We start from the raw sequence: 1104241 nt of genomic DNA, 5'->3' as shown, positions 1-1104241 counted from the left end.
CAATTTAATCTGTCTATTCATTTAAGGCAGAAAGTAAAACATTCAACTAAAGTAAAATCTGGGATAGATTACAATATAAATATATACCAAAAAAAGTTACTTTGGACTTAACATAACAGCAAGCATATCTTTAAACATCCTCTGACAGTCATTGCCCATGACTCCTATCTGCTTGAAATACTCATGTGCCATGATGGGATGTTTCTTTCTGTTCATCTTTCCTTCTTCCACTAGGTTCTCTCAGTAGCATCTTGACTACCATGGTCATCCTTATGAGCTCCCTGTCTGCTGGAATTAGGAATATAGATATACTTTACCATAAACAACTTCACAGTGTTGTGTCTGTATCTGTGTGCATGTAATTAAAATTGAACCTGCTAGAGAATTTGCAGTCATGCCTTGCATGACCACAGATGCTGGTTTCACGCTAAAGGATTCAAATGTTTTGGGATGATGAAGCAGTTACCCTACTGGTTTCTTAGCCAAAGAGGGCGTCATAAGAGGGATTGTATTAGTTTAAGAAGGAGAGACAGCTTCTGACTCAGTCTTTTTCTTTCAACTCTCCTGTGTGCCAAGGAGTTCTCCCTCACTAGACTTCTTGTAAGGGGGTAGAGGAGGAGCACTCTTCTGTGAACCTATTACAATCTCAGAGAAATGTATATCTAGCAAGAAGGTTGGCCAGTCATGGATTAGGAAAGAAAAATGTCAATGGAAAAAAAACACTACAAAACAATTGAAAATGAATGTTGTGAAACTGTAAAAAAATAAGTTTGTCCCCAAAGAGGAGCGGCATAAGGAACTCATTTTTCTCTGGTTATTCCCCTTTGCAGAAGTGACAGTCCACAAGTGTGGAACATTGTATATCATATCGTATTTTTTCTTAAAATTTTTTTAAAATATATTTTTTCAATGCATTGGTCTCTTCCCCTTTTCCTCTTCTGAAAATTTTTGTTTTGGTTCTAAGACATGGTACTCTGGGAGGGGGAGGGAGAAGAATACAAAAGGAAAACAAAATGTAAATGTAAAACAAAAGATGTAAAACAAAAGATATCAATATAATTTAAACAGAGGAATAACAGAGGAACAGTCTGAGTGCTCTGCTGGTCTTTACATAATATTAAAAGACCTAAAAGAACACGCTCAATATTGTGATATTTAAGATAAATGATTCCTTATTATGGAAAGTTTGGGTGTCAAAGTTGAGAAGACAAGCAGACTTAGATTTCTGTCAAAGAAAGGACAGAGGAGCTTAGTGACAGATTTGTGAAGAGGAACTTATTTAGTCTTGAAGGAACCTTTAATATAATACATTGAAGCATATTTGTGTAATGTGGAAAATTGACTCTGCTCAGTATTCTGGTTAGCTTAGCTATTTTTCAATTCATGTACTTTTCCAGTTATGAATTGTTATCCTTAATTCTTATTTATAGCTCTAGGAGTTCAAAAGAGGCATGGTTTCATCTGGAAACATGCTGTTGATCTAGTGATTAGGAAAGGACCATTTCAGTAGAGTGATGGAGTTATAAGCTAGATAGCAAGGGATTAAGGAGATAATGGGCAGGCAGCCAGAGCAAGCACCAGGTATAGACAATTTTTCATTAGTTATCTAGCAGACTTGTGCTGGCTTATCTTTTGCTTTTCATCATGGACTACATCTCCTAAAAGTATTGGGAGAGTATAAATTCGGAATTATTTTCTAAGATCCTGTGTGGGATAATGCATAGAGATCACAGGGCACATAGACTTTGAAGGCCAAGGTTGGAAACTCTCAAGTGAAACAGAAGGAGCATGGGGAGGTCACTGTAATGAGCAGTCTTTTTTTTTTTTCTCACAGACACAGGGAGTATTATGATTGGTACTTCCTGTAACTGCAGTGCTATGCACAACGGAGAGACCAAGTTCCTGTTCAGTCAGGCTAATGAGGGAGAAGAAAAGAGAGCCAATAGGTACAGAATAAAAGCTTCTGTAGCATTTGAGCTAGTGGAAGAATTCAAGTTCCTAGCAGGTACTTACTGACTCCTGTGAGTGACTGAACCACCCCTCCCAGTGGGAGCTGATTGTATTAAGCACAAAGCATTGTTTCTTCATCCTGCTGAGGAAGTCAGTGGGAAGGAGGCTTCTAGTGGGTGAGGAGAAATTGCTAAATCGATTATTTCTGATAAATACAATCTCTGTTGCTTTTATTTTGTTACTCTTCAATTAAATTGCTTATGAACATAATAATGCTTTGCAGAGGCTACTGAAATAAAAAGGGAAGTCTGGGAGAGGAAAGGGTGTGGCCCCAAAGATGAAGAAATTGAATGGGTAATAGCCTGAGATTGGAACATGGTATTAGTGGAAAGGGCTCTGAATTTGGAGTCAGTGGACTTGGATTCAAATACTGGCTCTGTCACTCTCTTAACTTCTCTGGGACTCAGTTACCTCATCTGTAAAATGAAGGGTTTGGACTATCTGATGTCTAAGATTTTTTCCACCTCTGAATCTATGATCCTATAATTCTATAAGACCCAAAGGGTGACATAGCAGTGTGGATGAGGTGTTGGCTTGGTGGATAACCACCCCTGTCCATGGTCCTGATATAGTAGTGTCCTCTGAGAGGCCCACACAGAGGCATTGCTGAATAAAATATTCATTAACACAGCACCCCCGGGGTTGTCCTAGAAGACTCTGAGAATACTTCTATATTGCCTTCCATCTAATCTGACTCTTATAAATCTAAAGTTAAGATGGTATGATGGTAAACAGAGTATATAGATTTATATATAGAAGTGACTTCAAAGACTGTCTAATCCAGCTCCCTCATTTAACATATGAGAAAACTGAGGCTATAAGAGGTAATGCAAGTTGCCTAACATCACACAGCTAGTCATTGTCAGAGGCAAGATATGAACTCAAGTCTTCCTGAGTGCAAGTCCAACACTCTATCCAAAATGCCATCTTTCTGCCAAGTTTCTATTATTCTGTACCTGCTGGTATCTAATTATCATCTTTCAGCACTGACCATGATGTGAAGCATTGTATCTCTCCTGGCTGATCTGTGTTACCCACTGGAAGTGTAAAACAAGTATTACTGTTCCAGAGCTCCTGACCTCCTTAGAGGCCTTATTTCCTCAAGAAGCAAAGCTTTGTATGTATTCAATAGTTTTTAGTATGAAAGAATCAATATGGCCTTTCAGTTAAGCAAATTAGGAAGCAACCAGCACCTCCTATTAGCCTCCACAATCTAGTGCCTCTCTATCTTTATAACAACAATATGGTGCCATTTTTTTCCTTCTAAAATGTAAACATGGAAGCAATAAATGTAAGATGCACTTTCATTTCTTCTTCACTCACATTCTAAAGAGTCAGAAATTCGCACAGAATCCTATTCTTTCTGCTTCCTTTCACAAAGCAAATAGAGGCTATCCAGTGGTACCTAGATTGATGTCTTGCAGATCATGCTCAATAAATGCTTGCTGCATGAATTGATGTGTTTTGCTAAATGTCATTTTTAGGAAGGACATTGACAAACTGAAAAGCCTTCCAGAGGAAACTGAAAGAACTGAAGGTGTTTAGTCTAGAGAAGAGAACATGACAGCTGTCTTCAAGTATTTGAAGGGATGACATGGAAAAAGACTTAGACTTATTCTGTTTGGCTCCAGAATATAAAACTAAAGGCAATGTGTGAACATTGAAGCAAGGAATTTACATATGATATAAAAATATTTCCAAAACATTAGGACTGTCCAAGAGTAGAATGGGCTGCCCCAGGAGGCAGTGGGTTCCCTTGAGGTCTTCAAAGAAAATCTCTATGACTACTTGTGGAGTATGTTGTGGCAGGGAGTCTGTTGCAGAAATAGATTTTCCTGATGTGTGATGGCCTCTGGGTACCCTTCCAATTCTGAAACTCCAGGATTCTGAGAAGATACCTTTGTAACAGTTATCTTCACTATATGGCATCCATTCATTTTTGGTATAGATGGAAATCTGAACTACTGTGAAAGTGGCACTATAGAGAACCCCTAAGGAATTCATTCTCAGAAGACTTTTGTTGTTGTTCAGTTGTTTCATTTATGTCTGTCTCTTAGTGGCTCCATTTCAGGTTAGGAGGGGCCTTAAAAATCTGGCATGTTATAAGTGCTTAATAAATGCTTGTTGAATTGGATTTGAATGTCTAAAGAAAATAAAATCTTTTTGTGTTATTTACTTCTTCAGATTTAAAAAAAATCACATTCTACTACATAGAATTACATGGCTAAATTTTCTTTCATCAATGTAAAAAAATATGCAAGGGAGGGAGAATGGTGCACACTACTCCCCACCAAATACGTGCATTTATATTGTGGTGCTTCATGGTACAACAGTGCCCACGAACTATGCTTCAGGCTTGGTCACATTAAAGGGGTTCATGGAACAGGATAGGAACTAGGCAGAGGTGGCTTAGTGAGTCAGCATGACTCTGCCAGTCTATAAACCTTCTGATATGTTGTTGCTTAGCCATTTCTGACTTCATGACCTCATTTGGGGTTTTCTTGACAAAGATACTGAAGTGGTTTGTCATTTCCTTCTCATCTCCATCTCATTTTATAGATGATAAAACTGAGGCAATCAGGGTTAAGTGATTTGCCCAGGATCACACAGCTAGTAAATAACTGAGGTCCTCCTGACTCCCGTGCCAGTACTCTATCCACTATGCCGCCTAGTGGGATTAAACTGAGGAAGAAAATTATGTGCTACCAACACAATTAAAGCCCAAAGATAGCTACTAATCATGGTGGGGGTAATTCTCCCAAATCAAAGAACATGGAAGGAAGACACAGGGAGATATACACAAATGCATATGCTAATATCCTTAGCACTAATGAAAGAATCTGCTCAATCTATAAATGAATCAGCAAATATTTATTAAGCTCCTACCATATGCCTGTCAGGCACTTTGCTAAGGCACTGAGAATACGAAGAAAAAACTGAATCAGCCCCCGACCTCAAGGATTTTGTATTTCCTTGGGAGATCCATGTATATAGTTAAGGATATAGAGAATAAATAAAATAACTAAATAAATGAAACAAATTTTAAAAAATAAAAAAATAACTAGAATTCCAGAGCATTTTAAGGTTTTACAGACCAGATTTCATATATATAATATATATGTGTGTGTGTGTGTGTGTGTTTGTCTGTATGTATGCACACAATATGTTTATCTCCATGCATGTGCATATATACATATATATTTATTTCATTTGCTCCTCTGAGATAGGTGCTATACTTATTCACATTTTACAGGAGAGAAAACTGAAACTGAAGGAGGTAAATGAACTTGCCCAAAGCCACATAATTAAATAAATGCTTGCTGTGAGATTAAAACTCAGGCCTTCTGGCCTCCAAGTCCAGCTCTCTATCCATTGTACCACCTAGTTGCCTGATGACTGCAAGGGAAAGAACAACTGGGGAGATCAGGAAAGACTTCTATGTAGAAGGCAGAACTGAAGCTTTAAGGGCAAATTCTATTTCCACACTTTAAGACCTGGATGATCATAGGCAAATTACTTTGTATCTCTAAATCCAAGGCTCTTCATGGGTAAAATGAGGAGATCGTACCAGATAATACCTAAGATTCCTTCCAAGACTAAATCTAAGATTGTAGGATAGAATCTTCTTGTCTTAAATGATTGTTCTCTGTTGGGTTGACCACAGTGTTGTTTGGCTATTAAATTAGCAGCTGATGGAAAGCATGTTCTGTTTGTGAGAATTCATTCAGTTAAACAATAATTCTTGTGTTTGAGACAACTTGAGGCATTCATCTATGTAGTGAAAAATTGACTAATTGCCAAATTTGAGGGGGAAAAACCCTAGAGATTATTTTAAATTTTTGACTTGACATACATCATACACATAGAAAATCTACCTAATCTCAAGTAACTAGATGGTTCCAAACACACTACATGAATATTTCAAAAAATGAAATATGCTAAATCAAGGCATTTTTATACCCTTTGAGTGTAACCAGGTGTGTTCCCTGAAATAATCATTTTGCTTCATATTCATTATTTTGCAGACTGTGTTTCTTCCTGCTCCCAAATAAGAACTTGAGTCTTCTATTTTTTCCCTCTTGAAAGGTTACTGAGTTCATTGGCAAATCAATATTTTATTCAACTTGGTGCATGAAGAAACAAATTGTACTCACTTTGGAAACTTTTTTAACAATAGGAAGAGAATCAGGACCAGTTTTCACTTATGCAACCCCTCGTGTCATCTATTAAGTCAGGGTACTCCAAGTATGTCTTTGTCAAGAGCATAATTACCGACTAATATGACAAAAAAGGAAAATATTGGATATTTGAGGGGATGTGAGAAAACTGGGAAATTAATGTATTGCTGGTGGAGTTGTGAGCCTATCCAATCATTCTGGAGAGCAATTTGGAACTATGCCCAAAAGGCTATAAAACTGTGCATACCCTTTGATCCAGCAGTACCACTATTAGGTCTATATCCCAAAGACATCCAAAAAAAGGGAAAAGGACCTATTTGTACAAAAATATTTATAGTAGCTCTTTTTGTGGTGGCTAAGAATTAGAAACTGAAGGGATGCCCATCAATTGAAGAATGTCTAAACAAGTGGTGGCATAGGATTGTAATGGAAAATTATTGTGATATAAGAAATGACAAGCAGGATGATTTCAGATAAGCTGGACTTACACGAACTGATGCTTAGTGCGGTGAACAGAACCAGCAGAACATTGTACACGGTAAGAGTAACACTGTTCAATGAAGAACTCTGAAGGACTTAGTTATTCTCAGCCAAATAATGATCCAAGACAATCCCAAAGGACTAATGATGAAACAAACTATCCACCTCCAGAGAAAGAACTGATATTATTTGAATACAGACTGAAAGATATTGTTTTTCCACTTTCTTTCATGTTTCTTTTATTGTAGCCTTCTTGTACAAAATGACTAATATGGAAATGTTTTACGTAATTGCACATGTATAACCTATATCTGATTGCTTACCATCTCAGGGAGGGAGGGATTGAACTTGGAACTCAAAACTTTAAACAAAAAATGTTTAAAAAATTGAAAAAAATTTTAAGCAACATAGTTACTTTGGAGAAACCAGAAATTGATTGGTTTCGTTGGTTTCATTAGATACCATGGATTTAGAGTTAGAAGGGTCCATACGCATCATCTAATCCAAGCCCCTCATTTAATAGCTAAGGCCCAGAGATGGGAAGCAAATTTTCCCAAGTTACACAATAAGTGGCAGGGCCAGCATGTGGAACTAGGTGGTCCAGTGGAAAGAGTACCGGATTTGGAGTCAGAGAACCTGAGTTCTTCAACTTCCTACCACTATGACCTTGGGTCAGTGGTTTCATCTCTCTCCTCAGCAAAATGAAGACGTTAGATTAGACAACTTCTAAGAATCCTTCCAGCTCAAATTTCTCCAAATCCTATAATTTCTCAGAATCCAAATATGGCATCAGTTCTGTTATACACTACCTTTCATGTTCATATAAAGATGGTAATGGAGAAGACTCAGTCTATATAACCTCGCTGGTATAAAAGTCACTAGGCAGGGAGGTTCCAGTTAGCTCCAGGATTTATTAACCCTAGGTTTAATTTCTCTGAACCCCCTTATCTTTATCTAAAAACAGGGAGGATAGTACTTACACCACCTATCTACAGGATTGTTAGGAGAAAAGTATTCAAATGTCAGTTTTCTATAAATGGGAACTGCTATTAAGATGAGGGACCTATATTCTTTGCAAAGAACTGAAGGGCACTTTTTGAGGCATTAAACTTCATGGTTGCATAAGAATTATTCAATTCAAATGAAACAGGAGAGACTGTGGAATTCTAATCTATATTTGGAGTCTGAGACTATGGAGGAGACAGTTGCAATCACGTTTTCTCCTTCCAAGTGGTGCAGTAAAAGCAAACAGATTTAGAGTAAGAGGGTCTGGATTCAAATTCTTTTTCTGCCAATTATGACTTTTGGGTAAATTGCCTAGCTTCTCTGGGCCTGAGTCTTCTCATCTGTAAAATGAGAGAGGGTTGGACCACATGCCTTCTAAGGTCAATTCTGGTTCTAGGTTTGTGGTTTTAGGATCCTAAGGATGCCCAGAACCACTGGGCCTGGAATCAGGAAGACCTGAGTTCAAATACTGCTCAGATACTTACTAGTTGTGTGTCTCTGAGAAAGTAACTTAAATTCTGTTTGCCTCAGTTTCCTCAATTGTAAAATAGGGATATTAACAGCACTTATCTCACAAGGTTATTGTGAGGAGAAAATGAGATAATATTTGTAAAGTATTTAAGTACAGGTCTTGGCACATAGTATTGTTTCCCCTTCCTCAATAACCATAATTGTCTAGATAACTGGTGTGATATAAGAGAAAGACCAATGTTTCAAGGATCAGGAGACTCGGGGTCTGATTCTTATTTTTTCAGCAGGTCCATCACCTCCCTGGGCCTATTTTCCTATGTGTAAAATAAATGAATCAACTAAGATTCTTTCTGACTCTAAACCCTATGGTCCTAGGGCCGATAAGTTCCCTTCCACCCCTAACGTTTCATGATTTTCTACAAATTACTGCTGTTGACTAAGTCTCTCAGTTTTGTGTAAGGTAATTCAATATTCCAGATGAAAGTTGCACCCAGATTTTGTAGGATGACTTATAATTACTCATGTTTACACAGTGTTTCAAGATTCTCAAAGCACTTCTCTCACAAATGGAAGTTAGATAAGTAATAATCTCATTTATTTCTGTAAGATAAGTAATAATAGTATTAGCTGCAGTCCTGATAAATGAATGAATGAAAAAGCACTTACTATGTGCCATCCTGTGCTAAGAACTGGAAATACAAAAATTAAAAAAACACACAAACACAATTTACATTCTAATAGAGGTCGATAACACATAAAGGGGAGAGGTGACCAAAGAAAGGAGTTATGTTCTGGAGAAATGGAAAGCAGGAGGGGCGGCCAGTTGAGGGGCAGCAGGAAGGTGACCAGATGGCCAGGGCTGGATGGTTAGATGGGATGGGATGCTAAAGTACTTGTCACCATCATTTCATTTGACAGCAATTCCCTCTACCCTCACAACTTGGCAACTCCTTTATGATTGATATTTTTAGAGTACTGGATGGAACAGTTAAATGTCTCCCCCAATGTCCCACAGCTAGCATGAAGGAGGCAGTGTGGTGCAGTGGAAAGAATGATGGATTTGGAGTCAGAAGACTCAAATTCCAATCCTGCTTCTGCCCTTGGGCTATGTGACTTTTCATCTCTTTGGGACTCTGTGTCATCATTCAAATGCATTCACTGCATCTGTGAGATGAGGGAGGGACAGACGTGAACAAATTTGCATTTTTTTCTCAGATCTCAGCTTCATTTTTATTAAATGATCCTACTACCCTTTCCTCTGTACCAGGGAGAAGGCAGAAAAGCCAAGATTGCCCTTTATCTTACTGATAAGGCCAGTTTCGACTGCCCCTGATGCAAAACATTGGATGCACATGGAAAGTGTACCTGGTCTATTTAGAACTGGTATCACAACATCATGTGTCGGACAAGAGATGCATGAGAAGAAACCAGGAGGACTGTCCCTGTTAGGGGACACTCAAGCTTCAGCTCGAATAGATTTGCCCAGTTTGGGGTCCCACCTGAATTAATTTGGTATACATGTGGCTTTAACAATAACAGGGCCTTGGGTCTGGAGGGGAGACCGAGCAGGGAGTAATGGGATGAGTGACATGCTAGCTTTCCTTTAAAGTAAATGCCCATTGGCTTTTGAGATGGAGCTCTAGCGACCTCTCGTGGCAAAGTAACATACAAGCTGCCTTTTTTCTCCTTTCAATAAACGCATTTCCCATTTCACCACAGAAAAACTTCCCATTTCATTGCTTTGTTTGTTTAAAAATGTGTCTTCACAGAATAGAAAATTTTGCTTTGCAAAAACAAAAACCTGAAGTAGCAGCAGCAGTAGCAGCAGTCATTTCTAACCCCCAATCAACTATTTCCACTGGCTTCCCATTGTCTAAAATATATTGAGCATTTAAAGCTCTTTCCACGCTGGCCTGAACCTGTCTCTCCAGCTTCATTGGAAATTACACCCCCTCCGATGCTCTGCAAATCAGCCAATGGATTTGCTAGCTGCTGTTTCTTTCTGGTCTCGCCTGGCTTTCCATTTCCTACTTGTGTACTGGTTGAGTCCCCAAACCTGGAATGCTCTCATCCTTGCCTCAACTTCATTGATTCTTCTCTCCTTTTAAGAGTTTTCTTTAAGCTCAGGCCCCATGTTCTACAGGAAACCTTTCCTGATTTCCTCGACTTCCAGTGCCCTCCTTCCCAAATTACCTTGTATTTGACTACTTCAAATATTCATATATATTTCTTTATTAACTTTGTATTTATGCTATATGTTTTTATATGTACTTGTCATCTGCTTCATTATAATGTAAGCTCATTTTGAGTTGGGTTTGTTTCATTCTTTGTACTTGTGGCCCTACTTGCCTTGGCCAGTGCCTGCCACACAGTGGTCATTTAATAATTACTTGTTAACTGATTGATTGATAGTAGTAGTAGCTAACATTTATATAGGCTTTAAAGTTTACAAATTTTTTTTTACATATATTTTTCTCAGTTGATTCTATTTAGGTGCAATGATTAGCATTTGCCTAGTCTCTGATTTGGGTTAGTATGCAGTAGCTAAAATGAAAGTTCATCTTTTTATAGTTTTATTTTGAAAGACAGCTATAGCTAAGAATTCTGATACCTAGAACAAATTCGGTGGAATGGATAGTGGGGAAGCTGATGTCTAAGGTATGACCATGTTTGTTCATGGTTGAAGTAGACTGGATATACAGACAGATCTGGCTCATGGGAATTAGGGAGGCTGAGGAATTGGGAGGCCCTGGGTATTTGAAGGGATAGGAGGATGGAGTGAAAAAGATAATGAATTAGGTACTTAACTTCTTCGGGAGGGAGAAAAGGGAACTAGAAGGTCTATAGATTACAAAAATAAGAATGTCAACATAGAAGAAGGAAGGAAGGTGATTGTAGAGTGATGGTAGTGGAGGAAAGGTCTTAATATGGCGGGGGGGGGGGCAGAGCAAAGATTATATCAACTCCACCTATGGGCAGAAAAACAGCAGCTAACCTTGGAGAGCAGGACCAAGAGATCAGATATCTTCAGGAGAAAGATGAGTTACATTGAATACCTGCAGATGAAAGGAATGTGAGAGAAAGAGATCTAGGATGAGGAAGAGTTATCAACGGAAGAAGGTTCTGGAGACACAGTGGATAGGGAGGACAGGGCTGAATGTACGACAGGGTGAAGAGGTGTCTAGTGTACCTCACTTCAGTACTGTACCTATATTGATCTCAGGTATCCTGTGTTGTTCAGGTCCCCAGCTCCACTAGGGCAGTGGTACCCTGGAGAAGAGTGGCATGGCTAGGGGTCCCTGGGGCATGGCAACCTAAGGGAACAGGTAGAGAAAGCCATCAGCCCTCTGCTGGGAGCATACTTTTATGTCAATTCCTGGGACAGAGACTAGCTATTCTCTATGAGTTTTGCCTCTGGTGAAAGATAATATATAATTTGCATGAGTAATAGCCTGTGATTTACAGATTTGCAATCCTGTGGAAATGTTGAATGAGACATGCAAGGCAGTGGGAGTACTGGACTTGGGATCAGGAAGTCTTGGGTTCAGATCTTGACTGAGAATCTTATTGGCTTTGTGGCTCTGCTCATCACTTAATTTTTCTGTGCTTTAGTTACTTTATCTGTAAAATGGGGATGATAATAATACTGTAAAATTCTTTGCAAACTTTAACGTTCTATGTAAATGTCAGTTGTTATATTCATTAACATTATTATTATTTCCTACCTTCATTACTGTCCATTCCCAGATATGACTCATTAATTTTTCTGTCATTATGAAGTAGCACCACCTCTTTCTCATTCCACAAACCCAGAACCTTGGAGTCATTGGAGTCTTTCCTCATTTCCTTCCCCCAGAGAGAGCCTCTGATTCCTGCCAACTCTAGATTTAGAGTGAGAAGAGACCTTTGAGGTCATGCAGTCCAACCTTTTCATTTCATACTTAAGGAAACAGAGTCCAATAGAGGTTAACAGATTTGTCCAAGGTCACAGAGATAGAAAGGAACAGAATTAAAATTTGAACCCAGGTCCCCTGACTTCAGATCTTACAAACCTTTTACTGGATCAGTCTTCTCACTGGTCTAGAGATTAGACCTCTTGAGCTTTGAGTCAGGAATTCAAATCCTGCCTTGGAAACTCATAAGTTGTATCACCATGAGCAAAGTCCAGCCCTCCCTTACTCAAAACAAAGTCAAGTGCAAGTCATGTCATCATTTCTCTGATGGCATGGTCTTTGGCAACGAAGGATGAACCCAATGAGCAAAGTCACTTACTCTTCGTGGGCCTCAGTTTTCTTTCAAATAAAGATGATAATAATACCTATCTCATAGGGTTGTTTTGAGGATCAAAAGATATTATACATGAAGCATGTTACAATTGTCACTGGCTTAATGGATAGAGTGCTGGGCATGGAGTCAGGAAGACCCCTCTTCTTGAATTCAAATCTGGCCTCAGATACTGACTAGCCAGGTGACCCTGGGCAAGTCACTTAACCCTGCTTGTCTCAGTTTCCTCATTTGTAAAATAATTTGGAGAAGGAAATGGTGAATCATTCCAATATCTTTGCCAAGAAAACCCCAAAAGCAGTCACAAAGAGTTGGAAATGTGATTGAAAAGTGATTGAACAACAACAAATGCCAGTTATTATCGTTATTATTGACATTTAATTCTAAAAGCAACCGTTTCTTGGCCTTGCTGCCTCCAGGTTCTTCTTCCTCATCCCATCTCCCTGTTCTTTCTTTGTAAGAATTATATTACTTAGGTGTCTTTTGGTCATTCCACCCCCCCTTGCTGGATCTCTATAGTAGCTTCCAATTGCTTCTTACATCAAATAAAAACTACTGATCATAAGTTTTGAAGGCTCTCATTTATTGGTATTCTCTCCCTAAATCCCCTGATCCCCAGCTATATTCCCATCTATACTTATCTCACCCATCAATCAAACCTGTTTTCTTTTCCTTATGCTCACCCTGCCTTATCCCACCCCTCTGTAATGAAACCTCATTCCTCATTGCCAAACTAGGTCTTGTTACTTTTCCAAAAGTTCATTCAATCCACTTTTCCCTTGAAGCCCAAAATCACCTAATTGAGGAGTTTCTTTTTTTATATTGTGGTCTCTTTTTTCTTTTTAAAATTAATTAACTTATTTTTAATTTTCGGCATTCACTTCTATAAGATTTGGAGTTCTAAATTTTCTCCCCCTCCCCAAGATGGCATGCAGTCTGTCTGATAAAGGTTCTACATAGACAGTCATATTAAACATATTTTGTCGTTAGTCATGTTGTGAAAAAGAATTAGACCCAATGGGAGGAACCATGATAAAGAAGAAACAAAAATAAAAAAGAAAGAAAATAGTATCCTTCAATCTGCTTCAGACTCCATAGTGCTGTCCGGATGTGGATGGCATTTTCCATCATGAGTCATTTGTAGTTGTCTTAGATTCTTATGTTGCTGAGAAGTGCTAAATTAATCTATCAAAGTTAGTCAGTGCACAATGTTGTTATTACTGCATACAATGTTTTCCTGGTTCTGCTCACTTCATTCAGCATCAGTTCATGTGTGGTCCCTATTTTCAAGCATTCAAGTATTTCCTCTACAATTACCCAGAACCTCCATCCTATCCCATTTTCATTTATTTACAATCTGTGTTTATCGTCTTCTCTCCTTACCCCACTGGGAGGCAGAGTGGTGCAGGAGAAAGAAAATTTGGAACCAAAGGATCTGGATTCCAGTTCTGACTCTTCTCTTTACCACTTGTATGATCTAAGGCAAGTGACCTATCCCTCTGGATCTCCATTTCCTCGTCTGTAAAATAAGAGTTGAAGTAGATGAACTTTCAGGTCTCTTCTAATTGATGATTAAAATTGATGATCGTAGGTGGCAAATTCATTCAAAAATACTTCTCAAGTGTCAACTACGTGCAAGTCACTGTTGCAAAAATCTAGACATATATGAGTCAGAATAGCATAAGAGATAGCAAAGACCTGGGCTCAGGTCTTGACTCTGACAAGCTATGAGTGATCACGGGTAGCTCTCAGTGCCCCATGATAACTCTCCAAGATATTAAGTTACAGATAATTTTGCTGAAATGTCTCTGAAAAGAGAATTTCTATGATAAGAATTCTCTAGATTGAAGAAATCACAGATTCCTTCCTTCTGTTCTCTTCCCCCCCCCCCCCGCCCCAGCCCCCCACTTCATAGAACCATAGATTTATAACTGGAAGAGATCTTACAGGCTCTTTTTCCAGGCTGAGCTAAAGACTTCCTCTTCATCCTGAAACATCCTCCAGCCACAGAATTCCCACATTGGAAGCCCACTCCTCCACTGCAACCTCTCTCTCTGATTGGACGCCTTCTGCTAGAACAGGGGTGGTGAACCTGTGGTCTCAAGGCCACATGTGCCCTCCTAGATCCTTGTGTGTGACCTTTTCACTGAGTCCAAGTTTTACAGAACAAATTCTTTTGTTAAGGAGATTTGTTCAATGAAGTTTGGATTCAGTCAAAGGGCAGCACTTGAGGACCTAGAGGGCCACATATGGCCTCAAGGCTTCAGGTTCCCCACCCATGTCCTAGAACTTTCATTTAAGGAGGGCTCCCAGGATAACCCGGTCTCATTCTTCTCCAGGCTGCTTTTTGGACTTTCTTTACCACCACTTTGTCCCTTTCCCCCTCCAAGTCCCCCCTTTTATAGCTTTATTTTATGTATTGTTCCCTCCTCCCCATTGGAATATAAGTTCCTTAAGGGCAAAGACTGTCTTTCTTTCCACTTGTTTTTGTATTTCCAGGGTTTAGCACCCTGTCTGGCACATATATAGGACAGCTAAGTGGCACAGTGGATAGAGGACCAGGCTTGGAATTCGAAAGACATTTCCCCAAGTTCAAATCTAGCTTCAGACACTCACTAGCTGTGTGACTCTGGGTAAGTCACATCACCCTGTTTGCCTCAGTTTCCTCATCTGTCAAATAAGCTGGAGAAGGAAATGGCAAACCACTCCTTATCTTTGCCAAGAAAACCCCAAATGGGGTCATGGAGAGTTGGACATAACTGAAAAGCAACTGAACAACTGACACACCTACAGGCCCTTAAAAATGATTGTTGACTGAATCTAATTTAACCCTTTCACTTTGCTGTTGAAAGACAGAATCCTACAGCATGTAAGTAACTTGTCCAAGACCACACAACTAGTTAGAGTGAGCATCCTGTTCCCTTAACTCCAGATCTGTCTGCTTCCTACTGATGAATTGACAAGTATTTATTGAGCTTCTACTGTGTTTTTGGTACTAAAGACCTAGAGTTTAGAGCTGAAAGAGACTCTAGAAATCATCTTAGGATCATAGATTTAGAACTGGAAGGGATCTCGGAAGTCACTAGATCCAACCTCTGATTTTTCAAGTTGAGGAAACTGAGGCCTAGAGATTTGTTCAAGGCCATGTAGATAGAAAATGGCAGAACTAGAACTGGAACTCAGGTCCTTGGACTCTTCCCAGTGTATCATGCTGTGATCTACCCCACCTTGTTCTACAAATAAGTAAGCTAAGGCCCAGAAAGGAGAAGTCACTTGCCCATGGGAATAAGTAGCTAAGGCAGGATTTGAACACAGGTCTTCAGGGGTATATAAGGGCAAGCAAAGTAGAATCTTTTGCTTTTTTTGTTTTAGTATAATCAAGAAATATAATGTTTCTGTTTGTTCCAGGATCCATGGCCATTTAGATTGTAAGGCTCCAAGGATCCTGGAAGGGTGGAGTGTGATGGGAAGCAAAATAGGATCTTTTGCTGTTTTTGTTTTAGTATAATCAAGTGCCTCTGATTCAATCTTGCCTTTATCAATCAAGAGTCTTTACTAGAAGTAAAGTACAGAAACAAGAGTTTCTTTAACTAGAAACAGTATATGTATTTGTATTGTTAATGTGATTAAAGATTTTCCCCACCAATTAATAAGCCTGCCCATTAAGGGGAGTTTGATTAGGGAAGATTTGTGGAAAGGCCCAAGCCTTTTGTTAATGTGGCTCTGGTTCTCAAGGCTTGTGATGCCCTCTGGCTCTAAAAAAGGTATAAATACTCTGAGTTGAGGTTTTACTTTGGAGTTTACTGGAAGTGTTTGTTTGGCCAGATGAGGACTCTGTGAAGCCACTAAGGAGCCCTCCCTGGCTTCGAAGGCCCAGATGTTGGTGCTTCCCTCTCTGGTAACTATGGTCAGATAGTTGGACCTGTCTGTTGAATTCAGGCAGAGGAAGACATGTCTGTTGCTCTTTGATTTCCCTGTATTTTCTTTGATGTTCAGGGTGCTAACTCCCCTGAACTAGGTGAATGATGTATGTGCTCAATTAAAGTGATTGTTAACCCCTCAAAAGTTGCTTTTCTTTTTATGAATGCAGATCTAAGAACTTGTGATAGCAGACCCCCCCTGTGTATGTTGGGGTGCTTATAGAGTAGAGTATTCTTTTCTCCACACCACTAAAGCCTCACTTATTACCAGAAATATAAATATTGCTGCTTTTAAAGAATTTGTCATCTATTTGGATACAGCAAACTAATATATAATTAAAAAATAATTAAGGGTTAAACTGTGTATCTTTCCTGGACCTCAGTTTCCTCATTTGTAAAATAAGGCTGGACTAAGTCTGTTCTAAGATTATTTCCAACTCCAAATCCATAATCTTATGTGGTAAAATAGATCATTGGAAACTTTTAATCATTTTAATGATTAGTTATTTGATTATTATTAAATATTTATTATTATACTTTATATTAATTAATTATAATTAAGCAACATTTTTTAATCAAGTGTATTTGAAAAAAAGAAGCTGTTTATTCATGTATTAAACATATATGTTTGTACAGATATGTACATATATATGAATATATATTATATACATATGTATTTGATGTACAGATGGCACAAAGGGTAACATGGCATAGTAATACTAGTTAACATTTATATAGCACCTACTATGTTCCAGGGGTGGGGAACCTGCAGCCTTGAGACCACCTGTGGCCCTCTAGGTCCTCAAGTGCAGCCCTTTGACTGAATCTAAACTTCACAAAACAAATCCCCTTAAGAAAAGTATTTGTTCTGTAAAACTTGGACTCAGTCGAAAGATTGTACCCAAGGACCTAGAAAACTGCAGGCAGCCTCAAGGCAGCAGGTTCCCCACCCCTGTGCTAAGCTCTTTACAATTGTAATCTCATTTGATCCTCACCACAACCCTGAGAGTTTGGTGTTTTTATTACTCCCATTTTACAGATGAGAAAACTGAGGCAAGTAGAGGTTAAATGACTTGCTCAGGATCACACAGCTATTAAGTGTCTGAGACCCAATTTGAATTGAGGTCTTCCTGACTCCAGGTTCAGCGCACTATTCCCTGAGTTACCTTATCAGAAAGAGACCCTCCTTAACATTAGGAAAACCTTGTTTAAAATCCTGCTTCTGACACCTCTTAGCTGTGAATGACTGTGAATATATCACGCAACATCATAGGCACTATGAGAATTCACAAAAAATGAAAGAACACTGTGGAATGCCACTCTCAGAGAAGTTTTAGCAGAGAAGGGAGGATTTGAGCAGGGTCTTGAAATGGAGAAGTTTTTCTTTCGGCAGGAGAGCGAAGGCTTGATAAGGAGAGATAAAAATGAGGCATCTAGGAAACAAAAAATGAAGAGAGCTATCCATTGGGAAGGGCTGTTATTTGCTAGGGTCATGTTCAGGGTAAGGCTGGATAAATAGTGTGGGGTTAAATTAAACAAATGAATATGGAGGCTTTTGCAAGCCAGACAGAGTAGTTTGATGTCACAGGAAATAGAGAACCATTCCAGGTTCTTAAGCAACAGAGGGACACAGTGAAAGCAGTCTTTTAGGAAGATTAGGCTGAGATGGGGAGGGCTGCCAATACTATGTTCTCTTTGTATTTTTTCCTTCATTTTTTCCCACAATCCCATACTAACCAGTTGACTTTCATTTCTTTTTTAAACTTAAATACAAAATAAGAAAAGAAAAAAAATGGATTGCCATGTGCACAACAGAATGTCAAAGAGGATTCAAAATATACAGCAGTTTTCATTTCAAGCTATCCATCTTTTCTTTGCTTTCTTGTAAGTTTTCTTTTGCCCTCTGCTGTGCACTTTTCACGTTTTTCTCCCCTTCTTCCCTTTGGTTTTCCCCCTTCCCAATCCCCCGGCCCCAAGAAGGCTACAATTAAGCACAGATATATTTGACCCTCATTTCTAAAACAACCCCTTGTAGCTTCATTTAAAGTCTACAGTTCCAAGGCAAATCCTTAATTTAATAGAATTGATCTATAATAATAGCTCATGCTTATAGAACAGTTAGAGAGGTATCATGGGATAATGGTTAGCATACCAGCCTTGGAGTCAGAAAGGCCTAAGGCTTAACTTTGACATATACTAGCTGTATGTGACCATGGGCAAGTCATTTAACACCTCAGAATCTTAGGCCCATAGACCCAGAGCTGAAAGGACATTTTTTTTTTTTTACCCAGATCATCTCATCCAATCCCTTCATTTGAAAGATGAGATAACATAGTCTCAGAGAGGTTGACTTGCCCAAAGTCAGACAGATAGTACTAAACAGTAAAGCTAGGATTTGAACCCAGGTCCTTGGGTTCCAAGTTCTTCCTACTATACCAGGGCAACTCTCTAAGACTTTAAGGTGTAGACGAGTTGCTGATGTACGTTGCTGGATGGAGTTCTGGATCAACTATAGTAACACTTTGTAGTTAGCAAGTATTTCACATACATTCTCATGAATATTTTTTCATACGTTCACTCATTCATTCATTTGCCCCTAAAAGCAACTGTGAAATAGACGAAATTGCTAATATTTCTGTTTAATGCATAAGAAAACTGAGGCTGTAGAAAGGCCACCAACTTGCCCAAGCTTATCCAGATAAATAAGTAGCAGAGCTGGAACTCACAGCTCTTCTGATCTAGTGCTGATTCTAACATACCACACTGACTCTCCGGCTCTCAGCTGCCTTATAATTACTATTTTTCTCCTACCCTTTTTTTGTGTCTCCTTTGGCGTCTTGTGCCTTGTATTCTGAGCAGTCCTCACCCAAACACTGTCAAACAGGATTATCTTGACATTAGACACACACTGGTGACAGGGCTGGCTTGAGGTCATGCTGCCATGACCAGAATTAGGGATCACTCAGTGACGAAACTGGGATTATGACTCCAGCCTGTCTAGCTCCTTAACACCTTGTTTGATCCAGCATGTTAATCTTCCTTATTGACTACAGAGGGAAGAAGAGGAGGTGAGGAGGGGTTAAGCTTTTCTTTCTTTCTTTTTTTTTTTGACATCTCTTCAATAAGTATCACAGCACATGTGGTTTTAACAACCACCACTGAAATCTAATAATGGCGAAGCTTTGGTAACTAAGAGTGAGAGACCACAGATGAATGGCTTGGCTGTTTCATTGGGACACTCCAGACCTCCCGCAGATTGGGCATTCTCTTAGAGGGAGCTTTAGGACAGAACCCCAGCAGTTCTTTAGTGGAAATCTTATACATACGAATAGGCATGCATGTTCACAATCCGCAAAGATCATCTCCATCAAGAAAAATATGGAACCCTCAAAGAAGGCATAACCAATCCACTGAAGCAACTGAATCTCTTGTGTGAAAAAACATAAACGTTGATGAAAGGACTTTGAATTTCTCTGATGAAGCTGGTGAGACTGGGTGGGGGTGGCAGTGGCGGTAGAATAAATGCAGGATATCCTTAAAACCAGTCTCAAAAGAGTTGTCCACAGTAGAACACAGCCTTGGCAATGATCTACTCTAACTTTTGGGGGGGTTGGCTTAGTTCCCTTCTCTCTGCCCCTCCTCAGCTTCTCTTTACAAATTATCTTCTTTTGATTTTCTCCTGCCCCTTTGGGTCACCCTGGGAGTTGGGTACCACTGATGAGAGCCTGCTGGTGTGAGGAAGAGGGATTACCTGGGGCACATGAAGTTCAAGGACTGCCTCAGACACTTACTAAATAGGCAGTTAACTGCAAGTCACTTAAACTCCATCTCTGCTTCCTCCTCTGTAAAAATGGGGAGCAGTGATTGAACCTACTTCACAACCAATAAGATAAAGTGTTTTGCACATTTTAAAAGTACATTCTCAACTATGGCGTCATCACATAAGTAAGAGCTGTCATCATCATCATCATCATTGTGATTGATATTCTTGTTATAATTGTGTTATAGTACTAGCATCATTATTGTTGTAATTGGCACCTATGAAGAGGAACCCTTCCCTGGCATGGGATGGTGTTTTAGGTGTCATAGCTGGCACAAAGACCCTGCAGCCCCCTTAAACCCCCATGGGAGTTGCAGAGTTTGGGCACCCCAGTTTGCAAGGATTAGGATAGATTAAGGACTTGAAACAAAATAAGGGAAAAAAAGATCTTGGTAAATCAGGAGACTTTGCTGCAACTGTAGTTCCAATATTATGTGATGTAGAAGGAGCGGAAGGGAGCAGAAGGGTAGACCCCAAACTGCTTAGATACTGATCACACATCTGGATGATAATCTACAAAAATATGTACTCTCCCAACACTGAAAATGTAGATGGACAGTTTGTAGAATTTCTCAAAATAGCCTGGATCCTCAGTTCTGATCTGACACATTTATGCTTTGTGTCTAGAGGTACTGAAGGTATTGAAACCAGTACCCACAAGTCAAATCCTCTGAGATGAGCCATAGAGTGCCATATTAATATTAGGTGAGGTGGGTGACCAGAACTTTGCCAAATGTAGACAGTGACAAAAAAAAAATCCTTACTACAACTTTTAGATTATAGATTAAACATGAAAATTAGTGCATCCTGGCTTCAATGAAACCTGGAAAGACTCGTATAACCTGATGCAAGGTGCACTGAGCAGAAGAACCAGAACAGTTTATAGTATAAGCCCCTTAATGAAAGGATTTGTTCTGTGAACTTTGGATTCAGTCAGAGGGCTGCATTTGAGGAGCCAGAGGGCCACATGTGGCTCAAGGCTGAAGATTTCCCACCCCTGGTTTAAACCATAACTACATGTAAAGGCAAACAACATTGGAAGCCTCAAGAGCTCTGATCAATGCAATGACCAGTTAGTCACTGAATCTAGAGGATGGATGATAAAGCCTTCAACCTACCTCATGACAGAGAGGTGATGGATACAAGACAGAATAAGACATATTTTTTAAACATAGGCAATTTTTGGTAATTTTTTTTTGCTAAGTCATGCATTTTTAAACCAAGGTCTTGTTTCCTCTATCCTTTAATTGGGAGGCAAAATGGAAGGAGAAAAAATAGATTTTTTTAATCACTGAAACAATTAAGATAAAAAATAAAATAAATAAAATAAAAATCAATGAATGTGTCCTCTAGAGCCTTTTTGATGGTTGCTGCCTTATAGAGTGAGCATGGTCCAATCAGGTAATGAGGCGTGCCTGTATCTTTCACCCCTACTTACTTCACCAACTGAAGGGAATGAGAGCACCAGCCTGGGAGCAGCACACCAGAGTGGTATGGTATAGGAATAGGAAGGTCTCTGTTCTGGAGATGGCTTTGAGGGAAGAAGGGAGAACTACTTAACAATTATGGCAAAAGAATGAGGTTCTCCTCATCTGGAAACTTTGAAAGTCTGAAACAAGGAACCAAATTTGATTAGCGGGGCAAGGACAGGGGAAAGGGGGAGAGTCATAGCAGAGTGATCAGGAAGATACGATAAAGGAGAAGACGACAGCGGCATGAGCGCCTCATTGGGAGCCAGAAGACCTGAGTTTGAATTCTGTCTCTTTCGTCTACTGTCTGAAGAACCTTGGGGGCATCACATCACTGGCTTTTGGTTTTCCCATCTCTAAAATTAAGGTGTTGGTCCCTAGTCTCCTACTTCCCTTCAATTGGTAAATCCTGTGCTTTTATGAATGAAAGGGAAAAGAGGTGGGAGGGAAAAAGAAAGAAATGAGCGAAAAGAAAAGAAAAAAATGAGGTAGGAAAAAAAGGCAGGGGAAGTCAAAGGTATGGAGAAGAGGGTGTAAAAAGGAAAGAGTGAAAAGTAAGGAGTAAATGTAAGGAAAAATGAACTTGGATGAACCAAATTCAATTGAACAAACCTTTATCAAATATCTGTTGTGTGGAGTTTATCGTGCTAGGAAGAGAAAATTCAGATATAATATATTTGTTAAGTTTCCCAACCCTCCTCCCCTCCACCCACATACACACCCACCCTGGCCTCCCTGTAACATGTATGTGTAAGCTTCTGTGGATTACAAACACCCTGTTGAAGACTAGACCTGCCTAGGTTCAGCTCATGTCTGCCTCAAGTTATGTGGGTGAACTCAAGGTGGGGGAGGGAGGACAGTATGTGTACATGGATGAAGGGCTTTTTAAGCTGGGCCTTAAATAATGAATAGGATTTTAGTAGTTTGAGGGGGGAGAGGGGGTTCCAGACATAAGCAACAATTGGAGCAAAGATATAGGAGTGAGAAATTGAGGGATTCAGGAGAAACAAAAGGAGGCAGAGAAGGTATCTCTAAACGACAATGGTCAGACTGATAGCTGATATTTCTACGGTGCCTTAAGATTGGCAAAGGACTTCACCTATGTTATCTCATTGGATCCTCCCAATAACAGTGTGAGGTAGCTGCTGTTATTACCTCCATTTTACAGATGAGGAAACTGAGGCTGAAGGAGGTTACATGACTTGCCCAGGGCCAGTCACACATCTAGTGAATGTAGAACCTGAATTTGAATACAGATCTTCTTGTCTCCAAGTCAACACTCTATCGTGTGTGCCTCTATAGCTCTATTCATTAAATTTAAATATTAAAAATAAGATCATACTTGAGTTTTAAAAAAATGAAGTTTTCCTTAAAATAAGTAGGGGGAAGTAAGACAATGGCAAGAGAATGAATTTTTTTTAAGGCTGTGTTTTCATTATTTTTTTCTCTCCCAAGTTTCTTCAACTGGAATCTATGAACATTTAAAAAAAATATTTTGATAACTGTATTTTGATATAATCTTACCTTTTTACTTTATGCATTTAAAAACATGATTCTGAGAAGGTACAGTGAGCATTATGGATATTATTATCCCCATTAATGGTAAAGACACTCCCTCTTTGCAAGCTCAGTATTCTGTCCAGGCACTGGGCTGCCTCTGCAGGTGCTACAACAATAAAAAAGCAATGCTGAGCTACAGGGCATCCCAAAATTCTTAGTGCTGTTTTTTAGCTATTAAAGTTTTTATTCAGCTTTAAGGCCTTGGAGCTTTTTAATTAAGCTTTAATAGCTTAAAAGACTTTTGGGACACCCTGTACAGAGTAATAACTCAGACAGTCTTGTGCATGATATCACTAGAAGAATGTTGGATTTGGGGTCATAGAATTTGGAATCAAAGAATTTAGGTCTGCCCTTTACTACTTGTGGGACCTTGGGCACTCAGCATTCTTGGGTCATTAGCTGTTCTTCTCCTTCTCATTCCCTTTGTGTCAATGAGGTGCTAAGTGAGGTATGGGGGTGTCCCTCAGTTTCCTTAAATTTGAAATTTGGAGGTTGAACCAGATGACCTTTAAGGTCATCTGACAACCTTGCCCTATACATATGATCTATGACCTACCATGGACTCAGTGAGTCTTATCTCAGAGCCTGTAATAATATTTATTCTACCTAAACCCCTCAAACCTCAGGAAACCCAACTACCTGTTGGTCTCATAGGTCAAAAATGACACAAGCCACATCAGCAGAAAGAGATTTGCTTCATCTCATAGTCCCCAATCAAGAAAAAGTTTGTAGTTCAAGGGTTTGTGTGAAGGTTGGTTGTTAGGAACGCATCATGTTGTTTCCCCTCAAAACTGTTATTAAGTGACAGTTGGATTACCAAGGTATTGAGGAAAAACTCAATTCAATAGTAATATAGAAGGATTATTTATACTAAAGGAACTTCAGAACCAGAATTGTTTCTACACAAAAACATGTTGTAATTTCTATCGCAGAAGGACAGTCACACAGCTCCCCTGATGCACTTTCCCCTGAATACATATTCCTTGGGGAAGTCAGTCTGGGAGCAATGGCAGGTCCTCAAGCAGGGAATTGGGAAGACCCAAAGAAAATGATGAGAAGAAACGGGATAATTGCAAGAAGAGACTGATGATACACAGGTAGCTCAGGCTGCCTACATAGCCTCCTTTTATGCCTCAGTTGGTAAGGCTAATTAGTGGGTTATTGAGTCATATTATCACCCCTGTTACCTCTTACTAGGAATCTTGTTAAGTCTCATATGCGTTCGTTTCAAATGTTCAGCTATCCTTTCCTTCTTCCTCATGTCTCTGCTTCCTGTCCTTCCATTCTCTTCTCCCTCTTCAGCGATTTTTTTTCTTCCTTGGAAAGATCCTCTCAGTCCTCCTAGATCTTGAGGCTTTCCCTCAGGTTCATCCTGTGGATAACCGGTTTGTACAAAGCTGTTTGCATGTTACCTTCCCCATTAGACTTGACTTCAAAGTCAAGGGCCATCTTTTTCCTTCCTGGGTATTCCCAGATTAGCCTGTTCCTGGCATGCAGTAGGTGCTTAAAAATACTAGTTGGCTAACTGACTTGATTTTACATTCATACCCTTGACCCATTTTTCCAAAACACAATTCTTCCTTTCCCAAATTACCTAGGAGTGGGAAGGTGTCTTTCTATATCCTTACCTTCTCTTCTAGAAGAGAAATCAGCTTGTAATTTGTGCACAGGGTGCACTTATTCATGAAAGAAAGACAGATATTCTACATTCTGTGCAAATCACTACAAGATTGCCCCTACCTTCCTCCCTTGCTGAAGTTCCTTAGTCCTAAGTTCCCTGCCAGCCATGTGGTTAGCTTTCAGCTGCTTCTTATGGAGAATAAACTGTTTGCCTTATTCAAGGCTCAGTGATTTACATTTCCCAAGTACTTCAAGCTTGTTCTTTGCTCATGTCTGACCCTTACAGACCCCATTTTGGGTTTTCTTGGCAAAGATACTTGGAGTGGTTTGCCATTTCCTTCTCCAGCTCATCTGACAGATGAAGAAACTGAGGCAAACAGGGTTAAGTGACTTGCTCAGGGTCACACCACTAGTAAGTGTCTGAGGCTGGATTTGAACTCACCACGGTGACTCCAAACCCAATACTCTATGCATTGTGCCACCTAGCTTCCCTTCAAGGGAATGCATGGTGTAGTGAAAAAAAAAAGCCTTGCATTTGGAATCCTAGGAACTGAATTTGAATCCCTACTCGGCTATGTACTAAACCACGGACCAGCTACCTAAGCTTGCTGGGGCTCGGTTTCCTTGGCTGTAAAAAGATGAGGGTTGTATTAGATGTTCCTGAGAGGCTCTTGAGACCCTATATTCCATAATTCTATCATTTAGTTTACAAAGAATGTGCCCCAAAACAACTCTGTCAGGTATATAGGGCTAGTATTATTATCCACATGTTTGCTTAGTGTGAAAAATGGGATGCGGCCGAGCACAAAAGGCAGTGAAGGTGACAGGATGTTCCTCTGGGGTGATTTGTGACCCTGGAAATAATAGAAACATTTGGATTGGGTGACACTAATGTTGTTTAGAAAGGTGTTTTTTGTTTTTTGGTTTTTTTTACATTTGTAAATAAAGCTTTGTTGCATTTTTAAGAAGTCCAAGTCCCTCTTTGCTCTCTGGTGGTACAAAAGCAGGCAGGTAGGGAAGATTCGATCCTTGAACCATAGTTTGCAGATACCTTCGACAGAGGTTTGGGAGACCCAGATACTGGGAAGGGGGCTGGTACATGTTGAGCTAAACTAACTTTTTATGCATGGTGGTGAGTAGGGCATGTGATGAGAATGTGGCCGATAGAGTGTTTAGGTGTGGAATCAGGAAGACCTGAGCTCAAATCCTGACTTAGGGCAGGAGGGAGAGACTGGTTGAGGCTGGGAGGGGTATGGCAGTTTCAGGATACTTGGTGTCTAGTCCTTGGTTGTTCTTCTCCCTCTCCTCCCCTTTGGGTCATCAGGGTGCTACCTGGGGTGGTAAGGTGGGGTGTCTGAGTCACTGTAGAGTTATTGCTTATGCTTCTCTACAGCCCACAGATAGAAGACCTCAGAAGCCACCATGAGACTCTGTGGTCAGGTCCAGCCTTTTGCAATGGTCCTCATGGAGCATAGTCCTGACTTCCCATCCCTAGAGAAGGAGGGAGCCTGGCATTGGGCATGAAGCACCCGACACTTCACAGAGGCAGGACTAAGATGCAGAGAGGTTCACTGACTCACTCACAGTCCTTCAGCAGTTAAGTGTCAGAGCTCGGAGCCAAACCCAGGCCACTTGACTCTGAAGTCCAGTGCTTTTTTCACTACACCAAAGACAATAACATCTAAAGCCCCTCCCAGTCCTGAACTTCTATCACTCCGTGATTCTTATAGAGGATGGCTAGCTGTCCAATTTGGAGAGATGTCATGGCTGATGCTATCAGATAGACCTGCCTCTAAGGAGATCAACCTCCATGTACCAGGAAACAAGAGGCAACTCAGATGCCACCTGGTTCCTCTCTTTACACCAAGAGCAGAAAGTTTGGGATCAGCAGTGATACCACATTAGGCACTCTTGTATTGGGCAGATCTACCTGGGTTTTCCTCAGAAAATACCCCCCCGAACCTGAGGAGATTTAGAATAAATTTTCATCTTTTCTCCTAAATTCTCACTCCATTTGTTTTATTTAAGCTAATAAGGGAAGAAAATTCCATTACTAATAAGTCGCCCTTAAACCCCCCCCTCCCCGCCCCCACCAATGGTTTTATTTCAGAAAGCAACAGCCAAAGGATGTGGCAGTGATTAAATTACTTTCAGTAACTGGAGTAAAGATAATCTGGGTTTGAAACCTCCCCGCCATCTCCCCCCTCTCCCCCCGCCCCTCTTAGTAGCCATGGGACCCAGAGCAAAGCATTTCATTTCTCTCAGCTTTAGTTCCCTCATCTATAAAATGGGGATGAGTACCTATCACACAGGGTGATTGTGAGGCACGATGAGATAAAGCATTTGGCCAACCTTTAAGCCAATAAATGTTAGCTATTATTATTCTAACAAACCTCATCATTACTTGATGGGAAAATTAGAAACTGTTTTGTATTATTAGAAATATTTAAGCAATGCCTTAAGTATTATATCATTCTTCAGCTTCTCAGCTTATTAAAACTCTTTTTACGTTATACTAGATTATTTGCTTCAGTTAAGTGGCTTTCCTCTGATTAGAGATTTACTCCAAAAAGAGTGCTTACACTTTTGAGAGATACATTAGTGACTCAAAGCCACAACTCATCTCCAACATAACTAAGAGCCCTGGGTCAATCTCCCTCTTCTGTCTCTTTATGCTAAGTCTCGAAGGCATGTTGCCAGGCCAGAGGATGACTCCCCAATGCCACACTGTCCATCGTGTAGTCAGCTTACAGGAACACTCAATTTCACTTCACTCAAGTCATTAACTGTGTCTATAGATCCCCAAATGACAATTAAGATTTTCTGAAACTTCCTATCATTGCTAGCAAAATGAATACATTTATTCAACTTTGTTAAAAATAGCATTTTCAACATACCCATGATGATCTTTCTAGACATCTTCAAGGACAGCTAGAATAGTCTCATGAAGTAATAATCATGGTCACATCCACTTTAGAAGGTGTGAATATACACAACACAGGCCAGGATTTTTTTTTTTCTTCTTGGTCTGGTCCAAGCCTGCTACCTTCTTTGGTCCCTGCTTGAAAGATGCTAAAGCAGGGGCTCCTAATCTTTTGGGAGTATCATAGATCTCTTTGTAATTTGGAAAGCCTATGGATCCCTTCTCAGAATGGCTTTTAAAAATACAAGAAATAAGATTACAAAGTAACCCAATCATATTGAAATAGAATCATCAGATATTAAGAACAACCAAAAATTCACAGCCTTCCCTCTTCCCTGGCTTAAGAACGCCCCACTACTAGATGCAGTATTGTAGTAGATAGATCGTGAGAGTTCTGGAAAGAGCTGAATTCAAATCCTTTCTCCAGACACCTTCCTATGTGATAGTGGACAATTAAACGAGCTTTTCTGTGCCTTGGTTTCTGCATCTGTAAAATGGGAATGATAATAGCACCCACCCTCACCTACCAGCTGTATGATCCCAGGCCATTCACGTAATCTTTCTGTGCCTCAATTTCTGCCATCTGTAAAATGGGGACAATTATAGTGACTCCTTCATAGGGTTGTTATGAGGCTCAAATATGACAGCTTAGGTAAACTTCTCTGCAAAACTTCAGCAGTTATAAAATGTTGATTTTTATTATGTTTTGCTTGGAAATGCCTAATATTTATTTGGAAAATTAAGTTTTATGAAGTGCTTTACTTACACCATCTCATTTGAGCTTCTTAGCAACCCTGTGAAGTAGATACTATTATTATCATGCCCATTTTACAGAGGAGAAGGAAGAAACTGACTCAAAGATGTCCGGGGACTTGCCCAGGTCTCCCCTGTAGCCTCGCAGCAGGGCAGACCCAAAGGGCCCACTCCTGGCTGACAGACCACTGGCCAAGAAAGGCTTTCTCCCTCTTCACCAATCACAATGGTGCCCTGACTGCTCAGCAGTCACAACTCCGTCCATCCTTAGGCTGTACTATGATAGATAAATAGCAGAAAAGGGAAACAGGGACTTAATGTTTCTTTTTTTATTTTAAATTGTTTGCTTTTAAGAGCTGACAAATTCAGGGCCTCTTGATCTTTCGTTTGGTTGAAAGATGGCAGTTGGCCCTTCTCAAAGCTTTTCAGAGGAAGTTACAGTTGCTTTCAGTGAGGGTCAGGGAGTTTTTGTTGTGTTTTCCATCAATCAATCAACATCTATTACATGCCTACTATGTGCCAGGTACTGTACTAAGTACTGGAGATACAAAAAGAGGCAAAAACAATCCCTATCCTTGAGGAACTCACAATCAAACGGAAGAGACAGCGTGCAAAAGAATATATATAAAACGAGTTATCTACAGGATAGATAGGAAATAATTAATAGAGGAAAGGCACCGGAATGAAGAGAGGTTGAGGAAGGCTTCCTATAGGAGGTGGGATTTTGGTAGAAGGAAAAGCACGGAATGTAACACTCAACCATTGGGCTGCTTTTCTGGGTGCAACGAGCACCATTTTAGTTGGGACCAGGAGGATAACTACAGAAGCTGATGAAAGAGGCTGCTTTGGGGTCTTATTGTGGAGAGCTCATAGGGTGGGGGGAGTGAACAAGAAGGGGCAGAGATAGGGAAGTAGAACAGCAAGGGGAGACTCTGGAGTTTAGGGAGAAGGACCAGAATGAAGAAAGAGTTCTACATTTCCTTATCAAAGAAATAAAGCTTTTGCTCACAATTCACAGCCTCACTCCCCAAGGACAGAAAGTGCCAGTTCTTAAGTCTCCTTTTCCTTTAATCTGCCTGAAAACCCTGGCCTTGAGAAGATCATTCTTTACCCTAAACCTCAGTTCTTCATGTATTAAGTGGAGATAATAATACTGGCATTAATGCCATCCCCCATTTTTTTTATCAGGAGTATGCTTTGTAAACCTTAAAATGCTACATGAAAATAGGTTATTCCCATTTTAGAGATGAGGAAACTGAGGTCAAGAGAAGTGTCCATGTTTACTTAACTAACCTTTGGTGTGCTAGCTTGGGAACTTAAGCATCAGTTATAACAACATTGTTCTTATGGGGAAATGTTTTGAGTTCCAAAGTGCCATCTTACAAAACAAACTATTTGGCTCTAAGGATAAGGGATCGGATTGGTGATTTCCATTGGTATAAAGAATCTCCAGGGAAGGAAATTTCCTATGATAATTGAGGTCAACATCTTCTCTATAACTTAGAGTTTTAGAACATGGAGTCTTAGATTCTAGAACATGGAGAAGCTATGTGACTCATCTATGGTCATAAATCTGGTATGTGTCAGAGTCAGGGCTGGAATCCTGGGAACTATTCTGGTTTCAAAGCCATTGTCTACACATTACATACAACAGCCTGCGTGTTGATAAACTGGGAATTGTCAAATAAAGAAGTAATGTTATTACTCCTTTATCCAAGCTAGGAAGAACAGGAGCTCTTGCATAATTGAAATCCACCCATAATCCCAAAGCTTCATGTTAGCTAATACTCTCCAATCCTTTCCAAACAAACCTTTTCCCAGAGTTAACAAGCGCCCTCTTCTCCTTCTGCCCACTAACTCTAGATAAAGAAGTTAAGCATATCAGAAAAGAGAGAGAGAGAAAAGGCCTGGGAAACCTATAGACAAGAATAATCAGGATCTGTGTAAATGAAAATTGTGTCTTTAAAAGTTCCAAGGACCAAGTCTGGAAGAGGAAGATCTTCCATTTTTTGGCAATGTCAAGCACAGGCCTTTGGGCAGTTTATGTACCTAATTCAACCCAGCAAACATAAATCGAGCACCTACTATATACAAGATACTGTGTTTAGCTGCAAGGGATATGAAGATGAAAAAAGACACAGTACCTGCTCTTAAGGAATTTACAATCTCCTGAGAGCAAGCATAACACTTCCACAAATAATTCCTCACCTGTAAAAGGAGAAGATTGGAGAAGATGATTTTTAAGGGTCCTTTCAGCTGTAAGCCTTTATGAGTTTCTTTCACTCTAAACCTAGGAAGTTATATTGGCAGTTGTGTAAAGGATGGATTAGGGAGGGGAGAGGCTAATGAAAAGAAGTCCTTTTGGGAGCATTAAGCCATAATCTAGCTAAGGGCCTCAACTAGGATGGGGGCAATGTAAATAGAGAGGAAGAGATGGATGAAGGAGGTATCTTGGAGATAGAATTGATAGGAGTTGGCAAGTGATTGAATTAAGAGAGTGATGGAGAAGGAAGAAGAAAAGATTTCCAGTTTGGAAGCCTGAATTGGGAGTTTGAGATGCCAGTGGAATATCCATGTAGGATGGTGCAGCAGGCACTTGAATGATACAGAGATGAAGGGAGAGTATATTCAGGTCATATTGAATGGTCTGTACTTGTTCCCTGTGGTCCCATCATAGGACTTTCTCTTCTCTCTCTATTTTCTCTTGATAACGTCTTCAGCTCTCACAGATTTAATTATCATTCACAGAGGTGAGTATATGTAGCTCTTAGTCTGAAACAACTTATTATATTTTTCCCCAAAGCCCTCCCCTCTTTCAAATTTCCCTGCCTCTATTGAAGGCATCACCATCCTCCCAGACCCCAAGGTTCATAGCCTCAATAATATCTGACTCTCTCTGACGTGATGTGCTCTGGCAGTTGCCAAATCAAAACTTTATGATATCTCTTACATCTAACCCTTTCTCTCTGCTCACATGGATACTACCTTAATTTAAACCCTCATTCCATCTTTCCGAGATTATTGCAATAGCCTTCTGTTTAGCATCCCTGCCTCAAGTATTTTCCCATTTCAGTTCATCCTACTACTAATTCTTCTAGGAAGGAAAACATAAATCCTAACAAATTGGGTCTTTATTAGTTAAGTTTTGTTTTTTTTTTATTAGAGAGGTTATGTGGTTTAGTGGATGTTGTTAGCTGCTGTTAGGTCCTGGAAGACCTGAATTTAAGTCCTACTATAGCGGCTTTATTTTTGGTTAGAATTTGGTACTTATCTGTTTTTAAAAATGTTGTATCTCCTAATGAAGGGAAGCTGGGTGGTACAGTGGATAAAGAGCCAGTCCTGGAGTCAGGAAAATTCGAGTTCAAATCCAGTCTCAGACACTTACTAGGTATGGGACCCTCCCTATTTACATCAGTTTCTGTAAAATGAGCTGGAAAAGGAAATGGCAAACTACTTCAGTATCTTTGCCAAGAAAATCCCAAATGGGGACATGAAGGGTTGAACACAACTGAAAGGACTGAACTACAAGTACCTTTCATGTTGCTGTTAACTTGCTATTTATATGGTACACATTTTTATATGTACTTGTCTCCCCTATTTGAATATTATCTCCTTGTGAGTAAAGATTGCACCATTCTTTGTACCTATAACCCCAGTATCTATAACCCCATTCTCCTAATGAGAAATTACTTGGCATAACTGACGGAGGGCTAGCTAACCCCCACATCAGGAAGACTTTGATTTAAGTCCTGTGTGATCCCAGACAAGTCACTGAACCTCTCCACACACTAGGCAGCTCTCTAAGATTACAAGTTGTTGAAGAGGTGCTGACTTGTATTAGCTGAGAGAATTTCTTCATCTGGGAGTTCTCTACACCAATGTAATTCCAGGTCTGGTCCCCATACCTTTGCTCATTCTGGAAGGTGACCCATCTCTGCTACTAACTAGGTATGGCATTAGGCAAGTCACTAAAAATCCTTAATTTTCTCTTCAGTTTTTCCTGTATGTATCTTATTTGTTTTCATACTGTCTCCCCCACTAGACCATGAACTCCTTGAAAACAAAGGGTCTTTTGCCTTTCTTTGTATCTCCAGAACTTAGCATAGTGCCTTACATGTAGTAGGTGCTTAATAAATGCTTATTGACTGACTTTAAATCTTATTTTTTTTAATCTGTAATTTCTAGGACTGAATTAGATATCTTGTCACAGGTTTTTACTATAGCATGGGAGTCATATGGATCTGCTGTTTTTTGCCTTTGGCTCTTGAACATTTCACCTCATTGCCTATGCTACCAGATATAGATCCACTCCTCACCCTTTCTGAAGTTTGGTTTTCAGACTCCTCAGGTTAGTCTCCATGGTATTTGATACCTTATCCAGACTAAATAAAAGGAAATGTTTTCAAGGGGAGGGGATAAGGAATCACAGAAAAGAGCTTCTGAAGACAATTGGCTAGAATCAGAGTAGGGGAGGTCTGTGTTTGAATCCTGCCTCAATGACCCTGGGCAAGTCATAACCACACTTAGCCTCAGTTTTCTCATATAGACCATACAAAGACAGCCATCCTTGTGCCTACAGAATAAAAAGCATCTATAGCAATTACCTCGCAGAGGTGTCGTAAGACTTAAATGGGGTAATATATGTAAAGCACTTTGTAAACCTCAAAGTAATATGTAAATGTCCATTATTAGAGTTATTCTCATTTTTCTCTGTTGAAAGCAGAGAGAAGCGCTTGTGAAGAAAGATCATTGGGTCTAGAGAGGGTTTAGAAAAATTGGGTTTGAACCTTGATTTTGTCACTTATTACCTGAGGTCAGGCAAGTTACTTGAACTCTATGGGCCTTGATTTCCTTTTTTTGTAAAGTGAAGAGATTAGACCAGATGATCTTGAAATTCCAAATGTCACATGTACTGATCAGAAGGCAGAAGAGGTTTGAGGATGATGGGGTTGGGAGGAGTGAAGCAAAACAAGGGGAAAGGAGAGTGTCTGGTAGACAGTAGGAAGGATGTTTGGTCTGGAGTTATGAATTTGCCAGCCCAACTGATAGAAATGGCCTTTCCTAAGATGGAGCAGGAAGCTTGGATTTAATTGCATCCTCATCAACTATCCTATCAAAACCTGCTACTCCCAGGCTCCAAATGGCCTTCTATCACTCCTAAGTGTAGATGTCCCCTGGCCTCTGCCTCTTTTGTTGTCTACTATCGCTGAATCCCTCCTGGTGGGAGCCTGTTAAGTCCAGCAGTATCCTATTGCCCCAATAACCAGCATTTATTTTTTTTTTCTCCCACATAAAGGCTGACATTGGCTCACTTTGACTCCTTTTCCCTTCCCCATCATGCTTGTGGACTGCAGAATGGGAGCCTCATCCCTGGGTCATTGGCACTGATTGTCTGATGCACTTTAGAAAAAGTCTGTTTGAATCTGAGCATTTAGAGAGAAACAAGAGAAATGTCGACCTTAGGAAAGAGTCATCAATGTAAAATATTCACGGCTTTTTTTTTCTGTTAATTGAAATCAGTAACCTCTCTGCCTAAGAAGGAGACTCCATGAAATTTTGATACAACCTAACCCCCCTGCCCTGCCCACTCACAGACATGAATGCAATGAAAGAAAACTAAGTTGGGGTGTATATAGGGGGTGTGCCAGTGAATGTTTAACAACCTGTATCTGAAACAAAAAAAAGTGCAGGACACACTTTTATATTCAATCCCCATAATAATTTCTCCATCACTTTCTTTAGTCTAGATCAGGTAATCAACAAAACAATAAAGTCCTGATCTGTAGCATTTGGTGATCTCTGAAGTATAAATGCTTATACTGAAAATTTCACAATTGGGCTCCAGCACATGACTGGGTTCAGATCACCCAAGTCCAGAATATCATTGCAAGAAGGACCTCAGTGTAGACCGGTAACCCTTCCATGAGCACAGGCCAAGCAGAACCAACAGAACCATTTATACAATGGTAACATTACATGAGAAAAACTATTTTAAAGACTTCAGAATCCTGCTCAATGTAACGATAAACCTTACGCCCAAAAGACTGAAGGTGAAACATGCTGCTCACCTACTGTGAACTTAAAAGGTGAAGAGAGAGAGACATATATTTTCAGATATGGTCAATATGGAAATTTGTTTGGCTGGTCTATGCTTGATTGTAACAAAAATAATTGAAAAGAATGGGGCCCCCATGGCCCTTTTGTTCAATGGCTGTCTTAAAAAGAGCTTCCTGGAGAGCGTCCCCTACTGGTGGTCATTTAGTCTTTTTATTTTTAACATTTAAAAAATTTTTTTTGAGTTCCAAATTCTCTTCCTCCTCAAGCTCTTCCCCTACACCTTGAGAAGACAAGCAAACATGACATCAATTATACATCTAAAATCACGCAAAACATATTTCCATTTTAGCCATGTTGCAAAAAAATTAACAAGAAAAATTAAGTGAAAAAATGTACTTCATTTTGCATTCAGAGTTCATCAGTTCTCTCCCTGGAAGTGGATGGCATTTTTCTGGACATTTAGTCTTGAACTGAAGGTCTCCAAGGAGAGGGGGAGTCCAAGACCTCCCAGGCAGCACATTCCCTTTGTAGACAGCTCTCATTGGCATGAAGTTCTTCCCAACATCAAACCTAAGTCTGCCCCTCTCCAACTTCTACCCATTGCTCTCTATTCTGCCCTTGGAAGCCAAGTAGAACAAGTTGAAACCCTCTTTCATATGACATCTGTTCACTGGAAGACAGCTGTCACATCTTCCCTCATCCGCCAAGCTTCAATTCCTCAGGCTGAACAGGATCCCTTCCTTCACTATCCTCTTGAGGCACCAGGGTGAGGCCCGTCAGAATCCTAGTTGTCTTTCTCTGGATGACCTCCAGCTTATCAATGTCCTTTCTAAAAAGTGGTGGCCAGAACTGAACCTGATACCGCAGGTGGAGTCTGACCAGAGTTCTCGCCTCCTTGTTCCTGGAAGTTCTTTCTTTCAATGCAACTGAAAGCTAAATTAGCTTTCTGGTCTGTTATCTCATACTACTGATTCACATTGAACTTACAGTCCACTAAAATCCCCAGATATTTTTCAGATGGACTGTGGTTGAGTCTTGCCTCCCTGTACCATACTGACAGTGGTATAAGATTTTAGATTTGTTCTTAGTTGACTTATCCCAATGTTCTAACCTGTTGAGATTTTTTTTTAATTCTGACAACCTAGTTCATTAACTATCCTATTATCTGCAAATTTGAAAAGTAAGCATCATTTGTCTTTATCTATGTCCCTGGTAATCAGTAGAAAGCCCAGGACAGATCCTTGGAGCATTCTGCTTGGAGACCTCTTCCAAAATGGACATCTAGCCATTATTAACTATTCCTTAGATCTCTCCATTTAACCACTTCTAGATGTTCCCCATTAATAGTATTTGTTTACACAGTGCATTTTATCCCAGAGGTTGAATAACAACACAGAGGCAACTAGGTGGTAAAATGCAAGGAGTCAGGGACTTGGAATCAGGAAGATCTGAGTTCAGATTTTGCCTCACACACTAGCTGTGCAACCCTGGACAAGTCACTTAACTTTTCTGTGCCTCAGTTTCCTCAATTGTGAAGAAATAGCATATGGCAATAGAATAACCCTACCTCATAGGCTTGTTGTAAGGGTTTCCCTTGTTGGTGAAAGTGAGTTAACATCCGCAAAGCACTTTGAAAATATTAAAGCCCTATATCAGTGCTAGCTATTATTCGTCTTCCCTCTATATACATTTTTAGAACCATTTGTACTTTCTTCTCTTTCCCCTCACTCAATTTAGCAAAGTTTTGCTCCCCAGACAACTCAATGAGACCCCATATTAATTGGAAGCATCCTTAAAATGCATTTGCTTGAGTGTATTCTAAATTTTTCTAAATTGAGGTAAGTGGAAAGTTGGTGGGAAAAGCATTGGCTTTGGAGTCAGAGGCCTTGTGGGTTAAATGCAGGCTCTGCCCTTTGCAAGTCACGTCCTTCTTTGAGCCTCACTTGCCTCCTGTGTAAAATGAGTAGGTTTGACTCTAGCAATGCCTTAGGTTGTTTCAGTAATACTGTACAGGAACATAATAATAATAGCTGACATTAATATATTTAAAGTTTGCAGGGTCCTTTTTGTATATGATACCATCTGGTCCTCCCAACAACCCATGAGGCATATATTCCAGGTACCATGATGCTCATTTTACTTAAGCATCTGAAGGCTCTGGGTTTTTGTCAGCCATAGGAATGCCATTCACTAATACAGAAGCAAGCTATTTGTGATGTAGTCAGAATAGCTAGCATTTAGATAGTAATTACAATCGATAAGATAGGCTTACAATCAGTTTAATCAATAAACTTTTATTAAACATCTACTACGTATGTGCCAGGCACTGTGCTAAGAGTTGGTGATACAAAAGGAGGCAAAAGACTATCCTTGCCTTCTATGAGCTTCTAATCTGATGGGGGAGACAACATGTAAGCAAATACATACAAAGCAAGCTATACACAGGATAAATAGGAAATAATGAGCTGAGAGAAGGCACTGGAATTAAGAAGGGATGCAGAAAGCCTCCAGTAAAAAATGGGATTTTAGTTAAAGCACATTACAGATAACTCTTATCCTCACTGACAGAGAGGTACTATTATTCTTGTCATCCTACAGATGAAGATACTGAGGCAGGGTCACACAGCTGATACATCAGAAGCAGTCCTTGAACCCAGATCTGCCTGACTCCAAGCCCAGAATTCTACCCACTGTACCACACTGCCCTGTCATTGCCATTTTAGTATAGGAGATACTGAAGGCTCAGATGATCCTTCATCAAGTCAATGGCAGCCACTACTTTGCCATACAACAATTAGCATTTTCCTTTTCTTTATGGTATTGTTTATTTTATAAAGTGAAAGGTTAAAAGACTTTTTCCCTTCTAGTCTCTTCATTTAGAAATCATTAAGAAACCCAACAAATTATTAACCACATGTTATTTTTCCGGTTCCTCTCCCTGCTTTACTGGGATGCAGTATCATGGAAGGAACATTCACTCTAGAGTCAGAGGGCCTGGATTCAAATCTCACCATTACTGATTTCTGCTTATCTGTCTCATGACTCTGGCCTAGTCACTTAAATTTTCTGGGCTTCAGTTTCCCAATCTGTAAAATTAACAGGCTGTGCTGGAGGGCTTCTAAGCTTCTTTTTAGTTCTAAATCTAAGAATCTATGTGGATTTTTGCCTTCATGTAACTAGGAGTAGCAATTTCTTCCTCTAGTCTACTTCTCTAACCACTAAAATAAAAACAAGGCTACACAAGATGATACATGTTTTCCTTTCCCTTTCCCAAGAAATCAAAAGGGGTATTAGGGTTTTCAGTAGTGTGGTACTGCCACTTAGCATTCATAATATCCTTTGCTGTTCTCCCCTAAGCATTCATTTCCTGCCTTCCCCCCCCACCCCCACCCCCCCCCCCCCCGGTCCCCCCAAGAGTCAAGCCCTGGTCTTCACATATAACATGAAAAGGTTTGACAAGTACTTTCAAAGTCATTCAGCAGGCAAGAGAGAGAGAGAAATTACCTCCTCTTAAGACTGTAACCTTTGGAATTTGCATGGCTTTTACCCTCACCCATGCCCCATCCTGTATTCCCTACCTGTATCATCTGTCAGGGAAATGTTGGTGAAGGTGCTATCCTCCTCCACTTTGCAAGGACTGTCCATCTTTTCAGTGTTCAAGCTGGTGGATGGAGGAAATGGGAGGAAGGGAGATAGTTACCTTCCTCCCCCTCCCCCCAATCAGTGTCCATGTGACTCTACTTGTTAAATCATTAATGAGGGAGTGGAACTAGTAACCTGGTGCTACCTAATCCTCCCTGTAACTGCCATGAGGCTTCTGGCCTTAGCACTGAGTCCCAAGAAAATTGCCAAGATACAGAATTAAAGAGCTGCGGGGATAAACCAGACTTGTGCTGAGCCAATGTGAGTATATGGCAGAAGGGCTGTGTTCCAAAGACTGGTTCTTTAATTAATCAATAATCCTGTGAATGTCTGCTATGTGCCAGGGACTGGGGCGTCACAGACAAATGAATGAATGGGTTAGGTGTTGGCGTACAAACGTACGAAGGGATGAAATGGAATGATCCCTATCTTTAAGCTAGGTGGATATGGTGAATACATTTTTTAAATACAAGACAATTTGGGAAGGAAGAAACTATCAACTGGGCAGGAAGATGGGATTAGTTTTAGGTGAAGGCAGTCATAGTATGTGTGTGTATGTGTGTGTGTGCGTGTATGTACAGAGGTACACAGATAGACACATATACATATACACTCATATGTTTATATGTATGTGTACTATATATATATGGATGTATACTATGTATGTTTATGTGGGTATATATAGCACATATGTTTGTGTGTGCATACTACGTATCTATTATGCTACACATTTGTGCATAATACTACATGTGCTTATGTGTGGACGCATGTTTATACATGTGTATACTTCATTGTCCACAGATGCATACCCTACATGTATAACATGTATATTGTGTGCGTATATGAATATGCATACATACATATATGTATACTCTAATTTCCCTCAAGACTGAGTTCAAACTCTATCCCTCAACATGAACCTGTTCTTAATCCCTTTTCCCTGCCCAGTTGCTAATTCTTTCCCTCCTAATTATATATATATATAATTATGCCTTATATATGTATATATACATCCATATATACACATACATACATGTATATAGATTGTGCATATGTCTATGTGTACATACTTACATGGCAGAGGGGAAGAGAGAGAGTATATTGTAGGCATAGGAGAGAGTCAGTGAAAAGACAAGATGAAAGATAAAGCGTTGTGTGTAAGGGACAGTCTGTGGGTCAATAAGTCTGAACTCTGTAAGATGGGAAGGGGGTTAATAAAAAATGAGCCTGGAAAGGTAGATCAGAGCCAGTTTGTGAAGGGATCTGAAAGCCAAACAGAGCTTATTATTTATCCTAGAGGCAACAGGGAACCACTAAAGTTTATTTTATTTTGCTTTTTAGTTTTTACTTAGCATTTTATTTTTCCCCAGTTACATATAAAAATAATTTTTTAACATTTGGTTTTAAAACTTTGAATTTCAAATCTCTCTCCTTCCCTCCCACCCCTCATTAAGAAGACAAACAGTTCAACATAGGTTATATATGTGTAGTCATGCAAAACATATCCATAATAGCCATGCTGTGAAAGAAAATATGGACAAAAAAAAACCTCAAGAAAAATGAAGCTAAAAAAGTAAGCTTCAATCTGTATTCAGACACCATCAGTCCTTCCTCTGGGAATGGATGGAGTTTTCCATTTTAAATCCTTCAGAGCTGTCTTCGATTGATGTATCGCTGAGAATAGCTAAGTTATTCCCAGCTTTCAATATTACTGTTACTTGTGCATGGTACATTTCACTTTGCATCAGCTCATGTAAGTCTTTCTAGATTTTTCTGAGAACTTCCTGCTCATCATTTCTTATAGTACAATAGTATTCCATCATAATCACATACCACAACTTGTTCAGCCATTCTGCAATTGATGGGTTTCCCCTCAACTTCTAATTCTTTACCCCCAGAAAAGAGCTGCTATAAATATCTTTGTACATATTGATCCTTCTCCTTTTTGCTTTTTATCTCTTTTGGAATACAGACCTAACCACTAGAGTTTATTGAACAGAGAGTGAGACCCATGCTGAAGGAAAATCACTTTGTTAACTGAAGTGGACATTATTCCCCTCCCCACCAGAGCCCCTGGGTTGAGATAATGTCTGTTGAGTTTCTAGGCAGGGTTGGGCCTAGTAACCACTTACTGTTGGTGGCTACACTTTCTGTTGTACCCCTTTGCCCAGCAGCTGCCTGGGCCCCCCTCTCTGTTGTACCCCTTTGCCTAGCAGCTGCCTGGGCCCCCCTCTCTGTTGTACCCCTTTACCTAGCAGCTGCCTGGGCCCCCATCTCTGTTGTACCCCTTTGCCTAGCAGCTGTCTGGGCCCCCATCTCTGTTGTACCCCTTTGCCTAGCAGCTGCCTGGGCCCCCATCTCTGTTGTACCCCTTTGCCTAGCAGCTGCCTGGGCCCCCCTCTCTGTTGTGCCCCCTTGCCTAGCAGTACCTAGGAACCCCTGTCAAAACTGTTCTGTGAAAAATGTGTGCTATTGGAACCACAAGGCTGTACCGGGTGGTGCTAAGATGCTTAAAAGGCACACACACCTTTGTTCAGGGGTGCCACCTTTGTGGACAGCCGCCGGCTAATAAAGACGCTCCCAAATTCTCAATTAACTCTTGGCTGTGCTTGTCTCGGTCTGTCCATTTCATTAACTATGTGGAGAACACACTGGAGTGGGGAGAGACTCGAGGTAAGGGACCAGTGAGAAGGTTCTTGCTTATCTAAGTAATGAGGGCCTGAGCTAAGGTGGTGGCAATGTGAATGGAACAGAAAAATAAGATTTAACAATTAATTGAGATTCTATAAAATGAAGAAGAGTAAGAAGATGAAGATAACACTGAAGTTGTGAATTGGAAAACTGGAAGGATGGTGGTACCTGGACAGAATCTGGTAAGTTTATGTAAAGTATGCTAACTCTTTAAATGGCAGAGAAGTACTTGGTGTAAAAGAAGAGATTTATATTTGTTGTCAAAGGATATAAGATGTTGCCACTTTTATGGACGAACATTTTGATGCTTAAAACATGTAGAAATATTACTTTGTTTTAATGTAAACTGCTAAAATATGTAAATGAAAAAGCAAAACTTACAGAGGGAATTTGGATAGTTTTGGAGAGAAAATGATCTGTAGAATAGATGTGAGGGCTTGGAAATTGTTGTCAGTGATGAGGAGTGATGCCTCTTTTGTGTGGGAACAGTTAATGTTCTAAAGAGGCAGACAGAAAGCTCTTTTTACTGCAAAATAGAGAAATGTGAGTGCAAATGACACAGTATCAAGAAGAGGAGGAGATCCTTGTTGGAGACTTCAGAACTAATGATGGATACCTTTCTAATTTGGATATGTTTATGATGAAAGAAGCTGAACTAAAAGATGAGAAATTACATAAATAGTTGAAACCTGAGATAAGATTTTAAAAGGACTGATAACCCAACAGGAGAAATCTGGGGAGTCGTGACTTTAAATATGAAGGAGTCACTGAGAATCAGGAATCTCTCACTTAAGCCACTGAGAAGAATACAAAAAGGGCACGACAGGAGCAGGAGAGGAAAAGGATCCTAAAGAGAATTGAAAAAACAACAGAGGGGTTGAAATACTACTCAGCTGGAGCTGGGACAATTAGAAGCAGTCAGCTGAGAGAAGACTTCAGTCCAGTGATTCCTGATTGGTCAGAGACGGGGCCATGCTCTTCCTAAAGGCATGCTGCTTTCTGCTGCCTCCTCTGGCTTAAGAAAGAAAAGCAGAAGGGACTTTTCCCAGTTCTTGTGGTATCCTCATGAGCTGCCTTAAGGAATGATCCTGTGCTCTGATGGGACAGTATGGTATTGGTGAGAATGCCTGGGCTCAGCTGTGTTGCCCAGAGAAAGTTATTTTGATGAGCCTGGCTGTTCTCTGGCTTAAAGAGAACTGCTTTTCAATTAAGAGTTAACACTTAATTGAAAGAATTTATACAGACTATAGTCAACACTATTATGATCTATGTGCTAGAGGGGAACACTATCGTCTCATTTCACCCTCCTGTCACTGACATTGTTCCTAGTACTACTGGATCCTGTAGTAGAGTCAAATAAGATGAGAAGCCGTAGTCTTCTTCTTCTAGTTTTCTACTTGTTTTTCTACTCTCTTTAAAAACTCCCATGTTGACTCTGAAGTTGCATTCACATCTATCAGAAGGGCAAAGATGACAAAAAAAGGACAAAGACGGCAAATGTTGGAGGTTCTGTGGGAAAACAGGCCCATTGATACACTTTTGATGGCCCTGCAGATTGGTACTATCATTCTGGAAAGCAATTTGGAACTATGTCCCAAATGTTACTAAACTGTTATTGACCCAGGAAATCACTACTAGGTCAATTCCCCAAAGACGTCAAAGAAAGAGTATAAGGTCCTAGACACACAAACACACAAAAATATTTACAATTGCTCTTTTTTTGTGATAAACAAACCTAAGGTAGTGCTCATTAATTGGGGGAATGGTTGAATAAATTATGATTTATGAATATAATGGAATATTATATGCCATAAGAAATGTTGGGGATGGTTCATAGAACTCTATGAAGACTTGCATAAATCAATGCAAAATGAAATAAATAGAACTAGAGAACAATTTGTACAATAATAATAATATTATAAAAATAAACAATTTTTGAATCACTTAAGAATTCTGATCAATGCAATAGTCAGCCATGTTTTCAAAGCACCAGTGATGAAGAATATTATCCCCCCCCCCCCCCCCGACAAAGAGGAAATGAGCCAAATATACTGAAGGGGACACATTTTAAAGCATAACCAGTGTGAGAATTTATTTTGTATGACTATGCCTATTTGTTATAAGAGTTTTAGTCAATTGTCAGTAAACATTTATCAAGTGTCTATATCCCAGGCACTGGGGATATAAAAAGAGGTTAAAAACCCCTGCTCACAATCTAATGAGGATTTTGTTTTGCTTTTATTTTCAGTGTATGTGGGGAAGGTGGGAGGGAGAAAAAAATAAATGCTTGCTAATTGAAAAAAAAATTGAGTATAACAAAGAGAAAAAGAAAACCACAACCGACTCCCACATCAAGACAGACAAGATGCTACATGTTCCATGTTCCCAAGTACAAGCCCAGTCAGGACCTTTTCCCAAATCTTTGAGCCCCAAAGAATTGTGGGAGATATGGCTCAGAAAAAAACCCCCACAACAACACTGGACCTCCCCAGAGGTATTCCTTTCAGAAGATCTTAAATGGAAGAGAGTGGGAAGGGGGAGGGTCTAGTCTATGATTCCACTTCATATTAGCTCACCGGCTAACTTTTAAAAGCACATCCCCAGGCTAATAACTTATTGTCTGCAGAGGAATCTCCAGGTGTACTGGCTTCACTTTGTCATCCATCCATTGAAATACAACAATAGATGAAAAATAAATCAAGTGATGTTGGCCTCTGTTCACATAAAAAGAGAGAGTAAGAGGCAGCACAAGGAGCCCGGAGGCCTGATATTCAAGCTGAAACCCATTAGAACAGGAAGATCATAACTGTGTCAGGCCATCTTTACTTGCTTAATTTTTAAAATATCAGTATCATTTATTTTTACAGGAAATGCATGGGGAAACGTGACCTTCAAACCAATTTCTTGCCTTTGTCAGTGCAGGTTGAAGAAATCTCTGTTGGCCTAAGGATCAAGATCTGGAATTTAGAAATCATGCTAAATGGGCCCCTTTCTGTGTTAGAATCACATTTCCAAGTCTGCTTTCCACGAATGAGATATAAAAAAGGATCCTTTGTTTTTGATCAGAGTTTTATTTCCCTGACCAAATAAGTAATTCTGCTTTCAGATTTGTACATTTTGGGTTGTGTTTTCTTTTCAGCCCTCTTAGGTTACAGGGTGTTTTTGGTTTCTATTTTCCCTTTTTTACCCAATTAGGTCATTGAACAAGGAAGTCTATCTAGAGTTATCTAGTATTTGAACCATGTAAGTAATTTCATCATGACAATTACGAGTATAGCTAGGGATCCATTTGGTTTCTTCAAGAGTCTGACTTTTGAAGATCCTTGGGTATGACGTGTGCCTTTTAATGGTGCAAAATTCCTGAGAAAGGCTTGTTGCAACTGGGTAGGATAGAGTAAGGAATATAGATATGAATATGGATGTATGCATATACATTCACATGTATGTGTGTATATGTATACACACACACACACACACACACACATAGACATACATACACAGAAAGTACTTTTTATTACATTTACTTTTTACTATATTATACTATTTAGGGTCTTAACTACTAAATCATCATTCTTTAACCAGAATGAATGAAATTGTAGGTTGAGATAAAAAGAAAACCCAATGTATATGTAATTGTACTTCACTTAAAGAAAGAGATGGGTCCAGAATATTGTGTAAGCTATACTCTGTGGAAGCTGTGTTGGCTTGGCTTGTTTTGATGTTTTTTCTTTGTTATAGGTAAAGGCTATTTGGATGGATGGAAGGGAGCGTTGAGGGATTGGTTTATCTGGAAATGACGATGATGTAAAAACAAAATGCAATAATTAAACGTCACTTTTAAAAAGAAAGAAAAGTACCCCAAAACAAACAGTTTAAAAAGTTTTTTCTGTCTCCTACTCCTCAGAAACAGTGGAGTGCAGTGGATTGAGAGTTGGTATTAGAGACAGCAAGACATGACTTCAGGTCCTGTCTTTAACACATACTGGTTGGGTTTCACAAGGCAAGGCAACTCAGACTCTCAGTGCTCCAACTCATAATTCTCCAAGACTAGAAATTACAGAGAAGACACCAGCCTGCATAGGTAGAAGGGGTTTCCTCATGCAGGAATTCCTTCTGATAATTTTTTCCTTATTTTTCTTATTATTTCCTTTTTTCTTTATATCGAACCAAATTCTGTCTCTGTGTAATATCTACACACCAGTTCTTCTAGCTCTATCTTCTGGAACTTCAGGGAATAATCTAATAATGTCCCTTCCTCTAAGTGCTTTCACTGTCCTAAGACTTTATGACACCCTGTATCCTCTCTACATCATCCCCAGGTCTAACAGCCCTGGTTCCTTCAACTATTCCTTAGATAACATGGTCTCCTCAATGTTTTGGTTGCTCCACTCTGGACATCCTGGAATTTATTGGTGTTATTCTAAAAGGGTTTTAATTCAAGACCATCATGAACCAAGCAATATATTCCCAAGGGGATTATAAAATCTTTTTAAAAAAAGTTATCCCTGGAATTTTTAAGAGAGGCAGAATGATGTCGTTAATTGAGTGCTAAGCCTGGAGTCAGGAGGACTTGGGTTCGCATCTTGCCTGATACTCGTTTTCTGATTATGGCCAAGTGACAACTCTGAGCCTTTCTCAACTACCTATGACTCAATTAACCAAGTCATAGATGGATTGTTACCTGCCTGGTAGAGGGAGTTCCAATACCCAACAAAGTCGTAGACCCTTGGTATATTGATGTACCACTTGTAAAAAAACCTCAACTTATTCTAGTTCTTCTTTCTGGCCCTGTTCTCACAGGTCACTCTCTTTTGTATTTATAGTTGGGTACATGCGCCTTCTTCGATCTTTTTTGGAAATTTCATTTTAAAATCTGAGCTCATCGCTATGCTGTTGTAATTCAAAAGTATTTTATTTTAATAGAATTTATTTCTTCCTGTAGTAAAGCTTTTTTAACTCTGATCTTGTCTCAGTTGAATTAAAGGAAGGAGATTTTTTCCAGAAAGCCAGGAAGTCTCTTTTAAGGATCAGATTTAGGCAGTAGTGGGAGAGAAAATGGAAGTCAATGCTTGGGGTGGTAGCTGGGGCATTTGGCCCTGGAAGCTCTCCTGGGGATGGTTACTTTTTCATTGTCTTTCCCCTTCCTTGGTCAAAAAGTCATTTGTCTATTATTGTCCACGTTTCATTTTTGAGAGTTTCTAGCCAAACTTCTACATCGTGTGATGGAGAGTGAGAGCTAGCAGTGGTGCATGAGAGGGATTGGGGCTGAGAAGGAAAATCCAGGGAGGCAGTCAGAAACACCAGGTCTTTGTACCAGGGGCTCCACTTACAGTGGGGCTAGTCAACCTTCCTACTCTCCGGGAACTGATCCTTTAAGCTTGATCCAATCCAGGTCATATCTTTGCTAATGAAGCTTTATTGTTAGTAAGAGACATAGCAGAGTAGGGAAGCCAGAAATACTCAGTCCAAGGGAGAAGGGAGCAGAGAGCAAGGTCAAATAAGGTTGGATGAGAGAAGGGTTTTGACAGAGTGCTGAAACAGTGATGTAACCAGCAATTGTGGTCTTGGAACAGGCTTCACAAAGTATATTTGGGGCTGGCAGCATGAAATGTACTCTTGAATCAAATTTTAAAAGAATAATTCAGTTAGAGTGGGGAGGGATCTTGGGATAGGGATAGGTAGATGAAGATGGAGATCCCAAGATGCTGGCTCCAATGGGACATCTCCACAAGGCTGTTGCAAGAGAACAATGGGGTAGGGATGGAGAGCAGGGTCAGGCTCCCTCTAAAGGTCATTATCCTGGGGACAAACCCCAATAACCTGATCTTAGTAATAGCTCTGCATTGAAGTCTGCTGACCACACCTAACTCTATGATTTTTCTTATGAATTTTCTAAATATTAACAAACATGATTATTTCAATAAAAAAAGAACAGAAAGGAAGACTGTATATGAAACAGTGAACTTCTGTTTGCTTATTTTTTAAAGACATACATACAATTTAACATAGTAGTAACAGTATCTTCCTAAGTGTCTGAGTCCCTTTCTAAACATCATTCTGCCCCTTTTTTGTACTTGTTTAATATTTCATTCATTCTTTATATTCTTTTTTCTTTTTGAAATGAGACTTTATCTTTTTTTTTTTCACCTAGGAGATGGCAAATAAAGAGCAAAGCTTGAAGCACTAACCTTTTGCCAGGGACAAGGGAGCCCCAGGTATTTACCACTCCCTATCTCAGCCAGAAAGTCAGACACATTCCCTGTAACTCTAACGAACCCTAAATTGTACCCTGCAAAGGACTTGGGATTTGTAATCAGAACAACCTGATTTCAAATCCTGATTTTTCTGCTTACTACCTGCATGACCTTGAATAAGAGACAGTTTCTTTGGGCCACAATTTCCTGATCCAAAAATAAAAGCAGTGGAGCTTGGTGATTTTCAAGACCACTTCCAGCTCTCAAATTTGATGAGCCTGTGTTGCTCGGCCACTCCAGTGACCAAGTGACCAAGGCATATTTCAACTAGTAGCTGGAGCCTAGACACACAATAAGACAGCAGAGCCCTACTGCAAAGCCCTCCTCTGCAAATCAGACAGTCCACAGAGCCAAATAAGAGAGCAGCTTTGGGTTTTCAGCAAACACGTCTCCATCAAGTGGCAGAAGCAGCATTGGGATAAATATAGGAAGATGACGCATGAACTGTGTGCGTGTGTGGGAGGGGGCAAAGGGGGCGTGCTTCTGGGGATGGAAGTCACCAAAATGCTTTTAGTCTCTAGGAAGCAATCTGGAGACTTACAGATTCTGAGCAGAAGCTGACATCGTGGGAGAATCCTCTGGAGGAGGGTGAGATGGAGGTTTGAGCACAGTCATGTCCTCAGATCCTCTGGGTATGACTGAATGAGGTCATCCTCTGCTTAGCCTCCTAGATTATATATAGTTTGGTTCACTGCAGTCTTGAATGAAACACCAGGAAACAGCCACACAGAGTGATGGCATCATCTTAACAGTATTTAGAGGTCTGAGAGAGAACAGTAAGGAAAATAGAGTAAGGGCTGGCTCATTTCTGAAAACCAAAAAGTGCTTTGGAGGCCTTTGGGATAAAGGTCAACCTTGGCTTGGCTAATTTTTAATTACCAGCACAGTTATCAAACTAATTTAACATCAGTCCCATTTTGTCAAGCTTTATTTAAAAGCGAATTGATGTGATCACATTAAATGGATGAATTCAATCCACTTTGAAAATAAAATGATCCATCAATCAATAAATAAGCATTTATTAAGTTCCTACTCCATTCCAGACACTGTGATATGCCTTGGGGACTCAAAGGTAAAAAGTGAAGTAAGTCCTCAAGCTGCTTACAATCGGAAGGGGGTGGGGAGGAGTAGGAGCAACACTGCTTTGTGTAGGCGTGCCTCATTGCATTTTAACCCTGAGCCTGAATCATTGGATTGTCCAGGGTTAGGTCTGGCCCAAAATATTGAGAGACGAGTCCATTTCAGTGCTGTGTCAACTAGCATCCTAGCTAGGGCTTTGCTTTAGGGCGTTGAATTTAGCGGGCACTAATAGCAGTTTTGTAGATGGTACCAAATAGATTAGAAACTAAATACAAGAATTTGGTAAATGTGAAGTTAAGCAGATGACAGACTGGAGTCTCCTCCCCTGATACAGTTTGTAATACTAGCTCCCAGGTACCAAGAAAACAAACAAACAAACAAACAAAAACCAACCCAAAAAACCTAGTAATATTTCTAAAGTCTAGGAACATTTCTGGAGCCGATAGAAGAACTCAGTTCCTGATTCCTTCCCAATTTCCCCTCTCCTGGGACCCCGTGTACCAATCACAGCCATCCCTTAAATCTTACAAAGGAGTTCCTTTGATGGGGATATGTGTGGATGCTGGGGGTAGTAGAAGGGAAAGAAAATGCCAGAAGGTGAGGGTGGAACCCTTATTATAAACTTTGGCTCTTTTTCTGTTTTGCCCAAGAATCACCCTCTCTTACTAGCGGTATGACCTTGGACAAGTCACTTAACCTCTGTCAACCTCAGTTTCCTCAGTTGTAATACGGGGATAGTAATAGCCCCTGTCTTCCAGAATTGTTTGAGGATTAAACAAGATATTTGCAAAGTGTTTAGCATGTTTCTGGCACACAGTAGGTACTTAATAAGTACTTGTCTCCTCTGCTCCCCTTCCCTTCCCTGTGGAGATATTTCTCACCTTAAAACTGAGAGGGGATTGCCAACAATCCGGGGTTCCTGTTACAACCCTCCACTCTACTACATAGTCATAACTACCAATTTTTAGTCACATGTCAAACAATGTAAAACATATGTAAGAAGTACTAAAACCAATGCCAGGAAATTCAGACTGGCAAGCTTTGATGGGGCAAGGGAAGATCTGAGACCCTGGATTACAGCAGGACCCAACCTGGGAGGACTCACATGAAGGACAGCCATCTGTAGAAAGAAGCTTTGTTCCATCTGGCAGCTTAGCTGAGAAGAGAGACTTTCCAGAAAAAGCATTGGGTTGGAGATTCCGAGGCCCTGGGTTCAAATCCCTTTTCTGTCACTTAATACTTCGGGCACATCATACTTCTCTGGGTTTCAGTTTCCTCATCAGTAAAATGAGGGGCATGAGACTATATGGCTTTCCACTTAATCTCTGATCCCATGAGTTTTATCTCATTACTCTTACTCATTATGAGCTGAGCTCAGTTGTTTTGCTCTGCTGAAAGACGGTAAATAATGTCACTGCTCTCTCAGTTTTCCAGCTCTGGGGAAAGCCTTGATTGCCCCCACCCTGGTTCCAGCTCTGAAGCTGTTATTTGTTTATTGATCTGTGACTTCAAACTTAGCTGCTTCCATAGAGCTTGAGAGAGGCGGCCAGACTCACCTACCTTTGGCTGCCATTCACAGTTTGCTTGCTGCCCTCTGTACATCTTTAGACAGACCCTTTCCCACTGCCTGCCTTCAGGAGGACTTCTTTCCTTTCCTGTCTGGTCAGCTAGGTCTTCTCAAAGCTCACCTGTTCTCCTCCACTAGGAAGTGCTTTCTAATTAACTCCTGCCTCGGAACACTTCATCAGCATGACTCATCCACATGGTCACAGTACATATAACCTGTTCCCTAATGCTCTGTAAGTGCAGAGACCAGAAGGCAAAATGGAAAGAACTCTGGACTTTGACTTTGACTTCTAGCTCTTACTAGCTGAATAAAAGACGTTTGGGCCTGGAGTCAGGAAGACCTGAGTTCACATTTGAACTCCAACACTTACTAGCTGTGTGGCCCTAGGCAAGTCACTTAACCTCTGCCCGGCTGAGTTTCCTCTACTGTAAAATGGGAATAATAATAGCACTCCTTCCTAAGTTCTTTCTTTTCTTTTTGTGAGAATCAAATGGGATAATATTTGTGTAGTGTTCAGTACAGTCCTCACGTTGTTGTTGGCCAGTCATTTTTCAGTTGTGTCTGATTCTTCTTGACCCCATTAGGGGTTTTCTTGGCAAAGATATTGGAGTGGTTTGCCATTTCCTTCTACAGTTCATTTTACAGATGAGGAAACTGAGGCTAACAGGGTGAAGTGACTTGCTCTGGGTCACATAGCTAGGAAATGTGAGGCCAGGTTTGAATTCAGCAAGGTGAATCTCCCTGACTCCAGGCTCAGCACTCAATCTACTACCCTAGCACATTATAGAGACTTAATACAGGCTTCCTTCCTTCCTTCCTTCCTTCCTTCCTTCCTTCCTTCCTTCCTTCCTTCCTTCCTTCCTTCCTTCCTTCTTCCCTAGCAAGTTATTTGAATTGTCTGGGACTTAGTTTGTCCCTCTGTAAGATGGGGATAAAAATACTTGCCTGTCACATCAAGGCTTTCATAAACTTTACAAAAGATAAAAAACTATATAAATATGATTTTTAAAATATTTCCTTGAATGGAGGCAATGCATGATAGTGAATATAATATAAGTGAGTAAAATGCTGGTCCTGGAATCAGGACGATCTGGGTTCCTTTCCTGGCCCTGACACTTACCATCTCAAGCCTGTTTCTAGAATTTCACTACTAAGTCACATGAGTTGCAATCTCTTGTAGTGGAGATAGTTTCCACAAGGAAAATTCCCCATTTTGACCAAATCACAGATCTGTAGCATCGATGTTTCTCTGTCAGTGTATTCACTTTGTTTTTCCTCTCAAATCAGTTTGATTTTTAAACAGAAACACAAGATCTTAATACCACAGATTTAGAACTAGAAAGAACCTTAGAGGTCATTGATTCCACCCTCTCATTTTATAGATGACAAATCTGAGGACCTCCCCAAACAGCTGCTATGAGTTTCTTTTTAAATATATTTGAAATTTTTGTCTGCCTCTGACCTCTTTGGTGTATATGCTCTGTCTTGAGATTACTGAGTCGTTGGTTTGTTTATTTATTTTTCACATTTCAAGTTGATATCCCGAGTGGCTGGATCAGTTCAGGTCCACCAACAGTGTAGCAGTATGTCAGTCTGGCCACAGCACCTCCTAGCCTATTTAATACCATATCCCTGACAGTAGTCAGCTGGAGGGTGTGAGGTCTGCTTAGTCATTTTTTTCCCTCCTTACTTATCCCTGGGCCTTCTGTATTTAAACTGAAATGGCAACATCATTTGTTTTCAGGTGGTACCAACCTACTAAAGGAAATTCTTGCTGATGGCATCTGTGGTGCAGACAAGCTCATGCCTGGAGAGAGAAATTATTTATATTGAATGATGCCTTAATGGACTGAGGGATCAATAATGCTTATAATAATCCAGTCATGGACAAACCACTGATGGCTACAAATATATGTGGGCCTCACTTACAGAAAACAGAGCCCACTGCATAATATTAGGGCAGAAAGGGCTACTGACAACATGAGCTCAAACAGATTTTGAATGGTGAGGGAATGAAACAGAACAGATGTATAGTTTTGCCACCTATTATTTATATGACCTTGGGTACCTTATATCCCTTCTCTGGTCTGCACTATCCTCATCCCTCAGATGAAGTGGTCGGACTTTGTGATTTCTAAGATCTCTCCCTTCCCAAACCTAAATTTCTATGACTTTCTGATGCAAAGTATTTTGGTTTAATTTCTTATTTAATGTCCCAAGGTGTTTGATTGGAGGGAAAAAAGGATGGGCCAGTCATGTAGCAAGAGTGCAGGTTGACTTGTGGGCTCCGTTGATATCCATTCTATGCCAAGCTCTGCACACTGGGTGAACCACTTGTGCTAAAGTTATGGGAGGATAAGCAGGCATGGAAGGGTCTCCATTTGCCTTAGAGGGAGTTCCCATATCGATGAGATCATAGATCTATTGGAGTATTTTTCTAATTTAAAGGAACATATCCTTTTTAATGGGGGGAAATCACCCCAAATTAACATGGAAATTACCTATTTACCCATGTTCTCAGTGAGTAGCATTATAGCTGTCTTCCTAGATCTCTCTTCCATGTTGCTTTCTCACGCAAAAAGAAAAAAAATCAGGAAAGAAAACCAAAAGTATATAAAAGGAAATTCTCCCAAACTTCCCCCAGATTAATGGATAATAAGACAAAATAACAATTCTATGATGCCTTAAGGTTTACAGACCTTTGTCTACACTGAACCTGCAGAATACATGGTATAACTTGTGTTATTCTCATTTTACAGTTGGGAAAAGTAAGTGACTTAACCAAGGTTACACAGCTGGTAAGAGTTAGGATTTGAATTCAGGTCCTTCTGACTCCAAGTCTAACTTTTTCTCCACTATGCCATACTTCCAATGAATAGTCATAGAAGAGTAATTTTCCTAGTTTTCTTACCATGTGATTGTAAGGAAAATGCTTGATAAGTCTTGAAGTGCTATATAGAAAGATAAGCCACACAGAAGGGAGAATATTAGGTTAGCCTCAGATCCTAGGACTCAGGAGGACTTCAGTCCAGGCCCCTTTTCTTTGTGCTCGAAACCCATTTGGACATGGAACTTTTGTGTCATGGCTCCCGTTAACTCTGGTGAAACTATGGATACCTTCTCAGAATAGTGTTTTTAACTAATTGAAGGGAACGCTAAATTTCAGTTAGAGGTTAAGAAAAACAAAGATGTGTATTTTTTCCCATCCAAGTTCACAGAATCCTTGAAATCTGTCCACAGACGCCCATGCACCGTATGTTAAGAATGCCTTCCTTAGGCCTTCCTGTTCTCTTTGCCATTTGGATAATGACACTACTGAACTGTTGACTTAAGCTTCTGGATCTGAGATATACAGCTTCTGTCTCAGGCCTCCATTGATCTCTGTGAGAATGCACTCTGTTGCCTTGAATAAGTCACTGCTTGTGTCTAGCATCTCATAGTCAGAGTTGTTGGTGATGCAGTTTGGTCCCACCCAGACCCACCTATCCTGCCTTATTTCAGCCTTTTTGCAGCAGGCCCTTGGTCACAGCCCCTACACCAGCTCCAACCTCACCTACAAGCAGCAGAAAGGAAAAGTAGAATGTCCTACAAAGAGCTGGGAGAAAAGACAAGGAGGTCAAAACCTAGTGGCAGAGGCCTTGTGGCCTTGTTATCAATTCAGCCCCTGAGGGAGAGACAAGGAGCATGGGCTGAGTTCCATTTGACAGCAGGGAGTTAGAAAGACAAGGAATTTTAACCCCATCCCTTCTCCCTGGAGATTCTTAAGTGATCACAGAGAAGCAGAAAGAGTTCACCAGAGAAGTTCCCATGGCAACGAGCTGAGTTTGGGGACCTAGTAAATGTTACTCCAGGGTGGGGGGCAGGAGCTGAGGTTGTCCAATCTGGGTTGGGGGTGGAGAGGATGTGCCACAGCTCTAAGAGGCACCATGGGCAAAATGGGATGGTATTTCCCCTCCCCCATTCTCTTCTCCAAGTCATAGGATGTTTGGTGCCTGCAGGATTTTAATCTTCCAGAGCCACTAATAAAGTCCAGTTATAGGATAATGGTTTGAAGGCAAGACCACAGATCTTTCCTTTGTCAATTAGCTCCAATTTATCCTGGATAGATTTTGTTTGTACATGGCTGTTGGCACATTATCTCCCTGATTAGACTGTGAGATCCTTGCGAGCAGGGATTAAGTTTTGCCTTTTTTTTGTATATCCAGATCTTAGCACAGGGTCTGGCACATAGTAGGTGCTTAATCAGTGTTTACTAGCCAACTGACCCATGTGTCCTTACTACAGAATATAAAATTATGTTTTTTACTCCCCCAAGCCCAGAACCTGGCATACACTAGGTGCTTCATCATTGTCAGTAGATTGACTGACTGATGTGTCCTCATCATAGAATAGAAAATTATGGCCTGATGATCCTACAGTGCCTGGTATATAGTAGGTGCTTAAGCAATGTCAGTGGATTAATACTAATAGATTTCATGACTATTGGACTCCCAGAACAGTCAGAATGGCTAAACAATAAAAGATCTGGGGATTTTATTGGATTGTAACATCACTTTTAGAGAACAACTTCAGGCAAAAGAGTGGATGTCCCCTCCCAGGCAACAGAACCTGGTCAGACCACCCACTGAAGCACTGCATTCCCTTCTGGGTGCCACCATTTAGGAAGAACATGGAAAAGGCAAAATGCTACCACAGAAGCGTTACAAGGCTGATGAGGGGATTGGAGACTGTGCCATATGAAGACTGGCTAGGGTAACTTGGAATAGTTTAGCTTAGGGGAAAGGTAGAGATTTATGTGGGATGAGAGACTGTATCTGTCTTCAAGCATTCTTAAACCTGTTGTGCTTGTGCTCAGAGGGCAGAATGAGAAACAAGGGGGTCCAGGAGTGTTACAGAGACGCTGATTAGGCTCAATATTAGGAAAAGCTCCTTAATAATTAAAGATATTCAAAAGTGCTGCTCTAGAAGGACTGAGCTCCCAATTACTGGTGTTTTTCAAGAAGAGTCTGGATATCTTTTAGTCAATTACCTTGTAGAAGTGATTCCTATTCACATAAAAGGTAGACTAGATGGTCTCTGAGGTTCCCCTTCTGCTCTGAGAGCCTGTGATTCTGTGACTCCCAGATACTGTGTTTCTATAGTTACTCTACAATTCTTATTACATATATATACTTACTATGCATATACTATAGTTACTCTAGACATACTTACTATATTGGTTGTTGTCCTTCATCTTCGAAGAGGACCAAAGTGACATCACCATTGTAAAATGAAATTTCAGTGTGTCCAACTGTGGCTGATCAGACCAATACGAGCTCAGAATGCTGTACCACAGGTTGGGCACAGATAGTCCCTGTGAATATTTGGGGTGGATATCCCAAATTTGCACATCCTGCATTTACTTTGTGCTGTCTCAATTCTGCTTTGCTCAAAGAGCACGTCAGCCTTTCTGATGTGGGCATGCCATGCTGAGCGGTCCTATGCCAGTGTCTCTCATGGTGCACAGTCAAATCCAGAATTCTTGAGAGAACCCTTGAGAGTGTCCTTGTATCATTTCTTCTGGCCACCATGTATATGCTCCATTTTTATGGGCCTGTCCCATGGGAGTTGTCCATAAAATAGTCTTTTTGGCAAGTATATATTTTGCATTCGAACAATGTGGCCAGCCTATCGGAACTGTGCTCTCTGAAGCATAGTTTGAGTACTTGGCAGTTCAGCTCGAGCAAGGACTTCAGTGTCTGGTACCTTATTCCACCAGGTGATCCTCAGAATCTTCCTAAGACAGTTCAAATGGAAACGATTCAGTTTCCTGGCATGGCACTGCTAGACTGTCCATGTTTCACAGGCATACAACAATGAGGTCAGCACAACGGCTCTGTAGACCTCCAGTCTGGTAGTCAGTCTAATACCTCTTCTCTCCCAAACCTTTCTTCGGAGCCTTCCAAATACTGAGCTAGCTCTGGCAATGTGTGCATCAACCTCATTGTCAATGTGTACATCCCTGGAAAGTTCACTACCAAGGTCAGTGAACTTACCCACAGCATTCGAAACTTCTCCATTTGTCGTAATTGATGGTTCCACATATGGATGGTGTGGTGGCTGATGGAGCTTTGGTGTTAATTATTAAGCCCAAGTTAGCCCAGGCAGCAGAGAATTGATCCACACTTTGCTGCATCTCAGCGTCAGAGGCTGCACTGAGTGCCCAGTCACCTGCAAACAGAGAGTCATGCACCAACGCGCCCTCCGCTTTGGTCCTGGTTTATGTATATATATTTGCTATACATATACTGTAGTCACTCTACCCGTAGTTACTATAGTGGCACATATTTACTATGTCTATGTAGTTACTACACACATTATAGTTACTTCATACATACTACGTATATATACTTACTTTACATACACTATAGTTACTCTACATATATAGTTACTATAGCTACTCTACATATTTGAAGGGATAAAGACAGACAGAAAGACACAGATAGATATATGGTTAGTCTGTCCATGCCATATGTAGCAACCAAGAGGTACTAAGAAGCTGGCATCAGAGTTCTGCTTACTCCACTTGGGCAAGACCCATTTCTGGTCTAAGGAATGTTTGAGCATTTACTATGAATGGATGGAGTACAAATAGATTATATTATTAGATACAGCGAGTATTGGTGGCAGTGTTGATGGGATCAACAACTTTGCATGTTCTCAATTGGGTACAATTAAATTCTCAAGTCCATTATTGAACTAATGTCATCTTTGAGCAATTGATTTACATTTTTTTTCGAAAGGAGATTACCATTGAATATACTTGACTGTGTGATTGCATAGTCAAATAAGGTCACATTTGAATACGTGACTTAGAGAGTGCATATTAAAATTTCATTGACCTATCTGCTTTGTGGGTATACACAATTGCTAAGAAGATAGCTCACATTTTTGGGGTGCCTTACAACCACCCTGTCTGGTAGGCAAAGCACATATTATTAATAATAATAATAATAATAAATGGAGACGTTAAGTCAAATCACAAATATTTATTAAGCATTTGCTGTCTTGCAAGCACTGGTTATACACAGAAAGGCAGAAACAGCCTTTCTAGGAGCTCAAAATCTAACTGGGGAGACAATATGCAAAGAACTATGTACATATAAGATATGTACAGGATAAATTGGAGATAGTCTCATAAGGAAGATACTAGCATTACAGGGTAGCAGGAGAGGGCTCCTTGAAAAGGAGGGATACTTTATTGAGACTAGATACCAGAAAACTGGAGGTGGAGATGAGAAGATAGAGAATTCCAAACAAGGACGCTACAAGTGAAAGTGCCCAGAGTCAGGAAGGAGATAAAATATTTGTTGAGAACAGCAAGTAAGCCAGTGTCATTGGATTACAGAGTATGTAGTAGGGAGTAAGGTCTAGGAAGACTGGAAAGGAAGGAAGTGGCCAACAGGATTTTCTATTTGATCCTGGAAGTGATAAGGCATTTCTGGGGTTTGAGGAATGGTAGTAGGAGTGGAGGGATATGGCATGGTCAGATTTACTTTAGAAAGATCACGTGGACAGCTGAGTACAGGATAAACTGGAATGTGGAAAGTTGTGAGGCAGGAAGACCAACCAGCTGGCTATTGGTAGTCCAGATATGAGGTGATAAGATATGCTCAAGGTTGCACAGCTAGCAAGTGTGAGAGTATGGACTCCAAACCAGGTCTTTTACACATAGGGAGGCACACAGATAGCCCCATTACTTCTTTTGAACTTGGCTTCTTTGTAGATAACTGCATAGTTGTTATGTTTTCCTTCCTTTAATCTTAGCAAATCACATGCATTCTCTCAGTAGCTGTTTATTATACACTTAAAATATGAAAAACATTGATCTAGGTACTGAGGCAAATACAAAGATAAGTGAGACATAATAGTAACAATTTATATTTATGCAAGCTTTAAGGTCTGGAAAGGGTTTTGCATACATTATCTCATTTAATTCTCCCAATGACTCTGTGAGGATGCATATATGATAATCCCGAAAGTTCAGAGATGTTAAGTGAATTGCTCAGGTAACTGAGGTAAACTTCACATCTATGTCCTTCTGACTCTGAACCCAGTGCACTAACCTCTGTACCATACTTTTCTACTTCATGGAGCTTACTATCACTGAACTTTTCTAGTTTTTTAGTTAAGTGCTTAATACACAGATATGTTTTCTGTATCTTCTGTTAATGAAAGCATTTAGTAACATAAAATTTCCCTTAAGGGTTGTTTCAGCTACATCCCCAAAGTTTTGGTATATTATCTCATTATTGTCATTTTCAATGATGAAATGCTCTATGGTTTATATAGTTTGTTCCTTGATCTATGAATTCTTTAAAATTAATTTATTTCATCTCCATTTAAGTTTGAATCATTTCTTCAAAAAGCTTTATATTCTGTAATTTTTGTTGTCTTGAAGTCAAGAGAGGATTTGCTAAATGTATCTCCTTTTAATCATTTATTTATTAGGTTTTTATGCCCAAGCACATGGTCAGTTTTAGTAAAGATGTCATCAACATGGCATCAGCAATCAAAGCTGAGAAATATGTATGTTCATTCTAATTTTTCTAACGTTCTATTAAAATTTTTAATTTCTTGTTTATCTTTTTCTTAAATATATCTAGGTCTGAAAGGGATGCATTGAGGTTTCTATTAAAGTTTTGGTTTTTATTTCTCATTGAAATTCAATTAGCTTTCCTTCTGTATACTTTAAATGCTATTCCACCTAGTTACTATCCCATTCTGTGAATATATATTAAATAGTGATATTATTTCATTGCCTATGGTATCTTTAAACATAATGTAGCTTCCCTATTTATCTGTTTTAAGCATGTCTTTTTAAAAGTTTTAATTATTATTATTTTTTACTATGCTTGTCTTAGGTCATGATTACTACCCCTACTTTTTTGGTTTCAGTTGAAGCATAATAAATTCTGTTTCTGCCCCTCATTTAACTCTGAATGAATGTTTATGCTTCAAGTATGTTTTTTAAATAAAGAGCATATTTTTGGATTCTGCTCCCTATTCCATTCTATCAACTTAAATTTTATAGGTGAGTTCATGCCATTCCATAATTATGTTAATTGTGTATATCTTTCTATAATTTCCATTAATGTTTTTCCTCCCCTTGCCCTCTTTTTCACAAAAATGAGATTAATGAAAAAAAATGTGATCAACACTAATGTTCTGTAAATGAATCAGTTTACTTCCACTTTTTTGTCCCTCATCTCTCCTCACTTTGACCCTGATCACTAACTCTTAAACTTTCTTTTGCTTAGAGTCATTGGGTTTGAAGTGCATCCAGGCCTCTATCAGTAAGCACCCCAACATACACAGGGCAGGCCTGCTATCACACATTCTTTGATCTGCTTTTCTAAAAGGAAAGGCAACTTTTGAGAGGTTAACAGTGACTTTAATCAAGCTCAGGTATCATTCACTTAGTTCAGGGGGAAAAGTCAGCACCCTGAACTTCAAAGAAAATACAGAAAAATCAAAAGTCAACAGACAGAGCTTCCAAACTGTCTGACATAAGCAACACATATATCATAAATCAACAGACAAGTGCAACTATCTGACTATAGTTACTAGACAGGGAAGCACTAAAGTCTGAGTTTTCAAACCTGGGGGACTACTTAGCAGGTCCCTAGAGTCTTCTCTTCTTCCAAACCTTCTTCCAAAAACTAAGCCCCAAAGTAAAACCCTACCTCAGAGTCTTTATATACTTTTTAGAGCCAGAGGGTATCATATCCCTTAAGAACCAGTGCCTCATTAACAAAAGGTGTGGGCCTTCCTACAAATCTTCCCAGGCCCTGCAGTGGGTGGGAAAAGATCCTCCTTAATCACATTATTCAGAGACATTATACTTCTTGGTATAAATAAAAACAGCAAAAGATCCTACTTTGTTTGGTGTCACAAGGCCTACAATTTAAAAACAAGACTTCCTGGAATGAACTAAAAATTGTAACCTGTTAGTTTCTAGTGTCCTTTACTTAAATGAAAAATAATCCAAGTCTTAGGATGCTTAATATGTTTTACTAAAGCTACATAGTGAGGAAACTGGAAACAGAGCCATGATTTTCATTTCTCCATTTTGGCAACAAGGTTGAATGCCATTGAAAATTATTTTCTACACAATACATACTTAATATTGATTGAATTAACTAATTAAGTAATGAAATATCCAAATGCAATGCAATTCAGCAAGTATTTGTGAAGCACATACTACAGGCAAAGAATTGTGATAGGAATCAAGGAGACAAAGACAGAAATTAAATAGTTTCCCCTCTCAAGAAGCATGAAAATTATTGGGAGGATACAACATGTTCTATGATAAATAAGTACAAAGTATGTAAAATAAACACTTGGTAATTTTGAGGATAGATGGAGAAACATGAACACCCAAGGAGAAGGATCTAGAAAGTCTTGTGTAGGAGTTGGTGCATTGTATCTATTAACAAGAACTGATGACATCACGTGTCTTATGTCTGCAGAGTCGTCACTTCTGTTGAACCTTGAAGGGACAGAGGGAGTCCAAGTGGTGGAGATGAGCAGAGAAGACATTCCCAGTAGGGGCGGACAGGCCATGCAAAGGCATGGAAAGAAGTGATACAGAACAGGAAGTCTGGCTGTTTACAGTCCCCAGTTTGGTTTGAATGCGGAGTGTAAGAAATGAAGCCATAGGCAATAAGCCTGGAAAGGTCCAGATCATGAAGGGCTTTAATTTTGAAAGAGAGGAGGGAGTATTTTATCCTATAGCCAAAGTACTTATGAGACCATAGACTCTAAAACCAGAAAGGATCTCAGAGGCTAATTTATCCTCTTAATAAATGAGGAAACTGAGAAACAGAGAGGAGCCATTGAAGTTTCTTGGGTAGGGTAGTAATATGGTCAGATTAAACATTTTATGTCCTTCTTATGTCACCATCACATTTGTTTTTATGTTTTCTGATCTGAAAAGAATAGCTGACCTAAAGCATCAGTTAAAGGAGTTAACTAAGTTGCTTTACATAAAGTCTCACAAGACAGTTGATATATCTTTCATGGTCCTGTAAGTGAACACATTTCTTCCCTTTTTGTGTATCACATAATTCATTTTTACTTGTGTATAACTCACGAATTTTGCTCTGGTAATCATTTGATTTTATAAGCTAGTCTATGGTATTAAGTAGAAGGAAGACTTTCAAAAACACTGACCTCACAACTATAGGAGATTGTATTAATGAGAGTTCTGTGAAAGAGAGAGAGGTTTTTTCTGCCTGAGTCATTCTAAAGCTAAGAACCCAAACTGAATGTGGACATGTTATCTTTGGCTCGACACCTAAAATAAGATCTTGACCCTTGGTGGTAAATAAAAGAAAGATGCATGAGGTTTGTTTGTTAGTCTGAGACCAATTATTTTAATACATACTGAACACTCACAGTTGTAGTAACTAAAAGATGATGGTTCGTTGTCATCACTTGCTTTAGGATACCACTAGGAGACCAATGGGAAGATGGGAGATAGGAATTCTAAAAATCACTTGGTAATCCTCATGCTTCCATAAACCTTTGTACCCAAGAAGATGAGTTCGTTTTTTAAACTCAGATTTCCGTGAAGAGAAATTCAACAGCTTCAGTATCTAGGCATTTATATCCTAAAAATTCAAAATAGACAAAAAGCACAACTTTCTTTTAAAGTCTTTGGAAGCCAGAGTAATGGGGGTGGGAGGGGTGGGAGGTGTGGGGCGGTGGAGAATGACTGTGTGTATGGAGGGGGGACAGGGGAAATTTCCAGGTAAGACTTGGAATAGTCATTCTCTGTCCCCCTTCAATCACATAGGTTTGTTAAAAGAAATATGCTTTGAGATGGAAACAAGTGGTTTGGGACATTAGCAGTTGGAGACTCTTCTAGTGATTAGAAGGAGACAGATATATGGATGGTAGACAGAAACAAAGAAACCAAAACAATTCACTCCTTGGAATGAAGGAATAGAAAAATTAGAGAAGAAATATAGGGAGGGGCACTCAGGAGGAACAATGTGGAAAGAGGACTGGATTTGGAGTCAGAGGATGTGGGTTTGAATTCTGATTCTGTTGTATGACCCAGGATAAGTCATTTCTTCTACTAGGCTTCAAATGATTAATGCATGGAGACTTTCCAGTTCCAAAATGCACAAGGGGAGTTCCCATTTGTATTATGCTTTATCAGCTGCGAAGTACGCAACATGCACTATTGTCTAATTTGATCTTCACTGCAACTGTTCAAAGTAGGTAATTTTGATGTTTTCACCCCCATTTTCCAGATGAGGGAACTGAGGTACAGAGGGTAAGCAATTTTCCCAAGATCACAGTTAATATAAATGGCACAGCTTGTACTTCAACTCAGGATTCCAATTCCAATCCTGTCTTCTCTCCACTAACCATGTTGCTTCCCTGGAGAATAGCTTGCAAGTGAGGTTTCTCTAGCAATTGGATCAAATATCATTTATTTTAACTAAATAAATCCCTCTGTCAGTTTCAATTGCATATTAAATTTATCTCTCCTTATCTTCATTCCCCAGTGTAAAAGTTCCTAATTGCTCTCTGTTGTTTCTACTGCATGTTTCTCATCTAGTATACATCTACCCTCCTTGTCACCCACTTCTACTATAGCCACTATTTCCCCTTCAAATCTTAAGTTAGTTCTTCATTATCCTTTATAGCCTGTTCCAACTCCTTTCATGAATGACTGGCTTTCTTTTCCCAGTACTGGATTCTTTCTCTTCAGTGAGACCTTTGTCTTCTGGTACCATTTTTATGCCATGTCACTGACATACACTATTTCATTGTTAACTTACAGTGTAAACCAAGAAACAAACAAGAAAAAAAAACCTATCCTTTAAATCCCAATAATTATTTTAATTTTACTTCCCAATGTGTGATCTGAAGGTACTTGTTTTCTTTTTGACTGTTTGGTTCCCAGGGTTCATTTTTCTGGACAATGGACAATTTAAGACAGTAAGTGGGGTGAGGTGGATTCAGGGCTGCACTTGAAGACTTACAGGGCCACATGTGATCTTGAGGCTGCAGGTTCCCCAACCATGAAGCCAACCAGTTCTCAAAGTAGTACCATGCACACTATTCATTCTATGCACTTGTAGTCCATAAAAGCTCTGGGAATCTTTATCCCAACTCTTGCTGCAAGCTTCCAGAGGTAGGTTGGTCATTATCTATCCCTTAGGATTCTAAGGATACCTCTGAGAACTCAGAGGTGATTCTTTAATGTTCAAGTCCCAACCAGTGGTCTTCTCCAAGTCTATTTGTTGATAATAGATTTAGTTGACCATCCTCAAGTAGCTTTTAGAAAAGAGTACTTACTAAGGTGAGTATAAAAGTCTATGATACACTATCCTATAAGTACTTATGGTTTCCAAATGAAAGTGGGCTCACGCTTTCTTGAGCCCATGTAACTCCAGCTCCTGGTTGCTTGGAAGTCCTTTTTTCCCATGCATGGGGTGCTCAAGAACTTCCCCTTAAGCATGGTGAGTCTGTGTGCCTTTTTTCTGGGCTACCAACAATGGCTCGTTGTCATCAGCTGCTTTGGAATACCACTAGGACACCAAAGGAAAGATGGGAAGTCCAAAGTCTTCTAGTCAAAGAGGAGAGGGAAATTTTATCTGGACCAAACTGAAGCCACACACACTAAGGAGTGTCTTGGAAAGTCACACTTGCTTCAGTTTCCATAACTGGTCACTTATAGACGGTCCACAGAGATGGCCAAGTTTTGTAAGCCAATAGGCGTTCCAGTTGGAAGGCCTTTTAGCCTTTAGATTAAGGCCTACAAGTGAGTCTACAATTGACTGAGACATGCTCTTGTCTAGTTAAGGTATTATGGTTCAAATGGAATGGGAATGGTTTCCAGCCCACCTTACCCTGCCACCCCCACACATACATGCACTCATCTTCCCATGAAGTATGCCAAGAAGGTTGCTTTATGAAAACACAGTCTGCTTACTTAAATTCTTGGAGGGTCTATGCTTCCGTCTGATAGCTGCTCCATTGGTCAATGCAGACATCAGACTCTCTATAACTTGATACACGGTCTTTAAGAGTCACCATGACCCAAAATTTCATGATCCTGGGACCAGTCTCTCCAAGCTTAGTCAGGGTTGTCCCTGGATGTTGTTATTCAGTTATTTCATTCATGTCCAACTCTTTGTGACCCCATTTGGGGTTTTGTTGGCAGAGATATTGGAGTGGTTTGCCATTTCCTTCTCCAGCTCATTTTATAGATGAGGAAGCTCGGGCAAGCAGAATTAAGTGACTTGCCCAGGATCATGTAATTACTAAGGGTCTGAGTCTGGATTTGAATTCAGGTCTTCCTGACTTTAGGTTTGGTACTCTATCCATTGCTCCACCTAGCTGTCCTTGAACAACAGGCATGCTATTATCAGCCCTATAAGGGAAGCTTTTCTAGCTGGTGAATTCCACCAGGGCTTGGCTTTATATCATTACACTGATATCACCTTCCAGAATCCAGGACACCTTCATGCCATGGCATGACGTGGTACCAGAAGAAGACTGTCTGTTTCTGTATGCAGTGTATTCCAGGGCAGGAAGCAAAGAACGTTCTACTGGGAAGCAACAACCTTCCTCCATTTCCTTAAAACCACTTAGATTCTAAAGAGCCAAAGCCCAATTCCCACGCGTGCTGTTGACATTTTCTGCCTCAGAGCTGTTCCCTTTCAGGCAACAAAGTAAGTGCTTTAAGAGGCATGTGCTTACTTTGAACAGTGCAAGGGAGACCCAAATGCCTTTTGTCAGAGCTCTCTCGACACAAGAGGCCTCTTGTCCACTCACTTAGTAGATTTTCCTCGCTTCCCTGCCCCTGAATCCCCAGCACACCCACTCGCTTTGCTCCAGTGTTGCCAGCACACAGTGAGGAGGCTGGTATTCATTAGTACTGATTACTCATGTGCTGTGTTCTCTGTGCCCAGAAGATGTGCGCTCAGAGCCACTCATAAGGAGAAGAAAGATGGATTGTGGTAGCCATTTCACAGGACTTTAAAAAGGACTTGCAAACCTACAGAGCCTGGGAGAAGGTGAGCTGGCTTTCATTTCCACAAAACCAAGGATAGAGGAGAGGGTTAAGATGTGAAGAGTGCTGTGCTTGAGAGAAAAAAAAAATCAAAAGAGTCCAGGATGAGGAAACAGGAATCTCAACACCATTTTCAATTCTGTGCAATCCAACAAAGATTTATTAAATGCTTGCTATACGCCAGCTACTACGCTGGGTGTTGGTGGTACCAAGAGAAGTACGAAACAGTCCCTGGTTTCAGGCAGATGTTCACATTTGGGAGTTGGGGTGGGGATGGGGGGTGGGCATGAAGTATAAGGATGGACACAACTTCTCCAGAAATAAGTATAGCAGGAGCAACAGGGAAAAGGAACACTGACAACTTGGTAAGGTGTGGAAGGTGAGGTTTATTGGAGGTAATTTAATCCTATCAATTAAACCATATGTAAGATAAATAAACACAGCACACAGGAGGGCTGCTACCACAGGTTCACTCTGGATCTGGTCAGACAGGAAAGACACTAAGAAGGGGTTAATAATATTACTTTATTCTAGTCTAGTTTTCTCAGAAGAGGATTGCTGATAGTGGGAGCACAAATCCCTACAGCATTCCCTAATCACCCTTCTCACAGGGGCCAGTGAGAAGGGAGGGGGGGGGCAAAACTACCCTTCCATTTCCATGGGGTCAATCGAGACAGGCACAACTTGTGCTTCCCCTAAATCCCCTCCAGCCTCAGTGTGGGCCAGTTGAGGCAAACTCAGATTCCCCCCAATCCTTGATGGGGACCAATCAAGGCATGCACAACATTTGTGCATTTAACCCTAAGGCTCCCCATCCCTTGACCAGTACCCACTTGCTTTATAGGGCAACAAACAAAGAAGGCATATTGTCAGCAATAGCCTCACAAGGTCACATCATCCCATTCCTGTATCTCACTGCACAGCCACTGTGGATGTTTACAATTTAAGCAAAAATATTTGTTATTTACCATCATATAACCCTGTGCAAGCATAGTGGAGATGTTTTGAACCATAACTGTGAAAACTCATATCTAATACCTGGGAACAAGAGATTGTTATGGCTATGGATCCTGAGAAATTGAACTCTGAGAAATAATAACAAAAATCCACTTTACACACCCTGAAATCTACCTTACTTACAATAAAATCCATCTTGCTTACACTAAAATCCAACTTACTTACACTAAAATCCAACTTACTTACACTAAAATCCAACTTACTTACACTAAAATCCAACTTACTTACACCATGAAGAAAGCCAAGGATTCTGAAAAGTGGAGATGAGGGAGGAGGGCATCCCAGAGAAAGCTGATATCTTGAGGAAAAGCATGGAAATGGGACCTGGAGTGTCAGTTTTTTATAATGGACCTTGGAGGTCATCTAGTCCCATTATGTGTAGTCAGACAAAATATATTTCCATATTAGCCATATTGCAAAAGAAAACACAGACCAAAAAAAAAAAAAAAAAAGAACAAGAAAGTTTTTTAAAAGTATGTTTCTATCAGCAATCAGACTATATCAGTTCTTTCTCTGGAAGCAGATAACATTTTTCATCATCCTTTGGCATCCTTTTGGATCACTGTATTGCTGAGAATCGCTAAGTCATTCACAGATGATCACATAGTACAGTGTTCCTGTTACCACATACAATGTTCTCCTGGTTCTGCTCTCTTCACATTGCATCAGTTCACGTAAATCTTTCTGGGTTTTTCTGAAATCATCCTGCTCATCATTTCTTATAGCACAATAAGTCATAACCAGTATTGCTTGAAAGAAGTAGATTTTATATAGAAGACTTTAATCAGAGACTGTAGTCATAGTAGCATTTATCACTGAATTTGCCCTACATTATTTTCAGCAGTCTATCATTAGAAAGCCATAGTCTCTATAAAATTTGTAGATTGGTATAGGGGTCGGGCTTAGGGTATGTCTTATATTATTAGTTTATACTGCTATTGAACCTTGCATATTTTTATGACTCATAACTCTGCTAGATTATAAACTCCTTGAAGAAAGAGGTGACATACTTCTTTGTAATGCTCTGACTTTTCAAATGTTGCCTTATGTAATATCTTGTATATTTTAGGTGTCAGATATTTACTTATCATTTAAGTGACTTTACCAAAGATAGGATAGAGCACTGTTGTCTAGTGGCATAACTCCTGTGACAGAGAAAAGATTGTTCTGACTGAACACACCCTCACCCCTCATTGATGCTTGGTTTTCTACCATTACAACTTCATTCCTTTGACAGAAGGCCTTGCCCCATTTCAAAATGCAAACACGCCCAATAAAGATAATTCTTTAAGTGTAGTCATTTGCAGCCCAGGGTGAAGGAAGTTAGAAGCAACTGTAGATACCATGCTGGACCTGGAGTCAGCAAAACCTGAGTTCAAATCTTACCCTGACATTTGGAGTAAAGCCATTTAGGAAACTTTCTAGGACTATAAATGAATTGGAACCTACACGGGTGGAGGGAGTTCCCAACGAAATTACAAGTCCTTCCCATGTTGTTATGAAGTTTATCATATTCTTTTTCTAAGAACATATTTTGAAAGTGGGAAGAATCATAGGAGCACAGATTTAGAACTGGAAGAGGCCATAAAGATGATTTAGTCCAATCTCTCATTTTACAGATGAAGAAAATGAGACCCAAAGTGCTTAGTAAGGGGCAGAGATGGGATTTAAACCCTGGTCTTTGTCTCTAAAACCAGTACTTTATATTCTACTACATCTCCCCCTAATATGAGAAGTTTTGCAAAGAACAAGACCATGAGATCACTAGGAGAGAAAAAGAGAAGGATTGAAAAGTAGTGATGCTGAAAATAAACCTTACTTCACGTTTTTGAGCAGACCCAGCCTTTAAAGTTCAGGCCTAACTATTTTCAGGCAATCTCAGCCAACCCTGTTTTGTAATATCATTAATAACTTATAACCAAACACCATAAAGTCAAGAGCCCCCATTGCAAATACTGTTAAGCCAGGATTTGTGTGCCAAGTATTGGGCGAACCCTAGGTTATAGAAGGGTAAGAGTCACTGGAGAGTGAGGAAGCAGGATCCAAGTTAAAGGGAAAACAAATTTAAACTAAAAGTTGGGTTAGCTTGGTACCAAGGTATTTGCCAAGAATTGGGATATAAGTGGGAGAAGAATGGAAAGACTGGTTGCCAATGAAGAAAATTGTGACACATGACAATAAAGTCTATACTGGATTAGGAAGCTAAAACATAGGGGCTTACTAGTAAATTGACTGCCTGAATCAACCCGTTTCCCTAAAGTTAGATTGTTGTTGTTTTATTAAATAGTGGATGTCTCCATTCCAGCTCCCAGCGCTGATGTGCTGTTGTGGTCATGGATAGGGACTGCTAAACCTTCCCCTCCCTCCTATTAAGCTATGGACTTGTATCCTGCCAATTACTCATTTTTAACATTCATAGCTTGTTCTCTATCTAACTAACTTCCCTCTTAATATTGCTTCTCTTAATATCCTAATTAGCTGAGCCAATTAACAGTGCTTTACAGTGTGTGGCTGTATTCATAAAAACTGTTGTGTTTCCTCCTCAAGGTGGCCCCACTTCCCTGGAGGTGAGACAAGCGCTGATGACTCATCTCCTAACCAGGTCCTTGTGTAGACAGACTTTTATCCTCTCTAGATCATCTTTGTTCCCCAGATCGCAATGATTTTATTTATTTATTTATTTTTTTACCAACAGTCATGAATTTATGAAGGTTACCACTACCTCCCAAAGGCAGGGATATATGAAGTCAATCAAGCACTGATAAACATAATTTCAGTACTGAGTTGGTATTCTTAAGAGCAGAAAATAGGATTTGGGAAAAGTCACGAGCTGCTGAAATAATGGCTATCTCTTGTGCAGTTAGACCAGGTTTCTGTACCATGAGACTGAAGTCAGAGCATATCAAGCAGGTGTTTGCTGTGACATGAATCTGAGAAGTTAAGCCAGGGGAGAGCCAGGTAAATAAGAGGGGGATGTAAGGCCTAAGCCCACAGCCAGTCAGGGCAGGGATAAGACAGCCTGGATGTACTCAGCACAAGCAACAGGATGTGATTAAGGAGGAGAAATGCACTGCTGAAGCCTTGGTGCCCAAGGAGAGTGGATGATTAGGCTTTTTGTCTCCCCCCTGCTTAACCTTGGGATATCGAATAACTTCCCTTCCAACATTCCGCTATGACATCAGCCCCATGCACAGATCAATAGATGTTCTGGAGGATGTCGACCAGCCAGGGCACTCAGAGGAAGAGCAGGCAGTGCTCAGCCCCATGTTCTCCAGGTCCCCTGCCTCATGGTGAGATTAGGACGTGGAAATAGTTCAGGGTTCTTAGGAGGGAATCAGTGTGTTGTGAGAAGGGGGCTTTTCTATTGTACTTCAGAGAAGGAGTCAGTCTGCACGGGTGATTTTCCACTAGCCCAGGCACGTGGCCATTCATTAAATCCAGAAATAAATCATGTGCAGGGCCCTTGGGAGCTATATCTGTTTTGCATGTTTTTAATTCAACATCTCTAGCTAGAAGAGCAGACATCTCTCCTCCTACCAGTTCTGTGTAAACAGAATCTTCCTTTTCTACCACCCCTTTGCCCTTAGGAAACTTCTCATTGCTGGTTTGGGTTTTTTAAGCAGCATTTCTAGAGGGAAATCTTCATTAAAATAATTTTTTATTTAGTGTTTATGGATATCGATGTCCAAAAGGGTTGCTTAGGGACTTCCTATGGATTCGACAAGTATTGGTTAAGCACCTACTACTCTATACACCAGAAAAAGTGCTAGTCCCGGGTGACATGACGACTAAAAGGAAAGGATCCTCTCCTTAGGGGGATTATATTCTTTTTGGATGTGGGGATGGAGTTCGAGGTGTGGAGAGGAAGAAAAGTAAGTAAAATACACAGAGGAGAAAATGAAAGAAAATATGGACAAAGTAAACACCAATTAATGTTGGGGTGTTGAAGGCACTAGCGACTGGGGGGCTGGTATAAAAAGTGACGCTTGACAAAAACCTTAAAGGGAGCTAGGCCATCTACTAGGTTTGGTGATAAAGGAGTGCATTCCAGGCGTTGCACAGCTTGTACAAAAGCTTGGAAATCAGAGGTAGAATATTGTGTGTAGGGAACTACTGTAAGTATGCCAGTTTGGCTTGGGTATAGAGCATATGGAGTGAAGTCAAAAAGCATTTATTAGGCACCTATTATTTGCTAAGTGCTAGGGATACAGAGGAAGGCAAAAACAGTGCCTACCTTCAGGGAGCTCATGATCTAACGGGGGTAAACTACAGGAATACATGCAGTGTTTGAAGGACAGTAATGGGCAGTAAGTATAGAAAGGTAGGATGCAGACAGATTGTGAAAGGTATTTTATCCTACAGGAGAGTGACACGATCAGACCTGTGTTTTTGGAATAACATTTAGGCAGCTATCTGGAGAATGGACTGAAGAGAACCTGGTCCCAGTCAGGTGAAGGTTCACAGAAATATTTTTATCACCTACAATTAATTAAATTAATACAATTCAAAGTGTTTTGCAACTGTGGGTCCAGAGCTGCCTGCACCTGTCAGGCATGTAGAACTCATCACCCCTTCGGTGTTCTCTTCCTCTCATTACTTCCAGGTTAAAACTGCTGTTGGGGTAGCCGCTTGTACAAAGTCAGAACTCTGAGTACCCTTTTATACCAGACTAGGTCAGATGACACATGAATTCAAAGCAAAGACATTTCATTCAAATGGAATGGCAAGGCAATAACATGGAATAGGATCGAGTAGTAGATGCTTTTTAGCCTCCATTTCCAAATGCCTGTCACCCTCAAACAGCTCCTGGGAGAGCTAGCCACAGTTCCCAATCAACTACTCTGGTTCCTCAACAGCAGGAAAGAGATACAGTTATGCCACTCAATGAATACAAATGAATTCTGTGAAGTGGTCACATTTATTTAATTTACACTGTTCAGAATCTTAATTATATAAGATATCGATATTGGCTCCAGCCCAATGGAACTATGCAGCACAAATATGAATAATGCTAACATTTCCCTACATTCGTTATTCATAGTAATTGGGAGGTACTTGTATATTAGTTCAGTCATGGAAGTATGTTGAGTAAGGTCTAAGAATTAGGGTCCTTGGTACCTCCCTGCATTCTAGAGTACGCTAGACTTCTCTTGGGAGCCTGAGAAGCATTGTAGCCTAGTGAGCCCTGGACTTCTCTAAGAAACTTGAAGTGATACCACTCCTAGTACCTCTCCCTACCACCACCATGTTTCTACCATCTCTCATTGGCCACCCCAATGTTTCTCCAATCCTATGTCTTACCTCTGAAGAGATTCCTATCCAATTTGTATACTGTGTATTCTCTCACACAGTGCTGGGTGGGGCCATCACATTGTAGATCCCACATATTGACTTCTGTGGAATGAGGGGACATACTTCTTTGCATTCTCTACCCAGTAAAAAATTTGCAACAACACATTCAACAAATGTCTATTAAGCATGTTCACTTGAAGTGCCTTCGCTGTGCTACATCTCTAAACATATAATAAATATTCATCAAGTGACCTCTGCATAGTCACAATAATTATCCCAAATGCACATGAACATCCACATTAGAGTCCTGTTAGGTGGGTGTTATAAGAATTCCAGCAAGATGGAAAGAGGACCTACAATTGGGTTGTGTGAGTGGTGTTGACATCCAAGCCAGTATCCTCCTCATCTCAGCCTATCCTAATCATCCACAATCAGAATGTAAGTGCTTTAGGAGAAGGGATTTAATGAATATTTGTAGACTGACTGAGCAACAGTCTATCTGTAGGTCTGTCCCAGAATGCCCAATATCAGAACTTCAAGCTGCCCCAGGCAGTGTAGAATCACGAAAAAGAGTATTCAGTCTAAAATGAAAGCACCTAGCTTCAGATCTCAGTTCTGTAACCAACCTGTTTCATTTTAGACAAATCACTCAACCTTTCTAGCCTTTGTTTCCTTGCCTATAAAATGAAGGTGTCAGACTGAATGAGCACTGAGTTCCCCTCTGGCTCTGAATCTGTGCATAGTGACCCCATAAAGCCCCCAATGGCCTGTGGAACAGATCATGTACTCTGTCCATAGGATGAGTGGTGCAGAAAGAAAAAGTTTCACTCCTTCAGGCCACCCATATGCACTAAAGAGTGACTTAAAAGATCAAGTCTCCTTAATAGCTGATATTGACTTGCTATGTTGAGGCAAGGGGATGAAGCATGGAAGGTGTGCTTCAATGACTCTTCCTATACACACGTTTCTACTGCCAATAAATTAGAATTACAGAGTGACCCTGGGAGATTGAGTTTGAAGGTCAGTAGTGTTGATAACCCTCAAGTGCAGGCAACCATAATCAGTCACAATGCTAAGCCACATGACCTGCCATGATGTAGGCCTCTAAGGCCATATTGAACATAGGCCATAGAGCACTAACTCTTTGCTGCATGATCTTTTGCTGTCCTAAAGAGCTGATAGGCCTTCGTGAGTGCTTCCTTGTTAGGATCATCACATTTAGAGCTGAAATAGACCTTAGGGATCATCTAGCCTAGCTCATCCTAACCTTTGCAAGGATGATCTTTTTTCAATTGGGAAAAAAAATGTTGAACACCCCCACATGAGAGTAGCTGTGCTGTTGTTATCTATGATTAGGAGAATATTTAATGACAAAAAGCTATGAAGGCATGATTTCCAGGAATAAGGAGGAGCTAATAATCCCTTGAGAGAGAGAAACAGATTGAGACAGGAGAGAGACACACACAGAGAAAGAGAGATAGGTAGACAGAGAGGAAGAGACTCAGAAAGACAGAGAAATCAAGGGAAAGAAGAGATACAAAGTACACTTACTCTGTGCACCTTGTATACTCTGTGCCAGGCACAGAGTAAGTGCTAGGAACACAGATTCAAACAAACAAGGCAGTCTCTGTTTTTAAGGAACTTATAGTCATGGGGAAGAGAACACATAAAGGGGATCTGGAAAGAGGGGTAGTGTGTCAGCAAAGTGGAGAACAGAATCCAGGTATGAGTGAAATGAAACATGACTGGGGATCTTCTGAAAATGGTGGTCCCGGGGATGGAGAGCTGGGCCTCTGCAGGTGAAAGAGGCTGAGTCGAAGCATCATGAGAATCACTTGAAAGAACCAAAGGTGTTTAACCTGGAGAAGAGAAGGGGCATAATGGAATCTCACTTTCAACATATTAAAAAACTATTCAAATTTATAAGAATAAGAGCCATTCTCGAATATGAACATGGCATTTCTCAAGGGAAGAAATCCAGGCTCTCTCTAGACACATGGAAAAATGCTCCAACTCACTACTAATTAGAGAAATGCAAATTAAAGCAATTCTGAGATTCTACTTTATACCCATCAGGTTGGCAAAGGTGATAAAAATGGAAAATATTGGAGGGAATGTGTGAAAATAGTCACTTTGATTCATTGTTAGTGGACTTGTGAATGAGTATAACCATTCTGGAAAGCAATTTGCAATTAGACACAGTGTCTAATTAAACAGTGTGTGCCCTTTGGTTATTCCATTTCTAGGTCTGTATCCAAAAGTGACCACAGAAGTAGGAAAAGGTCTTATACATACAAAAATATGGACAGTAGTTCTTTTTTTTTGGTGACAAAAGCCCCTGAAAACTAAAGAGATGTCCATCAATTGAAGAATGACTGAATAAGTTGTGATTGTGAAGGAATACTACTATGCTGTAGGAAATGAAAAAATAGATAATTTCAAAGAAACATAGAAAGATTTATATGAACGGATGCACAATGAAGTGAGCAGAAACAAAAAAATTTATGCCAAAACATCAATTTAATAAACAACCATTTTTTAGGAGTTTTATGAATTAATGAAGAATAGAATAAGCTAATCTAGAAGAACAATTTGTACTGTAAAATCATATTTATAAAAATAATTTTGAAAAATATGTATCTTGATGAAGAATGAAATAATACAAGTAATATATTAACAAGAGCACTATAAAGACAAACAACTTTGAAAACTGGAAGCACTGCAATCAATATATAATGGCCATAGGCCTTTTGATGATGAAGACCCGCCAAGATAGACTAATTAGAAATTCAATTATTGAATCATGCTATCCATCTCCAGACAGAGAGATGAAAGATTTAGAGGGCAGAATGAAATATACATATATATGCACACATGCACACATATGTATACATGCATACATACATACACACATGCATATAGTCAACTAACATATACATACACACAAACATATGTGCATACAATCAACATACACATATACATGGGTACACACACATGTATGCATGTATACAGTCAACCTATATCCATATACGCATGCATATGATCAGTCAATATATACATGCATACAGTTAATCCACCATTAAGCATTTGTCAAGTGTATACCATGTGCCAGGCACTGGGCTTAGCCCTAGGGATATAATGACGACAAAAGATGGTCTTTGCTCTTAAGGAGGTCACAGTCTAATGAAGGAGAGATATCATGCAAGGACTATGTACAAATAAGATATATAGAGGATGAATTATTTTATTTGATTGTGAATATTGTGAATAAGGAATTTATTTTTCTTTGTTTTGTCAATGGAGTGTGTTTGGGGAAGAAAATAGATTTCTGTTCATTAAAAAAACAAATAAAAATGGGTCAAAGGGGGTACTACAAATGGGGAATGTGTGCACTTTCAGATGAGGTTACTATATTTTTAGCTTTGCTTAATTGTTTTTACTTATGAGACCTCTCACAGCATGGGGATAATTTGTAAAAGTTTGTAATGCAAAATTTTAAAAAATACTGCTTTAAAGCCATTAAAAAAGCTTAGAAATGGTTTGTATTAGATGACTCTTGAGATTCTTTCCATCAGTGAAACCCAGACACCCTCACTCCATATCCAGTGCTCTTGCTACTACACTCTATCATTAAGTAACTAGGAAACATCATGCAGAGAGCACTGGACCTAGAGTCGGGAAGACCTGAGTTCAAATCCTACCCCAGACAATGACTAACTGTGTGACTCTGGGGACAAGGTCTGAGTTTCAGTTTCCTCTTCTGTTAAGTAAGAAGGATAATAGCTTTCCTCAAAGAGTTATTGTAAACCACTTTGCACACTTTCATCTGCTATAGAAATATAGCTATTATTATTATGACTGTTACTAGTAGACTGTGATAGACACTGAGAGGATGCCATTTTCTGAGGCATCTTGTTTTTGGATATAACCTAGTGAAACCTTTTTTAGTCTTTACAACTTAACTAGAGGGGCAAAAAATTCAGTGAAGATCACAATGGAGGTAAGTTGATGAATGGTCCCTGAAATAGCTGAGATCCTTTTCCATTAAGAGCCTTGAATACAAGGTATACAAGTGCATTTGATCAAGGTCTACTTGGCTTAGAACGGTATGAATTCCGTAAGTAGCTTTGACAAGACGTTGGGACTAAAAAAAATTTGCACATTGTTCTGATGATAAAGGCATTAAAAAAATGGCCTTTGCCATAATTTTGGCTTTGGGCTCCTCTGTAACTAGACACTTACTGATAGGTTGAATAGTTGGTGGGCTCATCATTAATTCATGTGTATTTATTCTGTCTCCCCAACAAGATGGGCAGTTCTTTGAGGGTTCTTTTTTTTTCTTCCACAGTCTTCTGCATCCAGTATGACCTCACAAAATGTTGATGACCAAGTGAATAACTGACAAAAACCTGCTTGCCAAGTTACTTGGGAGTCTGTTTGAATCACATAGAACTTGACACCTGATCAACTCACCTCTTTTCCTCCCTCTGTGTCAAAGGACCAAGGGTTAAAGAGACAACTCCATCAATCCATGATGTGATAAGGATAGTTATCCCAGCAGATTTCATGGACACATGAGGAGCAAGGAAAGAGCAGTGGTGACTATAGCAAAAGTGCTTTACAAATATTATCTTATTTTATCCTCGTAACAACCCTGGTGCTATTTTTATCCCCTTTTTCCAGATCAGGCAGACAGAGGTTAAGTGACTTGCCCAGAGTCAGACAGCTGGTAAGTGTCTGAGGCTTGATTTGAACTCAGGTCTTGTCTCTAGGTCCTATGCTCTGCCAACTATAACACCTAGCTCCCTTTATGCAGGTGACCTCTTTGATAGTTATAGGTTCAGTGCACATGTTTGGGGATAATCAACTATTTAACTCATGACTATGATTCTGGACTGTGAGCAACAGCACTGAATTAAGACATAGAATAATGTAGACAAATGGGAAGGAATCAGTAAAAATGTCTTCTGAATGCATTCATGAATAAGGACTGTTTCCTATCCTTTCAGGGGAGTTAAAATCTAATTCTCCTTTAATTTCCCTAGCATAGGGGAAACAGAAGGTCATGGACAGAAGGGCCATAAATTGACAGGATGCAATGACATTTACTTTTGGAATTTCTTATCTGAAACTTCTCGTGGTAACCTGGAGAATGGCTGAAATCTCTCACCTTAGCTCTGGATTATTACAATCCAACTGCAAGTCACTCTTCTGGGAACCACATGACCATACTGTTCCATATAGTCTTTTCACCCTAACCATGGCTCCATGTCTTGCATACATCTGCCTCCAGGCATGGGAAACCCTATTTTTTAAGCTCCTTGCCTTACAATCCACTCTCTACTGAATAGGGTCTTCACCTAGTGATGTTACCACATGGTGGGCACATGCATGGCCCTCTGGCAAATGTAATACAGAGTAGCTCTTCCAACAAGTGACTCCCTCAGCCTGCAGGAAATGAAGTCCTGAGAATATGTCTCCTACAGTAAACTAGTAGATTATCCTCACAAAAAGTACACATGATACTTTTCTAATACCATACAGGCATTTTGCCTCAATCTTGTCTTTGAAAACAGAAGTATACACTTCTTAGAATAACTGACATTTTATTTGTTAACAAAGTTAGGGAGTGGCAGAAGCATGATTTATTGGCCAGCTGCTCTTTGTGGTCTCTGATTTCTTATAACCCTCCTCCTTCTTTCCCATTTTCTCTTAATTCCTCTTCCTCCCTTCAGTGAAAAGTGTTGACTTCCTGGTAGGGCATGAGAAGATGCCCTGATCCTGCCTGGTGTAATCTAGCCCCCCGCTGGTTTTCTGTCTCCTGTGGTAGTCTGTGGTGCACAGTTTATGTGTAATATCATAGCCTGCCTTCCCATTATTTTTTTTTTTAAATTTTCAGTTCCAAATGTTTTCCCTCCCTTTAGATTGTCCCCCACCCATTGAGCAGGCAAGTAATATTATACTTATTATACCTGTGAAGTCATGCAAAACATATCTTCATATTAGCCATGTTGTGCCAAAAAAAAGAAGTGAAAATATGTATTCTTAGCCTTTCTTTTCAGTTAGAAATTGTGTTGTGAAAATGACTGTCTTATCCTGGAGTTTCATTTCAAGCCAAAGTGAAATAAGCCAACCACTGATCCTTTCTTTACCTGACATGAAGAGGATTTCCTTGACTTTCTTTGACTTGTTACTGGTTTTATTTGATCCTAAAGCCAATGTTGGGCTCTCTCCAATAATCCTCCAAAATCCTCAAGATGTCAGGTGAGTAGATAGAATTTCAATGGCACGGTGGTGGTGGTAGTAGGGAAAGAAACTGTTCTCTCTAATCCCTTCCTTTTACTTTAATGCTCCAGTGGACCATGGATACTTTCTCTAAGGTGAAGGCAATACATCATACTTTTCATTATTATCTTGTTTCTTTTTAAACTTTTTTTTCACTTTTAACTTAAATAAAAAAAGACAAGAAAAAAATTTCCCTGTTCCACAACTCAAAAAGAAGATTCAAAATGAAACCATGAATATCCATTTCACACTGTTTTCTTTTTTGGGAAAACTATGTAGTAAATATTACACATAGTTTTCAAAGCTACTCTACTTTTCTGTATTTCCTTCAGTGCATGTATGTATGTACGATATATAATTAGTTTTATATACAGTTATATAATATAGAGAGATATAGCTATATGGTATATATAAAATATTATGAAATATATTTAACAATAGAATATATTATGAAATATATATAAAACCATATTATGAATACTTCTGTTTGCTAGTTCTTTCTCTGGAGATGGATAGCCTCTTCCTTCATAGGTTCATTGTAGTTGATTTGAGTATTTATAATACTCAGAATAATTTAATCACTCACAGTTATTCTCCAAATAATGTTGTTTTTGTGATTTACTATGTTCTCCTGGTTTTGATTGTTTCGCTCTTTATTATTTCATGCAAAGCTTTCAATGTTTTTCTAAAATCAACCTCCTCATTACTTCTTACAGTACCGTACCATCATAATCATATACCACAACTTGTTTAACTATTCTCCAAATTGATGGGCATCCCCTCAATTTCCAATTCTTTGCTACCACAAACAGAGCTGCTATAAATATTTTAGAATTTATAAGTTCTTTATTTTTTCCCTGATCACCTTGGGAAATAAACCTAATAGTAATATTACTGGGCCAAAGGGTATATATACTTTTCTAACTTTTTGGGCATAATTTCACATTGCTTGGCAAAATGGTTGGATTACTTCATAGTTCCACCGTTATTAGTGTCCTAATTTTCCCACAACCCCTCCAACATTTGTAACTTTCTCCTGTCATTTTAGTCAATCTGGTTGGTATAAGATGATATCTCAAAGTTGCTTTAATTTGCATTTCTCTAATAATTATAGAGTATTTTTTCATATGACTGTATAATTTTAATTTCTTCATCAAAAACTTTCTGTTCATATCCTTTGATCATTTATCAGTTGGGGAATGACTCATATTCTTATAAATTTGACACAATTCTCTGTATGTTTGAGATATGAGACCTTTATCTGAGAAATGGTCTATAAAATTTCCTTACCTCTCTCCAATTTTCTGCTTTCCTTCTAATCTAGGCTATGTTGGTTTTATTTGTGCAAAATCTTTTTAAATTTAATGTAATTAAAATTATCCATTTTGCACATCACAATACTTTCTATTTCTTGTTCATAAATTCTTCCCCTATCCATAGGTCTGATAGGTAATATGTCCCAAGTTCTTCTAATTTTCTATCTCCTTTCATATCTAGCACATGTATCCATTTTGACTTTATCTTGGTAAATAGAGTAAGATATTGGTCTATGCCCAATTTCTGCCAATCTGCTTTATAGTTTTACCAACAACTTTAACCAAATAATGAATCCTTATCCCAAAAGCTTAAATCTTTACATTTGTCATACACAAAGTTACTGTAATCACTTACTACGGTGCAGTTGTATGTCTGCTTTGTTCCACTGATTCACCTTTCTATTTTTTAGCCAGTGCCAGACAGTTTTGATAATTATTGTCTCATAATACAGTTTAGGATCTGGTCCTGCTAAACCCCTCATTTTACATTTTTTTCAATTAATTCCTTTGATATTATTGATCTTTTGTTCTTCTGAATGAATTTTGTTATTTTTTCTAGCTCAAATTTTTTTTTGTAATTTAATTGGAATGGCATTGAATAAGTACACTAGTTTAAATACAACTGTCATTTTTTAATATTAGCTCTGCCTACCTGTGACAATTAATATTTCTCCAATTATTTAAATCTGACTTTATCTGTATAAACAGTATTTTGTAATTATGTTCATATATTTCCTAGGTTTGTCTTGGCAGGTATATCCCCAGGTATTTTATACTGTCTACAGTTATTTTAAATGGGGTATCTCTTGTTATCATATCTTACAGGGTTTTATTGGTGATATATAGAAATGTTGCTGATTTATATGGGTTTATTTTATATCCTGATATTATGCTAAAATTATTGTGTTTCAACTAATCTTTTAGTGGAATTTCTAGAATTTTCTAAGTATATTTTCATGTTATGAGTAAAAGAGATAGGATTATTACCTAATTATCCATTCTGATGCATTCAATTACTTTGTCTTCTCCTATTGCTAGCATTTTTAATACAATATTGAATAATGTTGGTGATAACAAGGGTCCTTGCTTCACTCCTGATCTTATTGGAAAGGTTTTTAGCTTACACCATAACAAATAATGTTTGCTAACAGGTTTAGGTAGATGCATTTTAAGAAAAAAATTTCCTTTATATCTATGCTTAAGAATGTTTTTTTTTAATAAAAATGAGCATTGCTTTTTGTCAAAAGCCTTTTCTGCATCACCATTTTTGTTACTTTTATTACTGATATAATCTTGTTACATTGACAGTTTTCCTTCAATGAAACTATCCCTGCATTCCTGGTATAAATCCCATTTAGTCACAATATATAAAATTTATGACATATTGTTGTAGTCTCCTACCTAGCATTTTATTTAGGATTTTTGCATCCATATTGATTAATGAAATTAGTCTATTAATTTTCTTTTTCTGTTTTTTCTCTTCCTGGTTTTGTTTCATAAAAGGAGTATGGTAAGATTCCTTGGCATATTATTCCAAATAATTTATTTAATATTGGAATTAGTGGATCTTTAAATGTTTGGTAGAATTCACTTGTATTTCCATCTGATTCTGTTCCTTTTTTCTTAGGACACTCATTTATGGCCTGTTCAATTTATTTTTCTAAAATAGGTTTATTTAGATACTCTATTTTCTCTTCTGTTAATCTAGGCAGTTTATATTTTTGTAAGTATTCATCCATTTCAGTAATATTGCTAAATTGATTGGCATATAATTGGGCAAAATAACTACCTAAAACTACTTTGATTTCATCTTTATTATTGGTATATTCACTTTTTCATTTTTGATATTTGTAATTTAGTTTCCTTCTTTCCTTTTTTTAAAAAAATTGTATTAACCAATGATTAATAAAGCCAAATCCTGGTTTTACTTATTGATTCAATGGTTTTCTTAGATTCACTTTTATTTATTCTTACCTTTAATTTTTAGGATCTCTAATTTGGTGTTTAATTGAGGAATTTTAATTTGTTCTTTTTTCTAGTTTTTTAAATTACATACCCAATTCATAGGTCTGCTCTTTCTACTGTTTTTCTACTGTCTTTCTTATTTTATTAATATAATAAATATTATATGTAATATATATAATAAATATATTAATGATGTAGTAAGCATTTAGAGATATAAATTTTCCTTTGATTACTGCTTTTACTGCATCCCATAAGATTTGGTATGTTGTCATTCTCTTTGGTGAAATTATTAATTGTTTCTATGATTTACTTTTTAGCCCCCTCATTCTTTAAGATTAGGTTTAGTCTCCAATTAATTTTTAATCTATACTTCCATGATCCCTTATTAAATATAATTTTTACTGCATTGTGATCTGAAAAGGATGCATTTAATATTTCTCGTTTTCTGCATTTGACTTTAAAGTTTTTATGCCCTAATATATGCTCAATATTTGTAAAGCACCATGTAACTGAGAAAAAGTTATATTCCTTTCTATCCCCATTCAGTTCTCTCCACATATCTCTCTATAGTATATTCATCATACAACTTATTCAAGATTCTATTCATCTCTTTGACTTCTTCCTTATTTATTTTTTGGATAGATTTATCTAGTTATAGGAGGGCAAATGTTGAAGTCCCCCACTATTATAGTTTTCTATCTATTTTCGCCTGTAATTCATTTAACTTTTCCTTTCAAAATTTGAGTGCCATAGCATTTGGTGCATACATGTTTAGTGTTGCTACTGCTTCATTATCTTTTAGCATAATGTAGTTTTCCTATTTATCTCTTTTAATTAAATCTATTTTAGCTTTAACTTTGTCTAAGATCATGGTTGCTACTCCAGCTTTTTTTCTTTTGCTTCAACTGAAACATAATAAACTCTGCTCCAGCCTTTTATTTTTATTCTTTGTGTATCTCTCATTTTAAAATATGTTTCTTGTAAACAACATTTCATCAGATTCTGGTTTTTAATCCATTCTACTATCCATTTCTGTTTCTGTGAGTTCATCCCATTCACATTCAAAGTTATAATTATTAGTTGTGTATCTCCCACCATCCAATTTTTCTTCACTATTTATCCTTCTCTCCCTCTCTTTTTACCCTATCCCTCCTCAGACATCTTATTTACTTCTCACCACTGAGTCCCTGATCCACACCCTTGTTAAAAGTCCTTCCTTTATCCTCTCCCTTTACTCTCCTATTTCTCGATCTGCATACCTTTCTAAGAGTCTCTCCCTTATTCTATCCCCTTCTCCTCCTATTTCTTTGTAAGTTAAGAAGACTCATACCCTTCTAGATGTATATGTTATACTCTCTTTAACCTAGTTCCAATCAGAATAAGGTTCTAGCACCGCCAGTCTTTTACCCCCTCCCGTCCTCCATGGTAACAACTGTTCCATTCATGCCTCCTTTGTATGAGATACATTTTACTTCTTCCTACCCAATTTTGTTTTTCAGAATCATGCCAATGTACTCAACTCAACCCCAAGACTTCAATCTTTATATGTTCTTTCAAGCTACCCAAGCAAAGATAGCATTTTTTTTTAAAAGAGTTACAGGTGGTTTCCCATATAGGAAGTAAACATTTTGAACTTTTTGAATTCCTTTTAATTTGGCTTTAATGTTTACCTCCTTACATTTCTCCTGAATATTATAGGTTAAATTTTCCATTCAGTTCTGGTCTTTTTGTCACAAATATCTGAAACAACTTGTATTGTTTTTACAATTTTCAAACTTCTCTGAAAGTTTCAAAATTCATTAAATATCCATTTTTTTCCCATGTAGGGTTGCACTCACCTTTGCTGAATAAGTTGTTCTTGGTTGCAAACTCAGCTAATATTCCACAACCTTCAGTCCTTTAACGTAGAAGTTACTAAATCTTGTGTTGTCTTATTTGTAACTCCACAGTATTAAATCTTTAGTTGCTTATAATTTTCTCTCTTTAATCAGGGAGCTTCAAAACTTGGCTATAATGTTCCTGTGAGTTTTCATTTAGGGATCTCTTTCAGGTGGTGATTGGTGGATTTTTTTCAATTTCCATTTTACCCTCTTGTTCTTAAACTTGTTCTCAAATTTAATAATTTCTTGAAGTATAGTGTCTAGAGTCTAGACTCTTTTTTTAAAATTATAACTTTCAGGTAGTCCAAAAGTCCTTGTATTGCATCTTCTTGATCTGTTTCCCAGGTCAATTGTTTTTCTAACGAGATGTTTCACATTCTCTTCTTTTTTTATTCTTCTGATTTTTTTTTATTTTTTCTTACAATGCCATTAACTTCCTCTTGCCCACTTCTAATTTTTAAGAAGTTATTTTCTTCCATAAATTTTTGGATCTCTTTTTCCCAGTTGGTTGACTTTCTTTTCATAATTTTCTTGATTTTCTTGCATTACTGTTATTTTTTCCTAATTTTTCCCCCATCTCTCTTATTTGACTTTTGTAGTCCTTTAAAAAGTCTTCCAAAAACTCTTTTCCGGTTTGTGACCATTTGACATTTTTCTTTAAAGTAGAAGTAGCTGTTTTAACTTTGCTATCTTCTTTTGAGGTTGAACCCAGATCTTTTCTATCATCATAGCAGCTATTTATGTTGGAATTCTTTCTCTTTTGCTTACTTGTTCTTTTAGTGGCTTATTTTTTGACTGTCAGTTATGTGTTAGAGTTGAGCTGTAGTCCCAAGGTATGGGGGAATAATGTCTCAGGCTTCAAGTTTTTTGTGCTGTTGTTTTCTGAACTCTATCTGGGGGCCTAACCTTGGGTTCTGTTCTCTGCCATGACCAAGACCCTCAGCAACTGCTTATAGCCCTATCCCTGGGGCTATAAGTTTAAATTCACCCATCTTCCCTGGAACAAAACCAGTGACTTTGCTCTCCTGTGAGTATCCACAGTCAACAGGGCCCTGTCTTCTGTGACCATACATCAGCTTGTGTTCTCTGCTCCTTACCCACTGCCATAGCCTGGGACCATGTCAAGTCAGGGTACCTGAGTTTGGTGTCTAGAGCCAGCTGAGACCCTTGCAATTTTCCCCATCAGCTGTCTGACCCCTTTACTGTGTGTCAGGCAAAAGTTCCCAGCTTAGTCTAATGTCTACACAGCTGCCCCCAAGGTCTGTTGCTTGTTGATTCGGTGGTATCTGCCCCTAGGAATATGTACTTCACTCAAGGTGAACAGCACTGCCCCAGAGGTCAGGTGTTTCCAAATATCCTCCCAGATTGTCTTAGGTGGACAACTGCTTTAGCCAGACTTTCAATTATTTTTGCTGCTCAAAATTCACTTTGGGGCATCACTTTATATTGTTTGTGGGGGTAATTTAGGAGAGTCAGATAATTTCCTGCCTTATTTTACCATTCTCCCCCTACCTCTTTTCACAAATTCTATGGAGATAATCTTCCCAAACACTGGAGGTCTTCCTTTAAAGTTTCTTCTCATATTTCATGTATATCTAGACTTTCTCTTGCTTTTACTATACAGTGAGCCTACCTCTTTATCCAGTCTTTAGTGATGCTGTTACACTACTTCCTGCACACAAGTCAATATGGACAATAATTTTTGCAACATGAGCCCAGTGTATGCCTTTTCAGTACTCTCTGAGTCACCTAAAATTGTAATTTTTCTAAGCTCATTTTACAAATCTCATCTTAGAAGTAACTGGTCCTTCCTCTAATGCAGGGACTTTTAATCAGAATCTTTGAACAGATTTCAAGGAAGTCCATGAAATTAGATGAGAAAAAAATACCAGTATTTATTTCACTAACTTCTAACTGAAATTTAGAATTTCCTTCAGTTATTCAAAACATTATTCTGATAAGGGGTCCACAGATTTCACCAGATTGCCAAAGGGGCCTGTGATTAAAAGAAAAAGAGGCTAAGGACTTCTGCTCTAAAACATGGAAAATAGACGTTAATGCCTAGGATATCATGTAAATACCTGATTACCCTCTGATCCCAATTAGGACCTTGCTTAATTCCTCCTTCCTACTTGCAATCCCACTTTACCCACTTCCTGCAAATATTCTCATACCCATCTTTCTTAAATTCTTTTCTCCCTTTGATCTTGTTGCCTCTATCAGCAGCAGGTTTGTTGACTGGAAAAGCCAAGGATTTGGAAAAGGCAAGTCTAAGAAATGCATGCACATGTTTATTGAAAGGACTTTTCCATAGGCACTCTTAAAAATTAACTCCTATCCACCATTCACTCCTCCCTACCACCTTGAGCTAGCTATTAATATATTGGTTAAGTCCTGCTCTTTAACAGTATAATGTGTTAACTTAGACTGTTGTCTGTCTCTGACCTTGTCCCTGTCACTCTGTCTCTTTTCTGTCTTTGTATCTCTCCCTCTGTCTCTCTCTCTATCTCTCTGTATGTCTCTGTTTCTGTGTGTCTGTGTATGTGTCTCTGTGTGTGTGTCTGTCTGTCTTTCAGTCTCTCTATCTGTCTCTCTTACAGGCTTATATAAACAACTCAACTATATGTTCCTTGTGTCAGACCACTGGACTATTTTGAACCCAGTACCAAGACAGGCCACAAAGGAACAGTATCATCTAAATGATTACAGACGTTAGCCCTTGCAGTTTGTGTGTCCAGTTACCTAGCAGTCTGGTCAGCTTTACAGAGGCCAGTCTCCAGTTAGGAAGTGTACTCTACCATATACAGACTCCAGTCATCTGGATTAGTATCGTTACTTTACAGTGGATAGCAGGTTTGACAGAATTTAGAGCTGGAGGGAACTTTAAATGTCATTTTTAACTGCCCCTCCCCCCATTTTATAGATGAGAAAACTGAGATCCAGAAAGAGTAATGACCTATCCACGGGCACAGGGAGGAAGTAGCAGAGCTGGCATTTGAACCCAGGGCCCCAATGCCAGAGTCAGAACTCTTTCCTTTTACCACCTAGCCTTCTTTTGATCATCCCATGTCCACAGATGCTAAATAAACTGTGTGTTGGGAACAAATGGGAGGAGATATTAAATTGATGTGATCTTCCATTGGAGCAAAGCCCTTTTCTGCTCAAACAGAACATAAGCTTTTCACTTGATTAATTACAGCAAGAATTTAAAACACCAGCGTTGGTGAGAAATGCTCTCCAGAGAGCCTGAGCTTGTCTTTCCTCTCTTTTTCTCTTCCTTCCCCCACCCCCACCTCGATCCCTAAGGGAGGGCAAGCAATTAAATAACCAGATCCAGGGACTCTTTGCTTGGTAACAAGCTGATCCTTAACCTCAAAGACCGTGGCACCCTGTCTGATAAAAGGTCTGTCTTCGAGGACATTCAGCTCCCTCTTCTCTAGCTGTCAGGGGTCCCAACCCATGACTTACCCTTTCCACCATAACTTACCTTTATGAGAGCCCCTAAGCCGAGGAGAAGGCTGCTATTAGTTGGTATAGCTCTCTGGAGTTTCTCTTTTAAATTCTTGTACAGCTTGTTGGATTTTTTTCTCCAAGAGAACAAGGCATACTGTTTTATTAGCACTCTAAGAGGGTCTTCATATAATGGTTTAAGGTTAAGGTTTTTCTTTTAACTTAATTTTAAAACTTAGATTTTTTTTTTTTAGATACTGGGCCTTGAATCAGGCTCAGCCTATGCTGACTTACACATTCATATGATTCTCAGCCCCCATGAATAGGCCAAGCTAGCCTACTAGCTGTTCCCCCAAATAGATGCTCCATTTCTAGCCTCTTAATTTTAGGCATGTGGGACCCACAAACTAACCTTTGGACTCAAAGGAAGAAGGAGGGTCCAAGCATTTTTAGTGACTACTATATGCTGGACACTGTGCCTCAAAGTAGTACCCACCTTACTACAGACCCAAACCATGGCAAGGAATATGTAGCTACGGGAGAATTCAAAAAAGAAGAATTCCCCTAAACTGATGATACGCGAATCCTTTCACAACTTGAGAACAAAATAATTTATCTCTGAGCTTGTTTGCAGCTGGTCTTGCAAGGAGAACAGAACAACCTGTTTCTTACCATGGTCAGCCTTGCAAGTGGAACAGACTAACTTGTTGACCTGGGAAGGAGAAAGAACAGGAACATGTGGGATTGAGGAAGATCTCAGATTGTGTATGACTACTTGTCCTACCTGAAATGGAGTCACTTATGTCAGTAGGGACACTGGCCTTTCTCTGTGCGTGTGTCCATGGAGCCTGTGGTTAGATTGCCTGAAGATTGTTACAGTAAAAAGTACACCCTAGTTCCCAATTAGTATGACTAAGGAATCCTATAAAATGGTCACATGTATTCAAATTTCCAGGCAGTTAGGCTAGTGTCAAGGCTGAAGTCAGGAAGATTCACCTTCCTGAGTTCAAATCCAACCTCAGACACCTACCAGCTGTGTGAGCCTGGGAAAGTCACTTAACCCTTGTTTGCCTCAGTGTCCTTATCTGTAAAATGAGCTGGAGAAGAAAACAGCCAACCATTCCAGCCTCTCCGCCAACAAAACTCCAAATGAGGTCACGAAAAGTTGGACATGACTGAAATGACAACATTCAAATTTCCATTATGCAAAGTTAGGGTTTTGTAAAATATTATCATTGGTTCTAGCCCGAAGGAAATACGCAATGCAAAAAGTGTAGGCTTCTTGAGGGCAGGGACTGATTCATTTTTGTCTTTTTCTGTCAAATTGTTGAACATAGTACCATGTACCTAGTAGTCACCTGAAAAACGTCTAATGAATTGAATTATACTCATGGTCATGTAACAAAGATACATTGATGGAATCAGGGCTCAATAAATCCTACCTGTTCTCCAGTGGAAGCTTCAGAACCTGCTAAAATAGCAAATAAGACCAACTGAGAATTTCATATTTTGCTAGTTCCCCAGGACAATCAACTAGAGCCCTAATTCCTCCTTATCAATGTGGATATGTTTGAAGTGTAATTTGTGATCATCGCCCCGGATGGAGAACCTGCAGCCAGCAGGCCACATGTGGCACTGGAGGTTCTCAAGTGCAGCCCTTTGATTGTTCTGTGAAGTTTGGACTCTGGCAAAGGGCTGTGCTTGAGGACCTAGAGCGCCACGTGTGTTCTCCAGACCTCAGGTTCCCCACCCTTGTGACATAGTTGGCCATTGGTTGCTTTCAATACATTCTTTTCTACTACATTTTCATTGGTAGAATGAGCCATTGACCAATGGCGGTAGAACTGGTGTGTGCTGAAGATGTTACCGAGTTTATATTCAAATTTAACAAGTTCAAAACATTTTTAGTAGGCACCTAAATGAAACGTAGCACAGTCTCTGCCCTTATAAAGGCTTAATCTACATCATGAAGACAGTTGGGTATGTGCAGAGCCATAAGTAAGGTAGGGCTACAAATGCTTTGCCCAGATGCTAAAATTTATAATGTTGCTACCATTTCTCTAGCATAGGGCATGTTTTCTTCCTATAGCTCAGGGGAGCACTCCCAGCCCCCACATTCCAAGTACCATCTTTTGTCATAAGAGCAAAAATTTCTAGTCAAAAATCTAGGTGCTTCTCATGGAGTGTTCCCTTGTGACACAAGCTACATGCCATGGTGCGTTATGAAACAAGGACAATTCTTATGGTATAGATAGATATTGGATATTAGAATATTAATAGACACAAAGACAGTTTGAGATGCTACTGGGAACAAACTTTAAGGAGCCTATTTTTCTAATAAATTGTAAGCTTCTTGAAGGCAAAGATCAGGTCTTATTTGAGCTTCAGATCTTTCCCAGTCCCCAGCGCAGTGATTTGTATTTGGTGATAAATATTTTTTGTGTTGTATTGTGTTTCCTTGATATTTCAGATACTAGATAGGATTTCTCTCTCCTTCTCCATCACACCACTTCACTTCCAAATGCTTTTTCTAATTATAGACATCATTCTTGGAAGAAGTGACAAGTCAATTGATTATTGTCTCTCATTCAATAGCAGCATCTCTCCTGATGAACTGAGTCTATCTGAGTGGACTAACAGGTTTTACCTTGTATCCCAGTAGATCTTCAGTGAAATGAACAGTTCTCATTTGTGGGGGCATTTCTTCTCTTAAAATTCTTTAAACTGAGCCTTTATTCTGAGAGTTACTTTTAGAATGAAAGTTTCTTGAAGATAGTAACTAATTTTCATTTTTGACTTTGTAACTTCAATGCCTAGTAGGCACTTGATAAATGCTTGATGAACTGAATTAAATTGAATTAAAAGATAATAACTCAAATTTATGTAGGATTTTTAGTTTTATGAAATATTTTCCTCACAATCCTGTGAAATGGGTAATACAATATAATTAATATAACATAACATAACATAACACAACACAACAAAACACAACATAACATAACAACAAACATAAATATCACATATAATATATATTTTATATATAATATATCTATGTAACATATCATTTATTATAATTTGTATTATATTATATTATCTTATGCTATATTGTATTGTATTATATTATCTTATTATCCTCATTTTACAAATGACTCAAAAAAGTCAAGACAGTTTCCTAAGGTCACACAGATGTAAGTGAGAGATGGTTTTCCGTAACAAGTCTTCTGAATCAAGTCCAGTGACCTTTCTATTATCTCATGTTAACTCAGAAAAATGATCAGAAATACACATCAAAAAAGAATATATAACTTCTTTTGGATTATAAGTCCCACTTTCATTGAACTTTTTCATTGGAGGACACTAATTATTTAATGTCATTTGCTTGCATGAGGGTGAAGCTGTAAGTGCTTGGGAGAAGAAAGATCCTGGTCTCCTGGTTTCCAGCTTTGAGAGAGAAGATTTCCAATCCAGACTCTCTTTAGGTCCCTAAAGGGAGAGAAAGATTTGGAGAAAAGCTGATATACAGGGGCTGGTCCCACAATCATATCACTATCCCCAGCTACACTAAAAGTGTGGGGGGATTTCCCATTGGATAAGATCTGGAAACCTTTGTCTTGGTTAATTTGAAACATCTCACTTAGAGTGGGAGAGTTCATTCACTCTGTGTACTGTCTGATACTCATTCATATACATTCTTTGATTTGTTTGCTATTGACTTGGATTAATGGGTTTATTTTTTATTTGCTATTCATGTTCACTGTGGAATTGGCATTGGTGGGAAGGGAATCAAGCCCTGAATATGTAACTTGGGTCATTCCTCCATTAAAGGATGAAAATCAGTAGCTTAACTTGGACCTTAAAATTATTTCCCCAGACTAATGGCGCTCCCAGTGACAGAGGGATATAATTCTCTCCTGATCACCCTTATCCCTGTAGACATCAGAATGGCCTGCTCTGGCCCCTACCTCCTACTTACTTCCCTTTCTGGCAGGAATCAAAGTAGCCCTGGGGGGGAAATCATGAATTAAATTAAAACATGAAAATCCCACCGCTTGATATTCTTTAAATAAATACTAAATTCATTCCTTTCATTTCTCCATTTAAAGTCAAGTCAACAAACACTTAAGTGCCAACTGTGTACCAGGAATTGCTTAAGCCCTGAAGGTACAAAGAGAGGCAAAACTAGTGCATGCTCTCAAGAAGCTCACAATCTAATGGGGGAGACAACATGCATAACATATGGTCAAGATAAATTGAAGATAATCTCAGACAGAAAATCAAGGTGCCCCTGAATGTAAGGGCTCAAAACTAACTAGTCACTTTCCATAACCTGAGCCTAGCTTAGAGAAGGGAAAAGCATCCTCAGAGGGTTGATGGGTAAGATCAGGAGAGAAATGAAGTCTCTTTTAGAATAAAAATGAACTGTCATATGTGCATGGATTTAAGATTTCCATGATGTGAGTATGCCCTTACCCATACGAATCACATCCCTATTTGTAATTTCTCATCATGATCACCTTTTGTTCGTGTCCTTCCATGATCTTCTTAGAGGTGATCCCAACCTCTAGATCTCTTAACCTTGCATGGACAGGAACACAGCATTTGGACTGCCAATTATTTATCCCTTCCCTTCACCAAATGATCAGCCTAACTCTTTGAGGATATACTTTATGCCACCATTTGAATACAGCCTATTTACACCCACCACAATCCCCTTGCTTGCCTTTTGGGTAATCTGCGATTTTGATTCTTCCCATCTCTGTGCCTTTGCATCAGCTGTGCCACATGTCTGGAATGCCTTCTCTTCTCACCTCTGCTTCTCCTTTTGAGGCTCAACTATATGAGACCTTTCTTGATTTCACCTACTTGTTAGTACTATACCTGACTGAAAATGACTCTATATTTCCCTCTTTATTTCTCTGTACATGTTATTGTACAATGCAAGCTCTCTGAGGGAAGGGATTGCCTCATTTTTGTCTTTGTATGCCCAGCCCCAATCACAGTACCCTGAACATCCTAGGGGCATAGTAAATGCATGTTGAATTGAAATGCACTGAATTGGCTGTAGTATCACAATTCAGTCATATGGCCCCATGAAGGAACGGTGATGTTTAGAAAAAAAAGTTATCTTTTCTTTCAGGACTCTGAGCTCTGGATCCTAGAGCTCATCAGAAGCACCATCCATTTACCCAGACAATATTGAGTCTTTCTCTGATTCTCAGTCAGTTTTTTTTTTTTTTTAGTCAGCCAACAAGCATTTACTAAGTGCTTACCAGATACCAGTTGTTCAGTTGTTTCAGTCATATCCTACTCACTGTGACCCCATTTGGGGTTTTCTTGGCAAAGATATCAGAGTAGTTTGCCATTTCCTTCTCCAGCTCTTTTGACAGATGAGGAAACTGAGGCAAACAAGCTTAAGTGACTTGCCCAGGGACCCACAGCTAGCATCTAAAGCCAGATTTGAACTCAGGAAGATGAGTTATCCTGCTTCCAGGTCTGGCACTCTATCCACTGTGCCACTTTGCTGCCCTGCTATGACACTATTAAACACTGTGATACAAAAAGACCAAAATACAATCCTTTTCCTCACAGAACTTACATCTAATGGGGAAGACTATATCAGAGAAGAGGCAGGGGCAGTAGAGAAGACCAAGAAAAGACACCTGCAGAAGGTGGGATTTGGGGTGTCTATTTTTGCCTTATTTTTCAAATTTTAAAAGTGTTTTCCTCCCATTCAATTCTGACATCAGTTCATCAAAGCCAAGACAAGAAACTGGTTGCACCAGCTAGAATTCAGACAGAATGAAAAACACCATTGCCAGAGAACGACTCGAGTCATTTCTTCTGCATCATTCCACAGCACTGATTCCTTTTAATTCCCAGAGCATACTTTATTTCCATCTTGCATTCCACCTATACAAAATATATGCATGCCTGCTTGCAATTACTTATGCATACACGAATACCAGAAAGTTATACTTGTTTCTCTATTTACAAAGACAGCATGCAACTCAGGAGCATTAGGAATTGTTGTTTTTTTCTCCATGATTTTCGATGTGCAGAGTGTTTCTCCCCTAAAATACATATTTGCAGATGTCACTTTAAACACTATTTTCCAAGATTATATTTTCCATAGAAAACAGATGTCTGCAATTAGCTCTTCTTTGACCTCTGAGACTTATCAAAGTCAAATAGGTAATCATCCAATCAGACGGGCTATCATTATCAGAAGAAAAGTAATTATAATCTGAATATGTTTGAACATGATTATTATCTGCTTTAAAATGTTACACTTCTGATTGGAGCAGAATTGGAAGACATTATCCCTTCATAATTCAAATGATGGAACTTCACTTGTTTTTGCCATTTAGGATGTGGAGAGCTAAATTTATTTAACAATATCATTCTTGAAACATGAACAATTTATGCGATTATCTCTTTAAAACTGGGAGAATGCTTCTCAAAATCTTGACAGTAAAATTAGGAGCAACAATTTTTATTTATTTATTTTTGCTTTTTAAAAAGCCGGAGCAAATCAGAGCTCAGAATTGGGGGCCCTGTGAGAAGGAAGCTTTAGACAGACTTGTTCCCATGAAAGATGCTTTGGGAATTGTTTAGTAGATCTAGAGCTGGCAGCTCTCTCTAGTCCATATGATACCTCCATACTGAAAAACTCTTAAATGAAGGAGAACCTAAGAATGGAAGGAGACCATAGAAGGCGCCAGATAGCATCCCAGAAGGCACACTGGAATTGGAGTTTGAGGAGCTGTGTTCAAATCCTGATTCCACAACTAGCTACTTCTTTGTTCTTCTATGAATCACTATAATTTTCTGCGACTCAGTTTCCTCATCTATAAAATGAGCAGATCATCTTTAAATTCCTTCAAACTATAAATCTATAATCCTATGTGAGAGGAAAAAGATTGTACAGTTGTAGGAGACCATTGAGGAAATAACCTAACCATAACCTTAACCCTAGCCCTAACCCTAAAGAACAAAATGCTAATTTTACACTAAGATTTCCTATCATTCTTTTGGCTTTTTAAAAATGGCAGAATGTGTTTCGCTGCTAGGTTATAAGTCTGGTAACCTTACCCCTAGGATTTCTATCCCCCTCCAGTGTTTGAGTCCTTTCTCTTAAAAAAAAAGTCCACTTATGTAGTATTTTCAAGTTTTCAAAGTGATTTACACATGTTTCATTTGAGCAACAATTCCATGTGCCAAGTACAAAGGAATTATTATCCCCATTTTTCAGATGTGGGAGCTGAGGCTCAGAGAGACTATAGTTTGTCCACAGTCACACAAACAATAAGTATTTGAGGTAGAATTTAAACCCAGATCTTTCCAACTCCATCTTTTCCAGTACGTTAGCCATTGCATCACAGTGAATGCCAGTGGGTATTTCTTTAGCCTTTACTCAAAGACTTCTCTTAATAAAGAAATCACCACCTCTGGAGGCAGCTTATTTCATTTGGGGGCAGCACTCAGTGCTAGGAAGTATTTCCTCATACTGGGCTGAAATTGGGCTTCCTGAACTTGGGTACCTCTGGGTCCAAGGAAAACAAGTTGAATCCTTCTTCCATGTGACACCTCTTTGAATATTTGAAGACAATGGTTATGTTCCTTTTAAAATTTCTTTTTTCCAGGCCTCTTTAGTTCTTTCAACCATTGCTTACAGTTTCAAGCTACCAGCCCTAGAGTAAATAGAGGGAAGTGATGGACAAACAGAGGGACGAGAATTACAAATCAAATGACACAAGATGGAAGCTAAACTAGGGGAAATGAAATATTGAACAAATATTCAGCAATATTGACTTGAATGTCATCTTCCAAAAAGAAGAATTTTGAGCATAAAATATGCCCAGTTAGATTTTTTTTCTTGAATCAATAACAAACACTTATTAAGTGCCTACTGCACACCAGGCAATTTGGTAAGTGCTGGAGATACAAAGATGGAAAAACAAGAATCTGTCACTGATGGGCTTATCAACAGATTAGTTATCAATAGCATATCGATAGTATGAATAGGATAGTTATCAGTTAGGTACTTATTTTTCTCCTCATTCTTTCCAGAATGCATTCCTTATACCCCAAGTACTGGTCTTTTGAAAGAGAAGTATTCCTCTCTTTGAGAAGAGATGGTGGAGATGGTGCCACATTCTCAAAGAGTACAAGACAGAATCCATCCAGCACACAACTATTGTTGGAGACCATGCTGACAAATGAACTTGCAGAAGCAGTAGCTAGGATCCAATCAATCCTAACAATCAATACCCATCTTCCTTTTGGAGATGTCAATGCAACTCTGAGGCTGAAATGACAAAATGAGACAGTCTCTATCCTTAAAGAACAGATTTTCTATTGGAAGATACATTTACAGAGAGACATTTGTCATGAGGTCAATGAGAAAGTTCTATTGCTTGTCATATCCTACATTCTAGCTGGGGTATTTCACTTAGGATGGCCCAGTTACCAAATATATTTTGTTCTTGGTATGTTTTTCTAGGTGTCTTGAAGTGTCATCTCATGATGACAATATTTTTATTTGTAGAGTTATATCCATTTTTGTCCAGTCATTGGTTATAAGTTTTAGAGATAAAAGGAAACTAAGATATCATCTAGTTTTTCCCTCTCCCCACTCCATTCTTTTATAGATGATAAAACTGAGGTTCAGGGACAGAGGCATAGCTAGGGTAAAACAATCAGGGGTTTTTATTGCAGGGCACTGATCATATCTGCACTCCTTCCACAGGTAGAAAAAACTGGGCTTAGCCCCTTGATAGCAAGTATAGTTGGGAAAATGGGAAACTACCAGATGATAAGTTTCTTCCCTTTTTGACTATGTCCCCAGAGGATCTTTTCCCTGGTCTCACGCTGCTTACTCTCCAACAATGGTGTCCTTCTTAAGCAGTACTCTCTCAGTCTGGTAGGGGGTAGGGCTATCTCCCCCTATAGGGCCTTTCATCTTGAAGTTTGTTTCTTCCTGAAGTCTCTCTTCCTACTGCACTTACCTGAATTTGTCCCTAAAAATTGATTCAATAGTATCTTTCATTCTTTTTGTCCTTGGTATCACAACTGCTAGTTATAACTCCTTTCAGACAGATAAAGTGAATTCTAGGGCTCGCAAGGATTGGAAATAGGTAGCCCAGGATTTGATCCCAGAAGCCCTGACTCTAAATCTCATTTTCTTGGTGCTATATCACATCTTGGTTGTTTATTATCACCATCATCCTCATCAACAGCAACAACGATATTATTATTATTATTAACAATAATAGCTAACAACACTTTATAAGTATCTCATTTTATTCTCTCAAAAATCTGGGGAGGAAAGTGCTATTGCTATCACAGAGCTGGCCAGCCTGCTCTTCTAGCACAGTTTAATGACTCCTTGGGACTATCTGAGAAGCAGTTAATATGGTGATATGGTCAAAATTAGTCACTGGCACATTCCCACCACAGTTACCCACTTCTCTTAATCTCTTTCCCCCATTCCCTATATCCAAAGGTCTATTCTGAATCTCATTCTTCCTAGATAAACTATCAGCTGACTAGGTCTCAAGGTAGAGAACTCCTAAAGATTTAGAGAAATGAAGGAATAATCCCATTCTGTCTGGTGAAAGAGTTGACACTTTGGGTCAGGAGCTTCTGCCCTATCATCTAATTAAACCTCATAGCTGTCTTTGCAACTCATTCACAAAGACCAGGGATGCTGGACAAAAGCATTCAGACAGGTCCATCTCAGCCCAGCAAGCTCAGCAAGCACTTATGAAGTTCTTAATATGAACAAAGCACTGAACTAGACATTGGGGATGTGAAGACGAATGAGAGCCAGCCCTTGCCCTTAAGATGTTTCAATTTACTGGCAAATTCAACATGTACATCGTAAGTCTGATATCAAGTCAACTAGAAATGTTCATTGCCTGACATTCTCAGTTCCAGCACAGACCTTTCATTTGGGATTATATAACTTCTAAATAGATTTTTTTTTCTCTTGCTATATGTTCTCATTAAGTAGCCTCTTAGAAGATGGAAAACCTCTCATTTCTACCAGCTTTTGATTCCAAAGCACTCCCACATCCAGTGCTGATCAGGACTCCTTGAATCTTTTAGGACTTGCTCACTAGGCGCTTGCAAAGTTGAACACCTTCGCATACGCTAGAGATGTCAAATATACAGCTGTTGGCTAAATGCAATCCTCAACATTCCCAACTGTGGCCAGAAACAAATTAAAATGTAATTAGGAAACATAAATAAATAAACAACATAAAAATACAATAGAACATAGATAATGTTAATATATGGCTTTCAAAGTTAATATGCACCCACAGGATCCTTAGGTATGGTCTAGTGACCCCTGTTTCAGTTTGAGTTTGGCACCGTTGATTCACCCAATTTTCTTCTTGAGGGAGAGGTATTCAATGGGGACCATGAAACTCATGCACTGTCCAAGAATTCCTAGCTCAGTAATGAAGCTACTACCAGGCACACACTCAAACAGTAACAAACATGTAAATCTCAGAAGAGCTTATCAGTCTATCAAAAGAGACATAATAATGAAGATGAATTCTGAGCAAAAATCCTCAATCTGTGACTCAAAAAATTATTCCCATATTCCCTAATGTGGCCTGTCCAGATGCAGACTTCCCTAATTCTAAAGAAAGAGCAAAGAGAAGAAGCAGTCTTCTTATTGCTCCTCTACTCATTAAAAGGACAGTCTTCTATCCACCTTTGGTCATGGAGAAATTGGGGGGCCTCCCAGGCTTCCTTTCTATGTCATTATTTGACACTCTCCCTAGAAGGGAGAGTCAGTTCAGACTATGTCTGAATCATGTTGTTCAGTCACTTCAGTCATGTCCAACTCTCTACGACCCCATTTAGGGTTTTCTTGGCAAAGATACTGGAATGGTTTGCCATTTCCCTTCTCCAAGTCATTTGACAGATGAGGAAACTGAGGCAAACAAGATTAAGCAACTTGCCCAGTTGCTTAACAGTAAGTAAATGTTTGAAACTGGATTTAAACTCAGATATTCCTAACTCCAGGCCCAGTTCTATGTCACCTTCCCTAGAAAGGGAGAGGAAGTAGTGGTCAAGGGCAAAGATTTCAAAGGATCTGGTCTAAGTCAAGCCTACTATTTCCAATGAAAATAGGATAAATGCTCCCAGTCATATACCCTCCTAACAGGACCTGCTGTGCCTCTGCTCCATCCTAAAGGAAGCCTCCTACTGATTGTGCCAAACGCCATTTTTAATTGGAGAAGTTTGTTTCTATTAAAAAACAGAAAGCCTCTTCCACATGACTCCAGTCTCCATCATTCATTGAGGAACATAGTTGTGAACCCAAGAGGACCCACGCCATTCAAAAGAAAGAGTAACCATCTCAATACTACACTCTTGTGCCAGATAGAGATAAAGAAGGGGAGAAGCAGGGTCATTTGCAGAGCTAGAGGATGTCAGTTAAAAAAATATATTACTATAAGGGCAAAGCCACATAGTAAAAAGAACACTGACAGTGGTCAGAGAACCTGGGATCAAATTCCCTCTCTGATGCTCACAACCAGTGTGACCTTGGTCAAGTCACTTAACTCTCTGGGCCTCATATAACGGAAGGGCTGGACAATACAGCACTCACATCCCTTCCTCCTCTTGTTCTCTGAGTTTATGTTGTTTTTTGATCTTTTTTGTTTTTTAAGACTAAGTAATGTACTTTTAGCTGTTCAGAATGAGTGACAGTTTTTTCTTTCTCTTATTACCAACTTTAAAAGCCTTATTAACTCTTTAAAGTTGCTCCTGCCTTGTGCATTCCTTCTTCTAAGGGTTTTCTTACACCAGGAAAGACCTTCCTCACTCCCATACACCCAACTGTAAGTCAATCTAGTTCTTAAAAGGTTCAGCTCAGACCCCATTTCTGCTAGAGGATCTTCTTTGAAATCATCTGTTCTAACCCTCCTGTCCCAAAGATCAGGATCACAGCTAACACACTCTTTGGGTCACTTACTACCTCATATTTAGAATGTGGTAATAATTCTAACAGCTTTGCTACCTCTAGTCTCTTCCCTTTGACACCTGACTGCTAGAATGATCTTCCTGGTGTGCAGGTATTATCATATCACCCCACTAATCAAAAGTCTTGCCTGGTTGTAATGATTGGAGGTTGGTTTGGTTGAAGGTGAAACAAACAAAAAGTTCATCTATTGAGCTAATGTAGGAAAATGAGCAAGGTTCACAACTTCCTTTGACCCCACCTTTGGAATGTGGATGTCACTAACTTTGTTCAGTCATCTCCTTTCTCCTCCCACCAGGCAGGACCTGTTTTATAGTCACCTGCTTTGGCTGCACTTGTGAGAGAAATTTCTCAGCAGATAAAGGGGGAGAACAGAACGCAGGGGTGGGGGGACCACTGTGAAAAGTGTCCTGTGTCTCAACAGCATCCCATACCAGACCACCAGCAGCCATTTTTATCCTCTATGAGGGAAGAAATGGATCCAGGTTTGGCACACTTTGGGAGGTTTATAAAAATAGGAAATCAATCAATAGCAATAATATTCTCTCTCATTTAAGACCCCAGCCAGGATATAGTTCAGAGGATTTAGACTGAGTCCAAACCACTATCTCTTTATTATTCTGCCATACTTTGCCCGCCATTTTTACTATACCTTGTTTGTGTGTTGCAACTCATTCACAAATAATGAAGCACATAAGCCAGAGAAGTTATGATTAATCATAACTGATGGGGAATGGGATTCACACTGGACCCCAAAAAAAGAAAAAGCCCCTGAACTTTCCCACAAATTTCAAGAACCCAGTCCCTGAACCCACATACCTGGCATTCAACTGAGGCCCTGGGCCCATCCCAGTCAACCATCCTTTTAACTGTCCTTTCATTGTGAACTGCATTGTCTGCACCTGGCCTACTGGCCCACCGCAAGCTACTTGCCATTCCTTAATCCCATCCAAATTTTCCCATAGTCTTTCTGCATAAAAGTATTGATATTTCCCCCTTTAAATTACTCAGATTCTTAAAATCTGGCCTGCTTGTATCACAAATACCACAGACTCACTAGGAATCTCACCCACCCCAACGGGAGTTTTAGTGAACTGCTTGGACTGAAAGAAGACTTGAGTGGTCAAATTCTTTCAAGGCAGATCTGTGCTCTTTGCCCTTGTATTTCAGGGTTCCCAAGTTCCCTAGACCACAACGATAACTTTATCTAAATTGCTCATGGCAATAATTAAAGCAAAAAATGTGAAGAAACTTTAAAGAACAGGAAAACTTCAGCATAAAACTCTGCCTTTGAGGGCAGCAAAGAGTGAAGGAGATACAGGACATATCATTGACCTTTATCAGATTGTCCAGAGAGAAGAGTTCTGCAAAAATTAGTCTGCTCCAACCACAGCCCTCCCTAGGATCCCAAAAAGCTAAGGCATCCATAACAGTTAGTTGCCTCTGTGTTATTCCCCTTTTCTCACACCTCTCCTGTCGGTCTCTCACCCTCTGTCTCTTCACTTGCAAACCACTGCTGCATTAACTCTTAGTTTAAAAAACTCACCAGGTCGTGGGGAAACTCTCTCCACCCTTACCTTCCCACCCTCCCACCCACCTTCTCCTCCTTGCTTCTCCTCCAAGTAATCGCAAGTAGCAGTTACTGTTTGAGAATACATCTCCTCAAAATTCACACAACTAGGCATGTTCACTTTGCATGTAGACATTTGACCTCTCTAACCCTGCTAGGTTGGCATTCAAGGTCCTTCACAATCTCTTTCCAAACTACCTTTCTCAAACTACTCACCCTCATGTACTCTAGAGTCCAGTCGAATAAGTTTCCTAGTTTTCATCCATCTATGTCACCATCTTTAACATTGGCATACCTTTATCACACAATTCCCTCCATTGTCTTTCTCCGTCTCCTTGTTGAACATCTACCCTTTCTTCAAGTTCCAGCTGAAAGGCTGTCTTCTCTGGGAAGTCTTTCCTGATTCTTCCAGATAAAAGTACTCTCTCCTTTAATCTCATAGTGCTTTATTATACTTTTATGTACTTTTCATATTCTAAATTGTATTTTATTTATGCCCTAGTAAATGTCTGATCCCTTCCTCAATACTAAAACTCCTTGAGGTCAGAGAAAATGGTTTATCTCTCTTTGTGCCCTGACTAAAGCAGTACATTTGACTTAGTAGGTGCTTTTGGCATGTTTGCAAAGTTGAACAATAAGCATCCAGTAATGATTTGTATACTGCAACAACATAAAAGTGGCCAGGTAGAATCTACTAAACTAGATTTATTTAGAAATGAATGGAACCCAGAGTTCAAGCTGGGAGCATTTGCTTAAGACAATCCTCATGTATAGAGAGCATTATAACCTGTTGCTATGTTCCAAAGTGAGGGCCAGAGTTGGCATGAACGCTTGGGAGACCAGATTTCTTCTTGCTTCCTACTTCAAGAGAGGACACACACAGTTCCACACCCTTTTGTGGAGAAACCCAGAGAGAGAAAAAGAGAAAAGACTTTGGGAAGTGGCAGATATCTAGGGAAGTTGACACTACGACATAGTGTTGATTTCTGGGTTGCCTCCTTAGCTACAAGGGAATTTTCACTCCAGAGAAAGAACTGATAAATAGAAATATGTATAAAATGGTTTTACATGTGTGTGTGTATACATATATGTGCCTACTGGTAGCCATCTCTAGGGTGTGGGGAGGGAAGAAAAAAAGTTATATGATAACTATGTTATATTTAAAAGAAATAGCAAGTTGTACATAATAGATTTGCAGTCTCACATACATCACCTTTTTTCCCCTATTCTACTATGTTATGGAAATGTTGGTTGTATTTCCTAAGTGGAGAATAAAATAATTTTTTTTAAAAAGAAGGGGAAAAATTCTCTAGTGGAAGAACTCATTCACTCTGTATATTATCTGGGATATTCTAATCTGTACAAACTCTCTGGTAACTGCTTGCTATCTGCTTGGATAAATATGGTTTACTTACTATTTACTATTATTTATTATATTTATTATTATATATTATTATACATTATATATTATTATGATTTACTATTTATGATGATCTTTTGTGGAACTAACATTTGGTGAACAGGAGCCATGCCTAGGGTATAAACTACCTTCATCCCTTTTTCTTTAAGGAATGGGGACCAGGAATGTAACTAGAACTCATGAATTCAAAAAATCACTTCCTTTGGATTAACAATATTGAAAAAATCAGATAGATATGATTCTATTCCAGTACTCTCTCACTGCTCTCCAGACAGAAATTTCTGTTAGAGAAATGTGGATTAGATTCAGTCAGTCAGTATGTTAATATATATTTATTAAGTTCTCTTCTGTGTGCCAGGCACTATGCTAAGTGCTGGTGATACGAATATAAACAAAAACAAAGATCGTCTCTGTCCTCAATGAGTTTACAATCGAAAGGAGAGGGGGCAGTGTGGATCCCAGAAAAGGAAGCTGAAAAGAGGGGAGATGGAAAGTGGAGGTGGGGGAGAGAGGCTCTCTGGTGGCATCCAAAAGCAGAATAACTTGTGGTAAATGGGGAGAAAACCGTGCTGAGTCCCTTCCTTAAATGGATGCCCCCAGCCTGTGGCCTGGCTCCAGTCAGAGGCTCCAATCAGAAGGGCAGAGGGTGCTGATGAGATGTGAGTAGGAGGCAGATTCAATCATGCAAGATAATGAGATTTCCTGATGAGTTTCCTAGGGAAGGAAGGTATGGTGGAGAGAGCCCAAAAGCAGTGTAGCTGGTGGGAAATGAGGAAATTCCAGATTGATGCACACCTCCCTGACAGCCACACTTAGACAACTCATGTGGACATATACATAAACCAAAAGGGCAACACACACACACACATACACACACACATCTTACAGAAGAAGAACTCTTCTACTGCTCTGTCTTGGAGAATTCAGGGCCTGTTTCATAGGAATAAACCCAATGCCCCTCTGCAGTGGAAAGGCTGATGATTTGGAGTCCGAAGACTTGCATCAGAATTTCAGCTTTGCCATTTATTTTGGGACAATTATTCGACCTCTCCTCTTAACCTCTGATTTCTAGATCTCTAATCTATGGGATGAGGGTTTGGGATTAGGAAGCCCCGAGTCCCTGTGAATTCTAATTACGAGATGGCCCCATCCTATAGCCCTAGAATTCTGTAACTCTTTGCTTGTTGTCCATCATTACTTTTTAATAATCGAATCCTTTCTGAGCAATTTTCACCCACGGCATGATTTTTTTCTTGACTGACCAGAGTCACTCACCTTCAGGCTGTTTCTTTACTCCTCTCTGTCTCACGACTAAGTAACTTATCTTAAAATAAATATACATTCCTCTGGGAAAGTTTTAGCTGGAGCACCAGGTCTGAAGTCAGTAAGACCTGAATTAAATCTAGCTTCAGATACTTAGGTGTGTGATCCTGGGCAATTTACCTTACCCTATTTGCCTTAGTTTCCTCATCTATAAAATAAGGTGGAGAAGGGAATGGTAAGCCACTCCAGAATCTTTGCCAAGAAAACCCCAAATGGGGTCACTAAGAGTCAGGCAGGACTGAAACAACTGAACAACAAAAATGTTCTAATTATTATATTCCCTCCTCTACCCCTAAGTCTTCTCTGTTTTAGGCTAAACATCTTTAGTTTCTTCAATTGATCTTCATAGGCTGTGGCCCTGAGAGCCTTCACGATTCCTAGTTATCATCCTCTAGTTCCATACTTATGGAAATTCTGTTCCTTGAGTCTATAATATTTCTCTGTGACTATCACTTGGAGCCCTGGTAACTCAGGTGCTTTCCCTGTTCCTCAACTGCACCATGGAAACAGGGTTCTACTGTGGTTAGAACTGAACTTCTTGACCTTTCTGAGACTAACCATTATGTAAAGAATATCTCCATGGCTAATCTGGTGTCTCGGGATCCTGACTTTTTGAACCATGTCAACGTGTCAGCAAGAACTCAACATTGACATTGACCAACAGGGCCTGATTATCTAGAAGAAAAAAAGTTCCCTTTAAAAATGCAGCTGAAATTCTTCTGTGGCAAACAAAGAATTGTTTGGAAGTGTTTCATGATGCTTTTTATGTCATTTTAGTTTTTCTTTGTGACTTTTTATCAGGATTCATTATGCTAAGTTCCAAAAGACTCAATGGAGAAGAAAAGGGGTGCAGACTCATTAATGATTTACTTGTAGCTCCTCATTTATTCCCATCTGTCAGCTGTAAGAATGGGTTGTAGAAGGAATGTTAAAGAAACAAAAACTGAGCAAATAGTAGTTCTCTCTCTCTCTCTCTCTCTCTCTCTCTCTCTCTCTCTCTCTCTCTCTCTCTCTCTCTCTCTCACACACACACACACACACACACACACACACACGTAGAAACTAACTTCCCTCTGCTTACAAGTGGGTTTTTAAAAATCTTATACATACTTTAAGTGTAAGAACCGGTGATGTTTCCTGTACTCGCACTCCCAACGCAGAGCATAGTCTCTCTCTCTCTGTGTTAGCAGATTGTCTTTCTATGGCCCAAAGCCCCCTCTCAGTGGTCTGGAGCCCCATTTGTGATGACTGTGTCCAGCTTGGCTAGGCTGGTATTCAGATAACAGGCACTGAGTCTACCACTGGGCCAGTGATCCAAGTCCCCAGGGCTTCTTATGACCTGCAAGAGCTTGAGTTCCTCTGGCACAAAATGCTATTAATGTGTCATCATTATTGTTATCATTTATTTATTGTGGCCATTATAGAGAACATGGAGAATGAAAAAAGGCAGCAAGAATTGCAAGAAAGGTAAGAGTCAAAGGTGAGAGACCAGGGATTGTGAAATATGGTCTGATGGACCAACATTACCTAGGATCTGTCACCTTCAAAACTGGACTTGTTGAAGCTTTTTGAAAAGTAACCTTTTCCCCACTCAGTCAGAATATAATAAACCAATAATAGCTATTTGGGGGAAGTCAGTTTCTTCTTTTTTTTTCCTTTTTCTTTCTATACAATAGCTATTTCCCCTTTACAATCCCATTTTTATTTAACTCTCTCTTAAAATAAACAGAAAAAAATAAACCAATCTAGGGACTACTCACCCGTCAGTGATCCCACAATATACACCACATTACCCCTCTGTAGTGTCCCCTCACCCCCACCCCACTGAAAATATGGAACTCAGAGGCAATTAATGCAGTTAATGAATATGGTAATGATTGATCATGACATGCAACATCTACTGAAGGAGACTTAATTTGATAGAGTCTGAGAAATATAACTCTCATGAAGATGAACACGGTCAAAACCAGAAGTGAAGGGACGTGAGAGGTCGTAGAATCAGAGATCTCAAAAGGCATTTCTTCAAAACCTTCTCATTTGTAAAACCCTAGAGAGGTTAAAATGATTCTGCAAAAATCACACAGGTAAGGAGTACAAAATCCACCATCTTTGACTCTCTCTGTCTCTCTCTCTGTCTCTGACCTAAAATATTTTATAGACCTGGGCAATCCCCTTAACTTCTCTGTGATTCATTTTGCTATGAAAAGAGGAGGTTGGACTAGATGATTTGTAAGCTCTGTTGTCACTCTAAAATCCTATAATTCGGTCACTAGTCTCTCCTTGTCTGTCTGTCTGTCTGTCTCTCTCCCTTTCTCTCTCTGTCTCTGTCTGTCTCTGTCTCTCTTTGTCTCTTTGTTTCTCTGTCTCTGTCTCTTTGTCTCTGTCTCTCTCTCTCCCTGTTAGCTAGGAAATAAGAGGGTAGATCCTCTCCATGAGTAAACCAGAATTCTCCCATCTTGGATTCTCTGACTCCATTATTAAGTGACAAGGAAGCAGAATCATCCTTTCAGACCATCCTACAGATGGACTTTTTTGCACTCAGGACAGGTGACTATGAAAGAAAAGTGAAATCTGGGCAAAATAACTAGGACTAAAGTGAACAACGACATCATCTTTATACAAGGCTTTAAGATTGCAATTCACTTTTCTTACAACAACCCTGGGAGGTACAAGACACCAAGCGTAACATTTGATAGCTTAGTATTAGAAGTGAGCCTGTCTAAAAAAAACACAAGAAAATTCTGTTTTCCATATTAGCAAATTAAATCTCACAGAGGTGGAGTGAATTGGTCATGTTCATAAAAACTGCTGCATGTCAAAACCAGAATTTGAACAGAGGTCTCCTGGTTCCAAATCTAGATTTTTTCCACTAGAGAAAAATGCCTTCAGAACTATTATGATGGGTCTGGGACTGGAGGAGAGTCTACTCCAACGTATTCTCCAAATGCCTAACACGGTGCTAATCACTCTGAGTATTTAATAAAGACTTTGGCAGTTTGCCGACTGACTCAGTCTTTTTGGGAAGTAGTGGCAGGTGGTTGTGTGTGAACATGCTTCCTAAGTGAGGTATGGAAGGACAGGATAAGTAGTATTTTACACATACCCCCTTAGTTTTGTACCCTGGGAGGCTGGTCTCAGTCATGTGTTTGGACAGAATTTTCCAGAAGTTCTGGTTTCTTTCCATTTCTACAGAAAAATACTTCAATGAAGGCATGATCTCATTGGTATTATTCATTCAATCCAATCTTATCCAACAAGCGAACTATGTGCAAAATGCTACACAAAGTGCTTGGGATGCAAAGTAAAAAATCATTCTTTGCCCACAAGAAGCTTATATTTTATGGGGAGGATACAGCCTATATATGAATAAGTAATATATATGATAATTTGAGAAATGAGAGAGCACAAACAGCTAGAAGGGGCCAGGAAAGGATGCCCATTGGAAGTGACACATCATCCAAAAGCAGAAGATTCCAAGGACAGATATGAGAGATAGAATTAACAAGACTCAACAGCTGATTGGTCAAGGGGGGGTTTACTTAGTATTTTATTTTTCCCCAGTTGCATGTAAAAACATTTTTTATATTGTTTTTTAAAACTTTGAGTTCTGAATTCTCTTCCTTCCTCCCTCATTGAGAAGGCAAGCAATTCAATATAGGTTATACATGTGTAGTCATGCAGAATGTTTCCATATTAGTCACATTGTGAAAGAAAACATGATGCTAGGAGACTTTAATGCAAAAGTAGACATAGAAGAGGATGTTAAAATATGTGTGAATATAGGTATGCATACACACATATATAATAAATATATCTGTGTGTATGTATGTATGTATGTATGTATATATACATACATATATACATATATATATGAAAATCTAGTTGAGGATGAAGATATGAAGAGATTCAAGGCTTGGAGATTACTTAGAAGTCTTTAATCTGTCTGTCATGCATATTCTCTTCCACAAGAGTCAGAAGATGCTAGAGATGGCAAACACCAAATGTCATGAAGAGGAAGAAATTAGACACAGACAGAGATAACAAACAACTGGTTATTAATTTCTGAATCAGTTACCTGTGTGCAGTCAGGCACACACTCAGAGCTACTGGAAAGGATATGGGAAGATGATACTTTAGGCAATTATAATAGTTTCATCCTGAAATATTCAGACAAGTTACTGAGGCTGAAAAATGAGAAATGGATAATAAGAAGGACATAAAAATGAACTATCATTATTTCTTATGGAAGTTAAAAAATATCAAAACACAACAAGGGAGCCAAAAGAACCCCCAAACTCTCTTAACCACCAAACACTTGCTTTTCCTACCCAATCAAAGTAACATAGATGCCAAGAGCAGTGCTGGTTTAGAATATTAAAAACAAATTATAAAACAGTGTGATGAAGTGGTGGAAGATTTTTAATGGTATTGCCTTATAAAACAGCACAGAGTATAAGAAAGGAAGAAAGCTTTTGGAAAGCTTGATTTGAGATTTAACTAAATCAGATCATTCCTGAATATTTATCATTGGACCCGGGAGGAGGAAAAACAGACAAAAAAAGGAATGGAACACATTTATATTATATTCATATTTATAATGATCTATTTTCATTATCTGTGACGTCAGAACCACCATATCTGCAATGTACTAAATGAGCAAGTGGAAATGATGCTTAAGAAAATGAAGTTAGGAAAAGCAGTTAGACCAGACCAAATATATGAGGAATACATCCTTGCTGGTGGCAACACAATTTTGAAAGCAGTAAAGGAGAAATTCTCAAGATTTGAGACAGCAAGAAGTTGGAAAAAACATTCAGAAATTGTATTAGCATCCCCACCCCCCCAAAAGGAATGGAGAGGACACTAGCATAACCAACTTAAAATCTACTTTTTCCAGCCCTATCAAATATTTATAAGGAAAGTCTATGCATAAATTAAGGTCATCTTTGATAAGAATATGTGAAGAGAAATAGCAGGCTTTCACAAATGATTTTCTATACCTAATTACATCTTCATAGTCATACAACAGACTGGAAGATCTAATAGAATACAAAATCTCATTGTCTTTATTATTTGATTATTTTAAATAATCATTTAATTAGATAGAACAAAGTGTGTAGCCTTAAAGACACTGCCCATGGATATGTTAAGAGCATACAAGATTACCTGATAGATGAAGCCACAGAGATAACTTTATCTGATGACTGTCTGATGATCCATATAAAGAGAAACATGAAAAAGGGAGATATTTGGTTGTTCTGTGTGTTTACATCTGCCATGAAGGATGTTTCAGAAAAGAGATTTCCATTGGTTTAAGGATATGAACAGACAGTTCTCAAGGGAAGAAACCCAGGCTACCTATAGACATCTTTCTAAAAAAAATGGTCCAATTCACTAATAATGAGAGAAAAACAAATTAAAGCACTTCTGAAGTTCTCTCACATACCCATCAGATTGTTGAAAGAAGGGAAGCTAGACCTTAAAGCTTAGGGAAGAGAGAGTCACATGGGTGATAGAACTCAGATACCAAAGATAATCTAGCTGGTCAGGTAATCATCCTCTATTATATGTCCTTTTTTTTTAAAAAAAGTACATAACTTCACAGACTATACTGAGTGAAGGTAGAAATGGGCAAGACGTTTGCGTCTAACATGAGCAAGAGATGCATAAAAGCTTAATGACGAACAACTTGATTATAAGAGTTGTATCCAGGGATGTACCAGTAAATATTTAGCAACCAGCTCATTTTACACTTTAAAGTTTAATCTGAGTTTGACTTTTCTCCAACCCTTCCTAAAGCTTAGACAATCAACAGAATAATAAGCCAACTCCTGATACATAGTTTGCCAGTTTATGAGGTATGTATTCACACTGATAATTTAACAATTGGAGCTGGTTAGAACCTGTTCCATCACATCCCTGACCATATCTCATTCAATCTTCTCAAGGATCTGGAGTTTCAATTATGTGAACCCTTTGTCCACCCAGAGGGTTCACAGCCTCTCAGTGCCTTACTAGACAATCTTTTTGAATTGCTGTGACTGAAAGGGTTGACCAACTGATGGTCAACTTTCTGACGATGAATTTTTCCAAACTTATCCAGGTTGATCTTCAAATGATGGTCATATATTCTGTTGCCTGACCAATACCCAACATCTTTCCAGTTTGGTAAGATCTACTAGATCATATCATTGGCAGAGCCTTCAAAACCACAGGGTCATCTCCCCATCATAATGAGACATTTGCACAGTCCTTTGTAACAACATATACACCTGGGACCTAAGAGCTATGAAGTCTTAGTAGCTATGAAGTCTTACCGAAAATAAATATTCTTTGCTCCCCAACAAGGAGAAATCTTCCAGATCCCAGAGAGTTAAAGTTTAGTTATTTAGTTAGTTAGGGATTATCTAGTCCAATTCCATCACTGAATCCAAGCTTCATAGAACAAATCCCTTTAATAAAAAGATTTGTTCTGTAAAACTTGGACTCAGTCAAAAGGCCACACTGCAGGACCTAGAAGTACATATGTGGCCTCCAGGCCTCAGGTTCCCCACCCCTGCTCTAGATTTTAGAAAGGGATGGAGAAAATGCTAATTCAGATTAAATTTTAAACTGTAAAATGAGCCGGTGGCTAAGTATTTACTGGCATACCCCTGGATACAACCCATATAATCAGGCTGCTCCTCGTTAAGCATTTCCTCATCTCCTGCTCATGTTAGATCCAAATGTCTTGCCCATTTTTACCTTAACTCAGTATAGTCTATGAAGTTACGTACTTTAAAAAAAGGATATATAATAGAGGATGATTACCTGACCAGCTAGATTATCTTTTGTATCTGAGTTCTATCACCCCTGTGACTCTCTCTTCCTTAAGCTTTAGGGTCTAGTTTCCCTTCTTTCAACAATCTGATGGGTATGTGGGAGAACTTCAGAATTGCTTTAATTTGCTTTTCTCTCATTATTGGTCAATTGGAGCATTTCTTTTAAAATATGGCTGTCGGTAGCCGTGAATGGTACGTATCCTATAGACACTTAATATGAAACCACAGTTAGAGTCTGTGCTTAAGTCTTCCTTAAGATCCACCATTTCATTGGATCACATAAATGTAAAACTAAAAAGAACCTTAGAAAAGTCATTTAGTCCACTTTCTCCTTTGATAAAGTAGACTAAGAAGGCCCAGAGAGGTTGAATGATTTGCACGGTGACACACAGACGGAACTGGAATTTGAATTCAAGTCCTCTGGCTGTGATCTTGTTACATATCCAGTGATCTCTCTTTCCACTGTTCCATGCAGCAAAGGCTCTCTCACTACCCCATGTGTATATGCTGAGCATTCATTATGTGACTTATACACATCTTGGGTCTTTGCAAAGAAAGGCACTCTGTAAATAGAGACCACCTGCTTTTATAATAAGAAATTACTAGTCACATGCAACCTACAAATGCGCCAGAAACTTAGACTACGTCTTCCAATGTGGGGTTAGCCTAGCTGATCTCTCAGAGCCCCTTCTAGCTTTGACATTCTATGAAATCCTGGGAAATGTCAAATTCTGCATGAATAAAACTTTGCTTTAATAACACCATGCATTTGCCTAGTCTTTGCACTTTTCACCTACAGAGCCTCCTGAAAATATTGAGGCAAGGTACCTGTGTGTGTTTGTCACACAGGACTATCATTAAATTCAAAAGTTGATTTTGAAGGATATACTGGGAAAGCTGATTTCAAAAAGAATTGCTAACATCTGAAAAATCCTGTGCATACTGGTGATCCCGTTTCCCTATAAACACTGTTGCTTTTGTTAGTGGTGGTTAGTTATTTTTCAGTCATGTCTGATTCTTTGTGACCCCTTTATGCTAAAGGGATTTGCCATTTCCTTCTCCAGCTCATTTGATAGATAAGGAAACCGAGGCAAACAGGATTAAGTGATTTGTCCAGGGTCACACAGCTAGTAAGTATCTGCAGCCAGATTTGAACTCAGGAAGAGGAGTCTTTCCGACTCCAGGCCCTGCACTCTATCCACTGTGCCACCTAGCTGCCCTGGAAATACTACATAGCCCTCAATAAATTAATTGCCTTTAAAATGGGAACCAGCAAGGAAAGACTTTAGGGAGCCCTTATTAGCAGACAGTTCTCTGATCCTTATTAGCAAATACTTAGTTGAAAGTGAGTTAGGAGCCCTGGGCCTTTCATTTGGAAATATATTTGTTCTCTAGTTGTGTATGTAGGGATGCTTATTAGACCTTATAGAACCTTACAGACTGTTATAGTTGGGAGAGACTTTAAGGGTCATTTGTTCTCATTTTTGCATGTTATAGATGAGGAAACTCAAATCCAGAGCCAGGAAGAGACTTGCCCAATGTCCAAAGACCAGTGAATGATAGAGAAAAAGAAATCGGAGAAATTTAGTGAAGAATATGACAAAATCCTCCTCACTATACCTTAACATAAGATAATTTCAAAGCAAAGGTGAACATAGAGGAGGATGTCCCCCCCCCTAAAAAATTACATAATAGAAAATATGGGACTGAATTAAGAAAGGAAAGAGACCAAAAGGTTCTAAACCATGCAGAGACCTCATACCTCTATGTCATGAATACTTTTTGCAAGGAAAAAGTCAAAAGGTGCCAGGTGTAGTGAGCCCTAAAACAGATAATTTAAAAAAAACTGATGATAACTTTTTGAAAAAGATTATATCTTTAAGGAACAGAAAATGGTGGGTTGCTGAGGTAGGAGTCGTTTTGGGATCAACTGTCTGTGACTTCAAGCAAAGGTCAAAACGTACACAGAATTAGAAGAAAGTATAAAGATGAGATGAGACAGTATACCATAAATTACTCCAATCTGCCCTGTCCAAACCAATATTTGATGCTTTAAAAAATTGGAAACAGATAAAAAAAGGCAATTGATGCAAGTTCTCATTATTTTCTGTGGAAGTTTAACCAAATATAAAGCAATCACAATGGGAAGACCCAAACAGCCCAGGAACTGCCTCAATCAGCAAACACAATTTCTCCTTGCCAAGAAGAGAAACACAACATCCAAGATATATATTAGCTTAGAATGTAAACTTAATTGCAAAAATTTATGAGGGAATCACCTACCCAGCAAAACTGAGTATAATACTTCAGGAGAAAAAATGGTCTTTCAATGAAATAGAGGATTTTCAAATTTTCTTGATGAAAAGACCAGAGCTGAAAAGAAAATTTGACTTTCTAACACAAGAATGAAGAGAACCATGAAAAGGTGAACAGCAAAGAGAAGTCATAAGGGACTTACTAAAGTTGAACTGTTTACATTCCTACATGGAAAGACAATATTTGTAACTTTTGAAACATTTCAGTATCTGGGTACTGGGTGGGAGTACACACACACACATGCACACACGCACACATACATAGAGACAGAGTGCACAGAGTGAATTGAAGAGGATGGGATCATATCTTAAAAAAAAAAATGAAATCAAGCAGTGAGAGAGAAATATTGGGAGGAGAAAGGGAGAAGTTGAATGGGGCAAATTATCTCTCATAAAAGAGGCAAGCAAAAGACTTATTAGTGGAGGGATAAAGAGGGGAGGCAAGAGAAAAACATGAGGTCTACTCTCATCACATTCCATGAAAGGAAAGAATAAAATGCACACTCATTTTGATAGGAAAACCTATCTCATAATACAGGAGAGTGGGGGACAGGGGCACAAGCAGGGTGGGGGGGAGGATGGAGGGGAGGGCATGGGGAGGAGAATGCAATCCGAGGTCGACGCTCATGGGGAGGGAAAGGATCATAAGAGAATAGAAGAAATGGGGGACAGGATAGGATGGAGGGAAATATAGTTAGTCCTATACAACACAACTAGTATGGGAAACATTTGCAAAACTACACAGATTTGGCCTATATTGAATTGCTTGTCTTCCAAGGGGAAGGGGTGGAGAGGGAGGGAGCTAAAGAAGTTGGAACTCAAAGTGTTAGGATCAAATGTAATGTTCTTACCACTGGGAAATAAGAAATACAGGTTAAGGGGTTAAGAAAGCTATCTGGCCCTACAGGACAAAAGAGAAGATGGAGACAAGGGCAAGGAGGGAGGATAGAGGAGAGAGCAGATTGGTCACAGGAGCAACTAGAATGCTTGGGTTTGGGGGCAGGGAGGGGATAAAAGGGGAGAAAATTTGTAACCCAAAATTTTGTGAAAATAAATGTTAAAAGTTAAATAAAAATAAAAAAATAAAAATAAAAAAAATTTATGAGGAAGTTTGGTGGGAAGGGATAAACAGTATTGATTCATTAAATAGTAAGATGCAGAGAAAGAGAAAATGAATCTGCAGAAAGCTTATATTGGACCCAATTGAGCCAGATGATTCCAAGCGTATTTAAAGATGAAACTGGAAGGAGTTCAACAAATAGATGAAAAAATGAAACAGATGTGGTAGAAATTTTATAACAAATTATTTTCTTTACTAATTATAATAGAATTACCATAAAAGGACTCTGTATCCAAAAGAACAGCAGGTCACAAGTGTACCAAGGAACTCTGCTCTGGAGGGGACACCATTTTGAGGGAATTGGAGGACTGATTCTCAAAATATTTAAAATAGGGAGAATACTGAAATTAAAAAAAAATAACAGAAGGCATTACTACATGAAAAAGACCACTGGTAGGATGTCAATAACCACCAATCTGTATGATTATTTTTACTATCTTTATAAAAGCCTTTATCAACCAAAATATTAATAAATTAATTTAGAATAATTAACCCAAATATGAAACACATCATTGATGAAGATATGAGAAACAGGCAGCCTTTTACAAATAGTACCCAATATAGCATATTCCATTTTCATAGGCAAACGATGACTGAAAGTTTCAAAGAATACAATTCCCAATGTATCTATTTTATTGAGTCTTTAGAAAAATTGACTCAATAAAGCCAAATGTATCCTTAAAAAGTCTCTCTCAACAAGGTGTATACCACATATAAACTAAGATCATAATGAATTCCTTGATTGATGCAATGACAAGAATAATTTTGTTCAATAATCCTCTTATTAACCACACAGAACAAAGCAGAGAACATGGAGATGTATTTTGGCAAAGGTCTTTTTCACTGTCATGAAAAATGTGCTGGGCAGAGTCTTAACGATAGAGGAATTTTCTATAGATTGTGGAATCCATTAGATGATTGTGTTTGGAAATGACTTTATGCTGATGGCATCAATTCCCCAAATACTAACCAGCCTTATGATCAAAATCCATAATCTCTCAAAAGAGTTCAGATTAACTATTCACAAAGGAAAAACTCAGTGGATAAATAGCGCTTCCTCTCCCTCCCCTCCCCAACCCCCAGTTTACAAAATGCAATTGGATAGACAGACCATTGGCTTGGCCAATAAGTACATCCATCTTGTACAGACACTGCAGATGGATAACAAGCTGGGCACAAGAGAGAACAGGAAGGAGAGAGTCCAGGATACACTTAAGACATTTTACAGGTCTTTCAAAGATGTCAAACTGCTCCCTGAAACAAAAATCCATCTTTTTAACATGGATGTTCTTTAAGGGACACTAAAGTACTGATGATGCTGACAGTCAAATTTGTGGTTTGAAAGGTGCTTTCTATATATCCTGTCATTTGATCTTATGATGGGTTTTTTAAATTATATTTTTTTGTTAGTTTGAAATTGACAAAGACCAACAAACACGAACATATCCATGTGCAAATAAGAACTATCCGTGTACATATAAGAATAAGAAAAATATTTAAAAATAAAAAATATGTAGCTGTGAGTTATTATTATGTACATTATGTATATTATGTACAACTTGGTTTTTTAAAAGTCTAAACTCAATTCAGCAAAGCTATCTTACTTATCTGTGTTCATTTCTGAACCTCCTTCTGAGGCATCTAGATGGCAGAGTAGATAGAGTACTGAGCCTGGATGCAGGAGGATCTGAATTCAAATCGAGCTGTATGACCTGAGAAAAACACTTAACCTATTTGTGAAGGTCAAATGAGATAATCTTTGTAAAGCACTTAGCATGACACCTCGGCACAATGCCTGGCACATGGATGGTCCTTTATGATTGCTTATTCCCCTTCTCTGCATTTTCTTTAAATGTTTCATTAATGCCTTTTTATTTCCTTTGGGGGCATAGTTATTATTAATCCCTTTTCTCCCTATTTCTCTGCACCACCGCCAAAGAACCCCTCCCATTGTAACAAATTGACATGGTCAAACAAAGCAAATCCATACATTGCCATCCCTGAAAATGTATGCTTCATTTTGCACGTTCAGTCCATTATTTCTCTATTAACAGGTAAGAACCATGTTTCATTATCAGTTTTCTAGAGTCGTTGCCTTGACCAGAATGAAGTGTTTTAAAGATGTTTCTCTTTACAACGATGCAGTTATTGTATGCATGAGTTGTTCTCTTGGTTCTGCTTACTCCATTCTGCATCAATTAATACAAGTCTTCACAGGTTTCTCTGAAAATCTGTTCTTTTCAACATTTTTTAAAAATTTTTATTTTTGGAATAAAACAAGCATTTCTATAATGTAGTACAATAAAAAGATGGCTGCACATAAAACTGCAAATTTGTTATGCACAACTTTTTATTCCCTTCAAATGTAGAACAAAATTATCACTTAAATTTCTTTTTTTCCTTTTTTTCCTCTCCCTGCTCCCATGTCCTAGAGATGGCTACCATTACACTCAAATAGGTATATATATACCTATTTGAGTATATACCTATATATATATATATATATGTAAAATTGTTCTATACATACTTCTCTTTATCAGTTCTTTCTCTGGAGGCAGATAATCTTTCTTCATATGTCCTTTGCAGTTAATCTGGGTATTTGTAATAGTCAAAATAACTTATTCACTCAAAGTCATTCTTTAAGTGAATTGTTGTTGCTGTATGCAGTGTTCTCTCAGTTCAGCTCATTTTACCCTTCATTATTTTATACAATTCTTTCCATGCTTTTCTAAAATCATTGAGCACATCATTTCTTTTATAGCACAGTAGTATTCCTTCACAATCACATACCATATCTTGTTTTTTATAGAGGAACAATATTCCATTATGTTCATGTATCACAACTTGTTCAGCTATTCCTAAATTGATAGCCCCATCCCCTTAATTTCCAGTTCTTTGATACTACAAAAAGTGTTGCTATAAATTATTTTGTACATATGAGTATTTTATCTTTTTGTTGCATAAACCTCGTAATGATATCACTGGATCACAGTTTAGCTATCTTTTGGCCATAGTTCCAAACTGCATTTTAAAATAGTTGCACTAGTTCCCATATCTGCCAGCAACATAGCAGTGGGCCTATCTCCTGCATCTTCTCCAATGATAGCCATTTTCCTTTGTTCTCATCTTTGTCACACTAATGAATTTTCAGTGGAAGCTCAGAACTGCTTTAATCTGCATTTCTAATGACAGAGTATTTTTTAATGGTTGTTGATAGCTTTCATTTCTTCTTTTGAGAACTATATATTTGTATACATACATGCATGCATACATGCATACATACATACACACACATACACACACACACACATATATATATACCTTTTGATTATTTATTTACTGGGAAATGGCTCTTGTTCTTGTATATTTGAATCAATTCCTTATATAGCTTGAATATCAGAACTTTATTGGAGAGACTGGTCCCCTAATTCAAACTCCATTGATTTTGTTTGTTCAAATGCTTTCCAATTTTATGTAATCAAAATTATTCACCTTATCTCCTGTGATCCTTTCCTTATCCACAGTTGGGAAAGATAACATCTTCCCTTCTCTTTTTACTTATTTTTTATATGACCTTCTGTAGTCATGTATCCATTTGCAGCTTATTGTGGCATATGGTGTGAGAAGTTGGTCTAATCAGGGGTTTTTAACTTGGGATCTATGAACTTGGTTTGATTTTAAAATTTTGATAACTACTTTAATATAATTGGTTCCCTTTAAAATGCCACATATTTTATTTTATGCACTTGAAACAATTATTCTGAGAAGTGGTCCATATGCTCAACTAGATTGCCAAAAGAGTCCATGACAACAAAAATATTAAAAACCCTCATTCTAAACATAATTTTTCTCAGATTGCTTTCTAGTTTCTCAGCAGTTTTTGTTGTGTACTGAATCGTTATCCCAATAGCTGGAGTTTGGGGTTTATCAAACACTATATTACTATATTTGTCTCCTTCTAGACCTTGTGTTTCTCATCTGTCTCACTGAACAAATTCTCTTTTTTAAACCAGTACCATGTAATTTTGATGATTTCTGCTTTGTAGTATAGATTGGGATCTGTACTTCTAATATCCTTTCCTGTTTCTTTCTTCCTCCTTTCCATTTTTGAAAATGTATTCCACTGAGATACTTGATCTTTTGTTTCTCCAGTTGAATGTCGTCATTTTCTTATAGCTCAATAAAGTATTCCCTTTTATTATGACACTAAATAATTTTAAAATGTAAGTGGTATTGTAATTTTTATTATGGGGCTAAGGCCCAATCATGAGCAACTATCTTACCAATTATCTTGGTCTCTCTTAATTTTCTGCAAAGAATATTTTGTAATTGTATTAATATCTAAATTGTGTACCCATTTGGACTTTATTTTGGTATATTGTATCAGATGTTGGTCTATGACCAGTTTCTACCATACTATTTTCCAGTTTTCCCAGCAGTTTTTATCAAATAGTGAGTTCTTACCCCAGAAGCTGGGGTCTTTGGGTTTATCAAACAATAGATGGCTATAATCATTGATCATTATGTCCTGTGCACCTAAACTATTCCTTTGATCTACCCCTCTATTTCTTAGCCAGTACCAAGTGATTATGATGATTGCTGCTTTAGAATACAATTCAGGATCTGGTATGGCTAGGCCACCTTGCCTAGCATTTCTTTTCATTGTTGAGCTGTGAACTGATTGTACCATTCTGGAGAGCAATTTGGAACTATGTCCAAAGGGCTATAAACATGTGCATTCCCTTTGATCCACCAGTATTGCTTCTAGGGCACATATCTCCCAAAGATATCATAAAAATTGGAAAAAGGAAAGAATATTTACAGCAACTTTTTTTGTGGTGGCCAAGAACCGGGAAATCGAGGGGATAGTCATCCACTGGGAAATGGCTGAACAAGTTGTAGCATAGGAATGTAATTGAATACTGTTGTACTGTAAGAAATAATGAACAGGCAGACTTCAGAAAAACCTGGAAAGATTTATAGGAAATTATGTTGAGTGAAGTGAGCAGAACCGGGAGAATATCGTACACAGTACCAGCCACAGTTTGCAATGACTGATTTTGATAGATTTAGCCCTTGTCAGTAATGCAAAGACCTAAAACAATTTCAAAGGACTCATGATAAAAAATGCCATCCACATCGAAAGAAAGAACTGCGGAGCTAGAATGCAGAGCAAAGCTGACTATTTTCTTTTGTTTTGCTTTGTTTTGTTTCTTTTCCCGCTTTCTTCCATTCATTATAATTCTTCTATGCAACATGACTAATGTGAAAATGTGTTTAATAGACATATGTTTAATACATATACATTCATATGTGTAGATTCTATATCAGATCACATGCCATCTTGAGCAGGGAAGGGGGAGGGAAGGGAAGAAAATTTAAAACTTATGGAAGTGAATGTTGAAAACTAAAAAAAAATAAATTAACTAACGTAAATAAGTAAAAATTTTAAAAACATATAATTCCTGTATCTATATCTTGGTAGGCAGACTCTCAAATATTTTAGATATTCTGTAATTATTTTGAATTTAATTGTTTTTTGCTTTTTTTAAATTTTTTTCTGTTGGTTTTGTTGGTAATATGCAGAAAGGTTGATAATTTGTATGGTTTTGTTTTATATGCTGCTATCTTGCTGAAGTTACTGTTTCAATCAATTTTAGCTAAATATGTAGGATACTCTAAGTACATTACTATGTTATTCTCAGAAATTGATAAATTTGTTTTTTCTTTGCCTGTACTTATTTCCTGGATTCCTTTTTATTTTATTATTTTTATAGCTAGCATTTCTGGACTATATCAAATAATAGTGGTGATAATGGATAGCCTTACCTTTTTCCAGAAATTATTCAAATGATCTCTCATATTTTTCCACTAGCATGGAGGTAATGCTAGATTTTGTTTTTAGAAAAATATTTTTGTCATATTAAGAAAAGTTCATTTATTTCTACATTTTTAACAAAAATTAATATTATGTTTTATCAACTACTACTACATCTATCACTTGTGATTTTATTATTTTTGTGGTTATTCTTCTGGGTTTTCTAACATTGATCCAATTCTGCATTTTTGGCATAAAATCAGCCTTGTCATAGTGTCTAATCTTTCTACTATGTTGATATAGCCTCCTTGCTAATACTTGCTTTACTATTTTTGTACAGATACTATTGAAAATTTTTCTATAATTATCTTTCTATTGTTCAGATATCAAAACCATTTTTGTATTCTCAAAGAGTTTATGTGATATTAGGATCAATTGTTCTTTGTATCTCTGATAGAATTTATTACTTAAATATTCAATATTGATATTATCATGATTATTTATGGTACCTTTAAGCAAAATATAGTTTCTGTTTATCTCTTTTCACCTTGTCTATATTTACTGTTGCCTTGTCTGAAATCATATCAACCATAACTTTTTACCTAAAGTGTAATAAATTCTGCTCTCGTCCCCCATTTTGACTCATGAGAATCTTTATGTTTCAAGCATTTTTGTTGTCAACAACATGTTGTTGAATTCTCTTCCCTGAGCCATTCTGGTATTCTCTCCTGTTTTATGAATAAGTTCATCCCACTCATATTCATGGTCATGATTGATAATAGTATGTTTTCTTCTATCATATACATTTATCCTTTTCCCTCTATTTCCCAGAAACTCTTTACAAAGAGGAAGAGGGTGGTAAAAGAGAGGGAATGTTATCAACAGTAATGATAAGTAATTAAATCCATTGACTTTCATTTTGCTGCCCCTCCACTCTTCCCTTCACTCAGACCCCCATCGCTGGCTCTTGAACTTTCTTTCTTTTTAATCCCCCCCTTTTTAAAATGATTTACTTCCAAAGTTAGAATCTGTTTTGTTTTGTCTATTCCCTCTCTGACTCTATCCTGTATCATAAATCTTTCTTTCCCTGTTCCTGCCTGTTTCCCTCTCGAGTTTAATGTATTACTACCACAAATTTTGTGTATGTATGTGCACACATAAGTGTTTTTAATACTCCCTTGTCTATTTAAGTTAAATTTACGTTCGTCTGATGCCCAGTACTCCTACCCCTTCCTCCAAAATTGTACAGTCATCGCCTTGCATACCCCAATTATGAGACCTAATGAGTTCCATCCATTTCTTCCTTAGTGTATTCCCTTTTCCTTTATTTTTCTTTTCTCTCTTATGACCATTAAAACTGAACAACCCTACCACCAGTTCCTCTATTTGTGTTATTTCATTCCCTCTGGAATCCTTGACTATATTAGGAATTTAAAGGAAAACATCTCTTTTCCCTTTATTAGAATATAAATAATTCAACATTTTTTGGCCTTTTCCATTTGTTCAAATATATTTACCTCTAGAGCTTTCTCTTTGCTATTGCATTTGCAGTTCAAGATAGGAATACTTGAAAATCCTCTATTCCATTAAAGAACCATTTCCCCCATGTATAGTTATACTAGGTCTTACAAAGTAAGATAATCTCAGTTGTAAGCCTTCATTTTGTGCCTTCAGAATTGTCTTGGATCATTGTATTACTGAGAATAGCTAAGTCATTCACAGCTAATCATCTTACAATATTGCTATTATTTTATAAACAGTGCATTTCACTGTGCATACGCTCATATCTTTCCAGGTTTTTCTGAGAGATTTTTCTCATTATTCCTTATAGCACAATAGTATTTCATCATAATCACATAGAACAGTTTGTCCAGTCATTCCCTGATTGCAAGGCATCTCCTAGATTTCCAATTCTTTGCCACCAGAAAAATTTTTGTACATACAGGTCCTTTTATATTTTTGTCTTTTATATCTATCTAATAGCAGTATTGCTAGATCAAAAGCTATGCATAGTTTTATAGCCCTTTGAGCATAACTCCAAAGTACTCTACAGAATAGTTGAATCAGTTCCTAACTCCACCAACAGTGCATTAACATCTCATTTTCTCTACATCCCATCCAACATTTGTCATTTACCTTTTCTGTCCTATGAGCCAATCTAATAGGAATGAAGTAGTACCTCAGAATTGCTTTAGTTTTAATTTCTCCAATCAATAGTGTTATAGCATTTTTTCACATGGCTATAGATAACTTCGATTACTTCATCTGAAAAATGTTCATATCTTTTGATCATTTATCAATTGGAAAATAGCTCTTATTTTTATATATTCGACTCAGTTTTCTATACATTTGAGAAATGAGGCCTTGAAATTTGCTTCAAAATTTTTTCACAGTTACTATCACTAACTGTATTTCCCTCATTCTATTCTCTCTCCTGTTTAACCTATTCTCTCTCTCCTTTCACCCTATCTGTCCTCAAAAATGTTTTGCATTCCCTTCTATCACTCCCCCAATCTCTGCTTATCCCCTTCCTCTCCTATTTTCTTGTAGGGTAAGATAAATTTCTATACTCAATTGAGTGTAAATGTTATTCATGCTTTGAGCCAATTCTGATGAGAGAAAGGTTCACTCCCTCCCTCTCAACTCCCCCCTCTTCCCCTCCTTTATAAAAGCTTTTTTTAATCTCTTTTATGAGACAATTTACCCCATTCTATTTCTTGCTTTCCTTTCCTCCCAGTACATTCCTCTCTTGTCCCTTACTTTTATGTTTTTAGATATCATTCTTTCGTATGCAACTCACTCCTATGCCTACTATCTATATATACTCCTTCTCTCTGCCCTAATAATGAGAAAGTTCTTATGAACTACAGGTATTATCTTCCCATGCAAGAATGTAAACAGTTTAACCTTATTAAGACCCTTATGATTTCCCTTTCTGTTTACCTTTTCATGCTTCTCAAGTCTTATATTTGAAAGTCAAATTTTCTATTCAACTCTGGTCTTTTCATCAAGAATACTTGAAAGTCCTCTACTTCATTGAATGTTTATTTTTTCCCCGAAGGAATATACTCAGTTTTTCTGGGTAAGTGATTCTTTATTGTAATCCTAGCTCCTTTGCCCTCTGGAATATCCTATTCCAAACCTCTGATCCTTTAATGTAGAAGCTGCTAAGTCTTATCTTATCCTGACTCCAAAATACTTGAATTATTTCTTTCTGACTGCTTGCAATATTTTATTCTTGACCTAAGAGCTCTAGAATTTGACTATAATGTTCCTAGGAGTTTTCATTTTGGAATCTCAGGATATGATCAGCGCAGTGCAGTCTTTCAATTTCCATTTTATCCTCGCATTTGAGAATATCAGACCTTGATAATTTCTTGAAAGATGATGTCTAGGCTCTTTTTTTGATCATGGCTTTCAGGTAGTCCAATAATTTTTAAATTATCTCTCCTGGATCTATTTTCCAGGTCAGTTGTTTTACCAATGAAATATTTCACATTGTCTTCTAGTTTTTTCATTCTTTTGGTTTTGTGTTATTTTTTTCTTGATTTTTCATTGTCATTAGCTTCCATTTCCTCAATTCTGATTTTTAAGTAATTATTTTCTTCACTGAGCATTTGTGCCTCCTTTTCCATTTGGCCAACTCTGCTTTTTAAGGCATTCTCCTCATTGGCTTTTTATGCTTTTGTTTTTACCATTTGCCCTAGTCTGTTTTTTAAGGTGTTATTTTCTTCAGCATTTTTTTGTGTTTCCTTTAGCAAGCTGTTGACTTGTTTTTCATGATTTTCTTTGCTGTCATTTCTCTTCCCTATTTTTCCTCTACCTCTCTTATGTGATTTTGAAAACCCTTTTTGAGCTTTTCCATGGTCTGTGACCAATTCATCCTTTTGTTGGAGAATTTGGATGTAGGAACTTTGACTTTGTTATCTTCTGAGTGTGTGTTTGGATTTTCCTTGTCACCATAGTAATTTTCTATGGTCAGGATGTTTTTCTGTTGTTTGCTCATTTTCCCAGTCTATTACTTGACTTTTAACTCTTTTAACTTTGTTAAAGTGGGGCTCTACTTCCAGGGTGGAGGGCTTACTCTCCCAAGTATCCAGGGGTTTTGTGTAGCTATTTTCAGAGATTCTCCTGGGGACCTGTAAGTTTTTCCAAGGTGGTATGATCTAAGGAGAGGTGTTTACTCCCCCTTGGCATGTGCTCTGGTCTGTGAGTGACCACAAGCACTCCCTTCTTCCCTGAAACTTCAAGGAACTGCTCCACTGTGACCACAAGCTCTGCTATGCTAGTGTTCCTCCTTGCTCTGAGATTGCCACCCAGGACTGTGGCCCAGATCTGAATATGCAAAAAACAACAGAGTCCTGCCTCAATGCCAGCAAAGAGACCCCTCTAATCTCCTTCTGACTGGTTGTTCAATCCCTTTACCATTGTGGGCTGAAAGTTCTGGAAGCAGTCACTGCCGATACCTCTGTCATTGCTGATTCAATGACTCCCAAAACCTGTTCCTGGTTTGCTGTGACCAGGGCTGTGCTGGTGTAGCCTGTGCTCCAATCTCACCTCAGCAGCAGACGTTTGCCATTGACCTAAGTTGTCTTTGGTGTCTATGAGCTGAGAGGTCTGGAATTTACCACTGCTGCCACTGAGTCAGTTCCCCCAAAGTTTGCTCCTGATTTGCTGTGGGTTGTGCACTGAACTGGGCTCCCCTCTCATCCTGGTGCAACAGACCTGTTCCACCAACCTTTTAAGTTGTCTAAGACTGGAATATTATTTTACTCAGTCTTTTTATGGGTTCTGCTCCTCTAGAATTTCTTAGTGTCATTATTTCAAGATATTTGGAGAGGTTTGGGGGAGAGCTCAGAGGAGTTTCTGCCTTTACTCTACCATCTTGGATCTGCCCCCTGACAATGGTCTTTTGGCTGTTTTTCCCACATGATATGTTTTCTCTTGACTCCTGACCTTTTCACTGACTATGCCACATAACTCAAATGCTCTTTCTCCTCACCTCCACATCCTGGCTTCCCTGACTTCCTTCAAGAATCAGTTCAAATCCCACCTTCTGCAGGAAATCTTTCCTGGTCCCTGCCACCTCTTAATGCCTTCCCTGTGAGATTACCCTCAATTTATACAAAATATATTATGTATAATTATGTAAGTGTATATATGTATATATACACATGCAAATATGTATACATACATAAATATGTATATCATGCATAATTATCTGCATATCCTTCATAAGGATGTGGGCTTCTTGAGGACAAGGACCATGTTTTCTTCTTTGTTTGTATCCCCAGTGCTCAGCATGTTACCTGGCACACAATAAGTGCTTTTATTGATCATTTGAATTTTCTGTTAACTCCTATTGTTAGCCTCAGTTTCGGAGTGTGGTTTTTGTTCCAGCTCTAGGATCAGCTCCATCCTGTACTTGAAGGGGGTCAAGTCCTATTTTTTCCTAATCTCGATTTTGTAGGCTCCTGCCACTGCTTCCACCTCCCCTTTTATGTCTCTGCTCAGAGTATTGAGAGGCTTCAGGATCCCCAGTCAGAGCTCTGGGGACAGATGTCCCTTTTCTCTGCATTCTACAGGCTTCTATCTTCTCCACGGGTCCCTAGGATGACCCTTGCTTCAGACTTCCTTGTGGGATTCCTCTTCTAGCACCTCCTTTCATGACTGTATCTCTGTGCAATCATGGGGTCCATGAAGGAGCTGACTAATGCATCTCTTTAGATCTCTTAATTATTTGACCTGGTGCTTTTTTCTGGTCACTGCTGTAGGAGATCAAGACATCTCTATGACCACCATCTTGATCAGGAATCCCTCTATATCTTTGAACACAGTATTTAAAGAACTAAAACTATTGGTGATCCAAAAGGAAATGGAAAGGTGTATCACGGGCATACGTTGGCTATACAAGTATAGGAACAAAAAGTTCCCTAAAAGATATTAAGATTTGTATTGATAGCAATAAGAACGGAAGGGGGCCCCACGTGTACAGAGACCCATGGAGGGGTAGTTTTTCTTTGCATGACTCAAAGGAAAGTACAATAGACATCTTCCCCCCACTCTTCTCCAAAGGTGACTTTCATTCCCACCACCAGAGACCACCACTGTGTTTCCTCAAAGGGAAAAAGGATACCAGATTAGAACTATATCCATCTGCTCCCTTAAATATTGATAGTCTAGAGAATATGATTGAGTTCCAATGAACTTTTGAGTGCTTTGTCATTTGGGGAGGAAGAGGGATCCTAAGCTCTTTCTCACTTAATATCAGTTCCACAATGAACACACGTATCAAATAACATAGAAACCTATTTATCAGAATCATAGCAAAACAAATCAGAGAAAGTATATGTAGAAGAAAATATACCAAATGATACAAAGTGAAGGAGCTCTCCCACTGGGAGTGAGATAACTCAGTTCAACCAAGAGAGGGTGTCCTGGATCTTGCCCAAGGGAAAACTCCCCAAAGTCTCTAGTGTAGTAAACTGGGAATAGGAACATGATGAAGACTACTGGCTCCTCTCACATCTTCCCAGAGTCTTGTCCTTCAGCCACCTGAAGTGGGGTTGGCCTCTTCCATTTTTTCTCTCAAAGCTGGAAGCTGACTCAATGCTCAAAGAAGACTCGCTTGGAGCATCCCAAGAGGGACTCCCAAAAGAGGAATGACAAAGAACTGAAACTCTCCCGTCTTACCATCTTTACCCCATTCCTCATGGGGCCTTTATCTCTACCAATAAGGAAAGTGCAATACCATTGAATTTGGGGAGATGAGTTGCACATTATTGGATAAAGAGGAGCTGATCATGTACCAAGAGATAACAGATGGGCATCCCCAGTACTGCAAGCGTGTTCATAATGTCAAAAGACTTAAAGAAAAGCTTCTGGCACCTTTTATGGATCTTTGTGAAGGATTTACAGAGGTGGAAAGTAGTGAGGATGGAGAGAAAGGAGGCTGATCTACTAACACTGAGAGCTAGGCCTAGGGTTGGGAGTTGAGCAGGGATTTTGGTTTCTCTCCTGCAGGATTAGTGATGGTGGATGAAGAGAAGGCAGTTCAGTGACGGACCAGGAGTAGAGAAACAAGAAGGGGGATCATGAGGAAAGTTGGGAGGAAAGCCCCTTTGGGAACTGTTTCCACTCAGCTACCTTACGGAGCCTCAGTGACCTGAATTGGAGAAAAGGGGGAAGAAAAGGGGAAGGGCTGTTCCCCTCTGATGGCCAGCCATAACATATTGAGCTCAGGGTCCCTTCCTGCCTTTCCAGTCTTCTTATGCTTTATTCCCCTCCACTAATTCTATAGTCCAGCAACACTAACCTTCTTACACTCCTCCTGTATGCTATTTCATCTCCTCTGTGGCTTTTTACTGGTTGTCCCCCATGCACAGTATGGTTTTGCCCCCTCACCTCTGCCTTCTGGATTCGCTGATTTCCTGCAAGATTCACTTCAAATCCCACCTTCTACAGGAAGCCTTTTCTGGGTACCCCCTACCTCCCACCACCCAGTGCCTTCCCTTTGAGATTAGACTCCATTTACACTATATGTGTATATATACATGAGGGACAGCTATCCACATAGTGGATAGAACTCTGGACTTAGAATCAGGAAGACTCATCTTCATGAATTCAAATATAGCCTCAGACACTAGCTGTGTGATGCAGGACAAATCACTTAATTCTATTTGCCTCTATTTCCCCTCATCTTCATGAATTCAAATTCAGTCTCAGGCACTTACTTGCTGTGTAACACTGAACAAATCACTTAACCCTGTTTGCCTCAGTTTACTCATTTGTAAAATGAGCTAGAGAAGGAAATGGCAAACCACTCCAATATCTATGCCAGGAACACTCAGACGGGGTGGACATAATGTCCAACATCACTGAATTGACCAGATAACAACAACGTGTGTGTGTGTGTGTGTGTGTGTGTGTGTGTGTGTGTGTAATATACATTAAAGAGTTGGACATGACTGAAACAACTCAACAAATATATGTATGTGTGTATATATATCACATACACATGTGTGCATAGACTTTATATAATTGTTAATTATGTAACTGTTGGTGCATATTGTCTCCCTCTAGCCCACGAGCTCCTTGAGGACAGACGCCATGGTTTTGTCTTTCTTTGTATCCCTAAGGCTCAGTGCAGTACTTGGAACATAAGTGCTTAATAAATGCTTGTTATTTAGCTGAATTATCATCCACTAAATCCCGTAGATTTATTTTTCAGATGCTTTCTTTGTCCTTCTCTGAATTGAGATAGGCTAGTCCTCAGTCACCAGACAGGGAGATTCCTGGGCCCATATTTCAAGCCCTTTCAGCTTAATTGGACCGGTCAGTGCTGGTGCACCATTATTACAGCCTTTCTGGACCCAAAGTCACTTTTGTGGAATAATGAAGTATCAGGGAGGACTTTAGTGGAAGATGAGAAAACATCCAATTAAATAAATGAAGATAGCCTTTCCCCTCTGTACAGTGGCTTTTCATCACAGGGAGAGAAACAGGTCGAGGAGCCACAAATTTTGATCCTAGCTCCGACTTTGATATTTCCTAGATACATAAGGTTCCTCCCAACTTGAAATCTATGATCTTTTCCAACCCCCTCATTTTACAGAAGAAACAAAGCTCCACAGAAATGAAGCAATTTGCCCAGTTTCACACAGATAATGCAATTCAATAAACATTTATTAAGCATCTATTACAGCTGAGGTATTATGCCAGGTGCCTGGAATACAAAAACTAAACAATCGTCCTTCATCGAGTTTTCCCTTTCCCTTCTCTCCTATTAATTCCTGTTAGAAGGATTTCTGCTAGAAGTCTACGAAGAAACCAGGTTGGAATCTGAACCTAAGTTCTCTGACTTCAAATCCACTGCTCTTTACTATCTCCCTAATGTGGTTTTTGTGCCTCAATTTCTCTTCCCATAACAGAAAATACAGGGTTAGCAAGTTGAAAAGTGTTATGTACAGTGCTCAGCTTTCAATGGCAGATTTTTTTGGAATGAATTGAAGTTAGGAGATCAGTATTTTAGCCCTGGTTCTGCCATTAGCTAGAAGTGTGACTTTGGGCAAATGATTTAATCTCACTTTAGATAAATTTCCTCACCTATAAAATGAATGGATGGAAAATGATTGTTTCTAAACTTCCAAGGTCCTCTAAAAAGGTCAGTTCTATCCAATACAATCCAATAAGCCTTCACTAAACACTTGGGTGCTAGGGATACAAAAACAAAAGAACAGTCCCTTCCCTCAAAGAACTTCCATTCATCTCCCTGGGAGAATACAGCACGTAAGCAGGTAAGTTCAAGAGAAGACAATTTGTAATCAAAAAAGGCTTCTCTTAGAAGGTTCTAAGCCTTGACTAAAGCTTGGGAGTCTAAGAGACACAGATGAGGAACCAGTATATTCCAGGTAAAGGAGAAAAATGAAAATCCAGGAAGCTGAAAAATCCCAGAAGTGAGAGGTAGAATGCCAAAGTGGGGGGAAAGGTAAATAAGTCATTTTGGATGAAACACAGAGTATATAAGAAGGTTAGATATAAAATAAGCTTGGAGAAGTGGGCTACAGCTTGGCTTCAGATGCCAAGGTGAGGGGTTTGGTCCTAGAAGCAATAGGAAGAAATAAATGAATGGGACACTGACACGGTCAGCCTTATGCTTTTTTTCCCTGGCAGTTATGTGGAAATAGATGGGAGTTAGCATGGAGTTATCCATGTAAGTAGCAGGAGGCTGTGATATCTAATGATTGTTTCTGTTAATATTATGGAATTGATCTCAGAGGGGTTTAATGGTGACCAACTCCCTCACCTCCTCTGCCCCCCTCAAATCTCAAACAAAATACAGAGTTTCAGGATCCAAGGTGATTATACGGAAATTCAAGGAAATTGAAAATAATGTCTTGTCCATAACCTATGCATGGAGGTCAATGAAGTGATTAAAATAGGAAATAGCCAAGAAATCAGAAAATTTCAAAATGGGGGAGATGTCCAGCTTTGGAAGTGAAGCTGTGGTTCATTCCTTCTTGGCTTTCTCTAACATCTTACCTTGTGATGGCAATTAAGTGCCAGCTGGGGAAAACATTTCCCAGGGCTTTTATTGTTTCAGAACCTGGATTCTTTTGTCCTTAATATAATGGATATGCAGAAACAGTAACAGAACAGAGGGATTTTTTCCCCCCTAAGCTGTGACACATAGACTCCAGCTTCCTCCCCACCCTTCTTCTTTTTCCCCATCCCTCAGATAAATCATTATGGTGGGTGGGTGGGTGTTTTAATTTCTATTGTCTCTTGTCCAAGGAGATCACGATCCTGCTTTAGCAGTTTCTAAAGGGTTTGGCAGAGTGTCAGGGAGACCAGTAGATGGAGCCCAAAGGCAACACCAGGCAGGAGAAGGGTGGGCAGTGAGCCCAGTGATGGCAGCTGTAGGAGGGAGGCATGGCTCCAGCCCTCTCCTGGCCCTCCCCCCCATCCTCTGCTCTCCTCCTCTCTCTCCCTTCCCACTTTCCCCTCCTCCCACCTTTAGCTAGTTGCTGGGTGCTCAACACAGACTTGGGGCTGGAGGGAAGCAGAATGTGTGTGTGTGTGTGTGTGTGTGTGTGTGTGTGTATGCATGTTCTAGCAGATCCCTCTATCTATGGCAAGAGTCAGGGTTGGGTGTCTCCAGGCTGTTGCTAGTGAGGCTGCTGCCTGAGCAACACACACACAGAAAGGAAGAAAATGCAAAGGAAAGTCACGTGGGTCTCTTACACTTTTCATTGCATCCTAGAGGGATTTAGAGCTTCCAGGGACCTGACAGGACTGTCTGGGCCAGCCCACTCTTATCACAGAGGAGGAAACTGAGGCCAGAGAGATAAAGGGATTTCTCCAAGCTTCCCAGTAGTAAGGGGGAAATGGATACTTTTGTACAGAAATAGGGGAAAAGGATCAGTGAAAAGATCCTGATGGGATTAAGGAGGGGTCCTGAAGCTGGGCTGGGTCCGAAGGCCACCAAGAAAGGACAGTTGAAAGGATTATACTGGGATGGGCTGGATGTCTCCAGAACCACCAGGGCTGAAATGTGCGAGAAAGTTCAAGGACTTTTTTTAGGGGTCACTTTGCCCCATCAGCCCCATTCACATATTTCCTGTGTAGTCATCACCTTTCTTACCTGCATTCTGATTTTTACCCAAGTATCTTTCTGATCATTTGCCCTGCTTCCTCTTGGTAAAAGCATGGGATTTTTAGTGCAAGTTCAAAGATCATGTAATGCTGTTTTCCATTTCTAGATTTGGAAATTCTGGCTGCTGAGGAATGGATGATCATATCCAGGGTGCGACTGGATAGAGAGAAACAAGACCCCAAGCTAAGGAATGAAGCAACTTCTGGGGAGTCCGGGGCAAAGGGATCATGTGTGGTTCCTTTTTCCTCCACCATCTCACAATCCCCCTCACCCCCAACCCCCCCAATTGGGTTCTGACTCTGATCCTGAGGAGGGACAAATGAATACAACTTAGGATGCTGCAGTGAGCTTAAGAAGCCTTCCCTGACCATTCCCTGGGCAGTGGCAGGGGGATACAACTAGCAAATTTTTCAGTAGGAGCCAAATCATTTGTTGGATGGTAATATATAGGGGTGAGGGGAGGTAGGAAGACTGGGAGGGTGGTGCCATAGTGGTAGCACCTTGGGGAAGGGGTGGATGACTGTGCCACCATGATGTGCAGGCCAGTAGAAGACTAAAGGACAAGGTGTAGGTATGGTGGCAGCCTTGCAGAAGAAGGGTATGTACCCTTTCCCCAGACACTGGCCCTCTAGGACAAAACCCTCCTTGACCACAGATAATTACACCAATGCTGTGTGCGTGTGTGTGGTCAACCTGGACTTTCCTAGGGGAGCAGATGTATAGCACATTTAACCATAGAACAGGAGAATGAATTATCTGGCAATAGTCTTTACCTTAGCACGGGCTGAGGAATCTGTGGCCTCGAGGCCCTAAACCCTAGAGAAAGCATTCCAGAACTATGGAAAGAACCATATATTAAGTTAAGGTGTAGCTCTAGTATTTGTTAGAGCCTCTAAAATGAGAGACTCAGACTATTTCTTTGGGAGTCTGTTTCCCCATCTATAAAATGAGGGAAATGTCCTATGATATCCAAATTAGGACCTGCCAGTCAAAAGCTTTTTAGGCTTATGGTGAAAATTGTCTGTTTGCTTGGGACTCTGTCCTTTCATTTGCTTTTTCCAGACACCCCTACCCCCACTCCCTATGTATCCTGTACTCAGTTGCTCCTTTTCCACCCTAAAGGATGCTGACTTCTCTTTAGTTGTTGACTATAGGATTATGACTTTTGTTCTCCTCCCCTCCTTTTCTCTCTCTCTCTCTCTCTCCCTCTCCTTCTCTCTCTCTCTCTCTCTCTCTCTGTCTCTCCTCTTGTGTCTCTTTCTGTCTCTCTGTCTCTGTCTCTCTGTCTCTCTTTCTGACTCTCTCTCCTTCCCCCCCCTTCCCCCACCTAGGAAGAAGATAGTGGAAGCTCCTGTTAGAATTTCACCAAGTTCTTTAAAAAGGGTTCATTTCCCAACCAGGGCAAGAGGAAAAATCAAGGAGATCCTCATAGTCCCCAGCGCCTCCTTTGTGGTGCTAGGCACCTCAGTAAGGCGTGTTGTAGCTCCCAGGCCACTGGGTCTATTAGTGCAGTGCTCTCTTTCCTCACCCCCACCCTCCTCCAAGAAATAGACCAGATAGGAGTAGGAAATGTTTATTTTTTTCAGCTTACATGTAAAAACAATATTTAACATTTGCTTTTTAAAAAAATTTTGGTTCCAAATTCTCTTTTTCCTTTCCTCTCCTCCCTATTGAGAAGGCAAGCAATTTGATATAGGTTATACATGTGCTGTCATTTCCACAGTAGTCATGTTGTGAAAGAAAAAACCGACTCCCCCAATAAAAACCCCCAAGAAAAATAAAGTTTTTTGTAAAAAAAACTATGCTTTTTCTGGAGGTGGATGGTATTTTTCATCATAAATCTTTTGGAACGGTCTTGGATCGTTGCATTACTGAGAATAGATAAGTCGTTCACAGTTGATCATCATATAATATTGCTGTTATGTATATATATATATGTATATATATATATATACATATATATATATCTGCTCACTTCACTTTGCATCAGTTCATATAAGTTTTCCCAGGTTTTTCTGAAAGCTTCTTGTTCATCATATCTTATAGCACAATACTACTCCATCTCAACAATATGCCACAACTTGTTCAACTATTCATTAAGTGATGGAAATCCCTTCCTTTTCCAGTTCTTTGCCACCACAAAAAGAGCTGCTATAAATATTTTTGCACATATAGATCTTTTTCCTCTTCTTAAAAAAAAAAAATCTCTCTGAAATACAGACCTGGTAGTAGAATTACTAGGTCAAAGGGCATGCACAGACTTGTAGCCCTTTAGACGTAGTTCCAAAATTGCTCTCCAGAATGGTTGGATCAGTTTACAACTCCACCAACAGTGCATTAGTGACCCAATTTTCCCACTGTCCCTTCAGCATTTGTCAGATTGGCCAAACTGATAAGTATGAGGTGGTACCTACGAGTTGTTATAATTTGCATTTCTCTAATCAATAGTGATTTAGAGCATTTTTTCACGACTGTAGACAGCTTTGATTTTTTTGTCTGAAAACTGCCTGTTCATATCCTTTAAACATATAGGGGAATGACTCATATTCTTATAGATTTGCTTCAATTTTTCATATATTTGAGAAATAAGGCTTTTATCAGAGAAACTTGCTGTAAAAAATTTTCATTTATGATTACTATGTATTTCTCTCCATCCTTTCCCCCTGTTCATCCTGCTCTCTTTTCACCCTGTCTATCCTCAAAAATGTTTTTCTTCGCACCATCACCTGGCCCAATCTGCTCCCACCCCCTTCTCTTATCCCTTTCTCCTCCTATTTCCCTGTAGGGTAAGTAGATTTCCAGAAGGATTGGGAAGTATTTTAGCCTGCAGTCAGAGCCTAAGGAAGAAATCAGGGCTTGTGCCAACCGGGGCTACTTTCTCTTTCTCTTTTCATGGCCGATGGGCAGGAGTAGGGCTGGGCAGCATCCTGAGTGGGGTTGGCATGGCAAAGCAGACATACAGACATGACACTTTGTGGTACACATATGCTGTACTGCTGACTGTTACAATCAAAGGCATCCTGGTGGCCAAGAGAAATGCTTCCCTAAGATTCTTGCTCCCATGGCTCCAGGAAGAGAGCTAGACACTGGAAAGAAGAAACGCCTGATGAAACACCATGACCTGGGTGACTTGCAGACACTGACTGATGCTCAGAAGGAGATGCAGAATCCTACCTGATCCAGAGATGATCTTGGGGTTTCTTCAGATTATTCCAGTTTCAATTATGTTGGTCCACAGAAACTCAAAGCCTCATTGCTAATGCTCTCTCCTTCCTCAAATTATTTTGTTGAAAAATGGACTTGGAATCAAGAAGATCTGGGTTAAGATCTGGTCTTAGATTCTCATTAGATCTGGGACTCTGGACAAATCATTTAACTGTGATTGGTCTCAGTTTCCTCCCCTGTAAAATGGGGCTAATAATAGCACCTACCTTCCAGGGTTATTGTGAGGATCAAGTGACAGGATGTATATAAAATACTTTTTGAACTTTAAAGTGCCATGTAAATGTAGGATATCATTATCTACACACACGATGTATCCACGGAGTAGGATGAAAACTCCTAGAGGAAAGAGAACGTTTTATTTCAGCCTTGGAATCCTAGAACCTAGAATACTGCCTTCTACAAGTTTTCCTTTTCTTTTTTTCACTTTGGTCCTAACCTGTCATTTTTATACACATAGGGAATTTTCAGCATGAGTGTTCTCCACCTATCCAGATGAGCAACTCTTTGGTAATTCCTAGTTTTATTGAGTTGCCTGAGGACAGGGATGGATAAAGTGACTGGTCCCTGGCCACCAAGATTGTATGTGTTAAAGGAGGAACTTGAACTTGGTTCTTGATAACTCCACATCTGGCTCTCTATCCACCCTACCATGTTCCTTCTTGCCTTGCATGTATAAGATCTGAGAACAAATGTTTGTTAAACTGAACCCCATTATTCAGCTCCTAGCATTCTTGAAGTTGGTGGGACCTTTTCACCAGCTCAAGGTTTCTGGTTCTAGAATGGGCTTAAGGATGGGGAGGTGGAAAGTGAGCATATTCATCTCGTCTCCCTTCCATTGCCTTCTCTTCATACATAGCAGTTTGGAGGGGAAGGGATCAGCTTTCGGAACATGCTCAAGATGCAGGGATTCCTAGCCAGGCAACTGCCTTTACGGCTTATTGCCAATGGGTTTGTGGTTTTAGCAATATTGGGGAGAAAAAGATTGCAACTCTCTGGGCCTGGGAGATAGGGACAATAGACTTTCCTGCAGTCCAAGGCTCATTCGAAGAGGATGGAGGTGGGGGTAGCCATTTTAAGGGACTCTCAGAGAAAGTCTTTTTCTTTAGCACTTTAGCCATTTAACCTCTTACTTCCTCAGTTTCCTTCTTTGTCAGATGAGGAAAATAATACCTGTGTTATTCATTTTATAGCATTATTTTGAGGTTTAAAAGAGACTTGTAAAATACTTTCCATTTCACCACTAGGATAGAAGCAGAGGTATGCTGGAGCCAGCTTAAGTCAGCCTATGAGAGCTGATTGTTAAGTTTTCAGTATGAGCATTTGTACCTCAGAAATCAACAAATACTGCAAATCTGGGCTTGATTATTGTTTTGTCTTAAGAAAGCATTTGAAAAAATTTTAATAATGCAGATTAAACTTAAAAGTGTGTTGTGTGAACTGGTTTTTTTAAACCTTCCTTAGGAGCCAGTTGTTAAACATTTACCAGCACATCCCTGCTCCCTCACTTGGATAAGAAGAAAGAAAAGGAAAAAAAACAAAACAAAATAAAAGCCTACATGAGGTTTAGGAGTTGAAATTTCCAAGCTGGTTAACTTTGAGAACTGCTGAGAATACTAGAGTTTGATGGTTTATGTGCAAAAACACATGTATATATGTTTGTACCCCTGAAAATATCAAGGGCTCTCTTATAGAACAAATACCACCCTCAGAGGCGAAACAAGTTTTCACTGTTAATCATAACTAAGAATTATGTGTTTAATTCAAGCGCAGCAAATGAAAATTTGGAGAAAGAGAGAAAGCCAAATGTTTATTCACAAGTAGTCTCTGGGGCAGGAAGAAAAGCTATGATGTTTCCTCAAGGCCTATAGTTCCAAGAATTAGTCAATACAACTCACTTTTCTGTGAAATGTAGGGGCCTGTTTTCAAAATCTGAAAGGGTCTTCCACAGTTCCCCACCAAAAGCCCTAGGGGCTGAGTGGGGACTCCTGCTCTCAGCAGCACCGACACTCTTTCGAACATAACAGAAGTTCTTGTTTGGCAGGAAAACAGTCCCAATCCTCCCATCCTCAGAAATCCAGTGCTGAACTTGGAAGTGATCTTTGGTTTCATCTTCTCCCCCCAAAGTTTTATTTCTGCTTGTATTTTTAGATCCCAAAGTATTTATTTAAGGTGCAAAGACCCGTATGGCACATCTAGTTGCTAAGCATTCTTTTTTAATTGAGGCCAAAAAAAGGAATCCCTCGAAGACTGGGATGTCAATGACCAAATGTCTTGTTTTCAGTGAATTCATTGCGGGGGTTTGTTTATTTTCTCCCTAAAGTGATGAAACAGCGATCCTTGGAAGAAGAACACCTCCGCATCAAGAACAAATCAAGATAAAAATGGAAAACAGAATTAGCCGCAGCCCACAAGGCCTTTTTGGGGAAGAGCTGGTGAAAGAAAATTGACTCTTTTGGCCAGAGTTTAGAGGGCTACTCTTTTCATTCCATAAATCTTCCTGCTGGAAGGCAGCAAGGCAGGTGGGTTTGTTTTTTTTTTTTAAGCTATGAGGTCTCCCCTATACCCCTAACCCCTTTCTCCTGTAAGGTCTCTTCTCCCTGGGAAATCCTTTGATCCGTCTCCAGAGCCTCTGGTATGATGGAAAGAGGTCTGAGGAACTAGGACCGGGCCTTCTGTTTGTCATACCTCGGGCCAGTCATTTCATTCTGGGCCTCATTTTCTCTGTAAGAAGAAGGTAGAGAGTGGTTGATCTTTAAGGTACCTCCCAGGCCAAAATTCTGACCTGTATAACCTTGAACAAATCACTTAAACTCTATAGACCTCCATGTGCTCATTTATAAAACAAAATGGCAGGATTAAAATTGTTCTTGAAAGTTACTTTGATTCCTAAATCCTATAATTCTAGTGCTTACTATGTCTGACCCCCGACAGCAAACTACTCTGCCTGATTTCCATGTGATAACAAAAAGTCCATAGAACTCTCTGAACATCCCAATCACCGAATCATAGATTAAGAAGGGACTTTAGAGTCATCTAGTTCAGAGCAAATACAGATGAAAATCTAATTGGGAAATACTAAGCAAAGTAAATAAAGCCACAATAGAACATAAATAATGCTAATATGTGGTTTTCTAAGTCAATATGAGGCCCCAGGGATCCTCAGGAATGGTTTAATGGCCCCCAATTCTATTTAAATTTGACACTATCCAACCCTCTTCATTTTGAAAATGAGGAAATTGTGCTCTGAAAAAGGAAAGGTGACTTGCCCGAAGTCATACAGCTAGTATTGATAATAACAATGAACATTAATAGGAACTGATTTTTTTTTTTTAAAGCACCAGTTTGGGGAATAGGTCATAGGGAACGGAATAGATTTTTTTTAAACTAAAAAAATGTAATTTTTAAAAGTATTCATTTTAACCTTTGCAAAGCACTCTACATACATTTTCTCATAAAGTGAGTTGCCTCACTGTCACACAGTCAGTCAGTAGAGTATGACGATCTAAAGATTAATAATTGCTGGCATTTTAAGGTTTACAAAATACTTTACCCTTGTTATCTCATTTGATGCTTGCCTTAATCCTGCAAGGTCATTGACATGGCAACATTCGCATTTGATAGGGGAGAAAATTGAGTCAGAGAGGTTTAAGTGACCCAGAGTGACCACTAGTGAGTGTCAGAAGTCAGTGTCAGAGTGCCAGAATACTTCAAATTCAGGTCCTCCTGACTCCAGGACTCACTTTCTCTATCTACTGTGCTCCCTAGCTCTCTGGCTGAGCTCAGCCCCTTTGACATCAGGTCCAGACTGCTTCCCACCCTATCATATTCATCATCTGCTGGATAAATAAGGTCTAATAGATGTAACCAACTGAAAAGGTGGCACATTAACAACATCTCCAGCTCATTTGACAGATGAGGAAACAGAGGCAAACAGGGTTAAGTGACTTGCCCAGGGTCACACAGAAAGCAAGTATCTGACACTAGATTTGATCTCAGATCTTCCTGAGTCCAGGCCCAGCACTTTATCCACCATGCTGCCTATCTGCGCTTGTACATAGTGGGTACTTAATAGATGTTTAGTGAATTAAATTGAATGAATTTCTTAGGATACTTTCTTGACTAATGCAGATCACAACTCCTCCATGCCTTAGTAGAAAGTCTCTACAAATGGTTGTGAGTGAAACCACTCATCACCTGATGACCAGCTCTTTGGAGATGAGCCTCAAAGTATAGGCTTGTCCGCAAAGAACAGACATAGAAGCCATTGCTGGACCAAGCCTGTAGGTAAAGCCTTTTCAGTTCTGAAGGACTTGGCAAAGGCTAATGACCCATTGGTTTTTTGAGAACCTAGGGACACCTCTGCTAGGATGAAGACTTTAGTAAAGGAGTAATAATAATGTTAATTAGAAACAACATAAGTAATAAAAAGCATAAATAATCTACACTTACATTGTGATTCCTTCAAGAGTAGCATGGTGACTTGTACTAGTAACTATTAGAATTTACATGGCATTTTAATGTTTGCAAAGCACTTTACAAATATCATCTCATTTGATTCTCACAACACTCCAGAGAGGTTGGTGCTATTATCATTCCCATTTTACAAATGAGGAAACTGAGGTCAGCAGTTAATAAGCATCTGGAGAAGGATTTGAACTCGGGTTTCTTGACTCCAAATCCAATGCTCCACCCATTGAACCCTTTGCTGCCAGAACTTGTCCACTATTGTTGTTCCATCATATCTGACTCTTTGTGACCCCATTTGGGGTTTTCTTGGCAAAGACAGTGGTTTTCCATTTCCTCATTTGACGGATGAGGAAAATGAGACAAACAGGTTGCCCAGGGTCACATAACTAGTAAGTATCTGAGGCCGGATTTGAACTCAGGAACGAGTCTTCCTGTCTCCAGGCCCAGCACTCTATCCAATGTACCACGTAGCTGCCTTGTAGATGTTAACAAAATTATGAAGCTATAGAGTTCCACAGTGTAGACACTGACAAGAGTCCTGAATTTGGAGTTAGAACGAACAGGTTCAAATTCTAGTTCTATGGCTTACCAGCCATGTAACCTTGGGAGCCTCTTGAGGATCTTAACTTCCTCGTCTATAAAATGATGGGGTAGAGCTTCATAAACATCTCTTCCACCTCTAAATCAATCATCTATGTACGGTCTTTGGCTATCTAACTGGTAATTAGGGGATCAGGTTGCTCTAATTAAACAAAGGATTAAATGATGAACAATCGATTTATATATCTAAAACCTTCTTCCTAATTCAATAGACCCAGGAGCACAAGGAAGTAACTACTGCCAGTCTCATCTCTGCCTTCTCTGCCTGTGAGATTCTTGTCTGAAATCCTCTAAAGAGAATCCAGCAAATACCCTGAAAGCCTTCCTCCTGTTATTGGAGTATTAGAAATGTGGGGGGAAAGTCCATTCACCTGTTATCCCTTATTCTCAGTACCTAGTTCTTTCTTCCAGCCATATATGTTCATAGTTAGATAAATTATACCATTTTTCTCACAGAATTCATCTTTGGTGAGATGCTGCAGCCTACTTAATGAGGCCCGATCTGCTGACATTCACCAGTGAAGACAGAAGAACCTGCTTGAGTGTCTACATCTAATATAGTTCAATGAATAAAATGTTCAGTCATTTTTCATTGGTATCCAATTCTTTGTGAACCCATTTGGGGTTTTCTTGGCAGAGATACTGTAATAGTTTGCCATTTCCTTGTCCAGCTCATTTGGCAGATGAGGAAACTGAGGCAAACAGGGTTAAGTGACTTGTCCAGAGTCATACAACGAGTTTGTGTCTGAGGCCACATTTAAACTCAAGATGAGGAGGCTTCCTAACTCCACTGCATCACCTAGCTGCCCAATGGATAGAATTCTAAGGAAATTAACAATTTTTTTAAAATGATCATTTTGTAGCAGGGGAGGGAAGCTAAGAAAGACGATGAGTGGTTATCATAAGATCTAAATATGGAAGAGATCTTAGAGATTATCCAGTCAAACCTTCTTCATTTTACAGATGAGGAAACTGAGGCCCAGAAAGAGATTAAAGGCCCAGATTACACAGGTTGCAAGTGATAGAGTCTGGATGTGAACTCAGATCCCATGACTCCAAGTTCAGTGCCATTTCTATTATCCTTCCACAAAGAGTCTGCTTTTCCATACCAATATAGTTCATGATGGCATACTTGGTGACTAATTCCTGAACTCTGCAGTAGATTCTGTGCTAATTAAGTGAACATTGTTAACGATGTAGACAGTAGATTCAGTTGAATGATGAGGCTAGAAGTCAAATCCTGCAAAGGATTAAGAAATGAGAGATAGTATAGGCAATAAGAATGATGGTACTGTCTCCACCACACCACTGTCTACATGCGTCAAAAACCCTTCAAGTCTAATATGAATGTTAAGGAATGTTTGTTGCTAAATTCTTAGTACATTTATGAAAAGTGATACTCAAACGTTTATAGACCACTTGACTAAGAACCAGATGGAAGTTAGTGAAAACCCAGAAGTTCTCTGAGGTTATATACTATCACCTTTCATTGAGATCTATTCATCATCTATTCAGGAAAGGACTTTAGCCTGCAGTGAAGCAGGAGTTAGGTGGTACCACGACTGGAGGCAGGAAAACTCATCTTCCTGAGTTCCAATTTAGCCTTGGACACTTAATAGCTATGTGACCTTGGGCAAGTCACTTAATCCTGTTTGCCTCAGATGGGAAAAAGGAAATGACAAACCACCCCAGTATCTCTGCCAAGAAAACCCCAAATGGAGTCACAGAGTTGGACACAACTGAAAAACTCCTGAGCTGAAAGCAAGTTTTCTAATTTGAATAAATTTGCCAACTTAGCATGACTAACTCCATTTTGTTTTATGCCTTCATTTTGTGATCACATTATTTTGAATAAGCTGTTTTTCTACAATAACCTAAATACATGAGTAGTATGAGGTAGTAAACAACACGTGTGCATTCTTAAACACTGGATAAACATAAGTACACCTTCTGATATGACAGATGACCAAAGAAAAATATTATAGAACACCTTTATCAATAGTTTGTGTAATAAACTACCTGTCAAGTGACATGGTAAACAAATTAGCATGTCTAAATAATTAAAAATTAAGAAGCCTGCCCAAGGCTCCATCCACCAGCCTGTTTCTAGGTCAGAGTAAGAGCGGTTGCCTCTCATTTGATATGTGAGTCATCCTTGTTTGTTTGAGGGCTAAGCTAATTGACAGAGACTTGCTAGATGACCACCTAGGAGGGAGACACATGGCCTCTGGCTGGATAGAGAGGGAACATCATGAGCACAGTATGAAAGACACTGGGATCTTAATGATTCAGATTGGTGGTTTTTTCTTAAAGGAGAGACTGATGATTGATTACAATATGCAAGCATTGATTAATGAAGTTTGATTGTATGCATTGAGAAGTATAAGCCTAATTAATTAGCATACACAATGGTAAATCAGCTATAAACTTGTGGGGGAATGTCCAACATTTCATTTTACAGATAAGTAAACTGAAACCTAGAGAGATGAAGTAATATATGACACAGAGTTCCTAAGTGTGGCACTAAAAATCATCAAAGAATTCCATAGAGAGGCTTAACAGTACTCTAAATTATTAAAAAAGAGGGCAAAAAAAAGATAAGGTCAGACTGATTTTATGGGGATCAATAGATGCCAAGATGGCAACTATCTACACATTAAACCAAAGGTACACAGATCCATGATCATGGCTCACCCCCTCTGTGCCACAAACATCACATCTCCTGTATTAGGAAGTTTTATCTGTGTCCCTTGTGAACCACCCTTCTCAGCACTAATTAATAAATGAGGTTCACCAGCAAGACCCTGGAATGTAACCCCTCTACCAGCACTGCCATGTGCTAGTCTAAACACATAGCAAGGACAGATGTTAGCAGCATGTGCTAGGAGCTGCTGTATGTTTTATATTTTCCCCCATTTACATGTAAAATTAAATTTTAACATTTGTTTTTTAAAATTTTGAGCTCCAAATCCTCCTCCCTTTCCTTCCTTTCCCCTCTTCTTGAGAAGGCAAGGAATTTGTTGTAGATTATAAATGTGGAGTCATTATAAACGTGGAGTCATGCAAAACATGTTTCCATGTTAGTCATGTTGCAAAAGAAGACACAAACCAAAAATAAATAAATAAATAACCCAACAAGAAGCAAAACAAAGTGAAAAAATAATACATTTCAATCTGCCTTCAGACTCCATCAGTTCTTTGTTTGGGGGGAGGGGGGAACATCTTTTATCATGAGTCCTCTGGAATTGTCTTGGATCACTGCATGTAGAAGAGTTAAGTCTATCAAAGCTGGTCATTGCCCAATTTTACCGTTACTGTGTACAGTGTTCTTCTGGTTCTGCTCACAACGTGAAGTTTGCTTTGCATCACGTCATATAAGTCTTTCCAAGTTTTTCTGAAGCCTTTCTGCTTCTGCTGTTTGCTGCTGTATGGAGAACCCGAGTTGGGTAATTGAAAACAAAGTAGGAGAAAAGAAAAGAATGCCTCACAGGTCTAAATTCAAATGGTGGGAGACAGCCGTGGATGGAGGAAGGAGTTTATCTTTCTGAGAAAAGGCATTGGGGGTTAAGGGAGTGGGGAAGAATTATCTGCAAAAAGCAGCAGACCTTCCGTACAACAGAAATTTAAGATGCAAATAAAAGGTCCATCTTTCCTCCTAAACAGAGAACAGAATGCTCCTCCCACAAAGACAGGTGTCTTTGAAACTCCATCAGTGTTACACCTCTTAATCATTTAAAACCTGTTTGCCCAGTTTCTGGATTATGTAATTGGAGGCCAAGCCACAAAAGGAAAGGGGCTTGGTTTGTGCCTGGATTCCAAGGATGTGGGTTTGAATTCTACTACTGTCACTCTCATGGTATGACTGTAGGCAAATAATTTTTATTTCTGAGCATGTTTTTTTTAAAATCTAATTGCTTGACCTACCTACCTCATAGAGTTACTGTGAGAATGTTGTGGGGAAAGCACTTTTGTGATTCTGATGCCAGTATAAGAATTAGTTTAATGAAGTGGGGAAAAACCCACTAGTGTTAGGATTAGGCAACTTGGGTTTTGAATTCTATCTCTGACACTCAATAACTGTGTTATCCTAGATAAATCACTTAACCCCTTGTGCTTATCTGTAAAATGGGGTTAATTCTTGAACCTGCAGGATTGTGGTGAGAAAAGCACTTTGTAAATCTTAAATGGTCCTAACAGTGGGAGCAGTTGTGATTATCTCGTATTCCTTTCACTGTCCTCTGCTAGAAGCTGGCAGGCAAAAAGAGAAGAAGCAAAATCCAATTCTGCCAGAAAAAAATGATTGGAATTTTTTACTTAAAATTAGGTTTTGGAGAATGAGATTTTTTCCTCTTTTTTATGTTTGCCTTCAAAATGTGTGTTTTTGTGGCCACTTCTGTTGAGAGATAATTGTTCTTCATGCTTAAAGTGTGAAGAAAATTTAAGCTTAGAAATGAGTACCAGTCAATTTAACTTAGGACTGAAAAGAAGTTAGGCTAGACTGAAAAGGAAATAAGACTGTGGGGGAAAAGATGATAGGGCAGCCAGATGGTACAGTGGATAGAGTGCTGGGTCTCATCTTCCTGAGTTCAAATCCAGTCTCGGACATTTCCTAGCTGTGTGACTCTGGGCAAGTCACTTAACCTTGTTTGCCTCAGTTTCCTCATCTATAAAATGAGCTGAAGAAGGAAATGGCAAACCATTCTAGTAGTATCTTTGCCAAGAAAATCCCAAATGGGGTCACAGGGAATTAGACATGACTGAAAAACAACTGATTAACAATAACAATGAAAATTGAAAATAACCTGCTTTTCAAGATCAGACCTGACTTGGACTGGTCTGATAGTACAGGTTTGGGATTGGAAAAAAATGAGACACTCATGGACATAATGGACCATCTAGTAAGAGGTTTACTTATCAATAGCACAGAAAGGATATATTCATCGAGGATATGGCATTAATTCAGGTAAGCACAGGGCTCTTGCCTCCACATTTACTATGGTGGCCATATCCTTGTGGATTGTCAAGGATTCAAGTCTTAATCAAGTGGATGTTTCATTACCTTTTTAGGAAACACTAGCCTAACCTGCAAGGGGGAGAGGTGGTGGTGGTGGTAGGAGGATGCTGTTCCTATAACCCTTGTACAAACGTTATACCACTTACTTTTCAGCTTCTGGATGGGCATCATTACCACTGATAAAGGTGGAAAGAGCTATAAACGTTTGACTGAGGAAAAGCTTTTGTGAGATGAACGACTGGGAAACCTATGTTTAAGGATAAAATATAAACCTAAAATATATAATATATTTCCCCCCAGCTGATTACAGATTTTTAGAATTACTCAGGAAAGCAGTAAATCTTTTGCACTACACATTGAACTATACATAGGAAAAAGAACTTTTAGACTTAGAATCAGGAAATCTGGATTTCCAGCTCTATCTACTGTGTGACCTTGGACAAATAATTTTACTTGATGAGGGCTTCAGTCCCCTCATCTATAACATAAGGAGGGTTGGACTGGGACTCTAAGGTTCTTTGAAGGTTAAGCATTCCTTAGAAACAGAGTATGATGTAATGGAAAGAGTATTGAATTTGAAGCCAGGAAGCAGAGAGAGTACTTTGAACAGTTCCAAATCACTTTCCATATGTTAATTCATTAGATCCTCACAACAACCCTATGAGGCAGGTACTATTATTATCCCCATTACAGATGAGGAAACCAAGGTTAAGGGATTTGCACAGAGTCAAACGGCTTGTAAAAGTCTGAAACCTGGGTCTTCCTGACTCTGAGTCCTGTGTTCTATCCACTGCATGACCTACTTGCAGGGGAAAAAAGCAGGGATTAAAGAGGAGGTTATAAGGTATTGCCCCCTCACCCCTCCCAAGCACCCCCCCCAATAAATTGTAAGTGCCTAGAGTTTGTGTTTTTGTCTTTTTATCTCCAAAACTGACAAAACAGTCTTAAATACAGTTGGTTCTGAGAGAAATTTTATTTCACTCTTCATTAATAATCAATTATTGAATTAAGACTAGGATTTTTCAGAAACCTGTAGTTGTTCAGGCTCTGAAGGACATTGTTGATGGAGACTGACCAAATCCTCAGGGTACATGTTCCTTTATCCTGGGGGTGGACTGACCCCACTCTCCCTCAACTAGAGAACCTCACAAAGAATTCAGTCTAAGGTGAATTCCAGCCCACTCTGTTCTACTCAGGGAGGTTCAGGTTGGGGGTAGATCCTTTGGCTAAATTGCCAAAGGCTGGTGGTGGTCTGGCTTCAGATAACCCCTTGTGGTCTATGAGTGACATTATCAAGTCACATCCCCAGTCCCTCATTAGAATAGGTCCGGTTCTCATGATAATATCCATTCTTCTCATTAATTGTTAACCAATCAGAATTGATGGCTGCTTGTCAGGAACACTCACTCTTTCAAGGACATCTAAGTACTCAGAAGTCATCATGACCCATCTTTGGCATTTGAGAGTGGCACTGACCCCTTTTAATAATTGCCTATGAGCATAATTAATGAAATTATTAATTACCCAGAAACTATTTCTCCTAAACTTTTTATCCATCATAGTGCCCAATAAATGCTTGTTGTATTGGACTGGGTTGAGTCGGGTTAGATTGAGTTGGATTGGAATCCCAGCTCTGCTCCTTCTCAGCTGTGTCACCTCCGTGAATTGCTTTCCCAAACGCAGGGGTTGGATCTCTTGGGCTCCTTCCAACTTGAAGTTTTGATTATTCAACTATTTGGGATCTCACCAACTTTCAAAGTGCTATACAGAGGTAAAGTGTTATTAGACCCAAAGTCACCCAGGCTAACACAGTTTATTAATCAGCTTGGTTTCAAGTGGTCTTTCATTAGGGACAAGAGAGAAGGACAGCAGCAGCAGGTGACCTTGAAGTCCCAGTGTTTTCTGCAAATCTTACTTTAGTAGGTTTGTCAAGGACAGTAGCTTATTGAATGCTGTGTTCCCTTGGTCCTGCTTTATGACAGACTCATAAACTTCGACAGAAAGGCTGAGTGTGACCATCATTGGATACAAGTTGATTTGATTTGGTCTGGTTTGGGGATGGGTGGGAGGGAAGGTGGAAATCTAGCCAGAGGTGTAACTAAGGCTGTACAGCTGGTACTTTGCTTGAGGGTAGTAAATTTAGAGAGCACTGACAGCATCTTCCTGAGTGTGCTATCTCTTCTGCCTGTCCTACCCCCAGTGGCAGCAACCTTTATCAACATTCTTCTTCCTCTGTCCAGATCTATGCCATTAGGAGAGCAGGCGTTCTTACCTCAGAGGTTCCACATTAAGCAAGTAGAAACCTCAGGGTGTCCCAGGTTGTACTTCCTTCCTTAAGTTTGCACCACACACACACACACACACACACACACACACACACACACACACACACACACACACACACACACACACACACACACACTTGCCCCAAGTTCAAACCTCTCTGAGTACTGTAATTCTCAAAAAATTCTGTGTGTGTTTGTGCATGACAATACTAAAGCAAATTGAGAAGACTCCCACCCACCCTCTCCAATCCATGAAACAAAAATGGCAACACTGGAAAACCAATGACCAATGTAAGTAGATGGAATAGTATTTGCTGAAGGAAAAGCAGCATTTATAGTGGGACAGTGTGGTATGGTGGATAGAGTGCTAGACTTAGGATCAGGAAGACACAAGGTCAAATTCTGCCCTCTACATGTACCAGTTGCACAAACCCAGGCAATTCACTTAGCTACTCTGAGCCTCAGTTTCCTCATCTCTAAAATGGGGATGATAATAAAAATACCCACCTCCCAAGGTGATTGTGAAAATCATAGATGGGCTTATAGATTGCAGAGCTGCAAGGCACCCTTAGTCAGCCTTCTAGCTCAACATTCAGGATCAAGTAAAAGTTGGGGTTTTTTTTTGTTTGTTTCTCCAAATTTTAAAGTGCTACTCCAATGTAAGCTATTATTGTGTCCCAAGCCACCCAGGCTAACAGAGTTTATTAATCAGTTTGGTTTCAAGTCATCTTTTCCCTCTACCATTTGTCACAGTCTCTAAGTTCATAAGTTTCTTTGAAACTCAGGTCTTCCTCTTCTGCTTTTCCCAAGGCTTCCACATGATAAATAGTTTTTCATGTTCTCTCCTACTTTCTCCTAGCTTGCCTTCTGTTCTCCTTTATTACTTTAGATTCCTGCCTCAGAGAGAGTCCAGTGCTGTCCCCACAGTCTACTTTTATGGATTCTGTAACCAACAAAAGAAATGATGAGATTTCCTCTCTCTCTCTCTCTCTCTCTCTCTCTCTCTCTCTCTCTCTCTCTCTCTCTCTGTCTCTCTTCCCTTTTCTTGTCTCCCTCTCCTTCTCTTCATCTCTTCTTCCTCTCTCTCTCCTTTCCCCTCTTTTTCTCCCCCCCAACTCCCTCTCTCTTTCTTTTTCCTTCCCCTTCTCTATCATTTCCTTTCTCCTTCCCTTCCTTCTCTCCTTCCTCTCTTCCTCCCTCATACAGGCAAGCTTCATATCTTATTTAAAAAACAAAATCAGTGTCTTCTTTCTCATGCAAGTTCTACCTGGACTTTGAACACTTAGTAACAGCAAGCTGAACGTTTCTGGCCTGGGTGACCTAGAGAGTCTGTTTGCTCTCATTGTCTCCCTCTCCACCCTCTCCTTATTTCTCCGTCCTCTCCAGATCAGAATTCACCGGGGCGTATACCTTCCTGAACACTGTCCTGGGTCAATCATATAGAATTTTCTTTGGAAAAGAAAAGTATTTTCTTTAACCCTGGTTCTTACTTGTTAATTTTCAATTCTTGCCTCACTGGCATAGAGGTACTTAAAATAAGAGAAAAACAAATAAGTTGACTTACATATAGTTTCATTTGTGAAATGAGGAAATAGGGGAATTTACCCACCTTTCACCAGCTCAAACTAGCACAGAAAAGTGGGACTTTGCCCTGGGTGCTGACCTGATGAGGGGCACTGAACCCTTTCTTCCTAAGAGAGTTTGCTCCCATGTTTCCATCCCAGGGCTACAATTATTTCTGTGTGTTTCCCCAGGAATCTGAGGAAAACTGAGGGAGAGCTGCTGATTCATGGAAGTCTCCTGGGGATAGGCAGCCCGATCTTCATGAAGCAGCCCTTCCTCTGCTTGGTTGCCCCACTTTTTTTGTCCAATTAACTTTTCTTGAGATATGGTTTTGCTTAGTTATGCCTCTTTGCAGTCTTCTAGTCCTATTGGCCCAGTGGATAGAGCCTAGAGTCAGGAAGACTCTTCCTGAGTTAAAATCTGGCCTCAGACCCTGGATAACCCTGGACAAATCCTTTAACCCTATTTGCCTCAGTTTCCTCATCTATATAATGAGTTGGAGAAGGAAATGGCAAGCCATCTCAGTATCTTTGCCAAGAAGACCTCAAATGGAATCATGGAGAGTTGGATGTCACATCCACCTGAAAAACAATTGAACAACAAAAGGCCTAGTCTGCTAAAAGAGGGAGCCAAAGGGTTCTGACCCCCTTGAAAAGAGGTGTGATGGACAGCATTCTATTCCATGAAGCAAAACCTGAACATTTAAAGTTGGAAAGAGTCTTAGAAATCAACTAATCCAAATTGGGAAACAGAAGCCAAAGAGATTAAGTGACTTGCCCAGGGTCACATGGGGAGTAAGCGACAAATGTGGATTTGAATCTAGGTCCTCTGGTTCCAAATGCAGTACATGGGGGAGGAGCCAAGATGGCGGCGTAGAAAGATACACAGACTCTTAGCTCTTACCCCACAGCCCATAAAACACCTGTAAAGAAGAACTCTCAACAAATTCTAGAGCAGCAGAAGCCACAGAACAACAGAGTGGAGGAGATTTCTGTTCCAGAGAGACCTGAAAAACCAACGGAAAAGGTCTGGTGCACACCAGACCTAGAACAGAGCCCAGCCCTGCCTTGGTCACACAGTACCAAGAGGAGCAGATCCGAGCAGGCTTCAGGGATGGAATCTCCAGCAGCAGTGCAGATTCCCTCAACCCACAGGCACCAAAGGTTAGTGAGAGGGTCTTTTTGGCTGGCCGAGAGGGGAGCAGGGTGTCCCCGTAACTAAGGCCCCTTCAGGAAGCAGCAGTAGAAGCAGCAGCAGATGGGGGCTCCCAAAGCAGGCAGTAGTCCACATCCATTGTTGAAGGTCTCCTCCTAAACCCCCTGAGGGAACTGAACCCTGTGAGGCGGCCCTGCCCCCATCTGAGCAGCTGAGCTTAATCTCACACTGAATAGCAGCCCTGCCCTGGCCTAAAGCCCTGAGGCTTGGGAGCAGCTCTTTTGAATCTCAGCCTCCAAGTGCTGGCTTGGTGGAACTGGAGGTGAGGTGGTTGTGGAGAGGAAACTCAGAAGTCAAGTAACTGGCTAGGAAAATGCCCAAAAAAGGGAAAAAAAATAAGACCATAGAAGGTTACTTTTTGGGGGAAGAGGTGTCTCCCCCCATCCTTTTGGATGAAGAAGAACAAGGCATACTGTCAGAGGAAGTCAAGGCCTCAGCCTCCAAAGGGAACTTAAAATGGGCTCAGGCAATAGCAGACTTTAAAAATTAAGTTAGCCACTTACTAAAGGTGAGCCAAAAAAAAAAATTCTGAGGAAAATAACAGCTTTAAAAACAGGCTAACTCAATTGGAAAAAGAGGTCCAAAAAGCCAATGAGAAGAAGGAGATTTTAAAAAGCAGAATTAGCCAAATGGAGAAGAAGTTTCAAAAGCTCACTGAACAAAATAATTTCATTGAAAGAGAGAATTGAGTTCAGGGAAGCAAATGATTATGAGTTAAACCAAGAAGTTAGCAAACAAAACCAAAAATTTGAAAAAATAGAAGATAATGTGAAACAACTCATTGGAAAAACAACTGACCTGGAAAATAGATCCAGGAGAAATAATTTAAAAATTATTGGACTACCTGAAAGCCATGATCAAAAAAACAGCCTAGACACTATCTTCCATGAAATTATAAGGAAAACTGCCCTGATGTTATAGAATCAGAGAGCAAAATGGATATTGAAAGAATTCATTGTTCACCTCCTGAAAGAAACCTCAACAGAGAAACTCCTAGGAATATTGTGGCCAAATTTCAGAGTTTTCAGATCAAGGAGAAAATACTGCAAGCAGCTAGAAAGAAACAATTTGAGTACTGTGGAAATACAATCAGGATAACACAAGATCTGGTAGCTTCAACATTAAGGGATTGAAGGGCTTGGAGTAGGATATTTCAGAAATCAAAGGAACTGGGATTGAAGCCAAGAATCACCTACCCAGCAAATCTAAATATAATACTTCAAGGGAAAAAATGCTCATTCAGTGATATAGATGAATTTCAAGATTTCATGTTGAGGAAAAGACCAGATCTATATTTAAAAATTTGACTTCTGATGACAAGAATCAAGAGAAGCATGAAAAGGTAAACAGAAAAGAAAAATCATAAAAGACTCTTTAAAGCTGAACTGTTTACATTACTACATGGAAAGAAAATATTTTTATCTCTTGAATCTTTTCTCAGTATTTGGGTAGTTGGAGAGATTGTACATACACACACACACATACACATAGATAGATAGAGAGTACAGGATGTGTTATATCAGAAGAGATGATATCCACACACACACACACACACACACACACACACACAAATAAAATAAAAATTAAGGGGTGAAGGAAGGAAATTCAGGGAAGACAAAGGAAGTAATGGAATGGGGCAGGCTATAACTCATAAAAGAGATAAGAAAAAACCAAATGCAGTACATGTTCAGCCCACCCATTCTACAGATGAAATGTTGACACAGAGAGTTCAAATGTCTTACCTAGGATCCCACAACTCATTCATCTCCTAGCTCTCTCCTAGTCAAGTGCTTTATTCTATTTCAGTCTTACATAAGGTCTGTTAAGTTTAGAATCTGGTACTTCTTTTTTACTTTTTTGTGGATCTACGGAGAAGCATCCTGGGGAACAGAAGTCCAACAGGATAAAGGGGGAAGAACATGGAACAAGGAGCTCAGAATATTTAGGATCAAGTTGTGGCTTTGATGGTTATTAATTGTGTGACCATGAGTAGGTCAGTTTCCTTGTCTATGACTACTCAAACAGTTCTGTGATCTTACTGCATTAGGAGTTCCTTCAACAGCATGGATTGCTACCCATCCATGACTGTGCACGTCTGCACCATGTCTTTCCAAAACTTTTCCACAAGGGGTCTAGCCAACATTCAGGTCTCCATTTTTTTCTGACCATTTCTCTGACTGTCCACCAGTCATCACTCTTTCTTGCCATGTGATTTGTTCATCTTCTCTTTCTCATTTTTGATGATATCACGTATTCTTGTTCTTCTTCAGAGTTCTCATTGTTTATACCCTCCATGAGCCTTTCCATTGCTCTCAAAGTGATGCTCATCTTTAATTCTTGGGAAGTAGTGATATTTTAGGTCTTGCTACCATATGATACTAGTAACATGTTAGTATTGAAGAAATAGTCCTTTGCTATTCTGGGAAGTTTGAGGTGAGTAAAAGTCTTTAGCAATTTCCCCAAAGCACTCCAGCTCACTTTCCTCCAGATTTTTAACTTGAGATCTGGTTGGTTAGTCAATAAACATTTATTAAAAGTCTAGTACATGCTAGGCACTGTGCAAAACACTGGGGATACAAGAAGAGACAAGAGATAGGTCCTGCCCTCAAGAAGCTCACAAACTAAGGGAGAGATAATAAGCAAACAAGTATGAATAAATAAGCTATCTACAGGATAAATAGGAAATCATTTACAGACAGAAGGTCTTAGAATTAAGAGGGGTTGGGAAAGCTTTCCTGTAGAAAATAGGACCCAGCTTACTGTCCTTCTGTATTGCTTGTCCTAGATAAACATACTTTTGTAAAAGCTGTATACAATGTCCACTCAGACATATGTTGAAGTCTGGGCAAATGGTATTTTTCATCCATTTGTTCTTTTCTTTGTGTATGGACAGGTCAAACTCCTTTGAGTGATCACAGATGTGTCTTAAGGGGCTTTATAATATAACACCTTGGAATTCCCTCCTTGATCTGAACTCTACCTTTATCTCCTCTATCATGGTGGCATTTTGACAATCTCCCTGTCTGATGCCTTGTCTGATATTTCTTATCAGAGAGTTACAGAACAGGATCATTCCTGTTGTTTTATATTCCAGGAATCTTGAATGGTCTTTCTATACGGATGGGAGACTCCTTGGTGTAAAAGACCCATAAGGCAGCGTTCCCTTCTACCAAGTGCTGAACTGAGACTCAGTGTCCTTCCCTTCAAATCTTAGTTCTGGCCAAGAGACCTGGAGAAAGCTCCTCACCTCTCACTATCGGAGTTTCCTCAGCTGTAAAATACGGGTGCTGGACTAGCTGGCCTGAGAGATCTCCTCCAGCTCTAAATCCATGAAATAAGAGCTTTCTTCACTTTTCTTACTGTCATTCTTCTTTATTCCTTTATGTTCCCTCTCTCCCTTGTCCCCTCCTTACTTACCTTGCCTAACCTTGGTCCTTTTTCCCCAGTTAGTCATTATAATAAATATTCTTCTAAATCAGAAGCTGTAATAAACTGATACAAGATGCTACTTTAGAATAACATACTTGGCTTTGTGAAAGACTTATACCTGTGTTTAACTTGGTAATATGTTCCAGAGAACCCAGCTGAGCTGCCTAACCAATTCTGCTGGCCTAGATGGATGGTTATAGACATATTTAGCTTAAATTCTTTTGTTAAATGGAACCTACATTCCCAAATAAACTACAAATGCTCAATTATTAATATGTTCCCCAGAGTATTATGTCTTAAAATTATATTTTCAATGATTTCACCATGGTCTAGACACTTATAATTACTTTATATTATGGCATATAAGTTGAACTGTTGAATGTATACTTTGAAAAACAAATCTTTATTCAGGTTGGTTTTCACTTAGGACTGTCCAGAGAGCATGCCTTGCCCATTTCTGGGAATGGAGATGTTTAAAATGACAAAACCTCAGACTCTCAGGATGGGACAGGCACCTAGAAGTCAGCTAGGCCTGTTTGTTGCTGAATTGGAACTCCCTCTACAGTATCTCCAAAGTGTGGTCATTCATCTTCTCCTCAAAGATCTCCAGGAGACCAGCTACCTCCTGAGAAAGCCCATTTTACTCATGGAGAACTCTAATTGTTGGGAAGATGTTGCTTAGGGCTAAATCTCTCTTTCCTTAATTTCCAGCCCTCCATTTCTAGCTCTATTCCAAGTTCTAGTTCTGGGCCCTGGGAGAAGGAATCAGATCTCTCCAAACTTGTGAACTCATCTACTAATGATCAGAGGCAGCAGGGGTCAGGGTAGAGATTTGAGGAGGGCACTCAGGTTAGGCAGATCTGGGAGAGTCCCCAAGTGCATGCTTGCAGTGCCTCTATGGCACCAGCCGGGGTATGGAAGTAAAGGAATGGCTGCAGAAGGATTGATGGCAACATGGCAGTACAGAAAGATCACTGCACCAGGGCTCAAGAGTCTTGATGCCACTGACCTGCCAAGTCACTTAATTTCATTGGATCCCAGTTTCCTCATCTTTATAAGCATAATAACAACTTCCTCATCTATAGCCACTCAAAGGCTAATAGAAGGGTGTTGTAGAAAAAGTACCCTGTCTGAAGGCAGAGGACCTGGTTTTAAATCATTATCCTATTAACTACCTGGGTGATGGATAGACAATAGCACATTATCTCTTTGGGACTCAGTGTCCTCATCTGTAAAATGAAAGCGCTGGACAACATTCAAAACAACAAACACATTTGTTGCTAAGCACTTAGGTAGTACAGTGGGTAGAGTCTGACCTCAGATACTTACTAGCTATGTGACTTTGGGCAAGTCATTTCACCCTATTTGCCTCAGTTTCCTTATCTGTAAAATGAGCTAGAGAAGGAAATGGGAAACCACTCCAGGATCTTTGCCAAGAAAACCCCAAATGAGGTCAAGAAGAATCAGACAAGACTGAGAATGACTCAATAAAAACGTGTATTAGGCATACGGCAATCTCTAAGGTCCCTTTTAGTTCTTTACCCAAGGACTTTGATTCCTGTTTGTGTAGACGTTTTGAAAAGCACACACTTATGGAGCACTTGCTATGTGTAAGGCACTATGCAAAGTGCTTTACAATGATCTCATTGGATCCTTACAACAACTTTTCAAGATAGGTGATATTATTATGCCCAGTTTTATAGATGAAGGAACTGAGGCAAATAGAGGCTAAGTGACTTGCCCAGGGTCACGCAGGTAGCAAAGTGTCTTCCTGACTCTAGGTCCAGAGTTCTATCCACTGAGCCATTTAACTGTCCAAAGAACCAAGGTGAAACATGCTACCCACAACAAGGATTTAGGGTGCAGAATTATACACACACACATATATTTCTATACACAGGAAACAGATTTTGCTTGTATATTTGTTGAAAAAAAATCTGTTTGCTTTTTTTTTCTTTTTTCCAAATGGTATATGGGGGGGGTGTGGAGAGTGGGAGCAACAGAAAATAGATTTGTTCATTTCTTTTTAATAGAGAGACAGGAGCGGGTATGCTGCAGATGTGGAATGTCTCGTACTTTCAGAGGAGGTCACTGTATTTATTTATTTTACTTAACTTTTTTATTTTGTTACAAGAGCTCTCTCACAAAGTGGGAATAATCTGTAAACGTCTGTAATGTAAAAATAAAACATGTCAACAAAACTTTTAAGAAGAAAAAAGCCAGTATAAAGCATCTAACCAAGTCATTCAGTGGGAGAAGGGGCTGTCGAGTAGGGGTGGCGGGGGATGCTACTTACTGGGGGAGGGTATCTCCACCACTAGTGACAATAAGCTAATTAACAATGGATACTCAGTTAACTCTCTAGCTGTTTAGAATAGGGAGGGGGAAAGGGCACAGAAGAATCTTCTTTCCCTCTTTGTCTTCAGCCAGAATGATAGGACTCTGGAAGGACTGGTCCCAGAACCATGCTGCCTGGACTGAGTTTTCTGCAAAGAACAGGACGATTCAAAACTAACTGTTTTCTTGAGAATAAAAAAGAGGGATCACCTACGCAGACCTTCAGTTCTAGTAAGCAATCAGAACAGTCCTAGGCCTCTGCTTCTCAGGGAGAATGATTTAAGCAGAATGGGGAACTCTAGTGTGAGACAGAACCAGAACAGGAGTCACTGGTGGGGGCTTAAAGACATGGACTTTTTTTCAGGTAGTCTCTCTGCTTTTCTGCCTTCCTCTTTTGTTTTCCAGCCTATGGGGCACCAGACTTTAGCATGGTTATTCTGGTCCTCCCTAGTGGTTGAATGCAGAGGTAGAACTAAGGTTGGGCCAGGGGTGGATTGTATTTCCAGGGAGTACAATGGGGCTTGGTGGGGCGTGGGGGTGGCCAGCTTTTAGGTTCCTTCTCGTGGAGACTATTCTTGCCCTTTAGTGCTTGGCATGTTCACCCTCCCCCCACTCTCACTCCCCCTGACTCTGGGTTAGCAGCTCCTGGGGGGGCTGGTAGCTATCATACTTTTCCCCATGCAGGTTGACTGCCCTACTCATGCCATTAGATCTGGGCATCTATACCATTCAGGATGCCTAGGATTAGTAGCAATGACAGCATGCACTGGCCTCCCTCAGGATATCATGGAGTCTTTCAGTTATAATAATAATAGCCACCATTTCTCTAGGACCTTTTAAAAAAAGAAAAGAAAGTATAAAGCATCTGACTAAGCCATTTGGTATACATGCCAAGCACTGCGTTAAATTCTTTACAGATATTATTTCATTTGATCCTTACGACAACCCTGAGAGGAAAGTGTTATCATTATCCCCATTTTACAAATGAGGAAATTGAGGCAAATAGAGGTTAAGTGATTTGTCCAGGGTCACACAGCTAGTAAGTGTCTGAGGCTGGATTTGAATTAAGGTCTTCCTGACTCCAGACCCTCTCTATCCACTGTGATGCCAGGAATCCTATCACTCAACAAAAAAAGTGGATGTTTGAGAGGAAAGTGTTCAGGATTGGCAGGCCCATGATGTCACAGTTAATAGAGTGATCGCTGGGCCTAGAGTCAGGAAGACCTGAGTTCAAATCTGGTCTTAAGACATTTACTAGCTGCATGACCCTGTGCAAGTCACATAACCTTGTTTGCTCCAGTTTCCTCATCTGTAAAATGAACTGGAGGAGGAAATGGCAAACTACTCCAGGATCTTTGCCAAGAAAGCCCTAGATGGGGTCATGAAGAATCAGACATGATTAAATAACAACAAGGGTTCCTAATTGTGATTCTGACAACACTGGGCCCAAGATGGGTTTCACCTGGTCATCCCTTCTCACTCTTTTCAAGACTATTTGTCTTGAAAAGATGGCGGAGTAGAAGGATGCACCTCTAGAAACTCTCCTCCCACAGCCCATAAAATACCTGCAAAAAATGACTCTAAACAAATTCCTGAGTAGCAGAAGTCACAAAACGAGAGTGAAAGAGATTTCCAGCACAGGGCAGCTGGGAAGGCCAACAGGAAAGGTTTGCTGCACTGGGCACAGAGCAGAGCAGAGCCCAGCCTTGGCCATGCCACCACAAGGACAGGACTGGAGCAGGCTTCAAGGTGCCACTAACAGAAGCTGCAGGTCCCAGATTCTTCAACCTACAAATGCCAAAGGCAGCTCCAAAGGTCAGTGAAAAAGCTCTTTCACCTCGGTTAGAAGAAGCGAAGTGGTTTGGCCTCAGCCTCAGGCAGCGGGAGCTTCCATTGTTAAAGCCCTGGCCTAAAGGTCCTGGGGGAATTGGGTACTGATCTGTATCTCAGCCCTGAGTGGTGGCCCTGGGGTGAGGAGGAGAACTGGTGGTGGAGTTGGTGGAGACTTTGGAGAGGGAATTCTGCTTACAGAAAAGAGTGCTTATAGTTGCTCCCAGACCAGAGCAGAGGCCATTAGAGGATTAAACTCCTCTTCCATGACTGCGCCACCTTGGAGGAACTGAGAACTTACAAGTCCCCAGAGTATACCCTCCTCTTGACAAAGAACTCAAAAGTCAAGTAACTGACTGGAAAAATGCCCCCAAAAGGGGAAAAGAATAAGACAATAGAAGATTACTTTCTTGGTGATCAGGTATTTTCTTCTATCCTTTCAGATGAGGAAGAACAATGTATACCATCAGAGGAAGACCTAAAAGTCAAGGCTTCTGTATCCCAAACATCCAGAATAAATATGCAATGGTTTCAGGTCATGGAAGAGTTCAAAAAGGATTTTGAAAATCAAGTAAGAGAGGTGGAGGAAAAATTGGGAAGAGAAATGAGAGAGATGCAAGAAAATCATCAAAAGTGAGTCAACAGCTTGCTAAAGCAGACCCAAAAAATGCTGAAGAAATCAACACCTTTAAAAATAGACTAATTCAAATGGCAAAAGAGGTCCAAAAACCCAATGAGGAAAAGAATGCTTTAAAAAGCAGAATTAGCCAAATGGAAAAGGAGGTTCAAAAGCTCACTGGTGAAAATAGTTCTTTAAAAATTAGAATGGAACAGATGGAAGCTAATGACTTTATGAGAAACCAAGAAATTATAAAACAAAACCAAAAGAAAGAAAAAATAGAAGACAATGTGAAATATCTCACTAGAAAAACAACTGAAAAATAAATCCAGGAGAGACAATTTTAAAATTATGGGACTACCTAAAAGCCATGATCAAAAAAAAGAGCCTAGACATCATCTTTCATGAAATTATCAAGGAAAACTGCCCTGATATTCTGGAACCAGAGGGTAAAATAAATATTGAAAGAATTCACCCATCACCTCCTGAAAGAAATCCCAAAAGAAAAACTCCTAGGAATATTGTAGCCAAATTCCAGAGTTCCCAGGTCAAGGAGAAAATATTGCAAGCAGTCAGAAAGAAATAATTCAAATATTGTGGAAATGCAATCAGGATAACACAGGATCTAGCAGCTTCTGCATTAAGGGATCAAAGGGCTTGGAATATGATATTCCAGAAGTCAAAGGAATTAGGATTAAAACCAAGAATCACCTACCCAGAAAAACTGAGTATAATACTTCAAGGGAAAAAACAATCATTCAATGAAATAGGGGATTTTCAAGCATTCTTGAAGAAAAGACCAGAGCTGAATAGAAAATTTGACTTTCAAACACAAGAATCAAGAGAAGCATGACAAGGTAAACAGGAAAGAGAAATGATAAGGGACATACTAAAGTTGAACTATTTACATTCCTGCATGGAAAGGTAATATTGGTAACTCTTGAAACTTTTCTCAGTATTTGGGTAGTTGGAGGGATTACACACACACACACACACACACACACACACACACACACACACACACACACACACACCACATTCACATAAAGTCAGAGGGCACAGAGTGAGTTGAATAAGAAGGGATGATATTTAAAAAAATAAAATTAAGGGATGAGAAAGGAATATATAGGGAGGAGAAAGGGAGAAATAGAATGGGGCAAATCATCTCTCATAAAAAAGGCAAGAAAAAGATTTTTCAATGAAGGGGAAAAGTGGGAAGTGAGAGGGAAAAAGAGAAGCTTACTCCATCACATTTGGCTCAAGGAAGGAACAACATGCACACTCAATTTGGTATGAAAATCTATCTTACACTACAGGAAAGTAGGGGAGAAGGGGATAAATGGGGATGATAGAAGGGAGGGCAAATGAGGGGGGCAATTAGAAGTAAACATTTTTCAGGAGGGGTAAGGTCAATGGAGAGAATAGAGTAAGTGGGGGGGCAGGATAGGATGGAGGGAAATATAGTTAGTCTTTCACAACATGACTATTATGGAAGTCTTTAGCAAAACGACATATATACAGCCTATATTGAATTGCTTGCCTTTTCAGTGGGGATGGGTGGAAAGGGAGGAAGGGAGAGAAGATGGAACTCAAAGTTTTAGGAATGAATGTCAATAATTACTTTTGCATGCAACTGGGAAATAAGAAATACAGGTAATGGGGTATAGAAATCTATCTTGCCCTACAAGAAAAGAGAGAAGATGGGGATAAGGGAAGGGAGGGATGTGATAGAAGGGAGGGTAGATTGGGAGAAGGAGTAAACAGAATGCATGGTATTTTGGGGTGGGGTTTCTTGTAGAAATGGAATGCTGAAAGCTAAAAATAAATAAATAAATTGGAAAAAAAGGGAAATGAACCTATTTATACCAAAAGAAACTATTTGTATTTCTTATTTCTTTCAAGTTACTGGTAAGAGTCATCCTCTCAACTTAAACTAGGCTTTTGTCTATTGTTACTGAGATAGGAATTTCCCAGATGTTTGATAGTTCACTTTAACTAACATTGCCCTTCTCTTGTGCATAATTGTTTGTTTATTAGGGTTCAGGCCAGCAGGGGCTCTTTTAGGCACTACTTTAAAAGGCCTCTAGGTAGGAAAAGTAAAGGCAACTAGGAGGTCAAAAACAAACCATAATGGCCTTGGGTGTGGAGGTCTTGAGTTCGAATCCAATCTCAGACACTTACTAGCTGTGCGATCCTGGCTGGGCAAGTAATTTAACCCAACTACCTTAGTCTCCTTATCCTTAAAATGAGGATACTTCCCAGGGTGCTATGAAAATAAAATTAAATAAAATAAAAAAGGCAAGGCTATAATAGGTTAAGGGTCCCACAGCTGGTGAGTGAGGCTAGATTTGAAAATAAAATTAAAAATTAAATATGAAAATTAAATTAAATTTAAATTATTTATAAATCTTAAAGCACTGTAAAATGCGAGCCATTATTGACATTTAACAGATTTGAAGTTATATACTCTTGATAACAGTTTCTGAATGAGAGTGTGGAAAAATTATTAAACAGACTCTTGCTGAAAGAATCTGAACAGTGAAAGTATTTGCACTCTAGCACTTATAACAGATAATTGATGGAAGAATGCGGCTACCCCTCCCCCAACCCAACTTCTAGCAGATAATTGGTAGAGAAAAGCAAGCAGTCTCATTAATAGAGTTCAAAATCTGAATTTTTATATAAAAATATTCAATCCACTTCCACACAGGGTTGACATAGCCCCGTGACATCCAGCATCAAAATTCATACCAATGTTCAGGATTCTCTGATGGTCCTAGCACCAGGCTTCATTCTGGGGCTGATTTTCAAATGAAGGAAACAAGACACAGGAGTAGATTCATGTTAATAGTCAAAGTGAATAAAAGATAGTGTCAAAAATGATTTTATAAGCACCGCAAATATTTATAATGTGCTCCACATCAAGTGTAGGGCATTTCAACAGGTAAGCAGTAACCCAGTGATTATTATAAGGGTTGCAAATATCATTTGCTCATTTCTGTCACTTCTCTCCGGTCCAGACTTCCTTAAAATCGTGGTTACAAAGATCTACAACTGACGGAGACCCTATCACCCTCATTTTCACATATGGGGAAAGAGAGTCCTAAAAAAATCAAGTGATTTGTACAGGATTGTAGGGCTAAAAGAGACCTTGGAAGTCACCAAGGCCAGTCCCCTTCACTTTAAGGACAAAGCGATAACATGCTCAGGGTCATAGAGCTGGTGTCTGAGCTAGGATTTGAACCCAGAGGTCTCTGACTGCACAGCTAGAGTTCTTTCCCTTTTGTTTTTCCAGTGTTTTATTGACACATTTTTGTTTTTACATTACAGATGTTTTCAGAAATACTCCCACTCTGTAAGAGGTCTTCTGTAACAAAGTAAATTTTTAAGCAATATAGTGTCCTCATTTGAAAGTGCATGCAGGATTCCACACCTGTCTATTTTTAAAACGTTTTTTTAATGCCCAGAAATTTATTTTTCTCTCCTTCCCACCCCCAACAAGAAAAACAAATTCCTTGTAACAAATAGGTACAGTGGAGCAAAACAAATCCCCTCGTTGTTGTTGTTGAGTTGTTTTAGTAGTGTCTGACTTACCATGACCCCATTTGGGGTTTCCTTGGCAGAGATACTGGAGTGGTTTGCCATTTCCATCTCCAGCTCATTTTATAAATGAGGAAACTGAGGCAAACAGGATTAAGTGACTTTCCCAAAGCGACATAGCTAGTAAGCATTTGAGGCCAGATTTGTACTCATGAAGGTGACTCTTCTTGATTCCAGGTCCAGGGCTCTATTCACTGAACCATTTAGCTACCATAACTTAACCATCCTTTCCTCAATTGATGGACACCCCTATGCTTTTTATTTTTTTGCCACCATACAAAGAGCCACTATAAGTATTTTTATACTTATACAGACTTTTCCTGTTTCTATGACCTCTTTTGGGTACAGTCTTAGTAATTGTATAGGTCAAAAGGTACGCTCTGTAATTTTTTTCTGTATAGTTCCAAATTGCTTTCCAGAATGGTGGTACCCATTTGAAGGTCAACAAGCCAGTGTTTTTTCACTTAAGCACACTACAGATTTAAAGCTCAGAGAGACCTTAGAGTTCAATTAGTTCCCATCCATATAGGTTCCATTTTACAGATGAGAAAACTGAGGTTCACAGATATAACCAGGCTCAAGCTCTCACACAGAATAAGTAGTAGTAGACTTGAAATTTTAATACAGGGTCCCTGAACCAAATCCAGTGGTCTTTTCTCTATGCTGTATTTTCTCTTCTCTCCTGAGTCAGTCCCCTTTATGGTCTCTAGCCCTTCCTTAAAGATTATGTTCCAACTCTGTTGAGGTCCCTGTGTTACAGCTTAGGGGTGTAGACTTCCTGTGAACATAAATGCTCTGAATGCTGTGACTCATGGCTTGCCATTTTTGATGTGGAACTGATGTTATTGCTGGGTGTTTATGAGAGTGATTGAGTCCAGCGGGCTAGACAATAGGAATCAGTCTATCGCCTGCTTCCTTTGTGACCCTAATTCATCTCTTCCTACTTGGGTTTCTCCATCTGCTGGTGGAATGACATGTGATACTTTGCCCATAGGGTGTCCACAATGGCTTTATCTGTCTTTACAAAGCACCATGAAATGTTAGGTGTTGGTACTCACGAACATGATAATATGAAATAAAGCTCTAATTGGACACTTAGGAAAATACTTAAAAACAGAATCCAATCATCTCATGCCTAAAAACTATTTGAATTCCAGTGCTTATGCATGAGTTAATGCAATTCCACTGGACTCTATGAAAAGATCTGTGAAGGAAACAAGCATTTATTAAGTACCTACTATGTGCTGGGCCCTTTACAAACATGCCATTTGATCTTCACAACAACCCTGGGAGGTAAGTGCTATTTACAGTTGAGTAAACTGAGACAAATAGAGTGACTTGCCCAGGGTCATACAGACAGTAGGTATCTGAGGATGGTGTCCTGACTCTGAAGCCAGATGTTCCTGACTCTAGGTTCAGAGCTCTATCCACTGTACCACCTAGCTGCTTCTAAAATAAAAACAAAACGATAATGCAAAAGTATGGGTATAAATATTATTAATTCAATATGTTTGATATCTGGGGTTTCATCAGTGAAGTTATTCATCCATAACTGCAGATCGTAATGCCTCAGTAGGCAGCTTCATGAGTTACCATCTCCAAAAATATTTACCAGCTGGTGGTCAACCTTTTGATAGTAAGATGGATATTATTACTAATTATTGGCATTATTGTTAATAATAATAACAACAACAATCTAGTGTACAACTCCCTCATATTTGTAGATTTCTGAACATTTTCAGAGTACTTTCAGATCTAACCACAACCTCAGGAGCTTAGTAGGAAAGATATCATTAGGTTCATTTAACAGATGAAGAATGTGCAGTCCATCAAGTTTCTGCAACCTTCTACAGGTCCTAAAGCTAGTTTGTTAATAATAGGATGTAGGAGCAGAAGTCTAGTCTCTTATCTTGCAGTCCAACATCTACAGGCCTAATTATAATTTTTCATAACCCTGAATGTCATGGGATTGACTGACTATCTCATTTGGTCTTCGTCTTTTTGATATTTGCAGATCTAGCAAACAGTTGTGGGCTGCTGTTCTCTATAGATCCCTTGGAGGGATAGGTCTTCAGTGTTACACACTCATCATGGCTGTTCTCAAGTCAAGTTTGCCATGAAGTGAGAGCTGAAAAACACGACTGTTTGCTTGTTAAGCTTCCTCTTCATTGAAAGCCTGAAGAAAAACCTGCTGAAAATCACATTACTGAGTCATTGGGATATCCAAACGGCTCTAAGCAGGGGAGTCAGTAGAGCTGCAAAGGTAATATTCAGACTGAAATAGCTACATCGTGATCCTATTATGAACCTGTGTTTGCTTTGTGTGTGGTTTTTTTTTTTTAAGTGTGCATCTAGGTCTAAGTATCAGAAGGGGAAGGAAGGATTGAACGTCAAAAGAGCCCTTTAAAACATCTTTTTTTTTTTTTTTGCCCCTGCAGGGAATTAAATTGCAAAGGCTGTAAGAGAATGAGAAGAGAATACAGAAAGGAGGGAGGATGCTGCAGACTCATCTATATTGTTTACAACAGTATTTCCAAAAATAATTTGGCTGAGTACACTGTGGGACTTGAAATATATCAATGGAGCCATAAATGCTACCTTGGGGGAGCATTAAGGTATGGAATGCCCCAGAGATAAGGAAAGGTCAGGGAAATTGTGGCTCAAAATAAAGGTGATTAAACCTATTTCTTACTGATGAACATGAACACAACGCAATGGAAAGAGCAGTGGCTGTGAACTGAAAAGACCTGGCTTTGGATCCCAGTTCTGTCATTCACTTCCCTTGTGATTTTGGGTAATTCCATTCCATTCAACAACCACAATAATAGTAGCTTTTAAATGTCTCATTAGGGATGGTGGAGGACTCTACTTGTGTTATCTCATTTGGTCTTCACAACAGTCCTTTAGGTAGGTACTAATTTTGCTGCTTGGACCTTTTCAGTCATGTACAACTCTGTGACATTACTTGGGGTTTTCTTGCAGGGATACTAGAGTGCTTTGCCATTTCCTTCTCCAGATCATTTTACAGATGAGGAAACTGAGGCAAACAGGGTTAAGTGACTTGCCCAGGGTCACACAACTAGAGTCTGAGGCTGTATTTGAGCTCAGGAAGACTCATCTTCCTCACTCTGGTCCAGGCATTCTATCTGCTCTATCCACTTCAATGCCCCAGGAGCTATGATTGTTCCTATTTTGTTGTTATTGGTCCTTCGTTTTAGAAGAGGACCAATGGCATCTCAGAGTGATGTCTTGACTTGAGAATAAATTGGATTCAATGAAGCAGAATTGTACAAAGTCATCTGCCTCACTAATCCCCATTTTATGGATGAGGAAACTGAGGCAGATAGAGGTTAAATGACTGGCCCAGAACCACACAGTTAACAAGTGTCTGAGGCAGAATTTGAATTCTGGTCTTCTTGAGACCATGTCCCTTACAGCACCTAGCTACGATCATTTATTAGGTCCTTCTTGCTTATAAAATAGTATGTCAAGCACTGAGGATCCAGAGACAAAAAGGAAACTGTCCCTGTTTTTTATATTTATTTCTATTTTAATGGGAATGGGAAAGAAAAAGATATAATTTACACCAGTACACAATAAATAATGGAGGTAAATTCATAAAAATTTGCCCCTCAACCAAGTAAGTCGTTAAAATCTTTCTGAGGGGCAGCTAGGTGATGCAGGGAATGGAGAACCAGCCCTGGAGTCAGAAAGACCTGAGTTCAAATCTGGCCTCAGATACTTATACTTACTAGCTATGTGACCTTGGGCAAGTCACTCACCCCCAATTACCTTGCCTTTTCCCTTCCAAAAAGAAAAGAAGATCTTTCCGGATTTCAGGTTCTTGGCTGTCCGATTCAAATGAGGACTAGGGAAGCTCTAAGGCCCCTTCTAGCTTCTGTGATCCTAAGAATTGTTGGTTATATATTGCATTCAATTTTTAACATTTTAGAAAGGAAAATATTATCAGGCTTGAAATCTGGCCCAGTTAACATTGCCTGAAACCCTAGAGTTCTGGAAGACTAAATAAGAATAAAACCCAGGCTTTCTGACTTCCCCAGGCTGGCCCCACTCCCCTTGCTCACTACAAGTTTTCATAGTCTGCCTTGCCTACAGTAGGCACCCAAATAGCAGAAGAGCTCAACAGACAACCTCCCTTTTCTGCCTTATTGCTCATTTTACTGCCTGCCATGCTCTCGATATTCCAAGGGAACTGTCCTCCTTACCGTTCTCCTGCCTCAGTGCCTCTCCCCAGGCTGCTGCCCACATCTAGGATCCTCTCCCTCCCCCATGCCACAGCTCAGACCCCAGCTCTCCCTTGTGCCCCGAGGACTTTTCCTGGTTATCCCCCTTTGTTGGTGCCCTCCTTCCATCCTCAAAATCATTGCTTTAGGTTTCCCACTAAACTGTGTGATTGTTCGACACCCAGTCACCCAACAGTAAGTACTTTGGGGGAAGAGAGGTTCCTTTTGGGTTTTTACCTTTTTAGTGCCTGGCAGGTAGTAAATAGTTAAAATAGTCATGCTTTTTGTGTGAATGAATGAATGAATGAACTGAGTTCAGGGATATAATGATTTGCAAATTTAATAAGGGTCTTAATTTCTCACTGAACTAGGCCAATGTGTGTGGACGACTTCTGAGGAGCTTTCCCTCTGTCCTCTGAGGTTCAAGCTACCTAATTGTACTTTGTGGAGATTTTAAACACAGCTAGATAAAGAGCTGTCAAAGGGAAAAGCCAACTGAGGCCCAATCGGGGTATCCCTGTCAAAATTTACAGAGAGGACAAGGCCCTTTCTTAGATAGTCCTTTTGGATTCAGCATTGACATTTGCTTTGTATGGCCTTCCCTTTGAGGGTCATCTTTCTCAGGGGTAAAATGGGAATAATGAGACACGTACCTTGCTCACAGGTAAGTCAGTAAGTCCATCAACAAGCAGTTATTAAGTGCCTACTATGTGCTTGGTACTATGGTGAGCTCCAGAAATACAAAGAAAGGCAAAAAAACCAGTCTCTGCTGTCAAGGAGTTCAGAGTCCTGTACAGGAGACAATATGAAAACAATTATGTACAAAGATGAGGGATACTTACATATATGTATGTATACATATATGTATATGCAAATACACAAGGATGTATACATAATATAATATGGGGAGTGTATATATATATGTATACATATGTGTTGTGTAATGGGGTCAAGAAGGAATTGAAACAACTGAACAACAAAAAAAATGTGAGATGATGGAGACCTAGACTAGGGTAGGAGCAGTATCAGAGGAGAGAAGTTGAGGAGGTGTATTTAAGAGCAGTAGAATTGACACTTGGTAATGATGGATATGAAGGGGTAAAAAAGAGTGAGAAATTGAGTATATCATTTAGGTTGACAGCCTGTGTGACTGGGAGGGTGGTGACATCAATAGGAAAATTAGAAGAAGAGGACTTATTAAGAAAGATAATGAGCTCCATTTGGGACATATTGAGTCAAAGATGGCCACAGTACATACAGTTCAAGATATTTAAAAGGCAGTTGAAGATGCAAGACAAGAGATCAGAAGAGAGGTTAGGACTGGATAAGTAGATCTGAGAACCATTAACATAGAGATAACTGAATCCATGGGAGCAGATGAGATCACCAAGTCAAAAAGTAGAGAGGGAGAAGGAGCCAGGAGAGAGCTTTGGGGGACACCTATGGTTAGTGGGCGTGACCTGGATGAAGATCCATGGAAGAAGCCTAAGAAGGTGAGGTCGGACAGGTAGGGTAGGAGGAGAACCAGGAGGGAATAGACTCTGGAAAACAGAGAAGAAAGTTAGCAGGGTGATGAGGGGAAATGGTAGAGTGACTGAGAGAAGGCCATGAGAGCTGGTCATTAAAAGATCCCTGGTAACTTTGAAGAAGGCGGTTTCAGTTAGGTGATGGAGTCAGAAGCTAGCTAGACTGCCAAGATAAGGAGATAATGAGAGGTGAAGAAGCAGAGGCACTGATTGTGCAAGTAGATAACTTTCTCAAGGACAAGAGGTATGGGACAATAGCTAGTCAGTGGGGATGCTTGGTTTTTGTGTGGTGCAATCACATTATTAAACCTTAAAATGTCATGTAAATGCCAACTTTTATTACTATTAACAATGATGTGACCCACCTGGACAAAGATATGAGCTCTAAGCTAGGGGATGGTGGATAAAGTTGGAGACTTAATTGATTTGATTTGATTTTTTTCAAGGCAATAGGGGTTAAATGAGTTACTCCAGGTCACACAGCCGTTGTCAAGTATCTGAGACCAGATTTGAACTCAGGGCTGGTGCTCTCTATCCTCTGTATCACCTCGCTGCCTAATCCCCTAAAATGATTTTAAACAATGAACTAAATTGAATGTGGAGAGACTTGGAGTAATGGCTGGTGGACTAGGTGGAGGCTATGTATTCTTTGTCTTTGGGTATTTGGTACAGAATTGAAAGAGCTAAGCCATCTATGCCTTGTAGAAATATTTTCCCTTCAAACTTGCTGTTATGAAAGAGGACAGAGATCAATTAAATGCCTACAGGAGAAAAGATCTAGGATCCAAATAGAGGGGAACCAATCACCAGTCCAGATTGCTGAAAGAGTTGAGTTTTAATCAATTCAAGAAAGAAACTCACAGAAGAAACCTGAGTTTCTGAGTCACTTCCCCTGTCTAGACGCTGACCCTTTTGGTTTTGCTACCTCAGGGTAGAGGCCTTATTAACACTGTGTCAAGATAAACATAATTCCTAGGGTTTTTACTTGCTTGATGAAATAGGTATTGAATTAATTCTTAGAAGGATTCACAGGCTACTAGGAGGTGTTAATGCTGTATATATGGATATATTTTTAATTCCTTTTTTAATATTATGGCTGTAGAACTATACAAGTAGGCCTTTGGAAATTGACTTCCACTCAAACCAAACAGGGATACAAGATCAGGGGAACTTTAATAGGATGGAAGCCCAAGCCATGATCTGTTTGGGTAAATCCTCACCAAATTCCTAGACTAAGGAGGTGAATGTTGTAAAGCCTAAGAAGAAAGAGGCTGACAGCTCTGTCTGAGAGTCTTCAAGGGCTGGGCAGTTATACCAGAAGACCCTTAGGTGTTAAAAGAGAAAGACTGGATTGATAGCTTGATGGCTCAGTGAGATTGACAGCTTGAAAAGGTTTTCCCTCACAGTGTTCTCTGCCCATGACAATAAAAATGTTGTTGTTCAGCCTTCATTTTTGAAAAGGGTCAATGACATAAGGCAGTGATGTCTTGACTTGCTTACGAATTGGATTTAAGTGAGTCAGAGGTGTACAAAGTTGCCAGCCTCCCTCTCTCTTCCAGAGTCATTGGAGTCCAGTGACATGATTGAAGTCAAGACAAGTGGCGAAGACCCAGGCTGCATTAGATGACCTTGGCCTCTTCAATGTTTGACCAAGCTCTAAGCTCTCCACAATATCTGCTTCAGCTGCTTTCATGGCCATTGGAATAAACTGTTCTCATGCATCCATTCTGCTGGGAGAAGTCTTCACATGTTTGGAATATCTATCCCCCAACTCACTGACAGGTTTAAGAGGCCTGTCAGTTACTCTCAACCTGGTTTAACCTGTCTGCCTGGACAGTTTTACTGGAGTGTGACTGCTTCACAGGCTACAGCTTCTTGGAACCACAGGTGAGAGTTGGGTAAAGGTGGACACCAAAGGTGGATGAGAAGCCCTGGAAAGGGTTTGGTAGCCCTCACACTGGAGATGCTAGTCCTCCTGAACTAGCATTAATCCCAACACAAGAATATTTAACTTGGAGTCAAGAGAACTGGATTTGAATTCTGACTCTGTGACTTCAGATAAATCCCTTCCCTCAGTTTCTACATCTATAAAATATAGGGGATCACTCTGGTCCTACCCTATTTGACAAGTTATTGGGAGGAAATTGCTTTGTTAAAGTTAAATCATTTTAGAAATGTGAATAACCCTCTCTCCTACTGTTAATTGGTAGAGTTCATAGAAAAGAGTGCCCAACTTGCTGTCACCCAGCCCTACCACTTACTACTTGTGTGACCTCAAGCAGTCACTTAACTACTCTGGGACTCAGTTTTTTTATCTGTAAAATGGGAGGGGGTTTTAAATTGGGTGACCTCTAAGGCCCCTTCCAACTTAATATCTGTGCTCCTATCAGCTGGAATGACTGTAAATTCCTCAGTAGAAAGAACAGTGCCTTCTTACCAGCAGGATTCCAGCTGTCTTCGACAGCATGCCAACCCTGGGCTGGCAGTTTGAAGCCCAAGATTAAAATCTCTGCTGTCCTCTTTACTCTTTGGGTGACTCTGGGCAAGTCAATTTCTCTGGGTCTCAGTTTCCTCACTTGAAACAAAGGAATTGTACCAGATAATCTCTAAAGTTTCTTCTATCTGTCAGTCTCAAAGTCCCTGTACGGTTGTGGTCACTCAGCTTCTTCCTAGGATCTGTTAAGATGTGAATGTGACAGTGAAGGATATAATGGCTGTAGCTGGGTAAAAAATGGCTATCTCCTATGTTCCACACCACAGTGGAGTTGGTTGTCCTAGACAGACACCATCCTCTAAATGGGAAGCAGGAAGGGATTTGGGGAGCAGGCTGCCCTTCCCGAAATGATCAACTTTCTTACCTTCTGCTTCTGATTGGCACCAAACCTGTTCTCCTTGGGATCCCTGAGGCCTGGCCTAGAAACAATGCTCAGGGCCCTTCCCCCACCTCTTCCTTCTCCTGAGCAGTGGAACAGATCTGGCCCTGGGCCAGCCTCTGGAGGGATGACTTGGGGATAGAAAAAGGAGGAGGGGGGTGGGGCCGGGAGACTTGTATTACTCATTCAAAGCCTAATGCAGGATCAGATAGGGGCTTCTGGCCAAGCCAGAAAGAGCTCCCAGACCCAACAATGAGCAAGGGGCTTTTGCTGAGGAAGCAGCCTTACCCCCTGGTTGGTCTGTTAAGGATTGTTTGGTTTGGTTTTGAGGAGAAAATAGGGCCTACTGTTCCCTCCCCTCTAACTAACACGTCCTCCCTCCAAGTGTGCCTACTCTGACTTATGTGCACAGATCCTCACAGTGAAAAGGCCTCTTTCAGCCCCAGAAAGCTCTACCTTGTGACTGTCCAACCACAGGGAAAAGGCCTCTTTGGAGCAAGAGCAGGACCATGGGGCTACAGGGCCCAGCAGGTTAGGTGGCAGCTGCAGAAAGTGCCCCTTGAGATGGCTGCCCCTTTCCCTTCTCAATGAAAAGTGCCCAGAAGAGAAAAAGAGGATTCTGGCCCAGCCTGTCCAGCAGGCAGCAAAGCCCTGGCCTTGCTTACAGAGCCAAGGGAGAGCCAGGACCGCTGCTTGGGCTTGTCAGGGCGTGGACACTTCCTCCTGGGGACAGACGGTTGCCAAGACCAAGCAGTTGACTCCCTCGGACTCCGGGTCTGAAGGATGCCTGTTTGCATAGCGCTCGATGGAGAGAACCACTCTGAGCAGCTGGCTGGAATTATGCATTTGGTCTTCAGAGGAAGTTGCTGGCTGTCTATAGTGTGTGCAGGGCAGGCTGCAGATTGGCTGCACCGAGGGAAGGGACCATGGACGGAGGAGGGAAGAGGACAAGGGATCCAGCTGGTCTGGATCAGGAGCTGCCTTGGCATATGTGCCTTCTCTGTGCGGGGGAGAAGTAGGTGGAGGGGAGCAGGGAGGGAGACGACCCCATATTCCAGCACCAAGAACCCCTACCCTGTATTACTGTAAGTGAAAAACAGAGTGAGTGCTTCTCTGAAGAATCCTATGTGCAAATAAAAGAGGTGGGTGGGAAATAGCTACACCTGCTTCAAGCCACTTTGGGGGACAAAAGCAGGACGAGTTGGCATGTTGAACAACTTTGCAGCCTATTTAATCTAAATTGACTGACTCTTTACACTGGTCCCCGGGAAAAACCAGAAACGAAGCCAAGCCCACAATGAAATAGACAAATATCTCTCAGCTATAAAATGCAGTTAAGCACTTCGGCACATCCTGTACTGGAGCACACACCTGGAGAGAGAAAATATCCAGGCTTCCAGTAGAGGAATGGGGTTTGAGTAAGGAAAAGGATTTCCCGCTGGAGACAAACTTCATTCCGTCAATATCACTATGGGACTGAGGGAAGGCTTCATAGCTCATTTCATGTGTTCCCTCAGCCCCTACCCCCAACCGCAGGCCACTCTTAATAAATGTGCCCAGTTACACCCACCCAGAGCAGACCTGCTCCACTCAGCTCAGGAGCTGCTGGCCAGGAGTTGGAGCAAATGCCTCCGTCCATGCCTCCCCCTCTACCACTACCACCTTACCACAAAAAGAGAGTCTCTAAGTTCCTGCCAGGTCAGTGAGCTCCAAACCAGCCTTCATCAGCCTTTTAGTGATCTCTCTGTACTTGAGAAAGTCTTGATTTCTTCTTTTCCAAAGTGGCACAGATCCATCTGGAACTGGGCAGCCGCTAAGGAGGAAAGAGACAGATACACAATGCCACATTATTAGAATGACATACACACACACACAACTCACACACATATATATCCACATTATATATATGCGTGTGCATGTGTACATACACACGCACACACGCACACACACACACACTATACATAGCCACATTGTATTTCTCCACTTTTTATATGTCTGTATCCACATTATACATAAATCTAGCCTCAGACACTAGCTATGTGATCCTGGGCAAGTAGCTTAACCCTACACGTCTCAGTTTCCTCATCCATAAATTGAACTGGAGAAAGAAATGGCAAATCACTCTGGTATCTTTGCCAAAAAAAACCCCCAATGGGATTGTGAAGAGTCAGACATGATTGAAATGCCTGAAGAACAACATATAAATGAGTGTGTTTAGTACCCGTATAGCCATACATTTGTTTTTGTCATTGTTATTTGAATTGTGTCTAACTCCTCCTGACCCCATTTCTTGGCAAACATACCAGGGTTTGGCTGTTTCTTTTTTTCAGCTAGAGCCAATTTGAGCTGGCTCCCAAAAGCTAATGGTTAAATTTTCAGTCTGAGCATTTACACCTTGGAAGTCAGCAAACTCTACAAACCACAGTTTAATCTATTCTTTTGTTGATTGTTTAGACTTAAGAAAGTAATGGAGAAACTGTTAATAATGCAAATCAATCTTAAAATTGCACCCTGCCTGAATTCCTCTAGAGAGCCAGTTGTTAAACATTTGTTAGTAAGTTGTTAAACATTTAGCAGCACACCGTTGTAGATGGAATGTAATGTGTGAAAGAAGACCTTAGAGGGAAGAAGGAAACTGGGAAAGACCTCCTACAAAAAATTGTATGAGAGCTGAGTCTTGAAGGAAGCCAGGAAAAATAAGAATCTGAGGTGAGGAGGGACTTTCTTCCAAGTGTCAGGGATAGCCAGTATAAAAGCCCAGAGCTGGGAATCAATCCTGGGTACAGGTAGAGTTACTAAAGAAAATGTTTAATTTCCAAGAGTTGACCAGAGCAGAAACTAGGAAGAGGCATTTGGGGATAGTGCAGAGAATACTGAATTTGGCTTCAGATAATCTACACTTGAATTTCAGCTCTCCTATTAATATCTTTGTGACATTGGAAAGGTCATTTAACCTTCATGGTCCTTTAATTTCCTTATCCGTCAAACTGGGGAATTGAACTAAATGGTCTTTAAGGCTATTTTCCCACTCTAAATTCTAGGGACCCTATTGGTTTTTGTGGGGAATGAAAAAGGGGGTCTAGAGCTATAATTTTAAGAACACAGGGAACTCCCAGTATGGAAATTCCCTTCTGGGAAGATGAAGCCACCGGTCAGTAACTTAAAGACTTTCAGAGTTAAATGACTTGCCCTTGATTATGTGGACAAGCTAGCATGTATCAGAGGTTCCAACTCTAATTCTGATCATTAGGCTATCTATGCTAATTCACCTGCCGTTTTGCAGATAGGAGCCCAAGGCCCTGAAAGTATAAATAACCTAACCAAATTCACACAGTGGCAAAGCTGGGGTTTAAACCCTGCTCCTCTTTCATTAAATACAGTATGATTTCCATTAACCATACTGCATCCTCCCAGGTCCAGTTTGTTTCAGCTCTTTGAAATGATTTTTCCCCTAGCAAGGGAGCTCCCAAGGCTTATGCTTGGCACAGATACTAATTGTCACGAAGGCAGTCAATCTAGCTTCTGGTTGCTTAATCTCTCAGCCCCTGGCCCTTTCAGCCACATATCCTGGGTAGTCCCCCGAAGTCCCTAGAATGCAGCCACTCTGGGAGAAAGCACTGGGTCAAGAAAACTTCCGGGGTCATCTCCATAAAGATTTGCACAATAAATAGCTAGTAACGGTGCCTTTGGAGCTACTGTAGTGGGTGGAACTAACAATTCCAGCAGAGGGCTTTGAAGTTGGGTCCAGATGCTCCAAGCTAAGGAGCACTGTTGCAGCTGGAAGGATCTTCAAAGCTGCGGGGAGAGGGATTAAGAGCATTACCTGTAAGCAATTGTTCGGGGTCCTGGGGAGTTGCGGGGGAGCAGAGTGGGGGAAGGCCACACATACAAGACAAACTGTGAGTCCCGTGAAAGGAACTGCTCCGCTGGGCTCTGAACCAATCCAAGAGGAAATGCAAAACCACATACGCCTGCCCTAAACTGTATAGTGACAAGTAACCGATTTCTGAGCCACTCAGAAACTCAGGAGAATTGGAAAGAAGTAAAAGTTTGGGTGTTCTTTCCACCCAAAAGGAGACCTTGCTGGCCTGCGTTTGTCAATTTCAGTTGTCTGGAATTGGACATTTCAGGTTACTTAAAATGCTCAAGTGAAAGGACTCATCCCCACCCCCAAGTTCTCCCTCTTACTGACCAAGTAAATGCATATTCATAGAGTCATTCAAAGAATCTGAGACTGTCAGCTGGAAGGATTTTGAAATTATAGTCTCATAGATGTAAATCTGAAAGGTCGTCATGTAGTCCAGCCCCTTCATTTGTCAGGTAAGAAAACTAAGGCTCAAAGAGTTTAAGAAAGTAAGCACTTCTAAAGGCCCTGCTATGTGCTAGGCACTTTCCTAAGTGCTTTACAAATATTATGGGGCAGAGAGGTGTCCAAGTGGACAGAGCTCTGGGCCTGGAGTCAGGAAGACCTGAGTTCTAATTTGACCTCTGATACTTCCTAGCTGGGCAAGGCACTTCATTCTGCTTGTCTCAGTTTCCTCATCTATCAAATGAGCCAGAGAAGGAAATAGCAAATCACTGAAGTATCTCTGCCAAACGGGTTCATGAAGAATCAGACATGACTGAAAATCTACTGAATAGCAATCATAAATATTATCTTTGCTGCCTTCAAGGAACTCCCAGTCTAATGGAGAAGTGTAATGACTTGTCCAGGGCCACAAAGTCTATATTTTAATAATCTGGCATTTAATAAGAATCAGCATTTATGCAAATATTACATCATTGGATCTTCACAACAGCGCTATCATTACACCCATTTTACAGGCGAGAAGACAGGGGTTAAGGGACTTGCTCAGGATCACACAGCTAATAAGTGCTTGAAGTTGGATTTAAACTCAACTCTTTATGCCTCTAGGTCCCCCCTCTCTATCTGCTTCACCACCTATTCTCCCAGGCCAAGGAAACATAGTAGTCAGTACCAGAGGTAAGATTTGAATCCAGACCCAGAGCTAGGAGGATACCACATGACCTTGGACAATTCTCATTTTACAAGTTAAAAAACTGAGGCCCAGAGATCTGGGCCTAACCAGATAGTAGATCTAGAATTTGGACCCAGGTTTTGTGACTGCATGTCTGTGCCATGCTATATTATGAACCAAGAAGAGGATTAATATCCAAATTTTGTTTTGAATCAAATATTATTTAATTTAAGATGAAGGTGGGCAAGCTACAGTTCTCATTCAATTGTCATCAATAACTAGGAAGTACATCCATCTGTGAAGACAGATTACCAAATCAATGGTGATTAACTAAATCCTAGGGAGCCCTATCACCATTCACACACAGCTGATAAAAGAACGTCAGAAGACTTGAACTTGGGACTTCCTAGCTCCAAGCCCAGCGTTCAACCCACTACATTATGATGCCTCAGTCTATCAACTAATTCCTCCTCAAATGCTTTTTGCTGTACTGAAAGGGGACTGGAGGCAGAGTGGTGAGGCCTTATTGCCAGAGGGCATTCTTCACTGATAAGCAAACAGGATATTGCCAAAATGCCCTTTTTAAATTAGCCCTAGTATTTGTATCATCACCAACACAACACAATGCCTTAAATCTTAGCTCTGCTACTTCCTTGCTAATGTGTGTCTTCTGGCAGATCACTTCCCTTGTCCGTGCCTCAGTTTCTTCAAAAGATGTAAATCAAAAGATGTGGACTAGATGGTCTCCAAGGTGGCTTCCTTCTCTAAATTCCGGGAACCCTCAACCCTGTGCTGAAAACTGGGACCTGACTTTCTCCTTCCTCCTCATACCTTGAAAATGCTGTTTCATACTGACATTGTTTGAGGAAATAAAAAATGGGCTCAGGCCCCATTTGGAGGTGGGGCTGGCATGGGGAAAGGGCAGGGGCAGGTTGAGCAACTTTGTGGACCTGGTCATTTTGCAGGGTAAGAGCTGCCGGATCTTAAACAGTGGCACTGGGAATCCAAACCTTTTCTTGGGGGGTTGGGGGGTGGTAGCTGTTGCTCCTGTACAGACAGGTGAGCATGGAGGAGTGATAGGTAGAGAAGAGAGGGATGACCAGTGGTGCTCTCTTTCACCTTGGGTTGCTGACCCCTTTGGAAGTCCTGCAGCACCTACCTAGGGCACCTACCTGACAAGAAAAGAATACTCTAAGCTACTTCTGAGCTACACATTGTCTTGGGAGAACTGGAAACCTCCATGAACATCCGGGTGCAGCTAATCTTTTCTCTGCTCAAACCCAGAGGAAGCTCAGTTTAAGGAGAGAATATAACTAAGGGAGTTTAGGGGATGGTGAAGGAAAATGGTGTGTGTGTGTGTGTGTGTGTGTGTGTGTGTGTGTGTGTGTGTGTGTGTGTGTGTGTGTGTGTGTGTGTGTGTGACAGCTGCATTAAGGAAGCCTTCAGGAACAAAGCTCCTATATAGTAAACATGGCTGGATGTACAAAAAAATAACTGAGCAACTCCTATGGGAGAGTATTGGTGTGACATATGTGCACAGCTACACCTAACCCAGATTCCTCTGGGGACAGCGAAAGGTGAAAGGAAGGGAGCCTCAGTCAAAGACTGTGTTGGTTGATCCCAGCATTGTCTTTGCTTTCTGAGCCCTTTACCCCAAGCTGTATGAATTGACTCTCCACTTCTTGTGTCTACTGTCCTTTGGCTGTCTACAGTCCCCACCTTCATTCTCCACCCCTTCCCCACATACCTCTGACTCAACCTTCTTGGGGATTCAGGGCCTTAGAATCCTCTTACTCTTGAATTGCCCCCCTCTTCCCACAAAAGAAAACCAAACAGGAAAGGATCTAACCCTCAGCTATGTAGTTTAGTTGTGATGACTCATCCCTATTGTCTCTAGGATAAAATACAAATTTTTCTTGGACCTTTAAAGCCTATCACAATCTGGCTCCAGCCAACTAATCATTTGGGTCTTATTATACATTACTACCCTTTATTCTCTCCATGTCTCAGCCAGATTGGCCTATTTGCCATGTAGGATACATGATCTCTGATCCCTGAGTCTTGGCAGAAGCTCTTTCCCAAGCTTGGAATGCTCTCCATCCCTGACTAGCCTACTGGAATCCTCCAGCTCACTCGGAGCCTGGCTTCCTTTACGACTGGCTAAGCTAAAAGACCATTTCCAAATAAGACCTATCGTGATTCCTCCAACGAGTTGCAAAGCCTCTCCTAAGTTAGTTCACATTTATTTATCTACATAAATATTGCATTCCTCCTACTAGAATGTAAACTCCAAAAACACACAAACTTTCCCCCTTTTTCTTTATATCCCTAGCAACCAGCACAGGTCCTGAAGCATAGTAGAATAGAATCCTAGAATCAGGAAGTCCTGGGTTCAAATCCAGCTTTGGACACTTACTTAGCTATGTAACCCTGGGCAAGTCACTTAACTGTTTTCTGCCTCAGTTACCTCATCTGTAAAGTGAGGATGATAATTGTGCTGACTTCCCAGGGTGGTTGTGATGATAAAATGAGATGTTTATAAAGAGCTTTCCAAACCTTAAAAGTGCTATACAAATGCTAGCTATTATTATTATATAACCGGATGATATTTGTGTGACTGCACACTAACATGAGCAATTTCGCCTGTGTTGTGTTACTTCAATCAGGCCTTAACAATCTCTAACTGAAGGAAGGAAAGGCTTATGTTTCTCCTAAAGGACACCATCTCCCAATTTTCCACTGGAAGGATGTAGCAGAAGGACCAACCTAGCTCAGGCTAATGAAGACATGTACAGGGAGCTAAGACTAGGAGAGAACAGCAATGCAAATCTCATTATGCAGTAGGACCCAGATCACTTAAGGCCAGGAGCCTCTTGGAATCTCTAGTTTCCCTCAAGTCCTTCAGCAAAAGTACCACCATCTTCATGAAACCTCTCTCCTGCTAGTGACCAGACCTTCCCGCCCTCCCTCAGAGGCTATCTGCTTGGTCTTCTTCGGCAATGAAGGATGAACCCAATCTGCTTGGTACAGGTTTTGCATGTAGTCTCCTGTTTTGGAATGTAAATTCCTTGAGGATAGAGAACTGCTTAGTTTTGGGGGTATGTGTGTCCAGTGGCTGGCACATAACAGGAATGTAATGAATGCTTATTGATTGATTACAACACAAGGAGATGAGGAAGGACAGGACAAAGCAGAACAGAGAATCTTCCATAGCCAAGATACAAATGGGAACGTTGGCCCTGGAGTCAGGAAGACCTGAATTCAAATCTGACCTGAGACACTTACTAGCTGTGTGACCCTGAGCAAGTCACCTAACCCTGATTCCCTCAAAAAACAAAGGTAGAAAGAAGGGTTTATGGGGTCCCTGAATGCCAGGTAATATTTATTGTGATATTTACCAGCCCAGAAATAGGGAGTCAGTGAAGGGTTTTTGAGTGGAGAAGTAAGATGACCTTGAATAATAGTCCCTATTTACACATTGTTGCTGTTCAGTCATTTCTGATTCTTCATGACCCCATTTAGGTTTTTGTTGGGCAAAGATACTGGAATGATTTGCCATTTCCTTCTCCAGCTCTTTTGACAGATGAGGAAATCGAGGCAAACAGGGTGAGACTGTACCACCTAACTGCCCTTTCTCAGGGTTACTAGTACCAGATCAGGATGAGATTCAAACTTGGGTCAATTCTGTACAATATACCTTTATTAAGTACCTTCAACTAGACAAAGACAAATGTCCTTTAGGAACTTGTATTCTGCTAAACATAGTACAGGGAAAATTGAGTCAGGCGAGTCCACTAAACAAGGAAAGTTCCATAGAGAAGTTTACTTCTGAACTGAGTTTCCAAAGAAGACAGCTCTTGAAGAAACATAGATGTGGAAGGGATGCAGAAGATGGGGCATTAAGTTTGGAGAACAAATTCTGGCCTAGTTTGGCTGGAATGTCACATCTTTAAGGAGAATGGCACAAAACAAGGCTGGAGAGGTAAGTGGGGATCAGATTGTGGAGGCTTCAGTGCCAGCCGAAGGAGCTGGCACTTAATCTTGTAAGCAGTGGGGAGACACTAAAGGTTTTAGAGCAGGAGAGTGGCAAAGTCAGACCCATGTCATAGGAAAATAAGTTTGGCAATAGTATAGGGGTTGAATTAAATATGGATGACCCTGCATGCAGGAAGACCAATCAGGAAGCTATTATAACAGTCCAGGGAAAAGGGTATGAGGACCTGGAATAGGATGCTGGCTTTGTAAGCAGAGAGAAGGGGAGGGATGAAAGACAAGTTGCAGAAGTAGAATAGATAAGACCTTGTAAAGTGAGAGTAGTTCAATGACCCTATCCAGGCAAGATTTGAACTTAGTTCTTCCGGAGGCTACTACTTGGATAAGGGGGTTTAGATTATAAAATGAGGTGACTGAGAGGATGGCAGTGTCTTATCAGAAACAGGAGGATTTGAAGAACAGGAAAAGGTTTAAGGAGGAAGAAAACAAGTTTAATTTTGAACATAGTGAGTTTGAGAACAAACAGCAAACATTTATTAGACTTCTACTTTGTGCCAGGGACTGTGGTAGGTGCTAGGGACACACGTACAAGAAGGAACTACTGCTGATGAGAGAGAGAGAGAGAGAAAGAGAGAGAGAGAGAGAGAGAGAGAGAGAGAGAGAGAGAGAGAGAGAGAGAGAGAGAGAGAGAATAAATACAAATAAATCTTAGGTAATTAAACACAAAGTATATAAGAAAGGAGAGTGTTAGCAATTGGGTAGAATTCCTATGGGATATCAGCAGACAGTAGGCAACGTAAGATTAATATTCAGAAGCGAGATTAGGGCTGTATGGATAGATTCGGGAACCATCCCTATGGAGGTGATTATTGAATGACTTAGCATGAGATCCCCAAGAGAAAGAGAGAAGAAAAAGAGCCTGAGACAAAGCTGTAGGAGGCAGGAGACTAAGGATGATTCAGCAAAGGAGATCTAGACCAACCAGTAGGACAGGTAGGAGGAGAAGCAGCAGAAAACATAGTCAGAGAAGCTGACAGAGGAAAGAATGTTCAGGAAAAGGGGCTGGTCAATTGTATCAAAAGCTTCAGAGAAGCCAAGAAGGATAAAGACTAAAAATTGTTGGGCTGTAAAGGGGAAGGGAAAAATTTAGAAATGAAAGTGGTGTCGAAACAAAATAGAACAATTTTGGAATTGCAAGGAGATTTGAGAAAGGAAGGGGCTTTTGACCCAAGAGAGAGCAACTCTAAATTGTTGAGATTAGGGGAGCAGTGCGTCTGAATTTGCTAAGCACAGAACTGAGGGAGCTCCAGCTGACTCTGCTTTCCAGGGTCCTATGATGACATAGCGTTTAGTGTAATTCAACTCAACAAACATTTAGAAAGATCTTGCTATGTGCAGGCAGTATGCTGAGTGATTCAAAGGACAAAATGAAATAGTCCCTCCCCGTGAGGAACTTACATTATACTGTGTTAGTCTGTTGCTCTAGTTTGGACTAGAGGTCTCGTAGTCACTGAGTGACAGACCACACATGCATGGCACCAGCTCATAAGCAATATTCCAAGATGGTGGAGTGCAAACCATATCTAGAAGATTTCTCATATATGGAGCATATGTTTGGTTCTGAAAGTGCTAATAGCATAGAGCTTAACACAAAGTAGATGTTCAATAAATGCTTCTTTCCCTCCCTCCCTCCTTCCTTCCCTCTTTACTCCTTCTCCCCTTCTTGTCTTCTTCCCTCCCTCCCTTCTTCTCCTTCCTTCCTTCCTCCCTTCTTCTCCTTCCTTCCTTCTTTCTTTCCTTCTTTCTTTCCTTCTTTCCTTCCTTCTTTCCTTCTTTCTTTCCTTCTTTCTTTCTTCCTTTCTTTCTTCCTTCCTTTCTTTCTTTCCTTCTTTCTTTCCTTCCTTCTTTCTTTCTTTCATTCTTTCTTTCTTTCCTTCTTTCTTCCTTCCTTCCTTCCTTCCTTTCTTTCTTTCCTTCTTTCTTTCTTTCTTTCCTTCCTTCCTTCCTTCCTTCCTTCTTCCTTCCTTTCTTTCTTCCTTTCTTCCTTCCTTTCTTCCTTTCTTCCTTTCTTCCTTCCTTCCTTCCTTCCTTCCTTCCTTCCTTCCTTCCTTCCTTCCTTCCTTCCTTTCTTTCTTTCTCTTTCTTTCTTTCTTTCTTTCTTTCTTTCTTTCTTTCTTTCTTTCTTTCTTTCTTTCTTTCTTTCTTTCTTTCTTTCTTTCTTTCTTTCTTTCTTTCTTTCTTTCCCTCCTTCCTTCCTTCCTTCCTCTGACTGACATGGTATATAAATCCTGGTTCCTTTCTGGGTTTAGATCCTAATCAGACTGGTAGCAGGTCATCCTTTGAGGTCTCAGTCTTTCTAGCCCCAGGCAGTAACCCAGTACTCTTTCCTTGACACTCAATTGCTATGGTGTAATGGCAATTAACTACCAGGTTTCACACCTAATAACTAGTTGGATTTGAGAGGTGAGTAAGAGGGACGAATTAAACACTAAGATTGAGGGCTGGGATGACTAGAAAGATGCTGGTGCCATTAAGAGAAATACAAGGCAGGAGAAAGTTTAGGGGCAAAGATGGTATGTTTATTTTTGAATGTGTTGGCTTTGAGGTGCTGGCATGATGGCTGGTTATTAATAAACATTTATTGATTGCTTTCTCCTAGAACTAAGGAGAAAAGCTTATGTGTCACAAATGAATTGTTTTGACTAGAGGTTTTTGGTTTTTGGAGTTTATTGGAATTTTATAATTTTATAAATTTTATAAATTTTAAATTTTTCAATGGATTTGTGATTTTATCAGTTTGGTGAACACCCAGCATGGAATCACCCTCCACCTATGCAGATCAATATCAACAACTCCTTTATATTTGATGATTTTAGAGATATCTGTGATGAGATCAGGGAACCAAAATGATGAGATTAGGGAACCATGGTGTTGAGGTTTGGGGTACTTGGAACCCCAAAATACATACATGCCGGGTCCTGTAGAATGAATTTGACTCAAGTCTTCTTTCAGCCAAAGTAAAACAAAATTTATTAAAGGTTCACCATATTGGGTTGACTCTTAAGAAGCCTAACCACTTGTGCCACTTGTATTGACAAGCAGGCCAGACAGAATCTCAAGTAGACAGAATCAGAGCTGGATTGAATCTGAATGCCTTCATGGAAGCGAGATGAAACATATACAGAAAGACCATGGGAAAGATCTAGAGGTGGCCAAGTAGTATTGCTGGGACTGGGATAACTTAGTGATGTAATCAAGGGTGGGTGGGAAACAGCTGAAGGTAATTGGGAGGTATCAGATAATGGAGGGCTTGGGTGAGAAGCAAGTGGGGCAATCCAGAGGTAATGAATAATAGAGGGCCTAGCTAGGTTAAGGGTAACAGATTTGGGGATGAAAAACCAGATTAGCTGGGGAGATTAAGGAGAGTTCTAGCAGGTTCCCAGGGTCTGTACCCCATCATCTGGAATACTTGGAGGTTAAATGAACCCACTCTTACAAAAAGCTTTTATGTGTCAAAGGCAGCATTTGGACCCAGACCTTCATAACCACAAGGCTGAATCTCATCCCCTCTGCCATACTACTTCTGTCTACTTTAGTTAGAATTTAATAGTTTTTCATTGTATGATAGCCCTCCAGAGCACATTCCCCTGCCTTTCATATTCTTTCAACTTCTGGTAAAGAAAATCCTTCTCCCATCCTCTCCACGGCACCCCCTCCTCCACTCCCCCACCTTAGGTAATCAGGGTTAAGTGACTCTGAGGCCACATTTGACTTCAGGTCCTCCTGACTCCAGGGCTGGTGTTCTATCCGCTCTATTCCTTAGCTGCCTTAGTAGGAAACTTCTAACAGCAAAGTGTGTCACTGAGATAAAGTCTTTTTCTTCATAGAGGTATCCCAATCTGCATGACTCAGTTAATATCTGTTAGGTGACACCTCTCATTTACCTTCAAATGCGGATGTAGTTTAATATGTATTTAGGGCTTTAGTCTTAAAAGATGTATTTTTTTAATTAAATACATATTTTGAGTCATGATATGTGACACGTTTAGCTTATATATAAAGTGTTTATATAATTTGTTTATCTGAATGAAGTGAAATATAAAATACACTAATGAAGGATAGTAAATCACTCTTAAATATAAGCCTCTGTTTATTTATAGCTGGACCAGAGGCAGCCTGAGGCTTCCTACCACCACAAGCAATGAATCTTTCAAACATCCCTACCTCACTTGCAGGGGCACATTTGCATAGATTTCCTGTTCAGTGCAGCTTTTCCCATCACACATCTGGGCTGGCAATCTAGGAACTTAAGGGAAACAAGGGGAGACAGGTGAATGGGGTGATTTTTCTCTCCTTGTTCAAGGGGCAACCAACTAATTAATTGGCAAGTATTTATTAAGAATCTACTATTGATTGGCTAGGTATATAGGGGATGCAAAAAACAAAAGGAAGCTGTGCCTTCCCTCGAGGAGCCTTTGTCCTATTAAGAGAGAAGTATATACAAAATCAATCCAAAGTCATCTTTTTGGTGAGGCATGGTGAGCTGACAGAAACAAGGAAATAATTGAATGCAAGAAGTGGTGTCCAAAGTAAGCTCTGAATGAAATTAGGGTTTCTAAGAGGTGGCGCTGAGAAAGAAGAATTCCAGGGTTGGGCCTTTGGACCATGGGTGAGCTGAAGAGGATTAACCCTGGGTAAAAGTCATAGATGATTAAATTCTAAGGAATTCAAAAGCTAAATATATAGGAATTTTCCTATAATAACAAATATATAATAATAAACACGTTGGTGTTTATTCTCCTCTCTGTGCCCTTTCCCTCCCCTCAACAAAATTGATAAGTTAGACCAACATGTACAGAAACCGTAAAGTTTCCAGGCATGGTGGTACATAGGGGAGGCAGGGTGGGCAGGTGGATAACTTGAAGTCAGGAGTTCTGAAGTCTAGTAGGGCTAAAGTCAGCTGGATATCTTTACAAGGTCCAGCATCAATATAGTGAGCCCCTGGGTGCTGGGGTGGGGGTGGGTCACCAGGATGCCCAAGGACCAACTCAGGTTGGAAAGATGGATCAGGTCAAGTTTTCTGTACTGATCAGTGATGAGATTAGGACATGAGTGGTCTCTGCACTTTTTGTCTGGGTAAGATAGGGAGACCCAGTCTTAAAATAATTATAACTAATTAATCATTCATTAATAATAATAAAATAATTATAATATGATGACATTATATAACACGAAGGATGGAGATCTGAACAATTCCTCAAATGTCTATGAAGTATGAGATGTGGGTTCTAATTCTAGCTCAGCCATTTACCATTTGCATGACCTTGAGTAAGTCATGTATTGTCTTTGTGACTAGTTTCCCAAAATGAGGGAGTTGGGCTAGATGACCTCTAAGGTATCTTCCATCATAAATCTATGATTCTGGGATCCCTGGGCTCCAACTTATTTTTCTCTGGTGTTCTTCTGGGGACAGCATTGCTTCTCTATGCATAACTATAAAGGAATGGCATGGATTCCACAGGACATACCTGAAAATTGGCTTATTACTTTATAATCACACCTTGAACTTTCCATTCTGGTTCCATGCTACAAGCTCACTGGATCGATAATTCTTAATCAAGACAGCAGACAGTCACCATCGTAGTAAAGGCAAGTCCAAGTCAGTCAGATTTCAGCTGAAACCTCTCTAACCAATCCCAGCTGTTGCATCCAGGTGAAGGTGCCAGTATTTGCAGAGAATGTTTGCCCTTTTCCCAAAGGTAAGAGTTACCTTCTTGTTTAAAACATTCCCTGCCCACTTTGGTTAATTCAGATTAGTTGCTGAGGTGCTAAAGTTCCAAGCCAACTTTGATCTGTCTCCCACTCATCTTCATGGTGTCTCTGACCCTCTTTGATTAAAGGCATTTTTTTTTTTTTTGAGCAGCACCAGGGACTAAATACATCTATTCTGCGCAAGCAATAAATGTCAGCACAGAAAGTACAGTGTGGTGGACATTAGTGGAACATTTATTAAGCAATCTGGCCCTCCTTTTCTCCCTTGCAACTTTGGGAGCCTCTGCTTTTCACAAAGGGAGATTTGCTGAATGACATAGTTAAGCCAAGAATCCATTTTAGTCTACAGGAATCAATTCATTTCATTTTTTATAAGCATTTACTGGGTGCTAGGGGGATACAACATAGACACAAGTGAATCAAGACAAGCTGGAGAGGAGTTGGGGATGTGGGTGTTGTAGGTTCTTGTACTTGAGCCTTACTTGGAAGGAAGTCAGGGATTCTAAGGGGTGGATGAAAAGAGGAAGAGCATTTCACATATGGGAGAACCCCTGTTCCAAAGCAAGGCACTAGGAAATGCAAGGGCTGGGAACTTAGACCGGTCTGACTGGAATGCCGAGTGTGAAAAGGAAAGCCATAGGAAATGATCAGAAATTTAGGAGGGAGCCATATTGTGGAGGGGCATTAAAAGTTGTCAGAAAAAGTCTTTACATGTTTATGAAGAATGTAAGAAATAATTATCATTCTAAATAAAAATAAACTTTTAAGGGAAAAAAACTCTACCCGATCTAGAAACCAACCATTAAGTGATTTTGAAAGCAAAGAGAGATGATCTCTCTTTCATTTGCAAAATGTTTTAGAGTTTGTAAGTCACTTTCAAAAGTGATGAGGCAGCCTGACGCTGTAGAAAATTATTTGTATTTGGAGTCAGAGGACCTGCAGTCTACTCCTCATTTGTCCACATCCTACCTGGGTGACTTTAGTTAATTGACCTCCTCAAGCCTCAATTTCCTCATCTGTAAAAGGTCTGTTTGGACCAGTTGACTTTGAAGGCCCCATAATTTCTGTCATTTGATCCTCACAATGAGATAGGCAGGGAAACTATCATTCTGTTTATTTCATAGTTCAGGAAACTGAGACCCCAGAGAGATTGCATGGCTAAAAAGTTGGCAGAATTTCTCATCTTAGACTTCTGTCTCCACTGCTGATTTGAAAACTAACTTCAAGTTCAAATTGGTTATTACTGGTAATGATTATAATCTGACAAATTAGTACTGATAATGGCTCAGTTCAGAAAGGACTCCTTACTAAAGGATTAGCCAGCCACCAATAAAATAAATACTAAATAAAGTAAATTCTTTTGGGCATAGTAACTCATTAAATGGGTGTAGAAGACTTGGTTTTTGTTTTTGGAGGCAGCTGGGGCTAAGTGACATGCCCAGGGTCATGAAGCTAGTGTCTCAGTCCAGACTTGAACTCAAGTCCTCCTGACTCTGGGGCCAGTGCTTCACCTCCCTGCCCCTGGTGTGGAGGATTTGTGATCTGCAGTGGGGTTGGTTGGCGCTTTGTTATCCTTCATCCTCAAAGAGCATCAAAATGACATCACTGTCTTGGAATCAAGTTACAGACTGTGGCTAATCAGACCAATACACGCTGGGAAAGCTCTACCACAGGTCAGGCACAAATAGTCTGCATGAACATTTGGAGTGGAGATGTCTCTAAATTTGCAGATTTCATGTTATGGCGGAGAAAGGGTTATACAAACCCTGGATCCCTGAAGGACAACTACCTACACCTATATAGTGCTTTAGGTACATACATACATACAGATCTTCATCCTAAGATGGGCCACTAGATGATGCAGTGAATAATACCAGACCTGGAGTTAGGAAGACTCATCTTTCTGAGTTCAAACCTGGCCTCAAACGCTTACTAGCTACGTGACCCTGAGCAAGTCACTTAACCCTGTTTGCCTCAGTTTCCTCATCTGTCAAATGAACTGGAGAAGGAAATGACAAACCACTCCAGTATCTTTGCTGTGAAAACCCCAAATGGGTTCATGTAGAGTCAGACAGGACTGAAAAATGACTGATGAACAATGAACCCTGAGATATTACTAGGGCAAGTAATGGTAATTGATATTGATACTGAGGTGGTTCTTCTAAGGTTTACAAAATGCTTTATATATATTACCTAACAACCTGGTGAGGTGATTATTATAGGCACTTTTCCCCATTTTCCCGATGAGGAATTGACATTCAAAGGCTGGGACTTGTGTATGCTAGCCCAGCTAGTAAGTATCTGGAGCAGCATTCCAAGTTAGGACATTGTGACTCCAGGGCTGGTACCCCTTCACCACATCCCCTCTACAATAGTGAAGTGCATGTATTTTATGGAAAAGAAAACTGACGCTCAGTAGTTTGAGACTCACTTGGTTAATCAGTCTCCTAGTCTAATTTCCACTGTGCCAGACTAATTTCTAGAACAACTTTCATGGCAGTATTTCCTAAAAACTCTGAGTGTGAAAGCCTGTGGTTGGCATGTTTCCAAAATCCACACTCCTAGATTTTTTTCTGCTGGTTACACTCCAAAAATATTATGATGTCTTCCTTGTAGCCAAGACACTCAAGAGGAAGCCTGGTATAAAGGATCTAGTGCTGTACTCAGAATCTGGAAGACCTGCCCCTGGTCCTCACTACCTGGGCCATCAGGGGAAGTTACCCAGCCTCTCAGCCTCACTTTGCTCATCTGTAAAATAGCAGTGCTGGTCCTTTCAGTACCCATGTCATCAGCTTGTTGTGAGGCTCAAATGAGATAATGAGGGCAAGGGTCTCATCAACTTCAAAGCATTGTATAAACATCAGTAATTATTCTCTAAATCTACATGGGAAGAAAGATTAAGTGCTTGGAAAGAATCAAGAAAAGAACATCTAATGTTTAACGGGGAGCAGGGGGAAAGGACAGCTAGGTGGTTCAGTGGATAGAACACAAGGCCTGGAGTCTGGAAGACCTGAGTTTAAATCTGACCTCAGACATTGACTAGTTGTGTGACCCTGAGCAAGTCACATAACCCTGTTTGCCTCAGTTTCTTCATTTGTAAAATGAGCTGGAGAAGGAAATGGCCAACCACTCCAGTATCGCTGCCAAGAAAACCCCAAATGGGGTCACAAAGAGTCAGACATGACTGAAAAACAACTCCACAGCAACAACCTACCCGCATATGCTTGGAATGCTTTCTCTTTTCTCCCCTTTATCTCTTAGCATTTCTAGCTTCCTTTGAGGCTGAGCTCACCTACTTCTTCCTACAGAAGATATTTCCTGATTTTCTCATTTCTAAGTACTCCCCTCACCAGCAAATTTAAAATTACTTTAAATACCAGTGACTTTGTATTTCTTTTGAATGTGTCTGGTATTTACTTATTGTGGGGGTGTGTATTTCCTCCAATAAAATAAAAGCTCTTTGGGATTAAGCATTGTTCTGCTGTTGAATCCCCAGAACCTAGACTAATGCCTAGCTTAATAAATGCTCATGGATCAATTGAATGTTTTGTGAAACCTGAAGCCTGTGTAAATATCATTCCTAATATTATTGGTTGGGTTCTGGCTGCAGAGCATTCCATAACCATCTCCTTCCTATTGTACTAGCTTCCAAGTTCTAGGTGCATACCCAGAAGATGCCCCTCTCTAGTCTAATCAGGCCTACTCCTCCACAGGCCTCCTACAGCCCACTTTGTCACTGTCTGGTTCATTCTACTGGACCTTCTGTAATCTCGAATCTCTTGTTGACAAACTTACTCTCTCTTCCCTTATGCCAGTTATGCCTTCACTAGTTTTGCCTGTGGTGTCATCATTTTTCACCTGTGGTCTCCAATAATTGTAAATTCGGGATGATTTTTTTACCTTATCCTCCTTGTCACCTTTCCTGTGCCATCTGTCATGTAACAGTCATTCCTGTGCAGGTGGAGGACAGCCAATGCATGCTGTTGACACAGTGTACACTGTGTGTTAACGTAGGAGACTTTGTAGAGAAGTTTGTTGGAGACACATTCTGAATAGTGCCCATGTGAGAAGTGAGAGAGAGACAAGAAAGACCCATGGACAGTCAGAAAATAGGTCTGAACTTTTAGGTGGTGGACTAGAGCCCTAGCAATGCATTTGTGTAAGGGGTAGCCACTTACCCTCTTCACAATTCCCCCACCCAGCTCAGTGCCCTCCCTCTGAGGTTCACCTTCCATTTACATTGGATATCTCTCATTTACATAGCAAGTATTTTCTGAGGTCCAGGGCACAGCCATATCTCCCCATCAGGGTTCTATAAGGCTACTCTGAAAGGTTTGGGGATGACTGTTCTTTCCTGCCATTGGCTCAAGCTCCCACTAGCTTTGTCCCCACACCCTCTGTCCCCCTGGTTAGCCTTCAGTAAGTGCCCCAGTTCCATTTAACCACTTTATGTCCACTAGCTTTTAGAGATATTTCAAGATATAAAAAGAATTATGTCATCCACATTTCTCCTCGGAACACTCTCCCCTATCCCTACCTTGACCTTGTTAAGCAATGTTTTGTGAAGACAGTCTTTAAGAAGGGACTTGTTCTCAGCACATTTCTACATAACAATAGTTCGAGAAAGTGCAAATCCAGATGTGGCATCCTTTCCAAGTCGGTCTTTGTCTCAGAAACTTCTGGGTTGGGTCCTGAAGGCCACTCCTTATACCTTGAGGCATTGATACTGAGCTGGCTAAAAAAAACAAAACTCTGGGATGCTGGGATATTTCATTTCCAGAAGCTTGCTCTTCTGGCTTTTCAAAGTTCACAAGGTAGGAATCTCTGATCTCTTCACCTAAGGTGGAAAAGCACAAATGCCAAGGAAGGCAAACAGCTGTGACCCATTTTTATGGGGCCACACGGCCTTGGAGGGGAGAAGGCCTGAGAAATCTGCCCTTCCATAATCGTCTCTCCCTAGATGCCATCAGTGAAGGAGTCAAACCAAGAGAGAGCAGCCAAAGAAAACAAGATCAAGGTTTGGCCTTTTTGAAAACTCTCCAGTATTAAGTACTACTCTGGCATTAAGGCACATTGTGCTAGGAGCTGGGATATAAATACTAGCAAGTAAGACATTTCCTGCCTTCAAGGAACTTACAATCTAATAGGGGAAAACAACACAAAAAAGAAAGATCTTCAGGGTGAGAGGGAAGGGAAAATACCTGAAACAAGGTAATGATGAAATCCAGAACAGTGTAGCTGGGTGAGAAATGAGGAGATGACAAGCCTAGAGGCTCTGTTAAATGAACATTCTCTACCTTCCAATCAGAGGAATGCCAGGGCTAGAGGATAATGATGAGGTGGGAAGACCTAAGTGGATTCGATCTTGCAAGATGATGAGTTTCCTATGGGCATGATGAAGTCCAGAGTAATGAGCCAAGTTCTGGGCAACCAACCAATCAAAAAGTCTTCTAAATATGTGGTTTTGCAGACCAGAATCAATTACAGTATGTCAACACATGATCCAAGGGCTCTCCAATGCACTTTCATTACATGCCATTGCTGTTTGTCCTTTCTCAAAGACCAATGATATCAGGAGGGTTATGTCTTGACTTGCAAGTGAATTTGATCTACATGAGGCAGGGCTGTGCCAAATCATCACAACTCTCCTGGAGGTGGGCTCCCTAGCCGTCTTCCACTTGGGGAGACCCTATCAGAAACACATGTGCCAGTTTCTCTTAGATATGTACAACTTTTTATACATTGTATTCTTCATTAAAAGGTGAGCTCCTCAAGGACAGGAACCATGTTTTGTCTTCTTTGTATCTCAAGGACTTAGCACGATGCCTAGGAAGTTTTTGCTGTTGTTCAGTCATTTTCAGTTGTGTGACCCCATTTTGAGGTTTTCTTGGCAAAGATATTAGAGTGGTTTGCCATTTCCTTGTGACTTGTTCAGGCATACAACTAGGAAATGTCTGAGAATAAAGATGAGTCTTCCTGATTCCAAGCCCAGTGCTCCAACCATCACCTAGCTGCCCCTGCCTGGGGGATAGTAAGTGCTTAGTACATGCTGACTGATGGTCTCTCTTCTAGTTATGTCCTCTGCTACCACCCTGGTTACACATCGTCCAAACTATTTCCTGTATCAAAGGGTATAATGGTAAGGGAATTTGAAGATCTTCACTGCTCCTTAATAGGCCACTGTGACCTGCTTTGAGCTTTGGCCCAGACCACAGCTTTAGTCACATGGAGCTGATGGTGGAAGGAACTTGCTGAATGAGTAGAGCAGGAAGAGGGAGTGAGGTGGAGCTGAGAGAGAGAGAAGGCAGACCAGAGCAGCTAGCATGAATGAGAGAGGGAGCAATTTTGCTTAAGGGAGCTTGTTTGTAGGGAGGTCTGAAAGAGGGAAGGCTTGGGGATGGCTGTGCTCCTTGCATTGATAGTGTTTATAGATTTTCTTCTTATTATTATGGACTTGGCTTTCTGGTGTTTGAATAAAGATGTTGGTTTCATCTTTGAGAAAGAGAGTTTATATTTTGTGAATTTACCCTGGAAATATGCATGTATATCCATAGTGATTGTTGTAGGTATTGCATTGGCATTGCCAAGGGCATGTACAGAACTTCTCTCCCTGCTTTCAGTCTATCTCAGTAAACTCCTCACAAGTCTTGCCTCTACTCTTCCTACTTCCAATCTTCCATACTTCTCTAGCAATATTTCCCACTCATAGATCATTATTCTGCTACAAAACCTTCATTGTCTACAAAACCTTTTCTGCTACAAAACCTCTTGTCTCCAGAGTAACCTTCCCTCTCCCTTGTCTGCCATTCAAGGGCCACCTTCCCTTTCTAGGCTCCCCTCTGTGGGATCCAATTCTGCCTCTGCCCTTTATAACCTGTGTGACACTGGGAAAATCACTTAATCTCTCTGGAAAGTCATTATCCCTCTTTGGCTTCCCTGTTGGTAAAATAAGAGGGCTGGACTGGATGGTTGCCAAGGTTCCTTCTGACTCTAAGACTGTGATTCTATAACCCATGTGCATTATGCTCCTTGCCCCATGCAAACACTCTACGCTGCCATAGCTCCTTTGTTAAAAGAGTGATACTATTTCCTGGGCCACCTTTGTCATTCACCTCTGATTTCTTTCTGATAACCATCTCCACAGAAAGACAAGATTTTTGACAAGAACACTTGGTGTTTTTTCTAAGCTGTTCACTATTTGGTATTAAAGATGCTTTGTAAATGCCAACAATTTTCTGCATAGGATTTTCTGTGCTGCAGATAGAGAATCATAGAGCATAGACAGAACTGAGAGGAACTCAGAGGCCCTTTTCTCCAACCCCCTCATTTAACAGATGAAGTAACCAAGACCTAGAGATGTTAAGCCACAAGCCCAAATTTGTGCAGGTAGTTAGCAGAGCTGGGATTTTAATCCAAGTCCTCCCAGTCTAAAGTGAGAACTCATTTTTTTGTCGTCCATTCTCACTCCAGATACTCAAAATTCAATATTGAAACTGGCAGTGGTGGATTTTTTTTTAACCTTCTCATGAACAATAGAAACCCATTTCCCAACCAAATAATTCAGTTTTTTATTGTCTCCCCCTTATCCCTTTGTGCCATACCAGAGGCATTAATCGATATTATGGACTGAGTCTGTAAATTTTTTGCTTAAACTGTAACTTATTTTTGAATCATCAGAACTCAAAAGTGCCTGAAACCATAAACCTTCTATTTTTTTGGCACTCATAACTGAAAAACAGCTGGATTTTTTTCCTCTTCAAGAGGTTGTTGTTTTTTTGTTTAAAACACGGAATTTGCTCTTAGGCTGAAGCTTGTTAACTGGAGCTCTTTTTTTATGACTGACTTCTAATCTCCTGAAAATAGAGGTTTATAGTAGGATAGAAGTGCTAACAAATCCCAAGCTAGGCTAATGAGATGGATGGATGGATAATGCTCTTCGTTTATAATGTTCATAGTTATTTTTTTCAATTAGTTATAGATGTGATCATCTATAAAGGCAGGGGAAACATTTTTCTTGGTAAAAGGGGCAAGGCAAGAGTCTGAATTTATTTCTTGTAATATTCTTTTTAATAACAATGTCTATTAAAGACATCTGTTGAAAGTCTGTAATGCTGAGTTCATGGTTAGGAAGAGTAACAGTGTGCCTTAAGAATCCTGTTTTCAGTTTAACATTATGAGCTGTTAAAGAGAGAGTTTATGGGTAAGACATTATTGGCTGGAATTTGGTTTAAATTGAAATCAGGCCCACGGACTTTATTTATCCGTAGCATTATGAAGGTTTGTAATGATAAAAAGTTTAACTAGACAAGAGCATTAGTATTATTTAACATTTCCTAAGAGCTCAGAGATCCACAGAGAGGACTTCTTAATCATCTGAATTCAAATGCATATGATACTTGTTTTTCCTAAGAGAAGACCTTTTTTTAAAAAAAAATCAAATTTATTGTGTCCGGTCAATATTTTAACTACAGGGAGAGGGGAAAATCTATTTGCCAAATTATAAGACTATGAATGTTAATAAAACACCCAGTATTTTACGCACCCTTTTGTCAAGTCTTGAATGTGCCAGATGAGTTGTGAATAAGATGGCAGTGCCGTGCAAAGTGGAGGCCCCAGTCCAGGGCATACCCTGGAAAAGAATCTATCTCAGCCAACAAATGCCAAATGGAAATTAATCACTCTGCTCCCCAGCCAGTCTTAGCATCCCTGTAATTTTATTTTAAAGTTTAAATTATCAAGATTAAAAGAAAGCAGTAAAATATAACCTATTTTTCCTCATATAATTTGAAGATTCCTTCCTCCCTTCTCCCTTCTCCCTTCCTCCATCCCTCTCCCCAATCTCCACGTCTGTGGCCTTGATGCTCCGTTTGGCAGCACTATTAGTGATACCAGGAATAACTCACCACTGTCAGGGAATTTGGCTCCTTCATCACCTACATAAGAGATCAGTATAACTCCATGGTGATCGCTGTCTCGATGAGTTATGTGGTTCCTTCATGCAGTTTTTGATTGAACAGTGATAACTCGGACAATGAATTATCCAGAGCTCCCTTCTGAGGGGAATCCACTATTTCTTTCTTTCTTTCTTTTCATATAGTCTAAGAAAGACATCCTGAATCTTAAAGTGATACTACTGTCATCAGTTCCAGGAAACTGTACTTCAGTGGAATATAGCTTCTAGGCAAGATTTGAAAAGTTTATTAAAGGCAAATCTCAGTGATAGCTCTTTCCTTTGTCTGGAAGGGTTAGCACTTGATTGTCATTATCTAGAAAAGTGTGCTTTTATAAAATGTGTGCTACAAAAAGGTTTCTTTTATAACTTGAACTTCACATCTACCAATGGGGAGCCTTTGCCTTTATCTCAATCAATGACCTTGGTTAAATAAAGGTGCAAGGCATTTTTTTCCTCTGGAAAAAATCTCACAAAATGAGAGTTGCTCAGCTTTCAAAAGGGACCCCACAGACCAAAGTGATCTCCAGGGTATGTACATCATCCAGGCTACAAAGTGACCCATTCGCCAAGAGAAACAAAGAGAAAGGACTATTAGAAGGCTTCAATTTAGTATACCATTAGGATGCAGAATTTCCTTCTTATAGGTATAGAATATAAACATGATTTATAGTCATGACCTGCCAGTTCATTGTAATAGGGAGTGCATGGATAAATAATATCCCAAGACAATCCCTAAACTTGCTTTTAGCCATTAACGTCAGTAGCCTTCTTGAGATGATAGCAGCCCATGAGGGAGGAAAAAGTCCAGCAGCAGAAGACAACAGCAGCTCCATGAAGAAAAAGAAAGCAGTAGCTTTGGGGTCAAAGGGAAATGTCAACTTTAGAAACAGTAAGGAATATTCCATGAGCAATAGAGCCATGAGGCTGCTATAGCGGGGAATAGCCTTTGGAGCAAATATGGTGGCTGCAATGTCTCTCTTACTGGCAGCATGGAATTCTGGGGGAGATTCAGCCCTTTGAGAATGGGGAGGGGTGGTATCCTCATTATTTTTATATTTTACTATTTTGGTTAAATGAATTCTGTTCTTGTTTTATGAATATTCTAATTAAGTCTGATGCAAATTCATGGGATATGAACTGAAAGCTGTTTATTTGAAGGACCCATCAGTTTATTATAAATAAGGTCAAGGTATTTTCTTTTAGCTGTTGACACTTATTGAGGTGACAGTCTACTTAAATAGCCAGATTTGGTGTGCTTTTATATTATTTTCCACATAAACTGTTGTCTAACTACATTTTCCTATCTAATGTTTGTGCCATTGATTTTTTTTTAACCAAAGTATAGAATTTTACCTCTACTTTAGCACTTCAATGGTTCTGTGATCTCATCATTGTGAGCACTCACTCTGTTGGTGCAAATCACAACCTCTCCATGACGTTTCAAGCTGTCACTCCTGTCCAAGTTTACCCAATGTGCTGGAGGTTTTCCTTTACCTTTTGGTGGTACCAGTAGCACACTTAGATTAAACATCTCTTATTCCCCATTTATACCACAAAACTGGTCTACTTTCTTTTGCAATCATACATTTTTGCAGTTACATCTCCTACTCAACTTCTTGAGTACAGATCATCATTATACATATTCCAGAGCTTACTTGTGCCCACTATGAGTTTTTTCATTGTCCTTTGCTTCACCCACAACTTTAATATCTTAGATATTATAGTGTTTCAGAATTGGTTGCAATAAAACATTGCTAGGAGAACATTGAAAAGCTGAGTCTTTGTACCAGGAAACAACTTGGAATAATCCAAAGCACCCATTCTTCCTCCTATGCAGCTCTGGACCCAAATCACAGTTCATCTATTCCTCCTACCAGTATGTATATACTGATATATTAATTAAATGGACCTACCATCTAACTGCATGTCATAACCTGGACAATACGCATTTATTTCTCCACTTACTCGGATCTAGGTTGAATAATCATGATCTAGCTGACAAGGCCATGTAACTTTTCAGAGTTCAGCGCAATCAGCACAATATAATTCATAAACAAGAGCATCCAGAAGACCTTTTTATTAGTAATGAATGTTCCCTCCTCGAACAACATGACATTTATAAAGAGCTAAGAACCTATGGAGTGCTTATGTGTCCTTATTCTATACCTTGCTTGCTATCGATAATCAAAGGGTCATTGGACAGACTCATAATCATCACTATGGTGGCATCTAGCTAGGAATAGTAAACATTCTTAAAGTATGCACAGAAGATTACATGTTGGAGGAGAGCCTTTTAATCTGTGTTTTGCTCTACTAAATTAATTACCTTTTTGGGTAATCAACCAGAATCTTCTATTCTCTGTACTTTCCAATAAATTGTGTGATTATAAAGATGTGGTATGCTGTAGAAAATTGCTTGTGAAAGCCTTTCTTCTATTCCCTTCTCATGTTTTCATTGAGGATTCACCTAAGAATCATTCTTATATTTTATAAATATGGCTTGACAGTTACTAATATTCTCTCAGTATACTTTTTTGGATGTTGATATTGTCCAAAATATGCTCCAATTTTTTCATTATTTTGGTATCTCCCTCACCCCAACATATCTTATAAAATGATTCTTCACAGATCAATGGTCAAAGGACATGAACAGCTCTCAAAAGAAATGAAAAATAGTATTAACTACATGAAAAAAATACTTCAGTTGATGAATATAAGAGAAATGATTATTAAATAGCTAATTGTTAATATTAAGGAGAAAACAGAATTTATCCTTCTCTGAAATCTGATTGGATTGACTTTCTCCTCAATCTTGTTCAGACCCTGCCCAGGAGGGGAGGCCCATTGTGTTCTACTCAGATTTTGGGTGGACATAAATTCTTTGATTAGCTTGTCCAAGGCTGAGGTTTATTTGGAAGTAAATGACAAGTTCAAAGTAATGTTCCTCCAGAATAGGTCCACCTCTTATTACAACATTCATTCTCTCTCATTACTTGTTAACCAATCAGGGTTGATTTCCATTCTGAGGACATCCACTCTTCCAAGTGCATATTAACTGTTGAGTGGGTTCTGTGATTTGTATTTGGTCTAAGAGTGATGGTCAAATGACCATCCTTTTATTAATAATCTGCTAGCATTATTAAGAAAATGATTAATTACCTAGAAACAACATCTCTCAAACTTTTTATATGTCACAAATAGTAAGAGAAGTACAAATCAAAACAACCCTGAGTTTTCACTTTAATGGCTAGCAAATTCACAAAGGTAACAAAAGATGAGAAAAGTCAACGTTGGAAGAGTTGTAGAAAGACAGACATACTGATGCATTGTTGGTAAAGCTATGAATTGGTACAACCATTATGCAAAGCAATTTGGCATTATGGAAAAAAATGACTAAAATATCCATACTCTTTAACACAGAGATTACATAGCTAGGCATATTGTTCAAAGCTGTCATTGACAAAAATAAAGGCTCTCTATATACCAAAATATTTATGGCATCATTTTTTTTGTGATAATAAAGAATTATAAACATTGATTGGAGAATAGCCAAACAAACTGTGGTATATGAAGGTAATGGAATATGACTATGTTGTAAGGAATGAAAAATATGATGAATACAGAGAATCATGGAAGGACTTGCATGAACTGACGCAAGTAAAATAAGGAGAATCAAGAAAACAACACGTACAATGACTACAACACATAAATGTATAGAACAACCAAAAACAATAAAACATTACTCTTACAAAATTACAAAGTATAAGATTGTGCCCAAAGAAGAGATATAAGAAAACACCTCCTCCCACACTTTTGCAAAAGTGAGGAGGTTAACAAATACACAGAATTGCATATATGCAAGCATTTTTTCCTATGTATTGATCAGTTTTATTGAATTTTTTATTTTCTAGGAAAAACAGTCTTTGTTATAAGGGTGGCTCTCTGAGAGGGCAAGGGAAAAGGACATTGGGGAAATGTAGGCAATGTAAAACTAAAGATATCAATAAAATCTTTTTAGCTGATCCTTCAATGCTTTCATTGACTGAGATGTTAGGGTTCAAATGTGATGGCTTCTCTATTGTTTATGATGAAAATCAATTATTAAGGAAATATAAGAAAGTGTTCCTTTTCACCTTTATTGTTATCTTCCAGCTAGTTTTATCCATGGATGCTCTTGCAATGATATGGCTTATTTGGTTCTCATGCCAAATTTTCCATATACATGTTTTCACATCCATTGTTTCCTCCCTGTCTCTACCCCCTACTCCACATTATCCTGGGCCATTGGCAGTTGCCACTGGACTTCACTGACTCTGGAGGAAAGAGTGAGGCTGATGACTCTGTGTAGCTCTTCCTCACTTAAATCCAATCCATGCACAAGTCAAGACGTTACCCTCACAATGTCATTTGTCCTCTTCAAGAACGAAGGATAAAAAATATCCCTAACCACCACCACCATATTATAATGTAATTCCACATCTAATCTTCCATTATCCTCCTCAGTAATGTTTTACAAATGAGTTTGCTTTCTAAAAAAGGTTTTGCCCTTGGCTGCCATCTTTCTTCACTTGACATGCAGTTTATATTTGTTGGCTGATGTAGTTTCTGGGCAAATTTCATCTTTTTGTTGTAGTGACTGATCATATCTGTTAAGCTTTTGTAGGAAATGGTGATAGTCAAGGTTAGAATCTTCATTTTTCTCCTTGTTCCACTTTTTAGTATGTCTCATTGACACTGTTGAAATTATACACATTAATGTCTTACCTTGATCTTTTCTTCTAAGTAGACATTGATTGTGACTTTTGTTCCAACAGGTTAACGGTCTGCAAGAGCACAATAAATTCTGATAGAATTTCCACATCAGAAGACAGTCTTTTACTGTCTATAAAAATCTAATCACTTTTTTTCTATTTTCTTTTTCTTTTTTTATGTTCAATTTCCTCTTCTGGGAGAAAATAGTCATGATCTTTAGGCAAGAGGCTTTTGCATCATTTTTATAAGCCTTTGGTCTCTTTGGTTTCTGATACTTGAGCCATATTTTTCAGCATATTTTTTGATATTTTAAGCTATTCACGCATTCACACTGAAACTATTGAGCACAAGTTTACTTGGTTTGGAAGGGTGAAGAAGTGGTTCTTGTTAAATTCTTTGTAGACTTTACCTTTAATCATATTGAATTCAATCTAATTAAATTTGTCTCCTTTTTCTAGCTGATTGAGATCTTTTCGAGTCCTCAGTCTGTCATCCACTATACCAACCACCTCTTTTAGCTTTGTGTGGTCTGACAATTACATAAGCATGTGAACTATGCCTTCATCCAAATCATCAATGACAAAGTCGAGCAGGACTCAAAGACTGAGCATTCCATCAGAAACTACCTTCCTGTTTACCATCAACTGCTCATCTGATTCCTAAACTGCGTCTGATATCACCACACCATGGGAACAGCTCTATTTCTGGGAACCATTGGGTGTAGGTCCAGATTTAGGAGTTTGAGTTCACATTGTCTCTGAAGGTCCCTGGAAAACACCAGACAGCTGGGACCAACTTGGAACAGAATAAGATTCTCAGATTAATCTCAGAGCTGAGCCACAACTCCCATTTATAGTGCCTCCTGGAGGAGGGGAAGTTAATTCCATTTCCAAAGGCCTCTTTGACCCAGAGAAGCCCCCAGTCTCTGAGCTCTGACTGCTGCTGTGTCAGAAATGGACTGGTTTGGAAGAATTAGGAGGTCAGGGTCATTTGAAAAGGACTAAGAGATGACAGATTCAAAGCCTGAAGGGACTTTAAAGCTCATATTTGAAGTCATCTAAGAGGTCATTCTTTTAAAAATTGTGTATCTGTGTGCGTGTGTGTGTGTGTACACATACATTCATATGTATGCATACAGGTATGTGTATATGTATGTAGATATATTTGTGTGTGTAAAAATGTATTTTAACTCTTACCAAAAGAAATTCCGAAAACTCTATGATTTGAAAATGAGAATTTCCCAACACTGGCCTTGAATAAGTTGTCCATTTCATTCCCTCTCTTTCATATAGTCGTTCAGAATTAAGATTTTTCAGTTATGATTACTGTGACTTGTCTTACGTTGTTTTTATCTGTGTATTCACCATAGTCTATTTTCCCTTTCACAAAAACTCAGAGCCCTTTCTAAATACAGTCCAACCCCTTTCATTTTGCCAAAGAGAAAACCAAGTACTAGGGACACTATAATCTACTCAGGGTCTCAGGTGGTAAATGAGCAGCAGAAGTGAAATTTGAATCTAGGCCCTTCTGACTGAATCCAGCTGTCTTTCCATTGTGTTCTGCTGCTCAGATACTCACAATCCCTCTGACCGTGCAAACCAAAGCTCCTTTCCCTGGCCGTCCTCCTCCTACACGTGTTGTCCCCTCCTGTTAGAATGTAACGTGAGCCAGTCTTCCAAAGTGGGATGACTCCCTGAGAGACTGGCACTTTCAGAAGCCTGAAAGAATTAATGTTCTTTTGGGCCATTTGGTCACTGCTTAGCTAATGACCGCTTCATCGAGCCCAATAGTGCCCCAGTGGTCTGGCAAGTGTTGATGCTACTTCCAAAGTACCTAAGCCACTCCCTAGGACTCACTGCTAACACAGGAAGAATTTCTATTCAATAACCTGAATGTGCAGGAGGCAAAACTACTTTAATCCCTGGTTTGTATGTAGTTTTTAAGAGATGCTAAAGACAACAACAACAAAAGACTTGGTTCCAAGGCAAGCTTCTTCAAGCTTGGGTAAAGAAAGAAGCCTTCCAAGAACTACATTTTGTGTGTGTTTCTAAGAACAGCTGAGTAAGTCCCTGGAAGGGCTACTCTTAGATGGTGATGAGAGAGACTATACAGGTAAAACACTTCGCAAACCTTAAACCTTGATATAAATGTTAATGTTGTCCTTGTCACCGTCAGCATCCTCATCCATGGCTCTTTAGCCTTATTCTGTCTTCCTGGGGAAAGAAACAGGGTGCTTTCATTTGGTTAAACCACAAACTCAAATGAATTAAAAAGAAACATACCCCTCACCTCTTGTCAGAGAGGTGATGGACTTAAAATGCAACAAGAGACATGTATTTTCAGACATGGCCAGTGTTTTGCTGTACTCTGCAGTTATGCATTGAAGATTTTATGTTTATTTTTTTTTCAACACAAGGGTATGGGTGAGGTTAAGGAAGAGGAAAGGAGAGGAAAAGAAAAGAGGAAAGGAGAGGAGAAGAGAGGAAAGGGGAAAGGAAAGAAAAGGAGAAGAGAAGAGAGGAGGAGAAGAGAAAAGAGGAAAGGAGAGAAGAGAGGAAAAGAAAGAAAAGGAAAGAAGAGGAGAAGAGAAGAAAGGGAAAAAGAAAAGGAAAGCAATATGGTATAAGCCAATGAGAAAGTGAATTTGTCATCTGGCTTCATTTGCACACAACAGGGTTAGAATGTCTCTGCCAGCTATGGCTAAACTCTAGGCAGTGGGACTCCTGAGCCCAGCATAAAAAATGAAGCAAGGAGTGGGAAAATGCTAAAATGCATATTTTCTTAGATTTCTTTCAAAAGCTTCTACCATTCTCTCAATGCTTAGACCTTTCTCTTATCCATTCAACGTTGTGTGAAAAGACTGCCAGTAAAAACAGCTGGGGTGTCAGCATTGCTGTGCTGCTTTCAATGATGTTGGGCTGATGCACCAGCTACAACGGGGTATGAGCCCATCTGCATCAGAGTATCTGGGATTATGTTCAGGGACCATCTTCATCACTCTGTGCTGAGGAGGTAGCGTTGCCAAGTAACTGCTAAATATTCTCAAAGAGCTGGTTGGTCTGCCTCCTAGAAAAGACAGTGGAAAGAATGATGGACTTGAAGTCAGAGAATCTGGATTCAAGTCCTGGCTCCATTAACTTATTATCTTGGGAAGTCACTTTAGTGTGCTGAGCCTCAGTTTCCCTATCTGTAAAATGTGGATGTTAGACTAGATGACTTCTTGGGTACCTTCCACCTCCAAATCTATAATTCTCTGATCCAAAAGGGAAGGAGTGTTGCATAATAGCTAGATAACTAACCTTAAATCCAGGAAAGCCTGAGTTCAAGTTTAGCTCACAACACAGACTGGCTGAGTGATGCAGAAAGAGACATATTTTCAGATGTGACCAGTGTGGGAACTTGTTTTACTCTGTGCAGCTATGTAGTGAAGGCTTTATAATTAATTTTTTGCACAATGCAAGGGTATGGTGGGTTTTAGGAAAAGGAAATGAGAGGAGAGAAGAGAAGAGAGGAAAGGGGAAAGAAAAGGAGAAGAGAGGAGAGGAGAAAAAGGAAGAAAGAAAAGAAGAAGAGAGGAGCAGTAAAATCCATGTTCTCAAAAGATAAAAATAAACCCCATATCCTTGGACATTTTACCAAGAGTTCTCTACTCCTGGTGACATCACAGGTCTGGGAGTGGAGGAAGAAATGGTCCTAAAATGTTTGCTCTCCAGACTGTCAGAAGGAATTGAAGTGTTGCTGGAAAAACCATGGCAGAATGCCTTTCAAGGTAATAATAATAACTGTACTAACGTCTAACATTTAGGCAGTGCCTTAAGGTTTGCAAAGCATAAAGATTTAAAAAGCAGAAGGGAATCCTAACCTGTGTCCAGAGATTACATAGGCAGAAATGTGACAAAAACAAAAGAGAACAAAGGTCACTGTAGACAGGAGCTTAGTAAGAGAAGTGGGAATTGGACCCTTTGAGATGGAAGTAGCTGTTCATCCTCCAAGAAATGACAATGTGCCTCTTCAGAGTCTATCAGGTAATAAATCTTCTAATAAAGGTCAGAGGCTGAAAAGATGAGCTGGGGTGGCTAGTAATTCTTTTGTCACTTATTTGACATATACAATGAAGAAGTGTGCTGTCTTCAGAGAGGTGGGGAAAGATGGATCTAGGACATACGGTCAGGAACTTCCCAGGAGCTGTCAAACCTGATGACAGTTATCTACTCCAAGTGATCCAATGATGCTGCCAGAAGGAACCTCCAGAACACTAGGTATTGGGAAGTCCTGGCCAATACTTTCAGGGAATAAGTGTCATTTTTGTCACTGCTCTGAATGGAAGTTGTGGGTTTTGTCAGAAAAAGGCAGATTTGGAAAATGAACAGCTACCCTTGGGATGACTTGTATGAACTGAAACAGTGGGAAGTAAGGAGAACCAGAAGAGTTTGCATGAAGACCACAATAATTAAATTAAAATAAGAAGGGAATTAAAGGGCTTCAGACAGCTGATCGATGTAGCAAATGATCATGAGTTCAGGGGACAGATGGCAAAACATGTCTCTGCACCATTAGAAGAAAGGTGACAGACTATAGAAGTAAGTGAAGCATCTTTTGCCTACATGGCCAATAGATTGAAATGTTGAGGTTGAAATTATTCATTTGTAATATAGCCTCTCCTCTGAGCTCACTCTCCTAACTCATGCTGGAAGGCTGAATCCATAGAGAATGGTTAATTGCTCTTCTCAGAATTCTGTGAGTAACTCTGAGGGGTTGGAGTTTCTAGTACTGTTTCTTACAAGCCCCTATCCAGTGTGTTCCACAATATCAATTAACCCATTGAATCAACAAGTTTTATAAAAAGGTATTTCCTGAGAAGATAGAAGGAAGATAGTAGGTATAAAAAACAACCTCCCTATTCTCAGAGGCAAAATTTCCCTTTGAATGCATGCAAGATCTGTGGAAAAAGTGGGTTCAAAATTAAAGGGAAAAGTCAATCCGGCACACATGTAGAGAATATGTAAGGCTGAGAAGTACTTCTAAAGACTGAGCCTGGGGAGTTCTTTTATTCTTTTATGGAGTCCTCATAAAATTCCCCTTAGGCTTAGGTAATAGCTCTTTGGTGGTCTCTGAGGTTCAGTGACTTTCCAAAATCTAGGGCCATGATTTCTTTCTAGCAGATCGCTGGAGCTACCACCAGTCTTCCCACTTCTGTCTTCAATTCAGTTCAATAAACACTGACTAAATGCCTGCTATGTGTAGACACTGTGCTAAGTGCTAAAGACACAAATAAGAAAAAGAGAGACATGCATTGCCTTAAGGGAGCTTTCAATCTAATGGGGAAGATAACACAAAAGGAAGCTGAAAAGAAGGGGAATGGTAGCCCTTAGGTTACCTATATGGAGGAATAGAAATAGCAGCTCTGTGTTTGTTCATGGACATGTGGCATCTGGGTAGGTGATAGGGCAGTCCCTGCCTTGCCCCCATCTCACAGCTCATAACAGTTCTTGCCTCACTGCTAGGAAAGAAAAGTGCAAAAAAAGGGGGTGAGGGAATACTAAGGCAGAGCATATAAATCTTTTTGTATGCAAAGTCAGTTCTGGCTCTGTAATTCAAGAATCAATGGTTCTGCTAGCTCTGCAGCCAACCAGAAGATTCCCCGCATAAACAATATCAACCCTCTCCCAACCCCCACCAAGTCACTTATGGCCAGAAGTCGGCTTGCCAAGCCTCCACATGTGATGAGGTTGGAAATAGCCAAGAAAGTATCTGTATATGCTCTGAAGAGTCCATCAAGGACAAATTCAAACATAATTTGAGGATTAGGTCTTCATCAGCCAGTCTCCCAATACAATCAAATCAAGTCAAAAAGCATTTATTAAGCCCCTGTTACATACTTGGCCTTGTACTAAACACTGAGGAAACAAAGACAAACATGGTCCCTGCCCCAGAGCAGTTCACAGTCTAATTGGGGAGACAAGATGCAAACAACCATGTACCAAAAAGATATATCTAGATATAGATATATAAGTATATATAGATATATACACACATATATACACATATGTATATGTGAATATATATTCATATACACACATACATTATATATATATAAAACAGAGAGACAGAGACAGAGCGAAAAAGATAGAGAGAAAGAAAGAATACTCACACTAAGGTATATAGGAAAAAATTTCTTGCTTAAGGTAGGATTTTAACTGACATCTGAAGGAAGCTGGGAAAGTCAAGAGGCAAGGATGAGGAGAAAGAGTTGCAAGCATTGGGGACAACCAGTGAAACTGCACAAACTTGAGAGATGCAGTTTCTTTTGCAAAAAGCAGAAAGGAGGACAGTGCCACTGGATTGCAGAGTACATGAAGGGGAATATGATATAAGAAGACTGGAAAGGCAGGAAGGAGCCAAGTTATGAAGCACTTTAAAAAACAAACAGAAGATTTGACATTGGATCCTGGAGGGAATAGGGAGCCCCTGGACTTTACTGAATCAGAGGTAGGTTGTACTTTGGTAGTGGAGTGGAAGGTGGATTAGAATGGGGAGAGATGCAGCAAAGAGACCAATCAGAAGGCTATTGCAATAGTCTAAGCACGAAATGATGAAATTCTGTACTAAGTGGTTATAACATAAGAAATGTGGCAAAGATAGAATCAACAGGGTTCTCCCAGAATGAGAGAGTAAGAATTCAAAAATAATGCTAGGCTGTAAGCCTGGGTGACTAGGAGGATAGTGGTATCCTGAATGATTATAGGGAAGTTTGAAAAAGGGAGAGTTTAGGGGGAAAGACAATGAGTTCAGTTTTAGATATGTGGAGTTTAAAACGTCTATGGGAAATCCATCTATGGGAAATCCAGTAACAAGGGATGGTTCTATTGGGATGGAGGCAGTCATAAAATCGGTTTTGGAAAATGGCAATGACTTAAAAAATAACATCAGGAAAACATTTTTAAAAGAAAATAAAATGAGTAGCTAGGTAGGAAGAAGACATGTGAGAACAGGATTTGCATTTCTGAATCATGAGATGAAAGAAAGGGTTGTTGGACTCCTAGACAGGAATGGAGTATACCTAATAAGGGATGATAAAAATGAATTTGTCTGAAACCTTGAAAAGCTATCCAAAGTGTTTTAAACTGAAAAGGAAAGAGGAAAGACAGAATGCCTATGTATATCTACTAAGCTAGATAAGAGAGAGTAGCTGGAATGTAAAAAGCATAGCAGTAGAGATTCCCAGTAACTCACAGGATACGAAATCCAAGAAAAGAGCTAGCAATAAAATTCGTCCTCAGATATGTGTACACAAATGCACAAACTTTAAGTAGCAATCAAGGTAAGATAAGAAGGCCAATGGAAGGTGGTAAATTTTACTTCAAAGGTATCTCTAAAACTTGATGGAATGTGCTCCCTAATTACATCTGGATTTTGAAGTATCCTTCCAGATAACAGATAAAAGAGGAGGTAGAACAACCATGTAAATGAATACACATACACATATATATGTATATATATATATATATGAAGTACATACACACATATATATACATGTATTTTACATATACATTCAAAAGAAAAATGGAAAAGATCTCCAAAATGTCATGACCAAATTTTTTCACCATCAATAAGAGTAGATCCATTATACCTAGATGGTAACATCACTCTCTTGGATGTGTTTTATATGGAGATAGAAATGACTCTAAAGAGAACAAAGATCAGACAAGGCTTTGGATTAGATCAAACATAGAAGAGATCTATGCAAAAAATGATACAACTGGGAGGCTATTGAGTGATCTGAAGGAGGATACGAAATGATAGGGGGGAAAAATCTTTGACCTTATTACTAGAGAAAAAAGGTGACAAAGAAAATAACCAATGGTCAAAGGATATGAACTGGCAGTTTTCAGAGAAAGAAATTAAAGATATCTATAGTTATATGAAAAAATGCTCTAAATCACTATTGATTAGAGAGATGCAAATCAAAACAACTCTGAGGTACCACATCACACCTATCAGATAAGTAAACATGCCAGAACAGGAAGATGATAAATGTTGGAGAAGATGTAAGAGAGTTGGAACACTAAGTCATTGTTGGTGGAGCTGTGAGCTGATCTAACTATTCTGAAGAGCAATTTGGAACTATGCCCAAAGGGCTGCAAAAATGTGCATACCCTTTGACCCAGTAATATCACTTCTAGGACTGTTCCCCAAGAGATCATAAAATGGGAAAGGGTCCCACATGCTATACATAAAAAACATTTGTAGCAGCACTCTTTGTGGTGGCCAAAAACTGGAAATCAAGGGGATGCCCATCAATAGGGGAATGGCTGAATAAATTGTGGCATATGAATGTAATGGAACACTATTGTGCTCTAGGAAATGATGAACAGGAAGACTTCAGAGAGGCCTGCAAAGACTTATATGACCTGATGCTGAATGAAAGGAGTAAAACCAGGAGAACTTTGTATACAGCAACAACCACAGTGTGTGAGGATTTTTTCTGGTAGACTTAGAACTTCATTGCAATGCAAGGACTTAAATAATTCCCAACGGTCTTTAAAGACAAAATGCCTTCCACATCCAGAGAAAGAACTATGGAATTCAATCACAGAATGTAGATCATTTTCTTATGTTATTATGTTTTGGTTTGTTATATGATTTCTCCCATTCATTTTAATTCTTCTATACAACATGACTATGGTGAAAATGTATTTAACAGGAATGTATGTGTAGAACCTATATAAAATTGTATGCCATCTCAGGGGAGGAGGAGAGAGGTGAGGAGGAGGGAGGGAAAGAAAAAATCTAGATTGTTTGGTAGTGATTGTGGAACACTGAAAATAAATAAAAGAAAAGAAAAAAAAGAAAATAACCAACAGTAGCTCTCTATAAACCTATTTTTCCATCTACCTAAAATGTTTATGAGAATCATCTATACATATGCATCAAAAGCTATCAGTACATATATCTTCAATGAAGGCATATTAAAAAAGGGTCAGATTTTTGCAAGTGATATTCCACAGTGGACTACCTCTTTACTATCACACAATTGATGTAGATGGAGGGAATATAAGCTTCCATTGTGCTCACTGTATGTCAGTTAAAAAACAAACAAACAAAAAAACCATTTAATTTGATAGAGCAAAACACTGTCTTAAATTTCTGTTTCTAACAAGGTGTCTCCTATCCACTAAAATTATGAAAGATTCCCTGAAATATACAATAGCAGAGATATCCTTTTTGGAGGAACTTTGATCAGTAATATCAAACAAAGCATAAAATGGAGACAGGAAATCCAGAAGCCACGTGAAGGAAAGATTTTCTATGAATGATGAAGTGTTCCAGATGTTATTGTCTGGGGGGGGGGGGCGGAGCCAAGATGGCGGAGTGAAAGCAACGACTCACCTAAGCTCCTGGAAAAACTCCTTTGGATATTTCTGGGGGGAGAGTCTGACCAGACTTTGGAGGTGTAGAATCCAGTGGGAGACGGACTTTGACAGATTCGGAGCCCAGGCTGGACTGGAAGGTCCACGGGAGGGATCTGTTCCGCGGGGGTAAGAGCCCGGCGCACAGCGCAGCGCGGTCGGCGCGGCAGGGCGGAGGCGACCCGAGGGGCCCGAGAGTGGCGGGCGAGACCAGCGGAGCAGGAGATAAGCCAGGCCGAGCCAACGATATCAGCGCAACAGCCTTTGAAATCTTCAGCCTAAAGACGGGACTTCAGTGGGTCACTACTTGAACATCCAGAAGCTGGGATGCCGGAGTGATCAGTAAGTGCTCTCCCCTCCCCCCCGATGACCATGAGGGAACCATAAAATTCTTCCCCAGATTGATCCTGGATCAGTGGGAGCAGCAGAAAGGGGCGAGTGGTCTCGTAACACCAGAGGCTGGAGAGGTGGCAAAGGGGGATTCTTCCTACCGTGGTGGAGGCTATCTGGAGGGACAGACGACCCAGGGCAGAGAAAAATTCGCACTGAGACCCAAGCAAGCCTCAGCCCGGGAGACGAGCCCCAGGAGGGGCGGGAACACGCATTAGCCTCTAGGCGTGCCCCAGCCCTCCAGGGGAAAAGGGAAGACAATAGGGAAGCTGGGATCACCATCCCCCCCCCCCCCCCACCCCCCCCCCCCCCCCCCCCGACCTTGCCTTTGCCTCAGGCCAGCTGAGGAGATAGCCTGAGACCAGACCACACCTCCCACACACCTATCAAGCTAAACCCAGGGTTGATCTGGGAAACAACAACAACAACAAAAAAAAAAAGCCTGCTTTTAGCCTAGACAAACATCAACTCAACTTAAAAGATCTGTATCTTCTGACTGAAAGAACCAAAAGCTACAACACTCAGCCAACATCATGAATCGGAAAAAGCAGACGAAAAGTGAAAAAACCATAGAATCTTTCTATGGGGATAAGGACCAAAACACAAACACCAAAGAGGTCAGAGCTGAGACTGTACTTCCATCTGAAACCTCAGATGGGACTATGAATTTCTCGCAAGCACAACTAGATTACCTGGAACGTCTGAAGAAGGATATAAAAGAAAAACTGGCCAATGATTTTAAAACCATAAAAAAAGAATTCACTGATGAGAACATCAATCTGAAAAAGAAAATTGAAGAAATGGAAAAGGAAGTTCAAAAATTAACTGGAGAGAATAATTCCCTAAAAGGAAGAGTTAATCAAACGGAAAAGGAAACTCAAAACCTAATAGGGAAAATTGATCAGATGGAAAAGGAAACCCAGATGTTATTGTCTGCACATGACGTTATGTTGGATGTATCAAATACCAGAACAAGAAGGTGTAGCGCCAATGTGATATTCATGGTGGCTATGAATATGCCAGCACAATTCTGAATCACAAAATATAACAGATTCTCCACATGGAAGACAGAACCAAAACATTTCTTTAAACACTAGAAAGCCAAATCCATCATAGCAACAAAGAAATTGACACACAGTAACAATGCAGGGGGCACCACCATCCCCAAGCCTTCCCCCTGCTGGGGCCTTCCCACAAACAAACACTTTCAGCTCCCTGCCTGCTTCCTCTATCTCCTTCAGCTCTAACTGCTGTGTCTAACTTGCTCTCAGCTCTGCTCCACCCTTCCTGCTCCACCCTTCCTACTCCACCCCTTCTAGTTCCACCCATTTGGCAAGCTCTTCCCATCACAGAGTCATGTGACTCAGGCTTCTATGTGACTCAAGCAGGTTACATGGGCTTATTAATGGATGAGAAAGATCTTTCCATTGTGTAAAAATATATTAACAATAAAGAAGAAAGGGAGGAAGGAAGGAAGGAAGGAAGGAAGGAAGGAAGGAAGGAAGAAAGGAAGGAAGGAAGAAAACAAGAATTTATTAAGTACCTACCAGGTTCCAGATTCTATCCTAAGTACTTTACAAATGTGGTATCATCTAATTCTCACAAGGGGGTGGGAGAGAGGTGCTACTATTTTCTCCATTTTATAGTTGAGAAAATTGAGCCAGATATTGTTTAATTTGTCCCAAGTCCCATTAACTAGAAAGTGTTTGAGGCTATATTTGAAATCAAATTTTCCTGACTCCTGGTCCATTACTCTATCCATTGCATCACTCAGATGCCTCTGGAGGCCTCCTGACTCCCAGAAATAAAAACTGATCTTTTTAATAGCAATATTTTACCAGCATTGCAATTTAGCTGCAAATTATGGTTCTCACCCTCCCTCCCCCAAATTAAAAGTGAGTCTCACTCCAAGGGCAATGTGGAGACACATGCTTGTGTGAGAAGACTGCACCACCTACCCAATGAGAAACTATGAAAGACCAGAGTAAAGATGTCATAAAAGAAATGTACAAATGGAACAGAAGATGGCCAGAGTTAAGGTTGTCCATTAGGCAACCTGTACATTGCATTATGAAGTCAGAAGAAAGTAAGGAAAGGTCCATTTTAGGGTGACTCCCAGGACAAACTTATGAGAGGTATGAACAAGTGTCATACATAATGGACAGGCATTGTCAGGTTTCAATCTTTTATAATGGGGAACATATTCAAGTGGCTGAGATCATATATCCACTTGAATATTATTTGAGTATCTTCAAGTGAAGAAATCCAGGATTCAGAGGGGGACATCAGGGACAACATTTAGGTGAATATTAATAGGGAAAATAGAGGCAATATTGTTAAAGATATATACTACAGACCATCACAATAGAAACAGAAAATACATAAGGAAACAAATACAGTGAGGAGCAAAGACAATTGTAATGAGACAATTCAGTTATCTGTGCACCTACTGAGGGCAGATAAGTAGCACAGTGGATAGAGGATTGGTTCTGGAGTTAGGGGAACCTGAGTTCAAATCTGACCTCAGACACTTGCTAGATATGTGACCCTGGCCGAGTCACTTAACCCTGTTTGCCTCAGTTTCCTCATCTGTAAAGTGAACTGAAGAAGGAAATGGCAACTCCTCTAGTATCTTTGCCAAGAAAACCCCAAACAGAGTCACGGAGAATTTGATATGACTGAAACAGCTCTACAACAACACAAAGGCATCTAATGTAGCTCTACCACTGCCCAAAACAAAATAGCTGAAAAAATTCTTCACATGACAATTCATTTTTCAAAAGGTAGCCAAGCAACAAGGAGAACTGCTTTTCTGGACCTGACTCCAATCAGAAGAAGCTGGCTCCTAAGGCAGAAATGATGGAAACCTTGGGGAGAAATGATCACTCCATCACAGAATTTTTGATATGTAAATAGTGGAAGATCAAATTCATTCTGACATGTAGCCTAGATTTTTGGAGAACTAATTTCAAAATGTTCAGAAAAAGGATAGGTAGGAGCTAAGAACCTAAAAATCTATAGAAGAAATCAGTTCAGGTAGTGAGAAGCTTTCAAAAATGAAATTCTGAAGCATCAAATGGAAATAACCATAACAATGCTATTACCTAGCATTTACTGCCAGAAAGTTTTCAAAGCTGAAAGAAGAGCAACAGGTAGATCTACAACTAGGAAGCCCAGCATCTGGGATCGATTCCCTTGAAGGGATTAGGGGATATTAGAGAATACAGTCACTTTCCTGTAGGATGGAAATAATCTGGAAACTGAGGTCATGGGAGTTGTTAAGGTCTAGAACTGTGAGAACAGAGAGAATATAAGCCAGGCACTGAACTTCTTGAGAAAGAGGGAAGATTTGGTCAAGATGTTTAAAGGTAGTGGTTGCTGTTCAGTCATTTCTTACTCTTCATTGATCCCATTTGTGTTTTCTTGGCAAAGATACTGGAGTGGTTTGCCATTTTTTTCTCCAGCTCATTTTACAGATGAAAAACCTAAGGGTCACAGGGTTAGGGGACTTGCCTACGGTTATACAGGTAGTAAGTGTCTGAGGTGGAATTGGAACTCAGGAAGAGAGTCTTCCTGACTGCAGGCATGGTGCTTCATCTGCTACAAGACCTGGCTGCCCCAGATCTTTAAAGGAGACGAAGCTATTTCAAACTGATAGTAGCATAGGGAGGGTCTGAAAATATTAGTGGGAAACAAGAGCATGCCAATTTCTCTTCCTGGCTCTGTGTGTCAGAAATGAAAGAAGGCTCAGCCCCCTTTGTAGTGGATGCCAAGAAATATGGCTTCAGGGAAAAGCTGAGTTTCTGTAAGTTGAAGAAAGTGGAAAACATGAGAGAAAGAGTCTAACAGAGGTGGGGAACCTGAGTCCTCAGGGCCACATGTGGCTCTCTAGGTCCCCAAGCATGGCCCTTTGATTGAATCCAAATTTCACAGAACAAATCCCCTTAATAAGAGGATATGTGGGGGCAGAGTCAAGATGGCAGAGTAGAAAGATGCATATATTCCAGCTCTTCCGCAACAAGCCATAACATACCTGTAAAGAATGACTCTCAACAACTTCTAGAGCAACAGAAGCCACAGAATGATGGAGTGGAGGAGACTTCCAGCCCAGGGTGACCTAGAAGGTTGACAGGAAAGGTCTATCACACTGGATACCAAGAGGAGCCCAGCCCAGCCTTGCCCATGCAGCCCAGGGGGGAGAACCAGAACAGGACTCAGGTGTGGAATCCTCAGCAGCGGCAGCACGATTTGCAGATCCCTCAACCCACAGGTGTCAAAGGTCAGTGAGAGGGCTTTTTCAGTTGGCCAAGAAGGGAGCAAGGTCCCCCCCATAGCTCGGGCCCCCAGGCAGTGGCGGCAGAGGCCTCAGTGGACAGTGGCTCCCACAGTAGGCAACAGCCAATATCCATTGTTGAAGGTCTCATCATAAAGCCTCTGGGGGAACTGAGCAGCTGATCTAAACTTCAGCCCTGAGTGCTGGTGTGGCAGAACTGGAAGTGAGGCTGTTATGGAGAGGAAATTCTACTACTCACAGATTCTGGGCCCAAAAGTTTCTGGTTGCTCCCAGATCAGTGTGCAGGCTTGACTGTGCCACCTTGGAGGAACTGAGATCTTCCAGGGCCCCAGAGAATACCCTACTCTTGACAAAGAGCCCAAAAGTCAAGTAACTGGTAGGGAAAATGCCCAAAAATGAGAGAAAATAAGACTATAGAAGTTTACTTTCTTGGTGAACAGGCATATTCTCCCATCCTTTTGGAAGAGGAAGAACAATGCTTACCACCAGGGAAAGACATAAAAAAATCAAGGCTTCTGTATCCCAAACATCCAAAATAAATATTCAATGGTCTCAGGCCATGGAAGAGCTCAAAAAGAATTTTGAAAATCAAGTGAGAGAGGTGGAGGAAAAATTGGGAAGAGAAATGAGAGCAATGCAAGAAAATCATCAAAAAAGTGAGTCAACACCTTGCTAAAGGAGACCCAAAAAAATGCTGAAGAAAATAACACCTTGAAAAATAGGCAAAAGAGGTTCAAAAAGTCAATAAGGAGAAGAATGCTTTAAAAAGCAGAATTAGCCAAATGGAAAAGGAAGTTCAAAAGCTCATTGAAGAAAATAGTTCTTTCAAAATTAGAATGGAACAGATGGAGGCTAATGACTTTATGAGAAACCACGAAATCACAAAACAAAACCAAAGGAATGAAAAAATGGAAGAAAATGTGAAATATCTCATTGGAAAAACAACTGAGCTGGAAAATAGATCCAGTAGAGAAAATTTAAAAATTATGGGACTACCTGAAAGCCATGATCAAAAAAAGAGCCTAGACATTATCTTTCATGAAATTATCAAGGAAAACTGCCCTGATATTCTAGAACCAGAAGGTAAAATAAATATTGAAAGAATTCACCAATCACCTCCTGAAAGAGATCCAAAAAGAGAAACTCCTAGGAACATTGCAGCCAAATTGCAGAGTTACCAGGTCAAGGAGAAAATATTGCAAGCAGCTAGAAAGAAACAATTCAAGTATTGTGGAAATACAATCAGGATAACACAAGATCTAGCATCTTCTACATTAAAGGATCAAAGGGCTTGGAATATGAAATTCTACAAGTCCAAGGAACTAGGATTAAAACCAAGAATCATCTACCCAGCAAAATTGAGTATAATACTTCGGGGGAAAATGTTCTTTCAACGAAATAGGGGACTTTCAAGCATTCTTGATGGAAAGACCATAGCTGAAAAGAAAATTTGACTTTCAAACACAAGAATCAAGAGAAGCATGAAAAGGTAAACAGGAAAGAGAAATCATAAAGGATTTACAAAAGTTGAAGTGTTTACATTCCTACAGGGAAAGATAACATTTCTAACTCTTGAAACTTTTCTCAGTATCTGGGTAGTTGGTGGGATTATAGACACACACACACACACAGAGAGAGAGAGAGAGAGAGAGAGAGAGAGAGAGAGAGAGAGAGAGAGAGAGAGAGAGAGAGAGGGAGGGAGGGAGAGACAGAACACAGGGAGAGTTGAATAGGAAGGGATCATATCTAAAAAAATAAAATTAAGGGATGACAGAGGAATATATTGGGAGGAGAAAGAGAGAAATGGAATGGCGCAAATTTGCTCTCATAAAAGAGGCAAGAAAAAACTTTCTCAATGGAGGGGAAAAGGGAGAAAGCGAGAGGGAAAAATTTGGCTTCAGGAAGGAATAACATGCACACTCAATTGGTATGAAAGCCTATCTTACAATACAAGAAGGTAAGGGAGAATGGGATAAGCGGGGGGGGGGGGGGGGGGTTATGATAGAAGGGAGGGAAAACAGGAGGAGGGAGCAATTAGAAGTAAACTCTCTTGGGGAGGGACAAGGTCAAAAGATAGAATAGAAAAAATGGGGGGCAGAATAGGATGGAGGGAAATATAGTTAGACTTACACAACATGACTATCATGGAAGTCATTTGCAAAACTATACATATATAGCCTATATTGAATTGCTTGCCTTCTTAGTGGGGATGGATGGGGAGGGAGAAAGGAAGAGAAGTTGGAGTTCAAAGTTGGAGGAACAAATGTTGAGTATTATTCCTGCACACAACTGAGAAATAAGAAATACAGGTAATGGAGTATAGAAATCTATCTTGCCCTACAAGACAAAAGAGAAGATGGGGATAAGGGAAGGAAGGGATGTTAGAAAGGAGGGCAGATTGGTGGAAGCGGTAATCAGAATACATGGCATTTTGAGACGGGGGGAGAGGAGAGATGGGGAGAAAATTTGGAACTCAAAATTTTGTGGAAATGAATGTTGAAAACTTAAAATAAATAAATTAATAATTTTTTTTTAAAAAAAGAGGATTTGTTCTGTAAAACTTGGACTCAGTCAAAGGCCACACCCAATGACCTATAAGGCTGGTGAGGAAAGAGATGAAATATGTGTTGTAGTGCAGTTGGAAATGTTTAGAGATGATGGCTGAGGCCAAGCATGATAAGGCAAAAGCTGACCTATCAAAGCCCAGGGAGGTTCCGGAGGCAGAATCCAGTTTTTCAAATGGGGAGAAAGTGAAGTTAGGGGATCCCAGGACAAATAGGAGTGGCTGTCATGGGTTATTGATGTTGTCATGTTTGTCCTTCATTCTTGAAGAGGACCATGACATCAAGATGATGACATGATTTGCAGTTGACTTTGATTTGAGTGAGGGAGGACAGTGCAAGGTCACTAGCCTCACTTTCTCCTCTAGAGCTATCCAAAAATAAATGTCACACAAGTGGCTGACTGAAACACAAGAAGCATACTCCATCCTCTCTGTTCCCACCCTAGGAATCTCAATCTCCCCATCCTCCAGCCATGCTGGTATATGGAACAGAGTCCCAAGACAGTCTGTGGGTGAAAGATACAAAGTGATCAATTTAAATCTGATCAAAGGAAAAGCTTCCTAAACTTTAGAGCTATAAAAAAGCTGAATGGGCTGCCTTCTTCCTTCACTTCTTCAGGCAGAGACTGGATAGGGATTTGGACTTAAAGTCAGGAAGACCTGATTTCAGATACTCCTTCAAACACCTGCTGTGTGACCATGGCATCATATAACTTTCTTCTGCCTCAGTTTCCTCGTATATGAAATGAGAAGGTTGGACTTAGCTCTAATCCTGTGATCAAATGTAACCAGAGGGCCAGTGCCAGTTGCATAAGACTTCACTGTTGGCATCCATTGATTTCTCAATTCTCTGTGACTGCCATGAACAATCAATTTCCACCAATGAGAAGAATCTAAGGCCACTGGGGTTTAGGTCCCTGGTTACACTAATTTGTTAAAGATTTTATCGAGTAAAATCTTGTAAAGGTACAGATTGGACCAGATTTTCAAAGTCTATGAAAGATACTGGAAATCACTGATATTTTTTCCATACCTATTCCTCTAAATCTTTAGCCCCAACAGTCCTCTCCCCTTGCTTTCTCTGCTTTCGCTCTGAATGTCTAGTAATCTTCCAGTCATGTCTTGGTTCCTTGTTGACCCTGCTCCCATTCAATCCTGTTCCCTTCATCTCCTATTGTTCCTATTGCTTCCTTTTCATCCTAGCCACAAACTGGGATTGTTCACCAGTGTTCCCAATTGCATTCTCCCTCCTTAAAACAAAGGATTGGTTTTAGAAAGTGACCTACTTCCCAGCACTTTGTTTAGTTTTACTTTTTGATGTTCCCTGAGCAAATGCATGAATGAATGATCAGGCTTGTGCAGGGAAAGTGGTGTTGACCCAAGTCAATCTCAGCAACTGTTTCTGGTGACAGGGACAGCTGCTCCATCTGTCAGCATCCAGGCAGCACAGTGTCAAGGGCCATTCCCCCCCAGAGGGTACTTTGTGCCTCTCCACTGTGATCACCAAGACATTTGAAAAGAAGTGACAGAATGATTGGCTGGAGAGTCCATTCTGGACTTATTGGAAGGTCCTTCTTTTTTCAGCTTTCAGTGTGAGTCAGACATTTGAACTATGACCAGGATATTGGAATAATATATTAATAATTATAACAACAACAACAACAACAATAGATATTTAAAAAGAGTTTTACATACATTACCTCCTTTGAGTCTCAGCCTGGAAGGTAGATACCTTCCAGGTATATATAGTCATTATATAGTTATTATAATATATAGTATTATATATTCCAGGTATTATTCCAGTACTATATTATTCCAGGTATAATATTATAATTTCCATTTTATAGATGAGGAACCTGAGTTCTTTGCTTCAAGTCAATTTCACTTTAGCATCTATTATGAATCTACTCTGTGCCACTTACTGCGGATACAAAGACAAAAACAAAATTGTCTACGTCTTCAAGGAGCTTGCATTCTTCTGGGGGAGGGATGACCCAAGACATATCCATAAATAAGTAGATATAAAATATATGCAAAAGAATACAGATTAATTTCAAGACGAAGACAGAGCTAACAGCTAAAAGGGAGATGAATCAGAAAAGCCCTTCTGGTCCATTTCTTGATGCTAGAGATTCTATCATAGGACCATAGATTTAGAACTGGAGGAAATGTTAGGGACCATTTAGTCCAGCCTCATTCTACAGATGAGAAAATTGAGGCCCAGCGAGGTAAACTAAGTGACTCAAGGTCACTCAAGTAATAAGTGACAGGGTTAGGATTTGAATTAAGGTCCTATCACTCCAAATCCTGTGTTCTTTCCACTGTGCTTCCATGGAGATGAAGAAGGAGTACATTCTAGACATGGGAAACCAGTCTAAGCAAAAGGCATGGAGTCAAGAAATGGAATCTCCTAAATGGGAAACAGCTAGCAGATAAGTTTGACTGAAACAAAGCTAGTCATACTGGTAATACATTTCTGAGGATCTGAACTTAGAACCATTCCGAGTTCCAAGTCATAGGTCTACTACATCACATTTCCTCTAAGTTAATAGAAGATCATATATTAAAGGCAGACTTCATCTTGCCATTATCAGCAATGAGTGTCAAGGGAGTGCTGAGGTATACACTGGGTAGATCAAGAATTAGCAGGGCTTGCAGGGGGCTCAACATTTGGAAAGGGATACTTTCATTGGTTAGATTGGTTACCAATCAAAACTCTCAAACAGACAGATACATGTACCAATACAATCTTTACTAAAGACCAAAACCTTGATTCTCTAGGGATACATTCCTTGGTGTTATTTAAAACCACAAAATCTCAGCAATGGAAGGGTCTTAGGGATTGTCTCAATCAATCCAATGCAGGAATTCCCACCATAATATTACTGATGAGATAATCAACCAACAGCTGTTCAAACATTTCCAAGGACAGGAATCTCATCCCCCTTTGAAAGAAACTATTATATTTCTAAGGGCAGCGAGGGGAGTGTCAGTCCTGGAGTCAGGAAGACTCATCTTCCTGAATTCAAATTTGACCCTAGACACTTATTAGCTATGTGACCCTGGGCAAGTCACTTAGCCCTGTTTGCCTCAGTTTCCCCATCTGTAAAATGAATTGGAGGAGGAAATAGCAAGTCCCTCTAGTATCCTTGCCAAGAAAACCCCAAATGGGGTCACAAAGAGTCAGACACAAGTGAACAACAATAAAAATTATATTTCTAAACAGTTTTAACTGTTAGAAAATTCTTTCTTATATTGAACTGGAATTTTTTTCAGAGTAACTTCTCATGTATGTCTCCTTGAACAACTCATTAAGGAGGCTAATATTATTTGCATGTTACAGCCCTATCAGTATTTCATAGAATCATATACTCTAAGAATGTAAGATCTTTAAAGGCAGGAACTTTCAGTTTTGTCATTGTATCTCAGGTGCTTAGCACAGTGTTAGGCACTGTGTTGATTGATTGGAATTAGAAGGGACCATAGAGGTCATCTAGTCCAACTTTTACTCTGAACTTGGGGTCAGGATATAGGAACTTGAACCCCAGCTCCAGTACTTAACTAGCTTACCTACTTTGGAGGAGTTTCAGTTTCTTCATCTATAAAGTGAAGATAATAATACTTGTACAATCACAGTGTTGTGGTAAGGAAAACTCTCATAACACTTCTAGAAAGGAAAACTTTATAAATGCGTCATCATTAATAAAGTATCAACACCTCAACAATTTAGTGCTTCTATGTTGAGAATGAAACAGCAGGGTTTTTTAAAAATACATATTTTATATTTATAGAAACTCTTTTTGTGGTGGCTAAGAGTGGGAAATTAAGAGAACGTTCATTAATTGGAGAATTGCTGAACAAATTGTGGTACATGATTGTGAAGAATATTATTGTGTTATAAAAAAATGGCGCACAGGATGATTTCAGAAAAACCTGGAAAGACTTACATGAACTGATGCAAACTGAAGTGAGCAGAACCAAGGCAATGTTGTACATAGTAACAGAAATCAATATTAGATGATGATGAACTGCAAATGACTTAACTATTCTCAGCAATATAATGACTCAAAGACAATCCCAAAGGACTCATGATAAAGCATGCTTTCAACCTCCAGAGAAAGAACTAATATTGTCTGAATACAGACTGAAGTATACTATTTTTATTTTTCCTTCCCTCCTTCCTTCCTTCCTTCCTTCCTTCCTTCCTTCCTTCCTTCCTTCCTTCCTTCCTTCCTTCCTTCCTTCCTTCCTTCCTACCTTCCTTCCTTCCTTCCTTCCTTCCTTCCTTCCTTCCTTCCTTCCTTCCTTCCTTCCTTCCTTCCTTCCTTCCTTGTCTTCTTGTACAAAATGACTAATATGGAAACGATTTATGTGATTGCATATGTATAATCTATATTGGATTGCTTCCCATCTCAAGGAGTTGGGGGGGGGCGGGGAGGGAGGAAGGGATAGAATTTGGAACCCAAAACTTAAAAAAAAAAGTTAAAAATTGTTTTAACATGTAATTGAGAAAAAATAAAATATTGTAAAAATACATATTTATTGGTCCATCTAGAGTATATTTCAATGTGTAATGAGAGGTGTAGATCCAAGTTACATGAGTAAAGAAATGAATGAATAAATAAATCTTCTGTTAAGTGCTTACTGTGGTAAGAGCTGGGGATACAAATAGAAAACAGTCCCTGCTCTCAAGGAGCTCACATCCTAAAGGGGAGACAATCCATATGGATGTTTTCAGTTGAAAATCAGATGGAAAATTCATTAATAGAATGTTCAGCAGGGACTGTCTAACTTTTATACGTATCCCCAGTGAGCAAACAAAGGAGGCATTTAATAAGTACTTCTTGACTGATTGAAGTTAATTCTTCTTCATGATGATATTTAATTTTTCCATCAACATTCATTAAATAATAATTCATTTCCTTATTTCTATGCTACTTTTGGTTTCCTCATATAGTAAGTTCTTTTTAGCAAATCAACTATTTCTATAATTTTGATTCTACAGTTAGGTGAATGTGCACTTGATTTTTTTTTTTTAACACAAGTGCAGGGGCTTGCCTTTGTTTCTGTTAATTTCCACCTCATTTGTTCTGATCTGTAAAAGGTGTTTTTTTTGGTTTCTGTTTTTTATTTTGTTTTTAAGTCTTGATTCCATCATCTAGTATATTCCATATCTGGTGCACTCCCTCAATTTTGGCTAATTTTGGTAAATTAGTAAATTTGGTAAATCCCTTTAAGTCATTGATGAAAATGGTGACCAGGACATTGTGAAGAGCTAAACCCTAGAGCATGCTCCTGGTCACTTCCCTTCAGTTTAACATTGATCTATTAATTAACATTCATTGTGTATAGCAGTTTAATTAGCTACACATCTACTGAACTATAATATCATCTAGTCCACATTTCCACATCCTGTCTGAAGATATGAAAGACTGTCAATGTCTTGTTGAAATAATCTAAAGAAAATGTCTAAAAAGGAAATGTGGTTAATTTGGCATGACAAGATAATAGGATCATAGATCTCAAGGAGGAAGAGAGCTTAGAAGTCATCTAATCCAGCCTCCTTAGTCAAGGGATGAGGAAACTATGGACCATACAGGTTGAGTTGACCAAGGTCACACATCAAGTAAGGATTGAAATCTATGTCCTCTGGTTCTTGATTCAGTATTCTTTCCACTATACAGATTGTTCCTAGTCTGTGAACTGCATGCCTCTGGGTGTGTGTGTTTCGGGGAGGGGGGTGAATGGGAAGAAGAGGAATAAAATTGCAAAGGGTTCTTCACATCTTTATTTGACCCAAGCATTATTATTTTGAATTTTATCTAGCATTAAGAAAATATTTAGCATGACTCGATATGGTAAATAAGTAAACACATTTCCTGCAGACTGAATAAATATTATCTTACACGTGAAAGTATTACTATTGTTCTAATTTATGTGGATGATATTGTAATTATTGAGCACAAAATCATGTAAACACATTACAGAATTCATAGTAGCTTTGTATCACAATATATTTTCTTAAAAATTTTTCCAGATTTTTTCTTTTTTATGTTAGTTATTTAGTTTTTTAGCATTCTTTTTTTCAGTTTTGAGTTTTAAATACTTCCCTCCCTTTAGTCGCTCCTACACACGGCAAGAGAAGGCAAGTAATGCAATATCCATTTTATTCACATATATGTGAAGTTCTGAAAAACACATTTCAGCATCACCATATATTTTTTCAAGGAACAGATTTCTAATATTGGAAGTGCTATCACATAGGAGGTCTCTGAAAATTGTTGATGTTAGGAGGAGTCCTTATTTTTTCAGGGGGAGGCAATCAGGGTTAAGTGACTTACCCAGGGATATACAGCTAGTAAGTGTCTGAGGCTAGGTTGGAATTCAGCTCCTCCTGACTCCATGGCTGGTGCTGTGTCCTAACATTCTAAAAGTCTGAGAACTACTTTAACATACTATCTCTATTTAGTTATTCTTTGTGAACCCATGCTAGCTCCAAGTGATTACACCTTATTTCTAAGAATTCACCAAATAATATTTGAGTAACCTGCCCCAGCACTTTGCTGGACATTGAGCTTGTCAGTCTACATTTTATAGAATTCACTTTTTATCTTCTTTTTAAAAATCAGGACATTTACATCAATATTACTTCTGTTTATAGTCATGATTATTACTTAACAAAACCTTCTGGATTGCTGACACAAATCATTTAGATCAAGAAAGAACTTGGTAAGGTAATCCTACAAACACTATGATTCAGTTCCACATGTGTGTATACAGGGCAGGAGGGTGGGGGTGGGGTGTTGGTGGGAAACAGTGGACATGGAATTTTGGCCTGGTCTAGACAGAATATATCCACTTTCATAAGGTAGCTTAGCAGTGAAGACAGCCATGGGATACATAAGTATTCACCTTCAAAAAGAAGATTCCCAGAATGCAGTTTTACAGTGTGTGTGTGTGTGTGTGTGTATGGAGAGGGGGGAGGGACAAGATTCTGTATTTCCAGCAAAGACAGAAACATGAAAACTTCCAGCCAAGACCAGCACTTACTAGGAATACCTCAGGAAGAATGGAAAATAGAAGTAAATGAATCGGAGGATTGACAATCGGGAAAAATGTACTAAAAGAACAACAAAACACAAGAATAAAGGACTATGTCATAAGCTTCAAATCAGAGCCAATGTTAAGGGGCTCCTGATTCTTCCCATCAAAGTTCCATTCAGAATTATGGGAGAGGGTAGACCCAGAGACCAGTATCATTATTTAGAGTCTGTCAGAGAGAAATCAGTCTCAAGTTGCTTCAACCTGCTCAGAAATGCTAGAAGGTTAGCGACTGAGTTTAATCAAGCCATTCAAGATTACTGGAAGGAGCATGGTGTCACCTTGACTCAAGTCCCAGTCATTATTGAGGTAAGGGAAGAACCCAGGGGCCAACATGATCCGAACTTGCTCCTACCCTAATCCAGGGTTTGATAAAGGGGCAAGGACACATTTCCTGCCTCAGAATTCTCCAGGACTATAGAAGAGGGAAAAACACAAATATTCTGATCCCATCCCATCTTGGGCCATGATCTCTACATTTGTGCCCTAGGGAATACTTGTTAGATGGATAAGGGCCAAGAAACTATCATTGATCAGGCTTTCTGTATGTCCTCCAGGACAAGAATTGAGACCTTGGGTGGCTGCTTTCAGCCATTCAGTCCCACCCAAGGTCTGGTACTGAGGGCATTCCACCAATCACAGAACCAAAAGAAGTTTGAAGAAACAGAAGTTGGTGAAATCCTTGCTGGCCATCTCTAGAAGAGGTGAAAAAATGAGCAAAAAGATGAAAACTAATACAATGGAGAAATGAATAAAATTCCAGAGGCAGAAATGAAATCACACAGTAATCCTAAGTAGAACTTCTTAGAAGAATTATAAGAACCAGAAAGACTGAAAGGCAGGCAGGTAAGAAGCATTTATTAAGTGCTTACTATGAGCCCAATACTATGTTAAGCATAAACACAAGCAAAAAGAAAGACAATCCTTGATTTCAAAGAGCTTAATAAGGCAAGATAACACACATAGGGAACAACACATTTTGAACCTGTCCACAAAATGGAGGCACAGAAGAGGAACTCACCAATGGGAGAATAAGGCTGGCATGGTAGAGGAAAGTTCAAGGATGAAACAGCAACTGAGTCATGGTAGTAAAGTCCAAAGAATCAGAAACATAGCCAGGAGAGCGAATGGTTGGTCATAAGGACTCCAAATTGGTGGAAATCTATTAAAGAAATGAAAACAACCCAAAGAATCCTGAGAAAAAAATGGAAGGAGAATAAATAGCTTAGAACAAAACCATAAAACCTTTCTGGGTAGTAGAAAAATCTGAAAGGTACAATAGCAAAAATAGAGCTAAAAAATTAAATCAAATAATAAGAAATATTAGAACAAAGTGAAAAGTTCAAAAAATAAAACACAAGGTATCTGCTATCAAAAACAACTGACCTGGGAATATAATATGAGGAAAGAGATAAAATTTCAATAAAATCATAAAAGAAAACTACCCACCACTAATGCAGCCAGGATACAAAGTGAAGATAGATTATATAGATGACTGACTGAAAAAAAATCTTCATATTCAAAACATCTCAATATGTGACTGCCAAACTCCACAACTTCAGCTTCAGGAAAAAAAAAATACTTCAAGAAGGAAGAAAGAGACCACAAACTGGAACTGGAACTGGAGTCAAGATTACACAAGATTATGTTGCAAATACTGAGAGGAAAGGAAAACTTGAAATACAGTATCCTAAAAAGACAAAGAAAAAGAACCATGACAGTGGAAGAGAATGCTGTGCATAGTTCATTTTAGGAAAAATATGGATCTTAAATAGAATTATGACTTTCAAGGATTTCTGTTGAGAAAACCAGAACTGGGTAGAATGTTTGAAACCTAAGCAAATAACGCAGGCAAAACCTAGAAAAATAAACAAGTCTGAACAATTTAAAGGACTAAATACTGATCAAGTGTTTATTCTAAAAGAGAAAAGAAGAGTCTATTGTCCTCTTGAAGGGTTGGACCAATTTGAAGTTACATCACCACTACAGCAATGTGCCTGTACCCCTATACCTCCAACAATTGCTATTTTCCTCTTTCCCTCTTTCCTTCTTCTTTGCCAATATGATAGTTAGAACTTCAGAATTGTTTTAGCTAGAGTTTTTCTTATTATTAGTGACTTGGAGTATTTTTAATAATTGTTAATGGCTTGCATTTCTTCATTTGAGGAGTACTTTTCATATCTTTTAAACACTAATCTTTTAGAGAATAGCTCTTTTTCTTTTGTAGTTATCACAATTCTTTATATACTAAAGTAACAGGTAATTATGTTGGTGTTTAATGTTAAGTTTTCAATTAAGCATATATATTTTTAAAATAAGAAAATATTGTCCCCTCAGAATACTACTATCTTCAAAGGTCAAAGACAGAATGAAGATAAACTCAGGACCTGGGAGATATTTTTGCTTTCTTTTGCTTTATTTTCTTTGAGTAGAGAGAAAATAAAAGGAGGGAAGAAAAGAAATACATTAGGGAGGAGATCAACATGATGAAAGAAAAATTTACTGTTTTTCAATAATCGGATGATGATGAAAGGAGACCATTAGCATGAGGGTGGAAGTTATGGGAAATAGTGTCTCATTAACCTTTTTATCTTAGCTAGGCAAGGAAAGGCTTTTTTGGAGGGAAGGAAGTAGGGAGTAAATATAGAAAAACAATAAGGTAAGCAGGGAACTGAAAGAAGGCAGAAAGAGGGGAAAGAGGGGTTTAAGAGAAAGGGTAGATTTAGGGAAGTAATAGTCAAAAACAAGACAAACTTCAACTAAAGAGGGATGTAACTGCAAATTGAAGAGGCAGAAAGGGCAAGTTTCATTAATCTAGGTCTGGGTGAAGTGAAGGAGATGGGAGAGGATTGAGATCAAGTGACTCCACCTGTAGATTATTAGCATTAATTTTATTCCTTTTCCTTGCCTTTTCCTTCCTGGTAAAAGGTGGGGTGGGGGATAAAAATAGGATATACTTAAGTTAAAAAACAAATCTAACAGTTATAATCTTGAATGTGAATGAGAAAGTGTCAAAAAGAATCAGGGAAAAAACACAATAATGCATTGCTTATAATGCAATTAAAATATAGTTTATGAAGTTAGATTGAGGCAGTGTTGACCATCAAGTGATTAGTATCAAGAAACAGTGGGAGCAATAAAGATAGTAAAAATAGTAATTGTTAAAAGAGAATAAGCAAAGTAATATATTATGCTAAGTATATATACACATACATATAAAAATTTAAAGGAAAAGCTAGTCAAACTACAAGGAGAATTAAATAATAAAACAATAATAGTAAAATAATAATTAGGGGGTACTTCAAAATACACTTTCAGAACTAGACAAATCCAGAAGAAAAAAGATTAACAAGAAAGAATGTAAGGACTTGAATAACGTTTTAGAAAATTAGATATGATAGATCTTTGGTGATTACTGAATGGGGATTTTACAGAGTCATTGAGAAGTGAAAGTGATTTTTAAAATGAGTTTCAATAAAATCTTTTTTGATTAATAAAACAAAGGACAAAAGAAAGTTTTGCCTTTATTAGTCTGGATACAGGTCTCATTTAAAACCTGCTCTGGACCAGATCACAGTAAGAATAAGAGAGAAGAACATTACAAGTTCCTCAATCTCAATCATCTTTTGAAAAAAAACATTTTATTTTCTTCAGTTTTACAAAAACTGGACATACAGAATTTCTAAGCCTCCCTCAAGGCTCAGCTCAGGTACCACCTCATACACAAAAACCTTCCTGTTCTCAATTGTTAGCTCCATTCCCTTCCTGTTACTATGTATGTTTTATATTGACTTATCTACGTACATATTGTCTCACTCCCACTACCCATAACCCCTCCTTATAAAATGTAAGCCCTTTGAGGGAAGGGACTATTTAGTAAGTATTTAAAATACTTATTAAATGAACATATGGAAGAAGTTTCAGTTTAGTCAGAAGTCTTTTTAGTTCTGCCATTTTCAAGCAATATAAACAAAAGCAGCTACTTCTCCTTCCTGCTCAGTCTCTTCCAGTCAGGTCTCACTCTTCATGACTGCATTTGGAGTTTTCTTGGCAAAGACACTAGATTGGTTTGCCACTTCCTTCTCCAGCTCATTGTACTAATGAGGACACTGAGGCAAACAGGGTTAAGTGACTTAACTTAAGCGTCACACAGCTAGTAAGTGTCTGAGACCAGATTTGAACTCAGGATGAATTTTCCTGAGTCCAGGACTGGTACTCTATGCACTGTACCTCATAGCTGCCTGCTTCTGCTACTCTGGGTTACACAACCAAAGGGTTGTGCTCTTTATTTATAACCATTTTAAGCAGATGCCCTTTAACACTATTTCTCACAAGAGTGAACAGAGTTCATTTCATCTTTTCCTTTTTAAAAATTCATTTCACAGGTAGAGTGGGATTTAATATTAAACAAGAATGTAACATAAAAGAAATTACCCAAGACAGTGTGAGGTAGCAGAAAGATTAACAGACAGGAAGTCGGGGAGATACGAGTTCTAGTCACTTACTGATACCCATAATTCTCTAGCACTTAAAACCCTATTTTCCCATCTTGTTACACCGTATTTCCCTCCACATTGTCTTTAATGCAATGACACTGGCCTACTGGCCTTTCCTTGGATAAGACTTGCATCTCCCAACTATGCCTAATGCCTGGAATTCTCCCCTCACTTCTGTCTCCTGACTTACCTGACTTTCTTCAGGGCCCAGCTGAAATCCCATTTTCTGCAAGTAGCCTTGCCCAATCTGCTTCAATGCTAGTGCCTTCTATCTGAGATTATCTCCAATATTTCCTGTCTATGTCTTAGTCGTACACAGTTGTGGGCATGTTACTTCTCCCAACAGACTGTAAAAGCAGGGATTGTCTTTTGCCTTTTTTTTTTTTGTATTACCAGCACTTGGCACAGTGCCTGGCACATTACGTATTCTTAATAAAAGCTTGTGAATTGACTAGTCAGTAACTCTGCCAATAACTAGTCATGTGATCTTGGATAAGTCACAACTTTGTTGGGCTTCAATCTCCTCAGCCATGAGAATAGATTTGACTTGATAACCTCAAAGGTGTTTTCATTTCCAAGATATGGTATTCCCAGTAAAATATAAACTTCTTTCCCCCCCACTTAATAGTATTTTATTTTTTCCAATTACATATAATTTTTAACATTTACTTCTATAAGATTTTGAGTTCCCAATTTCTTTCTCTCTTCCTCTCTTCCTTCTTCCCTCCCCAAGATGGTAAGGAAGCTGATACAGGTCACACATGTATAATCATAAACATATTTCCATATTAGTCATATTGTGAAAGAAGAATCAGAACAAAAGAGAAAAACCCCAAGAAAGAAAAAAAGGAAAAAAAATAGTATGTTCTGATCTGCATTAAGACTCTATAGTTCTTTCCTTGGATATGGATAGCATTTTCCATCATGATTCTTTTGCAATTGTCTTAGACCATTGTATTGCTGAGAAGAACTAGGTCTTTTAAAGTTGGTCACTATACCAAGTTGCTGTTACTGTATACAGTGTTCTGCTGGTTCTGCTCACTTCACTTAGCAACAGTTCATGTAAGTCTTTCCAGATTTTTATGAAATCTGCCTGCTCATCATTTCTTATAATGAAATAGTATTCCATTACATTCATATATCACAGCTTATTCAACCTAGCATGTAAGCTTCGTGAAGGCAGATACTGTCTTGTTTTTATTTTTGGTCTTTCTACCATGAAGATGAGTATACAGTAGAATGGGGGTAGGGATTGCAACTGCAGTTTCATCAGTATAGGGAGTCCTTGATCAGGAAACTCCATCCGTGTTAGCACCTCCCCACTTCATACTCTCAGGGTTGGCTAGAGCACTCAGTGCCTAAATGGCTTACCCAGAGTCAATCAACCATATATATAAGAGGCAGAACTGGAATACAGATTTTCCTGGCTTCCTGGTACTTGATTGTTTGTTGAATTTGATTCTAACTGGTATGATTCATTGAATGTATCTGAGATCCCAGAATTATTCTCTGTAATGTCCATATTCTAACCATAAAATATTTTTTACTGAGGAAAAGGGAGGGGCAGGGCCAAGATCATGGAGTAGAAGCAGAGACTGGCTAGAACTCTCCCTCAAACCCCTCAAAAAACCTGTAAAAATGACTCTAAACAAATTCTAGAGTAGTAGAAGCCACAAAATAACAGACTGAAGAAAACTGCCTGCCTAAGACAATCTGGAAAGTTGACAGGAAGGGTCTATCTCACTGGCCTGTGAGGGGAGCACAGTTCAGCATGAGTCCCACCAGCATGAACAGAGCAGGAGCAGGCCTTAGGGGACTGAATCTCAGTTGGTTGCTGTGGATTGCAGATTTCTCAACCTGAAAATGCTAAAGACAGCTTCACAGGTCAGTAGGAAGGATCTCTTACTTGGCTGAGCAGGGAGCTGTGATCCAGCTGGCCCCAGCTCTGGACCCCACCCCAGGGCAGCTGCAGCCACTGCTTCTGGAGACATCCACTTAACAAAGCTCAAAAGTCAAGTAAGTAATTGACTGGGAAAATAAGCAAACAAGGAAAAAGAAACAGACTACAGATTCTCACTTTTTCAGTGAAGAGGTATTTTCTTTCATCATTAGTGATGGAGAATATCAACATATACAGTCAGAAGAAGATAACAAAGCCAAAGCTCCTGCATCCAAAGCCTCTAAGAAAAGTATGAATTGGTCTCAGGCCAAGGAAGAGCTCAAAAAGGATTTTGAAAATTAAGTAAGAGAAGTAGAGGGAAAATTAAGAAGAGAAATGAAAGTGATGCAAGAAAATAGTGAAAAACTAGTCAACAGCTTGATAAAGGAATCCCAAAAACTTGCTGAAGAAAATAACACCTTTAAAATTAGACTAACACAAATGGCAAAAGAGGTCCAAAAAAGCCAATGAGCAGAATGAGTCAAATGGAAAAAGAGGTCCAAAAGCTCACTGAAAAAAATAGTTCTTTAAAAATTTGAACGGAGCAAATGGAAACTAATGACTATGAGAAATCAAGAAATTATAAAACAAAACCAAAAGAATGAAAAAATGGAAGACAATGTAAAGTATCTCATTGGAAAAACAACTGACCTGGAAAATGGATCCAGGAGGGATAATTTTAAAACTATTGGACTACCTGAAAGCCATGATTAAAAAAAGAGCCTAGATATCATCTTTTAAGAAATTATCAAGGAAAACTGTCAATATTCTAGAACCAAAGGATAAAATAAGAATGAAAAGAATCCACTGATCACCTCCTGAAAGAGATACCAAAAGAAAAACTTCTAGGAATATTGTAGCCAAATTCCAGAATTCCCAGGTTAAGGAGAAAATATTACAAGCAGCCAGAAAGAAGCAATTCAAGTACTGTGGAAACACAATCAGGATGACACAGGATTTAGCTGCTTCTACACTAAGGGATCAGAGAAATTGGAATATGATATTTCAGAGATCAAGGGAGATAAGATTAAAACCAAGAATCACCTACCCAGAAAAACTGAGTATAATACTTCGGGGGAAAAATATAGAACTTCAATGAAGTAGAGGATTTCCAAGCATTCTTGTTGAAAAGACCAAAGCTGAATAAAAAATTCAACTTCTAAATACAAGAATCAAGAGAGGCATGAAAAGGTAAACAGGAAAGAAAAACCATAAGGGACTTATTAAAGTTAAGCTTTTTACATTCCTACATGGAAGGATGACATTTGTAACTCATGATTCCTTTTTCAGTATTAGGGTAGTTGGAGGGAATATTTGTATGTATGTATGTATGCAGGTATATGTGTATGAGTATATATGTATATATATATATGTATATATATATGCATAGGTATATGTAGAAAGAGAGACAGAGGGCACAGGGTGAGCTGAATATGAAGGGATGATCTCTAAAAAGAAAACTAAGGGTTAAGAGGAATGTACTAGGAGAAAGAGAAAGGGAGAAGTAGAATACAGTTAATCATCTTACATAAAAAAGGCAAGAAAGAGCTTTTACAATGGAGGAGAAGAAGAGGAAGGTGAGAGGAAATAAGTGAGCCTTCTTTTCATTGAATTTGGCTTCAGGAGGGAATAACATACACACTCAATTTATAATGGAAGTTTGTCTTACCCTAAAGAGAAGTGGGGGGAAGGGAAAGAGAGGGGGATAATAGAAGGGATGGAAGATTGGGAGGAAAGGTAATCAGAAGCAAACACTTTTGTAGAGGGATAGGTGAAAGGAGAGAACTGAATAAATGGAAAGCAAGACAGGACAGAGGGAAATACATTTAGTCTTTCACAACATGACTGTTATAGAGGTCTTTTGCATGACCAGACATGTATAACATATATCGAATTGCTTGCCTTCTCAATGAGGGTGGGTGGGAAGGGGGAACAGGAGGAAATATAGAAGTCAAATCTTTAAAAAAAAATGAATGTTAGAGGTTGTTTTTACATGCAACTAGGATATAGGATATATGGGCAATGGGGTATAGAAATCTATATTACCCTATAGGAAAATAGAAGAGAAGGGGATAAGAGTGGGGGGGAGGGAAGATAGAGAAGGCAAGGCAGATTGGAGGAAAAGGCAATAAGAATACCCATTGTCCTGGGGTAGGGATAGGGGAGAGATGGAGAGAAAATTTGAAATTCAAAAATTTGTGGAAGTGAATGTTGAAAACTGATAATAAATAAATTTATTTTTTAAATAAGAGAAAAAAGAGAAAAATTGAAAGGGAACCTTAAAGATCTGAAAAAATATTTTTTACTGATAGCTGACACTACAGGGAAGATTATTATATATAGTTAGTAAGGACTTAACTGCAAGCTAGGTTGTGATGGGGTTAGACATTCCTGATAAGCAGCAATTGGAAGAATGTTAATCACTTCTCTTTCAGTGTTAGGTTCACTTTGGTAAATAAAACAAGCAAACAAAAAAACTCAATCAAGGATTGGGAGAAAAATAATGATTTTTCAGAGTTTGTGTCTTGGGCTTTCCTATCACCACAGGAGCTTTTTTCTATGTCTTTGTATTCCTAGCACACTGCCTTTTACATAGCAGGCACAAAATGAATCCTTGTTTTTTTAAAATACTTTTTTGAGTATTTCTTTTACATTTTTATTGATGTCTTTTATATTTATACTACTTTAATTTCTGAGTATATCTCTTCCCTCAGAAAGTTATCTCTTGAAAGAAAATCAGAGGTGGAAAAAAGTTGTTCAGCAAAACTATATAACATATCAATATATGAATGTTCCATACTCATAGTCCCCCATCTACATGAAAGAGAGGGGGTATTTCATTTTTTTCCTCTTCTTTAAGGATAAACTCGTTCATTATAATTACATAAAATTTTTCCTCCCTCCTTTCTTCCTTCCCTCTTTCCTTCCTTTTTCTTTCTCTCTCTTTGAAACCTTCCCTTCTTATCCTAACTGCACTGGTTTCATTAGTGCAAAAGCTTTTTGATTTCATATCATTGGAATTTTCTATTCTATCTTTTTTATTGCCCCTATTCCCTGTTTGGTTAAGAATACTTGCCCAAACCATAGCTGTAAAAGCTACTTGATCTGATTTTCTTCTAATGTTTTTATGGCGTGACCTTTAATACTCATGTGGAATAATAATTCTGAACTTACTGTGTACATGGCATAAACCAGGTTTGGTTTAAACCCAATTCTGCCAAATTTCCATGCAATTCTGATCAAATAGGGAGTTCTTCCTTTAGCAATTGAGGTTTAGAGTTTTATTGATCGTAAATTCTTGTTTGATTGAAATGAATGGAAGGGAATAATTAGGTACCTATTTGCATTCCCTATCAGAGATGGCTGTTACTTATGTCAGAGTACTAACAAAGAACAATAGCTTGTTTTTCTGAGTATTTCTGTGTTCCCTGCCAGACCAGTGCGAATTTGGAACTTTGGTGGGTCCAGGATATCGTCATTGTGGGTGGTCCCTCTAGCACTTGGGTTATTCACCTGGGGTCCATGAACCTCTGAGGAGCCAGTGAATGGAATTCAAGGGGTCTATGAACTTGGTTAGGAAAAAAAACTGAAGCCTACAGCTATATTTTTGCTACCCTCTAGCAGAAATTTAACATTTCCTTCAATTATTTGGATGCATTATTCTTACAAGAGGTCCATAGCTTCACCAAATTGCCAAAGAAACCCAAGACACAAAATGATTAGGAACCTTTGCTCTGGTCATATCAATCACAGCCCAATCATACCTTTTCAGTCTGGGTGACTATCCTTCATGGCTTTCCCCAAATCTTCCAGAGAGCATCCATCCAATACACTGGAGGCCTGTGTCTCTGGTTGTTTTGACATCTGGTTAGGGAGTGCTAAAGAATTCCTTAGGATATCTATATCTAGTCTCTTAGGGTTATCATTTTATGACTGACTCCCCTTAATTCCTTTCTTAATGAACAACTTTATGGGCTGTTGAAAGCTTTTTTTCTATCTGTAATGTTCCCTCTCCTCCTTCCCTTCCCCCTTTTGTTTCCTTTTCTTTGTCTCCTCTTCTCTCCCTCTATCTTTTCTCTATGATCCATGATTCACACTCCTACATACCTTACCAGCATTTAGCTTTTATAAGCTCTGGGAAGTCTTATCCCAACTCCCACTTGCAGTGATGACTCAGATTCCCAGAGGGATCATGACTGACTGGCTACCTCACCCCCTCAGAGTTCTAGGTGGAGGCTGTCTCTAATGCTATTAACTTAAGTTCCCTTTCTTTGGAGATCTTACCCAGTATAAATTGCCCAGTTAGAGCTAGCATTACTGTATTATTGATTCATGTACCAGTATCACTTAAACAATTAACATCATTTTTTTAAAAAAGGATATTTCCTTTAAAGATATAGTATGCACAGAAGAACAAAACTTCTCTCTGAACCAGGGGCACACCTTCCTCTATACCACCTCTGTCTCTGGGAAGAGTGGGCTCAAGCTGAAAGCAGTTGCTTTAAGCATTTTCTCCGCCAAGTTCATTTCCAGATTCAACATGGTCAGGGTATTTCCTTTTCTTGCAGAAAGCAAGATCATGGTATTGATCCACTGTTGATCTGGATAAAGTGGGTTGCTCCAGTTTTGCTCCTCTTCAGGACCTACAGCCCACAAACTGTGGTATGGACTCCATTCCTTGGACCTCTGGTCTTCTGACCTTTCAGATCTCACAGGGTTATTCTATCTCCAAGCCTCCTTCAGCTAAGAATAGGAAAGAGTAGATACAACGGGGACAAAACGACGAGCAGGGCCATGTGTTGGTGGTTTCATGTTAATCTGGGTGGCGAGATTGCTGCCACTGATGATGCTACCTCTCTCCCCACATGGAATTTTATAACAGTCATTGTTTTGATCAATTATAGGAAAGAAAGACTTGAGTTGTTCCCTTGGAATTTTTTTTTTGTATGTATAATGAGGGCTGTCCTCCCACATGCAGCATGAGAGTGTCTTTGTGTTGTTTGAAGGGAGGCAGAACAGACATTTCTAGCTTCTTTCCCCTTTTCCAAGGGAGCTTTGAATTCCTGCCAGGAGGAAAAGCAGGAGGTTGGGGACAGAAGCTTGGCTACTCTACTGTCCTCAGACATGTGCTTCCTTAAATATTGTTAGTGTAAGGTATGTGGTTTTCAGATTCATGCTAAGTTTTGATCACTGTTTCATTAATGAGGAAAGAAAAACCCCAAGCTTTATACCCAAGGCTTGTACTTGTACTTTCCACCAAGTACAAGTTTCACAATGAACACATGTATCAATTAGCAAAAAGAAAAAAAAAAGAATTATCCAAGTCAAATAGCAAAAAGAAAGAAACAAAGAAAGAAAGAAAAGAAAAAGAAATGAAATCAGAGAAAGGATATATAGCAGAATATATACACCAAAGAATATAGAAGTCAGTTCTCCAACCAGGATAGGGATAACTCAGGTCAAGCAAGAGAGTCCTAGATCTCACCCAAGGGGAAGTTTCCTGAAATCTCTGGTGTAAGCTAGGGTTAGAAACATGATGCAGACTACAAGCTCCTTTCATATCAACTTCTTCCCAAACTCTTTCTCTTTGGCAACCTAAAGTAGAGATGGTATCTTCCAACTTTTCTCTTGAACATGAAAGCATCTGAAGAGACTGCAGATCGCCCTGAGATAGAAAAAGCTGGAAGAGACACCTGAGCAGGAAAAACCTGAATCTCTCCTCTCTTCCACTATTTCCTCTTTCCTGCTGCCAACTCATCTCCACCAATGAGGAGAGTCCCATACCAACAGGCTTTGAGACTCTGGTTACGGAGGTATGCTCAGTTCCAGCTCAGCAGCAGTCAGAGGAGGAAACAGTCCAAGTTTACTTGCCCATGGTAGATCACATGGGAGATTTCATCCAGGACTGGGCTCTCAAACCCCCTACCCTGCTCCTCACTCCATCATAGAGCCATACAGTGTCAGAACTAGGAGGAACTGTAAAGATCACCTTCTTGAATTTCTTCATTTTACAGATTAGGAACAGTGCCAGAAAGGTTAAGTAACTTGCCCACTGTCATTAGAACGTGTTCTTCAGATTCCCAGGTTATCATTGTACTTCTCCCTTTAATACTTTAAGCATCTGGATTTTGTAAGTGGGTCTCCCCTACCCACTTCCCTAGAATAAAATACAAACTGCTCTATCTTCTATTTAAAGCCCTTCACAACCAGACTCCAACCTACCTTTCCAGTTTAGTATGTTACTCCCCTTCACACACTCTCTGACCTGAGCAAACTGGTCTTTTTTTTCCTCCAATGTGATATTCCATCTCTCATCTCATTCCTTTTGTCTCTCATCTCTGGAACACACTCTCTAAAGCACCTCTATCTCTCATAGCCTTAACTTCTGTATCAGTAAGCACCCCATCACACACAGGGGGGCTGCTATCACAGGTTCTTAGACCTGCATTCGTAAAAGAAAAGGCAACTTTCCAGAGGTTAATAATCACTTTAATGAAGCACATGTATCATTCATCTAGTTCAGGGGAGTCAGCACCCAGAACTTCAAAGAAGATACAGAGAAATTCAAAGTCAACAGACATTACTTCCTCTGCCTGAATTCAACAGACAGTTCCAACTGTCTGACCATAGTTACCAGAGAAGGAAGCACTGACCTCTGGGTTTTCAAAGCCGGGGGGCCTCCTTATCAGTTTCCCAAAGTCCTCCTCTGGCACTCAAACCTTCTTACAAAAGCTAAGCCCCAAAGTAAAACCTCACCCTCAGAGTATTTATACACTTTTTATTTTAAAAGCAGTATTTTAATATTTCTAGCAACAAGTCTAATAAGTACAGTGATTTCTTATTTTTAAAATTTTTTTGTATTCATTTTTATTTTTTAAAATTAATTTATTTTCAGTTTTCTCCAATCACTTCTATAAGTCTTAGATTTTTTCTCCCTCCCACCCCCTATTTATATACTTTTTAGAGTCAGAGGGCATAACCCTCTGACCCAGTTTCTCAAAAGAAAAAAACAAAATGTTTTTGGGACCCTTCTACAAAATAACTCCCCTAATCAAGCTTTCCTCAATAGGCAGACCCATCAATGGGTGAGAAAGATCTTCTTTAATCACATTATTCAATCAGAGGCACTTATAGTAAAATGAACACAGCAAAAAATCCTAACTTGATTGCCATCACAGCTTCCTTCAAGGCTCAACTCAAGCATCGTCTTCCGCATGAGTCCTTTCTTGATTTTTTCCCTTGCCTCCCCTCAGTGACTAGTGTACTCTCCCTCTCCCAATTACTTTGTCTTTATTTTGGATACATTCTGAATACACTTATTTATGTACAGGTTGTCTCTCAGAATCACTCTCAAGTTCTCAAGAACTTTGGATTCCATTATGCAACATGGGAAACACTGACACAGGACTGCTCAGCATGGCATGCCCACATCAGAAAAGGTGCTGTGTTCTATGTGCGAAGCAGAATTGAAACATCACAAAGGAAAAGTAGGTTGCACAAATTTGGAGTAACCACCCCAGATGCTCACACAGACTATCTGTGCCCAATCTTTGGTAGAGCATTCTGAGTGCACTTCGGTCTGATCAGCCACAGTTGTATACACTGAAAGCTGACTTTATCATTGTGATGTCATTTTGGTCCTCTTTGAAAAGAAAGATAACCACTGTTAGAATATAAGCTCTTTGAGGGCAGGAATACTTTAGTCTTTTTATCCCCACTCCAGCATGGAGTAGGTACTTAGAAAGTACTTGCTGACTGATACTTCCATCATCTTCTCAAATTACTGAGAATGACAACTTTTTCAACCTGCCACCAATCCCCTACTGAAGAGTCTCTCACTGGTCTCTGGATATTACTATATGGTTTGTGACTAGAACTCTTTCTTTTACCCTATTAAAAAATTAATCATGTTGCTACATGATGGAACCTATGTTTTACAGCTTGATTCTGACTTCCCATACTTTACAGCTTAGTGTCTCACACTCCATTGCCCTGTAGGCTAGCTACAATTTTTATTCTTGAGAGATCATGGGGTTCTTTGATTCACAACCATATGGCATCACTGGGAGAATATTGGTGTTAAAAAGCTGAGTTTGGTAGCAAGGGAGTGCCTTAGGATTGTTCAAGATTCTACCCTGTCTACAAACTGCAATCCAGGTTAAATTCTTCCACCTAACTAATTCTGGATAGTGTATCATGCATTTTATAAGCCCTATTATAGACAAATATATGGATGAACTTACTCAGTGACCCACTCATCCAAATGTATGTCCTAATCTGGACCATAGATATTCTATCACTCAATATAATTCTATGAGGAAGGTTAGGTTGAGTGGCCATAGATATCATTCAGGAGTCCCTATAGTGTTGTAAGGGTTGGAGGTCTTTAATGACTGTGGGGAATTTTCTCCCATTTGAACTACATATAGTCTGTCTACCATGATGGGGGTGATAACCTTCGGAAGCATAGATCTTGCTTCTGGACCTTTCAAAAATGAAATATATTCCTTCCTCACTTCCACTTCATAGAATCTCTCTTTTTCTCCAAGCCATACCCTGAGTGCTGTCTTCTATAGGAAACCTTTCCTGACCCCCCTCAACTGTTACTAGTGCCTTCCATCTCAAAAAAGTTGTATTTATTTGCATTGTGTGTGTGTGTGTGTATGTGTTGTGGTCTTTTCTCTTAGAATTTAACAAGTATGGATGTTTCCCTTACTGTATTGACATTTTCATCACCTGGCATGGTGCTTGGCACATGAGAGCTTAATAAATTCTTGTTGGCTCTTCAGATTGACTCTCGGTTTGTGTTTCACTTGATATTAGAGTCCAAAGATCATTTATGATATACATCATAGAGAGAGAGAGATGTATGGTGGGTACAAGTAAACTGTAGAATACTACCAATCATAACTTGTATCCAAGAAATGCTGTAAGAAGCATCACTCAGGGGATGTGCTATTGAAAAAGGCCATGGGTCAGTCTTGCAGGGAGAGTGATGGGTGACCAGTGGTCAGCATCATACAGTGAAAAGGGTACTTAAAGCTGAATTCAAAAACCTCTGTCACTGCAACTTCCAATTTGTATCTGGATACATCATTTAACTTTCCTGAGTCTCAGTTTCCTCATCTGCAAAATGAGGGGATCACACTAATTGCCTCTGACTCCCCTTTCAGCTCTAGATCTCATGGCACTCTGGAATGTTAAAAGACCTTTCCAGTCTTTTTACACCCTACTCCTTTACATGTACTCTCCCATCCAATGACTCTGGTCTCCTAGATATTCCACAAATAAGACTCTTATCTCTCAGCTCTGGGCATTTTCTGACTGTCTCCCATGTCTGAAATGGTCTCCATTCCTTAGCCTTCTGGTTGTTCCTACTTCCTTTCCATCCCAACTAACATCTTATCTTCTATAGGAAGCCTTTCCCAAATCTTTTGATTCAAACGCCTTCCTTCTCTTCATTTTTTTCCTATTCATACGGTAGATAGCTTGTTTGTACATATTGATTTGCTTGTTGTCTCTTTCTTTAGATTATGAGCTCCTTGAAGGCAGGGACTTTCTTTTGCCTCTTTTTGTATCTCTACACATCTAGTACAGTGCCTGGCACATAGTAGGTACTTACTAAATGTTTACTTATTAATCGACTAAAAGGTTTTCAGTACAGTAGGGGAATATTCCAAGGATGATTTTTGAGAAATTATAGATAAGGATTGGACAAAATGAAAAGACATGGATGGATGAGGCCAAAGTCTGCACCAGAAGGAATACTCATATCAGTGAGCTTATGGATTCACTGAAGTACTGCATTTCATTCAAATAACACTTAGGATCCTAGTCTTACAACTGGGGCATACATTCAAAGTCAGTTAGTTCAGTCTCCTCATTTTACCCATGAAGACATTGAGATTCAGATCACAGAAACAACTTGCTTAAGCAAGAATTTCACCATAGAACAAAGTACATTGTGTTTCAATTTGGAAAGTAATAGTTTTGAGTCCCTGCTCTGCCAATTACTAGCCATGTTACCTGGGATAAATCTCATCTTTCAGAGTTTCAGTTTTATCATCTGAAAAATGAGAGAAATAATATTTGTATTAATTACCTCAAGGGTTTTTTGGGGAGGCCCAAGGAGATCATGTGTATAGAATGCTTTATAAAAGTAAAGAAATAACTATTTGTTTTTAAGGCCAAGGAAGAGGCCTCTAATTCACAACACTTGACTGGGCTCTTAGTTTCTTGTCATATAGTAGTAATAGTAGAATTGAGGTTGGAACTCAAACCTTCTGATTCCTAGCCCAGTACCCTTTCCACAACACTATGATGCCTGCTGCCCACATCCAGAAGCACAGGTAGGATAGGTAGGTATATTTCATTAGAACATTAGATAGATTTATTTCATTAGAATATTTCATTAGACTGTGTAACCAGAAAAATCTCATTTTTAAATTTTGTTTTAAAGGCCAATATTTATTGAATAAAATACTGAGTCAGAGAATCAACATGTTATAACAGTTAGACAGACAGACTTGGGGTCAGGAAGACCTGAATTTGAATACTGCCCCTGATGTCATCAATCCTCTTTAAAAAATGATGAATGACAACTTAGCAGCTGTGTGACCCTGGGCAAGTCATCCTAACCTCTTTCATTCTCAGTGCCCTCATCTATAACAGCACCTACATCTCAGGGTCATTGTGAGACAGTCTATGTAAAACACTTGGCAAGTCTTCAAGCACTACTATGCTACTTATTATTATTATTAATACTCAATTATGAAGAAAATTATTTTATTTCATCACACAAACTAAAGAAACAAACTTAATTAAACTTTTAATTAGAAATGAAATTTTATCTTAAAGTACATGCTCAAAATGAGTCATAAAGTCAACAAACATTTATTAAGTGTCTACCATGAGCTTGGCAGTGAGGACGCAAAGAGGTATCAAGAATGACAGCAGCAATTCTAGCAGTTAAGGAGCTCCTAGCCTAATGGGGGAGGACCAAAGTACCAATTTTGGTAAGATGTTCCTGGGTACACCCAGCATCTCCTCTACACATAACTCTGTCCAAGGGTACTTTTAATTCCCTGACCAACCATTTGCCTGCTTCCTTATGAGCCAGGCTTTGGAGCTACTTTTCAAATCATATTACTTCAAGGCTTAAAGGTATTTCCCTACTCATAAACCCCAATTTAGGTTTGAATAAGAATCCTCTCAATAACACACTTAACAAAAGGTCAATTGTATAGTCCAGAGGTTCCCAAACTTATTCCTTTTAAGAAAAAAAAATTATTCAGCTCCCCCTCTGGAAATATACTTTCTTTAACTATTTAACTGGTTTTTTTTTTTTTGAAATTTCCATCACTTTGAAAAATACAAAATTTTTTTTTAAATGATGCTGTTTAAATTCAATAATTTATTACAAATTTGTAGGATTTTCCTGAATTAAAATTCTGATGACACAATATTGCATCATTTAACTGTATAGTATCATATTCTAAACAAGTCATTACATGCATATATTCCTGCTGATGCATGCTAGACTTCCTGACAACAACAGACTCACCCGCCAACACTTGCTTGTTAAGACCTATTGTCGGACTTGAGATCATTGATCTGTTATAACTTGCATTTTGTGTGTTTATTTGGAATATAATGTAATCACTATGAGTTTAAGTCTGTTACACAATAGGGAAACATGCACGAATGTTTTTTCCAAATTTTATTATCTTCTTTTCTTTCCTTATGCTTCCACTGCCCCCTTATTTTTATTTGACACTCCCCCATTGCACTTGAAGGTACTACTGTTCCCCCCCCTCCCCCCGATCATTCCAGCATGCCCAAAGGATGGTATCACCCAGTTTGGGAACCTATGACTCTAGCCTATGCTTGAAGACTTCTGGAAGAGGGAGAACTTATTACATCTCAAGGCTGCCCATTGTATTTTTCAAGTTCTAATTGTTGGAAAGTTTTTTCTAACATCAAGTCTAGATTTTGTATTTAAATTTATAACTTCTCCTTGTTGCTCCTTGTTATGTATTTGGGACCCAGGAGAACAAGTCAAATCCTTCTTCCTCACAGCAACCCTTCAAATAACTCATACAAGTATCATGCTCTCTCCCCACCCCACTCCATCCTACTCTCAATTTTTCCAATGAGATATTTCACATTACCTTCCATTTTTCCATTCTTCTCTCTTTGTTCTGTGATATCTTGCTTTCTCATAAAGTCATTAGCCTCCATCTGTTCCATTCTAATTTTGAAAGAACTATTTTCTTCAGTGAGCTTTTGAATTTCCTTTTCCATTTGGCTAATTCTGCTTTTGAAAGCATTCTTCTCCTCATTGGCTTTTTGAACCTTTTTTGCCAGTTGAGTTAGGCTAGTTTTCAAGGTGTTAATTTCTTCAACATTTTTTTGGGTCTCCTTTAGCAGGGAGCTGATCTGCTTTTCATGCTTTTCTTTCATCTCTCTCATTTCTCTTCCCAGTTTTTCCTCCACCTCTCTAACTTGATTTTCAAAATTCTTTTTGAGCTCTTCCATGGCCTGAGCCCACTGGGTGGGCTGGGACACAGAAGCCTTGATTTCTGTGTCTTTGCCTGATGGTAAGCATTGTTCTTCCTCATCAGAAAGGAAGGGAGGAAATGTCTGTTCTCTAAGAAAGTAACCTTCTATAGTCTTATTTCTTTTCCATTTTCTGGGCATTTTCCCAGCCAGTGACTTGACCTCTGAATATTCTCCTCACACCCACCTCGCCTCCTGATCCTCCCAGCCAGCGTTTGGGGACTGAGATTCAAATGCTGCTTCCAGCCTTAGGGCTTTTGGCGGGGGCAGGGCTGCTATTCAGTGTGAGATTAAGTTCAGGTGCTGAGGGTGGGGCAGGGCCGCCTCTCAGGCTCAGTTCCCTCAGGGCGTTTATGCACAGACCTTCCACAATGGATCCAGGCTCCTGCCCCCTTGGGGAGCCCCGGTCTGCAGCCACCTCTCAGCTTCTGCCTCCCAGGGGGGCCTGAGTTATGGGGGCACCCCACTCCCCTCTCGACCCGCCAAAGAGACTCTCTCACCAACCCCTGTCACCTGTGGGTGGAGGGACACGCGTGGCCACTGGAGATCCCGTCCCTGAAGACCGCTCGGATCTTTTCCTTTCGGTGCCGCGGCCGCGGCAGGGCTGCACTCAGCTCCCAGTCCTGGCGCCCAGTCCTGGCGCCCAGTCCGCAGCGCGAAGGACCCCCCGCAAGAGGTTTGCAGGTCTCTCTGGAACAGAAATCTCCCTCGCTCCAATATTCCGTGGCCTCTGGGTGCAGAATTCGCCGTGAGTTACTTCCTTGTAGCCGTTCTATGTGTTGTGGGTTCAGAGCTATGTGTATGTGCGTCTTTCTACTCCGCCATCTTGGCTCCGCCTCCCCTACTCTCAATTTTTGCTTCTTTTGAGCTAAACATTTCCAGTTCCCTTAACTGATCCTGGTGGCCTTCCCCTGGAAGTTCTTCAGTGAATCAATGTCTTTCCAAAAAATATGGCACCAGGAACACAATACTCTTCTAGAGATGAAGTCTGACAAGAATAGTACAGCACCTCAGAGAATATGAGGTGTCTTCTAAAGATTGCTACCTATTTCTCTCCTAGGGTCAGTCAACAAGCAATGATCAAGGGCACAGAGAAATGTACCAGGCACAAGCCATCAAAAAGTTTAGTGTCTGGTAGGGCAAAGGAGTTCAGATAAAGAACACTTGCATACAGAGATAATTTTAACAACCTTTGTTACTACTCAAAAGGCAAAGGAGTAGAACAGTTGCTTGTTAGAAACAGCCTCAGGTGTGTAGTCCCCATCCCCAAAGTGGGCAGCACACAGCTATATCCATGCTCCAGCTGAAGACCCTGAGCCCTTCAAGGGTCAAACTTACATATCATCTTAGGGTAAGACAAAGATCCAGTGTATCAACCATAGGAGACTGCCATACATTCTATAGGACCACTATAGCAAGAGTATTTTCTAAGTTACCTAATGAGGAGTAAGGAATATGGGGCAAGGGAAGTAGGTACCTAACAGTACCATTCCAGCAAGAGACTGAAAAAGGGTTAACACCTAGTCTTCAGGTTTATTAGCCTTGGCATACTTGCATCCTGGGAAGCTGGGACCATACCAGTCAAACCAGTTTTCATGGGTCAGCACATGTAATAAAGTGCCTTACATGGTTGTCCAAGAATGACAGTCATCATCAGGCCCAATTCCATCCTTTATCTGGCTGCCAGAACCAATAGTCAGGAACTTCCATATACTAAATTGCGTACTCATTATATTTTCCCCTCACCTCACCTAATGCAAACTCTAGAGGATATGTGTTTGTTTTTCGTTGTTGTTTTGTCTTCACATTCCCAAGAGTGCCTTGTTCATAGTGAGTACTTAATAAACACTTGTTGAACTTGTTGGATTCCCAAGAATAGTATGAGACACATGCTTCATTTTTTGTGACAGCTTCTTAGGTGGCCAGCTATTAGATGGAACTTATGGTTCTAGCTAAGAGAGAGCTGCCCATAGTGGGATTCCAAGATGCCAGGCTTTCCAGGTTGTCTTAGAAGCTCCTCCCCTTTAGTATGACTAGATAGCTTATCTGTGAGGATATAATTGTCCTAGGGCCACTATTGATTAAATGCTGGGGAACATGCTTAGGCTGCACTTGCTGTCAGCCTTACCAGTCATGTTTCTGTGTCTTTCTTTGAATTCCTCTTCTCCAGCTGGGGCCTTTCTTGGCTCTGTGTTAAAATAGACTCTTCCTAATTAGACAGATCTCTGTCATGTGGATCAGCTTCAGAACTTATATGGTATTTTCATATCACATATCTCTTCCCAAATCAGTCCTGTACATTACAGTTTTTTAAAATCATAACTCATTGAGTAGCTCTTTAAGCAGGCAACAGCCTCCCATAACTAGTAATTAGTGTCCTGTCAGCTGATATCAGCAGGCATTAGTTCTCAGCTGCTGACATCAGCAAGTTCATCATATATTTAAAACTGCAGTTGCTTATAACTGTGATGAATACTTTTGAAACATCCATTTAATGAGAGAGCTTAAAAAAACCCAAATATAACCGTATTTGGTGAAACCATATAAAATCAATTAATATCAGAATTATAAACCAAATTTCAGTATAAAAAATATGAAGGTGTATGAACCATAGACAAGCTTCCAGGCTTTGACACTGACATCTATCATAAATCCACAAACTAGTTGCTATTGCTTTCTGATTAAAGGATGGAGTGGTTTGGTCAAGGTTAGCAGGAGCATCTGTTTTACTGACACTAGTCCATTAGGAAGGAGTTCTATGAGATCTCTGCATTTCTTCAGCGCTCTGATTACTCATAAAAAATCGTTTCAATAAATATGCTTTGATTAAAAATAACGCAAAATAAACAGCAGAGTTCTAATCCTGGAAAATATCAGATAAAATGAGTGTTCACTTACAAAAATAAAAAACAAAACTGAATCTTCAGGATAGCTGAATATGGTTTGAATTTACTTTAGTGCTTTTTGGAGAAAATGTGCATTTATTTGACCACGATATTCCAGTACACGAGTGAATCTATGATCTCACTGACGCAAAGATTTCCTCCACTGATGCTCCACACATTCTGTAAGATTCTTATCCATATTCACTATATCCATCTATTCATGATGTGTTAGGGTAGCAGTACTCAATCTTTTTGGTGTTGAAGGCCCTTACATATTACTGAAGTCTACCCCAAAAGCTTTTGCTTATGTGAGTTATATCAATCGATATTTACTGTATTTGAAATTAAAATATCTTATTCTTAATACAAAAATAGTTTTGATCTCACAGGGTCTCGGAAACCCTTAGGAGTCCCCAGACCAGGGGTGGGGAACCTGTAGCCTTAAGGCCACATGTGGCCCTCTAGGTCCCCAAGTGTAGCCCTTTGACTGAATCCAAACATGAGGCTTTGAGGCAGCAGGTTCCCCCCCACTAGCCCAGACCCCACTTTGAGATCTGTTATGCTAGGGACCATCCTCATTTCTCAATAATGTAATAAGGGAGCATCCATGTGCTATCCATCAGTTATCTTCCTTCTTATCTGGCCCATCTTCTTTTTTTACTCATATATTTCTTTGATGACATACTTTATGCCACTTCTCTCCTGAAACTCATGTATAATGTATTGCCACCTATTCATACACACTAGGCACCTCTCTGTTCACCTTTTAGTGATCCCCACCCTCAGTTCTTCAGAGACTTCCATGACTTGCAGCCATACTACAACTGAGGACATATATTGCTGTTAAAAGGACAGGTCTTTTTTTTAAGGAAATACTTCAATTTCAGACATTTCCAATGGACAACAAATATGGCTCAGATCTGGAAGTAGTTGAGTAGACTAGATTGGTTTTAGAGATTCCAAGCTAAGTACAATACAGAGATAGGGACTGGACCTGTGATTATATTAACACAGAGAATTCCCAGATGAGGACACTCCCTCTACCAATACAGGCTGACAGCCTCTCTGCAACTTATAGTCTTATAGAGTTTCCTAGAGCAGGGTCTGGCAAACTACTGCATACTAGCAGCTTGGTTTTGTAATTCCTTGAGCTAAAAATAGTTTTTTACATTTAAAAACAAGGTTTTATTGTATTTACAAACATAAAAACCATTCTTAGCTCACTCAGGTGGCAGACCAGTAGTCCAAAGACCCCTGGCCTAGACTACTGAGATGCTGTGACTTGTCTAAAGTCACATAGCCAGTATGTGTCAGAGTCAGATCTATACCTACTATGGCAAAATTCCTATTAATTCCTTTATCACTTAAAAGCAATATATAGGAATTTCTTACTTTCAGATACTAGCTTTTTGTAATTGGGAAAGTAGAGGTAAAAGTGATCGTATTCTTTAAGAGATTTTTCTCCCATTTTACTTCATCTTCATGGTTCCCCCAAATCCAACATGAGCAGCATCTATTTTTAGGGTTGGTTCCCAAGTTCTAAACAAAACTGATGATCGCTACACCTGTGAGACCTCACTTCTCAAATGGGGGTTAGCAGGAAGTAGATCGTAAATGCAATGAAATGTATCAGCCTCTTGGCAGTCTGGCTTCCAAGCATCAGCAGCCAAATTAGGGAGTAATCAGGCTGGCAAGCGTCTCCCTCCATGATTCAAGACGTACTTTATCATATAGAAATGGCGTGAATGTTGAAAATTCCGGGGGAAAAAACCACACTGAAACAAATTCTGGGGAAACATTTTCTCCAGCCTTTAAAAATTACATGATTCTCCTCTTGTAAATTAAAGAAATTATCTGCATGAGCTTAAATAAATGCCTTGTATCAAATTCTGAGAAATTACTAAATACAAATCCAGTTCAATTTATCTTTTTTTCATTAAATAAAGCAGTAATTCACCAAGTCCAAATGAGTGTTCGTGGCACTAACACTTTATTAAAGGAAGGAAAGACACTTGATTACCAAAAACGTTTGTTACACATTCAATATACGGCCCCAAATAGACAGAAAAAGATTAGAAGTCATATCTATTTTTTATGACATATTGATAGTTTTCTTGGCTGGTTTAATCCGCCTCTCTCTTCTCATAGGTTAACCCTTCCCCGGGGGCAGTACATGCTAATAACCACTCATGTCACAGGCCATTCCAGACCTAGACAATGGATAATGAACCTAGGGCAATGGATTATCAGCTGTACTTGTGTACATGGGCAATTTAGGGGGGAGTAAAGAACTGGCCCTTTGCCAGATTTTCCCTTGTGTGGATTTGCATACCCTTCTACAATCCTTGCCTTAGTTTTCTGGAAGGAGACTCAGTGGCAGGTTATCACATCAGCATGGCTAGTGGAACTGTGGCTACCTGCTTTGGCTACCAGGTTTATGGTCTGAACCAAAGCTAGATATGGCATTTCTGTGCTCTAGGCTAGGCCAGATCTGAAAATGGTGCCCCCAGAAAACCTCTGTGACTTGACACTATTAAAATTAATGACAATTACAACAGTAGCTGACATTTATACAGCACTTTAAAGTTTGTGAAGCACTTCACAGATATATTTCATTTAAGCCTCATTACAACCTTGTGAAGTAGGTTCTACGGGTATCTTCAGATGGGGCACCTGAAGCCCAGAGAAGTTCAATGATTTGTCCATGGTAGAATAGTGTACTGTGTGATGTAGGATCTGAACTCAGGTCTTCCTGATCCCAAATAAAATACTCTTCTCACCAAAAATACATACATGTAAAGGAAGCAATATTTAAAAGTATTCTTGTCAGCCCTCCCATTGAACTCCTTCCCTTTAACAAGCTATTAAATTCTTGTATTCCTTGAAGACTCAACTCAGCAAGACACTTTCTCAATATAGCACTCTCTAGACTCCCCAACTAAAAGGGAATTTCCCTTTATCAACCTTTCTTATAGTTCTTTGGATGCCTCCTTTGCCCCTACCTGATTCCTCATCTACCACGTATCTTATTTGTTCCCATAGGGATTTCTCTCGGCTCCTTTCACCTCCCCTCCCATTAGATGTCTTGAGGGCAAGAACTCTGATGCTCTCTTTTTCAGCACTCTTTAACACCTACCACGTGGTTTTGTTTGCTCAATAAATTTTGGGCTCACTTTTAAAGACTTTCAAGACCCTGTCTTTTCCTCTATTTCTTGTCGTTTTACTTGATTCCCCTCTACATGCAGTGATACTGGTCTCCTTGCTGTTCCTTGAACAAGGAGAAGCATTTCCAGATTCCAAGCATTTTCACAGGCTTCTTCCCACTCTTAGAATACTATCCTTCCTCATCTCCACCTCCAAATGGTGATTTCTTGGCTTGCTTAAAGTCTCAGCTAAAGTCCCATGTTCAAAGCAAGCCTTTCCCAATCCTTTTTAATACTAGCGTCTTCTCTTTGTCATTATCTCCAGTTTATCCTGTCTTTATCTTGTCTGTACATAGTTGTTTGCATGTTCTCTCTCTCATCAGACTGGTGGTTCCTTGAGAACAGAGACTGATCGGATTTTTTTTTGTTTACCTTCCTTATACAGGGCTAGGTATATAGGAGATGTCTAATAAATGCTGTTGATTGATTAATAGTTGAATTGAATTCATTGGATCAATGTTGCAATGAAAAGACCTACGTGGCCAGCTGGATTTTCAAAAGGAAAAAAATCAAATTAAAGCAAGAGATAAGCAGTATATATTTAGTCATTGTCCAAGGATGAGATCTTTGCAGGGAACTTAATCTTGAAGAAGCATTAAAAAAACATATTTTGATTGTATCATATGGCACTTCTTGGAGATCTGCCACATTCTTATGAGGCACTGAGACTCTGTCTGTTACAGGGGAATGTATATGTACATGCAGCATTAGGACACTTTTGCAATGTAAGTCGTAAGAGAATGCTTGGAGAAACTGGGATGCAGGAGGAAGAACTAAGGAAAGACAAATGACCACAGAGCTGCGACCAAATCAAAGAAGATGAATTTCAGTCAAGATTAATGCAATGTTTGTGAGTTCAAAAAACCAAAGGGGAAAATACTGAATGGGGATAGATGGCTCAGAAGGAGAAAGTGAGGCTGGTGACCTGCACAGCTCTCCCTCACTCAAAACAAAGTCAAGTGCAAGTCATGTCATCATTTCCCCCGATGTCATGGTCCTCTTGGAAAATGAAGGACAAACACAATCTGTGAGTAGACCGAGCTGCCTTATACTCTCCCTTCTCTCTCTTCCACCCCTTCCTCCCTTCCTCCCTTCCTTTCTTCTTTCCTTTTCCCAAAACCTTAAACCCAATACACTCTGAAGCCCCTAGACTGGACAACAGTGGGTCCCTGCCCAAGCTCCACTTAATGACTGGCTCAGAGTGATTTTCAATAATCTCAGTTTCTGTTCCCTCCCAAGTTGATTTAGTTATTTTTCTCTTTTATTCATTAAAAGGGCCATTCCTTGATTCTTAAAGAGCCTTATTCACTCAATGGGTGTTACCTACCTCTAAGTGAGTACCTGAAAAGGTCAGCCTAAGAAACCCAAGGTCTCCCATTGCATCCTGGGCCATCTCCAGTCTTCCTGATGAATATCTGGTCACTGTACCCAGATGACTCAGGAAGAGAAAGTGAGGTTGGTGACCTTGCACTGCCCTTCCTCAATCAAAACAAAGTCAAGTGCAAGTCATGTCATCATTTCTCTGATGTCAGAAATGAAAATGAAGGATGAACACAACAACAACATCACCAAACAACAATTCTTGTGAAAAAGTTGTGGGGCCAAGTGGACTATAAATTGCACATGTTAACTATGTGACAAAGCAGCCCCCAAAAGCTAATATGTTTTTAGGCTACTATAAGAAAAGTATGTCCCATACTCCAGCCAGTTCCAATTAATGTAACAAATAAGATGTGCTGAGTCCTGATATCTATATCAGATAAGGATTTTTTTATTTGAATTGTACAATCAATCAATTAAATGTTTAAACTCGTGAACAATTCCTAGACACCTCTACTGAATCAATCAATCAATCACAGTCATAAATTAGGTGCGAACAACTAGTTAATCAAATTGGAAAGGAAGAACTTACAACCACTGGATGAAATCATATGACAAAATGTATTGCAGTTTGTTGAAAGAATTAAAAGCACCTGTAATTTAGGCAAATAAGAGAAGATTTCAGTAAAAGTATTCCAACAATTTCTTCAGAGTGCTTTAAAAAACCAAAAACCAAAACAAAGAACTGTAGCATTATGCTTATATCCCTGGGAGATTAAGTATTTTATCTCCTTATTCCCCCAACTGATTATGTTAGTGAAGATTCTGTTCCAGGAACAAGATAAAGAACTCCACACATCTCAACGGAACTTCAGGAGGGCTGCACGAGGGGAGAAAAGTACAGTGCCTTCACCTTATCAGGAGCTGTGAATTCTTCCTTTCTTACAAGAGCCTTCCTCTTAGACTCTGAATATGTTTGTGGTAGAATGTGTTTAAGACTTTTTGTGGAATGGTTTTGAACCAGTTTTTCTTACTACACTCCCATAGTAAGCAGACATTTCTAAAAGCTAATTAACTCTGGCAAGGTAATTTATATCAACTGATAATCAATGAGTAACACGTTGATGGGGGTGGAGCTCATGATCTATAGTGCCAGAAAACTACTCCTCCCCACCCCCAGCTTCTCAGGGTTATCCCTAGAACTCTAATGGATGAAGTAGTCAGCCACCCCCTGAGGATCCAACCTGTCAGTTGTAGTGGAAGTTGAAGGAAATTAGCACCAAAAGGGAAGGGCCATAATTCAGTGATTTCAGAACATAGACTCATTGTATTCTGCTCTTATAAAGCAGCATTTGCAGCATTGTGTTCAGTTCTGGTGTCATAGTTTTAGGAAAGCTGAAACATGTCCACAAGGAGACAACCAAGGTAGCAAGAGAACTGGAAGATATACTCAATAGAGTCTGAAGGAATTGGGGAAGGTAAGTGCTCCCCCTGCAAAGGGAATGTTATTAGTTGTATTCTAGTTGAAGGACTCTCCTGTGGAACAGGGTTTAGACTTATAGAATCATAGGGGCTCTAAAGGCCATGGAGTCCAACACCCTGTGTTACAGATAAAAGAACTGAGGCAGAGAAGTTAAGCTATATAGCTGATAAGTGTCTGAGGCAGCAGGATTTGTAATCAGGTCTTTCGGGTTCCCAGCCCAGTGCCTTCTCTATACACCATTCAGTCTCTCTAACCTGTTCTGATGGGCCCCATTGGAAAAAAAATAGACGCAATTAGCAGAAATCACAAAGAGGGAGAGTTAAGGCTTGTTTTAGAGGAAAAAAATTCTTAACAATAAGAGTCAAACAAAATGGCATGTTCTGCCTTGGAAAGTTTCTTTCAAGATTGGTGGTCTCCAAATAGATGCTAAATGACCGCTTGTTGAAGATGTTGGTGTGGGGATTCATTCAAGAATCATCAGGTTTCTTCTTCTCTGAGACTGTGAAAGACAATCAACACTTACTCAAATTCCCAAGGAAACTATTTAGAGACTAACAGAAAGGAGAAAGCCAATTTGTTTCTGCCTTCGGCTTTTCCTTAGACTTCTGGTTTCTAGGTTTCCACTGGACTTGGATTCAGAAAGTTTTAGATTTTATAGATATATCATTCAAATTTCTTTGAGCCTCAGTTTCCTCTTTTGTAAAACTAGAACAACAATAACACCTACCTTGTATGTTTATTGTGAGAATCAAATGATATAATATGTTACAGGGCAGCTAGGTAGTGCAGTGGATAAGGCACTGGGCTTGGAATCAGGAAGACCCATCTTCCTGAGTTCAAATCCAGTTTCAGACATTTACTAGCTGTGTGACCCTGAGCAAGTCACTTAACCCTGTTTGCCTCAGTTTCCTCATCTTTAAAATGAGCTGGAGAAGGAAATGGCACAGTGACTCCAGTATTTTTGCCATGAAAGCCCCAAATGGGATCATGAAGAGCTAGGCACAACTGAACACCATCAGCAAAATGTCATGCTTCATAAACGTTAAATCTCTATGTGAATGTGAAGCTCTTATTATTGTTGTTATTTTATACATGAATAAAATGCTCATGTGTTTAGTTTATAAACTATACCATGTAGGTATCTCACATTTTCCAAATTACATCTGAGAAATGTATTAATGAAAGAGAAGATGGGTTGATCCCTTGATGACCATTGGTATTGGCCCCATGTCAGTAGCACTAAAATAGGACATGTTGGGTGAAACCCCAATTGTCAAGCAAATGGGAAGGCATGACAAGAATCACCGAGAATGGGCAGGTGGGCAAGGGTTGTAGTTGGCGCCACTGGTGGGAATACCTGTGTTGATGAACTCACAGATCCATATAAGTATTTCAATTATTTGTTCTGAATACTTTGGCTCAGCAACTCACCAGTTAACCCACCTTATTCCTACCCATAGTGCATTACCAGAGTCAGGCTGATGTGCTAGGTGGGAGTCAGAATGACTGAAGCCCAACTGAAGCAAATGAACAGACTTCCAGAGTTCTGAAGCACTTTATCTACGGCCCCTACCCCATATTAAAAAAATATAACCCAATGAAGACTTCCTTCCCCTGCCTCTCCACCCCCAGGGGGAAAGAGTCTTTCATTAGAATGTTTCACCTTTTCCCGTTCATTGCTCGTTGCCTTGGCTCATGTTCAATGAGAATCCAAAGCCTTACAAAGTTATGTGCAGAAAGACATACCTTGGTCGCTGAGGTAAACTTCCTATAATGTGTGTCTGGACTGAATTTTAAATCTGCCGTTGATTCTGACCAAAGATGTTGAAGGACTCACTGCAAAGCAGGTATCACGTCTGGTTTTGAGATTTTTTTTGTTAAAAGTGAAACATTTGAGAAATTGGTGAAGGAGATGGGGTCACCAGCCATTTGGTGTCTAAAGTGGTTCAGATATCTTACAAGTTGTGCATGTTGGCAGGAGTGGTTTTTGTGGTTGTGCGTGTGTGTGCTCACACTACCACTCAACTCCTCAGTGCCAGTCTAGTCTGTGCACGTTTACAACGGAGCTTCCATATTAGAATATAACCTCCACTAGAGAAGAAAACGGGTGTGTAATTTAGTCCTGGCCCACAAAAGTCAAGGACGCACCCAGCGGGAAATCGATTAATGTCTGATTAAATATGATGATGACGTACATGTAGTTATGCCCCATTCGCATGTAAATTTCCTCAGATTAGGGATTATGTTTCATTTTGATTTCAACAAGACTTAACTAAACTTTTTTGGGGGGGGGGGTTGAAGTAGGGTGGGATCAGGAGAGGTTACAGACCTGTGATTTCATCAGTGTGGAAACTCTCTCCATCAATACAGACTGATATTTGGAATGGACCACGTTAGAGATTTCTTGGGAATTTTTGATGTTAGAAAGTTGCCTGGGACGCTGCCATGTTAAGTGACTTGCTCATGGTTTCAAGGCTAGTATGTCTCAACGCCAGACTTTAAACCCAGGTCTTCCTAATTTCAAGGCTAGCCCTCTTTCTCTGTGCAAAACTGACTCACACGTAGAAAGCATATGATGGTTGGATTGGGTCACAAGATAGTGTCAAAGAATTTTAGAGCTGGTGGAGTCCTTAGAGACCTTCATTTTGACAAATGAAAACAATCGAGGCCTTGAAAGGTTAAATGACTCATCTGCAAAAGCACTTTAACATTTAGGAGATGGGAGAGGGGCAGCAGTGCTTCAAAGAACACTTGCTTTTAAAAGATTTTATTACTATTTTGTTGTTTTTATTAATATTTGATTAATATTTTAAATTGAAAAAATATTGCTTCTTATAGATGCCTATGCTGACAAGGGAGAGAATGCCAACAGGGCCAGTAGGACCTGGATTCAAATCCTATCTCAGAATGAGCAATATGACCACAGGCAAGTTTTGGGCAAGACCTCTGGGCCTCGGTGGACAACTAGAACAGCTCTCAGTCCTGTTTGTATGAGGAGACAGGTTTGACTGAACTACATGGAAGACATCATGCTAGACGCTGAGGAGACAAAGACTAAAATGAAACAATTCCTGGTCTAGGAGGGCTTATAATCGATTGGGCTTATTCATCATGTACACAAGTAAATATAATCTAATTTAAAAGGGGGAGCTTTCCACTTAGGGGAATAAGGGATGTTGGCCTAGGAGTTGGCACCTGATCTGAGCCTTGGAGAAATGTCAGAATTCAGTGAAGGTTTTGACTATAGGGTTGTGAGACTGAGGGACTGCAAAGACAGTTGTGGCCTCAGTATCAGGGAGAGTGAAAGGACGTTCAGGTGTTCAGAAAGTCCATCACTAGACATGTTGAGACTTACATGTATAAATTATGTACTTATTTTAAATGTTATTTAGTCATTGTAGATTCCTTGTGGAACTCTCCTGACCAATATTTTGCTTTTCAGAGTTAACCTAGGCATAATGAAGCCCCAGCAGTTACCACCAGTGCTACCCAATACGGAGTTGTGCCAAGATAACTTCCTTATGCCAGCAAAAAGGCTAAACCCCATTAGAAGTTCCTAAACCTTACTCTAATGACTTTAGGTGTCATGTTATTATAGCCAAGTCTAGGGGAAAACCATATTCCCACCCTTCAGCCTCAGCACAATTGACCCTACACATATTAAACTTCCTTGCTTTCTTGGCAGCTCTATTTTTAATCACCCAGAGCCTCTAACAAGCAGACCCCTCTGATCTCAGTCTCTATTTTCATGCCATTCTTTAAACCTACCACCTCAGCTTGCAAACTCACTTTCTTTGTTCTTAAGCCAACTGCCAAAATGCCTCTCCATGGATCTCAAGTTCAACTGCACTTTCTCCTCCCATTGTCTGACACTTAACTCTCACAGGCTGGCTTCCAGTCACTTCACTGCTGCAGATATTATTGGTACTGGCTCCTTCCTGATTCCCCTAAATACCAAGACCAAAAAATTGTAATTGCTCACTTTTCTTTCAAGCCAACCCTCCTTCCCCATCCCTATGACAAAGAATGGGGAAGAAATCTTATCAAACAAGGGACCACACCTGTGTCTGTCACAACCTGAATTCCAGATACTCTTACAGTTAGTACTGTTAGCACAACAGAGAAGGTTGAGCTGTTGACCCACTTGGGGATAAACAGAGGAATTAATACTGCACACTGGAGCTTTGTTTTTTTAAATTTTCTTTGTATTGACTGGAGCCACAGACAGTCAGACCTTAATCATTAAAAAGAAAAAAAAAACCCAGAAAGTTGCTGGTGTTTTCCCTAAATCAGTCTCACAGCTGCAAGTATAAGGTGAATGTAAAAGGTAAAAAATAGGACAAGACCACTCTTTCAATAAGACAGTTTGCTTGCCTGGACTCTGCAGATGCTTTCATTTCCCTGTGCCTTAGTGTCTTTTTAGGACACCTCCCGTGTAGGAAAGGCAACTAGGAAGGTGTATGTCTGGTGCTTTATCAGTTAGTTGGAACAATGAGTAGAGCACTGCACTTAGATTCAGAAGACCTGAATTCAAATTCTACTTCAGACATTGAGCTTGGTGACCATGGAAAAGTTATTTAACCTCTGTAAGCCTCAGTTTCCCTATTTGTGAAATGGAAATAATAATAGCACCTACCTCACAAAATGGTTGTGAGGACCAAAGGAGATAACATCAAAAGCATTTTGCAATCCTTGAAGTGTCATATACATGCTAGCTATTATGGTAAAGAGTGAATGATGATCTCAGCGTATGTCTCAGATTCAGTTACTCCTGTTTGTCTAACATAACTTCTCGAGATCTTTCCCTTTCCCTTAGAGGGCTGAGAGCTACTGCTTCACTTTAATCCCTCCTGGATGGTCCTAATTCCCTTGGGAATTCAAGGCAATCCAAACTGGACTACCATGACATCTCTGCTTGTACTTACTCAGAACTTTCCCTCCTTTGGTGACTCTTTTTCCTTAGCCCAAGCCCATTCACCTCTCTTCTCAGGTAATTAAGTGCTCCTTTGTCTACTACCTAGAGGATTCTGCAGAGGCTAATGGGACAGGGAAATTGTCAGATTGAAATGCTACAGGGTGGAGAGAGATTTAAGTTTACTGCTTGAACAGAAAGGTTCCCTACCAAGTGCTCATCACTGTGGGAGTGGTTAGAAAATAGTGACAGATTACAGCAGTAGAGGCATTAAGGAGAATCAAGAAGTAGGCAGAGGAATAGTATATATGGCACATGTGTTAAGGAGTAGTTAGAAACATACCTGGGCAGCTAGATGGCACACTGGACAGGGTGCTGAGTCTGGAGTCAAGAAGACTCTACTTCTTGAGTTCAAATCTGGCCTTAAACATTTACTAGCTATGTGACCATGGACAACTCACTTTACCCTGCTTGCCTCAGTTTCCTCATCTGTCAAATGAACTGAAGGAGGAAATGGCAAACCAGTCTAGTATCTTTGCCGAGAAAACTCCAAATGGGATAACAGAGTCAGACACAACTGAACAACAATCAATAGTGGTATGGAGAATTTTTTAATGTGATTATAGATAGCTTTGATTTTTTCTTAAAACTGCCTGTTCCTATCCTTTGACCATCTATTAACTGGAGAGTGATTCTTATTTTTGTAAATTTGACTTACTTCCATACTTAGTATATATTTGAGAAATGAGTCTTTTATCAGAGAAACTTCCTATAAAAATTTCTTTTTTCATTATCTGTGGTAACTTTTAGCTAAATAGTTTTCATGATTCTTTTTTAATTAAATCTATTTTTTTCTTTTTCTTTGTTTGAGGTCATGAATGCTACCCCTGCCTCTTTTTTTTTACTTCAGCTGAAACATATTAAATTCTGCTATAGCTCTTTATTTTAACTCTGTATGTGTCTTTCTGTTTCAAGTGTGTCTCTTATAAACAACATATTGTTAGATTCTAGTTTCTAATCCATTCTGCTGTCTGCTCATGGGAGCTCATCCCATTATTCATATTCACAGTTTTCCTCTATGCAGTTCCTTCTATCCCATTATCTTCTGTTCTACACATACATTCCTATTAAATACACTTTCACCTTAGTCATGTTGCGTAGAAGAATTAAAATGAATGGGAGAAACCATAAAACAAAACAAAACAAAACATAATACAAAAGAAAATTGTTGCATCATTCTGCAATCAGATTCCATAGTTCTTAGTCTGGATGTGGAAGGAATTTTGCCTCAAGAGTCCATTGGGAATTTTTTAGGTCCTTGCATTGCTGCAAAGGACTAAGTCTACCAGAAAAATTCATCGCACAGTGTGGTTGTTGCTGTGTACAAAGTTCTCCTGGTTCTGCTCCTTTCACTCAGCATTAGTTCATATCAGTCTGTCCAGGCTTCTCTGAAGTCTTCCTGTCCATCATTTCTCATAGCACAATAGTATTCCATTACATTCATTTCCCACAATTTGTTCAGCCATTCCCCAATTGATGGGCATCCCCTCGATTTCCAATTCTTGGCCACCACAAAGAGTGCTGCTATAAATATTGTTGTGCATATGGAACCCTTTCCCATTTTAATGATCTTTTTGGAATACAGTCCTAGAAGCAATATTGCTAGGTCAAAGGGTACTTGCATGTCTTTTTAATGGGAACAGTATCTCCATTCTACCTCTCCATTCCCCCTTTTCCCAGTGCATTCCTCCCTTCATTTTTTTTTTGGGGGGGGAGATTATTCCAACATAATTAACTCATATCCATTCCCTCTGTCTATGTAAACTTCTTTTAACTGCCCTAACAATGATAAAGTTCTTAGGAGTTACCTGTATCATCTTCCCACATGGGAATGCAAACAGTTTAACTTTATTTAATGCCCTATGATTACTCTTTCATGTTTATCCTTTTATGCTTCTCTCTGTTCTTTTCATCCAGAATGCTAGAAAGTCCTCTACTTCATTTAATATCCATTTTTTGCCCTGGTAGATTACAGTCAGTTTTGCTGGGTAAGTTATTCTTGGTTGTAATCATAGGTCCTTTGCCTTCTGGGATACCATCTTCCAAGCCCTCCACTCCTTCACCATAGAAGCTGCTAAATCATGTGTGATCCTGACTATGCTTCCACAATATTTGAATTGTTTTTTTCCTGGGTGCCTGAAGTTTTTTTCTCTTTGAGCTGGGAGCTCTGGAACTTGGCTACAATATTCCTGGGAGTTTTCATTTTGGGGTCTCTTTCAGGAGGTAGTTGCTGGATTCTTTTGATTTCTATTTTGCCCTCTGGATCTAAGATATCAGGGTAGCTTTACTTGATAATTTCTTAAAATATGATGTGTAGTCTCTTTTTTTAGTCGTGGCTTTCAGGTAGTCCAATAATTCTTACATTATCTCTTCTCAATCCATTTTCTAGGTCAGTTGTTTTTCCATTGAGATATTCATATTTTCTTCTTTTGACTTTGTTTTATTGTTTCTTAATGTCTCATGGAGTCATTAGCTTCCACTTGCCCAATTCTGATTTTTAAGGAATCATTTTCTTTAACAGATTTTTGTGCCTCTTTTTCCATTTGGCCTATCCCTACTTTTTAAGGAGTTCTTTTCTTCACTGAATTTTTGTACCTTCTTTTCAATTTGACCTATTCTGCTTTTTTTTTCTTCCAAGGGAAAGCTTTAAAATTTTTTAAAAAATAATATTTTATTTTTCCCCCAGTCACATGTTAAGAAAATTTTAAGCATTTATTTTTACAAGAAATCTTTTTACAAGATTTTTGAGTTCTAAAATTTTCTTCCTCCCTTCCCCTCTTCTAAAAATGGTAAGTAGTGTGATATAGTTTATACATGTGCTAACATGTAAAAATATTCATAGTAGTCACAGTTGTGAAAGAAGAAACAGATAAAAAGGGAAAAAACACAAGAAAGAATAAAGTAAATGAAAAAATATGCTTTGAATGCAGATGCATTCAGCTCTTTATTTGGATATGAATAGCACTTTTCCTTTGTGAGTCTTTTGTACTTGTCTTGAATCATTGGGTTGCTTGGAAGAGCTGAGTCATTCAGAGTTGAACATCACACAATGTTGATGACAATGTGTTACAATGTTTTCCTGGTTCTGCTCATTTCCCTTTGCATCAGTTCGTACAAGTCTTTCCAGGTTTTTCTGAAATCTGCCAATTCAACATTTCTTATTGCACTTAATATATTCCATTACATTAATATACTACAGCTTGTTTGGCCATTCCCCAATCGATGGGCATCCCCTCAATTTCCAATAATTTGCCATCATGAAAAGTGGTGCTATAAATATTTTCACATATGTAGGTCCTTTCCCCTTTTTCAGTGATCTCAGGGATTAGACCTAGTACAAGTATTGCTGGAATGCACAGTTTGGTTACTCTTTGGGCATAGTTCAGAATGGCTGGATCAGTTCACAACTCCATCAGCTGTGCATTAGTGCTAATTTTCCCTCATCCAATTCTGCTTTTCAAGGATTTCTTTTTTTCAGTGAATTTTTGTTCCTCTTTTATCACTAGGCCAATTCTGCTTTTTAAGATGATATTTTCTTTGGTATTTTTTATGCCTTTTTTTTATTACCAAATTGTTCATTCCCTTTTCAAGATGTATGGGGTATTCAGGGAGGACCAGAGCCCCTAGTGGGAGGCCTTTGTGAGCTCTTTCTGGGGCTGGTCACCTACCTGTCACCCAACTCTCACCCGAGGCTCCAAGAAGCTGTAGCACGTACATTGGTCACATCCCACTAAATCCACCTCAGCAGATGGGCTACAGGTAGGGAACAGGCTTTAAGCCTGTTGGTGAGGTAGGGTGATGCTTACCCCGAGCATGTGAAGACTTTTCTCAGTGGAATGGGCTGATGAGAACAATTTGTTTCAATGGCATGCCATTTGGAAGCTGAAGCAGATGCTGTAGAACTCTTAGAGCTTGTTAAGGCATTGAAGATGCCAAGGTCATCCACTGGATCCCACACCACTGACAATTGTCCTAACTTCTGTCTTCTGTCCTGTCACTGGACTTCCAATACTCTATAAGGCAGAGTGAGGCTGGTCCTGGAGCCTGAGTCGGGGAGCAGGTGGGCATCTGGGGGTGAGCGGAGCCGGGGGTGGGTGTGGGGGTGGGGGTGCCCCGCCCCTTCCCCAGCGTCCTGCCTCATTCCAAGAGGCCGTCCCCGCCTCCTGCAGCCTCCGCCCCCTCGGGTGGGTCCTTGCCTCGGAGCAGCGAGAGGCCGGGGCACCAGAGCCACTGCCGGCCCCGCCTCGCACTCCCGGGCATGGAAACGGATACCCAGAAGCTGCAGTTCAACTGCGTGGCCGCCAAGGCCAAGGGCAGCCCACAGGCGGACCAGACGCAGAGGGGCACAGCCAGTGCCCGGGCCTCGGGCAGCCACAGCAACCACGCTGACACCGAGAAGGAGCTGGTGGATCTGAAGATCAAGTGCGGGTGCCCCTGGACAGCACGGGTACGAGCTGAAGCGCACGATCCACTCCATCACAGGCCTACCACCTGCCATGCAGAAAGTTATGTTTAAGGGACTTCTACCTGAGGAAAACATTACGGGAAATCAAAGGAACCAGTGGTGCCAAGATTATGGTGGTTGGATCTGCAATAAATGATGTTTTAGCAGTAAACATACCCAAAGATGCTGCACAGCAAGAAGCAAAAGCTGAAGGGAATAAGAAGGAACCACTGTTGGCAAAAGCAATACAGAAAAGTGTTAGATAAAGGGAAACCTGAAGATGTGATGCCTTCTGTTAAGGGTGCCCATGAACGGCTGCCAATAGTACCATTATCAGACATGTACAGTAAGACAGGAGGAAAAATGAAACACCTTTAAATTAGAACCAGACCACTTTTGCATTGGCACTAAAGAGCAAACTGAAGAATTACCCATGGGCTCCATTAAAAATGTGGTCAGTGAACCTATTGAAGGACATGAAGATTACCACATGATGGCATTTCAGTTGGGTCCCACCAGAAGCCTCTTAATACTGGCTGTATTGGGTTCCAACTCATCATGTGGATGCAATCAAAGACACTGGGCTGGGAAAATGGCAGTATTTTTTAAAGCGCTTTCACCTCTGGCACAGGAGACTGGTCCAAAGTGAAGGACATTGCTGAGAGAGGCCTGCAACATGCCCGGGATTTCATAGTCCTGGAACTTTTATTCATTCAAATCTGAGGAGATAGTGACTGAAGCCAGAGGTGATGTGTTTTCACCATTAGTTTACTTTTAACTTAAAATTGCAAAATCCCTTTCCTTCAGTCAACTTCAAACCATATTTAAAGTGAATATGGTGGAAATCAATAAATCTTAATTCAGAAAAAAAAGAGAAGGTGAGGGGTATGATTTTTGCAACTCTGCCTCACTTAAATCCAATTCACTGCAAGTCAAGACATCACCTGTGATATCTTGGTCCTCTTCAGAAATGAAGGATAACCACCACCAACAACAATTCTCTTTTCATAACTTTCTTATAAATTTCTTTTCCTAATTTTCTTCTACCATTCATCTCTTTCTTTAAATTTTTCCAGGAATTCTTCTTGGGCTTGAGTCCAATTAGCGTTTTTTTTAGGCTTTTTTTATAGTGATTTCACATTGTTGCCTTTTTCTGAGTTTATATCATGGTCTTCCCTGACATTATAGTAGCTTTTAATGGTCAAACTCTTCTTCATTTTTTTCTTGTTTTTCCAGCCTATTTTTGGACTTTGAACTTTCCGTTAAACTTGGGCTTTGTTCACCTAGGAGAGGAGAGGTACCACCCCAAACTTCAAGCTTTTTTGTGCTGCTGTTTTCAGAGCTAATTCTGGGGTTTGTAAGTTTTGGGTGCTTTCAGGGTGGTGTGATCCTGGGAGAAATGTGATCATTTTTTTTTGCTCTCTGGTCTTCATCAAGGAAAGGTATCTGATTTTCCCTGCTGGTGCAGGCACAAGCACTCTTCTTTGTTTTGATACTGACATTTAATTAGATTGGTTTCTTCCATAATTGGAGAGGTTTTATCATGTATAAATACACAGCACAAACTTGAAAACTAAGTTCTAGTCCTTAAAATGGATAGTTGAGTTAGTCTTAGTGAGACTATAAATGGACCATTAAGGGATTTAAAGTTCTTTGGCTCTTAATTTGTAGAGGATTCAACTTCACCTTAAAGCTCTATTTTTGCTTTGTTGGACACTGTTCTCCTGACATTGAAGGGCTAAGTGTCCATTCACTCAGGCAGTCACTAAGCAGGCCAGTCGGTGGGGCATGGTTACTGACCACAGCATTGTCCATTTCATATGAGGGATCCAGGTCATATAGACTGTGGTGGGGAGTGGGGGGGGGAGAGGAGTAGAGACTTTTCTATAGTTTAGCTCCTAGAGAGATGGAGGTAGGAGCAGAAGAACTGAGCATTATTGACTTTAATGGTGCTAAAGTGGTACCTGTGACAGTATGCTATAGGTACTTGGTATAGATATACCAAATATAAGTATGCTATAGGTATAGATATTGAAGGTAGCAATATAAGCTCAGTAATAGCAAGGTACATCTCTTTGGAAGGCTGTGTAGACAGCAGTCAGGTATTACAGAAAGCAGCTACCAGACCAGGACTCTCTATGGCACCATGGCCAGAGCTCCAGGACTGGAGTCAGGAAGACTCCTCTTCCTGAGTTCAAATCTGGCCTCAGACACTTACTAACTGGGTGACCCTGGGCAAGTCGCTTAACCTTGTTTGCCTCAGTTTCCTCATCTGTAAAATGACCGGGAGAAGGAAATGGTAAACCATCCCAGTATCTTTACCAAGAAAACCCTAAACAGAACATGACTGAACAACAACAATCACATAGAGATTGCTGATTTCAGAATCAGAGTGCCTGAGTACTTACATCCTAGCTGTACTTGTGGTTGTGACCTTGGGCAAGACACATTCCTTGACTGGGCCTCAATATCCTTATAATAGAGAAATAGGACAATGTAGGGAACTGAAACTCATCCACAAGGGCTGGCTAATATGTCTGAGTCCCGGGGAATGTGCTGCTACAGAATGTGACACAGACAAAGAGAAGAGGAAGGGGAAGGTGAAGAGGAAGAGGAAGAGAAGCAGGCTTTACAGTGAATTACAACCATTATTCTCCTCTCTGGTGATCTTCATTCCATGTCGAAGCTTCCACCTCTGACCTATCCCTTCCACCTGGAGTCCCTAGGCCTTCTGATTGGTGAGTTTCCCCATAACTGGTCCAGCCCAACCTCACTACTCTGGCCATCTTCATGCCCTGACACACACATCACCCCACCCAATTCCACTCATACTTCTGTAAACAATAATCAAAACTGCATCCCCCGGGAAGGACATTTTTTGCCCATCAATTGCCCTGCAATTCTAACACCATCTTTATTATATCCTTTCCTATAACATCCCACCTTGGTCATCCCTCCCAACTTGGTGTTGTTTTCTCCTACTAAGCTTCTGGAGGGCAAGGACTGTTGTGTTTATATTTGTATCCCCAGCATAGTGTCTGACACATGGCAAGTGCTTAACATATACTTTTTCATTCATTTATTCATCCACTTATTCAAAATAATCTTGTTAGGTAGATAGCACAAGGCTTATTAACATTACACTACAAAGTAGAAAACTGAGACTGAAAAACATGATGTTAAGGGATAAAGACTTTCCCAAAGGTTTTCTGTTTCTATGCCGTGTGCTCTACCATCTTTCCTTTTTCAGTGCCTCAGTAAGTGATTCTAAGCCAGAGTTTAAGTACAGCCTGAAACATTCTAATTCAATTAAATTCAAATGTTTGCTAACATACAGTGTGCCAGGTACTATGCTAGGTGCTGGGGATCTATAGACAAAAACAAATTGTTCCTGTCCTCAAGGAACTTGTATTCTACTGAAAGCTATGGTGCACATGTAGTTTAAAATATATAAAATAATTTAAAGAGGGAGAGTACCAAGAAAAAAGGGTGTCAGGAAAAGACTCATAACTAATCAACAAATATTCATTAAATCCCTGGTATATGCCAGACACTGTGGTAGACACTGGCATGACCAAGGTAAAAAGTGAGATAGTCCTTATATTTAAGGAGTTTCTACTCTGTTTTAAAGGAAGAAATATTATACTTTGAAGGAAGATCAACATTATGAAAGGGAACTGAGGATGGCATACTTCCCAGGTGTGTGGGAGTAGCTGGATTGCCAGGTACCCGGCATGGCCTTTTCAGATTAGTATACTCTCTTCTGCTTGGGATTCCCTGAGATCCTCTTGGAATCTGGTAATGTAGGAGAAGTAGCTTATTTTATGTCCTTGACACTGCATGATATGACTTCCCAGACAGCCTAGCTCAATAGAGGGTTGTATAAAGGAGAAATATCTATAACTGTTGGCTATAACTTTTACATTGAAGGCAGCCTAGGGTAGGACTGTACCCTACCTTAGGAATGACACTATATAGCTGGTGTGTAGAGGATGGTCATCTAATCCAACCCTTACCTGAGCAGGTGTTTCTTCTACAGCACTCCTCCTCCCCTCATGTGTGTGTTCATCCTTTGTTGCCCAAGAAGACCATGCCTTCAGAGAAATAATGACATGACTTGCACTTGACTTTGTTTTGAGTGAGGGAGGGCTATGCAGGTCACCAGCCTCACTTCTCCTCCAGAGCCATCTGAATCCAGTGACCAGATATTCATCATGATGACTGGAGATGACCCAGGATGAGGCAATTGGGGTTAAATGACTTGCCTAAGGTCACACAGCTAGTGAGTGTCAAGTGTCTGAGGTGAGATTTGAACTCAGGTCCTCCTGACTCCTGCACTGGTGCTCTATCCACTGCACCACCCAGCTGCCCCTTCCCCTTATATCATCTCTTCTTAAAGACCTTCAGAGATGGAGGAAGCTGTAAATGTTAGAACATTTTTCCTGTCATCCGTTATATCCTTCTCCCTGCCTCTTGAGTTGGTAGTCAGACCCAATCCCAGAATCTCAGTTGCAAAGGTCCTCAGAAAGTATCATAGGCCAAATAATGATACCTCACTACACACCCACACACCCCCCTTAATAAACTGCCATCCAACCTTTGCTTGAAGGCCTCCATCTAGAGAGGAGAAACAGTCTATCCCCAGAGTCAGCCAAACCCACTTTTGCATAGTTCTAAGAGACTAGAAGTTTGATAGGTGCTACAGTATAGTGGTATCAAACTCTGATGGAAACAAGGGCCATGAAACCATATAAAAGTATCCCTGTGGGAGTATGTGGACTTAGAAAACCATGTATTAGCATTATCTATGTTCCATTCTATTTTTATTTTATTAAATATTTCCCAATTACCTTTTCATTTAGTTTGGGCAGCGCTGGGGAATGTGTTTCGGGTGGTTGCCACCTGTGATGTAGAGGTTCAGCCAGTAAACTCAGAATTTGGAAGACCTGAATTTGAATTCCGCCTCAGCCACTAACTGTATAAGCCTGGATCACTCATTTAACCTTTTCAGTCTTACCTGTAAAATGGGGATAATAAAGCATTATTTCGTGAGATATAGGGAGGATCAAATGAGATAACCTTCGCAAAATACTTTGCAAACTTTCAAATGCTACGAAAATGCTATTAAGGTTAAAGGATAGGAATTGCACCTATGATTTCAATGGCACAGGGAATGCCTGGTTAAGGAAACTCTACCAATCCAGGTCAGCATCTTCTCTGAAATTTAGGAGCTGGATGAAGCATAAAGAGATGAAATGATTTGCCCTGGGTAGCACAGCTACTATGTATCGAAGGCAGAACTCTAACCTAGTCTTCCTTGCTCCCTATCCATTAATCCATGCTGCCTCTCATATAAATGTTGTTACAGTTTTTTAAAGTTTATATTTGTTTCACTGAAAATAGTAGGAATTTTTGTATCAGATACTTTTCAGTCCTTTTAGGTCCCCTGCAGGGAAATGGAAGAAAAACATGGAAAAAAAAGGTCAAAAGGAAGAATCTGTAGTTATAGGACATTTTTAGAGGGATTCAGACCTGCCTGAGACCCAAGAGGCTTTCCTCTGGTGACTATGGGACAAATGAAATCTGGTTAATCGATAGTGTCTAAGCATGACCAGATATGCCAACCATGGAATGAACGTTCTTGTGAAGTAGTCATTTGCTAGAGTCTGAAGAGATTTATCACGATGAAGCTTCCATCCCAGACTGGCCATCTTCGTAGAACCTGGGAGTAGCTGGGACATTTGTCTTTCTCCTTCTTAGATACAAGTTGAGAATCATAAATATTGAGTGAGTTCTCTGGATATTCAGAACAAGCAGTAGATCTGAAGTCAGAAGATGCGTGTTCAACTCCCCAATCTCTGATCTGAGACTTCTAGGTGTCAAGGGACATAGATTAAATCTAAGACCTGGACTGAGTTCAAATCTAGTCTTAGACACATACCAGCTGTTTTACTCTGGGTAAGTCACTTAATCTCTGTCTGCTTCAATTTCCTCATCTATAAAATGGAATAATATTTTAGCATCTGCTTTTCAGGGTTGTTGTGAGAATAAATGAGTTATTATTTGTAAAACATTTTGCAAAGCTTAAAGCACATGGAAATGCAAACTATTGGGAATAATAATGATACTTAATAATGCTTGTTACTAAGTATTATTAATAATACTTAGTAACAGGCATTATTAATATTCCTGATAGCATTTATACAGGGAAATAAATATATTTCTATTCCTATGTGTTCAGCCTTGGATAAGTCCCTTCTCCTGTTTGAGTGGGCCTCAGTTCATGATTCTATAATCTGAGGGATTTGGGTGAATGATCTTAAAGATCCCTTTACACTCCACGTCTTGTGATCTACGTGATTCTCCCAGAGTTTTCACCCTTATGCACTACTGTTTTGAGTTCTGGGTTGCTGCCCCCTAGTGTGGAAGAGAGGAGCTACAGGAATATGTATATAATCCTGCTAAACAGTTGGGTTGTTTGTATGTTTTTGGTTTTTTGCCCCTCATGTTCCCATCCCTCGCTCCTGAAGCTTGTTGCTTCTGTTTTCATCTTCTGCCAGGGAAAACATGGGAGCATAGATTTTGAGCTGGAAGGAATCTCTGAGGCCATTTAGTCTGATTCCTGCATTTTGGAGGTGAGAAATTGGAGGCCTAGAAGGATTAAGTAACTTTGAATGTCATACAGGTAGTTGGTTGGTCATGGAGTGTGGATTGGAATACAGGTCCACATATAGGGGACAAGTGATCACATCGGTAGGTACTTTTACATACACACAGATACGTGTACTGATTGTTACCATGACATTGGAGTCATTGATCCATGAGTCCATGATGAGTTCCCATGGACAAAGTCAGAAGCATATTCCCATCTGGTGATATCCTCCCCTATCCCTTCTGTCTTAGTCCCTTTAAGTTCTTCTCAGAAGCTTACACTTTGGGCTCTTTGGTCATGGGAAAGGTAAGCAGCCTGATCCCTAGCACTTGCCAATGGCCAACAATTACTGTCATCTTCAGCTTTTCCCAAAGGCATATGGTATATACTGTTAAGAAGTTAAGCCTGAATCCTCTGGATGCCAAGCCAGTATAGTTTGGGATACTTGAACTCAGTGACTTCCTAGACTGTTTTGATTTCTCATACTGACAGGTTCTGGAAGGGAAATAATCAAATTATGATAATTAATTAGAGAGGGGCTGTGTGCAAACTGAATTGAGAGCAGAGCTTCAAGTTAGGAAGCACTGAGTTCAAGTCACTTCATTGGTATATATTTTCTAATACTATAAAATGCAGGATTGTTATCAATCTACATCAATAGGAGTTTACTTACCAGGAGAAGTTAACTGCACCAGTGAAATCACATATACATCCCCCCCCCCAAAAAAAAGTTGAAGGAATTTGAAGTTGTCTTCTTCCTTATGCTAAAATTCCTGGATTGCTGAAAAAATTATTTTTTGCACGAAAAAATAACCAAAAAAAAAAAAAGACTGCTTAATCTTGCTCTTATGAACAAAACCAACTCTTTGTATGTTCCGAGTTCGGGTATTTGCTGTATCCTGCCCAGCCCCCTATGCCTGTAATTCACACCTTCTTCCCTCACTTTTTCCTGGTAGAGTCCCTAACTTTCTTCAAAGCTCAATCCAAGCTCCACCCACCTTCTGGTACTCTTGGAATTACTTAGTATTTCCTCTGTTTATATCTTGCATAGATTGTTTCCCTTGGCAGTATGGAAGCTTTTTGAAGACATTGTTTCACATTTGTTTCTATATGACCAGCACCTAACAGCCTCTGGAACTTAATAGGTGTTTAATGCTTTTTGAAAGAATGTACTGACAATTCACCAAGAAATAAATCTGTTTGATTCTTAGGCTGAGGCTTGAAGGATGGAAATGTTGAAAATAAGGATAGCTGACATTTATTTCAAGATTTACTAAGCACTTTGCATATATTATCTTATTTGATAATGAGACAACCTTCCTGTGAGGTAGACACTACAGATACCAAACAATGTTGTTGTTCGTCCATCAGGAGGATAATGTCTTGATCCAAGAATAGTGGGAGGATAAGTGAGGTACCCATGGAATTCCTAGCTTGGGAAATTCTTTCATTTAACACAGACAACATCTATAACACATAACACAGTTCACAAATCCTAGTGGATTGTCTGGATGGGGTCACACTAAGTTGTTAGAGATAGGGCCCAAGATTTGAATCCAAGGCTTTCTGATAACAAACCTAGGCATTCTACCCTCTGATCATCAGTTTACCTATGAGGAAACTGAGAAGTGAAATAACTTGCTTCTGGTCTGTCACACAGCTAATAAACTCTGGAGGTAGAATTTAGAATCAAAAATCTCCTAATTCCAGGCTCCCCCTCTATTACACTGTAAAGCCTAACATCCAATCCCATTTGCTTCTCTGAAAGTATGGAAACTCCAGGAGAAGTCACTTCTAGCATTTTGTTTTCTAATTTAGAGATATTTTCATACCACTATAATCAGTATTGTGTTACAGCCTGTACTCTGTAAGGCAGCCTATGTAAAAGATAGATTTCACATTATAGACCTGATTAATGAATGGGGGGAAAACAGTTCCTTATCGCTGACATTATGAGGTTAGAAATAGCATCCTATGCTAATCTGCAATGCCAAGAAATGAAGATGGTTTAAATCAGATCTCATGACTAATGCATGAGATCCAAAGTTCCTTTATTCCCAACTACTTTCGAAAACTGGGGTGTATTTTTACCCTAAAAGAATATGTCTGTAAGGTTTATCAAAATAATGTGGTATACCTTATTTGTTGACATCCCATTTTAAAGCTAAGCACATGCTGCTAGTTGAGTGCAAGGAAAATACTACTTGTTTTTCCTAACTGAAATATTTAACTCAATGATGCTCTTGAAATGAGTTAAATCCAGGTTCTAGGATATTATTCTGGTCTTTCAAGCTAATCCTCTCCTTACAGAAACTCAATGTTTACCTAGAAAGATGCTTTCAGAATTTTTTTTTTTAAGAAGTCGACATAGCTTTCTGGGAGTGATCATCTCATAGTAATTGTATATATTATGGAGCCTTTAAATAAAATTAATCTATCCATCCATAAAGTAAGCCTGTGTGAGTGCTAGCTTGTTTTTGTTTTGGTCCTGACAAACTGTGAAATGCTATGTTTTTCCTGCAGTTCTCTTCCATGAAATCTGCGATCTTTCCACTTGATTTGGGAAGGACCCTTAATTACTGCTGTCATTAGCACCTAGTGTTCAAAACAGTCTGTTCCAATGTGCTGTTACTCTCACCTCCAAGTCCCTGCTTGTTTGATTTAAAACATATTCTAAGGGCAAGGAGAAAAATAATTGCCTTAATAACGACAAATGGTTACACGCAGCGAATTCAACAATGGCCAAGTTTCTTGGATTCATATCGAACCGATATCCAAGTTTCTCGTCTGGGTTCCAGTGTTTCAGCATCCGTGTCTGAGTTTCTTGAAGTGGCCACACATTGGATGATTAAAAACGAGACCCTAGGTTACCTGGGGATTTTTAAAAACAATCCACTCCACCTTCTCTTCTCCCCCCTCTCCACACACACACATGGATGGGGTTGACAGACTAGCACTGGGAAGCCTCAGTGTTTCTGCCTGGTCATGCACAGTTCTGCAATATAATGCATAAATAAATGTATAACAACAACTTGAGCTCGCCTCAGACCTCTCTTGGAATCAGGAAACCAAGCCCCGGGGCCCCGAGCACACGCGCGCACGCGCACGAACACGCGCACGAATTACACCCCCTCCACGCACACACACATACACACATACATACATACACATACGTTCCCAGGTCAAAAGTTGATTCATTCCCGAGATCCCTCAGGATCTTTCTTTTTTCCTTTTTTTCTGGCAGCTGTGGTTTCCTATTCAGAGGGCAGCAGTAAGGTTGGGGGCGTGGGGAGGGGGGAAGGGAGAGGAAGGTGAGGGGAAAGGGAGAAGGAGAGTGATTGGTGTGTGCCTTTCCCCACTCCTGCCGGGAGAAAGTCCGGGCCGGGTTTTGCACCTTGTCCCCGGGTTCGGTCTCACGGCCTCAAGCGGCGGCTGCTACTGCCTTGCCTGCTGCCGCCGCTGCTGCTGCTGCCGCCGCTGCTACCTCTCCGCCTGCTGCTGCTGCTGCTGCTACTGCTGCTGCTTCTGTGTTTACTGAGCTCTCTTGTCCTGATATCACTCCGCTGGCATGGAGGAGGAGGAGGAGGTGGAGGAGAGAGAGGAGGAGGAGGATGAGGAGGAGGAGGAGAGCACTTGATCATTGTGATGGTGGCAGGAGAAGCAGCCGCAGCAGTAGCAGCAGCAGCAAAAGCCAAGCGTTGGGGGCTCTTATCAGCTCGGCGTGTTGGTTTTTTTTAAGGACTTCACCGATCTACTTTTGCAATCACCCCCGGGATTGTTCATATGTTTACTTCCCCCCAACCCGAGGATTTGATATTTAGGTTCCTGTGAAATGCAACCGAGCAGCCAAAGTACTTTGAGAACACGGGGCGGCATAAACACCAAAACTTTTTTGTGGAAGGAAAATGCAATAAGAAAGCTCGCTGTTTTTTGACGCTGTGAGTGTAGAGCGAGTGTGTGTATTGTGTGTCTGCCTGGGGTGCCTTTGCTTGTGTGCGAGTGTGTGGTGTGGTGTGGTGTGTGTATGTGTGTGTGTGGGTTTTTTTCCCCAGAATATAGGGAGAAAATGCTTGCCAACCACCGGAAATCTCCTGGAATTTATTAGAAAATAATGGATTATAAAAAGAAGTGAGGGAAGGAACGGATCTCCCGCTGAGTTGCAACCCGATTTGCTACTCTACAGTTTGTTGACTGTTTTTGTTGATAGGTGTCTTGATTAGACTCTGATAACACCTTCTTCAATATTATTTGGGGGGAGAGCGTTACAGTTTTTTTAAAAAAGGAAACAACAGTCTTCCCCCCCCCCCAAGTATTCTTCCCCCCCCCTCTTCCCCCTCCTGCTCAGGATCGGTGTTTCCATCCATGTGCTTGTTTGCTCCCCCGCGTTCCACTTAAAACTATTTTAATCCTGGACCCAAGGAGGAGGCTGATAGGGGGGTGGATACAAAAAGTTCTTCCAAAATAGTGTGCACGGGGAGCAGGATGGGGGATTTCGCAGCCCCAGCTGCTGCCACCGCGAATGGCAGTAGTATTTGCATCAACAGTAACCTGAACAGCAGCCTCGGTGGGGCCGGTATCGGTGTGAATAATACTCCCAATAGTACTCCCGCTGCACCGAGTAACAATCACCATGCTGGCGGCGGCGGCGGCGGCGGTGGCGGTGGTGGCGGTGGCGGCGGCGGCGGCGGCCCCGGGGGCAGCGGCGGTGGCCCGGGGAGCGTCCCCAAGCACAGCACGGTGGTGGAGCGGCTGAGGCAGCGCATCGAAGGCTGCAGGCGGCACCATGTCAACTGCGAGAACAGGTACCAGCAAGCCCAGGCGGAGCAGCTGGAGCTGGAGCGCAGGGACACGGTGAGCCTCTATCAGAGGACCCTGGAGCAAAGGGCCAAGAAATCGGGCGGCGGGGGCGGCGGCGGTGGCGGAGGCACCAAACAGCCTCCACAGCACTCGGGCAAGCAGCAAGATGCAGAGTCTGCCTCGGCGGAGCAGAGAAATCACACTCTAATCATGGTGAGGGGACAATCCGGCCAGCGGGACGCGGGACCTGGTGGGATGGGGGCTGGGGATGGAGGGGGGAGCGTGCCGTTCCGCTTTGGAGGTGTTGGGGTAGGGGGAGGCTGACTTGGGCAAAAGGGGGACCCTGTGGTAGTGGACGGGTTTCGAGTAAACTTTTCCAGAGAATAGGCTCAGATACCTGTTAGTCGGTTGTCAGATGGGAAGGGGCGAGGGGTGGGGTTGGGGAGACGGGAAAAAAGGGGGCTTCAGACGGGGAAGAAAGGACATTAACGAGAGTCTTCTAAGTAGGCTGTTTGGAAAAGTTTTTCCCCCCTTTCCCTAAGAACCAGTTTCAAAGAGGATGAATCTTGAGTTGAAAGTCTGCTCCTCCTCCTTTCCCTAGCTCTCCACCCCCTGCTCTTCCTCAACCTCGCTAGTCTCGTTTCTCTCCCCCCCATTCCTCCCCCCCCCCCTTTTAGAGCATATCCGCTTGGGATGGGGAAGGAATTGATGCTGTGATTCTGGGGAGGTACCATTTTCTCCCCGAGAGGAGAAGGGAAGAAGGAGGGTAAAATATTACCCTTACCCTCTTTGTTTAAGAAAAGTCTTAGAGTTTTGTGAATGAACTTTTTTTTGGTAGGAGGGGGGGAAGTGTGTGTGTGTGTGTGTGTGTGTGTGTGTGTGTGTGTGTGTGTGTGTGTGTGTGTGTGTGTATGCTGCATTGATGGCTTTTTAAACTCCGGCTTGGCCAGGCAGGTGAAGGGGCGGGGAGGAAAGTAAGATAGGGTTTGCTGCTCTTGCAGCAGGTAAAGGAGAAAGTTCCCCTCGTGTTTCTTGCAGTCGCCACAGCTACACGATTCTGGATTCGCACACTGCCACCCCCATCCCTTTTTTCCTTTAAACTTGCCTTACCGAGACTGTCCTTTTTGCTTCCGGAACCATCCCACACCTCTCCCTCTGTCCCCCGTCAAACTTTCCCCGGGTGTTTTAATAAGCACTGAGAAGAGCACAGCCACTGGAAGAGAGAGGTGTAGGAGGTTTGCCTGTGGAGGCAGAGGCTTGGGGGTGGGGTGTTTGTCTGTCAATTGCATAACTTAGCAAGTAGGAAGTAGCGCGATCCCCGCTCCCTCAACCCCGAGGGAAGAGGCCTCCAACCTGCTCAGTTGCCTGGACTTATCTGCGGAGTTTCTTCCAGCTCTTTTCCTCGCATCTCTGCCCTTTCTTTCTCTCGGGTCTTTTCCCTCTCTAATCCTCTTCCTCCTCTTTTCTCTGTCTCCTTTCATTCCCTCCCTTTTCTCAGGATTGATTAGGAGCTAGTGAAAGGCATTTATTTGCACGAAAACCCAAACATTGAACCCCCCACCCCCTTGAAATTTCATTCTCAGTGTAATGCGTGTGCGTGTGCTTGTGTGGCCAGGGGTGGGTGGATATTAATGTCAAACCCCGGTGTGGCGGAGCCGGGCACCGACTAGACTATTCACCTCTCTCCCTGGGCGCACAGACAGTGCAGTTAACAGCTGTATAGTGCGGACACCCACAGAGGGAGGAAGGAGGCTGCTTTCTACATGGGCTGAAAAATTCTCCCTAGACCGGGAGAATCTTTTCTTTTGCGCTCAAGGGTTGGAGAGAGATGGGGGGTGGGAGGCGGAGAGGTCAGCTTCTGTGGGGCGCTGGGTTTGGGCATTTCCGTGACAAAGAGCCGAAGGGGTAGGGGGAGGGTTAGGATTGTATCTCTCTCTTCCTACTCACTCCCCCTCCCATCCTCGCTTCTCCCCCTCTCGCATTTTTCCTACTTCCCCCCCCCCCCAGCCTCCCTTTCTCTCCCCCTCACCCCACACGTGAAGGGGGGGCAATTTGTTTATCTCGGTCTTAAAGATATCTCTCTTCCTCCTCCCTTGGTTCTGATGCTGTCTCAGCCCCTCCTCCCCTTCGGCGTGATCCTTTGCAGGCCCGCCGAGCTGCACCTTCTTCCCCTCCTCCTTTTCCTCCTCCCTACACACGCCTTCCCTCCCTCCCTCCCTCCCTCCCTTCCTCCCTCCCGCCTCCACCCTTTGGACGGGGTGGGAGGGGAGAGGGGAGGTGCTTTGTCCGCGGCTCTAACCTCCTACCCAAGAACTGGGGAACTAGGAGGTGGCGATCTACTATAGCGACGCCTGCTACTACTAATATCCTCCTAATCACTGGAAAGCCCCCAAACACCCTTTCCTCCGCCCCTTCGCGTCGGGCTAGGGGCGAAGGAGAGAAGGAGGGAGAGAGAGAGGGAAGACATAGGGAGCAAGGGAGCCAGAGCAAGCGCAACGGGAGAGAGCGCTTCAGCCATGTAGTCTCATGCACAGAGGATCAGGAAGAAGAGGCGGACGGTATATTTTGAGACAGGGAAAGGGAGACGGAAGGAGGGAGAGAGAGAGAGGGAGAGAGAGACAGAGACAGAGACAGAGACAGAGAGAGACAGAGAGGGAGAGAGACAGAGGGAGAGGGACAGAGAGAGACAGAGAGGAAGAGAGAGAGAAGAGAGAGAGAGAGAGAGAGAGAGACAGAGAGAGAGAGAGAGAGACAGAGAGAGAGAGAGAGAGAGAGAGAGAGAGAGAGAGAGGGAGAGAGAGAGAGAGGGAGGGAGGGAGGGGGAGAGGGAGAGGGAGAGATACTGAAAGACAGGGAAAATGCTTCTTTTACAAACAGGAAGTCGAAAACCACTGACATACCGGAGTTTTCCTGCACACAAAGACGACATCAATTTATGTATTCTCTTTACCTGTATTTCTGTTTACTATCTGACTTTCTGACTCTGCTACCGACATTTTGCCTGTCTCAGCCCCGCCCCCCCATTCAAATTTTGACCTTCCGGAGCCTGGTCCATATTTCCCCATCCTAACTCCACAACCAAGGGAACTTGTCACAAGTGAGGCTGCTCATTTTTCTAAGAAGTAGGATTTGAAAGGTGGGTTTTCAAAGTCTCCGCTCCTGCAGCAGAACCCAACCCTTTGTTACGCACCTATATAGTTGTCTCTGCATTAGATTTTAGGGTCCTTGAGGACAGGTACTGTCCTTTGCCTCATTTTGTATCCCCAGCGTTTAGCTCAGTGCTTGGCACATAGTAGGAGCTTAATAAATTTTTATTGATTGATTGAGATTGGGATTCTAGATACTGAGGATTTTACGAAAAATGTTTATTCTTGCCTCCACCCGGAACCCTTGTTTGACACCCTTTCAGGGTTAATAGTAGTGTTGTTTCCCTCTCCCTCCCTCCTTTCTTCCCCAGCTTCCCTTTCTCTTTTTACTCCAGACTTGTAGTTTCATTGATGTAGAGAACTCTCTCCACCAGCGCAGATTGACAACTACTTTCTAAAACTGGGCGCTTAGTAGTTTAAGTGATCTGTTCTTGGACACCTGGACAGATAGTGTAGATTAGAATCAGGGCTTGAGCCCAGGTCTTCGTGGTTCCAAAGTGGGTCTTCTATCTAATTCACCATACTTCTCTCAGGCCAATTTTCAGCCAAACCAGCCACCAACTACCTAAGCCAAACCTGTGTCAGGTACCCTTTTAATATCTTTTATTAGATGAAAAGGAAGAAGATAAAATTGGTGACCAGAAAGTTTTTCCAGTTTGAGGAATCCTATTCTTCCTCTAGTGAAAACTGGGGCATCATTACAAAAGGCTTGAATTCATGTTTAAGCAGGTTCTCAGAAATTAGATCTTTAAAGGATTAAGAGATCATCTAGGCAACCCCTTTATTTTTTGCAGTGGAGGAAACTGAGGACCAGAGCAGGGAAGTGTCAAAAGATTCACTAAATCAAAAGTGAAACCTTCAACACCTTAATTTTGATATGTCTAATATTGAAATGAACAGACTTGAATAGACTTTATCCCCAACTAGATATTTTATGATGTATCACAGTCTGACATAACAGACTTGAATAGACTTTATCCCCAACTACATATTTTATGATGTATCACAGTCTGACATATAATAAGTGCACTAATTGGGAGGAAGGGTAACGAAATAAAGTTTGCCTGAAGATAGGCCACTTTATACTATCAGTTTTTTCTTTAAATATTTCATTTTTATGGATTAAAGACCTAGCTACCCCTCAGTGCTTTGTAGAGAGTAGGAACATCTCCATGTTAGCTGTCTTCTTTCTTGTATGCTCTGATAGGCATCCTTAGAAAGGCTATGAGGTCAAAGTAGGATCTAGCCTATGCTATATCTACTTATTAATGCCCTCACACATAGTTCTGTGAAGCTTCTGTATGGCTCCAGAAATTTCAGTCCTCTTCTCATTAAAAAATTTTTTATCAATGTCTTTTTCTTCTACAGTACATTCATTTCTGGCTACACAATCTATTAGTTACAAAGAAAATTAGTAAAGAAAAATCAGCAGTTCCTTGTCAGTCGGGATTGTTTCATTCTTTGTGTTTTTTACCCCTGGATCTAGCACAACAGCTAGGATACAGTAGGCACTTAATAAATGCTTATTGCTTGATTGATGAATCAGATCAAACATGCTCCCACCCTTCTTCCTGAGACCTTTGCTGAGAACAAGATGCATGCTTCATTTTTTTCCAGGTTGATAACTGCTTTTCAAGTCATCATATTAAATTGGGGAGAGGGATTTGATGTTAAATTAGTATCTTTTTTTTCAAAAAATCACATTAGCAGTTGGAGTCTGGAAAAAAAGTTAATGTAGAAGTTACAAATTCTTGAAAACTGGAATCTCAGGATTTCAGTCTTCACTTTTCTTAACCTGTCCTTGATTTTTTTGCTTGCTTTTGCATAGAACAATTGACCTTCAGATTGGGATGTGTACTTAAAGGATATTCAAGGGTTTTGGAGGCAGAGCTCTTCATCCTAGCTGTGAGATTGCCATTAACTACCCAGCTGTGAGGCTTTGGGCAAGCCACATCATTTCTGCAGGGCTCAGTTTCCTCAACTGTTAAATGGCAGGGTTGGAAAGAGGCTCCAGCCCTTGATTGCTGAGATGCCTTCTAGTATTGACTTCTGGATCCTGTGAAAGCAGTCATCATTCAGAGCTTACTAACTGTGAAAATACAGAGGAACAGGGCTTCTGGTTTCCATTTTGCTGTTGCGCCCTTCGTTAGAATTCATATCATACCAGTTCTATGTCAGTTTTTTCTTTCCTTCCCTGGCATGGAAGCTAAATGAAAGTTATGTTTTTATTGTTATTTTCTTGCTGTAGATAAGAATAAGCTTAGGGAAGCAGACATTTGTCTTGGTTCAAGGACATAGAGAAAGATCTGGGTGTACTGCAAGCCTTCACAACAGTCAAGGTTGATATAGTCCGAGCTCTCCTTTTAGTCAGTTGGGGAGAGAAGGCTGAGGTTTAAAGATGGACACATCTCAATCCTGTTAATTTGCTTGAAGTGAAATGAAAAAAAAAAATGAACATATGGACTAAAGTTTTATTTTTTAAAAACTACTTCAGTTAAGCAGAGACTTCATTTTAACATTTATTAAGCATTGACTATGTGCAAAGCATTGTGCTAAGTACCAGGGAAAGAGACAACATTTAGATAAGACTTGGTTACTTCCATGGAGCAGTTTACAAGCTTTCAATTCTTAATGGCAAATAGGCTCCCATGTACATACAGCTTCCAGGTTTTCGGATGCTTTTGTCCATGACCCTGTGAGGTAAGCAGTCCTTACTGGTTTATATTATTTATCCCTATTTTAAAGAGTAGGAAACTGAGGCTCTTAGGGGTTAAGAGTATGACCAACATCATAGAACTAGTAAGCATCCAGTGAGGGCTTTGAACTCCGTTTTGATGACTCCTGGTCCAGCTCTGTGTGCCAAGTTGGTTTGTAAGGGGTGAGCTAGCTGTCAGATGGAAAATATTTATTACATAGTAAGTACATTAGAGAGTTTAAAAACTATGCATAGGAGATCTGAGGGGGCTATATGTGAAGTCTGATGGCAGCAAGCTCAAGGAATAGCATCTGAGCCATACTTTGAAGGAAGCAAGGAGTGCTAAGACGCAAAAAGGACAGGAGGGAGTGAATTCCAGAGATAAGGAAGCACCACCCCCCTTACAAAGGCACCAATGGAACATTCCTGTGATAGATTCCTATTTAGAACTGGACAGGACCTTAGATATAATAACTAGCATTTGGATTGCGCTTTAAGCTTTGCAAAGGGTGTTACAGATATTTCATTTGATCTTCACAACAACCCTGGAAAGTAGATGCTCTCGTTATCCTTATTTTACAGATGGGAAAACTGAGGCATACAGAGGTTAAATTACTCAGGATCATACAGCTCGGAAGTGTCCAAAGTAGGATATGAACTCAGGTCTTCCTGACTCCAGATCCAGTGCTCTAATTACTATATCACCTACCTACCTCTAATATCAAATAAGCTGTCTCAAAAGATATCACTTAGTCCAATCCCCCCATTTTACAGATGAATAAACTTAAGACCCAGAGAGGCAACATGACTTCCTGAAGGCCACATGGGTTGTAAATAGCCAATCTGGCATTGGAGTCTAGGTTCTCAGACTCAAAAAAAAAAAAAACCAAAACAAAACAATGCTAAGATAATTAAGTGACCTCAAAGGCCAGTTAGTTCAACCTGATTTTTCAGATGAAAAAACTGAGACCTAGGGAAGTTAAGTGATTTTGCCCAAGAGTAAGCATCAGAAGCAGGAAATGAACTCATCCTCACCGCCCATCTTCTGTTTTTGCTGTTCACTTGTTTCAGTCATGTCTGACTCTTCATGACCCCTTTTTTGGAGTGGGGTTTCTTGGCAAAGATCCCAGAGTAGTTTGCCATTTCCTTCTCCAGCTTATTTGACAGATAAGGAAATTGCAGCAAACAGGGTTAAGTGACTTGCCCAGGGTCACATAGCTAGGAAGTATCTGAGTCTGCTTGATTCCAAGCCCAGTATTTGATCCGCTTTGTCACTTAGCAACCCCCATTTCCCATGCCGGTTCTCTTTCCACTGCATCACACTGCCTGGCTGATACCATTAAAAATTTCTCATAGTCACTAATGGAACTTTGCTTGGTCCTGGTATTGGGGATACAAGGTCTTGGTTAATAGTCCTTTGATATGTGTGTTTCACTTGGGGAGATGATTTTCAGACACAAATGTACATGAGATTTAGAAGGGTGCTATCAGGTAGACCTCCCCACCAAAACTAATGAAAAATATGCAGCAAGCACAGGAACAATTATTATTCAGGAGGTGTGTGTGTGGGGGTCCCATTTCAACTGGCTTACACCAAAGTTATTTTCAGTGCCTCTTCATCATATTATCATGGTTATTCAATCCTTTATTTCATTGGGTCCTCAAAGAAATGTGAGTGAAAAATTAGATGGACTGGTGACTTCGTGAAGGCAAGCCCATTTGCTCAGTTGGTATCCTCTTAATGTTAAGAGAAATCAAGGAAGCATCCTCCCCACTTCCTGGCATACCCCCTGTGGTAAACTTAGAGGAAGACAAGAGTAGCTCAGGATGGGTAAGCATGGAGGGCTTATCATTTGAATCAGTAGAGGGATCAGAGAGATCATTGATGCATTTGGTCATTTGGGGATTCATTATTTTAGGAGCGTATGAAGTACACAATGATTTGCAAAATACTTACAATGATAGAGCCCCTTCCCTGTTGATTTTACCATCCCCATAATTTGAACATTAAACAGTTAGTTGCCCAGGGAAGGGTATTGGCAAAATTGCAACTGATCCAACATTTTGGCACCTATCCCTGGAATGACTCCAGGAAACATCAAGATAATGTTTTGTTGAGTTAGTTTTTCACAAGCTAATATGGTTTCCCTTTCCTATGGTGCTGAGTGTAAGATTCTGGCTCAGAATCCAGGGCTTTTTGGCTTATTGGGATTGGAATTATAAATCATTTAGAAATCATTTCTACAATCTTCCTTTTCTTAGGTTTTTCTTGTTCTCTTGCTATTCCGAGTGAAAGGACTAATTGGTCAACTAGCATTTATTACACACACATGTATGTATCTATCTATATACATATATACACATGTATATGTATATATGTACAAATATATATATACACATGGATATATACATACCTATATGTATGGATATATATTCATGTACATGTATACACATGCATGTGAATCTATCTGCACATATACATATGTATGTATATTATATATATCTACCATATATCATCAAAATAACATTGTCATTTCTTGAGATGCCTTAGAAATTGTACAGTGTAACTCCTCAGGAAGATCATAGAAAGAGCTCGAAGATACTTTAAAGGTTATCTGGTACTATGTTCTCATTCTGCAGACGAATAAACCTAGACTCAAAGAAATGGAAGTCATTTGCCCAAGATCACATGGGTAGAAAGCAACAGATCCAGGATTAGACCTGAGGCTCTCCAATTCTAAACCCAAAGCTCAACTCTACTGCACATCACTGTTAAGACTAGTACTCCTATCATTATGCATGGCGTAGAAGTTGATCTTTCTAGGCTTCCTGAAAGCATTTTTTTAAAGTCTTCAACCTATTTTGTTCTGTTATTTGGTCTAGGAAGACCTGGGTTTGTATCCTGTCTCAGACATTCACTAGCTTTGTTACTCTGGGGTAACTTTGCTGTGTCTCAGTTTCTTAATCTACCAAATGGGGAATAATTATACCACCTACCTCCCAGAGTGGTTGTGACGCTCAAATGAAATAAAGCACGTGAAGTTTCAACAATGACAAACTTTTTGACTGTCCGTTAGAAGAATGAGTTTTTCATTGGTGGTGTATCTAACCTTTCCTGAGCTCTGTAATTAGAATTTTAAGGAAAGGTACTAGAATTTTAATCTCATGGGATGATGGGACTTGGCTTCAGAAAGGGGTCTTTGATATCATTTAGCATATCCCCCTCCCTACCCTTTTAATAGATGAGGAGACAGAGACCCAGAGGTGAATCTTTGCAGACCTGTGTTCTGAAATAAATGAATAAGTAGATCCCATCCCCCATTGACCATCATTCCCTGGAGAAACCAGGTTGAGGATTTAGAACATTAATAGCGGTCCTCCCTGATTTCACTCTACTTAAAGAAAATGTTGTCAGAGTTTCTCCCTGGAGAATAAAAGTGGGGATGTAGACTTGGTTTTTTCTTCTAGGAAGTATTACCAGTGAAACTGACCAGAAGACTGGCCGTCTTTCTGTTTCCTCAGTTGAATGGATGCCAGTTATAGACTGAGTCCTCCACACATCTTAAAATTGTAAGGTTTATTTACTGCTATGAGATATTTCATTCCCTGCTAAATAAGTACTAGTTAACTAACGATTATGTTTCCATACTACAGCCTTGTGTTTTAGGATAATTAATCCCACTTTTGTTTCAGGAGAGAATTTTCTTTTCTTTTCTCCTTGTATACCTACTGTATGTGAGCGGTGAAATCATATTTTTTAATAGTAGCAACAATAATGATTACTGTGGACACACAGCACTTTGAGATTGGCAGATTGTTTGGTATATACTGTCTCATTTGATCCTCAGAAAAAAAGGGGGGGCACCATTTTATAGACAAAGAGTGACTTGCCCCAGGGCGGGGAGGGAAGTGACTTCTCCAAGCCATACAGATAGTAAATAGCAGAGCAAAGATTAGGACCCAGATTCTCTGATGCTTTCAAATCTAGTGCTAGGGTCCTGCACTATCTCTGATTTGCCCCAGCCATTCCAATAGTTGCTTACTTATCCTGACTGTGGGTTATGGGGCAAGGAGTTCTTTTCTCTGCTTCTCTTGCTGTGAGCCTTTTAGTCATTTCCCTGCTGGTTAACACCTTCATCAAAGACCAGGCAACTCAGAAGAAGGGGAGAAATTAAGTTGTGTTTTTTGTAACTATTGTAAATATTCAGTGGGATCAGAACTGGAAGCCAGTGGAGAAAATGAAGAATTGGGATTGCCTATGGCTTTAGAGTTGGAAGGGACCATAGTGGCAGATCTAGTCTAACAACCTCTCTGTGTCATCCTCTTAACACTTTATAAAGGGGGAAACTAAGGGACAGAAAAGCTAAGGGACTTATCCGAGATTGGGAAGTATCATATGTTAGATTCAGGATTTGACCTTGGATGCTCTGACTCTGACCTTAGAACTGTTTGAACTATGTTAGGCTTCCTTGTTCTGTCTATCCTTTGTCCTTTCCATTAGCACAGATAACAGAAAATCATTTGGCTTTATTATTTCATTTGAAGCAGATGCAAAATTTAGATTTATCCAGGTCCCATCTTATAGCAGGATAATGCCCAGCCATGTACAATATGCCTAGTAGGATGGTATAGGAGAAAACCTCACCTGAAGTCTGAGAAGAGAGTCTAGTACTGGCAGGCCAAGCAGGGAAGGTTTATGTAAGGTATGGGTAGGAATTCCAACAGGCAAGGATGCAAAAGGAGGACATATCAGGCGTAGAGAGCAAAGTAGGTGGAAGCCTCAAGGGTGTGATGGGTTCAGGACAGAGGATAGTTCAGTTTGGCTAAAGCATGGAAGGAAGTGACAGGAATTAAGAGCAGAAAGGGAGGGTTTTGAATGCTAAGCAGAGTTGTCTGAACTTAGGACTGAACCACAAGAATCTATGAGCAGAGGAATAGTGCAGTTGGGAACATACATAAATAAAATTTATCTGGCAAGAGTATGAATTGAAGAGGAGAGATAAGGAAGGTGGGAAGACCTGGTAGGAGGTTATTACAATGGTAGTGGTGGTGTTCAATTGTCTTAATCAAATCCAACTCTCTTGGTTACTCCTTTTGGGGATTTTCTTGGCAAAGATACTGGAGTAGTTTGTCATTTCCTTCTCCAGCCCATTTTACAGATGATTTTTTTTTAATAGAATGATAGAAGACATTTTTCATAAACTGAGGTTAAGTCATTTGTCCAGGGTCACACAGCTAGTAAGTGTCTTAGGCCAGATTTGAACTCATGAAGATGAGTCTTCCTGATTCCAAGCCCAGTGCTCTATCCACTGTGCCATCTAGCTTCCCATTAGACTATTACAATGGTCTAGGTGGATATTAATGAGAACTTACCCTGGGATAGTAGGACCAGTGGCCATTGAGAGGAGGGTGCATATGTAAGAGATATTGCAAATATTTATTGAGAAACAACTGCATGTTTAGTGCTATTTGAATAAGAATAAAACTCTACGTTCATTGCTCCGTAGAAGTAAATTCTGACCACAGAAGACCCAGCAGCAAGAACCACAGTACTTAGATCGATGAGAATATTGGTAGAGTGGAAAGGTCACTGGATTGCGAATTAGGAAAACTAAGTCTCAATTTAGGCTCTGCTAATAACTAGTTGTATGACCCTGGGCAACTCTCTTCATCTTCCTAGGGTTCAATTTACTTATGTATAAAATGAAAGGATTGAATAAGGATTGTGTGTGGCCTCAAAGTCACAGGTTTCACATCCCTGAACTAGATAATCTCATTGTGAGCCAAGAACCAGAGAATGGACTGCTGAAGCTTGACCCAGGGTAGGCAGGTAGGAATATTCCAAATCCATGTATGATTGTTCTGGGGTAAAAGATGGCATTCAGTAGTAGTAGTGGGAATTCATCACTTGGGAATGAAATGTGAATAGCCTTTTATAGATTCAGAGTAAAGAGCCAGCTGCTTGAGGCTTAGGATCCTATGCTTTACTGTGAGAAAGGACCTTAAGAAATCCAATCCTGGGGTTCTTAACATTTTTTTGTGTCATGGAATTTCTGGGCAGTCTGCTAAAACTTTTGGATCCCTCCTTGGAATAATGTTTTAAAATGCATACATCAAAATACATGGAATTATAAAGGAAATCAACTATGTTGAAATAGTTATCAAAATATTTTTAAAACCTAATTCACAGATTCTAGTTTAAGAACCTTTTATCTAGTTCGACCCTTTTGTTTGATAGATGAAGAAACTGAGACCCACAGAGTTGAGTTGTCTGAGGCCATATTGGTGATTGGGATGCAAATCTTCTGACTTTTACTGTACCCTTCTCAGAAGGTCAGAGACTCAACTCTTCCATGGGAAACTGTAGCTAGAAAGAAGAACATGGAAAATTTAGGTACTATCTAGTTCTGGACTGAGTATTTCTCCTTATCTTACCCTGATGTGTTATTTCAGAATTTGTGTATTCTCCTTTCCCTTGTGAATCAGTCCTAGAAAATTCAACTTTGTGGTCTGGAGCATGTGGCAGCATAGGGGTGAAGAAGGGAAAGAGGAGGGGTGTAGAATTGAGCATCCAGTGATTGTGGAGAAGTTACAAGAGGGAAGAGAAACACACAAGCAGGGATCAAATGAATTCTGATTCATGGACTCTCTGAACCTAGGGAGCCTGGTCAGCCAGACACTGGGAAAGTGAAGGCAGGGAGTTCAAGGGTAGTGAATATTTAGAAAGCAGTGGTCTAGGACAAGGATAAGATCTCCTAGGATGGTTTTAATGTTGGGCCCAAGGCTGGGTCCGGCATATGTCCTCAAAATTTATAGGATGCATAATTTGAGAGTTTCTTGGGAAAACACAACATGCTCCATAGGCTCAGAATTCTAAAGTTTCATTTCTCTTATGTAGAGGAAGCTTGCAAGAGGCAATGGACAATAAAAATAACACAGGGTGTTTCCCTTACATGATCTCATTTGATCCTCAAAACAGCTCTCAAAAATGGATACAATTTTATGCTCATTTTATAGGTAAAGAAACATAGGCAGAGAGAGGACTTTGCCCATGGTTGCTCAGCTGGTCAGCGTCCCATCAGGGTCTGGAATTCAAGTCTTCCTAACTGGGCCACTATGTAGCCTTAGAGGTCATTTAGTCCAATCTCCTCATTAGAGAGCAGAGGAAAACTGAGCCCCAGAGAAATGGAGTGACTTGCACAGATTTCACAGAGTATAAGTAAGTAAGATTTGAATGCAGGTCTTCTGACTTCAAATCACATTATATCAGAGCTAGAAGGTACCTTAGCAGCCATCTAGTCTTAGCAGAAGCTCAGTGATAATTTCCTTTAACATATACCCAAGAAGTGGTCTTTATGTCTATCTAGCTTTTGCTTAAAGACTTCAAGAGAGGGAAGACAATCCCTTTCCAAACAACCCTTTCCATTGTTCTGTAGCTCTCACTTTTAGTAAATTTCCCTTACATCAAACCTGAATTTATCTTTTCATGTCTACTACCTGTTATAGTTCCAAGTTCTGCTCTGTAGGGCCAAACAGATCAAGTCTAGAGTGTAAAACATGGGACTAAAATGGGTGTGATAGAGAAAACTTACAGGGGATATGGTCTTTAAGAAAAAGAAAATCTATCCAGTAAACCCTAAGATTTCTAGGTAGGTTTCAGCCTTCAAGATTTACCTTCCTTTGGGTAGAGCACTAAGAGCCTTTCAAACACCTGAAGACAACTATCCCATTTTCCTAAGCTTCTTCTATCACATGTCCCCTAAGTTTTTTCTTTTCTAGACTGAATGGCAGTCAATGGTTCAGTTAAGCACTCCTCATATCATAATCTCAAGGTCCTTCCCCATCCTCATCACACTGTCTCTTCTCTGGTCTCTCGCCTCTCAGCTTCCTAAATTCATCCACTAGTCCTGAGCACACAAACTGGACACATGACTCAGGGTACGGCCCGACCAGGGCAGAGTAGAGTTGGGATATTGTTTCTGTATTCCTTGAGGAGAGACTTCTATTAAAGTAGCCTGTGATAACACTCTCTGCTAATTTCCACCTGAAGTATCCATGAACTACTTCTTTTCTCTTCCTTCCCATCCACTTTTAGTTTTTGTTACTGAGGTTGTGGTAGATCTGAGGGTATTCAAGAAACTAAAGAAAAAAGGTTGGATAATATAACCCAGAAAAGGAGTTGAGGAGTATATTGAGAAGCAAGGAAAGATCAGAACTTTCCATATAGCAAGGCACTGGGGAGAAGTGAATCCTTTTAACCAACAGGGCATGGTTGACAGTCAAACGGGAAGGCTTTTGAGATGTGGGTAAATAGTTCCAGGCAGAAAAGAAGTTTCCTGGTATATACATACACCTGTGTGCACAGAGAACAGGAATGATGACAACATTGAGCCTTTGTACATTTTTCTTAAGGGAAAATAGCAAAAACTCAACAGGTTGGGAATTTTTTTCCCCTTAGCATGAAGAAACTGATTTCTTAAAATGTAATAATTACATGTGGCACTTCCATTTCAATGGCACTGGTTCTCCGCTTGCAGATGACCACCATGATGCAGAACAATGATGTTTATGGTGTAACTATGTTTATCCCTATTTGAACTGGGGCAGAATTTAAATAATTGAGCAAAAATGTTAAATATTTAATAATGTCTACTTCCAAACTTTTCCTTCTGACTTTTCAAATCTTTGTCAAAGCTTGTGGAAAACTGGCTACTCATGACTTTGTGGGCCCCTGAGCCTTCAACTACACAATGTGTTTAATTTGGCATGTGGAGATAATGTTGCTTTACAGTTGTATCTCTTGTTTCTCTCCTTATATTGATATCCATCAACAGATCGCATAGATTTGAAAGCGCTTTAATGTACCTTCCATGTAGAAAGACCTATCTAGAATCATAGATCACAGGCGTTGGAACAGGTAAAGAAGGTGTTCCCTTCCCCTCCCTTCTGGATATCAATTTCCTCATCTGTAAAATTGGGGAGTTGGTCCAGGTGATATCTAAGACTCCTTCAGTGTTTCCCAAGCTGAGTTCCCCAAGATGTGACTAGAGAGAGACTCCATGAACAATGTTTGAGCCATGTCAATCTGTCAATGAATTTGTGATCTTACTGCTGTAGGTATTCCCTCTAATATAGGGTGACCTGTTTGTTTCCTTTCATTGTATGGAACTCCAGTTCAGGGGTGGGGAACCTGTGGCCTCCAGGCTAATGTGTCTCTCTAGATCCTCAAGAGTGGCCCTTTGATGCAGTCAAAGGACCTAGAGGGCCACGTGTGGCCTTGAAACTGAAGATTCCCCACCCCTGTGTCTAGTCCATATCCTTAAGTAACTCCCACCTTCCCCCACTGGGGAGGGGCAGGGAATGGACCACTGGACTTGATGGAGACTAATAGTTCCACTGACATTGCCTGAATTCCAGGGGAGTCATTTGCTTGTATCTCCCTCTCACTATGTGCCTAGCCCTCCTTTTCTAGTCATACATCTCTCTGATGACATTTTTGAGGTCATTTCTCTTGCATAATTCCTTGTTGGTAATGTGCTATAGTCTGCTCACACCTACTATATGCTTCTCTATTGCCCTTTGGGTAACACTATTTTAAAACTATTCATTATGAAATGATCTGTGAATAAATTGTAATTCTTTGTGACATAATTTTTGGTATGAAAGTAGGTTTAATTTCCTCCTTCATCTCCCCAAATACTGGAGATGTTCCTAGCTTGAGGCTCCATTTACAAGTTCCGTCAGCATATTTTAAGCCCCAAAGTGTTCTTTGACCAAATTCTGATGTAGTTCAACTGTCTCATTTTACAGTTGCATGGACTTAGACACCAAGAAGTGACATTACTTGTTCAGGGTCACACACTTGGTAAATTCGGGTTGGAACCTGCCTGGCCCAATGTTCATTGCATTATCCTGCCTTTGTAGGGCACCATTTGTAAGTGCAGTGTGAGTCACAGCTGTGTTTGACTGAAGAGGATTTCTGGCTTCCCAGCCCCAAAAGCCGTATGCTGCTTCTGTGCCTCTGTTTCCTGGTAGTGAGTTCTTGCCTTCTCATGCCTTGCCATTAGACATGGACAGTGGATCAATGATCCAGAGCCGGCCCAAAGGAAAGGGTCTTCAAATTAGAGCCTAATCAAAGGAATTAAGGAAAGCTATAGCAAGGCCAAAGAAACAAAAATGGGAGATGACTGTGGAAGCAGTATCTTGCATGGACCAAATGGGAGAAAAATGTGGATCAATGAAAAAACATCCAGGAGAAGATTTTTATTGTGAACCTCATATTTCATTAACGTGTGACCTTCCTCCACCAAGGCAGATCATAATCTATTACTCTGTTCCTCTATCTATTTGTCCTCCTGTCCAGCTATCTCTATATATTTATTTCTATATTTTCTTTTTTATATAATTGCATATTCCATTATTTTGGTTCTGTTTCTTAATCATTTCATAGAATTATTTCTGGATTTTTATATATTTGTTAAGTTTATATATATATATATATATATATATATATATATATATATATATATATAATATGTAGATTTCTATTATTCATCTTAACCTTATGTTTGAGTCTAGGGTGGTGGTGTATAGTTGAGATAGCCCTGGATATGGAATTTTAAGATCTGAGTTCGAATCCCATATGGAGGTCTGAAAATAGTTGTTCTAGTCTATTTACTGACTTTGGGCAAGTGATTTAAATTTCTTTGTGTAACTTTAGGCAAGTGATCTAAATTTCTTTGTGCCTCATTTCCCTCATATTCACAATGCAGGAATTCTTTATAATACAATTTACCCCAATTTTTGGACAATGTCTTGGTCTCAAGAGGTGCCTTTTGAATGGAAAAGTTTCTGTATAACCCCTACTTTAAAACTAGGCCATGAAATTCTGGATTTATTAAACAGATCAATTAAGGGATATTAATTCACTTTAGAAAAGAATTCTTATAAAAGTCCTTCAATCACTAAGTACTCCTTGGAGGATTCACCATATGAAATATAAGGAGGAATTTTATGGCAATTAGAAATGTCCAAAAATGGAATAGGCTGTCTCATGAGATTGGTAGTTTCTGGTCCCTAAAAGCATTCGACCACCTGGTAGGGTATGGGATACTTCCATTTGGGGGGAACTTGACCTAGATGACCCCAAAGGTTCCTTCTAACTGTAAAGGTCAGTGATTAATGTTCAGACATGAGTCCGACCTCCAGCTTTTCAGTGATACAGCTCCTACTTAAAAGGAGGTGCAGAAGAAGCAGGTTGGGTATAGTGCTGAAGAGAGCCTTGAATAGAATTTGGCTTCTTGCCCTGGCTTTGCCATTAACTGATGGTGTGACCTTGGTTACTTCACGTCTTAGCTGTGTGTCTCACTTCCTTCATGTGTCAGATGGGGACAGCAGTCCCTGGATGACCTGTTCAGGGTTGTTGGTAGGATGAATGTGGCATAAAAATTATTTGGGAAAATAAAATGCACTATATGAACCTGCCAAGTTTTTGTTAATGACCTTCAGCTCACCTAGTGATTGCTTCTCATACGGTGTAGGAGGGGAAGCTAAATGTTCCCTTGTCCCACTGACCACATTTATCTCTTGAGATCCAAAGCTAGGTTTGCCGGACCCAGACAAACTTCATGAAATGATATCTGTTCTCTTATTATGATAAACGATGTGAGGAGGAAGTTAATGGAACAACATTATGGAAGGGGACTAAACAGCATATTTCTGTATGCTTTGCCACATCATTTATTTTACCAACGTGTCTGCCTTTTCCAAGCAAACTCTTCTGTAAGTTTAGATAGAGGGTTGTGGTAGGAATAAAATGCATGGCAGAGAGAACAATTCCATTCAAGATACATTGTCTGCTTGCCAGATACTGTGCTAGTCATTTCATCTGCCCAAGTCAATCCAACTGGAACCATGTGCAGAGTTCTAGAATAGCTTTTAGAAAGTTAGATTCTTTGAGTCATCACTTCCTCTAGGTCAGGTGGCTGGTGCCATCCAAGGCTTGGGGCCTTGAGCTTATGAGGAAAGAGTAAACCATGGTGGGTTGTATTAGAAATGTATAGCTTCATGAGAAAACCAGTGTCAGAAGGCAGTATGTCCGGCAAATGGTCAACCTTGAGGTTCTCATTCCCAGCCAGCATTGAAGGGGAAGTTAATTAAATACAGCCTTGGAGATACAGAATTTAGATATGGAGGACATTTTAGAGGACATCTGGGTCAAATTGGTTTTTTTTCAAATATTATCATTTTGATCTATAGCATTTAGAGAGATGTTTTTAGATGAGGTTGTGGCTTCACTCTGATTTTTATGTTTTCTTTTTCACCTTTTGCATGGAATGATTAAATGGAGGAAAAAAAGTGGATTAGTTACAATGGACAGCTCCATTGGCAGAGGAAAGGAGGAAAGCCCTTAGTGATAGTCCACAGGCATGGATGAGTTGGGGTCAGCCTCCTTAGCAGGAGTGACCCCACATCATTGAGACCACAATCTACTTGTGTATAATTTACATGAAGTTTAATATTTCAGCATCTGAACAATGGATCTGAGTTTGTGATTCAGGGAAGAGGATCCCAGTACATACTAATCTGAGTGCTTAGAAAAGTGTCAGTCCCTCCAGTTGCTACTTCCCTTGAGTGAAATTGCCCTGACTAATCCACCCACCTGTGTAATGCAGTAATGACTACCCTGTGACCTGGCCAGCTGTGCAAAGTGCATCAGAGTGCACCCTGCCAGAGATACTGGTTGATAACATTGGGTTAGGTAGTAAGTAGTTATATAATTTTATGTTATATATCTTATATATATCCTAGAAAGATCAGGAATCTGCCTGTTATCATGTTTGTCCATCATTTTGATTTGCTTTTGGTATGAAAGCTCCCTTGTAGAAATAAGGTTTGCAAAATACCAAATTCAAGTATTATTTACAGAAAAAGATTGTTATGAGCAAATGTAGTTGAGTGGGAGATATCAGAGAACCTGTGTTTGAATCCCAGGGTGAGCTATTACCTTTGTAACCTTGGGCAAATCACTTCCTCCCTCTGAGTCTCAGTTTCCTTCTTTTTAAAAATGGTGAGATGGCTAGTACAAACCCTAAGATACTTTCTAGTGTCTAGGTGTGATCCTAAATGAGCAAACTTCCACCTCCATTCTATCAGCTAGTTAGGTGGTGTAGTGGATAGAGCCGCAGGCCTGGAGTCAGGAAGACTCATCTTCCTGAGGGCAGATCTGGTCTCAGATACATACTAGCTTTATGACCCTGGGCAAGTCATTTAACCCTGTTTGCCTCAGTTTTCTCATCTGTCAAATGTACTGGAGAAGGAAATGGTAAATCACTCCAGGTAAATCACTTTGCCAAGAAAACCTCAAATGGGGTTACAAAGAATTAGATATTAAAACTTCAGGCATTTGCTATTCTTTCCTTTTCTCTCTAATTTCAACCTTTCCTTCTCTCCCCATCCTCCTCCAACCCAACCTTCAAATAATTCAGATTTGTAGACTCACTAGGCAATTTTAGACTCAAATTTGAGATTCCAGGGTCAGCAGTTCAAGACTTGGTTTTACTCCCTGCATGCATACCCACTGTCATTCATTAGCCTCAGACACTTGCCTGGCTGGGTTTATCTTTTTTGGTGGCTCCTCCAGCCTTGACCACCAAAAAAGGTGAAGGAGGGGATGGGAACTGGAAAGTTTGGCTTGGGAAGGTGATCCTGAGTTGGGTCTGTGAGCAGTTATGAGGTATGAGGTTGGAGCAGGCTGTGAGTGGTCTGAGGAATAGGGCGGCCCCCCATCTGATCACTCCCCTCCGTGCTCTAAATAAAGTCAGTCTTAAAAGTTAATTTATGATTCTTTCATGCTCAGATGACTCCTGTTCATTGAGATCTATTTCCTTTCCTAATGATAACTGACATTTATAAAGCGCTTTAAGGTTGACCAAGTGCTCTACATACATAATCTCTTGGAGCCTTACAACATTCTGGTGAGATAGCTGCTTTTAGGTATTATTACTCATTTCACAGATGAGGAAATTGAGGCTTATAGAGCTGGTTGTTGTTCAGTCGTTTTCAGTTGTGTCTGACTGTTCGTGACTCCATTTGGGGTTTTCTTAGCAAAGATACTGGAATGGTTTGCCATTTTCTTCTCCAGCTCATTTGAAAGATAAGGAAACTGAGGCAAAACAGTTAAGTGACTTGCCCAGAGTCAGATAGCTAGTAAGCATCTGAGGCCGGATTGAAACTCAGGAAGAGGAGTCTTCCTTATCCCAGGCCTGATACTCTATCCATTCTATCACCTAGCTGCCCTGCCAGGCTGGATTGACTTGAGATTTGAACTCAGACCTTCTTGATTACAGCTCCAACACTATCCAAGTTGTACCACATAGCAGCTTTTTCCATTAGAATGAACACTTCTTGCAAGTAGGAATGTTTCATTCTTTGTACTTATTTCCCTACAGCCTAACACCGTGACTGATTGCTTGTTGGTCCTTAATGAATACTTGTTGATTGATTGACTTGCCTAGCCAAATTGGGCCATCTCTGGGCAGTCTCCAACTTACGAATGTGTTGGGTTTCAAAAGTTTATATGTAAGTAATTTGGGTGGTGCTTGGAGGGATGAATTTCCCCATGGAAATAATGTTCTAAATATTGGTTAGATTCCCTAATAAACACACAAAAGACTAGGAGCCCCATAATATACCTGAGGCATGTTGCTAATAGGATTTTTGTAATACTCCTTCTGGGGGAAAATGCATTCATTCCTAATTGAAAGTCAGGATAGTGAGAAGATTCTGAGCACCATTCTTCTCACAGTGGTGGCCGGTGAGATGGTGGCCATTAGGGCTTCTAAGAGGAGGGAGAAGGTTTTTCCAAGGAGATGGTGGCAGTAACTTATCAACGCTAAAGAAAAAATAGTAGCTTCTGTTGCTCATTTCCCTGGTGATTTTTATTGCCTAATAACCAAGGGCAGCAGTAGATCTATGAGCAGGCTCAAGTTTTTCTTATGTAGGACTACTTTTTAAAATGCCTTTTTAAAAATCAAATAGTCTTTGGACCCCGACATGATAACACTTGTATTTTTGATAGCCATTGATTAAGAAAATAGACTCACAAGACCATAGGTTTATAGCTAGAAGGAACTTAGAGGTCAGCCTGCTTATTTGAGAAATGAGGAAACTCAGGCCCAGAGGCAAAGTGACTTGCCTAGGGTCACATATCTGGTAAGCAACCAAAGCAGGGTTTGAAACCAGGTCTTTCTAACTTTGGTTCAGCCCCCGTCTACTATACGATGCAGCCTCTCCACCTAACTTAGAACAGTCAGTTAACTTCCCTATCACCTCATCACCCTATTAGTTAACCCCTCTCTCACTCTGGTGGACTAATACTTTACACACATCTTTCTTTCTAACTCTGAGCTTACTGTGATGAATCAGGGACCACATCAAGGACAGATTGCCTCCCGTTGACAAAAAGCAACTGTGAATTCAGCACTAAATTGAGCTGACTTTTTATTTTATTAGTTATTAGGATATCTACATACATTTGAAAAATAGCCTTACCTGTCTGTGGGAGGCGGATTCATTCTTTGGCTTATAGCTGACATGCTTGCTTATTGATGGATTCACATATGTGTTCCTTGACCACTTGGCAAAGCGCGATCCGAGACTCCCAGGTTAGGAAGTGTTGGTCTGCAGTGGTGGTGTCAGACTCACATAGAAATGGATTCCTGCATATTGACTTAGAAAACCGCAAATAACATTATCTATCATGTATTGTATTTTTATTTGTTTTGTTAAACATTTCCCAGTTACAGCCCTCAGAATCTGACACCTCTGCAGACTTGATGGCATCCTTCTGAAAGAAGAAGGCTAGCTAGATATTTTTTCCATAGATGTAAATGCCGAGATTGCAAATATAAAATTAGATACTTCCTCTCTCCTAATCCATGGGGAACAAGCTCTCAGGATGTTTAAATCATACATTTAAAGATGGAAAGGACCTTGGGGGTCACCTCATCCAACCCACTTTATTTTTGTGGTCAATAACCCCGGATGTTAATTCATTAAGGAAGAAGACTGTGAAAAAAGCACTGGACTGGGGGTCAGAGGACCTCAGTTCAAATCTTGGCTCTGCTTCTTCCTGCCTGTATGACTCTGGGCAAGTCACTTCATGTCTCCACACCTCAGTTTTTGGGGAAACTAATTGACTCGAGTTCCTTTCCATCTTTAGATGTGTAGTCTTAAGCTTGGCTAAGGCTGGCTATAATACTTCAGATAGTGAGCATTGGATGGGCACACACGTTCCAAGCTGATTTTGATTTTGTTTTTTATTTCCTTAAGTACTAAATGAAGGACTGGGGGTTAGATTTATTATTTAGTTGGTAAAGGGAGCTCCCTGCTGAAAGAACTCCCTCTACCACTTCGGGACAGTGCCTTCAAGTGTTACAGAGTTGCCCGGGGCACTTGCTCATGGTGTGCTCATCTAATAAGCATGTAAAACAGCATTTGAACTCAAGTCTTACCAACTCCAAGTCTGTCTAGCACTTGATACCCAACACCAAGCTGCTTGTCACTCAATGAAGAAAAACAAATTAAATTGTGGGAGTTAGTCTTTCTCTGTTGTATTCTTTGAATTATGCCTTTAACTTGAGGTTTACTAAAGCCAATGAAGCTAAGAAGACACCACCATGTTTACTCCCACCCTACGTACTTCCCACATTGCTTCCCTCCCCTTTTGTTCCTGGTTCTAATCCACTATGGCATTTTAACTCATTTCCCCAGAATCTCATCATCAGGAAAAAGAGGAGGTGGTAATGGTGGGGGACTGGGTTCAGAAAGAATGCAGGTGTTGTTTACCTTTGATCAGCACCTAACTCTGGGAGAGGAGATCCCTTGTAAGGTTCAGCTTCCCTTTCCCTTCCTTCCCTCCAATAGCTCTTTAGCTGGCGAGCCTCATGTTTGGGAAACAGAGCTGGGTTATATAAAGAAGCAACTTTTTCAGCTAGAAATTGTTGTGGCTGAAGGACTGGAGATGTATTGTATTGCTTAACTAGGGGTTCTTCAATGTTTTGCAGCTGCTAGTGGTTTAATAAAGTTTATTTTCCGCAGTGAAGCATGGAAACATTGATTCTAGATTTAAATTTCACTCTGCTGTGTTCTCAAATCCCATTGAGGGCGTATTTGTCGAAGTCTGCCTTATAACATGAAATAACCACATTTTAAGATTATTTTTGGCAGCCTCTGTTTGTTAACAGGAGACTATATTGGAAGGCCACCATGAATCACTCATGGAACGGTTGGTTGACTGTGAAGGTTGATCGAATACATGAAGGACAGCAAGAATCTGGTAGAAAGAACTTGGAATTTGGAGGCAGGAGATTTCTACTAATGGAGCACTTATTAGACTTATAAAATATTAGAACTAGAAGGAACATTTGAGACTACGTAGTCCAACCCCCTCATTTTACAGATAAAGAAACCGAGGCACAGAAGTGACTTCCAATTCATACATCTCCAGATCCAGCAGGAACTAGATGCCATGCTTGGATTCTGACTTTAACATCTACTGGCTATTCAATTCAGTGAGCCTTTATTAAACACCTACTGCATGCCAGACATTGCACTTGGTGATGAGGGAAATAAAGACAAACGTGAAAATTGTCACTTATTGATAGAGAGACCATGGGCATCTCTCTGAGCCATGATTTTCTCATTTGTGGAATGGAAGAAATCAGTCATTAACACTGCCTACTTCATAGAATTATGAAGAATACCATTTCAAAATCCTAAAACTAAAACATTTTCAGAGAGGTACCTGGGCATTGTGAATAGAGCTTGATTTAAAGTCAGAAAGACCGGAGTTCAAATCCTGCCTCAGATACTTGCTGACTGTGTGACCCTGAGCAAGTCAACCTCTCAGAGCCTTTTGTTTCTTTATCTGTAAAATGGGGTGCTATAATAATAGCACCTACTTCTCCTGGTTGTTGTGAGGATCATGTGAGATAATTTATGTAAAGTGCTTTGTAAAACTTAAAATTATAAATATAGAGTATATGTGTGTGTAGGTTATTTGTGCCCACATGGGTGTGTCTAGATTTGGTGGATAGATATCCCTAGAGTCTCCTCTGCCAAGCCTTCTCCAAGGGAGACTTTGATTCCTGCCAGGAGGGGAATTGAAGATTGAGGGGAGGAAGCAGGCCACTCTGCTGTCTTCAGAGCAGGGGGGACCAGGCTGCAACTATATCTGCTCTAAGTAAATGCTAGCTGTTTACTTGGGGGAATCTGTATTGGTAGAGAGAATTTCGCATGCTGATGCAATAATGGGTGATGATGATGATGATAGCAGCTGGTATTTATATAGTTCTTTAAGTTTTGCCAAGTGTTTTCCATTATTATCTCATTTCCAAGATTATTATTTACTCATTGTCAATATTACTAATGTTAAAAAGATTACTCTGTCAGTCAACAATCATTTATTCGGTGCTGCTGTGTTTATCACTGGGGGAGACAAGATGCCAAAAATTGTGCATCAAAGATTCATACAGTATAAATGGAAGGTCATCTCAAAGGGAAATCACTAGCAGTGGGTTGGGGAACTGGGAATGGCCTCTTACAAGGTGGTATTTGACACAAAGAATAAGAGAATTTGGAAAAGTAGGAAGGATCCAGGTTGGCAACAGATCAATAAAATACCCATTGGCACTTTGGGATCTTTGGCAAATTGGCTATTGCGATAAAAGTCACTTATGCCCTTTGCAGTTAGCAGTCCACTTTGGGGACTGCTTTAAATTATTGGAGCCATTTTGGAGTTTGGACACTGGGCAGTCACCAGTTCACAGAGTCTTGCGTCAGGGACCCTGATAATCATCAGCGACCAGTGAGAATGGCGTCTTTGTTCCCTGCCGTTGTGGCAGGAGGCATTTGTGTTACTGGTTTGGTAACTTCATGTTTATCTGTGGCCTGGAATGACACAGGGTTATAAACCTCAAAACTGCCCTCTTCTCTCCCCTCTGAATTTGAGGGCATCTGGTGTTGACTGAGGTGGGCTGAAGGCACAGATACCAAAGAGAAGAGATGCCTGTTGACTTGGGTACTCAGGCACACGTTTCTTTCATGGCATTTCTACTGCCTTATTCCCAGAGACGGTGGATTCTCTGAAATAATTATTGAGGCCTGCCTTTTCCCTTCACACTGTAATGCATGTTTCACTCAGTATATTCCACTCTCCCTAATATATGTGTTTATGATACACTGAAGAGCAATAAATTTGAAGAGAGAGATAATTAGCTCTGACAGACCTACAGAAATGAGCTAGCGAGAGAAAGGAGGAAGCAAATGAGTTGCTTAAGAAAAAAGATTAGTCTAGTGCCTTGAGGAAAATTATCCCAGATAAGAAATTCTTCCTTGTTCAAATGCTTGTTCTCATGGGTAGAACTGGGGATAGGGACAAGTGGCTTTGTCACGCTCTTTGGGACCTGAGCATTATGTAGTGTCTGTGATCTTTGTGGATGACATTTTTTCCCTAAAAGGCATTTCTTTTACGAAGAAATGCCGATAGCTAAGGGATCTCACTTTTTTCTTAATGAAAGACAAAAAAGTTTGGGCAGCTGGCACTTGTTAAAGCTAGCTATGTGTTTTCACCTTTTCCTTCTCATTGCAAAACCTAGAAACTTTGGTTCAATTTTTCTTAATTTAGATTTGTGATTACATTGGTGGGGGAGACCCCTCTGGCTAAGAAACCAGTAGCTTGTCTCTATCTTACAGTTCTAGAGAGCTGCCTGGGGGCACGGAGAGTTTGGGGCACTGGCCACATTTGCATGATTAGTGTGGTGGAGGGCACCTGAGCCTGAGGTCTTGCTCATTCAGAGGCCATATCTCTCACTCCTGTGCTATGCTATCTTTCATTGATTTCTTTAGCTTGCAGTAGAATGTGGTAGAGCTCTTAGGTTGAACAGGGATCAGAATTTTGTCTTTTAAAATTCTGATCTGAGCAAACACCAAGTAAGACATTCTAAAACAGAAAAAGGCTGTACATGGAAATATGAGCCTCTATTAGGCAGGACTTGATTTTTAAAATATGTAATAATAATAATGGCATTTATGTTGTGTTTTAAAGTTCGCCAAAGCATAAGTAGTATTTTCATCTTATCCTCACAATAGTCCTGAAGAGTATGTGTTATAATTGTCCCCATTTTACAGATGAGGAAACTGAGGCAGGCGGAGGTTAAACGACTTACCCAGGATTACACAGATAGTAAGTTTCTGAGGCTGAATTTTAATGGAAGCCACCTTGATTCCCAGTGTACGGCTCTATTCAGTGAGTCACTTAATTGCCTCTTCATATGACAAATTTAGTGTGTAGCTGTCCTGCTAGTCTGAGATTCTTTCTGGTCTTCATTTAAAAAAAAAAGCTTCATTTTTTGGAGTACACTTCTTCTTGACCCCAGCTCTGACCCACAATCCATTGTCATACCCACTCTCAGTTTTCAGATTATGAAATGCACAATGCACATTACATAATGTGTATAGGTATGTTTGTATATACAACATGCATATGTCTATTGCATGTATATATACATACATATGTGTGTATATGTATGTATGTATTTTAAAAACCACATTTTTTCTGCTTTCTTTTTCAAACTCATGGCATTGGAGAAAGTCAATACTAGGAAACATCCCTCCAGTCATTGTTTGGTTTAAACAACGTGCTTCTTCTTTTCTCCAGATATGAAAAACCATGAACGGATTCAATCAGTCTGTCACTAAACATTTATTAAGTGCCAACTGTGTGCCAATCACTGCTAAATGCTGAAGATAAAAAGATAAAAGATGGTCCCTACTCATAGCACAGCTATCTGCAGGATCAATTTGAAGTTATCTCATTACTGTGCTGCAGAGCAGGACAGTGAGGCAATAATGAACATGAGGCATTAGGGGATGCTCTAAAGGAACAAAGAGCTCCAGGTTCTCTGGGATAGGATGGAAGGGGGCTGGTCATGGAGGCAGGGGAGACTTGGATTCCAACCCTGTCTTGGCGACTTTCTAGGTCTGGGCCTCTGGGCTTGTCACTTAACCTAAGCCTGAGGTTACTCCTCTATAAAATGAAGATCATGAAGCCTGTTGTAGGTATCTCATGGGGTCTTTGCAAATCTCAAAATGCTGTTTTAAGCTTTTACCTTATCAGGCCACGCAAGCCAGATCTGTGGGCCACTCCCCGGAAGTCTCCAGACCGTGTTTGCTGTCATCCTCCTCATCCCCTCCCTGCACAGGGACAGATGCCACCCCCTGATCCCTTGACTCTGATAGGCAGGCTTCCATTTTATCTTGAGGAGAGCCAAGGCTTCAGGCCATATCTCCTGGTTATTTTCATCCCCTACTGCTGCCAATTTCCCTTTTCTTGTCTTCTTCCATTAGAATGTGAATTCCTTGAGGGCAGGGGCTACCTTGTTTTCCTCTATGATAGCCTCTTCCTTAGCGCAGTGCCTAGCACACGGTAAGTGCTGAGCCATGTCTATCTGTTTATCTGTCATTCATCTATCTCTCCGTTAGCACCCAATAATAAGGACTAGGATTGAGATAATACTTTGAGGTTTGCCAAGCACTCTACAAAAGTATTTCATTTTGTCCTCACAGCAACCCTGAGAAGTAAATGCTATTACTATTTTACAGATGGGAAACTGAGCCAGACAGCCATGCCTGGGGTCATGCACTAGGAAGTGTCTGCTGTGGGATTTGAACTCAGGGCTGCCTGACTCTAGGTCCAGCACTCTATCTCTCCACCATACCACCTTCGTCTCTCTATTGGCTGGAGCCGCTCAGCCTAAATTTCTTTAACTGTCCCCTGGGCTGTCATCTTATTTCATCCTTTCTAAGTGAATCTCTGGTCAGTGTAATATACGAGAGACAACCATTAATGGATAGTCAGAGTTGGCCTTGGGGTCAATTTTAACTCCTGCCTTAGAGACTTACTAGTTTGGGTAGACCTGGGCAAGTTACTTAACCTATCTGTCACTGGGGGATATCTATCTCACAGGATTATTGTAGGGATTACATGAGATAGTATGTGTAAAATACTTTGAAACCTTACAGGGATTCTAAAAATATTAGATATTATTATTATTTTGATAATAACAAACAAAAAAGGTGTTCTCTTGCCTAGAAACCTCCTGGGATTTCCTGATCTTTATTCTTAAGAGAGAGAAGGCTTTCTGGGGAGAATTTAACTTTGCAAGAAAATGTTTGGACAGTTCACCGACAACTAAGCTGGCTGAGTTACATACATTTCGTTACTGTCAGCTCTTAGCAGCAGGGTCTCTGAGCACTGATTAGGGACTTGCCAGGAGGAGGAGGGAGGGAAAGGAGACTGGGGAGTGCTAAAAGGATTGGATTTCCTGAGGAATTTCGCCTAGTGATAGCTCCGCCATTGGAGTGCTGATGGCCCCTTTAGTGGGCAGCCAGCCTTCTCCGCCTTCTCCCCCTCTCTGCTTTTCCTGGGCTTTTGTTCTGTGTCTGTCTCACCACTGGCTCATCGCTTGTTGATAGGAAAAAGGGCAATTCATTTGGCTGGTGGCTGGGGGGTGGGGAAGAAGGGGGGAAGGGAGAAGGAGGGGAAGGAAGGGAGGGAGAAAGAGACACCATTTTTCACCCTGTGTCAAGAGCAGTTACACTGATTTGAATTCCCAGAAAAGTAATAAAACAGTGAAAATAATGTTAAAACACCTCCCAGGCCTGCAGCTTTAAGCAGCCTGGGAGTGTTTCTAGCTTCGGTGTTAGAGCATTAGGGTATGATGGAGCAGCCTCAGGCTGGCTGACACTCTTTAACTACTGGGCTGGGCAGTTAGTGGGCTCTGGCCTAGTCCCAGCCTTTCTGCATGTAAAGAGCCTGACACACAGCTCAGCCATGTGGTGAAAGGAGACTCTGTTAAGAATACCCCATCTATTATGGGACTACTCACCCCCCTTGCTTATGGGCACTAATTCAGTCATTCATAGACTCATGGAATTAAGAACTGGAAGAGACCTTTTACAGATTAGGAAACTGAGGTACAAAAGAATTCAAAGACTTACCCCAATGTTACAGGTAATTAAATGGCAGAGCTGGGATTTGAACTCAGGTCCTCTGGCTTTAATTCCAATGCTATTTATTTCCAGTGAAGAGAATGTTTCCTAGGGGAAGGTATTTTCCCCAGTGCGGTTGCTTATAAGGACAACCAAATGTGAGACCTGCTCCCTAACTGTGGTTACTAATCTTGTTATGAGTAGGATTTCAGAATTCACAGGTTGGAATGAACCTTAGAAATGATCTCCTCAAATGCCCTTATTTTACAAAGGTATAGAGTGAGGCCTGGGGAAAGGAGATTGATTACTTCATCGTAGATTTTAGATCTAGAAGATACTTTAGAAGCCATAACCTCTCCCCCTAAGGAAATTGATAACCAGAAAAATAAAATGACTTGCCCAAAGTCCCATAGCGAGAGACAGAGACACAGAGAGAGATAAAACATTTATTATGCCCTTGTTATGTTCCAGGGAGGAAATATAAGGAATGAGAATTGAACTCACATCCCCCATTTCCAAAACCAGGGCTCTTTCCCCTGCTAGCCTCTCCTGCCTTACAACCACGAGCTGTGATTTTATGATCCTCCATACGGGTCTCAATGCCCCCTTAGGAGCACCCAGAGATGTAGTAAATATAGAATTTAAGCCTCTGAAATGACAGAAGTGATAGGGGTTTTTTTTTTTAATGCTTTTTGAGCATCTTTTTCTATGTTACTTCTCAACTCTTAAAAGCAGATCTAAAAAGAACCGACCCACTAAACCATTTGGCAGCCCCAGCGCCAGGGCTGGATGCTGAGGGGAAGATTGCCTGCTTCCCTATGTTATCATACCCGAGTATGATAAAACAGACACTTTTCTTGGACATCAGCACCACTCTATTTTTTGAATGTGTGAAAAATGGTGTGTGTGTATGCATAAAACAACTGATTAATTTTTTTTATTTTTGTATAGGAAATTTCATAGGCTCTCCTAGACTCAGTATGCCCCTCTCTGGCCAGAAGCCCAGACTCCTGCCCCTTTACATCCTTCACATTATCTCATATTTTTCCCCTCCTTCTGGCCTTGTCCATTCTGAACACTGAAGGAGGCAGAGACAAGTAAAAGGACCTTGAAGATCTTTTCAAATACTGCATTGGGGGAATCACATTGTAAGAGGGAGGATTGGTCTCTAGTCTGCCTATGCATAGAGATATTTTTCTTTCTGAAGCAGGAAGGAGAAATGGGGTCAGTCTTCACACCCTGGTTGGGGTGTAACAAACCTCAGCTAAGCGCCTGATATTCTTGGTCTCAATGCATGTGTATGTGTGTGTGTGTGTGTGTGTGTGTGTGTGTGTGTGTGTCTGTGTGTCTGTGTGTCTGTGTGTGTGCTTTTAAAATGGCTTTGAGTCTCAGGCCACCTACCCCTCCTTTATTGTTTGGTCTGGATGAGGCTAGTGAGCTTAGGGAATGTCTTTTTCATGATGAACTTATTGCTGTCCCCAAGAACTCTTTTTCCTGTTCATTTTCTAGATATGTTTTAGTAGCCAGGTACCATTGTAATTTTACAACTGTGGCTTGTGCTACAGGAATCCTATTCATCTCATTTTTTCAAATGAATTGTCTTAGCTGGCTTCAGACAAGTGGCCAAAGTGGTTAGGAGAGGAAGAAAATAAATGGTTGTGTTTACAAAGCTGCTAGAGGTATGTGGGTTCACCTCCTGGGGCATCCCATCTTTTAAGGAATTTACACCTGGTGTTGTACGTGTGCTCCTGGGGTGATTTGTAGAAGCTTAGAAGGGTTTTGGAATATGTTATTTCTTATTTACTCAGTAGATCTGAATGTGATCTCACAAGGTTTCTTCACACTGAATTCTTTTCTTTTCCATCTTAGATTCCATGTTTGAATGGAAATATCACTAGCTTTGGAGAGGGCATGGGTTCAGATCCCACCTTTGATGATCCCACCTTGGGCAAGCAGTTTAAATTCCCTGTGCCTCAGTTTCCTCATCTGTAAAATGAAAGGGTTAGACTCAGTGGCCTCTGACATCACCTTGGCCTCTAAATACCCAATCCCAAGTCAGAACCAGGGAAGGAATCTTTGTCTTCTGCTTTCTAACTTTTCAGCTTCAGTGGGAATTGAGAGTATCCTTCATATGTCTCATTCTGTCCCTTCACTGAACAGGGGCAAGAAGGGATGCTAAATGGAACAGGCTTGGACACTTGGCCTGAGGCAGTCTCCAATTGCTCCTGTCTCACCACTAAACACACCTTCCTGATCTGACCACAAGCTCTCCTGGAGCCTGAGAGTTAAGGGTGGGAACCGAGATGGGGAAGCAAAGGAGTCTGATGGAAAGAACTTGGGGTGTGGAGGTCCTTCCCTGGTTGAGCCCCCTGCTTAGACCACTTTGTCTCTTGGAAACTTGGTTTTCCCACAAGGTAGTTGTGAAGTGATTTGTAGACCTTAAAGCCTGGGAAAATGTCAGCTGTGTAAATGGGAAAGATGGGGCTTGCAAAGGGTGAGTGAGGAAAACAAAACCATGGGGATGGAGGAATGTTATTAGACTTTTTTTTATATTCATGTGAGGTTTGGGGGATGATGGGGTGTAGGCTTGGTAAACTGGCAAAATTTGTCTGAGTGGGCTATGAGGAATCTCTCAGTAATCACTCTGAGTAAATATCTTTGCAGCCCTTCCTACAGGCAATTTGATTTTATGTTTCTTAAATTATATAGTGCATGAACACTATGCCAGGGACCTCCAAATATTTGAAAGACTTCCCCATGGAATGGGGAAGTCTTTTCCCACTGGGTGCCAGAAGGCAGAATTTGGATCAGTATATAGAAATCCCAGAGGAACAAAGTTAGGGTCATTGTCAGGAAAGACTTCCTAACAGTTAATTACCTGAAAATGGAGTGGGCTGTCTTTCAGTTCATTAGTGCAATTCATTTCAATTCAGTAAGTATTTATTAGGCAGCTCTTGTGCTGGGCACAATGCTAATTTTTGGGGATACACAGGCAAAAATCAAAGGCCCTGACCTCAAGGAACTTAAACTGAACTGGAGGTAAACCACAGGTACACAGAGAAGTAAATTCAAAATAAAGACAAGGTAAGAATGGGAAGAGACAATGGTGAAAATCAGAGGATGCAGGACAGTACTTGTGTAGGACATGGCATTTGAGCTGAGCCTTGATGGAAGCCGGGGACTCCAAGGTGAAAGGAATAGCCGGTGCCAAGGCATATAGTGTATGTATATGTATGTGTGTATATATGTGTATATATATATATACACACACATACATATATACATTTGTACACGCATATATGTGTGTACATATGTACACACACACATATTGTTTCCCCAGCAAGAATGTAAACTTGGGAGGAGAGATTCTTTCATTCTTTGTATTTATATCCCCAATGCCTAGCAAAGATCTTGGCACATAGTAGGTGTTTAATACATGCTTGCTGATTAATAGATCGAAGAGGGCAATGGAATACCATGTATGCATCTAGTAGAATGATTTGGTTGGAATGGAGAGTGCAAGAGGAGGAGTATAAAACCAGCCTGGAAATTTACCTTAAAGACAGTAGGGAGCCATGTAAGTTTCTTGAGCAGATATTCTTCCTCCTAGGAGGTCCTCAAGAGAAGACTAAATGGCCTTCTCAGGAATGTGGGAAAGAGGATTCTTGATCAGCTCTGAGTTCTTCTGAGGTCTCTTTGAACCTTTGAGAGTCAGTGATTCTTTTACATAAAGCCATTTTGCAGAAGTGAAACTAGAGGCCCACACAAGTTATTAAATGACCGAGTGATAAAGGCAGAAGTTTTGGAATACCTCATGTTTCTACCATGGTTTCTCTCATTGGCTTAGCACTGTGAGCTGGAAAAATTCGGTCGATGGGGGCCAGTTTACAAATTACTAAGAAATAGCTGATTTTCAAGGGCCATGAGCACAGTCCAATTTTTAATTTTTTCCCCCCTAATGTGACTTATACTACAATTATTTGATACCCAAGGGACTCTTTATAATTTAGACTTTTAGGATACTTTGTTTATGTTCTGACTGGTGAGAGGGCTTACATCACTGCCACTTTGTGGTCCTTTAATCACCGTCCCAAACATTCACAAGCTACCCTATAATTCATTTATAAGTATCTTCTGGGGACCATGGAGTGATACATTACACAGTCATCATTATCAAGCACAAGGGGTTCGTTGAGCCAGTCAGATCACTTTATTGGCTGACTGTGGGAAACCCTGTAATTTAAAAGCACAGGGTGCTTTGGGTAACGCTTGAAGTTCTGTGAGGGGGAAGGCGAAGTGCTTGACTTTTCATTTTGCAGGCAGGAAAGGGTTATTTCATGCTCATTCCCTGCTAACTCAAAATTGGCCTTCAGAGGGATAGTGTTAGCGTTCCAATAACATTAAACATCTGACTTATAGGTATATTAAACAACTGACTTATGGGTGTATTTGGAAAAAATTAAGAAGTCTATAGAAGTATAGAGATGGAAGAAAACAGCAAAGCCCATAGTATGAAAAAAAGGGGAAGAAAATAGTTCTTTTAGTGTCTTCTGTATAAAACTGAATCACTCCCAAAGTCAGCCCTAGAAAATATGACGATCTTTAGAAAATCATCCCTTGGTTACAGGGAACTTATAATTTTTGAATTAAGAGAAAATATTTCTAGAGATTGTTGTGTTAAAGGGGAACACAGGTACATCTTGTTGGGCCCCGATTCAGTCTTTACTTTACCTTAGACATGAATGTCTTCACTGGAGCTCTTTGGAATGCTAACTAGTTCTCAACAGAAAGTTGCTCCTGATTAATGTTCAAATGACCCTGAAATGAGTCCTGTGGTAGGTCATTATCTAGTCTTGTGTTTAACGTTTTTTTTTTTTTAAATAGTCTCCCTAAAGAACAAGGATGGTATGAAAGTTGCTTTTCTTTTAACCAAACTCTTATAGCAGTGTGAGTTACCTCACAGTCCCCTTTGTGTTTCTTTACTTTGTCTTGTGAGGAGTCAAGTACACTGAAAATGCTTTTTGTAGCATCAGGCCAAGGTCTGTGATGATAAAAAACCAAATGTTAACTCATTTCTTTATTTTTAAAGTGAATGTTTCTTGGCTCATCTGCCCTATCTATGCAAAAAGGGAAAAAGAAATGAATTCCTTTGGTGCCTCTTTTTCCACATTTCCTGAGTAAGTTAATAATTTTTTATTGAAATCTGCCAGAAAGGTCAAACCCAGCTAGCATAGTCATGGAGTAGCTCAAGGAGCCCTGGGTGATAATGATGATGTTGGTGGAGACTCCACCCTAGGACTTCCCTACAGTAAACAAGGCCTGTTTGCCTATGAGTTTCTAAACTCTGTGACCACATTGACTTCAGGAGGGACTGAGCCTTGGAATCTGTGCTAGATGAAAATTACTGCTGTAATACCTGAAATTATTTATAAAAATACAAGGAAACCCAGAGGCTTATGAGGTGGCATTTGTGAATTTAACAATGGGAAAGTCATTTGTCTTTTAAGAAAGCTGACTTCTGATTGTCTTTCCCCCTTTCTTAGAACTGTTCTGTGGGACTTTCATTCAGACTTGCCTTATGGCATGGCTGTCCCTTGGCATCCCAATAGTTAGACACCATTGCAGGAATCAGTGGGACCGGCCTCACCCCATGCATTTGTGCAAAGTGACAATGACTTTCTTAGATATGTGTGGTCTGCTTGACATCTGAGACTGTGAGAATGCACAGCCTTGGAGGATTTCTACTTATCTGTCTTTGTTGCTTCCCTATTTTCCCCTGCAAGTCTGTAGACTTTGGAGAATGGGTTTTCTTGCCTTCTCAACGAGTAGGGGAGGGGCTGAGAGGGGAATAGAATTTGGAACTAGTCAAAATTAAAATTAAAAAATAGAAACAAAAAAGAGAAAGTGAATTTATATGAGGCCAGCAGGGTAGAGTGGAAAAAACACTTGGTTGTGAAATCTGAGAACCTGCATTCACATCTTGTATGAACTTGGGTCATTTCTCTTCCTCAGGCCTCAGTTTACTTGTCTGTAAAATGAGGGTTTGGGATTATAGAGCTAAGCTCCCTTCCAGTTCTAGATCTCTGAACCTATGAATTTAGCCACTGAATTAATTGAACTGCAGCCTCTGATTTATGTTGCACAGCCAGAAGTAGCTATTCAGCTCAATTCAACAAGAATTTATGGAGCGTTTACTTTGTGTGGTTGTTGTTTAGTCCGTCTGACTCTCAGTGACCCCATTTGGGGTTTCCTTGGCAAAGAGATTGGAGTGGTTTACCATTTCCTTCTGTAGCCCATTTTACAGATGAAGAAACTGAGGCACGCAAGATTAAGTGACTTGCCCAGGGCCACACAGCTTGTAAGTGTCTGAGGCCAGATTTGAACTCAGGGAGATGAGTCCACCTGACTCCAGACCCAGGGCTCCAGCCACTCCACCATCTAGTTGTACTTCCCCCCCACTCCCACTGCCTTACTTTGTGTTAGACAAAGCTGAAAACAAAACAGTCCTTATCCTTAAAGAGCTTATATGTCTTCCACTTAAAAAGTCATCAGTTGGATCTCTGTAGGATTTAGAGCTGGAGGAGGTCTAAGATATAATTTCATCCAGATTCCTTGATTTTCAAGTGAGTAAACTGAGGCATAGAGATGGGGAAGTGACCTGATCAAGGTCACATAGGGTTTTAAGTGATAGGACAGGGATTTGAACCCAGTGTTCTTTCTAACTTATTACACAGACCTTTCATCAACTATTGGGCCCTAGTCACTCTGTATGTGAGTCACACATAAGTTGGGCTGGTCAGAGATGTCTCCCCTCTAACTTTTGACTCTTGTCTCTATACTTCTGTGCAGACTTTAGTATAGTTGGGAGGCCACAGTTCAGAGGCCAGAGTTCTAGTGCTGACCTTGTCAATAATTGATCAGTGTAAGCTTTAAACACCTGTTAGAACCCTACATTCTTGCAAAGTATGGTTGGGTTAGGGGTGATTTCCACAAAGGCCTCTCTATTTCTGTCTTTCTCTAAGTGTAAATACAAAGCAACTGTTTCGTTTCTCTGGGTACACCTGCTGCTGCCCCTTTAAACCTTGGATAGATCTGCTCTGCCTTGTTCTACCCTGGGCCATGTTACGTCTCCCCCTTTCCCCTCCCTGCCCCATGTCAGGTTTCCAGACAAGCCATCCAGTCATCCATCCAGCACTTCTTGGTTGGATGGCCTGTGCTCCCACATCAGAAACAAAGTGGGGCTTTATTAAAAAGCTTCTACTAAAGTCTCTTGTGTTTTTGCTCCAAGAACAGTTTGTAAATTTCCTGTATAGTTCAGGGCAGAGAACAGGGAAGTGAGTCAGGTAGAGCTGGGCAGGTAAAACTAATAAATGAGCAGGAGCAGAAGGAGGTGGGTGGTTGCAGTGACATTTGGCTGTTAGCATTTTGTTTAAAGAGGAAGTGTGATATAATAGAAAGGGATCTGGCATTGGAATCAGGAGCTATCTGGGTTTACATCCTTCCACAGAGACTTTGTAGCTTCAAAGAATGGTTAAGTCACTTACCCTTCTAATCTCAGTTCCTTTATACACATTGATGGTCCTAAATCCTGCATTAATATCTACAAAATAGTAGAGAATCAGAGGAAAGTATACAGCAACTTGTGTTGATCCTCAGTGGAGACTTTCCAAGATGTTCTGGACAAGAACAACACAGAGAGAAAAGGCAGAAATGAGTTGCAGTCTTTGCTCATGGAGGGAGTTAACATTAATGAGATAACAGATCCATCGGAGTATCAAAGTATGTGTATTTTGTCTCCTCAACTTAAACTCTTTGAGGGCAAAATCCACATCTTATCCCTCTTTATACATGTACGATGCTCAGCAAAACGTGTATTCAAGTAGTAAGAGCACATACATAAAACAATCATAGAGAGCACAGTATGTATGATTAATACCCTTTTGGTTGGTCAGACATGGCGAAGGATAAGGAAGGTAAAAGTTTTCAGAATGAAGGAACAGCCCAGCTCAGGAGCTATACAGACAATCTTGTATTTAACAGAATCAAGAGACAGAAGGGATAGATAATCAGAAGTCAGCTAATCTGCAACCACCCCTATGCCCATACCACAGAGAAGAAAACTGAGACCCAGAAAATGGAAATGACTAGCCCAAAGCTATGTAGCAGGTTAGTGGCAGAGCTGGGATGAGGGCCCAGATCCCAGATCCTAAATCCTGAATATTTTTCACATCTAAGATTCTCTCAAAACTATATAAAATGAAAGAAAAATGAGCTTGTGTCACATCAGAGGCACTGTGTGAAGTTGAATATTATGTTTGTTGATGGCTTGGGGAGTTCACAATTATAAATCTCTCATTGTATACTATAATAAGAAGGATACATAGCCACATATTTAATTGATAGATTGACAGAAGAGTTTTTGGAGAAAGGGTCTCTTAAGCATCTAACACAAGGTCACTAATCTAGTGACCTTAGCTATTCCCACCATCAACCTGACACTACTCCAAAAGAATCTATCCAGCCTAGCATTCTGCCTGCATGTGGCATTAAGAGACTTTTCTAATAGACAAATCTGTCTGCAATGAAATAGGCTGCCTTCAAAGGTAGTGAGTTCCCCATCCCTGAGATTTTCAAACAAAGACTGAATGACCTAATATTAGAGTTATTAAAGGAATACATTCTATGTGTAAGGATGGTCTAGACCAGTAGTTTCAAACTCAAATAGAAATGGAAACCTGCTGGCCACACATTGATTTAGAAAATCACAGATTAACATTATCTATGCTATAATTTTATTAGTTTTGTTAAGTATTTCCCAATTTCATTTTTACATGGTTCTAGTGGCACTTGGAAGTTTTGTGGCCATATGCCACATGTAGGCTAGGCATTTGACATCTCTGGTTAAGATGACCCCTGAAGTACCTTCCTCAAAGTTCCATCCAAATCAGTGATTCTACTTCCTTTTAGTGATCTAAAACCATATTGAAAACTTCAGAGATAGAGAGAGGTAAGAATATGGATTTACCAGGGAGGAGAAGGACAAGGGAGGTAGGGGTGGGGGGAGTGATGCACAGGGCTTACAGGAAGAAAGAATCCTCTTTAAAAAAGAGAAAACCAGCTAGAACAAAAATGGTGATGAAGATCCTTTTACATTAGCTCAGCTTTGTGTAGACAGGAAATTTGGTGCTCAGGGGAATGAGCATGGAGTCTTGACTTTTTCCTAGGGAACTCCAAGTATAAATCTGAATAGGCCACTAGGGTCCACATTTATGGTGATGACTCCTCTGTACGTCCTGAACTCTTTTTCCAATATATAGGGACTTCCTCTTAGGTTGGCAGGAGGTTGGAACAAGGAAGAGCCCTGGTGTCTGCTGACTTTGTTCTACTGTTGTGTCAAAGCAAATGTTTCATGGGATTGGTCTTCATTATTATTGCTAGGGACTTTCTACAAGAAAAGAAATGCTTACAACACTGATTATCCACCCTCTTTATTGGGCATTTATTACAAACTGCCTTGCATAGTTAGTTATCTAATTAGATGTTATGGGGAACATGTGGGCCCAGAAAAGCAGGAAGGCTGGTCCTGTAGCAACACTGAGAGATAACAGATGGAAGTCCCCAAAACTGTACTAATATCTGCAAACTATTAAGGGGACGGGAGGAGGATATCCAGCAATATGGGTTGATCCTCAGTGGAGACTTTCTAGGCTGCTCTGGACAAGAACAGTACAGAGAGAAAGGGCATAGATGAGTTGCAGTCTTGGCTCATGGAGGAAATATCCATGTTAATGAGATAATAAAGCCATTGAAGTATCAAAGTATGTGTATTTTGTGTCCTCAACTACAGTATAAGCTCTTTGAGGGCAGAATTCACATCTTATCCCTGTTCATAGTTACACAATGCTCAGCAAAATGTCCACTCAGTAGTAAGAGCACACACACACACACACACACACACACACACACACACATCATAGTCAGAGAGAGAAGCCCATATGGTTAATACCCATTAAATGACCACTTGTCATTTTTGCTCTGTCCCTTGCCCCTTTTATGCCAGAGTCATGTGATTGACCAGTTGTTCTTTTTGGTGGCATACACCCCTATACAAGTTAGGGTCTTTGGGAGGACAGATAAAGGTAGTAAAATTGTGTAAAAGACAAATGATAAATTGGCATTACAGGCTTATCTTGAGGGTCAAACTGTCCTGGGGAAATCATACTCACAGGCCCAGTTGCTTAAATTGTTTTAGAAATAACCTTGATGGTTAAGAATTCATGTATTTGGAATTGTGTCCATACAGTGCTGTGGCAGCAATCCAGACAGGTCAGAAAATGATCTTGGAGATTTGTGTGCCTGACATGGCTGGGTACAAATGAATCGCTGCTTCCCCTCAGGAACATCTAAGAGTCATCTGAGAAATGCCCAGTTTTCTTTGATGTTTGTCCCAGATGGGCATCTTTAAGAGGGTTGATCATCAGAGCTTCATGTTAGATTTGGAAATTTCAGAATTTAAAAGCATTTTCTGCTGATCTCAAATAAGTATTATACTGATGCTTTGGGAAATGTACTTTCTGTTAATTTTGGTTTCCTTTTGGTGTGTTTTTATTAGTTTGAGAAACAAGAACCCAGGATTTGGAGTCAGAGGGCCCAAGTTCAAGCTCCACTAATTATTTAACTTTTTTTTAACTTTGGTCAAGTTACTTGCCTCACTTTCCTATCTGTGAAAAGAAGTGGTTGAACAAGATGACCTACAAGGTTCCTTCTAGCTCAAAGTCTCTGATCCCATGATCTTAATGACCCATATTTATTAAAGCGTTCCTCTGTGTAGACCACTCTTAGGTGAGAGAGAGCTTTATTATTTTTATTTTTGACCCTACCTGTGATTTCATCAATATCTCTTGCCAAGGAAACTCCATCAATAGAGATCATCACCATTTCTGCAACTTAAAGGCTTTAAGAATTGGTCACTAAGAAATTTCACAGATGAGTTCATAAGCTCAGGTCTTTCAGACCATAGGCTAGCAAGTTAGCCATGACTCTGTATTTCTTCTCTAATTCTTTAGTTTCTTGTATAGCCAGGGAGTGGCCCAACTGGTAACTGGGCCAGATGCTTGAGACAAGAGTGAGGATCTTCTGTAGGATATCTCTCTAGACAGGACCTAGGGATGAGAAGATGAAAAGAAATACAGTATAGCTCTTAAGAAGTTTGCAGCTAGTTTGGAAAGGAAAAAATATATACCTGAGAGAGCATTTCATCCAAATCCTCCATTTTAAAGAGATGAGCAAAAATAAGGACTTGATTCCTGCTCTGAGTCATACAGTGAGGTAGTGTTTGAGCTGGGCCTTCAACTTACATCTTTTTCCCTGTATTCAGGGCCACTTTAACACCCAGCAAATCTACATGATTTTTATTATCAGCAGCAGTTAATCTATGATCTATAGGACATTGATTGGTAGAACTTATTTATAGAATTTCTCAAAAACCATATTCATTTATTCGTTCATCCAGACATCCATCTGTCTCTGTCCATCCATCCATCCATCATCTATCTATCTATCTGTCTGTCTGTCTGTCTATTGTTTGGTAAAAGACAAACCTCATCAGTAATGTTAAACTTTACTTAGTCCTCTTGTTGGGAATGTTGGGAGCATTGACAAACATGTACTTTCTGAAATGTTGACTACTCTATCCAGTGTAATGTCCCTTCTTTGAATAAATCGAGATGACCCAATGTTTCCATACTAGGCAAAACAGTTTAGGGATGTCCAAAGAAAAGGCTGCTAATACTTCAGTATGATTTCAGACCTTGTAGTTAAAAGTCCCCATGAATCCACTAATCCCACTACTTCTCCATGTCTTTGGGCAAATTTTAGTATCAGAGTTTCAAACTAGAATAGACCTGAACAGAGCATTCAGTTTGGCTTTCTACCTCCAACCAGGAAAAATAAGAGATTATTATACTTATTTCTTGAATGAGGCAACTGAGGCCCAAAGGGTTTGTAAAATGTCCAAGGTTTTGTTATTAAACATTTAGAGGGGGAGGTTAAATCTATCTCTTTCTTCATGGTGTTGTTTGCTTTCTTTGTACTCCCCTGACCCACCTCTTAATTTACCTCTCTGAGCCACAGTTTACTCATCTAAAAAATGAGGAGATAATACTATCTTTCCTACTTACCCCAGAGAGTTTTAGTTGCCACTGTGGAGTCAAAGAAATTCTGGCTCTGACATTTTCTGATGCTGCCATCTTGGGCAACTCATTCAACTTTCCAGGGCCTCAGTTGCCTTAACCATAGAATGAGGGAATGGGTCTACACCACCTCTGAATGCCCCTTCCAGCTATCATTAATGCCTAGAAGTCAGCCAATTCTCATTTATTAAGAGGCTTTCCAGTTCCAGTACTTATCACTGGTGATACAAAGACCTAAGGCAAAAAGCAGTCTCTGCACTCTAAGAGCTCACATCTAATGAGGGCAGAGTGCCTTGTTTATAGAAGGTGATTAATAAGTGTTGGTTGAATTGAATTCAGCAATGGATAAGAAATTTCTTTGTAAAACATAAGGTGTCATAGACCAATATGTATAAGCCATTACTCTTACATATGTATAAGGTATTACTATATTTTTGTAATACCCATCTCCATCAAAAGACACCTTAAAGAAATATATTTTTTAACAAATTACTGTATACTTATCAGGATATTAATATATTATTTGATTCACAGATGAAAAATAGGAATTTTTAGGAAGCAACTTAGCTAGCTCTACTCCCAGAGCTCACCTGACTTGTACTCTAGCTTTATGTATGTGGTGTTGGTTATGTTGAATTTGAAATTCACTTGTTCTTCTTTTCTCATTAATGTTGGAGTATTAACCCATCTTTCAGTTTAGTGACATAAAGGAAAGTAAAGCAAAGAACTAGAAATATGCATTTCAGTTTTTACAAAGTTTTTATTCAATATCATTAAATGTGTCATGCACTGGAGTAGGTACTGGGGGTAGAAGACAAATGGGAAACTGCAGCTCCCCTCTGGGAGCTTATAAACTACTGAGAGAGTCACCATGAACATGTGAGAGAGTGTGTGTGTGTGTATGTATGTATATGTGTGTGTGTGTTTATACATGTACACATATAGCCACAATAGCTCCAAGATAGCTGGATGGAAGAGGAAGGCACTAGCTAGAAAGGCATGCAGTAGAATTCTCATAAAGTCTGAACTGAGAGTTTTAAAGGAAGCTAAGGATCCTAAGAGGGCAGCTAGGGGGCACAGTGGATATAGTGCCAGGCCTGAAGTCAGGAAGACATATCTTCCTGAATTGAAATCCAGCCTGAAACACTTACTAACTGTGTGATCCTGGGCAAGTCACTTAACCCTGTTTGTCTTAGTTTCCTCTTCTGTCAAATGAGCTGGAGAAGGAAATGGCAGTATCTTTGCCAGGAAAACCCCAAAATGGGTCATGAAGAGTTGAACACCACTGGAATGATGGAACACAAGGATTTTAAGACATCAAGGGGACAGGGGGAAGTGCATTCCAGGCAAGGAGGATGGCCATCACCAAGGCATGAAGAAGACTGACTGACTGAACCCATAGAGTGCATGAGAAGAAGTAATGTTCTAGTAATGCTGGACAGGTGTGTTGGGGCCAGGTTATAAAGGATTTACATGCCAAACAGCAGTTTCTAGTTACTCCTAGAGATAAGTGGGAGCTGATGGAGTTTATTGACTAGGAGGAGTGACAGTCCTTCAATTTAAGAAAATTCTTTTGGTAATTCTTTGGAGGATGGTTTGGAGTGAAGTAAGACTAGAGGCAGGGAAGCCAATTAGGAAGCTGTTGTCTTAGTGTAGTTGAGAATCAATGAAGGCCTGAACTACTATGTGCAAACTTAACGTCCATAAAAGAAGCCCAACAACAAATAATCAAATAAACCATGCAAAATAAGGAATAAAATCTCACACAAACCCTGTAAGCATTTAACATAGTAAAATTAAACATTCACAGACAATACACAAAATATGTTTATCTTCATCCATTCTTCTAGTCTAACTGAAGCTTCGCTCCTTTACATTTTGGCGATTAAAAAAATATGTATGTGTGTATATTTATACACACACACATATACATACACAAAAAAACTATCGTCATTAAGCACAGGTGCTAGAGGGAAGGAGGAGAGATATGGGCCTATGTAATAAATACATATACATTTTGTATATAGACATATAAATATGTATATATTTATGTAAATTTATGTAAATATGTATATGTATATATGTATACACATATACATATATTCACATTTAGTTGAGGTCATTATATATGTTCCGACTGCGCTGATCTTTCTCTGTATCATTTCACATATCTTTCTGTATTTCCTTGAATTCTTCACATTGGTCCTTTTTCGCAGTGCTGTGGTCTTCTGTTAGGGAAGCAGTAGGTCACAGTGGATAGAGAGCCAGTCTCAGCCTGGAAGGCTCATGGTTCAAGGTCTGCTTCTGATCCATACTGCTTGTGTGACCCTGGACAGATCGTTGGATTTCTCAGTGCCCCAGACAGCTCTTTTAAGACTCTTAAGAGGCTGAGAAAGTGATGACCTGCTTTGGTAGAGGGTGTTTCCTTACCAAGGAATGCTCTAACTGCCTGAAACGACAGGTCCCAATCCCTATATGTTACTTTATTTTACTTAGATCAATCAACTCCTAGCGGTGGGCTTTTAATGAAGCACCCAGATGCCACCATGCCTTTCAAGTATAATATACCATGATTTATATATAATATAATATGTAACATAATAACATTTAGTGTAACATACTGTAATTTTTTCAATCATTTTCCAGTCATTAGACATATAGGCTGTTTCCAGTTTGCTGACATTACAAATAAAACAGGAGTATTTTTTACAGATTTTTTTTTTCTCTTCTTTTAGACATTATAAAAGAATCAAGTCTTAGCAGTGGAATCCTGGGTCAAAGGGTATGGCTCCTTTGGGGCCTCACTGTATTTTACCTTATTGCTTTCCAAAATGTTTGGCAATGTCTGCAGCTCTATATCTGTAGCCCTACCATTTAATTATTTTCTTTAGTTATTTCTTTCCAGTCTGCTGAGTATAAGATGGTATTTCAACTTGTAGTTCTCTAATTATTAGGGAATTTGAGCATCTCTTGCTATGGTTATTAATAGTTTGTAAATTTCAATTCATCCTTACTTTTTAACAATTAAGAGCATCAGAGAAAACATTTTGCTTTTTCTTAAAGTGACAGATGACAATCCACTTGGAAATAAAGCCTCTTGTCTTTGCAGGTTCAGACTCAAAGGGAAGTGAAAGTCGTAGAGTAGAATGAAAAGACTGACCTGGAAGGAAGTTTAGAAATCAGCTTTTTTTTTTTAATGCCCTTATTTTATAGAGGAGGAAACTGAAATCCAGAGAAGGGAAAGGACTCTCTTAAGGACACACAGCTAGGCAGTAGTAGAGATAGGAGAACAAAGGTCTTCTGGTACCCAGTTTTTGAATTCAATTCAAATCAGGTAAGCATTATTAAACACTTACCATGCTCCACGCACAGTGCAAAGTGCTGGCAATATAAAGATTTAAAAATAGAACTGTTTTTGCGTTCACGTAGCTTACATTTTCTTGGGGGAAGAAGCAATGGACAATAGGCATATAAATAAAACAATGTACAAAGCAAATACAAAGGGGAGAGGAGGCAGAGGTGTAGTGGTAAATGTTTAACAACCCGCCCTCCTGGAAAAAAACACATTTTAAAGTTTAATCTGGATCATTAACATTTTTCTCCATCAGTTAACCAAACCACAAATTAAGCCCTGGTTTGTATGCTTGCTTATTTCTGAGGTCTAAATGCTCATATTGAAAAATTTCCCCCAAAGCTCTTTTGCCCTAGCTCCAGCACACCCATGAGGGGCTAAGAGGGCACTAGTTACTTGGGGAATTCAGAAAGGGCCTTTTGGAGGAGGTGCCACTTCAGCAGAGCTTGAAGCAATCAGGGGCTGTAAGAAGTGGAGACTTGAGTGGGCGAGGGTGTAGAGGGGTGAAACACTGGGTACAGGGAACAGTGGCTGGAACTTAGAATGACTTCCCTATTTCGAGCTGCCAGTTGGAGGTGGGTGTAGTTGCTTCTAGAAGTAACTGGCTTGCTACATGTGGACATTTGAAGCTCAATTAGTGAATATAATGTTTTGAGATATTACAGTGAAATGTGGCACGATTAATGAATTGTTTTCAAAATATTGTACCTTTTAATGAGTAATTACTAACCCAGAGATGTATTCTATCTCCGTACTGGCCACTGCGCTTATCAGTTTCGTCTGGTCCTCTCTTCCTTCCCTCCTTTTCTCTGTTTGCTTCCTTAAGGGGGACTTGCATTCTATGATTCTGGGTTTGCTCTTGACTTGTCCTATTTTCCGATTAAAGGTCCCCAGGGGAAAGCTTGGGTATAGGTAAGTCTCCTGCCTAAATTGGGTTTCCCAGTGCCCCAGTGAGGTACAGGTTCTCAGATGCAGTAGAAAGAAATGGAGCTTAACTTTTTCTTGAGAATCCCCCAGGTGGTAAGACGACTCATTTGGGTGGTCCCATGAATGTCTAACCATCTAGAAAGAGTTTATGGAGTACTCTTTGTGTACAGATGTGTAAGTTATCCTTAAAGGTTGCAAGGGAAGGAGAAGACAGTTTGTGACACTGAGGACCATAAAGTTTAGAGTTTCTGGAGGGGCCTGTTTCTTTCTCAGTATGAGCAAACTGAGGCCCAGAGAGACAAACTGATTTGCCCCAGTTCACATCAGTAGTTTGACAGAAGAGCTGAGGTTCACATCTTGCCTTTCTCTCCAAGCTGGGTGTTCTTTCCTCTTTCCAAAACCATACTTGCCTCTACAGAGGAATAGAGGAGGGTTTTTTTTTTTTTTTTGAGGGGAAGGGAGTGAGTGTGTTTATTTGTGTATCAGCTGTTTCCCTGACTTCACTTTACACAAGTTTCATTATCTATTGACTCAGGTACATTCTCCAATCATACTGTGTTGGGAGAGATGAAAGCTGGATGCATATTTTATGTTTGTTTATCTGTGGTGTTTCCACCCTTGAAAATGTAAACTCCTTGATAGCAGGGATTTTTTTTTCTCTGTATTCCCATCACCGAGTATTGCACCTGGCACATAGTAGGTGCTTCATCATTGGTTTTTGAATTGTGTTAAATTAAAAACTAAGGTACACTTTTGGCATTTTGGAAATTGATAACAGGTTATGGCATGCTTACTCTCACCCCCAAGGAGAAAAGAAGGGAGATCAGAATAGTCAAACCAAGTCGTCTGACTCCAAAGCTTCCTATAGTGCCAACCTTACAGGGTCCTTGTGAGGACCCATTGAGATAATATATGTAAAACACTTTGTAAACCTTAAAGCATCTTAGCAGTGTTGAATTTATTAGGATTCATATTACTACTAATAGTAGTAGTGGTGGTAGGAGTAATAGTATTTTAATCTGTATTCATTCAATTCTACCACAAGTAGCCTTTCTTTCCTTTTCTTGCAATAAAAGTTGAGAAGTATTAGAAGATACAAAATTTTATAAGCCATTACATGTTAAGATAGAGTGCTTGGTTTGGAATCTGAAAGACCTGAATGTGAATCCTGATTTTGACAATGGTTATGTGATAATGGGCAAGTAAGTCCCTTAACCTCTTAAAGCCTCAGTTTCCTCATCTGTAAAATGGGAATGATAATGCCTACCTCAGAGGGTTGCTCTGAGGCTCAAATGAGATAAAGTATACAAAGTGCTCTGTAAACTTTAAAGCTATCCATAACTATGAGCTGGTGTTATGATTAATGTTCTTTGTCCTGCGTCACTAGTCTGGGGTATGAGAATGCCTCCTCTTCCTCCCTTCTTATAAAAAACAATGCAAAGCTTCAGGGAAAGACAAAACTTTCTTAGTTATATGCGGAGATGTACCTTCCTGTGTTCTGGGCAGATAGTAAGTGTTTCATAAATGCTTTTTTCATCCCTTGATACATTTCAGTATATTGTTTGAACTGGACCCATGGTTTCAATGGCATGGAGGAAGCTTCCCTTCCCAATGCACATGGGTATGTGCTCACACTGAGACTGATGAAGCCACCTGAGTCAAGGTCATCGAGAAACTGATGTGTGTCAGAGATGGGACTGGAACACAGGCTTTCTTGATTCCAAGGCTAACTTTGTCACACTGGCTCTCATTCTCAGCATATGTAATACGTTGTACTTATGAGCATATCTAATATCTAATATATCTGAGCATATATAATATCTTATATAATTCAGCATATACAAAGTTTTGTTTGTTTTCTTACGTCTAAAACTTTTAAGAAGAGAGAAGACGTTATTTCTTTTGTCTTCTTTTTAAACATTTTTTAAAATAATATTTTTCCCAATCGCATGTAAAAACAATTTTTAACATTCATTGTTTTAGAGAGAAGGCATTGTTTCTTAGCACATAGATTATCTCATATAACTTAGCATCCATGAACACATTCAGATATATGGTGAACTTCCTGATAAAACTGGATTGAAATTACTGAGATTTTTCTTGAGGGTTTGCTGGGCCTAAGTGGCTTCAAGGCTCTTAATGAAAGTACTGGTATTTGACATGAGATTTCATTAACGGAGTTCTAACCTATAAACCTCACAAAGGTAAATAGTGCTTTGTGTCCCTGGTACCCCTTCTGTAACTAGGTAAGGGTGTTTCCCCCATCACTCCCTTGTCTCCTCCCAACCTTTATCATTTACAGGACCTGTACAGCCCTGACCTACACAAACAGAGAATTCCAGCTGTGGCTCACATGACGTTAAATTTGTAAAACCTTACCCTTTGAATGCCTGCTTTGGTTCAGAATAAAATGATGGGCTTTATATACTTTATTCCCCTAACAGGTTGGGTTTTGCTTTTGCTTTGTGCTGGCCAGGGGAGGCTATGGCTCAGAAAAAATCAGAAATCATGATGGATGAGGAGGACCTGGAAAAAGTTGGGTGGATGTGTTTTTCAAGACCTTTGGGATAATCCTCCCTTCTCTGAGATGGATATAACAGTGGGAAAGGTACCAACCAAGGTTGGTGTTTTAGCATTTTTCCTTATTTCACTGTCCTTGTATAGGAAAGATCAGCTTTCCCTAGAAGACTGTGGGTCTTCCCACGGTGGAAAAAAAGGTGCATCTTCTTGTTGGGCTCTCTTGGAGTGGGAGCTTTGGTTTGGAGGGTGAGGAAATGAGAGACTAGCACAGGGACAGAGTCATTTCAGGGATGCCCAGACTTCCTTAATAGCCAAGGGAAGCTCTCCAGGCAATGTATGATTCTAGTTCTAACATAGATTTCTTTTTTTAATTTAAAATTTTTTTTAAATTTATTTTTAGTTTTCAACATTTGCTTTTTTAAGATTTTGAGTTCTAAATTCCTCCCCCTCCCCCACTCCTTCGCCCTAAGACTGCCTGCAATCTGATATAGGCTATACATGTATGATCATATTAAACATTATTTCTGCACTAGACATATTGTAAAAGAAGAATCCGAATAAAAGGGAAAAAACACTGGAAGGAAAAAGCAAAAAACAAATAAACAAACAGAGGGCAAATAGTATACATTAAGTCTGCATTAAGACCCCATAGTTCTTTCTCTGAGATAGAATATTCTATTATGAGTCTTTTGGAATCATCTTAGATCATTGCATCGCCCAGAAGAGTGAAGTTTAACAAACTGGTCACTGCACGATGTTGTTGTGGCTGTGTAGATGTTCTCCTGGTTCAGCTCCCTTCACTCACCTCATGCAAGTCTTTCCAGGTTTTTTGCAGCCCACCTGCTCATTATTTCCTATGGAGCAATAGTATTCCATTGCATTCATTTTAACCTAGATTATGAAGTCTGATTCTTGATCTATAGTCTTTTAGAACCTTCCAAAATTATAGAACTAGCTGGATTCTCTCTCCTGGGTCTGGAGAAATAAGGAGACAGAAATGAACAAGAAAATAAGTTGAAACTGGTCACCTGCATTAAAAAAATTTAATAAGTATTTATTTTTTTCTCCTTCCTCTGCCACTGGGGAAAAAAAACTTTAGATTTTAGATTAAATGTTACTGTGCCTTATTTTAGAAAAATATGGCCTATCAAAATGCATGCATACAAATAAGTTAGTGATAAGGATTAGTTATAAAATAGTGATTATTCATATTCTGAGAGGATTCATCACTTTATAAAATTCATGCCAATAAATTGTTATATACCTCTAAAATATATTTTAAAAAATTGATTTGTATATAATTTGGAGGACACAAATTGAATGAAATGAGACAGCAATTAAAATAGCCCATTGGCCATATTGAATTTCTACATTGGCTGCATAAAACACATGAAATTGAAAAAGAAGAATTTTTCTAGTCTAAATCTACATGATGTGATACCTTCTTTTCATCAATGTGGTGGTTTAATCTTCACTGCTGCTAATGGATATGGATAACTATTTACTAGAGTTAAAAAAAAGAAGTGAAAATGTTTTGCTCTAAGAATCAAGTGATAGTTACATTGTGGGTCAAGTCTTATGTTAAGTATAGGCAGAGATGTGTTACAACCAACTCATTCTGGTTTGAAGGACTCGACTGTTAAATTTTCAGTTTGAGCATTATTGGCAAACACTACAAATTGGGACTTAGTTCATTGTTCTGTTGATTATCTCGATTTAAGAATGTTATAAAGAAAATTTCAATAATACAGATTAAACTTTAAAAAGTATTGTGTATGCATTTCCCCTTGAGAACCAACTGTTAAATATTTACTAACACATCTCTGAGTATAGGGCTTCAACATTTTTATCAGTGACTTAGATAAAAAAACGCAAGTGGAATATTTGTCAAATGATATGAAGCTAGGAAGGATACTAAATACATCGGTGGACAGAATCAAGATCCGATGGGATCCAACAAGATCAACAGAGTACAAAAATGGACTGAATCTATTAAGTTTAAGTCCAATAGGGAATTAATATAATTAATACAAACTCTTACATAGTTTAAAGAGATAGAGAAAGCATATTACATAGAAGGTAATTCATGTGAAACAAGACTAGGAATTTTGGTATATTAATAAACTCAGCGTGAGTCAGCAATGTGTCATGGTGGTTGGAAATTCTATAGGCATCTTACCTTGTATTAATGGAGTCACAGGTCAGCCCACATTTGGTACATTATGTTTCACTTTGGGATGCCACATTTTAGGAAAGGCATCCATAATGACTAAGGGAAAGAAACCCAGATGGTATGGGAAGTGGAGGTCATTGCATGTAAGCATCCATTGAAGAGAATTCCGTATATTTGTACTGAAGAAAAGAAAGCTTAGCATGATTGCTTTTGTCCGTTATTTGAAGGCTGCCGTGTGGAAGAGGAATTAGGCATGTTCCGTTTGGCCCCAGAGAGCAGAAGTGGGAGTGGAAGGTGCAGAAAGGTACACATGTAGAAAAATCCTTCCTAATAATTTGAGCTGTCTGAAAGAGGAATGAGTTGCCTAGGGAAAGAGTAGGTTTCCAAGCTCTAAAGGTCTTCAAGCCAGGTTTAGATGGCCACATAGAAGTTCAAGGATAAGTTTGACTCTTCAGACTGAGTTGTGGGATTGTCTTCCTTCCTGGGCTAAATTCTGTATGCTGAAGTGAGAAGTCTTAGAAGCACTGATCCTTGGTGATGTTTCTGGTGTAGAGTGACACCAATAATATCCATAGGAACATTGACAAGATCTAAACCCCTTTTTGTCATACTAAGAGCTGCCACCATCACCACCACCACCACCATCATTATCACTGATGATTGCCTAGAGCTTTCAGGTTTGCAAAGTGCTTTACATCCATTCCTCCAGTTGCGCTGCCCAACTTCCCTATGATGTATTTATTATAGCCATGTTTGTTTTCTTGAAGCCCCATGTTCCATCCACCATACCAAGGTCCTTCTATGAGACATAGTTGGTTTCTTGGCTTCAGAGACCACTACGTAATGGTAACAAAAGCATAGAGATGTCCAGAAATGAGCCCCAAGTTTGTCAGGGGCCACAGACTGCTTGGAAATGGCCACATGTTTTGGAATGGCTCACTTTAGAGCAGCACATGGCAATATGGTCAGTTACATTAATGCAACTCCATATTATACTTCGAAGTGCACTTTCCCACAATGGCTCAACATGACTCCTGCCAACTCAGTAAAAAAAGGGTGTTTTCTTTAGAGGCAAGAAATTCTCTTCCATCTGTACCATACTCTTCTGAAATGCTACACTGCTCATTTCAAAGGACAACATTTGATGGCTTTTTTTTAATGTCATCTTCTTTTGTAAAGGAACCTCTGACATTTGTTAGTTATGTGACCCTGGGCAAAATTACTTAAGCTTTCAGAGTCTAAAATGGAAATAATAGGATTTGTAGTACAGAACCTATAATCCCAGGGCCATTGTCAGGATCAAATGAGATAATCTAAGAAGAGGGCTTTGCACATTCTCTTAAGTGCTATGTGGATGTCCCAAAAGTCTTAGGGCAGTTAAACTGGGGACACCCCATATAAATTTCAGTTATTACAATTTTTGTTATTAATCTTAGAGTAGGAAAGGATGCTGGGGGAATAACTAACGTTGGATGATAGAGCTGATATCTAAAAAGGTCTTAACAGTTTCAAATATTGGGCTGTATCTATTAGATGGAATTTAATAGGGATAAATGTAGGAGACTTATCTTTTGGTACTTTATGCTTAAGTTGACTTCATCTGAAAAAGATTTGGGGGTTTTAGTGAATTGCAAGCTTGACATAAGCTAATAGTGTTGTCTAGTGGTTCCAAAGGCTAATTCAATTCTAGGTGGCATTAAAAGAAAAAAAAAAAAGACACAGAGCATGGGACAAGGGAGGTGTTAGTATGGCTATACTGGTCAGTCCCCACCTTGAGTATTTTGGCCAGTTCTAGATATGGAATTTTAAGAAGGTGGGTAAGCTGGAGAATATCAGAAGGGGAGCAACCAGAATGACAGTGGCCTTAAGGTTATGTCACCTGAGGCTCCAGTGAAGAGATCAGTGATGTTTAGCCTGGAGAAGAAAAGATTGGAGAGAGGGAAAGAAGGAGGGAAGACTTGATAGCTAGCTTCAAATAACTGAAGAACCCTAATTCCCAAAAAGAATCAGACTTACTCTACTTAGCCCCTGAGGTGGAACTAGGAGCCCTGAGTGGAAGTTGAAATCAGGCAAAATTAGGCTTAATTCAAGGAAGAGATTTCCTAAGAATTAGTATTGTCCAAAGTGGAAAGGGCTACCAAAGGAAGGTAGGTGAATTCTCCCTCATTAGAGGTTATCAGACAAAGTCTGGATGACCATTTGTCCTGTGTGGTATGAAGGGAGATTCTTGGTGAATTACAGGTTGGATTAACTGGCTTCTGAGAGTCCTTCCAACTCTGAGATCCTCCCTTAAATATGGAAAAACAGATCAAATTCTGATTGATGGACTGGAAGTAAATGTATCCAAAATCTGGACTGTGGGAGAGAAGGAATCAGGTGGTGTGAAATGCAAAAGATGAATGCAAAATCATGATGTTGAAGTGTTGGACATACTTTAAAAAATACATCATCTATAACCCAACACAATTGCACCTGGATTGTTTCCACGGAGCATTTTGTCTTGGCCCATGAAATGTGGCTTATTAAAATGGATCCTTAAAAGTTCTTAACAAGGAAGAAGATTTCTCACTAAGTAATGGGACATTGGGAACTGACAACCCTGAACCATGATCTATGAGAAATATCTGTGTTGATTTGACATTTACCATGTGGATGTTAATACAAACTGCCCTTGGGTATAGACCACATCCTAAAAAATAAATCTCTCTTTAAAAAAATTATATGTATGTATGTATGTCTCACTTTTACACAGCCACCTAAGGTTTGTGAAGCATTTTACATATGTTGTCTCCTTGGATCCTCCCAAACAACACTCTGCGTTAGATGCTTTTATTACTCGTAGGGTGCTTTGGGGCACACTCATCAGTGATTGAAAGCACAGTTAAACCTAAGGTCTTCCTGACTCCAAGTCCAGCACTCACTATGCCATACAAACTCTGTGTGGTTGTGTGTGTGTGTGTGTGTGTGTGTGTGTGTGTGTGTGTGTGTGTGTGTGATATACACCCTGAAAAATCTGATGTGCATTGCTAGACTGTGTCCACATCCTCCCTTCCATCCTCAGAGGAAGCACCAAAGAGTGAATCAAGAGCCAGCCTTGGAATCAGGAAGGTGTGTGTGAGTTCAGGTGTTGCTTCTGACACATATTAATTGGCATATCTTGGGTAAGTCACTCAGACTCCTGGTGCCTTGAGGCCACCTCCTAAAGCTGGAAGTTTCAGAGTATTTGCCAGCCTTTATTGGTAGAGGGAGTTTCCACATTGAGGATTCTTTACTCAGTGAAATCACAGGTCTATCACCCTCTTCTATTTCTACCCTCTCCCCCCTCCCCAAGTCACACTCAAATTTTTATACAAGCCAGTTTTATGGAAAATATATGGGCTATATTTGGACCAATTTAGAAACCATAATTAGAACACACAAGAAACTCCTTATAGAATTAAAGATATTTCTTCCAAGAGCAGAATTCCTGGAAGAGTGTAGTCTATTATACTTCCAGACATTTTTCTTTTGCATATCACTGTATTTGAATATAGAAACTCTGAGGAATTTTGAAGGAAGAGCCATTAACATAAACCGTATGATGAATTCAAAATTTGAATCTTTGAACAGGGTAAAGATTGCAACAAAGACACTGGTGTTTTACTGTTAAAATGTCCTTTCATATATGTTGTCTTGTTTGATCCTTACAATAACAACTCTGAAGTAAATAGGCCTCCCTTGCTAAATGAGGAAACCCACTTCTAGGCAGAGTGGTATAGTGGAAACAGTTTGGGATTTGGAGTCAGATTACCTGGGTTTAAATCCTGACTTTGCCAATTCCAACATGTATGCCCTTGGACCAGTCACTTATCTTATCAGAGATTCAGTTTCCTCTTCTATCAAAGGAAGACATTGGACTAGAGGAACTCTAAAGGGTTTCTAGCATTATAAAAATGGACGTTTTTATGGCACTTTAAAGCCTTCAAAGCGATTTACATGCATTATCTCATTTGAGCCTCAAAATAGTCCTGTGAGAATAGTGTCACAACTGTTATTCTGTCCATTTAACCAATTAGGAAGTTAGGGTGAAGTGACTTGCCCAGGGTCACACAGCTAGTAACTGTCAGAGGTGGGATTTGAAACCAGTTTTTCCTGACTTCAAGTTTAGTATTCTCATCTCATAAATTGCTATCTAGTGGGCATTTTGGAGCCTTTTGGTATAAACAGCAAAAACTCTCGATTCCCAGTAACAGATTTTTGGTGAATGGAAGTCACTTATGAACCCAGGGATGGAGTCAGTGCCTCCTCTGGCATGTGGCATATCAAATGAATAAGAACATATTCCACTGTGAGCTGTCACAGGGCCAGTGCTCATTCATTAAGGGAAGGATGGTCTGAAAGTTGAAAGATGACCTATTCTCATTGAAAGTGTGTATGCCATAGTTCCTTGTATCAACTGGGGAGCAGAGAAATACAGGTGATATCAGCTTCTCCAAACGTTTTGTTGATTTATCTTCTGTTAATAACTACTTTTATAAGCCTTCATCTCACTTGGATGTGGGGTTTGTGTGTGTGAACTATCAGTAGCAGCCTGTAATTTAAAACTGTTCATTACTCATTAGGGGAGGCTCTTGGATCTTCGTTGTGGGCGTCTCACTTGAGTTCACTTTTAAGATGAGGAGACAAACCTAAACGTGATTTGTAAGCCTTTTTCAAGTCATCATAATTATTAATTTGCTTCTCGGAAGCACCTGATTGGGCTAAGATTTAGAGAAGCTGAGAAATGTTGGACCACAGAGTTCTTCCCGTCTTCAGGTGGACAAACCTAGCCAGCCAGAAACTGTGACTTTAGCTATTACCATTATTTATAAACCCCTAAAGGAGCTGTGAGTCTAAGGGAAGGAGCGAGGGATCTGTAAGAAGACTTCCCAGTCCTTGAATTAAATTGGTTTGTCTCCTACAGAAGACTAAACATTGACTTAGAAAAATTAAAGTCTTTTGGTTCTTTTTGTTTACATAACAGTAATTTTCAGATTACTCCCCTTGTCCAAATTAAACAGCAGGCATTTACTTTGTACCAGGCACTGTGGAAAAACAGGAAAAGCCAAAAGCAGTCCCTACCCTCAAGGAACTTGTAATAGGGGAGACAACATGTAAATAAATAGGCACATACAAAGTACATCCATAGCAGATAAGAGGGGAGAGCTAGAGACGAAGACCTTAGCAGCTGGAGGGGGAGAGGGTAGGTAAGACTGTGCTCTTCTGCACAACTGAGTCTTGAAAAAAGCCAGCAATTCTAAGAAGTGGAAGTAAGGAGGGAGAGCAATAACAGACATGGGGATCAGAAGATGGAATATTAATAAGGAGCAACATAGGTCATTATGACTTAAAGCAAAGAAAAACAGTTAAACAAAACCAAAAGAGACAGTAAATCTGACGGCATATACAATGTTCTGTGGCCATGATTCCCTCCCTTCCATCATCCAGGAAGGAAGGGCACATAAGAGGATGAGGAGCATTTCCTTATTTTCTACCCAGTATTGGTCATTAATATTACACAGTATAAAGCATCTACTGTGTACAAGGCCTTGTGCTAGATGCTGGAATTAAATAGCGAAGATAAAAATCCCTTCCCTCAAGAAGCTTACAAATTTCAGCTGCTAATGTGATCAAGAGTGCATTGCCCCAGTATAAGGCTTTGTATTTTCTGGACAATGGAATTTTATGTCCTAGTGGTATATGAGTTATGGGCTTCTTATCTCAGTGATGAATGAAACTGGGGAGTTGTGTCCATTGGAAGCGTTCTTCTCTCTTAAAAATTCAATCCAACTAACAAACATTTGGGGAGTTGCCCACCATGTGGCAAGGAACTATGGGAGGTATTAAGAATACAGGCCAATGAGAAGTTCCTTCCCTCAAGAGCTTACATGCTCCTGGAGCAGGTCATGTAACACATACACAGGCAAATAAAAACAGGATCATTTGAGGAGGAAGAAAGTAACTGTGGGTTGGGGGCAGGAAGCAGGGAAGGGTCCACATAGGAATGTTCATCCCAACTTTACCTTGAAGGAAGGTTCATTTAAGAGGTAGAAATGATGAAAGAGAACATTTCAGACATGAGGAGCAGCTTGGAATGGAGGCAGCAGATGGAATTTCGTGGATGGGGAGGGGACTACCACTGCAAAGGCCAAAGAGCTGACAGGGCAGTTTTGGCTGAAGGCAGAATATGGGAATGGGGAGTCATGGGCAATATGTCTGGAAATGCTGGATTGGTAGCTAAAAGGTAGATTTTGCTTTAGAGCTAGAGGGGTCCATAAGGGCAGCTGGTCCTATTCACTCATTTTATAGATAGGTTGGAGCCAGTTTAGAGATGGCTTTAAATGCCATAGTTAGACGGGCTTCAACATTGACTCTCAACTTGGTGGTACTGCTTTTGCTACTAGAAAAAGGTACCCAGCCCTTATAGAAATGAGGGGCTATGTGGTTCTGTTGTAGCCCCCCCGAAAGTAGGTCCCGTGAAAGGGTTACCTTTTGTAGTAAGGTCCTTTTGAACTCATTCTCAGAAAGAAATCTGTGTGAGAAGTGTGTGTGCACTGGATATGGGCAGGCGTTCCATTGGGTGGGGTTAGAGGGTTAGGTGAAAGATAACCTTGAGGTTGACTTCAGTAGTGTGACTTGTGGAACTGCATCCAAGACACCTACAGAGAAAGTTTCACCTTAAATAATCTGAAATCACAGAAAGGGCTTCCCCCCTCCCTTTACCCCTCCCCTGCCAACCCTTTAGATTGAGAGGCCATTCTGAGTTTGCCTTGAACTGTGTGTCCTGCTCTCATGAGACGCTACTCCCCTGGCAATCTTGTGTTTATTTTTGAGGACTGTTCCTTGAAGAGATTTTTCTTTTTTGAATTTTAAATGTTTTCCTTGGATGACACCACCTAGAATATGCTCAGACTCAGAGCAGTTATCTTTCTGCCACTTTCTGTTAAGGGTCCTCATTGGAGAATTTGGTCAACAAAAAGATTTTGAACATAAGTGGTTTCCATTTACACTTAAGGACCTTGGGGGCCATCCCATTCTCTAAAGAGTATCATTTTTGTGGGATGTTCAGATGAGTGGCATGATTAAGTACTGACATCTGAAGAAATTGCAGAAATGTTCTCTCTTTTGCTTCTGCAAAAGGATTGCTTCTTTCCTCCACCCATTCCTCTCTAAGTGTCTCTATCAGGAATCAGTCATGTTCATATTGAATAGTCCTAGACAAGAGCTTTAGGGTCTTTCACAAATTTCTCTTGTTAGAAAACAAGTTTTTAATAGCTCCAAACTGGACTGTAGAGGCACCAGAGCTATACCCTGGGGTATGGGGTGACTGGCAGATATGTTAAGGGCACAGTATTTCAACCTCCCACCCCTACCCCAATTCGTAGTGTCTGCCTTTTGTGTGTTAACACAAGTTACATGGTCTTTCTTTAGAAGCTGAACACAGTAGGAAAAAATCTCAACTATTTTGACTTGACCAGAGTCATTGATGTTGGAGAGAAAATCTTTTGTGATGATTGTCCCATTCTGGGCTCTGAAGAAACACTGGCTCTGTTCTCCATGACATTCACTGTCTGAGGTTTTTGATGAAGTCGGTATGTTCTTCCTTGCTGTCAGAGGGATTATGTGTGTGTTAACATTTGTAGGTCTCCTTGAATCTTAAAAAGTACACACACACACACACACACACACACACACACACACACACACACACACACACATACATGCCAGCTGTAGAATTTCTGAATAAAATCTACCTCTTCTACTGTCTACACTGCTCAGAGAACCATGTGGCCATCAGGGGCTTCCTTTAACTTTATGAAGGGTCGCCTAAAAATGGCCCTGCTCAGCTTCTTTGTGATCTTGATTTTTGAATTGTGTTTTGGAATGAGGATTTTTTTTTCCATAAAGGATTTTTAAAAACAATTTGAATACCTAGATTTGTCATTGATGGGTCAAGTTAGAGTACTTCCTTAAGAAGAAAAATGTTTTGAAAACCCTTCTTTCTGATAACCATATATTTACCCTATGACTAAAAGCAGAAAAATGTGTTCAGATTTGAAGTCATTTCTGGAATTTTGTCTATTCTTTATCCTCCCACCCAACCTCCTGACATATGGACAACAGCTCTTAGGGTACATGCACGTATAGCAATGATCTCTTTGGAACAAATTTTAAATAAATGAGACATACTATTATACAGTGGAAAAACATCAGATGTGGAATCAGAGAATCTGAGTTTAAACTCTTCCTCTGTTATTTGCTACTTGTGTGAGCATGGCCAAATTACTTAACCTTTCTCAGCTCCAGTTTCCTCATGTGTACAATGAAGGGGGTAGATTCAGTGGCTTTAGGTGTCCAATCTATAATCCTATATCTCTCAGTGTCCATAATCCTCTATCTCTCTCCACTTAAGCAATGGGTGATAAGTATTTAAGAAAGCCACAGTCCCTTTTTATTTATGCGTACTCAGTGAGGCAGAAGGCATTTTGGTCATCTTGAGACACCATAAATAATATTAACCTCAAAGAAAAGAGGGAAAACTACAGAAAACAGCTGTTAGGATACTGAAATGGGAACTCAGAGTTTGTTAAGAAGGAGATGACAATGTTCAAGTCTATCCCAGAATCACAGAGTTTTAGAATTGGAAAGAGTCCTCAGAGGTCCTGTAGAGCAACCCATAACTGAATGGAAATTTTCTCTACAACATCCCCCCAAAGTGACCATCCAACCTTTCCTGGAAGACTTTCAAGGAGGGGAGGTAACTCATTACTGGTCAGGCAAACAGGTTCTACTTCTGGACAGCTCAAATGTTATTGGAGTATTTCCTTCCATCTACCAAAAATCTTCCTTTTGGGTAACTTCCATCTGAGTGGCAACATAGTTTGGTACATTCATAGCCAGCTTACATCAGGAAGACATAGATTCCAGTTCTGTCTCTGATGCAGCGCTAGCTGGGTCGTGACCCTGGGCCAGTGACCTACCCTCTCAGTACCCAGTGCAATTCTCTAAGACCATAAAGTCTTAGCTGACTGAGCTGTAGTATGGTGGTGGAGGGAGTTTCTGCAGTGGGAATGATAAAATCACAGACCCACATCAAATAAACAGACAAATTCCAACCTGTTATACATCTCACCCAGCCCATCAGACACTTGAAGAGAATTATTCTGTACCACGTCTTCTCTTTGCCAGGTTAAGCATCTCTTGCTTCTTCAACTGAGCCACCTACTTAAAGAAGATGAAACATTTCACCATCCTGGCCACCCTTCTCTGAATTCTCTTTAGTTTAGTGATGTTCTTCCTCTGACATTACTTTCCAGTTATGCTGTATTTATCTCTTACTTATAGTTTTGAGGGCAAAGACAGTGTTTTTGTCTTTTGTTGTATCTCTTGCACTTAACTCAGCACCTGGCGTGTAGTAAAGGAATCATAAATGCTTGTTGACTGACTGACCGACTTCCTAAAGCATTGGTATGTTGCCCGCTGAATATGGAAGGGTCATAAAGTGGGAAAGGCTTGACCAGAGGTTCTTAACTTGGGGTTCATGAACTTGTTAATATTTTAAGAAAGTTTGATAACCATATTTCAAAATAATTGGTTACTTTGTAATCCTGTACATTAAATCTTATTTTGTAATCCTATGGATTAATTTTTATTTAAATATTAAATCCCGTGTATTAAATTTTATGCATTTAAAATATTACTCTGAGAAAGGGTCCATAGAACTCTTGATACACAAAAAAGTTAAGAACCCCATGGCTAGTAAATCAAGTTTTTAATTAGATGAGAGTATTCCAAAAATATTTCACTCTTTTGGAAGTTGATGTTGGTAGTTCAAAGTCTATGCCAAGGATGCCTGCAAGATTGAGATGATTATGCTTTGGAAGATGAGGTGAAGTGTCAACCATTTGTCATAATGGCATATCCCGTGACCCTCTGTAAGAAGGTTACTCGTTCAGTTGGGTGAGCCGTGTTTAGGTTCCTGAAATGCTTACTACAGTTTCAGGGTCCAGTATGATTCACTTCCTGTCCTGTAGAGTATTGAGTGTCTCTGTTTTTCTAATCTGAAGGAAGTTACAGCTGTATATGGCAGCCTTGGACGCAGTGAAATTGGAAGTCGAGATCAGGGTGACCATCTCCTGATGGCTGATTTCAGAGAAATATGGACCCAGAGGAAAGTGCGGTAAACTAGGAGTCAGGCAACCAGGAAAGAACACCACACTTGGACCAGACTTAGGAGATCTGGGTCCTATTTTCATCTCTGTCACTAACTGGCTGGTTATGTGCCCTCAGGGAAGACATTGGACTTCTCTCTGTAAAGTGACAGGCTTCATCTGGATGAACTTTTAATTCTCTAACTCACTGTCAGTCTTCTGGCTCTTATACTGGAATATCAGAGATGTACATTTGTTTTTGGTGGCTGTTTTGAATGGTTCATGTATGTTGTATGTTTCCTCTCTGTGTGTAATTCTCTTCCTATCTCTTGAAGTTATGGTAGCAGCAGCTTACACAGGACCAACTGAAAGGTCACTTTAGTTAGGAGCTCCTCCGTTTTTCCCCCATATCTGTCCCAGGGAGGTCCCTGACTGTGCCTGACTATGTAGAATTCTGTAGAGACTCCTCATTATTCATTTGCTATATTTGCATATATCACATCACTTGATTGACTTGAGTCCATTCATTTGGAATTTGTGTTAAGTGGGATTGGGGGTGTAGGGTTTTGCACTATATTATGAGAAAGAATACTTAGGTAAATTAACAGTATAAACAAGAATTCAAGGGGGGGTATTAAGTCTACTTAAAAGAGCAGACTGTTTTAAGCACCTTAGAGAAACTCTTTCACATAGAAACCATTAATATGCTAATTATAAACTATTTTTTCTATTCATTAAAGCAGGGTCCCTGAAGGACCTCTATTTAGCAACACTTTGTTAGGTAGGTACAATTATGTCCTTGAAAATAATAAAAGTCTATTTTAAAAAAAAGGAATCCAACAATTCATACTTTTTACTAATTCTTGTGGACCTCTCCCAATTTGTGTGAGTTGGTAAAGCTTTTCTGTGTCTAAATTGGCACCTGTAATAGTGTTATCAGTAGCTTTGTGCATTTTTACATATGTGTACTTATTACAATTCCAGCGAGGGTGATTATTTGCATTATAAAAAGATTCTTCATTTTACATAAGGATTCAGCTCAAGAGTCCTCCAAAAGCAAGTTCTCCTTCGTGTGTTCAAAGCAAGAATTATATAAAAATTTATAATATATAGACAGCTTTTCAGGAAGATACATATCAAATAAAATGAGGCACCCTCTGATTTAGGTGAATAGATATGAAATATGGAGGAGTATATTCCTTTTATTATTATGTTTCATTAAAATTCCTATTGAACATTAATATAGTCAAGTAAACTTGCTCAATCACTATTTACATTTAAATTAATTAATGCAACAACAGCTTTTCATTCATTTTGACTGGGTCCTCATTTGGATTCTTTATCCATTAATTTTCATTGATTTTTCTTCTTTATATGGGTAGAGTTTGTATTCTCTTCTGAGTTTGCTTTTTTTGCTTTGTATTATTTCATCAAGATCTTTCCAAAGTTTGTTGAATTATTTGTGCGTTTGGTTTTAAAGGCATTATAGTTTTCAATTGCATCATTATATCACAATTTATGTAACTATTTCCCTCTTATTGTTTGTTTGTTTTTTGCAATTACATGTAAAATTGCTGCTTTGAAAATAACAATTCTTTTGTTGTTTTTGATAACGCTTCTTATAGAATTGTAGAGTTAGAGCTGGAAGGCTATCAAGTCCATCCCATCATTTTACAGATAAAGAAACTGAGGCTGTGAGATGCTAAGTTGCTTACTTGGAGTCCCACCCTTAGGAAGTGTCTGAGACAGGCTCAGTTCTCCCTGACTTCAAGCCTAAGGCTCTATCTACTTGCATCCTAGTGCCATTTTTCAAGACATATTCTCAATAATATACTTAATGTGTTAAATAGAAATATTAATAATAGTAATACTACAAGTAATAGTAACTTTTATGGTGTACTGCACTGCCAGATTGCTCTCCAAGAGGATTCTTCAAGTTCACAATTCCATTAGCAACATACAAGTATACTTTTTTCTACAATCACGTGAAGCCCCGAGGTTTGTAACTTTTAATTATTTTTTGCCATTGTGATGGGTATGAAGTGCTCCTTCAGAGAAGTTTTAATTTACATCTCTTTGCTTTTTTAGTGAATTTGAACATTTTTCATCATTATTCAAAATTTGTATTTCCTCTTTTGGAAATTGGCCATTTATATAATTTGATCCCTTACAAATGGGTCCTTATTAGTGGTTTCATGGTTGCAGGCTTATCAAGAAATGTGTGCTTACACTTTTGGAGTAGCTCATCAATTTTTTAATTATTTCTGCATCCCAACAAAATCCTTGGATATAGTTAAAGGGACATTTTGCTGACCAGTCTGGCACTAAGATTAGAATTTTGCCCTCATCAACGTTCATTACTGTGCATATTTACTCATTCTGTTGTGTACTCGTGCTGAACGTACCAAAGTTGAAATCATATGACATTTATCTTTGGGTTTGGCTTCTCTTATTTTACTTGGTGACAATTTTCTAAAAAAAAGTTTTGGTTCTAAGAATATCTGCACATGGTTTTTGCTTAAAAGTAAGAATTTATGGTGGGAGCATATGGGTTAAAGGAGAGTTTTTGAGTTACAGAAGGAAGAAGAAACCATAAGAGGTTTTAAATGAAATTTATGATTGTTTAGGGTTATAAATAACTCAAAAGTAGCTCTAACTCATGTGTGGAAGGCTATGTGAAACAAAAAGTCTTTCAGTAGAAAGGTAATGAAGTGGAAAAGCAATTACAAATTATTTTATACATTTATATAAGGCAAATGTTTACCATATTTCCATCAACATGATGAGGCATTCCTTCAGCATGAGCCTCCTTGGTATATGAGTTAGAGTCTTTTCCTTTATTTCATTGTTATCCTTAGATGCAGAGCCTTAACTAAAAGTGCCAGAATTTGAGATGAAGGCTGAGATAAGATAGATAGTCTACATTGGTGGAGTGCAATTGTGCTAGGAGAGAGGTGAATCATGCCCAAGAAAGTCCATCCTCTTGGGGGAGGCAGCAAGAAAGATTCTCAGTGGTCTTGGGAGGATAGATGAACTATGACCTTTGGGAATAGTTGCCCAGGGTCATGTGACAGATCAGCCCGATAACCTTGCTTGAAGATGCAAGAAGTTTGTGGAGGACTTTGACACACTGGGACTGCTGTATGGGAGGAAGTGTATCCCACAAATGTTGGTACCCTGAGATAAAGTTCTAGTTACCCTGCCCTAGTTTTAACTTCACTAAGAAGCTTAGTAGTTGTTCATGCCCACTTTTAAGCAACTTAAAGCTTTCTGCCTTGTATTAAAGCAACTTAAAACTTTCTTTAGTATTAAAAATTAAATGCAATTTGACATTTATTAAGCACTTTCTATATGCAAAGCACGGTGTAAGGAGGTATTGACCCCAAAATTAAATCTTTTCTGCAACATTCCACAGACATGATACAGTAAGTGCAAATAAGCAGATACAAAGTAATTTCAGCAGAGAGAGCACGAACTGGGAGAGGATTAGCAAAGTCACATGAGGTGGCATCGAAGGAAGCTAGAGATTCTAAGAGATAAAAGGAGAGAGTGCATGGCAGCACATGGACACAGAGATAGAATTGGGACCATTTTGACTGGAAGGTCAAGTGTGTAGAAGGAGATTGTGTAAAAATAAGTTAGAAAGGGTAGGTTAGAACTCGATTGTGAAGGGTTTTAAGTAACAGCCTGAAGTTTTTGTATTTTATCCTGTAAGCAAAGACACAGTGGGTGGAAAAAATATATCTATATTATTTCCAGGATGATTTGGGAGCATGTGGAGGAAAAGGATGTAGGAGGAAGAAGGAAGAAATGTTTTATTTGGGAGCCTAAGTATGAAATGGGTTTTCAAGCTGTATGTTGAACATTATGGCTGCCTATGACTGAGTAATTGTGTGTCCCAAATTGAACTCATAGGTAGCATATGGATGTAGTAACACAGTCACCATTTCGATTAGGTTAAACCTCTACTCCAGCTGAAGAAAAAGAGTGTAGCTTGCTGCTTCTGAAATGTTAAACAGAAACAAAGAATAACATAAAAAGTTATTAAAGTTCTTTTTGCAACATGGATTCATAGCATTGCTTCAGCATCTTCCTTTGACTTTACAGCTAGGATGTACAACTTTGCTTGACCTCCCAGGAGAGTAAAAGCTCTTGGAAGGTAGGAACTGCTTTTCCTTTGGTCTTTGTGTTTCTGGCTCCTAGCATGGTGGTAAAGGGCTGCTGATGTAGATGGTCCGTGAGTCTTCCATTGCCTTCTTCCAATGTGTTTCTCCTGGAATTCTCCTCCCTGTACCTCTAGTCATCTCTTGCTTTGCAGAGTCCCTTGCTTCCCTCTTTCCAATCATTCTATTTTCAATTCACTTGCATGTCATGGCATCACCTCCCTGATGTCATGGTCCTCTTCAAGAATAAAGGACAAACCACCACAGCATTTCTACTACGTTGAATTATTAGGGATGGGAATCAGTCAGTCAGTCAACAAGCATCTATAAAACACCTATTTATATGCCAGGCACTTTACTAAGCTTTGGAGATACAAAGAGGAGAAAAATAATGGTCCCTGCCCTCAAGGAACTCACATTCTATTAAGGGAGAAAATAGATAAACTACTTGGTACATATGGTGTGAGATGTAATCTCAGAAGGAAGGTTCTATCAGTGGAGGGGACTAGGAAGAGCCTCCTGCAGGAGGAGGTAGGATTTGAGCAGACTCTATCTTGAAGGGAGGCAGGGGGAAGGACAGTTTAGGCATGGGAAAAAGCCAGTGGAAAAGTGCAGAATCTCAAGTGTTGTGTGAAAAGAAAGTGATAAAATAACCAGTATTTACATATGCTTTAATATTTACAAATATTATTCAATTTAATCCTTACAACAATCCTGTAAGGTAAGTGCTACTGTTATTCCCATTTTAAAGATGAGGACATTGAAACAAAAGTTAAATGACTTGGCCTAGGGCCAGAAAGTTTTCTTCATTCCTAATGCAACACTGTAGTCATTGCCCTAGTAGGAAGAAGGCCTGTGTGACCAAATGGTAGAAGACTCTTTGAAGGGAGTTAAAAAGTAAGATTGGAAAGGCAGGAAGGGACCAGGTTATAATAACAATGTTAATACTAATAAAAATTTTAAAATTAAACAGAGGATTTTAAAATCCTTTAAAAATCAAAGAGAGGATTTTATATTTGATCCTAGAGGCAATAGGGAGCCACTGAAGTTTATTGAGTAGCAGGGTAACATGGTCAGACCTGTGCTTTAGGAAGCTCCCTTTGGCGACTGAGTGGAGTAGGGAGAAAGGACGGGGGAGACTTGAGGCAGGGTAATCCTTAGTGGATAGGGTGCCTCCAGCTTTTCCTTTCTGCTACTGTGCATTTGGGTTGAGGCCAAGGAGGTTCTAGGTCAGTCTCCAGGTCCTTGGGATCTCTGAAGAGGAGAACCTTCTTCACTCGCCTTCACTATGTCAGAGAGGCTCAGGGAGCCAGAATTTATCCTGAACCACAAGTTATTAATCCTTGTTTTGAGGTCATTTGGAGAGTTGCTCTCTGCTCAGCCCCTCGTTTTCCTTTTCTGCACAATTCCTGTCTTTCTGCTTCCCAGGGAAGTCGTGCCAATTATTTATAAAGCACTTAGATGAAATTGCACATCAAAAACATACAAGGAGCTAGTTTCCAGGCAACTTTCTTACTAGCCAGCTGTGTGAGCTGCAATATATCATTCTTAAGAATTAACACGGGAAGAGGGTTCACTTCCTACTACCTCATCTCTTCCCTGATGATGCCTCTGGTGACTCTGAGGAGGACTTGACTCTCTCTGCTGACATCTGAGGATTATTTTCAGCTTTTGTTTTTTTTGGAGACTGACTCTCTCTATGTCATCTAGCCTAGAAATGCAGAGGCCACTCACAGGCTTGGTTCCAAAACTAATTATCAGGGAGCTTTAATCTGCTCTATTTTTCCCACTTGGGCTGGTGGCTCCTCTTCCCAGGTTCTTAGACATTGGAAAGAAAGAAGGAAAGCAGGAAAATGGGAAAGGAAGGAAAAAATGGAAAAGAAAAGAAAGAAAGAGAAGAAAAGGAAGGAAGGAAGAAGGAAGGAAAAATGAAAAAGAAAGAGGATGGAAGGAAAGAAGGGAGGAAAATGAAAAAGAAACAAAATAAAGGAAAGAAGGAAAGAAAAAATGGAAAAGGAAAAGAAGAAAAAGAGTAAGGAAGAAGGAAGGAGTGAAGGAAGGAAAAGAGAGGAAACAAAAAAGGAAATAAGAATTTATTAAGCATTTATTCTATGCCAGACACCATGCTACTAACTTTACAAAATATTACCTCTGTTGATCTCCAACTCTGGGAGGTATTGTTGCTCCATTTACTGTGGGCACCCAATCTCTTAGCATGCTGCCGCTCAGAATTCCCTAACTCAGGTCATTCATCAGTCTCAGCATCCTGAGCAGCAGGGACTCCAGGTATGGAGTCCATGATGGACTCCATTGCAGATTCAACTACTTTTGCCTTCTAGCTCACTTCTCTTTGGTCCTAGAAGTCAAATGTCAGCCCTGTTGTGTGTATGAGGGAGGGAGGGATCCTCTTCAGTTTCCCTACCTTGCTACTCTCCTGGGTTCAGGAGGGGTGGTGGATGGTGGTGTAAGCAAAGTCCAAGGCTAGAAGAAACAGGATGCCAACTGTCATGCCAACTCATTTAGAACCCTGGCCCAGAACCCAGAAATGGAAAAATCTTTTTCCTTCAACTCCATTGGTAGCATTCTTTTTGCTGTTGCCTAGGAAACTTAACCTAGTGCCTGGCACACAGTATGCACTTAGTAAGTGCTCATTGATTGACTGTTGCCTACTACAAGCATTTGAATACCAGGTTTAGTTATAGGAGGGGTAGGGTGGCATCATGCTGATGATAGAATCCTAGACTTGGAAGGAGGAAGTCAGTTCAGATCCCACCTCACTGGTGTACTAGCTGTGTGACCATGGGCAGATATTGTCGCTTTGAGCCTCACTTTCCTTATCCATAACATGAGAATAAAAATAACTGCAGTCAGAAGTCACAGGTTGTCATGAGTCTCAAATGAGACAATGTGTGTAAAGTTCTAAGCATCAGTTATGATGATTTAGTTTTATTTGTGATTATTCTATGCAGTGCATGAACAAAGAAGTCCCTTTGCATGGTAGGAGGTCAGCCCATTAAAAGCAGAAGTGAAGTAAGGGGATGTGGCTACACAGAAAAATAAACTAGAACGATTGAAGCTGTTACACTCAGTAGCAGTTATTGGAAAGCTTTGGTTCAACATTCAGGACCTACCTTAAAGGAAATCTAGCCTTGGAATTGAGGCTCTATCACTGTGATCGGCCCGGGTAAGGATGATCAGAGATTGAGATGGGGCCCAGCAATAATCAATACAAGGAGGTCCAGGCAGTAGGCAAGCCAGCCAGCCCTTAGGGAGGGTCAGTGGTGGGCAGCAGGTGGGTAGAGCATTGCACCAGAGAAGTCTAGAGTCACATTGTAATAGTGAAAACCCTGGAGACTAGAAAATGTTATTGGGGAAGTCTGGCAGCAAGCATGTGATCTTCTTGTAGATACATGGGGTTCACGGACCCAGGCAGATCAGCACACCAAAGAGGGATGGAGACAGAGATAGGGAATAGAGCTATAATTTCATTAGTATAAGGATTTCCCAGGTGAGGAAACTCCCTCTACAAAGTGCAGACTGTCATCTTCTTTGAAATTTTATAGTCTTAAAGAATTGGCTGGAGAAGTGAGGGATTGTGACTTGCCCAAAGTCATAAAACCTATATGTGTCAGAGAAGTCGTATGATACTGTAGGAGCTCATAATGATAATAACTAGCATTTATTTATCACTTTAACATTTGCAGAACACTTAACAAATATTTCATTTGAACCTCACAACAACTCCTGAGAGGTTGGTGTTAGTATTATCCCTTTTTTACAGATGAGGAAACTGAGGCAGAGGATAATGACTTCCTTAGGGTCACAGCTAGTAAGGAGACCAGATTTAAACTCAGGTCTAATTGACTGCAAGCCCAGTGTTCTGATCTTTGTTCTACACCCAAGGTTGTGCTAACATACCAAAGTTTCCTTTTCTTCCCCATCAAATTGAAATTTCCTACCTTGTGAAATCCCCTGGGGACAGTACAGTGGAATATTCATTGACCCTGCCCCATGCTGCCACTTGGTGGCCTGGAATGGCCAGCCTGAAATGGACAGAGAGAAGATATTGAAATATTTTACCTAAGATAGCCCTAGTTCTCTGATGCCATTTTTTAAAAGCCTGGAACCAGTTGCTTTGAAAAAAAGGTACCTTTAAGGCAAATTTTTCTGACAATTTCAAGAGAAAGTCTGATGAAGAGTCATTAATTTCACTCTTTTCGTGCCATGGGGCCTTCCTTCCCCATTCTTTACATAAAGTTTTTTAGCTCCCATTTCTCCACCCAGTTCTTTTGGACCATTTTCATTGCCTCAGTATTGCTGGTATTGTTGTGTGTTAGAGTTGGCCAGATTGGTCTTTCTGCTTCTTCATTTAATAAATGTTTGTTGGCTCAGATGTGGTACCTGAAGTAGGGTGGGTTGATCCCAACCTAGGTTACTAAAAGCACATTTGAATCCCTTCCTCCCCACTCCCAGGCTTGGTTTAGAATGGGCAGTAGAACATAGGCTCCTTGAGGGCAGCTTTTAGTTTTGATTTTTTTGTCTTGGTTTTGGTTTCTATCTGTGATTTCACCAGGAGGGGAGATTCCTGGCCTGGAAGCTTCATCTGCAATTTAGATCAGCACCTCATTTGTAACTTAAGGTCTTAAATCGACATCGACATCTCACTTGTAACCTCAGATCTTAGAAAGCTACCATGGGACATTGAATGAGTTAAGTGATTTTATTGGGCTTACTCTACTGGTATGTGTTAGAGGCAACACTTGAATTAGATCTTCCGAGTCCCAGGCCAGCTCTCTATTCAGGTCACCTGCTGCCATATACAAGAGTTCACATGTACCTGAGGTACAGTAGGTGCTCAGTTAATAGAGAAATAAATGTTGAATTGCATGGAGAAAGGTATTAATAAAGTTGGCTTAGGAAGTCTTAACTTTACAGAATTCTTCTCTCCTGGCTGGACTTGGGGAATTCCCCTGCCAATAGGCACTTGATAATTGGAGGTTCCTGGTTCTACTTTACTAAGATCTTTAGATGAAAGAAATAAGATAAAAACAAAGACTTAGATTCCATTACTGTTAGCAGGGAGGGAAAACCAAAAGCATAATTAAGGAAAATCAAGAGGGAATTGTACTGAATGATCTCAAAGGACCATTTTTAACTCTAAATCCTATAAAATTTACAAAAGATTCCAGGGAAACTGTAAAAAAAAAAAACAAACCCACAACTTGACAATGAGCAGAATTGATTGAAGTAGATTTGTAATGCAAGGAGGCTGTTGGTCTATGGAATGTTAAAGTTCCACTTCTTTGGAAACTTCCAGAGATGCTGTGTCCTTTGGAAGCTTTGTTTGGATCACTACTTAAAAAGAAGGAAGGACAGCCATATTCTTATCATCCACTGTGCTTTCTGTGCAGTCTCAGGAGGTACTGATGATCAAAGCAGTGGCCAAAAATGATCAGGTAAAAGATAGAGAAGCAAAGGGCCTGAGCACCAGAGATTACATTAGCAATGCTTCTGGATTAATTTTGGGACTTTAAACACTGTGAATCAATATTGTGATTCTGTGGAAGACATAGGGAATAGCATGGTACTATGAAAAGTGTGCTGGCACTGGAATCAAAGAACCCAGGTTCAAATCCTGAAGGTCACTTATTACCTATGTTATAATGCTGGGCAAATCGCTTAAACAGCCTCAGTTTCTGCATCAAAGATGCAGATATGGGGAGTGCATTAGATAATCACAAAGGTTTCTTATACTTCTAAGCTCATGATCCTCTAAAATTCACTCAACTCAACAAGCATTTTAAAAGTATCTACTATGCACTAGGCATCTTACCAGGAAATGAGTATAGAGACAAAAATGAAATAATTCTTTCCCTCAAGGAGCTTGCATTCTACGTTCATAATATCTTGACTTTAGCTAGATAAATGTTTCATCATCTGAGTTGTACTTAGCAATAAGTGAAATATTTTGTGTTCCAATTTCAGCTAAAGATTTTTCTTTCTTTTGTCATGTTGTATTTTTTCAAGTCACATACCAGAGACAAAGGTCCAGGATTTTCATACGCATTATGCATCCCCCATAAGGTCTTCTCTTTCTCTGCCTCTGTGTGTGTGTGTGTGTGTCTCTCTCTCTCTGTGTCTCTCTCTGTGTCTCTCTCTGTGTCTCTCTCTCTCTCTCTCTCTCTCTCTCTCTCTCTCTCTCTCTCTCTCTCTCTCTCTCTCTCTGTGTGTCTCTATCTCTCTCTCATTCATTTTTTTTTCAACATTCACTTTTATAAGATTTTTTGAGTACCCTAATTTTTTTCTCCTTCCCTCTCTCTCCCTCCCCAAGACAATGTGCAATCTGATATAGGCTCTACATGTACAATCATTTTGAACACATTTCCACATTAGTCATGTTGTGAAAGGAGAATTAGAAAAAAAGGGGAAAATCATGAGAAAGAAAAAAAGAGAAAATGATATGCTTTGATTTGTATTCAGACTCCATACTTCTTTCAGTGGGTATGGATAACATTTTCTATCATGAGTCTCTTGGAATTGCCTTAGATCATTGCATTGCTGAAAAGAGTTAAGTCTATCAATGTTGGTCATCACACAACGTTGCTCCTACTTTGTACCATGTTCTCCTGGTTCTGCATCAGTTCGTGCAAGTCCCCCATAGGACCTTAAGGAAGTGATGGCCTTACTGGGGATGTGGTAAGGTAAGATGCTAGATTAGGTATAATTTGGACTAAATGATTTCTGAGATTGTTTGCAATCCAAAGATTCCATGATTCCGTAATAAGAACTTAATAAATAGATGAATAAATGAATAGTTGCTTTCCCACTTTTGACAAGTCACACACTCACCTCTTTGTGTTCATGTTCCTCACATAAAATGGGGAGGTTTTACTACATGACTGCTGAGATCTCTTCGAGCTTTAATTCTGTGATCCTGTGACTTCTAGGGGGTCCATTTTGGAATCAGAGAGCCCAGAGGGGTAAAATTGACTTTTTTTCATTAGAATTGTTTTATGCATCAGTTGCAAGGCACAGATTTCTTCATGGGGCTTGCATAGTGCTTGTTCAGTGGAACTCAGGACTCTTTTGGGCTATGGAGTTGCTATTAAGAGGAAAGCAAGAGATTATTTTCTAGAATCTCTCTAGGCCCATTTGCTCTTAGTGCTCCCTTTTAGAGTCAACATAACTTCTTCTTCTCCTTTTTAATCTCATTAGCTCAGGTGGTGTTTTTCCTCATAAACTTTTTCTAAGAAAACCTTTTCTGATATGAGATTTACACTTCCAGAATTGTGTACGGGGGCAGGGGGTGGGGAGATGCTCAAGGGAAAATAATGAGAGGTCCTGAGTCCCAAGCGTAGGACAACCAGCTAGTTGGCATTCCTTCTTATGATCTAAATATTGAGGCATGCAGGTTGAGAAGGAGTATTCGAAGAGGGGACTGTGGGAATGTCTGCCTGTCACCAGCATTCATTTATTCCTGAGGATCACCTCATTTGGTTTGAACTGGCATGCTGTTTAATGTGACAGGGACAGCCGAATGCAGTATTGCTTGTGATGATTTTTCATGGGAAGATTGTTACCTGGGGAGGGGCAGAGAGATGAGGGAGTGGGGGAAGGGTGATGGTAGGGAGTGCTCTTGGAATCAGTGGACATAGAGATAATGAGCCCTGTTCTTTTCTCCACCCCCAGCTAGAAGAACCTAGAGTGATGCTCACTAAATGAGAGATTTTTATTTATCTCTCTTCCTGTCTGGTACGTTCCTCAGCTTCTGATTAGTCCTTTAATACTGCAAAGGGACAGTTTATTCATACTCTGCTATGTTTTTATGCTAGTCACAGCCCTTCTTTCTGCCCCCTCCTCTAATCAGCCTCTCCCCCTCCCCACCTCACTCCTTTCCACATACGTTTTCTTTTAGTTTTCTCAAAGCAGCCATGTGAGAGGAATAAAATAATTTGGAAGAGCGTTATATGGTGAGAATTTTGACAATGAGTGGAAGATTGTAATTACTCCCTTCCATTAGACTCAGTGGCTTTGGACAGATAAGCTGTATTGAAACGTGTGACCAGGGCATGGGATCATGGATTGTCTTTCACTGTTGTCATGGCGACAGTGATGCAGGTGGCCTATAACTGCCTGGCTGTCAGATCTTATACATCAAGCGGGTGCTAAGTGAAAATATGTTAGAGGCATTGGGGGAAAAAATCGCCAGCAGTGTTTAGAGGATCAACTGGAGAAAAGCTAGCCTAGTTTAAGAAAGGTTTTCTGTTAAAGGCTTTCAGTGACTTGGAAGGAGTTAGAGCCTTACTTTCTATGCATACGACCCAGGTAGTTTTTCAAAATATTTTTTTTTTTTCTGGACATAGTCATTGTACCAGTGTATCAGTAATTCAGTTCTCTTGCCACTCCCCATTCTCCTTTCAGGGCTAACAGGATAAGATTGCAACTTTGGAAGAGGCAAGGAAAGACACTTTCTTCTTGGACTTTGGATTGGGGTCATGCCTTGGGGTACAGGAATTAAAGGAGCTATGAACCCTTTCTTTTTCCACCTGGTGATATAGCCTGTATTTTCTTAGTCTGAATTAGGAGAGGCAGACTTTCACGATGAAGGAGGTGCTTGCCTGGTATTCTTGGGTGTGGTGAGAATATTTTGATCCTTTCTGGGCACCACATTTGGGAAGGTCATTTACAAATTAAGGTGGATGGGGAAGAACAGCCAGAATGGAGATGGAGTGGGGGAACTATGTAACATATGCAGATTGGTAGATTGGTAGAAAGAACTGGGAATGTTTAACCTGAAGAAGAGAAAGTTTAGAGGAGGGGAATCCGCTAGATAACTTCAAGTTTTTGAGGTATTGCCATGTGGGGAAGAGGAATATTTTACTTGACTGCAGAGCTCTAAAATTGGGTAAAATGGTAGAGGGCTAGATTTTTGTTCAATCTAAAGGAATCTAAAGGATTCTAATCTAAAGGAAATTTCCCAATACTTAGAGCATCTTTGAAATAGAATAATGGAAGGTCATAGAGTCATAGATCTAGTTAGAAGGGATCTCAGGAGCCATGTTGTCCACCCTCCTGATATTACAAATGGGGAAATGGAGACCCAGGGAGGATAAGTGTCTTACTCAAGGTCACACCGTTAATAAGTGACAGAACTTGGATTTGATCCCAGGTCCTTTGACTAGTGCTTTTTTCACTGCATTCCTACTCATGAGAGATCTTCACAGGGAGACTGGGTGACCACTTGTTGAACATATTACAGAAAGTAGCCTGTGTGAACTCCTTTTCAGGGGTCAGTTGGACTTGATGGTTTCTGAGGTCCCTTCCAAAAATGAGATTCTCTGAAGTGGCAAGAGATTATCATGATGTTCCATCTTGACTGAACATTGTGCTCAGAAATGCACTTAAATTAAAGAATATAGACCCCATTCTGCCCATCAGGTTAAATTTGATTGAAGGTAGGAAGAGGCCATATTGATGGGGAAGTTGTGATGGAGAAAAAAAAACCCAAACTCTCAAAATCTTAAAATGAAGACTTCTTATTCCAGACAGAGAGAGAACAGTGTAAGCAAAAACATTGAGACTGAAGTGGGATGTTCAGGGTTCAATAACTACGATAGCCTGGTTAAAGAGGAGGATTTGTGCTACAGATAAAGCCAGAGAGGAGACAAACTATGACATGCCTTCAGTTCCAGACTATGAAAGTTGAACTTGAACTTTACTCTGAAGGCAGTGGGGAGCCATGGAAGGTTTTGGGGGGTTTCTTGGGAAAGAGAAAGGCAAAATCTTATCTGAGGGAGATTAATCTGGTTATATAAGTATTTATAGAAGTATTGTCCTTTCTCTGTCTAGTGTTAAACTATAAACTCCTTGAAGGCAGGGACCAACCTACCAGTGGTGCCCGCTGCTGTATTTCTATACATAGTGATTCTCAATAGGTAAGAGTGATTTGTGAACTAAAAAATAAATAAGACCTGTCAGTGTGGTTATGTGGGAAGTTCTTTTCCCACAGGATTTAAAAAGCAATTGTCTAAAATCTTATTGTTTTGGAAAAGAGTTAGGAATACTAATATTGCTCCTATTGTCTTTGAGTTACTGAGTTCAAAGAATTCTTGAGATCTGACACAAGGAATATATTCATGGATTTCTTACATAGGCTTTTTTGAAAGATACATGGAGAGAGAGTGATGCTAGCTGTCTCAAGATGACCCTAAGTAATCAGTTACTCTGCATGGCACCATAGTCCCCAAAATGTTTTGCATCCCGTCAAGTACCAGGAGTTTACTCAGACAGTTCTGTTAAAGATGAGAAACTGGCCCTCTTGGGTGAGAGGAGGCTTAATAGGGGGTCCAGGGACAGAATAACATCTCAAGTGAACTTGATCAAGTTCAGCCTGGCCCAGGAAGTATTTACTTGTAGTGTTTTTTTCTACCCTTGAGTCAAATACTAGGAATATTCTCAGGTCTGGGGTGAAATGAGCAGGCCAAGGCAAATTATAATGGTTCTCCGCCTGGGCCTACTTTCCCAATACTACATTTACCCTAGTTCTGTGAAAAGGAAGCAGGATATGTGGCTTTTACTCTAAGCTATTTTTAAGTAAAACGAGGCACAGTGAGGTCAAATAGATTGCCCAGTGGTCTCATCATCTTCCGGAAAAAAGACTGGGCACAGACACCATGACCTGTCCACAGGCTCGTGGTTCACCAATGATATAGTGCTTCTTTCAGATATTATTTTCAGGACCTCTTTGACACTTGGTTTTAAGATTAGGCAAAATTGAGCTGAACTGAATACCCATCTTCCTTCCTTCCTTCCTTCCTTCCTTCCTTCCTTCCTTCCTTCCTTCCTTCCTTCCTTCCTTCCTTCCTTCCTTCTTTCCTTTCTTCCTTCCCTCCCTCCCTCCTTCCTTTCTTTTATTTTGGGAACAGTGCTGTCTTCAGTTTGGATCGGTGCTATAATAATCTGTCTGTAATAACGCTAGAGTTCCAGTATCATTTATTTTATGTTGAATTCAGTCTGGATCCCTCCTCTTTGTTCAAAGGAACATTTTCTGTTCTTGATGAGGGAATGTTATTCCCTAATTTCTCTTCCTGATTAGGAAATTTTATTCTGAGGCCCAGAATAAAAAAAGAAGATTTAATGGGAAAGGATCTAGGAGACAATTGTCAACCAATCTAAGCCAAGTAATATGTGATTATGAAAAGGAAGATTCTGATAACCAGTGGATGGCATAGTATTAATTCTTTAGGTTCAGGTTTATGGTAGTGAACTTTCCAAACCAGATTCAAACTTAGCTTCTATGTTGGCAAACCCTGATTTGTTTTTTTATTATATATGGAACTGATATAAGCACGTTTTTCATCATTTTTTCTAAGCTGTGATTGGTTGCCAATGCTTTGGCAAATATTCAAGACAATTATAACATGGTTAAGAAAAAGTTAAATGGTAACAGAATCAGAACATGAATGATTGTGTACTTTGGTCTTTCTGTGGCAGGGTAGGATAGGAAACTATTAGGTTAATTGAGGATTTAAAATCTTGACAAGTTTAAATAGGCTTAGGAACTATTATCTTTTTGACAAAGAGATTGACTGCTCAGGGCTAGGTTTGCTTTCTATTGGTGATGGATTCTCATAGGGACCTAAGTCTAGAGTGAGAAGGAACCCCAGAGACCCTTTAGTCTAGTTTATTTTTCAGATAAGGAAACACATCTAGAGAGATGATCTGACCTGTCCAAGTTTCGACAGGTAGTAAGTGGCAGGGGTAGGATTTAAACTCAGATCCGCTGATTCCAAATCCAGCACTCTTTCCATGGACGTTAGTATGAAGGCTTCTTGATCAAGTTACTTGTTCCGAAGTATACAGGTGGAGCTGGGATTTGAATTCAGGTTCTCTGCTTCCAAGTCCATTTCTCTTCCCACTGTAACTTATTACCCTCTTATGCCTAAGGAAAAATCAAAAGGTCATTTAATCTCCTCTACCTCAAGCCAGGGTTGTCTAAATGTGGTAAAAGATTTAGGGAACATCAGGAAATATAAAATAAAATTGACCCATCCCTAACCTTTCTTTCTTTTGAAGGAAAAAACGTCTAGCATCATTTTTCCCCCTAAGGAAATATATTTATAGTGTCATGCTGAAATAACAATGGCATTGAATCCTCTGTGAGTTTTATTTTAATTCCTTTGTAGCATTTTGTGCAGGATGCAGTCAGAACTGCTGGTGGCACACACCAGGGTGCCAAGTCATGACATGGCAATCAAAAAGCCCAAGAAACAGACCTGGGAGGCACTGAGCCCTGATAGGGAAACACCCAGTTGGGTAATTAAAAATCTGTTTCTAGAATTTGAAAAACCATAGCCACATCATATGCAGTTATAATGTTTTAAGTGACAGAAATAGATTTCTAATTACTTGGCTGGGTGTTTCCTTGCCCAGGGTTCAGTGGCTCAAGACACTCAGGCCCATTTCTCACTCACTTGATTAATGTTTGGCTGCTCCTTTGCCAAGACTCTAGAAGACATTTTTGTTTTCCTCTGTGTTCCCCACAAGAAACTTCCCTCCCAAGTTAAATGCACCCTTATGAATTTGTCAATGAAACTATTTATACAGGCAACTGTTTATTGTACTTTATCAATATTGGGCTTTGTAAGCAAGAAACTTGAGTGCCCTGCATGTGTAATAGCTTAGAGGCAGAGGATCTGGGTTTGAATCTGTGGGCATGTCTCTTTATCTTTTGGGGCCTCAGTTTCATCATCTCTAAAATTAGAGAACCAGCTATTGTGCTATAAGAAATGATGAGCAGGTGGACTTCAGAAAAACCCGAAAAGACTTATATGAACTGATGCTGAGTGAGGGGGAGCAGAACCAGGAGAACACTGTATACAGTTACAGCCACATTGTGCGATAACTTAGCTCTTCTCAGCAATGCAAGGTTCTAAGACAACTCCGAAAGTTTCGTGGTGGAAAATGCTATCCACGTCCAGAGAAAGAATTACAGAGTCTGAATGCAGATTAAAACATATTTGCTCTCTCTCTCTCTTTCTGTTTTGTTTTGTTTCTTTTTTCTTGTGGTTCCTTCCGTTGGCTGTAATTCTTCTTTGCAGCATGACTAGCATGAAAATGTTTAATGTGAATGTATATGTAGAGCCTATATCAGATTATATGCTGTCTTGGGGAGAGAGAAGGGGAGAGAGGGGGAGAAAATTTGGAACTCAAAAGCTTGAAAACTAAATATTGTAAACTAAAAATAAATAAAACTTTTAAAAAATTAGAGAACCAGTCTAGATGACCCCTGTGGTTCCTTGCAACTTTATATTGGTGATCCAACTTGAAAGTGTATGGCAGAGAATAATTTCACATTGACAAAAGTCAGACTATGCTGAACTGGTGGGTTTTTGCCATGTCTAATTTCTGTCATTCATTCTATGAGCTCTTAGGAAGGCCCGTGGAAGTCCTTGACACTCACCTACATGGTGTTTGGCTCTGAGAAGTGGGTGGGGAACCAAAATGAACTAGAATTTAAAATGGAAAGAGGGGTTGAAGCATTATATCTAAGTAACTTCAGCAAGACATTGGTTGATCTAACTTTGGGGTTGTATATCTTGGGGGCCACTTCAGGTTCTTTCTTCACTTCATGCTCCTACTTTGTGCACAAAGGCTTAAATAAGTCCAGTGTACACAACTGAGGAGGTAAGAATGTATTTGGAGAGGGAATCTTCCTGGACAAAGGGACAACTGTGGACAGCAGCAGCTTAAAGAATCGGAAAAATTCAGAATTAGAGGGACCTCAGTGGCTATCTGGTTCAAACTACAGCTGAAAAAGATATACCCTTGTCCCCTACACACACCCCGTAGTTAAACAAATAAGCATTCATTATTACCTTTCAGGCCTCCAATGAAGGAGAACCTATTACTTGCTGTAATAACCCATTCGCTTGTGGCTAACTCTTATGGACATTAAGTGTGCCTCCTTACATCAAGTTTGCCTTACAACATTTCCCCTGGTGTTCCTTTGGTGCTAAGCAGAACAAATCTGTCTAATTCTTCTGTGACTTTTCCAAAGATTGAAGATGTTTATTGGGGTACAGAGGAGAAAGTTAGCTGGATTTGGACTCAGAGGCCCTGGCTTTGGATCTCTCATCTTCTATCATATAACCTTTCAGCTCTAAGACCTTATGATCCTGTGGTTCACCACACCCACCAACACCCCACTCCTATACCCCACTCCTATACCCCACTGCACCCCCCAAAGTTTTTATCTCTCTGAGTCTGTTTCTGCATCTGGAAAGTGAGAGATTTGGACTAGACAATCTTCAAAGTTCCTTCTAGATCTAAATCAAATAATAACAGCTAAGGCTTTGAGGTTGATAAAGCACAGCTTACATATAATGAATGTCTCATTTGATTGGATCCTTAGGGAAGTGCTGTTAATATATAATAATAATGTAATTATTATATATTACCATTTTACAGATAATGAAATGAAGGCTGAGAGAGGTAGCTTGTCTAGGGTAACACAGATCCTGTATTCTGGTATTTGCAAACTTTCTTTTTTCAAAGACAATATAGGGACAGAGGGAAACAGACATTTATTAAGAACCTACTTACTATATGCCAGGCAGTGTGCTAAACAGTTTACAAATATCATCTCTTTTGATCCTTGCATCAACCTTGGAAGGTAGGTGCTACTATTATGCCCTTTTCACAGTTGAGGAAATTGAGACAAGCAGAGGTTAAGTGACTTGCCCAGGGTCACACAACTAGTAAGTGTCTGAAATCAAATTTGAACTCTGTCTTCTGGATTCCAGACCTAGATCTTTCCTGTGCCATCTGGCTGCCTCCAAAAGGGACTTCACTGGCAAGTTGATCAAGAGTGAGTAAGAAAAGGGAGAGTCCAATGGCTGTTAAAGGAGGCCAGTATTATTGGTGGGGGATGGGGATATGGCCAGCCTCAAGCTAAGACATTTCACATCAGGGTATCTCTTCCTACCTCCTCAGAACAGTTCAAGAACAGTTTTTATAATTTTTGAAGGCCCCCTGGCTTCTTTACATCCAATAAGAAGGCTTCTAGAGACAGGAAGGAATGACTTTGTATTAATATCTTAGCCAAAAGACAGTATGTCTGAAACAGAATTCAAATGACTAAGATTAAGAAATAAAATAAAATGGCCTCTTGGTTAAGGAGGAGGGGAAAAGAGGGAGCTTTTCAGTGATGTTTTAATTCTTGTACTTGAGGTGCATTTATTGTTTTTTAATCATAGGTTGTTGGTACCAAATTAGCATTTGTAGTAGTCTGGGGCATTAGTATTCAAGAATAGTACTGTATTCTCTTCTTCTCCCCCCACCCAAAAAAAGACAACCCAAGAAACGAAGGTAGTTTGTTAAGCAGGCTTCAGAGCAAGTGTGGTTCTCCCAACTCTAAATGGGGGAAAATCGTGTAGAAATGTGCTGTTGTTTGAGCCATTTCCTGACCAACAAGATGGTCTGGCTGAGGGACTGATATTTTGCTTCTGGTGTGGTGAAGCCGATAATCCAGTTTTGATGCTAATGTGCCAGTCACCGCCCAGGCTGAAGGCTAAGCAGAATTATGGCCTCATTATCCATGGCTCAGGGTGAGCCTATAAGGTTTGGACCATCTGTGCTCAGAGGCAGAGGAAGGAGGAGGGGAACGGATGCTCTCCAGGCCCTCTTACCGAGTGATAGCGGGCCTTTCTGGCTCTGCTTCAGACTCCTTTGTGGAGATACAGGATGCTTCCCTCTTTTTAAAAAATAAAAGGTTTGTTTAAAACAGTGCACATTAATACAAACAACTAAACTTGCTTGGTGGACTACATTGAAATTAATTACTTCGAATACATTTACAATCGCGGCATTACTCTGGTCCCTCCCTCTAATTTCCCATTAGAATTCCTTGTCAATCATTCTCCTTCACTTTTCCTCATAAGATCATAATTAATGTGAACTCCATCTTTCTGGTGCTCCCCCTCCCAATTTGTATTGTTTCATTTAGGCCTTTCCAGGTTTCTTTGGATTCCATGTAGGTGATGGTCTTCATTGCACTGCAGTGTTTCAGTTTTTCACCTTCTTATTGAAATGATTGTTCAGAGAAGGAGCAGCATGAGGTGGGAAACACACACACACTCCCCTACATGCATCTACATTTTATATATATGCCTATATCTACGTGTGTATGTACATCATATATGTCAGTATATACACATGCGTGTATATGTATATGTATGCACACACATGTATATGTAAATATGGGTGGGTGGATAGATGGATGGATGTCTCCAACCTGCTGAGTTAATTTTCTGAGCAAGGTTTTCAGATCAAAGGTTTTAAATTTTCAGAAGCCCTAAAACAGGACTTAAAAAGAAAAGAAAAAAAAGACCTATTAAGATTTTCAGAGTCCACATGCCTGCTGAAGAATGTCAAAAGTGCTTCTTTGCAGGTTGTTGCTTGTGGTTGTTTGGGTTATGTATATGGTGGTTTGTGAAAGTCTATTCTAGTTGGAATAGGTGCCCTCTTGCCACAAACACTATGGATTCTTGCATTATATATCAGAAAGCAGAAAAAGAATGCATCCTTTTTTGTATTTAAGTTTTATGATCTGTTTAATTCTCATTTCTGTGGCATGGCCTCCAAAGGTGTCTTTAAAATCTTTTAGTTGGAATTTATGATCAAGGGACTATCACATTTTATATGCCTTTAATAGGATTTTATATGTCTGAAAGTTTATTCAGTGTTGAGCCCTAATCGCCAGTGACTCCTGTAAGGAGAGCCAGAGCTAGCTCACCAGCCCAACCATGGGAAGCCACTTTAGACTGAGGGTGGGGAGGTTTCCTGTTGTTATAACAAAGCCAGAAGTCATCCAGGGTCGTTGTTGGTAGTGAGGAGTTTGTGTTTGGGTGTGAATTGAATTTCCTGTCCTCACCAGGAGTCAGTGATTTTTTTAAGTCTTGAAAACCCCCTTTTCTGCTATCAGTCTCTTCTCTTCCATGCTCTCAATCCATCATCTATAGCCATTTGGCCTGATGTAACTTAAGAGTAAGACTTCACTGTTTCCTGCAGAGCAAGTGGCTGGAAGGAGAGCATAGATCACAGTTAGGCTAGAAGGGGTCTTGGAGGTCACCAAGTTCAATCTCATTTTATAGATGAGAAACAGTCCTGGCAAAGTGAGGTGAGCTGCCCAGTATCACATGGGTAGTAAGTGGCAAGGGCAGGATTTGAACCTGGCACCCCTGATTCCAAATATAACGTGCTTTTCATTGTACCAGGGCAGCCCTCATAACGAATCACATCACTAACTGGATGATTTGGTGGGTGAAGCCCCTTTCAGTGCAGGAACACTTATCCCTGAGGACACTTCGGCACCTTTGTAGGTGGGGACCCAATAAACTGGCTATCGTTATGGTATGATCTACTCAACTAATCTTGCTTTATTAAAGGCAGTTCAATTTAGCAAACATTCATTAAGCTCTTTCTAGGCACATGGCACGTAAGAGACACAATGGCATTGTGGGTAGAGAGCTGGTCTTGGAGTCAGAAATTCAGGAGCAAATCACATAACTCAGTGCACATAGGCAGCTCTCTACAATCATCAGTTTCTGTAGATTGGCCGATCAACAGTGGTGGAAGAAATTATATCACTGCAAGTTCTCTAAAGTAATGAAATCATGGGAAATGGAAAGAGGCAGGATGGCAGAAATGTGCAAGGTGTCACACCACTAGGTCCTTGGGAAACAAACCAAGGAGCAGAACAGCTTCTCTTCCCAAAGATCTTCTTGTGCTCCACTGGGGAGAGTGGGAGGGGAAGTGAAAGCGTGTACACAGATTAGTGAGTTGCAAATTAATACAAAGTTAAGCAAGTCAGTTCAAGGAGAGAACATTAACAAGCTGGGGATCAGGAGGGGCCTTGTTTGGGTTTTTTACTTCTTTGTGTGGAATTCTGCCTGGAGGGATCATCCCCTACCACTTCACCTATCAGACATGGCAGGTGTCTTCCATATGCCTCAAATTTGGAGTGCAATTGACCATTATTGGTATATGCTTGCATACCTGACTTCAGATACTTTTATTGGTTTTACATTAAACAAGGAAACTAATTCCTGTTAACTGGAGACTGGATTGACAAAGCAAACTTAGGTGATTCCTGGTCTCCCATCCAAGTTCATTGACACGGAAGAGTAACACTCATCTGTACAACTGTACTGATGACAGCCTGACCCTTACGTAGCCCCTTCTTGTCAGGGAACTCCAAGGGTTTATTGATTGACTGATTGTTGTTCTGTCACCTCTGACTTCATTTTACCTCCTAACAACCCTCTGACATGCAGGGAGGGAACAAGAATGAGGGTCTCCATTTTGCAGCTAGAAAAATTGATGCATAGGAATGAGGTGACTTGCTCATGCTAGGTCTCTTTACTTCTACTTTAGTACAGTACTGACCAGTGGACCAATTACTTTGTGATCCTGGGGCAGTCGTCTCACCTCTCTGAGCCTCAGTTCTTTCATTTGTAAGATGAACATAATAATGCCTGTTTGGAACTACTTGGTGGTGGTGGTGGGTGTTGTGAGGATCAAATGAAAGAATTCAGGAATGCTGCAGTGCTTGCTTTCACATATCAACTATGCAAATGCTAGTGATTATTATTTTAATTGATCAGCTTGCCTCATTATATAGTATGTGTTAATCACCACAGGTGAATGAATAAAGAGCTGGTTGACCGTAAGGACAAAGCCCTGGGTTCCAGTTCTTCTTCTGACTTTGTATGACCCTGGGCAAGTCTCTTAACCTCCGAGTACCTCATGCAATTCTCTAAGATTATAAACTATATGCAGATAAATTTGGAAAGACCTTTATGATACAATGCAAAAGAAATAAAATAGAACCAGGAGAACAGTTATATTGTTAATCAATATTAAGTTGACAACAAATAATTTCATTTAAAAATGAAAAAGAATACAGAAAAAAAGAAAACTCAGATTAGGTTTAACACATTTTCAGGACTGTGAGGCAATTGAAGATGATCTCTCATTAGTGCTTGCTAATGCTAAAATCTCATGATCCCCTGATCCTATGCTAGGCAGTTAAAGCTGTTCTGCATGGTTGCTGAGGACAGAACATGAGCAAAATGTGTCATGAAGGAAATAGATTGGACAGGTTAGCTCTTAGAAAGGACTTCCCAATTGAGGATTATTAAGTTTTTAAGGGAAGTTATGATGCCTCTTGCACATCTTTTAGAATGCAACAGTCTTATTCGCTGTACAGGATTAAGGTAGACCTATGGGCTCTTAAGGCCTAACCCTTTCTTTTTCTTAATCGAAAAGAACTATCTAGATGGCATGATGGCTGGAAGAATGGCTCTCAAGTGAGGAAGACTTGGGTTCTGCCCCTTGACCTTGAAGTGTGTCCCAGGCAAATTCCTAAGACATAAATTGCTCTTCTGTAAAGAGTTCTCTGTACTAATGAAACTAAAAACAACTTTCAAATATTTGAGATAATCAATTCATTTTTTCTTCTCAAATTTAGAGCAATCTATTCACCTTTTGTCATTTAAATTGTAAAAGGTAAATGTTTTGAGAACTTTAAGTACTCTGATAATTAACAAATGCAAGAAAATGCCTTCAATTTTAAAATAAAAATTGGCAAAGTGATTTTTACAGTCTTTACCTCTCATTATAAGGTCAAAGGATGCAAAACCAGAAGGGTCTTAGGAGCTCATCTAGTCTACCCTTTTATTTTATAATTGGGAAAACTGAAGCCATAGAAATTAAGTGACCTGCCTAAGATAACATAAAAATAGGAATCAGAACCCAGGTCTTCTGGTTCCATTCTATTCCATCATGCTAGATTGCCTCCTTAAAATAGACTCCATAGTTTTTGTGCTGATCTGTCCTTTAGCAACTCGATAGTGAACCTTCAGAGATTGGGCTATGACTACAGAAAGGGATACCCCCCTGGCGTACGACCTAGAATATCTTTCAGAATTTCCTTAAGTGGATTTGAGACACTATGGCAAAATTTTTTTAAAGATATTTTTAATTAAATTTATAGAATGCATTTTCCAAAGGCCATCTGAATCTTTCAAATCCTATCATTTCAGAAGTTTAATTTTAATTTTATCAAGGATAACAGTGAGGTGGTGGAAGAACCACTGAAAGTGGAAACATTAAAACCTACATTTGGATGCCAACTTTGCCTTTCCTCAACTCATCTGTAAAAATGAATGGTTTGGCCTTAGAAGATACTAATGACTTACATGTCCATAGTGCTTTGAAAGGTAAAAAGTTGGTTGCTCATAACCTTGTGATATGGGTAGAGCAATAATTTTTACACCCATTTTATAGAGGATGACAATGAAACTCAGAGATCTTCAGTGACTTACTTGTGGTTACAAATCTAGTTAGTATCAGCTTTGAACCCAGGCCTCTTCATTCTAAATCTAGCACCCTTGAAGGGCTATGATGTGGAAGAAAGTTGACCCCAAGACCAGGACCAATTTAGACTTGATGTCAGAAAAGACCTCCCTAACAATTTGATTTATCCAAAAGTGGAATGTTATACTATGGGTTCCTTTCATACATTCGTTGGATTTTTGAAGTGCTTCCAGCTTTGCAATTCTGTGATTCTATAATCTCTCTGGGCCTCATTTCTCCCACCTGCAAAATGGGGTTAACAAACTAGAGTTATTTAAGATGGCAAAGAGAGGGCTCAGGGAAAGGGCAAGCCAGCTAATCTCTGAGTATTTGATGAACAGTAGTGTGGAAGAGCTCAGAGTTGTTGTCTGTGGCCCCGTGTGACAGAAGTAGGAGCCATGGATGGAGAGGGGGCTGATTTAGGGCAGATACCTAAACTGAGATAATTAGGTATCAAAACCCAGAGAAGTCTTCTCAGTAAACTGGGCCTATCTGGACTCAGATTCCATCAAGGCACATTGTCCTTTCTCCTGGTTTTAATTTTTAGATAAAAGAGGCAACAATGTAGCTAGCTGGGGAGGTTGAGGTCTGAACTGAGGAAGTTCCCAGTGCACTTGCTACATTGTTTCTCCATTCTTCAGCCTTAATTTTTCCTTTCCTCTTTTTCTCTTCCTGTACCTCCATTCTTATCTTACTCTTTTCTCCCCTTGAAACACAATGGACTCTTTGTTTACATGTCGCAGGGAAACAGGCCACTGGACAAAGATTTGTTTTACAAATCTTAGCAAACTGGGATGGGTATTTAGAAATAATCTAAAGGAGGAAGTACCAGGCAAACGGACATTGTTTTTTAAAACATATGTTTGTACAATACCATCGTGTATGATGTGTTATTGGTGGGTCCAAACCTGTAATTTCAGGGTGATGGGAATTCCCTCTATCAGTGTTGATTTTCAACTGTCCTCCAATTATTTTAGAGTGCTGCTTCTGGAACCTAGAGGTTAAATGACTTGCCTAGGGTCACACAGCCAGGACATGCCAAAGGCTGTACTTGAACCCAGATCTTTGTAATTCTGAAACCAGCTCTACATACACTATGCCACGCTATCTCTTGACAGAAACCTGGAGAACAAATGTTTCTCATTTTATTGAATATAGATTTTTTTTTTAAAGCAAAATTGGCTGTAAAACTATTTTGGGGAAAACGTCTATTTTCTTACTAACTTCTATCATAGGGTTAAAGATTAGTCTCAATGTGGAGGGAGAAATATCCCTTTATGAAAATATTTAGCCTCAAAGAGTTTAAGTGGGTGCCCCACTTTGTGAAACACTAGGAACTGCAGAAGAGGAAGTGTAGTGGAAAATATTTAGTCAGGATAAGGTTAAAATCCCAGCTCAGACACTTACTGTGTGAACTAGGGCAAATCACTTTAACCTCTCTCTCTCTCTGTCTCTGTCTCTGTCTGTCTCTGTCTCTCTGTCTCTGTCTCTGTCTCTGTCTCTGTCTCTGTCTCTGTCTCTGTCTCTCTCCCTCTCCCTCACTCTCCCTCCCTCTCTCTCCCTCTCTTTCTCTCTCTCTCTCTCTCTCTCTCTCTCTCTCTCTCTCTCTCTCTCTCTCTCTCTCTCTGTTTCCTCAGTTGTAAACTGGAGATAATTGTAACTGTAGTATTTGCCTCATAGGCCTGTTGTGAGGATCACATGACATAATACATGTGAAACAACACTCTACAAACCTTAAAGTACTGTAGCAGTTGTTACTGATGCTAGGACCTTCCCTGTATTGATCATTCCCAATTTATCCTGCAGAGAGCTTGTTTGTATGAGTTGGTGGCATGTTGTCTGTCTGTCTCTTGTTAGACTGTGAACTCCTTGAGATCAAGGGCTGGTTTTTGCCGTTCTTTGCTTATAATAGGCACATAATAAATGCTAGATAACTTGACAGTTATTATCATCCTAGAAGACTGTCTACATCTTGGGATTTGCAGTCTCCACCAAGCAATTGACTTTTCTTTTGGTATATTTTTCATATTCTGGGGAGACCCATGTTCAGGGAGTTCTGAGAGAGCTACATCGCTTTTGCCACTGCACAGAACCTCCGAGTATAAAGGGACCTTAATGGTCATCTAGTTTAACTCATACCTGAACAATTGTCCTCCCTATTAAAAGAAAGTTTATGTCAGTGTTTTAATGGATATTTCTGGTCTCTCTCCCACTCTAATTTGTATTACACGTTACTCTCAAAATGAACTTTCTAAAGCTCTGGTTTAGTCATACCTCTCCCTTCAAATTCCTGAATAGCTCCCTATTACTTAGACTCAGAACTAAGAGCTCATGTCCCACGTCCTACATGTCTATAATCTTTCCTTCCTATTTCTCAGCCAGAACTGAACCCTCTTTTGTTCTATTTCTCAGGACACTTTTTTGCCCTCTCCTCTGCTCTTAATTGATTTCTCCTTTGTACTAGGGAGCATTTCTCATGCCTCTACAAGATTATAAACTCCTTGAGGGCATATGCTGTGTCATTTCTAATGTTTCATAATCCCCCAGTAGCAAGGATGGTACCTTGTATGTAATGGTTTACTTAATATGTCTTTTTACACTTGAAAAGGACTCTATGGGATGCACTATCTATTATGTTTCCTTTGTCCAATTTCCTAAAGATGTACAATTGGAAAAGGAGAGAGGCCAATTAAAAAGAGTGAAGAATGAAGATGGACAGCTGAGGCACTTCCTACAGGAAGATTTCCAGCATTTGGGGTGAATTTCCCATGGAGGACTTGCAGGAAGATATGGACAGAGACACTTGAGATGTCAAGAGTTGGATGAGCCACAGTCCACATGTTAAGATCATTGATCCCTTGAAATATTTATCCCTTTACCTTCAAATGGCATGTTTGGAGAGGAATCAAAGGATTCAGAGCTCGGCAGGGGGAACATCTAGAGATCATTGGACATGTTCTCTCTTTTGGCTGCTTTCTCCTTGTATTTCCCTCCTCAAATTTCCTTTTTCTGACCAGCGTGAAAACCTTGGCTTTGTATTATTTAACCTGGTTTCTTGTTGTGGCTCTTGGTGATCCTGGGGAAGTAAGCCAGTGACTTTCCTTCTCTGGGTCTGAACTTCCTCCTGGGCAAAATGAGCTGGGATTTGAACCATCTGATTCCTACAACTGAGGCAAAGGAAGGTAGTGGAAAGGAGGTCAGGGGCCTGCCATGGAATCACAGTTCTACTGCTTACTACATTTATGACTCTATTAGGCAAATCAGGTCAACTCTTTGAATTTATTTCCTCAGCATTAAAAGGAGGAGATTAAATGAGAAGATGTGTCGGAGCCTGCCCAGCCTTCTATCTATGATGTCTCCTGTGTTGATATTCTGTTATAAGTTCTAAGCATGTTCTTGTAATGAGTTTTCTCTTCTATAGCTAGAGACCCTGACAAGGATGAAAGTTAGTAGGACCACCTCTAAGTTATCTGGAGGGACCTCTTCCTTTCTGTCACAGCTACTGCCACCACTGAAGTCATATAGTCCTTCTTCCCCTCCTTTAGATCTTCTAGGACAAGGCTTTTTAACATGGGATCAATGACCTTTTTAAAAAAAAAATATTTTTGACTATTAATAGAAGTGGTTTTTTAAGCAATCCTTTGTATTTTATTTTATTCCTTTAAAAACATTCTGAGAAGAGGGCAATTGGGTATCACCAGACTGCCAGAGGGGGCCATGACTCACAAAAAACTACATTTCAGGGCAATCCCTGATGATATCCTGAAGTAAATGACACTCTGTAGGCAATAACCATGAGCTGAAACCAGTTTTTAGTTACACATGTCCATCTTTACTCTGCATGATAGAGAGGTCTGAAATAAAGGCAGATTGTGGGTTGAGGGAGTCAGTGGGAGGGACTGTCAAGGGTGAATGAATATTGAACTATCTAGTGGGACTTGCCTAGAAACAGCCTGTTCTCTTGCTTTCTTGACTCTAGTTTAAATATCACTAGTGTTATATTAGGGTTTTTTTTTTCATGGACTGTGAACTGTGGGACATTTGCTATTTTTGGTGCTTATTCTGTACACAAGACTTCCTGTTATGCTGTGTTTGGGTAAATCTGCACACACAAATAAATTCTCCTGGGAAATGTGCCTTACCTTTGGTTGTTGGGAAGGGACGGGGTCAATTCAGTCACTTTTTCCAATGCAGTGCTCAATATTGGTGCTTATGACTGTAAAATGCTTGACAATAGTAGAGAAATAATGATGATGATGATAACTCACATTCACCTACCCCTTTCAAGCTCGTAGAGCAGTTTACATCCAGGAGTGTGGCATTCTTGGACGGGTTGCTGGACTTAGAAGCAGGAGAACTTGGAGCCTAAGCCCTGCTAGCTCTGTGCAGGGGCACAGCATGTCCTTTAACCCTTCTAAGTTTCAGTGTCCCCCCACCCTCCCACCCCGTATTATAAAAATCATTATAATAATAACACCTACCTCACATGGTTGTTGTGAGGATGAAATGAGATCATGTATAAACAGTGTTTTGCAAACCCTAAATAAATAAGAGATGTTATGATTGTCTCATGGGCTGTTTGTCAGTTGTTCAAGGAATGGCCAAATGAAATTCTAAGAGTTCATCATTTTGGTTGGCCACTGGATGATGAATTGTTTTGCCATAATAGCTCTCAAAGACTATCTGCTAAGTTCTAAGGATTTTGCTGTCTTCGTCATCTTCTCCACCCTGATGACACTGTATATCTGGAGAGCCTGAGTAACCACTGAATTAAGGGCTTCAGAAGCCATTGACAACGGAGGAGGTCTAATCTGGGGGCAAACTCCCTAGATTAGGGGCAGCTAGGAGACACAGTGGATAGAGCACTGGGCCTGGAGTCAGAAATATCAAAATTTGCATGTGACCACAGACACGTGCAAGCTGTGTGATCTTGGGCAAGTTACTTAACCCCTGCCTAAAACTGGAGAAGGAAATGGCAAATGGCAGACCACTTCAGTATCCTTGCCAAGAAACCCCACGGATGGGTGGTCCATGTGATCACAAAGAGTCTGACATGACTGAACGACAACAAACTCTCTAGATTAGAAGGAGGCAATTCTGGTAGAGCCTGAAGCTGATCACTTCCCCTCCCTTCACACTGTAATATCTGGCTAAAGTTATGTGATTGTGGGGAGGGGGCAGGTCAGGGGAGTTGGGAGGGACTGTTTGGGTTTCCATTCAAGTAGAGTTTGAGCCAACAAACTGGAAGATCCCCAGATGGAAATGGGACATTGTCGTCTTCTTAACTATCGTCTGGGAATCCTTGACTTTGCTCTGAAATGCAGACAGCAGCGGGTACCTTTCTTAACTTGGAAAGCCTGTTTGGTAGAGTCTTTGTACTGGCTCTAGGTCCTGCCCCGCCCACTGGCTCCATCTCCCTCGTTGGTCCCGCCTCTCCTACTGGCTCTGCCTCTCTCATTAGTCCTGTCTCTCCCGTTGGTCCCGCCTCTTCTGTTGGTCCCCCTCTCCCGTTGGTCCCGCCTCTCCCGTTGGTCCCACTGTTTGGTTCCTGGTGATCAGTGCGTGGCAAGTTTCCAAATTACCATTGTGTTGTGACTTACTGTAGGGGAAGAGAGGCAAGAGAGGGGAAACTTGTTTCTCCGTAAAGTTTCTTTTGGCTTTGAGACAAAAGAAAAAGAGCAGTGTGTTGGCTCAGTTCAGCAGTCAGGGAGCCAGTTACTGATCAGCTTATTAACACAGAGAATGGGAGACAGTTTCAAATGATTTGGTCAGTGAGAGACAGCATTTAAAAATCACTTAAAAAGCAGACCGGAGAATAGGAGAGGAAGTTTCTTTGGTACTCGTCTTTAATTAACTGAAGTTCCCACTCTAGCTCACTTACTGTTTTTAGGAGGTATACGGCATCTTTTTGAAGTCCCCTCTTTCCTCATCAGAGATGGGTCAGGGGACAGAAGTAAAGTGAGCAAGAAACCAACGAACTGGTTACACATTCAAGGCTTTCTTAATTAGAAGTGGTGTACAAGGAGTCACACTGAATGCAGGTTGCTTTCATGTTACTGTGCTACTGGTTAGGATCAGCTGTTAGCTGTTGGGTTTTATTTTCAGTTGTGATTTTTTCCCCCTCTGTTATCCTTAGAAAATATTTCCCTTTTTGATAGTCTGTGGGGAGTTTATAGCCTGAGGATAGCAATTAGCTAGAGTTAGACCAACTTGCTTTTGCAGGGCCCATGATGATGGGTAAAATTAGTTTGGCATCTCACCAGCTATTTCAAACATCCTCTGTTCGCACAGTGGGTAGACAGTCTGGTTCACCCACTGCTTTCAGCACTCACCCTCCCCCACTTCCTCAGTCTCCACCTTTTCATCATGGTGAAACTTTAGAGTAAATGTATCTTGTCAGCAAATAGAATGCTGGCCTTGAGTTCTCAGGTTAAGCTAAGCTGATTGGCAGAAGAAATTAAGGCTCTCATTTTAGACCCAGAGACCACTTGGTATTAGATCCAGGGTCTTCTTTGACCTTCCCCCCAGCCAGCCTCACAGTGGGGTTGCTGAGAAGTATAAGTGTATAGAAATAAGACTGGCTACCAAGTGCCTCCACAAGAGCTAAGAATTCACTATCAATCAAATGGGAAAAATCAGATGGGTATAACCCGAAACCGCTTCCCTGGGTCCACCTCCTTTAAGTCCAGTTATTCTACCCAGTGGTGTGTGATGCTCACTCTCTGCCTTAATACTGCCTCTGAAACTGCAAGCTTCACAAGCAGAAATTCATTTCCTTTAAAGCTTTTATCTGTTTACCAGTTGCCCACCTCCAGCTCCTTCCATGGATTAGGCTAAGAGCATCTTTACCAGTGAATGCCTTTTAAAATGACCCAGGTACGTTTAGAAGGAATGGCCCAGACTAGGTCAATACATTTGAACCAAGATGCCTTCTCTATCAGCTGTGAGTTTTAAACCCTCCGGGATATGACCCTTTTACTAACAAGACTGTTCCTAATGTAATGAAGAGTGTGGATTTCATCCAAGAAGACAAAATGGAAAAAGGCAAAGATAATTGTGCATTTGAATCCACTGGGTAGCTGGAACCTATGAGCAGAAAGGATATGAAATCAGACCTGTAAGAACGTAGAGACAGATCGGTGGTCAGCTAGCACAAGCTGGCTCAGTTGATTTGAATAACCATTTATTATACTCCTACTATGTGCAGAACACTGTATAAAAAACCAAAGGTACAAAGAAAAAAGAGGAGGAACTAGAACAAACACAGGGAAGTAATTTCAAAATGAAAATATTGTTAACAACTGGGGGGAATAGGAGGTAACCCTGGAGTTATGCCTTGAATGGAGCTAGAGGTGAGGAGAGCAAGCATCGCAGCGATGGGACAAGCTGGTACAAAGGCCTATAGGCAGGAGACTGGTATAATGGCAGGCAGGTCAGTGTCACTGGCCAGGAGCATGAGTGAAGGGGTGTTCAATGAAATAAAAGATTGAAAAGATTGTAGAGGTCTTGAAATGTCAGCTGAGAATTTTCTCTTTTCTCTTTGTGGCGATGTAGATTTTAGACATGGTGACATAGTCAGATCTCAGGAATGTGGCAGCTTTGGGGAGGGTGTCTAGGAAAGCAGAGATATTGAAAGAAGGAAGATCAATTAGGAGACTATCGCAGTAGTCCAGGTGGGAGATGAGTTCAGTTTCTTTGCTCTTGTCATAGGTGGTTTCATGTTGGCATGCCTCTTTGACTTTCAAAGGACTCCTGCCACATCTCTGTACTTGTGTCTGACATTTTCCCTTGTAACGAGGTTTTCTATTCATTTTATTTATATCATCCCCATTAATATTGATTGGAGACTCCCCTCCCTCCATCATCTCACACATATGACAGAACCTGGAGTGCAGGTGTGGCTGGGTCATTGTTTGGTGGTGGTCTCTAGGCTTCCCTTCCCTGGCCTGAGGATCCCCCATGGAGTCCTTCAGTGATTAGGTGGGCTGCTGAGTAACCAGTTGCTGCTTGTACTTGTGTTTCCTGTTCTGCTGTTGACTCTGGCCCTGGATCCTGATGGGCCACATTGAAATGCAAATGACAGCAGTAATTGGCTGAGAGATAAACCACAATGAGTGAGGGAGTCATGCAGCAGGGAGTTAAGTGGCTAAGTGACAATTATTGCCCAGCATCCTTCAGGATCTGAGCTGAGGCCCTGCCGTTTGTTCTCTCCTTTAAAAGAACTCCAGCACATTAATTGGAGAGCTTCTCTGTTAATGCGTCTCCCTCCTCTCTTTTGGTTTCTCCTTTGCTTTGGCTTAAAAAAAATAACTGATTTTTATGAATACCTTTTGTTTTTATATCACCTTTATTTCTGAATATATCTCCTCCCACTCAACAGCCCATGGAGCCATCACTTGCAGGAAAGGTTACAAAAGAAAGATGAAAAAATAAAACAAAACCAGGAAACAGCTGACAAAACTAAACACCACACCAGCCATATCTGACAGAGTATGCAGTATTCCATGCCTGTAGTTATACTAGCTCTATAGCGATGGGAAGAAGGTGCGTTTGTTTCCTCAAGTCCTTCTTCTTGGAGTCAAGTTTGATCATTATAATTATACAGCATTCACTTTTGTTCATCTTTCCCTTGCTTTATTGAAATTGTTACTTAGATTGCTTTCCTACTTCAGCTTACTTCATTCTGCATCTGTTCATGTAAGTCATTCCATGTTTCTCTGAATTCTTCATATTTATCGGTTCTTACAGTGCAGTAATATTCTCTTATATTCATGTACCACAACTTGCTTGGCATATTTCCCAATCAACCAATATAGACTTTGTTTCCAGTTCTTTGTTAACACACACACACACACACACACACACACACACACACACACAGCATTGTAGTGAATAATTTGATACATTAGACCTTTCTGTTCAACTTCCTTGAAGGTATCTACCAGTGGGAGCAGAGAGTCAAAGCATATGGATATTTAAATCACTTTAAAGTATAATTCCACATTGCTTTTCATTATGGTTGAACCACTTCACAACTCCACCAACAGTGTATTAGTGCTCCTGACTTTCTGCAGCCCTTTGAACATATTTCTACCTTTTAATCAATTTTTTGGGTGTGAGATAAAACTTCAGGGTTGTTTGGGCTTTCAGTTTTCTTATTTTTAGAGATTTGGAGTGGTCATTCATGTAACCTTTAACAGCTTATAATTTTCCCTTTAAGAACTATTTATTTATAGTCTTTGAAAATTTCTTGGTTAATTTGTGTTTATTATCTTTATTTCTTGAATAACAGACCCTTACCTGAAATATGATACAATCTGTTTCTGCTTTTAGAAGGTGGAGGGGTAGGTGCTCATAGAGCTGATTTCTTAAATTGTAAACCACTTATTTCTGTGGTTCTCAGTTTCTACAACTGTAAAGTGAGAGAGTTGCCCTTATAACCTCTGTGGTCCTTTCTAGCTGTCATTTTTATGATTTTAAGTGGATTTTTAAGGTTAAACAACCATCGGAGTAACATCTTCAAGAAGTTGTTAGCATGTAAGGTCCTTCTTTGAGGGCGAAAGCTGCCCTCTATGTCTGTATCCACAGCACCTTGAGAGAATGAGTTTCCTCCATCAGAGAAGTACCTGGCATATCTTAAGCTATTCCTTCTGCTCTTAGAAGGTTTACTGGGCAGTATAGATAGAGCAGAGCAAATAAGCTTATATATGGAGACAAGCCCAACTGTCATTGGCCAACCCAAAACCTATCCCACAGTAGAGAAGGGCCTTTAAGAACCATTAGAATGGCTACTTCTGAGTTGATTTGAGCAAAAAGAAAGTCTTCTTCCAGTGAAAAATAGTGGCTTCTACCCTGCTTTGCTTTTCAAGGTAAAGTTCCCAAAGTCTGAATGTCTCACAAGCATCTTCGAGTGCAGTGGTTCTCAAGTGTGATCTGCAGAGCCCTGGGGGAACCCCTAGGACTCTTTCAAGGAGTCTACAAGGTCAAGACAGTTATCTTAATAATACCAAGATATTATTTGCCTGTTAAGCTAGTCCCTAAGTATCTGTGTGAGGCTAGAGTTTCTTTATATCCTTCAATCCAAACAGTTTATCCCAATAAATTGAATGCAGCTATTAGGGTTAATCTAGTCATTAAAGAAATTTACAAAAATATGTAAAAGGATGCCATTCTTTTCAGTAAATTACTTTTGTTTTGGAAAAGTTATTTTTTTCATAAAAATATGTTAACACATTATGGATTTATTGTTATTTTTCATGAATAAATTATAAACTTTTAAATAATTTTAATTTCTAATCTGGTAGATATTGATAGACATAACCCAAATTAATAAAAACTCTTTGGGAGTTCTTAGAGGGAAAAAAAATCCTGAGACAGAAAAGCTTGAGAATCTTTGCTTCTAATGGATTCATTGTTTTTTTCTTTATTGGGCAACTTATGATACTTACTTTTTTTTAGATCTCATGAGATATTAGATTTCACGTGGTTTTGTAAGATCTTAAATGATGCTTTGCAGCTGTGCAGGCTACCTATTTGAATCATAGATTTAAAGCTCCCACATTTCTAGAGAAGAGGAAATGAATGAGGTCTAGAGATGTCACCTGGCTTGTCTAAGGTCACACAGGTAGCAAGCGCCAGAATTGGAATTTGGACACAGGTCTTTTTATTCCTTAAATTATAAAAAAAAAATTAAAAATATATATCATTATGCCTTTAGACACTTAGATATGAATAGATTCCTCTGTAGAGATGATACTGTTCAAGTAAAAGACTAGACAAGTAGTTTATCATCTGTGGTGATCAGAACCATGAAAGATCAGCATCACCCATGGTGATAAAGGGAGGGAAAAAAACTCAAAAGTTTAGTGCCAGAAAGCTATATAGGGAAGATGGGCCTATAAGTAACATATATTTAAGGGGTCAGAACAGGAAATGACATCTGTTGAGAGACACACAGAGACAGATGAGAGAGACAAAGACAGATACAGCGACAGGTGTGTGTGTGTGTGTGTGTGTGTGTGTGTGTGTGTGTGTGTGTGTGAAAGAGAGAGAGAGGGAGGGAGGGAGGGAGGGAGGAGAAGAGAGAGAGAGAGGGAGGGAGGGAGGGAGGGGGAGAAAGAGAGAGAGAGAGATAATATGAGAATATGAAATAGATGGTGAATTTCCAAGATTGACTTTTCTCTTCTCCCCCACCCCTTGGTCCCCTCCAGGCATCTTGTTTGGGGTTGGTGCCAGGCAGACTTCTACATATGTTAAGACTTCCTTCATTCTAGCATATAAAGTCTCTAGGGAATGATAGATCTGTTGAAATGTCTGAGTCATGAAGGAGCGTCAATCCAGTTGTCTCTCAAACAAGTCTGGTCAAGATGAATTTATTGGGTTCCAAAATCCTAGCTACAAACATACACTGCAGGAAGAATAAGGCTTTAGTGCTTTCTAAAGTACTTTCCTACAAAGGACTCTTAGAGAGTTTTTAAAATCCTGTGCTCTGTGGCCTTTGTCAGATTCAGCAATGACAACAGGAGTCTGATTTTGCCAATGAAACTGACCATGGTCATGCAGGGCACGGTGACCTCACATACAAGCTTGTTTTCTTCCCCACTGTCAATACAGTGGGAATATACAATTACACAAAATTGTGTAGCTTCAGTTCCTGGAGGATATTAGAACACAGAGAAAACCAGGTGGCACGTTGTTTGGATACAAATCTGGGGTCATAAGGAACGTATGAGAATTTAATAGTGGGAGCATGCTATCAGCTTTGGGATCAAAACAGTGATAGCAAAGGCAGAAGACAGAGTGAGATAAGTGGGTAACAGAATCTTCCAGGAGGGCAATAATAAGTCTTGGGGACGATCCAACTATTATCTGGTGGAACATCACAATGCTACATGGTTTGGAGAAAGACATTTCTCAATGCCAAAAATAATTGCAGTTTGGAATAATGCATACAAGATAAAGAGACTCTTCTTGACTTGTTCTCAGAGACTTTAGGAAGCATGAATCTTTGATCTGCTTTAGGAGTTCAATATCCTTATCCCATCTTTTGTCACCATCTGTAGCTGAGCTGGACTGGCTCGTATTTAAAGCCTTGAGAGTTGAAGATCCCTAGAAAGTGCAAATTCCTTAAGAGAGTAGAGAATTGGTTTGGCTAATGGGGACACTAACCTTTTGAATCCTCATCCCATCTTTCTGGCATTCAAATCAATTGAAAAAGCATTTAATAATTACTTACTATCTGCCACAAATTTGGGCTAGAACACTGGGAGCAGTTTGGTACCATGTAAAGGTCACTGTCCCCGGAGTCAGAGGTTCTGAGCCCAAATCTTGCTGTTGAAGTCATTCTTTGTCCAATTAAATGACTTGGCCAAGCCATTTAATCTCTAGGAACCTCAGGGGTTTTTTTCATCTGTAGAATTCAGCTGCTAAACTAAATAATCTCTAAGATCCCTTCTAGCTATAACTCTATGTCATTATGGAAAATACGAAATCGTCAAAAGAGCTTACATTTTGCTGGAATAATGACAGCAGACCAAATAATTGCAAAATTATTGTAAATTTGTATCGTATTGTAAATTGTAAATAATTGTAAAATTATCCCCCCCCCCAACTTCCCCTGCCCCTTTTCCTTTATTGACCCTCTTCAGGGTAAATACCAGGAACATCATCCCTGGTACTAGGTGACGTTGGGCAAGTCACCTAGACCCCATGATCCCTTTCATTTGATGAATCTGAAGGATTGTACCAGGCGATGCAAAATTGTTTTATATGTATATATATATACACATATACAATGTATATATATAATATATAACATATATATTATATATAGTGATCTAGGGATGAAATTCCGAACTATTAAGTCAGTTTGTCAGTCAACAAGCATTTGGGATAAGCTTATTATGCACCAGGTACCAGCTGTGCTTTATTCTTTGTTGGGGCAGTGGAAAAAGCCCTAAATTTGGAGTCGTGGACTGAAATAGCGCCGCCATTTGACTCTCCATGTGTTCTTGAGCAAATTACTTAACCTTTCTAGATGGGCCTCAGTTTTTTCATCTGTAAAATGAGGGAAGTGAGTTACCTGTTCTCTAGGGCCCAGCTGTAAGTCGTATGGTCCTGCTGTCCTGTGAAAATGGCACCGTGAGAGTGAAACGTACGAGATTTTAGTTAGGCTAAAAAAACTTTAGTAAAGGAAATTTAGCCAAAGTGGCAGTCATCAAACAGAGTAGAGACTTCATCTGGTAAAGTGTTAGAGATTAAGAGGGCTAAGAAGTAATTTGAAGGACATATAGCCAATTATATAAAGATAAATTGGTGGAAATGATGGTTTTCTGTTCAACAGAGATGAGTAGCAGACTCTGGGTGACCTTGCTGGAGAAGGCAGTAGCTCTAAATGTCAGGTAGGAGACTAGGTTTCTCTGTGCACTTTGGACCCAGAGCTTTTTATATTTTAGAACTGTCTTAAATTTACAAACTGATCTTTGGGGACTACAGATGCTAGCCAGGTGCATACTTAGGGACCAGAGGAAGGAATTCAGTACAAGTCAATTTATCAAGCTTGCATCGAAAATCTGCTATGTGCAAGGAGGGTGAGTACAAAATTTACACATAAAAGTAAATACAATATAATTGTGTTTAGTCATTCAGCAAGCATTTATTAGGATTCTTCAGTACCAGGCAGTGTGCTAAACTCTAATACATAAAGACTAAAACCAACAGCTTCTGCCCTCCAGGAGCTTATATTCCACCAGGAGAACCAATACATACAAAGACGAGGGCAAAAACAGATACCAAGTAAATGCAGAGAGGGTACTAACTGCTGATGGCATCAGGGTGGTTGTGGTGAGTTTTGAAGGAAGCTAAGGATTCCTAGTGGACACCTCTGTGGCACAGTGGGCAGAGTAAGACCTGAGTTCACATCTGGTCTCAGGCACTTGCTACGTATGTGACAAAGCAAGTCACTTAACTGCTATCTGTCTCTGTTTCCTATTCTACAAAATAGGGATGATAATAATGCCCCCTGCCTTCCAGGGTTGTTGTGAGGATCAAATGAAGTGATATATTGAAAGTGCCTTGCAAACCTTGAACAGCTATGTAATTGCTATTATTTTCATTAAGAAATGGAGGTGAAAAGGGAGACATTTCAGGCAGGGGATTGCCCATATACAGTGGTGGAGAAAGGAGGTTTAATATCTTGTATGGCAAAGGGAGAGAGCAGTAATAATGGGGGGAAATGGGGTGCAAGGCTCCGTGGACATCGCACTTGAACCAAAGGTGAAAAGGGAATACGTTCCAGGCATGGAGGGAAGAAATGAGTGGTATTTTGACAGTTCTTGGTTTTATGTATCAGTTAACTTTCTTTATTTTAGTCAGGGACACCCTAGAGACGCTTGAGGGTTTTTGTTTCTTCTTTTAAAGGAGTTTTTGTTAGTCCCCAGAGAGTAGGACTTATTAAGTAGGGAATGGGGGTCAAAATAGGAAATCTTCCTCTTTTCTTTCTTTTTCTCTTGGAGAGAGTCACGTGAGGTCAAAGTGAAACGAACCTGTTTAATTTAATGGTTCCATAATACTATTGGGCATTCAGGTAGCCAGGTGCAGGTAAATCTGCTTTGTCCTAGAGCCCTCGGGTGTCTGCTATAGTCTCAGCAAAAGTGAAGTGGACCAATAGGGAGGGCTGTACTCCAACTTGGCTCAGTGACTGGTAAGGCAAGCTGGGTAGCTAGCCCCAAAGGCTTAACTACCCACCACCAGTTTGTTAATGGCTTTGGAAGAAATAAGCAAAGAAAACACAAAAACTGGTTAGACAACAGCTGTTCAAACGTTCCGCCTGTTCCCTTCCACCACCCCCTCACCATAATGGGACTGGTACATAAACGAACCTTTGACTCTGGCCGTCAAGAACCATGCCCATGCCCAGCCAACAGAGGCTCAGTTGACTAAAGTTGGTGCTTCTCTGGTTTGGCCTGATCCAAGCAGTGAAACAACAGGAGCATGAAAGAGAACATTAAAAAGTGCCTTGCTTTAATTACTGCCTAATAGCAATGACCAGTCAACCTTCTTCTCAGTAGGAAGGTGGGGGAACTCAGAGGTGGAATGTTGCCTGCGCTATCCGATGTGAGTGCTTCATTGTCCAGTTCTGCTCACTTGCTTTTCCTTGTTAAGGGTCAGTGAAGGGAAGAGTGAGTATATCAGGAAATAACTGGAATGTAGAGAACAGTCAAAGGGCTTCAGTTTTTACAAATGCATGACCTTGAACATGCACAGTGCACCACCAGCACACACACACACATGCACACACACACACACACATCCCACAAAGAAAAAAAGAGAAGGGAAAGGCAGGGGAGGGATTTTGAACATCTTCAGTGTTTAAAAGGATTTTGATTTGTTTTCCATGTTGAAATCTTTTGAATATTTTTTGCCAATCCATGTTTCATTCTTTAGAATAGGTCAAATAACATTTTTTGGTGGGGAAATCATATTTATTCAAATACTCTAATGCACAGGTGATCTTATCCATGTGAGTGATAAATAGAAGTATGTATAGAATAATTTTACATATATGTGCATATGTACATGTACACACATATATGTACATATACATACCTATTTGTGTTTAATGGTAGCCATCTCTAGGGTGGGGGAGGACAGAAAAAAGGGGGAAAAAGAAATTAACATGATAACTTTATTATATATTTAAAAGTACATAATAAATTTGTAGTTTCATGTGCAATAATCTTTTTAAAAATTATACTGTCATGGAAATGCCTGTTTTATTCCATAAATTAAAAATTAATTTTTTTAAAAAAAGAAATGGATCACATCCTCCTATGCCTGCCCATCTTGGGTGACCCTCCCATGAGTATTAAACAGAAAATATCCCCAGCTTTTCTGGGAGCCTGTCTTGCTTCTTCTTGACGTTGCATGGATACCAATGGCTGTCTAACCATCATCCTGAATTCTTGCCTGTTTCCTTTTTGTCTCATACCAAATAGTTCATGTATCTTTTTCTGGGGGCGGGGGGGGAGAGACACAAAAAAATTTAAGAATCTAAGTAACTTTTCTGAATAGGTTTTTCCCAGTCTACAGGTATGGACAATAGATATTCTTTGGGAAAGGTTTTATAGCAAGTATAACTGATTAACTATTAGTAAAAAACGAGAATAAGCAATTGACACTGTATTTACTACGTACCAGTCACTGTGCTAAAAGCTTTTACAATTATTATGTCATTTGATCCTCACAACAACTCTGTAAGGTAATTGCTGTGATTATCCCCATTTTGCGGATGAGGAAACTGAGGCAAACAGGTGAAACATCTTGCCCAGGGTCACACAGCTAGTAAGCATCCGAGGCTGGATTTGAACTCAGATCTGACACCAGGACCAGCATTTTCTTCTAGGGGAATGAGATATTAGGGATCCTCAAAGTATGAGAAGGAAATATAAAAATATGAGAGACTAGATTGGTCAGCATAGGATACCAACTGGTCTGTGATTTAGCAGTCAACTCCTAGAGAGTTGCTTGAACCCATGCCTGGGATCTGAGAATACAAGAGGTCTTGATCACATTTTTTCAGAAGGATGGGAAAGGAAGTCATAGCAACCCTAAGAGTGAATGGTCAAACTGCCCTGTAGAATTTCAAAATTGATTAGCCAAGGAAGCATGATGGAGAAATGAAAAAGGTCATTCCTCTGCCCTCAGCAGTAAGAGTAGCCTGGGACCAGAGCTGGGGAAGTCAGCATCAGCACTTTTTATCCAGGGTGATTCTTTTGCTACAGAGCCTTCTTTTGAAGCCTGTTTGGAGCTCAGTGTGTGAGAGACCATAGGGTTGGAGGAGGTAAGGAGAATGGCCAAATGCTTATTAACAGCCCTGGTGGAGCAGGGACAGGGGGTGGATTTGAAAGTCATACAGAAAACACTCAATGAAACCACTTGGGCTGGCAAAGTATCAGATCTGGCTTTCCTGAGTCTGAGAAGGCTTATGGGAACATCCTGTGAAGCCTTAGGAAGTCCCAGTAGCCTGGGGAGTATCTGGGGGTGGTGGTGGTGATGGTGGTGGTGGTAAGCATTCCATAAGGTCACACAGGTTCTGCAGAAGCAGATTTAGAACCCACTTCTTCTGATTCCATGTTCTGCACTGTTCCTACCATACCATGCTCCTTCCGTGGAGTTTGTGAATAAAATGAGATGTTACAGGTTGTGAGCACTTTGTAAATCTTAAAGGGCTCTGGAAGTGCCATTTATCATCATCATGATTATTCACCATCTATTACAGCTAGAGTAAAAAGAATGGACCTTCAAGCCAGCTTGCTTTTGTGACCATGGGCAAGTCACAGGATTATAGATTTAGAACTGGAAAGGAATTTAGAAGTCATCTGGTCCCCACTCCTCCCCACATGCACATTTTTACAGATGAGGAAACTGAGTCACAAAGTATCAAAGAGCACGGTCCCAAGTCACACAGGTGCCACAATAAAAGAGCTAGGGTTTGAAGCCAAGTATTCTGACTCCTTTGGGCAGGTAGGGGGTGCAGTGGACAGAGCACTGGATCTGGAATCTGGAAAACCTGAGTTTGAATCTAGCCTCAGACATTTATTAGCTGCATGACCCTGGGCAAGTCGCTTAATTTTTATTTGCTTTAGTTTGTCATCTGTAAAATAGGGACATAATGGAAAAGGAAATGGCAAATTACTCCAGTATCTTTGCCAAGAAAACCCTGTGGACAAAGTCCATGTAGAGTTGGACGTGGCTGAACGGCACCAGTTCCGGCTCCTAATCCAGCATTCTGTCTTCATTCCCAAATTTTCTCATCGGTAAGATGAGACTCCAGTCTACTGTCTTCAACCCTCTCAGTACACTTTCCTTAAGATCACTTCAGGTTCTAAAGCTGAGATTGGATGAACCTCTGTGCTAGGGACCACTGTCCCCTATCTCCTGGAATTCCCTGCCCCCTTTCCAGATGCCATTCATCATTCAAGACCTTGTTCAAGGCTGGCACTGCTCTCTAAAGTCCTTTGCCGTACTACAGTGCACTCTCAAGGCCTCTTTCAGGGGAGGGAAAGACACTGGGTCCCTCACTGGAGGCTGGAAGCTTGCTAGGACCTGCCACGGCTTGTATTCCCACATAGAGCCTTTAAGAGCCCAGGGGCTCCTCCAAGCCACAGCAATGTGGCAAAGAAGAATGTTAGTGGAGATTTAAAGGACCCATGCTAGTTTTTCAAGCCAGGTCTTTTAAAAACTATCCCCTTGCTACCCCCTTGTCCTTGGATGCAAAGTAAAATAACACATTTTGAATAATGACATTTGAAAGACAGATGGGAGTAGCTTGTTGTTATTCAGCCATGTCTGACTCTCCATGACCCCATGGACTTGACAAAGATACTGCAGTGATTCGGGATTTCCTTCTCTGATGTGTCTCCATTTTACAGATGAGGAATGGAGGTAAATAAAGGTTGAGTGACTTGCACAGGGTCACACAGCTAGTGAGTATCTGAGGCCAGATTTGAACTCAGGTCCTCCTGACTCCAGGCCAGGTGCTTTATCCACTGCATCCCCTAGTTGGCCAAATGAGTAGCTAGCATTTTTATACATCGCTTTAAGGTTCACAAAGTGCTTAATGACTCACATCTCTAAACTCACAACTATGTATGGTAGGTGATATTATTGATTGCATTTTAGAGATGACAAAACTGTGGTTGAGACAGATTGTGACTTGCCGTGCGCTTCATACAGTTAGTGTGATGCAGCCTCTTCAGATTCATTAGAATAGCTCCCTCCTCAGTCCTTGCTGTGGAAGATAAATTTGTCCTGTTTGCATTCAAAAAAAAAAAAAAAGTAAACCATGCCTGCTATATGGGGGCCAGAAAGCCAGGAATTTCATGTTTGGAGCAAATTGAGACAGCCAGACTCATTTCCCACATGCCCTTGGGCAGATTCAACCTGCCCAGCTAGATGGGAATGGCCAGAGTAATAAAATATCCTTTCCTTGAACACTTTTGACTGTAAAAGAGGCACAAGGGGAGAACCCAGCAGGGAATCTTTCTTTTCCTCCCAGGCTGCTTCTATCCCTTCCACAGATCTCTTTGGACACCTTTGTGCTTGTGTGTATGTGTTTTATGGGGAGCCCCTGATTTAAGTTTTCCTCATCCCCCTCCTACTCCTTAAAATTTTTTTTGGGTGATGTTGCTGCTAGGGATCCTATTCAGAGTTTATTGCCCTCAGACATCTCTGAAAGGGATCCTTCAAAGCAGGGAGGCCCCATTTTGAGGCCAGGTCTCTGGGCGGTAAAGTTGACAGGGTTTAATCACAGGGACTGTAAACCTGATAGAAAAGAAAGTAACCTAAACAACCCAGGCTCCTCCATTTCATTCCTGCACAAGCCTTTGATGAGAGGAGGCCCCTGTTTATGAACACTGGGGCAGGCCTAGACATCCCATGTCTCGCTAGCTGCTCTTCTAGAACCTAGGCTCCGTCTGCCAGCCTTAGGTCAGATGAAACCATCCCGGATGGGTAGGACAAGGCGCTTTTGGTAGCCACAGAATGAAAGTTAAAGGAGTAAGAGTTTCATGTTTACTTGAAGGATTTCTCAAATAGCTTCATTGTTGGTTGCTTTCCACTTTTCAGACCCTTCTCTAAGGCTAGCTTATCCTTCCTTGCCCCCTTAACTCTCCCCACCTTATTCTCCTTGGGCCTTCCAGTACGGTGAATTTGCAGTTTTATGTGAGATTTCAATCCAGTTGGCTTCATCTAATCCCAAGGAGGCTGGCTGAAAAGCTTCCTTTCAGGGTACACACAAATGCTGGGGTCCTTGCCTTGACAAGGAGATTAGCTCCTCACTGATCTTTGCTTGGAGGATTTGCAAATGTTAATTGTGGATGGGTCCACGTAGATAGGCGTCCATGCATGTTAGTATTCACCACATTTTTAGCCTGTGGTTTAAAACCAGTTTGTTCTTTTTATATATACTCTGGAATGCCACTGTATCTGGGATCTCATTCATGTGGTCACTTTCCCCAATAATCCCTTCACTGGCCTTCATCACTAGAGGCCAATGCAAAAAAAAATTGAGGAAAGGAGACCTAAAAATATATTTAGAAAATAAAAAGTGTACTTACCATAACATTTCCATCTCTTAGAGCTGATGATCCTGTAACCTGGGTTGGAATCCCAGCTAGGCAGCATATTTCCTGTGGTCTTGGTAAAAACCATTTCAATCCTCCGAAACTCAGTTTTCTCAATCTGTGAAATGGGGGTGGGTAGACTAGTTAATGGTAAAGGTTCCTTCCAGGTGTAGATCCTCTAATGCTCCAAAGAAAGGTGAGTCTGGCTTCTCCAACCACATTGAGTGCTGGTGCTCTCAATGGGAATTTAATTTTCAAGTTCGTCTGTGTACATTGTGACCTATACAGGGCTTCTATCTTTGGTGATCACAGAGAAGAAGGAGTCAGGGAATAGTGATTATTTTATTTCTTGAAGCTTGTTTTGCCATTCTCTAGGTTCCTAATTTGTCTTTGCTTTCTATTTTATATATTGATTACTTTAATTACAAGTAGGATAACTTTCCCCCCTTCCTACTAATTGACTGATGTTCCTCCCCAAACTGTAATTGCTTGTATACACATTTAGTTACAGATTGTTGTTTGTTAGTAAATTAAGATCCTCTTTATTCTTTTAAATACATTTTAATTAATGCAGACATATGTTTGCATTTTGTAAACAAAAATACTTTGGAGTCGGACATTCAGTTTTGTTATTATTTATTTGAAGTCTTCCATTATCATTTTGGTTTTTTATTACCATCTCTTCCCTCTAATTGTTTCCCAGAGTATGCTCCTGAATAAAAACAAACAATAGTTTAGCAAACCATGCATTGATTCGGGCAGACCGATTATTTCCCATTCCCCACTAATAGTCCACCACTTCCCTGTGGAAAGGAAGGAATTGTGTTTCAATATCAATACTTTGGGACCAATAGTGATTATTATATTAATCTGAATTCTGTTTTTTTAAAAATTTGGTTGCCTTTATGCACATTATTGTCATTATTTTGTACCTTTTTTCTCTTGGTTCTACTTCATTCTTTATCACTTTGTACAAATTTGTTTCTCTGAATTCTTTGTATCCTTCATCTCTTCTGGTGTAATGATAATTCTACAACATTTTACTTGTTGAGAAATTCCCTGATTAGCACTTATTTTGTTTCCATTTATTTTCCTACTACAGAAATACTACTGTGAATATTTTGGTACATATGGCTCCCTTCTTTCAGTCATTTACTTCCTTGGGGTATATGTTAGGTGGTGTAATCATTGTGTCATGTAATGTACTTATTTGTCTGGCACATTTCCAAATTGCTTTTCATATAGGTCTGGTTGGACCAATTCGTAGCTCTACCAACAATGCACTTGTGTGCATTTCTCCCCACCACTTTTCCAACATTGTTTTCATTTTGCCACTTTGCCCATGGTGGGAGGGAAAATGACACCTCAAGAGTTTTAAAAATTGACATCTTAAAAATTATTTGGAGCATTTTCTTATGGTTGTTGATCATATACATATCTTTTAAAAACTGTTCATCTCTTTTGATCACTTCTCTGCTGGGAAATAGTTTGTAGTTGTATATTTTGCATCAATTCCCTATAGATTTTGGGTGTCAGACATTTTTCAGAGAACTTTGAGGTAAAGAATTCCCCCAGCCAAATCTGTAGTTTGGTTTCTGATACTGCCTGTGTTGATTTTGTTTGTGCAGAAGTTTTTAAATTTTACCTAATCAAAATTTAATCTCTTGTAACATCCTCTATCTTATCTCTTTTATGGATTCCCCCCCTCCCCAAAACATAGTTGTAGACAATGCAATTTTCTATTCTACTTATTCTATTTATTTTAAGAATGGGATTTCTTTATACATCCATTTGGAACTTCTTATGGGGTATCATGTACACTTATTTCTTGCTGCCTTTCTGATTCCCAGTTATCTAGCAGGTCTTTTTCGATAAGGATTATTTTCCCTAGTAGTTTGCATTCATTGGTTTATCAAACAGTAGTTACTGTGTTTATTTGCTGCTGTGTTTGCTTATGTATTCTTTTTTTTAACTGATCTTCTAAATTTTTTAAACTAGTAGTACCAAGTAGTTTGGATGATTACTGTTTTATGATATAGTTTGAGACCTGGTAGTACCAGTTCACTTCATTAGATGGTCCTTCCTCTACTACCTCTCCATTATTATTTATTTTGAAATTTTTATCGTTTAATTCTTCCAAATGAATTTTGGTATTCTTTCGTCTAGTCCCACACAATAGGGTCTTGGTAGTTGGAGTGATATGACACTAATTAATGTATTAATTTCAGTAGCAAGTTAATAAATTAATAGATTAATTTTAATAGTAAGACTTTTTATTTTCTTGACATATCACACCTGCAAATAATGAATAGTTCTCTATTGGTCTCTGTTTCTGTAAAGGATATTTTGGAGTTGGACTTGGCTCTCTGTAGTTGAATAACATCTTGGTTAAAGCCAAAACGCTTTATTCATTTTGTAGGTATTTTGAATTGAATTTATTTTCTATTGTTTTCTCCAGAATTTTCTTAATAGTACACATCAATACTGATCATCTTTGTGCCTTTATTTTATATCCTATCCTACCGAAAATACTGATTACTTTCTTCATTAATTCTGTGGGGTTTTTGAAATAAACCATTTTATTGTCTGTAAATAGGTATAATTTTGCCTCATTTTTTGTCACTTACTATGCTCTTATTTTCTTTTCTCTTGTTGAAATGCTGGAGCTGACATTTCTACCATTTTGTTAAGTAATAGGTTAAAGGCAACTCTCCTTGCTTTACCTCTGAACTTCATGGAAAAGCTTCCATTTTTCTCCATTGCAAATTATACTAGCTCTTGGTTTTAAATACATGCTTTGATCATGTTAAAGAAGGCTTCTTTCACGATTATGTTTTTTAAGGTTTTCTACAAATAAACGCTGTTTTTTTGTTGAAGACTTTTCTTGCAGCTATTGATACAATCATGTGGTTTTTCCTGTTATATGATTAATTATGAAATTGTTTTCTCCATATTGAATCATTCTTACATTCCTGGTATAAATCCAACTTGGTCATAATGAATGCATTTTTTGGTATTTTGCCATATGGTCTTTGTCAAAAATTTCTTTTGAAATTGCATAGCAATATTTATTTGTAATTTTTGCAGAGTAAACTGGTTGGGGTAAATGAATCAGAGAAATTAATATTTTGTGGGATAGCTCCCAGGATCAAACCATGACCATGTAACCTCAGACTTTGGAGGTCTCTGGGTGATAAGTTTCATGGGAAATTGTTTCCTTTTATTTTGTTGTTTACTTATTATTTCCTTTTTCTAATTGTTGTTATTACTTTATTTGGCAAGTTTCTTATTGTCTTGAAGTGGTGAACACCAGATTGGCTTCGTTAAAACCAAACTCTCAGCTGGCTTGCCAGAAGTCTTTCTGAATTATATATTTTCCTGGTCGGTCTGAGGAATTGACATGATTAAGAATACTTTCCTATTTTTTTGCCCAACTGTATTCAAAACAATGGGTAGTGATAGCTAATAATACCTAGCATTTATATAGCACATTAAGGTTTGCAAAAGTGCTTTGTACATGTTAATTCATTTGATGCTTCCAACAACCCTGTGAGGTAGGTGCTATTATTTTCCCTCATTTTAAAGATGAGGATGGGTAAAGAGGGTAAGTGACTTGTCCAGGGTCACACAGCTTAGCATCTCCAGTAGGATTAGAACTCCTGTCATCTTGACTCTATCCTCTATGCCATCTAACTGCCTTATGAAATTAACCCTTGATGTAGTAATGCAAAACTTGCTTACTAGTTCAGGATCACTTTGATTGGGTATATAACTCGCTAACCTTGAGGTTTCCTCTGATCCTCTGAAATTCTTAGTATTTTTTTATCATCTCCTTAGTTTATCAGGTGAAAAGAATAAAACTACATGTTTAAGATCAGTATTGTCTTCCCTTTTTAATAGAGTGCTTTAATATTCCCTTTTTAATAGAGTGTTTCAAACTCGAGGAGGGGAGTGCCTCCTTTTTCAGAAAGTACATCTCTTTTGAAGAGAGATGTGGACACAGAAATAGGGTTCTAAAGAACCTCTGTTAGTCCATTGATCCCTTTTTGTAACTCTTAATGTGAGGTTCAGAGGAGAATCTTCTTTTTCACAGGTAATGCTTTAGGTTCTAAATAAACACAGCATTCCTATCCTTTACTTAGTTTTAATATAGCTAATCATAGAATCTCCAAGTTGTAAGAGACTTAGACCTAGTCTAACTCTTTGCCCTCGAAAGAAATCTCCCCTACAATATACCTGACCTGTGGTCATCATTCTCTGTAACAAAACCTCTATTGGATGGCTAGTCAGTGGCTCCCAAGATAGATTACTCTGTTTTTGGACAGTTCTAATTGTTAGGAAGTTAATCCTACATTTTGGAGCTGGTGCCGAGCCCCCAGATTAGTGAATGAGTTCATCAGTGCTATGGATATCATCTTTCTTTGTTTCTTTCTTTTTCTTTCTCTTTCTCTCTTCCTCCCTCCCTTCCTCCCTCTCTCTTTCTCTCTCTCTTTCTCTTTCTTTCTTTCTTTCTTTCTTTCTTCCTTCCTTCCTTCCTTTCTTCCTTTCTTTCTTCCTTCCTTCCTTTCCTTCTTTCTTTCCTTCCTTCCTTCTTTCTTTCTTTCTTTCTTTCTTTCTTTCTTTCTTTCTTTCTTTCTTTCTTTCTTTCTTTCTTTCTTTCTTTCTTTCTTTCTTTCTCTCTCTCTCTCTCTCTTTCTTTCTTTCTTTCTTTCTTTCTTTCTTTCTTTCTTTCTTTCTTTCTTTCTTTCTTTCTTTCTTTCTTTCTTTCTTTTTCTTATGCTTTCTCTCCTTTATGTCTTCTATGACCAGTTCCTTGAAACATCCTTGTGATCTTGGTCTCTTGGGCCTGGGAGTACTGAAATTAACAGTGTGACCCCCTCATCTTGCACTTGTAGGCTAGATGAGTGAGCCCCAAGTGAGTTCATACTAATTCAGTGATATGCCTTTCTCTTCTAGAACAAAGCAGGCAGGGATTGTTTCTACATAGGAAGGAGCCTGAGCCATAATTAATGTATATGATTTAGGTAACTACCCTTTCATTCTCATGTGATTCCTGTCTTTGGTGGAAAGAGCATTGACTCTGCTGAATGTGCTGAAATCCTGCATCTTCTCATTGTAACAGTGAGCAAGTCGCTCTGCCTTTCTGTGGCTTAGTTTCTTCATCTGTAGAATGAGGGGGGGAGGGTTGGACTAGGTCACCTCAGAAGTCTAACACTGAGTGGAGTGATAGCATTGAAGTCAGGGGACTTGGATTCAAGTCCCACCTGTAATGTTGACTATCTGTGTATCTTTGGGCAAGTGACTTGTCTTCCCTTGATCTCAGTTTTCTCATTTGTAAAATGAGAGACTTGTACTAGATGACTTCAGAGGGCTTTGTCCTCTTGTTATCATGTCTGTATCTCTCCTGATTTTATTTATTCTGTTTTTTTCTGTTTTCAAGTAAAATAGTTCAAAATAAAACCATGTAGCTGATTCAACCAGTCCATTCTGGTTTCAGGGTAGAAATGGGCAGCAGTGCATCCTGATCAGCTTTACTCCTAACATCCCTTCTCCCTTCTCCCCTTCTTTCTTCTCCCTTCTCCCCCTACTTTCTTCCTTCCTCAATCCTTATCTCTCATCACTAACAGATTATCCATCAGCTAGGGCAGATCAAAATTTCTGAAAGCTCTCAGGGCTTTGGGTAATGTGCAGGCACTGTACTCAGTGGCTGGCCCCCTGTGATCACTATGGCATATCCAGTGTCACATTAACAACCCACAGCTCCTGGAGTTTTCTGCAAAGAATTCCGTGGGAGACATAAAGGTGTAATAAAAATGGTAATGAGGAAAAGAAGCCTGTCTTTTAAAAACTTCTTACCCTTTTCCCCCTTACTAAAACTGGGGGACATTAGGGTTTGTTCCTGCAAAACTTGGCAGAGAAGGCAGTGGTTGGTCTGTGTGTGTGCAAGTATGTACATATATGTATAGCTCTCATACACTTGTATATGCATATATGTATGAGAAAAAATAAAAATAAAATAAAAATGATTGGTTTGTATGGTCTAGTAGAGAACCTTCCCCAGTGTGTGTGTGTGTGTGTGCATGCATGTGTACATATATGTACAACTCTCATGTACATGGACATGTATATATGTATGAGAAAATCAAAATGATTGGTCTCTGTGTCGGCTAGCAGGGAACCCTCCTCCATCTCTGTGTATGTGTATACATGTCCATATAACTCTTATATGCGTATTTATGTATACATTATAAGAAAGAGAATGAAAATGATTGGTCTCTATATAGGCTAGTGTGTATATATGTATACTTGCATGCATGGATCCCATCTATGTTTTATGTATAAGAAAAAGAATGACTGACTTTACATACTGTGTGCCCATTGTTTGTCCTGGCAGAGAATAAGCTTCTTGAAGGCAGAAGCTGTTCATTTTTATTCTTGTTACCTCAGCACCTAGCAGGGAGGGCTAGTACTAAAAATAGTGGCCACTTAATGCTTACTGAGTAAATGAAAAATAGAATGAATGAATGAATGAATGGACACCCAGGAGGGGGAGAGCCAGGGCTCGCTGGGACCGTGGATCCTTTCCTTCCTGAAAGAGAGAGGAAGGAGAATTCTTTACTCCCTCTTCCCCCAACTATATTTGGAATTCCAGGATTTAGGCTCCATTAATGGCCTTCTCTTTGGTTTCCATAGACTTCACCTAAGGCATCCAAGAGCTTTTCCCTTATTTACTTTTAAAACTCCCAGATCAATTAGCTAAGAAATGGCAGGAGTGAGCTGTTGGCAGCAAACAACATACAGATTATTTACCCTTTTAAGATAACAAAATCCCTTTGAAAGAAGACAACCTTGGCTTGCCTCAGGAGTGGTTCATATTCTTTGAGGGGGAATTTTACTTCCCTCTTCCTGAACTGAATGTTATGTATTCCCACACCCAGTCCAACCATTGTGGGACCAAAGAGCCTGCTTAGCCAGTCCAAAGAATTTTGGGTGACCACAGGAATTTTGTAAGGGGAAGTGAATGAGAGGTACATTGGATTTAGTGTCACGAAGACCTGGATCCAAACCTTCTGCTTCTTATTTCTTTTTTGACCTTGGGAAAGTCACATCTTCTCAGAACCTCAGTTTTATTATCTGTAAAATGGGAGTAACTATATCTGTATACCTTTCTCACAGGGCTAGTGTGAGGTGTCAATGAGATAATGTATGTAAAATGCTTTTCAAACTTTAGTGCACTATATTAATGTCGATCATTATTTTAGAAAATGGGGACTAGAAATACCTCTTTTCTTACCCTTTATTAAAGAGACTTGTTCTGTTTAATATCATGGGTAGCTTTTATCCCCCTGTCATTTCTGGTTCTTCAGTATAGATGGGGGACATTGAGAGCTTAGGTGTCAGAGGGACCTAGCACTGCCTGACAGGTTGAGAGGATCTCACCCACCACGCTTCGAATCTCCCTTCCCTTTGTGAGTGTGAGCAAACTCCTTGGGAAGATCCTGAGTCCTGGGCCCTGAACAGGTGGTAGAGGACGTGACCGTCCAGGCCTGCCTGTCTTCTTTGCACTTTATTTTCCATGCCTGTGTATTTATGGCCAAGGGAAGGAGTCAGGACGGTGCTGTCAACAGCCTTCTTCCCGATCCTTGATTTAGAGGAGTAAGGGAGAGGCTGGAGAGGAGGTGTATTTGGGTGACAAACAGAAGCAGCCCAATCAGGGTTGTTCAGACTACAAAGCGCTCTCTGTCCTTCTCCCTTCTTGCCCCACCCCCATCATGCTGCTTCACATCTCAGGCATTAAGAAATTCCTCAAATATTCTCTTCTAGAGCATTCTTGTGCCCCATACATACCAACCTGTCCCAGGGGGCCTTGATAATAATGAACAGGGGCTCTCTCTCCACTAATGATATTCAGGGCCATCTGTCCAGCTGGTAACTGAGTACTTAAGGCAGATGCTCTTTCTTTTCTCAGTCTTCCGAAAATTGGAAACTTTAAAAAGTTTCTGTTTATTGAATCTAAAAGAGAGGCTTGGCTTGTACATCGACGCCTTTCTTTTTCTAATTCCCCACTTTCATCAAGGTCAGAATCTCCCCCTCCCCCAAAGGTTTTAAGTCCTGAACTCCCTTGTGTTTTTGATTTTGTAGTATTAATGTGGATGTCTCCAGTGTAAGCCAAGGAAAGCTTTCTAATTGAGTACTAGAGCAGCAGGCTGTAGCAGTCCCTGAGCTGGAGCAAGGACAATGGAACTGAAGGCCGGAGGGGCTCTGAGCTCAGAGCAAAAGCTGGGGAGCTAGAGTGCTGCCGAGGGGGCTTCTCAAGCACAGTTTGGGCCAGGCAGCCTCTGCGATATAGGAAATAGGAAAAGACTGCAGGGATGTGCAGACTGTGTAGAACAAGTTAAAGGCAGTGCTGAGCCTGCCCTGCTCTGACAGTATTTAAGGGAGGGGAGAAGGAGAGAGAGGGGAGAGGAGGAGAGGGAGGGGAGAGGGAGAAGAGAAAGAAGAGAGGAGAGGGAGAGAGACAAAGAGACGGAGACAGAGAAAGAAAGAGAGGGAGACAGAGAGAGAGAAAGAGACACAGAGAGAGAGAGAGGGAGGGAGGGAAGGAAGGAGAGAGGGGAGAGGAGACATATAGGAGAGAAGAGAATAAAAGGGGGAAAGTAGGAAAGGGAGACAGAAATAGAGATGGGAGAGAATGAAAGGAGAAAGGGAAGAAAAGAGGGGAGAGAAAGAGAGGAGGAGAAAGGAAAAGAGAAGAGAAAGAAGAGACAAGCAGAGAAAGAATCAAAGGGAAGAGGGGAAAGTAGGGAAGGGAGACAGAAACAGAGAGGGGAGATAATGAAAGGAAAAAGGGAAGAAGAAAAGAGGGGAAAGACAGGAGAGAAGAGAGGAAAGGAAAGAGAGAGAGAGAAACCACAAGAGAAGGGTGGGAGGGAGGAGAGAAGAGGGTAGAGAGAATGTTTGCACAAGCCTGTATGCACACAGAGGTTCCATGCATATGCACGTGTGGGTTTGTGTCTTGTTTCTCCCTCCAGCTGCTCTTGGGGCATTTCCTTGCTTTCTCCTGCCTTACCCCGCAATGACAAAGGCCTAGTTTGTGTCTGCAGAAGCTGATGCACCAGAGAAGGTGGGTGTGGAGAGCCCTGAGGGAATGAGCCCCCACACTGGGAGTTCAGTTTCTTGCCTTGAAAAGATTAGGCCTTCCTGCTGGGATACTTTCAGCTGTTGCCTGCAGGCTGGCAGTGATCCTCCAGACCTGGAGGCAGAGTTGGCATCCAGCAGAGACCGGAAGCAGCCTCCACTCCCTGTCCCCTGTGTAGTTCGTAGCATCCCCAAACTCCCATCATCATTAGGTTCTGTGCTCATCTAGTTCAATACCTTTACTTTACAGGGGAGGAAACTAAGGTCCAGGGAGGCAATATCCCGAAGTCTCATGGATGTTTAGTAATAAATAAGCCCCCTGGCTTCAAAATCCAGGGCTGTCTCCATTGCTGGAAAAGGATAGGTATACTTCTAATGAGAATACTTTAGAGATGACAGTGACCTGACATGAATGGAGCCAAGGGATGGAAGTGGGGGAGGGGAAAACACAGTTGTGTACAAGCAAGTTTTAGAGGTTTTTTAAAAAAAAATTGATGACTATTGCTTTGATAGATCATAGGATCATAGATCATAAAAGATGATAGGATATCAGCCACTTCCCAATAAACAGCCTCTTCCAGAATCTTCCTCTAAAAAGAGATATTCAGATCCTTCTAATACAGTGATTGTGACCGATGTACATGTAATTTTCCATTTTTTGGCATTTATTATTTGTCAGCAGAAAAGAAGGATGTTTGCATTAATGTTAGTTAATTGGAATAAATATTTTCCATTGTATTTGACCTGAGATTTGTTGCCCTTTCAAGTTGTTTTCATTTATAGTAGCATGTCTTAATGGTGAGAGTACTGGATTTGGAATCCGAAAGACTCCAAGGTCAAGTCTCAGTTCAGACACTTAATAGTTTCTAGATCGCAGACAAGTCACCTCACCTTTTATGACCTTCAGTTTCCTCATCTGTAAAATGGGAATGACGATGTGTAGTGATAGTCTCACAGGTTTGGTAAGAGGTGTTCAGATAAGGCGTTGTGTATTTTGTAAACTTTCAAATGCTAGATAAATATTATTGGCATTATATTTTATTGTCATTATTTATAGCATATTGCCTGGCGCACAGTAGATGCTCAATAAATGCACGTTGAATTAAATTTTATTCCTTTGCTTCGATTTTTCTCAATCACTTCATACAACAACATGTTGTTCCTTAAGGAAAAATAATACTCCAGTGCATTCTCATGCCACACTGTTGAAGTTGGAACTTGAGTCATTTTTATAACTTAAAACTTGCGAATGATTGTCTTCAGCTCTCTTCTAGGAGAACTCATATGAAGCTATTTCCCCACTATGTCAGGAAACTCTAAAAGTCACGTGTGATCTCCTAGGTACATTCTTCCCTCTTCCCTTGAGGAATATGAAGACAGTTTGTTCTTCATGGTTTTATTTCAGGCTCTGCTAATCAAAGACCAATTCTACTTTGATTCTTGGATGGAGCTTTGTACCTCATGAAGGGGATACCAAGCATGAAGAGATGCCTTACAGTTCTTAGAGTGGATTCTCTCTTCATTTTTGAAGCATGTCTTTATTTATTATATATTTTTTGCTCCTATGGCATTTGCTTTTCTTTGCATCAGATATCATCCTTATCTGAAAACTTGAATGTGCTTCCAAAGGGGAACTACATTTTTATAACTGGAAAAACAAAATCAGCCAAGGAGATCAAAGACAGAAGGAAAGAGAGATACCAAAATATTCACATCAATCCCGCTTTTACTAACTGCCCCCCACATTAGGTTGTAACCTCCTTGAGGGAAAACATTCTTTTCCTTTTTCTTATTTGTATCCCCAGCATTTTGCAGAGTGCCTGGAATAAAGTGTTCACTTAGTAAGTGATTATTGAATTGGTAGCTAAAAAACAAACCAACTCCTAAACTCCCCCTAATTAGGAACAAACTGTGTTATATGAATGTAATGGGACATTATCCTACCATGGATGAATGTGTAGTATTCAGAGGAACATGGGAAGATTTCTATGAATTGATACAGCACAAAGAAGGTAGATGAAGAGACCTATACACACAGTGGCTGCAATAAGGTAATGAAAACAGTGATAAAAAATAGTTGAACTCTGATTAAAGGCAAGGACCAATCTTGATTCCAGAGACTAGGTTATGAAACATATCTCCCTCCTCTTGGGAGAGAGATGGGGGTACCAAATGTTGTGTACACTTTCAGGCTGTTTTTTCTGCCGGTTGGTTTCATTTGAATTTTTTCTTTGTGACATGGGAAATTTTTGTGGGAGCAGTGGAGAGAACATTGAGACATGTATGATGTAAAAAACATAATACAACAATAAAACAAAAAAACACCCCAACTAGAATCAAATGTGAATGGATCCAAAGGGTTTGTTTATCTGTAGAGCTCAAAGCCAAAGTGTTTATGTGAAAACCTAGAGGTCCCCCTCCCTATAAATGTATTAGTTTGTTTGCTTACTTCTTTTCAAAACCTCTTCTGGCAGGACAGCTGCCTCAGCTTCTTTTTGAAGTAACAGTTGTAGCTTTATTTCTTGCCTCTTTGCCTTTCACTGTCCTGGTTTCTCTGCCCCATCTCCAAAGTTTTATTCTTTCTAATTTCCTATGTGGGCCAGGTGGTCACTCTCTTTGGGAATGGAAGGGCATGACAGTTGGCTTCCTCTTATGGGGATGTGTCAAACCCACAAGTAGAATGATGGACAAACTGAAGTTGGATGGGTTTCTTGAAATGACATCCCTTTGGTCTAGGGGTTGTAGAATGGTTCTCCATATTCTCATTTTTCTCTATTGGTGATATATTTCAGAGAGGAATCTATTCAGGGATAAGTTCTTTTTTCCCTTAGGATTATAAATCTACATCAAGAAGGGTCTGAGAAGAACTAGAGGATCATTCATCATTTACACATGAGGAATCTGGAGGCCTAGATGGGTTAAATGACCTTGCCAACGTCACACAGGTTTTAAAGGCTTTTGCCTGGCACTAAAGGCCCCCCATAAACTGACACTGTCCTGCCTTTCCATGCTTGCATTATTCTCTATGATAGCCAAACTAAACTACTCTCTGTTCATCAACCATGTTGGGTGGTTTCCTGCCTCCATGCTTTGGCTTGTGCTGGAACTTATACCTGGAGTCTCCCCTCCCTCTTTCTCTTTAAGTGTTGAGTTCCTGCTCTTGTTTAAAGATAACTGAAATTCCACTTTCTCCTTGAAGCATTCTTCTTTTCAATAAGGAACTCTTTCCATCATCTCCTGTGGCCCTGACATCACTTTGTTCTGACTTTATAATGTACTTACCATACATTATTGTTTCTTAGAGTTGTCTGAGTGTATAGTGAAGAGGTGAGGAGCTATGGTCTCGAGGCCAGGTGTGGTCTTCTGGGTCCTCAAGTGTGGCCTTCTGACTGAGTCTAAGTTTTATAGAACAAATCCTTTTATTTAGGGGATTTGTTCTGTGAAGTTTGGATTCAAAGGGCCATGCTTTAGGACCTTGAGAACCATACATGGTCTTGAGGCTGTAGGTTCCCACCCTGGTATAGCATCTTCCTTATAGACTGACTTAGTACCCCCTAATACCAACGTGATGCCTCAGCCGTAGTAGAAATTTAATAAATGTATGCTAACCGACTGATTGGCTATGTTTTCCACAAGGGTGGAGCATCCTAGCACCTGGCATGGTACTTTGTGTTTGATACCAAGTGCCAAATAAATGTGTGAATTGAATTTGGCTTCGTTACTTTGGGAAGAGAAGTTTAAAAAGTCTGGTCAGTCAGCTGTTGTTAACACTTCTCCAAAAGATTGGGTGGCCAAGTTGGTTCAAGTTATGGCCAAAAAATGAGGTTTGAGGGTTGTAAATGGGTGGTTGGTTTTCTGTGCTGTACCTGTGTTTTGTGGATGCCTGTCACTGAAGGCTGGCTTGACTGAGTCTGAAGAATGACTAGGCAGATTTCCCTTTGTAAGGAGACTTCAGCACGTGAGGCTGACTGTTCGGCCATTTGTTGATATATCTCCCAAGCTCTCAGTTTGCACATATTATCCATACTATCTGATCACCCAAACTCAGTTCTTTACTGATTCAAAATAATTTCTTTCTCTCTCTCTCTTGCTCTCTCTCCTCTCCCCCTGCTTTCTTTCCCTCCCTACCTTCACCCATTAGGTGCTAGAGTACTTAGAAAAGTAGACAGTCATTCAGTCAATAAGCATTTATTAAGTTTCTACTTTGGCCATTGTGCTAATTTATTGGAGATAAAAATACAAAAGTAAGATAGGTCATAAGATTATCTACCTCTCTGTGTATCTCATATGTGTGTGTGTGTGTGTATATATATATATATATGTACATATACATATATATATATACACACACACATATATTTGTAATATTATACATACATATATTCATGCTTAGTTTTTGTTCATATCAGTAACTTCCAGTGTGGAAGCTCCTTCCACCAAAGTAGATCAGCAGCTTGTTTATAACTCAAAATCATAGAGAGTTACTTGGGGGCATCAGGAGGTTACAGTGTATCACCAAGGCAATAATAGGGGCTGGTGGTGACTGTGACTGTGCCAGCATCGTTCTGAATTGCAAAGTACAACAGACTCTCCATATAGAAGGCAGAAAAAAACATTTATTCCGACACTAGAAAGCCAAATCCCTGAACCAGAAAGCCAAATCCATCATAGTAGCGAAGTCAATGCACATTATCATCACAGGGGTCAAAGCAATTCTCAAGCCTTCCCTGGCCTTCCCACCTTGCTGGGGCCTTCCCACGAACAAACACTCAGGAGCCTAGCTATCTGCTTGCCTGTCTCCACCCTACAAAAATGCTGAAATTTCTGAATTATTCCAACCATTACTGCCTTTATCTTGACAGCGACGGTGTGACAGATTTGCAAACTCTTAGTAATTTTGATAGCTTTGGGCTCCAGTCATGTCCCAGATCAGTATGCCATGAATTTTACTGTGGGACTTGGAAATCCCTGTGTCTTGCCACAAGAAAGGTGAAGGGAAGAAGTTAGGACTCTTTGAAGCACTGTGAATACATACATAGCTATAGATATACACATGCATAGATGGTTTGCTTACTTTCTCATCTCCATGTTGAATTGGGAGATTCCTTCACCCTACCCCTGAACCAGTGTTTCCCTATGCAGGCATTTTGAGCCAGGCTTTATTCCTGTACAGGTTACCTAGAGTTCCATTTGTTTCCTTTCCCTGTGATTTCATTATGGTGGGGGAAGTCTTTCTGTAGAGGCAGATTGCAACCTATCTTTGACTTCATAGTAAAAGCTGAGGTTGTTGCTTGAGGCTTAAAGAGAAGTGATCTGCCCAGGATCACATAGATAGTTAATACCAGACTGGAACCCAGGTCTTCTAGCTCCCAAGTGCAAAGCCCTAGCCACTACTCTTCTCTGCCACCATTCTCTTTTCCCCCATCGTATGTGGGAAGAAAACCATGATAAAACATACCATTTAAGAATTCTTATGCATAATTCTGTTACTTCACTTTAATTAATTAAAACTAGCAGTAAAGGCCCTAACTTGTTTACATCGATGAATTCCTACTTGAAAATTGTTGATATTCAGGATAGACATGAAATAACCAGGAGAAGAGTCATTCACTTTGACAAAGCTCTTTACAGGCATTATCTCATTTAATCCGCCCAACCTCTGTAGGTGAATAAATGACATGAAAGGATTAATTTATGATTATTCTCTCTGCCTTGGTCTGGGGATTCTGGGTCCAAGAGATCTTCATCAAGACTGAACTGGCTGGGTGTTCCTGGCAGCTCAGAAATGGTGTTCCTTGGGATCCACCTGGACATGGTTCTTGTGCTTTCCCATACCTGTTTCCTTGCCAAGTTAAAAGTAATCAAATACACATTTGTTTGCAGTGGCTGCTTCATTAGTTTCTTCTAATTAGTTTTTTCTACTGCTGCTGTTTTCCTTAAAGTCAATCTCTCCACTTCCTTTTTGAACACTCCTTAAAAGATATTAATAAGTGACAGAGGAAACATTTAACCTGGGGTCCATGAACTTGTTTATCTATTTTTTTTCTATTAAAATATTGTAATGGCTCTATTTCAGTATAACCAGCTTTCTTTGTGATTTTATGCATTTTATCTTATGAATTTAAAAATGTTACTGAGGAATAACTGGACTTTGCCAGACTTCCAGAGGGTTCCGTGACACACAAAAAGGCGAGGAGTCCCAGAATTTAAATGTGTGAAGGAGACAGCTTGGTAAAATGGAAAATAAAAAAGGAAGGATTTTTAGAATTAGAGAGGCTGACTTAAGCAATCTGAGTCTCAGTTTCCTCATCTGTAAAATGAGGGGAATTAGACTAGATGACCTCTAAGGGCCCTTCCAACTCTAAATCAGTGATGCTAATTCTGAGACTTACCTGTGATTCCTGTCACATTTCTTGACATTCTAGAATGAGTCACACTGGAATTGTATCACTGCAAAGCCTCCCATGGACTCATTCCCTGGCCTTTGGAGGGAAAGTCCAAGTGCAGAGGGCTTACTGATAAGCATTGGACCTTTCTACAATAAGTATGAAATGTGGCCTTGCCAAACCCTCAAGCTACTGACTTTTCCAGCACTAAATAAGTATCCCTTGTCTCTCATTTTGAGTCTTTTTGCAATCTGAATTAAGCAAGAGGGCCACAGCTACTCCACTGAAGAACATTTTAGTATAGCAGCCAGCCTGTGTGCTATGAAAAGCCTCGTCTTGGCTATGCATAGGGTCTGTCTCCTGTGAATTATAAATCCCAGAATGGTGCAGTTTAAACCACAGGGCAGCACAGAAATGACATTTACAACGATTAGGGAGACTTTAAGAACACACACACACACACAAGCACGCACACACACACACACAAGCACGCGCGCACACACACACACAAGCACGCACACACACACACAAGCACAGACACACGCACACACACACACACATACACACACAAGCACGCGCACACACACACACACGCCCCCCAACACCAACACCCTTGCTAGGCAGATGCAGAATATGCCTTTAGTTCAGTTTAAGAAACAAACCTTAGGTAAGTACGCACGTTGTGCCAGGTTCTGTGGATAAAAAAGCATTTAATAAGAGTAGCACCTGGCTTTAGTGAACTTGCATTCCAATTAGGGGAAGCAATATATGACTCCTGGTTATTTCCAGGTTCCAATATAAAATCTTCTATTTGGCTTTAAAACCCCTTCATAGTCCGGCTCCTTCCCACCTCTCTAGCCTTCTTCTACTTTACTTCCACTGCTTGTACTTTATAATCTAGCAGTACCAGCCTTCCTGCTGTTTCTCACACCTGATACCCCATCTTCTGACGATATCTTTTCACTGGCCGTCCTCAATACCTGGGAATGCTCTCCCTCCTCCTCTCCACCTTTTGGAGTCCCTGGTTCCCTTCAGATTAAGCCCCATTTTCTTTTAAAGGGCTTTGCCTGTGTCTGCCTACCTCCCGTTTGATCCGGCACTCCCCACTACTGGTGTCTGTCCCCTCACCTTATCTCCCATTGACACTGTATCCAGCCTGCATGTAACATAGTTGTTGCCCTGTTGTTTTCCTCATTAGATTGTAAACTCCTTGGGAGCTTTAATGATGTTTTTGCATTTCTTTGTATCGCTAGTGCTTCCAAGCACGATGCCTGGCACCACTGAAAACACAATAAATATTTGTTGATGATACAAGTTGGTATTAAACGTACAGTGGAAATAGTATTTTTAGGGAGTGGAAGACGTTCTCCCTATGGGGAGGAGGAGGAGTGTGTGTGTGAAAGAAAAGGAATTTAAGGTGTGGTCACCCTGGAAACATAATAATGCTTGAATTCAAATTCCATGAACACAGTAGGAGTCCTTCTGTATGTTCTTAAGTATAGCTCTATAACCTTTCTGAACCTTATTGTCCTTACCTGTAAAATGAGGGTTGGCTTGGATCATTCTAAAGTCCCTTCTAGCTGTATATCCATGGGTCTCGTGATCCTGAGGGAACTAAGTATTCCGAGAGACCAACAGGAGGAGGGGGCAGCATAGCAGCCGGTTATGGAGGCAGGAGACAGACAGGTCAATCTGGTTGGAGCATATAGTGACTGGGGGAGGGGAGTAATGGGAAATAAGTCTGGAAAGACAGATTGAAGCTAGCTTATAAAAGACTTTTAATGCCTTGCTCATAGTTATATTACTGAAAACTCAAGTGAAAGTCAGTTTATTAATGTTACTTTGCCAGAGGAATCTTGACTGTTGGATATCTTACCACTGAAAGCAACTTTTCTATGAACCCTATGTAGAGGAAAGGATTATTTTGTAATGTAAATAATCACTCCCTGTTTTGTTGGGTTTGTATGTCTGGATTTCTAGGCTGGGAAAAGTGAATAGGATCATAAATTTTGAGCTGAAACTGAATCACTTAGCCTCTCTGGGACTCAGTTTCCTTATCTGGGAAATGAGGAGGTTTGGATTTGATGACCTCAGAGATTGTTTCCAGCTTTAAATCTATGATCTGATGAGATTATACTGCACAGTCATCTAATCCAATTCCTTAATTTTGCAGCTGAGGAAACTGAGGCCCAGAAGGGTTAAATTACTTGCCTCAGATCACTCAGGCAATGTGTGGAGAGCTCGGATTCAAAACTAGGTCCTCTGACCCCCAGTCTTTAGATCTTTCCTTTACACCGGGTTCTTAAGTGGGGAGAGTGTGAGAGTGTGTGGTCTGATGCCCAAAAGGCCCCTCTTCATCCTACAAATATCCTAGCAAACATTGAAAAAAATCTCACCACTGATCACTTAGGACTCTGGTCTTCTCCACCAGACCTTTTTACTCACTGAGTAGTAAAGTAAATCTGAGGAGTAGACAGAGCCAACAGAGACTATGTCTGGCTTCTGTTTAAGTATTGAAATCCTGGTGGTGGTGAAGCAGAGAGATGGCATAGAAAACTGTAAAAGAGCCCTTTGGGCAGAGGCTGATTCAAGCATCTCAAAGGCAGGGTAGTTTGCTTGTGTGTGTACATAAGGGGAGTAATGCCATCAGCCAAGTCATCTTTGGTAGACAGTACTCCTATTTCTTTTCCTTCTCTAACAATCAAGTTAATATTCCTTGTAATGAGCATAACAAGAAAATGAAGAAAATAAAGCCTCTGCCCATGTGGAATTCTGTGTTAAAAGAGGGAAAATATGACAATAACCTCCCAACATCTCCCCCCCACCAAGTGTCAACTAAATTTAAGCAAACATGAATTCATACTTCTTCTCTAAGCATTCCAGCTGAACATCCAGATACTGTGAGAGATGGCATGGTATAGTGGAGAGACCTCTGAGTTTGGAGTTAAGTGGACTCAGGTTTGAACTCAACTTCTAGTACTTGCCTATTGTGAGATCATGGGCAAGTAAATGTGCCTCATCTAGAAAAATGAATCGAGATGGGAATAGTCCAATCAAAGGAGATACTATATGTAAAGCACTAATGTGCTTGACAGGGTACCCCCAAAACTTTAAACTTTAATATATACATGCATATATATATGCATGTATATATATACATATACATATATAATAGGCATTAAGAGTTTCAAACAGCACTATGACTTTTGGGACACTCTATAAATGGCAGCTGTCAGGGAACTGACTTTGTTCTCTATGTAGTGAAGTCCTAACTCCTTCTTCCCCTGAGGTAATCTAGTCTCTATCCCTCAAGCATTTAAGTATAGACTCGGTCATGGGTGAAAGTTTAAAGACATTGAAATTGCCTTTATAGATCACTGAAATTGAAAGCCAGCTTCAATCTACTCCAGTCTGTCCTTTGAAAAACTTTGATCTGTGTTTCTGAATTAAAGGGTTCCTCTTGAAACCTGGCAGTTCTGGAGGAGTTCTCAGTATCAAGAGAAGGAGGTACAAAGTCATTGATGAACCTTCCAGTGAGTTGAAGAGTGTTTCTCAGTGGCAAATTAAAACCCACTTTAATTTGGGAGCCCCAGCAGTCATGTATCTTGTCTGTGGCATGCTAAGTGATCAGGCTGATGTATTGGAAGAGGGGGAAATTCTTTTATGCCATGGTTGGCGAGAAGAAAGGTGTCAGCTATGATGCCTTGTAGACAGTCAGGGTAGATTGGCGCGCCTGGATATATGAAACGTTGGTTTTAAAATGAGATCGGGCTGGCAGCGCCAAATTGGAGCTGAAGCTTCCCTCCTTATTGATCTATTGGGAACCAGAGGGCTCAAGATCTGTATCTACCATTTACCTCTCACTGAGGAGTCAGCAAAACAGATTACTGCTTGAAGCATGGCAGGGCATAAAGCCAGCTCTAGTCTGAGTCTGGAAGTAATGGAGATAGATGCGACATAGTAAAAGTCCATTATAAAACACCTCGGTTTACCACTGATTGGGTTATACTTGGGGTGAAAATCTTGTTCCCTGTGTGCTTGTAACATAAAGGGTAATTCCTTCGCTATAACACCAGAAGTGTACGGTGCAAGTGGTATTTTTGTAGGATTCTCGTATATTCTATTTTTATTGAGATGTTTTTTGATCTATTTTATAACAATAATAATAATGGTGTTCATATAGGACTTTACAAAGCATTTGCATAAATCATCTTTTTTGTTCCTCATAGCCCTTCTAGGCAGGTGCCATTATTATTTTGGTTTTACAAATGAGGATGATGAAATTCACAGAGAGGCTAAGTGACTTGCCTAGATTTACATGACTAGTGAGTATCTGAAGTTAGATTTGAATCCAGAGTTTCCTGACAACAAGACCAGAAGACTTTGTACCTTACTGTGCTGCCTTATGTATAACAGTGAATTTCTGACTTCTCTCAGCCCCATTTTCCTCATTTACAAAATGAGAAGACTTTAGATTTCTGAGGTCCCTTCATAAATCCTGCCTTCTTGTTTGGTCAGTGACTTAATTAAAAAATAGGGGTTCATGGCCATGGGAGGTAGATGATTGGCCTCAATGATATGATATGAATGATATGAACCTGTGTAATGGTGTACACTGGCCCATTCTGAAATAGAGAAGGCCCATTTTTGCCTTATTCTCTGACATATCTGGTTTGACTTTTCCCTCTTGATATCTAATCACGTTGTGATAAAGTGGATAGAGAGTGAAGCTAGGAAGGTCTGAGTTCAAGCGCTGTCTCTGATATATACTCTACATGGTCATGCATAAGTCACTTTTATAGGAGTTTGTTCCACTGACAAATCAGGTGTAGAAGCAAAAAATAATACTGACAGCATTTTCAATATCTCCTGTTTTTTTCTTTTTTTAAAGAAAACTTCTAATATCATAGGACTTGTACACATTGATAGTAATCTCAGACTAAAGTAAAAGATAGCCAGAAATGCCTCTTCTGCTTTCCTATAATTCAGTTTACAAAAGCAAAAACAACCTACCATATTGGTTAGGTATACCAAAAGACCATGTGCTTATATTATTGATGGTTATTCCTGGGATGTCATTTAGGGACTTGGAATGGACAGTTCTAAAGTTTCATCCTTGTACTAGATGACACTGACTTCAACTTAGTAGATGAATCAAATCAATTTATTTAATCAAATGAGATGATATATGTAAAATGCTATATGCATTAACTATAATTATTATTATTTAGACCTTGAAAAATGGGATGAAATTGTGGCCAGGACTTGATGATCAGTATTATAAAAGGGTGAAAATGTGATCATTGCTTACTCTTTCTTAGAATATACACTCTATACACACTGACCTGTTTGCCATTCCCCATAGAGGATAGATAGATCATGGGTTCCATGCCTGAAATGCTCTCTTTCCTGCCTCTTGGAGTCTCAGCGAGCGCCACTTTCTACTCGGGAGATTCTTGATTTCACCAGTTCTTAATGGTCTCCTCTTATTCTTCCACTTGCTAATTATTTTTTATTAATTCACCTTTGTACTTGTTGCTTTCTCCTGGTAGAATATAAGCTTCTTCAGAGGAGTGCCTTCATTTGTTTTTATATATTCAGAGCCCTACTATGTTGCCTGGTACATCCTATGTACTTAATAAATGTGTGTTCAATTGAATTGACCATGAAAACATCTTGAAAAACTGCCTCAAATCTCAATATCTTTTCTTTTTTTTATTAATTAATTTATTTGCTTTCAGTTTTCTACAATCACTTCTATATGTCTTAGATTTCCCCCCCTCCCTTCCCCGTACTACCTCCTCCCTTCCTCCTCCCTCCCCAAGACAGCATGCAATCTTATATAGGTTCTACACATACATTCTTATTAAATACATTTTCACCTTAGTCATGTTGCATAGAAAAATTTAAATGAATGGGAGAAACCATAAAAACAAAACATAACATAGCACAAGAGAAAATGGTCTGCTTCATTCTGCGATCCAGTTCCACAGTTCTTTCCCTGGATGTAGAAAGCATTTTGCCTCAAGAATCCACTGGGAAATTTTTAGGTTCTTTCATTGCTGTGAAGGACTAAATCTACCAGAAAAATTCCTCACACACTGTGGTTGTTGCTGTGTACAAAGTTCTCCTGGTTCTTCTCCTTTCACTCATCATCAATTCATATAGGTCCTTCCAGGCCTCTCTGAAGTCTTCCTGTTCATCGTTTCTTATAGCACAATAGTGTTCCATTACATTCATATACCACAATTTATTCAGCCATTCCCCAGTTGATGAGTATCCCCTTGATTTCCAGTTCTTGGCCACCACAAAGAGAGCTGCTATAAATATTTTTGTACATGTGGGACCCTTTCCCATTTTTATGATCTCTTTGGGATACAGTCCTAGAAATGATATTGCTGGGTCAAAGGGTATGCACATTTTTGTAGCCCTTTGAGCACAGTTCCAAACTGCCCTCCAGAATGGTTGGATCAGCTCACAGCACCAGCAATGAACTCGTGTTCCAACTCTTCCACATCTTCTCTAACATTTATCATCTTTCTGTTTTGTCATGTTAGCCAGTCTGATAGATGCAATATGGTACCTCAGAGTTGTTTTGATTTGCATCTCTCTAATCAATAGTGATTTAGAGCATTTTTTCATATGATTATAGATAGCTTTAATTTCTTCCTCTGAAAACTCTCTGTTCATATCCTTTGACCATTTATCAACTGAAGAATGACTTGTATTCTTGTACATTTGACTCAGTTCTCTATATATTTTAGAAATGAGGCCTTTCTCAATATCTTTTCTTAGAGAGAGTGAGGAGTGATAGAATTGCTGAAAGGATTTGGAATCCACTGTCAAGCAGTGCCTAGGATTGTTTCTTGCTGCAGGGAAATCTATCTTTACTTGACCTCTGGAGGCATTGGCAAATACTGATTTTCTGTCCATGGTGGCATGACCTCCTCTCTTTATGTTTCTTGGATGAATGCTACCTTCCTGAAAATATATAGTTCATTTTCAGTGTTGACCACTGAATTACCTTGTTTTGAGAATTTCTTGTGACTATATAACAAAGTTTAGTTGGCAGAATGTTTAGGCATTTTTCATGAATTCCATCATTCCTAGTAAAGTAGTGAATTTCCCAGGATCCCTCTTGCCCTGTTTCTCTGAAATATCTCTGTGAGAAACCAAATGACAGTATCTTCTGAAAGAATCAGAATAAAGGACGTCAGCATGTTGGTTGACTTCTCTTTGGAGGACATAACCCAAAGGCAGAGACAAGGATCTCCCATGATCAGAAGGTATGAAGGAAGAGGTTTATTTAGAAAGGTTGTCATAGATTAAAGAGACCCCTAATCTGTTGAAGTATTTACCACTCTAAGCTCATGTCAGGCAGATTCTAGGGCTTGACCTGAGTGATCAGTGTTAAGATAGGTGTTGTACTTGTAGATCGGTTATTTGTCAACTACAGTAACTGCCCCATTCAGGAACTCAACTATTGGGCAGTGTCATCTATCTGAAACATAGCCCAGAATAGGAAAGGAAGCCAAAAAAGTTTCTTTATACACAAATAATATCACATCATCCTTGCACTTAAAGCTCATGCATCTTTTCTAGGGGATCATATTAGATCTTCACTCAGATCCTGTTTCCTTCATTCACAATACTAATAAGCTATGTTTTCTAGTTTCCCAGCTTGCTGTAGGCTAGGAATAGCAGGTGGATTCTAGCAGTCAGGCTCTTTGACAGTAATACAGAGTGATAGTAGCCATCAAGGGAAGATAGGGATACTTATGAAGAATGGATTTAAAATTATAAAAAAATTATAAAAGTATAGAAGTGGGAAGCCAGTGAGTATAATAGTAAACATCCCTGACTGCCTACACAGACCCCGAGAGAATTGCCATCTCACAACCTAATGAAATAGCTTCTTCAAAAAGAAGCCAATGTTCATATACTTTGTTTGACAAGACAAAGAAATGTGAATATATTTTAGAAATAATTTCTGGTTAAAATATTCAAAGATTTGGTGCTCTGAAGGGAAGGGAAGAGCTGTCCAAATTCTCAGCAAACCTGAATGATTGGATCCAGAATAACACAGTTCACCTGCATGCCTGCTATTCTCCACACACAGCATTTAGTTTTCCATTTCCCCTCTCTGTGCTTTTGCATAGGCTGTACCCTCCACCTGTGGTGCTCTGCTTCCTTACTCCTGAATCTTGAAACCCGGAGATTCTTTTAAGGCTCAACTCAGGTGTTACCTCCCCTAAATCACTTTGTGTTTACTTTGTGTATAATTTGAATTTACTTCTCTGTGTTCTCATACCCCTCCTCCCAATTAGAAGGTACTTAGTCAACAAACAACAATTTATTGAGCACTTACCATGTGGCAAAAGGCACAGATATCATCCCTTTTGTCAAGGAGCCGACCTTCCAACGGGTGCCTTTGAAATCAGGGATTGTTCTTGTTTTTCTCTATCTCTAGTGCCATAGCCAGGCACGTAGTAGGCGCTTAATAATGCTTGTTAAATAGAATTTAATTATCTTTCCCAGAGACTCCAGATGGATGTGGTTTAAACCTTTCAGTAGGTATACATACGTCTGTTCTTTTCTCTTGATCATTTTGTTTTTAATATTCAAGTGCTAGTGATGCATGCATGGAATCACAAGACTTTCAAACGCATCTCTCTGTAGTGGTTTGCAGACAATACTTCAGAGACAGATTCTTTTTTCCTACCACACCAACTGTTTGATTCAGTTTAGTTCTCATAAATAGTTAGGTTTGTTTCAGTAACAATGTCAAAACACTGGGCTGTGAGGCTTCTGCACACATAGGCACCATATTGCCACCTTCCTCTGGTTTGCTTTGCCAATTCAGGGCAATTTCTGCCAACTCTGAGTAAAGGATAAATAAAGATGCATGGACTAGGGTGGCCCTTCACAGAATCTGAGTAGGCTGTTGAAGAAACAACCCCTTTTCTGTGGCAGACTGTTGGAGTCCTGAGGACCATCTTTTTGTTTTGTTTTTACCTCAAATATAGCTCTAGAGGACAAATATAGCTGGTAGGATAATTAAGGATAGGGTATTGCTCGATATTCTAGGGACACATGGTCCCATCAGGTCCACAGCTCCCTGGGTCCTATCAGAACTCCTTTTGATGAATAGAATTGACCTTTTCAATAATTTTGCATATTTCAGCTTTAAGTACCTGTAATTTTACCAAGCTATGTTTTTCCTCCAAAGTCCCAGTGGATCAAGAGTCCTTTATTAGTTTGCAGACAGTCTTTGAGAATGGTTGTAGCCACTTCTGGAGTATTGTGTTCCCATCTAGGGATCATATTCTAGGAAGGACATTGATAATCTGGAGAGTGTCCAGAGGAGAGTAACCTGAATGGTAGAGGATCTTGAATTCATGTCATATTGGGAAGCACCTAAGTGGCCCAGTGTTTAGAGTAATGGACCTGGGGTCAGTTAGAACCGAGTTCAAATCCAGTCTCCCACTTTTGCCAGCTGTGTGATCCTGGAGAAATCACTGAACTTCTTTCTACCTCAGTTTCCTCATTTATAAAATGAGGACAATAGCAGCACCTTCTCCCCAGGGTTGTTATGGAGATAACATAAGAAAATATTTGTGAAGCCTTTTGCCAACTTTAAAAGTGCTGTGTAAGTACTAGCTGTCAATGAGTCAGACAATAAGCATTTGTTAAGCATCACTGTGTACAAGTCACTACACTAAGTGCCAAAGCTACAAAGAAAGGCAAAAGATGGTTCCTGCCCCTGAGGAGCTCATAATCTAATAGAATTTTTCTCCTCCTCCTTTTTCTCTTTCTTCTCCTCCCCCTTCTTCTCTTATTATTATTGGCATCAAAGAGCTCAGGTCTTGGAGTCAGGAAGACCTGAATCATAATCCTGCCACAGGTTGGGCAAATCACTTAACCGCTCTCAGCTTCAGGTTCCTCTTCTGTAAAACAGGAATGATAATAAATAATAAAAATTGTTGGGTTGTTGTGAGGATGAAACGATATAATAGAAGAAGAGCCTTTTCAGACCTTAAACATCTATAGAAAGGTTAGCTGTTGTTACTGTTTACTATCATCGTCATCATCATTATCAATATTTGAAGGAACTGGAGGTTTTAAGCCTGAAGAGAAGATTCAGGAGTGGGGGCTAGGAGGGGGACCATGATACCTGTCAGCATCTTTACAGAGATGTCATGCGGACAAGGGAGTAGATTTATTTTCTTTGGCCTTAGAGGACATAACCAAGAGAAATAAGTGGAAATAACGAAGCCAAAGATAGCATTAATATAAGGAAAACGTTCTAACAATTAGAGAAAGCGGAATGGGCTGCCTTGCCAGCTAGTGTTTTCCCTGTCACGGAAGGTCTTTATAAAATGGCTACGTCTCCTTGTTGTATGTGTGGGGGGAGTAAAGGAGGGAGGGACACAGGTGATCATTTTTCAGAATAGACTAGGTGCACCCTCCCACCTTTGAAATTTTAGGATTCTGACCAAAAAATAACTCTCTAGGTAGTCCATCTAGTGTTGAACCTTTCAGAAGTTAGCTAGACTGGTCCTTGGACCAAAGTAGACCCATACTGCCAGCCCTCCTGGCTGGCTGTCTCCATGGCTGGAGTTTGTGCTTTGGAATCGCCTTCAAGGACCCGTGGTTACCTCTGTCACAACGAGGCACCGAAGTCGGACTTGTATCTTCCAATTGCCATTCAATAGATATTTAATGAGTGGCTACTATGCTCACTGCACTAGTTTAGGTGCTTTAGGTCCTACAAAGATGAGTAAGACCTGATGCTGATCCTGATCCATTTAAGTGGAAGGGGCTGGTGAAGATAACTTTAATACATTTTTAAAAGGTACCTAAGAGCACTGAAGGAAGTTCAGAGGGAAGCAGAGATAAACAGAACATCTTTGAAAGTAATGTGTATTTATTGTGCACTTTTTTTAAAGCAAGCTGTATGTGATAAAGATCCTCCTTGTCTGTTTTTTTATTTTTTTAATCATTTTTTAAAACTTTTAAAAAAATCTTATAATACAGAAGAGTTGAATACCTTGGAACAGCCGCTTTGGGGAAATGCTATAGGAAGGTGATAAGAAATTAGTAAAAAGTCCACTAAGTAGCAGTGATGATCCAGTTGGAGTGAAATAGCACAAATATGTTGGAACCTAGGCAATAGTTTTTACTTTTTCCAGAAAGGCTTGACAATTTAGGGTGGAGAGTGGACTGTACAGGTTGTCAAGTGTTGGGGAATTGGCAAAATGGGAAAAGTAGAAGATCAAGGTCAGGGGTCAATGAGTGAGGTGAGGGATTAGTTGACCATGGGGTCCAGACTGGGTAGAAAGACAAGTGAAGTTGGAATGAGGGTAATGGAAATTTAAAAAAAAGCATCTGCATTATCTAAGAGTGTCATCAATTGGGGAATTTTATGTTGTCTGTTCAACCTATTCTGTTTTATGGATTAATACAGGGGCTATTTAAAATCTTTTGGGGGTAGGGTGGAGAGGAATTACACCTTAGACATAAACAAGACTCTTAATTATCCTTCTGTTGGAATAAAGTCTCTGAAATAGATTTCTTATATACTCCCTATGACTGATTTTTTTTTTACTGACCTAATGCTCTGAAGAAAATTGTCATCATATAGCCTTGTACTTGCATCTCTGCCATATTGTTTCATGGCATACTTTGTCAGTGGAGACCACCACCCCTGTGGGGTATTGGGTTATGTGATGTAGAATTAGCCCCATCTTGACTCAGAGCCTTGGTTTCTACTTTAGGGCAGTACAGATGAGCTTGGTGACTTTGAATTTCACCGTTGCCGTTTCTTTTTGAGACCATCGCTTGGCTGAGATCTAAAGCATGTTGGACCAGATTCCCGTGAAGTAAAGCCAGAGATTTGTGCAGCTCCCTCCTGCTGAAAATCTCTGAGTCCTAAGCCTAAGAATATTAATATCTTCAAATTTTATCTCCTTGCTTTTGATACCTCATGGCTGTTTCTGATTGAAAGACCAGAATGTTAAGAATAATCTTTTTTTCAAATGAATTTTTTTCAATTAAAAAATCTATTTTCTTTCCCTCTCACCTTTCCCCCATTAAAAAATAAAAACAAAACCCTTATAACACACATGCACAATCTGGAAAAACAAATCCTGTGTTGGTCATGTCCAAAAATATATAGATCATCTTCTGTACCCTTGAGTCGATCTCCTCTGTTTCAGGAGATGGATGGTATCAATCCTCTGGCATTGTGGTAGGTCATTGTATTAATGTGAGTTTATAAGTCTCTCAAAGTTGTTTGTTTTTTACAATGCTAATATTACTGTATCAATTGTCCTCCTAGCTCTGTTCACTTCCCTCTGTATCAGTTCATAGAAGTTTTCCATGGCTTCTCTGAAAACATCCCTTTCATAATCTCTGGCAGCTCAGTAGGGTCCCTTTTACTCTTCAGTGGATGTTTAGTCCGTTCTAGGATTACCACAAAAACATGAATATAAATATAGCTTTTTGATGCAGTCTCTTGCCCTAGTTTGCAGCTCTTAAACAAAGCCTTGTAACCACACAGTTCAGTGTGGTGACACAAGCTTTACTATATAGAGATGTAGTTTCTTCAGTGATGCACTAAGGGCATACTGGTTAATGGAATTGGATTCTTTTGTTTTCGAATCAGATTTCAGCATCTCCTTTTAGCTTGCCAACCATCTAGTCCTTTCTCCTTTTTAGTCTGTGCTATGGAGAAATACTCTTTTGAGACAAAGAGGTTTTTTTTCCCTCCTTTTTTCTTTAAATATTAAAATCAGTAAATATTTGTGAAGTGCTTGCTATGTGCTAGGCACCATGCTTAGATGATTGGGAGGGGGTGTGTATGTATATGCATTCATGTGTGTATAGTGGTAGCTTAAATAAATAGATTATCTATCAAATGATAATTATGTAAGAGCATTTTTTTTTAACCTTTTGACCTAAATCTCCAACAAGGAAAGTTTTGTATTTTCTATCATTTGCCTGTTTTCCTTGGCTTGTTTTTCATCACAGAATTTCCAAAGAATTGCAAGGACAGGGAATGTGGAAAGCTTGCCCCTCACAATTATACTATAAGTTAGGGACTGAACCTGTTGTTCCATTTGTAGAGGGAACTCCAAGTGAGGATATTTCCTCTACCAATGCAGGTCAGCATTGTTTCCGCATCTTATATTTAGAGAATTCCTGAGAGAAGTTAGTTAAGTAATTTGACCAAGGTTCTGCAGCCACTATGTGTTAGAGGCAATACTAGAACCTACATCTTCCTGGCTTCAGTGTCAACCCTGTCCAGCACTTGAAAGCAGGGTCTCACAATTCTTTTTGACTCTGAACTTTTAAGCAAAAAATGTCCAAATTATGCTTTATTGCAGAGAAAAATGATCAAGTTAGGAGGAAATAGACTCCTTTTCACCTGCTCACCTATCCTGGATCTTTTGATAATGTAATTATATATAGAGGTAAGAAATGTTTGTTTAGACCAGGGACTCTTACATCCATGAACTTTGATGGGGGAAAAATGCATCTTTATTTCAGTACAATTAATTTCTTTTGTAATCCTTCATATTTTATTTTATGCATTTTATTAAATATTGATAACAATTAGCTAATAAAAAAACTTTATTCTGAGAAGGGATCCATAGATTTCACCAGATTGCCAGGGTCCATGACTCACAAAAAGAAGGTTAAGAACTCTTGGTATAGACTCACAGTGAAGACCATATAAACTTTTAAACATAAAATTAAAATCTAATAAAGAATATAGTTGCTACAAGGACTCTCTAGTTAAATCTTGGTTATTTAGAATACTTAAACTATATGGAAAAATCACATTTTAAAAAATCCTGACTCTAGACAGGCATATACCTCTTCAGTATATGCAAAGGGAAGGATCAGATTATTAATATCACACATACATGTATTGCTCTGCCTTTTTAGGGGAAGCTTATACATGGGAGGCATTAAATAAGTCTGCCTCTGACTCTAATTGACTTATGTCACACCTACCATCTTTCTGTTCATTCTCTTTCATTTTTTTTCTCCAATATCTTCTTCTCTACCATTTTGTACCTCCCTCTCTACCCCTACACAATTTCATTTATTCTGCTTGTCCCCCACAATGCATCTATTTATCCTTACCCCACAAGAGAGAACATACAGTTGCTGGAAATAATACCTAGTAGTTACTAGAAAAACCATAAATCACAGAAAGGAAAGAAGAGAATGGGATAGAGGTAGGCTCAATTTACCAAATGTATTTGTCCCTTTGGATTTTCCATTGAACATGATTCCACATCTTATTACTGGGGCCTCTGGCTTGAAACTCAGCCTCTGAATCTTTATTTATGACTTTGCTGACTTCCCACTCTTTTTCTTATTCTCAAGTAGTTAGTTTTCAAGGTCCAGGTTGAATGCCATCTCCTCAACAAATCCTTCCCTTATTCCTGCAAATCCTTGGACAAAATGTGATATATCTCTTTTTTCTAATACCTCTTGTGCCTCCAGCCATATTTTTGGGGGGATCTCTTATCTCTTCCTACTTTGACTTATAATACCACCCCATAGTAGAATATAAGTTCCCCAAGGACAATGAATGCTCTGTTTTTGTGTTTGTCCCTAAAATCCGACGTGGTGCTTCACACATAGTAGGGAAGTGTTTGTTGAATTTGCGTACCTTGTTACATCTTCCCTACTAGGACAGTACAATCTCCTTGAGAGTAAGAACAATGTTGATTTGTCTTTATTTCCTCATAGTACTTGGCACAGTGACTTTCATAATAATAGATATTCAGTGAAAATCTATCAAATTGTTCTTAAATGGGAAAGAGGAGACCAATCTAACCAGAACGAAGAGTTAGATAAGTTGAACAAATTATGAAAGACTATGAAAACCCAGGCAGAGGTCTTTAGTTTTCATGTGGTAGATAATTGGGAGATTCAAGGGGTTAAATTTGGAGAACTTGGAATCAGAAACAATGGCTATTATAGTAATCCAGGCATAAGGTGATGAGGTTCTAGAATACAGTAGTAGTGGAAGAAATAGAGAAGACTGAACCAATAGGAGACATTTTAGTGGAAGAATCTTTAGTACTTGGTTAACAGGACCAAACATGATGAGTTAGATTTTAAAGGCTGAGTGACAGGAGAATGGATATTATGACGAACAGGTAAAGAAAATTGTGTATGTGTATATTTTGGGGAAAAGCAAATTCCACTTTGACCATGTCACATTGAAAGTGCTCAATTTAATGTTAGCTGCCAATGAAGACCTTTTCCAATGTCTCATCATGATGTGAAAGTGACCTGTGATTCTCAAAGACAGTGAGAACTTTCTCCACTGTGAGTGTATCGTGAAAGTTTGTGTTTGAGCTCTTTTAAGTGCTATGTATGTGTATCATCTAAGGAACAACCTTGTTAAGTTTGGTGAGATTGTTAGATTGTTTTTAGATTGGCAAGAGGTGTCTGTCCTGACTAGAACTGGAAGTTGGATAAATAGGACTGCCAGGACCTGTGCCTCCAACTAATGACATTTTAGCCCTATTAACTCATGAAATGTGAGCAATTGTGATCTCTATTGATAGAAGGAATGCCCACACTGGAATTATATCTTTTGAAGTATCGAAGCATCCAACCTAAACCCAAATTTCTTCTTAATGTTCAATTTAAACGAAAATCTCTTGTTAAGGTGTAACCAGTTCTTTCATTTTGAGATCATGTCTTTTAGGATTGCTGGCATCAATTAAATTAGTCCCATCTGAAGCAGAGAGATTTTCTTATGTTTTGGTAATGCTCATTTTTAATAAGTTTTGAGCTTAATGTTGAGTATTAGTCCATTGTTGAACATTAAAACTCTGTTTCATACACGTATGTGCACATACATGAGCACACAGCTACAAAGGGACACATTCTCACCATGTATGAGAATGAAACTTTGCATCAAACCTGATTTTCCCTCATACTGTTTTCCTATTAGCTAAAAACAGCTGTGACTTTATGGTCAAGAAGATATTCTACGACAGTTATCTCAACAACAAGTTGTCTCAAAACCATGTGGAACAGCAGTAAAAGAGCAAAAGTTTCATGATTCTTCCTGCTAATTAAACTTTTCATGGGGCTGTCCCATAGTGGCTCCACCTTGTGGAACTCTTCAGTTTAGGCAGAGCTGTGAACGATCCATTTTCCTTGGAATATCTTTTCCTTTGATGCATTTTTATATTCTAGTGCTAGGGAAGTATGTTAAGAGGGGCAAAGTTAGGTTTTAATTACATTTTGTTGAAGTTTCTTAACCTCCTCCTTCCAAATCAGATGCTCACATGTAGACATTTGCTTTAAGATTTTTAGATGAAAAGTATTAGCTATGAAATGTTGAGGCAGGATGTAACACCCCTGTACCTCAGAGGTGGGGCCATGACAGAAAGTTGGATACCTTTAGAACTGGAATGGGCCTTAATTGTCTTCTCACTTTACAGATTAGGAAACTGAGGTCAGAAAATTTAAGTGACTTGAGTTCGCAGAGCTGGGATTTGAACGCAGATCTTCTAATTTCAAAATCTAGGACTCTTTTCCAATACTCAAAGAAACAGCAAATATGGAAACAGCAGCAACCAAAAATAATGGTGAGGGAATGGGAAAAACTCAATTTGCATATAAGATATTCTTAGCAGATGAGAAGATAATCAAAAGAATGTATGCGATGAAACTCACTAGACTCTTTTATTAAAAAAGACTGTGAACTAATCAATAGATAAGCCAGAGATGCCAGATCAGGAGACTGGAAGTCTCTTCAAAGCTTAGCCAGTGTCTGTTAGGTGACTTTGAATAAACTGCTTAGCCTCTCTAGGTTTCCTTGGTAAATGAGAATAAGCCTATTTTTCATTTATTTATCTCAAGAGTAAGTGATAGTGGAATAAATGGAAAGATATTTGTAAAATACCTGGCTGATCTTGGGAGAAAGCTGCTCCATGAATGGTTAATGTCACTAATATTCTGTTCTGTGTGTACTTATCTCAATGAAGGCCCAGTTCTATATCCCATATGAAACAAATTGTACCCCCTGCACCATTAACTTTGTGACCAAACTGACTTACTGTTCCCAGAATCTTAATTCAGATTTTAACCTTTATACTCTTCTCGTTTTGGAAAGTTGCATATTTTGTAGGTCATAATTTCCTTAGCCTGTTGTAGGGGAGAGTCTCATGCCTACAGTATGCCACATGATCCTTATTTTTAAGAAAATGTAGATTTGATTTCAATAATTCAAGGCATTATTCTTGGCATGAAGAAATCATAGAATCTCAGAATTGGCAGGGATCTCAGCTGCTATCAAGGCCAACCTTTAACCAAAAAAGTATCTCCATTACAATACACCCAATAAGGAGTCATGGAGCTTATTTTCCTTTTCTCTTCTGTGACCATTTCTGGGATCTGAATAAGCTCATAAAATAGCACTTCCTCATCCACCATTATAGACTTTAAAAATTTATTTGCTCAAATATCATGAAATTGGTGGAGGGGGTGGAGAGGTGGCAGGTGGGGATGATAAAATTGAGCAGGTCTTTTTTAACCTATGGATATAGAATTTTAAAATGCCTTTATTACCCTGGCAAAGGTAAGTCAGTAAGACTTTACCCTTAATGCCCTTCTATGTAGAATGTGATTTCACATTAGACACAAGGAGGAATTAACATGGTACCAAAAGGGGTTTTGGTTACGATGTGACTTTATGGAAAAAGATGATCCCAAGAGAGATCCTGAGGACTGACTACCATGGAGAGAGTGCTTTGTTATCTAACTCACTAGTGATTCTGGAGTAGTCACTTCATAAAGAACTTAAAGAGCAGGAGGGCTTGTTCCTAAATATCTCTGAGGTAATAGGAGATTGTACAGCTGTTGCCTGAGCTGTAGATGTCACCCTAGTCAGTGGCATTTCCTACTCAGAGCTTAAGGGGTTAATTGGATTTAACTCTGAAGGGGAGACAGGTGTCCATTCCTGTCCTTAGGTGTCTATGAGTATGTCTCCATAATTCCAAATGACTTTTGGGACAGTCCTAACTCTTTACTCAGTAGTACCATTTGACTGTCATAGGAGAGACTTTTTTCTCCCTCTATTTTTTTAAGAGCCTAGGCACTTTGATTCTCCTTTTTGAAAAACGATGTTTGAGAGGAGATAAGAAAAAAATGAATTATATATTCCTTAAAAAGCTTGGAGGAATAGAAGAGAGGAGGCAAAGAGGGACAAATGCCCCTTGAACAAAATAAAAAGGTAAGGAGTCAGGTACTTTTCCATGTTATTTCAACTCTGAACCCTCATTATCTAGGCAGTGGGAGCCTTTGGAGCCTCTGTCGGGATCTCAAGGCAAACAGTAAGGGAGGGAAGGAGGCTTTTTTTCCCAGAAAGGAAGGGAAGAAATACCTCTGACCCCCTTCTCTTGCCTCTTTCCACACCACAAGGTTGGTTTGCTGAGGCTGAAACAGATTCTAGGTTTTTAGGCGTAGCCACTGCATTGGCCAGTTTCCTTTTAAAAACCTAAGTGATCTTGTATTTTCATTTGAAAGTTGATAAAATAAACATTTTTGCACCACTGGAAAAAAAAATGAAAGCCTAAGTGATGCTGGGGTCAACTGCTTGTTTGAAGTGATCCATTTTTACCTTTTTCTTTGCTTGAATAACACAGTAGACCTAAAACAAAATGGGATTCAGTCAACTGGCTGTTGGGTTTTGTGTGAATCCCAGTTCTTCATTTTCACTCACTCGCCTGACAATCTAATGATTCTTCCTTTCCCTTTATGCAATGTAATGTACCTCCATCCTTATTTTGTATTCTCAAAAGAAATAAGTATCTATATTGTTATATAAATATCATTTTAGATGAGGAAAATACATTCATATTTAGATAATTTATACACAAAGGAGAAATATTCTCTAATTTAGGTCAATTTATATACAGAAGGGAAATATAAATTCCATAATATTAAAGATGTTAGCTTATATGCAGAGGAGAAATACGCACACATATGTTTATTAAAAGGACTTAGTCATAGGCACTCTTAAAAAACCACTCTGCTCTTCCACATCACCTCGAATTTGCTACTAATATGTTGGTTAAGTCCTACTCTTAGCAGTGTGATGTGTTAAACTTCATGCTCATTCTCTCTCTCTCTCCCTCCCTAGTCTCTCTTGACATCTCTCTCTGTCTGCGTTGCGCTCTCTCTCTCTCTCTCTCTCCCCCCATCTCCCTCTGTCTGCGTTGCTCTCTCTCTCTCTCTTTCCATCTCTATCTCTCTCCATCTCTCTGTCTCTGTGTGTGTGTCTGTCTGTCTCTCTCAGTCTCTCTCTCTTTCTTTCTGACTTGATGTTTGCAAGTGACTCATTTTAAACCCTCCCATGTTCCCTGAGCCAGGTGGCATTGGTGAACGCTCCTCCTGCTAGCTGTTGCTAAGTGAACGGTGTAGTCTCAGATGAAACTGCACCAGTAGCATCCTGACCCCCCAAAGGCTAGTAAAAGCCAAAGAAAGAGAATCCCACAGTGCTGTCTGCAGTACCATGATTTGGGTTTTTTTTTTTCCTCCTCCCTCTCCTGCACTCTTTTCTTTTCCTGCAGGAAGGGGAGGAGGGCAGGGGGAGATGGTAGGAGGAAGAGGAAAGAAAGAGAACGGGGGAGGTGACTCATAATAGGCCTTGGTGTGCTTGAGATAAATGACATTTTTTTTTCCTTTGTGGAGAGGAGAGCGAGTCTGTTTCTCTGAGGCATTCACCAACTGGCAGAGGGGCTTTTTCTTGACCCCAGCCTTGGCTGTGTTTTGAAAGCATGAGCCTTGGTGAAGAAATCTGTTGAACTATGAACTTCCTTTACTTTGTTTTGTTTGGTGATAAAATTCTCTCTTGGAGGGTTATGGGAAGAAAGGTTGTGACAGTTTAGGTCTTTTTAATAGTCTTAAGGAAGGAGATTTTGATCCCCTAGTAATTCTTCCTCTTTGTCACTCTGCTTTCCCCATCGCTGCATTTCTCCACTAACCTATAATATCTAACATTCATCCCAAAATGGAATTCTTTTGAATATCCAAATTGGCCTGGCTGTATTTTATGTCTTTCTTTTATTGAGAGGAATTTATGAAAACTAACCTAAAGGACTGGAGGGCAGTGGGCTTAGAGACATGTTCAGGTAAGAATTTTTTTTTAAAGCCTACCATTAAGCATTTCATCAGTCTCCTGCCTTTTGCTAGAGCCTTAAAGCCTAAAGGGAATTGGCATGCTGCCACTTGACTGGATAATTGCCAGTGTAGACAGCCAATTGGAATAATTTAGATGATACAGTGAAAAGTGTCATGGGTCCATGCCTCATGATGGCGCAGAGGTGAGCCTGGGTTCATGGCAGCTATGCCAGAAGAGTGCAAACTCTGGTAGACCCTACCCATCTACAGTGGTTTCAAGTATAGACCAGCAAAAGATTGGAGATCTTCCCCTGAGGACTACTCAGTCAGTCAGGAAACATTTATTAAGTATCTACTGTATTCCAGGCATTATACTAAGAGCTTGGGATAAATCATAAAAGAAAGACAAAAGATAGTCCCTGCTTTCAAGGAGCTCATAGTCTAAATGATCAGCCTATATTCTGATCAAGACAATTCCAAAGGACCTGTGATAAAAAACACTGTTCTCTTCCAGAGAGAGAACTGATCAACTCTGCGTGTAGATTGAAGCATAATTTTTTTGCTTTATTTTCTTGCTTGTGTGTGTGTGTGTGTGTGTGTGTGTGTGCAACATGGCTGATGTGAAATTATGTGTTGCATGACTTGGCGTGTAATTGGTGTCATATAGCTTGCCTCCTCAGTGAGTGGGGGAGGGATGAGCAGGAGGGAGAGAATTTTGGATGCAGAATTTTAAAAAATTAATGTTAAAAATTTTAAATGTAATTGGGAAATATTTAGTGAAATAAAAATATAATACAAAATTTATCAATCTAGCTAAGCTCAGAGAAGTTCATTACTAGTTGGCCATAGATAATGATCAAAACGGGTTTGGAAACTCCCTAAGTCCAATAATTTGAAAGAAGATCCCACAGCAAGGAAATCACACATCCTCAAAGTCTTAGAGTATGATTATAGTCAGAATGTATTGTTTCCTATGAGTTCTATTAAAGTTAGTCTTGAGTTTACCAGATAATTAATATTTTTGTAAATATGGCCTAAGGTAGAACAGGTTCTTAGCTATCCCCTTGAAACATGCTCACTACCTATTAAGATGTTGTTGGTTAGTTGACTGGTTATTGCATTTGAAGCCTAGTTGAAAATAGAATTCCCTTCCCCTTTCCATAAGTAAGGGTTCAGTAAACTCTTGAAGAGTTTTAGGGATACCTTCTTTTATATAAAAATAATTTCCCAGCATACCTTTCCTCCCTTGCACACCCTGTCTTATAACAACAAAGAAAAACAGTTAAACAAAATCACTTTCCTCAGAGACTACGTCAGAGTTCACAACATTCTCTACCCATAGTCCTTTGCTTTTCTACCCAGAGGACAGAGGTCTGTTTCATCACAGTAAATGCTTCTTAACTGACTTCTGCAGCTTACTGGAGTTGGGATCATTAGTTGGTCATGTACCCTTGGCAAAATGCCTGTATATATTTCTGAGTCAGAATATTACTGTGGCTTTCAGTGCTAAGTGTGTGTGTGTGTGTGTGTGTGTGTGTGTGTGTGTGTGTCTATGTATGTGAGAGAGACAGAGAGAGAGAGAGAGAGAGAGAGAGAAAATGTGAGCTAGAGGAGAGGGGGGTTTGATCTCAAAATAATGGCACCCTTTCTTCCATAATCTGGTTGACTCAGTGAATTTTCCTTTAATCTTGAAAATGGTTTTCTATTTGGGGGAACGATGACCCAAGAAGCTTAGCCAGTTAACTCAGGATTACCTAGGAAAGTTGGTCAATCCCTTCTCCCCTCCCCACTCTTTGTAGTAATTCTCAAGCTTCAGACTCCAAACTTCCAACATGGATTGGTTGTGGTTCACACAAAGGGCTCCAAGAAGGAGTAAATGAGCCAAAATAAAATGACTGGAGCAGCAGAGGAGGAAACTGGCTGCATGTTGAGAGGCTTCACTGTGTTTTGGTTTGTCTGTTTTTAAACTTTTTTAGCCAGCTTGCCTTTATTACATTTTAGTCATGAAAAGAGCATTGTCAACACTGTCAGCCCTTGCTTACTCATGGGATCCAGTAGCATGGATAACTGAAATCCACAGATAACCCCCAGACCTCACTTTACTGCGATCTTCTGACTTCTTCTCAATTTAAACCTGTTCCCGGAGCTATTAATCAGTAGCCAGATGGATTGATATGAGCTGTTCCTCTTCTTTTTGCCTCATTCACCTTACTGAGGAGGAGTCTGAGAGAAAATCAGCACAAAAACATGGGAAGGAGGAGGAAGATGAACGAGTGTTGTTGTTGAGTCATTTTGGTCATGTCCAACTCTTCATGACCCCATTTGGGGTTTTCTTGCAAAGATACTGGAGTGGTTTGCCATTTTCTCCCCCAGTTCATTTGACAGATGAGAAAACTGAGGCAAACAGAGTTAAGTGACTAGCCCAGGGTCGCACAACTAGTAACCATTTGAGGCCAGATCTGAACTCATGATTCCAAGCCCAGTGCTTTTTCCACTGTGTCACCTAACAGCCCCAAGATGAATGAAAAGTGTAACAGAAATCGCCAGCCTGGATACTCAGGCAGCAATATTGTCAGTTCCTATGTGACTGTGCAAAGGATCTATGATTTCTTCAGCAGAATCTATTAACATACAGTCAAGAGGAGGGGAGCCAACTTGAAGGACACCTGATCCATCGCCGTCATTTTACAGTTGAAAAAACTTTCCCAAGGAGGTAAAGTTGCTTGCCCCAAGTCACCCTGGTACAAAACATAAGTAGTGGGATTATAAGATCATAGACTGAGAACCAGAAGAGGCCTTAGAAGGGAACCAGTGTGACTCTCTCCTTGTAGCAATGGGGAAATTGAGGCCTAAGAAAGTGAAATGGCTTGCCCATTGTCCATCAGAGGCGGAACTGGAATCTAGGTACCTTTGAAATACCCTTTCCTTCCTAGAGAGCTCCCTCTACCAGCACATATCTCAGCTCATTTCCAACTTAGAAGGGAAGTGCTATGGACTTGCCAGAGACCCCCTAAGGGTTAATTGATTTGTCCAGGGTCACATGTCCAATCAGTGGCAGGATTTGAACCCTGGCCTCCCTGAGTGGGAAGCACTTTAACCCACTCCATCCATCAGTCAATAAGCTGCCAATCCATAAGTATTTAGTAATCACTACTTGTAATGGGCCATCTCAGCCTCCAAACAGGTCTTACCATCTTCTTCCTCCCTCAGTCTAACCTTCACACCGCTGCCAGGCTCACCTAAGGCAACACTGCCTCACATTTATGGGACACATAGCTTTCCTCTCAGCCACACTGTTAATGAAATAATACCTATTACTTAGTTTAGGTACTACCTACCTATCATTCTCATTTCCCTTGTAGAAATAGGAAATTACACCAAAGAAATGAAGTGACTTGCCCAAGGTCATACAAGCCATTAAGTGAGAGAGGCAGGATGCAAACCCCAGTCTTCTGGGCCAGTGCTCTTTTCCACTGTGGTCATGTTATGCCTCTCATCAGTGGGATCCTCTAGCTATTGTTCATTTGTGTTTCAGTCATGTCCGACTCTTCCTGACCTCATTTGAAGTTTTCTTGGCAAAGACACTGGAGTAGTTTTCCATTTCCTTCCCCAGCTCATTTTACAGAAGAGGAAACTGAGACAGGGTTAAGTGACTTGCCCAGGATCACGCAGCCAGTACATGTCTGAGGCCAGATTTGAACTTAGAAAGATGAATCTTCTTGACTGCAGGCCTGGCACTATTGCTTACCAAATGCAATTTGAAATCCTCTTTTTTGTCAGGAGTTTCTTTCCACCATGCTGTGTTGACCAGGATTCTTATAAAGTACTAAATTCCTTAACAACAGTATGGGATGTTTGGTCTGTCTTATCTTTCATGCAATGAATTTTCAGAAAAAAAATCTTTTTTCCTTAAAAATTAATACTTAAACCTACGTAGGATGATAGCCAACATAGCAAATTTTTGATAAAAGAATGCAGATTGCTTTACGTAGAGAAATTACCAAAATAAAACACATACACACACATGAGCATACCCTTCTGCTTGCAATTAATTTAATACTTCTTCTGAACTTTTCATCCGAGATCCTCCAGTTACTTGAGAAACACCAGCTCTCCGATTTTTGAATTGCCTAGTGTAGGGGGAAATAGTCACAGCAAGATGATTGCACTGATTTTTCTTGTATATCCATGTCAAAATGTCTTTGCTGTTCAGTTGTTAGTCATGTCCAACGCTGTGTGACCTCACCCCTGCCACAGACCATACTGTCTATGGGATTTTCTTGGCAAAAATCCTGGAATGGTGTGCCATTTACTTCTCCAGTACATTAAAGCAAACAAGCTTACGTGAACTGTCCAGGGTCACATAGCTAGTACGGTTCTGAGAGAGAATTTGAACTCAGGTTTTCCTGTATCCAGGCCCAGCACTCTATCTGCTGTACCACCTAGCTTCCCCTGTGTGGTAATGTAGCATAGTACAAATGACAGTAGATTAGGAGTCAGAAGACCTAGTTTCAAATCTTTCCCCTGCTACTTTAATAAGTCATCATTCTGGGCCTATTTTCTTGTCATTAAAATGTACAAGTCTTGAATCAGATGATTTCAAAAATCCTTTCTGGTTCTAGATCCAGTGGTAGAATCCTGTGAGCTGAGCAGTTCCTGGTCATACAGTAGCTCATAGGAAAACCTTCAAAAAATAATTATTCTGGTAAGCTACTGGGACAAACTTTATTGCTTGCAAAGAGAATAATGCAGCTTTGTGGGAATTCATTCAGTTGGTCTAGAAGACCCAAGACTGGTGTCATTTAACTGCTTAAAAGTCTAAGACTCAGGATATTTAGAAGAAGCTTGTTTCACACCTTTAGTTTAGTGAAAATTATATTTTCTTGTAATTTTTCTCCATATGGTGAAGGAAAAATGACTGATTCCTCTGCGCTTCTCTCCCTCCGTCTCTCCCCCTCCTCCCGACACATTATTTACTTCTCACATGCCATTTTATTAGCAACAATTATTCCTCTGAAGGCTTGGTCAAAGCCTGTGAATGATCCCGTTTGCTGAGAGTTAAGTGAAGAGTTCCAACGTAGAGTTAGTATCTCTTTATTTGTTCCTATCAAGCCTTCAGAAGCTCCTCCATAAGAGAAATTCTCCTCTGATGAAATGCACAAGGCCTAGGGTCTCCCCTAGGATGTTTATGTTACGTGCTATCCACAGGAGAAATATGTCGCCATAATCTCTGCCTCTGCCGGCCTATCTGTCGGTTTCTCTCAAGTTTAGGCCCAGGAGATTATGTCAGGGTCTATAGTAGGCTACCAAAGTTTTTATACTCTAATGTGACTTTGGTGGGATAGGGTCTATGACTAGGTGCATAGGGTGGATAGAGCACTAGATCTGGAGTCAGGAAGACTGATCTTTCTGAGTTCAAATGTGACCTCAGACTTACTAGCTGTGTGACCCTGGGCAAGTCACTTAACCCTGCTGACTTCATTTTCCTCATCTGTCAAAAGAGCTAGAGAAGGAAATGGTAAATCACTCCAGTATCTCTGCCGAGAAAACTCCCAGAAGGGGTCACGAAGAGTTGGACATAACCGAAAAATGGCTTAGCTACAGCAACTGGTACTTTTAAAAAAAATTAATCATTGGATTATGGGATCAAAGATTTAAGGCCAGAAGAGACATTCTTGGTTAATATACCTTGCCGTTGGTTCATAGTAATAGTCCATGTTGTTTGAGGATACTTAAGTCATTGTGACCAGAAAACAAAACGATAGCCAGATTTAAGAGAACTAAGGAAAGGTGAACCAGAGGAGCATGGTGGAAAACAGGTGTCGCATGAGCTTTCAGGTCTTTGATGACTGTTGGCATACTAAGCTCAGGGCAGCCTCATGACAGATCGCTCCACTTTGTGCACGCCTCCCTCACCTCTTTCCTTCGCTCAAATGCTGTTCCACTAAGCAAGGACGTGACATTGGCATGCTCCAGGCCACCAGAAGCATGTCTGTTTGTAAATAGATGTTAAATGAGCTGACACACAGGGGGAAAAAAACAAAACCTGAGTATCCTATTTACTTCCAGATTGGGCAAATGGTTGCAAAACCAGAGCAGATTGTGGGAGAATTTGCAACACCCTTTTTTTTTTGGTCTGTGCTTGTGTTGTGCCCTGCACCATAATGCCACAGCTGTCATCTCCTTTCAATGAACAATTGTCATATTGTCAATCCACAATAATGTAGAACAATTTTCCTTCCCTGTTGTGGAAGCCCTCCCATTGTAATATAATTCAGTTCCTATTAGCCATGCTTTGATGGCAGTTCTTTTGACTACACCTTCCCTAACTGCTGAGGCTCCCACCCCATCCTGACCCCTCCTCACCACCTCCCCCATTTGTTAAAAGGAGGGAAGGAAATTTTGACAATCCCTTTGCTAGTAACATTTGACTGTATTTAAAACCTTTATAGGTGGGGGCTCTCAGTGGCTTTGGATGGACTAGTCCAACCTATTTTCCTCTTTAGCAGAAACTGAGATTTTTCCTCTTGGAAGAATCAGAGTTCTTTCAAAAATGTGGAAATGGTTAAATGAATTCCCCATCATTCTTCAGTTTGAATATTCCCTCCAACAATTCAGATCACAGCCCTTCCTGAGGAACTTCGCCCGTGGCCATTTTAGATTGTCCACCCAGTGTTCAGAGTTTTCTCTCTCTTGACAGCATCAGGATAGCACAGGCCGTCTACCACTCACTGTCATTGCATGACGAATCCATCCATCGTCCATTTCTCTGATGGCATCCTTGACCCCCCTTCTTCGTGGCTCCTCTTTTGGTGTATGTTACAGTTGGCTCTCTCCCATCCCATCATGCACACCATTATTACCCTTTGAGTGATACTCTTTTTTAATTCTTCAGAAATTTGAGCATTCCGTGGTTCAAAGACATTTAGCAACATTCAAGAAAGGTGGAAAGAGATCTAAAAAGATTGATTCATGACATCTTTGTTTTCTTTTTTAAATGAGAGAACTACAACTCAATCCTTTTCCTTCCTTGCCTTCTGTTTATTAGAGCAGACTACTTATTTTCCCTAGGAACAGGGGTTGTTTCCATAGAGAGGGTTAACTCTATTATAGCGATTATTTTCCCTAGAGGAAGAGTGGGTTCCCTGTTTGCACCGCCATGGATTTTCAAGGGACTCGCCTGTCACAAAAGACTATTTTTAACTGATTGAGATAGGCTTTGTTAGATTTTTCCCAAGAGAAAGATTTAGATATCTGCAGTGGATAGGAGTGTGTTTGTCTGAATTTGAATGCATATGCCTTCAGAAGATGTTCAGGAAGCTAGCTAACAGTTCAAATTAAAATCTTCTTGTCACTGTTGTGAATGTGCACATTCCTGGATTTGTTTCATTTTATATTTTCCACTCATTCTCACACCTAGATCCAAAGAGGGCAATGAAATGAGACCTACCTTATAAAGCAAGAAGGAGACTCCCAGTGTATTCTCCAGACTGCTAATGGCTCCAGAATCCTTGTGTGGTGGAAAGATGAATTTATCAATCAATAATTATTAAGCACTTAACATGTGCCAGGTATTGAGCTAAAAACTTGGGATACCAAGAAAGCCCCCTGCTTCAAGGAGTACATATTCTAATGAGGGAGACAACTTGTAAATACCAGGTATATACAGTTTACATGAAGGTTAGATAGACAGAAGGAAACCTCTAGCAGCTGAGAGGACCTGTAAAGGTTGAGAATAGGTAAAAAAAATTCTGGGAAAGATTGTTGTAGTTGGTTTGGATTCCAACCTTGCCACTTGTTACCTCTGTGACATTGGATGAGATGCTTAACTATTCTGTGCCTCAGTTTCCCCACCTGTACAATGAGAGAGTTGGTCTAGATTGCCCTTCAGGTCTTTTCAGCTTTGAATTTATGATCCTAATTCAGTAGATGCTGCACCACCATGATTTTTTCTACCAAAATTCTTCCTGTTACATCTTTGGTTATCATTCACTCCAGGATCAAATGTATAAAATCTAATGTCTGGTTTTTAAAGCTCTTTCTAATTTGTCTCCTTCCTCTTTTTCCAGTTTTCTTCAGCTTTACACACTTCCATGCACTCTATGAGCTGGCTATACTTTTTACATTTCCTTGAACTCCATCTCAAAACTCTGTGCCTTTTTCACTGACTTTTCCCCATACGTGGAATGCTGTCTCTCCTAATCTTCACTGTCTGGCCTTCTTGGTTTTTTTGAAGACTGATTTAAAATCTCTTCTAGGAGAAGCCAATCCTGGTCTCCCCCAACTTCACCACTTTCTCCTACTTTCCCTTTGAGAGCATTATTTCCTGCTTACATCATATATAGGGTCTCCTAAAAGTCTTAGTGCTGTTTTAAGCTTTAATACTGTAAACCAGCCCTAAGACCTCCAGCACCCTATATATCCTGTACACACCTAGTTCTTTGTTTGTTGTCTCTCCCATTAGAATGGTAAATTCTTTGAGGACAAAGGCTTTGTTTTTCTTTCCTTGTATTCCTGGACTGGCAAATAGTAAGTAATGAGTGCTTGTTAAATGTGTGATTTTTTTCTTCCCAAATTAGAGAAACTAGATAAAATTAGGGATGAGAAAAATGAGAATCAACAGGGTGTATAGGAGAGAGCCGTGGTCTTGGAGTGAGAAGATATGGGAGGGTAATGGAGAGAGAAACAATCTTGAAGCTGGGAAGACCTGGTTCTAATTTTGCCTCTGATACATGCTAGTTACATGACTGAGTGAATCAGTGCTGCCAGCAACTTTCTCTGAGACTCTTAAGTTGCAGAGAGGATATAATGCCTGTAATAATTCTGTGAAGTCAATATAGTGAGGAAGCCACTTTGTAAGTGGCAAAATGGATAGATGTGACATTAGGATACTCTTTTCAGCCATCTAAAAGTCGTGTTGTTGTCCAGTCGTTTCAGCCATGTCTGAGTCTTTGTGGCCCCATTTGGGGTTTTCTTGGCAAAGATACTGGAGTGCTTTGCCATTTCCTTCTCCAGCTCATTTTATGGTAAGGAAACTGAGGCAAAAAGGGTTAAGTGATTTGCCTGGAGTCACACAACTAATAAGAGTCTGAGGTAAGATTTGAGCTCAGGAAGATGCCTTCTTGAGTCCAAGTCAAATGCTATGTCCACTGAACCACTTAGCTGCCCTACCTACCTGAAAGTAGAAGGAGGTTTTAAATGAATAAGTTTGCCTTTTTTTAGCTAGAACTGTCTTCAGATAATAGGATCATAGATCTACAGCTGTAAAGTAATTGAGAAGTTGAGTATTCTAACTCTTTCATGGTACAGATCAGCAGAGACCAGAGGGAGGCAAATCAGCTTCTTAAGGTCACACAGGTCATGTCACCCTAGAGTCCTCTGTCTCTTTCCACAGTAGATGATGGCAGATATTTTATTTTATTAAATGCTTCTTCAGGTGGAGGCTGAGTAAGCATTTAATGTAGTCTAGCCTCTTCATTTTAGAGATTAAATGACTAAGAGAGGCCACATTACAAATCAGTGGTCAAGCTGAAACTTGAACTTGGGTCTCCTGGCTCCTGTTCCAACGCTGCATTGGACGGTGCCAAAGTTTCTCTTGCAGTTTCTTGTGGCCACTCATTCTTTCCTGTGGTGTTTCCCCCACTCTCCCAATTGAAATTGCTTTCCCACCTCTTCAGCTCTTATCACAGCCTCCCTAACTTCTGGGCCTCAGGCCCCTCCTGCCTCACCAAGCTATCATCTTGGACTCTGAGATTTCTTTGTGGAGAGCCAGGAAGAAAGGGGAGAGAAAGAGAAGGTAACTATTGGAGGGAAGGGAATTGTCTTCTCATTTTGTTTTGTTTTGTTATTTTTTTTAGAATCTGAGTTAAAAATAGAACTTGTTTGGGATGCATTGGTTTCACTCTGGCCCCAAGTGCCCTCCCGCCCTCTTCCCTTCTGCCTTACCCCATCCTTTCCCTTTCTCTTCCACTCCTTTCTTCCTGTCTTCCCACAAAACAATCCGTGTCTCCAAGCTACTGGAGGATGAGAGAGGAGCGGCCGGGACTGGGAAGGTCTGTGGTCAGAGTTGAAGGGCAGAGGAAATCATCCCAGTTTGGTTTTCTCCTGCCCCCAGGCTCAGCCATCCAGCAGACTCATTCATTTCTATAAAATTTGGGGGGAGGAGGAGCATCTAGACAAAGCTGTATGTTACAGGATGTTAGACAAAACCTATTGTGTTTAAAAGGAGCTAAAATCATGTTTTAAATGTCAGAAATAAAAGTGAGCAAATTATTCCTGAACCACAACACAACAGGGTTTTCTCCAGTATCCTCTCAGTAAAGTTTCACCAAATGCTCTTTGGCGACAATAGGTCCAGTAATTGCTGTGTAGTCTTCGCTGGTTCTGTCTGACTCCACTGATAGTGCTTGTATTAGTCTCGATGTGTCATAATGCCTTGTGAATGCTGGGAGTGTAATATTTTATGTTTCTATAATAGATGTTTTTAAGGAGCCTATTATTATGCATATTATGTATATTTGAAGACCATTTAAATCAATGGAAGGCTCAATCCTGCCACTGATCCTCATACAATTGGTGGGACCAGGTCAGTCTGAAAGACATAAATATGACAATTACTCCAGCGTGTAATTTAGCATGTGCATTTTTCACAAATTATAATTGTGATGTTCTTTTGTTAACTGCTTTGCCCTGCCTGACACACTTTGTTAGGGATTCTGCTGATTTGGGGCATGCTTTTGGAGTGTCTAGGAAGTTTAAATGGGAGTGTTGGGGGGGCGGAGTAAGCCCCATAAGGGATGGACAGGCAGACAGACAGACAATGGTCTGTTTTCATTGCTGGATGCTTGAACTGTATACCGAGGAAGGAGTCAGGCTACCATGGTGGGCGAGGCAGTGTTTCGCTGTAATTTGTATTGCACATAATCACAAAGAATCCACCCAGGAGATTAATTCTGCTTGTGGATTCAGGGAGTTCATTTGAACGTTAACCCAAAGATATGCCCAAGGAGCCACAAAACACCATGGTAACTCACTTTGGCCGCATTTGGAAGGAGGGAGAGTGTGATTTCTCTCTTGATGAGATTAAAAAATCCACAGGATTCCTTCATCCATCTATATGTAAGTGTCCAAGGAGAGAGGCAGTGGACACACGAGTAAGGACTGTCTCTGGAGTCGGAAAGACCTGAGTCCAAGCCTGGCCTCTGACACTTGCCAGTTGTATAATCCTGGGCAGATCTCTTGGTGTCCCAACCAACTCTCTCTAAGACAAATTGCAGGCACATTGGCCATCATTATCAGTGCAGGCAGTTTCTACAGTGGGAGTTCTCTAAATTGATGAAAACCAGGTTCTGGATTTTTTTAAGGGCATAACACTATGTTTGTTAGGGTCTTATATACAGCACATACAGACTAATGCCAAAACGCAGTGCTGCCCTCAGAGAGACTATGTTCTATTAGCATTCAGTCCCGCAAATGTTTTTAAAGTGCCTGCTAAGAATAAAGCCTTGTTCAGCAGTAACAGTTACAGAATCTCAGAGCCAGAAGGTGCTAGTTCAATCTAGTTCAACCCTCAGTTTTCTTTATATGTAAAATAGGGATTATAATACTTCTAAGGCCTTCTAGTGTTACTGGGAGGAGTAAATTAAATAATGGAAAATGTGAAGCATAATTGAAATGTTAGCTATCAGTAGGAGGTAGCTAAAGGTGGCACATTGGAATAAGGGACCTGGAGTCAGGAAGTCCTGAGTTCAAATCTAACCCCAGACACATACTAATACAGTACTAATGCTGTATTGCCCTGGGCAAATCACTTAACTTCTGCCAAGGTTTCCTCAACTTAAAATAGGCATAATAATAGCACCTACCTTGACAGGTTGTTGTGAGGATCAAATGAGACAATTTTTGTAAAGTGCTTAGCACAGTGCCAGGAACATAATAAATACTTAATAAATCCTTCCTTCCTTCCTTCCTTCCTTCCTTCCTTCCTTCCTTCCTTCCTTCCTTCCTTCCTTCCTTCCTTCCTTCCTTCCTTCCTTCCCTCCATCCCTTCCTTCCTTTCTTTCTTCCCTTTTTGCCCTGCTTCCTTCCTTCAGCTCTCTGCCACAGTTTCCTTATCTTTAAAATGTAATGTCTTCCCGGTGTTGTTGTGAGAATAAGATACGATAATGTTTATAAAGTGCTTTGTGCGCCTTAAAGTGCCACATAAAGTCAGTTAGTAGCAGTGGTAATACTGATGAAGACACTGAACCCTGGAGGGATGCAGTGAGATGGTCAAAGTATCACAGCTTTGAGTAGAGAAGTTGAGACTTGCATCCAGGTACCCTGACTTGGGATGTTCTGCACCGGTTCTTGAATTCTGGATATGCATCTTTATTTCGGTCTTCTTCTTTCTGCACACTCTAGTATTCATCACTCATTCCATGAAGCATTTATTGGGCTTACAGATGCTCTTACAGAGCATCTGTAAGAAAATGAAATGAGAGTTCTTGCCCTAAAAAATCTTACAAAAGTGTGTGAGGATCTATCTCTCTGTCTGTGTGTGTGTGTTTCTGTCTCTCTGAGATTTGCAGGAGAGAGAGACTCGTGACTGTCTTCCCTGCCTTGAGCCTTTTCTAGCTTAATCTTTGGGTTCCTCTGTATACATCCTGGACACAGTATTTTTAGCTATAGTTTAGTGAGGTTCCCTATATTGGGCAAGGGGAGACAGAGATAGGGGAGTGACTTTGCTCTTCCCTATGAATGCCTACTTACTGTAATTATAAGGGAGGTCCAGTAAGGGAAGCAATAAGGTTAATAAGAAACTAATAAATGGAAAAAAAAAATCAGAATTGTAAGAGAGAAACTTGCTATAAAGTGGGATGGAGCTAGATATGGGAAGCCCGAGGATTATATATTGGTGATCTTGCATAAAGAGACCAGAATATAAGCGTTTCTTTAAGATTGTAAAGCAACCTGTTAGCCAACAATTTGCTGATCAGTCTTTAATCTATTAATCAATATGTGTTGAATACAATAGTTAGCAATGTACTAAGCATTGTGAAGAGATACAGAAGAATTCTGGTGCCTACCCTTAAGGGACCTTACAGTTTAGTTGGGGATATTAAACTAACTAAGGTGGGGCAAATTGAGTTTTGTCCCAAGGCACTGAATTTAGCACTTATAATTTAGCAGGTAGAAGAAGGAAAAAAACCAACCAGAGAGAGGTTAATAAAAAATAATTAGTTAAAATAAGAAGCTACCATCTGGCAAACTGAGGTGAGTTCCCCACTTCCCAACCAAGAGCTGCTTGCTGAAAGTGTGATTTGTGGTACTTAACCCTGAGTTTAAAATTTTCTAATTATAGATCTGAAGCCAGAACACAGGAAACAGCTATTTAATAAGACACTTATTTTGTGCTAGGGATAGAGCCAATGAGTGCTGTGGGAAATAAACGAAATGAGAGAACAGTGAGGTTTAGAGTCGTCAGGAATCTCTTCGTAGAGGAAAGAAGGCAGCAAACATTTATTATATATCTGCTATGTGTTAAACACTGTGCCATGCTCACAAATATTATCTCAATTGACTCACAACAGTGGGGGGTGGGGCACATTGTACCCATTTTACAGATGAGGAAACTAAGGCAGACAAAGAGTAAGTAACATGTCACACAGCTAATAAGTGTCTGAAGACAAACTTTAATTCATGTCTTCCTGATTCTAGATCCCTGGGTTTGAATTAAACTTTGAAGGACTATTCAGATTTGGATTAGTCAGAAGGAAAAAAAATTCTGGCTGGGGAACAGAACCCCAAAATGCATAGAAATAGGGCTAAGCTTATTATATGTATATGATAGGGCACAGTGATTAGTTGGGAGTTGTACTATTAATGGTAGTTTTAGAATTTAATAAACGTAAGGGGGAAATCTTGCTAAAACCAAGAAGATTTTGGACCTGAGGGAGCCATTTCGCATTATTTGGGAATGGTAGACTGTGAACTAGAGGGGCATGGGGAGAACTAGGAATTGGGTAGAACAGAAGGTATATGTTGGCTGTTGTATAACAATAGTAATGGTATATTATTGTATATTATGTAGAATTTATTCTATTATTATATAGATAAAGGTGAGAATTCTAGCTCATGTTGACATCATACTTTATAGTTTGCAAGGTCCAGTGTCACATTTTACCCTCAGAAGCATCTTGCCAGGTAGGTGTCAGTATCATTCCCATATTGCAGATGAGGAAACCACAACTTAGAGAGCCTGTGAGTTGTGTAGGGTCACACAGCTATTAAATGTCTGTGGCGGGATTAGAACTCAGGTCTTCTTGATTCCTTGCAGCTTAATTATTCATTGGTAAGGATATCTAGGCACAAGGAAGAGAGAGGAAAGGCCCCACAATGGAGGCATTCTAAATCATTCAGCAAGTATGTAGAAAATACCTGCTGTGGCTCCAGGTCTATGTTAGGTGCTGAGAAAGATCTAAAATGAGCCTAGAAAGACAAAAAAGGAAACGGTCTCTGCTCTCCAGGAACTGAATTTTCAGATAATATGGCTGAAAGAGTCAAAGAATGGTCATGATGTTGTTGAATTGGCTTTTTGGTGTCCCTTAATGGGAGATCAATCATCTGGCATGCATATTAATAGGCAGATCTTGGACATGGCCATCGATACCCTGGAAAACATGTCGTGGGCTTTCTGTAAGTTTCAGGACTACTTTTAAGAATTCCTCGGATGTCATTTCTTTTCTTAGTCATGTGTAACTTTGGGGAGATTTCACTGCTTTTTACATTTTCTAATCTATTTTCTTGCAGTCTTATTTGAGGGAAAGGATTCATGATTATTAGAAATGTTCTGTGTAATTTGGCCTAATTTAACATATCTAGAAATAATCATCTTGTGAAAAGTTTTACTGCCTACTGTGTATAAGGTACCATGTATTTGAGATAGTTACAAGAGAAATTAAAAGCTAAGAATCCAGATGAGAAGATATAGGCATAAAATGATAGAAAGCCACCATTTCCAGTCTTAATAATATGTACATACACAAAGGATCTGTCATTTAGTATGGCAGAAAGAGAGCTAGGTTTCAACTAATGGAGCATGGGGTTCAGATTTAGGATCTACCAGTTACTACCTGTGTGAATTGACAATTTTCTTAAACAATTTGAGTCTTAGTTTTCTCATCTGCACAATGAAGGGTCAGTGTATTAAATGACCTCTGAGGTCCATTCCAGTTTTAAAGCTATGACTTAAACCATGTCAGGAATTCATCATATGAAATGGTTTCCTGCAATGCAGATTACAAATTCTTTATGATTTACCTGATCAGAAGAAAATAGATTCAGAACTAGAAAAGAGGTCATCTAGTCTACCTCTTCTTTTACAGTTGAGGAAAATGAAGCTAAGGGAGAAGATGAGTGACTTGATCAGAGTCATTCCGCTAATGTCAGAAGCGTCCGAAGTGGGATTTGAACATGAATTTTTCTTGACTCCCAAGTCTAGCACTCTTTCCAATGCCATGCTACCTCTAAATACTAGTGAATGCTGGATGTTAATTTTTTCCCTTCTCAAGATGTACTTGAGAGACTTCAGATCAAAATATATCAGTAAATTATCCAACTATGACACCTTGAACAAATTTTTCGTCTCTGGGAGGAGAGGGGGAAGAGAGAGAGACGGAGACAGAGACAGAGAGACAGAGAGAGACAGAGAGACAGAGACAGAGAGACAGAGAGAGAGAGACAGAGAGAGAGAGAGAGAGACTTTGCTCATCTATAAAATGTGGAAAGTGGGATTAGATGAGTGTGAAGGCCCATTCCACCTGCAGAAATTTATAGTTATTTGAGGTTGTATCAGACTGAACATGGATTTGGTTCTACCACAAAGGATAATCAATGAGACTGAAAATGGCATGGTGTCATGCAGGAGTATGCTAGTAAAAAAATAAAAAATAAAGGAGATTGTATGCATGACATACTTTCAAGTTTAGCCTGTGTTATTGTCTAGACAATCAACAAAATGATACATCAAGATCTGAAATTTCTGAGATGTAACTACTCATACTGAAAATTTAACAACTGCTTGGTTCCAGCTAATTCTAGGGAATTGTCATGTCAAGACTACCAGATTTGGAATCAGATGTAGCTTTGAATCTCACTTCTGCCACTTCCTTGGAAAAGTCATTTCCCTTCTCTTGACTTCAGTTTCCTCTTCTGTAAAATAAGGGGATTGGATTAGATGCTCTCTCGGGTCCATCCCAGCCCTGGAGATATTCCACACTCCTCTGTGAATTTCTTACTGAGCTTCTCTCAGCAAGGGTTGAATTCCTATAGCATCCTATGATCTTTATTCATCACAATGAGAATTGTCATCTTCTCAGGCTCTCATTCAATGGCTAAGGTGCCCTCTGCTGAAGATATCGTGGCTAATGTTCTCATTACCGACTAATTGGCTAAAGAGACTTCTCTCACGTTGCATTTAGCCTGATTGATAGTTTTCTATCACCTGATGGGTGGAGTGGACGGCCAAACCAATTATCCCTGCAAAGAGTGCTCTATGGCGCAGGAACGTAGGCAGAGACAAAAGCCGCTTACAGATTGTGTCTGGACCCAGTGCCAGCAGAATGAGTGTTTGTCAGACTAAATGGTTTTCTGAAAAGTGTAAGTTGGAAAGACTTATCATGAAACTTGGACCATCCTAAAGGTGGCTTCTTTCAATGAACCAGGCATGTTACTGGCTCTGTCCATGGGTTTGCTTGTATTTTAAACAGGGATAAAGAGCAAGGGTTGAGTCAGATGAAGAAATTAACCGGATTCTTGAAGCTTGGGCCTGAATGGAGCCATGTTTCATATGCCACTTAGGTGGAAATCTATGGACATTGGGCATTATCCAGATTCTTTTTGGTATCAGATTTTTTTTTAAGTTACCCTGCTTAGATGAAATACTATTCAGATTTCTTGTATAGTTATGTCTTCTAACTTATTTCATCCCAGTTAATAGATTGACTTCTTGAACACTCTCTCCCATAACGTATAAACCCAAATTTTAGGGGGGAAAGATAAGAATGTATTACTAGAGGCATGTGTGACCTCAGACAAGTTATTTCAGTCATGTGATATGGTGGAAGACCTCAGTTTGAATCTAACCTCAGATACTTACTAATAAATCTCTAAACTTACCCTCTCCAGGCCTCTGTTTCATCATCTGTAAAATGGGGGAGGGAGGCAGTTGGACCAGGTAACTTTTGAGATTCCCTCCAGCTATAGATTAAATAATCCTTCTAATTTTTTCATTTTGCCATTCATTTAGAAACCTACCTCTGAGAACTTGATAATTGATCAGTTGCCATTTACCTGAAAGTACCAGGCCAGAAATCATTTATGGCATTTCCCTCTGGGTACCTTTGATTTTTGTGAAACAACTTGGGAACGTAAGATGCCCAGGACTTTATGTTCTCATGAACTAATTAGTTAATGTTTTCGAATCAGTCCTATAGTTTGGCAAGTTCAAATTAGTACAAAATTTCCTTCTTCTTCTACTAAAGCTATTCATTCTCAAAGTAGGCTGCAGTATTGTCTGTCCATCCTTGGGGTCTTTGAGACTTGACCTGCAAATCAGTGGGTTACAAATTCTGACCCCTATAATTCCTTTCATTAAGGCAAGGTGAGTCAGTTTAGAGGCATCCCATAAGGCCAGGCTCGTATTTGTAAATGTTGTCTTCCTTGAGTGTCCATTGGAAAAATAATTTACATACCCAGAGATTTGACTATTAAGATCACCCCCAGGAGAGCAGCTGTTGAGAGGAAGAGAGACAGACAGACAGAGAGACAGAGCATAAAAATGATAACCTAATAACTTTTATTTTTAAAAAATCTTTCACTTTATTTTACAATGGGCAAACATTTTCTCTCATTTCCACCTCCAATTGAAAAGAAAAAAGAAACCTAAGTTCTTTTAACAGTGCAGACAGTGAAAAAATGGGAGGGGGGGTGTCTTCTTTCTAAGGCAGTGATGCTGGGAAATGATGTAGGCTTCCTTTTGAGACAGAGAATGGGGCTGGAGCTGGGGGTGGGGGGAGATGGTGCTTCTGCCTGCCTGTCATTCCTCTGCTTCTTCCCCCGAGCAGTTTCCTTCTGGAGGCTTGTCTGGTGCATCCAGTGGGCTGTGCAGGCTGCATCTGGCCATCAAAGAGGCCGAGGCCGAGGTGCAATGCCTTCTCAGCGTGGGACCCGAGAGGGTCATTGTGGGCCACAGCAGCCGCCTAGTTGGTTTTTCTAGGGACAGATTTCGAAACCAAGCAGTTCTTTCATCCTCCCTGTCTGCCTTTCACAGACAGAGATGATGGAGACTGTCAGTGCTCCTGGCCCGGCTTGTTGGGTGAAAGAGGTCTCACCCCCTGCCGTTGTTTCCACCTGCCAGAAGAGAAAGGAGGGAAAATACAGTACTGGTGACTGGAGTACACTCATTGGGTGATTGGGACTTTTTCCCTTGCCTGCTGTTGCAAAATGTATCTTGTCATATTAGCACATACTGCATCTGAATTGGTCCAGGGCCTCAGAGGCATCCTGAAAATGCATGCTCTATTATTTAATGAGCACCAGGTATAGAAAGTCTGACCAAGTACAGAGTGGGAGGGAAGGGGGAATAGGGAAGTTCCTTTGACAGCAGAAATGAGTCCTTAGGATCACCACCAGGGTTCCACTGGAGCACAGGGATGAGGCCTTTAGAAAAGCAGAGAGCATCACCCCTTAATTTTCTATGCAGCTCATTTTCTGCATAGACCCCCTTTGTTTCTTGTTGGAGTTCATCTCAGTTCATTCTCCAAGACAATTGTGTTCTTCATGGGCTCCCTCAATAATAAATACATCAGGACAGAACTATACCAAAGAAAGTAGGCAGTGTTCTGGAAGGAATTAGACCGAATCTTTTCCTCCCCAACCTCGGGATGGAGAAATTTGGTGTTAAACTTTATTGTTCTATTAGCATTTTAATGAAAAGACTCCCCTTCCATATGTTCCCTGGAGGTAAAAAACATGGTCTGTCTCTTAAAAGTTGTATTTTTATTAAGTGTGAGGATTCCAGAATCCTGTAATTACACTCCTGGAAAAAAAATTGGAAGAAAAATTGAGGTCCAGTCTTAAAATACTGGCCCAAGAAAGGACTCTGTGGGTGTTCCATTCATTTACTTAAGATTAATAGACTATTCCAGACATGTGTGTTTAACACTACAGCCTTATGGACTCATATCACTGAGCTACTTTTAAGTTTCTGACCTGTGTATGGTAGTTTTCCAGTGTGGCTTCTATATGAGACCTCTGTTTACATTTACTCTTAGGGTAGATAGAACAGTGCTGGAAAATTTAGTTTGGTAGCCTCTCCCTGACCTATGGATAAGGGGGTAATAGTATAATCTGAATCTGGTTCATCCCGCTGCTAGTAACTTTGATCACAAGGTTTTTGTTATTAATCATTTTAGTCATGTCTGTCTGTCTGTGTTCATCCTTCATTTTCAAAGAAGACCATGACATCAGAGAAATGATGACATGACTTGCACTTGACTTTGTTTTGAGTGAGGGAGGGCTGTGCAAGGTCACAAGCCTCACTTTCTCCTTTTGAGCCATCTGGGTCCAGTGACCAGATATTCATCAGGATGACTGGAGATGGCCCAGGATGCAATGGGAGACCTTGGCTTTCTTAGGCTGGCCTTTTCAGGTACTCACTTAGAGGGAGTTAACACCCATCGAGTGAATAAGCCTCTTTGGAAGGAAGGAAGGAAGAAAGAAAGGAAGGAAGGAAGGAAGAAAGGAAGAAAGGAAGGAAGGATGAGAGAAGGAAGGGAGGAAATGTAGCCAGTAAACCCCAAAGCCCCAAAGGAAAGGAAGAGGGAGACAGAAGAGAGAGGATGAGTTGGCTTACCCAGCTGTCTGGGTCCCCACTCAGGCTGCTTGGTCTACTCACAGGTTATGTTCATCCTTCGTTTTCAAAGACCATGCCATCAGAGAAATGATGACATGACATGCACTTGACTTTGTTTTGAGTGACGGAGGGCTTTGCAAACTCACCAACCTCACTTTCTCCTCCTGAACCATCTGGATCCAGTGACCAGATATTCATCAATGCATCAGGATGACTGGAGATGGCCCAGGATGCCATAAGAGACCTTGGCCTTTTTAGGCTGACCTTTTCAGGTACTCATTTAGAGTACAACTCTTTGTGACCCCATTTGAGATTTTCTTGGCAAAGATTCTGGAGGGATTTCCATTTCCTTCTCCAGCTCATTTTACAGATGAGGAAACTGAGGCAAATTGGATTAAGTGACTCGCCCAGGGTCACACAGCTAGGAAATATTGGAGGCCAGATTTGAACTCAGGAAGATAAATCTTCCTGACTCCAGGTCAGGGGTTCTAGCTCATCTCATCCCAAGGTTACTTTCCATCAACTTTGTATGTATCATATTACATGTACCTGATTGTGTTCATGTTGTCTCTTTCATGAGAATGTGGGCTTTTTGAGATCCAGGATGATTTTTTTTTTAATCTGCAAGGCTTAGCACAATTCCTGGAACATAGTTATTTCTTAATAAAAGCTTGTTGATTGACTGATCTGTTGCACTTGTATGAGTGTGGGGGGTGGTAAAGTTTCAGTGAACTGAAACCCAGCAAACCAGAATATCTCACAGGCTTTCACAGTCAGGACCCAAGACATGATCTAATAAGGAAATATAAAGAAAAGTTTTCTTTACCTCAGAGCTGTTCAAATGTAGAGTGGGTTGCCTTGGAAACTTCCTCATAAATTGATGTTCTTTAGTTATGTCTGACTCTTCGTGACCCCTTTTGGGGTTTTCTTGGTAGAGATACTAGGGTGGTTTGCCATTTGCTTCTCCAGCTCATTAAACAGTGAAGAAACTAAGGCAAATAGAGTTAAGTGACTTGCACAAGGTTGCACAGTTAGTAAGTATCTGAGACTGGATTTGAACTCAGGTCTTCCTACTTCTAGACCTGGCATTTTATCAACTGAACCACCTAGCTGTCCCTTTCCTGATAAATGAAAGTCTTTAAATAAAGGTTGTGTTACTACTTGTCAGGAATTTGTTGTAGGGATGATTTCTGGTCATGTAGGGATTGTCCTAAATGGCTGCTCTTAGATCCTGTGATTCCCTATTAATGAGTCATTCCTCTTAGCATATACCTGAGGATCTGTCTCTGGAATTCAGTTTACTCATCTGTAAAAAGAGAGAGTTGGACTGGGTTATTTCTAAGGCCATTTTCAATTCTAAACCTCTGATTTCCTCAAGATCACTCATATCATTAAGTAACAGTCTCTAAGCATCTATCAAGTCTACTCTGTATAAGGTACTATGGGAGCACTGGGGTCTAAAAAGAGATAAAATCCAGTCTGCCCTCAAAAGCACCCAATCTAATAGGAGAGACAGGATGTAAAGAGCTAGGTATAGAAAAGACATAAACAGGGGAGAAGGAAAATGATTTCAGAAGGAAATATGGAGGCAGCTGGGAGGAACACAAGTCTCCTAAAAGTCTCCTGAACAAAGTACAGTTTGAGGAGAGTCTTAAAGAAAGACAGGAAAAGGAGATTATGGGCATAGTGGAGAGCCAGACCCAAGACAAAGGAGAGAGGAGATGGGGAGAAACTACTGTTTCTCAGTATAGCTGGATCTTGGAGTGCAGAGGGGACTAAAAGATAAAAGACTGGAAATGTAAGAGGGGATCAGGTAATGAAAAACTTTAAATTTCAAACAGAGGGCTTTATATTTGATATTAATGGTGATAAGGAGCCATTGGAATTCCTTGAGCAGGGGTTGACACAGTCAGAACTACACTTTAGAAAATTAACCTTGGCAGTTGAATAAACGATAGATTGAAATGGGGAGAGACTTGAGGCAGGAGACCAGTTGAAGGCTATTGCAGTAGTCAAGGTGTGAGGTGATGAGGGCCTGAGCGAGGATTGAGGTTGTATGAACAAAGAGGAGGGCCATAAATGAAAGATGCTCTGAAGATAGAAATGAGAAGATATAGTAACAGACTGAATATGTAGGGTGAGTGAGAGTGAGGAGTCAAGGGGAATACCCAGAGACAATATTAGGGAAATTAAGAAGAAGAGAGGATTGTGGAGAAAAATGAGTTCTCTTTCGAACATGTGAAGTTTGAGAATTTGAGAAGCCTGTGAGGCATCCAGATGGATATGTACAAAAGGCAGTTAGTAGTGTGTGACTAACTAGGGAGAGAAACTACAGCTAGATATATAGAACTGGATAGATCTATGATAATTGAACCCATGGAACTTAATGAGATCACCTTAAGGTAATATAGAGCAGAGCTGTAAAACTCACTGGCCAAATGCATCAGCAAAACTCTGGAGTCAGGCCTGAATCAGATTAAAATATATTTGGGATATGTTTAACAAAATAAATAAAAATACAATACAACATAGATAATGTTAATTTGTGGTTTTCTAAGTTAACATGCAGCCAGGGATTCTGTTTCTATTTCAGTTTGACCATCACTGGTATAGAATGAGAAAAGTGCTCAGGATAGAGCCATTTTCTGGGAGTTAGGATAATCAGGTCAGTGAATAAAACACCAGAAAGGGGGACTAAAAAGGAATAATTAGACAAATTGGAGGACAACCGGGAGAGAATAGTGTCACGAAAACCTAAATGTGCCATAGGATGGAGACATGTATACACATTCCAGAAATGTTGATGTAGGATCCAAACCTAGTTGCATCCAATATTTTCATCATGTTAGCCACTGATGTGGGTTGGTAGAGACATGGAGATTAGGAGTAATTAGGAATATATCCAAAATAACTGGATTGACCCCACTGGTTCAGTGGCTGCATATGAATATGTACTCCATTGGAACACTATGCCCCTTGTTGTAAATTCAGATTTTTTTTTTTAGCTCAGCACAGATCATAGATTTTTAAACCTGAAAGGGACCTTTATGTTCATCTTCTCCAACCCCCTTACTTTACAGATGAGGAAACTGAGATCTAGGGATGTAATGCGACTGACCAAAATTAAACAGCAATTTAGTTGAAGATTCAGTATTCAAATTCAGGTTATAGCATCATAGATCCAGAGCCTGAAGGGACAGACAGATCATGCCATTAAACCCCCTTATTTTACAGTTGAAGAAACTGAGGCTCACAGAAATAAAATGAGATACCTAGTCACATAGGTAGTCAAGACAGAGTCAGGGTATGAACTCAGGTCCTGTGATTCCCAAGTTCAGCATTCCTGGAGTTCCTGGTGCTTTCTTCATCTCATCACAGCTGCCTTTCATGCATTTTACTTTGATAAATGACTCTTTCTCCTTATAAGACAAAATTCCAGGTCCTTATGTTGGCTTTCAAGGTTGCCATGGTCCTTATTAATGACAGCTGATTCATATAGGACTTTAATGTCTAAAAGATCTTTCCTCACAACAACTTTATGTGATGTCAGTAATTCAAGCATTCTTATCACTGTCTCATAGATAAGGATTCTTGGGCTCAGAGAAGAGTTTGCCCAAACTCACGAGGTAAGTAGTAAGTTTCATAATTGGTATGAACTCAATCTAAAACTCTTTCTCTTCTACCAATGCTAACTCCACAAATTTTTAATCCTCCACAAACCCTCCCAGTTGAAAGTGCATTCTTGCTCTATTGTTGATACCCCTTATAATTCTACTGTCTCTTTTCAAGTTATCTTCCTAGAGATAAGGGATAAGTCCTTGTGGTTCTTCCTAGCCTGATGCTTTGCACCTGATAGGTCTTTACTTGATATTAACCAGAAATATTGTTCATCTCTGTGCATGGGCAGAAATCATTTCATCTGGAGCCCCTACTATAAATTCTAGAGAGTATTTACAAAACCTTTAGAAAAGTCAGCCACTTTCAGAGACCTCTTCAAATTGCTACAACTTAATGGACATTATGTGGGACTTTTCCTCATCAAATTAGAGAAAATATGGGCATATCCCTAATTTTTCACCAAGATTAATGACTATGGACCATAGAATGCATTTCATAAAAGCAAGTTTGCATCTTTAAAGAGTTTTCGAACTCATATACATGTAGGGAGGAATGGAATGGCTAGGAGTTCTACCTTTGGAGACAAAGAGCCTTAGCTCAAATCCCTGGTTCTGCTTCTTACTATTTGTGATTTGATCAATATCCCTGGGGTTCATTTTCATCATATGTGAAAGGAGGGAGTTGAACTCTAAACTTTTTTTCAATTTTAAGTCTAAATTTTATGATTCAAATATTTAATTCAAATATTATTTGTTCTATAAGTAGCCTTCATGAAAACAGAGTGATGCCATTGCATTGGCAGAGATATTTCAGATATTTTATTTAGTCAAAATAGCCTCATAACCAACATTCTGAAATGAATTCTACCAACAGGTGGACCAACCTGGGCAGCCAGTTTATTTACCACAGAAGGCTGTATTTGATCATAAATCAGCATTGACGTCTTGGACAAATGATTGTGGACCTCAGTTGTAGATAAGGAGGCGGAACACAGTCATCAGGATTATCTGATCTGTTGCTTTCATTTTCTAGATGAAAAAATTGAGAAAGGCTCAGAAAGGTTAAGTAACTGGCACGAGGTCACATAATCGTACACACTTTACACTGTACCATTACTTATGAAATGAGGGATTTCTCTCTCCTCCCCCTCCCTAACTCTCTGTGACATTGACCAGAATACTTATTGACACCTGTTTACTGCTACACTATCTTAAGGACCAATAGAATGAAAAAGAAGCTTCCATAAGCAAAAGATTCTTTTTGGGCTGCTAGAAAGACCCAGAGAATCTGGGTATGAATCACTCCTCTGCTGTTTATTACCTATGTGACCTTGGACAGGTGAGGTTTCTCCCTGGGACAGGGTTTCCTCTTCTGTAAAATCAGAGATTTAGACTAAGTGACTTCTATGGACCATAGACCTTTCAGCTCTAATTCTAGGATCTCAGATTTGTGAATTATACTTTGTATAATTCCAATCTCATCACAACAAATGCCATTAAGTGAAAATCTCTGTAGAACTAAAAGGTTTCCAAACACTAGCTGTGAGGGTCCGCTTATTTGAGTCAATTTTTGATGTAACAAATTCCAGCCACAGAATTTGTACAGTCCCATATGGAGGTTTTTTGTGATGAGATTTGGCCTAAGTTGTAATGACCTGACAACAACATCACACACATTAATCTTCTCTTTAGAGTTTTGAGCAGCATGAAAATTTTCATTCTCTGCAGTACTCTGCAATAGAAAATTACTTAGTTCATCCTTTAAATATTTATTCTTTAAATATAAAATTACTTCTCTCTACGATATTGCTGCAGAGCAGTCTTCTGATGAGAGGTAGGTGGCTACGTATTTGAATGATGAAAGGAGCAAGCATTTCTTTCAGTGCATTGAGAGAATGATACAGATGTTTTCTTTCTTTTTTTTAACTAATGTATTTGTGTGTATGTATGTATTTTTAATGCCACCTCTTAACTATTTGCCAGGAACTAGGCACTGGCAATGTGGAATAAATGAAAGGATTAGTGTTAGAGACAATTTGGTTCACAAGTAAAACCTTAGGCTCACAGATTTCAAGCTGGGAGAAATTTCAGAGATCGTACCATTCAACCTGTTCATTTTATAGAGGAGGAAATTGGGGGATGTACTTGTGCTGGTAAATGTTTAACAACTGCCTCTCTGGGAAGGGGATGGGATGGAGAATGTACACGTCATACAGTTGGCTCTCCAGTGAGAGCTGACTCCAGGATATCACTGCTGGAACTGTATTGTAATGACTGAGGCTCACAAAAGTTGTACCTTAGAATGACAGGATCATAGAGTTAGAGGAGAGAGGGGATCTTAGAAGTCATGTAGTCTGATACATTCATTTTCTAGATGAGGAAATTGAAGCCTAGAGAGCTTAAATAATTGACTTAAGGTCACTTAAGGAGGAGGTAGCAGACATCAAAATTAAACCCTGATCTTCTTGTCTGAAATCCAGGACTACTTCCCTTTGCACCACATTCAAGGAAGTAGAGAACCACAGTGATGTCAGTAGTAAGCATTGAAGAAGGAAGCATACATAAGTGAGGAGGCCCAGAGGAGGATGGAGTCCAAAAGGAGGGAAGCAAGTCTAGTGACAGCTACTATTCAACATTAGAAGATTAGTCCTACTGATTGATCAGGGCAGGATGATTGTTAAATTTTTAGTGTGAGCACTTACACCTCAGAAATTGGCAATCTCTGCTAATCAAGACGTGACTAATTGTTTTGTTGTCTAGAAGACTTAAGAAAGTGATGGAAGAAAATATTAATAATGCAGATTAAATTTCAAACCACATCATGTGGACATTCATCTCTCCTCTTCCCGGCTTCCTAAGAGTAGATTGTTAAACACTTGGCAGCATATTCCTGGACCAGCGTGTTAAAGCCAATTCTTGTTCCTTTTCGCTCCAAGATGTCCTCCTTCCTAGATTTCTCCCTTTGTGTGTTAGATCTATTTGGACAGTAACCCTTCAGGGCAGGGACCTTGCTTTGCTTTTTGGTTTCTTTGCTTTTTCTCCTGCCTTCTGAATTGTTCATGGCTGTAACTTACAAATGATTTCATAATAATAATATTGGTTCATCAAAGTATGGGGGCAGTAAGAGGCAAGATTATAGGCACCCAGTAACTACACCAGGTTGTCTCAGGAAGCCTGAGCTGCTTTCCCTTCGTCTCCTAGACCCTGGGAAAGAAAGCTCCTCTCTTAGGGAATCCAACCTTAAATGATCAGAGATGAAAATTAAAGTAGAGTCAGGAGTTTTAAAATGCAAGTTTTCTTGGAAAAGGATCTCCTGGAATTAACAGTGAAAGGGATTAGTGTCCTAATTAAAGAAGGTCTGTGACTTGAAAAATGAAGTGAAGATTTGAACACAGGAGAAAAAAAAGAGGAAGGTTGGGAAGGAGAGATGAGCCCTGAGGAATGAAAGAAAAATCAAGAACTAACAGTAGACCTCCTCATCCTCATTCACTATTGACCCAGAAAGCACCTTGAGAGACCATCTAGCCTAACCCTCTTATTAATTTACTACCAACCATAGAAATATTCAACTCACCTTTAAATGAAAAGAATATGAATAGTGAGTAAATCTCAAATAGAGGAGACAAAAATTAGAAACCGATAACATTTTATCTGTTGGTTGAAAAAAAAATCTTTGGTTTAAACTATGTATCTGGGCAAAAGACCTAGGGCGATGGATTTGTGTCTTTAATCTACTCACTATAATAAATTGGCCAGCTTACTTAATGCTTTTTTTGATGAAAAATACACACAATTGCTAGACAAATGTAAAAAAAATGGCATTTTGATAATAATTATGGGTGCCTGCCTTCAGTCTCTTTCAGAAACATGTAATTGAAGTGAGAGATAGCTGTAATGTTTATAAATAGTGTTATAGTTACTAATGGAGTAATGAAGCCTTTTTCTCCTTCAGTTTATGACTGTACTTTTTCTCATTTGGGCTATTTTAAATGTATCTTTGCCTTGAGAATGCCCCAGTACAATACTGTCTTAAAATAAGCTCTGGGTTGAAAATTACCACAGTAATTGAGCCTGCCATAGAATTGGAGAGGCATGCAGATATTCAGATACTGTTGGGTAAGGAAAGAATAAAAATAGGAGCTGAGCATTCCTGGCCTGAAATCTTAATATGGGTTTGCATGAAGCATAGTCCAAACAAGGAGGGAAGATGTCTCTTAGTTGAGACTATCTTTGATGTAATTAATACCCGGGACAGTGGGATGATAATGATAGCTGTCACTTATATAGAGTTCTGTGTAGTTTTATCTTATTTGATCTTTATGACAACCCCATGGAGTAGGTGCTACAACTTTGTGTTTCTTAATCCCTTTTTAAATATCCTTAATGACTAATATTTATATCACTTTCTAAGCTCTACAAAGTGCTTTACATAAATTATCTGATATAATGCTCATAATAATCAGGTACTATGATTATCTTTATTTTTTACATAAAGCAACTGAGGCTAAGAAAATTTCAATGACTTGGCCAAGGTTACACAGCTAGTAAGTGTCAGAGGTAGGATGTGAACCCTAGTCATAGAATCTTAAGAATAAAAAGGAAGCCAGCCCAGAGATAAAGGGGGCCTTCCATTACATGCTGAGGATATAAGCTTAATGATTGGGATCTGGTGACTTGAGATACCTATAGTAAAAGGATCCAGCTCTTGAATTACTTTTTAACTCTTCCTTTTAAAGAGAGTAAGGGCAGTCAGACAATAAGAAAGTCATGGTGTCTCCCTCCAAGCTGCCTTTTAAAGAAACAAATGATTGGGCATGGCTTAGTAGACTTGGATGACATTTTGGGTATTAGTGGAATTAGTAATGAATTTGCTGAACTGTGGAAACTTACTTTTGGAAGTCATAGAGGATAGCAAAAGGTACATACTCATAAAAGAACAGGGCAAAGAATATGTCCAACTCTGAATGCTCTCGATCATGGTAACAGGGCAGCCAGGCAGCATGGTGGACCTGAAATCAGAAAGACCTAGATCTGAATCTTACCGCCTACATTTACTAACCACGTGTGATAAAAGGCAAGTCACCTAACCTCTTTGAGACTCACTTTCTCTTTTTTTTTTGTAAAATGGGAACTGTAGTATCAACCTCAAAAGAGTTTTTATGAGTATGAAAAGTTTTCAAATGTATGTTTGCAACTTCAAAGTACCATATGAATGTTAGGGATTTTTATCTTTTTCAAGTATTTGAGAGGATATCATGTGGAAAAGGAACTTAAAGGGCAGTGGTAGGAGAAATGGGTGGAAGTTTCAGAGAGGCAGCTTTAAGCTTAGTATAAAGAAACAACTTCCTGAACATTAGAGCTGTCAGACAGCTTTGAAAGACTTTAAAACTGATTAATTCAACGAGAAGCCCCAAGTCCGAAAGAACAAAGATGAAACTTGCTGCTTACCACCTGGTAGAGAGCTGATGAACTTAAAATACAAAAAGAAATGGATATTTTTGGATTTGGCTAATATGGGAATTTGTCTTTACCACATAGTTCTGCACTGAGTGATATATTTTTCGGATGTTTGTTTTACTTTTGCTATTTATTTTTTTCTCAATAACAAAGGCTAATAGAAGGGATGCATTAATAAAAATGTGCATGTCACTTGAAGAATAAAAATATTGAACTGTTAAACATATATATTTGTATATATGTATTTTGGGGGATAGGCAATTGGGGTTAAGTGACTTGCCTAGGGTCACATAGCTAGTAAGTGTCTGAGAGTATATTTGAACTCAAGTCCTCCTGACTCCGGGACCATAAACATATTTTTTAATAAACATAGACAGCAAAATGAAAACAAAAATGTTATAGTTATCCCAGTGGTGGAATGGACTGCTTGGGAGGTAAGAAGTAAGTTTTGTCGCAGTGGAGATCTAATAATAATTGGATAACCGTTTGTTTTGCGTGTTGTAGAAGGGATTCTTGGTCAGAGGAGGTTTAGATTAGATGACCTCTGAGTTTTCTTCCAATTTTGAGATTTTGTGATTCTCTGATTATACCACGGAGAATAGAAACCAACAAACGATTCCCCCAAACCTCATCTTAACCCACTGGCTCAAGCTAATTTTCCCAACTTTTTTTAGTTGTTTTTTTGAAGTTTAAAAAAAAATTCTTTTCCTGACTTGTGCCCATCACCAGAAGTTGTTAACACCTATAATGAACCAACATACAAGTAGGAGATATAGGAGTTAAAAGAGTCTGGATAATCCATAGACTAGGACTATCTACTGAAAAGTAGACTGTCTTGGTTGTTGTCTCAAAGAAGACTAAAAGGAAATCATTACGTTAGAGTCAAGGGACAGCGCGTCTGGCTGTGGCTGATCAGTCAGATACGAGCTTGGAAGGCTGTACCACAGGTCGGGCACAAGTAGTCCATGTGATCTGGAGCAGGGATGTCTCTAACTTTGCACATCTCACTGCATTAAGGATTAAAAAAAAAAAGCATGTTACTAAAACTAAACCATGGTTTCTCTTACTTTTAGTCCCCAGTAACATAAAGAAGCATTTATTAAGAGGGAAAACAGATGAACATCTAGAAAATAATAGAAGCACGAGCCGCAAGCAGCATAGATTTATAAAACTAATTGTGTCAGACCAACTTAATTGATTTTTTTCTCACATTAGAAAGCAAGTGGACAAAGAAAAGCATGCTAGCTACTGTTATTCTTTCTAATATATCGAGACATTAACTCAAGCATTTGATAAAATGTCTCATGAAATCTTGCTTGGAAAATTAATTCAAAATTACTTGAATATGTCAAATTGATTGAAAACTGCCTGAAGGACTGAAAGAGTCGTGATAAATGGCATTGTACAGTATTGAGTTTAAAAGAGGGAAGGGGTCTCTACTCATCCTGGTCTTATTTAATACGTTCATTAATGAAAGGGTATAAACCACACATTTATTAGGTTTGTGGATGACGCTAAAAGGAGAGGAGTTTTAAACACCAAGAGAAGACAAAGAAATAGTATGAAGGGAGCTTTTAAAACAAAGGTCAAGGAATGCAAGAAGGAAAGAACTGAATGGAAGGGTCAAGAGGACACATGCTTGCAAATGATGCCAGGAGAAAAGCGGATGGAGCTGCCGTCACTTAGAGGGAGATAGCTCAGGGCTAGATTATGGGCAATATTAATAGATTATTTTGCCACACTGAAGTAGGAAGAGTGGGTGGGATTTTCCAGTGCATTTGGAGGAATACAAGCATCCAATAATGGAAAATCAGGACCAGTGGAAGTCTCACCTGTGAGTGTGGCTGCTGCTGGCTTTTCTCCTTTCCAGACTGCTGCTATCCTGTAGCCTTGAGATATATAATCGCAATGGCAGATTTAGGAGTGGGCTTACGTATTGGGAGCTGATCTTTACATAGATGTAATAGTAAATGCCCATCCTCTGTGTCCCAATCATCTCTACACTCTGCATTTGCATTCCTGGAATGCATTCTCTCTTTACCTCTGCCACTTAGAATCCCTCCATTCTTTCAAAGGTCAACTTTAGCATCACTTTCTATAAGAAGCCTTTCTTGAGATTCTAGTGCTTCCCCTAATTTTAAACGTGGTTTTATTTTGGTTATGTATTGGTTATATATATTTGGTTATACGCTTTGCACGTATATGTGTTGGTTCTATATTTTGCATATACTTATATGTGTTTGCGGTTTCCTCTGTTTCATGCTGTTTCATCTAATATAATTTTAGCTGCTTGGGGGAAGGGATTATTTAATTTCTGCTTTGTATCCCTGTGCTTGGAACGTAGTAGGAGCTTAGCGAATGGTTTGCTGATTGATTTTTGTGCATGTGTTTTATTTACCCTTTGGTGTTCAAAGTTAATTACTGGGAGTTTTTTAAAGGACTTCCCAATATGCTAAGAGCCCTTAGTGATGAAAGGATAATCTGTTCAATTGAAATAAAAAACTGCCAATATAGGCAGAGTATTCCAATTTGCTAATTATTAATAGTATTGATCTTTGATGCCATCAAAAACATGTGAGGTAGTGTGGTACAGTAGAAAGAGTGCTAGTTTGGGAGTCAGAAGATTCAATTCAAATAGTGGCTCTGGCGCTTACTCTATCGATGATTTTAAGCCAGTTGTTTGCCTTCCCTAAGTCTCAGTTTCTTCACCTGTAAAATAAGAGTATTGAATTAGATGACCTCTAAGGTCCTGCCGACTCTAAATCTATGACTGCATGCTTTATAGTTTGCTTGAAATACTGAATAAAATTTTGCTACTTAAAATTGTTAGGATTTTCAAGGTTTAAGCTCTTTATGTTTTCCAGGGTCCCTTACTTCTTGACTGAAGGCTCCCTTACTCTTATCTCTGGAATCCTGAATGAAGAAGCCCCCTTTTCTAACTAACCTTCAAAGATTCCAAGGTATTAACCATTCTTCACTAGCCTTGCCAAATCGTTCCATGCCGTAGGTCTCCTAGAGGTCTCTATGGCTTCATAGAAGTTGTTCCCTTACCTTGATTCATCTTTCTTGATCCTTTTTGATTTACTTGTTGGTATGCTGTCTATCTAACCCCTACAGATGAGAGACAGAAGGTGGCTGATGGAGGAGTCACACACACACACACACACACACACACACACACACACACACCCTCTAAGGATGCAGGTCTAGTCAACTTGTGTGGGAAACTAGAAACATATGTGGATGATAGAAATATTCATTATTCTTCCTGTGCAGTGGGTTTTAGGCTGGAGAACAAGAAAGAGCACTCAGCATAGAAAAGCTGCTTCTGATTTATTAGAACAGTAATCATCTCCCTGTAACAATGGCTACACTGTCATGACAGTTCTCATTCTTGATAGGATGTTTGCTGCCACAGATAATCCATGCTTCTGTTTTGGGGGGGGGGGAGAGAGAGAGAGTGTGTGTGTGTGTGTGTGTGTTTGCTTGTACACACGTGGCATTCTTAGACTCACAGCTCAATGGCCAGTGCCTACATGCAGAAAATTTTTTGACCCAACCAATGAGCAATTAGTGAAAGCAGAAATAACCCATTCTTTCTGATGGTTGCCTTTTCTTAGTACATAAGCCTTTGCTTTGCAAGGATAAAATCAGAGACCACGTGTCAGCTTGTCCATTTCTGAATGGAGAAACAAGGTAAAATCACACAGACCAAGTTAACACACTCCTTTTTTGGGAGGGGCAGGGTACATTGATTTAAAGTTGGAAGGAAACTTGGAAGTAATCTAGTGTAGCCCTGAAGGAGGAGGTGCATGTGTGTGTGTTGGGAGGGGAAAAAGGGGGGGGGACATTTATTAAGCACTTACTGTGTACCAGGTATTGGGAACTCATATACAAGTAAAAGGAGCACTCTATTCTCAAAGAGCTTAAGTCCTAAAGGGGTAAGACAACACATAAAAGAGAGCTGGAGGTAGGGTAGGGACATTTCCACACAGTAGCAAGGTAGAAAAGTATAGAGTTGGGAGCAGATATGAGAGAGAGCATGGATAGCCTTGGTACCATGGAAAACCATGAAATGAGGGTACCAGGAAGGACATCGCCAATCAGAGGAGGGAACAGCAGGGACTGAGGCATCTCCAGAGTGAGAAAGCTGCTAGAGAGGAGGTATTTTCAGAGTGTCAGAGATCATCTAATTCAGTCATTACTCTACTTCCCTTCCCACCCCACCCTATTCTTTTTTATAGAAGATAGAAACTGGGGCCCAGAGTGGTCAAATGAGTTGTACAAGGTAATACGGATAACATGGTGGGCAAAACTAAGGTTACAAGAATTTGGTATCCTCTCTCCCAGCCCAATATTTTTTCTGTTTACAAGTTTCTGTTCCTTTTAGATGAGTGTTTTTAAAATGAAGACTTTTACTAAGGAGCTAAATGGGGACAAAAAAATCCTTTGACATAAAAATGAATATGAAAAATAAAAGTATCTTACCTTACTAAACACCTAGTCAGAGATTCTTTGCTGAGGCAGTTTTCAAGAATAGTCCTAGTTCCTTTCCCTCTATCTCACCTGCTCTAGGGCTCTCAAAGAGTGACTGCTAAAAAATAAATAAATAAAGAAGTGACTCATAGCCCTACCCTAGGCAGACTGGAGCTGGCACTGTTTCTGGGGCTAGTGGCACTGTTAGGTCTTAGAACCTATTAGTTTTCTCTCCAGATATGAACTCCTTTGGTTGACCCCTAGGTTCCTAAGCTCTTCTTAGGAAAAAAAAAAGTTTGTTTTTTCATCACTTGAATTTCCTACTGTAGTCCTAGCCCTCCCCGTCAGCAAAACCAATCAATAAATTGAAAAAAAAAGAAACCCTGAAAATATGTGCCTTATTCAACGCTTAGGAACCTGTGACCTCTGCAAAGGAATGTGCATATGTGGAGGTGGTTCTTATGTCTCTTCATTTTGTAACTGACAGTTTGTAACATTGACTTTCCATTGGCTTGCGGTTGGAGTTCTTCCCATCTACAGGTGCAGTCGTGTCCATTATTTCTTGACTCTGCTTACTTCACTTTGTATCAGTTCATGTAAGTTTTTCAGTGGTTTTTTTGTATTCATCATGTTCCAGATCTCTCCTTAACTGAAGCTTCTCATTTCCCTGGATACTTTTCTATCCAGCTCCCAATGATTTCTTTACAGGACTTTAGCTACTCTACCCTGCCTTTGCAGAATCCTCCCATGCCTTTTCTCCTGGGCATCTCTGCAGCTTCTTAGAAATCATCTTCCCTAGGGCAGAGAGGTGGCTCAGTAAATAGAGCATCGGCCCTGGAGTCAGGAGGAGCTGAGTTCAAATTTGACCTCAGATACTTGATACGTACTAGCTGTGTGACCTTGCAAGTCACTTAAGCCCAATTACCTTGCCTTCCCACCTCCAAAAAAAAATAAATCATCTTCCAATATGTTTAATATGATTGTAGCCTATATCAGAAGGAGAAAAGCTCAAAATCTTATAAAAGTGAATGTTAAAAACTAAAAATAATTAAAAGGGAAAAAAAGAAATCGTCTTCCCTTTGCCCTGGTTTTTTCTTTTTTTTTTTGTTCCTATTTGGTTTGCCTAAAGCATGTTTGCAAGCCATTTGCCCTTTGATGAAATTTGGCTTCTTCACTTTCTCTCCTAAGTTTAACATATAGAATTAGTTGTGTTAATGATCAATGTCCTTGGGGACAGCAGTTCATCAAGAGGGAAGTCGAATTTTTAAAGACCACCAGTCTGTTTCCCAGGTTTTAGGAAGAACTTACCAAGTCATTCCAAATGGAATTGGTCTTTTTCATAAAGATTTGCAAGATAGAGATTCATTAGCCTTTCTTTAGGTAATTTATTCCCATGTTTGATAACATTTAAAATCAGAAGATTTTCATGTTAGATCCAACCCAGATTCTTCATGCAGTCATTCAAGGCAATTTCATCTCATTTTGATCTCAGTGGCAAAAAGAAAATGAGCAGTTAGTTTTCTCCAGTCCTATCCAGGGCTGGGTAACCTGATGTGGTCTTCTAGGTCCTCAGGTGTGGCCTTTTGATTGAGTCCAAGTTTTGCAGAACAAATCCTTTTATTAAGGATTTGTTCTGTGAAATTTGGATTGAGGCAGACTTGAGGATGTAGAGGGCCACATGGGACCCTGAGGCCTCAGGTTCCCTACCCCTGTATCTGGACCCTGTATTAGAGCCCTTCAGTTATTCTTAGACAGATATGGCATCACCACCTCCAGCCTTTCCTTGGTTGACTTTTTGTAAAGAACATGATCTATTGAATATAAGCAAAGGGGGAGATTCACACAGAGTGGTGTTTATGAAAATATTTGAAGCCAAATATTAGACTGATGATAAGGAAAAATCCTCTGGAACTTTGTATGAATTGTTCAGTAGAAGTGGAAGCATTTTTATTTGATGCTGCTGGAAGCCCAAACACCAGAGAACAGATGCTAAGGAATGTTGCCTGGAACTGGGCAACAAGAGTTCTCTTTATCTTGTTTGTGCGATTTCTTTCTGTATTGGTGAATAATGTTTATTAAACTTGCATATTTAAATGAAAGGGCACAAAAAAGTTTCTAAGTAACTAGATCTGGATGCCATCAGCAAATGTTTCTTAGAACAACTATAAGCTTGTTCTTTTTATTCTCTGAAAACTCCCCCTTTCTATCCCCCCAAACCCAACTTCCTGACCCCTTGGAGCTCAGAAGGCCCCAAAGAAAAATCATGGTGATAAGGAGGGTAACAAGTCCTTAAGAGTAATAATATACTCTAGTTGACTAGCTGGGACATCTATTCTTGGCTTTCATAGATTGGTGGTTTAGTAGAGAGCTAGATAACTAAGCTAGGCTGTTTCTTTCAAACCCTTCCTACTATATCTTGTTGTTGAGGACATCCCTTAGTTGGAACTAAGGTGTGGTGAAAGGAACATTGCCCCAGGATGTTTAATTTAGAGGGTACTTGCTGTCCTCCGGTAACATAGAAATAGAACTTAGCATCTAGTTACCAAGAAAATTATTTAAGATAAGAAGCTTCGAAAAGGGTAGGCAAAGAGCAATCTTCCAACCCTTCCTGGGGGTCAGTGACCTTGTGCCAGTACCCTGAGATCTCTTTTATTCCACAGTAGAGTGATGTCCAATTTTACCTGGTTGCCTTGCTCTCTCCCCCTCACTAAGCTGAAGACAGGATTCATACCACTTATCCCAGATGTAGTTTGTGGTACTGGTACTTTGTTAAGAAAAAAAAAATCCTACTCAAAGCTTTGCTTATACAGATTTTTTTTAAAAAAAAAAATCCATTTAGTTATAGAGCCTAGAAACAGAACTGAAGAGAAAGGGATAGAATAGTAGACAAGGATAGTCTGTAATAGCCATCTGACCTATATTTGAACTGGCAGTAGATTGTTTTATTGAGTTATGAGTGGTTGCCTTAGACTTACAGGGAATGGTAAAAATTGATTGAGCTGTTCAGTCAATGGACAGAACCTAAAATGTGTGTCATTGTTTAATGTATGTAGTCAGCTCCCTGAATCTTCCTGGAGTGGCATTTGTCCTCCAGCCCGTGTCCTCCTTCCTTCTTTCTCCTTTCGTTCTCCTCTCTACCTCCCTCCACAAATTCTGCTATTTCTAGAACCAAATTTATCCATTGTTTTTTCTTTTTTTTGTGAGGCATCTTATTGATCTTCCGTGTTATTAATATTAGCTTTTTGGCTGCCACATTAGCTCTAATGAAGCCATTTGCATTTATTTTTAGAATGCTCAGAAAGTTAGGATGAGTTACCCAGAATGCAGCTCAGGATTCCATAGGAACAGGAGCTCTTTCCACTGACTCTGCCCAGAATAATCTGCTACTTCAGTGTTCAACAAAACAACTGTCTCATATGGCCTAGTTGGATCCTCATAGCAAGACTGAGATTGTGAGTTATAGAGGTAAGGCATTATTCCCACTGTACAGATGAGAAAATTGAACCTCAGAGATGGGGCTTTATTCCTATGAAGTAAAACAGAAGAGAGGTAACTCCAGTGCAGCTATTCTAGCTTCAAGTAGGACTCAATTCATTAGATATACAAAATGGAAATATATATGTAACTTCTAGAAAATTCCAATGATGCTAAGGAAGAGACGAGTTTCATAGAGTAGATCTTCAAGGGTATATATAACTGAAGGTTTTTAACATGGATTTGTCACTTTTTTTCTTTAACTTTTGTGGAGGTATCAAGCATACTAAAGAATACAATTTCCAAGAATACAGCCTTTGTTCCAATCTAAGTCAGAGGCAACCAGGTGGGGCAGTGGATAGAATACCACTATTCTTCCTGAGTTCAAATCTGGTCTCAGACACTTACTACTTGTGGGACCCTGTGCAAATCACTTAACACTGCTTGCCTCAGTTCTCTCATCTGTAAAATAAGCTAGAGAAGGAAATGGCAAAACACTCCAGAATCTGTGCTAAGAAAACCCAGATGGGGTCTTGAAGAGTCAGACATGACTGAAATTGTTGAACAAGAACAAAAGACCCAAAGGATGAGGGGGGGGGGGTGGAGATAATCTGTCATGGTAAAAGGAGTGAAAGGGGTTAGTACTGAGACATTTCTACTTTGAGCTTGTTTCTGGAACAAAGCAGTATATTCAGAACCTAGAACTCAAGCACTTGTTAGCTTGTGACTAGTCATTTACTCTTTTGTCTTCCTAGAGAAGCCATTTAATCTTTCTACACCTTTATTCTCTAATCTATAAAATAAAGGGATTTTAAGCATCAACTGCCTCATACTTACTCCAAGGCCATATTTTGGGTTGTTTCTTTTTGTTTTTCTTGTTTTCTTTGATTTCTTGGGTATAAAGAACTCTCAGGATGGAGCTTATTGGGCAGAAACATCCCCCCACCAATGAAGATCGATAACTTCCTTGCCTTAGAAAGAATCATAGGATTATAATTTAGAACTGGAACAGCCCTTTGAAGACCAGTGAGTCCAACCTCTCCATTTTACAGATTAAAGAATGGAAGAACAGAGAGATTAAGTGACTTGTTTACAATCACAAATTAGTAAATTCTGGAGGTGAGATTTGAACCCAGGTCTTCCTGACAACCAAATCCAGTGCCCTGTCCACCGCACTGCAGAAATTAAGATGGCTAGTCCATGATAACAAAATGAATATTGTGTCAGAAGCATGGCTTCCTAATTAACTCCAAGGCCAGTCTTGTGCAATTATGCCTTATTGTGAAAATTATGGTCTATCCATAAGAATGATCCTTTGTTTTATTATTACAAATAGATCTGCTTTGGGAGCTTCCATTTCCTTATCTATAAAGCAAGAATAATATTTTCACTGCCTACCTCGCAGTGTGACATCCTGTAAACAAAAAACTGCTATATAAATGTGAATTGTTATTATTGCAGAAAAATAGGTTTTCATATGCGATATAAAATCAATGGTGCAAGGAAGATGGGATGCAAGCATTTATTAAGTGCCTACTAAGTGCTATGCACTGTGCTAAGCTCTTTACAAATATTATCTCATTTGATCCACACTACAACCCCCAGAGGTAGGTGCTATTATTATCCCCATTTTATAATTGAGGAAACTGAGGCAGAGAGCGATTAAGTGATTTGCCCGGGGTCACCCAACTAGTAGTTCCTTTATCCACCCTACCACCTAGCTTGCCTCTTGCAGGACAAGAACTCTGATTATGTCTGAGGATCTGGGTTTGAGCTTTAGTTGATTCTGACACCGACTGTATCAATGACTTGATCAAGTAATTTAACCTATCTAAATATTTCTTCACCAGCATAATGAGGGGTTTGGATTAGATGACTTTTGAGGTCCCTTCCAGTTTTAAATCTATGATCAGATAAAATGCTTTCAACCACATGTACTATTCTAAAATAAAATTTTGTGTGTGTGTGTGTGTGTGTGTGTGTGTGTATACATATATCTGCTGTGTGGGTTTAGATTCTACTATGAGAAGAAAGCACCTCCCTTTGTTTTCATCTGAAGTTACACATACCTGTCTGAGAATGAAATTTGGCTGTGCCATAAGATCTAAGGAGATACTTACTTAGGATAAATTGATCAGACTTGCCAAATTCTACAAAAACTAACTTCAGTTTATTATTTTTTTCTCTTCCCCACGTGAATACTGTGATTTTTTTGTCTTTTGGTTTCTGGTGTCTGGCTCTCCTGTCGGAAATTTGGTGACTGCACTTTGCTGGCAAGCAGGACCCAAAGAAAACTCATCACTGTCATATGTGTGCTCAAATTATGAGCAACAGATTACTTCCTTCCCGGCATAGTAATAGGCTCCCACCTGGGCTGACATTTTCTGCTTCACAGTAGAAACCAAAGATAGAAATACTAACAGAAGAGAGGCCAACACAGTGATTTTTTTTCTAGGCTTTCATGATGTTTGCCTAGCACCAAAACTAGGGGTGGACCACCCAAACATCTTGAAACAAGGATCTTCTGGTGCATTTTAGACAAAAGAAGATGAAACACAAATAGGAAAAAAAATTCTTGGTCCAATGGTTTATATTATAATTATTTCAGGAACCATTTCTTTTAGAGACCTTTTAAAAAGAACAGTTTATTGATACCTCTCCTTTTGATATCATAATCATTTTCGGATGCCCTTCCCTACCTTCTCTTTGGAAGAAAAAGAACAATTCAGTAAAAACAAAACAAAAACAATTTTTAATACTACTAAGGCTGACCATTCATGTGATACTTAGTCCCTTCATGAGAAATTAGACTTAAATGATATAGCAAGATGAACAGATTTGACTAGTAAGATTCTAGAAAGGACCTCAGAAGCCATCTAGTCTACAATCTCATTGCATCAAGAATATGAGGCCCAGAGAGATGAATAAAATGATTTCCATTGGATCACACATCAGAAACTGGATTTGAATCCAGGTCTTGGGACTAAAACTAGGGCATTTTCCACTGTAAATTGCAGGGAAGTTTTCATCTCTCAGCTGTGTTCTTATTTTCACAGGATGGCATATACAAGTATGATGGAGATGTTAATTCACATATGATAGAGATAGGCTAGTAGGTAGGGAAGAGCTATTAAGGAGGAAAGAGCAATATTTGATTCCTTCTAAGTTCATTTCAGAGGAATTTTGCTCTTTCAGCATATTTGTGTCATTGAAAATGAGGATAAGCCACTGCCAGGTTAAATGACATCCTAGGTAAATCTCCAGGCAGGTTAAGGACAAGCAGGGGTGCCCTGATTTTCATACTGTTTATTCTCAGTTTTATTTGTTGAATTGATAGAAATTTTTAAGGTAGTTTTTTCTTATTTCCTTGAAGGTTGACTTAGCTGACACAAAAAGTTAACGCCCACATTTTTTGTAGTGTTCTCATACAGCATGGTTGACCAGCATTTGCATGGAGATGCTTAACAAACTAAATGTTTAGTGAAATAGAGATTTTTTTTCTTTTCCTTAATAAAACTTCCAAGTGTTTCACAAACCATGCTTTTTTCCACAGCTTGTGCTGTCCACACTAACTTTTTCTGTGGTCAGTTGTATATCGGACATTTCATGGTTTAGTCTGATGGTTTTTTTTTTTAGTTTTATCTCTTGTAGAGGGCTTTCTTGGTCCTAGAACCATGATTAAAAAGAAAAGAATTATAGTTTTTGGGATCATGATCAAAGAAAAAGTCCTCAAATAAACAAAAACCCATGAACAACAACCAAGGGAAGTGGAGGAACTTCATGGTGATGCCAGAAGCTGGGGACTTATTTTATTAAATTTATTTATTTATTAAAGAACCAAGACTCTTTACAGTACAAGGGCCATACGTGGCCACAGTTTTTATGTGGAAGGTACTATACTTGGCACCGTGGGGCATGGGGATGTCAGGATGACCAAACTGGTCTTACAGTCTGTAATGAAATTGATCAATCTAAAACTTCTATGATATCTCACTTCAAAATAATTATTTCATTGAGCACAAAAAAAGAATTTCATAGAGCTTTCTGATCTCAGGATCCCAGAAGCATCCTCTCGCTTTTATTTATCTTACCATTCTTTTTAGTTTTTAACATAATCACACACCACAACATGTTGACATGTTGCTTTTAGCTTTTCCTCCTCCTTATGCCATAAGCTGTCATCTCCCAAACTGTGTTTGATATAACGCTTGTGTCCCAAGTCATTTTATGAAAAATAATGTTTTGTCTTAAAAATGATATTACCCTCATAATAATATGAAATATCTATCAGAAGTGTTTGTTTTATATTTATATAAAAGACAGAGTACTATGCATCTATTTTTCAACATATTAAAAAAATCAGAACTTTACAAAATAGATTTGTTGTCCTTTGTTTTACTCCAAAACTTTCCCTTTATCCAGGAAAGCATCACAAAATCCATGGTCCTTCCATACTAACATTCACTGATTTTGTGGCTAGTTTTAAAATACCCTGTTGCCATGTTAGTTTGAGAAATACTGCATTCAGCTCTCTTGGACGTTGGACCATTTTAGTGTTCTGCAAATGATAAGGAGGAGTAGATTAGTACTTTCACACTCTTCACAACTAAAAGAAAGAAGGATAATAAGATCACAGATTTAGAAATGGAAGGAACCTTATAGGTGATCTAGATCTACCCTTTCATTTTATAAATGAGGAGGCCCAGGGAGTTTAACCTGTCCAAGGTTGCACAGGTAGGATTCAAAAACTTCTTTGGATTCCAAATCTAATACTCTTTTGAGTATTAAAGTGGATAAGTTTATTGATAAGATATTGAGTAAATCAAAGGGTCTGATTCTCTTTTCTTAAGGCCAATTGCACAAATAGAGGAAATGTCAGCTCCTCAAGTTTGATTGCTGATTACATTGTAAATTAAAATATGTCAGAGATGGTCTTCTGTGTCTATTTGGTTTGTTTTAAAGACAATCCTAGATCCAGAGTTAGGCGTGTACTACTATAGGATTGGTTAGATGGGTGATAATGTCAAGCTGCTAGACAAATGGGCATATGGCACTGCTCTAATGTTGGCAGTACAGGGGTGAGATGTAAGGACGGCAACGATAGGAGAGACTGAACTCTTCAGAAGGATGTGAAATATTGGAAGGAGTCATTCAGGGAAGATGGCAAAGCTGTGATTAAAAGCTGTAAGAATAATATGGTACAAGATAGCTGGATTTGGAGCCAAAAAGGACTTCAGTGTTGTAGTAGATAGAGCATTGGACCTGGAACCAGGAACTTTTGAGTTCACATCTTGCCTCTGACACATGCTTGTCATCATCCTCATCTTCATTCTGCCATACTTTCTCTCTTGTTTCATTAAACACATTTAGACTTCACTGATTTAGACTCCCTGTTACCCATATGTGGTTTGAATGACTAAACTATGTCTACACCAGCAAAAGGGTTTAAGCTTACATATTCACCTTGGGTAAAGCCTAACATTAAAAAAAAAAGTACCCTACTATATCTAAATCTACCTATTTCTCTATAATACACATACATATACATACATTCACACATGTATGTGTGTATATGTATATGCATATGCATACATATATGTATGTATATATCTATATCTAAATAGGCAGGTAGATAGATAAATAAATTGATCAATCAAATTATATTGACCAATGCAGTGGTATGGATTTCTAATTATGTGCCAGAACTCCTCCTCCAGAGTTTCACTTTTAGATAAATGTCTAGGACCTAAGGGGATGAAGCTAACTCTTTCTGGAAAAGGCTCACTGTTAAAAAGGACCATCCTACTTTAGGGTTGCCATTGTTAGGAATGCAAGAGTGGAGCATGCAAGTGAGTGAATAGATAGTAAGGGGTTTGTTTCTTGCCAGCTCTTTCCCTCTTTTAAGTATATTTTTATGCCACTGAGCACCAAGGCCAAGTTTAGATGGAACTGTAAATTTGGTATAGAATTACCCATGTGAGAAAATATTGGAAGTGAAAAACCAAAGTGAGAACAATGTCTGTTGCCACATTTTTCTTTGTCAAAAAGATCTCTCTAGGCAACCATACAGTGCTCAGATTTCTGACTATACATGGAAATGCTGCACAGGTATCAGTCCTGTCGTTAGCATGTACATATAGACATGTAATGGAAATACACTCTACTTCAAATGACTTTCATCTTAAATTTATGAAGTCTCATGCCTAGATTACTTAGAAGCATTTCCTTGACTGAGAGAAAAGAGCATTCCTAAAAGTGGAATGATTCTGTATGTACAATCTATGTTACAGACAAAAATTGGAATTGACTAATGTCTGGATTAGCCTGTTAATCCTTGAAATTAATCAGCACAAATGTGTGAGGACCAAAATTTGGTGTGGAAAAGATCTACTCACTAAGACTAGAAAGCTGAGCATTAGGGGAAAATAATTTAGAACTCTCTTTAATATAGAACAGGGAAATTGGGTAAGGAATGGTAAGATATAGCTTGAAGGACAAGAAATAGTTTCGTCTATAGTATGAGAATTAGGAGTGGGGATAAGGAATGGGGAGATGAAGGGTAAGATAACATGGGGGAAATTGCTTCTTTAATCTGACCAGGAGCATTTCTTATTGATGAAACATCCTTAAGTACTCAAGGCAGCTAGGAGGTGTAGTAAATACGGTACTGGGCCTGGAATCTGGAAGAATTAAGTTCAAATTTGGTCTTAGACAATTATTACTGTGAACCTGGGCAAGTCACTCAAATTCTGTTTGCCTCAGTTTCTTCAGTTGAAAATGGGGATCATGATACCACCCTCTTCCCAAGGTTGTTGGGAGAACCAAATAAAGTAATCTCTGTATAAGTCCTTAGCACACTTGGAATGTAGTATTTGCTTCATAAATGTTTATTTTCTTCCCTTTTCCCCTCTCTCCTTATACATTTATGTCTCATGGAGATCCTGAATCATATTACATCTTAGAAAATGGCTAATCTCAACATTAGCCATGATTTGGACATAAGATGAATAGATGATAGATAGATAGATAGATAGATAGATAGATAGATAGATAGATGGATGGATGGATGGATGGATGGATGTTCTGCTTATGAGACTTATGGTATATATTGGTAAGGGTAAAGACACTAGAAAGGGGCTTTCTCTAGATACATACAACCTCTGGAATTTCTAGTGTCATTATACAAAATGGCAGGACTGGGAGTGAGGGGGTATGGGATGTTCTTTAAGATCATCAAGTAGCTCAAAGTTTAAGTTTTGCAACAGACCAAGTATAATTTATGAACATCTACCTACTGTGTTATCCTCCCACATACTCCAATTGGGTACCAGTTTGTTGTGTGTCTGTGTGTGTATGTTGTTTAGAGATATGGATTTATTTCTTCATTCTAGCCCCATCAATTTTATCTGCTTATTAAAAAAAAGACACATTGAGATTATCTGGAAGATGGACTGTGTGTATTCTGGCTCTGAAATTAACTTGAAAAGCAGCCTTTAAACTTGAGCAAATAATATTCATTTATTCACATTTTTATCGCTTCTTTTTCATGGTTCTCTTTAAACTTCCTTCAGGGATCAGTGGCTAAAGGGGAAGGGCATTTTTGTAGGTAAGCCATTTGAGTTCTAAACATGCCCCTCTTGTAAGAATTGGGTAAATATGTTGATCTGATGATGTGATTCTAAAAGGTCAATGACATGTGAGACACATGAAGAAAACATTTTAACCGAGAGCCTAACTCTGATAATGTACTAGAGTAAATATCACTGCCCAAGACGCTCCTCCCTACTTGCTGTCCCCTGTATAATGCTCTCCATTCCTGGCTTTACCTCCCTGGCTTTCTTTAGCTCCCAGCTCAAGTTCCATCTTCTGTAAGAAGTCTTTGCCAATTCTGCTTAATGCTAGTATTTCTCAATCCCCTTTGAACTTACCTCTAATTTTTCCTGTATATATCTTGTCTGTACATAGTTGTTTGCATATTGTCTTTCCCATTAGATTCTATGTTCCTAGAGGGCAGAGACCATTTTTGCCTTTCTTTGTATTTTTGGAGCTTAGTACAGTACTATACGCATAGTAGTGACTGACCTAAATGCTTTTTGACTCCATGATGCAAAACCTACCCTTTCACAGCAATTCACATTAGCCTGATTATATCTACTGATACCATTTCTTTTTTATAGAAAGTTCACATAGACATTAGTGCCAAAGAAAAATATCTGAGAGTTTTCAAGTGTTCCTTGGTTTAATTCAATCGGATCTTGGGAAGAAATGGCAGGCTGTTGGGTGGGGCCACGTATGACTTCCTTAAGGAGGCTGGCATAGAGGAGGGTATTTAGTTGAAGGCAGGGTAGCTGGAGGCTATTCAAGATCTAGAGATGGCATGAAAAGAGGATTCAGTTTAGGAGTCTGCAAAATGAAAGGGCTGAACTAGAATAGAGCTTCTTAACGTGTGTGTGTGTGTGTGTGTGTGTGTGTGTGTGAGATACTTTCGTTTAGTCTGGTGAAGCTATGAATTAGAATTATATCTTTTATTTTTAGATAAATTCATAATTGGAGGAAATGCTAAATTTTAAAGGTTAGTGAAAATTAAAGATGTACTTTTTTCCCCCCTCACCCAAGTTCATGGAGTTCCTGGAAACTATCCATGATGATCCATGGACCCAGGTTAAGAATCCCTGACCTGGAAGATCTCCAAGGTCTCTTCCATCTAAGACATGGTATGATTAAGACTGAATGCAGAAGACAGAAATGGCCAGACGGGGAGCTCAAAGGCATGTGTGGGGCTGGAACACTGATCTCCATTAGCAATTAGGGAGAGTTCAGAACCAACATGGCCTTCGAAACCAGCACTCCTGCAGTGCTTCTGAATGTAACCTGGCTGCCCCTGCAGTGTACTTAACTGCACAATCAGAGGCTTCAAACTCATGAGAAGAATGCAGCAAGTAGAGAAACAGTATGTTTCCAGGTGTGATTATTTTAAAAACTCCTTCCAGAGAGCCAATCCCATACCACAAAATGTAATGCAGTATTGAAATAACCCTGACTCGACCTTTCCCTTTCTCTGACTTAACTGCCTTACCTACTCTGATTTACCTATCCTACATTGAGGGTCCCCAGAAAAGAAAAGCAGTTCATCAGTATTTAAATATTCTGGAGAAATTGACCTGAAAAGGAACCCCCGCCAAAATAGAATGTCAAAGTTTTAGTTTATGTATTTGTTCCAAAGAAAGTCTGAAGGCTTTATTATTACTATTATTTAGATAATAAATCTATTATTATTATTTCATTATTATTATTAAAGATGTTTTTGATCCTTAGACCCTAGAAGGGACCTTAGAAGTCATCCAGCACAACCTTCTCCTAATAGCTAACATGTATCAAGCTAGTGCTTTTAAGGTTTGCAAAGCACTTCACATGTATTATCTCATTTGATCCTCAAAATAATCAACTCTGTTATTATCCCCACTTTACAGATGAAGAAACTGAGGTGGAGAGAAGTTAATTGAATTTATAAGGGGCAGAGAAGGGATTTGAACTCTGGTCCTGGAGTCACAGCATAGAGCAGCCGTCTTTACATGATACCATGACACCTCCTCAGGCTGAAGCTCTTTAAATTAGTGTAAGATTTTTGTTGTTGATGTTCAGTCATTTTTCAGTCATGTCCAACTCTTCATGACTCCTTTTGGGACTTTCTTGGGAAAGATACTGGAGGGATTTGCCATTTCTTTCTCCAGCTCCTTCGATAGATGAGGAGAATGAGGCAAATACAGTTAAATGACTTGCCCTAAGTCACACAGCTAGGAAGTATCTGAGGTCAGATTTGAACTCAGGTCTTTCTGACTCCAGTACCAGTGTTCACTCTACTGAACACCTAGCTGCCCAGTAGAAGCTGAAAGTTTGTTGTTATTTTTTTCCATGTTCTACCCCCATCCCCTTTTTTAGACAACATTGTCATCCTATGAAAAATCAACAGAGCACTAATTTGGAGTCAGGATGGGGGCTCAAACCCTAGCCCTGCCACTAACTAGCTGTGTGACCTTGGACAGATCTCTCACTTCTCTGAGCCTCGGTTTCCTCATCTATGAAATGAGGAGATCGGACTAGATTTCTGTAAAGCCTCCTTCAGCTCTGATTAAATCTAGGATCCTTCCATATCCTGGAGCCAGAGACCTCTCCACAGTCTTTGGGCACAACTTCATAGAGTCTGAGATGCATACGCTTCAAGATATATTTTTTTTCCTCTTTCCCCCATACGTGTTTTACTACACCACATTTATAAAGGATCTATTTTTTTTTCATTTCACAAATGTTACCCAGTCTATTTTTACATTTTTGAAGAGTTCCCTTCCAAGCTACTGATAGTATGTGTATGTGTGGTTTTTTTTTTCTTTTTAAGCAGATTTGGTTTAAAGTGAATATGGGACATGATCTCCAATTCATCCCAAACCAGGGTTGGCTTCATTCTTCAGTCATGTTGTTATTAATCATTCCTAAGAGTCTTAACAAAGCCCTTCCAATTGACCGCAGAGTCTTGATTTTCCTTTATAGCCAGCCCTTTCCACTGCTCAGTCTAAGGGGCCTTGAAATTTTGCCCAGATAAGGGTCTTACTGACAGCTTGTCAGGTGCCTGAGGGCTGCACCTCGTTTGCTTAGGCCTGTAGCTTGTAGTTGCCCAGTCTTTAACACCAGCAAGTGGTCTATGGTGCTTGTAAGTCCCAGGACGACGAGCCCACTCTTCATCCCGGCAGCCTTAAAGCTTAGAACAAGATGGAAGGGTGTAACCTGAGGCATTACCTGTCTCTGGGCTAAAGGTGAAGGGAATCTCATAATTTATATAGAAACTAGGAAGATTTTTTGAACCTTGATTGGAAATTGTCTCAAATCTTAACCATGGAAGTCATTTTTGAGATCTGGAAAAGATGAAAAGAGAAGCTAGAGAGTCAAGGTTAGGGGAGTAAAGGGACAGTGCTTTCCCCCTACAGGTGATAAAACTGCCTTGCCTATTTTCTCAGCAGTCTTCAAGTTTAATTTAGTCATGTTGGCAAAACGCTTTACCAGTTTTAGGTGAAAAATATTTGTATCACAATGGAACGGTGATTTCAGAGCCATCAAATTCTGACAGTGGAAGTTGGAAGTCTTCACTCTCTTTCTCAGTGTAGGAAAACAATCAGATGTACAAGCATATTTTCAGGCCCTAGTATTTGTTTTAACTTGTATGTGCATACTAAAAAAATGTTGCATAGACTTCAGATCTAGGTAGGCACACTCCCACCTGGAAATTTTTTTACTATGCATTATGAAAACACATCTCTGGGATGTATATTTTCATTCTGTGTTTTATATTTTAAGGGCAAAAAAAAATCCATTTTCTTAGCTAGATCTCTATTTGTCTGTGTTTGGCGGGGGGAGGGGGGAATCATTTTAATCTCATGTGTGATGTTGGTATCAGTCTGATCTTTTATTTGTCATTTATAAGATCAAGTCATATAATGGCTTCCATTGTCTACCTGTTAGAGATTATTTGGTTTCGTTATTTGTTTTAAAACAGGTAGTCAGTTGAAAAAGGCATAGCTCTAGTAATTGTGTTTTTTATCATCCAAGTCTGAACGTTCAGCAGTAGCCCCTGTGGGTTTCTTCTTCTGTAGGGTTTAGTCCTTGCTCCCAGTTCTCTTGAATTGCTTCCCCCCTCCCCTCTTGCCCCCCTCCCCCGAGGCTTCCTGTGTTGAGGAAGATCCAGATGTCTTCTTTGTTCCAGTTCTCCAGCCCCCTTCCTGTCTAGGAGAATACAGGTCACCAGTGAACTAAGCTGTTCTAGATCTCTGATCCCAAATCAGAGGGAGTTTTTGCACCTGGACAAAACACAACAGGTAGCACCCAAGGCTTGTAGCAGGAAAAGCAGCCTTTGTTGGGGGGTTGGGGTGTGTGTGGAGCTCATGCTGGACCACCTGGTAGCCTCCTTTTTTTAACAAATTATTATTCTTGCCTCCACTGCTGAGTCCTTTTGTTTCTAGCTGATAAGTGATATCAGTCTTCTCTGATTTCTTCACCTTGGGGGGAAAATTCTGGTGGTCCTTCACTCACATTACAACTCTGTTCAAAAGGTAAAAGATTAGCTGTTAAAATGGATTTCCTCTGCATTCTCTTAATAAGGGTTCTTAACCTATTTTCTGTCATGGATCCCTTTTCAGAATAATGCTTTTAAAAGAATAAAACAAAATACTTAAGACTGAGAAGGAAACCAAACTTATTGAAATACAGTTATCAAAATATTAAAAACACGTTCACCGGTCCCAGGTTAAGAACCACTTAGCAAGAAGGTTATGTGGAACACAGAGTAGCATCACCCAGAAAGTTAACTCACTCGCTGTTGTAAAGATTATCACTGCCGTAACTCCATCCATCATCCCCAACTGCCTGGCATGCCCTGCTTCTCCCATAGTCCAGAACAGGATCAAGGCTAGGAATCACTGGGCTAAGCTGCTAAAGGAAATAAAAGCTGCTGGCCTGTTGGCTTCAGCACCAGAAAAGACAGGATTTTTATAAATGTGCCCCCATGGGGTGAGAATGCAAGCTGTTTAGTGTGCAAAAATGACCCTTCAAAGAAGAAGCCAGGTAATTAACATGGTAATGTTGGTTTTAGCCCGGAAATGACACCATGAATCCCTCCAGTTGGAGGGAGCTGCTTCCAGCACCTTCTTTTTGCAAGGAATAAGCATAATTCTGGTGTGGGATTGAGCTGTCAGGCCCATGTCTCTCTTGTGTTTCCCTCTGAGCCTTCATTGTCTCCTTGTGAATCTCAGAGCATTCTTTGTCTGCTCTGCTTAGCTTGTACCACCCGCCCAGTAGACTCCCAGTCTCTTTCATCACATTTTCCTCTCTCCTCTCTCTCCCTCTCCCTCTCTCTCTGTCTCTCTCCTCTCTCTCCCTTTCTTTCCCTCTCTGTCCCTCTTTCTTCCTCTCTCCCCCTTTCTCTCCCTCTCCTTCTCTCTCCTTCTCTCTCTCCCTCTCTCTTCCTCTCTCTCCCTCTCTCTCCCTGTCCCTCTCTCTCCCTGTCTGTCCTTCTCTCTCCTTCTGTCTCCCTCTCTCTCCCTGTCTCTCCCTCTCTCTCCCTGTCTCTCCCTCTCTCACCCTCTCTGTCCCTCTTTCTTCCTCTCTCTCCCTCTCTCTGCCTCTCTCTTCTTCTCTCTCTCTTTCTCTCCCTTCCTCTCTCTATCTCTCTTCATCTTTTTTCTCTGTTGCTTTCTCTCTCCTCTCTCATTTCTTTGCTTTTTGTCTCTTTTCTTTTTTCTCTCACTTTATCTTTGCTTTTTTCTTCTTTTTTCTCTTCACTTTCTCTCTTCACTTTCTTCTGCTCTTTCTCCTCTCTCTCTTCCCCCTCTCTTCTTTTTTGTCTCCCCTCCTTCTTTCTCTTTCTCCTCTTTTCTTCTCTCCCTCTTCTTTGCTCCCCCCACCTCATTTCTTTGAGAGTGTTCTGATGAAGTGAAGGCTGCAAAGGGAAAGTTTTCTAATGAGCTTCAAATACAGAAAGGAGATATAACACCTTTAAAACAGAGTGTGTTTAAGTGGAATTTGACTATGAAGTTTTCATAGAGAGTTCTAATTTATACAGTACTTGGGGTGGGTAATGGTGGTGTCTCTTCTAACATCTGTAAGTAAAGGAATGATGCAGTTCAGGATTTTATATTACACTTCCTGCTCCCCCCTCCTCCCCACCCACTTCCCACCCCTCTCCTGGGATATGGGGAGAATCGACAGTGCTCTTTAGCCTCACATGCCATTGTTAATAGGGGATGAAATGTGACAGTAAAATCCTTGTGAATTTAAATAGCACAGTGCTCAGAAAAGCTATTGAAATAAACACCCGGATCCCTAGTCATCCCAGTGCAAAATAAAGCATTAATGGCTTAGTGTGGCTTTACTTTTAACAACCCAGTTAAGGCCTTTCCATTTTTCCTTCACTTTCTCCTCATTCCCTGTACTATACTAAGCTTTTAAAATGGTTCCTGGCCTAGAAGAGGGTGGGAGGAGGAGAGAAGGGGCCAAGGCCAAGTCAGGTCACTGAAAAGTCATTTGCAGTTTGCAAAGCATTTTCCATTTAAATAATTGCCATTTTGAAGGCCGGAGGAAGTCTTAGAAGTCCTCTAAAACCATCCCTTTATTGGGGGAAAAAAGGTTTTATCGATAACCTTTTGTTCTGACATCAGAGTCATTTTTAAATGTGATGCCCCCCTAGCCCCTAATATCCATCAAACCCTCCCCTGAAACAAAGGCAAAAGGTTAAGCAAAGGTAATGGATCCAGTCACCATAAGTAGACAGTATAAATGACATTTTACACTCTTAGTCCTCAAGTTCTGTATCTGTTCTCTAGAACCAGGATCATTATAATTCTTCATCCTTTGACTCCTTTTTTAGTGGTCTTTTTATCCACATTATTGTATTTATTGTGCATATTGTTCTGCTGGTTCTGCTTCCTTAATTCTGCATCAGCATGTGCAAGTCTTCCGATACTTGTCTCTGAATTGCTCGTCATCAGTATTACTTACCGCACCACAATATTTTATTGCATTTGCATTCCAGTGTTGATTTAGCCATTGGCCACTTGATACCCATATGTTTCTCGTTCTGTATTACCACGAAGAGTGGCTGTTACTAATATTTTGGTCCATACAGAATCTTTCTTCCTATTTTTGACCTCTTCAGCTCCTTAATTTTTTCCGGATAAGGAAACTTTAGCCCAGTTGTGCCCAAGATTTGACAGCTAATTAATGACAAATTGAGACTCGAACTCATGTCCTGTGATTCACAGGTTATCATTATCTTAGTTTGCCTCAATTGTAAAATGGCAATAATTACAGGATCTGTCTTGCAGGGTTGTTATGAGGATGAAATCAGATAGTTGTAAAGTGCTTAGCCCAGCGAGTGGCATTTAGTATGCACAGAATAAATACTTATGACCATCCCCTTTTCCTTTTTTTTACTCCCCGCCATGGCAGTAATGATCAGTTAAAAATCATTATTTTTCCATTTTTAAATTCTATTTTTAAAATTATTATTATTATAGTATTTTAATACATCATTTTTCCAGTTTTTAGAATGATGAACTTATCCAAGTTAAACACTCAATGAGGAAACCGGGGAAAGTACCCCTGAAAACTGCCTGTTCATATCCTTTGACCATGTATGAATTGGGGAGTGACTTGGGTTTTTGTACATTTGACTCAGCTCTCTATATGAAAATCTTTATCTCTGTACTTCATGCCCATTCTTCTTAATTCCGTCTTCTAGGATCAAGCAGAATAAATCAGATCCTTCCTTCAGTATGACAGCTTCTCAAATACTCATAAGTAAATTTAGAGGCATCCAGTGCCCCTTTCTTCCCAATGGACCCAGCCTCTGTCCATCTCCAACTATATTACATAAAGTTAATTAAGAGAAGTTTTAATTTAAAGTCTTGTTATTTGAACATCAACTTCTTGTACTTTATGCTTAAAGAGTACAACTTCCCCAGTTCTGCCTCTTTAGTCCTGATTTTTTTCAATTCTGTGCTGGACCTGTGTGGAAGGAGCCCAGTATCTCAAAGAGGGAGGGAAGGAGGGATTCCTGAAGTTCATAGGATTTAGATTCATTTGATTTAGAGCTCAAAGTTACCTCAGAGATTATCTAGCACAACTCCATTATTTTACAAATAAGGAAACTGAGGCCAGGAGAATTAACACCAAGCCCAATTCAGTTTCTACCGTACCATGCTGTAGAATTTCTAGACGTTTTGCCTCTTTAGATCTCAATAGGAATAATTTCTCAGACTTTTACTAATAGCCAAAATATAATCACTGCTTTAAATGGAAATCATTCAATAGCTTTAACCTTCTTTGAAGGAACAATGTGTTATTTCTTCCAGTCTTCCTATGAAATGCACAGGTTTTCTTTGTGTGTTTTTGGTTTTGTTGTACTTTGAAAAAAAAGAAAAGTGTGTGTGTGTGTGTGTGTATGTGTATGTATGCACTGCCTAGAGTAGATTGACGGTCTCTGTTAAGGTAAGACCATGATTCAATGAGACCATGAGATTCAAATCAATTTCATGATCCACACAATATTTGCACTACATGATGCATGGGCCATTATGATTTTCACAGAATTATCCTAGTTTTGGAACCATCCTAGAGCAACAATTATAAGTAAAGAAAAAAAAGCTAGCATGTCTGCATTTCAGAGTATTTATGTAATGGGACCCAGTGTGATGGGTGTGATGGGGTAATTTGGGGTTTCCAACACTGTGATGTTTGTTGAAGAGGCAGTGTGGCAGAATGGTTTTCATTCTGGTCCTAGAGCCAGAAAGGCCTGAGTTCACATATCACCTCCACCATCCACTAGTGACTGTCTGAGCATCACACAGATAGAGGAAGCGTAGTGAGGGGGATAAAGGGCTGGATTTGAAGTCAGACCTGGGTTTCGATTCTAACCTGCCATTTACTTCTTATATGATCTTGGAGAAGTCTCTTCACCTTCTTCAGTTTCTTCATCTCTAAAATAAGGGAGTTGTACTGGATCGGTTCTCAAGGTGTGATCTGGAGTTCTCAGGTATCTTGAGACCCTTTCAGGGTATCTTGAAGGTCAAAACTGTTTTCATAATAACCATTTTCATTTCACTTGTAGTAGATATTGATAGATATAACCCACATAAACAAAAGCTTCTTGAGGGGTTCTTAGTCATTCTAATAAGAGTGACAAAGGGGTCCTGAATCCAAAAAGTATGAGAACTACTGGATTTGATTGTGTGTAAGGTACGACATGGTTTTTAAGCTACAGTTCTAAATGGCAGAGCTGGGTCTTCTCTGACTCAAAATCCCTGTCTCTTTCCCCTGTATTTTCCACTGCCTTCCAACCCTCTCATTTTACAGTGGAAGAAACTGAAGACCAGACAGATGAAGAGATTTGCCCAAGGGGCCCCCAGGTAAGAAGCAGCTGAGCCAAGACCTGATCCCAGAGCCTGTGATTCCATATGTACCTTGTCAGAACTATCAGAAGGAAGCAGATAACATAACACTGCCTGAAAGCACTTTGGACCCACCAAAGGACTTTCCCCCATAGAAAGATTCTGAAAAATGTACCTTAGTGAGGTAGGCACCTGCTTAGAGATGTTTGATCCTGAGATTCTGGGATGCTGGGAGAGGCTGCAACTGCTCGTAGCAAAAATGAGAGCTCCACACTAGAAACTGAGACCACATTCATTCTCTCCTGCCAGGTAACCATGGGATCGCTCCAGGTTGGGTTAGCTGATTTAGATTTTGTTAGGGTGATAATAGTCACATCTCATTTGATTGACAGAGTGCAAAAAGTTTTCAGTCAGCTGCAGTTTTTCCACTGGGGAAGCTGTTTGATGCACTAATGCTAAACAACTCATTTGCACCTTTAGATCAGGTCTGTTACTGCCTCAATCAGCAGTGAAGGCCTCCCATTTGTTAGAATTCAACGAGTTTGCTTCACCCCACACCTCCTTACTGCAACCCTCTAGGCATATGTGGTGAGGAAATGGGTCAGTATCATTTTCGTGTATAGGTATATGTACATATATAGTGTATATCTGTGTCTTTTTGTTATTCAGTCATTTCAGTTGTGTCTGACCTTTCATGATCTCATTTGGGATTTTCTTGGCAAAGATACTGGAGTAGTTTGCCATTTCCTTCTCCAGTGGATCCATTTTGTCAGGCAATTAGAGGTTAAGTAACTTGCCCAGGGTCATACAGCTAGGAAGTACCTGAGGTTAAATTTGAACTCTGGTCTTCCTCACTCTAGACCCAGTGTTCTATCCACTTAGTCACCAGCTGCCTCATATCTGTGTTTAAATATGTGTATATATACATATATACATATACACACACAAAAGTTTGGATGATAAATTGTGTGTGTCTGTGTGTGTGATGTCTGGGTCATTGAAAGGTTAAATGGTTTGCCCACAGTCACATAGCTAGTATGTGTCAGGATACGACTTGAACTGATAGATAGATGGATAGACAGATACATGAAATAGATAGATGGATAGACAGATACATGAAATATGGATAGACAGATACATAAAATATATACACATATATACATATGCAATACACTATATAACTCAAGATTATATGCATTTATATACTACACAATATATGTACATGTGTTTGTATATAGTATGTATATGTGTGTATATATGTAACCTTGAGTTATATGTGTATAATGGATATATATGTATGTATATGGTGATTATATATGTATATATTTATATATATCAATTGTATGTGGTGTGTATGTATGTGTGTATATATGTATGCATGTATATACATAGATGTATTTCTAGTATATAAGGATAAAATTTGGTAGAAGAGAACTAGCTGGCTTTGGAGCCAGGAAGCTTCTGGTTCAAGACCCATCTCAGAAACAAACTCACTGCATGACCCTGGGCAAATTTTTCCCCCTCTCAGTGCCCCAAACAAGTCTCTGAGACTACAAATGGCAGAAAACATTCTGGTTTGTGATGGCAGAGGAAGGTGATCACTAGGAGCTCCCTACACGAGTCTGCCCTCACCTCCCCTGAATCTCTCAAAATGATGTGTGTGAATGGTGGTACAGTATGGAGAGAGAGTGGGTTGGAAGTTCCGAGCCTGCCTCTGGAATATGCTAGTTGTATGGCCGCCAACAAGTGGCCCAACCTTTCAATTCAAGGCTCTCGAAAACTCTAATCCATAAATTGAGAAGGAATTACAGATTTTCATCTAGAGAGGTTCTGCACTAGCGTTGACTATACACATGAAATCCAAGGTTTGGAGACTGTAAATAAATGGTTATCTCTCTGTCTGCCTATCCACATATACCCACCTGAGAGGCAGTGTGGCCTGGTGGATAGAATGCTTGACTTGGAGTCAGAAAGACCTAGATTCAAGTCGAGCTTTTGACTATTATTAGTTGTTCAAACCTGGTCCCCGCTTAACCTCTTTGCCCCTAAGATGACTCTCTAGGACTTACCTACTAAATCATTAGGCTTTATTATCTGCTATTGGTTGCGTGAATTCCAAAACCATGTGTTCCCCAAGCATAAATCATTTCACACACACACACACACAGTAGAAATATGAAACATACTTATCCATTAACTGTTGTAAAGTCATGAATAAACTGTGCTGATTTACTGAACCCCCAAACAAATTCCATTGTAAACTTATTTTAAAAACTGAACTGACAATTGGGCTGGTTTATTTCATTTTTCACCAGAGGAGAAGTCCCCACGATAGATTACCAAGTGGAACCCAAGCCCTCTAGTTTTCTAAAACTGCCTGTGAACATCTAAATATTTTCTGACTTAAATATTTATGTTCAAAAATTTTTTCATTTGATTTCAAATCCCAGACCTGATTCCTGGTCCCAAAATATAATAAAGGCTTGCCCCATAGGCTCATAATCTTAGGTTAAGATGAGCCGACACAGACACAGTATTAGGATTTTGAGATTCTAAGAAGAAAACAGAAGTGTTTTATGTGGATCTCCATAGGACTGTACATTTGAGCTGGAACGGACATTTGAGGCCCTCATCCTCATTTTACAGATGAGCAAACTGAGGCAAAGAGAGGTCAAGTAATTGGCCCAGCATCATAAGAGCTGAAATATGAGCTCCGCTCCTCTAAATATCAGTGTTCTCTTCATACGTGAAAATCATGAATTTTGAGGTCCCTTAGAAGTCATCCTCTTCATTTTGCAGAAAAGTATACAGAGAGATGAAGTGACCTAAGTTCATGTAGGGAGTTAATGTGAGTCCAGGTTCAAGTCTGGGCCCTCTGATTACAAACCTAATACTCAAGTAAACATAAGCAATGACAAGGGACTGTCTTTTCTTTTATTAGCAACTTTATAATTAAACACTTCTATGAAAAACGAAACTGGCTTAGTAGCTACATTTAACATCTTTCACACTAAGACACTTGGAACACTTTTAGACCTTCTCTCTAAGGCCTCACCAAGTTTCTTTGACCATTCATTCTCCTTCAGTTTGTAGCTAAGTGTAGACTCCCTTCAATCTTCTGATTCTTCTCTTTCATATTTTTCCTGTTTCATTTCTAGTATCACAGAACTAGTTTTTTGATTTCAGGTTTCTTCCTCTTCCATCTGATTTTGTTGTTGTCTTTCCAGGCATCAACTCTCAGAAGTTTTGGGTGGTTGAGTGAAAATGATTCATTTAATTCTAGAGAAATGAAGGTCACAAAGGGACAAAACAATTTCTTATTCTTTACTGGCTCCTTCACTACATCCTTTTTTTTCTTTTCCTTCCTTTATCTATCTGTTACATTCTCACTCCACCAGGTTGAGATTGGGGAGAAATATATCCTAGCTCACCTTTGGTCCATGAGTCCATAGCATGATTTGGAGACATGAGAAGGGGCTAGGATATTTGGTTTTTAGCAAGTGGCACCAAACAGAAATTATACTGTAGAAATTATAATTTTAAGATTCTCTTTAAACCAGGTGGATTATAGGTTGCCAGAGCCTACAGACCATGACAGCTGGTCCACAGAATACAAGCATCCTGGCAACTGCACCTGTTGTGGCTAGCTAGAACATTCATCCTCATCACAATATTGAGGCTCTCCAGTGCTTCCTGGTGATGCCTCTGTTCTGCAGATGAATAACAGGTAAAGATACTAGGCTGGTAGGACTGCTAAGTCAACAAGTTCAATGGGTTCCAGTAGGAATGGTCCAGATTGAATAGGGTTGAGGCCAAAAAAAAAAAAAGTCATGTTCTTCCAGTGGCAATTCTTTTTTTAAGGCACATATTAGAGGAGGTTGTTGATAGAAAAAAGGAAAAGGAAGAAGACAATGGGGGGCAGCAGGAAGATGCATTGTTCTTAAAAGCTGATATAGGAGAAGATGATGCTAATTCTGTCTTAATGGGCCTCCATCAAAGAGCTTCAGGGACATAATTATTTCATTAATTCTCACAATGCCCTTGTGGCATAGATAAGGTGGTACATATTATTAGTCACACTTGGTAATGGGAAATGAGTGAGTCCATATTCAGAACTCTCACTTATTGGAGGGCAGGACTTTTTACGGTTAGTTGCCTTTCCTGTCCTGGGTCAGGGATCTTGCTTCTCTTCTGAGTATGCAGAGAAAATCCAGAGTAGCACAGTCGATTGGAGATTGCTTGTGAATTGACTTTTTAAGTTACAGGACATAGAAAGTGAAGGGAGAAATATTTCTGATGAAGAATCTCAATGTAGATGTCACAGAATGAGTATTTGATCTTGAGTTAGGAGCTGGGTTTGATTTCTAGGTCTGCCTCTCACATGCTGCCTGTGTGACCTTGGATAAGTTCTAGTCCAAAACAATCCAAGGAGCATTTATACAGTGCTGCCAAGCTATTAGAGTATGACCTCCTTATGAGCAAGGACCATGTTTTTGTAGTTCTTTGCATCTTTAGGGCTTAGCGTGATGTCTCTCATATAGTAAGTTCTTAGAGACAGCTAGATGGCATAATGGATAGAGCCTCAGATTTGTCATCCTGCCTCAGTCACTTACTAGTTGTGTCTCCCCAGCACTGAGGCCACCATTAGCTCCCAAACCTTAGCTGCCTTTACTTTGAGTTGGAATTGTTATTAAATGGAAGAGATGATCAATTATATCATTATTTCACTCCCATATAAGAAAATGGAAGGTCTTTATATCTGTAATCACCCCAATCCTCTATCTTATGTTCTAGTGGGGTCAAAGGGTTGCTATCAAGTATGGTTACCCACATTTTAATCTGCCAAAATATGACTTCAAAAGTGGTCAAGTAACTAGCAATGGAAGTTTAACAACATGGCTTGGTTAAATTTTTATTTTATTTTTGCTATAGTTTTAATTTCTTATTTCAGAGCTCTTTCTGTGCCACAGACATGAAAAAGGCATATTTGTCAGGAATATTTTGTGAATTCCCTTGAGGTAGCTACCTACAAGGTAGTTTAGGAGGAAAGGCATTAGAAGTTAGGAGAATCAGGAAAGCCTTTATCAGAAGATACTGCTTGAGCTGTGTCTTAAAGGAACTCTCTGAAGTGGAGGCAAGATGAAAATATATTCCAGGCATGTTGGATGACCTGGGTAGAGTTGCAGAGATCCCAGGTAGAATGTCAAGTGCTATCTGAGGAGCAGAGAGAAGACTGGTTTGGCTGGATTGTACAGTGTGAGATGAGGGATCATGTCCAAAGAATCTAGAAAGATAGGCTGGGGTCATGTTGAGAAAGGCTTTCAAAGCAAAATGGAAGAGTTCATATTTTATCCTACAGGCATACTGAAAGCCCCTGGAGGTGATTGGGTAGAGGAGTCACATGATCATATTTGAATTTAAGGAAAGATACTTTGGCAGCAGTGGATGGAATGGGGTAGTGAGAGATTTGGGAGCTCTTGCAATAAAAATCTAGGCAAGGAGTGATGTGGGTACTAGATAGGTGAGTAGAGTGAAGTTAGATGCAGGAAATGTGAAAGAAATGTAAAAACTGAAAGATCTGGCAGCTCAGTCGATATGTGGGGTGAAGGAGAGTGAAGAGTCTAGGATAATGGCATGGTTACAAACCTGGGAGACTTGAAGGATAGTGGCAGTTTTTGAGAAAAATAGGGAAATTTGGGAAAAGGGAGGGTGTGGGGGGAAGACAGTGAATTCAGTTTGGACCTGGGGATATGTGTATATTTGTATCTGAGTCATTTGCCATCTGCATGAAGATATTAGTTAAACCCATGGGAATTGATAAGGGAGGAGAGAGAGAGAGAGAGAGAGAGAGAGAGAGAGAGAGAGAGAGAGAGAGAGAGAGAGAGAGAGAAAGGGGGGGAGGGAGGGAGAGAGAATGCAGTTGAATTCAATTCAATTGAAGAAAACTGAGGATGCAATCTGTTGGTCTGTTGGTTGGAGAAGCTTACAAGGAATGGGATCAAAAATTGATGTAGAAGCCTTGGCAAGGGGAAGAGAGAGGGAGAAACATTGTCAAGGTGTTTTGAGATGAAGACAATTGAGAAAAGAATCTTATGTTGAATAATCTCGGTTTTCTCAATATAGTAAGGATCATTTCCCTCTCCACAGTAACTACTCCAAATCTTCTCTCCTCCAACCTCCCACGATTAATGTTCCCTACACCAATGGAATCACAGGCCTGAACTCCCTTCCTCACTCCACCACTCTCTCTCTCCCATATCTTAAGTTTCCCCAGATTCATTTTCACTTAAGTTTAAATATAAAATGATTACTCTGAATTTTGCTTTCCCATTTTGCTCAGCTTCTCTGCTTGGCAGTGACAAGAGATCAGTCAGAGTACCAGTCATGGGCCTTCCTGCTAACTAGCAGAGGAATAAATAGTAAGCAAGTGAAAACAGGCTCAGATGGAAGAGGAGGCTAGATGAGGAAAGAAGACCCCACAAAGTAAGAATTCAATTCTTCATCTTGAGAAGCACCAGTCAGCATAAAATTCTAAGTAACACCAAAGGAAGGGGAAGACTGCCAGATGGGAAAGGAAGGGGAATTGACTTGCATCTTACAATTGGCAAGAATATCAGGAGGTTGAAATTTGAAAGTTTTCTTACTCTTTTTGATGAAAACCATCCAGGGAATAGCATTCTAGGTTGAGTCGTTTTGAGATTATGTTGAGACAGTTTCCCATTGTTGAACAAAAAAGCAAAAGGTGACATCCGGAGTACCTGAACTTTCCAGTTGCAGAAAGTTTGCAGAAAAGATATTCTGTCTTTCTCCCTTTATCCCAGTCTCCATTCAGTGATTTTCTTCGACATGCTTGGCTCACACAAAACTGCTGACCAGGAGGCTTTGTGTTATGTCAGACTATTTATGAGCTGACATCCCTCTGGGATGAGGGGAAGGGAGGAAATGGCTTGTTTTAAAATACACCTTAATGTGGGGCAGGTAGGTGGCTAATTTATCCATTTATCTTTTAATAAGAAGAAGAGGAAAAGAGAAAACCATTCCTGGTTGGAAGCTTCATGGCAGCTACCTCAGACATCACCCCATACACAGACCCACTTTGCTACTGCTGCCTTTTCAAACTGGCAGGCCTTCGGCCCCTAGGTTGGCAGTGCACAAGTGCTAAGTACATTTGATTGGTATCATTGCTGGTCTCTGGTAATTGATTACTGTCCACGGTGAAGTATCCAGGGCAAGTGCACAGCCAATAGCAATCACTTAATCCATCATGCCTGTATGTTCCTGTTCTCCTGAGACCTATCAGCCACATGGTATCCAACCTCACTAGGCAAATTGCCGATGGCTGCTCCATGTATACAATTAAAGGGTATTCAATGTGTTTCTTGTGTTAACCAGAGCCACCAGCTTTGTTAGGTCAAGTCCATAGCTACCAACCAGTTCTGCCTCTTTTCCGTATAGATTTAGATCACTTCCTTGTTATCAGGTTCCATTGTCCTTTTTTTGTGAGAATGTGTGTATTTTTACAAGGCCTAATGGAGCTACTATAGCATAGCAATTGTACTAAGAATATTAATTACAAGATTTGAGGTGGGTTGATTGGGAGAAAGTCCTGGAGAGCTGTTTGTAATGCAAAAAAAAATTTTTTTTAGAAACACGAAGAGGGAGAATAATGAATAGCAGCCAGAACTAATCAGAGTTGGGGTTTTTTTAGTTGTTGTTACCCACTAAATCCAGTGATAATGATGAAAGAAACTCTTTAAAAAAAATAAGGTAAGACTCCAGCATTTACACTGTTTTCTCAGCTTCCCCACAAACTGGAAGAAACATTGAAATATCCATGAGTCCTAGATTTCAGCTCTGGTTCAGTATTTCATATTTAGGTGACCTTGTATTCCCTCATCTGGGAAGTGTCAGCCTCTGGGTCCCTTTGGCCTCTAGGGTTGGAAAGGCCCTTTGAGGTCATCTAATCCAAATCTCCTATGGCACAGAGGAGGAAAGAGATCCCTCAGGTACTAAAAGTAGCAGAAAACCATCCTCTTGACTGAATCTGTTTCATCACATGTGACTCTCAGTGGGTCTTAGTTCTACCAAACTATAGGACCCCGATATAAACTGCAGAATTCTAATAATAGTTTTAAGCATGAGGTAATGGGCAGGGAGGTGGTGCAGTGGATAGAGCCGGGGCCTAAGACTCATCTTCCTAGAATTCAAATCTGGCTTCAGACACTTCCTAGCTGTGTGACCCTGGCCAAATCACTTAACCCTGTTTGCCTCAGTTTCCTTAATTGTCAAATGAACTGGAGAAGGAAATGGCAAACTACTCCATTGCCTTCCCCCCTCCCCACCCCCCAGAAAAAACCCAAATGAGGTCATGAAGAGTCAATAAGAACTCCACAAGATTTTAAAATTAGCTGAAAGAAACCTTGGATATATCACGTAGTCCAGAAGTTCTTGACCTCGAGTCTGTGAATTATTTTTTTAATTTGAAAATTTTCTTTCAAAGTAGTTGCCTTCTTTTGTCATCCTATGTCTTTTATAAATTTAAAAACATTCTTCTTGAAAGGAATCCATAAATTTCACCAAGTTCCTGGAAAAGTGACTTGTGCAAAAAAGGTTACAAATCTCTGCTAATCCTCTTTATTTTCCAAATGAAAAGCACTTTAGCTCCTTGGTGGGGAGAGAGGGAAGGAGACAGAGGAAGAGAGAAGAAGTATTGCTCCCTCTGACAAAAAAAAGCCATATAATCACTAGAATCAGATAAAGAATAGGTTCAGAGGTTTGTATGTGTGTATATGTGTATGTGTGTGTGTGTGTGTGTGTGTGTGTACGTGTTATAGGATCCTGGATTTAGAGTTGGGAGGGCCCTAAGGTTTCATGAAATCCAGAGGTGTCACCAACTTGCAGCTTGCAAAATTCCTGAGTGAGGTCTAAACCAAATTAAAATGTAATTGGGAAATGGGTGACAAAATAAATAAAAACGCATTATAGCAAAGATAATGTCAATTTGTGCTTTTCTGAGTCACTATGAGGCTTGACACCTCTAATCTGGTCTAGACATCTCATTTTCTAGATGAAAAAACTGAATCACAAGAAAGTGAAGGGACTTGCCCAAAGGTATACATCCATGAAGCAAGAGACAGGACTAGAAGGGGAAATTCAGGTCCCAGGATGCCAAGTCTAGTCTTTGTTTCAACTATGACCACCCTAAAAGGGATGCAGAACCAGAGTGGGAAGTGACAGCTGGTTCTCCACTCATGCTGATGTTGACTCAAGGCCAGCGTAAAATGGTCACGAAGCAGGAGTGAGGAAGAAGGTGGAACCCAGACAATAAGAGTAAGGTTAAAATAAATAAATAAAATAAAATAATAAGATTAAAATGACATGAATAAGATGGAAAAATTACATGTAGGGGTCCAGCACAAACAAGACAGTGGAGATCGCTCCAGTATCTAGTTGGTGCGCTTTGTTCCCCTTCCCCAAAATGACTTTTTAATTACTTTGTCCATATATTGGGTTTACTTCTCTATGCACATGTGGTTTCCTCCTCAGAATTAATTCATTAAGGATAAGGACTATTTCATTCTTGTCTTTCTATCCATAGTGGCTAACACATTTCCTGTCACCTAATAGAAGCTTAATAAATACTTGTTAAATTGAAGAGTTGTTCCTTCTAAAGTTTTTTTCCCCTTTTCCTGAAATTTCTATTTGTCCTCAGTGAAGAAGTTCTAGTTTCATATTTATAGGCACTAGCTGCTGCGGAGCCAAGGTCTCTGTTTGCAGCATTGGTATCCTGCCAGTGCAAGGGGTTCTGTTACTGGCTATAAATGGGTTTTTTTTTTAAAGTGTGTTTTGGATTTTGGTGACAGGTACCTCCACTTCCTAACTCATCTCTCTTTAGAACAGTACAAATAATGTCTGTGTAGGACAGATTTGGGGCTTCCTCTGGAGCCTCAGCACAATGATTTCTTGGGAGAGAATATTTGAAATGGTAGTTGAAGGCCTCTTTGCCTTCCTCGCCTGGACAACTGGTGTAAGAAATGCCAAATTTAGCTCAGCATCATGTGATTTAGGGGAAAGAACGCTGGATTTGGATTTAGAGCCAAAAGGGACCCTGCCCCTCATAAAATCCAAGCCCCTCATTTTAGAGATGGGGAAACAGGTTCGTAAAGGTTAAGTGATATTCCCATGGCCTGTGTCAGAGGCCGGATGGAAATTCATATCTTTCTGACTCCAGATTTAGTATTCTTCCACTATCTGATGTTTCTACCTGTTTATTCTAGCAGTCCTGAAATTGAGAGAGGAAATAGTAACCAAAAGATCAGTATGTCTAATTCCATTCCTAGAAATATATGTAAAACCTGTATTCCATACTAGAGAAAAGGTACCTGTGTTTATGCATACCACCTGTTATCTGAGATTTTTTTTAAAAAAGAATTTACAGTGTGGATTAGCTTAAGAAATATTCTTGGTAACAATACTTATTATTGTCTCATGATTAAAAAAATAACTACTCTTTAAGAAGACTAGATTTTAATTGGAGGACCTCGATTCAATCACTCTGCACTTCCTGCTTGTGAGACCTCAAATAAGTCAGTTACCTGATTTGGGACTCATTTATTAAAAAGAGAGGGTTGGACTAGATCCTTTCTATGGTTACTTCCAGCACTAAGTTCATGATCCTATGATCCAGTTCACTGGTATCCTATTTAATAGTGACTGCCTTTATTTTACTAAACTGATCAAAATCTGAGTGACTGCAGTAGTTCTTGAGATACAAAATTTCCAATCAGTTTATCTTTTTTCTCTATATATGGCTTATCGCATGTGATCCAAGGGATTTAACTGTTTTATTTTTTCCTTAATAATATTTTTTCCAATTACATGTAAAGGTAGTTTTCGAGATTCATTTTTGTAAATTTTTGAGTTCAAGGGACCTGCTTGACTGAAAAAGTGAATTGAATGGAATTTTTAAAACATTGTATTGGAGTTGGTTTCTTTCTCTCTCACTTAAAAGTTGGTCTTGGGGTGGCTTGTTTTCTTTGTTTATGACACAAGGGTGTCTGGGTTAATTGGATGTCATTCCATCAAGGCCTAGACTAGGGTCCTAGATTAATGGAGGAGATGACAATATGAAGCCATTTTGGGTCCTTTGCATGACATAGTGGCCAAGTGCCATGTTCCTTTCTGATGTGGCTGCTTCTGGGAAGCCAGGGGAAGCATCTGGAGGATGTGGTGAGGGTGTTCATTACTCATTATCTAGAAGAAAGGCTCTGTGGCCCATCCTTTGCCACTCAGGCTAAAATTTAATTCACATCTAAATTTCCATTTGCTGTAGGGCTTTCCTTTCAGGCATAAATGGTGCTTGAAACATGCTTATACACCTACCTGTAGAAGTTAGGTCGTCTGCTCACTCTGACAGGCATCATTGAGTGGCTGGGGGATCCATCAGAAGCTACAATTCATGTTGAATCTCTTCCCTTTTGCTTGGTTTTGGCTCATCTCACATAGAGAATAACTTTATTCTTCATTTTAGCTCAAGATTCAGACTTCTGTCTAGACCTTTTTTTCTTTACTTGGGTTCCAGTTTTCACACCACTTCTCCTAGTGGAGAGTTCCTGGGAATCAGGAGATTTCTGCAGTGCTGGCACCACCATCAACCAGCTGTGCAACCTTGAAAAAGTTCCGATAGCTGTGGGCCTCTGTTTTCTTATCTATAAAGGATTGGACTGAGTGGTCTCTAGAGCTCTCTTTAGTTCTAAAATTCTATCACTAAGACACTCAGCTTTCTTGTACGTTTCACAGGAACACTTGGGAATGTGCAATATCTTTTTTTGGTTTGTCTGTGAATTTGACAGAGCAGTTGAATGTTTTTCCAATGCAGAGTCCTTCACTTTGGCAAATCGATAAGTACAGGGTGTTGCTAAGTCAGAGCCTAGAGTCCTTTCTGTTCATCAGAGACAGAATATAGGAGTCCAGTTTTCCCCTCCTCAGGCTTATTGCAAAGATGTTGTGTGGCTAAAGGGGGTTTGGCTGGCTTCTCAGGCAATTTTATCTCACGTCTTTGGTGTGTGTATCTTGATAAATGTGCATATTGTATATACACACACGGGCACACACACACACCAAAGTTTCTTTGAGAGCAGCACCTACCAAAAAGTTAGAAAAATATTTGTCCAGGCAAAATAAATGTAGCATAGTAGGTTGAACAGATGGAGTTAGGGTGACAATAGGTGGAATTTGATCAATCTATCAAGAAGTAGAGAACTTTTGATTTTTTTTCTAGCTGTAAGCTATGATGATAGGATTATTGATTAGAAATGGAAAGGACCTAGCTCATCTAACTGCTTCATTTTACAGGAAACTGAATCCTGGAGAGATACTATTAATAATAGTAATAATAACAGCTAAAATTTCTGTAGTACTTTAAGGTTTGTCAAGCACTTTACAAATACTACATCACTTTATCCTCTCAATAATCTTGGGTAGACAGCAATATCCCCATTTTACAGATGAAGAAACTAACATAGGCAGAATAAAATAATTTACCCAGAGTTACACAGCTAGGAAATGAATGAGACTGGATTTGAACTTGATTCTCCCCAACTCCAAGTCCAGTGTTCTGTCCACATCACCACCTAGCTTGTCCAGGTTTGCACAGGTTAAGAAGTCAGGATTCGAATCATGTCCTCTTAGACCAAAGCCAACAATCTTTCAAACAACTTCATATAGGATCATCAGATTTAGAGCCAGAAGTGACTTCTAGTCTAATTCCTATGTTTTGCAAATGAGGAAACAGAGGCCCAGTTAAGTGATTTGTGCAGGGTCACACAGGTAGTAAGTACCACAGATGAGACTTGATCTCAGGTCGCCAACCTCCAAACTCAATTTCACTTACCTACCACATACATAGCTAATTTTCTCTCCAAGATTTCTTTGGTAAGAAGAAGCATTGCTTTTTTTTTTTTTCAATGAAAGATATAACATGTGGTAGCAAATAATGTGAAAATACTGCATATTAATATGCCACATATTAATAATTTGTTAAGAAATTCATGAATAAGATATTAACCTCTCACTTGCATATTAAATTAGTATTTTTCTTCCTGTAGCTCCAGCCAGATCTTTACATCTGCATAGATTGGTAATAACGGCATCACCAAGTCTTTTTCTTTTTCCATTTTCAATACATTTAATTACACAGAGGCTGCTGTTAGAAAGATTTATTGTTGCGTGCCATTGATTACTTTTCGAGGTGGCAGGGGTGGGAAGGAGAGCATGATGAAGAGGTTTTATTTAAAAAAAAAAGCCAGAGACACAGGATTTGCATCTCTCATGTTTGATGCTGTGCACCTTGGAGGTGGTGCAAAGCCAGTCAAGAAATATACATCATTTTGCTTCATCATTCAGTCAGGCTAAGGTTGCTTCCAAAGGCAAACACACCATGTAGGATGTACATTCGAGGCTTCCTCCTCTTCTAGTTTCCTTTCAGAGAATCTCAGAACTGTAATCAGTGAGAAAATTGCAATCAGTATGTCTAGAAGCAGCTAAGTCAAACCTGGAAGTCTTACCAAGTGAATCGAGCATGACTTATTTTCATGGTTCTTGCACTTACATGTTTGATCACTTCCATGGCTCATCCCTATTTTTCCTCATTACCAGGGGCCATTCTCCCAGGAATGAGGCACAAACTCGGCCATTAGTTCACTACTTGCTATCCATTTGTCCTTACTATAATGGTCTCTCATATTTTCCCCTTTCCTTCCATTCTCAACCTTTGCCCTCCTCATCCCGCCCAGTCCAATCTCTGCCCACCTTAGTATGTGAGTTATCTCTACATTATCTTCACTCACACACATAGCGCATAGGTTCTTTTAAAATAATATCTAAATAAGTAAATATCTTTAAATAATATTTTATTTTCCCCAATTACATGTTAAAATAATATTTAATATTGATTTTATTAATTACTTTATTGTTATTTAGTATTTAATATTAATATTTTTTTTAATTTTGAGTTCCAAATTCTATCCTTTCCTTTCTTCCTTCCCTTCCCCCCTCCCTGAGATGGTACTTTTGTATCAACTAACCATCTGATATCTAAAAGAATGATTTTCCTCCCATCTATTTTTCACCAGGGTGGCAGATTAATTTTCCTGAAGCCCCACTCTTATCCTATCAGACTTAGTCAGAAGCTTACAGTGGTCCCCCAGAACCTGTTTTCTTTACCTTGGCATTCTGTGTCCCTCATAACGTAGTCCCACTTTACTATCCAAACTTATTTTCCAGTACTTCCCTATGTAACCCCCTGCTGCAGTCAGGATAATCTCTTCACAAGTCATGCCCATCCTAGCATTCACCTCTTTGTTTGCATTCTAGTCTAGCAGGCCCTCCTGTTTCTTTTTACCTATCCAAATTCTTTATCCATTTTTCAAATCTCATCTAGCTCCTCCATGAAACTTTGCTTTCCTTATAATTAATCATCTCCCGTTCTCACCTTCTGCATTATTTTTTGCCTCTGTTATACATTTTGGCACTAATTGTATACTATCTTACTTTATTTTCTAGTTTGGTACTAGAACAAAAGAATTGTAGGGTTTTCAAGCTGGAAGGTATCTTGGAGAACTTGTTTTTTCATGGGAAACAGGGGCTCAAGGAGTTTGTGTTTTTGTAACGTTGTACAGAAAGGCTTTCTATAAGATGTTAGGAGAAGAGAATTTAAAAGGTCATGAAACTGAGACAGTACACGATAATTCTCTACTTCACAGAGTTGTTGGGAGACAAAGAGCTTTGTAAAGTGCTGTATAAATGTGAACTACTGCCCCTCAGACTCCCACTACCATCTACTACCACCATTACTACCACCATTAATGTGCATGTTCCCCCCACCCCCATGAGATTTTAACGTTATTGAAGGTAGGCTCTATATCTTAATCTTCCTTTGTTTCCCTGTATGCACCTAGTTCAGTTAAATGCATAGTAGTTGCTCGATAAATACTTGTGAAATTAAAATAAATTTTGAATGAAGAATAAACAAACTCAATAAAATCCCCCAAACCAAATTTTTAAAAATGAAATTGCAATGGTCTTAACTAGAGTTGAAGTCAAAGGCATGGGCAAAAAAACCCTTGTTGATTACTTGGTGTTGGATCTGGCTGGCCTTGTTTTTAGAGATGTTCACAGTGGGCACACAATCATGGCAGATCCTCTTCTTCCAACTTGCTTCTTGAGAGGGTTAGTGGTTTTTTGATCCCAGTCATGGAGTTCCATAGATGTTCTGAGCCTATCAGACATATTTCAGGAAACCTATTTCATCCTTTGACACAGAGATGCCCCCATGGTGCACAGTACTTGACTCAAAAATAATAGCAGGGAACAGAGCTCAATATGGGAGTGATGATAAGGTTCCTCTTTCAGTGGTGAATACAGAGTAAACACAGTGGTTTCCAAAGCTCTGTGGGACAGAACAAAAAATTATATTACCCTTAACCCTTGAAATGCTGGTATCCAGACCTTTAGACAAACGTGATAGCACCTTGGTAGGAGGTTCATAAGATTATAGATTTAAAGCTAGAAAAGGCCTCATAGCACTTGAAGTCCAGCTCCCCCTCATTTTACAGATAAATAAACTCAGGCCTTGGGAAATTAAGCGACCTGCTCAGGCTTGTACAGCCCAAGTCCAAGGCAGGATTTGAACTAAAATTTCCTGACTCCAAGTCTAGCCCTCTATCTATTATGTTAGGTTTTGGGGAGAGCCACGAAAGAGGAATAACACTGGTGAGAACAATATTATAAAGACCCAAAACCTTGGCCTGTTATAGTTGTTTTCCCTCAGCTGCCACCCCCCAATTGATAATGAAATCATTTAAGCCTATAAATTCATATGGCACCAAAACATCTGACTGTATAAAGAATAAATTAACTTCACCATTGTTTTTCCTAGATAACCGTCTCAGAAGCATCTATGTCTAGCTTGGTGTGTTCTCAAACCTCCAGAGAAAGCCTGCTGTGAGAAAGCAGACTTTCTGGTTTATTATTATGGAAGGGTTGTGGTTGGTGATGGTGGGTGATTTTGGTGCAACATCTGGATCAGTTAACCCATGAATCCAAAGTGTGGAACTAGTAAAGTCAAAGTGGTGGAATGGGTCTGTAGGAACCAGGACAATTTATTTTGGACTGAGATTGCAGATTGGATCCTAATTCAAACCAGTTGTCTTAGAGGTGTATATAGTTGGATTTAAATCTAAGACTGTATAGCTGGCTCAGTGTAAACTAGTCTCCATGAAAGAAAAACTGTCTTCTTGGTGAGCAGTTGGGATAGTCCTTTATATAAATTATAGGTAGTACAAAATAGCTATTGAATGTGTGTGTGTGTGTGTGTGTGTGTGTATATGTATCAGAGCATTTTCTGTTGTTCTGTTGTCTTTTTGTACTGTGTGTGTATGTGTGTGCGTGCAGACGGGCACACGTATAAATATAACTGACAAGTTGGACTTTAAAGAGTATGATGGAGTAAAAAAACTTAAAATATTAGAACTTATACATTAAAAGAGAGTTTTGCCTCTTCAAAGTAGTGGCAGTGACCTTCATAGGGTCACGATGTCAGTATGTGTCAGAGCTGGGAGTGAGGTCTTTCTTGTCCTGATGCTGTTGCTATAAATCTATGTTACACACAATACAAACACACATGTTTTCTGAGAGTACTGAGGAAGTTAATATTTAGAATGGAATCTTTTGACATATAGGTGAACAAAAGATCGATTTGGATAGTTCTCTTTTACATCACAGCAAAACTGGGAGAAGAACTGTAGTCTAATGGTGAGTCATACGCTAGGGAAGTGTTGTTTACGGACCCCAGAGATTGCAGCAGAAAGTGGTAGCAACTGGAGGGAATGATTCAAAGTGGGGAAGTGGCAGTTTCTTTTGGTAATCTGAAAGTTAAAAAAAATGTGGGGCATGAAAATATTGCAGAAATAAGCTCGGATGCTAGGAGAGAAAATGTAAGGCTTTGAGTATGAGATACTTTATATCTCACAGAGCTGATGTGAGACAAGAGCTTTGTAAAGGATTGTATAGATGTGAACTACCACCAGCACCTGTGGTCACCACCACCATCACCATCATCGACCCCATCACCATCAGCACTGCCGGCACCTATCCCTACCACAATCACCACCACCACTATCACCACCTACTGCTTCCATCATTACTACCTCCACCTCCACCCCCGTAATCATCACCGTCACCACCACCTGCATCTATCACTACCATCGTCATCACTTATGACCACCGCTATCATCACCACGACCAGCACCCATTGCCACCATCATCACCTTACCTCTACCACCTACTGCTTCCATCATCACCACCATCATCACGCCACCACTGTTACAAGAGATCCTTAATGGAGGATCCAGTATCTAATAGAATAAGACCTAAAATCTAAAATTCTGGTTTCTTCTTTGCGTCTTTGAAAAGCATCATAATTGGATCTTCATATCTAAAAAAAGAGACCTAGAAGAGTATGTAGTAATTAGTAATACAAACAGAACATGTGATTTCATTGACACTGGAAACTCCTAGATGAAAAAACTCCTTTGCCAGTGCAGGTCAGCACTTTCTCTATGATTTCAATTTTAAAGAGATAACCCTGATTTCTGAGAGGTTAAGGGACTTGTTCAGGTTCACATTCCTGGTCTGTGTCAGAGACAGGATTATCTACTATATCAGAGGTTCTCAAAGTATAATCTGAATATCCCTAGAGAGTCCCTAAGATCTTGTCATGGGCTCCATGAGGTCAGAACTATTTTTATAATAATTCTAAGAGGTTAATCCCCCCTCCTTCCAGCTACACATCTGTTTGATACCATATACCAGAAATACTATATTTCTTCATATACTTTAATCAAAATAACAAGTCATAATAGATTGAATGTAGAAACAAATGAGAATACATTTGTCTTTTATCAAGCCAGGCATTAAAGAGATTTGCAAAAGTCTGTAAAACAATGCTACTCTTTTTTACTATTTTTTAAAATTTTAGTAAGTAGTTATTTTTCACAACAGTATGTTATTTATGTTAATATACAGTAGGTTTCTTATTTTTTAAATGAATTAATATTTTAAATTTTTCTAATATAGTAAATATCAATTGATAAAACCTACATAAACAAAAGCTCTCTGTTTCTTGACAATTAAAAAGGGATCCTGAAACCAAAAAACTTGAAAGCCACTCACTATGGCATACTGCCTCTCAACTATCAATGACAACTGTTATAACTACAGCAATTTGGGAGAGATCTGTGGTTTTCTTCTAGCACTTTTAATGCAAAGTCAGGCATGTAGTAGGTGCTTCATAAATATATATTGACTGAGTGAGCCTGGGGCATTCCCAATTCCATATCTCCCAATGGAGATCTCTTTGTAACTTAGTAGATTAATCCTAGGGAGTACCTGCAGCATGGACAGATTAAATGACTTCCTCATTTAATAATTACCAGCGACTGGCTTTGAATTCAGGTCTTCCTAAGTCCAGAAGTCTATCCACTATGCCAGGCTACCAGGAATATGATGGTAACATTTATGCATGTGTGTGTATCGATCTGTAACTGTATATCCCTATCTCCCTTGGAGGTCTGTGAAGCAATTTTCCTCATAGTAGCCCTGGGAGATAAATAGAATATAGAATAGAATCTACAAATTTAGAGAGTTGGGGAAGACCATCTAATGTGATTTCCTCATTTTAAAGATGAAGAAATTGATTCACAGAGAGGTCCAGGAACTTGCCTAAGGTGACAGAGTTAGTGTTAAAAACCAAGATGACAAGGGAATTATGTATTCTTTTCATCATCCCTTTCAGCCTCAAATATTTCTAAAGATTTCAGAAACCCCAAGATTTGTGATACTGATTCCTCCAGTTGTTAGTACCTCACCAAAAACTACTTTGGGTATGCTTAATATTAAATTATATGTATACATGCTATAAATCTCTCCATCTCCCAGCTACCCTTACTTTGAAGAGAGTGACTTCTTTTCTGTTCTCTTTAAGAATTTAGTAGTATGTTGCACATGTGGATAGGGACTGTTGGTCAACACCTTCAAGGAAGAGGTTAAATGATTTACCCAAGGTCATACAACCAATATGGGTCAAAGTCAGGATTCTGGTTTTCCTGTCCGGAGTCTGATTATCTACTATTCCATACTGCCTCACATATTAGGCAGTTAATGAATGCTTGTTGGATTAAATCAAATTGAATCCATTGACAGTTATCATCAATAACCCAGTAATGGAAGCATCTGTTTGTGAATCCGTGAGAACTAATTCCAGACTACCCTCACCCCACTCCCTAGTCCACCCCTCCTTTCATGCCCCAATTTCTGTGTAGATACTAGAGAACTACAAGAGGTTTTGTTTAACTTACTGGATGATCATCTGATCTAGAGTTCAAAGGAACCTCATCTAGATTGACTATTTTATAAATGAGGATGCTGAGGCTGACGAGAAGCACTAACTGTCCTCAGGTCACTTAGAGTCAGAGAACCCGGATTTAAACCCAGATCTTGTGACTCTAGATCCAAGGGCTCTTGGCCACATTACTTCCTCTGCCTCTTTTCTCTTCTCAGATACAAATCCCCCTTATTAATGTTTGAAGAGGAATCTGGAAGCTATTTCATAGGAGGTTATGCCCTAAGTACAAAGAGAAGAAAAGATAAAGGAATATGAAAATAAACTTGGTATTGTGAATTCTTTCATAGGAACAGGTTGCGATTGTAGGAAGGTGCCCTGATGAGGTAGCTTTTCATTTTGAAACCACATGAAGAATTTGGATTCTGTGAGATAGGGAGATGAGTTGGGGGCCGGGGGGGAGGAAGGGGGTGGGGCAAGACACAGAGAGGCAAGTGGGATCCTTTTTGCATCTAAAAGATACTAAAAGAAGCCATGATATGTTCTTGAAGTTTTCCAAGCTTCATTCTCTAAGGTAAAAAAAATGAGATAGCTAGAAGGAGGGGCAGTGAGGAGAGGCCTTTTGGTTTTTTTCAACTAGCCTTTAATTTTTTCCCCTCTTTTTCCTTATGGGATGGATATTAGGGGAGGAATAGTTAACCAAATGTCCTTCCTTCCCTCTCTCCCTCCTTCCTTCCTCCCTTTCTTTTTTCTTTCTTTCTTTTTTTCTTCTTTCTTTCTTTCTTCCACCCCCACCATTGCACTCTGAGTCAAGGGAAGAAGGGAATGGGGGAGGGTGTGTGCTAACTGAAGGGGGGGGAGGAGAGAGAGGGATGGAGGGAGGGAGGAAAGGAGAGAATCTTTCCTCCCCTCACTGAGCCCATAAGCTCCTCCTTCCGCACCCGGTGGGCAGGCAGGGATGTGTACCAGTCCCTGGGAGGGGAGCCCCGGCTGGCCAGTCAGCATTGTCCTGCCTGCTGGTGCTGTGTGCATGCAGGCCTTGGGTGGGGGAGGGGCTGGGAGGGAGAAAGGGAGGGAGCCAGGCTTGGCAAATCATTAGTCATTTATTCACGCAGCCAGCTCCTTCCTCTGCCCATTCAGCCGGCTATTACTGGCTAGTGAAAAGTCACAAAGCCCTGTCATTAGTGGAATCAATCACTGCTGGGCCTAGGGAGGGAAAACTCGCCTGGCCTGCCGGGCCATAGGCTCCCATTTACTCAGCTCAGGGGGCTTAGGAGGGAGGGTGGCTGACTCAGCTCCCCTCCCTTTAGTCGCCCTTCTGCCTTGCTCCTGGCTTCCCCCTTCTCCATCTCTCTCTTCCTTGTTTATTGTCTGCTGAAGTCATTGTTGTGAAACTACTGTAGGCAGCTTTGGGGGCCTTGGCCATGACTGGAGATATACTGGGAGAGGGAGCTGGAGGAGTTGGGTGTGCACCCTCTCTCCCTTCTCCGGCAGATGTCACCCAGAGAGGAGAGAAATAAATAGTCACTGACTTCCTTGTGCCCCACAACCTAGCAAGACATTAGAAAACAAAGGTATTTGAATAGAGTGGCTTCTCTGAAGAAATTCTTAGAGGAGAAGGCAGTTTTACCTGCTACCTAAGGAACTACTGGTTTACACCTAAAGGAGTGAAAACAGTGCACAGAAATAGCTCCTTTCCTCCAAATACCTCCCAGAGAGTATTATGACCCACTTTTGCCCAGGGGGAAACTGAGGTTCACTGAGATAAAACAACTGGGTAAATGAAGGTCATGGAGTGAATCAGCAGTGTTTCCTGAAATAGAATGCAGACTCCCGGTACAGTAGATGGGTTCTCTGCCAGGATATGCTCTTAATATTTTTTTCCCCAAAAGATTCTTTAGCTTGTAGAGTACTTGACTCCAATGTGCAAAAGCAGGGTAGTGCTTGTATGTTTGTGAGAGTTGAGGAGGGGACATGTGGAAAAGAGAAAGAAGACAAGGAGGTGAAAAGTAGATTATGGTGAAGATATAAAGGTCCATGAGAGGCAGTTTGGTACAGTGGGGGAACAGTGTGCATTTGGAGTTAGAAGATTTGGTTTGGAATCCTGACTCTGTCAGTTATTAACTGGTGACCCTGGGTAAAGTCACTTAAGCTCCCTCAGCCTCCGTTTTCCCATTTGAGTAGGGGTCTAAGAGCATGCATGTGCACTGCCAAGGATCCCAGAGGTCTTTGTAACACACAAAACATGCTCGAAATGGAAGTGGTTATTCTTAATGTTGTTGTTCAAGGGTGGCAAGTGAAGCCACATTGTGAGGGAGTGGAGACCCTCCTTTGTTTGACCCAGGTACCATTAAAAGGGAGAACCTAAGCAAGTGTGCATGACTAATGAAGACGCAGTCCTGCAGACACTGTGTTTTTACAATTTGCTTGCATCTGTATTTTGCTAAAAGCTTTGGGTTTTGGATGCCCACAAAGTCTCTTCTGGCCTGGCAAAGAGAAGCACCGCCTTCTACGTCATGGTGGCTCTCATTTGGGAAACTTGCGTTAGGAAGGGGAATGGGAGGCTTATGGTGTTGTCGTTCATTTCCTTAAAAAGCAAGTCAACCTGGTGTTTTCTTGTGGTTATTTTTAACAAGAGCATGAGGGAAATGCTGTGGGATTATTTGTTTTAGGCCAGCTTGGCCCTCCTCAACTTCCTTTCCCTTATGGCCTTCCCATAAGACTTCAAAAAAGAAGGGGCCAAATGAATAGACAGAAGGGTGAAGTTCAGGCAAAGAACTGTGAAATGATGTTAGGGTGACTAGATCCATTTAACACCTGCTTCTGTCTCACCCTTCTTATTCTCCTCCTCCTCCCCCTTCTCCCCTTCCTCCTGTCTCCCTCCTCTTCCTCTTGTTCTTACTTACAAACTGAGACTTCCCACTCAGTTCCCATCCATGAACCCTAATTGTACATGCCATCTTTTCTAGATAAATGGTAAGGTCAGTATTATGTTGCCTCATAATTTAAATTCAGCTAAATGTATTACTGTACTAAAAAACAAACGAAAGTTCAGATCAGGTTACTTGGGCATGTAGATCTCTAAGGTTGGTACCTTTTCCCCATTTCTATCTGGAAATGAACTCATATTCTAACTCTTTCTGGTCCAGTGGGTCCAGTTTAAATCTGATTTTTACTATGCTTTGTTGGCTAGAAGTTGGGAGGTTTCCATTTAAACTATTTGCTATTTGTCCCAATGCTGTGAAGTCTTTATCTCCATGGGTGTTTATATGTTGCAGATTAAATCCAACTGTAAGTCAGAGAATAATATGTTTTAAAGTCACTTCTAGACTTAAGATTCCATGAGATTTCTTTGTCTCTATGAGTGAAAAATAGAAGGTTAGTTCTAACAAGATAGCAATATTACAGATTTGGGGATTTTTCCCCCAAAAAACTGGATACCAGCCAGGATCCCCTGGTTAATGTGAAGATTAGCCATCTAATGTGAACATTAGTCACAGTTGCGACTCAGCCATTACACATACACACAAACAAGGGAAATTTTTTAATGCCTATACTCTCCAAAATAGTTAGGAAGAAACATCAAGCATATGAAAAGGCTTTCCTGTGGCTGACAAATTCATTCACGTGAGTGGTGAGCTCATCTCATTAATAATCCTGTCAAACTAGAGATGAACCTAGTGAATTTAAATGCATCTCATGAAAGGCAGAAGCAGGGACATATTCTTCCTGTTTTACCTTTGATAAGCTGACTTCTCCCATTTTATAACATGAAAAATCCTTGCAGGTCCCCAATCCCTAACATCTGTAGGGTAGTGGGGGGTAGGCTGCATGGTGTTCAGCATGTTTTACAACCAAAAGGGCCGGATCAAACTGAATAACAAAAGTTCAGCCATAGGGAGACTTTTGATTTGAAGAGTTTGGTTTTTTTTCAAGTTGTCTATAACAGAAATTTTTCATGATCTCTACTGTTCTCCCATCATGTTTGTGCTAGGGTGGTGGGAGAGTGATGGTGGTTTTTGTTTGCTTGGTGTTGGCTTCTGCTGCTGGGGGAAAAATGCACAAATGCAAGCATAATACAAATGTTATCCTTCAAAGTTAATCACTTTATTGGCCAAACATTTTTCATACATCTCCCTCTCATCTCCAGTTGTAGGAGCTAGAGCCTGACTTGCCATTGCCATAACATACAAAGGTTCCCAAAGTGGGCAGTACTGGAACTGGAATGATGGCAGTGAGGGGGAGGGTTTGGGGGGGTGCTTTGGTTGTAGTCTCGGGCACAATTGTACACTTAATCTGAGACATCCTTCCTAGTTTGTAAGATTTCCACGAGGCACTAGTAATATTTTGGTTTTTTTAAAGGTGATATAGGCCAAATAAGTTTGGGAACCAAATGGTCATAAGCAGGTGGGTTTGTAGGCAGAAATCTGCCGCTGAAGCTTAACAAAGATATCTCAGACACATAAAAAGCAGAACTAAGTAGGTAGTAGGAAGTGTAGGCAAAGTTATTTTTTGAAAGAACAGTTTTTATTGTGGGCATGATGGTACTCTCTTGTAATTCCTGCTGTTGGAAGTAGCTGGGGCCAGTAGATTGCTTAAGCTCAAGAGTTTTGAGCTGCTGAGAGACAGTGTCTTAATGTCTTAATTCTAGTGCCTTCCCTCTTACTTTTTTTCCCTACTTATCCTGCATATGCTTTTACTTTATAGATACGTGTTTATGTATCATTTTCCCTCTTTGATTGTAAACTCCTTGAGGACAAGCATGGTCTTTTGCCTCTGTATCTGTGGAGCTTAGCACTGTGCCTGGTATACAGTAGGTGCTAAATAAATGTTTGTTGAGTGAGTGAGTGGGCAAATAGATTGGGTATCCACACTAAATCAGACCCAACATGGGGACCTTCCCAATGGACCTGGTGGCTGCCTAAGGATGAATGAATTAGAACAGGTCAGACAAGGGAGCAGACCAAAGGTCAAGGTCCTATATGGATCAGTAGAGGGATTAGGCTGTGAATGGCTATCAGACTTCCAACCTAAGCCAGGGGGAAAAATAGTTTTTATCATCTAGAAATGTTATTTGCCCTATAAAACTTTATCTTAATAAAATTTTACGTGAGTTACTTCAATAGTAAAATTCAATTATGAGAAAGACAAGAAAAGACCCCCTCAGAGGCTCTTTAGTTCATTTTAGCAAGTAAGGAAACTGAGGCCCAGAGAGATTAAGTGATTTGTCAAAGGTTACCTATCAGAAGCTGGATCTGAACTCTGTTCTTCTGATTCTATACCTAGTGCAAGGTACCAGGCTGGCTGGGATACCATCAATGTTGCTGAAGGAAGTTTTGGCTTCTTCCTGGCACGTTCCTGTTTTCACTGGAAGGTGTGAATAAGGGCACTGAGAACGTTAATTCATAAAATAAAGAGCTAGCCTCTGAGATGGGGGAGAGCTATAATGAGGGAAAAACGAACAGCAAGCAGTGTTTAACTACTTGGAAGTTCATTTCAGAGGAATTTTGACCTTTCAACATACTTGTGTCATTGAAAGTCTGTCCAAGCGGCTCAGTTTATGGGGCTCCGTTGTAATTATACAGGCCATGGGGCTGTCATTTAGAAACAACAGGAGGCCCTTTCTGGTCTGTAAAAATAGGAGGCATTCCTGAACTTCTGTTCGTCTGTTGCAAAATGGAGGAGCCTTAGAAGAAAAAGCATGTTGGAACTAGAAATTCTTTTGGTGGCTTTTGTAGTAAACCAGGAATAACAGTGCCTCCCTCTCCCTCGGCTTCATCCTCTTGGCAGAATGGAGGACCATTGACTAATGAGGGTGGGGAGTAATCGAAGATAATATAAGGGAATATCCTTTGTGGTCATCGGATAATTCTAGTGAAGGGAGAAGGATGGGGTGGAGGGAACCAAACAAGGGCTGAAGCGTATTAAGAACTCTCAGCTTCTGTCAGTTTGAGATGGTGTAAATATGATCATGCTGGGCATCAGAACAAACTTCTGTGGATTTGTGAGTGTGTGTGTGTGTGTGTGTGTGTGTGTGTGTGTGTGTGTGGAGAGAGAGAGAAACTGTAATAATTGGGTTGAATTAACTGTATATGCCTTTCCCATACAATTTCCATGAATTGTTTAAAAAAAAACACTTTAAAAGCCTACTATGCTATTTTTCTGAAATTCCAAAGAGTTTGTGACCTTGTCTCACTTTTGATAAAGATTAAAATGAATCCTTCCCAACTTGGTTTTTAGCAAGGTAAAATCTGCTGGATGGCAAGAGTACCCTCTTGCTTCTCAACCATTACAATTAGGGTAAATTTTTTTTTTTAGGGACAGAGGTCCTGGGTTCAAATTCTTGCTGAACAAATTATTTCTACTTTATGCAATTCAGCAAATTATTTTTCTTATTTCATTTTTGAGGCCATTTGGTATAGTGGAGAGAGTACAGTACTTGGAATCAGGAAAGTCTGACTTAGAATCTTGCCCAGATATTTACTAGCTGTGAGAACTTGGGCAAGAGATTTAACCTTTTTCGGCTTCTCCTGAATCTGTAAAGTGAAAGGATTTAACTCAGTGTTCTCTAAGAGCCTTTCCAGCTTAAACCTATGATCCCATGATCCTATGAAAATTTTCTCATTTGTAAAATAAAGGAGTTGGACTAGACAATTTGTAAAATCTTTTACAATTCTGAATCAGTGATTGCGTTAAAATGAGGAATTCAAAGGTTATACATAAGACCTTTTTTGTTGTTGCTGTTGCTACAATCTCAGTGAGAGAGATGGAGTAAAATAGTTATTGTAACTGATAAATATAGATAAAGTATCTGAGGCATGGGAGACCAAGTAGTTCAAACAATAGTGTTGTTCAGTCAGTCAGTAAACGTTTAAGTTCCTAGTTTGTGCCAAGCGTTGTCAGAACTGCTCTAGTCAGAAGTCCAACCTTGTAAAGTTCTTTCCATTGGCCCGTTACCACCTTAGGCTCAATCCTTGGGTTCAGTTCAACCAGATAAGAGATTTGGAGAACCTCTAAAAATTCATCTTGCTTATAGAATAAAATGGGGTTTTTGAGGGAGTAAGGTGGAGAATTTAAAGATAGTTATGCTGTATTATACATATCCTCGTTTTGCATGGTAGCTTGTAGCCTTTTATAGATTATTAGTTGAATGAATGAATTTTTCAGTTTCATACCCATAGGAAAACTTCATATATGAGGGCAAAAAACAGTGGGATTCATTATTATTTATAGATGTGCCAGAACCCTTGATGATAGAAAAATCTGCTTTTTCTTTCCTTATTTCTCCCTTAAGATAATTTCATAATATCCTAAACTTAATAGTAAGACAAAATAAAGAATAAAGTCCCATGTAAAACCATAATCTCAAAACCATTTAGAGTTTAAAAGGAAAGTATACATTTTTGTGTATATAATATACACTTGAACAGAATAAAATCTTTTCTCAGTGTTGACTCCTCCAGCCTCTTCCTCTGTGTGTATGCTTATCAAATTTTGTGATGGATGAGGTGTAACCTAAGTATAAATGAATCTCCTTTGTACTAGTACATTTATTATGAAGATCCTTTTAAAATATGGTTGTAGTCAGTCTGTTTGTTTCTTGCCTTTTTTCCTGCAAAGCTTTAGACAGCCTAACACCCAATAATAACTTTCTATCCAACTAGCTTGCGTGAACTGAAATTACAAAATTTCTAAAGGCCTTACAATGATTTACCATTAGCTCAATCTGAGTCATGTTTGGGAATAATCATCCTACTTCTTGTTTCAGTACTTCAAGATTCTTTGCTTTGATCAGCATCAGTACTCCCTTAATGTGAACTACAAGACATCTATAAGTTTCTTTATACTCTTAGAGTTGCTACGTGCTCCCACCCAAATGAACCTGCAGCCAACCAGGTGATGACCCCCTCCAGATTCAGCTAAAGTGATTCTTAGGCAACAGAAGATAGTCCATCACTGTACCTGTTGATTTTTCATACAGTATTTAAATATTTCTCTTGGTTCTTTGTACAGTCATTGTCCTGTCCTGTGGAAGTTTCATAGGCTAGGAGAGTGGAAGACAAGCTCTTCCAAGTCCTACAAGATGGAACATCTGCCAGATATTGAGTTCCTCTATCCTACTTATGGAATTTCTATACCATGGTGAAGGCATTGAAGGAAAAGTGTAGTGAAGTGTCATAATAGTAGTTGAAATAATAGTGTTGTAAAGTTTATGAAGGACTTTATGTACCTAAGGAGGCTCATAGTACCTTTGTGAGATAGCAGTGCAGATGAAGAAACTAAGGCTCGGAAAATTGAAGTGATTTGCCCCAAATTAGATACACTACACTACACTTTTCCTTCAATGCTTGCACCATGGTATAGAAATCCCACAAGTAGGATAGAGGAACTCAATATCTGGCAGATGTTCCATCTTGTAGGACTTGGAAGAGCTTGTCTTCCACTCTCCTAGCCTATGAAACTTCCACAGGACAGGACAATGACTGTACAAAGAACCAAGGGAAATATTTAAATACTGTATGATTAGATATAGATAAACCTGGCTCTTCTAACTTCAGATTCAGTGCTTTTTGTACTATGCCACACTGCCTTCTGGGAAATATATTCATTTTTTCAGCATGCCTGTCTTTCAAAGAATCACCTTAATTTTTAAGTAACAAGTTGACAGAAAGACATACACAGAGTTGACGTGAAGGGCTGGAGCACAGTCTATTATGCTTCAGCTGAGGTAAAGAGGGCAGAGGTGGCAATCATGATCTTAGACAAAGCAAAAGCAAAATTAGACCTAATTGAAAGATTCGGGGAAACTACATTTTATTAAAAGGTACTGTAGACAATGTAGTGTTAGAAAAAATTTTTACGAGCAAGTTTCTGTAATGAAGGCCTCATTTCTCAAATATATAGGGAACTGAGTCAAATTTATAAAAACAAAAGCCGTTCTCCAATTGATGAATGGTCAAAGCATATGAACAGGTAGTTTGTAGAAGAAATCAAAGCTATCTATAGTCATATAAAAAAACATTCTAAATCACTATTGATTAGAGAAAAGCAACTTAAGACAACTCTGAGGTACCCCCTCACATCCTTCAGAAATGACAAATGCTGGAGGGGATGAAGGAAAATAGGTACATTAATGAACTGTTGGTGGAGTAGTGAACTGGTCCAACCATTCTGGAGAATTATGTCCAAGGGCTATAAAATTGTACATACTCTGATCCAGCAATACACCAAAAAGATCAAAGGAAAAGAAAAAGGACCTATATGTACAAAAATATTCATATCAGCACCTTTTTTAGTGGCAAAGAATTGGAAATTGAATGGATGTCCATTAATTGGAGAATAATTGAACAAGTTGTGGCATATGATTGTGATAGAGTGCTATTGTGCTATAAGAAATGATGAGGGGGAACGGTTTCACCAAAAAACATGGCATACGAACTGATGCAAAGTGGAATGAAAAGAAACAGGAGATCATTTTGTACAGTAACAACAATGCTGTGATGATGCTCAACTATGAAAGGCTTGGCTACTTAGGTCACTATAGTGATCCAAGACAATTCCAAATGACTCATGGTAAAAAAAAAATGTTATCTACCTCCAGAGAGAGAACTGATGAATTCTGAGTACAAATTGAAGTATAATTCTCTTGTATTTAAAAAATTTTTTGACTAATGTGGAAATGTTTTACTTGAATCCACTTGTATAATTGATATAATCGTATTTGCCTTCTCAGTGGGTGAGGAAGGGGTACAAGGGAGGGAGAGAATCTGGAACTCAAAATTTAAAAAGAAAAGAATGTTTAAAATAAATAAGTAATAAATATTTTAAAACAATTTTTACATTAACCACAGAGGTCTAGATAGTATTCAGTCCTATGGAAAACATAAGAGATTTAGAACATTTCCCCCTATCAAAGTGGTGCTATTAAAGACTTATCAGTTCTTAGTATCTCATGTGTGACATCTCTCTAAGCATAACTTTTCTGTTTCAGAATTTCATGTTAACCAACAATTCTTAATCAGAGGTTAGACTCTAGCTGTAAGTTCTGAAAATAGGACATGTTTCCCAAAGCAAGTCCCTTATGGGCTTTATACATTAAACTACTGACTTGGGAAAGAAATTAGCACTTATACACCAATACACAGAACAGCTGAAGCCACCCACAAAATATTCTTTCTGATCAAGTCCTAGGTGATTTAAGGTACTGCCTGTCTTTTGATATAGAAACTAATATTCTCCTCAGTTTTCTTATAGAATTTTATTATATTTCTAAGGACACTCATGATTTGAGTATTAGCCAGAATGACTAAGGATTTTCCTATGCCTCTATCTGAGCTGCTTCTTTTTCTTCTTGAATAACTAGCTTAAAGAATATACACATCTAAATATAAGATGGTAAGGAAAAAGTGGAATCTTTTCGAAATTTACTGATTTTTGAACATTTTTTCCCATTCTAAATCTATTAACTCAACGAATCTGTTAGTCCAACCCTTCTCTCCAACATGTGTCAATCACTATAGCCAGGAAAACATAAGGAAAATGGATTATTCATTTTTAAAACTCACCCCCTTACTGTCCCCTGTGTCTCAAAATCCCACTAAAATCCATTTTTTCAACAAATATTTATTGAGAGCTTCCTCTGTGCTAGGAGTTGCAGAAGGAAGAAAAGAAGGATAAAACACCTTCTCAAGCTTCAGGGAGCTTACAGTCCAACAGGGGAGATGTGTTCAGAAGCAGCAATTCAAAAAGTAGGTGACTGGCTGCATTCCGAGAGATATAAATTACTCTTTGAGAGATGAGAACTTACGTCCCACTCAGCACTGAGGGAAAGGTTCATGAAGGAGAGTGGCATAGAAGTTTGCCCTTGAAAAATATATACTATTGTAGTCAGAAAAGATGTGGCCATTTAAGACAGAAGGAACAGTATAAGACAAGGTACAGAGGTCTGGGAATGGTGACTTGGATGATTTGGCTGTAGCATAGGACCCATACAGAGGAATTGTACAGTTAAAAACATAGTTTGAGCCCAGGTTATAAAAGACCTTAAGTGCTAGGCTAAGGAGGGATGAAGGAAGGGAGGGAGGAAAAAGGAAAGAAAGTAGGAAGGAATGGAGAAAAAAGAAAATAAAACTGTAATGGTTGTAATAACCGTGGATGTTTATATAATACCTCGAAGTGGAAAAATGCTTTCCATCCTTTACCTCATTTGACCCCACTTTAAAATAGTTGCTATTATTATTTCTAATTTTGCCATCTACATAACTAAGACTTAGAGAGGTTAATTAATTTCTCCAGGGTCACATAGCCAATGAGTGTTTAAGGTGGGAATTTGAATTCATCTTCCATACTTTAAATCTGGCCCACTCTCTATTACATCACAATATAAATGGTCCAGTATGTAAGAAAATGGAAACCCTGGGGAACATGCCCCATCCTCTTGTCAGTCTTTTTCTGTATGTTGTCTTAACCATATCAAATTATGAGCTCACGGGCAGGGACTGTCTTTTGCCTTTCTTTGTACCCCAATGCTTAGCTTAGTGCTTGGCACATAGTAGGTACTTAATTAACATTCAGTGACTGACTAATAGGTGACTTTCTTGACAAAACAATACTGGGATAACTGCTCTTGGAACACAACTTCCTGGAGCCATTTGGACTTTTTTTGAAGCTGACTTACAAAACAAGTAGTTTATACAACGGGATTCTGCTATTGCACAGTGTCTCAAGCTCCCTCTATCTCTTTCCACTTCTCCTGAACTGGCAGCCAGAGTTTCCTAGCTAAGGAAGCAAACTTATAGCACCTAGCACAAATAGTATTTGATTACAGCTAATTACAGTGCTGTCACATAAAAGGGGGGGGAAAGAAGGCTGGCTTTGTCAACTAGCAATGACATAACCTGCTGTCTATCTACTCACTTAATGGCCTTAATTGCCAGTGCATAATCAAGATCTGGTGAATTTGTTTGAACATAGCAGCAGGCACCAAATATTTCAATTAAGTTCAAGTTGTGTAACTAGTTGTGTTCTAACTCAAGCTGAAACGGTTCTGACGAACTCCATTTAGTAGCCTAAAAAGCACTTGTTGAGGACTGCTTACAAAGAAGTTTTTCTCTTATTGTTATTTTCCTTTTTAAATGATTTCTTGATGTATTTTTTTAGGTTACAGTTATTTTGTGGCATATGCTGCCTTCTACCCCACTCCCACATTGAACTCCACTTTGTACTAAGAAAAGTAATTAAGCAAAAGAAGTGAAGTGCAGGATAGGCAACATTTCACATCCGTTGCCCCCTTCCCTCTCTTTGGAAAGGAGGCAAGTTGTACTCGTGGACCAAGATATTAAGTCTCTGCCGTTAATCCAATTTTGGTTGCTGTTTGATGCTGTTTTCCTTTTTTATTGTGGTCATTAAATATTTTTTCTCCAGGGTCTACTTTCTGTGCTCTATATTTGTTCATGTAAGTCATCCCATATTTCTTTAAATTCTCCTTATTCATCATTTCTTATGCACAATTATATTCACGTACCACAATTTATTTAGTCTTTGCTCACTCGTTGAGGACCTAGTTTGTCTCGAGATTTTTTACTATCACAAAAAGTATTGGCATGAATATTTTGACATATGCTGGAGCTTTCTTACTATTTTGGACTACTTGGAATACTGGAATTGTTTGTTAGCGTTCTCGATGCTGAGCAAGTTATGGTCTAATTATGATTGCTTAGGAAGCTCACAGAGACAAAAGTTTTAACTCCTATTTGGTTTCCATGACTGCTATCTTAATCAATAATCTAGTCATCTTTCTCCCTGCTGTTGAACCCATAGGACTTAGGTAAAAAAACAGACTTTAGCAGCCACTCAGTAAAACCCTTTCATTTTACAAATGAAGAAATCGAGGCCCGGAGTAGTTTGATGATTTGTCTAAGTAAGTAACAGAGCTGATTCAAACTCAAATTATCTGAATCTAATAAGGTACTTTCTTTTCATCAAGTGGCATCTACCTTTTAAAGCAAACAAATACAATAAAATAAAACGAAGCAAAAAAAAAGTGGCCAGCCCTCAAAATGTATAAAAGTAAGGATCAGGAAAGGGTGAACAATATGTCAGAGAGCTCTTAAATCATCCCCATTCCTTCCCAAATTTCTGGCCTATAGAAATCTGGGTCTATAAGGCATGAAATGCGTGATTTTTCCAACCTGAGACTCAAATATTGTGGGGAAAAGGAACAGACCAACAGGAAGAGAGGCCAAGTGGTCTTCAAATGACATCTATGAGCCCTCAAATGCACTTGCCCAAATCCTCAATTTCTGGTCTCTACTCTGCATCTCTGTTTTAAGATAATTTAAGTCAACCAGTGAATAATTGGGGAAAAAAATTTTAAGCTCCCACTATGTACCAAATACTTTGCAAAGCACCAGAAATACAAATAAAAAGAGCAAAAGCAGTTCCTGTCCTTAGAGAGCTTATGTTTGAATAGAGAAAAACAACACACATAGGAGAGTGGTGGCCAGGAAGAAGGCACTTTGATCTAGAATGTTATAGAGCTGACGAATGAGACCAGAGAGGAGTAAATTGATATCCTCCTTCCAGAAGTAATGGCAAAGTTGATTTGATCACAGTTCCTGAACTGGAAGGGTTAGAGAGGCTAGTTGAATAATGATAGGATGGTGGGACCCTAGGGCAAATGTTCAAGAGATGAAAAAATTAAAACCCCCAGACCATGATTTCTGTTTCAGGCTACAAGGCTACTGTCTTGGAGAAGAGACATGAGAAACAGAGGTTAAAATAAGGCTTGAGTACAGCTTGCCTAAAAGAGTGGGTCAAGTAAGAGAGGGACCAATGGGGCCAGGTATAACTTCTGGAGATAAAAGGGTTAAAACTTCTAGGACATAATTCAGAGAGCACTCATGTGGTACCAGTGTACATTGTGTGCTCTTGGACTCTATGTAAGCAAATGTGGTTCAGGCTAAAATAACCCTATTTTTCAAAAAAAAAGTAACAGTAAGAATACCTTGTGCCATGCTTAGTAATCTTGCCTCATAGGAATTCAGCGGGTCTTGGTTTTTTTACAAACATAGAACAAGTCTTCTGAAGTTTGCAAATGGCAGGTCTTTGGCCTATTTTCAGATGGAGAATTGACCCTGCAGTCTCACATAGTCTCGGACAGGCAAGGCTAGAACTTAGGTTAACTACCATTTCCTTGGTGGAGGACCCTGTATTGGTCCTGTAGGAAGACTAGTAGTGATTCACTTAATAGCAGTATCAACAGAATTGTAAAACCATAGAATCTTTCTGTCAATAGATCTTTGAGGTCATCTTGCCTAATGATTGTCGCAGATCCCATTACTACAGAATGGCTTCCTAGCCTCAAAGTCATACTCAACCGTTGATAGGGAAACTACTCCCCAATAAGGCAATTTATTCTATTATTACATAGCTAAAATTATTAAGAATTTTTTTCTCTGTCATACTCAGTCAAAATGTGGCTCCCTATAACTCCCTTCCATTGTCATTAGTTCTGTTTTCTGGAGCTGAGAGTACCCAAATGACCCAATGTTGTTCCAAACATTTGAAGCCAAGCCTTCCCCGGGTCTTCTTTTCTCCAGGTCCTTTTGTTACCTTCTTTGAAGAAAGACTTTTAAAAGTTTTACTGGCATATTTTGTTTTTCTGTTAATATTTACAAATTCCCCCACTTCCTAAAGGTCTCTGTAACCAGGTAAAATAATTAAGCAAAACTGATAAACTGACCTCATCTGAAGGTACATACAACATTCCACCTCTGTAGCACCCTGCCTCCATGTCCATAATGTTGAAAAGCTAACAAAAATCTATTTTTTTCTCCTTCACACCCTTGCCCCATTGGAGAAAAAAAAGAAAGTTCTTGTAACAAATATGCATAATCAAGAAAAGCAAATTCCCTCATGACACATTTTCAAGTCCCCTCATCATTATGCTCAGTCATCCTGTTTGTTCCTTTTGAAGTGTAGCACCCAGAACTGAATACAGTGCTACCGATATTGCCTGACCAGGGCAGACTGAAACAGCACTGTCACCTGCTTGGTTCTAGCTATTTCTTTTCTATTAATGAAATCTAAGATAGAATTAGCATTTTTGGCCATGACAGCACACCATTGCTTCATACTGAGCAAAATGGAAGACATGGTGTTACGGGAAGTACTTGGACCTAGTAATGGGTCAAGTTCAAATGCTGCCCCTGATATTTACTAACTGTGTGACCATGGGTAATTATAAAATCCTAGACCCAAAGATGGAAGGAAATGTAAAGGTTATTTTCTCTGATCCCCTTATTTTATACCTAAATAAAATGAGGCCCTGTAACTTGTACATGAGTTGTAAATTACAGGGCTAGAAATTCAAACCCAAGCTCTCTAGCACCAAAACCAGTGTTTCTTTGGTGCCATATTGCTGCCTTTCACCTCGCTGAATCATTTAACCTTTCTGAGCCTCAGTTCCTCATCTGTAAAGTGGGGACAATAACAACTATAGTACCTACTTTATAATAGGGTTCTTTTTAGGATGAAATGTATAATCTCTGTAAAAACATTTAGATAGTTTTTGAAGGTTGAGCAGTGGCAAATGCCATTAATTAGTGAGCTTCTAGTTTGGGGAAACATGCAAAGGGCATTAGACCAGAGCCTCTAAAACGTCTGATACTCTTTTCCTCACTCTTATATGTCTTCTCAGGCAAATCATTAAACCACCCAGGGTCTCAATTTCCCTAGGCTTTTTTCCTCTCCCTGTATTATGCTTGTCCCCCATTTGCCTTAGTTTCTCTCTCTGTCAGATTGAGTATAATAATAACACTTACCTCCCCGAGTTGTTGTGAGGATCAAATGAGATAATAATTTTACGACACTTAGCACAGTGCCTGGCACATGGTATATAACTATGTAATGTACCTTTTTTTTTTTGTTCAGTTCTTTTTCAGTCATGTCTGATTCTTCATGACTCCATTTGGAGTTTTCTTGGAAAAAATACTGGAATGGTTTGCCATTTCTTTCTCCAGCTCATTTTACTGGTGAGGAAATTGAGGCAAACAGGGTTAGGTGACTTGTCCAGGGTCATAGAACTTGTAAGAGTCTGAGTTTGGATTTGAACTCGAGAAGATGAATCTTCTAGAGTCCAGGCCTGGCACTGTATCCTCTACTTCACCCAGCTGTCCTCGCTATTATTACGTATTTGCTATTATAGTTGATTTTTCCTCCCCACCTATATGCTTTAAAAATGTGTATCTGTGGTTTTAGTCTCTAGACCTGTAATTTGATCGCTGTTGGTAACTCCTGATATAGAAACTTCATTTACTGATACAGTAGTGGTTAGCAATTAATCTGTAATTTACCTTCTGAGAGAGTTATCAGGAGCACCAAGAGCATAAATGCTTCACTCATGCTCACATGGACAATATGTGTCAGATGCTGAACTTGAACCCAGACCTTTCTGACTCCAGTGCTAATCCTCTTTCTACTCCGCCATCCTGCTTCTCCCCTTGAAGTTCTTACTGATTTGACCTAGCATCCAATAGTTTTCCCATTTGGGGGCATTGAGGTGGGGTGGGCTTGTTGATAATCTGTAGGTTTGATAAAACATGCCATCTTCAGCTTCCTGTCATGGCTAAAATTGTTGACCAGGTAGGACAAGGCTAAGACAAGAGCCCTATAGTATGTCAGTAGAGATTGATTTCCAGGTTGCCATCTCTCCATTAGCAAGATTCCTTGGGTACAGAAATTCCACCATTTGGGAGCCCCCATGACTATATTACTATGCAGTCCATATCTCTCTATACCGATGTCAAGAATGTGATGAGATACTTTGTTTAAATACAGTACTAATCTGGTTCTATCAATCTAATACTGCTGACCACCATTTTTGTTCTTGGTCTTACTCAGAATTTGGATGTACTCTAAGCAGCGTCTAGTGTTCTAGACCAAATAGAATTCCTGGATATATCTAAATACAGACCCAGCTTCTGGGACAACATTAAAACTAACGAGCTGTTGAGGTGTCTCCTTTGGACTTTGAGAGGACCTGTTTCAGGATGATTTCTATTTGGTGCCAAACTTTTTTGGTGTCTTTTGGGAAGGCTGCAGTGTGATTAGCAGTGTGATCCCATGGCCATTGGGATGCTGGGAAGAAATAAGAGGGAAAAAGAACAAGATCTTGGGGTTTTGTTTAGATACAAAACTTTCTTGTTATTGAATTTTAAATTTTTCTTTATCTCCTCTGCTAATTCTGTGAAGCTTAAGTGAGGTCCCAAATAAAACTTGTCCTATTTTTAAACACGCATCCTTTGTAGCCCTGTAATTTTTGTTCCGCAATCTAAATTGGTACGTGTCTCTGTAGGTCAGACTTGGGTCATCCACTTTTTCTGTGCTACTCCTAGATTTTGGTCACAGAAGATGAGCTTTATACTGCATCTGGGTTTCTGCCATCGAACAAAGGAATGTAGGGATTCTTAGCCTTTTTTGTGTCGTGAGTCCCTTTGGCAGTCTGGTGAAGCCTCTACACCCCTTCTCTGAATTATATTTAAAATACGTCAAATAAAATATGTAGAATTACAAAGGAAAGAAATTATGTTGAAATGCAGATATCAAAATATTTTAAAATAGTTCATGGATCCCCAAGTTAAAAGCCCTTGAGCTAATGGATAAATGAACCATAATAACAATGTAAAAGCCAAAAAATGTCTTTCCTGTGATGGACACTGCTAGGCTCAACTAGTCCTAACCTGTTGAATGGCATATTAAGGTTTCTTGGATTCTGATCTACCCCACATATTGGTTACGAATCAATATGTCAACCAACAAGCAATTATTAATCACTTACTCTGCTAGCCAGCAATGAAATAATCCTTGCTCATCAAGAAGCTTACCTTCCACTGGTGCTTAAAATCTTAAATTATGATCTCAGTATTCTGTGCTTTGTGAGTTTATGGCAATGATACTTAAAAAGATGAAGTTGTAGAATGTGACTCCTATCTTGGCCCAAGGGCTGAGAACAGCCATCATCCCTACCTTACTACAAAATGTGAGTTGGTATAAGGGGGGATCTGTCAACACTTATTCAAGGGAAGCCTTTAAAAATTAAGCTGGGAGCCCCAGAGTATAAAGAAGGGTGGGATGGTAGACAGGGTCTGTCAATCACCCTATCAACAAATATGTATTAAGTGCCTGCCCTGTACAAAGCATTGGGCCAGATGTTGGGGTTATAAGTTGAATGAAAGATTAACAAGAAAGCATGGTGACTTGAGCTATCTCCTAAATGCACTGTTCTGAAGGCAAGCTGATTTGCCCTTTCTGACCCAATAGGGCAAGGTCATTTATTAAGAATGAATTCCTGAGAACTCATCATATAAGGGAATTGTAATATAATATGAAGCTGGTAATATAGTATGATGATAGTAATATATTAACTTAACGTAATGGTTATTTCGAGCATCGTATGTTCACATAATACTGTATTAGCTCAAGATGTAAACTCCTTGAATGCAGGCCCCATTTCATTTTTGTTTTTGTAAACTCGACACAGCACAGTGCTGAACACATAGTAAGCACTTACTAAATGAATAATACCAACCTTTATATAGTAGTGTTTTAAAATTTGCAAAGTATGCATGTCACCTTGTGACAATCCTAAGAACAAATCTGCAAAAGAGGCAACCAAGGCTGAGAGTAGCTAATGGCGTGACTGATGGTCATATACCTTCCAAGTGTCAGAGGTGAGATCTGAACCCAGGTCTTTGTGATTTCATAAATAGTTTTCTATCTCCTGCACCACATTCTAATTATAATATCAGATATTTCAAGTGAGAATGGAAAGAACCTGAGACATCATCTTATCCAACCCCTCCATTTTACAGATGAAGAAAATCATGCTGGGGGAGGTTAAGTCACTTGCCCAAGGTCATAGAGGGTGTGAACAGCAGACTTAGAAGTTAAGCTAGAGTCCTTTGATTTTGAAGCTAGTGACCTTTCCCTGGCACCATGCTGTCCCTTATCAGAATTAAATTTTTATTCATATGACCTAAATCACTACTACCTGCCTTTCTTTCTGGCTATGTAGCAATAATCATTTTTAATTCCATTATTGTTTTTTCCTTCCCCTCCTACCTCCTCTCCCCCCAACATCTGTCTTATTTCTTTTGCTTATTCTGAATTTCCTAGTTGGGAGTAGTAACTTATTTTACATGATTTTTTTTTTTGTAAAAATTATTGTGAAATTCTGGGAGTTCTGTTGGCTAGAAGTGCTGTCAAAGGTATTCTCCTATGTGGTTGGTTATCTCCTGTGGCAACAGCATGGTGCTAACGAGATGAGGGTCACTGGTTCAGCCCCCACATGGGCCAGTTATCTTTGGGCAAAGAAAAGCTATTACATGGCCACAAATTGCACCCTCATCCTGGAGAACCATCTTACAAATGTGTGTTGTTGGTCACAAGGGAAATCAGGAGAGAGTATATTGATGCTTCAGTGTAAATCAAACACCACTTCTGAAAAATAACTCAAATATAAGTTCTTTATAATCCAATACAACAAGCTTTTCTTAAGCACCTACTATTTACAATGTACTGTGCTAGATTCTAGAGACACAGAGACAGAAAGGAAATCACCCTTACTGTCAAAGGGATGACTACATTCTTGGGGGATGGGGTTGGGAATAGGGAGAGGGAGGGGGGTGGGTGGGAGAGGTACTGCATAATGAATATCAATGCTATATTAGCAAGGGTCAGCACAGAGGTAATTTGTGTGAAATCCTGTGCCTCTATTTTAACCTGTAGTCAGGGGTACTAAGGATGCATTTTCTATTAAAAAAAATTAAAATAAACAAATAAACCAAGATTCATATCAAGGACAATCCAAGTGAGTCTGTGAGGACCAGTGTTGAAAACAGTTACCCTGTTGTGTATTAGCTGGTAAAGGTCTCTGTAAAAGGAGCCAGAACCAGGAATGCAGGTAAATGCCTGCATAGTGAGGGGCATAATCAGCATTCCCGAGGAAAAGAGATGCATTTTTGGTTCCCTGCTATTTGAATGGTGAGAAATGTGGTGATTCACAACCAGATACAATGAATGAATGGTGAAGTTATGGCAGCATGATCCAGTGGATAAAGCATTGTATTTAGAGTTGGGGGACCTGGGTTTGGATCCCAGTCCTTCAATTTATTGGGTGTCCTGTTAACGGTGTTTTATCAGCAAGTAATCTATCTCTCATCTCATGCCCCACCCCCATGACTAGATTATTTCTCCTCATTTAATTCTTGTCTTCCACCTAGCAAACTGTTGAACATGAAAAAGATGAGAATAGTCAGTGTTGGAGGGGTTTATAGAAAGACAGGCACACTCATGCATTGTTAGTGGAGCCATGAATTAGCCCGACCAATCTGGAAAGCAATTTGGAATTATGTAAAAAAAATGACTAAAACCCTTTGTCCCAGAGACTACACCACTGGACATATACCCCAAGGAAATGATAAAAAGATAAATTCCAGATACACCAAAGGAGCTATAGCAGCATTTTTATAGGGCAAAAAACAGGAGGAAAAAGTAAATGCCCATCCATTGGGGAATGGCTAAGTTGTGGTACATTACTGAAATTTACTTTGCTATAAGAAAAAATTACTACAGTGACTATAGGGAAACCATGGAGATTATATGGGGAGTCATATATGAACTGATGTAAATCAAAATAAGCAGACCAGGAAAACACAATGACTGTGACAATATTAATGGAAACAAACAAAATAATTAAAAGGGTATACACTGTAGCAAAACAATTAAGAGTGTATATACAGTGTAGCAAAACAATTAAAAGTGTATACAGTATAGTAAAACAATTAAAAGTGTATACAATGTAATTATAATGATCAGGCTTGGCGCCTCAGAGATAGAGAAGAAGGTAGAGGTAATAGAATATGGTGCTGAATGCTACAGATGTCAGTATTGTCCAAGGTGTTGGCGAGTTTTGCTGAACTGTTTTACTTTTTTAATCTCTTTTTAAAAGTTCTTTGTTGTAAGGGATGGTTTTCTGGGAGGGAAGACAGGATATATCTGGAAATGTAAGTGGCATAAAAACTAAAGAAATTCATTTGAATGTATAAAGAAAATAAATCCTTAGTGTTCTTCAAGGATCAGGTGTCAAGTCCTTTGTGAAGTCTTTCCTGCTCCTGCCAGTTGTTAGTGATTTTTTTTTCCTCAAAGTGCCTTGTACTTAGTCATCTGTACATTTCCTGATGCCTCCCCCTCTTCCAATAGAGTGAGCTTGAGGGCAGCAACTGGCCTATTTCTATTAAAGAACGTGTTTGTTCACAATGAACAAACTTGGACAAGTCATTTCCCTTCCATGAGCTTCCGTTTCCTCTTCTTTAAAATTAAATTCTCTCTGTATATCTTCTAGCGCTAAATCCCACATTCCTACACCAAGCACCACCTCATGTGTTCAGTCCTAAACCTAAAAATCTATTCTCCATATTTTTTCTCTTTTTTTCTTTTCCTTTTTCTTTTCTTTTTTCTTTTTGCTGCCATGGGTATTGTTTGCTGCATTTGCTCAAGAAACTTAGTAATTTTCCTACATGGTTAATATTCAGATATGAAAAATCTATTACAGTTTAAATGGTGAATAGATGCTAATTTATACATATATACTTACACTCGGAATGCCTAATTAATGATCTTCTGTGTCAGTCACGGATATGCAAATGATCACGGTTTGCAACTGTGTCACAATTACTAAGCTAAATGGCTACCATCTAGCTTAAGGTTGGGGGAACATTTCTTGGCTGTTGATTAACAAATGACATGGAATAACAACAGAAAACAGCTAACAACTACTCACTGACTCATAAGTTTACAATCAGGTAACTGTAAGATCATCACAGTTTAGGTAGAGAAACCATGGAGAAAACCAGAAGAAAACATAGTTGACCCATTTCGGAATAAGTGTCTTAGTCAACCACATGGACGTAATTGTTTGCATGGTTTTCCTGTGAGACAAGGTCCTACTGTCAAAGCAGTGGATTTAACTTCCTAAACACAAGAATGCTTAGCAAATATGCAAATTTTTTCTCAAATCATGAAACCTTGTCTACCTATCTGAATGATGACTAGGGTTAGTCCATACTTGAAATTTTTACCCCCAGGTTTCTCTGACCCTCAGAATGGCAATCTTGGATTCCCTCCACCTTCTATCTCATTCTTACATCTTCTTTTATATCTCTTGGATTCTTTTTTAATTCTTTCCCTATCTCATATCCCCAACCACCCTGACCATTCATGACTTTTCATCTCAAACCACGATGCCTTTGTCCAAATGGACCCTCATCTCTGGAATTAGGTTCACCCTCTTCATTTCCCACCTTGTGAAATCAAGAGTTATCTTCTGGGAACAGCTCAAGCACTACCTCCTCAATGAGGGCTTTTCTGACTGTGTCCTCCTCCCCCCAAATATTAACAATCTCTTCTTGAAATTATTTCATATAATTTTATTTATGTTTTATGTTTGTCATTCTGTGTCTTTTTTATCCCCAGAACCTGGGATGGTGCCATGCACATAGCAAGTGATTAAGAAATGTCTGAAATTGAATTAAATTGAATTTATTTGTCCTTTGTCCTCAAACCCAAGTTATCCTCATCAAAACTGTTGACTAGTGCTAGGGTGATCATTTGGCAGTCAGAGAGTCTTACTCAGATATTAAAAGCAATAAACTGTTAGATCTTTGTTGGGGATTCCAAGTAGTACAATCTCTTGTCCTGCCTGCATACCTTCACAGTGTATAAGGTCACCTGCTTCATTTTTTCCTCTACACAGCACACACACACACACACACACACACACACACACACACACACACACACACTCTCTCTCTCTCTCTCTCTCTCTCCCTCTCTCTATTTTCTCAGTCAAGAGTAGATACTTTCACTCTGCTTTGTACCCGAATGCCTGATTCTTTGTGCAGAGGGTGAAAAATAGAATGTCAATCCCTTTTCCCCCTTTCTTTGTTTCTTTTTCTTCCTTTCTTTCTTCTTTCTTCCTATTTTTCTTTCCTTCCTTCCATTCTTTTTTATTCTCTCTCTCTCTCCCCCCCCTTCCTCTTTCTTCTCTCCTTTCCTCCCCTCCCCTTCCTCCTCTCCTTTCCTCTTACCCTCCCTCTTTCCTACTTGCTTAGTTGGCTGTTCTCTCTTTTTGCATCTTTCTCTCCCCTGTCCCACCAACTCTGACAGGTTGTATGAAGAATACAGGCATTATTTTTTGTCAAGTCTTTAATTCTGTGCCTCTATTTTTTTGTTTATTTTCCTTCCAGAGACAAATAGTTTTGCTTGCTAGCTTAGAAGTGAGATTTCTGAAACAGTTCAGTTAGCCCTATTTTTGTGTAAGGAAATAAATTAAGCTCCATGTGGTGTCAGAATTCTTCTCATGATCTTGATTCATTGGTGGAATGGGTGGATTGAATCTATAAGGAGAAGTAATGCATTCTGAGTAGCAAATGCTACATAATAGGGCAGGAAACTCACCTGATATATCACCTGGACCACTGATTTGTTTCTGACATGAAATAGCCCAATTAAAAGAGGGCTTATTTTAAACCTCATTGTAATGAACAAGGCTTGTTTGAAATTGATTGCTCTGTGGAATATAGTGGCGCAAGATAGTTCCATTTTTTTTCATACAAATGAGCTGAGGTGAAATGCATTTTTGCCGAGCCAGATATGACCACTCTACACATATCTGTAGAGCCTGTCAGTATAGTTACCATAAAAAAAATTTCAAAGGTGATAGCCATACCAGGTTATGATTGATGGGTTGTTTCTCAATCCCTCCATGGCCTCAAAGCAATAAAATCTAAGGTCTGTTCCCAGGAGTAGACGGGAGATGCATGAGAGAAAGCTGAAGGATTCCATCCACTCTAAAATTCAAATTATTCACAGAACCTTTACATCTTCCTCTTTTTAAAGCCTAAAGTTATTTACTAGAGAAATGTCAAGGAATTCTTGTATGTGTTTGTATAGATATTGTGTGTACATATATGTGTATATATATTTCATGCATCTATACAGTTGTTGTGGAGCCCTTTCAGTCGTGTCCAACTCTTTGTGACCCCATTTGGGTTTTTCTTGGCAAAGATACTGGAATGGTTTGCCATTTCCTTCTCCAGTTCATTTGACAGTTGAGGAAACTGAGGCAAACAGGGTTAAGTGACTTACCCAAGGTCACATGGCTTACCCAGGGTCCACACACATTTGGACTCAGGAAGATGAATCTTCCCGACTCCAGGCCCAGCACTCATCCACTGCACCACCTAGCTGCCCCATATATATATAGATAGATAGATAGATATAATATAGGTGTACATATCTCTCTGTGTGTATACATGCATGTAAGTACGTATGTCAGGAAAAAAAAGTAAGGTTGTATGTAGGAAAGATTTTAAAAATATTCCTGTTGTGGGAATGGAGGAAGGATCCAAACCTGTGATTTCATTGGTGTGTGGAATTTTTTAATATAGAAGAAACTTCCTCCACCAATGCAGGCTGGCAACTCTTCCATAGCTTATAGTCTAAGAGCATTATTTGGACTTGCCTCTGGTCATGTAGCCAGTATGTATCAGAGGCAAGACGTCATTCAGCCAAGGGCTTTCAGACTCCTAGCCCAGCCATCCCTCTATTTCTCCATTCTCCCTGGGAGCCTTAACTTGACACAGCCTTATTGATTATCAGACCATTCCTCAGGCCATGGTATTCTTCTTATTGTTTTCTTTTCTAAGTTCTGTTGCATTCTAAAAATCTGACATCGAAGTAAACAAAGATCATTTTTGTTGTAATAGTATACTGGAATCTGAGTGTGAACTGGGACAAGTCCAAATGAGTTCTTTCTAACCTAAATCAGACCTAGAGAATCCTGCCAACCCTTGATTACCTCAAGAACCTTTAGGAAACCAGGAGGGTTCTGGGTCCTGAGTAGGCTTTGATTTGGCATGGACCCATGCTTTGAAATTACATGGAGTCCAGCACCTACCTTGTCATGTGACTAATTCACAGAATCAGCGTTAAAACTAAAAGGGACCGGAGAGATAATCAAATTCCAATTCCTCATCTCCGTCTTACAGATAAGGAATGGGAGCAACTCAGGACAGTTGAGTGATGTGCCAGACAGCATACATCTACTAAGTAGCAGAGCTGAGACTTGATCTCCTAACTCCCAGTTGGTTCTAGGTTTAATTGTTGGTTAGTTGTGGTAATCCTTGAGCCAAGCTGGTCTTCCAGAGCAGATGTGTCAAACATCTGCACAGGCTTTGACCCACAACATCCTAGAATACAGCTGGAACCAGATTAAAATGTAAGTGGGAAATATTTAACAAAATAAACAAAAATGCAGATATAGATAGTATGATGTTTTAAAACTAATTCAATATGCAGCCCAAAGGGATTGTTATGTGCAGATTAGTTGCCTTGTTTTTATTTGAGTTTGATATTTTTGTTCTAGAGACATGTTTGCTGTATAGTAGATTTACTGAACCAGTCCTAGTCTGGAACTGAACTTTTTGGGCTTGTGCTGGAAATTAATCTGTTTTCACCGAGCCATTTACTTCCTTGACTTTGCTTCTGTGTTGAATTTTACTCTTCACTGGTCCATGTGTTTCTGTTTCTTAAGAAGAAATCCTATGGAGCCCAGTACCACTCAGCTCATTCTTCTCATCTCTGTAGGGCACTGTGTCCAGTCCACTTACCATCCCGGCCACCATTTCCCTGACATGACCAGAGTGGCAAGGTAGAACTCTCTTTTCAAGCCTCAGTTGGGTGGGATCTCTTTATCCAACCCTTCAACCCAGCAAGTTTTTGACATTCTGTTTAGGAAACTTTCCTCTGCTCCTGAGAGAGAGCGGAGATATTGGGGAGGGGCAAAACCAGTGGGCAACTGAAAGAACTTTTTGAGTGAAACAGTGTAGAAGAAGAACTCCCTAAAGCTGCTGGGGGAAAGCAGCAGCGTGACCCCCTCCCTACCCTCCCTCCTCTCCATATGAGCCAACAGCAGGGAGAGAGACATAACATTTGTAGTGGGAATGGGTCCCTCCTCCACAGCTCTGCATGCGTCAGCCACCAAAATAGAAACATCGGGGACAGAGCTGTGATGGCAAAGAAAAAAGCAAGAGAAAGGTGAAGCTTGTTCCAACTCACACTTATCAAATCCTTGCCTCCCTCATGGGGCAGGAGAGGAAAGTCGTCCAGGTTTTCGGCCTAGCAACTCCTGCTTCCCCTCCTCCTTCCCCCTTGCTGCGTTGCATCGGCTTTGTGGTCACTTTTCGTTGTGTCAGCACATTGGAAATTGCTGACGGTAAACACCAAAGGCATGTGTGCCTGCTACTGAAGAAACCACAAAGAAAACAGCTTGGGGTAAATGGTGGATTTTCTTGGTGTGACATAGCCTTCCCTCCCGGCACAGACTTCTTGCAAAGTTTGGCACTTTGTGGGTTGGGGTTGGGTGGGGAAGAGACAGAGAGAGAGAGAGAGAGGGAGGTTGGGCCCCCTGGGATTTCTTCTTGAGGAACTGTGTGCTTCTCCTGTGTCTTTACTCTGAGAATAATTTGGTGCAAAGTGGAATAGAAGAGGAATTTAAAACTTTCCTGCTAGAGCAGTGGAAATGGGAACTTTTCCAGTGGTAGCAGACAGGTTGGGGCAGCCATAACCCCTGATAGACCGAATTTGTGAACTGCTGAAAGGATGAAGGAGTGCTCCCTGTTAGTCCTTGTGGGGAAGAGAAGTCATCTAGGGACAGCTAGATGGTGCAGGGGGTAGAACATTGGCCCTAGAGTCAGGAGGACTTGAGTTCAAATCCAGCCTCGGTCACTTGCCAGCTGTGTGACCCTAGACAAGTCACTTAACCCAGAGAAAGAGAGAAGACATCTAAAAGGTCTATGGACCAACTGTGCTATTTCATATCCTCTGGCCAGAGTTGCTCACCAAAAGTCTGGGGATTCATGGAACAGAGCAAAGCCATTTTAGTATGAATCCTTTGGTGCATTTTGGTATAGCTCCTGAGGCACCTGATAGAGCACAAATCTCACCTTCTCTCAGATGTCCTTCCTGCTGCTTCCCTTCCCAATCCAATTCCCAACCCAATGCCTTCTCTTTGAGATTATCTCCCATTTGCCCTCTACGTATATAATTGCTTGCATGTTGTCTTCCCCATTAGAATGTAATCTCTTTGACTGTGTTCCTGCCTTTCTTTCTATCTCCAGTTCTTATCTCCAGTGTCTCAAGCATAAATAAGTACTTAACAAATGAATGTTGGCAAACTGACCAGTGAAGGACTTAGCTGATCCATATAACAGTGGGGAGGAGGGCACCAGTGGCAAAGGGGACACTTTGTAGGTGGGTCTCAGTGCTGTGGGCTGGCTCTGTTGGTGCATGCCCATTCATAGATAGCTTACTGTAAAAAGAGAAGATGTTTGTGAACTTTGGTGATGGTGGCGGGACACCACCATTGGTTGTGTTATAGGATCATCGATCATAGGATTAGATTCAGAAGTGGAAAGGACCTTATTGATCATCTAGTCCAACTTTCTTAATTTACAGATGAGGGAACTGAGGCCCAACGGCCAAGGCTAAGTATTGGAGTTGAGACTTGAATCCAAGTTTCTTGGGTTCACCCAAGTCTAGTGCTCTTTAAGGAACCTTAGAGATTTTTCTAGTCCAACCCTATCAGTTGATTGGTGCCTGAAACACAGAACTGAACTGAGACCTAGACAGAGAAGGAGACTTGTCCAAGGTCACATAAGTAATGGATAGCAGAGTCAGGATTTAAACCTGGGTCTCCTGATGTAATGCCATCTTTTTTACTATACTATACTGCCTCTTAATCTACATATGTATTGAATCATAAAACTGTGGCAACTCAGATATGCAACTGATGCTATGATCTCTTTGATGTTCACATTCCCTCCAGTAATACAGGTAGCAGCCCATCCATGACTGCATTTCCTCTTGTCCAGACTCAGCAGAGGATTAATTGAGCGTGCTGAGAGTCACCATTGCTTCACTTGCCACTACCACAATACCAGCCAGAATCAGCCCATCTTATTCTCCATTCATATATTTTTTGATGCTATAACTCCTCCCCTCCTTAACCTATAGGCAGATATATTTTTTTGCCTCTCCTGTGATCCTCACAATAAGCCCTTAATGTAGCTCATGAGGGTTTTAGTTGAAGTGCCAAAGCCAGACCAGTGACAGTGTCCATTCTCAATTGGCAGGGACTGTGGCATTATTTATTGTCATCTCATTAAAGAAATGCAAGCTAGTTTTGTTGTTGTTACTGCCAGCGAGCTCAACCAGAGAACCCTAAACTGAACGGGACCAAGATCTGTGTACAGACATGGGTGGGGGCTGGGGGGCATGAGTTTGTTGGGGACCCAGGAGGGCAGGCATCATGCTAAGCAGGAGCCCAGAATCTTGATCCACCTATGACTGGTGCCATGGAACATTAGACCAGGCTATTTACTCAGGTCCCAGGAAAGACAATTGTAGACTTAGGAAACTTGAGACTTTTCCAGTGAGACCCTGGGCTGATACTTGGTTAACTCTGATCGTCTTTTGCCTTCTCTACGCTTAGTAATTTCTCCCTCTCTATATAGAACCCTGCTGAAATCTCAAATTGACCCAGGCCAACCTAATTGGGGGGAGGCCTATCAACTGTCAGGATCTGAGATGGCCTGTAGGGTTTGGGAACAGTGATGAAGCAGACAATTTGGGACCAAGTTCAGACATCGCCCCTGGTGAGGTGTAGTCAAACATTAGCCCTCCCTAGATCCAGGTAGCAAGATACCTTAGTACTTCTAATGATCAGGGATCTCATTGACATAACTTCTCCCTCCAGTGGGGCAACAGGCAACCCACCCACACCCCCTTGTCTTGTACAACTCTTCTTGTCCATTGGCTCTTATAAATTCCCCACATGGGTTTCACCCATTGTGCTGGGGGGGGGGGGGGGGGGGCGCTTCTTCTAGGTCTCTTTGTGTGGCATTGGAATTCATGGGCTGTCCATCTGTTATCTGTCACTCTCTCTAATTGAGTAGACCACCTCCTTTTCTGGTCATACGTCTCTTAGGTAATATTTTTTATGCTGCTTCTGGGATATAGTTCTTTGTTAGTAATTTGCTACAGCCTGTTTATGACCACTATGCATTTCTCCATTGCCCTTTGGGTGACCCACAAATTTAATTCTTCACAGGCTGTGGTTATTCCATGATTCACAGCCTTATAACATCATGGGAAGAATAGTGAAATCAGGTAATGAGCTAAATGTGGCAGCAGGGGTCCCAGCCAGGGCTGTCATCACGCATGCCAAAAGATCTACTCTAATTTGATGTGTGTTTGTGTGTGTGTGTGTGTGTGTGTGTGTGTGACCTAACTCTACAAAAGATGTCAACTCTCTGTTACACAGCTAGTGGCTACCTTTGTCCTTTTTTTAGACAAAATGATCCAGCCAGCACTGAAGATAGAAGATAAATGAGCAAATATTTGTTGAGCACCTAAGATATGAAAGGCACTTGGTTAAGTGCTGGGGAGGGAGAGGGAGAATCCAAAGGAGAAGATATGATCCCTCCACTTAAGGAGCTTGCAAGCTAGTTAAATTGAAGATGGCATGACATTTATAATCTCAGTCTACTTTGTTGTATTGTGACCTACTTTATATAAATTGAACCCATAGCCTTCTGGGAAATTAATTCATATTTCTATTGATTTGCCAAATATTAGAAACCATCATAGAATAGGAAGAATTTTATATAGGCCTAGCAATCTCCATGACTCTTCCTGATTTCCTCAATAATGTAGGGTAAGTAGTTTCACCTCTGTTCTGTTTTATGTAACAATAGAAATGTTGTTTCTGGAGTGTGCAACAGGTAATATTTTACATCAGTGTGGTTTAGGAATGCAGAGTTCCAGAGGAGGAGAAAAGAGTTCTGGATTCAAATCCTACCTCTTTCGTGAACATTTTAGTTCAACTTTTATATATAGTGGACATGGGGCAGGAGTTAGAAAGACCTAGGTTCTAATCCTGGTTTGGATATTTATTTAGCTGAACATGGACAAGTATCTAGCATCTTAATGCCTGAACTTCCACACATATAAAATGGGGATAAAAGATACCTATCTTACAGAAGGAAGATTGCATGAGATAATACATATAAAGCAATTTATAAACTTTAGAGCCCTATATAATTTTCATGCAGTAGTAGTAATAGTAGTAGCAGTAGTAGTAGTAGCAGCAGCAGCAGCAGCAGCAGCAGCAGCAGCAGCAGTAGTAGTAGTAATAGTAGTGCTGGTAGTAGTAATAATATAATAGTATAATTTTCATTCAGTAGTAGTAATAATAATATAATAGTGTAACTTTCATTTAGTAGTAGTAGTATTAATAATATAAGAACACAACTTTCATTTAGTAGTAGTAGTGCTGGTGGTAGTAGTAATAGCAGTAGCAATAGTAGTAGCCCCCATTCACTCACCTTTAAAATAGTCTTAGGATCATAGGCTTGAAACTAGAAGGAACCTCAGGGATCATCTACTTTAACCACATTTTACAAATTAAGCAAATTAAGGGCCAGGGAGGTTGTGACTTGCCCAAAGTAATACAGATGTCAAGTGAAAGAGATCATTTGTTCCTTCCCTGCTTGTCCTTCATTCTCAAAGAGGACCATGACATCAGGACGGTGGGTGACGGATTTAAGTGAGGGAGGGCTGTGCAAAGTCACCAGCCTCACTCTCTCCTCTGGAGCCATCTGGATCCGGTAGTGGGCCATCTTCAGTCATCCTGAAGTGACAGAGATAGCATATGAACATAAGTCTTCTGACTTTGAAGTGGGTATTGTTCAACAATTTTACCTTGTGGTCAGAATGGATATAAAATCGGGAAAGAGAATTGAGGTATCTAAGGAGAATAACCTCCAGGTTAAATGAGAGATTTGCTGTAATGCTATTTTTTGGGTCATCTCTAAGTAAAACATTTAAAATGTTCTTACAGGATGAAAACCAGGATAGACCCACCTCAAATTAAGCCACTTTTCATACTAGAGTGTTACAAAGCAGTTCCAGGATATTCGTACTAACTGAATTGCAACAGTACTATCTCAGAACTTATGGTAGACATGACAGTAGCTATGGTCTAATTGTTTGAGTGGGCAACTTATATTTCAGTTATAGACCTGGAAATTGTGGATTTAGAGTTGAATTTGTGTTTGAATCTCAACTATTTCTCTGACTTCCTGTGAGATCTTGAGCATACTTTCCTTTCTGAACTTGATTTTTCTCATCTGTAAAATGAGGAGTGGAGTAGCTTGACTGTAACATCCTTTTTTGCTCTAGATTCTATAACATATATCCACAACCTTATTAATCTTATAGTACATACATGTTGACCATTATTTGAGTTTTCTAATAATAAGAAGAATAGTAAACATTTATATGGTGCCTTTAAATTTGCAAGGTACTTTACGTAGATGATAATAGTAGGTCCTTAAAACAACTCAGTGAGATAAGTACTAATAGGTATTACCATCCCCATTTTATAGCTAAGGAAACTGGAATAAGAAGGGTTCCATGACATGGTCACAAAGCTGGTATGTGTCAAGAAGCAGTATGTACAGTATTTTAATACAGGTGTTTCTGAATCTTAAGTCCAGCCCTCCGTCCATTGTCCTCTTATTAAGATGATCATACAATCACTACTGAGATTCTTTAATTTATCCATATTCAAGGCTTTTATTGGAAAACATGCCTTTTTTATGACTTAAACTCAAGGTGCCTTAATGAAATGATGATGTTTGACTTGGGTATGGCTTCCTCTGTTTATTGTGGAGTTCTGCTGTGCTTTTGGCCTGGAAGCACAGAAGGCACTCCCTCATCAGTTGGACTTTGGGGGAAAATGTGAATGCTTTAGAAAGTCTGTGGTTTCATTTGTATAGGTACCAGTCTGCACCAGAGCAGACACCATGTGTAGTCTTACCCCGTCTTTGAGAATTCTGATGTCCAAAATAATTCGTCATTAGGAATCAACCCTACTTTGATAAATTTCCTTAAAATTAGCTAACTAAAGCCCAGGCTCAAAGGGACTTGAAGCTTTCCTACTTAGTCTGATCTGTCAGAGTTTGTGATCAATTTGCTTCGTTCTTAAGAACCCTGACAATGCCTGCCATGCCAAAAGGAGGCATCAGAGTTATACTTCAGGGTAGGTTTATGAAAAAATGTATTTATTGCATTAATAAATAAGCACCATATTGGTCTGAATATAGATGACTTCTCTCCTAAATGAGGTGTCTTTGAAAGGAAAAAAAAATGTATAGTTACTCAGTTATAATGAGACCAATTATGGGCTGTACTCAGGCTTTATTTAAGCCAGATTTGGGGGAATCATATAGCCTATATTTGGACCAATATGAAGTTACTTATGAGATATGCTGTGGTGTGGCATATAGAAAGTTGGCCTTGGTATAAGGAAGGCCTTGTTTCAAATCTTGTTTCTGACACTTGCTACTATATGTTTTGGGGAAAATCTCTTAAAATGTCAGTGCCCCAGGGAGCTCTCTGAGACTGAAAGTTGTACCAGAATAGCTGATATGCTTTGATGGAAGGAGTTTACACAGAGTTTACTATACCGAGGAAATCTCAGGGTCATCATTTTTAAAAGAAAAAATTATTTAAGATCTCTTAATTAAAATCACAAATGCATACAGTGTGGTCTGATACTATAACATAAAGCAGAAATATATGCACATTTTATTTTATTTTTAATTGTTTAGGAGGCAGTTATGAACTGACTTCCAGATCTGACTTTTGACATGATCATGGAATTACCAAAAGAAATAGGGACTGAGATGCAAGGCTGCTAACTAACTGCTTGGTGTGATCACTACTTTACTTTTAAGAATAATAATAATGAAACAGCTAGTATTTATATAGCACCTACTGTGTTCCAAATCACTTTCTAAGTGCTTTAGAAATGTTATCTCATTTGATCCTCACAGTAAGCATGAGAGGTAGGTGCTGTTATTTTTTCCCATTTTGCAGTTGAGGAAACTGAGGCAAAGAAAGGTTAAATGACTTGCCCAAGGTCACACAGCTAGTAAGAGTTTAAGGCAGGTCTTGCAGACTCCAGGCCAAACACTTTATCCACTTACAGCTGTTACTGAATCACTTCAATTGTGTCCGACTCTTGGTGGGGTTTTCTTGGAAAAAATACTGGAATGGTTTGCCATTTCCTTCTCCAACTCATTTTACACATGAGGAAACTGAGGCAAACAGGATTAAGGTCACACAGATAGTCTGGGATCGGATTTGAACTCAGGCCTTCCTAATTCCAGGCATGGTGCTCTATACTCTACACCACTTCTAAAGGTGCGTCGTAAGTAAGCAGGATTGTTAGGATTATATTTTGCAGAATTTGCATTAGATTCCTTTCAGTTGATTTGTGCTTAAGGGATACTCCCTAATGAATGTATTCAATCCCTGGAGAAGAAGTGGGGCAGGCCTTCTATGACATAATGGGTTATTCATTGAGCCATGGAGAGATCCAAATCCATTTAGCAAAAAGCCACTTAACTGCCTTTCCACCAAAAAGTGAAAGATCATTTGAAGCAGCTGTTCACAGCTGGGAAAGGAGGCATCATGGATTAAAATTAAGGCAGAAGGCAAGCTATTTAGAGCAAAACAAAAGTCTTCCTTCAGATTAAAAATTAACACTAAACCTGTAAATCACCTTCCATATGTATAAGGTATTTCCTCCCACAATGGAAAGAATTTTATTTCATGCTAAAGAGAACACTGACATATCGTTGACTATTCTATAAACCTCACTTAAAACAACCTACCTTAAAAAAAAAAGAACAACCAAACAATCAGGGGTTTGCACAATGAAGAGTCTTCCTCTATATTTAGAATGAAATTTTGTTCAGGATGTGAGCTTAATTATAGTGTGCTGCAAATTGTGCTTTTGTAGAGGGCATTTTGGGGGGGGCTCTAGAGACTCACTCTGGCTAGTAAAGTTGAGCTGCAAATTTGGTTTGCTTCTGAAGGACTTGCAAAAATTTAAATATGCTACCTTGATAAGCCTTATTTTAAAAAGACAGTAATATCAAACTAGGCATCTAGGTTCAAATTCAAATTCATCAAGCATTCATTAAATGTCCAGCACTGTTTTAGGCACTAGTATATACAAAATAGAAATGAAATGATTTCTGTCCTCAAGGAACTTACAGTCTACTAAACTGTTTCAGATAGAGTGATAAATATATAGATAATAGATAGATTTATAGATAGATGCATGGATGATAATGATGGATAGATAGACAGACAGACAGACAGACAGACAGACAGATAGATAGGTAGGTAGGTAGATAGGTAGATGGATAGGTAGATAGGTAGATATATGATAATGATGGATAGATAGATGATAGATTTATAGATAGATGGATTGATAGATGAATGGATGATAATGATGGATAGATGCTAGATAGATAGATAGATAGATAGATGATAGTGATGGATAAATAGATAGATAGATGGATGATAATGATGGATAGATAGATGATAGATTTATAGATAGACAGATGGATAGATAGATGAATGGATGATAATTATGGATGGATAGATAGGTAGATAGATAGATAGATAGATAGATAGATGATAGATAGATAGATAGATGTCCATATGTATATAAATACCCATTTGACCTACTGACTGCATCAGTTATACTTCTGAACCAGTTTCTTTTTGGATGAAAGTTCATCTTCAAGTTAAAAACAAAATCGGATGTTATTTTAAATTCTATCCAGAATTAGAAGTGATTTGAACAATAACTTACTGCCTTCTGCATATCTGCATACAAATATCTATGCCTGTGTATGCCTGCATATATAACAGTAAAAACAGCACGCAGTTACTACTAATGCATCAAATTCATTACACAGACATATAATACTCTATTCAGGAAATAAATACTATATACCAACTGTAAAAAATTATACATGTCCTGGGTCTAAAAAGAGTCACTCTAGACCTTAAGAATATTAGGTTGCTTTAAAAAAAAATCATAGATTTTATCTATGTTCTATTATCACATGAAGGTAATTTGGTGCAGTCACTTGTACTCCTATTAGCTATCATCAGGAAAACTCACTGTTGCCTAGGGATGAGGATCCTGGGTGGGGGTGGCTTACATTCAATAGGTGCTCAGTAAATGTTAGTCAATGGATTGGAATCTGGTGGTGGTAAATTGCACTGGGGGAAAGAAACATGAATACCCTCTAAAGAAATGTTTTATAAACCTCCCTAAAAAATCCACAAAGTTTGAAAGTATTTTTTCCAGTTAAATATATATGTGCATATGTGCATTCATGTATGGGTATACACATACAAACATATGAAAAATATTGCCACATAACTTAGGAGAAACTAATAGCTTCTGTTCAGGGGAAACTTGGTGCCAAAATAGAATGTTACCAGTCAGGAATGAGCAAGGGCAGGGGCAGAGATGTTATAGAGCAGGCTGTTGATTGGGGCCCCCTTAGCACAGTTACAGTTTCCTCCTTTTCAAAAGTCCCTACCCCAATGTTTTTTTCCTCTCCCAACTCAAATACCTAATTGATTAAATGCTGAGGATCTTTAAATAAGTCATCATGTGTTTTCTTGTAATGGTAGAGATGAATTGAGGGAGACTTTTAAAATCATTACTTTAAAAATAATTACTATATCATAAAATATTAAATCCCCCAAAAAATTTTTGTTAAGCATAAAAATAAAAGAGAAACAGTATGGAAGTGTATGGGAGCTAGATGCAGCTCAAGAGTGTTACACTCTTAAGAGGAGAAGCCCTCTTTACCTCTTAGAAGGGGCCAGAAATCAAACGCTCTCTTGTTTGAGAGGGGTCTGGGCGATTTTATAAACGAACTCAGCCCTCACCTTCCTCTTTCTATTTATGTAGACTAAAGAAGAAAGACAGCCATTCGCTCATTTTTAATCCCCAATTTTATAGCTAAAATGAAATTTTTATTGTGGGGAAACAAATTCCGGTCCTCTACATAGTTTAAGTTAAAGCCAATTAAAGCATATCTGGCAATCAAATTTTAATTCTTAATGAGTATAATGATACTTATGGTACTTTTCTCTGTTTCTGGGCTCAAATGGTGTTTTTTTGTACAGTGTTTGCTTTATAAGATAAAGTATTATATAGCTATAAAGAAATGCAAAAAAAATTTATTAGTTTAGTACTTGATGTGCTCTGTGTTAAGCAAAGAATCTTTGCCCTCAAGGAGCTTAAATTCTACTCAGAAGAATAATTTGCAAAACTACCCAAAAACATTTTCAACAGAAAATCCCTACATTCATCTCTGGTTCCTTCCAAAGAAATTGGGAAGACTTTCATCTTGGGACTCCTTCCTAGTCCTTCCTAAACTCATGGGACTTCAGGTTCCTTGTTGTGCATTGTTATATCATGATACCTGCTAAAATAGCCATTTAGAACATTATATCTGCTATAGCAAGAGGAATTTCAATAGCTTAAGGAAGCCTGGCTTTAACACCTTCAACTTTTTTCACACCTAAGCCAACTGGCTACCATAGTCTTCTAGGCTAGAATAACTCTGAATACTAGAAACCCCACAATAATTTCCCCTAAGTTTAGTTTTAGTCACTTGCCTGGCTAAGGCTAGCCATTCTAATCTTTAAATTATTTTATATTTTCCTTTAGGTCTACAATCCATGTTTATTGCCTGTGTGCCTGTTCCATGACTTTTTTCCCTTTTTCTAAGTAAGGTATTGTGTGTGTCTGTGACTTTGTGTTCACTTTTTCCGTCGTGTTGCTCTTGTCCCTACTCTGGAGCCCTCCACCCCTAACTCTTCTGTTCCCATTATTCAGTCACTTATTGAATTGTAGAATCATAGAACTGGAAGACATCTGAGAGGCCATTTAGACTAGCCTGTACCAGAAACAAGGCTCCCTGTTACAATCTCCCAAACTGACTTTCAGCACTAGCATTTCTAGCATGCTAGAAAACATGAGGATGTATCACCAAAATGACGACTGTTCCGGAAATACTATTTCAAGAGACATCTATATTCCTTGTAGTCTAGCTCCCAAGGTATCCCTGTGGGTTATATAAGTTGGCAGACAGGAGGGCTGGATCCCCAGAATGGGGACTGTGGCCTCATTTTCTGTGTGGCCATGTAGCAGCTGGGGGGAAGAGGTTGTTAAAAGGAAAATCAAGAATGCTCTTCATGGCGCTGTTCAGTGTTCAGCTGCCATCTACTTCCCCATGGCAGAGTAGCAGCTGTCAGATGCCAAGGAACACTGTGTTGCTTCCAGCTGTCTCCATAATTCAATTTCCATACCATTAATGCAGTCAATGGAATCATGACCCCTACTCCATTGTAGTATCTTCAAGGACTACTCTGCCCCACCCCAGAAAACTCTCCTCTATCCTTTTCCCCTCCTCCTCATGTCATGACTGCTTCGCTGTTACCATTAGAAGCGACTCTAAACAATTTTGAAAAAAAAATAGTTGGCCCAACAAGCCACACTGGTAGATGATCTCCCTACATATAGATTATCTATGTCATAATAATCCTCATCTTCATCAAGAAATACTTACTAAGCACTAACTGTGTAGAAGACATTACTTTAAGTGATGGGAAAGCAAAAATGCGTCTTGTCCTTAAACAATAGTTCAGTTACGGAGTCAGCAGTGGAGGCACAAAAATACTTAACAATACAAGGTTAACTTGATAGGATAACTATCAAAAGAATGCTTTAGGTAATAAATGTTCCTGGCCCATTTAAAAAAGAGTGTCATCAAAATACCATTTGTACCAGTAATTGAGTGCAACCTTTAGTACAACAAGAGAAAGGTATACACCTAAAATTCATATATAATTGGAAAGGTAATTTCAACATGATAACATAGCATTTTAGTTTCTCCTTTTGACCTGACTGAAAGTCTGGCTTAATTATTGCTTAACCATCTTTCTTTCATATTTGTAACTAAAAGAACTAAAAAGTTTTTTAAGTTTATTTTTGCACTGAGATTCAAATAATTGTAGGTATGTGTTAAGAAAAATAGCCAGAAAATAAAAGCTTTTATATAAAAATTGCAAGTATCCACAAAAGTGTTATTTATCAACACCATGTCGGACACAGAATAATGAAATGCTAACCATAATAGCTCCAGTGACCTACTAAGTCAGAAAGGGGGTGGGGGGGGGCAATCAAAATCAGTAGAGGGAGTATTCACACTGACAATACCACATACCTTTCCAGTATTCAAGGACATTGAATTTAATGTTAGTTATTAGCATGGCAACAGTGTTCTAAAATTATCCACAATTAATGTATTGCATCAAAAGTAGCTCTCCTCCATGTGACTTCACAAGTATGACTTCATAGCTTTGCCATATCTTCTCATTCATTCCATGTTATCCTTGCCTGTATCTTTATGTAAATATGCTGTATCCTACAGAAACCTTCCTTTTGTGTATTTTAATACACAATTGATACTTGTTTCCTAATGGATGTTACTGAGTCTTATGTTGCTATCTCTGCTGCCTTGGTTTGGAAGAATGCTCCAAGTTTGTTTGTCACCCAGTTTCTCTACTGTTTCATCTGCTGGGGGTTCAATGTTGGTGCATGATCTGCCATTATTTTCGTGGTATTCTCTTGGCTTATACCGTGTAAGGTACAATGACAACATATCTCACTGAGTAATCCTTCTTTCCTTTCCAGCTCTTCCAACTCTTTTATTTGCCTCCCCAAGGACAATCTGCAACCTGTTTTTCCACTTACCCAGAACATCTTTGTCTTCTGGTATCATTTGTTGCAAAAATGTCAATATGGATGTGGCTCAGTTCCTCCTGTAGTGTACTGACTCACTGGTCATTGGACAAAGATAATACATTAAAAGTACTAATAGCTAAATAAATATTTGGAGGCAATTTAAGAACTCTGCAGTCCTTAGAATCCTTCCCCCCACAGTCACCTTTTTTAATCTCTCCACCATGATGGCCACAGAAGCTGGCACAAGACAGCTAGACCACACAAGAGGAAAGACCATTTTGCATTTTTTATTTCTTCAACAGGTCATCGTGGGCAAAACATTTATCATCTTATGACTAAATAAAGGATGAAAAGTTTCTCCATATTACCTAGGCTGGTCCTCAGAAAAGAGACATCATCTAGCTTTATAGAATCTGCTAGAGCTTGTGCTTTGTGGGCATGAATTTGGAAAATCCAGAGTTACTTCCATGATGAAACATCAGCTTTACTTGTAGAATAGCCAAATTGTCTTTCAGTTTTCTGATAGAATCAACAAACACTCTGAAAAATAAATTAAAAAATAAATGATATATATGCATATATGTATATGTGTTTTTATATAATGAATATAAGACAGTTTGGGAAGGGAGGGCACTAGCAGCTGATTGGAATCAGGAAACACTTTATGTAGAATGAACTATTAAATGTAGAGTATGAGAAGCAGTATTGTATAGTTGGTTAGAGTTCTCTACTGGAGATCTTAAAATCCCATCTCTGGTACTTACCAGTTTTGTGACCCTGGGTAAATTAGTAAGCTTTACATGGGTCTGATGATTCCCTATGACTTATTTATTGAGTCATAGTTGTTAGAAAGGATCATAGATCTTTCACATGGATGTATCTCTTATAAAAATGAACTCACATTTGTTTCTGAGAATGAAGACTGGCTTTTGAAGGTCAAGGACCTTACATGTTTCTGCTTTTCTTTTTTTCTACTCTGGATTAGACTAATGATCTTGGTGGTATAGGGAACTTCTAGATAAGCAAACTCCCTATACCTATAGGAATCAGCATCTGTTTTGTAACTTAAAATTTTAGAGAGTTGTCTGGGATACTGAGAAATAAAGTTTTTTTGATTCACATAGCCGGTATGTGCCAGAGGGATTTAAATATAAATCATCCTGCATCAGAGACCAGCACTCTTTATCTATTATACTATATTACCTTTCTTCTACAGTTTATTGGGGAGAAAACATAATAAATTGAACCTTCTTGACAACTGATTTAAATCAAACATTCCAATGGACAGACAATAATTTAAATAAAACCCACTCCAAAAGTCTGAGCAAGTGATTCTCTATTGGCCTGGATAGAACATTTTTGGATAGGGTTCTATTTAATGCAGTTAGTAGCAAGACTCAAAGAATCACCAAGTGTCCACCCCTCCCACACACATCCCATCCCATCCCCCTCCACACACATGCACAGTAGATATAAAAAGAACCCTGGAAACAAAAATCAAGCTTTCCATTCAGTATTCTTCAGGATCACTCCTTTGTGATACTCCAATGTTTTAATCATTCATTCATCAATCATTCAAACAGCAAGGATTTATTAAATCTCTGACTCTGTGCCAGACACTGTGCTAAGTACTGGGAATAGAAAACCAAAAGCGAGACAGTCCCTGCCCTCAGGAAGCTTATATCCTGATGGAAGAGACATAGGAAAAATATATAAAGTGCATAAAAAGTAATTTTGGGAGGAGAGATCACTAGCAGTTGAAAGGATTCAGGAAAGGCTTCCTCTGGAAGATGGTGCTTGAGCTGAAACTTAAAGGAAACCAAAGATTCCAAGAGGTGGATGTCAGAAAGGAGTATATTTCACATGGAAGATAATCGGTGCAGAGACATGGAGGTGGAGTGCCATGTGTAAGGAACAGCAATTATGCCAGTATGACTGGCGTTAAAGTTCATGTAGGAGAGTGATATATAAGGCTAGAAAGGAAGGGGCCAGGTTGTGAAGTTTTATCAATCAATCAGTTAATCAATCAGCAAGCATCTCTTAAGTACCTACTAAGTACCAGACACTATTCTGAGCATTCAGGATCCAGCTACAGTGATACAATCCCAACCCACGAGGCCAAGTTCTAATGGAGGAGACAACAAGGACACACAGAAATATGTACAGTGTATATTCAAAAGAATAAATACAAATCAATACAAAAGTAATTTGGGAAAAGAGGGTGCTGGCATTTCAGGGGATCAGGAAAAGCTTCATCCAAAAGATGGTGTTTAAGATATGTGTCAAAATGGTAGACTAGAGGGATAAAAGATGAAGTAGGGAGACCAATTAGGAGACTGTCGAAATGAACTAGACAAAAGGGGTGGTAGCTGAGTAAGTGGAAAGGAGTTGTATGTAAGACATTGGAGAGATAGAAACAACAAGATGTGGCAACTAGTTGGATACTTGGGGTGAGGGAGAATGAGGAATTGAGTATATATACAGAGACTATCAACACAGATTACTAGAAGGATGGTAGTGTATTTGAGAGGAATAGGGAAGTTTAGGAGATGGGATTGGTTTGGTGGGACAGATAACAATGAGTTCAACATTAGACATATTGAGTTCGAGATGACCCATGACTTCCACTTAGAAATGCCCTATAGGCAACTGGTGATGTAAGACTGAAACTCATGAGTCATCTATTTAGAAATAATAGTTAAACCTATGAGATCATTTGGGGAGAGAGGGAGGGAGGGAGGGAGGAGAAGGAGAAGGAGGAAGAGGAGAGACAGAGACAGAGAGACAGAGACAGAGAGAAAGAGAGGAGATAAGGAGGCCTAGGATGAAACTTTGGAAAACATTCGGGGGCATTATGATGAGCTAGCAAAGGACATTGAGAAGGAACAGTCAGAAGATTCCTGAAACTCTCAGTCTTTCCAAAGGATTTCATTAATATGTCACAGTTTGTCCTTCATAGTACTGCTGGCTGTTAGATAAGTGAAAGGGACCATTCTGACTGATCTATGTGATCCAGTTTCTGTAGTAGTTAGGACATGGTCTTCTTCATCTTCTCTTCCAATGGCTGATTCTATCACCAGAAATAATGTATATTTTATCAAGTTTTATTCATTCCATTGTATGTAGTCATACTGAAGAAAACATGGAAAGTGATGTCAGATTAATGTTAGAACAGGGGTTGGCAGCCCATGCGTTCATAGCATGTGGTCAGAATATCAGTGGCATATGGCTATGCTCTACCACTTATCAGAGTTGACACATGGTAACCTTCTGTTCCTGTTCACCAGAATCAACATCTGGTTACTACTACCATTTCCCTTCCCCAAAATATACTTGAAGAACAGGGATTAGCAGCTTGACACACTACTTTGGAGAGGTTGTCAATTCCCTTGCTAGATTATGTTCTTGTCCTTGGAAATTGCTACTAACCTCGGAAGGAACAACCTTCTTTATGCTGATGACTTGTGTTCTAAAAGTCCATACTCAGAAATACATGGCAGTAGTTCATGGGACATACTGGAAAACCATAATTCTTCCTCTGTGTATACTTTTATCTGTAGGCTAGATCTTGTCCAGGTTGCAGATCTGGCCATGTTAAGCAAGGCCATGGCATATTAAAATCAAGTCAACTTAATTTTTTTTTTTAAATTGATCTCTTATCACCCCTCCCTTTTTTCCTAATTGTCAATTATTCAGTCTTGTCTAGCTTCTCCCCTATTGCCTAAAAAGTTCAGATTGTTCATATCCTTTAAAAAAAAAAAACAACTTTACTTGATCCATCATCCCTTCAAGCTGCTGACCTATATCTCTCTTCCCCTTTCTGTGCCAAACTCCTTTCTACACTTGTTGCTTCTACCTCTTTAGCTCCCATTCCCTTCCCAACCCCTTGAAGTCTGACTATTGACATCACTCCTCAGCTAAAACTGCTTGATCTCCTATGATGCTCAATGATCTCCTAGATGCTAAATCAAATTTTCTTAGTCCGCATCATCCTTGATTCCCCTTACTCTTACCCTCCCAGATTTTGCTGCAAGTCTGACCATCCCACTCCCTTGCCATAAAAACAACTTCCTGTAGATTGAAGATAAAACACAACCCCCCCTGTCTGGCATGTAAAGCCTTTCACAGTTTGGTTTCAACCTATCTTCCCTGACATCTCATTACTTTTCCCACATTCTACATTTCAGTGAAAGTCATCCACTTGTCTTTCTTCATTTATGACATCCTACATCTCACCTCTGTTCTTTTGTAGAGGTGTCCCACATGTGTAAAATGCTCCCTTTCCTAACTTCATTCTAAGCCCAACTCAAGCATTCCCTCCTATAGGATCCCCTTCCCGATCTCTCCAGTTATGAATGTTCCCTCCTGAAACTTCTTTGTGTTTACTCTGTATGCACTTATTTGTGAATATATAGTTTCCCTCCAACAGAATGTAAGATTCTAGAGGCCAAGCACAGGTTCATTTTTACCTTTAAATGCCTTGTACTGATCACAGTGCCTAGAACACAGTAGATGCATAGTCAAAGCTTGCCAAATTCAGTTGAATCAGAAGAGGACCCTGAACACTAACATATCTAAAGATTGTGTAAATCATATGCCAGTCTACACTGGGAAATTATAATTTTTAAAAAACATTTTAATTGATTCTGTGGAATTGAATTCTATTGTCAAATTCTGCAACTGGTCAACGTTGAATAGCTTAGCACAGTGCTAGGCACATAGTCACTTAATGAATGTTTATTGATTGGTTGCATAGATTTGGGTTTTTTAAGTTTTATTTATTTTATTTTATGGAATAAAACAAGCAGTTCTATAACATAGTATTATAAAAAAGATGATTGCCCATGAAACTACAAATCTATTATATACAACTTGCTATTCCTTATAAATATATATAAGGTTATCTTGTAAATTTCTTTTCTCCCCCATTTCCCCCCCAGCTAAAATTAGACACAAATAGGTACATATAAGTAAAATCACTCTACACATATTTCTATTTATCAGTTCTTTCTCTGGGTGCATGTAATTTCTTCTTTCATGTGTCCTTTGTAGTTAATTTGGGTATTTATAATCGTCAAAATGACTTATTCATTCAAAGCTGTCCTTAAAACAATATTGCTGTTACTTTTGCTTTTAATCAAAATAACTGGCATTTAGCAATGAGAATGTGGAAGATAAGAGGGTTTGACCATGTCCTAGAGTAACAGGAACATAGCCTAAGCTGTAGATGTAAATTGCATGATGGTCATATATAACCTGAATTTATGACTTTTAGTTGTAATGATGCTCATAGACCCATCCAGCAATTTCATCCTTTTCGCCCATGAGCCATCTTTAACATAAATGATAAGATGGGACCTTTAGCAATGAATTCCTAAGAATTGAGCCTGTCAGCAAGCAATGTAAGAAAGTCATGATGCCATGAGCCTCTGTGAGGCAGAAGGCATTCAGAGAATGTCTGCAGAATACGTATACAAAGCTTGTGTGTAGTGAATTAAATAGGTCAACCAGAGGTAGGGGAAGGGGGAGAGATGAAGGGGGCAAAAAAAGAATCCAAACTATGAAAGATGTTCTTAAGCTTAGATTCAAGTAATGATGATAACTCTACGCTAGGCATCAGCAGTAGCCAACAGACCAATTTAGCAGGTGGTGATCATGGTCTTATGGACTTTTAGAGCTGCCAAAGACCTTTGGATATCATCTTAGTCCAAACCCTTCATCTTCCAGAGGCCCTTAGCCGAGGTCAGGAGACAAGGATGACCTTTTTTTTTTTTTTTTGACTAAAGTCAATGTGCAGTCCTGGAAAGGAAGGGAAAGGATTGTAAATGGAGGTAGACAATACGCAAAGGAATGGTAGATTGATTCTAATCTTTTTTAGCCATACACATAGACTGGGAAGACGAAACTTTAGGTAGCATTGCTGATCATTAAATCCATTTCATATTTTATAGGAGTTTTGTCAGTGTGAATATTCCCTCCACCACTGTAATCCTGAGATGTGGTTTCAAAAGAAAAAGATTACCTGGAGGTTACCCTCCTAAACAGAAGACAGGTTTTCAACATTATCTTAAATTCAGTATTCTGGGACAAAGCCCTGATCACCTTTTTCTTCATGAAAGGGAAGAGAGGGAGGGGGTGGGGAAGTGAGGTGGGTAGGTACAAGTGTGCCTGGAGTGCATTCATACAGAACTAGGAGAACAACGCTGTGACCTCAGTAAGCTACAAAAACAAAAATCACAATTCAGATCAATGCAGTGATTTATTTTGATCCTAGAAGACAGAAGGGGAGAAAAGCTGCCTTTGTCTAGGTAGAGAGCCAAGTAGTTTTGGTTTGGTTTGTTTCTTTTTATATTCTACCTTGTATTGTGGGATAGCAGGAAGAGCACTTGGATTGGGATCCCAGGAATTCTGGGTTTGATGCCTGCTACCTGTTTCATTTGAGACAAATCTTTTCACCTTCTTGGAACTCAACTTGCTCATCGGCAAAATGAAGGCATTGAGCTAGCTGCCCTTTAAAACCCCTTCCAGCTCAAATCTAAGATTCTATCCCTTTATCTCTAATATCACCTTGGACAATTGTAAACTCCTAGAGGGTAACCTGCGTCACCTTTTATCTTTGTAAACCTGGTGCCTAGCACAATGCCTGGTCTGTAGTAAATGCTTAGTAAATTGTTATCCAATTGAATTGAGTGCATGTGTAAAATATGCGGGAGAAATCCTGCTTTCATTTGTCTAAGAATATCTTTAGACTCCCAGTTTTGTTCATGTAATATCATGACAAAAACTGGACTAATTTTTCTATCCCAAACTAGCAGTTTAATTTAGCTTTACCTTTTTTGAGTCTCAGTTTCTCATCTTAAAAATAGCCATCATCATCATAATACTAACACCACCTTTTTTTCTCATAGTAATCCTGTGGCACAGGCAGTATCCTGAGGAGGCTAGACCAGATGTTTTCCTGAAGTTCTACCTAGTATTAAGATCCGATTTTCCTGAACCCAAACATTTAGAACTTCCATCTCCCAAATGTAATTTCTACTCAGAGACAGGGGGCAATTTCAAATGTTAAAGGTTTCAAGGGGGAGTTATATTTTATTTTAATGTCTTTTGTTTATATACCACAATGATTTCTGGATACACTACCCCACCCCCACCCCAATAGAACCATTTCTTGTAACATTAAATAAAGTAAAAAACCCCCAGTGCAGTGTCCATTTCTGAAAATGTCTGCGGTGTTGTGCTCTTGTGGTCTCCCATCCCTCTGTCAGGAGGAAGAAAGTATTTCATTAGTTATTCTCTGGGATTATACAATGTTTGTTATTAAGGATTCAGGATGAGTTATTACATGTGTTTTGGAATCTCCCAGCCCCACACTGCTGCACTTAGCCTGCAAAGGAATACACAGTCATGTGGAAAGAAAGAGGCTGGGGTTGAAGAGAAAGGGAGAAGAGAATGAGAGAGAGAGAGAAAGAGAGAGAGAGAGAGAGAGATGACCAAAGTGCATCCTATGTATGTATGTGTACAAAAAAACTGCTGTTCCCTAGCAGACAGCCACTAAATCAGTGTTTCTCTATCTAGCTTTAGAATCCAGCAGGGACACAAAGTTGACGATGGTGCATCTTTGTCTGTCTGGGTTTTGAGACTCTGAAGCCTGAGGTAGTTGAGTGAAGGTAGGAAAAGAAGTATATAATTTATGGACCCAGCTACTCTAAATCCACAGCAAGCCAATGTGGAGAAAAGTAGAAAGAGTAAAGAAACAGGGGAGGGAATGACAGGCTTGAGAAGAGGCTAAGATTTCATACAGGGGCTTTTGCCTCAGAAGTCAAATAGAACTATTGTCCTAATTGGCTTAAGTTATCCTGTGGCAGCATGGGAGTGGCTGGTAATCTGGTAGTAACCCTAAATTCACAGATATTAATATCTCATAGACTCAGAATTGTGGAATTGGAAGGGACCTTTTAAATCTAGGATGGATGAAAAAATGAATGAGTGAATGAATGAATGAAAAAGCATGTGTTAACCCTCCATGCCAGACTTTGTGCTAAGTGCTGCAGATACAAATATAAAAGAGAAACAGTCTCTACCCGCAAGAAGCTTATATTCTAATAGAGGAAATCTATAAAAATATAGGGGAGTGGTGATGAGGGATAGGTGAAATCCCAGGGAAGATGGTGGATGATTGATGCTGTAGACATGTTTTGTGGTTTTGTCAATAAAAACAAAGAATGATTTGGAGACTAAAGTACAGCAAACACACACTATTGTGTTGCTGCAATAGTAACTGAGTAAGAGTCAATCAGTTACACCTCCTTAAGTGTTGTTGCTGATGAAAGGACATAATTCACATCCATTCAAGACTGGCATAGAAGCTTTGCACCAGGGGCCTTATTTCTGAGCAATATCTATTTGAAATCAGTTAAAATACAGTAAACAAGAAATAGCATTTTTCATTTGGCAAAACAATGGCAAAGGTTTTTAGATGTTTCCTTGTTTAATGCCTCTGCGCGTGTGTGTGTGTGTGTGTGTTTTAACTAGGCAGATGTTTTCTGATTTATTGATAGATGATAATATTGACACCTGATAGAAACTAGGCCTTCCCCAGTCCTTGACCTTTGATAATATAGTAAAAATAAATTCATGTCTATGGAATACCAATCGTCTGCCTTCCTAAGGGTTAGGTTTAATTAGCCCTGGTCCATGTGTTGTGCAAAGAGAGACTAATTTTAATCAGGTTTATTTAAGTGGGTTGCTTTTCTGAAGTATCGTAAGTCACATTTACTTTAAGCAATAGGGGCAGGGGAAGTGGTAAAATGAAAATAGAGAAGCTGGTGAATGATGCATCCAGGATCAGTAAACCTTTTTTATTCCTTAGGGTCCAGAATAGGGGTAAGAGTAGTGCTGTTTGTCATAAGAAAAGTAAAGGGCCACAAGATTTGATGGGATGGATTTATGCTGTTTACTGGGACTGAGAGGGGGCTCCAGAGATAAAGCCATTAGCAAGAGATTGCTGCAATAGGGTTAGTTTGTTGAATATTAAGCTTCCTGAATATTAATGTTTATTGCTTAGATCGACTTCATGGATGTTATTTATTTATAACTTTAAAGATAATTTAATATGTAAAACCTCCTCCGCCAAAATGTGAGTATTAATTTCCAAGCATCATTTATTGTATTTAGAGGTGATGGATTGTTATGAGTCAGAACTAATAAACTTGTAAGAATTAATAGAAAACTGGACCAGAAAAAAAATCGCAAGTGTCTTTATGGTTACCATGTGACTGTATCTGTTAGAGGGCTGTAGAATATGCGATGGCTGTTATGTTAGAGCGGTAGAAGAAGGGGAGATGAGTTGGAGGATGGAGAGAGGGGATTTGTAAAAAGTGTGATTAATGCACTCTAATCTAACAAATATTGGCACTTCATCCCTTGGCCAGACCATTAATTAACTGACAAAGCATAGAAACAGCTTGGCTCAGAAAGCACTTGAATAGAAGCTTCTTTTCTATAGATGGCACCAGACAACTTGGCTTTGTGGAGACAAACCAAGCACAAGATTCAACAAGCACAAAGCCACTACATGCCTGAGGGCCTGTTTCCTTCTGCAGAGAAAGAATCCGGCACTGCATATATGTTTTTTTTTTTAAGTGAGATGATAACAAAAAGGTCTCGAACCATAAGCATTCGTAGCTGTCTGTGCTTTATTGTTATTTAGGAGGGGCAAATGAGTCTTAACAATTCCATTTGGTTTCCTTTCTGCCTCTGTTCTGAAGAGATCTGCTACCAGTACATGCCTTGTCACCTAAGGCTGAACACATACATAGTGGTCTGGTGGGTGGGAAGAAGAGGATGAAATATGACTGACTGAGCTCCTAGGGTCCTTCCCATCCTTTCTTTGAGGAAATTCTGGGTAGGAAGGGAAAGATAGAGGGACATCTGCACTCAGTAGAAGGGAAAATCCCAACACTAGTACTACCATGCAGGTTGAAAACTCAGTTCCATTTTTCCTTTGTTAATCAAGATTTCCACTGGGTAGAAAGCAGTAACCCTTCTGCCCTAACACACACATACACACACACACACACACACACACACACACACACACACACACACACACACACACACACACACCCCTCATTTCCCTCTTTTCCTTCTTTCTTTCATCTCCTGTTTCTCCCCACCCTTACCCCCACACCCCCTCCCCATGTTCTCACCCCTCTTGCAGTAGTCTCTTGTTTCAAACAAGACCAAAGACTGACTGACCTCAGGAAGTACTAAGGCCTCTAGGTGTAGAGCTGCCGATTAGTATCGTTGTTTATCAGACCTGAAGTTTGATTGGCCAAATTGGATTAGATAAATATTTAGCAGGCAAGGGGTACCCAAGCTGTGAACAGGAAAGGATATATGACAGTGTTAACCACTCTGTATTGGCAAGGAGCCCAACCAAGGCCAGCACCCCTCAGTATTCACCACCATAAAATCAGACCAGTATATGTTTAGCAGGCTCTATCTAGTGAGAGAAGTTTCTGTAGGTCTGTCCAACTATGGTCATATGTGATTATGCAGGATTTAAGCAAACTGATGCCAACACAATAAATAGAAGTCTCTTCTTGCCAGCTTTGGTATGCAGTTCTGTACTGTAGTTGTAGTTTGGGTCATCTTTTCTTTTTAAGTGTACAAAGCCTCTTTTCTTTTCTTCCTCCTTGGGAGATGTTTACTTGGTTGTAAGGAGTTTGAAATCTTCTGAGTCAGAAGATAGTTTTCTATTACTTTTCCTCAAACCTATTCTGAATTCATTCTTTCCACTGCTGTATGCTGACCCTCCTTTCCTGCCATCAATTAGTCTAAATTAGCGAGCTTTTGCTGTGCCAACATAACAACAACAAAATTCCAATCAAACAAGGAACAAATGCATAAATTAAACTCCAAGCATCTAATGTACAGGAGAAAATATGTAGCATGTGGCGAGAAACAGGAAATATTTTTCATTTGCCTCAAATGTTTTCCTTTTACATCTCTTTGAACAAAGAGGAGGCAAGGAGCAAGAACATTAGATAGATAAATTCAGGGAAATCAGAAAATGGATGCCAGTATTTGAAATACACAGATGTAAGCATCTCTAGTTTCTTTCCTGTGTGAAGATGAGGAAGGGGAGGAGGAGATATCAAAAAGAATAACTTGCCACTTTTAAAGGAAAAAAAAGAAGCTAGGGTAATGACTTGGAGGGCATTATGTAGGATGGTTGTTATGTCATCCCAAGGAGATGAGTGTCTACCCTATTCTGTCATAATTTGCTTATGTCTTATTCTTTTTTTAATTATTTTATTTGTTTTCAGTGTCCTACAATCACTTCCATATATCTTAGATTTTTTTCCCCTCCCTCCCCCTCTTTTGTCTTATTCTTCTGTGAGACTGTCAGCTCCATAAGAGGACTTCATCTAGAGCCTGGTCCTCTAAACTATGTATCTCTCCCCAGCACTATGCTATGCACACAGGAGGCACTTAAAGAATATTTGTAGAATTCTAAGTTCTAAAGACATCATGATGTTCCTTTGTCGATAAATAATAATAATAATAATAAGTAGTAGTAGTAGTAGTAGTAGTAGTAGTAGTAGTAGTAGTAGTAGTAGTAGTAGTAGTAGTAAAAGTCTTTTGAAGTGCTTTACACACAGTATCCCAGACTTAATCTTTTGTCCTAGGGTATTATTATCCCTATTTTATAGATGGGGAAACTGAGGCTTGAGAGAAATTAAGTGACTTCTTCCTGGTCATACAGCTAATTACAGAAAGGATTCCAATTCAGGTCTTCCTGATTCCTAAGTCTAACACTCTATACACCATGTCCTGCATCTCTCAAAAAATTCATTTTAATAACATACTTTGTTGTTGGGAATTTTGCTAGTTGAAGTATGCGTAATATAGAAGAAGGCATAGGAATGCATCTCAAGATGCCAGGAGAGGAGGAGGGGGTTATGATATCAAAATTACATCAAGCATTAATTTAGATAACACAATATTGGTTTAAAATGTATCTTAATTATATGCCTCAAAGGGAGCACAGTACAATGAATAGGGAGGGCAATTATCTTTCAGTCAGGAAGAACTAGGTTCAGATCCTACCTTTAGCATTTAGTATTTGTGTGAGCTAGGGCAAATTAAGTGATTCCTCTAAGGATTTATCAACTAAGTCACAGGTGAGTCTCAATCTGCATTGGTGAAGGGAGTTTCCACAATAGATGTTCCCTCATGCTGATGGAATCCTAGATACCTTGTGAATCCATCAATCAGCACCAATTTATTAAACACCTACTGTGTGCCAAGCACTGTTCAAGGGATACAAATAAAAACAATAAAACAATTTCATCTTATAATAAGTTATACATATAATAAGCAGACAAGAAGTGTATTTATGTGTTTCTATATATGTATGTATGAGTAGATACAGAGTTGTTTGGGAGTGAGGGCATTAGTAGTTGAAGGGATAATGAAAGATAGGGATAATGCAGAAGATAGTGTGTGTGTGTGTGTGTGTGTGTGTGTGTGTGTGTGTGTGCGTATGTGTGCATATGTATGCACTGTGTGTATATATACTAACAGATACATTTTCAGGTCATGTAGTACAAGCATTCTTACCCAGTTTTTCATAGGGGGGAAATGAAAATAAATGTGAGGAAGTGACTTGCTGGTCTTACAGCTAGGAAGCTTGGGAGCTAGAATTTGAACCCAAGTCTCTTGACTCCAAGGCAGGTGGTTCTTTCTACTAAACCACACTGTAATCTTAGGGCAAGAAAGAAGGGTCCAAGCTATGTTTGCATAGGGAAGGAAAAAGAGGAACTGTAGGATAAGAGACTCTCAGGTAGGGCTGTCTCCAGATCCAGATGAAGCTGGTAACAATGAGACACATGGTTTCTTACTATCAATAACTTTGAGAAGCAGTTTTAGGATCAAAGAAATTGGAAACCAAAAGGGATCTTAAGAGAGTCATCTCAATTCAGTGAGTCTTTATTAAATGCCTACAATTGTGCTAAGTGAAGTGATACAAAGACACAAATGAAAATAATCCCTGCCTTCAAGGAGCTTACTTTCTCTTGGGGGCAACATGATCTAGCCCAGGAGGTTTTCACCTTTGTTTTGTAATGGACCCCTTTGACAGTCTGGTGAAGCCTATGGACTCCTCCTCAGAACAGTATATTGAAATGCATAAAATACATAGGATTACATAGCAAGCCAACAGTCAGTGTGGTTGGGGGGGCGGGGCGGGGAATTTAATTTTTTTTTCCCATCCAGGTTCGTAGACTCTCTGAAATCTCTATGGATCCCACATTAGGAACCCTGTTCTAGCTTAATTCCCTCAAGTGACAGATGAAGAAATTATCTTGAATAGGGCCACATAGGCCTAAGTAGCCAGGCTGGGATTCCAGCTCAGGCCTCCTGACTTTGGATGGGGTGTTTTTCATATTCTGTCACATTATTTGTCAGGATGGGCTGTTGGGAAAAGGAAGCATTTTGCAAGCCTTGAACCATTGTAAACCCATGGGGAGCAGTAGTTGTTTTTATTGTTTCATCATCGTTACCACCATCCTCATTAATGCAGAACAGTAAGACATAGGATGTCTTTGGGAATCAGAGCAGGAGTCACCACCAAGAAGGGAAAGGGATAAAGAAAAAAGAAGGAAGGCATCCTTCTGTTAACCTTAGAGTTACACCTTCAACTGTTTGCGGACAAATAGAAGCTGTTACTGGAGGTATTTTTATCCTGTACACATGAGCATGTGTGTGGCTTAGTGGGAATTTTTCCACTGAGCCATATGAGTCATGCCAGCACTGCATCTCATGATTGCTGGAGACTTCTTGTCCTGAAGGCAGACAACTTCATTATAAAGGAGGTTGAGTCCTAGGAAATTCAGTCATGGAGGTATCACGCTGCACATCTTTCTCAGAAAGTCATTTCCGCCAACCTAGCTTCGATATTATTAATAGGAGATTCCATAGAGTAACCTATATTCTTGAAGTACAGTGATAGTGCAGGTTTGGAGTCAGAAGACTTGGGTTTCCATTCTGGTTACAGTCACTTTTCTTTTTTGGGCTGCAGTTTCTTCATCTGTAAAATAAAGGCATTGTCTAGAATCTGATCTTCAAAGGCCCATTCAGTTGTCAAATCCTATAATTCTTAGGCAATAAATAACCCCTGAGCCTTTTTAACTAGGATAAAATAACCCTGATCTCCAAGTGAAGAATTTGGGGACATGACTTAAAACCAGTTTAGAGTAATATCACTTTGTGTAAGGTTTCGAGAAGAGATAATAGAAGACATTTTTAAAAAGATGTTTGAGGCGCCCCTCGAAACTCTCATTGTTTGTTGGGAATTAAGAGCAAAGGAATTCTTTTGCACAGTATCATCTCAAAAGCCCTGTCCAGCTTCTAAATTCTAATTCTAATAAACATACTACTAATTCTAATAAACTTATGCTTGCTACTTATTAATTCTAATTCTAATAAACTTACTACCCTTACTCAGTGAACACCCTAAGTTTCTCTGCCTGCAGCCTTCTTAACTGTTCAGTTAATGAAACTTCTCTATCTTGATGTGATAGCAGTTACTTCTGTCACCACTTGAAATGTCTTTGGTGGGGCTCACATGACTGCCTTATAAGGATCTTTAAAAAACATCCAAGTTTAATTTTTTTAAATTTTCAGGTGACTAAAGAGGTAGGTCCTAGGTCATATTTTGTATAGATAGATGTAAATAGCCCCTGGGTGATAATGGGGAGGAAGTTCATTCATTCATTTTACACATATAAATATACACGTACATTTTAGAGCAACAGTTATTTGCTAGGCATTGTAGTAGATGCTGGGGAAGTCAGAGATATGAAGAGGATGAATCCCAGTTCTTAAGGAGTTTGGGTTACTAGTACGATCTTATGTCAAAGAAAAATCACTTAGGTGTTGATTATCTGGTTCATGGTGGGGGCTATGGGTGGGTGGGTAGTGGAAAGGACACTATTATCATGGATGAATTATGTAAAGACTGCCCAGAATTTCTAGTTTTGTTATGAGTTACAGTTTTCTGCTCCATCATATATTTTACCACTGCCACCATGACCACCAATAATATCTAACTCCACCAAATATTTTACCAGTATTGCTAAAATGTAGTCTATTCTAAGCTTAATTTTCCTCTCTAACAAAAATGCTATTATGTAAACTGTAAGATACGATAATAATAGAAATTTTGATTACATATCACAATTGGATACTCTGAATCAATCTAGCATTCAGTCAATGAGCATTTATTAAGCATAGACACTTATTACTTATTATCTGTTGTTATTAGTAGTAGTATCACTATTGTGTTTGGCACTGGAGATACAGAGACAAAAATAAAAGTCCCTCCCCTCAAGGATCTTAAATGCTACTAGGAGAAACAATATGTATTTAACATCACTTAACCTTATTCGCCTTGGTTTCTTCATCTGTAAAATGATCTGGAGAAGGAAATGGAGAACAGCTTCAGTATCTTTGCCAAGAAAACTCAATATGGAGTCATGAAGAGTCAGACAGGACTGAGATGACTGAACAACAACACAGGTGGCTAGGTGACACAGTGGATGGTGTTCTAGACTTGGAGTTAGAAGACCGAAGGTCAAATCCTACTCCAGAGGCTTACTAGCTGTATGATACTGAACAAGTCACCTGACCCATCCTAGACTCAGTTTCCTAATCTGTTCTATAGTAATAATAATAGCACCTATTTCCCTGAGTTGTTGTGAGAATCCAATGATTTGACCTATGTAATATGCTTTGCAAACCTTTAGATATTTAAATACACACACGCCAGCTTGTGCATACACATATATGCTGTCATCTAAGTGCAAATAAAGTATATACAGAATCGATACAAGATATTTGGGGGAGAGAGAGCATGACTTAGTGGGCGGGGCTCTGATACTTAGCAGCTACAGTTACAATACTGAGTAAGCCTCAATGCCCCAGATAGTTCTCTAAACGAAGGACAAACGTGATCGAGAAAGTTGCCAGTTGTGTTGGTGAATGTAGTCTGCACACCAGACATTTTCTACACTGATGAAATCACAGATCTAGACTACTCCATCCCCACCCCGATCCAGCAAAAGGGAGGAAATCCCTCCTGAGTGGAAGGGTCTGGAAAAGCCTTGTTCATTTGCCCAGAAACATACGTAAAGAATTGTTGTGTGTTGTTATGTTACATAAATGACAAAAAGAGTGTTTTGTTTTTTTAGTCGAGTTTTCTGACTGCGAATCTATTGTTCTTCCATTTTGCCACCTTAAGTTCTCATCCCGAATGTACATTCCAGTGATTGGGATTCCAAAGCAAAAGAAAAAGGGATGTTGAAATAAGATCACAGCAGCTCTTCTTCAAGGGGAGAGGGGGTGAATGAAAAGCTAGCTCTCAGAGGTGGGGAAAAGAGGTTTCTATCTCTTCCTTCAAATGTGATTTCAAAGTGGGAAAGCCTCCCATCTCTGTTGATGGGACTCTTTGTGAGTTGAGCTGTGAAATATTAATTTCCTTTTTTCCCCTCTAATGTAACAAAAACGTTTTAGGATGGTAAAAATAGATTTTAGAATTGTCTAATAGTTGATGAACTATCTAATTAGAACCATCTAATTCTCTGTAGCCTCAAGGCTGCGTGTGACCCTCTAGGTCCTCAAGAATAAATTTATTTTGTGAAGTTTGGATTCAGCGAAAGGGCCGCACTTGAGGACCTAGAGAGCCACATTGGCCTCAAGGTCACAGATTCCCCACCCTTGATCTAAGAGGTTCACAGATTTAGAACTGGAAGGGATTTCAGATGCCATCTAAACTCAACTGTGCCCCTTTCATTTTACAGATGAGGAAACTGAGGCCCAAAGTGGTCATATAGGTAGTAACAGGAAGAATCAGGATTTGAACTTGGGTTTTTTAATACCAAATCCAGCTCTCTCTTTTTCTATTTTTTTAAAACTACTACCATGTGTCCAACAGTTTTACAGTAGGAAGTGATTTCACTTTCACAATGTTAGAGAAGATGGATCTAGTTTTTGGAAACAGTTCATATAAATTCAGAGCGTGCTTAGAGTGAAGCAATAGAAAGGTAGCAGTGGGGGAGGAATAGAAAATGATTCAGAAAGTGAAGAATACATATAAGATTTCAGAGACCAAAGACTTTCTTCTTAACTGCAGTTAAGGAAGATGGAAAGTTTCTTAGTTTGCATTAGAAAGGAATCCAAGGAAGAAAAAATGACTTTGCTGTTATGGTTCCTTGTGACTGACTGGTTTGAGAAGCTCAGAGCTGCTATCAGACAAGATATCCTCCTGTACCATCCTGTGGAATCCAGAAGCACAGAATTTCTGTGCTCCTTGTAACCTCATTTTAAGCCTATCAAGGCAAAAAATTCATATGAAGTATCAGCACTAGGGACTGAGGAATGTGGAAATGAAAAGTATCTGGTCAGTATCTGCTTTGGCTATTTTGTTATTCTATTTCTATGCTGGAAAGGACAAGGAGAAATAGAATTTCTCCAGATAAGAATCATAGAATGGAGAAGGACCTTGGGTTGTGGAAAGAGTATTGGATTTGGAGTCTGAAGATTTGAATCTGTGTTCTGCTATGCTACTTACTAACTTCATGACAAATGGGCAGGTTGAGTCTCAGTTTCCGCATCTTTAAAATGGAGATAGTAATCTTTATACCCTGTATGTTACGAATTGGTTGTAGGAAGGCTGTAAGATTGAACTACTGTAGGTTGGAGGATTGGAGGGCTGGAGGAAGTGCTCTGAATGCTTTTTAGGCTACAGAGAGTAGAAGAGCTGTGACCAGGATCCTTTTTTTCTCCCCAGTTCTCCATCTTGTGCTCTTTCTTTCCCACTATATCACACTGACCCATCCGGTAACTAAGGATGGAAAGGGTCGCAGATTTTACATTTACTGACTAGTGCCCTTTATAATCTGAGTTACAAAGAATACCCAAAAGCAAGCTTATAGATGAGCACTGCATTGTGGCCTAGAGAAAGGTACACTGCCCTTAAGAGTTAGAAGATCTGAGTTTGAATCTCAGTTGTTGTTACTGATTCTATGTAATCTTGGGTAAATCATTGCTCTTTTCTAGGCTATAAAATGTCTATGCCTCATCCATAAAATGAAGAAGTCAGTCTAAATCAGGTCTAAATGATTCTCCAAATTCTTTTCAGTGGTGAATTTACTAGCCCACAAGTTTTGACTGTTTTTGGAAAGATTGGGGCAGAATTGGTTCACAAATTTAGTTACTTCTTTCCTATTCATCTTTGATTCCTGTTGCCTTCTTTTCTTCCATGGGTGAGTCCAAACATGACTGCTTCCAAGACTGCATCAAAGGTCTTGGTCTATGTTCTTAGACATAGATATGGCAGATGAGGAAACCTTTTTTAAAGCTTTTGGGGAGAAGAGATCTAAGGTGAAGGAGGAATAATGTAGGGTCTTCTCTTTCTTGATGGACTCCCCTATTCAGATACCCTTCTTTCCTTCTCCTCTGTAGCTTCTGCCATTCTTTTATGTTTCTGATGTTCTGGGGGGGGGAAACTGGAATTTAAATTTTAGTTAGAAAGTTCAACTCTTCCATTTTCATTCATATACATCCTGAATGGGCAGATCTTGAGTAGTTCCTGAGGCCATGTCCTATTGGCTTGGCCCCCAATAGTTCAAATTCAGAACACTTTTTCCCCTAGTTCTCTGAAGGGTAGTCTTCAGGCTCAGCCACAAGTGGATGACAAAAGGTCCAAAGGCTCTGCATGCAATGCTAGCATGTTACAGCAAAAACTTTTTACTATAGGAGCTTTATCTCCTCTTATTTAACATAGAGTTCTGAGAGCCTTGATTATCTGGTTTCCCAATCCCAGAAGATTAGAATCAGACCTCTGGAAGGCAAGTAAGAAGACTATTAGATGCAGTCAATGTAATAGACTAAGTGATAGCTGACAACCTAGATGGAGGAGACAGAAAAACTCAAAAGCAGACAAAATTGTATTGCCACACAGTACAATAATTAACATTCATTATAAAATTCAATTCAAGTCAGCCTTCTCTTTTTAAAAAGATAGAGATGCATTAAAATATGTTTAAAATTTTTCCATCAAAGTGGTTGAGATTTAAAAAAAAAGTTTTGGTAGTCAAAAGAGTAAGATTCATTTCTCTGACAAATTACCTTATACACACACCTCTTCATCCCTGATGCTGCTGGATAAACAAAGTATTGCCTGATTTTTCTGAGTGAATTTAGTATTATATAATGGCATTGAAATACTGTATAAGGCCATAGTGTCTAGTCATGGTTATTTCCAGGGCCAGGAAAATGAGGCTTCTTTGTCAAAGTAAGGCAAGAAACAAGGGTACTATTTGTGGATGGTACGAAATCAGCATATTTACCCCACTTTGCCTAATCTCAGATACTCTGGGTATTTAAGATGACAGATGGGTATTTGTTCTCTGGCTTTTCTCAGGAGGTAGCATTCAGGACATAGATAGGGTTCTTTAGGTTTTCTCTTCATTTACTGTTGCCCAGTGATCCCAAGTTTCTCTAGGGGTGGGGGAACCTCTGGCCTTGAGGCCACATGTGAATCCAATTTGCTCTGTGAAGTTTGGATTGAGTCAAACAGCTGTACTTGAGGACTTAGAGGACCATATGTGGTCTGGAGGTCACAGGTTCCCCCACCCCTGTTCTAGACCCATGTGTATGTTGGTGTTTTGACACCCCCTCTCCCACCCAGATCTGAGGATTAGGGACTAAAGGAAAGGTGAAGGGAAACTATTGCTAAATACCTGGAGTGCCCAGGGTGTGCAGACTGTTCAGGTTTGGGCCCCTTTGCCATCACAAACACACTCTCATCCTCTCTATTTCTCTGGACCATTTATCCTCCAGTAATCAGTTTTCTGGTAGAGTCTTCTCTGCTTCCCACCATGCAGTGCAGCAGGCTGGAGTCAGATTCCTGACCCGTAGGCACTTTGGCCAGAGAAGCTTTGAAGGGACAGCTTTATCCTTAAGCCCATTAGGCAAGAGCTACTACTGGTTAATGCTGACAGAAGCTCACTGCTGACAGCATCCCGCCTTCAACATGGCTGTGTCCCTAGAGCCAGGCAGCTCGGAGAAATAGATGGGGATTTGGCAAAGCTCCTGTTAATGGCCAGAGCTCCAGTGAGCTCACTCAGTAGTGGATCCTTCATGTTGCTACATGCACACGCACACACACACACACACACACACCAGTTCTTCCTTACTTCTTCTCAAGAAGTTGCTGGAGAAGAGAGAAGGGCAGACAGTTTAGAGACAGATGGGAATCAATCAATCAATCAATCAATAAACAAGAAAACAGACTTCCCAACCCCCACTCTCCTGGTCTGTCTGAACAGCAGAGGTTTAAAAAAAACAAAACCTTTTTGTAACTTGGGTGAAGAATACATTTAAATCTGTTGTCTAACTCCCTTGATTTCACCCTGGCACCAAGACAGGATGGCAATCTATTTTAGGCTCTCTTAGAGTCATTAGTTGGAAGCTGGGGTCTCTCCAGTCTCTGAAGCAGGCTTCCCTATCTCTGCCTGGTACCATTATCCCTGGATCATTTTTGTTCTTTCTCCTTATCACCTTTGATATGGTAATGATCTTGTGCAAGGAAAGGCATTTTTTTTTAATAGGAAGAGGAGTGCTTAAGGAATTGATGGGAGGGGGGAGGGTGCTGGGGAGGAAGATGGCAGTGTGTAATTTACCAAAAAAAAAAAAAAAGTATACTCCTCGAAATGACAAAAGAAAGGCAAAGGGAGATCAGGGGTGGGAGGACAGGCGGGTGTCTTTCAGGCAGTGCGGGAGATAGTCTTACTAACAGGCTGGCTTAAAACCCTCTTAGCCAAGTGCGTTTGTGCTCTCGCTTCCTAGCCTAGTCCATTGATTTCCTCCTGCCCTCCAAGGACCTGGCTGCAGTGAAGCCCTGTGTCCTCCACGTGATGCTGAGCCGAATCAGATTTTCCTTTTAGTTGTTCGATCACATTTTCCTTCCTAGAGCTTAGAAGGCACACTTGGGACCCCATAGTAATTGCCTCCCCACACTGAACTGCTGGTACCTTTATTGGATTGGCATAGGGTTTCAGAGGACTGTGTTTAACATGCAGTGAGCCGCAGCAATGCAAACAGCTCCAGTGTTTAAACAAGCATCCATTAGGCCAGGAAACAAGGCAGTGCCAGCCCATTTGGTGCTCTTTATTGCTGGCAGCTTAAGGTGAGCAGGGCAGCCCTTGGGCTGGGGGGAGGGAGGAAGCCAGAGGAGGTGGGGCAAAGGGGGAGTGCCGGAATTGAATTGGAGTGTCAGAGAAGGAGCAGGTTTGTAGGAGACGGGAAGGGAGGGGGTTGCTGCTGAGGCTAGGGACATGTGCAAAGCTCATTAATATCTCATTATGTTAGAATTGCAATCTCCCAGCAGATCGGCATTAACATTTGCCTTGCCAAAAGAGCTTTAGGGGAAAAAAAAAAACCTCAGGGATCTTTCCTGCAAGCTTCAGTAAGCTAAGCCCACCTCCATCCTCTTGCATTCAGGGAGTGGTCGCAGACCAATGAGGGAAGAATATTATCAGTCCCTAAAAGAGCAATAGGAAGAGCCCCAGCCCTCAGTGAAACTAAGGACCAGGATTGGTAAAGAACGAAACGACCCAGTTTTCTGATTAGCCAATAAAAAATGGAGAGAGGAGAGAGTCTCTGAGCAGGCTAGAGGAACAGGGAGAGGGAGGGGACTCTTGGCCTCTACCTCTAGTGACTGAAAATAACCTGGAACTGAGTGTTCATAAGTGTAGATTCTTGTGACACTCACTTACCTGAAACTCCTGTTCTGTGCAGAGCTGATGCTTGAAACTACCATGAACCATGGACACACAAGCATGGTCTCTGTTTTTCAGCTTCTCCTCAGGCAAAGCTGGGTGGCTTCTCTGATCACCATTGGGCCCTTTTCCCTCCCACCCTAAATCCCCTCTGCATTGCCCTAATCCAATGAGTGTGGGTTATGCTCTGGGATTATGGACAAATGAGCAAAAGTTAGAAGTAACACCCTAGTAGGTAGGACTTCTTTGAATGCTCCTCAATCTATCTCCGCTAAATGACCAAAGATTTCAGTCACTGCTGGACACCTGTCCATTCAGTCCAAAAACAGTCTTGGTTACCTTAGTAAATAATAACTTAATACAATACCTTGGCCCAGAATAGTGATGTTTAAAGTTTATCAGAAGACACCCCTTTTAGTTTCAGGAGTCTTTATCTCCACTTCAAAATTCTACCCAGTCAGGTTTTTTTTAAGAGCACAAGACCCTTACCTTTCATTATGGAGTAGCTCTATGGTACAGTATTTAAAGTCTCAGAACACTTGGGTACAAGTCCCACCTCTAACATAGTTTAGCAGAGTGATCATGAGGAAACCATTTGCCAGTGCCCAGTCCTCTCACTCCTTCCCAAAAAATTCTCTAAGACTACAGTTTGAAGAACAATTGTTGATCTGTGATGGTAGAAGGCATTTCCATATCTGAAGCTCCCAATATGGAAGAAATCACAGGTTTGATCAAAATACCAAACTCATTTAAATATATGTGTGTGTATACATATATACATATACACACACATATATTTAAATGAGTTTGGTATTTTGATATGTGTGTGTATATGTATATATGTATACACACACATACATAGATATATATGCACATGATTTATAGAGAATGATAGATTGAAAGAAAACCTGGAAGATACTTCCAAGGTCATGTTGTCCAAACTCCTTATGATGGGCAGGGCCATACATAGACATGAAAGGCAGCATGATATATAATGGGGAGATTGCCAGCCTTGGGGTCAGGAAGACTTCAGTTGAAGTCTTGCCTCGGACACACAAATTGAATGACCCTGGGCAAGGGTTGCCATGCCTCTCAGTGCTGGGTAACTTAAGATTGAATGCAGTGAGTCACATTGTAGTCTATGTGTGTACAATATCCCAAGTAAAAAAGATGGACACGTTCATTGTGTTTGGGGACAGAAAAAGGAAGATCATGAAGTTAGTGGTTTAAAGTATTTTTCATTTTATTTTTAACTGGAGTCATGTAGCCTATTTGTTTGCAATGTACAGAAGTACTTATAATAAGCATTTAAAATGAATATATTTGATAATTATGACCAAGTTTATTTGCTTTAGAAAAACAGTTATGGCATGCAAATGCTGCTGAGAAAAAAATTTAACAAGGCTTTTTGTAATGTGCCCTCCATATTTATAAAGAATAAAAATCCATCATTGTGGGTATTAAAACCCATTATTCATTGTCTATTCAGAAGTCTGAAAAGCCCCTACAGATTTATAAGAACCAAGCTAGGGAAGAGTTCAGTTGTTATATCCTCATAACTTAAGGTTCACTAGAGAATTTGAAAAGTCCCTCATATTTTTTGTATACTGTGATAGGGAAGTTGGCTATTTTTGCCTGGGGTATACTGGTAAATGTTTAACACCTGGCTTTCTGGGGAGAAAATGTGCCTAACAAACTTTCCAAGTTCAATCTTCATTTTTAACATTTTCTCCATCACTAAGTATAAACAATCAAAAACAATAAATCAAGTCCTGATTTGCAGCATTTGTGGATTTTGGGGGTGTACATGTTCACACTGATAATTTAACACTGTCTTTGTTTGTGGTCTGCTTCCAGCAGACCCCACCTATAACCACATTCTTCTCATTCAGTGTTCCAAGAAACAGACACTATAGGAAACATCTAGAGTCAGTTTTGGATAAGCCCTGAAATTACCCAAGGAAATAGATTAGAAGTCTAGAACCTCACGTGCCCTACCTAGCTGTCCTATTAAGGAAGTTCAGCTTCTTATTTTTATTGCCCAGGGGGCATGTTCACATGAGCATCCTTAAAACTACTGAGCTGAAGTGACAGAGAGAGGCAGCTTCATACAATGAATAGATCTTCAGACCTGAACTCAGGAAGATCTAGGAAGACTTCCTGTCTCAGAAACACCATGAGCTGCTAGCTATATGATGTAATCTCTCTTGTCTTCGGCTTTCTTATCTACAAAAGGAGGTTGGACTCCTCTAGGGTCCCTTCCACTCTAAAGCTCTGGTCTTGTGACCCAATCTTCAAGTTCAAAGGGACCTTACAGGTCATCAAAGGTTCAGATGATTTTTCCATTTGGCTTATTCCTGCCTACCCCCAATTTGATTCTGTTTATTCTTCCAGGTATGGAAAATCAAATAACTTGGGTCAGTATTTCAGATTTTTGCCGTCAATTTTGCTACATTAAAGCTATCACTTAATCATTGGAACTGTAATTGGTAGATAAGTTCAGTTTTTTTGAAGTTTTATTTCTCTCCCTTCTATTTCTAGTTTTTCCACTTTGTGTTTTTATTCATTTTGCAGTAGCTTATTAGTCTATGTGGACTTCTTTTGCTCTCCCTAAAGCCTCTTAGGGACAGTTTTGTGGTTCAGTGGATAGAACACAAGTCCTGGAATTAGGCACACTCATGTTCCTGAGTTCAAATCTGGCCTCATGCACTTATTAGCTGTGTGACTCTGGGCAAGTCACTTAACCCTGTTTGCCTCTGTTTTCTCATCTGTAAAATAAGCTGGAGAAGGAAATGGCAAACCACTCCAGGATCTTTGTCAAGAAAATTCCAAATGGGGCCACAAAGAGTCGCACACCACTGAAAAACAACTGAATGCAAAGCCTCTTGGGCTTTCATTTCAGACAGTGAATTCCATTCTCATGTCCAGATACCCACCCTCTACCTCCAGTTTGTCCCTGCTTATTCCTCCCATTGAAGAAAGCCTATCAGATGATTGTTCCCATGTCTTTCCATGGACCCATTATCTTGGTTCCTGTATTGTCAGAATGTTACCCTTCAATCATAGTCCAGTTCCATTTACTTCCATTCTTTTCTTAGAAAGGGATCTGAATCTTTAACAGAAGTTTTGATCACTCAAGAAAGTACAAGATTCACTGATGGAGTAATTTGGATACAACAAAGTTATTGGGCAACAAAACAGTTTAGATGTTACCCTTGGTGTTTATTCTAAATGGAATTTGCCACATGTTGAGAAAGCCTTAAGATTCCCAGCTGCTCAAGTAGGATGGGAAGGGACTTTCAGGGCTAATCAGATCCATTTCCCTGTCCTTTCACTTCTATGAGACACAATACCCAAAGCATCAAAGATGACTGTTTTGTTTTTAAAGAGCAGTGGAAAATAAGATTCCCTCACTGTCACTAATCCATTCTAGTATCTCTGTATGGCATTAACCCATTCCAGCATCCTTTTTATGACATGTAAATCCTTTTATGGCATTATGCTTTATGAAAGCGTACGGACAAAGATTTAGAACTGAAAAGCATCTTAGACGCCAGTGAGTTCAACACCCTTATTCTGTAGATAAGGAAACTGAGGCTGAAAGCTGTTAAGCAGTATGTCTAGGGTCACACAACCAGTGAACATGGCAGAATCCAAACTCATTTTCCTGACTCCTGTTCTAGCACTCTATATACTGTGCCACTAGACTAGGCTTAGGAGATCCAGGGTAGGATCCAAGATTTAGAGCAGGAAGAGTTCTCAGAGGTTGTCCAATCCAACTCTCATGTCACCCTCTTCATTTCCAAAGAATTTTTCCTAATATCCTTCCATGGAAAGGGATTTGGTTTTCTAGACTGACAGACCTGGTAGCTTCTTTAGGAATTTTAGCCCATTGTAGATTTAAGGATAGCATTAGCACTTGGCTGCAAAGTGCTATCTTTCTTTCTTTAGCAGGAAAACAGACAAAGTTGTTTATCTCTCTAGCTTTTTTTGACTTTTAAATTAAATTAAGTAGAGTAAGCCTTCATCAGTCAGCCAACAATGTCCCCTCACTGCCAGCTGTGTACACTGTACTCTACTAGGGTAGAGAATTGTGGGGAATTGTCTGTTAAAGAAGAAATATATTTCCTGCCTTCTAAGAGTTACAACTAAAGAAAAAGTCAACCTGAATGCATACCACAGCCACACAGACTAATAACATGTAAGCAGACACGCAACTTTTTGTTGGCATTGCCTTTTTGTAATGGCTTTAGCTAAGTCTTTTCTGCATACAGAACATAAAACTTGACCTTGTATCATAATGAATTTCATTCTTTTTTTAGCTTCATTTCATATTTTTTGCATATTCCTAGATCTGTGCTGTCCAATAATATTTCCTTGATATTTTCCTCCCCAGGGAACTAAGCTTTTGGAATTTGTTGTTCAGGTTGACCTAAGATAGCACACAGTAGCATTGTACCTAGACCAGTCTCTGTAATAAGACATCTCAAAATATAAGAATTGACTTTGAAAGGAAATTGTATTAAAGAATCACCAAAGTTTACATTACTTAGAAATGAACTTACCTACTCTTTGATACCCCAATGAATGTCATCATAGACATATGTACTCCCTCCAACAATGCCCATTGTAACCTTTCTACCTTTCTTTATGTGCATTTCTCCTTCTTGTCCTTTTATATCCCATGGGAAGGAGAGAGCATCCATCCAACATGTTGGAGACCATCTTCTGATTCTCTTGATAGTATGCAAATTCCACTCAAATATCCACAGACTGGTTATCCCTTCCTTCTACCACATGACCAGTCTTCCTACTCCAGTCATACAACATGGAACAGTAGGAAGAATGCTGGATTGGGAGTGAGAGACTTTTGAGTTTGAAACTGAACTCTTTCTGGGCCTCAGTTTCTTCATTTGTAAAATGACGTGGTTAGATTATATGGTCTCTAGGGTCCTTTTCAGCTCTACATTTATGATCCCATGACATCTCTCTGATGAAGGCATTTATACTAGAAGAACTGGAATTTAAGAATACCTTAAAGAACTAAATTACATCCATTGATAGTAGGAAGAAAATGGATTTCAAAATAAAATTATAATATCTGTTTGTAATTATTCATATTTAAAGTGCATCATCACATATTTCCTTGTCAACTGATGTACCTGGTCCTTTTATTATTGAAACATATACATTTGAGATAGTCCTATAAATCTGTAGACTCACAGATTCTTAGAATCAGAAGAGACCTTTGAGGTCATATCTCTTAGCCTCTCCTTCAATATGAAAGTCACCTCTACAGCATCACTGACATTTGGTCACTAATCTTTGCTTAAGCATCTTCAGTGATGGTTCTTTACCCCATAAGGTGTTTTTGAACAGATCTGATTATTAGAAAATGCTTCCTTACACTGATCCCAAACATTCCTTGCAACTGCTGCCCATTGGTCTTATTGGTCTTATTGTGGTCTTATGGAGTTAACAGTCTAATCCCTCTTTCAGATAACAGTTCTTTAGATGTGCAAAGGCAGCTGCCATAGTCACCCTGCAAGTGTTCCCTTGTCTAGGTCAAAACAATAGTCCATCCAACTGTTCCTCATATGATACAGTCCTTCACTGATTCCATTTGTTCTTTTCTCGTTGCACTGGAATTGGTAAATTTCCTCCTTAAAAGATATCACAAACAACTGAAAGCAGTACTCCAGATGTGGAATAGAGTGAGACTAATTACCTCTTGTTGATCTGAAGACTCTGTGTTCCTTAGTGCAATCGAAGATAGCATTAGCTTTTTCAGCAAAGCACATCACACTACTCGTCTAGATTGAGCTTGTAGTCAATGAAGCCCTTCTCTTAGGCCAGATCTTCAGCGTACGTACTCATACAGTTAATTTTTGAGCCTAAATTTACATTTTTTCCATACTATATTTTATCATGTCCTTTTCAATCCATCATTACAGTCTGTTAGAATCCTTTGAAATTAGATTTGACTTCATTTATGTTTTCTTTCTGCTTCATGGTATTTGAAAATTTTTATAAATGTGTTTTCTACATAACAATAATAATAATAGCTTGTATTCATATGACACTATGAAGGTTATAAAGCACGCTACAAACTTTACCCAATTTTATCTTTGGTACCCTGAAATGTAGGCACTACTATTATCTTATTTTGCTGATGGGAAAGCTAAGGCAGAGATGTGGTTTGCCCAGAGTTACACATCTAATGTCTGAGACTGGATTTGAACTCAGGTCTTCCTGACTTCAGATGCAGCATACTGTCTGCTGTACCATCTGGCTGCTGTCTTTATCTCAGCACATCATTAAAAGTATGTAACCTAATAATTTGGAACTCAATTTTTAAAATTTTTTTTACAAGTAACTGGGAAATATTTAGAGAAATAAATTAAAGGTATATTTTAAAAAATAAAAGTATGTAGCCCTCTAGAACTTAGAATAGTCTCCAAGCCCAGCAAAAGAGACCTTCCTCTAGTTACAGAATTTTTAGTCCTCTGAACACCATTGTTCAAACAGCTGCGAATGCATTTCCCCAAACTAATATCAAATCTACATTTCTCCATCTTCATTCATCAATTTAATAATGTACCTACTACGTGCCAGACACTCTAGTAGTAGTAGGAATGCAAAGACAAGAATCCAAGTCCCCAACTCTAGGAGTACCATGAGAAATTGTCAGTTGACCTGCTGAAATCAAGTGCCATTTTTTACACCCCACAATGTACTGACTCTCCAAAAATTGGTTTTCTGTGACTTGTGCTTGGTGAAACTATACTAACCTTTGGTTGATTATTATTTTCTTTTTCTAATTGTTTATAAAATATCTATTTAATAATAATCCACTCTAGAATTTTACTGGGCATAGACAATAGTTTTACTAATCTATATACTTTCTACCTTGAATTCCCCCCTCTTTTTCAAAAACTGGGTAAATAGTACCTTGCTTCCAATTTTCTGGCATTTTTCTGTCCGCACAACTTCACGAACATTGCCAACAATAGTTCCGCATTTATGTTTGCAGGTTCTTTCAGTTCCTTGAGGTGTGACCATGGGCAAGCCATGTAACCTCACTGGCCCTCAGTTTCCACATCTCTCAAATGGGTATAATAGTATGCATAGCAACTGCCTCAGTTGTGAGGCATAGGTGTGACAATTTATGTAAAATGCTTTACAAACTTTAAAACTCTGTGAAGTCAGATTCTTGTTATTAATAATAAATCGTTACTATAGTTTATTATATTGTTTAATAATCAATATTTTATTTAATTGTTATTAATCATTATTTAAATATACATATTAAAATGAAATATTAATAATTGTTATTTACTTATGTTAAAATTAATTCTAATATTTAAGTTAAGTAATAAGTAATAATAATGGGTATTCAAGCTCCCTTAGAATAGCTAGGTGTTTTCTTACTGTCTCTCCTCTATTTTGTGTTTAAATTCCTTCTGGTTAATGTTAATTCCTTTATGTTACCCATTTCTGATCTAGAAATCATTCTTTTGGGGACAGGGATTTTTCTGTGTGATTCATTTACTTTAAACTGACCCTCTCCAGCTTGGGCTTTTTGATTTCTTTGATCCCACAGGGAAGTCTCAGTGCTTCCCAAGGATCACATAGTAGAAATGTCCCGAACCTCCCACTCTGAGGCCACAAGCCCAGGAATCTAACTTTAGTCTACAGTGTCTCCAGCTGTCACAGAAGCTAACCTAAGGAAGAGATTGCCTTTAATAGAAGCCCAAGTGTTTGTCTAATGCCCAAAGAGAACACACAGGAAAAATATTGGTTAGGTAAAATTAGTTCATGTCAATATTTTCCTTTTTCTGGTTTCATGCCATTTGAAAGCCCCCCCTTTTCAGATGGCAGGCTCTGATCTTGGCCTCAAGGTATGGCATCTTCTAAACATGTTCAGACTTTTCCTTAAACTCAGTAGATGAAAAGTTGCCTTCACTGTCTGGCCCTCTGCTATATCTAAATATAATAGCACTTGTACTGGCATTTGACAGTCATCAGTGAAGAAAAGATGATTAGAATCAGGCACTGCTCGTGATTCTAACTCGCTTTTAGCCAGTAGTTCTGTGATTCTCACCATGAAGTCTGATGATTTTGTGTCTTCAAGCACTTTCATAAAGGTGCTTAGTCTTACCCACAGCAGAAGTTCTTCACTTCTTTGGTGCCATGGACCCTTTTGGCAGTCTGGTGAAACCTTGGGGCCCCTTCTCAGAATCATGTTTTTGAGTGTATAAAATAGAATACATAGGATCACAAAGAAAAGAGATTATGTTGAAATTCAGTTTCAAGATATTTTTTTAAAACAAGTTCACAGACTCCCCAGGTAAAGAATCCTAGGGTCTTAGAACATTTAATTGTAGAAAATGGTCTTTTGTCTTTGTGCTTTTGTAGTTTTGAAGGTAATTTAATTTAATACTGGGCTAGTATGGATTTGCATCCAGTGTTCACATCAACATAGACCCTAGAGTAGTGATGATGGAGGCTATTATGTTTGTGGATTTTAGAAGTTTCGTTGACTGTATTGATAGAACCCCTAAGGGACAATGGGGCTGTTTTGGACCTACTGAAGAGGCCTTAAGACCCATGGTACTTGCAGAATCTCCATTTTCAGAGTGGGCTACCTTTTATTCTAGAAGATCTTTAAGCTGAGTGATCTAAGGATCCTTCCCAACTCCCCTCCTTTCCAACATTCTGAGCTGTCATAGATATATTGATATTCAACATGGAAGCTCCTAGGGTAGATGACTCATTCTTTGAGGCTTGTGTGAGTAAGAGCTTAGTGCTTTCAGCAGCAGTTAGCTCAAGTACCTGTCCAACCCTCATCTTCCCAGAATCACCCTAAAATGTGAAAGGATTGACCAGACAGAGATAGTCCATTGTCAGTTTGCCTAGTCTTCAGTGGGATTTACAGGACCCCAATTTAAACCCTCCCAGTGTCTATTAAGATGATCTTGTATCCAGTTAGTGCTACACCATTTCAATCTAGTCTTGTGTTCCCATGATCCCAGGTGTTGTCCATGGGGTGCCCAATTTGTCAAGTCCCCTGAATTGTTGTTATATGTAAAAATCTGAGGTGAAAAACATATGAGAATATACTGTAAGAGGCAATAGCATCTCCAGATGTTACCATACACAGAAACTGTCCAAAAAGTTCACAATCAGAGGTCAAAGCAGAAAGTGCTGGATTAGGTACATTTTGCTTTTGCACATACTACGAGATTCTCATTAGAAAGTTGAGCTTAATAGCAGAGACGGTGCCAGCTTCGATCTTCGGTGAGTCACAGGGATTTAGACTAGACTTGGTCATCTCCCTTTACCAATTAGGAAACTGAGTTAATTAACAGAAGGAAATTAACTTGTGCGGTCTGATAACACTAATTGTCAGCAACAGAAGAATGAGAACGTAGGATCTTTCTTTACCTGGAGCCATGTAGCTCCTAACATTTCACTTGGGCTTTCTGAGAATTACTTAGTCCATTGGGCTAGCTGATTTCCCAGTCTTGGTTAGGCTAACAAAAGAAAGGGTTGAGAATGTTGTGGAATGTACCTAATTGACAATGTATTTTTCTAAGCAAACACAAACCTTTCTCTTCTCCATTCCCAACAAATGGAAGATACTTGTGTAACCTTGAAGGCAAAGGAGTTAAATACTTCTCCTGTATTTGAAATATATGGAAGTATTTGAATGACAATAACAAAAACATATGGAAATATGAACTTCCCAGGTGAATTCAGGCAATTGAATGAGTTTGGACCCCATTTTTTCTGTGTGTACTTCTAATTTCAATTCACTGAGTATTTCTTAAGCAATTCCTATGTGCTAGGCATTGTATTAGAGTGGACATACAGAGATAAAAATGAAATAGTCCCTTCCGGCAAAGAACTTATTTTTTATTGGAGGTAGAATGGGGAACAGAATGTACACAGTTCAGTAAATATGTAATCTTTGCAAAGTGAACACAGGTAGATTTTAGGGGAACACTTCCAACTTATGTAGACAGCTAAGTGACATATAGATAGAATGGTGATCTTGGGTCGGAAAGACCTAAGTTCAAAATCTATCTCATACACTTATTTTCTCTGTGCCCCTGGTCAAGCCGCTTAATCTTTTCTGGGGCTCAGTTTCTCTTTCTGTAAAATGGGAATAATAATAGAAACTTTTTCACAGGGTTGCTTGGAGGATCAAATGAGACAACATGTAAGGTGCTTTGCTGGCTCATATTACCTTCTGATTTAAGTGGATATATACATTATAATTATATTAAGTGGATACATACATTTAAAAAACCCATTATGATAGGGATGTATGAGAGCCAAAATGTATGGAAGTTGATCACTACTTCCAGATTTTTGTACCTTTATGGATGGTGTGTTGTTGTGGTTGTTCAGTTGTTTCAGTCATGTCTGACTCTATATGACCCCATTTGGGGTTTTCTTGGCAAAGATACTAAAGTGATTTGCCATTTCCTTCTCCATTTCAGTTTGCAGATCAGGAAAGTAAAGCAACCAGGGTTAAGTATGTTAGCCACGGTCACACAGCTAGTAAGTGTCTGAAGCTAGATGTGAACTCAGAAAGATGAGTCTTCTTGAATCCAGGACTTGTGCTCTATCCTATCCACTCAGCTACCTATGCCCCTTATGGATGGTACTCCCACAAAATTATGGATCGAGAGCTAGAAGACTGGAAAAGAATTAAAAAAGAATATTTTTCACTTGTTTTTGGTGAAAACTCTTCAGGGAATGAACAAATATAAATTGTTCTGTGGCAAAATGGCAGCACTATCCTCCATCAACTCCTTGGTTCAGAAGTCATACTGAACTGTACCAAAACTACTTTCCTCTTAAGTCCCTTTGCATTTTCCCCCTATCTCTGTCATCTCTTGTTATGGATGGACTTTGCTCAAGTGAGATCAGATCCAGACCAGTGTGGGGCCACGCTTCGCTGGCTATCTCCAATTGCCAAATTCTTATCTGTCCTTGTAATATCTTCTCAATAGTCTTTTTGAATTCTCTGAAATGACATCATCTTTCCACAGCAAATCTGTGTATCTGGGTTCTAAATTCTATGCTTTTCTGATTCTTAAGAAATCTTGTTTCTTAAATCATTCTTTCATTCTCCAATACCAAGCTCTCTTCCATAGGCTCCCTGCCTTCTTTAAAACTCCTGAAGACTATTTTGAAAAAAATCTTTCACTTGATTTCCTATTATTTCTGGCTGTCTTAGTCTTTTTCTCCTACCTTGCATGGTCAGTCTTCTTGAATAGGTAGTCTAGAAAACCTTCTCAAATCTTTATTATTTCCTCCCTTGCCCAAAACCCCACTCACACCATCTTCTGTGTCCATCATTACTCTGAACTCCAGGGAGGTCACCAAGTCACAATATGTCATAGATAGAAGGGAACTCAGATGCCATTGAACCCAATTTGTACCTGAATAAGAATCTTTTACATCATAATCCCAAAGCTGTCATCAAGCCCCAGTGAAGAACCCCACAGAGGAGGTACCTACTACCTCCCAGTGTGACCCATTCTACTTTGGGGTAATTCTCAGTTCTTAGGAAGTAGTTTTTCCTGTCATCAAGCCTAAATTTGACCCGTGATATCCACCCATTGTTCCTGGTTCTGCCCTCTGGGGCCATTGAGAACAAGTCTAATCCTTCTTCCATGTGACAGCCCTACAAATATTTTAAGACAGCAGGCACCCTCCCCTCCTCCCCTCCTAAACATCCCTCCTTCAACCAACCCACAAATGGTACAAATGGACTCAGAGCTTGTCCCTATTTTGGCTGCTCTCCTCTGGACACTCTCCAATTTATTAATAACCTTCTTAAATTGTGGTACCTACTTCTGAACATAATGCTGTGGTTGTAGTCTGAACAGGGCAAAGTACAGAAGAGTCCATCACCTTCTAATTCCTGGAAGCTACGCCACTCAATTCCTCTGAGACAGATTTAAGAGCTTCTCATTCCCAGGCTTTCTTCCCCTCCACTGCCCCGAAGTCACTCTCAGATGCCACCAGTGAATTAGGCTGGCCGTAACATCCAGTCGTTCTTTCATGCTCACTTTCAAATGTGTATCTGACACTGGGGAACATTTTTCCCCTCTTTTTCATTCTCTTTCCATCACTGTCTCTGCTGGCATTTCTTAGCCAGCTTGCTAGCTCTACCTTTCTCTTAGCTCGTTATGTGTTCGCGTTCCCGATGGCTCAGTTCTAGACCTAGACTCCCATTTACCACATCCATTTCTTCAGGAAACTGGATGTTTTCTTTCAAGTTTTATTTTTACATTCTTTTAACACTTGGAGTCTTCGTATGTATTCTTTTTCTGGTGGTGCTCTCTTCATACTGCATGACTTCATGCAGATATTCACATGTTGCTCTGAATTCCTGGTATTCATCATTTCCTACCACCCTATGGTATTCTATCACATGTGTGTGTGTGTCATGCTTTATTTATGTTCTCCAATGGATGAGTACCCATTTTACTTCTAGGTCTTTCCCCTCTCAGAAAGTTATACTATGAATAATTTGGGACCTTTTTGTCCTTGACCTTTTAAATGCATATGTGGCTCATTGTGGATTTTCTGTATATAAGGGTAAAGACATTTTAGGCACTTATTTTGTGCACAATTTTAAATTGTTTCCCAGACCGATTCATAGTCCAACTAATGTTATATTAGCGTATCTATTCACATGATCCTTCCCACACTGATTGCTTCCATCTTTTGTCATTTTTGGCCATTTTCCTGGTATGAAGTGAAACCTTGTAGTTATATTATGTGTTGGAATGTGTTGTTCTTGTTTTAGTAACTTGGTATAATCTTTCCAATGGCTAGTAATAGTTTGCAATTCTTCTGCAAACTATTCCTAGCCTTTGAATACTCATCTGTTATAGAAGAGTTCATATTCTTATATGGTTGTATTAATTCCCTATGTCTTGGCTATTAGATCCTTATAGGAGATATTTACTTGCAAAGATTTTGTTCTCGGTCTACTATTTCCATGCTTATCCCAGCTGTTGATTTTGTTTATGCAAAATACATTTTATTTCATGTAATCAGAATGGTTCTCCTTTATCTTATGTGATCGCTTCTATCCATAGTTTAATTAAGAACCCATATCCACCCTCCACAAACACAAACACACACATATGCCATAGTTGTGAGAGGCACTTCATTCCATTTTCTCAATTTTTAAAAAAATAATATAACATGTAATGAGCCCATTTGTTGATTTAGAATTTTTTTAGGCATATAATACTGTATAAATGCTGCTTTAAATCAATTTTTGCCAATCTCCTTTCCAGTTTTCACAGCATTTACTTTTGAATAGAGTCTTTCCCTAAGTAGTTATGTTCTTGGACTTATAGAGAGTTCTAAAATTTCTGATTATTGCTTATCTAATCAGTTTCTGTGGTCTACTTTTCTATTTTTCAACCAATATCAAATAGTTTTTGATAATTATTGTTACTAGTTTGAGTTCTATAGGCACTTTCTTAGCTCCTGCTTCTTTTAGAATTATCTCCCTTGAAATTCTAAACCTTTTGTTTCTTTAAATGAATAATGTTTGTTTGTTTGTTTTAGCTATGTAAAATAATCCATTGTATAACTCTAAATCTATAACTTAGATTTTGTTGTTGTTCATTTGTTTCATTTGTGTCTGACTCTTTGTGTCCCCATTTGGGTTCCTGAACTTGAGAGAAAAAGAGAAACTGTAGAGGTTTCAGGTGAGATCCACAAAGATCCTTAAACATTGTTGTGCTTGTCCTTCATTCTCAAAGAGGACCATGACATCAGGATGAAGACATGACTTGCAGTTGACTTTGATTTGAGTGAGGGTGGGCTGTACCAGGTCACCAGCCTCACTTTTTTCTCCTGAGGCGTCTAGGTCCAGTGGCCTGATATTCATCTGGATGACTGGAGATGGCCCAGGATGCAATGGGAGCCCCTGGCCCTTTCAAGCTAAGGTCTTATCACATTCTCATTTTGAGTGACATACACCCATTCAATGAATAGGCTTCTTTAAATAGTTACTCAAGGGAAGACCCTCAGGATTCCTGGGTAAAAGAGAAACAATTGCTGTTGAGTAATTACATTCACTCTGTGCCAGGTGGGTGGGATTTGTTGTCCAGTCTATGAGCTCCAGAGTGAATTGGGTTTAAGGCTTGATCTTTTAGGAAAAAAAAGTAGCCAGTAAACCCAAAGGAAAAAAGGCAGCTTTTGGCCATGGAATGTACCTTCCCTTAAGTAAAACACCAGAGGACAGGAAAGGACAGGACAGGAGAGGTGAGGAGCTGCTACACACTCACAAGTTGTGTTTGTCTTTTGTTCTAGAAGAGGGACCATGACATCAAGATGATGACTTGACTTGCAGTTGACTTTGATTTGAATGAGGGAGGGCTGTGCAAGGTCACCAGCCTCACTCACTTTCTTCTCCTGAGCCATCTGGGTCCAGTGGCCTGATATTCATCAGCATGGCTGGAGATAGCCCACCCTTAATCATTAGAAAATGCTGAAAGAAAAGAGCTGAAATTATTTTGTCAAAAGAACATTTAAATCATTACTTTAATGTAGACCTCAGTCCTAGGCTGGATGAGATTTGCAATTTAAGTTTACTGTGCCTAGCATGATAAATGTGTATAACTGACATATGTATATCTATCTATACCAATTTATGTTTAGATAGATTACATAAACATATATACATATATATGAGTACCTTGAATTGTTATGAATCATTATTAATAATTATGTCTAGGAGTATGTTCAAGTCAGCTTGTACTGGATCCAGAGAGCTGATCATTAAATTTTCACCTCTGATTTAGAAAGTAGAGACAAAAATTCTACAAATTTTCAGTGTGAGCTTTTGCCCTGGACGAATTGACTTGATGTATTATTTTGTTGATTGTATACCCTTAAGAAAATGATGGAGAATATAAGATTGCATGCTGTCTTGGGGATAAGGGAGAGAAAATTTAAAACTTATGGAAGTGATTGTTGAAAATTGAAAACAAATGAATAAAATTTTTTAAAAAGAAAAAATTGTGCAAAACATGTTAGTAATAATAACAGTAAAAGCCTGTCATGCATAATTTCCCTAGAAAGATGGTTGTTAAACATATACTGGTTTACCCTGATTTTTTTTCATCTCATATTACTATTACTAGTCATTTTTCAGTTGTGTTCAACTTTACATGAACCCATTTGGAATTTTCTCAGAAGAGATAGTAGAATGTTTTGCCATTTCCTTCTCCAGCTCATTTTACAAATGAAGAAACTGAGCCAAATCGGAGAAGAAACTTGCCCAGGGTCACACAGCTATCAATTGTCTGAGGCTGAACTTGAACTCAGGAACATGAATCTTCCTGACTCCAGGCCCAGCACTCTACCCATTGTACCACCTAAATGCACCAGTGACCTCATGCCACAGGAATGCCCTAAAATGTAGGTGAAGTCACCAACACCAACTACTCCTGCTCCTTTTCTCCATCATCATCATCATCATCTTCCTCTTCCTCTGAGCCTATGACTAACAAAAATAACTTTCATATAGTCCTTTGCAAAACATGTTACAGATCTCATTTGATCCTCATGACAACCCTGTAAGGTGATTATTGTTCTTATTCCCATTTCATAGATAAGCTTAGATGACTAACCAAGGGTCACACAGTCAGTTAGTAAGTGTCTGAGATATATTTTGAAATCAGGTCTTCCTGGCTTTAGCACAAGCATTCTACTTTTACTTCTATAACCAAATGAACTTTAAGCAATTCTATTCTGTTTATTTTATTGGCATTAGATATCAGATAAAATGGGCATTTCCATACACACACACACACACACACACACACACACACACGTTCACACACACATATATATATATATATATATTGTGGAACAGAAAGGAGGTTTGTACATGAAACTGCAGGTCTCTATTATGTAGAACTTGCTTTTCTTTTTAAGTATATGATAAATTCAACATGTAACTGTAAAAGCTCTCCTATTAGTCTATGATTCCTTCTGACCTTCTTTCTGTTCTCTTCCCATTTGTGGGGAGGAGAGTGCTATCTCTAATCTACTCCCTCAGCCCTCATTTCTCCAAATTGAAAAAGAAAGAAAAAGAAATGAGGTGGGTTTGTTTTGTTTTGGGTTGGGTTTTTTTTTGGAGGGGGGCTATGTTTTCTTTCACAACTTGACTAAAATGGAAATATGTTTTTCATGACTACACATGTATAACCTATATTGAATTGCATGTGTTCTCAATGAGGGGGGCAGAGAGGGAGGAAGGGAGAGAATTTGGAACTCAAAGTTTTAAAAAGTGAATGTTAAAAATTGTTATAACATGCAATTGGGGAAAAATAAAATACTGATTTTAAAAAGGGAGAGAGAGAGAAACAGACAAAACTCTTGTAAGAAATATGCAAAGTCAAGCAAAACAAATTTCCACGTTGGCCATGTACAGAAATGTGGGTCTCACTTTGCATCTTAAATCTGTCTTCATTCTGCCAGGAGGTGGGCAACAGGCTTCATTGCTAGTGTCCTGAAATCATGGTTGGTCATTTCATTAATCAGTTTTTAAGTCTTTCAAAGATGTTTGTCTTTGCAATGGTCTTGTTGTGTATAAATTGTTCTTTTGATTCTAGTCATTTCACTGTGTGACAGTTTAGAATACCCAGGATTCTCTGAAATCATCTTTTATTATTTATTATGATAATAATATTCCATCATGTATTTCATAATTTGTTTAGCCATTTCCATTTGAAGCATACCAGTTCTTTCCCACTACAATAAAGAGTTACTACATATATTTTTGTATATATGAGTCTTTTTATCCTTCTTTTGAGACATAAGCCCTAGTAGTGGCAAAGCTGAGTTAAATTGTACACACAGTGTAGTTACATTTTGGGTATATTCCAAATTGCTTTCCAGAATGACTGAACTACTTCACAGTTCCACCAACAGTAATGTTAATGTGCTGTTTTCCTCCACTAACATTTGTTATTTTTGCCCATCTGATAGGTATGATGTAGAACCTCAGAGTTGCTTTAATTTTCATTTCTCTAATTATTAGTGATTTAGAGCATTTTTTCACATGGTTGTTGATAGTTTGAGTTTCTTCTTTTGAAAAACTGTGCATATCTTCTGACCATTTATCTATTGAGGAATTACTTTTTTCTTAAATTTTGAATCACTTTCTTATATATCTTGGAAATGTGACCCTTATCAGAAAAACTAATCCCACAGCTTCTTCCCAATTAACTGCTTCCCTTCTATTTGTAACATTTGTTTTGTTTTGGTAAAAACTTTTTAGTTTTATGTAATCAAAATTGTTCATTTTTTCATTTGTTATCCTGTCTTTCCTTTGTTTTATCATGAACTCTTCTCTTATACACAGTTCCCTACAGGTAATTTTGTCCTTGTTACTCTAATTTATTTATTATATGACCTTTTATCTCTAAGTCATATATCTATTTGGAGTTTCTCTTGGTCTATGGTGTGTTATCCGTCTAAACCTAATTACTTCTAGACTACTTTTCAATTTTACCGACTTTTTTTTTGGAGGGGGGTGTCAAATAGTGAGTCCTTACTCCAGGAGTGAGAGTCCTTGGGTTTTATGCCTTTCTGTATTGTATACCTAGTCTGTCCCATTGAGCAACCTTTCTGTTTCTAAGTAGTGTCAAATAGTTTTGATGATTACTGTTTCATAATGTAGCTTGATATCTGGTACTGTTAGACATAATTTCCCTTCCACTTTTTTCATTATTTCTCTTGAGATCCTTTACTTTTTGTTCCAAATGAATTTCATTTTTTTTCTGTCTGTATGAAGCAATCCTTTTTTTTTAAATTACCAAATGCTTTTGGATAGGGCTTTGGTGTTCCTCTATCAATGCAAATTCTTCTGTCTGTCAGACAAGTTAATAGCAAAGTTCTAGTATATTTGTCTAAAAGTTTTGAAAGTAAGTTATTGACTAGCCTTCCTAGAATTATAATCTCTAGCATTTTAGAGATGGTAGACCTTAAAAATTATCTAGTCCACTGTCCTCATTTTCTAGATGCAAAACTGAAGTTAAGACAAGTGAAGTCACTTTCATGGTCACACAGCTAGTTTATATTTTACATATCTGACCCCATTTTAAGCCCACTGTCATTTTGCAGTCACATTAATAACACATTATAGGGGATCAGTGTGCCATAAGTCCATTCAGTAAGCCCAAGCTCCCCCGTAGTGGGACTCCCTCCAGAATCTCAGTTAGGTAGTTCTAGTCTCTTTCTTTTTATGGAACTCATTGTTCCCTACAATAGTGTTTCCTGTAGAGTTGTAGTTTATTTAAACTCATTAATTAATGAAGATTAGCATAGTACACTTGGGTTTGCTAGTCACAATTTTTTATTTATTTATTTGGTTCTCTAGAAGCTTTGAGAAGTCCTTTGAATTCCAGCTTCATCTTTTCTACCATAGTTAAAAACATGAGAAGAAAGGTGTTCTTGAATTGTATGAAACCCTAGAATCAGTGCTGGGGGCATGACATAACATACTTTTTAAAATCTTGGCGTTTCCTTTTGTGTATATGTACTCATGATATTCCTGTTGCCAACATCATTTATGATGTTGTTTGGCCATTTCCATTTGAAGCATACCAAATGATGCCACATGGGCAACCCTCAAGTGAAACCTATTACAGTGCCACACCTGAAGTCTCCATGCCTTGTTGTTTCTGATTTGTGGTGTCGAAGTAAACCAAAGAGAACCAGTTACTCATTACAATTTTATGGAAAACAACCACAAATATTTACATGTTCTCGTAGTTTGAAAGACATTGTATCTGAAAAAAATTTTCTCTATTAAAAAGAAAAAAGTTTACCTGAGCTAGGACCAAGGTAAAAAGATTCTGCCCTCAGAGAAGTTTTAGAAATGCACAACCGTATGAAAATACTTAGAAATAACTAGGCAAGTTTACCTATAACGACCATGTGCTTCAATAATCAATGGATCAGAAAAATTAAAAATCACTGAAACACACCTATTTACATGAGTGTTAACAGTGCAAATTGGGCATGAAGCACAAGGTTGTACCTTTTAGAATTGATGTGATTCATTATATGCAACATGGAATTCTGGGCCAGGGGACTTACATTTGTGTCTGCTTCTACCACTAACTTGTACTATGACCCTCATCATTCTGTGCTTTAGTTTCCCCTTAGTAGTTGATGCTTCTGTTTCTGTGCATCACAAGACTGTAACAGACCATAGCATGTCATCCTTATTTCATGTTTATTAGACGTTGGTGAACAGAACCTGGGCATTAGAAAGAATTTCTACAAAGGCATGATTGTGGTTGTCAAGAAGGTCACATGTTTCAGGTATAATGTTCTCATAGCTAAGAAGTTCAGTGATCTACTCCAAGTTCTGGGCACTAATGGAAGAAGGCAGAGGGAGCTAGAAAGAACTTGAGAAGTTCTCTAGGGTAACTCTGTCATTTTACATCTGGGGTAACTGAGGTCCTCCATCCTACAAGTAGCTAGTAGGAGAGCCAAGATTTGAAGCAGGGCTTTCTGACTTCAAATGCAATGCTTTTTCTATGATATGTTGCCTCATAAAGGGGATAGAGCTATGGAGAAACCAAAGTAACTTTTTTTTCTTGGTTTTGCAATGTATTTCTGTATTTGTGTTTGTGATAACCTGGAATTTTACTTCAAATAGAAAAACAAAGCTCCACTGTGAAGAAAGTGGGAAACTGTTGAGTTTTATCACCTTGCCCTGTAACAACTCTTCCATACAACCTATGCTAGCCAGTAAATAAACAGTATGATTTCTCGCAGTTATCCAAAGATGGACTACCCTAGTTTGAACCTCTTCTTACAAAGAGAGGGCAAGTTTTGGGATTTTAAAGTAGTAATAATAATAAATAGTTGACCTTTATATGCTTCCCAGCAGGGTGGGAATGAAATATCCACATAAGTGAATTTTCTAGTTAACTGAAGCTTATTCACTTTGAGTTGCCAAGATGTTTTTAGCCAGTAAGTGACACAGCATGGCATAGTGGAAAGAGCACCAGCTAAATGAGGCAGTCAGCCAAGCAGAGTGGTATTGGTCATTCCCCAGTATCTTCACCTTTTGTCAATCACACATAACCAGGAGTATGCTGGTAAATGTTCAGTAGTCTGGCTCTGGGGAATAAGAGAGAGGGAAGGATGTGGGCACACGCTCTTTTAATTTTAATCTGCATTATTAACAGTAGAGACAATCAACAGATCAATAAATCAAGTCCTTATAAGAATTGCTTGGGCTAAAAATTTAACAACTGGCTCCTTACCTGCTGGTTCCAGCTGACTGTAGCACACCCCTGGTTATAACTGTCTGTATCATTAAGAAATTTCAAGTCAGCATGACAAATAAGCATTCTTCCATTTGCCCAGAGCATTCATTCAGACAATATTTATTGAGGGCCTACCGTTCTGAAGATATTTTGGTAGGATTTGTACATGTTTATGGCAGGTGAGCAGAGAGTGAGTGACAATTTCATTCTTTTCTCATCCTGTGCTTTTCTAGGGTCTGTGTGCTTGTATGCCTGTTAGATTTGGGGGGCTGGTGTTAAATTGTTCTTATTCTTCAAATTGCCTCAGGGGGACTGCATTATAATTAGATGAGGATTGTGGGGTTTTGGGGGGTTTTTTTAGTTAGAGAAAATATTTTGGTGGTATTTTTGTCTTCACAGGTTGGGGGTTGAAGTTAGTGTTTCTGATTTGGGAATTGTATACTCCTAGTTAAAAGGAGGAGAGAGGGCCAGCTGTAAAATCAAGAAAAATTGAGTTCAAGTCTTGTCTCTAGCACCATGTGACCATGGGCAAGTAAGTCAACCTCTCAGTTCCTTAGTTCCTCTCTTAAGGCTATAAATTGCAAATACTTTTTATAAGTAGGATGAATCACTGGTCTGTATTAGTGAAGGAAAATTCCATACATGGAGTTCTCTACCATGATCAAATCACAAGTGAGACCAAGAGAGCATTTTTGAAAAGGCAGAGAACTGAGCAACCCCCACCTTTTCTGAAGATTTTCAAGCTGAGAGTTACGGTAACTGCTTTCATTGTCATTCTTCCCATGTGATACCTGGATTGAAAAGGCTACTGCCATGTTAACAACATAAAAAGCCAGTGGTATCCTCTCCACTCTGTACCTAGTCTGGGAGTACTAGTAGCCCCCACTTCTACGATGGATCATTGGATTGTCAAATGTCAGGGTGGGGGTGGGGGAACCAGTTCCAGGCAATAAAGTGAAGGCAGTTTGCCTTTGACTGCGAGTTTGGAAACAGAGAATTTCAGATGGGTCTTTTCTCTTCCCTTTTTCAAAGGCTAATATAGGGGCTAAACAGACAGCAGCCTCCCTTGGTCACTCCCCATCTCAGACATAATTGCAATCTCTGCCCACTGGAGTCAGAGGGAGTTGGTGGGGCTGGGCCTGCGTAAGTGGCTCTGACTGTTGCTATAACAACAGAACCTGGGTCTAATTTCTTTGGAGGAGGAAAAAAAATGAATTGCTGCTGGTGGGATGAAGCCAAGACGCTTCGCCTGGCAGATGAAAGCTTCTCCCGCCGCCACCAGCCTCCAGTGCTCCGTTGTTTATGGATGGCTTGCATTGTGCTGGGTACATGTGTGGGGCTAAAAACATGCAGGGAGGTGGAATCAGATGCATGATTGCCCGCATGGGAGAACAGGCTTGGCTAGGGTGGTGTGGGCTCCCTTGCCTGCCTCTGATGGAAGCTAGCAGGAAAACTCTGAAGTTCCTGTCTTTTTCCTGTTTGGTGAACAAAGTTCTCCTAAAGACATATGAATAATGGTAAAGCCCCATTCCTGCTACCTAATGCTTCTCTGCTTTGGGTTAAGAATGCTCTGTAAAACCAAGCCCTGGGAGTCAGGCATTGTCTAGAAAGGAGAATAATGTCCTGCTAGGTTACAGAGGGTTTATTTTATTTTATTTCTATGTGTTGAGAATTTCTTTTCTTCCCTGAGGTAGGAGGATCTCAGCTGCTGGGGAGTCCTTGCTTTATGCAAACTGCTGATCATATGTAGGAGCTGGGAATGGCTCCTCTGAGGGAAAAAGGAAGCTTTTTTTTCTAGATGAGAAGATCTTATTTCAATATTTTTGTTTTCCAAAAGGGAGAGAGAGGATGCTGGGATTTGATTGAAAGCAATGTCAGGGCCTGGTGCTCTGGGGCTGTTTGCATCCTCAGGGCTGGGGCAAGCCTGAAGTGATATTCACTGAAACAGACTCCTGCAAAGGGTTGGAAATGGAAATGATCGTCTCTCATTGAAAGGATGGAACATGTGGAGTAAACACTGAAATCTAAATATTCTTGATTTGTACCCAAGGGAGAGAAATGGACTCAACCTTCCTGAAGTATTTCTCCTTCCTGCCTCCTTCCTCCCTTCAAATAAAACAGAAACCTGATGTTTACCACCAATATACATAATATTTTAGTGGGTAGTGTAGGGGAAGCCTCCAGTTGCAGCTGATGCGTATAGAATCTATTTATTTCGTGTATCTATTTATTTTGCCTCTTCCTCCTCTTCTCATTCCTATAGCTTTCTTTAACCCCCCCCCCCCAAAAAAAACCTATTTTTCATTAGAATAATAAATTTAAAGCTAGAATTCATCTGGAAAATGAGACCCCAAAAGGTTAATAACAGTCATACAGGGTAGTAGTAGGATTTAAACTCACATCTGCCTTCTCCAAATCCAGAACTCTTTTCACATATTATACTTCTCTTCCAACCTCCATTTATATCTATAACGCAAAATTGCATTATGAAAGATATTGAAATAGGACACACACTGTGAATCCTGCAAATCGCTCATATGTGTAAGTATAATAAGTAGGATGATCTGTTTTTTAAATCCTCTCCACTTCCAAATAATTTCCTCTATCCTACCCACCACCCATGGAAACAAGTAGATTAGAATCCTCATTTGTAGCAATAAAGATCAGTGACAATTACAAAACAAATCAATTTATTAGCCCCATCTGAAGGGGCATGCTTCTTTCCATGCCTGTCATTCACAGTTTCCTAAAGCCACCATGGTTCCTTGCACTGATCAGAGTTCTAATGTCTTAGGTCTTTATAAGCCACAATGAACCCACAAATCAGTTCCTGCTGTAGACAGCAGAGGATGTTGACTTTAGAAATTGTCATTGCCCCCTTATTTAAAGGTAATTTTTTGACGATGATGGTAACGATGATGATGTATAAAAGGGCAATAACAACTCATTGTAAGTAGGATTTTGTATCCACAAAAAGATTCCGACAGACATTTTCTACAAGGTATTCCAGGGAAAGAAATTACCATAGTGAACCATGCATCTGCCACCTCCTGAAGTTTCCAGGGCTGCAGCTATCATCACTTCTCAACACATGCTCATTTTCCAGAACAACATCTTTCTTTGTAGAGCATCACAGTGATTTTCTGTGAATCAGGCAGATCTGACTCAAAGACATGAGCAAGTTCTCCTTATATTGTCACGTCACTGGTGACTCAAATGTCCTCGGTACATTTCTAAGTCAGACTAACTATATTTGATGAATGCAGGGACTCTCAGTGATGCTGTACATTTCAGTGACTGTCACTTTGGGGAAATGCCACTTCAGAGGTAGAAGCTGTCCCTGTACCCTGGCAGCCATGGAGATGTAGAACAGACTGCTTATCCTGACTTCCTAATAGCTTCCATAAGAGGCAGTGTGGTATAATCAAAACAGTCAGAGAACTTGTGTTTATATTGCCACTTACTACCTGTATATTTCCATGGGCCTCAGTTTCTTATCTGTAAAATGAAGGGATTGGATTAGATGGTCTCTGTGATCCCTTCCAATTCTAAAATAATGACCCCAAGATCCATACCAGGTATGCTTCTCTGCACAGAATGAGAAAGAAAAAGTGATTAAATGACCACCCCCTCACAGCATCACCCAGACATCTCCCAGGGGAGCCTGGGAGTACACGTGTGCATGTATGTCTAATTTTAAATGCTTGTGAAGCATTAGAAACAGTGACAGTCACCCACGTGCATACTAGAGAATGGGTTTTCAACTTGAATATTATATCAAAAAGAACAAAACCTTAGTGTTTATTTAGTATTTCACAAGTAACTTAATAGGAAAAAAGATTCATATTCTTCTGTCTGGCATTTAAAGCCTTTCACAGTCAGACTCCAGCTTTACCTTTCAAGATGAACCCACGTTACTATCCTTTGGATACTATCCTTTGGATACTCCCAAGTTCCTGCCAAATGGGTCTATTTACTTTTTCCCTGAACTTTACATTCACTTTCCAGACTCTATGCCTTTGCCTATGCTGTTACCTCCACCTCTTGGAATTCTTTGCTTCCCTCAGGTCCCAGCTTAGATGTCACCCCCCCTGGGAAGCCTTCTATGATCCCTTGTTGTTGGTACCTTCCCCTTCCTCCAATAGTCTTACCTGTTATGTGTTGTCTCCCCCAGTAGAATGTAAGATTCTTGAGGAAAGTGAGATCTGGTGAGATAAGGATAAGAGAGATAAGAAAGTGCTTTCTGTGTGAATCTTGTGCTTCTACCCTTGTTTTGTGTGACCATAGAGTCAAGGGTCGATCGCTGGGTAAAAATGTTTTAACAAAAAATTAGGAAATTCTTCATTATATAGCATGGCTCTCTGAGAGGGAGAGAGAGGAGAAATTTAGGCTAACAACAAAAGATATCAATAAAAATACGTATTTTGTTTAAAATTAGGGAAGCAATGGTTTCTTATTATCTATGGGAGAGCTATGCTCAGTGGTCTGAGGATTGGACTTTATCAGATGGCCCTGAGTCCAACTGCCTTGGTACAGATTTTCCTGCTGAAATCCTTGGAGTCACCTTTGTGATTCAGCAATTCAATGAACATTTAACCGACATTTTTGTGAAGTGTCGTGCTAGGTGCTGGTGATAAGAAGACAAACTCTTCCCTCAAGGAGCCATCTCTTCTGGGGATTACAAGTATAGAATCTGAAATATTAATAACCAGTCTGGAGAAGGAGGCTGCATTGGTTTCAGTAATTATTTTCCTTTGCCTATTTATGTGGTTCTTTAATCAGATAATGGTCAAATAAATACAGATAGTAAATTTTCCACCAGTAGGTGGCAATTTGGGGGCAGCTAGTGGCATAGTGGGTAGAGCAGTGGGCCTGGAGTCAGGAAGACATCTTCCTGAGTTCAAATCCAGCTCCAGACACTTACTAGCTCTGTGATATGACCCTGTTTGCCTCAGTTTCCTCATCTGTCAAATGAGCTGAAGAAGGAAATGGCAAGCCACTGTAGGATCTTTGCCAAGAAAATCCAAAATGGCATCATGAAGAGTTGGACACAACCGAAACAATCTAACAACAGCAGATAGCAGTTCATGTACCATTTACTTTTAATGTTGTTGTCAATTACAGATAGGAACAGAAACTACGGTTTCATTATTCTGAATGAGGGAACCCCCTCCACTAATGCAGGTCAGTTCCTTCTCTGCAAATTCTTCTCTTAGAGAGTTCAAGAGACCAAGTGACTTGTCCGGCGTCACACAACCAGTTTGTATTGAACTTGGAGGCCAGCCCTCTATACCATATGCCACCCTGCCTTTCAGTGATTAGACATGGGAACAACAATGCTGCTACAGACTGAAGATAAGGCTGTGATTTGGACACCAGAGAAAAAGAAGAAACTCGATTCAGGAATGATAGCTTTGTGGTTGTTCAGTCACTTTTTAGTCGTGTCTGACCTTTGGTGGCCCCATTTGGGGTTCTCTTCTCAAAGATACTGGAGTGATTTGGCATTTCCTTCTCCAGCTCATTTTGTGGCTGAGGAAACTGAGGCAAACAGGGTTAAGTGACTTGCCCAGGGCCACACAACTAGTAAGTGTCTGAGGCTGGATTTGAACTCAGGAAAATGAGTCTTCCTGACTCCCTGGAGCTCTGTGCATTATGGTGCCACCTAGCTGCTCCCAAACTGCCTTCTACAAGTGAAAAATTTACTACCGGTATTTGATTGTGATCTGGTTAAAGAACCACAAGGGAAAAAAATTATTGTAACCAGTGCTTCCCCTACAATATCTTTCTTTGATATTTTTATGAAACCCTGGCTTCATCCATGTGGCTATTCCTGCCATTACTGCAGATCTTATCTATCCCAAATTATTGTGCTGTTTTCATCAAAGTCTTATACCCATCATAGGTTTTTCCATTACCCTCTGGGTTACTTGCAGTGCAGATTTTTCCAAGATTAATCCTTATTTGGTGTCTACTTTGATATTAATACAGTGCCCCATTTTCACATAAGCTTAAAATACATATGTTTTCAAAAGAGCAATTTCACAGAAATGCTGAAGGCCAAAGTCCCCTTTCAGAATAACCCAAGAACTCTAGCAAACTTTCCCATGGCTTCCAAATTCTGGAATTTCTAGTTTGAAAAACCCTGGTCTAAAACAGTGATTTCTAATCCCGCTTCTGAGATAATCCAAAATGATGCCAGATATCACTGGAGAAACTGTAAAATTCAGTCATTCTACAGTAGCTGGACGTAGTTCCTCGGATGAGGAAACTGAGGCAAAGTTAAGTGAATTGCCCAGGGTCACACAGCTAGTAAGTGTCTGAGGCTGGATTTGAACTCAGGAAGATGAGTCTTCCTAACTCCAGGTCCAGACCTCTGTGTACTGTGGTGCCACCTAGCAGCTTGCATCACCCCTATTAGACTATGATTTGAAAACAGGGACTATCTTTTGCCTTTCTGTGTATCCCCGGTGCTTATCAGAGTTCCGGGTACATAGTAAGTGCTTAATAAAGCAGTGTTCTGCGTCATGAAACCCACAAATAAAATAAACAAATGAAATGTCCTCCACATCCTAGTGGTGGCTAAACAAACTGGAAGTCACAAACCCAGAGAATGATGAAGAAGGACCTCTTGGCATCCCAGAGCTTATACACACCAGGGCAAGGGAAGCAGATTCAGAAAAAAACAGAGGTGCCAGAGAGGTGGAAAAAAAGATGCTGGCTCTGGGGTCCAAGCAACTAGATTTGAATTCTGACGCTGCCTCTTCTTAACCGAGTGGCCATGGACACGTCACTGAATCTCTTCAACCTGTACTCTCTTGGGCAAAATAAAGACATTCACCAAGATCATCTCTTATGTGCCTCCCAAATCTAGATGTGTGACATGCTATTCAAAATCAGTGACAGCAGTTTTCTAGGTTACCTTGTTAAGGGTGATGGATGGAAATAAAAGTTCATTACCCCACTTTAAGAAGTGACATTTTTAGAAAGTTGTCTGTATAAAGAAAGGGATCCTGGGCTTCTCATCCGGGTGTGTGATCTAGCTCATACAAAACCTAATCAAATCCAGCAGACTTTTATTAAGTACCTGCTGTATGCAAGACAAGTCAGCTAGGTGGCACAGTGGATAGAATACTGGGTTTGGAATCAGAAAGACTCGTCTTCCTGAGTTCACATCTGGCCTCAGACACATACTAGCTAGGTGACCCTGGGCAAGTCACTTAACCCTGTTTGCCTCAGAAATGAACTGGAGAAGGAAATGGCAAACTATTCCAATATCTTTGCCTAGAAAACCCCAAATGGAGTCATGAAGAGTTGGAAAAGACTGAAATAACCAGACAGCAACCACAACAAAATATGCAAGACACTGTGCTAAGGAGTGGGGGTATGAAGAGAAATATTAAGTGACCCAGCATGTGGGTTAGCGTTTACTCCCCATCACTGGTGGCCAAGGAGCCCTTGTGGTCTTAAAGCTTCTAAGATGCAGGGACAGCAATGAGAAATGAAATTGGATGATGTCTTCATATCCAGGGACGCTAATGACGCCTACACTTGGAGCAGGACCCTATTCACATCTGAGACAAGGCTACAAGGCTTGTTACCACAGCCTGAAATCCTTTAAACTAAGAGATCCACCTTTGATTAGCAGGTGTTTTAAGAATACCATCTGCCACCCAATCCATTGCACAGCTCCAGGGCCATCAACCCTAGCACCAGCTCATCTGGATGTAAGCAAAACCTTGGGGTTAGCTCATGGAAGATGTCAGTCCCCCACCTCATCCAAAATACAGCATCCCAGGGATGCTTCCTTCTAACTCTGCTCAAGTGCTTCTTTCCATGTGATTATAAAGATTTCTTGATCATCCAGCTGCCAAACTCCTTCCCCTCAAAAAACAACTTGTGTTTATTTTACATGAGTTATTTTATGTGCATGTTTCTTCTCTGATAAAATGTAAGTTCCTCAGGAGTAGGGACAGTTTCATTTTTTTGTCTTTATATCTCTGAGTCCTAGCATAGTCCCTGGTACATAGTAAGTATTTAATAAGCACCTGCTGATTGATTGACTCATTTGTTGACTGTGGCTTAATCTCTTCCTGCCCTCTGAGTGAAAGCTTTCCCTTCTTTTATCTCATAAGAAAGTCTTGTGAATCTGGGAGAAAAGATGCTCAAAAAGTGCTGCCTAGGTATAGGATGCTACTACTTCTACTACTACTACCACTGCTACTACTACTACTATTACTACTACTACTGTTACTGTTACTACTACTACTTCTACTACCACTACCACCACCACCACCATCACCACCACCACCACTACTACTACTACTACTACTACTACTACTGCTACTACTACTACTTCTACTTCTACTACCACTACCACCATTACTACCACTACTACTACTACTACTACTACTACCTCTACTGCTACTACCACTACTATTACTACTGCTACTCCTTCTTCTAGGTGGTAAGACTACCTCCCACACACAAGAATTTTTCAGTATTATAAGCTGTACTGTAGAAGACACCCTCTGGATAAAGCCATTGTGAAGAAGAAATCACCTCTTTTGAGAAACTGACAGATAATTGCACAGATTTTCATAGGCAGAGGGATGAGCAGCTCACTTCAGTTCCTGGCACCAGTGCATCCTTTAATGGGAGAGAACATTTATATGTAATAGCTGTGACACAGGAAGAAGGAGGCAAATGCTCAGTAAGAGATTCTGCAGTTTTTCCACATCAAAGCACATGATGCCAAGAGGCTTCTGGTCTTTGATGGCAGAAAAGATGACAGCTTTTCTAGCCAGAGGTGTCTAGTGCGGGGCTCAGGACTGTGAGCTGGGACACTTTAAGCTTTGTGTGGGCAGGACAGATTTCCCCCATTAGCAGTCTACCTGTTGTAAAGCTTGCTTAGCTGCATGTTTGTTTAAGATAGATATAGGGTGCTTCAGAAACATGCTACTTCATCTATTCTTCCACCTCCCTAGATAGGGAAAAAAGAGATATAACTGAACTCCTGGCTTTCTGTTTTTTTCTCATAGCCAAAGAGGAGCCAGAAGATGATGACAGAGACAGAAAATTTGTGAGGGATCTTTTGATACCCTTAAAAAAATAGCATCTTCACTGATGTGTGAAGATCCTAGGAATAACCTAGGAACTTGAGATGTGAAATCATTGAATGAATACACACACACACACACACACACACACACACACACACACACACTTGAATCTGTGAAGTGAGAACTCAGAGATAGAAGAAAAACCTCAGCTACCCACTGACATACCCCCTTGAAATGTAAATGTCTTAGGGCATCCTTCAGATGGTTTGATGAAAACAGTTCTTTGATTGTCTCTTCAACAATTACCGAAGTGCCAAGTTTTAAAAGAAAGAATGCTGGGGTATTAGCCTCAGCTCAAATTCTCATTTTGCTATTATGTAAAATCATAGATTTAGAACTGGAAGGGACCTTAAAGGTCATCTGGTCCAACTCCTTCATATTACGGATAAATAAACTGAGGCCAAGAGAGGTTAAATGACTTGCTCAGAATAGACCTGACTCTTCTATATCAGGCTATAACCAGCTGGGTGACCTTGGGTAAGTCACATCTTTTCTGGGCTTCATTTTCCTTATGTGTAACATATAGAGATAGGGTGAGATCACAGCTGTAAATATATGAACTTAATCTCTGTGTTTTACCATCTACATAGGTTCCCAAAGAGGGTGCTGGAATAATCCAGGGGAGTGGTAGTAGCTTTGGATGCAATTGGGGTGTGTTGAATAAAAATAAGGAAGTGGTGGAAGCATAAGGAAAGAAGAGAAGACAAGAAATTTTTGATAAATCTTTCGTACGTGTTTTATCTGTTGTCTAACAGAGTTAAAGTTGTAGTGATTACATTATTTTCCAAATCAACACACAAAATGCAAGTTATAACCCATCAGTGGTCAAGTCTGCCAACAGGTCTTAACAAGCAAGTGTTGGCAGGCCAGCATGTCATGCATTATAGGGAAGTCCTGCATCAATAGGAATATGTGCATATAATGACTTGTTTACAATACAATGCTGTACCATTACATGATGCAATAATGCATCATCAACATTTTAATGCAGAAAAAACAAATTTATAATAAATTATTAAAGATGCATTATTTTAAAAAATTATATTTTTAAATGATGCAAATTTTTTAAAAACTTAAGGAAAGTAGATTTCTAGGGAGATGCTAAGTAATTTTTTTTTTAAAAAGGGGTGGTAAGTTTGGAAACTTCTGATCTAGAATAAGAATTAATTAGCCACCAGTTTTGAAGAGACATGGGTTACTTGTTTTCTCCAAAGGCCACTAATGTTTTTTTAAAAAGATAACACAGCCAAACGTACAGTTGGACCCAAGCTTGAATCAAGAAAATGGTTTTTGTTTTTGTTGTTCACAGTAAAGAATATTCAGCAAAATTCTTGGGAAAATAGTATTTTAGAGTCATTGAAAGGGGGATATCATTGTTGCATCTGTTTTCTTTTTGAAGCAACAGAAAATATTTTGATTGTAATTGAATATTTAAATCAGCTGGGAATTTTATATGTGAAATAGGCAGAGAAGGGTTTCATACTTTTCCATCTTGTATCATAGATGACTTTCTAGGCCCCTTTCAAATATAAATCCTTGATCTTGGAATTTTTTATTCTCAAAATAGAGAACCAATGAAAGAGCTGCTGTCATCTTTGCATCTGTCCCTTCTCTAGTATTATTCTCCATTTTAACCCCACCCCACCCACCCACATTGTATTTCCCTTGTTTTTCTCTTGAGTATGATATATTTCTACACCAAACTGTTTGTATGTTCAATCCTTTTTTGTCTATTTCAGAAATGAGTGGTTTATCTGATGTTCACTCCTCCCTCCCCTTCATATTTGAATACTCTTCTCACATACCCCAATTATTAGAAATAGTAAATTCTACCCAATTCTCAAGACCTGGAAAGTCCTTGATCTGAGTTTTGTGGTACCAGAACCATGCTGATTGCTGCCTATTGGGACTCCCTGGGGCTTCCAGGGTCCCCTAACTGGGACTTTCTGAATACTCTGGAGCTTTCTTTGAGATATCCTCCTGCTCTTTCTGCAGTCTTTGTCTACTATAGATGTCTCTGGTCCAACTCTGATCACCTCAGAAAGCTAACCTGCACTGTCACTGGCAGTGTTTTGCTGGCAAAACAAAAATTTCTGGTTTCCCATGGCCTCGTAGATGAATTTTTGGTGTAGTTCTGGGGTGGCAAAAGTCTTACTATAATTTCTTATTATATTTCCTTATTTGACTTGGTGTAGAACTTCAGGGCTTTTCTGTAATGGATATGTAGACTCTGGATAACCTGCTTCTAGGTAGCTGTCTTGCCCAGAAGTCTTCAGTAGACAGTACTGGGGATTCTTGTTCAGGTGTAGAAGGAATTTGATGGCCTCTGAGTCTCTTCTAACTCAGTGAATCTGTGATTCTCTTTCTAATAAGGCAACATTCTTGTATATTATCATACCTAGAATTACTCTTCCTAAATATGAGGTTTACTTGGCAGCTTCTACAATTCTGATTGTCAAAAGATGAGCTCTTGATAGGGAGCTTCCAGAAAGAACCTAGTTTTATGTTATGTTGGATACATAAGTAATGCCATTGACTTAGAACAAAGTAGTGTGTCCTTAGGGAGACTAGCTAGTACATATGGCTGTCAGAACTAAGAGCATTTTCTCCTTCATTATTCCTTATCCTCTTTCCCCATATATGCCTTCTTAACAATAGAGGGGAAAAGCTATTGTAACACTCACTAGCTCTCCATGTCCTTCTCTCCTAGCTCCAATTTGTCAGATCCCTGACACTTCCAGACAGGCAAAGGCTGTCATACTGGATGGTGGAAGACTTGTGGATGATATGGTTTACTATATAGTTATACCAATGTAGTTTAGTAAACTGGTGAAATTGGAAAGGAACTATGACATGTGGTATACCACATGCTTCCAACCAGGATGGTATCTAAAGCATTCTGTTTAAATGAATATAAATTCAATACTTACAGCTCTCCAAAGAAGGATATTCTCTAACCTCTTTTGCCAGCTTGTTTAGTTCAGTTTAATTATGATTTCAGTTCAACAAATCTTCCTTGCAATTAGAGCTTTCCAGAAAGGGAATGGGCTGCCTTGGGAGGTGATGGGTTACCCCTCATTGGAAGTTTTCAATCAAAGGCTGGAGTCCACTTGCCAAATATGTTGTTAGGAGTTATGGATAGGACTCAATGGATGTAATTTGTTAAGTGCCAACTCTGTGAAAGATACTGATTCCATGTCCCAGAGAGGGCCCTAGATTTGAAATCACAGGATCTAGGATCAAAGCTAGGATCTGCTACTCATTAGCTGTCTGACTTTGAGCAAATCACTCAATTTTTTTGGCTCTCAGTTTTCTCATCTGCCGAATGGGGTTATGGGACTAGCTGATCTTTATAATGCCTTCCAGATTTAAATTGATGATCCTGATTTCTTTGTTATTGCTGGTCTTACTTCTCCTTATTGAAATTTAAGCTCCCCCTTTCTAGTCTCTGTGGACATGAATGATGAATAATGGGCATCTTTCATGTGGTGATAATGTGTATATTTATAGTCCTTGTTCAGCTTACTTTTCTCCAAATTAAAGCATTTGAATTCCATTTGACTTTTCTTAAATTAGACTTATTTTCCATTTGGATCTTGTTCAAGATGTTCCCATCTCAATGAAACAGTGAAACTCCAGTGAATAAATGTCAAGTTTGTGGGACCATTCCCTTATTTGTTGCTAGAGTTCTAGCTAATTTAATTAACCTTGGGGAATTAAGGTTGGATAGTATGTCTTATGTGTCCTCTACTGCAGCACTTGATTCTCCATCTCTGTGAAATGAATGAATGAATGAATGAATGAATGAATGAATGAATGAAATGAAAGGTATTTATTAAGCATTTACTATTTGCTAAGCACCATTTCTTCTGTTTTACTTTTAAACTGATGCTGGCAAATTTTGCTCCCTAAACCCATTCAGAGAAGAACCATCATGGAGAGCTGTTGGACAGTCATTTTTGAAGCCCTTAATACCCTCATTCCTTAACATACTTTCTGTGATTTTAGTATGTTGTTAACATTGTATGGTGTTTCAGTGCAGGAGTTACAAAGCTCATTACTGTTATCTTTAAAATATTGCATTCCTGAATATCTCATTTAAGATGTGACAGTCTTAATGTTTTAAGATATAACTGAATCTTCCCCTCCAAGATGATTAATCCACCTCCAAGTCTTATGCCTAGCATTGATTTTGAAAATAACAACAGATGACTTATCCTTTGCAAAAGCACTGCCCTTAACTCCCACTCACCTCCCAAAAAATCTATGATTTGTTTTCTGGCTCCTTAATTCTAAAAACAGAGCTGATATGTGGTGTCGGGTTCCCTACAAGGTATGGTCTCTTTTCTCTTAGAATCCAATATTAACCTGGTGTCGATTTAAGATTGTAGTAGAAGAGTTTCTGTCTTGTGAGTTTCTGATCCACATAGGGGATTCTAGGAACAGAAAGTTTAAAGCTCTGCTCATTGTGATAACAAAATTCAGATCTATGACTGATGACTTATACTTTCTCTCGTATGTTTTTTCCTTCTAGCTACAAGAGACTGTGAAAAGGAAGTTGGAAGGAGCCCGGTCCCCCCTTAATGGAGAGCAGCAGAATGGTGCCTGCGATGGGAACTTTTCCCCAACAAGCAAGCGGATCCGAAAGGACATTCCTGCAGCAATGGACACTATTAGTAATCTGCCCAACAATATGCCTTTGCCTTCTGCTTCTCCTCTTCACCAGCTGGACATGAAGCCTTCTTTACCCTTGCCCAACAGTGGAGCTCACGCTCCAGGGATTATAGAAGAGCTAGGTAAAAATGGCAGGCTGCCAGAGATTAAACTTTCCATGAATGGTTGCAGTGACCTTGAGGATAGCTTTGCCATCCTACAAAACAAGGAACTCAAACAAGAACCACTGGATGACCCCACGTGCATAGACACTTCAGAGACGTCGCTTTCCAATCAGAACAAGTTGTTCTCAGACATTAACCTCAACGATCAAGAATGGCAGGAGTTAATAGATGAACTGGCCAACACTGTCCCTGAAGATGACATACAGGACTTATTCAATGAAGACTTTGAAGAGAAGAAGGAGTCAGAATTCTCTCGGCCAACCACTGAGACTCCTCTTTCTCAAGAGAGCGCGAGTGTAAAGAGTGATCCTTCACACTCTCCATTTGCTCATGTCCCCATGGGATCTCCCCAGGGGAGACCATCATCTTCTGGTCCTCCATTTTCCAATGTCTCCACTGCTAGTAGCATACCTTCTGTTTCTAGCACTTCTGCAGCACCAAATCCTGCCAGCTCACCAGCAAACTGTGCTGTGCAGTCCCCCCAAACTCCTAACCAAGCTCATACTCCAGGCCAAGCTTCATCAAGGCCAGGGAATGGCTATCTCATGACTCAAGCAGCAGGAACTGTGACTGGTTCTGGACCAGGTCCTGTCGCAGTTTCCAGTGCAGATTTATCTCCTGCGGAGCAGCTCAAACAGATGGCTGCCCAACAGCAGCAAAGAGCTAAGCTTATCCAACAGAAACAGCAGCAGCAGCAGCAACAGCCGCAGCAACAGCATCCAAATCAGACTTCAAGCTGGTCGCCAGTGGGACCCCCATCCAGTCCCTACGGAGGAGCCTTCAATGCAGACAAACCAAATAGCCCGATGATGTACCCCCAAGCCTTTAACAGCCAAAACCCCATAGTGCCTGCCATGGCAAACAACCTGCAGAAGACAACAATGAATAACTACCTCCCCCAGAACCACATGAATATGATCAATCAGCAGCCAAATAACTTGGGTACAAACTCTTTAAACAAGCAGCCCAACATACTCACTTATGGAAACACTAAGCCCCTGACCCACTTCAACGCAGAACTGAGTCAGAGGATGACGCCACCCATGGCCAATCCCAACAAAAACCCAATGATGCCGTATATTCAGCAGCAGCAGCAGCAGCAACAGCAGCAGCCTTTGCCACAGCAACCGCCACAACAACAGCAGCCACCACCACAGCAGTCCCAGCCACAGCTCCAAGCTCAGATGGCGCACTTGAATGAGGAACAGAAACGCATGCTTCTCATGAAGCAGAAAGGAGTCATGAATCAGCCCATGGCCTATGCCCCACTACCTTCCCATGGCCAGGTAAGTGCAAAGCCCTCAAAGGCTTCCATTGATCTATTACAGAATCACCAAGGAAAGAAAACCTCGCTCCAAGCTTCGACTTGTCATGTCAGTGGTGTTACTTGCAAGAATCCCTTCCAGTTTGGTCTTCTGATATATATTTTTTCATTTCTTTCCTTGATGAGGTTGGAAAGTGATTGCTGCTAAAACTTAATAGCAAAACTCTCCTTTCTTTGACTAGTTTGAGAGCAAAGCTGTTTAATTGTAGACAAATAATTGTGAAAAAATATTTGCAAATTCTTTCTCTGTAAGAGAATGAATTGCATTTCTGTTGCGCCTTTTCCAGTTGTCTTCCTTGTAGATGTAAACTCAGAGGCTCAAGGAATTCCATTAATGCCTTGGACTGCTTTAGTCGCCATTGCAACCTCCAGGACTACTCCTTGTAATTGTGGATAACTGGTGTATGGATCTGAGAAGGTTAACTCTATTTTCCATGATGAAGTCAGGTGGAGTTTGGAGGTAATTAACACACCATACAGTTCCAGTCAAAGCTTGTAGATTTGCAGGATTTCTTTCAACTTCTGCCAGACTTAGTTTGCCCTCTTTAGAGGCTGAGCACCAGTGATGGTAAGGGGTGATTCACAGGACCCCACCTGAGGAAAGAGGGCTAAGAAAAGCCAGGATCTAAAAGAATCAGCTGAATGGGTCTGGTCAAGTCTGGTTTGACAGGTAGCCAAATCCAAGAACTGGCTAGAAATAGGGGATGAGTTTGTATCAAAGGTCTGAGGCCTGTGGAAAAAAGAGAAGTTGTCTCATGAAACTTTTTTTTTTTTTTTACAAATGTTATTTTATGACAAGATAGAACACTCCTTCCTTAGTCTACCACATCAGCACTGCTGTGTACCTCCATAGTTAAAGACTACAGTAAAATTAATTAATTAAGTCTAACTTGGGCATTCTGAACATGTACTGTTCTATTAAAAAAAAAGTTTATGCAGCAAATAAGTCATGTAAAGAGTGAAGAAAAGCTATTTCAAAGCCCCTGCGAAAACTTCTTTGCTTGTGTGTACATCATGCTCAAAAAGGAGTCTTACTAAACCAATCCAAGTCTGTGGTCCAGATTCTTCTTTCCTGTTTCTGACAGTGTATTTATTTGATTATTTGGTACCTTATTTATATTAAAATACTGTTCTTTCTTGCCCTAGTAATTTAAGTAGTCTATATTTTTGCTCTAAAATGCAAAAAAAGTTGATAAGAAAAGGCATGTGGAAAAATTCATTGCTTCTCTCTTTGCAGCCTTCATTCATATTTAGAATTTTCACCTTCATTTACCAGAGTTAATCAGTTGCAAAACTAATTGGAATCCAAATTTCTAAATTTAATCCTTTCTTCTCCAATTCCTAGAGTGACATTTAAGAGTAAAAGGAGTTTTTCAGGGGGTTATGGCTAGTTCCCCCCTTCCACAAGAAAGACAAAGACAATGAGGAATTTCTTTGCATTTTCAAATTTGGAATTGGAGCACTTTTTCCATCCAAGATAGAAGGACAGGTTTTCTTGACAAAGATGCTAGAGTGCTTTGCCATTCCTTCTCCAGCTCATTTGACGGATGAGGAAATGAAGGCAAACAGGGTTAAGTGACATGCCCCAGGGTCACACAGCTAGTAAGTGTCCGAGGCTGGATTTGAATTCAGAGAGATGAGTCTTCCTGACTGCAGACCTGGGCTTTCTATCAACTGTTCTGTGTATCCCTAAGCAAAAGAAGATGTAGTAAATACTTAGAGCGATTGAAAGTAGAGACAATTAAACCTGGGTAAAAGTAGTTCAAGCTTAGTAACTTTTTCCTTCCTTTTTCTCCCAAACTTTGTTACCTGAAAGATGAGTTTTATATTTCCTTAAATTAACCCTTTGTCTGTTCTGGTAAGAAGAAAGCACTTCCTTAAGAGAAGGAATGCTAAAGAAGAAAAAAAAAATTAGATTTGTTCCAAAGTGTTGGGGGAAGGGTGTGGTGATGGAATTTTGCTGGAATTCTGGAAATTTGTGGAATTTCTCTTCATTTTCTCCTCAAAATTTATGCAGGAGAAGTTGTACAAAAGTGAGCAAGGAATAGGCAAGGAATACATGCCTAAAACTGCACTTCTTTCACAGAATTTCCTTTTTTTTTTCCCAGTGAATTGGATTGGCCTTAACCCCGATTTAAATGAGAGAGTGATTTTATTGGCTAGTCCATTTGGCTTGTCTAACTGTTCCATGTCCTTCCCTTTGGAGATTTCAGTAGACTGTCCTTTGATTTGGAGACAAAAGTCAAAACAAGGTCAACCTAGTACCTGGAGGTAGTTCTTTCAGCTTGCTCTGTGTCCATGAATTTGAAACAGTGAAAATAAGCAAAATTATTAGCATTGTGAATGTTTCTTAGGAGACGTTTTGTCTTACAGTTCCCAGTGTGTCTCTTTTTTCCTAAAGCATGAGGTAGCTTCAGTTGACTTGACTTTTGACCTCCATGGGATTGCAAGACTCCTAGATTTGTCATCAGAAAGTATGGATTCAAATCCTCTTATTTGTGATACCATGGGCAAGTTAACCCCTCCAGGCCTTAATTTCCTCATCTGTAAAATTAAGAAGGCTGGCCTCCACAATCTTTTCCAGTTTGATTTCTATAATTCTTTTATTTTTAAGGAATTGAAAGGCTCAGTAACTTATCCATGGCTTAACAACTAGTATGTGTCAGAAAGAGCACTTGAGCCCAAGTTATTCTTACTGCAAGGTTAGCCCTGTATCTCCCCTTCCATCTGCCTCTGACTCTTAGGATGTAGGGAAAGGTACTAAATCTATGGTTTCATTGGTATAAGGAATTCCCAGGTGAGAGAACTCCCCGTATTGATCCAGGTCATACCTTCTCTTTGACTTAGAGTCTTAAAGAGTTGCCTAGGGTAATTAGTGGTTAAATGACTGACTTAGGGTCAAGTTAAATCAGGTCAATAAGCACTTATTAAGCAACTCCCAACTAAGTGTTGGGGATACAACAAAAGGCAAAGACAAATGACCCAAATGCTGTCCACTGCACCTCACAATCTAACAGGGGACAAAACATGGAAAAGATTATATGTATAAGAGATCAGGGTTAATCTTAGTACTAGCATTAAGGGGGACTGGGAAAAGCTTTTGGTTAAAAGTTGGATTTTGGCTGAGACTCAAAGAAAGCCAGAGGGCTAAACTGAAGAGGGAGAGAATCCTAGGTTTGGGGACAGCCAGTAAAAATACCCAGAGTCAGTTGATGATGGGAGGTTCATATTAGAGAAACTGCAGAGATTAGTGTCTTTAGATTGCTGAGAATGTAGATGGGAATAAAATGGAAGAAGACTGGACAGGAGGGGGAAGCTAAACAGAGGATTTAATCCTAATTTTAATTTAATTTAATTTGAATTTAATTTAATTCTAATTTGATCCTAGAGGTAATAGGGAGCCATTGGGATTTATTGAATGGAGGAGGGGGTGTGATATGATTAGACCTGGGCTTTAGGAAGATCACTTTAACAGTTGAGTGAAAGATGGGCTAGAACACTGAGAGAGTCTTGAAGCAGGGAAACCAACCAGCAGGATCTTTCAGTAGTGTAGGTGTGAGGTAATGAGGTGGTAGCATTGTCAGAGGAGAAGGGAGTGTGTATGAGAGATGTTACAAAGGTAGAAATAACAGGACTTAGCAACAGATTGGATGAGGGGCATGGGAGAAGCAGAGTGAGAAGTCAGGGATGACATCTGGGTTGTGAGCTTATCCACATGTGAGGATGGTGGGACCCTTCAACAATAAGAAGGAAGTTCCTTTTAGAGAAAAGATAATGAGTTCCGTTTTGGATATATTGAATTGCTGACCTATGGGACATCCAGTTTGAGGTACCTGGCTAATAGATAGTTGGAGATGTGAGGCTGGAAGTCAGGAGAGAGGTTAAGGCTAAGAATCTGAGAAGCATATCTATAAAAATGATGATGGAATCTGGAGAAGTTGATGAGATCACCAAGTAAAATAGTATAGAGAGAAAAGAGAAGATGGTTCATGAGAACAAAGTCTTGAGGGACACACATATTTAGCAGATGCCACCTAGATAAAGATCTAGCAGGAGATATTAAGGATCAGTCAGACATATAGAAGGACCTAGAGAGAACAGTATCCCCAGAATCCTATAGGAAGGATAAGAGGATGGCCAATAGTGTCGGAGACTGCAGGGCAGTCAAGAAGGATGAAGGCTGAGAAATGGCCATTACATTTGGCAGTTAAGAGATTATTGGTAGCTTGAAGAGAGTAGTTCAGTAGAAAGATGAGATTGAAAGCCAAGACTGTGCAGGACTAAGAAGAGAATGAGAAAAAAACTAATGGCCACGTTGGTTTTAAATGACCTTCTAGAGGGTGAACCAGCCTTTATGTGTTGGAGGCAACACTTAAACCCAGGTTTTTTCAGGATCCAAGATCAGCTCTTTATGCACTGTGTCATACTGTGCCCCCTCATTAAGAAATATAGCATTTTAAATAGACTGGTATTAAAATCTGGTGCAGACCAATAATTAAGGCTCTGTTTGTGATGATTCAGTCTGTCAAAATGTTTGATAGTTGTAGAAGTGTAGACCATACCTGCAGAATTCTCTTGTTAATCTTAATATGTCACTCTGTACCACTATCTCCGTACCACTTGTAGTAATTCCCCTTGAGCCCAGATAGAGCTTCTTATTTTGTCTGCAAAGGCAGCATGGTGTTGTAAAATGGAATCAAACAGTCTGGGTTCAAATCCTTGTCTTCTTGCTTAATCTTTCCCTGTGTTACCTGGGGCCTGTCACAACTACCTCTGGGTCCCAGTTTTCTCATCTATAAAATGAGAGAGTTGAACCATATAACCTTTGAGCTTCCTTCTAGCTGTAAACCTATAACCCTCTGATCTTGTACAGTCTCTCTGCCCTACCCAAATCTTCTGAAATTTGCAAACTTGGGGTGAAGGTTCTTTCTTGGCTATTTCATATTCTGCCAGACCCATGGACATCTGACTGCCTTCCTACTTGGAAAGGTACTTATTTTAAAGGCGTATGTGACTATCAGAATATGAACACACCAAAGTCTTCAGCTGCGGAGGTCATGTTTTGAAAAGGCTTGGTCAAGTGAAGAGACAAAGTAATGGTTTTCTAAACTGAATCTACATATTCCTCCTCTTTCCTTTCGGTCTCCTCATGTGGTTCTCAGTGGCAAAGAAAACTGGTGTTGTGAGTCCACCATTAAAATAAGATTTCACTGTTTGGGGGTAAAGATGCATCAGATATTAATATGTTTACATGAAATATTAATTCACAACCATTTGAAACAATCTTTGAAAGGTCATTTTAGTCCTCTTTGGAAACATGTGTCTTTTAGTTCAAATTTATATCTGAAGCATTTCTGTACACACTTAGGCAGCCTATATAATTATTCTGCATGCAGGTACATAGCATAAATACAAATAGAAATTATAGGCAGGGCATAAAATATAATTAGACACAGATGTAGTTCAAATATGTTTTGTTCTGTCGCTAGTGAAAATTTGCCGTTGTCATCAGGAAGATGGGTACTCCATGATCATTTTAGTTTTAAACTAAAATTCGAACACCTAAAGCCACCAGCAGGATGCCACCAAAGGCACTTATTTCAAAATGCTCTGTTTATTTCTGCCCTGAGGAATTTGTTTCAGATCTCTCTAAGAGAGAACCTCTTCTATCAGAAATGACTGAATTTTACCAGGCCATTCCAAAGAAGAGTAGATCAAAAAAAGAAAAAAAAGTGTAATTTAATTTAAATTTAAATCCACACAAACACATAGCCTATGCTTACTAAATGTTGAATTGTTGAATTTGAGACAAGAATGTAGTGTGATGGAAAGAAGGCAGGATTTTGAGCTAGTCATATGTGGATTCAGATGCTGATTTTGTCACCTGTGTGACCTTGTGGCAAGGAATATAAACTCTCTGCCCCTTCATCTCTAAGTAAGAGGATTAAGCTTTAGGAGTGGGGAACCTCCATATGGGCTTCTAGGTCCTCAGGTGTGATCTCTTGACTGAATCCAAGTTTTACAGAGCAAATCCTTTTGTTAAGGGGATTTGTTCTATGAAGTTTGGATTCAGTCAAAGGGCTGCACTTGAGGACCTAGAGAGCCACATATGGCCTTGAGGTTGCAGTTTCCCCACCTCTGGGCTAGATGTTTTCTAAGGACCTTTCATCTTTACAAAATATTATATTTTTTTTTAAACCCAATAACTTAACCAAATCAGTTTACCATTATTTTGCTTACATTTTCTGTGTAACGTTTCATGCCCCAGTTCCCCAACAGAATATAAATTCCTTGAAGACTTGTACTGTTTTATTTTTGTCTTGGTACTCTCAGTGTCTAGCAGAGTACCTTGAACAAAGTAGGTGTTTAACAGATGCTTGTTTGGTTGAATTTTACCCGTGGTCAAGATTACACCGTTCTTTTCTTCTGACTGACCTATGTTCGTTGCAGACTGTGCTTTAGAAGGGCAGGGTTCTCTCATTTCTCCTCTTTCTAGCCTACAGTAGACCTTTCTTTCTCCCTCCCACAGCCCAGTGGTATTTGCTTCATCCTCTCTAGTTTCCAGGTGAGATTAGCTAAGACCATCATGAGAGGAAAACATTACCCAGACTATGGGAAAGGTTGGAGGTTTCCCCCACTGTTGTTTGTGTGATAAAATAACTAGAACTTACCTTGTGTTGTCTTTCTTTCCTTAATCTTGTACCTTCCTTCAGGGCAAAAGCTGTCTCTTTTTATTTGGCTAGTTTATTTTTGCCTTTGTGTAGTGGCTACTCTGGTGACAAACATTCCAAGTCTGCCAGTCTAGCCACGGTGCCACCTAGCTGCCTCCAGGGCAAGTTGCATGAATGATATGCTCAATTGAAGGAGAGGCAGTGGCAGGGCACCACCTTATGAGAGGGGAGACAAAAACCTCCAGGGCCTTCTACCACCAAGAAGAGGAGGGGGAGGAAGCTGGACAGACTGGGGGAGGTTTTTGAACAGTGGAGGAAAATGACGAAATCAGTGTTTTAAGAAAATTAATTAGATGGCTATGTGCACTGGATTGGAGTACGGGGGGGGGGGGGGGGATGGAAGATGGTAGACCAGCAAACTCTTGCACTAGTAGAGGTAGGAGATGATGGAGGGCTGGATTTGGGGGATGGTCTTACTATTGGAAAGGGATATAAAGAATGAATGTTAGAAACATGTTTTTTCTTTCAAAGTCAATGATCCTTGATGATCTATTGAAGATGAAGGAAAGAGAAAAACCAAAAATAACTATGAAGTTTTGAGCCCAAATGACTATGACAATAATGGTGACCAAAAGGACAACAAAGAAAAAAGATCCCATGAAAGGGAGGTGGTTAGTAAGAGGTGATGATTGTGACTTCCCTGCATAATGGTTAGTCTTTGTCAGCAACAGACAATTCAGAGGCTTATTATCAATGTTTATTATTACAACCTAACAATCTACCTTTATTAGGCTATTTTTCTGTTTATTCACTAAAATCCTACTGAAATCTTAACCGTACAATTAGTCAGGGCTGGGGTGATGCTTTGGGAACTTCTATGCAAATGTAATTTGGAAAGCCTTTTCATTTTTTCTACCAGAAAATACACTAGCTATCACCACCATACTAATGAGATCTGGCATTTTTATCCAGAATTGGTGACTTTCAGATTTGCATGAACTATTTTATATGAAAACCCTACATCCAAGACTGCACCTGAATCCTCACTTGCTTCCATCCATTTCTCTAAAGCTTTGCATATTGATGCTAGTTGGAACATTGCAGTGTTTACTTCATGAACTCCTTGCTTATCAGTGAGTCAAGAGTAATTTTAACTCCTCCTGGATATTCCATCTTTCAGTGGATGTAGCAAATAGTAAATATAAGCTATTAATCATGATGATTTTTTTACATCGTAAAATTGAATTGGCAGCTTTGCTTAATGAAAGGCTAAATTTATGAGCCCAAGGAGAAATGACTAAACTTTGATCATTCAGGCATCGAATTGACTGCTGCATGCCTTCATGCTTGCCTCTCAGATTTGTTCCATCGGAACTACCTCCTATGGTTGGTTTTTTATCTAATCCATGTTTCCCTAAAATAGGTATTTAAGAAATTAACTGAAGGCTCTCCAGCAGTGTCCACATCAGAAAGACACATTTTTTTTTGTCTACGTACATTTGTGTTTTGCAGTCATTGTTGATATCTATTGTTGTTGGTTTACTCTGTGCGATACCTGTCAGATGCTTCTGGAGCAGGCAAGATGAGCAGACATGACTGAAGGAAGGAGGGAAAGAGCTCAGTCAGAAGCTCAGTCTTGCTGCATGCAGCTGAGGCTAAGGGCTGTCCTCTTGTCATAGGCTAATTACCCTGCTGTCTGTCTACGCAGCCCTGTTCTCTGTTACTTCCTTCTGCATTGCCAGTTAGAAAAGACAGATGGCACACAAACAAAGATAAGACACTTCCGTTGGACATTTTATCCAATTGAGTGGATGCTAGGCATCAGGCAGTGAATACAGTGTTGGACTTGGAATCAGGAAGACCTGAGTTCAGATCCTGCCTGAAACATTTACTAGCTGTGTGACCTTGGTCAAGTCCCTTATCCTTTCTTTCCTCCAGGTTCCCCATCGATAAAATGGGAATAATAATATTACTTCTCCCCTAGGGAGGATAAAACAGGATATTATTTGTTAAGCACTTTGCAAACCCTAGAGCCGTACATAAATGATAGCTATTATTCCTGCTGCTATTATTATGCTAAGAAGCAACCTAGAAGGAAAGGAATCCAGTCTTCCAAGGACCATATGTCAGGTTGTTACATTGGAGACTCCCTTGAACTCCCCAGTGTGCCACCCAGCCTCCTCTGTTTTGTATTTATCTCATGTATATTTTGTGTTCATCTATTTGTGACCAATCTGGTCCCTCCCAACAGAATGAATAGAAACTTCTTGGGGGCAAGGACTTGGTTTTTTTTGCCTTCATATTTATATTATATAGAATGTCATGCCTGGTATTTAGTAAGTGCTTTGGAAGGAAAAGAAAAAGGGAGGGACCAGGGTGGGAAGGAAGAACACTAGCAGTCTGTTGGATCGAGCTCCAACAGGTCATTTAGGAAAGCTGGAATATGTTGTCAAGCTTGACTTCATTTAAACTCAGTTTCCTTATCCATAAAATGGATATGATCTTTTCCAAGACCATAGAGGATTGGTTTGAGGCATTGCTACAACACAGCTACAAAAATGGCAACACTGTAGACTCTCTAATAGGTTTCTCTTTTACAGTAGAATTTCCACAGCTAGGTCCCAGTTAGTACAAATAATGAATCCCACAAAATGGTCGCATGTATTTGAATTTATGCCATTCAAAGGTATGATTATGTAAATGATGGTCATTGGTTCCAGCCCAATGGAAGTACATGCGAATAATGCAACCACTTCAGAGGGTTCATTATTTGCACTAGTTGGAACCAAGCTGTATTTTTGCCAAGTGTATATATTTACTTTTTAGGGAATGTATGTGATTATAATGTGGTTGCTTTTTTGAGTTAATATATGAACTGATATGGGGAGCTTTATTTAGCCACACCTCACGCAGGATTTCCAAAGGGTCCTTATGAGGACATTCTCTGTGAGGCCAGTAGTTTGTTCGAAAACATATGGTGTCATTGTTCATTATCTATTCATAGGCACTTCAGGATATCCTGCAAGGTACATGACTCTGCCAAGATGCTGATCTCCTATAGAGATCTTCCATTGTACTTTGGCTCCTGGGTAAATTATACTCCCATAGAATCGCTGTTCTTGATGATATTCCAGGCATAGATAAGGCTTTAAGGAGTCAAAGGATTTTCTCTTTGGTTAGATTTCCAATATGTTGTCACGATTAGTTAATATGATATATGAGGATACATAATTTAAGTATACGTTTTTATTAAGTAAACAGTAAATATTGAACCAGTAGAGTGTCTGAACTGATACTTCCCATTTATTAAGATTATGGAGTTAGACGAAGACATGATTTTACAAATATTCATGTATTTTCTGATTGCTTTTTGAATCGGAAATGTTCAGAAATTGGCTTAGAATAAAAGCCTTTCTTGGCTTCATATTGGCTGCTGCCCATTCAGATAAATGGCTTTTTAAACCCTTATGTTTAGTCAGATAATGTTTTTAAAGGCAGATAACAATGAACAACATATAAAAGAGAAAAATGATTAATCACGGGTTCACTGGAAACCTTAGTTTGTACCCCAAAACTACCTTCATCTGAAATAATTGATGAGTTAAAGCTGGATGAATTATCTACCTCTTAGATGAGTGCAGTATGCACCCGAGGTGAGCACTTAGCAGGACCATTTTGTGCATGTTTTTCTGGGGGTCAGAGTTTAGAAGTCACTTGTTCATCCCACAATCATTTTTTAAGCTTTAATTTTGAACCAGTACTCTGCCAAGTGATGGGGATATAAAGACAAAAACCGGTTTTGACTTCAAGGAATGCACTTCATTCTTTTTTGTGGGCAAGGGGAGGAATAGAGGAGAACATTATATACATATATGCAAATCCCTACATAGCTATATCTATCTGTACATATAGATACATATAGTAGTTTTACACATATTTACATAGATATATGCACACGTATGTGTTGTTAAGTAAATATGAAAATACATGCAAAGCAATAGGAGGGGCCACTAGCAGCCTTCAGGATCATGAAAAATGGAGGAGGCAGCAAACTGTGCTTTGAAGAAGTTGGGATGAGGACAATAAGAATTGCAGGTGTGACGGACGGGTTCTGTGCAAAGGTCCAGAGGAAAGAGATGGAACCTTGTACATCGGAAAGGGCTCCTAGATCAAATGTCCAGCAAAGGAAACACACATATAATGCAGCAAGAGAGCTCAGAGGTCACCCAGCCTGATACCAATGTGCTTCGATGAGAAAACTGAGAGCAGCACATTGGCCCTCATGGGTGGCAGATTTTGTAAAGGGCAAAGATCTGCCATAGACTTGAAGGTGGGAGACATTATTAGGGCCAACAGAGCCTTATATTTTCTTGGAGTTTCTACTTCCCTGGCCCCTGTGCTGCAGTCTAATTAAAATACAGCCTTGCAAATGTTGTGTAGGGGTCTGTGATTGAACAGAATACTTTGAACTGTGATGTGGTACTGGTAGGTATCGTATAATATATATTAATAATGCCAAGCATTTAAATAGCAATTTAAGGTTTGCAAAGTGCTTTACAGATGTAATTTTATTATACTGCCTTTATTTTATTGATGAGGAAATAGTTTGAGAGAGGTTAAGTGACTTGTCCAGGGTCACACCACTAGTATATGTGAAGTGTGTGAAGTGTGTGAGGCAGGATTTGAATTCAGGTCCAACTGAATGAACAACAATAAAAACTGCCTGATTTCAAACTCATTGTGCCTTCCATTGTGCCACCTAGCTGCCCTTTACATATAGCATGTAGTTTTGTGATTATCTGTTAATACAATTTTTACCAGTATGGATTCCTATGGGAGAGAGATATTTTTACCTCTATATGCCACTTGGGATCAGCGACAAGGACGCCAGCTGAACTCTAAAAGGGTGAGAGGCCATCAACAGGGCCAGAAGAGAGGAAAATTGTAATTCAGATCAATTCAACAAATATTTAATAAGCACCTATTCCTGGCAAAGTATAGTCTCTGTTCTCAAAGAGCTGAAATTCTGTGGGTAGATACATCATTTACCCAAATAAGTGTAGAACATGTGAGCAAAGACAAGACCGGTAAGTGGGGGATGAGCAAAGGCTTCATGGGGGCAGTGGCACCTGAACAGGGCTTTGAAGGCAGATGGAGATTCTGAAAGGCAATACGGTGCCAGCCAGAGGGAAGGGTGTTTGTAAATGAGCACAGGTAGGATAATGGTTTTTAAGTTCAAGGAACAGCCTTGTTCAGTTCATGAAGGTATGAAATTTCATATGAAAAGGTTTAGGTAGAAATCAGATGATGGATGGCCTTAAATGCCAGGTTATGGAGTTTGCCGCCATTCCTTTAGGCAGTAGGGATCTATCATTGAGGTTTATGAGCAGAAGAGTAATGATGTGGACTCCCTTGTGTTTCAAGATAGTTAGGGAGAGGTTTCATTGTCTAGGTGGCCCCTAGATAAGGAAATTCCCTCTACCAATGTCGTTCGGCACCCTAGAGAGCACACTGAGGGCTATTTGGGACTTGTCTGTGATTCCACAGCTACTATGGGTCAGAGACGTGTGGACTGGGATCTTCCTGGAAGGCCAACTTTGTATCTACCAAGCCACCCTGCCTCAATGGGCTTTGGAAAGATTATTTTAATCCTATGTGCTGTCTTCCTCTCCTCCCTAGTTATATTGTCTTGCGCCTAGATGAGATGCCACAAAATGACACCAAACCTGGGACTGCCCTTCTTGGGAATGTTGTGGACATTTTTTATTGGTCCTTCAAACTTATCTGACCTGCGGCATGTGCCTTCGAGACCTTGCTTTGTCCTCCCTCCTTTGATAAGCTACTTAGTGCTAACTAATGTACAACAGTCCTCCCCTTCTGTTTTATTTCCATCTTAATTTTAAGACAGGAGTGGAGTGGTCCACTAACTTTTTGTGAGGGTGTTCTTCATTGTCTTTGAAGCCTAGAGATGAGAGGTTGGGGTGTAGGTTCCTGATTTGTGCTGGAAAGAAAACAAGGAACTATGGAGGATGGAGGTGTTATCTTTATTAGAGAATGGTTGCAAAATCTTGGTAAGACAGATTCTAGGGACTCTATCCTTAATCCAAAAGGGTCCCTCAAAGCAAACTCTGTAGGTTTCTACATGGTTAGGGCCAGCCCTGACTATGGACAGTAAAGTCTTTAGACCTACTAGTTCATAATATAGGCTGGAGAAAACATGGGAGAGGAAAATAAAAACAGGAGTGAATCTTTGTAAGAAGAGGAACAGAGGAGAGACAGAAAAATGAGAGGGAGGAAAAAAATACATTTACCTGCTAGAGACTTGGGTTCTAGGTTCTAGCTGCATAACTTTAGGCAAGTTACTCTGAGCTTTCTTAGCCTTCATTTCCTCATCTTTAAAATGAGGGGCACTGGGCAAAATGGTTTCCAAGGGCCCTGGCAGCTCTAAATCCAAAAATCATAGCTCCTATCACTTCTATGAAGCCTACCTAAGCTTTGTTACTCCCATAGTGACCTCTGCCTCCTCCAGACTATGAAAAGAACAGTGGACTTCAAGTCAAATTACCTAGGTATAAGGTCTCTTTCTACTTCTTGTTACCTATGTGATCTTGCGCAGGTCACCTCCCTGTACCTCAGTTTCCTCATCTGTAAAATGTTAGACTAACTGGCTTCTAAGGTCTCTTCTGTCTTTATGATCCTATAATTCTGTCTCCTCTCTAGGCTTCAGTTTCCTCATTTGTAAAATGAGGGCATTGTACTAGATGATTTCTGAGGTCCATTCCAGATCAAAATTGCAGGATTCTTTGTTAGAGCACTGTAGTGGATAGAATTTTAGGCTTAACCAGATAATACCTCAGAGACTTACTAGCATGCAAGACTGACCAAATCACCTAAGCTCTTTCTGCTTCGATTTTCTCATCTGTAAAATGGGAATCATAGCACTTCTCTCACAGGGTTGTTTTGAGGATGAAATGAGACCATGTGTGTGCAAAGCAATGTGTAACCCTTAAAGCACCATATGAAGATGAGCTATTACAAACCCTCAAGAACTGCCCAAGTGTCACTCTGTAACAGATACCAGGTCATGACAATTTGTCCCTCATTTTCAGGAAAGCATATTTTCAGCGATGAGGATGGATGGAGCATTTCCTTTCTAGCTTGTCTTTTCTTGTCTTTAAACCTGAGTGCAGCTCTGTTTTTCTAATAGAGCTCATTGTTAGCTAGCCATTTGTGGGATTCATTCATACACATGATACCATACCCAGACACCATTTTGTGAGCAGCCTTGGGGCTATATAAACATCCTGTGGAGAGGTCAGGAGCACCTGACCCCCCTATTAACATGTCAATGAGAGTGGCTGGTGCTCTGGGCTTGTTTTCTAGGGTTTTGATGAGCCTCATTAATTATGTTTAGAAAGAAAGGTGTGCAGCTGGAGAGGAGCCCGCACAGCTCAATGGGAACATGACTAATTGGACAGTTGGCAGAGTGTTAAATTGGTGGTCTAGTGAGAGAAACTGGTGTATAAACATCATTCCCGCACATGGGAAAGCAGGCTGTAATTCTCTGTGCCTTTCCGAAAGGGCTTGGGTTACTCCTGACTGTGCTTTCTGGCCATTGCTAAACCAGGCTGTCTGTATTCCAGCTACCTCCTCAACCTTTCTTTCTCTACGTTGCCTTCTCACATTAGAATATCAGCTTCTCGAGGGCAGGAACTCTCTGCCTGGCTTGTACTGTATACGTAGCACTTAGCACATAGTAAAGCACTTAAGTATTTTCCTCCTTCTCTTCCTTTTCTTCCTTCCATCCTTTCTTCCTTTCTTTCTCCCTCCTCTTCTTTCTCTTCCTCTCTTCTTTCTTTCTTTTCCTCCCTTCCTTTCTTTCTTCCTTCCCTTTCTTCCTTTCTTCCCTCCCTCTCTCTCTTCTTTCTTTCTTTCCTTCCTCAATTCAGAATTGATCTACTGAAAGAACTGGTTGTTCAAACTGGTAGAAATTTATAAACCTCACTGATAAATCAATCATGAGAGAAATGGTTATGGACTATAGTGTCTAAGACTGATTGAATCTAGGCTCTTTCACTTACTACCTGTGTGACTATAGATGTCACTTCCCTTTTCTGGGTCAAATTTCCCCCGTCTTTCAAATGAGAAGGTTAGTCTAGATCAGAAGTGCCAGATTTGCAGCCCACAATACTCCTGAGCACAGCAGAAGCCAGTTTAAATTTTATTGTGTCTATCTGTCTGTCTGTGTATATGTGTGTGTGTCTGTCTGTTTCTGTGTGTGTGTAAGGGGTGGGATCTCATTTCTATTTGAGTTTGACAGCACTGGTCTAGGTTGCCTTCTATCTCTAAATCAAAGAATACACCCCTGTAAAAAGGGAGCATGTTCAGACTTCTTTCCTGCTAAGAAGGGACATGTGCTTTTCCTCCTATTTTGTTCCCACTCTCTGAAATAAGAAGGCATTTGGTACAAAGAAAGAGAGCCTAAATGAGAGACTGGATATTTTCTACCTCTATATCCTTGTTCCTGAAATCCTATGGTATTATTGTGCTCTATATAAAGTAAAGCAGTGGTGCCAACTCTCTGCTCCCAAAGTAAATAGGATTTCTTTTTATACCTACTCAAATTGCCAGTGAATCTAGGATCTCATTGATACAAGTATTCCTTCCAGTGATCCACAGCTCAGTTCATCCGTTGTTGCTCATGCTTTGTGACTCTTGTCCACAGTCTACCATTTATTTGCCAATGTGCTGGGGACCATCTTTGCTTTCTCCTGACATGATGCCAGTGGGGAGTTGCCCATAAGCTGTCTGTTGGTTATTCCTTCTTCTAACTGCATGAGAAGCCTATTGTCTTTTCTGCTTATACATTTCTTTGACCCATAAGAATTTTCATATATATAGAGATGAAAATTATAGGGAAAAGGAGGAAGACAGACAAAAGTGGGAATTTCTCAGTTCTCCCCTATGCAAAGGAACCTGTTAGAAAGACAAAAATGGACAAAATTAATATAACTTTCTTCTCTCTCATCTTTTGGGAGGGTTAGTATAGCTCCAGCTTCTCTCTTCTTTAAAAATAAAATTTGTCATTTATTCTTTGTGATATAATAACAATAGTTCACATTTACATATGCTTTCAGTCTTACAAAATATTTCCCTGACCAACCCTGTGAGGCGGGAAGTGTTAGCGTGACTATCTCCATTTTATAGATGAGAAAACTGAGGCTCAGAGAGATCAAATTATTTTCCCCAAATCATACTACTGGTGAGACTCAGAGCTATGACTAGACACTATTTCTCTTGACTCTTAAATCTCGGTGTTCTTTTCCACTGTATTCTTATGGCTCTGTTCCACAGAATCAAACATAAGGCTAGAAGATAATCCAAAGATAATCCACTTCATCCCCCTGCCTCAAGGCCACCTAAGCCAGACCAGACAGATGGCATTCTGTCTTATACTTAAGAGTTCTCATCTCTTACTGTTTTCCTTAATTCAGTTTCCTTATTGGGGAAAAGGGGGAAGGGATGGAGTCTGGACCAGTGATTTCATCAGTATGCAGGAGATCTCTACACTGATACCGTTGGACAATTTACCTATAATTTACAGTTTTAGAGAGTTTCCTATACTTAGAATTCTATGGTCTTTATTGCTAGCCTGAGTTCGTCTTGCTGCAGTTTGCTCCTTTTCTCATGCATATTCTTCAGCAGTGAAGGCAAAAACTAGCTAGAATTCTTGATTTTTGTTACCTTCCAGATATGTGACTATTGGTACTGTCAGACATCCATCTTTTTACTCGAAACTAAAAATACAGAATTTCATTCCTCATGCTTTTCTCATAGTTGACATATTCGTTTGCCAACCTCTCACCCTTTTTAATCAGGTTTTTTTTTTTCCTTTCCCAGAGTCACCTCCATATTCTCTTCTAAGCTATATGTCCCTGAAGGAGGATAGTATAGTCTTGACCAGAGCTGAATATGTTATTCAGATATATGTTATTCTGTCCAACAGAATTAATTGAATCCATGAAAATATAACTTGAGACAAAATAGTTTTGTAGGAACAGAATTAGTTGGAGAGCAAGCTAAAGCCATAATGGCATACCCAACTGAATCAGCCACCATCCAACATCATGTCATCAATACATTGTCACCAAACCCAGTTATTGTATAGTAAAACTCTTCTGGTAACATTGACCAGTCCCCCGTTTATAACATTGTTCCTATGGAATTAACTGCTACTACGGTATCCTCATTTCAGCTAATATTATATTTTGACATCACCAATTAAGAATATTAGGCAGTGTGCCTGTATTACCATTTATCACATTCCATTCATTCATTCATTCATTTGTTCATTGATTCACCAGACTTTGATTAAGCACAAACTATTCAATATAATTAATCAGCAACATTTATTAAGCCCTATTTCATGCCTGACATCCTACTAGATGCTAAGGAAGCCAAGTCAAAAGAAGAAGCAGAAAGAAAAGAAGAAGAATTCCTTCCCTCAGGGAGCTTATATTCTTTATCCACATTTTGGAGTAAATGAGTAGTATGTTTCAGGTTTAGAGTTCACTCTAAAGTTCCGGACATTTTCATGACGTGTGTGTCTAGTTGGACACTTCTTGTATTGAATTAATAGTATGTAAATTATTTTTCCTTTCTAATTTGACAATAGATTTGCATGATGCTTTCTAGAATATAGATGTTCCAAAATTTGTAAACTCAATCCTATTCTAAAGACATTTGGGGAGTTATTCATTTTAAGGAATCCTTAACTGATTCTTTCATTAGAGTACTAAGAATCCTTTTTTAAGCAAATACATCCTAATAACTGGATTTTCATACATTGGGCATGATTAATGAACATGTCATGTATCTACACTCATCCCTTTGATAATCATCTTTATTTTCATTATTATCACTGTTAATGATAATAATCTTTTACCAGCTTGTTGCAGTCATTTGGACTCTGAATTCACAGGGAATCCTCAGGGAAAAACCATTGTCTTTATGTGGGGTAAAGAGTAGGAGCCAATAATGACCAAAGAGAGTACCAGCAGTGACTTGAGGAAATCATGTTCAACCTAGTGAAGTAAACTTGGAAAAAGTCAGACTCATTTGTCACGTGACGATTACCACTGAGGCAATGCTGACAGTCTTATTGAAGTTAGTATGTATCCTAAGACATCCTGTGCTATATACATCAAAATAATTTTTTCCAGAGAAAATTAGTTATAAGTCATATCTAAAGTCTCAATTCCTTGTTGTAGGTGAGGTGGGGCATTGTGGAAGTGTCAAGAGTTTTTAAAAAAGTTCTATCAGGGGGAGGAATTTTGAGTGTAAATGTTTGCAGAAGTGTTGAATGCTAGTTGATTTGAATTCAGAGCATTACTGGGAGAATGTTCTGTTAAAGATACAGGCTTTTGTGCTTGTGAGAAATTTGGGATCGTTGAAAATACTTTGCCATTTCCTAAATATAATCTGATTCAGTAGCCTTTTAAGTACTCAGTTCTAGGCCTAACTCATTGTCTTTCTGTAGTACTTGTCCAAGACACACACACACACACACACACACACACACACGCACACATACACACACTTTCATGAACCAACTTGATGAAGTTCTCATATATCTCTAAGGAACAATTTGGCAATATGTATTTTTAATCCCTTTTGTATTTCAAATATGGATGGTTGTGGTCCTCTCTTTTACATTGATTTTTTACTTATTTGAGCATGCTTTGTAGTGTTCTGAGTCTGTAGTTAATATAATGTGATCTTTGAATGGGAACATAAAGAAAACCTCTCCATCCCTAGTGAATCTTGTTTTAACTCTAAGCAGTACATCTTTCATGGCCCTAATGAATGCATTTTATATAAAATAGCTTCTACAATGTGCTAGGCACTGTGCAAATACTTTACAATTATCATCTCATTTAATCCTCACAACAACCCTGGGAGGGGTAAGTACTATGATTATCCCCATTTTACAGACAGAGTGTAAGTGACTTTTCCAGGTTCACACAGCTAGTAAGTGTCAAAGACCAGATTTGAACTCTGATCTTCCTGACTTCAGGCCCAGTCTTCTACCCTCTGCACCACTTTATGCCATTTTTGATGTCAGTATTCAGCAGATCAATAAACATAAGAACCTTCATAACTATCTGTTGTAGAATCTTGTATGATTTTAACATATAAATAGAAGATACCACGAAGAGCCTTCAAGGCTATATTTTGTTATGAATCCAATGCTTTTTAAAAAATCAATCAGCAGAGCAATTTCACATTCTCAACACCTTTCTATCAGTTGCACAAAAACAAAGATGTGACCTGCTTTAGAAAATTGTGAACACATATGTTACTGATAAGAATATTCTCATATGGATTTTATAGTGATTAGAAAGTAGTCCTATGGCTTAGTTGGGAGTTCTCTTTTTCTACTGGTCACTTTTTTATTTTAATGTAAGTCTATGATCTTTTTCATTCTTTTAAAATCTTTCCTTTGAGATATCTTGAAAATACATTTTTGTGTTCACTTAAGACTGTATCATCTCTAGCATTTATTTTTCCTATAAATTGTCCCATCTCTAGCATTAATTCTTTCTATGTGTATTTAGTTAGGTCCAATCACTCTTCCCAGATTCATTGCCTTCATATAGCATATTATATTCTGAAATATTAATGTCTAAAAGTGGCAGTTCTACTATTGTCATCAATAATAATGGATCTCTGTAAAAAAAAAAAACAAAAAACCAGTATCAACAACCCAGCAGAACTACTATATTTCACATTTATTTATTGTGTAACAAAATATCATTGACAAATAATGATTTTGGAATTATATCACTTAGCTTAATCTCACATCAGTCTCTCTCTGTCGACTTGTTTTCTTTTTAACTTTTCACCATTTTGTAAGACAGTATCGCCAGTAATCTTCCATTATCCTTCCAAGTGTTTTACAAACGAGCTCATCCCCTAAACCAATAACTGCCCCTCTCTGACACTTCTTTCTGGTGGTCAGATAGATTAGGTGTAAGAAGGATGTCCCTCACAATTAATGTAACTAACAAGATACTCTGTACTCTGATGCCTTTGTTAGTGGAGAATGCCTCTTTTATTGAAGCAATCAATCAAAGGTATAAAACAGGTGTGAATGATTCCTAGACACCTCTATTGAATCAGTGAAAGGCATAAACTAGGTACAAAAAAATCCTTAATCAATGTATAACAGTTGAATGAGTGAAAAGTGTATTGGAATTGGTTGAAGAGAATTGTCCCATAGGGCTTTTATAAAACAGGAAGTCACTTAAGACTCAGGTATTCTGATAGCAGGTCAGTTTAGACTTGGAGCAGCAGCAGCCAAGCCCTTGAGAAGTAATCACTTAGGGGGGAAAAAAGAGTATCCCTGTTTCTACCCACACATACACACACCAGAGAAAATTTGCCTTATGACCTTTGAAGGATCAGAAGATTTAGATTTCCCATTGGCCGTGGCAGCCATACACAAGGAGCAACAGTTATCCAAGGATAGACATATGGAGAGAAAAAGGTACCTTTAATATTCCCCAGGGTCCTGACCCACATAGCCCCACAGGGAGCTACACACACCTCAAGGGAACTTCATGAAGCCTCAAGGAAGAGAGAGAAGAACTTCTATCTAACTGGACCCTTTGTCACATGTCCTTTCTAAGGTGAAGCCCATTTTCCCCTAGACTCTGTAGACTTTGTGGGAAAGTATGTTCTAAGCTTTTAGGAGATATTTGCCATGTGATCCTTTTTATGCACTTTCAGTAAAAATACACTTGTAAAAGATAATTGATGTTAAATGGGTCAGTGATATTGAAGAAAACACCAGATGGGGGCTCAAGGAGGAGTATTAGCCAGCCTCTAGGGTCCCAGTTCACTAATGCAAATGGGAGTTAAGGAGCTTGATCCAGAAGGGATGCTTTATAATGGTTCTCTGCTTCCAGGGACACTTTCTAAGCTCTTTTGATTTCCTTGCATCCACCAACAATGGGTTAAACTTTAAAAAGTAGTTATAGAATCAATATTGATCTTTGCTTTTGTACATTTTCTGTTATTCTGGACCCAATAGCTTATTAAGTATATCTCTTTAGAACTGCTGCAATCTAATCCAATATCTTTTATATACATTTCTTTTTCTTCTGTTTTTCTATTTACTCTAAATATTCAATGATCTGACTGTAAACAGATTTCTGAAATGGTTGCATTGTCTATACTAACTGTGTGTTTTATGTTTCTTGTTCTTTTATGATGCTATTTGGGCTCACCTTGTCCACTACCTTCAGTGTCTTGTTTTTTTTTTTAATTTTTTAATGAACAAAAATGTACTTTCTCACATTGAAAAGAAAGAAAAACAAAAGCCTTGTAACAAAAATGTATTGGCAATCAAAACAAATTCTCACATTGAAAATGTCCAGAAGTTTTACTTCAGTCTGTACTTTGAGTCTGTCTGCTCTCTGTCAGGAGAGAGGGGCATATTTCATCATCATTCCTCTAGAATCATAATTAGTCATTGCATCGATTGCAGTCCTTTTAATATCATTTATCTTCGCACACTGTTGATAGTGTATGCATTGTTTTCCTGGCACAACTCACTTCACTGTACTTGGTATTTTGTCATTTTTCATTCATGTTTTACTCTTCGTGAGCCTGTTTGGAGTTTTCTGGGCAGAGATACTTGAGTGGTTTGCTATTTCCTTCTCCAGCTCATTTTACAGATGAAAAACTGAGGCAAACAGGGTTAAGTCACTTGCCCAGCATCACACAGCTAGTGTCTGAGGTCAAATTTGAACTCAGGTCCTCCTGACTTCAGGGTTGTCACTCTATCCACTGTGCCGCCTAAAATGATAAATGATTTCTTGTTAGCTTTTCTGGATGGAGTTTCCACACATAGGGTTCTCTGCCTTCATGAAACTGAAGGTCATTGAAACCACAAAGAATTATTCCGTGGTGGCCAACCTTCTGCTGATATTATAAATTGTTGTAACCATGCCAGATGTACCAGTCATCAAAAGAATGGAATCGTGACTCTCTCTCTCTCTTTCTCTCTCTCTCTCTCTCTCTCTCTCTCTCTCTCTCTCTCTCTCACACACACACACACACACACACACACACACACTGCACATACACATTTTTTACTTCTAATGTTTTTTGTGTGTTTGTTTAGCCTAAAATAGACATTTTAGTAAAACTTTAAGAACCTGACTCAAAAACTGAGGAAGGTTGCATGTTAGAAATTCCCAAGAGTAGCTTCTACTTTGTTTAGGCAATATTGGCGCAGAGAAGTTGGGGACCATCAGAGTGAGCTACAAGACTGGGAGATGCTCTGCCAGGGCTCAGGGCAACATTCATGAGCATAAAATGCCCAGAAAACTCCTTCCTCACTGCTCTCCAACTCCCAAACAGAGAGTGGAGGGAAGCTTTCATGGTTGAGAATTCTTGCAAAATTCTATAGCCAAAGATCAGGAAAAGCATTTCAGGAGAATTTTGCATCCACCCAAGCTCACTTCCTTGTCCAGCCTGTTTTATTTTTTTTTCAATATTTTATTTTATTTTTTTTAATGGTTCTTTTTTGTGTTTATTTAGTTTTAGTTTTCATTCATTTCCACAAAATTTTGAGTTCCAAATTTTCTCCCAATCTCTCCCCTCCCCCACCCCAAAACGTCGTGCACTCTAATTGCCCCTTCCTCCACTCTGCCCTCCCTTCTATCATCCCCCCATCACACTTACCCACTTCTGCCTTACTTTCCCACAGTGTAAGACAGATTTTCATACCAAATTGAGTGTGCATGTTATTCTCTCCTTAAGCCAAATGTGATGAGAGTAAGCTTCACTTTTTCCCTCTCACCTCCCCGCTCCTCCCCTCTACTGAAAAAGCTCCTCCTTGCCTCTTTCACAAGAGATAACCTGCCCCATTCCATTTCTCCCTTTCTCCTCCCAATATATGCTTCCCATCCCTTGATTTCATTTTTTTAGATATATCCCTTCCTATTCAACTCACCCTGTGCTCTCTATCTATATGTATATGTGTATAATCCCTTCAACTACCCAAATACTGAGAAAAGTTTCAAGAGTTACAAATATTTTCTTTCCATGTAGGAATGTAAACAGTTTAACTTTAATAAGTCCCTCATGATTTCTCTTTCCTGTTTACCTTTTTGTGCTTCTCTTGATTCTTGCATTTGAAAGTCAAATTTTCTATTCAACACTGGTCTTTTCATCTAGAATGCTTGAAAGTCCTCTATTTCATTAAATGACCATTTTTTTCTCCTGAAGTATTATACTCAGTTTTGCTGGGTAGGTGATTTTTGGTTTTAATCCTAGTTCCTTTGACTCCTGGAATATCATATTCCAAGCCCTGAGATCCCTTAGCGTACAAGCTGCTAGATCTTGTGTTATCCTGATTGTATTTCCATAATACTCAAATTGTTTCTTTCTAGCTGCTTGGGACCTGGGAACTCTGGAATTTGGCTACAGTATTCCTAGGAGATTCTCTTTTTGGATCCCTTTCAGGAGGTGATCGGTGGATTCTTTCAATATTTATTTTACTCTCTGGTTCTAGAATATCAGGGTAATTTTCCTTAATAATTTCATGAAATAGATGTCTAGGCTCTTTTTTTTGTTGATGGCTTTCAGATAGTCCCATAATTTTTAAATTGTCTCTCCTGGATCTATTTTCCAGGTCAGTTGTTTTTCCAATATTTCACATTATCTTCTATTTTTTCATTCTTTTGGTTTTGTTTTGTAATTTCTTGGTTTCTCATAAAGTCATTAACTTCCATCTACTCCATTCTAATTTTTAAAGAACTGTTTTCTTCAGTGAGCTTTTGAACCTCCTTTTCCATTTGCCTAATTCTGCTTTTTAAAGCATTCTTCTCTTCATTGTCTTTTTGGACCTCTTTTGCCAATCAAGTTAGCCTATTTTCAATGGTGTTATTTTCTTCAGCATTTTTTTGGATCTCCTTTAGCAAGTTGTTGACTGACTTTTCATGATTTTCTTGCATTGCTCTCATTTCTCTTCCCAGTTTTTCCTCCACGTCTACTACTTGATTTTCAAAATTCTTTTTGAGCTCTCCCATGGCCTGAAACCATTGCATATTTATTTTGGAGGTTTTGGATGCAGAAGCCTTGACTTTTAGGTCTTCCTCTGATGGTCTGCATTGTTCTTCTTCATCCAAAGGGATGGAAGAAAATACCTGTTCACCAAGAAAGTAGCCTTCTGTAGTCTTATTTTTTTCCCTTTTTGGGGCATTTTCCCAGCCAGTTACTTGACTTTGGAGTCCTTTGTCAAGAGGAGGGTATACTCTGGGGACCTGTAAGATCTCAGTTCTTCCAAGGTGGCACAATTAAGGGAGAGGAGTTTCCTCCTCACCTGGCCTGCACTCTTGTCTTTGAGCAACCACAGGCACTCTGTTCTGCCCAGGATCTGCGAGTACAATTCCCTCTCCACAACAGCCTCCAACTCCACCAGACCAGCACACTTCCTCAACCCAGGAGAGCCACTCAGGGCTGAGATCTAGGTCAGCTCCTCAGTTCCCCCAGAGGCTTTAGCCTGAAGGCTCCAAAAATAGAGGCTGCCACTGCAGGGGCTGCTGCCAGTGGAGCCAGACTCCATTCCCTTCTCACACAGGTGAAAGATCTTTCTCACTGACCTTTGAAGCTGTCTTTGGCATTTGTGGGTTGAGCAATCTAGGAACTGCAGCTGCTGCCAGGGATTCTGCCCCGTGAAGCCTCTTCCAGTCCTGTCCCTGCTGTGCCATGGCCAAGGCCAGGCTGTGCTCTGCTCCACACCCAGAGCAATAGACCTTTCCTGTTGGCCTTCCAGGCTTCCTTGAGCTGGAAATCTCTTTCACTCTGTCATTTTGTGACTTCTGCTGCTGTGGAATTTGTTTAGAGTCATTTTTTACAGGTATTTTATGGGCTATCGTTCAGCCTTCTTTAGTATTGAGATGGTTTTCTCACGTTTTACAAGAATATCTTTCCTCTTGGCTTTTCTGTTCTCAACCATAATGGCTCTATCCCTCTTTTCCCCATTCTTAGTTAGCTATGCTATCTGGAATTGAGGCATGTTGACTTCACCATTTACCTATCTGTGGGAGCTTGAGCAATATACTCTCTGAACATCAGCTTCCTTTTTGGTAAGATGAGGTGGTTGGACCAGATAATCTCCAATGGACTCCTCTATTACTCCCAAATTTACAATCCCATGATTTGTCTTTAGGATTTTAAAGGCATATCTCAATTCACCTTCTCTTCCCTCTATCTCCCATCTCTCTACCTATTTTTCTTGGCCATGTAATAATTGTTACTAAGTACTTCAGAGGCCAGAGACTCCCTATTGCCTTCTGTTATTGACTTTGTCATTCCACCATCATTTTAATACACACAGCCAGAAGTATAAGAACCCCTTGGGCTCTCCTAGATTTTTATGCTCCACCTCAAGAGAACAATTCAATTCTGGTTCATCATAACTGTGTCCTTTCTCTCTTCCCCTCTCTGAGTTGTCTTTTCTGTTAAATGAGAGATTCAGACAAGAAATTTAACATCTCTGCCTGATCTAAAACTGAAGACCTGTGTGATCACTTTTTCATTATCTTTTTCATTCAAGGTATACTTAAGCAACTGTTCCCTCTCCTCATCCAAATTCATCCAAGTTAAGAACCTCTGCTTTTGACCCAGAATTCAATTGTTCTCTGATGATGGAGCATTAAAAAGTGCCTAGCATGTGTTGGTCATCAGGGTTAAAGACAGTATGTTCTGGCCATTGAGTTGATGAGAGGAAAGTCAGTGATGACTTTAGCAAAAGCTTATTCCTCTCAGTATTTAGGAGATAGACATTTAGTTACAAGAAGTCAAGGAGACACTTGGGAGCTGGGAGGGGGGGGCAGAGGGATGGCTGTCTGATACCACGTGGATATAATGCATTGAGTTTATCTCCATTTGGATCCTAATCTCCCTGAAGTTCATTTGAAAATCCCAATGACACCTCCTTGATTATCTTTTCAAATTCTAAGTTACAGTTTATTCCTCATTTATTTTAAGAAATTTAATGCTCTGTAAGAAAGGCATAATGGCTTAGTGATTCAGGAGCTAGCTCATAGGAAGACATGGGTGCTTACTTCTGACATAGAGAAGCTTTGTGACCCTGGGCAAATCTCTTAACCTCTCAGTTCCCTAGGCAAGATTACAAAATTCTGACCGAGGTGCTGACCTATGTTAGGTAAATAAATTGCTTCAATAGGAATTCCCTCTATGAGATAAATAAATCTATAAGATAAATAAAATCCCCTTGTTCCTCACCCCCTCCCAAAATACACAATTTTGTAAGTAGGGAGTTTTCTTTGCTCAACCATTTCACTTTTTTTTTTAGTGCTGATTGTTAGCCTTTCCAAATGAACACATTGCCCCATACCTTCTGCCTGTCATGTAACTCCCCAGTATTCAGTTCACTTCCTATCAGTGACTCTCAAAGTATGGTCCCCATGGGCGTTCCACATGGTCATTGTAGTGTAGAAGCCCAGTTTGAGGCTAGAATGGCAGCTAGCTGTGGCATCTAGTAAAAGGATAAGAGATGTGATAGTTTTACTTAGCTTTATCTGATGATTAGAAATGTCCTCAAACTCAGGTCTTGTAAGGACTTCTACACCATGTTAACAGTAGTGCCAGATTAGATTTCTCTTGGTGCTGTCACAATTCTCCAGGCTCCAAACCTTTTGGAAGTATGGTGGTCCTCCTTCTGCTATAGCCAGTGCCCCTTTTATTCTACCTCTGGGATAGTCTGTAGATATGTCCCCTCCTTTTGATTTCCATAACCACCATTCTATTTAAGAGCCTCATGCCTTTCTCCTAGGACTAAAACAGTAGCCTCTTAACTGGTCTCCCCACTTCCAGCATCTTCCCATTACAATGTACCTTATGTTCCACTGCCAGCATAATCTTTTCACTAGGTAGTACGTCACCCCTATGCTCATACACCTCTGATGGCTCCCCATGAAGTCAAGTACCCACTCTTCAGTATTGCACTCCAAGCCCTTCACAATCTGGTTAAAGTATCTTTCTGGTTTTAGCCCACATCACTACTCATGAATACTTTATGTACCAGTCACACCAGACTAATAACTGTTCTAAACATTCTTTTTGCACATTCCAATCCCTGCACCTTTGATTTCATTCTGGGCCTGAAACACACTTTTGCTATCAACGTTTGTTGGAAATTTTCCCATTCTTAAATTCTTAAGTCCAGTCTACCCCAACTTGATGGCATTTATTGCTCCCCTTCCCCCCAAGCCCACCAGCTGAAAGTAAGTGTTCCCTCATTTGACCTCCCACAGGCTTTGTGCTGGCCTTGCATCCAGGAAGAACCTTGGTTCATCCTCCAGGGCTCTAGGCAGATTTCTATGATTCTGAGTTGCAGAGAGGGTGCTAGTTCATGTGTAGAGAGACTTTCCTAATTGGAGAATTCCCTGTGCCAGTGAAATGACAGAGCCAGACCCTATCCCCAATTAATATTGTAATTATTTGCATAATGTCCTATCTTCCTTTATAGGTTGTAAACTCCTTGAGATCTGTGATCAAGTCTTGTATAGCTTTACATCTCTTTCTACAGCACTGAGAAAAATTGCCTCACATATAGTAGGTACTTAATCAATGTACGTTAATACAGGTTTGTGATACAGTGGAGAGAGTGCAGGGCCTGGAGTCAGGAAAGCTCACCTTCCTGAGTTCAAATATGGCCCTGAGACACTTACTTGCTGTGTGACTCTGGGTAAGTCACTTAACCCAGTCTGCCTCAGTTTCCTCATCTGTTTTATATGTGTGTGTGTATACATATATATACATATTCAAAGAAAGAAAATCGGTGTAGAGAGGGCAAGAATGGATGAAAAAGCACTTACTATGTGCCAAACACTGTCCTGAAGGCAGGGGATACAAATTAAAAAAACAAAAACCATCAAGGAACTTACATTCTAACAGCCAAAAACAACAGCCATTAGGGAGTAGTGGTAGGGAGGGCACTTTGGTCCTGAAAGTTACTTGGATGGTGAGTGGGGCCTTAAGAGAGGAGATTAGAGCATCCCATCCAGGAACAATGGCAGAGTTTATTTTATTGTATTTCATAGTTTCAGAACTGTGGGAGGGGAAAGAGGAGGAAGGAAAGGATTTGAAGTGTTTCCAGAACATGGTCTCTATTACAGTTGTCAAATTGGTTGGTGAGGAAACTATGGAGGAGCTGGAGAGAGTGAAGGAGAGCATGGCCTTCCTGAAAGAGAAAGGAAAGGGAGTCACCCATGAAGAGAACTGAGGTGCCAGAACAAGAAAACCTATCTAAAGAAGGTCGTCTCTATACTGTCTCTGGTATTTCTCTTCCCCAAGCCTTGCCAAGATGCTGACCTCCAGCATCAGCTTCAAATTCTTACTCTCCTGAAAAAATGACCATGATTCTGTAGCCCAGAGTAGAGCATTGTTGAGATAAATGTCAACACTCCTACAGGTCCGGCTCTCACTTGTCACCACCACTATCACCACTCCCACCATGAGTATTTTGTCTGTTTGGGTTTGCTTTTTTTGTTATGGTGGTGGTGGTAGCACTCAGCAGCTAGTGGGCTTTGCACTCTGTGGGGGCCAAGTCTTGTGGTCCAACAGAAGTTGCCTGAAAAAGAATCTTCTACAATGACACCCCTCTTGCCCTGTAACTAGAAAACTTGCTTGCGTTTGGTTTCGCGTTGCTCCTCTCTGGCTTCTTGTGTCTTTACACCTCTCCCTCTGAAACCGATCCTGACACTGCCACTCTTGGGTAACCTTAACCTTCTTGTCACTCTCACTGAAGGACGCTGAATATTAAAAACATGAATTGTATTGCCTTTAGATGGCCAGCTTCCTTGGAGCCTTGAAAGCACAAATCAGCAACTGGGTAGATCTAATTGACTTTCTTGTCAACAGGAGAGCAAGAATATACTTCTCTGCCACTGTTTATGCTAGTAACTCTTCCCTCTGACCACACACACACACACACTCCTACCTCTTGCTTTCCATTGAGAAGGAAAAGATTTTAAGAAGTCTCCTTTTTGTTCTTGTTCAATTGTACTTCAGTCATTCCAACTCTTTGTGACCCCATTTGGGGTTTTCCTGGCAAAGATACTGGAATGGTCTGCCATCTCCTTCTCCAACTCATTTTACAGATGAGGAAACTGAGGCAAAAAGGATTAAGTGGCTTGCCCAAGGTCACACAATTAATAAGTGTCTGAGGCCAGATTTGAACTCAGGAAGATGAGTCTTTCTGATTCCAGGCCTGGCACTCTAACCACTGCACCACTTAGCTGTCCAAGAAGTCTCCTAGATGAGACAATTCTTGAGGACTAAATTATTCATCAGAGCTCCAAAGCATCCTAATGTTTATCACTAAACTTACTCACAATTTTCTTGAAATATTAAAATGGAAGGTATTTGGTGCAATGAAAAGGGTGCTTGCTCTGTAGTCAGAAGTCATGAGTTTAAATCTCAGCTCTCCTGCTAATGTCATATATGACTCTGGTCAAGTCACTTACCCGGCAATGAAGATCCTTGTTAGTCTGCAGAACATCCCTAGTAAACCACAGCAAGGATGCAGTCACCCACAGGACCTCTGAGGATGCACTGGACTTTCTGTCTTCAGCTGGTTGTTTTTTTCATGTTATCCAAGACCTTAGACAACCTTTAGTCATATCGGTATTCCCTACATTAGCAAACCTGACATATAAAAATCCAGAAAAAGAAAGGTACATGGATGTGAGCCTCAAAAGTATTCCTCATCAGCTCTACAGTGAGCATCCTTGGTATATTTAAAATATTATTTAATCTGCCAAAATTTAGGGGCCAGTTTTTACAATCAGAAGTGTGTTTCACAAATAGAAGTATACCTTTCTACCTACATTCTGCAGTCAACAAATTAGGGACCTACCTTCAGTACTCACTTTACAGGTTTCATAAAATCATCGGTTCAAAGCTGGAGGAGACCTTAGAGATGATCTCATTTTACAGATGGGGAGACTGATGCTACGTGACTTGCCTGGGGTCACACAGGTAGTCAGGGGTAGAGCTGGGATCTGAAGCCAGGTCTTCTAACTCCAAATCTAGCACTCTTTCCACTGTTGTTTATTATGAGGTTCAAGTGAAATAATGTATGTAAGCACGTTGCAAAAATTTTAAAGCACCTTAAAAAAATGTCACTTGGTAGTGGTGGTGGGTTAAGGAGATGGGTATCATGAGGTACAAGGAATAGTGGAGACCTGGCCCACTTAGGAGTAGTTTGTACCCTAGTTTGGAGGGCACAGCATCCTCATGAAAGGTCTAGAAAAGCAGGGTCCTCTGGGTTAGAATTCTAGACTGCTCTAGTAAAGCTACTAACTTGTATGTGCTTGTGTGGGGCTGGGCCCCTAAGACAGACATGCATATTCTCTGACCTTGAATTGCATACAAATCATTAATGTCAAACAACTTCTCCTCCTCCCCCTCTCTATTCTTTTCCTGGCAGACTTCCATTTCAGCCTCTCTCTCCCTCTCTCTTTCTCTCTCTTTCTCTTTCTCTCTGTTTCCCCCTCTTTCTTTTTCTCTCCCCCTTTCTCTCTCTTTTTGTCTCCCCCTCTTTCTCTCTCCCTCTTTCTCTCTGTCTGTCTGTCTGTAGCTCTCAGTTCAGAAAAGAGAAAGAGAAATGGTGGCCTGGGAAAGAGAGCCGGATGAAGTAATAAGAGGTCACTGGTCTCTACTGTCCACTGCTCTGGAAGGATTCCATGCTGATTGTAGGGAATCTGAAGTGGGCAGCAACCCCACCCCCCTTCCTGAGTCCTTCTTTGTTGTGTCAAATTAGCAGCAGCTCATTCCTGTTTACATACTCACTAGTGGCCCTTCTGGCCATGGCTGAGCTCAAGGGGGAGGAAAAGAGAACTGGGGGAAGGAGGCGGAAGGATTAGGAGAAGGAAGAAAGAGAAGGCCTGTTGCAGGCCTGAACTTTGTTTAACATTCACGGGCAGGATGGTGTATAAATTTAGCACAGAAAAGGAAGAGCTGTGGCCAAGTTCTGGGGTGAAAAGGAGGAGGGAGAGAGGTTTGAGGAGAGGAAACAGGCCAAGTCATTAAGTTAACTGGGTTCCCCTTTTTTGGTGAGTGGGAAGGGAGGGTGACCACCGATGGGGAGGAGCCAAGCAAAGGAGCTAAGGCTGAACGAGCTACTTCTGAAAAGACAAGTCACTATCAAATTTATGGCAGAGGTCAGCTAGTCAATTTTAAAAGGACCCTTAAAGGCATGAGGGAGAAGAGATTAGGTTAGAGGCATTGTGGTGAGGTACAAGTGGTGAGTGAAGGCCAGGCCTGGAGTGACTGTGTTTCTGGGCAAGGCAGTTAACCTTTCAATCTCCCTGAAAACTCTCTAAACTATAAATTAATTACAGATAAGTTGCTGATTTGCATTTGTGGTGGGAATCCTCACACTGAGAGTTCCCTAATTTGATTTGTGGATCTCAATTCAGAAGTGGAGTCAGGGGAAAGGGAGAGCATATTGCATCCCTCCACCACCCCCCCACACCCCAGCCCCAGAAAAGCTAGCCTCCGCACCTCAGAGGAAAATACATCCATGATTTTATTCTCTAATGTCTATATAAAGAGATTGGGAAGCACATTTAAGTAGCTGCTTTAGTCGTCACAGAATCACAGGATCTCAGGGTTGTAAGGCACCTTAGGGACCATCTAGTCCAACCTATACCTGAAAAAGTATAGTCTACCACGTACCTGACAAGTAGTCAGTCATCCTTTGTTTAAAGACCTGAAGAGCAAAAGATATCTCTTTTCTACTTGGAGATAGTTCTGACTGTTCGAGAGGTTTTTTCTTTTATTTCAGTGGCAGCAATCTGACTTTCTCCAGCTTCTCCCCATTACTTCTGGTTCTGCCCTTAGGGACTGAACAGAATAAATTTAATCCCATGACACCCTTTAGATTTTTTATTATTATTACTACCACTACTACTAGTTAGTATTTATACACAACCTTCAAGTTTACAAAGCACTTTTTATCTGTTATGTCATTTGACCCTCATAACAGCCCTGTTACATAAACATTATTATTATCCCCATTTTATAAATAGGGAAAGTGAGACTGAAGGAGGCAGGTTAAGTGAGTTGCCCAAATTCACGTAGCATGAGTGCATGTAGTAGGATTTGAACTCTAGTCTTCCTGGGTTCCAAGTCCAGAACTCTACTATAACATCTTGCTGCCTTAAAAGACAAGCAGTATGTTCACTGTGTCTAAGTTTTCTTTTTCTCCAGGTTAAGTATTCCTAGGTACACCAATAGATCCTCATACAACATGATTTTGGGACCCTTTACCAACCTAGCGGACTTCCTTAGTGGACTCTAGTAGCGATAGCAGTAGTAAGAGTAGTGTCCATAGTAATAATGCTACTTTACATGTGATCAGTTTATATTTTCCAAGGGGTTTGCATATGAATTGTTCCTTTATATCTTCACATTAGCCTGTAAAGTAGATAGCATCAAGTGTCATTCACATCTTGGAGATGAAGAAGCTGAAGCATAGGGAGGTTTTTTAACTTGTCAGAAGTCATACTCCATTTATTAGTTATAGTTGGAGCTAGAACTAGCTTCTATTCCATTGCATTTTCCAGGGCCTTGAATTTAGTAGGTGTTTAATAATTCTTGATTGGGTTGGGTTGGGCTGAGTTGAATTCCAGTCTATTACAGGGCACATAGGATATCAGTGTATTAACATTCACCCAAACTCTACTTAAGAAAATGAACAACTGGGTGCTGTAGTCAGTTTCATCCAGAATAAGCTATTTTCTTCAATCTGTCAAGCCATTATTAAGCATCTATTCTTCGTGAGGCCCTGTATTAGATACTGGGGATAGAGAGGCAAAAATGAAACCACCCTTGCCTTCCAAGAGCTTACTTGAACCCAAGACACAACCCAAGACACTTCCATGATATTGTGTATACCTAGCCTCAGATGGTGACAGAACTTTGCAGGCTGATAATATTCCCAGGCTCCAGGGATAGCCATATTAGGCACAATAGACTTGTTGACACTAGCTGTAGGTTCTGAAAGGCATAAGAATCCTAGGTTTTAGAACTGGAAAGGACTTTGACCATTGGGACCTTGGCCATCATCACCTTGGCACATCTCTCCTAGCTATGATACCATGTGGAGATCAAAGTGAGTCATACCCTTCTTCTGAATAGTAAGTGCATTTTTCAGTTCAGTGATGGAGAGAGAGATGTGCTGGCTTAATTTGAAAAAGAGGCCAGGAGAGGAAATAAGTATGAAGAAGTGCAGAGTCAAAGGACTTCCTCAGAAGGATTGTGTCTGCATAGAATGTTGTATCCCAGCTAACTTGAGGTGAGGAGCCATGCCAGCCCCATTAAAGAAAGGCCTCTGTACAGTCCTCCTTCCAGGCTGGAAAGAAAGAATACAGCAAGAGCAAAATTCAGATGTTCAAGTGGCTGAAGCAGATGTTCTATATAATTTTTCAGCTCTTAAGAAAAAAAATCTCAGCAAATTCTGGGCTAACTTTTTCTAATACAGGGAGACAACAGGTTAAAATTAGTGCCATTAGAAGTTAGTTCATGTTTTCCCTTCTCACATTTAACTGCTAGTGCTTCTAAATGAGGTCCACTTGCCTTTTTCCCATATCTCCTTAGTACAGAAACCACAACTAGTGAGGCACACTGTGCTCATTGGTACGGAGCAGAGAGTGGGATAAAAGCATCAAATCATTTTTTTTACTTGTAATAGGAAAGGATTGTGTAACCTCTTTTTCTTTGGCACTAAAACTCAAATCTACTGCCCAGCTTCAGTGTGGTGTGGGATTAATTCAAGGACTGGACATAGGATCGGGTGGTGTGGTGTCCTCAAATCCACCTCTGACCCATAATCAGGCTCCAGAAAGTCTTCTCATTATGAAAAGTTGGGAAGAGAAATGGGATATTCACTAAAGTCTGGCTTCTGGACCTCACTGTGGCATAGAGTTGACTGTAACAACAGGTCCTCAAGGGCTATGCCAAGAGAATGTAAGCTCTGAACAATTTAAGCAAGACAGAAGGATGAAACTGGTAATGGACTGACTGACTGTGTGTATATTTGTGGGCTGAATACCAGGCTAGACAAGCTTAGAAAATCTCGTCACAAAGCTGACTGCAGGGCAGCAGGTTTTGGGGGGCTACCCTCACTTTCCTAGGCAGTTTGCTAAGATAGACAGAAGGTGCAATGATCTCTGTCAGTGGAGGGAATAGTCCCATTGACAAAACTGCAGATTTTTTAAGCTGAAGATGAAGAAGTAAAATGGGAATTGCTGTTTTATAGTAACTCCCATTTATATGGGAGCATTTTAATGTTTACACAGCCCTTTCCCAACAAAAATATGTGAGGAAGGTAGTATATATATTGTCCCAATTGTATAAATCAGGAGCCTGAAGCAAAGACTGGTAGAGTGGTCAGGAGAATACAGTTACACAAATATGCATATATGCACATGGACAATAAATATATACATACATGCGTGCATAAGTAAAGAACCACGGAGAATGGACATAGTGCTAGCCTTGGAGTAGGAAAGACCCAGGTATAATTCCTCCCTTTGATACTTAGCACATAATATGAACCTTGGCAAGTCCCTTAACCATTCTGAACCTCAGTTTTCTCCATTATAAAATGGGGATAATAATCACTCTTACTTCATAGGACCTTTGTAAAGACCAAATGAGATCACCAACTAGCATTTATTAAGCACTCAATATGATTATTTTAATTCCAAGTCCACTCTGCAATACAACCTAAACTACACTGGGGACACAGAGGCAAGTTTGGGTGCAATATAAGGAAGAATTTCGTGCTAGTTTAAGTTGTCCAAAATAGATCTGCTTCTTAGAGGAGCAAGATCCCTATCAGTCCAGTCAAAGTTTGGAGATCTGCTTGTCTGGGGTCTTGTAAAGAGGCTTGAGCTAATGGGACAAAGGGGTAGAGGTGAGGGAGGAGGCATGCGGGTAAGGGAAGGGGAAGAGTCGAAAATGAATCTAAAAATTTGAGCTGGGAAAATAGTGATCCTTTTAACACTGTATCTCCATTTCCCCTTTCCTCACTTGTCTTCTGGGGATGTATCAACATAAAAGGCAGCAAAGGATTGTACTTAGAGGACCAGCCCTGGAACCAGGAAGATGTAGGTTCAGATTTTGCCTCTACCACATATTAGTTGTATGACTATAGAAAAGTCTCAGTCTTTTGGGGCCCCTAGATACATCTCTGAAACTTTAATTAAAGAGGAATGACTGATCTGCAGACAGAAAGAATTGATTTACATAACCAGGGAATTACCAGATGCCCAGCACCACAACCTCCACTCTTTCCTCTTCCCCCCAAAAAGTGTCTGTGAAACAATTCACAAATTTCACACGCAATTTACACACAAATTTAGCTCCATATACAATCCTTTTTTGTTCTTTGAAAACTAAATCATTCTCTTTGACAATTATTAATTTCATGATTTTAAAACTATATCTCCATATTTGTGTTTCAGTAAAGGGTTTCTGATGGCTACAAGGGTTAGAGCTGGATTGTCAAATGGTTGACGGTAGACAGATTGCTTATTATTTATTGTTCTTATTCTTGTTTTAACCAGGTTACTAAAATCTCTCTCTCCATCTCAGAGTAGTATTCTAGGTTAAGCAAATGCCCCCTTCCTTTTTCTTTTGGTGTTTAATATCTCTGGTATTTGCTTTGGGTTCATTTTGTGGTTTTAAATTAGAAAGCTTTTTATTTCAGTGCTGTTAAATAGTTGTTCTTGGTGTGCATGTGTGTGTGTGTGTGTGTGTGTGTGTGTGTGTGTATGTGTGCGATTTAGCCCTAGTCCAACCCTCTCACTATATAGATCAGGAAACTGAGACCCAGAGAGATTAATTGATTTGTCCAAGGTAACACAGAGAGTAAGTGACCCAGATTTGACTGATTGAAAACCAGATTTTCCAAATCCAAATCCATTGCCTTCCCCCCTACACTGAGAGGCCAATTCAGACCACTAGCACTTATTAAGTGCTTTCTGTGTATAGATCACCATGCTAGGTGGTGAAAAGTCAAAGAAAAGTTGGTAAAAACTTTCTGAGGTCAGGGGGTTTACATTCTATGGAGGGATGCAGATAAGTGAGGTCAAAATGTGTATAGAGTCATTTCAAAAGGCAGAGTGAGTGCATTAGCAAGATCAGGAAAAGTCTCAACTAGCATGGGGCATTATCAAGCATATGTGTGTGAATGCATATACATCAGTACTTCAGGGATCTGATATTCTACCAATGGGAAGTCAGTCAGCATTTAGTAAATACCTACTATGTGCACTCTCAAAGGAGTATGCCGATAAATGTTTAACAATCAACTATCCTGGGAGGAAAGTATGTTCAACACACTTTTAATTTTATTCTTCATTATTAACATTTTCTCCAATCACTTTCTTAAGTCTAGACAATCAACAAAAGAAGTCCAACCCACATGTGGCATTTGCCAATTTCTAAGGTGCAAATACTACTACTGAAAATTTAACCGTCGATGGAGGTTTGAGCTGACTCCAGCACACGGCCTCTATAACTTAGTAAAAATTCTTTGAGCATTTCTGTGGTTCAAAAAATCCATCACCTTTTGACCATCTTAGTAATAAACCTCTTTAAACTTTGCTGAGCTAGACAAGATATTAGGCTTGTACTCAGACCTTCTCCAATATGATAGGACCTGCCAGAGTGGGTGCTCCCCTAGTGTAGCCCCTGAATTCTCAGAGGCATCCAGAAGGAGTTTAATGGTGAGAATATACATCCAGATAGGGGAGGGATCTCTGGTCTCATTAGTTTGGGGAACTTCCTTTGCTGTACCAATGCAGTTCTGAAAACCTATGTGTGAGGTACTCAATAAATCCTAGGAATTTTCCTGGGACTGGGAAAGGTTAAGTATTTGACCCTGGATTATACAGCTCATTATTGCCAGAGGCTGGATTTTAATAATTATAATATGATAAATAGCATTTATACAGAGCTTTAAGATTTGCAAAATATTTTATATATGTGTATTCATATATACACACATATATATGCATGTAATATACATGTGTATATGTACATATATTTGTGCATGAGCACAGACACATATAACTTCATTTGATTGTTATAATACCTAGTAAAGTAAATGTAATTATTAGTCCCATTTAAAAACTGAGGAAACTGGGACTATGAGAGGTTAAGTGATCTGTATAGGATTACATAGCTAGTAAGTATCTGAGACAGGATTTGAACTAAGATCCTCCTAACTCTGAGGGCTCCCCCCACCACACATACACACCTTTATGACTATTTTTGTTATTGTTGTTCTAGGCATCTGGGACCTATTGTAGAAATCCTGGGACAAATGTGCCATGTGATTATTGTGACTCAAGTTTGAATCATATACACAGAATGAGGCACGGACCCATTTTCGTGGCTTACTCAGTGAGAGTTATGCCATGGAAGGAGAGTTGCCCCCATATCATTTCCCATCCAGGCTTCTCAGCTTGGGACCTGATGAGTTTGGTTTAAGAAACCAAGCTCCAGAAATGGAAAAGTCTCTTGCCTTCCTTCAGACAGCCTCTGTTTTCATTATCAGAGCAGCAGGGCTTCTCCCTACAAGCTGAATGGGTCCTAGCCACGCTATTTCCCTTTCTGCCTGAAGAAGAATCTTGGGGCTTGGTAGAAGTCTGCCCAGCCCACATCGGTGAAGTCACATTTTGCCTTACCCTCCAGCCCTTCAGTATTTAACCAGATCCTGCTATTTGAACAGAAGAAATGATGAAGTGAACTCATTATGGGTTTTGCAAGTATTTAAGATTATTGCTGGTTCTTGCCACTAGGAAATAAGAAATACAGGTAAAGGGGTATAGAAAGCTATCTGGCCCTACAGGACAAAAGAGAAGACGGAGACCAGGGCAGAGAGGGATGATAGAAGAGAGAGCAGATTGGTCATAGGGGCAATTAGAATGCTTGGTGTTTGGGGGGGAGGGGATAAAAGGGGAGAAAATTTGTAACCCAAAATTTTGTGAAAATGAATGTTAAAAGTTAAATAAATAAATTTAATTTAAAAAAAAAGATTATTGCTGCCCAGAGATACTCTACATGTTGACATATTTAGGAAGGGTATTTCCCTCTCTCTTTCTCCTCCCTCCCCTCTCATTTTTCCTTCCTTTCCTCTCTCACCTGCCTATAATCTTACGCATCAGCAGGACAAAGCAGATTTTAAAAGTCGAAAGATCCTCCAGTTTTCTTTAGATGAATCTTTGAGTCAGGTAGAAAGACTGACAGTCCAGGAGGCATGCAGCAAGATGCTGGCCCTGCCATAGAAACAGACTTTCTTTTACCCTTCAAGTAGGCGATATTTTTGTTGTGGTGGCTGTTCATTCATGTCCCACACTTTGTGACCCCATAGACAGTAGCATGCTAGACCCTCTGTCTTCCACTGTCTCCTGAAGTCTGTCCAAGCTCATGCTCGTTGTTGCCACAACGCTATTTATCCATCTCATCCTGTGCTGTCCCTTTCTCCTTTTGCCTTCAATCTTTCCTGACATCCGAATCCTTTCCAATGATTGCTGCCTTCTCATTATGTGGCCAAAGTATTGAAGTTTAAGCTTCAGTATTGGTCCTTCTAGTGAATAGCCTGAGTTCATTTCTTTAAGTGTTGACTAATTTGATCTCCTTGCTGTCCAAGAGACTCTCAAAAGTGTTCTCCAGCACCACAATTCAAAAGCATCATTTCTGTGGCTTTCCTTGCAGTCCAACTCTCATAGCCACACAGAACTATTGGAAACACCATAGCTTCAAACGTACAGACCTTTGTTGGCAAGGTGATGTCTCTGATTTTTAGTATGCTGTCCCGATTTGCCATAGCTTTCCTTCCAAGGAGTGTCTTTTAATATCATGTCTAGAGTCACGGTCAGCACTAATCTCCAGCCCAAGAATATAAAAGCTGACACTGCTACCATTTCTTCTTCCTCTCTTTGCCAGAAAGAGATGGGACCAGTTGCCATGATGTTGTTTTTTTTGTGTTAAGCTTCAAGCCAGCTTTTATGCTTTCTTCTTTCACCATCCTCGAGGCTTTTTAATTCTTCTTTACTTTCTCCCATCAGAATGGTATCATCTACATATCTGAGATTGTTGACAGTTCTCCAGCGACCTTAATTCTGTTTTTTGATTCACCCAGCCTGGAATTTTGCATGATGTATTCAGCATATAACTTAAATGATATTATTTAATAAAATAAAATGAATTTAATTTAAAATTTAATAAAATAAAAATAACAATATATAGCTTTGTTTCCTTTTCCTTTTCCAATCTCAAACCAATCAGTTGTTCCATGTTTGGTTCTAACTGTGGCTTCTTGACCCACATGCAGGTTCTTCAGGAGATAAGACGATCTGTTGCTCCCATCTCTTTGAAGACTTGCCATATTGTGATACGATCCACACAGTCAAAGGCTTTAGTGTTGTCAGTTAAACAGAATTAGATATTTTTTCTGGAACTCCCTTGCTTCCTGTAAAATCCAGTGAATGTTCACAATTTGGTCTTTAGTTTTTCTGACTCTTTGAAAACCAGCATGCTCTTCTGGTGATTCTCGGTTCACATATTGCTGAAGCCTGGCTTGCAGAATCTTAAGCATTACCTTAGTCCTATGTATGCAGATCTCCTTCCAACTCTGTGTAATTTGTACAGCCTTAATGAATTGCCTTGAGTACTGAGTTGCTGGCTCCATCTGACTTCTACCTTCAAGTCAACCTTGTGTTTTTTTTTAAAAATATGTCCCTTATTTACTTTTCTGTGAGGATGTTATATTCCACCTTCCCCACCCTCAATAGAACATAAGCTCCTTGAAGGCAAGAATTTTGTTCCTTTTGTATGTGTCCTCAGTGCCTGGCACATGATAGGTACTTAAATGCTTGTTGAATGAAAGGTTGTTTCTTGCCCAAAATTCATAGTTAGTACTTATTAGAGACAGTACCTGAACCCAAATCTTTCGGATTCCAGAGGAAACTACAGCCATGGTTGAGATTCAGCTTGCTACCTATTTTTGTATGATCTGAAAGCTAAGTACTCCCTCCCAGACAGATATATTAATCAATAATACGTGACCTTTATTTAGTTCCTTAAAGTTTGCAAAGCATTTTGGCTACATTATTTTATCACCACAATAACCCAGTGAAGAATACCAAGCAATTATCATTCCTACCATTTTACAGACATGGTTACTGAAGCTCAGAATGGTTAGGCAGCTAATAAATTTCTGACTTGGGATTGGATCCCAGATCCTCTTGACTGTAGCAGTCCTATAGCAAAGGAGCATCCTGAATTGAGATTATTGTGTGTACTAGTGGGACTTAACTATATCAAAGCATTATATACTGCGCTTCTTGACCCTTGGCATTTGGAGAAATTGAAGAAAACAGTACAGCACATTCTTACTGTAGGAAATGTGATGCCTCTAGTAAAATGGCTTTGGGTAGGACTGTGATTGAGAGGAGTGAAAGGAGCAGATCTTAGAAGAAGGCTTTCCAAAGAGGTTTGACAAAAACTGTAATCCTTCTTTCCTTTCTGGTGGAAGGAGACATCAGATAGTGTCAGTTTTCTACTTTCCCCCTCTACCTTGTTTTTCACCAGATTCCTGATTTCCATTTGATCTTTCTCCCAAATATACCCCTTTCTAATTTCCAGGCACGGAGACCTATGTTCATAATCAGCTGCCACCAATAAGCTATCTCACAGAGGTAGAGGAAAGGAGGAAGGAGTCAAGTTCAAAGACAGAAGGGTCTATGGCAAGTAACATTGGAGGCTATAGTCATGCCAGTGCTGGGTACCAGGACCACATTTGGAACAAGGATATCCCAGGACCCAGGCTGTGAAGAAGACCGTAAAGTACATGGGGTTAGCTGAGAGAACAGCAGAGCAAGGCCTACTGACATAAAGCACTATCTTAGAATTTGTTTTGTCAGATTTAAGTAATGCCTTCACATCTGTCTTTGTATATAAAATCACTCAGAGGCTTAGAATTAATAAAATTCTTCTCTCTTGTTTTGTTTTGTGACATGCCCAATCCCAGCTACACAAATTAAATGGATCCACAATGCTGAAAGATATTAGGCTGATTCTTAAGGGGATAAGGCCAGGCAAATAAGAGTTACAGAATCAAAGAATTTTTTTTGTATTGGAAAGGATTTCAGGATATTAACAAAACTTGAAAAAACTCAGCCCACAGTACTTGTAGCCCCAGGAATAACAGACCCCACTCCAAGAAACCATGGAGAGATAGAGATGAGATGGTAGGATCATTGAGCTGGTTTGGGATTGGTTGAACATCCAGGCCTAAAGAGCAGTTATTAATAGGTCCTTGTCAATGTGGAAGGAAGTCTGTAGTGAAGTGTTGCAAGCGTCTGTCCTTGGCCCAGTGCCACTGAACTTGTTTTTGTCAGTGACTTGGTTAAAGCCACAAATGGCCTGTTTTCATCTTTGTAGATGGCACAAATCTGGAAGCCATCGCTAACACTCTGGATGTCAGAGTCAGTACTCAAGGAGGTCAGGATACACTAAAACAGTGGGCCAAACCTAATAAAATGAAATTTAATAGAAATAATATGAAATTTTACCCTTAGGTGTGTGGTTTTTTTAACCCTTTCATAAAGGAGTGATGTGGCTAGCATTCTTCTCAAACAAAGATCTGGGGATTTTAGTGGACTGCAAGGTCAATGCAAGTCAGCACTGTGATATAACATTAAGATGCACTTTACAATCAGCCTCCAACTTTCTTCCCAGGTTTATTTCACATTTGCCTCACAGCATCCCCCCCATCCCATTCTACATTCTAGCCAAATGTACTTGGTGCTCACTTCCATATAGGATGTTCATCTCCAGCCTCCATGCTTTTGTCCAAGCTGTCCCTCCCCCAGGTTTTCCAGCACTTTTATCGTTCACCTCCACTTCTTGGTGTCCCCAGTCTTCACCTGGGGGAATAGATTAAATGCTACCATCTACCTGAAACTTTTACTGATCCCTGCCTCCACCCAAGTTAATTATTCCTGGCACTACCCTGAAATTATTTTGTATTTCCTTTTTCTAGATTCTCTATTTATTTATCTGTTTGCCTAATGTTTTCCCTACTTCCTCGCAGTCTAGCATTAGCTTCCTGAGGGCAAGAACTATATTTTAGTTTTGTCTTTGTGTCCTTGGTCTCTAGCACATTGTCTATCATATAGTTATACTTAACAAATGTTCACTGAATTGAACTGAATTAAAGATGTGATATTATCTTGGATTTCATGAACAGAAGCATAGGCTCTAAAATAGGACAGCTGGGTGATACCAGCTAGGTGGTACACTGGGCCTGGAGTCAAGGAGACCTGAGTTCAAATCCAGCCTCAGATACTAACTGTATGACCTTGGGTATATCACTTAATCTCCCACAGCCCCAGTTTCTTCTATTGTAAAATGGAGTTAATAATAGAAACTTTCTGTCAGGATTGTTATGAGGATCAAATGAGATAAAATTTGTAAAGTGCCTACCAGAGTGCCTGGAACATAGGAGGCATTTAATAAATGCTTTTATCCTTTCTCCTCCCTCCCTTCCCTCTTCCCTTGCTCTCCCTTCCTTCCTTCTTTCTTACCTCCCTCCTTGCCTCCCTCACTCTCTCCCTTCTTCCATTCCTTTCTTCCCTCTGTGATTTGCCCTGGTCACATCACATCTAGAATATCATATTCAATGCTGAGTACTTTAGGTGGGTCGTGGATAGACTGAGGAGCATTCAGACAAGGGCAGGGTGGTAAGGAGCCTAAAAATCGCTCCATGGAAGAGTTGTTTGGAAGCACTGGGGATGTTTAGCCTAGAGACGAGACGATCCAAAGGGGACATGATAGTTGTCTACAGACCTTTGAAGGGCTGTCATGGGGAAGCGGGATTAGACTTTTTCTGCATGGCCCCAGAGGGCAGAACCAGCATCAGTGGGTGGCAGTTTCAGAGAGACAGATTTTAGCTTGATGTCAGGCAAGAACTTCCTAATAATTAGGGCCATCCAGAAGTGAGTGGATTGCCGCAGGAGAGAATCGGCTCCCTCTCACTCATGTCTCTGTTAGCCTCTGAGGTCCCTTCCCAAGGTTCTGTGGTTCTGACTCACTGCACCACTTCTGGCGTATGTGGTGTGTGGACTCTGGAACAGCACAAGCCTTGATCTTGAATCAACAGAAACCCACAAATTCCTTACCCACTAATAAGACACAGGCGAAAAAAGAGCCAGTCCCCAATACCCTGGCCTTAGCCACCCTCTCTATCTTCTTCACTTAGGACACTCATCCTTGGTACACACTCTGTTCCCATTGCCCAATCCAGGGGCCCCATCCCCACTATTTGACTCCCCCAAATAGTCTGGTGGCACTTTCAGGGCCATCAGCTTCCATTTTTTATGATGTTCCCCATTACCCTAAGTGCCCAGGGAAATATCCTCACATGCTGTACAAGGTTTCCAGTAATAGAATGATAGATTTAGATTTGGAAAGCACCTCAGAGGCTCTCTAGGCCAGGGAACTAGAGGAAAATGTCTATGATCTCGAGAAGTTTACATTTTACTGAGGAGTACAATATATGCGCAAGTAAATACAAGGCATGCAAACATACCTGTATATGCATCTTATATTAAAGATGATGAAACTGAAGTGCAAGAAAGAAGTTAATCAGATGCCTAGAACTCAAACCTCGGAAGTCATCAAGTACGAATGCTTCATTTTACAGCTGGGAAACTGAGGCCCATGGAGATGTCATTGACTTGTCCAATTTCATATATGTGATAAGTGTTACAGATGGAAATTATATCTAGGTCCTCTGATTTCAGTCAGTGCTCTTTCCATTCTACCACATTGTTTCTTGCTCTGTTATCTTTTCTATACTAATAACCCTGCTTTGAGTTGAGGCATTTTTCAATCATGTCTGCTTCTCCATGACCCCATTTGGGTTTTTCTTGGTAAAGATATTGGGATGGTTTGCCATTTCCTTCTTCAGCTCATTTTACAGATGAGGAAATGAGGCAGACAGGGGTAAGTGACTTATCCAGGATCATACAGCTAGTAAGTGTCTAAGGCCAGATTTGAACTCAAAAGGAGTAGCCTTCATGCCTTGCATTTTATCCTTTGCACCAACCATTCCCACTTTCTGATTTGTAACTGTGTTGCTCGTGCAAAATCATCTCTTATTTCAAGGCCAGGCCAAAAAAACATTTTGCAGTGGCCTACCAGTCACAAGGCTGTGGGGTTTTTTTAGAATTATCTACTATTTCATAGGGTCAGAATATTCTCCCAGTATCCCTCTCTTATATCCCTTTATCATTTGAAGGATTCAGGCAACCCTATCAACTTTGCAGTTAGTATGTTGGCTTCAGACCTTTTATGACCTGTGGTTTCACCACTGTCAGTCTGTCTGTGGCTTAGTCGAAGGTCATAGGATCACAGAATGAGAACCGACAGGGACCTCGGGAGCCATCATCACTTTACAGATGAGGATACTCAAGCCCAAAGAGATTATATAACTCACTTAAGGTCATACATGGATTAAGTGTCAGAGGATGATTTGAACTGAAGTCCTCGGACTCCAAAAACGAGTATATTTCTGCTCCCGTTCTAGCTTTGAGAATCCGGATGGACAGGGGTGTTCATCTCATGTTTGGGCTAGTATTAGCATTTACTGTAGAAACTTCCTTTTATTCTTCTTTAACCACAAATACTGACCAAAGAATGAATTTGGCTTCAAATCACAGCACAAAAGGATGATCTTTCTTCCTGCCACATAGACCTACTTCCTCCCATCCCTGGAATTTCTCTAAAACCCAAGAAGTCATTTATGAAATTCTTACTGTGCGCAAAGCTCTGTGCTAGGTGCTGGTGATAGCAACGAAAACAAACCAGCCCTCTGCCCTTAAAAAGCCTCCAGTCTCAAGGAGCTGCCTTTTCTCTCAGTGACAGGAAAATCAGACTTTCCCCCTGACCCTCACCATGTATTTTATGCTTATGCCTTGGTCAGACTCTTTCAATTTGTTTTCCTCCTTTTATTTGCCTGTCCACTCAACACATGCATTATTAAAAAAAGGAATTATGTGCGTACCCTTTAATCCAGCAATACTGCTTCTAAGGCTGTGTCCCAAAGAGATCATAAAAATAGGGGAAAAACCCACATGTACAAAAGTATTTATAGCAGCTCTTTTTGTGGTGGCCAAGAACTGGAAATCAAGGGGATGCCCATCAATTGGGGAATGGCTAAACAAGTTGTATATCACTATAATGGAATGTATATTGTGCTGTGAGAAATGATAAACAGGCAGACTTCAGAAAAACCCAGAAAGACTTATATGAACTGATACTGAGTGAAATAAGCAGAACCAGAACATTATACACAGTAACATCCATAGTGTGTGAGAACTGTTTCTGATAGACTTGGCCCTTCACAGCAATGCAAGAACCTAAAACCTTCCCAAAGGACTTGAGGCAAAATGCCATACATGTCCAGAGAAAGAACAATGGAGTCGGAATGCAGAATGAAGCAGACCATTTTCTATTTTGTTATGTTTTGTTTTGCTTTGGTTTTTCATGGTTTCTCCTATTCGTTTTAATTCTTCTTTGCAACGTGACTTAATGTGAAAATGTGTTTAATAAGAATATATGTGTAGAACCCGCTTAAGATTGCATGCCACTTTGGGGAGGGGGAGAAAATTTAAAACATATGGAAGTGATTGTTGAAAACTGAAAACAAATAAATTAATTATAAAAATGGGAATTTTTGTCAAAAATTGTTTCGGGAAAAAAATGAAAATATTGCCATCTGTGCTTTAACATTGGCTTTGTGATTTTGGTGGAAGATAATCAGGACAAATCTCAAGGTCAGGTTTCTGCCCATTACATTTGGGTTTTATTTGCAGAACTCTGTATCTCCCTGAATTAACACTGTGCTGGATCTACAGGATGGAATAATTTTTTTTAATGATTGGAATATTTAACCAGGAAACCTCCGACATGTGCTGCTTCTGTCTCGTCTCTAACGGTGCCCCAGCGAGAAGCCGCAGTTCATGCTGTCAATTCTATGCACACAGACATCCATCCATCATGAATATTTAAAATTCAATCATCAAGTCAGGCAGCACCAGTGTGGCAGCACATTTGTTGCAACTGATCAGCCACTAATGGTTCAAAAACTTAGAAATTGGGGGCTTCTTTTGTCAATTGAAGAGGATTATTCCAAGCCACTGAAGATCCCTGTCAGAATGGGAAAAGTGTATTAAAAGGGAAGGAATTGGTCACCCCAGGAATGCCTCAATGTATAATTTACCAGTGCATACATACTTAGAGAAAAACAGATCAAAGAGATCTGATTGGGGCTGTTTGCGATCTTTTCATGCCTGGATCAAACAAGATGACTCTCAGATAAAGGTTCCCAAAAGCTATCTTTGTATTTGATCCTTTAAATGGAAACAGATCATGGAAGAAGGTTGTTCTGTCTATTAATTGGGATTTTTTGGTAGGGTGTTGTTTTTTTTTTTCTTCTGCCTTGTCCATTCTGGGCCTTTTTCAGACTGATTTTCAGGCCAAAGCTATCCTTCAGCATAAAAGCAAAGGAGTAGCAGTGTATCCTTTTATCCCTATGACCATTCTAAGTATGGATTCCTTTGCCACCATTGGTCTGGTGATCGGCAGGAAGACTCCGCTGAGACACATTGCTGAGGATCACATCTTTTACAGATAATTTGAGTAGTTCGCCGGTGCAATGAACTTCCCGTCTGGACAAAGCTCTCTGTCCTCATCAGATACCTACACTCTAAATCACATTAAAAGGTTTTATACAGAAGCCTGGAGGAGGTATTCCAGCCTACATAATAGCTTTTCATGGTCTGGAGTGTCAGAAGCCCTTGGGAGATAAATACAGTATCACTTATGCAGGGTAGCCCATTTAAAACAAGCCATGCTTAATTCAGTGGGGCTCTTGGCAGGGCCAGGCCCATTTTCAAAATGCTTCCTATTTTAATAGTAATCATTTGTTCTACAGACTAAATCACTGAGTGAGCCTATGCTCTCTACCCTCTTTATGATCTAGCAGACAGCCCCTTGTCCAAGGCTAGTAATGACTTTCTTCTGGGACAGGAGGCAGATTTTGTACGTTTATTCATTTTGCACTGTCTGAAAAGCAGGCCTAGAAAGAATTTTAAAAAGAGGAAGAAGGGAAGAAGGGAGGAAGGAAGGAAGGAAAAAAGGAAGGAAATAAGTGATAATACATTTTTGGAATTTATTTTTTCATCATTTATTCCTTTCTACTCATCTCCCCTCCCCCACCTCTTCAACTTATTTTCTTCTGAGTAAAAGTAAATCCTACTGTGTCTGAAATGTGAAAATAGTATTGAATGATGCCGGAAAAAGCAGATCCATCCAGGCTCATGACACACTCCTCTTCTTAGACACTCCTCTGTAGCCTTGTGTTATCAAGGAATTATTTTCTGGGTCAGTAGCCTAATGGGAAAAGACATATTGAGCTGGTTTTCTCAAAAGTCTCCGAATTAATCTTCTTTGTTTTCTAAATGTCAGGACGATCCAACATGGATTTTTAAATAAGAAGTAAATCATTTGAACCCAAATTACTAAGTAAGATATATCTTAATGGTTAGTAACAGAATGTTTTCTGTATAGACTCCACTTTCCTTTTACTGGTAGCCTGGTTAACTGAAAAATATTCCTATCCTACTTTCTGACGGTGGTACCATTTAAGAACATGTACATTGTACAACTCTAAGACGTGTAAGATGAGGCATATGATGCATTGGGGTGTTAATGCAGGTTGAAGGAAATAGGGAGGCATTCCTTTTGTTAATTCAGTTGTTTGTGTATTCATTTATCAATTATTTCCTGAGTCTTTTCTGTGAAATCTGTTGTAAACACTGGGATTGGGTAGACAAAGATATATGAGGCAATGTGGGTTGATACAGTTTGTTGATGTTATTCAATCGTGTCCTGTTCTTTGTGACCCCATTTGGGGTTTTCTTGGCAAAGATACAGAAGTGATTTGCCATTTTCTTCCCCATTTCATTTTACAGGTGAGAAAACTGAAGCAAACAGGGTTAAGTGACTTGCTCAGGGTCACGCAGCTAAGAAATGTCTGAGGCCAGATTTGAACTCATGAAGAGGCGTCTTCCTGCCTCCAAACCCAGCACTCTATCTATTGCACCACCTATCTTCCTTGGAGTGATACAGACTTGCCACTAACTCATCGTGTGATTGGTCAAATCACTTTGCCTCTCGAGGCCTCATTTTCATAGGATCATAGCTCTAGAGTTACAAGACACCTTCAAGCACCTAGTCCAACTTCCTCACTATACACATGAGGAAACTGAGGGAAAGAGAGCTTAAATGACTTGCCCAAGGTTACATAGGTACTATGTGTCAGAACTGCAATTTGAACCAAGGGCCTCTGACTCCAGAATCAATGTTATGTCCAATAAAACTAAGTCACAGAATGCTACAGTGGTTATGTAGAAAGTCAATGGAGGGGCTGCCCAGCCAGAAAGGCAGAATTCTAACACCTCATTTCCTGTCCCTGTGTAGTTGTCATGCTAAACCATGAAAAAAAATGCTGCTTAGAAGGTTTCAGAATGTGCATATCCTTGCTAGGGATAGTGCTTTTTCACTTAAAAATTTATTCCCAGCTGCAGGGTTAAAGAGCAACATTAGCACAATAAACCTTCCTCTGACACAAGATTTACTTACCCAACTATAATTTTACTGCGACATTGCCTCAATCTGTTAAGCAAACACACAGCGTTGAGAACACAGCTTTGCTGGATATTGATTCAGTATGGATTTTGGAATTACCATGATTTGGGTCATAAGGAAATGCTGGTGTCAACCAAATTCATCCACACCACCCACCACCTATGGAGGCTTTTATAAATGGGACAACCAATGGAAAAAAAAGAAAAAAAAATTCTACCATAAAAAAATAGCTTTCATCCAGATAAGGAGAACGTCTGTTTCAGATCCAGGGGCACATGGAGCTAAGGGGAGGACTTGGTTTAACAGTGTCCAGCTGCTTTGCCTGGGGCTCAAGCCAATAAGCTTACGTGTGTCCCAATTCAAGACGTCACATGCTATGTGATAGCGTAGTACAGTAATGTCAAGTATGTGAGCATCTAGCAAAGCTTTCTGGTTTGGGGGAGTTCAAAACTGGCCCTTCAATATTTTCAACATTACTTCTCTTCCTCCTAGTAACCTCTCCTTTTTTCTCATCCAATTCAGTCATCCTAATCATGTACTTCAATTCAGAAAAAAATAAAAATTATGAAGCACTTACCTGTGACAGGTACATATTGAGAGACAACGTGGTGTAGTAGATAAAAGGTTGGTCTTGAACGTGGGAAGATGTAGATTAAAATCCTTTTCTACTCATCTCCCTTAACACACACTACCTATATGATGATAGACAAGTTTACTTACCCCCTCAGGGCCCCTCACAACTCTATGACTTCAGCTTACAGATGAATTGCTGACCTGTATCAGTAGAGGGTGTTCCCACACTAGGAATTTCCTACACTAGTCAAATCCCTGTCCAGTCCCAACAACAAGATAAGAAAAGATGTGGTCTCTACCCAGAAAACTGACAGGTACACACATTCCTGCCCTATAATACAGAATGTGTTAAGTATTATAGGAGAGTATTCTAGGATGTTAGAAAAAAAGATCAAGCATGGTAATTTTAGGTAAGAAGACAAATTAAAGTTGGAAGAAGGGATAACCTTGGGAGATTAGAGAGAGATCAAGAGATCAGAAATTGAAATGATGATTGAGTGGTTTCTTGGAAGTGAAGGTGTGGGAGAAATGGAAAGGATAAAAGGTTGTGGTCAAGGAAGGCAACTTCAGAACTGAATGCTTTGGAGGTAAAGTAGTGCCAACTAATGATGTCTTAAGTGTAATTATATCTGTGAGTGACAGAAATGAAATGGAGATGATAGTCATTGGAGGTGAGAAACTGGAAGGAAGGTCAGGTCTTAGAAGGCTCTTCAAAATGGACTTTTAATGTTGCCAAAGATGAGAGTTGAAAATCTAATAGTAAGAAAGATTGAAAGCCAGTTGTTGAGAGAGAGAGAGAGAGAGAGAGAGAGAGAGAAGAGAATATCCTAGAAATGAGTAAATGACCATGATAAAGATGAAGAGAGAGTTATATAAAAAGATGGTATGACTTTGAAATAATGAAGCTGTTGAATGACAGTGGTGGGGCAATGAGGAGCAGTGAGTATGCCAACCCTTCTTCCTGACCTTATGGGTTGTAATGAATAAGAAAAAAGGTATCCTTCACTGGAGAGAATTATGTACAAAGTAGAATTCTTAGGTTTCTGTTAATACAAAAAGATCAAAACAGAATTCAAAGAAAAGGTCCCTAAGAAGAAATATGGTATAATGAAAAGTACAGTGGGCTAGGATTCTGAGTTCACAATTTGACCTTGAAAATGTCACTTTACCCTTCAAGACCTCACTTGTTGCATCTATAAAATGAAGAGGTTGGGTTATAATGGTAGTTCCCAACTTATGGACTTTGGACCCCTATTGGGCCGTATAGTTATTTTAAGTGATCTAGAAATCCATATTTTGAAAGCTCATAGAAGCCATGAGTATCCAGTAGGAGATGATCAACAGGGACAAATGCTGCAGGGGGATCAAGAAGGCTATGAATTGAAAGATGGCCGCTAAATTTGACAACGAAGAGATCTTAGGTAATTTTGGAAAGAAAGAGCAGTTAAAATAGAATGATGAGGTCAGAAGCTAGATTACAGGGGATTTAGAAAAGAGTGGGAAGAGAAAAAGTAGAAGCACAAGAAAAGATGACTTTTTCAAGGACTTCAGCAGAGAAAGAAAGGAGAGATATGGGATGATAGCTAGCAGAGAACGATCAAGGGATTTTGTTTGTTGTTTTTTTTAAGGATGGGGAAGATATGGATGTGTTTTTATACGCAAGTGGAAAGCTTCTGAGTCATGTACAAGTCTTTGGTACTTTTATTTCTTGATGCCGAATTGTATTTTCTGACAAAGTTTTGGTCATCCTCTTTTTTTATTGATATCGCAAAGTATCAAGATATACATTAACTTAATTTGACAGATGGTGCCAAGTTCTTCACAGATATTACTGACTTCTTTGGCCTCTATATAACAGATGCCCTCTCTTTGTTCCTCATAGTCTGTTTGCTTAGCCTGGTCATGAGCACTGCAAGGAGATATGACCAGGTGCCCCATGGAATAACGTTGCTTATTGCCTTTGGGCATACAGAGAAGCCAACACCACCAACTCCTTTGTTTGCTTCTTCCAGGAGAAACCGCAAATTGTATTATAATTTAACTGCAACTACTGGATATCTTCTGACTTTATATATGGTGAAAATGGCAATGTGGATGTGGTCCATATGCTGAGGTAGGATATCAGTTGGTCAGACCAGTGTTTATCAAGTACTTCCTATGTGTCAGGCACTGGCTAACTCCTGGAGATACAAAGAAAGCCAATGAAAAGGCACCTAGTGGGAAAATGAGGTGTTCTGTGTAAGGAACACCTAGTAGTTCAGTTTCATAGGATCACAATGTACACAAAAGGGAGAAGAGTAAGAAGTCTCGAAAGAGAGAAAGGGGTCATGTTGTAAAAAAAAGAAAAGCAAAACAAAAAACTTTTAAAGCCAAATATTGGATGTTATATTTTATCCTGGACATAGTAGAGATCCAGTAGAGAGGGTGAGTAGGGATGACAGATCACATCTGAACTTTAGCTGAATGGAAGATGGATTGGAGTGGGGTGAGACTTGAGGTAAGGAGACCAATCAGCAAGCTATTGTAAATCATCCAGATGTGAAATGATGAGGGCCTCCCCCTGGGTGTTGGCTGCAGATGTGAAATGATGAGGGCCTCCCCCTGGGTGTTGGCTGCAGATGTGAAATGATGAGGGCCTCCCCCTGGGTGTTGGCTGTGTCAGTGGAGAGAAGGTGAAGGATATGATAGATGTTGTGAAGGATGAAAGTTGGCTTCTAAGCATCCCAACCACTAAATTCAAATTAGTAGAAAATTTAAGAATGATGTACCCGCTTTTCTATGACTCCATTTCCTGTAGAAGCAAGACTGGGTCCATTTTTATCTGCTTTTGTGGATCACCCTCTCAAAAAAAATATAAAAAATATATATATATAAACGTCTCACCTAGTGGCAGGTCTTCTGATAAATGAGCCTCCCCAAATTTAGCTAAGCTAGATCTCAGACAACCAAGCAGACAGTCTGCACCAGGCTCACTCTTGAACCATTGCCAGCTTGGGAGAATCTGTCAGAACTTGCTGTCTACTGGCAAACCTTCTGAGAGCTCGACGCCATCTCAGCACCTCAGTGAGGCACTCCTTGTGTAGGAGAAGAAAATTGAGATAGACTCAACTCTTATGGTGAGGGTGAATGATGTGGTACTTAATAATTTGGGGTAAGCATCCTGGTTTCTGAACTGTTTTCCAACTTTGTGGAAAACCACGTCTTGAGCTGCCCATCCACAGGGCTTTTGATTTAAAGCAACCCACTATTTGTGTGTTTGAGTTGCTTTCCTGGAGGGGAGAGGGATTGGGTCAAGCTATCCACACCATCTTACCATTAGGCTGACACTACTAAGGGAAGTGCATCCCAAAGCACCCAGAACAGAGCTAGAAGTTCAGTCTGTGGCCATGAAGCATCCTTTCAACAAGACTTTATGTTAGATTCCCCAAAGCCCTGTGGCCTGCTGCAACAAATTAAATGCCTTGAACAATTTCAGAATGTGTTAGCATTCATAGTGAAACCTATAAAAAAAGGTATGGGGTCTTGAGGGATTGGAAAACTCAGTGATCTGATTATACTCAGCAAGTGTGCTAAACATCAGAGCGTAATTTCCTACACCATTTTCTACCAACTGAACAAGATAAGGACATCATGAATAGACCCAGTGTCTAAACGGGAATGTTTCATTGATTTTTATCTTAGGACAACAGGGTAACTAGAAGAACATGTGAAGTGGAGGATACAGAGTATCTAATCTACTAGTGATACTCCACTTTCAAACTATTACTTACTGTTCAGTAAGTTACTGTCTCATCATACAAAATGATGCCCCAGGTGGCCAGAAGGAATTTATGTAACTCCTAAAAAGAGATTAACTCACAACCAGGGTTTAGTTAAAGTACCTGGGGAGAGAAGCCAATGTCCTAATAGAGCCTGGCCTACCTCATGCCATAGTGGTTGCTACATGGGGTATAGGGCTGAGGGCCTGGAGTCGGGAAGACCCAAGTTCAAATCCTGCGTCAGAAACTTGTTAGCTTTGTGATTGTGGGCAAGTCACTTAATTTCTTTTGATTTCCATCTTCTCATTGTAAAATAGAGATGACAATAACACCCATCTCACAGGATTGTTAAGGGAGTCAAATGAGATAAAATATGCAAACATTAAAATGCCATATTAATGTTTGTTATTATAATCACCTCCAGCCAACCCCACAAAACCTGTGGGAATCTGATACATACGATCAGATATAATATATACAGTATAATACAAAAATGATTGATTTTTTTTGCTTAGCTAATTCAGAATGTTCTCAGAGCCCATTTGGAATGTGGAATCATAATTGTAAAATGTCAGAGCAACCCAATAGGAATGAATAGCCTTTGGTAGAGTTTTCCATGGTAGTCATACCAACACACATAAGCAGAAATGTCAGCCAGACAGAATAGCAAAGATGATGGATCAATGGCAGACAAGTTTGAAATTAGGATGGTGAATGGGTTTGGGATGAGGAAAACAGAGATGATCAGGAAAAAGTGAACCATGGGATTTGTTTAATGAGGATTCCTCTCTTCTCAGGAATGGGAAATACTTGCCATGCATAACCCATAAAAATTAATCTACCTTTCTGCCTCCTTCATAATGCCTAGGTAAAGTAACTCCCTGGCATGTAGTAGGTGCTCATAAAATATTTGTCGAATTCCATTGAAATTAATTGTAAAACACAGAAGGATACCATTGAGGCTCACCATTAGGCATTCCCTGTAAGGTCCAATATAAACTCCTCTGCTCTACTTTTAAAGCCTTGTCCAGCTTGGCCTCAACCTATCTTTCCCGACTCCTTGGTCATTGCTTCCTGGCCCAGGCTCCGTCCACACTGGCATTCTCTACGTTCTTCACCCATGACACTCCATTACAGGTCTCTGGTCTGTGAGCACTGCCCAGAAATGCCTTCCCTCTACCTCATGAGTCCCCCACTTCCTCTAAGATGCAGCTCAGGATTCCCCTGGCTACATGTGCAGTCTCTCCCGAACTACCTAGTATTTAAACTTCTTGTCCATATTTGTATTTACGAGCTTTATATGTATGCTGTATACATTTACATGTACTTGTAAGCTCTTTGTGAGGATCATTTCATTCTTTGTATTTGTATCCCAAGTTTCTAGCATAGTGCCTAATACAGTAGATGTTTGTAAAAAAATTGTATTTGTTGATTGTTTGGAAATATGTGACCAAAGGGATCAAAGTACAACTGAAGACAAGCCAAGTATGGCAATTCTATTGTGCAGGAGACATCTCTGCATTTGAAATCAGAGAACCATCTTTCAGCTCTGGGTTCTACCTGGACTACCCATGTAACCTTGGTCAAGTCACTAAATTCCCTGGGTCTCTTTCTCTTCATTGTAAAAAGTAGTTTGGACTAGATGATCCTAAGCATCCCATCTAGCATTAAATCTATGATTCCATGCATCTCTTTCTTCAAGCTGCCATGGCTGAAGCTGACAGGACTCTCTACTGTTGTTGAATCATTTTTCAACTGAGTCCGGCTCTTCTGTGGGTTTTTCTTGGCAAAGATACTGGAGTGGTTTGCCATTTCTCCAGCCTTTCCATCTCTGCTGTTACTTACTCTCATATCTAAACAAGCATTGCCAATCCAGGCTTTTAAGTTCCTTAAGGGGACAGATCATATTTACCTGTATTTGTATCTCACCTATGGCTTAGCAAGGTAACTTACACATAGCAGGTGTTTTAAAATGTTTTTAATTGAATGGTATAATGTTTGTTTAATTGAATGGACTAAGTTCACATAATGGAAAATGAAGATGTATAAAATGTGCAAAGAACATAGTTTGATTTTTAATTTCTCTGTTGATATATCAATATATCAAGGACCTGTGATTTGGTTGGGATAGAAACACCTTCCATTGTTGCTGATATAATCCATTAAGAGTTGTCTGAGGCCTAGAGATATTAAGTAACTTGCCTATGGTCACATAATTGCTATATGTAAGATGTCCACTTTGAAATATCGTCTTCCTCTCTATGGGTCCAACATTCCGAATGCCCAGATCACAAGCCATCCCTAACCTGGAGACAGAGAGAGTTGCCATAAGCTCAGAGAAATCAATTGACTTGCTCATAATTACATAGCAAATAAGAAATGAAAATAGGGCTTGAACAATGATCTTTCTGATTCCAGGTCCAGAACTCTATCCACTATTTCAGGCTACTTTTTCTTCTCTGCTAATATCCTTTGGAAACTAGAAGGAAAAAATAGACATTCTTATGAAGCATAGGTAAAGCAGTCTTTTAAGGATTTACAAACACTGATTGTTATAAAAATAAAACAATCAGTTCTTTAAAACTGGCTATAGAAGAGTACATTGGTGAAATTACACGGCATGCTTGGATGTCTCTGCGCCACCTGTCTTTTGTCTTTTCAATTACACACTTGTCAGGGTCTTTTCTGCATGTCAGTTCAGCACTTACAGTATAGTCAGTCATTAAATGTAAAAAAAAAATGCATGTTAAAAGGTGTGAAAAGGAAGACTTGGCAGTTCATGATAGAATAAAACTTCAGGATAATATGTCTGGTTAGCCTTTATATGGAGTCATGAGTTGAAAAACCACTCCCCTCCATGGCCATTTTAATGGGCATTGCTTCTATCAATGCAGCTTGGAAATTGTTTAGCAACGACTTGTTTACTTTTGTCCCTTAACAGAATAGATAGCTTGTACTGGCCACTAGACCAGCATAAGGGTCTCTCAGAAATAGCACCCTGGATTCATTTTAAAAACCCAAAAGAATTAGCATACTTTGAGGTGGGTAGTTTCATGGATGCCAGCCATAGAGAAAGGAGAGTCAATAGCTGAGGTCAGTTTTTATTTTCCATAAATCTTATTTACCTGCCTTGTGTATCCTCATTACTCTAACATCGAGGCCTCCCTCAGACAATACCCCAAGGGCTGGAGGTTGGGGAATAGTCTCAGAGTGCTTATTCACATATGCAGCCTGTGGCTAAATTTGAATTAGAGAATTCTTACAGACTCATTCTTCCAGTCAGTTTAACCAGGCCTTATGTTGGGGCAATACCAGGCAGAGCCATAATCCACAAGATGCCCAAGGGAGGGAAGATACAGACACCTAACACTTGCTAGCTGTCTGCCTTCCCAACAGGTCAGGTTGCTAGCGGATCACACAGGATAGCAAACAGAAGGAAAGACAGAAAGGTCACCCCAAAGACTGTAGCTGTGAATTTCCCCTTATGCTAAAGACTTCCCTAGGTCAGAGTCTGCTTCACTACTAATCTGAACATACCTCAGTGCAATTGTTTTGCAGCCAGCTACATACACTAGTAACAGTAATGATTCCCACCACTCCCTCCTTAAGTACTCTAGAAGAAGGCTGCCTTCCATATGTTGAAAATGATGGCGCAATTCCTCCCAAAACAGCCTCACTTGCTTCCTTCTCTGTAGCCCTAAGAACAGTATATCTCTGCTAATGTTTTTCCCTTTGTTTTTGCCCAGGAATGTTGGACATTTCAGAATTCTACTGGTGAAACTTCCTAACTAGGAATGGAGTGGGGACTTTTTCCTTCTCTTTTTCAGGTTTCCTTCTCTGGGTTGTAACCCTTCCCTTCTATTAAAGAGTATAAGCATTCCTAATTTGCTTAGAGGCTAAGATCCCCTACGATTCACACTTCTCTCAGGATCCCATCCACAAATGCATGGGTCCTTCTCATTGTTACCATGGAAATTGACTAGCTTGAGGTACGAGACATGGAAGGCTCTGAATCCTCCAGGGTAGATGTAGTTCATAGGTTTTAGTCACTAAGAGATGGTAACCAGATCCACATATCTAACAAAACCTGATCTCCTAGTTCTAAAGAGATCATAAAAGTCTTTGCCCTTCACTGATTTCCCATCATTATCTATGTACCCACATCAGCACTCACTGAGTGAGTGAGATTTCCATTTGTAGATGATGTTCCCCGTTCATCAAGACTGGCATTTGACCCAGATATGCCTTTAGCTAAAAGATAAAAGTGCAGCTGCAATTGTTTAGTGATTCTAGGTCTTTCTTTCTGTTGAGGGGGAGTGAGGGGGAGGGAGGAGAGAGAGACAGAGCCCAAGCAGTATAATGTCAGCACATTCAATTTCAGTCAACATTTATTAAGCCCCTGCTGTATACAAGGCACTGTGCTAAACTCTGGAGATTCCAAGACAAAAACAATATTATCTCTGCCCTCTATGCATCTTTATTGCCCTGGGGCATATAACTTGTGAATGTTACCATTGTGGCATTCCCTATCACTGGAAGGAAATCTCTTTGCAGAGATAGGTGACTACTTCTTAGGGAAGTTGTGGGGGAAAAAAAAAAGGCTACCAGTGTAGATTTGATTTGTAGATAGATGACCTGGAGGTCTCTTCCCTCTCTGAAATTCTGTGATATCCTCTTACTCATTGCCTTGCATGAACTTGTGTGTCCATGTGTTTATTCGCTGCACTACTCTCTTTTTTGGTTCCAAAAAAAAAAAATGGCAAATGGCAAGGAAAGACACTGAAATTCAAAGAAATTATTTTAGATTTCACTGAGGCACATTTTCCTTCTTCCCCTTTAGCACCAATAATTGATAGCTGGTGGCTAATGTTTTAAGAGATCAGTGTTTGTGGTGTGCGCTAGTGTCCCAGAATGAGACTAGACAAGAAACCCAAAACTAGTGTCTAGTTATAACTTTGTATAAAAATTCTGATTCCATTAAGGAGGGATGTCTTGTCCTGAACACTGGGAAAAAAGAGAATGAACTCACTCCTACCCGTGTTCCATACTGAAATTTAGATGGTAGATTGAAGAGTCTAGATCAAATCCCTTCATTCTTAACCTCACCCCCTCCTACCTTTCCAGTCTTCCTACGCTTTCCTCTCCTTACTTTGTACTCTACAATCCAGTATCATTGAACTTCTGACTGTTCCTTAAATAAGACACTCCATCTTCCTACTCCCCACCTTTTTCACTGACTGTCCTTCATGCCTCATCTCTGCCTCCTGGCTTCCAACAAGTCTCAGCTAAAATCCCCCCTTCTATAAGAAGCCTTCCCTGATTTCCCTTAATGCTATAGCTATCCCTCTCTTGATTAGCTCTAATTTATTCTGCATGAGCTTCAATGAGCTTAAAACTGCCCTAAGACTTTTGGGACAACCTATAGATACCTTGTTTGTACTTACATTTCTTATATTGTCTCTTCCATTAGACTGTGAACTCCTTGAAACCAGTGATCGTTTTTTCTCTCTTTGTGTCCCCAATGCTTAGCACAGGGTCTTACACATGGTAGATACTTAATAAATGCTTCTTGACTGACTAGATCAGAAAAAAAAGAAGATAATTTTCAGGGTCTGGGCTTTGGGGAGCTTTGGCAACATGGAGAAGGAATTGGGACAGTACTGGTAGATAGCAAATAAAGAAAGCAAGATTAGATACTTCAGTTGTTCAATTCAACTAACATTTGTTAAGCTCCCACTATGTGGTAGGCACTCTACTGGGAATGGGGATGTGAAAACAAAGCAGCTTCTCCAGAAGCTTCTATTCTGCTGTGGGACACTCAGTAGGAGAATATATACATAGATAAACTTGTTGCCTAGATAGAGTAATGTCAAGAGATAAGCAGCCATCAAAAATATACCTACTTGATTCCTGATTGGCTCCATGAGTTGGGAAAGGGAAGCAGGAAGAAATAGTTCATAGCACCTTATGGGCTAGGCCTTGTGCCATTGTAAATATTATCTCATCTGAGTGTTACAGAAACCCTGTGAGGTGGGCGCTATTGTTATCATCCTCATTTTACAAATGAAGAAGCTGAGGCAAGCAGAGGTTAAGTGACTTCACAGCTAACAGGTGTCCAATCAGTTCTTCCTGATTCCAGACCCAGCATTGTAGCCACTCTTTCAGCACAATCTTTGCACAATATGGCATTATATTATGATAGATTGAAGAGTAGTTTTGTTCTCTGAGGCCATAGTAGTCCCAGAGATCCTCAAGTGAGACCAAGACAACATGAGATAATTGAAATAAAAATACTGTCTACCTGGGTTCTGGCTGTAGCAATAATCCTGAGTCTCCCTAACAACTGGGGAGGAAGTCGCTTGATATGCCTTGGTTTCTTGTCTAGGAAGTAGGTGTAAGCCTACTTGACCAGCAATAGGAAAGACCTCAAGGATCCTCAGTGGCTGAAGGTATCAGTGCCCAGGTGTTTGGAATCTGAAGACTTCTTAGTCTGAATATGAATCTTATTAGTTTTATGACTCTGGGCAAGTCCTCTGTGAGCATCCTTTCCTCATATTTAAGTGAGAGTAGTCACAGTGGCATGTGGACCTCAGAGGAAGGGGTGCTTTTGAAATCATCACTTTATGTATTTTAAGTGTTAAATAACTGTGAGTTTATAATTAAGGGCCTAGCATCATCCCTGGTAGCTAATAGGCACTGGATAAATGCTTGTTGAATTAAATAGCAACAAATACCCCACCAGGGACCCTGAAGTCATAAGTCTCATAAATGCAGAAACTCAGTTTTCCTTGTTGTCAGCACATTCCCCCCATTCCTCTGACTTCTCAACTTTCTTCAAGCCAGAATTTCAACCCTGTTTCAAACTCTTGTACCCATGTCCCAAGACTTACTCTGCACATTGATTGAGCTAACTGGGTTATAGTTTGGTATTGGCAACCCTCCCTGCTTCCTTGTGTGCAGGTGGTGCCCCTGCTGTCTTCCTTAGTCATATGTGCATCCAGTGTCCCCTGGATAGCAGAAAGAAGACATGTTTCCAGCCCTGGATACAGTGCTGGGCAAATAAGCTTGTTTGTCCAGCCCCCTTCTGACATTAGTCATCTCCCAGCCTGGGTGGCGTTGCATCTGATAATTAGTGCTCCTTATTGAAAGGCACACCGGAAGACTCTGTCAGTGGACATGGGAGGGGGGGGAGAAGCTTAAAAAAAAGCAGCTGTTATTAGCGTTTTCATCCTGCTAATGGACAGCCCATAAGGAATGGGGCTTCTCATCCCTGCCACTGAGCAACACCCATCAGACAAAAGCATTGTTCTCACTATTGGTAAGTGTGGCTCATGGAGACCAGCGATAGGATGCTCATTTTTATCTGCTAAGTGCACAGCGCTTGTAAAAAAAACAACAACCCGACAGTGGCCTTGTTACCACTTGACATGACACTAGGTTTAGCTGTTTACAGTGACACTCTGCTGTACCCTTTAAAGAAGCAGCCAGGGGTCAGATTCATTAGACTCCTTCAGCAGCGAGGCTCAGACAGCATCTGGTCGGCTCCTTTATAAAGCCAGGTGGAAGCCGAGGGACAGGGAGCTGGCATCTCAGGTACCTTGGCAGGTCCCCTTGCCATGATTGTTGTCTTACAGGGTCTGCTGTCTGTTGCCCAAGCCCATACTGGGCCACTAGAGGAAGAACCATTGAGGTGTGTCTGCTTGAGCCCCAGGAATGAGGAAAAATAGGAAGTTTGGGGGTTGTGCCAGCATTGCTCTTGGCCTGGCACCCACACAGTGGAAAAGGGGTTAAGTGGGCTTTTCTAGCTTCAGCAAACACTGCCTGCAAGAGGTAAACTGTTGAACTGTAGACTTAAACCTTCATTTCTCCCCCACCCTCCACCCCCTTCTCCTTATTTTGTAAGTATTGTCTTGATGCAATCCTGGGGCCAGCCCTTGCCTTTGCTGGAGCCTCAGAACTCTTTTGGTGTGATGTTAAGATATTTCTGGGTAATAGTTAGACCTTGTAGGGGCTGTCTGATTGGAGAGGTGGAAGGAGGAATCAATCTTCCTGACCTCACATCTGCATCACTGTAGTCACGGTGACCAGAGCAGCTGATCTGGTAACCTGCAACAGAGAGAGAATGCCCATTGCATTAAGAATTGGAGCATGAGCCTCAGTTCTGTCTCTGTCTCCCTTCTTTCCTCTCTCTTCCTCCCTCCCTCCCTCCCTCTCTCTCTCCTCTCTCTCTGTCTCTCTCTCTCCTTTCCTCCCTCCTTCCTTTCCTCTCTGTGTTTCCCTCTGTCTTTCCCTCCTTTTCATCTCTGTCTCTCTCTCCCTCCTTTCCTCTGACTCTGTCTCTGTCTCTTTTTTTCTCTCTTTTTCTCTCTTTCTCTGTCTCTCTCCTTCCTCTCTCTCCTCTCTCTCTTTCTGTCTCTCCCCCTTCCTCCCTCCCTCCTTTCCCCTGTCTCTCTGTCTCTATCTTTTTTCTCTCTTCTTCCTCTCTCTCTCTCTCTCTCTCTCTCTCTCTCTCTCTCTCTCTCTTCTCTCTCTCTCCCCATAAATCAATGTGCAGTAGAATGCATCTGACAGACAAGAAGCGGCCTCTGGAGTCCAAGCAGGATGCTGTGAGAGGACACCCCTGGCTGCAGAAGGGCACAGAGGGTGACTGTCTTCAGTAAGGCAGGGCACCTCTGGCACTGGTGCATGACTCTCATCTATCTCATAACCTGTCAAGGGGCCTTTGTTTGAGTTTCTGCAGAAGCTCTTTTTTTTTTTTTCCAACTCCAGGTTTTCCTTAAGGAGAGCTAGAGTATTTCACTGGGATAAATAATACACCCATTGAAAAAATGCAAACACCACATCATTATCTCCTTCTGCTTGGGTAATGTTTCATTTCATCTGTAGGAAACATCCCTAGCCAAGCCTCTCTTTAGGGCTGCTACCGCTAGCTGTGGTGTTCCTTGGATTCCATTGTCTTTGTGAGACTCATTAGAAGAAACAACTGAGTACAATTTAATATTGTCAACAAACAGCAAAGACAATTTGATATTGTCTTTAAAAAGGTGGGGGGGGCAGAGAAGGAGCTAGAAGAATTATAGGATCCCAGGTTTAAAGCTGAAAGGACCCACTAGATCATCTAATCCAAAGGCATCATTTTTCAGAACAGAAAAGTAAGGCCTAGTTACATGACTTCCACAGTAACTGAGAGTCCACTCACTTTATTTTACAGGAGAGGATATTGCAGCCCCATAAAATGACTGACTGACTCATGGTCACACAAACAATGTCTTAAATGAGGAGGTATCATGGTCAAGTGGGATAAGCTTTACATTTGGAGTGAAGAGAACCCTTGCATCCAACCCTACCCCTGGTACCATGTCTACTAAAGAGCTTGGACTCTTTGGATCTCAGTTTTCTCAGCTTTAAAAATGGATTCATTGTAGCTGTGGCATTTAACTCACAGGATCTATGTGAGACTCAAATGAGAATATGTGTCCTGTGATTCCCAAGTCCAGCACTCTCTCCACACTGCACTCTGAAGAGGGACATAATGCTTCCAACAATCTCAAAGCTTCAGGCTTCCCCTGGAAATCACATTTTTGCTTGGTAAACCCAAGGGTTTTTTTTTTTCCAGCTCTTTCTCCAATTCAACATTACCTACTTCTTCCTGCTTCCTCCAGCCTCACAGGGGAAAACACCTATCCTGGGAACTCCCTTCATTTCCAAAGTTTTTACGTCCACCCATCCCCAGTCTCCCAGACTCCTCTGCACTCTGGGACAGCTTTTGAGATGCTGGGAAGTTATGTCAGTGATTTTTGAGCTTATATGTGCTAACAGATCAAGTTTCTGGATGTGCTGAGCATTGTTTGAGTCCCTCCAGGCTTACACGGTGAGAGATGGATTCCGTTTGGGAAAGAATCATAAACCTTTGAAAGGGAAATTTTGGCAAGAGGCTCTTCTTCTATCTTACTGACAGGCAATAGGCCTGGGAGTCAGGAAGACCTGAGTTCAAATTCCCCCTGACACATGTGGGACTTATCTCTTAACCTCTTGTTTTCCTCATTTGTAAAACAAACATAGCAGTAGCCCCTAACCCTCAGGGCCGTTGTGAGCATAAAATGAGATCACTTTCTGAAGTGTTTGCAAACCTTAAAATATTTCTGTCAGTGCTAGTTGACGTTAATATTATTGTTCTTACCACTGGCTCCTTCTGAAACTTGATATTCATTAACCAGCATTTGTTAAGCACCTAAGACTATGCCCAGGCACTGTACGTACAAAGATAAAATTGATATAGTACCTGCCCTCAAGGAACTTACATTTGGGGGGAAGGGGAGGAAAACAATATGTACACAGGAAAATATATACAAAACATATGCAAAGTAGATACAAAGGAATTTCTGGGGGACATGAACTGATGGGGAGTTAGGCTAGGCTTCCCGCTGGAGGAAGTGCCTGAAGGAATCTGTGAATTCTCTGAGGCAGAGATAAGGAGAGTTCAAGAATGAGGGACAACCTGGACAAAGAAAATGAATCCCTCCGGTCTGCTACATCCTCTTCTGTGGAAGGAAGGAGCTGCATGGAAGATTTGCTTCCATGTGAAGAAAGCAAGAGGCCTGAGGAGAACAATTCCTCCCCCCATCGTCTTTCTTCTGCCATCCTCAGCAGGGGCAGGGGTGCCCCACCCTTTGCCCCTTCCCCCTGTTGTCTCCCCCACATAAATCTGTATATCTAAATAGAGGTCTTTCCGTCTATCTGTCTGTCTTTGTGTGTGTACACACACACACGCACACACACACACACACAATATACCATCTCCTTGTCTCTTTTTAGGTCATTTATAATCAGCAGTCATGGAGCACAGGCCTCATTAGTGATATAGCCACTCCTTCAGTGCTTCAGAAATAATCATTTAGAAAAAAATGCACGGTTCCCTTCCCTTGAGAGCCCGGGAGTGATGAATTTATTTCAGTTTGGCTGGCTTGGCTGTCTTGCTCAGCCTTATTTCCATATTTATTTCAACAAATAGTGTTGGGTGATAGCAACAAAGCGCATGCTGGGTATATACACACACTGGAAATGTGTGTCCACACCGCAGTCCTTGTGGCAAAGCTGGGGGAGGTGGGGGAATGGGTAGAGATGGGGTGGGCCAGGGTGGCTAACAAAAGAGCTGGCCTTTTGAAAAATGCATCCCTTGAGCTAAGAAGAGGTGTGTGCATGGGGTAGGGGGTGGAAAGGAGGAGTGCTGGTGGCTCCTGATTATTTGTATTAGAGAAGAAGGTTGAGGGAAGGAGGGCAGAGACACAGAGCTGGAGACCTGATTGATTCTGAGGCCACCAGCTTGGGTCCAGACAGTGTCCCAAGGGGATCTCCAAGCCCTTGACCCCCCCACCACTGCCATTCCTGTAGGGTCTGTGGACAGGTGATTAACTTTCTCTGACTGCTAATGAGAGAGGCCTGGTCTGGGTCTCTTCAAGCCAACATGACTAATTGTGATAAGTAAGGGGAGGTGATCTTTGGAAATCACAGCACTAAATGACAAGGGAAGAGAAGGCAGAAAGCTCTGGATGGCAAATGAGGTCCAACTGTTTAGATCCCAGATGTGCCGGCCACCTGGTCTACTGAAATCTGTTCCTTTAGCTGTTCTCCAGCTCTCTGGTGTTTCTGGCCAAGACCTAACATTTTAACGCCCTGAATTAGTCAAGATGGATGTTACCAAGTACCAGGAGCAGAGGATTTGAAATTAGGACCTCTGTTCCGAGTTGTGTCATTGACTGTGGGCATAACCTTAGGGAAAGCTGATTCACCCCCATTAACCTCATCATTACAGATGAGAAGGAAGAAATACAAATGGTGTATCTGAACTCACTGAATTGCTGTCAAAATGAGAAACTGGAATTTGTAAAAGGCTTTTAGATTCCATGGTGAAAAAAGCAATATATAGAATTGCTCATTGCCTGTACTCAAATACCATTTTTTCTGTGGACCTCCAAGTCATTTTGTTAGGTATTTATTGGAATTAGTATTATATAGGGGCACTTTGATAATGCCCCTCAAATTTAAGTCCAGATTTGTGGTTTTATCTATGTGACGAATTTTCAGTGTGAAAGATGCCCTTAATGATGCAGATCAGCAACTTCTCTAGAATTAGAGAGATTAAGTGACTTTTCCCATGGTCCCACAACCTATTGGCGCAGGTCTTGAATAAAAGTGTCCCCAACTCCAAGGCTAGTCCTCTAGCCTCCTGTTCCTCTTTTATAGGATAAAAGGAAAGAACAGGGGTAGCAGAAAAACCAAGAATAGAACTTTTGGATTCTTAAGGACTGTGAAAGAGGCACAATCCCTCAAGTAAGTTTTTACTTGCTTGTCTCTCTCTTTCACATTCCTTGTAGAAGGAAACCCTTCCCCTGTCCCCAGATCAATTCAGTGGGTCAAGCAAAAGTTCTCAGGAGCAAGGGAAAAGATGTGTGGGACAGTATCTGATGGTTTAATATGCCACAGAAAATTAGACTCCTGGAGATAAGGAAGAGTTTTTGTTGGGTGGGAAAAACTAAAAGGAATGTGCTGTTGTTTATTCTTCACTCGAACTAACAAGAAAGTGGCTGAAAAATGAGCTCTAGGCCTGCTCAGTACCAGAGCTGGTGGCCTGAGCCCAGAAAGGAGGACAGCTTCCATGATAAAGGGATGCTAAAGCTAGAGGCACATTTTCTGTGGAAAGTCACTTTAGGGCATGGCCTTTTTACCTCATTGTGGGTTTGGGCCCCTTTGGTCATCTGATGAAACCTATGGAAACATTCTCAGTGATTTTTTGTGTGTTTCTTTAGGGTTTTTTTGCATACATTATTATAATAATGAAGGAAATGCTGAATTTCGATTAGAGGTTGGTAAAATAAAGATGTCTTTTTTTTTCTCATTCAAGTTCATGGATCCCATGAAATCTATCCATGGACCCTTTAGGAGTCCACAGACCCTAGGTCAAGAACCTCTGCTTTCAGGAGTTGTGGTCTGTTCAGAGCACTGAGAATCCAAAAGTTTTATTTCTTACTTCTTACTTATTGCACATTCCCTTCTCCTCTTGTAAATGGGGGACTGTACTTGAAGACACTCACCCTAATTTAGTAATATACATATTCACATTCATATGAGGGTTCACATCACCATCAGGAATCATAAGATTTAGAGCTGGATTTAGAGATCTTCTCATACAACCTTCTCACTTTACAGATGAGAAAATGGAGGTTTAGTGTCTTAAAGTAACTCATGGAAGGTCATAGGAGTAGCAAGCAGGTAAGGCAGGGATTTGAACTCACTTCCACTGACTCCAGATTTTACCATAGCATGAGAAAGGCAGCATAAAGGACAGTACAGCAAGTGTCTCTAAAGAAAGACTAGACAGAAATGGAAAATCAGGAAAGCCATGAAAGGCCCAGGGGATAGGAGACAGCCATCAGAACAGAGGTGGTATTATGGATGGAATTAAATGAAAAAGTAAAATGGAGATGATAGAATAGGACTTAGGAGGATTTAATAAATGATCCTTCCTGGAGTGAGTAGGCCAATGCAAGAAGTTATAACTTTGTGATCTGCAGCTTGTGAAAATGCTTCATTCATTCATGTGACTATTCCCTTTGATATTTACCAAACATCTACCAATAGTCCACACATACACTTACCTCAGAGACTATTTTATGGAGAACTCACATGGGGCAGGTGATCACATGATGGTCAGAAAAATTGATACAAGGACACTCTGAAGGTCTCTTTTAAGAACTTTGGAATTGATTGTGTGACATGGGAGACATTGGCACAGGACTGCTCAGCATAGTGTGCCCACATCAGAGAAGATGCTGTGCTTTGTGAGCAAAGCAGAATTGAAACAGCTCAAAGGAAACACAGGATGCGCAAATTTAGAGAATCCATCCCAAATGTTCACATGGACTACTTGTGCCCGACCTGCGGTAGAATATTCTGATCTCATATTGGTCTGATCAGCCACAGTTGGACATGCTGTAACTTGACTCTAACATAGTAATGTCATTTTGGTCCCCTTCAAGAGCAAAGGACAACAGCCAACCACATCTATAATCCATTAGCCCCTCACCAAATTACATAACATAACAGAAATCTGGTCCATCCTTACACATGGTGGAATCAGATTGTGATAGTATAGGCCAGAAACAGTCCAAAGCATAGCTATAATAACAGGGGGGGCATTTAGAAGCATTGGCCTCCTGGATAGAGGCTAGTCTTGGAGTCAGAGAATTTGAGAGAAGGAACCTCAGGGTCCATGTAGTTCAACCTGTACCTAACAGGAATCCCCACTGTAACATATCTGATAGTGGTGTGATCATAAAGACCCGGGTTCAAATTCTGATGCAATTTGTAGCAACAGCAACTAGCCTTTATGTGGCTGCCACTTTAAGGTCTGTAATTTATGTGATTCTAAGCCATTCATTTAGCCTTACTGAGCCTCTGGTTCCTCATCTGTAAATTGGGGATTACAACATCCTTAGTACCTAACCTCACGGGATTGTTACGAAGCTCAAATGAGATAAAGTATACAAAGCATTTTGTAGACTTTAAAGCACCATCTAAATGCCTATTATTATTAACATCTCATTCTGATTTCCATATCATCCATGTACATCAAGTGATTAATAAAATGTTTTGATTTGACTCTGTCTTTGATTTGGGAGCTATATCTCGTTCTATTTAGAAGCAGTGATAATGGATTTAAAGCTAAGCAGGACATTAATTCCTTAAATTATCTCCCTGAAGAATATTGTATTTTATATCAATTGTTCTTGACATTATTGTGTTGGTAGTGTGTTTTAAATAGAGAACAATTTTCCATATGGACATCCAACACTCTCACATTCTTAGTATATGTCAGTCTGTTTGATATCCTTGTAGAGCATAAATAAACCATGAATGGGAAACTGAGTGAAAGGCTTTGTTGTTGTTGTTATCAGCAGCATCTTATTCTTCTCATCTTTTTTTGTGGGGATCTGATATGAGTGGTCCAGGAACTCGTCATGTATAATAATACTGTTATTCAACTCCAAAAACAGTGCTTTTGTCCTCATCCGCAAGAGTCTGTGGAATGTTAAGTATAAATGAATAATAGGGCAGTGATTTGTCCCAGGACTGTCTTTTTTAAGTCATTGTTATTATTTCATTTTATTTCACGTGATGGGATAAGTTGCTATCTTGTTTTTTATTATCTAATGACCTGTGAGTGATTGCACAAGTATACACAGTAACAGATTTTTTTTTTTTTGTAGTTGAATAAAAGTATTAGAGTTTAAGCTCATCCTCTGTAGGCTCACTAAAAGCAGCCTTGATAAATCTCCAATAACAAACACATCAGGATGTTGTACATCTAATCTTGGCTCCACATGATTTTAATCTCCTCTTCTAGGTCTCTGTAATTTGAAAGCTTTTTGTTCCATGTAACTTGGAGATTGAGTATTTAGTATGGCAACATCTAGTAAAAATGTTGTTCTTAAGTTTTTATGAATCAGGATCGTGGCTGGGTGAATGTATCCAACAGTTGAGTCTGTGACATTGTGCTGAGTTCAGTATAACTGATATACATTGAGTTCTCCAGGACATTTTGAAATCTGTATTTGTAATGTGGGGATTTGTCATCTGTCTTATACGCAAAAGGTGGTGAGTATGTGTTGTATAATTCTAGCCACTAGTTCATATTTGCCAGGTATTCAATAGATGGAGATTTTTACACTGATATGTTCTACAGTTTCTACTGTTTCCCTGAATAAGCTACATTGATCTAAGGCTGAGCTCCTTAAGAATAACTCTCCTGTAATTTCCAGTGGGTACGTCCTGGTCCTACACTGTGGTCATAACAAACATTTCCACTTCAAGAAACAAATCTGCATGACTCAGTCCTTTATTTTATACTTCTTTGTCGCCTATAGAACGAAGAAATTGTTCCAGGTGTTCTCAGAATGCCCTTCCAGCCTTAGATATCACGATCATAGTATCTTCTGCTATATTGTTGGCTGAGTTCATGTGGATTTGTCAATGTTGTCGACAATGTTGTGGTGATGGTTGTTTGGGGATCACGGAGAAGATCCTTTCCAGTTACTTAGAAAGTAACAAGAAGTCCACTAAAAGAAGCTGGTTGGTAGGACTGTCTGTTAGTCATTTCCAAGCAGCATTAGGTACCCTGTATCCCCATAATGCTACCAGCGACTTTCTTTTTTTATGTTGAATTAGCAATGGGAGGAGGTATATTCAGTTTCCTCTAGGGTCCCTGTGTCCCAATCACTGGTTGGCTCAGTTGTCAATGAAATAATAACTAATTAAAACGATGACTGGTGGCATGATTCTGATTGACAGTTTGATCAGCTGGTGACAGCGGAATGCTCCATGACTCTTTTGGGGACCCCATTAGTGGGAACAATACATTGAACATTGTAGGTGTTTAATCACTGTTTGTTGAATTAGACGAAATGAACTATATACTATCCTCATCTATGTGTTATTATTAAGTGTTATTACTTACATTATAATTGTATTGACTACATGGCTATGCCTCAGTATTAAGCAGCATGTTACAACTACAAGAGTTGGCATAAAAAATGATTAAACACATGTATGACCAGAGAAGCACATCATTTAAGGTGAAGAAGGACACAGGACCATCCTATTGAGGGTATACTGATACCCTCAACATATTAAAAAAAAAGAGGGTGAACATCAGCTTAATAGATAATTCTTTAATGATGGATTTATGGAAAGACAGGCATAATTAAAGGGGAGGAAGTGTTACCTGCATTAGTGGAAATGTTTCCAACAAAACACTGTTCTCAACTTCATCATGTCAGTAAAATTCAATGTGCATTTATTAAGCACCTGCAATATGCCTATGTGCTCAAGGTACAAAGACAAAAAAATGAAAGGTACCCTGTCTTTGAGGATTTTATATTCTATGAATACAGCTTCAAGTAGAATAGTGCAGGAAGGTACAACTTAAACCTCTCTTGCCCAACTTATGGGTCTCCAGTGAAAAGAATCAGGGTGGTATCCTCATGGGGAGGATACCTCTATATGGTATGCCTTGTACTTTCTGGAGAAAAGATTAATAATATCAAAAAATGTAACCTTACAAAAACAACAACATATCATGGGGTGAGGTTGTCATTAAGGATAAAGCGCGCTCTCAACCACCGGTGTTGATTTGTAGGTCTTTGGAGAAATGCACAGGTGTGCAGAAACTGGGAAGGGGTCCTATTTACAGTATCGAATAAGCTTGTTGAGCTCCTGGGGCTTGCTTGAGCAGGAGGGAGGCAATTTTTAATTGGTAACATGACCACGCCCAGAATGGCATGGAGACGGGAAAAAAGAAGGTAATTGAATAAAGAACTGCATTTGCTGTTGTTTTGAACTACAAGCAACTCTCAAGAGTGCCTTCAGAGGGTATTTTCTATCACCAGGCTGACTGTTATTCAGTGGCATCACAACAAAAGGTAGGACCCTAGTTTGGAAGGCGCTGATGATGCCCAAGTGACATGTGTTTCAACAACTGCCCTCCCTCTCCTCTTCTCTTTTTTCCGTGAGTCTGCTGATGGAATGATGGAGAGGCAGTCAAGCTGATTGATTCACTGATGATTTTAGCCACTTCCCTGGCTGCCTGTGACATCCTTCTCTTCTCTGTCATCCAGATTTTTTTCTGTTTTTATGTGGAAATTTACTTACAGTAACTTCTATGGGGATTGATAGCAAAGTGACCACATTTAACTACTCATAGAATCATGCCCTTAGGGCTAGAAGGTACCACCAAGATCATCTAATAGTAGCTCTGATGACAAAAAAAAGACAGCTTCAAATCATGCTGCAGTGCCAGGAATTGAACCCGCAGTCCTCAGGCTCCTAATCCGCTCTACATACTGGCTCTCCTTTCACTATTTCAGTATTGATTACTTTATTACTTTGTATTTACTTATAAGAATACTTGTTTCCCCTAGTCGATTGTCATCTCCTTGAGGGTAGAAACTGTTTTGTTTTAAATTTGCCTATCTAAAGCCTGGCACATAATCCGCAGTTAATAAGTACTTGTTTGATGAATTAATAAATAAATGAATGAGAGGCACAAAATCATAATGGATAGAGCACTGCCCTAGAAGTAAAGAAGATCTGAGTTCAGATTCTGCCTCTGACACATACCAGCTGTTTGACTAGGGGCAAGTCACTTAACCCCTCAGTGCCCAGGCAAGCGAGACCATAAGTTACACAGGCAGCTTTGAGTTTCTGGAAGTTCCCTTCATTGATGAAATCACAGTTCCAAACCAAAACCAAAAAAAGCTATATCCAAGAGAATTAATCATGCAGTATTCTCCATTAGTCAGCGCAGAACAAGATCATGTACACACATGCTATTGTCATATATATATATATATATATATATATATACCTTAGCAAGGTAATCACTAGGGTTTTTCCCCTCAATACTGAAAGTAGCACTTTGAAAAGATAACATTTGATGTTTTACATGATTGCACATGCATAACCTATATCAGATTTCTTACCGTCTCAAGGAGGGGGTAAGGGAAGAAGGAGAGGATAGAACTTAGAACTCAAAACTTTAAAAGGTAAAGTGAATGTTGGAAATTGTTTTTCAGTGTAGCTGGGGGAAAATAAAGTATTATTTAAAGTATCTGAAAGAAATACTTCTGGTGAGCCACAAGGAAATATGTTCTTTGAAATAAGGTTTAACTCTCACCAATACTAACTTTCTTTTTAGAAATAACAACAGTTGTGTTGTCACCTTATCACATTTACTAAGCAGTCACTGTGTATATAGCACAATAACCAGCACTATGAATAGTTAAAAAGGAAGAAAAGACAACAGTCCTAAAATCTGCTTACATAGGATTAGATTAGAGATCTAGAGTAGAAGGAATCTCAGAGGCCAATCAATTTTTGTTTTATAGATGAGGAAGCTAACATCCAAGGACTTTAAGTGATTTCTCCAAGGTAACAAAGGTAGCTAGGTGATGCAGTGGATATAGCATCAGGTGTAGAGTCAGGAGGACCTCAGACACTTACTGGCTGTGTGACCCTGGGCAAGTCACTTAACCCTTTTTACTTCAGTTTCCTCATCTGTAAAATGAGCTAGAGAAGGAAACAGCAAACCATTTCCAGAATCTTTGCCAAGAAAACCCCAAATGGGGTCACAAAGAGTCAGATACAACTAAAACATCTCAAAAAGCAGTGAGATTTGAACCCAGGTCCTCTGCCCCCAAAGCTAGTCCTCTTTTTCTTATACCATATGACCTCCTTGAGTCAAGAATTGTTCCTTAGACCAACCTATTGTCCTAAGGAATAGGTCACAGCTAACAGGAGTCCAAAGATTAAGATTGAACACAATTCTGGCTAATATGAATAGCAGTATCTTCCCCTGGCCTGTCCCTTTAAGGGCAGAGTTCATCCTGCCTTGCATGCAGAATCTATGAATAGTAATCATTACTTTTCCAACATAGGATCATTGCTCTGGATCAGGAAGGGACCTTAGGGATCATTTAGCCAATTCCCTCATTTTGTAACTAAGGAAACTGAGGCACAGAACAGTGAAGTGACTTCCCTGGGATCACACAGAAAGTACATGCACTTAGCTCCTCTGACCCCGGAGCTTGTGCTCTTTCCACTGTATTATACATTGGGGTGAACATACTGTATCCTCTCAGTGAATGGGAAGGCAAGGACTGTGCCATTTCATCCTTATTTCCCCAGCACCCCATAAAGTGAAGAACATAGTAATAGTCATTAAATGAATAAAAAATGAAATTATTCAAAAACTAAACAGTTTTCGAATAGTAAAATTGTTCAGAAATGTTTTTGAATTGAAAAGATAATCTAACACACCTAAAAACACATAAACACGCATGATGAAATCAGGAATCAGGAATAATTATGTGATCGTAGAATTAGAGTGGACCTCAGAGGTACGCTAGTACTAAGTCCTTCCTTTTATAAGAGGCACAGAAAAATGAAGTGATTTTCCCAAGGTCACATAGGCAGTAAATAGCAGAGCTGGGGTTTGAACCGAGGTCTTTTTGACTCCATATATATCACATAGAATCCCTCAGCTCGAGTCAGAGGAGCTGTTCATGCACACTGTCACCAAATACACCACTGTTGAGTCCTTCTGGGAATGCCCTTTTTAGTTGCACCCAAATTAGCCATGCTTTCCAGCGCATGGATACCTTTTACAAGGGTGGAGGTCCCCCTTGTTCTACTCTCCTCTCCCTAAAACTGGGATTTGTGACAGAGCAGTTTGCCTCCACACCCCCCACTCCCACCTCAGTCAATCCAAGTTAGATTAGTGGTATCTAGGTGAATGCCCCAGAACTTTATTGAGTGTTACTCCCCAGTGATCTGCAGGTAATTAACTTCTTCAAGCAAACATAGAAATCATAGGGCCAGAGGGATCCTTGAGAGGAGGCGTAATTCATCCCTCTGCCTCTATCCAGGAGTGTGTTCAAAGCATCCCAGAAAGTGTTATTTACCCTTGGTGAATGAATGTAGTTACATCTTTCAAGAAAGAGGAGGATCTTTTTTTAATTGCCTTTGATTAGGTCTCATTTATTCTCATCTCTTTAGGGGAGGAAGTAGGTAAAGGAATGAGCTTTGGATTTAAATTCAGAAGATTTGGGTTCGAATACTGGCTTTGTCACTTAACTATTTGCGCAGCCTTAGACAAGTCATAACAACTTTCTGCGATTCCATTTCCTGATCCATAAAGTGAAACAGCTGGACTAGATGCTAAAGTCTTTTTGGCTATAATATTCTTTTATTCTAGACCCACAGAGTAGTAGATAGGCATTCCTTCAGTCCTCCACCAGCCACTATTTATCCATCTCCACTCCAAATGTTCATGTGGATTATTTGTGCCTGACCTGTGGTAGAGCCTTGCGAGCTCATATTGGTCTGATCAGCCACACTGAGACACACTGTACCTTGATTCCCACATAGTGATATCATTTTGGTCCTTTTCAAGGTGGAAGGACAACAACCAACCAATCTTTACCCTTGCACCAACTCACCCTAAAGTCAAGTATCATATTCAGATAGTACTTGATAGATGCAGAATACTTTCACATATGTTTTCTTGTTATATCCTTGCAACCCTGTTAAGATAGTTAGTATGTAAACCCAGGTCTTTGCACAGAGAAGGCACTTAATAAATTCTTGCTGGATAAATAGGCTTTTAAAAACTAATTCCTGTTTTATGGATGAAGAAACAAAGATTTCAAGGGGATAAATGGTAGACCCAAGCTGGGGAAATCATATAAAAGTTGCAATAAGGCAAACTAACTTTGTTGTAAGAAAAAAACTCTTAATAATCAGAGCTATCCAAAGAGATAATGGTCTACTTGGGAGTTAGTGAGTTCTTCACTGGAGGTCTTAAAGCAGAGGCTGGATGATTATTTCTTAGGGATATTGTCAGAAGCATTCTTGGTGTGATATGGGTTGGATTAGGTGACTTCTGAGATCCTTTTCAATTCTGAGATTCTGGTCTTCTGACTCACAAGTCCAACCTTGACAAAAAATGGTGCTGACCAGATGCATCTAAAGTGACTATAATTTCTACCTGATTGTGAAGGAGGACAGAAACACATATGATAATATTTCTTCATTTAGCGAATTGTAATATACATAAGACAGGTCATATAATGGTAAAACTATGACCCAAAGCAGGTAATATATTATAGAGGAGAAAAAGAAGAACAAAATATTGCAAGAAACTTATTAATCTTATCAGTTGTTCATTTGGAGTACTTGTTCAGGAATAAAAAAATATCTTAAGTTAAAACCTGCATTGAAATGAAGTGCAGTTTTTAAAAGGTGATTCTATGCTTTTCTTCATCTAATATAATTGTACCCATTTCATAGGTGGTACTTCTAGATGTTTTGTTGTTTGTTAGGGTTTTGTTAGGAACACTCACAGGTAAAAAATTGTTCCCCCCACAACTGTGTCCTTCAGTAATCCATGGTCTAGCCACTAGCATTCTTCTGATAAACAATTACAAGGCTGATGGTGTCTTCCTCCCAGATCTTGTTGAGCCAAACCTTTTAGGGATGGCAGTCACCTTTTGTTATTCATAAAGGACTTTGAGGAAGAGCCCCCATCAGTGGTCTCACCCTGACCTGACCAAATTCCTGTCTTTGTGCATTTCTAGAGATTATAACAACTATGAAGTGTGCTGGTGTTGGCCCAAGACACAGAATCGACTTAATGATGGGAACTTCACCATAGGAAGCAAAGTGTGGGACTCTTGTCTTTGAATAAGAATGTGAAAAAGATTTTTAAGGACAAACTCTTCTAAGTTATACCTCTGTTCTTTGAACTACTCTTTCATGGTATATTTCTTCCATGTTGACCATAATTCTCTTGCCAATAAGCATTATTCTCTCCTTTCTTGGCTTTCCCCTTGGCTGCACCCTTTCCTCCCACTTTAGCTTCTACTTTTCTCCTCTCCCACTCCCCAAATCGAACATGTACAGATTTTACGGTTCACTGGAGAATAAGTGGCTGTCATTTCACAGAGGGGCCAGGATGTAATTAGCCACAATGCATCGGAGTAATGGAACAGATGTCTCTTTGTAAACTGAGTTTGCTGCTGCACACTCTGTGTGTGTGACCTGCAGTCCGACTGCTCCGGGCTATTCCATTCTGCTCCTTTCCCTTATCGCCCCTCTGCCTTCCCTCCCCTTTCTTTATCATTCACTCTTCTTCCCTCCCTTTCTCTCTTTTCTCTCCTTCCTTTCTTCCCTCTCTTCTCCTGTCCTCAGAGGATTAGCTAACATGGGAGTATGTGTACACTACCTATTTTTGCTCTCTCTCTCTGTTTCCCTGGCTCATTTCTCCTCCTGTAAGGCCACTGGTTTTGTGCTGAAGTGTGAGTGAGCTGAACCTGTATTTATCGATGGAGTCATTCAAAACAGAAGAAGGCGATACCCCTCTTATGAGATAACTGGCAGTTTCAAGTTGCACTTATTACTGGCTGATAATACACAAGGAAAATCATAAATTACTGTTATGTTGTCTGGACTGTTGTTGTTTTTCCTAACTAGAAATGAAATAGCTGTGTCTCCTGCCTTTCCAGGGTTATTATTTAAATCTTAAAAGGAAGAAAACTAGACTGCAATAGACTGAGACACAAAAGCTATCAACTAGAGGGTCAAGCACTTGTACCTTTTATTATGTCACAGACCAAATCATTTCTTTCCACTGGTGACCTAGCAAGGTAGAACTCTACTTTTCAGAGGCTACGTTTGTACTTTTATTGTTATCATGCAGATCTATGATGTCAACATTGGGGAACTCCAGTTGTGGAAGCTACCCTCCACTGATGAAGACCAGTAATTCCTCTTCAACTTAGAGTCTGGGAAATGAGAGCTAAAAACCCTTTTCCAAGGGCACACACATAGTAGTGCTAGAGGCTGGCCTTGATCCCTAGTCTTTCTAACTGGCCAACCCTCCTCTGTCCACTATGCTGTGATCATTATCATGAATTCATGAATTCAATGCATCCTCTGGATTAAAGGCTCCAAGGTTGGGTAAGCAGATAATGGGCCTCTTGTGCCTAAGAGAATAGTTACATTAAACCGAAGGGCAGAAAAAATCAGGGCTAATGGTAGAGAAGAAAAGCCAGTGACAATAAGATGCTAAGTGGCACAGTGAGTAAGAGTTCTGCACTTGGAGTCAGGAATACCTGAGTTCTGATGCAGCTTCAGGCATTTACTAGCTCTGTGCCCCTGTCACTTAACCTCTCGGTCTCAATTTCCTCATCTGTAAAATGGGGATAATGAGAGCACCTTCCTCTCAGGGATGTTCTGAGGATCAAATGAGATAACCTATGCGCAGTCCTTTGTCAATTTCAAAGCAGCATATAAATGTGAGCTATTTTGACCATGATGATGATGGTGGCGAGGGTGATGGTGAACGATTCCCATTCTTATAGCTGCTGTTCCTTCTTCAGTGCTGAGGAATGAAGACTGTAGAGCCACAGAAGTATTTGTCTTCTCTTCGCTGCCTCCCTCACATTTTGCAGAAAGCAACCTGAATGAAAATACAGAGAGGTGGCACCCTGGTGATGACGACAGTCTTTGTTCCCCTGTTCTGTTTGATTGATTTTTTTTTTCTCTTTCTCAGCACGTGCTCTCAAGTCAGTCTTTCCATCCATGCGGGAGCCTGGAATCACATGCTCAGGTCTAAGGTTAGGTTTCTGGACATGCATCTATTCCCTTTGTCAAATGAAAAACAATCTCCTGGTTCCTCCCAAGCTATGAAATGCTGCGTAGGTCATCAGGGCAGTGAGGGAGCTTTCCCTTATTCAGATTCTGGACCTGTTAACTTTGTTGTAACACCTTTGTTAAATCAATGGTATCATATAATCCAAACATAAAACTGGAAAGAACTGTTAACTAGTAGCCAAATAAAGAAAGGCTTTTTTTTTTCTTGTGGTTCTGACATTTCTAATACAGATCCTAAGGGCAAGTGAGTTGTGTGTGATCCCAGCTATTATCTGTTGAGTCTCCTAAAACTGAATTGCTTATTCAGAGTTTCATTTTTTTCAGTTACCTTCCAACATTTTCCTTCCATTCTCCACCTTTTCCTTCTCTCATCTACTCTTTCCTTCTTTTATTTTCATTTTTTCTCTTTCTTTCCTTCTCTTTGTTTTCCTTTCTTCCCATCCCCGCCCTTCCTCATTTTTCTTTATCATCCTTTCCCTTCCCCCTGTTGTTTTCCCTTTCTCCTTCATTTATTTCCACATCCTTCTCCTTTTTTCATTCTCTCTCCTTCCTTCCCTCCTTTATTTCTCTTGCTTTCTTTCCATCTTAAATCTTCATATTTGATTCAGATGAGAGCCTGGGAATTTCAACTAAGTTTTGAAAATCATTAAAAGGTGATAGAGAAGCTTGAAAATATTTTATGCTGTATTTTTGTACTAGATAATATTAGATGAAAATGACAGAGCCATGGGATATGAAATTGATCCTTAAACTAGTGTAGCATGTGGTAATTCGATAGCTCCTCAGCATGACCTCACTAGTACTCATAATGCCTATGAAAGTTGAAACCTTCCCTGTTCTCCAAGGGATTAGAGGTAGTGACAGTGTTAGTGGGCTAAATTGGAGAAGGAAAAGCTTATACTCTGTTACCATTTTATTAATAGGCATAGAAGCCAATAACTGTAGTACCTGGCATATTTGGGAGTTCATTCAATGTCCCTGTTGTTTTGTGTTTATAACTAAGAGTAATAACTAAGAGTAATCCTCTGCTTACCCATACAGCACGTCATGTGGGCAAAGTGCATTTGAACTCTGTTGTCAAATGTAGATTGCTCTGGGTATCTAACCAGTCTGACCTCTTCACTGACAGTAGAATGAATGACAATGACAATCAATTGACAATAGTAATCAATCAACAAGTATATGAAGCACTTACTAACTTCAGGCACTGTGGTAAGAGCTGGAGTTACAAAGACCAAAGTGAGACATTCCCTGTCCCAAAGGAGTTTGAGGAAAAGGTATGTGCAAAGATACAATATGTTTGCAAATAAATTTAAGTAAATACTGAATTATTGCAAGGAGAGTTACTATTGACTGAGGGAAATAGAAAATGAATCTTGAAGGAGACAATACTCAAGCTCATTCTTGAAGGGATGTTGGGGTTCCCAGAGGCAGAGATGAGAAGGAAGAATATTATTCCAGGTTTGGGGAACAGCTGCAATGGGAGATGGAATGTCATGTATAGGGAATAGCAGTAAGGTATGTTGGGTCATAGCCAGAATACATGAGGCGGACTAAAGAATTATCGGGACACGTAGGTGGCACAGTAGATAGAGCACTGGACTTGGAATCAAGAAGACTCATCTTCATAAGTTCAAATACCATCTCAGACCCTTACTAGCTGTGTGACCCCGAGCAAGTCATTTAACCCTGTTTGCCTCAGTTTTTTTATCTGTAAAACAAGCTGGAAAAGGAAATGACAAACAGATACTCAGGGTCAGGAGGAATTGGACAGGACTGAATCACAACAATAATGAATAATCAGCTTGGAATTATAGGCTGAGTACAGATTACAAAGAGCTTTAAATGTCTGTATTGTTTCCTAGATGCAACAAGTTGCCACTGATAACTTCTTGAGTAAGGTAGTGGCAGGATAAGCTCTCTATTTTAGGAATACCAATTTGGCAGCTCTGTATAGGATGGGTTGGAGAGGAGAGAGACTGGCTACCAGATCTGTCAGAAGGCTACTACAGTAGTCTAGGCAGGGCATAATGAGTTCCTAAACTTGAGTAGCTGTGGTATGAGTGGAGACAAGGGGACGGATACAAGAGATGCTGAGGAAGTAGAATCAACAAGATTTGTCTACTGATTGGATGTTAGGAGAATGAAAGTAAAGAGTGGAAGATGACTCCTAGGTTATAAACCTCTGAGTGACTTTACTGGAAGAATGAGGATGACTTGGAGACTAGTGAAAGTTTCCTTTATTTGTATCACCAGCACCTAACAATGCCTGGCATATAGTGTTTAGTAAATGCTTGTCAAATTATCGCCAATGCCAATGGGCAATAATCAATAAGAAACATGAAAGCCCCTCAGATAGTTCTTAGCCTAAAGTAGTATTCCCTGCCTTCTGCTTCTTAAGTGAGATCCCATGACTTGCCCAAGATCACATATTTAGTTAGTAAGCATCTAAAGTAGGATTTGAACCTGGGCTCTTCTGCCCATAGGTACTGTGCTTCTGTCACTGCTTCATGATGTTTCAGGATCCCATCTAACAAGATTCATAACTGAATATTAACTACCCTCTAATTACACACCCTCAGCCATTGGGAGGGAGCTCATTGCCTCACTGAGCAGATCATTCTGTTGATGGAGAGAGTTCTGGTACATAGGTTCTTCCCTCTCTTGAGATAAAACCCATCTCTCTAACTTGTACCCATTCATCCTAGCTTTGCCCTTCAGAATTCCACAGAACAAATCTTCCCTATTATAGCCCTTCAAATAGTTTACCATGGTTGTCAGAACCCCTCCTGATTTTCTTTTTCAGACAAAAAACATCAAATTTCTTCAGTGGTCATTTTTATAATAATAATAATAATTGCCCCTTGTATAGTGCTTTAAGATTAATGAAGTACTTATAGATGGGGGAAATTGATGCTCAAAGAAATTCTATGACTTGCCTAAGACCCCATAGGTAGTAAGCATCTGAAGAGGGGTTTAGAAGTAAGAGAAGAAACAATGTACCAGAAAGAGCTCTGGATTTGGAGTCAGAGGTCTCCAATGTGAATCCTGACTCTGCCACTTACTGTAACCTTGGAACCTTGGGTAAGATATTAAACCTCAGTATCTTCATTGGTATTAACAGCAGTGATAATAATATCTTTGGTATGGCACTTTAAGGTTTGCATGATGCCATAATACATTTTCTCATTTGATCCTCATAATACCCCTTTGACATAAGTGCTAGTATTATCCCCAATTCAGAGATGAGGAAATTGAGGCTGGGAGATGTTGGGTGATTTATCCAGGGTCACATTGCTAGTAAGTGTCTGAGGTAGGATTCAAACTCAAGTAATCCTAATCCTAAATTTAGCATTTTATCCCCTTATGTCACCTAGCTGTTCCTGAATAAAACAAGGGTTTTGAACTAGATGGCTTTTGATGTCCCTTCCAGGTCTTAATCTATGGTCCTGTGATCTCATTTGAGGCTGACAACAATCCTATAAATACAGTAGGTATTTTACAGATAGTGGAACTGTGGCTAGGACGTAAAGTAATTTGCCCATGGCCACACAGTAATACTGAGTGTTAAAGTGGGGATTCATACCCAGATCTTGTTGACTCTTAGCATTTCATTCAGGACACTACACTGCCTCTAATGAGAGTTTCCCAACCTTCACTATCCTGATAGCCTTCCTCTGCATTGTCTCTTGTTTTTGTCAGTTTCCATCCTTAAAACTGTGGTGCCCAGACATGAACAGAATACTCCAAATGTTGTTTGACCGGTTTAGAGTACAGTGAGACTATTATATGTCTTCTTTGGTATTCCACGCTTTGAGAAGGAAGCTCAAGGTGGGTTTTTTGGCAGCTCCATCACAATAATAATAGTTGTGACTGAGCTGCTAGTCAACTGAAATCTCTAAGCTAGAGATTCTTAACCTGGTGAAAGGGGTTTTTTTTTGTTTGTTTGGGATCTTTTTAATAATTGTGTATTAATAAAATTGAAATTTCCTTCATAATCCTATAGATTTTGAATTTAAGATCATGATTTTGAGAAAGGGTCAATAGGCATCATTCACTAGGCCAACAAAGGAGTTCATGACATAATAAAGCTTATGGATCTCTACTCAGAATTCTTTATTTGTATATGATCAGGCCACCTCCATCCTGTATTTTACAGGATGATTTTTTTTTTTAATTTTACTGCGGGACTCTCATTTTATCCCTGCCTATTAAATTTTCTTTGATTGGTTTTAGCCTATCATTTTAACCTTGGAGCGCTTTTAAAACTCCAGATTTTATTATCCATTCTTCCTGTACATCCTTTCCAACTTCATGCCCTCTGCAGATCTGATAAGCATATCTTCTACTTCTTAACCCATGTTCTTTAAAAAAAAAAAGGACCAACAGGATAGGACCAAGTCTGTATTAGGGTCCTTTGATATGCCTTTAGAGACCATCTTGATCGATACTGATCCATTAATCCAAACTCCTTGGGTATGGTTGTTCATCCAATTACAAATCTACCAACTGTATGTTTTTTTACAGACCACATTTTTTCCATCTAATATAAGAAGGATCTCCTGAAAGAGTTTGTTAAAAACCTTTTGCTATGTATCAAGATACATATATCTATTGAATCTCCCTTATCACCCAGTCTAATACTGTTTTTGAAAAATAAGGGCTTAGTTTGTCATAGCTGGTTCTTAGTGAACCAGTGCTGGCTTCTACTGTTTGCTGACTATTCTAAGTGCCATTAAACTTTCTGTGAAATTCAATTCCAAACAAGAGACATTTGTTGTTCTGACAGTCTGTTCCAGAATTTTGCCAGGGAATAAGATCAGGTTCACCAATCTGTGATTTTTTGGAATTGACTATCTTCCTCTCTTTGAAAATTAGGGCAAAATTGGTACATCTTCAGACTTCTGATACCCATCTAATTGTCCTTTAGACTTCAGAGATTACTTACAGGGATTCCACAGTTACATTCCCAAGGTCTTTTAGTACGCTAGAGCAGAACTGTAAAATATGGGGCCTACAACACTCCTGAGTGCATCACAACCAGATTAAAATGTAATTTGGAAATTTTTAACAAAAATGAAAATACAGCGATACATATATATTACTTTTCAAAACTAAGTCAATATGTGGCCCAGAGGAATACTTAGGCACAATTTAGAGGCCCCTATTTCTATCTGATGATGTTTTTTGGCTGACTTGACTGATTGACTGACTAACCTGACAGACCCTTTGGAGCTAACTCTTAACCTCCTTGCAAGATCTGATTATGAAATTTTCAGTGTGAGCATTCACACCTCAGAAATCTGCATCCAATACAAACCAGGGCTTGATTTATTGAGAGCCTACATTTTAAAAGATGATGGAGAACATTAATAATGCAATTAAAATGAAAAATTTGTCTCCTTACCTTTTTGTCTGAAGACCCAGTTGTTAAACATTTACTAACACACCCCTGTATTGTTTTATAATATTTCGTAAGCTCAGAAGAAGAGTAATAGAAGTCCCTGAGACTGAAGTCCTCATCACCAGACTAGAGACGTTGCTGACTGGAGGCTAATCTTAATAATAACCAACATTTGTGTAACACTTTAAAGCTTGGAAAGTGCTCTATATCTATAACCTCATTTGAACCTCATAACACCTCTTCCTTCCAACTCCAAACTGATGATCCAGTGAACTCGTGTAAAGTAGCTAAGCAGCATGGAGTAGAGGGCAGTGTGCCAGAAGAGTCAAAAAAACATGAGTTTGAATCTTGTTTCCAGAAAGATTCACTGACTATCTATGATCAAGCCATTCTTTGAGCCTCTTTCTTCATCTGCAAAATAGCTAGTAATTATTATTGTTACAGGACACTAGTTCAACAGATATGGAATACATCTCCAAATGGCCATCCTTAGAAATTGTAGCATAGCTGGCATGTATATCATGTTTGTCTCCTTCAAGAAATGGTATTGCAAGGTATGGTCAAAGGAGCCTTAGACCTGAGTTCGACTCCTACTCCTGACAAATATAGGTCATGTAACCTCTCTGAGTCTCAATCTTCATATCGGAAAGAAGAGAATAATAATACCTTTGGTATTTACCTCACCAATGGTTGTGATAATTGAATCATATAAGCAAAATTTTAAAAATCTTTAAGCCGGGGATTCTTATATTTTTAAACTTATATTTTAAAAAATACTTTGGTAATTGTTTTTCATTATAAATTAGCTTCCTTTGTTATCCTATGTATTTCATTTCCATGTATCCTCAGGGATACAATGTTCCCCTCCAGGGCCACTTTTCCAGTTGCTATCTGGCTTTTTGTGTTAAAGAGAACATCCACCCTTCTATTTTCCAAGCACTGATTCCAACTTACTTTTCAAAAGGCCAGGCAGGGGCTCTGCCAGGAGGCCATGCCCAAGATGGTTCGTGCAGATGGATTGTGCCAGTCTTTTTGCCCTTCTAAACTGCAACTTTTTACCCTTAGAGTGGGTTCTACAAGTTCATTACCCTTCGCCCCTGTTGGGACTCCAGCATGACTTCCTTTTTAAGGGTGCACATACCTTCCTTGTGCATTTTCAGGGGAGACAGCTGTCCTAGCTTTTGTTTCCTGGGACTTTCCCTCCATTCCTTGTTACTGAAACAGGGAGGGTGGGTGGGAGGAGAATGCTGCTAGTTTGGGGTTTGTTTTGTTTTTTTAAACGAAGTCCCAGCAAATAGAGCTGGCTCTGGCAAACAGGTGCTCACTGTAGGACGGGACAATATGGTTTGACAAGTTGCTTGTGTTTCCTCTGAAAAAGCAGAGCGGGGTATGCATTTATCAGAGCTGCGCTCGCACAAAAGAACAAGGATTTCTGTTTTATCCTAAATGAAGGCGTTCTTGGGCAGCTTAAACCAGAAGTGGCTCGCTGGTCTCCTCACAGCAGGCAATTATGCCGCACTCAGGTCGCTGCTAGAGCAGTGGTTTCTTGTACACACAGTCGCCTTGGTGAACATGCAGGGTATTCCAAATGGAGGAGGAGGTGCCTTTCTCCCAAGCTGATTGATCACAATTTCTACCTGATTTTTAGAGTCAGAGATTTAGAACCAAGAAACACCTTAGGGATCATCTAGTCGTGCTGTCTCATTTTACTAACAATGTTGGAAAATTGGTCCAGTCACTTGCCCTGTCATATGGACACACCCAGGATTCAAATCCTGTTCTTTGTCCCCAAATTGACTGTTCTTAACATTGGACCACACTTCCTCCTAATCAGTGATCGAACCCTTTTTTGTGCTACTCCTTAACACAATCTCTACGCTATCAAGGTGTTTGGGGGTTTTCCCCCCTAGAGTATCCAAGGATCCCTCCATACACTCCTAGCAAGCAGGTACTATTCCCACTCTCACAGGCAAAGAAGCATCCTCACTGTGATAGGTTTAGAGGACTAGACCCCCGCCCCTCCCCAGCCTTAGTGTGTGCTGTGGAGACAATATAACCTTTACCAGGAGACTCCCAGTGGAGCCAGCAAGTGAGGAAATACAGACCGGCCTTGGAGAGTCCTTAAGAAGACTCTTCAAGGTGCGGTGGAGAGGGCTGGGGCTCTAGCTTGTGGCCACTGAAGTGGAGGGCTGGGACTTGGGACTTCTGAAGTGGAGGGTGCCTTTTGCTGCCAGCAGATGCTGGTGGGCCCTAATCCAAGTACCAGAGGAAAACATCCAGCATGCCTTAAAGTGGGAAGGAATATGGCTGCTGAGCTAAAGGGCATGCATAGCTCCTCAGAACATAGAGAAGATTGTGGCTGAGTAACCCAGGAGTGGTCTGCCAGATGTAAAGTCACAATATAATGAGAGTAACTGACCTTTGTGGAGTTCCTTATACATATTATCTCACTGGGACCCCATAATAATAAGAACTGCAGGTGCTAGTATCTTTATTCTGTAGATGAAGGCTTTGTGACCCTGGGCAAGTGACTCAATCGTTCTTGGACTCAGTTTTCTCATCTGTAAAAGGGAAATCATATTTCATTTTAAGGATGATTTTCAGGATCAAATGAGACAAAAGGAATATAAAGTACTTTGCAAACCTTACAATGCTGTCTAAACAGGAGCTGCTCTTTTTGTCTGCTAACTAATGAGTTTATGAGGCAGGGTCTGAATGCAGTTTTCTATGACTCCCAAGTCCAGTACACTACTGTGCCTTGCTGCTTCTCCATAGAAACGAAGATTTAGAGCTGGGAGGGACCTTGGAAATCATCTAGCCCAGTGCTTTCATTTTACAGTTGGGGAAATTGAGGGCCGGAGAGAGAAAAGGATTCACTCAAGGGCTATATAAGTAGGGGAATCAGGATTTGAAGTCAAGTGCTTTAAATAAAAAAGAAGTCAGTAATCATGCAGCGTTTATCAAGTGCTTCCTGTGTGATAGGGTGGGCACTATGCTAAGAGCTGGGGACATAAAGGAAAAAGCAACCCCAGTCTGGTGTTTTTTCTACAGCACCGTGTGCTGCTTTCTCCCAGAGAAGAGGGCGAGGTCCTCCAGATATTCCTGGGGCCCCTCTTAGTGGGGACTCTGCTGCCAGAGAAAGCTCTAAGCCTTTGAGAGACACCTCTCCCCCCGCCCCCAGTTACAAATGAGGATGGATGAAAAGCTGAGAATCCCTAATGGTTTTATCAGGGCAATCCTTCTAGAGCACCCAGAGCTCCTCTTCTCCCTTCACATCTGACTGGTTATCTATTGTTCCTCCTTTGCCATCCCTTGTCTGAAGGGCTTTGCAGCCTTTACAGGTAGAAGAATGGGCCACATTCCACCCCCTCCTTCTTGAAGTCATTGTCTATATTTAGGTCAGTGACGTGATGAGAGATGTTGATGTGATTTTTTTAACCTAAAGTTGAAAATCACCTCTCCGGATATGGGTGAATGGAAAAATCTCTACTGGAGCTGCTGCCACTGCCTTCCTCAGCCAGTCCTGGGGCTCCGGCTTCTGTTTTTGCCTGCCCTAATGAGAACAACCTTCCCTGCTTTCCCCCGCCCCCCAAAATCTGACTTCACCAAAAACACACCTGTTTCCATCTAGCCTTTGCTCCCTCCGGGCCTAACCCAGTTACTGGCACATAGTAGGTGACTAATAAATGTTGACCAAATGTGAGAGTCGATGAATGAATGCACACAATTCATGCCAAATCCCCTCCCTCCGACTTGCTGAATGATAGGGAGGGGCTGTGCTTAGAAGTGAGGCTGGGAGGGAGGCAGCTTTCTCCTTTACCTGGAGCGATTACCCAGCACTCTGCTCTGTCAAGTAGAAAATGTGGCCCTGATAGATCCAGTCCACAAAGGAGCTCAGCCTTTTTAATATGCAAATGCTCAGTCAGAGAAAGTAAATAGACCTCTTCTTCTTCAGGGAATTAGAAGACAGTTGCATCTACACCCTCCAGTGCCCCCCCAGCTTCTGTTCATCTTCCCATTTTAAGTGAAAGTAATTTGGGGTGTTCTCTCTCTCTCTCTCTCTCTCTCTCTCTCTCTCTCTCTCTCTCTCTCTCTCTCTCTCTCTCTCTCTCTCTCTCTCTCTCTCTTTCTCTCTCTCTTTTTCTCTCCCTCTCTCTCTCATTCTCTCTCTCCCTTTCCTCTTTTCCTCCCTCTCTATCTCCCTCCCCCTCTCTTCTTTCTTTCCTCCCTCTCTTTTTCTCTCTTTCTTCCCACCTTTGTTCTTAAGCCCCTGCCTCCACCCCAAGTTTCTTTTGTCTTAGCTTCATTAGTTTGATAAGCAGACACCCAAAGAGGAAAGGAGGTGGTGGTGGGGATTGAAGAGGGGGATCTGCCTAGAGGCTGCCCTGAGGTTTTAGAAGATGAACTGCTAATGATGTTGAATGCATACCTTTTCAGATTGTCTTGTCCCTCAGGAAAATCAGGGTCCTTCTTACTCACTCTGATTAGCCTTCCTAAATGGTATATCTGGGGGTAGAGTAGGAATAGAGGGAGGGAGAAAAGTAGCCAGAGAGAAGGAGGTGTTCACACAAGAAAAGAAGAGGGGGGACCTAGGTGTGGCTCCTGTTTCCATATCTTTCTTAAATATCTAATGTTTAGACACTCCTCAAAATCAGGAGATCACAGTCATTAAAGAGATTATTTTTGGTGATGGTGGTAGTAGTAGTAAAAATAATAACCAGCATTTCTATAGTACTTTAAGGTTGGAAAAGTACTTTACAAGTATTATCTCATTTGAACCTCACAATAACACTGGGAGGGAAATGCTGTTATTATCCCTTTTTTACAGATGAGGAAACTAAGGTAGGCAGTGTTTAAGTGACCTGCCCAGGGTCTCACAGCTAGAAAATATTTGAAACTAGATTTGAACTTAGATTTTTCTGACTATGGGTCCAGTGCTGCCTCTAACCCCAATTTAAAGGAACAGTATTGCGTGATCCTTACACACTGGTTTTTTTATTGAAATCAGGCTGAAGCTGCCCTCTTCAGTACCTGTAAGCCTTGGACTCTACACATGCAAACAGTAAACTTTCTATTTTCAGATAGTTTCCTTTTTGGCCTATGCTTCCCCTCAGTTTCTTGTCTTAGAATTTGCAGTCAATCAATAAGTATTTATTAAGTATCTAAAATGTTCCCAACGCTTTGCTAAGTCCTGGAGAGTACAAATACAAAAATGAGATGATCACTGCCCTCAGGAGCTAAAGGCAAAATAAGCATGTGAGGAAGGCATGGCAGAATAGTGCCAGAGAAGGGAGACTTGGTTGTGTACCGCCAGTAGTAATGGTACTATTGGTTTAATGTTGTTTCCAGTGCGACAGTTGTAGGAAGAGGATGGTGGCAGGTTACCAGATCTCCTGGTGGGAAGCTGTAAGGATTGTCAGCCATGGTGTAGGGCTGACTGCATGTTGGGTGGAGATGGGTTTTTACCAATCAGGTTAGATCAGCCCCAGGAAAGAATCCCAAACTGGAGTCCATTCAGTTGAAATGGAAGAGAGGGATCCAAAGAGCTACCATTCCTGGTAGATAGAAGGAAGCAGAGCCAATGGCAAGACTGTATACGATTCCATGGTCCAGATGATCAGGTTTGCAGTCTGAGGACCTGGGGGTCAAACACTAGCTTCGCTACTTTAGCTATCCACATGACTTTGGGTAAAGTCATTTCATCTTTTCTTTTGAAAAAAGATTGGTCTGTTTGAACTCGAAAGACCCTTCCAAAGATTTATACATCTATGATCCTATGATCCAATAAGCATTTATTAAAAGTCTTTTATGTATAAGGCATATGTTGCTGCCTAAACTTTCCCTGCCATCAAAGAATTCACATTGTCTTGGAGAGATACAACATTTACATAGATCAGTAAATACAAAAAACATGAGGCAAGAGGTAAGGGAATCAGGAAAAGATTCATATAGGAGGTAGTATTATAACTGAGCCTTAAAAAAAGATAAGGATTCTAAGAGAAAGGTATACACTCCAGACATGCAGAACAACCTTGGACCAGAGGGATGGAATTCCAGTTTGGGGAATACCACATGCATTATTTTGGTTGAATTGTAGAGTACATAAAGAGAAATAGCATGAAATGAGTCTGGAAAGGCAGGCTGAAGTCAGATTGTGAAGAGCTTTAAATGCCAATCTAATGACTCGTAACTACAAATAGTTATTTAAGGAGTATGGATTTTATTCCATAGGCAGCAAGGAATCATTGACGCTTCTTGAGTAGGAGAGTGACTTAGTCAGACATAGTCACAAACTAATTGTAGCTCTCAGAAATTAAAAGAGGAAACCTCATACATTTCAATGCTGCTTTTTGTTGTTTCTGTTTATAAGGCTCTAAAAAATATAATATGAATGTGAATTACTGTTACTGTTATTCTGGTACATTGACTCTCTACTATTTCCTCATGATCACCACAAAATGCTTATTGAGTGCCTTTTATGTGTAAGAAACTATTAGATGTTGGATAAGGAAAAGCCCTAGTTCCAGTCCTCAAAAAGTTTACAATCTAAGAACAGGATATGTTATGTTTCATTCTTTTCAGCCATGTCTGACTCTTGGCGGCTTTGGGGTTTTCTTGGCAAAGATACTGGAGTGATTTGCTATTTCTTTGTCCAACTCATTTTACAGATGAGGAAACTAAGGCAAACAGGGTAAAGTGATTTGCTCAGTCACACAGCTAGTAAGCTTCTGAGGTTGGATTTGAACTCAGGGTTTTCTGACTCCAGCCCCAGTGTCCTATTCACTGTACCACCTAGTTGCCCCAGGAATAGTATAACACAGCAGAAGGAATGCTGAGTACATATACACACACACACACACATATATATGTATGTATATAAAACCAGAACACCTCCTTTTCTACCTCTCTGGGCCTCAGTTTCCTCATCTGTAAAATGAATAAGTTGGACTAGTTGACCTCTGAGGTCCTTTCCAATTCCATATCTATGCCTATAATCTAAACAGTTTAGACAATTCACTTGTTATGAACATTTATTTAGCTGAAGGAAAGTCAGCAAGCCTCAGCTAAAAGGCTCCTAGATAACTGAAAATACAAAGAAAAGCCCTTTGCCAACACACCAACCTTCATAGCTGGCTCTTGACTCACCACCTCTGACAGGTTTCAGGTTGGCTGTCAGTGGCTCATCTTGCACAATCAGTGTTAATGAAGTTCAGATAACTGCTCGGTGGCCTGGGTCTGCTTGCTAGTAAGTCAAGTCATTTAACCCTCGGAGGGCCTCCTATTCCTGTTTGTAAAAAAACAAGCTGGTGAAACTAGAAGACGGTGAAAGTCCCTTCCAACTCTGACAGTCCGTATCTATGTTCTGTGTTACAGCGTGTTCTGTGTTCTAGGACTCTTTGCCCCAGCATCCTCTGGGCTTCCAGGGCTAACATTCTGGGTTCTATCTTCTCAGGTTCATTCTAGCTTCAAGGCCACTTTCACCTCTTAATAGTCTATATTCTATGTGCTCTATTTCTGACATCCTGTATTCTATGTTCTAAGGTCCTTTCTTATTCTGATATCTGAAGTTCTAAGACCACTCACACCTCAGATATTGTCTTCTGTGTCCTAAGTTCACTTCCAGTTTTATTGTGTGTTTTAAGATCTCTCCTGGCTATAACATACTTTCTTCTCTTGTAAGGCCCTTTCCTGGTCAGTCTTCTAATGTCCCTTCTCTGACTGCCTGCCTTCCAATTCTGACACTGAATGTTCTGTGCTCTGTGTTCTAGGGTCCCTTTGTAGCACTGGCATTCTATGATTCTGATGGCAGATGGCAATACCTGGGGAGAACAGCAACTTCTGTCATCCAAACTTAGACAGAAGTAGAGGTGGCCACTTCGTCTACTTTTTGGAACAGTTAGTGATTTCAGTAAAGACTTTATTGTTGTCTGTTTCAGTTGTGTCTGATTCCTTGTGACTCCCTTGGGTGTTTTCTTAGCAAAGATACTACTGTAGTTTGTCATTTCCTTCTCCTGATCGTTTTAAAAATGATGAAATTGAATCAAATAGGTTAAGTGACTTGCCCAGGGTCACACAACTGTTCACAAATCTGTGGCCAGATTTGAACTCAGGAAGGTGTCTTCCTGACTCTAGACCTGGCACTCTATCCACTGTGTCACCTACCTGCTCATAGTAAAGGCGTTTGGCAAGCCTAAAAAATTAGAATATTGACTAAGTGCTTATGTACGTTGTCTCATTGGAGTCTGGCAACAAAACAACCTTGTAAGGTATTGTATCCCCACTTTACAGATGGGGAAACTGAGGTTCAGAAGTGAAGTGACTTGCCCATGGTTACAGAGAAACAATAATCCCACAGACCTGAGTTTTGAACCAATTCTTCCTGACCTAACAAAGCAGCATAGACTGGTAGGAAGAGCATTAGTGCCTGAGCCAGGAGAGCTGGGTTCAGATCTTACCTCTGAACCTTACTACATATGGGACCTTGGACAAGCTGCTCCATTCCCTGGGTCTCGGTCTTCATTCTCTTTAGAATGGAGAGATTGAACCCGATGATCTCTGAACAGTCTTCTAGCTCTAGACCTGTGATCCGGGGACTCTAAGGGTAACATTCTCTCCTCCATTTTATGTCACCTAGGCTCACAGGCACAGCACATTTTCTGTTTGCAGTAGTGAATCAGAGAAAACCTAGACTGTCTTCTGCCTTGTGCTTCCAGCCCCATCCTCAGCCTCTGCATAACTAGGAACTGTAGACCAGAGACTAAGGAAAGGAGGCAAACATTGTCTCCTCTCCAAGGGAGTGGGTGCTCAATGCAACTACCTAAATTTCTGCCATTTCCTGAAATTTGTAGCAAGGGATTACATCTCAATCCAGTAGAATCACTTATGGTAAGACTGATTAAAACAGCTCCCTTCGACCAGAGAAACGAGCCTGTTGCTAAGATGACGGAGACAGAAGGTGGTACTTCCAGTCAAGATGACAGCGCAGTTTTCTATGGGCCCTTCAAGGACTGTCACCAGATGTTTCACACAAAGAGAATGGAGGTAAATTGAGATTGCATTGGAGGTAGCACGAGTTGCTTTTTCCATCCCAGATTTGCGAGGTAAAGGACAAATCCTGAAGGCTAGATTACAGCTCTCACAAGTACTTTTCTATATGACAATCTTTATAATATAGTGTCAGAATTCTAATTTGTGAAGAAAATGAATGCACAAATAAGTCCTGATACACTTTTCTGATCTCTTTTCTATGATGCTTTACTGCTTTTATCCTAATCAGTCCTTAACACCATTGTGGTCAGAAAAAAAATTTTTTAATTAAAAAAAATATTTTATAATCTATCCTTAAAACTTCAAACAATTGTGCATCCTGGTAAGACAAAAAGTAAAATATGTGTGACTGAGTTTTTTCAGAAGACCATTTAGATGCAAAAGCAGAGATACTCGAATTTAGTTGTGTGATGGTTGCTAAGGGACCGTTTAGTCAAAGAACTCAAGTTGGATCTTGGATTGGGTTAATCAAATGGCTGAGGAACCTTGATCTGATTGGGGAAAAGACAGTCCCATAGGTTCACACTGCTAATGTAGAGAAGCATGAGGTCCCTTCCTACTTTAAAAAGTCTGTAATTCTAGGTCTATGATCCTATGGAGAGAAAGAGGGGCAGCTGTGCAGATATGAAGAAGGCAGTTCTTTCCCTTGTGTTAAGAAATGGGATCATGGTATTTTAGAGCTTGAAGGATCACTGAAATCAATTAATATAATCCTCATTTATGCAGAAAGGGAAACTGAGGCCACAGAGAAGTGATTTCCCTAAAGGCTTAGCACCCAGGATCTCCAGTTAATCCAATTAGAGACTATAGTTCTAACACAAAGGAAGTAATTATGAGCTAAAAGGTGGCAAAACTGTTACACTTGGTGATATAACTGAAAGTCCAAAATTGTGTCTATCCGGGAAGAAATTTTGACTCAAAATATGAAAACGTGTAGTAAATTGAAGAAAATTCCCTAATTTGGCCTAGGTGAAGAACCAGGGTTAAATTTAGCAGTGTATCTATTGAGAGTTAGTGAGAAGGGAACCTAATTGTAGCTTGTTGTTTATATTTCAATAAATGTTGCTTTAAAAATTTATATCGGTAGATCACAGAATTTGGAGTTGAAACAGATTTTTAGAAACTATCTAATTCAGAGGTGTCCAACTCCAGGTCACAAGAGCCTTCAGATCTCCTAAATGTGACCTCAACCAGATTAAAATGTAATTAGGAAATGTTTATCAAAATTGACAAAAATACAATAAAACGTGGATAATGTTAATTTGTGGTTTTCTAAGGCAGCTAGGTGGCAGTGGATAGAGCATAGATCTGGAAACAGATTCTTCTTCATAAGTTCAAATCCAACCTCAGATACTTACTAACTGTATGACCCTATACAAGTCATTTAACCCTGTTTGCCTCAGTTTCCTCAGATGGAAAAGGAAATGGAAAACCAAAAACCTCATATGTGGTCACAAAGAATCAGACACAACTGAAACAGCTGAACAACAAGTAACAAAAATCATTATGTGGCATGCAGGGATCTAATCTAATCTCATGTTGCAGATGAGGAAAGGGAGACTCAGGGATAAAATGAATAATAATACTGGTTATGTTTAGCTGTTTTAATAGTTATATTTTAACTGTAAAAGAAAACACACACAACTGAGTAGGAAAGTGTGCCAATGCTTCTCATATGCCTTTCTATTTGATCCCCAATGCAATAACTAAGGCATCACCATAAATCTGGTTGTGTCACAGGTTAATTTTAAGTCAGTCATCTAGGAAGATGTCAGCCTCCTTTTATTTAGCGGCCTTGTAAACTCAACCCTGCAAAGGGAAGCCAAGTCTTCCTCCTACTAATCCCAAGCCACAGCTTAGAAACACACCTTCAACGTTGCCTTTCTTGCAGAAGAATGTTCATCTCTCCAGCAATGGTGTCCATGCCATTATGATTGAAGATGGTTCTTCTGTGAGGTTCAGTAAGTGATGTTCAACTTAACTCAGGTAGAATTAAATCTACTTCTGACTCTCAAGTGTAGTTCCTCAGGTACATCTTCATAAATAACAAAAGTGGCAGAACCAAATAGATGACTTTGAGCTTCTCGAAATGAATTCTTGGTCCAGTATAGACCAAACACAACTGAAGTGTGCATGAACGTCTATGATGGGTGATTCAAGAGACATTGTGACACAAGACGAAGATCTCTGGATCTAGACTCAGAGGACCTGGGTTTGGGTCTTTGCTCTATTTCTTATGATTTTTATGACCTCTGGCAAATCACTGCATTTCCCTGGGGCTGTTTCCTCACCTGTAAAATAAAGGAATTGGATTAGATGAACTCAGAATTTCCTTCCAGCTCCAAATCTATGACCCCTTATAATGCTAAAGACCTTTTGATTTTTTGATTCCAAAAAATTACAATTCAGAAAAGGTCCCCAACAAGGGAAATGTTACTGAGTTAAATTTAATATACACTTTTCAAAAATAAGCTGTAACAGAAATTCAATGGTTTCATCTATAATCTCATTTCTGTTCCTTTTATATAGAAATGTTCATGTTTGCTGATGATTATTAAGTTCATGATAAAAAAAGAAAAAAGTCTAAAAGATTTTTTGATTTTCTACTATTTATTAAACATCTCCTCTCTTCTCTAAATGAGGCTAAGACTGTGAGGAACATAAAGGACTAGGAACTTAACCATTTCACAGGGCAGACAAGATATACTCAGGAAACAATTAGATAACAGCACAAGATGGTATATGAGTAAGTGCCACGGTGTTTGATACAGACAATACAGTGTCCATTTCACCTTGGAAAGTTTCAAATATTTGAGGTTCCCAGAAGCCAAAACAGACAATGATGCGGAGAACATAGCATGTATTTGGCCCCCCCTTTTCCAATACCCTTTCAATTCTTATGATTACACTGAAAAGTACACTTAACAGATACCAGTCTTTCTCTTTCATAATTTGGAGTTTGAACCATAATTGAGAACTTTTGTCCTTATGCCCCCAATACTATATAATACCCCAGAACCACAGAATAGTAGAGTTGGAAGTGACCTCAGTGGCCATTGAATCCAGCCTTTGGACCAGGAAAAAATAATGTAGCCATCAGGTGGTCTTCCAGCCTCTGCTCAGAGGCCTCCAGTGAGGGGAGCTGCCTTCCTGCCATACTGGTTCATTCTACTTTTGGACAGCTTTGATTGTTAGAGTGGGGGTTTCCCCCCCCCTCTTCATAGTATTTTTTTTTCCAATTACACGTAAATATTGTTTTCAACATTCATTTTTGTAAGATTTTGAGTTCCAATTTTTTTCTCCTCCCCTCCCAGGACTGCAAGCAATTTGATATGGGTTATACATGTACAATCAGATTGATTACACTTCCACCTCAGTCAATTTGTGAAGGAAAAATCACAACAGAAGGGAAAAACCATAAGAAAGAAACAGAAGTGAAAACAGTATGCTTCAATCCTCATTCAGACTCCATGGTTATTTGTCCAAATGTAGATAGCATTTTCCATCATGAGTCTTTGGAATTGTCTTAGATCCTTGCACTGCTGAGAAGAGCTAAGTCTGTCAAAGCTGGTCACTGCACCATGCTGCTGTTACTGTGTACAGTGTTCTCCTGGTTCTGCTCACTTCACTCAGCATCAGTTCGTGTAAGCCTTTCCAGGTTCTTCTAAAATTTGACTACTCATCATTGCTTATACCACAGTAGTATTCCATTACATTCATGTACCACAACTTGTTCAGCCATTCTCCAATTGATGGGCATCCCCTCAATTTCATATTTTTTGCCACCCCAAAAAGAACTGCTATAAATATTTTTGTAGTGTGGATCCTTTTCCCTTTTTAATGATCCCTTTGGGATACAGACCTAGTAATGGTACTACTGGATCAAAGGGTATGCAGTTTTATAACCCCTTGGGCATAGATCTCAATTACTCTTAGGGTGGTTTTTTCACTCCCAAAATTTGCCATTTTAAAACTTTTGCTTCAGGATCTGCCCTCTAGTGCCAGACAGAACAAGTCTAATCCTTCAAGAACTGGAACACTTCTATCATGTTCCTCTGAATCATCCAGTCTAAATAACCCCAGTTTCTTAAGTCTATTCTTCCTGATATACTAGGAATTCAGGGCCCTACTATATCCTGGCTGTTTTCCTCTGGATACTCTCCAGCTTATCAAAGCCCTTTCTATAGGTCCCCTAACTAAACATTACACTCCAGACAGGGACACAGTAGTCCAGATGTGCAGTGATCAGAGAAAGTACAGAGGGACTACTCTTTGAACATTTTAGTACTTGTTCAGTCATATTCAACTCTTTATGATCCCATTTGGGATTTTCTTGGCAAAAACACTGGGGGTAGTGTGACATTTCTTTCTCCAGCTCACTTTACAGATGAGGAAACTGAGGCAAACAGTAACTTGCCCAAGGTCACACAGCTAATAAGTGTCTGAAGCCAAATTTGAACTCAGGAAGAGGAGTCTTCCTGACTCTAGACCTGGCACTCTATCCACAGTGCCACCTAGCTGCTCTAATGTTATCTAAAACATAATCTCCCTACAGATAGGAAGGCTTTTGTGTAAGTTCCATAAGAATGTAGAGATGATAGACATCCATGTAGCTTCGATTAGTTGAGGTAAGGTACCAGGTAGGTGAGTGGAGTTGAGCCAGGATTTGAGAGGTCATTCCAAGGTTGGCAGATATTCAATCCAGTACACATTAATTGAGTGCCTACTGTATGCTAAGTGCTAGGGATCCGACGAATAAAAAGTAAGACAGTCCCTGACCTCAAGGAGCTTAAAATAAGCAAATGGAGGAGAGATCACACAAAAGTTGAAGCCATTAAGGCCTGCCTCTGACATTTACTAGCAGCTTGACCCTGGTCAAGTCAACTTCTCTGAGCTTCAGTTTCCTCATCTGTAAAATGAGGGGACTGGACTAATTTCTAAGATGAAGCTTTACATCTATAATCCTGTGATCCTATAATACCACATTATAGGATGTTTTATCCAACAGCAGTCCACAAGATAGCTTGAGAGGTGAGGAGAAAGGGACAAAAGATGTGAGGAGGAGAAAAGAGAACAAAAACTGAACTCAGAAAATACCTTGGCAACATTTCTACTTGATTATGCTCCCAGTAGTACCTCGGCGTCCATGATTACAATATGAAGTGAGCATTCGAGAACATCTGAAGCATTTGTTGTAGTTACATGTATGTTTATTTTAGAATGTAAACTCATTAATGACAGTTTTTACTTTTTCTTTGTTATTTCCAGCATTTAGAACAATGTCCAGCATATAGTAAGCTCTTAATAAATCCTTGCTGATTGATATATAGAGAGGCAGTGTATGGTAATGGCTAAAGACCTAATCTCAGAGACAGGAAGACCCTAGTTCAGGTTTTGCCTCCAATATATATTGGAGGTGTAACCCTGCACAGGTCATTTAACAGATCATTTAATGTTTCATTGCCACAGGCAACACTAACAGGTTGGCACAGATGCCAGTCTGCCTTGGTAGAGGGAGTTTCCTTATGAGAAATTCCCTATACCAATGAAATCTTGTCTAGATACATTTTTGTCCATCCATCTATGTTATCTACCTATCCATCCATCCATCTGTCCATCTATCATATTATACAATATATTGTGTATATATAGATATTAATACACATACAGTCACACTCATACATTTATGTATATACACACATATATAGATATAGATAGATGCTTGGTGTAATGGGAAAAGGAAGACCTTAGTTCCACTTCTGCCGGTGACACATAAAAACCATTTGTGATCACAAGGAAATTACTTAACATCTCAGAGCCTCTGTCAACGAATGCCCTGAGATTATCAGTTACTAACAAGTTGCCAATCTTAATCAAAAGAAGGTGTTTCCTCAGTGGCAGTTACCTTTGTTGATGAAATCACAGGTCTGGACAGAAGCTTCAACTAATGTCATTAATTGATCTTACAAAATTGTGGCATTTGGTGAAACAACATTACAGGGTACATTTAGTACCAGAGGAATGATGTTTTTTCATGTGCAATGAGCGATTGAGCGATATGACAATGACTAATAGATCCCCACTTTGGGGAGCTCATGTCCCCAGGGTTCAAGGGTTAGCTGGGATCATAGCTGAACATGCAGTTTATATCTTGGGCAGTTAGCTGAACAGCCTTGCCAGGGATATTGCATGATGGCTTGACTGCAAAATCGAGTTGATTAAAGGAACATTGAGAATATGCATAGACATTTGGGATGTGCAGCATAATCATGGTGTTTATGAAACTATCCATTTCTGGAGTGTGAAGCCCATGGCTGTATACTTCTTTACCATGCTTGGTGCCAAGCCCAAGATGGGAGCTTTGATGGTGCTAATGATGATTAAGTGATAAGAAAGCCATTGATTTGTCAGTATGGAGGAAGAAACATAAGACTTGAGGGGAAAGAGAGATTGGGTCCCCTGAATGTGAATTGGGGCCTCATTGGTGATACCCATCTGTTCCACCGTCCTGGCCCTCCCTTTCTGCTGCCATGGTGACATGTGTGGAATTGCAGCAGGCTTTATCCCCCAGAGGAAACAATAGTTTTATTTGAACTGTGTAACTTGGCCTCTTACACCCAACGTCTGCAAGCCCCATCCCCCATCATCAGGGCATTCTTTCCAGAGGCAGCTCTTTTATACAGGCTGGTCACAGAAGCACTCCCTCTCGTTGATCCTATCCCAAATTATCAGAGGGACCTTTTCACTTGTTTGTTTTTGAAATTGTGTGCTAGGTACAATGGCACTGGGCTTGTTTGGGGGTTAAAGTACAACAAAGGAGCGGGCTTCCCCTCTGTTTAATAGCACTCAGCTTGTTGTATACTCGGCCTCTCTTTTCTTTCTTCGTGTCATTGCCGTTGACTCATCAGGCTGGGGCTGTTTGGGCTTAATTGAAGGAATAACAAGGCAATGGTGGCTTCTCTTTATTTTTATCTTGGTACCTCTCCTCCCCCTCCTCCTCCCCTCCCTCCTGCCTGACTCACCATTTTGAGGCCCCTGAGCTTGGCAGCTTTATGAGACTTCTCCATGGAGGGGATCGTTGGGGGTGGGGAGGTACAGGCACAGATGCAATACTTCAGCCATTCAGGGAGAATGCTTTATTTTTCTTCTGGTGGCGCTAGGGTTCAAGCTTCAGAAAATATTATTTATGACGATCATCGTCATACTTATAGTCCTACCGTTGCTTCTCCGGCTGCTGTTTGTCTCCCAAGGTTGAGATGAATTGTGGGCAAGCCAGGAAGCGCTGATCTAGTTTCTGAACTACACTGATGGAGAAAACTTCATTACTGAAAAGAAACATTCCAATTCGGGCCAGCTAGTGGAAAGTCAAAAGCCTGGTGGGAAGACGACTGACTTGCTGAAAAGGTCCAGCCATCAGGGACAACCATTCAAATCTCATCTCTGACTCTTGCTTCTTCTGTGACCGACCTTGGACGTGTCACATGATCTCCCTATCCTCACCTCTAGAATGAGGGACTTGAGAACCTGCCAGGCCTAGGTCTATCGTGTTTATTCTAGCCCTTTAGAGATTTTGCACAAAACAGAACAGAGCATTGATTTTGCATTTTTATTTGTGTAGAGAACATAGATATCTATGAAGCACCTACTACCTGCCCCAGGACTGTGCTAGGGATACAAAAACTAGAAAATGGACAATCCCTACCCTTAAGGAGCTTACTAATGGAAGAGATAACATGCAAACAAATATATACAGAGTAAGCTATATGCAGGATAAATAGGAAGTAATTTACAGAAAGAAGCTACTGGAGTCTGGAGAGGTTGGAGAAGGCATCCTGTAGGAGGGAGGAATATTAGTTGGAGCATGAAGAAGTCAAGAAGGTCACCAGTTGGAGTACAGGAAGGGGAGCTGGAGAGAATGCCGAGTGGAGAGATGGAGAGTCTTGTTCGAGGAACAGCCCGTCACTGAGTCAAAGAGTACATGGCAGGGAATAAGGTGGAAAAAGACTGGAAATGTAGGAGGGGGCTAGGTGAGAAAGGGCTTTGAATGCCAAACAGAGCACTTTGTATTTGCTCCTGGAGACAAGAAGAAGTAGAAACTCCCTCTATGAATACAGATCAGTAACTCCTAACTTCTAGTGCAGAGTTGATCAGGAACACTGCAGGGTTAAGTGATTTGTTCATCTATGTCAGAGTCAGGATTTATAAACACAGGTCTTTCTAAGCAACTCCCCACTAGCTCTCCAGACAGAGAATAGCTGCTTTTTTAAAACACACATACAGGTTATACCATTCCTTTCTGCTGAGGAAAGTATTTAGGGTGCTGACCTGGGCTCACTCAGCCTGTTATTTGATCTGTAAAAATGAGACCAGTAGTACCTTTAACATACAAACCTCAAAGGGCTGTAGTATGAGGATCCAATGAGATTATGTAAAATGCTTGCAAAGTATAAGGCTTGCTTAAAGGTCAGTTGGTTGCCTACTTGTCTTTACAATATGGAATGCTAATGGCTGCAGGACACATGATAATGGAAAGAACCCAAAACTTAGAATCAAGAAGACATGAGTTCATCCAGCTTCTGGGCAAGTCTCTCTGAGTCATGTAGGCTTAGCTTTGAATCAGGAAGACCTGAATTGCCTCTTGACACATACTAACAGTGTAAATATACGTAAGCTCCTTAATCTCTCCGTCCACCAGACAAACTGATAGCCAAAGGACCAAATGAGATAATGTTATGGAAGCAGCGAGGTGACATAGTAGATAGGACCTGCAGTCAGAAAGACCTGAGTTCAACTCATGCAGACACTAACTGATTGACTGTGGACAAACCACTTAACCTCTGTCTGCTTTCATTTCCCTCATCTGTAAAATGGGGATAATAATAGCACCCACCTCTCAGGTTGTTTTGAGAATCAAATGAGCTAGTATTTGTATGGTGTTTTGCAAACCTTGAAGTACTACATTCTATTTTTATTGTAAGTTTCACTATAAGGAAGTACATGGGACTCCCCTTACAAATGAAATCAAAGACGTTGCCAAAAAAGAAAAGACGCTTACTACCTATCTCACTGACAATCTTGTCACTAATACATTTTGCAGACTTTAAAGGGCTAAAGAAAATCTGTTAACTATTATTGTTGCAGAAATTATTTCTTAAATTCGTAGGATAGTCCTCAGTGCTTCAGGCAAGGACAATGAGGTGATGCAGTGGAGAGAACACTGGGTTGGGAAACAGGAGGAATCATCTTCATGAGTTCAAATCTGGCCTCAGACACTTACTAGCTGTGTAATCCTGGGTAAGTCACTCAACTGTGTTTGCCTCTGGTTCTTCATCTGGAATATGAGCTGGAAAAGGAAATGGCAAACTATTCTAGTATCCTTGCAGAGAAAATCCCAAATGCGATCATGGAGAGTCGGACAAGACTGAAATGACTTAACAGCAAGCCTCAAGCAATACTGTTGCTAGTGAGGCATCTCTGGCTACATGCTTTCTTAGGAAGGGAGAATGGCATCTACTCTTTTCTTATGACCCTCCAGATGCCTAGGTACCACCTTCATAGTCATAGCTCTCTTAACTAAGAAATCTGAAAGCAGGTAGGCCTGGAGGACAGCCCTACCCATGCCATAAAGTTTATTGCAGCTGCTCTGTAAGCTCATGTTTCATTTCTAATGAACAGCCCTTAAGATCTGACCACTTCAGCTGGCAGAGTTTATCTTGTATATCAGCCCTGTCTGGATTGGTCTTAAGATCTGAAGAATGACCCCTGTAGCTATGAGTGACCTATCTTTTCTTTCCCTCTCTGTGAATTTTACATCCCCTGTTCTGCTTAAGATAGGGTTAATTTGTTTGTGGCCTTAGGAAAGTGGTGGCATATTGAGAGGTTCCAGGGCAGCTAGGTGGCACAGTAAATAGAGTACTGGCCCTGAAGTCAGGAGGATCCAAGTTTAAATTCTGCCTCAGACGCTTGATACTTACTAGCTGTATGACCTTGGGCAAGTCACTTAACCCCAATTACCCTGCCTTCCCCCCTCAAAAAAAATTTTTTTAAAAGAGAGGTTCCTTTGCTCTCTGTGTTCATTGGGTTGAGTGGTCAGTAGAAGGTAATCTTGTGTCAGTAAAGGCATTGGCAGGTCAATGGCTCAGCATGGAGCTTGGTTCATAAAAGTTATCGGAGGTATAAGTGATTTGAAACCCCATATTTTCTCAAGAATAGCTGAGAAGAGAATTATTCCTTTTCAAAGCACACACACAACCCTAAATCATCTCCTGCCATTTTAAGGAATCTGGGTGGAATGGTGGATCTTGTGCCAAACTTGGAATGGAACCTGAATTCTATACTGGTCTCAGATTCTTGTAAGCCATTTTACTCTGAGCAAATCAACTTAACTTTTCTCAGGTTTAGTTTCCTTATCTGCAAAATGTGATTAATAATAGCACCCACCCCCAAGGTTGTGGGGACTAAATGAAATCGTATCTGTAAAGAGCTTTGCAAGCCTAAACTCTCCATAAGCACTGGGCGTATAGTTAAATATATAATATGGCTATTATATATGTGATATATAGCATAACATAACATATAATACATAATATAGTTATGGGTTCATTTTATAGATGTGGAAAAGAAGTGCCTTTGTTTTCCAATAAGCTTTTCCTCTCACCCTTTCTCTTCAATTCATCTATGGAAGCTTTCCAGCTTTCCATTTTTCTCTTGGATTTAATGGAGTTTCACTGGGGGTGGGGTAGGGGAAGTGGTCTTTAGCTTTAAGCATCTTCCTCATTGGACAAGAGTATTTTACATAGATGCCTAGTGGAAGTTAACTCAATTTAGACTTTTCATTTATATAGTACAGTCACAGAAGGAACATCGCATAGCTCACTCATCCAGCCCAAAATAGCATCACTGCCTACGAATTTCCTACTCTCCCTTTCTACTCCACTGGCAACTACCTCTTCTCTCTCTCTCTCTCTCTCTCTCTCTCTCTCTCTCTCTCTCTCTCTCTCTCTCTCTCTCTCTCTCTCTCTCACACACACACACACACACACACACACACACACACACACACACAAACACACACACACACACACACACACACGAGAGATGGGCTTTGAATTGCCCCTCCTCCTTTGACTGGAGCCACAAGAGCAGTAGGAACGTCTCGGTGCCCAAGTATGAATGTGATCTTATGGAGTCCACAGAAAAAGCCTGTAACCACTCTTAGGCTCTGGAAACTAAATTATCATCATGTTCTCTGCCAAATCTAAAAAGTTTGTGCTGTCACCTCTCAGCTGTTTGTCAGAGCTATGCCTAAAATTAGCCAAGATCAAATCCATCGCAAGCTCCATTCCTGTTGAACAGCCACTGCAGAATGGGACTTGAGAGTTCGTAACATCAGCCGATAGATGGCAGGCCTGTGATCATCGTGCCTCCCTGACTCGCTGGGAAATCCCATGGGATGGTACCCAAAACCAAAGAGAGGACTCTAGATTTCCCCATAATGCCTAAGGTAGCCCCAAAGACCCTATGGGATCTCTCCCCAGAATTGTAGTGAGGACAAGGTCCTCACTGGGGAGGGCATTGAACTTCAAAGAGCTTATAGAATTTAAAGTTAGCACCTCTGCTTCTTCCACAGGTGAAAACGACTGAGGTTACCACCTACTCAGCAAGAATATTTGTGAATGTATTTGAGATGACTAGGTGGATAGAAGGCTGAACTTAGAGCTTAGAGTCAGGAAGACATGAATTCAAACTCTGTCTCAGAGTTACTATGTACCCTAACAACTCCCTCAGTCTTAGTTTCCTCATCTATTAGATGGAAATAAAAGTAACATCAAAATTCACAGGGTTGTTATGAGACTCAAAGGAGACAATATATATGAAGTGTATTGTAAATTTTAAAGCATATAAATTGTTGTTCAGTCATGTCTGATTCTTAATAACCACACTGGGAATTTTCTTGGCAAAGATACTGGAGTGGTTTGCCATTTCCTTCTCCAACTTACTTTACAAATGAGGAAACTAAGGCAAAAAGGGTTAAGTGACTAGGGTTACAGCTAGTAAGTGTCTAAGGCTGAATTTGAACTCATGAAGGAGTCTTCCTAATTCTAGGCTAGGTCCTCTTTCTACTGCACCACCTAGCTGCCATTATAAATGTTAGTTATTATACATTCTAATTTTATTATTATACCATTTTGGTCTAGTAGATTTGTAGTTTCATCCATGGGGATATCACAATTAGCAGTACAAATTGCAACTTAACCATGCTTTCCCAGCCTGTGTAACTCTAGTCTATGTCTTTAACATAAATTTGCAAATGACTTCATTCTGCATGCTGGGACCTTCCTCATACTCCCTCCACATTGGTTACATATCTGTGGTTTCTTAGGTCATCCGCTAGTTTTGTCTCTTGCTTTTACCTTGTAACCTGACCACCATTTTTTCTAGTCATCCATTTCTTTGATAGCATCCTTTATTCTGTGCATTTGGCAGGACTTAACCTCTGTTTGCATCTATTATTTGAAACTCTTGCTTGCCCTTTGGGTGATCCATGACCTTCATTTCACAGAGATTACCACACTCCATCCCATACAGCCATGTAATAGCATTGGAAGAACATTGGGTGTTCAAAAGAATGTCCTTTGTTTCAGGGAAGATTGGGAAGAGGGTCATTAAGAAGAACAATTTCCCAAAGGCAACCCAACCCACTGTCCTCCACTTGTGCAATTCTGAAACATGAAACCTCCCCAATTTCAATAACTATCAGAATGAAAATATACAAAATACCTGTGAATGAACACCTTCAGTTAGTCTAGTGATGAAACAAGAAGAGGAAAGCCCCATCCCCTGTTTCCGTTTCTCAATTGATTTCTCCCCCCCCCCCCTCCATCTATGCCTCTCCCAAAACTCCCTTCACCAAGTATAAGCCAATTCAAGCCAACATTTCGTCAATTCATCCATCTGTCCATCCATCCATCAGTTCATTTATCCATTCATCCATTCATTTAACAAGCAGTTATTTACATCTAGTATGTACTAGGTTCTGGAGATACAAAGACAAAAAAAAGAAGGTGTCCTTGCCCTCAAGGAGCTTCTGTTCTACTGAGAAGATCCTACGAGTACACTATATCAATACAAGCTAAAAAAAAAAGTAAATAATACAAAATTGTTTCTAAGGGGAAGAAAGTCACTAACAACCAGTGGAATTAGGAGAGATCTACCCCCTCCCTGTTTCTGACTCACTCAGTGGAAGTTGCCACTCGCTTCATATCTCCTTCAGGAGAATCTGTTGTGCCTGGTGCAAAGTCTTCCCATGTATTGCCCCACTTCTGTGGTACCCTGTTCTCCCTACTGTCCCAGTGCCGAGAGCACCTTGTAGCCAATCAGTGAAATCTAAAAAGCTGACACCAGACAGCTAGACTAACTCCAGTGGCCAGGGCTCTGGACCCAGACTCCAGGTGAGGAAAGTTCTGAACTCAACCTGGTTATGATCCAAGAGTTCTCAAAATCTTAGAAGGTCCTAGAATCTGTGATTTTTTTCAGCATTTCAGCATCATCTGATTGACAGTTTTCACATCATACCATCTAGCAAAAAAGCATAGTTATAGTCCACAGAGATGTCCTGAAAATTCACTAACTATATTTCACAAAAATGTCTCTAATTCATTACAATATAACCCCTGCCTAAAAGTTTTTAAATCTCCCAGTGAGTCCAGTGACCCGGCTCCAGTCTGAACTCCGTATTCCCTGTTCTCTGCTCAACCATCGCTCTTTATACTCTGCTCTGGTTCTCCCCTTTGTCCCTAGTCTTAGAACTACCCTAGCTACTTCATCCTGTAGGCATCCAGCTTGGTATTCCCTTGCCTCTGTCCACACAACTTAGCTCCCAACCTTGCTTGGCTCTAGGCATTCCTGCCATACACCCTCCTCCAAGACTCTTCTATGCCTTGGGCTGCCCTTCTGCTTAGCTCAGCCCAGCCCCTGCATTGGACCTCAGAGTAATGAGCTCTCCAACTCTCAACTTCTTTGCATAGAACCCCTGGCCTTCTCACCAACCTCCTCCATAGTGCCACACCACCTACTTTAACCAGGCATCTGCCAGCCACCCCATTTTCCAAGGAACTCATTGGTACTAAGTGCTCTTTATAATAATGTTTCACCTAAATGTGTAGGGTTTTTTTTGTGGACCTATTGACAATGTTCCATGTGGAATGTCACAATATTGTGTATATGTACATATACATATGTGTATATATAAATATATAGTGTTTGTATTGTCTGTACAGATACACATATCTAAAGACATACCTTTTTAGTTGGTTTTATTTGGTAATTAAGAAAAAAAGGTTGCGATGGCCCTTAAGAAAACCGGCAACACCATGACAATATGCAAATTGGGAACTTGCATCCCTGAATATTTTTTTATTTTATTTTTTTATTTTTTTCAGTCAACAACATTTTTTCCTACTCTCCTTCCCCACAGTTGGGAAAAAAGAAAGGAAGAAAGAAACACAAAGTCCTTATAGCAAATATACATAACAAAGCAGAACAAATTTCCACATTTGCCATGTCTAAAAATATGTCTCATCCTTCTTGTGCAGGAGGTAGGGTACTATGTATCATGGTCAGCATCTATACGTAGATATGTAGCATGATCAACCTTCAAACTGTGACTGGTCATTGCAATAATCAGAGTTCTCAAGTCTTTCAAAATGTTGTTCCTGACAATGTTTTTGTTACTGTATGAATTGTTCTCCTGGTTTTACACCCTTTGCTTTGTATCACTTCACACAAATCTTCCCAGGTTTCTCTGGCACCAGTGTTTTCATCATTTCTTATATCTCAGTAGTATTCCCTTGCATTCCTATACTGTAATTTGTTTATGGTGCTGTTTTCAGTGTAGAATGGAAAAGCATGGATCCAGGATGAATGCTACAGCTCATATATGGTGGATGGGATGCATTTCTTTATGGTCCTCATCTTCCTGTCCATAATTCTAGTTCCCTCTTCACCAGTCTCAGCTGACTACCTTTTCCCACCCCTTTGCTACCTTGTAAGCTTCTTCTAATGTAGTTTTTAATGTATTGTTAGTATCTCTTGATATGCAAGTCTCTTAGAAAAATCGTGAGGCTGGCTAGTGTGCTGTTTAGATCAGCCATGTTAACTGAGTATCTCTTTGTGCCCCACACAGACCTGTTTGAAGACATATGACTCCATTCAGCAAACAGAAAGGAAACAGCTGAGGCTTTATGAAACCTGCATCTGCTATGCTGGAGTGTGTGCGTGTGTGTGGCCGAGAATGTGTATGTACACGTGTGCCTGCTTTTCAGAGTACTTTTTCTGAATGTGTGTACGTGTCCCCATTCAGCTGTTTACCAGTATCACTGTATGTATGACTTAGTGAGGGTCTGTACATGCATTGTCCACCACATGCCACAGAGTAGTGACTGAGAGAATTTTTAAAAATCAAATCAGATAGAAATGGTGGTTATCTTGTATGGTATTGTGCCTCAGTCTTTTATTCTGTTTCCCTGTCTCAATGTCTCTTCCTCTCTTGCTTCAATTTTCGACTTCAACTTGCTACCTCCCTTCTGGTTTGTCTCTCCCTATTTACTTCTCTCTCTCTCTCTCTCTCTCTCTCTCTCTCTCTCTCTCTCTCTTTCTCTCTGCCTTTGTGTCTCTCTCTCTCCACTTCCTCTCTCCATTTCTTTCCCTCTCCCCTTTTCCTGCTTCCCTCTTTCTCCCTCTTCCTTTCTTTGCCTCTTTCCCTCCTTTATGTATCTCCTTCTCTCCTCCCTCTTTCTCTTCTCTTCCTCCATTTTCTCTCCTTGCATACTTCTCCATCTTTTCCTTTCTCTTTTTCCATCTTTTCCCCCTCTTTCCCTCTCTTTCTCTTTACTTCCTTTTCCTTTTCTCTTCCCCTCTCTTCCCTCTTTGATTTTTATTTTCTCTTTATGTTTCTCCTTTCTTCCCTTCCCTCCCCAAAGTGGACATTTGTACCAAGGGCTAAAGGTTCGTTGCTGTAGCTGATTCTCTGAGGTGGAATTAAAGCAGCATTTTAATTCTGCCTTCCCTTGCATCAGCCACTAAAAACACATGCAGAAAGGAAAGGAAGAAAGCTCACTTTTCTATTTTAATATTTTTTTCCATCTCTTATGTCTTGTCTAGCTTGTCATAGACCATTTTTAGTTCAGGTTGTCCATGTAGAGGGTGAGCACCACAGCCCAGAGGAGGAGGTCTTTCATGGGGAAAACAAAAGGCAGCTGTCCGCTGAATCCCAAGCTCCCTGATAAAATTCCAGCAGAGTTCCTTTTTCTGGAGATGAAATAAGAACCCTGGCAGGGCCTCTTGACTGGCCACATAAATCATTCGCAGTAATTGCTCTGAGAGCTAAGAGTGCCTCTCAGACTCCAGAGATGGAGGGGAAAACACACATACACACACGTACTAACACTCTCCTCTTCTGTCTCTGTGCCCAGGTAGCTCTCGCAGTGGAGCCTTCTCTCTTGCCCTCCCCCAAACCTCCTCTTCCTATCATCTCCCCAGGGCCTGTTATGGGGAGTTACTTACACAGGGGTGGGCTCAGTGAGCCATATAAAAGAGCATGGCATAGAATGCAATAAATAGAGAGTTTTACGTTTCCTTCTCTTTGTGACTGAGCCAATTTTAATTCTTGTGGAGTGTATTTTGGGGAGAGATATTAGGAGGGTTGAAGGGAAAAAGAAGAGGAGAGGGAAGAAGAGACAGAAAAAAATCCACAGAGGTAGCTTTGATTGGGTAGTATATAAGCAGATGTTTACATCTGCCTGCATTTTCTCCTTGAGTTTCTGGTATGGAATGAGATGTTTGCCTAAAAATCCTCCACACTGTGGTCTGGGAGCCACTGCTGTGCCTTCGCAGCATCCCAAGAACTGGGGTTCGCTCAAGCTGTAAACTACAAAATTCCTTCCCTTAGTGGCCAATAAAGATGGTGCTAATCAAATCACAGGATTCAGAAGCAATAGCATGCCTGTGGTGACTGGCCTTGACCCCTGGTATGTTGGTTGAAACAACTGGGCATGACCCCAGATCCACAAACACTCATACACAAGATTTAGGGTCATAAGAGCTGGATTTTAACCCAACTGTGCCATTATTACCTATGGGATCTGCTTCAGCCCTTAATCTTTCATTCTCTCTTCTTTCTTGTCCTCCTCTTAAGTGAGTCCTTGGCAACATTACACTCAGCTAGATATTTAGAGTATAAGACACTTTTCCTCTCAGGGCCTCAGTTTCTTCATCTGTAAAATGACTGGGTTGGGAAACTTGCCTTCCCAGTTCTCATATAGAGGCAGCAGCATGTTGTAGTAGATAGTCCTGGTTTAATATTTACTGAGTGTCCGACTTTGGACAAGTCATATAACTTCTTGATGCCCCAAACAACTAACACACACACACACTCTCTGTCTCCCTCTCTGTCTCTTCCCCTCTCCTTGTCTCTGTCTGTCTGTCTCTCTCTCTCTCTGTCTGTCTCTTCGATTTTTTTTTCAGTCCCAAATTCTCTCCCTTCCAAGTCTTCCTCCATCTCCCATTGAGAAGGCAAAAAAACCAAAACTCATTACAAATATGTGTGTGTGTGTGTGTGTGTGTATAGTTAAGCAAAAAAAAAAAATCCTCATATTAACCATGTCCAAAAGAAAATATCCTTCAGTCTATACTCTGAGCTCTCTACTTGGAGGTAGATAGCATGCTTCTTTATGCTTCCTTTGAAATTATGGTTGTTCATTATGGTTGATCAGAGTTCCAAAGTCTTTCAAAGTTAATTATTTTTATAATATTGTTTTTATATAGCTTGATCTCCAGGCAACTCCATAGCACCCAGGTGGTACAATGGATAGAGCACTGGATCTGGAATCAAGAAAAGTGGAGTTCAAATTATGCCTCAGACTCCATCTAGCTATGTGACTCTGGGAGAGTCATGTAACAGCTCTGTCTGCCTCAATTTTCTCATCTGTAAAATGGGGATAATGATAGTACCTATCTCCTAGTATTGTTAGAAGAATCAATTAAGATGGCATATGTAAATGACTTTGCAAATCTTGAAGTACTATACAACTGCTAGTTATCACTATTATTATTAAGACTATAAACTGTGGAAAAGTTACTTTGTAAATTTCACAGTTGCCGAATTTGAAGCCAAGCTCTGTTCAATCCAACTTCATTGCCTCGCTAAGTCCACCAGTGGCTCCTTTGAGTTGTATTATTTTCCTTTCATTGGTTATATTTACTTTTTCTTTTTTTTAACAATAGTTAAACCTGATTAGACCAGAACCGTGGTTTAAAAGGATATGCTCAGAACTCATTCCACTTATCTCCAGCATAGGGTGAAAGCAAGGTATAGTGGAAAGAAGGCTGGCTTTGAGTCAGAGCACCTCAACTCAGGTTCCAGATCATCCATTTGTAACTTCTTTGGTATTGGACAAATCACTTCACTTGTCTGTGTATCTGTTTCCTCAACTGTAGAGTGGGAGCAAGTGGTATCAGTGATATCAAAGTCAAATAGAAACCAGGCTCACTAACCCATACATAAGTATCCCTGCAGGCAGCAAACTTAGTTAAAAACCACATATTAATATCACCTATGTTTTATTGACTTGTATTAATTTTGTCAAATACTTTCTAATTACTTTTCATCTGATTTGAGTTGTCAACATGTTTGAGAGTGTTCTGAGCTGCCCATCTTTGACACTTCTGGGCTAGATGACCTCCAAGGTCCCTTCTGGCTCTAAATGTCTGAGATAATCACTGGCAGCAAACATTTATATAACATTCTACAAAATTCTTGCCCTCAAGGTAAATTCTGTAGGTATTATTACCTACACTTCATACATATGGAAACTGAGGCAGAAAGAGGTTACATAAATACCTTACCAGGGTCAGGATTCAAACTCAGCTCTTCTGACTCCCAAACCTTTGCTTTTCCTAAAATGCCATAATTTTACCTATAATAAATAATAAAGAAAGCTAATTTCAGATATTTCATAGCCTATTTGGTACCAACTCTGTATCTTTAGGAATACAAACAGATTCAGAAAAAGTTGTAGACTGCATGACATATGCCAGGGCCACCCCAGACATTTGCATTCACTGTAGGTCACTTTTGCTACCCCCACACAAAGGATTGAGAGGTCTCATTTTTCAGGCTTACAACCTTTCTCTTTAATTGTCTTTCATTTCCCCTCCTTGGTAGCAAGTCATCAGCAAAATCACACTTAGCCAGATGTTTAGCGTGCACAAAATTACTTTGCACAAACATGTTGAATCTTGCGGTTTTAACTCTGTCTTTCAATACCTCTTGCAGCTGTGACTTCATGAGTGTGAGCATACCCTCTTTTAGAATAGATCACAGCTCTTCTTACAGTAGAAAAGATTGCTTTCAGGAGATTCCACCAGATGCAAAATGTATCATATATTCATCTAACATATACCCATGTACCTATGCTTGGGTATAACCTGTCTTTGAGGTTACTGAGCTGATGATGACCTATGAAAAATGTACATATTCATTTACACTAAACAGGTACCATCATTTGAGTATATGACATGTACATGGAATTGAGAAAGAAACTATTCATCATTGGCCAGAGAAAGCTTATGTCCAGGCTAGTCCTCTGCTAACAGATGTTACAGACCATTGTGCAGCCCATAGTCAAAGTTTTCTATCTTGGTAGGGCTGACCAGTGCTAACCTTTGATTGACCCAAACTTGGAGAGGCCAACGTCATTGCCCATGGCTATGTTAGAGCCAGATCAAACTAACTTGAATCGATCTTGAAATTCTTAGGGTGAGTGTTCTTTTAGGCCTTGAAAAGCAACAAATGTTACAAATCAGGACTTGATTTATTATTTTGTTGCTTTCCTAGACTAAGAAAGTAATGGAGAAGATGTAAATTTAACTTGCGATGTTAATTTAACCTAATTAATCAGGGCTTGATTTGTTATTTTGTTGCTTGCCTACACTTAAGAAAGTAGTGAAGAAAATACAAATTTAACTTAATTGATGGAAAGTAAATTTAACTTAAAAGTGTGCCATGCGTTCATTTTTCTCCCATAGAGCCAGGTGCTTAATATTTGATATTGTTTAGTTGTGTCCAACTCTTCAGAACCCCATTTAGGGTTTTCTTGGCAAAGGTACTAGAGTGGTTTGCCATTTCCTTCTTCAGTTTATTTTACAGATTAGCAAACTGAGGCAAACAGAATTAACTGACTTGCCATGGGTCACACGGCTAGTAAGTATCTGAGGTCAGATGATTTCCCAGCGAGTGCTCTATCCACTATGCCACCTACCTACCTTGAAATGTACTAGTGCCACCCTAATCACACCACAGAGAAGCATCAGAAGAGGACTTTAGTAAAGGAACTGTAGCAGTGATTGTCAAATGTGCCGTGAGTTTTTACCCAGCTTGCCATAAAATCCCTACAAATCCTTACCCCCAACTTAGGACCTGCTCTCTATGGCTTATCATCAGCACAGTCATAATGGCAGTTGTAGCTCCAGAAGCACAAAGTTGTCTCATCGGCTTTGAGTCCTGAGAAGGAAAGAAAGAAGAGGGTCAGGGGAGAGGGAAGATGAAGAAGAGGGGGAGGTACCTTAAGGCTTGGGTTCCCCGATTGCCCTCGAACCCTTCTTTGTTGCCAGCTTAAATGCTTAGTGAGTCGTGAATACTGTCCTTGAACAAAAAAAAATATTTGAGAACCACAGGACATACACAGGTAGGCAAACTACGTGTTCAGCATAGTTACAGTCTAGTCTCAGAAGAGATAATAATTAGCTGTGTGACCCCAGGCAAGTCATCTAACCCTGTTTGCCCTATTTTCCTCATCTATAAAATGAACTGGAGAAGGAAATGGCAAAGCACTCCAGTGTCTTTGCCAAGAAAACCCTAAATGGAGTCACAAAGAGTTGAATTCAATTGTAGCAACTTAACAACAAAAGTCTCCTTTGAAGTTTTATTTTATTTTCAATTATCCATCCCATTTCTTTCATTTTAAGTCAAAATCTTTTATTCAGCCATCTGAGAATGCCACTTTCATTCTGCCTGGGGAGGAGAGGGACATGCAAGCTTCTGTCCCTAGATTCACATCTGACCTTGAACTGGAATGTTCATTTTTCTTGGCCCTCATATCCACCATTCTGCCTCAATTGCCTCTGGATAGATTTCAAGCTTATCTCAGCTTCCCAAACTTTCCACTTCTGTCTTCAGGCCTTAACTTACTCCTTTCTACTCGTGTATAACTTATTTTCCATGTCTTGGGTGATGACTAACCATTACCATTGGAAATGTTCATTCCTATTAAGTAGGCATGGTCATTTTGAGTCTATAACATATAGATCTAATTGGGTAGGAGGTGATTCATCACTGACTGGCAAAATTTTATATTTAGTTGTAAGATTGGTTTAGGTTGGGAATGACAAACTTGTTTTCTCATAATTTCCAATAGGAGGCAAAATAAAAGCTTAGATAAGGAACCAGAGTGGTTGTGTTTATTAGTGTCAATTCAAATGAGTTTAACATATTTTTATTCATTTGACGTTTCAGTTAACAAGCATTTATTTTCTCCTCTTCCATCCCTCCCCCAACCTTAAAAAAAAACCCAACTCTTCTAATAAATAGGTGTAATCAAGCAAAACAAATTCCCCCATTTTTATCCATTTCCCAAAATGCATATTATTATTCTTCATTTTGAGTCCATCACCTTTCTGGCAGGAGGTGGAGTACTGTGTTTTATCAGCAGTCCTTGGGAATCAATGGTTGCCTCTCAACATATATTTATCTAGTGCCTAGTAGTGTAAGGCACTGTCCCAGGTACTGGGGATAATAAGACAAAAATACAAAAACAGTCCCAGCCCTCAAAAAGTTTATATCCCACTGGAAAAAAAGTACCATATACACAGATGAGGAAATACAAAGTATATTCAGTGTGCATTAATTTCAAGAGGGGGAGAATCCTAACTAGGAGGTTCAGAAAAAACTGTGTGTAGAAAGTGACACCAGAGCTAAGACTTACAGGAAGCTGGAGAGTCTACCAGGCAGAGTTGAGATAGGAGAACATTCCCAACAAGGTGTTCACCCATGTAGAGGGAAGTATGGCATGTGACATATAGGGAACAGCTACTGTGGGCCAGCAGATATTTCCTACATGCTACTGTGAGGAGGGTATGTTTGAATTCAGGTTTTCTGTTTGGACTAGTGCTTTCATCAGTGTAGGGAACTCCTTGTAAGGAGAATTCACCTACCTATGCAGATCAGCAACTGTTTTGCAATTTTTAGTCCAAGAAAGTTGCCTAAGGCAATTTTAAGGTTAAATGACTCATCCAGGGCCACACAGTCAATGTATGTCAAAAGCAGGGCTTAAAATTCAAGGTCTCTTAATTCTCAGGATGGCACTTTATGTACTATACCCATGCTGCCTTTCAGGCCTGAGGAACACAAGGAAGAAAAATAGCTCTGTGTCTATCCTCAACGAGCTTACCATCCAGTAGGGAGACAAACCACATTCACAGATAACTTCAGTACAAGTCCCAAAGGTGAGATATTCATAAAAGAAATTTATTTTGACAAACAAATGATGGAATTGCTGAGACACAGAATATGAGGACAAAGGAAAAATCCAGAAAATATAAGATGAGGTCCATAGCGACAGGATTTAGCACTTACGTACACATCTTTTGCTGCTCAGCTCACCAAGAAAGGGAGGTCAAAATAGAAGGCACTCAGTGGCTATCAGCAACACAATTTTTATGCAGATCCATAGCATATGGATAGCATGGTGGATAAAAATGCCAACACCGACCTTAGAGTCAGAAAGATTCAACTTCCTGAGTTCACAACTGGCTTCAGACACTTAAGAGCCATGTGACCCTGGGCAAGTCACTTAACCCTGTTTGCCTTGGTTTCCTCATCTGTAAAATGAACTGAAGAAGGAAATGGCAAACTAATTCATCATCTTTGCCAAGGAAACACCAAATGGAGCCACAAAACTACTGAACAACCACAAATAACTAGAGTTAGGTGACCAGGGTTTTGTCCCAAAGTGATAAAATTTAAAGGATGCTAAAAGCACTTGCATGCCTACATCTTAAAAAAAAGAGAGAGCTTAATCCCTAGCTAGGAAAAACACTAGTTAAAATAACAGTCTACCAAATGGTAGTCTTTCCCCACAATTATTCTCATGCTTCCCTCTCCCCTTCCGAATTATCCCAGGTGCCAAAATTTCTAGTTACAATTCTACCTTAACACAACTCCCTGAGACATTTGGCCTTTTATTTCTGCCTGTGGAAACTTCTGATTTTACTTTATAAGTAAAGATGTTAATGGTATAATTATTCTTATTTGAAGGATCATTGCAAAGTGGTAACTTAAAAAGAGAGTCCTGATTATTCAGACTGTGAGAGTCTGATAGTCTGGGCACCATTTGTGGGTGCTTAAATAACCTGCAGTAGAAAAATAATTGGATAAAATTAATAACTGACTTTAAAGAATAACTTCTCAGAAATAGTCATTGATCCATTTGTTTTTCAACATTCCTTCTTGCAAGACAACTCAGCATCTAACTCCAGAACTACATTTGTTATGAGTAGGTGAGTGTGACATGACTTAATTCCATTCCTAAAGTATATGGAATATAGGATTTTTAAAGAAGTTTTAATTTCCATCATCATCTGTGATTTCATTTCTGAAACAGATCTCAAGACTTGTCTTACAACGTAATTTTTAAAAAATGTTTTAGGGGGTTGCCGCAGGCTCAAAAACATTAAATCATTTGCCCAAAGTCAAGCAGCTTTCTAACTTTCAGTAAAGAAATATAATTTGAACCTAGGACTTTCTGAAGCTGCATCCAGTGCTCTGAGGATTCTGCTGGGCAGAAAATCGTTGCTTTTTCATCATTTTCTACATAGCTCCTCCTCAGTCAATTTCCCTGCCCTAACCTACAACAGTGATATTCTCTGTGAAATCTGAAAAATTATGACTTTTGCTAAAACTAAAAAAAAATCATGAAGGCAATTTTTCTACTGTATTATCAACATAAACATATATGTAAGATATTGTTGACCATGTAAGATATGTATTCTCACATGCTTTATCCAAGTGTTTACTTATGTAATATATACACACCCATATACATATATGTTGTTCAGTCATTTCAGTGTTATTTGATCTTTTGCGATCCCATTTGAGGTTCTCTTGGCAGAGACACTGGAATAGTTTGCCATTTCCATTTTCAGCTCCTTTTACACATGAGGAAGCTGAGGCAAACAGGATTAAATAACTTGCCTGGGGTCACACAGCTAGTAAGTGTCTGAGGTTGAATTTGAACTCAGGAAGATGAGTCTTCCTGACTCCAGGCCTGGCATTCTATCCAGTCTGCCACTTAGCTGCTTCCATATATATATATATATATATGAAAGAATCTTTTTTTCCCAATTGTTAGAGATTTCTAGTGTCTATTCCACACTCCTCCCCTTCATCTTCACCTGAAGCCACCAGATAGTGCTAGCATATACATGAAATTGTATTTGTCATCAACTCACTGACCTGGGCATGCCCAGCATTCTGGGTGTTGTACTTTTAAAGCCTCTTAGAGCCTAGCCTAGTCCTAAGAGCCAAAAGTTAATTCCAGCTTGGTCTCTTGAGTTTAAATCCAGGACATCAAAAGGCCTACCATGCACTGGGCCAGCCATTTGTGATGCCAGACACTATCCCACGAAAGGCACCAAAGTGTCAGTTTCATTTCTACCAAGGTTTCTTCTAGCACTGCAGTTAGGAACCAAAAGACATTCCATCCGACTAAGATATTTCACCAGCCATCTCTCTTCTACCCCAAGCAGGGCTGGGTGGTAAAATAAATGAAATTGGGATTGTTTGCTACTCACCCACCCAAAATGAGTGTTTGCTTTGGACAAATAGCTGCTTATACTTTTTTTAAGTCATAATGTCTTTCATTTTAGAAGCATGGAAACTGACTTTGGCTTTTCAAGTAGACAAAACCAGAAGTGTTTTTCTTCCAGTTTGCTTGGCAGCAGGGGGAAACTGGGCCTAAGCATGGTAGAGAGTTTGGCACCCTTTACTGCTGAAACTCAAGAGTAGAATGGGGACCTTCTGGTACTCAGACCTCTTCCCTTAGTCTCCCTCTAATTCAGAGTCCTCTCTAAACACAGATTTTCTCATTTTCCTTAACTGACATATTTCTTTCTTCTTTTCAATTCTTTCTTATCATCACTTTAGCAGTAAGCATCCAAGTTCATAGGGAGATCTCTACTTTACAGAAGGGTCTAATCTCTCTCTCTCTCTCTCTCTCTCTCTCTGCATGTGTGTGTCTGTCTGTCTTCTCTGTCTCTGTCTTCTCTGTCTCTCTGTCTCTCTCTGTCTCTCTCTGCGTGTGTCTATCTGTCTGTCTTCTCTGTCTCTGTCTTCTCTGTCTCTCTCTCTCCCTCTCTCTCTCTCTCTCTCTCTCTCTCTCTCTCTCTCTCTGTGTGTGTGTGTCTGTCTGTCTGTCTTCTCTGTCTCTGTCTTCTCTGTCTCTCTCATATATAATACTCAGTCCTCTCTATTCTACTCTCCCCACTCTCCCATTTAAGATAGAGGAGACAGCTAATAAGTATATGAGTTTAACTAGAGGTTCTTAATTTGGGGTCCATGAACACTTTTAAAAATGTTTTGATAATTGAATATGATTGGTTTCCTTTTTAATCCTAAGTGTGTGTGTGTATTTTTTTAAAACATTCTTCTGAAAATGAGTCCATCAGCTTCACTAGGCTGCCATATAAGCGCACGACACAAAAAAGGTTAGAGAATTGGGTTTTAGTCTGTTTCCAACCCTCCACCACCACTCCATTTACCATTATTCCCCAGGGAGTCTGTGAGAATGTGGGCATGTTCCATAGAGGGTGATGGGCACTGTATTAAAAAAAAAAAACAAACCAAAGTGGTAGGCCATTGGGATCAGGTTTAGAAAGAGGAAAGGGAGGCTCATTCTGTACTTCAAGCATTTCTGAAATGAAAATGACATTTGTGATCATTTTCATGAAGGTGCATAGAGGTTCTCCTCTGTGCCTTTTAAAAGGAAGAATAAATACGGCCTTTGTCAAGTGGTTAGATTTTTGTAGCAGGATTTACACTTTTTGTGTGATCACCATTTGGTCTCCTAGTTCTTTTTTCTCCGGCTCCCCTTTTTTCTTCCCTTTGTTGTACTCCTGACACGTGGGAGAGTAAATATGAAAGTCTACCTGCCGCTGTGTAAATATGAAGCCCAGACTTCAAGGGAGCCCTCCCTCTGGAAAGAGGATGGCAGACCTGACAACTCCATTGCCTCCCCTTTTCTGGCTGCCTTAGATGGGAGGGAATCAGTGCCATGGGAAGAGAGGGCCCCAGTGTCTGGAGCTGAGAGCTTAGAGCTGTTCATGTGACAGGGAGAGAGAAGCAGACCAGGCTTTCTGCCCTCCCCATGCTCACCTGGCTTATGATTTATAAGCTTCAACTTGCAACGTACTTGATATGGCCCTGAAATCTAGGGGAGGGACGTGAGCAAGGTTTTTCAGATGTCTCAATTTTCTTCCCAGTGATGGGGAATACAGTCAAAACAATCTGGCTCTTCTCATGCATATCTCTCCCTTACCCTTGAATGTCTGTCTGATTTAATTGACTTATCCTAGTTGCCACCTCCTTAAGAGTAGGGTTGTTGCCTTTTGCTAGAAACGGTTCAAGGTATTACCCAGAAGTAGAGTGTTCTGGTGAAGGTGAGAGCTAACATTTGTACTGGGCTTGGAGGTTTGCAAAGCACTTGGTAAATATTATCTCATTTTGTCCTCTCAGCTCTGAGAGATGCTATGTGCAATTATTATCCTCATTTTCAAGAAGAAGAAACTGAGGCTGCCAGAGGTTTAGTGATTTGCTCAGGATTGCATGGCTAATAAGTGTGTCTGAAGGTGGATTTGAACTCACATCTTACTGACTCTACATTTTATACTTGATCCACTGTGCTACTGCTGTTGCTGCTGCTGCTGCTGCTGCTGCACTTACAAGGGGTGAGCAGCAGGTTTGGGATCAGTCAGAGAAGCTTGATTTGGGTTGGTGTTCTGCCATAGACTTGAGCAAGTAGGAGAATTTTTATCAGTTTCCTCATCTATCAGATGATGAGGCTAGACCAGAAGATGATCTCCAAAGTCCTTTCCAGATCAAAACCATATGATTCTATTAGTGTTAAATCTAAACAAATACAAGTAACTGTTATTTAGTAAAGAAATTCTGGGTCAGGGGAGTAAGGGTTAGGGACTATTAATGTGCTGTCCTCAACATGTAAAACTTCTGCTTTAGGTTCTTTTTCCAGCAGCGGTAATGCTTTGCACCAGTTCTTCCACATTCTCTCCCCCTTGTGACCAATGGCACACACTTGGAAGATGCTTGACCAAGGTTGGGGTACATGCATTCTGTGTCCCTGAAATGCAGCAGAGCCCACTAGCCTGTTTGGATTTGGAAGCCATGCCCTTGACCTCATTAGCATCCCCCTTCTAACCACCTGAGCTAACTGATACTGGTCTGAGTGATGAAGCCAGTTTAATCTGCTTGATTTATTTGATCTCTCTGTGTCTGGCTATGTCAGTATATCAAGGATCTGCAAAATGAGAGGGTGGGACTAGATGCCCTCTAAGGTTCTTTCCAGCTGTAAATCTATGATTTGAGATTTCATTGTAGAGGAGTGCTCTCTACTCACACAGATTGCTACAAGTCTCTAATTTCAGGCAATAATCCTAGAGCATTGCTTGAGACTGCAGAAGTTTAAGCAACTTTTAAGGGCTCACAAGTGTTAGACTTTGAATTTGAACACGGATCTTCCAAGTCTACCACTCTATCCAGTACACTAAGCTTCCACTGTACAAACTGGTGCAATGAATTATAAAATTAGGAAAATACAAAATGGATTGGCTCTGGTTGAGTGTGGACAAGCTTGGAAAAGGAACTGTTGTGTTCATCCTTGTAAAAATGAGGAGATCGCCTCTCTCAAAGTCCTAGAAATCTTTGTGTTGCTTTGCTTTAATTTTGGGAGGGAGTCAGGGGAAGGATGTGAACAAATTTAGAACCTGACAGAAATGTCAGTCTCCAAAATGCTTTTCAGTCCTGTTGAGTTTCATGGAAGCCATATTTTTAGTGGGGTAACCTGGAGTTTTATCTCACTGACTGTGGGTGATGCAATAAATCCATCTGTGGAGATACGGTGGATAAATAATGCTGGGAAAAAGCATTTTGTTTTCATGATTGGTGGTCTCTACCTGTGAAAAGCCTTGTCAGGTAACAACTACAACTTGTGGTGAAGGGGATACATATGAGGTTGAGGGTTGGATTTGCAAAGCACTTTGTAATACTTAAGCTGGAAGCAGCAACAGAAGAGATTTTTACTTGTATATCTACCATACTGTATTTAATGGACTGGGATTGTTTGATGGTGATGGAAAAAAAATCCAATGCTGGATCTCCTTTTACAATGTGTTATCTCTCAGAGTGACCTGTGAAGAAAGATAGTGTTGTTACTCCCATTTTTAAGATGGATCCTTTGACTCAGAGAGATGAATAGACATTTCCCTGTGATAAGTGGCAGCACCAAAAGAAACTCTACAACCCTGTGTCCCAAGTCTGTCTCTGTCTTCTGCCTTTCAGTCCCCCCTAATCAGAAGTGAGAATAAGTAGAGATGTAGCAGAGTAACCATTGGCCTCATGCTACACTCCCTCGGGAATATTGTCACTCTTGGATGTTTCCCAGCTGTGGCTCTTGGGCTCTGTGAGGGGTCCATTTCTCCCTAGAATAATAAAATTATAAGATGAAAGGGACCAATGCAATTAAGTAATTCAGTCCCCACATTTTATAGATGAGAAAATTGGGTCTCAGACCAGCCTAGTCATAATAATCAATGTTTTTATAGCACTTAAGGTTCACAGAGTACACACACTGTCTCATTTCATCCAATTGAGCTTTGTTATCCCTTTGTTACAGGTAAGGAGAAGAAGTCTCAGAGAAGAATAATGATTTGCCCAAAGTCACACAGCTAAAAAGTGTCAGAGGCAACATTCAAACTCAGATCATCCCAATTCCAGACACAGTACTGTCTCCGCTTTACCACCTTTCAGCCAGCTTTTCAAGGTCACGCATCTATGCCCAGATAGTTAATGGCAGAGCTGGTTCTAGACACTCTGGGGCACAGTGTCCCCCATTACACTACCCAGTTCTTCTCCAGATGACATTCTTCCTGCACAGTCAGGCATAGCTGTGAATGTGACGTAGGGATGTCAGAGACATCACACACTAGTGACATTGGGACCGGCACCAGCTCCTCCTCCTCAGGTGAGAAAGAAGGCTGGCCCCTTTACTAGACTTCACATAAATGAAATCTACATATGTATGTGTACAATGTTGTGACTTTCATTACCTTAAAAATAGCAAACAATCCTTATATAAATAGAGCTCCATAACTGTTAAACCTCGCATGAAGCATATGTGATTTTCTACAGACCATAGAAAGAAGCAGATACGTGGGATCGCAGCAGAAGGTAGAACAGATTCAGCTCCCAGTTCCCAGTTCTGATCCCTAGGATGCCCTCTCTTATTTAAGCTGCTATGACGCAAAACATATTTTGAAAAGCAGCAAGAATAAGTAGATTATAATGAGACAGTATGGCATAATGGGTAAGATGATCAGATCTTTTTTTTTTTAAATGACTGGGTCTTCCCATCTTACCAAAACTGGAAATGCAGGGGCTGCTCACAGCCCTTATTCCACTACTGGTTGACTTGGGCTTGGCTTGCCCCTGTTTGGGTAACCTGGTCCCCTCTTCCCTCTTGTCCCCAGAAGCTCACAAACTTAGTGAGCTGCCAAACTTAGTGTGGTCACTTGATCAGCTTAGCCCATTATAGCACGGAATTCCCAAGCTTAAACTAGCCTCAGTCCAAGTCAGGAAAGCCTGGGTTCAAATCCTAGCTCTGATACCTATTAGGTGACCCTGGACAAGTCATTTAACCTCTACATGTCTTGCTTCAGGTAACTCCAAAAAACATATGTACTAGACGGGTGTTAATCTCTGTGGATGAAGAACTCCCACACTGAGAGGGTCCCATGCTGATGAAATCACAGATCCTTCCAGTATTCTTCCCACAATGACACTGAAACCCATCTGGCACATTGGTGTTAAACATGTCTTAAACTTTGCCATTTTTCCATGTTTTTATACCCAGGGTGGGGGTTTGGGGGTATCAGGACATGAGGGTGGGATTGATTTGACCCGTCATATATCCAGATTCTCAAACAGTAATACTATTACATGAGATACTACTACCACCTGTGACTTGAGAGGCAAATACATCATCTATCAGATATCTCAATGAGGCAGCTAGGTGATGAAATGGATAAAAGTGCTGGCTCTGGAGTCAGGAAGACTTGAGTTCTAATATAGTCTTAGATACTTACTAGCTTACTAGTTGTGTGAACCTGGGCAAGTCGCTTAACCTCTGTTTGCCTAAATTTCCTCAGCTGCAAAATGGGGATGATAGGCACCTAAAAATAAGATAATATTTGTAAAGTGTTTAGCAGAGTGCCTGGCACATTGTAGGTGTTTCATAAATGCCTATTTTCTTACTTTCTTGGACTTGGAATCAGGAAAACTCATCTTTATGAATTTAAATCCAGCCTCAGACATTTACTAACTGTGTGACCCTGGGCAGGTCACTTAAGCCTGTTTATTCCATTTCCTCATCTGTAAAATGAGTTGAAGAAGGGAATGGCAAACTACTCCAGTACCTTTGCCAAGAAAGCTCCAAATGGGGTCATGAAGAGTTGGATACAACTAAAAAAAAAATGATTGGGTGACAAAAAATGAATATCAACAACCATGGACCTATATGCCTATTTTTCCCTGTGTATAAAAGTGTAATGAGAATCATACACACACACACACACACACACACACACACACACACACACACACACACACACACACACATTGAGAACATCTTGAGAAAGTGTATTATTTGGAAACGAAGGCTGCCTTCCATAAGTGCTGTTTCATAGTAGACCTGATTTTTACCATCACACAGTTGACTGAAAGACGTATAAAAACAGACTACGGGGCTTTGAAAATTCTACTTCAGGTCCTGGTTTAGACTTACGTTTCTTGAAATCCACATAGAATCTTTGTACCAGCTGGGCATCATTTCAGCATTCACTGCTGTCATTACAAAATAGCTGTTTTCTCTTTAATCCATGTGCCACATTGCAGCAATTTTCATCAAAAATATATTAAGCCCCTGCTGTAAATTGGCCCCATGCACCCTTATCAGACATGTGAAGCATAAAAAATCTTTTTAAAAAAAAACTCTTTTTCCTGGTTTTTCTAAAGCCCTAGCAAGTAGTAACAATTCCTAAGACCCTATAATAGTCTGTTGGGTCTGTGATCCAAGGGATTATGAGTGCATAACGAGCCTGCCTCACTATCAAAGATAGACTTTTTTTCCCTTTTGTCTTAAGTACCCACGTAGAGAAGACCACTAAAGAACAAAGAGGAAATGAGGAGATTTCAGTGTGTGGTGAAGCCTCATCATGAGAGCACATGCCCAAATCTCCCGAGTTACAAGGACCTCACAGATCAGCGTAAACTCCCTGGCATCTCAACCTGGCAAATCTTATTTGAAATTCCCCCTTGAACTCCTTGTGAAGTTTGCCTGGCTTTTCTTCGAGAAAGCATCCATAGGGATTAGTCACCTGTGCTGAGAAAAGGACATTCATAATTCTGGATGAGGGACCATCCTTTCCTGAAAACAACCGAGGACGTAACCTGAGGAGTCTGACAACCTGACAGTAAACCGCAGGCAAAGGCTTAGAAGTCGATGCAATTTCAAACTCCATTCAAGGAAGTGAGCTGGAAACTTAATTCCTTCTTCTAGCAACCAGGATGGCTCATTTGTTGGCTATATGTGTTTTCTCAAAAGATAGAATAGCAGAGTATTAGACTAGGTGTCAGGAAGACCTGGGTTCAGATTCTGCCTCTCACATACTTTCTAGCTGTGTGCGTCCCTGGACAAGTCATTCCCCCCACGTCTTCATCTATTAAAGGAGAAATTACTGAGACAGATGTGTTATTGCTTCTTCTCAAGGACACAGGAATGACAGCCACTCTCCACACGTCAGGGCTGAAGGTATCACGAAGTGACTCGTGGGCAATTTGCATTCTACTTGTCAGGGATGTCAATAACTCTACCCGGAGTCACCACATTTGAGTACCTCTCATTTGTTCACATACTCCAGAATCCATTAATTTAAAAAACACCAATAATTCTCCTCCTGTCATTCCGTGACTAAGAGGCGTGTGATATTAATACCAACCCGAGGTTCTTGTGAGAATCAGATGAGATCCTGCATTGACGGACTTCACTCGTCATAAAGTGCTGTGTACATATCAGTTGTGGTTATCGTTCTCATTAGCCAAATGCCCAACATAACTGTTACCTAGTAAAAACAAAGGGACTATGTTCCTTAAAAGAAACTGTTTCAGGTAGTTCAAAGATTGCTGAACCCAGAGGCAGAAGAGACCTGGATTCAAATTCTGCCTCTAGCACTCACTAGCTCTATAGATTGGGCTAGGGGCAAGTTGTTTAATTTTCAGAATGCCCGTTTCCATTTATTTTCCCTGAGTGTCCATTTCTCTTTATTTGCTATAAGAAAAACAGCTTGGAGTCATGAGAAAAGCACTGAATATCAAGTTAGAGAAAACTTGATTCAAATCCTGACTGACTGACAAACCTGTATGACCTCAGAGAAGTCAATTAAACCTGCCCTGTTTCCTCCTCTGTTAAGGAGGGAGCTGGCCCAGAAAACCTCTAAAATCCCTTCTACAGATATGATCCTATGATGATGCTCTACCTGATATCAGTTTCTTCATCTATAAAATGGGAATAACCTCTGTAGTGTCTGCCTAGGATATCATCAAGAAAAACATTTGAGTAACAAATAAAATGGTCCAGCCTCATGGAACAAGCAAGGGACAACCAATGGACAGCCCCTGGGCTTTGTGGGTGTCCTCATAAAATCAAGAAAAAGTGAGGAGGACCCCCTGGTAGACACCTTGAGGCAAACTTTTTTCTTGTGATTTTTTTTACTTCACACTTAAATGCAAAATAAGAAAAGAAAAAAAAACTTACAGAAGCAAACTTATAGAAGAAAAGACTTGGAAAAAAGAAACCCAGGATAGTTATGGCTTGCATTGTTGGAGAAAATGCCCACATCGGAAGGATCGTAGAACCAGAATAATGAAAGTACTTACCTCAAATGAATAAAAAGGTGCCTCGAAGAGATCAACTGAGATGGTATAGATACATAGATAGATAAATAGATATCTCTATCTGTATATCTGTGTGTGTGTGTGTGTGCGCGCGCGCGTATCTTTGGAAACCTTAGAGCACTATGTAAATGTCTGACAAATTTAGAGGTGGAAGGTACTCTATCAGTCAATCAACAAGTATTGATTAAGCACCTACTTTGTGCTTAACACTTCTGGGACAGAAGTATAAAGAAGCTACCCTCAAGGCACTAATATTCTAAAAGAGAACGTGAGCTAACACTCCAGTTACCAGAGTAGCTTAAAGGATTTAAATCGAAATCGCTTTAGACGTTTAGATGGTTCTGATTTTATCCCTAATACACCAAAATGCATTCAAGTAACATTTGGTGTGTAACATGCTTGGCACATAAAGCATGACCCATAAAATTGGATTAAAATTTGGCCGACATTCTTACTTTCAAAGCGATGATGCCGATGATGATGAGGCTTTAATAGGTTTCCCAACTGACTAGCTTGTTTTCTTCTGCTGCTGTCACATGCCTCGTAGGTACCAGATGATGGTGTGGACATTGTAGGGCTGCTGGTGGTTGGCTGGTTGTTTGCTTTTTAATTCAGGATGTAGAGGTGATGAGTAAGTGAGAAGTGCTGGGATATGCTGGTTTTCCTGAATTTTAAGGCAGAGTTATTGACATCCTTGACAGGTGTGATGCAGATGCCCACATCATTTCAGCAGTTTCTTCACCCTCAAATTGGGATGTCTGTCCTTCCTGGGCCCTTGGGAAGCAGCAATGACACTTGTGTCTTAGTCATTTCCTCAGCAGGACCTGTATGCTCAGGCATTTTCCTCTCCAAACCCAGTTATCTGGGTCAGTAGGAGGAGTCTGAAAGAGGGCAGATGAGTTGTCCTGTGCAGTCCTTGACCTCATTGTTTAACTTCTTCCCACAAGAAACTTTTAGGACAGGCAACCTCTTGGCTCCTGACCCTCAGGAATTAAGTGGTGTAAAGACAGCAGTAACCTTGGGCAGCTCTTCAGAACAGCTCAGCAAAATGCGTTGGCAGTGCCAGCAGTGAGTGTGGAATACAGATGTGCCCCTAGCATTTGATTCTTGGAACTAGCATCAGGAGGTAGATGTTTCCCAAATAGAAGATCCTTCAGGTCACTGGAAAAACTAGCGTGCCTGAACAAGTGGAGGAATGAATAAGTGGAGGGAAATTATGTCATGAAGGTGCAGAGGATTAGGTAGGAATCCAGAACCAAGGGAACTATTTAGATTCTGATGGACTACTTAGTCATTGTGGAGTTATAGGGTACTCTTAAGATGCAGACATCACAGTACAAGGAGTCCAGATAGAATAAATTCTCTATTACCTGAGAGTCAGGGAATGGAGTTTTCTGGTTAAATGAACTGTCTGGCTCAAGAATTCAGTGCATCAAACATGTGTTCCCAAATAGACGAATAGGTTGCTTTAAGAAAAAGGAACTGAATTAGAATTCAGTACTAACATTGAAACTGAATTTAATTTTCCACTGATGATTAAGAAGACACTTCAGAATTGTGAAAGGCCACCATCTTATTTTTAGTTCATACCTGTTAATTCATTGATATAGGATGAAATTGCCTCTACCAATGGAACAGGGGCATCTGTCCCAATTTCTAGCCCTAGAGGGTTGCTTGGAGTACTGAGAAGTTAAGTGACTTCCATATTGTGTCTCATAACACAGCCAGGATGGATCAGAGGTTGAAGTTGAACCTAATCATCTGGTTCTCTGGCCAGCCCTCAGTGCATTGCTACATTACCTCTCATCTATTACCATTTGACTGGAGAAATGCAGAAATATATTTCTTCACATTATAATGGAATGTAAATTCCTTGAGAGTTTGGGGGACTGTTTTGTTCTCTTTTTGCACATCGAGTGCCCAAGGGAATCAAAGTAAATTGAATTGATAGAGAATTCTGGTTAATTGATACCCAGAAAGAAAGTTGGTTACCAGGTGATGATTGGGGTTTGGAGGAGTGGGCAAGGCATAGCAGCATATGAAGACAAGATAACAGAGGATTGCCCGTGGTCTCGACAGTTTAGCAGGACATTCTGTAGGCAGTTTACTTGCGGCTCATTTAGCTTTTGCAGCTATCTCCAATGATAACAACTTCAACAGCAGAAGAAGTAGTAGAAAAGAATGTGTGCAGTAGTCCTGGAGAATAGGAGAGCTCCCTAATTCTGTATTCACCCTTTATAGTTAAACATACTAAAGCATCCACTTCTGCCAGTGCTATTTTTTCCACACCACACAGGGCCCTTGTTTTATTTAAAGCAGCAGTCACTTAGGTAAACACATTGTATTGCAGGGACCAGTAGCAAGGAAAAGAAACAGAAATGTGAAGGTGTTATGGCTTCATATATTGCCCTCTCCACATAGAAGAGTCATATCCATATCAATCAGTACTCTGCTTGCAGGGATAGACGTCCATGTTCACCATAATGGTGTCTAGCTGCTAACCTGGCCCCTGGATTGGTGGGGGAAATAACCATGCAGAATGCATAGAGAGAGGACAATGGGCTAGAAAGGGGGACCACTGGTGAGTTCACAGATTGAGTTCTGGGATGAAACTGATTGAGAGTTTAAAGGCAAAAACCAGTTTGGATTCCAGAGGACAGATATCGAAACACATATCCTTCATCTAGATAAAGAAGTAGTTGGTTACAGGTGCTGAACGTTAGCTACAACTGTCAGATCTGTTTTCTGTGGCAACTGATTTTGATTGTGTGTGTGTGTGTGTGAGAGAGAGAGAGAAAGAGAGAGAGAGAGAGACAGACAGACAGACAGACAGAGACAGAGAGCAAGAGATCTCAAGAATTGCTAGTACAGTAATTTAACACACTTTGGGGGATCAATAGGGAGGAATGAAGGGGTGAATATTTGTGATTTATAAAATAAATCAATATAAACGTTTTTTTAAAAAAACTGATTGAAAACAATGTGAGCTCTCCAATTGGTAGTCTTGGGAAGACAATTTCTGCTTTTGACTACAGTATCCATTATTACTCAATAACAAAACTTGCTCTGTGACTTAGGGAAAATCCCTTACATTTATGTCTTATTTTCTCATTTAGTAAAATGAGTAAAAGGGCTAGGCTTCTCCAAAACTGTTTTAAGGAACAAAAAATTTTAAAAATAACATAAAGCTTAAAAAACTCAGTGAAAACATACACATTCTTATTATGGGATTTCTGTTCACCACATTTCAGAGGAAATGCTCTAAAACAAAGTCAGGGACGAATTCTGTGGGAATGTGTATATTATATTACTCAATGGATAGAGCTTTAGTATAAATGCCTGAGGAAAGTGTTAATTAAAAGAGTGTCAAAGCAAAATTTCCAAGCTTAATTATTTTAAACTTAAAATGGTATCATGACATCAGTTTAAATCTGTTCACAACCCGGGTTTAAATTACTTTCAATATGGTCTTTGTAAGGGATGTAGGCTCAAAAAAGAAACTGGTTTCTGTTGCTAAAGCAGTTTGTAAAACTTGCAGGTTGCTAAGTGTTGCTAGGGCAGTTTAGCCAGAAGATTATTGGCTAAGTAATAGTTACCTGTTGGACTAAGAAAAAAGGAAATTTGATTAAGAAGGTTTTGTTGCTTTTTAAAAGTAAAGTTTTGGAGTTTTTTATAAGTTCCCTTTTCCTGATTGTGAGGAAGTCAGGGAAGAGGGCGGTAGGAAAGTCATGGAGGATTTTACAATATTGGGATAGAGATGCCCCTTTTTAACTGTATCTTTCTGCTTCTGATATGTGAAAGGAAGGATAGATAAGTCCTTGGAGCACTGAACCAGAGAGGAGATCAGGGGTCTTTTTCCTCTCCCTAGCAATTGAAAGATTGCCAGTAGCCGAAAGAAGAAAACTGGAGGCATGGCCATAGCTGGCCTCTTGGAGATAAGCTGTCAGTGGTTGTTAAGGGGATCCAGAGGCATGTCTGCCTCCAGTTTCTATTTACTCAAAAGAAAAACCACCAACATGGAAAAGCAAGGGAAGGGAAGGGAAGGAATGAGAAAAGGGGAACAGAGGAAAGGTAGCTAGAAGGGGAAGTTTGTCATTCAGGCAACTGATCCATAAACAAATCCAAGATAGAGCTTGCCTGATGGCTTCAACTAGCATTCCTGAATGAATCTCTCCTTTGTGTATACTTTACACATGAGGACTATCATCGGAGAAATTTAAAACTAGAAGAAAGACAAGCCGGTCCCCTAAAGAAAGCAAGGGGATAACTAAGGGTAAGCCCATATGCCCTGTTGGAGTCAGTATCCATGCTATGTCAAGGGATCTAGTCTAAATGATGGGTGAACTATGGTGGGTTTACAGGAAGACATGCGCAAGAGTCACATGGGATGGACAGGCATGAATGAGTTTCCATTTTCATCTCTGGGGAGAGTACCCACATTGATGAGTTCACAGCTCAGCCCTAATTTTGAAAATATTTGATGGCTATTCATTGAATGGTCATACAAGGATGAAGTCGATATAGTGAAAAAACCCTGACCTTTAGCACCATATTTTGAATTATACTGGCCTCTGGTCCTTATGAGCTTGCCCAAGGCAAGTTGCATCCTCCATAAGACTCAGTTTCCTCAACCATAAGATGAACATAATAATACTTGCAATACCTTCCTTATTGACTGTTGTGAGAAAACACTTCATCTACATTAACACACCATGTGATTGTGAACTATTACTACTGATTTTGATTCTGGTTTCTTGCCTTCTGGCATCTCTAAGCAGCACATCTGTAATAACACCACCACCTCCCCCCTTTCTATAAGATTGTTTTCTGTTCTTGAATTCTCTGCCTTTGGAATTCCTTCGAAGACTTTGAGGTTAATGTTGGTGGCATAAAATTGCTGTTCCTCCTTCCCCAGCATTTGTGTCAGAAGGAACCTCACATGACATCGCTTATTCCCCACTTTTAGAAACCTGCTGATTTCCAAATGTGCAGAGATAGTAGAGGGTAAAGGCTTGGGAGGAGATAGTTAAGCAGCTTGGAATTGGCACAGTTAATAAAAAATTAAAGATTGCTAGGAGACACTTCAGGCAAAGTTAAACAAACTGGGGGATTGGGTAGTCAGAAAGCAGATGAAATTTAATTTGGTTAAGTGTTAAAATAATGCACTTTGGGAAAAATAATCAAAACTTCTCATAATCTCTGATAGGTTCTGAACTCATAGTAATATAATTTAGGAAGCATGGCAGAAGAACTTGGGGAAAATATCTGTCTGGTGTAGAGCAGCAGTCTTTTTTTCCCCTTTTTTTAAGCCAATAGGATGCTTGGGGGGATTTAAAAGCAAAAAATAATATAGAAAATTTAAGATGACATATAAAACATTAGTGCAGTGCTGTGTCCAGTTCTAGTTACCAGAGGAGAAGTAAAAATCCCAGAGAAGGGACCTGAAAATTGTTAAGGAAAGGAGCAGGAGATGGGATTTGCATAAGCATGCTGACTGAGAAAGGCATTTCAGGGAGTGAATGAAAGCGGTCTGACATAGAGAAGAGGAATAATTTAATGCTTATGATAATTCAGAAAGAGGTCTTTCTGTCTTGGTTTCTGTGTACTATAATATAAGAAGAGAACACTTAACTAAATTAAAAGAGGAGAGCATTTTAAATGAAGGGACTAGACTGTCTTTAACTAGCAGACCATCAAGCTGTTGATTTCCTCTTTGCAAGAGGGACCAATATCTAATTAAGGGCTTCAGGGTTGCATTAGCATTTGTATCTGTCCTGCTAAGAGTGGTGACAGGGTAAGGAAATTCCCTCTGGGCCCACAGACAAGTGTCTGGGAATCACAGAGGATTCTGGTGCAGTTAAGCCTTGTACCCAGCTGGTAAGAGAAAGCTAAATTCACAGGGTTTGTGCCAAACCCAAAAGGCTCCTTAATGTGTTCCTACTACATAGAGTATAGATTTAGGGACAGGTATGCAACTATCATTTCATGATTCTGCATTTCTAACGGGAACAGCTATCAGGAAGAATGGTGAGATGAGTTTGCATCTGTAGAGGACAGAGAGCACTTGAGTCTACGATGAAGGACATTGGTCAGGCAGTTGAGAATCAGGGTTGATAAACAGTGGCTGAAAAGAAAGAACATTACACTGCTGGCCAAGCTCTGGGCTTCCTTGCTGCTATGAACAGCCTACCATCATTAACATGACCCTTGATACCACTCCCTTCCCCCCCATCCCTGTCTTCCCTAGGGAACCATAGAATCTTGTGTTATTCTTTCAGTCAAATATAATGCACCGAGCACCAGCTTCCAGCTAAGAAAACAGCCTGGCCTCAGACTGCAGCCCCTCAATATTGACAGATGTAGCTGTTACCAGGTGATAAAAGTACCTAAGGCTGTTCTTCAGCATTTTCTCCATTTAAGTGATCAATTCTGCCTTACAACTCCAAATCTCACCCTGAAATGTTAATTTCATGTTTTAACTATCCACTGTAATAGTACATGAAATTAACAATTCAGGGTGAGATCTGGCATTGCCCTTTTTAATGGTATATTGTTACAGCACTTAGCATGTGCACATTTTTTGATAGCTACTAAATGATTTAATTTTGGACCTGTGATTTCACTGTTGTGGAGAAACTCACTCCACCAAGGTAGACTGGCAGCTAGTCTTTAGAAGAATCTTATGAGTTTAAAGAAGACTGGCAATTCAAATAGCAGGTAATATGATGCTGACCATAAAAAAAAAAAAAAAACCACTTTGGGGGTAGAAGGACCTGTGATTAATCCCCTATATAGAGAATTCCCTCAATCCTGCAAATCAACAATCTTTCTATAATTTGTAAACTCAGTTGTCTGGGAGCTGAGAGGTGAAGGCACTTAGCTAGAGTCAATAGCTAATATGCATGTATTCCATACTCCCATCCACCCTCTGATTTCACTAGTGAGAAAATGAAACGCAAAGTTAAGTGAATTTCCACCAAGGTCACAAAGTAAGACAATGTTAGATTTGGGATTAGACCCCGTACCCCATTCACTCCTTTGTTGGGAGTCCATGAGCTCCAAACTTTAACTTTAATCTGTTTGGGTAAGGACACCCAAAGAGAAGCAGTGTTGTGTAGTGGGTAGCGAGTTTGCCAGAGAGTCAGAAAGACCTAGTTCGAATCTGCCTGCAACACATCTTAATTATGAGAGCCTGGACCACTCACTAAGATTCTAATTTGAAGAGAAAGTGTAGATCTGCATTGGTAGAGGTTGTTTTGTCGTTGGTGAGGGAGGAGTGCCCTATTATTAGTGAAATCATAGGTCTGAAAAAAATCAATTAAAAGGATCCACCCCGATTAGGGCAGCCTCTCTTAATTAGGGGCTCTGCTACTTTAACAGGGACAGGGGGGATCGAAGATCTGCGAAACTGTTAGATTTAAAATTCAGGTAATTCATTTGTTTTAACTCTGAAACCAGAGTGGGAGGGTGGTTTGTTGGGGGTTTTTTGGGGGGGGGGGGGCGGGGGGGCGGAGCTATTGGAATGAGGAGATAGAGAAGATGACCGGTATCTCTGCTTGAGGCCATGTTATTGGAGACCTTCTAAATAGCACCCTAGGGCGTGACTCCAGAGATATGAGTGAGGCAGCTTCACCCGGCCGGTTCTTTTCCGTGGAACTTTCCCTTTTCTGCATACAAAAAGCTTCCTCCATTATCAGAGTCACTTGAAAAAAGCGCAGAGTGGTGGCCCCGGTCACAATTTTATTCCTTCCTCCTACCCTTTGCGGGGAGAATGTAATCCCGCTGCGCTGCTGTGAGGTATAGTCTGCTGCCTGAAGCCTCCTGAAATGGATGTGACTGTTTAATATTTTAAAAACAATAGCAACAAATGTAAACCATTAATGCCAGGCATCCAGCGCAGAAAACAGGTGTATTATGTGTGAATCAGATCAGTCTGCTGCCCTTCCACCCTCACCCAAAGAAATGGGGCACAGTAGCGACCAGGTAAAAACTGGATGTCAACTCTACCAACAGAAACCTTCATTTCCAGTCAGTGTACAATTTGCAGCTGGAGTAAGAAAGGGCTCGCTCTGGGGGATTTTCTATACATGCCCCCAGGGCACCAAAATTTAGAGATTACTGACAGACTTTGCCTTCCCTCCCCGCCAGCCCCCTTAGGTAGGAACATTGAGCTTTGCACCTAGTTAGCGAGAATAATTAGTTTAAAAAGGTAGCTGCCAGATGTGGGCGTCCCCCCCACCCCGTTCAGTCCCCACAGTGATCATGCCCCAGGTGGGCCTGTCTTGGCTGCAGCCTCGCTGCTTCTCCTATTGCTTCTCGCCATTGTAACCTCCCTGGGGGTGTCCAAGGATTATAGAGAATAGGATCTTGGCTCTACAGATAGAGCAAACCTAAGAGTCCATTTGGTCCAACCCCCTTTTATGCAAATGAGAAAACACGTTTAGGAAAGGAGACTGTCTCGCCCAACCTCACACCGATAGTAGGCATCAGAAGTGAAGTTTGAATCTGGGTCTCCAAACTCTAGAGTTAGTGTCCTATTCCAGGTCTTTTCCCTTGCAATCTGAGGTCTCTTTCCAATGCCTCTTAAAAGTCTGTTGGAGAGCATCTCTTATGCTACTTGCCCCAAGGTTGTGATTTGAGGTACTTGTTCTAGTTATGACTGCTGTCATATCCCTCAACAAGTCACGTTTAACCCTGAAGGGTCAGCTTCATGGTGTGTCAGTGAGGGAGGACTGGGCTAAATGAACTTTTAAATTGTCTTCCAGCTCTAAATCCTCTAACTGGGGCAGTTGCCTTAGCCAAGTTAGTCCCAGCATTAGAGGAGAGCCAGGAAACAATAATAGTTGTTAATATTACAGAGAAGGAAACCAAGACCCAGAGGATGTATAATCCCTACCTCCATCCAGCCTCTGTTCAGATACCATCAGAGACCCTCCCCAGGCATGAGTGCCAGCCCTTCCTTTACCCACCACCCCCAATTTTTTTTTACTTCATGTTTATTTTTTAAATACATCTCTGTTCTTATTGTTTTACACAAGCTCTTTCCTGAGGGTAGAAATTGCTTTCCTTTTTTTTTTTTTTTGCCTAGCACTGTGCCTGACACATAAACATGCATAGGTGTTGAATTGAATTGAATTGAATTCCATTATCCAAGTGCACACAACATTGCAAAACCAAGTTTTCTGATTATTTGAATCCTCTGTTTTTGTCATGATCGTTTCAGAAGGATAGGAATAGGACTTGTAGATAGGTAAAGAAGAAAAACATATAAGGAGAGCTATGAAAATGTTTTACTGTCTTTTCAAGAGACAGCCTAGAATAAAAATCTGTAGACAGGAAGCCACCAGTGCCCATTCTGCCCAGTAGAATCTGTTTAGGGGCAAGAGAAAGGTATTCTTAGCAAGTGGAAATAAATGAACCTGGTGAGAAGAGACATGGATGGGGGAGAAGGGAAAGGAAGGAAAGGGAGCCCCTGAGCCTCACTGGTGGCTTCCCTAATGCTGTTGGGTGATGTAGAGAAGCTGGAAACAGAAACAGGGCTAATTCTGAATCTGCTCATCTTGTGACTTTCCAGGACTGCTTGGAATGCTGTGGAAGAGGCAAGAGAAATGTTTTAGAAGACAATTTTAGAAACAGGAAATTGGAAGCGTGCTGCTTAAAATACTGTTGGCTCTGTGTGTGCGGGAGAGAAAGAGGGAGTCTGTGTGTCAATAAGAGGAAAGCCTGTGTGAGCTTTTGCAAGCTTCTTGGGGGTGGGGGCAGGAATCAGGCTGGATCTTGTTTATCTCCTCTAACAAAAGCTTACTTTGTGTGGAATAGCCATTTTTTCTTCACTTTCAGAACCTAAGGATGATTGTCTTCTTCCTCTTCCTCTTTCCTTTCCCCTTTTCTTTTTTCCTCTTCCTTCTTCCTGTTCCACATTCCTACTTCCCTTCCTTCTTTTTCCTTTTTTATTTCTTCCATCTTTTTTCTTCCCTCCTTCCTTTCTCCTCTTTCTTTCTTCCTCCTTTCTCCTTCTTAAGCTTCTACAATTTCTCCATCCAGGCAGTGCTTAAGAAGTGAATGTGTACATTTTAATATATATGAATTCCCCACCCCCTGAGAGTCAGTGAGCTATTTCCTCCATCCAGGTGGAAGAGGGATAGCCAGGCTCTCTGACATGCTGGTTAGTCTGAAAACAGGCCGCTAAATGCATAATGAAGAGCCTCCCGAGGAGTCAATCTGCATGTTAAAATGGTGTTCAACCGCCTGGGCTGCCACACAACATAATGTGAAGATGGATGTACATCCAATCAGACTGCCGATAGCTGACTGTCAGCCTCTTCGCTATTAGTATTACCTGTCTGCTCCATGGCAGCAGAGTATTAAGGGGGGAGGGTAAGAGTTAACCAGCTCCCAAAGGTGTGACAAGACAAATGGACTCTTCTCTTTGGCTATACCCATATTCTCACTTTCAAGCTTTTCTGGAGGAGGATGTAATCTGAGCCAATGTAGAAATGGACAGGGAAATGTATATTGATCCTGAAGACTACTTCATTTCCATTCAACAAATGCTTATTAAGCTCTTACTGTGTACCAAAGATTAAAGAAAAGAAATAAGTCTCTCCCTCAAGGAGTGTACTATTACTGGGGAAAGAGGAGCCAGGGTAGGAGTACATGTACCTAGATACATAAGAACAAAATCTATATGAGATGTTACAAATGAATTTCAAGGGGAGAAAGGGCTAATAACTGAGGGAAAGCCAAGAAAGGAGTCATGGTTTAAAGGAAACTAAGGATTCTGCAATATGGAGGTGAGGAGGGAGTGCATTCCAGACAGAAGAGAGGAGAGAGAGAGCACTCAGGCAAAGGCACACAGAGGCAGGAAGGGTGATGCTGTGTATGGGAAAGAGCCAGCAGACCAGTTTGGATTGGAGAGTATGTGAAGAGGACAAATCGAGGGCTCCCCGATGTGCTGGGGGGTGGGAATGGGGGACCCCAAGGAATGTTAGCAGCATGATGTTAAACATGAGACTTTCAAGCTCTGAAAGCCGTGCCTGAACCATCCACCTTTCATGGGAGGATATTGACATGTGGTTTGTGTCGTCTGAGTCTCCCCTGCCTGCCACCTCGCTGCAGCTCATTTCCAGCCAGTAACAACACTCGCATGAATGATGTGTAGACACCACTTTTGTCTCTGAACATTTGACAGCAATTAGGACCTGACTCCAGGGGCAGGACATCACACTCCCGCTGAAGCACTGGAGAAATGAGGTTAGAGCAGAGAAATTAGCCATCTGCCTGGTGAAGGCTGTATCCTCAAGGTAGCATTTACATATGAACAGCAGGCGATGTTTCAAATTTCATTGTCCTGTGCTCCAGCTCACCAACAACTAAAAGGCTTGTAGGGACCTCTATTCCTCTAAGTCTCCATTCTTAGAGAGGCATCATGTGTCTTTTTTTTTCCTTGCCAACATCTGATGAAGCTGCCTCCACATGCAGAATATAGAGAGAGGAAACACCCAGGGTAGCTAGAGATTTTTCAACAAGTCTCTCTTTCTGGAGTCCTAAACTAAAAATCATCCACCCAGAGCCAAATATGGAGAACAGGAAACAACACCTAATAAAATTATAATTCCATGTTTTGCATGCTTCCAATACTCAGCAGAAAGTCTGAGGGAGGAAAATGTTGTAGACAGGGGGAAGCTATACCCAAATCGAACCTAGCTGAAGGCTGCCCTAGCAACTTACTGGCCACACTTAAGTACATAAAACAGAGTTAACCACAGCTGCCATCCACTTTAAAAGAAATGATTACCCCATCGGAGCCTCTTGGTCCCAGGCATGCAAGCCTTTGGCTCGAAGCTGGTCTTTGGAATTAAAAGATGCTGGTAGTTTTAAGACTTTGAGTAGAGAGTTCATTAATGTTACTGTAGATTTATTCCTCGCTTCACCTCATTTCACAAGCAGTAACCAGATGGGAAATAGAAAGACCCACCAGAAAGACCCTAAGGAAAATAGTGGAGGAAGCAAGCCAGAGTAAGCCTCTTCCTTTTAAGACCATAGTACCACCAGTGGTACGTGACTTGGAACATGGAATCAGGAGATCTGACTTCAGAATCTGGTGATGAAACTTAAAAGCTGTGATTATGAGCAAGTCGCGCTACTCTGAGCCTTGATGTCCTCATTTGTAAAATGACTAACTCTGTACTGTAAAATGTACTGACTACCTTGAGGGATTCATCAGAGCATAGATTTTAAAAGCTGGAAGGGACCTTACTAGCTGGTCACTCTAGTCCCCTCGTTTTACAGCTGATGAAACTAAGGTGAAGAAAGATTAAATGATTCACACAGCTAGTAAGGATCTGAGAAGGAAATGAGCCCAATTCCTCCGACTCCAGAGACAGTGCTCTGCTCTCCCATGCTTCCTCCTGTTTTTAGGAAATTTATCTAAATGAAATATAAATGTAATCTATTATATATACATATTTCATTAGAACTTTAGCAGAACATATACCTATGCTACATATACCTCCACATATCCAAAGATGATAAAAAGAAATATAGTACACATATACTGGTATGGTGGATAAAGGGCCACTCTCGGAGTTAAACCCAAGTTAAAGTACTGCCTTTGGCACATACTAGCTGTGTGGCAATGGAGAAGTTGCTTTACTTCTCAATGCCTCCTAGGTAACCCTCCAGAAAGGACTGTTACAGTGGTATCTGTTGAGGGAGTATCCATACTGATGAAATTTCAAGTATGTGAGTGTTTGTGTAGTCCAACACTGAAGTGAAAAAAAACCACCTCCATTTCAACATATGATAAATATTTGTCTTTTCAAAGAGATGAAGTCATTTGTGCACAGAAGGAAGCAGAGATATTTCAACTTATAAGTGAAATAATTCCCTTATAAAGAAGGGCAAATTACCAATTTTGTGATTACAGTTGTCAAGTTGGTTGAAAAAGCAATTGAATTTGATTAAATAAACTACTGGCAGAATTTTTTTTTTACTTGATTTCCGAGTCATAACAGTTCATCTGGTTTTGTATAGCTACGGTTTTAATTCCGTAATAATAACAACATCACCTGCAAATGGTTGTTACTACTGCTACTGAAATGTACATAGCATCTTTCAATTGACGAAAGGGGTGTGTCTGAATAGGCAGGGCTGGGTTTTTCTACAGCCGCCATGAGTGGATATTTCTGGCCTGGCTTTAGTGCCCACATGATAGGAGACCCATTCCCAATGGCCCTCCCATGTTTAGGGGTCATGATGTTTCATACTGAGCTAGACAAAGCCTTCTTACAAATATACCAATCTGGAATAAGAAGAGCCTGGGTTGGAGAATGATAAACACAGAGAATGGTAGAATGCCTTTGGTATCCAGGGCTGTACTTATTAATATTCATCAGTGATACTACCTGTCTTTTGTGGACATATCTCACCCACACTCTCCCCCCACCCTCCCCAGTGAGATGGCCCAGCCTCACTGGCCTGCATCTTTCTTGTACGTTCATGGCACAATGCCATGGAAAACTCAGGCCAGCTTGGATAGAATGGCTGGCACTAGGAGCAGTTCCCTCAGGCCACAAGTACAAGAGGTGTTGAGCTCTGTCCAGTGTTTGCAGAGTAAAACTTTGCTATCTGTCACCAAGATTCCATGATCAATCACTGTAAAATCTGATCTCAAGTACCAGCTCTGTGGCCAGCATAGCTCATGGCCATATGGACTACTACGTAGACCAGTGAATAGACCACTTAACTTAGAGTCAAGAAGACCCGAGTTTGAATCCTGCCTCAGTGGCTTACTAGCTGTGTGACTCTGGGCAAGTCACTTAACCTCATTTAGCTTTAATTTCCTTATTTATAAAGTGGGGATAATAATAGCACCCACTTTTTAAAATTATTGTGAGAGTCAAATGAGTTAACCTATTTAGAGCACTTTGCTAAGCTTAAAGCTATATAATTGCTACCTATTATTATAGCTATAATGATGCTACTGCCCCAGTTTCCCTACCTGTAAGAAGTATGTGAACATATGTGTATGTACACATATAAATGTGTTTGTGAAAATGCTTTGAATAACAGAAGAAATAAACCACAATAAATAATATAATAAAGAAAGCCCAAATAATGTTATTATTATTAATTTTTTAAGGCATCATCAAATTAATGATCATTTCCCTCACCTTTCAAACTACAATTATCACAGAGCATTTTCATTCCCTGTGCAGTGTCAAAAGATAACAGCTGATCTGTCATTCCCTATTCACAAAAACATACAAGTTGATGACTGAATTCTAAAGAGCAAAGGATATTTCTGATAAGCGTGTACAAAACAAAGAAGTTACAACTCCTCTAAAACATACACATGTGCGCATGGGTGCATGCACACACACATACACACACACATACACACACACACGAACTCAGATAAATAGAGGTAGAGCAGCATGGCTAAGATGATATCCCTAGCAAGAAATCCAGTGGGGCTGCAGGGTCTCTCAGATCATTTTGAGCCCTACAAGGTAAAGTGTTTCAGAGACTTGAAAGATTGGTCATTTTCTCAGAATCTTGGAGTGGGAAGGGACCTTTCTATGAAAAACAATCCTCTCTCCAAATTCCCTTCTAAGTGGGCATCCAACCTTTGCTGGAAAGCTTCCAAGAAGAGAAAACTCACAGGGTGTTTGAGTATAACCAAGGCAGGACTCTTAAAAGGATATCCTCAAGTATAATTGTAAATCAATGAAATTTTAAATATCTTACTCTTATCCCCATCATATCTGGAGTAAGCTATCACCTCTTGCTTGGAGAAACTTCTGTTCAAGTTCTCATCCAGAGAATATTATGTTGTTTTGTGTTGTTTTCCAACCTTTTATTTAATTTTAATTTTTTTTTTTTTTTTTTTTTGCCACAAAGTACAGAAACAGGAGAGAGTGGAGGGGAAAGATGACTACATTTGGAGTCAGAGATTCTGAGTTTAGATTTGGGCAAGTCACTACATCTCAGGCCTGTTTTCTCATCTATAAGATGACCTCTGAGGTCCTTCCAGATTTAAACCTATGACCCTGTGATTTGGTAACAATATTAATGATTGTCCATTTCCCATAGTGCTCAGGGCCAAGCGAATTTTGATGTTCTGTAATGGCTACATTTCCCAAAAGGATATGCTTGAGCTCGCAGCATGGTGGTGTCATCATAATGGAGGCTCTTATGGTGAGAAGGCTCCACCATACTGAGTGAGAATATAACCTTCTGGGAAATGTCATATCCTGATGAGCAAACCTCCCTCAACCACAAAGTTCGGGAGCAATGGATAATCCATAGACATAGCCTCTTGGCAAGATAAATAAGGGAGTTTGACTATATCAAGTGAATCAGTAACAGTAGCCATGTGATCTGAAGTGAAATAATCCTGATTTCTTTAATTTCTTTAATAACCCTAAAAGCAAAAGCTAATTAACAAAGAAAGTTACTTTTCTCTTCCCACATCAATAGTTTTCAGAAATTACAAATTAGTAGTATGTGGATATTATTAATTTCCTTTTCCCCAAGCATACATAATACAAACACAAACCCTGAAGAAATCATTGTTGAGTAATATTGTTAAAAGAAAGACAAACACAAGGTAATAGAGTCAAGATTTCCTTATAGTTTATAGTATTTCTTCCCTTCTTTTATCATCCATTGCTTTAAATCCAAATGTACTATTATGGGAATACCAAGACTGAAAAGAAATAGGTCCTCCAGTAGTGACTGCCTTCAAGGAGCTTATGGGGAGGGGAGCAAAGGGAGGGAGACAGCAAGTCTACAGATGAGTAGATGCAAAATATATATGAAGTAATCTTGGGGTAAGGGAGACAGGCCTTTCAGCCCCTCCCTTTGGAACTTCTGCCTTCCTCGCATACTATTGGGGATATATGATAATATTTTCTGATTAAACTGGACATTTCCCTTTTCCCACTCCCCCAACCCCCCCCCCAAAAAAGACACAGAAGTAGCATCAATGAGATTCCACATGGAGATAAAAGGAGAAAGGGTATTTTCAACTGAATGACCTTAATGAATCCCAGTCTTTTTTTTTTTTTTTTTGAAGTTTAATTAGTACCTTTTGTTTTCATGTTGCTCTTACTTCTGGATAGATCTCACTCCCCTTATTTCTATCCCATTCAAAAACTTTCTCTGTAACAAAGAAAATCATTTACTGAAACAGTGTCTACAATGCCCAAGCCTGACGTGGATGCAACATTCTGCCCTTGTAATTTTATTCCTCCAGGTCTTATGTCATTCTCCAACTCATGCAGTCCATCCAGTGTTTCATGTTCATAATTTCTTTCTGATCAATAGTCATCTGTTACATTGGTGTACTAGTTTCTTCAGTTCTTCCCTAATTGATGACCATCCACTTGGTTTTCTGTTCTTGGCTAGCACAAAGATAGCTATGAATATATTTTGATATTAGTGGAAGGAAATAAGCATTTATTTAGGGCCTACTATGTACCAGACATTATGCTAAGCACTTTTTGCAGATGTTATCTCAACTGATGCTCACAACAACCCTATGAGATGGATGCTATCATCATCCCCATTCTACAGTTGAGGAAACTGAGGCAAACAGAGGTTAAGTGAGTAGATTAGGGTCATACAGATGCTAAGAGTATCTGAGACTGAACCAGAACTCTGGTTTTCCTGACTCCAGGCCTGACTTTCCATCTACTGAGCCACCAACTGGTATTAGACCTTGGTTTCCATCCCTAGTATTTGTGTCTAGTAGCTTACTACTTCTTAAATTGCTTACGTTAGAAATGGAAAGGAAGCTAAGAACCTGATTTTTTTTTAAAGGTACAGTCCATAAGCACACAAGTAGATGGTATTTACTTACATGAAACACATGCTCCAGAAAATAAAACAAAAACTGTACTAAGAGAGAATTTTGAAAAGGGAGGGAGGCTTTCTTTGCAGGCCTCCCCTTCTCTATTTTCTCTAATTACAAATGTGGAAAAGCAACATAGAGTCAGGCCTGGTTATCATCAAGCTCAATTTGCCCTGACTTTTATTTTCCAATACTCAGTTTGACCAGCTGTGGCTAAAAATGAAATCACCAAGGCAGACAAATTCCTACTCTTCTCCCTACCCCCAAATATTGATTTTTCAAGAATAAAGTCAGTGTCCTAGGTTGTCGTCACATCCTGTGGTGTGTATCCATAGCGCTTCCTCAGATACACAATTAATCCAGGAAGCAATGATAAACTTTATGACTGAAAACTAGACTCATATTTGGAGGTATCTTGAAACCTTTTCTGGGGAGAAATGTTTTTAGAAGAAGACCTAATATTTATGGAGAATAACTCTTGAAAATCAATTTTGAAATTTGAAAGATTTCCTTTAGAATTTTTTCCCAAAATGAAAATGTTGATTTCTCTTAGGTATTTCCTTTAGTCCTTCCTTTAGGCCTCCAGGTAGGATGTTTAGGCCTGTGGTATTTTTTTTTCCAGTGTTTTTATTTTGTATTATTATTTTTTTTAATTTATTTGTTTTCAGTTTTCTACGGTTAGTCCTGTGGTACTGCTCTGAAAGTCCAGCAGAACAGAAGCCATTAGATAGAGGGATGTCCAAGAGCAGATGCATCATTTTAAATAACGTCATAATCTCTTGTGTACACAAACGCACACACACACTCACACACACACACACCCAGTGCTGTGGTCATTGTCAGCAATAATGTCAACGATACTTTCTTTAGTGAATACCTATTACCTATTAAATAAAATCTAAACTTCTGGTTTTGACATTTAAAGCCCCTTTCCCCAACCTGGTTCTAGTCTATCTATCCAATCTTATCTCATATTGCCCCCTGAATATGTAATATTGTTGTCCACGCTGTTGAACGGTAAAGATGATCAGTCACTGGAGAGGAAGTCAGAAAGACCTGAGTTCAAATTCCACATCAAACACTCAGGAGCTTTGTGACCCTGAGCAAGTTATAACACATAACTTTTCTGTGCCTCAGTTTTCTCATGTGGACGTTAGAGTGAGGTCTAAGGTCCCTTCCAACTTTAAACCTAAAATCCTATGAAACATGACTGCACACTGTCCCCTGTTTTCCTTCTGTTCTCTTGTGTCTTTACTCATGTGAACTCCCTTCCCTAGAATGAACATCTCCCAGTTCTGTCTTTAGATGTCCCTCACTTTTAAGGCCTGAGGCAGATTCTACCTCCAGTGGAAGTCTTATGCCATTCCCTCTTCACCCCCTACTTGTACTCTTGCCAGGCAAAAAATGGTTTCTTCTTCCCTCTCCAAGTCCTCATGGCACTTTACCTGGCCCCCCTCCCTTTTACTGATCCATTCTACTTGGTACCTTATATGCTAGATCTGTCCTTTCCCTGTTAGACTATAAATTCTTTGAAAGCATCAGTCATTTCAGTTCTTTCTGACTCTTTGTGACCCCATTTGGGGTTTTCTTGGCAAAGATACTGAAGTAGTTTGCCATATCCTTCTTCATTTCATTTTACAAATGAGGAATGAAGCAGAGTTAAGTGACTTGCCTAGGGTCACTGTCTGTGTCTGAGTGTCTGAGGCTGGATTTGAACTCAGGTCTTCCAGAATCCAGGTCAGGCACTCTATCCACTGCCCCCTGTGAAAGCATTAGCTTGGGTCACATCCATCTTTGACATTTTGGCCTCTAGCAAGCAACTTGCAAGTAAAAGGTGCTAAATCACAGGACCATAGATTTACTGTCTCTGGAAGAGTCTAACGCTCTGATTTTACAGGTGAGGAAAATGAGGACATGCAGAGAAATTAAACAACTTGCCCAGGGTCACCCAGCTAAGAAGTGTTTGATATAGATTCCGAGTCTGCTTACTCACGCCCATCTCCCAAGATAAGCAGAATAATAAGACAGGCTCAGAGGTGGGGAAGGTAAAATAGATGGGCCCCCTTTGGAAACTGTCAATAACAATACCATCCATGTCTCTGTGGGGGAAACAAAAAAAAGAAAGAAGAGAGAGGGCCTCCATTGGAAAGATCAGTCCATCTATTTGGAGAAGTAACAAATATGCTGGAAACATCTACAGAGGACCCTCGTGGCCTGACCAGCTGAAGCCCTCTCCTCTTTACCAGTTCAATCCTGGTTCTAATGTAGATTCACAGAAGTAGGGTAGATGGAGGAGGTTCCGACGGCTGTTCTTGTCAACATGGAATAGAATATTACAGGGGTTCTTGAATTAGGTCTTTGATCTGTCTTTATCCTAGGATCATAGATTTAGAGCTAAAAGGGACCATGTTGCTATTTGGTTGTTTTCAGTGGTGTCCAAATCTTTTTGGAGCTTTCTTGGCAGAGATACTGGAGTGGTTTGCCATTTCCATCTCCAGCTCATTTTATAGTTGAGGAAACAGAGGTAAATAGGGTTAAGTGACTTGCCCAGGGTCACACAGCTAGTAAGTGTTTGAGGCCAAATTTAAACTCAGGTCTTCCTGACTTCACGCCTGAAGCTCTATCTACTGTATCACCTAGCTGCCCATAAAAAGGGAGCGGGGGACCTTAGAAGCCATCGAGTCCAACTTCTTGTTTTACATATGAGAAAAATGAGGCACAAAAAAGGTCAAGTGATCTGCCCAGGGTCATACAGCTAATAAATGTCCGAGATGAAATTTGAACCCAGGTTCAAGTTTAGTGACTCCAAGTCACTAAACCTTATTGCCTCTTTTTAATATGGCCCATTTACAGTCTCACAATCGGAAGCCTACTTATGCCAAAAAAGAAAAACAATTAAAAATCTTTTATCTCCTACTAACCAGGATGAGCACTTCTCTCACTTCCCATAGAGGGTTAAGACAAGTGGTCTGCACCAGTGAATGGGAAAAAAATTATATCTTTATTTTCATTAACGTCTAGCAGAAACTGACTTTTCCTTGAATTATGAATTTATAGAAAAGCAAAATAAAACATAATTCTGAGAAGGGATCTATGGACTTCATCATGACTGCAAGGAAGGTGAAGCCTTTGAGAGAGAAACAGAGAAAGATAGACAGATACAGACAGACAAAGCAAGATCAAAACAGAGAAGGAACAAAAACGTATTATATGCTGGGTACTATGCTAAATATGCATTGGGGATACCACTACAAAAAGCAAGTTCCCTCCAGGAACTTAAAGGCAAGATAACATAGAATTAACATAAATAATCAAGTTGGGGGGAACATCAAAATGCTGCTTTTAGGAGCTTATGCAATATCTTGCAACCATAGTTCACCTCTCTACCAAGAAGAATAAAGCATTTCCTTTTCCCCCCCCCCAAAAATGTGAACTCTAATATTAGGCAGTGCACTCCAATAAAGGTCTAAAAGATGAAGGCTATAAGAGAAGTATTGCTTTCTGGCCTTGTGTGTCATTCTCTGTTTAAAACATGTCAGAATCATGTTGTCTTTTTCTCTTTCCACCAAGGCATTAGAATATTCATCTTGTGGTCAGTGTTGATCCTCAGATCATTCTCTTTTCTATGTGTGCCTTTGGCTCTGTGGCTTTTCAAAGCTTTCCACAGCCTGTACTTGTATCATTCATGTGTTTTGGCTCAGACTGTACTCTCTTGGCTCCTTTGAAGTTTTCGTTCTGTTTTTCCAGCACCGAAGTAGGTAAAAGACAACAAGGCAGACTTCCTTGGATGTGCAGGATTCTGCCATAATGACTGTGTGCTTCAGCGCTCCAGTGCCTTTGTCTGCCACCACCACAAGCATTGCTATTTTCTCATTTTTGTGCGGCACTGATCATTGACACTATGTTTTGTAATCAATAACCAGTTTCCCTAATGATGATGTCACCTCCATTCTGAGAAAGATGGGTACGATTGAGAAACAAAAAAAAGAGAAGGACTCTGACTTTCGTGTGATTATGTCTCAAGACAGGGGCAGCCATAGTGGAGACCAGATCTGCTGGTATGTTATACCTCATGCTTAAAACCAGAGCTTCCTGATCTACCACCCCTCCTTGTCAACAAAAGTTCATGCTTAAAACCAAAATTTGAGCAAGAGTTCATAAATTCACTCCAACTGACATTAAGTAATTGTTCGTTGAGGGTTTTTTTCACTTAACATGAAATGGGGAATTGTTTGTGCCAACTGATGTGAAACAGACACATTTTCCATTTGCATGAAGTTAATATGTAAAGATTTGCTGTGGGTAGGGGGAGGGCTGGCATTGTTTATGTAAGTAACACTTTTCCCATAGTGAGTGATATTCCAGGTAGGGACCAATTTTATGTGCTTTAGTGTTGACACCAAGACTGATTTCCTCCAAGATTCCCTAAAATTTGGGGTCTTCAGTGCTCAGACCTTCCCAGTTGGTAAAATTTGTGCTTTAAAAACAGAGACCCCTGAACTATTCTCTAAGCAGTTGGAACCTTGAAATAATTTCTTCTCGGAATAGTGTTTTGAAAGGCTTCAAATAAAATACATAGGATTACAATAGAAACTAATTCTGTTGAAATAGAGTTATCAAATTATTAAAAACAAATTCATGGACCCTGCATTAAGATCCTTACATTAAATTGAAGTTTGAGGGCAGAATGAGGCTCCCGGCAGTCAGCACTGTCCCCTGAACATAGTAAGTAGCCAAGTGGTTCATTTAATGCGATATCCTTAACAAATAAAGGTGTTCAGTGCAAAGCTGGGATGCCCTGGGGAGTAGAGTGGAGTGGGAGCTCTGAGTAAAACAGATCACACCATCTTATTCCATTGTCTCCTAGAGCCTTTCTCTCGCCGACAGTGAGTTTCTGCTCCCCTCTGACTTCCAGGCTTCTGGGTGATCGTCTATCCTGGGAGAATAGAAGCCCCCATTTCATTCCTTATCCTTAATTTGGCAAGCCAGAGCTTTGAAAATGGCAACGAAACTAGCATTTGGTGAAATCAAATCTTCCCTAGCAGGTTCCAGCTGAGAGGCATCCAGCCCATGAAGGGCAAATAATGAGCCCTCCCTGTGCAGAGTCACTGTCCTCTGGACCAGAGAAGGTGTACTCTATTAAAGGGTTACTCACATCCCTTTTGTCCCCAGCAGTTTATTCTGTGGGGGGTTATGGGATGCCTGGCCTTCTCTGTTCTGACTGACTGCCTGGCAGGAGGAGGCTTAGGGCAGTAAAATGTTTATTACCTGTTTATTGTGTGAGTAACTGCAGTCTGGGAGGAGAAAATATTTCCCAGTTTACCTAGGGCAATGAAAATTGGATTAAGAGTTCTGGAGGCCAGGCGAGGAGCTGTATAAAGCTCACAGAATCAGAGGTTGTGTAACCATGAGAATCCTAAGTACCAGACACTATAATTCACCTTCATTCAGGAGCCTAAGATTTTCCTCCTTTTTTCCCCCTCCTGTTCTCAAATACATTGTATTCATTATTGAAATTGAATTCAATTGATTTGACGACAATTGTTGAGTACCTAATATGTACAAGGATCCTGAAATCCAGAGACAGAAAGGAAATCATTCCTGCTGTTCAGGAACATTTACCAGACTGAAGTGATCCAGTATTTGTATTTATAAGTAAATACAAACAAAGTTCAGGATGGAGGCAGGGCTAATTAATGAGAAGATCAGAAAAGGCCTCATGAAATCAGTGGCAGCTAGGCTTGGCCGTGAAGAAAGCTAGAGACTGTAGCAGGTAGAAATATGGAAGGGGAAAGATGCTTAACCAGGGTGGAGCAACTGGGGCTTTTCCCCAGGGCACTGAATTTACAGGGTGCTGACACCACTCTCAGCCTTGGCAACCTTGAAACAACAGAGTTTAGCACCTAGCTCACAGAATAATTAATTAATATAGTAAGATACCATATGGCAGGTTCTAGGCAGCTGCTCCTTCCTCTGTTCCCTACTGCTCGACTAAGGATGTGTTCTGTGTTGCTTGCTACTGGGTGAGATCTGTGGCACTTGCTTCTGGAAAGAAATGCATTTCAGAAATCTCTATTTATTCTAGACTGTGGGTACTGACTTTGCAAAGGCAAAAAGAGAAGAGATAGAACAAGCAGCCGACCAATGTGTTAGGGATAGATTATAGATATTTTAGATCTCCCTCCAAGAGATTGTGGCTAGTCCTTTAAACCCTAAAATGTCTTTCAACCTAAATTTGTTGTTGATTTTCATCCTTCTTTCTCAAAGATCATCCTAACTTTATAGGTATACTCATTCCCCTTTTATTTTCAAAAATATGTGCTCAATTTCTACAAATTTCAAAGTGTGGCATTCAGCAAATTGTATAAAAATGCAGGCATTCCTATTCTGGTCATTTATTCTGTGTTCCATGTAGGATCAAGGGATTGTGGATGTAGAACTAGAAGAAACTTTCAAGGTCATTAAGTCCTACCCTCTTCTTTGAGCATCCCTCGGAGAAGTTAGTACAAGTAGATGATAGAGGCTAGATTTGAACCCAGATCCCCTGACTCCAAATCAGTTGTTCCGTCCAGCATACTTGCACTACCTCCCAGGGACACCTAGGTGGCACAGTGGAGAGAGAATTGGCCTAGAGTGAGGAAGACTCATCTTCACGAGTTCTAATCCAGCTTCAGACGTTTGCTACCTCTGTAGTCCCAGTTTCCTCAGTTTCCTCATCTGTAAAATAAGCTGGCAAACAACTCCAGTACCTCTGTGAAAATGGAAAAAAAAACCAAATGGGACCACAAAGACCCCAGTTGGACACAACTGAAAAGGATTAACTGTCTCCCATCCATTCAACTGGTTATGGTTTAGGATTGTAAACCTTGTCATAGGCTTAGTGCTAGAAGGAATGTGAGCCATATTGTCTTTTTTTTTAAAGTAAAATTGATTTATTCTTTCTCACTTATCCCCTCCCATTGCAAAAAGAAAAAGCAAAACATTGCAATAAATGTGCATAGCCTAGCAAAATAAATTTCTGCGTTGGCTAAGTAAAAAAATATGTTTCCCTCTGTCCCCTGAGCTCGTTATGTCTGTGTCAGAAGGTGGGGTAGCATGCCTCACCATTGAGCCTGTGGAGTTGTGGCTGGTCATTGCATTGATCAGAATTCTTAACTCTCTAAGAGTTATTTATCTTCATTGGCTGGAGTTTTCAACTTTGACTTCATCCTGCCACCCTACTTTCACCTCCCTTTCTCACTTCCTAGAATCCTTTCTGTCTTGGTCATGAAGAGGAAACTTCAGAATCTAACTCTTCTTCTTTCACTGAGAAAGTTGAAGCTAGTGAATTGGGATTGGTTGAAAGCCTTGATTGTCTTTGACAATACCTCTTCATTGACCAGGAAAGGGAGAGTGACAAGGACTAGAAAACCCTTTGCTCTTCTTTTCCTACTTCTCTCTTTTGAGGAGCAAAGAAAGACAAGTTAAACCATGAATAAGTCACTTAGTCCTTCTAAATCACAATTTTCTCATCTTTAAAATGAGGATAGTAATAGTTATGAGGTTATGAGGATCAAATGAGGTCATATCCAACTGAATCCCAGCAAGTGGCAGTATTATTTGCATTTTCATCACATAGTTCTACTGGGCTATAACCAATACAATATTTTATTGGTAATTATAACTTCAAGTAGTGTGCATTTGAACGATGCTAATCAAATTAAGACCTAGCTGTATTTAAAATGTTTTGCAAAACTTTGATCAATTTATTAAATGCCTACTATGTGTCAGGCTCTGAGCTAGGTATTAATGATACAAATGCAGAGAATGAAAACAATCCCCATTCACAAAGAGTTTACGTTCTAAGCTCAATATGAATGTTCATTACTGTAGTTGTTATCAGTCCATTACAACTCATACCTTTACGAATGGCATTCCAGGCTTGGAGTGAAGACAAATGGCTTCCATGGCTAGTACTATCATCCCTTCTCTGTGACCCAAACTGACTTACCCACAGAATGTGGGACAATTTCCTCATTTATGAAAATGAGGGCAGTTTCACTGGTCAAGATTGGCTGGACGTAAGTAGTTGTACATTTCCAATGCCATTCGTGTTTTACATCCTAAAATAGGAAAAGTATTCTAAAAGTTAAAATACTACATCAGTATACCTGAAGATTTTCTATTTTTATTAACTATGAGATTCTCCAATTAGTGGGATAAATGTTGAGGTACATCCCAGGCCAAAGCATGGAGATGACAGATGGAATCCACTGTATGAGGAGAAGAAGAAAAGGTCAGTGTGGCTGTACTGTAGAGGGCAGGGAAGTGAGTAAAATGGAGGCAGTGGAAGTAGTTTGGGACTAGGCTTCTTCTCTTTACAGATTAAAATCTTATACACTTTTTTGGCCTCCTTCTTGTAGGACTGTGGGAAAAAGCAGAAAAGGAAAAACCTTACAGGTTATCTAGTCTGGCTCCTTTCTTTTATAGTCTAATAAAACTTAACCCTGTTTGCCTCAGTTTCCTCATCTGTAAAATGAGCTGGAGAAGGAAATGCCAAATCAAATGTGGTCATGCAGAATTGGACACAACTGAAATGACCAAGCAACATCAAAAGTAAAGTACAATAAGATGCTCTCCGTAAAACAAGCATTCCATTAGCAGCTTCCAGAATGCTTTGCAATGCACAACATATTTTTAGACTTTAAAAAATGTAGTACCTGAAATATTCAAACTGATTGTCTTATAATATTATCCTTATAGATCTCTCCCTAGTATGTGCAAATCTAGTAGAGGGATGGTAATGATAAAATAAGTTATTAAGGGCATGCATTAACTCTTTTGGCAGCACACATGACCAAAAGATCAATTCATTATCATTATTAATAATAAAATTATCATTTTAATAAGTTTAATAAAAATGTTGCTATTTTTCTAGATTTTATCATCTAGTTTTAGCAGACAATATAAAAGTTTTTTCATTTCTAATTTTTAAAAAATGAAACCTGTGATCAGAAGATTCACCAAGTATTTATTAAGCATTCAGAGCACTGTGGCAGGCTCTGAGGAGAATAGTTCCTCCTTTCAAAGAGCTTCCTTTCATTCTGTTGGGAGGATCCAACAAACGTAAAATAGAAAGTCCTTGATTTTTTTTGGTTTTGTACTGCCAGTGCCTAACACAGTGTCAAGCACATAGTAGGTGCTTACTAAGTGCTTTTGAATGAATGGATGATCAAAGGACTAAACTTTTAGGTAGCCAAGTAGGTGGAACTAGAGTAACAGAACTGAATGGAATTAGCCCTCAGCTTGGAGTCAGGTCTTGTTTGGAACGCTGACTAGTTGCCATTTCTATCTCATGGAGCGTCAGTTTCGTCATCTGTAAAACAAAGTTTAGAAATACTCAGACTGCCTACCTTAGAGGGTTGTTGTAAGGAAAGTGTTATATGACCTTATAGTGTTGTAGAATTATGAGCTGTTGTTAGCTCTGAATACAAGTCACTTTACCCTGGATTTCTTAAAAAGAAAAATGAGAAAATGATTGTCTAGCATGCACCTTATGGGAAAGGGTTTTGTGTATTGGTTAGTGAATACTGAGTCTTCTGCAGCCTATTGCCCTAAATGACATTGGAGGAAAGAAAACTGCGTCAGTGTCTATATCGCAGTGGGGTTTCATCCTAGTTGAGAATATTTTGAAAAGGGAGCAAGACATGAGAATATTAATGAAACTCAGGGGTGATTTTCATTTTGAGGGGAGAGAAGGAAATTCTTTGCAAAGACTGTTTGTATACTGATGCATCTCAGATGGAGGCACTCCAGGATGCCCAAGAGGAACCTCAGGCAGGCCAGTATCTCACCATGTATAGTACAGCAAGAAAAACACTGGTTCTCCATGGAGTCAAAGGACCTGTGTTCAAATTCTGCCCCTGATATTTATTACCTATGTGACTTGGACAAGTCCCTTAACCTTTCCTGGCCTCAGGGTCTTCTGTAAAGGGGAAAAGGAGTTTGACTAGATGGTGTATGAAGTACCATCTAATAACAATAGCTAACATTGATGCAGAGTGTCTTACAGATTAAAGATGTTTCACAAAGATTGTTGGACTTTATCTTCACAGCAATCTTGGAAGGTAGGGGCTATTATCATCCTCATTTTATAGATGAGGAAACTGAGGCCGACAGTAATTAAGTAATGTTCCCCGAGTCACACTGCTAGTAACCGTCAGAGGCAAGATTTGACTCGAGATCAGTTATTCGGTTGACAGTTAAGACTTTACTGTGTCGCAAGCACTGTGGACATAGAAAGAAAGGGTCAAGTTCCACCTTTTCCAGGAGACCTTGTGCAGTCCTCCCAACCACTAGCTCCTTCCCCTCCTGCATTACCTTGTCTGCTGTGTATATGTATTCCTATGTACCTAGTTATTTATTTACACTGTATCTCCCCCATACCACGTGCCTCCTTGGAGGGTAGACACCATGTGAAAAACTAGGTACGTGTTGTTGTTGTTCCGTCAAATTAATTCTTTGTGTCCAACTCTTAGTGACCCTATTTGGGGTTTTCTTGACAAAGATACTGGAGTGGTTTGCTATTTCCTTCTACAGCTCATTCAACAGATGAGGAAACTGAGGCAAACAGGGTGAAGTGACTTACCCAGGGTCACACAGCTAGGAAGTGTCTGAAGCCGGATTTGAACTTCCTGACTCCAGACCAGGTGATCCTTTCCACTGTGCAACCTAGCTTCCCTGCAACTAGATACATACAAAGTACCAAATAAGATAATGTTTGCAAAGTGTCTCACAGATTTCTGGCACATAGTAGGCCCTTACTAATAGCTCATTCACTCCCTCCCTCCCCTCATCTTCACAGAGGGTACTCTGACCTCTCTCTTCCCAGGTCCAACTCTCTGATCCTGTAAAAGAAGAAGCCTTGAAAAGGAACTTTGATCATCAAAGTGGGTCCCTTCCCCACCCTATACGCAGACATGGTGGTTGACATTTACCACACTGTGAGGAAAAAGGCCTGAGGCCTTTCAAGCTGGCACAGTCCTCATCCTTTCCATCACTGTGACCACTGTGGATGTTCTCAGGGTTTTATTTTGCTTTTTTTATCTGAATGCAAATTTCATGAAATATTTTTGAGGTTGGCCCTGGGATTAGGCTGCCTGATGAAAAGAAACTCAATGTGCCAGACTCCCAGAATCCACCCATCCTTTGTGGCAGTTTTAGCAGCAGCGTCAATAGGTGGAGAATTTCCTGTTGTCGTGGTGATTACGTTCATAATACCAAACATTCCCTGAACCCCACGATATGCTAGAAGTGATACAAAACAGTCTGACGGTGTCCCTGCCTGGGGTCTCTGGGCCTCAATGGACAACAAGCAAAGGAACTGCATGAGGGCCAGGTCTGTCCTACATGTTTCTTACTCTCAGACTGAGAGGATAGCTTGTTCTAAATAGAGGCCCTGGAAAGCTGTCTTTATAGTCAGACTATAAAATACCAGGATGACCCAGATGGTCTTTTAACTTGGACACCCCTTTAGTCTTCTAAGTGGTCAGTGAGCACTGAGGAGAGCACAGTAGCTTGACTCCCTCACCTGCCTTAAAAGCCACAACTTGGAGGCCCTGAAGGGGCCCCTTTCTCTGCTAGGAAACTCCAGCTGTGTTCGAGAGCCTCCTCTGAACCTCAGGAGGGTGCACTACTTTGCTGTTGCTGAGGTTAGTAGTGACTGTGACTCCTGACTCAGTATGAAAAAGTGAGAGGGCTTATCAACTCCTGGGGAAGTGCATCCACCACTGCCAGCTAGTACTAGCAAAGACTTCCGTTTCCTTTGTAAATTTGCAATTCATTGACAATTCTGCGTTAAAGTGTCCTATGTGTGCGCGCCTTCTCATTCCAGACATCTCTTTGCCCCTGGTAGCAGCAGCTCCTAAAGCAAAGGCTAAAGATTTCTTCAAAATCTCCATCTCTCCCATTCTGAAATAAGTAATAATAACAAAAATAATTCTGCCTGGCATTTCTAGAGAGGTTTAAAATGTGCAAAGCACTTTACTTATGTTATCTTATGTGAGCCTTGTAACAGCCCTGTCAGGTATTATCATCCTAACTTTACAGATGAGAAAACTGAAACTCAGAGAAATGTACTGATCAGTCCATGGTCCCAAAGCTAGTAAGTGTCACAAGTGGAAGGTGGCCCCAAGTCTTCCAAACTCAAAGCCCAACACACTGTTCACTATATAATGTTGCCTTTTTTTTTATCGATAAGTATTTATTGAGTTGTTACCATGTTCTAGGAACTTTGTATCAAAGCAGTTGGCTAGCCAGAAACATTTTTCAAGTGTATACAATGTGCTTGGCACTGGAAATATGAAGACAGAAATGAAATAGTCCCCTGCCCTCAAGGAGTTTATATTTCCTCATTTCATTACAGTGTCTTCCTCATAGGTATCCAGTATACGTCAACATTTTCAGAGTAACTGCTGTAGACTTCCATTACATTTTAAAACTACTAAGATCCCACATTTATCTTTGAATACAGGGATTTCCTGTCTAGTTTGGGGTCTATCTTGCAAATCTTACAATCTCCTTTTTTAAGGAGGAGTCATATAATACTGCCGCTTAACCAAGTTTTCCACCATAGCCAACATGGAGGAGCAAGCATGGTCTCCAAATGGTGCTTGCTCAGGTGTCTGGGAGGAAGGGAATCCAAATGCACTCTGTGTTTGTGCATGTGTGTGTGGGAGGGTGTGTTATACCTGCCAAAAGGGGAAACAGATTGTTGAGTGAATGTACAGCTGTCAGCCTGGAGAGCCAGGACAGATTCTTGGGTCTCTCTTCCTATTGATTGGGGCTCTATAAATCAGTGGAGGCTACATCAGATTGTAGGAGAACTGATTTCTACCTTGACTGAGCCTTGCTCTTTGTCTGAACTAAGTCGCCATAGTAGGAATGCCAGAATATTCATTGGACTGCAGCAGGGAGAGTAATATTCAGATCCTCACAATCATTTGGTCCTACCTGTGCCTAGGCTCTGAGGGTTAATGCTACGTTTATAGAGTTATGGACCAGACCTGTGATTTTATTCATGTGGGGAACTTCTAGTGTAGATTTCATTTCAATAAACATTCACCTCCACAATTTATTATCTTAGAAAGTTTTGCAAAGCACTGGTAAGTTGTGATTTGTCCAGGGTCATGTAATTCGTATGCGTCATAGGCAGGACTTGAACCCAGGACTTGCTGCTTTATGGGTGACTCTCTAGACACTGTGCTATGCTGCCTTGCATTGAGTTTTACTATCACTTCAGTGCAAGTTCATTCTAGAATTTCACCAACAGATGACATTGAGATTTTAACCTTTATTTGAAGACCTCATGATGATGGGCAACTCATTAGCTACTTAAAGGGTTCATTTGAAGACTGCATTTTTTTTCTCCTTAATCAAACTTCTTGAGAACAGGAGCTATTCTTAAGGTAGAATGGGCTGTCTCAGTAGCTAGTTGGAATTCCCCCAGTCTACAGACTCCAACTAAGCTGCGTTGGAATCCAAGCTACATTGGAATCCCACCAGTCTCAGACTGCAACCAAGATTTTATATTTCTTTCCTCCAGCAAAATGTATCCATCCTAGGTCTCTGTTACAGGGAGCTAACTTGGTAAACAGTTTCAAAGTAATTATGTTAAAGGGTGAGAACAGCTTAATATCTTTGAGCTAGGCACATCCAACTGCCCAAATTGCCAAATCCTGTTATAGGATGGTTTTAGACCATGTTATTCAGGAATAGCAAGTAGCCTGATGGCTTCTGATTGCCTCTACTGCCCCACATGAAACTCCAGAGCTTAAAACTTTTTGTATGAGGTGAAATCTCAATCAGATGACATATAAGCTGGTTTTAGGAGACTTCCTTACTTTCTCTTCACGTTGCTTAGCATATAGAAATACTCCACAAATATTTGTTGGTTAAAAGAAGGTTAGCAAGCTGTCTTAGGAAGGGGAGAAATTTGAGGGGAGGAGAAAATTTAGAACTCAAAATCTTATGGAAGTGAATGTTGAAGACTAAGATTTAATTAATTAAATCAGAAGAAGAAGGATATTCACTCTAGAAAACAAATGGATTATAGCTAAAACAAAGGCATGGATTTATTGTAACACATACCATGAGGAAATCCCTATACTGATGAACTCACAGATCCATTCAAGTATAGAAGGGCTTTCTGTAAAAGACAAACAACCTTTGTTGCTCCTACCCCCCTAAGGAAGGTCCTCCCTTAAATTTATTATATGGATATTATATATATATATATATATATATGTGTGTGTGTGTGTGTGTGTGTGTGTGTGTGTATCATGTTTTAATTGAGCTACATTGAGTTTAATGGCATTTATCTCACTCTTCACTTGACCTTGATCTGAGCACTTCTAGGATGAAATCAGAATCCATCCTGTGAAATGTTACAAACTCTGATTAGGATTGAACACATATAATAAATAAATGAGGAAGGAAGAAGGAACAGGAGAGCCATTGTGCTGAAGAAGAAATAAGTAATTTTAAAAAAACCACTTTAGGAAAACGATTGGCAAAATAGCTTCTTTCTATGACGTGAGAAAGCCTAAGAGAAACTGGGTGGCTCTCTCTCTTGGCCAAGCAAGATGTGCAGACTGGGCATCGAGTCCCAAGACAGAGACTGAGTGAGAACATGACAGCTAGCTACATACGTCAGTGACTAGACTGAGCTCGCTCATACTCCTTCTTCCCATACCCTGGCCCATAAAGCACATAGAGAAAGGGATGCTGATGGACATAGTCAGAGATGATAAAGGTGGAATGAGGGAGAAATAATAAGCACAGGACCTTGGTAACTGAGGCTTCATAGATGAAGAGGTAACTTCTATATTTTACCTTCTCCAAGAGAAATTCTCTGATGAAGGGGAAAGCCACTGGCTAGGTTATCTGAATTTGTGTTCTGGAGGCATCCAGATGTTGCTGCAGCTTTACCTTCATCCACGGAGAATGATAATAAAGATTCCTTTGGTTCCTCCTTTGCTTGTAATAGCAAGACAGATCAACATGGCAGATACAGTGCTGGACCTCAAGTCATGAATGCTGGGTTTGAATCCTGTTTCTGAAATGTACTTGCCATGTAACCCATGGGCATATCACTTAACTTCTCTGAAACCTTTCCTTCTTTGCAACCACTGGGAATTAAAATAAGCCATGGGGTTGTGGGGCTCCAATGAAAATGTATTGGTGCACTTTGCAAACCACATAGATGTCAGTGATGACTTTTAGAATTTACAAATTATTTTCACTGGAGGAGGGGGAAAAGGGAACAGGCATTTATTAAATACTTACTGTATACCAGGCACAGTGCTAAGCCCTTTACAAATATCTCATTTGAGCCTCGCAGCATTGAGTTGAGGAAACTGAGGAAGACAGTAGTTAAGTGACTTGCCCGGGGTCACACAAGTAACAAGTTTCTGAAGCCAGATCTGAACTCAAGTTTTGATTACTCCAGGCCCAACCCTCTATCCACTTCTCCATCTACTTATTATATGACATTTAATAATTTGGCATAATAATTGACATTTCTATTTTGCTTTATTTGTTTGCTAAAGGGTTTTACATACTCAAAGTTCCAAAGTAACCTTGCAAAGTAGACATTATAGATAGAATGATCTCCGTTTTATGGTGAGGAAACTCAGAGAGAGTAAGTGGTAAGCCTAGGGTTAAAGGGATAACTCACAGAAAAGCTAATACTTGAACTCTAGAACTTCCTCCTCTTAATCTGGGGCTCTAGAATGGCCCTGAGATGGGCGCTGGGGCCATCCTAAAATTGAAGTCATATACTGTACCCAATCATTTAACCAGATTCTAGTATTCAGTGACTACTGACAACTCTTATTGGGGAATCCTTTCCTACCCCACAATCCCCCCTTTAGTCCTCTTAAATTATGTTCCTAAATAAGCCATTCCTGCCTGACCTGCACACGTGATGAAATGGGAGCCTCTTCCAGCATATAATGGAGTGAGCAGAGGCATCGAGTGGCTGATAAGAGAGTCCAGTCAAATGAACTTTAAAAATACAACGTGGCTGACAAGACCAAATCTGTCACCGCTTGTCAGCAGGATTGCATTGCAAATAGAGGTCTTTGATGGTGTTCACCTCCACCATGAGGTCTTATTTTTTTTTTAATAATATAAGTGATTTTTTTTTTTACCATCACTTAGACAGCTTAGAGAGGCAGTTTTTTTGTCAAGGTTGGCAAAGGAAAAGGAATCATTTCATTGCCCCATGGCAGGGAGGATAGAAGATGCTTTCTTTTGGAGTCATAGCCTATCACTCCATCCCTACCTGCAGACTCACCAAATCCTTCCTGTCCCTGTTTTAGGGTTTGGGGGTTTTTTGGTCTCTTTGGAGAGAGATTTTGCCCCTTCCATGATATTTTAGAGGCCACCTCAGTTGTTTTTAGCATGTCAAGTGCAACCTGCCTACCATGGACTCTGTGTGTATATGTGTGCATGGTCAAGGATTTCATTCCAGGTCCTGTATCATTTTAAAGGGAGACCATTCCTTCCATCCAACACCCTGCCTGCCAGAGCTCGACTTTTTACGGCTGCTCATAAATTTCTGTACATGCAGAGATATCTTTAGCTTTGACTCCAGATATTTCCTGTTGAGCAGCAAGATGCCGTCCTACAGGCACACGGAAGCTAAATATACCCTCGCCGGAGGTCCAGCACATAGCCAAATAAACAGACTTGGCCTCAACATGGTGTTTTTGTTTTTTGGGTTGTTTTTTTTTTAACCCAGATTGGTTAGTTGGTTTGGTTTTTTTTAACTTAAATTAATGAAGCAATTTCATTTATTTGGCCCACTGAAGTCATTTCAATTTCCCCTCTGTTTTTAGTGCCTGATGATATTCCCTGAATCAAGGTGAGACCAGCAATCCCCAAACATAAACTGGGGTGTTTTCCTTGCTACATCTAATCTGACAAATCCCTTTACAGGACATCTGACAATAGGCAGGCATTTTTTGTTTGTTTTACTCCACAAAATTGCAACTTTTTTTTCAGTGTCATTCAGATTCTGTTGTCTAGGAGAAGAATTTTTGTTGAGAAGTACATCCTTCTTGGTCTTAGATAAGGGAAAAAAGTATTAGTTTAATTTAGGGTCTGATTTTTATGGTATGTGAAATTTTCCCCAAAGTTAAATTATCACCCATTGAGAGATATGTGAATTCTTCCAGGATTGTGAAGTAAAAGTTAAACTGTTCCTATTGAGTTAACTCTTCTGCTCCCAAAACAATTCAATTCATTGAGCATTTACCAAAAACTTACCATGTGCTTAGAACTGTGCTCAATGTTAGGAATAGAAAGGACCTCAAGGAATGTACTTTCTACTGGAGATATACAATGTATTCACAGATAAATAAATATAAAGTAAACGCCAGGCAGCCTGACCGAATACTTAGAGCACTGACCTTAGAGTGGGGTTGGCAAGGATTTGAGTGATGCTTTTGACATTTGCTAGCTATGGTCACCTTGGGCAAATCACTTTACCCGATACCTTCTCAGTGTAATCAAGGCTATAAGTTACAAGAAATGACCAGTCTCCATCAGTGAAGATGTTTTTGTTGGGCTAATTAAATCACAGGTTCAGAAAGGGAAAAGAAAGTAAATGAAAAGTGATTTGGAGATGGGAAATTAGTCATGGGGCGGGTGTGTGAAAGGTGCAGGTAGGAAAGGCTTTGTTTAGGTGATACAATCTAATTCACTATCCGATCAGTATCAGTGATAGGAAATCCAGATATTGAATTTGTCTGTTAGGTAGTCATGTGGCCTGTAGCGACCAACCATCATTTCCTCCACGATCAACGCTTCTTTACTCATTTCTGGTCAATTGGACCATAGGCTTAGGAAACAGATGGAGGAGGAAAAAACATGATCTCTTTCCCCAGAATGACCAAATATCCATGTGCCACAACTACCTATTTCCATAGGCCAGGTGGGAATGTGGGAGAACCAGCTTCCAGCTCACATGAATTTAGCTTATACTAAGTAGATATTGAGTTAATGACACATGAATGGTTACAGTTAGCCATTCACTACACCAGTCTTCTACTACCTCCTACAATTGCCTCTTCTGACACTAACTTGTGTCTCTTGGTGGGAGGACATGATGACTTATTCTTAGCTTTCATACTACCTAGAAAGTGCTATACAGTTCAGACAACATCTAGAATATCATAGTCAATTCTGGGTACAACACTATTGAGAGGACATTGATATATTGGAGGACATGGAGAGAAAGAGACTATGCCCTACAATGATTGGTTGAAAGAACTAGAGGTATTTAGCCTGGAGGAGACTCAGTAGGAGAGGAACATAATAGCTAACTTCAAAAACTTGAGCAGTTTTCATATGGGAGAGGGATTAAAAATTCTGATTGGCCAGAATCAATGGAATAGAATATATAGAGAGTTGAAATTCGGAGGGAATAAAAATTGCTGTCAATCAAAATTGTCCAAGAACATAATGGTCTGCTTTGGTAGAAAGCGAGTTCCATGTCACCAAAATTCTTCAAGTAAAGTCTGGGTAACCATTTGTCAGACATGTTATAGAAAGGGTTCTTATTCAGGTATGGGTTAGACCACAGGCCTCCTGAGTGCCTATGCCATTCTGGGATTCTATGATTCTATGAGGTATCCTAAAAGAAGGCACTTTAGGTTTTGATTAAAAGCATGAGTCCCCCATATTGTCTTTTTCCTGTATAAATTTCATGTGCAAAATGCTATTTCTGTAACTTTTTGTGCTCCAGGGAATTCACAGACTCTTAGAGAGTCTTTATTGTTGTTTTTGTTTTACAAGGGCTATTTACTACTTGTCCGTTGTCGATCATCAAAGGGCAAGGGGAAGCCACATGGCAGGTGTATTGCCATTAATGACCTGTGTGCAGGGTACAGTATAAACAACATCATTATGGGTGTGTAGGATTGGAAGAGGAAGTGAACAGTCAGATGGGGAGTGTGGGAGATAAACAATGGAAAGCCAGCATACAATACAAACACAAAAATATATTAACAGGATAAGGGGAAAGCCCCCAATGCATTGTGCAGATCCTATGTGGAGGATCTATGGAAGGCTATAGACAAGAACTGCACGGGATAAGAAGAATGGGTTTCGATCTGAACCACTGGTAAAATGCCTGCACTAATGAGATCACTGATCCATGGGATTGGATTTTGGGGACTTGAGTTAAATTGCAAACTGCAATGCTTTCAATAAAAGGTAAGCACATAAAATATTAATGTAGGCAGGCCTTTATTCTGGTGTTGAGTTAGTTTACTTCAATAACAATTTTTGGTTAGAAAGAAACAAATAGTGCAACGTCCTGATGAGAGCAGGAAAATGGGAGTTTTTACTTTCACGTTATCCCTTCCATCGATTTACTATGTGACCTTAAACAAGTTATTCAACCTCTCTGTGCCTTTCATTATTTGCTACATGAAAAATGACTGAACCAGGCTGCCTCTGAAAGGTAGATCTCTTATTTGGCCTTTCCTCAATCAACAAACATTTATTCACTTTAATAAATGCCAGGAACAGCCTTATAAGTACTGGAGGTACAAGGGGAAAATGGTAGCTTCCCCCAAGCAGCTTACATTCCAGTAGGAGCGACAATTTCTTCATATTTACATATATACAAGATAGTAGGAGGACTTGGAGAGGTTTCTTGAAAATTGGAGCACTTGACCTGGGTCTTGAAGGAAGCCGGGAATTACAAGGGACAAAAGTGAGGAGGGAGAGTATTCCAAGGATGTGGTAATGGCCAATGCAAAGATGTGGCAATGGGAGAAATGGGATGTGTTTGAGGAGCAGCAGGTAGGCAAGAGTCTGATCTTTCAAGGCCAATTTGACTGAACCTTAGAGTCCACAGAGGAGAGTCATTTGTAAGAAGTCAGGTAAGGTAGGAAGGGATCAGGTTGCAAAGAATTTTAAATGTCAAACTTCCTCCTTTGGGTTCTCTCCTTATTATTTACTTCTCTCTTTTTTTTTTAAACTTTCATAGTTATCTTCATGATAGATTCACTGAGCACCCAATGTGTGTCTGGGAAAATTGGAGAGACGTAGATAATACAGTCCAAGACCTTACAACTCACCAGCCACCTCTCTGACATCTTTGTGATGCTGGAGTTTTCTTCCAGTGCTATTTTCGGCCTCTGGCTCTTTTCTGCTTCTTTACCCACAGTGCTTCCAAATTCCATATCTTGCTATCACTCCTCTGCTTGCCACTCCAGGTCGAGGCAAGATTCAGCCCACACTTTGGACTCCATCCGCTTTCCATACAAACCCGAGGAAATCCACAATTGCTTTTTTTATTTTATCACTATCATATTTTATTTATTCACTCCTTTTTTATCTTATCAGAATTTCTCATGATGTTATTGTCACAGTGTTGTCTTTTAGAGTGATCTTGAGACTTTTTTTCCCCTCAAGGAAACTGAGGTAATATCTATTTTTCTTTTGAATATTTTCAATATCTGTTTTCCTAAAATCTAGATTGTTTGTCCCATTTTGCCCAGATATTCCTGACATCTAAGCTATCCTGACTGCTTTATCCCAAGGATCCCCACACTTCTGCATTATCGACCATTTTTCCAACCATCTTTAAAATTAAGCCCAGAATGGTAGTTCCCCTTTTTTCTCCTTTTAACTTCTAGGTAATGAAATTGTCAGTAAATCAAGGAAAGACTATCCTATAGCTTTTAAATGAATAATGCTTCTAGCAGATATTTCCACAGTTGTAATCTTCTGTACCTGTATACACACTTGTTGTCTCTCCTGAGTAAACTGAGCAGGGATTGTTTCACTCTTGGCATTGTATCCTTAGCACTTTGCACAGTGCCTGGTACGTAGTGGGAACTTTACCAATATTTGTGAAATGACTGATATTTTGTCTCTGTGCAACTTTTTAATCTGTATTAAGAAATCATCATCCAAATCCTTCATCTAACAGGAAAGCCTATATTCAAATAATAAGATCACTTCTATTCCTTTTTTCTATTAATCTCACTGAAATGTCCTTTACCAGGTTTCTACCCTTCAGTTCCTTGATTTCTTCTAGGTATGTATACCATCTTAAAATGTGTTACTCCCTTTCCTCTTCTGTTACATTATTTATTTTGGAAAAGGTAGAGCTTTCCATTGCTCCATTCAGTCTATGAGTCTTATCTCAGCGTATCCCTCAGATGCCTACAAAATCATACGTACCTCATTAGAATTTCAAATTCACTTTGTTTGTAATGTATGCTGTCTTCAGTGGTATATAGACATTTAAGGCCCCAAACACTATTCTAAACCCTCCTTCTTGTTGTCTCCTCCTAAGAATTGTTGGATTATCACCTCTACAATGTTTCTTCTTTCTAAGTTGGCTTCCATGATATCCTCTACAATATCTAGTTGTATAGGTTTATTGGGGCATATTTATTCCACCCCCTTAAATTTTGGTTTAAATGTCAAGGGATCTAGAATAGGAGAGAGTTCTCACTAGATGACAGTGATTAATTGGGAGTCTGGTTTCCAAACACATAATATTCAACTTAAAGATAGTCTCAACCAGTCACAATTATTGTTAGTAGATGGATGGAAGGGCAAATATCTGACATAGTATCTTAGAGCATCTCATCTGTCAAGGAAAGTCTAGGTGCTGTCCTGCCTGGGGGTTCCTTCTGGCTCAGTGATTCTTGGAATTTGTGATTGATATCGGGAAAACAGAAATACTACTTCTTAGGTTTGTCAGGAGCTCACAGCCTTCATGAGATTTTGGTGTTGTCCACAAAAAGCCTGGGGTTGAATTTGAAGAAGGAGATTAGTTGTTGGAAGGCATAGGTTTGTGTGTAGAAGGACTTCCTTTAGAAAAGTTGGAGAAAGAGGATAATATGGTGATATTAGCTGTGAATTGAATAGGAGAAAGGAAATCCAGTCTAATCCAAACCAGGCTAGGATCTCAAGGCAATTAAAAATATATGTTTAATAACTCATTTCAATAATTATTTTTAATGATGATAACAATAGATGGCATTTGTGTAGCTCTTTACCATCTACAAAGCACTTTTCATATACTACCATGTCCTGGGATTTGTTTCCTAGAATACATTTCCAACATGGCAGACTCTCAACATAACCTCCCTAGCAGAGAGCTCTAGATGAACTCTCTTAGTCCTTGCTCATAACTTGCTGAGTCACCAGGTCGAACTGAGACACCAGAGTGAATCACATTAGTGATTTAGAGACTGATTAGCGATTTAGAGCTGTGGAACCCCAGAATAAGGTCACGGAGTCATAGCTTTAGAGCTGGGAAGGACTCTAGAAGTCATTTCATCCAAGCCCCTCATTTTACCGCTGAAGGACCCAAAGCCAATTGATATTCAATATTCCTGGTAGAACATTCTTGATCAACTTTTTACGTTTTTCATTCTTTCTCTTCCCTGAACTTACATGTGATTCTACTGTATGGAATCTGATTTTTCAGCTTTTGTCCTTGATCTGAAGAATGTAAGGTTCTTGAGGGCAGAGGTTTCTTGGTTTTCCCAATGCCTGCCTATGTGTCTGTGGCAGAGGTATTTATTCTCTTGGGTTCCCAGACAATGGCCCTTTTGGTGGTCTAAGAAGCCCTTCTCAGAAAAATGTTTTACAATATATAAAATCAAATTCCTATGATTATAAAGGAAACAGTTATATAAATTAGAGACAAATTGCTACTCTGAAGGTGTAATAGGAATGTCCATTTTGGGATTTCCTCACGCTAATGAAATCGTAGCTTTGAATTAAAAAAAAAACACAGCCCCAGGGCCTTCATAATATCATAGTAGGTGTTTCATAAAAGTACATAGAGTGAACTGCACTTCAAATGAAATATAATAGCTCACAATTAAAAATCCATATTACATACCTTTGTATTTTACTTGACTAAAACCACACAATTAATAAATGACTTCATATACCATACCCACACATCCCTGACTCCAGCTCCCACCTCTAAGTATTTTGTACTGTTTCTGTCACAATTAATAACTCACATTTATAGAGCACTTTAAGATTTACACAGCACTTAAAACAATCCTGGGGAGTAGGTAGTATAAGCATTGCTGTTTCTATTTCACAAATGAGGAAAAAGGTTTCACCAAGTTGTGTCCTATTTGGGGGTCAAATACAAAGCCAACTGTCTGTCAAGGGTATTGGTATCCCCAGTTTAGAGAGAAGAAAGCTGAGGTTCTGGGAAATTAAGAAGCCTGCCATGGTTGTGTAGAGCTAGTAAACAGGAGAGGAAGGATTTGAACTGAGATCTTTCCTGATTCTAGCCCTAGTTGTTTTTCCTCCTACTATCCAGATTTGAAGGTGAAAGGAATATATGAGTAAATAACCTTAGATATTGCTAAGAGTGTTCGTCCACATCACCTGCCATTTCTTCTCCCTTTCCCCTAGCATTTTGCAGAGATGTGAGCTGTGCAGGTCTTTGAACATGAAACCAAGTTTGAACAACAGCACTTTTTCAACCACGTTTTGACCTCAAGGGTATTGATTAAATGAATTAGATCCGAAAAGCTAAGTCACTTGTATTCTCTCTGTTAGATCTTTTGTCATATGCCAGACTTCACCTACATGCCATACAAAGAGACAGAAATTTTGGTAAAATTATCAAATTACTGTTCCAGCAGTGAACAATAATAAGTGAGATTGCTTTAATGCTTTGAAGTTTGTGAAGCCTTCTGCATACTTTATCTCATTGGACCCCTACAACAGTCTTATATATATTACATCTGATACCCTTATTTTCCAGATAAAAAATCTGGGGCCTAGAGAGGTTAAGCAATTTGTCAGTAGATCCAAAGCTAATAAGTGTCACACCAAGAACTTGAACTCATGGCTTTTTAATGTCAAGTTTCACAGTCTAATCTATTATGCCACAAACCAGCGGAGAATAAGGTTCACTGAAGAAATATCCAACAAGTGCAAATAGACTGGGTGATGCAATGGATAGAGCACTAGACCTGGAGTCAGGAAGACTCATCTTCCTTTTGGATAGTTTTTTTTTCCAATTATATGTAAAGATGATAATATTCATTTTTTATAAAATTTTGAGTTCCAAATTTTCTCCCTTCCTCCCTGGCAGGAAACCTGATAGAGCAAGAGTGATCTAGGGAAAAGTTACTTAGGCTCATGGAAATAAAGAGGAAATAAAGAGTGGAATGGTTTGAGTCAAGTTGAGAAGCAATCTTCCTGACAAGGCCATTGAAAAGAGGATCTGAGTGATGCTCTATCTCTCAAGGATCTAGAATATGAAAATAGACTAAATAAAATTACACATTTGTTGCAGGAGTATATTTTGCTTTGAATGTATTTTTCTCATTCAAGATCTGTTTATTGGTAGTTTTTAAAATAAATTTTTAAATAGTTTTAAATAAATTTTTACTGATCTCTTTTGCTTTATATCACCTGTATTTTCCACTCTACTGCCGTACCTCCTCTCAGAGAGTCATCCCTTGTAAGAAAGTATGAAAGAACTTTGTATGAAACTAAACATCAGCATGATTTCATAGCGAAGAAGAAGAAAAGGAAGACTAAGGAGGAGGAGGAGAAGGAGGAGAAGAAATGGGTTTTATAAATATTCCTTTTGAAGAAGATAAGGGTCCTGACTATAATTTCATAAGTCTGGAAGACTCCCAGTGTGAAAATTCCCTCTACCAATAAAGTTCAGAAACTCCTCTGTCATTAACAGCATGAGAGGCTCAATAATTTGCCCATTGTCAGACAGCATAGATGTATATGTAGAATCAGAACTTGATCCCAGGTCTTCCTGACTCCATGGGCAACCCTTTATCCATTGTGACACACTACCAAATCTCTACAAATATTATTACTTCTATTTTACAAATGAGAAAGCTGAGAATCAGAAGGGTTTTTGTAAGTGTCCTGCCCATGGGCCTAGGTATGAGACGTGGGACTCTACCCCAGGTCTTCCTGATTGCAGGTCCAACATTGTGCTAGCTCTGCCTCACCACTTAACAAAGTTAAGTTGAAGGTTAGATGGTATTGAGATCAAGAGAAAGACATTGAACTCTTTTTTGGCTTATGCAAAAGACACCAAGATTCCACGTATGAGGATCTAGCCCAGTCCTTTTGTTTTAACTGATGAAATAACAGAGGAAATCTGGAGAGTTCAGTGGCTTATCCAAAGTCACCCAGCTACTTTGTGCCAGATATAGGTCTTCTGATGCCTCGGTAGAAATATTTTTTCCACTTCACTCATCTGCCTTTCCATGATCTTAGTGTCAGAAGACTGGAACGTGTGAAGGGCTTCATTCCCTCCAAATCAGGAATTCTTAAAAGAATAGGGTCTCTAATATTTGATATTTGTTTTTTAAATTTTAATTTTGGTAGCTGTATTTCAATATAATTAGTTTCCTTTGTAATTCCATATATTTTATTTTATGCTTTTTTAAAACATTATTCCGAGAAATGTTTCCCTAGATTGCCAAAGGGATTCATGACTCAAAAAAGTCAAGAACCCCTGATCTAAAATTGGTTTACCGGCAGAGAAACTGAGAGAACTTTCTATCAAAACTCTTTGTGATTTAGAAGGGTTTTTTTCCCAGCATTTTATGTTCAATTGCCTTCCATTCCTTGAGATGAAAATATACAGAAATTTGGATCATGGGATTATACATTTTGTGCCAAAAGGGACTTTTTTGTTTGGGGTAATTACAAATCATAAGTTCATAGAATCACAGACCCATAACTGAAAGAAACCTCAGAAACCATCTAGTCCTCACTTGACAGAGACATCATACTGTGTCTTCTCTCCTTCATCCTTCAAGTATGACAGGATTCAGGGATTTTAGATTTAGAGATAAAAGGAGGAAACTGAGGCTATCAGTGACTCTGTGACTTGCCAAAGGTAGCAGCAGGTGGAGAGAATGTTAGAATGCTGTAATACAGATTTGTGGTTAGGTACCTGATTTCAGATCCCTCGACTAGGGTATCACTCTGGACTTTGGCTTCAGGGTAGGACTGATGGAGAAACAGGGAAAGAAACAGAACAGGACAAACACAGAATGTTCCTCTAACATCCTTGTTCATAATTAAAAGGCTGGGTTATAAAATCTTATTTGCAGTTGTTGTAGCATTTTCTGAAAGGAATGCTTAGTTTCTTAGCCTGGCTTTTGGAGCCTCCCCATCTGTCATACCCCTCCCCAAATTCTTATCAGCCATCACTATGGCAATTAAAATGTCTGAAGCAAAAAATTGATCCTATGGAGTCCACCCTCTCTATAAATCTGACTCATACCCGCAGCTCCTTCTCCAGGGCAAGATTCCTGATTGGAGTCAGTCTTGTTGATGGCAGGAAGGATAAATTTCTCAGCTTTGTATCCCATTATCTTGACCTTGCAGATAGGTTCCAAAAAAAAAAAATCACATCTCCCTGCAGAATCTTTACCAGGCCATTTTCTTTTCCTCTTGTTGCCCTTCCCAGTATCATGGAGAGGGTGCACCTGATCATTGTGAAGAAGTATGGTCCTCGGTTGCAAAGGATCATTTTGCTTAAAATGATTGCTTATACCTAAACTTATTTATTCTAGAATCGTTGAGCTGAGTTCTTTCAAGTACTAGGCCTGTGTTCATTTACGTGGCCGTGTTCTATCCTCCCAGCACCATATAATGTGCTGCTGCTACTGCTGCTGTTACTGTTATCCTTATTTGCCCATCTCGTCAAAGGAGGTACCTCATATGTGACACTTTTTACATTCATCCTTCAAGAGCAACAAGATTCTGGAATTATAGATTTTGAGTGAAAAGAATCTTTAGAGGTTATCTAGTCAAATCCCTTCATTCTATGGAAGAGGTCCCAGAGAGGTTAAATGACGTTGACCAAAGTTGTAGAAGTAATCTACATCAGGACCAGGGTTTGAACCCACAGGCATGGAGGGCTGGAAAGAGATCTTCGGTATCATTCATCTAGTCCAGTCTTCTGATCCTAGCAATGAGACAACTGAGGCTCAGAGAGTTTAAGTGACTCATTCAAAGGAGCAAATGGCAGTCTTCTGATTCCAAATCTAACACCTTTTGTACTCCATCTTTCAGAAGAAAAGACCTCTTCTCTATATACAGGGCCCAAGGCCAGACTGTTCAACCTCAGTGTAAATGTTCTGCCCTCTTCCAGTATCAGTGGATATTTGTCCATGGTAATCCAGACCACATCAGAGGTACTTAGAAGTAGCACTCCACATCAGATCCAGGTGAGCTTCATAACTTTCCTGGGTACATGCACAGCCTGGGAAGGAAGGAAGGAACGAAGGAAGGAAGGAAGGAAGGAAGGAAGGAAGGAAGGAAGGGAGGGAGGGAGGGAGGGAGGGAGGGAGGGAGGGAGGGAGGGAGGGAGGAAGGAAGGAAGGAAGGAAGGAAGGAAGGAAGGAAGGAAGGAAGGAAGGAAGGAAGGAAGGAAGGAAGGAAGAAAGGAAGGAAGGAAGGAAGGAAAGAAACTAGTCTAACTCCCTGATTTTACAGATGAAGACCCTTTGGCCCATAAAGATGAAGCAACTTGCCCAAAGTTACACAAGTAGCAAACTGAACCCCTGGATTAGAACTCAGATCTCTGACTTCAGTTCCAGAGCTCTCTCCTTGGTTTAATTCCCTTTTTGTACATTTCTGAAGTGTGTTCCTGGCAAGAGACCCTTAACATATCTTGCCTCAATTTCCTCATTCGTACAATGGAGATAATAATTCTTTCACTACCTCTACCATAGAATTGTTTTTATGTGTGACCTTGGGCAGGTCAGTTTTCTGGACTTCAGTGTTCTCGTATGTAAAATGAAGTGCCTTATAGCTCTAGATGCATGATCTTGGGTCATGGGCACTAGGCCTAAGTAAAATGGAGCCATATATCTTGAATGGGGCTTACTTTCTCCAACCATTTCAAAATTCTCTCTTCATCTACCTCTTCCCCCCATCCAGATACCTTAGGCCTTACAGCTGTTCTTTGCCTGCTCAGAAGAGGTTTTCTCCATTCTCAGCTCCAAGCTCAGACTTGGCTCAGCCCCCTTCATCAGAACAGCCCCATGTTCCTCCAACTCCCTCAGAACCTTGCACTCCGTTTGGTGTTAGCATCCAATCAACTAATGTACACTAATAGGTTATTGTGCCACAATTCTCAGGCTAGTCTTTTTTTATTGACTTTCTAAAGTCTTCATATTAAAATCACATGGAGGGAATTTTAAACTTTACATTCCCAGCCCTTAGCCATGCATGGAACTCAGGAACCATCTGATGAATGTTTGTTGAATGAATGAAATGACCTTCAAACTCTGTTGTAGTGGATCAAATATTAAGTACTTACTAAGTACTTAATAAACTTAAGTACCTAATAGTACTTAAATACTAAATATTTGCTATTTAAGGAAGTTTTCTTTCCTTCAAAAAGGAAACAAGCTTTTATTATACACCTATTGTGAGTCAGACATTGTACTAAGCCTTTATAAATATTATCTCACTTAACCTTCACAACACAGCAACCTGGGGAGTTGGTGTTGTTATTATCCTTATCTTGTAGTTGAGGAAACTGAGTTAGACAGGTTAAGTGGCTTGCCTAGGTTACACGTTAATAAGTCTCTGAGGCAGGATTTGAACTCAGGTCTTCTAGCCTGAGGATGAATCCTTTGTCTTTGAAATTTAAGATACAGCTGTCTTAAGTATATTCATTTAAAATCTGAAGGGAACTTATTAAACAGAAGACAGGATCATGTACCCTTTTCAATCTATTTTTTTCCCTTTTTTTTTTGGCTGAGTAAGAAAAAGCTTCCTGCATTTGGGGTCAAACAGACTGACCAGGAAAAGAAGGTAGATTCCAGGATGTCAGATTTCATCTGTGATGTGACAGGGATTGCTAGAGTGCTAGCTGCTTGTACCACTTAGATCTGAAAATGACCCAAGACTTAATACAGTTGAAGGACCAATGAGGCAGAAGGCCCAGCACAATGGTTATCACTTCCTTCAAGTTGGTCTGGTTTGTATTTGGAGGAGTCTGAATGGTCGCTGATTATCTCTGAAGCAGTTCATTTTATTGAAGCTGGAGGTGATACAGAAGAGACATCCCAGCATTAAACTTCTGATGCCACCAAGGAAGGGACAGAAAGATTTTAACACTTCCCAACTCCTGGCATTTAAATGCTGAGCAGACAAAAGGCTTGCCTCCTCTCAGGGGAGATTGGAAAACCATCCGAAGCTGTTCTAAAACTCTTTGTCATCCGGGGATATTTTATTTTATTTTTTTTCCATTGCTGTGTTTGGCATCCTATATTGGCACTTAAGGGACAATCAAATTCATTGTCACTCTTGGATATATAGATAATCCATATTAATGAAGTGATTACTGTTCTTTGCCATATCTCCTCTTTATATTAAAAAACATATTCCAAGAACATCAGTTGCACTTTTTTTTTTGGAGACTTGCATTTCTTGACTGAAGTTTCCCCTTCTCTCCTCCCCCCATTTTTAAAGTCAGATAATAGAATGATAAGGGTGCAAAAAAACCCTGCAAAATAATTACTGCCTTGCTCAAAACTCGCCATTATTCATTCATGTTGGTGAGAGCTCATGGAATGTGCCACACTTGAGTGGCAACTTTACCAATTAGCATTGCCTCCCCACCACCACTCTGTGCATTGCATGTTGAAGTAGAATTTGTCCAGGAGTGCTCATGCAAATTGGGCAACAAAAATGTGTCCTCCATGTCAAGTCCTTTCACGTGCCCTGACACACTTCTGTCTTCCCAGATTTCTCTGATCGGCAGATTTCCACCACCCACCCCCACTTGACAGTTCCCAGAGCTCCCAAGCCAAAGGGAATAGCTCTCGCTGCCATGAGCATCCATCCATTGTAGAACGCTATTTCCTAGCTTCTCTAAGGCAAGGGAGTTTTGTTTTCCCTCCTATATACATAAATTCATACATTTATTTATTTAAAAATATGTGTGTATATGTGCATGCATAGATTTATTTATTGTATATGTGTGTATTACATGTTATATATGTGTGTATACATATATACATACATATGCGTACATATATATTAACATGAATGAAGATCTGGAAAAAGAAAATGCAAATATCTTTATAGAACCAAGCCCACTAATAAACTCCATAGTATAAAGGAAACGTTTTTCTCTTGGGACAACTTTTTAGCATTAGTGTAGATTTCATACAAGACCCTATAGCAATGCTAAGGGAAACACAAGTTTTTGTTCACGTACTGCCTTCCACATTATTTCAGATAGTCAGGCTCTATATCTTTACATGCTCATCTTGGAGTCAAGAAGACTGAAGCTCAAAGATTCCCTCTGATGCGTACTAACTGTGATCCTGAAAAAATCCTTTCATCTCCTGGAGCCTCAGTTTCCTCATTTGTGAAATAGTACCTTCCTAGCACGGATATGGTGAGGCTCAAATGAGATAAGGTATAGAGAGTACTTTGGACATTTTAAATGTTATAAAAGTGCCGATTATTTTTCATACTATCGTTGATCAGTCTAGCCTGGTCCAGTCATTTAAAATAAGCTACTCTAAGTATGGAAATTCTCCATCAATTCAAAATATTAGTAATAATAGCTAACCATTTGTATATTGGTGTATTTCTCTAGACTGTCTCTTATCATCATCCTCCTCCTCATCATCATCATTAGAAGCAATGAATTCAATTCTGTTGAATGAACATTAAGCTGCTACTATGGGCAGGGCATGCTGGGATATGAAAGTAAAAAGTGACGTAGTCTTCAACTCTTAGATCCTCCTATTGGAGGAGTATGGGGAAATGAGACATGAATTTTAGATCCCATCCCAATTTCTTCACCCCACCCTTTGGGAAACCTCTCATCTCTGTTGAACCCTCATTTGAACTCTGCTTGGAAGGGGCCAACTCCTGGGTGTTGGGGGTATCTGTTACTGGGGGAGGAGATCCTTATCCCCACACTTACTTTCAGAACAACAGTAACCAGCTGAATCAGGCCCACCGCTCTGCATTCACCCATAATTGAAGGCCCAGGGATGCCGTGTGCACAAAGGGAGGCCCCAGAGAGAGAGGCCCCTTTCAGAGACTAGCAAAACAAAACTAAGTTTGAATTTGCCAGCTGCAAAAACAACCACTAAAAAGTCTCTTCGGGTTGCAAGATGCATCCCCCTCCCCCATTTTCCACCTCTTTTTTTGTAAATCCAAGAACTCAGAAGCAACCAAATGAAAGTCTCCCAACTTTCCAAAAATAGCCACCTTTACACTAAGTAGAATCAGAAATTTCAGCCCCGGAGAAGACTTTTAGCTCCTTAGCGCCACAAATTTAGAAATATAAACTTAGCAGTCAGCAATCTAATCGCTGCAAGTATCCCCATCCCCACCAGGCAGTGATGAAGGCCTGCTTCCCTACCACTCACCGTTCCTGTTTCTTTGCACCCATTGCATTTTCTTCTGACCTCATCTGGCTTTCCATGTTGTCAGTTTCCAACTTTTGTCTCTTTGACAGCCCCCCCCCCATCTCTTTTCCCCCTGTCCTTTGGCCCTGCTTTTCCTTTTTTAAATGCCCTGAACCTTGCTTTTTCATTAGAGTTGCCGGTGCTGTCCTTACCTTTCTTCCATATCCCTTTTCTCCCACTTCTAGGACACCCACTCTCCCCTCTTTCCAAAGGCCCCCTTCCACACATTTGAGATATGGGCCTGCTGCTCATGAGTGGTTGTGGGGAAGCTGAGAGGAATTAAGGCTCACACCAGCTCTAGAAATTCTTACTGGCGTTGAGCCTAGGAAGTACAGGCTTTTCTTGAGGCTGAACTTACACTACATGTGGCTTCCAAGGCACTGACTTACTTATTGTTGTTCAGTCTTGTCTGACTCTTCATGACCCAGTGGACCCTGCCAACACTGTCCTTGGGGTTTCTTGGCAAAGATACTGCAGCAGTTTGCCATTTCCTTCTCCAGTGCATTAAGGCAAACAGGTTAAGTGACTTGCCCAGGGTCACACAGCTAGTAAGTGTCTAAGGCCATATTTGAACTCAGATCTTCCTGATTCCAGGACTGATGCTGTATCTACTGAGCCACCTAGCTGCTTGACTTACTAATTAGCCACTGGGAAATTTGAAGCATTAGTGGCACTGGAGTAGTGACTCTTTGAAGACAGAGAGATGTATTGTAAACTTTTCCAGAGGCATGGAGGTACTTTTCTTTTTTCTTTCCCTTCCTCTCCAAAGGCCTATCTCTCTGAGGGTTCATGAGCAATCAGTCAAGTCAGTAAGTCAGCAAGCATTTAGTAAGTACTGAGGGCAGGGAGGTGGTTCAGTGGCTAGAACTCTGGACCTGGAATCAGGAATCATTTTAATGAGTTCAAATCTTCAGACACTTATTGGCTGTGTGACCCTAGGCATGTCACTTAACCCCATTTTCCTTAATCCCACTGAAGAAGGAAATGGCCAACCAGTCCAGTATCTTTGCCAAGAAAACCCATGGAAAGTATTGGTGTGCTGGGGTCCACGGACTCATGAAAAGTCAGACATGACTGAATGATCAAACATTGCTAAGTGCTATTTAATGTCCTAAAATGGATAAGGTTACTCATACAGAATCCACGGGAGACTTAGAAGCAAATACTCCAAGGAAGCTGAGATCTCATCCCTGTGGGCATTCCTTCCAGTAAAGCATTTCATAACCCATCCATTCCTTCCCACATTAGATAATGCTTCTCTGTGTCCTCCTAGAGGCTCTTTCCAAAGGATCTGTCTAAAATGCAAGAGACTTCTCTTGAGTTTAATAATAATAATAATGGCTAGCATTTATGTAGCACTTGAAGGTTGGCCAAGCACCTCGCAACAACCTGGGAAAGTAGATGTTGTGTTGTCTCCATTTTACAGATGAGGACACTGAGACAGGCAGAGATTAAGTGACTGACTCAGGATGACACAGCTAATACATGTGTTGAATTCAGATTTAAATCCAGGTTTTCCTGCCTCCAGATCCAGTGCTTTCTGTACTATGGCATCACCTAGTTACCTGATAACATGAAGAGACCAGCAGAGAATGAAGGCTTTCCATTCATTAGCTCCCCTAACCATTATGCTCTCTTTAAAAGACACGTTTTAGTTTGTTAGGACTTTTATATAGATATGCAAAAGTCATGTCAAATTGTATTTTTCACATCATTCTTTAAGGCATTTATAGCACATACATAGAGAATCTTGAAGGATAGTTCCACTATGAAGATGCAAGAAAAAGTTGTCTCAACATCCCCAGTGGGGAAGAGGAGACACGTACTCTATATGCGTCCTACCACTCCCACTTCCCGTGCCTCTGACCAGGGCACTGTGTCATGAAATCATATGGTTTTAGCCTCAGAGATATCTTGATCATGTATTCTAAGTCTCATTCTTTCATTTTACAGATGAGAAAAACTGAGACTCAGAGCAATTGAGTGATTTCCCCAGAATATCCATTTCTCCATGTAACTGATAACTGGAATGTATGTGGGGTTTTATCCCGTCCTGTTAACAGGATGATTTCCCCTTCCCTGACATCTTTTTTTAAACTGTCCAGGTTTAAAGATACTTTGTCTATTAAACTAAAACACATTTTTAAGCGTGTATCTCCTTAGATTTTTTTGACAGCACTCTTCTTCAATTCTGAGTCCCTTCCCATTTTTCTGGGAGCTCAGGCTGTTTGCCAAACATGTAGCACATAGACATAGAAGTGGAAAACAAATACAGATAGTGTAAGGAGGTGCTGGAGTGTTGGCCTCTGACTCTGAAGGCCACTGAGTAAAATTAGGAGCCATTTGGTCTGACATTCCTTCAGATGAACTCCTGACCCTCACTCTCCTAGCTTAGTGCAGCCCCCTCAGATTCTTTGGGTCCTCTTATTACCTGTATTTATCAAAGAAAGGAAAGCAGTTGAGTCTCCTTTATTTATTTAATAAAATAAAAAAATAATCATCCTTTGACAAGTTGGTTTTTGGTGGTTGCACAAAAAGAATATCATGTATTAAGAGAGGAAGCAGTGAGAAGGGGGAGGGGGAAGGTGGAAAGAAAGCAAATTGGCTGCCTGTAGAGGTCCAGTGTCAAACGTCAGAGGAATCTTGTTTCCTCAGATACTATAGGAAAGACCATGGCAACGAGGGGCCTAGAGAGCAAGGGAGACAGATGGAGAGATTTGTAGCCCCTCCCTTAGACTGGAAGACAGAACAAATAGGTGAAGCAATCCATTTTCCAGGGCCTTGTGGTGACTTGAATGTGCTACAGACCATCGACTAGATATTGTCTCAGTGAGATAAGAAGACTTTAAGGATAGGACTTTCCATTTGTAGATGGATAGTACTCATTTTCCATTTGGGTAGCATCTTGGTATGTGTGTGGGGTGGGGGTTACCCTGGATTTAAATAGTGAGTTTGGGGTACAGTGATTTGGGAATGATATCCTTTTTATTAACATCATAGTCCCATAGGATGAGCTGGCACTGGTGGATTTTAGTCCGGGGGATTGGAGGGAATACCCAAATTGATGAGTTCACAAAGCCACTAGAATTTTAGAGCAGATTACAGGCAGGGCAACCAGATTTAAAAGCATTAGAAATCGAGATGCAATATGATCCCATGCCTTTACAAAGAGACAAACACACCATTTATTTGAGTTGGCAAACCAAACTTCATAATAAGGTAAACAATATTGTTCCCAAAGCATGTGCCTGATGTCTAACACAAACCCATGAACAGGCCTAAGAAATGAGGAAGTATCCAAGTCATCACCTCTCCCACTGATCACGAATACTCAGGATTTTACTAGGGTTGTCAGCTTTCATTCTGCCCTTCGTCCTCTCTTTAAAAAAAGAAGATGAAGAAGAAGGCAGATGGAACATGAGGCAAAAAATAGGAAGCCAGAAAAACAAATCAAGGGAAAACACCTTTGGTCTTATTCCCAAATAAAGCACTAAAAGCACTTGGGAAACCCAAACGCATCACACACAGATGTGAGCCATTGTTATCACTGGGTCTCCTCCTCTGCTTCACTGATGGGTGTTCTTCGACTTTGGGAAAGAATTCATTATTTTCTCATAATTCAGCCTTCTCTCCCTCTTAAATCCAGGCTATTAGAAACAACCCCTTAGGCACTGGAGTCAGACTTTAGTGGCGATGAATACTAAATTCTGTTCTGTTTTGATTTTTTCAAAGAAAGATCAACCCTCACCTTCTGGAGGGAGGAATTTAAGGATAGACCACTCAGTGATAACAACAAACATTTGTTCGGTGTCCTTTATATGCTAGGCACTGTCAGATCAGTCTGTTCCCTCTAGGTACTAACATTCTACTGAAGGAAGAAGAAGATGGTATACAAAGTAATTAGGGGTGGGGGGGGAGCGTAATAACTAGAGGAATCAAGAAAAGCCTCTTGGAGGAGGTGGCAGTTAAGCTGAGGAGTTGGGGGTTCCAAGAGGTGGGGATTGTGAGTTACTGCAATAATAATAACCACTGATGTTTGTATAGCACCTTAAGGTTAATTAAAGGCCCCTTTGGGCACCTCCACCAAAGCCTTTTTTGGATGGCTCTTGATCGATGTTATGAAAGTCAACCTGGGTTCCCAAAAGGCTCTGCTTCTGGCTTGCAAGGTCTACTTGGTCCTACCAAGCTGGAAATGCTTCCAGTAACAATGCCCAGTGACAGTCCATCCTTCTGTTGTCTGAAGACTAATCTAACTACATCCAAAGAGGCTCTTCACCAGCTTGGCTGCATTTATTCTATAGGAACTTTTGAAGACCATTTCTTAAATTTTATAGGCATCACAGTGATATCTTACGTTGTTGAAATGGTACACCTTTGAGGCTTTAAAAAGTGAATATTTATTGGTATTTTTATATTACCATTTCCTCTTTTTTTCTAGAGAGCCATCCCTTATAACAAAGAAGGAAAAAGAAGTTTAAATAGTTCATTGAAACTTACCAACATATCAAAAAAAATCTGACACTATATTCAGTATTCCATAGGAAGGTGCCTTCTAACATCTCTTCTCTGGAGCCAAGTTTAGTCATTACACTTTTGAGCATTCCGTTTCCATTTCTTTGTTGTTGATCTTTACATTAATGTAGTCACTGTCTATATTGTATTCCAGGTTCTACTTACTTCACTCAACACTGGTTCTTATAAGTGTCTTCATAATTTTCTGTGTTCATCATATTCATCATCTTTTAAAGCATAGTTACATTCCATTACATTTACGTATCCAATACTTGTTTAACTGTTCCCCAATCAATGGGCATCTATCTATTTTGTTTCCAGTTTTTTGCTACTACAAAAAAAGGTTGCTATAAATATTGTGACAAAGGTGGCCTTTCCTCTTTTCATTGACTTCCCTGAATATCTAGGTCAGAGAATGTGGATATTATTGTCACTTTTTATGCATAATTCGAAACTTCTTTCCAGAATGGTTAGACCAATCTGCAGATCTCCAGCAGGGAAGTCTAGTGCCTGTCAGTCCACATCTCCACCAACATCGATTATTCTCACTTTTCCAGTTTGCATGGTGTCTTGCCTTGGAACTGTTTTGATTTGCATTTCTCTTATGACTAGTGATTTCAACATTCTTTCACATGGTCTCTTGAAACATTGATGTACTTAAAGGTTATAAAGTACTTTCCAAGCAACAACCTATTGAGGTTGGTAGTGAAACCATTATTTTTGCTATTTTATAGATAATAGTACTCAGGCGCACAGAGATTAAGTGTTATGACCCAAGACTGCCCTTTCTCCTGTACCATTCAGTTTTAATCCTAAAGTCAGCCTTCCTCATATTTTTTAACTGTGCCCCCTAACTCATGTTTGTTAGGGTAGGCAGTCTTGGAACAAATACACATTACTTTTTCTACCACCATTATTGGAATAGAGTTCCTCATAAGAAGTTAGGCAGCATTTAGAAGAGTCACAAGAGTGTGATAAATAACATTCATATAGTACCTTACATTTTGCAGAATTTTTTAGACATTCTTTTATTTGAGTCTCACAATAACCTTATAAGGTAGGATACTACAAGTAATATTGTTGACATTTTGCAGATGAGGAAACTGAGACTCACAAAGATCAATGGTCACTCAGTTTTTCGGTGTCGGGTAGAATTCAAACCCAGGTCTTCCTAATTCCAAGTGCAGCATCATATATACTGTGTAATGGTCAAAACTCTGTCTGGGCTTTCCCTTCTCTTTCCCTTTTGTTTGTCAGGGACCCCTTTGGCAATCAGTCTGGTGAATCTTCTGGACTCTTTCTCAGAATTGTCTTTAAATACATAAATCAAAACTAAGTAGGGTGATAAAGGAAAAAAATATGTTAAAATGCAGTTATCAAATTAAAAAAAAAAAAAGTAAGTTCTCAGGTCCAGGTTAAGAATCATTACATTGAGGCAGTTTTCCCAAAAGGTCGCTCTTCACCTCTTGGCACAATGCACATCCTTTATAAGAAGTGTCAATACTTTGGTGCATTGGTTGCTTCATTAAAGAGGCTTCTCACTCCAAGGGGGCAGATCATACCCCATCCATGAAGTCTCAGCCTGTGTAGTTCTTGTCTGTGTCTTCCCAGAAATCCTTCACAGGAGGCGCATCCAACATTCAAGGGTCCTTTCTCTATGCCTCTTGGCATTACGTGGGTTCCAGCAAAGAACACAATTACTAGACACATCCATCCTGTGGAGGAAAACAGACAAATGAACTCTGAGAGAGCATCTTCTATTTCTAACCAGAAGAAAGTAGATTCCCTGTGAAGAACTATCAGATCTATTCTAGCAAGTGGAAATTGTAGTTCCTGGTATGGGTCTGAAAAAGGAAGATGGCACTGCATTTGTACAGCTTTTAGAAAAGAAAATGCCAATTTTTCCTCCTGCTATCCCAGTGGTCTTAGATTTCTATGCCCATATTTTCTGAAGGTACTCTAAAAGTAAATGGCCAGGGTTCGAGTCTGATCCAGTTACAAGGGGCAAGGGCTGCCTCCCAAGAATGGGCAGCTCACTTGGGCCCAGCAAGACACCTGCGTTAGGAAAATCTAAGCACTGGGGCTTCTAACATCATATAGCCAGGAAGCATTCCTGTTCTCTGGCTTCTTTGTGTAGCCCAATACATACTTGTACACAAGCTGAAATGCAGTCAGGACAGACTCACATTTTGGAAGTGTATTTTCCACCTCCATTTCCCACTGCCATCACCACCATCACCATCACCATGGAATATACAACCAGCCAGCCAAGTTATATCTACGGTCTAAATTAAGGAAAAGAACTGAAAGACATAGGCAGGACTTTAATACTCAAGGAACTCACCAACTAAATTCTAAACCTCATAGATTTAGAGCTGGAACAAGCCTCAAAGGTTATCGACTCTAACTCCCTCATATTATAGGTGAAGAAACTAGGGTCCAGAGGTAAGTGACATGTCTAAGGGCATACAGTAGATCAATGTCAGAACTGGTATTCACACCCATGTCCTTTAACTCCAGATGCAGAACACTTTTCATTTGCTTCTTGTTGATTGGATTACTGCTTCTATAAGTAATATTTTTAAAGCCATGGAGAACAGAAATGAGTGTAGGTGAAAGAAAAACCTAGACCAAGAGTGTTGTAATTGGAGCGAGAGGAAGTGAGTTTGCTCTGTTCCGCTTTATGACAAGTCACTTCCCTGGTCCTCAGTTTTCTTGTCTGTAAAATGAAAGGGTTGGATCAGGTAAAGGCTGAGATCCCTTTCAGCTGTAAATCTATTATCTTAATAAAATGTTTGTAGAGATATGATCAGAAGATTCAAGATTATCTTAATTTAATGATGTGAATCATTGTCCCAGGGGAAGCTTACACATATAAGTAAACTGAGCAAGAGTTTGGATCTCCCTATAGAACTCCTGTTTGTTAAGTATTTCTGTTCCCATATTAGGACTTCCTAATCCTAAAATGAAAGGCAGCCTCACATAGTGGAGAGAAATACGGTCCTTGGAGCCAGGAAGACGGGGTCAATGCCTGTCTCTGGCATATACTGGCCGACACCTCAGTGCTTTTGGCAGTTCTCTAAGACTAAAGTTGCAGAGAAGGTGCTGCCTGCATTGGGAGAGGGAGTTTCTTTACCTGGGATGATAACAGGGACATCACAGGTCCAGCCTGTGTCCTCTTCTCCTCCTAAAAGTAGCCTGCCTCTCAGAGAAGGGATTGCAGAGGTACAAGGCCCTTAAATGAGCAGTGTGGACTTTATGTGGACAAATGTTTGTGTGAATCATGTGCAAGGAATAAGGATCAAGGTTGGACCATGGTAGCAGAGCAGGAAGGCAAGATTATCATGGTTAAATATATTTGAACAGGCTATAGTGGAGGTGAAGAGTTGCTACAGGAAACCCTTTGGGGAGAGTAAGGAGGCAAGGGGCATTTGAGGTGATGTTTACTCCGAGAAAGCCTTCACTTAGCTCACATTTCTAATAAAAAAAAAAAATAGTGGAGATGAGGAAACTCCAGTGGCAAATCCTACTAAGTATTAGCCAGAAATGAGTCTCAACCAGGGTGTGAAGGGGATGTGGGCAAAAGATATTTGGCAAGGGGTCACTAATGGAGAGGCCCTGAATTTATGCTTGTTAATGCATGGGATTTTACTCCTCAAAGGAATGCAATGCTGTGGGCCCTGATGTGTTGCTTACTGGGTCTTTCCCCTTCCACTTTTCATCCCGGGTTCCAGTTCAGCATTCTGGAAGGCCTGGGTTCGGATCTCTCCTCTGATCCTCGCTTTCCTGGCCAGCTTGGAGGTTGCTCTTGAGGACACAGAGGGTCCCATGTGGCCTCGAGGCTGCAGGTTCCCCACCCCTGCACTAGACAATTCACCTACCTTGCTCCAATTCAGTTTCCTTATTTATAAAATGGGAAATAAAAAGTACCTACAGTATTTTTCCCTCTCTGGGTTGTGGTTGAGACTCAAATGAACTGTTTGCAGACTCTAAGGGCCATATAAATGTTCCTTGTTGTTCCTGGCTCCACTTTCAGCTCCGTTTCCCTGATTTCCAAGCCTAAGCAAGAGGTTGATGGTGTGTGAGCAAAAGGGTGATTTTCTTTCTAAGTGGGGAATAAATTATCTGATGATAAGGAAAGGACAGCTTTCTGCTGAAAAGATCCTGCCCACCCAGAACACTAATGGGCTCGTCCTTTTATCTTCCTCATTAGGAAGTTCAGCTCTCTGCCATCCCATCTACCCCAGTAGGATTTATATCATGTGAGAGCACTCAGTGAACTCTGTTGTGCGGGCCCTGTAAGTTCAAGCCAGCCCCTTGATACCCTTCTTGCCTCCACTGTCTATGAGCATCTCTAGCTAAAGAAAGGCACAGGAACCAGGGGAAAGAAAGGCCCTGAAGCCATCAAATCTTAGTCATTAATCAGCAAGCTTTTATTAAGTGCCTCCGATGGGCTAGGCCCTGAAGATACAAAGATTCAGGAGAAACCAAACCTACCCTCAAGAAGTTCATATTCTAACAAAGCAAAAGGACATCAGTCAATAAAAGTAGATACAAACTAACCTTGGTGAGGCACGCACTGCATCTGGGGAGTCCAGGAAAGGCCTCCAGAAGAAGACTCTTAAAAGGAAATAGGGATTCCAAGAAGTAGAAGTAAAAGGGAGAGAGCATTCCAGGCATGTTGAGACTTCCAGTTTAGAGGAAGAGGAAGTGTTGTTTGTAAGAACTGAGTGTGAAGGCTAGCTCAGTGACATGGTAGAGGGCCTGGAGATTTTAAAATTGTATATTTTAAGATGAAAAATTAAGAATTTAAAATTTTCAAGAATATAAGAACTTTTGGCATAGAGGTTTTAAAAATAGCTCCGGATTTCAGTTCAAATGTTATTCTTTCTCTATGTCCAGTAGAGTATATAAGCTCCTTGAAAGTAGGGCAGGTTACAGTTTTGTCTTGTGGGCCCAGTGTCTACCTGACACATAGTCAAGACTTGCTGATTTGATGGGTATTGAATTAAAGTGGGTAATTGAAAATTCATTCACTTATGAAGCATTTATTAAGCTCTTACTGTATTCAAAGCACCATAATAGGCTTTAAAGATACAGAGACAAAAAAAAAGAAAACATCTTGGCTTCAAGGAGCTTACATTCAAATGAGAGCATAGAATATTTACACAGAAAGATTAAGCTGAAATATAAGCAAGATAAACGGTCCTATAATACTGATTATAAAGTATTTTCAGAAAGGGGAAAGCATTAACAAGTGACATAATTGAGAAAGATCTGGTCTGGATAGATGGGAACTGCCCCTTGAAAGGAGATAGGGATTTCAAGAGAGGATGGTGAAGGAGGGAGAGCATACCTGGGCAAACAGAGACAGCCTGTATAAAGACAGTAAATGGAATGTTTCTAGAAATGACCGGCAGCTGGACCGCTGTGACTGAAGTGTAGTTTGCTAGAGGGAGGAACATGATCTCAGCCCAGACAGGTGATCTGGAACTATATCCTGAAGGACCTCAAATGTCAAATGGAGATTTATCCTAGAAGCAGTAGAGAGCCACTGAAACTTCAAGAGCAGGGGAGTGGCATGGTTAAAAGTCAGTCCTGTGGTTTTTCCTGTTGGGCAAGAAAGCCTATATTTGGTTGACCTTTCAGCATCAACTGGCTAGGTTTGCCACACCTTCAGCAACTAGAAAACGAACAAGTAATGTCAGAGTAAGGCTGAGCTTCACACTAACAGAGAGAGAGTGAGTGTGTGTGTAATCAGTTTTAGAAAAATAGATTCTTTTCAGCAGATTAGAATTTGGGGACCCCCAATGAAACTCTGTTTCTTCCAGGACTATGTCTGTCCCAAGCTTACACTATTGTCATAATCTGTGATTGCTTTCTGGAATTCATAGTATTACTTAGAAAGTTGAGTGTGAACCTATCTCCTTGACCCATTTTCCCCTTTGTCTTTCTTGCTTCACTCTCCTGTGGGAAGTACCCCAGCAAGGGTACCTCTGCCCAAGCTTCTGTTTGTGTTTCAAAGAATACAAGGAGAGTATACAGTAGGAATCCCCTTTCAGGATTCTGGAAATGACATGAATGAACTTGACTTGGTTAAAGATTCAGCAAATGAAAAAGCTGCCAAAACTTAAATAATATCATAGCACTCCCTCTAACCCCTCCCCCCTCCCACATACTCTAACAGTATTCAGGGGAGAGAAATAGAGGAGGGGGAGAGAGCGAGGGAAGGAGTGGGAGAGGGGGAGAAGAAAGGAAGAAGTAGAGAAGGGGAGAAGGGAAGAAGAGAGAAAAAGGGAGGAAGAGAGAAAAGGAAGGAAGAAGGGGAGAAGGGAGGGAGAAAGCAAGGGAAGAAGAGAGAGATAGAGGAAGGGAGAGGGAGTAAGTGAGAAGGGGGAGATGGGAATGGAGAGAGGGAGGGAGGGGGAGAGAGACAGCTGTGCAGATGTATAGCAGGAAAGCATCTTTTCAAGAACAGCAGCCTGAGTTCAGTCTCTGCTCTCCACGAAGGACCACTGTTGGGCTGGAGGTTGGCAAAGGATGCTCACAGTGATGTCACTTTCCAGCGTGTGCTCAAGGACCCAGTCTCTTCTTCCCCTTTTTTCTGCCTGGTAGCGGCTGCAGCAGAGGGTTGGCTCTCTGGCAACCAGCAGCTCCTTTATCTATAAATGGAAAGAGTTGGCCCATCTCCCAGGATAACACAAGATCAGCCTGTGCATCCCATATGCAATCTTTAGCTTGATGACTTCATCAGAAGGGAGGGAAAGGATTGAGAAATGGAGGTGGAGCTGGGGAAAATGGGAGGAGTAGGAAAGAAACTTTTGCACTGTTTGTTTGACTAACAGCCAAAATAATAACATTTCTACAGTGTTTTAAAACTCATCAAATGCTTTCTATACATTCTCATTAGATCCTCACAATAACCCAGTAGGTTAGATGTTATTATTATCCCTATTTTTAAAAGAAGAAACTGAAGCCTGGGCAGTGAAATGACTTGCCCAGGGCCATACAACTAGTAAGTGTCTAAGGCAGGTCGCTCCAACTGGCTCTCTCCAACTTCAGCATTCTCAGTACTTTCTCCCCCTCTCATTCCTCAGCTCCAACACTTCTTTAAAAAATTACAGAAAGCAGGAGGTAGCAAGAAGGCCCATGCTGGGCTAGAGCATTATATGCACAGAGCAGCCATCAGTAATCACAGTTGTTCATTTTGATCAACTCCACACCTCTCCGAGCCTCTTAACAACCCCTATAAGGAAGGTATGGCAAATGTTATTCTATTTTAAAGATTAAGAAACCAAGGCTCAGAAAAATGTCATTTGCCTGTGATCACACAGTATATTAAAATCAGAGGCGGAATTGGGACTCAGGTCTCTTCTAGCTTTTACACTAATATCCATGTCACTTGACCTCTCTGGGAGCCTCAGTGTCCTTATCTGTGAAATGGAGATAACAGCTCACATTGTTCAGAGTACCACAGGTTTAGAAATGGAAGGGACCTTCAGCATTATCTAGGCCAGGGGGTCTTAAGCCTTTCTTTGCAAGGGACCCCTTTGTTAGTCAATCTGTGGAAGCCTATAAACCTTTTCTCAAAATGAAGCTTTTAAATTCATCAAATAAAATACAAAGGAAAACCAAAGGGTAGTGAGTTGTTTTTCCTGGCCAAGTTCATGGAGCCCCTTTAAGAGTTCATGAGCCCCTGGATAAGAACCCTGGACTAGAGCAACCTCCTTATTTTACGGATGAAGTAATTAAGGCCAAAAGAAGACAGGCAACTTCTTCCAAGGTCATAGCAGCATCAAGGGGCAAGTATTCTATAGCAGCTATCGTGCTTCTGAATCTGGCAGTCCTTCCGGTATGTAGGAGGCCTCTCTGTGAAGCTCAAAGTGTATAACAAATGTAAAGTACTTAGCAAATTTCCAAGCTCCGTCTAAACATTAGCTTTTATTATTCTCATTACCCAGAAGCTGTGAGGTCTTGTCTCCCTGTGGCCATATTCTTGTCTCCTGGGGGTCAGATTGGACAGCAGCAGCAAATGGTCCTTCCGACTGTTTCTTGCCCCCATTAGCCCCTAGGAAGCTCACACTTGCCCAGATAAATCAGAGCAGCCCGAAGAGACTGGATCAATCCCAGGGCCCCCGAGAGTACTTTGGAAGGTTCAAGTTAATGCCAGAGGTACCTTGGTCAGATCCTTGAACTCACTGCATTTCTTTCCTAGCGAACTTTGACCCAGTTTCAAATCCTTCAGAGGTGGCATTGATTATTAGAGCAGAGGGGCCTGTACCTAACATCAAAGGGCTGGGAGAGAGAACTCTCAGAGCTCTGCTTCCAGGGGAGGGGCGCCCGGGCAGCTGTGTTCAAAGTGAATGATAAGGCCAAACGGTATTTTTCTGATTCTTCCTAAAGAAAACCCTTGAAAGCCTGACCTTCATGTAGCTGAGGGCACTTCCTCCTCTTGCAGGGGAGTGGTGATTCTCACCCTTGCTTTAATCAGCAGGAGACTGTGGAGCTTGTAAAGGGGATCCCACCTGGGGTAAGGAGTGGGGGCAGCTGGAGCTCTCCTCCAAGGCTGTGTGACCTGGCTTTTCTGTATTATCTTTCCTTCCACTCACATAGTCATAAATGCTCATCCTGGCTTATTATCCAATTCAACTCCATACACAGTTGGACCATGACATCAGGAAGGTGATGCCAAGACTTTCAAATGAATTGGATTTAAGTGAGGGAAGGCTATGCAATGTCACTAGGCAACTCCTCACAAGTTCCCAGAATAAAGCAGTGGGCTTGGCATTGCCCTTGGCCCTGCTGAAGGTGCTTGGAATCATCCTTGAGGTGAGGGAATAACTGTTTTATTTTTCTCGTTTTTGTCTCTTAGACAATTTAATGGTAGATGAGGCTGTGACTTAGAAGTAGCCTAGAGTGGTCATTAAAGCGCTGGGTTCAGCCTGAGTAACATCTGAGTTCAAACCCTACCTTGGATGCCACTAGCCCATTATCCTGGGCAAGTCACCCCTTTGTCCTATAAGGAACTCACTGGGACTTAGCTACCAAGCCATAGATAGGTTGTGATCTTTTGTGATGGAGGGAGCTTCAATACTCAAAGTTTCTAGAACTGGTGAAATTACTTGTGTGTGTGTGTGTGTGTGTGTGTGTGTGTGTGTGTGTGTATCCATCCCTATCAGTGTCACATAGCACAGTACCTTGCCGGCAAAAGGCAATGATGAATTAAATTGACCCTGTCCCTGTTCTCAAAGCACTTACAGTCTTAATGACATTACTTTATGTCAGTCAGTGAGCATTTATTAAACTCCTACTACGTGACAGGAGATGTACCAAGTTCTGGGAATAAAAAAAAAGGAAAAAAATAAAAACAATCCCTCCTCTCAAGAACCTTAGTCTAATGGCAGAGGCCGATATTCAAATAGCTGTGTTCAAATATGATATGGGATAAATTTGAGATAATCAACACAAGAAAGCACTAATTTTAAGGAGTCCCAGGAAAGGCTTCATGAAGGTAAAATTTTAGCTGGGACTTGAAGGAAGCCTAGGAAGCCAGGAGGCAGAGGTGAGGAGGGAGAGAGTTCCATCATGGAGGACAGCCAGGCTTTGTACAAGCAGCAGCATGGAGGCCAGTGTCACTGGATTTTAGAGCACAACTTGGAAAGGGAATAAGGTGCTAGAAGACTGGGTCCAGGTTATGAAGAGAACAGTTCCCCAGGAAGTATTCTCTATCTACTTATGTCCTGCTACCAATCATATCTCTTCCCAACTCACTTTTTCCAAAGAAATTTTTAAAACTGCCATGAAAGAGGAAAAGTCTGCCCTCTACTTTCCCCATAGCTTTGTCTCAGAAGAGATACAACTTCCAAGTTCTTTAACAATATGCTTCCTCATGCAAAGTAACTGATCCAAGCCTTGCCTGAATAACTGTTAGTTTCCTTACCTGTAAAATGGGAATAATCATAATATTGCATTCTTAAACTTGAGGTTAGATATTGACATCATTTTTTGACTGGATTTGTAATTTCATTGATGTAAAGAGCTCTGGAAGAGGAACTTCCTCTGCTGATGGATACTTCTTATAAAATGTATAATCTTAGAGAACTGCCCGTGGTGCTGAGAGCTTAAATGCTCTGGCCAAAGCCCACAACACTGTCAGGTAGGATCTGCACCAAGGTCTTTGTGACTCCCAGTCTGACTTCTTTCCACTACAACCCAAGGTCTTTTGTTATCTATTTCATGGAAATAGTAACTTAAACCCACATTAAGACACCACAGCTTTTTTTGAGAAGCTTAGGGATCCCAGACTTCATTTACACATTTTTGTGCACATACTATACACAAGGAAGCTGGAATTTTTATCCAGTAGATTGATTGCCTCGTGCTATTTGGTAGATCATCTTCAAGAGTTGCTACGACTAAAAAATTCATCACCCTGGAACCATACTGGCAATGAGTTCCTCTGAATTTAGATCGTCTGGTCCTAGGATGATAGACATGCCAATCTATCACTAGGCCCATGCCGTATATTGGACATCATAATAAAGACACCTCATTTTATTTTATGTTCTGCATACTATTATGTTATATGAGCTGTATGATTTAGGGCTGCTAGGGATAGTAGAGATCATCTGGTCAGCCCCCTAAGGAAACTGAAGACCAGAGACTTTAAATCCCCTAGGTAGGAAGAGATCTCCTGGGTGAGTCATTTCCCTTTTCTAGACCTCACAACCCTTCCCTGTAATAATAATTCACATTTCTGTAGCTCTATTTCTGGAAATTTTACAAAGTCCTTTCTTTACAATAATCCCGAGAGATAGGTAGTAAAAGTATGATTACATTTTTTACTGATGAGGAAACAAGTTTCAGAGAAGTCAGCCAGGGTCACACAGCTTGGAATGATCGGATCTGACTCTCCAGACTTCGGACCTAAATGTAGCCCTCTCTTTTACCCTGGTATCTAGCAGATCTTATTGCTGGAGCAGCACCAAGTCTGAGGCAATTAGCATCAATTACTGTTGTTCGGTCCTTTTGGAGGAGGACGGATGATGTCATAGGTGGTCTCGACTTGCATGTGAATTGGATTTAACTGAGGCAGGGCTGTGTGGTCATCAGTCTCGCTTTCTCTTCCTGAGTCATGAAGTCCAGTGACAAGACCATGTACCCTCAGACACTCCTTGCACACCAGGGATGGGATGGAAAGAAAGCCAACCTGCTGAGAGCATCTTATTTTCACCAAATTTTCTTGTGACTATGCCATGCTGACAAGCAAATTGCTTAACATCTCAGTTTGTGAGATAACTCTTTAAGACTACAAACTGTAGAAAAAAGGCCAACCTACATTGTTAGAGAGAAGTTTTCTCATCTAAGGAGTTCCCTATATCAGTGAAATCTACAACTCATTCCCTAACCCTATCTCTTCTTCTTGCTAGCTGTATGATAAATTCTGTTGTCTAGGGGCTCTGGAAGGTCTTCAAGGACTGCTAGCACCTTCTAGATTTAAGCCCTCTAAGGAAAAGCCCAGTTCGCCCTGCCCTGGTTGCAGCTCAGCTCTTTTCACTACATGGGGCTGTAAAATGAAGGGGCTGAACAACATGGTCTCTAGGGCCCCTTTCACATCTAGTCTTCTATGATACTAATTCCATTGTTGAACTGGGGAGAATTTGGCAGTCAAAGTAATTGAGCAAAGTAGCACGTTCATTGCCTCTTTAAAGGTTTATACTTAACACATTTAGTAGTCTTTGATTTGGGTCCCAAGATACTAACCACTACTCACATGATGAACTTCATAATATTGGTGGTGAATGTAAAGCATTTTGCAAACCCTCAATTCTGATTAATGTTCAAGCACCATGCCCCCCAAAACGTAATGATCTTGAGGGCACAACTACCACTCAGGGTTAAAAAACAAAAGCCCCAAACCAATGATCCATACCCTCTCTAGCAGCTTGCTTATCTGTGATCACTCTTATTAGAGAACTGAGATTTTTATTGTAGACAGCTCTCAAGACCAATGGTGAAAATTTGCTTTAAAAAAATAAGACAAAATTCCCTTAAGGGGCCACCCTCCTCAGAACAAATTTCTGTCTTGACACCTGATCCAGCTTCAAAAGGAGATGTCAGGTTTGGTTTGGTTTCTCCCTTCTGCTTACAGTTAAATAGTCTAATCTTATGACCTTTCTTAAAATGTTGAATAGGATAATACAAAGGCTCCCTGTTTAGTGTATCAGGCAACTTGTAAGAAAAGACTGTGCTTTCTGGGTCCTTTCCAATGCTCCTTTTGATCCCATGTATATTCCCTACTTTGTCAGTTCTGATAGATCTAGCTTCATCTCCTGACCTACACCATTTTGGCTTCCAGAGCCCTCCAAGGAGGTCAGTCCATGAGGGATTCATCTTGGGTCATTTCCCAGGTTCTAACATCTAGAGGCCTAGGTATGATAACTTTGAGTGCTTCATTCTGGCCTCATATGTTGCTTCTTCTCTTTCCATCTGCTTGCCTGCCTCCTTCCTTCCTTCTCTCTTTCCCTCCCTCCCTCCACAGTAATGCTGCCAGATAATGTAATGGCCATGTTTGTTAATGTAGGACTCTTTGCCAGTCCGTTGTCATCGTTGCTGTGAACATTTGATAATTTGGGAATTCCTGGTTTCACATTGCAAACATTGCTGGCCTGAAAAGATGAGAAATTTTTTTATTCCCAAACATAGAAGAAATTGTGATAGAAAACCTGGCAATGCTACTCCTCAGCAAATGCCTTGGAAAATTTAGGGTCAGCTATCTGCAGAAGGGAGGGCCTGGGTTATCTGTTCTGCCTGGATCTTGGTGCTATCACGCAGCAGATGCTCAGAGGCCAGGGCAGTTGTTCTTCATAGACGTGGTACCAAATATCTTTTTTGCAAAGTTTTTATTTGAAACAACATGATATCCATGGACTTATTATGAAAGTATTCATCACATAGTTGAGGAAGAAGAAATACCCTTAACTTGGAGACCTGCCCTGCCTCAGGTTCAGCATCTATAAATGAGGTGGTTAAATCTGATGCCTTCTGAGGGTCCTTCTAGATCTAAATCCTATGATCTGATAATAACAAACTATGTTTATGTTTACCCTAGACAAGCTCATGGCTCAGGAGAAGGAGCTATAAGATTGGAGTTCAAAGGCTGGGATTCAGATCATAGCTTTTGAAATTCTTTAGCTCAGGTGAATGATTTCACCTGCCTAGGTCTTATCTATAAAAGATGTTCGGACTAGATGAATTATTAAGTCCTCCTACAAGCTCTAAATACGAGATTACTTAAGTTCTCTGAGTAACCACTGCTTCCTCACCTGTAAAAAAAAAAAAAGAGGCTGAGAATATGCTATGTGAAATATTATCTACCTCAAGGGGTCGTTGCAGGGAAAGAATGATGAAAATGTGAATTGTCATTATCAGGAGCCATTTTATAAGGGAGCATCAGAGACAGTGATCAGCTGACTTCTCCAAGTCCTGAAAGAAAGCCAGTGATGAGCTGGGACCCCTGCCTCTTAAAACATTTTATCTGCTTGGAAATCTTGCCTACTGCCTTCAAAGCATAGGTCAGGTGACCCCTCCTCAGTGAGGCATTTCCTGATCCACCCCCACCCATTTGTTTATGATGTGTTCATCTTGAAGCTACTTTGCTTTTGTAAATATAGTGTTGGATTCTCTGCCCCACCCCCCCACCCCCAGTAGACTATAAGCCATTTGAGGGTAGGGAGTGCTTGATTTTTGTTGTTTTGTCTCTAGCACTGAGCTGGTTCTTGGGCAGAAGGGCTGCCTAATAAATATTTGTTGATTAAATGGAATTGAATAATCACCTGCAAAATATGACACACACACACACACACCCCCACTGAATTGGATACTAAGTCTCTTCCCGACTCATCCCCCCTAATGGCCATGTACATGCTCACAGTCTGTAGTGGATTCTCGCTTCTAAGTGCTCATATAGAACAGCTGGACTTCAGTCTTTGTTTCCAAGCAGAAATAGTGTTCAAAATGACAGATTCACTGCTACCTTTTAAAAACCGCAACAACCACTACCCAATATCATTAGATCCTCAGATAGATATAGATGTATTCTGTGCTTCAGGAGGAAACCTGGTTGAGGATGTCAGACATAGAAGGCCCTTGGTGGAGACAAGAATTGTGTCCGAATAACAGGACTTCTTGGCCCTGCTTTGATGCAATTTTTTAAGTCATTTGTTCCCTTACTGTTTCCTGGTGGATGCGATACATACATAGTATATATGAATGTAGCAATTAGCATGGGGCTGGTGAAGTTACATTTTGGAGAAGAAATATCCCCCGCCATTGGATTTATTGTTTTTCTTGCCATGAAAATCCTGAGGCCACCCCCACCCCTACACCCCCTTTCTTTCTCCCTCTTTTCCCCTTCTGCTCCCATTTCCTCTCCAACCCCAGGCATATATTATGTGTTGTTGGGCGGGTAAAAATTTGACAGCCAGGGTCTGTCTCAGCTTCCTGAGCTCATTAGTAGAGAGCAGCATGTATGTGCTCTGGTGGAAGGCGGCTTCATCAGGAGGGAGCACCAGATGCATTTGGAAGCTGAGCCTGAGCCCAGACACTGCTGTCCTGGCTCTTACTAGAGGAAGGAAGGACTTGTTTGTTTCTTTGTTAGGGAAAACCAGGGGAAAGGAAGGAGGGAGGGAGGCCGAGCTAGTGGCCTTCACCAGACACACACACACACACACACACACACACACACACACACACACACACACACACACACACACACACACACACACACACACACACACACACCCTCCATGCCTGACTTCGTTATTGGAAGCCCCTTAGGACTCTTAAGGATACCACTGTGGTTTTTAGGACAGTCTAAATTACGCCTCAGGGGACTTGGAAAATCAAATCCCCAAATTCATTTAGGCTGCTCTTTGGGCAATGCTAGCTCCTTGGGACTCTGAACTCAGGCAGCTGAGGACAGGTAGGCTGCCAGGCTCATGCCACCTTCCTCAGACTAGCCCACCCCAGCCAGCTTTCATCGGACCAGACATCAAGGACCACAGGTGACTCCACACATCCCTATTTCCAGGACACAGCACTTCTCAGTGGCAAACCCCCTCAGTCTTACCATCAGCAACCTCCCTTCTGCTGGTCTCCACTTCCCTTGGTCAGGTCATCCATTCTTTCCTTCCCTTTCCCTCCAACACCTTGCCTCTCCTTTGTACCCCTCTCCTCCCCTCTTCACAAATCACCTCCCACTCAGGCTGGAAGAATAGTGGGTAATAAGAAACCAGTTCACTAGTCGGGTGTCAGTTGGAGAGAAGGAAGGGGGTGTGGGGGAGGGGGGAGATGGTGGGGGGAATCATCCCAAAGATCCATGGCATTGGAGAGAGAACTCATTTTGTGTAAAGAGGGCCTCAAATCACCAGGGAATTCCTGGATTGTCTCAGGCTGTCGTGTGTGATGTCCATCATGCTGTAGGAACACCATCTGTTCAGTATTATGCTCTCAGTTGCCAGGCTACCTGCTGTACGCTGTAACACTTGACTGCCTGGCTCTACGTTAGCAGCATTATCCCAGACGCACTGAGGGGGTGGGGGAGAGAAGGAGGAGGAACAGTAGTCATGATTAAGCCATCTGCAAGTGTGGGGGAGGGGTGGTGGAGGGGGGGGAGACAAGGACAGAGGTGGGGGTGGGAGAGAGCAACAGTCACCCAAGATAGGCTGGATGGCGGAGAATCAGACTGACATCACCATCTGCTGGGGTAGGGAGAGAACAGCAAGTCTCTTCTGGTTTCTCAGGTTTCCTAACTAGGGTGCAGTAGACAGGCTGAGCCCACTTCCCAAAACCTTCTACCTGAAACTCCCTGTCCTTCCAATGGCAGGCTTCCATCTTACCTTCCACCAGAATAGATCAAGAACCCTCGAGTTCCTCTGCACAACCAGAGCACCTCTATTACCCAAACATTCCTGAAAACACTTCACAGAAATGAAGCTGCTACACAGAGATGTCTAAATAAGCAGCTGTCGGTTGTTTGGAGGTATTTTTACTGCTTCTGTTTTTAGAAGACACGCAAGCTGCCTTTTGGGGGTCTTTCTTCACACCTCCTACCCCCTCTTCAGGATTTGGGGAAAGAAGGAGATTTTGTTGTAGATGGGTTGCTTGGTTGATGAGTTGGATTTTTTTCCTTCTTTTCTTATTGAGACATGAGAGTATGTAAAGAGCTGTGCAATGTGTGTGGCCCAGTGGGTTACCTACTGAGGTTCTCGATAGAGGGAAAAGAGAGAATAAAACAGAAATTAAAAGGGAGAATAAAATAGAAATTAAAGCTGCAATCATCATCTCCTTTAGCTTCAGTGTCTCATAATCATATGAGCAAAGTTCAGTCTCTCAGGTTTGCTCAGATTCCACCACACCATGTGTGCCCTCCCTAGAAACAAGAACTGGGATTTGAAATCCTGAAAACTGATGAGCAGAATCTTGTAAAGAGAGGCATGAGGGGGCCACGCTGAAATCTGGCTTAGTGTTTAGGTAACCAAAGCTATGGATTTGATTTCCGTCTCCACACCTCACATATACTGAAGACCATCAGTTGACTGCCTCACCCTCTAATCACCCCCAAAGTACTTTTTTGTAAAAATCCTCAAGGTTTTCTCTTTTTAACACATATTCATGATATCTCTTGTTTTGTTTTTAAGAAATAAAGAAGAAACACAATCTTTCCAAAGTGTACACACGCCCTTCTACTTCCAGAGTCTTAGAAAAAGGTAGACTTCATTATGGTGCTCCACTTAAAGCGAACTAGCTCAGTGTCTTCCCACAGCCTCCCCAACAGTGAGCTCTGCCATCTTTCCCCATCTTTGCTAACTAGAGAGATGTGGCTGATATCTCAGGGTTATTTTAATTAGCATTTTTCTGATCATTAGTGATTTCAGTTCAACAAATAGTCATTAAGTACTCACTATGTACAAGACCTGTGTTTGATGGTGAGAGTACAGATACAAAAACATAATGGTCTGTGTCCTACATTTTCCTGGTAGCATAACTTGTCCATGGTGCCCTTTTGTTCTCCAGCACTCCCATCCAAACATGCCCATCCAAACAAAGCATCTGATATCTGTCATTCACATTTGATGACTGACTGATTTAAACCTTAGTGTGAATGAGTTCAGTAGGTCACTTTGACCAGGTATTTCCTTCTTAAATATGGCCATTTACCGCAGTGTGGATCACCACAAGGTTGGCCATTGGAGGAATATTTTTTGTTTTGGCCAAAGAAACTCACAAAACTCACCACCTCTGAAGGCAAAGTAGTTTTTGGCATGAGATTTCTTGAAATATCTAAATAAAACTGAGTTCAGTATTAAAGGATTTTCTAACTTAATCAAGCAAGTAGAGAAATTATTTGGGGGGAAAAGCAGGGAAGCTTTACCTAATCCTAAGATCAACCCTGAAAGGGGAGATGTCATCTGAAAGGAGGGCTAACATAGGATCAAAGACTTAGAACTTGAAGGGAATTTGGAGGTCAAGATGCTAATTTTACAGATGAGGAAACTGAGGGCCAGAGAGTTTAAGGGATTTGTCCAAGTTCTCACAGCTACTAAGTATCTAGATCAGAATTTAGAACCCAAGTTTTGACTCCCAAGTCCAGTGCTACAATCTCCATGCAATCTACTGCTAGTGTCTTCTGTTCTTGCCATGAAGGGCATTGGGGCTGGCTTGGCAGGCCTGTTTGAGGAGCTCCTGAGACCAGAAGGCTCCCTCATCACTGACTTCTTCTAGGACTTAGAAATTCATAGATGTAGAGCTGGAAAGGACCTTCAAGGCCATATAGCCCTGCCTTCTTATTTTTACAGATAATGAAATTGAAGCCTAGAGAGGACTGATGACTTGTCTAAGGTCAAGGAAATTATCATCTCAACAAGTCAAGTCAACAGGCATCTAGTACTAGTACTCTAGTTACTACATGCCAGGCAGTGTTTCCTCAAGGAAGTTACATTCTAGTGAGGGGAAACAACAGATTTAAAAGGAAGCTGAAGGAGAGTGAGGAGGATTACCCATCTATGGGAGTATAGAGTGGTACCATGAATAGAGCTCTGGGTTTGGAGTCAGAAATGCCTGAGTTCAAATTCAGTTTTAGACACTTGCTAGCTGTGTGATACTGGCAAGTTACTTAACCTCTGTTTTGCCTCAGTTTCCTCATCTGTAAAATGAGGGTAATAAAATCACCTACCTCCCAGGGTTATTATGAGGATCAAATGAGATAGTAATTGTTAAGTACATAGTAAGTGTTATATAAATGTTATTACTGGTCAGTCATTTTCAGTAATGTCCAACTCTTTGTGACCGCATTTGGAGTTTCCTTCGCAAAGATATTGGAGTGGTTTGCCATTTCCTTCTCCAGTTCATTTTGTAAATGAGGAAACTGAGGCAAATAGGGTGAAGTGACTTGTCCAGTATCACACAGCTAGTAAGTATCTGAGGTCAGATTTGAATTTGGGGAGATGAGTACTCCTGACTCCCAGGCCAAGTACTCTATCCAATGCACCACCTAACTGCCCAATAGAAATGTTAGCTATCATTATCATTATTAAATACTTATCAAGTACCAACGAGGATGAGCAGAGTGCAGGATAGGAGGGAGCATGCAAGCACACAGAAGAAAGAAAGCATCTCTGAACCAGGGAATGTATATTGAGGTTGGGGGGACAAGAATGTAACAGGTACACAGATGAGAAAGGAGAAACTAATCCGAGAAAAGATAAATTAATCCAAGAAAGGTGACAGCATCCAATCCATGAAGGTTTCTGAAAGGATATACCTGAGCAGTCCTTGAAGGAAGATAAGAATTCTGAGAAGTAGTGATGCAGAGAAGGGTACATTCTAGGTAAACAGGTCTCTTTTTCAAATGTTCAGAGAGAGGAGAAAACTTGAGTAAGTCTTGGGGAATAGGTTAAAGGAAAATGACTTGTACCAGATCACAGAAATAGTTAACTTTGTAACCTGCTCAGGTTGAGTAAATTGGCTAAAACTTTTTGGAAAGTGGCCAAAGAGAGTTGGAAAAAAGAAGAACATTTGGATAGTTAGTTTTAAAATCAAGTTAATAAGCATTTGTTAAGCACTTACTACGTGCAGGTATTGTGCTAAGTGCCAGGAGGATATATTTTCTCCCAAACACTCCATGTTCTTCCATTCTTTCTCCTCTCTACTTAGATGCAGATTTAGCACCTGCCCATTTTTTGCTCCTCACTATGAACCAAATGTAGCAGATGTTAGGAGCCCAGAACTTGTCCTTACTGTGTATTCTGCCCTCCATCACACCACTAGCCTGGTATTCCCAGACAAGCCATCTCCACAGTTTAGAATTTGTAGCAGATAGGGAAAGGAGACCAGATACACATTTCCTCTGCCTAGAACATCTAGAGTGCAATCCCAGGTCCACATCTCACTAAATGAGCCTATGTAGGAGTGATAAGGGAGGAAGAACTAGCTGTCCTTCTATGGACTTGTTTCTTTATCTGTAAAATGGGGTGAGGTAGGACCAGATGGCCTTCTGAGACCCTTTCCACTCTAAATCTATGATTCTATGATCCCTCAGATTCAGAGAAGGACAGGGAGTTCACCCCTGGGCCATGAACACTGGACAGTTGAAAGTAGGATTTTCATCTTTTAGTGTATATTTTGGGGCAGAGAAGACAGAAGAGGAGGAGGAAGAGGAAGAGAAGGGTGAAAATCAGCAATATTCTCATGACTGATACTAATAGATACCACTAACACAACAAAAGAATATTAAACTATATCAATGTATTTGACTATGGGAAAATGTTAAACAATCATTTACATTAAATGCTTACTATTCATGCCTAATTACTGGGCTGTGCTGCACAAGGACAATTATATGTACATATATATATACATAAATACATTTATATATATACATACATATAAATGCATTTATGTATATATATACACACACATACATACATATATATGCATATATGTAAAATTAACTGTCAGATTAATTTCTATAAGTTGTATTTGATTACAGCACTTAGCACTGTTGTTTTATGCTCACCCTTCCTCATTTGTTCCTTCTACTTCTCTGTTTGAGAGGCAGCCCAGTATAATGGAGAGAGAGCTGACCTTGGAGTCAGAAGACCTGGGATTCAGTCTTTCCTCTGACACGTACTGGCAGAATGACTCTGGGCAAGTCACCTAACCTCTCAGGGCCTCCCACAACCAGAGAAGATTCCAAGCTGCACTGGTCAATGTACACTGAGAATTCCCGCTATTCCAATGAAATCGCAAGACTGGACTAAAAGGAAAAAAAAAATCCTCTTTTCACAATTTCTTAAAATTAGAGTTGGTAAAGCCAAGTTGGCAGATTGTGGGCAGCCATCCAGCTGAACTCTTTCAATATTCCCCTCAAAACAACATTAAAATAACACTTCAAATCAAAGTTGAGCCAACAAAAGGTCGAGTTAAGACATTTTTCCAGCTGAAGAAAACTTAGGAGGTTGGCAGAGAAGCTCTTTGACACCAGAATAGATGCCCGTCTGGAGCCCACACATACAGCAGCTGCAGCAATGACTAGCTACAGCAGCAGTTTCAAGAGTTTTCAGCCAAGAGATGATAAAGGGGTCAGACAACTAGCCAGAAAAAGATTACAGAGCACCCTTTGCTAGCACTGGGCACAGCTGGCTCTGAGTGACAGCTCTATTGTCCATCCACATTTTGGGGTTCCAGATAGCAGTTCCAGGGTGGAGAGAAGTTCTGGGGATAGTCACAAGGTAACAAGGGCCTTGGTCCAGTTCCAAGGCAAAGAGAGCACTAGTGCGTATGGCTGTAGAAGACCAGGGACCCTTTTTGCATAAAGACCAGAACATAGACCAGGAGAGCAGTGACCACACCTCTCCCAGGATCACAGTACTTTGGAAGTGCCAAAAATTTGCAGATCCCCACAACTAGCCCTGAAAACAGAAGCATAAAAAAGCGTGAACCTTGAGAAAGTACTTCCGTATCCCCATGTGAGCAGAGCCCAACTTTAACATAAAGTTCAAAGTCAAGAAATAAATTGGGAAAATGGGCACACAAACAAAAAGAATTTGACCACAAAAAGCTACTACAGTGGCAGGGAAGACCAAGACAACAGTGTAAAAACACCTACAAAGTGTCAAAGAAAATCCTGGAAGAGTTAAAGAAAGAGATAAGATTGGGAGAGGAAAATTTGGGGAAAGAAATGAAAGTGATGTAAAAAAATTATGAAAAAAGAATTAATAGCTTGACAAAAGAGGCACAAAAAAATACTAAAGGAAAATCACATCTTAAAAAACAGAATTGGCCCAATGGTAAAAGAGGCACAAAAATTAACTGAAGAAAGAACTCCTTAAAAAACAGAATTGACCAAAGGTACAAAGGGTATAAAATCTCACTGAAGAAAATAAATCCTTAAAAATTAGAATATGGCAAATGGAACTAATGACTTTATGAAACATGATAAAGGAACAATAAAACAAAGTCAAAAGAATGAAAAAAATACAAGAAAATGTGAAATATCTCACTGGAAAAAAAACTGACCTGGAAAATAGATCAAGGAGAGATCACTTAAGAATTATTGGGCTATGTGAAAACCATGACCAAAGAAAGAACCTTGACATCATATTTCAAGAAATTATCAAGGAAAACTGCCCTCAATATCTTAGATCCAAAGGGTAAAATAGAAATTGAAAGAATATGCCAATCACCTCCTGAAAGAAATTCCAAAATGAAAACTCCTAGGAATATTATATAGAACTTCCAGGTCAAAAGAGAAAATAATTCAAGCAAACGGAAAGAAGCAATTCAAATATTGTAGAGCCATACTCAGGATCACACAAGAGTTAGTGGCTACCACATTGAAAGAGAAGAGGGCTTGGAATATGAATTTAGGGATACCTAAAGACAAAGGCAGTTGGAGTTAGATGACTTGCCCAGTTCATACACCTAGTTAGTGTCTGAAGCCAGAGTTGAACTCAGGATCTTCTGACTCCCAAGTATTGACTCCAGGGTCAGTACTTTATTCACTGTGCTACCTTGCTGCCCTTACTTGTTGCCTTTTGTTGTGATCCATAGTTAAAGGTTTTAATGTAGTTACTGAAATACTATTGATTAGAGAAAGGCAAATTAAAACTCTGACTGGTCACACCTATCAGAAATGAGAAATTCAGGAAGGGCTGAGGGAAAAAATAAGTACAATAATGAACTGTTGGTGGGCCAGTGAAATGGTCCAACTATTCTGGGGAATAATTAGGAACTCTGGCCAAAGGGTTATAAAACTGTGCATGCTCTTTGACCTAGCAATACCACTACTAAGTCTGTAGCCCAAAAAGATCAAAGAAAAAGAAAAGGGATATATATATATTTATATATAAATTTATAAATATTTATGTATTTATAATAGTTCTTTTCGTGGTGGCAAAGAATTGGAAATCAAGGGGACACTCATAAGTTGCAGAATGACTAAACAAGTTGTGGCAAAGGGTTGTGATGGATTGTCATTATGCTATAAGAAATGATGAGAGGAGTGGTTTCAGAAAAATATGGCAAGACCTGTATGAACTGATCCAAAGTAAAGTGAAAACTGGGAGATCATTGTGCACAGTAATGGCAATGTTGTAATGGTGAACAGCTGTGAAAGACCTGGCTACTGTGATCAATACAATGATCTAAGACGATTTCAAAGGGCTCATGGTGAACAAAATGTTATCTGCCTCCAGAGAGAGAGCTGATGAACTTTGAGTGCAAATCAAAATATAATTTTCTCACTTCCTTTATTTTTCTTACTTTTTTTGAAATATGGCTAATATGGAAATATGTTTTACATGATTTCACATGGATAACTGATATATCACCTGCATTCTCAATGGGTTGAAGATGAAATGGGAGGGAGGGAGAAATTTGGAACTCAAAATGTGAAAAAGAAAAAAAAATATTTAAAAGAAATAATAAATTAGAAAAAATTAAAGTGACCCCAATTAATACCAGTCTTTGGTTATATTTTGCTGGAGATAAGGAATGGGTATGCCGATAGATAGATGATAGATAGATAGATAGATAGATAGATAGATAGATAGATAGATAGATAGATGATAGATAAATGGAGACATAGATGGAGATATATACATATAGGTTTATGTTTATAGATATACATATCTTGCATATAATGTGAAATAGAGAGAGAGAGACAGAGAAAGAGACACACAGAGAGAGAGAGAGTAGAGAAAGACAAAGAGAGTAAGGGAAAAGCATTGATAAGGGAAGTCAAGAAAGGCTTTCCATAGGCAATCAGTGCCCTTCCTTCTTGAGAATACGGTATAATTATCAATTGATAAGCCTATCACTATCTTGAACTTCCCTAACTAGTCTAGATAAATCACAGATTTTCTACAACAAAGACATTTTGCTGTTCATAATCAATGTTTCTAACATTGCCATTGGAAGATAGGGTGGGAATATTATTGGGATACTTTTAGGGACATGTAAAGTATGTTACTTGGAATCTTCTAGCTATATAACTATATGCTTCAAAAAAAATGGACTGGACTTGGAATCATGAGACTAGCCTCTGACACTTAGTAGCTTTGTGACCCTTGACACATCACCTAAGCTCCCCTAGCCTCACTCTCCTTGCTTGTAAAATAGGGATTTCAATACCTGGACTACTTAAGTCACATGAGAAAAGTCCTTTATTAACCTCAAAGCATCATGCAAATGTGAGTTTTCATCAATATTGTTCCTTGTTCTTCCATTCTGTAGACTCTCATGGGAATAAGACTTGCTGACCATCTCTCTCTCTCTGTACAGGATCAGCACCCAGTAGGACTCTCAAGGACCACAGGCCCTATTCAGCCTTCTGTGGCTCCAGGCTCCAGCAGCATAGTCACTGGTGCCAACCCAGGGGGTCCCAGCTTCCTGACCACCCAGCCCCAGGCAGCCATCATGAAGCAGATGCTCATTGATCAAAGGGCACAGTTGATGGAACAGCAGAAGCAGCAGTTTCTGAGAGAGCAAAGGCAGCAGCAGCAACAGCAGATTCTGGCTGAACAGGTAACAGTAACACAGCCTACTTCTCTACGCTCACTGTGAGCAGCCTGGTTCAAGCCCTCATTACCCTGCAGGCAAGGGCAGCCTCCTCTTGCCTGCCTCCACTGCCCAGGGAGAGAAGTCCTCATTGGCTTTGGAGTCGAGATGAGAATGTGAGCTTCTCGAAGACAGGAACCATGTGTTGGCCTTTTTGTATCCCTAGCCCTTAGCACAGTGCCTGGCACTATGGCACCACCTAGCTGTCTCCAACATACTTCAGTCTTTCACATGGGATTCAAGGTCCACCCTAGCTAGGCACTAACCTACTTTTATAGCTTTCTATCATACCAGTGTTCTACCATATATTCTATACTTGAGCCAAACTGGAAACAGTTAATTAAGTAACTTGCTCAGTGTCACACGTTTCATGAACATGCCCCTCCTATTCTTTCCTCTGCACATTCTTTCCCTTAAGCCTAGAATAGACTTACTCCGCTTCCTCACCTGTTAAATTCCTCCCTATCTTTTAAAGCCCAACTCGAAAGCTACATTCTCTAGGAAGCTGTCCCTAATACCTTGTGTTCAGCACCAGCCTCTTCTTCTTCCTTGGACCTCTCACATAACACTTTGTGCTCTGACAAGGGCACTCAGCAGTTTGTGGGTTACAGGTGTCTATGAATATCATGCCTCCCTACTAGACTGTCACCTCCACACCACTCTGACTTTGGAGTATAAAATCTGGTTTCAAACCCTCACTCTGCCCCTGTGACCTGGTACAAGTTGTTTTGCCCCTTAAACCTCAGTTTCCTCATCTGTAAAAGGGGGATGAGATATTCCACTTGATTTTCTAGCTTCAAAATCCTATGAGCTCTTAGTTTTATAGATTTAAGAGCTACAAGAGAAGTAGAGTGGCATAGTGAAGAGAGAAAGCCATCCTTATCAATAAGACTAGTGTTCAAGACCTGCCTCTGACAATTATGAACTCTGTGACCCTGGGCAAGTTATTTGGGGACTCAGGAAACCCTCAAAGACTGTAAGTTGCAAAGTGGCCAATCTCCATGAGGAGAGGGAATTTCCTTACCAAAATCTCCCTAAATCAATGAAAACACAGATCCATTTTACAAAGAGAGGGGAAAAAAGTCTGCAGATCTTATTTGGTCCTCAAAAATAACCCTAGGTACAATTATGGTTTCCATTTTACAGATAAGGACACTCAGACTTAGAGAGGCCAAAGGACTTGTCCAGAGTCACACAGCTAATAAATGCTAAAGCAAGATTTGAACCTGGCCCTTCTTGACTCCAGATCTAACGCTACAACTGTTACTCTATCACGCTGCCTCTCTTCCTTATCTTAATATTGTATTTCCTCTAACTAGAGATTAATAAATGTTTGTTAAGTCAATGCTATTCAACACAGCATTACCTAGTACCTGTCAAGTAAATGTTTGTATAGACTGAAATGAATTTGATTTGAAAGGAATTTGAGACAGTAGACATGTATATAAATGTATATAGACATTGTGACACCCTGTTGGACAGAGATAGGCTCCATTACTTCTCAGACTTTCCCCCATCTCCTCTTGTGCTTAAGCATAGCGTTCTAATCAGTGGTTAGCAAAGTGTGGAACCTCGGAGGGACCACAAGGTCAAAGCTATCTTCGTACTAATACTAAAATATATTAATTTCTGATACAGTAAATATGATAGGTATAACCCACATGAACAAAAACTCTTGGAGGGAGGGTCCTGAATACTTTTTAAGAGTATAAAGAGGTCCTAAGGTCAAAGATGTTTAAGAATCACTCTTCTATATACTAGGTATTTGGTGACCAATTGTTATTTCTTTCCATCAGCAATATTTCTGCCAGTCCGTCAACAAACTTTTATTAAGTGCCTGTTATGTGCCATGCACTGTGCTAAAGATACAGAGATAACGAAGAAGATATAGACAGGGTTTCCCACCTTTTCTTTTTAGTCTTTGTGCTTCTTAGCTTCCAATAAGTTCTCCTGGTTCCCCTATTCAATATGAAAGGAAATGAATTCATGGTAAATAAATTTACTGTGTATCTGCACCTAAAAAAATAAAATAGATTAACTGATTTCATTAGATAATAGGGCTACTTACCAAATATACCCTAAGCCACTTTGACAAGCTTCTCTTAACCATTGGGGATATATGTGCCACAGATAGGGGAGTAATGCCCTAGATTGGGAACCCCCACTCTAAATAAAATAAGGGGAGGGAGAAAGCCCTTTGAGCTGCAGGGATCAGGGGAGTTTTCACAGAGGAGGTAGCACCTCAGATGAGCCTTGATGGAAGAGGAGAATTTCAACAAGAAAGCAAGAGACAGCAGGAGGAACTGAGGGGTCATCCAGTAGATTATCCCTTACCTGGATTTTGGGCCTTCTCTAGCATGGTGCAGTACACACCGCAAGCACTTAACAAATATTTCTTGTTGATTCTGGTACTTGCTATTTTCCACAAATAGTGAGCAAGTTCTTTTCCTTCAGCCTCCTGTTCCTCTTCCACTGATACATCAAGGACACATGAGTAGTCTCATCTGTCAATATAGTCCCAAATTGCCTAAGACTCCCAGAGCTTAAATTATTTGCTCATCGTCATGCAGCTAGTGAGCGTCAGAGGTGTAGTTTGAACCTGATTTCCCTGACACCAGGTCCAGCACATCACCCACTATCCTATGCTACCTCTATATTCCTCATCCATAAAACAAGAGATAATAATATTCATAATATCTACTGTTCAGGATTCTTCTAAAGAGAGTGCATTACAAACCCTAAATCAGGAGAGAAATGGAAGGTTTCTTGATTTGTATGCTCATCTTTTGCCTCTGTTTGTGATTTGTTTTTGTGCCTGAGTGGCCTTGTAATTATCTTCTTTTTTACAAGGCAGACCAACAGCCTTCCAGCTAAAAAAAGAGACAAACCTTTGTTCCTTCCACCCCGCAGTCAGTATGTGACAAGGAGCCACACTAATATCTTTCAGGCAATGATAAATGATGCATCTGGGAGGACACTATACTTTGCAAATCCTTTCTCCCAGCCTGTCTTAGTGACTTTCAGATTTTCCTGTGGTCCTTCTCAGCAACGGCTTCTGTTACATGTGTGATTGCTATGGTCAAGACACGAAAGGTATAGTCCAGAGAACCCAGGAGAGATTTAGCTGAACCAGTTCAGGGGTGTTAGGAAGATGGGGTCCCAGTTATCAGGATCAGCTGATCCACAGAGAGCTAAGAGGAAATGGGCTAAGCTCCCATGAGGCAAGAAGTTCAACACCATTTATGGGCACTGGAATGACGAAAATTTGAGGAGAGAATAGTTCTAAGAAAGGTGGTGAAAAGGAAATAGTGGATGAGAGGTCCGCTCTTTCCTGAGTTCAGGTTAATTCAATTCAGGCCACAAAGAGTTAATAAATACCTACTGTGTGCCAGATACTATACAAGGCACCAGGAATACAAGGTCAAAAGTAAAACTCTATTGTTCTGGGAGATACAACATCCACACAGAAGTAAAATACAAAGAATATATATACAATGCACTTTTGAGAGGGAAAGAGTATTATAAATGATTAATCTTTACTCACTACATGAAGAGTTGACTATAGCCCAGTGCTACAGCTCACATTGAATCCAGGCCGGCCCTCCTCATCCCTATCCCCTTATCCACATTCTGGTTTATCTTCCCTGCAGTATTATGAAAGCCTGCCCATAAGATCTGGAACCTGGGGGTGACATCACAACTGGGAACAAATGTATTACCTACTATCTAGATTAGAGGATGGTGTAAAGAAGATACTACTTAAAAAGCAAGAGCACAAATAGCTGGCATTCTTATCCTTAACCATAACAATTAACAAGGAAAACACCTGCAAAGTAAAAGGCATTGTATGGATGATACTGTCATAACTCCTCATAACATTGAATTGTCTCTTAAATAAGATCAGTAATCACTGAAAAGAGTTCAGCCTAACCATCCACATAGGAAAAACCAAGTGGATGAAGAGTATATACTTTGTATTTTGCTTCTGTGTTGATAAGCTGTATCTCCCAGGACAAGAATGCTTCACTTCTGTCTTTGTATCACTAGTACCTTGTGTACAGTGCTTGACACAGAGTGGAGGTATGTATTAACTTTGCAGCCTGGATTGAATTAGCCTGAACTCAAAAAAAGAGCAGATCCCTTATTGTCTAGATCTTTTTATGCAGTTGGGTGGAGAAGTTTTAGAGCTCATCCATCAGTACATATGTATTAGACCTTGAACAGGGACAGTGAGCTGGGCCCAGGGTAAAGCAGGAGGAGAATAGACTACATTTCATATTGGGAAATTCTGTTAAAGACCTGAAGCTTCCTCCTGTAGCAAAGGCCCTTTCTTTTCAACATCAATATTCTGATGATCTCTGACTATGAGTCATGAAAATCTAGTTTTCAAAGAATTGAAAGCTAAGGATCACCCACAGAATGATGCAGAGAAGGTGTAAACAGGCTGTATTCCATTAAAAATGAGGAATCATGTGCAAAGAGTGGTGTAAAATATATCAACCAAGAAATGTAACCAGAAGAAAAAAAAAAACAGCTGCATGTGAGTGTGAATAAGGAATCACCTCCTCTTCTGGCATCCACATGACGTCAAAAGAACTCAAGTACAGTGCCCAATGGTGAGTGAACCCACTGTGACAGATTTGTGATTAGACAAGAATGAGAAGTGTGTACACTTAACGGCCCTAGATGGGCAGTTATTGTCTGCCTCTCTGGGGGAAGTACATATAGCAATCAGATCACAGCTTATTACTAGAATGTTACAACATGTGCCATTGGAATTTATCTTGCCAAGGTCACACAGGTTGTAAGTAGCAGAGATGGAAATTGAACCCAGGATCTTCTGGCTCTCTCTCCAGTACCTTTTCCACCATATCACATTCCAAGTTTTCCATGTCAGAATCACTGGAGGATTTAATTAATTCTGTGTCATTGTTTCTCTCTCTCCTTTCCCCTCCCTGCTTGCTCTGACTTCATTTCCCTCTCCATGTTTCTTCCTGCCCTTTTTCCTTCCAATCCAGCAGTTGCAGCAATCACATTTGCCCCGGCAGCATCTCCAGCAACGGACCCCTTATCCAGTGCAGCAAGTCAATCAATTTCAAGGTAAGGCTGGAGCCTAACAGTTTGCTACCCTCCTAGGAAAGGTGCAGCTATGGGACCAGGACTGATAATGTCTTCCATGTCACATTTTTCATGTAATGTCTTGATCATCTTACTGATCAGAGAAGCAAATCCTATCCCATTGTCCTCTTTGCTTCCTTGAATTTAGTGGTGGGTAGGAAGTCAGAGTTCATGCAATAGAAGGAAATGCTCCAACTTGTAACCATCTCTGGTTACTGCTGATTTTAGAGGATAAGCAGATCGTTAAAGACTGATTTGAACATCCCAGCCTTGATGAATATTTTTTTTCAAATCATGACCCTAAAAGGAACAGAGAGAACATTGTATAACATCCTTATGAAATGTAGAGGGTTGGGTTAGCTTTGAAAGTTGTAGTCTCTACAGAAACGTTCCTCATGTGTTTCCCTGGTACAAGTTGCTGAGGGGGTACAGGGGATGACAATAAGGCCTAAACTGACTGTTCCTCTGCCCGGAATAGGAATTATCATTGCAATACAACTGAGGGTATCAACAGAGAAAAAGTAGCAGAAATTCTAATGAACTGTATTTTTCCGATCTGAGAAACATCTCAGTGAAGTCAGGGATACTTGATATCCAGCAAGGAGACTGGAGAGCATGTCATATATAAGAAGATTGAATTGGGGGTGTTTTGCTGGAGAAAGGATGACTTTTGAGGCAGACAGTATCTGTCCTCAAATATTTGAAAGTGTGTCATGTGAAAGAGAGATTAGACATATTCTTCATGGCCTCAGAGGGAAGAACTGGGAGCAAAGGGGGAACATTTTCAAGTCAGGCAGCTAGAGCTACCCAAAAGAAGAATGGACTGCCTTGAAGATATTGATTTCCCCTGTGACTGGAGATCTTCCATTGGAATTTGGGTAAATATTTGTCACAGATATTATCAAATGACTTCTTTTTCCAACATGGCTTGGACTATGGGACCTTCGAAGATCTCTCTTAACTCTGAAATTCTAAGATCCAAGGAACCTCTTTGGAAAAATACCCACCTTTCTATTGAGTTCTTCTCTGACTCCATCCTTATCCATCCCTACCAAACCTGCCTACCCATCAGTTTAGGTCCCTTCACTCTTTACATTTAGAATGGAAAAATTCACTAGGGTTCTAGTCATAAAATCAATTCTAGTACTCTCTGAAGGAGTATCTTTTTTAAAAAATTGGTGAGTCAGTTTTTCATACCTCTTATTACAAGACACAGCATGGTGTAGTGGCTAGAGAGCTGACCTTGGAATCAGGGAGACCTGGGTTCAAGTCATGCCCCTAAATAAATACTGGTTGAATGACCTCAAACAGATCACTTAACCTCTTGGTGCCCTGAGCAGTAAAATTCTCTAAGATTATAAATTTCAGAGAGGATGCTTATCAGCCCTAGTACAGGAATTTCTTCATGGATAACTCCATACACCAATAAGACCACAGGTCTAGACCCTGTATCTATTCAGAACACAGTTCCTAGTGCCCCTCCTCCCCTACCACTCACACACGCCTATACCCCTTTAGATTGTATTTGGAGAGGACAGTGATCTGGATCTATGATTTCATCAATGTAAAAAATTCCCTGGGGTGGGACCCGTGAGGACACAGAGAGGTTGAGTAACTTGGCCTTGCTCACACAGCCAGCATATGGTCAGAGGCATACCATGCTGACCCAAGTCTATCCCTCTTCTCACTATACTCTGCTGCCTTTCAGACTGTATTAAAGGGAGAAAGTAATTTGGTTAATCCTGTAGTTCTTCCTGAGCTGTTTTTAAGGCATGCCACACATGAAATCCTGATCTCATTGGGTGACCAACCCACATTTGGCAAACTGCTGATAGGCTTGAGATGTTCTGCATTTTTAGAAATATCTCTTAAAGGACTTTCTTTTCTTGCTTTACTTCTGGTTCATGGTCTTTAAACACATCCCTTTGCACCTTTCTGTAATCCCAATTCACATAGGATGTATATGTAGCAAATCTCTACATGGGCAAAAAAAGCAAGAAAAGATTAGGATGTCTTGGCTGCTTGATACAAGACTATATAGTACATCTTTTAGTATTTTCCATATTTTTCATGTCTTTGACAAACACTGCTGCTATGCTGATGTTACACATCTGGGAGAATATCAGACTGATGGATAAGGAAACATTGTCCTTCCTGAGAAGGCCTGTCAGAAATAGCTCCCAGACTGTTCCTCCTCCATACTTTTAGCACTCTTCTTTTCAAAGGACCTAATGACTGTCTTTCTCTTTCTTATTGAGTCCTATACCCCTTGGCAATGTTATATGCCCATGGGGAAATGGTTATTTTTCACAAATATGAACTCCTCCCGGAGGGAAGATAGAACTGAGGCCTTTTAGGAAACAACTGGCATGTTATTGACTCTGGCTGAATATGGAAGAATTGGCTTTGACATTGGGCTATTAGCCAGAAAACAATAAAATTAAATCGACCACAATTTTTCAGGATAGTACCTGCGTGTTCAGCTATAAAAGAGACCCGTTGCCCAACATACATCCTAATAAAGTGAAGAATAAAGCTAATCTTTGGAGGAACATTTTCTTTAAGCTCACTTTCTCTGAACATTTAAAATTACTACGGGCATACAAGAACAATAAATAATTCTAATTTCTTTTCATGGGCAAATATGCAGCTGATTTAAAAATAACATTTCTTCTACATGTAGATAGTGCAATTAATTATGCTACGTTTTAAGAAATAGAAGTTGGTTAGGACTGAGATTCTAAGACTCATTGAAGGGCTTTATAGATTTGCAGTATTCTGTGAAAGCAACCCCGAATTAGTTAAAAACAACAGATCTTAAATTGTACACAATTAGTATAGGGTTTGAATTGCAGAAAATCAGTAGGCGCTGGAAAAGTATCCTTGCCGATGGCCTTGTTTCTAAATTACAGAGCCATGAGGTAGACCCTTGCATCTGTCTCTAGTACAACCACCCCATACTTATCCAAAGTAAGCCTGTGAATCAGCCACAGAATGATGGACAAGATGGGCCATTTTGTTTTTTCAGTCAATTTGGGATTTTTCAGCCATCTCAATGACCTATTTGTTCCCAGTTAATCAGATTGTCCATGTGGACGGCCTAATTCCTAGTGTCAATTATCATAAGCCTTCATGGGGAAATAATTGGACCAAATCTGTGAGAGCCAGCATGCTGTAGTCAGCAAAGGACAGACCTTGGATTCTGAAAGTCCTGCATTCAAGTCTTATCTCTGGTTCATACTAACCTAAATGTGTGATCCTAAGCAGGTCATTTAATCTTGCCCCCAGGCAACTCTTTTAAGGCTCTGAATTACAGAATATTTATTGATTTGCATTGACGGAGAGTTTTTAAACTATGGGTACCCTATTCTAGAGAGCCAGATTAAAATATATTGGGGAAACATTTAGCAAACTAAGTAAAAGCAATACAACATAGATAATTTTTGTGTTTTTCTAAGTAAACTTGGGCTGACACAGATCTGTTTGTGTTTGACACCATTGCCCCACACTAAAGAAAAATGAGGAAATAAGTGACAAGACTTTGCCTAAATTTTTTATTTGAGTTTTAGCAGGTGTTATTATCCCTGTTTTTTAATCCAGAAATTGATACTCGGAAAGTTTGTTACCAGAGCTCCTCAAGCTCCCGCTGTAATTAGACATCAGAGATGGGATTTGAATTCCCAGCTTCCCTACTAGTCAAGCACTCTTTTCACAGTGCCACTGCGTGCTTCGTAGTCTACCACATCACAAAGTTGCAATGCATAATGTCACCTAGTGTTGGAACAGAAATCCTTGATTTGCTTTAACATTTTACTTAACTCAGTGATGCCCAAAGGTAAAAATAATTGTTAAGGCTTTTACCTGAGTGCAGTGAGATATTACTCCCCAAGTTATTTTCACTGTTCAGTTCAGAATGTTATTGACCCACCAAGCCAAATAAACATGAGTCATGATAATAATTCCTACAATTGTTTCTCTTAAGTAAAACTAGTAAGTGTGGAAACATATTTGTTGTCCAGAAATCAATAAGACAAAAACCCACCCCTTCTTCTGTCAAGATTCTGGATTTCAAGGTTAGACTATCCTCATCTGGTTTCTCATCACTGTTCTAAGGTGGGGTAAAATTTACTTATTGTATCAATTGGCCCAGAGACTTCATTTTCTTTAAGTGGGCAGGAAAAACAATTTTTCTTCTTCTCATAGACTTAATCAGTAGCAAGGACATAGAAAAATCCATTGGTACTTCCCTCCCAGGCTATTAAAATATTGGTCCCCTGTTCCCATTATCCCTATTGTCTCTTCCTTGTTTGAAAACTTCCTGGAACCCAGGGAGAAGTGAGCCCGTGTGGTTCATTTGGACTACGTGACTTGGGATCGATATTTGAGTTCAACTTTGATACAGATCTCTGCATCATTAAAACCACACTAGAGATCTACAGAGAAATGATAATCCCTTACCTCAACAGCAGGCTGAGCCAGAGCAAAACATCTGGGAAATTTCAGGGTGAGCAAGGAACATTTTGGTAGTTCTGGCTCTTGCCCACATTACTCTGACACATGAAAAAGCACCGAGTCCAGAAATATGGAAACCCTGCGATGGCGTCCCCCAAATTCCTCCAGCTCACAGGAGCCCCTTCTTAAACAAGAACCCCTCCAACACTGTTGAGGTCTTAAGGACAATTAGTTTGATGGCCTTTCTTTATAGTATTTCATGTTCCACATCACAAATTGAATCTGTAATATGATCAGCAGTTCCCACGTAAGGTAGCTTGGGAAATGAATGAGCTTTTGCTTCCAAGGAAGCTGGAACTTTCTTGGTGAAGGAAAAAACACATTACATTATCAGCACTAATGAAAGTATGGTCAGGGCATCATTGATCCTTTCACAAAAAGGATATCTCCATGCCAAAAGATCATCCTGGGAAATCAAAGATTTCTGGGAATAAGTTCATTCATTTGTTCATCCATTCATTCAATAAACGGTTACTAAGGTCCTGCTATGTACCAGGTACCGTTGTAGGCACTGACCAAAAAAAACAACAAAAAAACCCAGCCCCCATCCTTAAAGAGCTTACATTGGGTGGGGGTGGAGAGGGCAAAGGAGAGGGGGAGAGGGAAGAAGGAGGAGAAGCAACTACACAAATAGTAAATGTAGATATATTAACCCATTCTTATAGAGAATGTCTAGAAAACATTTTATTTGAAAGGAATAGAAAGAGGATATTTGTGTGAAAAATACAGATGAAAACAGCTTGAGGAGTGATATCAACAGTTAACAGGGACCTAAGAGAAGAGCAGCCCCTCAGACAAAATTGCTTAAGGAGAGACAAGAATAGTTCTGAGAGGACCTGAGTGAAAGCAGTCCCCTCACATGTAAAAGAAGCGACTTTCAGCTGCAATGCATTGTTTCCCAGGAGCTAATTTCTATAGGACTGCTTTCAGGACGTGGAAGTTTATTGCAGGAAAATGGAATCAAAGAACTGTTTAGGGACTATGAAGCAATTGTATATTGACTTTATGTTCTCTCATTCGTAGATGTATAAATAAATTAATGTATAGGGCAGGGTGGGGCAAGGTTGTGTGGGAGTGCACTCACAACTAGGGCATCACAAAAAACACTTGGGTAGCAGGAGGTGGTACTTATATTGAACCTTGGAAGAAAACAGGGATTCTAAGAGGCAGAGATAAAAAACAAATGTATTCCAAGACATAAATGACTTATTTTCTCAGCCTATTTGGCTTCAGTGTATAATTTTCTCTGGGAAAAAAAATGAGTGGTGTGGCCTTTTTCTTTCCCTCACAGGTTCTCCCCAGGATATAGCAGCCGTGAGAAACCAGGCAGCTCTCCAGAGCATGAGAGCTTCCCGGATGATGGCCCAGAGTGCAGGCATGATGGGGATGGGACCTTCCCAGAACCCTGGGGCCATGCCTTCTGCAGCAGCTCAGTCTGAGCTTGGAATGACCCCTTACAGCAACACCTCCGCCAGCCAACCAGGAATGTACAACATGAGTGCAGGGATGAGCCAAATGCTACAGCACCCAAACCAAAGTGGCATGGGCATGTCCCACAACCAGGCCCAAGGCCCGAGGCAGCCTGCAGCCACTCAAGGAGTTGGCATGGTGAGTGGGTTTAGCCAGAGCATGCTGGTGAACTCAAGCATCCCCCAACAACATCAGCAGATGAAAGGACCTGTAGGACAGGCCTTGCCCAGGCCCCAAGGCCCTCCAAGACTTCAGAGCATTATGGGCACTGTCCAACAAGGAGCACAAAACTGGCAGCAGAGGAGCTTACAGGGCATGCCGGGGAGGACTAGTGGAGAGCTGGGTCCATTCAACAATGGTACTGCTTATCCCATGCAGGCTGGACAGCCTAGGCTGACCAAGCAGCATTTCCCACAGGGGATGGGCCAGTCAGTCGTGGACACCACGGGCACAGTGAGAGCTCTCAACCCAACAACCATGGGTCGGCAGATGATGTCATCCCTCCCTGGGCAACAAGGGAACAACCAGACAAGACAAATGGTTATGCCTGGCATGAGTCAAGGGGTCCCTGGCATGCCAGGATTTAGCCAGCCTCCAACCCAGCCACCGATGCCGAGTGGCAACTTTGCCTCAAGCAGCCAGAGTCAGGCATATGACCGGAATCCATCCCAAGATATACCTTATAATTACACCAGTGAAGGAGCTGGGGGTTCTTTCCCCAACCTACCAGAGGGTGCTGACCTGGTGGACTCCATCATCAAAGGCGGGCCAGGGGATGAATGGATGCAAGAACTTGATGAGTTATTTGGCAATCCCTAGTCGCAGGGGACCCTGAGAGCCAAAACTCTAGTGGTTAAAGTTTAAAAAGAAAAAAAAAAGGAAACAGGATGTCATCCCATCCTTGTTTTTTATTTTTTTTTTTTAATCTGTGCAAATTGAGCTGAACTGTAGCAGGCAGATGGTGGAAGTTAAGGGTGGCAATTTCCAGCCACCGTAAGCCACATTTTGCAAAACTTCCACATATAGCAATCTCAACTCCACGGCACATGCCTACTGGGTGTGAGAGAGACAGACAGAGGGATAGGCTGGGGAAAAAATCCATACCAGCCTTTGGCCCCAGGGGACAACCCTTCCTCTGCTCCCAGAGCCCTCTGTGTGGGATGAGTTGCCAGTCCCCACGAGCTGAGAAGGACTGCTATCCAAAGTCAAGGAGTCCCCTGGTTTGTCCAGCCTGAGGTCTTCTCAGGCCATCAGAAAAGACAGATTCTCAGGCCATGGAGAAGACCACCTTCCCACCAAAGCTGTTGGGTGATTGCACAGGCCAGGCACCGGTGGATCAGGATTGTGCCGAACTCTGGGTGGAAACAATTCCAGGTTTAAAGACATGCTACTGTATTGAGAGGGTGGGCAGAAACACCAGTGATGACTTCCTTGGGAATCTCTGAGACAGCCTAGAGACCCACTCCCTGTCTCCATGATGAACCCCAAGAATCCTAGAGGCATTGCTGTCTGATGCTGCCCAAGGATAGCCAGGTGAGCTTGGAGGAGGAGCATGAATTAGATGATATAAAGAAAAGAGGCCCTTGGAAGATGAGGTAATCACTGTTGTGACTAGTGCTCATGGCCACTGTTTCATAGCTGGAAGACTTGAGGGCTTCCCAAGCTATGGTACAGTGCTTATAAAACTAGAGAGTTTTTCACATCTCTCCTTCTGACAGTGTAGCGTCTAAAGAGGGGGGGTGATGGACAGACATCCACTGGACCCTGGAGATGTCACTCAGGCCCATCTCCTACCCCCCCATTCCCTACTTTTGCTTCTTCTTCTCCTGCTCCCTACCCCCAACCCTGACTCCTACTGCCTAGTTCATACAGCTTTTTCTTACCGGTATCCCAAATGAAGCTACATCCTTTAACTGAACCTGGTCATGGCCAAAATGAATGACAGAAGGAATTCTGCTATGCCAGATATTGAAAAGGGACTCTGGCATTTCCTGCCTCTGAAGTGTAGAAAAATTACTGGTACTAGCTGCCTGGACCATGGAAGTCTACTGTTTGGCAGTACTTGTAAGGTATTGGCCCTGCAATTCTAACATCCCTAAATGGGATGGACCTTCAGGAGGATCATTCTGGTCAGTTTGGGTCAGTTTACTAAATTGCACCCCTGACTCTTTGGTTAGGGTTCAGTCATCTGGGGGAAAAGTCATCCCCAACATCTTATTCTGCCAATAACATCTCTTTTTTTTTGCAGATTGAATACAAATTTTCTGAGAGTTTAGGAGGCTGATGTCAACTAATACATCTGGCTAAATTTATTTTTAGAAAGGGAATGTGGTCCCTGTCACTTGAACTAAATGCTCCCCACCTTATCATCCCTTAATCTACCCTGCATAATTCTCCCAATCGACCCTGTCCAAAGGCACCAACAATTTAGCTTACCTGTGTTCCTTTATTTCTTGCCAGTTCCCCTGTTTCCCCTCCTACCACTTCATCACAGGGACCATGTGCCCTCAGAAATCTCTAGCTAGAAGAAGGCAAGGAGAAAAGTTAGTAAAACAATCTTTGGTCTTTGGTCCTGATGATGCTGGGTCAATCCTGTGCAGGTGCTCTTAGCTCACCCAGAACGAGAGCCGACAGCATTGAAACCCACAGATACATTTGGAGAATGAGAGGTGTAGATTGACCTAAGCTGGGAGGAACTCCAAAGAATAAGAGTTTGAGTGGAAGACTAGGGTAGGAGGAGATGAGCTGCCAAACCCTGCCCTTAGCTTACCCCCTGGAAAGGAACCAGTGCATGAATCTGCAAATAGCAAGGGAGAGGATGCAGAGCTAGTAGTGGCACCATATTGGTGAGAGGGACATGGCAGTTGCTGCTCTGATTCTCCCAGGAGGGCACTGCAGGACCGGAGATCCCTGAAGATTAAGCCACATTACCAGGGAAACGAAGAAGAAAGATAGATGAAAACCAAAAATGAAACAAACGAACACACAAAAAGAAACAACCAAGTTATGAAAGGAAAGGAGAAAATACAAAACGCATCCACCTTTTTCTGAGAGGTACAGGAAGCCAACGAATATGCCGATGTCAGGAAGCTAGAGGTGAGTGATGGAGACAGAGGCTCTATCATCTTTGAAAAGCTTCCTCTGAATACTCTGTACTGGGACCAACTAAACAAGAGGTAGATTTTAATTATTTTTTTTTACTACGGTGCTGATGTATATGTAATGTCTAAAAAAAAAAGTTATTTGTAAATATGTTTTTACAATCCTGCAAATATCACTGGGTCTACTATCTGTAAAATATATACATATGAATATATATATACCGTTTGTTTAAAATAGAGTATTTTTATTTCATTCCTTAACTCATCATCACTGCAATGGCATTACACTTCAGACTACATCTGATTACTAATTTGTACTGTATTATCTGATGGCAACTGGTTCCATTCTATTCAGATTTTTCTAGTTTTCTGTTTTTACCTTGTACATTGAGCACTGCATATTTCCTTCCAAGAACTGTACAGAACTCTGAAATGTAGAGATGAAGTGATGTTGGCAGACCACTTTTAAAGAAAAAGGCAAATAAAAGATTGTTACCTGAACCAATCCAAAGTGTCTTTTCTTGGAATAAGAACAACTCTCATTTCTGTAGTCCCTTAAGGTTTACAAAATGGTTTCCTCAAACTACCCTTGAAAGTAGGGAGCAAAAGGATCATTCACCCCCATTTTACAGATTGGGAAAATCGATGAGCAAGTATGGCAAAGTGACTAAGGGAAAAGCATCACCCAGTCCATTTGCTCCATTGATAACATTGCCATGCTAGTCCTGCCGCTTGTTACCTGGGTGACCTGCAGCAAGCTTTGGAGAGGTAACATAATGTAATGGATGGAATGCTGCACTTAGAGTCAGGAAGACCTGGGTTCAGATCCCACACCTGATGTTCAGTAGCTGTATGACCGTGGACAATTCATTTAGTTGTCTCATTTTTTTCCCCATCAATAAAATGAGGAGGTTGAATTAGGTGGCCTCTAAGGTGACTTTCAGCTCTAAATCTATGGTCCAAAGATATGAACAGATAGCAAGGAAGGGCCACAGTAGTTGGATGGGGAGTATACAGGAGGACATTCAGAAGAGTCCCGTAGGATAAGAAAGAATGAATGAGTGATGTTTGGTACCACTGGAGACTTCCATTGGTAAAGTCCTAGAACCACATAAGTATTTCTAGTTGAGGAAACCCAGACTCAGGATAGTAAGGTGATTCCTCTAACACCAAAATAATAATATCTAATAAGTGTTAGAGCCAGGATTTTTACTTGGGATTCCACCTTTCCCAGTTGGAAAGCAGAAATCTTGCCCTTGGTCTTGGTGAGTTTTGACTTGGAAGCCATATGATTTAACTAGTTCCATGACTCTCCTCCCAAGAGTTGATAAAATTTGGACTTCCTCAAATTTCTTTTGGATCATTATTTAAGTACTTACCAGGCAGCCTGCTAACAATGGTTCTCAAACCTTATAATTCCAATACAAATTTTTACATTTCTAAATTTGCTCCAGTGTTCCCTAAAGGAACCACTGTTATTGGAGGCAGAATGAGGGAAGAAGGAAAAGTAATGAGAATGGTAAGACAGGCAAGTTGCATGAAGCACAACAATTGTTGAAGAGGGGGACATTATCCTCTAAGGCAAAGACAGAGATCCTGGGACAATATCTGCAGAAAGCTGCTCTGAAGGAGGAACTTGCCTCAGCCCACTATCTTGTAGCTTCCTATTTTAACTATTCTCACAAACTCAAGGATAGCACCTTCTAGTTCTGGTGCCTTGGAATAAAGCTCCTGTTGCTCCACCCTAGTTATGTCTCTGGAAGTAACCTTTCTAAAGAATGTGTTTGATTGTGTAAGGACAAGAGGGTGGAGTTTCAGCAGACTCTCAACAGGGCAGGCAGCAGTGTTGGGGGAAAGAAAAGGGGAAGGGTCAGAATGCTGGCTTGTCATACCACATCAGTGAGATTTTCACAAAGGACTGGAAAGTCCCAGCTACACACACGGGTTGGAAAATACAGCTGCAGAGAACATTAAGTTAGGTATGCTCACTGTCACATGGGCTAAATCATCTAAATGAGACAAGAGGGAATAGAAAAATTAAATCAACTCAAGGCAAAAATGGCTGACAGTACCAGCCAAAAAATTTGGAGCTCTGAGAAAGCTTAGAGTCCCCTTCCCATTTCCCCATTAAATTACAGACATGTATTGCTGAAGTCTGCTTTGCTCCCAATGCTTCTGTTAATCAGATTAATACATATTTGGTGAAAAATAACAATATTATACACTGGGCAAATAGAGTACTTTTGCTCCTCAAAGAGATTTCCCATATGCTATCTTATTTATCTTCAAAGAATTCCAGGGAAATATATTTAAACCAGCACGTCTGTTTTCATGGGGCATCTGCCTCTGTGTGAAGAAGGCACTTCATTTGTCGATAGGCCAACTACTATTTTAAATGATCGTGACAGAGTTTTTCTGCTCTGCTATTTTGTATGTGCCGGGACACTAATAAGAGTGCTTTTTGCAAAGGATTGCGGGAAAGATTCTCTCAGCCAGGCCCTGGGAAAGGGCAATGAGAAACTCGGGACCGGTAGCTACAACAAATGTCCCTTTTCTAAGCTCCAAACCAGCAGGTCAATGAAGGCCAGCACTGGGCCCTCTGCCCTTTTTTATGCTTCTGATGCCACCTTCTAGTTTGTTGGGTTTGTTTGGGGGTTTTTTCACCTCTTTTCATAGCTCAAGTGACAGGCTTGGTCCGTGGCACCTGTGTGTGTAGAAGAGACTACAGAAGCCACTAGAGTTTGAATCTCTGAACTTCTCTCCAGGTCCTCTGCTGGAGAAAGTCTCTATCATCAAGTTCTAGAGCCACACACAGGGTCCAGACACACATCAATACATTCATCTGCCGGCCACGAAGATCTGCTCTGAAACTGGGTCGTGTTCCCTTGGGACAATGGATTTTTCATTCAGGAGGGAACAGAAAACAAATTAAGAGGAAAAAAGAACAACTTCTATGTTTTGATACATGCAACTTTTAAACTTTATAAATGGCCCAAACAAGTGAGATTTTTATGTCCTGTGTAGAGAGAAATATATTAATTCTTAGTGAAAAAATACCATACGCTTTCAAACCAGGAGTTATAAAGTCCTGCAAACCAAACGAAGATAGCTCTTTAAAGCACATCACCAATTAGCGGAACACGGATTCATAAAATCAAAACTTTCATTGGTTCCCTATTGCTCGCTAAATTAAGCTATTGTAAATCGTTTTTCAGGCATTTGAGGCTCTTCATCATATGACTGTAGCCTGCCATTTCCATCTTTTGCAAATTCCACTGGAGTTTACTGGTATGAGAACTGACCTCTGAGACAGGAAGACCATGGCCACAAATCCTGACCCCTCATAAGTGCTAGCTCAAGGACCATGCATGGACAAAGTGATTAATTTCTAAACCTCTCAGTGCCTAGGTCAGAGGCATCAAATTTCTTTCCAGTAACCTTGGGAGGTTAATTCTGCCTCCCTAACATGCAGACAGGGGAACCGAGGCTTAGAGAAATTAAGTAACCACCGTGAGATTCAAGAGCCAGGATTAAAAGTCAAGTCTCCCCTGACACTAGATCCCCACACCCTTTCCCCTACTTCCCCAAGTTTTGCTAATAACAGAGTCATCCAAATAGAGGAGAGAGAGAGAAATAAGCATTTACTAAGCGCCTACTACGTTAGGTTAATAATAATAATAGCACCCATTGTGCTAGGCACTTTACAAATAATCTTATTCGATCTTCTCAACAGCCCTATGAGATGGGTGCCCCATTTTACAGATGTGTAAACTGAGGCAAAGAGCTGTTAAATGACATGCCTAGTAGTAAGTATCTTAGGTCAGATTTGAACTGGGGTCTTCCTGATTCTAGGTCCAGCACCCTGCCCACTTTACCACCTAGCTGTCCTTGAATTTATCCCCTTTGACTTCGTATACTTGGAAATACTATCAAAAGATGTATACATTTTCATTTCTTTTAATTCTTCTCTTCCATTTTGCACCAGTTAAAAAAAAAAAAGCTACAAAGCCGTCTCAGAAATCATTCACTGAAATTGGGAGGGACCTTAGACATAATATAATCCATATCCTTCATTTTTCAAATGAGGAAACTGAGTCCCAAAGAGTGAAAATTATTTGTCCTACCTAGGTCAAGATAGAGGTAGTAAGTGGTGAATGATTTGAACCCAGATCCTTTGAATACAAATCTGGGGCTCTTTCCATTGTTCAAGGACCACTCCAAATTGAAAAGCACTCACACTGATTCCAAATGTACAAGAGAACTTTATAAAGTAATGAACTCTTTTTTATCCATTTAGTTCAAATGTTTAAATGCCATTTATGTGTATGACATCCTCCAGCTAAAGATCTCCTAAGCAGATAAGGTATTTTCTCATTTCACAGATGGGCAAAGTGAAAGAATGTAAGTCACTCAAGGTCAGATAGTAAAATTGATGTTACACTCATGAAGAGGCCTCCCATTGCCTCAATTTGCCAGCCAGCCAGTGGGCATCCATCAGGATTCTCACTGGGTTAGGAAACTGGATTTACTTTCCTTTGCTTGAAAATAGAGATAATGTAATCTGTATTCAATTATCTAGGTCAGGGGTGGGGAACCTGCAGCCCTCTAGGTCCTCAAGTGCAACCCTTTGACTGAATCCAAAATTCACAAAAACTGTGAAGTTTGGATTCAGTCAAAGGGCCTGAAGGCCACAGGTTCCCCACCCCTGCTCCAAGTACATACTGCGAAGTGAGCTGAGTCTTCCTTTCTTTTTTGTCTAAAGCATATTTTCTTGGTCAAGTTTGCTTTGTGCTATTAGGGGAATGACTCTTTGCCCTGGCTACTCGTGAGTGTCTATCTAATCTCCCCCATGTGCCAGCCATCTGTGTCTTTCCACCACTAATGAAAGAGGCTTAACTGCCCAGTTCCATATGTTGGGAACTTTGCTTCAGGAGGAGAAACAAACACACACACACCACATCACAACACCACACAGCACCACATAATACAGGAAGTGTCAGATGACAGCAGTTATTTATATGATTTCCCCCAAAACAAGCTTGTTGTCCTTCAACAACAATTTCTTTAAAAACAAAACAAAAACAAGGTATTTGTTTTTTGGATTTTTACCTCCATTGTACAAGGACAAATAATAGTTCATAGAAAATTAAACAAGTAATAAGTTCTAGGAAGTTCTTCCAAAGTCATTTCGAGAAAGCAAAAATAGAGACAAACTCTGAGTCTCAGTTTCTTCCCACTGTAAAATGGAGTTGGGCTGAATGATTTCTCAACATTATCATTCTGTGATTCAATTCAAACATAGGAATTTTGATTTCACATGTTTCAGTCTATCTCCTGGGGTAGAAAACACATGATTAAAAGGGAGAAAAATTTCTAGAACAGTCGAAGTAATTTCTTGAAAATGTTGAAGTCCAGATATTCATCCAGAAAGTTGTTGGCAATCCCTACTGTAGCCTGGATGACCAGCACAGCCAAAACTCCCAGACTCATCCGGAAACCTAATAACCTGTTTATAAGGGGAGAGAGAGAGAGGGAGAGAAATGACAAATACAGTGATCAAGAACCTTAACTAAGTTTGAATGCCCAAAGCTTCATCCCACGTGCCAAATTTAGAAAGGACTAAAACCACTTGCAGTCATTCCAAAGAAAAGCAGCAGAGCTAGTATGGCAAGAAGAACGAACTCAAATAATAAGTCACCTGAGAGCTTGCTTCCTTCATACAGTTGCACCCCGGTTAGCTTTCCCACCCCATCTGAAGCCCATAATTCAGTGTCCACCTGTTCTGCTTAGCAGCCTCCCCAAAAGTGTCACAGGATCTTTTCCTATGGGAGTAAGGGTCACTCCTTAAGGGTGCATTTCATGTTGTTTGCCCTGGGACCAGTTTCTGCTGCCCCAAGGCAGTCCAGCTCTGCAGCATGGGAACTAGCTGATACATATAGCTATGGGTCACACAAGAAGCCAGATCTGATTCGTTGTGGGAAATGCCAGAGCTTTTATGTTCCTGAAGTCTTAAAACTTGTTTTTTCTGTATAAGTTGAAGAGAGAACCTGTCTGCAAAGGTTAATTGATAACTTAAGGCATTCAAAGGATTATCATGACCTATGTACAATTATTGGAAGCTTTTGGAAGACCACAAGGGATTTTTGCCAGGTTTAAAAGCACAACAGGCAAAGAGGTGAGATGGGGTCAATATCTGTGCTTGAGGTCTTCTCCCAAATCCTCTTGATTTATTTTTATGCTTTTTTTCGCCAATCCTAGCAGGGTAAGTCAACAAGACTATAGTATTTGACCTGGCAAGACAGACTTGTTTCACATGGGAGAAATTCATTTGTACCCCTGAGTAATGTCAGTCAGGTTGGAGCCATTGTTGAAGGTGTTTTTCACTACCTAGCAGTAGGAGACTGGCTCAATCCCTTCCCTGAAACTTTCTGCCACTACCCACAAGGAAGGTTCAGTCTCTTACCTTTTGTTAGCTGACTCTGAATATCCGAAGAAGAATTGGTGACGAGCATACAGGTATACCAGGCCAAAAAGGGTAGCTAAGACTGAGGAGGGGCAGAATCAGAGGGGAGAAAAGTCTTGAAACTGGGTATAATTTTATCCTTAATTTCATCAGTCTTCACATCCTCGTAAATAACCTTCCCTCCTTTCCCCTTTGCTCTTTCCTTCTTTCCTTCTTTTCTTCTCTTTCCTTCCCTCCTTCCTTCTTCTTCCTTCCTCTCTCCATTCTATCTTTCTTGCTTCCTTCCTTCGTCCCTTTCTGTCTTTCTTTCCTCTTCCTTCCTGTTAACTTCATATTTGTTTCTCCTTTAATTATTATAAGCATTCATTTTCTCACCTTCCCTCTGCCCCCCCCCCCAGTGAACAATTGAACTATTTTTAAAAAGAAAAAAATCCCCAAAACAAATATTCATCATCTAGTAGAATAAATCTCCTCACTGGTCATATCCAAAAATATGTCTCATTCTGCTTTTTAAATTGGATGGCCTCAATTTCCCAGAACACTCTGTTCAACTACCATTTTGAACTTTGGTTCTGTTAATCCTTGACTTTCAAAGGAAAAGAAAATAACTTGTCCACACTTGCATCAGCCAGAAAGTAGACGTTGGAAAGAATGAGTCTAGTAAAACTGAAGGACTAGAAACACAGGAAACTTAATGCTAACTTGGAAAATTTGTGATTGATTGATTGACATGAATTTTTTGAGCATCCATTCTTTGAGCTAGACATCATACTAGGCACTGGTGCCGGGGATATAAGCACAAAGAATGGAATGCTCCCTACCTGGAAAATTCTTATATCCTAATGAGAAACACAAGAAGCATAGATGTAAGTATGAACCAGAAGAGGCGACCATCACAGGATAAAAATGAGCTCCAGGGAGAAATGGCCTAATTCTCATTGTCAGCAAATATTAGTTCATATTTATTCTTCTGGTTGTTGTTATTCAGAAATACTATTTTTCAGATGGCACAGACTTTTTCATTTAAGTCTCCAGGGGCAACAGGGTGGGTAAGGGTTAAAGAAAAGTATTTCTATGAAACAAATCTCATGTAAAACTCATTAGTTGTGAAGAAAGTCTCATAAGCAGGAGATGAATAATAAATGACACTTATGGAGTGCACTGAGATTTGCAAAGCGCTTTAGATACATTCCCAACTGATGTGCACATGAGGTACATGCTAGATGGACCAATGGACAGAGCACTGGGTCTGGAGTCAGAAAGATCTGAGTTCAAATCCAGCCTCTGACACTTCTTGACCCTAGCCAAGCCACTTAACCGTGTTTGCCTCTGTTCCTTGTCTATAAAATGAACTGGAGAAGGACATGGCAAAACACTCCAGGATCTATGCCAAGAAAACCCCAAATGGGGGTCACCAAAAGTTGGACATGATTGAAATGAATGAACAAGGACAAAAAAAAATAAACATGGGTCAGTCTTGAATGCAGCAACTATTCCAAACAAAGGTAAGTGAAGTCTCGCAGGATAGAGGATTTGCCTCAGCTGAGGGCCAACCTGCGTCACCCTTAACCAGACTGCGCACTGTCTGCCTAGAAATAAACCAGGTGTTCACAGGTTAAGCAGCAAATCCGGCCCGCCCTCTCTGTCCGCTGATGACTCAGTGTTTGCCTTGCCAACACAGTGGCAGACAGGGCTTCCTGGCATTAGCTTTGGTTCTCTGAGATGCCCCTAGCAAGGCCACCACTGTAACATATGATATGCATATACAATCACTCTATGTCCTTCGTCACTTGTCATCTTAGGTGCCGTCTCCTACGTTAACCTTCCCAGATCCACACCAGTTGTTAGCATTCTCTCCCTCTTAACAATATTTTGTGTTCTTTTGCATGTACTTATCATCCATTTGAGGGAGTGCCCACACCAACCATGTTCGCCTCTAACCCTGATCAGCTCCTCCTTCTTGGGAATACTTTCCAGCTGCCTCTTTTTTTGGCTTCATTTTGTAAATGATCTCCCTGTATTAGAGTGGCGGTGCCTTCAGGGCGTGAACATATCTTTCTTTTTGCTTCTATTTGTATTTCTGGCACTTAGCACAGTGCTTGTCACTGTTTTGTCCTTCCAGTCGTGTCTGACTCTTTGTGACCCCAGTTGGGGTTTTCTTGGCAGAGATACTAGAGTGGTTTGCCATTTCCTCCTCCAGCTCATTTTACAGATGTGGAAACTGAGGCAAGCATGGTTAAGTGACTTGCTCAGCATCGCACAGCTAGTAAGTGTCTGAGGCTGGATTTGAACTAATAAAGATGAGTTTTCCTGATTCCTTGTTATGTGGTGAATATTTAATAAATGCTTTAGCTAATCTAATCTGGGTCTCTGTGTCTTCCAAGAATATAAACTCTTGTGGGCAGGGACTGTCTCCTTTTGCCTCACCCATTGCCTGGAACCCAATGGGTGTTTGTTTGTTTTTTAATTAGGGAAAAAAAGCAACCCAAGAAAATTATAAAAAAAAAAAAAAGTTAACCAATTGGAAAAAGAGATACAAAATCATAAGGGAGGAAATAATTCCTTGAAAACTAGAACTGGGCAAGAGGAACTGAATGACATTATAAGACACCAAGAAATAATAAATCTAGAAAGAGTAAAATCGAATTTGAAACATATCAATAGGTACTTCATAAATGTCAATTGAGTTAAATTAAGAACATTTATGAAAAGAAGTAACGCACAAGGTACCTGCAGCCCATAGCCTGTTTTAGAGACCTCACTTTTCTAGATACAATTCCAGATGTTCATTGTCTAACTCTGATGTTTAAGAGAACAAGCTGTTACCAGTGAAATTGGTCCTTGCAGTTCAGACAAACTGGAACAAATTCTCAGTATCTTGTGGCACATGGAAGCAAGGAAAAAATTGTTCCTCGTTTTGTTGGAAGTCATTTTAATGATTTCCAGGGGGTGAAAATGAATAACCGTGTGATGATTCCAAAAGGTTATCAAATACCATGGCCATCATTTAGGCAGAAATATCACCGTAATTTTAATTTACCTTGGTTGAAGAACCATCCAGCCATCCAGAAGGTGACCAGGAATACGGGGTAAAACTCCACACAGTTTTGCCTGCAGAAAGAGGAAAAAAAACTGCAGGTTATCTGTGAGGCAACCAGAGAGCACCAACCAGTGAAAATGACTCCTTTTACAAATAAATGTCCATTTTGGCCCTGCGAAACTAATAGGAGTCACGAAACAAAAAAAAACTCTTTACCTTGAATCTAAGCAATGTCTGAGCTTTTCCAGGAGAGAATTCAAGGATATTTTCCAGAAACTACTTACAACCTTTTTCTGCTAAGTCCTTGCTGAAGTTTCACTGTGACTAGGAGGTGACTCTTGGTTCTCAAAATCTATGGCTGCAGTGTATGGGTTCTGGAGGAGCTAAATAAGCTGAATAGGCCTAGAATGCAGGCCCATGGATGAATTTAGCTAGGCTATTTCTCTTCTAAATTCAGAGAACATTATCACCAAAAAATTAGCCACCCAGTAATGACTTGGATCATGACGATTCAGAAAACTATCACACTAAAATAGAGAGGTTGTAATCAGTATTCAAGAGAGGACTGAGAGGGACCTTAGAGACCACCCTGATCATGGGTTTTCAAACTCTTGTGTCCTGGGCCTGACTAGTCTGGTGAAACCTACAAACGTCTTCTCATAATGTTTTTACATGCATGAGATAAAATACAGAGGATTATAAAGGAAATCAAATATACTGAAATAGAATTACCAATATACTTTTGAGAAACAAGCTCTCCAATCCCAGGTTATGAATCCTTCATCTGAATTACCCCCCTCATTTTACAGATGCAAATATTTGGATTCAAAAGGGAAGGGACTTCCCCAAGGTCTCATAGGTAACAAATGGAAGAGCCAAGACTAGGATTCAGCTTCACTGATTCCAAATAGCCCTCCTATTATCACATGTTCCCCCTACTAATGAAATTATGGTTCATCCTTCAAATATTGATTAATTTTTACTATCGTGACACCAGTAAATAGGAAGTCAGAGTGGCCTGTTGCAAATGTGTTGGACTTTCTGTCAGGAAATACTTGTGTTTGAAACCTACCTCTCAACATTTACTAATTGGGTAACCCTAAAGCCATTTATACTCTCTGTACCTCATTTGTAGAATGGGGATTTCAATAATACCTGTGACATCTACACTTACAGGGGGAATGTGAGAATAAAATTAAATGATGTAAGTAATTTGTTATTCAATTGTTTCAGTCATATCTAACTCTTCATGACCCATTTGAGGCTTTCTTGGTGAAGATAGATGAGTGGTTTGCCATTTCCTTCTCTAGCTCATTTTAAGTGACTTCCCCAGCTAGTGAGCATCTGAGGCTGGATTTGAACTCATCATCAAGATGTGTCTTCCTCATTCCCAGGCCAATTTTCTATCCTGTGCACCAACTAGCTGCCTCAGATGTAGATAAAGTGCTTTGCAAACCTTACAGCATTATATAAATGTCCAATTCTATTGCAAATATTTTTTTTAACAAGTGAGGTAAGTCAGAAAATAAGACAATTGATAGTTAATAGATAGAAATAATACAGTGAAAAGAGCATCACTAGCCTGAACAACAGTTCTGAGTTCAAATCTTACCTTGGACAAAGCACTTCACTATTTTTGGCCTCAGTTATTCACCTATAAAACGACTTCCCTGAAAGGTTCTTTGTGAGGTCCAAATAGATAAAGTTGTAAAATGTTTTATAACCTTTCTCTCATCTCTCCCCTCTCCATTCCCTTGGTATAGAGACTCCCAATGAGAAAACTCCCTCTACGAGTACATCTCAGTCACTTTTCTACTGAGAGTCTTAGAGAGCTGCCTCAGGGAACTACAAGACTTGAGTGTCTTGTTGGCATCACACAGCCAGTATAAGCCAGAGGCAACACTTGGACCCAGGTCTTCCTGACTCCCAAGCTGTCTTCCTACTGTACCACACTGTGCCTCTCTTGTAGCTGTAAAGTGCCCAGAGTAAATGAGGAAGAGAAAAAGGTGCAGAGTAGCATAGCCCCTGTGCAAGGATCAATGAACATGCATTTATTAAGCACTCACTCTATGTTGGGCTTAGTGCTAAGGGCTGGGGATACAAAAGAGAATATACAAATGAATGAAACTGCAATATTGGGTTTAGTTTCTTTGACCTCTCTGCCATCCATCCACTCTTTCCATCCCCTTCTCACCACATTAGCTTAAGCCCTCATTCCCTCACTGGTCTCTTTACTATAATCAGACCTCTCCTCTCTAGTTCATTCTTCACTCCACTGACAGAGGAAACATCCTAATGGGGGCCATCTCCAGTCGTCCTGATGAAAATCTGGCCACTGGACCCAGAGGAGAAAGTGAGGCAGGTGATTTTGCACAGCCCTCCCTCACTTAAATCCAATTCACTTGCAAGTCATAGCATCTCTTCCTGATGTCATGGTCCTCTTTGAGAATAAAGGACAAGCAACAGCTATCTTCCTAATGCACGGCTCTGATTGTGTACCTCCCACAACCCTAAGAGGTAGGTGCTATTATTCTTTGCATTTTAGAGATGAAGAAGCTGAGGAACAAAGGTTTAGTGCTGGTCCTAAGTCACACAACTAGTGAGTACCTGGGGTAGGATTTGAACTCAGGTGCCACCTGCCTGCCTCTGAGCAGTTCTCCTCAGAAACCCATGACTTTTGATTGCCTAGAACAGTGGTTCCCAACTTTTTGTGATGCTGCAATCCCCACTCACAAACAGAAAGAAAAGCAATGTGAACTTCCAAGGTAATTTAATATACTACCCATAACATTCTTTATAATTATTTATTGTTTAAGATAGGGACAGGATAGAGCACCAGCCCTGGAGTCAGGAGGACCTGAGCACAAATCCAGCCTCAGATACTTACTAACTGTATGAGCCTGGGTAGTAGCAACCACACTAGCACACAGGGTGAGCTGCTAGCCCAGATTCTTTGATCTGCTTTTCTAAAGGAAAGACTGCTTCAAAGGGGTCAACAATCTTACTTTAATTAAAGAATGCAGACAGATATGTAGAAGAAGTGAATATCCAAGAAAGAATTCCATAAACAGGGCTCCCAACCCTCTAAACAGAATAATACAACCACCTACATATACTATCAGACTGGGAGAGCACCAATATCTGTGTAGTCAGGGGGCTCTTAACAAATGACTGCCCAGAGTCTGGTTCAAAGAATCAAAAGGTCCTTCTCATGAGTGAGCCCCTAAAACAAAATGCCAGCCTCCCAGAATATATAACAAATACTCAGCCCCTGATTAGTTCAGAGCCAGAAGTCATGAAACATACATGACTCAGCAAAGTTGTGAATTATCAGGGTTCAAAGGAGATTAATCCTTAATAGGTTTATAATTTAGCCTGAGCTAGGAAACTGAACCCCAAAAAGAAAACCATAAAAAAATTCTACCTTGTTTGCACTTACACCCTGGCAAATCACTTAGGCCTGATTGTTTCTGAAAAGGAGAAAGAAAAGGAGGAGGAGAGGGACGAGAAAGAAGAAGAAGAATTTTTGGACAAACCCCCTGAACCATTTTTGTGAACTACCAAGGGGTTTGAGAACCACTAAATGGTCTAGAAAATAAAGTCTCAACTATCAGGACTGATATTCAAATCCCTCCACATTCTCTAACCAACTTGTTTTTTCCAGTCTATCTCACACTCACACCCTCTTAGCTCCAGCCTCATTGTACTACATGTCCTGTGATTCTCTCACACACACCCCCATGTATTTGTTCATGCTATTTCTTATTCCCTCTGCCTAGAAAGCCCTCTCCACCCCTTCCATCTATACCTGTGGAAACTTACTTATTCTTCTAGACCAATACAAATGCCATCTCCTCCACAAAGCCCACTGCATCAGAAGCATCTTTGTTTTCCTTCTTCATATATTCCATAACATTTGGGCTCATAGGATCATGGATTTAGACTCAGAAGAAACCTTAAAAATCATCTCATCCAAACCTTCCCCCTCCCCCATTTTATAGATGAGGAACCTGAGGGCCAGACATATTAAGTGATTTGCCCAGGGTCACACAAGTAGCAGATATGAAATTCAAATCTATGTCCCCTAACTCCATGTGCTCTTTATACCCCCTTATGCATACAAGATACATATTCTATTTTGTATCATAGTTTTTTGTGGGATTCTAATTTATCTTTTCAGTTTTGTTGGGAGTCTAGCACTTTGTAAACTGTAGAGTGCTGTATAAATATAAACTATTATTTTATATTTAAAACTCCATTTAAGATCGCATTTGAAGGTATTGTGTAATATAATAGAAAGTCTGGAGTCAGGATAGAACTAGATTCAAATTCTGCTTCAAAACTTATTAGATATGTACCCATCGGCAAACTCTGATTAACCAGAGGTTAGTCTCTGATTCTGTTTTCACAAATGTATATGAAGGATATAATAGCCCCTATATCACAAGGTTCTAACACAAATCAAATGAGATAATATATAGAAAGCAATTTTGAATCTTAAAGATAAATATAGATAGAGATAGATAGATGTAGACACACGCATATGTATATGTGTATATAAATATCAGCTATTTTTGCCTTCATTCATCCCCAGCAAAATGTAAGCTCCTTGAGGAGAGAACTTTTTCATTCATTTTTCTTTAAATGTCCAGTGCTTAATATGGTGCTTTACACATAGTAGGTGCTTAATAAATATATTTGATGGATTTAATTGAATTCGTATCTCCCCAGTACCTAGCATGCTGCTTTACACATAGCTGGTGTAAATGTTTGTTGAATTGAATTGAATTTTCAGGAACCTAAGAGAGAATTCTATTCTTTTCTTTCAAGGACATTCAAACTAAAGCCAGTACCTTCTTTCTCTCCTACTTTTGTATATACTGGACATAGATATAGTATACTTCACTGGAAATATTAAAAATATTTAATAAGTCAATAATAATAACCCAAAAAGCTCTGGTTGTTCCCATCCCCTCCCCCCCATCCCATAATAGCTACCTTCTCCTATGTTCACTACTGGACATGCTAAAGAAGTCATCCTACTATGGTGCCTGGGTCCACCACAAATTTACATTCTTAAACCTCACCTGGGTTCTCATGGCTCATAGCCATCCTTTTATGTTTCCTTGATTTACTTGCTATTACATGGCCTGAAACAGCTACTTCAAACTTTTTTTTTCTCCCCTCAAGCCTCCATCATCATTCTTCATCCTTCCTCAAGAGAGTACCCTGCCTCTTACTTTACTGAGAAAAGAGAGGTCATCTGCCAAGAACTCTTTCCTCCCCCGTGTTCTGCACTTCAAATATATTCTCCTTTCCCACTCTGGAGGTCCATTTTTTTCTCCTTTGCTTTAGCCTCTAAGGAAGAGGTGGTCTTTCTTGTTGCCAAGGTCAACCCCTTCAAGGGGCTTATCTCTTTGATATCTCTCTTTCTCTGTCTCTCTCTTCCTCTCTCTCTCTCTCTCTCTCTCTCTCTCTCTCTCTCTCTCTCTCTCACACACACACACACACACACACACACACACACACACACACACACACACACACACACCCCTTCAATTATTTCTTACTTCTTTATCCGACTGACTCCTTTCCATTGCCTACAAACATATCTAGGTTTACCAATTTAGTTCAATAAAGTCCAATTTAAAAAATTTAAGTACCTAGCTATGTTCAAGGCACTCTGCGAGGTGCTTTGGATAAAAAGACACAAATTAAATAGCTCCTGCCTGCAAGAAGCTTATATTCTATTGAGGGGATATAACAAATATATGCTAATACAAATATTTGTCAATTAAATATAAATGAACATAAGTTCTGGACATTTTTTCTGGTTGTTCCCCCATGCTGGAACGTTCTCCCTCCTCCTCTCTGACTATTGACCTCCGGCTTCCTTAAAGTCCCAACCAAAGTTCCACCTTCTACAGGAACCTTCCCTAACACCTCTTAATGTCAGTGCCTTCCCTCTCTTATTTCCCCTTTCTCGTATATTTAGCTTTGTTTTGTATAGATCTGTCTGCCTGTTGTCTCCCCCTGATTGCTCCCTGAGGACTGTCTTTCACTGCTTTTTGTATCCCCAGCCCTTAGCACAGTGCCTGACTCATAGTAGGCACTTAATAAATGTTGATTGATTGATTGATAAATATTCTAAATACATAATAGAAACAAACAAATACAAAATAATTACAAGAAGACAATTCTACTACATGGGTGAGGGCAGAATTCTCAGTAGAGGATTCCTCTAAGTCCAGAGGCTCTTTCTCTGTCTTCATCCACCTTAGCATCTCTGCCCTGTTGGACATCCTTCTCTTGCTTTTTCTTTTCTTGCTTCTTTGACACTTCTCTCGTTTCTCCAATCTGTTTGAGTGCTCCTCTTTCATCTGCTTACTGAAACATCACTCATCTCCCACCCCCTACACGTGGGCCCTCTTTTCTCTGCCCATCACTTCCCCTGGGTTCAATGATGGCCTCTATGCAAATGATTCCCCAGTCTAATTTATCTCCTCCACTCCAGTCTGGTATCACCAATTCCTGTTGGACATCTCCACCTTGATTCCCCATTAGCATCTCAAATTTAACACATCCAAAATGAAAGCTCATTATCTTTTCTACTAAACCTACCCCTCCTCCAAAGTTTCCTGCATCTTCTAAGGCTAGCCTTCTCATCAACCAGGTTCCCAATCCCTTGAACTTTCCTTCCTTTCACTTCTCTCCCCACTTTATCCCAAAATTTGTAAGTTTTATGGATTCTCCCTCCAATTTTTCTAGAAGTTAGCCTCTTCTCTCTCTATTCCTATGTCCACTCCCCTTATTCAGGTCATTGAGCCTCATTCTCTCCTAATAACCTCTTCACTGACTCCTGGGTGTCCAATCTGTCCTCTCCCCAATCCATCCTCCACATAGTCGTCAGAACCATCGCCCAAGTCCAGCCATATTGCCCACCTGCTCAAAAGCCTTCTGTAGCTCCCTATTTATTTGCTCTATGATCAAATATACACACTTCAGTCTGGCATTTAAGGCCTTCCTCAATGTGGCTCCAGCCTTCCCTTCCAGACTTCCTTTGTTATTCTACATTCTAGCCTTACTGGCTTACAAGCTCTTCCTCAAATGTGGCATTATCTTTCCCACATCCTTACCATTGTATAATCTCTCCTTTGTGCCTGGGTCATACTCTTTTCTCCCTTCTGTCTTTCCAGTCATTTTCGGTCATATCCAATTCTTCGCGATCCCTTTGGAGGTTATCTTGGCAAAAATACTGGAGTGAGCTATTTCCTCCTCCAGCTCATTTGATAGATGAGGAAACTAACGCACAGATTAGTGACTTTCCTAGACTCATAGAGCTAGGAGGCATCTGAGGCCAGAATCAAACTCAGTTCTTCCCGACCCTAGGCTTGACTTTCTATCCACTGAACCACCTCAATGCCTTTGCCTTTCCAAATCCTTTATTGAAGATTTAGATCAGGTACTATCTCCCCATGAGACCTACCCTGATTCCCTTACCCCTAGGTCCAGTGTTTGGTTTTTTCCTCAATTACTATGTCTTTATTTCTGTGCACAGATCATGCATAAATACCCTGGTACCCTTGAAATATCTGGAAAAATGAGGAATACCTCCAGCAAGCTGGACATCTAGTGTCAAACTCCAGAACATCAGCAAGCTGCAACCTGTTTCATCAAAGAGGACTTCTGACTTGATAAGATCACAGATCCATTCAAGTATTGAGTACATACATGTCATATACTACCAGGAAAATCATAACTCCCCAATATCTAACACAGAGCTTTATATCTACACTTGTTATACATTCATTGAGGTAAAGCTGACATTTAAAAATTAATCCTCACAAATGCTTTTCTGAGAAAATAAAATAACATTTTCCACACCCATTGAGCAGAAGAAGAAACTGAGCCCCAAGAGTACCAGTGGCCAGGTGCTCCCCTCCTTCTCTGTAGTGTATCAATGATAGAAAAGAAGACTAGAGCTCTAGTCTCCTGGCTCCCAATGCCCTGTCCTAACTTCAGTTCAAATTGTCCCTATTCATAGAATATGCCGGAAGGTTTGATGCTATTTTAAGAAAGAGGGAAGAATTCTTTTGAAACTATAATTAATTCATTGGTACCTAGCAAGGGAAAAAGATGAATTAGATTTGCCCTCCCTTCCCCTCCATTGGCTTAGGTAGCTGAATTCTTTTCTGACAATATCCTAACCAGAGAGAACAGTAATGTAATCCTTAATGAGACTTTGAGTAGATATACATGGAAGAATCCTTTCTGAAGGATTATGAATGATCCCCTCCTTAAAGCTTGAGGAAACCTGATTGCTTTTAAGGTGATAATATAATTGATCCACCAGCAGGGCCTGGGCTAGGAATCTTTATACCCTGAGGAAGCCATGCATGGGGATATAAAAAATAGAATATGCCCTCATTTGGGGGGAAGAGAATGGTACTGGGAAGAGGTAAAGAAACTTTCAATTTGGTAGCTTCTAATTTTAACTAATTATTCTTATTAACTAATCTGTGCTATTTCCCCAGCAAAGAAAGACTGCCTGAACTGCCAGTACCTTCTGAATTCAGTGCCCTGCAGCAAAGGCTTACCACCCCACCCTAGTTATAACTTAGATCACCAACAGTTGATTAAAGATGCCCCTTTTCTGCTAAGGGTTAGACTTTTCCAGGTTATCACTCATGACTCTACTCTGTTCTTTTTTAAAATAATAGAAAAAAAATAAAGTTATGAACCATCATTTTCCTTCATTCTCCATCATTTTACAGAGAACATATGAGAAGGCTAACCTAACTCAATTAGCTTGGGTCTCACCTCAGAAAAAGCTGCAGTCATCAGTTCCATCACTTTCTAAAACTGCTCAGGGATAAAAGAATCCCTGTTGTAGGAAAAATGACAAAATCCAGGTTTCCTTGCATTGATAGAGACAAATGATGGGAATTTCTGTTGCAAAAACAGACAATTTAAATGCCACATCATACACCCCCTTCTGTGTTATCCTATCCCATCCTCCTGAGGCAACCAGCACATGATAAGAGATTTAGGCTCTTACTATAAGCCATGGAATTTGCTACAATTTTTGTTGTTCAGTCTTCTCAACCATGTCTGAATCTTTGTGACCCTATTTGGGTTTTTCTTGGTAAAGGTACTGCAGTGGTTTGATATTTCTTTCCCCAGCACATATGACAGATGAGGAGACTGAGGCAAACAGAGTTAAGTGACTTGCTCAGGGTCATACAGCTGGTCAATGTCTGAGGCCAGATTTGAACTCACGAAGATGAGTCTTCTTGACTACAGGCCTTGTCTATCCACTGTGCCACCACAAGGGAACATCTCAATAACAGTAGTCAGCAAGAGAAAGAGACTAGATTTAAATTCGGAGAACCTGGGTTCAAATCTCAGCTGTTACTTATTTTCTATATCCCCTTAGGTCAGCTCTTTGCCTCCTGGGACCTCAGTTCATAAAATGAGAGAAATGGGCCAAATGATGTCTAAGGTCATTTCTGGATGTAAAGTCTGTGAACTTTTTCAACTAGCCCAGTGCAGTCTACTGGGCACATCCCTTTCAAGGCTCAAATGATAACTTCTTGTCCTGTGTCCGTAAGTAGCCATATAAAAGAATATTTAATGGTACCAGTGGACAGTGGGAACAGGTGGGGATATAGTGTCCAGACTGAAAGCTGGAAATGATCCTAAGGCTCACCAGGATGGACACCCCTAATGTTCAGGGACCTGAAGAAAAGGAGAAAGCCAGGTATTAAATGTCTTTTGTGTTCTTCCCAGTGTTGCATTATCCTATCCAGGAATGGATAGACATGAGAAAATGAAGAGAGGACATCAGAGGGAGAATCCCAGAGTGGAACCTCAGAAGTCATCCATCCCAAACTGCAATTGACCAAGAACATATCCTGGCTGGAAGGCCAGGGAATCCCAGAGCACTCTAGCTCTTGAACCAAGGGAGGAAGATACAAGTGGTATCCCCCACCCCCAACACAAGCTTCTCATGTCCCTCAGGCCGCTAAAGTACTTGCCAAGGAAGAATGCCAGATGCTGCTACCTCCTGCCTCCCAGTGACCCACTTTGGCCATTCTCCCCTTATCTAAATCCACACCGGGTCCTTCTCCCACCAGCAGCTTTTGCCTTCTTAGAGTTCTCCTTGGACTCCCAGACCCCATGCTATACTTATTCCTCTTCCTGCCTTCTTATGAGCCTTGCCTCAAAGGGTCACACAGAAACATTAACAGTTCAAATGCCACCTTTTTCATGAGGCATTTTATAGTCCCACCCAGCTGCTAGAGCAGGATTCCTTTACCTGGTTTCTCCTTAGGGATCTGTGGACAAGAAGGAGGGAAATCATACCATTATTTTCACTAAACTCTAAATGACACTTGTAATTGCCTCAACTATAAATTTATTTACAAATAAAAACATTGTTTTGAGAATAGGCTTTACCAGACAGGCAAGAGGTCCAGGACAAAAAAGTTAAGATCCTTTACAATAGTCCTTTGCTGCTTAACATTACTTTCAGCTACTGGGTACCTGTCTTGTATATACCAATTTTCTGTTGTCGCCCTTCCTCCATTAACATCTGATCTCCTATAGGGCACAGACTTTTACCTTTCATTGTATCCCCAGCACTCAGCATAGCATCTAGCATGTTGTAAGTGCTTTAGAAGTGGTAGTCGATTGATTGATTGATTGATATGAACCTAATAAGCCTCCAGTCTTTACTTCATGATGTCTAATAAGAGGGATTCATTACCTGGAGCAGGCAGTTCCACTGGCTAGCTCCAAGTCTTAGAGAGAATTTCCTTACTTTCAACCCAAATTTATCTCAGTTTCCTCCTTTGTAAAATGAGGGAGTTGAACTCAATGGTCTCTAAAATTTCTTGCAAATCTAAATCCTAGGACCCTACTAGCTCCAAGCTCCTTCTGCTCCGAATTACTGGCTTTCATCGCTTCTTCCTTTGAGCGGAAATAAGGAGGGAATCTCCACAGCATCATGGGATCTCAGGGTTGTTGACCTCAGGGGCCACTTAGTTCAATCCATGTGAGAGCAGGAGTCCCCCTATGACCTACCCAACAAGTGGTCATCCAGCATTTTCCAACAAAAAGAAACCCATGAAAAGATGAAAAGTGAAGCTGAGGAAGCAATACGCAGAAGACGGCAACAATGTGAGTGGAAAGACCACAAAACCACCAAAAATAAATGTTGCCAAGTTATAAAGAAGATCCTGGTCCCAGAGAAGAGATACTGGATATGGTGTAGAATAATGCATATGCCCCCTCTCCTCCTATGACACTGCCACCACTCTGGTGTAAGTCCTCATCATCACCTACCTGGACAAAGGCAATAGCCTGCCGATAGTTCTCCCTGCCTCAAGTCTCTCTCCCCACTGCAGTCCATCCTCCACTCAGCTGTCAAGCTCATCTTCCCAAAGCACAGGTCTAACCATGTTAAACAATCCCCTCTTCCATTCAATAAACGCCATTGGCTTCTATCACCTCCAGGATCAAATAGAAAATCCTCTGTTTGGCATTCAAAGTCCTTCTCAGCTTGGTCCTTTTCTGCCTTTCCGGTTTTCTTATTACTTACTCTCCCATATATACATACTCTACAGGCCAATGATACTGGCTTCCTTCTTGGTTCTCAAACAAAACACTCCATCACTAGACTCTGGCCCCCATGCCTCCCTGGTTTCCTTCAAGTCCCAGCTAAAATCTCATCTTCAAAAAGAGGCTTTTCTATCAATCGGGGAATGGCTGAACAAGTTGTGGTATGTGAATGTAATGGAATACTATTGTGCTATAAGAAATGATGAACAGGTAGACTTTAGATATACCTGGATAGACTTATATGAACTGATGCTGAGTGAAATGAGCAGAACCAGAAGAACACGATACACGGTAACAGCCACAGCGTTCAAGGACTGTTCTGATAGACTCAACCCTTCACAGCACTGCAAGGACCCAAAATATTTCCAAAGGACTCATGATGCAAAATGCCATCCACATGCAGAGAAAGAACTACAGAGTTGGAATGCAGGATGAAGCAGACTATTTTCTCTTTTGCTATGTTTGGTTTTGTTTAGTTTTACTCATGCTTTCTCCCATTCATTTTAATTCTTCTATGCGACATGACTAATGTGAAAATGTGCTTAATAGGAATGCATATGTAGAACCTATATAAGATTGCATGCCCTCTTGGGGAGGGAGGGGGGAGAAAATTTTAAATTTATGGGAAGTGATTGTTGAAAACTGAAAACAAATGAATTAATAAATTTGAAAAAAAAAGTGTCTTTCCTAATCTCCTTTAATGCTAATTTCTCTATTGATTATCTACCATTTTATCCCATATTTATTTTGTTTGCACATAATTGTGTTCATGCTGTCTCCCTATTAGACTATGAGCTCCTTGAGGGCAGGGTCTTTTCCCTTTATCTTCCCAGCACTTAGCACAGTCCTAATTGACTGACTGGATATAATGTCAGATTGTTGTGGGGAGGAGGAATTAAGGTTTTGAAACTTTTTGTTTTGTTGATATTTTTTTCTCTTTCTATTTAAAAAAAAATTATAAGAAATGACTTTCTGGGAGGGGAAAGAAGGGATACAAGAAGAAACCCTGACAATGTAAAAGCAAAATTTATCCCCTCCCCAAAGAAATCTATTTTTAAGAAAATTTTAAAGAGGAATCCATGACCTCTAAAGGGAACACATTTTACTTTGAGAGAGCTCTATCAGGAAAATTTTCTATCATTATGGTAAATTTTCCCTTTGTACAATCCCTATCCATTGCTCCTAGTGCTGTTTTAGGGGCCAGGAACAAGGCTAACCCCCTGCCCACAGGTAAGCCATTCAAACTCTTTCATTCAGCTTCTGCTTCCTATCTCCATCCCCAGACACTGCCCCACCCCCACACTTTCCTCTCCTCTGTCAGCAGCAAGATAACTAGAAAGGATGGCTGACAATGAGGCTCAATAAGGTGACCAATAATGATCACTTTTAAAATAGCTAAGATTTCTATAACGCTTTCAGGTTTGCAAAGTATTTTACAAACTTGATCTCACTTTATCATCACAACAACCCTGGGAGGTAGGTGCTGTTATTAATATCCCCATCATACAGGTGGAGAAACTGAGGCCAGCAACCTTAAGTGACTTGCCCAGGGTCCCACAGCTACTAATTATCTTGAGAACATAACTGAACACTTCCAGCACTCTATCCACTGCTCCACCTAGTGCCCTCTGCTGGCAATGGACATTCTGATCAGCCCCTCACGGCTGCCTAGCAACAACAGCATGAATGAGGGCATAAAGAGAGAAAAACCATCCTTTGAGGATGTGTAGCATTGACAGAAAAATGGGCACCAGACATAGTGTTTATTCCTCTTTCCCCATATCTATACAACAAAAAACAGGCTTTAAAGGTACATTTCATTAGGACGTGTGCCCAGTAAACTTTTTCAAAATATTTTTAATATTTTATTTATATATTTATTTTCTTATATTTTATATCTTTATTTCCTAAAAGACATTTATCGAATATTCAACTATACAGCACGTTGGCTTTATTCATCAGACTAAAGAGATGAAAGCCTTGGCAGTGAGGTAACAGTGGATAAAGCCCTGGACTTGGAGTTGGGAAGCCCGGGTTTTCATCCCAGCGTTGACATTTACCAGTTGTGTGCTCCTCAACAAGTCATTTAGGCTCTCTGAGCCTCAGTTTCCTCATCTGTAAAATGGAAATAATAATACCTATGCTTCTTACCACAGAGTTGTGAGGTGCAAATGAGCTAAAGGACATCTACTCCTTCACTACTTTGGGAGCATTAAAGTGCTGTGCTAATGCTGGTTATAAAGCCAAGCCCACAGGCATTCTCATTCCAGCTCCAGAGGTAAGTATAGAAAACTGAATGAGGCCCTCTAAGCTCTACCAAGATTTATAGCAGAGATTGGACAGAAAAGCTTCCAGGCTTGCAGGGCAAGGGGGAAGGAGGAATGATGAAGGCAGTTCTTAAGGCCATGCTCTCCCGACACCATGAAGTATATCCAAAAGGCTTAGTGAGAAAGGTTTTTTGTCTTTGCAAAGGAGAACTGGATATTGAATTGTTTAACCTGGATTAAAACTGTACAAGCAGCTTATTATGTGTCCAATTTTTCTGCTGGAGTGGAGGCAACTTAACATCTCTCTTTTTCTAGTTAAGCTCATAGAGCTGTTTGTCTAAAAAGTTAGAAGGAAAATACTGAGAGACTATGGAATGTCGATGGATTTCTCCACATGCTGCTCTTTGTCTATGTCATGGACATCAGCACCTTTCACATACTGTTAGTAGGTAAATCATTTTTACATTTGAAATTCAAAGATTCTCTTTGTGATCCAAGTTGGGCTTTTTTTCTCCCCCATTTCCCACTGACTCTAGGTTCCTGGACTGTTTTGTGCATTTCTGGGGTGGAAAAAGTCATTATAGTTTCTTATTGGGTTTATTGATCATAATTTGGTTTGATACAAATTTCAAGTTTTTGCTGGAGTAAGTACAGGGGAGTCAGGTAGTCTGTCTCCCACTTGGGCAGCCATCTTGCCTGCAAGATTAGTAGTAGGTCTTTAAACTTTTCATCCAGTGTTCATGTTGATTCTAGCATCCCTTCTTAACCCCAAGAAGGCAATAGAGAGATGCATACTTATTCTACAGCACATAATTGAATGGAAACGCAAAGAAGAGCCAAAGGAAACTGTCCCATGACAGAAAAGTATCAACTAAAAAAGAAAAGGGACATAGCTCAAGGCTACAGTAAGAGATAACCAATAGCCAATCCAAAGGTCCCACTGATATCTTCCTGGTGGCAGGAGAAAGAAAGGAAGGTCACAAGAACACTGAGAGGACCCTTCATGGTGAACATATAGAAAGACATAGATAAGGGTCACACAAGATGGTGGATGGTGACCTGCATCTTGGAGTAAGGGAGGCCCTGAATCAATGAACTCACAGATCTTGCTATCTTTATACAGAACATTTCCTCTGGAATGCGGCAATGGAAAGAGGCCCAACTCTGGAGTTAGAGGACATGAGCTCCACTTTTATTAGACACTACTGCAAGGTCATGGGTAAGTCATCTAACATCTTCATGGTCCTTGACTTCCCTCATCTATACAATGAGGGGTATGCCAAGACAGCCTCTAAGAAAGTTTTTTCTAACTCTGTGACCCTGGAATTGAATTGAACTGCCGTGATGAATATTGCTCTGACATAATGTGCCCCTCAAATCATTATTTTATTGCCATGGAAGCAACAATGGAACAAAAGCGGTGGTGGCCTTTGCCACCTTTGGATAGCACCTGAATTTTCTTCCTTTGTGAAAGGAAGATTAGTAATGAAATGATGTCAAATTGCACCTAAATCTTTCGTTTTTGCAGAAAATCTCAATAGCCTGTGTGACCTGTGGCCTCAGTTTCCTCATCTAAAAAATGAACAGATTGGACTCCATGATCTCCAAGCTTGCTTCCATCTCTGAGTCCTATGATCCTAAGCTTTGATGACAAACACAGAGTTTACTCTGCTTACTCTGCCTTCTAGGGCTGAGTGGTCTTTTGTTCATAGAGCATTTTAAGTTCCCTAGATGATATCAGATATCATCCTATTGGCTCAGTTATGCTGTTTGCAAAGGAACAGACTGTGTTGAACCAAAAGGAAGAGAGTGCACAAACACCTAAAGACTCCTTGAATGCATCTAATAAACACAGATCTATCTGTTCAGTTCTATACAGTCCTGGTTGTCCTGGTACACATTACAGAGAGAGTGTTGGACTTTGGGGCCCAGGAGAACTAGGGTCAAACCTTACCTCTGACACTTAGTAGCTGCATGAGCATTGGTAAGTCACTTAATCTCTCTGAGCCCCAGTTTTCTTAAGTCAAAAATTTGGAGACTTGATAGGGGTCACTAGGTGGGAAAGTGGATAGAGCACCAGGCTTGGAGTCAGGAAGACCCATCTCTGGGAGTTCAAATCTGGCCTCAGACATTGACCAGCTGTGTGACCCTGGGCAAGTCACTTAACTCTGTATCAATTTCCTTATCTGTAAAATGAGCTGGAGAAGAAAATGGCAAACTCCTCCAGTATCTTTGCCAAGAAAATTTCAAAATCCTAAACTAGGTCACAAAGAGACAAACATGACTCAACAACTACAAATATATATACATATATTAATATTATTATTATTATATATATTATATAATATATATATATATGATACAGTGATGCGGTGTCATGTAATAGACAGCACTCTGGCCTTAGAGTTGGAAAGGCTTGGGTTCAAATCTTGCCCCAGATAACTAACTAGCTTTGTGACCCTTGGCAAGTCACTTAGTGAATAGAGAAAGATAAGATTATATAGCCATACCATATTATTTAAGATTATGATTATATTATTATGAAGATGATTATTTAATCAATATTAAGCATCTGTTATGGACCAGATGCTACAAGAACAAATCTACAAGATACCAATTTTTCAAATCCAGCCTCAGGGATAAACTAGCAAGTAACTTCTCTAAGCCTCTATAAAATTATTATTTTATAATTATTATTTAAGTAAATTAATGGTTTAATTTAAAAATTATTATTATCCAATAATGTCTCTGACTCATAGAGTGGTTATAAGGATCAAATTAGATAAAGGCTAAAAGGTTCTACATATTGATGTGAGCGATTATCTTTTCTTTGCACCAGACTTAGAGTTCAATTGGTGTAGAGAGTTTTCAGAGAGGAAACCCTCCAATGTAGATGGGAACCTGCCCAAAATGCCCACAACTGAAGGCCTTAGAGAATTAGTTGCCTGACAACCAGTGTTTGAGGAATTTTTCTGGTAGACTTAGCCCTTCACAGCAATGCAGGGACCTAAAAAATTCCCAATGGATTCTTGAGGCAAAATGCCTTCCACATCCAGAGGAAGAACTGTGGAATTGGATTCTCTTATGTTATGTTATGTTTTGTTTTGTTTTCATGGTATCATCCATTCATTTTAATTCTTCTATGCAACATGACTAAGGTGAAAATGTATTTAATAAGAACGTATGTGTAGAACCTATATAAGATTTCACGCTGTCTCAGGAGAGAAGGGGGAGGGAGAGGGGAAGGAGGAAAGAGGGGGAGGGAGGAGAAAAAATCTAAGATATATGGAAGTGATTGTAGAAAACTGAAAACAAATAAATTCGCTTTTTAAAAAAGAGAATTAGTTGTCTGGGACACTGAGACATTCAACTGAGCCTCAGTCTTTCTGAGTCCATCTCTCTGGCCCTGTGGCATACCATCATTAATAATAATATTAATTCCAATACTGTCTGTTATTACAATATCCTACCCAATTATGATCATGACAATCATTGCTATTATCACCCACCGCACAAGCAGCTAATCGTGGTCATTGTGAGGCTCCAACGAGATATTATGCAAAGTGTTTTGCAAATCTTAAAAGCCCATATCAATGTCAGCTAATATGAGGAAAAGACTGTTTCAGGGATCAGTGGAAAATCCAGTGCTGAGCCACTTTGGTTCAGGAAGCAGGGAGGGAAGGAGAAGGCCTCCTGGAGGCAGAAAGAAGGAAATATAGGGAGCAGTGAACCCTTGTACCTCTTCTCCTGACAGGAGTTGGAAGTGAGTTTTTCATTGGTTGTCCCTCAGACATACCGAACAGACCCATAATAGCAGGCCTCCATCAAAAGGCCGTACCCTTCTCCACATATCCAGGTGACCCCTGTATTCCAATTGGACAGAGCATATAGGGGCAGCAAATGGCCCCTGGGGATGGTGCTGGGCTCTAGGGAGGGCTTTGTCCCATCTGAATGCCCCCTGAGTTGAGGGGAGGGGGCTGCTCATTCCACTCTCATTTCTATAATTTTCAGGACATTACAGGTCATGATCATGTGAGAACATGCCATTCTCATGAAAGGAACTCAAAAACAGAGTGGGCAGAGGAAGATGATTTATTTTACACGCCCTGGGACGTGGGTGTTGCTGCCAAAGAATATACACACAGTACAGAAGCAAGAACCGGCCTGTCAGAGTGGTCAGACTTCCCCTCAGCGTCAGGATTGCTCCAGACGCGTCAGGATTGCTCCAGACTCCTCATTACATGCATGTTTCCCCTCCCCGATCATGGGATCCGTGTTCAGAAAATGGAGAGATAATTATATGCGAGACGTGTCAGTTAATATTAATAAGGCTCACTAAGCAAGCGCACCTTGATTCTGGTGGCTCTTGCCTTAAATGTCCTTTTGCTAAAGCCCTCGATCCCTCCTCGGCTCAGAGTCCAAAGCTAAACTACGTAGTCCCAACATCCTCACTGGATGGTTGGTCGTTAAGCAGATAGCAGTGGGACAGCTCCCACATGGGGAGGGGGCTGATCTCTTTACTATTTGCTGTGGAAGCAGAACAATGAAATTCCTTTCTCACAATCAAATGATCCTAGATCCAAAGCTCATTTAACCCAACTTTCTTATCTTACAAAAGGAGAAGACTGAAGCTTTGACAGGAGAAATGACTTGTCCATGGTGACACCTGGAAAAGCTTCTGATAGTGGGCTAAAGGAACTCACAGGCTCCAGCCGTGTATCTGAATGCATATGCTGAAACTGTACAGTGACGATATTAGAACTGCTTGAGATAAAAGATGCCCGGAATAGATATATATAAACTTTCGTTCCCAGCCCGCCTGCTATTTCAGTGATTATTCTATCCTGAACTTACTGGGCACGAAACACCCTCTCAAAGGCTGGCGACCCGGTAACGGCCGGGGGTGAGATCTTGTATTTCTTCCTTGCTTTTCCCACCTGCCAAACGAAGAAAACTGCAAGAGAAAAAACGAAAAAAACTGCAAGAGGTGAAAGAGCAAACAATTACAACAAACATTATTTGAATATTCCAGAGCATAACATTCCAATCTGGATCGGAATTCTCACTCCAATAGTTCAGAACCGTGTGACCACATCCGAGTGCCTTTAACCTCCCTGAATCTCCCTTTTGCCATCTGTAAAATGAAGATGCCAAAACTCATATTACCTACATCCCCGGGATGGATGGGGCTTTTTATTTTGGGGGTGGGAGGGAAGAGTGGGAAGTAAAGCTCTTGGAAACCCTTAAAGCATTGTAGAAATGTGAATTTTTAATCCTTTGCCTTCCTATTCCTCACATCCTGTGTTCAACCCAGTTTCTTTTCCTCAGTTACTTGAATTCCTTCTCCCACTCACTAGTTCTTTTGAAATCATTTGTCTTTGTTACACCACGTTTGCAGCTTTAATCTCTGTGTTACAGAATTAGTAGTGATATATTTCCTTCTGTAGCAGGATATGGTAATCTCTCTGACAAGAAGCTTGTAAATATTGAAGTGGATTTAGTAAGGAGTAGCCCAGCAGGCAACCTCCTTTCCCTTAATCCCCCTCTGCTCCAAACAAGCTGTTGTGCAGTACTTAAAATGTTCTAAAGTGTGTAACTGGCTAGGATTGGTTTCTTCTCATTTAAACTGGCAGTGGTTTCTAATGAAGACTTTGAGAGGGAGGAGAGGGATTTTTTGAAGTGTGTGGTGCAGAAGGCAGATCATTTCCCCTGTAGCCTGTGAAGCCAGGGATGGCACTTTCAGAGCCGGAAGAGGCCAGGCATCTATGGATTTGGTTGGTGGCTGTAACAGGGGAATTTTTTAGAGATGGTATTTAGGGATGGACCATTCTGGGCCCTGTCCCTGCCAGAGCATCTAGCTTCCTGAGAGACTTTGAGCAGGTGACTCTTAGTAAAACATCATTTCTGCTTTTGTAAAATGGGAACAGTGCTGGAATTTATCTTAGAACAATAATCTAGCATTTGAGCAAAAGGTTCAGAACTACCAAGTTAGTGCATAGACAAGAAAGACTTTGTAGAAGGATTGCCTTTCCTTAGGCCATGGCTCATAATAAATGTCATCTTGGGATGACAGTAGAGAAACATTGTGGCACCATGGGTAGAGAATACACCATTGAATCATGAAGACCTCTAAGTGTACGTAGATCATGCGTCTTCTGCATTAGTTCACCTGGCCCATGTTTGATACACACCTATGGGGAGGGTTCAAGTCACACCTCTAACACATAATGGCTTTGCGACCCTGAGCAAAACATTTCACCTCTCCATTTTCCAGATAATTTGTTGATTTTCCAAACAAGTGGTTGACTTGTATCAATGAAGGATATTTTCACACTACATTCCCCACTGATGAAATCTCATGTCTGGAACCATTACAATCCCATTCAACTTCACCTCATACACACTCTCACACATACATACATAAACAAACACACAAACACCTCTCCCCCATTTCTCCCCCCAAAATGATGGTAGTAAAAACAAGAGAGAACTGTAGAAAATACGGTAGGGGTAGGCATAATTTGTTGGACTTATCAGATTGTGGAATCATAGAATTGAAAGGTCATCTGGTCCAACTTAAAGGTCATGCTATGTTAAAATCTTCTCAACAGTATCACTAATGGTCTTCCAGCTTCTGCTTAAATACTTCCAAAGATGGGGAACTCACTATCACACAAGATGACTCATGACATTGTTTAGATCACTCTAATGGTTAGAAAGTTTTTTCTTATTTTGACCTGAAATTTGTCTTCATTCAGGAGTCCCCATTCCCCTGCCTCCCTCTTCTCCAAGGTAAATAACTCCATATGACATGTTTTCTAGAGCATTCACCAGTCTGATCACCAATATGTAATGAAAAATGGTACCCAGAACTACACACATGGTATGACTAGTGCAGAATACAATGGAACCTTCACCTCCCGTGTTCTGTCCGTTGTATTGCCATTCATGTCAGCTAAGTTTATATTAACTCTTTTGCAGCCACACCGTGTTCATATTTAGCTTACAATCAACTAGAATCCCCAGGTCTCCCCTCTGAATTGCTGTTAAACCATTCCTCCTTCCTATACTTGTGTACTAGTTTGAGTGTTCATTTTGTTGATTCTTTAGTCAAGAGCAGGATTTTGCACTTTATCCCCACTGCTTTTACCTTGCTTGTTCCAGACCATCCTTTCTGCCTACTGAGAACGCCTCTGTATTTTGATTCTATCGTCCGATATATTAACTATCTCTCTCAGCCTTGTGGCATCCCCATATCTGATAAGCATGCTTTACCAGTCTAATGCTGGATTTCAAGGGACAGAGACAGAGCTTGGCACTCAGTTGGCCACACTCAGTTTATTTCTTTCTAATTTGTATTCACATCTTCTGTTTTTTCATCACCCACATCTCCCACTGCCAGCCTGGATCCCAGCCACCTTCCCCCAGGCCTCTGTCTGCACCCCAGGACCTTCCCTAGCCACCCTTCCCTCATTTCTTCAGACAGCCCACCTCCCACTGCCACCTCTAGCCTTCTGAGCAAATTTCCCCAGGCTGTAAACCAGTCCACTTCTATATTCTAAATCCTGTGAAATGGCCTTCCCAAGGTCCCCCAGAACAAACATCAGCATCTTCTGGGAGTTTGGAGCTCCAGGGAGGACCTTGAACATTCAAATTCCCTGCATCCCTCTGTCTAACCATGGATATTTTGCCTTGATTCTTTCTGCATTGCTTAGTGCATTCCCATCCCTCTTACTCTCCCCAAACCCCTCTGCTGCCAGTATGCAAACACATCTCCAACTGCCTGCTCCTTTATCCCCATCCTCCTCAACTCTGTCCCCCAGTATTCTACTCCAGATCCCCTCTCCCCTTCCACTATGCTCTCTGGATTGCCTTCTCCATAACAAACACACTTCCTTTCTTATTAAACGTTTTCCTTTCTTACTTACTCCTTTCCTTCCTTACTTTACTTTCTTTTCCTTTCCTTTATTTACTTTTCCTTTATTTACTTTCCTGTCCTTTTTTACTCTTTCCACCTTCTGCAGCTCACTAAGTCATGTTATGATACTTCTTTCTTTTCCACTACTCACTCAGAACCCCTTCCCCCAGTCCATAGTGGTGAGAGGAGTCTGCGTCTTGCTTCCTTTCCATTGCCACATCCAGATTCTCTTTCCACCACCATCCCTCAGTAACCTCTCCTCTTTTAAGGCTCACAATATCTAAATTTATCACTGAATTCAGATCCTAGTGCCCATTATATACCGATCCCCAAAGTATTCTTCTTCCTTTCTCAATTAATTCAGTGCCCAGTTCCCAGCCTTTGTCTCTCTACTCCTTCCTTCATGATAAGGTAGTTCAATATAACATTTTGATGCTCTTTCAACTATTCTTTTTACCTCAAATCTTTCCCTATTCTAATTCATCCTTTACTCAATTGCCAAAGTGATTTTCCTAACCATGTCACCTCCTACTCAATAAATTTCAGGGGGTCTCTATTACCTCCAGGATCAAGTCTAAAATCCTTTGTTCAGCATTTAAAACTTTTCACAATATGGTCCAGGGGTCTGATCCCTTTACATTTTTTCCAGTCTTCTACTTTCTCCCCTCCTTATACTCTGCAGTAAAGCTATACTGGACTACTTCCTGCTCCTCATCCAGAACATTCCCTTTCCTGACTCCACTTGCACTTGCACAGTCTCCTGTGTCTAGAATGTTCTCCCTCCTCACCTTTGCCTCTGGATTTCCCTGGCTCCCTTCCAAGACTCAGCTCAAATCTTACTTTAAGCAGGAAGCAGTCTTCCTGTTTGTGAATACCTTCTCTGAGACTGAATTCCATTTACAGAATACAAGTATATAGCTTCTCTTTACCTAATTATTTGCATATTTTCTTCCCCATTAGCATGTGAGTTCCTTGAGGACAGGGGCCATGTTTTTCCCTTTCTTTGTATCCCAGAACTTAGCACAAGGATGGAACAGAGTAAGCACTTAATAAATGCTTGCTGACTCTCCAATTAACTGATCCTCTATGAAAGAGTCATCTCTTATAATATTTTTTTAAAGTGGAAGAAAAAAACTCAGCAAAACTAACCAACATGTTGTGGGGAAAGTCTGATATATGAAATTTTGGTCTACTAATAGTGTATAATACAATTTAGAGGAAAAAAGGTATTCAGGATGTATCTACCCTGACCACCTTACCACAAACCTGAATCTCAACATTGGTTTTGGTTCTGAAAACTGGAAACAACCCGATTCTCCCAAGCAACTAGCCCCGCCCAAAACATTTTAGATCAATTTTATATAGACCAGGAAAAGAGTCTATCTAGCTAAAACTGAGCTAGACAGAAGAAACCTGAGCCATTGCAAATACACCTATCCAGGATATACAGAGCCCAGCCACCTTCAAATATACTAATCTGGGTAGCCAGGTAAAGCTAAACACATGTATTGTTAGAATTCCTTTGGTGTTATCAGGAGCATCCCTTAATGAACTCATCTGCTACTCTACATGTTTCTATTTATAATTTATACATTGCACTTTGCGAATCTTAAAGAGTCATACACGTGTGACCTCCTCCTGAATTCTCTACCATTCTGGCTCTTGTCCTATATCTCTTCTCCCATCCTTGAGTAGAATTCCCTTTTAAAAAAAGTCATTTACATGAGATATCACCACTTCCTCTCCTCTCATTGGTTTCTAAACCCTCTATAATCTGGCTCTTGACCTCATTATTCAACTGAAATTCTTTTCTCTCAAATTGCCGATGATCTCTTAGATACCAAATCTAATGGCCTTTTTTCAATTTCCATTCTTCTTGACCTCTCTGTAGCCTCCCTACCAACCTTTCCTCCCAGATACTCTACCTGTCTAGGTATATGTGCCACTCACTTTCTTTGGTTCTGTTACTATCTATCTGATTGCTCCTTCTCAGTTGCCTTTGCTTGATTATCATTCACACCACAATCACTAACTATGTGTGTACCCCAAGGTTCAGTCCTGGCCCCTCTTCACTCCCCATCCTCTCTTGGTGACTTCATTATTCTCATGCATTTAATTATCATTTCCAAGCAGATGACTTTCAGTTCTATATACCCAGCCTTAGGCTTTCTCCTGAACTCTAGTCCTGAACCCCCTGGACATTTCTAAATGAAGATCCTGTAGGTATCTCAAACTCCACATGTCCTAAACAGAGCTGATTTGTCTCTCACCAGCCCTTTATATATTTCTCTATTTCCACTGAGGGGACCAGTATCCTTCTACTTCCTCAGGTTTGTAACTTCATCTTCATCTACAACTGCTCACTCTCTCCCATCCTCTCGCACATATTCATTTGCAAAATCTTTTCACTTTAACTTGCATAACGTCCCTTGCATCTATCCCTATCTGTCTTCTCCAAAAGCCACCACTCCTGTTCAGGCTCTCATTACCTCTCACCTGGGCTATCTGAATAGACTCTTAATTGTTCTCTCTCCTCCTGTCTCTCCCCACTCCCTCTGATCCTACTCTCAGCTGCCAAAGTGACTTTATTCAAATCCCAAGTCTGACTATGTCATGCCCCTAAAAAAACACATTCCATGGGTCCTCTATTATTTCAGTGATTAAAGCCCTTCACAATTTGATCCCCAAATCACCTGTCCATCCTTGTACATTTTACTACCCTTTATGATTCAGTCGAATTGACCTTCTAACTGTTCCTCCAACATGATTCTAGCTCTCATCTCCATGCCATTACATTGGTTAACTCAAGCCTCTTGTTCACCCCTTCCTTGCCTCTGCCTCTTGGAATTCCTGCTTTCCTTCAAAACAGTTCAAAAACCATCTCCTAAACAAAGGCTTTCCTGATTCCCTAAAAATTACCTTATATTTTTTGTGATTCTACCTATATGTGCATAAGTTGTCCATCTCCCACCCCCACCTAGATTATATGCTTCTTAAGGGAAGAAGCTATTTCACTATTTTCTCTGAATTTCCAGAACTAAGCTCAATGCTTGGTAGATAGAAGACTCTTAATAAAAGTTTGGTTGTTGGCTAATGGATTAAACGACTTGATAAAACCATATAATTGATTTCAAATCCACTCCATTCAAATATCCTCCTGTCCTCCTTCCCTTTGTCTTCTTCTGTCCCTCAAGTTATTCTCTATAGATTGTTCCAGTTGGAAGTTTCAGGACCTTTACAACTCTCTCTTCTCAGCTCATTTAAAGCACTTCTGGTCCAAAGAAATATCTGGCTGAGCCCTCATAAACACAGGAGAAAGCCATCATGCAGCCTCACTCTCTGTAAGAGGCTGGTTTTTGTCCCAACATGAGCTGATTCAGGTTCCAAATTCCAGGTAAACAGATGTTCTGCTCTCTTTTTTGCCTTCCTGCCTCTCTCTTTCCCTGTCTACTTTCCTTCAACCCCTATCTGAATACTTCTTGCTCCCATAAATCATATAATCAATGGATTTAGAACTGGAAGAGAGAATGTGAAGTAATAGTTATGATGAGGAAGAAAAGAACACTTGAGGCAGTTGAAGCAAGCGGGACAAGAGATAGGAGATAAGACTAGGATATGACCAGCCTGAAGGGTGATCAGAGAAGATAAAGACCTTCCGAAAGGTTTGTGAAAGGTTTTTTTCTGAAAGATTTCTCCTGTCTAGTGGTTGGGTGGGGAAATGATGTGGATACAAACCGTGCCCTAAGGGTTAAAAATAATATTAAGGGTTGCTTTTACAATACTTTGTCAAGCCCTGTAGCTTATTCTGAAATTTGAAGGTGCCCTAAAGTCCTTTCCCCCTTATCTTGAACCAGTACCAAAAGAATTGCTTTTGTCTCTCTTATCCTGTATTCCCCAGGTCCTTTAAGTTTTAAACTGTATTCTCCTGCCCTATCCTTAAATCCTTAAACCATAAAGAATTCCCTTTGTCTCCCTCATCCTGTCCTATCTTTAATCTTTAACCTCCATAAAAACCTCTAAAACCATGTCACCATTTTGAAGCCTCTATATAAGCATAACTCCCCCAAATATGGGGGTCTCACTTAACTTTCTTGCTAAGGAGGCCAGTGATACTTTTTCACCTAAAATAAAAAGTTCCCATTGGCTAAAAGAGAAGGTCTGTGGGAAACAAGGAAGTTCTGTTTCCACAAAGTTGTGACCTAGCACGGTCAGGTAAAGGTCAGAAACTTGTGTGCAAACTTGATGAGCTGTTTGAGGGAAAGTCCAAAATTCAGAATACTATAAGAAACTTCCATTATTCTGAACATATTGTGGTTTTCCTGTAGCCTTACTGGAAACTACTTGTTCATTCAAGAGAATGAACGTAGAAGGCCCTCTCTCCTCTGAAACTCTATTTTAATAAATTTTCCTTGATACCTTTTTGTGTGTCAAGTGCGTCTCTAACAGTCTAAGTGAATTCTTTCACACCTGAACCACACTCTCCCAACTCCCTGAACAGTTAGGGCACTGGACTTTGAGTCTAGAAGACTGAGGTGTGACCCTGGACACAGGTTAACCTGTAGGAGACTCAATCTCCTCATCTACAGAGTGCAGGAATTGGTTTCAAATGACATCAAATGCCCTTTCTAGCTCTAAAACTGTGAGTCTATGGGATTTTCAACCTCATCTAGTTCTGCCTCCTCATTTTACATATTAAGAAACTGAGGTCCATGAAGGAAAAGGGATTTTCCCTTCATAGGAAGTAAATAGCAGAGCAGGAATTCAACTCAGCACTTCCAGTCTTCTATCCAGCACACACATAGTCCCTCTCCCAGGCCCTCCTGACTGTTCAGTGACCTGATATAGATCCACAAAGCTCCAGCAAAACTGATTTTTAGTTGGGCCATCTCTAGCTATCCTGATGAATATCAGACCACTGGACCCAGATGGCTCTGAAGGAGGAAGTGAGGCTGCTGACCTTGCACATCCCTTCCTTACTCAAACCAAAGTCAACTGCAAGTCATGCCATCATCTTGATGTCATAGTCCTCTTCAAGAACAAAGGACAAATACAACAACAACAACAAAATGAAGCACTGGGTTCTGAGGGTCTTGATGCCCTCCTGCTCTGAAAAAGTATGAGAAAGAACAATGAATACCATCAGAGGAAGACATAAAAGTCAAGGCTTCTGCATCCAAAACCTGCAAAATAAATGTGCAATTGTCTCAGGCTATGGAAGAGCTCAAAAAGGATTTTGAAAATCGAGTAAAAGAGGTGGAGGAAAAATTGGGAAGAGAAATGAAAGTGATGCAAGAGAATCATGAAGAGCAAGTCAACAGCTTGTTAAGGGATAACCAAAAAAATGCTGAAGAAAATAGCACCTTTAAAAATAGGCTAACTCAATTTGCAAAATATGTCCAAAAAGCCAATGAGGAGAAGAATGCTTTAAAAATTAGCCAAATGAAAAAGGAGGTTCAAAAGCTCACTGAAGAAAATAGTTCTTTAAAAATTAGAATGGAGCAAATGGAAGCTAATGACTTTATGAGAAACCAAGAAATTACAAAACAAAACCAAAAAGATGAAAAAATAGAAGATAATTAGAAATCTCATTGGAAAATAGACCCAAGGGACACAATTTAAACATTATGGGACCACCTGAAAGCCATGATCAAAAAAGAGCCTAGACATCATCTTTTATGAAATTGTCAAGGAAAAGTGCCCTGATATTCTGGAACCAGAGGGTAAAATAAATATTGAAAGAATCCACCAGTCTCTTCCTGAAAGAGGTCCAAAAAGATAAACTCCTAGGAATATTGTAGCCAAATTTCAGAGTTCTCAGGTGAAGAAAAAAATACTGCAAGCAGCTAAAAAGAAACAATTTGAGTATTGTGGAAATACAATCAGGATGACACAAGATCTAGCAGCTTCTACATTAAGGGATTGAAAGAGTTGGAATACAATATTCCAAAAATCAAAGGAACCAGGATTAAAACCAAGAGTCACCTAACCAGCAAAACTTCAGGGGAAAAAATGGTCATTCAATGAAATAGAGGACTTTCAAGCATTATTGATGAAAAGACCAGAGCTGAACAGAAAATTTGACTTTCAAACACAAGAATCAAGAGAAGCATGAAAAGGTAAATAGGAAAGAGAAGTCATAAGGGACTTACTAAAGTTGAACTGTTGCATTCCTACATGGAAAGATAATATTTGTAACTCTTGAAACTTTTCTCAGCATTTGGATAGTTGGAGGGATTACACATGTGTGCGCACACACGCACACACACACATATAGACAGAGGGAACAGGGTGAGTTGAATAGGAAGGGATGATATCTAAAAAAATAAAATTAAGGGGTGAGAGGAATATATTGGGAAGAGAAAGGGAGAAATGGAATGGAGCAAATTATCTCTCATAAAAGAGGCAAGAAAATGTTTTTCCAATGGAGGGGAAAAGGGAGGAGGTGAGAGGGAAAAAGTGAAGCTTACTCTCATCACATTTGGCTTAAGGAGGGAATAACATGCACACTCAATTTGGTATGAAAATCTATCTTACACTATAGGAAAGTAAGGGAGAAGGGGATATATTGTTAATCTTATACAACATGACTGTTATGGAAGTCTTTTGCAAAACTACACATGTATAGCCTATATTGAATTGTTTACCTTCTCAGTGGGGATAGGTAGGGACGAAAGAAGGGAGAGACATTGGAACTCAATGTTTTAGGAACGAATGTTCAGAACTGTTTTTGCATGCAACTGTGAAATAAGAAATACAGTTAATAGGGTATGGAAATATATCTTGCCCTACAAGAAAAGAGAGAAGATGGGGATAAGGGAAGGGAGGAGCAAGATAGAAGGGAGGGCAAATTGGGGGAAGGGGTAATCAGAATGCAGGGTGTTTTGGGGTGAGGGAGGGGAGAGATGGGAGAAAATTTGGAACTCAGTGAATGTTGGAAACTGAAAATAAATAAATAAAAAAAGATGTAGTGAGTTCCCCTCTCACCAAAAGTCAAGTAAATTACCTGAATGACCACTTCTTGAGTTAGTTACTGAGGGAATCCTTGTTCATATATAGATTGAACAGATGATGTCAGGGAAGTTATTTACAATTCTGAGATGGCTGTGGTTCATTTTAGAACATTTCCCAATAACTACCTAGTCAGGTCTATGCATGGACAATGAACTATAGAACCTTAGGAATTTCTCTGGATTTTGTTACCATTTGTTACAACATTCTTTGTACAAGACCAGAATTAGAATGTAAACTTATTAATTTTCAGTCCAGTTCCCTTTTTAGGACATCAGGGAGCTGATCCATGCTCAGAGTCTCACATCTTCCTGATCCAAGTCCTCTGAAAGGAAGAATCAATCCTTGCTCATCATGGTGGGACAACTTCTGAAAAACATCAGGTTCATATAATCAGGAAATGTTAGAGCCTTCCAATAGCTTCAGAAATAATCTAGTCCAATGTCCTGCTATATTACAGATCAGAAACTTACGGTTCCAAAAAGAGGAATCATCTGCCCAAAGTCACACAGCTTGTTAGTGGCAGGTCTTGGAAGTCCTAGTCTTTGTCCATCAGAAGCTAGGTGGTAAAATGAATGCTGAGTTTGGACTCAGGAATACTTGAGTTCAAATCTGCCCTCAAATACCTACCTCAGATACCAGGGTGATCCTGAATCAGCCCCTTAACCACTATCTACCTCAGTTTCCTCTGCTGTAAAATGGGGACAATGATTACTGTGGTGAAGATCAAATGAGATTAGTAAATGGCTTACCACATTGCTTGGAATATCTTAAGTGCTTAATAAATGTTTATTTCCTTTAAAAAAAAACAAAACTGATTTTTAAAAACCTAATTCACACATGAACTAAGAGTCAAGTACAACCTAACCATCTGTTCTTCTCCAGCACCAAGTGTTGCACTAAGGTATTTGGATCAGTCATTATAATTTGAGATTGAAGGTAATTAATTACATATAATTAAATGCATGTGGCCCATACATATGTGGATTTCTGATCATGTGGCCTTCTGTTTAAATATTTAAAAATATACTTGCCCCTGCTGTAGGCTCTGATCTGAGTCCTCTTGGTCCTTACCCAAACATCTGCCAACCAACCAATCTATTTTTTCCCTCTCAACCCCCACCACCCACTGGACCAACCACAAAGAAAGCTCTTTGTGAAAATGACCAGTACATCTTCAGGCCAACTGCTTTCTCTGATTGTTAAGGGGGGGAGGGGATATGCACACTCCTCCAGATTTATCTTGAATTCCCAAAGAGCCAAATGCAATATATAAACTCCATGAAATTACAGATATCTCTTATCTATATTTTATATCACACTTCCACTCCTTTCTCATTGCCTCGCACAAGGCTTTGCGTATAGTAGGATCATAAGATTTGGAGTTAGAAGGAAAGGTAGGCACTGAATAAATGAATAATAATGAATGATTTAGGAATCTAAAAGTAACATACCTGCCTTGCACCTAAGAAGACATTAATATCACACTACAGAGTATACAGTACAGGAATTTCCTAAGTATACAAATCAAATAGAGCAATACAGAAAGCTAAGTAGGCTGGGACACCTTGGACTTTCCCCTCAGGTAAAGGAACATTCATGTATCTGGCTAGTTATATATCCTGAACAATAAACCTAAACCAGTAAAGGAACATTCATATATCTGGCTAGTTATATAACCTGAACAATAAACCTAAACCAGTTCCTCAACAGATAAGTTATCAAAGGATATGAATAAGCAGTTTTCAAAAGTAGATGTAAAAACAATAAATGAACATATGAAGCGCTACAAATCGCATAGAATGTATCTAAAGAAGAGAAATTCAAGTTAAATAACTGTGAGGTTTTACTTTACTCCATGCAGATTGGTAAAGATAGCAAAAGATGGGAACAGTCAAAATCAGAGGGGCTGTAAGAAGACAGACATACTCATACACTGTTGGTGGAGCCGTGATGTGGTTCAACTATTCTGGATTTCAATTTGGTATAATGCAAAAAAATGACCAAACTGTCTACAGCAAAAGCAACCCCATTATTGAACATAGAACCCAAAGAGTTCACCTGGAAACAAAAGTTGAGTATATATTAAAATATTCATTGAAGTATTCTTTGTGGTAACAAAGAACAGTTAACGAAATGGATGGCCATGAGTTGGGGAATGACATAAAAACCTGTGGTATATATGGATTATTGCAGTACCACAAGGAATGACAAATGTGAGGGATTCAGAGTAATATGGGAAAATGTGAATGAACTCCGAGTGAAATAAGCAGAATCAAGGAAAAACATACACAATGACTAAAACAACACAGATGAAAAGGAAGTTGAACTCTGAGCCAAGGAAAAACAAAGGAAAGTCCTGGAGGAGAGATAATGAACCACAGTTCTTGCTTTGGTGGTGGGGGGGGGGGGGGGGGGGGGAGCAACTAGGATAAAATATTGTATACCTCATAAAAGGAGTTTTCTTTCTCTGGTTTTTTGGTTTTGTTTTGTTTCTTGTAATAAAGAAGGCCTCAATTTGAGAGAGGAATGGGAAATGTTTGTCATTTCAAGACAAAAAAAATTCAAGAAAACATATTTTTAGAGAAAAAAAAAACACCTCAGTCTTTTCCTGGAATAGATCTACCAGCAAAATCTTGCATTTCATAGCAAGTCTAATTCACCAGTATCAGGACCCTCTTGCCTGAAATCTATTGCTAGAGGGTCTTTAAACCCCAGTTGAAGAAGCCTACCTAGTGGGATGCTCAGATCAATTTCAGAGTCCAAACAACCCCCAAATTAGTATATGACTAATGTCCACTGGCCTGTGGCTGTGACTGCAGACACACAGTAATAAAAGTCACTGAGAGCAGCGGACGCATGATGCACCAAGCCTCCAGTCAGGAGGGAGAACGTGTGGCTCCATTCTGAGTCCCTTTAACTCACAGGGGTGGCAGCCCTGAACAAGTCTTGCCCTGCTAAGCCAAGAGGGCTTCAGAACCAAGTAGGCGGCCCACAGACCTTCCCCTTGTGTGAAGCCTCTGTCCCCTCCCTCCTCTCAGTCTGGTCCCCTCTTGCCTCCCCAATCCCAGGAATACTTACGTTGCTGAAAGACAGACAGAACAGAGACTGCGGCCAGGAGTACTGGATCGCTAGCCATTTCTCCTCTGGCCCTTATCCTGACAGCTGAACTATTTGGAGAAAGGGAGGAAGAGGAAAGAAAACCTGTCAGTCTTGTGAAGGGAAGACACCTTACAAAGCAAGCCAAGCTTTTGTGAAGGCAGGGGGAGACAAACAAAAAAAATGGTTGCAGAAACTAGAAGTTACCTTTGCTTAGGTACAAGGGCCAGCAGGTAGGTCTGGGGTTATGTAGACAATAGACCTGATCCACCCTGAGGCTTCCTTCCTGAAAGTGCATTAACACTTTCAGGACAATGGGGGTGCCAGCCACTTCTTTAAACTAGATGATTGCAATCAGAAATATTCCTTTAAAATTTGGAAAAAATGAAGAGGGATTTCACTTTTTTTATGCATCAAGGTCCCCTTTCAATGCCTGGGAAAGCCTATAGACTATCTCTCAGAATGATGGTCCTTAATTAATAGAATAAAATACAGAGGGAGAAAACTAATTGTACTGAAATACATTTATCAAAATGTTTTTTAAAAAATTCACTGGCCCCAGGTTAAGATTTTTTCCCCAAAGTCCTTATCTCTTCCTCACCAGAAAACCTTACTCCAAAAAATTTTAGACAGGGTTGCTAGGTGGTGAAGTGGATAGAGCACCGAACCTGGAATCAGGAGGATCTGGGTTCAAATCCAGCATCAAATATTTGATATTTTAAAGCTCTATGATCCCTGGCAAGTCACTCAAACAAAATGACCTCCCAAAAAAAAGGGGGGGTGGGGGGGGCTTCTTAGGAAAATGGACTAGTCTCTCTAGAGCTAGAAGGCATTTCACAGTCATCCCTCCCTTTACACTTAAAGACATTGAGACCCAGGGAGATTAAGTAATTGGTCCAAAATCACACAAATAGCAAGCTTATAGGGAGGATGTTCAGATAAGGATCAAACTAGACCTCTGTGAGGTCACTTCTTGCTCTGGGAGTCTGTCCATTACTGTCACTTATTTCTTGGAAAGAATGCTGTGGACTAGTCTGGGCATTCTGGAAAGTCATTTGGAACTATGCCTCCAAAGCTATTTAATTGTGCATAGCCTTTGACCCAGAAAGAGATCTACTAGGTCTATACCCCAAAGAGATCAAAGAAAAAGAGAAAAGATCCCATAAATACAAAAATGTCTATAGTGGTTTTTTTGATGGTGGCAAAGAAATGGAAACCAAGGGAAAGGATATCATTTGGGAAATGACTTGAAAACCTAAGACATACTATTATAGAATACTATTGAGCTACCAAAAACTATAAGGTTTTAGGGAAACCTGGGAAGATTTGTGTAAATTCATGCAAACTGAGCATAACCAGGAGAACAATTTCCAGAATAATATTATTTTAAAGGCAAACAAGTTTAAAAGATTTAGCCTAATAATGACCACTCACAAATCCTCCAGAGGACACACTCTTTTCCCCCACACTGAACAATTGAGGAATTTTTTTAGTTCAAATACATATATATATATATATGAAGGGGTTTGTTAGTCATGCTTGCTGACTGGTTGGGGATGGGAGAGATAATCCCAAATGGAGTTACAAAATGACTGAACAACCAGAAGGACAATCCTTAAGTAAGGAGGAAGTAAAATAGTTGGCCCCTTTGTTAATTAGGCATTGAAATGGGTGGGATCCTCAGTGGAATCCCACCCTTAAACAGAATTCCTGAATAATTAAACCAGCAGAGAGTTTTACCATTGGTTTAGCTGCCTTCTTGAGTTCACAACAATTCCAAACAGTCCCAGATAAGTTAGCAGTCTGAAGAGGGGAACCATGCCTGTGGGTGTTTGGGCCACTGTGCAATCAATGGAGGCACTCTCATCCCACACAAGCAAGATTGCTTTATAAATTCCTGATTCTAAAGATTCCAGACAAGCTCCCAAGAATTGTTAGAAGTGAGTCCATCCAACAAGCCCCAAACAGGGAGAAAACATGGTCACCTTAAACAAAGAACAATACCGACTTTTCACGAAGGGAGGAGCCAAGATGGCAGAGTAGAAAGACGCACATACACATAGCTCTGAACCCACAACCCACAGATCGGCTACAGGGGAGCAACTCACAGTGAATTCTGCACCCAGAGGCTACGGAATATTGGAGCGAGGGAGATTTCTGTTCCGGAGAGACCTGCAAACCTCTCGCGGGGGGGTCCTTCACGCTGCGGACTGGGCGCTGGGACTGGGAGCAGAGGGCAGCCCTGCAGCAGCCGCGGCACCAAGAGGAAAAGATCCGAGCGGGCTTCGGGGATGGGATCTCCAGGGGCCACGCGGGTCCCTCCACCCACAGAGGGACCTGCAAACCTCTCGCAAAAGGTCCGTCGAGCTGCAGACGCGGAGCCCAGCCCAGCCCAGACCTGCTGCGGCCACAGCAACAAGAGAAACAGACCCAAGCAGGCTTCAGGGATGGGATCTCCAGCAGCCGCACAAGTCCCTCCGCCCACAGGTGACGGGGGTCGGTGAGAGAGTCTCTTTGGCGGGTGTAGAGGGGAGTGGGGTGCCCCCATGATTTGGGCCCCCCCCGGGAGGTAGAAGCTGAGAGGCGGCTGCAGACAGGGGCTCCCCAAGCGGGCGGGAGCCTGGATCCATTGTGGAAGGTCTGTGCATAAACCCCCTGAGGGAACTGAGCCTGAGAGGCGGCCCTGCCCCGACCTGACCACCTGAACTTAATTCTCACACTGAATAGCAGCCCTGCCCCCGCCAAAAGCTCTAAGGCGGGAAGCAGCATTTGAATCTCAGTCCCCAAACGCTGGCTGGGAGGACCAGGAGGTGAGGTGGGTGTGAGGAGAATATTCAGAGGTCAAGTCACTGGCTGGGGAAAATGCCCAGAAAAGGGAAAAGAAATAAGACTATTGAAGGCTACTTTCTTGGAGAACAGACATTTCCTCCCTTCCTTTCTGATGAGGAAGAACAATGCTTACCATCAGGCAAAGACACAGAAATCAAGGCTTCTGTGTCCCAGCCCACCCAATGGGCTCAGGCCATGGAAGAGCTCAAAAAGAATTTTGAAAATCAAGTTAGAGAGGTGGAGGAAAAACTGGGAAGAGAAATGAGAGAGATGAAAGAAAAGCAGGAAAAGCAGATCAGCTCCCTGCTAAAGGAGAACCAAAAAAATGTTGAAGAAATTAACACCTTGAAAACTAGCCTAACTCAATTGGCAAAAGAGGTTCAAAAAGCCAATGAGGAGAAGAGTGCTTTCAAAAGCAGAATTAGCCAAATGGAAAAGGAGATTCAAAAGCTCACTGAAGAAAATAGTTCTTTCAAAACTAGAATGGCACAGATGGACGCTAAGGACTTTGTGAGAAAGCAAGATATCACAGAACATAGTGAGAAGATTGGAAAAATGGAAGATAATGTGAAATATCTCATTGGAAAAACAACTGACCTGGAAAATAGATTCAGGAGAGACTATGTAAAAATTTTGGGACTACCTGAAAACCATGATCAAAAGAAGAGCCTAGACATCATCTTCCATGAAATTATCAAGGAAAACTGCCCTGAGATTCTAGAACCAGAGGGCAAAATAAATATTCAAGGAATCCGCAGAACACCGCATGAAAGAGATCCAAAAAGAGAAACTCCTAGGAACATTGTGGCCAAATTCCAGAATTCCCAGGTGAAGGAGAAAATATTGCAAGCAGCTAGAAAGAAACAATTCAAGTATTGTGGAAATACAATCAGGATAACACAAAATCTAGCAGCCTCTACATTAAGGGATCGAAGGGCATGGAATAGGATATTCCAGAAGTCAAAGGAACTAGGACTAAAACCAAGAATCACCTACCCAGCAAAACTGAGTATAATACTTCAGGAGAAAAAATGGTCTTTCAACGAAATAGAGGATTTTCAAATTTTCTTGATGAAAAGACCAGAGCTGAAAAGAAAATTTGACTTTCAAACACAAGAATGAAGAGAACCATGAAAAGGTGAACAGCAAAGAGAAGTCATAAGGGACTTACTAAAGTTGAACTGTTTACATTCCTACATGGAAAGACAATATTTGTAATTCTTGAAACATTTCAGTATCTGGGTACTGGGTGGGAGTACACACACACACACATGCACACACGAACACATATATAGAGACAGAGTGCACAGAGTGAATTGAAGAGGATGAGATCATATCTTAAAAAAAAAATGAAATCAAGCAGTGAGAGAGAAATATTGGGAGGAGAAAGGGAGAAATTGAATGGGGCAAATTATCTCTCATAAAAGAGGCAAGCAAAAGACTCATTAGTGGAAGGATAAAGAGGGGAGGCGAGAGAAAAACATGAGGTCTACTCTCATCACATTCCACTAAAGGAAAGAATAAAATGCACACTCATTTTGATAGGAAAACCTATCTCACAATACAGGAGAGTGGGGGACAAGGGCACAAGCAGGGTGGGGGGGAGGATATAGGGGAGGGCATGGGGAGGAGAATGCAATCCAAGGTCGACACTCATGGGGAGGGAAAGGATCATAAGAGAATAGAAGTAATGGGGGATAGGATAGGATGGAGGGAAATATAGTTAGTCCTATACAACACAACTAGTATGGAAATCATTTGCAAAACTACACAGATTTGGCCTATATTGAATTGCTTGCTTTCCAAAGGGAAGGGGTGGAGAGGGAGGGAGCTAAAGAAGTTGGAACTCAAAGTGTTAGGATCAACTGTAATGTTCTTACCACTAGGAAATAAGAAATTCAGGTTAAGGGGTAAAGAAAGCTATCTGGCCCTACAGGACAAAAGAGAAGACGGAGACAAGGGCAGAGAGGGATGATAGAAGAGAGAGCAGATTGTTCACAGGGGCAATTAGAATGCTTGGGTCTGGGGGGGAGGGGATAAAAGGGGAGAAAATTTGTAACCCCAAATGTTGTGAAAATAAATGTTAAAAGTTAAATAAAAAAAAAAAAGAACAATACCTGTTGTGAAATCAGGAAAGCTTTTATTAATCTTTATGTCCATTCCCCCCGAATGGATGGGTAGCCTCCCCAGTAAGATTACAGGACGACTGCAACATGTTCAGAAAGATGGGGTTTCTTATACTGTTGTCCAAACTTTGGATCTCCCGCAATACCTTCCCCTGGCCATGTTACTTTATGTTCTCCTCTCTGGCAGGCTTTTCCTCACACAGCTTCTTGATCCTGTGCACTAGTTTTAGACCTCTAAACAGTCCATGCAAGGTCACAACTCTTATCACATAGGACTGTGGAAAACAGAATTTCCTTGTTTCCCACAGAGGCATATTATGAGGTCTCTGAGGGGCCTTTTACCTCTAGAGACACAAAACTATCCTAAGAACCAGGGTTTGTTGGTGTTTCATGGCCTCAGGGCATGAGCAGTACAAGATAGGCATGCTTTGTAGGCAAGTTTTGTGGGCATGCTTGGTGTTCAAAATCAAGGCTCTGCCAGAAACACCTTGGGTTCCATAGGCATTGTATTTTTAGTTAATGTTTGGTCATTGCCTGTTCAGAAACTTTTCTTGTTGCTAAATTTTTCCAGACTCCACAAGTGGTCAAGACCTACAGTTGAAGACATTGCTGCACATGTCATGACTGAAGTAAACTTCGCATCCAGAAAGAAGCCAACTCTGCCCTTTATGGTTTTTGGCTCCTTCACCTAAGGATTCTGATAACCTCCTTTCTGAAGACCAGAAAGTCTAAAATCCTTCTGGTCCTTTTCTTTGGGCGTCCAGTTCCTAGGTTGCTGCCAGCCTCGAGTTCCCTTTCTGTCACTGAGTTTCTCCCATTCTGATCCTTCTGTCCAGCATTTCTCTTGCCAATAACTATGGCTCTCTGCTGAAGGTAAAGGCTGTGAACACAGAGCCACTCTGGGCTTAGTAATCAATCATACATCCATACTGAGGTGTTTATTCTCCTGAACATCTCTGCTTTCAAAGTGAGCCATTCTCAGATGCTTCCACCCCTCTCGAAAAGAGTGTTTTACTAATTGTTTTACTCAAGAATTCTTTACCTTTTTGTGTCCTGGTCCCCTTTGGCAGTCGGGTGAAGCCTATGGACCCCAGATCCAGTTAATGATTTTAAATAATTGAAGGTAATGCAAGTGTCCTTTTAGCTGTTAGTGGAAATAAAGATGCCTTGAAAAAAATCCAAGTTCACAGACCTCCAGAAATCTACTCATTGACTCCCTGTGGGTCTGGGACTCCAGGATAGGAACTCCTGGGTTAATCCAATCCTGGAACTGTAGTAAAAAAAAACCCAAAAAACTGAGACTGACATTTGAGTGATTTGCCCACAGCAGGGCAGATAGAAAGCAGTGAAGGTAGGATGTAAACCCAGCCTTTTCACTCCAAGTTCAGGTCTGGAAGTCACAAAATTATGACAAAAAATATATATACTTTACATTTTTCTAAAGGAATAAAGGAGTTTCCCCAGCAAGAATGGGGCTTTCATGACCTAGAGAAAATTACTCAACTCAAGGGATTTTGGAATATTAGAATTGGGAGAGACCCAGTGACATCATGATTAACCATCTCAAGTTGTTCAGAGATTTGGGCACTTGGACAGGGAAAAAAACACACAATTAGTTTGACTGACCTCTAATTCAATAACGTCAGTTATTTTAAAATTTCTTCCTGAAAAAGAATACATGCTGTTTACCGGGCTACCAAAGGGGTCCATCCCCAGAAGACATTAGGAGCCCCTCCCCTGATCCCACAAAGAACCCCTACTTTTCACTATTCAGCCCCCCAGCACTTTCTTTTTCCTATCCTCAGGGAAGCCCTCTCCCTTCCTCTTTCCAATGAAAGATCATTATCACTTCTGATTAGAGAAGGATGAGATAGAATACAATAGCACCATTGACTGCAGAAAGTTCTGCCAGAAACCACCTTAGAGATACTCAGGTGCAGTGGTGGGAAGCCTGCAGCCTCCAGAGCACAACATGCCTTCTAGTTCTCTACTGCAGCCTTCTCACTGAGTCCAAGTTTGACTGAACAAATCCCTTTATTGAAGGTATTTGCTGTGTAGAGTTTGGATTCAGTCCAGGGGCTGCACTTGAAGACCTAGAGAGCCCCATGTGGCCTCAAAGGGCTAGGTTCTCCACCTCTGCTCTAGTGTAAGGATTTCATTGAACAGAGAAGTCATTTGTACGGTGACACAATCAATAAGCAGAAGAATGTATCCTCATGAAGCCCACTTACCTCTTTTTTCAACTTGACCTCCCTGGTCCAAAGTTGTTTTGGCCTATGTTGTGTATTATATTTGGGAGTATGGTTTGATGGGATGAAATATTTTTTGGATACTGAGTATAAATAAGACAGACTTTATTCTCATTGGTTGTTACAATCATACATCACTTTATTGATCAACATGAGTTCCAATAAAGACAGTCACATGCAGTGTTACGTTCAGTCACTTTTTATAGAGTCAGCCTTAGCCATCAGCATCACTGACAGCTTCCATGTTCCTTCAATTATTCCCCTGGGCAGACAATGAGTGACCCAGGGCCGCTTTCTTGATTAGAACAGCAAAGAGAGAAGGAAGGGCAAATAGGCCTTTCAAAAGCTAAGTTGGAGAGACTGTAGACAAGAGATCTGTCTGTGACAAAACAAAATGCTATGTGTCCCTTTTCATAATCAAGAAAAGTACTTACTATTGGAATAGATGTGCTGGACCAAAAGCCTGTTTGTGAACTCCAGAGGAAGAAACCATTTCCAGATGTGAAACCCACAAGGGTCCTTACATCTTCAGAGGAATAAGAGAGCTTCCCCTTTCTGCTGACTGAATCTTTACAGATGCCCAACTCCCACTCTGCCTTATCTCCCACCTGCACTTCCCAATAGTGTTTGCCTGAGGTGAAGGTCTGGGCCCCCAAAACAGCAAGGACACAGCCAAATCCCTCTGTGTTGTCAGGCAGGTCCTGAGGGACCCTTCCATACTGGACACTCTTCAGATCTCCAGACAGGATGAGATGAGGATTAGCTGATTCAGGATCAAGAGTTATATCCCTGTGGAAACTCCTGAGCACTTCTCTCAGGCCTGTGATGGGGACAGTGAGCCAGGCAGGACAAGCAAGCTTGGGGTCTGGAAGCATTGACTTCTCACTCCTTTTCAAAGTGGCTGCCAGGTCCTGGTGCATTTTCAGGGGCACCTTGTCCATATTCTTGTCTACATCTAAAGCCATTCGTTGCAGATTCTGGATTTGTTGGGACAGCCTGGCCTTGCTCTCCTTCAGCTTGACTCGATTGAGTCTGGATTCCTCCTTCAGTCTTCGCAAATATCGATATTCTTCATCCCATAAGAACTGGTGCATTTTCCCATATTCAGAAGTAATGGAGTGTTTCAGAGTGACCTCATCCTCCTGAAGGCAGGTCATTCTTTCTGTCACTTTGTCCAAAGCCCTTTTAAATTCCTCTTCTTTTTTCTGTAAGGCAGTGCTAGTCTCCTGGAGCTTGTCTTTACCCTTTTCAGAGGCTGTTTCCAAGAGAAGCACTTGGTGATCCTTGTGCTCTGGGGCTGATAAACAGGAATCACAGAGGACTCTCTGGTCTTCCTCACAGAAGAACTTCTCTTTCTCTCCATGTTGCTCACAGGTAGTCAGGCTAATGCTCTGCAGTAAATGAGGTCTGAGCATTACGTGATGAATAAATTCTGCAGGTTCCTCTGGGGCACCATGTCACTCCCTTTGATGATCCCTCTGCACTGTGGGCAGGTGAGGGTTTCATTAACTCCCTCTCTGCACTGGAGAAGACACACTGTACAAAAGCTATGGCCACACTTGACAGTCACTGGATCAGTGAATTAGCCCAGGCAGATAGAGCAAGTGAGCTCTGCCTTCAGATTTTCAATTAAAACACTCTTACATCCCTGTTCCTAGGATTCTGATTCCTTCCTTCTCAGAGATTGCACTCAGGACAGGACAGAGAATGTCTCCTGGAGCTCTGGAAGCAACTGATACTGGCACTGAGGTGTCTTTTAAGAAGCCTTCCTGTGCTTAGCTCCACCCTTTACTCCACCCCCAAAAGGTGAGAACTCCTGTCTGAGGAGAGGGCTTCCAGGCTCTGCATCTGAGTTCTCACCTTTCTTCTTCTTCTTTTTAAAATTAATCAAGTTATTTTTAGTTTTCAACATTCACTTCCATAAGATTTGGAGACTAAAATTTTCTCCCCCACCCTTCCCTTGAGCTGCCCAAGATGATGTGCAGTCTGTTATAGGCTCTACTCATGCATTCATATGAAGCGTATTTTCACACTAGTCATGTTGTAAAGAAGAATTAGATGCAAGGGGAGGAACCACAAGAAAGAAAAAACAAAACAACAAAAACAAACAGACTCAATAGTATTCTTCCATCAGCATTCAGGTTCCAACGTTCTTCCTCTAGATGTGGTAGCATTTGCCATCATGAGTCTTTTGGAGTTGCCTTAGATCCTGGCATTGCTGAGAAGAGTCAGGTCTATCAAAGTCTACGTACCCTGTAGTCAGGCTGCTCATTATTTCAACCAGTATCTCTGACATAAGTCTCATTTCTAAACTATAGAGAACTGAGCTAAATTTTTAAGAATACAAGTCATTCCCCATTTGACAAATGGTCAAAGGATATGAGGAGACAGTTTTCAGAGTAAGAAATTAAAGATATCTATAGTCTATTAAAAATGCTCCAAATCACTATTGATTTCTCTAATGGCAAATAGAAACAACTCTTAGATACCACATCACACCTGACAGAAAAGTATAAATGCCAGAGAAGTATAAATTGGAACAACTAATGCCTTGTTGGTGAAGTTGGAAACTGATCAAAACTTTGTGGAGAGCAAGTTAGAACTATGCCCAAAGGGCCGTAAAATTGTGCATAACTTTTGACCCAACAAAACCACTTCTAGGACTTTATTCCAAAGAGATCATACAAATGGGAAAAGGACTCACATGTACAAAAATATTTGTGGCAGCTCTTTTGGTGTTGGCAAAGAATTGGAAATTGTGGTGACGCCAATCAATTGGGTAATGGCTGAAGAAGCTGTGGTCTATGGATGGAATGGAATACTATTGTACCATAAGAAATGATGAGCAGCCTGACTTCAGAAGAATCTGGAAAGACTTTTAGGAACTGGTGCTGAGTAAAGTGAGCAGAACCAGGAGAACACTGTACACAGAAACTGCCACAATGTGTGACTTTGATAGACCTGACTCTTCTCTCCAATGCAAGGATCTAAGACAATTCCAAAAGACTCATGATGGAAAATGCTATCACATCCAGAGAAAGATCTTTGGAGTCTGACTGCAGATGGAAGAATACTATTGGCTCTGTTTTTGCTGTTGTTTTGTTTTGTGAGTTCTTTCTTGTGGTTCCTCCCATTGGAACGAATGCTGCTTTAGAACATGACTAATGTAAAAATTTGTTTAATATGAATGTGTGGGTAGAATCTATATCAGATTGCACACTATCTTGGGTAGGGCAAACGGAGGGAGCTGGAGAAATATTTAAACTCCAAATCTTACAGAAATGAATGCTGAAAACTAAAAATTAATTAATTAATTCAACAAAATACAAGAAAAAAGGTGAGAACTCAGATGCAGAGCAGAGCCTGGAAGCCCTCTCCACAGACAGGAGTTCTCACCTGTTGGGGGGTGGAGCAAAGGGCGGGGCTAAGCAGAGGACGGCTCCTTAAAAGGCCTCCACAACTCAGCAACAGTATTAGTTGCTGCCAGAGCTAGAATTCTCTGCCCTGTCCTGAGTGGAAGCTCTGAGAAGGAAGGAATCAGAATCCTAGGAACATGGATGCAAGAGCCTTAATTGAAAATCTGAAGGCAGAGCTCACTTGCTCCGTCTGCCTGGGCTACTTCAGTGACCCAGTGACTGTCAAATGTGGTCATAACTTTTGTACAGTGTGTCTTCTCCAGTGCAGAGAGGGAGTTAATGAAACCCTCACCTGCCCACAGTGCCGAGGGATCATCAAAGAGAGTGACATGGTGCCCAACAGGAACCTGCAGAATCTGTCCATCACAAGCAAGATGCTCAGACCTCATTTACTGCGGAGCATGGTGAACCTGACTACCTGTGATCAACACGGGGAGAAAGAGAAGTTCTTCTGTGAGGAAGACCAGAGAGTCCTTTGTGATTTCTGTTCATCAGCCCCAGAGCACAAGGATCACCAAGTGCTTCCCTTGGAAACAGCCTCTGAAAAGGGTAAAGACAAGCTCCAGGAGACTAGCACTGCCTTACAGAAAAAAGAAGAGGAATTTAAAAGGGCTTTGGACAAAGTGACAGAAAGAATGACCTGCCTTCAGGAGGATGAGGTCACTCTGAAACACTCCATTATTTCTGAATATGGGAAAATGCACCAGTTCTTATGGGATGAAGAATATCGATATTTGCGAAGACTGAAGGAGGAATCCAGACTCAATCGAGTCAAGCTGAAGGAGAGCAAGGCCAGGCTGTCCCAACAAATCCAGAATCTGCAACGAATGGCTTTAGATGTAGACAAGAATTTTGCCCTTGGAAATGCACCAGGACCTGGCAGCCACTTTGAAAAGGAGTGAGAAGTCAATGCTTCCAGACCCCAAGCTTGCTTGTCCTGCCTGGCTCACTGTCCCCATCACAGGCCTGAGAGAAGTGCTCAGGAGTTTCCACAGGGATATAACTCTTGATCCTGAATCAGCTAATCCTCATCTCATCCTGTCTGGAGATCTGAAGAGTGTCCAGTATGGAAGGGTCCCTCAGGACCTGCCTGACAACACAGAGGGATTTGGCTGTGTCCTTGCTGTTTTGGGGGCCCAGACCTTCACCTCAGGCAAACACTATTGGGAAGTGCAGGTGGGAGATAAGGCAGAGTGGGAGTTGGGCATCTGTAAAGATTCAGTCAGCAGAAAGGGGAAGCTCTCTTATTCCTCTGAAGATGTAAGGACCCTGGTAGGCTTCGCATCTGGAAATGGTTTCTTCCTCTGGAGTTCACAAACAGGCTTTTGGTCCAGCACATCTATTCCAATAGTAAGTACTTTTCTTGATTATGAAAAGGGACACATAGCATTTTGTTTTGTCACAGACAGATCTCTTGTCTACAGTCTCTCCAACTTAGCTTTTGAAAGGCCTATTCGCCCTTACTTCTCTCCTTCTGGTCTTAATGAAGAAAGTAGCCCTGGTTCACTCATTTTCTTCCCAGGGGAATAATTGAAGGAACATGGAATCTGTAAGTGATGCCTATGGCTAAGGCTGACTGTGTATGACAAGTGACATGTCACTGCATGTGGCTTCGTATTTTCCGAAACTCCGTTGATCAATAAAGTTATGTATGATTATACAAACCAATGAGAATAAAGTCTATCTTATTTCTATGAAGTATCCAAAAAATATTTCATCCCGTCAAACCATATGCCCAAATTGTAATACACAACACAGGACAAAAGAGCTTTGGACTGGGGAGGTCTACTTCAAACAAAATCAAATTGGCCTTTATGAGAATACATTCTGTTGCTAATTGATTGTGTCACCTTGTACAAATCACTTTTCTATACAAAGACATCCTTGCACTAGAGCAGAGGTGGGGAACCTGGCCCTTTAAGGCCACATATGGCCCTCTAGGTCCTGAAGTGCAGCCCCTGGACTGAATCCAAGCTCCACACAACAAATATCCTTTAAAAAGGATTTTTTCTCTGCAATTTGGACTCTATCAAAAGGTTGCCCCAGAGGACCTAGAAGACCCCGTGTGCCCTGGAGGCTGCTTTTTCCCCAGAACTGCACTACAATATGTCTAAGGTCCCTTCTGGCAAAACTTTCTCCAGTCAATGATGTTTTGTATTCGATTCTATCCTATTCTCTCCATAAGTGATAATGATCTTTGATTGGAAAGAGGAGGCCAGAGGGGTTCCCTGAGGACAGGAAAAAGAAAGTGTTGGGGGGCTGAATAGTGAAAAGTTGTGGGTCCTTGATAGGATCTGGGGAAGGGCTCCTAACCTCTTCTGTGAATGGACCCCTTTGGCAGCCTTGTAAATCTTATGAATCCTCTCTCAGGATCAAGTTTTAAAATAACTGATAGAAATGCTAACTTTCTACTGGAGGTCAGGAAAACTAGTGATACATTTTTTTCCCCTACCCAAGTGTACGAATCTCTGACAGAGCCCAGCTTTAGATGTTTAAGCATGATGTCTCTGGGTCTCTTCCAATCCTAAAATTTCATGGACCCTTGAGTTGAGTAACTCTCTCTGGGGTCAGAGAAGCCACCTTCTTGCATTGGACACTCCTTTATTCCTTAGGAAAAATGACAGGCAGATTGTTTTTAGGCAGATTGTTTTTGTTGTTGTTACATTTTTGTAACTTCGAGCCCTGGACATGAAATCAAAAAGTTGACCTTACATCCCATCTTCACTACTTTTTCTGTGAGCTACTGTGGGCAAGTCAGTTGTGAGAGCCTCAGTATCCTTTTGACTACAACTCCAGGGCTGAATTACCCCAGGAGTTCTTAACCTAGAGTCTCAGACTCCCAGGGAGTCAATAAATATTTTTCAGGGGGTTCTGTGAACTTGAATTTTTTTAAAGGCATCTTCCTTCCCACTAACAGCTAAAAGAACATTTGCATTTCCTTCAATTAGTTAAAAAACATTATCTGGATCAGAGGTCTGTTGGTTCACCAGACTACCAAAGGGGACTAGGACACAAAAAAGGTAAAGAATCCTCGCATAAAACAGTCTCTATGGTTGTTTCAGGGCTAAAGTCTATGACTGAAGCAAAACACTGCCCCGACAGGAGGATGGAAGCATCTGAGAATGGCTCATCTTAAAAGCAGGGATGTGGGGGAGCAGAAGCACCTCAGCCAGGATGTATGATTGCTCATTCACCCCAGAGTGGCTCTGTGTTCATGGCCCTGACCTTCAGCAGAGAGCCAATGGAACTGGCAAGAGAAATGTTGGACAGAAAGATCAGAATGGGAGAAACTGAGTGAGTAAAAGGGGACTCGAAGCTGGCAGCAACCTAAAAATTGGACACCCAGAAAAAGGAACCAGGAGGTCCCTTCAGAAAGGAGGGTATTAGAATCCTAATACAGGGTAAGAAGGTGAAGGAGCCAAAAATCATAAAGAGCACAGTCAACTTCTAGCTGGATTCTAAGTTTACATTAGTCATGAAATCCGCAGAATGTCTTCAACTGTAGGTCTTGACCACTTCTGGGGTCTTGAAAAATTTAGCAACAGTAAAAGGTTTCTGAATGGGCAATGACCAAACATTAACTAAAAATGAAATGCCTAATGAATACAAGGTGTTTCTGGAAGCCCCTTCATTCTGAACCCAAAGCATGCCCACAAAACATGCCCACTTTGCACTGCCCATGCCCTAAGGACACCCAAGACCATCAAATCCTGGTTCTTAGGATAATGGGCTAGTGTCTCTAGAGCTAGAAGGCCCTTCAGAGGCCTTATGATATGCCTCCCTCCTTTCACAGGTAAGTACATTAAGAACAGGGCAGCTAGGTGGTATAGTGGATAGAGTACCAGTGCAGGAATCAGGAGGACCTGAGTTCAAATCTCACCTCAGACACTTGACACTCACTATCTGTGTGACCTTGGGCAAGTCACTTAACCCCAATTGCCTCATCCTGGGTCATCTCCAGTCATGCTGATGAATATCTGGTCACTGGATTCAGATGACTCTGGAGGAGAAGTCAAGTGCAAGTCATGTCATTATTTCTCTGATGGCATAGTCTTCTTCAGCCATGAAGGACGAACACACATGAAGACCCAGGGAGATCAAGTAATTGATCCAAGTTCCCATAGGTAGCAATCTTAGAACAGGGATGTTCAAGTAAGGATCAAATTAGGGTCTCTGTGAGGTAACTTCTTGCTCTGAAATTCTGTCTATTATTGCCACTTACTTCTTGGAAAGAATGCTACGGACTGGTCCAGCCTTTCTGGAAAGCCATTTGGAACTATGCTTCCAAAGCTATTTAATGGTGCATAGCCTTTGACCCAGAGCGCTCTACTACGTCTACACCCCAAAGAGATCAAAGAAAGAGGAAAAGGATCCTTGAGTACAAAAGTATTTACAATGGCTCTTTTGATGTTGCCAAAGAAGTGGAAACCAAGGAAGTGTCCACCACTTGGGGAATGACTTGGAAACTTAAGACTTACTAATGGGCTGGAATACTATTGTGCTATCAGAAAAGATAAGGCTGCAAGAAAACCTGGGAAGATTTATATAAACTGATGCAGACTAAAGGGAGCATAACCAGGAGAACTGTTTACACAATAACAATACCGTAAAGGCAAATGCTTTAAAAGTCTTAGCCTAATAATGGTCAGCCATCATTGCTCCAGAAGACACATGATGGAATGTGCTATCCACCTACACAGAGAAAAGTGGTACATTCAATGTAGATTAAGGCCCTTTGCCCCCCACACCAAACAATTCAGGAATTTGTTTAGTTCAACTATACATGTTTTAACAAGGGGTTTGTTTTTCTCGCTTCAGTGGTTGGGGATGGAGTGGAGAGAAGGAGGTGGGAGAGAGAGGAAGTTGAGAGAAAGGATGCAAACTTTCATTGACTGAAAAAATTAAATTCAATTTAAAAAAATTCATTTGGAGTTAGAGTTCTGTCTCTATCTTGGCTATTTACTGCCTACACATATAACTCAGGTACTAAAATTCATATAAGCCACCCTGATCCAATCTACTTAATTAGCATCCTAGAGTATTATTCATTCATTCAAGAAACATGGATAATATACTTACTGTATGCAAATCATGAGTGTTATCCATAGACAACAGAGAATTAAGAGATACAAAGAAACAGGGAGTTCTGAGAAAAGAGTTCCTATCCAGTGAAAATATATGAACAGTCTTGGCCCCAAACAAGGGATGAGAAAATATGTCTTTGCACTTTCATTGGAGACATGTGGCACTATGAGGGAATGAACAAATTAATGCATGAATGAATAAGCATTTATTAAACTTTCACTAGGTACCAGTCACTGGGTTCAGTGCTAGGACTACAGAAGCACAACAGCTCCTACCCTCAAGGAGCTTACATAGAGGACAACACCGAAGGTTATAGTTGAAAACGTAGGCAGGATACCTGCCTCACTGTAGCGTGGAGATGGCTGAAAGATGGCATGGTAGGCCTGAGACTAACAGAGGTGAGGGCAGCTAGGTAGCCCGGTAGATAAAACGCTAGTCCTAGAGTCAGGAAGAATCATCTTCTTGAGTTCAAGTCTGGCCTCTGCCACTGACTAGCTGTGTGACCCTGATCAAATCACTTAATTCAGTTGCCTCATCTGTCAAATGAGCTGGAGAAGGAAATGGCAAACCACTCTAGTGTCTTCACCAAGAAAACCCCAAATGGGGTCTTGAAGACTTGGACATGACTGAAATGACTGAACATGAACAGTTCACAGGTCAGAGACCAGGACAAGAAGGGTAGGAGTTCCAGGTGAAAGTTCCAGGTGGAAGAGGAGGAGTTATGTTGTGGAGTTATTGTGTAAAATGTGGTATATGCTGTCACATGTGGTTTGATTTAATTTTGCTTTACTTGTTCATTTTCTTTCTCGGTACAAAGAAAGATAGTGGCATAAGAGTGAGTATACAGGGAAGAGGGACACATTCAGAAATGACTGTGCAAGAACAAATGACATCGGTAAAACTGTTTGTAAATAAAAATTCATGACAAAAGAAATCTAGGCTGTAAACCCCAAGATATTTTGTGATGCTTCAATAATGGAAACGTATATTTCTTTGGCAGCACCTAGAGGTAAAGTACCCTATTTGGCCAGAGGGAGAGGATGGAAGGAAAGGTGGGAGGGAAGGAAGGAGGCCAGGAGCTGAGTTGCCAACTGGAACTGGCCAGTTGGGTCCCCAGTGGGGCAGCTACTACTGCTCACAAGTTGTGGTTTGTCCTTCATTCTCTAAGAGGACCATGACATCAGGAAGGCAATGGGCATTCCCTCAATGTCCAGTTCTTTGCCACCACCCAAAGAGCTGCTAAAAATATTTTAGTTCTTGTGGGTCCTTTTCCCATTTATATGATCTCTTTGGGATTGTGTGTTCATCCTTCATTGCCAGAGAAGACCATGCCATCAGAGAAATAATGACATGACTTGCACTTGACTTTGTTTTGAATGAGGGAGGGCTGTGCAGGTCACCAGCCTCACTTCTCCTCCAGAGCCATCTGAATCCAGTGACCAGATATTCATCAGGATGACTGGAGATGATTCAGGATGAGGCAACTGAGGTTAAATGACTTATCCAAGGTCACACAGCTAGTGAGTGTCAAGTATCTGAGGTGAGATTTGAACTCAGGTCCTCCTGACTCCTGCACTGGTGCTCTATCCACTGCACCACTTAGCTGCCCTCTCTTTGGGATACAGCCCTAGAAATGGTTTTGCTGAGTTATACAGACTTTTATGGCCCTTTGGGCATAGTTCCAAATTGCTCTCCAGAACGGTTGGATCAGTTCACAACTCCACCAACAATGCATTAGTGCTCCAATTATTCCCACACCTTCTCCAGCATTTATAGTTTTCCTTTTTTGTCATGTTAGCCAATCTGACAAGTGTGATGTGGTAAGTAAGAGTTGTTTGATTTGCATTTTTATAATCAACAGTGATTTAGAGCATTGCTTCATATAAGTATAGATATCTATCATTTCTTCCTCTGAAAACTTCCTGTTCATATCCTTTGACCTTTTATCAATTGGGGAATGACTTATATTCTTCTAAGTTTGACTCAGTTCTCTGTATTTTAGAAATGAGCCCTATATCAGAGATACTGATTCTAAAAATTCTTTCCCACTTTTCTTGCTCTTGGTTGCACTGCTTTTGTTTGTACAAAAATTTTTCAATTTAATGTAATCAAAATTATCCATTTTGCATTTCATAATGTTCTCTATCTCTTGTTTGGTCATAAATTCTTCCATTCTCCATTAATCTGACAGGTAAACTATTCATTGCTCTCCCGATTTACTTAGAGTATCAGCTTTTATATCTAAATAGTTTACTCTTTTGGACATCATTGAGGTATACTGTGTCAAGAGATGGTCTGTGCCCAGTTTCTGCCATACTATTTTCCAGTTACCCCAGCAGTTTTTTAAATTAATTTTCTTTATTATCAGTGTTCTACAAACACTACTATATAACTTAGATTTTTCCCCCTCCCTCCCCCCTATCTTTTCCCTCCCTCCCAGGGATGGCATACAATTCTATATAGGTTCTACACATGCATTCCTATTAAATACATTTTCACTATAGCCATGCTGTGTAGAAGAATTAAAATGAATGGGAGAAATCATATAACAAACCAAAAAGTAATGAAAAAGAAAATGATCTGCTACATTCTGAGATTGAATTCCATAGTTCTTTCTCTGGATATGGAAGGCATTTTGCCTTAAAAGACCATTGGGGATTATTTAAAGTCCTTGCACTGCAACAAAGTTCCAAGTCTACCAGAAAAAACTTTCTCACACTGTGGTCATTGCTGTGCACAAAGTTCTCCTGGTTCTGCTCCTTTCACTCCGCATCAGATCACATAAGTCCTTCCAGGCCTCTCTGAAGTCTTCCTGTTCATCATTTCTTATAGCACGATAGTATTCCATTGCATTCATATACCACAATTTGTTCAGCCATTCCCCAATTGATGGGCATCTCCTTGATTTCCAGTTTTTGGCCACCACAAAGAAAGCTACTATAAATATTTTTGTACATGTGGGACCCTGTCCCATTTTTATGATCTCTTTCCCCAGCAGTTTTTGTCAAATGTGATTCTTATCCCAGAAGCTGGAACCTTTGAGTTTATTAACAAATAGATTACTATAGTCATTGACTCCAAGGCTTGTGTACCTCATCTATTCCACTGATCCATTGCTCTATTTCTTAGCCAGTACCAAGTAGTTTTGATGATTGCTGCTTTATAATACAGTTTAAGATCTGGTGTAGCTAGACCACCTTCCCTAGCATTTCTTTTCCCTAATTCCCTTGATGTTCTGGACTCTTTTTTCTTCCAGATGAATTTAATTGTTATTTTTTAAAGCTCAATAAAATAATTTTTTGGTAATTTGATTGATATGGCACTGAATAAGTCATTTAATTTAGGCAGAATTGTCATTTATATCATACTAGTTCAGTCTACCCACAAGCAACTGATGCTCTTCCAATGATTTAGATCTGACTTTATTTTTATGAGAAGTGTTTCTTAATTGTGTTCATATAGTTCCTGGGTTTGTTCCAGCAGGTAGACACACAAATATTTTACAGTGTCAACAACAATTTTAAATGGAATTTCTCTTTCTATCGCTTGCTGTTGGACTTTGCTAGTAATATATAGAAATGCCAAAGATTTATGTGGGCTTATTTTATATCCTGCAACTTTGCTAAAGTTATTTATTATTTCAAGCAGTTTTTCACTTGATTCTCCAACTACGTTTAACTATATCATCATATGATTTGCAAAGAGTGATAGATTTGTTTCTTTGCCTATATAACAATGGGATCTTAAATAAGTCAGTTCGTTTTTCTGCGTCTCAGTTTGTCATCTGTAAAATAAGGATAATACCTCCATTATCCACATATAAGTATTGTTTCTCTATGAGGAATTCCTCTTCTTAGTCTTTCCTAAGCATCCCCACACACCCACATACCAACTGAAAATGTTCTTTTTCTCAGCAAATTCTTGTAGAGTACTTTGTCTAAATTTCTACACTTTCCCCATTAATCTCTACTTTTTATTATCCTTTTATGTAATGGTTGTAGTGAAGGAATTACCCTCCAGCTCAATTCTGAATCAACGCTGCCTACAGTATAGCTCATGGAAAATGGCTTAAAGCTAGACCCCTTTTCCAAGGACACATTTGCTTCTTTTATGATCAATGGTCAAAGTCATCAAACAAAACTCTCTGCTGATTTCTCTATCTAGGAATTCTGCTTAAGGGTGGGAATCTACTTGGGATCCTACACACTTAAATGCCAAATTAACAAAGGTATTTCAATTACTTCCTCTCTACTTAAGGATTGTTGTAGTAGTTGTTCACTCATTTTGTAACAACTCCATTTGGGATTTTCTTGGGAGATATGCTGGAGTAGTTTGTCCTTCCCTTCTCTAGCTCATTTTGCATAGGAGGAAACTGAGGCAAACATGGTTGGGTGACGTGCCCAGGGTCATACAGATACTAGGTGTCTGAGGTTAGATTTGAACTCAGGAAGATGAGTCTTCCTGATTCCAAGCCCAGTACTCTGTCCACTGAGCCCCCTGACTGCCTATTTAAGGTTAGGTCAATATAGTGGGGCAGCTAGGTGGTGCAATGGATAGAGCACCAGTGCAGGAGTCAGGAGGACCTGAATTCAAATCTCACCTCAGACACTTGACACTCACTAGCTGTGTGACCTTGGGCAAGTCACTTAACCCCAAATGCCTCATCCTGGGTCATCTCTAGTTATCAGGACTATCTAGTTATCAGGATAAATATCTAGTCACTGGATTCAGATGACTCTGGAGGAGAAGTGAGGCTGGTGACCTGCACAGCCCTCCCTCACTCAAAACAGAGTCAAGTGCAAGTCATGTCATCATCTCTCTGATGGCATGGTTTTCTTTGTCAACGAAGGTCAACACAAGTCAATATAAATCTCCTTGCTGCTTACAAACTGCCCAAATCTATGTTGCTGTAAGAAAATAGTTGACCCTGTATTCCCTTAAATCTGAATTCCCTTAACTAGTCTTGATGAAAAAGGTACTGTTGCTTTCCTGATGTCAGGGATATCTACAGGGGCTCCTGTCAGAGTGCCATTGTAATGATGCTGTCCGAGGATTAAACTTGTAATAGAGGAGGCTCAATACAATGATCCAAAACAATTCTGAAGGACTTCTGATAAAAAATGCTATCCACCTTGAGGTAAAAACTGATGGAATCTGAATGCAGATTCAAGCATGTTTTTAAAAATATTTTTTTAATTTCATTTTTTAAAAAACTGGGGCCAGAACACAAAAACGGAATAGAGAAAAGAAACAAAATGCTATCAAAAACAAATATTGAAACTTAAATACAAAATAAGAAAGGAAAAAAGGCACATTGTGTGCAAAGCAGAACATAAGAGAAGATTCCAAATATGTAACAATAAATTTTCATTTCAAGAAAGCCTGTATAATAAATAATACACATTGTGTTGAGAATTATCTGTCTTTGCTTCCTTGTGAGTTTTCTTCTGTTCTCTGTTGTGCACTTTTTTATTTTGTTCTTTTTTCCCCTGCTTACCCTCCCCTAGAAGGCTACAATAAAGTTTAGATCTGTTTCTCTATAGCTATAGATATATACATGCCATATACATACATACATAGACATATTCATTCCCAAACTTTCCTACTCCTGATCTCTGCTTTCATGTTTGTCCATATCTCTTGCTTCCTATCCCTCCTTCCTCCTCTATTTTATTTCTATCCACTGACTTGCCCTCCTATTACTTACCTACCCCTCTCTGAGGATAATTACCCTGTTCTTCTATTCCTATAAAACTAAACACCCTTCTTTATGCCCCTTTTACCTATTCCCTCATTTCCCCCTCTAACGATGCCTCCCTTGTCTTCTCCCATATCCTTATGCCCCTACTGTTTTATTTCTTCTGAATTTAGAAGACTTTTATACTCTTCTAAATACATATGTATTTTTTCCCTCTTAAACCTATTGCCCAGGAGAGTAGGTTACCAGAATTATCAGCCCTCCTCCCCCCTCTAATTCCTCTGTTTCGATTCTTCCTCTTGCACCTCATTTGTATAAAATTATTACTCTTTTTAGCTGTTCCTAAATGGTTTTACTTTTTAAATTCATATCATACTCAGGTTTACCCCAATCTTTTTTAAAAGCTACCCAATTATTAATAAGAATATTAAACATACATTTTACATGTATAAAAAGTCTGTCCTTATGAATCACTCATAATCAGTCTTTGGTATGTACCTTATATGTTTCTTGGTTTGTATGCCAAATCTTTTTAAGTTCAGGATTTTTCTTTTAACAAAGTCTTGAAAATCTGAGAATTTACCAAATGTCAATTTTTTTTTCTGGGTATGATATTTTAGACTGGAGCCCCAGTTCTTTTGCTCTTCTATATATTGTTTTCTAAGACCTGCAGTCCTTTAATGTCTCTGCTGCTAGGTTTTTTGTTATTCTAACTGTAGCACCATCATATTTAAATCATTTTAATCCTGAAGCTTTTAATATTTTATCCTTGATCTGGGGTTTCAGAATTTGACTATAATATTCCTATGAGTTGTCCTCATAAGATCTTTTTTAAGTGGTGATCGATGGATTTTTTTTTCTATTTCTACTTTCCCTCTTGTTCTAATGCTTCAGGCCAATTTGCTTTACTTTTCTCTTGTATTATTGTGTCAAGATTCTTTTTTTGCTTAGAACTTTCAGTTAATCAGAGTATTTTTATATTTTCTCTTCTTGATCTACTCCCCAAATCTGTTGTTTTTCTTATAAAATGTCTCACTTTCTCTTCTATTTTTTCATTATTCATATTTTGTTTAATTATTTCTTGATCTCTTATAATTTCACTGGCATCACTTTGCCCAATTCTCATTTTCAAGGTGTCATTTCTTCCTTAATATTCTGGATCTTCTTTTCTAATTGGTTGACTTCCATAATCTTCTTGTTTTTCTTGGATTACTGTAATTTTTTTAGTTTTTCTTCCATCTGTAATTTGATTTTTAAAATCTTTTTAAAGATCTTCTATGAATTCTTTCTGGGCAGGTGGCCATCTGACGTTACTTTTTGGGGGTTTCTTTACTTCAATATCCTCCTCTGAAGATGAACCCCAGTCATCTTTATTCTCATATAACTTTCTATTTGGGTTCTTTTTCCTTTCCCCATCCAATTTTGTGGTAATAGCTTAATTTTTGTAATCACCTCTAGCCCTGAGGTATAGGAAATGGTGCCTCTTACCGCAGATCTTCAGTCCTCCCCTCTAGCCTGGAACCAAAGCCAAACCTCTAGCCTCCTGTAAGTGCCCACAGTCAGAGGCTTTCTGCCCCACTTATTCTGAACTCACTGGGCATATGCTAGTTCCTTCTCACCCCTGCCACTCTTCACAGCACAGCTGGGTCTGGAGTTCCTTATCAGCAGAAGTTCCCTCAGTCTTCCTGTGGTCAGTCGCCCAACTCCCCTCACTATGGGGTGGGAGGTAAAAGTTCCTGTATCTGGGGCTGATGCAACCTCTCAAACCAATGGACCCCAGGACTTGCCTCTTGTTTAAGCAGTTTTGGGCTTGTTAAAAGGGACCCTAGCCTGGAGGTGTTTACTCTTCATAGGGGCCAAACCTCATCCTGGGATTTTTCTTCTGATCTTCTCAAATTGTCCCAGGAAGACCTCGGTTGTGCCACTCAAGCATACTTTTTTTTAAAAAAATTTTATTCTTTTTGCTGTCTGCATTTTCTTTTTCAACAAGGCTGACATGGGCATTTTTGGTTGACTACACAATTATAATCTATATCAAATTGCTTGTCTTCTGAAAGAGGGGTGAAAGGGAGGAAGAAAGAGAATTTGGAACTCAGAAGTTGAAAAATCAAATGCTAAAAATTTTTGTTTACAGGTAATTAAGAAAAAACAGATCAAACAAAAAAAGAAAAAGAAAAATTGATGCTATGTAAAACACATTCAAGAAAAATGATGATAAATTTTATAATTAATTTTTAAAAGGATGTTGATGACTAATGTGGAAATATGATTTTACATGTATAATATATATCAGATTGCTTGGTGTCTTGGGGAGGGACGGAAAAAATTTGGAACTCAAAATTTTACAATAATGAATGTTGAAAACTGTCTTTACATGTCATTGAGGGGGAAAAGTGTTGGTCCCTTCCTGAGAAAGAATGCAGTTGAGAGCCACAATAGATTCAGGACCTGCCACTAAATCAGGAAATATGAACATCTAATATGAACAATTTTAATGAATAAGACCTCAACAGATTAGTAGAGGGTAGGAAATTGAGGTGAGATATTTTACAAAATAAACTTTTATTGCTACCTTCTGTTGTAGTAGCTTTGTTCTTCCCCTGTAAACCCTCCTCTGCTTCTTCTCACAGCTATAACACCAAAGAAGACATTTCAAAACAATATTAATGCTGTCACTATACTGCCAATTAAAAATCTGATCATTTCTCTCCAATTCCCGCTGGTTGGAAGGAGTGAAGTACTAGACAACTCTGGTCCAAAATGTCTAGGTTGTGAACACCATAGGGGAACCTGAGGTCCATAATTCTGAAAAAAAAAAAAAAGAGAGAGAGAGAGAGAACTCAGCCCCATTGCAGAGACTAAGAAGCACTTTGGGACACAGGACGAAGAGAAAGTAAAGGTGTTTTCCTCAAGAGATGGTAATGCTGAATTGTGGGGTTAGAAGAAAGGTGAGAATTCAGATGTGGAACACAGCCTGGAGGCCTTCTCAAGACCAGAGTTCTCACCTTTTGGGGCAGAGTAAAGCGAGTGACTAAGCAGAGACGGCATCTTTTTAAGATTTTTAAGACATCTTAAAAAGACGGCAGCAGCACGGTGTTAGTATCTGTTAGTAGCTGCCAGAGCTCCAGGGAAAGAGCTAGCATTCTCTGTCCTGAGAGGAATCTCTGAGCAGGAAGGAATCAGAGGCCTAGGAACATGGTTTCAGGAGACTTAATGGAAAACCTCGGGCGCAGGGGTGGGACCCGGCGGTGTCTGGACGCCCCTTCCCTAGGCCTGGAAAGGGCCATGAGCCTCACCGAGAACCTGCTGATGGACCGCAAGGAGCACATCCTGAAGGTCGGCCAGAGCTTCGAGAAGAGTCCCGAGTCCTCCCCCGCACCATCCATTATGATTTTAAACCAACAGTCATAGATACTTCATGTGTAGGAAAACTCCAGATTGGCAAAGGAAATGGTCACAATTGTACTACTACACATTCCTGGATCAACACCTCCAATGACTGTGTTTAAAGGAAACAAAAGACAGACAGTTCTCATCATTAATCATGACACCAGTGAATACGTGTTGGAAAACCTCTGTAGCAGGATCCAGGTCAAGAAGATAAGAACCGAGGGAAGCAGCAAAATCCAGTCGAGAAAGGACCGGCCCCCTGTTTGGGCCCCATTTAGAGGTCCAGTAAAATCACCTGCTGGGCCAAAAGCCTTCACCTGAACCCCAATTGGATGACATTGAGAGGGAGCTGAGAGCAGAGGCTGAAATCCTGGAAGAGATGAGGAGCAGAAGCGGGAGAAGCTTCTCCGATTCCGAGCGGGGCAGCGAAGGAGACAAGCCGGACGCCCGGGCCTCCCTCTCCCAGGCTTCTCGACAGCAGTTCAGTCACAGGAAGCCTGTGGCCAAAGGCATCAGCCAACCCCGGGCAAACGACCGCTGAGGAAGACCTTGCGAAATGACTTAGAACTGAGTGAGTGTGGCAGTGACAGTGATGACTAGCAGCGGAGCTTCCCGCATGTGTCTCTGCTAGAACTCGTCGTGGAGACATCTGCCTGGCGAGAGCAGAAAATCCACCACCAAGGAGAGCGCTTGGCCATTAGTGAGCTGTCCCCAAGCTCGAGTAGGAGTGGTCTTGGATACATCATGTGAATACAGTTTTACAAGTTTTATCTAGATCTGTAGAATAAATAACTAGGAGGACTGTTTTTGGTTAACGTTTTGGATGAAACACCTGGACAGTTGGAGGGGGGAATCTTGGGTGTTCAGAGGTTGTGTGATAGACATCCTTGGCAATCACGAGTTTGGACCTTTCATCTTTATTTGGTCTTTGGGGGGAAGGCAGCATCCCCAGAGTGTGTTAAAACCTCTTAATTATTGCCCATGGTGGGTTGAAGATTGTAACTTTCCTTGCCCAATTAGACCTGACCTGTTAGGCCAGTGGAGACAGACTTAGGCATACATAGACTTTAGTGACTTTTCAAAGCTATGGATTTTTATGGTTTTTTTTTTTAAATTGTAATCACTGAGCCAGACAACTGTAAGTTAACTTGTTAAAATGTACTCAGGACAAACGTGATGATTGGGCAACAGTGATGGTAAGTGGTGATCATTATTCTACTGGTCTTTTACTTCAACCTACACCTGAGTTTCCAAAAGAGGTTTGGACTGGGGAAGCCAAGTGCAAGCAAAAAGGAAGTTGGGTTTTATGAAGCACATTCTGCTGCTGATTGATTATGCGGCCTTGTATAAGTCACTTCTCTGTAAAATGAAGTCATTGCATTCTCTAAGGTCATTTCTAGCAAAACTTTTCAGGAGTCAAAGATACTACTGTATTCCATTCTTACCTGTTCCATCCATAAGTGATAATACTCTTTGATTGGAAAGAGAATGGGAGAGGAGTTACCTGAGGATAGGAAAAAGAAAGTGTTGGGGAGATGAATATTGAAAAGTAGTGAATTCTTGATAGCACTTTGGGAGGGGTTCTTACTCTCTTCTATGGATGGATCCCTTTGGCAGCCTCATAAATTCTATGGATTCTTTCTCAGGATAAAGTTTTAAAGTAGCTGAAAGACATGTTAAATTTCAATTAGAGGTCAGTGAAATGAATGATGTAGAATTGCAAAAGGTGATCTCATGGGAAGGGTGGGAGAGCAGCTGTTCAGCCTGGGCTGAGGCAGGATTCTCCTGACTCAATTTCCCCACTGACACCTGGCAGACTAAGCCTGACTGAATGCAAGCTGACAATCTACTCCTGCCTGGAAATGACACGAAGTGTGGGGGATATTGTTTCCCTGCAACGTCCTTATTCTTGGTGGCAATTTCCATAGTCAAAAGGTTTGTAAGCTTAATACCAGATCTATTAAATTATAGATTATTGGTAGGGGAACATCCAAGGTCAAGTCTAAAATTAAGCTATTAGGCTTAGGATTTTAGACTAACAACAATAAGTCAGGGTCCTTTAATTCTTAGTAATACTGTGGAGACAATTAGGTCAAGAGCTTCTGCAGTTAGCAAACATAAATATTATTTGTGTCTCAGTTGATAAATGTTTTAAAAAAAATTCTTTTGTGGTCCATATTGTAAACGCTTTAAAAAGAAGTATCACCTGACCAAAAGTTTGAATTGTTTTATCTGTTATAAACTGTGTTAAAAATGAAAAGTAAAATTAAAAAAAAAAGAAATTAATGATGTAATTTTTTCCCCCATCCACATGCACCAATCTCTAATGGCACCCAGCTTCAGATATTTAACCATGATCTGTCTGGGTCTCTCCCAAAATACCATAATCCCTTGAGTTCGGTAACTCTCTCTAGTGTGATGAAAGCCTCCTTCTTGCAGGGGACACTCCTGTATACCTGATGAAAAATGTCAGGCAGATTTTTTTTATCACAACTTTATGACTTTGAGTCCTGGACTTGTCCAAAAGCTGAGCTTACATCCCACCTTCACTGCTTTCTCTCTGAGCTACTATGGACAAATCATTCAGTTTTTGGTTCCTCAGTATCCTTTTGACTACAACTCCAGGACTGGATTAAACCAGGAGTTCTTAACCTGGAGTCCCAGACCCCCAGAGGATCAATGGATAGATTTCAGGGGGTCTGTGAACTTGAGTTTTTTTAAAGGCATCTTTATTTCCACTAACAGCTAAAAGAACATTTGCATTTCCTTCAATTATTTAAAAACATCGTCTAGATCAGGGGTCCCTAGGTTCACCAGACTACCAAAGGGGACTAGGACACAAAAAAACTTAAAGAATCCTTGCATAAAACAGTCTCTAAGGTTGTTCCAGGGCTACAGTTCACAATTGAAGCAAAACACTCCCTAGAGGAGGGTAGAAGAATCTGAGAATGGCTCGTCTTGAAAACAGGGATATGAGGGAGAATAAGCACCTCAGCCAGGATGTACGATTGTTCATTAATCCCAGAGTGGGTCTATGTTCATGGCCCTGACCTTCAGCAGAAAACCAATGAAATTGGCAAGAGGAAACTGGACAGCAGGACCTGAAGGGGGAAAACTGAGTGAGTACAAAGGGACTCAAGGCTGGCAGCAACCTAGGAATCGGAGGATTTTAGATTTTCTGGTCTTCAGAAAGGAGGGTGTCAGAATCTTAATACAGCATAGTAGGGTTAAGGAAACAACAACCATAAAGGGCAGAGCCAACTTCTCTCTGAATGCATTCCATCTAGAGCACTTTTTTTTTTTTGGACTCCTTGGGCAGTCTGGTGAAACTTATGGACTCATCCTCAGAATAATATTTTTTAAATAACTGAAAGAAATGCTAAGTTCTAATTATAGGTAAGTAAAAATGAAAATGTAACGTTTCCCTATCCAAATTCATAGATCCTCTGAAATGGCTCCACAGGCTCTTTGGAGTCCACCAATCCTGACTTTAAAATCCCTGTTACAGCAGTTGGGTCAAAGGTCGAGTTCTGATAACTGATGAAAAATCATTTAAAACATGAGTGAAGATAACCATGGTAGAAATCAAGCTGCAGTAGCACAGACCAGATTAAAATGTAATTGGAAAATATTTAACATAATTAGTAAAAATACAATACAACATAGATCATGTTAACGTATGGTTTTCTAAGTCAACATGCCTCTCACAGAATGTGTTTCTATTGGATTTGACACAACCAATCTATGGGATGACTTTTCAGACAATTGCTCACCCAGGGCTTATCTGTTGCTGTATTATCCTTCTTTCTGAACTGAACATGGCACAGGGTAGCCCTGAGTTGTACCTGGTCTAGAGGTGCAGATCGATCCTATCTCTCTTGCTTCTTATTCAAAGAATGAGATGCCTGAGCAGAGGAGTAGAAGAACATCTCCCTTGTCTCTACCCTAGGACAAAGCTCAGTGCTCCCACCCTAATTACAGCTCTAGTCAATGGTGTCTTGAGAGAACAAGAGATTTTCCAAGGGCTGCAGTCACTGATATAGCTAGATAGGTAAAGGGTAAATGATAGAAATCAGTGTAGGGAGGTTCTGAAGCCCAGGAGAGGAAATCTCTATAGTCCAGATAAGAGACGGTCATTCATATCCAGTGACCCAGGAGGCCAAAGGGAAAGGAAAAGTTTTCCAAAAGTGAGGAAAGAGATTGCACTTAGGTTCTTTGCAATGTCAAAGCCAAGGAAAGGAATCATAATGGAATGAAGGAGGAAAAAAGAAGCAGAGAGAGGCGGGTGCCTGCCCAAGCCTGTAAGACTCCCACAGCAGGAATTAAGGTTGAGGAAGCAGATTCTAGAATGACTAAAACACCTAGTAGCTTTGCCAAACTCAAACTTCTTTGGCTAGAAATCAAGCACTTAATCTAGCATACAGCCTAGACAGGTTTGGACTGGCTGAATCAGAAAATAAAGATTGGGGGGTGGGGGAAGACTAAGATCTCATTTACAGGGAGCTGATGACATGGGTCACATAACCTCTGTCTGCCTTAGTTTCCTCAACTGTAAAATGGGGATAATAATAGTACCTATCTCACAGGGTTGTTGTGAGGATGAAATGAGATAATAACTATATATTAATTATAAATTATGCACACACCCCACACATATTGTAGTTTAGTCACATCTGGCTCTCTATGACCGTATTTCAGAGTTTTCTTGGCCAAGATATTGGAGTGGTTTGTCATTTCCTTCTGCAGTTCATTGTACCAGTGAAGAACCAAAGTAGACAGAGTTAAATGATTTGCCCAGGGTCACACATTTAGTGAGTTTCTGAGGCCAGATTTGAACTCATGAAGAGGAATCCTCCTAATTCCAAACCCAGTGCTCAATCCATTAAGCCACCTAACTGATATATGTATGTATATATGTATACGTGTGTGTATATATCTTAGCACAGCACGTGGTATATAGTAGGAACAATACGAATGTTTATTTACTCTCTGTCACTGATTTCCTGCAGATTTGAATGTATAGCACCTAAGACAACACTTCTCATATAACTGCTCTGTGATTTAGGGGTTAGAAACATAAATCACAAGCTCCCATTAATTTATTTTTCCTAATCATCCAGAGGACACAGTTGGTTCCAAGCAAAGGCATTAAACAAAAGAGCAGAGTAGGAAAAGTCACAAAGCTAGATTCTAGATTCCCTACCCCACCATTATAAATTTGGGCCACACTATCCATACACACACACCCCCTCAGTGTGTGGGGAACACACATAGGAAACATGTGCGGTCCAGGCACGTGAATGGACGGTCAAGACATGCTGCCCATACTGCAGGGTCCCAGATATCTGTTGCTAAGGACATTATCCTGCTCCGTCTGGGTCACCCTGGTGTCTGATCTTTGACAGTGTCAACTTTTATCTTACCACCTAGAGGCTTCTGAAAATTTGTGTGACAGGAGAGTAGGTGATGAGTGTGTTGGTTGAAGTGACAAAGGTGCACTTGGTAATGACTACAAACGCCTTGCTGTCCTCTGGTTGATGGGAGAGTCAATTGTTATGTGATCTATCAGTTACTTAGCCAGCTTTGGGAGTGGGGCAGAGGGGGAGGGAAAGAGGTGTAGTATACTATTTGGTCACTAGATGGTGCTCCAAGCACTCATGAGTAGCCTGCTTCTAGAGACCTCAGGCTGGGATGCCATTGAATCTCTGGGTTCAATGAAAGTCTAGGAAGCATGATCTGGAAAACACTCCAAATTACCAAGATGGCAAAAACTCTCTAGCATTCATTTTCTTGCATGTCCCCTTCATTTTCCACACCCTTAGTCAGGACCTCCCCAAGTTCATAGTATTCAACAATTCATTCTTAATGGCTGTATAATTTATTAACACATTTAGAAAGTATAACAAACTCAGCTAAACATTTAGACTTCCAGAAATAGCTGCAGTTGGTGCTGCAGCTTGGACGGATTTTTTCCCTTTTTCCTCCATATCTCTTCCCAGTCGGTCTGAGGTGAATAGAAAGAAAAAAGAGATTGGGACAACGTCAAAGTCATGGGAGCTGCATCAGCAAGGAAGGAAGGAAGAGGAGAAAGAAAGCGTGGTTTTGAATTCTGCTTGATGTTCCCCATAGCAGCTGCTAGTTTAGCCATGATCCAGGCTACGTTTGGCTGCTTTCCATTTCCTCTGGCTGTCTCTGATCCACGCTGACATCTGTTCTTGTCTGGCCCTGCCTCCACAAATGGCTTCACAAAGAAATCTCAGTTCTCACTTTGCTTTCTCCCGCCTGCCCACAGCTGCAAAGCAATTACATCCATGCTCCGGGCTCTGCTCTTGACCACATACCAGGCTAAAAGCATAGACTTTCAGGTGAATTCTTCCTCCTTTTCCATTTCAGCCTGTGAAAACTCTCTGGGCATTATTCTTTCCCAGGAGAAAAGGGATTCAATCCAAGAACTCTGGCAAGGTAAGCCTGCATACAACAGAAAACCTTAGGCAAGAAGGAGCAGCATTGGTATCAAGAACCCTATTGACCACAGGCTCAAGGCATACTGATAAAAGAAAAAAGACCTTCATAAGATGTGACTGGCTCCTTCCATTTACTCCTGGTGAGACAAACTGTTGTATAAACTCTTACAGAAGAAACCCAGCATTTAGAACTAGGAGGGAACCTTTGAAATAATATATTTCAAGTCCCTCCTTTTTCAGAGGAGGAGACCAAGGTCCAAACAGTGACATGTCTAAGATTGTACAAGTGAAAATAAGGCAGAGGACAGCAGATGGCACAGTGGCCCCACCCCTGAAGTCCAGATGGACCTGAGTTCAAATCTAGACTTAGATACTTACAAGCTGTGTGACCCTGGGTAAGTCACTTAATCTCCGATTACCTCCAAAAAATAAACAAAAAAAGAAAATAACATAGCTTGATTTCTAAACCAGATCCTCTGGACTCTATATCCCATGTGTGTTCCACACTGCTCCTCCAGAAGGATTCCTCCTGAATTATTTTCTCTTGCTTCTAGCTGAAACCCATCCTTTCTCTCACAGCATCCTCACATATTAGAATTCCCCGTAACTAGCAAATGCTCAACCAGGCCCTGAGCCCAGGTCAGAGCAGAACCTGTGACTGATAAAAAGACACATTTTAAGTTTAAATCTGGCGCTCTGCTTTGGAAATGTGGTACTTTCTGCCTCTAGAAAGATTTAAAACCATAGAGCTTTGGCTAAGGAAATGTTTATTGCCTGGTGTGGCAATAAGAACTCTTAAGCTTAAACAATGCAATGATGCTAATCCAAAACCCAGTGACCTTATGGATGCTTAGTTTTTCTTTATCAATTGCCTCTGGGTTTGTGGAAGTAGAAAGGGAGTCTTCTCTGATCTCAGAAGTGAACATCTTTCTGGGAGGTGTTTGGTGCCTGAACCCTGCAAAAGTAAGCAGAACTTCAAAGGGAAGAAATGAAAATTAATTTTTAAAAAATTAAGTTGGTTTTGATCAAATGTTCTGGGTCAGAGGGTCACAATGGCCTGGACCTCTGAAGCAACATGGCATAAAACAGGCTGCTGGAGTTAGGCGCAAGACTACTCAACAAGCCTTTGTTAAGCATAGCCAGCCACTGAGCCAGGTATAGGGGGTCCAAAGACAAAAGACACAGAGTGCCTTCAAGAAGCTTCTGGGTTATTGGGGGAAATAGTATGTACACAGATAAGTAAACACAAAAAAATATGCAAAGTACATTGAGGGAGAAGGAAGATTACTGGCAACTGGGAAGACCAGGTGGCACTTGAAATGAATCTTGAAGATTTGAATTCAACCAGGGACTCAATTTCTTCACCTATAAAAGGTTAATACTATCTCTATCAGGATACCCCACAGCATTGTCAGAGACTTTGTTAGATAACAAACATAAAGCTTTGCAAACCTTTAAGTGCTAAAGAAATTTCACCTATTATCTAATTCTTTAGCCTCCAAATTTTTTTGATCACACATTCCTACTCTATTAATAAGACATTTTTGAGCACCTCCTCCAAATAGGACTCTACTTTTTTCTAAATTATATACATATGCTGTACGAGTAATCATGTATGTTATAAATCTCATAAAATAATTTTTTTAAAAAATGAGATAAAAATGAAATAATATTTTATTCTAAAGTCAACTGGGGGAGGGGGCCAGGGAGCACTGGAGCTTATTGAATAAGGGAGCAACCTGGATAAACCTGCACTTTTGGAAAATCACTTTGGTGGCTCTGTGGATGCTGAATGGGAGTGGAAAGAGATTTGAGGCTTGAAGATCAGGGAAGAGGTGACTAGATGAGTGGAGAAAAGGGGGATGGATACTAAAGATACCGTAGAGGTTTTTAAAAAAAGACAAAATTTGGCAGTGGATCGGACATGTGAGTTGAAGGTAAGTGAGGAGTCAAGGGGAATGAATGACAAAGTTGTAAACCTGTATGACTGGGAAGATGGTGCTGCCCTAAATAGAAATAGGAGATTTTGGAAGAGACAAGAGCAGAGGGCAAGGAATTACTGTAATCACAATTCATTCCAGTTTGCTTGTGCTGTGCTACTCACTCTTTTCCAGTGGAAAAACAAACAGGTCAGGAGAAGGAGAAAGGGGAACTTATTCAGGTGCAGAACCACCTGAGGAAGTATGCATATTGAATCTACTAAAAGACAGAGGAAAGAGGGTAAAGGGGGAAGGGAGTTTGACCTTTTGTAGCTACTGTAGGTGTCTGGACCAAGATACTCTGAGGAGTAGACTGAGGGAATGTTTTGGGGGGTGTTGGAGGCAAGCCCACAATTAGGGGGGAGGGATAGATGTGACTCATCTTCCCATCCTCCCATTGGTTGATCACATATTTCTTGAGGGTTAAGCCACAGCCCTCCTCCTGGGGTTATTCTATGGCTTTACAGGGGGTCATGGTTCCCACTTTAGAAATGACTGAGCTAGTTCATCCTTCTCATGATGTTCAGTCATGTTTAGTTATGTCTGACTCTCTCATGACCTCATTTGGGATTTTCTTGGCAAAGACACTGGAGTGGTTTGCTTCTCTAGCTCATTTGATAAATGAGGAATCTGAGGCAAACAAGGTTAACTGACTTGCCCAGGCCCACACAGCTAGTGAGTGTCTGAAACCAAATTAGAACTGGAAGACTCATTTTCCTGACCCAGGCTTCTCATCATACTAGTGAATAAATAGACTCAAAGAGGGGAAATGTCAAATCACAGAATCATAGATTTAGAATTGGAAGGAAGATCAGAGATCATGGATTAAGTCTAACTCTATCCCCATTTTATTGAAATAGGCTGAGCGAGGTATCGGAAGCAGGATCAGGTTTACTTTATCATCAGGTTTACTATGCCATGATGACTCTCTGAGTGACATGCTTACAGGCACACAGGCAATGAAAGGCAGAACCAGAATCCAAACCAAAATCCTCTGACTCCAAAGAAAGCACTAGTTCTTCTCTATTTGGCACCTTCCCTGTGGTGCACATTTCAAATGATCTGCAGGCAGGTAGAATCTTCAGCTCCTAGCTTTGGTTCAATAATGGCTTCGCATCGCTCATGTTCACCACTTTCTCTTTATTCTTTTCTGCTTGAAAATATTTTATTTCATTGAATATGCATTTTCTGTTTTTTTCCACTTCTTATTTTCAAAGAAAGAAAGACATTGCAGCTGAGTACCTAAATAAAGGAAGGAAGTGGGTTGGTCTATTTCAGCCCTTCCTGTCTCTTAGTCTCCTTACAATTCAGGTAACTGGTGGAAATAAATAATGCTTTTATATTTAGGAATACTGTTTTGTTCAGGTCTCTTGTATCCCTGAAAAATTATACTACACCTCTCCAACTCCCAGGCATGAACACTCACTCATCTTTATTCATGATCCACACAGGTTATGATACCCATGTTGTTAGCAGGTAAGCCAGCAGAGGGAGCTAGCAAACTCATCCCATTCTCAGATCTGTCCAGATCTTTACTCTGAAAGTAATGATAATATTGATAACAACAGTAACTGATGATAACAGAGAAATTCAACATTTTAAAAGTACTTTTCCTGCATTTTCTCATTTGATCCCCCTCAAAGATCCTGTGAATTAAGAGCTACGTTGTTGTTCCCATTTCACAGATGAGGAAATACTAAGTGCCTACACATGACCACACAGCTCTTCAGCCTCAGAGGCAGGAAACTGGGGATGAAGATGATGATGACACTGCCTTTGATCCAAAAATGAACCAGGGAAGACTAAATGATAAACCCGGGTTGTTCACATTATCCTGTGCCTTGCAAAAGGAATGGTGGCTGGATGGGTTTTGTGACTTTGCCAAAGTAGGAAACTCCTGACCGAGGGAACTCCCTTTATCTTCTCTGAGACTTACAGTCTTAGAAAATTGTCTAGAGCAGTGAGAGGTTAGGTGATTTGCTCAAGGTCACACAGTCGTTATGTGTCAGAGGTGGGATGTGAACCTAGGTCTTTCTGGCTCTGAGGCCAGTTCTCTATCTACTGTTATTGGGAAAGTCTAATGTAATTATTAGAGGTTAGACTTTCTCCCCCTTTTAGAAAGTGAAAGGCATATTGTTTGGTTCTGTAAAGCTGGAAGTAGGAAATCAAGTTGAAGAGATTATAGTCAAAAGTATATGGCAGTAATAACAATAATACATCAGTGTTTAACAGGTATAGATGTTTACAAAGGGGGAAACTAGGTGGTGAAGTGGATAGAGTACTGCGTCTGGAGTCAGAGAAATCTGAGATGAAATTCAGCCTAAGATACTTACTAGTTGTGTGACCTTGGGCAAGTCACTTAACTCTGCTTGCCTCAGTTTCTCATCTGTAAAATGAGCTGGAGAAGGAAATAGTAAACACTGCAGTATCTCTGCCAAGAAAACCTCAAATAGGGTCAGGAAGAGTTGGACTTGATTTAAACAACCGAACAACAACAATACCAACAAATAATGTACATTATTTCATTTAAGACTCACAACCATCCAGAAAATGTAAAAGGCACTGTTATTCCCATTTTACTGATTAGGAAAGTGAGGTTAAGAGCCTCTAAGTGGCTTGCCTATGATCATACACCTACTAGCTGTTGGAGACAGGATGATGGTGGTGGTGGTGGAGGTGGTTGTGGTGATGGAAATGGTCATGGTGACGATGATGATGATATTACAGAAATAAACCAATTAAGGCACGATGATGTGTTGAGCTTGATCACTTTGTCCTATTTCTAAATGTATGTGTATATATATATTATATACACACACACATATATACATATATAATGTGTATATATATGAACTCTAATTTATATATATACATATGAAATCTAATTTAATTATTAGAGGACAGACTTTTTTCCTTTTTAGAATCTGGAAAGCATATTCTTTGACTCTGTGAAGATAGAAATGGAGAACCAAGCTGGAGAAACCATGTTGATGAACCATCTGAAATAGTGACATTCACCCTATAGTACTAGCATGGCACAGATAAGAGGTTTACAAATTGGATTGTGCTAAGCCTCAGGCAGAGGTTGCCTGTAAGTCACCAACGTGGATTTGGACCCTATAAGTCAGCAAAGGCCAGTTCAGAGCTCAAAGGAAATGAAACAAAGGGAAGCCTGAATTGTAAAGGAACCCCAAGAAGGAGATAAAAAAAAATATGCTCAGTTTCTACAGGCTCAGGACAAGCCCAGAAGAGAATGTAAGGATTGTTAGAGACTCTCCACAAGCTGGGTCAGAGAACGGCATCACAAAGCCAATATTTGTCTATTTATGGGCCAGAAGAACAAGGCCCAGGAAAGATAAAACTGCTGATATAAAACAAACTTTACTGGCTATTCTGCTGCTGGAAAAGATGTGGCAACTACTATACTTGTTTGGATCTGTGGCTCATGATGAGAAACTCACATGAGATCAAGTTTTTACTAGGTGCCAAATATCACAAGCAAAGGATGTATTTTCGCAGTGTAGTCAAATGGCTTTTCAAAACCATGGATATAGAGGCAGAAGATGTAGGTTAGATTCCCAATTTAGCATATTATCTTCAGGAACTTGCCCAGTGACAACCAGGAAGGTCCACCAGGTAGGTCTTTGCCCTGGGTCACTGGAACTACATTTGTACTCCCTTAGTAGCATAGAAACCATTGAGTTTAGCATCTAGTTAGAAAGATTAATTATTTTAAATGGGAAATGACTAAATGGTATATGCTTGGTGGCCTCTGGTTCCAATATTGCTAGGAACAGTCCTGCCTAGGCAAGTCATTTCACCACTGTAGGCTTTAATTGTCACATCTATAAAATAGAGACAATTTATGCTTACTAGCTATGTGATCCTGAGCAAGTTACTTAACCTTGATCTGTCTTATTTTCCTTATCTATAAAATGGGATAATAATAGCACCCACCTCCCCAAGTTGTTGTAAGGATAAAAGCAGGTAAGATAAGGTACTTTGCAAACTTTAAGGCACTATAGAAATGCTACCTATTATTAATACCTATGTAGAGACCATTGAAGGCTCCTTTCAGATCTAAATCTAATTATCCCATTAAAAAGTGAGAAAGATTCTTGAAAATAGAGATTATTTCATTCCTTCATGGGTATCTTCAGCACCTCAGATTGTGCCTGGCACAGAGCAGGCAGTTATGAAATACTTATTAATTGGTTGATTGATTAATTATGATGCTGTTAAAGAATCCGATGGTCCTGGAGTATCCTAATAATTACAATGCACATTTCATCCTGTACTCAGGAGGATGGAAATAGTCAAACTGAGTGTTTTAGTTGCTACGGAACAAGCTTTGATATCAAGAGTAGGTTTTTACTTGAGTCAAAGAAAAATGAAGATACTACCTACAGTTTGAGGGAGGCTGGCTGGAGAAGGATCTAATTAAGGCAAGTGGTCATCAGGAGAGTTCTCCACTTGTAGGCAAGTGCCTTTGGTGCCGAATAATTCAGCAGGGTTCCTACTTGAGGTCTCTGAGGTTTAATAAAAGTGAGGTGTCCAACCCCACTAACATCGTGGAACTTGGGGCGATCGCTTCCTTGCCAAAAGGAAGAATGCTCAGCTTAGAAGTAGATTCATATTTCTTACCATTTTGCTTCTAAGGCTTATCTGCTGTTATTTTGTTGCTTCTTATTTATGTTCCCATTCTCCAAGTGGCGCAGTGGATGGAAAGCAGGGCCTGGAGTTAGGAAGACTTAAACTTATGTATGTCTGCTCATACACTTACTAGCTGCGTGATCCTGAGCAAGTCACTTAAGCTCTATCTGCCTCATTTTCCTCATCCATAAAATGGGGTTACTGATAGTACCTACTTCCCAGGGTTGTTGTAACGATAAAAGGAGATGATCTATATATTTTGCAAACTTTAAAGCATTATGTACATGCCAGCTACAATTTTTAAGCTTTAATAGCATTTATTTTCCCTCAATTATGTGTAAAGACAATTTTTAGCTTTCTTTTCTTAAATTAATCTTTTAGCACCCAGGGTGCTATGGATGATGTCTGACCAAGCTCTAAGCACTCCCCAGCCCCCTTCAGCCACCTTCATGACTATTGAAACAAATTGTTCATGTCCACCCATTCCACCTGGGGATGTCTTCACGTGCTCATTGATGGGTTTGAGGCCTGCTACCCTCAACATGGTTTAGCCTATCTTCTGAGACAGTTTTACCATTGTGTGGTTGCTGTGCATACTACAACTTTTTGGAGCCATAGGTGAGAATTAGGTGACAAAAGGACACTAAAAGTAGATGAGTAGCCCTGAAAAGGGCTCGGAAAGCCCTCACACCAGAGCTGCTAGTCCTCCTGAACGCCCCATACACCCAGATTATAAATAAATCTTCCTTGCACATCTTTTAGAGTTATTGAGTTGTTACTTAGATTAAAAAAAAATTTAGTAATTTTTCTGTAGAGTAATTTTGCCACAGTATACTTGAGATTAAATTGTAATTGGGAAATTATAATTAAATAATATGTTTATGTTATTTATATATTACATATATTTATATATTATATATATTTAAATTATATATAATTATGTATTATAATATATTGTGTAAATAATAAAATAGTTTACAAAATGTAGAAGAATATTATATATAGATATTATAATATCGATATATATTACATATCGATATTATAATATAGAAGAATATTAAAAACAAAATATAGAAAAATAGAAGAAAGGTGATGTTACTAGCTGATGTTCTAAACCAATGTTCAGCCACAGGGATCCTCCTGCACAGTTTAATGGTCTCCTTTTCTATTTGTGTTCAACACCATTACTCCCAAACACTGTGTCCTGCCATCTACCCTGACACTGTCCTCCAGATCTGTCCAGGTCTTGTCACCTACCATGCCACTGCACCCTCTGGCATACCAGCCCTGGCTATCCAACCTTCAGACTCCCAATCATCACCATCCAACCTGAAATTTGAAATCTAAATGTATTCTCTCCTCCATGAATATTTCCATCCTTCTGAGTACAGGATGAAATGGACATTGTAGTTACAGGACAACAGGATCATAATTAATCAATTAAGCAATCAATAAGTGTTTCATAAGTAACCACTACGTACTAGGTACTGTATGAGGGGCTAGGGATACAATACAAGACAAAGAATGAAATCACCTCAATTTTCATTAGAACTTCAGCTCTTTCAGAGCAGGAAGTATAAACTTATAACAAGAAACCATGTCACATCATGGAGAACGTGCTCGATTGGAAATCAGGAAATTTCTAGATTCCAATTCTTTGACGTTTTCAACCAAGTAACCATGGGCAGATCCCTTCAACTCAGAAAACTGGTGTGACAGGAGTAGCAATGTTGACCACTGACTGAGGAACTGGGGTGCCCGAGTGTTGACTCTAAAACTCTCCTACTGTACAGTGGGGATAATAATGCCTAGAGTGAGCTATGGTGAGGCTCAAATGAGAATGTGAAGAGTTTAGAAAATCTTATGGCCCTTTAGAAATGGGAGTTGTTATTGTAAGGGTCCTAAAATCCTACTCTTGACCTGAGGGAATCACTCAAAAAGATATTAGTTGTCTGCTGAAAGACTTAACCAGAAATTCAAAGTCATCTTTATTCTTTCTGAAATATAATGCTGAATCTGTGTTGAACAATCATTAACTAATAACTAGGAGGCCCTTAGGTGGCTGGGCCTGGAGTCAAGAATATTAAGTTCAAATCTGGCTTAGACACTTTCTAGGTGTGTGATCCTGGGCAAGTCACTTAACCCCTTTTTGCTTTAATCCACTGGAGAGGTAAAAGGCTAACACTTCAAAAGTGCTCTAAAATTTGCAAAGGATTTTATGACATAATGATTGTAAAGCACCTAGCACATAGCTGTTACTATTATCGTTAGCTATATGCTTTATCTCATTTGAGTTTCCTCATCATCCTGTAAGGTATTATTATCCCCATTTTACAGAGATGCAAACTGAGGTCTAGAAAGGTTAAGCTATGTAGTCAGGGTTACACAAATAGCAAGTAGCAACACTGGAATCTAAACCCTGATGTGCTGACTCGATTCCATTACAGTTTTACACAACCCAGGGTCAAAGGTTCTTCCCTAGTATGGAAGAGAGGTGATCTTTAGTCCCGCACACACTCACATATGCCCTATTCCCTCTTCCCCTCCCACAATTGCAAACAGATCAATCGCTTAGTTTCATTCATACTTTACAAGTAGGAGAGTCTGAACCTAGTTTCAGCTGAAACCTGAGCAGAAAAAGAAATCTTAAAAACCCATCCTTGTTTGCAAGAGAAAATTTGTATTCTGTCATACCACTAGGGGGAGCGCAATTCCAGGGTAACATCCTCAAAGAGTTCAAAATGAGGGATGCAGATAGAAGGAAACTAGAAAGCCCCTGGGAAAAGGATAAAAGCCTAACTGGGGAGTCAATGTAAGAATTTGTCCTTTGTATTTCCCAAGTATTGAAGACAGCACTCATCAATAAAGCACATTTATTTATGCCGCAGAGGATTTCTCTCAATAAACAATAGAATTCATACAAGATGATTAACAAAAAATTATGCACTGCCATCATTTCTAAATGAAGTCTATAAATTACTGTTGTTTTAAGTACTTAAGAAATAAAGAAAATACAGTATTCCTACTCCTGTTACAGCTGGAGCCTCCCCTTCCCCCAGGTGTTCAAAGGCTGTAGACAACAAAATGTCAAAAATTCTAGTCTTCCGGCAAACAAATATCTAGATGGTGAAGACGGAGGACCTGGTTTCAGAGGCCATGTTCTGGTGCTAACTAGTCGGAGTGGTCTTAGGTTAAATCACTTTGCTCCCCTGGGTCTTGGTTTCCAGATCTATAAAATGAGGAGGTCTGACTAGAAGATCTCACAGAATCACAGAATTCTCGAGCTAGAAGGGTGGTCACTTAGTCCAATCCATATCTGAACAAGACTCTATGACATCTCCAAAAGTAGTCAACCCCACCACTTAAAGATTTCTGATAACAGGACCTCCCACCTCCAGAGACATCCCTTCCACTTTGGTTCGGATTGCTCAACTTAGCAGGAAATATTTTCTGACATCAAGCTTAAATTTGCAACTTCCACCCATTGTTCCTAGTTCTGCCTTCTGGGACTAAATAGAGCAAGTCTAATCTACCTTCCAAATGACTGCTCTTCACACACTTATGTAACACTGATTTGGGTTTTTCGTTGTTGCTGAGTTGGTTCAGTCATGTCCAACTCTCCATGATCCCATTTGAGGTTTTCTTGGCAAAGATCCTGGAGTGGTTTGCCATTTTCTTCTACAATTCATTTAACAGATGAGGAATTGAGGTAAACAGGCTTAAGTGACTTGCCTAGGGTCACACAGCTAGTAAGTATCTGAAGGAGAACTTGAACTCAGGTCCTCCTGACTCCAGGGCTGACACTCTATCTACTGTGCCATCTAGCTGACTGAAACACTGACTACCTTGGCTCCTACTACCTGAAGGTTACGTCTCATTCCTCCTGGAGTTCTCCAGCACCCTTGAGGGGTTTATGGGTGTCTAAGCTTTCTGCCAGTGGGGCTCCAGCCCCACTGATGGTATTCCCTCAAGTTTAGGGGGGTAGCCCCTTGCACTCCAGTTCCATTTAGCTACTTAATAGTCAGACTAGCTTTTACAAATTAATATTTATTTCAAAAGGTATAACCACAAATATGCAAACAAATTAGTTCTATAGAGCACATTGTCCCAGATTCAAGTCCAAATCCTTCCCCCTCACCCCCACCTTGAACTATAGTCCCAGATACCCTGATTTCTCCAGGTTTCCCTGACAGGCTGACTAAATATACCATGACATTTGCAATCCTGGCTCCAAGTTCTCTATGGCTCAGACTCCCAGGTCTGATGGGAGATCACTTCAAGCGCCCAAAACTGGGGACAAATAATACAAAACAGAGACACCAGGCCCATTTCTCTGACCTGAGGTCAAAGAAAGGGGATAGTATTCTTTCTTTCCGTTCAATTCATGATACCAGTGCTGTGGGCAGACTCAGATCACCCTCTGGAATTAACAGGAAACAGCATGATGCAAGAAAAAAAGAGAGATTGCCTCAGTCTGGTCAGTTTTCAAGATGCACCTAGTCCCACTTATGCAGCCAATCAGAGGTATTAGGAAAACAAAGGCTTCAGAGTACCTCCATGTCAAGCCATCTGGGTATGCCCAGGACAAACCCCCTCATACTTAAAAACTGCTAGCCAACCCCACTTAGTCTTTGCAATGCCAGGATTCTCATCACCAAGACACCATTTCTTCTGCATAGAATGCTTCCTGCTCTTCTTCCACCTGCCTCATTCCTACCTTTTCTTTAAGGTCCAGCTCAAATCTCACCTCCAAAAAGCCCTCCTGGGACACACCATTCTAAAACGCACGCACTTTCACACTGAACTTTGTATTATAGTTCTTTATATGTCTTATCTTTCTTACTAGACATATGCTCCTATAGGACATGGAGTGCATCTTATTCTTTTTGATGACCTAGTAATGCCCAGCTCAAGCCTTTAATCATCAATATGTTACTTAATTGAACGAATTTGGTCGTTAGAGTGGATAGCAAAGAGAACAGCACCTCTGCACGGCGGTCACCAGATGTCGCTCTCCGAGACTACAATGCAGCTCCTAGTCCTCTCCGTGAGTGGCTGGATAGACCAGAGAGCGGGTGGAACAGCTGCAACTCCGCTGTCAAAACAGAATTCTATTTAGGAACGTGAAGCCTCCCTGCCCTGATTTCCCACTAGGATCCCTGGTGAGCTCCCTGCAGTCTATAGATGAAGCTGCTTCTCCCTTCCCTCGCCACCCCGCTGGGAGCCCGCCGCACTCATCATCGAGAGCGGTGAAGGGGAAAGAGCTAGTCAGAAGACCTGAATTCGAGTCCCAGCTCGGCCCTACCAGTACGTCCTCAGGGGCAAGTCATTGAACCTTAGTGCATCGCTAAGGGTCCTGCCGGATCAGACTCTGCAAACTTCATCTTCCTTATCTGAAAAAACAAGAATAAAACTCTACCTGCTTCTTTGCAACGTTCCGGGGAGCAGGGAGGTGGAGGGGGGAAGTGCTTTATGAATTGTAAAGTTTTCTACTATAAGTGAATTTTTAGTAATATTTATTTTGTTGTTTTTATCCATGAGATATGAGTCCCAAAAGGCTACATCAAGGTCCCTGATCCTTTTTATGGGATCATAAAAGAACAGATTTAGCACCTGAAGGAAATTTAGGAGTCATCCAGTTCAGACCTCTCCTTCTGGGATGAAGAAACTGAGTTCCAAATAGGGAAAGTGATTAGCCTAGGGTCACTCAAGTAATAAATGGCAAAGCTAGGATTCGAACCTAGGCCCCGTAATTCCAAATTCAATACTTTTTCCATAGTGCCACGAATTGAAATTGATGTCATCCTTTTCTTCTCCTACCCTCTCATCCTAATACTTCTAGCAATGATAGAAAGGAGCACATCTGGAAAGGATGGAAGAATCTGTAAGACCAAGTGAAATTCTTAAGGATTTGAGCTCCTGAGACCAAATGTGAATCTCTTCTTAATATCCTTAGTCTAATAAAAAGATTTCAGGAAGAGTTATTGCTCAAATACAAGATAGAGAAGATTGCAGAAGATAAAGTGGACAATTTTGATTATATAAAATTGAAGAATTTTTGCATAAACAGAATTAACACAGAATCAGGAAAAATAACTATCTAGGGAAATCTTTATAGCAAATTTTTATGTTCAAGGTCTAATTTCCAAATATATAAGGGATTGATACTCATATGTTTTAAAAAGAGCTATTTCCATACATAGTCAGAAGATAAGGTCAGTAATTTCTCAATAGAAGAGATACATATTGTCGAAAACAAGGGAGGGGAAGAATGCTCCAAATACCCGAGAAATGCATCACAAAACATTTCTGAGAATTGTACCTCACATGCATCAGATTGATTGGCACAGAACTGATCTGACAAAATAAAAAAAGAGAGAGAGAGAATGACAATTTTGGGAGGGGATGCTGAAGAACAGGCATACTGATGCATTGTTGGTGGACCTGTGAAGTACTCCAACCATTCTGGAAATCAATTTGGAATTATAACAAAAAAGTCACTATACTGGCATATCCTTTTACCCAGTGATACGACTACTAGGCATATATCACAAAGATAACAAAGGGAAAAGACATCCATATGTTACAAAAATATTCATAGCAGTACTTTCTGTTGTAGAAAAAATATGAAAACAAAGTAAGTAATCATGATATATGAATGCAAAGAAATATTGTACCCCACAAAATTTTGAAATGGATGGAACCGGAAAAATCTGGGAAGACTTACATGAATTGCAGAATGAAGTAAAAGAATGAGAACAATTGCAGTGGCTACAACATTGTCAAAGAAAACAACTTTAAAACACTTTAAAAAATTCTAATCAATACAATGATCTAACGATACCAAAAGACTAATGACAGACGAAACTTCTCATCTCTTGGTAGAAGTACAGAATGAGAATATGTGGGTTTATTTTATCTGACTATTCTTACATGTTGTTGGGGGATGGCATTGAAAGTTATGGGAGGGTAGTGATAGAAATAGTGATGCCAGAAAAAAGAACTGGAAGATGATCCATGACACATTTTAAAAATAAAAAGAAGAGAGCAGAAGGAAGTTCAGGAGGGAATACAAACCAGGCAATGTTGGAAGCACCACATTAAATTTAATATATACTTTAAAAGATATCTGTAATAGATTCACCATGCAATATTTTTGTTTTTCTTTTTACATGGAAATATTTGTCTTTGTTGATTTTTTTGACGTTTATAACAACCAAAAAGAAAATTTCAAATTAAATCAAAATATGACCTTAAAGTGACATACAAATACAAAGTATCTAGTCATTCAATAACCAAATGGAGAGATGACAATTCTCTGATGAATTACACCAGGTAAATGGCCCAACTGGCTAAGTTAAGATAAAAAATTACTTTGAACACTGAAGCATCTTATTTGCTCTCTACTGAGCTCCAGTTCAATTTGATAATCCTTTATCGATTGCCAATCATGTGCAAGGCACTGGCAAGACAAAGACAAAAATGAAATAGCACTTGTCCTCAGTGAGCTTGCTTTCTACTAAAAAAAGCAAAATGGTCAGAGCCTAGGTTGAAAGGCAGTATGCCATAGTGGCTAGAGGGTGAGACTAAGCATGAGAAAGATTTGGGTTCATATACCTCTGACATGTGCTAACTGTGTGACCATGGGCAAGTCTCATAACCTCTCAATGCCTCAGGCAATTCTAAAGACTATATATTACAAATAAGGCATCCAGGTCAACCATGTCTCATTTTTCTCCAGTTTCTCCAAACTTTCTCTACCATGTCCCATGCTGAGTGTCTTTCCCCAGTAGAATCCTTGAGGTAGGGAAAGAAGGAAACATTTATTAAGTGCCTTTCTGTGTGCTAGGCACTGTACTAAATGCTTTACAAATGTAGTGATACGGAGCCTTCACATATTGAGAGGGGCCATCCTTATGTGTCTCAAAGGGAGGCAGAATAGAAATTTCTAGCCTTTTCTCTTCCTACCCTTTTTAAAGGGATACTTTCATTTCTGTCAGGAGAGGAAGCAGGAGGTTGGGATCAGAAGCCACCACTCTGCTTTCCTAGTACCAGTCTATCTATTTTCTTCCTTATATTGTTCATCTAGGGGTTGTGATCAGGTTACATCTGACTCGATCACTTTGTCATTTTGAGGGTGAAGGGGGACCCTAAGCTCTATATTCAAGACTTGACCCCTTTCCTATCTAATACTAGTTCCACAATGAATACATATGGCAAATAGCAAAGAAACACACTTATCTAAGTCATAACAAAACATATCATAGAAGGTATACATAGGAGAATATATACCAGACAACACAGTGTAGAGGAGCTCTCCCATTGAGAATGAGATAACTCAATTCAACCAAGAGAAAGGAAGTCCTGGATCTCACTCATGGGGAAACTCCCTCAAGTGTCTTACAGTAACAAGCTAGATATGGTTGGTTATTGTTCTTTGTTTTCGAAGAGGATCAAAATGACATCACTATGCTAGAGTCAAGTTTCAATGTGTCCAACTGTGGCTGATCAGACCAATACAAGCTCGGAATGCTGTACGATAGGTCAGGCACAAATAGTCTGTGTGAACATTTGTGGTGGATGCTCCAAATTTGCACATCCTGTGTTTCCTTTGAGCTGTTTCAATACTGCTTTGCTCATAGAGCACAGCACCTTCTCTGATATGGACACGCCATGCTGAGTGGTCCTGTGTCAGTGACTCCTATGTCACACAATCAATTCTAAACTTCTTAAGAGAGACCTTGAGAGCATTGTTGTATCTCTTCTTCTGACTATCATGTGAACTCTTGCCCTGTGCGAGTTCTCCATAAAAGAGTCTTTTTGGCAAGCATATATTTTGCATTCGAACAACAAGACCAGTCCATCAGAATAATACTCTCTGAATCTTAGATTGAATGCTTGGCAATTCAAGTAAGGATCTCAGTGTTTGGTAGCTTATCCTGCCAGGTGATCTCCAGAATCTTCCTAAGACAATTCAAATGGAAGCGATTCAGTTTCCTGGCATGGCACTGGTATATTGTCCAGGTTTCACAGGCATACAACAATGAAGTCAGCACAACAACTCTGTAGACCCTTAGTTTGGTAGTCAGTTTAATACCTCTTCTCTTCCGTACTTTCCTTCAGATCCTCCCCCAATCTCAGTTAGCAATACATGCGTCAATCTCATTATCAATGTGTACATCCCTGGAAAGTACGCTACCAAGATAAGTGAACTTATCCACAACATTCAAAACTTCTCCATTTCCTATAACTGATGGTTCTACATCTGGATGGTGAGGTGGTGGCTGATGGAGCACCTGTGTTTTCTTGGTGTTAATTATTAGTCCCAAGTTAGCACAGGCAGCAGAGAATTGATCCATACTTTGTTGCATCTCAGCTTCAGAGGCTGCATTGAGTGCCCAATCATCTGCAAACAGAAAATCATGCACCAACACTCCCTCTGCTTTCGTCTTTGCTTGTAGCCTTTTCAAGTTAAAGAATTTACCATCAGTGTGGTAGCTGACCTTGATGCCATATTCATTCTTATTGAAAGCATTTGACAATATAGCTGAAAACATCATGCTAAAAAGCATGGGAACAAGCACATAGTCTTGTTTCACTCCATTAGTCACTGAAAAAGCACAAGAGTATTGTCCATTATCCAGAACTTGGACAAACATGTTGTCATGAAATTGATGTACGATATTGATGAACTTCTCTGGGCAACCAAATTTTGACATAATTTCCCATAAGCCCTCATGATAACAGTATCAAAGACCTTGGTCAGATCTACAAATATTGTTTACAGACCTCTGTTCTGCTCCTGGCATTTCTCCTGGAGTTGTCGGGTAGAAAATACCATATTGCCTGGGCCAAAGAGCTATGGTGCATCTCAACTACTCAATGTTGATGGAGACACATTGATTAGTGATAAGGTTATGATCCTAGAGAGACTGGCTAAACAATTCTACAGTGTTCTCAACAGACCATCATCAATCAGTGCTGAGGCCATTGACCTCAGTGTGAAGTCAATCCCTCCTTAGCTGAACTTCCAACTGAAGAAGAGGTTTGGAGGGCCATTAGGCTCCTTTCATGTGGCAAAGTACCTGGTGCTGATTCTATCCCAGCTGAGACTTACAAGGTAGAGGGACCATTGCTCATACAAAAGCTGACTGAAATTTTCCAGGTTATATGGCAAGAGGAAGTTATCCCCAGGAGTTCAAGGATGCCTCCATTGTCCATCTCTATAAAGGTAAAGGAAATAAATTGTTCTGCAACAATCACGGGATGGGGGGGAGGGGTCTCTCTCTTAGTCATTGTTGGCAAGATTCTTGCTAGAGTCCTGCTTAATAGGCTGATCCTTCATCTGGAAGATGGTCATCTACCTAAGAGTCAGTATGGCTTCAGAAAGGGCCGAGGAACAAGCCAGATATGTAGATACAATGGAGACTGCCTGTTCCTTTCAAGTCTTCCTAGAATTTTTTACTTCAGCAATCTGAAGTGAGGTTGGACTCTTCTATCTTTCCGCTGAAAGTGACTTGTCACTTGGGGTATCTAATGGAGACTCCTGCTTGAAGATTCCCCCAAAGCAGTGACTGGCTGAGAACTGAAATTCTTGCCTCTAGCCAACGCTGCCAAGTCCCTCGCACAAGGCAGGGGCTACATCTCCAACAATAAAAAAGAGAATCCCATATCAATGGACTTTGGGATAAAGGTGACATAAATATCATCTCATCTGATCCTCACATTCACCCTGGGAAGGAGATGCTACTATTACTTGCTTTACAATTGAAGAAAGACAAAAGCTTTTGACAAAATACAACACCCATTCCTACTACAAACACTGGAGAACGTAGGAATAAAGGGAACTTTCCATAAAATAATAAGCAGTATCTATCTAAAACCTTCAGCAAGCATTATATGTAATGGGGATAAGCTAGATGCATTCCCAATAAGATCAGGGGTGAAACAAGGTTGTCCATTATCACCACTATTATTCAATATGGTACTAGAAATGTTAGCTGTAGCAATTAGACAAGATAAAGATATTCAAGGAATAAGAATAGCCAAAGAAGAAACTAAGTTATCACTCTTTGCAGATGATATGATGATTTACCTAGAGAATCCCAGAGATTCAAGTAAAAAATTACTTGAATTAATAAACAACTTTGGCAAAGTTGCAGGTTACAAAATAAACCCACACAAATCTTCTGTGTTCCTATATGTTAGCAACAAAGTCCAACAGCAAGAGATAGAAAGAGAAATCCCATTTAAAGCTACGGTAGACAGTATAAAATACTTAGGAGTCTACCTGCCAAAACAAACCCAGGGATTACATGAACACAATTACAAGACACTTTTTGCACAAATAAAGTCAGATTTAAGTAAATGGAAAAACATTAATTGCTCATGGGTAGGCCGTGCTAATATAATAAAAAATGACAATTCTACCTAAATTAATATACTTATTTAGTGCCATACCAATTAAACTATCAGACAATTACTTTCTAGAGCTGGATAAAATAATGTCAAAATTCATTTGGAAAAACAAAAGGTCCAGAATATCAAAGGGACTAATGAAAAGAAATGCTTGGGAAGGTGGCCTAGTGCTACCAGACCTCAAACTGTACTATAAAGCAGCAATTATCAAAACCACTTGGTATTGGCTAAGAAACAGAGAGGTAGACAAGTGGAATAGACTTGGCACTCAAGATGCAGTAGGCAAGGAATATAGCAACCTTCTGTTTGATAAACCCAAGGACCCCAGCTTCTGGGATAAGAACTCATTGCTTCACAAAAATTGCTGGGAAAACTGGATAACAGTGTGGCGGAAATTAGGCATAGACCTATACCTGACACCGTACACAAGAATAAAGTCCAAATGGGTACATGATTTAGGTATAAAGATTGATAACATGAATAAACTGGAGAAGCAAGGAATAGTGTATTTATCAGATCTATGGAGAAGGGAAGAATTCTTTACTAAAGGAGAGATAGAAAGCATTATGAAATGCAAAATGGATAACTTTGATTACATTAAACTGAGAAGTTTTTGCACAACCAAACCCAATGCAACCAAAATCTGGAGGGATGTAGTAAATTGGGAAAGAATTTTTACAGCTAAGCTCGGGGATAAAGGCCTCATTTCTAGAATATATAGAGAACTGACCCAAATGTATAATCATACAAGTCATTCCCCAATTGATAAATGGTCAAAGGATATGAACAGGCAATTTTCAGAGGAAGAAATTAAAGCTATCTATAATCATATGAAAAAATGCTCTAAATCACTATTGATTAGAGAGATGCAAATCAAAACAACTCTGAGGTACCACATCACACCTATAAGATTGGCAAACATGACAGAACAAGAAAATGATAAATGCTGGAGAGGATGTGGGAGAGTTGGAACACTAATTCATTGTTGGTGGAGCTGCGAGCGCATCCAACCATTCTGGAGAGCAATTTGGAACTATGCCCAAAGGGCTACAAAAATGTGCATACCCTTTGACCCAGCAATATCGCTACTAGGACTATATCCCCAAGAGATCATAAAAATGGGAAAGGGTCCCACATGTACAAAAATATTTATAGCAGCACTCTATGTAGTTGCCAAAAACTGGAAGTCAAGGGGATGTCCATCAATTGGGGAATGGCTGAATAAATTATGGTATATGAATGTAATGGAGTACTATTGTGCCATAAGAAATGATGAACAAGAAGACTTCAGAGAGGCCTGGAAGGACTTATATGACCTGATGCTGAGTGAAAGGAGCAGAACCAAGAGAACTTTGTGCACAGCAACGACCACAGTGTGTGAGAATTTTTTCTGGTAGACTTGGAATTTTGTAATAACGCAAAAACTTCTTATAAAAAAAAAAAAATCCCAAAGGTGGTTCTCAAGGCAAAATGCCTTCCACACTCAGAGAAAGAAATATGGAAGTCACTCACAAAATGTAGCAGATCGTGTTTATGTATGTGTATGTGTTTGTGTATCATGTTCTGATTTGTTATACGATTTCTTTCATTTATTTTAGTCTGACTACATAGCATGACTATAGTGAAAATATACTCAATAGGAAAGTATATGTAGAATCTATACAGAATTGTATGCAGTCGTGGGGAGGGAGGGGGGTAGTGGAGGGTAGGTGTGGGGGGGATAAAATATCAATTGTATGGCAGTGATTGTTAAACATTAAAAAATAAAAAAACAATTGAAGAAAGACACTAAGTGACTCCTGAAGGGTCACAGCTAGTAAATATGTAAGGCAGGATTTGAATTCAGCTCTTCTGACACCAGACTCATTGCTCTATGTGCTATGCCACTTAACTTCAGAGGCTTATTTTTATTTTTGCTTGCCTTTGTATTCTCAGCACTTAGTACAGTGCCTAGCATACATTAAGTGCTCAATAAATACTGTTGTTGTGATCCCAAATGTGACTCATCACTTAATTCTGAGCAGCATTACCTTTGGGTGCCCTATACTTTCAGCCTTTCTCCAAGGCCAAAGATGGAGCAGAAAGAGAGTGAACCTTGGAAATCCTGCCTAATGGCTGGGCATTAATATAATGGTCAAGCCCAAGAGTCTAGAACATACTAGTGATACCAAACCACCAGACTTACTTCTAACTCAGTCACCACAGCCATCATCCTGGGAAGGTGCTGAGACCTGACTCATTCAGAATTTGCTGCCCTGGGTTCAAATCTCAATTTTGTCACAATATCTGTGAACCTGGGTTTAACTTCTCCAGGTTTGTTTCCTCATCTGTAAAATGAGGAGTTTTACTAGATGACTTCTAATATCCTCATTGCCTCTGTCACTAAATCGGTCACCCTATGGTGCCTAAATCCCTCTCACATGACCAAACTTTTCATTCTGCAATTACATATAAAGATTAAAATACAAATGCCTCTTGGAGAGGTGATACTAAAGGGAAATAGCGATGAGCTGGGAATTAGGGAAACCCAGTAAGTCCAGCTCCTAGAAGCTTAGGACCCTGTGAGCTAAGTCACGTCTCCCTCTTTCTGTAAAATGAGGCAGCTGGACAAGGGCACGTCTAAGGCTTCTTCCAGTTCTCACATTCTATGATTTTACTACAGCACCCAGGGCTCCCTTTCTTTCATACGGCCCTCCTAAAAGCCACACTGAACTTCATGGTTCTATTTGTAGTCCTTAGAAGCCTACGTCGCATGAATCACCCAGACTAAGCCAGAAGGCAAATATATTCAAAGCAAGAAAATATTTAATGAAATAGAATAGTAAAGTAAAAACAAGAATTGTAATTCTCCTAATCTCAAAGGGATACAAAATCCCACAGAGTCCCACACTTTGGGGAAGAGGGACTCCTTCCTAGATAACCTGCCCGTCCTCGCTACTTCCCCACTGTGGTGAGCAGCTGCCGCTGCCGCCGCTACCGCTCCACTGAGCTACTGGCCGAGGATGGCAGCACCAAAGGCATCTTCCTCTTAGGGATTGTTACTGCTCTTTGCTCCTTTGTGTAAGCTCTCTGCCAAGTCGGTCTCACCTAGTCAGACTCGAAAAGTCCCTCAGATAAGGCTCTGCTTTTTTTGCCACCGCATTCCTTAGTAGTTGTAAACCATCTGGCTGCTACCTGATTCTTTCCTAAAAGCAGATTTTGGTATAAGTAAGTGGGAAAAGGCAGAAGGGACCCGGGACTCTGAAAGTAGAGAACAAGTGAGCGTGGGGAAAAAGTACCACGAGCTTACAAAAACAAAGAAAAACCACCACCAAAAAGCGAATAAACACACAAAAACAACATAAAAACAAACAAAAAACACCCTGGGACAATGGCATTAAGTAGCCCCTTCTTCACAATTTTGCTTGGGACTGGCTCTTACGGGTATGAGTTGGAGGAGATGGTATGAGAAGGGATAAATTTGACACCAGCACATAGCACAGTAGGAAACCCTGCAAAGTCCCCTTCCTCCTCCCGACTCCCAATCTATTTTTTTTTTTTTTTTTTGAGGAGGGGAAGGGGTAGGTTGATTTGTTTGAGTTGGGAGCACACTTCCTTAATCGTAGGTTGACACTCTCTCTCTCTCTCTCTCTCTCTCTCTCTCTCTCTCTCTCTCTCTCTCTCTCTCTCTCTCTCTCTCTCTCTCTCTCTCTCTCTCTCTCTCTCTCTCTCCTCCCTCCCTCCCTCCCTCCCTCCCTCCCTCTCCCTCTCCTCCCCTCCCCCTCCCCCTCTCCCTCTCTCTCTCTCTCCTCCCCTAATTTTTAAACATAATGATTTCACTCAAAAGCTGTGGCTGGAGATGTGGTCTCTTTTTTGTGAATTATGCCCCAGGATCAAAAACAGGTTTACAGATCCTGTCGCTGACATGGCTTGCTCTGATAGCCCGGGATGTTTGAGGATTAAAGATTTCGGAGAGCTACAGAATTCTGACTGACTGCTCTGCCTGGTGTGGCTCTTTGGAAGTATAGACCCGACTTAAAGCCGAGTGTCTCTGCACACTTTCTTTTCACAGGCATTCATTTCTAACCTTACCGAGAGTGTTGCATTAATTAGTTAAACAGTTCTGCTCAAAGGGCTCTTTTCATCCTTCAGCAACTCACGTGGGCGGTTCTTTTATCTGCTACAAATCGGGGCTACCCTGAGGTGGGGAGGTGGAGGGCAGCCTTGAGAAGGAGGCTTTTTGAAATAAAGCCAATTTTTCAGACCTGCTTTGCATTGCAAATGCTTCCCTTTGGCCTCGACGGCTTGGGTGGAATAATGACAGATTGAAAGCATGGGGTGATTTGAATTCCTTTCCATCGCTCCGTCACCTCCTTCTCCAAACTGACTTCTCCATATGGCTTTTTGGCTGCATATTCTTAACTTATATCAGAAGAAAGGGAGGCTGGGATTCCATGGGGTGGACTATTGTAAATGGGGCTTTAATGTGAAGTGATTTTCAAAGAGTCTTTTCTAAATAATAAAAACTTTTATTGATATTTTTTATTTCGTATGACAGTCATATCTGGACGTACTTCCCTTCCCTCCCCCCAACCTCCAAATGACCCCTCAAATATAACAAAGAAAAACAATTAAGTAAAACCAGAGAACACAATGACAATGTCTGGGTCTATAGGTAATGTCCTGTGCACCTAGTCCATCACCTTTTTACTGAAAGGAAAGGGACACTACCTCATCCCTTTTTCAAGGCTTAGTCATTAGAATTATTCAGCGTGTCTTCATTTGAGTGTTTTAATTTGCATATTACTTCCAATTCCCACAAGTTGTCCAGTGTTTCTCTGAAATCCTCATATCCATTATTTCTTACTTATATTCCCAGTTAACATCTACTTTGTTTCCGATGTTTTTGGTACCACAAAGAATCCAAAGAGTTTCTTTTAAGTGAGTCACCTAGATCCTACCAGCTTTGCAATGACTACAGTGATGGAAAGGAAAACAACACTAAAACCTGATGAAACAACCGATCTTGGTTCTGAAGGATAATTCAACGTATTTCCCTCCACCGGTAGAGTTAGAGAGATAGAGGGGACCATTGAGGAGAGAATGTGCCATGCTATCAGGCTTGGTTTCTGTGTCTATTGACTGTAATTTTTTTCTTTGTTACTGGGGAGATTTTTATGATGGCAGTAGTAATATCAGTCATTGACTGTGGTGTAATTTTTTTTAATACCAGTGAAACTTTATGAATAAATGGATCTGCTAACACATTAAAATGAATCTTTACCAAATATCCTGCTATTAGTGTTTTTAATTTTTTTTTTAAGTTCCTAGGGACCATTTTACCTTCAGTCTTCTGAAAATTTGGGGGAATTTTGAATAGAAGAAAGAAGGAAGGGAGGGAGGGAGGAAGGACTTATTAGTGCCTACTATGTGCCAGGCTAAGCACTTTACACATTCTATCTCATTTGATCCTCACAACAACTCTGAGAGCTGGGTGCTCTCATTAGCCCTGTTTTACCATTGAGGAAACTAAAGCAAACAGAGATTAAATGTCTTACCCAGGGCCATCAGCTAGTAAGGGACTGAGGCATGATTTGAACTCTGTGCTTCCTGACTCCAGGACCAGTCCTGGCCTCCAGGGTTAGAAGAATGGCCCAGGAAAGAGAGAAAGAAGGTGTGGACAGAAGAAATATATGTCTGTATTACTTCATGAGGACAGTACACACAAAAGACACATTATCAAGTACTCTTTGGAGATAATTATTCTATTTTTTGGTTGAGAATATGGCTACACTAATATGAAGAGGTTGACCATAATGGACTCACTAAAGGAGCACAGTTTAAGGCATTGGCTTTCTGGTTAGTTTGGGAACCTGCACATTTTACACTTTTCTGCAATGAGAGGAAATGATGCCCATTGATTGGCCTGGCCTCCTAAGAATTGGCCTGGCCTGCTTTTGTGGATACTATCTCACTACATGGATGATGTGGCTCTGACCAACAAGTCTTGAATGTATTGGTAAAAGCACTGCCCTCAGGAAGTTTGGTGATAGGAAAATTCTAACCCCAAATAACTTCCAGGAATGTGACTTCAATAGAAATTTAAAATGTTGCATCTGTCAGGCAGAGGGGAGGTCCTATGAGTAAATCAACCAAATCACCCAATTTCACTTAAAATAAGTTATAAATTGCTGTTCCCATTTACTAGGTTAAAATGCATTTTAATTAGAAAGAGGGTATAATAGGAAGTCTGATTACCTGAGGGACTAAATAAAACCTTAAGAGAAATTAATATTATACTATTATATTATTAATTGCAATTCATCCTTTTTTCCTTCTTTTTCTGTAAAGAGTTTGCATGTTGTCTTCCCCATTAGAAAGTGAGCTCCTTGAGGAAGAGGGATGCTGAACCTTTTTTTGTTGTTGTTGGTATTGACACCTCTTTGGCAATTTGGTGACGTCTATGGACTGACTGACTCTATCTCTGAATAATATGTATAAATACATAAAATACAATTTTAAAAAAGATTACACAACAAACTAATTATGCTGAAACAAAGATAGAAACTTTTCCCCATCCAAGTTCATGGATCCTCTGAAATATATCCATAGACCATTTGGGGACATGTCCACGCTAGATTTAGAACATCTCCCTTAGATTAACCCAAATCAGTTTAGGGCAGCATTGGTAAGGCCAACTATGGGAAAGAAGCTATATCAGAAGAAAGATAACGGGGAAGCTTCTCCAAGCCTTGCACTGGTTCTCCTAAAAATGAAGGCAGTGACTATATACTCAGAAAATTGTTTTGGTAAGTGTCCTTGGATGCACTCTGGCTTCAAGTATGGGTAGAGCCCCATCACTTTTCCACTTTTCCATCTGTTGGGTAAGTGAGACACAAGTAGGTAACCCATGTTTATAGGAAAGGTATCACATAGGGAAAAATATGGACAGGGCAGTTCAGACCCTATTATTGTTCCCAAACTCTCTGGATCGTGGTTCTGTCTGAAGCAGAATCTTCCCAGTTTTCTATCTGATAGCATCCCAGGCTCAGGTTCCCAGGCTATGCCCCCTCATCAGTCATTTGACTACTTCTTTGAAAATGAAAGCCTCCAGAGTCTGAGAGAGAAGAGGAAGTTCCACTGTGCTGTTATTTGAGGGATTGATTGCCCTTTTGTTTTGTTGTTTAATTTTCTTTTCACAAATAGTATTTTGGAATGAGGGTTTTTTCCCTCGTCCTCTCTGATCAGGTGAAGTTGATTTCCAAAGGTTAAAGACTCGGGAATTTTTCCAACATTCATTTGTCTGTATTGGGAGAGTAGTACAGTAGGAAACATTCTGGGTCTGGAGTTCTGAGTTCCAATCCTGACTCTGAACCTCCATTACATTTTACTTACTTTGTAAGCATTTAAAGTCAATTCTCTTTTCTAGACCACAGTTCTGTAAAATGAGGATTTGGGACTGTGACTTCTAAAGTCTCTTTCAATTTGAGGTCTCAAATGTTATAGGTTCTGGTCAGTACAGCACAGCACCATTGGGAGATTACTTTAATACTTAGAGCAGGAGTTCTTAACCTGGAGTCCATGACCATATTTTGATAACTACATTTCAATCTAATTGATTTCCTTTCCAAATCTTACATTCTTTGATGGTATAAAACCAGTATACTAAGGAGTCCCGGTTTCACCAGACTGACAAAGGGATCTCTGACTCAAAAAAAATTAAGGACCTGATTTAGGTGGATTTCAGAACCTCCAAACGTTCTAGAATACTTATTCAAAATCAACAAAAGTCTGGTCTCATGACTTTCTCATCAGTTATTACTCAAGTTTGTAAGACTCAGAGACCCTAAGGAGGGAACTAAGATCCAGACATGTTATGGAATTTGCCCAAGGACACACAAGTGAAAAGCAGTGGAGCTTGGATTGAAATCCAAGGCCTCCAAGTCCAGGCAACATCCTCTTTCACACTACCCACAGCACACAGCCACATCAAGGCCAAAGACAAAGCCGCTGCCCTCCCTGATAAAGATATCTCTTCTCTTCTTGACCTTTCTCCCTTTCCCCCTTTTTAACCCTTTAAGCCTATGTTTTTATAGGGGGATATGTTTCCTTTTTTGTTCTTTCCCTTATTTTAACCTATATCAGGTTCTTCCCCTGGGGTCTGCGATCTTGTTTTAAAAAAAAAATGTATCTTTTGATAACTGAATTTCATATAATTAGTTTGCTTTGTGATGCTATGTATATTATTTTCTGTATTTAAAAACCTTATTCGGAGAAGGGGTTTCGTAGGCTTTCCAGACTGCTGGAGGGGGCCATGACACACAGAAGAGGTTAAAAACCTCTACCCTTAATTCAGCAGCTTACTTCTCCTCGGGGCAGTCTCCTCCCTCTACCAACCTTTGGGCCCTGCCCTGTTGGGAATTTGTTTTGCATTCTGGGAGAAAGAATGACTGCCAGAGAACCCCTGCCCTCCTACAGCCTGCTTCCCCCACACTGGCTAGAGAGAAGAGTGAGGGTCTCCTCTCCCACATCCTGCCTGGTTACCTAGCAACCTCCTTCAGCCCTCTCTGACAAGTCACCGCCTGCTGATGCACACCCAACAAAGAGGAAAGTGACACCACAGCTCCAGGCACTCCCTTTACAAGTCCCCTCCATCACCTTGTTCATTAACCTTCATTAAGGGGTTTGCCAAGGGCCCCTCGATGCCCCCTCTCTGGTGGGGTCACTGCTCCATTATGTGACTCCTCATGTGGATCTTGGAGTGATGGCAGTTCAACATTATCAAATTACGGGTATGTACTGGGCATTTCTGATTGAATCCCTAATTACTTCCCATGTCCCATCACCTTTCTCACACAAGGTATGACCATAGTCATTTTATCGGCATCTTAGAGGCAGTCTAGCATGTGTGTGCGCGCGTGTGCCAGCATCCATATTCATGCATGTGTTTTTTTTGTTTCGATAATCCATCCTCCCCTTTGAATTTGTCATTCAAAGAAGGTTTGTTTGTTTTTAAGTCTCCTGCCAATGTGTCCCCTCCTTTTCATACAGGAGGGGGCTGGCTCTGCCGCTATTGCTCAGAAACCATTTGCTCTCTCCACACACCCTTCCTGGGTTGCCTGCTCCAAGTCAGTAGTTCGTATTGGGATTTCGGGCTGTGTGCATGCCCTGATCTAGGCTATAATGGTGGAGAAAGTAGGGATGCAGCAACTGCCTAGAAACCCAGGAAAGGGAGTATTGTCTAGCCTTCTGCTTTACCACCCCTTTCAAACAGGCTATCAGCCTCATGAGCAAATCTAGATCCCAAGGAACTAAGTCAATAGGAGGAAAAGAAGAGGTACCCAGCAGGGCTATGAAAAATTAAAAACAACTTCATTGTCCAATGGTAAGGCAAAGGTTAAACAATCTGCTGTATAGGAACTTAATGGAACACCATGGAGCTATCGAAAATGACAAGCATGTGGATCATGGAGCCTTGTGGAATGGTCATCTGAAATATGTTGATTGTTGGGGGAGAAGTGAAGTAGACATGCGTACTTACTGTCTGTGGGACCTTTGGACCAATCACTTCCCCTTCCTTCCTCTCATTTTCCCAATTATAAATTAGGAAGTTGAACTAGACCATGTTCAAGATACCTTTCAATCTATAAAGAACTCTCCCTATGGAAACAATGAACAGTTTCTCATAAGAGAGTTTGCCTGGGCTACTGAGAAAGTGCCTAGTCCACGCTTACTCAGCTAGTACATGTCAGAGGCAGAATTTAAGTCAGATCTTCCTGACTCCAAAGGTTAGCCCTCTATCAAGATACCTTTGGAATCAGGTAAAGTGAGAAAAAGCAGAACAAAGGGCAGAATGGAAAAATTAATTATGTCTATAGAGTGTAATCAAATAAAATACTGGATTTGGAGTTAAGGATATGAGTTTGAATCCAGTTCTGCCACTTATTTTCTGAATGACCTTTGGGAATTCCCTTCTGCCTTCCTTAGCCTCAGTCTCATCCTCTGAAAAATGAGGGATTTGGACCAGATGATCTCAGAGATTCCTTCTAGCTCTAAATCTTTTATCCTGTTTACATTAGTGAAGATGGAAGAAGATTTGGGAGTAATGGTTAGAATGTATATGTGCATCTAGTCCTTTTTGTCCAGTTATTTCAGAATCCTAATTTTTAAAAGAAAAGAAGAATTGAGATCCTTTAAGGACTTCCTATCTACAAGGCAGATTTCTGCCTCAGGGTCATGAATTTTTACAACACTATGATTCACCATGAGAAAAATAGGGATGCTGCCTGCCCACACACACACACATACGCACACACACATCCTCCCTCCCAGGGGGCCTTCTGCTAAGGAAAGCCAGAGATATGATACCCTCAGGGGAAGTTACCTTCTAGAATACTAAGACTGGCAGAAAAGACTTAGAGGGTACAACAAGAATCCTAGGCTAATTTCATTGTAACTCTCTGATATTCCACCATTAGAACATCTGTCTCTCTAGTTAAGAGATCATGTCGTCCTAAAATGAAAAACATCCCTGAGGTTGAAACAATCATTGAAGTTCCCACAAGGGCATCAACGCTCTCTTATCTATCTTTGGATTTATTCCATTGTCTAATACAATTTATTTCACATACTAGGTACTTGATAAATGATTGCTGAATGAATTAGTTAATATTAATTATGGAAGAATGGGGTTTGAGTTTGTGTGTGTGTGTGTGTGTCTTGGGAGGAGGGCACTTGGAATGCTCATGAGGGCAAAGGTCACCCTTTCCACTTCCTCAGAGAAGAGGTGGGAAAGTGCTGAAGACAAACTCCTCCAATTTCATAGTTCTGTCCAGGCTGGTCATGAGTGTAATACTGGAATTGAGTTGTGAATAAGATACACCCCACCCCCTAGCCCAGCAAGTTCTGTATAAACCCGAAGTAGAAGAGGAAAACTTAGGGAACCCATCTCTACTCCGGTGGCTCCAGGGGGTTGCTGAAGCCAGCTCCTGAAAATCAATTGTTATGTTTTCAGTGTGAATGCTTACACTTTGGAAATCAGCAAAATCCATGAATAGGGGCTCGATTTTTTGTTTTGATGATAGCCCAGAACTAACAAAGTAATGGAGAAAGTGTCAAAGACACAGATGATCCCTAAAGGTGTGTCATTCTCTCCCCACACCCCCCTCCCCCCAAGAGCTAGTTGTTAAATGTAAAAGCGCACCACTGGACCGTGTGGCTCCTTGAACTCAGGTAAGAGAAGCCCTGAAGTGCAGGGAGAAGGGAGCTGCCTTAGAGGGTCCTAAAATCATTTTTCTTGGGTAGCATTTTGAGGCCTTTTTTCACATATCCCCAGCTCTTAGAACAGTACCTGATGCATAAGAAGCGCTTAATAAACGCTTGTTGACTGACTAGTCAAAGTTTGAAAAATACTTTTATACACAGCCTCTTATTTGAACTTCTCAAGTCGGTGAAGTGGGCACACTGGCAGAGGGAGAGAGGTGAGGTCTGCAAATTCATTGGAGAATTCTCTGTGCGGAAACTCCTTCCAGCATGAGAGCAGCCTGAAGTGCCTGGGATATTGACAGATTAATTGACTTGCCAATGACCACAGAGCTGGTATGTTATCAAGGCAGGATTTGAACGCAGGTCCACTTGACTCCAAGGTCCACCCTCTAACCACTTTGTCAGGCTGCCTCTGATACTGCAAGTATTTTTATTCACATTTTCCAGATGAGGAAATGAGGTTCAGAGAGGGTAACTTGTCCATAATTACACCACCAGTTTCTACTGCTCCCTTTTTTGTATAAAGGGGGGAAATAATAAAGACCAAAACCCTCAGTTTATCTTATGGTCACAACCAACAAGCCCCTTCATTACTTTAAAAGAATACTTCCTCCAATTCTACATGAAACTCCTCTGAAGGAAGGATGCTTGGATGCACCAAGAAAGACAATCCTACCCTTGCTGGAATGAACAGTCACGGTCCGGCATGGCTGCTTCATTCAATAGCCAAGTAAGTGTGCTAAACACCTTTCTCTTTATCTCCTAGCGTGAGATGCACTCACAAGGCTTCAGTTCTTTAAAACATGGTGGAGATGCCATTTGTTCCCCCAGAGGGAATCAACAGGGAGTCGACTCCAGTTTCCAACGCCCTCAGTAGTCCCAAAGCTAGCCTACTCCTGGATGAAGAGACATTTGTCAAACTGAATTTAATTGCATTGAACCCCTTGCATGGGGAGAGTGAGAATGTCTGAGATTATTTGTGTCTGAAGCTAGATGTTGTCTCAACTGGATCCAATTTTTCATGGAATCACAGATTCAGAGCTGGAAGTGGCCCCAGATACCATCAAGTCCAATCCTCTCATTTTACAGAAGAGGAAACTGAATCCCAAAGATGGGAAGTAACTTATCTGAAGTTACCTAATACTTGGTAGAGACAAGATTTGAACGCTGTTCCTTTTGATTCCACAGTGCTCTTCCCACTTTACCATGCTGCCTTCTAGCAGAGCATTCATATCCTTTGGGAGGTTCCTTCCTTCCCTTTCCCCTCCCCTTTTTAGATAGTTTCTTGTTAATGAATGATGCTGTTGGAAGAAAGGAGGCAGGGATAGGTCCATCAAGACTTTTAGCGATCAAATAGAAACATCTTCTCCTAAGAAGATATTATTTTCTGTGGAGTTCTTGGATTTTTCTTGTGTCTGACTGTTAAGGTCTTGACAGCTTTTCAAGTGAGGAAAATGGCCACATCTATGAGAATAATTGCAGCTGTTGAATCTACAATATAATTTTACAACATTTCAGCTTTGAGGAAAATGGCTTCAATAAACAGAAAATGTAGACTGACACATTCCAGGTTTCTGCTCTTGAGTTTACACTACAAAAAAATTACTCAGTGTTTCCTGGGCATATGCTAAAAAATGAAAATTCAACTTGAAGTTGCTTTCATTCATTCAAGATTTGACCCATATTACAAAAATATATTAGTGAGATGAGACAGCATGGTGTGATAGAGTTACAGAGAATGTGGATTCAATACTGCCTCTCATATACACTGGCTATGTGACCCTTAGCAGACCATAAAACCTCTCAGTGTCCCAGTCAACTCTCTAAAGGGTTGTTACAGAGAAGGTGCCGACTTGCATTGGTAAAGGAAGTTTCTCACTGAGTCCTGCAAACAGCAATGAAATAAGGGGCCCATTCCAATAGATATGGTAAATGTAGATGAGTGGTAGTTAGGTGGCTCAGTGGTGGAGTTCCTAGCCTGAAGTCAAAAAGGTTCATCTTCATGAGTTCAAATCTGACCTGGCACTTACTAGTTTTGTGACCCTGGGCAAATCACTTAACCCTATTTGTCTCATCTGTAAAAGATATGGCAAACCACTCCAGTGTCTTTGCCAAGAAAACCCCAAACAGGGTCATGCAGACTCAGAAAAGACTGAAAAGCAACTGAACAATAAGAAATGTGTGTGTGTGTGTGTGTGTGCGCGCAAAGGATAAAATAAGAAATTTTCCTTATGTTATTCACTCCAAACTCAATACTAGTTACCCAGAAATGATGATTTCTAAGGTACTTTTCTTCTCAATGGTGCTTAACATCCAACTGTAGAGGACTGATACTATGGTCTTAGCACCAAATGAAATAAAGACTTGTCTTACCCTTAGACTTTTTTACGTGATCTCTCAAATGTGGATACTCCTCGATCCAAAGGTGCAGATAATAGCCTCTCCATGGCTGTCCAACTTTCAAGACTGTTGTCCATGTGCCAGATACTGCACAAAGAGTTGAGGATATACATGTAAGCAGCATTTCCTGAAGCCAGCTCTTTGGGAAATGGAACTACATAAAAATGAGCCTTTGTTTTAACATGCCAGCAACTGGAATGGACCGATTCTTACCTGTGTTCCATACTTCTGGCCGCAAAATCAACAAAGAGAATCTTTCTTTATTCAGCTACCTCCCACCTTGAGCACTGTAGCCATATGCCCATGGCTCATCTCCTCTCTTTGAGTACAGAGAGAAGTCAAAAGCAGTTTCCTTCAAGTGATTACTTCCCTTCTGGTTTCTGGTTGTCTATATAATACGACAGACAGCTGCTGCTTTCAGGTTGACAGGTAGAAGGACTCTATCAAAGGGATATGGGACAGATCTTGACCGACATGGTGATTCACTTAAAACAGAGGTTCTTAACCTTGGACCATGGATACCTAAGGAGTCCATAGATAGATTTCAAGAAGCCTGTGAACTTGGGAGGAAGGGGGAAATTATACCCTTATTTCAATATGACTGATTTCTTTCGCAATCTTATGTATTTAGTTGATGCATTTAAAAACTTTATTCTGAGAAAGGGTCCATAGGCTTTATCAGTCTGACTATCAAAAGCAGGGAGTCCAGAGTACAAGAACATTAAGAATAGCCCTGATTTTAAAAGAAATTCAAATTGAGAAGCTGGAGACAGAGGGATGGGAAAATCATGCCATTGTAAATCAGGTGGCACAGTGGATACAGCACTAGGTCTGAAGTCAGAAAGACCTGAGTTCCAATTTGGTCTCAGATGCTTACTAGCTATGTGACCCTAGGTTTCTGTTTCCTTATCTGTTAAATGAGGATAAGGATAGAACCCACTTCCCAGGATTGTTGTGAGGTAAAATGAGATAATATTTGCCAACTGCTTTGCAAACCTTAGAGGTCTATAGAAATGCTAACTATTATTTTTAATCTAATATCTAGCACAAAAAGATTCTGAGAAAGAAAAGATCTTTTTCTGGTCTGGGGAGTAGGATTTGTGTTTTGTTTCAAAGTTAACCAGCCAGACTCTGACATATTCCAGCATAGTGATTACCCTCATTATTTTCTTTCTGATGATTAGTGCTCCAGAAAGCACTTGAGTTTCTAGAAATCTACATATTTCCATATGCAAATCTTGTTGATTTGGATGATATGAAGAGGCTCTTTGACAAATGATCCTTGAGATTTAGGACTAATGATTTGTAGGCATTTACAAGACAAACCATATCATCAAAAATAATACTGTATTTATGTTTCCTACTTTGGAGAGGAGACATGATCGGGGAGGAAGGGACAAGAGGAAGGACCCACTTACTTCCTTGATTTTTATCTCCTAAAGGCATGTAATTGCTTGTAGTTAACAAGCAAATTATTACACAGTATGCAGGTAATGGTCACCTGTCCAGCCAATACAATATGTCATCCTTCCTGATAATCTCTGCAGTCAGGCTCAGCCAAGTACCCTTGATAAAGGAACCCAGGAAGGTATGCTCTCTCTGGACAGACACTTATTTTTAGGTTCGAGCTTTGCTTTTTGACTGTTTGTGTGTTTTCTCAGTGGAGGTGGTTCAATCTTCCTCAAAAGTATTCCTTAGAAATATTTTTTGTCCTGACAACAGACTTCTAAAGAGAATAGCTATCACCAGTGTATCTTCCAACTGTGCTCACCAAGTTTTCTGAACAACCAACAGCTGAAGAATCGATTCATTCATGAGCATTTATTAAGCACCCACTGTGTGCCAGGCATTGTGTTAGTTTTTGGGAGTACAAAGACAAAAGGAAGCCAGTCCCTGCCTACAAGGAGTTGGCAGTTTTCTACCTTAGGAATCACAGAATCGTAGATCTAGAACTGGAAGGGGACCTCAGAAGTCATCTAGTCCAAGGTCATCATTTTTCAGCTAAGTAAACTGGGGCCCTAGGAGATCCAATGACTTGTTCAAGGTCAACACAGATAGTATGTATCTGAGGTAGGATTTGAATTCAGGTCTTTGGAATTTTTTATCACCTTCTTCAGTTCTTAAATTAGAGGTCAATCCTATTCAATGTTCATTTTTTCTATCAGGTTTCATGTCTCCCAGGTGGACTTTACCACATGCACCCCAATACTCCAGAGGATCGTCATCAAAGTTGGTACTTGCACATATAATGCAGGTGTCAACCCAACAATCCCCTTCAGTCCTGTGCAACCCTGACCCTCCTCCACACTGTCCCACAGAGGGTCTATTCAACATGCTGAAGGCTTTTTAAATTTTCCATTAACTTGTGAGATACCAATTAAACAAAATGTCCCTTTCATTGATTATCTCTCACTCTTGCTATCTGACTATATCAAATTGCTTGCCTTCTCAGTGGGGAGGGATGGGAAGGGAGGAAGGGAAAGAATTTGGAACTCAAGGTTTTAAAGACAAATGTTAGAAATTGTTTTTACATGCAGCTGGGAAATAAGACATACAGGCAATGGGGTATAGATATTTATCTTACCTTATGGGAAAGTGGAGTGGAAAGGGATGAGAGAAGGGAGAGATGTGATAGAAGGGAAGGCATCTTTTTCTTTTCCTTGACCTATCTCTGATGACATCTTTTACATGACTTCTCTGGTGCAATGCCTCATTTGGAATGTGTTGTAATACTTGTAATTCTCCAATGCCCTTTGGATGATCCCCAATATTATTTCTTCGGAGACTATAGTATTTTATATCTCCCAACACACAAAGACACTGAAAGAACACTAATGATAAAAGATGGACTGTTGTTTCAGGGAGAAACTTGGAGTCTTTAAAAAGCCTTGTGGGTGCATTCCCAACAAACTTACATAAGGAGGGTTGGGCAGCTAGGTGGTGCAGTGGACAGAGCACCAGTGCAGGAGTCAGGAGGACCTGAGCTCAAATTTCATCTCAGACACTTGACACTCACTAGCTGTGTGACCTTGGGCAAGTCACTTAACCCCAATTGCCTCATCCTGGGTCATCTCCAGTCATCCTGATGAATATCTGGTCACTGGATTCAGATAGGTCTAGAGGAGAAGTGAGGCTGGTGACCTGCACAGCCCTCCCTCACTCAAAACAAAGTCAAGTGCAAGTCATGTCATTATTTCTCTGAAGGTATTGTCTTCTTTGGCAACAAAGGATGAACACACATAAGAGCAGGGTTAATAGCCAGATTATGAAAGATCCATTTCACCTATTATTGTATCCAGATAACTGAGGTTAAAGTATATATTAATCATTTCAGTTACCCAGGCATTTGAAAGTCTCCATCTAAGAGCTGCTTACCAAAAGTCAGATTAAACACTGAGTCCTTGGGGTCATCCAAACAAGCATTTTTAAAATTTTAATTAATTTATTTTTTTTTTGAGTTTTCAACCTTCATTTCCACAAGATTTTGAGTTCCAAATTTTCTCCCCATCTCTCCCCTCTGCCCACCCCAAAACATTGTGCCTTCTGAGTACCCCTTCCCCCAATTTTTGCCCTCCCTTCTATCACAGCTCTCCTTTCTCTCATCCCCTTCTGCTCCATTTTCCCATAAGGCAAGATAAATTTCTATACCCCATTGCCTATATGTCTTATTTCCAAGTTGCATGAAAAAACAATTTTTAACATTCTTCTTTAAAACCTTGAGTTCCAAATTTTCTCCCTTCCTCCCTCCCCACTGAACTCCACTGAGAAGGCAAGTAATTCGATATAGTCAGCAAGCATTTATTAAGCACCTCCTATATGTCAAGCACTGTAATACAAAACACTCTCCTTTTGACTGTAGGTTAACAGTAGACTCCTGATGGAAAAGGGCCACAGAATCATAGAAATTGGGCTAGAGGGGATCTCAGAAGCCATCTAGTCCATCTCCTTCATGTTTACGGTTAAGGAAAGGGAGACCCAAGGAATGAAGTAACTTGCCGGAAGTCACACAAGTGGTGTATTTGAGTTCAGGTACCCCTGACTCCAGAACCAGGTTTGGTTTGGTTGGCTGGTTGGTTTTCCATTGTACCACACTGCCTCCACTGCAGAAGATAATTGTGTTAGTTTGATGGAGAAGCCACTCAGCACTTAATGTCTGGAGTAAGAGGTACACAAAAGAGTTTTGCCCTTATGGAAAGAAGCAAGGCTTTTGAGAAGGATATGTAGGAACAGGTAGCTGTCAGGTAGCAATCTCTTGTGCAAATAAATAGATGCCATCAGAGAAAGCCTGAATCAGCAATCCAGTCAGTCATGTGTCAGCCCAGACCCTGGATTCCCCAGTATCTGGCAATGTGGTAAAGCCCCCAATTAAAGTCAGCCAGGAATGTGGGCAGTATCACACCCCAGGTGCTGAGTGACTCAAGGCTCTCTGCGGCAGAAGAATTTTTATACTCCAAAGAAGGACTAGATGGAAAAATATTGGCAGGTATCCTCATGACATGCCCAGGGATAGTCTCCTGCAAGGCATCATAAAAGAGAAGGCAAGAGGCTGGATGTGTCTTGTGACATGAGCAACATGACCTCTCTGGATGGGGTTGCAGAAGCTAAGAGGAGAAGCTAATTGCTGGTAAAAATAAGCTAAAAAAACAACAAACAAACCTGAAGGCATACGTATTCAGCCATCAAATGGATAGTTAATGAAGTTAGCCCATTAATATAACTATTCTTTAAAATTAAGCATCTACTAACATATTAAGGCAGTTAATAGATGTTAGATAAGTGTAGCTCCCCCAAACCATCAAGTTCAAGGGCCCAAGTTAATTGTATCGTGCAGGAGACTGGCTTGTGTGCCCATAGAAACAATGAGAGTTTAAACTGGAATGGCAAATGTATTGATTTTCTTTCCTTCCCTATCAGCCTTCTCCATGTGCCAACACCACCCTTCCCAAAGTATCAGTTCCAAGTCTATCAAATACCCACACAAGTAGTTGCATCCAGAAACAATGGTATATATAAATGGAATTTAAACTTATAAATTGGTCAAGAGCATTCACCAGAAAAATTCAGATCAAAAAACAGTAAGTACCTCCCATGTGCCAAGTACTCCACTAAGTACCGAGACAACTATAAACTGTTCTCTGCTAGGTTAACATCAAAGAATTTGTATCCTTCTGGTGAAAAACAACATAAACACAGACACACAAAATATATTTACCTAATAATTGGTGGTAGGAAGGGTCAGACTGGGGAGATCAGAAAAGGATTCCTGTAAACAGGGCACTGCAGCCAGACTTTGAAAGGGAGCTGACCCTGAGGTGTGTATGATCAGTCATAGAGTGGTCATATGTGATAGTCACACCCTCCCTGTAATAGCAAATTTTTGTGTTTGTCTTCAACACAACCACACCTCTCCTCCTCCCCCAACATCAACCGCCCCTTCTTTTCACTCCATTGTGCAAACTCCCAAACCTACCCTTTTGTAAGCCAGGTCTACTACCCCAGGAGTCCACAGCAGTATCTGTGCATGTGCCATTGGGAAAAGGGGGTAGTATAACATTTGACCACTTCAATCACCCACTAGCAGTAGCCCACTCTCCCTCTTGTGCTGAGTCCAATATCACTGAGTTAAAAAGGGTGTATGAAATATATTCAAAAATTACCAAAATATAAAATCAATTTCAACTCATCAAGTATCTATAGAGTCTATCCCATGGACTGGCTTTCTTCTACCCCTCCCACCACGATCCTTCCTCTCTTCCCCCAGCCCCTCAAACTCATAGGTCTTAACAATTAATGGCCCTGGGATTTACTAACAGTAACAAATAGCCTAGAAGATACCAAGAGACAGCAGAAAATGATAGATAAAAGGCTGCAATGCTTTTAAGGGAATTGATTTTTTCCCCCTCTTCTTCCTTACCTCTCCTCCCAGCTCATCTTATTTGCATTCCTGGGTTTGTCCATCCTCTGCTTCTGCTGGCTGTTTCTAACCTCCCACAATGCATCTGCCCTCCTTTCTCTGCCTCCATGAACATTCCAAAAGCAATTTCAGTTCACGCTTTGCAATTAACTGCTTAGGAATGTAAGGGGCTAAGCTCTGTCCTCACAATCTGTGTTGCACAGGACAGAAGAACCATAGAAGATAATCTCCTTTTTCTCTTCCTCCTTTTCTCTCTCAAGGCCTTCACAAAAGTCCTGGACAGAAGTGAAACTGATAAGTCTTGGAAATATGTGCTTCCACACATTTCCCATCTCACCCAGTCTTTATATGACCCCTTGTCCTCTGTCTTTCTGTGTCTTAGTCAGATGGGAAAGTTAAATTGCAAACTCCATTGATACAGGAAAAGTTAAGCATACAGTTATCCTTCTACATCAAGGGGGTGAAGGGCACATTATCCCCTCAATCTGGAAAATCCATGTAAAATTATTTTAGCCCTCTCTTTGTAACAGAGAAGATGTCTGAATTATTAAGGTATTAAAAGATAAAACATGTTATTATTATAATACTGTACATATATTATATGCATTTCTGAGTTTCTAAACCTTTTCTGTGCTATCTGCTGGCTTTCCCATGTAGTTTATGGCTTCCGCCAAACTCCCCCCAAATTCCCCATTTAATTTCTTATGCCAACCCACAACATCCAGATTGTGACAGGGAATGTCACGATGTGCAAAGGGATAACTGTATAACATTAATAGAGGTGGCCCTTTATTCTTTAATCAGAATCAATTACTTCAATTCCATATTTCTTCTTTGCTAAAAAGCATGTTGGTCAGACATGATAATAGCAAGAAATTGTGGGAGGCTCAGGCTCTGGCTCCATTTTCTGAGTACTATGTGACCTTGAACAAACTATTCAGCTTCTCTGTGCTTTTCATTCTCTATCAGATGAAGAAGCACCGAGTCAGTTTCCCTTGTAAGAAATAACTACAGTATTATACCAAATTTTCCTTTCTGGTTCTCTTCTGATTATTTCCTATAAGAGTTCAATGAACATGTGTTAAGCATCTACTATATGCAAAACAATAGGAGATTTTTTGAATGGTGTGTCTAAAGAATATTATTTGGGGAGCTGTGTGGAGGATAGATTGGAAATGAGAAAGACTGGAAGCAGGGAAACCAATTAGGAAACTAATGTAATAATCAAGGTGAAAAGTAATAAAAAAAAATAGTAAACTGGGACAGTTAACTCTGTGAGTGGAAAAAAGGGGATGGTGGGGACAGGACTTGGCAAGTACATGGGTATTGGGAGGGAGGAGGAAGGAGGAGTCAAGGATGAAGAGGAGGTCACAAACTTTGGATATCTGGAGGGGTGGTGCCCTTAAGAGAAATAAGGAAGCTTTGAAGAGGGCTAGGTTTGAGGCAAAATATAATGAGTACCATTTTGGATATGTTGAGTTTCAGATGACACAGAGAAATCCAAATGGAACTGGCTACAATTAACCATCGCAATCATCATCCTCTTCATTATCATCTTCTTCATAATCATCATTAATTATATACTGGACATCCACTTTGTGACAGGGGAATTGTAGAGAAGTAGAAGATATGGCCCCTACAGTTGAAGATGTCACACAATGGCTTCTCTCATTTATAAAGCTGTACACCCCAGTGTGGAAACATATGGCCCTTTGCTAACTTGGCACTAAACACTTGCCCATCTCATCTCCATGTTCTGGTGGAGGGGTAGACCTTCTCCACAAGATGCAGCATAAGACCCACCTTTTCTTTTCTTTTCAGAATTCAGCCCACTCCAGTCTAATGCTTAAACTATAAACAGTGTCTTACTTCTTTAAGTTATTGACTAGACTTCAGTTCAAGGATCCATCTTGGCTGGCAAGAGAAAAGAGGAGATGGAGTAGACAAGGACTGTTCTGTGTCCTGAAGACATTGTTTTGCCATTAAATTAATACCTGTGCTCCCCCGCACCTCTTCCGTTTTAGTTTAAGGTGCTCAGAGCTTTTCTGCCCAGGATCATGCTTATGGTCACCTGGTGGGGCACTACAAAGGTGTGTCCACTTCTTACAGAGTGGAAGTATGGTCATAGAATTCAAACTTTTTGGATTGGTTTCACTCTGCTGTCCCTGCCAGAAATCAGAGGAATAGGAGAGACCTAGGTCTAACCTTTGGGTGACCAGCATCATATCAGGGTCTTAAGATTTCTTGTTCTAGCACTAATTTTCTTGAACATATTGTTTCTCTTGTATTTAAGCACTGACTGGTACTTGGCCTTTTCAATGATCACAAAGTATTAACCAATTTGCAGAATGCTTAAGAAAGACACTTACTGGACTTTATATATGAAATCACTAAAGGGCTCAGTATGAACTCTAAGAAAAAGCTAAAAGAAGTAAGATTATTCTTATTCAACCTAGAAAAGATAAGGCTTGTGGTAAGGAGGGAGGAAGGAGGTGTAATTAGCAATGGACTTTAATAAAGATATCAAAGGTTATTATAAAGAACAGTGGAATACAAGAAATTCAGGAAGCATTAGCTTCCTGAACTTAAGCCTAAAGTAAGGCAAAACAAGAAGATAGAACAAAGAGACGAATATACCCAGTGACTGCAAGGATGTAAATCACAACAGCACCCAAGGGAGAGGAATTCAGATGAATTACAAGGACTGGTCTCGATCCCAGAAGAGCACATATTGAAAGATACTTCCCTTTCAGCAGAGTTGTGTGGTGAGTTGGGGGAGAGGTACTGTGTGTGTCGAGTGTTGCACTTTTAACTTAAATATATTTACTTGTTAACAGTGGAGGGGGCAGTGGTAGGTGGGGGTACATTAGGGAATAGCTGCATTTTTTAAAAGGATGGATGAAATTTTTAACATTAAAAAAATAATAACAATCGGCCATCTTCCAACTTTACTAATCATAGAAGGAAATTATACACTGTACAGTGCAGCAGGTGTTTTCAATAGAGGCTGTGCTTAATTATCCACATTAAGGAGGGGTACCAACACAGCATGGCTTATGGGGTGAAAGCATTTTATTCAAGGTTATAGAATGATCAAATACACCTGCTGGGTCTGTCTCCATGGCACAGCCACAGGAGAAGCTTGATCCCAGAGTGTGTGGAAAGGAGTAAAGTGTAACAGGACTGGAAAGATAGGAAGGGCCATCATATTGGAGGCAATAGGGAGCCACTAGAGTTTAACCTCCCATGTTTAGTACAATCCCGTCTCTTGTTGCTCATTCTTTTGGGGCTAAAGTGTCAAGTGTATAATCCATTTTTGGATAACGGAGAGAGGGGCTCTTCAATTCTGAAAGTCTCCTAACATTGAAGAATGGCAAACAGTGGAATGGCTTGTGAACTGTTAGAGGAGACAGCCACACCGATCTGGAATGACTGTCTCCCCTACTGTCTGGGACGGTTTTAGTAGATAGACAGTGTGCTTCAGTAGAAAAGGCATCTGCTCAAGTCAAAGAACGCAGATTCCCAAGATTAGCTTTGCTGACCCACTTCTCTGGGCCTCGGTTTCCTTATTTGTAAAACGAGGGAGTTGGATTTGATGATGTCTAAGCCCTATTCCAGCTCTGACATTCAATAATCCCATGACCTTTCAAAAGTCTTTTTCAGCCCTTAACAACCCAGGTTTTCAAGTCAACTTGAGCTTTGGCGCCCTCTGGTGACAGAATAGAATTAACTGTTTTTCAGGCCCCTGACGATAATACAAAATTGGTTGCCTACCACTTTTCTCGTTTTCAGTGTTTTCTTACTCCGCGTCAATGGGAGGCTGTCCCTGATGGCTCACTCGAGATGCTATGAATCTGATCATCCCCACTGAATTTCAATAATTCATAATGCAGTCATATAACACTGTATCATTAACTACCCACACAGAGACCCAGACGCATTCCAGATTTAATTTGTGAAGGGGCTTAAGTTTTCTTTACCGAAGATTGTCCTGGAAAATACATGATTTTATTATTACAGGCTACATTTCCTAGAACACTTTCTGCTTGAATAGTCACTTGAAAATGTTATTTGAAGACGCAAATGCCAGATCATATGATGCGAAAGAGAACTTAGAAATCTAGTCCAATCCTCTCATTTTACTGGAAATGAAACTGAGGACCAAATTAAGTGATTTGACAGAGATCAACCAGCGAGTGGAAGAGAACGGTGGGATATTCATTTCATTTGACCTTATGGCCACCATGAAGTAAGTTAATAAATGTGCCATCCCTTCCCCTGCCCCCTCCCCATGGAATGTAAGCTGCTGATCTGAAACATGACAACTTTAAAAAGTTACACATTAAATTCAATATATACTTAAAAAGCAAGTTACACACAATAAAGTCATCATTTCATGCACAATGAATACTTTCCCCCTTTCTACTGTACATGTAAGAGTGTACATTTTAGTGTTCAATTCTTTCTGCATACTGACTTCATGCTGCACTGACTTCAGGAATCATTCCAGAGCTATCTTTTTCTCTGATTCAGTTTAATGTAATTCAACATTTAAGTACTTACAATGTGCTGGTAATATGGATACACAGGCAAAATGAAGCAGTCCCTGCTCTCCAGGTGCTTACACAGTACTGAATTGTCAGATCTCTCGGTACGTCAAGTAGTAATACAGTAGAAAGGAGAACAGTAATCAGAAATTTTGAGGGGTACAAATAAAGTTTAGGGCAAGTCTCACAAAAGGAGAAAGGATGAAGGAGAAGGAGAGGAGGACAACAGAGGAAGACCAAGTTGCAGAGTTCAGCTAAGGTGTGGTCACCAGACAGGAAGAAACTATAGTTATCCCTTCCACCTTGCAGGGATTAGGGGTGAGTGTCCCCCTATCTGGAAAATCCATATAAAAGTTTTTTGACCCTCTCTTTGTACCAGAGAAGTCTGAATTATTATGGTATTAAAAGATAAGTATCTTTATTATATAACACTATACACATATTTTATGCATTTCTGAGTCTCTAAACTTTTTCTGTGTCATCTGCTGGCCTTGGCATATTGTCTGCAACTTCTGCAAAACTCCCCCTAAAAATTCTCATTTAATTTCTTATGCCAACCTGTGACCAACTGAAACCTTGATGGGGAAAATCCCAATAGAAGGGATAATTGTACTATCTGTATTTTAACTAATTTTTCTTGTTAACAATGGAATAAGCTCTGTTTCTAAGCTGATGAAGAATCAGTCTGTCAGCATTCTCTAAATTCAATAATTAATCAATTATCAATTGATCAATTAATCAAAGCTACTATGTGCTTGGTATTGTGCTAAGCACTGGCGATACCAAAAAAAAAAAGGCAAAAAAACAGTCTCTACCCTCAAGGAGCTTACAATCTAATGGGAGAAACAAGACGCAAACAAACATATACAAAGCAAGCTATGTACAGGATAAATAGGAAATAATTAAGAAATTAAGGGGGTTTTCCTTCCAGGAAAAGAAGGGATTTAAAGGAAATTAGGAAGGTTTAATCACTCATCTTTTCTAGAGACTTTGATCACCTGTTTTGGAATATTCTAGCAGTTAGGTAGCTCAGCAGATACAACACTGAGTCTGGAGTTAGGATAGACTTAACTTCAAATCTAGCTTCAGATACTTATTAGCTGTGTGACCCTGGGCAAGTCACTTAACCCTGTTGGCCTCAGTTTCCTCATCTGTAAAATAAGCTGGAGAAGGAAATGATGTTATCACTCCAGTATCTTTGCCAAGAAAACCCCAAATGGGGTCAGGAAGAGTCAGAACTGAACAATAATTACAACAATGAAGGTTAGTAGGCAGAGTGAAAAAGGAAGAGTGGGGGACTATGGGAGAAAATGCCCAAAGCTGAGCGAGGGAATGTATTGTTCATGGACCAGGCAAGAAGCCAGTGTTACTGGATTAAAGAGTATATAGCAGGGAGTTAAACTCTAGTCATCTCACCCTAGTTACATCTCTGATATTAAATCTATAAGCAAATATCTAAATTAATTAGTAAGACCTTCTGTTTAAAGGACCCTCATACTCAATTCTTGTACTCAATACACGTTAAAGCATCATTTTGTAGTATGAATAATGTCTCCCTCGTTTACTCATTTTTATGTTTTCTAATTTGTATATTCCCACACAGACCCTAACCCTACTCCCCTGGCACCTATGAAACAGGACTTTTGGTGTTTTCAGTTAGCAAATGTCTTCTGGTGGCTGCAGCTTTTTTGGAGCACTGACGCTTGAGTTGATGGGATTTTACAGGATGTAGCTCACCCTGGAGAGAATGAGCTGGGAAATGCACATTCTCTGGAAGAGCTGTCTCTAGCCTTAATGAACAGCTGCACTGTGGGCTCCTCCTTCTTGGCTCTATCCCAGTCTCTCTTTGTAGGCCAGGGAGGGTCAGTTTCAGCTGTGAGAAGAGTTTATTCTTCAAGGTATTTAGTTCTAGGCCTCCAAGAGATCAATCTTATCTGGACAGCAGTAAGTTCAGAAAAACAACACTAGGTATTTTTTTGTGGGGAGAAGAGAAAAAGAAGAAACCCTAGAATTTATTAGACTATTCCAAAACAGGGAACCAAACTCTCCAACAAAGATGAGTGATAAAACTCTATGAAATGAATGTCAACAAAAAGAGGGCATCTTGGAGGCAGTGTGGTGTACCAGAAAGGGTTGGACCTTTAGGCAGAAGACCTAGTTTCAAATCTCACCTATGATAGTAAGTGGATCACCATGGTTAAGTCACTTAAGTGCTCTGTGTCTGTTTCCTCAAATATAAAATTGGGAATAATGTCTCTAACACCAACATTACCAGGTTATTGGTGGTGGAATGGAATCCAATGGAATCATATATACCAAACACTTTGCAAACTTATAGCAACATAGAAATGAAGGTTATTTCTGTTACTTCAAAACCTGAATACTCTCTGGGGATAGAAGCAGTGAGATAAGTATTTTTACTTTCACTTTATCTAGTCAAACAATGGAAAACTGGGCTTATGAGAAGCCCCAACAACATTTGCTTTCTACCCCCCAACTTCCTCATGGTGTTGTAAAGTTTCCTTGTTTCACGAAGTATGATTGTGGTTATAAAAAACCAAAGGTAGTAATAAAACTTTTTAAAATTTAAAAAAATAAGGGAAATTTTACTATAGCATGAAATTCTACGGACTAAAAAGCAGTGGACATGATGAAGGAACAGAGAGCCATCAGAGACACCACTGCCTGATGGTACTTGAGGTCATGACACCAATGAGAGAAATTTCCATCCTATCTTTTTATTTCTGAATGGAAACAAAAAATCAACAAGCATTTTTTAAAGCACTTAAGTGCCAGATGTGGGTGATAAAAAGACAAATGAAACAGTCCCTGTCTATGAGAAGCTTACATCTATGAGGGGAGACATGTACATACATATATGTACATATACGCACATACATATTTGTATATATCTGTGAATATATGCATGTGTATACATACACAAAAGGTAAATATGAGGTAATTGGGGGGTAGGAGGTTGAGGGGGCAATACTAGAAGCTGTGGGGGAAAATTCTTGATATAGAAGATGGTGTTTGAGCTGAACTTTGAAAGAAATTAAGCATTCTAAATGGAGGTGAGGAAGGTATACATTCAAGGCAAAGGAATAAGACTGTGCAAGAGTACAGAGCTAGGAAAAGATAGGATATCATGTGTAAGAACTAGAAAAACACCCAGTTGGGCTAGACTGAAGAGCATATGAAAGGGACAGGGCAGTATTTATGTTTGTAACAAGCACTCTAGCCTTACTCTACCACAGGAAGATCAGTTAATCATTTCCTCAGTGTTCTAGGGGTGCCTCAGATGGGTTGAATGTGTCTTTCCTCCATCTTATCAGTTCAATTTTCCATTCTGGCGTGGTTCCCCACCCACTTCTCAACCACCTAATTCCATTTAACGAATAACTTCAATTAGCTTTCACAAAAAGGGTATTGACTTTGAAAATATAGCAACAGTAGTGCATATATCTCCTCCAGGAATTGCGGGGCACAGTCTCCCTTATACCACCTCAGTCTCTGGGAAGAGTGGGCTGTCAATGTAGCTTGTACCTAGCGTTGGTTCCAACAAGTTAACATGCAAATGCAGCATTGTTCTTGGATGGCCATTATCTCAGCTACTTCTGGGCTAACTCCTGAAGGCCTTTCTTTAGGGCTTCAAAATTGCAAATCCCAGCAAAGACTCCACTCCTGGATATACTGATGGCTTATTCTCCTGACTTACAAGGTTGTAGTCTACAAGCTCCTTCACCTAAAACCCAAAGAACAAACATGAAGGTCTCAGATGGGGCAGGCCAAAGGCCTCTTCCCTTATATCATCATCTCTCTTTTCTCACTATAATTCCTTCAGTGAGCTTTTGAACCTTCTTTTCCATTTGGCTAATTCTGCTTTTTAAAGCATTCTTCTCCTCACTGGCTTTTTGAATGTCTTTTGCCAATTGAGTTAGCCTATTTGCAAAGGTGTTATTTTCTTTAGCATTTTTGGGGGTCTCCTTTAGCAAGGTGTCAACCTGCTTTTCATGCTTTTCTTGCATCTCTCTTATTTCTCTTCCCAGTTTTTTGTCCACCTCTCTTACTTGATTTTCAAAATCCTTTTCGAGCTCTTCCATGGCCTGAGACAATTGAATATTTATTTTGGATGTTTGGGATACAGAAGCCTTGACTTTTATGTCTTTCCCTGATGGTAAGCATTGTTCTTCCTCATCTGAAAGGATGGGAGAAGATATCTGTTCACCAAGAAAGTAACCTTCTATGGTCTTACTTTTTTTCCCTTTTTTGAGCATTTTCCTAACCAGTTACTTGACTTTTGGGTCCTTTGTCAAGAGTAGGGTATACTCTGGGGGTCTGTAAGATCTCAGTTCCTCCAAGGCGGCACAATCAAGTGCATACAGTGGGAGCAGAAGAGATTTTTGTGCCCAGAATCTTAGCAGTTTCCTCTCCACAGGCACCTGGCCTCCAGTTCTGCCAAGGTAGCACCGGGGGCTGAGATAAGCTGCAGGGGCAGGGCTGTCATTCAGTGTGAGATAAATATCAGCTCCCTCAGGGCCTCTACACAGGGTGGAGGGAAGAATCATCTCCTCAGTGCCCCCAGGGGTTTTACGATCCAACAGTGGATGCAGGCTGCTGTAGGAGCTGCTGTGGGAACTGCTGCTGCCTGCTTGATGTGGCCTTTGCAGCTGCTGCCTAATGCTGGAGCTATGGGAAGGCCCTTCTCCCTTTCTAGCCCGCTGAAAAAACCCCATCACTGACCCTTGGTGCCTGTGGGTTGAAGGATCTGCGGACCAGCTGCTGGGACTGGGGATTCTACCCCAGAGGCGTCTTCCTCCCAGAGCACTCAGCCAAGGCTGGGCTGGGCTGGGCTCAGCTCCATGTCTAGTGCAACAGATGTTTCCCGTGGGCCTTTCAGGTCACCCTGGGCTGGAAATCTCCTCCACTCCATTGTTCTCCACCTCTGCTGCTCCAGAATTTGTTAAGAGTTCCTCTCTACAGGTATTTTATGGGCTGTGTGGGGACAGCCTGCATATGTTTGTCTTTCTACTCCACCATCTTGGCCTCTCACTATAATTCCATCAGGCAGGAAAGAGGCAGACCAAAGGGAAAAGGGAGATAAGGTCTGGCATACCAGTGTTTTTTGAATACAGCCCAGTTCCAGCTGTGAAGTCATAGTGAATCAAGAGGCTCCTTTTCAACTGGCAGTTAGTACAATAGGTTTACATGACTCGTCCAGGGTCACCCAGCTAGTAAGTTTCTGAGGCAGAATTTGAACTCAGGTCTTCCTAACTACAGACCTAGTGTTCCATCCACTGGGCTACCTAATTTGATGACTGAAAGCTGCCTTGTTAACTTGGGGTTTGCTAGCTAGATTTCTTTCTCAAAGACCAATCCTTAAAACCAATTCACTCTGGAGCTGGTAGATTGGACAACAGGTCCCTGCCCTTCTAGCTCAGAGTGAATGCAAATAGTAACTTTCTCTTTTAACCAGCAACCCTGAGGGTCTTCCCCTCTCAGTTTTATTTATTTATTTTATTAAAGGGACCATCCCTTGACTCACTTCTTAAAGAGTACTTTTCACTGAATGGGCGTTGCCTCACTAAAAGTGAGAACCTGAAAAGGTCTTAGCCTAAGAGGACCAAGGCCTCCCATGGCATCGTGGGCCATCTCCAGCCATCCTGATGAATATCTGGCCACTGGACCCAAATGGCTCAGGAGGAGAAAGAGGCTGATGACCTTGCACAGCCCTCCTTCACTCAAATCAAAGTCTACTGCAAACCACATCATCATCTTCCTGATGTCACGGTCCTCTTAGAGAATGAAGGACAAACCATAACAGTGCAATAGAACTAGTCACAGAATGTCTCACCTGCTCCAAAATCCACATAGAGACTGAATTAGCCGAATACTTCACAGGCTCATACGGCCTGGGTTAATAGGTCAGTTCATTTTTACACTTGTGATTATAATGTAAAAGGTAGGTTTGGAGCCAGGATGTGGACTTTAAATGATGGACAGAGGAATCTGTATTTGACCCTAAAAATAATAAGGTGGTACTGGAATTTACTGAGGAGATTGGTCTAGCACAAACTTATTTGGCCTATTGTCCCCTTTTAAAAAAATACTCAGTGCCACCCTGGAAATCTATTTTCTTTAACCTTTTAATAGTTTTTTTAAATTGCATCATTTTAAAAAATGTTTTTTAAATGATGCATCTTAATAATTTATTGTAATTTGTAGGGTTTTTCTTGCATTGAAATGTTGATGATGCAATACTGCATCATACAACGGTGTGGCATCATATTGTAAACAAGTCCTTACATGCACATATTCCTGCTGATGCATGTTGAACTTCCCAACAATGGGTGACATGCTTCCTGCTTACCTACCAACACTTGCTTTTTAAGCAGCAGACTTGGCCACTGATCAGTTATAACTTGCATTTTGTGTGCTTATTTGGAAAATAATGGAATCACTGCAACTTTAACTCTGCTACACAACAGATGAAATATGTATGAAGTTTTTCCAAATTCTCTTCTCTTCTTTCCTTATGCTTCCACCACTCCCTTATTTTTATTCAACTCCCCCCATTTGCACCCAAGGCTATTACCACTCCCCTGCATCATTCCAGTATCCCCAGAGCACAGTATCAACCACTTTGGGAACCTATGACCTGACAAAAGAATATTTTATTTTTGCCTTTTTTTTTCAATTAATGGGCATTTATTTTTCCCCTTTCTTTCCCCTCCCCAAAAAGAGGAAAACAAAGAAAACTCTTGCAACAAATATCCATAGTCAAGCAAAGCTAATTTTCTCATTGCCCACTACTAGAAATATTCCCATTCTGCATTTTGTGTCCATAACATCTCAGTCAGGAGCTAGGTAACAGGCATCATCTTTGGTCATTTGAAAGAAGAATTTATCATTGCATTGATCAGAGTTTAGAGGCTTTCAAAGCTATTTTTCTTCTTAATGATATTGTTACAGTATAAATTGTTCTCCAGGTTCTGCTCACTCAACTCTGCATCAGTTCATACAGGTCTTCCCAGTTTTCTCTCAGTCAAGAAGTATTTACTGAACACCTCCTATGTGCCAGTCTCTGTGCTACACGCTGCAGTTCCCAAGAAAGGCAAACAATACCACCAGTCCCTGCACTCAGTGAGCTCACTTGTGGGAGAAAACGTACAGACAACTTATACACAAAATAAACTGGGGATAATCATCGAGAGAGGGAAGGCACTAGAATTAAGAGGGATGTGGAAAAATTTCTTGTAGAAGGTGAAAGTTTAGCTAGGAAATGGAAATAAAGAAGGAGAGAATTCCAGGCATTGGAGGGACAGCCAGTGAAAATGTTTAAGGTTGGGAGATGGAGTGTCTTATGCAAAGAATAACAAGAAGGCTGATGTCACAGTGGAGGGAGAAAAGGAGTAAATAGACTGGAAAGGTAGAAAGGGCCCTGGTTATGAAGGTCTTTAAAAGCCAAACAAAAGGTTTTATATTTGATCCAAGAGGTAATAGGGAGTCACTGAAGTTTATTAAATGGAGGAGTAACATGGTCAGACTTATGCTTTAGGAAGATAAATTTGACAAGTGACTGCAGGGTTGACAAGTGACTACAGGAGTGGGGAGAGACTTGAGTCAGGGAGACTTACCAGCAGGCTCTTGCAATAGCCCAGGCATGAGGTGATGAGGGCTTGAACCAGAGTGGTGCCAGTTTCAGAGAAGAGAAGGGGATGTGTATGAGAGATGTTAGGACTTGGCAACTAATTGCAAATACAGGGTGAAAGTGAGGAGCCAAGGATGACATCTAGTTGTGATCCTACGTGACTGGGAGGATGGTGGTACTCACAAAAATAGGTTAGGAAATTTAGGAAAAGGGGAGGCTGTGGGTGGGGGGACAGTGAGTTCAGTTTTTCACATGTTGAATGAAAGTTGTCTACAGACTATCCTAGTAGGAGGGCAGGAGTAGGGGAGGAAAGAAAAATTGTGAGACAGGCACTTGAAGTCACTGAGCAGCTACCAGAATGTCCATTTCATAATTTCTCATGGCATAGTAATACTGCATTACATTCACATGCCCTAATTTGTTTAGTCATTCCCTAATACATGGGCACTCCCTTAGTTTTCAGATTTTTGCTACTATAAAAAGAGTTGCTCTAAGTATTTTTATTCATATGGGTTCTTTTCCTCTTTCTTTGATCTCTTTAGTAGACATACCCAACAGTCGTATCAACAAATCAAAGAGTATGCAGTTTAGCGATTTGAGGGATATAGTTCCAAAAGGCTTTCCAGGATGGTTGGGTCAATGAATGATTCCACCAACAGTGCATTAGTGTACCTGCTTTCTCGTATCCCCTTCAACATTGCCATTTTCCTTTTTGCTTCTGTCATCTTTTCATTTCTTGAATTATTAGTGGTTCAGAGCATTTTTTCATATAATCGTTTATATCTTGGATTTCTTCCTTTAAAAATTATCTGTTCGTATTTGACAAATTCTCTACTGGAGAATGGCTCTTATCTTTACACATTTAAATCAGTTTCTTATGTATCTTTTAAACAAAATCTTTATGAAACTTGTGGTAAATATTTTTTCTTCTAATTGTATCTCTTTTACTCTTAATTTTATTAGATTTGTTTGCATAAAACCTTTTTAATTTGATGTAATAAAAATTATCCCTTTTATTTTCTGTGATCTCTATTCCTTTTTTGCTCATGAACCTTCTCTCATCCCAAGATCAGATAAGTAATTTTTTCTATATTTCTCTCATTGGTTTATGACATGATCTTCAATGTCTGGGTTACACACCCTTTTGGAGCTTATCTTTACATAAGGTACAAGGTGCTAATCTAAATCTAGAGGGTTTTTTTCCCCTACTGCTATCCAATTTTCCCAGCAATTTTTGTCAAATAGTAAGTTCTTCTGCCAATAGTCTTTGTATTTATTGAATACTAGGACATCTGCTTCTGTATATTATGTACTTAATCTGTTCTATTGATCAGTCTCTCTATTTTTTAGCCAGTACCAAATTGTTTTAATAGTTTCTGATTTATTGTATAACTTGAGGGCTAGCCCAGCTAGACTGTCTTCATTCCCATTTTCTTTCCATTTCTTGACCTTTTTTCCCTCATGTGAATTTCATGATTATTTTTTCCAGTTCTATAAAGTAAGCTTTCCATAGTTTGTTTGGCAAAATGGCACTGAATAAACCAATCAAAATAGGTCATATCATCATTTTGATTATATTGGTCCATCCCATCCATGAGCAATTAACATTTTTTCAGTTATTTATATCTTTATTTTTATAGTTTTCCATAGTTGCATTCACCTAGATCTTGTATGTATCTTGGAAAGCAGACTTCCAAATATTTTATATATTCTGTAGTCATTTTAGATGGAATTTCTATCTCTCTTGGATAGAAAGTTGAATTTTACTGGTATTATTTAGAAATATTAATGGTTTGTGTGAATGTATTTTGTATCCTGCAAGTTTACTAGAATTATTATTTTAATTACCTTTTTAATTGACTCTTTAACTGGTTTCTTTACATATTCCAACAGAACATCTGCTATGAAAGTTGAGGTCACAAGTTAAAGGGTATGGGAAAAAAGCCATTTGTATTCCATTGAATTGGCCATACTTAAATATCTGAGGTGGGGTAGTAAATAGAGTGCCAGACGTGGGGTAAGGAAGACTTGAATTCAGTTCTGGCCTCAGACACTTACTAGCTGTGTGACCCAGGGCAAGTCACTTAACCCTGTTTGCCTCATCTGTCAAATGATCTGGAGAAGGAAATGACAAACCAATCCAGTATCTTTGCCAAGAAAACCCCAAATGGGGTCACAAAGAGCCAGACATGATTGAAAGGACTGAACAACAAAAAATATAATATCTGATCAGACAATCAGATATCTTGGAAATCCAATCGTTGGTGTGGCATCAGCCTAGTAAATTCTTCAGGAGTTTCCTATGGCCCCAACTTAAATCTTAAGTAGATTAAATATTCATAGAAAACATGTTTGAGATGTGAGGGAGATGTTGAACGATCTCTTTTCTTGTTTCTACCTAAGGTTGGACTTGGGGTCAAGATTCAAGGTACTTGAGATTTGACTTATACTCCAAAAGTGATATCTCTGGAATTGCCAAAAAAAAAAAAAAAAAAGACAGGAAACTGGAAGGATGAAGGGAGTAGTCTAAGTGTGAAGATAAAAGGCTGTCTCTGATATTTAGTGTATAAACAATTAAATCAAACAACAGGAAACATTTCTATTTCGCATTGTTACTGTGATTCACCTTGGGAAAATTACTCCCAGAACTTAGCATCCCAATATTCAGAAAAGGTGGATAAATTATGAACTTTGTGCTAATAATCCTCACCTGACCTTCCGAGTATTCCATGAATAGTGGTGAGATCATGACTATAGAGAGCTCAAACTCCTGTAAGGAAAGATTCCATATTATGAAAGGATATAACTTTTTATTATCTGACCAACCACAGAGTTCATTCTCCTAGGCAGTCAGTCAAGTTACATGCACCAGCAAGTGATGTCACTTACAATAAGATTAGAAATGAAAAATAAAATGGCCATTAAGATCATGTTAACACCCAAACCCAAGGTGGTTATTTTTCAAAAAGTACCTCTGAGATCTTCTTTATAACTGATTGTTTATTTAAACTAAAATGGTCCAAACTAGTTGATGTGTTAAGCACTCGTGGAATATCATTTAAAAATTATTACTTCTTAGTTACCAAAGGGAAAAAGCATCTTCTAATTCTTTCCACACTTCCAAAAAAAATTGTCATACTTTAAAAAAAATTGTAATAGTCTATTCTTCATCAACCTCATAGTATTTATGATAAAAGTAAGATTCATGATTGATACCTGTACCTACATCAGATCAGAGACACTATTAATTTTCAATCCTAACGCTCAAATTTGAGTCATTTACCTTGTGATCAAATTGGAAAAACAAACACACATATTATATACCATATATTATGACCAACCATGTATAAGCCAACATTATATCATACACCTGTTAAAAACGTTCTCTTGACAACTTCATTTTTTATACCAGTCATTTCTTGACAGTTTCTGCACTGAATCCTCTCTTGTTACGACAGTGACACAAAATAGCTACATCTCTGCGTGTACAATCTGCTCCCTGAGTGCCCCACTTTTCTCAGAGAAGAGGGAAGTATGTTTTATCACCTATTTTTATATACTATACATATGAAAAAATAAGCAAACATAAAATATAATCAATCGATATACCCTTCCCAATCTGCCCGTGTATTTCTAAAGCTCCTTCTTTGAGATTGGCCTCTTTCCCCTCAAATCCGTAGAATATAGTTGGCATCTGTGTGTCTCCCATTATGTTTCTATTGATTTTGCATTGTGTTACTTTGTAAAGGCCTTTGATATTTCCTTGCATTCTTCATGTATGCCATTTTCACAGTGTTGTATGAATCTGAGAAGGGCTCAAGATTTTTGTTACCCTTGGGGATTCCAGTGTGGAAACTCCATCCACTAATATATATCATAATTTAGCTATATGGCTGAGTTCTAGGGAGTTGCTAAGGTTCCACTATATGAGAGAATTCTTTCAGCTATTTTTCAATCATTGAACACAAGTTGTATCTATTTTTTTCTATAATGGATACATTTGTACAGTTTAGTGAGGACTTTCTTTAAAAAAAAAGTTTAGTTCTTAGCCATAAAGCAATACAATATATGCTTAAAACAGTTCCAGCAGCCCCTGAGGCAAGCTACCATATTGAAATCTGGGAACTATGACTTTGTCATAAATACACAGACAGAACCAATTAACTTACATTCCATTTTGCAGAAAGCTAACAAACAGACCTGTTGTTACAGTTTCATTAGCCACTATCCACATGGCCCTCATGCATACTGCACTGTGCACTGACAGCCGTAAAAAAATGGAAAACTATAGTCCAGAGAGAATACTATTCCGAGGTAGCGAAAGCTCCAGAGGCATCTCTCGTGCCAACCAACGTTTCCCAAAGTGGCATGATCTCCCTATCTGGGCTGCAACCTAATGACCTCAGAGGCCCTAAGTCTTCAAGTAAATTTACGGGAAATGACTTTGTGCTGTTTGAGATACTCAGGAGAGCTAAGCTAAGCCCTGCTCTTAGGGAAATGTTCAGCCAATGAGGGCTTGTTTGGATGATGTCATGTTCTTTCCCCTCCTGTATCCTTGCTTAAATAGTAATAATGATAGTAAGGTATTTGAGTCTCTGCTTTTCCTGGTTTTTCCCAAAGGTTCTTGTTGTGGTTGTTTTTTACAGCCAGCTCACTAATCCCAGCATTTTCCCGATTTAGTGGATGGCAAGAATTTAAAAACCTGAGACTCAGGCAGAAGCCCCAGCAGACAGATGGACAATTGCCTACCAGCTGGTGGCTATCCCTGCCCTTCTGGGGCTTTCCAACCTACCTGAGTCACGTGGGAGCCTCCCTGATCAGTCTCTGACTGTCCACTGACAGTTACACACCTCCCTTCTCTGCCTTCCTTTTGGGGTTCCAAGTTGAGCGTGTTCCTGGAATGGACGATAGAAATTGGGATGTTTTGGGGGAGGAAGGTGAAGAAAATATAAGAGTGTAAAGTACATGGAATTGAGTGTAGGCCCTACATAAACATAAACACCCTGCTCCCACCAAAGCCAGGCCCCAGTCAAGGCCCCATCTCCTCACCCTAGTTATAGCTCTGCTACAGGCTAAGTGCTACTGCCCCAAACCACTTTAGCACTTAGTGGGCTGAAAAAAAAGAGTGGGGAGGGAATGACTGCTTAATAAATGGGATGAACAGATTCAGGGAGGGGAAGAGTCTTAATAGCTTAAATCCTATTGTACAGAGCCAGCAGGAGGAATTCTTTCACTGGATGCAAAAAAACAGTTTGGGGGTGGGGTAGTGGTACAGAGGAGAGGCAGTCTAGAAGAGGGAGTTTTTGGCTAAGATTGAGGCAGCCTACTCCCCAGAGTGTACTGTACATCTCAGGGCTGCCTGAGGGACCCTGAGGAAGGAACAGGCCACCAAGGGAGGGCAGTTCCAGCTTCGCTAAGAGAACAGGGTCATTTCTCACCATGACAGCATGTGACATGTGAGAGTCTGATGTGGACCTGGGGATAATAGACTCCACAACATTATGAGGAGGAAACACACCACACACCCTGCTCCCACTAAATCTGTGCACTAATCCAGACCCCCCATCCCCACTTTAGTTATAACTATACTACTGGCTGAGCGCTACTGTCCCAAACCGCGTTAGCATTTAATTGTAGACTGTCTTGTTTTAGTCTGATGATATATTGGGGCTACTAGGTGGTATAATGGATGGAGTGCTGAGCCTGGAGTCAAGAAGACTCATCTTCCTGAATTCAGATCTGGCCTCGGACACTGGCTAGCTATGTGACCCTGGGCAAATCACTTAACCCTGTTTATCACATCTGGAAAATATGGCAAACCTTTCCAGTGTCTCTGCCCAAAAAAACCCTCAAATGGGTCATAGAGAGTCAGACATGGCTAAACCAGAACAAAAAGGTTCTTCTGGTTGCTTCGCTGACTAATGCTCACTTTTTATCTACTTAATCTCTCTTGAACGAGATCTCACCTGACATCCTGAGCACAAAACTCTTCCTTCTAATCTAAATCTTTTCATTCCCACATATCTGCTCACTCTCACCCACCCACAAGTTATACACATTCTTATATCCTTATTTTAGCTGTGGGAAACCTCACAAAAACCCAGAAATGGGAGGGATCTCAAAACTCATCTAGTCTGAACCACAGATGAACAGGAATCCCCTCTACAGATCATCAGTAAGGTATTATGCAGCGTCCCCTTGTATAACAATAGCTAATAGCACATATAAATATGTATGCATATGTATACATATTATAGCACTTTGCAAATATTATCTCATTTGGTCCTCACAGCAATCCTGGGAGGGAGGTGTTGTTATCCCCACGTTAATCAGATAAGAAAACTGAGGCAAAGAGAGGATGTGATTTACCCAGGATCATACAGTAAATGTCGAAAGCAAAATCTGAAGTGAGAGCTTCCTGATTCCAAGTCTAATGTTCTACTTACTGCAACATCTAGCTGTCCCTGATAGACCTTCAGTGAGAGAAAACTCATGACTTAGTCAGTTTCCTAATGTATACATGCATATATACATATACACATATATATACACACACACATACATATACAATATACACAGTGTGTGTATATTTGTGTCAACTTTTACTTCTCTATACTCCAGAGACAGCCCACTCTTGTCTTGAACCATCTGAGCAACTTGGGTCTAGAGGCAACGTAATCTAACCTCTTCACTTTAGAGTTGGGAAAATAGAAGCCCAGAGAAGTGAGATACTTCACCTAAGGTCACACAGGTAGGAAGTAGCAGAACTATGGCTGAGCCTTAGTCCTCTGATTCCAAACCTATGTTTTTCCAGCTCCATCAGGCTGCCTTACAGTTTTTTAGGAAGTTTTTGCTTATATTGAACTGAACACTGTCCCTTTGTCACTTCCACATACTACCTCTGCCCTCTGGGGCCAAACAGAATGAATATATGTAATATAATGAGTGTAATACCTTTTTCACATGACAGCCATCTTGTCCCCTTATATCTCTTCTTTTCCAAGCTAAACATCTCCAAATCCTCATGATGCCGGAATTCGGCTTGACAGTTGCAAAAACTCATTGTTACTAATAAGTCCTACTGAAAGGATTCACACTAATCAAATCCACAGGACATACTCAAAAACTAAAATCCCATTCTATTTTTAAATTTAATTATTTTTCCAATTAATGAAAATCTATTTTTATTCTTTCTTACCTCCCCCTCCACTAGGAAAAACAACAACAAACAACAAACCACCAACAACTCAAAACCCTTTTAATAAAATACACATAGTCATAAACACAACTGATTCCTGTGTTGGCCATGTCCAAAAAACGTGTCACTCTGCTTCTGGAATCCTCTCCATCAGTAGCTGAATAGTATGTTTCATCATGGATCTTCATCATGGTTGGTCAACACGTTGATCAGAGTTTTTAAATCTTTCAAAGTTGTTTGTCTTCACAATGTTGTTACTGTAAAAATCATTTTCCTGGTGCTACTCACTTTACTCTGCATCAATTCATAGAAGTCTCCCTAAGTTTCTCTAAAACTATCCCTTTTATTATTTCTTAGAGTACAATGGTATTCCATTACATTCATATACCATAATTTGTTCAGTCATTTTTGGGCACTCCTTTACTTTACAATTCTTCACCACCACATGCAAAAAATGCTGCTATAAATATTGTTGTACATATGAGTCCTTTCCCCCTGATTTCGATATAGTTGAAAACATAGATCTAGTAGCGGTATCACTGAATCAAAGGATACATGATCCCAACCTGTTAACAGGAAACGTGCTTGTCAGAGAATTCTAGTCAACTACATTTTTTTCATTCTTTATATTTGTATCCCTAGAACCTAGTACAGTGCTTGGAACATAATAAGAGCTTAATAAATACATGTTTTAGAACACCTCCTCCCTGAGAAGTTACTACTTCAGAAGCCAAATAGGTTATCAGGAATTTGATCAATTACATTTTTGTGATGTTTCCCTTTTTTGTGTTCTACAGGAGGTTAAATTTTGATGTGACTCTGGTGTCAGCATGATTTCCCTTAGGGCTGCTTATCTGTCTATTTTAGATTAAAATTAAACAAAATTTGCAGATACACTAATACATTCTTGGGAAAGCTATGAGTTAGTCCCACTGTTCTGGAAAAATAATTTCGAATTATTCAAGAAGAGTTACTAAACTATTAACACCCTTTGATTCAGCTACTTCATGACTATGTATATACCTTGAGAAGGCCAAAGGCCAAAAGAAACGTTCAATATTTGCAAAACATTCATAATTGCATTTTTCTAGGTAGTGAGGAACTGGAAACAAAATGGGTGCCCATCAGTTAGGGAATAACTGAACAAAATGCGGAGTATGTGAATATAATGAATTTATTGAGCTTTAAGAAATAACAAGTACAAAGAATTTACAGAAACCTGGGAAAGTTTGTATGAATTGGTGCAGAGAGTGAAATAAATAAAACCAGAGTATAATAAACACATTAACCACAACACTGTAACCAAATGTAAAAAAAGAATACTAAAGCTGGACTGAAGTAACTGTAGTGGTCTGTCTTTATCCCAGAAAACAGATAATTAAACATATCTCCCTCCATTCCAGAAAAAAGTGAAGTATAGGCATATCTCAGAGACATTGCAGCTTTGGTATAATTTAAAAATACTTTCTTGCTTTAAAAAAATGCTAACCATTATCTGAGCCTATAGGGAATTGTAAGCTTTCTTGCTGGTCTTGCCTTAATGTTGATAACTGCTAACTGATCAGGGTGGTGGTAGTTGAAGTTTGGGGTGGCTGTGGCAATTTGTTAAAATAAGACAACAATGAAGCTTGGCTCTTCATTTCACTTGAAGAATTACGGGCCGTTGTAGGGGTTACTAATTGGCCTAATTTACTGTGTCTCAAGGAATAAGGAGGCTAAAGGGAAAGGGGCAGGGGGGAAGGCCAGGTCCATAGAGCAGTCAGAACACATACGACATTTGCCAATTAAGCTTGCCGTCTTATGTAGGGTGGTTCATGGCACTTGAAAACAATTACAATAGTAACAACAGAGATCATTGATCACAGATCACCATAACAGATATAATAATAATAATGAAAAAGCCTGAAATATTTTGAGAATTACCAAAATGTGACACAGAGACATGATGTGAGCACAATGCTTTGAGGAAAATGGTGCTGATAGACTTGCTTGATGCACGGTTGCCATAAACTTGCAATTTATAAAAAAAAACCAAAACCCACAATATCTGCCAAGTGCACTGAAGTAAAGTACAATAAAATCAGGTATGCCTCTCTAGGTGTGGAACGTTGTAAACAGCTTCAGATACACTCATGGTGTCTTCTCGTTTTGCTGAACTGTTGAAAGGAAGAGTTCACTGTTGGCAAAATTGGTAAGTATTATATCAAGAAACAATGATAAGCAAAAGAGGATCTTAATAGTTCATATTTTAAAAAGAATTCATATGATAAATTTTTTTTTAATTTGGTGCTGTGATTCCATCCCTGTGAAAGAAGCTCTTGGTGTAGGAATTCCCTCCACAGATTCAGATCAGCAACTCAACTGTGATATTGTCTAACAATAGAGTTACCTAGCCCACTAACTTAGAATCTGTGGTTACACAGATAAGCTGCATCAAAGGGAGGGCTTACCCCATTTAAAATAACTCTAGACAATATAATATACTTAGGAGTACACTTGTCAAAATGAATCCAGGAACTATATAAACAAAATTATTTTTTAAAAACCTTTTTATAGAAATAGTCAGATTTAATAATGGGAGAAATATTCATTGTTCATGAGTAGGCGGGGCCAATATAATAAAAATGACAAATTTACTTAAACTAATTTATGTATTCAATGTCATCCCATTTAAATTACCAAAGTTATTTTACTAAAGTAGAAAAAAATAACAAAATTCATTTGAACATATCTTTTTGACTTCAAAACTAGCCCTCTGTCTGCTTGCTTTGAAGTTAAAATAAACAAATAGATACAAATTCACAATTGTTTTCAATTTGAAATTTTCTTGTCACCAAAATTCACTTTTTACCAAATTCCTAATGTGTATTTATTTGGGGGGCCCAGTAAGATTTTTTTGGTCTGCTTTTTTACATCATCTTTCTTGGACATGGTTAACTGTGGAATCCAATTTGACAAACATTTAACAAATATTTGGTCAGATAAAAAACCCTGCACAAAGTTGAGGCTAAGACACAATTCACTGAGTCCTCCTTCCTTTTAACAAATGGAAAAACACCCATGTATAAAGGTGCATGTGTTAGCAGTCAAAATCACTCTTTTGCATTATCTCAGTGGTTTTCAGAAATTGTCCGCTTCAGGGAATTCATTTGGGTGTATGGTGTGGTGAAGTAAAATTTATCAATAAAAATTTCTTTGAAGATTTATTAAGTATTTAAATAGATGTGCCATATGGAAGATATTACTGTGGATATCAAGATAAATACCACAGTCTCTGCTCTACTCTGGTGAGTCTACAATAAAATACACTCCTTTTTTTTTTTTAATTTAAAGCCTTCCACTACCCAAATCCAAACTGTCTGATCACCCCAACTTCACTTTATTCCCTGTTGACCTCTCTACATTCCAACCAAACTGGATTCTACTTCATTATAACCCAGTAAATAACATTTCATCTTCACTCTCTTGCCTTTCCACAGTCTGATGCCCCCTACCCCATTCCTAGAATCCCCCTCCCATCTAATCTCTGACCTTAGGAATCCCAAGGTGCCTCAAAATCCAACACTTGCTACCTCCTATATATGATTTTTCCACACAAACTTACTAGCTCTATGATTCTAAGGTAAGTCTCAGTCTGTCTGTGTCCTATTTTCCTCATATATAAAATGAGGAGGTTGGAATTAATGGACTCTAACATCTGTTGCAGTTTGAAATCTTTGATCCTACAATCCCTTCAGTTTTTAGCATTCTTCCAGAATGTTACTTCAGAATGTTACATTCTTCCACAATGTTCCCAGAAGTTACTTCATATACATTTTGTACTAACATAGTATTCACATGTTTCCCACTAGGAAAATGGAAGCTCTATTAGGGGCAGACCTTTCACTTCTTGTCTTTATAGCCCCAGTGTCTGACTCACAGTGGTTGCTTGCTAAATGTTTATTGAATTGAATAGAATTTCCCTCAAAAAGTTTATAGTTTACTTTGTGATAGACATCCCACAGTGTAAGTGTGCCTTAAGGTAGGCGTGATCAGGAAAAAGAGGTCTTGGACAAATTTGAGGAAGGAAAGAAAATGCATGGACAGTTTTCGGTGGCCCTGGATATAACTAGCAAAGGTCCACATGCATATTTAGGTGCAGGCATGTATGTCTGTACAGGGTCTGTTAGGCAACAACACTGCGTTCTACAAACTACATAGAACAATTCACATTGATACAGAGGATGCTTCAATAACAGAGCTTTCAAGTATCCTAGTTCATGCATCAGTGAACCCTGTATGGAGGGGATGTGCCTTGTAGAGGTTTGTTTTATCTTGAAAATAGCACTGATGTTGCTTTAGGGGTTGAATTGACATTACAAGTGAACTGTAAGTGGAAGTATGTGGATGCTAACAATGGGGAGAGCTCATGTTTTCAAAGGCTTTGTCATTTATAAGATCTTTCCTCACAATAATCCTAAAATCTTCCCTCATCTAATCTTCTATGAACAATCTTCTATGAGCATCCATATAAGGTCATACTGTATATATACATTGTGCTAAGCACAAGAGGTAGAAAGAAAAGGCAAAAATACTGCCTGCCCTCAAGGAGTTTATACTCTAACGGGGGAGACAACATGCACATAAATCAGCTAATATAAGTAACATGAGGAGCATGAAAGATGAAATGACTGAGGAAACAAAGGTTCGATCTTCCAAGTGTATCGATTTATTAAGCAAAGCTTGCCAATTGCCAAAAAAAACTGGGACCAAAACCGTTCAGTTTAGGCTTGGCCCTCAATTACAGGGAGAAACAGAGTTTTATACATTAAAAACAATTAATCAAATCAAATTAATTAAAAGGAAACAATACAACATTAGGTACTCTAATTTTTAATTGGATGAAAGATTAGGAACTTTTCAAGCTGGGAAGCGGAGACAGAACAGGTGCAATTCCCTGAATTCAGAAAAAGAGGCATCCCACTCATCCCTAGTGTTTACAAAGAATCAAAGGGACATGGAAACAAGAACTGACTGATCAGTACAGGGCCAGTTTTCAGATAAGACACATGACTTGCTTGAAATACGCAATTGTGAAAAAACTCCTTGCATCAATCTTTGGATCTGACTGAATTTCTGATCAGTATAACCTAGATCCTTGGTTAAGTGTCTCTAAACAACAGTTAGGGATGGTCCAGCAAAGAATGAAACAGGGTTTTTTTCCCATTCCTACAAGTGAATGAAATTTTCTCACAAGACAGAATTTGGACTGGAGTCATAACTGAATAGAAAGGGAACTGAACTAGCTCCAGACCTGAGTCCCAAGATGGACTCAGGGTAGTTCACTCAATTCCCACAATTAACCACTTGCTGTCCTAATATCAGTACTTCTCCCACATATACAGAGTAAATAAAAGGTAACCTTAGAGCAGATGGCATGAGCAGCTAAAGGGGAGGCCATAGAAGTTTGTAAAGATGATGCCAACCTATTCTAGTGGAGGGAGTGTCCTCACCAGGGAGCTTCCTATAGCAGTAAAATCACAGCTTGAATCCCTATCTATGTGGTAATATAATATCTGATTTCTTCTATATGAATCACAATTAAGAGCTGAGATGAAATGAACCTACCTCAGGAGGGAGGGGTGCAGGAAAGGCCTCCTCCTTCCTTAGGAGAAAAGAAGGTTCTCCAGTGGCATCCTGGTGCTGGTTCATACTGGCTCATGACAGCCTGTAAATTTAAACAAAGCCATTATTAAAAATCAAATCAGAGTAACTTAAAATTAAATTATATTAAAAGCAAAGGTGATAAACACCTAAAACTCATCACTTCCTAGTTATTTCACTATTATCTGTGCTCTTAAGATTATTTCTGACTATATGTCTGAATCATAGAAATATTATATAATGTTGTAGTCCTGTGTATCTCTTTCCAGCTCTGTGTTCAGTGACATGTTGGTAGCTTAAAATCAGTCATGGTGGGAGTATTTACACAATTAAGGAAGATTAAACATAAAACAAAAATCACGTCTGTAACTACTACCTTGGGAATAGCACCAAATATACATGGAAATATTCTTCCAATATTCTAAAGCTATTGTTTGATTCAGCATAGTAGTCTCTCAGATCATTGTTGAAAGAGTGAAGTTCCAACAGATGTTTCACATTCATCTTGCTCATTAACATAAAGGAAAATCTCAACCAACATTCATGTTGGAACTATACTCCTTCATCAAAAATATGAGCAACATTTTTGCTGAATCAGAAAGCAATCAAATTACTTGAAATTACACAAATCAATATATTTTGGTCTGTTTTATGACACTGTTGTTGATAGAATTATTAAAACTGATAGTTGTTTTTGCAACAAAAAGCAAGCCACACTGAAGTTATAATTAAACTAAAAAGCAAGGCATACATACATATATATTTAAAATTTGTTACTTCTAAAATTACATAAAGAAATCATTAACAAATACTTTTACTTTGACATTCAAATAGTATCATGAATTTTGCTACGGTAACAAAATTATTTTTCAACTTCTGTTCCTAAATTGCCAAAACAGAGTGATCAATTAAGTTTTTTTTTTAACTTGAAGGTGAAAACAGTCAAAGAAAATAATGATAGAAATGAAAATCATTGTGGCACATCAAAGCCAGTGGAACCAAATTTTGAATCTTTTGAACAGTCAATTGATAAAGAAAAATTATGATGTTTGTCTAAGGGGAAAAAATTATCTTGTGCTTCCAGATTTTTGGAATGAAAAGCAAACATTTAAATATAAAGAACAGTACAATGACTTGAAATAAAAGAAGTTAAATTAGGATGTAAGGACTGTTCAACAGTTTAGCATTTAGGAATAATAATAATATAAAAAAAAAAGCATGTGCATGTGTCCAAGCAATAGAGTACATATTTAGTAACACCAAATGGCATTAATAAAATTTCTAGGCAAGTTTCCCTTAAAAAAATAATTAGGAAACAGTGTTTCTAAAGCTCATTCTAAAATTCAAGATTTGTTTTTTAAAAGTCAGCTAATGACTTTGTTTCCAATTTAGTGCATAAACTAAGTAATAAGAATATTAATGCAATCAAAAATTTTCAATACTGTTTACAGTTTAGTAAAATGTAATAGGCTATTTCCTGGTAATTGAGGGAGTCATAGAATTCCAAGAGAAAGATGCAGTTGTCCTTCAACAGTTTCCAAATCTTTGTGATTTCTTTGGGATTTTCTTGGCAGAGATACTGGAGTGGTTTGCCATTTCCTTCTCCAACTCATTTGACAGATGACGAATAGAGGCAAACAGGGTGAAGTGATTTGCCCGGGGTCACACAACTAGTACATATCTGAGGCCAGACTCTTGAGGAAGAGTAATCTTCTTGACTCCAGGCTTAGCACTCTATCCACTGCCCCACCTAGCTGCCCTAGAAAAAAAAACAGGGTAGATATAGGCAATTATTAACATATGCAAAACTGCAACAAAAATGTCAAAACATATGAAAATGTTTCAGGTTATAGAAAACAATATAAAAATCTGTATTATGATTGATGAGGCATCTGCCATTTTGAAGAAAAACCCTTAGTCATTTCTCTCCAGGGAGCAGTTCCATCCACACTGGTGATATTACTTATTGCTTTAAAAGAATTAGTGTTGATTATAGCAGAGTATATTTTTTAATACATGATTGTCCACTTCTAAATTATTGTGGAAAAATTTTAAATGACTATTAAATTTGCTATTGTCCTTTGTTGTCAGAGAACCAAAATGACATCACTATGATAAAGTCAAGTTTCAATGTGTCTGGCTGATCAGACCAATATGAGCTCAGAATGCTCTACCACAGATCAGGAACAAATAGTCCATGTGTGAACATCTGGGGTGGCTACTCTAAATTTGCACATCCTATGTTTCCTTTGAGTTGTTTCAATTCTGCTTTGCCCATAGAGCCCAGCACCTTCTCTGATGTGGACAAGCCATGCTGAGAAGTCCTATGTCAGTGTCTCCCATGTCACACAATCGATTCCAAAGTTCTCGAGAGAGACCTTGAGAGTGTCCTTGTACCTCTTCTTCTGACTACCATGTGAAGGCTTGCCTTGAGTGAGTTCTCCATAAAATAGTCTTTTTGGCCAGCATACGTTATGCATTCAAACAATGTGTCCAGCCCATCAGAGTTGCTCTCTCTGAAGCATACATTTAATGTAGCATCTAAGTAAGGACCTCAAATGTCTGGTACTTTATCTTGTCAGGTGATCTTCAGAATCTTCCTAAGAGAATTCAAATAGAAATGATTCAGTTTCCTGGCATGGCGCTGGTAGACTGTCCATGTTTCATAAGCATATAACAATGAGGTCAGCACAACAGCTCTGTAGACCTTCAGTTTGGTAGTCAGTCTAATACCTCTTCTCTCCCATACTTACCTTTGGAGCCTTCCAAACACTGAGCTAGCTCTGGCAATGCGTGCATCAACCTCATTATCAATGTATACATCCCTGGAAAGTACACTGCCAAAGTAAGTGAACTTATCCACAGCATTCAAAACTTCTCCATTTCCTGTAACTGATAGTTCCACATATGGATGGTGTGGTGGTGGCTGATAGAGCACCTATGTTTTCTTGGTGTTAATTGTTAGGCCAAAATTAGCACAAATAGCAGAGAATCCATCCATACTTTGTTGCATCTCAGCTTCAGAGGCTGCACTGATTACACAATCATTTGCAAACAGAAAATCATGCACTAACATTCCCTCCACTTTGGTCTTGACTTATTGCATTTTCAAGTTAAAGAATTTAACATCAGTGTGAAAGCTGACCTTGATGCCACATTCATCCTTATTGAAAGCATTTAACAACATGGCTGAAAACATCATGCTAAAAAGCATGGGAACAAGCACATAGTCTTGTTTCACTCCACTGGTGACTGAAAAAGCACCAGAGTATTGTCCATTATCCAGAACCCATGCAAACATGTTGTCATGAAATTGATGTATGATATTGATGAACTTCTCTGGGCAACCAAATTTTGACATAATTTTCCATAAGCCCTCATGACTAACAGTGTCAAAGGCCTTGGTCAGATCTACAAATGTTGTGCACAGACCTCTGTTCTGCTCCTGGCATTTCTCCTGAAGTTGTCGGCAGCAAACACCATATTGACTGTTGCTCAGCCCTTTCTGAAGCCACACTGGCTCTCATGTATATGACCATCTTCCAAGTGAAGGATCAGCCTATTAAGGAGGACTCTGGCAAAAATCTTGCCAGCAATGACTAAGAGAGAGACTCCCCTGTGATTGTCCCAGGACAATCTATTTCCTTTACTTTTAGAGAGATGGACAATGGAAGCATCCTTGAACTCCTGGGGGATAACCTCCTCTTGCCATAAAACCTGAAAAATTTCAGTCAGTTTTGTATTAGCAACGGACCCCTACTTTGTAAATTTCAGCTGGTGTAGAATCAGCACCCAGTGCTTTGCCACATGAAAGGAGCCTAAAGACCCTCAAAACCTCTTCTTCCATTGGAGGTTCCACTAGGGAGGGATTGGTCTCAGCATTGAGTGATGATGGTCTGGTGGGAACACTACGGAAGTGTTCTCTGCTTACCCAACCTGGGCCTGATTACCATGGCAGGCAGAGAATCCCACTTTGTGGTAAAAACACAAAAAAAGTACAAAAAAGTCTGCAAAAATGATTCCACTCATCAGCAGCACATGGAACATGTGCACACTTATAGACAACACAAAATCCAGTAGACCTGAAAGAAAAATAGCTTTTGTTGCAAGAGAGCTCAGCAGGTATCACATCCGAAAAACAGCCCTGAATGAAACAAGGCTGCCAAATGAAGGCCAGCCTACTGAAGTCAGAGCTGTATACACATTTTTCCGGAGTGGCCTCAGTGAAGGGGAGCGCCATGAAGCTGGCGTGGGTTTTGCAATCAAAACTAATCTAGTCAACAAGCTGCTATGACTGCCAAAAGGAGTGAATGACAGGCTCATGACAGTGTGATTGCCACTTGCTGGAAAACACCACACCACCATCATCAGTGCCTATGCTCCCACCATGACAAACCCTGATGAGGTCAAAGAAAAATTTTATGAAGACATAGAGACCTTATCATCAATGTGCCAAAAGAGGACAAGTATAGAATTCCGGATGACTTTAATCCTAGAGTAGGCTCAGACTACCAGACTTGCCAGGGAGTCCTAGGGAGGAATGGAGTTGGAAATAGCAACAGCAATGATCACTTACTACTGAGGACTTGTGCATCTCATGATCTCATCACCAACACTGTCGTCCATTTACTTAAATGCAATAAAACTTCACGGATGCACCCTCACAGCAAACATTGGCATCTAATAGACTACGTGATTGTAAGTAGAGGAGACAGATAAGATGCGAGAATGACAAAGGTAAAGTATGGTGCAGAGTGCTGGACTGATCATAGATTTATCATTTCCAAGCTAAATATTCACATTCATCAAAAGTGGCACCCCCAAGGCAAAATAACTACCAGAAGAATTCATGTCAACAAATGAGAGCTCTTCTCTGAAGGTGAACAATTTGTTGCTAACTTAGAAGGAAAGTTCAGCCAACACACAGTTGGCAGAAATGGAGCAGAAAAGGAGTGGGCAGTGTTCAGAGATTTGGTGTACAGCACTGTATTTGCTCATCTGGGTCAGAACACTTGCAAACACCAAGACTGGTTTGATGAAAATGATGGAGAAATTCAGATGCTGCAAAATGAAAAATGAGAACTCTGTAGGATTTACTAGCAGGATAGTCCATCCACCCCTAAGAAGACAGCATTTAAATTCCATCAAAAGCAAAATACAAGCAAAACTTAGAGAGATGCAGGATTCTGGCTCAGTAAGAAGGGAGATGAAATTCAGTCTTATGTTGATAGTAACAATCCAAAGCACTTTTATGATTCCCTGAAGGCTATTTATGGACCAAAACCTATGGTGCATCACAACTACTCAGTGCTGATGGATCCACATTGATTATCATTAAATTAGTGAATATTTGAAAGCAAAATTAATTGCATTTTGTTCTAGTGGTGCTAATACAATGCTGGGATGAAAGTCTGACACGAATATGCAGTTCTTAGAAAATTTTCCTAAAATCATCAGGCACTGTTTGAATCATTAAATCAATTATCACTTGAAAATTAAACATCTGAACAAGTTAATCCTTTTAAAATATTTCTTGCTGAAATTTATTGCCAGTCCAATAAAACTCAAATCAGCCTAGAAGTTGAGACTAAAGAACTGGAAATCAAAATCATTATAATTAGTTAAATGGGGTGAACCAACCTGGATAATGGAGAAGTTTAAGAACTCCTATTACTGTATGGCATGTGTGGCCTACATTACATATGGATGCATTTTTCTCCTTCTTCTGGTTTGACAAAAAGATTAACTAACATTAATTTATTGCAAGACTTTGCTTTAATGATTGACACTCTTGAAGAATTTCCATCACTTTCAACTGTAATGTAGTCAAAAAGTACAAAAATTAATCAAACACACCATAAGAGCTCCAGAAAGTGTAAATACAGGTACTGGAAAACATGAATCTCAAGCTAAAGATATGATTTTCAGATAAATTTAAAGATACTTCATTTAATAAAAATAATAAATTTAATGTTTTCTAGGAGGACATTACTAGAAAATATAATTCAACATCTGAATTTATATTTTAAATTGTCAAAAATGGTGCTGAAAGTATTTCTAATGATTTTGATTTTTAAGAACCACCTACTTGACTATATAAAGTACTAACCTCTCCATAGATATCTGCGGAAAGCAAATTGTGCATGCAAGTGAAATTTTAAAATGTGAAATTCATTTGAATGATTTTTTGGGATTGTATGGACAATTATGCAGACCAAACAATTTTCCAAATCCTGCAGCTATGCAAAACTCTAAAAAGATAATTAGCACTAGTGCAATTAGGCATTCTGAAGGGGAAGAGGTTTAATTAATAATACATAATATTATTGTGAGAAAATATTTAATGGTAGATCGCACATTGGATGTAATGACAATAAAATTTGGGGGGAAAAGAGTTGAGGGATCAAATTGCAACTTCATTTGTCAAATCATGGTTGAATTGCAACCACAGGTTAGTTGTAGATATGACAGGTGAAAATTAACAAATGCCTTTTGTGAGAATCAATTGAGAATATGGCATTTACAATAAGGAATATTGTAGATTTTATTATTTGTAAATTATGTGCTATACAACCTTTATATCACTAAAATTTATAATAAACTCATGTACATATATACATTTTTTTCCCAGAGAGCTAGCTACTAAACATATACCAGCCCAACACTGAGACTCCTCCACAGATGTCCAGGCAAACATCAGATTGCCCTATAATTCAATATCATTCAGTCCATGTTTAAATGTCCCTTCCTTGGCAGAAGCCTCCTCTGGCTCTTTGTTGGTGGGTAACAGAACAATAATCCAGAAGGGCTTGTAGTAAATGAATTAACTGGTTTGTCTAGCGCCAGGAAAGTCACTTTCTCAGGAGCCTTCCCAATTAGTCTGAAAATTTGGATTGAGTCTGGTGTAAAGACTCAGTTCAACAATTATTTATAAAGTACAGACGCTGGTGTCTGCCTTCAATAAGTTTCCATTTGTTACCCAAACTTACAGTCTTCTGGAAGGAAATGGCATATACAAAGATAATATAAAATATATAAATTAATAGAAAACAAGAAAATACTAACAACTAAAGGTGAATGGCAGGGGTCCAAAAGTGCTCACCTAGTAACAGAGGTCAGAACCAGTCTTCGTTTTGCTCAGCAAATTAGCTGACAACTTTCAGTTCCTCAGATGACCTAAATGTCTTTTTTTTTTTTTTTTTGGTTCTCAAACTCAGATCAATTTGCTCTTTTTGTTATTGTTGTTGTGGGCTTGTTTTTTCCTTCCTGCCTTCAAGTTAGAATCAGTGATCTAATCATCAGTGATCAGCTCATCTTCTATGATGAAGTAGAGGGAATAAATTAATTTCTTTTTTTTTGACTGTGAGACGGAAGGGAAAAGGACGAGAGGGGTGAGCCAAGAGGAGAGGGAAAGAGAAGAGAAAGGAGAGGGGGATAAGAAGGGAAGGAAGGGGAGGAGAGCAAGAGGGGTAACAGAGAGGGGGAAATAAAGACAGAGAGAGAACTGTCCCATGTTCACAATATAGTACTGGGGAAATAATTCCTATTAGATGGTGAATGTCATGGTCTGTCCTGAGGATGCCCGCTACTGAGCCATTTTCCCCAGGGACTCAGCTCAGTTGAGAAGGATCACCTCTGAAGACTCAGAGATCAAAACAGCAGAATGTGTCAACATAGTTCCAATCTCCTCCTGAAGACACTCTTTCTGGGTTCTGACCCACACTTGTTACTAATATTACCCCTCCCCCCAGAGCATACAACAACCTCTCTCCAACATATTCCCCAAGAAAGATGATCAAGGACCTTCCAGATGCTCTTGGTGAAAGGATCTGACTAAGAATTAGGCACAGATTTAGAATCGAAAGGTTCCTTAGAGGCCAGAAAAATCCAAGCTCCTCATTTTATAGACAAAGAAACTGAAATAAATTGGAAGTGAAATGACTTGCCCAGGGTCATACAACTGGTAAGTGTCTGAGGCAAGACTTGAACTTGATCCTTGAACCCTTCCTAATTCCATTTCCAGAACTCTATCCACCACATAACCTAGATCATCCATCTTCTTCCATGTCTGGTCCACAGGATCATACCCTTTCCTGCTGTCAGTTCAGTCTACTGGTGTTTTAATCATTTACAAGTAAGGTCTCTCTATCCACCTATGACACAATATGAACCGGGGCAGGCTGGTTGTTCCTGCTGTTGTTATAGAATTCTGAAGTAAAAGGGGGAAAACACAAGCTGAATATTTCAGTCCCTAGTTAGGCATAATTCATAAGTTACAAGACTCAAGGATCAAGTGATGGTGAAGGATCCCAAATAATCAGCCAGCAAGAACTGGCTCCAGCAGGCTAATTATTAAATTTCTGAAGTGACCTTTTATATACATATATATATGTGTGTGTGTATGTATGTGTATATATTATATATGTATGTACAGACATATAGAGTATATATAGTTGATTTAAATATAATACATAGTATATATACTATATATACCTTATATATACTTTATGCAAATTCTATAAATCAGAATTGTCTAGGCTTAAGAAACTGGTGGATAAAATGTTAATAGTATAGATTAACTTAAAAATGTTTTATGTGTACATTTTTTTTTCAGAGATCCAGTTGCTAAACATTTATCAGCCCTTCCCGAAAATACCTGAAGAGACGGAGCAAGTTGAACTACTTCCTAAATGGTAAGTAACCCAAACTGAGTTTCTCGTCGCTAAGCCTCACCCCCATCGAACATCTCTAACTGTGTTCCATACTGAGAAGGATCTGTAAGCTAGCTAGATGATCTCCAGCAGAAGTGGGTCTACTCAGTGCCAGTTCCCTTGCTGTCAGGTTCTACTTCTGTGAAAAGAGCAAAGCCCCTTGGGTTGCTCAGAGTTCTTCCTGTAAATTCCATTCCCATGTTGCCAGGGTGGACAACTGCTACATCTCTGAGATGCTGTTATTCAGTTGTCTCTAACTTGCAACCCATTTGGAGTTTTCTTGGCACAGATACTGGAGTGGTCTGTCATTTCCTTCTCCAGCTCATTTTCTAAATGAGAAAACTGAGGCAAACAGAGTTAAGTGACCTGCCCAGGGTCACACAGTTAGGAAGTCTCTGAGGCCAGATTTGAACTCAGGAAGATGAGTCTTCCTGACTCCAGGCCTCATACTCTATCCACTACACCACCTAATTGCCCCATGTCTTTGGGATATCAGAGATCAAATGTAGAGTCAATGTGTTACACATTCTCACCTTGAAATGAGGATGGCCCTGGTGCTGAATGTTACTGGAAACAAATGCTACCGTAGGCAAGCTTCCTTCTCTGCGTCTACCCAAAGAGTGTTGAGACCCCAGTTTGGAGTTTGAATTCAGCCTTCTCTATTTGCAGTAGGATCAAGGCCCAGTAGATCAAGCAAGATTTGTCTCCCCATATAAATGTTCCCTTGGTTTGATCAGCTGAAAAGGTACAGGGCTACATCTTAAAAGCCAACTCACATGGACCAGAGAAAGTCAATGTTTCCTCCCTCTGACCTTGGAAAAGTCAGTGCATTGTGGAATAGGTTCTGGCAGAAGCTGAAGTCCCACCTGTGGGAAGAGCTGTCCCAGTCACAGGTACCTGCAAGAGTTTCCCTTACAGCTGAGATAACATCATGTAGTGAAAAGAGTCATGAACTTGCCTTGAGAATCCTGTCTCAGACACTCAGTAGCTATGTGGCTGTAGACACGTCACAAGACCACGTGATCTTCAGAGTGGAAAGGGATGTTCCAAGGCTGAGTTCAATCCAGACCTGGACAAGAAGCCCCCCTTCAACATACCCAACAAATGGTCATCCACCTTTTGTTTAAAGATCTCCAGTGAGAGTGAACCTACTACCGGTCTGAACCTTAGTTTCCTCATGGGTAAAATGGATATACTAAATACCGATAGTACCAACCTCAGGATTGTTGGGAGTATAGATGTGATAGTATACATAAAGTACCAGTTAAATCTTAAAGCACCAGGTAAATGTCAGCTATTATCATGACTCTTGCTAGCCCAGGTGCATTTCTAGCACTCTGCTCACCACCTGCACCAACCCTTCCAGGGTTTGTAGGAAAAGAGAAGGGGACTCACAGTGCTGGTGCGCACACATCCTAACCTGTGACAAAGATGCCCACTGCTGGACAGTTGTCCCCAGTAGGAGACTTGCTTTCAGGCCTGAAGGATATGCTACACAGCTCTGATAACAAATCTCTGTGTAAATTCCTTTTAGATGTACTCAGTCTCCTAGCTCCCAAGGAATACAAGACCTGTCCAATGGACACAAGATCTTCCAACATTCCCCAAGGAAACACAAGACCCACTACATAAATTATTGACTGGCTTTCTCCTTATCTCAGTACCTTTGCATGGGCTGTCCCACTTGTCTGGAATGCTCCCTGTCCTGAACTCCTTTCCTAGCCTCCTTCAAGGCTCAGCTCAACCACCTCCTTGATTCCCATCCCCAGTTGTTACAGCCTCTCTCCCATATTATTTAGCATTTTATTTTGTACATACTTTGCACTTAATTATTTATCATTCCTCAATCTCCCCAGTAGAATGTAAGCTAGACTATTTTTGCATCCCCAGAGCATAGATAGCACTCACAGTTACTATCACATGGGTCTGTTGAATGACTGAATGGTACAGCAGCCAGGGCCACACACAACACCACTAAGAAGTCAAGAGGGAAAAACCTTGGACCACCCCAACTGAGCCACTGTAAGATTTTCAGGGTTTTATGTACCATCTACTTACTCACATACACAGGGGTTTTATGGGATGCTCAGAGAGGTCTAGCACCTTTTGGTGAAGCCCTTTTCAGGGCTGCTCATCCTCCTTTAGTGTCCAACCTCACCCAACTCTCACTTGTGGCTCCAATAAGCTGTAGTGTGCTCAAATCATCTCAGGAGATGGTCTAAACCAGGTTGAGGGTAGCCAATAGGCCTCGAACCCATTGGTGAGTTAGGGGGATATCTGCTCCAAGTATGTGAAGACTTCCCCTGGTTGAATGGGCTGATGAAAACAATCTGTTTCTATATCCATGAAAGTCACTGACATTGAAGACACCAAGGTCATCCACTGCATCCCACACTATGGCCAGTCATCCTGCCTCTTGACTTTGATGACTCAGGAAGAAAGAGGGAGGCTGGTGACTTTATGCAATTCTGACTCAAATGCAGTTCATGAGCAAGTCAAAACATCACCCTCTTTGAAAGCAAAGGACCACCACCAACAACAACATCTACCACAACGAAACTCAAAAGAGTATATTGATCTGATGGGTGTAAACAACGTGGAGGGAATACAGAGTTGGTCTAAGTACCTGCTAGATCAAGGAAGAGTAGGTGATGCTTCTCTCCAAGTCATCAGACCCATGATCTCCCTCATCTAAGCTTATTCATATTTCCCTCTATTGCACAGATCCAGAGAAATTCCTGCACCTCTTTGCTTGTGCATCCCTTGCCCCCCCAAACATATACACCTCTCTATAGTTCTTCAGGCAGAGATTGAATGATTGTCAGAGATGTCGTAGAGGGAATTCCTGTTCTGGTTCAGTTGAAAGGTCATCTAGTCCAATACCAGATGGCCTCTGAGAACCCTTCCAACTCTGAGATTCTGTGGTTCTAGAACTCACATTAGGACACTGAGCTGGTTTTGTTCACTGGAAGCTATACTACTTCCTACATGGTGTGCATAATAAGGAACAGACTTCATTCATAGAGTCTTACAGTGTCATCATGGACAGAATGTTGGACTTGGAGGCAGGAAGATATGGGTTTGAATCCTGCCTCACACACTCATTAGTTATGTGATCCTGGACAAACCACAAACTCTCTGAGCCTCACTTTCCTCATTTGTAAAATGTTGGTAATAATAATAGCACTTACCTCACAGTGTTGCTCTGAGGCTCCAAGAAGATAATGTATATAAAACATTTTGCAAACCTTATATCCACACAAACTGTGATTTTTATTACTATTTCTTAGAGTTCATTCTGTGTTTTTACATCAGAAATATTTGTAAAGGGGGAAAAAAATATCCCATTCATTTACAACTTCCTTACCCATCACAAACCACCCTAAAAACACTTGGTGCTAGCTTGTAGGTGGTTGTCACATCAGGTCCCCTTCTTATGAAAGGCAGCCATTGTCTAGCAAGCTGAGGACGCAGGATACTGAGTGCTTGAACCATGATACTAGCATCTATGTGACACCTTAATTTTTTCAAAGTGTTTTACAAATATTCTTTCATTTGATCCTCACAACAACCCTGGAAAGCAGGTGATATTAATACCTCCATTTTACAGAGGAGGAAATTGAAGCAACAGAGATTAACTGATTTGCCCAGGGTCACAACATTCTTATTAAGGGGACTGCTCTGATTTTTCCACCGGGATTGAAAAGTGGCACGTTTCCTTTTCCCCACCACTCCCCCTCTTCCTTTTCAGCCTCTCTTCCCCCATTAGATTGCAAGATCCTTGAAGGCAGGGACTCTCTCTCTCTCTCTCTTTTTTTTTTTTTTTGGTATTTGTTTGCCCAGTGCTTAGCCCAATGCTGCCACATAGTAGGCATTTAATAAATATCAATTGATATTAAAAGTCTAAGGCAGGATTCAATTTCATGTCTTTCTGACTCCAACTCCCACAAAGAATAAGAAATATTCTTGGGTATGGAGCAAGAGATTAAATAAACTTTTAGACTTTAAAAAAATTTGACTGTGATTGTTACAAGGAAACTCAGTGATTCTCAAAGTGCACACAACTTATTCAAGTGGTCCAGGAGGCCCAAATGATTTTCATAAGAATACTGGCATCTAATTTCTAATAAGGTATATATCGAATGAAATGTTTAATCCACACAAACAAAAGTTCTTGGAGTGGTGGTCCTCAATTTTTAAGAGCATAAAGAGGACCCCAAAGCTTGAGGACCTGTTTGAGCTGCTCAGGAGGAAGCAGGGGCTACCTGCCTCTTTTAACAGGTTAGGTAAATAACTTATCTTTAGCTAATGAGCACATTTAGGGTTAGCACTTTCTCTCACTCCTGGGACAAGCAGGCAGCCTCCCGCCCACTCCTAAGGATAATACAGTCACGAGACTAAATTGGAAAGATAAGAAATCTGAACCTATTCCTGTCTCCCCCACTAATCTGCCACATGACCTTGGGAGTCGCTTAATCTCTCAATCCCTTCTTTTCCTTGTGTATGGAGTAGGATGAGTAATAGCTGCCCCTGCCTGGAGGGCAGGCTGATTAGGGGATAATGTAGGAAAATAGTCCAGGCTTTTGGGAGAAAAATACAAGGTATTTATTTCCTCCCCTCTCCCACCTTATTCTATTAAATCTCTTAGGGCACAGAAACCAGGGATCAGATCTTAGACCCCCAAAGCTCATCCTCAGCCCATTGATTAGACATTTGGGGGGTAAATGGAGGACTATTCAGAAAGAGCGCCCAAGTTTCACACACAAAGAAAACAGACAGTAAATAGCATTTGCTAGATCCCCTTGTTGTTCAACCATTTTTATATCAATCTGACTCTTTGTGACCCTGTCTGGGGTTTTCTTGGCAGAGATATTGGAGTGGTTTACCATTTCCACAGTTCATGTGAGAAAACTCAGGCAAACAGGGTTAAAGTGACTTTCCCAGTCACACAGCAAAGAAGTGTCTGAAGCTGGATTGGAATTTAGGAAGATGAGTCTTCCAGACTCCACACCTAGAACCCTAGGCAGTATTGCACCACCCAGCTGCCCTGCCAACTCTGCCCCTACCAAACAAAGCAAACTAAGTGACTGTCCTAAAGCAGCTGTGTGACCTTAGGCAAGTCACTTAGTTTCTTCTTGTCTCGGTAAAAAGGGGATATGATCATCTGATAATCTTTTAATCTGGGGTGGGGAACCTAGGGACTGTGGGAAACAAGGAAGTTCTATTTTCCATAATTCTGGGTGATAAGGGTTGTAACCTGTGACCAAGCATGGTCAGGTTAGAGGTCAGAAACTAATGAGTAGGCTCAATGAGCTGTTTGAGGGAAAGCCTATCAGAGACGAGAACATAAAGTCACATGGCCTGAGGACAGTGTCTCCAGAGATCCAAAGTTTGGAAAACAGTGTAAGAAGCCCCATCTTTCTGAACGTGTTGTAGCAGTCCTGTAACCTTACTGGGGAGGCTACCCATCCATTCAGGGGAATGGACATAAAGATTAATAAAAGTTTTCCTGATTTCACAACAGACATTGTTCTCTGTTTAAGAACAATGATCAAAAGGCCAAGGACCTTGATGGCCACAGATGGAAGCCACAGGTTCCCCATCCTTGTAATACTGTCCTAATGCACGAAATAGAACGACGCAGTCTGGACAACTTCTCTATTCCTCTACCCTCTTCCCTAAATACCCCTCAAATTTTCTCTTGCCTTTTTGTCATTTATTTTCCTTGTCCTTCTAAGCTCCCATGTTCATTTTAACCTACTTTTACTTGGATAAAAATATTAGGGGAGGTTGGAGTGGGTGAGCACACTAAGTGAGTTGCTTCTAACTCCTTAGTCTGACATTCAAGGCCCTCCACAATCAGGCGCCACCAGCGTCAGTGAGTACTTTCCAGTGAAAATGGTCTACCCTCTTTGTCCCAGGGTAACATGGTGGAAATAACACTTGGATTTGGGGTCAGAGGACCTGAGCCCAGATCTGTGCTCTACTCAATGACCTTGGGCAGATCACTTCACCCCTTCAAATCTCTGTTTCTTTATATGTCAAATGAGGGAATTGCACTAGATGACCAGGTCTCTTCCAACTCTACACCCTGCTATCTCCCCCAATCTGTTATAATGTAAAGAGTATAACGCAAAGGATTTATTAGTCAGAGGACCTAAGTTAAAATCCCAGATGTTTTACAACCTGTGTGACCTTGGACAAGTCACTTGAACTCTGTTTCCCCATCGGTAAAATAAAGAGATTGGACTAACTGTCCTCCAGAAGTCAATTTCAGCTCTAGGAGCCTGCGTCCTGCAATGTCCCACATCTGAGTTCTGTTCCATCCATCTGAAATATCACTGACAATACTCGGGCAAGGCTCAGCCTTGGATCACTCCCACCATTCTTCACTTTCTCTCCTACACATGTGCTGCCACACATGAAGATGGAGAAAATCATCCTTCTGATAGAGTCCACTACAAATTTATGTTACACAATCTCAGCTGGGCCCTTACTGCTGCTGGGCAATCCTACTACACCTCCCTTACCAACTCATTATCCCACTCTCGATGGTGGCTCTTCCAAATCTTTCATCTTTCCTCAAACCTCCCAATCCCCTTGCTTTCTCAGCTAAGAATCTCGCTTCATATTTTACAGAAAAAAATTGAGGTTGTTCACTGTGATCTCCCTCTTTTCTTCATCTCCTATCATTTGGGGTGTCTTCTGTCACTATTTCCTCCTTCACCCCTGTTTCAATGATGAAGTGACCTTCCTCCTTACCAACACTAACTCCTGTACCTGCTAAGAGATCTCATTCTACCTTCATCTCCTCAAAAAGATCACCCTTCTCTCATCCCCTCTTTCACTCTCTCCCTATGTACTGGCTCATTGCCTGCTGCCTACAAGCATGCCTGGGTCTCTCCATCCTGAAATAAAAACCCTCACTTGGTCCTTCTGTCCCCATAACTATCATCATAACATATCTCTTTCACCTTCTCAAAAAGGTAGTCTACAAAAGAATCCTCTACTTGCTCTCCTCCTGCTCTCTTCTCACCCCCTTACAATCTGACTTCGGATTTTTTCATTCCACTAAAAAAATTCCCTCCAAAGTTACCAGTGACCTCTCAGTTGCCATACCCAGTGGTCTCTTCTCTATCCTCATTCTCCTTGACCTCTCTGCACCTTTTGACACTTTAGATCACTCTCTCCTCCTTGATATTCTTTTCTCTCTCGGGGTTTAGATCACCACTGTCTCCTGGTTTGCCTCTTATTATCTGATTACTTCACCGTCTCCTTTACTACATCCCTCACAGGTCACTGCCTCTAATCATAGGTGTCTTTCAGGGTTCTGTCCCGGTGACATTTGTTTACATGTCTCCTTCCCCATTATATTCTAAAGTTCTTGAGTGCAGGAATTTTTTTTTATAACCCCATTGCGTAGCACAGTGCCCAGTGCATGGTCGATACTTAATAAATGTTTATTAGTTGACCGATTGATACTGTGTGACACTAGGTAGGTCACTTAACCTTTCTGAACTTCAGTTTCCTCATCTATGAAATGGGGATAAAAATGGCACCTACCTGACCGGGCTATTTTTAGGCTCAAAGGAGAAGATGTAGATTAAGTATTTTGTAAGTCTTAAAGTAATATACAAATGTAAGTTCTTTTTATTCTGGGAGCCAGGGAATTTTGCTGGCTAGTTCAGTCAAGGGGTCAGCTGGGGTCTGGTTGGTTACCTAGGGCTATCAAATGAGATAAAGCACTTTGTAAACCTTAAAGCCTATATAAACATTAGCTATATTTTGAATTATTTCTTAGCAAGAGAAAATGTATCTTCAGACAGACAGAAGTGACCTTGAGGAAATATGATAAAAAGAGGATTTATTTTAGTAATCCCTTTGGATTCACTGGTTATTTCTCTCCTTCTATACTTGGGAGGGGGAGCTAGTGTGTGGGGTTTCAAATTTGGCAGATGGGATATATGAGGGCCTATGAGAAGCGTCTTGTCAGAGGAGCCAAGTAGATGAACCCATTAGGCCTAGAACTCAAAGCTCCCACAATGAACCTACCCCTGCTGGGTCCTCAGGGAGAAGGGAAAGAATGTTGAACTTGGAATCAGAAGGCAATGATGAATGCTTGCTTCTGTCTCACTTAATCTGCTTGGGCTCTACTTTCCTGATCTGCAAAATGGGGCTAAGAATACCTGGCCTGCAACCTGCCAGCTGGATAGTTAGACAAGGTATATGAATGCCTTCGCTCATGAGGATGGATGTTAGATAAGGTCCAGCCACAGGCAAAATGGTGAGGTAGACCAAGGTTTTCTTGGGTTTTGCATCCCTCCTTGGGTGCTCCTCTTCTCCCTTTTCAGCACCCATTTCTTCTTCCTCACACATGGCCCACCGCATAGATTCAAGATCTCAACATCTGAGCTCTTCCCCAGACTCATAGAAGGATAGAGCTGGCCTCAGTCTCCTCTTCTGTAAAATGAGGTGGGATTGGATGACCTAGCCCACAGCTCTAGATCTGTGACCCTACAGCAATAAGAACAACCCATCCTGTGAGTATCTCTTGGTATTTCCCAAACAAATTTCAGATACTGGAAGATACTCATGATTCTTTTAATCACCATGTTGGTCACTGGTAACAGGTTATCCAACACAGGATAACTAGGTTCAGCCTTAAGGGTCTGAAGGTCTAGGAGCCCCCAAAGTCAGTAGACCCAGTATCCTTGGTTTCTCCCTGCCTAGGCTGTAGACTCTTTTCACTCATAATTCAGAGATTCCATTGTGAAAACTCAAGCAGCTTCCTCATCTTTCCTGTCCTAGGACCTGGATCCATTCACAATGAGCACCAGAGAAAGGGTGATGGACTACTGATGGTCCACAGGACGAACTTAGAAAGATGAACTCATAAGACCCAAGGCAGAGAAAGGCAAACAGAAATGTCCCATTTCCTTGTCCCTTATGAGACACTTCTAGCAATTACAAGAGGTGACATGACTGTGGGCAGAGAGTTGAAGTTAGAGTCAGGAGTTCCTGGGTCCTGGACTTGGAGTCAGGAAGATTTGACTTCAAGTCCTTTTTTTTGACACATCCTGACTGTGTGACTCCAGACAAATCACTTAACCTCTCATTGCTCTGGGCAATCTTCAAGACTCTAAGTCTAGAGAAGGTACCCCCCTGAAATTGGCACTTGGATATTCCTCATTAATTGTGCCATACTTTATTTTTTTCATGGTTTTTTTTTTCCTTTTAGCCTGTTTCTTCTTTCACCACTATGACTAATATGGAAATATGTTTTACACGATTGCACATATATAACCTATATCAAATTGCTTACCATTTTATGGAGGAGAGGAGAAGAGAGAGGAAGGGAAAAAAATTTGGAACTCAAAATTTTGTAAAAATGAATGCTAAAAATTGTCTTTACATAGAATGGGAAAAAATAAAATACTATTTTAAAATATAGTCCCCTATACCAATGAATTCACAGGTCTAGTCTCTATCCTTACTCACTGTGGAGAGTAGTTGTTCAAATGAAGTATTATATGTAAAACACCTTCTAAACTTTAAAATATTTTAAAAATATCATTTGTTATTTTTCTAGGAACCAGGAAATTTTCTCATATCCCTGATCCTAGTAAATTCCCGTTGGTCAAAAGGGTAGCAAGGGTCTTGTTATCCATGACTAGCAAACATAGTAAACAATAAGAATAAATAAGAAAAACTGAATGGGAGTAATACATGTGAAGCCGTTAGCAAATAATAATAGGTAGCATTTACATAGAATTTACCATGTGTCAGGTATTGTGCTAAGCGCTTTACAATTTATTATTTCACTTGATCCTCACAACAACCCTGGGAGATAGATGCTATTATTATCCCCATTTTACATTTGAGGAAATTGAGGCAGACAGAGGTTAACTAAGTTGCCCCAATCACTCAGCCAATAAGTGTCTAAGGCCCCACTGGTACTCCTTCCAAACCTGGCACTCTACTGCACCACCTAACTGACCAATTATACAGTATCAGGCTTAATATACACCTCTGGCATTGTAAAGTTTACCAGAACTTATTTGGAAAGTATCCCTAAAAAAAACCAACACTCAATATCCGTAAAACAGAGCATCCATCAGCCTAAGGCAGTTAAAGAAAAATGAACACTTTCACATCAGAGTGAGAAGAGAATTGATGGACATTCTTAGAGAGCACAACAAGCAGGTCAAAAACCTGCAGAAATCCTTTGGACAGGATTTCACAGGAATAGTAAATAATGATAGTAAGAATTTATACAGTGTTAACTTTAAGGCTTGCAAAGTGCTTTACAAACAGTCTCTAATTTTGGCTTCAAGATAAACTTGTGAGAAAGGTGCTATCATTATCCCCATTTTACAGGTGAGGAAACTGAGGTAGACAGAGGTTCCGTGACTTGCCTAGAGCCATATAACTGCTAAGTGTCCAAGTTTGAGTTGAACTCAGGTCTTCCTGCCTCTTGGTCCATCCTCCTATCCACTGTACCACTTAACTGTCAATAACAGACATATGCAGGGGTGAGGAACCTTCAGCCTCAAGGCCACATGTGGCCCTCCAGGTCCTCAAGTGCAGCCTTTAGACTGAATCCAAACTTCACAGAATAAATCCCCTTAGTAAAAGGATCTGTCCTATAAAATTTGAACTGAGTCAAAAGGCCACACCCGAGGACCTAGAAGGGCACCTGTGGTCTCGAGCCTGCAGGTTCCCCAACCCGTTAGGCATGCAAAGCGAGGAAAAGCTAACTTCCCAGTTAATTACCAGCACTAATTTAGCACTAGGCTCTTCTTACCTATTCTCCCGGTTCTGACGAAACATGTTCTATTGGGGCATAGGGGGAGGGAGAAGAAAGAGAATAGCATACACAGATAAGTGATTTATTGGGGGGCCCCTAACAACGGGAGAAATCAGGAGTGACCTTGTAGAAAATGGAACTCAAGTTCCAGGCTGAGCCTGGAAGAGAGCTCAGGATTCCAAGAGACAGAGGCAGAGGGAGAAAGTACATTCCAAGGCTCAGCCTGTGGGGGAAATGAGAACCAGAGATGAAATATCACTTCAGAGATGAGGAAACTAAGCCCAGAATTAGGATGTAACTTGCCCCAGGTCCCATGGGTGGGAAATGGTAACGGCGGGATGGGAAGCCTAGTCCAACACTGTCACCACTAGAGAATGCAGAGTCCCAGAAAACCACTTCTCCACAAATGTGGGAAGTGTCCCAGAGCCATGATCTCCCCCTAGCTTGAGCCTAGCAGCTCAATAACCTGCAGCTCAGAGGCCCTCCCAGCCTCCTCAGGTCCAGGGCACTGATTTACGCTTAGCAAATGTAACCTGAAACAGGGTTCTCATTTCCCTCCCCTCATGAGGAGGCTTTGGAATGATTTGTGATGACTCCTTTGAAATAGAGGCTGGGTGTGGGCTTCAGTTACTGGGTTGCTGCTCCCAGGAATATGAGCTCAGCATTTGTTTCTGTGGGTGGAGCACAGCATACTGGAACTCTTTACCAGAGACCTCGCCCTTCCCCCCCTTTCTTTGGTCAGTGGTAGCACATATTTGTCAGGGTCCTCCTCCAAGAGAGAATATGCCCTTTTAAGGGACTGTGGTGAGGAACAGCAGAGGAAAAGCTAGTTTCTGATGAATAGCACCTTTTACCTCTGTTTTGGTGAATCTCTTACGACCTGTGATTTTATAGCATGTGAATAATTTTTAAATTATTTTTTCAATGAATAAGCATATGTTTTCTTTCCCATCTTCTCTTTGATTGGAAAAAAAAAAAAGAAAGGAAAGGAAAAAAAAAACCAAACCCTTGTAACAAATAGGTAGAGTCAAACAAAACAAATTCCCACATTGGCCATGTCTAAAAATACATGTCTCATTCTGTACATTTAGTCTATCACCTCTCTGTAAGGAGTGGGAAGCAGGCTTCATGATGAGTCATCCGGAATCAATGACTGGTCACTGTGTTGATTCTTGTCATTCAAAGTTGTTTGTCTTTAAATGTCCTTATAATAGTATAAACTGAGTCAAGATGGTCCCTTTTCTTAAAGTGACCTATCCACTGGATGGGTGTTCCCTCACTCAAAGTGAGAACCTGAAAAGGCCTTAGCCTAAAAGGGCAAGGGTCTCCCATTGCTTCCTGGGCCATCTCTAGTCATCCTAATAAATATCTGGCCACTGGACTCAGATGACTCTGGATGAGAAAGTGAGGCTGGTGACCCTGCACAGCCCTCCCTCCTTCCCTCAAATCAAAGTCAACTGCAAGTTATGTCATCATTTCCCTGATGTCATGATCCTCTTTGAGAACAAAGGACAAACACAACAAGAAATAATATAAACTATTCTCCTGGTTCTGCTCTCTTCACTCTGCATCAGTTCATCCAAGTCTTCCCAGGTTTCTTTGAAGCTCTAAAAAGTACTTTCATTACAATAAATTTCCCCCCTGGTCAAGTGTCAAACATCAGAGTGACCTTGTCAAGACACTCCTAGAAAGTGATCAAAGGTGAGACTCAAATACCCAGGATCCAGGAGAAAAAAGTTAATTCTAGCAACTCCTATTTAGATAGCCCTTTGTAATTAACAACTTGCCATCCTCACCAGAAGTCTGTGATGTAAATAGCGCTCATCCATTTTGCGGATGAGGAGATGGAGGCTCGGAGAAGGAAGGTGATTTGTCCATAGTCATATAGGTGGTTAAGTGTGGGAACTTAGGTTACCACTCAGGTCTCTGACTCCAAACCCAGTGTATTTTATGCTCCTCTCTCTTGGGTGGCTGCTCTAGACATAAATGCCTTCCTTCCACACAAAACTCTCGGGCTTCATTATTGCCTTCTCTGCCTTCCTTTCCTCTTCAAAGCTAAGCTTAATATTTATTTATTTACACAATATTTATATGAATTATACATAATAAGTATATATGATATAATTATATTTAGTATTTACAGAATATAGAATATACTTATTTATATAATAAATATTTCTTTGTATAAAAAAACCTTATTAATATAATGTATATAATACAATAATAATTTTAACTTGACTCATAGAACCCAAGGATCTAGACCCAGAGAGGGCCTAACAGATCATCTTGGCCAGCCCCCTCATTTTCCACGTGAAGTAGCTGAAGACCAGTAATGTTTGCTAACTTTCCTCAGATCACACACAAAGTAAGCAGAAAAGCTGGGATTTAAACCTAGGACACCTAAGTCCAAATGAATATCTATCCACAGTACCATCCTGCTTTATTTCACTTGTACAAAAATATTCCAGAAGGGTACACAGCATGATTTGCTATAGGTCTATACTCCTTTAGGGACAGCCTTATCCAAAGATGTGGCAAGATTGAAAGTGAGGTATTGCAAAATACCATCATCAAGCTTTAGGCTCTTTAGAGCGAAAAGAGGACAAAATGGGAAAATACCCATATGTACAAAAATATTTATAGCTGTCCTTTTTGTAGGGCAAAGATCTGAAAGCTGAGGAGGTACCCATCAATTAGAGTGGGCAAATTATGGCAAATGATTGTAATGGAATGGCATTTTACAAGAAGAAAGAAGGGGCAACGGGGTTTAGAGAAATCGGTCCTTTGGCACCAAGGACAGGGTGCTACTCCCAGAGTTATGTCCTGCTTTGTGACCCTAGGTAAGTCACTTTAACTGCTCTGTGACTCAGTTTTCTCATCTGTAAATGGGGACAATAATAGCACCTACCAACTATAATTGCTATATCAAATGAAATAATGTTATAAAGTACTTCACATACCTTAATGGACTACATAAATGCTAGCTCATATTATTAGAGATACATAGGAAGACTTGTATGAATTGATTCAGAGTAGAATGAACAGAACCAGGAAAACAGTTTTGAAAGATTTAAGAACTCTGACCAACAAAATGTTCAACTGTGATTCCAGAGAATGTATGATAAAGAATATTACCCACCTCCTGACAAAGAGGTAACGGACATAAGATTCAGAATAAGACACATTTTTGGATATGGCTAAAATGAGAATTTGCTTGACTATGCACATGTTACAAGGATTCTATATTTCTTTGGGGGGCATAGGGGAGAAGTACGAGAGGGAGAGAAAATAAATGCTTGTTAATTAAGAAAATTTAATTTAATTAAAAAAAGGTTTTTAAGGGGTTCCAGGAGCCCAACACAAATGCACTACAAGGGTCCTCCAATGATCAAGGCCCCCATTGAGAAAGACCACAGATTTCTCCAGGCTATAACTATTCAACACTTGCTCTTGAGCTCCACCTCCCCCCCCCCCAAAAAAAAACAACAGAAAGGCTGTTGTTTATTCTGTGATAACTAGGAGATAAAGGAGCAAAGACAAGCTTAGACCTCCAAATTTAAGAACAACTACAAATGTTTCTGTCATGAAATGGAACAATTAGACCAGAAGGCTTACATTTTAAAATTCTAGCCAAGCTATTTTCATGCTACTGAGTCATTCTCTGAGTTACAAGCAACTGACTTATGGACACATCCTGTGCCTTCTACTTGCCAACTGCACACTGACTCCTGACCTGCTCCTAAATTATTGAACTTCCTTCTCTCTGTCTCTGTCTCTGCCTCTGCGTCTGTCTCTGTCTCTGTCTCTTTGTCTCTCTCTATCTCTATCTCTCCCTCCATACCCCATATCTTAATGGCAACCAAGGTGACCTGGGCTAGTAGTAGCACATAGACAACATGTATAGCCCAATATCTCTTTCCCACCATTTCCTTTCTTTTCAGGAACTATCTATCATAGGTTCAAAGGGCTAATTTAAGAGGATGTAAAGTAGATCCATCTCTCCTGCTCATCTTCCAACATTTAATATCAAATATTCTCCAAAAGAAATAGTTATGTGGTAAGCATTACCAGTAAGCCACTAAGTATTCAAGTAGAGTTATCAAAGATATGTTAAAGCTGACCAGATCCTGGACAAGCAGTGGGTACAAGGGATGCAACTACTGCTAGCGTACCCCCTTGTGATGAGTCAGTCAATAGACATTCATTAAGCAAAGATTATGAGCCAAGTATTGTACTAAGCACTGGAGATACAATTTAAAAAAAAAGAGACAGTCCTTGACCTCAAAGAGCTTACAATCTAGGAAATGTTACTCTAGACCTGTAGGTTTCATAGTCCCATACCAGCCATCAACATACCATTAAAAGTAACAGCATGGATAGGAGGATAAAAGTGTGAATCTTTGGTGGGATGGTGATTTGAAGTTGGGTTATACTTAAACATAAAGACAAAGCCTTACTTCTGACATAGTTATCAATATAGTTCCACTTTTCCTATCCTTTAGACATTATAGATCACTGACTGGCCATGGCACTGAAGGCTGCATTTATGAAGGGTCTTTCTGAACTCATGATTGGTCTTTTGGGCAGTCTGGCCTTGCCAAGCCATATTTAATACCCTCAGACACCTTTGACACAGGTAGCTTTTATCTGGATGGGAGGCTGGCATGGCACAGATTTTCATAACTATCCTCAATACAGTTTTGAGAAAGTGACTATTACCTTTGAATCACATATTGAGAATGAGGTCTGGAGGGAGCCCGCACAGTAAGACTTCTCAAAAAAGTTGCAAAAAGAAAAAAAATAGTAGTGAGTCAGCATGCTACATGCCAGAGTCTGGATCCTCATAATGGACTAAAGCACTGGGTTCTAAGATTAAATTTAATAGTCTTGAATTTTTAGTATAAAAAACAACCTCACAAGGAATATGTAAGGGAGGCATAATTAGGCAACAATTTTCTGAAGAAGAGCTGGGAGTGTTAGTGGACTGCAAGTTCGTTGTGACTCAGTAGACTGATACAGTAACCAAAAAAGCTAATATAATCTTGCACCGTGTTGAGGAGGCATAGTTTCTAGGAATAAGACGGTTTCTCTCAATTCTCAAATTTTGTGACTCTGAGCTCTTGACAAGCAGGGTAAGTAAGGGGTTCCAAGTGGTTATGATATATCTCAAAGGAAAACACTAACTCAATACATTAGCAAAAAAGGGTTACAGTATATTATCCTTTGTTATAAGTGCTTCTACTTAAAAGGGACTCTCCCCAGAATGTAGGCTGCACCCTGGGAACTTCAGAATACATCAGGAAATAAATGAATACAGTTCCACACTGTAGCTTAGTTCATCATTTAGCCTTAGTCAGACCTCATATCATAGTCATCGATGGGCTGCTTACAGGTTGCAAAATCGCACAGAGGCCATGCTCTGCCTCCCTATTCATTCCTCCATCACTCGTGTGCCTATATATGTGTGTGTATGTGTGTGTGCGCACTCACAGTTGTTTCAGCCATGTCCAACTCATTTGGGGTTTTTGCAAAAATACTGGAGTGGTTTGCATTTCCTCTGCAGCTCACTTTGCAGATGAGGAAACTGAGGGAAACACGGTTGCGTGACTTGCCCTTGGTCATACAGCTAGGAAGTGTCTGAGGCTAGATTTGATCTCAGGTCTTCCTGTCTTCAGGTCCAGCACTCTATTTGCTGTGCTGTCCCCAACACACACACACACACACACACACACACACACACACACACACACACACACACACACACCACACACACACACACACACACACACACACACACACACAGCTGATCCTGCCTCAGGCAATCTCATTCTCTTACAGATATATCTTCCTAGTCCTCTTCATCCTGACTCTCTTAACCAAATCTTGCTCAACTGCAACAAAGGAAAGTCTCTCCTCTCTTCCCCCCACTTTTTTCTTCCATCTGTAAGCAAAAACAAAAGAAAATGACCTTTCATGGTTGACAAGCATTGAAAAAAGCTAGAGATGCACTTATGTTAGGGAAAAGGAAATTTAAAATAATTTTTCTTAGAACCACTGGCATCAACATCTAAATCCTTTGAAAGTGCCTGGAAGTCCTTTTTAAGAATCTCTACAAACAATTCTGTCCTCGTTTTCTTCTAATTAAATCTATGTTTTTCCTGAAGCACCAGCATTCACAGTATTTTAAAAAAAATATTTCTTATTCAGGCATACTGTTTTTTTGTTTTGTGCAATAACTTAAATTACAACAGTGCTCTTTTCTACTATTTTTTTCCTGACAAATGTATCAGATTCCGTCTACACTGTGTTTGTATTTTGTTGACTTCATGGACTAGTCTGGGAACTTAATCATCACTTATAATATTGTTCCGAAGAGAAAATGCATTCTGTTCCCAAATAACCGACTCAAAGAGAAATTTTTGGTACACAGACTGTTTCTACTTGGAGACTGCCCCATGCCTTCCCATCATAATACTAAAATACAATACTAAATATCTGGCATGCTAAATACTAATACTAAAATACTAAATAATGCCAAATACTAACAATCTGCAAAGTTTACTCTTCTCATGAGCCAAGATAGGATCTTTTTAAAATAAGCAACCAAAAGAGAAGATATGAAAAACCAACTTTTCACCCCCCCAAAAAAACCTGATCTGGATTTAGGAGCAACTTGTCTGAAGCCTGTAAGATGCTTCTAAAGAAATAAATTGCTTAGGCTCTTTTCCTTAGCCTCTTTTCAGTCATACTGGCAGCCAGCAAAGTGAGGTCAGTCACCGGCACTACCCAGAAAAACTGTAAACAGAGAAGAGAGAAGGTCGATCACAGAGATCCTCATGGCCCTGAAGGAGTGGTATTGAATGACTCCAAAAGCTGAGCCAACTTTATTCTACTTAACCCAAAGCAGGAGGGAAATGTGTGCAGCTCAGGCAATCAGGAGGGAGGGAAAAGACCACAGGCAGTTGTAAGAAAGAATATCTTTGAATTCCCAAAGGCAGAGATAGACTCTACATCTATGTGTGCATGAAGGGATTCCTGTCCTACATGGAATCACAGATTCAGAATAGGGAATGACTAGTCTACATCGTAGGATCCTAGGAATAGGGCTGGGAGGCACGTTTGGCGTCTTCTACTCTAAACCTTTCCTTTTACAGATGAGGAAACTGAGGCCCAAAGAAGGAAAGTGATTTACCTATAGTCACACACATGTTCAATGAATAGCAAAGCTAGATCTCCTTACTCAAAACCCAACACTATTTTAATTATATTATGTATATCATATTAAATAGTTAATTCACAGCAAACAGAAACTGACTGAGAATATGGAAGATGTTACCGTGGTGTTCTTTTTTTCATATAACCCTAAAAAACAATCATTTTTTGTACTTTTTCTTGCTTGCTAGTACAAACAGAAAAAAAAGAATTTAAATTGTTCCTCAAAGGGTTTACTGAAGATTTTACTCAGGATATAAGAAATCTTTGCAAATAGGAGGCATTTGACTCATCACTCAGTAGTATCAGTCACCTCCAATCAATCCCCAAATCAGTGGTGAAGTATTTGTGGAACGGATGTGTGCAGCATTCTCTACTCACTTAATTTTCAGTTGTTTCAGTCATGTCTGTTTCTCTGTGACCCCATTTGGGGTTTTCTTGGCAAAGATACTAGAGTGCTTTGCCATTTCCTTCTCCAGCTCATTTTACAGATGAAGAAACTGAGGCAAACAGGGGTAAGTGTCTTACCCAGAGTCACACTGCTACTAAATGTCTCAGGCTGGATTTAAACTCTCAGGTCTGGCACTCTATCTACTTCACCACCTAGCTACCATTTGAGTGACTACATTTCTTCTTTAGGAGGATCTATACTATTCTGTGGTTTCATGCAATGCTATCCACAAATAGTTGTATGTGAAGGACTCATAACCTATCCAGAATCCCTCTCATACTTGGATTCTGTACTGGTCATTCTCCCTAACAGTGATGAATGCCTTAGATGAGTACGTTTATCTTTATTTGAATGCCTTACTTGATTTTTATGGAAGGGCAAAGTTATTTCTTACTGGGAGCTGGCTACAATATGTTACCAAAAAACAAAACCAAAAAACCCAACTCTTCAAGAAAAAAATATGCATATATAACCAAAGAAATATATGATCAGAAAAGGAAGTGGATCATAGTCTTATAATGAGATCAAGAGATAGGTAACATATTCTATTGGTACTCACTCAACATCAGAAGGACATTATGTAAAGCTTGTCCAGAATGGACAAGCAATGAATGATTCATGATCTCCTGTGTCATATTTACAGGGGACACGAGTAAGGGTCCCATAGAATGGACAGGCAATGAATGGTTTGGGATCAGAGCCACTGGAGGAGGTATTCACTCAGATTAAATCACAGATCTGTCAAGACTCAAAGTATCAAAAAAGGTACTCAGCCATGTGGCATCATGGGGGATGCAGGAGGAATATTAGGCACGGACACTGTACTTCACCCTTCTCATTGAGTAATGAGGAACTGGCTAAAACTCAGAAAATAAGTCACAAAAAAATCACAGACGAAAATGTCCAACAGCTAATTCTAAACAAGGTAAGGTTATTTTGTCTAATCTCCCATTTTAAAGTGTCTCTAGAGGCAGCTCCTGAAACCTCAGCTTCCTTCTGAGGCCACCATTGTCTAGTGAAAGGCACAGTGAATGTGCACTCAGAATGGTTCCAAGCTTGGCTCTGCTGCTTACTACAAATGGACTCCACTTTCTCATCTGTAAATTGAAGGGTCTGAACTAGCTGGTCCCTTCTAGGTCTGAATCTACAGTATTTAATCTACCTATATAACTCTGAGGAGTTGTACTCCATTAAAAATGCTATTAAAATTTCTTAAGATTCTTCTTTCTAGGTATCTCACTTTTCCTTAACTTCCCCAAATAAATAGCTAGCCTTCTTTGGGAAATTCTCTTCTTGCAATGCTCTACCTTGAGCTTTATCATCCCAGTCATACCCCTCTTCTGCTGGGTGGTATTCCAGATCAGGTACATGAAAGTTTCCAGCATCCAACATTTACCTACGTAGACATACTGAAGAGTCCCCAAAAGCACAAGAAAATAAACTACCAGCTTTTGTTTAACAACCAGAATCCACTACACAAAGTTCTCCAAACATCCAGCTGGTGAGGGAAGAGGAGGGTAGCAATAGGTGCAGTGATTTGGGTGCAAATGAGCTCATACCCCAAAATATCTACCGTGTGACTCATCCATCTCCTGCAAGCACTTTCAGTGGTAGGCTTTGAAACTTAGAGCAAAGCAATTTGCAATTGTGTCTAAAACTTGAAAGAAGCAAGAAGCTGCAGCTGGGCCTATGAGGGTATGAAGATTATTTCAATGTTTCTCTATCTATACCCCAGAACTGAGACTGAGATTGTTTACCATTTAAAATTAATAGTCAGTCAAACAGTCCCTGGGGCCAGGCAATCTCATCTTCATCCCAGCCAATTCCAGCCCTGTGGCCTCTCCTGAACCCTCTTCTCTGTCCACGCCCCTTTCCCCCAATTTTCTATCTTTTTCTCAGAGAACTGTAATCAAATCACCATTCTCTGGTGTCTTTGGAAAGGGTATGTTATGTATAACTTATATCAGATTTCTTGCTATCTCAGGGAGGGGTCAAGGAAAAGGGGGAGGAAGAAAAATTTGGAACTCAAAATTTTACAAAAATGAACTTCTTTACATGTAATTGGGAAAAAATAAAATACTATTAAGGGGGGAAAAGGGAAGGGTATGTTAATGGACGGCTCAGTGGGCTCCCTCGTCACCATCTTTGTGATTTGTAGTCTCCCAGACTATAATTTTCTTCCCCGTTACACCTCCTCTAGATGTTCTGTCTGACCAGTTAGAATAAAAGTTCTCTAAGGGCAACGATTGTCTGCTCTTATGTTTACATAGCCAGCTCTTAGCACAATGTCCAACACACAGTAAGTATTTAATAAATGTTTCCATTCATTTAATCAATGAGCATTAAACTATGTAATGCATCAGTCACTATGCTAAATCCTGAACTTACAAAGTAAAACATAAAAATAGTACCTGTCCTCAGATAGCTTACATTTGGATGGGAGAGATGACACATATGTACACCAGTACCTACAAGAAACACAGTGTAGATGAAAATAACCTAATAGGGGAGAATACCTTCAAGAGATAGGGTTTGAGCTGATCCTTGAAAGAACTGAAGGGAACAAGGAGGCAGAGGTGGGAGAGTCTTCCAAGCAGGGCCAGGGCATGGAGATGAGAGAGGGAGCATCGAGTGTGGCAAGGGTGACTGGGCTGTACAGTACATGAAGGGGAATGCTGTGTCAGAAGATATGAATTGTGGGAAGGGGTCAGGTCATGAAGCATTCCAAATGACAGATTCAAATTTATCAAATGACAAATTCAAATTATTTGACTCTTGAGGTAGTTTACTGAATGCGGGATGACATGGTCAGACCTATGCTTTGGGAAATCACTGGGGCCACTAAATAGAAGATGAATTGGAGAAGGGAGAGACTTGTGGCAGAGTTCAATCAGAAGTCTATTGCAATAGTGTGGGCAAGGGGTAAAGGAGACCTGGGGGCAGCTAGGTGGTGCGGTGGATAGAGCACCAGTGCAGGAGTCAGGAGGACCTGAGTTCAAATCTCACCTCAGACACTTGATACTCACTAGCTATGTGACCTTGGGCAGATTACTTAACCCCAATTGCCTCATCCTGGGTCATCTCCAGTCATCCTGATGAATATCTGGTCACTGGATTCAGATGGCTCTGGAGGAGAAGTGAGGCTGGTGACCTGCACAGCCAGCCCTCCCTCACTCAAAACAAAGTCAAGTGCAAGTCATGTCATCATTTCTCTGATGGCATGGTTTTCTTTGGCAATGAAGGATGAACACACACAAAGGGGACCTAAATTAGGGGAGTGGCTGTGTGAATGGAAAGTAGGGACCTCCTACCTGCTCTAAGTAGGATCTGAATGAATTGTAGACCCAGAGGGTAGCCAAAGAAGAGGAAGGCAGGGCAGTATCCTCCTTCCACTTTAATGAAAAGCAGGGCGTGGCCTTATCCTGGCCCTTGGGGATAAATTAATTTAACATTATTTACACAGCACTTTAAGGTTTGCAAACCTTTCCCACTCGTTACCGCTTTTGATCTAACCCTCCTCATTAGATCAGACCCTCCTGACCACAGTGCCCCTGCTATGGCTATAAAGCTTACTCTGATACCAGCTCTAGGCCGGATTAGAGTAGAGGTGGGGAACCTGCAGCCTTGAGGCCACATGTGGCCCTCTAGGTTCTCCAGTGTGGCCCTCTGTCTGAATCCAAACTTCACAGAACAAATCTGCTTAATAAAAGGGCTTGTTCTGTAAAATTTGGAGGCCCTAGAGGCCCCCAAGTGTCCTTAAGGTTGCAAGTTCCCCACCCCTATACTAGAGAATAGCCACTAATAGCAAGTCTATCACACTCCGTCATTCCAGCCAATAAACAGGCAAATCATTCTGCTTTTCATTAGAGGTGGAAAGGACTCTGGCCGGCCTTCCTCCCTCCTGCGGCCCTAATGCCCTGAGGGCTACAACTCACTCAGGTCTTACTTAAATGTGGCAAGAGGTCCCAGCTCTCCATTCACACAGCCACATAAACAAGACTGAGTGAACAGAGGTGGAGCTGGCTCTCTTACCGTGGAAAGGAATTTCTCACTTGAGACCTTTATCACAAGATATGAAGTCCTCGGAAGGTTTCTTGGCCTTGAGCATGGTTTGGCTGGAGTCCTTACTCTGCTGAGCAAGAAGTACCAAGGGGCTGGTGGCAGCATCATTTCACAAGATCTGATCTCTGGGCTGAGGAAAATCAATAGAGGTTGGTAGGGAATCTGAAAGGTTCTATCCTGGGGGACAGATGAGGAGCTGCAAGAGGTAATGAACTGTCAGTGTACCCCTTATTTAGCAATGGTCTACAGTTCCCCTGCTCTGGAGGTCAGGATACATCATGGAGAGTGATTTCTGTGCTACAGGACACCAGAAATGCTTCATCAAACTAGCTTCAGTTGGGGCCTGAGCCAAGAGGACTGACTACATGAGCAGATTTTCTGGATACATTCTAGGCAGTGAATAATACTCAGATGAAGAGTCCTGCTTGGAATGTGCCACTGTTGTTTTTAAACAAAGTCCAGACAGGAGGGAATAACAGAATCACAAACTCACAGGACCTCAGAGTTGGAAGAGATCTCAGAGAACAGCCATTCCGACTCCACCTTGAAGAATGACTTTTCCTTCATAACATCTTCAACAAGTTGTAGAAGTGGTGGACCATGGGCAAGGAATGAGACACATGTTGTGAGGCATGGCCAGTGTGTTGGTTTGTGTTGCTTTGTTACAAAAGAGAGCTTCATCTAAAAGTGATAGCTGTTTCAAAAAAGCATCATCTTTTTAAAGGCGTCAAAAATAAATGCCTGAGAATTGAAAAAAAAAGATAAATTTAATTTTAAAAATTTTAAGGAAGAAACCAAGGCCAGGGAGATGAAAGTTTAACATCACACATATCGTCAGAGGTAGCACTTGAACCCAAGACTGCTGATTCCAGAGCCAGTGCTCTTTCCACTGTGCTACACTGCCCTAATAAGGGAGGAGGGAAACAAGAAAGAGGCCAGTATCACTGGACCAGAGAGGACATAAAGGGAAGAAGACTGAAAAGGTAGAAAGGGGCCAGGTTATGAAAAGCTTTAAAAGCCAAACAGAGTATTTTATATTGACCCTGGAGGTAATGGAGGATGGATTGGAGTGGGGAGAGACTTAAAGCAAGGAGCTCAATCAGAAGGCTGTTGCAATAGTCCAGGTGATAAAGGCATGCACCAGAGTGGTGACAATGTCAAAGAAGAGAAGGGGGCATATACGAGAGATGTCATGAAGGTAGAAATGATAGGATTTGTCAAATGATTGGCCATGGCCAGGGATGAGGGAGAAGAGGGAAAGTGAGGCATCCAAGAGGGTGAGGAAAGTAAAGAGGGCAGGTTGTGAGCCTTGGGTGACTGGGAAGATAGAGGTACTTGATATAGCAATAGGAAAATTAAGAAGAGGGGAGGGTTGGGGCAGGGAAAGTAACGAGTTCAGTTTTGGACATGTTGAATTTAAGATGTCTACAGACATCCAGTTTGAGTTGTCTGGTAGGTAATCCAGATGGGAGATTGGAGGTCAGGAGAGAGTTTAGGGTTGGACAAATGGATCTGAGAATAATCTACATAAAATAATATTTAAATTCTTGGGAACTGATGAAACCACCAGGTGAAAATGTATAGAGGAAGAAGAGAACCCAAGCCAGAGCCTCAGGGGACACTCACAGAGAGTAAGGCATGAAATGGATGATGATCCAGCAAAGAAGACAGAGAAAGAACAGTCAGACAGGAGGAGAACCAGGAGAATCAGGCAAGAGCAATATCAGGAAAGTGGGAAGAGGAAAGGAATGAGCTTTTGTTAAGTGCCTATTATGTATCAGTTTCAATGCAAAGTATTTTACAAATATCTCATTTAATAACCTGGAAAGATGAGATTATCAAAGAGAGAAAGGAAATTTATAGCGTCAAAAGGTTGCAGAAAGTTCAAGAAGGATGATGATTGAGAAAAGGCTATTAGATTTGTCAATTAAGAAATCATTAATAAATTTAGAGAGACCTGTTTTGGTTGAATATCTCACTTTAATAACTCTTACTTAGGTTTCTGATGGGGAAAATAACAAGACTCACCTTTTAAGCCCAAAACCACTTACTAGGGACCTAAACTCATGTCTAGTTTCTTTTTAGATCAAATGCTACCTTGCCATCCCTAAGAAAAACTTCTGCCCTTGTCCCTGATAGGTAACTTCCTTCCCAGGATTAGTATTTTAGAAAGGACCTCACTTATACCTAAGACTTTTCAGATTCTTCCTTCTTTTCACCTGACACTTTCCACCCCATCTGGGTACCTTCCCTTTCCCACCTCCGCACTTTCTAGCTCATCTTTTTAGGTTCTTTCCCCATTAGAATATTTTAGGCAGGCAACTGGGGTTAATTAAGTGACTTACCCAGGGTCACACAGCTAATAAGTGAGTGAGGTCAGATTTGAACTCAGGTCCTCCTGACTCCAGGGCTGGTGCTCTATCCACCATATCACCTAGCTTCTTCTCCCCATTTGCATTTAATCTCCTTTGAGGTCAGGGACACCTTGTTTGCTTATATTTATACAAGCTTGTATACAGTGCTTGGCATGTAGTAAACATTTAAGAAAACTTTATCTATTCATCTGTATCTATACACACATATACTCATAAAACAACAAATATGCTACCCATGTTGATATTATAAAAATGGGCTCACTGTAAGTAAACTCGTGATGGTAGGCACAGACCATTCAAGTGGAGTTGACAGGGGAGGTTGAGGAGAAGGAAGAAATACTTTGTTAGAATTCTCCTACAGGATAAACTGAATATTTAATGTGACAAACACTCCAGTAGTAGAATATTAGTGATAAATATTGAGTACTTGGCAAACCAATAGTTTAATCTACCAATGCATCTCCATCAAACTCTGAGCCTAAGCCAGCTTCTCGCTTAGACATTTTGCACCCCACCCTTGGCTAGTTTTAGCCCCTTGGCCATGATAACATTCTGTCCCATTAATGCAGCCATTAATTAATCAGCTTTTAAAGCATCCCAAGATCAACTATGCCACATCATTGACACATATTATTCTTACATTCTGATGCTTTTCTTCTTGTTCACATTGTCAGATTTTCAGGATGTTATCGAGGTCATTCAGAAAAAGAGGTACAGCTGTGTATCTGAGGTGGCAGAAGAAGGCAGGCCCCTGTGATTCTCCGGGCCTTTTAAAGGATGTCAGGAAGGAACCTCAGAGACAGAAAAGGTCATTTTGAAGGCTGGAAACTCTCCCAAGAGGAGAAGGAAAACATGAGTACAGATAAAGAGCTAATGTTTGTGTTGCATGTTAAGAGTTTTCAAGTAGATATGGAGTGAATCTGTGGGTGAAGGAAAAGTAATTCTGTGTGTAGCATAGAAAGACATTTGATTATAAGAACTTGAAAGGACTGACTAGAAAATGAGGAGAAAATTCAGCGCCTAAGAAGGCAAAAGAACCTCAGTGTAAGACTGTGAATAGTAGGGCAAATGTAGAATCTGCAGTTGTTTTCTGAGAGAGATGTGTACAAGAAAAACATGGTGACCTAAATCCTGGTAATCTGTTCAAGAAGCTATAAGGGAAGAACAGACAGTGTTAATCAGATCTGGACCTATACTGCTTATCTAAATGAGAAATTCTGAATTCCTACTATTTTGTTGGGGGAACCAATAGCTGGGGACCAATGAGGCAAGCAGTGTTGATGGGGGAAAGAGCACTGCTGTTGGGAGTTGACCTGAGTTCAATCATTAATCTTCTCTTGGTCTCTATTTTTTTCACCAGTAAAATTGACACGATTATAACACTTGCATTAGCTCCTTCAGACTTATGAGAATGCAGTAAAGAATGTATTTAAAGAACTTTACAAGCCCAGAAGTGCTGAGCAGATGTTAGTTATACTACAATGCTTATTATTACGCAGGGCTGAAGCCACCTGAATTATCATAAGAAAAAAACAAATTTCCCCAACATCTCACTGAAAAGAACCTTGGCCTTGAATTTGCCAGATATGAGAAATAGCAAGAAGGGGTTGCCAAGTATACTACAGGATATTAACTCTAGAATGTTCTTGACCCTAGTCTTTCATATTCTTCACTTTCCAGAGAGAAATCAAGTGGAATATGCTGTAATGTAAGAAGATAAATGATACATATCTCTACTATGGGGCAGCTAGGTGGCAGAGTGGATCAAGTACTGGGCCTAGAGTCAGGAAGACCTCAGTTCAACTTTGACCTCAGATATTTTTAGCTATGTGACCCCTGGGCAAGTCAATTAACCCTATTTGCTTCAGTTTCCTCATCTGTAAAATGAACTAGAGAAGGCAATGGAAAATCACTCCAATATCTTTGCCAAGAAAATCCCAAATGGAATCATGAAGAATCAGACATGACTAAAATAACTGAACAACAAAGCACTACAAAGTAGACACTAGAACTTATATCTGACTTAACAGAAGATCCAATGACATAAGGACACATAAAGGAAATCTCAATTATTGTCAAACACAATCAAAGGGAACTGAGCAATTAAAATAATGGTTAAAGAAATTTGTTACTTCACAGGTCTGTAATTCATTGGTATGGGGAATATCTCCAGTAGAAATTTTGAGAGGCAGATTAGGGATTCTAATTTATGTATTTAGAGAGTTGTTTAGTAGCACTGTATCCAGGTGGCACAGTGCCTAGAGCATTGTACCTAAAATCAGGAAGATCAGAGTTTGAATTCAGCCTTTGAAACTAGCTGTATGACCCTGGATAAGTCTCTTAACTTCTCTCTACTTCTGTTTTCTTATGCGTGAAATGAAGATAATAATAATGCCTATTCTCTAGGGTTGCATGACATGCTATTGGTAAAGTGCTTTGCAAATGAAAGTACTACATCAGTGCTAACTATTATCATCATCATGAAATGATGACTATCTAATTAAAATTCAGCAAACATTTATTAAAGACTTCCTTGGTGCGGGGCATAGTGTTAGGCACTGGGGATGTAAAAACAAGAAAGAAGCAGTCCCTGCTCTCAAAAAGCCTACATTCTGCTAGTGATTTTTTAGAAAGAACTTTTCTGAAGTACTTTTAACTATCATTAGCAGCTTCATTTTATAGAAAAGGAAACTGAGACTCCATTGAACGGAACTGCCTATGGACACAGAGCTAGTGAGGACCACTGGCAAGATTTGAACCCAGAACTTCCTGATTCCAAGCCTAGCATCTTTTCACTCTATTGTACTGCACTCTAGAAAAGAGAAACTTCCCATGGTAACATGGGTAGAAAATGTAATAGGCAGGATTTGGACCCCGCTCCCCCTACTCTAAGGCTAGCTGGCACATGAGACCATGCTGCCAATTCTCAATGACTTAGTAGATACCTTTCAAGAGTTGTTTTGGGCCCCCCAAAAATCATCACCCTGAGACCAACCTGGTAATGAATTTTATCAGGCTGCCCCTCAAGCGAAAGATATATAATCCACTAATAGGCTATAGTCAAAGTGTTACTACCTTGATAGGACCTGATGGTACAGTGCTTTACAAAGTGCCTGACACACAGTAGGTATGCAATAAATGGTTACTGATTGATTAGTGCAATGGAAAGAGCCATGGCTCTGGGGTCTAGGGGCATGGGTTCCCACAGAGAATGAGAGATTCCCATCCTTCATACTTGCTACCTATGTGACTCTGGGAAGCTCAAAACCACTCAGGGCTTTAGTTTCCCAATCTGTGAGATTTGAATAAGGGACCTCTGAGGGTCCTTTCAGGCCTGGATCAATGTTCCTAAATCTACCCGAGCACAGCTCTACTAGCATCCCCCTAGAGTTAACTTGCAGTGAACCTGTTTTCATATCAGTGACTTTTAAACATCACATGGACAGCATATTCGTTCTTTTGTGAGTATATTCATAAACATAGAAATAGATAAAGCATTTTTTAAACACTATGTGCTAGGTGTAGTGCTTAGGTCTAGGGATAAGAATATAAGCCAACAAGACAATCCTTACCCTCAGAGGAGATTAAGTTCTAATGCAGAAGACAATACAAAGAGGTGAGCTGGAAAATGGGGAGAGGGAGGAAGGGTAGCATGAGCAGATGGGATGGAAGATGGAAGGCAAAAAGAAGGAAGATGGAGAGTCTAGTCATAAATGAAGTGAAGCATGACTAGAGAGCTTCCCAAAATGGCAGCTCTAGAGAAGGAGGTACTAATGGGGAGGACAGTGGCAAGGAGGAGTCTAAAGAAAGAGGCTAAGTATGAGTTTAGGACCCAGTCCAAGGGTTAATGATGACCCCACATATCCCAAAGAGGAGAAAGATTTATAAGTCTCTGCATAGTCAGTTGCAAGGATCCCAGTCCTCCCACCCTCTATTTTACGGAGGAGGCAGGCAGACAGAAATGGAGCAATTGGCCCAAGGTCACACAGACAGAAAGTAGCCAAGCTAAGATTTTGACTCATATGTCCTGGACCTAAATCCAGCACTCTTTCCATTACATTTTGACTGAGGTCCTAAAAACAGAGAGAAGAGGGTAGAAAGAGAAGGGAGAGAGGGGCTGACTCCTTTCTCCTTCCAATCGAAAGGCTACTTTTGTAGCTGCACATCTTGTTAAGCTACAAAGAACCAGGCTACAGTGCCACAGAAACATTAGCATCTTGTCAGGAGTAGCCAACGAAAGATAAAATAGCTTTATGTCATATTAACAATGATGACTTCTAGGTGATTTCACCTCTCTCTTCAGCTTAGGTCATTCTGCTCTCTCCCTCACTGTCTCTCCTTCCTAATGTCTGAATCAGGTCACCCTGAAATGATGCATCCTCTCTAGCCTGTTGACTGACAGCTCACCCTGCTGGAAATCAGGCTTTATCTGGGTCTTCTACCACCCCACTGCTTTACTTCCCCTTTATATACTGGGCTCATCTCAGGATTCACCATCTTTTTATTCTCTCCCTTTATCCCCTTGCTTTTCATTCAGTTCCTCAACCTGCCTGGCTGTCTTTTGCTTGTTTAAATATTGCAGCAAAATGCTATATGAATGTTTCTGGCTACTAGGGACCATGGTTTGCCTAACTAGCAGACCTCTTCCCTTTGAAAAAAAAATATAGGCTCTAGGTAATGGGTCCTTCAATTGCAATATCTTCCTATCATCTATGGGTCACCAGGTCTTGGCTACTCAAAGGCTGAGTAGTTACAGAATCCAGTTACTGAATTTCTCAAGAACTCTCTGCTTCCTCTTTTTCCCTGGTACCAACTTTTAAGCCTCCTCCTTCCCCCTTTCAATGAGCATCATCTCCCAGAAGGCAGGCTGAATGGTGGAGAGGGAGGAAATTACTATAAGCTAAGATGAAATTCGGGAAATGTCTCTAGAATTCCTTTATCCTTGCCATACTACATCCCATTGCAGGGGCAGAGACAAACAGTGCAAACCAGCTCAGTTATTTCACACAGAAATGCATCCCAAGGCTGATGCTGAGGTCTGTAGTCACTGAACTCTGAAATCCCAGAAGTGTAGAGATCCTGGGAACAAGCCTTTATCCATCATCAGCATCTGAAGCAGACTGCACCCATTGGGAAGTTTTGCATGAGTACAAAATGCAGCTTTTTCTCCTCTGATATGGTGATATGCCTCCAACTTACCCTATCTGTAACTTGAAAGCACATGGTTGTTTGCATGTTGTCTCTCCCATTTGATATTAGTTTTGGCTTTTCTACATATCACCAGTATTTAGCCCAGTGCCTGGCACAAAGTAAGTGCTTAATTATCCACTTAATATTACAGAGAAACCATATAGCTCAAGTTAGAAAGCTTAGATTGGAATCTGCCTCTGCCACTTAGTAGCTACATAGCTTTAAAGAAGTCACTTCACTGGTGCCATTTCCCTGTCTGTAAAATACTTGCTCTGCATATGCCTTGGGGTAGGCATGAGGATCAAATGACAATGTATTTGAAGCTGTTTGTAGGGCTGCTATATAAACATCAGACCAGCTGTTCTTACTGTCATTATTCCTTTAGCCTAGATTATGGAGACTTGACAGAATTCTTTCTTATAAATATGCTGTGAAGTAACAACAGTCAATCAAAACACATCCTTGGTGGGAGTCACAATACTATAAGTAGCATAAGTAAGCATTTAACCTCTCTCTGAGAGGTACACAGGTGGCAAAATGAACAAAATCAATGCAGCATTCTTCACTGCTCCTGCCTATGTTTGTTTACCAAAATGGCTACAAAGAGAGGGATCACATCCTCAGAACTGGGGCAGGCTTAGATAGTGCTGACTCTGTGGAGTGAGACACTGAGAGAATTCACTTCTCTGTGCAGGGATGGAGAGATACTGAATTGATGACTGTTTTGCATAAGTTCTTTCCTTCTTCTTTGCTATACTCTCTCTGGCAAAATACAATCTATCCAGCACAGGAGCCATATGATGCTCCTACTGTTGCTGTACATCTTTTTGATTAAGAATTTTGTTGATTTCCAGGTGCAGGACAACACAGATGAGGACTAAATAAGGTGGACTTAAATGGTGAAAAGTCAGGTGGAAAGAGATGGCTTCTTAGAGGAACTTTGAATGAGAAAAGCTGGGGGAAAGAATGGAAAGAACAAAAAATTCTCGTTCCTTGGAAATATGGAGATGTGACCAATCAAAATGACACCTCAGATCTGATACTTAAAAAAAGAAGCAGTTTTTCAAAGAGAGCCTATGAGAAAGATTCAGTAGTACCTAATTTGTATTTTTTAAAAAACCACTTCTTCTAATTTTAAAATTATCACTTTAATTATCCACAAAGATTGATGTTTTTTGAACACAACTCTGGTAGATGCTATCAAGTGTCAGATGGAAAGAAGTTTAAGAATCTCTACCCTCAAAAAGAGAGTTTAGAGTTTAGATAGAAAGTGTGCCTATCTATATACACATAAACTACAAATATCAATATGTAAACATACATTTATATGAATATATTTTATATGAAATATCCTTTAAATCATTCAGAAATTATTGTTCCTGAAGACTGGGCTCAGGCAACTGGTCAAGTACTGGGTGGATAGACAGGGGCTCTTCATCACCCAAGATGTTCAACGTTAAGCTGAGTGTTCAGAGACTATCCTCTGGATTCTGGTCATAGTTTACTTGTGGCATCACACCCACCCAGATCACATTCCCAGTAATTAATATACCTTGCTGTGGGTTGAATGTGTGGTTTTATGCAGAGTGCTACATTTGTAGGTAGAATGGAGTGCTGAGTTCAACAGCCTCATTTGCCTGGAAGATATAGTTCATGAAGGGGAATAGTATGAAATAAGGGTCAAATAGCTCACTGAGGAATTTTGTCTTTATCCTAGAAGTAATGGGGAGCCACTAATGGTATTTAGTGGCACTGTAGTGCCTGGTCAGAGCAGTACCTTAAGATTATTTTGACAGTTGGGTGGAGAATGGTTTGAAAAAAAAAGAGAGAAGAGAGAAACTAAAAGTAATGAGATCAATTAGGAGACTATTTTAACAGTCTAGGACAGAGTTGACAAGGACATGAATAAGGGCAGTACTCATGGATGGAGAAAAAGGGGGTGACTTCAAGAAATGTTGGTTGATTATTGTCCTTCATCTTCAAAGAGGACCAAAATGACATCACCATGATAAAGTGAAATTTCAGTGTGTCCGACTGTGACTGATCAGACCAATATGAGATCAGAATGCTCTACCACAGGTCGGGCATGGATAGTCTATGTGAATATTTGGGGTGAACATCCCAAATTTGCACATCCTGCATTTACTTTGTTCTGTCTCAATTCTGCTTTGTTCAAAGAGCACAGTACCCTTTCTGATGTGGGTACACTATGCTGAGTGGTCCTGTGCCAGTGTCTCCCACGTTGCACAGTCAAATCCAAAGTTCTTGAGAGAGACCTTGAGAGTGTCCTTTGTATCGCTTCTTCTGACCACCATGTGATCGCCTGCCCCATGTGAGTACTCCATAAAATAGTCTTTTTGGCAAGCATACGTTTTGCATTTGAACAACACGGCCAACCCATCGGAGTTGCACTCTCTGAAGCGTAGTTTGAGTACTTGGTGGTTCAGCTCGAGCAAGGGCTTCAGTGGGTGGTACCTTAGCCTTATGAGGTACCACCTTAACCTTAGGTGATCCTCAGAATGTTCCTAAGACAGTTCAAATGGAAGCGATTCAGTTTCCTAGCATGGCGCTGGTAGACTGTCCATGTTTCATAAGCATATAACAATGAAGTCATCACAATGGCTCTGCAGACCTTCAGTTTGGTAGTCAGTCTAATACCTCTTCTCTCCCAAACTTTTCTTTGGATCCTCCCAAACACTGAGCTAGCTCTGGCAATAAGTGCATCAACCTCATTGTCAATGTGTACATTTCTGGAAAGTACACTACCAATATAAGTGACCTTATCCATAGCATTCAAAACTTCTCCATTTGTTGTAACTGATGGTTCCACATATGGACGGTATGGTGGTGACTGATGAAGCACCTGTTTTCTTGGTGTTAATTATTAGGCCAAAATTAGCACAGGCAATAGCAAATTGATCCATACTTTGCTTCATCTCAGCTTCAGAGGCTGCACTGAGTGCACAACATCTGCAAACAGAAAATCATGCACCAACGCTCCCTCCACTTTCATCTTGGCTTGTATGTAACCTTTTCAAACTTAAGAACTTACCATCAGTATGGTAGTTGGCTTTGATGCCTCAGTAGAAAAAAAATGATATTTTGAAGAGGGGTTCACCTCTGCACCAGTGGTCTTCACACATTGGCAATGACTGTTCCTAAAGCTTTCTTTTCTAATTGGTAAATTCTTTCCCGGAACCTTCATTTTAGAATGTATCCATGCCAAGAAAAAGCTCTTTCAATGGAGGGGAAGAGATGGGAGGTGAGAGGGAAAGAGTGAAGCTTACTCTCATCGCATTTGGCTTAAAGAGAGAATAACATTTACACTCAATTTGGTATGAAAATCTATCTTACACTACAGGAAAGTAGGAGGAAAGGGGTGCGAGTATGATAGAAGGGAGGGCAGATGGGAGGAGCAGGTAATTAGAAGTAAACACTTGAGGAGGGAGAGGGTCAAAAGAGAGAATAGAATAAATGGGGGACAGGATAGGATGGAGGGAAACATAGTTAATCTTTCACAATATGACTTATGGAAGTGTTTTGCATAACTACACATGTATAACCTATATTGAACTGCTTGTCTTCTCAGTGGGGATGGGTGGGGAGAAGGAAGGGAAAGTAGTTAGAACTCCAAGTTTTAAAAATGAAGGTTAAAAATTGTTTTTACATGTAACTGGGAAATAAGATATACAGGCAATGGGGTATAGAACTTTTACCTTGCCCTACAAGAAAATAGAGTGGATGGGGATAAGAGAAGGCAGTGGTGTGATAGAAGGAAGAGCAGATTGGGGGAAGGGGTAATCAGAATGCATGCTGTCTTGGGGGGAACAGAGGGGAGAGATGAGGAGAAAATTTGGAACTCAAAATCTTGTGGAAGTGTCTGTTGAAAACTAAGAATAAATGAATAAATTTTAAAATAATTTTTTTTAAAAAAGCAAGTATTCATGCTAGCCATGCTTGGTTTAAACCAGGACCAACTGATGACTCCCTGGACAACCTCTTCACCTTCCCTATGTCCTTCCCCCGCTCACTTTCAACTCCCTTTTTATGCTAACAGAGGCAGCTCATCCCACAGTGGAAAGAGCACTGGGTCTGAAGTCACGAAGACCTGAGGTGAAATCTGGTCTCGAACACTAACTAGCTATATGATCTTGAGCAAATACTTTGACCTCTGTTTGCCTCAGTTTCCTCAACTGCAAAATGGGGATAATTATAATACCTACCCTGATGGGGTGTTGTAAGGATCAAATGAGACAATATTTGTACAAACAAAAGTACTTAGCAAAGTGTCTGGCACAGAGTAGCTACTACATAAATGTTTATTTCCTTCCCCTTCCTCACTAGAATATAAGCTTCTTGAGGTCAAGGAATGCCTCTCTTCTCAGTTCTATTTGTTTTCCCTGCCCTTTGTATAGCGTCTGGCATATAGTAAATACTTAATAAATACTTTATCTGTTGGATTAGGAGGGAAATATAATGAGTTACATTTTCAACATGTTGAGTGTTAGACATTGGATGGGGGGGTCTCAGGAGTATAACTCGGGAGAGAGATTAGGGTAGATTTGTGAGTCATCTGCATAGTAATGATACTTGAACCCATGGGAAAGGATGAAAACACCTTTGTGAAAAGTATATAGAGAGTGAACGAATACAAGACAGAGCCCAGGCCAGAGCCAGGGAGTGGCAGAGAGAGAGGGAGGCTCCTTTACTATAGCAGCAGAAAAGAGGTGATCCAAAGAAGAAGGGGAGGAGTAGTCAGATAAATAGGAGGAGGGCTGGAAGACAGTACTGTCATGGAAGTCAAGAAAGAAGAGAGAGGCACCCCGGAGGAGGGGATGATCAAAGTTAACAAAGCTGCAGAGGTAAAATGATAATCATTATCATATTTTTAAAAGAATGAAGACAAAGTTAAGGCCCTTCAATTTAGCAATAAGGAAGTTTTCGTTAGCATGACATAGTGGAAGGAACTTCAGACATAAAATCAAGGACCTGGGTTGGACTCCTGTCTCAGACACTTATTGATTGTATGAACATAAGCAAATCCCTTAACCCTTCTGAGTCTTAATTTCCCTACTTACAAAGTAGAGATTAAAACTCCTATTACCTACATCATGAGGCTGTTGTGAGGAAAGCACTTCAGAAACCTTAAAATGCTATATAAATGTTGGCTGTTACTATTACTGCTGGTAACTTTGGTGAGAGCAGTTTCAGGAGCAATGTGGGGTTGGAAGCCAGATTGCAAGGGGTTGAGATGTGAGTAGGTGTTGAGGAAATGGAGACAACAAGTATAGACTATTCCTTTGAGGCAGTGAAATGGAGGAGAAATATAGGATGGCAGCTTGAGGGGGCGGCAGACTAAAGTGAAGGTCTTTTAAGGATGGGGTAAATCTGAGCATGCTTGTAGGCAGCTGGGAGGGAACCAGGAGGAAATAAGACTGAAGATGAGAAGGGGGGGGGGGGGATGTGATTGCTAGACCAAGATCTCAGAGAAAACAGAAGGGCATGGGACTGAGGAGACAAATACAAGGATGAATCTTGGTGAGGACTCAGGGACTTCAGTAAAAGTGATGGTGAAAACGTAGAAAGATTTGAAGGGGTGGAAGAAAAGAGCTGAAGGAGCTCAAGGTGAATAGTCTTGATTTTTTTCAGTAAAACAGGAAGCAAGGATATTTGCTGAGGGGGAAGTGCATCTATTTGGAGGCTTGGAGAAGATCTGGACCTTTAGAGAGATCAATAATCACACAAGTATGGCTCGAGGAGTTCAAGTCTCATGGTCTCAAATTCAAATCAAAACATAATTCCCATAATCCCAATCTTCATTTCACTTTACCCCTAAGAACTTTTGAACACAGTTTGTTTTTGTCGCCTTTAGAGGTATTTCCTTTTTTCTTTCTGGAAGCAACCAAGACTAAAAAAATATAAAACATAAATGCACAATAAAAAATACAGTAAATACTCATAGCTGACTCTAGAGACAGGAAAGAAAACTTTCCCTGTGGTAGCTCAGACCATAGTACAGGTACTAATATTGTCACACCTAATTTAAAGAGCTACTCTAGGATTGAGACCACTCCCTCCCCCCCCATGCAGGAAAACAACAAAGAAATGTTATTCCAGAATGTTCTCATAGAAGGAACTCATGTAAAATGTGCATGCCCCAGAGCTGGTGACAGCATTCTACCAGTGATATCCCACCAACCACTGCCTACAAGAAGGTGCCAGATTAGGAGTCAGAGGACCAAGGTTCTGAACCTTGCTCAACCAGGGCATGTGAGGTCATGGGAAAGTAACTCTACTTCTCAGCTTCAGTTTCCCCATCATTAAAACTGAGATAATAACTGTACTTTTTCCACGTGGTTATTGTGAGGGCCCACTGAGATGAGACATGTAAAACCACTTTGCAAATCTTAAAATGCTATATAAATGCTAGCTGTTGTTGGTGGTGGTGGTGTTGTTGCTACCACTGAGGCAGCTGCCACCTTGCCAAAGTGATGAGCCAACCCAAGTCAACTTGCTTTGAGGTTAGTCAACATACTACTAGTTTTTTTATTAGGTCCACAAGTCTTCACAAAGGGTTCATTAAAAAGACCTTCAAGACATTAAAAAAAATAAAAATAAAAATTCTCAGTGGTCTTCTAAGGTAAAATGCCTTCCACATCCAGAGAGAGAACTATGGAATTCAGTCCCAGAATGTAGCAGATTGTGTGTGTGTGTGTGTGTGTGTGTGTGTGTGTGTGTGTGTGTGTGTGTGTGTGTGTGTGTGTGTGTGTGTGTGTGTATTGTTTGGGTTTGTCATGACTATAGGGAAAATATATTCAATAGGAATGTATGTGTAGATCCTATATAGAATTGCATGCCATTTTGGGGAGGGAGGGGAGTGGGGGGGGTAGATAGAGGGAAAAATATCTAAGTTTTATGATAGTGATTGTAGAATATTAAAAATAAATAAAATGATATATATGTATATATAAGACCTTCAAGCAATACTACAGACCTCTCTGAAAGCCTGCAGACTTTTTCCTCAACCCAGATGAAGGCCTCTAATCCTCACTTCTCACCAAGTTAAGGATTCTGATTTTATTCTCCATTTCCCCAACTCTCCCAATAAGATCAACATCTCACACCGAGGAGGTTGGAGGGGAAAGACCTTTCTATTTCCCATTATCGCTACAGTGAGTAGCCCAGTGCTATGCAAATTACTCTGAGGCTCAGAATGTTTTAAGGGGGTGGGGAAGGGAATCAAAATTGGTAACCATTACTGGAAACTGCTAGAAGAACAAAGGCTCATAGCCATACTCCACACAGATAAAAAATCTGAAGTCCTGGAAAAGTCTACCAGTATATACAGAAAGTTTTTAAGGATAGCCTTCTCATTTCACATTATCCATAGGTCACACATAATAGACATATGTACCAGGTAAAGAGGTCATATATAGTTATATAATATTATATAATATCCATGGATCATCTAGAAAACATATTCAATTCAATGTAGTTATTAATTGCCTACTAAATTGAAGGCACATATATTCTAGTTGTTAGAGATACAACATAAAAATGAAATAAGCGGTCATTGAAATCCAAGAATCTACATCCTGTTGGGGGATACATACATACACACATGTAAAAGATTCAAAATATATACAAACAATACAAGTATTTCAAAAGGAAGATAATGCTAGTAATAGCAGAAATCAGGAAAGGCTTTATTTAGGAGGCTTCTCTGAAGGAATGTTAGGAATTCTATGAGACAGATATGAGAAAGGAGTGCCTTCTAGACATAACAGAGAGAAAAGAAAAGGACTCCAAACTGAGCTTTGGAGGATGTCCCCACTACATATGGCAGGCTGTAGCAATATTTTATTATTTGTGTGCCATCATACCCCAAATGCAGCATACTGTTCTGAGTCAGCAAACAATTGTCACCTACCTCAGTGGCACTGTCATCACAGCCCATAAGCGTGCCCAAATCAATAGTCCTTGGTGAAGGACTACAGCCATCACTGTGCAGAAGTTTTCCAATGATTTGGCAGCCACTGTGGCTACTTACCCCCACATATAATTATATGACAGCATTCCCTCACACCTTCCACACTCTCCCCCTCCCATTCAGTCCTGATTTGGTGCTAAAACCCCCTTAGTACATGACCTATTTAATATTTATGTCCGCTTTGGTGTTTGTAAAAGTCTATTATCCAATAGAGCTGGAACAGACAACCAAGACACATGGCAGTCTGCTTTTGTTCTTCAGTTGTTTCAGTCACGTCCAACTCTTTGTGATCCCATTTGGGGTTTTCTTGGCAAAGATACTGGAATGGTTTGCCATTTGCTTCTCCAGTTCATTTTACAAATGAGTAACTGAGGCAAACAGGGTTAAATAACTTGGCCAGGGTCATAGAGCTGGTTATTGTTTGAGGCCAGATTTGATCCCAGGAAGATGAATCTTCCTAACCTCAAACCCAGTGCTCTATCCACTGCACCACCTAGCTGCCCATGAAAGTCCACATCTCAGGACAAAAAGGAAAAAGATTTTTAAAATCTCAGATGATTCTCCAAAATTTAACCTGTTATCCACAACAAATGTATCTAGAGAGACAGGTAAGGATGCAGGCCCTACCTTAAGGGTTGCTTAGTAATAAAAGAACTACCATATAGCAGAGATGGTTCAGTTGCATCATAAATTTACAATGGATCTGGTCAGCACAATAGTGGGATTGCCTCCAGTGGTGTTCAGTGATGCAGAAGGAAAAGCAAAGAAGGTGAATGGTGAGAGTAAGCCAGGGCATGAATGGAAAAAGCACAAGCGGACAATAATATCAAGTGTGGAGGATGGTGTTACTTAACTCTGTGGTGAAAACTGAAGGAAGGACCGGTCAGAGAAGGAGTGATTGATAGGACAGAGATGGATGTAGGGCTTGAAAGCTGTGAGGACAAAGGAAAGGATAGCAGGTGTAGGAAAGCAGGAAATAGGAAAGAAAAATAGGTTGTGATCAAAGAGGAGAATTTCTGAATTTAGAATCATGAAGGTAGCATAGTTACAGGTCAGATTTAAGGTATGACCATCCCAGTGGGTAGCTCAAGTGCAGTAAGGTGCAATTAATGGAACTAGAGGGAGGTTGAGGAACTGTGATACCATCAATGTAGATACCGAAGTTCCCAAACACAGGGGAAACCTGGCTTCAGATCCTCAGAGGCCAGACTGAACTTGGATGTGGTATTAGGTTGGAAAATTCATTGCAATTTGGATGGACTAAAACACACCTAGAAGAAATTCTGCACATGAAATCATATACACACACATATTCATATAAAATAGACACAAATACATTCCATGTTATGTTGTAACACCTATATTGTATATTTCATATATTGCAATGATATACATTCAAATATATATAAATTCATCTGCAATCTACCTATCTATATATTATGTTACATATCAGGGGCGCTGTTTCAGGTGGTGCTATACCTTGATTTGAAGCCTCAGCCTTTTGGAGCCAGGCACAGTGGGTTTGAATTTCAGCTCTGATACTCTCTACAGCTTTCTGATCTTGGGCAATTCCTTGAACTTCCTGGGTCTCAGTTTTCCCACTTGTAAAATCATGAGGTTGGATCTGATGATCTCTAAGGGCTCATTTACTTCTAAATCTACAATCTTGTGGCCTTGGCATTAGAAGGTTTGAAAAACAGAAAAATAATCCAGAACTAAATCTTCAAACCTATTAAATTAGAGCTAGTGTCATTTGAGATATATATTGAAGAGATGATCTTTTGGTCTTCCCTACTTTGCCTCTGTTCCTTATTTCTAATGCCAGTGGGATGAGTAGGGAGCCAAATTATTCCTGGCTGTCAAATTTGATCTTTCTGAATTCTCTCTACCTTTGGAAATGAACAGGCAAATAAATGGGCAAGGGGGCAGATTTCTGTTCGCTTCTTCAAGGGAAGAGTTGATATGTAAAACTCGGTTCGCAGAGTTGGGAGAGTCAAATCTGAGGGAATACATTATACTTCAATATTACAGGAATATATGATTCCATCCACTGTGAAGGCTTGCAAGCCAATTATGTCTTAGTTGCTATTGCTGCAAAGTCCATTATAATGAGGTGAATCTGGTCATGAGCTTCTCATTATAATCTCATATATAAATATTCTATCTTTAGATGGATCTGTGATCTCATCAATGGGGGTATTCATCCCACAAGGACAAGTTGCAGTGCATGCACATCTCCTCATCTTTCTTGTAGGTATCTTTGCATAAATCCTCAACAGGAATCTAACCAATGCACTGCAAGCCTTTGCTTCTTTTAATATTTGGTAGAGACCAGTGCAGCACTTGGGTTGTTCATCTACGATCCTTGACTTTTGCTAATAATTTTCCTACCTCCTTTTTTGGTACCACGTATGACATTTCTTCAGTCAATCAACAAACATCTAGATGGCACAATGGATTCCGTGTTTGTCCTGAAGTTAAAAAGATCTGAGTTCAAATCCATCCTCAGACACTTACTAGCTATATGACCCTGGGCGAGTCATTTGACCATTACTTGACTCAATTTCCTTAACTCTAAAATGAAGATAATAATAGTGTCTCCCTCCCAGGGATACTGTGAGGATCAAATGATATTATATTCGTAAAGCATCTGACACATTGTAGGTGCTCCATAAATGTTTCCTTCCTTCCTTACTGAGTACCTACTATGTGCTTACCCCTTGGTCACAGTGTATCACTTCATATGTCATACTCATTAGTAATACTGTATGTTCCAGTTTACTTCTGCCTAAAAGTTCATCTGCAACCAAGTTTATTCTAAGATTGTGTTGTTCCTTATTTGCAGCTGTATAATATGACCAGAAGAATGTTGGTATAATTGTGGATTTATTGTAGGTAACAACTTACAGTCCTTGAAAGCACCAAGCAATTTCCCAAATGTGATCTGAACCCTCTTCCTCCTCCTAATTACCTAACTGCAATCCCTCTTTGAAAGAACTTGATGAGTTGACTCAATGCATCATCTATCTAACTGTGGTCAGTAATGACCGTTATGTGTGCATAATGTGGTCAATGCACACCATTCACTCACCCTGTTTTTCCTGTGTCGTTTACTAAACTGATCTCTTTTGAACAGTTATGGACCTAGTGATCTAGGTAAATCTACTAGCAGGAACAGCTATAGAACTTTATCATCAATAAGGAAGCCCTTTTCTATTTGGATTTCTATTTGCATTGAACAAGTATTTATTAAATACTTGCTAAGTCCAAATTCTGTTCTGGGAAGCAAAGACAAAAAAAGAAATAATCCTTGCCTTCTGGAAGTCTGCGTTGTCCTTGGGAGGGAGAATATATAGTACCTACACAAAAAAGTAGGTAGAAAGTAATTTCAAAAGGGAAAGCATACTAATAATTAGGATGATCAGGAAAGGTTTTTCAGAAGAGGTAGTAACTGAATTATATTTGGAAAAAAGCTAGAGATTCTATGAGAGACCTGGTGAAGACAGCTTGCTTTACAGATACAGGGCCAACTTACTTATGCACAGGCATGGAGTAAGAAGATGGAATGTTGTATACAAGATAGTTTAAATAGAATGAAGTACTCAGAAAGGGGAATTATGTGGAGCATCCAGGAAGGAGGTTATATGGAGCTGGAGGATATCAGAAAAAAACACTTTTGTTGGACAAAATTGTGTCCTTCTAAATATAGAGAGTTTCCAAAAATCTTAGAGCAGTTTTAAGCCACTACAGCTTAGGAAACACCTAGTAAGCACCTATATGGGTCAGACACTTTACAAAGTGATCCTGACAATAACCCTGGGAAGGAGGTGCTGCTGTCATTTTAATTCACAGTTGAGGAAATTGAGCTACCAAAGCTTAAAACCATACTAACTCACGACATGTCCTGTAAAGTTAGCTGGTGATTGTATTTTTAAAAAATGAGATAATTCCTCAGAGCTCATTGTTTGAATCTGTATTTCCTGAAGAAACATACTCCATGGTACTTTTCTGGCTCCCATAAACTGCGTTCTTATAAAAGTTCAAGAAAATTGAAGACCTTAGCTTGATAGTAGGACCCCTTACCTGATAGCCCTAGTCTCTGGACATCTTCTGTAAAAAGAAAGTGAGTTTAAGAGACAACACAATTGGGTAAATAATGACACACGAACATAAAGCAAAGGCCTTCCCTTATGGGATTCTAGCAGTACTTTTAAGTTTGTGTGAGAGTTATTCACCTTTCAGAGAATGAAACCGAAAGACTACTCCTCCGACCCCTCGCACTCATGCCTGAAGGACCCTCGGGCTAAAGTGGCACACTGTAATTCCAAGAGGCAGCATTAAGCACTGTATAAATTTGCATCTATTTAGCCATCTATTTACAGCACTCTTTACCGCCACCAGCAATAGGAAGTGCCCTAACAATAGGATAGGAAATGGGTAGCAGGTAGTTCGTTCTCTTGAAGAAGGTTCTGAATGCAGTGACCTCCGGTATGCAGTAAATAGGAAACAGCTATTACGGTGAGAGGGGGGAGGAGATGGTAGATACAGGGGTCCTCATTAGCTCTGCTCCACTGTGATTCTTTCACTATCGACCACGAGGAGAAACTCCATTAGGAAACGCTGTTTGTTTCATTGCTTCACAAGGGTGCAGAAATGCCTTTAGGATTTGATGAAGGCCTGCGTTGCTATGGGAGGGGTGGGGGGAGGCAGAGAGAGGGTAAGGGCGGGGCTACGGTTGATCGGGTGAATTGGGTCTGAATTACAATCCCCTTGTGCCAGGACCCTAGAGGCCAGTCCTGATGCTGTCTCACAGCGTGAACATCTGCGCCCTGGTGCAGACTCCCAGTGGCAACCGCTTTGGAACTGGAGGAGGTGGGCACCGAGGGAAGGAGGAAATGAGCCTCCTGAGTAAGGCTTCCTTTCTATCTCCTGCTCAGGGTTCATCCAGAAACTCTTCATCCTACCCTACACATACATACAAACACACACACACACACACACACACACACACACATACACACACACAAAACAAACAAACAACAATTCTGTCCGGCACACGCTGTGTAGGGGGTGAGGCTACAAGCTGTTTGAGGGCAGAAATTGCTTCTGACCTATTGCACTGTGAACTCCTGCTCAGCAAAAGAACAAGGCTGAAGATGGGGAGTCCGGATTTGACTGGGAGACGGGGAGTAAGTAAGCGGGGAGTGGAGCTACCTCTCTCTGCGAAAGGGACCAGACTTCTGGGAAGGGACAGGGAGCTGTCAATCAGCGAGGGAGCGAGCGCACCAGCACCGGGTGATGTCAGCGGATCAGCTGCTCGTTAACAAAGAAGGGGATATTTACAGGACAAAGTTGCAGCAGCAGCCAGGGCGGCTACAGCGAGACTCTCGGAGCTCGCCAGCGGTCAGGACAAAGTGGATGCAGAGGGCTGAGCTGGCCTCGGGGGAGCCCATAGCAGCAAAAGAAGGAAAAGACATTGGGGAAAAAGGCTGGAGGGGGACGGCCGGCCAACTGCTCCTCCTCTTCCTCCTCCTCCTCCAAACTCGCTGGGCTGAACCCAAGCTCTCGCTGAGCAGCCGCGGCGGCCCCGGGCTCCTCGGGGAGCAGTAGGAAAAGGGGGAGAAGGGAAGCAGCAGCAGCTGCGCGGCCGCTCTCCATCCCCAGTCCCCGACCCCCAGCCCGGAGGAGAGCCTGCACTGGGCTGGGCTGCGCTCCCCGCCGCCATGGATAGCGACGACGAGATGGTGGAGGAGGCGGTGGAAGGTACCAGTGTTTTTCCGGGGCTGGTGGGGGTGGGGGATCGGGCACGGGGTGGAAGGGACAAAGTAGAGAGCCCGGAGCCCCCGAGGCATCCAAGAGTTTTTGCCATCTCCACCTTCTCGCCACCAGCCCGGGGCTGAACTGGCCAGTTCCCACCAGAGCAAGTAGAAGGAGCGACCTGCGGCCGCCTCGCCTTCAGGAGCCGGCACTGGGCACTGCCCTGTCCGGGGACGCGGGGGACCCCAGACAGCCCACAGGCTGGCAGAGAGGAGAACCGACAGCGGGCACCCCTCCTCTACCCTATAGCCCGGCTGCTCGGCCGCCTTCTCACGCCTTCAGAGTTGCGAAACCTGCGACTGGCTGCCACCTTCCCCCCCACCCCCCAGTGATTTTTGGGAGGGGGAAGGGAAACAGGAGTTAGCAGCCCTAGGGAGCGTCTCTTTCCCCTGCCCCATTTGGGAAGCTGCTTTGCCCCGCACCTCGCCAGTGCCCGAGCCCGCCCCGTCCGGCTCTCGCTCCTGCTGGGCACCCCGAGACTCTCGGGCTCCGCTATGATGCAAGAGGTAGGAGCCGGCACGTGGCCGCCGCCGCCACCGCCGCTCCCCCAGGAGAGACTGGGGAGCACTGCGGGGGAAGCAGCCGCAGCTGCCGGAGGAGCGAGAGGAGGAGGAGGGCAGCTGGGGCTGGGAGGAGCGCGAGGACTGCTGCCCCGGGGAGCGCCGCCCGTCCCTCCTCACTTACCTCTGCTTTACCCGGGAACACCGGCAGAAACTCACCTCAAGTGCCCGGGCCCCCCCACCCCCCACCCCGCCCGGACACGTGCGCCGGACCTCCCGGCCACCGCTGCTACCGCAGCCGCCGCCGGGTGACAACTTTCTGAATTGTCCGGGATTTCACAGGATAGAACTGGCAGCTCACTCCTCCCAGCTCGGCAGCGCTCTCGCTCTGCTCTCTGGTCATTCAGTTCCTTCCATTTGTTGGCTCCTCCCCACTCCCCTTTTGCCATTAAAAAAAAAATCATTCAATTCAGTACTTTCTGGTGCAAGCTTTTAGAACTTTTACTATGTCGAGAATTAGCAAAGTCTTCAAACGTCAGGATTTTACATGGCCTGTTCGCATAACCCACGCATACTTTGGGGAAATTATTTCATCCGATTTTTAAATTATGCACTAAGGAGAAATAATTTTCATGTGCTAGGGAAGTCTTGGGTGTCGATATAAATAATTCTTAGAACAAGTCAGGCAGAAGAGGGTCAGTGTTTAAGAATAGATAATCCTTGAATTTTTTTCCTTTTCTTTCTTTTTAAACTATTATGGCTCACCAGAGACCTTTAGAAGACATTAGAACATTTGAAGTTTTCTAAAACTTAGCCCAGCCTGATCATAAAAATACTGTTGTGTATTTGATTTGTCTTGTAACTTTCATACCTCTCAGAGAACATGTGGTTTTGTAAATGTCAGAACTTTTTCCAGAAATACTACAGATCTAAAGTCTTCACCATTCTTGTCCCATATGAGCAGTCCATGTTGGTATAGCATGTTATAAACATGAGGAAATGGGGCCCAGAGAAATTGTGTTTTGCTGAAGGTCACCCTGATAGATCTATAACAAAATCTACTTAAAACGAGGGTCTTCCCCGAGTTTTCCTTTCAGTACCACCCTATGGCTACCCATAAAAAAACCAATTCTGGGATTTGAGGGCCTTATGCCACTAAAATTGTATACACCCGTATTCAGTATGTATAGCACTTAGGTATACGTGCACGTATGTGTACACATATTCACATATAGTAACTGTAGTGATGAAATGGTGAGTTCTTGGATTGCTGGAATGAAAATGAATGAAAATTATCTCATTTTTTAAAAACATTTTTTAAAAAACAAAATGCCACTTTAACTTAAGAGACCTAATCTTTCAATGGTAAAAAAAAATAAAATTTTACATTTCAAAAGCTAGTGTAAAGCTATGTTGGGGTTAAAACCCCCTTCTTCTTTCCCTCCCCCACACCTCCAAGATTCTGACCTTAGCTGTCTTCCTAATAGTCTAAAAATCAGCTTAGAGATGGAGGTAGTGTTGTGTTAATATTGCATACTAGAATGACTTAATCACAGAAGCTATGTGGATCTTAGGCAAGTCTGTACTGGTATGTAGGACAGCTGGAAGCTTCTAGCTTTTAAACTGTCTGGGGATGGGTCAGTTGCCCAGGTAATTACCTGTATGCATGTACAAGTCTAGTGATACATATCTGCTGTATATCAAGCAAGGTAATTATTCAAAGTGCTTTGACAACCTTAAATCATTCTATAATATTATTATCATACCTACCCATGATATTAATTGGCATTTTTGTTTTGTGTGCTTTACTTCTTAAAAACCTGTATGGGGCCATGACATTGACTAATAATTGTCTTCCTATAGAAGAACCACTCTTGAGTAACTTTATGATTCCTATATGCCACCCTACCCCCTAACATGAGATCTTCCATTCTCCAAAGACTCATTGCTGCAGTTCCCCCTCCCCTTCAGTTTTATGGGGTTGACTATACATTTGAAAGTATTGTTCAGTTGAGGTTAAATGTTTACAATAATGTCTTTTTAATATTTGCATGGCTCAAGCATTGGATTTGGAGTCAAAAAGATCTGGGTTCAGATTCCTATGTTATTGCTTGAACAAGTCACTTACCCTTTCTGAGTTTCAGTTTCCTGATTTGCAAAATGAGGGATTGGCCTAGATGATTTAGCTCTACATCTCTGATCTCATTGGTTGGGATCCTCCCTTTTCATCACCTCTAATTATGGTTCTTGTCCATGCCTGTCTTAGAGGGGTCACCTCTTGGGCTGATAAATGTGTGTAACCAAGCAGCTAATGAAACAGCATTTCCCCCTTCCTGTACAGATGCTAGCTTGATAGACTTCCTTACTGATGTGTCAAGCAGTTCTACCTTTAGAATAGCTAGCCTGATGTTTCTCTGTCTGTAATCTATTAATATGTGATTTTTTTCAACTGTCAGCATTTTTAAAAAAGTTTACTGTGGATCATTTCTCACCGGAGAGATGGTTAAGACTTGTAGAGTAATATCTAAAGCTCATTAATCAACGTACTTATAGCTTTAAAAAAATATTTGCTTCACAGTAGTGTTTTTTTATCTTTTCCCAACTTGAGATAAAATGCCCTTTTCTGTTCTTGTACATTTATTTTCCCTCCACAAGGCAATATCTTCGTTTCTAATTTGAGGAAGGATCACTGGGACATAGATTTAGAGTTAGTTGCAAGAGGTCTTACAAATCTTCTGGTTCAACTCCCTCATTTTGCACAGGATAAAACTAAAGCCCAGGGAAATGATTTGTCCAAGGTTATAAGTAGTAAATGTTAAAGCTGGGCCGGTCATCTCCAATATAGTACTCCAACTGCTGCAGCACAGCTATTTTCCAGGGGTAGGCAGTAGAGGGTGAAATTATGAGGACACTTGTTATGTTTATGGCCCTTTGGGGACCAAAGACTTAATAATACTAAAGGGTATAAATGGGTAAAATCCTACACATGAATTTAAGTATACTTTTGTCTCTGATACATGTCAGCTTTGTGACCCTCAGCTTTCTAATCTTCAAAATGAATATAATAATAGCTATGGTACTTAACTCACAGGCCAGTTGAGATGCTTAAATAGGAGAATGTATGTAAAAGACTGTAAAGTTTCATATAAATTCCAGCTTTTATTATACCTCTGTAGTGGCTGATTTAAGGTAGTCCAAGAAGGGTCAGCGTTTCATGCGTGACAGTCAGAATGGAACTTGGAGTTCATGTAGTCCCCACCCCACACCCCTCCTTATAGATGAGAAACAATGTTTCAGAGGTTATCTCTTATTTGTTTAACATTTCAATTTCTCTTCAATTACATAAAAACAATTTTAGTATTTGTTTTTATTTTAAATTTTGAGTTCTAAATACTTTCCTTCCTTCTTTCCCTCCCTTCCCTTGAGAAGGAAAGCAATTTGATTTAGATTATATATTTGCAGTCATGCAAAACGTTTTTTTTAATTGTTTAATATTTTCCCCCAGGGGTTACCACTTGTCTGAGGTCACACGTCAATATATCAAAGTCAGGATTTAAATCCAGTCTTCCACCTCCCAACCTAGCATTTTCCTTCCACTGTATCACACATGCAGTGTCATTTTTCTGTAATTATTCAGGGCCCCTGGGAATGCAAAGTACATTTCTGCAACAAATAAATTATTGCACCTTGGTATTGTACGGGAATCTGTGGAGGGTACAAATAGAAACAAGAAACTATTTCTGTCCTCAAGAAGTTTATGAGATGGTAAAGAAGGACATAAGATCCTAGGATTCGAAAGATTGACCTTAGAGTTCATCTGATTCAACCCCCTCATTTTGTACATGAGGAGAATGAGGCTCAAAGAGCACCACAGGATATTTATAGATCAAAGGAACCTTAAAGGTCATCTCATTGAACCACATCTCCCTCCCCCCCCCCCCCCCCACTTTTTAGATTAAGAAACTAAGGAGACGAAACTTGCTCAAGACCACACAGTAAATAACACAGACAGAATCTGAACTCATCCTCTTACCCCAAATCCAGTTCTCTTTACCTAATAAGTAATTCTGAAGGACTTATGAAGAAAAATACTATTCACCTCCAGAGAGAGAACTGAGAAGGGCTGAGTGCAAATTCAAGCATAATTTTTTCACTTAATTTTTCTTGCTTTTTTGCAATACAGAAATGTTTCGCATGATTTCACATGTATACTTGATATCACATTTCTTGCCTTCTCAGTGGGTAGGAGAGAGGCAGAGGGAGGGAGAAGATTTGGTACTCAGAAATTTTAAATGAATGTTAAAAATAAAAAAAAAATAAATTTTAAATGGTTTTAAAATGTGCTAAGTATAAAAAGTACAAAAGGAATTGAGAAGATGAAGAGATCGCAGAGAGCCAGGAAAATATATCAGGGAAGGCTTCATGGCGGAGGTTATATTTGGTCTGACTCTTGATGCTTGAGTGGGAATTGGATGGGTGGAAGAAGGCATTCAAAGAAGAGCTAATGGTGTGATTAAGTACATGAAAGAGGAAAAGTGAAAGGAGTGTTAATGACAAAGTCACCCAGTTTGCTTGGAACCTGGGACTGGGAAAGGTGAATAGTATGAGATAACATTGGATAGGTAATGTGGGGTAAGATCGTGCTGGAATAATTCCAGGCTAAGTAATTTATTCTGCAGGCAGTGGGAACTGTTGAAAGCTTTTGAGCAAGGGAGAGTTGTGATCAGAGCTGTGCTTGAGGAAATTTAATGTGGCAGCAGAGTAGAGAGTAAATTAGAATGGGAAGCCAGTGGAGTCAGGGGAAACAGTTAAAGGATTATTACAGTAGCCAAATGAGAATATTACAGTAGCCAAATGAGAATATTTGTAAGAAGCACTTAGCACAATCCTCAGCACATAGTAGGCACTCTATGAATGCTTATTTCCTTCTTCCCTCAGAAAAACTTGGGAACACTTTTATGCACTAATGTAGAGCCAAAAAAGCAGAAACAGAAGCATTTACACAATGACCACAGTAATTTAAAAGGAAAAATTATGAACAGACCTAAGAACCAATTTAAAATTCACAGTCAACTTGCCTGAAGGTGGTCAACTATTGGTACAAAATGAGTCACATGCTTTCAGACTTGGCCAATGTTATCATTTATTTTGGCTGTCTATATTTACTTGTTTACAAGGGAAAGGGAACCAGGGGGTGGAAGGCAGTGAGTCAATGGGAAGTGACAGTGAAGATTCTTTTTTTAAAAAGAACATCAGTAAAATGTCTTTTAAAGTAAAATAAAGTGAAGGCATTGAACTGGATCACTACAAATATCCTTTCCAACTCTGTGACCCTATGAACAAATTATCAATTCCTCAAATAATGTTAGGAAGATTAAAGTAAAAAAATAAACTTAATATCTTTTATTTTGGATGTTTATAATAGCCAAATATCATAGTAAAAAAGACTTATTCACTCAAAGTCATTTTAAAAACAATATTGTCATACATTATAGGTTTGCAGTTTCATGTGTAATCATTTTTTTTCTATTCTACTATGTTATGGAAATGCTTGTTTTATTTCTTAAGTTCAATAAATACATTTTAAAAAATAAACCTAATGAGACTTACAAAATTAATAAAGACAAATTGGCATGGATTTTTTAAAAATTATCAAAAACTTAAGGAAGAGAATAGGGTATTACTTGATATATATGCTTGTCTTCAGTCCTCTACCAGATTACAAACTCCTTAGGGATAAAGGCTTTATTATTAATCTTTGTTAATAAGATGCCCACTTTTTCTTGCATGAAGTAGGTATTTAATAAATATTTTTTGAGTGGAATAAAGTATATGTGTGTATGTGTGTGTATGTATGTATATATATATTTATATGTGTATGTACATTGTATGCAGAGAGAGAGAGAAAATGTTGCTTGAAATGTCCAAGAATCTGTGATTTCATAGGTGTGGGAATTCCTTTCACCAACACAGAACATGACCCATCTACTAAGTTAGAGAATTGTCCAAGACTCAGAGAGGTCACTTGATATGTCCATGATCCTATAGTAACTGATTGTCAGCCATAGGGTTTGAACTAAGATCTTCCCTGCTCTGAGTATACCATGCATCCACTACATGATTCTGCTTCATTATATATAGAAAACGATGACCAGAACAAGGCAGTAGCTAAGCTATATTAAAGATCTGTCAGAGGGCCTAGGTTCAAATCCCAGCACTATTCCTTTGCGACCTTGAGCAAATAATTCCTTCTTTTTGAACTCTCTGAACATCTGTAAAGTGAATACATTGATGCTGGTGATTTCTAAGCTCTTTTCCAACTCCCAAATCCTATAAAACTAGGAAATATTAAATCTGCAAGCAAAGCTACATGTTAAGAAACTAAACTCAATGGCATGAATTTATGTTGTGTGACTTGGCCAGAGAGACCTTAAAAAGAAAAGGGTGTGCTTCCTCTCCCTCTAATTAATGACTTTTACTTATCCTTTTTGGGGGTATAATTGTTGACATCATTGTCACTTCCCACTACTTTTCCTATCACCAATAAATCTCTTCCTTGTTACAGAGAAAAAATGAGGCGTCTTCTGGGATAGAAAACTGATTGTGTTGTAAAGACCTGAGCTCTAGCGAGGAAAATGCAGCTCTATATGTCAAATCTCCTATCACTGTGCGTGGGGTAGATCAGTCACAATGGCAGCTGTGATCACGGATCCAAAGGGAATTTCTGCTTCTCAGTGACACTCTCATAGGAACACGGGCTGCTGGCCATGCTCTCATACCAAGTTTAATTCAGTCCAACAAATGATTCTACTGTGTGCCAGGCCCTCTGCTTAGCACTGTGGGAGGCAAGGAAGGGAAAAGAGAGGTCTGAACCAGGATTTTTGTGACCTAAGTCTGGCATTCTCTCCATACCTTGTTAATTCTGTAACAAAGGTCCTTGCTATCCCCCAGCTTGCATTGTACTGGGTGGTGGTGACAACATGTTTACAAATGAGTCCAGTGCCAAGAAAATTCAGGAGGTTAAGGACAACCAATGAAAGTGGAGAATGCTATGGAACCAGGCAAGGCTGCATAGGCAACATGGTATGTAAGGTGAACCTTGAAGGAAGACAAGGATTCTGAGAGGACAGATGAGTTGAAGCCAGCCAAGGCTGGAGGGTCATGGGATCAGGAGCATCTCGTCTATAACCTAATAGAATTGAAGTTAATTTTTCAATTGTGCCACAGATCATCATCTCTAGGACACAGTTCAGAGGCAGGATTGATGGATACTGAATCTTTTCCTTCCCTGATGTCTGTAAATACCTCCGGCCTCGATGTAGTAGGATACAGTGGATTTTGTTTGTTGACATTTAATTGAAATGCCTTATAAAAGCAATATAGTGACTCAGTAGCTCACTTCATATTTCTTACCCTGCCCCTACTGGGCCAGCCATGTATCTTCTATAGTCTGGAGAACTATGATGGTAGTTGACTACTTGGTAGGTATTTTATTATGTGTTTGACGTTGGCATAGAAGCTTTAGGGGAAACTCAGGGTACTTTATAAACTGAATATAATCCTTAGAAAGAGGATTACTTTAGGTAAATTTGAGAGGATGAAAGTTTATACCCATTTTATACTGTTGGTATTTCAATTCAAGAAGCAAAGCATCTTTTATTGGTGCCTGTTATCTATGCAGAAATTAAAATCCAGAAAACCCTAGAATATTGTCATAAAATCAGATATGTGCCACCTGAGCCCCATTCTTCTTTCAGGTGGCTCACCGCTTCTCTTCTCAACTTTTGTAACTGCTGAAGCTTGGGAAAGTAGCTTAATAGGACTTAGAGCTGAAAAAAAAAATGATTCTATTGCATTACAAATTTCTGGGATTTAAAAGGGGCTGTCAGAAAAGAACCAGACTAACCTAGTCAATGCTAAATAGTAGTTCTGCCATGAAAACATAACTCAAAAGAAGAAAGAGTAGACAATATGTCTTAATTTAGGGCCTAAGGATAGAAGCATACAGTGGAATGGACAGCAAAGGAAAGAAAATGAGGGCATTCTTCCTGTCTGCATGGCAGAGAGGTGGGAAACTAATAAAACTGAATATTTTATACATTGCCAGATGAAGGGTGACATTGCTTAATTGTTTTTCTTTCTTATAAGAGGGGGAACAGTTTGGGGGAGTGGGAGGTGGGGCTTTTTGACCCTTGCAAAAATGACTGTGATGTAAAAAGACATCAAAGTGAAGACAGCACCCATGCCTCACTTGGCCCCCCAAATAGTAGGAAGGCAACAGCTCCAAAGCAGGACATTTGGGGAAGGGATACAGCCAGAGACATAAAAATCTTTAGATGATAGCAAGGGGAGGGAACCTACAATGTTCCCTCTGAATCACAGTACAGTGGAAAGAGCATTAGATTTGGGGCCATAGCACCTGGGCTCCAGTTCTGCCTCTGTCCTTTATTACTTGCATGATCCTTGGGCAAGTAAGTTAAGCTTTCCTCTGGACTCAGTTTCCTTATTGGAGGTTTGGACTAAAAATTCTCTTCTGCCATTAATTCCTTTCTCTTGTGATCCTATGAGTTGGCAAAGTATTACACCAGACTCTTGGGTAAGAATCTTGGATCCATCCTCATTTCAGGCGTGGATCAATGCAGGGGTCTGGAAGCAGGCTGAGGGTTTTATGAGGAGGGGTAAGGTCTCTAGTGAGTGAATCTGATTGAGTTCCACTCTCAGAAATCTCAACAGGGAATGAATGATCTGAGAAGATGGAGGGCTTTATGGGCTCAGACTATGGCCTAGAGATTATCTAATTCAATCCCCTAGTTTGACCGATGAGGAAACTGAGGCTTAGAGAGTTGCAATGACTTCCCGTGGTCACATACCTAATTAATAACAGAGTTGGGATCAGAATCCAGATCTGACTTCTCAGGTGCTAGCTACACTATGCTAAAGCAAGGCTTCAGTCTTATGAAGACTGGTGCTGATAATTTAGTGGCATGCCTTTTGCATTAATCACAACTTAAATCATGAAGCTGGTCCCTTAAGGGTTCATTACATGTCTCTTTCAATCTTGTTTACTCAAGTGCCCGGATTTCATTTGCTAGGTAATGCTTTTTGTTTTACTTCGATGACTGTGATGGAAATACTTTGACTAAGGAAGGAAATTTTTTCATTGGAATTCCCCTAATCCTAATTCCCCTTCTTCCCCACCCCCAATCTTTTACTAAAATTTTTCCACTGACAGTTGTTCATTTTTAACAAAACCTTAACTTGTTACCTGAATGGTGGGTACGTTGGGCACTGTTTTCTACAAGAGGTTCACTTTCAAGCTGAATAATTAGATGCTGTAATGGAAAAATCAAAATTGAGACGTCTATTTTTACACTTCAAATTAGAAGTAGGAAGCACTAAATCCATAGGGCTGTTGTTAGCTCCCAGATGCCTTTCACTGCTCCTGCCATGCTCTACAGCATTACAGGAAGTGGGAGGGGCAGAGGGGATGTGTCCACATTCACTTGTGACTTTTGTGTTTCTGCAAAAAGAAAGAGAGCTCATTTTGGTTGAGCCCCAAGAAGGCGATTGGTATTGTTACTCTGGGAAAGCCATTTATCCAGAGGACGTTTCATGTGACTAAAGACCCACGGAATGCTCACTCTCCTGGGCAGTCAAGTGTAGTTGTGCAATAGGAAAACAACCACAGCCCAATTCTCTCCTGGCTCCTGTGTCTTTTTGGCGCCAGTGAGAAGGACTCATATAAGAAGAGTACAACCCGGTCTTTCATAAGCTACTAAAGTAACAACGTTCACCAACATCTCTTCTGCATGACGAAACTTGTAAGTGTTACAGTAGGAGCTTGTTTGCTTATTTGCATATACATCTAAGTAAACAAGTAACAGTTTTTGTTCCCTTTTTTGAAAAATAATCATCAAATCTAAAGAGCAATGTTTTTATCTCTTTAGAAAAATACATTTTGTGTTTTGAATAGCATTTTTCAAAAATTAGAGAAAGCCAAAACATCATTCTTATTAATATCCTCTTTTCAGTCTCTTCTATGGGGTAGAATGTGATATCTGAGGGCTGCATTTTAGCTATCATGTTGAGCTCATCGTGTTCAATAGTGCACAGGTGTTTCAGTCCAAGAATCATTCATTCATGCGTTCTGTCCCACCCATTTCTACTTGTTTCATCCAAAAAAGTTTTTTTAAGAAAGCAACCCATCCATTCTTTCCACTAATACTGTTGAGAAAACATAGAAAATTTTTGTTCATCATCAGTAAAACCTGAGGGAAGCAGGTGTGGTGTACTAGAGAGAAGGAAGATGGGGATTCATGTTCAACCTCCAAAATGTGATGACTCTGTGACCCTTGGAAAGTCATTTCGCCTCATAATAATAATATAATAATAGTTGCTAACTATATATAGGATTTTAAAGTTTATAAGTTCACAAAGTTTTCAAGTTTACACATCAACTCTCAGGTTCTATTTTTATTTCTATTTTACAAATGAGGTAACTGAAGAGATTTAAGTGTCTTGACTAGAATACAGTTAATAGATATCAGAGGGTAATATTCAAACTGAGGTCTTCCTGACTCCAAGTCCTATGCATCCACTAAATACTCTGTGAGACTAGAAGTTTTAGAGAAAAGGCTGATCTGCGTTGAGGTAGAGAGCTCCTCACTGAGGGGCCCCTACACTAATGAAATAGTAGGCTTCGTTTTATCAGTTAAAAAAAAAAAAAAAGCTAACAACACAGACATTGACAAGCAATAATATACAATATTAATTATTGTTAATTAATACTACGGGCAGCTAGGTGACCAAGTGGATAGTGGCCTAGAATTGGGACAAGCAATAATATACAATATTAATTATCGTTAATTAACACTACAGGGCAGATAGGTGACCAAGTGAATAGATAGTGACCTAGAATCAGGAAGACCTGAGTTCAAATCTGGCCTTAGACATTTACTAGCTATGTGACCCTGGGCAAGCCACTTAAAGCTGTTTGCCTCAGTTTCCTCATCTGTAAAATGAGCTCAAGATGGAAATGGCAGACCACTCCAGTATTTTCCTCAAATGGGGATACCCCAAATGGGATCACAAAGAGTTGGACATGATTGAACAACAAAATTAATACTACAAGATATTAATACTGTAAGATGTTGGTAGACTTTTTGGAGGATCTTTATAGATTTCCAGTAGTCTAAAACCTCACTCTGACAATGACTGAAGCTGTTTCACACCAGAACATTATTATTGTAGCTGTTTGGGCTGCAGTTATTCAAAATAAAAACACGTGAACCCAGTGGCATTGATGATCCTTTGCAATAGCAGTGTGGGTGCCCATGGGAATACTTACTGTGTGTCAAGCACAAATATGATCTCACTTAATCCTTAAACAGCCCTGCAAGGTAGGTGGTATTATTGTATCTGTTTTACAGTTGAGGCAAATATAAATTAAGTGACTTAGCCCAGGGATTTGACTGGATTTGAACTCAAGTCTTCCCAACTCCAGGGCCAACATTCTATCCCTTGTGCCATTGAAATGCTATAAATGACTTCCAAAGATGGAGATGACAACCTATCCTTGTCTCTCTATTCTGTCATTTTATCTACAAACATTTACTAAGAACCTCCTATGTTCCAGGCACTGGGGATAAAAATGAAACAGTTCCAATTTTCAAGGAAATGTCTGTTTTTAAATTTTTTTTAAAATTACTTTATTTTTAGGTTTCAACTTTCACTGCCATAAGATTTTGAGTTCTAAATTTTTCCTCCTCCCCAAGATGCAGTTTCATATAGGCTCTGTATATGTACATTCCTATTAAACATTTTCACATTAGTCATGTTGTAAAGAGGAATTAGAACCTATGGAAGGAACCATGATAAAGAAGAAACAAAACAAGAGAGCAAAGAGTCTGCTTCGATCAGCAATCAGACTCCATAGTTCTTTCTCTGGACGTGGATGGCATTTTCCATCATTAGCCTTTTGGAGTTGTCTTAGATCCTTGCATTGCTGAGAAGAGCCAAGTCTATCAAAGTTAGTCATCTCACAACATTGTTCTTACTGTGTAGAGTGTTCTACTGGTTCTGCTCATTGCACTCAGCATCAGTTAGTATAAGTCCTTTCAAGGAACTTTAAGAGAAAACCATATGACAATTATAAATATCTACAAAATATATATACACACATATATTTATATATGTATATACACATGCACATGTACATATATACATGCTATGTATAATATATTATATATAATATGTATGTATATATGGGTGTGTGTACACACACACCCATATATACATACAAAATACCAGAGAAGCATGGCATTGTGAATGGGGTTATGGCCTCAATCAGAGTTTGAGTCTTCATTCTGATGCATCCTGACAATGTGATCCTGAGCAAATGCCTCAGGAAACTATGCACTGTGATCCGCAGAGAAGATGCCAGTCTGCACCAATAGGGCTTCCTTACTGTGTATTCAGTATAACCATGAAATTACAACTCCAGGCAAGAAAAGAAAAATATGAAGTAAATTGGGCAGAGGGGGAATAGGTGGTAGTTACTGGAAGAATAAGGAAAGTTCATAAACCCAGGTGACAGACAAGCTGAACTTTGAAGGTAACTAGAGATTTTAAGAGACAGAACTGAGAAGGGATTGCATTCCAGGCATAGGTGACAGTCTGGACAAAGAGATGAGCACAGGAGCCCATTTGGCTGGACTGATAAATGTATAGAGTACAATCAGCATGGAGACAGTCTGTGAAGAGCTTTAAATGCCAGAGAGAGGTATTTGGTTTTGATTCTAGATGTAATATGGAACTATTAGAGTTTATTAAGCTGGGGAATGATGTGTGCAATTCCTATTCACATCCTGAATATCTACCATAGAGGATGCCCAGTGGTATTACTGGCATTGCAGTATTAGCCAGAGCTAGAGAGTTGTTTAAGTAGGATAGGTACAGTTTAAGATATCTTAGCTTCAGTTTGTTTATACGTAATCCTCCACTGGAATCTTTGTAATGTCAAGAGAAAGAGCATATTGTGTTAGCCTGCGCTGAACTTGAGAAGGTATTGGCCAGAGTCCCACAGGAGATGCAGTCATGAATGGGTTATATATAGAAATACTTATAGATGCTTTCCGTGTGTGTGTGGTGGCAAAAAATCCAACCCTGGAACCTACTGGGCAGTATATCAATTGAGAAATAACTGAATATAATGTGATAAATGAAGGTGACAAGAGTACTGTTATGGTGTATGAAATGAGATAATAGATGATTTTAGAAAGACGTGGACTTATAGGAACTGATGCCGAGTGAGTAAGGAGACCCAGAAGAACAATTGATACTGAAACACCAATATCTTCAAATGAATGATTTTGTGGACTTTTATAAGCTGGTGAAGAATGAAATTAGCAGAACCACTTAAACAATAACAACAATCCTGTAAAAAGAAACAAATTTGAAAGCTGTGACAACTCCTATCTATGTAATGAACATTCACAATTCCAAAGAACTGACTAGAAGAGGCTACCCATGTTGGAGTGATGATGAATTTAAGGTGCAGCATGAGTCACACTTTTTTTACATAGCCATTGAGGGAATTCGTTTTGCTTCGCAATGCATTGCATTCACAATGCATTCATAAGAAATTACTTTTTGCCCTTTGGCCCAGCAATACCGCTTCTAGGACTGTATCCCCAAGAGATCATAAAAATGGAGAAGGGTCCCACATGTACAAAAATATTTATAGCAGTTCTTTTTGTGGTGGCCAAAAACTGGAAATCAAGGGAATGCCCATCAATTGGGAAATGACTGAATAAATTATGGTATATGAATGTAATGGAGTCCTATTGTGCTATAAGAAATGATGAGCAGGAAGACTTCAGAGAGGCGTGGAAAGACTTGTATAATCTGATGCTGAGCGAAAGGAGAAGAACCAGGAAAACTTTGTGCACAGCAACGATCATAGTGTACGAGAGCTTTTTCTGATAGACTTGGAACTTCGTAGTAGTGCAAGGACTTAAAAAAATTTCCAATGTTCTTTTAAGGCAAAATGCCTTCAACATCCAGAGAAAGAACTATGGAATTCAGTTGCAGAATATAGTAGATCATTTTTTTTGTGTATATCATGTTTTGGTTTGTTGTATGATTTCTCCCATTCATTATAATTCTTCTACACAGCATGACTATAGTGAAAATGTATTTAATAGGAATGTATGTGTAGAACCTATATAAAATTTTATGCCATCTTGGGGAGGGAGGAAGGAGGTAGGGGAAAAAAATCTAAATTATATGGTAGTGATTGTAGAACACTGAAAATAGATAAAATTAATATTTAAAAAAAGGACTTACTTTTTGTTTTTTTCCCCAATGGGGTGAACATGGGAAGGAGACAAAAATAGATTTTTATTTTTTAAATCAAGGGGACAGGGTGCACTACAGATGAGAAATATATCCTGTACTTCCAGAGAAAGTAACTATATTATATGTTTTACTTAGTTTCAAAAGATGTCTCACAAAGTGGGAGTAATCTGTAAGTTGTTGTTGAGTCGTTTCAGTCATGTCTGACTCTTTGTGACCCTATTTGGGGTTTTCTTGGGAAAGATATGAGTGGACTGATTTCTTTCTCCAGCTCATTTTACAGATGAGGAAACTGAGGCAAACAAGGTGAAGTGACTTGCCCAGGGTCACACAGCTAATAAGTGTCTGAGACCAGATTTGATCTTGGGAAGCTGAGTTTTCTCACCCCAGGTCTGGTACTCTACCCACTGTATCATGTAGCTGCCTCGATCTATCAATATTTGTAAAGTAAAAACAAAGCACATTAATAGGACTTTTTAAAAAATCTGCATAGTGTAGAAGAACATCTACTCTGTTGAGATATCAGAACCATTTCAATATTTAGTTGTTCATGTTATAATAACATGTTGGGGGGATTATAATACCAGCCGCATCTTCTCAGGGGTGTTATATCAAATGAGAGCATGTATGTATTAACTTTGTAAGCCTTAAAGGATTATGTAAATGTAAGCTATTGTTATGATACTAAATGGATGAGTTGAAAGAATTAAATGGTAATATGCCTGGCTACATAGTAATCCCTGTTGTGCCTACTGCCCTTAACACAAAGATGAAAGGTTGGGCACTTGTTAGGTAATTGATGAATTGTACAACCCTGGGATTTCCAGCTAAAGAGGAACTTCTTTTCTGTTCTATATTCACACAACAGAAATTACGAAAATTTCTAATCTTTGTACTCCTTTAAAGCAAATTGTTAAAGCCTCCAAGTCATTGTTGCTCAGGGGACCCAGGTGAGTGAAGTACCTTCTGAGAAGCCCTCCTTTTGGTAGTACAGAAAGCTGTAGATGGCAACACATGTTTGGCTAGTATGTACTGTTTTCCTTTGTTAGAAGGAAGGGTTCATGGAAGGGGAGAGGGGGAGGGAAAGAGAAGGGTTATATCCCATAATCATTATGATTTTTTTTTAAAGGTGAAATTAAAATTATTTTTTAAAAATACATCTTGGGATGGGTTGTCATATGTCTGACCTCAGAGCACCTTGTTAAGTCTTAGTCACATTATTCATTTGTTAATGGTTGGAGCAATCCCGGTTTTATATGGATTCCTTTGCTTTTCAATTTTTCCAAGGGCATCTGGATGATGATGGGTTACCACATGGCTTCTGCACAGTCACCTACTCCTCCACAGACAGATTCGAGGGGCACTTTGTCCATGGAGAAAAGAATGGACGGGGAAAGTTTTTCTTCTTTGATGGAAGGTAGCATTTGACAATTTGTGTTCATACTTCTTTTTTTTGGAGAATCTGTCTCCATGTTGATTTTTATGTTGATCTCATAACTGATATCCCTTCCCCTCATCCCTTATTTGTACCTCCAGTTAAGGGATCACTCTTTTTTCCGATCATTTTGCTTTGCTTACCTTTACTGCATGAGGGGATAGTCAGCAAACAGCTTCTTATCCCTTGTGAATATGGTGATGTGGGTGTGAACGGTGGCAAGAACTCTACTCGAAGTAAGCAATTAGGAAGCTACTTTGACCCTGCCTCATAGAAGGAGGTGACCAGTCTCCTACACCACATTAGTTTTGAGAGAAATTATTATTTATTTCATTAATGACCAATTATTAAAATTGAGGAGACCTCAGGTTTTTTTCCATCTTGTTTCCTTCTCTAGTCTCTTAGGGATGGGACTGATGGAAGACAGGATTAACATTGTCCTCATTCTTGCTATTGCTACGCCACCCAACTAGTGAAGGCTTGGGTGGGGGATATAAATTCTTTGGATAGATTGCCCAATGCTGGGGATAACCTAGAAGTAAATGACATAATCAAAGTTCATTAGAATAGGTCCAACCCTTCATTGTAATGTTAATTCTCTCATTAATTGTTAACCAATCAAAGTTGATTACCACCCTCTGGGACATCCCTCTTCCAAGGGCATATAAGCCATGAGCCTGCCACCATGATTGTCTTTGGCATTCAAGAATACCACTGACCTTTTCTTTAAAATGCTCACATTATTAATAAAATGACTAATTACCCAGAAGTTATGTCTCTTGAACTTTTTAAATATCACAAATAAAACTTCCAAGGAATTGCCCCCTTAGCTTTTCCCTGTAGTCAAAGAGACTGAGAATTAGGGGTTAATATTTAAATGGGTTGGGCCAGCTAAGTGGTACAGAGGATAGCATATTGGCTCTGGAGCCTGGAGGACCAGAGTTTAAATCCTGCTTTAGGCACTTGACACTCACTAGCTGTATGACCCTAGGCAAGTCATTTAACCCCGATTGCCTCACCAAAGAAAATATTTAAATGGATTGAAATTATTGTTAGTTATAGGACACAGCATATAAGTTTGGGGGAGGAAGCAGCCTCCTAAATCTTGATCCATTCTAAAAGAATCAGACAAAATCCTGGGGCTCTTAGCCAAACATAAAGTCTCACTCTGTGGATGACAGGAACTGGATACTTCTCATTTAGTAACAGTGAACTAAAATTCTTTTGCTACAGACACAGCGGGGCTGCCATGAACGACTGTGTTTACAGTATTCTGTAATATTCACCCAAGCACTTGACAAATATAAACAGAATGACTGTGAGGTTTTTCTTGTGCATGGGATTCTTAATTATTCATGACAGTGGAAAGAGATTAAGACAGCATACATAATCAAAATCTGTCTTTAAGCTATAACTTTACAAGCACATGGCCTCTAATCAGTCGTTCCAACCCCTGTCCCCCTTTGAGGCTTTCTGTGATTCAAATCAGGTAGATTCAACAGATATTTGTTAAGCACCTATTACGTGGAAGGCACTTGGGAAACAGACACAAAAATCAAAATGATTCCTGTCCTCAAGGAGCTTATATTCTATTAGGGACACTATATCGTATGGAAGTAAATACACATCAATTAAGCCCAAAATAATTTCAAGAGAGAGAGCTGTAAACAAAGAGGAAAGTAACTGGTTTTCATTTTTATTCTGTTCTTTTCCCTTGAAGAATTTTCCCCAGCAGAGATGCTGAAGAGCAGGCAATAATGTGGAGAGGGAGAAAGCAAAGACCCTGATTAATCCTGTAATGAATAATTTAGCATTGACTTCTAGGGACAGGCTTGATTGGGCTGGGCTTCCTCCTGACTTCCCAAATTGCTGGTCTTATCATGGAAAAGTCAGCTCTTTCTTTAATAATAAAGGTTAAGTTTCACCTAGTGAGTCCTCTGCAGGATGAGATATTATCTTAAAATGAGCCCAGTGCCTTCTTGTCCAAAATAGCAAGATATTTTAGATGAAAGAATGGGAAAAAAGAAGCTGTAAACTGGCTAAGGATCCATCCAGGGCATTTGTTCCCCTGGACACAACACGGCTGTCCCTTACTGGCAATTAGATAGAGAAGTTGGGAGACAAAAGGACATATTGTTTCTTGTCGCAAGTGGCAGCAGTGTTTCCAAGGGGGAGGGAAAAAGGGAGGGAAAGAAGGAGGATAACTCTAGTGAAAACCAGGGCAGCTCAATTTCATTTTCTTGCTCCTCACTAGATTTTTAGAGACAGACTACCTGGGTGAGTCCAAGGCAACTGTATTTCTTTCCCTACTAAATATAACTTCAGCCTGAACCAAGTACTTTCTCTTCCCCTTCATTCCCACATTAGACAACATGGACAACAGCACATTTCCCATTTCTCAGCAAACAGGCAACTCAAGCTTAATGGCCACATGCTCAAAAACTGAGCTGGTCCTGAGCAGAGCTTTGAACTTTGTTCAGTCATTTCAGTTGTGTTTGACTCTTTGTGAGCCCATTTGAGATTTTCTTGGCAAACATACTGGAGTAGTTTGCCATTTCCTTTTTCAGCTCATTTTACAGATGAGGAAACTGAGGAAAACAGGATTAAGGGTTAAGTTGCCCTGAGTCACATAGTGTCTGAGGCCAGATTTGAACTCAGCTCTTCTTGACCCCAGGTCCAGGGGAGGGAGAGAGAGCAAGGGAGAAAAATAGAGACAGAGACAAAAACAGAGGCACACACACAGATATGTATGTAGAGAAAGAAGAAGAAAAAGAAAAATTGTGGGCATACCATGGATGAAGATCCAGCAAAGAAGACTGAGGATTGCTCAGACAGGAGAACCAAGAAAGAACAGTGTCAGAGAGGTACATACAGGAGAGATTATTCAGGGAAAAAACGGCAACCACCAGTGACAAATGCTGCAGACAGGTCAGGGAGGTTGAGAAAAGAATTAGATTTGATGAGGAAGAAATCACTGGTAATCTTGTAGCCCTTCACTTAAATAAGACCATAATCCAGAGGACTGAGAAGGAAGAGGCACTAAATACTTATGATTTTTTCAGGGAGTTTAGCCTAGAAGGAGAGGAAATACAAGATTATAGCAAATGGGTCTTATACACTTTAGTGAGGGTTGATGGGAGGATCAGGAGTGGTTTTTGTAGGTTACTGAAAAGGACGCAAATAGATATAGACTATATAAATATAGACTATAGATGTATTGAAAATTAGAGAGTGAGGATAAAAGAGCAGCATGTCCAGGGTTTAGGAATGTAGTGGTCATTACATTCCAGGTGTACTCAGAGTCAGAAATAGGGCAAAGCAACTAGGTTTTTGTTCCTGGGTGCTAAAATGGGAAGGAGCTTCTTTACAGTGGTCCTTCAGGCTATAGATATTAAGACCCTCTGCTGTCCTTGCTCTACATATTGTAACCACTCCTTATATATACACTCAGGGTCTTAGCCCTCTCTCCATTGCTTTAACCCATCTGAATTCTCCAGGGTATGAGACACTCCCTTGCCTGATGTCACTATGTCAAATTGGGTGGGCTCTCCCCTGCATCCCACTCTCTCTCAATTGAATTTTCCATGGGTACCAGAATAGCTGATTATAGCCCTATGTGGCCAAGTTCTGAGAATTCAGGCCAAAGTACTGACCATTGGTATTATGGAGTGCAAACCAGGAGTTCTCTCATTATTTACCTCTCTTGTGTAGTTACAGAGCCTCCCAAGGAATCAGAGAGTTAGAATGGATGTCAAGAGATTATATATCCTAAATTAGGACTAATGGCCAATGATCTTAAACTGAGGAAGGAAAAAGACCAATATCCCTCTGCTTGAAGGATTCAACTACAAAACATAGCCACTGAAAGATGTCCGTGAAAGGGCCATTATCATCTTTAGGTCATCGAATTTGAGCTGGAAGAGACTTTAGTGAACAACTAAACCCACACCTTCATTTTACAGAAAGTTTGGGCCCAGAGAGGCCCAAGGCCAGACATCTAGTAAGTGTCAGAACTAGTAGTTGAACCTCAAACTTCTGATGACATTTCCAAGTGCACTTTCCTCTCTAACATGTAGCCTGCTGGTTTATGAAGTTTCTACTAAACATATTCTTTGTAGGAATTATCTGGCAGATCTTAGCAGGAAGGAGAGGTTAGTTGGGGAGTTATGAAGGTCAGAGGAGAAGGTTATATCTAACCTGGAAGACATGACATATCTCTTCCAGGTCTAAAATGCCACAATCTTTTCATCACATTAAGAAAAGGGAACTTAGACTGATTCTACAATAAACAAGAATTTACTTAGATTTGGTCCAAAGGTCCAATCCTCCCCTGTATTGTAGGGAGCTAAAGGGGAGTTGTGGACCTGTATCAGGTAGTCATTTACCTTGGAACTTATCCCAACAGATGGTACCATCTGTAAACACCTCCTGAAATGGCTTAGCTAAATATAGGGACAGAAGAAACATAATAGGTTAATAAATGGAACTGGAGACCTTAGGGTTACTGCCCCAACTTTGAGGGTTTATGTCAGAAAGGCTGTCATTTCTTCCTCTAATATGATTGGGCTGCCTTCACTAGGTGTCTCACATGGTAGAAGACTTTAAGGCAGGGATTCTTAAACTGGAGTCTGGGAACTTTTTTTTTTAATTTGATAATTATATTCCAATGTAACTTGATTCCTTTTGGCACAGTGACTATTGGGGATGCTTCCATCTTAGGTAATCAGAGCAGGCTCCAAAGTTCTGTTACACTTCGTAATATTATGTATTTTATTCTATGCTTTTAAAAACATTATTCTGAATAGGGGGTCCATGGACTTCAATAGATACCAGAGGGGTCCAGATTACATGAAGGTTAAGAAGCTCTGCTTAGGGGAGGTTAGATAACCATATGTTGGGGATATGTCACAGTAGGATACTAGTAAGACTGAGTGGCCCTTGAGGGCCCTTCCTACTAAGATTCTGTGATTTTATGAAAGTCAGGGTAACGATCTATATTGCCTTGGGGCTTTGGTCTAAAAATCTTACTTCAATCAGACCAAAACAGGCACTTGGAAATGATGGTAAAAAAAACCAGCAACATAAAAACAGTTTGAGATTGGTCTGTGCTGCTACATACCAAAACACTGGCTTATTTCCTGATGGCTTTTTTTTTTTTGCATCATTGGGTGGATCCATATTTTTAAAATTAGAAGGAGAAAGTCAACATAGCATAGTGGATAGACAGCCACTTTGGAGTCCTGAAAATCTGGATACTAGTTTCACCTATTACATATTCCCTGTGTGACCCTTTACCTCCCAAGTAAAACTCTAAATTGTGGAACAATCTAAATTGCTTTAATAGGGGGAATTTCCTCACCAAGAGTTTGGTTTCAAAACAAAACAAATGTAGAAAGAATTACTGGGAAGTGGTAGGGGAAATAGGAAATAGAAACGTCTTTATCTTTGTTATAAATTCATGAAAATTCCTTCCTCATCTGATGGCTTTGGGTGAGGGGTTACACCCTTCATTTAGGAGGAAGGGAGGAGAAATCTCATTAGGTATTCTGATAACTTTGAGAGGCAAAATTTTTCTGTAAGTGGTGTGTGATTTAATGGTAGAATTTAATAGCAGGAATTTCCTCCACTAGGATTTCTGGAAGAAGAAATAGCTCTATTGAATTTTTAACTGGATTGAATTCCTGGCAACCAGTACTGAGTCTTGAAAAGTCTTAATTTTATAGATTCAAAGCAAGCAGTTAGATGAGAGCCCGAGGAAAAGCTTGTCTAGTGGATAGAGAGGGTCAGCCTTGGAACTGGGAAGACATGGGTCTTCCTCTGTCACATATTGGTTGTGGGATCTCAGACCAGTCACTTATCTCTTCTTGCCTCAGGCCATTTTCTAAAATTGTAAACTACCACAAGTTGTCTTAATAGTAGGAGCTGGGTGGGATAGGGTTAAGATTACAGTACTAATGAGTTCACACTTCTAGATTAAAAATAAAGGCAAATTTAAATAAAGATCTCCAAAATTTAGTTCTGCAAGATCAGAATATTCATTACTCATTAAGTTGACTGCCTCCATTTCAGAATGCTTTCTATTGTGTTCAGGTAGCATCTTGGGTTTAGAGCCAAATTTGCACTTAATCCTCATCTATTGCCTCGTTGTTCAGTTGTTTTGGTCTCAGTTATTTTGGTCATGTGGGTCATGCCTTACTCTTCATGACCTCATTTGCGGTTTTCTTAGCAAAGATACTGGAGTGGTTTGCCATTTTCTTCTTTAGCTCATTTTACAGAGAAGGAAAATGAGGCCAACAGGGTTAAGTGACTTGCCCAGGATCACACAGCTAGTAAGCATCTGAGGCTGAATTTCAACTGAGGAATGAGTCCCAGGCCTGGAGCCTAGTTGCCCCTTACTTTGAAGATGAGGTCCTAAGAGAGAAAATGACTTGCCCTAGTGTGAGAAACGAACCCCCAACTGTGAGAAACATGCTGACCTTAAATCAGGAAAGCTTTTATTCACTTTTACATTCATTCCCCCTGAATGAATGTATAGCTCCTAGGGGACTGCTGTAGTTATTCAGACCAATGTAAACCTTCTTATGCTATTCCAATTCAAATCTCCCACCTTGCTGTCTATTGGCTAGATGAAGCCTCCTGAATACCTCACTTCTTGTTCTTCTCTCTAATGGGCTTCCCCTGGAACCGTGCACAAGTTTCTGACCTTTTACCTGATCATGCTACATTACAACTCTGATTAGCTGCTATCAATCACTTAAAGCTGGGAGGAGTTTTAACCCTGTGGAAACAGAATTTCTTCTTTTGTTTCCCACACCCAGGTTACACAATCCAATTCAGATCAATGAGCATTTACAAAACCTTAAAAAGAAAGATACTGGACTACATCCAAAGAAAGTTAAGTTTATTAAATTCTGTGATCCAATGAGGATTATCAATACACATACCTAGTCATTGTCAATCAGCAGATTAATTATTAGAAGCTTGAGGGAAAGTCATAGCCTTTGTGCTTTGCCATATTGGATTATCCTACAAATAAAGGAAAGTTCTAGATAGGACTGTTTCCTGAAATAAGAGCCTTCTTCTTTCTCTGCCATCCATTTTGTGCTCCACCCAAAGAAATTAAAAACATTATTTTAAGGCCAGGTAACACTGATCTTCTTATAATCTGGTTTCTTCTGTGTAATTCTAAATTGAAATACCTCATTTAATATTAGTGTTTCTAGACAGGGAGGAAGCATATTAGAAGAAGAACTGATTTTTATGCAGTATTCCCTGGTTTATTAAGTGCTTTCCATAGGTTTGTGCATTTGACAATATCCTATATACTGTCTTTTTTTCTGTTTTACCTAAGAAGAAACTTAGGCTTTGAGAGTTTAAGCTTAACAAGGATAATCATAGTGTCCACCTGCCAGAGATTTTATGAAGATAAAATGAGATAACATTTGTAAAACGATTCCCAACCCTTTCATCACTCTGAATGCTAGCTGTCATTATTAGGTGACTAGTAGGTGTCAGAGGCAGTGTATAAACTAGAGTATCTCTTGACCACACAGCTTAGCACTCTTACCACTACATCATCCAAACATTTATTGAATTTAATAGCAACTTGGAATGGGCTTGTCTAGCTAGACAAGTTTGAAACTGGTTCCCAATCCATTTATTTAAAGGCAGCCAAACTTCAGCTCTGGGCTTGCTTATTTGTAAAACTTATCCCAGTGGGCTATTGTGAAAATGAATAGGAAGTCAAAACATTTAGAAGCCACAGTTCTACTCTGAGTTCAAATTGAAGATGTTGATTTTTATATAAGGATATTTTGACCAAGAGTTTGTACTAACAAAAATGATTTGGTAATTTTTTAGTACAGTTGAAAGGTGGCATGGAGAGTAGAGCATTGGACTGGGAGTCAAGAAGATCTACCTGAACTTAATACTAGCTGTAAGAGCCTGAGCAAGTCACTTAACTTCTTTCTCTGTGCTTCAGTTTCCTCATCTATAAAATGAGTCACTTAGTGGCTTCCTAAGAAGGTCTCTTCCAGCTTTAAAGCTATGACTATGATAAGATGTGGGCTAATCTTGTACTTGTATTATTGGAGATTTAACATGATATTTAGCCTAAAGATTAAGTAGGGATCTGGAAATGTTTTATTTCTTTTTGAGTCTTTATATTAATTTTTTAATACTAGTACATTTTCTAAATATCATCTGACACTTTACCAACTTGAATTGTTCCCTTTTCCACCAGTGCCAAAACTATTGTTTTTTCTTGAAGTTAAATTTGGATATCTTACTTCTTTAGGACAGAAGGGTGCCTTCTATCATATTACACAGATAAAATTACCTGGAATGAATAGCCTCCTAAGCCAGGGGTGGGGAACCTGCAGCATCAAGGCCTGATGTGGTCCTCTAGGTCCTCAAGTGCAGCCCTTTGACTGAATTCAAACTTCACAGAACAAATCCTCTTAATAAAAGGGTTTCTTCTATAAAACTTGGACTAAGTCAAAAGGCCACACCCAATGACCTAGGGGGCTGCATGGGGCCAGGAGACTGCAGTTTCCCCACCCCTGTAAGACCTCAGCACTTACTTTTGGTGATGCATTATGATGCATTAATAATAGCGCTAGATTTGGAGACCAAGATCAAGTTCAGATCACAGTTTTTCTAGAACCTGTGTAATCTCCAGGAAGTCAAGTCCCTTCACTTTTCTAAGCCTCATTTCCTCATCTATAAAATTCATATATAAGGTCCTTTCCAGCTCTAAATCTGTGATTCTTCTGTTGGCAGAGGCAGCCATTGGGGAGAATTGAGTTCTCCATTTTCCAAACAATGGCTATAAAAGTTTTCTCATTTTACTCTGGAATTTTATATTGTATTCAACTATTTTTGACCTCACATCTTGTAGGATACTCAAAAGTAGGGAAAGTGCTTTATGTGATGAGCATAGACCTATCTATGTCAGGGTTGGAAAGACTCTTAAAGACCACCTAGCTCAAATTTCCACATAATGTAAAAATCTTTTCTGTGTTATCCCTAATAGTCATTCACCCTCTGCTATGACCTAGTCAAGGAAATATATTTTCTTATATTTAACATCTGATAAAAGCAGCAAGGAGCCTTTTTGTAGAGAGAGAATTCAATGAGTCTTCCCTTGTTTTCATTTTTATTTCAAATTGCTGACTGAACTTGGGATAAATTAAAGGGATGGTAGGGTTAATTCTGCTACAGCTTTTTGTGTGACTAGCTAAAATCCATTGCCTCCATTTGGGAAGACTGATTAACTGGATTTCCAGAAGGCTCAGCACACAAAAGTCACATTCTAAGAAACTGATGGTCCTCATTGTTAGAAGAGTTTTTGTAAGTCAAGATTTCAGACTGAACAGGCATGTGAAGATGGCAGACATGGGCCTCTAGATGCTGTATCCAAGGCTTAGTTCTTTTATGAAGGTCAGTTTCTACAGTCATACATCCCCTGATAAAAGTTAAAAGAAAAAATTGCAAGGTACAACACAAAAAAAAAATAAGTTTCTTAGTATTATCAGTAGATAGGAAAGAATTCTGATGCTCCAGTTGCCTGGCTAACATGAAGCTTAATTTCGTATAGAGTTTTCCAAGAAACATCTTGTTATCCTCAGAAATTGCTTCTTTGGTTCAGTTCTTGGTTCTGGAAAATCAGATCGTTCAGACCCCACTGTGGTCTCTTAGCATTCCAGGGACTCTCTCATGGGGTTTCAGTCATTTAGCCCAATGATCTCAAACTCCAATTGAGGATTTGCTTTAAGGTGGTAGCCCTCATCTGTACACTACTACTGCATAAATTTCTGTAAAGTAAAACAAACATTTATCAATTAATTCCATATTTGGATAAACAGAAGATTACATCATAACTTTATCATATGTTGTTTGCATATCTCAAGACCTTATTTTATAGGTCACCTCATTGCTACCTGAGCATCTTACTGGCAACTCAAACTAAACACAGCTAAAATTGAATTTATTTTCTTCCAATTTTTCCCATTTCCAATTCCAATTCTTCCAATTTCTTCCCTTCCAGTTTCCTCATTTTTATTGATGGTGGTAGGTGTTATTATCCCCATTTTATAGATGGGGAAACTGAGGTTAAAGTGACTTGCCCAGGATCACACAGCCAGTAAATGCCTGAGGTCAGATTTGAACTTTCAAATCTTCTTGACTCCAAGCCCAGCCCTCTGTCTCCAAAGCTTAAAACTGCACTATGACTTTTGGGACTGTGTGTGTGTGTGTGTGTGTGTGTGTGTGTGTGTGTGTGTGTGTGTGTGTGTAGCTCCTAGTTGAAAACTTTCTCCACAACTGTGCATCAGACAACTGGTAAGATTCTAGTATTACAGATAGGACTGGAAGAGATCTGAGAGGTAGTCTTGTCCAGTGCCTTCATTTTACATGGGAGTACCCTGGAGACCAGAGAAGGTTGCTGTACATCACTTGCTTAAGGTCACAAAGGTGATAGGTATCAGAGACAGGATTTGAATCTGGGTCTTCCTGGCTCCAAGATCTGCCTCTTGTGACATTGGTTAAAAGAGAATGTCGTCATCATTGGTGAAGTGGGATGAGAAAAGCCAGAGAACATTCTGATCCCAAGTTACCCCTCCCACCAAGGGCTCTGGGGATTGTTTGAAGAGTCATTTTAGATTTACTGAAAATCCAAAGTGAAAAAGTTATGAAATTCACACAACCTGGGCCTAATTGTATAGTCAGATGATTCTTAATGTCTCTTCCCCAAGAGACTTTTTTTTCCTTTTCTTTTTGTGGAGAAGCCCAAGGGAAACTTCATTAATGAGTGCTTCAGGAATCCAGATTTATTGTCCCTCAGACAGAAGTGGAGCTCTATGAAAGAAGCCACGCCTTTCACTGGGAGAGAAAACAAGCCTGGAAGGGGAATTTTCACATACTTGAACATACAAATAAAAATAATGAGCACAGGCCTGGCATTGGTTCTGCTGCTAGTGGCAGGTTAACAACTTACCTAGGTGACCTTGAACAAGTTGCTGGATCCTCTGTAAAATGAAGGGGTGGGATCATTTGGCCTCTGAGGTCCCTTTGTGCTCTAAATCTGAGATCCTTGGCTCTGGGCATTCTCCCTGGCTGCCCCCCGTGTCTGGAATGTTCTCCCTCCTCCTCTCCAAGTACTGACCTCCCTGGCTTCCTTTGAATCTAAACTAAAGTTCCACCTTCTCCGGGAACCTTTCCTAACCCTTCTTAATGCCAGTGCCTTCCTCAAATAATTATTTGCTATGTATCCTGTATATATACCTTGTTTTGTATATATTTGTTTGCATGATGTCTCCCCCATTAGATTGTGAGTTCCTCAAGGGCAGGCACTGGCTTTTGCCTCTTCTCGTATTCCCGATGCTTAGCACAATGCCTGGCACGTGGTTGGCACTTAAATGTTGACCATTGATTGATATAAATAATTGTCTCTTCGTTAATGCCACACTTTTACAAGAGTAACACTTATTTTTTTGGTAACCTAGTATCAGACACTCAACTGATTGACTCTGTTCCATCAGTCAGCCAGCACTTATTAAGCACTATGCTAAGTCCTACAAAGTGAATGTAAAAACACAGTCCCTCCCTCAAGAAGCTCAGGTTCTAGTGGGGAGAAATAGCCTACTGGCTACATACAAGATATAGCCAGGATAAATGGGAAGGAATCACAGATGAGGAGAGGGTAGGGTGTTGTGGAAGGTGAATCTTGAAGGGAACCAGGGGACAGAAGTGAGAAGGGAAGAGCATTTCAGGCATGAGGGATGGACAGTGAAAGGGCACAGTCCAGGGAGGAGAGTGTGAAAGGAAACAAAAGTAGGTCAATGTGGCTGACTCAACGTGTAAGAAGACTGGAAAGCTGGGAAGGGCCCAGTGGATTAATGGCTTTCAAAGCTACATGGAGAATTTCATAATTGGTTCTGGAGGGTAATAGGGAGCCACTGGAGTTTATTGAGTGGGGTGTGGTGATGACATGATCAAACTTTCACTTTAGGAAGATCACTTCAGCAAATGAGTGGAGAATGGATTGGAGTGGAGAGAGACTTGAGGAAGGGAGACCAATCAGAAATAATGAAGGGAAAATAAAGGAGGGAGGGGTGAGGGTGGAGATGAGGGGAGGATATACTAATTGTCCTCTAAAGGGCCTTTCCAACTCAATCTTTGATCCTCTCTAGGTGTTTCCCTAAGAATATTTCTAAAATGCATAGCTTTTGTTCATTCAAACTGGCTTTCCCACAATTAATCCAAGTCACTAAAGATTTCCTGGATTGTATGGGGATGAGAATTTTTTTTTTGTAAACTAACTGTAAACTAACTCTTTTTCAGAGACAAGTACATACTAAGCATTTCTTCTGAGACCTTATACTTATGTGCTCTGACTTTCTGGAGTCTAGGTGTGTTTGCAAATTAAATAATATATTTAAAAGTGTTTTGCAAATCATAATACACTGTACACATGTGAGTCATTATTATTAAGAAAGTGGTAAGGGAGAAGAATGCTGTAAAATGTGTATGGTAATCGTTGGTAAACTTTCTCTTATCCTGGAGCAACGACTTTCAAACCCTGTCCTTCTGGTTCAGTCTGGGATAGGCAATATTCTTTATCTCTCCCCCTTCCCCCAGACCCCTCCATCCCTACTCCCACTTATGTTGACAAATGATGCTCGGATTCCATGACAAATCTCTCCTAGAATCAGAAAAGTCAAGAATTATTCATTTATGCCCAAACCAGAAATCTGGACATTTTCCCATGGTGAATATCTACATTACAAGAGACCATATGTAATACATTGTAGGCAGCATTTGGAAGATAGTCGGGAGCTATCCATGGACTCTGGACACATTTAAAGTTTAGAGATGGTCTCAGTTTTTCCCGGTCCCTTTCCCCTTCTCTTGACTTTACTCTGGAGGGAAAACTCAAAAGACTGCAGCAGAAACCAGGAGGTCAAGAGCTAAGTCTATCCCTCCATTTCTAATCTTAGTTATGTGATCAATTGTATCTTCTCTGATGACCCAGGAAAATTATGGGGCCTGTTTTGAATTTAAGCACACATACACATAATTATTGAACACACACACACACACACACACACACACACACACACACACACACAGTTACTGAAGAGTTGAGACTGGAGTGAAGTTGATGCAGTCCTAATTTCTATAGAGGGTTGAACCCCTTTTCTCTCTCTCTCTCTTTCTCAGCACATTGGAAGGGTATTATGTGGACGATGCCTTGCAAGGGCAGGGAGTGTACACATATGAGGACAGAGGAGTCCTCAAGGGCACCTATGCAGATGGAGAACTGAATGGACCTGCCCAGGAGTATGACTCAGATGGGAGACTGATCTTCAAGGGACAATACAAAGATAATATTCGGCATGGAATTTGCTGGATATATTACCCAGTAAGCCTTGTGATTGTTAATTTCACTAAGAAATAACTTATTTTAATTTGATTTTTATACATTTAATAACTAATAAACAGACCAATGTAATATGGTTCTACTCCAGACCTTGAAACATTTACTATTTAATACTTTTAACCTGTATTTTAACAACAGTATACTAAGAACTAACAATTTCATGAGTGTGGGAACTTCTTTTGCCTGTTTTAGATCAAAACTGGTCTGTAAGGGTCATAGAGGTTAAGTGATTTGCCTAGGTTCCCACGGTTAATACGTGGTTGAAGTCAAATTCAAACCCAGTTCTTCCTAACCAGGCAGCTAGATGACACAGTGGATTGAGTACCGAGACCAGAGTTCAAATCTGGCATCAGACACTAGTTGTTTGACCCTGGGCAAGTCACTGTAACCTCTTTATATTATACTACCATATAATATAAAATTCTTAGCAAAGTGACTGACTTCAGCATTCTCTCTACTTTACATGTCTCATACATGTAATTTTAGGAAAAAATGTCTTATGGTAACATGTATTAGTCCTTTTATTTCATAACTAATATAATGGCCAAAACTCAATAGACTTTTCATCCTCTGGCCTGGTTGGCATTCTGGATTTGCCTCTATTGGGGTGAGAAAGTGAGAGTGACACATTCCATTATTGTTACTGTCTCTGGTGGACCAGGGATAAGCCTGAGATTTTCCTTTTTCAAGTTGCCTCATTCTTACTGCTTGCTTTTACAAGGTCCATCCTAGGTCTCATGGAAGGGCTGTGTGACAGTTGTGTGTTTCAAAGAATTAACATTCATTTGGCCTTCAGTGATTTGAGAGAATTTCTTGGCATTGCTTGAGACAGATTATTAGAAACAATAATTCTAGGGTGTGGCCAAACCAGGCAAGAAATCAGTGCTCTAAGCTGTCCTGTCTGGAATTTTCTGATACCTCAGCTGCATTTGGTGACTTTCCTGAAAGCCTTTCAAGTGAACAGATTTTGGAAAACATTTATCTTAAAGTTTATTTTGTCTAGAATTTGAATCTAAATGAAATCATGCCTTCATTTCATCCACAGGCTGGTATTTCATGATTTTTTTATGAGAAAATTCACTCAAGCACAAGTAATAAGATTGGCAGCCCCTCCTCAATCTATTTACATACCACCGTTCCTCTAAGTTGTACTTCCAGACCTGGAAATGGGGATAAAAGAAAATGACATGTGAGATAGCTCTGTTAAAAAAAAATTAAATAACTAAATAACCAAAACATTCACAGAGGCGTGGAAAAATCCAGCCTTCTCAGGAAATAAGTAGCTTTCATTGCTAGCCAGACAGAGGATACCAACAGACATTTATGTAGCACTCTGTGATTATGGAATGCTGCAAGTATATTATTTCAGGCAATCTCACAACAGCCTAGTGAGATAAGGAAGTGTAAGTATTGTTATCACCATCTTATAGCTAAGGTTCAAAGGAGCTGAGTGGTTTGCCGCCTTCTAGAAGGCAGCTGAGTCAGGACTGAAATCTAATCTTTTGTATCCTCTGTCCACTGTTGTACTTGGGATGCTCTTTCCTAGATATTGGAAGGTTTTTCTGATTGCAGAACTTCATGAGGTCAAATGCAGACTTATGGGTGGCTTGTAAAGCCCTTCCCCAATGGTTCCTGGCCATTTTTAACATTGGATGCATTACTCTCATCTCCACCCTCCACATTACAGCCAAATTGGCCTGCTGTTTCCCCATACATGTTATTCTGTGTCTGATGTCCCTGCCTGTACACTGCCCTTCCCCCAGGCCAAGAATGATCTTCCTCCTCACTGTTGCCTGCTCCAACCTCAGAACTCTAAGTACCACCTTCTACCAAAAAAGCCTATCCTGTTTCCCTTAGTTGCTCATGCCCTCTCCTAGGAAGTTATTTTGTATTTTTACTGAATTGCTTCTTTCCTCTTTCCCAACCCCACCTCACAGAATATAAGCTTTTTAAAAGCAAGGACTAGGTTGTTTGGTGGGTTATTGGGTTGGGAAGGGGGAAAAAGGAAGGATTCCTCTGTACCTAGCACAGTGTCTGGCACTTACTAGATGCCGAATAAATGTGTGGTGAACTAAATAGGTTCAGTCATACGATTTAGAATGAGTTGAAGGCACCTGAGAGCCTTCATCCACTCCTATCTATATGTTCATTTTATAAGTAGAAAAAAACCTGAGCCCCAGAATGGTTAAATGAATTGTCCACAATGATTAGTGAGAAATAGGATTGAAATCCAAATCTTCTGACTCTTTAGTCAAGTATCCTTAGTGTGGGAGATGTTTGCCAAAATCATGGAAGATATCTTTAATGATACAGCCTGGGTACCTTGGTCATGACTCATTGGGCTAACAGAGCTGATAAGATTCATTTTTTTTTAATTAAACAAACATTTGCATAATATCAGAAGAACCAGAATTTAAGATGGTAGTGCCACTGTGATATTCATAGCACTTACAGCAACTATGAATAAGCCGGTGTAATTCTGAATTGTGAAATATAACAGACTCTCCACGTGGAAGGCAGAACCAAAACATTTATTTAAACACCAAAAAGCCAAGTCCATCATTGCAACAAAGAAATCAATACGCAGTAACAATGCATGGGGCACCACCATCCCCAAGCCTTTCACCTGCTAGGGCCTTCCCACAAACAAACACTCACAGCTGCCTGCTTCCTTTCTCTCTCTCAGCTCTAACTGCTGTGTCCAACTTCCTCTCAGCTGTGCTCCACCCTTCCTGTTCCACCTGTTCGGCAAGCTTCCTCCACTGCAGACTCAGGCTTCCATGTGACTCAAGCAGGTCACAGGGGTCTATTAATGGATGATAAAGCTCTTCCCATTATACAAAAACACATTAACAATACAAAGACTATCTCAAAGGACCAAGCTGTCCATTTATGTGGTGCATTTTTTTTATCCCTAAGGCAAAGAAAATAGAATTAGTAGGATGAATACTTTTATTTAAAAGTAAATCTATAATGTTTTTGCATCCCATGGTGCCCCTGGTCCTTCTGTTGTTAAAGGCAATTATGTGGAAGCTAAGTGCTTTGGGGTTACAAAAAAGAATAAGGCATACAATACTTGCCCTCATGATGCTTATTGTCTGCTAGAGGAGATAAGAAATGCACACAAGTAATTATTTGAATAATTTTAATTATAGTTCATGTTTGCTACCCAGAGCTCTACTCTGATGCCTTATTATGGTATGGAGTTTGCTCTGGGGTCCTAAAAGTTCTGTCAGTGGAGCATAGTTTCTGATAGATTCCAGGATGTTGGGAAAGGTCTGAGTTTGTTTCCCAAAGACCAGTCTTGCTAAATATAGAGGTCATTTGGAGATGAATTCTTTGGACATGAAGAAAAGTGCAAAATTACCTCCGTCCCTCCCACATGGCCCCCTTCCTCTTCTTCAGGGGATAGTGACAAAGTGGTGGAAAGGGGGCAGAGAATGCTAAGAATAACACTTTTTAGTTAGTGTATAAACTTCCTGCAGGGTGGCTAGGTGGCACAATGGATTGAGTGCCAGGCCTGGAGTCAGAAAGATTCATCTTTGTGACCCTGGGTGAGTCACTGAACCCTGTTTGCCTCAGTTTCCTCATCTGTCAAATGAGCTGGACAAGGAAATGGCAAGCCATTCCAATGTCTTTGCCAAGAAAACCCCAAATGGGGTCACGAAGAGTTGGACACGACTGAAACAAGTGAACAACAACAGACTTTAACTTGGCTGTTGATTCTCCAAATGTGAGATCTCTGTCCAGTGACCAGTGAGTGAACAGAACACTCACAGAACCAGATCAGACTAATCTTAGCATTCTTGTTTTAAATGAAACCAGAAGGAAACTGCAGCCAAAAGGGAAGGTAGTTGGCAGGTTTTTCTTTTAGTCAAATAAAAGAGTGGGCAGAGTCTGGTTTATCATATATCTGAAGGTATCCAGAAGCACCATCACATGAGGTATTTGGTCATCTCATTTTCCAGCTCTCATGATAAGCATTTGCAAAAGAACCATTGTGAAAATAGTTGTAGGTAATGCATTAACATCTCTTGCAGGGGATGAACATGTAGAGAAATTCTAGGAAGAACTTGGTAATGCCCTCCAAATGAAATTAGGCTAGGAGGATCCTACTGAGAGCATCACAGAGGTAGCCCTGGAAGGGACCCTAGAGGCCATTTAATACAATCACCCTTACATTTAGCTGCAATTTCCTGCTAATTTCATTTGTAACAAGAATGTCAAGATTGATTTGATTTGGTTCCTGCAGTGCTTGCTCCATTCATTCACTGTTCATTGGACATGAATCTCACATTTGGAGTATCAACAACCAATTACAGTTTTTAGAAGTCCTATAAACTTTAGCATTCTTAGAACCCTCTGCCTTCCTTTCTCCCTCTCTATCACCATCACTGCAAAAGCAGAAAGGAGCCATGCAGGTCTGGGGCCATCTTGCACTTTTTTTCATGTCATGATTGCTGTGGTTAAAGGCTGAGATTTTATGGATTAAATGAACTGAGGCCCACAGAGGATAAGTAATTTGTAAAATAAGTAAGGATTACACAGGGAAAGGTGCAAGAGAGGTAGCTAGCATTCTTTCCACTGTATAATATCCAGTGACTTCGATGTAAAGTTGACACTAGAAGAGTATAGAAAGAGAAAGATGGCAAACCATGGATCAAGAATAAGGAATGAAAGAATCCAAAGACTTGTGAATTACACAGATATCTCAAGCTTAAGCCTCATGAATACTTCAGGAAAAGAGCCCGTGGTCATTAGTTGGGGCCAACGTAGAATGACCTCACAAAAAATTAAATGGATATTTTAATAAATAGGGAACAGCTCATTTTTGAGGTGATAGTCATTGCTTAGTCAGATATGTTTTCAACTACCAACTTGTTAGGGTAAAGATCAAAATGAATACGCAGCTAGAAAAAGAATGTGAGAAAGTCCCCAGGTGCAACTGAAACAATTCGATTTTTGTGTAGTCAAAGTTATTGACAAAGAAAAATGGGCTGTGGACCACATTCCATACTGAAGTTTAATTAATATGAAGATATGTGTATACACACATAACTATATAAATATACACACATATATACATACACATATACACATATATGTGTGTATGTAGCAGCTAGGTGGCACAGTGGCTAGAACACTGGGTCTAGAGTCAGGAAGACTTGAGTTCAAATTCATCCCTAGATATTAACTAGCCGTGTGACCCTGGGCAAGTCACTCAACTTCTGCCCCTCGGTTCCTCATCTATAGAATGGGGGTAATAATCGCACCAGCCTCTCAGGGTTGCTGTGAGAATAAAATGAGATAATATTTGTAAAGTGCCTAGCACAGCGCCTAACCCATAGGAATTACTGTACAGATGTTAATTATCATTGTCATCAGAAGAAAAAGAAGACCAAGAAAGTAAAAAAAGGGCCTTAATGAACACTTGCCAAGGGAGGAGAGGTAGTAACCAAAAGCACCACTAGCTTAGAATATTAATTCATCTGTAAAATCTCAAGAAGGAAGAAGATGGAAAATCATGCACAGTATCCCTTATTATGGACAGCTAGGTCACACAGTGATAGATCCCTGGGCTTGGAAGGAGGAAAACTGATCTTCACAAGTTCAAATCTAGCCTCAGACGTTTTACTAGCTGTGTGACCCTGGGCAAGTCATTTAACCTTGTTGGCCTCAGTTTCTTCATCTGTAAAAATGAGCTGGAGAAGGAAATGGCAAAAATGCCAAGAAAACCCCATGAAGAGTTGAACATGATGGAAATGACACAACAACAACAAGGTCATTTATTAAAATGGAAGTAGGGGAGGGCAAAACCAATGTAAAGAAAGTTTGGGCAGATCTTTCTAGGCAAAATTATCCTGAGGGAGTTGAAGGATGAAAATTGTGAAAAACAAAAAGAAGGAAAATGGAAAGACCAGCAAGAGAGCTTTAGAAAAAACCTTTCACCACCAAGGACAGTAAAGCCCCAACACGTGGACTCCAACATCACAGGTATATTTGTTAAGACGGTAAAACGAGCATTAAAGAAAATAAAGATGGAAAGCAACTCTATTGGACCTAGCATACCTAAAGGAGATCCAAGCTGGAGAACGTTTTGGTCCATTGGGTTTTTCTTGAGACAATGTGGTACCATGGAATGAGTGCTGGATTTGGAGTTAGAGAGCCGGGATTCTCTTAAACAAGTCACTCATCCTCTCTGGATCTGTAAAAACAGAGGATTAGAGTAAATGACTAATGATATTCCCTTTCTGTACTAAACTGATGATATTACGAAGTTTGGAATTCTCATACAAGTTGTTGGGGGTGGGGGGCAGTCAGGTTGTGACTTGCCCAGGGCCACATAAGTGTCTGAGGCCAGATCTGAACTCAAGTCCTTCTGACTCCAGAAATGGGGCTCTATCCACTGCATGACCTAGTTACCCCAAGTTTGGGGTTTATTTTTAATAAAGAAAAGATAAAAACTTTCCACTTTCCCTCACAAAAACAGAAACATCTAGACACCATCCAACTAGACAAATGCGTAAATAAGAAGTAGGTGAAAGTTTAAGTCAAAAGATGTCCAGAACATGAGCAGACTTCTCTTTAAAAACTGTATTAATGACATTCATTCGCAAAGAATTGTCCAAGGAGCCTGAGTGCCTTACCAGTCCTTGCCTCAGTAATCTTCACAGCTCTCCTGGAAGGGAGGCAGCGCTAAAGGTGTTATTATCCCCTTTTGTACTGTGCTAATGTTTTTGGTGTAATTAGGAATAAGCTAGCAGGGAGGAAAAATCATAAAAGATGTTTCTGATGCATTTGCAGAACATAAAGAACATTTCATTCCAAGGAAGTGTTATGTTTTTCTAGAGTATTTGAAAACCTCTCGGTGTGAATGATGCAGAGCAGACCTTCTATTTATTTCTTCTTGCTGTTTTTCCATCACTGGCCCTAGTGGGAGTACTAGAAGTAACCCCGTGCTACTTGACAGAAAGATCTTTGGGTATCAGAACCTTCGAATTAGGGGAAATAACAGTTTTTGGAAGAAATCATGACAGAACTATGGTTTATATCAAAATCTCAGATCTTTTATGTATTCCTGCCATTTTTAGTTATACTAAAAATATCACTCTAAGAACTTTATGGATTAAAACACACATAAAATATAGACCCCTGTGACCCAGACTGCTCATTATTTTTTCACTCCTCACTTCAACGGGGACATCACTTCTTATGCATGTGTACTTACATTGGAGAGTATCTGGAAGTAACCTGTGCCCCAGATCCTCCCCACAGTTATCTTTGAGGGACAAAAGCATTACCCATGTGAAATAGGCCCAAAACCAAACCAGCTCCTCCACTGGAATAGGGTGAAGGAAGAGAATGAAAAGGAGATGGAGGATTTCGTTTGTCTTCCTCCCAACAGGATTATGTGCTTATGGGTTAACAGTCTCACAAAAAAAATAGAAAATGAGTCTAAAACCTCTTATGCTAGATGCCTTATCAAAAGCAAACAGCTCCATTTCTGTAAAATGGCATTAGATCGAGAAGTACTAAGTTGGATCTTGTATTAGGTTCCAGTTACATTCTTTCCTTTAGTTTAGTAGAAAGAACATTGCATTTGTAGTCAGATGACCTGGGTTCAAGTCCTGGTTCTGTTCCTACCTGTGTTACCCTAGACATCTCTCTTAGCCTCCTAGGGCTTTAGTTTCTTCATCTGTAAAATTAGCAGTTATGGCTTAGATGGCCGTCTAAGATCCCTTCAAGTCCTAAATCTATGATTCTACAATCTTCTCGGCCCTTACCTCCATGGTTTGATAGATGTGGGGAGAGGGAGGCAAGAGAAAACTAAGCAACAGAATAAATCATCGCCATAGACATATGTTGACTACCAAAGGATACATTTTTCAACCACACCTACTCTCAAAGATAGACTCTTGGGTTACAAAGTGGTTCTTATCAGCCGCTATCAAGAGTGCAGTCACACAGATGAAACCACAGATCTTTGAAATATGGAAAAAGAACATTATAGTTATAACTTATTTTAATGTAAGTATACAGATGAATAATATCAGAAAAACTCATAAATGGACACTGAATGGACTAGAATAACAAAAAAAACCAAAAGGTTGAAGCTTGAGGACTTAAGATCCCACTTACTCCCAATAGTGGAGCAGCTAGGTGGTGCAGTGGATAGAGTACCAGTGCAGGAGTTAGGAGGACCTGAGTTCAAATTTCACCTCAGACACTTGACACTCCCTAGCTGCGTGACCTTGAGCAAGTCACTTAACCCCAATTGCCTCATCCTGGGTCATCTCCAGTCATCCTGATGAATATCTGGTCACTGGATTCAGATGACTCTGGAGAAGTGAGGTTGGTGACCTGCACAGCCCTCCCTCACTCAAAACAAAGTCAAGTGCAAATCATGTGATTGTCTCTCTAATGGTATGGTCTTCTTTGGCAGTGAAGGATAAACACACATCTCTTGGCAAAGGTGGGGAACCTGTAACATAGAGACCACATGGCCTTCTAGGACCTCAGATGTGGCCCTTTATTTGAATTCAGTCAAAGGGCAGCACTTGAGGACCTAGAGGACCACATGTGACCTTGAGACTGCAGGTTCCCCACCCTTGCTATGGGTGCCATTAAAGGGCCGCACTTGAGGACCTAGGGGGTCACCCCTGCTAGAATTTGAATTTTCCTATTCACAGACAAACCATGTTAGGTTGTAAGTGACTTTACTAAAATTGCAGCTCATTTTTTACCTGAGCCAGATGAGAACTTTGAACCTCCCCATCTCTCTGCCAGGCTTCTCTACTCCTGTACCCTCTTGCATTCTTATACCTACTAACACTTAATATTTTCCAGTCATATGTACTTCAGATGATGAATTGTTTGTTTCATTTTTAAAGGTGCTTTCATCTTCTGAGTCCTTACAATGTCATTGTAAGAACTATTTGTTGTAGTTTGGTCATTTTTCTGTCATGTCTGACTCTTTGTGGTCCCATTTGGAGTTTTCTTGGCAAAGATACTGGAGTGGTTTGCCATTTCCTTCTCCACTTCATTTTCCAGAAAAAAGGGTTAAGTCACTTGCCCAGAGTCACACAGCTGTGTCTGAGGCTGGATTTGAACTCAGGTCTTCCTGACCCCAGACCTGGAGCACTACCTTCTATGCCACCTAGCTGCTCCTTTAAGGACAATACTTCATAAAATTAGGAATAAACTGGGTAAAGGAGTGGATGAAGAAATAGCTTGTTCTTATCATGTCTCTATATAATGTTTCTTGTTTTTTGGTTTCTCCCACCAGGATGGAGGTACTCTGGTAGGTGAAGTTAATGAAGAAGGAGAGATGACTGGAGACAAGATAGCCTATGTCTACCCTGATGGAAGGACCACAATTTATGGGAAATTCATAGATGGAGAGTTGATAGAAGGAAAATTGGCTAACATGTCAATTGAGGAAGGAAAGCCCTACTTTGAACTGGTACCAGGAAGTAAGTAAACTTTTGAGTTTTTAACTCTAATTTTAAAGTTAAAACCAAAGTGGTGAGGTTTGTCCCTGTGTATTTTGTAAGTATTCTTCACTTCCATCATAGATTCCCATCTGAAGAAATTTTTTTCATAAATCAGTAGTGTTGGGGGATTATATTTAGAATAAACTAATTGATTTTTGAAGTTGTGTAATGTAAAGAAATTATAGAGAGATTAGGCTCTGATTTGTGGTGGAGTACAGGGATGGAAAAAGAACTAGCCTTTTCTTTTTTTTCCAACCAGCCCAGTCCTTGTGATTTGCATATAATAAAGGAGGTTGTTTTATGGGATTAGGTAGAAAATAGTTTCCTTACAGGATGAATGAAAAGCCCAAGATATAGTGTCTCAGGCTAATTAATGATCAATGTTATTAATTAGGCTAGTTGGTAAATCAGTAAATTGATGGTCAGTGGTCTCTCTGCATAACCAAAGACAAAACCATGGAGATAACTGAATGCTTAAATTCCTTTGGAAAAGGAGGTACCCCTGACTTGTGAAAGAACAATTAATGGAGGTGAACATATTCATAAGGATTTGGGCTAAGAATGTGATTTAATCATGAGACTCAGTTATCCCCAGCATTCTGGAAAAAGGAATCCATCTCTATCCAGACCACTCTGGCTGGTTTTCTCCTTCATGAGCTGGATTAGCCTAAACTCCAGTGGAAGGGTGTAAGCCATGCGCTTTATCCTTTAGATCTGGAATGCATCTAGATTAGATTCTGTTCACCCTCCAAACCTAAGTAGTCTTCTAATTGGTTGGAGTCCTGCCCAAGATAGAGGAGTATTTTCCCAGAGGATTTAGACAATCTCATCTATCAGCCTTGTCCTTCAGAGACTAGCTAAATGACCTGTAGGGGCTGGTTTCTAAATGAGGAAATAAAGGGAAAAAACCTTAATCCTAATTTAATAACTGAATTTTAATATAATAGAAAAAAGTCACTCCTCTCACTCCCCACAATTTCATTTAATAATAGTCCCCTGGAGATACTTGCCCTTATTGAGCAAAGAACTAAAATGGGCTTTGGAAAAGTTGGGTGAGAGTTGTGATTGAAGGAGTCTAAGGAGACAGTATAGGAGGGAATTCAATGAATGTACACAGATGATTTGTAGATTGATAGTTCAAGTGAGCGTTTATTAGCTGCTCATTATGTGTCAGACGTGTTAGGTGCTAATGAAACAAAAGCAAGTAAGACAGCCTTCAAGGAGCTTAATGAGGGAAGACCACACAAAGGGGAGCTGAAAAGCAAGGGAGAGAGGTAGAATTCAGGGGGCAAAGTGGCTGGCAGAGAGGAAGAAAATAAGGCTGGAGAGTTGGGAATGAAGGGAAGCATTACTGAGGTTCCTTTTGAAATAATGGTCTGAGTAGCAATCACTAGTCAGGAGAGTGGGACCTCAGGGTAGAAGTATATCCAGGGTGGGAGAGTGGCTGTCAAAGAGAAGGGGAAAAAAAAAACTGGAGAGTTGAGTCAAGGTGAGGAGCATCTCCTGCTTTCTGTGACCACGCTGGTTAAGAACATTATAGCTCTTAGATAGAAGAGCTGAAGCCCCTTTCTGTAGAGCAGATGCTTACTTAACTACAGCATTCCTCAGAAGATGGTGGACAAAATGTCAGGTGGACCTTCAGATAGAAACTTAGCTAAGGATTAGGTAAGGACCAGTAGAAGACTGAAAGACCTGACTCCCTTCTGGGGAGAGGCTTATTAACCACAGCATCCCTGGTGTACGGCCACAGAATATCAGGTGATTCTGAGAATAACGAAGTAACAAAAGGTTAACTGAAGTGGAGGTGTGACATTCAGTGGACAGAACTGGAAACAAAACTTAGGAGGGACCAAGCTCAGTAGATAGACACTGATGATATTATAGGAAGACTTTGGTAGTTCTACAGCTTTATTGGTGTAAATTGTTCTTCCATGTCTATGCTGTGGCCATAAGTGTACTCTTCCATATCTGTACCCCTTATGTGAGTCCCATCACATTCACTCTTCTCACTGTCATTGTGTGTATTTATGGGAGAACAAGTTCCAAGTTTAAGGAAGGGATATTATGTTACTATACTCTTTCATTTTTTGCCTTTTTGCTTTGAATTAAATGTATCCTCCACCCAAGAAAAGTAAACATATTAGTAGGGACTTGGAAGTATAGTTAAGAGAGGATTCTGACCCACAAACCATCTAGAACCTGAAGGTAGCTTTCTGAGAGTCTACAGGTGCTACTGTATGTAACATTTGTGCTGAACCATCTTTATAGATTAAGTGTATTGGGAAAGACAATAATAGTCACTTGTTATCACAGCCAGACAGAACATGCTTCCTTTGAGGAGTGCCTTTCTGTGCCCTACTAGGCGACTGTAGCTATACAGTGTGGTATACTGAGATCAAATTGCTTACATATTCACCAACCAGGCATAGATTATGAGACTAGAAACAGGAAACTGCTACAGTGGAAAAAGAAAGCATATGGAAAGAAGTTTAGAGTCTTAAAGCTGTCAATTCATAAGAGGAACTATTCAGCTATCTCGGTTCATAGTATAATTAAAAGTAATGCCAGGTCCAACCCTCTCATCTCCTACTCAGTCCTTTGACCATCTGCATGCTTGTCCAAGATACTGAGAACCAGCTCTATAGGCTGTCTAGCCTATTGTATGTATATCATAGTCTGGATAATCTGCTTCCACTGGCTAGATGTGTGACCTTGGGGTTTCCTCCTTTGTAGAATGAGGGGGTTGGAAGAGGTGATCACTTAAGGTCCTTTCCAGCTCCAGACTCTGAATTTTGCTGTTCACAGACAAACTGTGATAGTTTTTAAGTGACTTCACTACAATTGCCTTTTCCTTCCCTTTTGCTTTTTCCTGTATGCATCCTTAGACCGAACTCTAGTGATCATGGAATTAATTTGAAAGGCTCTGCATTGTTCTAAGGCTTGGTAAATCAGCACAATGCCATCTGAAGCTGTAAATATCTGGAGTTATCTCACTATCCATAGAGAATCCCTTTTCCATTTGGACTTTGCACTGGACAGTGTCTATGACAGTGTGGCAAATACCTTTGGCTAGCACATAGCTCCCTGTTTTATCCCTCACTTGGTATCAGAAGGTTATTCAGCAGTTGTCTCTACTGTTACATTTTTTCATGGAATCTTGTGTGATTTAATATATGCATGATAAGTGTTCTTTGTTGAATGAAAGACTTTAAGGCAGCACTTTGTTCTTCCCTATCAAATGGCTTTTAATAAAACCATTAAGCACAGTGGGATCTTACATTCTCAGCACCTTCCAATCAATTGTGTGACTATATAAGTATGGTCTGCTTTCATGTGAATGACAAATAACCCAGTCTAGTCTATTTGCTGTGTTGGGCCAGGATGATCAATGCTAAAAGTAAAAAAGTATTTCCAAGAGAAATGCTAATAAGAGCTAGAAGCAAAAGAAAGGAGCCTTCTGTGCTCACCATCAGCCTTGTCTTCTCCCTTCTTTTTTCCCCTTTAATGTTCAGATGGAGGTTAATAATATAAATTTAAAACTTCACATGGGATGCATCTGTATAGTAACCCAAAAACAAAAAGCTCAGAAAGGATCCTTTGATGCATTCTTGTGAAATGAAGAATAACAGAGAATACAGCTTTGGAGTTGGACTTTGAAGGATTGGGAAGATCGTTTTGATAAGTCAGGAACAAAGAAGGGGCATTTCTGGACTAACAAATGACATGAGCCAAGAGGTGGGAACCTCTGCACGTTTGGCGAGAGAAGACTGGGTGGTCATTTAGTGTCAGATTATTGGACAGGCAGTGAGGAGCCACTGAAAGTGGCAGGGAAGCAATAGCATTAGAACCTTGCATAAGGAAAATTAATCTGGTGGCAGACTGAGGGACAGACTGAAAGAGGGATTGACTAGAGTTACGGAGACTAATTAGTAGGCTTTTGCAGTGATCCAGAGGAGAGGCAATAATGGGATAAACTAGGAGGGGTGACACTAAGAACAGAGCAGAAGGAATGAATGTAGAAGATACTGAAGAGTAAGAATTGTCAGGACTTGGTCATTGTTTGAAGGAGAAGGACATGGCCAAGATAAGTGAGAGAAAAGTAGTACCGTTAATAGAAATAGAGGAATATTTATTTGAGCAGTGCAAGATGACAATTTTATCTTTAAATATATTGATTTTAAGGGACTGACAGGACATCCAGGCACAAATATCTAATATTTAGTGCAATATTAGACACAAAAAACCAAAATGGAGCTTTGAGAAAAATGGCTAGAGATGGAGATTCGGGGATCAGCTGTTTTTTACTGGTACTTGAAGCAGAGGGAATGGATGGAATCACCTAAGGATAGATGGGAGAAAGTAGAAGAGCACAAAGAAAAGCAAATAAAAATCATTAGAAAAGGTGGAGGGAAAAATCAGGAATACAGTTATATGTTGTAGAAGAGTCAAGATGGCTAAAAACCAGCAAAAGCCTATTGGACTAGTGATTAGGACAGGGTTGGTGGTGTTGGAGAAACCAGTTTTAATAAAGTGATGGAGATGAAAGATAGAATATAAGGAATTTAAAAGTGAATCATTAGTGGTAAAGTAGCTAGAAACAGCAAGTATAGTGTGTAATTTTTTTTGAGGTTATGGTAGTAAAGGGAGGAAGCACAAAAGGTGGTGGTACTTTAAGAGGAGGGTAACAGGATCCAAGAAATTTTTTTTAATTAGGTGAGGTAATAAAAGCAAGAATTCATAGACTCACTGCATGCTGGATCTAGAAAGGACCTAAACCTGACTTCATTCATTTTATAGGTGAGGAAACTTTAATTTGAAGGAGGGAAGTGATTTCCTGGAATAACCAATTTAGAGCCAGAAGGGACCTTAGAGGTCATCTCCAAAGTCATTGTCCAGAACCTCTGAGTGAGTCCATGGCAGAGTCAGGACTTAAGTCCAGACCTTCATACCTGATACCATGCTGATGAACCAGGGTTCTGGAGAAAATGAATGGGGTTAGGATTAAAGATACAAGTTAGCCTTTAAAAGGATGAGAGATCTTTCTTCATTTGAGTCTGGAGGAAAGAAGATGGATAAAAAGAAAAATTATGAGGTAGAGAGGAAATGAGATGAGGGAGTTTGTGTCACATGGCCTCAATTGTCATCCCAGTGAGGTAGGAAGCCAGGATATCTGCACAATGAAGGCATGGGTTTAGGCGAGCTGAGGAAAAGAGAAAAGGTCCAGAACAAGTGCTGGGAGAAATGTGCCAGGGAATCTACCAGAGAGAGATGAAAGAAGTTTGGAGCAACGAAAAGTGAACAGCTGAACAATGGGAATTGTAAGGGATCCAGCCAGAATTGTCTCGATGCTTTCCAGCAATGCTTTGCAGCTCCGAAATGTGAGCAGTGAGGGCAGATGATGGGGATTATCTAAGCCTAGGAATGGAGAACCTGGACAGACCAAATGGCCAGAAGGCTCTGGGGAGGGCATTGTAAGAATAACTGAACCCCTTAGTTGCCAGTACTGCCTCTCCCTCAAATTATCACATATCAACTCATATGCATACATGTTATTTCTGCCCAATAAGATGCAAGTTCCTTTAGGTTAAAGAGTGGTTTTTTGTTGTTTTGGTTTTTTTTTTTATATCTCCATTACTAACCCAGTCTCTTAGACAGAGTTGGGTCTAAATAAAATCTGGGTAAGTTGGTAAATGAAGCCAGAAGTAGGCTTAGAGTTTGGGAACATTGGGAACAGTTGAAGGACTAAAAGGGATTATTAAGACAAGGCTGTGAAGAAACTGGACAAGGTTGTGGTCAGAGAAGTGAAATTTGACATTCAAAGTCTTGGATATGGAACAGTCCCATATGATAATAAGGTCCTTGGTGTGGCTATGTTGGTGGATATTCTGAGTAGAGAGAAAGTGGGGAAGTCTGAGGCCGTGGCATTAGAAGGCAACGGAAGGGTGGAGGACATTTGAATTAGATGCTGAGGAACTATGTGCTTTTAATGAATTGTTTTCTGGCTTTTGATGTTGGAATTAGGTCCATATCCTACCTAATAGAAAAATGAGTTAAGCAACAGTGGGAAATTCAGGGACATCCCAGGATCCTGAAAAAGTTAATTTACCTTGCATGAATAAGTACTTTATTGCCAGAGACTGTTTCACTCAGTAGGTCTCCCAAGAGCAGTGGTTTTCAAAGCATATTCTGGAAAAGGATGTTCTACATTGCATTCTAAGTCACCCCTTCCCTTCGCAGTATAGTGGAAAGGTAACTGCATTTGGAGTCATAGGAACTGACTTCAAATCCAGCTCTGTTATTTATTGCCCAGAGCTCAGTTTTTCTCACCTGTAATATGAAGGCCTTGAGTTTTATAACCTCTATCATGATCCCTTTGAAATCTAGAGGCAGCATGATAGAGTTTAAAAGGGCTAGACTGGGAGTCAGGAAGATCAGGTTTGAATCCTACCTGAGACACTTACTAGCTGTGTAACTTAGGGCCTCAGTTCCTTCTCTGAACTTCAATTCCTTCATCTGTAAAATGGGGATAATAGTACCTTGGACAGCAAGTCAGTCAATACTTACAGAAATTAATTCAGGCTATTCACTGGAAAGTCAAATACTGAAGCTGAAGCTTAAATACTTTGGCCACATGATGAAAAGACGGGACTCAGTAGAAAAGACTGATGTTGAGAAGGATTGAAAGGAAAGGGGTATGACAGAGGATGCGATGGAAATAGTGTCATGAAAACAACAAACATGAACTTGGACAGACTTCAGAAGGTAGTGGAGGATAGAAGGGCATAGCATGCTATGGTCCATGGGGTCACAAAGAGTTGGACATAACTGAATGACTGAGCTACAGCGTCTGTAGTATTAGATGATGGTGGTGGCATTGTTATTGTTTGAAATCACAACAGTAGAATTAACTTTGTAAGTGGAAAGACAGAGTGAAGGGAAGAAGGAGAGAGAGAGAGAGAGAGAGAGAGAGAGAGAGAGAGAGAGAGAGAGAGAGAGAGAGAGAGAAATACTAATAAAATGCACTGGATTTGGAAGTAGAAGGCCTGGCTTTCATTTCAACCTAACTTTCCTGGGTCTGTTTCATTTTTTGTATATTGAGAGAGTTGGACTTGACTGCCTCTAAGATCCCACGCTATTCCGATGATCCTGTGATCATCTATGATCTATAAGAAATTATGATCTTATCTGTGACCATTGTAGTTTGAATTGTTGAAATATGACAAACTCCCCCATTTTTGTTTCTGCCATGAGTTAATAATTAATTTTTAATATTTAATAAGACTCATCAGAATGTTGTCCAGCAGGTGATGAATTTTTGAAGCCATAGCCTTCTAGATGTCCTTCTAAAGTGAGGGTGTATTATGACAAACATGGGTGCTGGGAGTCACCACCCTGGTGAAATCAGATCCTCAACACTCTGAAGTATTCAGGAGCAATAAGAGGTGGCATTATTCACATCTTGCCAAAAATAGCATCATTCCTCTCACTAATTCTGGTGAGGGTGGAGTTCTCATGATGGTTGCTGGGGACAAAGGGGAGTGGTTGGCAGGGTGAATTCTCCAGAGTGTTTTTGTCTGTAAATGTGGTATGTGAACTCAAAGTTCAAGAATGATTGCTTGCTAGCATCTGGCCCAGAGATAACTAAAAATTGCATCACCAAAAACTTTTTGACAAAATATTAGATTTATACACTTCTATTTGAATAAAGCAAATTCAAAAGCAGAATGATATAAGATAGAAGAAATATGGTAACTGACAACTGTAGCAATACACAAGGTGTCCCCAAAATCTTTTTTACTTTTTAAAAAATTTGTTTATTTTTAACTTTCTTTTTTTTACTCTGAGAAGGTAAATAAGATGATATCAATTATACATGTGAAATCATGCAAAACATATTTCTATGTTAGCCACATTGCCACAAAAAAAGTAGATAAAGCAAGAAAAATATACTTCAGTTTGCACTCAGAGTTTATCAGTTCTCTCTCTGGGGGTAGCTAGCGTCATCTGGAATCGTCTTGGATCACTGTAATCATCAGAGTAGCCAAATTTTTCACAGCTGGCCATCATTGCAACATTGTTGTTACTGTATCCAGTGATCTCCTGGTTCTTCTCACTTCACCTTGCATCAGTTCATTTAGATCGTGCCATATTTCTTCTGAAACCAAACCCCTCATCATTTCTTACAGCACAATAGTATTCTGTCATAATCATATATTACAACTTGTTCAGCCATTCCTCAATTGATGGGCATTTCCTCAATTTCCAATTCTTTGCCATCTCAAAAAGAGCTGCTATAAATATTTTTATACATATAGCTCCTTTCCTAGACCTAGTAGTGGTATTACTGATCAAATGATATTTTATACCCTGCTGGACATAGTTCCAGATTGTTCTCCAGAATGTTGGACCAATTCCCTACTTCACCAACAGTTTATTAATGTACCTGTTTTCCCCTTATCCCTTCCAACATTTGTCATTTCAGAGTTATTTTAATTTGCCTTTCTATAATCAATAGTGATTGAGAGCATTTTTATATAACTATAGATAGCTTGGATTTCTTCTGAAAACTGTCTTTATCCTTTGACCATTTATTAATTGGGGAATGCTTGATATTTTAATGAATTTGACTCAAAGATCCAGGAGAACTTTGTACACAGCAACAACCACAGTGTGTGAGGAATTTTTCCCATTACCTGTATTTATTATTTCCCATTTGTATGCAAAAACAATTCTCATCATTTGTTCCTAAAACTTTTGAGTTCCAACTTCTCTCCCTTCCTCCCTCAACCTCATCACCATTGAGAAGGCAAGCAATTCAATATAGGCTATATATGTGTAGTTTTGCAAATGACTTCCATAATAGTCATGTTGTGTAAGACTAACTATTTCCCTCCATCCTATCCTGCCCCCCATGGCCTGTTTTTTTAAAGATATTTTCTTTACTATTTTTTATGCCTCTTTTATCAAGCTGTTAATTCTTTTTTCATAATTTTCTTGCATCATTCTCATTTCTTTTCCCAACTTTTCCTCTACCTTTAATTCTTTCAGGAATTCTCCCTGGCCTTGGGTGCAATTAGCATTTTTCTTTGTGACTTTGCTCATAGCTTTTTTCACATTGTTTTCTTTTTCTAAGTTTATGCCTTGGTCTTCCCTGCTACTGTGGTAGGAATATCTCTTAATGGTCAAGTTCTTTTTTGTTTGCTCATTTTTCCCAGCCTATTTCTTGATTTTGAACTTTATGTAAAAGTTGGTCTCTGCTCACCAGAAAGTGGGAAGGCTCTGTTCCAAGTTCCAGTCTATTTTTGGGCTGCTGTTTTCAGAGCTAGTTCCAAGGGGGGCGGGGGGAGGTTGTCTGCAAGTTTTGGGTATGATCTTTAGAGAGATGTGGTCACTGCTTTCTTGGTCTTTATATAGAAAGGATGCCTGATCATCCACAGCCACAAGTACTAGCATTCCTCTTGGTTCTGAAATTGTGACTAGGGCCCCTGCTCCCTTGTGACTGATCACAAGCATTCCTCTCTACTCTGGAACTTTGACCCAAAACTGCTTATGGACAGTAGAGTTGCCAATCAGTGCCAGCTACATGCAGTACCAGCAAATAGTTCCCTGTATTCTCTTTCTGACCAGTTGTCTGACTCCCTTACAATCTCTGGTCTGAGAGTTCCCAACACTGCTGCTGCTGCTGCTGTTGTACCCTTCTCCAATGTCCACTGCTGGTGCTCTTGCTTTACCCTGGGCCTGTGCCCACTGTGGTGTTGTGGACCTCCTAAGTTGTCTTAGGCTGGATAAATGTCTCCCTCTGACTTTTGTTGGCTCTGCTGCCCCAGAATTCAACTTGAAGCATTATTTTGAAGTGATTTGAAGGGGATAGTTCAGCTGGATCCCAGTCTGTACTTCACCATCTTGGCTCCACTTCTTGTATCCCAAGTCTTAATGCAGTTTTAAACTGTTCAGCTTGATTTAAGAGAAAGGCAGGGAAGAGGTTGTCTGTTGCTACCTATTTAGTTGTCTATTCCAGGATGATTGACCCTGTATAAAAAGATGTGTATTCTGCTAAGCAACATAAAGTAAATAGAAATCAGCAGAGAGTTTATTGAATAGCTTTAAACTGCACTAAGATTTTTGGGACATGATATTATGATGTTTTGTATTGAAAACAATTCTTTATTTGAAGTCCAGAGGACTTACGTTCCAATTCTGGGTTAGTCACATACTGCCTATGTGACTTTAGGCCAGTCACTTGAAATTTCTGGGCCTCAGTCCCCTCACCTATTGAATGAGGGACCCTCAGTATATGGGCTCTGAGGTCTCCTCTCAACCCCCTCTGAATCTATGATCCTTTGATCCCAATGACCCAAGGAAAGCGAATGGATAGACCATCATGTCTCTAAATGCCTTACGTTTGTTTTCTGTTACAGGATTTTTTTCTACTTTAGGGCATCACTTGGTATCATTTTCTTTGAAACATTTTACCATTTGTTGTGTTACTGTGAAAGAAATTTAGCTATTTTTAATAGCTATATGCTAATAATGCTTCTGCCTGGGTTTTGTTTTATAGGTTCTGTGTACCATTTTGATAAGTCGACTCCATCCTGCATTTCTACAAATCCCCTTCTTCCTGATCCCTATGAGTCAGAGAGGTGGGTTGTGTTTTCTAAATTCTTTAGAATTTTAAAGTGACTTTCCTTTCACTTATCTTATATGTAATAGCTCTGGAGTTTGTACTAGAGCTGTACGGCGGTATTCTGTGTGATTGACTTTACTCATTCATCTCATAGTCATGGCTGCTCTTTACACAACACTTTCAAGTTTCCAAGTACTTCCCCTGTGATATCTCATTAGCTGGGAGGCAATGATGCAAGTGTTTTTGACTCATTTTATGAATGAGGAAACTAGGGTCCAGAGATGTTAAGTGACTTAATATTATTATTATTATTCAGTCTGTAGTAAGCATTTATTAGGCACCTACTACGTGCCAGGTGTTCAGCTAAGCTCTGGGGATGCAGAGAAAGGCAAAAGACAATTCTCACCCTCAAGGATCTCACAATTTAATGGGAAAGTCATCTTGAAAATAACTATGTACCAACAAGACAGAGAAAATAAACTGGAGATAAATCAACAGAGGTTATGCCCTACTGCACAATGCCAGATGTTTCCTCTTTATTTCAGCCTTTTTTAATATGAAGTACTTAGTGAATATGCCTTTATCAACTCTGCCTTCCATGTTGTCATTTAGAAGTTTAATTCCCAATTAAAATGATCATTTCTTTTGAGCATTAACAAGCTAAAGTAGGGCTTTTTTAAGCTTTTGAAAAGGTTTTCCTTGGGAATTATAGAAGGGAAAGTAGTGTTAGTAAACTGGTGAAAAACTTATATTTACCAAAAATATAATACATCATTCTTAAAAAAAAAAAAAAAGCAACCTATAAATTTCAACACAGTATTGTAAGGCCTTTTGAAAGATAATCTCTTCATTCTCAAAAGAGAACTGTCTTACACTTTTTCCCAGTTGCCAGGCAAAAAGGTTTTAATTAGGTTTTAATTTTTTTTCAGTCATTTTTGGCGTCCAACTCTTTGTGACCCCATTAGGGATTTTCTTGGCAAAGATACTGGAGTGGTTTGCCATTTCCTTCTCCAGCTCTTTTTACAGATGAGGAAACCAAGGCAAATGGTGTTAAGTGACTTGCCCAGGGTCATTGGAGGCCAGTCTTCCTAACTCCAGGCCCAGCACTCTATCCACTGGGTCACCTAGCTTCCCTTTAATGTTTTATTGATACTTGAAAAAACAATTTTTTTGGTATCACTCTCACTTTCCAGTAATTTGACTTGTCCCCTAATAAGACCTTTCCTTCTGCCAAAAAGAAAGAACTGAGCCCATCTCTTGGGTCTGACAAAGTGCACACAACATTGCATCTCCATCTTAATTACTTGCATGAGCCAGGGGAGAGTAATACATTTCTTCCTCAGTGCTTGTGTCCTTTCCTAGCCTCCATCATGTAAAGTAAGACAGGCAGACATTGTGGATAGAGGGCTAATCATGCTATAGAGGGCTCCAGACCCACTTGAAGCCTCATCTTAGCTTTTCTTTTGGTTCTCTTTAGGGTCTATGTTGCTGAATCACACATTCCCAATGCTGGAGAAGGACTGTTTTCTAAAGTAGCAGTGGGACCTAACACAGTTATATCATTTTATAATGGAATCCGCATTACACACCAAGAAGTAAGTGTCACATGGAAAGAGAAAATCAGCTGCTGAGGCCAAAGGACATCCTTGGGAATAACCACAAGTTCTCTGGTCTCTCATCTCACAGTAACGGCCATTAGAAAGATAAGGAGAAAAAAGTTGATTGCCTTTTGGGGAAAAAACATCGACCTGGGCCTCCATTTCCCAACTGTAAAATGGGCTTACATTCCCTGCCCTTGCCTCTTTTACAAGTGTGGGCATGTATCAAAAGGGAGCCCATGCCCAAACTGGGGATCTAGGCTGAGAACTAATTAGAAACCTAGCCCCTTTTCTGCCTCTTACCCAGGTTGACTTGAAAGTTCTTAATTCAGCATCAAGGTGGTGAAATGATTTATATGAAGCATCCAAAGGGATTGTAAGAATAGTGTGTCCATTAAAAATAAATAGGAATTCTAACAGCTGGGAAGACACAACTAAAGCAGGTGATTGAGAAGGATGGGAGAATTTGAAGAGAGACCACAGACCTCTTAGGACATAAGGACCTGTGGGGAGGAGACAGAGAGCCCTGGACATGGATATCTTAAGGTGGCTGCTGGGGTGGTGGTCACTATCTTTTAGCTTCCTATTTTAAGGTATTTTGCTGACTAAGTCTTAAGTCCACTTAAGACTTCTACCTACTAAAGCTGTATCAAGACTTATCACTGTCCTCTAAATTTCAAGTCCTGGAACCAAGTGCTGGTCCCCCTGGCCTTGTGATGGCCCTGCTTATATGCCCCTGGGAATGAGAGGGTGCAGGGGTAGATACTCCATCACTTCATCAACTACAAAGCTGTAAAGACACACATGTAAGCTCTTTACGTTTCATGGAAGAAAATTAATAGCTCTGTGTTGGTGATGATATGGTTTCTATGAAAGGTGGATGACAGAGACTGGGACCTTAATGGAAACACACTGTCTCTTGATGATGAAACGGTCATCGATGTGCCTGAGCCCTACAACCACACATCCAAGTACTGTGCCTCCCTGGGACACAAGGCTAATCACTCCTTTACTCCGAACTGCATCTATGACATGTAAGTACGAGCTGGAGGTACCACGGAGATGCTGATTCTCTTGACCCTGGCACATGAGAGACCTTCCAGTGAAAGGGAAGCATGCAGATCATTCACTAGTGGAGCACAAACTTTGACAGGCTGCTTGGAGTCCTGGAAAGACTTGATTTGGAATCAGAAACCCTGGGTCCAAATCCTGGCTCTCCTCCCTCATCCCTATGTGACTTTGACTAAGTCACTTATGAGCCACCTCATTCTCCTCATCTCCTAACTGGTGGAGAGAACAGGATGTTTAACTAGAAGATTTTTAAGGTCCCTTGAAGCTTAAAAACCCTGTAATCCTCATCTACAAGAATAGAAGTTGAGCAGACGAGAATGCCAAGGTCTCTCAGCTCGAAACCTTTTGACCATTTTAACAAACAAGCCAATGTGTGACCTGGATGAGGTGCTAGATGTCCGAGTGGCAGTCAGAGAGCAAATGGCAGTGAGTGATTGTTATGTTCTCTGTCTTTATCTGTTCCCTAAGAGCTTAGATATTAGGCAGACATGGTAGCATGATAAATTATTTTTGAGAAGTAATAGAAATGACTGAAATGTGGAGATGCTACATTGGAAAGAATTCCAGCTTTAGTTTATTATTATTTTAATATCATTATTTATTATTTTATCAGTAACAACAATACCTAGCTTTTATATAGGACCTTAAAGTTTATGAAGTGCTTTACCAATATTTCATTTGAACCTTATGACAACTCTGCAAATATTATTACCCCCATTTTACAGATAGGGAGACTGAGGCTCAGAGAAGCCTTGAAACTTTTGGCTCATGCCTGTTTTCAAAAGACAGGTCAAAAAGACATCCAGGCAGATTGGATGTGCTTGTCTGTTCTGAAAGAGATAGCATTTTCCAAGCACCTGAAGAATGTCTCTCCTGTAACTAAGATGTGGTATAAACATTGCTTGGGCCCAAGCTTTCCTTTTCCTTCACAACTGATGACAAGTATTGGAGGAGGGATGAAGGGCAGGTGTGATACAAAATGGTGTGGGCACCAGCATTGTCCGCATCTACACAAAGCCCAGAAACAAAGCTGGGCAACCTCATGATGGTGAGCTTGAGGCAGCTCTCTTTAAGATCCACCAATTCTGGGATTCATTGAAAGGGCAAAGTTGGTTGTTTTGTTTTCCCACAGAAGTAGAGGGAATGTAATGTGAAGTATGCTAACGTTCATCTCTTTACCTTTGGCCGAGTTATACCACAGGATGGCTACATGTCAGATCCTCAGTAATTCAAGATAAAGAAGAAATGCCATACAAGGGGTTATCACTGTGCAAATCACACAAAATCATGGTGAATGCATGCATCTGGCATGAGGGTTGGGGGAATTTCCTCCACCATTACTGGTAGAAAATCACACCCCATCAGTGATTTAGTAAGTAAGAACTAAGGAGTTGCCTGAGGCTTAAGACAGTTACACAGCTTAGCTATGGTCACACAGATATTGAATCTGAGCTAGATTTAATCTGGCCCGCTTGTTCATACAAGCATCACAAATGGTAGGGCTTCTTAAGAGTCAATCCAATATGGCAGATCTTTAATAAACTTAGTTTTTCTTTGGCTAAAAGAAGACCTGAGTCAAATTCATTCAGGCAGGACCCGGGGTGTCCGTATTTTGGGGTCCCAAGTAAGTAAGCATCAAAAGTGGGATTTGAATCCAACTTTTCATAACTTCAACCCCAGCATTCTATTCATTTTACCACACTGCCTTTGTGTTGTAGCATTTTAGTTCAGTTTTCTCAACGTACCTGCTTCTTCCATGTAAGTTTTTAATTACACAAATCAATATTTCTTTGAAATACTTTAAAAATTATTCTTGCTGAATATCATTGGCAAAGAGAAGCAGTTCTTTTTATAACTTCAAATATAGGTATGGTGGTATGTGAGTTTTATTTTTAATATAAGTAGTGTCATTGTAAGTATGTATAGTATGTTATATGTGTTTATAGCATGTGACACATGTGTTTTTGATGTACAGTGTTTTGTGTTTACACAGTGATGGGTGCATGTCATTTGTTTGTATAGTGAACATTTATGTATAGAGTGCATACATGTGTACATATGTGTTGGACCTCTGTGTAGGAGGGCAGAGCGCTCAGTAAGTGGGAAAGAGGTATGTGTGTATATGAGAATACATCCATGTATGCTTTTGGTATCCTAATCATTCAGTGGATGTGGAGAGGTGTAGTAGGTACAGTACTGTCTTTGGAGTCAGGAAGACCTGGATTCTATCCTGCCTCTGACATTGTACTAACTGTGACTTGCTATTTCTGCCTTCACAGGGTCATTGAATGTCAGAGCCAGAAGGGACCTTGGAAGTCATACAGTGTAGCCCCTTCAGTTTACAGGTGAAAGGATGGAGGCCCAAAGTAGGGAAAGCACACAGTTACCCCACTAGAAAGTGGAGAACGCAGTCTCATACCCAGATCCTCACAATGTTTTTCCTTTGACAACACACTGTCTCCCAAGCTATCTATAACTAAAGTAGAAAAAACTGAATAAAAATTTGTCAGATTAATAAAGAGGCTATAAGGTTATCTTGTGAGCATCCTGTGAAAATACCTTTGGACCTCCATGCGACTTTCATTGCTAAAACTAGCTAGGTTTTAAACTTTGAAGGCCAGTCCCACCATTGCCTCGGATAGATATCTCCTCTCCAGCTGACATTGAAATTCAGAAATAAGAAAAAGTGTCCAGACCAGCCTGGAGATTGCCAGCTTAGCCTCTAACTTCTTTCTCTGCTTTCTGTAGGGTTTTGACTTTAATCATACTTCATTTACTTTTGCAAACTCATTTTCTGGAAAAACAGATTTTGATAGTGACCTACATTAATGTATCAGAGAGAGGTTAGAAAAATGACTGCTTTGGGGGGACCGTATACCGTTGAGAAAGGGAGAAAATTGGCAGTAGAATATATGTATTTGAATAACAGCCTACTGAGAAGTTATTGAAATTTCCTGGGAAGGAGACCTCTAAGCTCTAAATCCTTTTCCACATCAAACTGTTGTATTTCAGAATCTTCAGCATGCAACTTAGTTATTTTGTTTTGGTGAATAGCGTAGCACAGGAAAAGTCAGGTTATATGAGTTTACTGTTGCCCCATATGAAATCCATCTTTTCCTTACAATGTAATAACTTAAAAATAAGTCTCTAGTGTCCAGAGATCTATCTTAGGCTCTGAATTATTTGTCATTTTTTGTCAATGGCATCAATAAAAGTGTAGATCACATGCTTATCAAATTTTCAAATGACAGCAATTAAGAGAGATAGGTGACCAAGTCGAGATTTAAATATAAGTGAACAGACATAGTACAATTATTGTACTACATCAGGATAGATGTCGTGGAATAAAATTGAATTAGGATTAATGTGAAATCTCAGATTCAGGTTCAAAAAAATCCACTTCACAAGTACAAGAAGGGGCAAGGTATGACTCTAGAGATCATCTGAAAAAACAAACAAACAACCGGGAGTTTGAATTGTCTATAAACTCAGAGCAAGTCAATTGTTTGTTATTGGTAGCTAAGCATGTTCATACAATCTTCAGCAGCAGAAATACAGGCTTAGTGCCTTGGACAAGGCAGGTGGAGGGGGAAAGAATGGAAGTACTGCTATACTTTGTCCTAGGGAGACTACCCTAGGTTGTTATTTTGTTCTGGGCTGCCATATTTTAGGAAGGATGCTGAAAATCAGGAGAGCATCAAGGTGGTCCCTGTGAGCATAAAGGAACTAAGTATGTTTAGCTTTGAGAAGACACAAGGAGCACATGACAGCTCCTTCAAAATATTTGAGGGGTTTTTGTATGAAAGAAGAATTAGGCTTGTTCTGCTCAGCCCCTGGGGACAGAACGAGAAACAGTGGGTGGATATTGAAGAGTGAAAATCTTAACACAGTGGAATAGGCTACACTGGGGAGTAGCATGCTCTCTCTTAACTAGCAATCTTTGAGCAAAGGCTGAATGGCCACCTGTTGGATCTCCTGTAGAGGTGATGGGTATTCGGGCACAGGTTGAACTGGATGGACATTGGAGACCCTTCCATCTCTGAGACTGCTTTGTAAGTCCTTTAAATATTCTTAAGTTTACAAGGGCAAACCTCAAAGACTACAACTTAGAAATGAGCGCCATCTTGTACTGGAAGCGGAATTCATGCTGATAGTTTTATACACATATGAAATCACAGGTCCAGACCCCAAAAATCATTCAGTGTAGAGATACAGACCTAAGAAGAAACAGTGAGGCGTGGTGGAAAGATCGTGAAACTTGGACTCAGAAGGCCTACATTGTGGTCTCAGCTCTTAAACTTTCTGGTTCTGTGACTCTGGGCAAGTTTTAGACGTTTCTGTGCCTCTTTGCTTATCTCTAAAATGGGCTTAATTAATATGCTAATTATCTACCCTGAAGGGTTAGTGTTAAGAAAGTGCTTTGTAAAGCTTAAAACACTTTTTAAAAAAGGTGGTTAATAATAACCAACACCTGAAATAAATGATTTGGAATTCTTTTCTCCTTTTTTTTCTTTCCACCCCCTGAAGTTTTTTGCTAATGAGTATGGAAATGACAAAGCAAAAGGGAAACATAAAAATCATAGACCTGGATCTTAGAACGAAATGTCAGCCAGAGCTCCATTCTTTTCATATAGTTTGAACAATGGGTAACTTTATTTATAGAGAAAAGTTAAGGGATAATAATCAAGGATTCTTGAATTTCTTTGCCTGTGTCAAAGAAAGCTTTCCCTTTAAGGTGGAAGATGACCTTAGACACGCTGGCTGATGAAACTTCTTTCCATAACATGAAAGTACAGAGAAGCCCTAATTCCACCCTCTCCCTCCATCCCCCTCTATGGGGGCTTGCCAAGACATTACTTCCCTAATCATCAATCAGACTTTGTTCTTGAAAAATGAAGACTTTCTAAGTTATGCCTAGTTCCCCTTCCATACCCTGTTTCTCAGGTGGAATTATAAAAGAAAGATTGATTCTTTCACCACTTGGGGAAATAAACCCACTTTGCAAAGGGAAGTTGTTGGTCAGTAGATTCAGCCCTGTACAACTCTTCATGACCCCATTTGGAGTTTTCTGGGCAAAGTGGTTCACCATTTCCTTCAGCTCATTTTCCAAATGAGGAAATTGAGGCAAATAGGGTTAAGTGAATTGCCCAGGCTCACACAGCTGGGAAATGTCTGAAGCCAGATTTGAATTCATGAAAGATGAATCTTCCTTTGCAGCCTTTTGCCCTACCTACTGCACCACCTGACTGCCCTGCAAAGGGAAAGATGCCCAATAACCGTGACAATATTGCTGTTCTGATTGGTGGGCATCATAGTATGAAAATGCTGCTTGCTGCCTTCATGAAGGGTAGCTAGGAAGACATGAGAGGCAGGCCATCTGAGAGCTTAGGGACTTACCTTTCCTAAGATCTTTTATTTACTTTTATGCAAAGATTAGATGCTTCAGTGCATTTTGAGCTTTTGAGAATAAAAGTGGCACATCAGGATGCCCAGATTCCTTAACATTCCCTCTAAGAGCAGGGAAACTGAGAATTCCTCCCCCCTGCACCCAGTTTTTACTCTCTATATGTTTTGTATCTATTTATCTATTTACATGTCATTTTCCCCTTGCAGAATGTCATCTCCTTTGAGGTTTGAGGGACTATTCCATTTCTTAGTCCCCAGTCTTAGAATAGTGCCTTGAATATAGTGAGCTACTAAATGCCTGCCAGATTCCTTGGAACTCAGTGGCAACACTAAGGGCTCAAATTTTATGCAACTCTACCACTTAGACATGACATGTCATCATAATTTAGCGATGATGGGTAGCTAGATGAGGCAGTGATAGAGCACAAGGTCAGGAAGACCCGAGTTCAAATCTAACCTCAGACACTTACTAGCAGTGTGACCCTGGACAAATCACTTAATTCTGTTTGCCTTGGTTTCCTCATCTGTAAAAAGAGCTGGAGAAGGAAATGGCAAACTACTCTAGCATCTTTGCCCAAGAAAACCCCAGGGGGGTCAGGACAAGTTGGACCTGACTGAAAATGACTAAACAACAGCAAATATAACCACTGAAAAATGCTGTAGCATTATGCTTTAGAGCTGGAAGCAGCCAGATATGTCGTTTAAACTCCTAATTTTCTAAGTGAGGAAAACTAAGACACAAAGAAGCTAAGTGACTTGCCTGAAGAAACACATAATTAGTCAGCAAAGCCAGGATTTAAACTCAGTTCCACTGTCCTTTTCCCAGTACCACATTACACTGATATCATTCCGGATAGATTTTTTTTTTTAATTGAATCATTTATTTTTATTTCTTTTTTTTTTCATTTTTTTCTTGCAAGGAGGAAGGCAGGGCATTTGGGGTAAGTGACTTGCCCAAGGTCACACAGGTAGTAAGTGTCAAGTGTCTGAGGCTGGTTTTGAACTCAGATCCTCTACCTCCAGGGCCGGTGCTCCTACCCCCAGGGTAGATTTTTAAGTTGTTTTCATTCCTTGTACATTCATTGGTGTGTGTGTGTGTGTGTGTGTGTGTGTGTGTGTGTGTGTGTGAATGAATGAAGGTGTGTGCACACATATATGTTAAGGTGTGTGCACACATATGTTTATGTGTGTGTATATGTATATATACACATACATACATACACAGAGTACAAGACAAGCTCTCAGAAGGAGTCCAGATATTGATGGAAAGTGTTAATCCTTGAAAGGGCCTTTGGTCCTCAACTCTTAGTTGAAATCAATGCTATTAGACATTTGGGCAATATTAATTATTGATGCTAACTTCTTTTGGTATTTAGGTTTGCACATCCACGTTTTGGGCCCATCAAATGCATCCGCACCAAACAAGCAGTGGAGAGAGATGAAGAGCTCACTGTCGCCTACGGATATGATCACAACCCTCCTGGAAAGAGCATGCCAGAAGCCCCTGAGTGGTATCGGATGGAACTGAAGGTCTTCCAGGCTGCCCAGGAGAAGTGAAACACAAACTCGGCTCTTTGGTTTATTGACCTGGAGTAGAAATTTGGATCTATGCACTACGTTTATACTGAAAACTGGATAACCAGGGACTGCCCATGCTGTTACATCATATCCTCTCACTCTGTGTTAGCAATGAGTTTCTTGCATACTAACTAGTTTTGACTCTATTACCCATGCAAGGTTTAAAATTAGCTAGCGTTACAACAACACCTGATTGGGAGGGATTATTTAATATTTTGCCTAAGACAGCGTGATGTCCTTTGGGTATTTAGAATCTAAGTCTGCACCATATTCAGAGATGCCAAATGATTTGACTGAAAAAAAGGGAAATGGGGTATTTTGGTCCTTTTTTTTTTTTTTTAGTTAGTGGTTTTCCATAACGTTATTTCTATAGCCAGTGTCAGTGGTGTGATAACACTTTTGCACACATGCCACAGTGGAGGTTAGAGGATTATTACATTTCAATATTCTCTAAACATAGTATAATTTGCCTTTTAGCCTTTGATCTGTATCTTTGCAATAGAATGACTGTGTTTTTCCTAGTGTATGGAAGAAGCCTGGTTTGTTTGGTTTTTGGTTTTGGTTTTTTTTTGTCATTTCCCCTTTTCTTAGAAATCTCCTGCAAGGGAAAAACCTTTCTAATGGATTTTGTGTGAGTGGCTGTGTATAGATCTCTATGGCGCGCTTTCTCTATATCTATCTATCTATCTATCTATCTATCTATCTATCTATCTATCTATCTATATCATTGTTTCCTTGTTACATTCTGATATAAATAACTGGTTCTAGGAGCCAGTGTATTTTATAGAATTAATATCCTTGCATGAAACTGAAGAGCTCTTTGCTTTAAGACAGAAGGAGAAATGGATTGGATTTATTTGTATCAGGCTATGGAAGATTTGTTACCTGAGTATTCAGAAAGAAAGGAGAGGGAGGAATTAATACCTGGAGGCAGCAATCTGGGGCCATAGAGAGTGCTGTAAATCATTTATCTCATGGGCCCTAGTATAACTTAGATTTGCATAACATGGGACATTTAAACAACAGTCTAGTTTGGGGCATAGTATATTAAATGCCATGTTCAAAAACTAACCATGAGTCCCCATGTGGAATGCAAAAAGGGTTAGGGATTTACTCTTTAATGAAAATAATTATGGCACAAGCATTGATCTCTATGATCAGAATGGAATCTTAAGGCAAAAGCTCTTCACCATTGTGTTTGCAAATTACTTACCTGTTTCAATGCATCGTACGAGTTGTGAATCAAAAATAATACATTAGAGTCAAAGCAAATAGCATTTCAGCCACTCTGCAAGCCATATATACTCAAAAAAAATTGCAGAAACTACAAAAAAAAAAAAAACCTCTGTGTAAGGTAGCTATTTAGGTCTATACTATGACTTGGATTGCTCTGAATGGATTTATAGATTTGGGAGATTTTGGTTTGTTTTTCAACTGCTTAATCACAGCTAAAGCATAGCAGTATCTTGCTTCAGACTGCTTGGGCCATGCCAGCATTTCTTTGGACATAGGTCTCTAGGGCAGCGGTGCTTCTAATTTGCAAGGTGTCACTGGTGGAAACTGACACCCAACTAGTCAGCTTACGCATCTAGTTTAGATAGATAAAGATTTCTGGGTTGCATCAGAGAAGGAGTTATTTGTTGATTGGAAGATGGCAGGGATATGTGGTGAATAAAGAGTTGAAATCAGCATTTGCTATTTCAAATCAAATCTTAGATTACTCTTTATCGTATACACTATTACTAGGTATTATTGGACTTGATTGAAGGCCTTGGGCCTTTGGTTTGGTTCTCCTCTGCCCACAGAGCTTTTTCTGTTCAGGTTCTGCTGTCAAGGCTCATGCAAAGGCAGTCTCTCTCTCCCCTCCCCACCATCTGTGCCGCCATGCTTCCCAAAGGTGCTCATCTGAGCTAGGGCTGTTAACACAAGACCCCATGATTTCAGAGCTCAGTCAGACCCAGGTGGTTCTCATGATTTTGCTCATAGAAGGTAGGCATTCCATGAACCAGTATATACTGAGAGAGTGAATTTGATGCTTATGCATTGGGGAGAGTTGGCAGTGGTGAATGGACCCTACTCTGCACTGCCATAGATCAGCCAGGAAGAAAAATTGAGTTAGCTGCATACCTTTTTGATCAACAAACACCAAGGACGAGGATGAGAATGACCACCACTTTGGGGAAAGACCCCATTCCATAAACTGTGATAGAGGGGACAGGGTTTCTTGGACTTACACACTAGTTGTCCTCATGGTGCTTAGGTTTTTATAAAAGTGAATGTTTTTTGGAGGTGAGTGACTTTTTTTTTTCTGGGCTGTTACCAAGAGAAAAATGGATTTAGTTATCCCAGTCATTTGAATCACAGAATTATGAACAATCTAGGTCAGGGCAGTGGAACCTCTAGCCAGGGGGAGGGTAGTTCCAGCCATTGGTTTGATGATTGCATTCCTCTGGGTGATATCGCCTTGGTCATTGCTACTGTAAGTGATCATTTCTCCCCCAGAGGACTGCTCTGGTTAAGTCATTCGGAATGGACGCTCTAAAGGGTAAAGGATGAGAGTAAGTGATGAGCTGTGAAAAGTGTGCAGTAGAGTAGAAAGAGCACTGGACCTATCCTGACCCTGCTACTTACAATTTGTCTGATTAAGAAGATACTTAATTTTTCTGAGCCTCACTTTCCTCATTTGTTAAATGAAGGGGCTGAATGAGTTGATCTCTCTAAAGTCCCTTCCATTTCACATCCAATAGGTGACATCACTCAAAAGTTAATATCCTAAATCAATTGTGATCTGATGCTCACCTGAAAACCGATCATCTCTCTGGCCCTATCTCCTTCTTTCTACCTCTCTCTCCCTACCTCTGTTTCTGTCTTCCAAGAGAGTTTAAGAGAGCTAGATTCGTAGGTTTGGAAGGGATCTCATTATAGATGAAGACTAAGACATGAAGTGACTTGCTCAAGGTCCCAGAGACAAGTGGCAGAACCAGGATTTTGACCTTTGGTCCTCTGCCTCCATTCCCCGTGCATTTTGTACTATGTACACAGCCTCTGTTGACCATGGGCTCTTCCTTTCTCCTTTCCCCCTCTTCTTTATTCTCTCTCTTTTTTGTAGAATATCACATATGTATACATGTACAAAGCTGGGACAAGGGATGTTGGTGCTTTTGGTGGAGTTTGAAAATTATATGTCCCCCCTGGCTTTTCCTGTCTAGCAAAGGGACAGGAAAACGTCCTTCACTGAAACATATACAATTTGATTTTCCAAACAGGAAAAACTTACATGCTGTGGAGAGCGGAACTTTATGGCGTTAAAAGCATGTGCATTTGTAAAATCAGATATCCCGAAGTCCCTAACTGCAGCCCCTAACATGTTCACATCCTGGGTGGTCACCTAACTTGCCTACCCTTAGTCCCATCTCTGTGTATGCCCATCCGTCTCCCTCTGCCTCCTCATTTATCTCTGCTGTGTTATTCCTTCTTTTTGTCTCTCTGTCTCTGTCTCTCTGTCTCTGTCTCTCTGTCTCTGTCTCTCTGTCTCTCTGTCTCTGTCTCTCTGTCTCTCTCTCCTTATTGCCTCTTCCACTAAACTGGACTCACTAGATACTATTTTATATTCCTTGTTTTTCTAGCTTAAAGCAGGTGAGTCAATCGTATTTTATTACTTTGGATAAGCTATGGAAGGTTTTTCGTGGCCTTTTATGAGTGAAGGGAGAGGGAGAAAAATACCCCAGCGCTCAGCTAAGTTTGTGTGAAATGTGTTCATCTGTATCACTATTTGCTGTCTGAGCAGGCCCCTTCTTTGAGCACTCTGGAAGAATATGAGCCTAGTTTCTAAGGGGCAGATGTTTGGGGTCAAAGGCTTGATTAGAACCTAAGGGGATCCTGACCTTTGTGTTGGCCAGACTGTGTCACTGACCCTTCTCAGTGGCTTTGCTCATTTAGCTGCTAAAGGCATTTGGTGCTGATTGTTGGCAAATGTGGAATGGCTCCCTAAAAATTCGTCTCTGCATACTGACTCTTCATCCTGCTATCTATCTCTTTCAGTGTTGTAGTAGCTGGAGCTTCTTGCCTCGTTTTTCTGATCTGGTGTCTCCCCACCCCAGCACTCTGTCTCTTCTGTGGGATTCAGTTTAGAAACTGGACCTCAAAGAAGAAAAACAACTTTTCTACAACAGCCTAGTGGTGAGCATGGAGGGGTACATTTTAAGGAATGGTTTTTGAGGTTTTTGTTAAGTCTTCCTTGGAGGCAAAAACTCTGCAAACAGGGCCTGGCCCTGGTTCCCTGTCTTCCAATCTAATTTTTACATTTTTGGGGGGCTCTTTATTCCAAGAAACTTGGACTCTTAAGTCGTTATTAGGCTTGGAGACCAGGTATCTGTAAAAATGTAGGTTTTTGCCCCAAATCTGGATTGGATTTCACCATTTCTGTAAGTAGGTGAAAAAGTTGAGGAGGTAGACATTCTGAGGAAAGACCTTTAGTTATCTCATCTCCCTGTATGCCCTCACTGAACCTGAGCACACATGCATGTACGTAGTGAGGGGTGGGGAGGAGAGCAAGGGAAAAACTTGGCCTGTGTTTGTCCCAGAAGTGTAATAAAGGGAAGAACCTTGGAATGTGTGGAGTGCCCATAAGAGAAGTATAAGGAAGGAGGCTAGATCAGGCTCCTTCATCAACGTTAGCAATGCAAGAATTTCCAAGGTTAAAGGTAGAAGGCCCCAAGGGACATCTTCACGTTGACAAAAGCAACTTGAGAGCTTGAATGTGCTTAGTTCTAGACTAGCCTCAAGGAGCTTTTCTCACTGTGGGTCTTTTGCATGCTTCTCTGTTTCCTCAGCATCTTTTCAAACCTTGGTGAAGCAGTAGCTTTGGTTAGCATTCAGTCAGAACTAATCCATAGAAACTTATTCCTGAATGGCATTTGAGTTGGCTAATTTGGGAAGGAAGAGCTTTATTCATAGAAAGATCCCAGATGAAAGGAATAGATGAAGAGTTGAGGTTTTATGTTTTGTTTTGGTTGTCAGGTTTTTTTGTATGTTTGTTTGCCTGCTTTGGGACTTGCTTCACCCTGGTCTACCTAAAAACTTAAGAAGGATATGAATTTTTAAAAGTCCCTCTAGGAATCAGTTCAGGACCAGAGATGTGTTCTGAAATATGGAAAAACTCTTATCTTTGTAATACTAACAACCTGAAAACACCACCAAGGCTAATTTCATTATAATTGTTCCAGTTGTTGAATATGGTAACAGTTAAGTATCGTATATAGAAATATGTATCTTCACATATATACATGTGTAATATTTTTAAAAGAAAGATGGCATGGCCTAGTGGATGCAGAGATGCAGCTTTGCAATCAGGAAGATCTGGGTTCAAGTCTTGCCTTGTCTTCCTGACTCCAAGGTCATATCTACCCAACAGGCCATGCTATATGACCATACCACATCTCTTAACCTCTTTGAACCTCAGGCAACTCCTTGAGTTGCTGATCTTCATGGGTGGAAAGACTTAGCACACCGAGTGTTTGCTGTGCTGATGATCCAGACCAAGAAAAGGTTTAAAACACCCCCGGGAGAATATATTGAAAATATTCAGGTAGAAAGGGTAGATAGCTGTTTTTAGAAAGCCAGTCATTCACCCAAGATTCAATCTGAAAAGTAGGAATGATTTCAAACCTTCAAGGCATTTCTTTTTTCTATAATAAATGATTCAAAATAAACAAGCCAGCTAACCAACCAACAGAAAGCTGGCATCACAGGATCTATTAACTGTATATTTACCTTCCACAGATCAAAGGTGTGCAATTTTTTAAAGATGTCCATTTGAAACTCCCCAGTAAGATTCTTTCTTACTTTTTCCCTGTTATAAATTTGAATCTCCTATTTTGCTTTTTTGTTTTGTTTTTAGAAAATTATGAAATTTTAATGCACATTTTATTTTTCCGAGCATAAGGATACACATTAAAAACAGTTAAAATATTCAAGCCATACATCCACAGGTGTGGGGAATACTTTCCACAAATTTTAATGCATTTGTATGTAAATAGATGTTTGTATGAGATATTTTCATGGTAGAATGAATATATTTAAATGAAATTGATTTATTCCAGTGCTATTTAAAAAAAAAAAGACAAAGTTTTGTGAGGATTTTCTGAGTGCATTAGCAAAGAATACAGAATAATTTTATATACAGGAGCCTAAAAATATTCTAAGTAGCAGTGACTTGTCCTCAGTTGTTACATCTGCTATTGAAGAAGCTAATAGGCTCTATTTTCCCCAGTGCCTGAGTCCCCTCTGGGTAGTAAATTAGGGGCTGATGGAGTCACAGTCACTCTTCAGTCACTAAAGGGTCCTAAAACTCAATCAGAGCCATTAGTGCAAATAGTGTGATAATCCAGTATGGCAGCATCACTGGAATCAAACACAAGTGGGTGTTGGAAGCCTGGAGATGCATTTTCCAGCTGCTGTTAACTTCCATCCCTACTGCCCAGGCGCAGACCCGGTCAGGTTGCTTTTAGCGAAGATCAGGTTAAGCCTCATTCTCAGGGTGGGGAGATCCCCAAAGTTCTGTCGATAGCTCCTGCATACTTCACTCTCCAGAAGGAGGGGCTGAAGAAAGGGCAGGGAGCATCAACCAGCATTTTACAGAGTGGCGAATTACCTAATCTCAGTTCTGGAGTGAATGCATTTTCCTGAACTCCTAACTTACTACCAGAGAGACCTGTTCAGACAGGAGGAGAATCTTGCCCCTTCTGTATGGAACATTAAGCACTCACAGTTGTTTGAAGTCATTTTAATATTAAGACCAGTCGCATTTCTAGGACATACCTCTCAACTATCCCTCAAAAATGAGACAGTAAAATTTTGTTACCATGGATTATCAAGACTTGAGTTTTCTTAATGGTGCCTCTTGGATAAAAAAAAAAAGAATAATTTTGTTATGATTAATTTTCAATGTATGTGCACAAATCCTAATGCGGATTTAGGTGGTTCAATTTTGGGCTACTATACTTTTGATTCTAACATGAGAAAACTCCCAAGCACAGAGCCATAACTGTGACAGAGTGGCAGGGGCTTTGACCCAGGGCAACAAAATTTGAGCTTGGCACTTAATTAACAAGAACAATTAATTAGAAGAAGAAGATAGACAGCATTTTCCCCCAACACTAACCAATACATCCCAGTTGAGCCCCTCCATCATTGGAACCCATCACAGTGGTGGCCTCTTTAACTTTCAGGGTTCCAGTGTCTTGGGGCAGAGGGAACTGTCTTCCCATTATGGGGCATTGTCCTGAGATCTCTGCCTTCCCCCGCCCTCCACTGAGTATATCTGCAGAAAACTGATTTGGGGGTATGTTTTGTGAAGCTTGCCCATAATTTTTCCTCTACTTCTTTATTTAACCTGAGCTGTCACTTAGTAGATCGTGAGGTATGTTTAAGGGTTGAAAGATTGGGGTGAGTTTGCAGAAGACACCGCAGCAAAACAGGAACCCCACCCCACTGTACCATGCAAACATTCTCGATTGGTCTCTTACTGCATTTGAACAAAATTGATAAGCCTTATCCAACATCTGTAGAGTTGTGATTTTTAAAACTATGGGAAACTAATGAAAGATGTTTACATGAATGATGTTTGCCCTTACTGAGTTTTGAATGAGTTTTTATAGTGTGTCTGGGTGCATGTATAAGGAAGTAGGAAAAATGTTTCTGAAATAAAACTTGACAAATATTTGTAATGAGAAGTGAATTTTAAATATTGCTACAATTGCGCTATAGAAGCAACGCAAGTATTAAACAAAAAATGCAATCCTGTCTTGTCATACTTGTCTTTTTCCTCCTTTATAGATACTTGGTTTTTTATTTCTTTTTTTAATTATTTTCTTTTTTTTCAGTGTTCTACAATCACTTCCATATATCTTAGATTTTTTTCCCCTCCCTCATCCTCCTTCCCCCCTCCCTCTCCACTCCTTCCCTGAGACAGCATGCAATCTTATGTAGGTTCTCCTATTAAATACATTTTCACCTTAGTCATGCTGACTAGAAGAATTAAAATGAATGGGAGAAACCATAAAACAAACCCAGAACAAAACATAATACAAAAGAAAATGGTCTGCTTCATTCTGCGATCCAATTCCATAGTTTTTTCTTCTGGATGTAAAAGGCATTTTGCCTCGAGTCCATTAGAAATTTTTTAGGTCCTTGCATTGCTGTGAAGGACTAAGTCTACCAGAAAAATTCTTCATACACTATGGTTGTTGCTGTGTACAAAGTTCTCCTGGTTCTGCTCCTTTCACTCAGCATCAGATCATATAAGTCTTTCCAGCCCTCTCTGAAGTCTTCCTGTTCATCATTTCTTACGGCACAATAGTATTCCATTACATTCATATACCACAACTTGTTCAGCCATTCCCCAATTGCTGGGTATCCCCTTGATTTCCAGTTTTTGGCTACCACAAAGAGAGCTGCTATAAATATTTTTGTACATGTAGGACCCTTCTTTATAGATACTTGTGCAAAGGATCCATGTCCTTTCCATTGGAAAGCTTAATATTATACAACTCATTTTGAATTCATTCTTTGTGAAACACTCATGATTCCCCTGCTTCGTTCAAAATGTTAGAACAGGTGCTGTGGAGGTCATCAGAAATACAAGCCCTAGGGAAAGACAGAGATGGAGTAATGGAGAGCTTAGGTTGGAGAATAAGTACCTGTGTTTAAATCCTGTCTCTGCAATTAACTAGCTGTGTGACTGTGGTAACCTTTTTTTTTTTTTTTATCACCACCATAAAATGTGCCAGGAGCTCCTCCATCTCTAAATCTATGACCTTATCATCTTTGTTCTTACAATGTAGTTGGAGAGAAAAATCACATATTCGTGAAACCACATTTTTAAAGCAATGGAAGATCACCACCACTATTTCCTTCCCTGCCGCAACTACCCCTCTCCCCCTCACTGCAGACACAGATAGAATATTCCCACACACACTAAAAAATAATCAGGAAGAAATTGTTCCAGGAGTCGAGTCTTCAACAAACAAACACTGAGTGCCTAACGGATGCAAGGTACTGTGCTAAGCTCTGGCAATACAAAGGAAGGCAAAAGGCCCCTGCCCTTAAGTAGCTCATAATCTAATGGGGAAGACTACGTGTAAATAACTACGTACAAACAACGTACAATCTGTCACTGGATTACAAAGTGTGTGGGTAGGGAAAGGGAGTCAGTTGTAAGAATACTGGAAAGGTAGGAGGGGGCTCAGGTTAAGGGCTTTGCTAGAAAGAGGATTTTACATTTGATGCTGGAAGTAACAGAGCCAATGGAGTTAATGAAATGGCCGTGGTGTCAGACTTGTGCTTTAGGGAGATGATCAGAGTGAAGGATGGACTGGAGTTGAGAAAGACACAAAGCAGGGAGACAATATTCCAGGTAGATGGTGATGAGTGCCTGCACCAAGGTGGGGGGCATTGTGAGAGGGGAGAGCATACATTAGTAGAGATGTTACAAAATAATGGTTTAGATATGGGGTCCCACCACAGTCCCACCCCTCTCTTGCTCATGACTGGGAACAGACTCACCAGCCTTCCATGTGTTGGTATCAAAAGAATGAAGTCAAGAATGACATCTCTGGCGCTCTCTACTATGAACATGTCACTAACAGGGCTTCTTGGCTGTCATGGTCTTTTGAAGATCACAACTTGGTATTTCATTTCCAGATACTCATTCACCTCAGAACAGACAAGAAAAGTACAAATCTGGAGTAGACAGAGTGCCCTCAGAGACACATGGCAGCAGGGTGGGGAGACAAGGGCAGCCACTGCCCTTCCACTCCATGTGGTGCCTCAGTACAAGCCTCCTCACTTAAAAGTCACCAGAGAAGGGAGCAAGAGATCATCCTCTGTCACCTTCTGTATGTACCCTAGGTTCTGGTTCTTCAGCCAGTTAGAGGACTTTTCATCACCACAGCACCACTCCTCCATTGCTTGTGACTGGAAATAAACTCACCAACCCTCTATATGTTGGAATGAAACCAGACAGGCAGCATTGCACATTCTATGACTCACCAGGAATGGCAGGTCTATACATGCTCCAAGGACTGTGCCAGTCCACTCATGATACTAGAAATATAGATTTAAGGATAAAAGGGACCACAGAGATTATTGCATCCTCCTCGTGTTGTTTCATCTACTGTCAAGTTTCAGTCACTCAATTAGTGCCATTATGGGTGTATACCTATGTATGCATGGGGTAGCATTCATGGTCACTGAGGTGAAAGGGACCTCCATGGTTCTAATTGAATCGGTGAATGAACAAGGTCTTCCAAACTCTGAAAAGCTCTCCAATGATAAGGAACTGACACATCCAGGGGCCACCTCTTGGACAGCTTTGTTCTCTAGCTTTTCCTTTGATTGAGCTGAAACCTACCACCTTGCAATTTCCACCTATTGCCTCTAGTTCTGCTTTTCTGGGCCAAGCAGAACACATCTTCTCCTTCTTCCATACGACAGTTTCAGGAGGGACAGCATGTCAGTAGGCCTAAAATTAATTCCCAACCCAAACCATGCAAATCTTTCCCTGTCTAGAGGCAGCTGGGTGGTGCTGTGGTCTTAAAGTCAGGAAGGCCTGAGTTCAAATCCTACCTCGGATACTGACTAGCTGTGAGACCTTAGACAAGCCACTTACCTTTCTTTTATTCTTAATATCCTCATCTGTTAAATAAGAGAATTAGACCTAATGTTCCCTAAGGTCCCTTCCAGCACTAGTTCTGTGATACCGTGATTCCCTCTCCTCTGTACCTGCTTCCAGGCCTGACCACTTTGGCCCTCAAAGGGGCAAACGGAGGAGAAAAGGGAAATGTCCAGCTCCGGTAGATGAGCACTTAGACATCGTTTAATCTAATCTCCACATTCTAAAGATGAGGAAACTGTGGCCCAGAAAGTTTGGGTGCTTTGTCAAAAATCACACGTTAGTAGGCGTGGGATTAAAACCAAGGTCTCTTCTCTTCATGATCCTAGATTGCTTTACTTCTTCACCAAGTTCACACAATAAAAAATTCAGTCAAATATTTTTTACTACAAACTTAAACCACCAACAAAAAGAAGCAATCAAACAAACATAAAGTAAGGAAGAAAATTCCATATGGAACCAAATGAATATTACAAACACATAAGGAAAGAAAACGCCCCCTTGTAGATCTGCTTCCTCTGCTTTTATTTTCCCCCAAACAGTATCAAAGTAGATGAAATGCTGGGCTTGGAGTCAGGAAGACCTAATTCAGATACTGCTTCTCATGGGCAAATTGCTTAACTATGATATGCCTCAGGTAGCTCCCTGAGAATTATCAGCCAGATCAGAGAGAAACGAGGACCTTTGTTGGCAGAAAAAATTCTCTACACCAAGAAAATTTCAGCTGCTTTAAATATTAGCGCTACCATTTACATATTACATATGTACATATTGTTACATAAATATTAGAAGTATATATTATATATTACATACGTATAAGTTACATTTACTTCTGTGTTTGCAGATCCACCCATTATCAGGATATCAAAAGCTCATAGAATTGTTTTTCTTGGAATGGCATTTAAAAATTCTGTTCAAAGGCTGAAGATTTCCCTCAGGATTTTTAATTTGGGGCACTGCTTCATTGACTTGATCACATATGTTTTTATGGCCTCTGGCCACCATATGCCATTAAACTAGCAAATGAGATAAGCCAGATCAAGAACCAGGTCAATTCTATATAAGAAAGGCAGAAACCAAAAGACAGAGACAGAGACTGAGAGAGTGACTGAAAGATTGAGACTTCTGGAGCTCTGGTGGTTGGGAAAAATATTTCTTATAATCAAGAGTAGAGTGGGTCAAGGGAACTGGAATATGAAGACTGAGACAGTCAGTGCATATGAAAGACAAGTCAGTACCTGAGTGGGAGCAGAGAAATCCAGTGGGATGGTAAGTCTACTAAAATATAAACAAAGGACCAGAATGAACGTACCCCTGTTGCCAGGATCCCAGAGGTTTCTGGCCAATGCAGCTGTCTAGGGCCCTTCTTACTGCCTACCCATCAGGCTGGGGTCATCAACTCATTGGTATTCTCAAGGCAAAAGCGTGACCACACTACTACCCTACCCCAAAACTTTCAGTAGCTCCCTATTGCTTTTAAATTTCTTCTGGCATTTAAAGAGTCTCTAGAATCTGGCTCCAAATTACCTCTCTACACAGACTTCACATTATTCCCCTTTATATTCCTGCTAAACTAGACTATTATTTATTCCCTGAACTCAACATACCCTCTCTCCCATTCTGAGCTTGGCATTTCCTGCTGTCTACAATTCTTACTGGAAACTTTGCAAGCTAAAGTTATTCTTTGCTGAAATATTCCTAAAGAACTTTATCTGAATCTCGCCTCTGTTCCCACCACTTCCTACCTTGTATTTGATGTATCATATCCTCCTTTACTAAAATGATAAACTCATCAAGGGCAGAGATAGTTTTGGGGCTTTTTGGTCTGTTTCATGTTTGATAAGGCCATCTAAAATCAGTACCTCCACTTCCTATCCTTTTACTCTCTCCTTAACTCTGTAGTCTGATTTATTGTAAAACTGAAACTGCTCTGTCCCAAGTGACCTGTGATCTCTTCCTTGACAAATCACATGATGTTTCTCAATCCTCATCCTTCTTGTCCTATCTTCAGCCTTTAACACCATCAAACACCCTCTTTTTGATACTCTCCTCTCTAGATTTTCATGAGCCTGCTCTATGTTGGCATTCCTTGCACTTGTCAGACAGGTCTTGGGTCACCATGACTGGATTCTCATCAGTCTGTTTCATGGCAGTGAGGAGGTGCAGTGGATAGGGCAATAGGCTTGGAATCAGGAAGACATTTTCATGAATTCAAATCTGGCCCCATATACTCACTAGCTGTATGACCCTGGGGAAGTCACTTGATCTTGTTTGCCTCAGTTTCCTCATTTGGAAATGAGCTGGAGAAGGAAATAACAAACCACTCCAGTATCTATGTCCAAAACAAACAAACAAATGGGGCCACAAAGGGTCGAATGCAACCAAAATGTTCGTTTCATGTCCCTTCCGTGTGGGTGACCCCAAGGCTCTATCCTGGGCTCTGTTTTCTTCTCCTTCTATACTATTTCACCTGGATCTCAGCAGTTTCCATGGATTCAATTATTGTTTCTATGCAGATGATCCTCAACTCTTTTTGTCCAAGCCTAACCTCTCTCCTAGACTTCCGTTGTCACATCTCCAAATGTCTGTTGGATGTCCAAAACTCAATGTGTCCAAAAGTAGCCTCATTATCTTTCTCCCAAAACTTCCCCCTTGTTTCACAAATAACACCAGGAGGCACTGGAGTTTTTGGACTCCAGCCTCTAACAGGTTCATTCTTGATCTGGTCAGACAGGAAGGACAGGAAGACAGCTCTGGAGGGGTTAGTAATCTTACTTTATTAGTCTAGTCTTCTCCAAAGGAGGTGCTGATAATATAGGAGCACCAGCTCCTACATCATTCCCTCATTACCCTTCTCACTGGGGCCAGCATGGAGGAAGGGCAATTACACCTGTGTCTCTATGGGGTCAATCGAGACAGGCACAGCTTGTGTACTCTCCCAAATCCCCTCAAGCCTCAATGGGGGACAGTTGAGGCACACAGAGTTTTACACTGTCATATTCCCCTATGGGTTCCCCATTGTTTCCCCACTCACTGACCAGTGCCTATTTGCTTTATAGGGCAACAGACAAAAAAGGCATGTTGCCAACATTATGCTCACAGATTAACTTTAGCAATATCGTCATTCTTGTTGTTGTGTTCATCCTTCGTTGTTGAAGAAGACCCTGCCATCAGAAAAAATGATGCCATGACTTGCACTTGACTTTGTTTTGAGTGAGGGAAGGCTATGCAAGGTCACCAACCTCACTCGTCCTCTGGAGTTATCTGAATCCAGTGACCAGATTATTCATCAGGATGACTGGAGATGGCCCAGGATGCAGTGAGAGACCTTCGTCATCATTCTGCACAAGCATTATAAATACCACATTTGTTACCCCTTATCTTACTGGGCAGTCTCAGCAGGACTGCCTATCACTGATTCTAGGAATTACTAATCTAGAATCCTTACGGCTATTCTGGGAGTTATTATCTATCATCTGGAAACTAGCCGTTGCCACGATCCTGAGAAACTAAAGTCTAAAAAGATAACAAAATCCTTCACACCCCTTTTACTAAATTTCCTATTATTGTCAAGAGTATCACCATCTTCTCAGGCACTCTAGGTATAATCCTGGACTCCTCACTCTTGCCACCCATATCCAATCAGCTGACAAATCCTGTCACTTCTACCTTCATAACATCTCTTTTATACACATCCCCTTCTCTTCTACTACACTGCCACTACCCTATTGTAAGACCTTACACCTGGACTGTTGTAATAGCTTGTTAGTTTGTCTTCCTGCCTCAAAGGTCTCACCACTCCACTCCATTTTCCATCCAGCTAGTAAATTAATTTTCCTAAAGTGTGGGTCTAACCATGTCATCCCTCTTCTCAATAAGCTCCAATAACTGCCTATTACTTCCAGAATCAACTGTAAAATCCTGTTTGACTTTTAAAGTCTTTCATGACCTGGCTTCTTTCTGCATTTCCAGGCTTCATATACTTAATTCCTCTCTATGATCCAGTGATACTGGCCTCCTTGCCTTTCCTTGCACAAGATACTCCATCTCCTTATTCTAGGTATTTTCACTTGTCTCTCACTCCTGGAACTCTTGTCCTCCACATCTCCACCTTCTGGATTCTCTGGCTTTTTTCAAGTCTCAACCAAAGTCCCAGCTTCTGAAAGAAATCTTTTCATATTCCCCTTAAAGCTAGTATCTTGCTTCTATAGTTGTTTGTGTTTTGTCTCTCCCATTAGAAGGAGAAATTCGTGAGAGCAAGAATGGATTTTTTACCTTTCTTTGTATCCTGAGGATTTAACATAGTGCCTAGCAAATATTTGGTGCTAAATAAATGCTTTGACTTGTGTCCCCAGGGCTTTCACATAGTAGGAACTTAATAAATATTTGTTGAGCTGAAGATGAAGACCATACATGGAGACTGCGATCTCCACTGACAGAGTGGAGATTCTGCATTTGAAGACATAACTAATGAGATCCCAAATCCAGTGAAGTAAGCACTATTTAATTAAGTGTGCTATTCCATCTTACTCATCTGAGAGAGGAACTTAAAATAAAGCTTGAAGCCTTCATTTTGGCTTTTCCATATCAAAACTTTTAGAGAAGGTTTGATCAGACCCTTCTTAATGCAGTTTTTTTATTGGAAGCAGGCTGATTTGCAGGAAATATGACTCACATGCTCCATCTGGTTCTTTTTTCTTTCACAGGCTTTTGAGACCATGTCTTTAAAGAATCACACAGAAGAGCCTAAAAAAGTTTAAGCAATTCTCAATATGTAAATAATTCACTAAGGAAAATAATTGAAGGTGTGGGCAGGAGCATTACAGTTAGCATGTTGCTCAAAGACACAGAGATTTTACAAATTTCAAGGCTATGCTAAACCAGATCAATTACAATTACCTATCCATCCTTGGAAATAATAAATAAAGGAAAGGATAAGAGAAAGAAGCAGGATTCATGGTATCCAATAGTTCCACAAGACAGTAGCTGCAACTTTTTTGCTTCTTTCCATTTTTTCACTTAGGGAATGTCAGGGGTCTGCCATAATGTGGAGGGATGCAGACTGACCCATGGTTTGAGGACCGCATCATGGAAATGCCTCTCTTCTCTGAACTTGGAGTCCTTGGTTCTTGGATGGGAATTTGGATCTCAGTTGTGCTACTTACTACCTATATGATGTTGTTCAAGTTACTTAACCTCTGTGATCCTTACTTCTTCAGCTGTAAAATGAGATTTAGGCTATATGACCTCTGTGCTCTCTTGCATTCCTATGATTCTATTACCCACGCAAAAAATGGGACTTCTGACAGATTTTTCACAACTGTGCTTAAAGCCTCCTGAAGAATAGAATGGATATAAAAATAAAAGACCAATTTTTTTTTTTTTGAGCTTTTGGTTCATTCTCCATGGCAGCTGGATGATAAGCTGCCTGGATTTCATGCCTTCTCAGTTCCTGGATGGAATCTGTGGACCAAGGTCAAGACTACCTACTAGGGAGATGCTAAGAGCAATGGTGTGAGAAATATTGTCCATGTGGTGCAATAAAGTACAAAAGTTAAAATGCCTTCTCCCTCAAAGATAACAGAAGTACATATGAACAAACTTTTGAACTTTACATCATCCATGCCTTTATTAAGTTACCCTGATGACTATTTCATTGTTATGGGTTTTTTTTTAATTAATTCATTTATTTTAGTTTTCAACATTCATTTCCCCAAGATTTTGAGTTCCAAATTTTCCCCCCATCTCTCTCCTCCCCCCACTTCAAGACACCATGTGTTCTGATTACCCCTTCCCCCAATCTGTCCTCCCTTCTATCACACCCCTCCCTTCTCTTATTCCCATCTTCTCTCTTTTATTGTAGGGCAAGATAGATTTCTATACCTAAATACCCGTATTTCTTATTTCCCAGTTGCATGCAAAAACAACTCTCAGCATTCCTTCCTAAAACTTTGAGTTCCAACTTCTCCCTCTTCCTCCCTCCCCACCCATTCCCACTGAGAAAGCAAGCAATTCAATATAAGCTATACAAATGTAGTTATGCAAGACTTCCATGATAGTCGTGTTGTGAAGGACTAAGGATATTTGCCTCCATTCTATTCTGCCTCCCATTTATTCTGTTCTCTCTTTTGACTTTGTCCTTTCCCAAAAGCATTTACTTCTAATTCCTCCCATTTGCCTGCCAACTCACTTTTTCCCTTCTCCCCTATTTTCCTGTAGTGTAAGATATATTTTCCATACCAAATTGAGTGTGCATGTTATTTCCTCCTTAAACAAATGTGATGAGAGTAAGCTTCACTTTTTCCATCTCACCTCCCCCCTTTTCCCCTCTATTGAAAAAACTTTTTCTTGCCTCTTTTATGAGAGATAATTTGCCCCATTCCATTTCTCCCTTTCTCCTCCCAATGTATTCCTCTCTCACCCCTTAATTTTTCTTTTAGATATCGTCCCTTCCTATTCAAATCACCCTGTGCCCTCTGTTTATATGTATATAATCACTCCAGCTACCCAAATACTGATAAAAGTCTCAAGAATTACAAATATTATCTTTCCATGTAGGAATGTAAACAGTTCAGCTTTAGTAAGTCCCTTATGATTTCTCTTTCCTGTTCACCTTTTCAAGAATCTTTTGATTCTTGTGTTAGAAAGTCAAATTTTCTATTCAGCTCTTGTCTTTTCATCACAAATGCTTGAAACTCTTGTATTTCGTTGAATTACCACTTTTCCCCCTGAAGTATTATTACTCAGTTTTGCTGGATAGGTGAGTCTTGTTTTTAATCTTACCTCCTTTGACCTCTGGAATATCATATTCCAAGCCCTGAGATTCCTTAATGTAGAAGCTGCTAGATTTTGTGTTATACTGATTGTATTTCCACAATACTTGAATTGTTTCTTTTTTGCTGCTTGCAATATTTTGTCCTTGACCTGAGAACTCTGGAATTTGACTACAATATTCCTAGGAGTTTTTCTTTTTGGATCTCTTTCAGGAGGTGATCAGCGGATTCTTTCAATATTTATTTTGCCCTCTGGTTCTAGAATATCAGGGTAGTTTATTTGATAATTTCATAAAAGTTGAAATCCAGGCTCTTTTTTTAATCATGGCTTTCAAGTAGTCCCATAATTTTTAAATTGTCTCTCTTGGATCTATTTTTGAGGTCAGTTGTTATTCCAATGAGATATTTCACATTGTCTTCTATTTTTTCATTCTTTTGGTTCTGTTTTGTAATTTCTTGGTTTCTCATAAAGTAATTAACTTCCATCTGCTTCATTCTAATTTTTAAAGAACTATTTTCTTCAGTGAGCATTTCCACCTCCTTTTGCATTTGGCTAATTCAGCTTTTTAAACCATTCTTCCCCTCATTGACTTTTTGGACCTCTTTTGCCATTTGGATTAGTCTATTTTTAGAGGCGTCATTTTCTTCAGCATTTGTGGATCTCCTTTAGCAAGATATTGACTAGCTTTTCATGATTTTCTTGTATCACTCTCATTTTTCTTCCCAATTTTTCCTCCACCTGTCTTACTTGCTTTTCTTTTTTTATTATTTTATTTGTTTTCAGTGTTATACAATCACTTTCATATACCTTAGATTTATTTTCCCTCTCTTCTTCCTTCTCCCCTCCCACCCTCCTCCTTCCTTGAGATGTCATACAATTTTATATAGGTTCTACATATACATTCCTATTAAATACATTTTCACCTTAGTCATGTTGCATAGAAGAATTAAAATGAATGGGAGAAATCACAAAACAAAGCAAAAAGTAATACAAAAAAAAAAATGATCTGCTTCATTCTGTGAATGAATTCCATAGTTCTTTCTCTGGATGTGGAGGGCATTTTGTCTTAAGAGACCACTGGGAATTTTTTAGGTCCTTGCATTGCAATAAAGTTCTAAGACTACCGGAAAAAAATCCTTGCACACTGTGGTTCTTGCTGTGTACAAAGTTCTCCTGGTTCTGCTCCTTTCACTCAGCATCAGTTCATATAAGTCATTCCAGGCCTCTCTGAAGTCTTCCTGTTCATCATTTCTTATAGCACAATAGTATTCCATTACATTCGTATACCACAACTTGTTCAGTCATTCCCCAATTAATGGGCATCCCCTTGATTTCCAGTTTTTGGCCACCATAGAGAGTGCTGTTATAAATATTTTTGAACATGTGGGACCCTTTCCCATTTTTATGGTCTCTTGGGGATACAGTCCTAGAAGTGGTATTGCTGGGTCAAAGGGTATGCATATTTTTGTAACCCTTTGGGCATAGTTCCAAATTGCTCTCCAGAGTGGTTGAATCAGCTCACAGTTCCACCAACAATGAATTAGTGTTCCAACTTTCCCACATCTTCTCCAACATTTATCATCATCCTGTTTTGTCATGGCAGCCAATATGATAGGTGTGATGTGGTATCTCAGAGTTGTTTTGATTTGCACCTCTCTAATCAAAAGTGATTTAGAGCCTTTTTTCATATGATTATAGATAGCTTTGATTTCTTCCTCTAAAAACTGCCTGCTCATATCCTTTTATCATTTATCAATTGGGGAATGTCTTGTATTCTTGTACATTTGACTCAGTTCTCTATATATTTTAGAAATGAGGCCTTTATCACAGACACTAGTTGCAAAAATTCTATCCCAGTTTTCTGCTTCCCTCCTAATCTTGGTTGCATTGAGATTGTTTGTGCAAAAACTTTTCAATTTAATGTAATCAAATTATCCATTTTGCACTTCATAATATTTTCTATCTTTTGTTTAGTCAAAAATTCTTCCCTTCTCCATAAATCTGATAAATACACTATTCCTTGCACCACTAATTTGTTTATAGTATCAATCTTTATACCTAGATCATGTACCCATTTGGATTTTATTCTTCTGTACAGTGTCAGGCATTGGTCTATGTCTGGTTTCTACCACACTGTTATTCAGTTTTCCCACCAATTTTTGCTAAACAGTGAGTTTTTATCCCAGAAGCTGACGTCCTTGGGTTTATCAAACAGTAGATTGTTATAGTCATTGACTACTGTGTCTTGGGTACCTAACTTATTCCACAGGTCTACTCTTCTGTTTCTTAGCCAGTACCAAGTGGTTTTGATAACTGCAGCTTTATAATACAATTTGAGATCTGGTAGAGCTAGGCCACCTTCCCTAGCATTTCTTTTCATTAGTTCCCTTGATATTCTGGACCTTCTGTTCTTCCAGATGAATTTTGATATTATTTTTTTCTAGCTCTACAAAATAATTATCTGATAGTTTGATTGTTATGGCACTGAATAAGTAAACTAATTTATGTAGAATTGTCATTTTTATTATATTGGCTCAGCCCAATCATGAGCAACTGATGTTTTTCCACTTACTTAGATCTGACTTTATTTGTGTGAAAAGTGTTTTGTAATTGTGTTCATATAGTCCCTGGCTTTGTTCTGGCAGGTAGACTCCCAAATATTTTATAGCGTCTACCATAGCTTTAAATGAGAGTTCTCTTTCTATCTCTTCCTGTTGGACTTTGTTACCAATATATAGGAATGCAGAAGATTTGTGTGGGTTTATTTTGTAACCTTCAACTTTGCCAAAGTTGTTTATTATTTCAAGAATTTTTTTTACTTGTTTCTCTGGGATTCTCTAAGTATATCATCATATCATCTGCAAAGAGTGATAGTTTACTTTCTTCTTTATCTATTCTAATTCCTTCAATTTCTTTTTCTTCTCTTATTGCTACAGCTAACATTTCTAGTACCATATTGAATGATAGTGGTGATGATGGACAGCCTTGTTTCACCCTTGATCTTTTTGGAAATGCATCTAGATTATCCCCACCACATGTAATACTTTCAGAAGGTTTTAGGTAAATACTGCTTATTATTTTATGGAAAGTTCCATTTATTCCTATGTTCTCCAGTGCTTTCATTAGGAATGGATGTGGTATTTTGTCAAAAGCTTTTTCTACATCTCTTGAGATAATCATTTGGTTTCTCTTAGTTTTGTTGTTGATATGACCAATAATGTTAATAGTTTTCCTAATATTGAACCAGTCCTGCATTCCTGATATAAATCCTACCTCATCATAATGTACTATTCTTGTGATAAGTTGCTGTATTCTTTTTGCTAAAATCTTATTAAAAATGTTTGCATCATATTCATCAGAGAAATTGGTCTACAATTTCTTTCTCTGTTTTGTCTCTTCCCAGTTTAGGTATCAAAGCCATATTTGTACCATAAAAAGAATTTGGGAAGACACCTTCTTTCCCAATTTTCCCAAATAGTCTATATAGTATTGGAATTAACTGTTCTTTAAATGTTTGATAGAATTCACTTGTGAATCCATCTGGCCCTGAAGAATTTTTCCTAGTGAGTTCATTAATGGTTTGTTCAATTTCTTTTTCTGAGATGGGATTATTTAAATATTCAATTTCCTCTTCCGTTAGTCCTGGCAATTTTTATCTTTTAAAATAATCATCCATCTCCTTTAGATTGTTGAATTTGTGGGCATACAGTTGGGCAAAATAATTTCTTATCTTTGTTTTGATTTCCTCCTCATTGGAGGTGAGTTCACCCTTTTTATTTTTGATATTGGTAATTTCGCTTTCTTCTTTCTTTTTTTAAATCAAATTGGCCAAAGGTTTATCAATTTTATTGGTTTTTCATAAAACCAAGTCCTAGTTTTATTTATTAGTTCAATAGTTTTCTTAATTTCAATTTTATTAATCTCTCCTTTGGTTTTCAGTATTTCTAATTTGGTATTTACTTGGGGATTTTCAATTTGTTCTTTCTCTAACTTTTTCAGCTACATGCCCAATTCATTCTTCTTCTCTTTCTCTATTTTATTCATGTATGCACTCAAAGATATAAAACTTCCCCTAAGAACTGCTTTTGCAGTATCCCATAAAATAGGATAATAGGTTGTCTCATTATTGTCATTCTCTTGAATGAAGTTGTTGATTGTTTTTGTGTGTGTTCATCCTTGTTGCTGAAGAAGATCATGCCATCAGAAAAATGATGAAATGACTTGCACTTGACTTTATTTTGAGTGAGGGAGGGCCGTGCAGGTCACCAGCCTCACTTCTCCTCCAGAGCCATCTGAATCCAGTGACCAGATATTCATCAGGATGACTGGAGATGACCCAGGATGAGGTGATTGGGATTAAGTGACTTGCACAAGCTCACTCATCTAGTGAGGGTCAAGTGTCTGAGGTGAGATTTGAACTCAGGTCCTCCTGACTTCTTCACTGGTGCTCTATCCACTGCACCACCATTTAACCCACTCATTCTTTAGGATTAGATTGTTTGGTTTCCAATTAGTTTTTGGTTTACATTTCCATGGCCTTTGATTATATATAATTTTTATTGCATTATGATCTGAGAAGGATGCATTGACCATCTCTGCCTTTCTGTACTGGATTGTAAGGTTTTTATGGTCTAGTACATGGTCAATTTTTGTATATGTGCCATGTACTGCTGAGAAAATGACATATTCCTTTCTATTACCATTAGATTTTCTCCAGAGATCTATCATATCTATCTTATCCAGAGTTTTATTCACCTCCTTAACTTCTTTCTTGTTTATTTTGAGGTTAGATTTATCAAGTTCAGATAGGAGAAGGTTGAGGTCCCCCCACTACTATAGTTTTGCTGTCTGTTTCTTCCTGTAACTCCCTTAACTTCTCCGCTAAGAATTTGGATAGGGGGGGTGGAGCCAAGATGGCGGAGTAGAAAGATGCACATACACATAGTTCCAAACCCACAGCCCATAGAACATCTGTAAAAAAGAACTCCTGGCGAATTCTGGAGTAGCAGAGGCCACAGAACAGTGGAGCGGAGATTTTTGTTCCAGAGAGCCCTGCAAACCTCTCACAAAAGGTCCATCGCGCTGTGGACGTGGAGCCGAGCCCAGCCCTGCATTGGCCGTGGCACCGAGAGGAGCAGATCCAAGCAGGCTGCAGGGACGGGATCTCCAGCAGCCACGGGGGTCCCTCCACCCACAGGTGACAGGGGTCAGTGAGAGGGTCTCTTTGGCGGGTCGAGAGGGGAGTGGGGTGCCCCCATAACTCAGGCCCCCTTGGGAGGCAGAAGCAGAGGCGGGAGCAGACAAGGGCTCCCCAAGCAGGCAGGAGCCAGTATCCATTGTTGAAGGTCTCTGCATAAATCCCCTGAGGGAACTGAGCCTGAGAGGCGGCCCTGCCCCCATCTGAGCAGCTGAACTTAATCTCACACTGAATAGCAGCCCTGCCCCCGCCAAAAGCCCTGAGGCTGGAAGCAGCATTTGAATCTCAGACCCCAAACACTGGCTGGGAGGATCAGGAGGTGAGGTGGGTGTGAGGAAAATATTCAGAAGTCAAGTCACTGGCTGGGAAAATGCCCAGAAAAGGGAAAAGAAATAAGACTATAGAAGGTTACTTTCTTGGTGAACAGATAATTCCTCCCTTCCTTTCTGATAAGGAAGAACAATGCTTACCATCAGGGAAAGACACAGAAGTCCAGGCTTCTGTATCCCAGCCCACTCAATGGGCTCAGGCCATGGAAGAGCTCAAAAAGGATTTTGAAAATCAAGTTAGAGAGGTGGAGGAAAAACTGGGAAGAGAAATGAGTGACATGCAAGCAAAGCATGAACAGCAGGTCAGCACCCTGCTAAAGGAGACCCAAAAAAATGCTGAAGAAAATAACACCCTGAAAAATAGGCTAACTCAATTGGCAAAAGAGGTTCAAAAAGCCAATGAGGAGAAGAATGCTTTCAAAAGCAGAATTAGCCAAATGGAAAAGGAGATTCAAAAGCTCACTGAAGAATATAGTTCTTTCAAAATTAGAATGGGGGGGGGGCGGAGCCAAGATGGTGGAGTAGAAAGACGCACAGACACATAGCTCCGAACTCACAACCCATAGAACATCTATAAACAGCAACTCACTGCGAATTCTGTAGGACCAGAGGCCACAGAACATTGGAGCGAAGGAGAATTCTGTTCCAGAGGGACCTGCAAACCTCTTGCAAAAGGTCCTTTGTGCCACGGACTGGGAGCCAAGTACAGCCCTGCCACGGCCGCAGCACCAAGAGGAGCAGATCCGAGCAGGCTTCAGAGATGGAGTCTCCAGCAGTCACGTGGGTCCCTCCACCCACAGGTGACAGGGGTCAGTGAGAGGGTCTCTTTGGTGGGTCAAGAGGAGAGTGGGGTGCCCCCATAACTCAGGCCCCCTTAGGAGGCAGAAGCGGAGGTGGGAGCAGACAGGGGCTCCCAAAGCAGGCAGGAGCCTGGATCCATTGTTGAAGGTCTCTGCATAAACCCCCTGAGGGAACGGAACCTGTGAGGTGGCCCTGCCCTGACCTGAGCACCTGAACTTAATCTCACACTGAATAGCAGCCCTGCCCCTGCCAAAAGCCCTGAGGCTGGAAGCAGCATTTGAATCTCAGACCCCAAGCACTGGCTGGGAGGATCAGGAGGCGAGGTGGGTGTGAGGAGAATATTCAGAAGTCAAGTCACTGGCTGGGAAAATGCCCAGAAAAGGGAAAAGAAATAAGACTATAGAAGGTTACTTTCTTGGTGAACAGGCATTTCCTCCCTTCCTTTCTGATGAGGAAGAACAATGCTTACCATCAGGCAAAGACACAGAAGTCCAGGCTTCTGTATCCCAGCCCACTCAATGGGCTCAGGCCATGGAAGAGCTCAAAAAGGATTTTGAAAATCAAGTTAGAGAGGTGGAGGAAAAACTGGGAAGAGAAATGAGAGACATGCAAGCAAAGCATGAACAGCAGGTCAGCACCCTGCTAAAGGAGACCCAAAAAAATGCTGAAGAAAATAACACCTTGAAAAATAGGCTAACTCAATTGGCAAAAGAGGTTCAAAAAGCCAATGAGGAGAAGAATGCTTTCAAAAGCAGAATTAGCCAAATGGAAAAGGAGATCCAAAAGCTCACTGAAGAAAATAGTTCTTTCAAAATTAGAATGGAACAGATGGAGGCTAATGACTTTATGAGAAACCAAGAAACCACAAAACAAAACCAAAAGAATGAAAAAATGGAAGATAATGTGAAATATCTCATTGGAAAAACAACAGACCTGGAAAATAGATCCAGGAGAGACAATTTAAAAATTATGGGACTACCTGAAAGCCATGATCAAAAAAAGAGCCTAGACATCATCTTCCATGAAATTATCAAGGAAAACTGCCCTGAGATTCTAGAACCAGAGGGCAAAATAAATATTCAAGGAATCCACAGAACACTGCCTGAAAGAGATGTTAAAGGAGAAACTCCTAGGAACATTGTGGCCAAATTCCAGAGTTCCCAGGTCAAGCAGAAAATATTGCAAGCAGCTAGAAAGAAACAATTCAAGTATTGTGGAAATACAATCAGGACAACACAAGATCTAGCAGCTTCTACATTAAGGGATCAAAGGGCGTGGAATAGGATATTCCAGAAGTCAAAGGAACTAGGACTAAAACCAAGAATCACCTACCCAGCAAAACTGAATATAATACTTCAGGGGGAAAAATGGTCTTTCAATGAAATAGAGGACTTTCAAGCATTCTTGATGAAAAGACCAGAGCTGAAAAGAAAATTTGACTTTCAAACACAAGAATGAAGAGAAGCATGAAAAGGTAAACAGCAAAGAGAAGTCATAAGGGACTTACTAAAGTTGAACTGTTTACATTCCTACATGGGAAGACAATATTTGTAACTCTTGAAACTTTTCAGTATCTGGGTACTGGGTGGGATTACACACACACACATGCACACGCACACACACACACACATAGAGACAGAGTGCGTAGAGTGAATTGAAGAGGATGGGCTCATATCTTTAAAAAAACGAAATCAAGCAGTGAGAGAGAAATATATTGGGAGGAGAAAGGGAGAAATGGAATGGGGCAAATTATCTCTCATAAAAGAGGCAAGCAAAAGACTCATTAGTGGAGGGATAAAGAGGGGAGGTGAGAGAAAAACATGAAGCTTACTCTCATCACTTCTACTAAAGGAAGGAATAAAATGCACACTCATTTTGGTATAAAAACCTATCTTACAATACAGGAAAGTGGGGGATAAGGGGATAAGAAGGGTGGGGGGGATGATGGAAGGGACGGCAATGGAAGGAGGGAGCAATTTGAGGTCAACACTCATGGGGAGGGACAGGATCAAAAGAGAGAATAGAAGTAATGGGGGATAGGATAGGATGGAGGGAAATATAGTTAGTCTTATACAACACAACTATTATGGAAGTCACTTGCAAAACTACACAGATTTGGCCTATATTGAATTGCTTGCCTTCCAAAGGGAAGGGGTGGGGAGGGAGGGAGGCAAAGAAGTTGGAACTCAAAGTGTTAGGAACAACTGTCAAGTACTGTTCTTGCCACTAGGAAATAAGAAATACAGGTAAAGGGGTATAGAAAGTTATCTGGCCCTACAGGACAAAAGAGAAGATAGAGACAAGGGCAGAGAGGGATGATAGAAGAGAGAGCAGATTGGTCATAGGGGCAATTAGAATGCTCGGTGTTTGGGGGGGGAGGGGACAAAAGGGGAGAAAATTTGGAACCCAAAATTTTGTTAAAATGAATGCTAAAAGTTAAATAAATTTTAAAAAAAAAGAATTTGGATGCTATACCACTTGTAGCATATATGTTTAGTTGTAAAATTGCTTCATTGTCTATGGTGCCTTTTAGCAGGATATAGCTTCCTTCCTTATCTCTTTGGATTCGATGTATTTTTGCTTTTGTTTGTCTGAGATTAGGATTGCTGTCTCTGCTTTTTTTACATCAACTGAAGCACAATATATTCTGCTCCAATCTTTTACCTTTACCCTGTGTGTATGCCCCGGTTTCAAATATGTTTCTTGTAAACTGCATATTGTTGGATTATAGTTTTTAATCCATTCTGCTATCTGTCTCCGTTTTATGGGAGAGTTCATTCCATTCACATTCACAGTTTTGATTACTGTGTCTTTCTCTCCATCCCCTTTACCCCTGTTTATTCTTTTAGTTTTCTAAAAAAAGTTTTAGTTTCCTCCACAATAGTTTTAATTTTAGACTACCACCTCCCTCAGTCTTTCCTCCCTTCTTTCAGCCCCTCTCCTTTTTAATCCCCTTTTCCCTTACTACTTCTTCCTTCCCCTCCCTTTTCTTTCCCCCTTCCTCTCCTACTGCCTATAGAGCTAGTTGTACTTCTGTACTTAACTGAGTTTTTTGCTCCCTCCTTGAACCCAATCAGATGAAAGTAATTCTCAAACAATGCTCATCTCCTTCCCCCTTTCCCTCCACTGTAATATATTTTTGTGCTTCTTCCTACAATGTAATTTACCTTTTTCTGTCTCCTCCTTTTCACATATCCTATTACAATCCCTTCTCACTCTTAAATCACATTTTTATCATGACATCATTTACTTTATACCACTCCCTCTATCTATGTATATCCCTTTTATGTATATTTATGTATATCATAACAAATATATGATTCTCAAGATTAACAAGTATTATATTGTCTTATAGGGATGTAAACAGTTTGCCCATATTGAATAACAAGTATTTTTCTTCCTGTTTACCTTTCTATGCCTTTTTTGAGACTTGTGTTCGAAGATCGAATTTTATATTGGGCTCTGGCCTTTTCATCAGAAAGGTCTGGAAATTCCTTATTTCACTGAATGTCCATCTCCTTGTCTGAAATGTTATGCTCAGCTTTGCTGGGTAATTAATCCTTTGTTGTATTCCCAGCTCCTTTGCCTTATGGAATATCATATTCCAGTTCCTTCTATCTTTTAATGTAGAAACTGCAAGGTCCTGTGTCATCCTGACTGTATCTCCTTGATATTTGAATTGTTTCTTTCTGGATTTCTGCAGTATTTTCTCCTTCACTTGATGGTTCTGGAATTTGACATGGTACTTCTTGGTGTTTTTAGTTTGGGATTCCTTTCAGGAGGTGAATGGTGGATTCTTTTGACGACTATTTTGTCTTCTGGATCTAGGATTTCTGGGCAATTTTCCTTAATGATTTCTTGGAAGATATTGTCCAGGCTCTTTTTGTCATCATGGCTTTCTGGTAGACCAATAACCTTAGATTTTCTTGCCTAGATCTGTTTTCCAGGTCAGTTGTTTTTCCAATTAGATATTTTACTTTTTTTCTATTTTTCATTCTTTAGACTCTGTTTGACTGATTCTTGATGTCTCATAGAGTCATTAGCTTCTTCTCACCTGATTCTAATTTTTATCAAATTGTTTTCTTCAGTTAACTTTTGTATCTCCTTTTCCATCTGTCCAATTGTCCTTTTAAAGAGTTATTTTCTCCAGTTAAGTTTTGTACTTCCTTTTCCATTTGTCCAATTTTCCTCTTAAATTATTCTGTGATTTCTTTTTTTCATATTTTTAAAATCATTGGTCAGTTTTTCTTCTATTTCTCTAGTTTGGCTTTTAAAATCCTTCCTGAGCTCTTCCAAGAATGCTTTTTGTGCTTCAGACCAGTTCATATTCCCTTCTGAAGTTTCAGATGGGAGAACAATCTCAATAGTGACCTCTTTGGTATTTTTGTTTTGGTCCTTGTTCCCATAGAAAGATTCTATGGTCTTTTCTGCTTTGCTTCTTACTCATGATGATCAACCTTTTCCTGGCTTTTAAAGTAGATCTCTGCATTTGGAGCACACAGGGCTATATCCCACCATTCTTGTGCCTTGAACTTGAGGCTTTGTTTGTTGTGGCTTTTGGTTCTTTCAGCTAGAAGCTAAAATGCTACAGCTTACCTGGTGCTGAGCTGACTGGTATTAGAAAACAGAGGCCAGATGAAGTCTTTTGGGGTTTTCCCAAAATTACCCTGGAGCCAGCTGTGCTAAGTGTGGGGGAGAAGTACTCTGGCCACAGGAGGTCTTCTGTGCTGAGCTAGAGCATAGGCAAGCTCAGCAGTTGGTGATTCTATTTCTGCTAGTATCTTCCAAATTCCCCTGCTGTTCCGAGGCAGATCCTGGGGAGATATTCTCTGGATCCTTCCAGGTCAACATTGGGAGGGAGATAGCAATTACTGACCACTCTGCCATCTTGACCCAAGGGCAACAGATTTGAGTATGAAAGGCAGATTAAGTGGGAAGATTCTAGGGGAGTTCAAGGAGGTTCCCAGAGCCTGAAGCCCATAATTTTCAGTGATTGAAATGCAAATTCCTTTGGGTAGAGCATCTGCAGGTAAGATACAGTATGTGGAGAGAGGCACAGGAGGGAGGAAGAGGAAGGAAGGAAGGAGCTACATTGCCACAGAACTGGCCAGTGGGGTCCTCAGTGGGGCAGCTACTACTACACACAGGTTGTTGCTTGTAATTCATTCTCTAAGAGGACCATGGCATCAGGAAGGTAATGCCATGACTTGCAGGTGAAGTGGCTTTAAGTGAGGGAGGTTCTGTGTGAAGTCACCAGCCACAAGGAGCTCACAGACTATTTGGAAAGATCAGTGATATAAGAATAACCCATGACCCATGATACAAGAGTGAGGAATATAATACAGTACACAATTCATTACTTATTTATATGATGTAAATTGCATGTGTTATTCAGAATGGGAGATGGATGAGGGCTGAAAAGCCAACTGGAAATTACACTGGTCCAGGAGCACTCCCAAATGGGTCCAACCTCTGGCTCTGACAGTTAATAACCATGTCATCCTAAATCAGTTGTTCTGAGTCTCAGTTTTCTCATCTATAAAATAGGAATAAATATTTACCTTACCCACCTCTACTGCTCCTCACTGAGGATTTCCCCTCCTTAGTGAAGCCTTTGCTAAACACCCCACCACAGGAAGTGAAAAGAAAAGTTTATTTTCTCATCAAATTTTTCTAAAGTACTTTGTCTAAATTTCTCTAATTTTACCATTTTCTCTACTTTTTATTATTCTTCTGTAGTAGGTGTAGTATAGAAATAACCCTTCATCCCAATTCTGAATCAACTCTGCTTAAAGTTCATGAAAAATGGTTTAAACATAGATCCTCTTTCAAAGGACACCTGTGCTTCTTTTATAAATCACCTTGATTAATGATCAAAATTGTCAAACAAAACTCTCTGCCAATTTCTCTGTCCAGGAATTCTGCTTAAGGGTGGGATTCCACTGAAGATCCCACCCATTTCAATGTCTAATTAACAAAGAGGCCATCTATTTCAATTACTTCCTCCTTACTTAAGGATTCTTCTTCTGGTTATTCAGTCATTTTGTAACTCCATTTGGGATTATCTTGGGAAAGATGCTGGAGCAGTTTGCCCCTTCCTTTTCCAGCTCATTTTGCAAAGAAGGAAATTAACACAAATAGTGTTGGTTGACTTGGCCAGGGTCACACAGCTACTAGGTGTCTGAGGTCAGATTTGAACTCAGGAAGATTGGTCCTGATTCCAAGCCCAGTACTCTGTGCACCGAGCCCCCTGATTCCCTACTTAAAGTCAGGTCAATATTAATCTCCTTGATGCTTACAAACTGCCTAAGTCTATGTTGCTGTGAGAAAATAGTGGGCCCTGTATTTCCTTAAATCTGAATTCCCTTAACTATAGTCTTTTTTTAATGTTTATTTATTTATTTTTAGTTTTCAACATTCATTTCCACAAAATTTTGAGTTCCAAATTTTCTCCCCACCTCTCTCAGGCCAAAGGAAGAACAGCAATTCCTACTCTCAAGGAGCTTACATAGAGGACAATACAGAAAGCTATAGTTGGAAAGGTAGAGAGGATACCTGCCTCATTGTAACCTGGAGATGGCTAAAAGGTGGCATGGTGGGCCTGAGACTAGCTAAGGTGAGGGCAGCTAGGTAGCACAGTAGATAAAATGCTAGTCCTGCAGTCAAGAAGACTCATCTTCTTGGGTTAAAATCTGGGCTTCTGCCACTGACTAGCTGTGTGACCCTGGTCAAGTCATTTAACCCAGTTTGCCTTAGTTGCTTCATCTGTCAAATGAGCTGGAGAAGGAAATGGCAAACCGCTCTGGTGTCTTCACCAAGAAAACCCCAAATGGGGTCATGAAGACTTGGACGTGACTGAACATGACCATGAATATAGGGTTCACAGGTGAAAGCCCAGGACAACAGGAGCAGGAGTTCAAGTTCCACTTGGAAGAGGAGGAGTTATTTGTGGAGTTATAGTGTAAAATTTGGTTTGATTTAATTTTGCTTTATCTGTTCATTTTCTTTCTCTTTGGTACAAAGAAAGATAGTGGCATGAGAGTGAGTATACAGGGAAGAGGGACACATTCAGAAATGACTGTGTAAGAATAAAAGGCATCAATAAAACATTGTAAGTAAAAATTCATGAAGAAAGAAATCTAGGCTGTAAACCCCAAGATATCTTGTGATTCATCAGTGATGGAAATGTATATTCCCTTGGTACAGGTAAAATACCCTATGTGGCCATGGAGGGAGAAGTGAGAAAAAAGGAAGGAGGGAAGGATGGAAGGAGCAGAGTTGCCCAATGGGAACTGGTCCGTTGGGTCCCCAGTGGGACAGTTGCTACCACTCACAAGTTGTGATTTGTCCTTCATTCTCAAAGAGGACCATGACACCAGGAAGTTAATGTCATGACTTGCAAGTGAATTTTATTTAAGTAGGCTGTGCAGTCACCAGTCACAAGGAGCTTACAGACTATTTGGAGAGACCCATGATACAAGACAGTACAAAATTCATTGTCATCATTATGATGTAAATGGCATATTTTGTTCAGAGTGGGAGATGAATAAGGGGTAAAAAGCTGGCTGGAAATAACACTGCTACAGAAGGCCCCCCACTATCACCCTAATTGGGTTCAACTTCTGGCTTTGACATTTAAAAACAATAGGATCTCTTTCTTTTTTAAAGAGTAACTTACTTGTGATTCCCTTTTTCTCAGACATTCCACTCAGAAAAGCTAAGCTTAGGTCTTTTCTCCAAGGTCTACCAGCAAAAGATTTGAGAACTGATGCTTTGTGTGTTCTTTTTTTTTAACCACTTGCCCCTTCAAGCTCCTCTTCTAACCCCTCTCTCAAAAGGGGAAAACTCCTTTGTCCCAAAGTGCTTCTAGTCTCTGCAATGGGGTTGAGTTGTCACCCTTTTCTTTTTCAGAATTCTGGACCATAGTGATCCCAATGGTGTTCACACCTGGACACTTTAGACAAAAGTTGTGTAGTCCTTCAATCCTTCCAGCCAGTGGGAATTGGAGAGAAATGATCAGATTTTTAAATGGCAATATATTGACAGCATCAATATTTTTTGAAATGTCTCTTTTGGTGTAATAGCTGTAAGAAGAAGCAGAGGAGGGTCTACAGGGGAAGAACAAGGCTACAAAAACAGAAGGTGGCAATAAAAGTTCATTTTGTAAAATGTCTCAACGCAATTTCTTGCCCTCTACTTATCTGGTAAAGTCTTATTTATTAAAATTATTTGTAATACATTTATTTCTGTCAATATCGTATATTTCCTCATTAAGCAGAATTTCCTATACCTATTGTATTCTTCTATTCTCGTGTTTCTCATTCAGGAAAAAACATCCTTTTCTTCCCCTTCGTACTATTTTTTCCCCAACTACATGTAAAGATAATTTTCAACATTCATTATTGTAAGATTTTAGGTTTCAAATTTTTCTCCCTCCCTCCATTCTCTGTCCCTCCCCAAGATACCAAACAATCTGGTATATGTTATACATGTACACTGATGTTCAACGTATTTCCACATTAATCATCAGCATCCTTTAAAAAATAATTTAAAATTTATTATCATCTTTCTTGAACGTGTTGTTCATAGCATCAATTTGTCTTTTTCTGCATTTAATTTTTCTTTGATTTTTCTCAATTACACATAAAGGAAAAATTTAAACATTTGTTTTTTTCAGCTTTTGAGTTCCAAATTCTGTTTCTCTCACCCCCTTATTAGAAGGTAAGCAATTGCATATAGATTATAATTATGTAGTCAATCAAATCATGCCTGTATTATCCATGTTGTAAAAGAAAATGCAGTTCCACCAAAGAATAAAAAAGTTTTTAACGAAAAGTATGCTTGAATCTGCATTCAGACTCCATCAGTTTTTTCTCTCCAAGTGGATAGCATTTTTTATCTTAAGTCCTTCAAAATCATTTTGGATAATTGTACTGAGCCTGCTCTGTTATAAGTTTAATCCTGGGGCAGCATCATTACTCTTCAAAGCACTCTGACAGGAGCCCCTACAGAAGATCCCTAACATCAGGAGAGCAACAGTATTCTGTTCCCTCAAGACTGTAGTATGACTAATATCAGTTCAGAATTCAAGGAGTCCAGGGTCAGCAATTTTCTCACTGCACCATAGATTTAGGCAATTAGTAACCAATAGGTACATTAATATTGACCTAACTTTAAGTAGGCAGCCAGGGGGTTCAGTACACAGAATGCTGGGCTTAGAATCAGGAAGACTCATCTTCCTGAGTTCAAATCTGGCCTCAGACACCTAGTAGCTGTGTGACCCTGGCCAAGTCAACCAACCCTTTTTGCCTTAATTTCCTCCTCTGCAAAGTGAACTGGAGAAGGAATGGGTAAACTGCTCCAGCATCTTTTCCAAGATAATTCCAAATGGAGTTACAAAATGACTGAATAACCAGAAGAAGAATCTTTAAGTAAGGAGGAAGTAATTGAAATAGGTGGCCCCTTTGTAAATCAGGCATTGAAATGGGTGGAATCCTCAGTGGATCCCATCCTTAAGCAGAATTCCTGGACAGAGAAATTGTCAGAGTTTTGTTTGACAACTTTGATCATTAATCAAGGTGATTTATAAAAGAAACAAAGGTGTCCTTTGAAAAGGGGTCCAGCTTTATGGCATTTTCATAAGCTATCCTGTAGTCTGAGTTCATTCAGAATTGGACTGAAAAGTTATTCCTTGAGTACAACCATTACAGAAAAGGATAATAAAAAGTAGAGAATAATGGGAAAAGTGGAGAAATTTAGAAAAAGGACTTTAGAAAACTTTGATGAAAAAATAAACATTTTTTTCAGTTGCTGGTTGTGGAGTGCTTAGCAAAGGCTTCACTAAGAAAGGGACTTCCTCATAGAGGACAATAGACTTGGGTAATGTAAATATTTATTCCTGTTTTATAGATGATACAACTGAGACTCAGAACAACTAAGTGACTTATTTAAGATGCCATTGCTACTAAATATCAGAACCAGAAGTTGAACCTATTTTGGGTTACTCCTGGATCAGTGTAATTTCCAGTTGGCTTTTCAGCCATCATACACCTCCCATGATGAACAGCATATGCAATTTACATCATATAGATGAGTAATTAATTGTGTACTGTTTTGTACTGCTCACTGTTGTATGACGGGTCATTCGTGTATCATTGGTCTTCCCAAATCTTTCCAAATAGTCTGTAAACCCATTGTGACTGGTCACTTTGCAGAGCCCTCCTTTACTTAAATCCACTTCACTTGCAAGCCATAGTATTACCTTTCTGTTATCATGGTCCTCTTAGAAAATGAAGGATAAACAGCAATCTGTGAGTAGAAATAGCTGCCCAACTGTGAACTTGTGGGAAACAAGCAAATTCTGTTTCCACAGTTCTGGGGTGGTCGATTTTGTGATCTACTACAGCTAGGTGATTGTCAGAAACTACTACACAAGCCTGATGAGCTGTTTGAGGGAAAGCCTATCAGAGAGGAAAACATGAAGTCAAATGTCCACGGGATGGTGGCCCAGGCAATTCAAAGTTCAGAATTCTATAAGAAGCCTGCCTTGTTCTGAACGTGTTGTAGTCTCAGGTGACTATACTGGAAACTACACATTCCAAAGGAACGTGGAAGTCTTTCCCTCCTCTGAACTCCATTTTAATAAATTTTCCTTGATACCTTTTTGTGCGTCAAGTGTGTCTCTAACAATATGGCATCCAATGTGGGGCATCTACTCACTGACTTGGACTAAGTGAGATAAAATGTATGGGAAGAGTGCTCCTGTAAAAAAATTGTTTTTTCCAGTCCCTGTAAGTTAGATATACTCTAGTTGAAGCATGTGACATCAGAACACATGCAGGGTGTTCAGATGAGTTGGGGAGCAAAATATGTCAGTGGAGGAGGTAACTCAGTATCCTCTGCAAGTATCACGTCATCCTGGGGACTTCCACTCTGAATCAGTCTACTGATGAAGTGGACATTCGGGCGTGTCAAACTCTTTGTTGGTCATATTCTTGCATGGAAGTGTCCTGGTTGGCCTAAAGCTAATGAGGGAACTTGGACAGAATCCCAGGAAGTAGAGAAATGATGAGGAGAACCCTGGGGATATTGAAAGGATACTATGCACTTCCAGGTCAAAAGGACTATTATTCCCAACAGTGACCAGCATCCTCCTAAGCCATCTGGTGATGGGATAGACAAATGACCTCTGGGTTGTTGTTTGTCCTGGAAGCTGGAGTTAGCTTATTAGGGAGGAATTTAATCCTTAAATTGGCTTAGAACCACAAGTTTTTGACCAGGTCTGAATTCAAATTCAAATTGATGTCCACGTTTTGTTAAATGTCTTGTCCGTGTGTTTGTGAAGTATTTCATATTTATGGTGTAAGGTTGTAAATACAGTCAGCCAGCAAGGTTTCCCCATTATCTTCCCCTTTTCCCACCCCCACCTGGAGCAGTTTCAGAGGAATGAGTGAGTTAGAAAAGAGAGAGAGAAGAGAAAGAAAAAAATCTTTCTTTCTGCATTCAAACTCTGGCCAAACTTTTTAATTTTTTCCCCTCAGATAGGGGTGAAGTTGATCATTCCCTACCTCTCCTAGGAGAATCTCTTCTATTAGCAAGGAAAAAACAGAGGAAGGAGTCTCAGACAGTATGCAGTGAAGGGTTGGATTGTGATTTGATGAGATCTCAAAGCTAAAGTCTGTACTTTAGGTTTGAATTGGGTCAATGTATCTGATACCAGACAGTATGTTTAAAATTGCAAGTTCACTTTGGAATTTCAGCGATTTGTTTCGGAGACATTGACTCTCTTCAGATTCTAAAGGATGAAGACAAGGAGAGTGAGTATTTAGGCAGTCAATTATTTAATCTTTTGAAACTATGAAGGCTTCTGCCTGGGGAGACTGGCAGCACCCTGTCAGCATCCTTAGGTCCCTACCTGAATCAAAAGCCTTATCTTAGAATACTGGCATCTTTTAAGCTAACCTGAGAACAGGTGTAATTTCAAAACTCTTGGTAGAAATTTATATGCCTTTCCTGGAGTATAGCCATGATATGAGTGGGATAGCAGAGTACCCATGTGCTCCAGGGCCCTGTTAGACAAATGGGACTAAAATTCTTTTGGGGTAAGAGACGAAGGTCCCAACTTAGAATAAGGTCTTTGCATATTACAAACACCAACTGAGTAAATACAATTTACTGAATCAAGTTACTGCACCTAAATCAGAGGCATCTTCAGTTTGAGGAAAAGAATTTCAGTCTAAGTTTCTTAGAGGCAGGTAACCTCTGGTAATATTTTGCATTGCTGGAAAAGTTAAATGTCTCTTTTTAAATTTGAATTAATTTCAAGAACATAAGTTGAATTTAGTATGTGGCCTTATCATACGTGTAACTCATTCTTTTATACTGAGCATGGTTAGAAAGGTATAGGGAAGCTTGGGAAGCAGATGTAAATCTATTAGAGCAATAACTTATGGTTTTAATGATAAATTTGATTGTATGATCATTATTTAATCAAGAACTGGAACAAATATAGAAAAGCATGGAAGCTACTTAAGAGTTGCTTCAAAAGATGTTCCTTGATCAATGTGAAATTATAGTCATATCTGAAACTGATTATTGGAGCTTTCTTTTTTAAGATTATATGGGACTATTAACTGACTGTTATTCTGAGTCTAACTCCAGGTATGGATAGCAAGAACACTGTCTGAGCCACTGATCCATGATGTCAGTGAGCCTGTGAGATGCTGGTATGAACTGCAAAGAGGTGATCTCATGGGAAGTTTGGGAGAATGGCTGTTCAGCCTGAGCTGAGGTAGAATTCTCCAGACTCAGTTTCCCCACTGACACCTGGCAGACTTTAAGCCTGGCTGAATGTCAGTTAACAATATACACTTGTCTGGAATTGACATGAAGTTAGGGAGATGTTGTTTCCCTGAAATGTCCCTACTCTTAGTGGCATTTTCCTATAACCAAAAGTTTTATAAGTATAATACCAGATCTATTAAATAAGAGATTGTTGGTAGGAGAACATCTGAGGTTAAGTCCCAAAATTAAACTGTTAGGCTTAGGATTCCAGACTAACAACAATAAGTTAGGATCCTTTAATTTTTAGTAATAGTATGGAGACAATCAGCTCAAGGGCCTGTGAGACTTGCATAGTCATTATTATTTTTGTCTCAGTTGGTTAACGTTAAAAGAAAAATTGTTTGTGGTCTATGTTGTAAATGCTTTAACAGAAGCATCACATGACCAGAGGTTGGAATTGTATTATGAGGTGATATGTTAAAAATTGATTATTTATCAATTAAAAATTATTATTTATTCTATTTATGTAAGTACAGGAGCCTGTTATTAATTCCGTAGTAAAATCTCATCTTACTGATGGGGGAAATGAATAGTGAATTAATGGAAAATTAATGTAAAATGTAAAAAAGCTGGGTTCTAATGTAAATTTCTTAAACATGACAATTGACCAAAGTTCTAATTTTGATTTTGTAAGAGTGATAAGAGTATAAAGCTTAGAAATGGTAATCGAAAATTGTGTCAAGGTCAGTTTTGTAGGAAAGTGATCATCTGGATTTCTACAAGAAGATAAAGGGAGGAAGATGCTGAGATGCTGTGGGGAAGACTGCTTGAATGAGCATCGAGACCGGAAAATTGCATCAGATGATGTTCCTCCCCAGGCTGCTGTATGAGATGGAACTTCTAAGTGGACAATTCATTGATTTACCTTTTTCTTTTGAATCTCTGTATCTGTACTTATAACAAAGGGACTGACTCCTAATTTGTCAATATGTCAGTCAACTTTGCACCCTTTCCATATTCACATAAAAGAGTGATAGATGAAGGGAAGAATTCATATGGGAAAGAAAGTGAGGAGGTATTTATTGACTGGATGTAGGTATGGAAACTGAAATTTTAATAAAGAGAAAATAGGGGGAGTTTGTAGGAAACAAAGAAGTTCTGTTTCCCCAGTTCTGGGTGGTCAGGTTTGTGACCTAATACTGTTAGATGAAGGTCAGAAACTACTAAGCAAGCCTGATGAACTATTTGAGGGAAAGCCTATCAGAGAGGAGAACATAAAGTCAAAAGGCCATGAGACAGTGGCCTAGGAGATGCAAAGTTTGGAATTCTATAAGAAGCCTACCTCACTCTGAATGTGTTGTAGTCTCAGATAGCCATGCTGGAAACTACCCATTCCTTCAAGGGAAGGAACGTAGAAGGCTCTGAACTCCATTTTAATAAATTTTCCTTGATACTTTTTCGTATGTCAAGTGCGTCTCTAAGAGGACCCCACTGGCCAGTTTCACCTGGGCAATGTAGCTCCTTCTGTCCTCCCCTCCTTTTCTCTCCCTCCTCTGCCTCTGTCCTCATAGGGTATCTTATCTGCAGGTGCTCTGCCAAACGAATATAAACTTCGATCACTGAAATCTCACAAGACATGTTGGTTTTTCCAGCCCAGATTTCTTTCTTCATAAATTTTTATTTACAAACAGTTTTACTGATACCTTTTATTCTTACACAATCATTTCTGAATGTGTCCCTCTTCACTGTATACTCACTCTCACCCCACTATTTATCTTTCCACCAAAGAGAAAGAAAATGAACAGGTAAAGCAAAATTAAATCAAACCACATGTGACAGCATATACCACATTCTACACTATAACTCCACAACATAACTCCTCTTCTTTCATCTGGAACTGGAACTCCTACCCCTGTAGCCCTGGTCTCTAACCTGTGAACTGTTCATGTTCAGTCATGTCCAAGTCTTCATGACCACATTTAGGGTTTTCTTGGTGAAGACACTAGAGTGGCTTGCCATTTCCTTCTCCAACTCATTTGACAGATGAGGCAACTGAGGCAAACAGGGTTAAGTGACTTGGCCAGAGTCACACAGCTAGTAAGTGGTAGAGGCCGGATTTGAACTCAAGAAGATGAGTCTTCCTTCTCCAGGACTAGTACGTTACTGTGCTACGTTGCTGCCCTTACCTTAGCTAGTCTCAGGTCAGCCATGCCACTTTTTAGCCATCTCCAGGCTACAGTGAAGCAGGAATACTGACTACCTTTCTGACTGTAGCTTTCTGTGTTGTCTTCTATGTAAGCTCCTTGAGGGTAGGAGCTGTTGTGCTTCCTTGTGCCAATAGTCTCAGCACTGAACCCAGGGACTGGTTCCTAGTGAATGTTTAATAAATGCTTATTCATTCCTGCATTCATTTATTCATTTGTGCATTCACTCAGTGCTACATGTCTCCAAGGAAAATGGAAAAACACATTTTCTTATCTCTTGTTTGGGGCCAACACTGGTCATTATATTTTCACTGGATGGGAACTCTTTTATTAGAACTCCCTATCTCTTTCTATCTCTCAATTTCCTATTATCTTAAATATAGATTAAAACAGTGATTTGTATATAGTAGGTATGTGTTTGTTGAATGAATAAGTGAATAATCTTGTATGAGGCTAATTAAGTGTATTGGCCATATTGGATGAGGGTGATTTGTATGAATATTAGTACTTTAGCTTTATGTATAGGCAATTAATAGCCAGGATACAGACAGCAATCCTCCAATTCCAAATAAAACACTTTTTTTTATTTTATTTTTCAATCAATGAAAGTTTGTCTCCTCTCTCTGCCACCTCTTTCTCTCTACCCCATCCCCAACCAGAGCAAACATGACCAACCACCCCCTTGTGAAAATATAGTTGAACTTAACAAATTCCTGAATTGTCAGGTGGGGAGCGAGAAGAATGCCTTTCTCTACATTAAATCTATCCCTTTCTCTCTGGAGGTTTTTGTTGTGTTCGTCCTTCATTGCCAAAGAAGACCATGCCATCAGAGAAATGACGACATGACTTGCACTTGACTTTGCTTTGATTGGGGGAGGGCTGTGCAGGTCACCAGCCTCATTTCTCCTCCAGAACCATCTGAATTTAGTGAGCAGATATTCATCAGGATGACTGGAGATGACCCAGGATGCTCTGGGAGACCTTGGCCCCTTTAGGCCAAGGTCTATTCAGGTATTCACTTAGTGTGAGGTAATGTCCATTCAGTGAACAGGCCTGTTTAAGAAGTAACCAAGGGATGGCCCCTTTAATGAGGCAAAGAAAAATAAAGGCATCAGGCTGGGAGAGAAACAGCAAGAGTTACTGTTGATAATCACTCTGAAGCCAGGAGGGTCCAGACTACTTATCAACTGGTGAATGTCTCTTATTTTTGTTTTTGTTTTTGTTTTTTACTAATTTGGAGCAGTTCTCTCTATATTTAAGAAATGTGACCTTTATCAGAGAAACTTGCTGCAAAAATTTTCCCGTAGTTTCTTGTTTTCATTCTGATTTTGGTTCATTAGTTTCATTTCTGCAAAAGCTTTTTTAATGTAAGTAATAAAAATTATCTTTAGCATGAATAGCATATTCCATGATGTGTCCTCTGGCAAAATTGTGGCTGGTCATTAATAGGCTAAGTCTTTTAAAGCTGTTTGTCTCTACAATACGGTCATTGTGTAAATGGCTCTGTTGCTTATACTTACTTTGCAGCAGTTTATAAAAATCCGCCCAAGTTTTCTTAAAACTTTATCAATTCTGATAGCATAATAGTATTATATCCCATCAGTATGTCTTCAATTTTCAATCCATTCTCTAAGTGGTGGACACTTCCTTGGTTTCCAATTCTTTGCCACCATCCAAAGAACCACTGTAAATATTTTTGTACCGTTGGGGTTCTTTTTCTCTTTCTTTGATCTCGTTGGGGTAAGGACCTAGCAGAGCTCTCCCTGACTCAAAGGCTATGCAACATTAAATAGATTTGGAGGCATAGTTCCAAATGGGTTTCCAGAATGCCTGGGCCAGTCCATAGCATTCTTTACAAGAAGTAAGTGATAATAATGGACAGAATTTCCCAACAACTGACCTCACAGACATCCTAGTTTGATCCTTACCTGAACATCCCACCTCTAACCTTGCTACTTATGTGATCTTGGACCAATTACTTAATCTCCCTGAGTCTTAATGAATTGACTTATAAAAGGAGGGAGGCATATCACGAAGTCTGTGAGGGGCCTTCTAGCTCTAGTGAGACCAACCCATTATTGTAAGAGTCAGAGTTTGTTGGTGTTGGGTGGCATCAGTGCATGGGCAGTGCAAAGTGGGTATGCTTTGTGAGCATGCTTTGGGGGAATGCTTTGTGTTCAGAACCAAGGGACTGCCAGAAACCCCTTGGATTCACTAGGCATTTTATTTTTGGGTAATGTTTGGTTATTGCCCGATCAGAAACCTTTTACTGTTGTTAAATTTTTCCAGATCATACAAGTGGTCAGACTTACAGTTGAAGATGTGCTACAGATCTTGTGACTGACTTAAAAGTAGCATCCAGAAAGAAGTTGACTCTGCCCTTTATGGTTTTTGGCTCCTTCACCTAATTGTCTTGTATTAGGATTTTGATAACCTCCTTTCAGAAGGCCAGGAAATCTAAAATCTTCCTGATCCCTTTCTCTGGGTGTTCAGTTCCTTGGTTGCAGCCAGTCTGGATTCCCCTTTCAGTCACTCAGTTTCTCCCATTCTTATCCTTCTGTCCAGCATTTCTCTTGCCAATACCTATGGCTCTCTGCTGAAGGTCAAGGCCGTGAACATAGACAGAGCCACTATGGGCCTAGTGATCAATCATACATCCATGCTGAGGTGCTTATTCTCCCACACATCTCTGCTTTCAAGAAGAGCCATTCTCAGATGCTTCTACCCCTCTTGAAAGGGAGTGTTTTATTTGGATCACAGACTTTGACCTGAAACAACCTTAGAAACTGATTTACTCAAGGATTCTTTACATTTTTTGTGTCCTGGTTCCCTTAGACAGTCTGGTGAAGCCTATGCACCCCAGATCCAGTTAATAATTTTTTCTTTTTTTAAAAAAATTATTTTATTTGTTTTCAGTGTTCCACAATCACTTTCATATACCTTAGATTTTTTTCCACTCCCTCCCCCTCATTCCGCTCTTCCTCCCCGCTCCCTCCCTGAGAAGGCATACAATCTTATATATGTTCTACACGTACATTCCTATTAAATGCATGTTGCAAAGAAGGATTAAAATAAATGGGAGAAACAATAAAATGAAACAAAACAAAACATACAAAAGAAAATGGTCTATTTGTATCTGCGATCCAATTCTCTAGTTTTTTCTAGGGATGAGGAAGGCATTTTGCCTCGAGTCCTTTGGAAATTTTTTAAGTCCATGCATTTCAATGAAGTACTAAGTCTACCAGAAAAATTCCTTTCACGCTGTGGTTCTTGCTGTGTACAAAGTTCTCCTGGTTCTGCTCCTTTCACTCAGCATCAGTTCATATAAGTCTTTCCAGGTTTCCCTGAAATCTTCCTGTTCATTGTTTCTCATAGCAAAATAGTATTCCATTACATTCATATAGCACAACTTGTTCAGCCATTCCCCAATTGATTGGCATCCCCCTGATTTCCAATTTTTGGCCACCACAAAGAGAGCTGCTATAAATATTTTTGTACATGTGAGTTCCTTTCCCATTTCTATGATCTCTTTGGGATACGGTCCTAGAAGCAATATTGCTGGGTCAAAGGGTATGCATATTTTTGAAGCCCTTTGGGCATAGTTCCAAATTGCTCTCCAGAATGGTTGGATCAGCTCACAGCTCCACCAACAATGAATTAGTGATCCAACTCTCCCACATCTTCTCCAACATTTATCATCATACTGTTTTGTCATATTAGCCAATCTGATAGGTGTGATGCGGTGCCTCAGAGTTGTTTTGATTTGCATCTCTCTAATCTATAGTGATTTAGAGTGTTTTTTCATATGATTATATTTAGCTTTAATTTCTTCTTCTGAAAACTGCCTGTTCATATCCTTTGACCATTTATCAATTTATCAATTGGGGAATGACTTGTAGTCTTGTACATTTGATTCAGTTCTAAAAATATTTTAGAAATGAGGGAGGGAAGACTGAGGGAGGTGGTGGTCAAAAATTAAAACTCTATTGTGGAGGGGAAGGGAGAACTAAAAGCATAAATGGGGGGAAAATGGATGGAAAGAAAGACAGATAGTAATCATAACTGTGAATGTGAATGGGATGAAGTCTCCCATAAAACAGAGACAGAGAGCAGAATGGATTAAAAAACATAATCCAACAATATGTTGTTTACAAGAAACACATTTGAAATGGGGGCATATACACAAAGGTAAAAGGCTGGAGCAGAATATATTGTGCCTCAGTTGATGTAAAAAAAGCAGGAGTAGCAATCCTAATCTCAGACAAAGCAAAAACAGAAATAGATCTAATCGAAAGAGATAAGGAAGGAAATTATATCCTGTTAAAAGGTACCATAGACAATGAAGCAATTTCATTACTAAACATATATGCTCCAAGTGGGATAGCATCCAAGTTTTTAGAGAAGTTAAGGGAGTTACAGAAAGAAATAATCAGCAAAACTATAGTGGTGGGGGACCTCAACCTTCCCCTCTCTGAACTTGATAAATCTAATCTCAAAATAAACAAGAAAGAAGTTAAGGAGGTGAATAAAGCTCTGGACAAGGTAGATATGATAGATTTCTGGAGAAAACTGAATGGGAATAAGAAGGAACATACCTTTTTCTCAGTAGTACATGGCACATATACAAAAATTGATCATGTCCTAGGCCATAAAACCCTCACAATTCAGGGTAAAAAGGCACAGATAGTCAATGCATCCTTCTCAAATCATAATGCAATAAAAATTATATGTAATCAAAGACCATGGAAATATAAACCAAAAATTAATTATACAGTTTCTAATTAACCCAAAGAATGAGTAGGTTAAACAACAGATTATACAATCAACAACTTCATTCAAGAGAATGACAATAATGAGACAACCTATCAAAATTTATGGGATACTGCAAAGTTCTTAGGGGAAGTTTCATATCCTTGAATGCCTACATGAATAAAATAGAGAAAGAGGAAATCAATGAATTGGGCATGCAGCTGAAAAAGTTAGAGAAAGAACAAATTGAAAATCCCCAAGTAAATACCCAATTAGAAATAATGAAAACCGAAGGAGAGATTAATAAAATTAAAATTAAGAAAACTATTGAACTAATAAATAAAATTAAGAGTTGGTTTTATGAAAAACCAATAAAATTGATAAATCTTTGGTCAATTTGATTTAAAAAAAGAAAGAAAAAACCAAATTACCAATATCAAAAATGAAAAGGGTGAACTCACCTCCATTGAGGAAGAAATTAAAACAATGATTAGAAATTACTTTGCCCAACTGTATGCACATAAATTAGACAATCCAAATGAGATGGATGATTATTTTAAAAAATATAAATTGCCCAGATTAACAGAAGAAGAAGTTGAGTACTTAAATAACCCCATCTCAGAAAAGGAAATTGAACAAGCCATCAATGGACTGCCTAGGAAAAATTCTCCATGGCCAGATGAATTTACAAGTGAATTCTATCAAACCTATAAAAAACAGTTAGTTCCAATACTATATAGATTATTTGGGAAAATTGCCAAAGAAGGAGTCCTACCAAATACTTTTTATGATACAAATATGGTTCTGATACCTAAACCAAGAGGAACCAAAAGAGAGAAAGAAAATTATGGACCAATTTCTCTAATGAATATAGGTGCAAAAATTTTAAATAAGATATTAGCAAAAAGAGTACAGCAACTTATCGTGAGAATAATACATTATGGTCAGGTAGGATTTATACCAAGAATGCAGGGCTAGTTCAATATTAGAAAAACTATTAGCATTATTGATCATATCAACCACAAAACTAACAGAAACCACATGATTATCTCAATAGATGCAGAAAAAGCTCTTGACAAAATACAACACCCATTCCTATTGGAAACACTGGAAAGCATAGGAATAAATGGAAATTTCCATAAAATAATAAACAATATCTACCTAAAACTATCAGCCAGTATTATATGCAATGGGGATAAGCTAGATGCATTTCCAATAAGACCAGGAGTGAAACAAGGATGTCCATTATCCCCATTGTTATTCAATATGGTATTAGAAATGCTAGCTATAGCAATAAGAGAAGAAAAATAAATTGAAGGAATTAGAACAGGCAAAGAAGAAACTAAGTTATCATTCCTTGCAGATATGATGATATACTTAGAGAATCCCAGAGAATCAAGTAAAAATATTCTTGAAATAATAAACAACTTTGGCAAATTTGCAGGTTACAAAATAAAGTCACATAAATCATCTGCATTTCTATATATTACCAACAAAGTCTGGCAATAATTTTAAATAACTGAAGGAGCAGTTAGTGGAAATGAAAATGCCTTGAACAAACTCCAAGTTCACAAACCTCTTGAAATCTATTCACTGACTTTGGGAGTCTAGGACTTCAGAATAAGAACTTCTGGATTATTCCAGCCCTGGAATTACAGTCAAAAGAAAACTGAGGGGGGCAGAGCCAAGATGGTGGAGTAGAAAGATGCATATACACTAGCTCCGAACCCACAGCCCATAGAATATCTGTAAAAAAGAACTCCCAGCGAATTCTGGAGCAGCAGAGGCCACAGAACGGTGGAGCGGAGGAGATTTCTGTTCCAGAGAGCCCTGCAAACCTCTCACAAAAGGTCCTTCATGCTGCGGACCCGCAGCCAGCCAAGCCCAGCCCTGCCTCAGCCATGTGGTGCCAAGAGGAGCGGATCCGAGCGGGCTTCAGGGACGGAATCTCCAGCGGCCACACGGGTCCCTCCACAAGTGACGGGGTTGGTGAGAGGGTCTCTTTGGCATGTTGAGAGGGGAGTGGGGTGCCCCCATAACTCAGGCCCCCTCGGGAGGCAGCAGCAGAGGCGGGAGCAGATCGGGGATCCCCAAACAGGCAGGAGCTCGGATCCATTGTTGAAGGTCTCTGCATAAACCTCCTGAGGGAACTGAGCCCGTGAGGTGGCCCTGCCCCGACCCAAGCAGCTGAACTTGATCTCACACTGACTAGCAGCCCCGCCCCTGCCCAAAGCCCTGAGGCTGGGAAGCAGCAATTGAATCTCAGACCCCAAGCACTGGCTGGGCAGATCTGGAGGCTAAGTGGGTGTGAAGAGAATATTCAGAAGGCAAGTCACTGGCTGGGAAAATGCCTAGAAAAGGGAAAACAAATAAGACTATAGAAGGTTACTTTCTTGGTGAACAGGCATTTCCTCCCTTCCTTTCTGATGAGGAAGAACAATGCTTACCATCAGGCAAAGACACAGAAGTCAAGGCTTCTGTATCCCAGCCCATTCAATGGGCTCAGGCCATAGAAGAGCTCAAAAAGGATTTTGAAAATCAAGTTAGAGAGGTGGAGGAAAAACTGGGAAGACAAATGAGAGACATGCAGGTAAAGCATGAACAGCAGGTCAGCACCCTGCTAAAGGAGACCCAAAAAAATGCTGAAGAAAATAACACCTTGAAAAATAGGCAAAAGAAAACTGAGGCTCTGACAACTGAATGACTTGCCCACAGTAGGTCAGATAGAAAACAGTGAAGATGGGGTGTAAGCCCAGATTCTAGACTCCAAGTCCAGTTGTGGAAGTCACACAATTGTGAAAAAAATATACCTGACATTTTTCCTAAGTAATAAAGAAGGGTCCCCAGTATAAAGAGGGTTTTCATGACCCTAGAGAGATTTACTCAACTCAAGGGATTACAGAGTGTTAGCACTGGGAGAGAACCAGTAACAGCATGATTAACCATCTAAAGCTAGGTTCTATCACAAATCTCTTGTGCACTTGGATAGCGGTAAAATACATTATTAGCTACACTGACCTCTAATTCAATAACTTCAGTTATTTTAAAATTTGATCCTGAAAAAGAATCCATACTGTTTACAAGGATACCAAAGGGGTCCTTTCAAAGAAGAGGTTAGGAGCCCCTCCCCAGATCCTACCACTTTCACTATTCAGCCCCCCAACACTTTCTTTTTCCAATCCTCAGGGAACCCCTCTGGCCTCCTCTTTCCAATCAAAGAATGTTATCACTTCTGGATAGAAAAGGACAGAATAGAATACAAAGCATCATCAACTGCAGAAAGTTTTGCCTGAAAGGACTTTAGAGATAATCTAGTGCAGTGCTGGGGAAAAAGCAGCCTTCAGGGCACACGGGGTCTTCTAGGTCCTCTGGGGCAGCCTTTTGACAGAGTCCAAGTTGGACAGAAAAAAATTCTTTTTTAAGGGTATTTGTTGTGTGGAGTTTGGATTCAGTCCAAGGGCTGCACTTGAGGACCTAGAGGGCCACATGTTTAATAAATGCTTATTCATTCATACATTCCTTTATTCATTTGTTCATTCACTCATGAATGTCTCCTTTGCAAGTGGAAAGCTGCATTTTCTCATCTCTTGTTTGGAGCCAAGACCGGGCATAATTTTTTTACCTGGAAATGAACTCTTTTCTCAGAACTCCCTATCTCTTTCTATCTCTCAGTTCCCTATGATATATGGATAATACCAATGATTTGCAAGTAGTAGGTATATTATCCATGTTTGTTGAATGAATGAGTGAAAAATACTGCAGGATGCTAATTAAGTGTATAGGCTACACTGGATCAGATTGACTTATTTGAATTTTCATACTTCAAGTACATGTATAGGCAATAAATAGCCAGGAAACAAACGGAACTCCTCCAATTCCAAATGAAGCTCTCTCTTTTTCTAATTAAAATTAATTTTTTCAGTCAATGAAAGTTTGCTTCCTCTCTCCCACCTCCTTCTTTTCACTCCATCCCCAACCACTGAAACAAGGAAAACAAACCCCTTATTAAAACTTATATAGTTGAACTAAACAAATTCTTGAATTGTCTGGTGTGGGGGAAAAAAGGCCTTAATCTACAGTGAGTCTATCACTTTTCTGTCTGGAGGTGGATAGCATATTTCATCATGTGTCCCCTGGAGGAATTATGGCTGATCATTACTAGTCTAAGTCTTTTAAAGTCGTTTGTCTTTGCGATATTGGTATTGTGTAAATGGTTCTCCTGGTCATGCTCACTTCAGTCTGCACCAGTTTACACAAAACATCCCTTGTTTCCTTAAAACATTATCTTTAATAATATTCCATTCCATCAATATGTCTTAAGTTTTCAAGCCATTCCCCAGATGGTGGACACATCCTTGGTTTCCAATTCTTACCACCACCAAAAGAGCCACTAGAAATGTTTTTGTACTTATGGGGTCCTTTCCCTCTTTCTTTGATCCCCTTGGGCTATAGACTTAATAGAGCTCTTTCTGGGTCAAAGGCTTTTGCACAATTCAATAGCTTTGGAGGCTTAGTTCCAAATGGCTTTCCAGAATGGCTGGACCAGTCCATAGCATTCTTTCCAAAAAGTAAGTGACAATAATGAACAGAATTTCAGGACAAGTGACTTAACAGAGACCCTAGTTTGATCCTTATCTGAACATCCCGCCCCTCAGCTCTATACTTAGGTGAGCCTTCACCAATTACTTAATCTCCCTGGATGTTATTGCATTTCCCTGTAAAAGGAGGGAGCCATACCATGAGGTCTCCGAGGGGCTTTCTAGCTCTAGAGAGACCAAGGCACTACCCTAAGAACCAGGGTTTGTTGGTGGTGGGTGGCCTCAGAGCATGGGCAGTGCATAGTGGGCATGCTTTGTGAGCAAACTTTGTGGACATGCTTTATGTTCAGAATCAAGGGGCTTCCAGAAACACTTTTGATTCATTAGGCATTTTATTTTTAGTTAATGTTTGCTCATTGCCTGGTCAGAAACCTTTTACTATTGCTAAATTTTTCGAGACCTACAGTTGAAGATGTGGGGGATCTCATGACTGACATAAATGTAGCATTCAGAAAGAAGTGGACTCTGCCCTTTATGATTTTTGGCTCCTTCACCTTCTTACCCCGAATTAGGATTCTGACTCCCGCCTTTCTGAAGACCAGGAAATCTGAAATCCTCCTGGTTCCTTTTTCTGGGTGTCCAGTTCCTAGGTTGCTGCCAGCCTCGAGTCCTCTTGCACTCATGCAGTTTCTCCCCTTCACATACTGTTGGCCATCGTTCCTCACGTTTATTCCATTGGCTCTCTTTCAAAGGTCAGGGCACTCTGGGGTCAATGAACAATGCGACATGCTGGCTGAGGTGCTTGTTCTCCCCCACATCCCTGCTTGCAAGATAAGCCATTCTCAGATGCTTCTACCCTCCTCTAGGAGAGTGTTTTACTTGGATCTTAGACAATGGACCTGGAACAACCTTAGAAACTGTTTTACTTAAGTATTCTTTACCATTTTTGTGTCCTGGTACAGTTTGACTGTCTGGTGAAGTCCATGGATTCCAGATCCAGTAAATATTTTTTAAAAAATTGAAGGCAATATAAATGTTCTTTTAGCTCTTAGTGGAAATAAAGATGCCTTCAAAAATATGCAAGTTCCCAGACCCCCTGAAGTCCATTCACTGATCCCCTGGGTGTCTGGGACTCCAGGTTAAGAACTCCTAGGTTAATCCAGCCCTGGAGTTGTAGTCAAAAGGATACTGAGGTTCTGACAACTGAGAAACTTGCCTACAGTAGCTCAGATAGAAAGCAGTGAAGCTGCCATGTAAGGCCAGACTCTAGACTCCCAAGTCCAGTTCCGGAAGTCACAAAATTGCAACAACAAAAAAAAAATCTGCCTGACATTTACCCTAAGGAATAAAGAAGTGTCCCCAGCAAAAAGGAGGCTTTCATGACCCCAGGGAGAGTTGCTCAACTCCAAGGATTATGGAATTATAGAGATGGGAGAGACACAGTGACATGATTAAACATCTCAGACTGGGCTCTGTTGGAGATTCATGCACTCAGATAGTAGAAAAAAATATATAACCTCAGTTTCACTGACCTCTAATGGAATAACTTCAGTTATTTAAAAATTTGATCCTGAAAAAGGATCCATAGGGTGGCTCCCAAAAGAGTCCATTCACAGAAGAGGTTAGGAGACCCTTCCCCAATCCTATCACGAACCAACTACTTTTCACTATTCAGCCCCCCGTCACTTTCTTTTTTCAATCCTCAGGTAACCTCATCTTTCAGATCAGAAATCACTATCACTTAAGAACACAATAGAATAGAATACAAGAGCATCATTAACTGGGGAAAGTTTTTCCAGAAAGGACCTCAGTGATCCTCTAGTGGAGGGTGAAGAATAAGCAGCCTCCAGCTCACACGAGGTCACCTTGGTCCTCTGGTGCATCCTTTCAACTGAGTCCAAGTTTGACAGAACAAATACTTTGATTAAGGGGATAAGGTTTCATGGGATGAATTTTTTTGGTTACTTAGTATAAATAAGATAGATTTTATTCTCATTGGTTGTTATAATCATATATCACATTATTGATCAACATGAGTTCCAATAAAGACAGTCGCATGCAGTGTTACGTTCAGTCACTTTTTATAGAGTCAGCCTTAGCCATCAGCATCACTGACAGCTTCCATGTTCCTTCAATTATTCCCCTGGGCAGATAATGAGTGATCCAGGGCTACTTTCTTGATTAGAACAGCAAAGAGAGAAGTAAGGGCAAATAGGCCTTTCAAAAGCTAAGTTGGAGAGACTGTAGACAAGAGATCTGTCTGTGACATCACAAAATGCTATGTGTCCCTTTTCATAATCAAGAAAAGTACTTACTATTGGAATAGATGTGCTGGACCAAAAGCCTGTTTGTGAACTCCAGAGGAAGAAACCATTTCCAGATGTGAAACCCACAAGGGTCCTTACATCTTCAGAGGAACAAGAGAGCTTCCCCTTTCTGCTGATTGACTCTTTACAGATGCCCAACTCCCACTCTGCCTTATCTCCCACCTGCACTTCCCAATAGTGTTTGCCTGAGGTGAAGGTCTGGGCCCCCAAAACAGCAAGGACACAGCCAAATCCCTCTGTGTTGTCAGGCAGGTCCTGAGGGACCCTTCCATACTGGACACTCTTCAGATCTCCAGACAGGATGAGATGAGGATTAGCTGATTCAGGATCAAGAGTTATATCCCTGTGGAAACTCCTGAGCATTTCTCTCAGGCCTGTGATGGGGACAGTGAGCCAGGTAGGGGAAGCAATCTTTGGGTGTGGAAGCATTGACTTCTCACTCCTTTTCAAAGTGGCTGCCAGGTCCTGGAGTATTTCCAAGGGCACCTTGTCCAAATTCTTGTCTACATCTAAAACCATTCGTTGCAGATTCTGGATTTGTTGGGGCAGCTTGGCCTTCCTCTCCTTCATTTTGACTCCGTAGTGTCTGGATTGCTTCTTCAGTCTTCACAAATATCGATATTCTTAATCCCATAAGAACTGGCGCATTTTCCCATATTCAGAAATAATGGAGTGTTTCAGAGTGACCTCATCCTCCTGAAGGCAGGTCATTTTTTCTGTCACTTTGTCCAAAGCCCTTTTAAATTCCTCTTCTTTTTTCTGTAAGGCAGTGCTAGTCTCCTGGAGCTTGTCTTTACCCTTTTCAGAGGCTGTTTCCAAGGGAAGCACTTGGTGATCCTTGTGCTCTGGGGCTGATGAACAGGAATCACAAAGGACTCTCTGGTCTTCCTCACAGAAGAACTTCTCTTTCTCCCCGTGTTGATCACAGTTAGTCAGGTTCATCATGCTCTGCAGCAAATGAGGTCTGAGCATTTTGCTTGTAATGGACAGATTCTGCAGGTTCCTGTTGGGCACCATGTCACTCTCTTTGATGATCCCTCGGCACTGTGGGCAGGTTAGGGTTTCATTAACTCCCTCTCTGCACTGGAGAAGACACACTGTACAAAAGTTATGGCCACACTTGACACACTTGACTGGGTCAGTGAAGTAGCCCAGAGGATCTGCTCCTCTTCATGCCACGTGGCCAAGGCAGGGCTGGGCTCTGCTCCAGGTCCAGTGTGTGATGGACCTTTCAGGTCAGTTTTTCAGGTCTCTCTGGAACAGAAATCTCCTCTGCTCTGTTGTTCTGTGGCTTCTGCTGCTCTAGAATTTGTTGCGTGTTCTTCTTTACAGGTATTTTATGGACTGTGGGTTCAGTGATAGCGTATGTGTATCTTTCTACTCTGCCATCTTGGCTCCTCCCCCTCCTTGATTTTTTTTTAAGAAACAGATTTATTCATGCCTTTTGTTCTTATGTAGTCCTTTCTGAATTTGCCTTTTTTCCCTGTATCCTCACTTTTACCCCACCATCTTTCCTTTTACCAAAGAGAAAAAAAGAATACACAAAGCAAACTTAATTCAAACCACATATGACAGCATATACCATATTTTGCACTATGGCTCTATAACAAAACTCTTCCCCTTCCACCTGGAACTTGAATTCCTACCCTGTAGTCTTGGGCTCTGACCTGTGAGCTGTTCATGTTCAGTCAGTTCAGTCATGTCCAAGTCTTCATGACCCCATTTGGGGTTTTCTTGGTGACTACATGTAATGTTAATTATATCTTCCCTGCCCATTAGTAGGCCTGAAGTACCTTTTGTTAATTTTCTAATGAGGCACTGATTCTCAAGGGTTATTGTGCTGGCTCTGAAAAGTGTACAAATACTCTGAGGTGGGGTGGAGCCAAGATGGAGCAGTAGAAAGACGCATATACTCTAGTGCTTCCCCCATAGCCCACAAAATACTTGTAAAAAAGACTCTCAACAAAGTCTAGAGCAGAGCAAAAGAGGTTTCCTGCCAAAGGTAACCTGGAAGGCTGACAGGAAAGGTCTATCCCATGGGATGCTGAGTGTAGCTGAGCCTAGCCTTGGCCACACGGCACTGGGAGGAACAGGACCTGAACAGACCTCCAGGCAGAGTTCCTAGCAAGGAAGGCCACAGATACCTCAACCCCACAAGTGACAAACTAAGCTCCAAAGGTCAGTGGGGGAGGGCTTTCCCAGCTGGGCAAGAGGGAACAGGCGTTTCTCCAGCAATAGCCCCAGGTGATCACAGAGGCCATGCAGCAGACTGTAGGCAGCTACAGAGGCTGGGAAGCAACCTGGATTCATTGTTCAGGCAGCTCAGCTTAAAGCCTCTGGTGGTAGGGAGCAGCAAATCTAAACCCCAGCCCTGAGTGCCACCCAAAGCCCAGGGAAACCAAGCAGCTGAGTCTAATATCTTGACAAAGGATTCAGAAGTCAAGTAACTGGCTGGGAAAATGCCCAAAAAAGGGGAAAAAATAAGACCATAGAAGGTTACTTTCTTGGTGAACAGGTGTCTCCTCCCATCCTTTCCCATGAGGAAGAACGAGGCTTACTGCCACAGGAAGTTAAGACCCCTGCCTCCAGGGCCTCCAAAGTGAACTTAAACTGAGCTCAGGCAATAGAAGAGCTTGAAAAGCCAGTTAGCAGCTTGCTAAAGGAGAAACAAAAAAATGCTGAGGAAAATAACACCTTTGAAAAGAGGCTAACTCAACTGGAAAAAGGTCCAAAAAGCCAATGAGGAGAAGGAGGCATTAAAAAGCAGAATTAGCCAAATGGAGGAGAAGGTTCAAAAGCTCACTGAACAAAACAGTTCTCCGAAACAGAGAATTGAGTTCAGGGAAATGAATGACTATGAGATAAACCAAGCAGTTAGAAAACAAAACCAAAAGTTTGAAAAAATAGGAGATAATGTGAAACATCTCATTGGAAAAACAACTGCCCTGGAAAATAGATCCAGGAGAGACAATTTAAAAATTATGGGACTACCTGAAAGCCATGATCAAAAAAAGAGCCTAGACGTTATCTTCCATAAAATATCAAGGGAAACTTTCCTGATATTCTAGAATCAATAAATATTGAAAGAATCAACTGATCACCTCCTGAATGAGACCCCAAAAGAGAAACTCCTAGGAATATTGTGGCCAAATTTCAGAGTTCCAAGGTCAAGGAGAAAATACTGCAAGCAGCTAGAAAGAAACAATTCGAGTATTGTGGAAATACAATGAGGATAACGCAGGATCTGGCAGCTTCAACATCAAGGGATTGAAGAGTTTGGAACAGGATATTCCAGAAGGTAAAGGAACTGAGATTTAAACCAAGAATCACCTGCCCAGCAAAACTGAGTATAATACTTCAAGGGAATAAATGGTCATTCAATGATATAGAGGACTTTCAAGCATTCATGTTGAAAAGATCAGAACTGTATAGAAAATTTGACTTTCAAACACAAGAATCAAGAGAAGCTTGAAAAGGTAAACAGGAAAGAAAAATCATAAAAAGACTTTCTAAAGCTGAACTGTTTACATTCCTACATGGAAAGAAAATATTTATAACTCTTGAGACTTTTCTCAGTATTTGGGTAGGTGGAGGGATTGTACATACAGACACACATATACACATACACACATAGACAGAGAGTACAGGCTGTATTGAATCAGAAGAGATGATATCCACAAAAAAAATATATAAAATAAAAATTAAGGGGTGAGGGAGGAAAATACTGGGAGGAGAAATGGAAAAATGGAATGAGGCAGGCTATAACTCATAAAAGAGAAAAAGAAAAATCTTGTTCAGTGGAGGAGAAAAGGGAGAAGGGGATAGGGGGAAGTGAAGTTACTCTCTCCTCATATGGCTTAAGGAGGGAATAACATGCTCACTAAATTTGGCATGAAAATCTATCTTATACTACAGGAAAGCTGGGGAGGAGGTGACAAGTAAGGTGAGAGGAATGATAGAAGGGAGGGCAAATGGGAGAAGGGAGTAACTAGAAATAAACACTTTTGGGAAGGGACAAGATCAAATGAGGGAATAAAAAAATAAGGTGGGATAGAGTAGGATAGAGGGCAATATAGTTAGTATTACACAACATGATTATTATAGAAGTCTTTTGCAAAACAACACATATATATCCTGTATTGAATTGCTTGCCTTCTCAGTGAGGATGGGTATGGAGGGAGGGAGGGAAAGAAGGTGGAATTCAAAGTATTAGAAACAAATGTTCAGAATTATTATTGCATATAACTGGGAAATAAGAAACACAGGTAATGGGGTATTGAAATTTATCTTGCCCTACAAGAAAAGAAAGAAGATGGGGATAACGGAAGGGTGGGGTGTGATAGAAGGGAGGGCTCATTGAGGGAAGGGGTAATCAGAATGCAAGGTATTAGGGGGTGAGGGAGGGGAGAGATGGGGAGAAAAATTGGACATGTTACCAAGTGATGTCAAAGCAATTAGTATTAAAACGATTGACTGAATTAATTACTGAGACTAAATCAGAGACATCTTTAGTTTGGGGAAATGAATTTTAGTCTAAGTCTCCTAGAGGCAGGTAGCTTCGGGTAAAATTTGGCATTGATGGAAAAGTTAAGGTTTTAATGGTAAACTTGATTTTTTGATTGTTATTTAAGCAGGAACTAGAACAAGTATAGAAAGGCATGTAAGCCACTTAAGACTTGCCTCAAAAGATGTTCCTTAATCAATGTGAAATTATAGTCATATCTGAAACCTGGTTATTGGAACTTGCTATTTTAAGATGCTATGGGACTATTAAGTAACTGTTCTTCAGAGTCTAACTCCAGGTACGGATAGAGAGAAAGGAGGTCTGAGCCTAAAATCCATGATGCCAATAAGCCTGTGAGATGCTGGTATGAACTGAAAAATGTGATCTCATGGGAAGGGTGGGAGAGTGGCTGTCCAGTCTTGGCTGAGGTAGGCTTCTCCTGACTCAATTTCTTCACTGACACCTCACAGACTCTATGCCTCACTGAATGCAAGCTGACAATCTACTCCTGCCTGGAACTGACATGAAGTTGGGGAGATGTTGTTTCCCTGCAATGTCTCTACTCTTAGTGGCAATTTCCTATAGTCAAAAGGTCTGCAAGCCTAATACCAGATCTATTAAAGTATAGATTATTGGTAGGGGAACATCGGAGGTCAAGTCTAAAATTAAGCTATTAGGCTTAGGACTTTAGACCAACAACAATAAGTTAGGGTCCTTTCATTCTTAGTAATAGTGTGGAGACAATTAGGTCCAGGGTTTATGAAGTTAGCATACATAGTTATTATTTGTGTCTCAGTTGGTTAATGTTAAAAAAAAATCCATTTGTGGTCTCTATTGCAAATGCTTTAAAAGAAATATCACCTGACCAAGAGTTGGAATTGTGTTACGTGATATGAACTGTGTTAAAAATGAAAAAAAAAAATATAAATAAATACTCTGAGGTGAGGTTTTACGTTGGGGCTTTTTGTCATTTCCTCAGAAGCTGGAAGAACACTTTCTGGTAAGAGTCCTGGGGTGTAATGAAGCGCCTTATTATTTGGTGCTCATTTTAAGACCTTAACTCTAACCAAGGTCTACCTATAACTTCATCCAAAAAGGTACCAGTAGGCATAGTGAAGCACAGCCCTGCCATGGCAGGGTCAGCAGGAAAACCCCAGCAGGAAAGCAGTCTGAGACAGCAGCAGAATAGCAGCCCAGGGTGGGAATCTAGCAGAGCCCACAAGTGACAGCTGCGGTGCCCCCGGTATCTGCAGCAGCTGCTCCTGAGACTATCAGCTTGTAGATTAAATGTAAGTCACCTATTTGAACTTCTGGGAGACAAAATGGCAGAGTGATCAGTAAATGCTCTCTCCCCCTCACCTTGTTGACCTTGAAAAACCATAAAATATTTCCCCAGAGAAAACCTGGAACAGTGGGATCAGCAGGAGGAGCAAACAGTCTCATAGCACATGAGGCTAGAAAAATCACTAAGGAATATTCCTCTGGCTGTGGGGGAAGACCGTAGCTGTCCCAGACAGCCCCACCTCAGCGAACCAGGAGGAGATACGGAGCTCCAGGGGGGTGGAGCCTCACAACCACCAACACCAGGACCTCAGGCGTGCCTCAGCACTCCAGGGGAAACAGGAAGACACCAGGGCAGCCAGGGATCACCAAGCACTGAGCTTGCCTTTGCTCTAGCTCAGCTGAGGAGATCTCAGGTTACCAGACCACCCCTCCCCCACACTTACAAGCTAGCTCCAGGGCTAATCAGGGGAAACAGAAAAAGAAAGAATTCACCTGGCCTCTGCTTTTTCACACCAGCCAGCTCAGCACCAGGTTCTTTAGCTTCTAGCTAAAAGAACCAGAGGCCACAATACACAAAGCATCATCATCATGAATAAGAAGCAAAGCAGGATGGAAAAGACCATAGAATCTCTCTATGGGGACAAGGATCAAATGGAATTTCTGTAAAATTCTATCCAGATCCTTAACTTATTTTTGGTTAGATTTGCCTAGGGCTGATAGTGGTAAATTCAGGTACCCCACTATTATCATTCTACAACCTTCTTTTAATTGATTCTTTAAGTATTTAGAAGCTATGCCACTGGGTGTTTATATGTTACATACTGAAATTAATGCATTCTCTATGATGAGGTCTGGAAGGCTACAGCCTGAAGGCCAAAGTCAGCTCACTACCTGGTTTTGTACAATCCATGGGCTAAGAAATAGTTTCATTGTATTTTAAAATATAAACATCATTATTTCATGAGCTGTGAACAAAAAAGGGCAAAAGCCAGATTTGGCCAGATTCGTCACAGTTTATCTGCATTTAGTCTATACTACCTTTCAGCAAAATGTGGTTTCTCACTTTATCCCTTCCAATCAAGCCTATTTTTAGGCTGTTACTTTGTCTGAAATAATAATTGCTACCCTTTTTTTTGCATTCAGCTGAGGCATAATGCACTTCGCTCCATCTCTTTATTTGAATTGTGTGTCTGTTTCAAATGTGTTTCTTATTAACAACATATTGCTAGAATTTGCTTCATTAAACATTCTAGTAACCCCTTGCATTTTATGAGTGAGTTCATTCCATTTACATTTGTAGTTAACATAATTTCCTTCCATCTTATTGTCTTATTCTTTGTCTTCTCTATACTCCTCATTCCCTGATTATTTCAGGTTGTTGCCTCCCCTGCCTTATTCTTTTTTTGCCTTTTAATATGCCTTTACTATCCTCTTTCCAAGTTTAGGGTTTGTTTTTATGATTAATCCCTCCATGACTCTATCCCTTTTCCCACTTCGTGTTCTCATATGAATCCATATTGAGTTGAATGTCTTCTTACACTACATTACACTAAATTTTGTGTCCCGTCTCTTCTGACGTTTCAATGAATATGAAATTCAATTGATAATCCACTCCTTTTTCCTTCTGAATTTTTCTAACCTTCCATTCTTTCCATGTTTGTGTAGTTTACTTGTCTAAACCCAATTATGTGTGGTAATAAGTCCCCCCTATTTTTCTACCAATTTTCCTGAATGTATCTTTTTTTTTCCTTAACAGCATTTTCATGGTCATCTGTCCAGTTGACTACCTCTTTGATCCCTTTTAACATTAGGATCACCTCCTCTTCTACTAGAATGTTTATAGTTCATCTTTACACAATCTCTTCTAGTTGTTCACTTGTATTTTGCCTTTTCATTTCTCTCAACTCTCATATTCATATTTTTTTTCAATTGAATTACTTTGTTTTCAGTGTTCAGCAACTACTTCCATATATCTTAGATTTTTTTTGCACTCCCTCCCCCTTATTCCCCCCTCTCTCTCCACTCCCTCCCTGAGATGGCATACAATCTTATATAGGTTCAACACATACATTCCTATTAAATGCATGTTGCATAGAAGAATTAGAATGAATCCCATATTTATATTTTAAAATTCCTTCACATTCTAGGTTTTTTCCATGAAGAATATTTGCAAATTATCTTATTCATCAACTTTTCTCCTTCTGGACTATTCTCAATTTTGCCAGATAAGTTATTCTTGGTTGTATACTTTTATATTTTGGAAATTTTCATTCCACATTGTCCACTCCTTTATAGTAATAGCTGCTAAATCATGCATGATCCTGATAGTGTTTCCTCAATATCTGAATTTTTTCTGGCTACTTATAACATTATCTATTTATTTTGGTCTGCAATATTTGGATTTTGGCAATGACATTTCTCAGAGTTCTCACTTTGGGGCTTCTTTCAGAGATGATCGTTCTATTATCACACTGCCCTCCGTTCTACTATATCTGGGCAATTTTCTTTAATGATTTCTTGAAATATGACATCCAGGTTCTTTTATTTTGGTTACAGATTTCACATGATCCTATGATTCTGTTATCTCTCCTTGATTTGTTTTCCAGTTGTTTTTGATATTAGATAGCTTACATTTTCTATTTTTCCTCATTTTTAAACTCTGAAAGAATTTTTGTTTCCTGGAGTCATTAATTTCTATTTGGTCCATTCTGATTTTTGGGAAGTTCATACAGAGAAGAGAAAGATTTTATTCCTCTTCTGTTAAACTGTTGATTCTTTTTTCAATTTTTTCCTCCTTTGCTCTCACTTATTTTATATCTTTTAAAAACCATTGTATCATTTCTTTGAACAGTTCTAACTGTTCTCATAGGCAAGTTGGGTTTTTTTCTAGGAGGTTTTAATTGTAGGGTTTTTTTTGATTATTCTCTTCTTCTGAGTTTGTGTTCTCATCATCCCTGGCATAATAAAAGTTCATTTTGTCTTTTGTTTTGAACTCATAAGTTCTGTTCTAATCTGAGGGATAAATTAAGGACATTTCTTTTGTTCCAAGTGTTCTTTCTTGAGGCTAGTCTTTTTCTTCCTTTGGGTTAGTTTTGACCTGAAACTTTTCCTTGATCATGGATGCCAAAGTTCTCTCCTGTAATTGGCCTTAGTGGAAACCTTTTCCTTCAGATGAGGCAAGAGACAGAGAGGCCTTTTCTTTAATCTTCAGTTAAGTGAGGAGGGGCAGCTAGGTGGTGCAGTGGATAGAGCACCAGTGCAGGAGTCAGGAGGACCTGAGTTCAAATCTCACCTCAAGACACTTGACACTCACTAGCTGTGTGACCTTGGGCATGTCACTTATCCCCAATTGCTTCATCCTGGGTCATCTCCAGTCATCCTGATGAATATCTGGTCACTGGATCCAGATGGCTCTGGAGGAGAAGTGAGGCTGGTGACCTGCACGGCCCGCCCTCACTCAAAGTAAAGTCAAGTGCAAGTCGTGTCATCATTTCTCTGATGATAGTCTTTTTCGGTAATGAAGGACAAACACACAGTTAAACTGAGGGTTGATATCCTCTGATCAAACAGATCAATCCAATTGAAGGATTATTTATTTCACTATCATACTAAGGCTTGCCTTTCCATGCTGCCTGTTCTCTCCATGAGTACCACCTTTTTTCCCTCTAAAAGCAAAGGGAAGCCTGCATGAAGGCTTCTATTTCTTTACAACAGTGCTGCACACATTGGTTCTGCCTCCCCCCCATCAAGGGTTTGTTTTTTGTTGTTGTTGTTGTTTTGCTTTTTAGCTTTAGCCTCTTTTTCATACTAGTTCCTCAGGATTCCTAAACACTAAAGTTATTTACTTTGCTACAAGTCTTCCACTTTTATCCCACAGGGGACACAGACCATATTTACTGCTTGTCTATAGAGTGAGGTGTTTAGTAATTGGGTTTTTTAGTGGTGATATTGAGCTAAAACTCTAGTGTTTCCTTCTACTCTACCTTGGTTTACCAATGGTTTTGCCACTGTTCCTTCCATATGCCACTTGTAAAATGCTTAGGTGGGCGGCATGCTTGATAACATTTCTGGGAGGATAATAAGGCAGAATTCTTTGACACATTTTTGCTTTGAGGTTTTTCCAAGGTTAATAAGTTTTAATGCTTGAAGCTTCAGAATTTTGCCAAACTAACAGGACAGTAGTCAGTCCCCAACTTTATTTAATGATAGTGACTATGATATTTGAGAAACTGTACACAAAGCCAACACAGAGTAGCCAGAAAAAAGAACTCTGTACTCTGCTTCAAAGCAGGAAGTTTTTGGTACCTGTTTTTCCTTTCTGCCCTTGGTTATCTAATATGAAAATCAGAGACTCCACATCCTATAAAAACCAACTTAGGAGCTGAGCTGTGTTTTTAATTTTGTGTTCTCATCTATTCTTAACCTTTTAGTGCATCAACTTTTTTGTTACTGTTGTTCAGTTGTGTCTGACTCTGTGACCCCATTTGGGATTTTCTTCGCAAAGATAATGGTTTGACATTCACTTCCTTCTCCAGCTCATTTTATAGAGGCAGAATTGAAGCAAACAGGATTAAGTGACTTACCCAAGGTCACATAGCTTGTGTCTGAGGCCAGATCTGAACTCAGGAAAATGAGTCTTCCTGACTTCCAGCCTGGCATCTATCTACTGTGCCAGGTAGCTGACCACAATCAAGTTTAAAAAGCCTTAATATTAATCTGTGTTACTTATCAGGGTACATGACTATTTCATTTTGACTTGGTATTCCTAGTCTAACACATTCCAAGGCATATAGCAGGTGCTTACTAAAAGTTTGATGGATTCTATAACCTGCAAGCATGCATCAGATTTAAATGATCAGTATACCAGCAATTTACCCTAAAAAGTCTAAAAGAGGGTGAAATTACTTCTATGAAAGCAGGCTAAAAGAGGGATATGCAAAAATGTGACAATTCAAGATAAATTATGGTAATCTGTAATAATACAAAGTAGCTCCCTTCTTTA

The 1104241-nt window shown here is 40.1% G+C and overlaps 3 protein-coding genes, 2 long non-coding RNA genes and 7 pseudogenes across 17 annotated transcripts; 8 read left to right on the top strand and 4 right to left on the bottom strand.

The window, feature by feature from the left end:
* Positions 1-158031: 158031 nt before the first annotated feature.
* Positions 158032-225472, bottom strand: LOC140511865 (uncharacterized). Its single transcript, XR_011969691.1, has 4 exons — positions 225329-225472; positions 170103-170248; positions 164690-164825; positions 158032-158992 (listed from the first exon to the last, which is right to left on the bottom strand). It is a non-coding gene; the product is annotated as an uncharacterized lncRNA (long non-coding RNA).
* Positions 225473-257734: 32262 nt separating this feature from the next.
* LOC140510617 (ubiquitin domain-containing protein UBFD1 pseudogene) lies at positions 257735-258619 on the top strand (annotated as a pseudogene).
* Positions 258620-268980: 10361 nt separating this feature from the next.
* MAML3 (mastermind like transcriptional coactivator 3) lies at positions 268981-795550 on the top strand. Of its 2 annotated transcripts, none has more exons than XM_072621097.1 (5): positions 268981-269604; positions 577923-579512; positions 781163-781405; positions 786460-786538; positions 792360-795550. In XM_072621097.1, the coding sequence occupies exons 1-5, from the start codon at positions 269077-269079 to the stop codon at positions 793355-793357; spliced, it is 3438 nt and encodes a 1145-aa protein (XP_072477198.1). In that variant the 5' UTR covers positions 268981-269076; the 3' UTR covers positions 793358-795550. The 2 variants fall into 2 exon arrangements, with proteins under 2 accessions (XP_072477198.1, XP_072477197.1); XM_072621096.1 differs by having other exon boundaries at positions 786457-786538.
* Positions 795551-800728: 5178 nt separating this feature from the next.
* Positions 800729-906200, bottom strand: MGST2 (microsomal glutathione S-transferase 2). 7 transcript variants are annotated; one of them, XM_072621091.1, is made up of 9 exons: positions 905220-905565; positions 863438-863513; positions 863295-863353; positions 837264-837396; positions 837039-837127; positions 823886-823985; positions 805143-805213; positions 802103-802184; positions 800729-801145 (listed from the first exon to the last, which is right to left on the bottom strand). In XM_072621091.1, exons 5-9 carry the CDS (start codon positions 837094-837096, stop codon positions 801013-801015), a joined length of 444 nt encoding a protein of 147 aa, XP_072477192.1. In that variant the 5' UTR covers positions 837097-837127; positions 837264-837396; positions 863295-863353; positions 863438-863513; positions 905220-905565; the 3' UTR covers positions 800729-801012. The 7 variants fall into 7 exon arrangements, with proteins under 7 accessions (XP_072477192.1, XP_072477194.1, XP_072477196.1 ...); XM_072621093.1 differs by lacking the exons at positions 837264-837396; positions 905220-905565 and adding exons at positions 879931-880040; positions 880251-880333; XM_072621095.1 differs by lacking the exons at positions 837264-837396; positions 905220-905565 and adding an exon at positions 905922-906193.
* Positions 818397-820674, top strand: LOC140511862 (uncharacterized). Its single transcript, XR_011969689.1, has 4 exons — positions 818397-818755; positions 818921-819042; positions 819347-819480; positions 820155-820674. It is a non-coding gene; the product is annotated as an uncharacterized lncRNA (long non-coding RNA).
* Positions 844449-846532, bottom strand: LOC140510819 (probable E3 ubiquitin-protein ligase TRIML1 pseudogene; annotated as a pseudogene).
* Positions 847814-849206, top strand: LOC140510818 (probable E3 ubiquitin-protein ligase TRIML1 pseudogene; annotated as a pseudogene).
* LOC140511860 (ELL-associated factor 1 pseudogene) lies at positions 861655-862449 on the top strand (annotated as a pseudogene).
* On the top strand, positions 894995-1050875 carry SETD7 (SET domain containing 7, histone lysine methyltransferase). 6 transcript variants are annotated; one of them, XM_072621085.1, is made up of 11 exons: positions 894995-895134; positions 907743-908686; positions 939575-939653; positions 953137-953318; positions 999718-999847; positions 1013087-1013288; positions 1022593-1022779; positions 1033359-1033440; positions 1034902-1035019; positions 1035899-1036056; positions 1042876-1050875. In XM_072621085.1, the coding sequence occupies exons 4-11, from the start codon at positions 953195-953197 to the stop codon at positions 1043054-1043056; spliced, it is 1182 nt and encodes a 393-aa protein (XP_072477186.1). In that variant the 5' UTR covers positions 894995-895134; positions 907743-908686; positions 939575-939653; positions 953137-953194; the 3' UTR covers positions 1043057-1050875. The 6 variants fall into 6 exon arrangements, with proteins under 6 accessions (XP_072477186.1, XP_072477183.1, XP_072477184.1 ...); XM_072621082.1 differs by having other exon boundaries at positions 907407-908686; XM_072621083.1 differs by having other exon boundaries at positions 907401-908686.
* LOC140512149 (E3 SUMO-protein ligase KIAA1586-like) lies at positions 929963-932448 on the top strand (annotated as a pseudogene).
* On the top strand, positions 935199-937068 carry LOC140512148 (E3 SUMO-protein ligase KIAA1586-like; annotated as a pseudogene).
* A 36084-nt stretch (positions 1050876-1086959) lies between the features above and the next one.
* On the bottom strand, positions 1086960-1094960 carry LOC140512147 (probable E3 ubiquitin-protein ligase TRIML1 pseudogene; annotated as a pseudogene).
* Between the last annotated feature and the right edge of the window lie 9281 nt (positions 1094961-1104241).

Source organism: Notamacropus eugenii, chromosome 6 (assembly GCF_028372415.1).
Source record: "Notamacropus eugenii isolate mMacEug1 chromosome 6, mMacEug1.pri_v2, whole genome shotgun sequence".
NCBI lineage: Eukaryota > Metazoa > Chordata > Mammalia > Diprotodontia > Macropodidae > Notamacropus > Notamacropus eugenii.
This window is presented reverse-complemented; position numbering and strand designations above follow the sequence as displayed.

Bases quoted from the DNA above. Each gene is read 5' to 3' on its own strand.
- MGST2 (XM_072621089.1), bottom strand. From the start codon at position 905,965: ATGGACAAACCCAGGAATGCAAATAAGATGAGCTGGGAGGAGAG. The intron at 823,986-837,038 runs GTAAGTATTCCT...TTTCTCTTGCAG, and splicing joins TCTGTCTGTCTTTCAGCAAC to TTTTCTTCGTTTGGCAGGTG. The intron at 801,146-802,102 runs GTAAGAGACTGA...CCTTATAAACAG, and splicing joins TCAGAGTCAGCTAACAAAAG to GTTATTAGGTTTCCGGATGA.
- SETD7 (XM_072621084.1), top strand. From the start codon at position 953,195: ATGATTGTAATGGAATGGCATTTTACAAGAAGAAAGAAGGGGCAACGG. The intron at 999,848-1,013,086 runs GTAGCATTTGAC...TCTCTTTCTCAG, and splicing joins TTTTTCTTCTTTGATGGAAG to CACATTGGAAGGGTATTATG. The intron at 1,035,020-1,035,898 runs GTAAGTGTCACA...TTTCTATGAAAG, and splicing joins TCCGCATTACACACCAAGAA to GTGGATGACAGAGACTGGGA.
- MAML3 (XM_072621096.1), top strand. From the start codon at position 269,077: ATGGGGGATTTCGCAGCCCCAGCTGCTGCCACCGCGAATGGCAGTAGT. The intron at 269,605-577,922 runs GTGAGGGGACAA...TTTTCCTTCTAG, and splicing joins GAAATCACACTCTAATCATG to CTACAAGAGACTGTGAAAAG. The intron at 781,406-786,456 runs GTAACAGTAACA...CTTCCAATCCAG, and splicing joins AGCAGATTCTGGCTGAACAG to CAGTTGCAGCAATCACATTT.